Raw genomic sequence first — 1,087,626 nt, 5'->3', positions numbered from 1 at the left:
GAAATTATGTACTCCACTCCCCAATTCAAGGGATAGTTCAAGCAGAGCGTTGTTAAATGTTACCCCTCAAAAACAAGGGGATACCAAATATTACAACCCTATATTAGCCATTATATTTGGTATCCCCTTCAAAAAAAGGATGGGATGGCTTCCAGAAGCAGCTGTCACAGTGAAGGATTATGATGTACTGCCCTCCCCAATGCAATGGATAGATCAAGCAGAGCGTTGTTAAATATTACCCCTCAAAATGCAAGGGGATACCAAATATTACAACACTATATTAGCTGCAATATTTGGTATCCCCTTCAAATAAAGTATGAGATGTCTTCCAGAAGCTGTCACAGTGTAGGCTTATGATGTACTCCCCTCCCCAACGCAAGGGATAGTTCAAGGAGTGCTTTGATAAATGTTACTCCTCAAAATCAAGGGGATACCAAATATTACAACACTATTTTAGCCATTATATTTGGTATCCCCTTCAAAAAAAGAATGGGATGGCTTCCAGAAGCTGTCACAGTGAAGGCTTATGATGTGTTCCCCTCCCCAATGCAAGGGATAGTTCAAGCAGTGCGTTGTTAAATGTTACCCCTCAACATTAAGGGGATACCAAATATTACACCACTATATTAGCTGTAATATTTGGTATCCCCTTCAACAAAAGAATGGGATGGCTTCCAGAAGTCATTGCCTTCATTTGGCAGTGCTTCCATCTCCTGTTGTGGGAGCTCAGGTGGTGCTCTCTCTGTTCGTGGGTGACTCCTGTCGATGTCTTGCCTCCGATTCGGCCTTCAGTCACCCTCTAGGTTTCTTTCCACCCAGCTCCACACTTCTCTGGCATCCGTGAAATTCACTGTCGTACCGTTGTGGTATATTTTCAGTTGTGCTGGGGACAGAAGTCTGTATTTTATGTGAACAGCTTGAAGGCGTTTCTTGAGTGGATTGAAGGATTGCCTCACTTTCTGAACCTCCCTGGTGAAGTCTGGGGAAAAAGGCGATTCTGGAGCCATTAAATGTTATGGAGCCCTTAGTTCTGGCCATCTGCAGTATGGCGTCCCGATCCCTATAGTTCAGGAGATTTGCTATTACCGTGCGCGGGGGAGCTCTGGGTATTTGTCTGCCCGTTGGTGAGCACGTTCAACTGAGAAGAATTTTGATAGGGTCTTGGGAGCGAATAAATCCACAAGCCATTGCTCTAGGAATAGTTCCATGCTCGGGCCTTCTGAGTTTTCAGGCAATTCAAGGATCCAGATGTTGTTCTGCCTTGCTCTGCCCTCACCCTCTTCCACACATTCTTCCAGTGCCTTGAGGCGTGCCAACACTCCGGTCATTTGGTGATTTACAGTCCTCAGGCTGTCCTCTGTTTCCGACATGCGGCCCTCTGCTTCCCCGGTACGAGCCTCACATTTTTTAAGCTCATGGCGCAATAGCGACACCTCAGTACTTATGCCATCCATCTTTTTTTCCATAGAGGTCCTTGAGTTGGTGATAGCATTCATGATGTCTTTAAGGGATATATTGTCATCCTTCGGTCCCAATCCATCGCCAGAGTTGCCCTGCTCCTGCGGGGGAACTTGGGTAGTGATTGTGTACTGCTCCATTTTGCTCTGCGTTGTCGCGTTCTTTGCCCTGTCTTTCCCCATGGTGGTCAAGCCAGTGTTGATTTGCAGTTGCTCCCTTCCCTCTCAGCCGATGTTTGTGCAGCTGTTTAGGTCACTGGGGTGCTCGCTTTGGGCGCAACGATTCGGCAAGGCACCATCCAGTTGTTGCTGTTGGTTCAGGATCTTGTGGATACTGGTCAAATGGTTCACCAGAGACACTTGTTCCGCCTTCACAGGTGCACTGTCCAGCATTTATTACCAAATGGTGCTGTTCGTGACCACCCCGCTGCGGTATTCCGAAGACGGCAGAGCCACAAGCCTGGGCTTCTATCTCGCTAGGGAGGTGCCGTTGTAATCTCTAACACCTCTTCCCTCCTTTTGGTTTCTCTTACGGTTTATATGCACTGTCCACTTTGTGGTTTTCTTCCCAGAAGTCCGCTGCGTTATCACCTATGCCCTCTCCCTCCTTTGTTTTGTGAGCCTGAGGATTGGCTTGGTCGGCACCCTATCTTTCGGGAAGGAGGTGTTTCTATTTGTCTCAGTTTAAACGTGTGTCTTAGACTCGTATAGTGCAGGATTAGGGGCCCTGTTGCCGCTTCACGCCACGGACAAGCAGGCCAGTGCTCCAGTTGCCTCCTTTCCTGGGAGACGTGCTCGTTTCAGTTGTCCTCAGTAGTAGTCTTTGATCGGGGCCGGTGATATCAGAATGTTGTTTTGCTTCTGAAGTGCGTGCTGCAACTCAGGTCGGCGCACTGCTTGTGTACAAGCTCGCCTCCCAGCAGGTGGTCGCTTTTGATAACGGTCTGGGCTCACAAGCGTTTTCAAGTGTGTAAACCTTGTTTATTGCTGCGTGTTATGGCGGATAGGTGATGTATTCACAGGATATTAGTCTTATTGGGTTCACCAGGGACACTCAGCGCTCAGCCACATCACTACTTTATTGTGAGCTTGCAGCATTGTAGATTCAGTGCGCAGTTCTCTTTCACCTTATAATAGCCATGCCCTCAGCGTAGGCAGCTTACCTTCCATTCTCGGTTGCTTTGTGGCACGTGCGTTGCAATCCACGTGTCGCGTTCCACTTTCAGGGTCCCACTGTGAGCGGTTGGGGCCCAGGGATAATTCTGCTGCGTATCGTTGTTGGTAGGCAGTTTAGCTTCTTCGCACCGTCTCTGGGTAGGAGACGTGTTTGATTTGGTTGCCCCCGCTCACTCCTTGTCGCAAGCACTGTTCGCTTCGCTGTCGGCCTGGCTCTACTGCAACCAGAGCGCCTTCAGGCAGCCTTCCTTGGTTCGCCTGCTAACTCGGGTCGCGTCGTTCCCAGAGGCCCACAGCAGCTTCTCGCAGCCTCAGATGGGACCGCCCCATCAACCGCCGGGGCAGCAGGTAGGAGCCGAGCCTCGCTGGCACTTGGAGATCCCATCAGGAGGAGGACCCATAGCGCGGCTCACCTTGTCGCTGCAGTGATCAGGATCGTAACGTTGGCTGGTCCTCTCTGTCGTCCTGAAGCAGGGTTGCTCCACCTCGTATCGGAGCAGGGGATGCCAGTGCCCGCCTGCTTTGATGGGTGTGCTCGCCGCCTACTCGCAGTGTTTGGGGTCGGGATCAGTGTTTAGTCTTCCTGATTTCGGCCTCAGCGATGTGATGGTAGTTGCTGTTGCAGGGCGCTTGGTTCAGTGGAGCCTTAAACGTAATGCGCACCTTCCTCTTAGCTCGCAGTCCCAGCGGCCATCTTGTCTGGCATACGCAGTCAGCCGCTTCTGGATTCCACAGCGTCTATCTCCGGAACCACAAGTCGGTTCAGGTCCATAGTGCAGCGACCCGTTGCATAAGGGTTCCGACGCTTTTGGAAGCTATTTTCGTGAGCTTAACAACATGAATTGTCAGGATAAAGGCAGGATCTAGCTGGCGGACTGGGAGCAGTGAGGAATCGGGTCCTCATTGCCCGGTTCCTGGCCACACCGCCTCCAAACTTGGTGATTATTGAAGGTAAGGTTACCCGGTATATCGGGTGCTTTGCATCCGTTTACCGTGCGCAGCCCCTATTCGATGAGCCATAAACACATTTGGAGACCCTTTGCACACACCCGTCCATATTTCATTGTGGGCAAGGGGATGTTCAGTGACCAGTCCTCCAGCGGATCTAACAGATCCTTTGGCAGACCTACACCCATTTTGAGGTTAAAATCTCCTCCCCATATGCATTGCTCATTAAGATTCCTCCTGTTTAGAAATAACTCCTCAATAAACGCCTTGTCTTTGGCTAACCTGTCTGCCTCAGCCTTATGGGGGCTGTTATAGAGGTTCAAAATGATTAACGGGTCCCCCCTAGAGGGTAAAATACGGAGCACCTGTAGGTAGTACAGGTTAGTCTCCACTACCTTAAACCTACAGTTTAGGGAGGCTTAAATCAAAATCGCCAGACCCCCATAACATCTTACTCTAGCATTTTTTCCCGCTGAGATTCCCTACAATGTGTAGCCATCTAACAGTGTGGTCTCCAAGGCCCAGGTCTCTTGCAGGAGAATTACATTGTGTTTTGGTTTTTAATTTTATTTTTTTTATTGGTTCTATTAAACAACAGAGAACCTTTGGAGCAAACATGAAAGGAACTTGTGTCCCTATAAATCTTAAACAAAAAAAAATTGATAATTCCCTGGTGTATACACCCTCCCCTCCCTCCTCCCCCACCCCCTTTCAAGGCACAGTTTCTGATTGCTGCTTTCACTTATACTGTTCAATCCGTTGTCGGCAGTCCCGACCGGGCACTAGATCGTCGGAAATGGCCCGATTCCTCTGAATTAAAGTCTGTGTTTTCCAAGTTAACTATTTGGTGGGGCGGAGTCACTGTTCTCCGGGAATTTCAACCAGTACTTTCCATGTTACTAAAAGCACTAAAGAACCTGAGCCATATCCGAACGTTGGATCCCTGTATAGCTTCTGTGATCTTTTCCATAAGATAAATAACCCTGGCCACTGTCACCCATTCTTTCTTCATGGGGAGGCAGGTCCTTTTCCAAGTTCTAGCTCGACAGGCTCTGGCCGCTAAAAGTAAACAATGTGACGTGTGGAAGCTTGTCCAACCGCTCATCCCTTCTTTCAAGTCCAAATAATACTAGTATTGGGTCTAGTGGGTGGGATCCTCCATCCGCCTCTTTGATCCAGCTCAACACTTCTGTCCAATATGTGCACACTTTGTGACATGTCCACCACATATGCCCATAATTGGCTTTTTCCCCGCATCCATGCCAAAACGGAGAATCACCGCTGGAAACATCTTGGAGAGTACTACCCGGTCATATTTCCACCTGTGAAGCAGTTTTATGGCGTGCATCTTATATTGACACGAAATTGAGGTCTTAAATGCCCTACTACAAAATCGCACCCATAAACCGTCCCCAATTTCACAGCCCAAGTCCCTCTCCCATCTTGTTCTTAGACCCCTGATTGCTCCTATATGGCAGGACAAAAGCGCTGTATACAGGAGGGAGATGAGACCTTTCATATCTACATGCGTGTCCAAGACCTTCTCTACTGGGGTGAGTGGCCTCTGTATAAGCTGCTTCCATTTCCCTGCCATGAATACCCCCTTCAATCTTAGATAAAGGAGTGGGGACAGCCTGCCAATGCCCAATGCTTCCTCCAGTTCCTGGATGCTTATGAATATATTTTCTTTCACCAACTGACCCACCCTGCAAAGCCCCGCTTCAAACCAGGACTGATGATGTTCGTGGCCAGGGATCGTGTCCCTCACCGGTGGGGACCAAATGTGCCCACATTCACCTTCAATCCTGAAAAATGCCCGAACTCCTCTATTGCTCGCAAGGCGGCTGGGACAGATTGGGCTGGCTGCCTCACGTGGAGCATTATATCATCTGCATAGAGACCGAGTTTAAAGGTTCTGTCTCCCACATCTATACCCATCACATCAGGGGACCCCCTCAGATATTCCGCCAAAATCTCCATGGTTATTGCAAACAATAGGGGCGAGAGGGGGCAGCCCTGTCGGGTCCCTCGCTGAAAATTAAATCTACATGATAGCCACCCATTTATCGTAACTCTGGCTGACGGTTCTGCATACAGAGCCTTGATCGCTCGCCGGGCACCCTCACCAAAACCAAATTTCTCTAGTACCCCATGTAGAAACTCCCAGTTGACTCGGTCAAAGGCCTTTTCGGCATCTATGGCCACCAAGACTGGGTTGCCCCCCCACCTCCTGGGTACTGCCTCCCTCATAAAATGGAGAGTCTTCCTGACGGTGTCTGCTCTCTGCCTCCCCTCTATGAAGCCCACCTGATCAGAATGGATGAGCCCCGGAAGGGGGCCCTCTAGTCTTGTTACAATTATTCTAGTGAACAACTTTGCATCCACGTTCAGGAGAGAGATTGGTCTATAAGATTGGCAGTCTGCAGGGTCTTTTCCTTCTTTGGGGATGACCATGATTAATGCTTTCCCAAATGACGGAGGGGCCCTCCCTGTGGACATAATATTCGTGAACAGATCCGCCAGTTGGCCTGCAAATGCCTTATAGAAGCCTGCCGTGAATCCGTCCTCTCCCGGGGCCTTCCCCAGCTTCAAACCTGATATTGCCCGGAGGACTTCCTCAACTGTTATTGGGGCCTCTAGGGTGAAGACTTCTCCAGGTCTAAGGGTCGGGAGGGTCACTCAATGCAAATAGGATTCTAATGTTCCCCACCCTATAACTCCTTCCTTCTCGTACAATATCTCATAGAAACTGGCAAATTCTCCAGCTTTCCTCTCTGGGTCCGATGTTTCCCCCTCTTTCCCATTCTTGATCTTTGCCACCCATCTATCTGGCCGATGGGCGCAGAGCTTCACCACCAGCCTGGCACCCGCCTTATCCCCTTTTTCGTAATATTTCTGTCTCAGGTGTAGAAGGCCTGCTACAATTTTACCCATCTCATTTCTCTAAGTTCCTGTCTCTTGGTTTTGGTGATCCCCAGGTCTCTCTCCTTCTCTTCCTTCCCCTCGACTCTCTCCAATAGGCATATCTCGGATCTTAGTTTGTGGGCCAAGAGCGTTCTAGTTCTCTTCTTGGCCGCTCCTTCACTAATCAATCTACCCTGCCATGTAGCTTTAGCCGCTTCCCATACTGTCTCCAAGTGAACCTCACCAGTGATGCTTAACTCAAAGTACTCTCTAATGGCTGAAAACATCATCTGCTCTCTAAAAACCACATCCCTCAAAAGGAGGTTGTTGCACCTTCACAATGATTCCCTCGGTTTTAAACCCGATATAATAATGTCTGCCCAAAACGGGTCATGAACTGACCAGCTAACCCGGTGATGGTTACAAGCATAAGTTCTGCTCATATGCTGGTGTTCCAGAAATATATAATCAATCCTGGTTCTGGAGCCATGGACTGCAGAGTAAAATGTATAGCCTTTCATAATTGGGTGAGTCTCCCTCCAAAGATCTACCAACCTGTGGTTCCACATTAAGTCCGAGAACCCTCTGTATGGCTGCCCCCCTACTACCTGTGGGGAACGGCTTCCCACTATGATCCAATCCCCGGTCCGCCCACATGTTAAAATCGCCTCCCAAGAGGATGAGCCCCTCGGCCCTATCCAGTACCTCCCTCAGTACCTCCTTGATTAATTGCATCTGACCCATATGTGGGCCATAAATGGCTGCTATGGTAATTCTGGAGTTTTCCAGGTTTCCCGAGACCACCACAGCTCTTCCATCTGCTCTGCTCCAAACTGACGACTCTAGCCTAAGGTTTCTGCGGAGTAGGATCCCAAAACCTCCCTTTTTGGTGGGGCCCGATGCCCAGAATATCTGGCCCACATGTGAACCTGGAATGCGCCTTTCTTCCCCTTTCACCGTTCTAGTTTCTTGTACTAGGAGTACACCCAGACCTGCATTCTTCATTTCCCTCCCCGGCCCACCACCCCCGCACAAAGCTCCCAGTCGACTGGGCTGGGCCGGTCAGCCGTACGTCAGTCCAGATCTTCACAGGAGGTTAGGGCCTCATACAAATTAGCTAGCTCAACCCCAATAGTATACGCCTCTCCCTTGTGTGGGGTCAATCTTTCTAAATTAGGGTTGGACCTCCAACCCAAGGGTAATCTGTGGCCAAGAGGTGGATACAAAGGCCCCTGTGCATGGGGTAACTCTGTGCTTCCCTCCTCCTAACAAATTTGCTCAAGCGGTTCCCTGAATCAGCCTCCCTCCCTGTACAACTGTAAAACAAATCCTGAGAGACCAGCCTACTTTGGAGACTGTAGCTGTTTGGTTTTAGGCCTCTGGATAAATTAGAGTTGACCAAATAACAAACCATTGTTGCATCCAAGAAGGAGACTACTATGCAGTCCCCCTTCATACATTTGGGTTTTTGGCCTACCCTTCCTACCCTTAATATAAGGCTTGGGTCAATGCTCGGTCCATTCAGGTTGGCGTTGATCCAATAGGTCGTTTTATCCATTAGTTAAATAGTTAATTCAAATCCACACTTAGGGAGCCCCGGTACACCCCCATAATAATCCCCATAAGAGGGACTGCTGCAGGCAGTAAATTCAAAATGCTCTTCTACAGCCCTTCTATATGCATGTTAGCCCCAGTGTCCCCTATGAAAGTCCTAAAGCTTAAATCGGACCTCCCAGTACCCATAAAATTTAAATTAACAGTTACTGAGCACATAACTGTGTGGTTACTGCATTATCCTTTGCCGGCATCACCAGCCCGCCAACCTAGGGGACCAGGCCAGGGTGCTCACCACTCAACCCCCCCGATGGTATCTTACCATTTGGCTTTGCCACAACACCAACCATACTTATTTCTTTTTGTTAGAACTCTGAGTCATCCAGGATAGCCAGTGTATTTATTACCCCAGACTTAAACATCTGCAATGACTCTAGGATGGTCTAAAGGGGCTTGAGCTTTACATCTAGAAGTGATTCCAGCCAGAGCTTATCCTCCTCCCCCTGGAGGAGGAATTTAGATCCCGTCTCAGTTCCCTCTCCGGGCTCCCACCTATATGGCTATTCACCAATTGATCCGTTACTACACCCCCTCACTGTTAAGACACGTAATGATGGCTCCACACAGCGCAAAGTTATAATTAACTCTTTATTGAGTTAGTAACAGCAACGACCCCCAGCCAGGGGAAATCTTCTCAACTGACCTAGTGGAATCTGGAGTCCCTCAGATGCTGGGACTCCACATTCCAGGAGGTGATGTCAGTGAACCTATTATGACAACAGTAACCAAGTTATGAATAAGATGTATTGCACACACACGCCCATCAATACATAGACATTTAAATATAATACCTTTTAATATGATAAACTGTAACCTCTAACACTCACCATCCGGTCCCCCATCCCTAGTCTCACCTCCTCCCCTTCCACTTCTAAATATTTCACCAGATTCTTCCTCCTCATGGACAGTACCTTCCCCACTCTCTACTGTTTTCATCACAGACCTCGACAACGCATCTGCAACCACATTATTTTCTCCTTGCACATGCATCATAACAAATTGTAAACCTTGTAAACTGCTCACCCACTTGATGATGCGTCTGGACACACCTTCCAGACCACCCTTAGAAAATGTACTAACCAATGGTTTGTGGTCAGTGCAAATAGTAAACTCTCATCCCCATAAGTTTCTTTTAAATTTCTCCACACCCCAGACAAACGCCAAAACACCTCTTTCTCAACAACAGAGTACCTATGTTTAACTTCCTTAAGAGTTCTCGAGGCAAATGCCACAGTATAAAGTTCCGAGCCATGCTCCTGCATGAGAACACCACCCAAGCCATAGTTGCTTGCATCCACAAATAACATGTTCCTTGACTCTACAAAACTGCTCAACACGGGAGCATTCACCACAGCCTGTTTAATGTCTGTAAACTACTTCATACACTTCTCATCCGAAGCAAACAACACACCTTTTCTAGTAAGATTCCTGATGAGTAACGGCAACGACCCCCAGCCAGGGGAAATCTTCACAACTGACCTAGTGGAATGTGGAGTCCCCCAGATCCTGAGACTCCACATTCCAGGAGGTGATGTCAGTGAACATATTATGACAACAATAACCAAGTTATGGATGCAATGTATTGCACACACAAGCCCATCAATACATAGACATTTAAATATAACAACTTCTAATATGATAAACTGTAACCTCTAACACTCACCATCTGGTCCCCCATCCCTAGTCTCACCCCCTCCCCTTCCACTTCTACTTCCTTATCTGCCTCCTTACCAGGGTGCAGAGGATCCTGAGGCATACACACCCCAAGCAACTGCTCCTGTAGAGCCATTACCTGAACCACTGTACCCCCTAAGGCCCCCATCCCCTCAATACTATTTCATTCAGTGGTGCTACCTTTGGGATTCCCTCCTGAACCTGAAATAGCATCCCATGTTGCTTTTCCAGTAACAGTAATGCGATTCACTATTTTGCTGGCCATGTCTTCCAAATACGAATTAAGGGAGTGTTGCAAAAGATGGGGCTTAACCTTGGCAAGCTCCTGGGCTGTTTTTAATTTGTTTTGTTTTTTTGCCCTTTCTGTCAGCGCCCCCGTTCTCCGATCATCCCTTGCTTATGGTAGAAATGCACCTAAGAACAGTAAAATTGAGCCATTATAAAATTGGTTAAAAAGAGTAAACAGACCGTTAAAACATCAATGTCTAAATGGTGACTATGCAGTGGGACCTCCTGGCATGTGCCAGAGCATAAGAAACAAATGGTAATGGGTTGTTGGCCACAGAGGACCACAACCATCTGCGGGACAAATACAGCCACCTGCCACCCTGGATGGATGGCTTAGTAAGGACTGTTCGGCTCCAAAGGCAGTCACAACACCCACGGTCACAGATGGCCACTGGCAGCCAGTCCTCAGGAAAAGCCTCCAGAGACCCAGAGAGGGGGGACAGGGAACGCCCGATGGCTCAAGGAGCAGCCTTAGTCTGTCCGTCTCCCACTAACACCACTCTCATAAACACAAAACTTGAAACAGTCAGAGGCATTGGAGAGCGATAGATTTCAGCGGCAAATCAATAGTCGACCAGTAGCACGGCTCACGGGAGGGATTCTAGCTTGGCACAATCCTCCTTATCAAATTGCCGGAATAAGTAAATAGCCACTCAGTTGGCTGGACGTAGAGTAGCAGGCAAAAGTGGAGGACAGTGCAAATATATTCACGTACAGTTTTTCAACAGTCCAGCTTTCACTTTCCCACTTTCGGGTTACAGGTTTTCCGCACTCCACTATCATGCGGAAGTACCAAAGTGCAGAGGGGTGAGGAAACCCGGGTTACCAACGGAGGTCGGCCAATGACTTACTTGCAGACCTTGGTGCCTGGAGTAACCCCCTCCATGCCGTTCCACCACGAACCACCAATAACCACTTGTGCCTCCACTTCACCTCTGTGCAGCACTCCGCGCTCATGTTAGGGTTAAATGCTCCTCCTCCTCCACCTCACATGAGCATAGGTAGCAAATACAGACTGGAAAGGCTGGCAGTCCCGCACCAATAATCACTTGTGCCTTGACTTCACCTCCGCGCCACGCTCCGCGGTTGTGTTAGGGTTAAATGCTCCTCCTCCACCTCACGTGAGCCTAGGCAGCAAAAACAGCAGTAAATGTGCTAATCATCTTCATCCCCAGTTTATAAAGGCTGGAGATTTCAACACCATTTTAAGCACCTCACTAGGTAGATCCAGCAGAGTTGCGAGAGCTCTTTCATTCTCTGCACAGGAAATTCACAAGGGAATGTATGATTTTGAGCTTTTCGACCTGTGGAGGACACTCCATCCAAGTGATGGGGAATATTCATATTACTCTTCAGTCCATGAAATGCAGTCACGGATTGAATGTATCTTAATCGGGACGGGACTGTTACATAGGTCTCGGGAGTGTATTCTGTTCCTCAGGACTCTATCAGAACACCCCCACTTATTGTGGACATTTCTTCTTGAGGAGAATGTGATTGAGCAACTTCTCTGGCATTTTAAATTGCTTGCACTGTCTGATGTAGCATTTAAAAGTGACATCAATGTGGTCATTAACACCTTTTTTTTAAACTAATATCGGCTTGGTCCCCCTGAATATTTACTATCTGGGACACAGTCAAGGTTTATCTTCATGCTGCATAGGCATAGAGAATGGAGTCCAAAAGGCCATAATGAGGAGTTTCACTGAACTCGAGGTAGAGATCAGACAACTTGAGATTGGAATGGATCAGGTCCAGCAATAACATTCTGCTTCCATCCATAAAAGTTCAACTGGACCAATTCCGCTCACTGGCAGATCAGGAGGTGAAATTAGTTTCTGCCCAGACACAGACCTGAAATATGGAGAGGACGGACTACCTGCCGCTTACTAGCCTTACTGTTGTGTTCTGAAAGAGCCATCACCTCTTTTGTTTTGCTGTAGTCACCCCGAGTGGGACGGGTATGCCCAGAAATGGGTCCTGTGAATGCTGGGCCGAGAGACCCAAGCTACTCCTCACTGATGAGACCTAACAAGACCAAAATATGTTTGTGGATGCTTGTGGTCTCGTGCAGAAGGGATGTGACCTAGTAGTTCATGCTAGACTGCCCCTTCTTGGGTGGGACCAAGCCTGATTTGCATATGGTCTTTCCCCTTTTGTAATGGTTTGGCAGGCAAAGAACAATGGCCTGGAGGGTTGCCCAGAGCAATGCCAGTAGTTAAGATTAATTCTAAACCTTCCAGCCATCACCACTTTTGTTTTGCATTCTGAACGGGGGCATACCAACATAGCGACCATATTGAATGATGAAGGGACACTTATGTCAGATCTGAGTGACTTGGTGTATATGTTTCATACTTCTAGCAAGACACTGTATGCTAGGAAGAATACACAATTCCCTATGGAACTCAAAGCAAACCTATGCGATAACCCAATGCGCAAGTTAAATCAGAGCACCCTATACTCTTAAATGCCCCAATCACGGAAAAGGATATAATGAATGCCATTGCAGCGCTACCCACCTCAAATGTCCTGGTATCGGATGGTTTAACCGCGTTATTTGTTTACGAATTTAGTCCTAAAGTGTCCATGCACTTGTTGAAAGTCTGGCAAGAAGCTTTCCAGCAAGGCTCCCTCCCTCCTTCTATGGTGAAGCCATGATTACGCTAATCCTGAAGCCCAGGAAAGACCCCACTAATTGTGCCTCCTATAGACCCATAACACTATGTGTGGTGGCATATGAACTCTTGTCAGGAAGTTCTGTGGATGAGGGGGCAGGTAGAAAAAGGGGGAGGGCGGTGTAAGGAACTCATGGTGGCAACAGTAAAGACAGACACAAGTGATCACAGTTCAAGGGTGTTTATTAAACTGTATGCAGGTTGGAAATACGCCTAATCTAAACCTAAATCTAAGATGGGAGCAAGCGTCGACTATCAAACGAAAATAAGGCAGTCTTAGTGGTATTGTGTCAAATGAAAAAGGGCCTATACTAAGAAACCTATTGCCAAGCCTTCCAACTAATAGAAAAAGGGTGTGGGATAGCTTTCAAAAAAAGAAAGAAGTGTTCACAAATAATATTTCAGGATATGGTAGCCTGGGTCTTCCTTGCCCACGTTTTGGGCATGGGGTAAGGTGGGATCTTGGAGCACAGCACAGTCTCAAGCTCTCCCAGTATGAGGCAACAGTTCTGCTTTAGCTTATCAGGAGCCTCGATGGCCAAGTCTCTTTTATCTTCAAAGAGTCTCTTGCCTTCTAGGGTGAGTAAAATAACAAACACAAAGTTCCTTTTCAGGTACCAATCGCTTTCCACAAATCATATATACAGTCCCCTATCAGTGGGTCTTGGGTGATGACTTCCATCCCGGGAACCCACGCTTTTGGGCTTGGATCCTAAAACAGTTCCTATCGATATCCAGGCCTTCAGTGGTTGAGTCTCCTGTTTCCGAGGGCCTGATAGGTTTACAAAAATGACTAACAAACACAAAGTTCTGTTCTACGTATTCCTTGGGATTGTTAGGCAGAATCCTGTGCAGTGCCCTTAGGGACCACTACACACAATTAAGACTACAGATACAAGTTTTACCTTTGGTACAAGCCTGTACTACTATGTCATAGTGGTAGCAGTGGCGGAGCAGCCAGGCTTGTCTCAAGAGTATATGAGCAGTAGCAGAGATTACACAAAGGGACCACAATTACTGTGACTCAAGCAAACACTGACTCAAGGTTTCAGGTAGAAAAATATAAGTACATTTATATTTAAACCATTCGTTATAAACACAACACTTCTATGAAAACCACATGTTAAATATACTACAACTAACCAATTCACTTTGTACAGTAAGTCTCAAGGTAAGTACCCTGTGTTGGAATGAACCGGTGTTAGGCACAAAACACGTTACCGCGAATACGATTGTGATCACTTTTTGACAGTTCGGTCTACTAAACAAACGCGTATCTGTGACATGAAATGCTACCGGGGCAAAAACACACTTAGCACCTGAGATACCCAGAGGGAGTTGGAGGCAAAAATCACAGGCATATTTTGGTTAGGCAGGCAGAATCAAGAAACACTCAGAGACAGGAGTTCAAAAGTCAAAGGACCGGAGCCAGGGTCGAAAGACGCCGGGGCCAGTTGCCAAAGATCACACGGTCAGACAGTTCACGATTCAACGCAGCCAAAAGTACTACGATATTGTCAATGTTCGGAAGTAAAAGTTATAAGAAGGAGGAAAGACAAGGGCAAGCCTTGAAAATGAAGAAAAGGGATTCACCCAGTTTCCTCAACAGAACACAGTACCTTGTTCCAATGGTGCAGCTGGTGCCCTGGCAGTTGTTCCTGTTGGTTTCCCGCAGACCCACGATTCCTGGAGCTTCGTCAAGAAGGAAGGACGTCTGAAGGGGGTCTGCACCACACAGGGATGAGGCCGGCAGCAGCGACACAGAATAAAAGGTGCGCTCCTTAAAAACAGGAGAGGCTCTTCAGGTGGCTATCCGGACCACTACAGCAGTGTGCAGCGATTTCGACCACGGAATAGGATCCTCTGGCTGAAGAAGATGAGCTGGTTATCCCCACCATGCTCAAGGGAAGAAGACTCCGGACTGGATCTTCTCTGAGTCGTTGAAGGGCAGATAGCTCAGGACTGCATCAGGGCTTCACCGGGATGGGGTAGTTGCAGCAGCCATCGTTCTCTCCACTTCTCTTCGGTTCCTCGTAGTTCCAGTGGCAACTCTCTGATTTCTAGCCCAAGAGACCTGCCTTTTATGCGAAAAACCTCCATTCACGCAGCCTGGCTGTCAATCACCCAGCAGGGGGGATGTCCAGCCCGGACAACTACCCTGGCCAATCATGACAAAGTGCAACTTGGGTTTCCTAGGATACCCTGTGCAGGGGGTGACTGCACCCCTCCCTCACATTCAGCCCACCTATACACTCAGGCACCTTGAGGAGGGTTTCTGAGCAGAAGCCCGCCAAAAGACAGTGAACAAAGAAGGCGAATCTGGTTTGCCGCGCAAAGTAAAACGCAAGAAGGACTTTAACAAAAAGAAATGGCAAATAAACCCAACCGGAGCAAAAAGAAAGACGATTTGGTCAAGCGGGTTTATGTTCGAGGCTAATATAATAGCCAAGAACAGTACCACGTTTATCTAATATAATCACGGTAGAAAAGTTAGGGTAGATACCACTGCCCCTAGCTAAGTCTAAATGTTAAAAGAGCGAAACAATGCTCTAGGAGGTACAGATAAAAAGGGATAGAAGTTAACCCTTTCCAATACGCCATGGAAGATGGGGTGTACTGGATCTGTGGTAGATTGACTAAGTAAAGTTAATGGTAACTTTACCCTTTTTTGGGCGACAGTAGTCGCCTCAGAAATGGAGTCGAGGGAAGTCTCAAAGATAACCCTGTACCACGGCACTGAAGGTGCTGTGTGACACACACAAAGAAGGGGGCTACCAAAGTGGTGTACTTCATAGTCCACACTCACAAAAACAGATGGAAACACATAGCAAAACACAGGTAAGAGTGGGGGAAAAGCTCTCTCTTACCAAGTGGAGAAAAATAAACTCCAGAGGTCCAGCAAAGTTGCTGGGGGACTTGCTTGGAAATTAGCCATAATTGAGAATTCTCCCTAACATGGATAGCTTCACCCCTGGGTCCCCCTCTTCTGGGCGCAGACCCCTCGTTGCTTTCCGTCTCCCTCCACTGGGTTCACTATGGCTTATTTTTTAGGTGATGGCTTCACCCATGGGTCCCCCTCTTCCGGGCGCAGACCCCTCGTTGCTTTCCGTCTCCCTCCACTGGGTTCACTATGGCTTATTTTTCAGGTGATTGCTTCACCCCTGGGTCCCGCTCTTCCGGGCGCAGACCCCTCTTTGCTTTCAGCCTCCCTCCACCGGGTTCATTATGGCTTTCTCTTGGTTCCCAAATCTTAATGTCTTTTCTAACAGTTCATAGTGGACATCCCTCTACCAGGTTCACGTTTGTCAAAGCACTGTTTTTTGGGACTTTAGACTTTGTCCCCTCTTAGTCAGCATCACTCTTCCGGGTTCACTCTGTCCAACTTCACATTTACTTTCAATGTTTGCAGGATTTCTCCAGCATGGGGTCTGGCATGGATTCACATGCTCATGACGATTCCCCGTCGTCAGGCTGGGAATCCTCGGTAAAGGAAAAATCAGTTTGTTTCATATCTGAACTGTCTTTCTACTAGTAACCAATCACTGGTCTCGGGGTCATACTGCCCCCAACCAATGACTGTCCTCTACCTAAGCGCCTCCTCTGGCAGCCATCTTCAGATTTTTACTGCACGTTTAAGAGTCCTCGTGATATAGCTCTTGAGCTTTTACTGCATTTTGCGATTTTTCAAAGAGTTTACTTCCGATCAACGGGGACCCGTTTCGGAATTTTCTATGCCCCTCAAGGGCGAATTTTCATCGAGTTTTCACTTCTTGGAGGATTCCGGAAGACCTTTGAGGCCTACACCGCGTGGGCATGGCCCAGAACGAGGGAAACAAAACTCCAGGACCCAAGCTGTTCAGAAGCTGCCCTGGATGCGGACTACAGAATGTCTTCAAGGAAGATGAGCACTCCCGGTGCCTCTACTGCCTTCACAACGACAAATCGCACGTGGAGAAGGACTGTGCTTTTTGTAAGAACATGTCGGAATGGACAATGAGGGATCGTTGTACCGACTTGCCAACTGGCTGGATGGGTAAGCCCCGGTCGATCCCAATGGCGACAGCCAAGGGGGAGTGAGGCAGCGACCCTCCCCACAAGGTGAAGGCCTCAGGCGCGCCCAAAGGCGCAAAGGCCCTGAGCCACCCGGCTAAGGCGTCGATCAAAGGAGTCGTGGCGGCCCTGGCAAAGCCTGTGGAGGCTAACCCAATAGAGACGACATCCGGGCCTAGAGTTTCCCTGCCACCCCGGAGGGAATCCTGTTTTCAGCCTATCAATAAGACCCCCGTGAAACCCTGGGTGGAGAAAGAGGTGGGGGCACGGTAGCCATAACAGACACAGATACCACCTCCTGAGGATGAGCTGGCTGGCGCCGCATCGATCCTGGACAAGAGGTTTGAGGAAGTCCGGTCCTACGGGAGGGATCGCGATGAGGCAGACGTAGAAAGCGACGGTGGAGCTGACAAGGAGCCGTGGACCGTGGAGGAGATGGAGGACCCTACTCCCCAGCCGTTGCTCCCGTCGCAACTGGTGCCTATGCCACAGGACAACTCGGGAGCAATCTTGATGGCTATCCAGGCACTGTGTACGGAGATAAGGACAAGATTGCCCTTAACCCCAGCCGATGATCCAGCAGCGCCTGGACCGTTGGGAAGCCCATTGAACAAGCGGAGGTGAATCCATCCTTCCCCCTCCTTTCCAGCCTTCACCTCCTTCCCCTCCACCGAGGGATGAGACTGGAACGGAGACAGTGACGACGGGGACGGACGACGGCGGTGGTGATGGCGGGACGGATCTCCCATCACCTCCTGCCCGGGCCTCCCCTCCCGACGAAATTGGCTCTTTCCACACCATGATCGCCAGGGCTTCGGAGCTCTTCCAACTTTGTACCGAAGAACAGAAGGAGGGCTTCCTCTACCAGCGACGGGAGGCCAAGAGGAAGACCGTCTTCTCAGTACCATTACTAGACAACATCTGGGACGAAGGACTGTCGCTTCTCAAGAACCCGTCCATGGCTCCTGCGAAGAGGGACCGTTATGAGAAGTGGTACTGGGTCCCAGATTCCGCCCGATGTGCCTCAGAGCTCAGCCGTCCCCGGATTCGGTGGACTGCGCAGCGGCCAAGAAGAAATCGGCAGGGGCGACGGGATCAACTTCCACTTCCCCACGGACGGCGAGGGGAAGAAGCTGGACGCCATGGGGCGACCAGTCATCTCGTCAGCGGCGTCAACCTTCAAAGTGGCCAACGCCCTCGCGATCGTGGCGCGCTGCGACACGGAGCTGTGGTTCAGGATCGCTCCCCTCCTGCGCTTTCTCCCAAGTGACAAGAGGGTAGAAGCCCTTGAAATCCTGCAGAAAGTTGAGGTGGCTTCAGACATCGCCGACACCGGCTTTTGCCAGATGGGCAACAGCATTTACCTTCGTCGGCGCGGTTGGCTTAAGGCCACCGATTTCCGTCAGGACGTGCAGACCAGGGTACTGGACATCCCCTTCGACGGGAACAACCTCTTTGGCAAGGTAGTGGACGAGTCGCCGCAGGCCATCAAGGCGGACACCGAGACGGCCCGGGCCTTGGGTTCTCTCCAACGACGACTGTCGCCCTTTCGGACCTCCGGAGGCAAGTCTCAAGATGACTCCAAAGGATTTAGTGGCGGTTCCTCGTCGTACCGCCAAGCGGCCCATTCATTGTCACAGGAGGCCAACAGAGGCTGCGGCAAGGCCGGAGGACGTCGTCGTCGCCAGGGAGGCAAGGCGCCAAGGCCTCGGCAAAGCAGGATTCAACCGGCCACGGCATCGGGCCCCCACCGAAGCACCCCGGTGGGAGGCCGGCTGGTGAAATTCATCGGCGTGTGGGAGTCCATCTCCACCGACCGTTGGGTGCTGGATGCGCTGGGCCACGGGCACATTCTGGAATTCCAAAGAAAGTGTCCCTGTCTACCACCTGTGGCCAGGAAGGAAAACCACGTCCCACAGCTACTTCGGAGGTAAGAGCAATGCTGAAAAAGGGCGTGATAGAACTCGTCCTGAAGAGGCTCCGGAGTGTACTCCCGGTACTTCCTCGTCCGAAAGAAGACCAGCGGTTGGCGACCCATCCTGGACCTTCGTCGTCTAAACAAATACATCAAGTCCCAGAAATTCCGGATGGTCACCCTCCAGCACGTGCTGGGATGCTGGAGGAAGGCGACTTCCTATCGTCACTGGACTTGGAGGATGCCTACTTCCACATCCCCATTCTCAAAGGACATCGAAAGTTCCTACGATTCATGGTCCAAGGACAACACTATCAGTTCAAGGCCCTTCCCTTCGGATTGAAGTCAGCACCCAGGGTCTTCACCAAGTGCCTGGCACCGGTGGTGGTGGCGCAGCTGCGTATGCAGGGGATCCACGTTTACCCCTACCTTGATGATTGGCTCATCCGAAGCAAAGTCAAGGAAACTCGCCGTAGATCACACAGTGAAGACCGTCCAGCTGCTCACGGATCTGGGATTCTCGATCAACTTCGCAAAACCCCACTTGGTACCGTCGCAAGACGCCCTGTTCCCGGGAGTCAGACTCGACAGAGTGGCGCAATTGGCTTCGCGGTGGGAGGAAAGGATGAAGGCCATCTTGGGCAAGGTACAACGGCTGTTGACCATGGACGTGGCTAGGGTGAGGGCCATCAAGTCCCTACTCGGCATGTTGTCATTGTGCATTTACTGCATGCGCCTATACAGGTTGCGGATGCGACCACTCCAGGAGTTCCTCGACGCCTGTTGGATGCAAGCGGCGGGCCGCTTCAAAGACAGGATCTCACTCAGCGAGACTTTCCGCCAAGCGATCCGGTGGTGGGGCACCCGTGCGCATCTAGCGGCGGGCATGGACTTCCACACCCTGGCACATCAGGAAACGGTGACGACGGATGCCTCCCTGGAAGGATGGGGAGCGCACACTGGAGATCTCCACGCAAGAGGCCTTTGGCTCCCGGAGGAGAGGTCACTAAAAATCGTCCTGGAGCTCCGAGCCATGTTCTGGGCCCTCACGTCGTTCCTCCGTCCCTCAAGGGTAAGGTGGTAAGGGTCTTCACCGACAACACCACCACAATGTTTTACATCAGGAAGCAGGATCTGTGGCACTGGGCCGTTGCCCAAGGGATGTTCCTGGTACCTTTCCATTTGGCAGGAATAAAGAAAACCATCGCCGACTCACTCAGCAGGGAGCTGCACTCGTGCCACGAGTGGGAGCTTTGGCAGGATCAAGTGGATCTCCTATTTTGAAGATGGGGCAATCCCCAGATCGACCTATTCGCGACGGCGATGAATGCCAAGTGCCGGAGGTTCGCCAGCAGGTTTCCCCAGCCGGGGAGCATGGGCGATGCCTTCTGATTCCCCTGAGACGGCCTGTTCCTGTATGAGTTCCCTCCGTTGCTGCTGTGACTCAGTCAACTCAGACGGTCCCGGTGCAGGATGATCCTCGCCGCACCGGCGTGGCCGCGGCAGATCTGGTTCCCAGATCTTCTGGACATGTCAGCGTCCCCCTGGTCAAACTACCGACGGACGCGGATCTTCTCGCCAGGGAAGGATGCGCCATCCTCCATCATGACCCAGGATCGCTGAACCTGCAGGCCTGGCTCCTGCAGCACTAGAGTTCGGAGGGTACAATAACCCGGCGGACTGCAAGGAGGTGCTTGCTTGCAAAGACCAGGGCGTCCCCTACTCTCAAGTGCTATGGACACAAATGGAAGAGGTTCTCTGGTGCCGTGCACAGAAGATTAACCCTATGCGGATTACGGCCTCTCGTGCTGCCGTACTTGCTATCGCTGGCCAAGGCGGGGCTGGCACATGCCTCCATCAAGGTCCATCTGGCGGCTATCTCCCGCTACACCAGAACTCTGGGGCGGTCATCTCTGTGGTCTCATCGCTTGGTGAAGGAGTTCATGAAAGGACTGTTACGGTCGTTCCTGCCGGTGAAGGCCCCGGCTTGGGAGCTCAAAGTGGTGCTGACCAGGCTCATGGGGCCGCCATTCGAGCCTTTGCATTTGGCACCGTTGAAGTTCCTGTCGTGGATGACAGTGTTTCTTGTGGCCATCACCTCTGCACGACAAGTGGGAGAGATCCAGGCCCTTTCCTGTAAACCTCCATACCTGACATTCCACGAGATGAGGGTAGTGCTGAGGGTGCACCCCTCCTTCATGGCCAAGGTGCCGTCGGACTTCCATCTCAACAAGCCTTTGGTGTTACCTGTTTTCATCCCGTCGCCTTCGTCGCGGGCTGAGAGGACTTTGCACTCGCTGGGTGTGGCTAGAGTGCTGAAGTTCTACGTGGGCCGCACGAAGAGTCTTCGGAAGACATCACAGCTGTTTGTGAACTTTGGACCTGTGAACCAAGGGAAGGCTCTCTCGAAGGCTTCCATTTCCAGATGGCTTCTGGCTACACCATGCACTGCATCATGCACTGTCATCGGTTGGCAAACCAACCGTTGCCCGGCCGTCCGAGAGCCCATTCAACCAGAGCAATTGCTGCTACCATGGCGTTCCTGTCTGGTGTTCCACTGCTGGACATCTGCAGGGCTGCTACGTGGAGGTCGACGCACACCTTCACGAGATTCTACTGCGTCAACCGGGATTCCAGGGAGGAGTCCAGAGTCGGCCAGGCAGTGCTGCGCAACCTGTTCGCCTGAAGGTGTGCCTGGTGAGGAGGTAAGAGATGCTTAATGTTGAGTTGTTGAAATGCTTAATGTTGAGCCTTGCCACCTCCCGTGGTTGTGCATGTGTGTACTGCTATGTATTCTTGTATTTATGAGCATGTGAATCCATGCCAGACCCCATGCTGGAGAAGGAACAAGTTACTTACCTATAACTGTTGTTCTCCGGCATGGGTCTGGCATGGATTCACATGTGAACCCTCCCTCCAACCCTTCTGCTGCTCTTCTCTTGGTCCTACTGCCACTTTATGTGCTACCAAACCTGAAGATGGCTGCCAGAGGAGGGGCTTAGGTTGAGCGCAGTCATTGATTGGGGGCAGTATGACCCAGAGACCAGTGATTGGTTACTAGTAGAAAGAAAGATTCAGAAACGAAACTGAAACTGATTTTTTTCTTCATCGAGGATTCCCAGCCCGACGACAGGGAATATTCATGAGCATGTGAATCCATCCCAGACCCATGCTGGAGAACAACAGTTACAGGTAAGTAACTTGTTCCTTACTTCCCTTGCTTTCTTATAGTTCTTAGGTCAAAGGCTTTCGACTGCACAGGGATTTTGCTTGACCTCCTGTATGACCACTTTGAGCTATCTCGACGGCTCTCCTACGGCCTTCTGGTATCTGTAGTTTCACTCGGGGATCAATCAGAGTCGACTAGAGTTTCTTGAAGCAGCACCCACGTGCTGATGGTCCCCTTCTGCAGCTGGTCTCCCCTTTACAATTTTTCTTTGAACTTTTTACTTTGCCACTTTGCAACTTTCATTCCCAGAAGCCCGGTTCTTATCAGTTTTCCCTTCGACTCACTGGCTGTGATGAACCGCTTGGTTTTCTTCGCAACTGGAGTCCTGGCCGCTACCATGGTAGCAGGAGTCTCCCTCGATCCAGTTTATCAGCGTCAATGCGCTCGGTGTACCTTTGACATCTGCTGCAGGACACTTGGGCTATTGTCCTTGGTCTTACGATTCCTTTTGCAGAGGTTTTGCTGGCTTTTGTCAAGAAGGGCAAGGTAGTGTCTCTCCTCGTCTGCCTCTGGATGTTGTTCGCCTTTCTCCTCCTCTTAAACTGCCTGGTCTTGATAGCTGTCTCATTGTGCGGTCTGCCTCGCTCGTACTGTGCTCTCTATGCTCTCTTGCTCCCCTTTTTATCCCTCTGGGGAAGGGAAAGGGCCGTCAGGTGTGTGTGATTCTGATAAATTGCCCGACTTTTGCCTGACCCTGGTATTGGGACAAGTCAGGTAAATGGCTCTGGTGTTAGTCCATTGTCTTTCATGTTGTGCGAAAGTGTTCGTGTCGGAAAAGGGGGGGGCAGTGTTTTTGAATGTCCTACGGAAGAGGATGGGGAAAAGGTGTTGAAGGAAGGGGGAAACCACGTCTCACCCGTCAGTGTCCCAATCACACTCCCCGAGGACACCCCATCCAGGTGATCCTCCCTCACTAGTCCACCCACAGGATCCAATAGCGATGGCCATGTCATGGCCACCTGGACGACAGATCTCTGGGATTTAGCCAGGGTGACACCTTCAGGTTTCTCACAGCGGTTAAACAGGCATAGGGTGCAAGCTTTAATCGGCCACTGGGTGACTACTGTATGTTTTTTTTGTTGAAGGGAAAGTGTGAAAGGGAATTGTATCTGGACAATCACAAACAATGGAGGCTCTGCCAAAACTAGGGTGAGTTGGCAGTTAGTTGACAAGTTGTCCCACTGAGCTTGATCATAACCCTCGGGAGTGGCTTCCTCTGAGGGTTTGACAACTGAGAACTAGGTCTGCCTCCCATCACAGTCATCAACTACAACCCAAACCGACTCGTTTTTGGGACACTGAGAATGCTAGGATCCATCACTGATTGTTTCAATATGTCCCTCCTCAGCACACGAGGGAAGCGGCTACATCCCCCATGCACAGCCCCCACCCACTCACACAAATACTAGAGCAGCATCTTCTGATTCTAGAATAGGTCTCTGAAGTACAGGCAAGTCCCAGTTCGGTCCAGAACCTTGCTACGACCCACCTCAGCAAGCTCTACCCCATGAGGCAGACGGGCGGCTGTAAGCCCGGTCTGCCGCAGGGCGTCCCTCTGTATCTGGTGGGTGATAGGACACCACTGCGGTTCCATGTAATAATGTCGCCACAAAAATCTCGCCATGCAAAAATATCGCTGAAAAATGGCCGTTTTTTGTGGCAACATTATTGCATAGAACATGTGGGGGACATCCCCGCAATCCCCAAACTTTTATTTTTTCCTTTTTTAAAATTTTTTAAATTTTTTTTTTTGCCCCTGTCCCCATATAATATCGCCACAACCTTTTCCCGGCAATATTATTTACGGCGACCATATATATATATATATATATGTGGATAATATTACCTGATACCACCGCTGCCACACTAGCTCAGGGAAGCCTTTCTGAAGCTACCCTGTACTGGTGTAGCAGCAACGTCCTATTTGAATGAAAAGCTCCAAGCTGCTGTGTACGATCAGAGAATTTATCACTTAAATAGTGCCCTGCTGCCACCAGCATGGGCAGTCTTTCAAAGGTTGTCCCATTCTGGTGTAGCAGCAGTGCCTTATTGAAATGAAAAAAGTCCTGCTCCCGTGCTGGAGCACCCAGAAGAAGGGGCATTTGTTTTTATGAGGAGCAAATCGTAATATATTTTTCAGTTTTTCAGGGGTGGGCTGCAGGGGCCACAGCTCTTCCATTGTTTAGAATGGTAGGTATGTGCAGTGCATGTAACGGACAAATCAGAGCAGGCATATTAACCCTTTGTGCAATCTAACTGGGAATGGGAAATTAGGACCCGTAGGATACAAGTATATCTCTGTAACAGAGACATTAACACCCCTGGCTATATTACAGGGACTCAAACTTACTTTTATCTCTTATTTGATTCATTTTTTATTTGACTTTTTATTTTAGTAGAATTATTTGAGTACTGATTACATTTGAATTTTTAAGTGTTGGCTCCATGAGGTGGTGGTTTAGTTCCCCTCTACATGTGAGCCAAAATGAATGCCCTAAATGATGACTAGGAGATAAGGCGTCAGGTTCAGTCTTTACCTCTTTTCTTCTGGACTCCTTTGCTGGGAAGAGGTAAGGCCTGTCCTTTCAGGTAGCCACCATGCAACCCGATTACATGAGAACAGGTAAGCACTACAGCTACCCCGGGAGCCAGGTGCCAGGGGGGAAAGAACCTTTAGGGGGGAAAAAAAAACAAGGTGCTGAGAAGACGTTCCAGGTAAATTTGTTATTCTGGGAATTTGTCTTTACAGGAACCAGGAGCAAGTAGAAAACACAAGGTTGCAAGGCAAACTAGCGTTCCGTAATACAAAACAATTGCAATGCGAGAAGCCTTCTGAATTACCTCTATTTATTCCGGGTATCGGATGTTGCCGAGCACGTGAACGCGATAATGTCACCGCGTGGCAAGAGCGTCTGGGAGCCATCTTGGATCGGGACACAATTTGAAAGCGTTTCCAAAATGAAACCTGATCAGATAAGCACCAAGTAGGCGAAAGCATGGCATAAGGGTTGGCAGAGGCAGATATAGAGTCTGGCTTTTGTTTGGCTGACCCGTCTTTTGTCTTGGTTATCTGCAGTTAAAAGGTTTTGCATTTTGCATTATTCATATTACCAAACGTTTTTTAGGATCAGACCGCAGGCGACCATTGCCAAACACAGTTGGCCATTTCTGACTTTCGCCAGCGTCCAAACCAACCACAGTTGCCTATCCCCAAATCAATCATTGCCAACCATGGCCCACCATCCCCAATCATAGCTAACCATTGCCAAGCATCGCCAATCATGGTCAAGTCTTGCCGATCATGGCAGCGATTGTGGACCATGGCCGACTATAGCCATCTGTTGAGCCAGTAAGGTTGTTCTGTGGGTTGAGTCCCCACCAAAGAGATCTGAGGAACACCTCTAGACTGCACCTTTTATACTTTCATGGTCTATCAAAGACCTTGAAATTATATGAGGTTAATGGTCAAGGTGTATTATTGAAGTGGCAAGAGTGCATCTAGTTTATGGAGGGTATTTTGTCAAAGATTGTGTGAGAGAGACCGGTAGAGAGAGATCAAGACAAACACTTACCATTCCAGCACCCAATATGGCATCCAGAAAATCATAATGGAAGGGATAAACACATTTTATAAATATAATCCCCACCTGTGGAACACCACCAATCACTGGGGCACCCTTGAACGGCATTAATAAGCATGACAATCTGTTTTTACATACTGCCTGTGCCTGCTGTATGCATCTCCTTCTTAACAAATATATGATATACACAGCCTATAAGATAGGTAGACTGGTAATCTTGCTGTGGAGAGGATTAATACACTTGCTACCGTGATCTCCATGTGAGCTGGAGTAGGTACAATTTTTATTTTATTTATTTAAAATATTTTCATGGTGAAACATATTCTAATGAGGCCTCACAGCGTTGACAGCATTGGCAGCTTCCACTGCCGCAAGGTTGATGAAATGGGAACAGTTCCACTTTCTAAGAGTATCATCAGGTACGGAAGACTTTGCTAAACCAGGGGATTACACCAAGAACTACACTAGAAGCAGCGAAAATGCTTTAACAAGCTTGCGCCAGTGGGGTTTGAAAGGGAAGGCTGTATCAATCGTACTCACTGAGAAATAATCCGGCAGGGCTTCTGTATTGATCTGCACAAAAGAGGAATACATCAGTACAGTACTACACTCATGCACAGGACGTGAGACCAAAGGACATGCAGGAGAGAAGAGGTGGCACTTTGCAGCAGCACAACATCTCACTTATCTCCTGACTCAGGGTCTGAGCCCAGGCCATTGTAAAAGGGAGGCAACATAATGCGTGCCTGCTGCACCCATGCACCAAAGCAGTATTCCACTAGTGTTTGTAATTGAGGGCTTCTTACCTGCAGATGCTGTAAGGAGTGAGAAGCACAACATGTATGCCTACTGTGTTGATGTTTCTGCACAGCATACTGTGTTGCCAGCAACGCTCTGCCCCACGCCACAAGAGCACGCTGTTCGTGGTCGAGGAGGCGTGTGAGGGTCTCGCAGGGCATTGCACACAAAAGCACAGAGCGGCAGGCAGAGAGGTTGCTCCCATGGGGCTCTCCTGCTTGTGGAGTGAACTACACTATGCACACCAGCCGGGTGTGATAGCAGCATAGGTACTTTATTAAGAATAATACTGTATCTTGTTAACAATAACAAGACTATGGGCCTCATTACGGGTCTGGCGGTAACCCTGCTGGTAAAACCGGCGGGTTGCCGCCAGACCCGACAAAAATTACCACCACCTGATTTCCCTGTAAAACAAAGGTATTACAACCCCGGTGGCCGGGAAGTCAGGCGCCGGTAATTCGGTTTGTCCCCATTCCAAATGAGTCCAATAGGACTGAATGGGAATGGGGACCAAGGAAGCAACGTCACCTTTAATGACGGTTTTGGTGCTTCCGTGAATCTCTGCGGGCGGGACGGCACCTACCCGCAGAGTCGTACTGTGCCGGTCCGGTAACAACAGTGCCGGTAGGCTTACTGACACCGCTGTTACCGGGCCGGCACAGTCGTAAGTCAACTTTGTGTAGAAATGCTAATTTCTACACGTATCTCTCAGGCATATTACCTCCATGTTCCTCTTCCCAGTACCTACTTTTAAGGTATCAGCCTCTTTGACAGAAACCCTTCAGGTGTCGGCATATGAGGAGGGTCACACAGCTTGCAGACTTAATTGCTGCTGTAAATACGCTACTGGTGTAATAAAAATGCTGAAGCCAGGTCTGCATTCAGCTACTTAATTTATGAGCACTCTGTGTTTATTTCATTGAAGTGCTGTTAAGCACAAGCATTGGCAAAGCCAACAGTTTTAGCTTCTGTATAATATTAGGAACTTGCCGGGCACTGCTAAAATGTCCAGGTACTACCACCATTTTGCACCTGCAACTACCAATGGGCAGTTAATACCAATATGTCTGTGCCTGACGAGTGCCTTTGCCATGCCTACAAAAAAGCCCAAACTGTTCGCATTGCTAATGCTTGTTGTATCCGTGTGCTCCGTCTTGTCGATGTTGCTGTCTGTCACAAACACACCTTGTACCCACCGACTTTCCTTATGTATTGCTGTTTGTGGTTGTTTTTTTTTAGTATCTCTTTGATGGAAAATTGTATTTGAAAGGTTGCATTTCTTGATTTATGTAAGGAATCTGGTATATGATGAGTATGTATCACTTTGTTGAAATTACTGTTCACGCTCTTTCTTGAATATAACATTTTGACAAAAAAAGTGTAGACCCTAATGGAGGAAGTCTTATGTGGTAGGATGGGTGAAATGCACAAGGGCGGTTCATGAACTCATAGATGTGGCACCAGGGACTGTAAAGCTTCGTATCTTGATCGGCTGGAGAACACCTGTACACAGTGGCGTACCGAGCGAGTGCTGGGGGATGCACACAACCACCCCACAGGCTTTTTGAGAGCCTGACTGGGACTTTCGTCAGTGGGCCACCTCTCCTGTTCGGCACCTCAATGAAGGTGCCCAAACGGGAAAGGTGTCCCCATGGCAGGACAATGTGTGCTGAGTAATTCCTGCTCAGCACAGTAATTGTCCTGGCAGCAGGACACCTTACCCTTTCCGAAATCTCTGCCAGGACAATGTCCCAAGGAGCTCAGGGCAGCAGCAGAGGGGCTCGCAAGTTGCTCTGTGTCAACAGAGCATTTCAATGTGAACCATTAGGCACTGATGGGAGGGAGGGTGGACTATTAGCAGGGACTTTTGTCCCTTTAGAAATGTACATGGCAGGGAGTGATCAGGTGTGAGACGGTTGCATAATGCTGCAGGCTTTATGAAATATTGAGTATTGATTTACCCAAGGGGGGGTTTGTTAGGCTCACATTAATCTACATGATGCTATTGTGACTTTGCCTGCAGGATGGGGACAATAAAACTAAATCCATCCTCCTATTGCTCAACCTATTTCTATAATGATGTATAGTTAAAGTTAATAATGAAAGGGTAGTTTCTTATGTAATGTGCCTTGCTTCCAAGGCCTTGCTATAAATAATTATTTAAGCAGATGAAATGCAAAGGGAAACATTAATAAATATCTATATAAACTAAAACTTTGAAGATGTGCTCAGTTGCTTAAATTGTCCACATCCCAGTTTCACCATTTAACCAAAGTGTGTGATCCTGGGCAGACCATGTAATCAGACTGCGTCTTATCTGCAGCTCTGAAAGTGATTCACTTCAAAGCTTTAATATATCATGCTGTTATTTTTTTTAAAAAGCCTGACTTGCTCCATATATAACAGTGCAATTTAGGTATTTTGCACCACAAAATGATCTGCCACTTGGCTTACTTATGACAATTTATTCTAAAGTCAGTTGCATGGCACCTCCAAGTATCAAAGACTGATGATGCTCCTTGCGATTTGCTTTCTGTGAATTAATTTCTGTTGGTGCAATCCATATGCAAATTAGTTGATGTGTATGTATTTTGCCCCAGAGCACCTGGACAGAGCTCTAATAGATGAGTTCCCTGCATCTGTAATGATTCTGCGTTTTTTTTTTGTTGTTAAAATGCGAGATGCCACTAGTAATGTTACCAAAAAAATAGATTGGGGCAGAGGTGGGCGGTTTGTGGGCGCAAATGAGACAACCTGGAATTGCGTGCACTGCATTTGAGGGGAAAGTAGTAGGCGTTTCGCCGTGGCTGTCCCCTGCACCACATCTTGCAATGCTGAATACTCCACTTACAGGATAATATAGGGAGGCTTTTCATAAGATGTAACTGTCTTGTTATTACCACAAAGCGCAGCTCGACATTTCATGAACTGTAGCAGGTCATTAATCATGGCTTCAGTCGAAGCCTCGTATTTTAATGACAAGTTAAAGTTTATGCAATGCCGAGCTTCGTTCCGTTGTGGGTATAGATTAATCACTGTTTATTATTCTGAGAGAAAGCTTTACATCAGCGGCTTCCCCAAAGACAGCCTCACGTTTTAATGCAAAGCTTTCTCTCAGAATGAACAGTGTTTTATCTATTACAGCAACGGAGGCCGCTGGTGCGGTGCTCTGCTGCTTATGTCTGTGACATCTCGGAAGAGGGGCCGCTGCTCAGGCTTAATGCAGCCGATCAGCCGAAGACAGCCGAAGACCAGGGGATACCGTATCCGTATGGGATACCAAATATTACAGAACACCGGCACACAAGTAGTGTTGTCAAACACTGCTGGCGGGTTCTTGCACTAATCGTTCATTTAACATGGAACATTTGCCACATTTGGGTGTGACGATTTCACAGAAAGTGATCTCGCTGATGGAGATTTTTTAGAATATTTGGTTGAAGATAAGGGTGATTTACATTTCAAATGTGTAGTATAACGGTAGCTGATACGAATGCACTATGTATCTGTTACGCTATTTCTCCCAGTGTAGGTGCCCCTTACCACTGATGTTCTGCTCTACGCACGTGTAAACCCTAGTAAAATGAAAGGCTTTTCTGAAGTATTGCTAAGCAGGCAAACTGCTTCTAAAATGCAGTTTTTAAGCATTTACTAAGCCATACCGAGACATGTATGTGGCACGAAAAATTGTAGTATGCGGTATGCAATGATATGGAACAATAAATGTAACGCAGATGTGGCGGTTATCAGATGGCACATCTATTAATATAATAAAGATACAGGGAAGGTAGGAGGGAGCTAGCGTTGGGCTCCAAACAGTTGTTGCTCTTCAACCCGCATTCCACATTCCATGGGCACTCTCACAGCATGACGCAAGGCGATGCTGCAGGCTCGTTCACAAAGCAGCATAGAAGGTTGCTGTACGACCATTCTGAACAGCTGTAGTTGTCTCATAGCAAAGATGAGTATGCTTGCTACACATCTTCCCTCCTTCATAATAATACGGAACAAAATCACAACCCCAAAGTTATTGTGGTGCTGAACATGAGTTCACACATAGTCCTCCATACGTCGTGGTTTATGGCAGACTCTTCCCCACCTGGACTTGCGGGAAGATTCTCTGATGAAAACTGGCAAGGAAACATCTTTTGTTTTCTTAGAACATACACCTGATATTAACGATTCCTTCACACCCCACATTCTTGGTAGTTTCCTCACATCACTTGCTCCCACACTGGTATCTTTCATGCTTCCACCTGAAAACTTATCACCAAAATCATCCGAACGTTCACTGTCACTCTTGGCATTCTTGTCTTGTAACACCCACACTCTCTCTGTGTTTCATATCCTTCCATCCTCCGTTCTTACAGCATGTTTAAATGCTTCAATCACTGTAACTGGTTTGGACCATTTGCAGGGACCCTTCCTTAGAGCAGGAGGAAGTTTGATTCTTGCCATGTTTCCTACAACAGGTTCTCTATCATTCCCATTCACAGGCAGTCGTTTGTCATAAGCAGATTTGTTTTTCAATTGAACCCTTCTGATCTTCTCACATACATACCCAAAATCCTTCTCCACTTCATTGCTTCTACTCATCCATGATGGTATTAATTTTGTGTTTGGTTTCCTCCCCATGCTTATCTCAAACGCAGACAAACCCGTGGTGGAGTGTGGTGTAAAATAATGTGCTACAATTTTCTCCCTCACAGCTTCATCCCATTTCAAACCATTCGACCATGCCCATCGAATGGTCTCCTTCAGTACTTTATTAAATCTCTCTACCACCCCATTGGTCTGTGGATGGTAAATTGCACCCCTTTTGTGTTCTATGGAGTTCTTACTACAAAACTCTTCCATCTCTTTAGAACGAAATTTTGTATCAGTCATGATACTCCTCGGAAACCCCATTTCTGAAAGGAAATCGGTGACAGTTCTTGCCTTGATACATGGTGCAATTAATACCTCCATCCATCTAGTTAGAAGATGAACTACAACTAGACAATATTGTTGCATTCCATTACTGTTCACAGGGCCCAACACATCCATACCCAATTCATCCCACACTTTCTCCGGAATCTCTGTCATAACCATGGGGTGCTTCACCCCCACACAACTTTTCTTGATTTTATTGCAAAGGATACATTCTTGGATAGAGCGCTCTATTTGAAGATCACATCCAGGTCACCAAAAGTAATTTTGTATCCTCTGTTTTGTTTTTTCTATTCCCTGGTGACCTTCATGACCCAAACCAATCACTCTTTGGCGTATTCCTGATGGTGGAATTATCTTATCACCTCTCATGATCCTCTCGTTATGCACATATAGTTCATCTGCAATGGTCCAATAGTTTTAGAGACCAAGTTCTTCAAGTTTTGCTTTTGTCCATGGACCTTGACCTTTAACAAGCTCCTTTAATACTTTATCCTCCCTTTCAGCATCATTACATTATTTTTGTGAGATGGATGTCGTTTCTGTGCTCAATACAACTTCCATGTCATCATCTTCATCTCCCACATCAGATACATTGGTAAGACGGGATAGGCAATCTGCAGTAATGTTTTTGATTCCTGCAACATATCGTACAGTACAATTAAATTCTTGTTCTTGTAAAAGCATTATCCATCTCCTGATGCGATTAGACACTTTGTCTAATCCTTTGGACATGACATGAACTAGTGGTTCATGATCTGTACAAAACTCCACCTCACCACCCCAGATGAAACTCTTAAATTTCGCTGCTGCCCACTTTCTCAATGGCAGCATATGACTTTTCAGCTCCTTTAAGTAACCTTGAGGCAAATGCAATCAAGACTTCTTTGCCCTCAGCCTCCTGAGTAACGACCGCTCCTAGACCCACATTGCTTGCGTCTCTAATAATGATGGTTTTCCTGTTGCTTCTGAAATCTTTCAACGCAGGGGCCTTAGCCAATGTAGACGTTATGAATTTGAATTCTTCTTCTTGAGTAGTTCACACATCGGAACAGTGTGTATTGCAAAATCACGCACAAACTTAGAATAGTATTCTGCCATACCAATGAAGGTGCATACTTCTTCCTTATTCTTTTTATAGTGTCAACTAACTGTTTCTTCAGTGATATTCCATCTGCTGAAATTTTGGGCCCTAGATATTCAATTTCTGAACAATTAATAGTACGCTTATCTCTGCTCAGAGTCATCCCTGCTTCATGTAGTTTCTTGCAAACGTACTTCAATCCCTCATCGTGCGTTCTTTGATTATCTGCATATATCAGGATGTCATTTTGAAAGCATATTATACCTGGTTCTCTTTCAAAAAGTCTGTGCATTATCTTTTGGAAAACTGATGCGGCAGACACCAATCCAAAAGGCATCCTCTCATACTGGCATAAACCATCCGGTGTGATAAAAACTGTGAGATGGTTAGAATTTCTGTGCTACCTCACTTGAGGATATGCCGACGTTAAATCCAATGTCAAAAATACTCGATGGACCAATTGTGGAAATGAGTTCTTGGATGTTGGGAAGGGGATGTCTATCTGGGACAACACATTTGTTTAGTTCTCGCATGACCACACATATTCTGAGTTTGCCCGATTTCTTCATAAGTACTACCAACGGTGAGACCCACTCACTGGCATCAATACTTTCAATGATGCCCTGATCTTCCAGCAGTTTGATTTCCTTCTTACTTCATCTTGCATGGATAGGGGTATATTTCTTAACTTTTGTGCCACTAGAATATGGTCGGGTTTTAACTGAATTTCATTCACATATCTGCTGAGACATACAATACCTTCTCAAAATACTGCTCTCATGACATCGCTTAGCTTATCTGAATTGATTTCATTACTACTAATTGCTAAAACAGATTCCTTTGCGGTAGAATCTAGATTCACTTGGTTTACTTTGGTGAGTCCAACTTAGAAGAGGTGTTTTGCCTACACTGGTTATGTATATCTTGCCATTTGCCTTCCTGTTTTTGAATTTTAAGGTGCCCCAAAACCATCCAGTTATGTCAATTTTACCACCACCATATGCTCTGGGGTTGATATCGGCTTCATGTAAATATTCATGTTTCTTTCTATCCCACAAATTCTGTGGCATCAATGTGTATTTGGCGCCAGAGTCTATATTTACGCTGTTTACACAAACAGTAGCTTTAGGGATTTCCATAACATCTTCATCCTCATCATTATCACAAATACGCATTTCTCTCCTTCTTCGCTGTGACCACTGTCAGTGTTGCCACCTATCCAGTTCGTGGATGCATTGCGAAATTTACAACATCTGAAGTAGTGTCCCTTTCCTTTGCATTTGCTGCATATTATTTTCAATGCAGGACAATCCGGGTCATCTGCCCAATGACTACTGTTATCACATCCATAACATCTGCCTTGTTGCCTCTTCCTTGGGCTGAATCTTTGCCTGTCTGGACTGTTTTTCCTTGTCTGGCCGCTGAAATTCCCTCTTTGAGTTGTCTTGTTCCTCCTTTCTTCAATACGCGATGACCTGAATGGTTTGCCAAATGTTTTCCGCCTGACAGAGGTATTGTTCACCATGGCTATAGATTCATTGTTTGCAGTGATATTGCATGGAATATTATTCGATGGAATATTATTCAATTTTACTGTGTTGGAATCGATTTGAATAGACTTTACCCTGTTTTCTAACTCTTTCACACACTCTTCGGTATGTTCCACTTCTTTCGCCAACCGTAACACGGTATCTAAAGGCGGATCATTTTCTGACCATAATCTCTCCCTCACTTTAGTACTCCTGCACTCCAACATAAACTGATCCCTAATTCTTTTATACAATTGCTCTTTAAAATTGCATGTTTTGGCTAGTTTCCTCAGTGCAGTGATACATTGTTCCATGCTTTCTCCCTCCTCTTGTGCTCTCTTCCCAAATTTGTATTGCTCTAACATGGTGTTCAACTTCCTTTCATAATGTTTGTCGATTTTTCTTACAGGACGTTCATATTCATTAAGATCAATGTCTTAACCGACAGGAAGTTCCGGCAATGTCTCAAACTTTTCTTGGCTAGCCGGGCCTAGTCAATGCAAAAGTAGTAATTTCCTTTTTTCAGCACTGCAATTTTGGCCACAAACAACCCCTGCATAATGTTCAAATGACCTGATCCACCTCCTCCATGGTATTCCGGGTTCCCCAGCATCAGGCAGGAAAAACATAGGTGGAGGAACACTGCTGAATGACATATTTATTCTTCCTTCTTATCGAATGATGGATGCACAATGACTTCCTGGTCTCAAAATTTGTATTGTGCACAGTTGAGATTTCTTGAGTTGATGTATGATGAGATACCAATTGCTAATTAGTTGAGATTTCACATAAAACAGGAAATGCAGTGCAATACTCATGTATCATTCAAAGTTAGTAATGTTTGTGCCGCATTTCACTTGAAACAGACTAATGGAACCATAAATTGATGCGCGTGCACCTTTACATGTGATCGTTATCTGCTAATATCGTATTGGTTAAATGCAGACTGGCGGGTTCTTGCCCTAATTATTCTTTTAACATGGAATGTTTGCCACATTTGGGTGTGATGATTTCTCCAAAAGTGATCTCGCTGATGGAGATTCTTTTTGAATATTTGGTTGAACATAAGGGTGATTTACATTTCAAATGTGTGCTATAACGATAGCTAATACGAATGTACTATGATTGTATCTGTTACGCTATTTCTCCCAGTGTAGGTGCCCCCTAGCACTATGTTCCGCTCTACGCACGTGTAAACCCTAGTGAAATGAAAGGCTTTTCTGAAGTATTGGCTAGGCATGCAAACTGCTTCTAAAATGCAGTATTTAAGCATTTACTAAGCCATACCGAGACATTTATATGGCACGAAAATGTAAATTAGTTGAAACGATCAATGCACATTTTCTAATTGGTTTACTTACTGCTTACACTAGAGAATACATTAACTGCCTGTGACCATGCCCATCGCTGCTTGGGAATTACCCGCAGATAGATTTTAGTTTATCTTGGACTGGCAAATAGTGGTCTTTAGTCCCACTCTTTGGTACAGTTCCAACCTAACCATACTGAATTCTTTACTTATGAAACTTATGTTTTGTACTTATGACACTTTATAATGATTTTATGTTGACTTGTTTTCACACAATTGAGTTGTTTGGTTCGATTTATTTCAATACGTATGTAAGGTTTTTTTCTAATTTTTCTCCTTTTTTCTTAATTTTTTCATGTATAATTGAGGTTTCAGTATTCAAAAACTGATTATATGCACAAGTGTAGGAACAATGTTTAAATGATTAATAACATGTTTATGCGTGTAAAAATATTTGGATTAAATCTGAAAACTGTTGATTTGTAAGAGTGAAGATTGATTTTTATTTTCAGTTATAGCCACTTGGTGGTTTAGACAATTGATACATTTATGTAAAGTCTCTTATATGACCTAATCTAAATATAGGTCTTAGTCTGTCCTGTTTTCCCTTGAAGTCTGAGGATGGAGGATTTGCCCACCTCAACAGTACCTTTTGGTTTGATTTTATCAAATTTTGTTGTAACTTGCAGATAGATGTTGGGGACCCCCCTTTGGTACATATGGGAATTATTTGAAACATTCTGTTTGAAAAGTGCTTGAGTTAAGCAGGTATTTATTTGTCTAAATGTATTCAAGCTGCAGATTCCTAGAAATGCCCTAATTATTTGGATTCTTCAATTGCCATGTCAGCCATATATAGTCATGAAAGCTCTTGATATTTATATGCGATCATACCTTTTTTAAAAAAAATGCTTTCTAAATTGCTAAATTTGGTGTGTATCACCCGCTCTAGGCTCGACCCTAGTTCGCACGCAAAGCAAGCCAAACCGCATAGTTCAACGGGCTTTCACCAGTCAAAAACCTCTGATTTCGATGGTAGACTGGGTTAAGAGGTATGCGTGTCGTCACAAAGGTTTGCTTGTCAGATTGTCACATATAGGTGTGAGTGAACAAGGGGCTGATAAAATCTGATGGTTTTGTGTTTGTTACCACCCCCTATTTGAATGTATTATTTATTTTTGAAAAGCCTTAAAGTATTCACGTGAGTGTACAAACCTATTAGTTACCCTCAGAATTGCACTTAAATCCACTTTGACTACCATTAGTAGCAGTATGGTAGTTCATTTTGTCACTTTTCCTAGCTACAACCGGTCATCATTATTAATACTGTGCAGTTTAATACGTACTTGTTTGGATCGTTCATGTACGCCATTTACATTTTATTTCACACCAAAGCCGATCTAGTGAAATCTGTACCGCCTCCAGAATGCCTCTGTTTTTATGCAGTCGTATCGGCTAACAAAGTTGCCCAAATAAAAACATATATCAAAGTTCAGCATTGGGTCAAAAAGTGTCTGGCCGTCTATCTACTTACAATACAATACAAATACAACAGTTTTGCTGATCCACAGGCATTCTGTTGACCACCCCATGGACATTGAGTAACAGCAGCGGATTTAATCTGAGCCACAACCTTAAATCACGAACCAGCGGGCTAGGGTTTCTAAGGATATAAGCCTGAGTCTGAAGGCATTAATGTGAGACACACACCTCCGGCCCCTGACCATGGACTGCAGCAGTCACACCTTCGTCATCACCCCCGCTGTGCCCCATGGGCTGGGCTGATGTGGCCTCCTCCTCCTCCACCACCAACAACCTGGATGACTCCCCGCTGTCTTCTGCATCAGATTGCCCCTGTGTGGCCTCACCTGTCCCTCCCACTGCCGAGGAGCCCGCGACTAACTTCACCCTCTTGTGCCTACCCTCAGCAGCTGCGGCTTTTGACTCCGACGTGGCACCAGTACCCTCACTCCCATAAGATGACAGTGCCTGGGAGGATGACTGGGCCTTGCATCTATACCTGGTGGCGGCATCTCTGCTGCCGGGCTCCACAGGGCCTTCTCCGCCCTCTTCTTCCATCTTTGCTGTGGATAGGGAATCATAGAACACATACACCAGGGTACTGGACATATGTGTGTTTGGCACAATGCAAAAGTACATAATTGCCACTGTGAAAGGTCACAACCGCCATCACCGTCCACTACACACAGGGAAGTTCAATTCACACACATGCAAAATTAGTCCGTCATTCACACCAGACATTTACATCCTTGGACAAGGCACTTCCAGCACGTCCAAATTGTGCATGCACCTCACACGCATCATGGCACATACACATCACCTGACAGTCATGAAGCAGGCCATGGATCCATCACGTCGGAAAGCACTTGAAGTGAAATTGGCAGCATGAGGCAATCTCACATGCAAAAGCGAAGAGTCCCAGACATCCTGGAGTGTTCGCCACTCACTTATACACATGTACACCATGCATGTCCATGATGTTGCCAAATGGACATGTGTCACACCTCTGGCATGACACAATCCACACACAGGAATGCATACATATGCACGTTGTGACATACATGCGCGCATCAAACATTTCCACACAGACACCATTGATGTTGCACATGCATCAATAAACTCATATGCAGCTGTGCCTGGGACATGCACACGGACATCTGTACAGTAGGCATGCCAAACATAAGAGCAGGGTTTACACACCAACCACACGTCTACATGCACATGCACTATGGTGGACAAGAACGTCGACTCTGGACGGAGCTCCAACTCCAAGACCTAGATGTGCAGCGCTGGGTTGATGCGCTCCAGGGCCCTCTTTTCATTGGTGGTCAACCGGCTCCAGTGTCCCACTCTGAAAGCCCCAGGCTTGGGGCGGCGCCGGGCCTTGTTGAGGGTCCTGGACATGTAGTCCTCCCAGCGCTTATAGACATGTTGGTAGTCGCTGGGTACCCCTCCTTGATGGCACCCACGATGTCCACCCAGGTCTTCCTCTGTCCTTCCTTGCCGACTTGTGATGGTCCATGGAAGAGGGCATCATAATGCCCCAGGACTTGCTCCACCAGGATGTCAACTTCTTTGGCACTGAAGCTGATAGCCCTCTGCCTCGCTGCCGAGAGGTTGCCACTTGCCTCAGATGGTGTGGTGTCAGGCATGGCAACCCCTGAGGCAGGTGTGGGTGGGCAAGGTGGTCCTCGGGCTGGGCTGTGGAGCGGTGGTATGGCAGTCAGGAGTCTTCAGGATCAGCAGAGGTGGTCCCAACAACAGGATCACTGGCAATGGCTTCAGAGCCAGCACCAAAATGCAGGACACGTGGGCAGCAGACACTCAGAGTGGGCTGGCAGCAGCATATGGCTCTAGGGGGCAGCTTGGGGTAGTTGGAGGCAGGTAAATGGCCTTCTAGGCTTGAGCGTGGGTCTTCTGTGTTCTTTTGCGTGGCCAGCCGGAAACAGAGTGACTCCGCACGTGCAAACAGGGTTGGATTGGCCCCTCGGCCGAAATCATCACTGGGGCGTGTGGGCTGGTTTCTGGCCATGCCTGGGCCGGTTTAGAGAAAAACAGAATTAGAAAAAAATATATATATATATTTTTTTCCTTTTTTTTTTTTTTCTTCTTCAAAAAGCCTTTCATCCTTCTTAGGTCGATAAATGATTACCAACACAGGTTGGGTGATAGTGTATGCATATTTACTCTATAAAAAAGAGTGTAAGCGTAAGTGCTATACAATAACATATCATTTGGCCTTGGACGTCTGCCTGGATTCACAGTAATTTAGTGTTCTTAGGACCAATGCTATTTGATGCCACTTCCTGTTTTGTCAAGGGGTGAACGGTTGTGTTTCATTGCTTCCCGGGATGTTACTTTGGGGTGGGGTCAAATGACATCACTTCCAGTGATGTCATCAGAGGTCAAGGGTCGTGGGGCTGGCCACTTTTGTGAGGCGAGTGGCGGGCCACTTTTTTTTTGGGTGACCGGGCATATTTCTTCCAGTCCGACCCTGGTGCGGAAGCAACCCGTTCGCGTGAAATCGGAGGAAAGGCCCTAAGTGTGTAAGTTAAGTGACGTGCACTTGATGTTGGGCGTTGCCCTTAAGTATCGGGTTAAAGGCCTGCGTAGGACACTGTGCACTGTATGTGCTTTTCGTGGGGACAGAGGCGTGAACTTTACTTCTTTGTGGGTTCGCATGCGAATAGTGCACTGTTTTTTATTTTTTTTTCTTTCTACGAGGCAGACGGTGAGTTACACATGCATTTTCCATTCTGTGGTTGCCCCCGTGTGTTGCGTACCCCATTTTTGGGCTCATAGTAGCCTACGTGTTCCTCGCGTATGAATTTTCTGTGATGCTGGGTGCCACAGTGTACTGCAGGATGTTTTTTCATCACAAGTGGGCTACCAAGGGGTCGCGTACACGTTGGTTTTTGGGGTGCCTGAGCGTTGTGCGACCCATCCATTTTCCACCAGGAGTCACACTGAGCCTTGCTGGGGTGCGCATGTACGTTTAACATCACATACCCTGCCCACTCAATCTGCTGCACCCCCCCATTGCACCATTCCATCTGTGCCATGACTGGGAGGGGAAAAAGTGGGAAGGGAGGCAAAGGTGGCCGAAGGTGCTGGAGCTGGCAGATGTAGCCAACGGGGCTTAGGTGCTGGAGCTGGCAGATGTAGCCAAGGGGGCTGAGGTGCTGGAGCTGGCAGAGATGGACAAGGGATCTGGGGTTCCCAGGTCCATGCAGGGAGGGACATGCCCCCCTCTCAACAGGGTCCGGTAGCTGCAGGGGCAGCTGCAGTGCGGCCACCAAGACTCAGGGTCCTCCTTCCATGCCTGTAGTGGTCCCGACCCCAGGCCCAGGGAGACCAAGAGGCATATGTCCATGTTACAAAGGCCAAGAGGTGTGTGTTGCAGGGACCTGCCACCGGCACACAGGCAACATGCCTGCAGGGCCACCTTCACTCACAGCCACCAGTGCTCCAGCCCCTACTGATCCAAGTGGCCCCAGCAACACAGGGACTGCACAACCCTGCAGGAAGGGTAAGCGGGAAGTAGGCAAACGTCCCGAGGCACGGCAAAGGGGACTCGTAGGTTGAGGAAGAGGAGCTTCAGTGACGCGGAGCTCCAGATTCTCTTGGACTACGTGCGGGAACATGAGGCTGACATGCTTATGCGGGCAGGTAGCACTCATACGCACGCCCAGCGTATTGCCCACTGGCAGCGTGTCGCCGATCGCATCAGCGCCCTGGGCATTGAGAGGCGTAGCTTCTGAGGCAGTGAAGCGCTGGAATGACCTCCCACTCCGAGCCAAAGATAAGCTGGGTGCCAACTACTCCTCCACTCTGGTGACTGAAGGTGGACCACAAGTGGAGGAAGAAGTGGGGGACCTTCCAAATTATGGGGCAATGTTTGGTGATTGGTGATGTGTGTGTGTCAAGGACATGTGTATGTTGCGTCATGGCTGTTTGTTGATTGTGTGGCAGTTCTGCATGCATTCACATGACTACCATGGGTGTACCATGTCATGGTGGTCTGACATATACTTGTTGTCCTGCAGCCTACACATGCATGATCTGCTGCACTCCCTTACAATGGACATGTGCACACCTGCTCAATCCTCCAGTTACACCCACTGTCCGGGACCTCTTGGCCCTCTTCCTGATCAAACCTGTGATGTCTGATGGGCTGTGACTATATGTCACTCAATATTGCCCCTCTCTGACGTCTCTGAATGTTCACTCTGCCAGCGGAACCTCTGCTGGGGTGGCCTCCCTTTCCCCACCGCCCCACGGCAGCCCGCAGTCTCCTGGGGACTGGTCATACATGTGGTGTGGTACTGCAAGTCCTCTAGCAAAATATATGTGCTCCTACTCAATGTGCTCGGCAACTCATCCTGAGCTGGAATGTGTGAGTTGTTCTTTTGTCTTGGGGGCAGGGGTTACATCTCCATAGGACTGTGATATTGACATTGGGTCACAGACGGTACGGCTGTTGATTTCCTTCACCGTGCAATGTCCACAGGGACATTTGGGAGCTGTGGGTACAGTTACTTTGAATCCATATTCTGCATTGGCTTACCTATCGTGGACTGTGATCATGCCTTCACTGTTCACTCGGGGTCAATCACTTCTCACATTTCAAACAATTGTTGATGAGAGTCTACTTTAGGCAGTGGCTTCCCTCTGGTATGGGCTCTGTGCCTGATTTGGACTTAAGGTGATCCTTATCCAGGTCAGGTGCCACTAATGGTGATTGGAAATGTGTTATGCTGTCACTACTCACCCCTGCTGACGTCCATGATAAAAGTTGGAATGCACTAGTCACTTGCTCAAACTCTGTCCTCAGGCACAGGCCTCTGAGCCGACAGTTTTACATGTACACTGCATCCATGCCATACACCAAACTCGGGGGAGCTAGGATGTACACCTACAACCCTCTTCACGCTAGTGACACATGTTGTATGCACTTTCGCTTCCACCTGGCTGCTACATTCCCACGGGTTGTCGGTGTTTTGTTTGATTTATGTTACGTTCACCTGTGGTGCACGGGCCACTCCCACTTACATCCACTGGGATCACCTGCAATGTGCATTTTGACTTGACTGGTGTCGATGTGTCGTGGACACATGGGACGTGTATGTCCACATTAAACATTTCACTACAGCCTTGCATTTTGCCACCTTGTGGGTCTTGTGTGTATGGAGTTTTTGTGTTACATGTCATGTCACATCCCTAATTCATGGCTCTGTGACAGTGTTATGCATGTTACATCTGATGCTTTTAGCAGATCAAGGCGTGGCTATGCTACGTGGCAAATGTGTGTTTACATCATGGATGTTGGTTTATGAACTATGCCATTCAGGTGCTACATGGTTGTAGCAGGTGCTGGGCACCATGCACCAAATGTGTTTATGCCCTTCCCACACATGTCAATGTCTTCTTTTATGCTGTCCATCACTTGCAATGACACTGTGTACGTGTGTGAGATTGTGACGGGGCAGGTTGATGTCTTGCATGTCGACATTGTGGTGGCTATGTGTATGATCTATGCTGTTTCCATAACTAATCATGTCTTTTTCTGTCTATGTGCAGGTGATGAGCCACTGGAGGCAGAGGAGGTGGAGGAGGTACAGCATAGTGAGCCATGTCCAACCACCAGTGGAGGACGTGGGGTGATAGCCCATGACAATCCACTGGTTTTGCAAGCCATCCTGGACGTGACTCCGCCTTGAGTCAGCCTCTGAAAAAGCCTATGGCTCCGGTGGTGAAACAGACATGGATGCCTCTGTGATGTCCCAGGTGAGTGCATGGAGTGTGGATCCTGTTGCATCGCAAGCATCTGAAGGGAGGATAACCCCTCACAAGGCCAGTCAGTATTGGTGCGTCCGGCTGTGGTGGTTATGGCTGCACGCCCACGCTCCACAGTCTTGACTCCTAGGCCTGGGCCAGCTGATCAGGGGAGGGATGCAGTCCTGCAGCCACAGGCAGAGCCATCACATGAAGTGCCCGGTTCGCTTGGCCAGAGCAGGCGTGGGGTCAACCAATGTGGTGGCAGTGCATTGACTGGTTTTACTGTGCGGGAGCAGTCCATGTATGCTGTTGCACTACAACAGGCTGCTTCACAGGAAATGTTGGCTCAGGGCATGGATAGGGTGGCCAATTTCATGTCCACCCCACCAGACCCCCCGGCTAGAGAGTTGGAGCACCAGCAGCAGGCATTGCGGTCCACATACCGCTCACACAGGCTGAACATGCTGGCCAGCAACAGGAGCCGACGGGCGGATCTGAGAGATCTGCGTGCATCCTTGGCTACAGAGGGTTGGACCCACAGGAAAGCCCTTAGGTTGGAGTATAGGTGCCTCAGGACAACATTGGCTGCACTTGAGGCATCCAGGAGTAGATGGTCTGAACAGCAGTTGCAACTGATGACTCGTACCATCACGGAGGAACTGCTTGCATCCCGTGAGGTGTTGCATAGAGAACTCCGAGCCATGGGGTTGCTGCTGCAGGCATCTCAGTCCCGTATGGCCACTGCCATCGAGGACCAGACCAGGTCCATACGTGGTGTACCTCCTGTGCCACTTCCACATTCAGATGCACCACGGGAGTATGACGACAGCAGGGACAGGTCTCCTGATCCCCGATAGCTTTGCGGCCCATTAATCCATGGAGGACCTTTTTTTCACACATCATCCACACATGTGGGTGTTGGTGTGCACCCTGCACCTCCTCCCTCCTGCGTGTCCCCCACCCCCAAGTCCCACATGGGCAATTTTGATTTTTCTTTTTCAATTTCTTTTTCTTTTTCTGTCTATTGTGCATTTATGTGACAGTGTGTTTCTTTGTGTGGCATCCGAAGGCATCCACTGTGGTTTCCAGCTGGACCCATGCAGGCTTGTCTCTTGTCTCGTGTTGGTACCCTCCTTGTTTGTGCCTTGGGGTCCAGACACATGTGCGCCTCCTGCTTCTCCTTTCCATGGGCTTGCAAGGAGTGCATTGTGTGAAAGTAACTTACACATTGGCAAAGGGCTTCCATGATATCTGTGTGCAGTCTCAAGTCCAACATGTGTATACACCCCTAGTGGGTATCATGATTGTTTGTCCCTTTTGGTTTGTGCATGTAGTCCCATTCTTTGTTGGTGTGTTAACTTCATTTATTTGCTTGTCTGTCTTACGGCTGTATGCAATTTGATGATCCCTTTGGTTGTCTGGGACACACGTATGTCCAAGGGTGACATGCGCAAGTCGCTGCACTTTGTAGCACAAGTGCAGTTATGTCTGGTCAAAAGAGGATGGCTTCACTGTTGGGTGCTGTGTGTCTTGTATGTTGTACTGGCCAATTGTTGTTCCTGTGTACATTGTTGGGTTTAGTTGACATGGTGGGTTGATTCATGGACTTGGTCCGTTGATTGTTGATCACTTTGTGACAGTGGTGTTATGTGTTGGCCATTTGTTTCTCTGCTTGGGAATTGCATGTCATGGAACATTGTGTGGGACAGGTGACATGAATTGTGTGGGGGGTTTGGGTGACATACCAGAATTTAGATAGTTGCTTTGGCATGGTGGTGGTTGGAAGCTCCTTCTTCCATGAGTCCCTTTTGTACATGCCAGATTGTTTTGTTATTAGTGCTAGGGAATGCACACAATGTGGCACTCCCGAGGCCACATTCTCAGGTTGGTAAGGCTTGGACAGATGTTTGTCCCTTTGCCATCATCGATTGTGGCCTGGCATGTGCCAGGGCTGTGTGCACCCCGCAAGGGTTGGATTTTAGGTGAAAAAATGTGCCACAAACTGGGTACGGGCAGCCTTGCCACATGCCCTTTTCCCTCCCATGCACAGCGGCCGTGCCTGTGGTTGGGGATGTAGGGGCACCACCATGCCCACCGGTATGCCATGCTGTGTTGCAACATTGTGCAGGACACATGCTGCCACTATGATCCTGCACACTACTGGTATTGCATACAGTAGCTGTCCATCAGAGTTGCTAAGGGAGCGAAATCGTGACTTTAGCACTCGGAATTTGCGCTCCACTATGGCCCTAGTTGCAATGTGAGCTGCGTTGTATCTTACCTGGGGTGGTGTGGTGGGGTTACGTATCGGCGTCATCATATAGGTGCTCAGAGGGTAGGCACTGTCCCCTGTGGAGGTGAGATGGGTTGTCAGTGATGTGGTTCAGTCTGCATGAGACATGGATGCAATTGGCGGGCCATTTGTACTCGCCATTGAGCCATGTGTTGCCCTGCCTCCCAGCTTCCAGGACCCGGTGTAAGGGTGACATTCTGAATATGAATGCATAGTTGGCATATACAGAGGTAATGATTCCCTTGGCATCACCTACAACCTGCACGTTGATGGAATGCCAGTGCTTGCAATTCCGATAGATGTTCTATGTGGCCCAAGGTGGACGTAGGGCCACATGGGTGCAATCAATGGCACCAAGCACTTTGGGGAAGTGTGCCACCCCATAAAGGTCCTGGACCACGGCCTGCCTTTCTGCGGGTGTTCTGGGGATGTATATGTGCCTGCGGAATGAGGGCAGTCATGATTGCCAACACCTGGTGTAGGCAGCGTGACTGCGTGGGCTGTGAAACGCCCCCAGCTATGGCAGTTGTCTGCTGAAGTGACCCAGTGGCCAGAAAATGCAGCACATTGAGCACCTTTTCCAAGGGCCTCAGTGCTTGGGAGCACAGGGTGGGTGATGTGAGGTCATCCTCCGACTCAGTGACCAGGTCTAGGATGATATGAGGTGGACCTAGTCATCGGGCATCCCAAAAAGGCTGGTCCTGGGTAAAAAAATGTGGGGCCTGGCTATCCTCCTCCTCCTGCAGAGTTCTACGATCACTGCTGCGAGGAATGGTTAATTTATCGTAGCTGTATATGCGCGTTTTTGTTCCTGCCTGCTTTTTATGCATTGTTTTAGGTGCGCGGTGACGCTTAAGCCTGCTTTCGCTTGCCGGACGTGTTTCCGGATTAGCGTGTCTTATCCCGCACACAGGAGAGCCCTGTTCAATTCCATGAATACGTGTTGTTCACGCGCGTGTGGGCGTTGCAAGTATTTTACTGTGGTATTTCCAACGTAACGGTCACATTTACGCTTGTTCACCATTCCACGTGTTCCGCGCCCTTTTTAGGTGTGTGCTCTGGACGGTGTACGCCTTCACTGGGCGTCTCGCGCAAGCCGTTCGCGGTGTCGCAGTGATGTGTTGGACCCGTGCAGATTTCTCGCAGGTCTCAGGTAAGCCACGTGCAATGTATTCCATGAATCGGAAAACTGGCGTTTGCATGCATGCGCCCCGTTTTCGGCGTAGATTTATTCCATGAATCGGGCCCTTAGTGTGTGCTATGCAGCCACTCTGCAGAGTCAGCCCCTAGATCAGTATCCCTATTTCCTAAGGCACAGACATGACTGTAGGAGTAATCTCCATAGCCACAAATGGAAACACCTTGGGGACAAGGGTTACAAAATTAGTTGTGCAGGCGGACTCGTCTGTGTCAAAAAGGCCATGTCGCTAAGCAGATCTCTCCTTCTCCTCAAACACTGCAGTATATACGTTGTTACATTGCGCTGTTAGGAAAGCTGATGACAAACAAGTGATCAAACCAACGGTGGGCCAAGGAACCAATTCAGTCTCCTGCAAATGAGCAACCTGTATGAAAAATACTGCAGTACGTTAACTGTGCATTAGACGGTATTTGCATGTAGCACATGTTTTGTGCATGGGCAGTGACCTTACTGTGTACCTCTCCAGGGCTGTCATTCAACTGTTACTCTCTTTGCTACTACCACCTCCCAGTTTCTAATGTCATCCCTTGTCAGACTGTCGCCTACATTCCTTTCAGTTTCATTATGTCACTTTCAACTCTCCCAGTGTCTGACTGTCCTCCTTCTTGTCTCTCATTCTCTTGCTATATTCTTGCCATTTTCCTCACCTCCATCAGCCCATTTACATCTAAGGTTCATCAAGCTACTGATTCCTCCCCACTTCACACCCACTTATTTGATGTATTTCACTACTCTCACCTTCTACCTTTTTTAGTTCTCGTTTTTCCTTCCTCTGTTTCAAACCACTCTGTCAGCCCATCGCTCATTCCGTTTCTCCTCCTGTATCCCCACTAGTGTAGATTTTTCCTTATTTTAATATCTCTCCCTCTTACTGATTGCTGTATTCTGGTTACCTTCTGTGCTTTTTTTCATATTCTGCAAGCGTTCTCTTTTTTTTTTCTCTCCATTTCTTCTTCATTCCTCTTTGCCTTTGTTTTCCATCCAGTTATTGGCTTTTCTTGCTTTTCCACCCCTCTCCTGTTTTCTTTCCACTCTTTATCTTTCTTCAGAGGTGCCATGCCAAGATTTGATTTGCTGGAGGGGTCTCAGTACCTTAACTGCCCATGCAGTCACAATGACCCCTTATCCCTCCAAAAAGTAGATTAAAAAAATATATTTTCATTTTTTGATGTATGTATTCTGTTGTATTTAATTGTGTAAATCTCTTGGCACACTACATGCTAAACTGACAAATGTGGAACCATATCTTTTCAATTCTGTCACACTCACTTTAACAAATGTTATGATACTGGGTAAATCACATTTTTGGGTAAAAGCTGTTCACTCTTTGTAGCTGTGTTGATGTGTGCTGGTTAGGCGAAGAGTGTTGCAAAAACGTTCCTGCTGTGTTTGGTGATAATAATAAGAATGTTTACATTTATGCTGAAATATTAACTGTTCACAATGCAAAGTCCCTCGCCCGCTCCTTTTGGCCTTTCACCTATGCAGCTCTTTTCAGACAACTTGCTCCCTGAGAGGGATTGAAATACCAGCAGATCATACTGAAGATGTAATCTCCTATAATATTTTTGTACAGCGCAAGCAGCAATGTTTTTCCTTGCAAGTTTGATCTGCTTTTTAAAGCTCATGATTGATATCTCCTCACATGGGTATCTGTGCTGGCCGGAGGAAAATCCCTGCAGGCAAATCTGCGTAAGGCTCTTGGTCGATTGTGGGCGTGCATGAGGCTGACCCTTCTTTTTTTTTTTCTGGCTGGATAATCCTGCAGGTTTTGGGAGATTTGCCAGGTCCGTTTATTCATTTTCCCCTTTTCACCTTGTTTGGCATTCTCCACCACTTGTTTTCCTTTCCTACTCCTGTCACTGAAACTATCTTTTCTGTTTTCCTACTGCTAACTTCCTCATGCCCGCACTCGGACCCCCAGATAAGCGTCGTACCCTTTTACCCATTAAAATTGTGTAATTAGGACAGATGCATACCATTTACGCACTAGTCGAGAGCAGAGTGCAATGTAAAGGGAAAGTGATTTGATGGAAACCAGAACTCCTCTTTTGATTCTTATCTGCATGGATGCAATTGCAGGCCATGTAGAAGTAGTTTAGACATTTCCCTCTGTGCTGCACACACCTAGCCTGTCAGAAATAGCACACAGTGAGAGGAGGAATGGTTTCATACTACTGTGTTTTGGGTCTGTAGATGCCCATGGAAATGATGCATTTCATAATGCATGCATATTTATTTTCCTAGCACTTTTGGGTCATAGCAATAATAAGATGGACAACTTTATACAATTTGGTAGTATTTGTAACTAATTATGCTTTTTAGTTAATACTTGTTTGCATTGCACCCCAAAAATGTTCAGAGTTCCTGTGTTGTGTGCTTTTATCAATAATAATGTCAATGATATGTTATTTGTGTAGAGCTTTCGCCCAAGCGCTTTACGTAGAACATATTTAAATAATTATCTCCCAACTGAAGTTGATACTCATTTACCCACCTCAGAAGGATGTAGGGAAAAGTTGGCCTTGACTGGATTCGAAACTGCGACCTGCAGATCTCTCGGACCTCGCAGCAAGTGCTGAACTTGCAGAGATATCTTACCGGTGCATGTGCATCAAGATACATCGATGTGGTGTGTTCGTACATATTAATGTGTGAGAGAAGGTTTTTCACAAATGTAATTACTTGTTTGTAGCAAGGTATCTTTGTTTCACAACTTAGTAGAATCTTTCTGCGACTTGGAATTGATTAGTTAGTGTGTAACTATATTCAAAATTGAGCATCTTGTTGCATTGTGTGCGGTCTTTGAGTAGACCCACCAATCTCTTTAACATGAAAGGAAATGAATTGCCACCACACAATTTGTGCCAGATGTAATCATTTAATCGTTGATACGTCCTATGGTCAACATGTGTTTCGGCCCATAGCCTAAATCAAAACTGGACATTTGCTACACCAAAATGAAATCCTTCAAATACAAACAGAATGCAAAGTGTATAAAGACAGACAAATAGGGGTTGGAGGTGGGTATGGATTTTAAGGAAATGAGAAAGTGAAAAAATGATAAAATTAATGTTGTGCCCTGTGATTCAGTCAATATTCAATACACATGGCAAGGCATAAAGTAAGCAGTGTCGCAGAGCAATTTGCTATGCAATTCTGTAGGCTTGCTAATTAAATTGGCACTTGTGTAGCAAAGCTAGCTACTTAAGTTACCCTGTTCAATACAGCTCACCCTGCATTCCTTTCTTGCCTTCAGAGCTCTCTCCACCCTCTTTTCTCTGTTCACTGCAAGTTTAAAGGGACTAATGGAGAGAGAGTGCGGCAGTAATCATCCCCTTCACTCATGTGCCAAAAGGCCTGTGTGGGAGTGTTACGCACATTTTATTTTTCAAATAATTGCAAACCGGAAATAATCTGGATAATACTGTTATTAAGCTAACTGTATCCTATCTCCCAAAGACCAGTATGTGTTATATTTTTTTTAAAAGGCTTTCAATTCCTTTTCTAAAAATGTAATAGGTTACATAATGAATTAATTACAGTATTGCTAGTGTAAAACACTGCATTGTCTCCATGCTTTAGAGTGAAGTCTATCTAAATCTCCGTGTCAACTAGATTTAATTTTGTTGGGGAAGATGCATCAAATGGACGAGTGGACACTTTTAAAAATGCACAGGACCACGCGGCCAAATGCTTTGATTGCAAACCTAGTCCTGTGGCCTGCTGGTTACATACAGCTTGCAACTGGTGCTCAGCCCATGAGCGGATCCCATACTCCTTGACATTCTATCTTTCCATGTTGCTTTATACCTGCTACCCTGAAAGTGAGATGGCCGCCAACTATAGTATTCTGCCTAGTTTGCCCAGTTCTCTGCCTGCTATGCTATCCACTCTGCTTAGTCGTTTACATAATGAATACACAAAGCTAACTTGATAGTAGTGATCATTAGTTTCATCCAGTCTGTACATCAACAGACTTACTGCAAAACTGTACACTGTAGTTGGCCTCCAGATCTCACTGATTATGATTGCATTATATATTTTCACCTGCAGTTAAGAGAGCTGGCAAGACTGTTTTCAGAGCCTTTTTATCATATCCATTTGTGTCCATTCATGCAGCTGACCTTTTTACAGGCACCCATCCATGGTACGCAAAGTATTTTCACCCACATGCATAGTTGAGTAGATTTTAAGAAGGGCCAGTACCATTTGCAGCAGATGTTGGAAACCTTTATTTAAACTTTACTTTGTTAGCAGTAAATATCAAATAAAAGTTTCACTGTGCATTGCTGGCCTCTGGGTGGCAGCAGTGTGCCAAACTAAACTGGGTTTGTGGTGACATGCACAATTTTACAGAAAGTGCATTAAAATGGGTTGTCCGTTGCCATGGGTCTTGTGCATGTCTCTTCAGTCAAGTGGGTAAACAAAGTTACACAACTTGCACGTCTTGTGGAATTTTAAAGAACTTGCCAGGCCTGACTTAACTCACTAATGTTTTACTTCATCGATACACAAAACTGCTGTATTGTTGCTCATGTTATATCTTGGGTACAAGTATCTTCTGGTGGCAGTAAAAACATTAGTACAAAATTGCTAATCAAATGGGTTTGTTTGTTAATCAAGAACAATTTAATTAGCAAACTTTGCTAATCAATTTTTTTAAAACTAATTTATGCCTTGCATGGTTAAGGTGATTGAATATAGAAAGTCTCTTTATTAAGGATATTACACATATTCCTGTGACCCACTGGTGGTTCCAGTTACTAATCATGTATTTTTGATATGCCCTTGAATTGTGTCTCCAAAGAAACTCTTGTTTCCGCCACTCATCACATTAAACAGTTCAATAGTATCTGTAGTTCAAGTTTGGTCTAACTCTAATGATCAATCTTGAATGGGCTTGTATGCCTAATCATTGTTGGTTTTAAAAATTGAGCACTCTTTGTATCTTGCTCATAAATGTGTAACATACCAGCGCTTCATTATAAGAGCCCATATAGGGTCTCATAATGAAGCGCCAATACATATACTGTTGAACTGTTTAATGTGATGAGTCGGAGAAACAAGCGCTTACCCCACTGGAACCACCAGTGGGTCATACAGGAGAAATGGAGAGTTGGCCAAAGAGGGGCAAAGAGAGAAATAGGAGATGGAGGACAGGATGTCCTGAGTTTTAGAGGTGAAGTTTGAGACCAGAGCCGTACAGAGGGACTGGGAGGGAACAGGAGAGGCAGAAACTGCAGCAGGATTGGCTACTTAGAGTAAAATGAACATTTGACATTTTTAGGTACAGGGAGGCGTACGACCAGCTGTGCTTGGGATGTGAGGAGGTGAGGGGAACATGTTAGCTAGCAGGCCGATGTGAGGTGGGTTAAGAGGGTAACTCGGAGGCTAGGAGGTAGGCTTTTAGTTTAGATTTGAACAAATCCATGTGAATTGTTTCTCAGATGTCCGGAGGAAGAGAATTCCATGCAAGTGGAGCAAGAAGAGAGAAAGAGTAGAAGCGAGAGGAAGCCCTGGGGAGGGTGAGGCGCTACAAGTGTAGTCGAGGTGGAGGATCGCAGATTATGAGAAGGCTTGTACAGTTGGATAGAGGAGGATGGATACAATGGTGCCTTACCGTTTATAGATTTGTGGACCAGGAGAAGACATTTGAATCTGGCCCTATCTGGAATTGTCAAACGTTCAGCCTGGTGACGGTACAAGGAAGTAGGTGTGAAGTGAGGGAGTTCAAAGAGTCTTGGTAGCGAAGTTAATGGTCTTGTTGAGAGGACAGAAAGAAGAGTTGGGGAGACCAAAGAGGAGGCTGGCACAGTAGACCAGTTTAGAAAAGACAGTGGTTAAGAGATGCTTGGCAGTGTTGAAAGGAAGGGGTTGCCTGATTTTTTCAATATTTAGAAGGTTGAGGTGAGTTGCTGTTCCAGTTTTGGAGATGAAAGTTGAGAAGGGTCATAGATGACTCAAAAGTTTCTATCTAAAGAAGAGTAGGTGAGAGTTACAGTTGGGAGCCAGTGTAAGGGAAAAAGGGCTGCAAAATGGCCCGAGGACTGTATTTACAGGCAAAGACGGCCCGAGGACCACGTTTCTCATGAATCCATGGGTTTCAGTGGGCTGGCGCATGTGCACTCTTTTTGAGGTTCTACGCGGCCCATGCTGCCTGTTGGTGATTGTTGGCGTGGCAGCACGGGCTGGAGGAGAGCAGGTGTGTCAGAGTTTATGGACCCGGGCAGGCGGTGAAGTGAAGCGTGTTTCCCTGAATCTATGCACCGGGGCGCATGCGGTGAGGAGGAGCGTTCGGGGAAGCCTCTGTCCTTTGTTGGGGGGAACGGAGCAGATTACTGCGTTGTGACCGTCCAACGCTGGAGAAGCGTTGCCTGGGGAGGTACTGGCGAGCAATCCCAGGCATCATTTAAGTGAAAGCTGGGAGTGTCGGAGTGTTTTGGGGTGTTGAAAGCGTAACCATTATGTGGCTTGCACGGGGTGTTTGTGTTCCACATGCGCTACGTGTCAGAGAGTACAACACGTGCAAATAAGTGTTTTCACATGTGTTCCACTGCAACACTTCACAGGAACTCCTGCTGAACATGCCGCGAAAAGCTGAATCTTGGTGTTATGAACATTGAGAACGTTCTTTGCATTGTCAAGGATAAAAGCGAGGGACGCTTATGTTGTTTGTGGCTGCTTGCTCTTGTCCCAATCCATGTGTTGCTGCACGTTGCCCGTTCAAAGAGCATTATCATGAAGGCAACCTCTGATAATGGTGATATGGCAGGAAGCTTTTAAGTGACCAGTGGAGAACATTTCTGTTTGCACATTCTACGTATGCTATTTGGGTGCTTCTGTAATTTCTATGTTGTATGCTACCACTGTTATCTGGAGAGATCCGATAACTCATTATGTGCTTATGTTAGTTGCTGGCTTAGGTGTGAAAGGTGTTGAGAAACAGGGTTTTAAGGGCAACATCCTAATTAAGAAGGGTGTTAGCCCAGCACCAGGAGTAGGGTTAGGAGGTTTTTGCACTGATCAAGACTGTTTGGTGTGGCATGTTTTTTCCCTTATGTTCCCCATACCTATCCAATTGAAAAACCCTAACCACCTTTCCGGTGCCCCCAACACATCCTACCTAACCCTCTTCCCCCATTGGCCGCCTCAAGGTTACCTGTGTATGCTAAAATCAGGAGCCTGTGCCAGCCAAGGTGGGAGCGGTCAACTAAATTTGGCTTCCATGGCAAGGAAGGAGTTGTGTGATACTCCAGGGGTGTGACAGCCGGATAGGCAGAGGAAACGAGAGAGGGCTTTTTGCATGGATGAAGTGCACCTCTATGTTGGTAGAGTTTAACATCAGATTGCAAAGCCATCCAATATTTAATGGCAGAGAGACAGTTGGAAATGTTGTTAGAGAGTTAAGAGGAGAGTACAGGAAAAGAGCAGGATCTGGGTGTCATCTGCGAAAAGTTGGTATGAGAACCCAAAGGAAGAGATTAGTGCCCCTCCCCAGAGCAGAGTTGCAGAGCGTAAAGGGGAGCGGACCCAAGGCAGAGCCTTGTGGAACACCAACAGTTAAGTGAGTTGAGAGGTGCTCTTGCTCCAGAAACAGAGCATTGGTGAGGTGCAAGGTAGGATTTAATCCAGGCAAGGGCTCAATCATGAATCCCATGATGAAAGGGAGTATTAAGGAGATCTGAGTGATTGACAGTGTCAAAGGCAGCAGACGGGTCAAAGAGATTTTGGATAGAGGAAAGGTTGTAGTGCTTAGTGGAGGCAATTAATTTGAACACATTCATGAGAACAGTTTTCATGGAGTGACAGGAGCGGAAACATGCTTGTAGACCGTCTTGAAGGTTGTCGATGTGTAAGAAATTGATGAGACGGTTGAACACAACCCTTTCAAGCACTTTAGGGTAGTGTGGAAGGAGAGAGACGGGCCGAAAATAAGCGGTAGTTTTGGGTCCGCCCTTTGCTTTTTTAGGAGGGGGATGACTGTGGCTGTTTTGAAAACGGAGGGAAAGTAACAGAGTCAAAGGACCGGTTGAAGTGTTCAGCGAGGTGAGAGGACACGAAAGAAGGAGTAGGCTTGACTAGCTGAGGAGTAAGAGCGTCTGATGAGGCTAAAGAGGGGTTAGCCTTCATCAGTAGAGTTAGCACTTTGTCAGTATTAGTGTGAATAAATTGGGAGTGCCATGAACTAAGACTAATTTAACTTTAAGACAGCTTTTCATATCTTACACGTCTTGTAGCAATGACAGATGCGCTTCAAACATATAGCACACTTTAACATAGAAAGTTAGTGTGCGACACTTGCTGACAAATATTCGTAGGCTCTGCAAGATCAGCCGACATCCAGGAAATGGTGATTTCCTGTTCTGGCAAATCGTCCGGCCAGAAAATGACAGCTAACAGCCTGTTTTAACTTCACACCATTGGGTGTTATCTGAGAAATTTCCTGTCCTGCCATGGATGCAAATAAGAGCCCTGTACAGACCACGGAACATCATACCCAAAAGGTACACAGAAACAGCACAATTTTACGTGACCATGTGCACTATACAGAGCCACAGTTAACTTACAGAAAGGTCAGACCCATGACTTGGTCAAACCGAGAGTCTCCTTAAACAAGTTTGAGGTGAGACTGTTCCACTATCATTGGTGTATGATGGATACCGAGTATGAGTGTTCTACATAGATTGTAGTTACACGAGAACAGACCCATCTTACAATTATTGTATGCAGACCGTCTTGAAGAAGGTGGCAGTAATAACCTACGCCACCGAAACCGGTCCACACATGCGTGGAGATGGCAAATGGTCTTCTGCCATAAACTACGTCAGTACAAGAGGGAGACTAAGTCACTCTAGTAATTATCCCACTGGCATAGTCTTCGCAACCAGATCTTTTTTGTCTTCCAGGTAGAGACAACTTTTTAGTCTGGATTCATTTACCTCCAGTATGGCCAATAAAGCACTAATTTTGCCTTACTACTGATTGGTAATTCCCTTTACCCTATATTTTAGCCGTTCTCTCATTAGAAAGGGTCTTTGACCAATGCTACGGACTGGGCCACTAGTCGATTAAATATCTACAAATGAAAGTAAGACAATACATTTGTCACAAACACACACCCAACCTCTCACAAACATTATATATGCTTGTTGAGTACAATTGATCCTAGGGTTCGTCTGCCCTCTTTCCCTTCGTTTTACCACATTGTGTTTGGGCAAAACCCACGAACACTTGCTAAGCAACTCCCACCCCCTGTGTATTTTCTTAAGTTATCCGAGAGCAGCCGTTTCACCTCACACGTGGAAGTGCTATATCTGATAAGGATTCAAGAACAGGAAATTGACAGACATGAACAGAATTGTGCACATTCGCACAGTTCAAGCCCATAGGGTTCTAGAGCTGTCTCTTGATAACAGACAGCCGAGTAATATATAAATATATAATGTAATATAGCCCGCAGAAGCATACCATGCGTAATGTTGCAGAGCCTCACGAATGCCATAGAGTACAGTGAAGTCATTTACTAAACAGTTGCAGAGATCTCACAGTGAGGTGCAAAAACCCACCTAATGTAGTTTTACATAGGAGGCCTACCTCGTACGAACACAGTGACACACTAGCTCTAGCCCTCACTGTCCCAGACGGAAGATACGACAAACGCACACGTGCAGGGCCACCATGTTACTTGATACATATACAGCCCAGCACAAAGCTGGAAAGAAGGAAAGCCCAGTACACTTGCCAGTCCATTCAAGCCGGAGGGGCTGGGGAGGAGAGCAGCAGCAGCGGCATAGGAGCGAGGCAGCCAGGCTCAGCTAAGCAGTGATGGTCAACACAAGAAGGCGCTGTTTAATTTGAAACATACTGCATTCTAAACGTGAGTGACATGTGCGGCCTTGCTGTGTGCATGGAGACTGATGTCGTATAGTATAATGTAGCATAACTTAATGAGGGATGAAGGTTACTCATGCGTTTAAACGAAAACCACAACTTGTTCTATTATTTACACATTGAACATGCTCTTTGCACACATGGCAATCTTGTTCATACTTGTGATGTTATGTTATATCTGCTTTTGCTTTAGCTTGTTTAATGAAAATAAGAACCCTCAGAAGATGGGGTTCCTATTAAATGCATTAAAATGATAACTCCTTTGTCAAGTGTATACTCAGAGTAATGCGTCAGAGTGGTATCTCCTTTGGGTTTAAGAACTTTACAGTTCCTGACTTTATATGTTTAATCTTGTTGATAAGCACATGAACTTGGGCATGGCTGTCTTTTAACGCTGAGACACAGCCTAGGGTGAGTTTTGACATGAATGACTGAGGGGTCTGTTGTCACAGCCTCAAACGAGGTGGAGATGAGAGGCTCATGGTCACGCCTAATCATAGGCAATCAAGACCGGACATAGAGGCAGACAATGATGGTAGAGTAGTGCGAAGAATCCTACAGATGCCTCACTGAAACCCTGCCTAAGTCTCCTCCCAGGTAGCCTCAGAAAGGCATATGATTCCTGACCTTGGGGATGATGTACTGTAGTAGGATCACCTGGGAGGAGACCAGGCCTGAGGTGTTGAAGAGATCCCATGGGATGACTCGCAGTATCTGTCCTCTGACGGAAAGTGCCTTTTTGGATTGCCAAAACAGGTAATGGAATATTGCCATTATAATGGCCCTGACCCACATATAAGATCTGTGACCCGGGACACAAATTCTGCTAAACCTGAGTAAGCCTTAACAAAAAGAGCTTTCAGGCTATCTAAGAATAAACACCCTCCTTACTTCTAAAGGTATAATGTAAAAGGATCTAGATAATATGTCTTAAATCAAATGTCTTCCTCTATAAAAACGAATTGTAACAGTCCATCTTTTAATGAGTTTATGGGAAATAGATGTTACCTTAATATCAACTACATTCTTAAGAGTTGACTTGGCTGAATGGGTCTGCAAGTCCCATAATCCCAGAAGTACTCGGATGAGGAAGAAGGCTGAAGAGGCATTTTCTAGCAGTAGTCGGCCAATTAAGCCTAACAGCCTAAAGGAATCTGGGAAGCATAAAAGGCCCCCCTCGAGGTCAGGCAATTGGAAGGAGCTGAAACTGTTTACTGGAATGCGAACTATAGCATAAGGAAGAAGGCATGAGGCTGGCGAACCAAGCAGAAGTGGGAGAACAAGAGTGACGCTGTAACGTGGAGACAGCAGATTTCACCTGCTTGTTCTGAGAGGGTCCTGCTCCCCCAAACTATGAAGTGCGGAGGCTGCGCAGCAGAAGGCGTGCAGGAGAGCTGCCTCCCATGTGAGCCTTATTGCAGTACAGTGACCGTGCTGGAGACTGAGGCGAGGAACAATTGTCAAGCTGTGGGTCTCAGGAGAACAGGGACACTGAAAACGTGTGGCTGGGCCAGAAATGCCTTCATAGAGGAACTAGAAGCAGTAGAAAGTGTGACAGAAATTGGAGAAGCAGTGCAAGTGTTAATGGAGCCAGTGAGTGAAGGACAGTGTTCCAATAGCTTGTGCGAGCATTGCCGGCAACAGTATCCAGTTCCATATTCACCTGTGCATGGTTTAAAGTGAGTAGAAGTTCTTCGTTGAAGTTGAATACTGTAACAATGGGAAAGTAGCACTCGCGTGTAATCTGAAAGTCCTTTTTACTCCCGTAGAAAGCAGCCGCTACTTAAATCCATTGTTCAATCTTCCTTAAATCCATTGTTCAATCTTCCTTAAATCCATTGTTCAATCTTTAAAAGACTGTTACTTTCTAAAGGAGTGGTTGTGTGTCACTAATTAAGAAGAGGGAATGCTGTGAAGACCATTACCGAATGCCTATCCTTGACAATACCATTGTTGAAATCTTAAACTTGTGAAAACTACATCAAGGAGTGGTCGCGTGTGCCAAGACTGAATCCTGTTCTTTACTTTAACGCAGCAAAACCTCTATGTATAAAAAGAGAACAAGCCAAGAGTCTTCTCATATTAACAGTGAAACCAGACCTCTCAGAGTTAAACAGCAATCTAACTGTACTGTGAAATTAATAACGGTTCATTGACCTAAGATACAAGTGTGCACGCGTTACCTGAAGCTAAGAGTGGCAGCAGAGCTTCTCGGTAATTACTTAGGCTGATAACTGGCAGAAAGGCACAAGTAAAGTTGGGGGAGGGAAACTGGCTGCTTGTAAAGACTATTCTGGAGAGAACACAACCTGTAGTGCCAGAAACGGTGGAAGACTGAGAGAAGTGGGTCTTAAAGGCAAATCCAGGTTTTTAATATGGCAGACAGACGAGAGGCAAAGAGGCTTCCCCTTATGAAGAAAGTTATTTAGAGGAATAGTGCTTTGCCTACTTGAAGTGTTTAACGTACTGTTGTTGAAGCATGTCTAGAAGTAGAAAACACTGAAGCTGTGGTAGCAGTCCAAAGTACCGAAGCTGTGGTGGTATATCTGGTTGTCAGTAGATGCAATATTGTAGTAGTCCAAACCTAGTTGAGTACTGTGAGACAAAGGTGACTGATATCATAGTGAATCTAGTAGAAGTGAAGTTGTTGAAGTGGAAGCAGCAGCACTGAGAAGTCATCCTGACGGACTATATGATTGTGAATTCTAAAGCTGTAACTAAGAAAATACTAACTGTTAACAAGAACAGTGTATTACTGGCAGTTGTGGATTTTGCATTTCTTTTGAACTGTGGCAAGTCTTGAAGAGATGGCAAAGCAGCGTGGCTGGTATTACCATTGGTTCTATTTGGTGTAAGTGGAAAGTGGATATTTCACCAAAGAGAAGGGATTTACTATCGGTGGAACTTTGATTAACACACCTTTACATTGACTATGGAACATCAAGAACTGATTTGAGACATTTCTTTCTTTGGTCGAATACTAACAGATTTGACCTTGAATCATGGGGAAGGGAAATCACCCAGGACATTAGGTTTTTCAGAGTCTGTGAATGTTGTTCATGTTATGTTGTATTGCCATATATTTTCATTGCATAGTTTGAGTGCCAGTTATTCTGTGTTGGTGTGTCGCCTTAGCTTCGGTTAGGCAGGGAAATCCTCAGCAGAGTAGGGATAGTGAGGCATTTTGATCATATTTCAAATGGCATATGATGATAAATCCTCAAACAGTTGTCCACCTCGCCTTACTGACCCCTCACAGTAGGCAGAGTGTAAAATGTAGGAGGAGGAAGTGTGAGGAAGGTCCGGAGAGAGTGTGTAATTTTGGAAATGTTTGTAGCAAAGTATTCAGCTAGGTCATTAGCTGTGAAAGTGGAGTTGATAGTCATAGACTTGGGAGGTGTGAGGAACGAGTTTAGCGCGCCATGCAGCCGGTGAGGATGGTTGGCGTGAGATTTAGTGAGGGTAAGGTAGAATTCCCTTTTCACACTATTGAGAGTGGAATTGAGAGAGTTGAGGGCAGAGAGGTAAAGTTGCAGGCCCTCATGAAAGTGGGTACGCCTCCATTCACGCAGCAGCCAACGCATGTCGGTGAGGAGGGGGCATACAAATGGGGTGACCCTTGGCTTAGGATGCTGAGACTTGGGGGTGAAAGTAAGCACTGTGAAGTGTGGATAATGAATCGTATAGTAGGGAGTGGAGGTTAGTGAAGGCAGCGTTGGTGGAGGAGGCATCAGGTGTGAAGGAGGAGGGTGAGAACTGTAGGTGATAGAGAAAGGGGGGGGAGTGGCAGATGGTTTAAATTTCCTTTTTAGTAATAGATGCCGCACATGGTGAGGAAAGGTCCGAGGGTGGAAAGGAGATTGGGTGGAAACAATTGAGTGATCAGATAGGTATGGTTCCTAGGAGTTACTCCCTGTGTGAGTATGTAGTTTATGGATAGAGTGGACAGCGTGGTCACTAAGAAAAGACTGTCAGATTTCTGAGAAGTGGTTGGAGCGGGAAGGTTAAAATCTAAGAGAATGAGGTGATGTTTAGTGGAAATTGAATCATAGAGTTGCCCAAGATCATCAAAGAATGGTTCAGTAGGACGAGGAGCACTATACATTGAGATGATATGAACCGAGTGAGGTAGAGGAATAGTAGGTATGGTGAATTCAAAAGGGGTAGGAGAGGACATGGCATTGGAGATTTGTGAGACATTGAGACAGGAAGAGAGTTGTTGTCTGCTGCCTCTGCCAGTCAGTTGAGGAGAGTGAATGAAGGATAGTTTGGAGTTGTGCAGGGCTGCCAGAGCGGCAGTGTCAGATGGACAAATCCAGGTTTCAGTGATAGCAAGAAGGTCTAGGGGAGGGGAGCTGGAGTGAAAAGTAGTCAGCGATATGGTTGGACTGAGCATTTCAGAGTACAATGCGCAGTTGATGAGGTACGGAAGAGTAGAGAAGTTGAGTCTCAGAGGAAGAGAGGCGAGGTGGATAGGGGTTAGAGGAGGTATGGTTAACTTGTCCGCTTTGTTTTTTGGAAGGAGGTGGAACAGACATGAGTAGTGGGAGTCAATTCTACCATGAAAGCTCAAATCACAGAATACAAGTAACTTTTGCTTTACTGTGTAATTGGCCAGGTTTGCCTGCGTCTTAAAAATTAAAATATATATAGAAGAGATTAAACGTGCAGGAAAAATGAGTCTTATTGAGTGACGTAACCGCCTGCAATATTAACATCACATTCTGCAGCAGGCTTTAGGAAATGAACCAGCATTAATAGTGGCTGGGAATTGGTACACACATCATTTCTTGTTAAAAGGCTGAGTACCTTCTAATTATGGTTTACTAACTACCTAATATGGGATGTTTTTCAGATTCTGGAAGCAGAGTTAGCCTTCTTATTTGAACTAGTAGCTAGCAATGCAATAGTAGTTCTATCTGTGAGGAGCTTGCACTGCAGAGGCAATTAACTGTTCCTGTTCTATGTAGGTGGTGCCCAAACTGCTAGTAAACTATTCCTATTCTATGTGAGGGGAGCTTGAATCGCTTAGCCTCTGCTGGGCAAGTTCTTTGTGATGGGAATGTGCACTGTTGAGGCCTATGTTGGTCCCTTTCTATGAAAGTCTAACTTACATTTGGGGCCCTTCGGTAACCTGTTCAAAGTGGTGGGTGCTTGCACAGCTCCATCCCATGCAGTTTCATCTCTATGTAAGTGGAACTTCTACAGCTGTGATCTTGTCTGTCTTAATCCTGTACAGTTGAGACCCACGACATTCCTGTTCCATATGACGAAGGAATTATCTATGGAGGCCCATTGCATGCCATTTCTATATTAGGGAGAGTGCACACCTGAAGAATATGTTGTAGCCGTTCTATGTAAGGGGAGTTCTACTGCAGAGACCCATTCCTTATCTGGTGTGTGTAGGTATCTTCTACCCTTGCTCTGCCTTGCATGGATTATCTCCACCTGTTTTACATGATGGTTTGCATTGCTGTTGCCCTTATTTGCCTTTTCTGTTTGAGGGAAGCCTGAACGGCTTGCACTCAAGCTGATCTGTTCTGTGTGAGGGAAGTGTTAAGCAGTTTATGCTGCTGTTGTACCTATTCATTGCTTGCTGGGGAAGCTCACAGTGTTGGTACTCATCTGTTTCAATTGTGAGAGGGTGCTGCTTGTGCTTTTGTACACTGATTTTGTGCTTTTGTACACTGATTTATCTGTTAACTGTGAGAGTAATCTGCTTTTCTGTCATGTGGACCACATGATAATGTCCATACAATTAACTTTTTCCATCATCGGCTGGATGTTACTTATGTTTTCCTCTGTTGTGAATGAGAGAACTTATTTTTACTCCCTTGAAATCACGTTTACTCTCAAAGTTTAAAAATGGGCAGTAAAATACTCAGACCTTATCTGGAGCAGTGCCTATACTACTACTCACTGCCACAACACAACCGTCATCCAGACTTCTGACTGACTGCCTTTCTCTTTACGCTTGAGAGGCAGTGTGCATGGCAACATTTTGCATTTCCTGATGCCTGCAATATACTGGAGGGTCTGAATGGGCAGCAATATTGCCATGGGTCTACCGGTAGAGTATCAAATACACCCACTGCCTCAACATCCCCAAATTCAGACTCACAACTCAGGTGGATCCAGCTTCCTAGTTCTAGCTGCCAAAACCTGGAACTCGCTGCCCCCAGCGCTTAGAGATGAACACTCCTTCCTAGCCTTCCGATTCAAAGTAAAATCCTGGCTACACCCCCAGACCACCCCATCCCAAACATCACCCACATAACACCTTGACGACATATTTATGTAAATATTGAAAATGTCTTCCACAGTGTCATATGATGGACACTACTTGTAAATCCTGTACACAATGTAAATACTGTATATATCCAATTTTCTGTATTGTATCTTACTATGTATAACATGTCTGCAGCTCAAGTTAAGCGCCTAGCTACCCAAGGGTTTAGCGCGCTATACAAGCAAATAAAATCAAATCTATGTACAAATCATTCTTTCCCTTTTGTGTATATGGTAAACATAAGATGGTATCAATATTTTCCCTACAGAGTTTTGTCACTGAGCTAACTAATATTTGCACTTGCAATTTAGCGTCTTTTATATTTGCAAATAGAAGTGCATTAAGAAGCCTCTCACCACCTGTTTAACATAAATGTATTTTTATTGTAGAGATATGAGCATTTAAAATAGTGAAGTCAGACAATATACACAGTTCCCAGTTTTTCTTATGCCTAAAATGTTAATTCTACCTACAATCAACAATGTGTGTGTAGCCATTGTGGCGCAGTCTTATTTAAAAACATACTCCCTATTGTGTTGCTGTGGATTGGCAGGGGCAGGTGGGATTATACAGATTTACCTCTGCATAACCCATTAGTTGGAAAGGGTTAAAAAAAGTAAAAGTTCACGTCTTTTGGGCATGGGCCGTTAACTGAGACTAACCTTGAAGCAGTCAACAACCATGGATTCAAAATTACAGGTAAAGTATTTTAAATCCCCCTGCCAGCATTCCTCTCGCCCTTTTTCTGTGCTTTGATAGACAGTTGAGCCTGCTAAACCTAACACCCTATAGGGGGCAGGGCAAGCTGGTTCCGACTGGGGTGCACCACGCCACCTTTTAGGGGACAGGCAATCCCTAAACGGGCATATGTTACTCTTCCTTGTCTCAGGAATTGTTTGTTATATGGGAGTTAACTTGAATCATGATTTAGCATTTACTAAATCAAAGGCTGGTATGGCTTCTGACTCTTTCCTGGCACTGTCCTGAACTGTGAAAGGAGAATGGTATATAAGCCGACCACCCCACCCCCCCTCGTTGCATGGAGGATACATACTCAATCAGAATTGCACCTGCAGAGAAGCCTGTGGAGCTGCAGAGGAAAAGGGATCTCCTCTTGGGAATTGTAGCAAAGAGAAGCAAGCACACTCCCAGAGTGGCAGATCGCCCCACGGTCAAGCCGGTGGAACACTCTGCAATCCTGCTGGGGCTATGACCAGAGAAACCCGGTGCACAAGAGTCTCCAGCAGTGGGGACCTCCTGAGCAGCAAACAAGCGGCTCAGTGTCAAAGCCCTGCAGGCAGACAGCGGGAATGGAGCAATGGTTTCATCAGATGCGGAACACCTGAAGGAAGCTGAAAGGGAGAAACCATATTGGCCTATGTGAACACCTGCCCAGAGGACCACCGCACAAAGACAGAATCTACGCGGGTTGCTCCAGGGAGCTGTGAGGAGTGTGGAAAGGCAAAACCAGATCCCAAAGCAATCCGAGCCCATGGCGGGGTGAGCGCAATCTGAGCCCATGGCGGGGTGAGCGCAGTCCGAGCCCATGGCGGGGTGAGCGCAATCCGAGCCCATGGCGGGGTGAGCGCAATCTGACCCCAAGGTGGGGTGCAAGCATCAAGGCGGCCCCAGGACGACTTGTTGGCATCCAGGCAGCCCCAAGGCTGGATGCAGGCACAATCGGACCATAAGGATGGGAGAGAGAAACCAAACCCCAAGACTGGGTAAAAACCATGAGGTAGGTGAGTGGAGAAAACACCACAAGATTCCTTGCTGGGGAGCCTAAGGCTAGTACCTGCTGTGGATTTAGGAACCAGGGGGTACCCAAAAGTGGAAGACGACCCGACACTGAGACAGTACCCTGTCAATCCAGAGTGAGTGAGTGAGTGAGTGAGGGAGGGAGGGAGTGAGAGAGAGAGACACTAATGAAAGACTGATAGGAGGGGGAAGGTGGAGAAGACATTTGGTGCCTTTACTTGACTGTGCAATGGGACAGGAAACCCCTTTCTGATAATGGGAGATCATGGGGGAGGGGGTCAGGAACCACTCCCATCCTTTAATAAGTACTTATGTTAAAGTTGCGTTTATTTGTTTAGAGTGGTAGGGACAGCAATCTGGCTAGAATAGGAATCTGGACGGCAGACTTTCCTTATTTTGTGAGACATTTCGGCAAGCACATTTTTAGTCTCTTCATTAAGAGAATGGGCTATTCTACTTATTGAAACAGTTTAATAATTGTCAGTATATCATTCACTTGTGGTTGACGAGAGAATATTTGAAAGCCAATAGATGTGAATGCACATATGTGAAAAGCACCCCAGTCAAATTCATTAGGAATGTTCAGGCATATGTGTCCGCCTTAGATTGGGAGCTTTACAAATCAGATGAATCTTTATGCAGTTTATGTCTACGAGCAGCGGTCTGGACCATAGTTATTTTATTTTGGCTAAGGTTGTTTGTATTCCTCATGCCTCCCTTATCCAGTGCCTTACGTCAGAATTCGTAATTGAGCATGGGTAACATCGGTGTGCTTTTAAATATTTCCATCGATGTATTTTTCTTCTTTATCGCCATATGTTTCCATTATGTCTATGCGAATTTTGTGTTGTAAATTTATATTTTCCATCTCCAATTTGTAAATCTTGATTTAATATGCTATTCATTTGATATCTGTCCGTTCTTGAAAGTGAGAAAATTATGACTTCTGCCACAGAGGACGCTCTTGGTACATTTGCTGCCTTCCTGATATGAATATGTGTAGTGTCTTCATCTACATTACACAGTACGTGTACATTGTCTAGCATGTGAAGAATGCACGAGGGACGAGAGCGAGGTGGAGGAGAAAGGATTCCAGTGTGGAACACTAAGGAAAGACAGTTGGAAAGGCGAAGGAGGAAAGAGACGTTTGCATTTCATGTCCCCCATTATATGTACTTTAGTTATTAACAGTTACTAGTTAATATATTTATTGTATGGAAAATAAACATACATTATTACTTCTAATTATAATCCCCTTTACTTCAGTGGCAACGAGGAGAACAAGATCCATTGTGGCCGTTGAGAAGGATCTCTGGCTGCGGGCAAGGTAGGGACAGCCGTTGCGCTTCACGCCGCCTCCCGTTGTCTGCCGAGGCACTAAGATTTGTGTACGTTTCCACCCTGTGAGTACGTATTGTTTGAAGGATAGCACATCCTTTGTTTCTTTCAATGAACTGTTCGTGTCTGGATATCATAAGAGGGAGGCATACGTCGCATCGCAGATGTGTCCATCGTGAGGCATGCCCATCGCTCAATCAAACAAGTGAAGCGAAGAATGGGCGGGCTAGCTAGCGCTGATATTGCCTACTACTCTGCTGGTGCAAGCTATCTCCGTAACTCAATCTGATAAGCTGTGCGACTCTTTCGATAGGCGTGCTGGAAACGTTACGGACAAGCTGTGCATGTTTACGTCGAGCTTTTGACTCGTACTTAACAAGCGCAACCTAACTCTTATTGTCAAACGCCCCAAGTGAACGCCTCTCATTAAATGAACACTCGAAAAGGGGCGTAGTCGCTCCCCGCCTACGAATACACAACTATATAAAAAAAAATAAAAAGGGGGGGGCATTTCAGCGTTTACTAACTTTACTGGAAACACCGAAACAAACACACTCATGAGACGGATTTTGTATATACATGTACTGTTCCGTTTTACGTTCTACTACTGAATCATTCAACAAACACGCTATTTTCCAGTAACTCATCGAAGGACAATTTGGGAGATTGCATGATTGTCTTCATCGGAAATAAAGAGTCTTCATTGAAATAAAGACAACATTTATGCTGAAAATTTCATGCTGGTAATCCTCATAACTCTCACTGCTCATCCTCTTCACAGTTTCCTGTCTGTGGAATTATCATTACCAGTCTGTGGAATTCTCTTACCATCACCAACCACATATCTTAGACAACATGGCAATGCAAGGGGTCCAACCTCCTCATATGTTCTTACCAGAAATAGGAGAACCTACTCTTCCATGGAAACGCTGGTTTAAGGCATTTGAACACTATGCTCATGTAGTATGTGGAGCAACTTACAGTACCGAAAGGAAGAAATCCTTACTATTACATTGTTTAGGTCCGGCTGGAGAGGAGAAGTATGAAGATCTCCCAGATTTAGTGGATGATGAGATAGGGGACATGAACAAGTACGAAATTGCTATCACTAAACTCAGTAAACACTATGATAAGAAAATGAGTACCACCCTTGAAAGATATTAATTCGGCAAACGTGTACAAGAGAAGGATGAGACTGTTGAACAATATGTCACGGCTTTAAGGAAATTAGCCCGTAATTGTAAATTCAATCAACAACTTGATGAACGTATCCGCGACCAATTCATGCTTAAATGTAGAAGCAGCAAGGTCATGGAGAGACTGTGGTCTGAAGACGATCCCACCCTTGATACAGTCCTGAGACTGGCTAAAGAAGTGGAGCACACGGAAACATGTGTATCGACCCTGGAGAACAGGGCGAAGGACATGTCAGTCAAACCATCGATCAGTGCCGTGCAGTCTGATCAGGATGAAGAAATAGGAGTGGTAAGAAGTGGTAGAAAGAAGGCATCAGGTGCCAGCAATATACAGCGCAGGAGTTCTAGTAATCCAGAAATGTACAGGAGCCAGATGACAGTGAAAAGACCTGATAGACTAGAGGTCAGAAAGGGTGATAGATTCGAGCCAACAAGGATGTCTACGTCCGGAGGAGAGCGTCCGAACAAGGGACAGATTACTCAGAGCGGAAGAGGGAGAACCAGCCAAAGAGGGTGTTACAGGTGTGGCAGCCCAAATCATTGGGCGAATAACAAAGAATGCCCAGCTCTTAAGATCATTTGCAGGAGATGCGGAGGTAAAGGACATGTGGCCAAATGTTGCAGGAGCAGCCAAAATGAAGATCGTACCGCAAACTGGATTGGAGATGACGATGATGAAGAGGAATGTGTATTCATGGTCTCCGATGAAGATGCACATATTGAAAGTCCCAGAAGAAAGATTACTGTGAGTGGTCTCCCTGTAATTATGATGGTGGACTCAGGAGCCAAATACACACTTATACCAGAGGAAGTGTGGAGGACTTGTGGACCGGAATATCTACATGAAGTGGATGTAAAGCCTAAAGCTTATGGTGGAGCCAGGATTGATCTAATTGGATGGTTTATAGCCAAATTAGAGTTTAAAAGCAGACAGGCATGTGGTCGTATTTATGTCTCAGAGAGGCTTTACTTAGTTGGACCCATCAAAAATTGCTCAGAGTGAGATTAGACCTGAATGCCAATGACGCAATATATCAAGTTGATGGGATTAATATCGAGAATATCCAGAAAATTAAGGATGAAATATTCAAAGATGATGTAATTGGGTGTCTAAAAGAATTCTCACATCGCATATTGCTCAAGCCAGGTTCGAGACCCGTAGCCCAAAAACTCAGGAATGTTCCATTGGCTCTCAGGACCGAGGTCAAAGAAGAATTGCTGGAGTTGGAAAGGCAGGGGATTTTTGCGAGGGTCGATGCTACAGAGTGGGTTTCACCGATGGTCATAGTAAGGAAAGCTACAGGGAAAGTAAGATTGTGTGTCGATATGAGGGAGTTGAACAAGTGCGTGATTCCAGATAGGCACCCGTTGCCCAACATACAGGAACTGATATCTACACTAGGACCTGCAAAAGTTTTTTCTACCTTGGATCTCATGGCAGCTTATCAAATCAAACTACATGATGACTCCAAATGTCTGACGGCTTTCATTACACCGGAAGGACTTTACCAATTTCGAAGGGTGCCTTTTGGCCTGATCTCTGCGGCCTCAGCTTTTCAGAGAGTTATGCAAAGAATTCTAGGAGATATGGAAGGAGTAGTGTTCTTCCAAGATGATGTATTGGTTTGTGCGAATTATCAGAATGAGAATAATGCGAGACTGAATAGAGTACTACAGAAACTACACCAGGCTGGAATGGTGTTGAGTAGAGCCAAATCTAAGATAGACAGAAAAGAAATTGAATACTTAGGACACGTAATTTCTGGAGAAGGTATCGAACCAAAGAAGGATTTAGCGGACTCCATCAAATCCATGAGTGTACCGAATAACAAAGAACAACTCAGGACATTTCTTGGTATGGCGGAATACTATGCTAAATTTATAGGGAACTATTGTGACCATACAAAGGAATTAAGAAAATTACTAAAAATGAACAAGAAGTCTGTGTGAAACAAGAGAAGTGAGAAAGAGTTTTGTTTCATTAAAGAAGCTTTAGCTGGAGCCCTGGCATTTCAAAGTTTTGTTAGAGGAAGAAAAACTGTAATAATGACCGATGCGAGTGAGGTGGCGCAATACCATAATGGACAAGAATTTGTGATTGCCTTTGCATCCAGACTTTTAAAAGCAGCGGAAAAGAACAATCGAGAAAGAGGCTCTAGCAATAAAATGGGCCACAGAGAAGTTTAGGAGTTTTGTCTGGGGAGTGCAATTCAATGTTCACACAAACCACTGGTAGAAATTTTTAGTACCAAGGGTCTTGATAAGGTGTCTAGTAGAATCGGGAGATGGGTCTCTAGACTACAAGAGTTCTCTTTCAAAGTTCTACATATTCCTGGATCAAAGAATATTACAGCGGATTGTTTGTCGCGCCTGACTGGCTTGGAAGAGGTGGAGGATGATTTTGAAGAAGAAGAAGCTGTTTGTGTTGTATCAAAACAGAAGTGGAATGATGAGATGAAGAAAGATGAGACATTAATGGATGTAGTGAAAAATGTCAAGGAAGGAAGATAGAGGAAGGAGGAGATAATTCGCACTGAAGTCAAAGCATTCTGGGATGTACGAGAGGACTTATATTTGCAAAGCGGCTATCTCATGAAAGGTATTAAGATGATACCTCCTATCAAGCTGATGGGTCACGAAGGCCACCAGGGCATTGTGAAGACCAAGAGAAGGATCAGGGATACCTATTGGTGGCCCGGATGTGATTGCCAAATTGAGGATCAGATCAGAAAGTGTATCCTTTGCTCCAAAAGTGATAAAGTATGCATGGTGCTAATTATCCGATGGTAATGAGGGATCTTCCCGAAAGTCCGTGGAGTAAAATTGCTATGGATGTGATTGGCCAAATTTAGAGTGGTGGTGGTTCAACTTTTTGTTTAGTGGTCATTGACATGTTAACTAGATGGGTTGACATTACTTTTTTGCCACAGGTTACTACACGTAAGGTTATAGAATTCATGGAAGAACTGTGTGAAAGAGAAGGGTATCCCCAAGAAGTACTCACAGACAATGGGTCACAGTTTAAATCCAAAGAAATGGAAAGATGTTTCAGTGAAAGGTCCATTATTCATAAATTTTGTGCTATATACCATTCACAAACTAATGGTATTGTGGAGCGATATAATAGTGATAAAGGATGCCATCAAATTGGCATGGGCTAATGGGAGAGAGTGGAAAGGAGTTGTCAAAGAAACTCTTAGCTCATAGATTCACTCCTCACATCTCCACAGGTGTTTCTCCCTTTGAGCTGAGCAGGGCCAGAAAAGCGAATACAGAGCTGTTTCCAGGGTGGATGAGTGCTGTAGCAGGGCATGGAGTTAATCTGGATGGAGTGAAAGAGAGTGTTGAGCAGAGACAATTGAATAATAAAAGACTGCATGTCAGCAAGTGTTTCAGAAAAAGACCTTATCCTCAAGTGGGTAGTTTGGTGAGAATAAAACTCCCAGTATCCCTGAGACAAGATGGATGTCATTGGTCTAACCAGTTAGGGTGGTAGAGGTATATTCGCACGCTGTACAAACCCAGGATGGCAGAGTGTGGAACAACGAGAGAGTGATGATCCTAAGGGATGAGTGTTTGGAGAATAATGCTGATGAAATGATTGAGGTGAGCAGAGAGAGAAAGAAAGTGAGCGAGATAACAAATAGAGATGATAAAGGTGTATGGGGAGAGAATAGGAGAAGTAGGTTGTCTGGTAGTGTGTCTTCCTTGGCAAACTGTTCAGATAATCGTCCAGAAGAAGAAGCCAGGAAGGGGTCTAGAAGTGGAAGAAGCTACAGACGACCAAGATCTCTTTCAGACTATGTGAAATAAACAGGTTTAACATTTGTTATATAAGGAAGGGGGATGTGTAGTGTCTTCATCTACATTACACAGCACGTGTACATTGTCTAGCACGTAAAGAATGCACGAGGGATGAGAGCGAGGTGGAGGAGAGAGGATTCCAGTGTGGAACACTAAGGAAAGACAGTTGGAAAGGCGAAGGAGGAAAGAGACGTTTGCATTTCATGTCCCCTATTATATGTACTTTACTTATTAACAGTTACTAGTTAATATATTTATTGTATGGAAAATAAACATACATTATTACTTCTAATTATAGTCCCCTTTACTTCAATGTGGTAAGGCACCATTGTTAGGCTTTTGCATGGCGACCAGCTTAGGTATCGCATGACTTCAGCACATGGATTTTATGAGGAGCCTGGAATGATAAATGTGATGGGCCCATTTTGTAATACTGGTTGAGGGCCATTTGGCAGTGCTTTATTTACTATATTTTCAGAGCCAATTTGAACACAATGAATCTAATAGTTCTTTGTGGCCTCCTCTCTTCTGATGTGAATTGCTGAACTGGAGTTGGGCTTTTAAAAGGTGAATTTTTCGTTCTGCTCAAGTCATTGAGTTGCATCCAGATAGATTTGGGCATGCCTCGATTCTCATGGTTGGCTCTCAAACCGCACTCTGCAAACTTGATCAAGCCTACAAATCTTTCACAATTGAGGGCATCATCATCCCTGTCGCCAGCAATGTCAAGATACTGTGTGTATACCTAGATGCCAGCTTGTGCTTACGGATCATTTTAGTCTTCTTTCCAGACCAGCTGTAACATCATACAGTATGATACTCAACATCTAGCTCTATCATTGCTATTGGGACATAGACAAATCTTTGCTCGCATAGAACATTATTAGCAAATTCCCAGTAGCATCAAGAAATGCGGTTCTGTAGTAATTGAGGATCAAGCAAGGAGCCCTTTATGTGGTTGGGTCTATTTTGTACAAGAAGGACTAGTGTCCACAAGCCTGGGACAGCTGTTAATGCTGCATTTTAGAAATATTTTCTGGACAAGAAAACCTGGAATTTTTTAGAGCTACAATCTTATTAGACTGCCTCGGCATTGGTAAAGGAAGAAAAAATACACATTGTCTGCTGAAATGGCTACAGTAGGTTTCTTCTTGTATACAAGAAACTCGATAAACCCACCTTGCTTCTGCAAATACAGAAGATTTAAATTCTTGGTTGTTTAGATCAAGTTTCTAAATCGGTCACCAAAACTGTTAGTTTCTTTCAATGAATGGCCTCCTGCATCTCTATCCAGTGTTTGAGAACGCAGGATTTCTTAAGACACTTGATGAAATTCTTATACAACAGTTTTCATCTCTTAATCCCTGTGCCTGTATCAATTATGATGAGGATTGAACAGTGCGTGATTGACTAACTGCAAGTTTTTTTTAATGTAAATCTTAGGAACAAAGGTGGCATCTGCTGTGATGTGCTGAAGGCAAGACTCTGACAACTGTCTGTTTGATACAGAATCTTTATTAACAAAAAAAGGAAAAGCCCTATCGCTACAAAAAGATGTCTGTCTAAAACAGAGGTCTTCAATGTGTGAGGCTCCCCTCACCCCCAGAGTGGCGCTTGAGAGCCCAGCATGAAATGTTACACAAAACAAAAATCTTTTTCTTTAGGTATTTGGAAATGGGCAGGGGCGGTTCACATGATCGGACTGGAGTATAAAACTCTCGGGCAGCAATTAAAAAGTGGCCCGCAGATGCAAATGGATTTTCATTCCTTTAGTCACCGACTGTTTGAATAGTACACAAGGTTTTCCATTAAAATATAAGCAAATTGTGATATTTAAAGAATATTTTTTCAGGAACATTGGTCAAAACTACTAGCTGCATAGTTATGTAACTCATCAAGTGGACAACATTGGCCAAAAAAGTGGCCCATTTTGACTTGCCCACACTAGCATTTTGCATTTTTGGTACGGGCATTGCCCTATTGTCCTATAGGCCGCTCAGAGCTTGGCGCCTCATCCATAATGGGCAAGGGGGCGTCCACCCAGTGGCCCTCTCACCTATTATGGAGGAGCAAAGGAGCCAGCCAAGTGAAGCACTGAACACTCCTTCAGCTGCTTTTTCCAGTTGATGGCGTGCTCCTGGGCTGGCTGAACTGTCAAAGGGAAACGCTGTTTCCCTGTGACGGTTCAGTTCCCCAGCCGCACATAGTCACTGAGCCATGCAAGGCTGGGGGCGTTTTGCTTTGGCAGGCCTGCATAGCTCATTGGAAATGCTGCCTGGGGCACTGCATGTCTGTGTGAGGGAGAGCTCCTGCGCCTCCTCACACATACGGACAGAGCAGCTGGTTTGGGGCGTTTCAGCACACACGCGCAGGCCCGTGCTGAAGGTATGTTTATGTTCATTTATTTTTTATTTAAATGTGTATGGATGCGTGTAGCTTGTTGAGTCAGTGTATGGTGATGGGTGCTTGTGTGAATGATAGATTGATTGCTGTGTGAATGTGAGTGTGTGTGTGTGTGTGTCTGCTTCGGTCCGTTGAGCTAATTTTGGTGAGTGGGGGGAAGGAGGGTTGTACAACAATGGCATTTTAAAAATGCCTTTGTTGCACAATCCCCGTACCGACCTGCCAAAATGAGCTCTCCTTCTGAGGTGCTGGGGAGCACAGGGCACAGGGATGCTATTTTTTTACTGGACATCTATTGTAGATGTCCAGTCAAAAATACCATGCTTTCCCCCTTGGCCTTGGCCCCCCAGCGCCTTGCATACATACATAACCATGTTGATTGTGTTAGGCACTATGGGGCCCAGGGAACAGGGATGGTATTTTCTTTTTTACTGATATCTATCATAAATGTCCAGTAAAAAATATCATGCCTGCCCCCTGAACCTCCCCAGTGCCAATTGCAAACTGTTTGGCTTTTTACCAATTTATTTTTAAAGTATGCTCTAAAATGCTACATTTTAACATATTATTTTTAAAAAATTCACGGTGGAAATCCCCCCTTGATTGGTTCATGCTTCCTCACTGTGCTCAGTCGCTATGAAATATCTGGTGAAAATATTTATTCCCCTCTACTTAAAAAATTCACCAGCCACATCTGGACCTGGGACTGTTATGGGAGCAGGGTGGGGGGAGCCCAGGGACTGTGGTGGGAGCAGGATTGGAGAGCCCAGGGTCTGGGGTGGGGGAGAGCACAGGGACTGGGATAGGAGTGGGATGAGGGAGTCTAGAAACAGTGATTGAAGCAGGTGGGGGAGCCCTAGGACTATACTGGGAGTAGGATACAGTGACGGAGCACAATACTTCATAGCTATTTGGACTTACTGTCCATTTGGCATTTTTGGGGGGGCATGGCCTGCCCACATTTTGCTCGGGGGGGGGGGCAGGCCTCAAATATTTGAAGACTGCTGGTCTAAAAGTAAAGTCTAAAAGGTGTTTGTCAGGACGTCTTGTACATCTGTCGTCTATCCAAACCTGAGCTACCTAACTGGTCCTATCATTCTAAAGAAAAGGAAGCAAAAAAACGCTGTAGATGTGTTCTTGCTTGATTGTTTGTTGGGTGGTGTGTGATCCCATCCCACTTTACATGTTTTGCAATGTCGTTCTCGGGTTCCCGAAGACCTTGATGCGTCTTGCTATTAATCCAAGAAGTGTTCAAAACAAAAGTAGCATTAGCCCTCCTGGCAGATTCCTCTTTACAGTCTTCATACGTCTCAAGGAAAACTAATTTTGATTTTATTTTCAGCCTTTTTTTCAACTTGATTTTTATTGGCATTTCATACAACAACAATGAAACTGTCAACAGGAGAGAAATCCCCATGCCCCCACCTCCCCCCCCCCCCTGGTTGATCCAGGAAGCCCCCCCACCCCCAATGATGTCACCGATAAATTCCAGGCATCCGAACAAGGGCCGTGATCCATACACCTAAACGGTAGATCCTTGAAGCCAATCCACTCTTGAATCATCTTATACGTCTGATTCCTCTTGCGGGTCTATAATTCCCAACAGTGTCATAGATTTCGGGCACCAAGCTCTGCGCGCTCCCTCCTTTAAATAAGCAATTAGTTCAGACCAATCTGTCCTAAATCTCATACTTTCTCCTTGAATTGAGTAACTGAGTAACTGAGCCACTCCATTGCCAACACTGACCACATTTTGCCTACCCACTCATGTTCTTGTGGTGGATCCTTAGACTTCTATCGCCGTGCCAGCACCAGAGCCGCCGCCATCCTCATGATGACATAAACCTTTCGGTGGGACCTGATGGGAATCTGTCCCGAAACTCCCCCCAAGCAAACCATATCCAGCCCTCTATTCCTACCTCCAACCTTCCCCAGGGTATGCACCACTGCCTGCCTTGCTTGACCCCAAAACAACTCCAATTTTGGGCAATCCCACCATATTTGAGCCCATGTACCAATCTCACCCCCCCGCACGCCCTCCAACATTCCCGAGATGAAGATGGATAACTCTTATTTAATCTGATCGGGGCGAGATGCCACTGGACCAGGAGCTTTAACCAGATCTTGCGGATCTTGATCGATCTGGTTAACTTCGGAATTTGGGACCAGAGTTGTTGCCACTCCTGGTCTTCAATTATTACCCCTGTGTCTTCCTGCCACTTCTTCATATAAATCCTAGGTGGGAGAGTTTCACCTTCTTTAATATGCCTATAGATGGACCCCATTAATCCCCTGTCCCCTGAGTGCGAGTCTAAGTATTTCTCAAATGGCGTGAGGTCAGGAGCCAGCCTGACGCATCTCAGGGTGAGAGCCAATGAACTGCAGCATTGGCTCTCTCAGCTGCATATAGCTGTATCTATGCCACTCGTCCAGGCTAAAGTCACCCTTGCACCTTTCAAAGTCTTTAACTGACCCCTCGTGGTACATATCTCGTAGCATTCGGTAGCCCCCCGGGAACCATGCATCAAAACTCTTGTTCTTACACCCTGGATTAAATTGCGGGTTCTCAAATATAGGAGTGTACGGGGAAGGAAACATGGTAAAGTGGGAGCCTATCACTACAGAGTCCCATGCTTCGCCCACTACTGAGGTGATTTCACTAGCATACATTTGAGGAGTTCTATCTGCCCTTGGCTTCCAAAGCATTCCCTCCAGACGCCCTGCCACTACTGTTCTATCCATCTGCCTCCACAACTTGTTCCGATCATCCCTCTGCCAATCTCTGATGATTCTAATGTGGGCTGCTAGATAGTACGCCTTAAAGTCTGGGACACCCAGCCCCCCCCCTTGAGCCGAGAGCCCTCCTAAGAGATGCAGCCACCCTTGGTTTTCTCCTTTTCCAAATGAACCGGCTCGTAACCCTGTGAAACGGTCTGAAAAAACTACATGGGCTAGCGGTTGGGAGGGCCGCAAAGTGATATAGCACCAAAGGTAAAATCGCCATCTTTAGAACATTAATGCGGCCCAGCCAGGAGATACTCGGGGGACCCCAGTCGAACAATTTTGATTTGATTTTCCCAAGCAGGGGCAGATGATTAACCCTAAAGAGCTCTCCCACAGTTATGGTAAGGAGCACACCTAAGTATTTGATGTGCTTGTCTGCCCAGCTAAACTCGTAGGTATTTTTAATATTTTGCTCCGTGGAAGGCGACAGCCCCAGGCTCAGTATTTCAGACTTACTAGAATTCACCTTCAGCCCTGCAACTTGACCAAAAAGATCCAGCTCCTCACTGAGCGCACAAAGAGAAACCCTTGGATCTGTCAACGAGAAGAGCAGGTTGCCTGCGAAAGCAGCCACTTTATGCTCATGCCCTCCAAATGATATGCCTTGTATATGTACTGCGGCCCTAACTGCTGTAAAAAAAGGCTCAAGATGGAGGGCGTATAGCAGTGGGGAGAGAGGGCATCCCTGTTTAGTGCCTCATTGAACCGCCACAGGACCTGAAATTTGACCATTAATCGCCAATCTAAGGATCGGGTTTTGATAACTGGCCATCACCCAGCCCACGAATCCTGGGCCGAACCCCATCCTGATCAACGTAGCCCGGAGAAAGCCCCACTCTACGCGATCAAACGCCTTTTCGGCGTGGATAGCCAGGAGAAGAGCCGGATCCCCTTTCCTGTGAGTCTTTTCCATCAGGTGAGCTATTCTCCTCAGGTTTTCCGCCATCTGACGACCCCTTATAAAACACGCCTGGCCGACCTGGACTATAGAGGGCATAATGTTGTCTAATTTAGCTGCCAAGACCTTCGTGTGCAATTCAGCATCAACATTTATTAAGGCGATTGGTCGATATGCCCCACACATCTCTGGGTTTTTACCCTTCTTGTGAATGAGAATCACCTTTGCTTCCTCCACAGTCCGTGGCAAAACCCCCGTTAACCCTATGTGATTGAATAGCCTAGTAAGATGGGGGGATTAAAGTTTCCTTGTGTAGCTTATAAAATTCGGCTAGGAAACCATCCGGACCTGGGGCTTTATTGGCAACCAAGGAAGATACTGCTTTTCTAACTTCGTCCGTGGTTATTTCCCCCTCCAACTGTTCCCTCTGTTCATTCGTTATAGAGCTGAGCTTGACCCTCTCTAAGTATCTCTCATGTGCGCTAGCATCCGGGTCGCTAGAGGAGTATAGGTCTGTATAGAACTTGCAGAACTCCCTCTCGCTATCACTGTTGGAGGTGTACGTCTGATCCCCCTCTCCTTTGATCTTTAAGATCGTTTTCTCACTGTCTTCACTTCGGAGCATCTTGGCTAACAGGCGATCTGATTTATTCTCCTTAACAGAGTATTTCTGTCGCAAGCGGAGGAGAGACTTTTCCGCTTCCCTAGAGTGAATGAGATTCAGCGGGGCCATAAGTGTACGGACCTCTTTCGATGGCCCTCGTTTGTTTCTCTGCCATCCTGGCCAATGCCTCCTTGAGCCTATTTCCCAGCCGCTCTTCCTCCAGTCGCAATTCCCATTCCCTCCTTGCTTTAATCGCTATTATCTTCCCCCTTATCGTAGCTTTGAGGGCGTCGCACCATATCTGCGGCGTGGTGTCCTCCCATCTATTACAAGCAACAAACTCTTCAAGTTCTTGTTCCACCTCCTTGACCAGAATAGGGTCCTTAAAGAGGGTCGCAGGATACCTCCACTTCCACAAACCCGGGGGCCCATTTGGTCTTGCGATCACCAGAATGAGGGGAGCGTAGTCAGAGACCACAATAGGACCTAATGTGATATCCTGTATATTTCCCCAGAGGGAACTGGACAGCCAGGCATTTTCTATATATGAGAATGTGTTCTGCGAGCATGTGAGTAAAACGTGTATCCTGGGACATCTCCCTGAAATTCCCTCCATGCGTCGATCAGCCCCAGTTCACTCATTTTCGCCTTTAAATTCCCGAGGGTCCCCCTTGCGAGCCCCAAAGCAGTCTACTCCTATCCCTGTGGGGCTCCCAGGACATATTGAAATCCCCTGTGAAAATGATCCGGACCTTTGCAAACTTGCTCAATTTAGTGAGGGTTTTCACTATGAATGGGTCCTGGCCCGTGTTGGGTGCATATATTGATGCAATAGTGTAGGTCTCACCCCTACCGTCCAGTATTATCGCCAAATATCTACCCTGGGAGTCCCCCTGAGTGGCCTTGACCGTCAAGTCTACCATGTCCCGCACAGCAATGACCACTCCCACTCCCTCCCCCCTTTTTAGTGGCCTGGGTGGCCTGTAGAAACCGAGAATATCCCCATATTCTAATTCTGTGGGAGTCTTGGGTCTGAATATGGGTTTCCTGCAACGTTACAACCTCAGGCTTCTCCCTCCGCACAAGCCTCTCCACTTTCAATCTTTTATGTGGGGAGTTTAACCCATTAACATTCATAGACAGAAGTTTCAGCTGCCCCATTTCTGATGACAACCCAAAATTGGAGAAGCGTCCCCGTTTCCTCACAGACTGGGCCTCCGATGCATGCTGGAATCGGGACCCCATTGTAGGAGTTGGAACGTTGCTCAGCACTTACGGCCTCCTGGATCGGTAGCACCCATCCCTGGACCCCCCTCCGCCATCCCTCACAACACCCCCTGGGCGAGCTCAACTGGCAATCTGCCCCCGTCGCATCAAACCTACGAGAGTTGAGCACAAACATTCTCCCAGTCTTGAACAATGCAGGACTACCCCATCCCATTCCAAGGAAATCACCCGGCCCCTCTCCGCCTCCACCCCCCAACACAGCTAACGACCACCAAGACGGTGCCTGTTTCTCCTCTCGCAAGGGCCTCCCTGGACTTGCACTGTTACGCTTTGATCGCAGATGGAACGGCAGGATCACCATCGCCAGGGGGCCCCCAGCTGTGAAGTCCCTTCCCCAGGTGTAGTGGCTTTCCCTGGGACGTGTCGAGCCTGTGGGGGGAGCTGCTTCACCAGGCACCTAGATCGTACTTTGGTCCATTCCCAGGGCTTGTGTGTTTTACGGGGGGGCCTCTGCCTCGACCGGCCCCGGTGATTGTTGGTCCTCTAAACCCAATAGCACCAGACCTTGTTCACAGGTCGTTATGTTGTGCTGCTTTCCCAGCCAAGTGAATGCCAGACCAAACGGGTGAGACCATCTATATCTAACTTGCTGTACCCTCCGGTGTTTCAGGACTGGGCTCCTTCGCCTTCGTTTAGCTAAAGTCACCTGCGCCAGGTCTTGATAAGGAAAGATCTCAGAACCATTGTAAGTGATGCTGTTCGCCTTTCTGGCCTTCCGCATAATCGTCTCCTTAATAACATAGCTATGGAAGGCCATCAAGCCGTCCCTTGGTCTAGCGCTGGGTTTGGTCCGGGGAGGCCCCACTCTAGATTCTATCGAACTGAAGGTCCAGGCCCGACTCTTCCTCCAGTAGGTCCGTGAAGATGTTTGTAAGGGTTTGCGTGAGGTCACAGGTCTGGATAGTTTCCAGAAGGGCTTTAACCCGGATATTGATCCGCCTGGAGCGATTCTCCAGCTCCTCGGCTTGCAGCTCTAAATTCTGAGTTGCCACAGCTAGGGTCTCCAGCAAATTCCCCGCCTGACAAGCATCTTCCGTCAACTCTTGGATGGCCTTTTCATTAATGTCAATCCTTTCCTCCACTTTATTTATGTCTCGTTTAATTTCCCTGAGTCCTTCCCGCCAGATCCTCTCGCAGGGTATCCATCTGCCTTTGCCCTGCCGCAGTAATTTTGTCGACCATTACACCCAAAAATTGCTTAAGTATTGCATGTGTAACTAAAGCATCCTGGGAGTTCTGAATGGAAACTTGCAATGCCCCCCTGACGCCTCCCCTAGCAGGTCCTCTTCCTTTTCAGGCGCCCGGAACCAAAGCCCGGCAAGTGTCCCCTCCTGGGACTTTTTCAGGCTCTTCACCCCAGAGGAGGGGTCCTTACCTTTATTCCTGGACATTATAGAAAACCCTTCGATCCGTCTCAGATACCGTCTGCAATCCGCTTACTTGGTAGGACTCGGGGCCTTCCCACGGGTCCGCCAGCGCTTGCGGGTTGGGTGGGGAGCACACCTCCTCGTCCAATACAGTCTGGCAAGTTGTGGGGGGGTTCTCTAGCTTAGGGTACAGAAGCCTACTCCCTCTTCTGAATAGCCCGCTAAAGGCCCAATGATGCAGCTTTTAATCGGGTCCCAAGTTTGATCAAGTCTCCAGGATGGGCCTGCAAGTGGGGATAGCACTCCTCACGTTTGGCGATGGGTCCCACGGCTGGGCTGAGTGAAAAGAAAAAAAAATTTGTTTCCTTTCTTTTTCATTCGGGGACACCTCGATCTGAAGGACGTCCCAAGCTGTGTGCCCCGGAGCAGACTTTTGCCCGATCGCCACTTTGGGGGCCCGGAGAGGCTAATATTCTCCCAGTACTGCCTGGCGCCTCTCTCCGCCTCGGCCCGCTCTCCGGAACCCCCCTTCCTCCCTTGCTCCTTACTTGAAGCCAGCCCGACTGGCGATGCAGAGCCCCCCCCCTGAGCTCCTCCTCCGGATCCCGAGCACACAGACCGCTCTACTCCACCGGGGGCCGCACTTTACCTTGGCCTGTAGCTCTCCACCGGGCTCCGGGGCCGTGCCAGTCCAACTGCTCCGATCAGCTGTCAGGCGGGCTGCTGATCCCCTCCTCCCCTGTGCCGGAGGGACCCCGCTGCACTCCGCAATCCTTCAGTGGGGCCGGGTCACCTCACAGGTGTCCCACCGGCGAACCGCTCTGCTCCGTCCAGGGGACCACGGCCGCAGAGGCTCCCCCGGCCAGCAAATGGAGCCAGGAGAGAAATCCTCACCAGACCGCCGCGTCGCACCACCGCCGGTGGACGTGGCCCTCAACGTGTGCACTCAGGCAAATTTCACCCACGCGAACCAGTAATTCCGGGCGCCCCTGCACTCCGCTGCTCCGCCCGGGGAGTAAAAGAACCAAAATCAGCTGGGGAGGGCTTTGAAGCAAATTAAACTTCAGGCAGCACCATCAGGGTCCAAGCTGTTCAGGGAGCTCAGGCGTCGCTGCGTTTACCAGCCGGCAGTCATCTTGGAACCCCTATTTTCAGGCTTTCTTAATTCTGATATCTGACAGTTCTCAGATGTTTGTCCCACTCAAATGACATGTTCTTCCTTGTCTTAATAGCTTTTGTATGTCTGTTATTTTGATAGCCCTTTAGGCTCTCCCCTTTGGATCCTCTTTCCGAACGTATTCACCCTAGCTCTTGTGTATATTTTCCTTGCTCACCCCCTTAGGGTTTTTCTCTTGGGTTCTGATTTTTTTTTTTCTCCTCTGGTAAAAGGGTTATGGATTGTCCTTCCTTGGATATTCTCCCCTGCGCGGGGCAACTTGCATCCAGCGTTGATGTATTCTTTTCTGGGTTCCTGTTTTGTAGCTTTTTTCTGGAAATCTGTTTTCTTTCGATCCCTTTTGGCATTGGGGTGGCAGAGTTTCTCTTCTTCTGGCCTTCTCGCCTGCTCTGGCCGATGGGCAGCCACGTCTGTGGTATATTTTTCTGCCTCTCCCCTTCAGGATCTCTTGTACACTTGGTTCTCTGGGGATCCATTTTTTAAACCTTGAAGAACTTTTCTTGCGAAGATATCTTCTGTTTGTACCTGCGCAACTTATGTTGTTTGCTCTTTGTGATTATCGTACTTTCTTTATATATTTGTAGTTCTTCCTATATTAGCCAATTGTTTGTCGCATGGGTGAAGGCCACGACGGAGACAAGGAGTGCCTCAACTCTGTCTGTAAATAATACGGGAAGTATGCTTGTGCCCGCACCTTGCTGCGCCAAGATAGATAAGTAACAAAATTGAAACAACCGTTGTAGTACAATTTTGAATTTACTCAGTTTATTCTGTTCCTTAGCCCCTTGCGGATGACGCGTGTTTCGGCGTATATATTGCGCCTTTCTCAAATCCGGGCCTTCGTAGGATGTTGTGGTTTCCCCTTAAACGGTACCATTTTTTATATCTTGTCAGGCAATTCCTGGGTTCTCTGGGGATCACCCTAGACTTGAGGTATATTCTGCCTCTGACGCCTATCTTCAGGAGGCCATTGGGCCTCTTGGTTATGAAGTTCTGAACTTTATGTGGCTTGCTGTAGAGGTTAACTACCCTTGCTGCTCTCTGATTCGCTCATCGTGTGCATGCTGTACCACAGTCTTCTCTCCTCAGAGGAGCCGTCGAACCGTCTGCAGCAGTCTGATCTTCCACCTGCCTGGTGGTGGGTTGGCTGTCGAATAGAGAGCCGGGAGCGTTGCTTGTGGGTTGGCAGTGTTGAGTGTTGCGTGGGCTCTCTGCCCACCATATACTCCCTGTGGTCCTGCCTCCAGGCAGCGTTTGTTTTGCGCAGACGCGGTGTCTGCATGTCCTCCTTTCAACTAAGTGCCTTCATGTCCGCGCTCCTCCAGGTAAGGGAATGACCCTTTATGGGAAATGTTTTTAGCTGAGACGTAGTGCCATTGGTCCTGTGATTGCGGCTTACAGGAGCGGTGAGCAACCACACCAACCATCAGTAAAGACCCCATTAAGTCTGTATTTCTTTCTATTACCATATATGCTGAGAATGTTGAGGTTCTGGGAAATAAGGGAGGATCCTACAGATCTAAATCAAAATAGCGAACATTTTACAAGCCCCAAAACATCTTTTTAAATTTATTTTTATTTTGTCACAGTTCATTAAATAAAAATGCAGGGGGAAAACCCCACCTGAAGCCTCCCTAACAATCCCTCATTTTAATAGCCCAACCCAAGACCCCTCTGTTTTTTCAAAAATTTGTGATAACATTTTATTTAAAAATTCTGTGTTTTGCGACTCGCTGTGCTCATTGTCATAATCTGTGTGGGATTGATTATGGCTATGAGTGTTGTCTTGTGAAGGACGGTGATGTCACTAACATTCTAGGTGGAGTGTTGATGTGGTGATGTCACTGGGACTCTAGAGGGAATGTTGATGTATGTTTGCTGTGCAGGGTTCTACTGATGTCAGTTGGACCTAAGGTACTGTACTAGATGGATGTCCCAGTGCTTTCTCTACTTTACAACTAAGAGAAATAAACCTACATGTAAACTACTTACCCTCTGGTGTCCATGATTGGGAAGGAGGCTTAGTTTATATCACTGGCGACGAGGGTGGTTCCAGTGTTGCTGGGAAGGGGCAGCTGGTGAGAAGCACTGCCTTCCAGGGAGACCTCCATCGAGCAGGAAGAGGCTGCAGGCCGGGCGGTGCAGTGGAAGTCCAGGTTGGGGCCTAGGTCCAGATTGGGAAGGAGGCTTAGTTTATATCACTCATCCTCTTTATTTTGATACAATACCGATTTTACAGGTTTACTTGATTGGGAGTCTTTGTACTATAAAAGGGAATCCCTCCCAGTGAGATCCCGCTTGCCCAAACCCCTAAGGAGAGTTTTGCATAGTGGGCTCACCGCCCTAGTCTCACTGGAGGCTGCTCCCTCCTGGGGAGAAGTGATGAATTCCCTTGATTCGCCACACCACCCAGTTGGTACTACAGTTTATACTCCCAGTAGTAGGTAACATGTTTTCTTTTACCTAAATGTAATTGTTTTGAAATACGTGGATTCCCATGGGCAGCCTGTAAAAATATTTTACCCCTGCAGATCCTCTCGGCCTTAGCAGGCAATCAAAAAACATGCTATGCCATCCCCAAATCGGGATCCAGATCACTCATTCTGTTCAAGGTATTTGATGACCTAACAATTACACCCAGCCCTCTTACCATAGTTAAAGGTTCCAAAGCATGATCTGGCTGTGCGGATTTATTCAATATTGGACTCGTTTTCAGTTTCTCCTGCCTGCTTAGACAGGGTTGTATTTTCCTTATACAATTTGTATTGATAGGAGTTGATGAGATGCCCCCAGGTGCCCCTTCACTACCAGTTCAACACATCTTTTACTGCTTTCTACTGGGCATGTCCTAGTGTTTAGCATAGTCAAAATTTCAAATCGGTTTCATTGTCCGTAGGCTGTAGTGGGCCTACTTTCAGTTCACCAAATCATTTAATTATGTAAATAAGTATGAACAGACCCACCTTCCACAGCGTAGCTCCGATGACAAAACAGTGCTTTAAGTGGCCTGGGCCTGCCGGGGCTGGGCCCCAGCAGTCTCCAAAAAGTGAGGCTGAGCCGGCGCCCTCCTCCCCCCACCCCCCGTTCCCACCACTTAACGGAGGCCGTTCCCACCACTTCTCGGAGGGTCATTGACAGTGTAGATGTGCCCACCATCATCAAGTCAGGCAGCTGTGACTGACAGAAGTGCAGGGCAGTCACAGCTTCGCTCAAACTAGTTTGTGCGAAGCTGCGGCTGGCTGGCCCTTGTTAGTCACAGCTCAGGAAACGCACCCCACCATTAATGCCCCTTTGTCTCCCCTCCCCGTTGTGACTTAACAAGAGTGGGGACAAAAGGGTGTAACCTCCCAGCCATCACCTCTTTCCTTTTGCAAATTACCATTGCTATTCATGCGTTATTTGCAAAAGGTAGATGTGCTGAAAGACCAAAGCTTTATTACCGAACGTATTCTTTTTTAAAAGCTCTAGTACGAGAACTCAGAGTTGGCTCTTAGCACTATACTAAAATGACCACTATACTAAAATGACCACTGTTTTCTTTCAAGTGCTGACCTGATTGCCTCCCCAATCCTGCAAGCAAGGGAGCACGCCATAATAAATCGTGAAGGTGAACCCCTGAAGAACGTTTTATTCAGCGGGTTGGTGGGGGGTGGGGGTCCTATTTTGTATTAAGCAATTTTATATTGTCAGATTTTTATTTGACGTTTTTGTACTTCGAATGTTTTAGTCCTTAAAAAGCCACACACCTGCACTCTATCTGTGCATGCTGCACTACTCTGCACTATCTCAAGTAAAGGGTATAAATATTGAGTCAAACATTTCTCCTGGGAGCATGTAACTCGCAGGTCCTAACTGAAGCACATAACCAAATTGTGTGACGCTTGGGTAAATCATTTAATTTTGCAGAGCTTTTTCAGACACTTGTGAGGTCTTAAAAATAAGTCACCAAAGTGTGCTGTTAAGAAAAGCCTCGCTCAGTTTACTATAGTGTTACTATAGTGTATCACTGACAAACATCATGGATGGTGAAAAAGCTTCGTTTTGGTAAGTATTCACCACACAAAGCAATATATTTTTTATTTTTTTACATTTTATTGATATAGCTGATTACTCAACTTTTCAATTTATACAAAATTATTACATAACATAATTCACTGCTTTTGCCACCACTTTTCGACAGAAAACAGATGATCTCGACCACCAATTAAGCATATCTCTTTTCGTTATACTTGCCACATATTTATCAGTATTATAAAAACTTATTAAACTCTGTTTTATTAAATTAAGTTATTCTAAAATGATATCTAGGTTCTGTAAACAGTTCATTCTTGCAACTCAGATATACTAGTTGGTCTGTCTAAATCTAGATCTAAAGCGTCAAGAAAACCAATGGTGGCTATGTATATACTCATGTTTTGTGTGGTCAATATCTTTGACCATCTATGTTCAGGTAGTACATAGGACATTTCAATCATATGTTTTGCAAAATGTACATTTCTCAATTCGCACAAAGCTCTACATTCTGTTACAAGATGTTCAAGCGTCTCTTTGACAAATAAAATATTACAGAATCGACAATTGTTATCCTCATGGCGAAGCTGTTTCCGTTGTGCTAGAATGTCCCGCATTGGCCATAAGTTCAGGCGTAGACGTAGAATGGCCAAGCGTATCTTTGGGTTAGGTGCCTTACATAAGTATGTCTCTGTTGCACCAATTTTTTTGGCCAGAAACACTTGCGAATTAAAATGTTTGTAAGTAAGACAGGTTGCACGTGTAAATATCTAATCTTGCATAAAGATTATCTTTTTCGCTTGATCAGGGTTGTTGATCAAAGACTCTAATGCTACTTCAGCTGTCGCCATTATTGCCATGACATGATTTGTCCATTCTTGTATAAAACGATGTTGAGAGTGAAACATGTAGTCTGCTACAATCGTCAGCAGGGTGTTATTTTTTGGCATATGTTAAACATTTACGGAAAAGAGCACATAATTGCCAGTGATACTTAGCCTGTAATGACGTGAGACCCAACTCATATCTTAACCAAGGCCCTGGGGTGCATGGTGGAACCCTCAATATTTGTCGCCAATACTTTGTCTCTAATTTGTCAAAAAAAGGAATTTTCAATGAAAGTGCCTGTTTCAAGACCATATAATAAAGTAGGGGTGAATTTCTGTTGCCAATATTGAATTGCTGGAGAGATGGAAAATTTACCAAATTTATACAGTATCAGCCTGGTTTGTGATATGGCTGGGGTCACTTTGTTTACAACAATTAGCTTCTGTGTATTAGTACTGGGAACATCATCAAAAGCTAAGCCCAGATATGTGTAGTTATGTGCAATTGCCAAATTGACATTTTTGATTTTCCAGATCATACTATTTTGGCTGGAAATTTTGAGAGCATACTGAACTATTTGTGACTTATTCAAATGTATTGTAAGCTCGTTATTATCAAAATATTGTGTTAAGGCTGACAGAAGTTTTTGACGCCCACTAGGAGTTTTTTTATATGAGTATGAGATCGTCAGCGTACCAAAGGGCTTGTATAACCACATTTTGGTGAGTCTGACTCCACTTCCTTAAAGATCTTTTTTATATTTTGAATAAAAAAAATTGAATAAGGCAGACGCAAGTATGCAACCTTGTTTTAAACCTCTCGCCGTTCTGATGGATGCAGACAGCAGCCCCAAGATTGAGAGTCGTACTCGTACTGACGTTCTTGAGTGTAAGATGTAGATGATGTCAGTTAGGGACGAGGGACATTTTAGCTTCAATAAGCACATTGAATGCATTTTTTTCAATGGTAAAGGGTTTAGTAAAAATGTGTTTAAACCATTAAAAGGGGTTTGGGGGATGCATTCAATGTTTTTTTTTTTTTTTTTTTTAGATCCTTTGGTGTCAATGGTATGGTTGTCGATGCAATCACTATGAACCGAAATATATTTTTCTTATTTCACTGATAAAGGACAGTGGCATCAAACAAGCGTACACAGTGGGGCAGTATACTGTAGCATTATATTGCACTCTGTCACTATTTACTACACCAGGACTTTAAGTGCTGCAGATAAGACACAGTGCAATTAAATGATTTGCCCAACCAAAACGTGTGGTCCTGTACCAGCAATGTTGCAGATTATGCGCTTAGTTATTATGTAGACGAGACTACCCCAGTTCATTTTTACATGCTCTTCTTTATGCCACGCCTTCAAATTTTAGGCTGCGCCCATCAAACAAGCCACACCCCCAAATGAGGCCCCCCTCAATTTCTCACCCCTCTTAAAGCACTGCAAAACACTATCGTGAAATGGTTTGTTTTGTCTGTTTCTTTACCATTAAGTGATCAGCCGAAACACGAATTAATATTCTTTTGCGTTTTGGGGGTTTTAAGAACATTGCTTTGGAAGCTTTGGAGCACATAAGGGGTTAACGCTTTTAGCAGCAGAGCTCTTCTTTCACTACTTTACAGCGCTCTGAACTGTGAGAACTACTACCAAGGGAAGGGAAAGGCCTCCCCTGCGTCATGGCGTTCGGTCTCCTGAACCTCTGTGGACTTTGAACAACAGCACACACTTTATTTTATCTTAACTGATTGTCTTTTTTTGTATAAATGGGTTGGGTGAGAAAGGTTGGGCAGCATGTGGTGCTGAAACAATACAGCCTTGCAGGCGATAAAGGGTCAGTTACAGATTATCTTGCAGTAAGGCTTCATTCCGTGTAGTTTGTTGACTCGCTGCTCTGTGCTTGGCTATATAACGGCCAAGCACGCGCTTTGTAATATTCTCCTTATATTAGTCGACCTTCCTTTTTTTTCCTCGTGTGTGTTTTGTTTTATTTTTATTTCCTTCTTTGTTTTATTCCGATCGTCATTTCCATTTTGTGTATGTGGACAGCGAAAGTCTACCATGTAGCTGCGTCTTTTTTAATGTCAGAAATATCTACCAATATGTCGGTTTTTAAACAGTGCTTCGTGGCCAATTACTACTGCTTCCATGCGCTGTCATGTTCTATAATCTGGGAGCGTAATAAACAAAATGGTGGAGTTGAAAATGCCAGTCACCTGTCCTCGTTCATTCGTAGTTATTTGTGCAGTCCAACAGAAAAACATGTTTGGGAAATGTGTTCCACTAAATCCTGCTTTGAGATATCGTTAAGGGGTAGAAGGTAGACTGCTAATACATTTTGCGAAACCCGGCAATCTGCGCCTGTCTATAAAGTCCAAGGAAGGAATGCAGCAATATAGGAAACAAGCTGCAGGATACACAATCAGCGTTGGCCTGACCTCGAGATTAGCATTTATTAGAATGTTGCTAAAGTTGGTCCTATTTCGACCGTTTCAGGCTCTAGCTATTATTGCAAAGAGAGGGGGAGCTATTGAGGAATGGCCCTTCCTTCAATGTTGTCTAATGAAATAGCATACATGTGAGGTAAGAGCATGTTCAACATTTTCAAATTGAATGGATAGATTATTCTAAATTAACTGTGGATTTGAATACTTCAAGGCAAAAACAAAGAGGTGATGGCTGGAAAGTTTAGACTGAATCTTAACCTCTGGCATTGCTCTGGGCAACCCTCCAGACCATAGTTTTTCAACTGCCAAGCCATTACAGAAGGGGAAAGACCATTTGCAAATCAGGCTTGGTCCCACCCCAAAAGGGGCAGTCCAGGCTGAGGCTAATGCCATTGGTGGAAGTAACTGACTAATTTGCATATGGCTGGACCCCTTTTGCAATGGAACGAATGGGCTAAAAAACGGTGGTGTGGAAGGTTGCCCAGAGCAATGCTACTGGTTCAGATTGATTCAAAACCTTCCACCCGTTACTTTTGTGGTTAGAGTTGAATACTACACCAGAGTGGGGAGTATTTAATCAGGAATAGGTATCATATTGAAAAACGACTTTTAAATATGTGATTGATGTATTTTTCGCAAGTGTATATTCACGTTAAAATCAAAACGAACAATTCAACATGTCAAGTGGGTGGGTTTTTCTGCCGCTTAGATATCTTATTCACCAGGTATATGGAGTCTGTTCTCTCGGTCCTTGTCTTCTTTTCTCAGATGTATTCTTGACAGCCAGTAAAACTTATAATATTGACACACAACTGCACAATTTTGCCATATAACATAAGTACATAATTAAACCCGTAACAAAAAAATGTGAAACTAAATTCCTTTGTTGTACCGCGTAGCTTGCGAGATTTGCTGCCGAAGTTGGTCTTTTGGCTCATGTGCTTTTGCTTTCTTATTCAATACAGACGTTTTATTTTCTCATATATATGCAGGACTACAAGAGCAAATTTGCAGAGTGATAGGGTTGTTGGTGACAAGCCTGTTTGAATATCGATCTAACTGGAGCCAGGATTGTCTAACAAATGGGGCCTGAAGCTAATATAGGTTGGCCCATTGTAGTGACATTAACATCTGTAAATACCGACACAGCGCGGGTGAGTGAGTATTTACAGATTTTGGGTGGGCCTTGCTCACTCGGGTCCTTCTCTGTCTAAACTGTGAACAGCCAGAGTATTTGCCGCGAGGGGGACTAGATTACAACAAGGATTTTAGTATTGCTAAGTGATTCTGTGCAAACTCGGCTTTTCGCCAAAGAGCGCTTTTCTTTCTGAAATTCGTACTTTTGCTTTGGCCATTAAGTTAGACCCACGAAATCGTCAAAAGTAAAGTGCTGCTGGCTAAAAATCAAAATACAGGAACTTTACCTTCGTGCAACTACTCTGGCCAGACTGCATGGAAAGGAGGCAGGGCCAGGGGTGCTACCCAAACATGGCATTATTAATAGCCTCAGCGTATCTCGTGTTTTACGCAGACGATATAATTCCTGTTGAAACGCACATTTTGTTACGGCTCCAAAGGAAAACCTGAAAATGAACTCTTGACAATGAAAAAACCAAGCCATACAGTGAAAATTCACTTACAGCAGGACCTTAGTTTGCCTCCCTTTATACAGAGGAATATATCCTAGAGGCAGGCGTGCTTTTCGAAATCTCCACATCCTCCTGTTTCAATTCCCCATCTGCTCATCAGTCTAAAAGTACCAGTCCCTTCGCAGAGAATGAGGCGGTCTATGGACCTCACCATTGTTGTGGATCTTCCCTGCTGTAGACACTGAAATTCCTGGACCGGCCTTTGCTGCAATGCCACCCGGTTATGTGATCAAACCTGAAGAAAGCAGCTGATGGGTAACAGCAGTTGGAGACCTCACGTTACATACATTGAAGTTCAACCATTGTAAACAGTATTCAATATGGTAAACAAAGCTCATTAATGTTGGGAAACTTTAAGGTGCAACACTGCAAACAAAACCTGTGTAAATATAGTTGAACCCATCCTGGAATCTAAGATGGTATTTTTGACCTAAGCGCCAACATTTAGCAAACGGTTTTACATTTTTGCAACGGATATTTGGGAATGAAGTGGATATACATTTGGGCAGCCGCGTTTAATGAAGGGAAGGGCATCTTGAATTGGGTTAAATTGCTCAACAATTTGTGATTGTTTCTTTTTTCCAGAGCAAATTGGCTTCAGTTTATATGTATCTTTATTTTGAGTGCTGAGACTATTAACTGAATTGTCTTTTGGCACTTCAGTTCAACTCGAGGTTTCTGTAAACTGTTCAGTCTTGTGTGGTCAAAATAAAATCTCTTGCTAGTATCATTGACTGTAACGGTAATTTAACTCTGTTGCACGTTGTGGAACAGCACACTTTACCCACACACAGTATAACTTTGTTTTGTTTTACTGGCAGAAGTTATTTATTTTGAATTTGTGCACTTATTTTCTTTCTTTTGTTCCACAAATTAATCAACTGCAGGATGTTGTAAGAATCTTGTTTTAAAATACAGATGGGCCACCAAAAAGTGACAAATGGCACTTCACAGGAAGATTTGGCCTTTAACATGTAAAAGGGTCACTGGTGACCTCATCCTCTGAGGCGTTTTCCATGAATTGTTGCTTCACCGGAAACCCTTGATCGAGAAATGAGAACAGAATGGGGCGGGCCCCTAATCACCTTAACCAAAAGCGGGCCCACCACCTAAGAAGTAGGTGCACATGCTACACGCAGATTCATAAATCCCCTTTTATTTTTATTTTAAAATTTTTTTATTGACCTTTAGTTTGCAAAAAAAAGGACAAACTTTTTAGTCATTCTTATCCACTTCAGCTACAAGCTCAACTTTCACTGAGTTTCACGCTATTTCGAGGACAACTTTCACTGCGTTTCATGCTGTTTCTCATCAATTTAAAACATCAATAGAGATGATGTGGTAGGATCATGTCCATGAAGTTCACAACTGCACAAGTCAGTTGGTTGTTGGTTCCTGAGATTAGGTAACTCCACCACTCTCCCATGTTCCCATTTTTTGGTGCATGACTCCCAAGGTGAAGTGAACGCTGAGCTACTATTTTAGGACATCTTATTATCAGATGTTTACTTGTTTCAATGCTTGTTGCACAAAAGCGACATTTGTCACTTTGCGTGTTTCCGTGTTTTCTTCTCCATAGAACCTCGTTGGTGGTATAGAGGTTTAGACGTAGTCTGAGGAACTGGTTCCTATGATATCGAGAAGGAAATTTGCAGAGGCATCTCGGTAGTTCGCCTATTTTTTGACACAAAGTTCCCAGATCAATTACCGATGATAGTTGGCTACGTTTTTCTATGTTTGTTATCCAGTACCAGTTCCTAAATTTGACTTTCGCCACTTGTGGGATTTGCAGGACTAGAGACAAACTTAGATCTGCTGCTTTTAAAATTTTCAGTATTTTCTTCTCCCAAATATTTAGTAAGAATGCTGACGGATCTGTGCTTTTTTTGTGTAGTATTTGATACGATTTCGCGGTTGGCGACAGGCGCATTTTACGCAATACTAATATTGATTTCCACTGAATCATCGAATCTAATGAATCCAGGCCAAGTTCGTGTCTTACTGCTACCATAGATGTACTTTGTGGGAGTTTCAGAATTTTTCTCCAAAACAGACCCTCTAGGGTCGGCCATATATTTTCGTCGATGTTCCAGCCAGCTTCGGTTCCGAAACAGATCGCTGGTGCAACCTTTTGCAAGTAGAATGTTATTATAGGTTGGAGAGAGAAGAGCCCATAATTAGCGTGCAATTTTGCTCCTTGTTGTGCAAAGGTTTTCATGCGAGTTGTTATGTCATTTATCCAGCTCCATTCTCTTATCGAGATGTTAAAGGAAATTCCTAGGTAGCGGATGGCTTCGACTTTAGCCAAGGACTCGTCTTGCACCCTCCACTTAAAATTCTTTTTCTTTATCCCTGGATTTGTGCCAATTGCAATGATCTGGGATTTCGTCACATTTATTTCAAGCTGGTTTCCGATTAAGTAGGCTTGCAGTGTTGTTAACAGCCGTTGAAGCCCAATTTCCGTTGAGTCTAGGAGTACTACATCATCGGCATAGATCACATGACTTATGGGCTTGCCATTAATTTTTGGTGGAAAGGTCTTTGCTTTTTCAAGTGCCACTGGGAGGTCCGAGATAAAGAGTTTAAACAGGAGAGCTGCCAGCGGACAGCCTTGTTTTACACCTTTAGATGTTCTTATTTCATGAGACAAGGTGCCCTCGGCGTTTAAGCGCACTCTAATTGTGGTATTGGCGTATAATGCCATAAGTGGCGATAGTAAGTCTGGTGGGCAACCCCATATCTTAAGTTCTTCCCACAGGAGTTCACGGTTTATGCTATCGAATGCCTGTTTCAGGTCAACAAACGCTGCATCGTAGGGTTTCCAATTTCGCTATGTTCAACAGCACCAGGTTGAGCTCCACCCCGACTCCTTTTGTGAAGCCTGTTTGTCTTTCATCGATTATGATAGCGCTGTTTGCCCAATTTGCGTTTTTTTTGCTGAAGAAAGGATGCAAAGATTTTTCCCGTGGTATCCAATAGGGCAATTGGACGATAATTTGTTGGATCTTCAGGGTTGCCCTTTTTGAAAATTGGAACTACGATCGCACTCCGCCAGGAATCTGGGATTTTTGCTACTAGTGCTAGTTGATCAAATAACACCTTTAATAAATTTCGCCCAGTTTTCTTTGTTGGCTTTTAGCATTGAATTGGAAATGCCGTCGGGCCCTGCTGCTCTCGAGGCTTTTAGATGTTGGATGGCAATTTCAATGTCCTCCACAGTTTCCGTTACTGCCCAGTCACAGAGTTCCGTTTTTGTTGTTGCAATCGATGTTAAATTTTGGTTGTTAAAGACATTGGAGTAATGTTTTACCCACTCCGATTCACTTACACCATTAGATAGCGCAAATGCCTGGTTTAAATGATCTGAGTTAATAATTTGCCAGATGTTCCGGGTATTGTTCTGAATGATTAGCTGTAACATGTATTCAGCTTGTGATTGTAGCCGTATCTGGTTGAATGACTTTAGCCAGTTTCGGTATTTCAAGCGCCTCTTGGTCATCAGCAGCTGTTGATTTGTTCCACTGGCTTTCTTTAGAAGCCTTAAGTCATTTTTTAGGGTTTTCTTCGCTTTATTTAATACTGGGTCGAAAGGATGTTTACTCTTTGGTATAGTCCAGTTGTGTTTTTGGGCATTTTTGGAAAATTGCGTCAGCAGGGGTGTGTAGTTAACTTCCACGTCTCTCATGTTCATTTGGATAACATTTTTTGTCAGATTAGTAATTTGATTAGAATTTATTCGTAATCTGTTTTGTCCTTGGTTTGTACTTAGTGGATATTTATATTTCAACTGTTTTGCGTTTTGTACATGCCACAGAAGTATTAGAGCGTTGTGGTCGCTTTTTGCAGAATGCCTTATAGATAACTTTCGAATATATGCATGTAGATTTTCAGATACCCATATATAATCAAGAGTTTTTTTGGATTCTCCACGGTGCCAAGTGTCTAATGCTGGGATGTCGCCTTTCGTGCACCCATTTAGCATGATGCAATGGCGTTGTGTTAGTTCGTATTCCCACTTGGTCCCTCAGTCTGCCATTTCAGTAGGCACTTTAATCCTATCTGAGTTTTTGCGTACTTTGGCATCGTCAAACCACGAATAGTTTAGATCGCCACATATTAGAATAAACGGCTTATCATATTCGTCTAGGCATTCATGAATTTGCGAGGTAAGGGCCGCTAAGTAAGTGGGGTCAGTTCATTGCTGGATTCCAATAAGTGTTTATGATCAGCATTTGTTGATTGGGGATGTTGTCTTTGTTGTTGTTTTTCCTCTCTATAACTAGAGCCTGCACAAAGAGATTTGGATTGGACATTCTTATTACATTCCATCCTGCTGCATTATCAATCATGGTTAATAATCCGGAGAAAGGACATCCAAATAGGTTTTTCCCAGCTGGATTTAGATAGACGGAATAACCATCGCTTAGGGGTGTTTCTTGTAGCCATGTTTCCTGCAGACAGATTATTGTGCTTTTTAACTGATTATGGCACTGTTCTTGAAAAAGATGGGCAAAGCCACGAGTGTTCCATGACGTGAGTAACTGGGCCAAGCTTTTTGACCCTTCTTTATCCTAATCATTTTTCCTGGTGTTTCTTGTAGCGTTTGTGGGATCAGATTGAGCTTTCAGCTCTTTCCACAGTTCTGCTCGATTCGCATTTTTTGTATTCGTTGAGGATTTATTAGTGGGCTTGTTAGATCTGTGTGAATTCTCCTCCTCGCATATCGATAAGTCGAAGCCAAAGAATAATAAATCGTCCTTGGCGTCAATGAGAGGTTTTGCAAGTTTTGTCGACTTCATATGAAGGATAACCCAGTCTGATCTAGCTTCAGATTTATATTCCACGATCGCAATATCGTCAGATGTTATATTGCGTAAAGCTGGTATATAATGTAATAATCTCATTACATTTGCTCTGTTGAGATTAACTTCGTTCTCATCTTCTAAGATGTTTTCCAGTTCCAATCTTACCCAGTTGGAGTTCACAAACTCACGGGTAGAGATTTTTTCTTTAGTTTTCAGGTGCAATTGTTTTTGCAATTGTGTTGTTGTTTGTTTCGGGTTCAAGGTTATTGTGGCTTTGGAAACAATTGACGATTCTGCTTTCCGTCTTACCCATGATGATTCCTCCATATCAGTATGTGGGTGCTTTTTTGTTGGTACAGCTAGGTTTCTCGAGGGAGTTCATGGAATGCCATGCCGATGCTGATTTTTTTTTTTTAATCAATTTTCAGTTTTGCCTTGGCATCATAGGGTATTGCTGGGCCGTCTTCTGTTATTTCCTCAAGGTCTTCCAACGTGTCCACGTCATCAATTGAATATGCAGATAGGTCGCATAAATCAATCGAAATATGTGTCTCATTTGTAGACGAGGAGGACTGGGAGACTCGTCTTCGTTTTATTGATATGAATTTGGGTTTTTGTGGAATTTGATCGCTGTTTGTATTGTTCTTTGACTTTTCTATAGCATTTGCAGCTATAGTTGATGTTGCTGCCTCGGGGCGCGGTGGAGTTGTCAAATTTCTGATAAACTTTTTTGCCTCATTTGATAGTGTTCTTTTTAATGGGGGCCCTTTAGCAGTAGTTTTTTGTGGTTTGATTAGTTTGCTTTTGAGCAAGTCCGGGTTTGCAGCTTTGGCCTCAAACGATTTTGCAGAACCATGAAAAATTCCAAAGGACACTTTTGGAACCATCAACGTCGGTTGTCCTTTCGACTCTTGGGGAACAGCTGAGTTTGAAGGTTCTTTTGGGTTCTTGGTTTGTACACGAACAGGTTCAGCAATTGGTTGTTGCAGAGTTAGCAAATCCTTTACTCCTAGCAAGGGACTTTTCATTTCCTGTATTTTCTCCTTCCTTTGGCTGTGGATTTTCTTTTACGCCTTTTTTGTCCTGATTATTTTTCCGGTTGTTGGTCTTTAATGATTTCTTTGCCTCATGTGCAATTTCGTCGTTTACTGGCACTTCCGTGTTTACGTGTGCCTTTGGCTGGGAGTTTATTTGCGGCGACCTCGGCGCCTCCGTGGCCGGCATTTGACAAGTATGTTTGTTGGCCAACCAGTTGTCACGCGGTTGTACTACAACGTTGTGCCTAATCCACTTTGTGCATTCTTTTATTGCTTCGCTCAAATCAACTTTTTCCTGTACTTCTCTTTTCGTTATTTCGTTTAGGCGAGAGTGCCATCCATGGGACGCAGCAGCTTCTCCGTTGAGGCGTTGTACAAGATGTTCATTGAATTTTTCCAATTCAAGTAACTTACTGTTGGTTGAACAGATCAAGGAGTTTTGGTCTCGTATCGAATCATTTAATGCCTCATATAGTTTCATAAATGGCATTAAAGCAATGGAGGTGGTCGGCCAGAACATTATTATGAATTTGAAGTCCTGCGGCGATGGAGATGTTACCTTTTATTTCCGTGGCGTCTCCAGTGTGATCAACTTCTGGACGATTGCCTGTTCCTTGGTCTGCTGTTTCTTTTCAATCGTCATGTTTGTGTCATCTCTGTTTCCGTATGGGTCATCTGCACTGCTTTGATGACCTATCGTTTGACAGACGTCAGTTGAATCTAAGTTTATTAGCCGGGCAACCGGAACTGAGTATTTCTGCAATCGTTCGTTCTTGCCTAGAATAGGCGCCTCCTTGATTGTAGTGCTTGTTTTTCGTTGTTTATCTAACTTTCCATCCTGTTTGTTTGCGAAGCTTTCATTTAGGCGATCGCGCATCAGCACGAAATCTGCCTTTAGACTTTCTGTCAGCCGTGCTTCCCTTGCTACCGCTTCATTGGACGTAGTGATATTTACAGTCTTTACAATTCCAGCTTTGTTTAAAGGTCGAACATCCGCCAATTCTTTTTTGTCCATTTTTACTTCATGATTTGTTTTTACATGAACTTTTTGAGGTTGTGAGGCATATTTGTTGTTTTCGCCAGCATTGGTGCTTTGTGGCAATCCCTTGTCGGCTGAGGAAGTACTGATTTTTATTCATGGTCCCGGTTCGTCGATCGATGATCTTTCGTTAAACAATGTTGAGTTTAGAGATTGCAAAGCAGCATTCTTTTGTGTCAGGAACCGATTAGGGGTTATTTGTATATTCTCTGACGGTGAGCGTATAGCTAATAGATCAGCATTGGTTATTTCGAAGTCAAAGGTGACATCTGATGCGTCAAGACAAATTGATGGAGGACGCAGACTAGAGGACAATCGCTTTTCAGACCTTTGACTATCATCTGTTATGTTCATGTTTGCTACTTGGGCATGCTGTGATTGGTTAGAAGGATGGATTTTAGCACTGTCTTTTGACACTGTCTCTTTTTCGCCATTGTTGGTCGTTCTGTTTTCATTCATTGTCTCACTCGGTATTTTCAGAAGTACACCTTTGAGTTATAATTGAATGCCAGCTTCTGAGTCTATTTGGGTCGCTGGTCTCTCTATCTCTGCCTCTGAGAGCGTATTACTTTTCGTCTTATGCGATGAGGTCAAGACAGAAGCTCGTCCCGGGGGAGAGCTCGGGACTAGAGCAGGGGCCGGGCTTGAAATTTGTGCTAGTATTGGTACAACGGGTGTTTCCGGTGGCTTAAGGGTGTGGTGAGGTAGGGCTGTGGTGACACTGCAGTTTTGAGCGCTTACCTTTGCAGTAGCAGTCTTCATTTTTTGCCGCTTTAACTGTTGTAGTCTGTTGCGTGTATGCGGTCCGCCATCCATCGGCGCCGCCTCTGGGGCATTTTCTGAGGGCGGCTCCATCTATAAAGTGTCGTGCAGCTCCTCTTACTCGATCGTGTCTTTGTGATCACCGGGGACTTTGGGGGCACTAAGGATACGAACCTATTTTCTGCTGCCAGCAGACAGCAAAACAGAGAAACAGTCGCTGCAAAAAGTCACGCGCCCTTGTCTAGCGCGGGCTTATCGCCGCAAGGGCTGCTCGGTCGATGTTTTGTTCCTGCTTCCTGGATGGGCAGAGCCTCGCGACTCCAGTCGCTTAAAGGAGCAGGGGAAGGCTTTGATTTCAGTGCACAGTGCTCCGCAAAAGCGAACTCTCCGTCCCAATTTGAGCTCCTATAGATGCATATAGATGCAATGGCACAGTGGGTAAATGAGGTGGGTACAGCAGCGAGCGCAGCAACAGCGAAACAGTCGCTGCAAAAAGTCACGCGCCCTTGTCTAGCGCGGGCTTATCCTTTTATATGATTTCACGGTGTCCATGCATGTTTAATAAATAAAATCTTTCTTTTACAGTGGGGTCTTCAGTATAGGCCTCATTTCTCACATGCACATTATGAAAATTCCTCATTGCCTGCTTCTGGGTACTCCATAGCACATTATGTCTGAATCGTATTTATTTTTTAGTTTGTGGTTTTAGCATTTTGTCTTTCTACGGCAGGTTCAATCAACTTTAACCAAAAAGGAACACTAAAGTAACATATCCCATTCTTAATGAACTACACTGGATATATATGAAATTGCAACATCTCACCCCGTTCGCCACACCACCAGTAACCAATATGGTGTGCACAACATAAACCCCTCTTCATCGTGGGGTCATTTCCTGACCACCCCCCGATATCCCCCCATTTAGTTAATACTTTGACAAATCATAATCATCTTCTTGGGCAACAACCCTACAATCACCTTTCATACCAGTCCCAATATGGGCCTACTACTCCGCTGAACAAACCCCACTCGTCCCTCCCGCCACCATTATCGCATTGTACCCACTACCCCACACAACCATCACAACTTGGTGGATGACACAAAACCGTTTCAGTCTGAGTACCCATGTGAGATTAAATAGTGGTGATTCTAGCGTTGGACAGGGTCACAGTCATCAAAGCAGCTGCTTTCGGTACCTGGGCAGAACATCCTAAGAGCAAGAAACTATAAGAAAAAAGAAAAAAATAGTTTGAAGGGTCTTCACAGCAAGGCTCATTCAAGACGGCACCCAGGAGAAAGGAAAGTCTAACCTTGAATCATTTGTAATTCCTGCCTCATTTTCCATGATTACTCTGAGTTTATGTAAGTCATTGATAGTTTGTGATAATGTCCCATTATCTGAGTCATTGGGAGGCACAAGTGTGCATCACATACTCCCAGTCTTTTGACACCCCACCCCTCCATAGCTGTCATGAGGTCGAGGATGTAACCGTTCTTTAAAGTCCTCAGCCTCAGGGCCCACAGTTCTTCTTTGATGGCACTGAACGCTGTCTCAGATTTGGTCACCTGGATCCACTTGGCATTTGCTGTGGTTTGGACGGCAGGTGTTGGAAGGGAAGAGAAGGTCTGTGTGTGACTAAACAGTCGGTACTGCGCAGGAATGTCTATTAAGGCTTTTGATGATGCAGCAAAAAGGTAATTAGACCGCTTAGTCTGTTGCAATAGTTCCTGCTTCCCGTTCTCAAATGAAGTAATTGATTTGTCCATATGTGATGATGAAGGGGAATCAAGGGACACAGGTGACAAAGGGGTCACAGATGTGACTTTGGGCGGGTCAGGACCATGTGTTCCTCAGGGATTGAGGATTGGCACGTGGAGTGTAGAGAAACTGCAAACACCCAGGCTGGAGGCAACTGCCTGTAGGCATGTGATCCACACATCCCAAAAAATTTCCAGAAGGGCAGCCGTACCTCCAGTTCGACTGGCACCATGCCATCACCGTTAAAACGTAGAGAAAAATAGGTACGTGTCTGTCTGCAGACCTGCTCTCCAACCTCGATTCTAATACCCCATCTGTCCTCATCTTACTCCGTCACTCTTCTGCCTTTGACATGGTCAACCATGCTGTTCTGCTCAACCGGCTCCATGATAACCTTGGTATCACAGATCAGGTCCCGGCCTGGCTGACCTCTTTCCTCTCCGATCGACCCTCCCAGGTCCAACTAGGGTCCTTCCTCTCCTCTATCTCTCTCTAGCTGTGGTGTTCCCCAGCGGTCTAACCTCTCTCCCTGGCTTCTCTCTGCCCCAACCCTCAGTGCTATGGGGATGACACTCGGGCCATTTTCAGGATCCCTTTTGCCACCTGTTCTCCTTCTCTCACCTCGGACTGTCTGTCTGCTATCCAGGACTGTGCCGCCAATGATCTCTGCCTTAATGCCAGTAAGACGGAGATTCTCCTCATCGGCACAACTGCTTCCTCCTTTCCCGTCACTCTGGCCGGCCTCCCTTGGCCCTCTTCCTGCTCCACCTTTGAGGCTAAGCACCTCAGGGTCATCTTTGACCCCACACTCCTTTTCTCCTCACTGCTGGCCAGTCTATTCCCACTTAATTACTTGCCCTGAATAGAATTCCCACCTCTTTTGGAACAAGTGACATGATGTTATCCACATCCTCCACCGTATACTGACCAGGCCGGAACAGTTTCCTCATTTGCTTATAGAAGCCTGCTGGGTCTATCCGAGGGTCGGGGATGCTTTTGGTAATCTGCACCAGTTCCGTTCTTGTCAACGGGACATACACATACATTCTGATGGGTTCATTACTATCCCCTGTCGTGGGCTGACATTCTCCCAAGGGAAATGCGGTCCCCCCTCCTGATTTCCCCTTACTCTTTTTATCCAAGGTCTCCTTCCAAGTTTTTACAGTTCTAATGCCCGATTCAGCATCCCCTTTCTCCTCGACCTCGTATCACTTCATTCTGGTAACCGTGGATCTGTATCCTCCTTTAAACAGTCTGAAACCGTGTAACTGTAACTCTGAATCGCCATCAGCTTCATCAATCAATGGGCCTCATTACAATAGTGGCGGCCACGGTATGAACCGGCACTGTTCGTGCTGGGCCGCCACGTTACGAGTACTGCTTGCGGGTGCCGCTCTGCACGCCTGCTACATACCCTTACTCTCCTTTATCACCTTTCTCCCTTCTGCATCATTTTTTTCTTGTAACTCTTTCTCTTCTAACAGTCTCGCCTTTTCTACAGCTGTTCGTCTATTTTGCTTCCGCTCGGTTTTTATTTGTGCCTTCTGCCTCCTAATTTCCTTGACCCTCCACAACCTGATTGCCTCAAACTGTGCTGGTCGGACACGTCGCTTTGCCAATTCTATTTCTACTAGGCCAGTGCTGTCCAAATCAAATGTGCCCTGTTCCCCCCACTTATGTTTGAGTGAGTCTTTTCTATATTCTGTCCACCGTCTCAAAAACAAGGTTGCATTTAACCCGTGCTTAATTAACATTTGAAATGCCGGTGTACCCTCTAATGGGGTATACCGGGCTTTAGCAAACCCCCCCCTTCTTGACAATGAATTGCCTATCTCCTTTGTTTCACTTATACCCTTTACATCCTGACTGGTCCTTCACATCAAACATCCATCCTTCCTTTTAGTCTACAAAACAGACCTCATCAATAATACATACCATAAAACTGATACTCTTGTCCCACCTGCCTTATCAACCGTTCCTCCTACCCGTACTCCTCTTGTGGGGTTTCCGCCAGACGTCTATCAAATCCGAAGAGCGGCAACCTGTTGTCCGATGGGACTGGCCGAGGAAGGGTAACGCATGTTTTTGAATTAAATGGTGCGGTTTTTCGTTGGTGCCCCGATACCGTTACCTCTCCAGCCTTCCCCTGGAAGGCCTTACCCAGTGATGGGCTAACGCACCTTCGTGGTCAGCAAAATTGAGGATATACCTTTTGCTCACCCCAGCCTGGGATAAGGGACCCCCCAAATAAGACTCAGTCCAAATAAGTCAAGTCATCCATTTATTCAATTTAGGCATTCGCGAAAGGGCATGGCTCCCAGCACATTTGAAAGACTGCGCAGGAGTGAGCTAAGCATTCAAAGTTAATAACAGCTTATATACATTTTGGTTAACATTGCATTCAATAGCTGGCATGTAGTCAAGACAAAAATCTGCATAGTCATTCGCAGCTGGTTGCACGCCCTGTCTTTGTTTGTGCAAAGGATTTCTTGCAAACATCATTCCTGTGGTTTAATCAGTGATCACACACACTGTACCTGCCTTAACTTCAGGCGTTCTAGTTCGGGGAAATTGCTTGTGTGGTTGCATAACTACTGCATATCTTCTGCTACAGCCATGCGTCCCACCCCTGCTAGGCTCCTCTTGGAATACCCAGGGTCTTGGTCACAAGCTATCAGCCCTTCCTCCGAAGTGTCAAAGGTTTCTGAGAAGGGTTTATCTTGCTGAAAACATGAGCACCGACTGAAGCGACATACCCAGCCCTCCTAATCGGAATCCACAGTGCCTAATCCTCACTCCCCAATTCTCCTCCACCCAGGTGATCCTCCCTTGCATATCCACTCCCAGGGTCAGGATCTAATAGCAACAATCGTTCCCTGGCCACCACTGAGGAGGATATATTGGGGAAAGAAGTGAGGACTCCCTCAGATTCCGCACAGAGCATTTTAACTGGGTTTTATTTGATACGTTTTACTTATTTAAATTCGGTGATTAGTATAATTTTAGTGTGGCACACACTTTATTTTCAACTTCGTATATGTACATGTGTCATGTAATTTTAACTGTTTGTAGATGGCGAAAGCTGAATAAGTATTTACCTACCTACATTTGCTATATTCTTCATCCTATTTGGAAAGCAGATTATTTTTCCATACTAGCTCCCACTTAAATAGTTGATTATTTCGATTGCCTCAAATGAATGTAAAATCACATTGGCTATTTTATTATTAGTCGTTGGCATATCTCTGAATAGTTATCAGTGAGGATAACTGTTCAACTAAACGAAACGAGTCACAAACCCAGGGCATAGAGGTTCAACTCTCAACAGCTACTTGGCTAAGATGTCTTGCTTCTTCAAGAAAAAAACATGTATGAATTTCTCTTAGTGAAGGATTGGTCTCTATCTAAGTTTAGTACATTGTTATTCTATTTTGCTTTTCTTAAGGGATATCTTCATCCGATAAGTCAAAAGACAAGGATATCAAATAACTAGAGTAATAAGGGTGCTTTTTGTCATATTTATGTTGCTAGCAAGGGCATTAGTCACCTGTGTTTTGTTACCCTTTACAAGAACTGCATTGGTGCAAAGTGTGGCAAAAGTAAGACGATGGGATTCCGTTTGCTTCTACATCTAACCACTACCGGCTGAATATGTTGAAGGACAATGTTTTTTTTAAAATTATTCTAGTGGCATAAAGTTGTACAAATAAACTTTACACCCTGTAAATATTTTACCTTCAAGTTTGAAATGTTCATTCTTGTGGTATTCGTCACCAATACCTTTCCACAATTGGAGCATTGCTATTGTCAGTGAACGTTGCCTTCCCGTTAGACATCTTACCCAAAAATCTTCAGCTCTTGTAATTTTTTTGCCGGAATCTAGTTCTCATGTTCAGTCAGTCTATGCTGTCTTGGTCATCATCAATTCAAAGCAATCAAATGAAGACAACTGTAATAGACTGTAGACTGGTTACAAGTAGAATGTTACATGGTATACAGCATTATAGTTAACTGTGCTGCGATTGAGTTAGCACAGCTTGGTAATACACTCAGCTCCACGTGTTTGATGCAGAGTGATGACTCATTCCTTAACTGCTGCACACATGCAGTTTTAGCCAGCCTTTATCTACCCTTTAGAATAACGTTTTTTAGCTAATGTACAATGGCACGGGAAACGAAACATTCAAAACGGCTACCATCCCAAAATACTAAGCCTTCTCACACAGCTTTCAGCAAGACAGTTATTTAATGTTACAAAGATTCTACCTCTGATACAAAGGGGAACATGTGATGTAATTACTGTATTTCTAAATGTTCAACCTTATGGGCATCTTCTCGCTCTCTCTTTCTCTTTCTCTTTCTCTCTTTCTCTCTTTCTCTCTTTCTCTTTCTCTTTCTTTCTCTTTCTCTCTTTCTCTCTCTCTCTCTCTTTCTATCTCTCTCTCTCTCTCTCTCTCTCTCCCCCCCCCTCCTCCTTTGTAGTTTATCCACAGAGTGAGAGTTGTCATCACAAGGTGGTTTCTGAACCTTTAGTCCTTGGTTAATGGTGTTTAATCATAAGCAAAGCACTGTGAGCTAGGCCCCACTTGCTTAGCGATGGCATTTAGGCTTAGTGTGTTTTAGACATGAATGACTGATGACCAGAAGCAATCCATCACTTCCTTGTAAGAATGTGGAGATTGAGGACTTCTGATTGTGTCTAAATATAGCCAGTCAAGACAATATATTTTCCCTTATGTTCTGTACATGTACATATTCGGCAGATACAACTTTCTGCATCTAAGCAAAATCTCAGTCCAAAAACCACATAGAATGGTAATTGGTCCAAGCGTAGCATCGTACATTTCGCCACACAGCAAAAGAAGGAAACTCAGTTGGGTATAATGGAGGTTTAACATAGGTATATATAACCGAGATCTTATCCTGTGTGTTTTTCTTCATTCTGATTACAATACTCCCATCTCCTTTTCACCTTTATTTTTTTTGTTTCATATTGGCAGCTCCAATTAATGTTCATGCCTATTTGCTGTACATTGTTTTGAAAATTCTTCAGAAAATCAGTTTCATTATTTCGAATTTACCTCCTGCGCCAAAAGACTCTTCAATGGGAGATTTGTATTCTTTTAATGATTTGTATGAAAAATGGACATCACTCTTGAGTTTTGCTAGTGGACTTACTGACACTTGTGATGAAGCGCAAGGCATAGCCACTGCTCCAAAGGGGGTGGGGAGCACTTCTTATGAAGTTGGGGATGACCATTTGGAGAGAATGTGGTATGTCCCTCATACCTCGTTCCCTCTAAAATCCACTTAGCCCGCTCCAGATGCATCTTCCCCTCACACTTCAATACGCCTCTCTTAGGTGGAGAACAACCAGTTTTTAGGAGGTACTGAGGCGAGGAAGAGTGAGGGTCAAATATAACCTCTAGAGACTGATACGAGGAAGAACACTGAAAACCTCAATACTGGGATGAAGAAGATCACAAGCGACGCACTTGGAAGTAAAACCGCTAATTCTGCGACGAGGAGGAAGCGCGCAGTGTTAGGCAGAAACCTGTGCAGTTCCCTCTGGGACCACTGCAAAAGATTTAAGACTACAGGTGTTTGGCAGTAAACCCACTTGGTAGCAGTCTGTACCACACAGATTCACTTGGTAGCTGTTGCTGAGCAGTCAGACTTCTCTCAAGAAGAGTTAGGCAGTATACAGAGTATTCACAATAAGTCAAAAGAACACAGTAGAACAAGTAAACACTGACCAGGGCTTGGTGTAAAAGAGAGAATTATTTATTTAAATCCACATCTAGAAAAACACACAGGCACTAATAGTAAGCAATTCAAAAACACGGTCACTAAAAGATATACACTCCCTTAGAAGAATATTAGACAAGTCTTAAGTTAAAGCCCCACTTATTTTCAGACAGCGGTGAGCGCTTAACGCAGATGGCACCTAATAATTCGTTTTAAAAGGGAGAGAAAAGCAGAGAATAAATTGAAACAGGTCCCAACACTTTTACAAGAACACAACAAGAGAGGAAGGCAAAGTAAAACCGTGAAGTTAGAGTTCAGTAGGCTGGATCCACTTTAAGAGGATCAAACGAAATGTGTCCAAGGTTACACAGTTGCAGTGCACAAAAGTCTTGAAAAGGTTCAAAAAGAGTTGGACCAAAGAAAGGGAACAGTTAGAAGGTCAAGGCGGCCAGCCCAGTCCAGAAGGTTAAGGGGTTATTATTACCTTGTAGCAATCTTTAGAAAGGGAGGTCTGGCGGACACGGTACCTTAAAGTGGTGAGAATACTCCAGCGGGGGCAGTTGTTCCTGGCAGCGGATGCAAGTCGGTGCTTCGTCCGGGGGAAGAGAGGATCTTGTCGGGGAGGAAGACAGGAGTCTGTTGCACTGCCAGGGAAGAAACCAGCCACGGAGTTTCTCAGGTAAAAGGAGCAGTCCTTTGATTCGCGGTCCAGTGGTAAGTGGCTATCCGGTTGCCGGGGTGCTTGGCACGGGCAATTCGACCACAAGCAGGTCTGGGGTGCGAAGAGAAGAAGGTAAACTGGTTGTGCCCACCAGTTAGGGGAAGAAGCCTCTCCAGCCGGGAGATCTTCTCTGTCGTCGGGAAGTGGTGAGTCGGTTCCGCAGGGCTCCACCGGTGGTGTCGTCGTGGTAGGTCGGCTCAGCTTCTCCCTCGTTGGATTCTCAGGTCCTGTGGTGACTTCTGAAGTTCCAGTCCCCGAAGCCCTGTTTTTATGCAGCACACCCCCATCCACTCAGCCTAGCTGTCAATCAAACATGCTAAGTGGTGAGACGGCCAGCTCACCACTTGGGCCAATCACACAAGAGTGCGACTTGAGTTACCAAGGTAACTCAGTCCAGGGTGCCTAAACCCCCTCCCGCACCCCCTGTGGTACCCAGACAGAGAGGCACCACTTTTGGAGGCTTCTGGGGAGAAGCTCGCCAAAAAGTGGAACAAAGGGCTCGACTTGGGTTGGAGTCACAGAAGAGAACACAAACGCCATTTTAGAATCGAGTCATGGCATAAAATACCAACCGGCGAATTAATATTAAATAAATAAACCGGCGGTATGTTTGAGGCTATGAGAATTAAATAATTAAAGTTGGTAGCCTCGAACAATGGGAAAATCCCATAGGGATGTATTCGCGATCGAATATAAAAAGTAGTATCCACTGCCACCAGCCAAAACTCTATCAGGGGGGATGGAGATGTGCCCCCTCGACTAACAGACCGCGGGGCAATCGAATTGCCCCGACCAGTACGTCCACAATATGATGGTTTGTACTGGTTTCTGTTAATAATTTGGGACTAATAAAGCCAATGGTGACTTTACATGCCCTGGGAGACGGTAGTCAGTCCCAGGGTATGGAGTCTATGGTGGGGTGTCACTATGACACCCCTTTGTCACTGCACGGAGGGTGCTGTGTAACACACATAGTAAAAACACATGAGACCCTATGGAGTAAAGGACCCCATAGCCCATAAAACACATTAACAGTTATCCCTAACACAAAGCAATGCAGAATATTCTGCAGAACCAGCTTGAGCGGTCCAGACAATAGGAAACCAACCAACAGATATAGATAATAAAACTGGAAGATGGAGATTCTAAGAAGACATTCCTTCCCTGGAGGAACTACAATTTTGAAGAGTGTTCGGCTTGTAGTATGGGAGAGAATGCTGGCCGGGACGCAAGAGTGGCTGCGAAGGGTCCCTTTCAAGTCAACTGACCGCCCGGGCACGGAGAAAGTCTCCAGACATTCAGCCTGCTTCGCTGCATAGCCGCCGCAGTGTGTGCAGACCTTGCAAGGGAAGACTATCGCAGTGGAGCGAACAAGACAGCAGAGGCACCCTGTGCTCCTACTGGAGACCCAACGAGAAGTCAGAAGGTACGAGGGATGTTTGGGAAAGCACGGAAAGCCAGAGAGGCTGGGTCAGGCACCCACACGAGAACCAGGGAGGCCCGGGAAGCCAGTGAAACCGGGGCAAGGACCCATATAAGAACTGGGAAGACCTGGGAAGCCAGACCCTGTGACCCATATGAAAACCAGGAAGGCCGGGAAGCCAGAGCAATAGGCTTTGAGACCCACATGAGAACAGGGGAGGCCTGGCAAGCCGATGAAGAAGGGTTTGGAATCCACTATTGAGAGAGGAGGACACCACTGACCTCCTTAGTTCAACAGGTCTGTGTCATTAACCTGCTGTGACGAAGAGGCCAAGGAAAGAGCCACACCCTATTGGCATTGTGAATTGTTCATTGTGGCATTTTCCATCCCAGGCTTCAGGTGAGCTTGTGCACTGCAACCCCCAGGCCACCTCTGGTACCATCATGGCGGCAGCTAGCACCTCGGGACCCTCGCGGGCTTCCGTGCCAGAGCTTGCCTTCCCCATATACCGCCCTTTGTCCCTCCTCCAGGCCCAGATTGGCCAATTCCTCCCAACTCCATTTGTGTGAGAGAATCGCTGCACAGCAGCTCCCTGTGCCATTTCCATCCCAGGCATCAGTTGAGCTTGTGCACTGCGACCCCCAGACACCCTCTGGAACCATCATGGTGGCGGCTAGCACCTCAGGATCCTCGCAGGCTTCCGAGCCATGCCGGAGCTGGCCTTCCCCATATCCCACCTCCTGCCCCTCCTCCAGGCCCTGATTGGCCAATTCCTCCCAACTCCATTTGGGAGAGAGAATCGCTGCACAGCAGCTCCCTGTGCCATTTCCATCCCAGGCATCAGGTGAGCTTGTGCACTGGGACCCCCAGGCCTCCTCTGGAACCATCATGGCGGCGTCTAGCACCTTGGGACCCTCGCGCAGTTCCGAGCTGTGCCGGAGCTTGCCTTCCGCATATCCCCCCCTCCCCCCATCCCTCCTGCAGGCCCTGATTGGCCAATTCCTCCTAACTCCATTTGGAAGAGAATCGCTGCACAGCAGCTCCCTGTGCCATTTCCATCCCAGGCATCAGGTGAGCTTGTGCACTGCGACCCCCAGGCCCTCTCTGGAACCATCATGGTGGCGGTTAGCACCTCGGGACCCTCGCAGGCTTCCGAGCCATGCCGGAGCTTGCCTTCCCCATATCTCGCCCCCTGTCCCTCCTCCAGGCCATGATTGGTCAATTCCTCCCAACTCCATTTGGGATAGAGAATCGCTGCACAGCAGCTCCCTGTGCCATTTCCATCCCAGGCATCAGGCGAGCTTGTGCACTGCGACCCCCAGGCCCTCTCTGGAACCATCATGGTGGCGGTTAGCACCTCGGGACCCTCGCGGTCTTCCGAGCCGTGCCGGAGCTTGCCTTCCCAATATCCCACCCCCTGTCCCTCCTCCAAGTACACTGTTTCCTCGCTTGCTTTCCCCACCCAGTTCCCACCTCCCCACTCTCCCCTGATAGGCTATAGGCTGATAGGCCCCCTCTGGAACCATCACGGCGGCGGCGGCTAGCACCTCGGGACCCTCGCGGTCTTCCGAGCCGTGCCGGAGCTTGCCTTCCCCATATCCCACCCCCTGTCCATCCTCCAAGTGCACTGTGTTTCCTCGCTTGCTTTTCCCACCTCCCCCCTCTCAGGCTAGATTACCAGTCATGACTAGCTTTCCCTAGGGCAGCCCTGTGCCCGGCAGCCCCTTCGGCTGGGAGCGGCTCCTGCATTGGCAGCTCCGGGGCATGTCCGCGGGGCAAAACCAATGAAGCCAGCAGTCACCAGACACCGGCAAATACTGTAAGTGTTGGCATGGGTGGGGTGTAGAGCAATTACTCTACTCCAGAAAGCTCCAGCCACTCTAACTTAACTTTCATAACCCAGACTGCCACAAACTTACACCATACATTATTAGAGAGATATGTGACCACCAGCCTAAACCTATCCATGGCTGGACAGCAGATATTGCCTGCATTACAACCATACCCAGAGAGAACTATAAAGACGAGCCTGCATCACATCTAAATAGAATTGTAAATGTTAGCATGTGCCACACTTAGAATCCTCAACCTAGCCTGCGTCGCATCTGGATAGAATTGTGAATGTTGGCATGTGACACACTTAGAATCCTCAACCTAGCCTGCGCTCCATCTAGATAGTTGTAAATGTTAGCATGTACCACACATAAATGGAATTCCTAAGTGTAGCCTGCGTCGAAATCTAGATAGTAATGTGATTCAATGATTGACATACGATTCGCCGGCCACGCCTGGACCAAGGGTGCAATCATGAATCAATAACCGACTCACTAACAATTTCACCCTTCTACATAAACCTCTCAAATTCCAAACAAACACAGCCACAACTCTATAACACAACAAACCCCACAAACCTCACCACACTGCAACAAAACAAACACAAATAGACTCGCACAACAGTACACGATGGCTACCGAACGGAAAGCACTCCAAGCACAGCCAACGGACCCACCGGGCTGAGGCCGCCAGCAGCACATCACTGCTCACTTGCACTTTGCCAGCTTATTCCCGCTAACTCACCCCCGTCCTTCCCTTTTTCAGAGCCGCCAGGGGACCACTTCGGTGGTGATAGTGCGCTGTGCAAATATCCTTTAACATTAACAATTGTGGAAGCCTGAGAGAGCCAAGCTAAGGGCCATACACACTGGCATTGTGAATTATTAAAACCTGAGACAGGTTAGGGGAAGAGGCAAACCCCCAGACATTGTGATTCGTTCAAGGCAAAGAGAAGCCGGGGGAAGGGAATCGATCCCCCTGGTGTTTGTGAACACTGTGATAGATAACCAAGAGAATCGAGGCATTCTCTCGGTGATGAGGATTCAAGTTGGAACTTTTGCTTTGTTTGGAAATGGAGACTTTTGTGCTATACCTGAAAAGAACTAGAAGCTGGGGAAAGGAGTCTCTCCCTCAAGAAATAGTCCTGACAGACTAATGACATGGTATTCCGTTACGCAGAAGACGGAGACCAACGTTCTGCATTAATGAGACTCAGTAGACCCTTTTGTTTAGTTGGAAATGTAAGGGATGCTGATAGGTTTGACACAGGACAATGGACTTTCGATTTCTGACTTCCTGACATAAGTATAGTTTAAGTTGAGGGAGGCAAACCCCTTCTTAGGAATGGGGCAAGATACTTTTTGCTTTCCATTGTTGAAAATAAGTCTATAGCCAAAAATATGTCTCTCCTGTGTCAGTCTCTTTCCTCCACACCCTTAAACATGTTAACAAGTTCCAAACGTATGCTTTGAATTGGTACTGCATTTGATGAGCCCAAAACCATGTGTCAGTACGTCCCTTCCAATTTATCAAGCCAATTTGTTTCAGGTTATTGGTTTGCCAATAAACCATATAGGATGGTGGGAACAATGCTTTGACTATATATCCCCAGTAAACCTTTGTAAATGTAATCTCCATTATTGGACACAAAGTCTCTTATTCGGGCCATTTTACACTTCATCTTGACCGCTTGCTATTCCTGATGGTTCAGTTCATTTGTACATTAAGTAAATAAGAGCAGGAAATATGGAAAGGTATCCACTGTTTCAATGACATCCTCTCCCAGTCTTCATTTATGAAGCAGGATAGATGCCTTTCTCATTACCAGTACAGCGGTGTGGGAAAAACTGCAGTAATGTGGTGGTAAATCCGTTACTGCTGCATGACAGCACCACCGTTCTAAGAGTTTGGTGGTAAGGTGGAGGATAAACCGCCAGCAAAAAGCTGGATGGAAATCATCCACCTTACCGACAAAATCAGTTTTCACTAGTATATTCCACAATGGCCGATAAAGGGCCTCCCAATCCCAAAGGGCTATGATCCAACTAGATGATATCAGCATATCCAAGGGATCTGTTGATTCGTGATTTTTATTTGTTTGTTTTTTGTTGCAGGGAAAGAATTGATTTTTTTTTTTATAATTGAGGGCATATCTGCGATGTATACGTTGAAAAGCCGAGGTGCTAACACCACCCCTTCTGTAATATTACATTTTTTATTTATATAGCGCTGCTATATCGTGGAGTTCTGACAAACAGAAACCTTACATATAATGCAAATTAATGCAAGACTTGAAATAAGAACAGAATTGCTGCAAAAGTTAACACTACTCAGAAAAGCAAATGAAGAAAAGAACAAATATACCAGAAAAACAGCATGGCCCAACTGCTGCAACTAAACAAAATTCATTTATAAAGGAAGAAGGGGGAGCATGCACTCTTGGACATTTAAAGGTTTAATTACTCCACATACTAATACTCAAGTAAATAAAGCCATCTACTCAAACTTGATAGAACCAACGAAAATTAGTCCAACACAATTCTCAGATTGGAGTCAAATGGTGTACTTCCCACGCTCCTACAAATGCTCAGAAATGCTTTAATCCAGTCTTACTTCAGTAAAATTATCAAAGGAAATATCCACTATCTGATCTGATTTGCACAGATGGCTGCGTATACAGTTGTCCTATCATGTTAAAAAGACCCATTAGAATTCCCCATTTAAGGAGTTTAGACGAAAATCTATCTCGATTTACATAGTCAAACGCAGAACTATAATAGATATAGGCTACGTAAAGAGATGGTCTCATAGCTAATTTGGCTCTTCGAGCTAATGAGTTTAGCATAAAAATGTTGTGGAGTGTGGAGCAACCATTACGGACCCCGGTTTCAAATGGGTGAATATCGCCCAATTGTGCAATACCTTGTGTAGAAGGGAATATTTTTACAGCAATCTATAGTTCCCTGGGATCTCTCATCTACCTTCTTATCGACCAGAATAGATTTCCTCCATGATTTTGGGATGTTATGGATATTAACAAGTAGCGTACACAGATTATGTAAAATAGGTGACCGTAGATCTGGAGTGCCTGTAATAGTGCCATTATTCCCATCCACCCCGGTGGCCCTAGAACATTTCAGCCTCTTTATTAGTTAGCAAATATACTTTTCATCACAATCTGCCAGATTACATTTCTCATAACTGTTCTGAAACAATTATAGTCAGAGTTTGTACTATAACATATTTTCCTTAAGAATTTACACTGCATGTCTTCTAAAATGGGGTTAATCTGGGCAGCATTAGGTGTAGTTAGAGGTTTATTTTCTAAATGCTAACACTTTTAGTATCTTTGCAAGCTACAGTTCTTATCAATATTTGTAGTTGGCATTTTTAATAGAGTGACAATAATTCTTCAATTCCTGCACCTCATTCTGCGTGTCTTGATGATTTTAAAGTTGGAGGAGTCACTGAGGAAATAACTGATTTTATGCTCAGTACGTCTTAATTCATGTTTGTATCTTGCAATTCCAACATCATAAATTACGCTTGACCTATTTAGTTGTCCTATGTCAAGCTTCTTTACACCAATAGGACTGAAGTACGATGTCAAGCTCTATATCCATCTTCTGGTGATGCATAGCCACAAGGTCATTATTTACACCATGATTCTTGTGCCATATGTGAATTAAGGGCCTAGATATTTGACTGAGTCCAGCCGATTCCATTATCTTTGTTATTTACTAAAGTGGTCCCGATCCTTCGAGTGAGGCTTTTTCATATGGGTACGTAAGTTCTAAAGAAAGTAATGCATGCTCACTAAAAATACTTCGATATGATATGGCATTTATAATGCGCCTATACACAAGTGTTTCAAGGCGCGACGAGGCATGGGAGGGGGAACAAGGGAGGACGGACAACAATCTTACTAGGCCAGTTGTCCTTCAGATCGGAGGGGGAAGGGGAAGTGCAAGGGCGCTTTCCTCAAAAAGTCCAAGTTCAGACCTTTTGATAATTATCATAACTAATAAAAAAAGTAATTAAGACAAGAGGATTCTTTGGCCATTTTCCATGTTTTTTGCCATGGTTACCCCCGTTTCAACATTCTCGCGGTCAGTCCTGCCATAAAATGAAGGCGTCATCTACCTTGTTTATTTCCTTGCGGTCTGAGCAAATGAGTGAGAGGGATTTCACAGTTCCCCAGCATGCTCAGACGAACAGGATCATCTGTTAACAGCAATGGGCATTGAAATCCACACAAATTATTAATACATAATCCTATGCTGTTTTACAATATGTTGTATTATTTCTCGTAATGTAGCCATTGATTGTGTATTGCATATGTTTTCCACCTGGAGGATCATAGATATTGATAATGGGAAAGGGTGCGGGGGGGGGGGGGTCATTACTGAAGTTTTTTTACTGCCAATATGTAAGGGCTGTTGTGTGCGTTTACCTCCTTAACAGCGAGATTATTTCTAATGCCAATTAGTAGACCTCCAAAAGGTCGACCCATGATTCACCTTAAAAGTAGGCTTTGTATGGATTTCCTATCCATCCATCCATATATTGTTTGTTAGCCAACTATCCTGTTTAAGAAATGCTTCGTAATCAGTAAATATAATTTCCTCCCCCGCCCGCCTTAGTGGGTCTAAATAAGACTGACCGTGTGTATTCCAGGAGAGAATTTGACCTTGTTATGCGTTTCATTAGGGTGTTACTACTAATTTACTTGTGCATGTGACAACCCGGGCTAGTTAATATTCCTGTCTCGAGGTTCTTTGCTTCCAACTTGTTGCATTTCACTACACGGCTGCCAGTATTAAAGCTGATTGTTTGCATACCTTCATGTATTACTTTACTATTACGCTTTATACATAAATCAGGTTTTGAGATGTAAGTTTAATTACCTAATTTGAGGAAAAAAGTAGAGAAAGATGAGAGAAAATCTACAAAATGTGAGGAGAATGAATCCCATAGGCCTGTTTTCCATTATTGTCCAGAAATTCTACGAAGCCCATGTCCTTTTAGATGTGATGACTCACAAGGGATTCCACCCAATATCGATGGTACTAATGATCTTTTCGAATGTCTAATGTTTGGAACTGCTGACAGACATTAAATGATTCCAAATTGCATTGTTCTTCGTGAAACTCTTTAATATCCCTAGTGGGACAAGACTAGTTTCCTTCCTTAACAGGGATTTGATTTGGAATTCGTTCTGTAAAAATGTGCTGCTGGTTATCTTATAGGGATTCCTCAATGTTCATTTCATCATCGCTCCTTATTTCCACACTGTTTCCCTTTTACTATTGGTAAATTAACTGCTTCGGTACTTGATGGAGCTAAAGTCTTGTCTCTTTTCTTTTGATGATCAGTTTGCCAGGCCTTTTCTTTTTGTCCTTTTCTTATGGGACGTTTTATTGGGTTTGATCTTGTTTCTTTCAACTAGTTTGAAACTTGCAACATTTTCAATTAAGACGGTATGTGTCTCTTTCACTGATAGAAAGGAGGCTTCTTATTGATTCTTTTTAAGTTTGAGTTTTTTTGATGTTGCTTTGTTTGTCTTGCGTTTGTCCTTCTTCAAACCCTGTGCAGCCTTCTCCTTATCAGATGGAGAGCGCCTCTTTTCCTGTGACTCAACTTGATTTGGAGTCACAGATTCCACTTGCATAGCTCTCTGCCATTCCCGTTCATCCACCAAATCTAATGGTACTATATTAGATAAGCCTTTAATAAAAATATTTGGTAGCTCGGGTAGAGTTTTAATTAATTTTTACAACCTCCAATCAACAAAAAAACCCAACAGTGCAAGTCATATACCTTCAAACATCATGTACATCTGCTATAATTCCTCTAAGGGAAACCCTCCTTCTGTACTCCCAGAGGTGTCATGTTCACTTGGGCAGGCCTGGGTGGACCCATACAGCATGACCACTAAGCGTTTCCGCTTCCTCATTCCCCCCCCCACACCCCCCTCTGTTGGCCGCTTCGTTCCATAATGCCGTTGCAGCTTCAGCCCATTTCTGGAAATCATGCACCAAACCTCTGTCTTGGGTCTATGGCACGCTTTCCAACCCATAGCTATTCTGCGCTTGGCCAATATATAAGCCAAGTCCTTAAGTTTGCTCACGTGTTTCAGGTTAAGTGGTCTAGTGAATCCCCGCACCATGCATGCCCCCACAGATTCCACATCTAGCTTGATTCCTTTCTCAGTTAAGCAGTGGGTAACTTCACCCCAGAATTTCCCAATTTCTGGGCATGCCCAGAACATATGTATCATCCCTGCGTTCACTTCCCCACATTTGGGACATGTTTGTGTGTCTGTGCCTTTAAAACGTGCGATCCTTTGAGGGTGTCATGTACACCCTATGAGTTGCATATAGCTGGATCTGTTGCAGCCTCACATTCCTGGACACTTTTTTATGGTACCTCTCAGCTCTCTCCCATAGCCCGTCTTGAATGGGTTCCCCAGCGTCGTCCTCCCAATCCCGTCTCAGCTGGGTCACTTCCTTTCCCACCATGGACATCAGCAGTTCATAAATCCGGGATACCTAGTGCCCCCCTTCTGAGATATCATAAATTGTTTCTATGACCACGTCTGGTTGGTCTTCTAGCACTATTTCGGACCATGACTCTCTCACCCGCCGTACCAATCTAGTATAAGTAATATATTGCCCCAGGTGTACACCAGTTTCTTACACTAGTGCCTTGAATTCCATTACCTTCCCATCTCGCCATACATCTCCCAATGTTGCAATGCCCACCGGTTGTAACGCTCACCTGACTCCCACGGAGACGCTGGCCTGGTTCGCGCTGCTGTGACCTCTTCTAAGGTGATGCGCAGGGTTCGGAAGACGGACTGGACCGGGCCCCCAAATCTGGCTTGTCTGGCTCGCAGAAGTATCCTTCTGTAGGCGAAAATAGGGGATTAACTGTCTGCGGGGTAATGCAATCGGCCTCCCACTTTCCCCTCTCACCCTCCTTGAAACCCTTCTGTGATTCCTCGTAGCGTCTCACCTTAGGGTCTGGAAGGACGAGCTCTCCATTCTGCTTCTGCTGCATGGGCGCGTTGGTATCCAGTTACTTCACTGGATTTTCTGATTGGTGAGAACCAGACTTGCTTGGCTTCCAGGTAAGTTTTTTTGATAAGAGGTTCCCCTTGTGTCCATGCATTAATGTACTAATGCTAGTGTCTTTTTTCCCCATAGGGGCCGGGGTCCGGAAATGCCAGGATGCGGCGCGGACCCGAAATGAAGAGGCAATGAATCAACAGGTAAGTCTTAACATGGAGATTGATTTAGCTTTCCTTATTCCCTTCTCTCTCTCACCTTTTGTTCTGGTCTTTTTCTCCCTAGGCGCTGGGGCGTGACTGCGAATCCGGATGATCGCTGCTGAACATGGAGGCGCCCTGTAAAGGTGAGTGGAATGCGGCGCTGGAGCGATCGACGCAATGAGCTTTTAAATAAAAGTCTTCCTTTTCAGGATTGTCGGCGAGATGTCTCTGGGATGCGGATTTAGCAGGTAAGGACTTTTCTTTCTTCTGTTCTCTTCTTCTCTTCCTTTGCAGGTGATCCAGGATGCTGGCAGGCGTGGCAGAATTGAGGATTCAGGAGCAGACACGGTGAGCGTCCAGCTGCTAGATGCAGAACAACGCGAAGCACGTGTGGCTGTTCGGGTGGGGTTTAAATAGCCTTGGAAGAAGTTCCAGGTATGTATCCTTCCCCGACCACGCCGGATGGTAAATTAGTCCCACAGGTAAATTAGTACCTTTCAGGCCTCAAGGAGGCCGGGATCCTGCAGCATGGTCTGTATCAGGTAAGTGCACCCAAGCACTTCCATAATGAGCCTGGCGCCATAGGCGCCAGGACACTGTCCAAAGGGCCCCTATATGGGGTTGATGGGTCCTTCCTTGAGGACTGGATGTCCGCTTTCGGGGACGCAGGGCTTGAACCGGCTCCCCGGGAGCGGGCATGATGACACCGGTTCCCAGTGCTTACGAATCGTCTTCCTCAGTTGCTCATCCACTCCCTGCAATGCCACTAACGGCACCTGCGGGGAACACGGAATTAGGTTCTCCATGGCCTGACATGCCTTGCGCCATATTTTCCATCCCAGTTCTAGCAGCCTCAATCGCCCTTTTAGCTCTGATTTGGGCATCCAAATCCACTCTTTCAGGAAAAACGGGGCACATTCAGACCTCAACAATCTGGACTCTGCTGTTGTGTCTTCTGTTAGCCACTTAGCCACATACTGTAGTTGACGGGCCAGATGGTAGATCTCAAAGTTAGGCAATTTTATGCCCCCTCTGTCATACATGTTCTGCAGTGTCCGCAAGGCTACCATATTGCTGGTGTTGTGCCAAATAAAACCCCTACATAAGCTCAGAAGTTTACCAAAGAAACACTTGGGCATCATGTATGGGATATTCCCAAAAAAGTGTAACAGTCTATGCAATACGAGCTTGGGTAGAGTTCATTTGTGGCTGCTAGGGTCATTTGATGCCTAAATCCAGTTAATCCAATCCTTAATGCAATCTTAGGCTATGTTAGCCCTTGGTCCCCATCAGTTGGAAAATTGCATCTTGTCCTGCCCATTACTTTAGGATCAATTTGTCAATTCTTCTGAATCCATTGTATTGATTCACTTTGCGTCACATGGTGTACAGCCGCTTTTAATGTATTCCATACCAGTTGGTGTGTGTGTGTGTGTGTGTGTGTGATATAGAACTGATGGAATTGAATTTTTGGATGAACTGATGTAGTTTGTATTCATGATTGTTTTCTTTATAGAATTATTAATTGAGCATAAAAAAACACACTGTGTTGGGTTATGTGTCCTTCAGTATTCTGGTTTTAAAAAGAAACAAAGGCTGCCTATAAATGTTTTGTTGGTGAACTTTATGGGGAAAGAATTCAGTAGTGTAAAAGATGAGTTACAGATTTGTTGTTATACTAAATCCGTGAGAGAGCGGGTGATTAAAAATTGGTAATGGTGAGAAACAGGTATCACGTAATATGGACAGGTCCTGGTTGCCCAGTTCCTTGACCGGACCTATGGATTAAAGGACAAGTGGCCATTTGACCATTATAGCTTTAGGATTATCTCTTGGAATTAGAGGGTTCACCAACTTTAGTAGGGGGAAGCATTAGCAGTCCTACATTTTGTGAATTTGATAGAATTCTCTTGTAGGAAGCCTGGCTCCAAAATCTACCAGTCCTGGATGGTTGCTAAGTATTCGTAAATCCAACACTGGTCTGCTTGGGTGCCCTTGGGAGGAGGCGGGGGGACTGGTAGTTGCCCTCAACCATAGAGGGGGTTGTTGACCAGTTTTAAAACATCACATGGATTCTTAACAGTGAAAATCTCTGCCCTTGAATTTAAAAATGTGAAAGAATTGCCAATAATGAGTGTTTGTTTATTTTAACCCTGCTCAAATGAAGTTGGATAATTGTATTCACAAGATTGGTGAACTCTTTCAATCAGGAATGGGGAATGTCCATCAATTGAGATAATAATGGTTGTTGGGTCTTAATGCCGTTTGTACGGAATGGAATAATGGGGCTCCTGTTTAGCCATATTGATGTTCTGGTATGACAAAAGTATGGGACTTACAGTGGGCAGCCTTTTGGATTTATGGCACCTACATAAACTGAATGGAAATATAAGGGGAGATATCCCAAGTAAAATATCTTGGTCCTGGGTTAAAGCTTTGTCCACAACAGATTAGCTCATTGTTACTGCAGCTGTATTTGGTCTATGCACTGATTTTCATGATTGAAGATTCCACTCTTAGTAATCACAATAGGCTGCGTGCACATTTTGTGGTGCACAATGCTAGGAGCCCCTATTTCTGTGGTCCTACATATCTAGTAGTTAATTATGCCAAAAACCTGTGCAGTTGGAAACCGAGGCAAACTAAGATATTTAATACTGCCTTGGTAGAATATTATAACACCCGATCAGGAATGTTTATATGTTTTCTTTATTGGACAAATGAAACTCTTGCCAAAGGGAAGAGGGCAGCAGGGAGTGGTTAAGCCGTTGAGAAGAAGTTCTTGAGAGCCTCATATTCAAGGTAAACACAAAGATCATTAAGGCAGTATATTGGATGTATAAATACGTATTCTGAGGACCAAGAGGCAAGATCTACTGCCCTTAAAGTGACCCAATCCTTTAAAAATTGAGACAGACAGTATAAATGATGAAGCTCCAAAGGTTGTTCGAGACATTGTTGTCCACGTTGATTAATTACAATACCAAACATTTTTGGGCATTCATGTATAATAAGTTTATGCATCAAGTTGAAGTGAAAATCGATTATAATGAAAACCCTGAATGGTGCAGTCACTTCAGGGATTTGTATGCTAGTTAATCTAAGGTAGAATTGAAACTGAAGCTGGAGAATACAGGATACTCCCTGGCTTTTGAATTTTACTATAGATGACGTAATACTTATTATTGAAACGCTAAAGTAAAGTGATGAAGTTTGCAGTCTACATTAACTGACAACTTAAAATTTGGTAAGTTCTCTCTGCTTCCTTTTATCGATTTTATACGATGAAAGTGATCTCTGTGATTTTATATGGTTGGAGATGGCAAATTCAAATCTTGTACAGAATTGGATTATATTAGAAGGGATGTTGTGGCGGCAAGTTTTGATCCTTCCAGATTGTGTTCCTATCCCTATAATTGGATCCAAACTGGGTCATCGATTAAAATAACTACAGGTTTTCTTTCATATACGGTACCCTGCTAAAGCTTTGCTTAAAGTCATTGGCACAGGAAGCAGATTAAAGGTCAGCCGTGGATCTTAATGAATTCATACAGGATTGTGAAAACACATTGTAGAATTCTGGTATGTGAATAGTTATTAATTACTGACCAAATGAAAGTGAAAAAAAGGTTAGGCTGACAGATTCATTTATGAAATATACGTTATTCAGAGAGGTTGCTGAGGAAGATTGACTCCCAATTAACTCCCTCGTTGTTTAATGAAATTTCCCAGCTTCGTTCAGAGAAATCAATTTAAAGATTTAGATTGAATCGATTATCAACTAGAGAAATTCTAAATATTAGATAAGACTCTTGTCGGTTTTGTAATATTTTGAGTGGGATAGTCATTGTTTCATATTTGTGTCGAATGTACCTATTTAGAATATCTAGGAGCACATTTTCAAAAATTGCCTGTCGTGCTGATGGAACGAACCAGATTTGTGTTTTGGTGCCGTATTTTAGAAGGGAACCAAATATCACTGATTTTATCTTTTACTTCAGTTTGAAAAATCAATTCTGAAAATGGGAAATTAGTAATTTTATTTGAAAGGAACTGTCTTTTGGACATTTATATGAAAGGATATGTTTTCAAATGATTGAATGTAGAAATAAATTGTATTTAAAATTATGTGATTCTTTTTATGTTTGACATTTTATGTGAAAAAAATAGAAATTGTGTAAGGTTTCATTTTTAACTTTTAAACAAATAAAAAAAGAAATGATATGTTCTTTGCGTGGGGAAAATTGAAGCGGCCAGTGACTCTTTCAGCTTGGCAAGTATCTTGCAACGTGACATTTTTACTCCTGTGCTAATGCCATCATTTATACATCTGGTGTTTCTGGTAAGTGGTTCCAATTAAATGAACTTGGTACTTCATGTGGAGTCTGTTCTCTCTGTTACTTCACCCTAAATGTAAATTAAAACAAACACCGGGTATATTGGATGAATGTGACCTTACATGGTGAGAAAAATATGTTTCTCAACATTGGAGATCAAATACTAAGTTTAAAATCAGACCTTTGGCAACTTGAAGTTTCCCATGAGATGTCACCAGAGATTTTTGGTGTTGAGTGTAATAATAAATACATATTCACCATAATTACTTGACAGTCTTTTGTTAGTCTTCCAAACATTTTGCTGCATTTTCATCAGTGCTAACAAGGCATTTTTCTTGTAACGTTTTGAATGACTACCCTGAACCCAATGCAGCTCTTAAGTACCAGAACTTAAGAAATATGGGTCTCCAGGATATGGAGAGGAGGGTTAGTAAATGGGGAGTGGGTAGAGCATAGAGCTTTGTAGCTCCCCAACTTCCTGACTAGGACGTTTTAATGAATAGAGCTCGATGTGCATCCGATAGGAAAACAGACTGCTTTGAATCTGGTATTTTACTGGATAAGGCTATGGTGCAACGAAGGCCTTGGAAAGTACTGATATGCTCTGAAACACGTGCTGGGTGTAGCTGGAGGTAAAAGTATTCCTTGGGTAATACATGTTATGAAAATATTGTATCACATGAATGAAAACTCACTTTGGGAAGACGTCCTTTCAATTGTAGTGTAGGCATTCTAGGCACTTTTGATGATGTTTAAACCGTCTGTGAAGTATTATTTTAATGTCATGAATTTTGTTTTAGCTGATAGAGCTGCGAGTATCGTCTCCCCACTCTTTTAGCCTTCTTTCTTTTATTAGTTGAATGAAGATGATCGACTTGATAATGTGTAATTGAAAGGGAACATGTCAATTAGTTTAAAGGAACTATGATTTCAAGCGTTTTATCTAATGTATTTTTCTGTAACATGTTTTAAGTGGTTTCTGAAGAAATGTATTGTATATTCTTATGCTTTTATGGCAAACGTAGAAATAAAGCACAATGTGACTTTGAATAGTCCTTGTGGCGAAACGAGACGTGTGTGTGTGTGTGTGTGTGTATATATATATATATATATATATATATATATATATATATATATAGATATATATATATATATATATATATAGATATATTTATATATATATACACCCTATGATATGTGACATGCCATTAATAACGCTCTAAAGGGTTACATTTAGAAAGGATTAGTGGTTGTATTATTTTGGGTATCTTTGTTTCAGACTAAAATGTCACACCAACATACACAATAGGTGCAACATATGGTATTTTATACTTTCCCTCTGTATTTTGACCCCTATAATAATGTTTGTATGTGATATATTGAGTTTTGGAGATATATTGATATATTTTCAAAATCGATATATAAGATGAGACAATAGCATTAACATTGAGATATTTACATATATGCATTACATATACTGCATCTTTTTATTTATATGATTTTGATATTTACACAGCTATGTGTATTCTCAAACAGGAAGAGGAACCCTGTATTTTCACTTTATTTTGATCAATGTCTTATAGAAAAAAGTGTTTGTGACATCTCACATATAGTTGGCGGCTTACAACTGAGCAATTAACCCACATGAACAATATTGAGATATATAATGTATAGCGCCATTCAGGCCAACATTATTGAGATATAACTTTTGGTCCATATGGCCCAGCTCTATACAAGATAAATATTAATTGCAACATGGCAAGAGTAGCTAAAGCAATATACAAAAAGCTCCTGTTTGATGAGGTCACATAACAACGGTTTTAGGTAGGCTGGGGGTTTAGGATGTGTTGGAGAGGAAAAACTACCCAAAAGCACGTGTTATGTGTGCCTTTATTCTGCAATTTGTGAATCATTCCGAAATGCACTACGTTACATGCAGACGGGTACATCGAGCTGGAATATTTGATCAGCAGTACTTGGTCCAGTCAATCTTCTCGGCCCCCTGAAGTGTACATGACAACAGTTGTGGAATGGTGGCCGCATCATCGTTCAGCCAATCAAACTAAGCCAGTGTCTTCTGCATTCCACTCAGTTTGTATGTTGAGATTCATTAGTTAAGGCTTTCGTGTCCATTAACATGGTCTCTTTTGTTCTAGAGGCTTCGAGAAGGAGTGTTCAGAGACGTTGAAAGGCAACTTCGCAAACAGGAGAACCTAAGGCTGCTAGAAGAACAAATTGTGTTGACCAGACAACTTGAGCTGGATAGAGAAAAGAATCTCATGACAAAAGGATCTCAAGAGTCCTAACTTTATGATACAAGGAATCTAGTTATTGTGATCATTTTTACAAATAATGTGTGTGCTAATTTGCAGTTGTTCCAGATGGGCTTGGAATTGGGCATTTCTCTTCGCCGAAACAAGACCACGGCACAACTTTTAAATGTCTATTCAACAAGAGATCCTTCAGCATAAAATTCAGTCAATGTGATTTCAATACTTCTCAGGAGTCCTCTTTTCAGTTTTCTGAACTTAGTGTGTCAAATAAAATGGATTTCTTTTTCTGACGAGGCCATATGGATAACCGGGGTGCTTTGAGAAAAATGATGAGCCATCACATGGATGATGAGGCCACCCGGACTTCCACCTCAGAAGGGCTGGAAGAGGGTGAAGTGGAGGGTGAGACCTTGCTGCTTGTGGAGTCAGAAGATCAGGCATCTGTGGATCTTTCCCATGATATGAGTGGAGACTCGCTGAACAGTGACCTTGGAGATGATGGGGATTCTTCCTGGCTAGAGGAGATGTCTTATTACTGTGAAAAGTGCCAACAATGGATTCCTGCAAGTAAGAACCACTTGTTGCTTTCTGCTTTGTGCATTCTGACGTTTTCACTCTTCATTTATTTTAAATATCTTTTGAATGCAATAACAATGTTTGTAAAGTAATTGAATTAATTTTTTCCGTGCCCAATATTTTGTCCTCCTACCATGCACAAAAATGAAGGAAGTGCTTTCAGTGCAGGGATGTTGGTTTTCCAGGTTTGGTTTTCTTTGCCCTTAGGACGTGTATTTATAAGTTCGTATTTCCCTACAAAATCATTAGTCTTGGCATTGCAAGGGTTCGCCTGACTATGTGTACTATGGAAATTAATTTACTCTAGCTACGGCTACGCAGACATCTAGACAATATTTTTTTGTGACTTCAGAACACTAAGAAAAGATGCTCTTGAAGTGACTGCTGCCAGAAAAATGCATGGTTAGCTTTCTAAAACTATAGGGAATACCACATGGTGATGCGATCTGCTCGCATTTCAAACCAGTATTACAGTGCAGCAAGAATACATCCTCAACGATAACCTACTTGTTAAAGATGTCAGACAATTAAAAGGTTTAAATGCCAGTCAGATCGAAGACGTTGAGTCCGATGAAGGACGGGTGGGAAATAAAAAGGTATGGAGCACGGTTTCCTCATTATACTTTTGCAAAGTAAGGAATACATGTTCTTATAAATTAGAACATGGGCATGCCCGTTTCTCATTACCAGGCGACAGAACACCTAGAAAATCACCAATTGCTACCAAATTGTCTTCTTTAAAAAAAAAAAAAGATTTTTATTAATTTTATTCAAACCAAACAACAATAGAAACCAAACACGCAGTGCAATTTACAACAGTTTCATTATTCACCCATTAATCTGGGTCACTGCTCCCCCACCCCGTCCCACCCCCATTCATGAGCCTATTTGTTCCTCGCATTCTGTATCTGCTTCACGTGGCAGGGTCTCACTTCCCTCGGATTCTGTCGGATCCTGTATTGCTCCAAACAGTTCTGCTATTAATAATTTCCATGCCATCAGGGTACCTGCTTCTTCCTCCCCCCTCATGCTGTTCGCCTCTTGCCATACCATTGTTTCAGCCTGCGCCCATTTCTGCAACTCCCTCCACCCGTGGCTTGCGACATGTTTTCCATCCCATGGCAATCCTTCGTTTTGCAAGCACATATGCCAAATCTTTTAGTTTCCAAACATGTTTAAGTTTTCGTGATCTGGGGAACCCTCCCAGCAAGTAGGCCCAAGCCGTGTTTATGCTGATCGTGGCCCCCCTTTTCCGCTAGTTTTTGTGCCACTTCACCCCAGAAATGCTCAATTACTGGGCATGACCAAAACATGTGTGTCATGTCAGCGTTTTCCTTGTCGCATTTGGGACACGCCTGTCGCCCAGCCTTTTCAAACTTGGATATCCTCTGAGGAGTCATGTATGCTCTGTGAATTATATACAATTGTATTTGTTTTAGTCTTGCATTTCTTGACACCTTCTTGTGGTATCCCAGGGCACGTTCCCACATCCCACCCTCTTATCGGGGCTCCTACTTCCGCTTCCTAGTCTAGTCTCAATTGTGTCAGCTCCTTCCCGACCTTAGTCATCACCATCTCATACAGTCTAGAAATCTCATAGCCCCCCTTCCGATATGTCATATATTGCCCCCATGATTGCATTTGGTTCTGATGCCAATACTGTTTCAGGCCACGTTTACAGAATTCTCTGTACCATTATATGATACATAACATATTGGCCTGTATGTAATCCCGCCTCTTCCCCAAGCCCTTCGAAATCCTTAATGGTCCCCTCTTGCCAAATGTCCCCTAACGTTACCAAACCCACTGATTCCCAGTAGGTCCTAATAATCACCCTCAGCTGCTTATCTCCCTCTGCCAACGCAACCAGCAGTACCTGCGGGGAGCATGGGAATGGGTCCTCCATCATCCGGCATGCTCGACGCCACATTTTCCACCCAAGCATCATCATCCCAGGGCGCTCATTCATTTCTGACTCAGGCAGCTAGATAATTTCCCTTAAGTAAAACGGGGCACAATCATGCCCAAACAACCTTAGTTCAGGGGTCGCTTCATCAGAGAGCCATTTGGCCTCATACTATAGCTGGCTCTCTATATAATAAACCTCAAATTTAGGCAGTTTGATCCCCTCCTTTTCATAAAAGTTCTGCAGCTTCCATAGTGCCACTCTGTTCCGGGTACCATGCCACAGGAAGTCCCTACACATACTGTTCAGTTTAGCAAAACACTTCTTGGGTATCATGTATGGAATATTGCTAAAATAATGCAGAAGCCTAGGTAGGACCACCATCTTCAGCATTGCCCCTCGTCCCATCATTGCTAGGGGCAACTTCTCCCAGAAATTCATGCATTTCCCGATTTTTCCCAATGGCTACTTGGGTGTTGTGCCTATGCTCCTCTTCTGCCATGTGGTACACGTCTATTCCAAGGTATCAGAAAGAACTAACCGCCCATGGTATTGGTAACACCGGTAAGCTTTTCGAAGGGGACCCCTTATAGCTGCCCAGTGGGAAAATGCTGCCCAGTGGGAAAATGCTAGATTTTTGAGGATTCACCGCTATCCCGGACAGCCCCGCATACCTCTCCATCACTTCCAGGATGTACTGGAGATTTTCTTCCAGGTGTTTCAAGTATAATAACAAATCATCCGCATATAAGGATATCAGGTGTCGTTACCCCCCTACCTCAATACCTATCGTATCATATTGTTGCCCGAGGTATATTGCCCTGGAGCCCTATATTGCTATAGGGCTCCAGGGCTAGAATGTAAAGCATCGGGGACCAAGGGCACCCCTGCCTGGTTCCTCTACTGAGTTGCCACCTCTCGGATATCACTGATCATGTTCGAACTCTGGCTAGCGGCTCACTATATAGCATCTTCGCCCACCTGATGTAACCGGGCCCCACACCGTACCCTTCCAGGGCCGCCAGCAGCCATGGCCACTTTTACCGCATCCAAAGACACAATCGCCATTTCGCCTTCAGTCTTACTACCCCATTCGACCACCCGGTGGAGTCTCCTGTGATTAGGAGTTATGTTCCTATTCGGGACATAGCCCGTTTGGTCTGGGTGTATTAATTTGCTAATTACCCATCGCAATCTGTTTACCAGGACGGCTGTCAATATCTTGCTGTCTTGGTTCAGCATCGACAAAGGTCTGTAAGAGCCGCAGCTATGTCCCAGTTTGTTAGGTTTGGGAAGCGGTATTATGTTCGCCTCTCTGAGCGATTCCGGCAACCGTTCCACCTCAAATGCTTCATTAAGCATTTCTAACATTGGGGGAGCACTTCCTCTCTATATACATTATAAAATTCACTCGGGAACCCATCTGCCCCTGGGGTCTTACTAGTGGGCAACTGCCTCACCACTTCTTCTAACTCCCCCAAAGTAATTAGTGCATCGAGCTCCTCTTTCCTCCCCACTTATCTTGGGCAGTCCTATATCTTCTAGTGTTTCGGTTATCTCCTCATGGCTGCTTCCTTCCTTATCCCCATATAGCACCTTATAATAATCTGCAAACTCCTTGTTGACCCCTTCTTGGGTGTCCGCTACCCCACCATCTTCCCTCGTTATTATTCTGATCGGGGGTCTGGGAGTTTCGCTCTTGTATAGCCACGCTAAGAGCCTCCCTGTCTTATCCCCTCCTGCATGCTATCTCTCTGTATACTTTTTGTAATTGAGGTTGCAGAGCCTTTCCCATTGTTCTGCACACTTCTGCTGTAGCTTAAGTGCCAGCTCCATATCTGCGCTTCCACTTTTTAATGCTCTTTCTAGTTCTTCTGATCTTTGTAGGTCAGCCAGGACCCCGCCCTGCAGGCCCTTTGATTTTGCTATGGCAACCCCCCGCATCACTACCTTAAAGGCTTCCCACAAAGTACCTGCTGAGTCAACGCTACCAGTATTCATCTTGAAGTAGTTACTAATCTCTTCTCTTATATCTTCTCTAAAGACTGGGTCTTTGAGCGCCCCTGCTCGGAGGCGCCACGTCGGAATCCGTGCTCTCGGGGGCAGTATTGCCACCCGAGAACCAGAGGCGAGTGATCCGAGAGGACCCTCACCTTATATTCTATCTGAGTAATCTCTGTAATTACATCTGACATGGCAAATACATAATCTTGTATGTAGCTGCTGCGCGGCGGAGTAGTGCGAATATTGCTTTTCTTGGGGTATTTTGTTCCCCACACATCTGCCAAGCCAAAATCATCTAGCAGCGTCCGTAACGCTTTAGCCGCTGGGGTGGGCCTATCAATCCTGCTATCTGATCTATCTACCTTGGGGTTCATTACACAGTTAAAATCCTCACCCCAGATCACCGCACTACCCACACACATACTAAGGTTGGTGCACAGAGTCCTGAAATATGCCACCGTGTTCTGGTCGGGGGCATATGTATTTACAATGCTTATCTCCTTGTGCTCCACCAGCCCCCTCAATATGACCATCCTCCCATCCGTCTCCACCACTTCCTGTAATATTTAAAACCGGACGTGTGGCGCCCCTGACATTCCATTTGATTATTTTAAGATCGCCCATGGCTCGTTAATATTCCTCTTCCTTACCTCCAGCCGATCCCTCCCGCCCGCGCAATACAGATTCAACCATCCGGCTCTTCTATGTAGGCTCATGTTCAAACTTAATCTCCCCATAACTATGTACACACCAAACTCCCCGCCTCCCTTCCCTCCCCCCTCCCAGCCCTTCCCCAACAAACCCCTCCCCAACTGTTTCCCAGCTCCATTCCTGGACCTCAGGCACCCCCACATCTAGCCCTGTCCAGCACAAGCCTATGCTCAGGGCTCAGTAGGGTGAAGCCGCCCAAATGGCCACTCGACTACTAATTTCCGGGGTGGGATGCTTCCGTACTGTTGCTCCTATTTTTCAAGTTTATTACGCTTTGTTAATGCTATGCAGCTCCCACTTGCATTTTACCCACTATATTCCTGTCCATGTGGAGCACAAGGCCCAAAAGCTACACATTGTCCATCCGGTCTCACTTTTCCCAATATAAACAGGGCCACCCTCCCACTTACCCCCTGAATGTCTGTGACACAGGCTCTTCAGTTGTCATGCTCCTGCCGGTCTCGGTCTGCCTCTTGTTCTGGGCAACCCTGCAGGTCCAGCCAGGACACCACCTCCTCTGGAGTGTCAAAGAAAAGCGCTCTGCTCTTATGTAGCACCTTCAGCTTTGCCGGGTACAGGAGCATGTACTTGATGCCTGCCGCACGCAGCCTCCTTTTGACGGCCACGTAGCTGTACCTCTGCCTCTGCACCAGCATCGTGTAATCCGGGTATGCCATGATGTTGGTGGATTCTCTCTATTGTTCCGCCTTTGCGAAAATATTCCAGGATCTTCTCTCTGTCTTTATAGTTCAAGATCCTCGCGATTATCGGTCTCGGCGGGGCCCCGGGTCGTGGCTTCCTCAATAAGGCGCGATGCGCCCGCTCCACTGTGAACCCCTGTGAGAGCATGTCTGCTTCGATCTCCTGGAGGATCATGGTCTCCACATAGTTTGTGGGGTCTTGGCCTTCCTCCCCCTCCGGCAGGCCGACCACACGTATGTTATTTCTTCTCGCCCTTCCTTCTGCTTCTTCCACCCGATTTTCAAGATTAGCACCCTGCTGTTTTAGCACATGGACCTCTTTTGCATTATTCGCGCTGACATCTGTATTGGTCTTCACTGCGCTTTCCAGACCACTCGTTCTCTCTGCCAGCGCCCTGACGTCTTGTCGTAGCAGGGTAAGTTTAGTTCCAACCGCATCAATTTTGTTCTCTAGGGCTGTCCGTAGGTCCACCATTGCCGAGCCCCATTTGGTGCTCAACTCCGTTATAGCCTCCAGGATCTGATGCTTGTCTCCTTCTGTGGCTTCTTCCGCAGGAGTCGTGGCCGTTTTCTGTGCCAATGTTGTAGGGGTCCTTTGTGCTTTCGCAAAGACCTCCATTGTAGGTTGTTTGGTCTTGGCTCTCAGCCCTTTCACCGACATAGCGCTACTCTTCGTACGTGTCTGGCTCCGGCTATGCGCTGTTGTTGTGACACTTCCACTTCGTTGGGGTTGCTATCTTGCAACTTGCATTTGCTATGGCGCATAATTGTTTTTCAGGTGGATTGTAGCCTCCTACGTTTTACTCTCCACATGTAATTCTTGTTGGCGCACGTGTCCCCTGACACCTCCCCCTGTGGTTAGGTTGCCTGGGCCCATGTAATGCAAGCAGGGTTTGGGTGCCTCTCTGAGGTTATATTAAACACACTCACTTATTGGTTCTTGGTTCACCCTCAGTAGCCACCTTGTGCCACATTAAGGGGTATGATTTTGCTGCACTACACAGGTCGTCCGCGGCCTCCCAGGTCATTCTACTGTAAGTGTTCAGTTGTATCCACGTCGGATTCTAATCACTGTCTCTTGCTATGCGCCCTGCACATCCACCAGCTCGCTGGTATGTAAGTTTGCATACGCGGGCCTGATTCGGATCTTATCTTATGGCGGCAGCTCTCCGTGTGCGCAATTCGGCTCTGTTGAGCCTAACACCACGGTGGCCGTGGCAGGCAACGCCCGCCCCAAGCACTTCCAACCCGCTCTGTAGGTCACAGCGTATACTCGCCGCTGCAGCGGCTTACGTGCTGCAGAGCCCGGCAGCTCCTAATGTCTTCAGTGCCACCCGACGCCCACACAGTTCGTACTGATGCAGTCCACTGCCATCAGCCGTGTTAAGGGCTTGCTGCTCGAAAGCACATACAACTTCCATTCAGTGCCATAGCCTGCTCCTCACATATCATGTCACCACGTCTTGCAAGCCCGGCTACCTTCATGAGCGGCTGGGAGCCGCGTCTGCATATCGCGTCCCTCTGCTTCCATTGTTTCTATTCGGGAACGATACTTGTATCAGGTTTCAGGAGTGCCACCTCGGCCTTTCAGTTCCGAGAGATACTGTTTAGTGCTGGTTGCTGGCGGCTGATGTATTTCCGCTCCGCTTGATACGGCGGATCCAGCTGTCTCTGTATACGGTTACGAGCCGCCCCAGCCCTCGGAGCTTATTTTGTTGATCTTGTAGCAATTTCCAACCGCTACAATCATTCGGGCCCGGGAGCGTTGATCCATTAACACGGTCCCAATCAAGAGTGCTATACGTTCCAAAAGGCAGTCGTCTGCATCACGCTCCGTGCAGTTCAGAGGGATTTGTTTCGCTTCCAGACTGCGACAGCACTTCCTTTGTTTGCCGCCATCTTGGCAACAAATTATCCTCACGGCCGCTCCTAACAAAGTCCATTTATCTTTTAATCCACCAGCACGGATGACTCACTCTTCAGGATTCCTGCAGTGCATATGTTCCAACGCTCGTCCCTTCAATTTCCAGGCACTTGCATCATTTTTGAAGCATAATTCAGCGGATTGATGTCGGATCAACCAGAGCTCAGTACAAAGCACGTCCTAGTCCATGGCTAGTTAGCCACGCCCCCCTACCAAATTGTCTTCTTGTAACAGAAGGCCATTATCTTTGGAAATTATCTGGAAAATGTGTCCAGTGACGTGTTCATTTTAAGAGACTGCTTTGTGTTTTTGTGATTACGTTTTTAGCAGCAGTCCCTGCTACAGCCTATTAAAAGGGGTAGCAGTGTTAGGAATAGGTCTTTCAGGTTGCGCAGGCCAGTGGTACATTTTCACAACTATGGCAGTGGATAAGTGGCTTCTACGAGTTCGTTGTGCGTTTTTAACGTCAGTTAATTCTCTTTAACGCTCGATGCCAGCAAATGTCACGCATGCCTCTTCTAGGAAGTATTTTGTTTCCAGTATTTTCTATATGTAAAGGACTGCATCTCCTGTTCTGTGCCCATAATATTCCCAACATGTCTTTGTTCTGTTGACAAGCCTATGTGTCCTTCTACATAAAGGTTTAAATCCTATCTGTTGGTGATTCGCCATGAAATGACAGTTCATGTGGTTTGTATTTAGATTAATGTTAGTTGGGATATACGCCTGTAGCCTTTATCGATTTTATCGGAACCCTAAATAAGAATACCTCTCTGGAACTGTTCTAAACTATCACTACCAGGATGTGGATAAATGCAACTGCCTTGGTTCTCTTGCAGTTTGCGATGCTGCTCTTCTCCATACTGATCGATCTCACATTCGGGATGTAGTGCCTATCTTCTTGTCATAAACTTGGTCACAAGCGTATAGCGACTTGCTTCTTCTTTGCCACCTTTTCCTCTTCAGAGCAATATAGCACCCAGATCGCCATTTAGAATCCATCCAGGAGTGCTTGACTCGCTTCTTACCGATATAGGTTTATAGTGCTCCATCTCGCTATCCGTATAGGATATGGTGCTGTTGCAATGGCAAGCATTGTTCACCCCTCTGGTGACCACGGGAATCAGGCTTCTGGCCCCCTTCACTGTCTTCATCACAGTTGTTGGTCCTGCCTTTCCAAATGACTACAGACTTCAAAGACATTCCAGGATGTCAGTCATAGGGTCTTCCTTTTAGCCTCTGGTGTTCTCTCCCTCCGATTCACTGGCACCTAAGTCGCAGCATTTCCACCCCCCCCCCGTTTCCAGGTCTGCTGTCCCTGGCTAGATCCGTTCTCCTCATGCCTCTCTCTTCATACTGCTGCCTCAAGTGACTTTTTACAAACAGCTTCCATATCTACATTATTTCCTATTCTCCTTTTGGTTCTGGCATGTTCTTTTCCCTCTGGGACTTTGGTTTCTGTTAATCAGCGTTGCTACCTGCTTTGCCCCTCCCTTTGCAGATCAGCGGTGCTCAGCACATTTTTTAATGGCCTGGTTCCTTGTTTAGTGTCAGACGGAAGTCCCACGTTTCCATTATGCCTCTCACCTTTCCTGGTCTCCTTACAGTCCCACAGCTTTCCTGGGCGCCTTAGTGTTGGCACTTCTTTCTTCAGGTTTGTTCCCAATGGCGGCTCCAACCGAAACCTGCAAGCTCAGGAGGCTGGACTGCTTCTTCTCCCCAACTGTTGCGCCATGGTGTGCCTTGAGTTCTGTTGTTGGCTTCTCCACTGGCATATAGGTTTCTGTCTGCAGAAAGTCTCAAAAAATGTACTCATTCAATGCAAGCAATGCAAAGTGTGGAAATGTGGCTAGTAATAAGGTCGCCAAAAAAGCTATTTTTAGATGTATAAAAGTACAAGGAAAAGTAAAAGGCTATAACCCTAACGATGCCCTAGAACTCTAACGAAACTGCCACAATCGCCCTCACTCCATTCCTCAACCTTCCCCTAACTCTAATTAAAAACCTTATCCTACCCTGAACTCTCACACGACACTAACTCTTCAGTGCGCTAAAGCATTTTATTTGCATAATAGTGAATGCCAAATAAACAGAAAATGAATAGGAAACCTATCTCCAACCCCATTGCAGCTTGCCATAAATATTTATTATACCCCTATCCTAAACCTAAACCAGTGAATAACAAGCCCACTAAACCCTCCTTAACCCTAAAAATTCCCCTACCAGCACTACATTTTACATATACCAGGATTTTTACTTTCACAGTTTTTATTTACATTTCACCCAACCCACTTAGCTCTTTATCCGATAATTTGCTTCCTCTTTGTGAGATTCCTCAAACAAGAAGCGCTAAAGATCCAGGATCTCTGCCTCCGTCCAATGTATGTGGTCTAGCAGAAGTTGGAACAAATAATCCAAGTTCTGAAAATGGTTGTCTCTATTGAAATATATCTCTATATATTTCCTTCAATCCTGAGTTTTGTAGAGAACAGTACAATTTTCCAACCGCGGGGCAATATATGGGCACAGACCAGCCCATAATGATCCTCCTTTAGGTTGACCACTTCCTATGGTTCCTCTCTTCCTTTTGTAAGCTATGGGTATTAACAGTAGCGGTTCCGTTTTAAGCCACAAACAGTGCTCTTACCCACCTGAACTCCACTCTCTATCTTGATGCACTGTTTTCTATCTCACTCCATGCCCCTCTAGTTGCTAAGAACTATTCCTTCTGGGTGGCTCGTTTTTCTTCTGCTTGGTCTTGGATTGCTATCAGGAACAACTTCATGAGAATTGTTGAGTAGGAAAGTCCTGGTCCCTTCCCCAACTTAGACTCTTTGTCTTTGCTCTATATCTTCCTGTTTGCTTCCTAAAGAATTCAGGAGTCACCTTCTGTCATTTAGATAGAGATACTGGTTTGATTTAATGTAGAATCCTGGGCGTTTTCATTGAATTTGTTTCCCTCGGTCAGTCTCTCCAGTGATGTTAATCAATTCTTCAGAGCATTTGTGTTCTTTAAAAAAATATGTTTTGCCGACTGTGCATCTACTGTTCTCATTCATTCCAAGTAGGACTGACTCTATTTAGCATATTTACTGAAACCATGGTAGTGAATTCTTTAACAGCTTATTTGGCTGCAAACCTGCCACGTGCCATTTCTCCTTTCTTTTCCAGCTGTCCTTTTGGTGCTTTGTTTAAAAGCACCAGTTAGGGCGAAAGACATAGCACAAACCCTTCTGTGCCAAAAGTTAAGCAAATACATTAGAAGTCTCAAGTTGTCACTTCTACAGCTCTAACCACAGCTAAGGTCAAGAAGTATGAGTAAAATAACTTTCACATTTTGGGGCACAACAAGGAAGGCATGGTCAAGATGAATACAATCTCAGTATGCTCCTGTGTACCCCAGTCTCATGCATGTAGGTTTAATCTGCTATACTGAAGTGTAAATTTTGTCTTTGTCCTAAAGATGGCGACTGTTTTATTGCAAATGTTGTTAAACTATACCTGTGCCGAAGTGTGGACACTGAACTTGCATTTAAATTAAATTCCTGGATTCCTGAGTTTAGGCAGGTTCTGAGCTTGTTTATATGGCTAAATATTTGTGATGTATAGGCACTGAAAGCATAGCTTGCCTGGTAAATGGGAGCAAGTCTGTTGTGCTCCGGCTAAACCTTGTTTCGAGAAGTTAAGTGTGTTGACTGCAACATAGACTTAGTGCTTATGCTTAAGTGGGTTTGTCCAGGCAAAGCTGAGAGCTGAGTCTGGACAGGCATCATTCTGATGACTAGCATGCTCAGGATCCAGGATTTTGTATACTGTGAAGGTGCCTGGAAGAAGGCAGGGTCTGGATGAGGAGTAGTGGTAGTCTGCTTAAAGACAACCGATTGGAGCGGTTGCCTCTACTGGCATTTGAGTGCCCAGATAGCCTGCCTTTTTAAATCTGCACCAGGACAGCCATCTTGCGGGACTAGACTGAGTCCTATGTCACGGTCCCGATATGCTAACGCCCCCATCCCCACCTCTCCAGTAGCTTATACTGAAGTTGCATAAGGTGGAGCTTAGGTCAGATGCTTAGAAAAAAACCTTTTTGGAGGCTGCCTAACCTTTTAACTTATTTTTGAGCATTAAGTGTTGCTGGTGTTGAGCCATATAAGCCCACAGCTATTATTAAATAGAATTTCTGATGGGTGTGGTGCTGGTGGTTAAATTGTATTAGCAAACGAACGTGCTTCAAAGTAACTGGCTTATCATACAGTGGGGACAGCTTGAGGAGCAGCATGTACAAACCAGATGAAATCAATCTCAAACTGGTGGGATTTGCTAACTGTAAACATAGGATCATAGAGGCTGAAGCCAAAGGCAATGGAAGACAACAGGTGGGAATTGGAACATGTTAGATGCATTGGGATGTGTGAAGAGCACAAGAGAGGTAAGTATAGTATTGGAACTAAATTGGATTGTCTTTCATTTAAAGGGAGTCGGGCGAGACAAGCCAGTAGGTTGTGTGAGGAACTTTCTCCCCAATATCCTCTGCTCGAGTGGTCAGAGAAGGGCTTTTGGAGCCGACCTTGGTGGTGGATATTCGAGAGAAGGTCACCTGGGTAGATGAGACTTGTGGAATGGAATTGGGATGTCCTTGAGTGAGACAGGGTATTCCCCATTTCCATTCCACGATGAACCTTCAGTCCCAGCAGCTTTTATGGGGTATTTTTATCCTTTTTCCTTTTCTTCCTTCAAGGATGACCCTAGAAAATGGCATCAATATATTGATACTAGGAGGTTAAATGGGAGAATGTCTAAGGCATGGTATTCTCCTTGTAATGACCAACCATCCCCTCCCCCTGCATTTATAGAATCTTGCCGATCCCCAGTAGCCATGGTCCGGCAAATGGGCTTAAGGACTCGCCCTTGATAAGTGGTTGCAGGTGCATGAAAGGTGGATCCGACAATCTGAGAGGTGAGACCAGCTGCCGGGCAGGTTGTATCGTGCCTGCGAGGAGATAAATCCTGTCACGAAGGGGGGCTGCCGAAGATGGTCCTCCCTGGATGCCGACAAATATCCAAGAGAGACTGCGACGCCAAGTCCTGGACAGGCCGCGGGAGGGTCACAGCTGTTGGTCATCCGTGGACACGGAGCAGGGATCAAGAAAAGAAGACTCTTGGAGGAGCCAACGGGGACTGGTGAGTGAACAAAAGGGAACACTAATAACAGGTTGCTCCTGGGTGTACTGCAGGGCAAATGTAATTGCTGTGTGAATGAAAATGGATATGCAAGCAAAAGTGATCCCAAAGTGAGGGGTTATACGAGCAAGTTAAACAATTAGAGAAAGCGTCTTGAGTTGAGAATTATTGAATACCAAACTAAAGGAAAGCTTTGATAAGCTTATGAATGGAAAGCAAGCATGTGCGAAACACACGTAATAAATAATGAAAGGCAATGAACAAATCTTATGAAATAAAGTGAAAAGCAAGTGATAAGCATTACTGAAGAGTGTGAAAGTAATGTGGTGAAGGAAAGTATACATCACAGAGTGAACTGTGTGAAAGAACACATTGTGGCAAGGGCAAGAGACTGGTAAGGAGAAACCAAAGTGAAGGTGAACCAAAACACAGGGGCAGTGATAGAGAACCCTGTCTGGGCAAGAAAGCCTAGGGTTATTGGCTGCGTGACTGGCATTTCACACAGACTACTTGGACCTGACTCCACTTGACTCCTGTTGTAAGTATAAAAAGGTGTGGTTTTGCACTATCAATAGAGCGAGCTGTGTATCCGGTGAGAAGCCAAGGAGCAGGGAGCTGAAGGGAGAGCACCCTGGAGGATATGGAGGAGAGCGGCGTGCCGAGACGTTGGCCCAGTGCTTGTGATGGGCTGCAGCGTGGCTAGGGAGCCGGCTTGAGGCATCCTGGGTCCAGATGGCGGTGTGTGGAGAAGTGCTTGTTCCCCTCGGACGTGTGCCAGACCCAAGGGGGTTCAAGGTGCAAGTGTTGTGATCCTGACCTCAATCCTGTATGCCCGAGGAGGACCTCTAACCAGCGGAACGCTACATGGCGAGTTTCAAGCCGCAAGAGAAACGTGCGGCTAGCTGGAGCGGGAAGGGAGAAAGACAGTTTTTATGCGGCACGAAGGATATCGGAAAGGGAATGAAAAGGGAGAGAGAGCTGAAAGGAAGAAAAGAACTTGAAAAGAGATAAGATGGATGCCAGTGGACCCGAAAGTGAAAGAAAGATGCAGGTGAGCACCAGAGAGTGAAACAAGTGTGCAAGAGCGAGGAAAGTAAAAGAACAGGTGCGAGGGCGCACACAAGTAAATAAGTGAATGTGCAGGAGGCACAGTGAAGAGAAAGTGATCCCAAAGGCAAGACCGCCAAGGCAAGAGAAGAGCAAGACAAAGAAGGTGCACAGTAAAGTGAAAGATAACAAAGGGGTGCAGGAAGCACCTGAAAAGAGAAAGGACAGAAGAAGAGCAAGTACAGGAAATACAGAGGGAGGCTAAAGATCAGAGTGATCACGCTTAGGAGAAGCAAAGAACCAAGTGTTTTCGAAAAAGTTTCTGATATCACCCAATGAGCAGGTTGTGTGTGAAAGGAACTGTAAATAAAAGAAGGGCACATCTTGACAAGTTGAATTTTGTGCTTGAAACTGAACTTGTGTTTGGAACTGAAGGGGCCTGAACTTGGCAAAGGGATCCCTAAGAGGCCTAACAAAGGTGAATCCTTATTTGGTGAAGGCATACACTTGGGGAAGGGAACCCTGAGAAGCCTGGAAGAAACTGTTATATTTTTGTTTGGTCTAAAATTTGGGGAAGAAGGTCCCGAGGAACTAAAGACATTGGGAGTTGTTTGAACAGAGTGCAAGAACTTGGTGAAGAAGAGCTAACGAACAACCTCTTTTTGATTGTGCTGATTTTTGATGATACTGACCAAGCCACACCCGTTGAAAAGGCCACATGAAACCACCCTTGGTATACATTTCTTTTTGAATCACAATTATTTCTTTAAAGAGACTTCCTACCACATTTTATCAGAGAATGAGGGCAAGCATAGGTTTAGACACAGACGGATTCTGGTTTTGGGCTTTCAGACATAGACGTCCCTTGGAAACATCAGTTGAGGGAACCATCCCTTTAGAGTTAGGGCCAGTTAGGTATTACGCCAACCCCATCATCATTATAGTGAATGTAGGTTTTGAATCTATAACACTTGAGTCTGTGTCTCTCTTGATACCATGCTTGTCTCACACCTGGAACTGGTTTTGAGTATTAAGAGACTAAAACGAAGTGTGAGCTGGCAAGCTGGACAAGCTGAGGTCTTGGGGAAGAGAACCCCAAGGCCCTTTTTGGAATTCGGTTGTTTTTTCTTGGAGAAGACAACCCTTAGACTGTTTTGGTGATTTGCTTTGAACTTGGGGAATAGAACCTTGAGGCTTCAAGATTTGCGGTGTTGACTTGGGGAAGGGAAACCTGAGGCCATTTCTGAACCCAGAGACCCTTTTGGAACTGCGTTTTGGTGAAGGATACCCTGAGAACGTGCTTAAACTGTGTTGTTTTCTTAGCATGGGGAACTCCTGAGACTTTGTGGAACTGCTTCGTACTTGGGGAATGGCAGCTGGAAAAGAAGCCAAGAGCTGGAAGAAACTCAAATTTATTTTGGAACACTACTTAGTTTGTTGTTGAGATCCCTACACATTGTTTAGCTTTAGTTGTGAGGGCAAGTATAGTTTTTGGACACAGACAGACTTTTAAGTTGTACTCCCGACTCAGGCTATCCTTAGTCTCTTTATGTAGGGAAATCCCACCTTAGCATAGAGCAAGTTAGGCCTTACACCATCCTGACATTTAAGTTAATAAAAGTATTTTATTTGAACTTTGAATCTGTCTGTCTGTCTTGCTTCATGATGCCTTCACAGCTGCTGCAGAGAAATGGCACTGCATCAGCGTGTAGTATGAAATTGCTCCTGGCCAGCATCAGCCATTTGAAACTGCCCGTTGTCAGGTCCAGGCAAAGGAAAAGAAAAACTGTATGTCAAAATAAGGGTATGTAAAATATTTTCAAATGGATACCTTCTTCCAACAGATTCCTCGCCTCTAGAAGTCCTTCCTTTTGCAGTCTCCACTTGAATTTTTATTAAGAGTCGCAAGCAGTGGGTGCTGCACTGGCCCAGTCATGGCACCAATGGCTCATGTAGCACTGGAAGTGGAAACCGTGTCAAGACTAGAATCACTAGATGTTGGTGTCAGACCCACTCTGTTGCTATGACTGGGCCTGAATCGATCTACAAACTCCTGCATGTCTTGCCAGTCAATACACCCTAAAGCCATATGGGAGCAGGTGGACAAGGTTTTACTTCTATAAATGCAATAACTCATATGCCGAGAGATCAGAATTGCACTACTGCTATTAGCAGCCCTACAGATAAGGTGTGTATCAGCCACTTTTACTTAAAATAAATAGGCAAATACACACAAAAATATAAAAACGGGGAGCAAAAATACTCCCAACAAAAAATGGTAAACACATATGACCATGTGCCCCTGCTTTAAATCGAACCGCTCCATGAATAGGTTTGAACCACCAGTACATGTAGTACCACAGGAAGACATTTATATTATTACTGCCTGACCGGAAGTGGTAAACATGTATCTTTTATTGTGTATGAATAACTAGGTGCAAAGAAATAGTTATTATAAAAACAGGTCAGTTTCCCAGTTAAGACCTATTTACTCGCTTATAAAATACTCCCATTGGGAAATGGACATTTTTACTCCTTAAAAAATCATTTTATTCCCAACTTTAAAAAAATACGGTGTAAACTACTACGACCTCGACACCAACAACCAGTGCTGTAGATAAGATTTTGAATTCTTTTATTCTATTTATTAAAAATATTCTGTGTCAAAACCTCATTGTTTCAACATTATCACTTTGGTGTACCGTAATTATGTTCAACTATATTGCATATTATACAAATTTACTACACATATATAAATACCCATTATTACAGACTATTTAGAAATGTTGACATTGATTCATAAGTAGACCCAGTAGCATTCCTTCATTCATACTTAAAGTGCAAACATACTAATTAGCTAACTTTGATTTTGTGTAAAAAAAAAAAAAAACTTAAGGGCAATAATCCAAAATGTAGCCTGTCCTAACATTTTTCGTTCCTTCTTGGCATACAATCTAATCCGTGGAACGTCTTCAAGGGCTATTTTGTCTGTAAACCTTTGGATGCTCGCCATTCATGTTTGTTTATACATCATTTGGCATGTATTCATTAACAATCTACAATTCCACTTTGCTTATTATTACAGGTACATATGATTCAGCATATCTTGCATGAAATCTTCGACTCTTGTGTCGTTTCTCACTTTACTTTGGATCTTTTCGTTTATCCATATGAAGTTTCTTCTCACGATCTGTCCGGCTTCGTGGACTATTTTGATTGTTGTCACTGGCGTTTTCTGTGATGCTAATTGTTGTTGCATGCATTTCATCTGTTCGTTACTGTCTTTCTGGTAACTGCCACACAAGGCTATGAGATGACACTAAGACTTCATGCTGGGTTGACACCGAGCCCGCTTGAATCCAGTGTGAACTCCGACAAAAGAGACAGAACAAACGGATGAAATGCATGCAACAACAATTAGCAAGAAACTACACGAGTCGAAGATTTCATGTTTTTTTACACGAAATCAAAGTTGGATAATTAGCACGTTTGCACTTTATGAATGAGCATGAATGAAGGAATGCTATTGAGTTTACTTATGAATCAATGTCAACATTTCTGATTAGTCTGTAATAATGGGTATACATACATGTTTTTAGTAAATTTGTATAATATGCAATATAGTTGTATATAATTACAGTACACCAAAGTGATAGTGTTGATACAATGAGGTTTTGACATACAATATTTTTGATAAATCGATTAATGGAATAAAAGAATTTAACACGAACAGCAGTAGTACAATTCTGATCTCTCGGCATATGGGTTATTGTATTTATAGAAGTTAATATACCAGGGATACTCCTATAGCCTCTCTTACCCTAGAGCCTCTTGTTCAGTATGTTAGGGGGCAAAGTTTTACTGTATTAGAAATGATGGAAAACAGGTGGTTGGGTATTATCAGTGCCCAGGGATGGCATTCATCAACAAAACTAATGCTGCCTCTACGGAGTTGGTGCTCTTCACTGTTGGGGTCTCTGTTAGAAATGTCATTTTATACAGGACTCGGAGAGGTAGCTCCCTAGTGAAGCTCAATGCATCAAGAGCAACAGTAAGTCATTGGATCTGTTGGCTGTTTTCCTCCTCCAATAATTTGCCTTTTCTCACGTACTAATTTATGGGGCTATTGTTTCAGCATAGAGGAATTGCTCACCAACAGCAAGACCAATAGAATTGATTACTGTTCTTTTGCTCTTGTGTTGCAAGAGATTTAGCCACTGCTGATCGCCTGATAAATCTTCTTGTTGGATCACTCGAACCCAAATTTCCTCTTTAAGTTTTACTGAATACCTGTGGGGGCCAGTATAGTGCTTCTTCCGGGAAAGTCAATAAGGTCAATATTCAAACTTTTATTGATTTTTGTACCTAGCCCTACAGATAAGGTGTGTATCGGCCCCTTATACTCACAAAAAATAGGCAAATATATACAAAAAATTAAAACGGGGAGTAAAAACGCTCCCAACAAAACATGGGGAAACAAACACATATGACCATGTGCCCCTGCTTTCACTCAGACTGGTTTGACCAGCAGTGCATGTAGTACCACAGGAAGACATTGCTGTTAATAATGCATGACCGGAAGAAGTAAACCTGTTTTGAATGTATTGTCCTCCCACATATTCCTCCTCTTTGATATACTGTATCCAGCTTCAGCTGCTTTTGAATTCTCTTTTCAGCAGAGGGCACTGTGCATCGATGCACTCGACTCGATGCCCCTTAAGGGCCTCAGTCTCAAGGATGATGTCATCAATGGTATATATGGCACACGCAGCGGCCGTTGGCTTCCATTCAGTTTTTCCAAGTAAGCTAACAGTTCAAGAAACTACGGCACGCTTCTTTGGTTCTTTGCAATCATTTCTTCCTCCTCAACACCTACTACCCCAAAGGCCGGGTTCAAGAAGTGTCGGGACTGTAATTCTAAGATGTTGTTATCCGACCCACACCGTGTTTGTCTGTCGTGTCTGTGGGTGGCGCATAAGACCTCGGCCTGCTCGAAGTGCCAGACAGTGACCGTTAAGGCTCTGAAGGAGCGAAAGGGGAAATTGCTGGTAGGTAAAAACCCCAAAAATCCCCATTGGAAAAACCTTTGTCCAAATCGAGAGGCGACTCTAATCGAAGGAAAAAAGGTTAAAAGATCAAGGTCGAGGAGTGGCTGCCATCACTCATCGTCGTTGAGGAAGTTGTAAAAGAGGCACCACAGGTCGCTTTCTTCGACTTTGTCGTCACACCTCCTCTGACAGGGTATCTTGTCCCACCAAAAGCTTCACACCTGCCGAATGGGAAGCATTTAGATTTTAAATGCTAAATACATTTCAAAAACAAAAACCCTCAGCAAGCCATGCTCCTGCTGCGCCTTCCAAAGAAGCCGGTAAGGAAGGGGCTCGAGCCAAATCCTGTGCGCCCTCGACGCTGGGACGAAGGCTAGATCCTCATAGAGAGCCGTTGAGGCCTTGACACAATGACATGTCATTTGAGGATCTTTCGAGCTATAAGTCCAAACATAGGTCAAGGTCGTTGACGGCATCAACGCAGCTGCACCCTCTGCGCCAGCTATGCTCTAGAAATCGGCTGCACCGTTGATGCCGGCTGTGCCATCGATGCCGGCTGTGCCCTCGACGCCAGCCGTACCGTCGACGCCAACCGGGCCATCTAAACCAGTGGCTCCATCAACTCCGAAAAAGATTTTGACGGCTCCTCAAGCGTCCAGTTCCATTTCTTCGATGCCTATCCCAGACAAGACCTATATTCCTTTACCAAGGAAATATTATTTCAAATCTCTCGCCTCAATATATGAGGAATTTGAGCTATCAAACAATGATGCGCCTTTTGGTCTCTAATTTGGTACACCAAATGTGCCTGAGAGCTTTATTTCGGAAGAGTCTAGATTGAACTCTATGATAATTTACGAACGGCCAGTGGGGTAGACACCTCACCAGAGCTGGATTTTGGTAGACCGGAAGCTGGCGAGCATACAGATGCTTCATATAGACAACTAATGTCTAAAGTTGTAGACTATATGGGGTGGAGTAGGCCTCCCTTCCCCTTTGAACAGAATGATCTGATGGACATCCTTGATAAGGGTTCCCAAATGGATCCTATTTTACCATTTCATATCGCTCTCCAAAAAAGGGTGGAAGCAATTTGCGAGATGCCAGAAACTAATCCGGCAGTAAACAAAAACCTGACTAAAAAATAGAGCCTTTTCAGTAGTGACCCTGACTACTTGTCTAAACACCCCACTCCAGAGCTGGTGGTACAGGCAGCAACCGCAACTTGGAAACGGGCAGCTTATCCAACTATCCCTTCAGATAGGGATGACCAGAGAGTAGATGGATGGGCAAGAAAAGTATTTTCTGGAAAGAGCCAACTCCAAATGTGCCACAGCAAAATTCTCATTCACTCTATAGGACTGGATTTCCATGGCGTCGGAGCACATTACCGAGGTGTAGAAAAGAGAAAGGTTCTTGGCTATTGTCGGAGACGGCCAGGAAGCCATGTGTGAGTCTCTTAATCGGGTCTGGATTCTGCTGAAAGTATCCACAGAGCCATGGCAATAAGCATTGTAATATGCAGATTTGCATGTTTGAGGAAGTCGGTATTTGCGCTGGATGTGCAATCCAGACTCCTTAACATGCCTTTTGACAGGTATCACCTTTTTGGCAACAAGGCTGACGAAAGACTTGAGAAGTTGCAGACCCCAAATGCGGCAGCCAAATTCTTAGGTGCCGCTATTCAGCATTATCAGCGTTTTTGCTCCAGTGGACATCCTTGGTAGGGGTAGATCTTTTCGCTACTACTTGGAAGAGCAAGAGGAATGGCTGGTCAGAGAGGCCAAAGAAGATTCTCTCGTGGTGGACGAGGGAGAGGTGCGAAGCCCGATTAAAGCAGGGGCATCCTTACCAACAGCCACTGAATCAACCGCCTCAAAACCTCTCTGAGGTGTTGAATCACAAAAAACGACTGGAGGCAGACTGTCTCAGCATCTGAAAGAATAGCAAGACATTACTTCTGATGCTTGGGCATTGGAAACCATAGCCCACGGTTACTGCCTGCCTTTCGTTCAGAGACCTCAGAACATCCACCGGGGAGCCACTCTGAGGGTTCCAGATCCTCTCCTTGTGCAGGAAATGTTGACCCTGCTATAGAACCCGTGCCTGTACAGGAACAATCGATGGTACTCTCCGTATTTCCTAATACCCAAGTAGGACGGAGGACTGAGATGCGTCTTGGACTTAAGATAGTTGAACAAGTTCCTCAGGAAGGACAAGTTCAAGATGGTCACACTTTCTCAGATCCTTCAGGCCCTCCAACTCCGGGATTGGATGGTGTCATTGGACCTTCAGGATGCTTATTTCCATGTGCCAATCCATCTCCGGCACAGAAAATACCTAACAATTGCTGTTGGCGGTTCTCATGATCAGTTTCGAGTTCTGCCATTCGAGCTAACCTCTGCCGAGGGATTTCACCAAACTGATGGCGGTAGTGGCAGTGAGTCTCAGGAGGGGGGGTATCCCCGTCTAACCCGTCTAACCCTACCTGGACGATTGGCTGATCAGGACACATTGTCCCGAACAAGTCTCAACGTCACCTGCCACTCTCTTCACAGACTGGGCTTCATCTTCTTCAATTACAAGAAGTCCCATATGACACCTTCTCAAAAACTCCAGTTCATCATAGCTGTACTGGATACATCCTTTGGAAAAAGCTTACCACCCGAGGTGAGGGCTCAAGACATTCTACAGATGGTCTCCAAATTTCAAAGTGCCCAGGTGCTCCCGGTCTTCGATTTATTGAGGTTGCTTCATGGCATCCTGCATTTATCTGGTGCCACAGTCTCGCCTGAGAAAGATCCCTTCAATGGGACTTCATAACACAATGGTCCCATTCTTGGGAAACATGTCAGACCTACTTCAGGTTCCAAGAAGGGTCACGCAGGATCTCCTGTGTGGGTCTGCAAGAACAACCTTCTGAAGGGAGAACGCTTTTGGCACCTATGGCCAGAGATAACCGTAGTGATGGATGCCTCACTCACGGGGTTAGGAGCCCACGCCAATGATCTGACAATCGGTGGTCATTGATCTTCATCGGAGTCCAAACTACACATCAATCTGGTGTGTAGGGCAATCGGACTTGCGCTGAAGGCTTTTCTGCCCTCTGTAAGGAGAAAGAATGTCCGGATTATGATGGACAACACAGTGGCCATGTACTACCTCAACAAGAGAGGAGGTGTAGGGTCACAACCACTATGCAGAGAGGCAATGCAGCTCTGGTACTGGGCAATTCAAGAAGCAATCTCTCTATCGGCAGTTCACCTAGCCGGAGAACAGAACACGGCGACGGATGCTGTGAGCAGGCAGAGCACAGTCTCCCACGAGTGGGAACCAGCTCAGGAAGTCCTTCAAGATCTTCACTATTTGGGAAACCCCTCAAGTGGATCTTTTTGCAACCAGTGTCGACCAGAAGTGCAAACTGTACTGCTTCAGAGAATTTCCTTCAAGAGGAACTCTAGGGGACACGTTTGTAGTGGTCTGGGAGTGTTTCCTCCAGTCCCCATCATTCCTCACACTATCAGAAGGTTGAGAAAGTTTGAGAAACACATGATCCTAATTGCCCCGGATTGGGCCAGGAGGACGTAGTACCCGGACCTTCTGGACATGTCCATCTGCCCTCCAGTACGCTTCCACTAAGAGAGGACCTTCTCACGCGAGAGGAGGGTCGAGTTCTCCATCCAGAGGTCAAGACACTCATCCTTCACGCATGGTTTCTGAAAGGCTGAGATGCAAGGATTGGGACCTCCTGGATGACGTAATGGACATTTTGCTTTCGGCCAGAAGACCAGCAACAAAGTCCTTGTACAATTGCCGTTGGAATAAATTCTGCAGCTGCTACAGAGATCAGACTGTAGACCCTTTTCTATGCAACCCAAAGTGTCATCTGATCTTTTCTACTATCCTTAGCCAATCTGGGGCTCCAGGTTGGAACTATTAAGGGCAATTTGGGGCTGCTATCCATCTTGATGCGCTCGCCGGAAGAATATTCATATTTCAAAATCCCACTGGTGACACCATTTCTAAAGGGACTCACTAATGTCTCCCCCCCTCCACCCCCCCCTGGGGGGAATGTCTTCAGCCTGTAGAGTGAGTAAATTGCAGGCACTATCATCCATGCCACCCTTTAATATCTTCCACAAGTATATGATTGTTTTGATTGTGAAACCTTCATTTTGATCCAAAATCATTTCTGATTTTCATGTAGGGCAGACAATTGTATTGCCCACTTTCTGTCCTCCACCTCATCCTGGCAAAGAGGAGGCGAGATTACATAGGTTGGATACACGCAGAGTTCTGAGCTTTAACATATCTAGACTATCCAAACTTCGTATTCACGATCATCTTTTTATAGGCTACACAAGTCACAAACTGGGTCAGACTGTGAAAAAACAGACCTTATCTAGGTGGATCATTATGGCAATAATTTCGGAATGCTACAGACTGATGGGCAAGGATCCTTCAGAAGGATCAAGGGCCCATTTCACCAGGGGCATGGCCACCTCTACAGCCTTGGAAAGGGGTGTACCGATCAAAACCATTTGTGAGGCAGCTACATAGTCTATTCACACGTTCACAAAACATTACTGCTTAGAGTCTTTCCTCGGTCAGGATGGAAGCTTTGGAAAAGCTGTTCTCAGTTTGTTTCATGAAAACTATTGAAAAGCTAAATTCTTACTCCCTCCTTCAAAACAAACTCTGCTTTGGGAGTCTATCAAAGATGAGTAATACGTGGGAGGACACAATCCATTTGAAGAACATATTTCTTACCCCTGTTAACATTCTTTCGACTGGATGTTCCTCCGTATTCCTCATCGCCCTCCCAGACTACCCCACAGTGTAATTTCCCATGCTATTACAGCTTTCGCTCCTTCAAAGTTTAGTACGTTCAAAACCGTGTTTATGCAGGTAGTTTCCATTATAAGAAAAACAGAACTGAAGCCAATGGGTGCTGCGTGTGCCATATATACATTCGATGACATCATCCTCGAGACGGAGGCGCTCGAGGCACATAGTCGACTGCATCGATACACAACGTCCTATGCCGAAAAAGAAATTGCTGAAGCAGCTGAAGCTGGATATCGTATATCAAAAATGAGAAATACATGGGAGGAACATCTAGTCGAAAGAACGTTATCAGTGGGTAAGTAACTTGTTCGTCTTTTATTGTGTATGAATAACTAGGTGAAAAGAAAGTATTATTACAAAAACCGTTCAGTTTCCCAGTTAAGACATTTGTACTCGCTTATAAAAGATTCCCATTGGGAAATTGACTTGCATTTTTAATAAAAAATCATTTTGCTTCCAACTTTAAAAATGGGGTGTAAACTACTCCCACCTTATAATCTTATCTGCGCACTGTGTACTGGTCCCTGTCTTATTTTTGATGATGCTACAAAATCTCTTCTTTTTCCCCCTCAACACCAACACATGACATCCTGATGGCAGATGTGTCTGCCCTCCTGCCTAATTATGCCAGTTCCTCCACAGGATATGGAGGAAAAGTTGGTATTCTATATCAATTTCTTGTCTTCAAGAGGTTGTGTGTGGTAGTCAATTTTAGGACTGACTGCTGAACACGTTTCTCTTCAAGGAGAGCTACAAAATGTTGTCTCTGACCTAGATCTTCAAGGTGCTGTTGATGGTTTAAGCTCCAGGATGCACACATTTCATATCCTGTTGATGGTTCGAGCTCCAGGATGCACACATTTCATATCCCTGCTAAATCCCAGCCCCCAAGGCACGACAAATGTATTGTTTACCTTTAAGCCTGACTTCCCTCTGAGGGAGTTCACGAAGGCTCTACTTGTGGTGTTGATTCCTTTTGAGGGCTTCTGTAACCAACTAACTTGGATGGATTAATGCCGGAGCAAGGATGGATTAATGCCGGAGCAATCATCAGAAGTGTTGCTATTTGAACACTTCATCAAACCATGCTTTCACTTGTTCAGCTATGGTCTCCCTGAAGTTCAGGAAATCATTTATTTATGTTCAGAAGGTTGTAGTTAATTAGAGCTGTTTTAAATAAACTAGCTGGGAAGGCTTTTCATCAGAGGTGCCGGTACCTACTAGCCCGCCAGCATGACCAGACTCGCCCACATAACGCTATGCAGTGCCACGCGGAGCTCATTCAGCATGTGTTTGGCACTCTGGGTCGTACACCACTATTTCCTTTTCAGAGGTACTCACATGGTGGAGGTAGGCTCCCATAAAACATCCAGGGATAGTCCTGGCCAATGCAGAGCTGATGTGCACTGGTGACTAAAATCTCCATGAGGCAATTGGTCCATGATTGGCCTTGCATTGAAATGACCACCACTGTGTCCAACAGCTCATTGTTGTGAAACTGCGAAAGAGAGCGGAGCGTCCCTGGTAGTTCGTGAAACCATGCAGTCTTCATCTCAACCCCACAGAGACTTGCCATTGCGAACACAAGGGAAGCAGACATTTAGTAAAACCGTACCTGGCAGAGCCAACAGCTTGTGCAGGAGTGCAAGCGGGCATAATAATTATTTTAAAAGGTTGTCATGAAATTCCATTACTAAAAATGTAAGTTATTACATAATTACAGTATTGCTACCGTAAACACTGCATTGTTTCCATGGTTTAGGTTAGTGCATCCAAATCTGATAGTGTAAACTAGATTTCATTTTGTTGGGGAAGATGCATCACATTGACGAGTGAACACCTTTGAAAAAATACATGATCACAGAAATGCTTTTCATGGCAAACCTAGTTCTTTGACTACTGGTTGCCTATACATGTACAACTGGTGCTCAGCCCATGAGCTTATCCCATACTCCTTGATTTTCTATCTTATCCTTTTGCTTTATACCAGCTACCATGAAAGTGAGATGGCGGCAAACTACAATATTCCACCTAGTTTGCCAGGTTCCCTGCCTGCTACACCATGCACTCTGCTTAGTCTCTTAGTTTCTCTCCTCTTGCATAATGAATACACAAAGCTAACTAGATGTTTACGCAAAGTAGTTATGAATAGTTTCATCCAGTCTGTACATCTACAGAGCTGCTGCAATACCTTACCCTGCAGTTAGCCTACAGTTTGCTTTGCTCTACGATTATGATAGCATTATATATTAGCAACTGCAGGAGAGTGCTGGCCAAATATCGGAGCCTTTTTATCATATGTATTTATTTGTGTCCATTGTGAGAAAACAAAGGGTGTCTCAATTACTAGTCTCTAGGAATCTCTCTCTCAGGTGGCCAGGGCACGGCCATCGCCTTTGGATCCAGACCCTGAGAGTGGATCAGTGTGAGAGGATCACCTGGGTGAGGGATCATTGGGCAGTGGGGGTGAGGCAACCGATGGTGAGATGTGGTATCCCCCCCCCCTTCCCGTCCCCATACCCTATCCTATTTTTGATCAAAGTTGTTTTGGGGAGTCAACCCTTTGTATAATGAACTGGCTGTTTTCATTCTTAAGCTCCTTCATGGACTGTTTGGAGGCCACAATTTCTTCCAACAATGCACTATTGTAAGTAGTTTGATCTTTGAACTTGAGTTGCAGTTTGCTCAGGGTTCGGTTTGTGCACTCTTTGTGTGTCTTGGATTGTAAGTGTAGAGAACTGCATTTCTCGTTCAACATGCTCTTGTTGATGCTTTTTTACTTCATTTTTGAGTGGGTCAATGAGGTTTTCGTATTTGAGCTCTAAAATCTGGCTTTGTTGTAATTGATCTTCCATTTGCATTAGTGATTGCTGTGCCTTTTTCAGGTCTGCAGCTTGATTCTACATACTGGCCTCTTTATTTTGCATTCGCTCTTCATTTATTTGCAAATGGAAATATAACTGAGCCATTAGTAGGACCATTTGAGTTTGTCCCTTATGCACATTTTGGGTCATGTGAATCTCGCCCAGAGCTTGATGTAATATCCCACCATCATGCCAAATGTCAGTGCCTACTGATGTAATTTATTGTACCATTCTAGCCTGCCAGCACCCAGTCTCCTGCTCATACCAGTCTACCTGAATTGCTTATTGCCATTTCAATAGCACTCATTTTAAAAGTGGCTTTTTGCAACCTTATAAACTCTCTCTACACAGGGGCAAAACCCTTGCACTTTATTCCTACAAGATTTCAACAATCAATGCCAAACCAAATTATTTTTGTATTAACTCTACACAATCTTATTTCTCTGGACACCTCCTTGACTCTCCGTTCCAGCAAACAGTGGCATTTTAACAATGCATCAATAACTTGCAATGCACCTCACTGAGGTTGCACTAGAATGACTGTCCTGTTAACAATGCACTTGTCATGAATCAAAAACAGAAAGCTAGATCCTGGATGAGCCCCCATTTATGTAGGAGAGATCTATAGGGCAACAAATGTAGGGACTTTGTCCCTCCCCCCTATCAAAAGCACCACACCAATATACCTGTTTATATAATACAATCTAGCACTGTCTTTGAACCATATCATACCATGTAGATCCCTCCCCCTTTAGCAATAGGTAAGCCAAGAACCAGGCTGTTTTGTAGAAAGAATACATATTTATTAATATGTAAAATTAATATTGACACAAAAATCGCCCGACACAACACCTCACTCCATGGCCCAAATGCTTTTCTTTCCTGACAATTCACTTTTTACACAAATCAAAAACAGTTGATTTAGGCTAACACAGATAACGGATTCTTTAACCCCACCACATGTACAGTTTTCCTTCTTTGGTTATTTCAATCCCGGTTACATAGAAACGCAGGTTTATAGAATACTTCAGATACCTGGGTCACTTACAAAATACTCTTAATGTACAGTATTGTGCAGCACCCTGGACATGACTGAACAATTTAACTTCACAATATCCTTTGCGTGTGGTTTTCTTTATAACATGTAGCGCCTTAAAACCAAACCGGATCATACGCTTGGCAATACGCTTTTCATGAAGTTTAATTTAAATAACATTCAACACTTTTTTCTATTGGCAAAAGCAATTTTACACATGCAGTGCTCTTTATTTGTAATCTCCCTGCATACTTCGAAATGCTAGCAGTGTTGGAGCACAACAGACTTTAAAAACAAAACACACACATCTCAATGGAACCCTGCTTCCTTCCACACAATGCAATGAAAATAAAAGCTGTCTTCTAGCAGGAGCCACTTTCTCACTCTCTGTAGAGGGTGCTTTTTAATTAGGGACTTCACTCTATTTAATTTGGCAAGACACTTTTCTGCCCCAGCACAAACCCAGATATTCAGTTTATTATGGAAACTTATTTGCTTTAAGGCAGGGTCTGGGGAATTGGGGACAGTTATGAATTTCATTTTTTAATAGATGCACCACTGCCCTTTAGGGGATTTTGGACTTGGCTACAATAAGTTAAGGGATACCATCTTACTTTAAATGACGGTACCTTAAATCAGCACTAGGAGAGAGGTCAGAGGTTTTGAACTAACCTGGGCTTGCCCTCTGTTTTTGACTTTATGGGAGTTAAAATATTTTGTAAAAATGCTAAGTATCTACTTGGTCGGCCCGCCCAATAGAAGGGGAAGATATTAAATCAAACAGACCGCCACAAGACGTGGTTTGGTTGGACAAGTTATTTACGTAGAATATCTGTGGATTTTGTGCTTGGAAAAAGACACCACCTCCTGTATCATCTCATGGGGAAAGGACAGGGATCTGGTCAGACTCCAACCTGAGTCATGGATAGCCTCCGGCATCAATCCCCTTGATTTGTCTCTACTTGTATGTATTCCAGCTTCTGTATTTCCCTGATTTCCTCCACCTCACAGGCAATGTTGGTTCTCCAGCAATTTTTCCAGCAGTTCCTACAGCTCTCCCCTTTTGTCATTGTGCATCTCCTTATAACTCTTTGACCACTCCCCAAATTGTCTAAATTAGGATGTGCCAGCCGATTTGCTAACTATTCTGGTTAGACATATATTGTCCACCACACATTGCAATGATTGGTTCCTTTAGTTACTAGGCATCATCCAACTGAGTTATAACTCCACCCCTTTTGAATTTTTTGGCCACTTCAGTTATGACCTTAAAAACATGGCTAAACGTTTAATTTACAAATAATAAGGGTCACAAACTATGTTTCCGAAATAGTCTAATCATGCTGGACTCATTGAAAGGTCTCTCATTTTGGTACGATGTTACAGTTTCTAATGGCAGAGTTTTGTAATTTATTTAACAAAAATGACGGTTATCAACGCAAGATTTTCTGTAAAGATATCGAAATTCAACAAGCTATCATCTCCCTGAATCTCCCCTTCTTGACCTTTTCTGGGAAGCCATCATCACATTTCAGTTCCGAAGGTTGAATTGTTATGAGATGTATCATTGGATGGAGCTTTCCATGATCTTTTCAAAAGATTAAAATTATTTCTGTGAGTTAGTTCCTGAGATAATGGCTGAAGTATGACCCTACATACAATCCTATGTTAAGATAACAACATGCATATTTTTCCTTTTAGTTAACTGGCATATTTTTGTTCACAAGACTTGACCTCTAGCCTTCATTGACCCAATCCTGCCATAAAAGCACTTACCATTTCTTTCTCCCAGGGCTAATGCCCATGTTTCCTTATCTTCCTTGAGCAGAAGTATAACGCCGCCCCCTCACTCATGTGGCAGTCTCTGTAACTTGTCAGTTAGATCCAGGACTTCACCAGAAAACAAAAGTTTATTTTGTGTATTTTTAATAGTTGATGGACATTAACTGTGTCTTTTGCTTTCACAGTGGCCATCTGTTCACCTCTTTAATCTTTAAGGACATTTGTAGACGAGAATGTATGAAAGTCATGAAGAATGAGTGAATGAAACAGTATTTTCACTGTTGAGTTTTATGGAATTGTGTATATTTTAGAGATTTCCATAACCTTTTGCATTGCTTAACATAAACTCATTTAGCAAACTGAATTTGCACTGTTTTTCAAGCACTTTTTGCGAATAGTATCAAATGAAATTGAACGCATTAAAATATTATAAATTGTTTATTCACTGGTAAGTGAGTCTTTAAAAGGTTTTTAGCAACAAATGGAAATTGCCCAATGTAAGGTGAGACAAGGCAAAATTGTGTACCCTATACGGCATAAGGCCTTGGAGCACATGCTAGTTTTATTATATGGAAATACAGAGGGATTGCTCTTATTTGGTCTTAAAAACCTTCTAGTCTCAATCGAAGATGTTGGACTTAGTTGATCAAAGACTCCTTAAAAGCACATACTTCTTTCTCCCAGGGCTATTTCCCATTTGTTCATATCTTCCTTGAGCAGAGGGTATAACTCTGCCCTCTCGCTCATGTGGCAAGAAAAGCTCCAGAAGAGATGGAAACCAGGCTTGAGAGGTCCGTATGGTGCCCCTCAGGACGAGTTCTACTTGTTCCCGATGGACCTTCGCTGGGGTCGTCGCTATCGGAATGAATGGGGGTGAAAAGCATAGTTGGGCCCCTGTCGACCAGGGCTGTAGAAAAGCATAGTCGTCCCCTGTCGACCAAGGCTGCAGAAAAGCGTCTGCTGCCTTTGCCTCTGGGTCCGGCTTCCATCTGAATTATTCCGGCAGTTGTGCATTCAGCCGAGAGGCAAAGAGGTCCATTTAGAGGACTGTACTGCAGATGGAGAAATGTTTGCCTGTGCAGCTGCCAGTTGCTGTAATCCACCAGATATCTTAAATTCCAATCTGCCATGGTTTGCCAGCCCTCGTAGATATTCCACTGTTACCGAAATCTGGTGTTGCAGAAAGTGTCAAAAATCCGAGGCCAACTCTGTCAGCGGGCTTGGTTCTGGGCCCTCCCAGGTGATTGATGTTTCTCACTTCTGATATGTTGTCCATTTTCTTCGGAGGATGCATCTGCTCGCTATACCCTTGCTGAAAGAGTGAATCGCGAATGACCCTGCTAGGAGCTCCAAACAGTTGATGTAGAGTTACAGTTATGATGATGATAACTTCCCTCCCATGGATATTGGCCTGCATCTTGCTCTCCAGCTCACTCAACTTGCATCAGACTCCATCACCAGAAAAGAGAGTGCAGTAAAAGAATCAAATATTAAACTGGCGACTGAATGCCAGAGAGAGGCTGATAAAGGTGACCAAAATAAATGAAATCTACGCCAACCGCTGTTGTAAATGGAAGGCAAACACATGGAAGGCATCCACCAAGGGACAGGCTTGTCTGACTGGATCCGAAGGACGCGTGTCTGGCTGTCTTGATGTTTCCCCCGCACAGGATCTTCCTACCGAGACAATCTGCTCTCACGGGAGGGTGGGTCAGGTCTCCATCCAGAGGTCAAGTCCCTCAGCCTTCATGTTTGGCTTCTGAAAGGTTGAGGTATAAGGATTGGGACCTCCCTGAAGACATGATGGAGGTGTTGCTTTCGGCCAGAAGGCCTGCAACGAAGTCCCTGTACCGTTGCCGTTGGAGAAAGTTCTGCGACTGGTGCAGGGTTAAGAATGTGGATCCTTTTTCATGTGCCTTTCCTGTGGTTCTGTCTTTTTTGCTTTCATTAGCCCACAAGGGCCTGCAAGTGGGTACCATTAAAGGTTACCTGGCGGCGCTGTCCATATTTAAGTGCTCGACTGAGGAGTGTTCTTATTTTAAAATTCCTTTTTGATTTCTCAGTTTCTGAAAGGGCTCACTAATGTGTTCCCACTGTCACCTTTCCAGGTGCCCCATTGGGATTTGAACCTGGTTCTAAAATTCCTAATGGGAACTCTGTTTCAGCCTTTACATTCTTGTCCTTTGAGACTATTGACCTTGAAAACTTTATTTTTAGTTGGAGTAACTTCCACTCGCAGAGTGAGTTGCAGGCACTTTCCGTTAAGCCACCCTTCACATTGTTCCATAAGGACAGGGTTCTCATTAGGGTTCGTCCTTCTTTTCTTCCGAAAGTTGTGTCGGAATTTCATTTAAGCCAGAAGGTCATTCTTCCGGGGTTCTATCCTCCTCCGCATCCTGGTAAGGAAGAGGAGAGGCTCCATAGGTTGGATCCTAGGAGAGCTCTAAATTTCTATATCTCACCATGTCCCAGGTCAGAGTGGACGATCAGCTCTTTGTAGGATACGCTGGAAGGCGTTTGGGACAAGCTGTTACTAAACGGACTTTGTCTAGATGGATTATCTTGACAATTACTGAATGTTACTGCTTGGCGGCTAAGGACCCTGCGGTAGGCTTACGAGTCCCTTCTGCTAGGGGTGTGGCTGCCTCTCCTGCCCTGCAGAGGGGTGTTCCCATTCGTAACATTTGTGAAGCAGCCACCTGGGCCTCTCTCCATACTTTTGTCAAACACTACTCCTTGGACTCTATCCATGGGCAAGATTTGGCCTTTGGCAAGGCGCTCCTCTATTCTGCAAATTAATTGGGCATTCTAAAATTCTAAATTATTTTCCCACCTCCTTACGTTGATACTGCTTTGGGAGTCTGTCATAGATGTGGAATACGTCGTAGGAACCAATCCCTTCGAAGAACAAGTTACTTTCTTACCTGGCAATGTTCTTTCGATGGGATGTTCCGACGACTTATTCTACATCGAACCCTGCCAACCTGCCCCTCATACCCGTCATAGATGTGGAATACGTTGTCGGAACATCCCATCGAAAGAACGTTACCAGGTAAGAAAGTTACTTGTTTGTCTCTCCCTCTTCTGTTGCGTTTAGCTACATGATTGTGCGAGGTTCTGCGCTAAGCTGTAACTGGCTAGATGCTATTGGGCTCGCCTCTGGCGATCCTGCACACTTTTCCGAGGCCTCCTATCTCGCCAAAGACTAGCTATCTGCATTGGAGCCTGTATCCTCTACCTCAGAGCAAGGCGGTACAGCACTGGGAGAGGTGCATTTCTTCTCTAGAAAGCTTTCTTAAGCCTACCAAATGTGTCTGAAAGGGCCACCGGTACAGGTCTGAGGAGACTCTTTCATCTTTCTGGCTGGTGTACTATTCCCTGTGCACTCTTCAGCCACTTGACGACCTTTGGCATTGGAGTGCTCCTCGTCATTTGAGCCTCCATGTGATCTAATCTCAACTTTATTGGGACTAGAATGTCCGAGACTGCCTTTTTAATTGTAGTCTCCCCTGAGGAGCCTAGCACTCTCTTAAAGCTGGCAGCAGCAGGACCAGGTCCTGTTTGGGATGAGCCCCCAACTCCTCTGACCATTGATTGTCAGATTTGCTTTTTGTGCCATTTTTTGTTACTTTTCTATGTTCTCCAGCGCCACCCATACCGACTGCTTCTTATTTCCATATGCAGCGTCACAGGTGGGCGGAGGCTACGACGACGCTGGGAGTGCAATGCCTCACCCATCATTCCTTTTCTTTGCGCGGTCTGGATCGGACACGTGGTAGCACCTGTGGGTACATTCTTACCACCTTTTTCTTGTTCTGCCACAAATGGTTTGCCTTCTTGACTGGTTCCACGGTCTGCCTCTTGGCTCCACCTGGGCAGTAGCATAAAGGATTTGTGTCATTATGAATCCTGTTGTAGTTAGTTTGCGGCAATTTACAGCGTAAGATCCCCTTAATCCTTGCCTTGAGTGTCTAGGTCTGTACCATGGTAGAGTTTGTATCTACTGCGGGTCCCGCTCCATACAGGTACTTTTGAGAAGAATTCAGAGATGGCAAGACGCTTTTGACCTATTTCTCCTAACCACCTGAGAGATTTACTTGAAGAGAAACATTGCAGTCTGGTAAGTTTTTTTTCTTTTTAGAGCACCCCAACTAGACAACCACTTTCCAGAGGTGTCTGTTTCAAGGCGCCTAACCACCACTTGTCCTGAGTTACACCACTAGTCTCTTAGCTGGAGACCGGAGGTTCCTTGCAAAAAGGACTGAAGGTACTGAGGAGAACCTCCAGGTTGCTCCATTAGGGGTTAAGAAAGTTACTGGCCGGATTGTGGAATCCCTTTTGGTGGGACCGGGGGGGGGGGGTGGTTGGTTAAATATGCCAGCAAAACCTCCAGAGGATACCCAAAAAGTGGCCAAAATAAATATTGCCCATTCCGAGTATCCATTGGGTCAGGGTCTCGCCCAAAAACTGGCAAATTTGACCAAGGGAGCTGAAAACATTTCCTGATCAACAGATCCACAAGTGCTTTGAATTCTCTTGAAATGTTGCAATCAAAGGCCTCCAACTAAATGGCCAAATTGACTCAGCCCTCTGACAAGGTTTTGACGCACTTTAGAACTCCACCTCTCAAAATGGCGGCTCCACAAGATAGTGCAGTGACTGCCATTTCCTTGACAACATCGGCACCAATCCTCCCTGTTAGTTGGCCTACGTCAGTTCTTAGTGCATCTTTTGGGATGGATTCCTTTGCACTGAGAGTTGAATGGTCATCACATACCAGAAGGTTATTGCCTTCTATTGTCTCTTCCACCCACGTCTTCGCCTCTCCATTGTTTGGAAGTAGCACTTCATGAATTTTCTCCTAATATCTAGGCGAATATTATGGAGAAAATCCATGAGCTGCTATGTATTGGAGTAAGTGTTTCATATTCCGACCCTGGTCATTGGCAAAGAAAATTAATCCTCTTTTCTCCAATTTGGATGAAGTTATATATTTGATCTGATTATATGAGAAATACATTTTGAGCCCTTCAAGTCCTATTTGACATCACTATGCACCACCGGTATTTGGAAAGTTTGCATCTTTCCTTTCTTGACTGTGTAGACAGGCAATGCTTAGACTAATTGTGTAATTTCTTTCCTCCAGTATAGTGGTCTCATTTCCCTTGATTTGAATGGAGTAAGATGGTTTGTCCAGTTGCAGGTTTTATGCAGCTCTGCAATGCGTTACTCTTTTTTGCAATTTTTTGTCACAGGTCTACATAAAGGTCACCATTTTTTCTTACCAAATCTTCCATCGGGTGCAGAAAGAACTCTCCACACAGACCTCAAAAAATCCAAATCCACTCGACCACTTTCATTGTTGAGTATTTTTGAAGAGGGTCAAGGACATTTTAGATTACTCGATCTTGTGGGCCAGAGTCCCTTCTGAAATTACTATTACTAATTGTGCTGGTGGCTGTTATCTACACATCAGCATTACATTGTGCAAATCCTGTTAGCTAGGAAATTAATCTCATGAAGGCAAAGGCATGGGCGCTGGAGCAGCTATGTGTGCTCCGTGCACATCCACCTTAGGTATATGCCAGCCAGGGATTCATGCTGCTTGCAGAAGAGCGCAGAGACATATGATTAGTTAGCCATATGGCCTAGAACTGGCGTGGTACAATGAGGACCTTATGGTACACCACTTACTTTGTTGTAATCTCCACATCAGGGTCCTTATGTCTTCCCTGCAACTTGCTTAGGGGAAGTTTTGGCTAGGTGATGCAGGCCTGTATGATAAGTTAGATTTTAGAAATGTCTTACTATAGCATTGATTATTTGTCAGAAAAACTATTTTCTGTATATTTGGAATGTACGACCTTGAACCCAAATCTGGCAGGTTTTATTGATGCTCGCTTCGGTGCTTAGGAAGAGACGCATTGCGAGGGGTTTGAATTTCCAAAAAGGAGCTGGTGGCTGGGCTCTGAGCTAGGAGGAGCCGAATCTCAAGATGGGGCCCAGGTGGTGAGGTCAGATGCTTTGGAGAGCGAAGGGTTGCTGTACAAAGCGGCCAGCATTAGTATAGGTTGCACCTACCTATATTCATGCTCCTTGGCTTCAGCAAAAAACACAGGACCGACTACTACAAGTTCATCTTGGGAAGGGAGGACCCAGAGTGTAGGCTAGCTGATTTTCTATTGGAGTACTGCCCCATAGAAAGATAATATAAGGGATATGAAGATGTGATAAGGACAATGAACGTTGTCCATAGACATCTGGGCTGCTTTTTGTACATTTTAAACCGGCAGATCATTAGCAAGGGACCGGTAAGGAGGACAGCTGCAACTGAGCGTAGTGCCTTTGGCGGCCTGGAATGTTGGAGCAACAACACACTCAACCCCTCCCAAAAGAGTGGGGGCAGAGGGATCAAGTTTCTCAGTGCTCTGTCTCAACACTGGTACCTACATTTGTGCAAATCACGTATAGTTGGCTCAGGGGCAGCTGCTCATTTATAATCATGACTGGCACTGCTCAACTATTTTCATAAATATATATTGAGCTGGCAGCAATCTACAGCCTGTTACCACTTGTATGCAAATTATGCCACCTCTACTGCGTAACCAGACAAAGACCATTAGTGCAGAACCAGGCAATTGTGGCGCACAAGGGATTGACTCTTTAAAAAATAGAATGCCTGCATTGTTACTCGTTTTACTATGTCTCTGCATTAGTTTTCAGCCAAGCATAGTTATCCGTTAGCAATGAAATCTGTAACGTTTAGTGCTTGTTTTGGTCCTATTCTTAACCTATCTTGGGCATTAGCTGGATGGGATCTAATGGATTAGCCATTGTGTGTTGGTGGATCCTTTTTCCTAACTCAAATCCTAAGTCTCAGTCTAACCCTAACTTCAGCAAACATGGTATTGCAAAGGGAACAATTGTGAACAATTAGTTGAGGGATGGGGTTGATCACTTCATGGATTGAATCTTGGTTGTAAAGTCTTCCTATGATTGAGACATGGTAGTTCAGTGTCACGTAGCATGGGGATTTACAGGCTAGAAGTATTGCTATGATTGGTAGTCTTCTGCAGATTGCATCGCTTGATGTATAGGACTTTGATTCGAACGTTAAAGAGCATATTTTGGTGGGACGTTCTTTGTCAGACGTTTTTCATGATTGTTTTCATTCTAGAATGTGTGGTGTTACATTGGGTTGATTGAGTTGTTTTGAGATTGTTATTGACTCGATGTTCCTTGAATCTCACGCTTGGAGGAGTTTTCACACATGAAAATAAGTATGTAAGAAACTGAAATAGGTCATTTGTATTACTGGTTAAAGTGGATACAATGCAGGTTTTGTATCTGTTGTGCCTTTGTGTGGTATTTTTTAAAGTCATCTCTCAAGTTTTAGGTGGCTTACAGAAAGGCAAGATAATCCATGGCTTTTTGTTGCTCAAATATTAATACAATTTCATGATGGCCTACAGTTTGCGCATGTGTTTCAGAATTTTACTTCTGTGGTATGGTCTGTTAACCTGTGGTCACTAATATTTACCCTTGTGGTTTCTTTATTTTCAAGTGTACCCTTTACTTGCACACTAGTTTGCTCATATGGGTTTCATGTGTTTAGAGCATTTCTATCCCGTATCCTTGTTTCATGTTTTGAATATCATAGCATTGTTTGAAAGCTGGTTGTGCACTGAAATTCTGTTTTCCTGTGAATTTCTACTCACAAGGGTTTCCTTTTATCAGTCTTCTTGGGTTGCAACTGCCTGCATGTAGTTTAGAATTAATTGCATAAATTACAAGGTTCAAAGAAGAAGATAATACGGGGACGTGCTGTGTGTCAGAATCACCTGTGCTCATAAAAGGTGATCTGCTTCAGGCAGTTGAACAAGTCGTGTAGTCGACAAGTTTTTTTCTGCAAATGTACCTCTCAGGAGTACAAAAGGACTGTCTGAGAGGTCAATTGACCAAAAGATGGATGGACGCCACAAGATTCAGCTGGCTGCAAAAAGAAACACACTGTCAAGACCACAATGACAACAACCAATATTAATGCAAGAGAAATGACTGTAATTGCTACCTTAAATTTAAACAAATATTCATGGTGCCAAAAAATCCTGTTCTTGAATCAAGGTGGGCGTTATCATATGGAAAAGAATAACAGGATTTTAACTATAACCTCTAATAGTCTGAGTGACCTAACTGTAAAAGAAAACCACCAGGAGGTTAAAGGGGAATGTCTTACCAAAGTCCTGGTTCGTGATGACTTGAAGCAATGAAGTTCTTTCCAATTCAGATGAAGTCCACCTAAACCCACCGGCACGTGGACGCCTGGGTGCTCAACAGGCAGTCTCGAGTCCGAGCACAAGGTGTAAGTTCGTTTGACGTTGGAAACATGTAAGCAAGAATAAAGTTCCAGAAACAAAAGTTTGCGTGAGCAATTCAAAAAGAGTTCCAGTCGTTACCTTCTGGGCGAGCTTCAACCAAAACGTAAGTCAAATGCAGTCTGTGTGTAAAAGCAGGGTCGATGTGGGGTGCTGGCAAGAACAAAGACAAGAGGGTCAGGCAATAGCAGGTCAAGGACGTTGCGTGGGTCAGGAGCTGAAGAAGACGTTATAACGGGCAAGGGCAAGACGAGTAGCAGTTCCGTGAGGCAAAGCGTAGATTCAGATGTCAAAGCACAGTAAGCAAAGTTGTAGGGCCTAAGGAAACAAATTCAGAAGCGCAGAGCCATTGAAGGGGAGGGATTTAATAAAATGAATGATACATCACGTGATCGGCTGAAAACGCAGCTTAACGTAAGCGGACACGTGCCAAACGTGAAATGGGAATCCAACGTCGCCATGGTAACCCCCAATGCTTGGCATTCTGCCACGTTTGCTTAACACAGAGCGTGGAGTTTTCCGTTTCCCAACATAGGAGGATGGGCAGTGGGAGGAGGTGAAGGATGAATTATTAAGCAAACGTTTCTTGTTCTGGTATTTACATAAAGCCCTGTAATACCGTCGTTTCTTGGCAGTATCCTCCCTCAATGACACAACCCCCTTTCTTGAAGCAAGGAAACTAGACAGGAGAGATGGGGCATGGATGTTAGCCTCGGGTTCCCAGGTGCGGTTCTCCGGACCATAGCCCTTCCAATCAATCAAAAACAAAGAACACCCTGGAGATTTTAGTGTCCAGTATAGCATTAACCTCATACTCATCCGAGCCCTGGACTGTGAACTGAGGAGGACGGTCCATGAATCTGGTGTCACCCATAAAAGGTTTCAATAATGAAACGTGAAAATCTGATGGATTCTGCAGGACACAGGCAATTCGAGTTTGACCGCAACAGGGTTAATGACTTCCTTAACCAGATAGGACCCTACAAACCTAGACAAAAGACACCTTTGGCCTGGAATGCAGAGGTTCTTCGTGGATAACCACACCTTGGCCCCAGGCTGATACGCAGGAGCCTTAGCCCGATGTCGGTCAGTGTATGTTTTGGCTTGATCCTGAGCCTCCAAGTGTGAACCGATGGCCTCATGTAATGCCGAAAGGTCCCGAAGACTCCCTTGAACCGCTGGGTTATTGGAATCGGGAGCCAGATCAAGAGGTAAGGTTCTTGGATGTTGACCGTATAGGACAAAAAAGCGTGAAAAACTCTTGTGAGTTGTGTACCGAATTATTGTAGGCAAATTCAGCATGATCAAGGACTGTAAACCATGATTCTTGGTATTGCAAAGTGAGACATCTCAAATACTGTTCCAGGGTGGCGTTCAAACTCTCAGTCTGCCTGTCTGTTTGAGGATGGTAAGCACTGGAAAGCCTTTCCTCAGTGCCCATGGATGTCGTGAGATGTTTCCAAAAACGGGAAGTGAACTGTGCACCCCGATTGAGATGACAATGTCGGGGAGACCAAAGAAGTGAAACACATTGTGCAAAAACAATTCTGCAAGCACAGGTGCTGTGGGTAAACCTTGACAAGGAATCAACATAGCGAATTTAGTGGAGTAATCCATCACCACCCCAAAAGTGTTGTATCCTTTCACCAAAGGTAACTCTACTATGCTGTGGGTAAACCTTGACAAGGAATCAACATAGCGAATTTAGTGAAGTAATCCATCACCACCCCAAAAGTGTTGTATCCTTTCACCAAAGGTAACTCTACTATGAAGTCCATAGAAATCATAGCCCAGGGACGTCCTGGGACAAGAATGGGGGTGCTAAAGACCCACAGGTTTCGAAGTGGTACCTTTGCACTATGCACAGACAGAACAAGAAGGTATGTATAGTGCTACATCTCGTTGCAAGGAAGGCCACCAGCACCAGCGTTTCAATAGTTCTATAGTCTTGCTTCGGCCAGGATGTGCCGCCAAAAGTGTAATTGGATGATGACCATATTGTATTCTTTGATTTCTGTGGGTTCCTCAGTCACCCATTCTTGGATAAGTGATTTTAATGAAGGCTGTAAAGTGCAACCACAAACCACATGGTTGGATAGCAGTATATTCTTATCCCAAGAATGTAGTGGTGAGGACCCATCCATTCGTGAAAAAGCATCAGCCTTGGAATGTAAAGAGCCAGGTCGAAAGGTTAGTACAAAATTGAACATTGAAAAGAATGTGTGCCATCTGGCATGACTAGCAGTGGTACATTTAGCAGAATGCAATGCAAGTAAATTCCTATGATCAGTGTAAACCTGTATAGGAGTGGCTGTACCCAGGAGATGATGCCTCCAAACCAGAAATGCGTCTCTCACAGCCAACAACTCTCGCTCCGTGACAGTATAATTAACTTCGTATTGCGTGAGTTTACGGGAGTGTTAAGCTACTAGATGCAGGAGGCCTGAGTCATTACACAACTGCGACAAGACTGCCCCAACCGCTACATCCGAAGCGTCAGCCTCGACATAGAAAAGGTTGTTCTAGATCCAGATGCTGGAGTACCGGAGCAGTAGTGAAAGCAGCCTTCAAGGCATCAATGGCCTGTTTGAGCCTTATCATTCCAGACAAACACATGTTTGTAACAGGTAAATGCTGTCAAGGGAGCCACTGTTTCTGAAAAAGAACGGATAAACCGCCTATAGAAATTTCCAAAGCCAAGAAACGAGTGCTATGATTTTACAGAGGTAGGGATTGGCCACTTCTAAACAGCTTTGACTTTGCAATCACTCATCTTAATTCCTTCATGGGTGATATCATACCCGAGAAATTCACCGTCTTTAAAATGAAACCGACACTTATCTACTTTTGCATAGAGATGATTGTCGTGTAGATGTTGCAAGACCGTAGAAACTTGCTTAATGTGATCTTCAAATGATGCAGAGTAAATCAGTATGTCATCTAGATATTCTATGACATAACGATCTAGCATATCACTCAATGCATCATTGATGAAACCCTGAAAAGTTGCGGGAGCATTACAGAGGCCGAATGGCATGACAAGGTATTCGAAAAGGCGTTACTTTGTCTTGAAAGCAGTTTTCCATTTGTCTCCTTTTCGTATTCTTATGAGATTGTTGGCTCCCCTCAAGTCTCACTTAGTAGACAATATGGATGACCCCAACTGATCCAAAAGCACCGATATGAGAGGAATAGGATATTGGTTACGTATAATTGCATTTAGATCACAGTAATCTATGCACTGCCGCAGATCACCCTCTTTCTTTGGCACAAAAAAGAAAGGTGATGCGTCCGGAGAACGAGAATGACATATAAATCCGCTTTCCAAAACTTTGTCCAAATACCCCTTGAGCACGTTTTCTTGTTGTGTAAGGGAGTAAATACGTCCTGATGGTATCTTGGCCCCTTCCACCAGATCTATAGGGCAATCGTAAGGAAGATGCAGTGGTAATGTCTCTGCCCCACCTTTGTCAAAAACGTCCTTAAACGACTCATACTCTTTAAGTAGGGCGATTGTTGACGTGCCTCCAACCAACATGGTTGAGTCCATTAATGAAGCACAAGGATTCAATGCCTTAATATCACAGGGTGTACAATGAGCAGCATAGTAGCCAGAGGAAAAAGCAACTGAACCCGCTTAAGTCAATAAGTGGGTTGTGCAATACCAGCCACAGTAAACCCAGTATAATCTTAAACTGAGGTGTGTCGATAACATCAAATCGTATAGTTTCTGTATGCCCTGCATTAATTACCATACGTAGATCGATGGTATGTTCAGTGACCAAACCCGATAACAATGTGGTACCATCCACTGCATTAACCAACTCAGGATGATCCTTGGGTTGCAAGGGAATGTTCCATTCAAGAAAGTACAAGGTATTAATGAAATTACCCGTTGCCCCAGAATCCAAAACAGCTTCAATGGACCAAGGTTCCCTGGAAGGAAATGAAAGCGTGGCAGACAAAACAAAGGGAACCAAACGCCCAGAGCCCGAATTCCTACTGCTTGGCAAAGGGGCTCCCTCTATTGCCTGGCACTGACGTTTCCCTTCTTGGGTTTTTTAGGGCACTCTTTTAGGAAGGGTTTCGAGGAACCACAGTAGAAGCATAGATTTCTCTTCTTCCTGTGTTCTTTCCTCTTGAGACAAAGGCCCTTGGATTGCCCTATTTGTATGGGTTCCCCATTGCTTGCTGATGGGTTATTTAGGGGGGCTGGGATGGGCGTAAACCCTCTCCTTTCCCCTTTTTGTTCCGCATTATGAGCATCGATCTGAAGAACCAAATCCAAAAGATCCGGGACAGCAGTTGGCACGATGGGTAACGGGGCTAAGAGATCCTTTAAGGAATCTGACAAGGCCTTGTAAAACAAAGCAGCCTTTTTCTCATCAGGCCAACCAGTCTCTGCCCCCAATTGATTGAATTTCGCAAGATAAGCGAATAAAGACATATCTCCTTATCGCAAAGCAAGCAATTCCAAGTCAGTGGCCTGAGGCTTGTACCTGGTATCGAAAACACGTGACAAGGCAGTGATTAAAGCATCACAGTCGTAAAGTAAATGGCTCCCTTGCTCCAAAAATGGATTTGCCCATATAGTGGCTGTTCCTCCTAGATATGATAGAACAAATGCTGGTTTGGTAGTGGAATCGGAGAAGGAAGGACGACGACACAAGAAATGAAGACGACATTGATTGATTAATAAATGTCTGAAAGGTCTTGGGGTTGCCCTGGAACCGTTCCGGTGGGGCTAGAGGGAATTATGCTGCCATATAGACAGGTACCTTCTCATGACTCGTGGATGGTGCACGGGAAGCGGAAACGGAAGCAGGGGTAGTGGTAGAAGCACCTGTACTGCTTGGGTGCATTCCATGTTGTAATTCATTGAAACAGCATTGCATGGTTTTATGGGCAGCAGCCATGTCTGAGCATAACTCAGCAACCAGCTGAGCCAAAGCTGCCAATGGGTCATTTGTGGCTTCCATGAAAAAAGGCTTCTGAATATTTATTTATTTACATTTATAAAGCGCTCACACAGCCCGCAGGCATCGAGGCGCTGTTACAAGAATTGTTTGTTTTTCTTAGTTGCTAATTGTGTTTTTTTTTTTTTTTTTTAGTTACGTATTTATAACGCGCTGAAACACCCAGAGGTTTCTAAGCGTGGACCCGGGGATCGAACCTCTGTTGCTTCGTGTCGTCTTGCTTCCAAGGCACGCACGCTGCCGCTGAGCTCAGAATCACCTGTGCTCATAAAAGGTGATCTGTTTCAGGCAGTTGAACAAGTCATGTAGTCGACTAGTTCTTTCTGCCAATGTACCTCTCAGGAGTACAAAAGGACTGTCTTATATGACAGTCCTTTTGAGTGACTATAAGCCAACTGTAAAAGAAAACCACCAGGAGGATAAAGGGGAATGTCTTACCAAACAAAGTCCTGCAGCGTGATAACTTGAAGCAATGAAGTTCTTTCCAATCCAAAACTGAGTCCACCTAAACCCGCCAGCACGAGGAGGCCTAGGTGCTCAACAGGCAGTCTCTAGTCTGAGCACAAGGTGTAAGTACGTTTGACGTTGGAAACAAGTAAGCGAGGATAAAGTTCCAGAAACAAGTGTTTGCGTGAGCAATTCAAAAAGGGTTCCAGTCGTTACCTTCCAGGTGAGCTTCAACCAAAACGTAAGTCAAATGCTGTCTGTGTGTAAACGCAGGGTCAATGCAGAGTGCTGGCAAGAACTAAGACAAGAGGGTCGGGCAATAGCAGGTCAAGGACGCCCTTTGGGTCAGGAGCCGAAGAAGACGTTATGAAAGGCAAGGGCAAGATGAGTGGCTGTTCCGGGAGGCAAATCGTAAATTCAGATGTCAAAACACAGTAAGCAAAGTCATGGGGGCTAAGGAAACAAATTCAGAAGCACAGAGCCATTGAAGGGGAGGGATTTAAGAACATGAATGAAACCTCATGTGATCGGCTGAAAACGCCAGATAACGCAAGCGGACACGTGACAAACGTGAAATAGGAATCCAACGTCACCATGGTAACCCCCATTGCTTGTGAAACGAAACGCGCGTCGGGATTCTGCCACGTTTTACTTAACACAGAGCGTGGAGTTTTCCGTTTCCCAACATAGGAGGATGGGCAGTGGGAGGAGGTGAAAGATGAATCATGAGGCAAACGTTTCTTGTTCTAGTATTTACATAAAGCCCTGTAATACTGTGGTTTCTTGACACTGTGGTGCGCCGACGAAGATGCCCGCTTGATTGCTGAGCTCCGCACAAAACAAATCCTGTTAACAATATCCTGCGGATTGCCCAACCTCGGAAAATTGGAGGCACATGCCACGAGATATGAGGGGTTCCTACACTAGTTGAGCGTGTTTGAAGCAAAATAGCAAGGCGGATCGCCCGAAACGCAGGCTGGTTTGCAAGTACGGCCCCAAAACTGCTGCACAGATTGCACACCAAAACCGGAGGGTCCTGCACAGAAGCGGGCGGCAAGCGGTGAGGCGCACGGCATGTAGCGGTCCCGTCCACTGAAGGGGGAGGCTTATTGAGTTGCCTGCGGTCGTCTCCAGTTCAAGAACCGGCTTGCAGGAGCAGCGTGGCGGCTGGAACAGCACCCACAAAATGTACATGACCGTGCCCCCACGCTGAGAAGCACTGGCCGGTGCGGCCAGAGCCGGGGGCCTCATACAAGCAGAGCGGAGTCGAACAGGCAGGAGGGGTCAATGGCTTATAACTGAGATAGAAATCCTGAAAAGACAGAGCACGACCCCCTGCAGCGATAATACGCAGGCGAATGCATGCATTCGGGAAGCCACCAGGAAGTCGGAAGCCGCCCCCCACCCTTCTGGGCCCTGGCCAGTGGTGCCGAAAAGCAAGACACATACCATAAACACTTGCCCCAGCAAAGGCACTGATCGTGTCTACAACGGCTGCAAGAGAGTTTGGTTCGCGCTGCTAGAAAAATACAGCGGGTACCTGCTTACACAGCGACATGGCCCCACATCAAATTTGAAGCACTGATAGGAGGGAACTCAGTGCAGGGCACTAGCAGCACGCGGGCACCTGCCATACTAGCAAGCCGTTGCCACTCCAGCACAGAGGGGGAGTGGCCCCCCAACATTTGGACACCTAGACCGGGAGAGGATTAGCATAAGAAGCCTGACAAGAGCTGCTAGAGTAACACAGCGATCTCTTGCCACTACAATCACACGCTCATACGGAGTCAAAGTTAAAGCCCTGCACCATGGAGGCTTAGAGTGCAACATACAAGCACATGATCATCCGCCACATTAAAATACTGCTGCTAATAATTATAAGGCAGGGGACCATCTTCACAACATCAAGGCTCCAAGTGGGTGTGCAGAGTAAGAAAAGCATAGTGCTTCTGCGCAACACACCTCAGAGTTCTGGCAGCGTGGACATTCACAGTCAATCTTGCACAATATGCAACCACACAGACATCCTGTCTATCAGGGGTGGACATGACACAGGGTGCAAAAGGGAACAAGAAGGGCCCCATGGATGCTTACACAAACATGAACTCCACGGCGGAAACTGAAGGGACCCAACGGAACACCCCAACGATAGTTGGGCCCAAACAGAATCGAATATGGACTCATATATGGCAGCCCTGCAAGCTGTCTTTTCTGCGGTAAACACCAAACTTGACGATATAGGCAGTAATATTGTCTCCAGAAGGGCCGACCTGCAGAAGGTAAATGCAAGTGTTACAGAGGCAGAGACCAGGGTGAGCGCACTGGAAGATACAGCTGCCATACATGGCAAAGACATGGAGGACATCAAGAATGTCTAAAAGCGGTGCAGGTCAAATGTGATGACCTGGAATCCAGGTCTCGCTGTAACAACCTCCGTCTGGTGGGCATGGCCGCGAGGCCCATAAGCGTGTCGATGGTAGTGTTCCTGGAGCAGGCACTCCGCACAGTGTTCCCGGAAGTGCAATTCTCACAACAATTCCTCGTGGAGAGGGCCCACAGATCTTTAGCCTCACCACCTAAACCGGGGCCCCGCCGCGCACCATCATATATTGAATTACTGCGACTGGAATCTGATACTCCATTTATCATGAGAAAAGTGCACCCTGTCTTATGACTCAGCCAAAATCCACATCTGACTTCCCAAATGGGGTGCTGGCTGCCCGACGCACATATGATCAGGTCAGGAAGGTGCTCTTTGTATCCCCAGAAGAGGACATGACATACATCGAGCAGAGCATTCCGGCTCCACCCAACAATGGCTGACATTTGCTTCTATTCACCACAAGATGTGCAGAGTCCATATGTACTTTACCCATGTACCACACCAAGAGGCTATCCAAATCCGCTAGTCACATGATGCGGCACAAGCGAGGTGAAAGAACTGATGCTACCTGTTTTGGCGATACGATGCCACCTACTGTTACAGAGAAGGAAGCTGCAGTTTGGGTATACACTGTCAAGTTGGGGGGGATGGTGAGGGAGGGAGAGAGGGATGGTGAGGGAGGGATGGGAAGGGAAGGGATGGGAGGGGAGGGGAGGGGAGAGGAGGGGGAGTTAGTTGGGGTTTGGTTAAATGGAATTAACTGACGGTTGGCTAAGAAATAAAACCTACAAGGTTTTTACTATGCATGTACAGTTGTGTGATGGCGTTGACTGGGATGACCCACACGACTAAGCTCCTCACTTGGAACATCAGAGGGCTGTCCAATCCTATCAGAGCAGGGAAGATCTTGGCTTATGCCAAGAGGCATCAGATCAGAATCCTGATGCTGCAGGAAAGACATGCCACACAAAGGGTGGTGGACGCTTTTGCGCGAGATTGGGGCCTGCTGTGAATAGGTACAGATTACTCCACACGGTCCAGGGGAGTGTTGACCCTTCTACATCAACGCACAGGGTTACAACTCACCAAATCAGTGGTGGACTCAGTGGGGTGTTATGTGATCATGTGGGGCACATTGGGAAACCAGGATGTCATACTAATCAATACATATTGCCCAAATGTAGACGAATCAGACTTGTACCTGCACATCATTGACCTGATATCATTACTGGTCGACTCCAAAGTTATTTTGGGGGTGGGGGGGGGACTTCAACACCATCCTTAATTCGCAAAGAGACAGAACAGCCAGAAATCCCAGGGCACTCACCAAAGCAGCGCAGGCAATACTTCAGGGTATGTCCTATCTGCCCCTCTTGGATGTTTGGAGAGAGCTGCACCCCAATTTAAAGGAGTATACTTTTCATTCCCCGGTGCATAATTCAAGCTCACACATACTACTGGCTGTGTTCCCCAGCACATATCCCCCAAGTAAAAGAGTGCATCATCCTCCCACGAATACTGTCGGACCATTCACCGGTATTGTTGGAACTGGGTTTGGGCAGCCTGGAATAGGGCCCATGCCTATGGCGAATGCTGCCGGCCTTGCTGCAAGATGTGGACATCATCGAACCCCTGAGGATAGAAATCACAGTATTCTTTGACCGTAAAATGGGATCGGAGGGGGCCCTTGCCACTGTATGGGAATCATTTACGGTCTGGTTATGAGGTCACTTATTGCTGCGGGCACATGGTACACTAAGGGTGATTGGAACGGCACTACACCACACAGAACTTACTCTACGCTCCCTTGAAAATGCACATTCATTGTCAACAGGGGAGGAGACTCTCTCGCCTTTACAGGAGCAGTTAGAAAAATCTAGAAACCTTGCAGATGGAGAAATACTATACATTACTTGCCCGATGAGGGCCAGGAGATATGGGTATGGGAATAAGGCAAGTAGAACCCTGGCCAATCTCATTAAAGGGTAAAACCCAAAGTTACTTGAAATATGCAAATAACATGGTGGACCCCCCCTTGTTAATTTGCAATCTCATTAAAGCAGAACATCATATTAAACCTATTACAAGTATTGTTGGAGTCAACGTGGCAGTCCACACTGAGGTCGATGAGATTAACAGAATCTTTTTAGAATTCTATGCAACACTATATGCACCACAGACCAGGTGTCAGCAAGTGAGTTAGAGCAATACGTGGCATCGTTTCCGCTCCCCAAACTGGAACAGGAGAAAGAGAACTATTGGAGCTCCCCCTCACCCTAGAGGAAATCGGGCAGGCAATAAAGAACTTAGCAGCAGGGAAGGCCCATGGACCCGACGGTCTCCCAGTAGATTTATATAAATGCTAAATGGCAGAACTGGCTCATAAACTAGTGTGGGAGGAAGCTCAATCAGCAGGAACATTACCCCTGTCCATGAGGGAAGCAGTTATCATGGTCCTGCTCAAGCCAAACAAACCCCCGCAAGACGCCACACACTACCGCTAACACGGACACCAACATATTTGCTAAAGCCATTGCAAACAGACTACTAACCTACATGAATACATTGGTAACCCTGACCAGTCAGGATTCATTCCCACAGGATCCACCTCCTTGAACCTACATATATTATTTGCCATAATATCCCAACTAGACCCCAAAGTAAAGGTGATGGCTATCTCGCTAGATGCTGAAAAATTGCTTGATTCGGTATCCTGGAAGTACATGTTTGCAATGCTGGAGCGACTGGGGTTCAGTTCATGGTTTTTGGGCTTTATACCTTGCCCTCTCCTCCTTCCTCTTCTGCACCCCCCCTCTCCCCAGGCTGCTTCTACTCCTCCGCAGGACGTACCTCTGATTTGTAGCCATCCCCGGACGTCTTTCAAGGACGGCAACCTTCTCCATATTACCACTCTCAACTCTCGCTCAGTTGTCTGCCGCTTCCTGGAAGAACTTGACCTCGATGTCCTCTCACAGAGACATGGTTCGCGGCCAGCTCTGTCACAAGCTTTGACACTCCTCTCTGACGGCTACAAGATCCTCTCTGCGCCCAGGTCCAACCGTTCCATAGGGGATGTAGCCATGATCTTCCCTGAGTGGATCCCTGCCTCTGTCATTCCTATGCAGGCCTACTCCTCTTTTGAATGCCTTATCTGCAGGCTGTCTCTCCCTCCTGGCCATTCCCTTACTATGGCTATCATCTATCGGCCACCTGGTCAGATCTCCTCCTTCCTCTCTGAGTGGGCTGACCGTTCCTCCTCCCTCCTCATCTCGACCACTCAACTCCTTCTTCTCGAAGACTTTAACATCCACCAGGATGCTTTCTGTCCTCCCTCTGGACTCTTTTGCAACCTCTGCGACTCTTTCACTCTTTCCTCCCCTCTGGCCCGACTCACTCTGCACCACACCCTCTGGATGCTCTGATCTCTGCAGACCTTACCCTTTCTATCCCTCTCACCACTCCTCTCTCCTGGAGTGATCACTTTCTCCTTTCCTCCCTGCTCACTCTCTCCACCCCTCAGGCCAAACCAATTCCAGCACTGCCACCCACCTTCTCGGTTATCCGACCCATGAAGTGTGTGTCAGTTGAAGCTTTTGCAGCCACTTTCTCACCACCCCTACCCCTTTGGCTGACTCACACCCTGACACAGCCCTCTCCATGCTCCACTCTGCTATATCTGATACTCTCAGTGTTCTTGCCCCTGTCATGAGGATTCACTTGAAGCCCAAAGCCAAGTGCAACTCCTGGTACAATTCAGACCTTGTCACCTTTAAACAAAAGTGCAGGGTGGCTGAGAGGAAATGGTGTTTTTCCGGTACATCCTCTGACAAACTGGCCTGCCGCCGGCTCCAAAGGCAATACCAGCTCTGTTTGTATCAAGAAGAGAGCTCACATCCAAGTCCGCGTCTCTGCGGCATCTAACAACTCGGCCAAACTCTTTCAAATCTGAAAGGAGATGGCCAATCCTACTGCAGTTTCTACCTCTCCTGTCCCCTCCCAGGCCGTCTGTATGGCCCTGGTTTCTCATTTAATCTCAAAAATTCAGGACATCCAGTCCTCTCTCTCTCTCTTCCTTTCCCTCTGCTCCCTCTACTCCCTGCTCTTCCTCTGGCCCTTTTTCGGCCACCCCTCTTTCCTCCTCCTCTGCCTTTCCCTTGTTCTCCCCAGACAAGGTTTTCTCGACGATCTATGGAAGTCTCGTCAAAACAGGATCACCCCTGTTCTTCCAAAACTATCAAGGACCACATTGACACCTTGTCCCCTGCTCTGGCTGACTTTTGCAACCACTCTTTCGCCACTGGTGTCTTGCCTTCCCCCATGAAGCACTCCCTTGTGCACCCTCTTCTTAAGAAACCCACTGCTGACCGTTCCTGCCCGGCCAACTATGGCCCAATCTCCATCACTCCTTTCCTGAGCAAACTCCTGGAAAAGCTGGCCCTCTCCCAGCTTAATCTTCACACTGAATCTGTTGGTTGTCTCCATGACCATTAGTCTGGCTTCAGAGCTGCCAGAAGCACGGAAACTGCTCTCCTGAACATCTGTGAAGACCTGCTCTCCAACCTCGATTCCAACACCGTCTGTGACCTCATCTTACTTGATCTCTCGTCTGATCTCTCGTCTGCCTTTGACGCGGTCAACCATGCCACCCTGCTCAACCGTCTCCATGATAACCTGGGTGTCCAGGATTAGGCCCTGGATTGGCTGGCCTCTTTCCTCTCTGATTGGCCCTCCCAGGTCCAACTTGGGTCCTTCCTCTCGATCTCTACCTGTGGTGTTCCCCAGGGGTCTAACCTCTCTCCCTAGCTGTTCAACCAATACCTGGCACTTCTTGCCCACCACATTGCCTCTCTGCCTCAACTTTCAGTGCTATGCGAATGACACTGAACTCATTTTCAGGCTCCCTTCTGCCACTTCTTCTCCTTCGCTCATCTCTGACTGTCTGTCTGCTATCCAGGAGTTGTGTGCCACCTAAGATCTCTACCTTAATGCCAGTAAGACCCAGATTCTCCTCATTGGCACACCTGCTCCCTCCTTTCCTGTCAATCTCTGGCCGGCCTCTCTTGGCCCTCCTCCTGTTCCCACCTGTGAGGCGAAAAACCTCGGTGTCATCTTCAACTCCACACTCTCCTCCTCTCCTCAGATCTCCGACGTCTCTAAGAAGTCACACTACCAGCTGCACCTCCTCAGGGGTATTCTTCCTTTCCTCTCCTTCCCCCAGAAGTTCACTGTCTCCAGAACTCTGGTTCTCTCTAGGCTGGACTATTGCAACAGCCTCTTTCTAAATCTGCCTGCTTCTACTCTCCGCCCTCTGCAACTCATCTTGAACAGGACTGCAAGACTTATTCTTGGCCTCAAGCCCAGGGATCGTATCTCTCCAGGACTGAAATCTCTGCACTGGCTCCCAGTGGCTGCAAGGATTAAGTTCGACGCCCTGTGTATTGTCCACATGGCCTTCTGGGTCCTGGGGCCTCAATACCTTCAACTCTCTCTTCCTAAATATCTTCCTTCTCGAACTCTTTGCTCATCCGCCTCCAACTCCTTCAGGGTCAGTCGCTTCTCCAAACAACGAGTTGGTGGTAGATCTTTCTTCGGCTGGGGTCTCCTTCTGAACAGCCTCCCTGAAACTTGAGAACCATCTCCGGTTCCGGAAGAACCTCAAAACCTTCCTCTTTGCTTCTGCTTTCTCTCCTCCTCTCCCCTGCTGAACTCCTGGTTGAAAATGTACTGGTCACGTGGCTACCTTCTGATCTCGGGCCCATGTGCCCTCCCCTGCCAGTTGCACCCCGCACTGCCTCTCTGGCATCCCCCGCACTTGGTGACTGTTTGCTGTATCCCTAAAGCCCCTTACCAGCACTGGACACCTGATGTCTGCACTTACCCTTGCACTTGCCACCAGCTGGCCGCACTATTACGTATCGCTTATTTATTCTATTTATTTTACTATTGTTCCCATGCACTGCCCTGCCCCCTCCCCCCTTCCCTTGCACTTGCGCAATCTCAATGTCACTGGTCCTAGTAAGATCGTTGTCTCTGTCTTCCCTCTGTTCCCCCCTCCCTTGCCTCGTCGCACCTTGAAACACTTGTGTATAGGCACGTTATAAATGCCATATATCATATCATACGAATACTATACAAGGACCCCAGTGCTAGAATCAGAACAAAGCGCACCATATCACCCGGGTTCTCACTATAGAGGGGAACACGTCAGGGGTGCCCATTATCCCCCCCCCATTTTCGCCCTCACTATAGCGGGAATGGCAGCATACATACGACACATGCCGAGGTGTCTGGATTCACCCCTCCCATCCCCCAACCCAAATTGATCTCGCTCTACGCAGACGACACCCTACTGTACATTAGAGACCCTGAAATTGATTTGGCCCTGGTAATGCTAGATGTAAAAGAATTTGCTAAATACCGTGGATACAGAATCAACCCGGCCAAGTCAGAAATTATCCCACTGACACAGGGGACTGTACGGTCGGATGCCATGGCGGACTTTCGTTGGTCCCCATGCTCTGCTTGCTACCTGGGTGTTATCGTGGCCACCTACAGAAATACTCTATATACTGCCAATTACAAACCATACACATCGCTATTGGACACCAAATTAAAACTATGGAGCATACTCCCGATCTCAAAGTATGGCCGCATAGCCCTGCTGAAGATGGTAGTGGTACCAAAACTCCTTCACCTGTTCAGTAACATCCCGATATGTCCCGGTGAAGCGCTCTTTGTTAGGCTACAGCAGCTAGTATCTAACTTTGCATTAGGTGGGGGAAGTGCAGGGGGGCAGTGAGAATGACCTGGGCCAAACTGTGTGAAAAATACAATACTGATGGATTAGCTGCCCCATATTTCGAACTTTATTTATCTGGGCTGATAGCATAGAGATGATTATGTCCGAAAGGGAGCCCTGTGTACCCGTGGTTTTGGGATGCAGTGGACTAGGTATGGTGTGTAAGTTGGTTGTACACATGTAATGTTTTAATGGTTGATGTCTTTTCGGAGGGGTGTTCAATTGTCATGTGTAGGTTTGTTGTGTATTGTTTGCTGGAGGGTAGAATTTGAGCATGTTAGTCACTTCTTTACAATTCTGAATAACATGGGGCCACTGGACAATTCTAGGCCTCTTGGACTTCACCGATATTTTCATTTGGAAATGTTCAAAAGGGGTTAGACTAGCGGATTTAAGATGCACTCCACGGGGAGGATTTGCTGTGTGCAATAGGTTTGCCTGATACCTACGTGCAAATCCCAATTTGGCCTCCATATCACAGTTCTTCATTGCTGTGTTAATCTAAGCACCTACTTTTCACTTAGTGAAACATCTGACAATAGGAATAGATCGAAAGGTGCAAAACGGCAATGGTAAAATTATCTTCTGCCTAATCACACCCTATTTCTCACATGAAAAGGAGAAAATCGATAGGTGTTTACGATTGGCTTGGACAGTGTGAGCAAAAAGACTTATTGTGGGCAGTAAATAGTAGGACTCAATCCTACGCAATTTTCTATATTTGAAACTCCTAGTTCTCCATGCATCACGCGAATGGGCGTACACAATGTGAATGCCTGTTCAATTTTTCATTGATCTGTTCTATGCATATTGAAGAGACAAGATATTCTCCCATGTCCAAATAGCAGGTACATAGTTGGCAACCCGGGCACAATATACTTTTAAGATGGTGTACCCTTTCAATAGAGCAGGAGCTTGAAAATCTCATAATGTTAATTGATTGCCTTATCTTGGCTGCTTGTTTGTGCACACTCGCTCATGTTTTTAGTCAATGTCACGGTAATTAAATGCCCTCATTCCATGATGTAAATTGCCATTTACCAAACAACATATATGTTTGATTTCATAGGTGCTTGAGCCAATAGTACACATTTTATTTGAATGTCAGTAGACTTCTTAGGGGATGAACTAAGCATCCTGTAATTACAGGGTCTTTGGGTCCTGGCAAACAATATAATATAATATGATTGGCAAAATATTACACAATTCTTGCACGTGTAAAAGATGGAAAGCCAGGTGTGATGGACAGTATAAACTTATGGGTTGACTTTGTACAAAGATTGAATTATAGTGGTGCAAGTATGTGCCCCAGCTAACAGCTGTCTTCATTGCAATAATCTCAGTGCAGAAGATCTATGCTTGGGATCTCAACCTAGTGACATGACAGACAGATGCGTTCAATCTTGGAGTTTGCTGAGTTAGAGGGTGGAGCATGCCCTCTCTTCTAATAGGATGACTTAAATGAATGATGGAGTTTGAAGGCCAGTTTAATTAAGAAGGATACCAATAAACTAACAGTTAAAACCATGAGCTGGTCCCTAGCTAGTGGGCCCTTCTCTCCCTCACCAAGTGTGAAATATTTGTGATTTGACCCTACACTTTGTATTGAGCTAATATATGAAGCCCTAAGATGCAGTTTACCAATGATGAGTGCTACAATTGAAGTTGCTGTTGGTGGGAAGTCCGGTCTGTGGGTGCCACTATTGATTAGATTTGCTTTGATCTTTAAAATTTGCATTCAAGTGTAATGGGTGACCCGAAGGGAACAAGTCAATGGACATCTTAGGGGACTAGCCCCAATATTTGAAAGTTTTTGTTTACAGGAAGTTTGGGATCCACTCAATTTTCTTTTATTAATTCCAGTAATTTTTGGACAGCAGGGCAAAAGTGGGCAATACTTTGTGCTGAAATGTAATCCATTTGGTATTCTGATCACTTTCATTTATTTATTTGGATTTGTAGACCACGCTAGCAGCCCGCAGGCATCGAGGCGCTGTAACAGAGCTAAAGGAGGCTTACTTGAGGGTTACAATGAAGCCGCCCATGAGAGAACTTGTTCATGGGTCACATGTTTTGGAACATAAAAGGTTACATCAGACAGAGGTTCGTTTTGATTGCTTTGCGAAATGCTGTGTAAGTCAATGCTCCTGAGGTGTGGTGGGAGGGCATTCCACAGAGTGGGTGCGACTGAAGGGAAACTAGAGCCGCCCACATGGGCTTTGCGTGTTCTAGGGATGGATAGCAGGTTAGAGTACTGGCATCTGGATGGTTTGTAGGTAGAGGGTTTGGTGATTCTCTGTGCTAGATAGGGAGGAGCGAGGTCATGGAGACACTTGTGAGTCAGGGCTAGGGCTTTGAAGATGATTATTTGCTTAACTGGAAGCCAATGGACCTACCTGTCTCCAGAGTACTGAAATGTGTTCTTTACGCGAGAGACCTGTGGTGGCTCTGAGCGCGTTGTTTTGAAAAATTTGGAGTTTGGCCACATTCTTGGCAGAGGTGCCTATGAATAGGGCATTGCAGTAGTCTAGCCTTGATCCAATGATTGCCCTGGCAATGGTTAAGTAATTTTTTTGGGAAAAAGAAGGGTCGGACTGCGTTGATGAGTTTGGAGTGGTAAGCTGACATGGAGGCTATGGCATTGGCCTGCCTTTTCATGGTCACGTCGGGTTCTAAGAAAACACCTAGGGTTTTGATGGGTGGTGAGATGGTAATGGGAATTTTGTCAATGGTGAAGGAGGAGTATTGAGTGCCCCGTTTACTCAGGGTGGATGGTGAGCCCACCAGCTGAAGCTCAGTCTTCTTTCTGTTGAGGCATAGCCAATTTTCTGCCATCCAGGATTGGGTTGTTGAGTAAATGGTGAACACATCCAACTTTCTGGCTTCATTATTTTTCCATTTTATTACATAGATATACCCTCATTATAAAATGCTTTTGGTTTCACAACCATAAAGCCATATGTCAATGTGTGAAATAATTATCACAATACAAAAAATCGTTGCATGTGTGCAAAATAACATCACTGCCTGACAGTTTAAAAAAATTCATAAAATATGTGAAAAATAAAAACCTATTGTGTACATAGAGCTTCAACAGTATTGTTAGATTAAATGCACTACCACATTCAAATTTTTTTGAAAAACAAATCTCAATTTAGCAACGATAAACTATGTTCGATCAAAGATAATTGACTCGCTCAACGCATGATATATAACAAAATACTGTCACATGCAGCTGAAAACTCCAAAGCTCAGACAGTTTAAGGATTTTTATTAGAATTCGTAGGGCGTTAGGCCCCCCTGCACACCGAACCTCCCATCTACAAATCACCAATCCACTCTACTCCAGGCGTTCCTATTCCATAGGTTAGTGTTTACTGCAGATTATATTTTTCTGTCTAATTTCTTACTATTTCTATCAGTGAAGACATAAAGGCATAGTGCCTTCTAACTCCCTCAATACCTTCTTAGACTGTCCCTGCACTATCCAATGGTTAGGAATCAAAAAGGGATATTGGATTGTGCCTCACAGACCATTTGCCCAATTTAGTCTCGTTTTCCATTACTCCCAAGAACTCCTCTACCTCTCACTTCATGATGTTGTCCTCTGTATACTTCTTCGAACTCCATCTGCCTTTGTTCCTCACTGTGTCTTCCTCCTCTGCCCCTCCAATGTCTCTCCCTACATCTAAACCTTTCATCCACCCTTTGTTCCCTGATACTTCTGCCCTCCTCCACTCTACGGCTGGAAGGAGGAGGCTGGGAGAGGTCTGTACTGTGAAAGGTGGGAGAAAGACGTAAATCATTGTTCATTTGCCATTGTATAGGTGACCCAGGAGGCCCCATTTTAGGCAGGGTTCGAAATTGCTGGGAGCTATTTAGCTATTGCTTCCAGCCTAGAAGAACCTGGTTAGTTTGAAACCAGCAATTGCCAGGAGCTACTTTTGCTTCCCCAAGCCAACTGATAACTAACAAACATGCATATGTCATATTAACCTTTCAGTATTTGAGAATGTTAATCAAGAAGAATTGGGACACATTTAAACATAATGGATCATACATATTGGGCAAAATGTTAGTTTTACTCTGCTGTGGAAGTTAGATTTGCAGTGCGCTGGATACTCGCTCATGCTTCCCCAGCTGTGCCTCCTGCCGACTGTGTGATGCCGAAACCCAGGAGCTGATTTCTGATCCTGCTTATTGAATCTGAATTTTGAACTGTTGTGTTGTTACATCTGCACAATGTTAGAAGCAATAACGATGCACTTGAAAGGGGTAGTTCGCTCAGACATGTTATTGTCCCAATTGATCGGACATTTATTTTCGATCATACATCAATCCATCTTAAAAAAAGGTCCTATGCATCTTACCTTAGTTTTCCTCACTTTTATATATGAGAAAATGCCTGCCTGGGCACTGCCATCTTGTGGAAATCGTATCCGTTACTCTATCGCCCTAAGTTCAAGTGCCCTCGCGGCAGGAATACAGATCACCTTCCCCTAGAGCTGACATCACTAGTCAAAACGATATGCTTCACCTATTTTAATGATGTTGGTGGGCAGTGTAGCCAAATGTTTCCTGTCATCACCCACGTCATAATGTTATCTAACACAGAACCAGGAACACTAACTGACACTACTGGCCTTGAAGCAATTCAGAAATTTTTGGAGACTGCTTGGTTCATCTGGCCAAAGTTTGTCTAACTCTGTTTCTAATTGATTGACTTAGCTGGCTATAGGCATCCTTGAGATAAGGATGTAACAATTGGACCTCTGAATTGCAAAGAAATTCCACTTTTACTATTTCAGTGATCTTACACTGTGCTTAATGAAATGTATGTATTTTGAATTGTATACTTTTATTTGCAATCTGATATGTATTGTTGGATTATGTTATTGTAATTATTATTATCTGCTGCTTTTGTGGCCTTCATTCTAAAAAGAAAAAGGTAATTCATATCATCACTACCTCTCCCTCCTCCACACTTTCTCCTTCCTCCACACTACTATTACAACTCTACCCCACCTTGTACTCGATCACCCTCCTTTCACTCACACAATAACTTCACTTTCACCCACTAATCTTCCTCTCTTAACCACACTTCCTCTCCTAACCACACTTGTTACTCTACACTCACAACGGAGTGCCCCTTGCACTTCTTAACTAATGCCTCACCTGCTCCAAAGGTCACGTCTAGAATCCACTCCTCCAGCCGGCCTTTTGGTCTGCCACCTCCCCTGTCCTCACCTGAACAGCCCACAACTTTGTGGGTCTCTTAACTCACCTCGCCCGCTCCTTCTTCTGGTTGGCATGCTGTCCCTGCCCAATCCGGCCCAGTCTTCCCCACCCAGGAGATGTTCCATATAGCAAAGCTTTCAAATATGGCCTTAATCCCTGTCCCCTTTCTCTGTGTGGTGCTGCAGCGGAACAATAATGGCAGTTCGAATCCAGTCCGGTTTAGAGGGATCTGACGTGGCTGCCCCAAAGGTAAGTTCATTTGTTTTTCTGGTGGGTTTCTGCTAAGTATCCTTGGTGGTCTAGTGGAGCTGCACCTGGTGGGAGGTTATCTTTCTCTCGAGTGCTATGCGCAGTAGGAACTCCTGCTGCTTGCTATGTGGTCTCTTCTCCGGTGCCGCCACCTCTATTCCTGTGCAAAAAACTCTGAGCCATTTTGCAAAGTCTATGGTCCGTTCTCTCTTGAAGCTCAAGATTTGGCCAGCACAATGGGGTCATAAGTATTCTGTGATGCAACCTGGTTCAACTGATAAACAAGTTGCACTTGGTGCGAGGGCGGAGGTAGGGGGGCGGTGGGTAGGAATGGGAACTCTAGGAAGAATTGCTTTCCTTTTCTGACACTTTTATTATACCTCGGGACCGTAGCTATATATTGTCAGGCTTAGTACTGTAACTTTCATCTATAATGTCCATTTACCTCTAGATGCAGAAACAAAGACAGGCTCCCGACATAATAAGGACCACAATACACTTTTACAGTTAATCACTTTATATATTAAATCTCAGCAGCAAGAAACAAACCACACAATTAGATTACTTGTTATGCACGAATACACTTGGAATAGAACAGTTTTCATTAGGCACATGTTCAAAAATACATTTTATTTCAACCTAGCATACATCTTTTTAGACTCTTGAGACCCTCCCCGGTATTCATTTGTTATGAGAGTAATATGTTCATAAATTAATACCGGGGAGGGTCTCGGAGTCTAAAAAGATGTATGCTATGGTGAAATAAAATGTATTTTTGAACAGGTGCTTAATGAAAACTTATATTCCAAGCGTATCCATGAATAACAAGTGATCTAATTGTGTGGTTTGTTTCTTGCTGCTGAGATTTAATATGTAAAGTGATTAAAACTATGAACGTATACTAGGACTAGGATTTCCGTTCTTGGAAATTCCTCTTCCCTCACTTTTCATTGGATGGGTTGGTAGCTTATGACCCCTCCTGCACTAAAAAGGACAAACTCCCATTCAAATTTTGAATAGGGCTACTCCGTTAATCTTTTGGTACCTTAAAGATCAAGGGAGTTATGCCTTTCTTGCCAAGTCTGACACCTTACCAATTAGCCTGTAACAGGGGTCCTAGTTAATTGTTACCCATTTATACTCATTATCCAAATTATTTCTGCTCTCTCTCCAGAAGGGCGCCTCACCATTGGCTCGCAACTTCCCTTACTGCAGCTAGTTATGTCTTAGCCTGTCTCTCCCAGGGACACTGCCTCAGAGTCCAACCACAGCCTTCAACGAATTCCCTCTGCAGAAACCACTCCTAGCTACACTGATTGGCTGCCCAGCAGACGATCCTCGCCAAAGCTCCAGCAATGCACCACAGCCCTCTTTCTCCAACCACTTTCCTTTTCTCTCCATCTCTTTCAAACCCTCATTCGACACCACCTCCTCCATATGCTTCTATACATTTACTCTTAATATTTCCAGCCTTTTCCGTGATGTCACCTCTGGCCCAATTACGCGCCAGAACCTTCCAGAACCAATCTCGCCCCCTTTGCAACCTTTGAGCAGCATTCCGCTTAACAGAATTTCCTATCAATGTTGACTTCCAAATGGATTGTGTCCTCCAACGTATTCCTCATCTTTGACATGTAATGTCCAGCTTTGGCTGCTTCGGAATATTTTTCCGGCAGAGGCTGTCCTGCGTCGATGGCGTTGAGTCGATGTACCTCGAAGGGTACCATCGAGGGTGACGTCATCCGATGTTATAAGTAGCCTGCACGGCGCCCGTTGGCCTCAGTTCTGTTTTTCTGCAAATGTGTTTGCTTTGTGAAACTCGGAACACCTCATATTTCTGAAGTACTATTGTTATCAATCTTTTCGACAATGTCTTCGTCTTCTACCCAGATGACTCCTTGTTCTGGGTTTAAGAAATGGAAGGAGTGCGTCTCCAAGATGTTGATTACGGATCTGCATCAGGTCTGTCTGTGGTGCCTGGGCGAGGGCCACAAGATGGATTCCTGCTCAAAATGTCAGTCTATGACAAGGAAGGCCTTGTGAGAACGACAGGGGAAGTTAAAGGTAGGCAAGGTGTCCAAACCCTGTAAATCCCAACCGGCTGGGCTTTCAACCGACGAGTCAAGGGGCGACTCTCCTAGTCGGAAGAAAGCCAAGCGCTCACAGTCCCGAAGTTATTCCTGCCACTCCTCCTCTTCGAAGCGGAGGCACCGCAGGTCACCTTCCTTGTGGTCTTCGTCAGGAAGTACCCTAAGAGAGGGTGATATGCCCGTCCAAAATATTGACACTGGCACAGTGGGAAGCTTTCTGGTTGGAGATGCTCAAGATTTTTGCGAAACAGGGCAAGGCTCCATCCCCGCCTTCTGTGGAAGCCGGCAAGGAGCGGTCTCGGCCTGATACTCACACGCCCTCGAGCCCGGGTTCACGGCGTGATCCACACCGAGAGCCATTGAGGCCTCGAGACAAGATGTAGAAGGATCAATTGAGACTGTGAAAGAGGTCAAGGTCTGTGTGGTCATCGAAATCTTCAAAGCCATTGACGCTTTCATTGGTGCCCATTGGGTCTTCGAAGCCAGTCAAGCCTTCGGTGCCTTCATCGCCATTTCGATGCAAAAGCTGTCGACGCGGTTGGAACCTAGTTTACCAGCGCAGTGCTCAGGTCCTGTTGACCCGCCAAGAAAGGTTCTGGCTAAATGTAAGTCAACACCTTTGACGCTTTCTAAGCCTATGGCTACATGCCAGAAAAAACATATGTCCCCCTTCCTAAAAAGGATTTTCTTAGGAACCTCACTTCAATTTTTGAAGAGGAGGAGCATTCGGGTGGTGAGGATGCCCCCTTTGGTCTCCAGTATGGCACTCTGAATGTGCTGGAGTGCCTCATTTCTGAGGAGAGCAGGATGCAGGAACTGTGTGACCCTTTGCATAATGCAAGTGGTATTGATACCCCTACGGAGTTGGAGTTCGATAACTCGGAACCTGGGGAGCATGGCGACTCTTCATATAGGCACATCATGTCTAAGGTGGTGGAATACTTGGGCTGGTCCAGACCTCCCGCGCCTTATGATCTTACGGATATTTTGGACAGGGTTCCACCTACGGATCCTGTGTTATCTTTCCATGTGGCTCGTCAGAAAAGGGTGGTCAGGAATTGGGAGACCCCAGAGAAGAATCTCCGGTTGACAAGTCTCTTACACAAAAAATACCGCCCTTCCAGTAGCGACACCCGGCTATCTGAACCAACACCCCAGTCCCGAGAGTCTGGTGTTCCAGGTAGCTATGGCTACCTCGAAGCCGGCCAAGTACCCTACCATCCCTCCTGATCAATAAGCACGTAGATGGATGGGCGCGGAAGGTATTTTCGGCGCAGAGTATGGCGTTGAAATCAGCCAACTCCACCTGTGCGCTTGCAAAATTTTCGTACACTCTGTGGGAGTGCATCTCCATGTTAGCAGAGCACATTCCAGAGGGCGATGAGAGGGACGGCTTTCTGGCTATTGAGGCCGACAAGGAAGCCATGTGTGAGTCTGTCCAGTCTGGATTGGATTCTGCGGATAGTATTAGCAGATCCATGGTTATGAGCACCGTAATACGCAGGTTTGCGTGGTTACGGAAGTCGGTTTTGCACCTGATGTGCAGGCTCGTCTTCTCAACATGACATTCAATGGGTCTCCTCTTATTGGCAGCAAGGCTGATGAGCCTTGAGAAATTGCATACCTCTAAAGAGGCAGCCACATCTTTGGGTGCCTCTGTTAGGCAACCTCTGCCTTTTTGTTCTAGTGGACAACCATGGAGGGGTAAATCTTTTAGCTACTACTCCTCATTTGGAAGGGCAAGAGGAATGGCCAGTCATAGGGGCCAGTGAAAGTTCCCTCGTGGTGGAGGAGTTAGAGGTGCCAAGTCCGCTCCAACCATCAGCCCCTTTACCATCGGCCGTTGCAACAGTTGCTTCAAAACCGCTTTGAAGGCTTCAGTCACAGTTTTTCATTGGGGGGCAGACTGTCTCAGCATCTCTAGGAATGGCGAGCCATTACTTCAGATGCGTGGGCCCTGGAAACAATAGCCCATGGCTGCTGCCTTCCCCTTTTTCTTTTTTTAACAACTTTATTTATAACTGGTTACAGCAGGTAACATGAATGCCATATATGAAGACAGTTATGTTACATTAGTTGGCTCAAACTGATCTTCGTCCCTCCAAGTTCCCTGTCAGGTCCGTTCCCGGGGATTTCACTTGTATTCGTAACCCCACCAGACAGAGGGTAAGGGGGGGCCCCTCTATGTTCTTAAAGCGTTTTGCCATCTGTGGTTGGAAGGTTAGTGCCGGAAACTGGCTATGTATTCCAGGATCAGGGCCCAACAATCTGTGAAGCAGTGTAGTGTTCCTTCCTTTGCCGCTGTAACTTTTCTGGCCACTTGGGTCTCCCAGACCTTTAATCACCATATGGGGCACTAAGGGGCCTTCCTGTGTTTTCCATTTGCGGGCCAGTGTTATCTAGGCTGCCAAAAGTAGCTGAGTGAGTAGTTTGGCGGTGCAGCCCGCTTTTGGGTAGCACTCCGACCAATGACGCTCATGGGCAATTTGCACCGGGTTATAGCTTCAAGGGTTTGTAAGACCTCCTCCCAAAAAGCCTCCGCCTTCGGGCACTCCCACCACATGTGAAAGGTGGTCCCGCGGGTGCCACACTGCCTCTAACAGTTCGGGTCCAGGGACTTTTGAAAGTGGTGCAGATGCTCCGGGGGCTAGTACCAGCGGTGCAGGAGTTTGAGTGCACATTCCTTATTGGTTATGCATCTGGAGGCGGATTTGATTCTTGTCCAAATGTCCACCCATGTTTGATGGTCTATGGGGTGCCCCAAGTCTTCCTTTCCTTTCTAAGGAAGCCTCAGACCAATCCACCGGGGAAACACTTTTTGAGGATTCCGGATCCGCTCCTTGTGCAGGAGATTTTAACCCTGCTAGAGAAAGGCGCTATAGAACCAGTGCCTGTGGCGGAGAGGAACAAGGGTTGGTATTCCCCATATTTTTTCATTCCCAAAAAGGACGGGGGACTGAGACCCATCTTGGACTTGAGATACTTGAACACGTTCCTCAGGAAAGACAAATTCAACATAGTCACTCTTTCTCAGATCCTTCAGGCGCTCCAACTTCAGGATTGGTTGGTGTCATTGGAACTTCAGGATGCTTATTTTCCTGTGCCGATCCATCTCAACCACAGGGAATACCTGAGGTTCGCTGTTGGCGGCTCGCACCAGTTTTGACTTCTGTCATTCGGGTTGACCTTCACCCCGAGGCTATTCACCAAACTGATGGTGGTGGTGGCAGCGCATCTCAGGAGAGGGGGGATTCACGTCTACCCCTACCTGGATGATTGGCTGATCAGGGCGCGTTCTCCCGAACAAGCCTTGGATCATCTCAACGTTACCTGACACTCCCTTCACAGACTCGGCTTCTCCCTTAATTTCAAGAAGTCCCAGATGACACCTTCCCTACAGCTCCTGTATATCGGGGCTGTTTTAGGTACTTCCTTGGGAAAGTACTCGCCTCCCAAAGTAAGGGCTCAAGACATTCTCCAGATGGTAAGATTCTCCAGATGGTAACAAAATTCCAGATGCCCAGAATCTTCCGCCCTCGAGTTCTTGAGGTTGCTCGGCCTCATGGCATCCTGTAATTTCCCTAGTGCCAGAGGAATGCGAATACAATCCCTTCAGTGGGCTCTCCGATCGCAATGGTCACAGTTCTCAGGACAAATGTCAGACCGCCTTCAGATTCCGTCCAGAGTCTCACGGGATCTTCTGTGGTGGGCCTGCGAGCACAGTGTTCTGAAAGGCGAACACTTTTGGCAACCATGGCCGGAGGTCTCTGTAGTGATGGATGCCTCACTCACAGGGTGGGGAACTCGCGCCAATGAGTTGACTGTCAGCGGTCGTTGGTCTCCATTGAAGTCTAAGCTACACATCAATCTTTTGGGGCTGAGAGCGATCAGACTAGCGCTGAAGGCTTTTCTGCCGTCTGTACTGGGAAACAATGTCCTGGTAATGACGACAATACAGTGGCCCTGCACTACCTCAACAAGAGATGAGGTGTAGGGTCACTACCACTGTGCAGAGAGGCAATGCAGCTCTGGTATTGGGCTATTCAAGAAGGAATCTCCCTCTCTGTGGTTCACCTGGCCGGGGAGGAAAACACAGCGGCCGACGCTCTGAGCAGGCAATGCAGAGTCACCCATGAGTGGGAACTAGCTCAAGGAGTCATTCAAGAGATCTTTGCCCTTTGGGAAACCCCTCAAGTGGATCTGTTTGCGACCGGTGTCAATCGGAAGTGCGAACTGTGCTGCTCAAGGGAATTTCCTCCGAGAGGAGCTCTAGGAGACGCGTTCGTGGTGGATTGGGATTCCCACTGCTGTACGCGTTTCCTCCAGTTCCCGTCATTCCTCAAGTAATCAGGAGGTTAAGGAGGTTCAGGAACAACATGATCCTCATTGCCCCGCATTGGACCCAGGAGAATGTGTTACCCGGACCTTCTGGATATGTCCATCTGTCCTCCGATACGTCTTCCACAAAGGAAGAACCTTCTCTCGCGAGAGGAGGGTCGGGTTCTCCATCTAGAGGTCAACACTCTCTCAACCTTCACGCTTGGTTTCTGAAAGGTTGAGGTACAAGGATTGGGACCCACCGGATGATGTGATGGAGGTGTTGCTTTCATCCAGGTGGCCAGCAACGAAGTCTCTGTACTGTTGCCATTGGAATACGTTTTGTGACTAGTGCAGAGACAAGAATGTTGATCTTTTTCAGTTTACAACACTGGATGTTCTATCCTTTCTGCTCTCAATGGCACACAGAGGTCTTCAGGTTGGCACCATTAAGGGTTACCTGGCAGCGCTTTCGATTTTTAAGCACTCGTCAGAGGAATGTTCCTATTTTAAGATCTCTGGTCATTCAGTTTCTAAAAGGGCTCACAAATGTGTTCCCGCCTCCTACATTTCAGGTTCCGGTGTGGGATCTCAACATGGTCTTAAAATTTCTGATGGGTGCTCCTTTTGAACCCCTGCACTCATGTACATTGAGGTTAACCTTTAAGACTATACTGTTGCTCTTACATCTGCAAGAAGAGGGAGCGGTTTACAAGCTCTTTCTTCCAAGCCACCCTTTACTATATTCTACAAGGACACGGTTGTTTTGAGGGTGAAACCCTCCTTGCCTAAGGTGGTTTCGGACTTTCACCTATGGCAGAACATTGTGCTACCAGCATTTTACCCCCCTCCGCATCCTAGTAAGGAGGCGGAACAGCTACATCGGTCGGACCCTAGGAGTGCTGAGCTTTTATATTTCCAGGATGTCCAAATTGAGTGTGGACAACCTGCTCTTTGTAGGGTACACCGGACACAGACTGGCACAACGGACCTTGTCTAGGTGGATCATCCTTACAATTTCTGAATGCTACAAGCTGGCAGTCAAGGACCCTCCTGAGGGTTGGCATGCCCATTCCACAAGGGGCATGGCCACCTTGACTTCCCTGCAGAGAGGGGTCCCTATTAAGAACATCTGTACACTTGTTTACTAGGCATTACACTCAGGATACTTCCCACGCTCAGGATGTTGCTTTTGGTAAGGCAGCCCTTTATTCTGCCCTCTGAAAGTTCTGCATGTCTAAATTCTTCTCCCTCCTCCTATCATGGATACTGCTTTGGGAGTCTGTCAAAGATGAGGAATATGTTGGAGGACACAATCCATTCAAAGAACAAGTTACTTATCCCTGGCAACGTTCTTTCGACTGGATGTTCCTCCAATGTATTCCTCATTGCCTTCCCAACCTACCCCTCTGTAGAATTTCCCATGCTATTGCAGCTTTCGTTCCCACAAGGCCGAGTACTGTCCTGCCCGTATTTATGGGTGCTGCTGATACACAAGGAGGGAAAAACAGAACTGAGGCCAACGGGTACTGTGCGTGCTACTTAGAACATCGGATGACGTCACCCTCGATGGAGGCCTTTGAGGGACATCGACTCGACGCCACCGACGCAGGGCACCCTCTCGTGAAAAAAATTCCAAATCAGCCCAAGCTGGACGTTACATGTCAAAGATGAGGAATACGTTGGAGGAACATCCAGTCGAAAAGAACTTTACCAGAGGTAAATAGCTTGTTCGTCTCACTTTACCCTTCCTTCCCTCCTGTTGAGTGTTCTATTTTCAAGGCCCAACGTACTGTTACATTGCTCTGCACAAAACACATCTTTCATTCACGTTCAGCTTTTACTCTGCTTTATTTTCGGAATCTGCCAATGTTTATGCACCTGCTGCTATGTCAGCACTTGTGTGATCTGTGGCTGAACAAATCTAACTCGCTCTAATCATCCAATACTAAGTGTTAGTGTCAAATGTTCAACCACACACTGAAAATACTGTACAGCTCATGAATTCCCTAACATTCCAACCTTTTATGCGGAGGACAGTGATGAAAACATGGGGACACTGCAGAACCGATAGGCCCCAAAGCTAGAAATCATGTGCCCCATTCACTTATAATTTCCATGACACTCAATTTAGCGACATTGAGATTAGAAATGTTCGAGAAAGAGCAAGGCTAGGACTGGCACTGGATTACTCTCTGGAAGGCTTTCCACCCCAGGCAGAGAGGAGTTCCCACCCCACTTAACAAGGCAAGGCTACTGACCTTGTCCACTTGGCTCTTTTATATCAAAGGGCATAATGAAAGGAGGTTGCCAGATTAAGTCTGAACCTTAAATACCCTATGTGGTTTAGACACAGTTTGTGTGTGTGTGGGAGGGGCCGGGGGGGTGAAAATTCCAAATCCCCTGCCCCCCCACAAGTTAATCCAAACATTAGGTTCAATAGGGTCTCCAGCTCTAGACTCTTAACTTGATTAGATTTCACTTTATTCATGCTAAAGCACATTAACTGGTTCCTCATATGTCTTACCACAGAGCATGCATACCATAGACTTGGTTAGAGGGACGACGTTAAAACTCCAGTACTTCGAGCAATGGCACGTAGTCTTGCATGGATTATCTCCGATATTCTCAGGGGTAACATTTAAAGATGCAAGCTATTGGCCAGCCATAAAAAGTCACTTGCCACCTAAATTGTACACATGCACGCAGCATACCATATCACGCTATGTTTTGGTTATACTTAAATGATTTATGCCATTTTGGGTAGGTTTTTCCTTTTTGCACCATCGTAGGTCCTGCGCACGTTTTCCTTTATTTCAGTACTCGTTGGTCCGTGTCTTGTACTTTTGTGTTGTTGCTTTTATTGGCTTTTATATAAACGTATGACATATTTGAATAGGCTTTTCAACCAGGAAAACATTGAGCAGACATCAACAGTGGTATTAACTTAAAATGAACATGAAAAGTTTAAAATGTAAATGAACAACCCAAAGCAGCTAATTCTGGGTGCATCTCATTCTTATAAACCTAAGTGGTGACAAAGTGTTTGTAGTGTTGTATCCTAGGCTAGACAAGGTAGAGAGCAGACTTTGCTCCCAGTGTAGAATAGTATGCTATCCATTGATAACATTTCAAGTCCGTACCTCCTGTGCATCATCTTCCTCGCTTCTTAGCGTAGGTAGTCTCTGAAGGTCGGCCATACATCTTTAGGTTTACATTTTTGATTGCTTGCACTGATTACATCTTGTTCTAGTTCATGTATATTTGCCATATCCAAAAGCCAGTCTGCCTTTTGCGCTTCCTTGATTTGGGGCCGTGTGTGGCTTGTCTGAATTCATTTTGATAATTTCCTAGGGGTGTAATACATCTCATATATGTATTTGGAGTGTATTATAGATTAGGACTCAACGAGATGTTATGCATAAAACGGCTGGTCTCTGTCCACCTCTCTACAGTTTAGCCCTGCCCAACCACTCAAGTCCAGCTGCTAAATGCCTTGCAAGCCTCGACCGATTTGCTGTCTTGCAGCTGTCTGTGGAGTCTAGCTCCTGTTTTTGTGGGGGTCTGTGCTTGCTGTTAATGTCTGAACAATTGTGCTCTATTCTGGTGGCCTAGGAAACTCAAACTAGCGTTTGCTTAGTGTTGCCCTGAGCCTATTGTATTGTAGTTGCATTATAGAGGTTGTCGTTTGTCCCTGCCTAATTTCGCTAGTGCTTTAAATCTGTCAGTGATTATTGGGTGTTCCCATTTAGTTTTTCCCCCGCCTCTGCCCCGATCCTCTGACACTCTGGTCCATATTGTCTGGCAGTGCTTGTGTATGTCAGACCTACATTTGTGACTAGGTCAAATGATTATCACCTATCCTCTCCCCTATAGATTGCCCTGCCCACCACATCCTTTGTACAGGGTTGATATCAACTGGCGCTTTGGTGGATCGCACTAGGAGCGAGGTGTGAAGGGCAACTGGATTGGCCTGTTCCAAGCTGACGTGTGGGTACGTCATACTGAGCAAACCAGTATGATGTAAGAGGGCTTGTGCAGCCCAGTGATAGTCTTTGAGGGTGGAGATATTCATCCCACCTTTTTTGAACAGCCTAGCGATCACTCACATAAGTCTTGGGGTCCCCCACACCAGGCTTGACAGTTTACACGCTTGGTCTCTGAAGATGTTATTCAGCAGTGTTAATCGGTTGTGCCTGAAACAGATTAAGAATGTGGCCATGGTCAGTTTTTTTACTATTGCTGCCCTCCGCTACAGACCGTGACAGCCTTGTCCGTCTATCGATCCTGCCCTCAAGATATTCCATTAGTGGCTTAAAGTAGTCGGACATCCTAGCCGCGTCTGCCGTGACTTGGACCCCTAGGTATTTTACCTCATTGAGAAACCATCTGACTTCCATTTGATGTGCCACAAGACTGGCCACAAAGGTATGATTTTGCCCAGTTCATTCACAAACAGATTAATTTCCCACATTTCAATATTTTTTCCATTATCAGCTTTGTTTTTTCACGGGTCTCGTACATATATCATCATATCATATGAGCAGGTAAAGAGAGAATTGTTTTATGCTCGACTACTAATCCTTGGAGGAAGTGATATATATATTTCTTTTTCTCATTTATGATTCTAACCACTTTATCACCAGTGCAAAAATAATTGGCGACAGTGGTCAACCATGCCATATCTCCCTTCCCAATTGAAACTTGTCTGATATGTGTGTTTGGCAACCACTCTGTCCCTTGGCATAAAATACAGCAGCCTGAATCAGTCTTAAAACTTTTCTGACGCCAAATTTATTTAAGTACCTTGAGCATCTAGACTCATTCCACTGAGTCAAAGGCCTTTTTGTATCTAGAAAAAACTCCACCACATACATGCTCAGCATAGTGGTTGTGGTCAGCAATTTGCTAATATTTACCTTTTATATTATATATTCTTTGATCCACAATGCTCAGGGTATTTATCTTTCTTTAACAGCTCAATGATATGAGCCAGTAACATTGTATGTTAGCTTCTCCTTTTCTGAAGCTTTTTTTTTGTTAATACATTATTACTTGGTGCATATAGTTAATACAAACCTTTTGCACATTTAATTGGCTACAAAATAAAATTCAAACATCATTCAATTATAAAAACCGTATACGAATACTCATGTAAATAGGGCTTTTACAAATGTCTTCAGTACATAAAATTGACAAATATAATTTAAGCATTTAAGCAATAAACGTGAGAAGAGATGGCACGTACAGCTTCTTTCCACACATGGTATGCTGCTGCAGAGGTAACCAGAGTTTCAGCCCCAAACATCATACTCCAAAATGGTTCACATTCAATAGATCTGATATCAGAGACAGGTACACTATATCCTCTAATATAACAGTTCATAAGAAAGCAACACGAGTTAAGCAGATGTCGGGCAGTCTCGATCTCCATTTTGTAAAGACAGCAAATCCTATCGTTGTGTGCCAATTTGGTCCATTGCCCAGTATGTTCCCTAGACGGAAGAAATTTTAAACGCAAGTATGTGATGAATCTACGAATATTATACGAGCATAATACAGTCAGATAATTGGGGAGATGATTGCGACGGAAGCTCTGAGTACTATATATTTCATAGATTAGCTTATTGCTTAAATAATCGATATTTGATATAAAATCAAAATCACTAATTTTCTTCTTTAAAATAACGTAAGTTGGGCATTAACCTCAATTCATTGAGCTCTACATCAATCTTGTTAAAATGATTATTCACTGTTGCTCTTAATTGAATTAAAAATGGATTAGAGCCAGTCTGTCGATAGAATCTAGCAAGGTAACTAAAAATATTATTTGCACAAAGGGGGGGTGTATAAATATCCCAAAAAAGTTTTAAGCGTTGGAAAAGTCACAAAGAGCGAATAGAGGGGACACCAAGCTCACAACGTAGTGCCTCCACAGGGACAGAGGAATGTACTCGGAGAATAGATCGCAACATTTTTCCCTCAAACTTCTCTATCCACCTTAGCATAGGCTCATGGAGAACTGCCAAGCCATACATGATCCCCTGTAAGATACTAGTTTGCTAAGTGGAGACTAATCCCTCAATATTATATCCACCCCTATTGTTGATGCAACATCTTAATACCGGCTATTTTTTCCATATTTATTTCCTCAGTGTCTTCATAATAATTCTGTGTCGGTTTGTTAGTGATGGGGGCACCCATGTAGATATAGCTATAAACAGTTTCAAGGTGAGAGCCATTCAGGGTCCGAACACCTTTCTAATTTTCTTTTGTAGAATTCTTTCCAAACATCAAAGTTTTTGTTTTTGAACTATTGATCTTAAGAGAGTTAGCCTCAGCATATATAGCCAATTAATTCAATGACTGCTGTAATCCAACAGGGGTTCTGTCAAGCAGGATGGTATCCGCATATCCTAGCTAACAAACCGGGACTCGATTAATGTGGGGAGGACCATTTAGGGACGATTCAGTGATTTAGCCCATATTGCATGCATATAGATCATAGAGCGAGTATGCATCCTTGTTTCAGACCAATATTGGTGATTACAGTATCCGTGAGTTCACCTGACTGGTTTACTTGCACCATTACTGATGTTTTGGAGTACTGAGAGATCAAAAAGTACAATAATATGGGATCGATACCCCAGTTGCCCAATTTAGACCAAAGTCTGGAACGTGACGGTGTCAAAGGCTTTGGTGAAATCCACAAAGCAAATATATAGGTTGCCTTTAGTGTCAATAATATACGATGATATAATAGCGTGTAATGCACTAATGTTGTGGAGTGTACCATGGCCTTTCCTAAATCCAGTTTAGAACGGGGAAAGTAGGTTTACTGAAAGGGCCCACTTAGAGAGTTTCTTGGAGAGGATAGTACAAAAGATCTTTGAACTAATATCTTGCATAGCAAGTAATCTATAATCATTAGGATTAGTCTCATTTCCCCCTTCTTAAAGATGGGCGTGAGTATTGATTTCCTCCAACTTTCAGGGATCAAACCTGATTTCAATATCCTAGAATACATTTCTCCAGTACAAAGGACCAGAAGGGAGTATTATCCTTGATAATATTCGACAGCATATCCGGGCCAGGTGCCCGGGAGCCGTTCAATGACTTTATTATTATTTCAATATCCTCAGCCTCAAAATCAGTCATGAAGTTAGGGGTAGGTGTGTAAGGATCAGATTTCTCAGTAAGCATGGGACTAAAGAAAAGTGTTGAAATAGCTTCACACTATGTGCACATACGGATAGGATTAAGTTCCATTTCACAGTGACCTTCTAAGAATATTCTAACCCTATTCCAAAATCTTACATTATCATTTCTTTGAAAGAGTTGAAACACAGGCTTCCAGTTGCCACATCTGATAGAGGATTTGTAGTTACGCAACCGGTTTTTATACTTCGTTGAGAGGCGAGTTAATAAGCTCTTTTTCTGTTATGTGGAATGAGAATAGGCTCTCCTGATTTTAATGCCTTCCTGCAGATGAGGTTTTTTGCATGGTGAATAACTATGTCAAAGTTGTTGGTATGGTTAGATCTTGAAAAGGATTTCTGATGATTCAAATTAAGTCTGCTAGTCAGCATAGGCATCATTTTAGAAACATCCCAACTCTGACCTTCTAGCCATTCAGCGAGGGTAGATTCATTGTGATGCACAAAGTTACCTACTCTAGTCCGGTTTATTTCACTCCAGATAATACAATTTCCCTGTATGTTAGCAGTGCCACCTGCATTGATGTAACGCGGGATTCTGTGTGTGATGGACTTGGTAGACCAGCTAAGAATGGCATGGTCACTAAGGGAAATGAATGTTGTATTTAAAATAATAGTTATCCCAAGTGGTTCTATCTACCAGGATATTGATACATGAGGAGCTATCCTCATTTAGTCCAGGTCGGTTTGGGAGCCCCATTATTGTTTTTGCTATTTAAGCAAAATAAATCTTAGGTTTCAAATATTTGATTCCAGGTAGATCCCACAGTATGTGCAGTCAGCTTTCCCTTGCCACACTGAGTACAGTATCCTCCGATATGGTAGGTAGGGAGCGTATATAATTTTAGGAGCATTAATATCTCCACCAACCACAATTGTGCCATTTGGGCATAATTCATTCAATTTTTCAAGAATGTACTGAATGTTATTAATAATGTCATTGGTGAAAATAACCCCCTACTGGGTTTCAAATGTTGATTATTCGGGTCTTTGCAGTTGCATCCAATAGTGTTACTGCCATGATAAAAGGAGAGGTGTTTTTTGCATTGAATGGTGCTAGCAAGTATTTGACCTGGGCTCCAATAGCCAACCCCCATGAGGTCGACCTTTATCTCCTTTAATTGCATGGGAATATAGTATATCGTATCAATCAATTTTAAATGCCTCAGTGGACCAAGTTTCCAGTAACATAAATATGTCACTCTGCTCAATAGATGGGATCCCCAATGGATGTAAAAGGAATGATCTGAAACCACGAGTATTCCAGCACATCCGGAAGGACGAATCCAGCGTTGGGTAGAGGTCAGTTTCCCTTAATAAGTGATTGACCAATCTCACATTTATTGACAGCAGTCACATTATCACTATTGGTACTTTGGTGTAGTGAGGCAGAAGCCCAGGTACTTCAGGCTATCCATACATCATGTACATATTAGCTCTGCCACGGCTGCAGAGGTGCATTCAATGAATACCCAATTTTCTTCAGACCAATTTTCTTCAGACCCCCATTTAGGTAGTTCAATTCTACGCAGATCGCTGCTGCAAATAGTTGACAGACATGGCAGTGATTTCCACATACATAGAAGAGTGAATGGTTAAGGAAAGGGCTGTCATTAGTAGGGAAGATTTCTTCCAGCTTTATCAGTCTATCTGCCCAGATTGGAATGTTGCGTTTCTGTCTATGGTCAGCACCCAGGTCTTGATGAGGAATCTTCAGAAAAGATGGGCGACACATACTAGCCTTGTACAAGCAATTATTATGGGTCCCAGATGTAGTTAAGACTCCTGATGGTTAATATGTGCAATGGACTTTGACTGGGAGCAGGTACATCTATATAGGTTGGTTATTGGTCAACAGAACCAGAGGTCGCGCCCATTTGTCAATCAGGCCTTTTAATTAGACTTTCCTTGTAGTGCCATCCCCCTGCTTTTTTTGCACTACAGTGTAGTTCAGGGAGAGTGAGGACACCTTTCGCACAGAATGACTTGGAACAAGCTCAGTGGGTGAATTATTCAGAAAGGCTACTCGTTTATGCCTTGAGCCCTCTGTGAGATTTCTAGTATGCTTGCGCTTGTTATCAGTATGTTCAATCTTGGGGCTATCAATCATTGATATTTAATTGCAAAGGGCCTCAATGGCATCCTCCTCGGGAGCCGCATCTTAAGGAGCCTTCTATGGCATTATTGATGGCTTCCTCCTCAGAGATGTTAAGATAATCCAGATGGATTGTTAAATTCATTAGAAAGGGTATTACATTCCCCTTTTGTAATTTGCTGATCGTTTATAGGCATGCTGAGGCATAGAATGGTATTGATGATGGTGGTTAATGTCTGTTTTTGCACACGTTGTTCCTCAGCAATACTTGAGCATAAGCTCAGCAGTGCCTCTAATCTTGTAAGAATAGGGTCAGCTATTAATGAAGTTGAAGTTAAAGGTGGATCACTGAGTAATATGTGTCTCAGTGGGTTCAAGTGAATCAAATACAGCCTCTTTGCTGCTATCCTCAAATGATTTCACAGAGGGTGAGACCAATGCTTCCAGGTTTGCAGTTGCTGACAAATTTGAAGCAAGTGTTTGACTACTGGTGTTACAAGCCATGTCCATTCCCAGGGTATTTCTTTTAAGGTTGGTGCAAAGGTTGAGTAATGATCCATTATTGTCCATAGAGGTAAAACTATTTTTAAAAAAAATATTATGTTTGCTAACTAAGGGAATTGTAACTACTTGTGTAGTATCATTCGCTGGTTGTTCAGTCAATGGAGCCTGAGTCTTTACTTTATTTGTATTAGGACCCATATCCCAAAATCCAATAATTTGGTATTGCTTTCCAATTTGCCTTTCTTTGCACGTGGAATACGATTGACCCTCTCAGATAGTTTAGTGGGCTCTGTATGCGTTTACTGCGGGCACTCTTAGGGTTGCAAAGGTTGTATTTATTTCGCAGAGGCATGGTTAACCCAAGCACACAGCCGAAAAAGAGAAGGAGTCAAGGACTGAGCTAGACTATCCGGGGCAAAGTGGGGGGAAGTGGAAGGAGCCCGGCAGGATCACAGGTCCCAAAAGGCTGACTCTGTGGTAAGTAGTGCAACCCCACCTCCCAAGTGCTACCAGGCATCAATAGTGTGCGGTAGATGGCAAAAATGTCAGTATGGGCGAAGGATAAACCTATAGGAGACACCTCCCAGATTAGCAATTTACTGGTAAAGGGGCCCTGGAAGGATGGCTTATGCCAGTTGGAAAATATCCCTCCGCTCCTTTTGAGATTTTGAATGTATCGGCTGCAGTGTTGCCATTCGGGTGAAATGCTAGGGCTGTAAGATTTAGATTATATTAGGTTGTTGAAACGGCAGCAGTGAATTTTCCGTGGTAATGGTGCAGCCTATAGACCAGGCCCACCAAGTTCCTGCTAAGGCAATAATCACCACTCGGCACCCCCACCAGTTGAAAAGCAGTGGCTGCAGCGTCGGGCTCCCCCCCCCCCCCTCTGCAGCTGTATCTTGCACCTAATGTACTGCAAGCTGATGAGTTTATCGACATTGCAGTGATGTGATGTCTGCAGGGATGAGGTTTAGGGCGATCGTCCTCCACAGGCAGTCTCTGTGCCGGTACACTTCGGAATTTGCCTTATTCACATTGTTCTCCACTCAAAATCGGTGAAATGTCCTCTCGTTCTCGCGAGTCTGAGCTGGCAAGACTAGAAAAGCGCACCTAGAGACGTCTTGGTTTCACAGTGTCAAGTTGCACCGTACAGCATTGAATCACAAAGCAGAAAGCCAACAGAATAACAGCAGTTTCCAATACTCTCCTTTGTAGTATACTTGAAGTAGCTTTGGTGCGATTACATTATTATACTCCTTATAAAACACAGGGCCTGGAAAATCTGCCATTGACGATGCCTTTTAAGGCTGCTTCGGTTTCACCTATATTCATTGGGGAGTCGAGTAGTTGCCTCTCTGCTGCCTCCAGTGCTGGGGTAACTAGTGTTACAGTAGTTTTCTATTTCGGGATCATTTTTTTTTTAACTTGTTTATTTTTGATCAGCACACAGGAAAACATTGCATTACAGACAATTCGGCACATGCCGCATATTAAGCCCTATTCATCGTCCCTTAACAGTTGCTCCCCCACCCTCTATTCCGGGCTACTTTCCGGACCTGGCTCCTCTGCTAGTGGAGCCAGAGCTCTGTTTTCTGCCCGTAGGGCATTCACCACAGAGTGTGGTTTGTATGTTAGAGCAGGGTAGCTCTGGTCGTAGTCTATCATGGGCGACCAAATGTTTGTGAAGCGGGCCCCTGCTTGCCGCCATGATCTTTTCCGCAATGAAGATGTCCCAGAGTTTTAGCCACCACAGGATCATTAGGTGGCCCTCCGATGATTTCCAGGTTCGCACCACTGTGATTTTAGCGGCTAGGAGCAGCTGTGTTATGAGGGTCGCCTGCTTATCAGATCTGGGATATATGCCCGGAACCGGGCCCCCGAACAGTATTGGTTCCGGCTCCAGTGGTAGCGTTGTCTGGGTGATGTCAGCTATGGTGGCTATACATTGGGACCAGAAGTTCGCCACTATCGGGCAAGTCCACCACATATGCAGGTAGGAGCCCGTCAGGCCGCAGTGGTGCCAGCACAGCGGGTCCAGGGACTGGTTGAAGTGGTGTAGCTGGAGCGGTGGTTAGTACCATCTCAGCAAGAGTTTGTGTGCACATTCCCGGTTGGTTATACAAAAGGAGGACGAGTGAGTTTGTGACCAAATGTCTGTCCAAGACTGGTCTGGTATCAGATGCCCTAGGTCCGTTTCCCACTGTGACATGTAAGTTGCTTTGGCGTCAAGGAAGTTTGTCTGCAATAGTTTATATAGCGTCGAGATTCGCCCTCGGCTTGGTGAATCTGCTGCTGTCGACTCAAGGGGATCCAGTTCCCGTGTAGCCGCCATGCAGGTCTGGGGATGCGTGCACCAGTGTCGGATTTGGGCATAGGTGAACCTATCGGTCTCCGATAGGCCGAAAGTGCTTTTACATTGGGCGAAGGTCAGCGGCTGAGTCCCTTCAAATAGCTGATTGAGGGAGATGAGGCCCCCGGCGATCCAGTTTTTAAAGTTCGAGGGGCAGTTTCCGGGTGGGAAGGCCGGGTTATAGAACACTGGGGCGGATGGGCTTAAGTCTCTCGAGATGCCTCTAAATTTATGCGCCCAATCCCATGCTCCCAATGTCTGTTTGGTTGATAGGATAGATGGCCATGTCTGTCGCAGGGAGGCTGGCAGATGTAGGAGAAAACGGAGGGGGAGGGGTAGTCGAGATTGTTCAATTTCGGTCCATTTGGGGCGCCCTGATACAATGGTCCAGGCTCGAGTGTGGGCAATCTGCGCCATCTGATATTTTTGGAGGTTAGGGACCCTGAGACCTCCCAGGTTTGGGGCGCTCAGCATAGTTTTCCGTGGGATTCGCGACCTTTTCCCCCTCCAACTAAAGCTGAATATCTTCCTCTGGAGGCGCTGGAGCAGGGGGCGGGGGATTATGGTGGGGAGGGCTGAGCAAGCGTATAGAAATCGTGGCAGGAGATTCATCTTTCAGGCCGCGATGCGACCCAGTAGCGAAATCTCCTGCGAGAGCCAGCGGTCCAGGTCTTTCTCCAGGGTCTTGAACAGCGGCGGGAAGTTATCCGGTAAGTATCTCTGGGACAGGTGGGGATCTGGACCCCGAGGTAGGGAATTGACTTTTCGCTCAGTGGGATCGAGCAGTGGCAACTAAAGGACTCTTTGTCTCCTAGTTCTAGCCCTACCCCCCAGGGCTGCGGATTTTGCAAAGTTAATGGAAAATCCCGAGACCTTTCCAAATCTATGGATTTCTGCTAGGGCGGCCCTCAGTGACTGGGAAGTGTCCGTTATAGTCAGCATCACATCGTCCGCGTATAATGCAATCTTATGTTGGGAAGGGCCTACTTGGAGGCCTTTAATTCTGTTGTTGAGGCGGATACGTTGGGCTAGGGGTTCCATTACCAGGGCAAAGAGTAAGGGGAAGAGAGGGCACCCCTGCCTGGTGCCACATGTTGGGGGGATCGGGCTGCATAGTAGGCCATTAATCTAGAGGAGGGTGTTTGGTGCTTGGTAATTAGCTAGGACGAGCTTCGAGAAGGAGGGCCCAAGTGGAAGGATTATAGGGTGAGTCGGAACGACCAGTCCACTTGATCAAAGGCCTTAGTCGCATCCAGGGCAAGCAAGGCTAATTTTCACGAGTCTTCTTGAGCTATCTCGATCAAATTGAGGACCCCGCGTGTGTTATCTGCGGTAGCTCTATTCCTTATAAAACCCGTCTGGTCTGAATCCACAACATCTGGGAGTACTCCCGTCAGTCGGTTTGCCAGGACTTTCGAATAGATGTTCGCGTCTAGGTTTAATAGGGAGATGGGTCTGTATGCCGCAATATCTCTGGGGTTTTTCCCGGGCTTGAGGGCTAAAAACCGTGATTGATTCTTGCATCGACGGGGACCCTGAGATGGCAAAGGAATTGAAGAGCGTTTTCATCGGGGCTAGCAACTGGGGCCGAAATAGTTTATAAAATCGGGTTGAGAACCCATTCGGTCCGGGGGCTCTTGGTTTGAGACTTTTAATGGCTGCGTCGACCTCCTCATGGGTGATCGGGGCTTGCAACTCTTCCCTCTGTATTTGTGATGTGAGGTAAGGCTGCCTCCTGCAAGTAGGTTTGCTGCTCCCCACTGGCTCTCGGTGGTTGCCGACATCGTGTCTGTGAGGTGGGCCTCTGCAATCCGTAGTTCATCACGATCAGCAAACTGCACTCGACACTGCGGATCACATAAGCCTATGATTGTATTCCTCTTCTTGACTCTCGCTAATTTCTCCACCAAAAATGTGTTTGCCTTATTACCTCTGGCATAGTAGCTTTGTTTTGTTTTGGCCAAGAGCTGAGCTGTGTTCTCGGCATAGTGGGCTTCCAACTTCTTCCGGGCTGCATGCAAGGCTCGGTAGGCTCTGGGGGTCCAGTTTCTGGCTTTACATTCTGTCTCCGCCTCCTACACCTTGTTCTCCAGGTATTGGCGGATCTGTCGCTTTTGTTTATGATAGGCTGCTCCTTGGGAGATTAACACCCCCCTCACCACCGCCTTCATAGCGTCCCAAGTGTTGGCTGGGGAGGTATCTTCATTCTTGTTTTCTTTAAAAAAAACTCCTTAATCGCTTTTGCCACCACATCTCTTAATGACATATCCCCCAAAATCGGGTCATCTGCGTCGCGGGACCGGGTCGTGGGCTCTGAGCGTTAACATTATTGGGGCATGATCTGAAAGGATTCTGGGACCAATAACCACTTCATCAGTAAATGCTTAAACTTGCGGGGAGGCCAGTAGGAGGTCGATGTGTGACTACGTTCTGTGTACGTATGAGTAAACTGAGTAGTCTCGGACCTCAGGATGCAGGACACTACGTCTAGGGTTCTGAATAATTGAAGTAACGCAGTTGCCAGGCTGAAATCTCTTAGAGCCTGAGGGTGTGATTTGTCTGTCAATGGATCAGGGACTCTGTTGAAATCTCCCCCGAGGATGGTCTGGCCCTCAGCAAATTGTGGGAGGGCTCCTTCTAGCGCTGAGTAGAACTCGTTCTGCTTGTCGTTGGGAGCGTAGACCGAAATGAGAGTGTAGAGTTGGCCGTAAATTCTGCATTTTACTGCGACGAAGCGGCCATCTGGGCAAAGTAAGGAGTCCAGGATTTGCGGCCTGAGGGCCTTAGCAAACGGGATCGCTGCCCCACCTTTCTTTGTGTCATTCTACACCAGGAATTGTAGCAGGAATTGCCTGTCACGGAGCCGGACAAAATTGGCCGGGGTCAGATGTGTCTCCTGGAGAAAGGCTATGGAGGCCTCCTCATTCTGTAAGCACCGCAGTATAGATTTCCTTTTTTGTGGGGCGTTCAGAGCCCTGACGTTCATTGACAGGAACTTCAGTTTTTGATGGGGGGGGGTCGGGTCACGTGAGCGCTCTGCGGTGGAAAGAGCCGGTCTAGGGGGGAAGGTGATGGTTCTCAGGCATCATCTAAGGGCTTCGCTTCAGAGGGGATTTCCTGTGGCTGAGTTTTATAATCTCTCCAACGGGAGGGTAAACTTGTGATCGGGTGGGGGGCCGGAATTTCTCGTGCGGCCTCACCCACGGCCAACTGGGCCATAATGTCTTCCCAGCCAACAGGGCTAGGATCAAACCCCTTAACTGGGTTCACCTCCAAGGGTGGGTTGGTGACATACTCCTCGGAGTGGGGTGTGGGCCGCTCGGGGCCTGCGGCATCATTGTTTTGGTTATGGGATCGGTCCTTTCACGATCGCCGGTCATGGGTGGGTTATCTCATCTTCTGGCGTCTCTGTGCTTTGGCCCAGGGCTGTTGCTGCTGTCTCTGGGGCAGTTGGTCCGATTTCCCCAGGCGGACGAAGCAGACTGGGAGTGAGCGAAGTCTCCGGAGAGTCCGGGTGCAGGATGGTCTCCGCGTCTTCTAGATGGCTAATTTTGCACAGAGTTCCTTGGTAAGTGAATTGGAGAGTGGAGGGGAACAGCCACCGATAGCGGATTTGCTGGTTCTGTAGGAACAGGGTTAAGGGTATGAGTGCTCTTCTTTTCTGTAGGGTTATCAGAGAGAGGTTCTGAAATATCTGGAGTGGGTTGCCCATAAATGAGAGCTCATCCTTGGTGCGGCTTATTGCCGAGATGGCTTCTTTAGTGGCATAGAAATGGACCCTGGTAATTACGTCCGGGGGAGCGTCTGAATCTACTCTTCTTGGGTGCAGCCTATGGGTGTGATCCAGAACGAGTTGGGCCTTGTCCATGAGCGGAAGAAGGGCTTGGAAGAAATTGCCTATGTACTCTCGTAGGTCTTTGTCTTGGATCGTTGACCAGACCCCTCGAATGCGCAGGTTATTTCGTCGCGCCCTGTTTTCCAGGTCCTCCTGCTTAAACTCCAGCACTTCGCTCCTATTCTGCAGCGCCTGAATCTCGCGCCGCATTTCTATGAGCGTTGCATCAGGACTCTGTCAAATCCGCAACCTCTCCTAGTCTCTGTTCGGTTTCTGTGAGCCGTTGGTCCGTTTGTTCCATCCGCGTAGAAAGCTCGGTCATGCAGGATCTGAACTCAGCTTTAATGTCCCGCATGAAGGCCTGGATGTCTTCTTTGGTGTCTAGTTTTCCCTGCTCCTCAGGGGACTTCTGTGGGGTGAGTTTAGGGGGAAGGGTGGTCCGGTTTCTTTTGTCTTGTCTGCTGCCAGCAGCATGGTGGAAATGTCTGAGGATTTGGATGCTTTAGTCAGCTTTGACATCTTGCAAAACAAGCGCCTCTGGGTTTCCTGCGTCTGCCTTGGTTCTGTTGAAGAGGTCAGCTGGTCTCTGAGGGCCCTTGGGAGCTATCGGGTCGTCGGGTAATGATAGCTCGAGGGTCCCCGGGAAATTTCGATGTGCTGGTTACCTGGCTTCAGGCGTGATGGGAGGGGTGGAGAGGATGGGCCTCTAATACCGACAGCTAAGGTCCGAAGATAACGTGGTAGACCTCTTTCGCCGCCAAGTTTGAGTCCCGGAACACCAGGGGGATAATGGGCAGGGGCCATCCAGGAGGTCGCAATGGGAACCCAATATTGGGCTCCTGTGGGATCGGAGTTGCACCAGGGTGACCGTGCCGCCAATGTCGGGACGCTGGTGATAGGCGGGAAGTAGTGCAAGGCAGCTGGGAGATTGTTAGGGTTCCAAAGGAGGGCACTCAGGGATGCCGCCGCTGGCGGTGGGTCTGGAGTTATTCCTGAGCTAGGGGATGTGGGCCAGAGCGCCCCAGGAGGCTGTCGGGTTGGGAGGCCTAAAATACGTAGGGCCAGGATATGTGATTATTTTGCCTGACACCCTGGGCGGCAGCTGCTGACTAGTCGCTTCGCTGGCCCCGCAGCAGGGCTCTCACCGTCTGAGGCTGGTCTCTGTAGTCACAGCTGACAGCGTGTCGGGGGGGGGGGGAGCCGGGTTGGAGCAGACTGCCGGAGAGTCGTGCCGGGCCTAGGCACGGGAGCCCCAGCACCAACAGCGCCCCGGGAGCGGAGCCTGCCACTCTCCCAGGAGGTCTGCTACTCCCGAGGAATGGGCTCCCCTCCTCTGTCGGCGCCGCCGGCAGCCGCAGCCTTTGCTCCGAACCAGAGTGTGGAGGGATGGGGGGTGAACGGGCTTTCCGCCTTTCTGCTGCCGCTGTAGGAAGCCGCAGCCTGTGCTCTGGGTAAGCGGGTGGAGGGATGGGGGGGAAAATGGGCTCTCCTCCCTTCCGTTGCTGCTGCAGGAAGCCGCAGCCTTCGCTCCGGGTCAGCGGATGGAGGGGGTGGGGAGGGGCCGTATGCCGCCCGGTTCCGATGCTTCCTCTTCGGCTCACCTAATAACCCAGAGGATCTCTCTCACCATGCCGCAGGGTCTGTCGGCCTTCTGCAGGCTCTGTAGCTGTGTTTGGGGCGTTCGAGCAGGGGTTTCCTCCACTCCGCTCCTCGTCTGGGTGCTCAATGTGTCTTGTCTGTCATCTTGGAAGCGCCGCCTCTGGACAACGAGCGCGGGAGAGTTTGGGTCATTTCAGGGCTGATTAGGGAGTAGCTAGGCCCCTCTGGACTCCAGCGGGTGCCCCTGCTCTTTAGGTTGCCATAGATCCAAAGATCGGGTCGACTCGATCGCCAAGATTTATTTTATTGCTGGATGCGGCGGGTCTCGGACGGAGGCCATCAGGGAAGCAGCCACATCGCTGGCACTCCTGGCCACGCCCCTTCGGGATAATTTTATTGCTCTTGGATTCATACAATTCCCTATAGTAGAGTTTGAACACATCATTAATTTCAAGTCTGTAAACCTGCATTTTCCAGCCAGCGTCTATTTGGAGTTTGTGGTTATTCTCTCGTTATGTTTATTAGCCAAGCTCATACCCTACCCAGTCTTTCTTTCTCCTTGTATCTTAGGGCAGTGGCCAGCCTGCCCAAGAATTTAATTTCCAGGTCAGCCGTTTTAGAGAACAATTGGAGTGTCTCAAGCATACTAGCCAATTACTTGTTATCGGGAGAACCCATGTCTTTGTTGATGGGCGCTGAGTTCTGCTTCATACCTGGTCATTCAATTCTGTATATCTTTTAGCACCCCATGTTCCTTCGAAAATGCTAATTCCTCTGATATAGTCCTTAGGTGCCTCTCCACACTGTTGCTTGCTCACGTACAGAGCCGCTGTTCAACTGAGGAAATTCAATAATGGCATTTTGAATTTCGGAATCTACAAGCCAGCACTGTAGCCTTTAACCACCACCCTCTGCAGCTTTGTGCCCTGTGATGTATTTATGTTTAAAAGTATGTTGGACATTACATGAGTGAGAGAAAATGTTTAAAAGGTGTTTTAAGTATTTTTTACTTCTAATTGGTTAGAAATATAAATAAAAATTGTACTTTTTGGCTATTGCTCAGAGTAGTAGTTATCAAACTATATCACCAAAATACAGATTTGTTTTCACTTTTACTACATACTAACTAAATACACAGGATGGTCTGTTTCCAAAATGGCAACAATGCTAAACTAGAGCACTAAAAGCTATGTTGAGTTATCGTGATTTATACTTCAGACCGCTGCCGTTTTCATGGTCTGCAAGCACTTTGTCAGATCTGAAAAGGAAGGGGGCTGGGAGGGCTTACTTATCGCGATCAGGGCAACACGTAATTATAGATTTCTTTCCTTTATCTTTATTTTTCTCCCTAGGCTAGTGTTGGGCTGGAAATTAGCCTATCCCACCCCCCCTAGGCGCTTCCAAGTTTGGCGAACCCCATACAAAGCAATATAACTCACAAAGGGGGGGGACAGCCCCCCATCCCCAGGGCAAGTATAAAGGCCCTGAAGCGTATAGAAGTAGGCGAGTAGCGCTAACCGGTATAGGCCAATTTTACCAACCAAACAATGGCCACAATGACCAAAAGTTCCAAAAATGCTACCACCAAAGGTTCGAACACCACAAGTTTGAAACTTTGGTGGTAGCATTTTTAAAAAAAAACAAAAAAAAAACAGGTGCTGCGGAGGTGTCCCCGCATCGCCCCACTCACTATACTGCATGGTATAGTGAGTGGGGTTGCGGGGGACACCCCGCAGCTTTCCATTTAAAACAAATGGAAACGGGGGTTGCGGGGGTGCACCCCGCATCGCCCAGCTCACTATACTTTATGGTATACAGACAACCCCGCATCCTTCCGTTAAAAATATTTTTTTTTCAAAAAGAAAAGGATCCTTTGGCGCCGGTTCCCGATGACAGAAGTAAAAGGGAACTGGCGCTGCAGGAACCCAGCGTGAAGATGAAGGTAAGTGGTGTTTGTTTATGTTGGGGGTGTGGGTGGGGGGGTGTTATGGGTGTGTTGTGTGTGTGTGAGTATGTATGTGTGTTTGGATGAGAAAGGTGCAAACCTTTGGTAGTTCGCACCTTTCTCATGCGAACGTTTCAGCCATGGTAGTTTCAGCCGCAGCCAAATAACTTAGATTTGCGCTAACCCTGTCCATGCCCCACTGTCCAGGCCCCACGACTCCATTTTGTATCAGGCCAAGAAAAGACACGGTGATGGCCTGAGGTGCTTGCGTCCCGAGTTCACCCAGAGGTGCCAAGCTCACCATCGGCACACCAAGCCTGCTCCGCACAAGCCCTGTTCCCACGAAAGTCCATTTCCCGCTTGTCCTTTCAGTGTTGTGAATATCTAGTATCGCTTCCAGGAATGCGCCCTGCGAAGACCGTGAAACGGTACCAGGCTCTGTGCTGCGTCCATCCATCTTCACTAAACTGCCATTGGGCCTCTGACCCCACCAAGCCAGGCTGAAGCCGGCCATACTTCACCAACACGACCCCCAGACCCTAACCACCTTAAGATGCCCACCGCAGATTGAAAGCCAGTACAACTGTATATCTCTCCAATAGCAACACACGTCTCCTGTAACATGAGGTACTATGAGGGGTAAATCAGAGCAATCCCCAGGGGAGAGACCTTGGGTGTGGGAACTGCATTATTAACGAAGACTTGAATGTAGGGGTCAGTATGACTGTATTTTATCCACCCTTCTCTCTGGCACCCCTTTCCTGTGATACCCATGTGCCTGCCATAATGGATGAATATCTGAGTTCTGTTGTTTAGCTTAGATTAGATACATTGTGTTAAATATTTGCCCTGACCTTCACCTCAAGGATGAGCCCAGCTGACCCACATGCGCCAAGATCGACGGGGAAGAAACCAGCCAATTAGCGCCTGGTATCCCCTATGGAGCAGGCCTCTATATAGGGTGCCTACAATCAGGAGCACCAGAATGTCCACTATGTTTTGTACACTTATAAACTCATGTTTGATGATGAAAGAGCAGAGCAGGAGCAGGAGTGTTCTTTGCTGGTACTTGTAGTTTGTATGAGTAAAACCTTGTTGTTCTTGCAAAACTATCTCTTGGCCTTATTCCCAAGTGGGTTGTATTTACTCTGGAGTTTGCCTCCAGAGGGTACATGCCTTCACTAGTTAAAGTTGCTCTCAGCTGTGTCTAGGTTATTTCTTTTTTATTTACTCTTACATGTACGTATGTTTAAGATTTAGATGTTGCACACGCACTATTACATTTCTTTTCTTGTTTGAAGCTCTTTGAACTTAATTGTGCAGCCCTGATGGCATGCCAGGGGCCACGGAACATTTGTAGACTGTTTACTCCTACGTCCCATCCCCTTTCCTCCATACTTATGGGACATCTTTCCGTCCTGTGGGACGGGACTGGAGCACTTTGTAAAAAGCATCCAAATTTCTTTCCAAAATGTGTCCCTCCTCTTTCCTGCGCAGGGCCCGGCACGCGGCTGTAACCCCACCCACCTTGGCTCCGCCCCGCGCCCATCAGTCCTTTTCTCCGCATGATCGGGGCCGGACGCACTAGCATCCTCGGAAGACTTTCTTCCCTGTTTTCCTCTCTGGCTTTCGCTAGCATTCGTTTACTAGTCTGTCTTTTAAACGAGATTTTCCAGACTGTTCATTGTGTCTCCGTCGCTTCGCGAGGGCGAATCCCCGTCCTCTTTGTTTAGAGTGTTTGGGTCCGGAACACCATTGGGATTCCTGTTTTTACTGTGACTCCCTTTCGGTCCGGGCACTTCAACGTCGGTTGGAGCGGTGGGAGGAGGTGTTCGGACGAACTCCTCCTTCTCATTTTCAGGCGTTCATCGACGAGAAGCAAAAACGCCCGGTATATTCTTTACTTTTCAGAGCACCCCGGCCGGGGGATACCTTTCCGGGTTCCTCTCAGGCCGGGAGGGGCGTTGATCGCTCTGTTACCGGGGTTCGCCCTGAGGTGCCTGTCGGGCCTAATAATTCTCCAAGGGTCTCCGTACGTGGCCTGTGTTCACGGAGTACACTCCAAGGCCCCTCCTGTGGGGGCTGTTTGTAGACCCAGTTCTACTGAGTCATGGGGTACCGGAGCTTGCTCTGAGGCCACTCTTTCGGCTTCCCTCAAAAACAAAACCGGGGTGCGCCCGAGGTCTTGGCTGGGCTTGAGGTTACCGAACGGATGTTCGAGGCCCATGCCGATAAGGCTTCTACCGGGCGTAGGTCCAAGGTCCCTCGTACAGAGGCTAAGGCTACCAACAGTTCTGAGGGGCCGGGCAAGGCCCTGCCGATGAAAGCGGTTGCTCACCGTTCCCGCTCTTGTGGTGACACCAAATCTGTTGAGGGGGCAAAGAAGAAAGTTTCTTCTTTTACCGGCAGTGCCGAGGCCCGCCCTTCGAAGGCTCAGTTGGCAGTTGGTATGTCGCAGAAACATTCCAGGCCTCATAGTACCGGCTCTGCCGAGGTTCCTTACGTTAAGGCTAAAATTAAGACCCCTGACCCATCGACGGGGACCCCTGCCTCACTTCCTCAAGTGCCGCAGTTCCCCTCAGATGAGGACAAAATGGCGGCCGTTCCCGCCACGACCAAGGCGGCCATTTTAGGTACTACCCCTACAACTACGCCATCTGCCCCTGGTGTAGGGTTCGGTCCTTTGGGTGAACCTAAGGTCCCTTGTGCGCATCCTTACCGCCCGGTTTATGATTGGAACGCCCGGATGCCTCTTCCGCACAATGTTTCGTTGCCCGCGGCCCCCTTGATTTATGTGGATACGTCGGCGGAGGGGCCGGTGTGGCACCCTTCCCCGTTACATCCCTGGATTTGTCCACCTCATGAGAGGCCTCCGGAGGTTCCGAAACAATCTCCTGAGGACGCCTTTTTCGGTAAATTTCAAGCGCTTATGCGCACCGACCCCATGAGGGAATATTTCAAAGGGCTTTCAAGGAGATATGTCCACCTGCGCCTCCGGCTCAACCCGTTCCGCCGGTGGACCCGCCGGCGCCTCCCTTGCCCGTGATGCCTCCCCCTGCGCTTCCACCTTTGCCACCATTGTCCCCAGTGGACAAGGCAGTGCCTGACACAGCTCAGCAGGATCCTGACCTGTCAGATGACCCTCAAGGCGATCAGGAAAACGAGGACCTTCCCCGGTCTATCAGAGCTTTCCATGTCCGGGTGCTGGACATGATGAGTTTCTTAGATGTTCCGGTGCCCAAGGCACCCGCTCCGCAGGAGGGCGTGCTTTCTGGGCGTTTCACTTGCCTCCTTTGGAGCATACCGGCCTGTTCTTGCAGAAGGACGTTCTGGCCGAGGTCCGAAGAGTTTGGGAAAAGCCACACTCGGGACTTTTTGTCAATAAAAAGATTGACGCGAGGTACAGGCTGCATTCTTCGAAGAAGTGGCCTTGTCGTCTTGTCCGCCTCCCTCCTCCACAGTGGTGGCTGCAGCTACTTTGCAATCCAGGCGCGCAGCATCCTCCTCTGCGACGGCTACTCAGGTCTTGGGAAAGGAGGGCAAGCTCGTGGACTCCCTAGGGAGGAAAATCTTTGCCAATTCGGCCTTACAGCTCAGGCAGGCCAATGCAGAATTGATTTTGGCGGGAGCTAACATGCGGATGTGAACAGGTCTGTCGGAGTTTGAGGACCACATTCCGGTTGAGAAGTTGGAAGATTTCAGAGGGGGCCTTTCCGATGCCAGGGTCTTGGCCCAGGATCTCCTGGAGGCTGCCGCTCATCACGTAGACACCTCGGCTCGGGGTCTGATGCTTGGGGTTGATACCTCGCGGCAAGCGGGGCTGCATGCCACTAAGTTTTCGAAGGAAGTGCAAGACAAGGTTCTGGACCTTCCATTCGATGGCAAGGAGCTTTTTCACTCTTCTACTGATGTAGAGCTCACCAAAACCAAAGATAGCACTCAGACGGCTAAGTCATTGTCTGTTCTGATTAAAGCTCCTTTCAAGCCTCAAAGACCGTTGTCGCAAAGTCGACCTTCCTCTGGTTTTAGGGGCTTCCTCGACCGCAAGTCTCGCAGAGTGGATACTCCTACGGGGAATAAGCGCTGTAGACGACAGCGTACGCGTTTTTTCTCCCGCTCCTCAGCCTCCTCATCAGGTTCAGGTGGTACCGCCACCAATAAGCCTGCCAAATGAGGATTTTCCGCGCTCGCACGAGACCCCGGTGGGAGGACGCATTGCGTCTCATTGGGAGGCATGGCAGACCATCACAGAAGACGGATGGGTCTTGTCAGTTGCTCGAGCGGGCTTCCTCTTACCTTTACCCCCTACCCCACCCCTCAACCCTCCTTTTCAGCTGTCGGACTCGCCCTCCCTCAAGGCCGAGGTTCAGAAACTTCTGCACCTCGGAGCTGTGGAACCCGTTCCCCTTGGGGAGCGAGGGGAGGGCTTTTACTCCCAGCTGTTTACAGTGCCCAAACCCAACCAAGCTGGCCTGTGCACCATCCTAGACCTTTCCCAGTTCAATCATTTCCTACCCCAAGAGAAATTCAAGATGATCACGCCCGGCCAGATTCGCTCCTCTTTGCAGATGGGCGATTGGCTCAGCGTGGTGGATCTTCAGGATGCGTACATGCATATCCTGATTTGGAATCCACACAGGAGATACCTCCGCTTCTCTTTGGTAGAGGAGCACTTCCAGTTTCGGGTGTTTCCTTTTGGCCTCAGTTCGGCGCCGCGTGTCTTCACGAAGATGATGTCGGTGATTGCGGCCTATCTTCGTCTCCAGGGTATCAATGTGTATCCCTATTTGGACGACTGGCTCCTATGCAGCCCTTCTCCGTTGGCAGCAGCGGGCAACCTCCAGTCTCTCCTTCAGCTCCTGTTCCATCTTGGGCTGTCCGTGAACTGGCGGAAATCCTCCATGACGGTCTCACAGGACCTGACTTTCCTGGGTTTTCGTTGGAACACGATCGACTGCCGAGTGTATCTGACCGGGGACAGAATGGCGGATCTGTTGGCCACGTGTCAGATGTTTGTGCACTCGGAGAGCATGTCGGCCTGGTGGTTCCAGAGGCTTCTGGCCTCATGGCCTCGTGTGTACTGGCTCTTCCTCTTGCTCGTCTTAAAATGAGACGGACCCAGATGGCTCTTCGGAGTTCCTGGCGTCAGGCTGTGGACCCGGATTCCAAGCGGATAATGATTCCAGATTCCATGAGAGTGGACCTGAACTGGTGGTCGTCTCTCAGCAACCTGTCAGTGGGCGCGGGGTTTCAGGACCCAGCCCCTATGGTGATGATCACGACGGACTCCTCCCTTTTGGGGTGGGGTGCGACGTTAGATCTTCTTCTGGTCTCGGACCTCTGGTCGCCTCAGGACAAGCTCCTGCACATAAATCATTTGGAGCTTCTGGCGATCTTTCCGGCGCTCAAGGCGTTCAGACCGCTCATTGTCAACAAGGTGGTCCGCATAAGAACGGACAATGTGGTATCAATGTATTACATAAACAAGCAAGGGGGAACAAAGTCTCCCCCTCTTGTGGACCTGGCCATCCAGATTTGGGAGTGGGCCGTGTTTCATGGGGTCTGGCTGCTTGCAGTGCACATCCCGGGCCAGCTGAATGTCACTGCGGATGCCCTCAGCCGGCGGACAGTGGTCAGGTACGAGTGGGAGTTGAAGGTGGAGATCCTTTCATGGATTTTCTCGCGTTGGGGCACACCGGAGGTGGACCTCTTCGCCACGGCGGTAAACAAGAAGCTTCCTCAGTATGCCTCCAGAGGGGGGCTGGGAGCCTCCTCTTTTGGGGACGCTCGCAAGATTCCAAGGCACAACATGAGAGCTTACGCCTTCCCGCCTCTTCCCCCTAGTTCATAGAGCAATTTGGAAGTTGAAGAGCTCTGTCAACTGTTCTCGTCTACTGATAGCTCTGCGGTGGCCGGCCAGGTTTTGGTTTTCAGAACTTCAACACCTGTCGGTGTGTCCGCCGATCAGGTTACCAGTAACTCCCAATCTTCTTCACCAAGGGGAACAACAGATGTGCCACCCCTCCCCACAATCGCTCAACTTGTCGGCATGGTGCCTGAGTTCAAGTCTCCAGAGCGTTTGGGCTTTTCTGCGGATAACATGCGCATTATCCAGGCAGCCAGGAAACCCTCGAACAGATCCCAATACAAGAGTAAATGGCTCAGGTTCTGTTATTGGTGTTTGGAGAAAGAATTGGACCCGAGGGTGGCAACGATTGACACGGTGCTGTCCTTCGTATCCTCCCTAGCAGAGTCAGAGGTTCATGTTCTGTCTTGCAGGACTTATCTCTCTGCGGTTTCCGCTTACCTCTCTACAGACCCGTGTTCTTCTTCTCTAACTAACCCGGTGGTGAAGAGACATTTTGCTGGCTTGACACGCATCTACCCTCCGGTTCGTAGTCCGCATCCGCCTTGGGACCTAAATGTAGTCCTGACAGCGCTGTGCCATAAACCCTTTGAGCGAATGTCTACGGTTGACCTCAAGTACGTGTCCTGGAAAGTGTCCTTTCTGGTCGCCGTTATGTCAGCACGTAGAGTGAGGGAGCTCCAGGCATTGTCGGTGGAGCATCCTTTCTTGGTCTTTCACAAGGAAAAGGTAGTCCTTCGGACGAACCCAGCTTTCCTACCAAAGGTAGTGACCGAATTCCATCTGAATCAGTCGATTTCCCTTCCGGTCTTTTTTCCGAACCCTGCCTCGGAGGCGGAAAGGGTTCTACACTGCCTGGATGTCCGAGGAGCTCTTAAGTTCTACCTGGACAGGACTTCCGAGCTTCGGAGTTCTTCCCAACTTTTTGTGACCTTCGGTAACCCTCAGGGCAGGCCGGCATCTAAGGCATCTATTTCAGATGGATTGCCACCTGTATCAGAGTATTTCACCGTCCAAAAGCTGAAACCTCCTAAAGGTATCCATGCACACCTGGTGCGGGGCAAGGCAGCCGCGGTTGCTTTTCAGAAGTATGTTCCCTGGGAGTCCATCGCTAAAGCAGCTACTTGGGCCTCCCCATCTGCTTTCTGTAAGCATTACTGCCTCGTTATGAGCTCTAGAGCTGACGTTCAGTTTGGCCAGGCTGTGCTGAAGAACCTGTTTCAGTAAGGGGTTTTTCCATCCACCCGTAGTTCCTGTAAGGAGTGCTTGGGAATCTCCCATAAGTATGGAGGAAAGGGGATGGGACGTAGGAGTATTACCAGGTTACTCACTGTAGTGACCACGTTACTCCTAGTCCATAGTCCCCTTTCCTCCATACGCCCGCCCGCCGTCCCCTCTAATAAGGTTCCTCTGTTATTGCTAATGGGTCTTTGACCCTGCGATAGAAAAGGACTGATGGGCGATGCATGGGGCGGAGCCAAGGTGGGCGGGGTTACGGCCGCGTGCCGGACCCCGCGCAGGAAAGAGGGACACATTTTTGAAAACAAATGTGGATGCTTTATACAAAGTGCTCCGGTCCCGTCCCACAGAACGGAGAGATGTCCCATAAGTATGGAGGAAAGGGGACTATGGACTAGGAGTAACGTGGTCACTACGGTGAGTAACCTGGTAATTTATCATTATGGATTTAAATCTGTTAATGGAATAAAGTGAAACTCAGAAATTTGGATACATTTAGGTTTGATATGATATGACATTTGTAACGCGCCTATACAAAAGTCTTTCAAGGCGCGATGAGGCAGGGGGCGTACAAGGGGAGACCGACAACGATCCTACTAGGCCAGGTGTCATTCAGATCGCGCAAGGGTAGAGGGGAAGGGAAAAGTGCAGGGGGAAAGTGCAGTACAGGGTTAGTAGAATACAAGATAAATAATAAGGGCCCACTGGTGGCAAGTGCAAAGTAAGTGCAGACAAGTGCTGGGAGGAGGGGCTGTAGGGATACAGAGATAGTCCCGCAGTGCAGGGAAGAGTGGCTGGGCCAAGGACCGAGATCGGTGAGTGGCCCAGTTGCAGATTCAGTGCAGTTTCAGTGATTTTAGCAGTGGAGAGGGGGAGAGAAAGCGGAGGCAAAGAGGAAGGTTTTGAGGTGCTTCCGGAACCGGAGATGGTTCTCCTCAAGTTTCAGGGAGGCAGGAAGGCTGTTCCAGAGGGAGGCCCCTGCTGCGGAGAGAGATCTATCCCCAACTCGTTGCTTGGAGAAGCCGCTGACCGGAGTTGGAGGCAGATGAGCGAAGATCTCGAGAAGGAAGATATTTAGTTAGTGAGTTGAAGGTAATTTGGCCCAAGGCCCCAGAAGGCCTTGTGGACAATGCAGAGGGTTTTGAACTTAATCCTGTCAGCTACTGGGAGCCAGTGTAGTGATTTCAGTCCTGGAGAGATATGGTCCCTGGGCTTGAGGCCAAGGACAAGTCTTGCAGTCCTGTTCTGGATGAGTTGCAAAGGGCGGAGAGTAGAGGCAGGCAGATTTAGATAGAGGTTGTTACAGTAGTCCAGCTTCGAGAGAACCAGGGCTCTAGAGACAGTGAGCTTCTGGGGGAAGGAGAGGAAAGGAAGGATACCTCTGAGGAGGTGTAGCTGGTAGTGTGACTTCTTAGAGAGGTCAGATATGTGAGGAGAGAAAGAGAGTGTGGAGTCGAAGATGACCCCAATATTTTTTGCCTTGCAGGTAGGAGAAGGAGAGGCCGGCCAGAGAGCTGCTGGGAAGGAGGGAGTGGGTGTGCCGATGAGTAGAATCTCAGTCTTACTGGCATTAAGGCAGAGGTCGTTGGCGGCACACCATTCATGGATAGCAGAAAGACAGTCAGAGATGAGGGAAGGGGAAGAGGAGGCCGAGGGTAGCCTGAAAATGAGCTGGCTATCATCCGCATAGCACTGAAAGTTGGGGCAGAGAGCGGCGATGCAGTGGGCAAGAAGTGCCAGATACTGGTTGAACAGCCAGGGAGAGAGGTTAGACCCCTGGGGGATACCACAGGTAGAGAAAAAGATGTCCGAGAGGAAGGACCCCAGTTGGACCTGGGAGGGTCGATTGGAGAGGAAAGAGGTCAGCCACGTCAGAGCCTGACCAGTGATACCCAGGTTATCACAGAGACGGTTGAGCAGGATGGTATGGTTGACAGTATCAAAGGCAGAAAAGAGATCAAGCAAAATGAGAACACATGGAGTGTTAGAGTCAAGGTTCAAGAGCAGATCCTCACGGATGTTCAGGAGAGCAGTTTCCGTGCTTCTGGCAGCTCTGAAGCCAGACTGTTTGCAAAAGTGACCCAGAATCTCGCACAGATTATATATTTTCTGCGCAGAGGTTTGCTTTCCTTTACACTGCTATACATTACCCTATCAGAGAAAGGGTTTTTATTCCATACAACTTTTGCCCCGTCACTTAAATTATACAAACTAGCTCATAGACCCATAATAGTTTCTCTTACAAAATGTAATTGTAGAAGATGGTTGTCCTGACAAAATCCATTGGCTGGTGGATCATTATCCTCGGGTAATAGTTTGAGTGCGACTGTCTTTCTGTTTGCGTTTAATCACTCGGATTCTTGTGTCAGAACTGCGTAATGTCCTTAATGGTTTCATTATAGAAAGGGATTTGGAGGGAGTTGCGTGGGGTTGACAGGGCGATTTTGTTTGTTTGGGCTATTAGGTGGCATAGCCACCTATAAACCGAAACTATTGCATAGAGTGCTGAGAGGGAGAAATGAGTAGGGACACAAAGCTTGTGGACGTTGTTTTTTTTGCCAACCCATTGACAGCCCATCGCCATGCTAATCCCCATGGCCACTTCCACCCAGTTCCTACCCCTCCTCCCCCAAAACTCCTACTCGTGGGAATTCATTCAGCTGTCTTTAATCAAGCCTTCTGACAAAACGTTGCACTGGAATTGCCTGGCAGTGTTTTTTCAAAGCAGTCCTCTGAGAGGTAATTAATTAATTAGAGCTATAAACACATAACTAGTGTAATAAAAATGTCTAAACCAGGTCTGCTTTCGGCCACTCGATTTATAAATACTGTGTGTGTCCTTAACTGAAGAACTGTTACAAACAAGCATTGGCAACGCCAATAGTTTAGGGCTTGTGTAGAAGTATTAGGCGTTTGCCAGGAACTGCTATTCGCACCATTTTGCACCTGCTACTATCAATGAGCAGTTACCACTTCGGCAGTGCCTGGGAAGTACCTTTCTCATGCCTACAAAAAAGCCTCAACTGTTAGCATTAGATCGAGCTCTACTCCTTTAATTTTGATGTCTAAATAGCCTTTGATTGTGAATCAAGTGATTTCTGGATTACTGGATCTTTAGTAGCTAGTGACTAACAGTGTTTAAAGGAGAGGACTCAAACTTAATATAGATGCTGTTCGACTGACCGACTAATTAAATCTGACATTTTGGAGTCATCAATCAAATTAGTGGCCTTGCATAGAGATAACAAGAGGGCCATACTACTCCTATATTACGGAATTGAACCAGAATTAAAGACCTGTTGTAAGCCTTGAAAACGACCAGAGGTCGAAACACGTGTCGGCTAGGCGCAAACAATGACAAAGCACAACCAATAAATACCTCATACTGGAACTTTAATGTGATTTTCTTTATACATTTAATTTAAGAGAATCGCATAACCCAGAAAGCATTTAAATTGTAGTTTAATCTAGAGCGACAAGGGGGTGAGTCTCTGCTTCCGAGGGTTTGCAGCTATCAAATTGGTGATAATTACGCAGTGTTATATACTTGATAGCCAAGCGCGCCAGCTATCCAGTTAGCCCCCAACTACCTTCTCACTGTAATTATGTAACACTTCCAAGTTCCTTCTCGATTAAAAATTATTTTATTACAAGTTTACAATGTGTAGCTCACCAGTTTTTAAAACGTGCAACGTTTCTATTTCCAGACTGGCTTGACGTTTTGAATTTGGGAACTATTCTGTTTGGGATTTGTATTTCTGTATGTTCTCTGATAACGTAATGATGAAGATGTATATTTCTTTATTCCTTCTAGGCGAGCTAAGAGGGCAGCAGCCAAGCTATCTGAAGGGTGACAACTTCTTCAGGTTCTCTTGTTCTACATGCTCAGAGGATGGAAAGGAGCATTTTGAACGGCTGAAACTGACATGGCAGCAAGTAAGTCACAGATGTGGGGAGTGGGTTCATAGATCGAGTTGTTGAGTTTGTGCAAAACTTACCAGTTAGTGAGAACAATTATAGAAGACATACATTCGTTTAGACATTATTTTTTTTTTTCAAATCTATTTTTATTCGTATTTATGCATGCAAGCCTAACAGTGCATCGTCAGAGAAGCCTTTCACAGTAGGCATGCGAGTAACAACGGGGAAGAAAAGCAGCAGAAAACATGAACGGAAAACAAGTGAGCCCAACGATGGGCCAGTCTTTGGGGTTCTTGGGGGGGGGGGGAGCCAGAGGGGGGAATGTCAATAGCAGGGTGTAGGGGGAGCTGATTGTCTTAGGTTGACAGGTTAGGGAGGTGGAGCGTTCTGCTTGCACGGATGTAGGGCTCTGACGAGATGCAGACTTCCCCGGGTCTCAGGGCGCAGGAGGGGGTTGAGCCAGGCCTGAGACTGTTTGCTGGTGGCAGAGTTGTGTCCTGTTCCGGTGTGTGTGTTTTAAGCCTGTTTCCCCATCCAGTGAAGGTTGGGGGCTGTCCCGTTAGGCCTGGGTATTTCCTCGTGTAGTCCGGAAGGGGGACGAGATTTGTTCGAATTTGGAGGTAGTCCCGAATCTTATGGCCTTGATTTTTTCTGCCGCCACCGTCTCCCAACATTTGGACCAGAGTCTGGCCAGGGAGATCTTTGCTGCAGTCAAGAGTTGGATGCATTAATCCGCTATGCGGCCTGTTAGCGGGAACTGGCCCTCGCCCATAGCTCCCAGGAGGACGATGCCTGGGTCCAGGGGATTGTACAGCTAGTTATCCCTTTGATTTGATCCAGGAATTCTCTCCAGAACAGCGCAGACTTCGGGCAGGTCCAGAGCAGGTGGAGCAGTGTGCCCCGGTCGGGGGCAGTCCCTCCAGCAGTGTGGGGGTATGGCCGGGTTGAATTTGTTCATAGCCTCTGGGGTACGGTACCTTCTGTAACACACCTTTTGTAGGCACCCTCTCCATTTGTCGTGCATCTAGAGCTCTTATGGGCCCGGGACCAGATCTGACTTCATTCCTCCGGCTCGATGGTTCTGCCAATGTTTTTCCCATTTGAGCATGTATGGTTCTTTTTTGGACGGGTCCGACCTGTCGAGCAGTTTGTATAAGGTTGAATTTTTCCATTTGGGGGGGTTCGACGTGAGGGTACGCTCTAGGGCTGTTTGCTCTCCGCCGCCTAGTTTCTTGGCTGCTCCGCTGGATAGCCAGTGCCTGAGCTGGGCGTAACATAATCTTTCCGTCTCGGGGATCAAGAATTTGGCCTTTCATTCCTTGAAGTTTAGCGTGTTCCCGTTCTCGTAGAAATCCGCCATGGTTCTCAGGCCGCCCTCCTGCCATCTGTTGAAGATGTTCGGGACGAGTCCCGGGGAGAAGTCGTGGTTGCCCTAGATTGGGGTGAGCGGACCTGATGGGCTTCTGCATTTCCAGAGGTGTGCCGCTTTCTTCCAGTTCAGCACTGTTCCACGTTGCCGATAGTGGGCCCGTGTGGTTGGGCATGTTGCATACTTTCATGTGGGGAAGTGCTTCAAACTGGGTGATGCTCCAGTCCTCTTCCAGCTTCAGCCATCTGGCCCGATTGGTGGTGGTTTTCCAAGCAAAGGCGTGGGAAAGCTGGGCTGTGAGGCAGTATCTGGCCACGTCTGGGACCCCCAGGCCACCGATGGCAGGCCCGCGGAGCATGATGTGTCTCGGGATTTGCGGTTTCTTGCCCTCCCAGACGTATTTCAGAGTGGCTCTTTGCAGTTTTTACAAGGCTTTCGTGGGGACGTTTGTGGGCAGCGCCAGGCAGAAGTAGAGCAGTCTCGGGATCCGGTTCATTTTCAGCGCCGTGATGCGGCCGAACCAGGAGATTTCCTGCTTGCGCCAGCGTCCCAGGTCGTCTCTGAGGTCTCTGGTTAGTTGTGGGAAATTTGTTCTGTATATGTTTTCTGGCTTAGACGGGGATCTGCACCCCCAGGTAGTTTATCTGTGCTTTAGCCCACTGGATTGGGTAGGAGGCTTGCAATCGCTCCATGAGGCGGTTGACTCCTGTAACTGTGGACTTGTCAATGTTTATCGTGAACGCCAAGGCCTCTCTGAATTCCTCCAGCTCTCTCCATAAGGCCTGCATGGACCCCTCTGCTCGAGTGAGAGTGAGCAGTATATCGTCCCCGTAGAGGGCTGTTTTATAGGATTCTCCCTTAAATTCCAAGCCCTGGATTGTCGGGTTGCTCCGAATCCTCCTGACAAGTGGTTCCATGGAGAGAGCGAAGATGAGCAGGGAGAAGGGGCACCCCTGTCTGGTCCCTCTCGCAATACTGATTTTCCTGGAACAAGCTCCATTCAGTCTCAGGTGGGTGGTCGGATGCTGGTAGATGGCGAGGGCCCATTTCCTGAAGTTCGGGCCGAACCCATAGTGGCGGAGGGTTTCTTCTATGTATCCCCAATCCAGCATTTCTAACGCTTTGTGTGCGTCCAACGAGAGGACCACCAAGGGGATGCCCATTCTGCACACTGACTCAATTACATTGATTGTTCTTCTAATGTTGTCCTGCGTGTTGCAGCCCGGAATAAACCCTGTTTGATCCAGATGGATGCTGTCTGGGAGGTTGGGGGCTAGTCTGTTGGCCAAGATTTTGGCAAACAGCTTGGCATCATTGTTCAGCAGCGTGATGGGTCTGTATGACGTGCATTGTGTGCGGTCTTTGCCCGGCTTCAGGATGAGGAACGTGGAGGACTCCTCCATGGATGGTGTGGTGGCCCCCAACGTTAGAAAAGAGTTAAACAGGACAGCCAGCTGCAGTGCCAGAATGTGGGCAAACTTCTTGTAAAATCTTGTTATGAGTCCGTCTGACCTGGGGGACGTGTTCTTCAGAGTGCGGATCGTGTCGGATACTTCCTCCGTCGTGATTGGCTGCTCCAAAGCTTCTAGTGCCGGGCGTAGTAGGGGCTTCCGGGTGGCGGCCAGGATACTGGATCGGGCTGGGGCGGCCGTAGGGACCCTGCCATGATGCATTCATGATGCTGCGTCATAAGGTCGAGCTTCTCTGCCTATAAGTAGCGCAGGGTGCCGGAGTGGTCAGACCGGCACTGGACAAAGTTCGTTGTTTGTATTTTCTTCAGCTTGTGTGCTAGGCGGCAGTTCGCCTTATTGTTATTGAGATAGTAAAATTGTTTGGTGTACAACAGGGCTCTGGCCGCCTGGTCTGCCTGGTGCATTTCCAGTTCTGCCTTTGCTCGTTTGAGGTCTCGGCCGGTAGCTTTGGCCGGGTGCTTTTTAAATCTGCTTTCCAGCTCTCTTACTGTCCTCTACAGGTTGGTTTGGTGTAGCTGGTTAAGTCGGCGCAACCTTGCTGTGGCATTCATGGCTACCCCCCGGATCACTGGCTTCATTGCGTCCCAGGTGGTTGCCCAGGCGACGTCCGTTGTGACGTACTCCTTGATGTTCTCCTGGTGATGTGTCCTATGTCGATTTCTTCCACGCAGGGAGCCAAAGTGCTGGAGGCCAGTATCAGGTCGATGCTTGAGTATCCCTTGTATACATGGGACAGGTGTGTGTAGTCTCTTGCTCCTGGATTGAGGAATCTCCAGATGTCTAGGGTTTCTGTTTCCCTTAGGAATTCGGCCAAGGCTAGGGTGTAAATTAAGTCCTCTCTCGACGGCGGTAGAGTTTTGTCCAAGTTAGGGTCTGGTGGCAGGTTGAAGTGTCCCCCCTCACCAACAATTAGTAGCTGGCTTCTGGTGAAGGCGGCTATGATTGGCAGGAGCTTACGGAGGAGGCGGCCTTGGTCCTTGTTGGGGCTGTAGATGGTGATTAGAGTGATCGGTAGCTCAGCCAACAGGCCTCTGCCCTCCAGATTCATTTTGCTGGAGACCTGGGTTAGGGGCATATTGCTGCTGATGAGGATTGCAACCCCCCTTTTCTTTTGCTTCGCTGAGGCAAACCAGCACCTTGGATAGCTTTGGAAGTTGATGCGCTTCTGGTCTGGCTCCAAGAGATGCGTTTCTTGGAGGAAGACAACATCCAAGCAAAGTCGGGCTAGTTTTTGCTCATGAGTTTCCGTTTCCTGGGTGCGTTCAGGCCCCAGACGTTCCAGTTCGTCACGCTAAGAGTCTGCTCCTGGGTCCCCATCTGTGGCTTCTGTGGAAAAATGTTCTGTCGCCCTCCAATGCGTCAGGTTCCCTCTGACCCTTTTGGTTTGTCCTCCTTCTGCAAAGTCCCCCACCCCACCCTAACCCACTGAACCAACTTCTGGGCCAGCCTTAAGCCAACGGGGCAAGCTACCGGTCCAACGCGCCAAAACAATTGGAGGCAACGGTGCCTCTTATGCAACCGGTGAAACTGATAAAGGGTGCCGCGTGGTGCACCACAGGAAGTGCCGTTCCGGTAGGCAACCGGACCTTGGCGAGTGGCCCAGGGGCCTCTGTGGCGTAAGGAATTCGAGGAGTTAGGCTGTTCATGCCGGGCAAGCCCCCAGGAGGGGACGGGGTCGTCCGGATCTCGGGCCGCTGGGTTCATGTGCTTGGTCTCGCATAGTGCGGGGGCTGGGGCTGCCGGAGGACCCGGGCTGGTGGACTGCCAGATCTTGAGGGGCAATCCGCTGGTTCAGTCACTGTCATTCTTCTTGCTTTTGGCGGGGGTGCAGCACAGTCTGCGCCGTCTCGGCTCTGGTCCTGTCATGCCTACCCCCGGGCATCAGGACCAAGGCCCTCGGCTCCGGCAGCAGACATCCAGACATTTGTTTAAACTTCAGCAGCCCCGGCTAGGGGCTGTCTGGGTTCAGTCCTGGCGCCTTAGGCGCCAGGCTCATAGACATTACTTACCTGATGCAGACCATGCTGCAAAAGAGTCCAAGCCTACATGAGGCCTGGATGGGACTATTTTTTTACAGGGACTATTTTTTACTCGGGCGTGGCTCTAGGGAACTTCTTACCTGGAACTACTTTGGAGGCTATTTAAACCACACCCGAACAGCAGCACATGCTTCGCGTTATTCTGCATCCAGCAGCGTGACGCTCACATGCCTGCAGCCAGCATCCAGTCTTCTGACACGCCTGCGTGCCTGCAACCAGCATCCAGTCTTCTGACACGCCCGCCTCGAATCTGGAGCTCCAAGAATAAAGAAGAAAAGGACAAGGTTAGAAAACTAACTTATTTCAAATTCCTCACCTAATTCCGGAACCATTTCATCTCCGGACCTGGAAAGTACATCAGTCCTGCACGTGTCGCTTCGCCAGCTCCAGCACGGTGCCATATTCACCAGTTCTCACAGCATCTTTCGATCCGGCACTGTCCATCATTTCTTCGCTGTAATCCGGCACCTAGGGGACACAAGAAAAAACAAGGTAAGCCAAGGGAATCAACAAATACAACTTCTTACCACCATAGACTTACCTGATTTACCACTGGCGGTATTATTCCATAACTCTCCACATTTTCATATGCCGCATCTGTAAAGAGGGAGAAAAACAACACGTTAATGCATGCAATAGTTTTAGCGGACAGCGTTGGGTAACACAGACTCTTACCTGAACGCCAGCAGTAGTTACGAGACCTTCACAAGAACAAGAGTGAACATCGGGCACATTGAACTCTTTGAACTTGATACTTGCCAATCCCGCCAGGGACTTCAGAGTCAATACTTACCGGAACTCTCCCAACGCCTTCAAACCAGTGAAGTGACTGGTAACTACGCGCCCCTGCAAGACACGCAGGATGGAGAGCTCATCTTTTACGAACATAAGGTGAGGTTACTAAGGGGATATCTGAGGTGATTAGTGGGGAGAGCGAGAACAGTTGGGAGGCCATCACTAAAACCCACAGGTGGTTAATCCCTGTCTCCACTTGCAGGAAAATACTTCTTCTGGTCCAGCAGACAAGACTGGGCAGGCCAGTCCAGACAGTCATCTCTGCACTACGCATCACGTTGAAGGAGACCGCAGCTGTCCGGGTCCGATCGACACCCCTGTGGGGTCCTGGTGAGCGTAACAGGTCCAGGACTTCAGGGGCTCCCGCAGTCTTCCCTCCGGGGTCTGGGCGGGGACCGTCGACCTCACTAGGTCCCTCCTCTGGGTTCATGAAGCTTGCCGCTTCTCTGTGAGTGAGGATGTGGCGGGTTTTCCCTTCCCATGCAAAAGATAGGGAGGTGGGGAATCCCCAGCTGTATGCGATCCTCCTCTCGCGGAGCCAGTCGGTCAGTGGTTTCAGGGCTTTCCTCTTTGCCAAGGTGACTGCGGCTAGATCTTGGTATAGAGAGATTACTGCATCCCGGAAGTGTACTCGGTGGGGTGGGGGGTGGGGGGGAACTTCTAGCCCCATGCATTATCTCTTCTTTGATCTTAAAAAAGTGCACCCTCACTAGGACGTCTGGAGGGGAGGTGTTGCTTTGCCTAGCCCTGGTTCTGTGGACTCTGTCGAGCTCCAGGGAGGCCCCATCTGGGAGGGTTAGAATAAAGCGCAGGAGGTCATTAACGTAGGGCCCCAGCTCTGCATCAGAGATTGTAGGGGGGATTCCCCTCAGTTGGATGTTGTTGCGCCTCGATCTGTTCTCGGCATCCTCCTGTTTCTGCTCTAGGGCCTCGCACCTAGCCTCAAGCACCGCAATTCGGCCCGCGCTCCCGCCGATTTCAAAGTTCTGTTCGAATAGGGTGATTTCTATTTCTTCTGTTCTTGACTCGATTTCTCCCACCCGCTTATCTAAGGTGGAGATCTTGCCTTTCAGTTCCTCTGTGCCTTTTTGGTATTCTTTAGTGATCACCACAAGGAGGTCTTGGAGATCCCCTTTTGTTATCCCCTGCGCTGATTGGTCGAGGCTGGTTTCCACTTGGGTCCACGGGTTGGGTTCTTCGGGACGCTCTCCCTGTTTGGCTTTCTCCGACATGGTTGCCGCAAACAGGGAGGAGATGTCTGCTTGTTTCAGGGGTTTGGGGTTCCTGGACATTCTGGGATGCGGGTTGCTTGGCCTTTAGGTGAGCCCCCCCCCCCAAATTGATCACCAGCCGAGAGCGCTTTGACCTGACTTCTGCCCATGTAGGTTGAGGCAGCACCTGATTTGCAGGCACCCGGCGTGTAGGGATAGGGCTCCTGGTGCAACAGGTGTACCGGATTCTAGTGGCGGAGGGTGGGTACAGAGTTGGTCCGGGAGGTCCTGGGTCCGTTAGCTTGGGAGGGTCCTCTTGGTGCTGGTGGGGCCTGGAGGGGACCAGTGCCACGTGTTAAGCCACTGGGGTGGGCTCCCAGAGTCCAGCGGGGCTGACTGGTGCGCGCCGCACCCAGGCCCGTGATCAGGGCCCCGAAGTTGCCACTCCGAAGGTTCACAGCCTGTTAACATGCGTTGGGGAAGCCGGGGTGCGCCGCGGGGGAACCCAAGGGACTGCTGTTTGTTGGTGGCAGCCGATGTGGGCCTTGGTGCGCTGCGTGGTATCCGGAGCGGCAGCGGGGTGGTGGGGCAGGCTGCCGGTGTGAGTCCTTCGCATAAGTAGCAGGGAGCTGTGTGTAGGCAAGCTGCGGGACAATGGCCCCCTCTTTTGTGTGGGCCCCAGTGGATCGCGCTGCTTGAGCAGGCAGACCCGTCACCAAACCAGGGCCTGTTGCTGTTGAGTTGAGGAGAGTGCAGGTGTCTCCTCAGCAGGATTCAAGGCACCATAGCGACACTCCTTCTTTCCAGCCTGCCGGAGCACCATAGGTAATGCGCCGGCTCCGGCACTTCAGAGCGGGGCCGGCCGCCGGCAGTCTTCAGGCATCGGAGTACCGCAACAGGCAGGACTCTGGTGCGAGGCTGGCTGCAGGTCACGGTTGGAGGCCGCCTTGTCCCCTCCGGTGGCATGCAGAGAAGGGTTCATAGGGCGGGGGGGACGTGGTGTGGAGCGATGGTCCTCTTGGCTTGTGTCCGGGGGCTGTGCAGCTAGTGCGGGCGGGCTTTTCGCCAAGCGGGGCTGCAGCACCCGCAGAGCTCGCTGCACACGATGTCCTTTCTCCCGCAGTGGCGGGGAGTGGAGTCACCTCTCCGGCAGGTTGCGGATCGCCGCAGACGATGATTCAGGGACGGAGTCTCTGCGCCGTACCTCTCCCTTCATCCCTGGCCGGCAGGCCCCCCTCAAGCTACGGACTGGCCCCGGCATGACGAGCAGGGCAGGCAGTCCTCAGGCGTCTGGGGTCTCACAGCGGGCAGGATACTGGTGTGCTGCAGGCTGATGCAGGCCGGCGGACAGGGAGCAGAGCCCCTGGGGCACTAGAGGACTGGAGGGGCTGCCTGAGTGACCGCCGAAACCCGCGCCTCATGCAGCGGGCATAGTGGCTTCACCGACTGTGCTGCGCCCGCCATTTTGGAGCAGAGGAGATTTCCCCGGCCCTTCATAGATCGGATGGTTTCTCTGGGCCTCGGCAAACCCATGGGCTGAGAGTTGGCCTCTGCATGCAGGAATCCCACCGGAGCTGCGGGCACCGTATAGCGTTGTGCTGGAAGGTTAGTTTCACCGGGACATATTAATGCTGGCGTGTGGACACGGTCAGGAGCTCTTATAGAGCCAGACCAGCCGTCATGGAGCCAAGCCACGCCCCGTTTAGACATTATTTAAGAGATTTTGCTGCTCTTGTTTTTCTTGATTAGCAATTGTTATTATTTGTAATGTCATAGGAAGTTGTTGCTATCCAAGACATCAAATTATTCTCTTTGGTTTTAGGGTGTATTGTATCCCCCAGTCTGTGATCGCCAGTCTGCTGGAGGAAAATGAAAATAGGGGAGTAGAGATGGAAGGGGTATAGAAAGAATGTGCAGAAGCTGTAGTGACGCAGAATGAGGGGAGAGATGAAAATAATGAAATTGCAAATGTATAGGCTTGGATGCATGAGTGGTTTGAGATGTGCTTGGGCTTTCCAAAGTATAGTGAAGGTATGAGTGACAGGGTCACTGCTGGGATAGACAGTGCATTTTAAGGTTCCCAAAGATGTTAACTGGCACGTGAAAGGACAACAAAGTCCAATATATAGGTGTTGCTTATACGTACGAAATTGGGAAAAAAAGGTAAAAGGATTACAACATGTAATCTGCTTTTGGAAGCGACTGACAGCACTCGTCCGTGCGGTTTGACACGCTTCAGGGTTCTCTCTCTAGCGTTTCCGACTCCTCTACACGCGTCCTGCCAGCGCTCAGGCGCAGGAAAGCAGAAGTGGACGGCGGAGAAAACGCAGTGACTGGATATAGCCCACAGTATTATGAGGTCGGGGTGGCACGCATTCACCCCTCTGGCAGCAGGCATGCTTTCCAATAGACCCTGTGGTGTCTGGAATGGGCGAGCTTGGGCTTTTGCAAGCTACACTGAGCGGTGGTGTTAAGACCATTTCCCTCTTCTATTCCTCTCTTGCAAATACTTGAATTCACCTTTACTCATACGTATTGAGGGTTAGACAATGTGGGTTGGCGGCAACACTGTAGTACTGTGTGGTACTTAGTGGCCTCTAATGCCGCCTGCCTGGGTAGGCTCCCAGAACAAGGGAGTACAATTCCATAAGCTTGTCCGCATGAAATTCTAGCATCCTGTTTGAAGGTGGATGTTGTGGGCTCTAACGCCAGTAGCTGGGCTGCAAATTGAACTTACTTCAAATTCAAGCAAAATCTGTGTTTGACAAGCGATGGTTGATTGCTTTGTGCTCTTTTTTCGTTTCTTTGTCCCTGCTCTTTTGCATTGTTGCCTGGGGTCATATATGCATTACACAGCAGAACTGCTTCGATCGTGGAATTGCTTAAGGAGGACACCTTTTCGGGCGAGCTGCCTAAATTGGAAGCTCCTCAGTGAAGCCACCTGTGCTGGCAGGATGAGGAGGCTCATTACTTCATCTACACAAACCTCTCGGCCTCAAACGGTACTCACTTCTGACCTATCTCCCAAAGTCTCTGAACGCATTCAACTCCGTCAAAGCAATACCATTATGTCTGCCACCGTCTCATTCATTCACCCAAGCTTATCGAACCATTGTGTGAGGTAACCCCTTTGGGTCAAACATTTCTCCTCGCCCTCAAGTTTGTATTGTACTCCCTTGAAAATCTTTGAGAAAATATATGAGTAGTTCAAACAGAAACAATTTAAAACTTATTCTAAGTATTTTCATAAGCGCTAAAATAAATAAAATAAGAAAAACCTATTATCTATTTATATAGTCGGCTAAGGGCAGACTCAAGTGATTATCTGTCAAGCTAGTGACTCCATTGGCAACTTGAATGTTCTAATATATCCTGTGAAGTCTGTTTCCTGTGAGGATCCTTCTATTAAGACTTTTATGGGTGACAGTTTAGGTGTTTTAAAGGGAAAAATGTAAAACCGTCCAAACTAAAAACAAAAGGGAAAAAATTATGAAAACTTTTTAACTCAAAAAATAAAGGCTTGCGTACATTTCTTTGCCATCTGAGCCAATCTTTTTTTAGTAGCAACATTCAGAAGGATCCTCAGTAGCCTCTGTGCGGAGTTAAAACACTTCTACACTTTTTTTGTGTTGAAATTCTGTTTATTGATTTTTCAAAATTCAACACACATACAGTGGGAGAAAATACAAATTAAAATCGTTCGAGGCAACAGAGAAATAATGACAAACGTATAGAAATGCCTAATAGCACAGGGGGGTGGGTTATGAGGTGCCCCTCCATTTGCATGGAGGTATATGCATTACATTCATGCTAATAACACTCCACTAGATATACCAGATCTTCATCATAATAATAACATACACATCATATGCAAAATTCTGAACCCCTCCCCTGGGCCAACCGGCCCATCCCATTCCCCCTCCCCTCCCCCAACCTCCATCTATCAGTGTACGTTCGATATTGCAAAGGCATGGATTTCTGGGCAAGGGCCATTTGTGAACCAATATGGTTTCTGAACTGACATCTCCAAGTGCAAAAATAGTGGGGCCACTCTGTCGCTGTACCATGTTTTAGGTTCGGAGCTAGGGTTACTAGTGGAGCACAGGGGGTGTTGGATAACTATGGTCTACATCTTGTCTCTGTGAATAGGTCTAGTAGTTCACATAGTCTCTCTGCCCGTAGATTGTTGTCCGGGTTTAGGCATTTTATTGCGGCCCGTTCCATTATGCAGGCCTTGGTTAACAGGTTTGTGGTATGGAACGGGGGGTGGGGGGCGACAGTGTATGACCAGCAATTTGCGGGCAGTAGAAAGCATGATGCCTTTGACCTTACAGGTGAGGGCGTCTGAATGCCAATCCCTGTGACAGGATACGAACAGCACTGTGTCTGGAGACAAAGGCAGCTCTGATTCTGGGAAGTCCGATTTAATGCATTTATGTATTCGGTGCCAGTATCCTGCCAGTTTGGGACAGGACCAACGTATGTGTCCAATGGTGCCCAAGTCAGCACATCCACACCAGCAGTTGGGGGAGGGCATCCGACCCGTCCTTTGCAGTCTGGTCGGGGTGTAGTGGATGCGTTGGATTAGCTTAAACTGAATCTCCCTGTTTCTGATGTTCACCGAAGTCCCTGGGATCGCTGTGAAGAAGTCGTAGATATCTCCTGTGTCTAAGGTGAAGCCAAGATCTGTAGACCAAGCCGTCACCAGTGCACTATTCCTATCTACATTGTTTGGAATGCTCATATTGTAGAAGGTGTGGATTCGGGGTTGTTCACATTGTTGGTGCTCCAATTCTACCTTGCATGGGGCTTGGGGGGGTGGGGGGGGCTTGACGGGAGAGGTCATTAGTATGTTGTTTGATCACAGCACATATCGTCCTATACTGCAACCAATGTGTGGTGTTGAGTTCTAGACACATGCAACCGATTTGAAAGGGTACAATTTGCGGGCCTTTGCTCAGATCCATAATCTTTATTTGTGACCACACTGTGGTCTGTCGCGGTTGTAGCTGGCGTGTCCCTCCGATTGCCATAAGTGTACCTACACTCATCCACGAGGGTGCTACTCTGATGATGTAGACTCCCTGCTGAGATCGTAATTTATGCCATTGTGTGATTGTCGGGCCTACAATTGGATGGGATTTAATGTGGTTTGGAAGGCGAGTCGGGGGAAGAGCTAGGATTTCGACGGGGGTCAGCATCGCCATCAAGGCCAGCTTGATCTTTTTCCAGCTCGTATCATCGCCTGAGTTTAGCCACCTTTTTGCCCAGCAGATCTGCGCAGACTGATAGTAGCTCTGTCACGATGGGAGGGCCAGGTCCCCGTCTGCTTTATTGGCCGTCAGAGTAATCGATCGCACGCATGCTTTTTTTCCTCTCCATATAAACCTGGAGACTGCCTTGTCCAAATCTTTGTAGAGTGTGGGGGTCGGGCTGCAGGGGAGCATCGTTGCCAGGTATATAAGCTTGGGCATGGAGTTCATTTTAACCGCGTTTATCCTGCCTGTTGGGGGATAGAGGCAATGTTTCCCACCTCGGTAGATGAGTCTATATAAGCTTGATCATATGGGGGTAATTGAATTGAGATCCTTTAGGTCCCCTATGTGTGCGCTAATTGTAACCCCCAGGTATGTGATGTGGTGCAACTGGAGGTGAAAGGGAGCCACCCCTCCTGTATCCCTTGGGATAGCCTGACGCAGGGGGAGTATCTGTGATTTCGCCCAGTTAACCCGGTTTCCAGCCATTGGCCTAAAATCCTGCAGTAATTGTTGGACACGCGGGACAGAGGTCGAGCTCCTCCCGATGTAGTTCAAGAGGTCGTCGGCGTACAGGGAGACTCAGTGTTCTTCCTGTCCCCACAGTAGGCCCTTCCAGTGTGGATCCATACGTAGTTTAAATGCTACTGGCTCTGTGGACAGGGCATAGAGTAGCATGGGAGAGCGGTCAACCCTGTCGCGTGCCGGAGTGGAGGTTAAATGGTGCAGACGTTGCGCCATTAGTGGTCGCCGTTGAGTCAGAATATAGTAGTCGGATCAGGTTAATCGGGGACAGGGGGGAGCCATATTTTGCAAGGGCCAGGAACATTAAGTCCCAATGGGCTTTTTTCGAAAGCCTTCTCAGCGTCGATGGCTAAGGGCCACTTCTTCCGGGTCCGAATTGTCTGCAATAACATGTAGTAATCTTCTGACGTTGTCTCCCGGGTGCCTTTTGGTGATAAAGCCAGTCAGATCTTTGTGTATTATATGTGGGAGGACCCCCTTGATCTTTTGTGCTAAACATTTCACCAGAATTTTTGCGTCAGAATTTATTAATGAAATTGGCCTAAATGAACTGCAGTTATCAGGGAGTCACCATTTCTTATGAAAAACCACGATATTTGCTGCCAGCATTGAGTGTGGTAGCCAGCCTTTTAGTGCTGCCCCAGTAAAGACCTCCTCTTGACTGGGGGCTATGTCTTTGGCCATGGAGCGGTAAGTCTATCAGGATTCCATCTGAACCCGCGGATCTCCAGTGTAATGAGTTCTTTGGTGAGTTGCGCTTCTTTTTCTTTCCATTGTTTTAATTTGTGTGACCATCTTGATATCCATTGGCCTCTCACGAAGGCTTTAAACGCATGCCAGCATGCAAGTGTGTCATACGATTTATTTATATTGTTGTCCTAGAACCCCGACATATCTGCAATAAGGTGATCGATGAAGCCTGGGTGTGTCCGCGCCCTCATGTTCAGACGCCATGGTACGATTCTGTGGGGGGGATGTCTGGCAGTGTCACCTGGAGTCGTACCGCAGTGTGGTCCGATATGGTGATAGGCATTATGTTGCAGCTATCCACCATGTGCATGGCATTGTGTGGGGTGAACCGGTAGCCGATCCTGAATAGCTTAGGTGGCTATGAGAGTAGTATGTGTAATCTCTGCGAGATCCATGTATATGTCTGATACGTGTGCATTTAGGGCAGTCTGTTTCCTTTATTTTAACGGGCGAGCCGCGCCGTGGGTAAGACTGTCTAGCATAGGGCCAATAGCTACATTAAGCCCCCTCCCCACAAATGTCAGATTCCCCAGGAGAGGTGCACATGTGATAAAGGTATGGGTGAAGAAAGATGGTCTATCTGTTGTGGGGCCATAGATGTTCAGAAAGGTGATCAAATGGTGATGGATCTGCCCCCTGATAGCGACATATCTACCCTCTTTAACTATGATCGTGTCCTTAACTTGTAGGTGGACCCGCTTATTAACCAAGATAGATAATCCTGCGCCTGCCCTGGAATGGGGCATGAGTCGCAACACCCACCCGCGTTCAAGTTTCTTGGACTCAATTATCTATCTATCTATCTATCTATCTATCTATCTATCTATCTATCTATCTATCTATCTATCTATCTATCTATCTATCTATCTATCTATCTCTATCTATGTTCTTGTATTGCGCCACTAATCCGGAGGCCTCATATCGTTTAAATTAGTCTTTTGCAGGTATACCACATCCCCCTCGCATGTGATTTAAGACCGGTCATCTTTTTATAGGATGCCCTATCCCTTGAACATTAAGGGTCAGTAGTGCGAGTGTCCATTTAGTATTATGACAGAATCATAGGTTTGCAAGTTCAAGCCCTTTGGTTTTCCATCTCTTGTATTAGAACACATGGTTTCTACCTTGTAGATTCCCCACCTCCAAATCCCTTTAGTACCATCTGGAACTAATAACAGGTAGAACAATAACACAAAAATGGGTAAACGCCCCCTCCCCCCCCTCGAGAGCATTGGGATTGAACAGATCTTTCTTTCCCAATACATGGCGGTAAAGGCCCTGCGTGCACCCAATGGGGGGAGGCTTCTGAAGTCGCACCCATCCCCATGCAAACCTTAGCCTCTCTATGGAACGGGGTGTCCTCTTAGTGGTCAGGGAGCACATATTGCTCGTGACCTGTGATGGCCTGGATCCTCACCCGGAGTAGGGAGTATCCAAAGGGAAACGCCTTGCGTGGCGATAGCAGCTGGACGAGCTCTAGTGTCACGGATTGTCACTGTGTAAGTATATTTCTAGGCAGAGCCAGTGTGGCTGTGGATACTGGAGGTCCGGACGTACCTGTTCGTCAGTCTCTCTCTCCACAGATCGTTGCCGGCTTAGTTGGGGCCAGGAGGAAGCATGTGTGTGGTGACTGTCTTACTGCCTGCTCCGGTCCCATCAGTGACGCCCTCGCCAGTTAGCTCCTGTGATGTACTCTATTCGATCGGTGGTCCTTTCAGGGCAGAGTGATCATTCTCGGGTCTCTTTCCTCCAGCGGTCTGGTCCACAAAGGCCTTTCCCAGCCCGCCGTCTTCTGCCCGTGGACCGAGGGACCACTTGATACGGTCTAGGCAGCGATGATGCAGGAGGTCCCTGTGCACCCCCCTGAGGGAAGTCCGTTGAAACCAAGGACTGTCGTTACAAAAAGCGCCAGGCATCTTCCGGGTCCTGAAACGAGTGCCATTGGTGGTCCAGTTGTATACACCAGACTGCTGGAAACTTAAGGAAGTCCCTGAGATCTTTACCTTTAAGCGCTTCTAAGATAGGATTTAAGCCATTCCGGCAGCGGAAGACCTCCGCCGAGTAGTCTTTGAAAAGGCGTATCGAAGCATCTCTGATCTTTATTTGACCGATCGTTCTGTAAGCCTTCAGGATGGCCATTTTGTGCTGGAAGTTCAGCAGTCGGAGCGTTATCACTCTGAGTCTTTCGCCTGGAGCTGGTTTGGGGATCGGTGCCCGATGAATTCTCTCGATGACATAGTCTTGAGGGTTGTCGATGTGGAGCACGTCCTGTAGAAAATTGTACATGAAAGACTCAAGGTCTGTGCACTCTGCGTTCTCTGGCAGGCCGACCACTCTAAGATTGTTGCATCTTGATCTATTTTCTTGATCCTCCAGTTTGGCGCCCAGGCGCTGCACCTCCCGTATGACTCCGTCCAGCTCCGTTGCCATGGTCTTGTGATGATCTTCCAGGGAGCTGATGCTCTGTTCATTGTCTAAATAGTTTCCGCCTGAACGTCGTCTCGTCTGGACATCCTGCAGGTCCCATTTAATGTCTTGGACTGTTTTATTAGTCTCTTGAGTCCGTTGGCCAATTATTTTCATCTCTGCCAGTATGGCCTGGAGTTGTGCTGGGATATCCATATATGTTTTGCGGTGTGTAGGGCGACATGGTACGGCGGCATCACTCATCGAGCACAATGGTATGGGTGCACTGTTTAGGGGGTGTCAGGATGCGCTGGTAACATTTCACTGAGACCACTTATGTATACAGTCTTCCTGTTATAACACAGACGTAGTCCTAGCCTGTGTGGGGAGAGGGAGGGGGGTCGGAGACTGTCTCGCAGTCGGATTGTCGCTTTATGGGGTGGCAGGGGCCAGGTGGTGCAAATTTAATGAGTGTGCGGGAGTGACCATTGAATGGTACCTACAATGTGCAGAGAACAGTCTCAGGAGTGGCTATTGGTGTGGCTGCTGCTATGTAGCTGAGCCGGTACTGTGTCTCACCGTGCCCCCTTCTTCGGGACCCGGGCTTCATTGCCGTCATGGGGCAGTCCGAGTTAACTCTCCCTCAAGTGCCGCCACTTATCACCCCAGCCTCCCACCCAGTATGGCTGGTGTCCTTGTGTTTCTCAAGGATGCGAGGCAGTAGTGCTGATTGTCAAACACACTCCCCTTTCTTGCACCTGTTCGGCCTCCTCCTCCTCCTGCAGGCCCGGGGAAACGCAGTGTAAGCACGGGACCGAGGTGGGACCGGGGGGAAGACGCTGCCGCAATTAGATCCCCACTGACCTGTCGGTGGCATCTAGATGGGTTGATTGCCTGCTCAGGCCACTGCGCCCCGATGCTCTATACAGAGGCCCCGGTGAACCCCCCGTGTTAGTATCTGGGTGTCACACCTTCATATCTCACAGCAGAGATGAGCAAGTCTATACTGAGGTTATTCAGCGTTTGCAGTAAAGTGGAAGCACTCATTTATCTTCCGATTCAAGGGTACATCACCCCAAGTGCTCATCTATATACTTGCCGTTTCTGGACATGGGTTATTGGCAGAATCAGGATATGGCACTGCGGGCACTGTTGTAGCTTGAAGGATGTTCGATGGGATAACAGCATATACAACTAGGCTCTTCTCATAGCTGTATTTTCCACGGACCTCTCGCTCTTACTTTGCTCCGTCTCCGACAGCTGTGTCTCGCAGAGCAGCTCAGCGGGCAGGTATGGACGGTTCCGAGGCCTGAGAGCCGCTAGCAGCAGCGGTGAATCCCAGGGTCTGTGCGCCGCCGCCTATGACCCCATGCAGCGCCAGCCAGCCCCGGGCACCTTTACAGCATGCGGTCTTCACCGATGGCCTGTTCCGGGCCCCTCTGCCTTGCCGGGTCCTGGACTCTGCAGGTTTCTGCAGCATCCTAACATGGCTACAGGTGCCCTTCCATTAGCCCGGTGCCCGGGGCCCAGCGGCTGTCTTCAGCGTTCCGTCGTTCTTCGTGTGAGCAGGTATCATGCTTTCGGCTGTGGATTCTAAGTGCAGGCAGGCAGGCACTGTTACGTCCATGCTGTCGGCAGCCTTATGAGCACTCGCGGGCAGGCCCCGTTCTCTGGTGACGGGTATATATTTTAGGCGCGGCCGCCATATCTGGGCCGAGTCCGCCATTCCGTACATCGCAGAGGGGTATACGTATGTGTTTAGGCAGTGTCTGGCCTCATTTTTCGCAACCCCTGTCGCAGCACTATTTCTGCTTCATAATGCTTTGGTCGGGATGACTGTCAGAAGGCGCCAGTAGGAGAGTCATCAGCGGTTTTCCAGCTTTGCCAGAGACTCAGCAGCCCGCGGCCATCTGGCTCGGGCTCTCGAGCGCCCCCCCAAAACACTTCTAAGCTTAAATCAAATTCTGTATCTAATAAAAAAAATAAACTACATCGGAAATCAAAACTACCTGCTAAATCTACTGTAACTCATTCCCTTAAGTGCATTGTCCAACAAGTGGGAGAGCTCTTGTAATGTTATACATTTGAGCTTGTACATTTGAGTTTGCTGTCCACTTACTCTTGTGAGGAAACTCTTAATACCGAGTTCTTACCGTCCTCATCTATGAAATTTGACCAAGCCTCAAATTTAGATCTATCGGAGGAGCAGATGACTTTAGTGAATTAAACTATTTATTCTAAGTAGCACCCTTCTCACAGTTTTGCTTGCAGGGAAACCTGTGCACAACCCCATCTGTCATGAAAGCATGTCACACAAATTCTATATGCTAGAGCAAAGATTTTACTCTTGTTACAAACCGAAATTCTGCAGATAATTCTTCTGAACCAGTGTTAGGCAGAATCCTGTGCAGTTCCCTTGGGGACCACTGCAAAAAGATTAAGACTACAGGAGTAAGCAGAAAACCCAATTGGTAGCAGTCTGTACCACCCAGATTTACCTGGTAGCTGTGGGTGAGAGGTCAGACTTCTCTCAAGAAGAGTTACGCAGTATATAGAGTATACACAATAGGGCTAAAAACACAGTAGAGCAAACAAACACTGACCAGAGCTTTGTATCAAAAGTATATAAATATTTATTTAAAACACACTTTAGGAAATACGCTAGCACTCTAAATCAAAAGCAAGTTAAAACACAGTCAGGTAAAGTATACACACCTCCCTTGATAACTTATTAGACAAGTCAGAGTTAAAACACCACTATTTGTTAAAACAGATGTGAGCATGTAACTTAGATGGCACTCCAATAGTTAAGTTAAAGGGAGAGAAAAAGGCAGGGCATAAAAATAAAACAGTTCCCAACACTTTTCTAGGTTTAAAGCAAGTATGTGAAGGCAGTATACACTGTGGAGCCAAAATTCATAGGCCAGGCCCACTTTAAATGGAGGAAAGCGAAATGTGCCCAAGATCACACAGTTTAAAATGCACTAAAAGTCTTTGCAGAGTGTTGAAAAGAGGTTGGGGTGATTCAAGAAGTAAAGTTAGAAGGTCTGGGGCCAACCCAGTTGGAAAGCCAAGGATTTTAGGGTCACCTTTAGCAATCCGTGGAAAGGGAGGCGAGGCAGAACACAGTACCTTAAAGAGAGAGGAAGCTCCGGCGGTGGCAGTTGTTCCTTGCAGTGGTTGCAGTTTGTAGTTTCGACCTGGGGAAGAGAGGATCTCGTCAAGGAGGAAACTTGGAGTCGAGGCACTGCACAGGGATGAAACCAGCCGCGGAGTTAGTCGGTTAAAAGCTGCGTTCCTTTTATTCGCGGTCAAAGTGGTGAAGCTTGGCTATCCGGCCGCCGGGGTGCTTGGCACGGGCAATTCGATCAAGAGACGTCTTTGGAAGGCGAAAGGGGCGAACTGGTTGATCCCACCAGCTCAAAGGAAGAAGACTCGTCCAGAAGATGATCTTCTCTTGTTGTTTGGAAAGTGGTGAGTTTGTTGCAGCATGGCTCCACCGGTGGTGTCGTCGTTGCAGATGGCTCAGCTTCTTCCCTCTTCGGATTCTTAGGTCCTGTGGCGACTTCTGAAGTTCCAGTCCCAAAAGCCCTGCTTTTATGCAGAAATACCCCCATTCAACAGCCTAGCTGTCACTTAAACATGCTAAGTGGTGGCTCACCACTGGCCCAATCGGAACAGAGTGTGACTTGGGTTGTTAAGGCAACCCAGTCCAGGGTGCCAATTCCCCCACCCACACATCCTGTGGAACCCAGACAGAGTGGCACCAGTTGGAGGGCTTCTGTGGAGATGCCCACCAAAAAGTGGAACAAAGGGCCGACCTTGGTTGGAGTTACAGAGACGGACACGAACGCCATTTTAGAAAAGAGTTCTGGCAAAAAGACCCATCCGTTGATTTAATATTAAATAAATAAACCAGCGGTATCTTTAATATTGCACCAAAAAGTGGTGCGTTTAAAATCAATGGGAAAATCCCATAGGAAATATTTCGGTGGAATATTTTGCGTGGTAACCACTGCCACCAGCCAGAAATTCGACAAGGGGGGGACTGGACAGTGCCCCCTTGGAAACAGACCCAGGGGCAATCGAATTAACCCATTCCAGTACTTCCACAATATGATGGTTTGTTCTGATTCTGTTCACAATTTTGGACTAGTAAAGTCAATGGTAACTTTACATGCCCAGGGAGACAGTAGTCAGTCCCAGGGTATGGAGTCTATGTTTGGGGGTCACTATGACACCCCTGTGTTACTGCTCTGAGAGTGCTGTGTAACACATACACAAAAACAGATGATGCCCTATGGAGTAAAAAGGTTACCCCATAGCCCATGAACACATACTAAGACAAAGACATACCTCAAATCATGCCTAAGAGTGGGAGGAAAAGAGTCTCACTGTTAGCAGGAGAAAAAAACAAACCCCAAAAATCCAGCAAAGCTGCTGGGGGACTCACTAGGTTTGGGAAATTAGCCTTATAAGAGAATTCTCCCTAACAACCAGCTCAAGTGAGGAACACATCAACTGAGAAAGGAGAGCCTAAGAATTGGAAATAAATGTGTAACTTCTATACTCTAGAAGATCCCACTTAACTAAACCAAAGTGTTCCACCAGAGCTGGAGTATTCTCGGCTAAGAAACGGGAATGTTTACATAACAAAACCTCCCCTTCGACATCCGTTTTTGGAACGTATATGCTCTACAGAAAAACAGAGCCCTTTCAACAGCTGTTTTATGAAATTTCTTGTTTACAGTTGGTCTCCTCTGTGGATATAAATCAAGTCGAATTGGTTGGGGTAACAGAGTGGAAGTAGTTGCTTTGTATCTAAACTCGAGGATTACCACTGCCCTCCTAATGGAAGAGGCAACTCTTTTCATGTTAATGGTTTTGGTATTTATCTTTTTAACACCCACCAATCTGTTATCACAGAGCATAATCTTGTACATAACTTGCTACCTAATCTTCTGAGTAGGGGTAACGACATTCACGTTTCTCTATGTAATGATGCGTCGTCCACTAAAAGACACATTACTTTTACAGAGGAACCTGTGCATAAAACTCCATCCACAAACTCTTGGTCCTTGATAACTGCAGATCGCCACCAACCTCTGTCTGATCAGTTGGGCATATATTGATGAAATGATTCCCTGACTCACCATACTGTCTCTTGCATCTCATGGAATACTAGAGGACACTCATCTTTTCAATAATGAGTCCAATTTTTTTTTTAACTAGTTTGACGTGTGACATTTTTTTCCTTCAGGAAACATGGTTGCTAATCTCACTGCTTCTAAGGGCATCATGGCACTACCTTTTGGAGGCCTCCTGAAAAACGGTTTGTAACACCCTAATCTCTTCAAGGGAAGGTTGGAACTTAATAACTGGAGAGATTTTAACAAAATCAATTTTATGTAAAACATCTAATGGGGATATACGTGTGAACCTGTGTCTTGTAAATATATTTTTTTTAATTTAAAGTCTTTTTTTTGTTTTGGTAAAAAAAAACGTTCAAAAGTTACATTGATATTTGCAAATTAAACTATTTTGCAATAAAGAACACATTTACATAGCATTAAAAACAAATGTAATAACCTCTTTAAAATGACATCTTTAGAATTAGGCTTTTCTTTGATCTTAGCTATTTACAACCCAAATTTGGCATCGCGATTTATCATTTCATCTTATTACTGCCTCCTGTTATTGAAATTTCTGTTAAAAAAACAAGTACCAAAAAAAAAGGAAAAGCGAGAGGATGGAGAATTTAGACCATTTCAAAGCTTTGTAGCAAGTGTCAATGGGTGCCACAGGTCGTAGATGCTCGCACATATGGAAGTGTAGCTTGATGTGGCAAGATGTTATCATTGTTTTACAACAGGTTATAATGCAATGCTATCGATCAACAGATAGTATCCACATTTCCCCTTTTTCTTGTAGCACTCTCATTGTGCAAAGTTCTTTTAGTTAAATTGTGCAGCATTCTCATTTGACAAATCACATTTTTGCAAAAACTTTACAGACTCTATGTTCAGGGATATTTGATCGGGATTGAATATTTTCTCCCACATTTCTTTCTTTGATAAAATTCTAAAATCCTTGAATTTATAAAAAACAATTTCCTCAATTGTATTAGACCTGGACAATCTACAAACGCATGTTCTAAAGTTTCAGTAGATGACACATTTTACAGAATCGACATTGGCTGGAGAATTGAGTATCTTTCACTCTTCGAGCAATCACTGCTTTAGTGGGCCATAAATCTAAACTAATCCGCATTAGAGGACTGCAATATTTGATATTGGGAAATCTTAGGAGATATTTCGGAACTTCTTTTAGCGCCTTTGGGAGAAACTTGCCCTATTTGACAATTCTGTGTTTTGCAAGTTATCCCACAGCTTAATCCACAAAAATGGATACAATTTAACTTTCCTCCGCTCCTTCAGCGTTTCACTGCAGACCTTAGGAAATGGGGTAAACTTAGGATCTCCTGGCTTGGCCGCATTAACGCGGTTAAGATGACGTGCCTCCCCCGCTTCCTGTACCCCTTCCAAATGCTCCCAATCGAAATACCTAAAGGGTTCTTTAGTGAGGCTAAAAAAATCATGATGAGATTTATATGGCAGGGAAAGAAAGCAAGATTTGCATACACCACGCTGATGCTGCCTAAGGACAGGGGAGGGGTTGGGCCCCGGACTTGAGATGTTATTACATTGCTTCCCAGTTACGAGTCATGATCCCCCATCTCAGAGAACATCATGACCTTCAATGGGTCCAAATGGACAACCACTACTTTGCCCCGGCCACAGTATCAAAATGGCTGTGGACCCCGCACAAAAGGGTACTACGGAAAATCAAAAGTCACTCAATATTGAGCACGATATGGAGTGTATGGCGTGCAAACAAGGAGATGCGCAAGATAAGCACCTGGCCATCTCCGCTCAGCCATCTATGGTCCCCTGGCATGGCCAATCACATACCGGATGTGGGCAGATACCAATCTTGGTACGAGGCGGGCTTGGAGAGAGTGGGAAAGCTCCAGAGAAAGGACTCCTATATCACTCTGCCGGAACTGACGGAAGCATTGGGCATAGGCACTCTTTACACATTCCAGTACATCCAACTGAAAAGGTCCTGACGAAGGCAGAATGGAAGGACAAACTGAACAGAGACTTGACCCCATTCGAGAAGATATTGGACTCTAGAGTGGAGAGGAAGGGTCTCGTATCAATAATGCACCAGGAACTAATAGCAGCGGGAGACGGATCTACGGTGCCCTTGAGGTCCAGGTGGGAAAAGGACTTTGGGGAAGAAATATACCCTGAGCAATGGGATTTAATGTGCAGAGCTGCCTCCAGAACATCATTATCTTGTCAGTACAAATTACATGCCATCAAACTCCTGCACAGGTAGCAATATGACCTCCTCAGACTATCCAAAATATCTCAGACAATGAGCCCGACCTGGAGGAAATGTGGCCAAACGGCTAATTACTGGCACATGTGGTGGGGTTGCCTGCACATCAAAGTATTTTGTGACAAGGTCCTGGGGTGGATCAAGGAAATTCATGGCATTCAAAGAGACGCTGACCCCTACCTTGTGCTTTTTGCCTTAGAAAGGGACACAGACGATTGGACCAAAGTGAAAGGCGTAACCCCCCACCTACCACTTGCCGCCAGGGCCCTTCTGGCGATCAAATGAAAATCCGGAGCGGTGCCTGGAAAGGATGAATGGATTGCCCTAACGGCCACCCTACACTGAAGAGCTGCCCACTGTGAAACTCTATGGATGGACTTTAAAAGTCAACACTTAACAGATAATGAGTCCCTATCCGATGAGCCTTTGGAGTCCTAATGGAAAACCAATTCCCAGGCGACAGCAGCTGAATAACTCCCGAAACAAGTGATCACTGTGCGACCAGACTACGGAGTCATGAATATTGCCCTATCAACGTTTTTTGCGCTTCAGTAACGATCAATGGATTCGAGCTAAATCAAGGGAGTGGGGGGAAGGGGAAGTTTTTTTTCTTTTGAGTTTCTTGAAATGCACCTCACCTGCGAACTGAGATAATTGTTGAACACTGTGAGCTCACATTAAGCCTTTCGTTTTTCGTTATGTGATTGAAGGTTATGAATGGTGCATCGTTTGACAAGTGCCTTGGTTTTTTGTTTCTTTTCTTTGTTGTTTATGATAAAACTAATAAAAACGAATAAAAAAAAAACTGATACAATTTGCCCCTTGCACAATTAGGATTACCTATCAGAAGATTCTCTTCAATATCGACTTTTTGCAAGATGGTGAGACAATTCTTCCATGATTTCAGGGATCCCTTATGATTACTTTCCAAGGCGGATGCACTTTTTGAAATTAATGCTGATTCATAAGCTTTGTGCATTAAGCATTTTCTATAAAGACTTGACGTTTGCCATTCCACTATCGTGCGAAGCGACGTCAACCCTAACTCAAATCGGATTATCTGGATTGGTGTGATTTTAGGTAGTCCTAGTAGTGTCTTCCAGTATACTCCTTCAAGATGATTCCAATTTGGTTGACTCGTGAGTAATTTTGACTGTGCTCCGTATGTGATTACTGGGACTAACTTTTGCATATAACAGATTTGCAACAGAATGTCCCATATTGACTTTGAATTAATTTGTCTTGTGATAAATTTTCCTTTTGAGCTTGATTTCTTACTTATATGGAATATCTCCCTTGCTCTCATTGATATTAAGGCCTAAGTAACAGAACTCGTTTACTATTTCCAAGCGCTCCTTACCAATATGCCACTTGAATTAACATTTTTGTTTTTTTTGGGAAGCCGATAAAACCAGAATATTAGATTTCTTTGTTTATTGTTGGCATGTTTCTTTCTGCATAATTTTGGAGGGCATCCAATTTCCTTTGCAAACCGATTGGGGTATGGTCGATGATTACTAAATCATCTGCGTATAGCAGCCATGAGATGTTAGTTTCAGCTATTTTTGGTGAAAAGGAACGAGTGGCGTACAAGGCGATATTTAAATCTCAGATATAAAAATGGAACAATGTTGAGGCCAAAGTGCAGCTTGTTTTAGCCTACGGTGGGTTGGAATCACCCCAGTTAGTAGCCCTTCTTGATTGAGTTTGACTCTTAACGAGGTGTGACTTAGAGCTGTTGTATTATATATAGGAGATCGGGCGGGCATTTAAGTTTTTAAATTAGCCCATAGAAATTCTCTGGAAATTGAATCAAACTTCTGCCTGAAATCAATGAACACCAAGTATATATTTTCTTTAGTGCTCACTGCCTGTTTTATGATACTCACAGTTAAAAGATTGACTGCATTGCCTAGGCCTGCTATGAAGTCAGACTGATGGATATCTAGATGTTTGACGTTTAACAATCTCGTAGGTTTTGACCATATTAATCGTGCAAAAATATTTTCTGGTATGTCAAGAAGGGCAATTGGATGATAATTAGATGGTATATTCCTATTGCCCTTCTTGAATAACGAGATGATTACTGATGTTCTCCATGGGGCTGGAATAATGCCTGTTTGATTTTTGGGAAAATAAAGTGCAATATTTGAGCCCATTCTTTCCGATTGGCTTTCAGTGTGGTGTTTGATAGTCCTTTGGGTCCTGGAGCCCTGGATGAACTCAATTTATTAATTTGCATGAGGATATCATTCTGATCGAATGATTAGGTGCTCAAACTGGTTGGTATAATCTCCACTTCTCCCCTTGATTCAATTGGAGCTGCAAACAGCATTGTAAAGTGTGAGGTCCATCTCTCAGCACTAATAACATTCAGCTGTGTGGACCAGTAGGTCTCATGGTGGAGGTTATTCAGCAGTCTCCATATTTACGAGCTGGACTTGGAGGCAGTAGCTGCTAGCATACGCTCCCCCGCAAGTTGTCTTTTCTTCTTTGTGTTTACGCAGACCGTTTTAAAATGGTGTACTAACATTCCTTAGCAGGCAGTTTTTGTTATTTAGATTAGCTAGTTTAATTTGCCAAACTGCGCGTCTCCTCCTAGCTTTCATATTTTGAACATCGGTATCAAATACATATGGGTTATCTGGATCGATAAACCCTTTTGTTGGCTCTGAAGAAAGAACTGAAGAGTTTCAGTGTAGGAAGTAGTCTGTCTGAGATCTATGTTATCAAAATCACTCTGTAAAGCTTTCTGAAACTTGGCTAGTTTGGGTGCTGTCCGTTTGATTCTGTTCTTTCCTTGTGGCTCAACATTATGCTTGTACTAATTATCAGTTTGCTCTATAGATGTGAACCATGAGATCTCTAGGATGTTGTGGTCACTCGACAGAGTCTGAACAATGTAAAAGTCAGCAATACTTATTAGTGCTTGCTCGGAAATTGAGGCATAATCTAAGATTGCCACCGAGGATTCTCTCGACCATGTGGGCCTCGGGGGAGAGTCTCTTTTCTGATGTCCCATTTAGCATTATAAAGTTACTTTCTTTCATTAAGTTTACCCATAACCTAGCCCGATAGTTAATTGTGTTTAGTGCCCATTGCAAGTGGTCATTCACCAACATGCAGATCCCAAACTCGGAATCAATGGACACACCCCAGTAGGGAATGAGACCAGGAAAAAGATTGCAAGTTGAGCAACGTTTATATCATGTAAATAAGGCACGCAGAGGACTCTGCTGCTCTGAGAGCGCTCTGCCAAATGATAAATGAACAGTGAGTTATATGCACAGAAATCGCCATGACATACAGTGTAAAAAAGCTGCGTTCATTGGTAGGCCCCTATGGCCCAGTATGTTGCAATATACAGTTCCAGACTCCCAATTGGTTTCTGTAGCTTGGGCGGTATGTGGGCACGTGGGTCAGCTGGGCTCATCTTCGCGGGGTGAAGGTCAGGCTGGGTCCACAAGATGGAATTGTTCTAAACTAAACAATAATCCTTGCCATGCTAAAAGTAATGCAAGACAAACCTTTACCAGAATGTGGGGTTGCCTATAAATCGTGGGCAGACATATACACATTCTTAACCCAGGCTTTGGTGGGGGCAAGGGTATGGTGGTCCTTTTTCCCAGGTGCCTTATCTTGGGGTTTCGATCTGAGATTTGTTCGACTGGTACCTCATGGTTCAAACAAATGGATTGATGGGTGTTAGTCCGTGGAGAATATATGATCACCTAGGATTAGGTATATTTGAGGCAATCTAGGGTGGTCCGTGGGGAAGGGTCCTACCAACAGCTACATAAAAGGGGAATAGAGGGGCAGAAGGTTGTGCAGCAATAATTTCTAATGGTGGGGGTCGAAGGAGCAGGAGCAGGTTTGTGGAGACGGATGAGTACATATGTAAAGATTCGACCCAGTCACACGCAGGGCAATGAGCTCAGAGGAAGCGAGAGAATACTGTTTCAGTTTGCAACAATTCATACTGCTGTGACGCAGACAACAGAGGAGTTGGTGGGGGTGTCAAGGCTGGCTGTGCGCGGCGCTGGACGAAGGGAGAGAAGTTTTTTTTTTTTTTTAGAGATTGTGCGGCCTAGTAAAAAGAGGAGTCGGAGTGTATCATCCAATGGCTTCCTTCCACTGTCGTCAGAGGAAAGACAAGGGGGACGTCTCCCCGCGATGGGATGAGCAAGTAGACTTCTTTCATGAGGAATGTACGGTGGGGAAAATACCCTTTCTCCCTTACATTCCCCACTTTGTTACTCCTAAAGTAACGAATAACCCTGGTTGTTAGTACGCCTACGTTCTTCTGCCTCCATTACCGCTTCATCCCAAGCTGTAGTCCATTTTATTGGCATCAATGACCTGCACACAGATCTCGGGCTTTGACCCCTTCTTTTTTAAAAAAAAAACCTTTTTATTGAATTTTACATGTCAACAGAAAAGGAAACATTCCCTCCCACCCCTCCTATCCTCCCACTCCTCCCTTCCCCCCAAAGTAACGAGCATTCAAATCCTAAATCGCCTTGCTTCCGGGCAGTCCCTCCACGTTCATTGTAGGTCAAGTAGTCTTAGGCGTTCCGGGCACCATATCACTCTCAAGTCATCTTTAAGGAAATTCATTATGTCCCCCCAATCCGCAGTAAAGTTCTGCACTTTATCGTCCATGGCGTAAGTTGCCCATTCCAAAGCCACTATTTCCCAAATTTTTCGAAGCCAGTCTTGATTCATGGGGATCTCGGGGCTCTTCCATCTCTGAGCTATCAACATCATAGCTGCGAGAGTCAGTATCACTTTTGCTTTCTCCCTTCCTCTGAGCCCCCCCACCTCTGAGGCTCCACAAATGCCCAAGAGGATCTGTACCAGCGTTCGTTCGTCTCCCGGGCCAAAGGCCTGTTCCTGCGCCCTCTGTACCTCTCCCCAAAATGGTTCAATCTTAGGGCACTTCCACCAGATATGCTCCGCCGTTCCTGCCAGACCACAGCCCCTCCAGCAACTACCCGATCTCGCAGGGAACATCTTATGAAGCCGGGCAGGGGTATAGTGCCACCTGATTAAAATCTCATACCACACTTCTTGTAGTTGGGACGCTTTTGCCAGTTTAGGTATCCTCCTCCATAGCCTCTCCCACGCAGCCCTACTGATTTCTCTCACTAGGACCCGTTCCCATTTCTGCATATAAACCCACTGAGGAGCTGTATGTGAGCTATCTAGAATCTTATAAATATTAGAAATGAGGCCCTTCGTTCTGTCGTTGGTTAGTAGGAAGCTCTCAAACTGCGATGGTTCCCTTATCGCTGCCGTTCTGACCCCTGGGTTTAGTACCCAGTGCCTTATCTGTGCGTATCGTAATCTGTCCCCCTCTTGTATTGTGAATTCTCTCTTAGTCTTCAAACGACAGCAGTTCTCCTCCCCGAAACATATCACATAGCTTCCCACAGCCTCCCTCCTGCCATCTCGCAAATGCACCTTTCTCCAGGCCCGGGGTGAAATCTCCATTGCCAAAGAAGGGGGTAAATGGCGACGGGAACGTAGTAATTCCCACCGATCCCGCCAACTTATCCCAGGTATCGGCCATTAGCTTAGTTATTGAGCTTTCATAGAGATGCCAGGGTCTGTGCACCTTAGGCAGCCAAAGCACCTCCGACAGGTTGCGGTGTGCCACCGCCCTATCCATCCTCACCCAAATTTTGTATCTTGCTGACCACCTTCTCCTTTCAAACATTCCCTAATGATTCGGAGCTGAGTTGCTTCGTAATACCGCCGAAAATTTTGTAACGCTAAGCCTCCCTCCCCCTTGGGAGCCATCAGTAAGCTACCGCTCACCCTAGCTCTTTTCCCTTCCCATAAGAATTCTTTAGTCAGGGTTCCCAATTCCTTAAAGCTCGAGGGTACCGGCTGCGGTATCACCTGAATAAGTACAACAGCCGCGGGAGTGTTACCATCTTAACTGCTGCGATCCGCCCCAACCAGGACACCCTGAGACCTCTCCACCTTTTGGAAATCCTCCTTGATTGCTTTAAAAGAGGGGGGAAGTTTGCCGAATACCACCCAGTTAAAGTTGCTGGGATTCTCGCCCCCAAGTATCTAATCCCTCCCGGGCTCCATAGAAGGTGAGAACCCCCCCTTCAGCTCATCCTGTTCCCTTCCCCTTAGCGTTAGGTTTAGGACCTCAGATTTGTTAGCGTTAATCTTTAACCCCGAGACCTCCCCAAATTTTTCCAGCAGGGTCATGCTAACCTGGAGCGATTCGCTCGGTGCCGTCAACATGAGCAACATGTCATCAGCAAAGGCTGCGACCTTCTGTTGCTCTCCCCCAAAAGGAATGCCCTGTATCCCCGCCACCTCCCTTATTACCTGAAAAAGGGGTTCCAAGTAGATCGCATAGAGAATTGGGGATAGCGGGCAGCCTTGTTTTGTTCCCCTCTGTAGATTTACCCGTCTAGAAGCTGTCCCATTCACCATTATTCTAATGGACGGGGATTGGTAATTAGCCTAAACCATTGTCATGAATTCCCACCCAAATCCCATCTTTTCCATTACTCAGAAAAGAAAGGACCACTCCACGTGGTCAAAGGCCTTTTACGTGTCAAGTGCCACCAAGACCGCGGGAGTGTTCGTTCTCTGCACCTTTTCGACTAAGTGGGCCACCCACCTGATATTGTCTGCGGTTTGCCTGCCTCTGACGAAGACTGCCTGATCGGGGTGTATCAAAAGCGGGAGAATGGCATTAAGTCTATTTGCCAATATCTTTGTATATATCTTGGCATCGATATTGATCAAAGCTATGGGGCGATAAACTGCTCTCCCGGGTCTTTATGTGGTTTAAGGACAAGGGTCACCTTTGTTTCCTCCATGGACTGGGCAATCCTACCTGTCTGCCGAAAAAAATTAAATAGTGAGGTCAGTTGCGGGGCCAACTGCGAGATAAACAATTTGTAAAAGGCTGCAGTATAGCCATCCGGGCCCGGGGCTTTATTTACTGGAAGGGCTCTGATCACCCCTCGAACCTCCTCCCCTGATTTCTCGGTTAAGGACCTCCCTCGTTTCTCTACCGATTTCCCACAGCTGTACAGATTGTAAAAAATTGTCCTGCATATCCCTATGGGGGTTTTGGGAGGCATAAAGGGAGTTATAATACCCCGCCAGAGCCTCCTGTATTTCTTCCTGCTTTGTGACCCTTTCCCCAGAGTCCCAATTTCAACGCTGTAATAGCATTTTTCACCCACTTTCCCCTAAGTAGACGTGCCAAAAGCACGTCTGCCTTATTTGCCTTGCGTAATATTTCTGTCTCACTGCCAGTAGTGCTCCCTCTGCCTTTTTAGTACGCAAAAGTTCCAGCTGGTCCAACGCTTTCCTATATTCCTGCATAGCTACCCGGGAAGGGGTCCCACCCGCTGCCTGTCTAGCCACTTCCACCTCGGTCTCTAATTGGGCCTCCAAAGCTTTCAATTGTTTCACTCGATAAGCAGCTGCTGCAATTAGGTCCTCCCTGATAGTAGCCTTGAATGCGTCCCACCTTACCTCCTCTCCCGTATCCTCCTTCCTATTAACAGCAAAGAAAGCCTTAATCTTCTCTTCGATGTCCCCCCGAACTTCCGGGTCCCTCAGGACCGCCCTTGGAAACTTCCAGCCCCACACTCCCCTCACCCTTCAACCCAGGTCCAGAACATCCGAGACTATCCTATGGTCCCCTATCCCTATCGGTCCCGTATTCACCTCCCGAATGCTGCCAACTAATCCCACCGAGACCCATATATAATCTATTCTGGATTGCGAACCATGAACTCCAGATAAGGAGGTGTAACCCTCCTCTTCTCCCTTTAATTCCCTACATACATCCCTCAATCCCATCCTACGATCCTATCCTTCAATTCAGCCGACATTACCACCCCCCGCCCCCTTACTCGTCTGCCATCTCTGTCCCTCTCCCTATCCCAAGCTATGTTAAGATCTCCCATCAAACCAATCTGACCCCAATATTGTTCTTCCAGCACTTTCAGTACCCTCAGCAAAAGCTGCTCCTGACCAGAATTAGGGGCATATACAACTGCTATTGTGTAAGGGGCGTCCTGATATTTCCCCCTGACCACACTATATCTCCCCTCTTTGTCCATTGTTACAGCGTCAATTCTGAAGTCAACTGTATTCTGACAGCTAGGGCCACCCCCCTTGCTTTACTTGGACCTGAGGCATGGAGAATCTGGTCGAATCCCTGCAGCTTCAACCTTCCCTGATCTTTCTCGTGAAGTGCTCCAATGTTTTCATCTTCAGAGGGGTGTTTAACCGTCTCACGTTATGCGTTCGTGTTACGCTCACCTGGTATCCACAGGGACGCCACCCAGCCGGGTTACTCGCTGGTATGCTTCTCAGCTTTGCCCTGATGTGGTCTGCGGGGAAGGTTCTGCCTGAAAATACAGGAGGACTGTGTTCAAGACTGACTGACTGACTGGGGTAAGTATCCTCCCTCCACCCCCGTATGATTTCAGTCCCTCTGGCGCCTTCTCCTCATCTTGTGGTAGAATTAGGCGTGCTCTCCTTCCTGCCTTCTTTGCATGGGCGCGTTGTCTTTCATGGGCGAGTGCGGTCCAATTACTTCACTGACGCCGGCCCGTTTGATATTGTTCAGGTAGGTCTTATTGCTGTTCTTTAGTTTTGTTGCTATCCTGCATGCCTTTCTTTGTTTAAAATGTCTCTTTTTTTCTCCCTTAGGTATGCCGAGCTTCAGCGCGGCGAACTGGCTTGGTTGAGCCCCGCTGGTAAATGATGGCGCATTAAGGGCGCTTTGATGCGGTAAGTAAGCGCTATGCGCAGCGCTGTGAAGTCTTGCCTTTGCTAACCTGTGTTTTCCTTCCTTGTAGGTCGCGGTGTTCTTCAGCGCAAGTGGAATGTCCGGAGTGGTGCCAGCCGAGAGGCGACCAGCCAGGTAAGCCTTTTGAGCAGTTCGTAATTTGTAAATGTCTCTACTGCTTTCTTTAATGTTGCCTCTGTCTTCCTCTTTCAGGTCGTTCTGTCCGGGAGGCGTGCAGATTCGAGGAAGCTGTTCTCAGTAGCTGTGAGTGTTTTAAGATGAAGACTGCAGGTAAAATGCTGCTGCTAATAATGATCCTTTTGTCTCTCTGCAGGTTCTGCTTCTCCGAGGTTCGAGGGAATAGCTGGACACGTTGAGCGTCACGTTGCAAGCTGCAAAGTAACGTGAAGCGTGTTGTCTTGCTTGGGTGTGGTTTAAATAGCCCCAACAAAATAGTCCAGGTAAAGTAGTCCCTAGGCTACCACACCCAAAACACTAGACCGCATAGCTTGGTTCTCAGGAACCAAGCTATGTGGATGCCTCTATGTTGGCTGACAATACAATAAAGTAGTTCCCAAGCACATTGTTTCTCATGGTGTATGAGCCTGGCGCCATAGGCGCCAGGACTGGCCCCATGAGGGCTTTTGAAGAGGATGCCAGGCTCTAGAGGCCCAAGTCCTGACTCCACCTGGCCAATGGGTTTGCCAGAGGGGGTTTTGGGCGAGGGTCGTGACAGTTAGCCACTTAAGAAGTCAGTACTTGAGACTTGGGCCTCACTATGAGCTACTGCCCTCCCGCCCTTCCCCTCAGTAAATGACTCGTCACACCCCTCCCCTTGTCCCTTCCCCTTTTCCCTCCCTATTCACCCCCTCACCTTCCCCCCCTGGAAGGACAATCCCTTCCCGCTTGCTCTCCACTCCTAACTCGGCATCTCTGCCCTTTCCGTACCCAAAATGGTTGCTCCTCCGGTGACCCATAACTTAAATTCTCCTTTTAGAGGCCCACCACCCCTTTTACCGCTGTCATGACTCAGGGGTCAGTCAATGTTCTGTTCCTCTCTTCACTTGAGTTCCCTTTTCGCTGCAGACTGCCTTCTTTGAACCATCTTCTCCTTTTCTCTCCCACTGTCGTCCATTTCCAGGGTTTCAGCCTGGATCGACCAGTTGTGCCCTGTGCACCTGAGCTTGAAGGGGTTTCCTCCAAATCTATGCAAAGGAGATCTGCCCCTTCCTGTAGAGATTTGATACATTTCTGGGTCCCCTCCCATTCAAAAAGCAGGCCAAACGGGAATGTCCATTTGTGTCTTATAGCTTTCTCGTTTAGCACTTTTAACAATGGGCCCATTTGTCTCCTTTTCATGAGCGTGCTGCTTGCCAAATCTTGAAATAATGCAATCTGCTGCCCTTTAAACATAATGGGCTCCCGTTGCCGTGCTGCTCGGAGGACTGCCTCCTTCTGGGCGTACCTAGTAAAAGCTGCTAGTACGTCTCTATATGCCTCGCCATCTGTCCTTTAGCCATCTGCCCAGTTCTATGCACTTGATCAAGCTCAATCTTCTCATCCAGGATGTCGGCAAAAATGCCTTGGGTTACCGTTTTCAAGTCCTTGTCTAATACCGATTCCTGTAACATTTTCACTCTGATATTGATCCTTCGGGATCTATTCTCCAAATCTTCCATCAGAATTTCGAGATTTTGTGTTGCCACATCCAACCTCTCTATAGCTTCGCTGTTAGCTGCAGTTTCTTTATCTACTTCTTGGGGGCCTTTTTCCAGACTGTCTGTCCTTTCCCCTAATTGCTGCATCTCTTGTCTTATTTCCCCTGGGGCTTCATTTAGATCGGCTTGCATCAGTTGAAATTGTTCCTGAAAAGTCTTTGCCAAATCCGACTGTAAAGCGTGCAGCTCCCCCAGGAATTCCTGCCTGGACATTACAGCCTGTTCCTCCGACCCCCCCATGGGCGGTATCTTCTCTCGAGAAATCCCAGGGCCTTCCTTCGGGGTATGCACAGGCCAGATTGCAGGCAGTGTGCCCAGCGTATCCCCCGAAGCTTGAGCCACTTTCCCCACTTTTCCTTTGGTGTTCGTGGTCATGGTGCTCACTTCCCCAATCCCCTGTGCCACTATAGCTGTCCTTTAAGTATGTCCATGGAAAGATTGGGGTCAGGGTTTTATTGCCACAGAGTCCCACTTTGGATGTTTGGGCTGCTGTGATCTGCAAGGGGGGTGGGTTGGTTTACTGGATGCTGCTCCTTTAGAATCCTCAGCAGGTACCCCCTAGATGGAGCCTGTTCTGGCTTCACCCCCTGATGGTCCCGCTCTAACACTTTCTTGGCCCCCCCAAGAGCATCAGGGGGGGCATTCCAGTCTTATGGTGACCGTGCTCTGGGTTCTTCTCCACTTCAAGGGGGGGCTGGGGCAAACCGATCGGGCCCGACCCCGCAACCACCTCAATTCTGCAACTCTCGGCGGTCAGCGCCCCCCGCCTCTCAGTGTGTCCCCCGACCTCTCCTCCAACAGCTACGGGGTTTGCAGTTCCCCCTGCTTGTCGGGGGCTCCAGGCGGGGCCGGCCCTCCTCTGCCGCTGAGTCCAAATGTTCTGCCCTCCACAAGCCTTCTGGCCCCCGGGTCCAGCCGCCGTTGGCCTCCCCCTCTCACCGGATTCTTCGCCGCTGCTCCCCTTCACTCGCTGTGGGGTGTCCCAGCACGGCAGGCCTCTCAGTCGCGCAGCGCCATGCCGGAGAGGGTGGCGGCTCACCCGCTCCTGCCCACCTCCAGTGCCCCGCCACGACTCTCCCTCCGCGGGGCACCTTCTCTTCTTTGAGCCCCCGGCTCCTCCCGGCGCAGCTTTGCCGCGGCTCCTCCAGGCGTTCCTCTCACTTGGGCCACGCCGGAGAGGGCGGGCGGACCACAGAGCCGCGTCCGCCGGCTCACCCGCCTCCAGTGCCCCGCCGCGACTCTCCCTCCGCGGGGCACCTTCTCTTCTTGGAGCCTCCCAGGGGCTCCCGACGCAGTTCCGCCACCGCTCCTCCAGGCGCTCCTCTCACTTCGGCCGCGGCTCCCTCCTCGGCGGCGCCGCTATCGAGGACCGTCACAGACTGCCCTGCAGCACCGAGCGGCTCTGTGCCTCTTCCCCGCTCACCGGGGGGGCTTTCTTACCTTCTACAGTGGCCCGCTGATGGGGCGGTGGGCACCTCTCACCAGTCGGGTCGGGAGAGCGCCGTCGGCACGTCTACACAGTGCCGGCGGCCATCTTGGAATCCCAAACTGTATTCTGACCCCTTCTTGCATATTTTTTTTAAAAACAATTTTATTGGTTTTTACAACAATCAACATTCAACAAAACCAGCATTACTTATCATAATACTTTAGCATCATGTACATATCGTTCAATATCTACTGCTTACCCTTTACCCTCCCCCCCAACTTGAGCCTACTCCACTTTGCGTTCTGCTTCTCCTTCCTCCGGAGGAACCTCCCCTGCCCCCTGCCCAAAACATGCGAGTCATCCCTGCGTTTTTTCCCCGCATTTGGGGCATGTTTGTCGTTCAGCGTTCTTAAACCGAGCTATCTTCTGGGGAGTCAAGTATGCCCTGTGGGTTACATATAGCTGTATTTGTTGTAGCCTTGCGTTCCTAGACACTTTTTCATGGTACCGTTGAGCCCGCTCCCATAGCCCGTCACTCATGAGTTCCCCGGCTTCCTCTTCCCGATCTTGTCTTAATTGGGCATCTTCCTCTCCCACCCTAGACATCAGCAGCTCATAGATTCGAGAAACCTCATGCCCTCCCTCTACTATATCATATATCGTTTCTATGGCTGTGTCAGGTTGATCTTCCCATATTTCGGACCATGCCTCTCTTATCCTCTGTACCATTCTAGTATAAGTAATATGCTGCCCTACGTGTAAACCTGTTTCCTCTGCCAGCATTACGAATTCCTTTACTTCCCCTTCCTGCCATGTCTCCCACTGTTGCAATCCCGACCGGTTCCCAGTACCTACGAATCGTCTTTCTCAGTTGCACGTCTCCTCCGGTCAATGCCACTAGCGGTACTTGCGGAGAACACAGGGTTGGGTTCTCCATAACCTGACAAGCCTTGCACCATATCTTCCATCCCAGTTTCAACATCCCCGTGCATCCTTTTAGCTCAGGTTTGGGCAGCCATATCACTTCTTTTAGAAAAAACGGGTCACACTCCGATCTCAACAGTCTGGACTCTGATCTCAAGTCCTCCGTTAACCATTTGGCCATGTATTGTAGATGACTGGCCAAATAGATCTCAAAATTAGGCACTTTTATACCCCCTTTGTCATACATGTTCTGTAACTTCCATAGGGCAATTGTGTTCCTAGTTCCATGCCAAATGAAGCCCCTGCATATGCTCTGGAGTTTGACAAAGAAACGTTTTAGTATGATATATGGTATGTTCCCAAATAAATGTAGTAGCCTAGGCAATACGACCATCTTCAACAGCGCCCCCTCCCCATCATGGCCGAGGGGAGCTTAGTCTAGAACCTCATACTATTTTCAATGTTCACTACCGCTTTCTCTGTGTTTATAATCTGCTTCCACTGTGCGATAAATGTCAATCCCAGGTATCTGAACGTGCTGGTCTCCTATGGTATTTGTAAGACTAGCAGTTGTTCCCGCGGGACCCCTATATACCTCCCCAGGGGGAATATACACGATTTCTTGGGATTGACTGCAATGCCAGAGAGCAACGCAAATCGCTCCATTGCTTCTAGGATGTATTGAAGTTTTTCCTCAAGGTATCAGAAGTATAGTAACATGTCATCTGCATATAATGAAATTAAGTGTGGTCCCCCTTTTGTGTAAATCCCGACTTCCTCGTGTTGTTGTCTCAAGTATATCGCCATGGGTTCCAATGCTAAGATGTACAGCATCGGGGACCAAGGGCATCCCTGTCTGGTGCTCCTACTGAGTTGCCACCTCTCTGAGATGATTGTTCCCGTTTTAACTCTGGCTAGCGGTGAACTGTATAATAATTTCACCCACTTAAGGTACCTGGGTCCCATCCCATATTCTCTTAGAGATGCCATCAGCCAAGGCCATTTGACTGTAACGCTCACCTGACTCCCACGGAGGCGCTGGCCTGGTTCGCGCTGCTGTGACCTCTTCTAAGGTGATGCGCAGGGTTCGGAAGACGGACTGGACCGGGCCCCCAAATCTGTCTTGTCTGGCTCGCAGAAGTATCCTTCTGTAGGCGAAAATATGGGATTAACTGTCTGCGGGGTAATGCAATCGGCCTCCCACTTTCCCCTCTCACCCTCCTCGAAACCCTTCTGTGATTCCCCGTAGCGTCTCACCTTAGGGTCTGGAAGGACGAGCTCTCCATCCTGCTTCTGATGCAGGGGCGCGTTGGTATCCAGTTACTTCACTGGATTTTCGGATTGGTGAGAACCAAACTTGCTTGGCTTCCAGGTAAGTTTTTTGATAAGCGGTTCCCCTTGTGTCCATGCATTAATGTACTAATGCTAGTGTCTTTTTCCCCATAGGGGCCGGGGTACGGAATGCCGGGGAACAGGCACCGACCCGAGATGAGAGGTAAATCCTTGTAGAAATCGGGTAAGTCTTTAATGAGCGTTTTTTGGTAATGTCTTTTCATTCGCTCATTAACGCTGATGTCTCTTTTTCCCCTTAGGGGCCGGGGTCCGGAAATGCCAGGATGCGGAGCGGACCCGAAATGAAGAGGGAATGAATCAACAGGTAAGTCTTAACAAGGAGATTTAGCTTTCCTTATTCCCTTCTCTCTCTCACCTTTTGTTCTTGTCTTTTTCTCCCTAGGCGCTAGGGCGTGACAGTGAATCCAGATGATCGCTGCTGAACATGGAGGTGCCCTGTAAAGGTGAGTGGAATGCGGCGCTGCATTGATCGACGCAATGAGCTTTTAAATAAGTCTTCCTTTTCAGGATTGTCGGCGAGATGTCTCCGGGATGCGGATTTAGCAGGTAAGGGCTTTTCCTTCTTCTGTTCTCTTCTTCTCTTCCTTTGCAGGTGATCCAGGATGCTGGCAGGCATGGCAGAAGTCAGGATGCAGGAGCAGACACGGTGAGCGTCCAGCTGTTAAATGCAGAACAACGCGAAGCACGTGTGGCTGTTCGGGTGGGTTTTAAATAGCCTTGGAAGAAGTTCCAGGTATGTATCCTTCCCCGACCACGCCTGGATGGTAAATTAGTCCCACAGGTAAAGTAGTTCCTTTCAGGCCTCAAGGAGGCCGGGATCCTGCAGCATGGTCTGCATCGGGTAAGTGCACCGAAGCACTCCCATAATGAGCCTGGCGCCTATGGCGCCAGGACTGATGTCTTTTATGAGCCTGGCGCCATAGGCGCCAGGACACTGTCCAAAGGGCCCATATATGGGGTTGCTGGGTCCTTCCTTGGGGACTGGATGTCCGCTTTCGGGGACGCAGGGCTTGATCCGGCCCCCCGGGAGCGGGCATCATGACATTGACAGAGTCAAAGGCCTTCACTGCATCTAGTGATATGATTGCAATCTCGCTAAAGTCTCCTACAGTGTGGTCTATGACCCAGTGAAGTTGTCTGAGGTTGTCTGATATGCCTCTGCACGGGACATATCTGGACTGATCGGGGTGTATTAATCTGCTTATGAGCTTTCTCATTCTATTTGCCAACACAGCCCTGAGTATCTTGCTGTCCTGGTTCAGCATCGACAACGGTCTGTATGACCTGCAGTCCGTGCTTGGCTTATTATGTTTGGGGAGTGGGATAATGATCGCTTCTCTCAGGGATTCTGGTAATATCTCTGTTTAAAATGCTTCATTTAACATTGCGAGTAGCTAGGGGAGCACTTCTTATTTCTACATTTTGTAAAACTCACTGGGGAGTCCATCCTCTCCCGGGGTCTTGCTGGTGGGTAGTTGCTCAACCACAGCTTCTAGTTCTTCCAATGTAATTGGTGCATCTAGGTCCTCTCGCTCTTCTGCACTTATTTTTGGCAGGCCAATATCCTCTTTCCATTATCTCGCTACCTTAACCCCCTCCTACGTCCCCGTACAATTGTTTATAGAATTCGAGGAACTCTCTGTTCACGCACTCTTGGGTTTCCAATATTTGCCCACTCTCCCCCATTACTGCTCTGATCGTTGGTCTGGGGGTCTCCCTTTTATACAACCATGCTAGCAATCTCCCCGGCTTGTCTCCCCCGCGTGTTGCCTCTCTATGTATTTCTTATAGTTTAAATTGCATAATCTCTCCCAGTGTCCTGCACATTCTTGCTGCAATTGGTTTATGGTTTCGCATCCTCCTGGGAGTTACCCCCTTTACCCAAAACTGTCTCCAGTTTGGCCTCTGTTTTCTGCAGTTCCCCTAGTATGCCTCCCTGCAGCCCTTTAGATTTGGCTATAGCTGATCCTCTCATCACCACCTTAATGCTTCCGATAGAGTGCTGGCCGATTCTACACTCCCACTGTTATTTTCAAAGTATTCTATGATTTCTTCTCTCTTGTCCTCCCTGAACACTGTGTCTTTCAATGCTTCAGCTCTGAGTCGCAACGTTGGGATCCTAGCCCTTGGAGACAGATATTGCCATGTTAAGAACAAGGGCGAGTGGTCCGAGAGGACCCTCGCCTTGTACTTTGATTGCACTATTTCCACCGTCATCTCCTGTGAGACAAACATATAGTCTAACCGTGTGTACAAGTTCTGTGGGGCAGAGTAATGCGAATACCGTCTATCGTGTGGGTGGTTTAACCTCCACATATCCTCTAGCTGGAGGTCTCCCAACAGGGTCTGTAGGTTTTTGGCAGCAGGGGTGGGTTTGTCTGATTTCCTGTCTGACCTGTCTACCTTTGGGTCTAACGTGCAGTTAAAGTTGCCTCCCCATATCACTGCACCCCCCACTTCCCCCCCCGGTACGGGCTCATTCTGCTATATAGAGTCTTGAAGTAAGCCACTGTGTCTTGATTCAGGGCATATGTATTGATAATACATATTTCTCAGTGTTCTATTAATCCCCTTATTGCCACCATCCTCCCATCTGCCTCCACTGTGGTCTGTAGCAGTTGGAAAGGGACATGTGGTGCCCAAGTGATCACCCCTCTGGCATAAGCAGAGTACGTTGCACCTATGATGGTCCCGTTCCATTTCCTCTGTATCACCTCTTGTTTCTCTTTCGTGAGATGTGTTTCCTGTATTAGGGATAAATCTATTTTCTGCCTTCTTAAGTACATCATAATCTTGGTTCTCTTCAGGTAACTGTTGAGCCCCCTGACATTCCAGGTAACTATCTTAAGGTCCCCCATATTTCGACCATACCCAGTGCCCTCCATTGTCACTCCCCATCATCCGCTTTAAGCACGGGCGTGCATGTGTGTAGGCTCGACCCTTAACAAATAACACTGCAAATCCCCCAACTCCCCTCCCTCCCCCCAACTATGAACACCCTTTCGGGTTCCACCACCCCCTCCCCCCACCCCACCCTGCCCAACCCCAACTGGCGCCCTCTCCCCTGAATTGTTGCCCAGCTCCATCCCTGGATCTCAGGCTACCCCGCATCTAGCCCTTATCTCGGTACAACCGATCCTCGGTACTCCGCAGGGGGATACTGCCCTACTGGTATCCTAACTAAACTACCTCCGAGGGGAATAGTAGCGTGTCTCCTGGTGCAGTGCCTCCTGCATTGCGCTAACAACATGCTACCACGTGAGCCACACAGATTATCATGTCGGGTCCCTATACACTCTACTATAATCAAGTCCCAGTGTCGTCATGTGTGCTGTACTTATCTCTCAATCGTCTCCTTATGCGACAATGCAGCATCAACTCGGCGCCGGTTCACTATTCCGTTCTGCTTTCCTTGTGGTCTTCCGTTTCCCTCGGGCATCTTTGCAAGTCCAGCCATGCAGTCACATCTTCCGGTGTTTCGAAGAACAGCGCTTTATTCTTATGCAGCACCTTCATCTTTGCCGGGTATAACAGCATGTATCTGTAACCTGCTTCCCGCAGTCTCCTCTTTACTGCCACATAATTCAACCGTTACCTCTGCACTTAGAGGGTGTAGTCCGGGTATGCAGTGATGGTCGCTGACGCTCTGCTAATCATTCCTCCTTTGCGGAAATGCTCCAGGACCTTCTTTCTGTCTTTATAGTTCAAAATCTTAGCAATAATAGGCTGCGGTGGGGCCCCCGGTGACGGCCTCCTCGTCAGAGCCCTGTGCGCTCTTTCCACTGCGAATCCCTTGTTTAACATGCCACCCGGTATTTCTTGCAGTAGCATGTTTTCAACATAGTTTGTTGGGTCTGATCCTTCTTTGCCTTCCGGAAGCCCCACAATATGCATGTTATTCCTGCGGGCTTGCCCTTCCGCTTCTTCAGCTCTATTCTCGAGATTGCGCATCTGTTTCAACACGTGAACTTCTTTCGCATGGTCGTGCATGAGCTTGTGTTGGCAATCACCTCCTTCTCTAGTATTCCTGTGTGGTGGGCCAACGCTCGTACGTCTTGTCGCAACAGATTCACGTCCACGCTCACTGCACCAATCTTGAACTCCAGTGAGGTTCTCAGCTCCGAGATTGCAGTGCACATCTTACTTTCCCATGACACTTTCAGTTCAGCTATGGCTTCTAGTATCTATTGGTCACTGCGCGCCGTAGTCTTGTTTCCCCGCGTGCCTTGGCCCTTTCCAATAGCTCCATCTGTCACCTGCAGAGACTTGGCAAACTCATCTATGGTGGGTTGTTTCCCTTTGCTTTTGGGCAGTCTTGACGTCATCTTGGCTTGCTTGCGGTTCTGCGCCTCAAAGGTTGTTTTCCGTCCCCCCTATCCAAGGGTCAGCCAGCCACTAGGGGAGACTCTCTTTGTGCTCCAATACTTGGGGCCTTATTACACGTTATGCGGTAAACCATGGTGCTATAAGCACCATGGTTGCCGCTGGTACCATACCGGTACCACCATGGAGAAAAGGGGAATTACCCCCCATTCCAAGGTTGGCGGGGCGGTAATTCCCCCTTTCTCCATGGCCCTTCCCCGTTCCCATTTTTGCCCCCTAGGGCTGAATGGGAATGGGGAAGGAGCTAATCACGATACCGCAAATTGCAGTACCGTAATTAGCACCAAGGTCCCTTTGCGGGTCCCAACTTTAACGGCTGGTCTACACCAGCCGTTAAGGTCGGGTCCCGCAAAGGGACCTCGGAGTAAGGCAGTAAGGGTTTACCGGTACCGGTGCCCTTACCGGTACTGGTAAACCCTTACCGCCTACCGTGTAATGAGGCCCTTAGTCTCATGCGGCTAGTGCCGCTGATCGCACATATTGGGGCCCAGGCCACAGTTTATTCTGGAATCGTGCACTCTCAATCGCGAGTTAGTAGGATCCGCCTCGCAGGAACAGCTTCTTCACCAGCTTGTATTATACGGGGCCTCCCTTCCATCCGGGAATGTCATCAGCTTATTATCCATAGCCCGTGTTATTTATACCTATACAATGCGGGGTTCTGCTATTACAATTACCCTGAAATATTCTTCACTCGCCACAGCGCCACTCGTGAGACCTTGGAGCCGTCTCGTGTGCTATCTGCGTCGTGAATTCCAGTGATATTATTTATTTTATTTTTTGCATTTGTAAAGCGCCTAGCAGCCCGGGGGGCATCGGGGCGGGCGCTGTTTCAAGGAAGTGTCTTAGTTACAGGGGGGAAGTTGGTGCAGGGTTACAATAGTCAGTACAAGGTTACAATGAATGAGTGACTTACATTAGCCCGTGCATGGATGGTTGCCTTACATTAGCTATACAGTTGGCAAGATGAGCACGGACATATGAGAAGTACATACACACGGTACCAGGTCCAAAGTGGGGTTTACACGAACAACATGGTTATTATTGCTTTTCTGAAGACCAAGTGGGACTCGATGCCTCTGATAGAGGGGGGGTAACAGGTTCCAGTTGGTAGCTGCGAGGACTGGGAAGCTAGCACCGCTTGCTCTGGTCCTAATGTTTTTAGGAATGGTTAGTCGGTTGGTGTGGCTGGATCTGATGGGTCTGTTTGAGGGGGGCACAGAGAATCTTTGCGCAAGGTAGCGAGGTGCTGTTTCGTGGCGACATTTGTGGGTAACTGCCAGTGACTTGAAAAGGAACCGTTCCTTGACGGGTAGCTAGTGGATGGATTTCCTGGTGGCCGAGATGTGGTCTCTTTTTAGAAACTCTGGGGGCTGCTCTGAGGGCATTGTTCTGCACCATTTGAAGTTTTTTGATGTTTTTTGCTGAGGTGCCTAGTAGGAGTGCGTTGCAGTAGTCTAGGCGGGAACCTATGATTGCTCTGGCGATGGTGAGGGAGTTTTTCTGCGATAGGAAGGGCCTTGCGGCAGTGATAAGTTTCGAGTGGTAGGCAGCTGCTGAAAAGATTGCATTCACCCGTCTATTCATGGTAAGGTTTGAGTCCAGGTATACTCCCAGAGTTTTGACTGGCTTGGAAACCGAGATGCAGGAGTTGTCAATGAGGAAGGAGTAATATTGGGATCCCATTTTTTTGATTGTGACCGGAGATCCGATGATAAGTAGTTCTGTCTTTTCGCTGTTGAAGCAGAGCTAATTTTCAGCCATCCAAGTTTGGATGGTGGTGTAGATGGAGTTGAGAGTTTTTTGGTCGGCCTCGTAATCGCATGTAAAAGGGATGAGGACCTGCTTATTGTCTGCGTAGTTGGTGTATGTGATGCCCATTGAATCGAGATATTTGAATAGTGACCTTGTGAATAGGTTGTACAGTGTAGATCTGCAAGATCCTTGCGAGACCCCACACTTAATTAGATGCAGTTGGGCGCAGGCTTGGTCTGAAAAGATTTTCATTTCTCTACCCCTGAGGAAGGATGCGATCCATGCAGTGGCGTCTGATGAAAAGTTGCCCGCTGTTGCGAGGTGGTGGCAAAGGGTGTCATGGTCAACCAGGTCGAACGCCGCGGAAAGGTAGAGGAGTACTAGGAGAGCTGGTCTGCCTACGTCTCTGAGGTCATCGATTTGGTTATTACGGTCCAATAATGCGGTTTCTGTACCATGGTTGGGGCGAAAGCCGGTTTGCCAGAGACCAAGCAGGTGATAAGCTTCAAGGTATTTCTGTACTTGAAGGTATGCAGCTTTGTCCAAAATCTTCAGAAGGAAGGGAACCGTTGTGATGGGCCTGTAGTTCCCTGGTGCCTTTGGGTCAAGTGTAGGTTTTTTCAGCAGTGGGCGCACCCATGGTTCTTTGAGGCAGGATGGTTTGATTTGAAAGAAGCGTTGATGAAGGCTGTGAAGAACGGTACCAGTGAGGGGGCGCTGTCCTTGATGAGCTGGGCCGGACATGAGTCGCCCTTGCAGTTGGAAGGTTTGATCGAGTTGAGTATGGTTAGGACTTCCCCTTCTGTCATCTCCTTGAATGAAAAAGCTGGGATTTCGGATGGGGTGTTCTGGTGTAGGTCAGATAGTTGTCGCGATAAGGCTTTTTGGTGGCTGATTATTTTTTCTTGTAGGGTGTTCAGCGTATTGAGCATGGCCTCTTGAATGTCGTTACACTATTCTTTGTCTTTATTCAAGAGATTGGAAGGGGGGGTGGGAGTCCCCAGTTCTCTCAAGATCGCAAAGATTTCTCTGGATCCAGATTTGGCGTTGGCTATCCTGGTATTAAAGGAGTTAGCTTTGGCTGTGATGATGGTGTATTTGTATTGTTTGACAATGTTTTTAAAGGCTCGTTTGGTGGTGTCACTATGCTTTGTTTGCCATGCTGTGAGAGCTGTTTGTTTTTGTGAGCGTAGTTTCATGAGATCCTGGGTGAACAAGGAGTTTGTTTTTCTGGTGGGTTTGGCTTTTCTTTGTGTAAGTGGTGCAATGGTGTCTATGGCTTTGGTGATAATGGAGTTGTAGGTTGCTGCGAGGGTGTCCAGATTGTTGGTTAATGGATGTTTGAGTTTGGGGACCTGAAGGTGTGGAAGTAGTTTTCCTTTGCGAGTTGCTTAGTGCTCCTGGTGAGGCCGGGCGGCAGTGTTTCTTGAGTGGTGGTAGGAGTCTTAGCATAGTTGAGATTGAAGTGGATAATGGAGTGACAGACCATGGAATGGGAGAGATGACTGGGATTGATAACGGACAGTTGTGTTGGGTGATCCAATCCAGGATGCGATCTTTGTTATGGGTTGGTTCTAACACTTCTTGTTTGAAGCCAGGTGTTGCAAGGGCGTTGTTGAGGGAGGCAGCATTCCCATCCGCGGGGTCATTGAGACCAAGGTTCATGTCACCGAGGAGGATGGACCTGGTGGATTTGTTGAGGTTGTCACTGATGGCATGTAGGAGTGCTTCTTGGAATTCTCCCGCTGGTCCTGGTGGGCGGTAAGTGACGTGGACGGTGATGGTGCAGCTAGGCGAGGGGTTGATTTTGATGAGCATGTAGTCGCAGTTGTGTGAAAGGTCTCCATGGATTCTTCTGATGGGGATGGATTACTTTACTATCAGTGCAACGCCCCCATCCTTTTGTGATTTCCGGTCTTGTCTAAAAATTGTTTAGCCATCGGGCAGGGCAAGGGCCAGTGCTGGGCCTGCGGCTTCATGGAGCCACTTCTCACTAATGAATAGTAGGTAGAGGTTTGATTTACAGAGGTGGTCATGGATGTCTAGAGCGTGCGCAGGGTGAGATTGCGCATTGATGAGGGCACACTTGAGTGTGGATGGCTTGCTTGGGTTCCCCGAGTTGGAGGGTGGTGGGGGCGGTAGGCTTGATGTTAGTGACAACACCCGCCTGGGGACAACCAATAGGAGAGTAGTTATTTGTAGTACCAGCAACAGTGATTGGGCTGGCAGTGTGGTCAGAAGTGGTTTTGGTAGCATTGGTGGTAGCGCAAAGGACATGTTCAGCAGTAGTATGTAAGAAGCCAGCCTTGGTGAGAAAGGAGGTGGCGGCAACATCATGCTTAACAGTGGCAGTGCTGGGGGTGCACACATCAGGTTGATCATTGCACACATTATGTTTATAATTAACAATGGAGGCGTCTATACCAGGTTCAACAGTAGCATTGCTAGGGGCACTTACAGGTACAGCATCATTGGCATTAGCGGCTGCATATATGTCATGAACAGCAATAGAAGCCATGGTGGCAATTATGGTGTGGCATACATTATGATTCGCAATAGCAGTAGTGGAGGTGCATATAGTATGCTTAGCAGTGGCAGTGATGGTGGCAGTAGTCGGGGGGGGGGGGGGGTTCACAGTGGCAGTGATTCCTGTGGGTTTTGAGGGTCGTATTGCTTTTTTAAGGTTCTGCACTGATGGCTGGTGTCCTGCAGAGAAAGTTTATCCCCACTTGACTCTTCCTCCCTCCTTTAGGTGCTGAGATGTCTCCACATCACTGTGCACCCTTATCTTTACGGTGTCACTGTTCGTAGTGATGCTTCTCAATGCCCATCACCCCTGCCCGCGGTTGCGACCATCCGGGCATCCGATTCCTTATCCGCACAGCCTGGCCCCCCCTCCGGCACGATCGCCTGTTGCTGCAGACTTCCTCCTGGCACGCCGCGTTTATATCCCTGGGTCTGTATTCCGTTCTGCTTCGCCAGATCTGACTTTGTTTCTTGGCTTTCTCCCACTTCACCCCACTGTGGTATGGCTGATCATCGGGCCGACCCTTTGTTTTATGGGCGCCATCTTGCTCGGGCCAAACTCCACAACATTACTTGGCACACCATTCCTCATTGTTGCTGAGTTTCGTTCCGGGCTTCCAACCACTGCACGCCCACACTATTCATGTTTCAGTACATATTACGTGACACCGCATTGTCGGCTGCAAACGCCTCCATTGCTCAAGACCTTGTACGGATCTGCAGGAGCACCCAGGAACCATGTCTTACTCTGCAGCCATGTAGCCATGCCCCCACCCCTTTTTGCATATTCATCAGGAGAACAGGTCCTATAGATGCACCCACCATCCCCAGCCAGATCCACCCACACCTTTATACCATTCTAATTCATGGGGCTCTTTAATAGTTGTATGCCACAAGCTGAAAAGTTGGAAGATTTCAACGCAGGTTTCTCGGACGCCAGGGTCTTGGCACAGGATCTCCTGGAGGCTGCGGCGCACCACGTTGACACCTCGGCCCGGGGCCATATGCTTGCTGTGGATACCTCCCGTCAAGCTTGGCTGCACGCCACCAAGTTCTCCAAGGAGGTGCAGGATAAGGTTTTGGACCTGGCTTTCGATGGCAAGGAGCTCTTTCACTCTACAACAGACGTGGAGCTGACCAAAACTAAGGACAGCACTCGGACCGCCAAGTCCTTGTCTGTCCTGGTTAAACCTCCTTTCAGGACACAGAGATATTTGTCAAACCCTCGACCTTCCTCTGGTTTCAGGGGTTTTTTAGATCGGAAATCCTGCAGGGGTGACATCCCTTCGGGAAATTCCCGCCGAAGGCAGCAACGGAGTCGGTTTTTCTCCCACTCCTCAGCCTCCTCCTTAGGGTCAGGTGGTACTGCCACCGACAAACCAACAAAATGGGGGTTTTCTGTGCTCGCACAAGACCCCGGTGGGAGGACGCATTGCATCTCATTGGGAGGCGTGGCATCAATGAGGACCAGTGGGTCTTGTCAGTCGCTCGGGCAGGCTTCCGCTTACCCCTTCCCCCTCCCCCTACCCCATCCATTAATTCTCCCTTCCAGCAGTCGGGTCGCCCTCCCCCAGAGCTGAGATTGAGAAGTTACTGGATCTCGGGGTGTTGGAACCCGTTCCTCTAGGGGAGCGAGGGGAGGGCTTCTATTCCCGGCTGTTTACGGTGCCCAAACCCAACTAGGCCGGCCTGCGCACCATCATAGACCTTTCCCAGTTCAATCTTTCTACCCCAAGAGAAATTCAAGATGATCATGCCCTGTCAGATAAAGTCCTCTTTACAGAAGGGCGATTGGCTCAGCATGGTGGACCTCCAGGATGCCGATTGGCTCAGCATGGTGGACCTCCAGGATGCGTATATGCATATCCTGATCTGGAATCCGAATCGGAAATACCTACGGTTTTCTGTGGGGAAGGAGCACTTCCATTTCTGAGTGCTCCCTTTTGGCCTCAGCTCAGCACCGCATGTCTTTATGAAGATGTCGGTTATCGCAGCTTATCTTCAGCTACAGGGTATCCATGTGTATCCGTATTTGGATGATTGGCTGCTGCGCAGTCCTTGTCCGCTGAAAGCCTCGAGCAATCTTCAGTCTCTCCTCCAGCTCCTGTTTCACCTTGGGCTGTCGATGAACTGGCAGAAATCTTCCATGATGGTCTCTCAGGACCTGACTTTCCTGGGTTTTCGTTGTAACACAATCTACTGCAGGGTTTACCTGACAGGGGACAGAATGGCGGATCTCTTGGCCACGTGTCGGATGTTTGCGCAGTCGGAGAGCATGTCGGCCTGGTGGTTCCAGAGGCTTCTGGGCCTCATGACCTCGTGCGTATTGGCTCTTCCCCTTGCTCGACTCAAGATGAGGCGGAGGCAAATGGCTCTTCAGAGTTCTTGGCGTCAGGCTGTGGATCCGGACTCCAAGATAATATCGATTCCGGCTTTCATGAGAGTGGACCTGGTGTTGTGGTCTTCTCTCAGCAACCTTTCAGTGGGTGCAGGTTTCCAAGACCCCGCTCCGATGGTGACGATCACGACAGACTCCTCCCTTCTGGGGTGGGGTGCGACGTTGGATCTTCTTCAGGTCTCTGACCTCTGGTCGCCACAAGACAAGTTCCTTCATATAAATCATCTGGAGCTTCTGGCGATTTTCCTGGCGCTCAAGGCGTTCAGGCCAGTCATTGCCAACAAAGTGGTTCGTGTCCGCACGGACAATGTGGTATCCATGTTTTACATCAACAAGCAGGGGGGCACCAAATCTCCACCTCTTGTGGATCTGGCTATTCAAATTTGGGAATGGGCGGTTCAGCATGGTGTGTGGCTGGTGGCAGTACACATCCCGGGCCAGCTGAACGTCACGGCAAATGCCCTCAGCCGACAAACTATGGTCAGCTACGAGTGGGGAATTGAAAGCGTAGGTCCGCTTGCAGATATTCCTGTGTTGGGGCACTGCAGAAGTGGACCTCTTTGCGACATCGGCAAACAAGAAACTTCCTCTGTATGCCTCCAGAAACGTGCTGGGAGCTTCCTCTCTGGGAGATGCTCTTGAGATTCCTTGGCACAACATGAGGGCCTATGCTTTCCCGCCTCGGCCTCTGATTCATCGGACGATTTGCAAGCTGAAGAACATAGTGAATTGTTCTCCTCTGCTCATAGCTCTGTGGTGGCAGGCCAGGTTCTGGTTTTCAGACCTTCAACATCTGTTGGTTTGTGCAGAGAGATCAACAGCTGTGGCACCCCTCCCCACAATCGTTCAGCTTGGCAGCATGGTGCCTGAGTTCAGATCTTTAGAACATCTCAACCTGTCTGCTGAGAACATGTGCATAATTCAGGCAGCCAGGAAGCTCTCGATGAGGTTGCAGTATAAGAATAAGTGGCTTTGGTTCTGTCACTAGTGCTTAGCCAAACAGTTGGACCCCAGGGTGGCTACGATTGACACAGTGCTGTCCTTCGTCTCTCATCTTGCAGAGTCGGGCATCCACGTCCTGTCATGCAGGACTTATCTTTTGGCTGTGGCTGCCTACCTATCCACGGACCAGTGCTCTTTCTCACTGTCAAACCCAGTGATTAAACAGGACTTTGCAGGTCTTATGTGTCTTTACCCTCCTGTTCGCAAACCGCATCCGACGTGAGATCTGAACGTGGTTCTTGCGGCCTTGTGCCATAAGCCTTTCAAACCAATGGCTACGGTAGATCTTAAGCACCTTTCGTGGAAGGTGGCTTTCTTGGTCGCTGTTACCTCGACAAGGCGAGTTAGTGAACTCCAAGCTTTGCTGTGGAGCATCACTTCTTAGTTTACCACAGGGATAAGGTTGTCCTTAGGACAAATCCTTCTTTACTACCAAAGGTGGTTTCCGATTTCTTTCTAAATCAGTCAATATCACTGCCTGCCTTCTTTCCAAACCCGGCTTCGGAAGCTGAGAGGGGTTTGCATTGCCTGGATGTTAGAAGAGCTCTTAAATCCTGGACAGAACTTCTGAAATTAGTTCTTCTCAACTTTTGGTGACCTTTGGTAACCCGCAAGACACGCAGGCCTCCAAAGCGACTATCTCCAGATGGATTACTCTTGTATTACGGAGTCTCACACTGTTCAGGGTCTACAGCCTCCTAAAGGGATTCATGCACATCTGGTATGGGGCAAGGCAGCTGCTGTTGCCTTTCAAAAGTATGTCCCCTGGGAGACCATTGCGAAAGTGGCTACTTGGGCCTCCCCATCTGCTTTTTGTAAACATTACTGCTTGAACTTGAGCTCCAGATCTGATGCTCAGTTTGGGCAGGCTGTGCTGAACAACCTTATTCAGTAAGGGGGTTTCCATCCACCCGTAGTTCCTGTGAGGAACTACTTGTCAATCTCTCACAAGTATGGAGGAAAGGGGACGGGACATACAAGCACTTTTGTATACCGATCGGGGTGAATGCGTTTGTGAAACTAACCAGGTTACTCACCGTAGTGACCACCTTACTTCTAGTCCATAGTCCCCTTTCCTTCATACTTATGGGACATTCCTACGTCCTGTGGGAAGGGACGCGTAGCACTTGTAAAAACCATCACATTTTTCAAAAATGTGTCCTTCCTCTCTTTTTTTACGCGGGGTACCGCATGCGGCTGTAACCCCGCTCTTCTTAGCTCCACCCAGCGCATCGCCCATCAGTCCTTTTCTATCACCAGGTCAGAGACCTTTAAGCAATAATAGAGGAACCTTATTAGAGGGGACGGCGGGCAGGCGTATGGAGGAAAGGGGACTATGGACTAGGAGTAAGGTGGTCACTACGGTGAGTAACCTGGTTAGTTTCACAAACATATTCATCCCGATCGGTATACAAAAGTGCTCCTACTTGATTTCACTCTGATCAGTGTCCAAAAGTGCTTAAACTTGTTTTCACTGAAATCGGTATTCACAGAAATGCTTGCTTCCATTCCAATCGATGTTCATTGCTTGCTTTGCATGCTTGCCGGCCATGCCGGGGCCCCACAGCTTGGTACTCTGTCCGGTCGGAGCTTACGGCTTTCCTGCAAGGTCATCTGCCGTCACAAGTTCTCTTTCTCGTGCGGTGCCTCGCTTAGTCTCCCAGCGGCTCTCTGTGGCTTTCCTCACCCAGCGATGCTTCTCCTTCAGTTCTGGATTCACGGGACTGCTTCGCTCGGTCACACTGCATACACTCAGCATCTTCTGAAGGGTCTCAAGCTTTCCGCTTGCACTCTGTTCTTCAGGACAGGTCTGCTTTCACCCAGCAGTCCGTAGCCCTGCTTCCACAGCTGACTTGATTTCCACAATGCTTCCGGCTTTTAAATTTCACACCCCCGGGATTTGTCCAGAAAGGACTAGACCGCTGACTGTTGAACGGGTAGTCCTGCATTACTCTTGCTGGCCTCCTCCTCGTCCCAGTGCACAACAGATGTCTGTATGTGTGTGTTTATAAAATGAGGATGTGTTTCTCTAGTTTGATCTCCACCTCGACCCAGTACAGCACTGGTGTTTCTTGGGGAATGTTTTAAGGGAAGAACAGGGAAAGGACTGACAATAGCTTATAAAGGCTTTAGGGATAGAAGATTTGTTATGAAAAGGAAATGAGGGATACCATCTGCCTGCCATGTCTTCCCCCACCGGGTGATCCTCCCTCACATATCCACCTGCAGAGTCAGGATCCAAGAGTGATGGCCTTTTCTTGGGCCACCCGAGAGGAGGATACATGGGTGAAAAGAAGTGAGGACGCCCTCAGGTTCCTCACATTACACATTTAACAACATACCCTTGCATGGAAGCTGGATGGTAGGTATTCCTGATGTATACAGCTTTACTAATTCTTTATCAGCAATTAAAACGTGGATGACCTGGAGGAGGTCTTGCTCCACAGTTGAACCTTGCTCCGTGTTCTCAGACTACGCAGCTTTTGCAATTAGCTGTTCATAATGGGTTTTCCATTGCTATTTTGGGGTAATGCAGAGGGGGAAATGTGCAATTAAAACACCTTTTTTGTTTGATTTAGCACTTGAACCGTTGGCGGCTTATATTAGACAGTGTGGAGATATCAGAGGTTTATGTGTTGGGGGTGTGGAAGTTAAGGTTTTATCTTATGCTGACGATATGGTGGTCCTGCTGTCTAATCCTGAACAGTGTGGATTGGTTCTGAAACAGATGTTTGAGGAAGTGGGTGATATTTCGGGTCATAAGATAAACTGGGACAACACTGAGATATTCCCATTGTCTAATGAATGTAGTAAGCATATTTTGAAGGTTTGGAATTGCAAATGGTCCCCTGTTTGTGTTAAGTATCTTGGTATATATATCATTGGTGATTTGAGGAAAATTATGCAATTTAATATTGATAAACTTGTAGATAAAATTGTTTATCCAATAAGACAATGGGAGAGACTTCATTTGTCATTATGGGCTAAGATAAATGCAATAAAGATGATTTTATTGCCGAAAGTGTTATATATATTTCAGTCAATTCCATTCTTAATTTCCATAAAACAGATTTTGCAGATTGAGAAACTGTTTCAAAGTTTCTTGTGGGGGTTGGGTAAAAGACCGCAGATCCCTAGATTTATGTTGATGCAAAGTGTGGATGAAGGTGGTTTTGGATATCCTGACTTGTATAAATACTGTAAGGCGTTTCTGCTTAAGAAGGGGACTTATTATTATACGACAGATGACTTTGCAGGTGCTATCTGGCTGCGCATGGAGAGAGGGATTTGCAGTCCTTATCGTTTGGATAGCCTTTATACTATGGGCAATATGTCGGTTAATAGATTGAAGTTGAAGTCTATAGTGGCAACCTGGCAAACCTTGCGGGGGTGGTTTGGAGAGAATGGCCAGTCATATGGTTTTAGTAAAGATGCTTCTCTTTGGCATAATGAGGTCTAAAAATTGAACGACAGATATTTGATTTGGCAGACTTGGGTTCGGAAGGGGATTTTAACAGTAGGTGATATGTTAGATGGTGATGATCTTTTGGCATTTGAAGACATACACTGGAAATATGGGTTGCATGAACGAGAGAGACAAAAATATGACGACCTGAGCTCCCTGATTTGTCTTAGGCAAAGAATGATTGGTGTTTCATTAGAAAACAAACCTGCACTATGTCAATTGCTACAGGCCAAGAGTATTCAGTACGTACATATATGAATTTTATGCAATTGGAAAATAAACATGTTGAGGCATGGGATAAGTTGAGATTGGTGTGGTTGGATGATCTAAATATATATTTTACAGACGGGGAATGGAAGGATATCTTCGGGTAAGTGTCAATGTGAGTACGGATTTGAACTTGCGTCTGATTAGGCAGAAAGTGGTGGGTAAGGTATACTGGATACCAGTTAAAATGTTTAAACTAGGGCTACAAGCTGATAATCTATGTTGGGGATGTGGAAAGGAAGTTGGTACCCTTAAACACCTTCTCTGGGATTGCTCTAGAGTTCGAGATTTCTGGGTTGATGTGATTGATAGGATTGATTTCATTTTAGATGTAGTTTTACAGAGATCGGGTGGGAACATCATCTTATTTTTACGTCGAGGTAGGTGTAGGCGTTCTTTGAAATATGGTGGTTGGATAAATAAGGCTTTATTGGTGGCCATGAGACTGATACTTCGGGTTTGGAAAACTAGGAAGAAGCCTACAGTGGAGGATGGGTTAGTTGATTTGCGCACCTTATCAAATTTTGAAAAGCTTTCCTTTTGAGCGAAAGGCAAAGAGGAGGTATACAGTCTCATTTGGGGGTCCCTTCAATGCCTTGTATGATTGACTATGTAGGCTATGGATTTGTATGAGTTGTGGGTAGAGATGAAAATGCGGTATGAAGTGAAAAAAGGAAGACAAATAACTAAAAAAAAACGGGGGAGGGTGTTTTTTCTTTTGGGAGTTTTGTTTGATGTCTATGTGTTGTTGGTGTTTGTGTGTGTGTTCTATGTTGGATGATTTTAACTGTTGTATTTTGCTCTTTTATTGTTTACATAAATGAAAAGTTCTTGGTATGTCGGGGGATTATTTGATTATGTTTGCTTATTGATGTGTTATTTCATTCTGAGGTTTTGATTTGTGTTCTCTGGTTAACTATTCCTTTCTGTATTTCACTATTCTGTGATTTACTTTAACGACATGCTAATAAAGAGATTTGAAAAAATATATATATTTCTTTTTTTGAAAACACCTGATTAGTACTATCAGGGCAGAAAATACTCTTGCTCTTAGTGAGAAGAGAATATTCAGTAAACTTTCCTGTAAGTAGAGAAATATACATTATAAAGTAGTTGAGATTAACCATTGCTTAGACCCGGGCATATATGATAAGTATACGCCAATCTTCTTGAGGACCTTCTACAGAAAACAGGAAAAACTCTAACAGGAAACCATGAGAAAAGGAATTTGTGATACTCCGTATTGTAAAAATATAAAGTCTTTCTATGGCACTAAAGTAGATAGAATAAGGACTTAAGGCCTTGTATAAAAAGACATATGTCAAGCTCTAAAAAGCCCTATTCTGAGGAAACTAGGACAGTCCAATAGATGCAGCTAACTGTAATGATTCAAAGAAGTACTGGAAGGTTATTTCTTTGGCTGAACAAAACTGATGTATGATACATTTGCATGTCCCTCCTCACCTGTCCTCCATTCAAATAAAACATTTTAAACTCTTAATGCTGCTGTAACACCAGGGGAACAAAGACCTTATTAGTTTACCCCCCAGTCCCGCTAAAAGACGTGGATAATGGATTACAAAAACAGACTACCTTCAAAAGCGCTAGAATCCTGCTGGGCATGTGGCCCCCTTTATTAACCTGGGTCATTAATCGCATAATTCAGTTGGAGCTGGAGAACAAGCCAAAGTAATCGCCCCAATTGATTAAAAAAGGCAGCAAGCAAAGCATTGTTTTTCAAAGACAAATCTGACTCTTGAATGGTTCCTCTAAACTAACTGGCAAAACGCTCTGTTTGATACTATTAGTGACTTTCCACTTTTGTTTGCTTGATGGCCTGCACTTTAGGTTTAGCGAGGGGATCTAGACACTGAATTACAGTGCCTTAACCTAGTCATGCTAATTTCCGGGTACTTTATGGCTTGTGGGTTATCATGTCATTTGGCATCTATGGATCAGACCTGGGCCTTTATTTTCATTAAAAAGATTCCTGCTATTGAAAAGTTACAGGAATTAAATGCTCTTACATAGACATTGCGTGCATGGTGATGGAGCATCTCAAGAGATACCACTGCTAAAGTTAATTATGAAACCGCAAAATGACAGTCCCTTAACACTGGAGGGCGTGTGAGATGTGTTTTTCTTCCCGGCCTCTTTAATTTATATAAAAATGTATTAGTTGAAAATTTAGAGGGGGTAAGACTGGATGAAACTTGGACCTTTTGTATGGAGATTTGAGGCTTAGTGGTCAACACTAATCAGTCCATTTTTGAAGAACAAACTCCTAGAGCTGTATGATCTGGTCATTCTATGGTGAAGTATTGTGCTGCTTATGATATTTTAGCTTTGAGATTTGCACATACTAGAATTTTGGATTTACTCTTAGCAGGTAAAGCAGTTAAGATAGACAGAGCAAATGGGGAATATTTCGATTTGGTTCCTAGCTTGAATATTGAACGTACTGACAAAATGCTACAGGTTTATAATTCCAAATCGGTGTCTGTAGCGAAACAAGGAGCAGGTATTTGGGGTTACATTGGCATCTGAGCAAGGTAACAACTTTATTCGACAAAAACTGTGAGTCACAGTTTCAACTCCTTCATAAAACATTCCCCTGGAGCTAGACACCTAGCATTATTCAAACTTTACTGTTGTGGATAGCTGTTTGGATCAACCATAAAGCAGCTGTGACGAATCATCAAGGAAATTTGTCCCTTCTCTCCAGGGGGAGCCACTATCGCCTTCCCTTGAGGCTAGCGAGGTGAGAACGCTCTCTGAAGGAGAGTCGAATAGAAATGAAATATCATTGTTGAATGTGAACTGTGATAGTTCCAAGAGGAGAACAATACTGATGCCTGAAGGGGAGGAGAATGGTAATGTGGTTTCTCCAGCATGGGGTCTGGCATGGATTCACATGCTCATGAATATTCCCTGTCAGGCTGGGAATCCTCGGTAAAGAAAAAAACAGTTTGTTTTGTTTCTGAACTGTCTTTCTACTAGTAACCAAACACTGGTCTCTAGGTCATACTGCCCCCAGCCAATGACTGCCCTCTACCTAAGCCCCTCCTCTGGCAGCCATCTTCAGATTTTTACTGCACGTTCAAGTGTTGCGAGTCCTCGTGCTATAGCTCTCGGGCTTTTACTGCGTTTTGCGAATTTTCAAAGAGTTTAATCTCATTTTTTCGGTCAATCGAGCCTCAAGCTCTACCGTTTCTACTTCCGATCAACAGGGACCCGTTTCGGAATTTTCAACGCCCCTCAAGGGCGAAGTTTCGTCGAGTCCCGCCTCTTGGAGGATTCCAGAAGATTCTTGAGGCCTACCCCATGTGGACATGGCCCAGGAAAAAGGGAGCACGGCATCCGGATTCAAGCTGTTCCGGAGCTGCCCTGGATGCGGAATACAGAATGTCTTCAAGGAGGACGAGCATTCTAGATACCTCTACTGCCTTCACAAAGACAAAACGCACATGGAGAAGGACTGTGCGTTTTGCAAGAAAATGTCGGAACGGACCATGAAGGATCGGTGGATCCGCCTCACCAACTGGCTGGAGGGGAAGAGCCCGGCAGCAGCTGAGAAGAAGAGGTCCGACGAAAAGGACGCTCTGGCGATGGGGGCCCAAAAAAAGGCAAAGCACCGCGAGTCCGCGGGCACCGGCGGCGCCGAACGGTCGGGCTCCTCAACTGCCAGGCAGGGCGCACTTTCACTGACGCCATCAACTACGAGCCAACGCTCTGGCTCAGGAAATGGAAGTCGGAGAACCCGGGTAAGCTTCGTGAGAAGCCCCGGTCGATCCTGACGGAGAAAGCCGAGGGGGAGCGAGGCGGCGACCCTCCCCCCAAGGTGAAGGCCTCAGGCTCGTCCAAAGTCGTCAAGACTTTGATTCACCCGGCTAAGGCCTCTATCGAGGGAGTCGTGGTGGCCCTGGGGAAGTCTGTGGAGGCTACCCCAGTGGAGGCGACCTCGGGCCCAGAGTTTCCCTGCCACCGCAGAGGGAATCCTCTTTTCAGGCCATCGATAAGACCCCTGTGAAAACCCCAGTGGGAAAAGAGGGGGGGGGCCCGTGGCCATCACTGACACAGATCCAGCCTCTGAACAGGAGCTGGCTGAAATCGTGAAGATCCTGGACAAGAGGTCAGAGGAACTCCGGTCCCACGGGAGGGTTCCTTACGAGGCAGACGAAGAAAGCGACGGTGACGCCGACGAGGTTCCCGTGGAGGTGTCTGATTCCACTCCCCAACTGTTGCGCCCGTCGCAGCCGATGCCTGGGCCACAGGACAGCTCAGGAGCAATCTTGATGGCTATCCAGGCCTTGTGCACAGAGATAAGGACAAGATTGCCCTTAACCCCAACAGACGACCCAGCGAGCCTGGACCGCCGGGAAGCCCTCTAAGCAAGCGGAGGAGAACTCATCCCCCACCGCCCTTCCAGCCTGCGCGGCCCTCAAGGCCTTCATCTCCTTCCCCGGATCCCAGGGATGACACGGGAACAGAGACGGCTACGACGGGGACGGATGACGACGGTGGTGACGACGGGATGGGCCTTCCATCGAAACCCCCCCCCGCCTGACGAAATTGGCTCCTTCCATGCCATGATCGCAAGGGCATCCGAGCTCTTTCAGCTCTGCCCGGTGGAACAGAACAAGGCAGGTTTCCTCCATCAACGGCGTGAGGCCAAGAGGAAGACGGTCCTGTCGGTCCTGTTGCTTGACGACCTCTGGGACGAGGGGCTGGAGCTCCTGAAAAACCCGTCCATGACCCCTGCCAAGAGAGACCGGTAAGAGAAGAAGTACCGGGTCCCGGATTACGCCCCCATGTGCCTTAGGGTGCAGCCGAATCCGCATTCGGTAGTCTCGGCGGCGGCCAAGAAGAAAGCGGCGGGGGCGACGGCTTCAACTTCAACCTCCCGTCCGGACGGCGAAGGGAAGAAATTGGATGCCATGGGACGACGGGTCGACGATGATTAAAGCGGCCAGCGCCTTTGCGATTGTGGCCCGCTACGACAGGGAGCTGTGGTTTAAGATCGCCCCCTCTGCTGGATTTCCTCCCGGACAAGAGGGCTGAGGCCCTGGAGATACTGCAGGAAGGTGAGGTGGCGTTGGACCACGCCATAACAGTAGCCACGGACATTGGTGACACCGGTTTCCGCCAGATGGGCAACAGTGTTTGCCTTCGCCGGCATAGGTGGCTCAAGGCAACCAATTTCCACCAGATGGTGCAAACCAGAGTTTTGGACATGCCTTTCGACGGAAACCACCTGTTTGGCAAGACAGTGGACGAGTCACTTCAGGCCATCAAGGCTGACACGAAAACAGCGCAGGCCTTCAGAGTTTTGCAAAAACGACGGCCGCCCTTTTGGAACTCCAGAGGCAAGCAAGGTGCCTCCAAAGGATTCGGTGGCGGCTCCTCGACGTACCGCCAGGCGGCCCTCTCCTTGTCACAGGAAGCCTACAGAGGGCGCGGCAAGTCAGGAGGATCTCGTCAAGGAGGCCAAGGCGGCAAGGCCATTTCCCAACAGGACTAAACCAGCCGTAGTGTCAGGCCCCCACCTGAGCACCCCGGTGGGAGGCCGGCTGGCGAAGTTCGTCAGCATGTTGGAGTCGATCTCCACTGACCGATGGGTGCTGGATACCCTGGCCCGCGGGCACACTGTCGAGTTTCTAAAAAAGTGCCCCCGCATTCCTCCTGTGGCCAGGAAGGAAAACCACGTCCCTCATCTGCTGCTGGAAGTTAGGGCGATGCTGAAGAAAGGAGCCATCAAGCTTGTCCCAAAGAGGCTCCGGGGCTCCGGAGTGTACTCACGTTACTTCCTCGTAAGGAAGACGACCGGCGGCTGGCGACCCATCCTGGACCTTCGTCGCTTAAACAAGTACATCAAGTCCCAAAAGTTCTGGATGGTCACACTCCAGCACCTCCAGGGACAGCTGGAGGAGGGTGACTTCTTATCGTCGCTGGACTTGGAGGATGCTTACTTCCACATCCCCATTCTAAGAAGAAATTGAAAGTTCCTCAGATTCGTAGTCCGAGGACGGCACTACCAGTTCAAGGCCCTCCCCTTCGGATTGAAGTCGGCGCCTAGGGTGTTCACCAAGTGCCTAGCACCAGTAGCGGTGCGGCTGTGCCTGCGCCTGCAGGGGATCCACGTCTACCCCTACCTGGACGATTGGCTCATCCGTGCAAGGACAAGAGAACTCGCTGTCGGACACGCAGCGAAGACCGTCCAGCTACTCACGGATCTGGGATTTTCCATCAACTACGCGAAATCCCACCTGGTCCCATCACACTGTTTCTGGGAGCCAGGCTCGACACAGTGGCGCGATTGGCCTCTCCGTCGGAGGAAAGGACGAAGGCCATCCTAGGCAAGGTGCAACGACTGTCGGTCATGGAGGTGGCCAGGGTAAAGTCCATCAAGTCCCTTCTCGGCATGATGTCCTCGTGCATCTACCTTGTGCGCCTATGCAGGCTGCGGATGCGTCCACTGCAAGAGTTCCTCGACGCCCGTAGGATGCAAGCGGCGGGCAGCTTCGAAGACAGGATCTCGCTCAACGAGACCTTCCGCCAAGCGATCCAGTGGTGGGACACCCGCGCGCATCTCGCGGCGGGGATGGACTTCCAGACCCCCGCACACCAGGAGACGGTGACGACGGATGTCTCCCTGGAGGGTAGGGGAGCGCACACCGGAGATCCCCACGCATGAGGCCTTTGGCTCCCGGAGGAGAAGTCGCTACACATCAACGTCCTGGAGCTCCGAGCCGTGTTCTTGGCCCTCAGGTCGTTCCTTCCGTCCCTTAAGGGCAAGGTGGTGAGGATCTTCACCGACAACACCACCACAATGTTCTACATCCGGAAGCAGGGAGGTACCAGATCCCCAGCTCTATCCAAGGAGGCGCAGGATCTGTGACATTGGGCCGTCGCCCAAGGGATGTTTCTGGTACCCTTCCACCTGGCAGGAATAAAGAACACCTTCGCCGACTCACTCAGCAGGGAGCTGTGCTCGTGCCACGAGTGGGGACTATGACAGGATCAAGTGGATCTGCTGTTCCAACGATGGGGCAATGCTTGTGGTCTTGTGCAGAAGGGATGTGACCTAGCAGTTCGGGCTGGACTTCCCCTTTAGGGGTGGGGCCAAGCCTGATTTGCATATGGTCTTTCCCCTTCTGTAATGGATTGGCAGGCGAAGAACGATGGTCTGGAGGGTTGCCCCGAGCAACGCCAGTGGTTAAGATTCAGTCTAAACCTTCCAGCCATCACCTCTTTGTTTTTGCTTTAGCACCCTGCAGGAGAAATAAGTCATTACTTTATTTTGTTATAATAGTGATAAGGTCAGAGAGCTTTTGGATGGTGGACATATTTTTTGGGGACATGGAGTACGATGACTGATGAGCACTTCAGTTATTCCTTTAGGTAGGGTATACCCCATAGCTATAGGGACAGTTGGGCTTTAACATTATTGTTGAAAAACCCTTGGTGAAAAATGTCTTAAAGAGTCTGCGTCCTTCTTCTGACCCATCGCACAGCCCCGACACAATACATAAGGAGAAAAATCACAAAGCTGAACTTTGCAAAGTAAATTCTGTAGCTAATCTACAGCATAAGCAATCCTTTCTTTACGCAAGGGCGTGAATCATTCTTTCTCTTACTAGAGACCAGTGACAAAAACACAAAGCCCTTACTTAAAGGATAGTTCCGGGACTTTTTTTTTATTGTCCCTACGGGTCGGCCATGTGTTTGTAAGCATAAATCGGTAGATCGTAGGAAACTTTCCTATGGACCTTACACGACTTTTCGCCCATTATCGCACTCGAAATCGGCCTCCATTTTGTGATAATCCTATCATTCCGCCGCATCGACCTGGCTCACCTGCCTTTGCGGCACTAAATCAAATCCCCCGCCCCTGAGCCTGACATCAGCAGACGCGTACTGCCCATTTCAAGCACGTCTCGTGTCAACAATCGCTGCGCCTCAGCTATTGACGTGTTGCCATGGAAATGGCAGGACGCCTCTTTCCCCAATAAGTATAAACAGACCGTTTCACAACATACAGCAGCAGATTTTCGATTCCATTCCTCTCTCTGTGTTACTTTGAGTATTCTGTGACTCGTTTCAGTGCTCTGGTCAGCTACCTTCGCCGCTTGTAGCCCGTGTGAACACCTGTACCATCTCTGTAAATTATTTTACTATCTTTACCGCACAATGGCCACAATAATGCCGTATATGTACGAGCCCGAGTACACCGAGGAGGAACTACTGGAAAGGCAAGCACGCGAAAACGATGGGGATTCGGACGGCAGTTGGGAGGACCAGTCAACGGATGAAGAGCCTGGACCATGTCGCATGGACGGCGTCTCCACCTGGTGCACGTGCAATCGGTGCGAGCTAATGCCAACTGAGGAGGAGAATTGCTGCTGCCGTGAAAATTCCGGGTGCTTGGCCTACATTTCGGAAAGCGAGCAAAGTCTGCAGGAAGGCGAGCAAAGTCCGCAATGCATCACCGAGCTGCCAGAGTTCAGGGAAGCCTGCCTCTCACGGACAATGTTGAGGATGATGATGGTGCTTATGCACGAACTTCGTGGCACTGTTCGTCCGCGTAATCCGAGTAACGAGTAAGTATACTCTGTTTGTGATGTCAGTGATGCCACCACTATTTCATGGTCGTCTCCCACATATAAAATTACATTTACATATCATTCGAACGCATGTAAATTGGTTCCATATAGTGCATTTTCTAGATATAATTTTTTTCTAAGAAAAATGACATGTGTTACCTGAATCGACATTGATAAGAAAGTTTGGTCAGTTTAATACAGTTTGCATCTTTTTTTTTCACAGGTGGTACAGGCTGGTGGCCTATCGTTGCTTCACTTGGTGGCTTCACGGGAGGCTCGGACACCGCGTTCGGAGAGTAATACCTGCCTGTGCGGTACTTGCCATTAGACAACATTTCCCCAGTGACAGTGGACAATACCGCGGATTTTCCCTCGATGTGCTGCAACCTCAACTTTACAATGTGTAATGTTTATTATTTATGTTTAACTAAAATCTAAAATAAAGCCCAACATATATTTTAGCAATGGTTGTTTTGATTTTTTAAATGAATCTAGTGTGTCTCCGTTGAATAGCCTTCCAGTGCCTTGTCTTGTCACACCACATGTCTCCGGCCAGCATCCTCCCTCACGCTGGCCGCACACCTTCAATCCACATAACCGTTGAACCCATATATGCAGCAGTCATACATATATTATTTTGTGGGTTGGCATCAAGCGTTGGCAATAAAAAGCTGTTGGATTTTATTGATACAAAACATGGTTATAGGCAAATAATAAATATGGTTGATCATAATAAATCCTCTTTTTGGGCACCGGGTACAGAGATGACCCCCATATATTCTCCTGGGAGGGTGAGGTATTTATAAACTCACCCCCCTGCCTTCCATGTAGTAGATCCTGCAGCCATCCTCTTACATTCAGTTAGATGGCCTCTCCTTGGTGAGGCCCTGCGGCAAACGGGTCTTGTCTGCACGACCACCGCCCCGATCCACCCCCCCCGCCCTATCAAAGGCAGTTCGCACCGGGGTACTTGTGCTGGCAAGTGGAGCTGTCAGGGAGCGATAAAGGCCAAGAGGTGCCAAAGACCATGTACACTTCAAAGTGGTCTATAGAGCATGGGTTGTTGTTCCCATGTCTACCTCCAGACCCCGTGTCTCCTGCCAAGCATCCCCCCTCACGCTGGACGGCCCCCTGCAATCCACATAAGTGTGTCTCCATTCACGAGTCTTCCTGTGTCTTGTCTGCACGACCACCGCCCCGATCCACCCCCCGCCCTATCAAAGGCAGTTCGCACCGGGGTACTTGCGCTGCTGGCAAGTGGAGCTGTCAGGGAGCGATAAAGGCCAAGAGGTGCCAAAGACCATGTACACTTCAAAGTGGTCTATAGAGCATGGGTTGTTGTTCCCATGTCTACCTCCAGACCCCGTGTCTCCTGCCAAGCATCCCCCCTCACGCTGGACGGCCCCCTGCAATCCACATAAGTGTGTCTCCATTCACGAGTCTTCCTGTGTCTTGTCTGCACGACCACCGCCCCGATCCACCCCCCGCCCTATCAAAGGCAGTTCGCACCGGGGTACTTGCGCTGCTGGCAAGTGGAGCTGTCAGGGAGCGATAAAGGCCAAGAGGTGCCAAAGACCATGTACACTTCAAAGTGGTCTATAGAGCATGGGTTTGTTGTTCCCATGTCTACCTCCAGACCCTGTGTCTCCTGCCAAGCATCCCCCCTCACGCTGGACGGCCCCCTGCAGACCGCATAATGCCACAACATATACACGTCATTCATTCACAAACACACCCCTGTTTCGAATTCTTTATAACCCACTTCATATTTCTAATGAGAACTTCTTTGCGCTTTGCTAGTCAACCCGTGAAGGTGCTGGTTATCTGCTCTTCGTCTCTGTGAACTTCCGTGACCACTTTGAGCAAACTCGTCAGTTTGCAACCTGTGAACTGCTCCCTGTTCTACGACAAGAAACTACTCTGATCCCTGCATCTAACTGTTTGTTCGTCAAGGTAAGTCCATGTACCATAATCATTTTGCGTCCAATTTTTTAATTTATATCTATTTGCTAGTAGTCATCAAATTGCATCCATGTTTTCTTTTCGTTCACGACAGTACATGCAAGGAACTAGTCACATGTTCTGAGTTTAGTCAAATTACTTTTTCTATTTTTTGAAAGTTATTGAAATACTTATCCGCATGTGAATAACGTGTATAGTTCCAAGAACCAAAACGGACCTTGCATTGAACCTTTTATGTGTCATTTAATGTTTTAACACATTGGTATTCATAGAGAATTGTTGATCTTTACTTTTCAGAACTTTCCATAATGCCTGCCTGTTCCATTGGCGGTTGCCCTTCGAAGACCCATAACAAATCTGAAGATACTATAATGCATGTTTTCCCTAAGACAATAGATCAGATAAGAGAATGGGTCCGATATTGCGGATATCCAGCCTCTGAGCTAGAAAGTAGAGTCCTTGAAGTCTTTGCGGACAAGAGGGGTGATCGATACCGCATCTGCAGCAGGCACTTTAGCCCAGACATGTAATCCACATCATTGCTAATAAAGAAGAAAACACCGCGAGCGAGGCGAAAATTGCTCTCAACCGCTATTCCCACTCTATTCGTCCACATCCCTCCACTGGTGAGTCAAGTTTACGTATTTGTCTCTCGGCCTTGCGGTAGTGTGTAGCATTAGCTAACAATAATTTCCCCATTTATGTATCCACTCAATATGAAGGCGGAAGATTCTCCATCCGTGTCGTTATTGCAGTCATCAGCCACTTCAAGCGCCTATCGGGTAATCTTACTTAGCTATTCTGACACTGACTTGTTTTAGGCATGTAAATCAATAGTTTTAATTGATCGTGTAATCATTTTACCTAATGGTACACCACAGTACTCGTCCTCTAGTCTTTGTTTTCAGTTATAATTATTGTTATCCAAAATAATGCAAGTACTGTCTTTCAGGGAGATGCTGAGGAGTCCAACGCATTGACGACAACCGTAGATGTCACTCAGATGCTCGAGGTACGTTTCCCGACAGTTCCATCGATGGAGATCATCAGATCTTGCATTCTTGTAGCGTGATTGTTACACACAATGTTTCTTTCGTTTTTAGCCATTGGTATGTCCTTCTGTCGTCGCCCTCCTATGTGTCTTCTTTTTTCAATATTGTGTTCATTACTAATGAAAGTCCTATGTTTCAGGGAGTCGATGGAGCATTAGTCCAAGAAGAAGGGGGAGCATGCAGTTACGGGTCGGCGCAACAGCTTGCAGAAGTGTGCACCGCAGTTACAGCGTCCCTTGATGTTCTTATGCATTTCGAGGTATGGATACTGACAGATCAATCATGCGAGATCAAATGACGTGATTACATCCGCTATACTTCCTTAACGCAAGTACTATGTTTCAGGGAGCTGACGGAGCTTCTTCAACAAGAACATCACCCCTAGTAGTTGATGCAGATCTCTGGGTGGTGACACTTCCAACGATGGAGCAAATCGAATCATATTTAGATATCCATTATTTATTTTAGACAACTGATCATTTGTGCAGGTCTATTTAGATGAGCCGTTGACGCCTGCAGAAAGTTTATGTTCTTTTAAACAAAATAGAAAACCATACTAATGCAATTACTGTGTTTCAGGGAGTTGCTGAAGCGTCATCTTCAATAATATCATCAATGGAAGTCTATGCGGAGCCCGAGGTATGGATCTTGACAGTTCAATCTAACTAGATCAACAATGCGTGAACTATTGTCGTTTGAATGTTCTACACAATGCGTTCATTCGTGTTTTGCTATTGAGATGTACGTATGGGTATTGGTCCCCAAGTACATTTTGTGTTTTCAATATTATTATACATACTAATGAAAGTTCTATGTTTCAGGGAGTCGATGGAGCCTCAGTGAGTGATGGATGTGCTTATCATGAAAATATAGTCGTTGCAGCGCGAGAGGAAGTGGAGACATGCACACACGAGTCGGAGCAACAGCGTCCAGATGTTGAAGTTCGAGGCAAGAAAGTTTCAAAGAAAAGAAAGCAAAAGAAGGTTAGTGTCCTGTTCACTATATTATGTTGTCTTTCACTGTCAATAGTTCAATACTGTAAGTTGTGTTTAAACTGAACATCCCTTTTCTAATCTGTCCTCTAGTTGCGAGTGGGTGTAAGAACTAGATCTACACAGACAGTGAAGCGAACGAGAGATGTTGCTTGTCAAACCTTTTGGCAGGGACTTGAGACTGGAGATGCATCGTGCCAATGGGAAGAATATGAAGTGATTGACAACAGAGCTATACCACCACCAGCCATTGATAGTGAATGTCCTCCTGGTAGTTTGGATGCAGTCGGAGATCAATTCACAGAATCCACACCCGCAAAAAATAAGAGCGCGCGAAAGTTGAAGACATTGTTTTTTTCTCCCATCTCCGGACAAGGAACAGATGTTGCAATGGAAGAGAATGAAGTGGACGACAATGAAACACCATCAATATCACTCAGCATAGCGGAAGACGATATCAGAGATTGTACCTTTCATGCGAGTGACATGTCCTCAACGTTACAGGCCGAACCAGCTGGGATGCAGAGTGACAGTATAAGGAAAGAGGCCAAATTCATTGTATTCGATAGCTGTTTGATGGATATTATTATGATGATGAAATGTGGGCATTGGGTTGGTGGGGAAGTATGTGGGGAGCCATTGATTAATGTGACTCGTGCAATTCGAGGCACTAACCTTAAAATACATGCCACCTGTACACAATATCATCCGTTCGCATGGTCTGCACAACCCATGCTGGGGCAACTGCCAGCAGGCAATCTACTTTGTGCAGCGGCCGCACTTTTTAGTGGTTCAAGTTTTAAAAAGTTACAGTATTTCTTTCAGTTTGTGGGAATCCATTTCATTGCGAAAAGTCAGTTCTACAAATACCAAACCGATTATCTATTTCCAGCCATCAGCGAAGCTCGGAGAATGGAAAAAATGTCAATGGAAAGTACATTCGCGGGCAAACGCTTCAGGCTAGCCGGTGATGGACAGTGCGACAGCCCAGGATTTTCAGCCAAGTACTGCACCTACCACTTTCAGGACATGGAAAGTAAGAAAATTGTGAGTTCGGTGGTCGTGCAGGTGTCACAAAGTACATCCTCAGTGGCCATGGAGAAAGTTGGCTTTGTAGCATCATTGCAAGAACTACAATCGCGGGGAATGGTGATCGACCTGATAGCCACGGACAGACACGTTTCAATTGCCAAGACAATGAGAGAAGAGTACAAAAATATAAATCACCAATTTGACGTATGGCATCTTGCAAAAACAATCAATAAAAAATTGTCGGCTGCAGGAAAAAAAAAAGATATGCAAGGTATTTCACAGTGGTCCAAGTCAATCAGCAACCATCTTTGGTGGAGCTCAAAAACATGTGAAGGGTCGTTGGAAATTCTCCTGGAAAAATGGCGGTCAGTAATGTTGCACTGTAGCAACGTACATCGATGGTCGACAAATGAGCATTTCCACAAATGTGAACATGGCCATTTGTCCACAGAGGAGGCACGGAAGAAGAAGTGGTTGATTCCTTCATCACCCACTCACAAGGCCATTGAAAAGATTGTATTTGATAAAACTATAACAAGAGATTTGAGGGGACTCACGGAATTCTGCCACACAGGAGATTTGGAGGTGTTCCACAATATGTGCCTAAAGTACAGGCCCAAAAGATTGCATTTTGGCATGGAAGGCATGATAAATCGGACTCTTCTAGCGGTCTTGGCACATAACCATAATGTTGGCCGTCAACAAAGTAGGACGACCGGAACTTTAGGGACGCTTCGCTACAATAAGGCCTTCACTAAAAGAAGTAAACAATGGGTGATCAAACCAGTGTTTGAGGATATGCAATATGAGTTTATTGAGAGACTTATCGTAGATGTCCTCGATAGGCACATACATGGAGTGGTGAACGAACCTATGCAGGGGACAACTGCATTGCCACCCAACATTGCCTCTGTTCCATGTCCACCTAAAGCAGAGCTCATTGAGAAATACACATCACGGTTTAAATGATTGTAATTTGATTGTCTGTTCTCTCGAGTCTCCTCATGTTGCAGGCCCATTGCAATTAAACCAAACAGTAATATAAATCATTTTTACAAAAATTATAGAATGTTTCCGTATTACAAACACATGGCCGACCCATAGGGACAATAAAAAAAAAGGCACGCAGACAAGATGCCCTTACACTAACTGGAGCTAACTAGAAATGTGTGCTCGCTCAAAGTGAAGGTCAGCTGCTTTGATGTTTTGCTCGGGTGGCGGAACGGCCCACGACCCAGTATAAGGTTCTATTGTGATTTGACCTTGACAGGCCGGGACCATCCTGAAAGACTAAGAAAAGATAATGAATAAAATTTCAGAAACGAAACGATGAGCCACGTTCATTAGAAGTAGTAACGTCGGCAAAGAAGGAGTGGTGTTTCGGGTCTGCCCTACACAGAGACACAATGGAAAATGCAAATATAATGTAAGTAACTTTTGATGAGTTTATACCGCAATTTCATTACTATACAGTGGCTTTAAAGACGGGTTCAGTTGTACTTGTTCGTTCTATGTGGCATATTGTTTTCTACCGCGCACTATCTTGAGGAGTAACATCTGCTTTTACTGAAGCACCTCAAAACCTTCCTCTTTGCTTCTGCTTTCTCTCTCCCTCTCCCCTGCTACAACTGGTCCACTGTCTGCGACCTCGGTCCTGGGCCCTTCCACTCTCCACCTGCACTGCCTCCCTGTCAACCCCTGCACTGGGGGACTGTCTCAGTATCCTACAGCCCCCCCTTCCCAGCACTTGTTCTGCACTTACCTTGCACTTGCCACCAGCTGGCCCTATTTATTTATTATTTTATGCTACTTACCTTGTACTCCACTCCCCCCTCCTCCCTGCCTCGCCACGCCTTTAAACACTTGTGTACACCCAGTAGCGCTGTCCTCGCTATGATTTTAATAAGGATCTGATGGTGAGACTAATTTCATTTTTTATGTTTTTAGGTACATCATTCACTACTGTCTGTGTCACGAGTACCGGACACCGGCGGACGGCTTCTACAGCCGCCAGTTGCTTCTCCGCGTGAACAACGTTACCACCCTGACCATTTTATGGGACGATCGCCAAGTACAAGTATGCCCTTACGCGGTACTAACGGTTAGATGCAACATACCTACCGTTGTGGTGGCCTAGTGCCTCGTTGTTGGAACAGCCATGCGATTATCAGTGCGACCGAAGAGCTTATTTTTATCGTAAACCAACACCCTGTGTACTGCACACGAACATCGCTTCCCTCAAGACGAACTAATTTGGATCGAGAGCAAAGAAAAATGCAAATCGCTGAATATTCTCTAAACATTTGATGTCCAATAAACGTACTTTGCCAAATGTACAATCTTGCCGTTTGCTTTTAAACCACGGTTTCACATTCCGAATTGTGGCGCTGTATTGTGAGATGCTCTAAGACCCTGTGTACAGCAAAGGACCATCGCGTTCCTCAATACGAACTTTTTGGAACATGAGCAAATAAAAATGCAAATCGCTGAATATTCTCTAAACATTTGATGTCAAATAAATGTACTTTACCACATTTACAATCTTGCGGTTTGATTTCAAAGTACAGTTTCATATTCCGAATTGTGGTGCGCTGTATTGTGAGCTGATCTGTGTTGATTTCCGGGGTCTGTGTGGAGTCGCGTAGAAGACGCCTGGGCGCGTTTGCCTACGCAGCTCAGTCACGTCACGGATAGAGGCGGGAATATGAATGTTTTGATAAAGTCTGTTTCAGGGGCGGGGGATTTGATTTAGTGCCGCAAAGGCAGGTGAGCCAGGTCGATGCGGCGGAATGATAGGATTATCACAAAATGGAGGCTGATTTCGAGTGCGATAATGGGCGAAAAGTCGGGTAAGGTCCATAGGAAAGTTTCCTACGATCTACCGATTTATGCTTACAAACACATGGCCGACCCGTAGGGACAATAAAAAAAAAGTCCCGGAACTATCCTTTATTAAGGAGGACGTTTTATGGGATTGTAAGCACTCTATAGGGGAAAGAGGGAAAAAGGAAAATAACAAAGCTTATATGTATATTTGCCCCCGGTACAGCTAAATGGCATTCCTCATTACTTGTCACTTGTTCGGAAAGAGAAACATTGACTGCTTTTATGCCACTCTAGAATGAGCCTACTCAACACATTTTCACTCTTTCATGTAGGAATGCGAGGATAAGTGTGGCTAACTTGATACCTGAATGCCAGTGCTGCTTTGAAAAACCAGGAGCCACTAATACAGTGCCCATATATATATTTTTTTTGTACTGAGGAAAAAGGTTAAAAAACGAAAAATTGGTAATGGTTCTCAATGCGCCAACCTTTGTAGTCAAATGATGAGTACAAATTATAATTTATTGCTGGTGAGTCAAATAATAGGACAAATAGTTGACAACAGCTTGGATTCTTAAAGAGCTAATGCTCAGTTAATTGTTTTTATTTACCAATTTTTCAAATCGTGTTACTTCATACTTAGGTTTTCAAAATGCGTGTTGCTTCACACTTGTAGAAAAGTTAAATTATTTATTCTTACTAGATGAATTTGTCCTTTTGTTACTTCACATTTTATAATAGATAACTATTATAGTGAACAGTATTTATTCATTCCAATTTAATTTGTGTAGTATGCTTTCAATCTTAATTCTTATTTTCATCGTCAAAAAACGCTTCTAAACTGAATTGGTGGGCTGGAAAGGCAATGATAAGCCTGGTGTCCTGTTGCTTTCTCGCAAAGGCACCTTTTGTAGGAATGCCGGGAGAAGTGTGGCTAACTTGATACCTGAATGCCAGTGCTGCTTTGAAAACCAGGAGCAACTAATAAACTGAATACTCTTTTGCCTTATTTTTTTATTTTTATTCTGTACTGAGGAAAAAGGTTTCTTTGATCCATTTTAAGAAATATGACATTGTCGTAGTAAACGCAAAGGTTTTCAATGTTTTTACAGATTCCTTTTGTTTGCTGTGCTGTTGCATGATTTCTACCTAATAGAATGACCATCAGGAATAGAATTTTGAATAACTCCTTGGAAACTTGCTCAAATTATTTTTCACACAAGGTAGTCTATTCAGATCTAGAGTACATTAACATATCTTTTTTTAATGGTTTATTTCCTGGAGTCTCAGAATGTACTATGTTTTAAAGTGTTTCCTCCAGTTTTTATTTATGAACTTTGTTGGATGAAGCATTGATTGAATGGTTGAGTTTGCCTCCATTCAGCCCTCCCTCCTTCGTCATTAGTACATTTCCAATCGGTCTGTTAATAACTGTGAGAAAAGGACTGGCATGGGTAAGCATGTGAGGGTACAGATCCCAGGCATTAAGACACGCTCTAACTCCCTGAAAACGGTACCCTTTATTTCTCGTAAGCTTGGCAGAGCAATCTCCATTTCCTTGGAGCTTGGATATTTGTTGAGTACGAGGAAAGGAGGCGACGGACAAATATCAGACGTCACTATGGTGAAAACCATATACTTTTTAACTTCTTGTTTTGAGTTGGCTGCCTTTGCATCATCACTAATATACTGTGGCGATTTCTACTGTGGTCAAATTCTGAATGCGTAATCTTATTTTTCTTTGCGCTGCAGGTTGTCATGCTGGCAATGTACAACCTGTCTCTTGAAGGAACTGGCCGTCAGGGTTACTTCAGGTGGAAAGAAGATATTTGTACCTATATCGAAAAACATTGGACCTTCCTACTTGGAAACAGGTAAATGGTTTGAAGCAGGTATCTTGGATGGTTAGGGAAAGCAATTGTTTTTTACACTTTAAAGCAAGCAACTGTTTCTAAGAGGCACATTTCCAAAGCAACAATTAAATAAAATATCAGCAATGAGTGCATGTGTTCCCAGCCAATTCCCAGGTGTATATATAGAGCAGCAGTTATGTGACTAGATTTTTAAGGTAGGTCTCATTTATTGAGAGCTCAGTTTATGGCATTGAGTTACTGTAACCCTTCTTTGGTCCTTTTCTGGTACTTACATAAGTTGTGACTCCCATTAGTAGCTTGCTGTCCCTAGAACGAGTTTGGAAATCTTTCCAAATGCCTAGTTGGAAAGTTAGGTCGTCAGATGGCATGATGATAGTTCGAGGAGGTGTCTCTGCCTCTTTACTAAGCTTCAAGAGAACATGGAGAGTTTGAGGATCTGGTGTGAATAGAACAATTATACCAGAGTGCACCAAAAGTAGTAGGCTTGGCACAGGTAACCTTTGCTTTAGGATTGGAGCCAAATACATTCTGGATGGTTAGGGGACTCATTAAACTGGTATCATTGAGCTAGCATGAGATAACACTCCAAAAAGTATTCGATTTGAAGAATCCCAAATAACTTGCCCTTGGTTTTTTGCTTTGTCCATAACTTCATTCAGTGACCCAGTTTAACAATTGTGCACTTAGACAGAAGTACCTTATAGTGCTCCAATGCCACCCCAGCCTGGTGGTATTTTATATTTGCGTTTTATTATTTGTATCTACTTGGAGAAAAGGCATGTCTGTTTTGATCAGAAAGTACATTAGTATATGTACCGATATCAGAGACATTCCCCCGACGGAAACCGTAGCAATAGCACAAAGATGTGAAAAGTGGTAAGCCAGTTTAAGGGACCTCAATGTCCCATGCAGGGGCCTAGACCAGAGAGGTTGAGTGTAGAGGAGGAGCAGCGGGAACATCATGGTGAGTAAACGGATACTGTCGGGTACTGAGGAGCAAGACCATTGATATCTTTGTAGATTATGAGAAGGAAAAGGGAACGCTTGTGCATGGAGAGCTAACCAGCATGTCAGTAGGTAGAAGTGTGGGAGGATCTGGGTAGGTTGGAGAGTGTGCAGATCGTAAAGTTAAGGACATTGTCTAGAGGGAGGAAGGAGTAGCAAGCAAATACAAGGTAGCTCAGTTGGCTAGGCATGAGCCTTGAGATTAGAGTTTTCGTAGAGTGGGAAGTAAGAAATGAAATGTTTTTCCGAATGTTGAGGAAGTTATTAGAAGTACAAGAGGCAGTGCTAGTGATGCATTGTTGCAGATGGAGTTCGCTATCAAAGAGGATCCCAATGTTTGCGTGCCTTGGGTTAGGGAACAAGAAGGATAGGCAGGAAGAAAAAAAGGCTAGTAGTGATGGCATTGGAAGCCGGGGGAAAGATAACATCCTTTTTTAAGAGTTCAGCTTAAAGCAGGTGATAACTATTGTGACGAAGCGTGGGATTCAGTCACTTCTCCCTAGGGGTTAAGGGGGCCTTTCCTTGTGAGGTTAGGGAGGTGAGTCCGCTATGCTATTCCCCGTAGGGGTGGCGGAAAGCAGGACCTCCCAGGGAGAAACTCCTCTCCTGGGGATAAGGACTCCTGTTCTGCTGAGGAACTCCCGCTCCATCTCACTCAGAGATGTATTCAGAACCAACCTGTTGACAGAAACTGCTCTCATTTGCTATTGTGATGTAAATAGAAGACCAATATGTCTCCAATACTGAGATGAGTAAAATGTATGGAATAATTAAGAATAAGTACCTACCAGGTGCTGGGACTAAGAAACCCAAAGGAGTTGTAATGAATATGGCTCTAACCCAGAAAAGGGACTATCACCAGAAGCTGAGGAAGCCCCAGCACAGTGTCATAAAAGGAGGGGAAAAACAGTGTCAGAGCGAGACCCATCAGTTTCAAAGCAGCAGCGGCAGGGAGACCGAAAGCCCAGGGAGAACACTGCTTAACACACCGGCAAAACAGTTGTGAAGAAAATATGTCTGAGACGGACTGCAGAAGGAGCAGACTGTTGACAATCTGGCAGGAAGAAGAGGGTCCCAGGAGGGACATTCGAGTAAGACTGGGCAAAGGAAGCCAGAATGGTTAAGTACCCGCGCTGCATGGCTTCATCAATAGTGACATTTAATATTTGGGGCTTGTTTAATTCTTGCTTTTGTGCTTTATCCGGGCGGTATTCAAATACTCTTGTTTCACTTACTTGTTTAAATGTCTGTCGGTACGCCTGGGGGTCCCCAATGGCTCTCGGTAGACTCACCGGTTGTTCGTAGCATCCCCGACCCGTGGTACGTCTTTCCAAGGACGCTTTCTCTGTGAAGGCCTCCTTCACACCGCAGACCTTCTTTCAGTGTCTCCTGCAATCCTACGCTTGTTCGCTGGCATGTCTGTGATCCGGGAAGAGGAACGCTGCTTTTCTTGGCAACCTTGCTGCTGCTGCCAGAGCTCCGATGGTCCTCCATAGGTGCCCGCTGTGTTTCTCTTCCCTTTGTGCCAAGCAGGTATGCATCTCTTGCGGTTGTGAGCTGCTATCTGGATGTGCCTGCAATCATCTTCGCCACTGCTCGCTGGCGTTCTGCCTCCTTCTCTCTGACTCTGCTACCACGTTCTCTGGCTCTTTCTTTGACTTGAATGCAGACATCATTTTTAAATGTCTCGCACACTCGTGCATTACAAAAACTAGTCAGCTTGTTCACCTTTGAGTCACTTTCCCTTTGAATTGCCTCCTTCCTTCTCTTCCTAGTCTCAGTACTTGAGGCTTTATGGCAGTTGAGTCCCTCAAAATCATGGTATTTCTAAAATGAAGTTGGTTAGGCGTTTCTCTTAGAAAAACATAATTCATAGGAGAGTTATGCATGTGTATTTGAAGGATGAATAGAATTTTGCCTAGAATGATTTAAAGGAAGGGCTTTCTGAATTTCACAATGAGGGATTTACATGGTGACAACAAGCCATTAACAACATGGGTGTTATAATGTCTTCTTCAGTAGAAAGAGTAAAATACTGCATCTCTCTGGATGGGTTCACCACCTTTGCCCGTCAGCCGTCTCCTCCCATGTGATCCTCCCTCATAATACCACCCCTGTTATAAATGCCATATCATATCACCCCTAGGGTCAGGATCATGTAGCGGTTGCCGTCCCCTGGCCACATAGGAGATCTTTATTTGGGAATCAGTGATGGCTCTACAGAATGTCTCACAGTGGACAAATTGTAAGAAGAGTGAGACTAATAACTGGGCACATGACACAGATCCCAGTGAGGAAACTAATAGTCATAAAGATATAGCAAATGCTAACAGGAGAATTGTGCAACTGGTGAAAGAAATGGCAGAAAAGAGAAAGTCTGTACCTTGCTATTGAGAAGGACGGAGTAAGAGTTACACGGTACCGGGGTCACTTGAGAGGAGACTATAAGAAAGCAAGGAGAGATAAAGAGAGGGACATGGAAAAGTCCCCTATGAGAACTGAATAAACTGGTACAAGAACTAGCTAAGCTCTATTGGAAGATCCTATACTGAAAAGGACATTGCTGGAAAGCAAGCCCCAGGAGAAGGGAGTAATTTGCCTGGTCTTTTGGTGTTTAGTGCAAGTGCTAGTGTCAGCATAGACTAGTTTTGGCAGGAGGTGTAAATAACTCATGGTGGCAACAGTAAAAACAGACACAAGTGATCACAGTTCAAGGCTGTTTATTAAACTGTATGTGCGAGTTGTAAAAACGCCTAACATGAACCTAAATCTAAAATGGGAACAAGCTACTGCCATCAAATAATAAGAAGGCAGTCTTAGTGGCGTCTTGTCAAATAAAAGGGCCTATACTAAGAAAAAAAAACGATTGCCAATCCTTAGGCTAAATACAAAAAGAGTGTGGGATAAAGTTCACAAGAAAGAAAGAAGTGTTCACAAATGTATTAGCCGGGGGTCTCCCTTCCCCACGTTTTGAGCACGGGACAAGGTGGGACTCCTGAGCGCAGCACACGCTGGAGCTTTCCCAGCACGAAACAGTTCTGCTATCAGGACCTTCAGTGGTTAAGTCTCTTTTCTACAAGGAGTCTCTTGCCTCCAAGGACCTGATGTGTTCCAAATTTATAAAGAAAAGTTCCTTTCTGCTTGTCCATTGGGTGATACCTTTTCCACCCCTGGATCCCCCTCTTCCGGGCTCAGTGTCATGATCCCTAGCAAAACACAGGCCCATAATGTGGGCAAGGCCTGGACATTGAGGGTTTCTGGCTGGCGTAGGCTGCAGTTTGCAAACACTGGCAGCAGCCTCCACAAAGTTGGCCCCCAGAGCAGGATGCCACACAGAAACCAAGAAGCCCCCTGGCAATCCATGTCACAAGTATCCTTGGTGGTCTAGTGGTGCTGGGTGTAGTCCAGGACTATATTAACCCCAACCTGGGCCACACCCAGAGCTTAGCGTTTTCTCCGGCTGCGTATGCAAGCAGCGTAATGCTTGCCATCCTGTTTGGAATCCACGTGCTACTTCTCCGGCCCCTTTGTCGCTTTGCTTACCTGATTTGGCTCCTGCAGTCCTCCGACGCCGTTAATACTTACTACAGCTGCATCTGGACTCTATGCTTCACCGCATCATTCCGCAGCTCCTGGGGAGAGACACACGTAAGCGGAACTCTGAGTGCAATGACTCCATTCCTCCTGCTTCCCATCAAGTCAGCTTACCTTAGGCTGCAATCTGGCGGGGCCCAACATCAATCCTGCACTCCATGCATCGGGGGGGAGGGCTCTCAATGAAGCAGTGATCATGACGCACAATGCTGCAGGACCTGAAAGGAAAGACAAAAGTTTAAACGTGCTTTTCAAAGGTGAAAGAGAGCGTGCATTTGCAGAAGAGAAAGAGATACTTTATTGAAAGGACATTGACTGTGCAGTAGAGAACATAACAGAGCACAAAGCAAGGACACTTACCTACAGGCATCACGTGTGCCACAGCGGGTCTGGGCCACGAAACCCCAGTGAAGAAACTGGAGAGCCTGCCTTACATCCTGGACACAGATTTGGTTCTAAGGTGAGTAGGATTCTTGCACTGCCAGTCAGCACACCCTGGGGGAAGTAAGGGAGGTGGTGGGGGAGAGTAGAAGAACGGTTGTTTACCTTTCCTCATTATCCATCCATAGGTTCACCCAGAGGGTCCAGCATCAACCTCACATTCCCAAGAATCGTACCAAATCATTCTCAACCATACTTTACGCTGGGCAGGCAGCCTTTCAGCGTAGCAGTAGGAAGAGAGTGGTTTGGGTTAAGCATCACACAGTCAAGAACCACACTTCTGGCGATCCGGACCAGGCACTCCTGCAGGACACCAGAGGTAAGTGTTGCACTCAGATCCACAAAAAGTTCTTAATGATATCGGGACCTTCAGGTTTTCGATCTCTTGCTTCCGAAAGCCTGGTACGTTCAAAATCGGAAACAAAAAGTTCCTTTCTGAATATACTTGGGTGATGGTGTTCACCCCTGGGTCTCTCTCTTCCAGGTTCAGACCCTTCTCGAATCTCAACCTCCCTATGTCGGGTTCTCTCCGGCTTGCTTTCCAAAGATTTATTCTGTTGCATTCATATTTCAGTGGGGTGGTGGTATTTCAACCCTAGACCCCCCCTTCTTCCGGACTCAGATCATTTTCGATTTCTAGCCTCCCTCCTTGAGTTCACAACAGCTTCCAAATCAATTCCACTTAAAGCATTCACAAATCTCAATGTCCTTTTAAACAGTTCACTGTGGACATCCCTTTGTCTGGTTCACTTTTTTGAACGCACTGTTCTATGAGTCTTTAGGCTTTGCCCCTTTCCATCGGCATCCCTCCGTCGGGTTCACTATTGCCAACTTTACAATTCCTTCTTATGATGCAGTATTCACTTCCCTTGGGTTTTTACTGGTTTGTCGGTCAAAGAATTTTGACTGTACGTGGGGATTTTGCTAGACACCTGTATGACCATTTTGACCTTTTCCTTGCGGCTCTCCGAAGGCCTTCTAGTGTTAGAATCAGACTCCCTTGAATGAGCACTCTACGTGGTGCCGAACCCCTCGGCAGCTGGTTTTCCCTTAACGTTAAGTTCTTTGAACTTCACTTTTCTGCCACTTTGCAACTTTCATCACAGTTTGGTTTCTTATCGATTCTCCCCTCGACTCACCGGCTGTGATGAACCACTTGACTTTTCTTGTCTCTGGTGTCAAGGACTGTACCACGGTAGCTAGAGACTCTCCCTGGGTTAGTTATCAGCGTAGGAGGGCTCCATGTGCCGCTTGCATGCGCTGCAACACATGTCGGCTATTGTTTGCGGTCTTACGATTCCGTCCACGGAGATTTTTCAGGCCTTGGGCGGAAAGGGGGAAGTCACTTCTTTCCTTGTTGCCCCTTCGGCCCTCGCCGCCTTTCTCCTCCTCTTGAACTGCCGGACTTGGATAGCTCTTTCGTTGTGCGGTTTACCTTGCTCTTAGTGTGCTCTCGTGCTCCACCTTTTATCCCTGTGCGGAAGGGAAAGGGCGGTCAGGTGTGTGCGATTCTGGTCAATTGCCTGTCTTTGCCTGGCCCTTATTTTGGGACATGTTGGGTAAACGGCTTTGGTGTTTTTCCGTCATCTTTCATGTTGTACGAAAGTGTTTTTATCGGAAAAGGTGGGTGTGGGGAGGGCAAAAAGTGTTATAAGAATGGGGATGCTTCGTCTCACCCGTTGGTGTCCCACTTCCCCTCCATGAGGACCCCCCATCCAGGTGATCCTCCCACACTGGTCCACCCCCAGCAACTGGATCCAGTAGCGATGGCCGCGTCATGGCCACCTGGATGACAGATGCCTGGGGACTAGCAAGTGAGAGACATTCAGGTTTAGACCGACTGTTACTTTGGACTATAGAACGGACTATGAGCACCCTACCTTAGTTAATTGGGGAAACCCTTAGAGTAGGGAAAGGCTGGCGTTTTCTTATTTAGTTAAAATAATTACTTCTTGAAATGGCAAACACTAGGGTGTCGCCTCCTTCTGACCTACAATACTATCCAGTGACGAATTTCAGTGGGACAGTTGGCGATCCGTTCCATGATGGTTGGGGTGAAGGAGGGAAGGGAAACAAAAGTTGCGTCATCCGCAAAGAGCATAGTGAAAACCAAAGGACAAGATAAGTCTTTCTAGAGCAGAGGTATAGCGGTTGAAGAGCAGAGGTCCATGGACCTTTGATGGAGGGGGGAGCCAATGGCGAGAGTCGGAGATTTCAAAGTTTCACAAGATTTTAAAGGATCGACCTTCCAGTTAGGTGTTTCAGGCAAGAGCAGATTTGAGAAACCCACGGTTCTTGATAGTTAAGAGGAAAGGAGTTCTAAACCGTGGGGCCACCAAAAAGTCCAAAAGGATGAGTATAGAAGGGACTTTGGAGTGGCGAGTGTCAGGGAGAAAATTGGAGACCTGCAGGAGTGCAGTCTCGATGGAGTGTTCAGTATGGAAGCCAGATTCAAATAGATCTCGAAGGCCATTATCTTCAAGGTAATCAGTGATCCAGTTGAAAACCACCTATTTAGAGGCCTTTGAATAATGGGGAAGGAAGGAAAATCGGCACTAGTTTGCCAGGACGTTTGGGTGTGCACATGGATTCTTCGATAGGGGGGGACAGTTGCAGATTTGAAGGAGACAGAGAAGTTTCTATTAGGGGGAGGGAAGTTGAAGAGCTCAGAGAGATAAGGCCAAGTGGTTGAGACTAAATCTTTGACAATTTGGGGTACAAACTGGCCAATGGAAGTGCAAGATGGGTGTCACGACCCTCGCCCAAAACCCGCTCTGGCAAACCCATTGGCCAGGTGTAGTCAGGACTCGGGCCTCTAAAGCCTGGCATCCTCTTCAAAAGCCCTCATGGGGCCAGGCCTGGTGCCTATGGCGCCAGGTTCATACACCATGGAAAACAATGTGCTTGGGAACTACTTCATTGTATTGTCAGCCAACATGGAGGCATCCACATAGCTTGGTTCCTAAGAACCAAGCTATGCGGTCTAGTGTTTTGGCTGTGGTAGCCTAGGGACTACTTTATCTGGACTATTTTGTTGGGGCTATTTAAACCACACCCGAGCAAGACAACACGCTTTGCGTTACTTTGCAGCTTGCAATGTGACGCTCACCGTGTCCAGCTATTCTCTCGAACCTCGGAGAAGCAGAACCTGCAAGGAGACAAAAGGAACATCATTAGCAGCAGCATCTTACCTGCAGTCTTCATCTTTAAACACTCGCAGCTACTGAGAACAGCTTCCTCGAATCTGCACGTCTCCTGGACAGAACGACCTAAAAGAGGAAGACGGAGGCAACATTAAAGAAAGTAGTAGAGACATTTACAAAATACGAACTGCTCAAAAGGCTTACCTGGCTGGTTGCCTCTCGGCTGGCACTACTCCAGACATTCCACTCACACTGAAGGACACTGCGACCTACAAGGAAGGAAAACACAGGTTAGCAAAGGCAAGACTTCGCAGCGCTGCGCATAGCGCTTACTTACCGCATCATAGCGCTCTTAATGCCCCATCATTTACCAGTGGGGCTAAACCAAGCCAGTTCGCCGCGCTGAAGCTCCGCATACCTAAGGGAGAAAAGAGACATTTTAAACAAAGAAAGGCATGCAGGATAGCAACAAAACTAAAGAACCGCAATAAGACCTACCTGAACAATATCAAACGGGCCGGCGTCAGTGAAGTAACTGTACCGCACTTGCCCATGAAAGACAACGCGCCCCTGCAAAGAAGGCAGGACGGAGAGCACGCCTAATTCTACCACAAGGTGAGGAGAGGACACCAGAGAGACTGAAATCATACGGGGGTGGAGGGAGGATACGTACCCCCATCGGTCAGTCTTGAACACAGTCCTCCTGTATTTTCAGGCAGAAACTTCCCCGCAGACCACATCAGGGCAAAGCTGAGAAGCATATCAGCGAGTAACCCGGCTGGGTGGCGTCCCTGTGGATACCAGGTGAGCGTAACAATGGGTTAACCACTTGAAAGGATGAGTGCTAATTTGATAGAGATATGGGAAAAGTAGTTGAGACTAGAAGAGGAGGGCTGTGAGTCATGAATTAAGAAATGTTCACAGGAAAGGTAACAACCGAAGTCATTAGCAGAAAGGAAGGAGCTGGGGGGAGTAGATGAGTTTGTAGGGGTGATTGCACAGATAAGGTTTGTGAAGTAGGAGGATTTGGCAAAGTCCAGTGCAGAGGTGAGGGCAGCAAATAATTTCTTGTAGGCTAGGAGTTAGGGTAGGTGAACAATGATTTGTACCAGCGTCTCAAGCCGAGGCATGTGCTTGTTTTGTGGGTCTGAATTTCTAAGGTGATCCAGGGCTGCGGATGGGAACAGATACATTTGCAATCAGGATAGATTTGGTCAAAGGGAGTCCTAATTGCACAGCCGAATTCAGAAAAAGCATGGTCAGTGGAAGAGGCATTAGTAAGTTAGAGAGATGGGAGAGAGGTTCTTGCATCCTACAGGTAAGGGGCAAGTGAGACCTGCTTGAATTTCCTCTTGTTCATTGGGGTTATGGATGTGGAGTGGAGTGGGGTGGGGTGGGGTGGAACCGAGATGGTAAAATTAACACAAGTCATCAGAGGAAGATGGGCCAATAGAAAGTTCAGAGTAGGAAAGTGAATTGGAGAGAAAGACAAGGTCAATAGAGTTCTCATAATAATGCGTAGGTTAGTTGTGGAGGGAGTAGAGGGAGTGGTCACATAGTAGGGAGTTAAGTTGAAGGCGGGTGGGTGCAGAGGTTTTTGGATGGTTAAAGTCACCGCCCCTCCCACAATGACAATTGGAATGTTGCTAGGAAGTGACTCAAGGAGAGGTTTTGAATCGGGGAAGCAGTGCATGCTAATAATCAGAAAATATAAATATTTATTTATTTCTTAGGCTTGTGGATCTGCTTAGATCACATGCTATGCATAGGCTGACATCTAGTGGTAGTCGTGGAGTATTACATGATTTGTTTTCGAAACTCGAAAAGGGACGTCGACATGGTGTGTCAGTAATACTACCCCTAGTATATAGTACCCATGGTCCTTCACACGTTGTGGTCACTCAGGTTGTTTTTTTCCGCCATCGTAGTCGGACGCTAGTTTGCGGAGTTTTTCAGACTGATGCCATTGATTAGAAAAAGTATATCTTGGACCTTTTCTATTCTTTCCATAACCACCCATCAGCCGCCGCAAGATATTCTGCTGTGGGGTTCGATGGACAGAGCCATCATGAATGACGACTGAACAATTGCCTCAACGGACACTGACTGCAAACCTGCGCAGGCCCCACCGGGCCTCGGGCAAACACAGTAGGGTGAGTGGGGGGAGGACATATGTATTCTCCTTTTATAGAATGCCTAATCTCTTCACCTCATTTCCTTCTCTTCACAATGCTGCCATTTCCATTAGCCATGGAAAAAACACCTTTTAAGTTTTGCCCTTCCTATAATAGGAAATACTCCTGGGTAGACTCACACAGGGTGTGTAACCACTCTTTCCCACGGCATCACCCCGAAAAGAACTACAAATCAACCCAAGACATTAAAGGACCGTAGAATTAAATGTGGGGCCGCCCATGCCATGCAGGCCGAGGCCTCCATTGATGTGGAGGAAGCTTCCAGTGATGGCAGCGTTGGTGTCCTAAGTGATGCCGAGGGCGAACGGGATTAGACAGACACCCACGTGCGAGCCCCCGACTCCAATAATCAGGCTGGCGGGTCCTGTCATGGAGACTACACCTGGTGACTCAAGCATGCACACTACACGCCACACCAAGCACACACCCCACGGCCGGCGGTTGACCACGCTGTTGACCGTTGAAAGCCACGATGTGTCAAAGGAAAGGTCCTCAAAAATATCCCTATCCTCTGGGCCATCGCGATTGCTGCTGTCATGATCTCTCCAAAAGATCAGGACTTGCCCGACTCCCTTGGAAGCAGACCCATAACCCCGGTTCCGAGTGCCAGCCAGTCCCAATTGGGACCTTTTGGACCCCGTCCTGGCGCCAGTGGCACCAGGCTCATAAAGATGCCCAGTCCCAGCGCTGGAAGCGCCAGGCTCATAATGCTTGGGTGGACTTACCTGCAGCAGACCATGCTGCTTACTTACCTGCCAGTTGAGCCCCTGATACTCTTCTGTTGGGGACTACTTTTCCTGTTGGGTGGGGCAGGAGCCACTCCCTAGGTTCAGAACACTGGAACTCTTCTGGAAAGCAGGAACTCTTTTCTTACCTAGGCGAGGCTGTGGAAGGAGACGCCCAAGCACTACAGGAGGCTATTTAAACCACACCCGATGGATGAATCTTGCTTTGCGTTATTCTGCATTCTCTGCAGCAGAACGCTCATCGTATCTTCTGCTCCTGGGCCTAATGGAACAAAGGCTTACCATCCTGGAATCCAGTCTTCAGCAGCACCTGTAAAGACAAAGAAAGAACAGGTTAGCACTACGGTCTTCAGTGGCAGCGCATCTCTTACCTGGTCCATCGGCTGTCACCAACGCCTCGCGCTGTATTCCGGCATCTGAAAGACAAAAGCTTACCAGCTCTTCGTACGCTCCGGAGGCCTTCGGCGCTGCATCCCGCATCTGAAAGACAAAAGAAGGTGCGTTTAAAGACATTGGGCAACTTTATTACTCACGTGCCCTTACTCCATCCCACGCAGAATCCAGTGGGTATTCCAGCACACTTCAGCTTCTCTAAAGCTCCGAACTTGTACCTGCAAGATAAAAGGGACAGTTAGTGCGCATCGTGAAGCAGGCTACAAGCGCTTACTTACGTGCTTCCAGGCGCTTCTATTCCTCACGCGGGTTCGATCCTCAACTCTCATCAGTCCGCCATCCGCCATCGCCGGAACCCTGCAAAACAAGAGATATCATTACAAAAGACTTTTAAGACATTTGAAGTGCCCAGAACTTACCGTTCCTGCAGTTAACGACGGACAGCAGTCCTCTGAGGTCAAGAGGCCTGCACCCTTATCCAGTGAAGAAACTGGTTACGGCACCCTGCCCCGAGGCAGATGGAGAGCTCGGCGTTCACTTACCTAAGGTGAGGGCGTTAACCTTTGGGGTTCTACAGGAGAAGAGAAAGGGAAGAGGAGAGAGGCACCCAATAACCCCAGTTCATTAATCCCATATTTTCTATCTGCAGACATCTTACTCTTCGAGTCAGACATACAGTGCACAGAGGTCCAGCCCAAAGAGCCAACCGTGTGTTACACATCACCTTTGAAGATACGGCATTCACCCAGTCAAGACCGGCGCCTCTGCGGGAATCAGGTGAGCGTTACAGAACGCAAAACCTACCGCAAAACTCCCACCCAGGCGCTATGGAAACCTCGGATACCGACCAGCTAGCCCAGTTACTTGGGGAACTAAGAGCAGAAGTGCATGCAGCCCGTCAGGAAATGAATGCACTAAGAAGGGAACTGATTATTTCCAAGGAGCGAACAGACGATCTCGCTAGACAATTGCTACAGTCACAAGCCGGACAAACTCCGTTACCCGCATCAGGGGCAAATCTTCCTTCAACATCCTCTACGAACCCAGTGCAGATCAACCTCCCTGGGAATGTACCTCTGGCTCCGCCCGAACGATTTTCTGGTGACCCAAAGAGGTTTGCAGTATTTATTAATCAGTGCCGGTTGCACTTCTTATGCCGGCCAGCAGCCTTTCCAACTGATCAAGCTAATGTAGCTTTCGTGCTTTCGTACCTTAGTTGCAATGCGGCAGACTGGTCGATCCCTCTAGTTAATCAAGGTGATCCGGTTCTCCATGATTTTCAAGCTTTTCAGCTCAGTATGGAAAAACTGTTTGCAAGACATTCACAGGGGCAGGCCTTGGACAATGAGCTCCTCTCATTGCGACGGGGTAATCAAGACCTTTTGGCTTATATTGCGTCTTTCAACAGACTGATAGTGGAAACTCGGTGGCCTGAGGACAAAAGGATTACGCTGTTTTATAGAGGTCTACGTGGAGAGCTCAAAGATGTGTTAGCCCAAGTAGTGAATCCCCCGCAAGACTGTTCGGACTATATTGACTTAGTCGTTCAAATTGACCACAGACTGCAGAAAAGGAAGGTCGATCGTTCCAAGTTTGATGCTCGAGTATTTTCCAAACCACCAACTCCTACCAAAGGAGTAGACTCCGGGGAACCCATGCAAATAGGGGGCCTGAAAGGACCACTAACACAAAAGGAGCGGGAAAGGAGAAAACAGCTGCAATTATGCCTCTATTGCGGAAACTCGGGGCACTTTCTTCGAGACTGTCCGGTGAAACCAGCCAAGAAGGCAGTAGGAGCTGCAGTTACCAGGGTCACAAACTCTGAGCAGGGAAATGACCTCGCCCGACAAGAATAGAGGTCCTCTTGCCGTGCGTTAAAACCAGTTCCGTGACCTCGCATGTCGTGATATCTATGGTCCTCATTAGCCCTGAACATCCGGATCGATTACATGCGATTGAAGCTTACGTCGACAGCGGTGCCATCGGCAATTATGTGGATCATGAAATGGTTTTGAGGATGAATCTGACTTTGTCCAAAGGCTGTAAAGGACATCATTACTACGGTGGATGGTACGGAGATAGCCTCCGGACCAGTAACGCATACCACCCAAGAAGTGACGCTAGTAAGTCAAGATGGACACCATGAGAAGATCGTGTTCGATGTGATGAAGGCCCCTCAGTTCCAGATTATTCTAGGAATTCCTTGGTTAGAGAAGCACAATCCTCAGATCGATTGGCGAGCAAGAACGGTTCAGTTTCCAGAATGTGTCTCTACTTGTCACCCTCGACCTGGTGTTGCACTGGCAGCAATTTCCTCGGAGGCTCCCCAGTTACCTCCTGAATACCTAGAATTCCAAGATGTTTTCCGGAAGGATCAGGCTAACTCTCTACCTCCTCATAGGTCTTATGACTGCCAGATAGACCTGATACCTGGATCTACTCCTCCTTGTAGTAGAATTTATGCCCTCACCGAGCCTGAGAATCTTCACCTCCGACAATACCTGGATCAATACCTAGCGAATGGGTTTATTCGTCCTTCCAAGTCCCCTGCTTCCTCAGCTTTGTTCTTCGTTCCAAAAAAAGAAGGGGGCCTTAGAACTTGTATAGATTATCGCGCCCTGAACCAGATCACCGTTAAGAATAGATATCCGTTACCTTTGATCCCTGAACTCCTGGACCAAGTCAGAAAAGCATGCATATATACAAAGCTGGATCTTAGAGGAGCCTACCACTTGGTACGAGTAAAAGAGGGCGATGAATGGAAGACGGCCTTCCGCACCAAGTATGGGCTATTTGAATATCAGGTCATGCCCTTCGGACTTTGCAATGCCCCGGCCGCCTTTCAATATTTTATGAACGATGTCCTCAGAGAGCTCATAGATGTGTGTGTTGTTGTTTACATTGACGACATCCTCGTTTATTCTTCATCGGAAACTGAACATCGGAAACACGTGAAAATGGTCCTCGAGAGATTGCGTCAACACAAACTTTTCGCTAAGTTGGAAAAATGTGTTTTCAACGTGACTGAAGTTGAATTCTTGGGATTCATATTATCACCTAGCGGAGTGCGTATGGATTCAAAGAAGGTCGATGCAATTCTCAAATGGCCATCGCCATCCTCCGTAAAAGGTGTTCAAAGCATGTTAGGCTTCGCTAACTTTTACCGCAGGTTTATCCCCGAATTCTCTCGAATAGTCCAGCCCATCACCGCCTTGTTAAAGAAAAACAAACGTTTTGAATGGTCTCCCGAGGCGGACCAAGCTTTCCAGAATTTGAAGACTAGATTTATCTCTGCACCGATCTTAAAACATCCTCGCCCAGAACTCCCCTACATCGTTGATACTGATGCTTCGAGCCTTGCCATGGGGGTAGTTCTATCACAAAAGGACCCAGTAACCAATCAGTTGCATCCCGTGGCATTTTGGTCCCGCAAATTCTTGCCTCCTGAAATCAATTACACTATTACTGATAAGGAACTTCTAGCTATCAAGTCCGCCTTTAAGGCTTGGCGGCATTATCTTCTGGGGGCCCGACACACCGTTACTGTGATTACAGATCACCGAAACCTGCAATATTTGAAAACCGCAAAAGCTCAATCCTCTAGGCAACTCCGTTGGGCACTATTCTTTGCCGAGTTTGACTTCATAATTACCTATCGACCTGGTACAAAAAACGGTAAAGCTGATGCCCTTTCTCGGATGGGAGTGGAAGAACATTTGATCAATCCTAAACCTGTACCTATCATTCCCGAACAAAGAATTCTAGGTGTAATCGCCACACAATCCATAGAGGAAGTTAAGGATAAAGCCAGGCTACTGGTAACTCCAGCAGACATACAGAATTGGCATCTGCAGGGAAAGGACTTTACGGTGAAGGACAACCTATTATATTTCCAAGAACGGTTATACCTGCCCAGCACAGATTTACAGAAAAAGGTAATCTCTTGTTATCACGATTCTTTAATGGAAGGACATCCCGGTATGACCAAGACCTCGGAAAAGATCAAGCGCTACTTCTGGTGGCCGTCTTGGAAAAAAGATATCAGAGACTTTATAATGTCCTGTGGAGTATGCGCCCAAAACAAGAGTCAAAAGGAAAAACCAGCCGGCCTCTTACGCCCTATTGACATCCCACCTCGCCCTTGGCATATGCTTTCTATGGACTTCATCACCGATCTACCTCCATGCTCCGGATACAATACGATCCTAGTAATCGTGGACCTATTCTCCAAGATGGCGCATTTCATTCCACTCAAAGGCTTACCAACAGCAACAACTCTGGCCCGAGAATTTCTCGAAAACATCGTCCGACTGCACGGTTTTCCTTCAGTTCTCAATTCGGATCGAGGTAGTCAATTTATTTCTCATTTTGGCGAAGTTGCTGTCGGTCGGCTCAAATTGATGTGAGACTTTCGACCAACCACCACCCTCAAACCGACGGACAAACCGAGAGGACCAATCAAACTCTGGAACAGTATTTGCGCTGCATGCTACAACAAACTGAAAAAACTTGGAAAGATATCCTTTGGATAGCCGAATATGCCTACAATAACTCTGTCCACTCGGGAACTGGGAAGACCCCGTTTTTTCTTTTATACGGTAGTCACCCTCGAACCTCGGAGTTGGATCCACTCCAAGATCTTGGAACACCAGCAGTAGACCACCTGCATTCTACAATCACCCAAGCCTTTAAGGGAGCCGTTTCTCACCTTCAAAGGGCTAAAGAACAATACAAGAAAGGAGCAGACCAACATCGGAAGGAAGCCCCCCCAATATCAAGTAGGAGATCAAGTCTGGTTATCCACCAAATATCTACCTCTAAAAGGACCACGCACATTCAACCCAAGATACCTTGGTCCCTATTCCATCACTACCATAGTAAATCCAGTAGCGGTCAAGTTGGACTTGCCCCCTCACATGAAGATACATCCGGTCTTCCACGTCTCTCTATTAAAACCCGTGCAACCTCAAACCCGACTAACTAAATCTCCAAAACCTATTCTAGTTGATGGAGAACTCGAGTTTGAAGTCAAAAGCATCCTGGATTCCAAGATCTCCAAATCTAAACTATTTTACCTGATTGACTGGAAAGGCTACGGTCCCCAAGAAAGATCCTGGGAACCTGCAGAATATGTCCACACCCCTTGTCTAATCAAAAGATTTCATCGAACATTTCCTAACAAGCCCAAACCCCGGAGAAGCCCAGTTTGGGAGGGGCCTTGAGGGGGGGGGGGTGCTGTCATGCTCTCTGCTTCCAAAAGATCAGGACTTGCCCGACTCCCTTGGAAGCAGACCCATAACCCCGGTTCCGAGTGCCAGCCAGTCCCAATTGGGACCTTTTGGACCCTGTCCTGGCGCCAGTGGCACCAGGCTCATAAAGATGCCCAGTCCCACTCCCAGCGCTGGAAGCGCCGGGCTCATAATGCTTGGGTGGACTTACCTGCAGCAGACCATGCTGCTTACTTACCTGCCAGTTGAGCCCCTGATCCTCTTCTGTTGGGGACTACTTTTCCTGTTGGGTGGGGCAGGAGCCACTCCCTAGGTTCAGAACACTGGAACTCTTCTGGAAAGCAGGAACTCTTTTCTTACGTAGGCGAGGCTGTGGAAGGAGACACCTAAGCACTACAGGAGGCTATTTAAACCACACCCGATGGATGAATCTTGCTTTGCGTTATTCTGCATTCTCTGCAGCAGAACGCTCATCGTGTCTTCTGCTCCTGGGCCTAATGGAACAAAGGCTTACCATCCTAGAATCCAGTCTTCAGCAGCACCTGTAAAGACAAAGAAAGAACAGGTTAGCACTACGGTCTTCAGTGGCAGCGCATCTCTTACCTGGTCCATCGGCTGTCACCAACGCCTCGCGCTGCATTCCGGCATCTGAAAGACAAAGGCTTACCTACTCTTCGCATGCTCCGGAGGTCTTCGCACTGCATTCCGGCATCTGAAAGACAAAAGCTTACAAGCTCTTCGTACGCTCCGGAGGCCTTCGGCGCTGCATCCCGCATATGAAAGACAAAAGAAGGTGCGTTTAAAGACATTGGGCAACTTTATTACTCACGTGCCCTTACTCCTTCCCACGCCGAATCCAGTGGGTATTCCAGCACACTTCAGCTTCTCTAAAGCTCCGAACTTGTATCTGCAAGATAAAAGGGACAGTTAGTGCGCATCGTGAAGCAGGCTACAAGCGCTTACTTACCTGCTTCCAGGCGCTTCTATTCCTCACGCGGGTTCGATCCTCAACTCTCATCAGCCCGCCATCCGCCATCGCCGGAACCCTGCAAAACAAGAGATCATTACAAAAGACTTTTAAGACATTTGAAGTGCCCAGAACTTACCGTTCGTGCAGTTAACGACGGACAGCAGTCCTCTGAGGTCAAGAGGCCTGCACCCTTATCTAGTGAAAAAACTGGTTACGGCACCCTGACCCGAGGCAGATGGAGAGCTCGGCGTTCACTTACCTAAGGTGAGGGCGTTAACCTTTGGGGTTCTACAGGAGAAGAGAAAGGGAAGAGGAGAGAGGCACCCAATAACCCCAGTTCATTAATCCCATATTTTCTATCTGCAGACATCTTACTCTTCGAGTCAGACATACAGTGCACAGAGGTCCAGCCCAAAGAGCCAACCGTGTGTTACACATCACCTTTGAAGATACGGCATTCACCCAGTCAAGATCGGCGCCTCTGCGGGAATCAGGTGAGCGTTACAGCTGCATGACAGGCTTCCGAAACAGACCCACAAGTCTGTTTCTGAAACTGCGCATAAAACGGATGCCCTTTCGCGAGCCGAAAGGCATGCGTCGAACGGCGCTTCGACGGCCCCTTCCACTAACTCTAAAATAAGAGAACCCATTAAAAAAACACGTCCCGGGCCCTCTTTTAAAATCCAAGACGTCGAAATCCACAAAACATTTGACGTCTTGAACATCCTCCACTTCCCAGGATAGACTGCCCTCTAGATCTAATGACACACATACATCCTCAGACACCCCTACTCCCTCCCTTTCAGGGACCATGCGCCACAAGGAGCCTACATCCTTCCAGGACACTCCTACCTCAGTATTACCAAAGTCATCTGAGTTGACCCCAGAAAGCTTTAATAGGGTCATGTGGAAGATGTGCTCATTTGTAGACTTCATGGACCGGCCCCCTACAGAACTTTTTAGTCTTCAGGGGCCATCTCACAGAGCTCGGGATGAACCATCAGACAGGAAGGCACATCTAGACACTGTTCAGCCCAGCACCCCCACCCAGAGCCAGACTCCCCCCTTGGCTCCTCCTCCCTTCTCAGGACTTATATTTTGTTGACACCTCAGGTTCACTTGACCCTGGCTCTGAAGGGGATCAAGGGGCCCAGTATTATCAGGACCAGGATGGCCAAGACCAATTTTAGGAGGAGGAGGATGATGATGATGACGTCGTCTATGTCATCCAGTCACCAGACCATCAAGATCAACCAGTGGCTGACTCCCTGGTCGACAACCAGCTCCAATACAATGAGCTGCTGCTCAAGGCCACAGAACGTTTCAACACAGAAACACAGGGGGTCCAAGCTGATAAGAACTTTGTGGAGGACATTCTTGGAGACTAGATGTCTGCGACAGTTCATTCCTCTCCTGCAATACATTCAGAGACTCATTCAACCCGCTCTCCTAACGCCTAACCTTGCAGTCAATCCCTGCATCGAGAAGGTGTTCAGACTGCCCCCTACTGACCCTTTATACATCAGGGGTCAAGTAAAACCCGACTCCCTGGTGGTTACCACAACTAGGAAGAGAGCAGACACACCTCTAGCCTCTGCGGAGGCCCCACCAGGTAGAGAGTAAAAAAAAATTACACTCTTGGCAGGAAGGTGGCTCCCTCTGCTGCCTATCCGACCAGGATAGCCAACAATACTACCATATCTGTAGCAGCATAAATCTTTCGTTTGAGCGGAAGACCAGGCCATCTCTTGTCTTTATAATTGCACGAGGAATTGTTTTGTTTGACTGGATACGAGACTTGACTTTTTCTCGTTGATGGAGAAGCCTAATTGGAATAGAAGGTTGACAGATTTCTGCGTGTTGAATATGCACATTTCCCTGTTATCAGCCAGTAGTCTAGATAAGGGTACACTGGGATGGACTCTCTGCGTAGATGCACTGCTGCTACTGGTAGCACTTTTGTGAATACCCTTGGAGCCGGGGCTATGCCGAAGGGGAGCACCTTGAACTGGTAGTGTTTCCCGCATTCTGGAAGCACAGGTATTTTCTGTGCGCTGGGAACATTGAAATATGAACATATCCATCTTTTATATTCAATCTTGCCATGTAGTCCCCCTGCTTTAGAAGGGGAATGACTTCCTGAAGTGTTGTCATGTGAAATATTTGGGGCTTGACATTCGTGTTAGCTGGGCGCAGGTCTAGTACCGGGCGCATGGGGAGGTCTTTCTTTGGCACAAGGAAGTATGTTGAATTATACCCTTGTTTACCTGGTTTGCTGGGACGAACTCTATGGTGTCGTTCTCCAGTAGGGCTTTTACTTCCTCCAATAATATGCACCTTTCTTCTGGTGTCATTTTCATGTGCTTTGGCGGGTGGTTTTTGTAGAAGTTCTATATAATATCCACCCGACACGGTGGACAACACCCACTTGTCTGATGTGGTGATCTCCCATGCGTGGGTGAATTGAGAAATGCTACCTCCTACTGGGGTGGCATGGGAGTGGACCTGGAGCGCGGTGTAATTGCTTGAATGAGGTGGAGCCGCTGCTGAGGAGGCTCTGCCTCTGGATCTTTTATAGCCTTTGAAAATTTGAGGTGGAGGAGGAGGATTGTCCCTGCGAGGTGCCACAGGATGATGATTGGTTACACTGGCTGTAACTGGAGGATTGTTGAGGGCCCTGCCCGCGGAACCTTCTTGTGGTGGAAGACCCTCTGTGCACAAAAGGCTTGTTGGATAACTGCCCAAGAGATTTTAGGGTATCATACTTGGCGCTTTTAAGGGCATCATCAACCGCTTTGCCGAACAGAGCATTGGGTTCAATAGGCATGTCGAGTAACGTGGTCTGTGTTTCAAGTTTACATCTGGATTGTCTAAGCCAGGCATGACACTTAATGAGCGTGCCTCCGGCTAGAATACAGCCTGCGTTGTCTGCAGCATCCAGGTTGTTCTTTAGGATGCGGTTAGCAACTTGTTTGCATTCAGTCAGTTTTTAGGAGCTGAGATTTTATGTGCTCTGGGACCGTTTCAGTTTGTAGCAGCAGTTCATGCCATTTATAGCAACTGTAGCTAGCCAAAACCTCACTATCTAGCCGTTTGCCTGATAACCGTATGCAAAGCAATGTGCCTGCTCGGGATGGTGGCCTCATGCATCTACCTAGTTTCACATGCGCGGCTGCGCATGCGCCCAATGCAAGAGTGGTTAGCAAAACAATGGTCTCAGGCAAGTGGCCAATGGGACGATCTAATGGTTGTTTTGTTAACCCTGGTAGAGGCTCTTCGCTGGTGGTCCAAGGACAACTTATTAAGAGGAAGACCCTTTCGCAATCACACGTGTTACTACCAACGCACGCCTCACTCTCAGTATGGGGAGCCCATTTTCTGCACCACACAGCTCATGGGCAGTGGACACACACCATAGCCCAAACCCCCATCAACCTCCTAGAACTTCTGTGAGTTCTCAAAGCTCTGCAATCTTTTCAGCAGCATCCACTAGGTCAGACAGTACAAGTCCTCAGCGAAAGCACTACTGCGATGTTCTGCCTAAACAAGCAGGGAGGCACACTCTCTCCAAGTCTGTCCAAACTGTCCCAAAATTTGGAAGTGGGCCCTCAAGCGGAACATGTTTCTGGTCTCTCAACACATTCCAGGGGAACTCGGTGCTCTAGCAGACTGAGCAGAAATCCTCTTCCTGAAGAACGCGAGCGGCAACTCAACAAAAATTATTCTAGATGATAACTTTTCCCTATGGGGTTATCCCCCTTTAAACTTGTTTGCCACAAGCCAAAACAAACAATGCCCAGACTTTGCGTTGAGGTTTCCCCAAGCAGAGTTCTAGGGGACGTCCTGTGGATGTGTTGGCCAGGGAAATGTGCTCATGCTTTAAACACAATCTCCAAATGGATAGTCGAGTGTATAAAACTATGCGATTCATTATCAAAGAAACCCCTGCCTTTCACACCAAGCGCTCACTCTACAAGAGGTACAGGAGCTTTATTGCAAATGTCCCCCTAGATGCCATTTGCAAAGCGTCTATTTGGAGTTCTGTACATACCTCTACTCAGCACTACTGCAGATTCACAGGTGGGACAAGCAGTGCTAAAACAATCTATTTGCCGCTGATGCTTCTCACAACCCATCTCCTTCTACAGATACTGCTCGCTAATCTATGCATAGCATGTGATCTAAGCAGATCCACAAGCTTCAGAAGGGATACATTACTCACCGTAATCGTATTTCTGATGCTTGTATCTGCTTAGATTCACATGCGCCCACCCTTCCTCCCCTCCTGGAGTCAAAGGTGCATAGATGTTTCTTGCTTTATCGCTGTTTTCTGCTTTATTATGTATGTATCACGCTACACTTCACGCTACGTCATGTCAGAAACAAAACAATCTGAGGGACTTAGATGTGTGTAGGACCATGAGTACTATAGACTTTACACTAGGGGATAGTATTACTGACACTCCCACATGACGTCTCTTTTTCGAGTTTCGAAAAACAAATCTGCGACTACCACTAGATGTTGGCCTATGCATAGCATATGAATCTACGCAGATACAAGCATCAAAAATATGATTACGGTGAGTAATGTATGATAGCATGTATATATATATTTATATAGATTTCTGAGGCTTGTGCAATCTGCTTATATCACATGCTATGCATAGGCCGACATCTAGTGGAAGCTGAAGAGTATTCAATTTTTTGATTTCGAAACTCGAAAAAGGGACGTCGACAGGGCTTGCCACCAATACTATCCCAAACGTTGGGCCCACCACGCCATGCAGGCTGAGGCCGCCTTGTACATGGAGGGTGCATCCAGCGATGGCAGATGTTATGATGCACTTGCCTGAGTCTGCCTAATCTGGTCATGTGCTCAGTGATCTCATGCAAGCATCAATAGGAATGTTGATGTATGAGTGTGAGAATGCTGTGGTGAGTGTTCTGTAACTGGTCAGTTGGTCCCTCCCTCCCTGGATGATGGGTGCCAGTGATCTATTGTCTTAGACTTGATGTCTCAGTGTCATGTAACTGTAACTAAGGAACTGAAGTAAGCTATTTAAAGCAGCTTGGAGTGTGCTTTTATATAACAAGCATCCCCGTCTTTTCTGATTTCGAAGGCGATGGGGATCCGATAATTTCCCACATGCTAGCCCCTGACCCCAATAGACAGACCGGCGGTGCTGTTATAGGGGCGACACTTGGCGGCAGTAGCACACACAGTTCAACTCACACGAAACGCATACTCCATGGCCGAAAGTCGACGATGCCATCATCGACACGGCCACACACAGCGTCAAGGGGTAGGCCCGCAAGGTCCCTGTCCTCTGGGCACTCAAGATCTCGATCGCCACACAACAGGCCCCCAAAGTCGGGCGACAAACGCGACACAGACGTCTTGTTCAAATCAGCGGCCAAAAGCTCAGCGTCGGTAGACGCAGCTTCGGACCTCCCTTCTGCCGAGACTCAACACTACACACTAACGTCGAAATCGGAGAAAAGCACCAGTTCTTCTAAAATAGCCCAGCTTGTGCAAAAACATGTCCCAAAGACACTCCTTAGAGGCTGAACGTCGAAAAAACACTCCTCTAACAGTCACCTCTAAGAGTCACCATTCCCATAAGGAGAAAAATAGTACACCCCACAAGGAGAGAGCCAGTGCTTCCCAAGGGAGGGTACTTTAGCAGGTGCAATGAGACATAAGCAGCCTACTCCAGAAATACCACAGACTCCTCCACCACAGACTCCTCTTACTATACCAAGTTCGTCTCAATGGTCCTGTGAAGACATTGATGGGGTAATGCATAGAATGTCTGTCATGGAAAATTTCTTTGAAAAAAAATTCACAAGCAATACGCAGCCTACAGAACACGCCAGCCACTAGTGGCACATCCAGTTCACAACCTCCAACAAAGAGGCCACATCCTGACCCCCTCTTAATTAGTCCTCAGCAAGACCCTGTCCAATACGATCTTCATGATCCCAATTCAGACACTGAATACCCAAAGGGGGGGGGGGAATCACTATTGTGACGAGGATGATGATGTTTACATCCTACCCTCTCCCGATCACCTAGACGCACCAGTGGCAGACTCACCGGTGGACAATCAACCTCTGTTTAATGATATGCTCATAAAAGCAGCAGAGCATTTCCAAATACAGACCCAGGAAATGCAATTGTGTGATTTTGTAGAGATCATATTGGGGGACAAAAAAGCTTTGACCCAGTTTATACCCCTCCTCCAATCAATGCAAAGGAGAATTCAGCCCTCACTAGAAACGCCAAGCCAAACGAGGGCTGTGAACCCACGTATTGAAAAGATGTTATGTCCTGCGCCCTCAGATCCACTTTACATAAGAGGCCAACTACATGGGAAAAGGGCAGGAACACCACTAGCTTCATCTGAAGCACCTCCAGATAAGGAAAGCAAGAAGCTTTACACTCTAGGGAGGAAAGTGGCCACCTCAGTGGCCGTTCAGACAAGGATTGCAAACAATACCACACTATTGGCAAGTAGCAACTGCCATAAATGGGATGGGATTGTGACTCTAATGGCCACAGCCCCAGAACCCCTCAAGACCCAGCTGTCCCTTGCAGTAGCGGTAGGAAAGGCGGTGACGAACTGCATCATAAAGAATAACTTGGATGCCGCAGATAAAAAAAGCAGAATCATCGCAGATGGGACAATAATAAAAAGCCATGTATGGCTTCGCCAGTCAGGATTCTGGAGACGCAGGCAAAACTCCTCAACATGCCAATAGAACCCAATGTCCTATTCCGGAAAGCCATTGAGGATGGTTTAAAATTGGCCAAAGAAGCCATACGACCCTCTTAAATCATTAGGCCAGCTAACTAATAAGCCACCGGGCCAAAGAGGCATAAACTATTTTCGACGCTTTCGAGGACAAAACTCGCCAAGAGGTTCCGGCTATGGCCAAAGTCAGGGCTCATCCTGGGGAAACAATCTGGAACAAGCCTTGTAAGGTTTCCAAAAGGGCCCACGTAGATTGTGCTAAGCTGGCTCAGACAGTTATCGGTGCAAAAATCGATTATTGTGGTTGCCTTGTTGTGGGCACAACTCGGAGAAACATTGCTGAACTTGCACATGTTGCAGAATAATGCTATAAGGATTACTGCTCACCTTAACCAAAAGGGCACATATTACCTTTTCTCGTAAAGGTAAAGCGTTGCATTGGCTACTGGTTAAAGAGCGGTTGAATTTCAGGGTTCTTACAATTGCCTATAAATGTTTATTTGGTAAATGTCCAGCATATCTCAGATGAAGGCTGCAGGTTAAACAATACACGTTGCACATTGCGATCTAACCAGGGCAATTTGCTTACTGTGCCCCGCATAAAATTAGAGAGGGCTGGTAAACGCTCTTGTAATTGTATTACCTTTGGAATTAATTACCCCTTTTTATAAGAATGGACTCCCCTCTTATCATTCAAGAAATCCAGTAAGACCTTTTATTTTACCTCAATGTTTTTAAGCATTTCTGATTGGCCTTTTAGCCTGTAGATGTTTGTGAGCTTATGCTTTTAACTTATTTAGTTATTTCTTTATGCTTTTGTGACCTGTTTACTCTAGCCTTTTATCTTATTTTAATCTGTTTATTTTGCTGTTTTTATATCTTAGTCCTTGCCTACTAGTTTATGCTAGGTTTGCCCATTGTGTTTGTTTTGCAATGTATGCGTCCTTTTGCCCATGGGCCTACGGTGATTTACAAATACATAAGCAGAAACATCACTTGGACAATTTCCAGTGCCATGAGAACAATAACACAGAGAATAAAAGAGAAGGAAAAATAAAATAATGAAACGGAGCACAATACTAACAACCAATTGGGTCTAGAAAGAATCGGAGCACTGTAGTTTGTCAAAGTCTAAGTACTAATCTAAAGCGTCAACAGAAATAAAATAACCAAAACAAAAAGACATGGCCTGCAAAGGTTATGCAATCACAATGATGGTGACAATGATGTTGACAGGCTTAAAGCCTGCCATCACAAATTGACCTTCTGAACAGTCTTTACTAGGTTGAGTGTTATTATGGAGCAGCAGTATATAAATAGTACTGTAAAGGTGATGGGGTTACCAAAGGATTAAAATCTATTTATTCTTTTACTCCTATTTAGAACTGAATATCAAATACAATAGCAGTTGATAAAGACGCTACCATACTATATGGATTCCTCAAGTACTGCACACAACCTGTGAGCTATTTGGATTTACCTTTGACTTTCTTCTAACTTGTTTCTTTCCAAAGTGTACCGGCGTGTTTGTCACAGCCCTCTCAAGAAGTCTATGTTCTGCCTCTTTGAGAAGAGTTGTCTCTTGAGGGGTACAGTCATTTTGCCCACAGTAAATCCAGGCCGTCTATGGTGCATCCAGCAAATGCCTTTGCCTCAGATGGTGAATGCAGAGAATTGCTGGCTACTTGATGTAGTAACGCAGGTTTGCGCTTTGTAATACCTCAAATACGGAGTTGCATTCTTTGCGTTTATTAGAGAGCTTTGTGGAGAAGTAATTGAACATTCTCCAGCATTGGATCTTTCATGGATTCACATGCTTGGAATATTCCCCGTCGTCAGGCTGGGAATCCTCTGTAAATTATATAGACCTTTTCCATAGGAAAAAGTTCGAAACTTTTGTGTCCTATCTACGTCATTTTGGGCCGCCTGCGCCACTAGGACGTAGAGGTATAAGTAGCCCCGCGCCCGCGGCTCCCTCAGATCGCAACTGTCTTCAAAAGTAGTGGGATTACCTAGAGTATCTACTATTTTATTAGGTTGTGTGTTCTTCTTCTTCGACTGTTTCTTTTCGAAGAATGTCTGGAAAGGCGTTATTTCGTCCGTGTGCTACATGCGGTCTTAAGAAAGTATATGAAGGAGACGGGCATATGGACTGTATTTACTGCCTTCACCCTTATCATACGGCGGACACGTGTGAGATCTGTCGGGGCTTCTCACACAAGACCCTAATAGACTGCAACAGACGTCTGGTTGCTTGGCTCAATGACGGAGCGGGTGCGTACCCGGCATCGGACGTAGGCTCTACAGCCTCGAGATCTAAGTCTCCTGTCCTCCCTCGTCGATCAGTGTCGGCGGAGCCTCCGGTGAAGAAATCGCGCTCAGAAAAACACCCCTCGGAGAAACATCCTGCGAAGTCCTCCTCTTCACATAAGGCTTCGTCTTCTTCCTCCTCATCTAAAAAGGAGAGAAAAGACTCATCGAAATCCTCCTCAGGAGACCGTCATAAGTCTACCTCGAGTCGAGAGTCCTCGTCCCACAAGTCGAGGTCAAAAACGGCGGGAACGCCTCAGGGCCCTGCTCCACAGACTTCATCGACGACGATCCGGTCGTCAACGCATGCTTTGTCTTCGGCGACGGCTCTTCCAACGGCTATTTCGTCAGGCCAAACAGCGCCTATGGAAAAGATGTCATCGTCGATGGTGGCCCTGTCGGTGGGATGGCAACCAGAGGTTTTTGATCCGATCCCGCCTGAGGCCTTGCTGCAACCAGAAGCGGCTTTCTCCATCTCGTCGGCGGAGGATGACCGTGAGCCGGTCGCACATACAACCGATCTGGGACCAACTGGTTCGGGCCTCTCTTTAGTGGAAGTGCCGTTCCAGTTACCTCTTCCTTACTGAATCCCCAGGCTGTTATGTCCCTGGAGGTGTTGAACACATTACAGAAGCTGTTGGAGCGGTTGGACACTCGGTTACCTCAGCTTGTCCCGACAGTGTTACAATCCTTGCCAGTCATCGACGAGCCAGGCCCGGCTCCTCGCTCTCCATCCAGAATTCCTACCGCTTACCCGGTTGAGGAAGATCGTTCTCGTCCACAGGAAGGAGGAGAACTATCAGAGTCGGAACGTGAAGGGATGGGTTCAGACATCTCGTTATCCCCGTGAAGGGACCCTACATGGGACTCTGAAGCGGAGATGGACACTCCGAAGAGTCCGGCGCAGCCATCACCACCTGATGATGTGGGTGCTTTCCATGCCATGATGGGTAAGGCATGTGCGGAATTTGGCCTAGTCCCAGAAGTAGAGAAAAAAGATTGTTTTCTGTTCGATCATATGGGCAAGAGAAGAAAGGCGATATTTGCTATCCCCATTTTAGACCATGTCTGGCAGGGGGGACTAAAAACCATGCGTCACCCCTTTTCAGAACCGGCAGTAAAAGGTCGATTGGAAAAGAAATTCAAGGCTCTGGAATGGACTCCCAAGTGCTTGACGTCTCAACCTTCGCCGGAATCAGTGGTATCCGCCGTGGCGGCCAGAAAGGCAAGGTCGCAACACAAATACACGACCCCGCCAGACAACAAAGCCAGGAGACAAGATGCTTTTGGGAAGAAAGTGCTATCGGTTGGAGCGACTACAGTTAAAGCAGCCAACTCCCTGGCTATTATGGCCAGGTATGATAGGGAGATGTGGCATCGGCTAGCTCCTATCTTGGACCATCTGCCGGAGGAACACAGAAAGTCTGCCATGCTGCTCGTACGTGAGGGAGAAGAGGCTTCCAATCATTCCATTAACATTGCTGTCGACCTGGCGGAATCAGGCTTTAAGCAAATCAACAATGGCGTAGTGTTACGAAGGCAAGCCTGGCTTAAGTGCACGACGTTCAGACCAGAGGTACAATATAAGGTAATGGATATGCCGCGCGAAGGAGAACACCTGTTTGCGGAGAAAGTGGATGAAGCCTTAAAGGGCATGAAAGAAGATTCTGACACGGCTCGTTCCCTTGGAGCCCTCCAGAGTGGTAGGAATTTTCGTTCCTTTCGTCCCTTCAGAGGAGCATCAGGTAACTCCCGGTTTGGATCATCTAGAAACCGAGGTTTCAGCAGACCCTCCTACTCTTCCCAAGGCTACAGACGGGCAGCCCAAGCTACTCGTAAAGGCAGAGATTACCAATCCTCCAGACGACGAGGCGCCTACTCCTCGTTGACGAAGGATAAACAGGCCAAAAGCCAGCAATGTCAACTTACAGAACGTCCTGGGGAGCAGAGTGTCTCGTCACGTCGACGAGTGGGCGTGCATAACAGACAAATGGGTTTTGGACACGATACATCTGGGCCATTCACTACAGTTCAAGGGCAAGCCACTACGCATTCCACCGGTGTTCTCGACGCAGCCCCACCTTCAAATACTAATGCAAGAGGTGGCGCTTATGCTGCAGAAAGGGGCTATAGAACTGGTCCCGGTGGCAGAAAGAGGATAGGGAGTGTACTCCCGTTACTTTGTCGTCAAGAAACCCAATGGAAAATGGCGTCCCATTCTAGATCTACGAGATCTCAACAAACTGCTCAAGAATCTAAAATTCAAGATGCTTACACTCCAAGAAGTGATCCGTTCGATACAACCGGGAGATTATTTGTCGTCGCTAGACCTTCAGGACGCATACTTCCATATCCCGATGCGTCGACGACACAAGATTCCTACGGTTCGTCGTCGGACGAACCCACTATCAGTTCAAGGTCCTCCCATTCGGACTGAAATCGTCTCCCAGGACGTTCACGAAATGTCTGGCTCCAGTAGCAGCATGGTTATGGAAAGAAGATCATCATGTGTACCCTTATCTGGACGATTGACTAGTGAGCGGATTGTCTCCGGAAAGGACACCGGAAAGTCTAAATGACACCATGTGCCTCCTACAACGTTTGGGCTTCGCAATAAACTTCGAAAAGTCCACCTTATTGCCATCAAGGACCTTGGTCTTTCTGGGGGCGGAATTCCAGACGCAGTCAGGACTGGTAAAGGTTCTGAAACTGCAGCAAAAAGCATCGGATTGGAAAGTCGACACCACATGTCCCTACTGGGGACCATGTCGTCCTGCATACCCTTAATCAACCGTTGTTGTCTCTTCATGAGACCGATTCAGGAATTCTTGGCGGATCGATGGGCACAGAGTCAAGGGCGTTGGTCGGACAAATTGACCATCAACAGCAAACTCGTGCAGGCGCTTCAATGGTGGAGAGTTTCCATAAATCTGACAAAGGGAATGCCCTTGCTGGAACCGGTGTTCCAGATGACAGTGGTGACGGATGCTTCTCTAACTGGATGGGGAGCTCATCTGGATTCCCTACAGGTTCAGGGTCATTGGTCATCGGAGGAGTCCGGCCTTCACATCAATGTGCTGGAATTAAGGGCGGTGCGTTGGGCCCTGAAGTCCTTTCTTCCACGGATAAAGGGATCAGTTGTACGGATTATGACAGACAACACAACAACAATGTTTTATCTAAGGAAACCGGGAGGAACTCTCTCCAGAACTCTGTCAACCGAAGCCCAGGAGATCTGGCATTGGGCCCTTCAGCAGAAGATATATCTATTGGCGTTCCACTTGCCAGGAGTCAAAAACATGCAAGCAGACTCTCTCAGCAGGGAGATGAATCGACTACACGAGTGGGAACTGAACGACCAACAACTACACCGTGTCTTCGAGAAATGGGGTCGTCCGGCCCTCGATCTCTTTACGACGAGAGACGACAAGAAATGCCCACAATACGCGAGCAGGTGGCCACAGCAAGACTCACTAGGGGAAGCGTTCTTTCCTGTGGACGGACAAGTTTCTGTATGCATTTCCCCCGTTTCCGCTCATACGTCGGACGCTGCAATAGATCCACAGATATCCATGTCGGGTGATCCTGGTGGCCCCGTACTGGGCCAGACAAGTGTGGTTCTCCGATGTACTCCATCTTTCAGCGGCAGAACCAATGAGGTTCCAGAAAATCACGAACCTTCTGTCTCAGGAGAAAGGGGTCGTTTGGCATCACGACCCCGACAGCTTGTCTGACAGCCTGGCTCCTGATTTCTCCGAGTTTGGCACGTTAGAGATTCCAGCGGACTGTCTTCGCATTTTGCAAGCGGCGAGGGTGCCGTCCACGAACGCTTCATATTCATACAAATGGAAGAGATTCTGCACATGGTGCGCAGGTCAACCAGGTTTGGTCCCGCTTAATATCACACTGGAACAGCTTCTACCATACTTGCTACTCCTAGCTCAATAAGGCTTGTCTGTTTCATCCATAAAAGTGCATCTGGCTACCATTTCGAGATTTACTCGGAAGAGACATTCAACTCCGTTATTTAGTGACCGGCTGATTAAACATTTCCTTAAAGGATTGTTCCGAACCTTTCCTCCCGCAAAAAAGTTTCCTCCAAGCTGGAGTCTTAACCTGGTTCTGGCAGCGCTGATGAAGGCCCCTTTTGAACCGATGTCGTCGTCATCATTGAAATTTTTGTCATGGAAATTGGCTTTTCTGGTGGTTATTACTTCGGCTCGACGACTGTCAGAAATACAAGCTTTAGTGATCGATCCACCGTACTTGAGATTTTTCAATAATAAAGTCGTGTTGGCTACTAATCCTCATTTCATTCCTAAGTTACCTACCATGTTCCATAAGCACTCTTCTATAGTGCTGCCGACGTTTTTTCCAACACCTTTGTCGGTTGCGGAGAAGACTCTCCATACACTGGACGTGAAAAGAGCTTTAAAATGTTACCTCCATCGCACTCAAAGCTTCCCTGACACGAGACAGCTATTTGTGGCTTATGGCCCTTCGGCTAAAGGTAAACCGATCTCAAAACAAGGACTAGCCCGATGGGTGTCGTCTACTATTTCCTTTTGTCACTCAAAAGCCAGAAAACCGCTGGAGAAGCGTCCAGGGGCCCATTCGACGAGATCCACTTCTTCGTCGACGGCATTGTGGTCCAGAATTCCGCTGGGAGATATCTGTCAGGAGGCTTCCTGGTCGGTACCACACACGTTTACCCGGCATTATTGCCTCGGACAGCAACATGCTGATGATACACAGATGGGTCGTGCAGTCCTACGGCACCTGTTTCAATAAGGTAAGCCCCAATTAAGGGGTCACATACTTCGGCTAATGTACTTTGAAGTGTGATATTTTCACTGTTAGCATACTATAATGTGATGTTTTGCTATGATAAATATGCATTATGGTGTTGTGATATTGGTTTGCATACACACCTCCAATGTTGGGGGGATACTGCTATACAATCTATTCTAAGCATGTGAATCCATGAAAGATCCGATGCTGGAGAAGGGAATAGTTTCTTACCTGTAACTCCATTTCTCCAGCATTGGTATCTTTCATGGATTCACATGCGCCCGCCGGCCTCCCCTGGCATGCAAACCAGATGTCCCCCATACTACTTTGGGGGTCGAAATCTGAGGGAGCCGCCAGGGCGGGGCTACTTATACCTCTACGCCCTAGTGGCGCAGGCATACGCGGCCCAAAACGACGTAGATAGGACACAAGTGTCGAAATTTTTCCTATGGAAAAGGTCTATATAATTTACTGAGGATTCCCAGCCTGACGACGGGGAATATTCTAAGCATGTGAATCCATGAAAGATACCAATGCTGGAGAAATGGAGTTACAGGTAAGAAACTATTCCCTTCTCACTGATGACCCCTCTTTTTGTTTCTCCTTTGTGACAGCATGCCTGCGTAACTTTTATTTTTTTGTTAGAAATTTTAAAATCGTGCTGTGTCAACGATCTTGCTTGGTTTCTGTCTTGGGTGTACAATAATGAAGTTTTAGACATTGGTAAAATGGAGGTCTTTTTCAAGGAGCTCATCAATAATCGCCTCTACACTGTGTTGTTCTCTTCAGGCACTCCGGTCACTCCGATGTCCTTCCTTGAGCGGTTTTCTTGATCCTCAATCCTGGCTGTGAGAGATTGGGTAGCTTTGACAGCCAAATCCATTTTGTTTGCCAACGTGTCTAATTTGGCTTCCACTCTACTTATTGTTGGGTCATTGTCAGCTATGCGGTCCGATTGTACGTTCATACAATTATTCCATTCTTGATCTCTTTTGCCCCGTCCTGAAAATCATTGTGTTTATCCAAGAACATTTGATTTTATGTTAACATTTAAAACAAAAGGGCCTATAACTGGGAGTCTTAGTGAGCATTTCCTTCTTGCCTTGCTCTTATCAGTGACTTCTTTATTTCAGAGTCGCTCCTGCTTCTTTTGCTCCCATACTCAGAGTCTGAGGTATGAGGAACCATGCCCCCAATGTATGCACCGCTACAAGTATGCTGCCCCACCATGCGCCCACAGATTAAAGGGCACATCCCCATCTACCATCAGGAGAACATCGGTCGGACGTCTGGGCGCCATAGGAGACAAACAAGACTGAAGTGGGGCCCACAGTCTCTCGGTTCTACGTTATTTCGCCGAACGAAATTTCATCGCCAGAAGACTAATCCCCAAAAATCCTGTTTTCTTTTATTTATTTAAGGGGGGGGTTCCCCCCCCAGAATCCCCCTACTTTAATAATCATACCCCCAACCCCTACAAAACACCCCCCACATTTTTTTTTAAAAAGGGTTTTTGGCGATGAAATGTCCCACGATGAAATTTCGTTCAGCGAAATGCGTGTATACCCAGTCTCTCTCGGCGGCTTCTGCAGTGCTCCCCCGGAGCATGCTCTCCCCTCAACAGCTGTTCTCTGGCTTGCGCCTACTTATCAAAGGGCCACTCCCTGTCCTACCACAGGGGAGCACCGGCAGCCAGTTATAGATAACCATCCGAGGGAGGCAATTGGGGCAAGAGCGGAGCCCTCAGTCTCTCCTGGCTGCTTCCATGGCTCGCCCGCTCTAATATCTTTTGCTTCTGTGGTTGCAGCAGGCTTGTACATGATAGATTTGGCATAGATGCGTCTCTGAGGCTAAAGCTCTCCTATAGAGCGGCCTTCTTGGTTATGCTCTCGAGTGCCCCCAATCAGTAAAAGATTTCACAACCATTAAGAACAAGGGATTATTTGATAGCAAGACATTTTTTGTATATTTAATGGATGTGTTGAAGAACCCATCATCAAGCAAAACATATACGTCTTGACCCTTAACAAAGGAGACAAGTTTTGGTATTCTGAATTATGTGATAACCGGGACGTTGATGGAAATCAACATACCACGGCTCTTCCAAGTGACGGCCACTGTAGGATTATATCATCGGCATTGTTGAAGAAGCAGAGACTTAATTGTCTGATAGCAAAGCACTTGTAGCAACTTTGGAAATAAGGCATTGTGATACCACCCAAACAATTAGGGGTTTTAAATTTAAACCATTAAATCCTGTCTTTTTTGTTATTGTTCTGCACAAATTTGGAGATACGTTTGTTGTTGAGAAAGATTACATTTATGTGCAATTTTCCCTCCAATTATGCCCCCCCAAGTTTAGCTTCAGTGTGGCTATCCTACCCTGGCTTTTTCAAGTGGAGCTCATCCTTCAGCTGAACTCCCCTGAGTTTTTGCTCACCTTTTTTGGGAAACTGACACGTCCTTCAGACTGTCAGCACTGGGAAAATGTTTTCCTTAGTCTTTGACTATGTTGCCATTTCTTGTTAACTTTTAAACAGTGCACAGTGTACCTTCCAGTACTCTGCGCTGGGGTCCCTTTTTGTTTTATGGCCCTAGACACCCTCAAAGGATTTTTTGGTGATTGTACAAGTGTGCCAGGGACGAACTGGTGGCAGCAGTTACTTTTAATAATCTTTTACTTCTTTTTACTCAGTTAAACCGCATTTACTGCGTTTGGTTCAAGACCTGTGGCCAGGTCCGAAAAAGGCAGAGCAACAAAGTCTTTTGTTTAGTCCCATGGCCATTTTGTCCCTTGCCTTCACCCAGGTCGAGTAACCTGGCTTTTCCTTATTTGGACATGCAGCCTCCTGCAAAAAACTATCTCTTTCGCAGGCTTCTGCTTGTCACATGTGTGCCCAGGAAAAGGGCTGGGACTGTCTAGTCCCAATCCACACTACTGGTGCCAGGATGTCTGGAGTGCCCGAATGACTGAGACCACTGTGGGCCGTGATTGGTCCACGTCTGGGTTGCCTTCAAGAGAGCAGGTCTTCTATTGGAAGGCCTCGATTTTAGCAGAAAGCTAATCTTGGATAAGAGAAGGGCTCTGCCGCCATACCAGGTCTATCATCTGTGTTCTCACTGAAGTACAGAAGGAGCCAAGTCTCCTACACGAAGAAGTTGACTTGTGAAACCGCCTAAGGCGCGTTGGAAGGTTTTGGCACCCTTTGACCTCTGCTGTCCTGTCGGACCCCTTCTTTCTTCTTCGACCAAGGCGGCCTGCCAAGGCGCTTCACCCCTTTGGATTAGTAGAAACAACTGCTCTCGTCACCCTCTGCTTACCCACCGATCGAGCCCCTACAGAAGTGTTCCGGGGCCATCCAGCGAACTATCTGGACTGTCCAGTTCTACCTCAGGGTAATCTGCAACTCCACGCCATCTCGAGTGCAGACCCGAGACTTGGGACAACGCTTGCTTGTGTTCCCGTGCATTCTGCCGCCTCTGGGGCCCGAATAAGGGGAGTGCGTAACACTGCCTGCATCCCCGATTCCTGCGTCACTACCTGGTGGTGACGATCGCTATTGTTCTCCTGCTGTTCTGCTCTCTTGTGCCCTGAAGCCAGCTGCACTGGAATTTTCTTCATCGTCCTTCGGAAGCCGAGAAAAAGCAATTGCCCGTCATGGACAATTGTTTTCCACCGCAGCCGCTAAGAGCCGGACCGCTGCGAAGCGGCAGGACTCGAACCTACTAGCGACCTCGACGAAACTAGCGAAGTTTGGTCTGGACTGTGCCGTGGGTCGGTCAGTACTTGCATAATTTAACAGTGGCCCCCTGCCTCAGCCGATTGTTTTTACGCATGAATATCCCTTAAAGGTAATCAAACTTGGCTGGGGTAGCCTGTGCTACCTAGCTATTCTCCCCTTTTGATCACTGCTTTGCCACCAAGGGCAGGGCCTACGCGAATCGTGGGACTCAATTCTTCATCGCCTCAAGCCCCTTTGTGACTTGCTACAGGCCCTACAACAAGACCTGATTTTTGTTCTTCTGCTTTGTTGTGCGTTTTTACGCACAACGGTACTGTTGAGCATAAGGCTCCTCACTTCTTAGGGGTGGACTCGAAAGTTAAAGAACAAACTCTGAAGAATTACTGAATGCCATTTGTGTTCTAACTCAATTGCATTAGGAACTGTATTGTATGTATTTTGTATAGTTTGATGATTTGTGTGATAACTGTTTTTCTCATTACCAAAGTTACTTGTCAGTTTGGTCCGGCCGGCAATAAATGTATAGCTATTTTTCATATACACTTGTCTAAGAGTAATTTGTGGTTCGTTGCTATGTGTGCTCATTGTGTGCTTCCGATCACTCTCACCCCTCCTGAGACTTGGTCTTAACTGCCTACCAAGCTAAATCGATTTGTCGGGCTTGTCCGGAAGGTTCCCCTGTTTCACTAAGTTGAGAGTGGCCTCCTAAACATCTGCCCACCAGGTCAGAGTTTAGAAATCCATCTTAACATTTGTGAAGAAGGATTTATACAAATATTCTTAACTTTATTCGACATGTCACCAAAGTACAAACGACATATAGCACATAATTAAGATTTTCCATAATAATTTACTAAAAATTCTTGATTCTATTAAAGACAGGGAGGTGAGCATTATGCTTCTCTTTCTTTTAATTAATTATTAAACAGAAGCTCAGCAGCAAGGTATTTCCGCACTTAATGTAACAAAACTCCTGTTGGAAGTGCTAGGAAAATACATAACAAGAAAAATAACAAACATAAGACCTAATACTAAGTAGGAGAAAACTACAAATCCCATGATGCCCAGTAGTACATAGGGTTCCAATGTCACGTGACAAAGTCCCTTCAATAAGTGACCAAATGTCTCAATAAACAGTCCTGAATAAGAAACGACTTCCTCTTTGGAGGCTGCAAACTTGTTGATATCGGCGATAAACTTTAAACGGGCCCAACCAGGTAAGATCCATCACTGTGCACATCAGGTGGACTTGTCTGTGGGAGCTGTCAAGAAAAGAAAATGTTAGCTCTTGTGTATGACAACCCTAGTTCTCAAGAGGGCGGGAAGAAAAAACATTGCATATCATACACATCTTAAACAAAGTTAGATTAGCAGTCTGAAACAATAGAGCGATATTTACGTATAGCGCTATATGCTTTTCTTCGAAGGGTGGGATAATGCTTGCCTCTGTGTCTTTAATAGAATCAAGAATTTCTAGTAAGTTATTATGGAAAATCTTTATTCTATTTCAAGACCGGAGGCTCACATTATGCTGGTTCAAAGCTTACTTACCACTATCGAAGCAGGTTGTTCTACTGGTTTCAAGTAGAATTGTTTAAATATGGACTTGCCTGCCCAGTCAGCCATTCTCATGATGTCTTCGAGACGGACGCCAACTTGGAAGGCTTTAGAAGCCATGGCACCCCTGACTGAATGGGCTCCGAACTGTAATGTGTCTATTCCTGCCTGGGATAGCGTCCAACGCACCCAGCGAGCTAAGGTAGGGACAGAAACTGCTTTGTGAGGCTTACGAATAGGTATCAGGAGTTGCCCGTTTGGAGAGAGTCTAAGCGGGGCTGTGACTTCCTCATACACTTTTAAACAGCGAACCACACAACGCTTGGGCTGCTCTCTGAATGCAGAGTAAGAAATTACTCTAGAATCACATTTAGTTCTCCTTCTTATATGAAAAATGATACCGTCCGGAGAAAAAGACCTACCTTCCAGGTTTAGGGCTCTGACGTTGGATACTCTCCTGCAGGAAATGAGACAAAGAAGTGTGGTAAGCTTTCCGGATAGTGCCGTACGAGACAGCTCCTCATTATCCGGCCAGGAAAGGAAGATATTAAGTACTTTATTGGCATCCCAAAGTTTATTGTAACGAGACGTGGGAGGCACTGTGAGGCGGATACCTTTCATTAACCTACACACTAGATGATGTTCTCCCGCAGGAACTCCCTGTATAAAATTGTGCCCTGCGGAAATTGCTGAACGGTAAGCGTTCACTGTTCTATAGGCTAAACCCTTCTCGACTAAGGATGCTAAAAAATTTAGGATCTCATCCAGTGGTGCTGAAATTGGATGCACGTCTCGGTCCTGACACCACTGCTTCCATGCATTCCAGCAATTGGAATACTGTTTGCGGGTGGCAGGGGCCCAACTCTCCTCAATGAGGTGAATTGCCGTGCTGGACAATACCCGGTGTTCTCCATCTTGTCCTGAAATCCTTCACGCTGCCAAGGTCAGGGACCCGGAGATCAGTAGCGGGTGAACTCGTCCCCTTGGATCTAACAGGAGATCCTGATGCTGGGGTAGAAGGATTGGAGAATCCGTGGAAAGTTCCTGAATAACTGGATACCAAATCTGAGAAGGCCATACTGGGGCTATGAGGACTAATTCTGCTCTGTCCAGCTGTGCCTTCGCCAGAGTCCTCGCTATCATCGCGAAGGGAGGAAACGCATAGAGTACCCCTTGTGTCCAAGGCTGTAGAAAAGCGTCTGTCGCTAATGCTGCTGGATCGGGCCTCCAGCTGTAAAACACTGGTAGTTGCGTGTTGAGCTGAGACACAAAGAGATCTATGGCCAATGGACCCCAATGTTGCTGTAAGCGGGAAAATATGTTTTTGTCGAGACTCCAATCGCTGGAATCGACGTAATGGCGAGAGTGCCAGTCCGCTATTACATTCTTGAGGCCCGGCAGGTACTCTGCCGTTACTGAGATCTGATGGTCCAAGCAGAAATGCCAGAAGTCTTTGGCAAGCTCTGCTAGTGGACGAGACCTGGTAACACCCAGATGTTTTATGTATCTCACGGCGGAAAAGTTGTCCATCTTCAGTAGAATGCAACAGCTCACTTTGTCTTTCGCGAAAGATCGTATTGCGAAAGATCCTGCGAGGAGCTCCAGGCAATTGATGTGCATATCCAACTCCTGCGGAGACCAGGTCCCTCCAGTGGTGGCTGTGCCACATCTTGCCCCCCATCCGGAACGACTGGCATCCGATTCTATGATGATGTCCGGAGTGGAACCGAAAATGGCTGTGCCGTTCCAGGCTTCCATGTGCGAAAGCCACCAATTCAGCTCTGTCCTCGCCTGTGATGATAGTGTCAATCTTTGGGAGTAAGAAAGGCTGCGGCGCAGATGCCGACCTTTCAGCCTCTGTAATTCCCGGTAGTGTAAAGGACCCGAAAAAATCGCTTGTATGGACGAGGACAGGAGGCCTATTACTCTCGCTAGCTCCCGCAGAGAGATGAAGTCCTTCTGCAAGAGCCTGCGAATTTCTCTTTTGGTCAAGTGTATCTTGGCAGCCGAAAGGCGTAGCTGCGAGTTCTGGGTGTCTACAATGAATCCCAGGAATTCCAAATTCTTGGAAGGGCACAGAACCGACTTCTCCCAGTTGATGAGGAAACCGAGACTGTGAAGTAAGTCTATTGTTGTTCGGGCCTGATCCTGTAGTAGCTCTCGAGCCATGAGTATGATATCGTCCAGATAGATTATCAGGCGGTTGCCTCGTTCTCTTAAGTGAGCCACCACGGGTCTTAACAGCTTGGTGAATTCCCAGGGTCCTGAAGATAGCCCGAAGGGTAGGCTCGTAAACTCCCAATCTTTGTGATCCCAAGAAAACCTTAGGAACTGCACGTGGTCCGGATGGATGGGCACTGCCAGGTAAGCGTCTTTGAGATCTAGACGTATGAGCCAATCGTCCTGTCTGAGGAGATCTCTCAGCATGTGAATGCCTTCCATCTTGAAGTGTCGGTAGACAATGAATTCGTTGAGTGCCCTTAGATTTATTACCGGTCTCACTTTCTCCCTTCTCTGTACCAGAAAAATCGGACTGAAAAAACCGCCTGCTGTCGAGCAGGGCTGTATCGCCCCTTTTTGGAGCAGGTTTTGAATTTCGCTGTCTAGTGCTCTTAGATCTAGTTCTGTCATAAGGATCGGAGCCGGGGAAGTGTATTGAAGTGGCTGTGCGAAAAATTCTAGCTGCAATCAGCGCGCCGCATTTCTGATCCATGCGTCGCCTGATCAAGCGTCCCAAGCATTTGCAAAGAAAGCTAATCTCCCCCAATAGGCGTGCGCGGCGCTGGCGCTGCGATTTTTAGACTGACCTGAGGGTTGCTGGGATCCGCCCCTTGATCCTCTCCTCCAGTAGCGTCCTCTACCATGTCCTCTGGAGGGAAAAAAGGTGTTGGCTCGATCTTGCCTTGTGCTTTGCTGATGGTATTGAGGTCTTCGGTCGACAGCATAGCGGCCGGTGGAGCGACCTCAGCCTCGACCGGCCCTGGCGAAAACCTTAGATGAAAAGACCCTTTTAATGGAGGCCTGCGCTTTATCTAAAGCGGTGAAGGTGTTTACGAATTTGGTCGTCTCTTTCATAAAGGGATCGCCAAAAAGAAGTCCTTGTGCGGCCGCGCCGGACTCAGTGTTCGCCAATTCTGCGAGCTTCCCATCAATCTTGAATAAAATACCCTTCCTGCGTTCTGCAGAAATGGCGCAGCTCGCATTTCCGAGCAGACAAATAGCTCTTTGAGCCCATCCTGAAAGAATAATCGGATCAATAGGATTGGAGGAGGCGGAAGCTCCTTCTGCCAGATCTAAAATCTTAGCGAGCGGGCCGCTACATCCAGCAATTTGTCCTGGCATGATTTCCAGGCCCTGTCTATGCCCTTCTTGGGGTCTTTTACGTGTCTGGCCATGAAGGTAATCATCTTGGGATCTAATTCAGGTATCAAGGCAATCTTACGGGGGATGTCCGGACGAGGGCATTCTGCTCTGAGTCGAGCTCGGGTTTCTTTTTCTAACGGCTTACGTAGCCTGCAGGACATATACTCTGATATTCTGACTGACGGCTGCCAGTCAGTAGATCTGGGGTGAATCAAGTCCTCTGGATCAAACATTCCCTCCGTAGGGCGCTGACCCTGCATGTTTGCCTTGGGGACGGGGACTGCCGCATTCCCCGAGGTCGAGGGTTTTGTACCCCATCTCTCGATATCCTCATCTGAGGAGGTATGAGATGAATCCTCATCATGTACAATCAGGTTTGTATCCTATTCATTGCCCTGCTGGTCTTCCTCCGGTCTCGAGGGTCTAGAACCCCTTTTTTCCTCCTCGGGGTTAGAGGGTCTCTTGATAGGAGAGTTTACCTCTCTAGTCATGAAGGCGTGTTTCAGCCTGAAGAAGGTGTCTGTCAATGCAGCAGTGGCAGGTGTCAATTGGCTCGGGGGGGTTTCGGAGCTTTTGCTCCTGCGAGCCGAAGTACTTCCCCCTTGGGTAAGGTGTTTTCTCTTGTGCGTCTTCTTACCTCCTTTCGGAGAAGCATCTCGCAAGCGTTCCTCCATCTCCTCCAAACGCTGTTGAATAGGAATAAGCATGCCTGACACGGCTTTCTGTACGCTGCTTTCCATAGCTTGACCCTAGGGCCTTTTTCAGGCTCCTTTCCATAGCCACTTCATCCATAAAACAAGTGTCCTCCTCTTCCTCAGACCATTCCTGGTTTGAAAGGGGACTGTACTGTGCTGCCATGGTCACACCTTACACTGCTTTTTTTTTTTTTATTGCTGGGCTGACCGCCTTCTCTCAAATGCCCAGACTCTTTATGCAGATATATATTTTATGAGGCTCAGGAGGCTCACCTCCTTTGAATACTCAATAAGCAGCAGTGTATAGTCAGGTCCTTTATAGGGACTGTTGGCAGCTGACTGAGTCTCTCCTTTCTTCTTTCTTGTATTTTTTTTTATGTACAGAAGAAAAATCAAACGCTCTATCGCTCGCTCCGGTGCTCGTACTGCAGCAGCCGTTAGGAAATTCCACGGAAATGCTCGTACGAGCACCGGAGCTAGAAGAAAGAACCTGCGTGTGTGAGGGCTCCCTCTCACGCCTCGCGGGCGTGTCGCGCTTGCAAGCGTGAACCGTAGCTCCCCCTTGCGCCTCACGGGCGCGTCCCGCTGAGGGAAACAATGCCTTCCCGGAGCCCGTGCATGTAAATCCGGGCCGGGAAGGCGAGAGAAAAAAGGGAAGGCACACGCGCGATGTGTCGAACAGTTGTGTAAACAGAACGCCTCTGTTCACACAACGTTCGTGTTCCAAGTAGAGAATCCGACGGCAGCGCGGTTGTCTCCAGTAAACACAAATACAAATATACTGAGTTGTATATACGTAAAATCAAGCAACCATGTAAATATATCGCAATAGCAATTATTAAATATGCAAAACAATGCTGAATAAGAAATGACTTATCTCTTGCTGTGAGCAGCAAAGAAAGAGGAAGTTGTTTCTTATTCAGGACTGTTTGAGACATTTGGTCACTTATTGGAGGAACTTTGTCACGTGACATTGGAACCCTATGTACTACTGGGCATCATGGGATTTGTAGTCTTCTCCTACTTAGTATTAGGTTTTATGTGTTTGTTATTTTTCTTGTTATGTATTTTCCGAGCACTTCCAACAGGAGTTTTGTTACATTAAGTGCGGAAATACCTTGCTGCTGAGCTTCTGTTTAATAATTAAAAGAAAGAGAAGCGTAATGTGAGCCTCCGGTCTTGACATAGAATACATTAACATAGCCATTCACATTGTAAAATGAATTCATATAATTCAGAATATATCCTTTAAGAAACAGTGTGCACATAAAATAATCTATTGCACCGCTTGATCATACAGTCAATTGTGTTTCATTGTATCCGAGTTTAAAACTCAAATCAAATATCAGTAAGAAGTTGTAAAATCTTCAAAAATGATGCAATTCATGTGGCATTCATACTTACAATGGAGATTTCATATCTTCTATGTGGCTGTTATCTGTAAATGAACTTTGTTACAGTAAAAATAATCACTTCTTTAGATGTCAGTTTGCAATAGATCATTGCTTCTGTAATAGTATTTGTACAAATCGAAACACACTTTTAAAAAAAATCTCAGTAGTTCCATAAAAATATGAATTGCAATAAGTAGTACAATACAATTAAAAAGTCTTTATCCGACAACCACAAACATAACTTTGAAGCTCAAATCAAAACGATGCATTGAACATATTTGAACATCTTGCACATACATAACCCTCCCCCTACAACATATCTTTCTCTTCAAAAGATGGGACACCACTCTCTTCTGTTCTAAGGGAGAGCATGGGCATACCTTCCCTACCGGCACAGGAAAGATCTCAGATTTTTAGACACCATCAGCTTGGGATATTGTGCTGTGTACAGGGATGCAAGCACAGACCTTGTTAGATATGCCTCGGGGTAGGGGCTAGGTGGGCAGGCATTCATCAATTGGACATGGGAAGGGCACATTGCAGCACTGGTCTCGGTCCCCCACTTGGGCAAAAGCAAATGTATAGAACTGTGTGCCCCACGTAGAAAACCTTACTCCCGATACAATCAGGCAGCAACCTTCACCACTGCCTCCTCTCCTACTTTCAACCGGTTCCTCATCGTTTCATTCTTTCTCTATCCCATATCTTATGTTTTTGCTACATTAATTATGAGGCTTTTCTGGAATACTTGGTATAATACGTCTCGAATGAATGTAGCACTCTTCCACCCTGCACCAGGGTATTCACTGTCCTGGTCAGGAGGACAATATTGTTGGCAATATTGTTTGCAAAAAGCAGTAGAAGGATCCATCCACAGAGGGAAAATTGGAGATGCAGACTTTCAGCTTGGCAACAAAATCATTGATAAAGAGGGAAAACATTTGGTTCTAGGATGCAGCTTTGCCTGACTCGCACATCTCCTGAGAAGTGTCAGTCGTCTACTCATCTAAGCAGCCACACCCACACAGGCATAATTGTTCTCTAAAGAAACCAAATAGCCCTCATCAGATGTGTGGCACCGTGGTCTGGATCTGTGAATCCAGGGTAACTGCCTACCTAGAGAATTCAATCCCATCTTTAAGTAGATGACAGCGTCAAAGATTCCGCTCTTCAAGTTCACTCAAGTTGATCCAGGCCTTGGTACTTTTTCAAAATTTTCAGTCTGTGTCAAGGAGTCCCCCCCCCCCCCCTTCTCACCTGAGTTCGATCTTTGCTGGATTTCTTGATCGATGCCTTCTTGCGGACGGATTGAGTCTTGAATAAGGCTGCACGAGTCTTTCGACTCCAGCGTGCGTTCAAAGTTCCGGGATGCAAGGATCCAGGAATCCAGGAAATTTACAGAGTGCGCTACTAGCACACGAGTCCAGGAATCAAGAAAGGAAGGAAAGGGACTAGGAATGGGGTTGGCTGGAAGAAGCAAGGAAAACAATACCGCAAGCTACGGAGCACACGTCTGGTCGCTACTTCGCAATAGCATTGAGACGTGCAGAGCCGTGGGAGGCGTGGTCTATTAATAGAACACGCTACGTCCAAGGTGTAGAGCGAGGAAGGTGTTTCACTGTGGACGGCCATGTTGGAAGTACAAGGGAGTGTAAACCCCGTTGAGACAAGGACCAGAAAGTCCAAAAGGGGCGTGTTCTGTAGTTCATGACAGCATGCCTCCTCCGAAGACCCGTTCCTCCGGGTTTGCACGGGTGTATAAGGTGAAATCTTCTGAGCAGTCGAGGGGCCTTGAGATTAGAAAGTGGTTCCCAGCTTCTTTCACTAGGAGGATATCCTTTCCATTCAACCAGGTATTGAAGCTGACCCCGTTTATACCTGGAGTCACATATTCGGGATACTTCATATTCCAATTGGTTGTCGACCAGCAGAGGAGGAGGTCGGCAGGATTTCCGGGAGGATTGAGTGTAGGGTTTTAATAAGGATGTGTGAAATACTGGGTGAATTTTCTTCCAGGAGTCTGGTAGTCTGATCCGGTATGAAACTGGATTGATAATTTCCTTGATGGGAAATGGACCATAGTACCGAGGGGCCAACTTGTTTGGCCATAGATGTCGGGGTAGTAATTTCAAAGACAACCAGACTTGATCACCAATTGCATAAGAAGGCCCTGGTCTTCTTTTGGAATCCGCATACCTCTTAGTCTGTGTTCTGGCCCTCTCTAAGTTTTCTTTGGCCTCCTGGTGTACGTTGATGAGGGTTTCCATCCAGGAGTCGACAGTAGGTACTGGTGTAGGATGAGGGAGAACAGAGGGTAGAACCGATGGATGGAAAACTTGGCTACAATAAAAGGGACTGGTCTTAAGTGCTGAATGATCGGAATTGTTGTAGGCAAATTCAGCCACGGGTATCAGGAGCGACCAGTCATCCTGAACCTTGGTGGCAAAACATCGCAGATACTGCTCCAGGGTCTGATTAGCACGTTCTGTGGCCCCGTTGGTTTGGGGATGATAACCAGATGAGAGGGCGCGTTGGATTCCCAAAATGCGACAGAGATGTTTCCAGAATTGAGAGACGTATTGAGGACCTCGATCAGATATGATCTTGGAAGGAAGTCCACGTAAACGGAATATGTGTTCCAGTAAGATTCCAGCAAGCTCGGACGAGGATGGTAGCTTACACAGGGGTGTAAAATGAGCCATATGACGGAACACGTCTATGGTAACCATGATGGTCATGTATCCTCGGGAAGGTGGTAATTCCACAATGAAGTCTGTAGCAATGAATTCCCATTGCCTTGTTGGCAGTGTAGGTTGCAGTAGAAGACCCGCCGGTCTCTTGTTATCTTGTTTATTTTGAGTGCAGATAGTACACACATTGATTTACTGCTGTACGTTGGTCTTCATCCCAGGCCACCAAAACTGTCTTTGTGTGAGACGGAGGGTGTTGGTTATGCCACGATGTCCGGAGTGAAGGGTATCATGACAGAGGTTTATTATTCTTTGTTGTAATTTCAGTGTAGGAATAACCAGTGCATTGTCCTTGAATAAATATCCTTCCTTAACTCTTAGGTTCCATGGATTCTTCCTTGAAATATCCTTCCAGAGGTAAGAGGATTGGGTTTGCACTCGAATTTCTTCCAGGAGGTTGATTGCTTGAGCTACGAAGATCGTGTGGGGAAACATCTTAGGATAGGCCCTGTCTTCAGTAGTTACATAGTCAGGACGTCGAGATAAGGCGTCAGCAATCATGTTTTGTGATCCGGGAACATGAGTGATTTGGATGTTGATACTGGGCAAAGAAGTAGGCCCAATGCGCCTGACGACTGTTCCTGCACTCCAACGACTGTAGAATTTGAAGATTCCGATGGTCCGTGCGGACCTGAACTGGATATCTAGCACCCAGAAGTAGATGTCGCCATTCAGTGAAGCCTTGGCGGATGGCTAACAGTTCCTTTTCCAGGACAGAGTAATGTGTCTCACTGGGAGTCAGGGTTAGTGAGAGGTAATCAATGGGGTGTTCCAGTTTATCCTCGAGTTCCTGCTTCAAGAACGCTCCTTTGGCGTAGTTAGAGGCATCCGTTTCCACTAGGAATGGCCGATTTATGTCGGTTTGGGCCAAGATGGGGGCTTGCGTGAACTCTCTTTAAACGTTGGAATGCCTTATCTTGCGGTGTAGACCAGATAAAGGGGGTGTCTTTCTTGAAGAGGGCAACGATCGGCTGAACGATCTTGGAAAAGGTAGAAATGAACTTCCGATACAAGTTGGCAAGCCCCAGGAAGGATTGAACTTGTTTCAAGAACGTGGGAGCGGGCCATGCCTGTATGCCCTTTACCTTTTGAAGGGTCCATACCAATTCCTTCTGGGCCAAGGATGAATCCTAGGTAGTGAACAGAAGTAACGTGAAACAAGCATTTTTCGGGTTTGGCTAAAAGTTTGTGTTCAGAGTCGTTGTAATACTGCCTTCACATGTTCTTCATGCTTTAGCGGATCCTTGGAAAAGATCAATATGTCATCCAGATAGACAATGACGAAGAGGAATAGCATGTCAGAAAACACCCTAAACCATAAAACGTTGAAAAACTGCGGGGGCATTAGCTAGTCCAAAGGGCATGGCTGGATATTCATAGTGACCAAAGGGTGTTCTAAAGGCTGTTTTCCATTCGTCCTTCCCGGACACGGATCAAATGGTAGGCACCCCGAAGATCCAACTTTGTGAATATTACTGCGCCTCTCACAGCTTCCAGGATATCCGAGATTGGGGGCAGTGGGTACTGATCTTTAAGGGTGCATTGATTTAAGGCACGATAGTTGAGGCAAGGTCTGAGTTCCTTGGTGTCCTTCTTGGGAACAAAGAACAACAAAGCACCCGCTGGAGATTTTGATGGTCTTATGGTGCCGTTTTCAAGGTTGGTATCCAGGTATTCTCGGAGGGCCTTTTTCTCTGGTTCGGAAAGGATGAACATTCTGCCGAAGGGAATCACTGCTGAGGGATCTGTATCTATGGCACAGTCTTCAGGTCTGTGAGGGGGTAAGGCCTGGACTATGGCAGTTGAAAATACATCAGCATATCCCTGATAGGCCTCTGGGACTTGTATGATATTGGAAACCATGAGTGGTGTTTGCTGGTCTCTTGGTGGTTCTTTAGGGGGTGTCGAGGAGGGGGAATAGGCAGTGGGACATACAAAACTCTGAGCCTAGGAATAGTGATCCTGCTGTCCAGTTGATATACAGATTGTGCTTCTGTAACCAGGGCATACCCAATACCATGGGGTAATGAGCTGACTTAATGATGTCGAATGTAATCCGCTCTTGGTGATGGGATATGGAAAGCTGAATCTCTTTTGTCTGCAGGCTTATGGATCCTGAAGTGAGGGGTCTTCTGTCGATTGCTTCCACCGGCTGCATGGCGTTTTGTGTCTCGTACGGAATATGATGACTAACAACCCAGTCTTGATCAATGAAAATTCCCATAGCTCCGCAGTCTACCAAGGCCAGAATGGGATAGGTCCTATTCTTGGAGGGCGACAGGAAGGCCTGTAGTATCACCAAATTGTTTTGTCCAGGAGAGTTCAAGGATGGAATTGATGTGGAGCAAACATCTCTCTCCCGAAGCTCTGCTCCATCTAGGATCGGGAGCTGGCGTTTCCCGAACGCCGAGGAGGGGCTAGAGGACACTCCCTCACCAAGTGTTTGTCTGAGGCACAATACATGCACAACCCCGTATGAATCCTTCTCATCCTTTCTTGTGGGGATATAGGTCCACGGAAGGCTCCTATCTGTATGGGTTCTGGTTCAGAGACTGAGCCTGGGTTTGTGTCCGTCTTGGTGGTACTCTCAAAGGACAGCTTCGGAGGATTACCTCTGGATTTCTTCTTCTCTGCCTTCCTTTCCTGGATATGGAAATGTATTTGCATGGCAAGGTCCATTAGTGCCTGGAATGAGTTTGGGCGAGTCACTCTGGCCAACTCATCCTTAATCTCCTCATTCAGTCCTCTCCTGAAAAGGGTAAAACTGCCTCAGGTGACCAATCGGCTTCCTTGACTAATTGCTTGAATCGGGTAACATAGGTGAGCATATCCTGGGATCCTTGCTGAAAGTCTAACGGGCGTTCCTGGGCACTATAGACCTGCTCTGGACGGTCAAACATGGTCTTAAGGGCTTGTATGAAGCCATCATAGTCATCTAGGAGAGCATCGCCGGAATTAACGAGGGGCGTAGCACAGGTTAAGGCATTTCCTGAAAGGTGGGAAATTATGAACCCCACCTTAGCCCTGGGAGTTGAAAAGTAGTAGGGCTTAAAAGTAAAGTGGACCAAACATGAATCCAGGAATCCGCAAAGGGTTTTTGCTGACCCATCGTATTTGTCCACTATACCGCCCAGCAACACACTTTCTTTTGTGGCAGAATCACGGGATAGAACTAATTGTTTGAGAGCTGCGTTTTCCGCCTTTAGATTCTGGACCTCGGTTGATAGCTCTTGCATGCCACGCATCAGGTCCTGGACAGCCGCTTCCATGTCCATATCGAGTTCGGTTGGGTGGCGTCTCAAACTGTCAAGGAGTTCCCCCCCCTTCTCACCTGAGTTCGATCTTTGCTGGATTTCTTGATCGATGCCTTCTTGTGGACGGATCGAGTCTTGAATAAGGCTGCACATGTCTCTTCCGACTCCAGCGTGTGTTCAAAGTTCCGGGATGCAAGGATCCAGGAATCCGGGAAATTTACAGACAGTGCGCTACTAGCACACGAGTCCAGGAATCAAGAAAGGAAGGAAAGGGACTAGGAATGGGGTTGGCTGGAAGAAGCAAGGAAAACAATACCGCGAGCTACTGAGCACACATCTGGTCGCTACTTTGCAATAGCATTGAGACGCGCGGAGCCGCGGGAGGCGTGGTCTATTAATAGAACACGCTACGTCCAAGGTGTAGAGCGAGGAAGGTGTTTCACAGTGGACGGCCATGTTGGAAGTACAAGGGAGTGTAAACCCCGTTGAGACAAGGACCAGGAAGTCCAAAAGGGGCGTGTTCTGTAGTTCATGACAGCCTGAAGTTTGTGAGGCTAGTAGCTTCAGTCACCTTGTTTGGGAACAAATGGCAGTGAATGACGAGCGTGATTGCACACCAAAAACTCAGCATTAATGTACAGGTGCAGCCCTATACCAACCATGAAAGTTGGCAACACCAGTAGTTTTGGCTGTTGCCCATATGGTTGGCCTACAGCTGGCCACTGTAAGTGTTCCATATTTATCAAATCACTAGAAAGCTCTGAAGGTAAGAAGATAACTATTCGAGTTACCTGTTTGCATCAGCCATGAGGTCAGCCGGCATGCAACAAGATCGGATCGCTGCAGCGCTGACTCAGCCCTTTATTCTTCCGAGGTCAATAAATTCAACACCAATACATTGGCTAACAAGAACTATAATCAAAGTGCTTAGATTTGGGAGCAATGTGACATGACCTATAGATCACAGTGCCCGCTTCCCCGGCCTGATTTTCCCTTCCTACCCCCACCCCCCAATTTAGCGTTCACGGCGGCACACTTCTGTGTGTCCCGCCTGCAACCTGCTATCCCTGCGGCATCAGCTCCTCCCACTAACTAACGGTGCCCAAGCAGAGCGGGTGACACCCCCGCAAACCCCACTTGCTTGGGCACAGTGAATGTCACCCTCATTTTGTGCACCCCCAAAGTCGCAGTAACTGAGGGGCGCACAAACGAGGGCGACATTTTTGTACGATTCCGGTTTTTGTTTTACTTTCTTTACTACTTTATATTGTGATAGAAATATTTTGATAACAAATGTTTTAATGGTACATAGAGGCGCAGGATTGCCTCTGTTTCCTTTGGAGACACTAGGAGAGGCATGGTTTCACAAGTATGACTGACACAATAGGTACAATTTGTAAAATTATAGAAGTTTCTGGGGTTGGGAAAACTCCTACTTTGCCCTATAACTAAGATGACAGTAGTCTCGACCATTAAACAATAAAAAAAACAGTCCTAGCGAGGTCTGTCAAATCAAAATGGCCTATGCAAACAAAACCTAATACCTACCCTATCTCTTGTACAAAAATTGTATAAAGGATCACCAGGGCCTCTGAGCTATTCCAGCTGGTGCACGGGGAAACCAGGAAGGAGGGCTTCTTGTATCAAAGGTGAGAGTCCAAGAGGAAGACTATCATTCGGGTGCCTTTTCTGGATGATATTTGGGAAGATGAAGAATCCATGCACAGCTCCAACCAAGCGGGATAGGCTGGCAAAGAAGTATAGGGTGCAGGACTCTGCACCCAAGTGCCTGAGGTCGCAACCATCGCTGGACTTGGTGGTGTCTGTGGCTGCGAGGAAACAATCGGCTAACCCATCCTCGCCGTCTTCGGTCCCTCCGGACAGTGAGGGGAAAAGGATGAATGCCATGGGGAAGAAGGTGATTTAAACTGCAGCATCCACAATCAATGCGGCCAATGCACTGGAGTTCCTAGCCAGGTACGAGTTGTGGTACAAACTAGGATTGATTCTGGAGTTCCTCCCTGACGATGAGAAGATGGAGGCCCTCGCCCTTTTCCAGGAAGGAGAAGTGGCATTGGACCACGCCATCACAGTGGCTGTGGACGTCGCTGATGCAGGATTCCAGCAAATGGGGGAACAATGTCTGCCTTTGTTGGCAGGGATGGATGAAGGCCACTAACTTCTATCAGGTGGTCCAAGCGAAGGTGCTGGACCTTCGATGGGGAATATCTGTTTGGGAAGGCCATCTACGAGAACCTCCAGACCATCAAAACTGTCATGAACCCAGTAAATGAGCACAGTTCCCATTCAGGCATACAGGAGAAGCAAGGGACATCACATCAGTCAGCAGGTCAACAGTGGGTACAAGCCTGTCAAAAATGGCATTTGTACCATTATAGCATTGCACCCATAGGCTATCATAGTGCTTGCAATGGTTTTCATACACTAGACATGGCCGCCGCTAGGTCCATTGATAACTTGCAGCACCATTCTATACCCATTGCAGAGGGAGCTACTTAAGCCCTGCCTCCGCTGGAGCGCTCGCTTCACGTCTGCTCCGCTGACGGCGGGTAACGCTACCGGCGTCTCTCCTCACAGAACCTGTCAAAAGAGAAAAGTCAGACACATTAGTTTTCACAGAAAAAACAGAATTCCATAGTTATTGAAAAGACTTACCGACCAAAGTATTTCCGAAGTGTTTCTTCAGTCAGCTGTTTTGTTCGTAGCCGCAGCATCTTCTGTCAGAAGTTCCCTCACAGCCGCAGTATCTTCTTTGCAGCAGTCTTCGTTCGCAGTACCTTCATTCAGAAGTTTCCTCAGCAGACTCTGCATCTTCCGAAGGTATTTCTTATACAGCTTTCTGAAAACCTGCAAACAAAAGGCATTTCATTAACGAAAAAACTTAATAGAAATAAGAAGTTTAAATAAGTTACGTACCTGAAGTTTCTTCAAGTTTTCACTGCTTATATTTACCGCGATTTTCTCTGAAGGCTGCAATTACTCTGTACAGACGAACTAACTTTGTTAAACGTTTCTTCATTTCGAGTTATGTCTCAGTCATTCCGCAGCCATTAACCTTTCCGAAATCCAAGAACCTGCATGATTAAGGGAAAATATTAAAGAGATCTTTCCAGCGTAGGGATATAATATTTTCACCCAATACTTACCTAAAACAACTCTAGAAAAGCAAGGACATTATAAAGACAAGAGTCTATTGAACACTGCAGCCTTCCAAGTTAAAAGTTAATCATACCAACGCACCCCTGTAGAATACAGGATGGAGAGCTCCACAAAACATAAACACAGGTGAGAAGGGAGGGATTACAAAAGGCACACTGCTACATAGTAATTTTCCCAGAAAATAGATATTATAGTAGTTCTATTGTTATTATTGTCGTTTACACAGAATAAGAATCCTAAAAGTGCCCAAGTAACAGACCCACTGGCTGAGAAAGCATTACGCTCCAGGTAAGTGTTCTAAAAACGGAAATGGCCCACTCCCTCGGCACCCTGCCACAGCAGCGCTCGTCTTCATTTCGCTCCTCCAGGGGAAAATCGAGCCGGTCACCAAAAGGGTTCTCCACATCGTACAGAAAGCGTTCCCGATCCTCAACGTTCCCGATCCTCAACGCAAGAAGCCTACAGAGAATGCTCCCAGGCATACAATAGCGGAGGACAGTGTCGCCGTGGCACACAGGCCAGGACGCCAGCACCCAAGCAAATCTGAATAAGCCAAGACGTCGGGCCTCCACTCATGCACCCTAGTGGGAAGCCGGCTGACGAGGTTCGCCAGCGAGTGGAGAAAGATCACCACTGACAGATGGGTGCTGAATGCTCTCACCTAGGGGCACACCTTGGAGTTCCAACGCAGGTGTCCTCATATTCCGCCAGTTCCTCGTCAGGAGCAGCCCATCCTTCAGCTTCTGGAAGAGGTACGAGCCATGCTATGAAAAGGGGCGATAGAGCTAGCTCCCAAACGGCTCCAGAGTTTATTCCAGTTACTTTCGAGTCATAAAGAAGACTGGACCTGCAACGTCTGAAAAAAATACTGCAAGTCCCAGAAATTCTGGATGGTCACGTTGCAGCATGTGCTCGGCCAACTGGAAAAAGACTTCTTGATGTTGGACCTGGAAGACGTATATTTCCACATCCCCATTCACAAGAAACATCGGAAATGTCTACATTTCGTGGTGCAGGGCCAGCACTACCAGTTCAAGGTCCAGCCATTCGGCTTGAAGTCGCCCCAAGAGTATTCAGAAAGTGCTTGGCACCAGTGGCGGCCCATCTAAGTCTAAAGGGCATACATTTATAACCGTACCTGGATGACTGGCTGATTTACACCCGCTCGCGGGAGCTGGCCAACGAGCACACAAAGGTGACCGTCCGGCTATTGACGCATCTGGGATTCTCCGTCAACTATCTGAAGTCCTGCTTAACGGCATTGTAGAATACGCTGTTCCTAGGCACCAAACTTGAGTGTCTTGCCTGGCATCTCCCTCAGAAGAGAGGGTAGCAGACATTCAAGGAAAGGTGCAACGGCTATTGTCGGCGAAGGCACCCATGGTGCGGCCCACCAAGTCGTTACTGGGCATGATGTTCTGAATATACTGCGTCTGCAGATTGCAGATGCAACCCCTACAAGAATTCCTGGATGCCCGTTGAATAGAGGAGATGAACAAGATCCCTCTCAACAAGGAGTTCTAACGAGCGATAAAGTAGTGGTGGGGGTCTGCTCCAACATCGCCCAAGGCACAGGATTTCAAAAACCCCCCCACACCAGGAGACGGTCGCCACGGATGCCTCCATTGAGGGTTGGGGAGCGCACAAAAGAACGTCTGAATGCCAGAGGCCTGTGGCTGCCAGAGGAGAAGGATCTCCATATCAACATCCTGGAACTATGGCCTGTGTTCTGGGCCCTCAAGTCAATCCTAACGTCTCTGAAAGGCAAGGTGGTGAGGATCTTCACGGACTACACCACCACCATGTTCTATATCTGGAAGCAGCTTGCACTCTATTCCCGGCGCTTTCCATGGAAGCCCAGGACCTTTGGAACTGGGCCGTCTGGCAGGGGATGTTCCTCGTCCTTCACCTAGCAGGAGTCAAGAACAACATTGCAGACTCCCTCAGCAGGGAGCGCCACTCCTGCCATGAGCAGGAGCTTTGTCAGGATCAGGTGGACCACCCGTTAGCCGAATGGGGCAGACCCCAGATTGATCTGTTTGCGACAGCGGCAAACTCCAAATGCCAGAAGTTCGCCATCAAGTTCCACCAGCCGATGAGCTTGGTGGGACACATTGGAAGGTTTCCATATGCGTTCCCCTCATAATCTTACGCCCTGTCCCCTTTCCTCCATACTTGTGGGACATTCCGTCCTTCGGGACTGGACCAGAGCACTTGAATCAACATTTTTTAAATGTTTGTCCTTCTATTTTTATGAGGGGGACACAGCACATGGCCGTAAACCCTGCCCTCCTGAGCTCCACCCCGCGTATCGCCCTTCAGTTCTTTTCTCCGAGTGGTCCGGGCTGGACACACTAGCATCACTGGGAATGTTTTCCTTATTCCCTTTTTACTTCCTTCCTGCTCTGGTTACACAGTCATATAGTCCTCCATCTATGCCGGGAGCGTCTGGGATTCGTGTCCTGTTCTTCATGCGAACGTTGTCTAGCGAGTGTGGATCCCCACTCTTTGCCTAGAGGGTCTAGGCCCAGAACATCGTGGGGACTTGTGTTTCTATTGCGATTCCCTCTCCGTCCGGCACTCCAGCGTCGTCTTCTTCGGTGGGAGGAGGTGTTTCAGCATGTTCCTCCACTGCATTTTCAGCTCTTCATCGATAAGAAAAAGAAACGCTGGTAAGTTCTTTACTTTTTAGGTGCCCCAGCCAGGGGATTCCTTCCCGGGGTCTTCCAGGATCGGCAGGGGCTTGAATAGCTCTGTTACCAAGGGTATCCCTGAGATGTCCCGTAAGGGGCATAATAGGCACACCAGAGTGTCCTCCGAGGGTTCCTGCAGTGGGCCAGCCAAAACCGGACATTCTTCTGTAGTTCCCCGTTTTTGGGGCTCAAGTTCAGCCCAGTTCTTCTGTGGCTCGGGATACTGGGGTTCCCTCTGAGGTCTCCATTTCTGGAGCTTTTCACACAGAATTATGACTCGATGCCCCTCTTGAGGGAGCTATACATCCCGTGTTCCATCCCGAGGTTCCCCTTCTTGGGGCTAAATCCAGTACCAGCTGAGTTGAGGGATCCTCTTTGAGTCCTGTCGGTGAGGTACATTCCTCAACCTTCCCACGCTCAGGGTTGTGGTGGTACCATCTCTGTCGAGGGGGCAAAGAAGGCGGTCACGCACGTCAGGCCTTCTAGTACCGGCTCTGTCGAGGTTCCTCCAGTGGAGGCTAATTCTAGGGCAGTTCCTAAGATGTCCAGTAAACACCCTAGAACTGCCAGTACCGGCTCGGCTGAGGATCCTTGTTTCAAGGCTAAAATGTCACATAAGACCCCTGAGGAGACCGTTGCCTTACCTTCACATGTGACGCAGTTCACCTCAACTGTAGACGAAATGGCTCCGCAACCTCCACGGTGGCCATTTTGTCTACCTCTCTTACACCAACTTTCACTACGGCTGGTGCTGGGGGGATTCCTTTTGGGGCTGTGCAGTTTTTTCCACATCATGTGGATAACAAAAACTTGTTCCGCCTTTCAGTGTATTGGCGCGCTCGGGCATCGCTGCCTCACACCGCCTCGCTCCCTCCTGGTTCCGCACCCCTGATCTATGTCGACCCAGCAGGTGGAGGACCTTCCTGGCAACCGTCATTGCGTTCATGCGGGTATTCCCTTCCGAGCGGCCTCTACCCACTCCAGCGCCTAGACCTTTGTCTGAGGATGCGTTTTTTGGGAAATTTCAGATGCTCATGCATTCTGACCCCACGAGGGCGTACTTTAAGGGTCTTTTCAGGGAAATGTATCCTGAACCTCCTGTGTTGCCTTCTGCCCCGCCTGCTCCTTCGCAAATCCCGGTGGTGCCACTTCCTCTACCTCCTCCATCACTTCCTCCTCTGCCTCCACTATCCCTGATAGAAAAAACATCAGGTGCACCGCTAGACAACGCTTTCAGACCTGAGGCGCCACATGCAGCGGATCAGACTCGTGCTCCCGCTTCACTGGATTAGGACCAGGTGGACCAGGACAGCGATGAACAGCCCTGCTCTATTAGAGCATTTCATGACTGGGTGCTGGATATGATGGCTTTGCTTGATATTCCAGTCCCCAAGGCCCCTCTCCACAGGAGGGGGTGCTTTCTGGAGCCTTTCCTCTATCACTGCAAGAGCGCACTGGCCTGTCCCTCCAGAAGGACGTCTTGGCTGAGGCCCGCAAGGTCTGGGAGAAACCCCATACCGGTCAGCATCTCAATAAGAGGATTGGCGCTCGATGCAAGGGCCATGCCTCGGAAGAAATAGCCATGTCGGCTAGCACGCTGCCATAGTCAACTGTGATGGCAGCAGCCACCCTTCAGTCCAAACTGGCCTCTACATCCTCCACTGTAGCGGCTCAAATCCTCTCCAAGGAAGACAAACTTCTCGACGCCATTGGCAAGAAGGTATTTTCCAATTTGACGCTTCAACTTCGTCAGGCTAACACCAAGCTCATACTGGCAGCAGCCATTGTCAGGCTGTGAAGGGAATTAGCTGATTTCCAGGAATGTATACATGCGGATAGGCTAGAAGACGTCAAAGCCGGTTTGTCGGACGCCAGAGTGTTGGCACAGGATCTACTGGAGGCTGCTGCTCACCGCGTAGATAACTCAGCTCGTGGCCTTACGGTCGGGGTTGACGTTTCCCTCCAAGCATGGCTCCATGCAACGAAGTTCTCAAAGGAAGTGCAGGACAATGTGCTGGACCTTCCTTTTGATGGTAAGGAGCTGTTCCATTCCTCCACAGACGAGAAACTCGCGAAGACTAAGGCGAGTACTCAAACCGCCAAGTCCTTATCGGTCCTGGCGAAAGCTCCAGCTAAGGCCCCTTATACACACAGGTCAGGGTCCCAAACTTGCCCCATCTCTGGGTTCAGTGGGTTTCAGGATTGCCGTGCATGCTGTTCTGAAGCTTCGGTTGACGGGCCCCGCCGTAAGCAACAACAGCAGCGTGGCCGGTTTTTGTCTCGCCCATCAGCCTTCTCTCTAGGGACAGGTAGTCTCCCTGCCGACAAATCATCCAAATTATATCTTTTGTCGGTCGCACAAGACTCCGGTGGGAGGACGAATTTCTTCACATCTGGAGGCGTGGCAGACCATCACTGAAGACTGATGGGTTTTGTCTATCGTTCGGGCAGGCTTCCGCTTGCCCCTCCCCCCCTGACTCCACCCTTCAACCCTCCCTTCCAGCAGACCGGGTCAACCTCCCTCAGAGCCCAGGTACAGAAACTTCTAGACCTCAGAGCTGTGGAGCCTGTTCCCCTCAGGGAGCAGGAGGAGGGCTACTACTCCTGTCTGTTCAGTGCCCAAACCCAACCAGGCTGGCCTGCGCACAATCCTCTATCTTTCCCAGTTCAATCTTTCTCGTCCTCCAGAGAAATTCAAGATAATCACGCCTTGCCAAATAAAGTCCTCTCTTCGGAAGGGCGATTGGCTTAGCATAGTAGACCTCCAGGATGCATACATGCACATTCGGATTTGGAGCCCGCATCGGAAATATCTGCGGTTCTCCTTGGGAGAGGAACACTTCCAGTTTCGTGTGCTCCCTTTTGGTTTCAGTTCGGCACTGCGTGTCTTTACGAAGGTGAGGTTGGTCATTGCATATTTCCTCAGGTTGTTCATGTATATCCATACTTGTACGATTGGCTCCTGCGCAGTCCTTGCGCACACAGACTTTACTCATCTTCAGTGTCTCCTTCAACTCCCGTTTCATCTTGGATTGTCAGTGAATTGGCAGAAATCGTCCAGGACGGTCTCTCAAGACCTGATTTTCCTGGGTTTCCGTTGGAATACAGTCAGTACCAAGATGTTTCAAACGACGGACAGGATTGCAGACCAATCAACTACGTGTCCTCCAGTCCTCGCACATGACGGCCTAGTGGTTTCGATGACTTCTGGGTCTCATGGCCTTTTGTGTGCTAGGTCTACCTCTTGCATGTATGAAGATGAGGCGCACTCAGCTAGGTCTTCGGAGCTGCTGGTCTCATGCATTGGACCCAGATTCCAATATAATCCCAGTTCCATCCTGCATGATGGCGAATCTGCAATGGTGGTCTTCGACCAACAACCTTTCAGAGGGGGCCTCCTTTCAGGAGCACTGCCCACAAGTGACATTTACCACTCCTCTCTTATGGGGTGGAGAGCGACGCTGGGTCACCTCAAAGTTTTCGACCTATGGACTCCTCAGGACAGGCAGTTCCATATCAATAATCTGGAACTCCTGGCTGTGTTCCTGGCTCTCAAAGCTTTCCAACCGTCTATCACCAACAAGGTAGTCCGTATTCGCACGGACAATTCTATGGCGATATTTTACATCAACTAGCAGGGTGGCACCAGGTCACCTCTCCTGTTGGAACTAGCCATAATAAATGTTGGACTGGGCTATCCAGCACAAGGTCTGGCTCCAGGCTGTACACATCCCGGGTCACATCAATGTAATTGCAGACTCACACAGCCGTCAGTCGGCAGACAGTTATGAGTGGGAAATGAACAGCGAGGTCCTCTGCTACAATTTTTGCCAATGGGGCACTCCAGAAGTGGACCTATTTGCAACTTCTACAAACAGGAAACTTCCTCTTTTTGCATCCACGGACTGCCTCGGAGCGTCCTCTCTGGGAGACGCCCTCCTGATCCTGTGGACAACCTGATAGCTTATGCTTTTCCTCCATTGCCCCTGATTCATCATTCACTCTGCAAACTCAAAAGTGCATCGAATTGTACTCTCCTGTTCATAGCTCCTTGGTGACCAACCAGATTCTGTTTTTTGGAATTTAGCATCTGTCGATTCTTCATCTGATCAGATTGCAGCCGATTCCCGACCTTCTTCACCAGAGCAATCACCAGCTGTGGCACCCCTCCCCACAATCATTCAGCTTGGCGGCCTTGTGCCTAGTTCAGATCCTTAGCGCAGTTTAATCTGTCCGAGGACAATATGCGCATTGTGCAAGCAGCCAGGAAACCACCTATGAGCACTCAATATAGGAACAACTGGCTCTGTTTTTGCTACTGGTGCTTAGCTAAACAGCTCGAGCCCAGACACGCTATGGTTGACACTGTTCTATCCTTTGTGTCTCACCTTGCAGCTTCTAGCATCATGTTCTGTCTTGCAGAACTTATTTATCTGTCATTGCGGCCTACCTGTCCACAGACAGCTGGTCTTTCTCATTGACTAATACAGTCATGAAAAGTCATTTTGCGGGACTCCTCCATCTTTTCCCGCCAGTATGCACTCCTTATCCCAAATGGGATTTAAATGTGGTCCTCACTGCCTTATGCCATAAGCCATAAGCCATTTGAAACAATGGCCCCTACTGATCTTAAGTGCCGTTCTTGGAAGGTTGCTTTTCTGATTGCCGTTACATCTGCAAAACGAGCAAGCGAACTCCAAGCTCTTTCTGTGGAACATCTGTTCCTCACTTTCCACAAGGATAAACTTGTGCTTCGCACTCATCCTTCCTTCCTTCCTAAGGTGGTTACTGACATTAATTTGAATCAGTCTATCTCCTTAGTCTTCTTCCAGAACCCGGCATCTGATACCGAGAGTGTTTTACACAATTTGGACGTCGTGCAAGCCTTAAAGTTTTAACTCGATAAAACACGGGAACTCAGAAGCTCCTCACAACTTTGTTACATTCAGTGACGCTAAAGGGAAACCAGCTTCCAAAGCATCAATTTCCCATTGGATTACCTCGTGCATTTCAGAGGCCTATAAGATCCAAGGCCTCCAACCACCTAGGGGCATCCATGCTCATCTAGTCTTCGGCAAAGTGGCTTCTGTTGCCTTCCAAAAGTATGTTCCTTGGGAGTCCATCGCCAAGGCAGCTATGTGGGCATTCCCCTCAGCTTTCTACAAGCATTACCGCTTAGACCTGAGCTCCAGGGCTGATGCACAATTTGGCCAGTATGTCCTCAAAACTTGTTTCAGTGAAGGGATTTCCATCCACCCTTACTACCTCTGGTTGTGCTTGGGAATCTCCCACAAGTATGGAGGAAAGGGGACGGCACGTAGGAGTATAACAAAGTTACTCCCCTTAGTGACGATCTTACTCCTAGTCCATAGTCCCCATTCCACCAACGCCTGCCCGCCTTCCCCTCTAAAAAGTCCCAAAGTATTATTGTTTAAATGGTCTCAGACAATGCAATAGAAAAGGACTGAAGGGTGATGCGTGGGGCGGAGCTCAGGAGGGCGGGTTTATGGCCATGTGCTGTGGCCCAGCATAAAAATAGAAGAACGACAAACATTTAACTTTTTTAATGCTTTTTGACAAAAGTGCTCTGGTCCTGTCCCGAAAGACACTCTCCCACAAGTATGGAGGAAAGGGGACTATGGATTAGGAGTAAGATGGTCACTCTGGTAAGTAACTTTGTTATTCCCTCTTGTGCTATGAGTCATCAAAACACTCAGACAGGGCCAATGCAAAATGATACTCGTCACCCGTCCTGGCTGAGGCAGATTTGGTACCCGGACCTTCGCAGCCTGTCAGCAGTGCCTCCAGTCAAGTTGCCGGTGGTTCCGGATCTTCTCACCAGAGAGAGAGGCGCAATCCTTCATCACGACCCAGGATCGCTGAACCTGAAGCCTTGGCTTCTGCAGCCTTAGAGTTTGGCGGTTATGAGTTACCAGCAGACTGCAGGGATGTCCTTGCCAAAGTCGGGGCATCATAGACCTTAAAGTGCTATGGCCATAAGTGGAAGTGTTTTGCTACGTGGTGCTGTTCGCAGAAGATTACCCCTTTGGGGGTCACAGCTCTACAGATCCTTCCACACTTGCTATCTTTGGCAAAGGCTGGTCTGGCGCACGCCTCCATAAAGGTGCATCTGGCAGCTATCTCTTGCTACACCAGATTCCCAGGAAAATCATTGCTCTGGTCCCACTGACTCGTCAAAGGAGTTTCTCAAAGGACTTGTCTGATCTTTCCCGCTGGTGAAGTCTCCTGCCTCGGCTTGGGACCTCAACGTGGTTCGGACGAGGCTCATGGGGGCTCCCTTTAAGCCTATGCAGCAGGCCCCACTCAAGTTTCTCTAGTGGAAGACGGCTTTCCTTGTGGCCATCACCTCTGCCAGACGTGTAGGTGAGATCCAGGCCCAATCCTGTAAGCAACCGTACCGCACTTTCCACGAATCCAGGGTGGTACTGCGGATGCACCCCTCTCATGCCGAAGGTTCCGTCGGATGTCCACCTCAACGAGCCTTTGGTGTTACCGGTTTTCTTCCCGAAACCTTTTTCGCTGGAGGAAAGGGCCTTGCACTCGCTGGACGTTGCTCGTGCCCTGAAGTTCTACGTGACACGCACAAAGTTTTCGGAAGACTTCACAACGGTTTGTGAACTTTGGTCCTGTGAACCATGGGAAGGCCTTGTCCAACGCTTCCATTTCAAGGTGGCTCTCGTGCTGCATCACGCACTGTCATTGGTTGGTGAACTGACCGTTGCCCGGCCCTCCGAGAGCCCACTCCATCAGAGCGATTGCTGCAACGACGGCGTTCCTGTCTGGTGTGCCCCTGCTGGACATCTGCAGGGCTGCTACGTGGAGGTCCATGCACACCTTTACGAAGTTCTACTGCGTTGACCGGGATTCCAGGGAGGAGTCCAGAGTTGGCCAAGCAGTGCTACGCAACCTGTTCGCTTGAGGTGAGCCTGTTCCAGAGGTAAGAGTTAATTGCTTTGTTGAGCCTTGCCACCTCCTGTGGTTGTGTAATGGTGTACTGCTATATATTCATTATATTATTCATGAGCATGTGAATCCATGCCAGACCCTATGCTGGAGAAAGTTTAAGTTACTTACCTGTAACTATTGTCCTCCAGCATGGGTCTGGCATGATTCACATGCAAACCCTCCCTCCAGCACCCTCTGCGCCTCTTCCTGGTCATGCTGCCACTTTACCTGCCTACCAGATCTGAAGATGGCTGCCAGGGGAGGGGCTTGGTTAGAGGACTGTCATTGGATGGAAGCAGTATGACCCAGGGGACAGTGATTGATTTAGAGGAAACATACAATTTTAAAGTGAAAGTGACACTGTTTTGTCTTTTACCAAGGATTCCCAGCCTGACAACAGGGAAAATTCATGAGCAATAGTCATGAGCATGTGAATCCATGCCAGACCTGTGCTGGAGAACAATAGTAACACTTAAGTAACTTAAAACTTCCTTTACACAGTCTTTACACTGGTTACATGTTTGGCCTCCTATTTTATTCAAAGTACTGTGCCTCATCTTCAAATGTGTGCAAGGCATGGCTTTTTCATATTTAAGTGAGAAGATCAAACTATACCAACCAACCAGGACTCGGCTTTGTAAAGACTGATTCCTGTGATCTATTGCTCATTCTTGCTGCAAGACTGCAAGAGGAGCCAGATGGTTCCCCTTGTAGGACCGTGTTTTTGGAACAGTCTCTCCTTCAAATGTATATAATTAAATCTCTACTTGCTTTCTGCTCACCCTTTGTTGTATTTTTTATTTATGCATTTCAAAAAATAGAACGGAATTCTTTAGCAGGGATAGAATATAAAAGGTTGCTTCAGTAACCCCAACTTTTCAGCAAATACCTACATAGCTTCGTAACAAATACAAAACGCATTTCTCAGTGATATAAACTATGAAGTAATTGACAGAAATAACCATCCCCATAAAGACCAAATCTGCAATTATTTAAAAAACAAACCACACATCTAGCAAACACATATACACACCGCACACACACACACCCCACAGTGAAGTCCCCTTTATTTCTAATCGCTATAAAACGTATAACTCAGAAATAAATATGTTGCAAACCATATATATCATTAAAGGACTCCCCCAACACCAAATAATCTTCTCGGTATTGTTTCAAAACCATAACCTTTTCAAAGCTAGACAGAACCTGCAATTCATTCAGCCAATCCTGTGGCTTTTTCTAGTCTTCCAAACTTTCAAAATATGTTTTGCAGCCACACCTAAGGCCCTGTCAATCCAGTTTGGATGTCTCCTAGCCATCTCGCATCTATCTTTGCGTGAGAACAAAACAACCTGAAATGGAGTCCTAGGAAAAGTCATGTTCAGCATTGCATCCAATCTTTCTAGTACATCTCCCCAGAAGTCTCGAGCCCTGGAGCAGTCCCAAATCACGTGCAACAATGTGACTGTGTACTTACCACAACCCCAGCACGTATCCTTGTCCAACAACCCCAAACCATGCACCTGTAAAGGCATCCAGTAGAACCATCCCAACACCTTCTGTTGGATAAGGCGCAATTAGGCTTAAACCCTACCCTCAGTAAATAATCCCAATCTTTAGGGGAGATATCGCAATCTAATTAATTTGCACAAGTTTGCTGCAGTTTGTCCCAGGAATATACATAGGCTTCATATTGATAAATGTGGACACCATTTGGGGAGGATGGAGGGTGACTCAAAATGTGCTAAGTTCTGGCTTAGTTTCCAATAGGGTAGCCAACATAAAAAAAGGTATGGCGCCCCTCTGCGAGAACGAAGACGGCCTAATGATCTGTTCTATGGGAAGGTACCCACTTGAGAGTCCGCAGCCACATTTTAGCTCGCTGTACCTTTCACAAAGGAGGATTAACCATTTGCATACCAGTCTTTGTCCCACCTACTTGGGTAGTCGAGCACCGAAATGCTAGGCAATCCTCCTTTGAACTAGAGTCCCAACAGCAACCCCAGACACGTGTTTCGGCCTACTCAGCCTCATCAGTGAGATGGAGCTGTGCCTCTCTCAGCACAGTGAGCAAGGGATCCACGTCTGGATAACCCTAGGTAACTTAGGGTGACAGTGAGCTAAAACGTGCAGCTGCAGTATCTTTTATAAGTTGTTCTCGAACGAACATTGAGTCCTTGGTGTTCTTATGACTTGGACATTTTAGGTGTGTTAGTAAGTTGCACACTGGGCACACATAGCTGAATTGTCCAAACAGTAAAGTCACTAATTTAATTTACTAACTCACCTGGAATTTCCTATTCACAAGAAACACTAATGACTCAATTTTCGTAAAGAGAGTTTTTTTTTTAATACTGTTCGTTGTGTTTCATTGAGGATACCAGTGAGAGGCTCTTACAATGGGGATACTAGCTTCTAATCGATATTCTTTTTTTTTTAACTTCTGTTTTTTTAGTGGTCACAACAGATATATTAGCACTTACTCAGCATCATATCCAGCATATCGTACAGTGGTACAACTTATAAGCATTTAGGCAATATACAAGTTGCATGGATGTTTCACTGTCCGAAAGCAGTTCACATAGGTACACCCTGAAAGGGCCCCAGATGTCCTTTGGTAGGCTTGTGCCTGGTTGGGTTAAAACGTACTTTTCCTCGCATTCATTAACATACGTCAATTTGTGTAAAAAAGTGTTCATGTTCGGCGGCGCGGGGCTTTTCCAAGCCTGCAATATACATTTTTTTGCAGCAGCACATGATAAATTGAACAGCCTTCTAATTTTTTCAGTGCATTTCCCTATATCCTCGAACAAATACTTTTGAGGAGTCAAATGCGGGGGAATTTGTGTAATTTCTGCAAGCATTTCGCCCACCATCTCCCAGAACCGCACCAAGGCGGGGAACTCCCAGTACATATGAAAAGATCCCGCTTGCGGGGAGCCGCATTTGGGGCAGTTGCCTGAGCAGTCAGGCGCGAATTTGTCAATCTTGGCAGGCGTGTAGTGCAATCTATTCAAGAATTTGAATTGTATCTGGCGCAGACCCGCATTGAGTGATATTTTTTTCGTAAGCGCACAGTATCTGCCCCATTTGTCATCCGGTATGAGCGTGTGCAAATCTGCTTCCCATTTTTCTTTAACCTGATTTGTCGTGGGGGTATGGGTCTGCACGGATGCATACAATTTGGAAATCCACAGCCCTCCTTGTGTTGTGATCAGTTGTAGGCATGGGTGTGGTGGCGGGGTTAGTCGGGGAAGAGTAGCCACCGCGCCTGGTACGCGGATCTCATCCGATATTATTGAAGTGTTCGGAACGGCCCTCCTTCCATAGCTCTCGTGAAGTCTGTCAGTCGCAAACTTCCCCTCTATGTACGCGTCACCTACCTTCATTTCTCCCAAAGGGTCCCAGGTTTCCTGTATATCTACGTCGAATGTGTGGGGGGGATATTTGGGAAGTTCCACCAGGGAATCTCCGGGTTTTAGGATGTCTCTAACTTCAGTCTCTTATATATTTCCCCCCAGGCTAAAACGGTACAGCTCACAGGGTCATATTCGCATGAATCTCTGTGCCGTGAGTCAAAAATGACCGATCGAATATCCATGGGTGAAGTGGTGTATGTTTCTATCCATGTATGGGGTGAGTTATCTGCTACATCATACCAATACTTCGCGAATTGCGCCTGAGCAACCAGATAGTACAACTCAAAGTCTGGGGCTGCAATTACACCCATATTGTATGGTTCTATCATCTACTCCCATCCTATCCTGGCTGTTTTCCCATTCCAAAGAAATGTCACTGCCATTGATCGTAGTTTGGAGAAAAAACCCTGCTAGGGCCATATGGGGACATTCACGAATAGATATAGTAACTTCGGGAGTACAATCATTTTGAGAACTGCAATCCTGCCATGAAGTGAGATAGGGGGGTGTCTCCAGACCTGTAGCTTTGTGTTAAGTGATTGTAGTGTCTGATCATGGTTATCAGCATACAGGGTTTGTCTGCTCTGAGAGACCAGCACCCCTAAGTATCTAATGTGTTCCGACCACTTAAGACCACACGTCATCACGGGACACCTTGTCGAGGGGGTAAGCGGGAACATTTCTGACTTAGAATTGTTTACTGTGTACCCAGAGTATTCAGCAAACTCGTGTATGTCTGCCATTATTGGTGCAATGTTTTTGTCGGGCTCACGGATATATAAGCGTATATCGTCTGTGTATAGTGAAATTAATTGGTTGGATCCTTTCATTACGATTCCCTTATCTTTGTGTCGCATTCTAACAGTAGCTGCCATGGGTTCTATTCTTAAGGTGAACAGAATGGGAGAAAACGGGCAACCCTGTCTGGTGCCTCTGCCCAGTTCGAACAGCTCGGAAATGGTTGTTTATGCATACTCTTGCCCCGGGGGCAGTGTACAATAACCTGACATATCTGATGAAATTGGGCCCCACTCCAAATGCCTTCTTGGCATCGAGGGATACGGCAACCTCTTGTCTGTCTGGGTCTATTTGTGCCATTATACCGAACAGCCTACGTAGATTTAGGGTAGTGGACCTTTGAGGGATAAATCTACTCTGATCAGAGTGGACCAACGTGGATATTATGGGTAGCATGCGGTTTGCCAGTACTTTCGCGAAGATATTCGCGTCCACATTTATAAGTGAGAGGGGCCTGTAAGATGACATATCTTGTGGCGGGCGACGGGGCTTGGGCAGTACTGTGATTATGGCTTCCCGCATTGTCGGGGACAGCATGTTTTTTTCTAGGGCTTCTTCCCATGTTTCCAGCATTATAGGGACTAGCTCTTCACAGAATTCTTTATAAAATTCGGCAACTAGCCGTCTGAGCCTGGTTTCTTACCGGATGAAAGATCCTGGATTGCTTCGGTGATTTCCTCTACCGTGATAGGCTGGTCTAGTACCATTTTGTTTTCATCTGGGAGTGTTGTGAGATTGAGAATGCTAGATACCCTTTAATCTCAGTGGGTTTTTTTCTGTCCTTATTCGCATAAAGGGTCTTATAGAATTTAACAAATTTGTCGTTTATGCCTTGTTCGCTCGTGATTATTTCCTTTTGTGCTGTTTGGATAGTAGTGATCGGGGTCAGTTATTTCACATATTTAACCAACTTAGCCAGCATTTTCCCTGCTTTATTCCCCTCTCTGTATCTGCGCGCCCGGGCAGTAGCCGCAATATACCGGATTTCTCTCGCGGCCAAACTGTCGAAGTCTCTGAGGAGTTTGTGTATTTTAGCCAGAGTGTCCCCTGTTACATCTCACTTCCGAAAATGGTCATTGTGGCATCACAACTGATATTGCCATTCACTGCAGTCTAATACCCCCAAAGATGGCCGTGGCCGTCGACAGCCGATCTGCAACAATTGGTGCAGTCTTTTCACGCTCCTTCCGGACAACAGAACAAGATCACGTGACCGCATATAGATGTCGCGTAGCAGCAGCCCAATGCGTCGCTACTCTCCAGTCAGACGCTCCGTACGTTTTCGAGACCTAGGGACTTTCTCCTTTCCTTGTTCAACTGTCACCTAACCTATGTCTGTCTTCCTTTGATGGTATTCACTGTCTTTAGGTTTGCTAAGCTTCGTTCTGATTCCGGACTGTCCGATACATCCATATCCATCATTATCAAGGAATCGCCCTTTTCTGCTTTCGTTCGGGGCTCTCCTCGCTCAAAACATCATTGCCTCATCCCGCTTGCAAATTTCGGTAGGAACTCTAATACCCTTCCTGTTGTCTTAACTGTTTATCTACTTTCCCGTTTAACGTGTATTACCTTTCGGCAGTTCGAGGGAATACCTAGTCGCACATTCATCGTTCTGGCAGCGTCCGGTCTTCTCCCAAACTGTTTCCAGTTCATCCCGTGAGTTACTAGTCAGGTCCTCCTTTCTCATCCTCAACTTTCAGATCAGTCTCTTTGGTTTCTTACCTTAAGAGTCTTTTTTCCTCTCTCCAGCAATCGGAATCACACAGGGTCCTAGCGCCTGCGCTCTATCGATCTACCGCTGATCTTTCCTGTCCATCTAGGTATGAGGTGAACTAATAGGCTACTGTTGTTTTTGGTATAATTTCCTTTGCTCTAACTTCTCTTTCTTCGCACCTACTTTAGTGAGTGGAACAGTCTTTCCACCTACCTCACACTTATCAGGAAGAAAGAGGTTTACGTCGTCTCCTGACTTATTCCTGCATCTGAAGATCGCTCTACATCCGAAGTTTGATCCCAATCCCAGGACAGGGTTTTCTGCCCCAGAGGGTTTCCCTGAGAGTTCTCCTCCCTTTCCTTCTGTCCTACAGGAAGGAGGGGAGCAGCATTATTAGGGTAATTCTTACTATCCTCATTGTCAAGAACATCTATTCAGGTTAGTGCTTCAGTCTTTCATATTTCGGTTGCACGGTCTATGTTGTACTTGCTAATATCAGAACCATAGTTGTTTGGTAGCATAACTGACATCCCCATGCGACTATAGGTTTCTTCTAGGTTGTTTAATTCCCTCTCCACCCCCTCAAGTTCCTGATGGACACCTTTCAGGAGGCCCGTGGTTTTCGATATCAGAACTCCTCTAACCCAGACTTTGAAGGCCTCCCACACTGTGGATACCCAATCTACTGTCCCCACATTATCTGTGAAAAAGTTAGTTATTTCAACATGCAAGGTTTCAACCACTTTTGAATCATCTAGTATTCCCTTAGGCATTCTCCAGCTCGTCGTTGGTCTGGGGACATCTTTCAGCCTAATTTCCAACAGCCCCGGGGAATGGTCAGATAACGTGCGGGGCAGGATTTCACAGTGGTGTAGTGTATGTGAAATATTTGAGGATATGAACCAATAATCTATGCGTGACTCGCTGTCATGCATGGTGGAGTAATATGTGTACCGTCTACTATCAGGGTGGAGTACACGCCATGCGCCTATCAACAATAGCAGGAGAATTTGACCCAAAGTTAATGCTGTCTTTGTGGGCGTCCTTGTCACACTAACGGATCTGTCCAGTGCAGGGTCAAGTGCCACATTGAAATCCCTGCCCCATAATATGCTGGCCATATCTTGTTTGTTGAGGACCTCAAACATGTTCAGGTAAAACTCTGGTCGTCTAAGTTGAGGCCATAGGTATTCACCATGGTTATTTGTTTACCTGCTATTTCCCCCCAAACCAGAACAAATCTTCCCATTGGATCCATCTTGTGTCCCTTGGTCTGAAATCCCAGTGTGGGGTGTATAAGTGTAATAACCCCCCTGGACTGAGAGGAATAGTTTGTGTAATAACATAGCTTGCCCCATTTAGCCAGCATATTCTCATTGACAGAGCCCTGTGCGTGTCTCTCCTGTAGCATCAGAATCTGTGGTCCATGGCTGGCGACATAGTTCCCCACTTTCCTAGCATTCATCGGGTTGTTTAACCCCCAGACATTCCAGGATAGTAAGTTTATCTTTAATCCATCACCCATTTTTCATGCATATCTATTGTGACATACCATTATAACCTTTAAATCTTAATTTGACATAATACGAGCAGCACCAATATCCGTGAGACCACATTTCAACCAAACTGGAACTCTCGCTCACACATCCTTCCCCCCCACAACACCCAAACTCGTCCTGGTGACGACAAACAACAGTCTCAAACGTTCCCAACTTCCCAACCCCCCCCTCCACCCACTTAATCTTCCCCAACTTGATGATGAACTCTTGTAACTAGTAGGAACATTCCTGAGGGTGCCACTTTGCCATCACAAGGCCACCAGATCGGGCTCACAGCCCGCCGTAACGTTACTTTGAGCCCCCCTGCGGGAGCCGAGCATAGTTTCAAACCAAAAGGATATACATGTGTCCTGGGTCACTCAGCAGGATCATGGCCCCCTGCCACAGGTGAGTCTTCCGTTCTGGTCCGGTCCACGGCCCCTGTAGGGCAGAGGTATGGTGGCCTCTACATATGCCAGAGCAGCAGCCGGAGTTTCGAAAAAATGCACCCTTCCTCCATGTTGAATTTGCATCTTGGCTGGGAATATTAGTGCGTATGGGACCCGCCATGCTCTTGGAAGTCTCTTGACCGGTTCATACGATCTTCGGCTTGCCTGCACTCCTGCAGCGAAATCCGGGTAGATGTGTATGCGGATTTCTTCATATTGCAGTGTCCCAAGTTCTCTCGCCATCCTGAGGATCGTGTCTCTGTCTCTATAATTGAGAAGTCTTGCGATAATCGTGCGTGGCGGGGCCCCGGGCTTTGGCACAGGGGCCAGAGTGCGATGGGCACGCTTAACCAGGAAGTGATCCGAAAAAGAGTTTGCTCCGAAGAGGGTTTTAAGGAGTGTCTTCACCTGTAGTTCCATTGTGTCCTTGTCAACTTTTTCTGACACCCCCACAATTCGAACGTTGTTTCTTCGTGAGCGCGATTCAAGATCCTCGCATTTATTCTGGAGTTTGTTCATGCCTTCTCTGAGCTGGGCTATGTCTCGGTCATGCCGCGTGATGGAATCTTTGTTAATTCCAATCCTGTTCTCTGCCTCAGTTAGTCTCAGGCTTTCCTTTTCCGCTCTTGTTTTCAGTGTCCCAGTGGTAGTTACAATGTCGTCCAATTTCACATTAATGGATAAGAAGCCATTCTGAACTATGGCGGTCAGGCGCTCCACCCTGTCGCAGCCATCTGCGCCAGAGTCAGAACCGGATGTTGTTGGTGGTTCATGCTCACAGCCCCCTGTTTGACTGCTAGTGTATGAGTCCATCGGCCCTTTTTTCTTGGCGCTTGCTCGTTCCACCATTTTGTCTTGTGTTCCCCATGGCGATCTTGCCAGCAGGTATTCCGCCTCAACCTTCCTGCGGGATAGTGACGTCCGCAGACCAGCAGCTCTGTCAGGAGAGGTCCAGGCCTATATGGTTTACTCGGGTGTTGTCTGGCCACTGCGCTTCACAGCGGAGCTCTGAGTTAAATACTGCGCTGGGGACCACTCTGACCCCAGCTCTCTGGCCCCTGTCTCACGTATATGTCTTCAGTTCCCCGTGTCGGCCGGCCCGATATTAGAGCTCCCCGCTTGATGTGGCCAATGGCCTGCACTCTCCCACGTACCCACGTGTTGGATATTAAAAACTTCCCAACAGTATATGGCTCATTTAGCAGCTTCTAAATGGGCACTTGCATGCAGCCAGTCCACTGATTATCCCCTTATGGCTTACGGTTTCGGTGTAAGCGGATGTTCTGGTTTTCAGTCTGTTTTGATCGCAACATCGACAGGCCCAGCCTTTAGTATCTCAGCATGGAGGGGCCAGTGTACCGAGTCTCCCCACTTATGCACTGGCAGGCGTACAGGGCTTCAGGCAACACGTTGCTCAGTGTTGCTGTATCTTAATGGCCTCAGACACCTTGTCGTTCCGCTGTGTGCGTATACATCACCATAGTCCGCCCTGGGCGCGTATCTTGGTACTGCCCTATGTTGTCTATAGTGTTTATGGGCCCGGTCACCGGGGCACTTGCGTAGCGTGTGGAAAGGGCCCTGTACCACAACGTGTGTCTTAATGTATTTCAGCCAGTATATGTTTTGACTCAACAGTGACTTGGCGGCCCCCACACACGATCTTCACATGTGTCCATACTCTGTGTTTGTTCCGCCTTGTTCGCCCACCGCTCTAGAACATGGCAGTGTAATGTGTGTTGTCCCACGGTCCAAAAAGCACAGGATTTCTGCTTCCCCTCGCTATAATGTGTTATCCGGGTCAGACCGGGCCGAGCGCCACACGGCCTCCCGCTTCAGCGCCTCCTCCCGCCAGGGGGGGGAGGGGACACCGCTCGGAGGCCCCGTAGTGTGCGGCGAGCATCCACACCTACTGGGATGGAGAGAGCCCACTGCGTCCAACCAGGCCCCTGCGCGACCGCACCCGTCAGGGCGTTCAGGTCTCTGGCGGGGCAGTGTCAGTCAGTAAAGCCTGTTTGCACGACCACCGCAGTCCGTACAATTACCTGCGTGCCAGCCCTGACGCAGAACATGGAGGGGGAGCCGACCACTCCAATCCCGGCTCACTTCGTCACAAGCGTTGGGCGCCTCCGCATCGCAGGCCTCTCCTCTCGATGCTGCACTGGTCTAGAGCGTCGGCGGCGCAGGGCTCCAAATCTCTGGATGTTCATCCCGCGTTCCAGCACGGTCTCGCCGGATCTCACACGGCGTAACTCTGCAGGCACAGCACCTCCGTTGTCATGTTTTCTGTGCGTGTGCACCGCTCCCCATCTTCAATTCAGCACCCTGCGGTTAGCTCCAAGAACAGGATTAATAATCATATGGATACTGATCGGGCCAGAGCGCTCGAATCAGGCAGCCATTACTGTCATGCGCAACAGCACCCCCTTCTAATCGATATTCTAAGGCGTAGGTTGTAGACCACCTACCCTGGTGAGCAGCTCTCTGAATTGCCATAAAGGCATAGCACACTTATGAATTAACTAAAGCTCTGGTGGCGCCGCCAACACAACTCTACAACCACACAGTATACATATCGTTTGAGTTATTTGTGCCTAGATGAGTTTAGGGCTTCTTGGTGCACGTTAGAAATGGCCCAAATCTATCAATAAATCTACGCGAAACCGTGATATTATTTTATTTCGAGTGTTTATGCCAACTGTCCCTGAATTGCTGCTCATTGTTCCCCTTCCACCTGTTAAATCGCTCTCCATATGGAATCGATCAACGAAAGTAACATGGCCATCGCATTGGAGCACTAGATGCTCTCTCTGTTTCAATCTGGTGTACATACTGTAGTTCACGGAAGTCAAAAGAATACTTCTTCGAATACAAACGTTTTATATAAGAGGTAGTGAAACTGAAAAAAGTGCTTTCTAGAATACTGAGCAGTTTGCTGTGTGGTTCAAGTTACTCTGCTGAATATTATTTGCCTCTGGACAGAAACATATTTGTTTATTGTGCTACTATAGCTCTTTACACCAAGCCGCTTTACAAAAATTGTGAGTTTGTACAATAATAGAAATGGGATGCATGGATTGCTGTGCTATTTGCCTCCTATTCTCGGCGAGCTGTGTAAATTGAAGTATTTCTAGACTGCCTATTTTTGGACCTGCAGAGGCGGACCGTGTCCATAAATACTCCAGTCCCAGCTGAGTGTGAGGAGTGTTGAGGTGTGTGGGTGCGCAGGGGCTTGGCTCTGGCTTGAACGAGTTTGCTTTTTAGGACCGGTCGCCTACGAGCCCTTCATTTCCCCACCCACTTCCCGCCCCACCCCTTTATTCTTGTTCGGCTCGGCCAGTTGCTTTGGACTCAACAATTGCACTAAGTGTGCTCCCGATACTTTTTTGCACCCTGGTCTGCGTGCCTGTTTATTCAATTGTGCCTTCAAAAAAGAAATATGCTGCGCGCAGTGAAATGATCAAGACCAGGAAACACACTTGTTACCCTGTAAAATCTGTCAAGGCTCATAGCCGTGCGCCTCGGGCCAAAAAAAGGCAAACTGAATAACGCCAACAGTACTACTACCATCTTACAACAAAAGCTAACCGGGTCCAGGGAAATTGCATCGGCGTCTGTGATGCCTGCAGCGGCGCCTTTTCAAACTAGTGTACCTCCTGTTCAGTTTATGCAAATGACCGAGGCCCAGCATTCTATTATTGAAGTTACTTAGAATGGTAATCATAGTGTTTCACGTTGCCCGCCGTCCATGGACAATAAGGGCTCACTTCTTAAATTATGCAGAAACCATAAAAATAATAGATTGGGCTCTACCTTGGCCGGTGTAAATCATGATGATGACTTTAACATTTCTGCTACACCCAATCTGGAAGCCTTGGCATGCCCATTGGAATTGCTTTACCAAGGCAGTGGGGATGAGGCAGTATCACTTTCAACTGAAAATATCTCCTCTAATAAGAGGGAGAAATCCCTGCCGTCATCTAATGTACTTATTGCAAAAATGGAGGCACTTCTCACGTTGTGTGCGAATATTGCTGCTAAACAACGAGAGTTTAAACATATGCTGATCAAGGTGGTTGGTGTAATACGTGACGACAGTGCCTCTTGCTTTCTAAATCAAACTGTTATGGAATCTAGAACTTCGAAATTGACTGCTGCGAAAGATGCCGATCTGGTAAATGAAGCAGAGTGTGCTGTGCATTATGCTACCACTCAGAGCGCGATCGTGATACCTGATACGCTAAACATTGTGGTAGCCTCTGAAAGTGATGCCATTGAGGCATTGTGCAATGAAATATTGATTATTGATAGTCCTATTCGAGAGTGCAAGAAACAACGTAAGCTCCCTACTGACATTAATGGTGGTTTGAATAGGAAACTGGTTGCTTTCTCAAATCTATCTGCAAGCTGATGTTATTCCAACTATGTCCTCACCAACCTCTGGGCATCGAGTGGTCGCAAAAGATCAGGGTGATAGCACTACACGCCAAGTGATATTGCAGGGCCCTATCAACAAATTGGTACGCTTGGCGCAGCCAACCTCTTCTAACTTTTCTGCTGCCCTGACTGTGACAAACTCGATTCCAACAGGCTCAAGGAAGATGGTTGACAACGTTGGTATAAGCTCAGCGGGCACTAGCTGTTTAGCTACAAAGGTTATTTACAAGCATCACCTTGCTTTCAGGTCTTGACCAGCCCTGATCAACAACAGCATCCTTATTTAGCTCAAGCAGAGGTGAACTTTTATTTATCCATGGGTAAACTAGTGAAACTGGAAGAAATCCATCCTAAAAGGGAAAGCCCTTTTTTAATCGTACACATCTCCTCTTCTTATGGAAAGACATTACTTGTTTGGCCGTCATCACAAACTTTGACGTCTTTTGTTGGAATTGTGAAATCAATGGGTTTAAAACTCCAATTGTAATGGGAGGGATGAGAAAAAACATCTTCATCTCAAAGCTCCCATATTGTCTAGACTCTAGAGCATAAGTGGACAATATCCCACTCCTGAAATGGATGGAACACGCTATAAGCTATAAGCATAATTGTACGTGCTCTTACTTTAGGAATCATGAGGGTAATGGTTATAGAGAAATGGATGCCATGGCCCAGTATACTATCTGACTACGGCGACAGAATGCTGCCTCTATTTGGCTTTGTTGGAATACCTGTGGCTTTCAGTTGTTCCTTGCCCTGTTACTGGAGACGTGGGCCTGTGATATGTTCACTATTGATGGCTATAAAACACTGCATACCCTGGCAATACGAGGTGAAAGGGGTACACCACGCGGGCGACTGGCAGTTGATGCTCAGGACAAACATACATTAAAAGCCTATGCTATGTACTCACCTTCACCTTTTGTCATGGCTGCCACACATTTTCATTCTGTAAACAGGATTCTTATACTTAACATCTATGACCCCTACCCCCTTCCCCTCCCCCCCGTAGCATGGCTGCAGCTGTGATTATTACTAACCTTGAGAAAACCATGGCGATCTGGCAAGAGGTCTGCCCCAGGGGAGAGTTCATTACTGCGGAGAGTTTGAATGCTCCTAGTCTTTTGCAGAAGGTTTCACGATCCCTAGATGGGTTTGATAATCTTGAGGAGGGAGCAATATGCCCCTTGTTTCTCCCAATGCCTGCACATGGTCGAATCTGTTTGAGGGACATGTTCTTATTTGCCTGAATACTAAAAACAGAGTTACTTCTGCTTCTAAAAACACTTGGACTAATAGTTTGTCATGCCTGGACTACATTTTTGTTGACGGTCGCAATGGTGATAATTGTGGGGACCTCATTACAACTGTTAATACAGTTAGCGACCATGCTACAGTATGATGGTCTTATAAATTGTCTACCCCTAGACACATGAAATGTATGTATTCCTCTATATTGGTTATCACCCAGGGCCATTGTATTGGGCCGAGCAGTATGAATGTTACGCTGATTATTAATTTTGTACGGCATAATCAGCACTTAGAATGGCTTGTTGACCAAAATTGGGATATTTCAAATGTTATGTCCTTTTTGAACAACCAGCTAAACCTGAGTCGCAGCGTGACTACTCCACTCATTAGTCATTCAAATAATTTTGATATTGTTATCCAACATGCCAAAAAAACTCATCGTAGGAGATAACGCCATCAAAATATCTGTGATATATAGTGTAAAGGTGAAAAAGAGCTTATTGGCTCACCTTTCAACTAAGTATAAGAATTGGTGTCATTATTCTACATTCTCAATGTGTGCTGATTGGAAAGGTTTGTTCCTTCTGTTAAGAAGTAATGATGATAAAAATGTTGGTGGAAGTTTAGAGCTATAGTAAATGGCACAAACAAATTAGAATTGAACCCTATTATTGTGTCGTGTTGGACGAACGCCATTAAAATTCTTTATGATAAACCTGATGTTGATGTAATCTCAATACCCTATATTTTGAATACCACCTATTATACCGGATCCGTCCATGAAGCTATGGAAATTATTATGAAAGCACTGAGTAACTCTTGGGACCGATATGATGGCCAATGTGATATTTGTAAAGACTGGAAGGGGTTATCTGCACTCCTGCCCTCCATATGGCAGAGTAGTAGCACAGAGCACCCCCCTCAAGCTCCCGTACAAGGTAGAATGGATGAGCAATCGAGGCTTAAGCTCTCAGGAGGTGATGCAGACTGGTTCTTAAGTAGAGTGTAGCCCCAAGCCCCCCACAAAGGAATGTTCACACACCATGTTATTTGCTAACACAGTTCTTTATATAAAAATAAGGTTCAATATATATACACAATTAATAACATACTTTGTACTTTGTATATATTTGCCATATTAGATTTGCCAATGTCTATGTGGTACCAATCTTAACTGTTAACTCCTTTAAAATGCACCAACTGCTGACAGTTTCTAAGGGCATGCAAATCAAACAGTAATGTGTATCAGCATAGGACATATGAAGGAAGACAATTTAGTTTAAACAATGGCAAAATACTTTGTTGAACTGCCAAGATACAGTTCTGTGCGAGGATCCCCCTACCTGGACAACCTGTAATAAAGTGTATTAACAAGCCAAGTCGATTTATGTTTAAATACTATTGTTATCTGGTTAAAAATGTTCCACTATCCCAATGTACCTGAGCTTAGCAGAGTTTCGTTGACGGCTTGCCGACGGGTTCCTCGTGAGTCGACTCACTTTTAAAGTAGGAGCCACTGTCGTCGCGATGCCATGAAGAAAATTTGAACACTGTCATCGGGACAGCAGCTTCGAATTTCGCGGTGCTAGTCAGCAATCGATCGGGGACGTCCTGCATTGATGAGGCGTGCGGTGCACCTCGATGACAGAGATTGGTGCCACAAAGAGGACTCGGGAATGAGCATAGGCCGGGCAGCGGGTGTCAGCATTGGCGTTGAAGATCGGGCCACGACCATGGCTCGATCTTCACTTGTCAGCGTCTTTTTGGACTTCAGGTGGTGGGAAACCCATCGGCGGATTCTCCTCAGCCGTCAGTGACCTCGACTTTCTCTGGCCGGACAAGCGGTCGACAGTGATGGCAAGGGAGTCCTTGGTTTAAATGCTCTTAGGCAATGGTGGAGCGTTGCGGCTCTGAGCAGCACGGCGTCAAGCTGTCCCTGCTTCTGGGCAACATGACTAAACAGCTTCCAGCGGTCACCGAAATCCTCCAAACCCCTGTCAACGGTGATGGCCGTCGACTGCCTCAATGTCCTGGTGCTTTACTTCAATGTTTCCCGGCGGACTCAGTCTCCGGTCGACAGCTTTTTGGGACTAACTTTCAGGGTCCTTTGATGAAGATCAGCTTCTGCACGATGTCCCCTCGGAGCTCGGGGAGAGGTCTCTTAAACAGGTCCTCTCTTGTATCAGTTCTCGACAGACACGACAGCTTTCAGATTTCATCGATGGTGAGCAGCAGCAAACCTTCTTCCAGCTGGGCTTTCTGGATTAGCAGCTTCAAGTTTCAGCTTCAGCTTCTGAACAATTCTGGTAAGTGAGAGGTCCCCAGATATACAGTATCTGTCCCTCATTCACACTGCTGAGCCAAGCTCAGTCAGCCAATCAGTCAGAAGGACATTCATGCAGGCAGGCAGGCAGGCAATCAGACTCACAATGCATTCAGGCCATTCACTTCCACCCAGACACCAGTAACAAGGAATGTGGATTAGGGCAAGCACCCACCTTTTAGCACACCACACTGCATTCATGTCAGTTTCAGGCAGGGCTGTCTCATTGTTTGTGTCACACACACACAGATACCAGACACCCATAACATGAAGAGCATATTGTTCACACACTCCATTCACCCAAGTCCGACCCCAAGGGTGTACACACAACATACAGTGATGGAAAGGTTCCAGCCAGTCTGAGCTGGACTTCCCCACAATACCATATATGGTTCTTCCACCCAACAGCCAGTCTGGGAAAGGGACAGAGTCAGGGCTTCCCATGACTTTGGGAAAACAAGGGAACCAGTAATAGAAACCAAGAGAACCAGTAATAGAAACCAAGAGGCCACACAGACCATCTTGTCTCCTATCGGGAATCCACTGATTCCTATGGCAGGGCCTGGGTATCCCAAAATGGAGGATACTCAGAGCACCTGTTAAATTCAGCATGGAGCTGCCACCAGCCCATACCCTGCTCTGTGGCCCACACACAGGTGCCCAAAAACATACACTAGGGATACAGGGTTGTACACCCATCCATGGGTGCCGTAAGGGTATCTCAAGGGTCTCTGTTCACCACAACCAAAAAGAGGAAGAGCTGCACTGCCAGGAATCACACGTGGACTCCTGTGCAGAAAACACATAAGGGAGTACAGGACAAGGAGATGGAGCCCCCCCCAAAGCATTTCCAGCATCACAATATTCAAGGCTGATTCTGAATGTTGGGCTTTTATATTAGGAAAATTGTTCTTACAAATGTTAAAATATGGACAATATCCCATTAAGCTGGAGAAAATCCATACTTATTCCAGTGTTTAAAAAGAGGTCATGCCAATCCCCCAGACTGACCGCTTGCCATCTTGGATATTAGCGCAAAAATCTTTTTTACTATCCTTCACAAAATATTTACTAAATGGGCCTTCCATTCCAAACAGGTTTTCGTAAATCACATAGTACACTACACTATCACAGCATTTTATATATTTTTATTTCTCCAGCATGGGGTCTGGCATGGATTCACATGCTCATGAATATTCCCCGTCGTCAGGCTGGGAATCCTTGGTAAAGAAAAAATCAGTTTGTTTTGTTTCTGATCTGCCTTTCTTAGTAGTAACCAATCACTTGTCTCTGGGTCATACTGCCCCCAGCCAATGACTGCCCTCTCCCTAAGCCCCGCCCCTGGCAGCCATCTTCAGATTTTTACCGCACGTTCAAGTGTTGGGAGTCCTCATGCTATAGCTCTCGAGCTTTTACTGCGTTTTGTGCTTTTTCAATGAGATTTCTCATTTTTAGGTTTAATGGAGCCTCAAGCTCCACCATTTCTACTTCCGATCAACGGGGACCCGTTTCGGATTTATTTCCGCTCCTCAAGGGTGAAGTTTCCGTCGGGTTACGCTTCTTGGAGGATTTCAGAAGTTTCTGAGGCATACCTCGCGGATGAGAAGAACATGGCCCAGGAAAAGGGAAGCTCGACTCCCGGCAAACTGTTCAGGATCTTTACCATCGGCATCTGCATCAGCCGCCTCTAAATCACTCTGAGGACTCTCTTCACAAGACACCAGTAGGGGAAGGCTAACTAAACATCTGACGGAATGGCAGACTATTACATCAGATGCTTGGGCATTGGAGACAGTTGCCCAAGGTTACTGCCTGCCTTTTCTACGCATTCCTCAGTCATCCACCAGGGAACAGCTCTCTGAAAGTTCCAGATCTGCTCCTCTTGCAGGAAATTGTAGACCTGCTGGAGAAAGGTGCCTTAGAACCGGTACCTGTAGGAGAGGAACAAGGGCTGGTACTCCCCCTACTTCCTAATACCGAAGGAGGACGGAGGACTGAGACCTATCTTGGACTTAAGAGAATTAAACAAATTCCTCAGGAACGACAAGTTCAAGATGGTAACTCTCTCTCAGATCCTTCAGGCCCTCCAGCTCCAGGACTGGCTGGTATCTCTGGACCTTCAGGATGCTTATTTCCATGTGCCAATCCATCTCAAACACAGGAAATACCTGAGGTTCGCAATTGGCGGCTCTCATTATCAATTTCGAGTTCTGCCATTTGGGCTGACCTCCGCCCGAGGGTCTTCACCAAGCTAATGTCAGTAGTGGCTGCAAGTCTAAGGAGGGAAGGGATCCACGCCTACCACTACCTGGACGATTGGCTGATCAGAGCTGTATCTTCGGAACAAGCTCAGATCCAGCTAGATTATGTCTGCCACTTCCTTCACAAACTGGGCTTCTCCCTCAATTTAAAGAAGTCACAAATGATACCATCACAGAGACTCCAGTTCATTGGAGCGGTCCTGGACACTTCCCTGGGAAAAGCCTCGCCACCAGAGGTGAGGGCTCAAGATATTCTGGAGATGGTCACCAAGTTTCAAAATGCCCAACGTCTCCCAGCCTTCGACTTTTTGAGGTTGCTAGGCCTCATGGCATCCTGCATCTTCCTTGTGCCAGAGGCTCGCCTGAGAATGAGATCTCTTCAGTGGGCACTAAGAACTCAGTAGTCGCAATTCTCAGGGAGAATGACAGATCTCCTTCAGGTTCCGGACAAGGTGGCTCGAGACCTTCAGTGGTGGGCCTTTCAGGAGAACATTTTGAAAGGAGAACTGTTTTGGCAACCATGGCCGGAGATAACAGTAGTCACAGATGCCTCACTCACGGGGTGGGGAGCCCATGCCAACGACTTGACCATCAGCGGTCGTTGGTCTCCATCGGAGTCCAGACTACATATCAACCTGTTAGAGCTGAGAGCAATCAGACTAGCGCTAAAGGCTTTTCTGCCATCTGTACAGGGAAAAAATGTCCTGATAATGACGGACAACACAGTGGGCGTGCACTACCTCAACAAAAGAGGAGGCGCAGGATCACTTCCTCTGTGCAGAGAGGCGATGCAGCTCTGGTTTTGGGCAATCCAAGAAGGAATCTCTGTCACGATGCCCGCTCCCGGGGAGCCGGCTCAGGCCCTGCGTCCCCGAAAGCGGACATCAAGTCCCCGGGGAAGGTCCCAGCAACCCCTTATAGGGGCCCATTGGACAGCGTCCTGGCGCCTACGGCGCCAGGCTCATAGAAAACGCCAGTCCTGGCGCCATAGGCGCATTATGAAAGTGTTTGGGTGCACTTACCGGATGCAGACCATGCTGCAGAACCCCGGCCTCCTTGAGGCCTGAAAGGAACTAATTTACCTGTGGGACTCATTTACCACCCGGGCGTGGTCGGGGAAGGATACATACCTGATTGGAGGAAGGACACATTCTAGGAACTTCTTCCAAGGCTATTTAAACCACACCCGATCAGCCACACGTGCTTCACGTTGTTCTGCATCTAGCAGCTGGACGCTCACCGTGTCTGCTCCTGCATCTTGACTTCTGCCACACCTGCCAGCATCCTGAATCACCTGCAAAGGAAGGGAACAAGAGGACAGAAGAAGGAAAAGGCCTCACCTGCTAAATCTGCATCCCAGAGACATTTCGCTGACAATCCTGAAAAGGAAGACATTTATTTTTAAAAGCACATCGCATCGATCGCTGCAGCGCCGCATTCTACTCACCTTTACAGGGCGCCTCCATGTTCAGCAGCGACCAACCGGATTCGTAGTCGCGCCCCCGCGCCTAGGGAGAAAAAGACAAGAACAAAGGTGAGAGAAAGAAGGGAAAAGGGAAGCTAAAACTCCATGTCAAGACTTACCTGTTGGGTCATTCCCTTTTCATTTCGGGTCCGCGCCGCATCCAGGCATTTTCGGACCCCCGGCCCCTAAGGGGAAAAAGACATCAGGGTTAATGAGTGAATGAAAAGACATTACCAAAACACTAATTAAAGACTTACCTGATTTCCACAAGGATTTTACCGGTCACCTCGGGTCGGTGCCTGTTCCCCGGCAGTCCGTACCCCGGCCCCTATGGGGAAAAAGACACTAGCATTAGAACATTAATGCATGGACACAAGGGGAACCACTTATAGAAAAACTTACCTGGAAGCCAAGCAAGTTTGGTTCTCACCCATCTGAAAATCCAGTGACGTAACTGGATAGCAACGCGCCCCTGCATCAGAAGCAGGATGGAGAGCTCGTCCTTCCAGACCCTAAGGTGAGACGCTACGGGGAAGCACAGAAGGGTTTTGAGGAGGGTGAGAGGGGTAAGTGGGAGGCCGATTGCATTACCCCGCAGACAGTTAACCCCCTATTCTCACCTACAGAAGGATACTTCTGCGAGTCAGACAAGCCAGATCTGGGGCCCGGTCCAGTCCGTCTTCCGAACCCTGCGCATCACCTTAGACGAGGTCACAGCAGCGCGAACCAGGCCAGCGCCCCCGTGGGAGTCAGGTGAGCGTTACAATCTCTCTATCGGCAGTTCACTTAGCCGGAGAGAAAAACTTGACGGCGGACGCTCTGAGCAGGCAGAGCACAGTCTCCCACGAGTGAGAACTAGCTCAGGAAGTCCTTCAACAGATCTTCACCCTTTGGGGAACCCCTCAAGTGGATCTGTTCGCCACCAGCATCAACAGGAAGTGTGATCAGTTTTGTTTAAGGGAATTTCCCCCGAGAGGAGCACTTCTGTACGTGTTTCCTCCAGTCCCTGTCATTCCTCAAATGATCAGGAGGTTGAGAAGGTTCCGGAAAGCCATGATCCTAATTGCCCTGTACTGGGCCAGGAGAACGTGGTACCTGGACCTTCTGGACGTCCATCAGCCCTCCAATCCGTCTTCCACTCAAGGAGAATCTTCTCTCGCAGAAGGGAGGTCAGGTTCTCCATCCAGACATCAGAACCCTCAACCTTCATGCTTGGTATCTGAAAGGTTGAGATACAAGGATTGGGACCTCCCAGATGATGTCATGGAGGTGTTGCTTTCGCCCAGAAGGCCAGCAACAAAGACTTTATACCGCTGCCGTTGGAACAAATTTTGCAGCTGGTGTAGAGAAAAGAATATCGATCCCTTTTCATGTGGTAAACCAACAGTGTTATCTTTTCTACTCTATTTGGCAAATTTGGGCCTTCAGGTTGGCACTATCAAAGGCTATCTCGCAGCGCTATCGATCTTCAAGCGCACTGCAGAGGAACCATCATATTTCAAGTTACCCTTAGTAATACAATTTCTGAAGGGATTAACCAATGTCTATCCTCCAAGACGATTCCAAGTTCCCTTATGGGACTCAAATTTAGTCTTACATTTTCTGATAGGTACTCCTTTTGAACCACTCCTCTCTTATTCGCTAAGATTTCTCACCCTTAAAACTGTCTTAGTGGCATTGACATCTGCTAGGAGGGTGAGCGAATTACAAGCTCTATCTTGTAAACCCCGTCATACAATTTTTCATAAAGACAAAGTTGTCCTACAAGTGAAGCCTAATTTCCTCCCAAATGTGGTTTTCTGAATTCCACATCACTCAGAAGATTACCTTACCTTCATTCTAACCCCCTCCCCATCCGGGGAAAGAGGAAGAAAGGCTACATAGGCTGGACCCAAGGCGGGCTTTGAGCTTTTACATCAGCAGACTTGCTAGGATTAGGCAAGCAGACCAACTATTCGTAGGTTACTCGGGCACAAATTGGGATTACCGATAACAAAACGGACCATTTCCAGATGGATTATTTTGTCCATTCTGGAATGTTACAAACTGGCAGGGAAAGAGCCTCCTCAAAATCTTAGGGCTCATTCAACCAGGGGTATCGCAGCCTCTTCGGCCCTCCAAAGAGGGGTAACGATTCGAGACATATGTGCGGCTGCCACATGTTCGTCTGCACATACCTTCACAAAATTTTACAACCTGGATTCCTCCTCTAGCCAAGAGACTAGATTTGGCAAAGCTGTGTTGCACTCTGTTCATTCTTGAAGGGAAACATGGCAATTTTACTCCCACCTCCAGTTACACACCACTGCTATGGGAGTCTATCAAGATAAGGAATACGTCGGAGGACACAATCCCTTCGAAGAACAAGTTACTTCTTACCTGGTAACGTTCAATCGATGGGATGTTCCTCCGACGTATTCCTTATCGCCCCTCCCATCCATCCCCAAATTAAAATTTCCTTGTGGTTACAGTTTACGCTCCTTTAGTGTGCAAGATTTTCGTTGTGGCCATCTTCCTACATACCTAACCAAACTAGTCTCTTTGAATATTCGAAGATTTATTATATATCTACGTCTCAATAGTCTCCCTTCCTCGGAACAGTTGGATCAAATTGGCACGTCACGAAAGAACCTGTCGACTATGTAATTTGAAGTTTGAGACTTCACGCCATCTTCGCACTCAATGTCATGTTTTAAAGTCTCATTATATTAAATATACAGCTGATTTGTACATAACCTTTGCTCTATTCAGGAAGAGCAATTCTGGAACTTAATATATGAAGCTTGAGAGTATTGTTATAACTGCAGCAGCCTTATATGCATGGAAAGAAGCATTATATCAAATTGCACTAGTAAATGGCGATTGAATTTTAATTGCGAAACAAATAGATTGAATTGTTTATACTAAGTCTGTGTATTTATATTAATAGTCTCTTATATTTTATACACATTTTAATATGTACTTTAATATACTGGTATAGTATGCTACTCTGTTTGAATGATATACGTTTTATATCATAATACATTTTGATAAAGGTTTGTTGTATAACCATATGCAGAAATAAAAATAATTTAAAAAAAATGGAAATGATAAATAAGAATACAGAAAAGTAGAAGAACATTGATGAAAGAAATCCATCCAGATATTAATGTTTTGAGTAAACTGGGCAACATGAATATATTCCAAAGTATAGAGAGAATTTTGCAAAACGAAAAAACCTCACCGCTCATCAAATTAGAAAGGATGGGTAGGATGCCAATGTCCACACCTATATTAAAAAATAAAAATGTCAGGCCCAATACACATGTACTGCTCGTATCCTGTGGAGAGGTTGGGCTGCCACAGGTGTCTGGGGTAATAAACAGCAGCTCCAGGTAGCCTCCAAGTCCGACGCCTTGCCCTGTGGGTCAGAAACAAGTCGAATTGCCTCACACAGCCCCTGTCTTGTGTCTTTCGGACTGAAGTCATGGGTCACATCAGATCTTCCCGTTGACAACCAACAGGGAGCTAAATAGTTGGTGCAGGACTTCAGGCCCCTTGCCTCTGGGCTCGCCGCCTCCACTGGGGGATGTCCCGTAGTACCGCTGCTGCTGCTGGGAGAGATTGCTATGACTGGTGGTCCTACTCTCACGAATTCAAATGTATGCAATACAATTTAACTGCACAATGGTTTGAACCCTTGTGAAAACCCAATTGTCTGGGGCATTCACCATTTGAAACAAAAGCAAACTGCTAAAGAACACATGTATCCTTCATTTTTGGTGATTGATCTTTTTATTAATTAGCTGATATTCTGGTTTTGCTTTACATATTTTTTTAATATGTTTTGTGAACAGCAATTCATGATAAGCATAGTAATGAAAAACAATAGAGGTTGAACATAGTTGTGTCTAAAATACAGTACACAAACCTACAAGTTTACACAGCGTGATGGATACGCTAATACATTTGGAAAACAACTTGTAAATAGGTGAAAACCAACATGTTTTTAAGTTCAATAAACACAGAGTGTAAATGAAAAGTGGAAGAAAGGATACATTAGCTGAAGGTCTCCTATGCCCGGCTAGAGTCTGACCTTGTAGTGGGCCTACGTCTAGGTGAAATGTTAGAGATATCAGTGCAGCAATTGGTAAGGGCCCAGGACAGTCTGGGTCTGTGTGCTGCTGACGTTTTGGCTGAAGAGATGAAAGCCTTCTTCTAGGGCCAAGAGAGTCAGGGCACTATGTGTGGGAGAAAAGTAAAAGAATGGATTAATGTATTAAAAAAGCAGCTGGGTGCTTAAGTGGGTAAAAATGTGTGTCTAATCAGGTTGACAAATCCTATGAAGTTCCAGTTGCATACACCACTCACCACTGATCGTGCTGGGAGCAGGAGTTGATACTAGTATGAGGTAAAGGCTGGGCAGTTGAAAGGTCGGAAGTCCAAAGTAGGACAGATGGTTTCATGGTAGCCGGAATGAGGGAGGCAAAACGGCCTGGTAGAGGCATGGGCCCTCCTGGTAGTTAAATCAGAGTCCGGGAGGTTGTTTTAGGGCAGGAACCCTGAAACAGTAGAGACACGAAATTTGCTAAGTGCACACGGAGGAGGGGTGTGCTCGGTGCTAGACAGGGTCAAGGAAAAGAGTGAGAGAGCAATGTTTACCTTAAAGGTCCATCTGAATAAGGACAGGAGCTGGAGTGAAGCTTAAAGGTGAGCAGCCCAAGTGGAAGCCATCACGTTGAATGGCAGGCAGAGAAACTGCAGAACTCGCCCTATGTGCGAAATAAAGGAAAAATGAATGAAGGCAGGAGGAGGCATGGCAGAAGCCCAAAGGCGAGTCTCTGAGTCTGCTGTGCCTCACAGGGAGAGAGGCCAGCATTTGGGGCGGCAATGATTACCTGAAAAGTCTGGGCGCTGTGGAACAGGACCGGCGTCTGAGTATAAAGCCTGTACTGACTCCGGTAGCAAAGAGCTGAGTATATGCTCTGCCGAGGGTGTTGGAAGCCACTGAGCATGCTCCTGGGACTAGTGTCTCTCGGTGGAGAAGACGGTACGCGTGTATAGTGCCACCAGTTGTCATTGCGCATGTGCGTGGAGATATTGGCCCAGCTGGGAGCCAGTGCGGCAATGTAGCATAAAGGAGAATCTCTGGTATGTGCCTTTATGGAATGCAAAAATGCTGTGTGAAGCCAGCGCCTAGTTCTGGCAAGCAGTGGGCAGGAGAAGCGCTGAGCGTGACCAGTGAAAGGGTAATAATGAGGGCATTGGGAGGCCAAAGCAAGAGGCACGTAGATGCTGTGTCCATGGTAGACTGGGCAGAAGGACTGAATAGAGGTACAGCAAATGTGTGCCTATGAAGCTGTGAATGGACCAATTTGGAAATAGGCACACAGGCCAGCTGGTGGTGTCTGGTGCATTATACATTTCCAAGGGGCCAAGGCGCTGAAGGCCAACAAGGAGGACAAAAAACACATTAAGTGCAAAGACAAGTGATCTACCAAATCGTATACAGTATCATAGGTACATGATGAATGGTATTAGATCTAAAGAAGTGCACATCAGAAAGTGGTGGGTATAAGAATATTGTCACAATGGTCATGACTGTGTAGTCCATTGACAAGCAACCATATCACAGATTGTGCACATCTGGTACTGAAAGTATCACGTTAGATGGAGGCATCCAGAGCCAGGGGGCACAGCCAAAGAGAGGGAGGGAGGAATGATTGGAGGTTGACTGGTAGAGCCGTGGATGGAGGCTAATTAAGGGCCTGCATTGGACAGAGTGTGGGTAACACAAGGAGCTAAGTGCTGAATTGTCCTGGTGTGCCTCGTTGAGGCCTTTAGTGGTGGATTTGAGTTTGTACATCCAGCACACTTCTTTAAAGTTCAAAGCATTTGCAATCTTGGTCCTGTTTTGGACTTTGTCCACCACCCACCAGGTAAAGGAGTCTGGGCCATGGTGGTATTCGTTGAAGTGGTCGACCAAGGGAGCAGTGGAATTTTTGCATTGTATTCTGGATCTATGTTCCCCAATGCGTTTATGGATGGGGTCTAGGAGTTTGCCCTACGTATCGTAGGCCGCAGGGGCATTGGATCACATAGATAACGTTGGCAGACTTACAGTTCAAGAAGTGCCTGATTTGCCACTCTTTGCCTTCAATAGTGAAGGAATTGATTTTCTGTGTTTGTCTGCACGCTGTGCATTGCCCGCAAGGGTGATGTCCACGGATCTCCCTCATATTCCACAGGGTGGAGCGTGCAATATTTTTGCTGGTTTTGGCGTTGGTAAGCAGGTCCTTGAGGTCTTTTCACCTCTTCAGTGCCATCCTGGGTCTGGGTTCCGCGGATAGATTAAGTTGAACTAGTGGCCAGAACTTCCTGATGAGTGACTTGAGTTTAGAATTGGTCGGGCAGAAGGTAGTGACACAGTCCATGGTCCATGGTCTTGTCCGAGTGTCCATGTGTACTTTGGGTGTCAAGATGGCTTCTCTGGGTGTGAAGCAGGCTCTTCTTTGAGTGTTTTTGATAACTTTTTTGGGGTATCCCTGGAGGCCAGTCTGAGCTGTAGAGCGTTGGAGTGTTTCTGAAATTCTTCCAGCTGGGTGCAATTGTGGCGTATCCTGAAAAACTGCCCATACAGGAGATTATCTCGGAGGCTTTTAGGGTGGTGACTGCTGTAATTGAGGACTGTATTCCTGTCTGTAGTTTCTTTTTAAATTGAGCATTCAAGCTTATTGTTTTTAGGTGTTACAGTGAGATCAAGGAAGTTAATTTTCAGATTGCTTTTGTTCATGGTAAATTGTATTTCTACCGTGCGTGAGTTAAGCCACTGAAAAAACTGCTCGAGGGTATTGTCTCCTTTCCAGAGGAAGATATCGTCCATGTACCTGAACCATGAGGTCACTGAGTCGAGGTACGGGTTGGTGGTGTTGAGTACATGTGGCAATTCGTATTTGGCCATAAGATGATGGCCATGCTGGGTGCGCACACGGCTACCATGGCCGTCCCACATGTTTGTAGATAGGTGTCGTTGAACTCAAAGAAGTTGTTGGTGAGTGCTATTTCGAGTAATTTGTTAATAAAGTTGATGGGCACCCTTCTTTGTGTCATGTGCTGCGTAAGGTGGTATCTTATGCACTCCAATGCTTGGTGTTGTGGGATGCAGGTATAAAGGCTCATGATGTCAAGTGTCACTAGGTCTTCCAGTGGATTGAATGGTTGATTTTCAAATTTGGAGAGTGTATCCATGGTGTCTCTCAGGTAGGTAGGTGTGCACTGGCTGAGACGTTTGAGAAAATAATCAATACATTTACCAATGGGTTCTAAAAATGGAGCCACAGCCTGAGACAATGGGTCTTCCAGGAGGTAGGTTACTGTTCTTGTGAATTTTGGGGAGAGCATATAGAGCAGGGGTTCTTCCTTCTGAAGTATTCAGAAAAGCCTCTTCTTTATCAGTGATCCAGTTGCGCTCTAATGCATAGCTGGTGGCTTCTTGGCTCTTGGTTTTTATCTCCGCTGTGGGGTCCTTTTTGAGTTTCTTATAGTATCCCTCTTCGTTGAGGAGAGTCATCACCATTTCGTTGTACTGGATGTTTTGTACCACAATACCTCCACCTTTGTCGGCTGGTTTAATCACCAGTAGTTTATTTTCACCTAGGGTTTTGAGAGCTTTCCTTTCCACTGAGGTTAAGTTCTGCCTGTGTTGCTCAGGCGTAGACTGGAGTTTCAGAATTTCTTGCCGGATACATTTTTCAAAGGTAAGGATGTAGACAGGTGTTTCAGAGTCTCTCGGAAGGAAATCAGATTTAGGCCTAAGGCCTGTGTCACCAGGCCCTGTCGGGAGGTCCTTATCAAGAAAATGGGTCTTCCTCCGGATGGTTCTAAAGAAATGTGCGAGTTCAAGGTCCTGTTGGAATCGATCAGTATGGTTGGTGGGAACGAAAGAGAGTCCTTTGGCTAGTAAGGATGTTTCGTCTTTGGTAAGGGGAGACCCTGAAAGGTTGAAAATGGGGGTCATGGGTAGCACCTCCGATTGTTCTTGCGGTGTCTGTTTGGATACCCCCACTGGGGGAAGTTGTAGTAGGGGAACTGAGGTTGTTAGGGTGGGCCCCAGTATCCTCCTCTGGACCCCATTGGCCTAAAAAAGGCACGGTGGGTGGTTGTTGGAATGGTTGAAATTGTCCAAAATTAGTTTGTCTGCCTCTGGTTTGTGATTGGTCATCTGTTGATGAATCTGAGCTTGTAGTATCAGAGAAGGACACCGCCCTGCATCTGTTTCTTGAAGCCCCACCTTGTTTCGCCATTCTTTCTTTGTCTTTGGTATCCTTGTAATCTGTAGTCAGATAGGGGTAGAGGTGTTCTAGCTTAGTTTTTGATATTGTTAGCAAGTTTTTTGTGCTTTTTTTCGAGAGTGGAAGCCATGAAGGTGTCTAATTCCTGATCAATCTCTTTGAGTTTCTCACGAGTGTTAGTTAAAGTGTCGTCATTGAGACATTTTGTTTCTTCTGTTTTGAGGTCTTTGAGAATGAGAGCATGGACTCTCTGTGCGGTGGTGATGGTCAGAGCCATAAGGTCACGGCTGCATTTAGTAGCTATCTTGCTGAAGCCTTGTAGATATTCTTGGTCATCGAGAAAGAGTGCTGGTTCATTACGTATTGTAAGTTCAAGGGGGATCATGTTGACTCTGAGATATTCTCTGAGAAAATGCCCGTGCACTTCTGTTCTGTAACAGTGTTTTTTGAGGTTCGGAAGGTCTTCTCCTGTGGCTGTGGACGCTAGATGCTGTTGAGCTCCTTCCATGTTAGACATGGATTGGCCTTGTATGATGTCGTTGATTTCTGTTTCTGAAAAACTAAATATTTGCTCCATGATGGGGGGACTATCTACTGAGCAGAGCAGGGCAGGCGCTGAGACTGGGAGAGATTGCAGCGCTTCATGCAGGTTAAACAGCATCCTCACTTTCTGGTCTCTTGAGGAGTATGCCAGGCACCCAGAAACAGCCAGAGAACGTGCAAGTGCACCAGCATCCTGCGGGCCAGCAGTAAAAGCCCCAGCATCTGCATCCACATGCAGGTCACTCGTATGGTTAAGTGCCTGTGTACTTCATGTAATGCTTGTTTTCTCTTTCTACTGTATTATTTTTGATCAGCGAGTTAATTTAAACAACTGAGGGTCAGCGGCTCTGGAGAAAAGAAAACCCGGGTCGTTGGGGTGTACTGAAAAAGGTACAGGGGGGATTGTGAGGGACTGCAAAAGGGGGAAAACATTCAAGATGTATAAAGAGACCAGCATTGGCAATGCCATGCATAATATTATTTATATTCAAGCCGAAACTGTTAGCTTTGCCAATACCTGTTTTAACAGGACCCCAGTGAAGGGCACACGTAACTTTCAGAAGAATGCTTTGGAAAAAAACTCTGGCAGGCACTTTGAGCATAATGTTTGATGGTAAGGCTTGATAAAGCTAGCTTGAAGAGATCCCAGGAGATAGTGATTTGGAGGGGGATGGACAGGATGTGGGTGGATATGGCTATAGGGATTAGCATGATCACGGGCAGACAGTGAGTGGCTAAATAACCAAACGCCTACAAGCTTTGTGTCCCTCCCAATGTAATTTCTTCCTAGTTGTACTCTAATGCAATAGTTTCGTCTTATAGGTGGCGCTTAACTAGCAGCCAAAAAAACTAAAAGGGGTTTTGTGGACTGTGTAATGCACCTAATAGACGAATGTTACATCCAATGGAATGATCCAAATATTATTGTGTGGAGACCTAAATATAAAATATCTTGATGGGAAGGGTGTAGACCATCAACTCTCCTCAAAACCATACTCACTCCGATTCAAGAGAGCCACGCTATAGGCTCGAGAACTACATGAGAGGGAACTCTACATGCTGAACGGCAAAACTTTTTTTTGTTTTGTTTATTGTGAAATAGTAAATTCTATGACTTTTCACAAAAATATAGGGAAAAACAGACAAACTAACAAAGCAATGACAATACAATAATCATAATCCCATTTTATTCAACAAAGCTAGATGAATAAATAAAACATATGACAACTTCGTTAATAAGTAATAAAACCCAAAGTTTGGAGAATCTTCAAGACTTGTATAGAAATTCATCTTTTATGTCCTGCTGTATGTCTTCTACAAAAAAAATTTGTTATAAGCCAGTCCAAACTTTCAACAAACATTCCAAAGTGCTTTTCATAAAGGTCTCTTGTGCCCCTGCAAACAATCAACAGATGATGTAAATGTTGCACTACATTCTCAAATAAAAAGTACATTTAGATGTTCTAAACGTAGAATTATCATAGATTGGCTGAATTTCACCTGTTGTAACTAAATTCTGCCAAAATCTAAGAAAATCAGCTCTTAACTTGGAGCTACGGAAACATTTTAGGTAATTTGGTAAGAAAACTTGTGGTTTGGCAAATGTTAACAAACCGAAAGTACGTAATCCCCTGATCTGTTCCCCTTTGAATCCAGTCTGTTCGTTGTAATGCTAATTTAACACCAACTGGATTTTCAATTAACTCCCTCACGCAGCGGTCACATTGAAGCAGGATTATTACAGCATATCTGTTCAATTGATCGAACGCCATATTGAAACCCTGTTTCTATTCTATAAGTATATCTTTTATGTAGGGAGTCATTAGTTGGTGCCAGTATGCATTCGATAAAGTGTTCCAATCAATTGACATTTTTAAGGACTGAACACCCAATTCAGACCTCAAACTCGCCATTGGTACACCCGATGGGAGTTGTAACACTTCCTTCCAGATCTTACCTACAATACGTGACCAGTTAAGTCTGAGCATATGGTGGTATATTCAAACCATAAACAAAGAAGGTATTACTTTTGCTTTGTAGTAATTTATCAGTGGACATATTGAGAATTTACAGAATGTACTATGGATAATCTTAATTTGTGCTACCAAGGGAAATCGGTTTCAGCTCTAAAACTGCTTCCAAGAGGGGGTGCGAGTGCATAGAACATAGCCTAATCCCCAAATAAATGAGTTTTTACTACTGGAATTGTTTGATCCAGAAGCTGCCACTTATATTTCGGTACGACTTTGCAGTGATCTTTAAATACCAAGATTTGGGATTTGGCAGGATTGACTTGTAAATCGTTTGCATCAGCATAACTGCCAAAAGCGGTAAAAAGGCTCTGCAGACCTCTAGGCGAATGGTCCATTAGGCCAATACCATCCGCATAAGCAATTCAAGACAAAGACTGAGCACCGATCTTGGGGGCAATTAAGTATTGTTGAGCAAGAGTGTTGGACAAGTAGGTAAAATAATGGTTAAAGAGGCAGGGTGCCAGTATGCACCCCTGTCTCATACATCTTTTCTTGGATATCTCCCTAGATAGATCACCCTGCACATTCTATCTCACTTGCATATTCGTACCTTCGTGCATACTTATCAATATAGCCAGAAGATTTTTCGGGATTCCTCTGGAATCCAGCTTCGCCCAGAGTCTTTGTGGATTAATTGTATCAGGTGCTTTAGAGGGATCAAGTCAAGCTCCATACAATACACGACTCCCCTTCCTGCCAGGCGATGACTGCAAGATGACTGAAATTACTAGCCCATTCAGGGAAGTTGAAAGGCCATTTTTTGAAAGCCTGTATGTAATTTTGATAAAATCTTTTCTCTCTTTATCCACTCCTCCAAATTTCTCAAAACTACAGCAGCAAGAATCTTCCCATGCACATCCAAAAAGGCGATCGGGCAGTAATTCCATGGATCCGCCCGATCACCCTTTTTGTAGATGGGGGACAATGATCGCAGATTTCCATGACGAAGGAATGGACGAGGACCTTAGGACTTTGGAAAAGAGAGGCAGCAAAATAATAGCCCATCATTCCATGTTAAATTTCAGAATTGCATTAGTCAGGCCATTCGGACCAGGAGCTCTTGATGAGGAAGATTTGATAAAATCTAGCAAAATCTCCTCAGTTAAATGCAATTGCCATGTGACACCTGGGTTAGTGTTACGCTCACCTGGCTCCCACGGGGGCGTCGATCTGAACTGGCCAGCTGTTGTTTCCACCAGTGAGACACGTAGTGCCGAGATGATGGACTGGACTGGCCCACCCAGCTTCGTTTTTTTGACTCGTAGGAATATCTTTCTGTAATGGAGAAAGGGAATTAACCACCTGTGGAGTTCGAGCGCTAACCCCACCTTCCCCTCTCCCGTAGTTCTTCCCACAGGCCACTTTTGGATTCCCTCTATGCTCTCACCTGATGGTTTGGAAAGATGAGCTCTCCATCCTGCTTCGAGCGCAGGGGCCCGTAAATGACCAGTTTCTTCACTAGCGTGAAGGAGTTGGTGAGTTCCAGAACGGTATTGACTCAAAGAATGCCGGCGAGACGCCGTAAGTCTGTAGTTCGTAAGAGTTCAATAAAAACGTCTGACCTTCACTCTGTCCAATTCCTTTTAGGTTGCGGTAAAATGCAGGTAAGGGTTTATATTATCCGGCTCAGTTTGATAAAATGGTGTCAATGTATAACATGTGGCTTTTCCCCCATTCAGCCGCTGATGTGGTATGAGGTCTTGGGGATTGATGCCTCCAGCGGTAAAACCAGGTAAGTCTATTGGGAAAAAATCGGTTTCCCCTTATTGCGCCTTGCTGTTCTGTCGTTTCCCCCTAGGGGCCGGGGTACGGCGGAGATGCAGCGGAGGCTGCGCCGACCCGAAATGAGATAAGTACCCCCTGTGGTAAATCAGGTAAGTCTTGGCGGGTAGCTTGTACAGTCTTAGAGTATCCCCTTGGCTCACCTTGCTGTTTTTGTCTCCTTGGGTGTCGGAGAGCGGCCGCGAGATGGAGAAGAGCGTTATGGAATGCTGAAGTTCTGCAAGGCAGGTGAGTACAGCGCGGCGCTGCAGGATGCGAAGTAAGGCGTTTTTAAAGACTTCTTCTTCCAGCTCCGTGGCGTGATGGATCAGGATTCAGATAAGGATTAAAGGTAAAACTCCTGTTCTGACCTTTTCTCCTTCTTTCTTCTTGTTTCCAGGAGCTCCGGACTCGAGCTGGGCGTGGCTGAAGACTGGAAGCTGCTGCAGGCACGGTGAGCGTTACGCTGCTGTATGCAGAATAACGCAAAGCGTGTGCTGCTGTCCGGGCGTGGTTTAAATAGCCTTGGAAGTAGTCCCAGGTAAGTATTCTTCCACAGCCCCACCCGAGTACAAAGTAGTCCCTTAGGTAAAATAGTCCCTCCTAAGCCTCATTTGGCTTGTGGCTTCTTGCAGCATGGTCTGCATCAGGTAAGTTTGCAGCATGGTCTGCATCAGGTAGGTTTTCTACTATGAGCCTGGCGCCCATGGCGCCAGGACTGACTCTATTCTTATGAGCCTGGCGCCATAGGCGCCAGGACTGCGCCCAAACAGCACCTAGCTGGGGTTTTTGGGCTTGCTCCAAATGGCATGATGCCTTCTTCTGGGGTTGCTGGGCCTGATCTGGTTTCCCGGGGGCAGGCATCATGACAGTTACCAATCCTATCTTCAGATGATAATCGCTTATAAATGGATCCAAAGTAATTTTACCATATCACGTCTGCCATCACATTACTTTGTAATTCAATCTGAGGAAGATTCAGACTATTAATTAAACTCCAAAAGTTGTGAGAATTTTTCATCATCACAACCTTTAGCATCATCTCCCCATCCCTTTGATGACACAGGTATTTATGTGCTTGTGACCAATTCCTATAGTTATACCGTATTTCTTTCTGCTGTACCATGAATTCACTTTGGGTGGTTGTCTTATGCTTGAGATTATTAATAGCTTTCTTTAAATCCTTCTTGTTCAACCAAGATTCCTCATCAAAACAGAGAGGATGACTTTTAGAAGGAAAGGGCTACTGTGGTAGGTCGATTAAAATCCTGCAGAAATTTCACGAATCCCAATCAAAAACGGGCGTCTGAACTGCTGTACGTCCCGAGAGAACAGTGTCCGAGTAGACGCGCGGATACTCGGGCACTGTTCTCTTAGGACGTACAGCAGTTCAGATGGGACTTCAGACAGCCACCCCTTCGCGGAGTGTCCATTTCGCTGCAAATTCAGATATCCTGAAGGCTGTTTCCTGCCTGTACGCAAGACAGCATTTAACCATTGCTTCTCAAGATGCCACCACAGTACTTTAGATGACAGCGCAATCTACTGTATCAGCTGTCCATGCTTACAACACTTCTGATCGTCATGACGACAGTTTTGAACATCAGATAACCTGTGTTACATTGCAAATCTAATGTCAAAATCAACATCTGAACCAGAAACGCCTTCTAGCTGTGTCGACAGTAATTATGTACTTTTAATGGTCTAGCAGTACATGAAATTTCACCTCTGTTATTAACCCACACCGCGTACATAATTGATTGCTTTTTCCTTTATGTAAAATCAATGCCTCAGCCCTTGTTGGCTTTTTTAACATGATTCTTTATTATGATTAAACTTTGTTTTACTTTGAACTAACTTCTTTGTGATCTATTGGCTAGTAAACATGTTAACCTAATGTTCTGTAGTCGGTCTGCACCTTCTGTGTGTCTATGAGAGGGGCCTTTTGACTCTGCACTTTGCTTTTTCACTACCTGTTCACCCTCTAGAGTTAGGCCCCCCCTAAAACAAAAAAGAGGGTTCTTTGCCCCCCCCTATATATATATTTCTCTATGACCTGCTGGATGACAGATCTCTGGGGACTAGTGGGTGAGACACTGTCTGGTTTCTCACACTGACAACACCGGACGAGGTTTCTAGACAAGTCCGATCTATGAAAGGGTCCTCCAAACAGGTGCTCCCCTGCTCCTCTAGAACCATCAAAGTCCACATTGACACCCTCGGCCGATTTCTGCAATCACTCTTTTGCCACTGGATCTTCCCCACTGTCCTCAAGCACTCCCTTGTGCACCCCCTCCTCAAAAAGAATTCTGCCGTTTCTACCTGTCTGGCAAACTATCGCCCGATCTCTATCACTCCTTTCCTGGGCAAACTCCTGGAAAAGCTGGCCATCTCCTAGCTTACTCTCCATACTGAATCTGGTGGTTATTCATGACCATCAATCGGGCTTCAGAACAGCCAGAGGCACGGAAACAGCTCTCCTGAACACCCGTGAAGATCTGCTCTGTAATCTTGACTCCAGCCTTCCTTCTGTCCTCATCCTCTGTGACCTTTCTTCAGCCTTTGACACTGTCAACCACGCCATCCTAATCTATTGACTCTGTGAGAACCTGGGTATCATGGATCAGGCCTTGGAGTGGTTGACCACCTTTCTCTTTGACCGGCCCTCCCAGGTCCAACTTGGGTCCTTTCTCTCCACCACCTCCCTCTCCACTTGTGGTGTCCCCCAGGGCTCTACTTGGCCCCTTTGGCCCATCTGATTTGTACTTTCTCCTCTAACTTTCGGTGTTACAGGGATGATACCCAGCTCTCTTCCTGGCTCCCCTCTGCCTCCGTCTCTTTCTCGCTCATTCCGGACTGTCTCTCCGCGATTCAGGATTGGTGTTCCTCCAACTACCTCTGCCTTAATGCCAGTAAGACGGAGATTTTTCTCATTGGGACCCCTGTTTCTGCTTTCCCCCTCTCTCTGGCTGCCCCCCTTGGGCCCTCTTCCTTCGCCTTCTTGTGAGGCAAAAAACCTTGGTGTCATCTTTGACACCACTCTTGTCTTCACTCACCACATCTCTAACATTGCCAAGAAGTCCCACTACCAGCTGCACCTCCTCACAGGTATTCCTTTCCTCTCTTTCCCCCAGAGGCTCACTGTTTCCAGAGCCCTGGTTCTCTCTAGGCTGGACTACTGCAACAGCCTCTTTCTCAATATGCCTTCCTCTACTCTCTGCCCTCTGCAACTAATCAAGATCAGGACAGCAAGACTTATCCTCGTCCTGAAGCCCAGGGACCGTATTTCTCCGGCACTGAAATCTCTCCACTGGCTCCCCCTGGCTGCAAGGATCAAGTTCAAGACCCTCTACATCGTCCGCAAGACTTTCTGAGGCCGGGCGTGCACTACATCCAACTCTTTTCCAAAATACCATCCTTCTCGAACCCTCCAACTCTTTGAGGGTCAGACGCTTCGCTAGGCAGAGAGTGGGGGGTAGCTTCCTCTCTTCTGGTGGTGCCTCCCTCTGGAATGGCCTCCCTGCCCCTTTGAAACTTAAGCAAGACCACCTGAAGTTTCCGAAGCTGCTCCAGACCTTCAGATTCTCTTCTGCTTTCTTTCTCCCTCCCCTGCTGACCTACCTGTCTGTTGCACCAACTGGTTGCCTGGCTACCCTCTGAGCATAACGGGTACCAGGCCCCTCCATGATCAGTCTCCCCTGCACTGCCTTCGGGGCACTGTGCACTTAGGGTCTGTAACTGCAATCTCTACAGTTCCCTGCCTCCCTACATTTAACCAACGGCGAGTTGTCCTGGTTGCACTTGATCAGAGCACTGCTGCCCTGATCACACTTCCCCTCCCTCGCCCTGCACTTTGGCGCTGATGCACTTACACGATCTGAATTTCACGAGGTCTAGTAAGAACGTTTGTATTGTCCCCCTCTGTCTGCCCTCCCTTGTCACGCCTAGAAACACTTGTGTACAGGCTTATATTATCATATCATATAACCCACTAGCAGACCCATTCATTTAGACTTCAACACCCTGTATGCATGCCACATCTCGGTTCAGACGGTGAACTTAACTCAATACAAACAGGCATGTTCACCCTAGCCAACAAACACTACACTGCTCTAAACTAGCCGCATGCAGTAACCTTTTTTCGAAGGGATTGTGTCCTCCGACGTATTCCTCATCTTAGATATCTCCTTCCAGCTCTGCTGGCCTCGGAAAATTTTTTCTCTCTAGAGGGCGCTGCGTGTCGATGTTCTCCGAGTCGATGTCCCTCGACAGCCGCCGTATCGACGTCATCCTGCCTATAAAGGCCGCGCGCAGCGTCCGTTGTTCAGTTCCGTTTTTCCGCGCTTACTCAGTGCCTCGGAATACCGTTGCTCAGTTCTTAGTCCGATTAATCCTATTTACCTCGAGTCATTCGATCCGTACTCGATGGCTTCATCGTCGGAACCGACAACTCCTCGATCCGGCTTCAAAAAATGTCGAGATTGTGGGAAAAAGATGTCGTTGACTGACCCTCACAGAGTTTGTCTGTGGTGTTTGGGAGCTGAACACCATTGTTCGGAATGCGAGGACTGTATGTCCATGACAGCTAAGGCCCTGAAGGAGCGTAGGGGGAAGCTGGAGAAAGGTAAGACTTTTAAAGCTTCTTCTTCGTCGACGAAGTCGAGACACTCGTCTCCATTCGCGCTCCAGGTCTCGGAGTGGGTCTCATCACTCCTCGAGATCGAAGCACTCGAAGAGGAGACGTCGAAGATCCCCTTCTGCGTCTTCCTCTTCCTCTGTTTCGCCAAAAAGAATCCCTTGCCCCACGAAACATAGTTCCCGGGCTGAATGGGAGGAATTCCGCAAAAATATAATGAGCGTCTTCGAGAAAGCGGCCTCGACCCCCTCGAAGACTGCCGAGAGCGATGCTCTGGCCGAAAGACCCGAAGGTCAAAAACGCTGCGAGTGGCAGTACACGGCGAAGGAAACCTCTCGAGCGCGTCTCGAACCCTCGAATAGGACTATGACCTCCAAACCTTCCTTGAAGGTTCCGTCGGCGCGTCGACGAGGGTTCCGTCGACGCCGAGGTCGATGTCTTCGACGCCGTTGTCGAAGGGACCTTCGACACACTGGTCTGTCGACTCGACGGCAGCTTCGACACCGGCGTCGACGCCAAGAAAAGTCACGGTTACGACACACCCAGTGACTATCCCCAGGTCCTCGACGTCGATGGCTTCGAGATTGTCGAGTAGAATTCCAATTCTGTCGAGGTCTTCGAGGCCTCCGCCTTTGTTTTCGACGCCACGTTCGAAGCCTTCGGCGTCGACGACATCGACGTTTTCAAGGCCGATAATGACAAGTTCGGCACCCTCTGCCTTGGAAATGGGATTTACTCCCTTTATGAGTTCAGAACAATTGAGAACTATGTCCTCAATTTTGGAAGAGGGTGAATTGTCTGAACAGGAAGACACATTTGAGTTGCAGGGACCTGTAACCCCAATTAGAGAGGAATTTTCCTCTGAAGAACGCCGGTTAAAGGATCTTCATGATTCCTTACATGAGGCAAGTGGGTTAGACACTTCCCCTGAGGTGGAGTTTGCTAGGCCAGACCCGGGGGAGCATGCTGAAACCCCCTATAGAGCCTTAATGGCCAGGATCACAGAGTTCATGGGGTGGTCTGCACCTTCACAATCTTTCCAACAAGATGACCTCACGGATATTCTTGACAAAGGCCCACAGGAGGATCCTGTGGTGCCTTTTCATAAAGCTCTTCAGAGGAAGATCATGACAAACTGGGAAACCCCAGATGTAGTAACAGCAGTAAATAAAAAACTGCCTACAAAGTACAGGGTATCTTCTACAGACCCGGAGTTTTTGTCTAAACGCCCATCCCCAGAAAGTCTGGTGGTACAGGCAGCATCCTCTACCGATGTCAAGACGGCTTATCCTACCGTCCCACAGGACAGGGACGATAAAAAATATGATGCTATGGCTAAGAAAGTCTTTTCAGCATGTAGCATGGCGTTAAAATCTGTTAATGCTACTTGCACCCTTGCTATGTTCAGCCATACACTTTGGGAGTGTGCTTCTACAGCGGCTGACTGCATCCCGGATGGAGAAGAAAGGGATGCGTTCCTGAATATTATACAGGACGGTAAAGACGCTATGTGCGAATCCCTCCAGACGGGCATTGATTCGGCTGACAGTATCAGCAGAGCAATGGCGGCAAGTACATCAACCAGGAGATTCGCTTGGTTGAGAAAGTCTGGTTTTGCCCCAGATGTGCAAGCCAGGCTCTTGAACATGCCATTCGATGGCTCTTCTTTGTTCGGGAAAAAGGCGGATGACAGTTTAGAGAAACTGCAAACTTCAAAAGCAGCAGCAAAATCCCTAGGAGCTGCAATCCGTCAGACTCCTTTTCGTCCCACAGGAACCTCTGCGAGGGGCAAGTCCTTTCGCTTCTACTCCGCATTCGGAAGAGGTAGAGGACGACCGGCTCAAAGGGGACAAAGAAGAACTACCCGAGGTGGGCGGGGTAGATATTCAAAAGCCGCAGCAACAGCAGGTGCCTCTTTACCATCGGCATCTGCATCAGCCGCCCCAAAACCACTCTGAGGACTTCCCTCACAGGACACCTGTAGGAGGCAGGTTGACTCAACATCTGGCGGTATGGCAGGCTATCACGTCAGATGCTTGGGCATTGGAAACAGTTGCCCAAGGTTACTGCCTGCCTTTCCTACGTATACCTCAGAATCATCCACCGGGGATCAGCTCTCAGAAAGCTCCAGATCCGCTCCTCTTGCAGGAAATTTTGGACCTGCTAGAGAAAGGTGCCATAGAACCGGTACCTGTAGCGGAGAGGAACAAGGGCTGGTACTCCCCTTACTTTCTCATTCCAAAGAAAGACGGAGGACTGAGACCCATCTTGGACTTGCGAGAATTGAACAAATTCCTCAGAAAAGACAAATTCAAGATGGTCACTCTTTCTCAGATCCTCCAGGCCCTTCAGTTCCAGGACTGGTTGGTATCTCTGGACCTTCAGGACGCTTATTTCCATGTGCCTATCCATCTCAAACACAGGAAATACCTGAGGTTCGCAATAGGCAACTCTCACTATCAATTTCGAGTGCTGCCATTTGGGCTGACCTCCGCCCCGAGGGTCTTCACCAAGTTAATGTCGGTAGTGGCTGCAAGTCTAAGGAGGGAAGGGATTCACGTCTACCCCTACCTGGACGATTGGTTGATCAGGGCTGTTTCTCCAGAACAAGCTCAGATCCAGCTAAATCACGTGTGCCACTTCCTTCACAGACTGGGCTTCTCCCTCAATTTAAAGAAGTCACAAATGAGACCATCGCAGAGACTCCAGTCCATAGGAGCGATCCTGGACACTTCCCTGGGAAAAGCCTCGCCACCAGAGGTGAGGGCTCAAGATATTCTACAGATGGTTACCAAGTTTCAACATGCCCAACGTCTCCCAGCCTTCGACTTTTTGAGGTTGCTAGGCCTCATGGCATCCTGCATTTTCCTAGTGCCAGAGGCTCGCCTGAGAATGAGATCCCTCCAGTGGGCACTGAGGACTCAGTGGTCACAATTCTCAGGGAGAATGACAGATCTTCTTCAGGTTCCCGACAGGGTGGCTCGAGACCTTCAGTGGTGGGCCTGTCAGGAGAACATTCTGAAAGGAGAACAGTTTTGGCAACCGTGGCCGGAGATAACAGTAGTCACGGATGCCTCACTCGCGGGGTGGGGAGCCCACGCCAACGACTTGACCATCACCGGTTGTTGGTCTCCATCGGAGTCTAGACTACATATCAACCTGTTAGAGCTGAGAGCCATCAGACTTGCGCTGAAGGCGTTCCTGCCAGCTGTACAAGGGAAGAACGTCCTGATAATGACAGACAACACGGTGGCCATGCATTACCTCAACAAAAGAGGAGGCGTAGGATCACTACCCCTGTGCAGAGAGGCGATGCAGCTCTGGTTTTGGGCAATCCAAGAAGGAATCTCTTTATCGGCAGTTCACCTAGCCGGAGAGAAGAACTTGACAGCGGATGCTCTGAGCAGGCAGGGCACAGTCTCCCACGAGTGGGAACTAGCTCAGGAAGTCCTTCAAGAGATCTTCGCCATTTGGGGAACCCCTCATGTAGATCTGTTCGCCACCAGCCTAAACAGGAAATGCGACCTGTTCTGCTCAAGGGAATTTCCCCCGAGAGGAGCTCTGGGAGACGCGTTCATAGTGGACTGGGAGTTTCCGCTTCTGTACGCGTTCCCACTGGTCCCTGTCATTCCTCAAATGATCAGGAGGTTGAGAAGATTCCGGAGAACCATGATCCTAATTGCCCCGGATTGGGCCAGGAGAACGTGGTACCCGGACCTTCTAGACTTGTCCATCTGCCCTCCAATTCGACTTCCACTCAAGAGAGAACCTACTCTCACAGAAGGGAGGTGAGGTTCTCCATCCATACATCAAAACCCTCAACCTTCACGCTTGGCTTCTGAAAGGCTGAGGTACAAGGATTGGGACCTCCCTGATGATGTTATGGAGGTGTTGCTTTCGGCAAGGCGGCCAGCAACAAAGTCTTTATACCGCTGCCGTTGGAACAGATTTTGCAGCTGGTGTAGAGAACAGAATATCGACCCTTTTTCATGTGGTACACCAATGGTTTTGTCCTTCCTACTATATTTGGCAAATTCAGGCCTTCAAGTTGGCACCATTAAGGGCTATCTCGCAGCGCTATCCATCTTTAAGCGTACTGCGGAAGAACCATCCTATTTCAAATTACCCTTGGTAATACAGTTTCTAAAGGGGTTAACCAATGTTTATCCCCCAAGACCATTCCAAGTTCCCCTTTGGGATTTAAACTTAGTACTAACTTTCCTGATGGGTACACCTTTCGAACCTCTCCATTCTTGTTCATTAAGATTCCTTACCCTTAAAACTGTTTTATTAATAGCACTTACATCTGCTAGAAGGGTGAGCGAATTACAAGCTCTTTCTTGTAAACCCCCTCACACAATATTTCACAAAGACAAAGTTGTCCTGCAAGTGAAGCCTAATTTCCTCCCAAAGGTGGTTTCTGAATTCCATATCACTCAGAAGATTACCCTACCATCTTTCTATTCTCCTCCTCACCCGGGGAAAGAGGAAGAGAGGTTACACAGGCTAGACCCTAGGAGGGCTTTAAGTTTTTACATCAGTAGACTAGCCAGGATAAGACAGGCAGACCAGCTGTTTGTAGGTTACGCAGGTCACAAGCTGGGGTTACCAATAACTAAGCAGACCATTTCCAGATGGATCATTCTAGCCATTCTGGAATGTTATAAACTGGCAGGGAAAGAGCCCCCTCAAAACCTTAGGGCTCATTCGACCAGAGGTATTGCAGCTTCATCGGCCCTCAAAAGAGGCGTGCCGGTTAAAGACATATGTGCGGCCGCTACATGGTCGCCTGTCCATACCTTTACACGTTTTTACAATTTGGATTCCTCCTCCAGTCAAGAGACTAGGTTTGGAAGGGCTGTACTGCATTCTATTCATCAATAGAAGACAGCGTGAAGTCAGTACTCCCTCCTCCGATAATAGAATACTGCTATGGGAGCCTATTTAAGATGAGGAATACGTCGGAGGACACAATCCCTTCGAAGAACAAGTTACTTCTTACCTTGTAACGTTCTTTCGACGGGATGTTCCTCCGACGTATTCCTCATCGACCCTCCCATCCATCCCCCCAGTTCTACTTCCCTTGTTGTTGCAGCTTACGCTCCTTCAGGGTGATTAGTTTAGTCCAGAAAGTATTATTGTGGGCTACAAAACGGAACTGAGCAACGGACGCTGCGCGCGGCCTTTATAGGCAGGATGACGTCGATACGGCGGCTGTCGAGGGACATCGACTCGGAGGACGTCGACGCGCAGCGCCCTCTAGAGAGAAAAGAATTTCCGAGGCCAGCAGAGCTGGAAGGAGATATCTAAGATGAGCAATACGTCGGAGGAACATCCCGTCGAAAGAACGTTACAAGGTAAGAAGTAACTTGTTCATCTATAGCACCCATCATCTGCTTTACAGGAGCACCCCTAAAATATACAACTATCCACTCGCACCCAAAACCCCATCCCTTACTTGGATTCAAATCAGACACTGAGCGCAATGCCGTCTGCCTCCCCACAGTAACACTGACATGGGCCCATTTGCCACCGGACACCAACAAGCATCAAGCCACTCCACTGGTGCACACCCTGAAAACAAATCGCCACACGTTCCTGAACACATTCATGCTTACTGGCATGCAAACAGTTTCTCCAATCTGCCTCGCAGAAATTGTCTGCCAACAGCAAAAGTGTTCTCCTCCCCTTGTCATTCTATCAACGCCCCCCCCCCCCCACTCCCTATATCAAGAAGTCATACACATGGCAGAATCTGTGCTGTTAAAGTTCCAATGAAACAACAGCGTTCTCTTCACGTCTCTGTAATTGTCATTCATCTCGTGCAGGTCCAACCGCTGGAACCTAGTCTGCACTTCATACACTTCATAACACCAAACACAAATAGACTGATTAAACAGTGTCTTCCAGATAACTTTGAACAGAGGATCGCTATTAAATCAAAGCTCACTGATGATTACAGAGTGGGGAGTTAATTGTGTGTAGCAGACTCCCAAACTTGAAGTCAGAGGAGGATTTAAAATTCCGATTCAATGATCAGAAGCAATAACCACATCCTACTGAGTGTCAGGCATCATCCAGTAGGTAAGAGCTAACGATTTGGAGCAAGGACACAGCGCCCCACAAATACAACTTCCACATGAGATGCACACTTTAACTTTGTAAGGCAGCAGTTGGCCTCGGGAGCCAAAGGTAGCGCCTAGCAACTGTTGGTTTTAAGCTAATCAGGTTCTCCTAGGGTAGACCTGCAGAGACCAGTTTGCAGGAAAGACCAGTAAATGCCACGGAATACTTGGAAAGAGGCTTGATGAACAATAACAATGTGATTTTACATCGGTCCATGCAGATCTGCTCGCAGTTCTCGGTTCCAAAAGTAGAAGGGGCCAACAACCCACAGTAGAACGGGGAAGGGAACACTAAAGGCTTTCTGTGAAACCAACATCCATTGATGGTCTGTGATTGGGACGTCTAGCACGCTTGGACCTTTAGGGACAGAACCAGAACAAAAAAAGTCAGAGTCCTGGAAAGTTAACCCAAAAATGGGTCTACCTTGCATATAACACAGAGGTCTTAGACTTTGGACCGTATACACAGGCCCCGGCCAACTAGAGCCTGAAGCTTTGGCTTGGATTACAAAACCTTAGTGTCAACATCCCAAAACCTCTTAATAGGAGAAAGTGGTTAGCCATGCAACTCCCATAACTCTGCCCGACATGACTGGTCTCCTCATTAGCAGACGGTGGGCTATTTATCAACATATGAAAAATTATCTCTGAGAGTAATGTTGCTATAACGCTGCTGGTAAATTATAAAAAGTGGGCTCCTTTGAAACGCAAGTATCCGGATCAAAATATTCCCTGCAAAGCAAATGTTCAATATCCATCCAGCAGTTACATTTGGTTACATGTATGTGGACGTATGGTTAAGTTAAGGTTACGTCTCTGTCCTGGTTTCAATTGTTGGCTTCTGCACTCTTCTAGCACGCACTAAACCCATTAATTGATTTGAAGCAGTCCACCACTGTTTCATTGCTAGGCTTTAAAAACACCTAGGGGGATTGGCGACCACCGTCGGGGGGGGGGGGAGAGGGGGAGTGAGTGGACGCCATGCACTCTAGACTTCTGCCCTGCATGCAACCCCCTCTACTACTCGTTGTGACCTTTCTCAAACATTGTTTTCCCTCTCCGAAAAGCGACCCAGGTGTATCGTGTGCTATGTTTCACGGATGTCATGTGGAACATTTGGAACTTCGGACCATAGTCGAGTGGAAAAAGTGCCTATCGTATAAACGTCAAAATGACCAATGTAAGCATCTTCAATGGATTCCATGCAGGTAGTCAACTGGGTATGCGATTATATGCAAGGTGACATGCTGAGGAAATGTGGGTAGTACTGTGGTTTGCTTTTGACCCCGTTTATTGAATTAGGACACCGCAGCACACCTCACTTGAAAAATAACGATGGTTGGTTGCTTTAACCCAAAAGAATGGGGAAAGGATGGTCGCTGGATCCATTGCCTGCATGCTACCTATTCCACTGACAGAAAACCCAGGTAGAGAGGAAATGTTTCTTACCTTTGCTGTCTCCAAAAAATGGAAACCACGGTTTTCTATTGTATTGACCCCATGAAGGTGAATAACATCACGTGATGTCATTAATTACCGTCAAACTTAAAACATAAAAAGAATCCACCTGGCACATAAACTTGCTTTAATTCCGATACGCTTGTTATGTTCCTCGGGCAGAGACATAGCTGGCACAGTGCACTGCCTTCGGAAGGCATACTTTGCAGATAGTTTCTGAATTTCATTGCCTTTGCGATTGAACAGATCGCAAAAAGGCATTCTTCGTTGTGAACGCATCCAGACATCTCATAATCAAAATTCTGGCAAACCGTGTCCCTGTCCGACCTCCAGTTACAGGTACAGATTTAAGAACATACTGCTCTCGGCTACACTGTTATCATGACTTTATGGAAGACCCAAAACCGGCATCAATCATTATAGACGTGAAATGTGGTTCTCTTTACCAGAGCGTCCCCTGTGATATTAGGCACTTTTCTGACAGGTGCGTTTACCCTTCATATATACATACCATAATTTCCTAAAAGTGCCACATTTGCTAATGAAACGTTTTTTTGAAAGCCTTCACTAAGTTATTCTCGTTTACATCTTTCACTTGCCTAAGCGCGTTTATTTGAGTATCCTTCACAATGTAATTGGCCTTTATTTTGGGTTATTTTAGATTGTCAAATTACTCTAGTTGTACTGCGTTATCTTCTGAGAATACACAAATTACTGGTATAGGTCAGTTGTTGAATATCCAGTAATGCACAAGACAAAGGGCACACATTAAAGAAGGCACCACTTAAATGTGTGGCTATATAACTAAGAACCTAATGTCGGCGGAATCAGCGAGGGAGTTGTGCAATGGAGCATACCTTGATCACGTGAAGTACCATGCGTATAATCACTGATCGCAGTACATCACGCTCATATCGTGTGCTAGGACAAGTAGCTTAAATGTGCGTGCCTATGGTGTACACTTGGGAAATTATTTGAAAGTACGCAATGAATAAGGACCATGCCTTTAAGTATACCTACATCTTATTAGAGCCCACGACCATAATCTTGTTAGTCGACAGTTATTTCCTAAGACTACACCACCATTTAGAAGAGATGGGGTGGCAGGCGTGGATGAGGTGACTTCTAATTCTTTGCAATAGTCGGTCTCGTTGCAACTAAAAAGTACATTATCAAGCACGTAGAATGCCCATTTGTTTGATACATTTCATTAGGCTCAACTTCGCCTCGCAACACCCCTGATGGATCCAGTGGGGGCACTACTTATTTTATGGCTTTAATGTTTAAGAGCACCGCTTTTCAATAGGGCTGAATCGTACACTTTTCCCACCAACTGTGGTCTAGGGAACTCTTGCCAGCACCAACAGAATGAGTACACATTTATCTTTTTGGAGACCTGACCCATAAATCATCCAATGATGTTTCATCATTCAACTCTTCAAGGCCTGTTTTTTGCCGAAATATTTTGGCAGAAAACTCATCTAATTTATTTTTATTTTTTATTTTGGTGGGGGGGGGGTTACCCAAACGCCCTTCCTGTTTATTTATTCACTATCCTGCTCATCAAGTTTACAGTCTAACAGACTCCACTCTGTGCAGAGTTGACCCAACCTCTGCAATTGCAGTCACTCCACTTCACAAAGCGTCCACCTGAGACCCAGTAAGAAGGCTAAATTGTTAAACACTGTGGTTAAGACATATGGAAAATGGAGAAACTGTACTTCTTTCATACCCCTATTACAGTACTAAATGGTGGCCTTAGTGCATATTAGGGCCTCAGAGAAGCCTCTTCTGGAACCAGGGGCTCTCAAACCATCTCCTTTAGCAGCCAAGAGAGTGCCAATTCCGTAAGTTTCACCTGTCTTGGTTCCTGAAAGATAAGTTTCCAGGAGATGACTAAGGCCAGGTGAACCGAGATGAGATAGTGTAAGATATTGTGCAAGGCCAACCCACCCCTAAACCTGAGCACAATAAAGATTGCATTTGCTATCCTTTTTCTTCACCCATTTAACTTTGGAGACCTTTGATTGGATCGTCATGTTATCTGATGGGTTTAGTTTGATAAATAGACATAATACTGGGGAGGATATTCTTTAAGTAGTATAATTCCTGCCAGGTCATTTTTGTCCAATGGAGGAGGACTTAATGGCTCCAAGAATGTTATTGTACTACTGTGATATGGTAATATTGACTCCCAAGTATTTTATGGAACCCCTCATTAAAGAACAAAATATGTATTGGAGATATGTGGCTCCTTGATCTCTTTATACTTTTTCTTTATAGTCTGATTCTACATAAAATTCAGATAGCTTATATAGTAGCTTTTATAGTATTCCGAGGGTATTGGCCGGGGTTTTGAAACAAAACATGGCATTATGTAAAGAGTTAATTTATGTTAATACTCTCCCACTGTGACACCCTCAATATCGACACCAGTTATTTCTGGGTAAAGGGCACTACACAGAGAGAGAGTGAAATAAATGGAGTGAAGCCCACCCCCTGCCTAGTTTGGTTTGTGGATTGGGCTAATTGTGCAGAAGCAGTTTTTTGGAGTTGGGACCAAAGTGAAATTTAGATAAAATTTAAGTGAAGGAATGACTAATCTATAAAATCAGACGCTTTATATGCATCTTGTGACAGCTAAAGCAAAGGGAATACGCAACCTCTTGCTAATGTTAATTGCATTGCTCACTCTCTGGATATTATCATGTGTCTATTGGTCCAGGACAAAATCAGGCTGGTCCTAGTTATTTCGTTTTGGTACAAGAAGGTATAAACTATTGGCACACACCTTACTGTATATTCTAGCATCATAATTTAAAATGGTAATAGGTTGGTTCCTTCTCGGACTTCACTCTCTGCGATGTTGCTGCTTTTGTCAATGAAGACAGAACTTTTATTTGAGGAAAAAAATAGTTGAAATGGGAAATTGGTTGGGGAAAGAAAATAGTTTGAAACATTTGGAAAAACAATGCAGAGAAACAATCTGATGCTGGTGCTTTCGGGCCAAGGCTTTAAAAACATTGTTTATTTCTCCTGAAATATCCGGCCATCTAACATTTCGTGCTCTTCTGTAAGAGATGACAAAGCCACACCCTCCACATGTCTCTCTTTTGCCCATCAAGGTCAGAGTAAGGTTTTGAAAAGGCACGGAAAAATAACTGGTAACGATCTTGACCTTAGCTTCTTCCTCTTAATAAATATTGGCCAAGGTATATTTAATTGCTTTAATGATATGAGACAATCGCAAGACATTTAGCCTGTATGCCAAAAGCCTATTAGCATTATTTAATGGAGAAAAAATAGACTTCCTTAGTTTTAAGAAGAGCTAGTGCGATCACTTCTAAAAGGTTTTAGCTACACGTTTTACTGCCATTGCCTGTTTGTATGCTCTATCAAACCCGTTTGCTGGTGTTTTTGACAAGCACTTTAATTCTTTGTTCCAGTTTGAACTTCAACGCCTTTTATGCTTTTAACCTGGCTGTTTATGGTTATGATTTCTCCCCTTATTGTTAATTTTAAAGCTTTCCAAACAGTTTCATACATCAGGAACATTGTATTGTTGTCCGCACATTATTGGGTTATTTTGTGGACCTGATCTTGAAATATCATGTCGGTCATCCTCCAGATCTTCGCCATAGGCAGTGGTAATAGGGATTATTAAAAGTTAACACTATCGAAGCCTGATCCAAGACAGAAAGAACACTAAGCTATGCCTGAGCAGTCATTGTGCTGTAGCAAGGATCTAAAGTATAAAAACGGATCTATCCATGAATACACGTTGAGGAATAAAGTATCTAACATATTTTCTGAGAAAAATGAACATCAGAATAATGTTACGGAGTTTTTGAGGCTCTCTTTCCTATGGTGAAGTTTCTTGTTCAGCCAGAGAAGGGGAAATTATGCAAATCGAAGTAGACTTGGTGGTCACAGTCGGTGACTGGTGGATTTAAGGGAACATATAAAGCATCAATTAAATGAGAATTTCTTAAAGTAATATTTTAGAGAATGCACTTCATTAAACGTTGGCGCCCCAAGGGACAAGTGCAACTGTTAAAAGCCTACATTAAGAAACCTGCCAGAATGAACTCCTGTTCATCAATTTCATTTGCTAGAAAGACCTTGCTCTGCAACCAATTTCAATTTCGGTTTCAGAGCTGACGCCTCTTTCCCATCTGTCTTCTGTGTCGCCTAAGTCTTCTCTCCATCTTTGTAGGAGCGGCTGGTCACAATAATCCCCTTTTGGATGAGACCTGTGCTGTGTCCTGCTCCTCAGGAGTGTCATTTAGTCCTTTTCTTTTGGTGAATCTGCTTACAGTTCAACCTCTAGGAGATGTTGAATGAGAATCCACGTTTGGAGTTGATGATGTTGTTCTTCAGCCACTCCATAATTAACTTTGTTACACTGTGTTAGAATTTTGATTGGGGTAAAATACTGAGACTCCAGCTCAGTCCCTTAGTTTAACTACTTTGGTGTCACCGCAGGCCAGCAGCCATTCCATTTCATTAATTTATTGGACATTTTTATGGCGCCTATACACAAGTGTTTCCAGACGCCACAAGGCAAGATTGGGGGTGGGTGTTGGGGAGGGACTATGGGAATAATAAAAAACGGTTCTCCAGCATGGGGTCTGGCATGGATTCACATGCTCATGAATATTCCCCGTCGTCAGGCTGGGAATCCTCGGTAAAGAAAAAACCAGTATCAGTTTCGTTTCTGATCTGTCTTTCGTAGTAATAACCAATCACTGATCTCTGCGTCATACTGACCACAGCCAATGACTGCCCTCTACCTAAGCCCCGCCTCTGGCAGCCATCTTCAGATTTTTACCGCACGTTCATGTGTTGGGATCCTCGTGCTATTGCTCTCGAGCGTTAGTGCTATTTTTTTCACGTTTCTTCTCAAAAACTTTGTTTTTTCGGTCAAAAGAGCCTCAAGCTCCACCGACTCTCCATCCGATCAACGGGGACCCGTGTCGGATTCGTCTGCGCCCCTCAAGGGTGAAGATTTCGTCGAGCTACGCTTTTGGAGGACTCCAGAAGTTTCTCAGGCCCGGTCATGGCCCAGGAGAAGGGAAGCTCGACGCCCGGAAAGCTGTTCAGGGACTGCCCTGGATGCCAGCTGCAGAACGTCTTCAAGAATCCGAGCGGTCTTCTAAGACCTTTGAGGACGCCCCGGCGACGGGGGTCCAACATAAGGCCAAGCACCGCGAGTCCGCTGGCACCGGGAGCGCCGAACGGTCGGGCTCTACGGGCGCCAGGCAGGGCGCACCCTCCCCGGCACCATCAACCACGAGCCAACGCTCCGGGTCGGGTAAGAGGAAGGCCGAGCACCCGGCGAAGCTCCTGGAGAGGCCCCGGTCGAGCTCGAAGGCGGAGGGGGAGCGAGGCAGTGCCCCCCCCCCTCAAGGATAAGGCGGTGAGCGCACCTAAGGTGGTGAAGGCCTTAATCCATCCGGCCAAGCCCTCTATCGAAACTGTCGCGGCGGCCCTGGCTCAGCCTGTGGAGGCTACACCAGTGGTGGCGACCTCGGGGCTCAGAGTCTCCCTGCCACCTCGGAGGGAGTACTCTTTTGTCCCCATCGATAGGACCCCCGTGAAATCCCCCGTGGGGAAGAAAAAGGGGGGGCAGGGCGTCATCGTAAATTCGGCCTCAACCTCGGAGGAGGAGCTGGTCGAGGTCTTAAGCCACGGCCTCGGCGTGGAAGAAGACCGGCCCGTCGGGATGGATCCCGACGCAGGTGACGACGACATCGTCGAGGGTACCGACGGGGCCCCTGATCGCCCGTCGGATTCCCCTCTGCCAGCGCCGCGAGACAACTCGGCGGCCATTTTGTTGGCTATACAGTCCTTATGCTCAGAGATAAGGACGAGACTACCGTTGCCGACGGAACCTCTCCCGTCGGGGGACCCAGAACCGGGACCTTCTGGTGTTCCCCCTACCAAGAAAAGAAGGATCCACCCTCCACCTCCTTTTCAGCCGTCGCGCCCCTTCCAGCCCTCCTCCCCGTCCACCCGAGGGGATGATACGGGGACTGACACGGCAGCGACGGGTACGGACGACGAGGTATACGACGAGGATGTACCGTCGTCGCCTCCCACCAGGGCTTCTCCGCCCGACGAGATTGGATCGTTCCACTCCATGATCACCAGGGCATCCGAGCTTTTCCAACTCTGCCCTGAGGAGAAGAAGAAGGAAGGTTTCCTTTATCAGCGGCGCGAGGCCAAGAGGAAGACGGTCCTCGCAGTGCCTCTATTGGACGACATTTGGGATGAGGGCCTCACCCTCCTCAAGAACCCTTCCATGACGCCAGCTAGAAGAGACCGGTACGAGAGAAGTACCGGGTCCCGGACACGGCCCCCCTGTGCCTCCGGGCGCAGCCTACCCCGGACTCCGTCGTCTCCGCGGCGGCCAGGAAGAAAGCGGGGGGGGTTGCGGCCTCCACATTGACTTCCACACCGGACGGCGAGGGAAAGAAATTGGACGATATGGGACGCAGAGTCATCTCGTCTGCAGCGACGACGATTAAAGCGGCCAACGCCTTGGCTATCGTGGCCCGCTACGACAGGGAGCTCTGGTACAAACTGGCTCCCCTGCTGGACTTCTTGCCGGACGACAAGAGGGCAGAGGCCCTGGAGATCCTACAGGAAGGTGAGGTGGCTTCGGACCACGCCATTACCGTTGCGACGGACATCGCCGACACTGGGTTCCGCCAGTTGGGCAACGGCGTTTGCCTTAGGCGGCGTGGATGGCTCAAGGCTACGGACTTCCGTCAAGACGTCCAGACCAGTGTCCTGGACATGCCCTTCGATGGGAACAACCTGTTTGGGAAAACAGTGGACGATTCCCTTCAGGCCATTAAAGCGGACACCGAGACGGCCCGGGCCCTTGGAGTTCTGCAACAACGACGGACGCCCTTTCGGAGCAGCGGAGGCAAGGGCGCCTCCAAAGGTTCCGGCGGCGGTTTCTCCACCTACCGTCAAGCGGCCTGCTCGTCGTCTCAGGAGGCCTACAGAGGACGAGGCAAGTCTGGCGGACCCCGCCGTCGTCGCCAAGGAGGTCAAGGCGGCAAAGCCTCGTCGAAGCAGGATTGAACCGGCCGTGGGGTCGGGCCCCCACCGAGGCACCCCGGTGGGAGGCCGGCTGGCGAGCTTCGTCAGCGTGTGGGAGCCCATCTCCACCGACCGTTGGGTGCTGGACGCCTTGGCCCGGGGCCACGCGCTCTAGTTTCAAAGAAGGTGTCCGCGCGTCCCCCCCGTGGCCAGGAAAGAACTTCACGTCCCTCAACTTCTCCTGGAGGTAAAGGCGATGGTCAGGAAGGGCGCCATCAAACTCGTCCCAAAGAGGCTTCGGGGCTCCGGAGTTTACTCGAGATACTTCCTCGTGAAGAAGAAGACGGGGGGATGGCGCCCCATCCTGGACCTGCGACGTCTGAACAAGTTCATCAAGGCGCCGAAGTTCCGGATGGTCACCCTCCAGCACGTCCTGGGTCAGCTGGAGGAAGTAGACTTCCTGTCGTCGTTGGATTTGGAGGATGCCTACTTCCATATTCCCATCCTAAAGGGGCACCGAAAATTCCTCAGGTTTGTGGTCCAAGGGCGTCATTACCAGTTCAAAGCCCTCCCCTTCGGACTGCGATCGGCACCCAGGGTGTTCACCAAGTGCCTCGCACCGGTGGCGGCGCAGCTGCGCCGCAAGGGGATCCACGTCTACCCCTACCTGGACGACTGGCTCATCCGAGCCAAGACGAGGGAGCTCGCTGTGGTTCACACGGCAAGGATCGTCCAACTTCTCACGGACCTGGGATTCTCCGTGAACTACGCCAAATCCCACCTGGTACCCGCGCAAGACGCTCTGTTTCTGGGAGCGAGGCTCAACACAGTGTCCCTTCTGGCCTCCCCGTCGGAGGAGAGGACCAGGACCATCCTGGGCAAGGTGCAGCGGATGTTGGTGGCCGACGCGGCCAAGGTGAGGTCCATCAAGTCCCTCCTCGGAATGATGTCTTCCTGCATCTACCTCATTCCCATGTGCAGGCTCCGGATGCGCCCGTTGCAGGAGTTCCTGGACGCGCGCTGGATCCAAACGACGGGCAGCTTCGAGGAAAGGATCACACTCGACGAGAGTTTCCGACGAGCGATCCGGTGGTGGGGCACCCGCGCGCATCTGACGGCGGGCATGGACTTCCAGACCCCAGCCCACCAGGAGACAGTGACCACGGATGCCTCCCTGGAAGGGTGGGGAGCGCACACCGAAAATCTGCACGCAAGAGGCCTCTGGCTCCCGACGGAGAAATCCCTACATATCAACGTCCTGGAGCTCCGTGCAGTGTTTTGGGCCCTCAGGTCCTTCCTTCCGTCCCTCAAGGGCAAGGTGGTGAGGATCTTCACCGACAACACCACCACCATGTTTTACATCAGGAAACAGGGCGGAACCAGGTCCCCAGCACTGTCCAAGGTGGCGCAGGACCTGTGGCATTGGGCCGTCGCCCAAAGGATGTTTCTGGTGTCGTTTCATCTGGCAGGGATAAAAAACACCATCGCCGACTCACTCAGCAGGGGGCTGCGCTCGTGCCACGAGTGGGAGCTACGGCAGGATCTAGTGGATCGCCTCTTCCGACGGTGGGGCACACCCCAGATCGACCTGTTCGCGACGGCGACGAACTCCAAGTGCCTGAGGTTCGCCAGCAGGTTTCCCCAGGCGAGGAGCATGGGCGATGCTTTCTCTTTCCCCTGGGAGGGCCTGTTCCTCTACGCGTTCCCTCCTTTGCCACTGCTAATCCGGCTCGTCAACCAGCTCAAGAGGTCACGGTGCAGGATGATCCTCGTCGCACCTGCGTGGCCGAGGCAGATATGGTTCCCGGACCTTCTGGACTTGTCAGCGTCCCCGCCAATCAAGCTGCCGGTGGACGCGGATCTACTCTCCAGGGAAGGAGGCGCCATCCTCCACCACGACCCGAAATCGCTGAACTTGCAGGCCTGGCTCCTGCAGCGCTAGAGTTTGGAGGATACGACATACCGGCCGACTGCAGAGAGGTTCTTGCAAAGGCCAGGGCGTCCTCGACTCTTAAATGCTACGGACACAAATGGAAGAGGTTCTCTGTCTGGTGCCACGCACAGAAGATTAACCCTCTACGGATTACGGCTCCCCAAGTACTGCCGTACCTGCTGACGCTGGCCAAAGCTGGACTGGCACACGCGTCCATCAAGATTCATCTTGCTGCGATCTCCCTATACACCAGAACCACGGGGCGGACGTCCTTGTGGTCTCATCGTCTGGTGAAAGAGTTCATGAAGGGACTGTTCAGATCGTTCCCGCCGGTGAAGGCTCCGGCGTGGGAGCTCAACGTGGTGCTGACCAAGCTCATGGGACCTCCGTTCGAGCCTCTGCACTCGGCTCCGTTGAAATTTCTGTCGTGGAAAACAGCGTTTCTTGTGGCCATCACCTCCGCACGACGAGTGGGAGAGATCCAGGTCCTTTCCTGCAAGGCCCCGTACTTGACTTTTCACGACACGAGGGTAGTGCTCAGGACGCACCCCTCCTTCATGCCCAAGGTACCGTCGGACTTCCATCTCAACGAACCCTTGGTGTTGCCTGTGTTTTTCCCGTCGCCTTCGTCGCCGGCTGAGAGGACTTTGCACTCGCTGGATGTGGCTGGAGCGCTGAAGTTCTACGTAGACCGCACGAAGTGTTTTCGGAAGACGTCACAACTCTTTGTGAACTTTGGACCTGTCAATCAGGGGAAGGCTCTCTCGAAGGCTTCCATTTCCAGATGGCTCTCTGGCTGTATCATGTACTGTCACCGGTTGGCAAACCGACCGCTGCCTGGCCGTCCGAGAGCCCATTCCACCAGAGCGATCGCAGCTACCACGGCGTTCCTATCTGGTGTGCCCCTGCTGGACATATGCAGGGCTGCTACGTGGAGGTCGACGCACACCTTCACGAAATTCTACTGCGTCGACCGGGATTCCAGGGAGGAGTCCAGGGTCGGCCAAGCAGTGCTGCGCAACCTGTTGGCCTGAGGTGAGCCTGGTGAGGAGGTAAGATGCTTAATGTTGAGTTTGATGTAATGCTTAATGTTGAGCCTTTGCCACCTCCCGTGGTTGTGCATGTGTGTACTGCTATGTATTCTTTATTCATGAGCATGTGAATCCATGCCAGACCCCATGCTGGAGAAGGAACAAGTTACTTACTTGTAACTGTTGTTCTCCAGCATGGGTCTGGCATGGATTCACATGCGAACCCTCCCGCCTACCCCTCTGCGGCTCTTCACTTGGTCATACTGCCACTTCACGTGCTTCCAAATCTGAAGATGGCTGCCAGAGGCGGGGCTTAGGTAGAGGGCAGTCATTGGCTGTGGTCAGTATGACGCAGAGATCAGTGATTGGTTATTACTACGAAAGACAGATCAGAAACAAAACTGATACTGGTTTTTTCTTTACCGAGGATTCCCAGCCTGACGACGGGGAATATTCATGAGCATGTGAATCCATGCCAGACCCATGCTGGAGAACAACAGTTACAGGTAAGTAACTTGTTCCTTATATTGACCTTGTGACAATCCTACTGTGCAAGTGCATGACAAGGGGTAAGTGCAGGGGTGGGCGGGTAGAGGGAGAAGTTCAGGAGTGGGGTGCCCTCAAGGGTCGGGTGTGCAAGTGCAAGGCGGGAAGTGCCAGGGTAAGAAGGGGGAAGGGAGGATGAGTGCGGTGGACAAGGAGAACCAGGTTGGGCTAGTCCGGGAAAGGGGGCCCCGAGGGCAACTGCTTGCAAGGGATGCTAGGGGGGAACGAAAAGGGGGAGGGTCGAGGAGCTGGAGGAGTAAGAGGATGGCAGCTTGAAAGAGAGCAGGGTGTAGTCTGCATAACACTGGAAATTAGGGGAGAAGGTGGAGATTAGGTGGGCCAGAAGGGCCAGGTAGATGTTGAAGCCTCAGGGTGATAGGATGGAGCCCTGAGGAACACCACAGGGAGACAATGAGGTGGAGGAGAGAAAAGGACCCATTTTCACTTGGGATGGGATGTTTGAAAAGGAGGTAAGTCACGCCAGTGCCCTGTCTGTGATGCCTAGGGTATCATGAAAACGGTTTGAGGATGGGAGTGGTTGACTGTGTCAAAGGCGGTAGAAAGATTGAGTAGGATCAGGACATAGGCAGTGTTAGATTTCAGATTGGAGAGAAGGTCATCACAGGTGATCAGCAGAGCAGTTTCCGTGCCTCTGGTGGTCATGGAGGCCGCCAGCCAGTCTGCTTCTCCATGAGGTTTGCCAAAAAAGGGGTGAGAGAGATGGGGCGATAGTTTGCTGGGCAAAAAGGGTCAGCTGATGGCTTTTTAAGGAGAGGGTGCACAAGAGAGTGCTTGAGGGGTTTAGGGAAGGAGCCAGTGGCAAGTGAGTGGTTGCAGTGTTCAGCCAAGGCTAGGGTGAGAGAGGCAATGTTGTTCTTGATGGTTCTGGAGGAGTAGGGGAGCACCTTTTTAGAGGAGACTTTCATAGAGCGGACAACTCTAGAGATCACATCTGGTGCAATGGGAGAGGAGGAGGAGAGTATGGGCGGAGAGAGGGGGGGCCCAAGGGAGGTGAGAGAAGGGGGCGGCTGGGGGAGCAGATGACAGAGAGGAGATGTCTAGAGCAGATCAGTGGGCCTGGGAGGGTGGAGGAGATGAGGAGACTGCAGTAGGATTGGCAATTGCCTTGGCGATTTTAGAGTTTAGCAGTGTTATTGGAGGCTCTAAAGATGCAGGCATGGACCTGAGCCCTCTGGTTGGAGCAGATGGCGAGATGATATTGCCCTTTGAGTAGGCAGCAGGCCAGGTTTGTCAGAGGATGAGCTAGATGAGTGCCACTTCGGCTCTGCAGCTTTGCACTTGCGTTTCAAAGCTGCCAAGCAGGAGTCATACCAACAGTTGCATTTGGAGGCAGGCTTCATGCATCCTCATGACGGGGGCAAGGATGTCCTGGGTGACCAGGGTGTCCAGGGTGTTAGAGATATAGGTTAGCTAGAACAGGGTCTGCAACGTCAAATGAGGGCAGTGGGTGGATATGAAGGAAGAGGCAAATGCAGCAACTGACACACGCTTCATCGGTCGAATGACGGTCAAGGAGACTGGCAGTGCGGGTGGAGGCTTCATTAGGGGACAGGGGAGGTCAAGGTGGGAAGAGAGGAGAGAGTGGTCAGAGCAGGAGAGAGGAGTAGTCGCAGGGTTGGAGAGAGGGATGTCTGTTAGATGATAGCATCCAAGGTGTGACTGGCAGAGTGGGTTGGGCCAGAGGGAAGGCTAGTGAGGGAGAGGGTTGCAGAGGTCACAAAAGAGAACATTAGCCACATCAGGAGATTCGAGATGGATGTTAAAGTCCCCAAGGAAGATGAGTTTAGGGGAGGAGGCAAGAAGAGAGGAGGACAGGTCAGCCCATTCTGAGAGGAGGAGGGAGGTTGGTCCAGGGGGCCTGTAGATGGTAGCGAGAGTAAGAGGGAAGGTACTTGAGACAGAAAGCCTGCAGCCTATTCTTTCAAAGGATGAGTAGGATGGATGTTGGAGGCAGGAACCCACTCAGGGAAGATTAGAGACACTCCACCACCAGGTCGGGAGGGCCTGGGATTGGACAGGATTTTGTAGGCCTCGGGGAGAAGTGTTTCAAAAGCAGTGACAGAGCTGGCCTTCGTCTCGATGAGAGCTAGGACGTTAAGGTCTTCAAGGAGGTGACAGATGTCAGAGGAGCATTTGATATCAAAGCGAGAATTGAGTGTAGCTAAGTGAAGCTGGTTGCCCCTTTCAATGATTTGCGAGGGGGCACAGGAGTGGGGGCCACCACTAGGGGGGAGGGGAGAAGCAGTTGAGGGGTGGCAAGAGAGGGGGGTGTTCAAGAGAGGTGGAAGAAGTCTGTCAGGGAGGAGGAGGTTGGGCTGAGAGCTCTGGGCCATGATCGTGCCATTGTGATACATTTAAAAAAAATGTTTTATTGTTGTGGCCACAGTTTACAGAAAACCTTACACAACATAAACAGTATAAAACAAAAAGTAAAAAATAATAATCTCATACAAACATTTACAACCTAAGATTAAAAAAAACTTCAAAATAGTAATCAACATACAGATTGAAATTTAGACAAAAAACAATATGATCCACATTATTAACACAGCACAATTTATCAAGTTCGCAAAACATTTTGTGCCAAAACTACTGTATCTAACATTAAGTCTCATTATGGGTTAAGATTCTTTTTTTCCAATTCCATTGTAACCAACATAAGACACTCACTGAGGCCAAAATCAAAGAAATGTTCGTGCCCCACATACACCTACACCAAAATAAGTTTGCAGAAACCTCCATGTTTTATAGATAGATAGGGGAGACAGAGAGCACCATGGGCACACAGACAGGTGTGTTGGGGGGAGGGGAATCTGAGGATAGCTGCGGAGAGTGTCATAAGCACTAAGCAACAATAGAATCTCACCAGGCAGCTAAGCAGATGTTAATGTTAAAAGATATTTGTACCGCTGTGCCGGCTCTGAAAAAAGGGAGAGGTAGGGGGTGAGTTAGTCGGAATGAGCTGGAAAAATGCAAGATAGCATTGATGCATTGTTGGCAGCTTCAGCTCGGTGGGTCCGTTGGCTGGGCTTGGGTTGTTTTACGGTCGGTAGTCGTTGTGTGCTGTTGTGCAAGTCTATGTGCGGTTTGTTTTGTTGTTGCAGTGTAGTGAAGTTTGTGCGGTTTGCTTTGTTTAAGACATGTGGTTTTTTGGTTAGAGTTTGAGAGGTAAATGCAGAGGGATGAAATTGTTATTGGATTGTTTAGTTGGCATTGCTGTGCTTGCTATTATGTCTGGGAGTGGAGCCTGCTATCTTTCACTTTTCCATTTAAGTGTAGCACATGCTAACATTCATAATCCTGTCTAGATGTGACGCAAGTTAAGGTTAAGAATGCAATCTAGGTGTGGCACATGCTAACACTAATATTCTATCTAGATGAGACGCAAGATAAGGTTGAAAATTCCATTTAAGTGTGGCGCATGCTAACATTCATAATCCTGTCTAGATGTGATGCAAGCTAAGGTTAAGACTTTCAGCTAAGTGTGGCACATGTTAACATTATTGTCCCTGTCTAAAGGTGACGCAGGTTGATCTTGACCGTTCTCTATAGGTGTAGCACTGGTTGACATTAACTAGTATGTTAGTGCGTGGTGCAATGCAACATTTACAGTCCAGCCATGAATGGATTTGGACTGGTGGTCACTAATCGCTCTAAGTATGCATGTTGTAAAGCTATGGCAGTCTGTTATGGGGAGGTAAGGTAGAGTGGCAAGGGTTTTCTGGGATAGAGTAATTGCTCTACACCCCACCCATGCCACACTTAGTTTTGTTGGTGTCTGTTGGCTGCTGGCTTCCTTTGTTTCCCCTGCGGACACCTGCCGACACATCTTGGAGCCGCCAATTTAGGAGTCTCCTCAGGGTCCTTCACCGCAGGGGCTGCCGGGCAGAGGGCTGCCCTGGAATGTCCTTGATGGTGGGGTATGTGGACCAATCAGGATTGAGTGGGGCGGGTTGGGAGGCGGGCAGAAGGGAAACCAGGAAGCGGGCGGGCACAGGGAGAGAAACCATGCACCGAGTGTGCTATGGTGCTTTTAAGCGCCGTATATTTATTTTCCAAATTGAATTATGGGAGGAGAGGGTCAGGAGGCTCCTTACCGTACACAGGGGGCCACTGGTAATGGCGAGGATCAGCTGGTGCAGCCACTCCATACGGCCTGTGTTTGCTTCTCTTTTGTATTTTTCAAATGGACCAATCAGGACGGGGGAAGGTGGGCAGAAGGGGAACCAGGAAGCGGGCGGGCACAGGGAGAGAAACCATATGCGCGAGTGCGCTATGGTGCTTTTAAGCGCCATATATTTATACTCCTACGTCTGTCCCCTTTCCTCCATACTTATGGGACATTCCTCTGTCCTGTGGGACGGGACCGGAGCGCTTTGTAAAGCATCCAAACATTTTCAAATTTTTTAGTGCCTCCTCTCTTTCTACGCGGGGCCCGGCAGGCGGCCGTAACCCCGCCCATCTCGGCTCTGCCCCGCGCATCGCCCATCAGTCCTTTTCTCTGCTCGTTCGGGCTGGACGTGCTTGCATCCGCGGAAGATTTTCTTCCCTTTTTTTCCTCCTCTCTGGCTCTCGCTAGCGATCGTGTACTAGTCTGTCTGTCGTTCAAACTAGACTTTCCAGATTGTTCATCGTGTCACCGACGCTTCACGAGGGCGGATCCCCATCCTCTTTGTCTAGAGTGTTTGGGTCCGGATCACCGTTGGGACTCCTGTTTTTATTGCGATTCCCTTTCGGTCCGGGCACTTCAATGTCGGTTGGAGCGGTGGGAGGAGGTGTTTCAGAAACGCCCAGTAAGTTCTTTACTTTTCAGAGCACCCCGGCCGGGAGATACCTTTACGGGCTCTTCCCGAGCCAGGAGGAGGGTTAACCGCTCTGTCACCAGAGATTGCCCCAAGGTGCCTTCTGTGCCTAATAATTGTACCAGAGTTTTCTCTGAGGGCCTGTGGATACCGGAGCACCTCCGAGGCCCCTCCTGTGGGGCTGCTTGTAGACCCAGTTCTACTGAGTCGTGGGGTACCGGAGCTTGCTCCGAGGCCTCATTATCGACTTCCCTCAAAATGCCGGGGTGCGCCCCGAGGCCTTGGCTGGGCTTGGTGTTACCGAACGGATGTTCGAGGCCCGTGCTAAAGTGACCAACACTTCTGAGAGGCCTGGCAAGGCCTTATCAGTGAAAGTTGTTTCTCACCATTCCTGCTCTTGTGGCGACGCCAGAACTGTTGAGGGGGCAATAAGTGAAAGTTCTTCCTTTACCGGCAGCGCCGAGGTCCTTCCTGTGAAGGCTGGTTTGGCTATTGGTATACATTCCAGGCCTCATAGTACCGGCTCAGCCGAGGTTCCTTATGTTAAGGTTAAAATTAAGACCCCTGATCCATCGGCGGGGACCCCTGCCTCACTTCCTCACGTGCCGCAGTTCCCCTCAGGTGATGGCAAAATGGCAGCCGTTCCCGCCACGACCGCGGCAGCCATTTTGGGTCTACCCCTACAACTAAGCTATCGGCCTCAGTTGTAGGAGTTGGTTCTGTGGGTGAACATAAAATTCCTTGTGCGCGTCCGTTTTGCCCGGTTTACGACTGGAACGCTTGGATGCCCCTTCCGCACAACATCTCGCTGCCTGTGGGTTCTGCACCCTTGATTTATGTGGATACATCGGGAGATGGGCCTGTTTGGCAACCCTCTCCTCTGCGTCCCTGGAATTATCCTCCTCATGAGAGGCCTCCTCCGGTAGCTCCAAAACCGTCTCCAGAGGACGCCTTTTTCAGCAAATTTCAGACGATCATGTGTACCGACCCCATGAGCGAGTATTTCAAGGGTCTTTTTAGGGAGATATGCCCGCCTGCGCCTCTGGCTCCACCCGCTCCTCCGGTGGCTCCGCCAGCGCCACCCTTGCCTGCGGTGCCTCCCCCAACCCTTCCGCCCTTGCCTCCATTGACCCTTTGTATAAGGCAGTGCCTGACACGGTTCAGCAGGATCCGGACCTGTCGGATGACACGCAGGGCGATCAGGACAGCGAAGACCAGCCCTGCTCTATTAGAGCTTTTCATGACCGGGTACTGGACATGATGTGCCTATTGGATGTTCCGGTGCCCGAGGGACCCGCCCCGCAGGAGGGTGTGCTTTCGGGGGCATTCACCCTGTCTCCTTTGGAGCATACCAGCCTGTTATTGCAGGACAACGTTTTTGGCTGAGGTCCGTAGGGTCTGGGAAAAGCCACGCTCTGGACTTTTTGTCAATAAGAAAATTAACGCGCGATACAGGCTGCATTCTTCGGAAAAGGTGGCCCTGTCATCCTGTCTTCCCCTCCTCCACAGTGGTGGCTGCGGCCACTTTACAGTTCAGGCCTGCAGCGTCCTCTTCAACGACGGCTACTCAGGTTCTGGGGAAAGAGGACAAGCTCCACGACTCCCTTGGGAGGAAGATTTTCGCTAAATCGGCCTTGCAGCTCCGGAACTGGTGTTAGTGGGGGCGAATATAAAGATGTGGAAAGGTCTGTCGGATTTCGAGGAGTTCATTCCGGTCGAGAAGCTGGAAGACTTTAAGGCGGGTTAATCCGATGCCAGAGTCTTGGCCCAGGATCTGCTTGAGGCCGCGGCTCATCACGTCAACACGTTGGCTCGGGACCTTATGCTGGGTGTTCACACCTCTCGACAGGCGTGGTTGCATGCCACCAAGTTCTCGAAGGAGGTGCAGGACAAGGTGTTGGACCTGCCGTTTGACGGCAAGGAGCTTTTCCATTCCACAACTGATGTGGAGCTCACCAAGACGAAAAACATCACCCAGACAGCTAAGTCCTTGTTCGTCCTGTTTAAAACCCCTTTAAGGACCCAGAGACCGTTGTCACAAAGCCGGCCCTCCTCTGGTTTCAGGGGCTTTCTAGACCGGAAATCCTGCAGAGTGGATACTCCTTCGGGTAATAACTGCCGGAGGCAGCAACGGACTCGGTTTTTCTCCCGCTCCTCAGCCTCAGGTGGTAACACCACTGAAAAGCCTGCCAAATCAGGGTTCTCCTCGCTCGCACGAGACCCCGGTGGGAGGACGCATTACGTCTCATTAGGAGGCGTGGCAGACGATCACCGAGGACAGGTGGGTCTTGTCAGTCGCTCGGGCGGGCTTCCGCTTACCCATACCCCACCCTTCAACCCTCCTTTCCAGCAGTCGGGATCACCCTCCCTAAAAGCCCAGGTGCAGAAACTACTGGACCTCAGAGCTGTGGAACCTGTTCCCCTTGGGGAGTGAGGGGAGGGCTTCTACTCCCGACTGTTTACGGTGCCCAAACCCAACCAGGCTGGCCTGCACACCATCCTAGACCTTTCCCAGTTCAATCTTTTCCTACCCCAAGAGAAATTAAAAATGACAACGCCCGGCCAGATACGGTCCTCCTTGCAGATGGGCGATTGGCCCAGCGTGATGGACCTTCAGGATGCGTACATGCATATTCTGACCTGGAGTCCACACGGGAGATATCTCTGTTTCTCTGTGGGAGAGGAGCACTTTCAGTTTCGAGTGTTTCCTTTTGGCCTCAGCTCGGCACCGCGTGTCTTTACGAAGATGATGTCGGTGATCGCTGCCTATCTTCGTCTGCAGGGTATTCATGTGTATCCGTATTTGGACGACTGGCTCTTACGCAGCCCTTGCCCGTTGAAAGCCACCTGCAATCTTCAGTCTCTCCTCCAGCTCCTGTTCCACCTCAGGCTGTCGGTGAACTGGCGGAAAATTTCCATGATGGTCCTTCAGGACTTGATTTTCCTGGGTTTTCACTGGAACACGATCGACTGCAGAATGTACCTGACCGGGAACAGAATGGCGGATCTTTTGGCCACGTGTCAGATGTTTGCGCAGTCGGAGAGCATGTTGGCCTGGTGGTTCCAGAGGCTGCTGGACCTTATGGCCTCGTGCGTTTTAGCTCTTCCTCTTGCTCATCTCAAGATGAGGGGGACTCCAATGGCTCTTCAGAGGTTTTGGCTTCAGGCTGTGGATCCGGACTCCAAGTTGATAACGATTCCGGCTTCCATGAGAATGGACCTGGACTGGTGGTCGCCTCTCAGCAACCTGTCGGTGGGGGTGGGTTTTCAGGACCCAGCCCCGACGGTAACGGTCACAACAGACTCCTCCCTTCTGGGGTGGGGTGCGACATTGGATCTTCTTCAGGTCTTGGATCTTTGGCCACCTCAGGACAAGCTCCTCCACATAAATCATCTAAAGCTTCTGGTGATCTTTCTAGCGCTCAAGGCGTTCCGACCGATCGTAGCCAACAAGGTGGTCTGTATTCGCACGGACAATGTGGTGTCGATGTATTACATCAACAAGCAAGGGGGCACCAAGTCTCCCCCTCTCGTGGACCTGTCAATCCAGATTTGGGAATGGGCGGTTCATCATGGTGTCTGGCTACTTGCAGTACACATTCCGGGCCAGCTGAATGTCACGGCAGATGCCCTCAGTCGGCAGACGATGGTCAGCTACGAGTGGGAGCTGAAGGAGGAGGTCCTCTCATGGATTTTCCTGCGCTGGGGCACTCCGGAATTGGACCTCTTTGCTACGGCACAAACAAGAAACATCCTCTGTACGCCTCCAGAAACGGACTAGGAGCCTCCTCTCTGGGGGATGCTCTCGAGATTCCATGGCACAACATGAGGGCTTATGCCTTCCAGCCTCTGCCTTTAGTTCATCGAACGATTTGCAAATTGAAGAACTCGGGGAACTGTTCTGTTCTACTAATGGCCCCGTGGTGGCCAGCCAGGTTTTGGTTCTCAGAACTTCAACACCTGTTGGTGTATCCGCCGATCAGGTTACCGGTGACCCCCGATCTTCTTCACCAGAGGGAACAACAACTGTGGCCCCCCTCCCCACAATCACTCAGCTTTGTGGCATGGTGCCTGAGTTCAGGTCTTTAGAACATCTTAGCCTGTCTGTGGATAACATGCGCTTTATCCAGGCAGCCAGAAAACCCTCGACTAAGTCCTAGTACAGAAGCAAATGGCTCAGGTTCTGTCATTGGTGTTTAAACAAGCAGCTGGACCCAAGAGGGGCTACAATTGACACGGTACTGTCCTTTGTATCCCACTTGGCACAGTCGGGTGTTCACGTTCTGTGATGTAGAACTTATCTTTTGGCGGTTTTCTATGGACCAATGCTCTTACTCTCCGTCTAATCCAGTGGTTGAGACATTTTGCAGTCTTGACGCACCTTTATCCTCCGATTTGTAGTCTGCACCCGGCGTGGGATCTAAATGTGGTCCTGACGGCAGCGTGCCATAAACCTTTCGATCCAATGGCCATGGAGGACCTCAAGCACCTGTCATGGAAGGTGTCCTTTTTGGTTGCCGTCACTTCAGCAAGGCACGTGAGTGAGCTCCAGGCTTTGTCGGTGGAGCATCCCTTCTTGGCTTTTCACAAGGATAAGCTGGTCCTACGGACAAATCCTGCTTTCTTGCCGAAGGTGGTTTCTGATTTCCATATAAACCAGTCGATCTCCCTGCCGGTCTTTTTTCCGTACCCCGCTTCAGAGGCGGAAAGGGTTCTGCACTGCCTGGATGTTAGAAGGGCTCTTAAGTTCTATCTGGACAGAACATCCGAATTTAGGAGCTCTTCTAAACTGTTTGTGACCTTTGGTAATCCACAAGGTAAGCAGACCTGTAATGCGACTATCTCCCGATGGATCACTGCCTGCATTACGGAGTCTTACACAGTCCAAGGGCTGAAGCCTCCTAAAGGTATTCATGCACACCTGGTGCGGGGCAAGGCAGCCGCAGTTGCCTTTCAGAAATATGTCCCCTGGGAGACCCTCGCAAAGGCGGCTACTTGGGCGTCCCCATCGGCTTTTTGTAAGCATTATTGTCTAGACCTGAGCTCAAGATCTGATGCTCAGTTTGGTCAGGCTGTGCTGAAGAACCTGTTTCAGTGAGGGTTTTTTCCATCCACCCATAGTTCCTGTAAGGAGTGCTTGGGAATCTCCCATAAGTATGTAGGAAAGGGGACGGGTCGTAGGAGTATAACCAGGTTACTCACCGTAGTGACCACCTTACTCCTAGTCCATAGTCCCCTTTCCTCGATACGCCGTCCCGCCGTCCCCTCTAATAAGGTTCCTCTGTTATTGCTAAAAGGTCTCTGACCTGGCGATAGAAAAGGACTGACTGACGGGCGATGCGTTGGGCAGAAGACACTAAAAGCAGTACAAAATGATGGATACACAATTGGAAGCACACCAGAGATTAGAAAATAGATTTCAATGATTTTCTTGAATTTGTTTTTTTTTTGTTTTTTTTTTAAGCAGGGCATTAAGAAAGCAGTAGAGAAGCAATCAGCATGGGCCCGTCACGATGCATAGTACAGTTAGTGCAGAAATTGGAGGTTAGAGATTAGGCAGGTAGGAAAAGGAGCAGGCAACAATTGGCACAGTCGGTGTCCAAGGTAGGTGGGTGGACCAATGCGATCCATATTGCTTACAAGAGCAATTGAAATCGAGAATGTGTTCGTGGTCTGGATGTGCATGGGACCAAGTCAGTAAGAAACCTTTGGGTGCATTGCAGAGTGGTGGCAGGTGGAGCTGCTCCCTCCAGCTCCGGACAGGGCCCGGCAAGGGGGCCTTAATGCAGGCCTTGCTGCAGGGGCCGGCAGAGCCTGCCCACTCGCTGTTAGTCGATGAAAAGCACACCGCACCTAATCGGAAGGCCCGCAAGGTGGGACTAGGCATACACAAAGGCACATGGGTGCCTGCTGGAAATGGTGTCCATTTCCAAAAGATCTCATCAGCCATGATCGTGGTACAACACCGGGCCTTACCTGCCTCTCGCAGGAGCAGGCCACACCCGTTCTGTGTCTTCTGCTGGTTGCGGATGACCAGTGCATCCATTAGGCTCCGCTCCAGCGGTGCAAGCATGCATTTCGCTGCTTCTGCCGCCTAGCCATCTGGACAACAGATGCCACTCGGCCCCTATAATCCTGCATCATAGGTGGGCACTGGAGGTTCTGCAAAGCCTCTCCACACCCCATAGAGCACTGGGGTATGATTTAATCTTTTTGGTGCTCCAGAGGGAAAAACTATGAACGCTGTTAAGACATCTGGGAGCCCGGCTGTCCTCAATTCACATCATCTCAAATTCGTATTGTTGTGGTTGTTTTTTAAAAAGAAAAATGTATTTTATTTTGAACATCACCCTCCCTTGAGTATTGTTTTCGGTCTGTGTTGAATGTGCTTAAACCTGTGTTTCTTTACCTTTATGGATTCAAATTGTGGTAAATCACATCACAATCCATTAACCCTTTTTTATCTATTGAACATGGTGACATAGGAGGGGCCAATGAAAGGAAAAAGGGACTCTTTGGGGAGAGGGAGCAGCGGGCACAGAGGTGGCGTTTGCCAGATATCTGGGACACAGGAGCTTTAGAGATGGAAAAGTCAGAAGCACCTTCGAATGTGGAGAAAATAAGCTGCGATGAGGCCAGGCAAGAGTGAACAAAGACCAGTTTTCTGTGCTGAGAGCTAGAGTGACTGCCAAGGTTGTTGTTGGATGCCCAAACACAGATTGTGCCAGGGACGTGGACAGAGCCATAGACAAGGCGCAGTGTCTACCTTTAACAGTCACAGAGGAGGACTGTGTGTGACCCAAGTCTTCAAAGCGGCCAGGACTGAGAACGTTGCATGAGGAATGAATGCGAAGTGTATGGTTTGAGAGCCTGCGCCAATGCTCAGATTCACTGGTGACCACTTACATGTTGTGTGAGATGCCATAAGGCGAGAAGCAAAAGCAGGACACATGTTTCTGAACTTCCCTAAGAGCCAGCGGACAAGCAAAAGGCAGAGCCTTTTCCAGAACTTGAGGTTGAACCAGCCAGAAACTGGGCAGGGATCCAAGGAGCGAAGAGGTTCACCTCAGATTTTCTTTTTTAAGGAAAATGGAAACAAGCGTCAAACGCTGCATTCTGGGGACTATGGTACAACATGCTGAAGGGCAACAGACACAATAAAGAAGCTGTGAAATGTTTAGTCTATCCAGTCTGAGTTTAGTTCCCAGACAGATTGCTTTTTTATATGATGGCCGTTAGATTAGCCATTTGATCGTATTTTTCCATGTGCGTGTTCTTGATTGGACCTCAGATCTGTATGGTGCCTCTTCTTGCTTTGTACTTTATATTTCTCCAATAAAATATTTTTTTAGCAAAGGCATTTATTAGAAACAATCTGCCCTGTTACATTGTGGCTCTCAATGTATAGTTCTACTTTCACTGTGTATGAAGGTACTGAATGTGTTATGTTTTGTATAGGACAATGGAAGGTGTGGTGCACTGGAATGGTGTATGACAAGGGGATATAGGAATAGGCTACAATAAAATTAATATGATTAGAATAGTGGAATGGTAAGGGTATCCTTGGAAGAATAAGTCATGATGGACGTTTGGAGGGGTATAGGTAGAAGAAACTGATTAGAGAGGAAAAGGCAGACTCTGGGCCTCATTACAAATCAGGCGGTCCGGAAATAACGGTGGCGGTAAACCCGCCGCCACTGTTGTTTCCGGACCGCCTGATCCCGACTCCTGCAGGCGGGAGGTGATGTTCCCGCCAGGTTTGACCTGGCGGGTTTAACACCGCCCGCCTGCAGGCGGACGAGGAAACACTGGCAGCATTACGAGATGCTGCCGGTGTTTCCATGATCCCCATTCCAATTGAGTCCTATAGGACTCAATGGGAATGGGGATTTACACCATTCCGCCTCCGGGATTCCCGGAAAACCGGGGTTGTAATGCCCCGGTAATTCCGGGAATCACGGAGGCGGAATGGTAATACGAGTCCGGTGGTAACCAGGCGGTTTTACCGCCGCGGTTACCGCCGGACTCATAATGAGGCCCTATGTCTTAATTTGTTTGTTGGCAGACACACAGCTCTGCTCTTGTTGAAACTGTCTTCCATTGAGTTTCACACAATCTGATCGTCCCAACTGCTTTGTCCCTGGATCTACTTCATCAATTTACCTCCTTGACTACTGCTGCTATGAGAAAAAAACGCATTGTTTTCGTTCAGTAGCCCCTTAAGACCCTAAAGTCAGGGAGTCATTAAGCAACTACTCCCACACCAACCTTTTTTTCTATGCCAATGTCTTGTCCGTCTGCATAATGTCTCTAGGAGTCTGAGTCCATATCATCCATTGGATCATGAAGAACATTTCATACTAGTTGTTGTAACCATTCAGTATTCAATTTTCTTGATTATTTGTTTGCAGTGTATTAATGTATATTACTACGTATGGCTTATGGAAAGTTTTCCTCCAATGAAATGCCATACCCCATTAAAGGGTGATTGTCTTATGACATAGGAAACGCCCTTAAACTTAATGGTTTAAAGTAATTGCATATTGTACAGTTTAGCGCATGTGGTGCCTGCACTAAAGGGGCTGCCTTGCCAGGTGACAATATCTCTGAATGCATTTTTAGATTCAAACTGCAACTATAACACTGCTGTCTTTACCACTGTTGTGTCCAATTCAGGAAGAAGACCTCAACATGGTGGAGTACTGTCGCTGGATGCCTCTCTGTGGGAAGCCCCGTTTTCTTCCGCTCAGGTGTTCAAGATTTCGGGGAGCCAGGATGGTGGAAACTTGTTCACAACCGGCCTCCGACAATGAGACCAGAGGGGGAAATCCTCCCTGCCTCTGGACTAAAAACAAAAGGTACCATCCATCTACCATCTAAGCAACCATTGGGTTTGAGTGAAAGTTGCAAGAGATCCTTAGATTTCATGATTGCTACTAGAGACTATAGTGCGCTGGCTTACGTTTGCTTTCCCATTTCATTTCTATCCAGCCAGACTTGTGAATGGTTGCTAGCTGGTTTCTTCTTTGCACAGTGCCATAAAATATCCCTTTCTGAGTTTGTGAAGCTATTTCTGAAAACAAAAACATGAGGAATAATCTCATTTGTTTATGTTGTTCTGAGAAATCCTCCCACTGAAATGTTGATTTAGCAGTCTTTCATGTTGTAAAATTATAATTTTCGGAAAGAGACAAGAGGCACATATTGTTCAGAACTCTTTGATGTACTTAGGCAGCAGCAAAGAACCAAACCACAGAAAACTGTTAATTCCCATGAAACACAGGAAGAACACAGGAAGACCAGAACCATTGAGCAAATAATGGTAGTACACCAATCTGACTTCTGCACACCCTCCAAACATAGGTGCAACCACTAATGAGTCCTCTTTTCTTTGATTATCCGAAGCTGTGAAACAACTCACAACTGGTTGAAGTTTGCACCCAAATGACACTGGAAACTGTTGACACAGTAATTCGCCAAAGCCAAGTACGATCAGACTGCCGAGTTGTCCGAACCTCAGGTTCAGGTTTAAGAGTTAGGTGCTGTAGAAAAAGAAAAAAACACATCAAATGGGAGGGAATTGAGCAGAGGCATTTATTTTCATCTGTGTCCTTAATAAAAAATCATGATATTACTTCACAAGGATTAGGAAAATAAACATTTCATGTGCAAACCGAATGCACCCATTATGCTCCTTTATAGCAACTGCAAAGTCAGCGTTGCTGACTGCCTTGAAATACAAGGTTTTGGAGGTAGAATTCTAAGACCAATCAGAAGCCTTCTGTATGTCTTGCAAGCTGGTTCCGGAGGAGAAAGCATTGCATCCCATTGCCCTCTGGGCAGAGTAGGCCCCAACCATAAAAGTGCCAATCCAAGCCAGGTGGAGAAGCCATCTGAAAAAATTGCCAATGGTAGAAGAATAAACTGGTACAAATGGCTTTGCAAGGAAAAAAGAAGCAGAGGAGAGTAAAGTTTCATGAGAAATACTGTAACCTTTTTATATTTTTTTAAGGAATTTAACTACACACATCCTATCCCAAAAAGAGAGACAATACACACAGTGCAAATTGCATGTTGTACTCCTGATCAAATAAAAAGAAGCACCCTCAGGAATGAAAAAGCTACCTGTAAATTTGACTGGCATAAGATCCAAGGCCCCCTGAAAGAGATGAGGCAGAACAAAGTAGCTGACTTGTCCGACACATCCTTCCTGGAACGGTTTTATTTATCGGACCACTTAGCTATGAAATTGTGGCCCTCATTAACATCCCACATCTGTGCCGAGAAAGGGATGGAGAGACATGACCCCTTTCATGAGACAACAAATGATAACCTGCTTACTCACTGGTTTGGTGCCCGACTTAGATGTCCACCAGGACCACACTGAAACTTTTATAACATTTGCTGTTGACAATAAAGTAAACAGCAGATTCCCAACGTGGATGATCAAAGTATTCAATGAATTGAGACCCCATTCACACACCAGCTGCTTGACTATTTATACCAAGCTGATCAATAATTCTTTGAAGCTCTTGTAGCCTATGAGTGTCGGATTATGATGATAGCATCTGCCGAAATAACCAAGAGTGCCCAGTTGCACTCACTACCTTCCAGGCCATCAAGGATTGGGATCCCTTCATGACCATGGTGTATAGATTGAGATGCAGATCCAGAAGTGCAATACAAAGAAAACAGAGCTGGAAAATCCACAAAGTTCAATACCCGGCCTTGTGCGGCAGAAACGGTTGACCAGGGAAAGGAAGCAGACTGACTCTTCACCTGTATTTGCACTCTCATGATTGGAAGGGGGAACAGCATACCCCTCTACACTGTGACAATTCTGAAGTGTCCTGTCCATTGTCGCTGCTTGTGGATCTGGATGCCAGCTGAAAAAAAATATTTTCCAGATTTGTTACTATTGGTAAGTTTTGATACTATGTTCGACACAGATGTGAGCATTATGCTTCTTTTTATTTTACTACTCAACATCAGCTTCAAAGAAACAAACATTCAAAACCAGCTTTTCCAACAACCTTAAGGAAAGATAGTCCAACAAAACACGTGGTATAGCTATTCACCAGTTGTGGTCATCCTGTTCTTTCTCTTCTCTTTATATTGGGCACAGATCTGCTGACCACCAGCTTCAACTCCCAAAGCAAGCTAACTTCCTCCTTGGCTCATCCAAGAGAGGGTATGTAAACAATACAGAAGCAAATAATTCATGCACAATATAAACTTTCTGTCCGAGGCATTCTCAGGTCATCTCAAGACATTGTAAAACCTCTGCCCTGGACTCGCTGGATCGTAAAGCATCAACAACATTCAGCTTCGATCAAACTTTCCCTCAGCCCACATTATATTGTTTACACTTAAGGGTTGGATAAATGTCACTTCTGTTTCTTTAATAGAATCCCGACTACCCCCCTCCTCGTATGAACAAATATGGAAAATGTTTGTGTATGTCAATAGCAGAGGCGAGCATTATGTTGGTTTAAAGCTTACTTACTACCCGCAATGTTGGCTGGACGATATGTTTAAGATGGACATCCTTAAAAACCAAATCGCTGGACCAATCCGGCAACCTCATAATGTTCTCGAAATTAACCCCTAGCTGAAAGGCTTGTCACGATTCGCCGAATTCGCCCATTCTGGACTTCATGTTCCACGATGAACCGCGGTGTAAACTCTGCGGTTCTACCAACATGGCTGGCGCTTTCAAAGCGCTGCACAGCAACCTTTTCATGCAACGTTCGGCTTCCTAGAAAAAGGCTGCGGCGCCGCGCCTCTCAACGCTACTGCTTGGTGTAGTTAGACGTTTGTTTCTGAAGTTCGCTTCACGCTATCCTTGATACCTTATTCCTCCCTTCCTGGTACTCTTTCATCCCCATCCCCTTACCTTGTTTTCGTGGTCTTACTCCTGGAAAATCCTCGTAGTCAGAGCCCCAACTTCTTTTCGAGCCGACTCGTCCTCTTCCTGGTTCCTTGGCCGGATACTGAACGCTTCCAAGAGGAAGGCTACAAACCTCACGCTGGACTTCGAAGACCCGCGTCCAGGCTTATACAAGTCCCGGACAGTAAGAAAAAAGGAAGCTACGTCCAAGAAAGGTACAAGAAAGGAGAAACAGGTGAGAAGGGGAGAAACTTGTGACAAGGCTTTTGTTGCCTTCACTCCTTTGGCTGAATGAGCCCCAAAAGGATTTGTATCGGTACCTGCTTGGGAAGAGTCCAACGTGTCAAGCTATGCAATGATTCTACCTCGAAAGTCTTCCAGACAGAAATCAAGAGCTTGACCAGTGCACTCGCTCACTAGATGTAGACTCGGATAATCTTTGAATGCCGGATTAGAGATTGCTCTACTTTTGCTTTTATTAATTTGTACCGCGCAAACCAAACCGGCCCGTAGGCATACGGGCACAGAGAATGACGCCTAGATGGAGAAAAAACAAATTCAACAAACAATGGTCATCACAAATAACTGGCCATCCTACCATACAGCGATAGCATGGATTACTTAAAAAAAAAAAAGGGGAGGTCTGCAGTATTTTCTTTAAACTAGATTGGTGACCTGTTCCATTCCGATCTCTCCCACAGATTTCTTAAAGAGCTACGTCTTCATTTTTTTTTTCTTGCATTTGTCCAGTGACTTTTCCATTCTGAGCTCTGGTGGAATAGAGTTCCATAGTTTGGGCGCTGCAGTATAGAACGCACTCTGGTCAGTAAGAGCCAGTTTAGATCGCGGTACCACCAATACATTGGAATTGTCTGATCTCAGGTTTTTAACCATTGGCTTCTTAATGATCCTTTCTACTCGATATTGAGGGTTCAAGCCTTCTTTGCAATTGTGGACTATAGCAAGCATACGAAAGGGAATTCCAGCTTCCACTGGTAACCAGTGCAGCCCCCACCTAGCTTCAGAGCCATGATCATGTTTTTTGAGTCCAACAATCGCCCTAACTGCACCATTCTGGATCACCTGAAGTCTAGCAACTTTGCTTTTATTGACTCTCATCAACAGGCTCCTGCAGTAATCCATCTTGGAGCCTATTCTAGCTCTGGCGATAGTCTCAGTGCTCTTGATGGAGAGATAGGGGCACATACGAGACGGGAGTCTTATGTGATAATATGAGGAAGGTTATTCATATGCATTCTCATATTAAGGTTTTGGTCCAAGTAAACTCCCATAGTTTTTATCTTCTTTTTAGAAGGAATTTTACAATCTGCTATGCAGATCTCCAGGTATTTGTTATCTAGTCTGGCAATTCTGGAGCTAGTCCCAATAACCATCAATTCTTTTTTGTCGTTATTGAGTGCATGTCTTTGTCGTAATTGCCTTATAGGCAGATTATACAATGCGTGTCGTCTGCATAGTTAGAAAAGCAGATGCCCTTATTCTGTAACAACTGACATAAGGGAGCTGTGAAAATATTATACACCAATGGGGACAAGCAAGCACCCTGTGGTACACCATAAGGTAGTGGGACTGGACATGCTTCTGCATCCTGACTGCAGGCACGGACCGATCTGCCCCCAAGAAAGAGAGTATCCAGTACACTGCATCTTCACTAAAATTAGCGACTTCCTTCAACCTATATAATAGAGAATGTTCCACCAAATAGAACACGGCGGATAAATCCAATACCATCAGCAGATTGGTATGGCTGTTATCCATGTTGTGCAGCATATTTGTCTTTAGATCCAGGAGCGCCAGTACAATGCTAAACCCTGGTCTAAAGCCTGACTGCCTTTTATTGAGGACCTCGTATTTTGTCAGGTGTACCAGAATTTGCTTTTAGGCCACGCTATCCAAGATCTTCAGTAGAAAGTGGGAATTTGTGATGGGTCTATAATTTCCTGGTATGTCTGGATCCAAGCCAGGTTTTTTTAGGAGCGCTGTTAGCCATGTGCTTTTTAAATCCATAGGCGCATGGCATTCCTTCAAAAAGGTATTAACAATTTTGGTCGGAACACCCAGAAGAGAAACCGAAAAAGCTTTCACCAGGCCTTCCGGGCAAATATCTCCCCTACAGTTTTTCAGTTTGAGCTTGCTCAGCATTATACAAAGTTCTTCCGTTATTGTTCTAAAATTGAACTTTGGGATAGACAGGTTTTGTAAAGCTGCTATATCATCAGAGCTACTGTCACATGATATGTCTGACAGCTCATACTTAGACCAATCATTCTGGTTATTATATTTTATTCCCTCTAGTTTCTTTAGCATGGCATCCTGGTTTCTTTCACTAACTTTTCAAATGAGTTGTCCCTGGGTTTTTCCAATTCCTTAAGAATTGTGAAAGGTTCTTTGGAATCCTGTTGTGCTTTCTCGAATCTCAATTCAAAGGAGTCCTTTTTAGTCTTCATCACTGCCCTTTTATATTTTGAATTGCATTTAACGTGGTGCAAAATGTGGAAGACAACCCCGTCCAGCAAATAGACCCTACATGTCAGATTCAAGGCTATAACATCAGAAACTCGAACAAGCAATCAAATAGAGCAAGGTTGTCAGCTTGCAGGATAAAGCCCTCCTAGACAACTGCTTATTTTGAGTGGCCATGTCTAAAAATGATGCAGAACTATGGCATGAAATACAGTTTCTTCAAATAGTTAAATGAGCCTATTTAACTGTTTGAAGAACGGGTTTGGATACCTGCATCCGTCACAAGGGACGAAACAAGAGGTGTAGGCTATTGCATTATGTGACCAAATCGACTGGGTCACCATCCTCCTTTTTTGTGATTGAATGTAGCAGTTGACACTGAAATTGGGAGTCCGACCTTTGTGTATAGAAGCATTGTCTCATCATAGAAGTGGATGATAATCATGTAAGTAAGTGCGACTTAGATTTGGATCCACATGAGTGGAGACACCCCAACTGTCTCATGAGTCAAATAGGAATTATAAATGTTGTGTTATGTATTTGTTTATGCACTTCATTTTTGGCACTTGTTTACTAACACCTGATCACTATTGTTTACAGATTGTGGTATGACCACACAATCTAGATAAGGTCTGAATTGTTATGTATTTGGATACAAACAGAATAACATTTTGATTGGTGATATGACGTGAGTGCTTGGACCTATGCGTTTATAATTAAGTTGTGCATTTTGTGCCCTGTCCATGTTGTGAACAAGACGGTGCAATAAGGGAGGGGTAGTCACCTTTTGCATCCTTCAGTTATCTACTCCCCATCTCTGTAGTACCGGCCCCCGTAAACCAACAACTGTTGAGGATCTATTGTGTAATACATGAAATACAGAGCTACTAGAGGTGTGGTCAATCTCAAGCCCTTGAGCATTCTACACACCAAGACGTGCTCTCCTATCGGAGTACTGTCAATATTGTCATGACCTGCTGAGAATGAGGACCTGTAGGAGTACACTCGCCTGTACGTTCTGCCTTATGTGGCAAAAAATTCTGTAATGGATTCCTGAGTCTGTTCTAAACACAGGCTAGCTCACTTCTCCCAGGCACCTTATATTGCCCATGTCAAGCAGGGGCACAACTTTCTCTGGTGAACTCCCAAGCTGTACCTGAAAGTCCCGCATGGCTCCAATCCATCCGGAAGACCTCCTTCCTAAAGCACCGGAGACCCTTCACTCGTCAATTGGTGAGGTTGCCTTACTTAATCCCTCAAAAGATCAACGATTCGGAGAAGACTGATTGGAAAATCCATAGAAATTTCCATCAGAGCTGGAAACTATAATTGCGATGTCCACAGGGGCTACTAGAACCAGCACCACTCTCTCCTGCCCTTCCACAAAGACCTTGTTATTTATGCGAAGGGGAAACCCATCAGCTATACTCTGTGATCCAGGGCTGTAGGAACATGTCCACCATTGCTGCTTCTGGTTATGACCTCCTGCTGAAAAATGGTGGTATCAGTGCATTCAGCCTCAATGTGAATAGGACTTTATGGAAAGGATTCCACTTCGGTGCCAGACGACTGAGGACCTTTTCATTCAGCTTCCAGGTGCCGGAGCCATGTAGATACCTGGAGTTCCAATCTGCCATTACGTTTAAGAGCATTGGAATGTACTTCGGAGTCACCGACATATGGTGATCAAGGCAGTAATGCCAGAAATCTGTTCCTTTGCGAGCTCCACAAGGACTCCGGACTTCGTACCACAGAGATTGATTACACAGTAGCACACTGCTGAAATGTTATCCATCTTAAGCAGAATGCAGCAGTCCACAATGTCTTTGGCCTGCAACTTAATTGCGAAGGAGCCTGCCAAAGCTGTAAACAATTTGCGGCTTCTGCAATGTGCATCCCAACTGGACCTTCTGGCATCTTACTCGATCACAAGCTCTGGGGAGGTGCTTTAAAAAGGCCTTTCCATTCCAAGCCTCCATATGATGTAGCCACCAGAGAAGTTCTACACAGGCCTCCTCTAATAGTGCTACTTTATGCATATAAAATATCCCTGCACATGTGCACTTTCTTTAGTTTCTAAATGGCTCGATAATGAAGTAACCCTGGAACTATAGCCTAAATGGACGCTGACTTATAACACTCATTAGATCTGACTAAAAAAAAGACTCTCCCTCTTTTTGATATCCGCTTTGGATTGATTGAGTCTAAGCATCCCTTTTAGCATGTTTATAGAAAAGCTTAGAAACTCGATTTCCTGCGCATCAGATCAGACTTCTCCTAGTCTGAGGAACCTGAGGCTCTGAAGAAGGTCCACAGCCAAGTTTACCTGTTAACTTACACCCCATTTACTCTGCGACATCAAGATCATGTCGTCCAGAAATACAATCATGAGCACTCCCTGTTCCCCGAGGGCTGCCACCACTGGTCTCGTGACCTTGGTTAAACACCAGGGTGCAGAGGATAACCCCTAACAGTAGGCTCGCAAACTCCCAGAAGCTTCCTTCCTATTGAAATTGTAGCAAGCGACGATGAGGAGCATAGAACGCAGCACAAGGTAACTGTCCCTCCAACTAGGCGCGCTAGCCAGTCTCCTTGAACTAAGATATAACCAAAGCATTACCCTCCCTTTTGCAGTGGCGATAAATCAGTAGCATGGGCACTCTGCCTTTTACTTGCCCCTAACTACTTTGTCCAAAGGCTTTTGCAGGCAGGGCATTTAAGTAGTGAGCCACTTTGAATTATGGCGTCCGCTCAGCCGACTTGGGATGCACGAGTCCTTTTGGCGCAAATGTTTCCTCCTTCTGTCTCTTCCAGTAGGTGGCGACATCCTCGACCCGTCCTTTTTGTTGCTCGGATGACAAGGAAGAATGCTCCTCTTCCCTGTCTTTACTTGGCTCATTTTCTATCTGGTCTCACTATCCATAGTTGCATCCTCTGGGTTAAGCGGTCTGGAGGTGGAAGATACAGCGGTCTTCTTAAGAAATCTTTCTGTCAACATCTCAAAAGTGCTGCACCCTTCTGATCTCTGTGGAGCTGCAAAATCCAGATTGCAGGGGCAACAGGGCTTTGAAGAGGATTCCTCTGTGTAAAATGGCTGAGTACATCCCTCTTTCTCAGCTGGTGGTACTTGGGTTGCCTTGCTCCGCCTGCCAGAGATGAACGTCTGTCTCGTCCAGCCTCTGTTACAATAGGCCTAAAGTACTTCTCAATGGTTTGTTTGTTCCACTGGAGAGCCCAAGACCCTCTTAAAACCTTCTAACAAGAGGCTGTCTTCTGCTCCTCTGCCTGCCAACTGGGGCTCTCCTTGCCCTTCATGTCACAGAGTAGGGTATGAGTTAGCCTGCCTCTGTAAGGGTGGCAGAATAAGGGATTGTTTTCTCATAGCTTCTTCCACTGCTACAAAGGCCTCCTCTTCAAGTCGGCCCAAGGGTGAGGCTAGGCCTCTATTTCACTGCCCTTAGTTATAGGCCATGTTGTTGTTGCTCGATGTGTTGGGAACCCTGTAGGAGAGAAAGCACTGTTGAGTTCACACAGAACTGCCTGCATTAAATGTTCAACGCCTGCAGTTACTGCAAGATGTCTGGGTCTGCTGTCTAGGTCTGCTGAAGTGAATCCAGTGCGCTGCAGGAGCCCAACTGATGCAAATCCCCCTTCTGCATCATTTCGTGTGGGCTCCGAGAGCCACCACAGTTCTACAACCTTGCTGTAGAGGGCATCGGTTCGCTGGTGTCCTGTTTGTTTCCTACCACATGTTGGTGTAACTCACCCTGTCATGTTAACATGCCAGGCATAAGACATACTGCGGCCACCCCCCTGAGCTGCGTGCAGGCCCGAACTGCTGAGGCTTTGCGTCTAGCCCCTACTACATGAAGCTCCCTGAAACAGAAAATGAAGTTAGTGAGACTGTGACCACAATGCAGTATTATCACATTACACCCACGCTGCAGTCCACAAACTAGGGAACTCTATCAATATCACTCACAACCAAGAGGAATATTTAACAACCGCCGAACAGCAAAATTAAGAGAAAGAGATTTAGCAGATGTAGGGACATCATAACAGCATGAAGACCATGATTGGTGGATAGCTCCAGCATGTTTTATTTTTTTGGACTAACTTTTTCCTAAGGTTATTGGGTAAGTACATTTTGAGTTTTTGATTCTTTGAAGCTGCTTTTGCGCAGTAAATGAAAGAAAAGGGAGCATAATGCTCACCTCCAGTCTTGGTCTTCAGTCTACAGTCATTTGGGGAATCTGTTTTCAGCCTGTACATGAAAGGGTCTATTGAAAACAAACCCCATCTGGTTCAAAGGTTAGGATGGCCTCCGTGTGACAAGTCCTTTTGCTGGAATTAGACAAATGTTGGGGGTACCAGTCTGACATAAAATCGTAAAGACTTTGAAAGATACTCTTCCTGAAGAGACATGTGGTGATCAAGACAGTAATGCCAGAGTTTCTTAGGCAGATTCACCAAAACCCTGGCTTTGGTCTCCTCGGGTGGTTGATGTAACAAACCACTGACATTATCCATCCTGAGGAGAATGCAATAAAGGGCTGAGTCCGTGGCAAGATTTTGGTGACAACTATCAACTTAAAACTCAACACAGACAAAACAGAAATAATGACTGCCTCACCCAACGCAGCACCAGAAGCACAGTTCCTTTCGCCCGAAAACCTCAAAGTAATTAATAATCTAGAGCTTCTTACAGACAATGGGCTCACACTGGAAGTACAAATCAACGCACCAGTGAAGAAATGCTTCAACCATTTCTGATCAGTCGTATGGATTATGCCATTCCTCCCCTTTTCGCATAGGACCCTTACCATCATGGCACTGCTCTTATCAAGAGTCAACTATGCCAACAGCTTATCCCTCAGCATGCCAGACTACCTCACCAAGGATCTTCAGTGCATGACAAACACTGCAGCAAAAATATTGCACAGACTCCACAGAAGGGAACACAACTCCAGCACTCAGAAATGACCAGCTACCAATAACAAATACAATTCAAAGCACTGTGCATTCCCTTTGGGGTCCTGGAGCTGAATTAATCCCAGCAAAGATAACACAATACTAACCAAGGACGCTAAGGTTTAATGGTGACCTACTACTAAAGATCCTGTTCTATACTACAGAGAGACGCAAAAAGATTGTCGTCCTTCAAGTTAGTGACAAAACTGTGGAGCACACTTCCAAAGGTAATCGGCACAACTGAGGATCGCATTATTCTTAGGACAATGCTAACATTTGGTGTGGCTGTTCAATGATTAATCAACTAATAAAACGTGCAACCGGAAGCCAGCTGGCCTCTTCTGAACACCAGAAGCCCTGTCTGGGGAACAAGACAACTACCCACTGCCAAAGCCTCAACCAATCCCGTCAAGAGATTGGCATACTGCTGCCCTGCATACAACCTTCAAGAAATAACATACCAGCTCCCCCTTTACCGCAATGAATGGTTGGATATTCCAAATAGCACGTTAGGCCCTCAACTAATCCTCTGCACTAATTCCTTCAACCTCTGCGCTGAAGGACCACTATACTCGTACCAACTAAGCCACTTGCACACAGCAACATAAATCAAAAAGAACGCTACACCTTTACTGTTGACGTACAGTGGGCAGTCATGGCAAATTCATCCCATCACCTCTGGCACGGTTAAACCAGCCGTCCTTAGCGGGAGCCGCTAAAGGACCAGGGAGCTAATAACGGGCCCGTTATTAATGGGCCTGTTATTATCTCCTTCCCCATTCCCATTGAGCCCTATGGGGGCTCGAATGGGGTTGGGTATTTTGAATGGGGACTTACCGGGTCCTCCAAGGTTGGAATTATCCGGTAAGTCCCCATTCAAGGAACCCGGACACTACTTTGGAGGCAGCCATGGCGCTAACAGCACCATGGCTATCTCCAAACTCGTAATGACCCCCATTGACTCGACAGGCATCGACGCGCAGCGCCCTCTACTTTAAAAAAAATGATTCCTTGGCAGCAATCTGAATATTGGAAATATTAAAGATAAGGAATACGTGGGAGGACACAATCCATTCAAAAGGGGATTACTTAATTGATAAATCCCTGAGCTGGCTCACAGGGATACCATTGTTCTGCCCCACGGGGTGGCGAGGTTCCTCATCAATATATTGTTGGTACAAAAGAAAAACAAGGGAGTGCTCCCGGTTATAAAATTTTAATCATTTAACAGGCTTTACAGTCACTTACAAATGGAGAGCATTCACCCCTTCAGCACTCTGGGCCTATGGGATTGGTTTGGTGAAGCCAACACTAGACCAAAAGGGATACATATCTGATGGAGCATGTTCAGGCCCCTGCCCAAAATCTGCACTTTCTTCAGTTTACTGAGAGAATCAGATTTGGCAATGTTTTGGACTTCCTTTTGGTCTTTTTCTGGCTCTTTTGGTATTTCTTCAAGCTTCTTGGGGATCATGCAGAAAGCAATAACAGAATGCTGATGAATACAGTGATGGAATGGCTGATATTTTTGTCCCCTTTTACAAGGCTTTGCATAAAAAAGTGTCTACAAACTGGAAGACACCGGATGTGATCCCTGTAGTCGGTAAGAGACTGACAGCTAAGTATAAGGCATCAACTGCAGATCCTCTATATCTGTCAAAACAACCAACTCCAGAGGGTTTGGTTGTACAAGCTGCAACTTCTTCTGGAAAGCAGAATGCATACCCCACAATCCTGCAGGATCGTGATGATTAAAAGTGTGATGCCATGGCCAAGAAAGTTTTCTCGGCATGCAGAATGGCCTTAAAGTCTGCTAATGCCACATGCACGCTGGGCGAGGTTTAGCCACATGGCGGCTGACCATATCCCCGAAGGGGAAGAAAGGGACAGTTTCTTGAACCTTATCAAGGATGGAAAGGAAGCCATGTGCGAGTCTCTCCAAACCGGTCTCGACTCTGTTGACAGCATCAGCAGAGCCATGGCGGTTAGTAAGACAATCCACAGATTTGCGTGGTTGCGGAAATTGGGATTTGCCTCAGATGTACAGTCCAGGCTTCTGAATATGCCCTTTGACGGCACTCATCTATTTGGTAAGAAAGCTGATGACAGTTTGGAGAACTTGCAAACTTCCAACGCAGCCGCAAAATCCCTTCCAGCTGCGATGAGACAAATTCTGACCCGCCCCGCAGGTACGCCTTGGAGGGGACGGTCCTTTCGCTATTCCGCATTCGGAAAAGGCAGAGGACAGCCAGCTCAAAGAGGCCAGAAACAATTTCCCTGTGGTGGACATGGCAGAGGTACTAGAGCCACAGCAACAGGGGCTACCTTACCCTATGCTCTGCGTCAACCGCCTAAAAACCTCTCTGGGGTCTTGTATCACAAAACAGCAGTAGGAGGCAGGCTAACTCAACATCTGACAGAATGGCAGGCTATTACTTCAGATGCTTGGGCATTGGAGACAATTGCCCAGGGTTTCTGCCTGCCTTTTCTACGCACACCTCAGAGTCATCGGGGAACAACTCTTTGAAGTTTCCAGACCTGCTCCTTATGCAGGAGATTCTAGACCTGCTAGAGAAAGGTGCTATAGAACCGGTACCTGTATCGTAGAGGAACAAGGGTTGGTACTCCCCTTATTTTCTAATTCTGAAAAAGGACAGAGGAATGAGACCCATCGTGGACTTGGGAGAATTGAACAAATTCCTCAGGAAGGACAAGTTCAAGATGGTTACCCTTTCTCAGATCCTTCAGGCCCTCCAGCTTCAGGATTGGTTGTTATCTCTGGACCTTCAGGATGCTTACTTTCATGTGCCAATCCACCAAAAGCACAGAAAGAGGTTCGCCATTGGCAGCTCTCACTATCAGTTTTGGGTTCTGCCATTTGGGCTAAGCTCCGCCCGAGGGTTTTCACCAAGCTAATGGCAGTTGTGGCAGCAAGTCTCAGGAGAGGCGGGGAAACGAGTCTACCCCTACCTGGACGATTGGTTGATCAGGGCCAGTTCCCGGAACAGGCTTTAGAACATCTAAACCATACCTGCCACTCCCTCTACAGGCTGGGCTTCTCCCTCAACTTCAAGAAGTCCCAGATGATACCATCACAAAGACTCCAATTTATCGGAGCAGTCCTGGATGCATCTCTGGGGAAAAGCCTCGCCACCAAAGGTGAGGGCTCAGGGCATTCTACAGATGGTGACAAAATTCCAAAATGCCCAACATCTCCCAACCTTCGACTTTCTGAGGTTGCTCGGTCTGATGGCATCCTGCATTTTTCTGGTGTCACAGGCTCGCCTGAGAATGAGATCTCTTCAATGGGCTCTCAGGACCCAGTGGTCACAGTTCTCGGGAAGGATGTCCGATCTTTTACAAATCCCAAACAACGTCTCACTGGACCTTCAGTGGTGGGCCTGTTGGGAAAACAACTTGAAAGGAGAACCTTTTTGGCAACCATAGCCAGAGATAACAGTAGTGAGGGGTGCCTCACTTACGGGGTGGGGAGCCCATACCAACGATTTGACCGTCAGCGGTCGTTGGTCTCCATCAGAGTCCAAACTACATATCAACCTTTTAGAAGTGAGGGCAATCCGACTAGCGCTGAAGGCCTTTCTGCCTTCTGTATGGGGAAAGAGTTTTCCTGATAATGACGGACAACACAGTGGCCATGTACTACCTCAACAAAAGTGGTGGTGTAGGGTCACTACCACTGTGTAGAGAGGCAATGCAGCTCTGGTTCTGGGCAATACAAGACTGAATCACTCTGTCGGCAGTTCACCTAGCCGGCGAGAAGAACACAGCGGCGGATGCTCTGAGCAGACAGAGCACAGTTTCCCACGAGTGGGAACTAGCTCAGGAAGTCTTTCAAGAGATCTTCACCCTTTTGGGGAACACCTCAAGTGGAACTGTTTGCGACCAGTGTCAACAGGAAGTGCAAATTATTCTGATTAAGGGAATTTCCCCTGAGAGGAGCTCTAGGAGACGCGTTCATGGTGGACTGGGAATTTCCACTCCTGCATGCGTTTCCTCCAATCCCTGTGATTCCTCACGTAATAAGGAGGTTCAGGAAATCTATGATCCTAATTGCCCCGGATTGGGCCAGGAGAACGTGGTACCCGGACCTTCTACAAATGTCCATCTGACCTCTGATTCATCTTCCACAAAGAGAGGATCTTCTCTCGCGAGAGGAAGGTCCGGTTCTCCATCCGGATATCAGGACTCTCGGCCTTCACGCATGGTTTCTGAGAGGCTCAGATACAAAGATTTGGACCTCCCGGACGATGTAATGGAGGTTTTGCTTTCGCCCAGAGCTAAGAATGTTGACCCTTTCACATGTAATACACCAATGGCCTTATCCTTCCTTTTGCACTCTGCAGATCTGGGACTCCAGTTTGGCACAATAAAAGGTTACCTAGCAGCGCTGTCCATCTTCAAACGCACTGCTGAAGAACCCTCTTACTTTAAAATACCCTTGGTAATTCCATTTTTGAAGGGGTTAACTAATGTTTACGCTCAATTCCTTTTCAAGTCCGCTTGTGGGACCTAAATTTGGTCTTAAAATTTGGTACCCCGTTTGAACCCCTTGTCACGGGATGGCACCCTGTTAAGAGTGGCACAGGACACCCAGGAAGGGTTTTGGGTGGTTGTGCCGAAGTAAGGTGGACAGATAGTACACACACAGCTGAAAGTAATGAGAACGAAGAGTAGGCAAGTGTAGCAAGGAATAAGGTACAACAGAAAGGATTCCCTCTAGGGGTGTATGCAGATATAGGAAAAGAGTATTCCACGGACCTTAGGAAAAACTCTAGCCTTGTGCACAGTTTGCTATAACAGAGGCCCACGCTGTTTGCTCATGGCTTGGAACAACAGCTATGGGTGTCTGTAACATAAAAACGAGACAAGGGAAGGGGCAGAGGTTGCCTGATGGAAACCAACAGACACGCTCTGTACAAAAGGGTCCACAAACAATACAAGAGAAGATACTTACAGACAAATCCAGGAAAAGGAAGTTGATAGCAAACTAGCAGAAGGAAATGAAGGGAAAGTTGTATAACAGGATTGGATAGCAGAGGATGGTATGGAACATGGTTGAGAGCTCAGAGGAGCAGGAAAGCAATGAGCAAGCCCACAGGAGCAGGGCTGTAAGGTAGGGAGCCCAGAGGGAAAGGGTTTAGGGCAGCCGAGTAAAGCAGGCTGCATGGCACGGAGCCCAGAAGGGCCGGGCAGCAAGGAGTGAGCCCTGGGGGGCAGGGCTGCTGACCGTAGAAGGCTGCAGAGGACTGTAGAGGGCTGCTAGGCTGAGAACCCAGCGGACAAAGGCTGTAGATAGCAAGCAGCAGAGCGTGATCGGCTGCAAGGTAGGAAGGCCTGAGTACAAGGGTTATTGGCAGCGGAGAGAAGCGGGCTGCGCGGCAAGGAGCCAGAAGGACCGGCAGCAAGGAGTAAGCCAGAGGAGCAGGGCCGCTGACTGTAGAAGGCTGCAGAGGACTGTAAACTGCAAGGTAGGGAGCCCAGAGGACAAGGGCTGTAGGCAGCCGGAGTGAGGCAGGCTGCAGAGCAGGGAGCACAGAGGACAAGGACTGTAGGCAGCCGGAGTGAGGCAGGCTGCAGAGCAAGGAGCCCAAAGGACAAGGACTGTAGGAAGCCGGAGTGAGGCAGGCTGCAGGGCAAGAGCCTGGAAGACCAGGGCGGAAGGTAGCAGCTGGGCGTGATCGGGTGCAAGGCAGAAACCTGGAAGAGCACAGGCGGAGGCTGGAAAGCAGCAGAGTGTGATCAGCTGCAATGTAGAGAGCCCGGCAGGGCACTGGATCCAAAGCCGGAGTAAGGAGGAACTGCATACAAGATCCGTAGCTCGAAGCAACAAGGTGCCGGAAGGACTCTCAATGCAAGAGACTGAGCCCCTGCAGGCAGCAGTTTTTAAATCGCCCAGCCCAGCGCAGAGGCAGGCTAATTGGTCACACCTGGGTCAGCACACCTGCAGACAATCGGCCTCCTCCCTCTCTGTTCCTGAGCTGGCGGAAGCAGAGCAGATCCCTAGGGCTTCTGGGGATTGTAGTTCCAAAGATGACAAATAGGAATGGCCAGGAATAGATGGTTATAGCCAAGTGCATTGTGGTAAGTGTAGTTTGTTGGGAAAAATAGAAAAGCATCTAAGTCTTGCTATTGGGAAATAAGGTCCATATTGATCGTAAATGTATGCGCCCATGGCGCAGGCTTGACACCCCTTCCTTCGTGCCCATTAAGCCTTCTTAACCTCAAAACTGTCTTTTTGGTGGCAATAACATCTGCCCGAAGGGTGAGTGAGCTGCAGGCTTTATCTTGCAAGCCTCCTCACACTGTGTTTCACAAGGACAAGGTGGTTTTTAGAAGTCAAGCCACACTTCCCCCGCAGGGTTATTTCAGAATTTCATATCATCCAAACAAAAACCTTGTGTTGAGTCTGAACACACGAACGCTGTGAGTAAGAAGTATAAATATTGATTAGATTAAACGGAGCGAGCAACAGGCACCCATCCCTGCCCTGCTCCAACTGCACACTGGTTTCCGAACCCGATTGGATTCTGGAACCACATTACAACATAAACCAAAATAACCAAGACAGCAAATGCAACATATCTCCCTCCTTACAATAACCCACACAAGGAACTTAATCACAATGAAAGTCTTTAAACCTGATGGGAGTTTTCCTGAGCCTTCCTAAAGCTCGTCCACCTACCTCAGATTCACCATGTTGCACATCAGCATCCCGCACATTCGTCTCCTCGCTCACACTCTTCAAACCATCATCCAAGGTATCATTCTATTCCTGCTCCACCTCATCATTCATCCCTGCACCACTCAAAACCATCCTCCCTTTTGACTAAACCTCACTACCCTCAACAATTACCACACCTCCACGCACAGCTGTTATTTTCTTGGGACCCAGAAACTTTCTCTCTAAGCATTTGAGTCCAAACCTGGGTTTTTTAATCCGGACTACATCCCCTACTGGCAATTCCTGCACCTTAACTGTAGCTACATCATCAAAAACATGTTTGTATTGACCCTGAACCTTCTCTATCAAATTCATAATCTCCTTGAGGTCCACATCCACGCAACCAGACAACCCCATCCAACTTGGACACAACTTGGTGGCTGGCCCTTTTAGAGACACAAATGGTGACATTCTGGTGACCGAATGGGGCGTGATGCAATAGCTCCACACCATCTCCTTTAGAACCTCCATCCAGGACAGTCCTGCCCTCATGGCCAACTGAACACCACCCTTCAAAAATCTGTTAGCTCATTCGACCAAACCGTTCGGTCTAGGGTGATATAGAGCTATCCGCGTGGAACCTATCCCAAAACTCGATAGAAATGCTTTCATTTTCTCAGAACAAAACTGGACACCATTATCAGTAAGCATCTCCGAGGGGAAACCTTCCCTGAAAAACATGTCCTCGAAGAACGCCAGCAGTTCGACTGTGCTAGCCTCTCTCACCGCCTGCCCTTCAACCAATTTGAATGATAGTCAATCAACACAACCAAAAATTTGAAACCATCACCCAAGCCTTGGATGGGGCCCATTAAATCCAATCCACAGCTACCTTTTTCCAAGGCTCACTCAGTACTCAAACTGGCAAAAGAGGAGTTTCTCTCACCACCATACTCTTAACGCACACTACACACTCCCTGCATGCCCTCACCTTCCTGTCCACCTCACTGTCCATGGCCGGCCACCAGAATGTTTGTCTCAATAATCTTTTTGTCCCACTCATACCAGGATGGCCCTGATGAGCAATATTTACAAGCTTCCTCCTAACCCTTTCTGGAGGAATTACCTTGGCGCCTCTCCTAATTCTACACCCATCCTCTGACAAACACAACACCCATCCTCTGACAAACACAAATCATCCTTAACCTTGTGAAAGCGATCAATCTTCCTCTCAATCTACCTTTACCCTCCATTCCTTCACTTTGTCCAGCACCCCATCTTCTCTCTCTGCCGCCATCCATTCTTCTCTTTCCACCGCTCTAAGTTCAATACTTCCAATAAGCATTTCATCCTCCAGTACTGCTTCTACCGGCTCCCTGACCTGCTCCACAGGCAGTCGTGACAAGCAGTCAGCAACCACATACTCCTTGCCCGGCACGTAACACATATGAAAATTATATCCCTGCAGCTCCAATATCCACCTTGATATCCTGGGCAAACCTTCCGCCCAACCTTCATTAGCCATCATTTGCACTAATGGCCTATGATCCGTCCTAATCAGGAACTTAACATTTGAAATGCATCATCACCCAATATATGGCTAGAGCCTCCCTCTCTATAACTGAGTAGTTTTTCTCAGCACCTCTTAACGGTCTCGAAGCAAAGGCAATAACATGTTCTTCCTTCCCTGCATCTACTTGCGAAAGTGAAGCTCCTAGCCCTAACAAGCTTGCATCCACTGACAAGACTATTTTCCTACCGCTAACAAATCCCCCCCAAGAAAGGCACACCACCAACACCCTCCTTCTTTCAAAAGCATCTTCACATTCATTTGACCACACACACCCAGTACCCTTCTTTAGCAACTCTCTCAAAGGACCTGAGATCATGGAAAAGTTATTCACAAACTTGTGATAAAATTCGGCCATCCCCATAAAAGACCCTAACTGTTCTTTATCCTGTGGAGCAGGAGCTTTACAAATACTTTCCACAAGACTAAGATTGGGCGCGATGCCGTGCCCCGATATCTTGTGGCCTAGTACTGGTACGTACTCCTATCCTACACTTATTCTTTTACACTGTTAAACCAGCACCTTTCAAGCTTCCCAAACAGACCTCAAGACTTCATGTTGCGCCTCATTCACGGCAAACACCAATATATCATCTTGAACCACTATCACATTCGTCATGCCCTACAACAGTTTCTCCATCACCCGTTGAAATACAGAGGCAGCTGATGCCAACCCAAAAGGCATTTGCAAGTACTTAAATGTTCCTTCTGGTGTGATAAAAGCTGTAACATCCTGACTGTCTTTAGATAAAGGCACTTGGTGATATGCCGCCGAAAGGTCAATAACCGAGAACCAACCAGAGTTTCCCAAGATGGCTATGGCCTCTGAGATGATTGGCAGAGGGTGTCTTTCCACCAAAATGTTTTTCTTGAGGTCTCTAAGATCCACGCATCGTCTCATCTTGCTGTTGCTCTTTGCAACCAAAACCACCGGAAACAACCATTCTGTCCCCTGGATCTGCTCTATCACACCATTTTTTGGAAGGTTGCTTACCTCTTCGTGTAGCTGCTGCATCCTTTTATATGGAACTGGTCTCACTTTGTGAACTACTGGACAAGCATTGGCTTTCAGCTTGATGTCATGTTCAAAGTCTCTCAATTTTCCAAGGCTTTCTAAAAATACCTCCGTAAATTCCGCAGCCTACTTATCGTTCACTTCAGCTATGGAAATGGGTGTCGGTGCACCAGCTTGAATCCTCACACCCAGGCTCCTTTGCTCATCCCATCCAAGAAGAGAAGCACCATTCCTCGCCACCAGAATGTTGGCTGGACATTCTCGTCCCTTGTAACTCGCATGTCCTTGAAATCTCCCCACCACGTCTATCGCACTTTCTCCATAGCCGCATGGCTGTATTTCGGCCAGAGACAGATCCCTCACATGCTTGTGTAAAGTACATTTGAGAGTGTCTTCTGACACTTTTTTTTTTATACTTTGTTTAACCCCAAGGGTTTTTAAAAGTTTTTGCGTTTCGTTCCTTTCCATTTGAATATTGTTTGCCTATGGTCGTTTTTCTATAGTTGACAGAATTGTATCTAAAATTTTTGCTGTGGCAGTGACCCAAGTAGTTCGTCCGCCTCCAATTAGCCTCGCCCACCAAGTCTCTACATCGAAAGTGTGGGCTGCAGATAATATCTCCTTCAAGTAAGGACCTCTTATAGCCTCTACTTCTGGGCATCTTAGCAATAGGTGTTTGGTCGTTTCCACCATAGCCGGGTCATTGCAAAATCTGCAAACGTTTGTGCTCGCCAGGCCTCATCTCATCAAGATTTCGTTCGTGTGGAGTAAGTTGAGGAGGGTTCTTATAAAAGTATTCCTCAACTTGCGGTTTGGATATCTTTTCACGTACGCTTGTAATTCGTGTAGTTTGTGGAAATTCTGTGGCAGGTGCGAGGTTAATTTGTACGAAGCGGCCTGGTCCAAAGTAAGTATCCAATCAAGCTTGTTTAGTTTGTTTTGGATTTTCATCGGATTGTCCGTCAACTCCTTTTTGGAACATTGAATTGAGTATAATTTTTCTTCTTGGTCTCTGTACCATCTGTTCAGGACAGCCAGGCACCCTCCTTCTGCCTCTGTATTTATAGCTTCCAAAAGCTCAGGACGATTTTCCAGCAATAATTTCCTAAACAACATCAAGCTGTTTCTTTCCCCTATCGAGGCAAGCGAGAGTTGGCTCATTTTACGTCTGATCAAAACCAATGGAGTTGAGTTTGGTAGATTTAAGACCTCTCTCCAGTATTGGCTTTCGAGTTTCGTCCAGATGGTGTGTGGTAACCCCAGCGTTGCTTCAGGTCCGTAGATCAGTGTGGGAACTACCATGGCCTTGTAGAAGTCCACAATTGGTATGAGGGAGAAGCGACCGTATTTTCTATCTATCACTTTAGCCTGTGATATTAAGTTCTTTATTTTTAACAGCAGATGTTTTTGCATTGCAATCTCCCTTGGCGAGTTATCCACCACAATGCCCAGATATTTAAATTCTGTGACTGTGTCGATGTGTTCACCTTCCAAAGACCATGCATATGAGTCGCTTTTGCTTCTGCCTTTCCCAAAGAACATGATTTTGGTCTTGGGCTTGTTTATTTCGAGACAGTTTGCCTTGATGTAGTCAGCAAAGTTGTTAAGTTGTCTCTGCAGGCCTATTGCTGTTTGATCTGTGATGATGATGTCATCCGCATACATAATTCTCGAGATTTTCATTTGGCCAATATGCAGACGGAATGATCTGACCTTTGCTTCTGATTCTTTGTAGTCGCCAATGAAGCTCAGGAATAATGCCGGGGCCAACGGGCAGCCCTGCTTAACTCCCTGATTGGTTGGGATCTCCTCCGAAAGTGCACCTTGGTTGTCGAGCCTCACTAGGATCCTTGTGTCCTTGTGTAGTGCTATAATTGGATGTAGAATAGACGCCGGGCAGTTCCAAGACGTTAACTTTGCCCAGAGCCTCGCTCTGTTAACTTGGTCAAAGGCTTGTCTTAGGTCGATAAAAGCCAAGTAGGTACGTGTGCCGCCTGCCAGGCTTTTGTATTTTAAGATGTTGACCGTTAGAATGTTAATTGTTGTTCCCACATTGTTTTTGAAGCCGAATTGAAGGGGGTCTTCGCAGGGTGCGTCTTTAGCCCACCTTTGGAAATGTTGTAGTAGTAAAGAACCGTACACCTTGCCAATTACATTCAACAGGGCAATAGGCTGAAAACTTTTAGGATCGTCTCTCGCCCCTCTCTTGTAAATAGGTACCACAACTGCAGTGGTCCAAGATTCCGGTAGAGCCCTTGCAGCTGTCAATCTTCGGAAGACCGCACATATGAAGTTGGTCCATGCCTCAGGATGTTCTTTCAGGTGCCTATTTGTCAGACCGTCGGGCCCAGGGGCCCTGGAATTTTTCAATTTTTTCAAAATGTACGTTATGTCTTCAAGGTCATGAAGCCTCACCCAGGGTTCTGTGCTTTGGACCTGTGATGTTTCGGTGCTAACCTTAGGTTCGAAGATTAAGGCGTCTGAGTTGATCCGTTCCATTGCGTTAATCAGGGCCCAGAATGCTCTCGGGTTTTTGGTTGACACACTTCACAACATGTCTTCCGAATCTTTTTGATACATGGCGAGACGATAGTCTTGCAGCCATGACTTGTAAGCTTTTAGCTCGTTGATCCAAAGTTGTTTGTTAGAGTCAGATCTGATTTTCACAAAACTTCTCTTAGCCTTCCTGAGTTGACGTCTTTTCTCGACCAAGATTTGGTCGTAAGTATGGATTGATTTGTTCGTAGATGTTCTATTCTTCAAACTCGGTTTCTTGAAGACGTTCAGAAGATCACTGTAGTCGGGAAGGATAGAGACATGCTCTTGAAGCTCTAACTTGGAGTAGTTATTTGTCAGAGAGATGACACTGTTTAGGCTCAATGCAAGTCGAGTTCCATTTGCATTTTTTACAAGCTTTGGGGCCGAGGCTATTTTTTCAGTTGGAATGGTTGGCCAGGACAGGCATAGAAGATTATGGTCGCTCGCCTTGGTTTTAACCAAGTCGAAAGATGAAATGATAGACAGTAGGGCCGATGAGGCGTAGATGTAATCTATTGTTGCCTCAGAACCACGACCTTCCCATGTTGGATACTGAGCTGAGTTACCGAAAGTGGCGGCCACATTGAACAGGTCTTCATCAGTACTGACCAAGCTGCACCCCTTGCTTCAGCTTTGGTTCTCATCGGTTTCTTTTCACATACAGCGTTCAGGTCGCCGCAAAGCTATAAATGGACTTCGGAGTGTACAATGTATGCATTATCGATTTCTTGTTCGACCATATCTAGAAAATCCTTGTTTGAGATGGCTTCTGGGTTCCAGTACAAGTTTATGATTATTGCTGTTGTCGAGACAGATGCGTTATATAGTGCGTCCCGGTACTTCCATTTTACTTGTACTGAAATCACCAGGAAGGAAAGTGTCAGGATTCTAATCATTTTCATTCCATTGCCCATTCTAACTGCAGTTATGAAGCCCGAGGAGGGTCGGCCTTTCGGTCCCTTTTTGGCTGTTGCAAAGGCTATATCGAAACCATCTTAGATGGGTTTTGTAGTAAGCCAAGTCTCTTGAAAACACATGATATCAAAAGAGGCAAAGTTCACGTCACCCCGTACTGTAAGGTGCATAAACCCCCGAGTATTCCATGAGCAGAGTTTAACTAGAATTGTAGTTGTGCCTTTTTTCGAGTCGTCGTTGCCAGAGTTCTTGTTGGCAATGGATTGCTATTTTTCTTGAGGGCCAAGAGCTTTCGGGAGCCATGCCCACATCTTTTGTAAAGGATTTGATTTTTCCTTGTCTTCGTTGCCTTTTTGTTCCGATTGCACCTTCTGTGTACTCGTTCTTTTAGTCGGCAATGGTGATCCAGCTGGTTTTCTGTCGTATTTTGTCACTTCCACCTCGTCACTTTATTTATTATTCATTGAAGGTTTACCCCGTGGGTCTAGTTTTCTAGTATTTTCTTTATGAAGTCTTCGCTTTGGCGAGTTTCTCGTCGATTTCTTCGCCCATGCTTCTTGATATTCCATATCTCGGTTCTCTTGGAGGTGTTTTTGTCTCCTAGCCTCAGGGGATCTATCGTTTGAGGAAGTATACCCTTTCCTCGTTGAACGGTTATTTGGACTGGGGTAAGTTGGGTCTTCCCATTTAGTTCTTCTCTCGTCACCAAATTCACTTATGTCATAGCCCATTTTTGGAAGTCTTTCAAGGAGTCGCGCAGCCTCTGTTTGACAGATTTTGAGGAGATAAATAGATAGGCAGCTTCTCGGCGGCCTTCATGAAGCGGCTCCACTATTTGCAAATCTCTTGATTCCACTGGTCTTAGTTTCGGTATGCTGTGTAGCAACTCTATCACATTTCTTCTATTCAGGATTACATAGTTGTGACAAAGGCCGATTTGTTCAATTTTGAAAGCAGGCGGATCTCTAGATCGCATTTTGAGTGGTACCCATCGTCCTTTAGCTTCTCTTTCTTGTCTTTTTCCATTTCTATTTGCTGCCCAATCTTCTCGCCATAGATGGTTCTTGTGGATGTCTTGGTGCTGAGCCTCATTTCCAGATGTGGGTGGTAGATATTTCTCACCCCGCCGATTTTCTTGATCACTAGCTTTTGTAGAGTGGAGTTTTTGCGGACCTTGGCTCGGGGTCTTACACCCCTTCTTGTTCTGTTTGACAGGACTCCGGTTAACAGAGCGAGTAATCTTCTTACAATGATCCTTCGATGGTAGAGATGGATGTTTACCTCCTACTTCTTTTGATCCTTGCTCCGATCGGGATTCGACTTTGTGGTCTCCTTTTGACCCTTTTTCCATTGATGTCTTGATAAATTCTAGGGAAGGAGGTTCGCAAGATTGATTCAAGTTTTCGAGAACTTCTTCCATCAGAAGATCTTCTGTAGATTTTGAAGTGTTAGAGACTTTGGAAGTCTCCATTTGATTTGTGCCAGTTGGGGTCAAAGCAGCCTCTGGGATCATTGGAGTTGAGCAATTTGAATTTGCATTTGTGCACGCTCCATCACCATAGTTCTTCCTCCTATCTTTGAAACTCTTTTCCTGAACTGGTAGGCAGAATACCAGTTCTCCAGCATGGGGTCTGGCATGGATTCACATGCTCATGAATATTCCCCGTCGTCGGGCTGGGAATCCTCGGTAAAGAAAAAATCAGTATCAGTTTCGTTTCTGATCTGTCTTTCGTAGTAGTAACCAATCACTGATCTCTGCGTCATACTGACCACAGCCAATGACTGCCCTCTACCTAAGCCCCGCCTCTGGCAGCCATCTTCAGATTTTTACCGCACGTTCAAGTGTTGGGATCCTCGTGCTATTGCTCTCGAGCGTTAGTGCTATTTTTTCACGTTTTTTCTCAGAAAATTTCTCTTTTTTCGGTCAGAGAGCCTCAAGCTCCACCGTTCCTTCATCCGATCAACGGGGACCCGTGTCGGATTCGTCTACGCCTCTCAAGGGTGATGATTTCGTCGAGCCACGCTTTTGGAGGATTCCAGAAGTTTCTCAGGCCCATCTCGGACATGGCCCAGGAGAAGGGAAGCTCGACGCCCGGAAAGCTGTTCAGGGTCTGCCCTGGATGCCAGCTTCAGAATGTCTTTAAGGAGGACAAACACTCCCTTTGCCTTTAATGCCTACATGAGGACAAGACGCACGTGGAGAAGGACTGTGCGTTTTGCGGCAATATGTCGGAGCGGACCATGAAGGACCGCCATCAACGTCTCGCCAACTGGCTGGAAGGAAAGAGCCCGTCGGGCGAGAAGAAGAAGTCCGAGCGGTCTTCTAAGACCTTTGAGGGCGCCCCGGCGACGGGGGTCCAACAGAAGGACAAGCACCGCGAGTCTGCTGGCACTGGGAGCGCCGAACGGTCGGGCTCTACGGGCGCTAGGTAGGGCGCATCCTCCCCGGCGCCATCAACCACGAGCCAACGCTCTGGCTTGGGTAAGAGGAAGGCCGAGCACCCGGTGAAACTCCTGGAGAGACCCCGGTTGTGTCCTAAGGCCCCATCGGAGGGGGGAGCGAGGTGGTGACCCTCCCCCCAAGGAGAAGGCGGTGAGCGCACCTAAGGTGGTGAAAGCCTTGATCCATCCGGCCAAGGCCTCTATCGAGACAGTCGCGGCGGCCCTGGCTCAGCCTGTGGAGGCTACACCAGTGGTGGCGACCCTGGGGCCCAGAATCTCCCTGCCACCGCGGAGGGAGTCCTCTTTCATGCCCATCGACAGGACCCCCGTGAAACCTCTGACGGAGAAGAAAAAGGGGGGGCAGGAGGTCGTCGTGGACTCGGCCTCAGCCTCTGAGGAGGAGCTGATCGAAGTCTTAGGCCACGGCTCTGGCGTGGAAGAAGGCCATCCTGTCGGGAGGGACCCCGACGTGGAAGACTACGAGGGCGTCGAGGATGCCGACGGGGCTCCTGATCGCCCGTCGGATCTCCCTCAACCAGTGCCGCAAGACAACTCGGTGGCCATTTTGTTGGCTATACAGTCCTTATGCTCGGAGATAAGGACGAGACTGCCGTTACCACCAACGGAGGAACCGCTCCCGACGGGGGACCCGGAGCCAGGCCCTTCTGGGAGCCCTCCCCCTAAGAGAAGAATGATTCATCCTCCACCTCCTTTTCAGCCATCGCGCCCTGTTCAACCCTCCTCCCCGTCCACGACACGTGGGGATGATACGGGGACTGACACGGCCGCAACGGGTACAGACGACAAGGTTTACAAGGATCTCCCGTCGTCACCTCCCACCCGGGCTTCCCCGCCCGACGAGATTGGATCGTTTCACTCCATGATCGCCAGGGCATCCGAGCTTTTCCAGCTCTGCCCAGAAGAGAAGAAGAAAGGCGGCTTCCTTTATCAACGGCGCGAGACCAAGAGGAAGACGGTCCTCGCTGTACCTCTACTAGACGATATTTGGGATGAGGGCATCGCCCTCCTCAAGAACCCATCCATGACGCCGGCTAGAAGGGATCGGTACGAGAAGAAGTACCGGGTCCCGGACGCGGCCCCCTTGTGCCTTCGGGCACAGCCGACCCCGCACTCGGTCGTCTCTGCGGCGGCCAGGAAGAAAGCGGGGGGGCGCGGCCTCTACGTCAACCTCCCCGCCGGATGGCGAGGGAAAGAAATTAGACACGATGGGACGCAGAGTCATCTCGTCGGCAGCGACGACGATTAAGGCGGCCAACGCCTTGGCTATCGTAGCCCGCTACGACAGGGAGTTGTGGTACAAACTGGCCCCCCTGCTGGACTTCCTACCAGACGACAAGAGGGCAGAAGCCCTAGAGATCTTGCAGGAAGGAGAGGTGGCGTCGGACCACGCCATTACGATTGCGACGGACACCGCTGACACTGGATTTCGCCAGTTGGGCAACGGCGTGTGCCTTAGGAGGCGTGGATGGCTCAAGGCTACTGACTTCCGTCAGGACGTGCAGACCAGAGTCTTGGACATGCCGTTCGACGGAAACAACCTGTTTGGGAAAACAGTGGCCCTTCAAGCCATCAAGGCGGACACAGAGACGGTCTGGGCTCTTGGGGTTCTCCAGCAACGGCGGCCGCCCTTTCGGAGTGGCAGAGGCAAACAGGGTGCCTCCAAAGGTTCCAGCGGCGGATTTTCCACCTACCGTCAAGCGGCCCGTTCGTCGTCACAGGAGGCTTACAGGGAACGAGGCAAGTCAGGCGGACCCCGCCGTCGTCGCCAAGGAGGACAAGGCGGCAAAGCCTCGTCGAAGCAGGACTGAACCGGCCGTGGGGTCGGGACCCCACCGAAGCACCCCGGTGGGAGATCGGCTGGCGAGCTTCGTCAGCGTGTGGGAGTCCATCTCCACCGACCGTTGGGTGCTGGACGCCCTAGCTCAGGGTCACGCGCTCGAGTTTCTAAAGGGCGCCAGCGCGTCCCCCCTGTGGCCAGGAAAGAACATCACGTCCCTCAACTTCTCTTGGAGGTAAAGGTGATGCTCAAGAAGGGCGCCATCGAGCTCGCCCCAAAGAGGCTTCGGGGCTCTGGAGTTTACTCAAGATACTTCCTCGTGAAGAAGACGGGAGGATGGCGTCCCATCCTGGACCTACGACGACTGAACAAATTCATCAAAGCACAGAAGTTCCGGATGGTCACCCTCCAACACGTCCTGGGTCAACTGGAGGAGGGCGATTTCCTGTCGTTGGATTTGGAGGATGCCTACTTCCATATTCCCATCCTAAAGGGACACCAAAAGTTTCTCAGGTTCGTGGTCCAAGGGCGTCACTATCAGTTCAGAGCCCTTCCCTTCGGTATGAGGTCGGCTCCCAGGGTGTTCACCAAGTGCCTCGCACTGGTGGCGGCGCAGCCGCGCCGAGAGGGGATCCACGTCTACCCCTACCTGGACGACTGGCTCATCCGAGCAAAGACGAAGGAGCTCGCCGTGGAGCACACGGCAAGGACCGTCCAACTACTCACGGACCTGGGATTCTCCATAAACTACGCCAAGTTCCACCTGGTGCCCGCGCAAGAAGCACTGTTTCTGGGAGCAAAGCTCGACACAGTGTCGCTTCTGGCCTCTCCGTCGGAGGAAAGGACGAGGGCCATCTTGGGCAAGGTGCAGCGGATGCTGGTTGCGGACGCGGCCAGGGTGAGGTCCATCAAGTCCCTCCTCGGAATGATGTCTTCTTGCATTTATCTCATCCGCCTGTGCAGGCTCCGGATGCGCCCGTTGCAGGAGTTCCTGGACGCGCGCTGGATCCAGACGACGGGCAGCTTCGAGGAGAGGATCACACTTGACGAGAGTTTCCGACAAGCGATCCGGTGGTGGGGCACCCGTGCGCATCTGACGGCGGGCATGGACTTCCAGACCCCCGGCCACCAGGAGACAGTGACCACGGATGCCTCCCTGGAAGGGTGGGGAGCGCACACCGAAAATCTGCACGCGAGAGGCCTTTGGCTTCCGACGGAGAAGTCCCTCCATATCAACGTCCTGGAGCTCCGTGCAGTGTTTTGGGCCCGCAGGTCCTTTCTTCCGTCCCTCAAGGGCAAGGTGGTGAGGATCTTCACCGACAACACCACCACCATGTTCTACATCGGGAAGCAGGGCGGCACCACATCCCCAGCCCTGTCCACGGAGGCGCAGGATCTGTGGCATTGGGCCGTCGCCCAAGGGATGTTTCTGGTGCCGTTTCATCTGGCAGGGATAAAAAACACCATCGCCGACTCGCTCAGCAGAGAGCTGCGCTCGTGCCACGAGTGGGAACTACGACAGGATATAGCGGACCGCCTCTTCCGATGGTGGGGCACACCCCAGATCGATCTGTTCGCGACGGCAAAAGTGCCGGAGGTTCATCAGCAGGTTTCCCCAGCCGAGGAGCATGGGTGATGCTTTCTCATTCTCCTGGGAGGGCCTGTTTCTATACGCGTTCCCTCCATTGCAATTGCTGATCCGGCTCATCAACTAGCTCAAGAGGTCACGGTGCAGGATGATCCTCGTCGCACCTGCGTGGCTGAGGCAGATATGGTTCCCGGACCTTCTGGACTTGTCAGCGTCCCCATCAATCAAGCTGCCAGTGGACGCGGATCTTCTCTCCAGGGAAGGAGGCGCCATCCTCCATCACGACCCGAAGTCGCAGAACTTGCAGGCCTGGCTCCTGCAGCGTTAGAGTTTGGAGGATACGACATACCGGCCGACTGCAGAGAGGTTCTTGCAAAGGCCAGGGCATCCTCAGCTCTTAAATGCTATGGACACAAATGGAAGAGGTTCTCTGTCTGGTGCCACGCACAGAAGATTAACCCTCTACGGATTACAGCTCCTCAGGTACTGCCGAACCTTCTGACGCTGGCCAAGGCTGGACTGGCACACACGTCCATCAAGATTCATCTTGCTGCGATCTCCCGATACACCAGAACCACAGGGCGGACGTCTTTGTGGTCTCATCGTCTGGTGAAAGAATCCATGAAGGGACTGTTCAGATCGTTCCCGCCGGTGAAGGCTCCGGCCCCGGCGTGGGAGCTCAACGTCGTTCTGACCAAGCTCATGGGACCTCCGTTCGAGCCCCTGCACTCGGCTCCGTTGAAGTTCTTGTCGTGGAAAACAGCGTTTCTTGTGGCCATCACCTCCGCACGAAGAGTGGGAGAGATTCAGGCCCTTTCCTGCAAGCCTCCGTACTTGACTTTTCACGACACAAGGGTAGTGCTCAGGACGCACCCCTCCTTCATGCCCAAGGTGCCGTCGGACTTCCACCTCAACGAACCCTTGATGTTCCCTGTTTTCTTCCCGTCGCCTTTGTCGCCTGCCGAAAGGACTTTGCACTCGCTGGATGTGGCTAGAGCGCTGAAGTTTTAGGTGGACCGCACAAAGTGTTTTCGGAAGACGTCACAACTTTTTGTGAACTTTGGACCTGTCAATCAGGGGAGGGCTCTCTCAAAGGCCTCCATTTCCAGATGGCTCTCCGGCTGTATCATGTGCTGTCATCGGTTGGCAAACCGACCGCTGCCTGGCCGTCCGAGAGCCCATTCCACCAGAGCGATCGCAGCTACCACGGCGTTCCTATCTGGTGTGCCCTTGCTGGACATCTGCAGGGCTGCTACGTGGAGGTCGACGCGCACCTTCACAAAATTCTACTGCGTCGATCGGGATTCCAGGGAGGAGTCCAGGGTCGGCCAAGCAGTGCTGCGCAATCTGTTCGCCTAAGGTGAGCCTGGTGAGGAGGTAAGAATTGCTTAATGTTGAGTTTGATATAATGCTTAATGTTGAGCCTTTGCCACCTCCCGTGGTTGTGCATGTGTGTACGGCTATGTATTCTTTATTCATGAGCATGTGAATCCATGCCAGACCCCATGCTGGAGAAGGAACAAGTTACTTACCTGTAACTGTTGTTCTCCAGCATGGGTCTGGCATGGATTCACATGCGAACCCTCCCGCCTACCCCTCTGCGGCTCTTCACTTGGTCATACTGCCACTTCACGTGCTACCAAATCTGAAGATGGCTGCCAGAGGCGGGGCTTAGGTAGAGGGGAGTCATTGGCTGTGGTCAGTATGACGCAGAGATCAGTGATTGGTTACTACTACGAAAGACAGATCAGAAACGAAACTGATACTGATTTTCTCTTTACCGAGGATTCCCAGCCTGACGACGGGGAATATTCATGAGCATGTGAATCCATGCCAGACCCATGCTGGAGAACAACAGTTACAGGTAAGTAACTTGTTCCTTGCTTTCCCTTAGTTTCAACTGGTGTCATTGGCAATTTGCGTTCAGCAAAAATAGAGAAATCTTTGTTGGTAACTGCTTCCATATTCTTCGTTTGTGAGTTCTTTGGATTATTCACTAGTTTGGGGACTTTTTTTTCAGATGCAATGCTTTGGGCCTTCTTTGTTCCTTGTCCACTGACGGCATCATCTTTCTTTTGTGGATTGTGTCGCAGGTGTGTACTTATAGGCTTTGACCTTTTAGTTGGCAGTTGGACTGGCGAAGTTTGCTCGATTATGAGTAAATCCGTCGACTTTGGGGGGGATTTAATTTTTTTTGGGACGTTAAGCACGGTTTGAGACCCCTTTTCGATGCTTGCCGATATAGAGGTCTTTTTCATTCCTTCTGGCTCTATCGGCCAAGGACGCCGTGTACCAGCCTTATTTTTTTCATGGTCAACCGCAGTGACATACCCTTGCAAATATGCAAGCTTTGCATGCATTGTTGTCAGTAGAGAGCAATTGTCTTTTAATGAATCGTTTATGGCTTCATAAAGCTTGGTAAAAGGGGCCATTGCGACTGCCACCGCTGCCATAAGCGTCACCATATCCGGTCTTTTTTCTGGTGATTTCTCGGGCGAATGGTTTTGTCCGAGGGTTTTTCCTTTGTCCCTGCTTGGCGTTGTTATTGCAGATAAATTTAAGTCATTTGCCATTTGGTTTGCATCTCGACTGAAGGGAACCAGTCCTCTGGTTCCCCACTCTCCATAGAATATTTACGTCTTGCTTCATCATTATAATCAGTGTTTTGTATTTTGCGACAGGTTTTGCGGTTTCCAGGCTGGCAATACCGGACTTGATCTCCACTGTAGTTGATGGTGTCTCCACCCCCTCCCGTTCGTCTGTAGGTGAAGCACTAAGTTCAGCTTCCTCTTTCTATTCCACACTGTGAGGTAGATTTTTATGATTTCCTATGCTGAGATCACCCAGGTCTGGTGCCGAGGCTGGAGTAGCAGATTGAGAGTCTTCTGAGCTGTGCACCACTTCCAGCTTCTCACTGTAGAGATTTGCAGTTTCCAGACTAGCCATACCAGTTTCAGTCTCCACTGTAATTGATGGAGTTTCCGCCCTCTGCCGTTTGTCTGTGGGCAAAACATTGGGTTCAACTTCTTCTTTCTCATCCACAGCACTGGGAGGTAGATTTGTGAGATTTTCTATATTGGGTCCGCCCAGGTCTGGCACCGGAGCTGAAGTCCCAGATTGTAAATCTTCTGAGCTGTGCACCACTTCCAGCATCTCGCTGTCACTTATTTCACATATGTTTTCGAACTTTCTTTTTCTGTGATTCACAAAAAAGTCTGCCACACTTTGAGGCGAAAAGATGTTAGTTGCTTGTTGGCTTTTTGTTTTTGTACTGTCTATAGTTCGCCTAATTGACCTTTTTGGTATCTGTTTTCTCTCATTGTTGGAATCAAGTCCTTTAGACTTGCCTGGAAATGTTGGTGCACTTGTCGATGGTGTATTTGTCAAAGTTTGTTTTTTCGTTTTCAGCATGGTTTTCGGTTTTTTATAGCACGGTCCTTCATCAGGTTGTATGTCCGGTGATTTTGTTAACTGGCCACCGTTTAGGTGGCTCGTGTTGCCCATGGTCTCTTTGGCTTTTGATGTAGCTGTGTCTAATGAACCTGCTGTTGTGGGCATGCTAGGTGGGAGCGAGTGGATTTCCACCGCCACCTTTGCCGATTTGCCTGCCAGTTGGTCATGTAAGCAGGGAGCTTTCTGCAAAAGTTCACTGTGTGCATTTTCCGTCATTGTCTCACACCGATCATCCACCAGGAGGCCCTCCAGAACGGCCACTACTGGCAAGACTACACCGTGATCTGTGACCACCTCCGTGGATTCCTGTTCCGGGAGCCCCACCCTCGGGAGCTCCACTAGGTCCGCCGGCGCCTTAGCCCGCGGCTTTTCCCGATCAGCGGCTTGCTCCCCGGGACTGGCTCCCCCCATCACCGCCGAGTTCGACGCCGTCCGTCTTCCGACAGGCGGCGGGGCATTCGCGGCTAACAGGACAGGGCCTAGCCCGTGGGAGACGCCGCCCGGGATCTCCAGCAGAGCCGCCGGTTGCCCAGGAGAGTTTGAGGTTGTTTGGACCAAATTTTGGCGTACGGGGAAGATGTCCACTCCCCGCAACTCTTCGTCGTTGGTGCACAAATCAGTGTGCTGGGTTCCCAGTACTGGGAGTGTATTTTTACCCGTTGCCTCCTCTTTTGACCAAGTTGTTTTCGGACAGAAACTTCTGCTACTCCCAGGCGTCGATGTTGTTGATACTTGGCTCAAAACAGGACTCTGTGTAGTTGCTGTGGCAGTTGGTTTGGTCTGCTTTGAGTATTGCAGACTTTTCTCTGAGCTTGAAGGCAGTTTTCGGCCCACTTCAGCTCGTGTACGGGACCGTGAACTCCTTTGCTGACAGTCTTTATCACATAAAGTCGTAATTAGCGAGGAAGTCAGAGTAGCGTCCCCGGCGTCCATGGCTGCCATAGACTGCCTGAGACTGCTACTCTGCCGCTACTCCGCGGCCGCTCCGCAGTGTCAGGGAGCTTTTGAATGGTGGTCAGGTGATCAGGAACAAACACAGTAAACAGACTGAAGAAAAGAGTAGCCTGCAGTCACTGCCTGAGACTGCTACTCTGCCCCTACTGCGCCTTCCACTTCTGACACTATTGTCCAAGGTGATGCAGAATCCACTTTCATCGACAGTTTGTACCCGTCAATCAAACAATCGGCGATTGGTCCACTTGTCCCAGACAGCGCAGAGATTTCAAAAATGTGTCGTGTCTTACCGTCCTGATTGGAGATGGTTGACGAACTTGGAGTTCAAGAAGAACCTGGCTGATCATCATTACTCTCCCTCAGCTCCACCAGGTTAATGGTTGCTTCTTTGCACACATGTGTGAAGTGACCGTTCCGCCCGCCCTTAAAATACTTGCATTCCTTGCAGGACAGAATGCGCTACTTTCCGTATGCCTTGGGTTGCCACACCTGAGACACTTATGTCCCCACCATTCTTTCTTTGGCCCTAAAGGTTTTCTCCTTTGAACTAATGCACACACTTCTTGCCCCCCATGTTTGTCTATCTTCATCTCTTTCATATATTGGGTGGTTTGCTCAATACCTCTCGTAAGTTCCACAGCCTGCGCCAAGGACATGTCTTTTGCTAGCAGCTTCTCTTGGACTCTAGGGTTGTTCGTGCATCTGACTAATTGATTCCTAATAACAAGTTGGTTAGATCACCAAATTCACAGGTATAGCTTAGTGTTCTCAGGGCAGCCACATAAGTCTCAACTGATTCAGCCTGTTCCTAACTCCTCTGGAAAATCTTATGCCTCTCAAATGTGACTTTCTTCTTGGGTTCATAGTGTTCCTCAATTCTTTTGTTAACAGCAGCAAACTCCTCTAGGTCTCCTGTTCCTTCCTCCAGTGGGTTTGACAGACCATAAAAGACACAACGGCCCTCTGCACCCAAATTGTGGAGCAATAGAGCTTTTCTCCTGGCTGGGTTCAACCTATCCCCATCTATGGCCACCATGTAGGTCTCGAACATCCTCCATCTCTCCCAATCCCTCCCACCTAATTGGTGGGGTACCAGGCTCAGCCATAAACGGGGTTTAAGTGCCCCGTTTATGGCTGAACCCGTTTATGGGTTTAAAAGCTAAATGCCAAGCTCCTTGGTGATTGTCAGTGTGCATTGCTTGTAAAATGCCTACATGGTGCAGGAAAATGCCTATATTGCGATTCAGCTCCTTATTCCTGGAGTTGAATATTCCCACCAATCCTTTAATGCCTTTGTATTGCTCAGGCTTGAACTGAGTCACGTCGTATCAGCAGTGCTACCTTTGTTTACCTGGTGCGCCTTTGTTTACTGTAACCTGGCAACCCAGGCCGTCCCTGCTTTCCGACCTCACAATGGCAGCCAATCCGTGAGGCTGCATGCACACAGCGCATGCTCCTTTGATGGGGGCGAGTCCACGTACGTTAGGGGTGAGGCGCGTGCTCGGGGCCCAAATTGGGGCATGCTGGTCCCCGCCCCCTGCAGGCGCAGCGCGTTCCCTCGGACCTGGTTTCCGTCACCTGCGGCTGCAGTGCCTGTTGCTCCTTGGCTCCCTTCGCTCCTTTCTCTCCTACAGCTGGTGATGAGACCAGGGGGCCCGCAGCAGCTTCTTGACAGGCCGCTGCTACCCCTGTGCCTCGCCAGATCCTCGTCGCCTCTGAGGAGTCTGAACACACGAACGCTGTAAGAAGTGTAAGTATTTATTTGATTAAACGGAGCGAGCAACAGGCACCCAGCCCAGCCCTGCTCCAACTGCACATTGGTTCCAGAACCCGATTGTATTCTGGAACCACATTACAACATAAACCAAAATAACCAAGACGACAAACACAACACCTTGCCTTCCTTTTACCCTCCTCCTCTTCCGGGGAAAGAGGAGGAAAGTCTACACAGACTTGATCTAAGGTGTGCCTTGAGTTTCTTTATTAGCAGACTGGCAAAATTAAGGCAAACTGACCAATTATTTGTTGGGTATACAGGTCATATGCTGGGCCTATCCATTACCAAGCAAACCATTTCTAGATGGATTATTCTAACTATTGTAGAATGTTCCAAGCTGGCCGGTAAGGACCCTCCAAAGAACTTAAGGGCTCATTCAACCAGTGGTATCGCAGCTTCATCAGCTCTTCAAAGAGGAGTTCCATTAAAAGACATCTGCGTAGCTGCCACATGGTCATCTGCGCACACCTTTACAAGATTTTATAGTTTGGACTCTTCCACTGGACAAGAGACTAAATTTGCGAAGGCAGTATTGCATTCTGTACATAATTAAAAGAAATACATTTTTTACTCCCTCCTCCTGTATAAATTTCTTTGGGAGTCCATCAAAGATGGAGAATACATGGGAGGACACAATCCATTCGAAGAACAAGTTACTTACCCATGGTAACGTTCTTTCGACTGGATGTTCCTGCCATGTATTCCTTATCGCCCCTTCCATCCTTCCCCGCAGTAAAACTTCCCTTGTGGTTACAGTCTACGCTCCCTGAAGGGTAGTAACCGTCTCATTCTGGAGAGTGCATAACACTTCAAAACTGATCCGAGCAACGAACGCTGCGCGTGCTACTTATACTCAAGATCATGTTGACGCTGCGACGTAGGCCTCCGAGGGCCTCCGAGGGACATCGACACGACAGGCGTCGACGCGCAACGCCCTCTACTGGAAATCTTTTTTTCCGAAGCAGCATGCTGTATATTAGAGGGCCTTTGAGGGCTCGGTAGAAGTCAAAATCAATGGAAAAGTTGTCAAGGACGTCAACGCCTTTAGTGCCGAAATAATAGATGAAAAATTTGTTGACACCGGCAGTGTCGAAGTCATTGACACTTTTGTCGAAACCATCGACATCTTTACCTTCTCCACTTAAATCTTACAAACCATTACCAAAAAAGGACTTCCTCTTTATCTTCAATTTATGAGGATTGAGACCTCGGACAATGACACTACACCATTTGGCTTGCAACTGGACAGACTTAACGTCCCAGAAAGTTTTATTCCAGAAGAAACCAGACTAAAGGATTTGTATGAAAATCGCTAAACAGCTAGTGGGTCTCCTGAAATGGAGTTTGGCAATCCAGACCCAGCAGGCAATGCTGATTCCCCCTATGAAAACCTGACGACTAGAGTCATTGATTTCATGGGATGGGGCAGACCTGCTCCACCGTTTGAGCAAGACGACCTAACTTATATTTTGGACACAGATCCACAAAAGAATCCCATACTTCCTTTTCATGCAGCTCTCCAGAAAAGGGTCATGGCTAATTGGGAGGTTCCTGAATCGACTCCTGCGGTGAATAAAAACCTCACGGGCCATCTAGTAGCGACCCTAAATACCTGTCAAAACACCCAACACCTGAAAGCCTAGTTCAGGCAGCAACATCTACCTCGAAACAAACTGCATACCCTACCAACCCACCAGTTAGGTATAAGCGTTTCAATGCTTGGGCAAGAAAGGCATTTTCTACCTGAAGCATGGCAATCATGTCTGCAAATGCCACTTGGCTTTAGCAAAATTCACAATCACCCTGTGGGACTGTGTAGCTATGGTGTCTGACCATATACCCGGAGGGTAAAAGACTGCTTCCTGAGCATTGTAAGAGATGGTAAGGAGGCTATGTGCGAGTCTCTACCATCAGGACAGATTGTATGCATGGACTGATGACTTCAGATGCATGGACTCTGCTGACCGCATCAGCAGAGTCATGGTGGCAAGCAGGGTAATACACGGGTTTGCTGGGTTGAGGAAGTCGGGATTTGCACTGGACGTGCAGGCCAGGCTCCTCAACATGCTCTTTGATGGCACCCAGTTGTTTGGCAGCAAGGCTGATGAAAGCGTAGAGAAGCTGCAGACCTCAAAGGCGGCAGCCAAATCCCTTGGAGCAGACATCAGACAGCCACAACCCTCTCATCCCAATGGATCATCTTGGAGAGTTAAGTACTTTTGCTTCTACTACTGAGTTGGAAGAGCGAGAGGACAGGCTATTCAAAGGGGTCAGAGAAGATTGCCTCATGGTGGAAGAGGCAGAGGTGCAAAGTCCGCCCAAGTAATGGCTACTTTACCATCAGCCGCTGCTACAGCCACCTGAAAATCTCTCTGAGGTTTTAGCCCACAAAACTAAAGGGAGAGGAAGACTCGCAGCATCTGCAAGAATGGCGGGGTATTGTTTCAGATGCATGGGTGTTGGAAACCGTAGCTCAGGGTTACTTTTTATTTATTTATTTTTATTTATTACATTTGTTATACGCCCAAACCCAGGGGGATCACATCGTACGTTACAGAAAAGTTGATTATATGGTTACAGGGTGAAAAATAGTTACATTTCAAACAAATTATAGTTGAGTTATCTTACAGAATATTACAGTATATACAATTTCAGAACAAGGGGTACATAGAATGGGTAAGATCTTGCAATGAGTAAGTGTCAGGAATGTATAAAATGGAACAGCAGGGACAAGCGAGCGATTTAAATTTGTTAAAAAGCCATGTTTTCATCGATTTCTTAAAGCGCTGATGTGAAGGCACGTTTCTTGTGTGTGCGGGGGCTCCAAATGTTGGTGCTGCATGTTGGTGGAAGATGGCAGAGCGTTAATTTGTCTAGTCATTGTTAGATTGGCATCTAGGTACACGCCCAGCAATTTGACCTGCTTAAGAAGTGGGATGGGTGTCTCATCAATGGTGATGGATGCGTAGTCAGGGTGGAAAGTTTTTAGTTTAGAGGGGGAGGCAACGATGAGGATCGCTGTCTTTTCATCATTGAGACACAGGCTGTTTGTGGCCATCCAGTTTTGGATTATGGCATATATCTTGTTGATGGTAACTGAGTCTTGCTCATGGTTACCCATAATCGGGATGAGGATCTGGGTTTCGTCCACAAAACTCGTGTAAGTGACACCCATATTGTCAAGGGCTGCAAATAGTAGTTTTGTGTATGCATTATAGAGGGTAGGAGAAGGCCATGAGCCTTGCGCTACCCCAATTGGAACTGGTATTGAGTCAGCAGCTTCCTTCCCAATGGATACTCTTGAGGTGCGTTCTGCCAGGAATGATTTGACCCAAAGAGTACCTTCCTGGGAAAATTGAAAGTGTTCAGATAGCGTACTGCAAAATGTATCAGGGTTCACCAAGTCAAATGTGGCAGAGAGGTGTAGTAGTAGTAGTAGTAGTATGCATAGGTTACCAGCATCTCTTATGGTGTCCATTTGGATTTTGATGTCCAGTAAGGCCGTTTCTGTTATATGATTTGGCCGGAAACCAGATTGTCTGGCTCCCAGTCGATGGTTACATTCAAGATGGTTTTGTATTTGAGAGTAAGATATTTTATCGGTTATTTTTTAGCAGAAATTGAACTGTGGTTATGGGGCAGTAATTTGTAGTTATGGTAGGGTCCACGAAGGGTTTTTTGAGGAGTGGGGTTACACATGCTTCTTTGACACTGGCAGGGACAGAGTTGATACAGAAGGAGGCATTGATACATTTGGTATGATGGGTGTTAACGTGGGTGTGCAGAGTTTTACTAAGTGTGCGGGGAAGCAGTCTCCTTTACAGTTAGATGGTTTTAACATGGAGATGGTGTTGAAGACCTGGTCTTGGGTGACCATTGCAAATTTGAATTGCGTAGCTGTGATTTCGCAGTCTACCCTTTATAAAAAGTCCTTGAGACCATCAACCGGGGAGCCACTCATTCAAGGTTCCCGATCTGTGCATTGTGCAGGAAATAATGAGCCTGCTAGAGAATGGTGCTGTAGAACATGTACCTGTAGCCGAGAGGAACAAAGTGTGTTACTCTCCCTATTCCGCAAGAAGGACCAAGGATTGAGACCCATCTTGGACTTGAGATGCTTGAACAAGTTCCTCACGAAGGACAAGTTCAAGATGGTCACACTTTTTCAGATCTTTCAGGCACTTCAGCTCATGGATTGGATGGTGTCATTGGACCTTCAGGATGCTTCCTTTCATGTGCCTATCCATCACAAGTACAGAAAGTACAGTTGGCGGTTCTCATTATCAGTTTTGAGTTCTGCCATTCGGGCTGACCTCCGTCACAAGAGTTTTCACTAAACTGATGGCTGTGGTGACAGCAAGTCTCAGGAGAGGGGGGATTCATGTCTATCCCTTGGACGATTGGCTGATCAGGGCCTTTTCACCCAAACAAGCTCCGGAACATCTCAGCATCATCTGCCACTCTCTCCACAGACTGGGCATCTCCCTCAATTACAAGAAGTCCCACATGATACCATCTCAAAGACTTCAGTTCATCGGAACAGTCTTTGATGCATCCTTGGGGAAAGCCTTGCCACCTGAAATGAGGGCTCAGCACTGTAAGTGATTTCAATCCGACACACACCCAAGTAAAAGCCCAGCATGTAGTGCACAACTGAAACCCTTATTTATTTTTGTCTATAAATTCAATATTCTGAACGATATACCAGTCATATCACACCCTTCTCCTGAGACCCCCCCGGTCACACTGAACCAGGAATCAGGCTAGTTTGGAAAGGTAAATATTGTTCTGATGTTTGTTAATCTGCTTAGAATCACATGCTTTGCATAGGTCCAACATCCAGTGGTCACTGCGGAGTATTGCATTTTGTTTTTCGTAGTCGAAAAGGGACGTCGACAAGGCGTGTCTGAAATACTATCCCTATAGTGACGTGCGTTGTACCCACAATCCCACACGCGTCGAGGTCCCTCAGATTGTTTTTTTCCGCCCAGCTACTGGTCGCCTTTACGCGGAGCTCCTCGAGAGACATTGCAGATTCCATCTCCTCGACCTTTGGTCGTTTTCCTATTTAATATATAACATATCGATCCCTCCCTCGACGCAGTTGTGAAGCGCACGCCGCCGTAGAACGATCGACACCCGTAACGTCGAAACCACAGCCCTCCGCTGACAAACGAGTCGCAGAGAGCTTGTCGAGGATCGTTGTAGCCGACGCCCAGAAGCGTACGCCGAAGGACACGTCGAGCGCTACGCAGAGGTCGAAAGACACGCCGAAAAAGCCCGAAGAAAGACCGGGACTACCCCCTTCAGTCGGGGGGACCCCCAGCACACCGGAAGGCTTTTCGGAAGGCGACGGGACACTTTCCTTGACGTTATGGGAGAGGTCGAGCCGTTTTCAGCTAGATGACACTAATTTTCCCCCGCTAGACCGCTCAGGGGTACCCCATGAAACCATGGAAAGGCTCCATCTCTGCATGGAGAGAATGGAGAGGTTTATGACGACCCAGAACCCTCCCACTCCCAAGAGAACAAGAGAAGGGCCTCAGGAGGACCCCAGGGCCAAATATCCGAGACTAGTCAATCCCCAGCAGGACACAGCCTCAGACTTCCATAATGTGTATGACCTCACTGGTGAGGAACAATACTTGGAGGAGATGGATGAATTTGTGGACGATGAAGAGGGACAGAACCAGGAGGAAGGTCTGGAAGACAGCCCAGACATGGTAGGAGAAGGCTTCGGAGAAAAGCCAGAAGAAGGACCTTCTCATCCCTGGCAATCCCCATCAGTATATTCGTACACTGATGTCCTGAACCTAAATCCTCCTGACAATTCACCTGTTAGAAACACGTCTCCCATTGACGATCAGCCCACATTCAATGCCCTGTTGCGCAAAGCAGCAGCACATTTCGAACTGGACACTGGGGAGATCTCTCCTGAAATAGACTTTGTGGAAAGAGTAATTAAGGAGAAACCCCCAGTCAGCCAGACCATTCCCCTCCTCGCTTCAGTGAAGAGAAGAATCATCCCTTCGCTATCCACACACGCACTAATCAGAGGAGTTAATCCAAGAATTGAAAAACTTTTCACTCCTTCACCCTCAGACCCGCTGTACATCAGGGGACATTCCATTCCGGATTCCCTTGTAGTAACTAATACAAGGAAGAGGGCAGGGGTGCCGCTGTCCACCAGCGAGGTACCACCTGACAAAGAGGGCAAGAGGTTATATGCCCTTGCAAAGAGAGTCACATCCTCGGCTGCCTTTTCGGCAAGAATTGCGAATAACAATTCTTTGCTAGCTAGCTATGCGGACGCGCAGTGGGCCAAACTGCGCAAAGACGCCGAAGAAGCACCAGAACCACTATGTACACGCCTGCTATCAACTATTTGCGAAGGAACCCAGGTCAACCAGAGTATTGTAAAGAACTCTCTGGATGCTGCAGAGACAGCGGGACGTTCCCTGGTTCAGGGAATACTCCTAAAACGCCATGTATGGCTGCGCAACTCAGGGTTCAAACCGGAGACACAGGCGTCTTTAATAAATAAACCTGTTGAAGACTCAAACCTCTTCGGGAAAGCAGTGGATGAGGCTCTGGAGATGGCTAAAAAAGAGTTCGATACTATCAAAACTCTTGACCAGATCTCTAAGCCCACTACCAGACGCGGCTATGGCAACAAACGCTTTTTTCGTGACCAACGCCAACAGCAGCATCAGCAGCAACAGTACCCTGCCACCAATTACCAGACCAATAGTGGGCAGTACAGCCAAAGAGGCCAGTGCCGGGGCAAAGGGAGAGGTTGGGGGTCCACCCCCAGAGGCTCCCAAGCCCCCAACAACACCAAGTGAAGCGAAGATTCGCGTCCCCTCCCATGCAACACCGGTCGGCGGCCGGATAACATCCTTTCTTCCAGCATGGGAGGGAATAACGTCAGACCGCTGGGTACTTTCCACCGTAGCCAATTGATACTGCATCGAATTCAACAGTTCCCCAACATACAGACCCCCGAGGGGACGACGCATGACACCGGAACACCTTGCCATCCTTCTCCAAGAAGTACAGCAACTGCTGGAAAAAGGAGCCATAGAGGTCGTGCCTCTATCTCAGGTAACGAAAGGTATTTATTCAGTGTACTTCCTTGTACCCAAAAAGGATCTAACCATGCCCCCTGTATTAGATCTGCGCCCAGCGAACAAGTTTATCAAACCCCAGAAGTTTCGTATGGTGACCTTACAGGAAGTGATCCCACTGCTATCACAGGGAGATTACATGACAACATTGGACATGAAAGATGCATACTTTCATATTTTAATGTTGCCAGCGCACAGAAGATACCTCCGGTTCATGATAGAGGGCAAACACTACCAGTTCAGAGTGCTACCCTTCGGCATAGCATCAGCACCAAGGGTATTCACGAAGGTACTGGCAGTGGCAGCGGCCCACCTGCGCAGGTTGTCCATCCCAGTTTATCCTTACCTCGACGACTGGCCCATAACAGGGGATTCTTACGAAACATGCTTCTCCAATACCCGAAAGACTGTAGACCTTTTGTTCCAGTTGGGCTTCTCCATCAAAGAAAAGAAGTCCAGCCTAGACCCCAGCCAAGTCAAACAATTCCTAGGGGCTCTAATTCAAACAAAGGACGGCCTCGTCTTCCCCTCCAACGAGAGGGTCCAAAACATGCTGTTACAGATCCCTCAATATGTGACCGGTCGAGAGGTGACGGTATGCAAAGCAATGCGCTTGCTAGGCATGATGGCGTCATGTATTTATTTGGTACTTCACGCGCCTGCGCATGCGCCCTATGCAAGAGTGGCTCAACAGCCAGTGGTGTCAGGCCAGCGGACTATGGGACGATCTAGTGGTGGTCTCGCAGATCTCGGTTCTCTCGCTACGGTGGTGGACAAAGGAAAACCTGGAAAGAGGGAAACCCTTTGCCACACCGCGGCGGAAGCCACTCTAACCACAGACGCATCCCTCACAGGATGGGGGGCTCACCTATCCCATCCGACTGCTCACGGAGTGTGGACTCCGAACGTAGCACCCAAGCACATACATCTACTGGAGCTACTAGCTGTGTTCAAGGTGCTAAAAGCCTTCCAGGAACACCTACAGGGCAAGACTGTGTTGGTCCTTACAGACAGCACCACAGCCATGTACTACATCAACAAGCAAGGGGGCACCCACTCTCCAAGACTGTCCAAACTGGCCCGAAATATATGGAAGTGGGCTCTCAAACAAAACATGTTCCTACTGTCACAACATGTACCAGGGGAACGCAATCTGCTGCCAGACCAACTCAGCAGAGATTTCCCCCTGCCCGAAGAGTAGGAATGGCGACTGCACGAAGACATCGTCTTCGACGTCTTCACACAATGGGGATTCCCAGAAATAGACCTATTTGCAACCCTGGAGAACTCACAATGCCTAAGTTACGCCTCCAGGTACCCCCAGAACCAATCCAAGGGGAACGGTCTGTCGATGCAATGGTCAGGGAAATTTGTTTACGCTTTTCCCCCCCGACTCCCCTTCTCAACAAGGTGGTGCACAAGATGCACCAGGAACAAGTGACCATGATACTGATGGCCCCAATGTGGGCCCGACAGCCATGGTTCGCTCACTTGATGGAGATGTCTCTATCTCCCCCAATGAAACTCCCCTGCCCGTACAACATGCTGTCACAAGACAAGGGCAGGACTCTGCACCCATGCCCCCAGAACATGAACTTAGCAGCTTGGCTCCTGAGATCATAGAATTTGGATATCTACAGCTCCCGCAGAGATGCATGGACATCCTCAGGGAAGCCAGAAAACCTAACACTCGCCACTGCTATTCTAGCAAGTGGAAGAGATTTGTCATCTGGTGCAGAGGAAAAAGCATCAACCCGATTGACTGCTCTCCCACACATATTGTTCTATACCTGACCCACTTATTGGATTCAGGTCTAGTGTTAAATTCCATTAAAGTCCACCTAGCGGCACTTTCTGCATACACCACTTCCCAACTCAAGGTGTTGTGGTGGAAGATCCCTGTTATAAAGGCCTTCATGGAAGGAGTAAAGAGAATACACCCCCCGATAGCTGACCCAGCTCCCGGATGGGACCTTAACGTGGTGCTTACCAGACTCATGGGCTCACCATTCGAACCCATGCACAAAACGTCTCTTAAAGACCTCACTCTGAAGACTGCTTTTTTAATAGCTATCACCTCCATCAGGAGAGTAAGTGAACTACAGGCTCTTTCTGTTCTAGACCCCTTCGTTACAGTTCACAGAGATAAGGTGGTTCTACGCACGCACCCAAGGTTTGCTCCGAAATTCATCTCGAAATTCCACGTAAACCAGTGTATAGAACTGCCAACGTTCTTTCAAAATCCTTCCAACTTGGGAGAAAAAACTCTGCACACACTAGATGTGCGCAGAGCGGTCATGTTCTACATGGAAAGAACCAGACCACTGAGGAAGACTAATCAGTTCTTCGTCTCGGTGGCAGCAGGAAGAGAAGGGGATGCAGTTTCAAAGTCCACTATTTCTAGATGGATTGTTAAATGCATCACTCTCTGCTATACTCTTGCTAAGAGAGAACTGCCCTTTAAGCCAAGAGCACACTCTACTCGAGGCATGGGGGCGTCCATAGCATTTATTGCAAATGTTCCCCTTGAGTCCATGTGCAACGTGGCTACCTGGACTTCTGTGCACACCTTTACAAAACACTACTGTCTAGATGCACACTCGAGATCTGACTCCCAGGTGGGACAGGCAGTATTAAGACATCTTTTCTCTACTGTTCCTTCTCATAACCCACCGCCAACTCCGGTTACTGCTCGCTAGTCTATGCACAGCATGTGATTCTAAGCAGATTAACAAACATCAGAAGACAATGCATTACTTACCGTAAAAGCATTTCTGATGGTTGTATCTGCTTAGATTCACATGTGCCCACCCTTCCTCCCCGCTCGGATGGAAGGAACATAGACTTCCTTTTATATCTCTCTTTTCTGTACTCACTCACGTCTAGAAGGCTCCCTCAGGGCAGAAAAATACAAACAGAGGGACCTTGACGCGTGAGGGATTGTGGGTACAACGCACGTCACTATAGGGATAGTATTTCAGACACGCCTTGTCGACGTCCCTTTTCGACTATGAAAAACAAAATGCAATACTCTGCAGTGACCACTGGATGTCGGACCTATGCACAGCATGTGAATCTAAGCAGATACAACCATCAGAAATGCTTTTACGGTAAGTAATGCATTGTCATTTATGTATTTAAAATTTAATCACAATATGTTTTAATAGATAAACAACAATCACCAATGGGGTGACAGAACACAGAATAATATCTTTAATACACTAGGAATAAGTAAGGAGCAAAACAGATGCAGCACAGAAAATAATACTTTTGTGTTGGTCTGGACAGATGGCACTATGGTTAGAGGTTCCCCCTGCAACACCCTTCAACCCCCAATAGACAATGTACAGTGATGGGAGAAGAGAGCAGGTATTCAGGGATAGCACAATCAAACAGAATATCAGTCCCACCTTCCCCCCATAAAACACCAGAGAAAAACAGAATTGACTTTTTCAGCTGTCAGAATGGCTTTTACAATTGTATTTAGAATTGACTGGGATAAAACACCAAATATGGTCAAAAATACTGAAATTGTTATAAATTCCTATGGGCGCTGCTTTGAATAGTTGCACACAATCGCAAGCAATGATTTAGTCCAAAGAAAACATTTGAAATCTTAACGTCCAAGTCAGAAGCAGTTTAGAGCTATTTCACACATGTAAACCTTTCAGATTTTTAAAATCGCGGCAAAGTTTTTTAACTACGGATTCTACGGATAGCTATGGATGTTAGGTACAAGTAGGAGTTGACATTTCGTTTCTATCACAAAAGGTCAGGGAGTTATCGAGGTTTTAGTAAAGGTTGTTTTTGTAAAATGGGCGCGAGAATGGAAAACAGACATGTACTTTTGGAAATGACAAATGGGTTTGCTTACACTAGGGGATGGCTATGAAAAAGCGAATACCACACAGGGATCTTACAGTCACTTGATCAGGGTGACCCGCCTGCTAAGGAAACTCGACTTCTTCAGATGAGAAAAAGGTCAGTGCCAAGATGGTTCTAACAATACTGGTTCTAAAGGAAAAATAGGATGGGTTTGAGATAGGGATAAGACAATGCAAAGATACTCCTAACAATAATGGTTCTGAATGAAAGTGAGGATGGGTTAGAGATAGGGATGAGACTATGCAAATATACTATGGGTCACAGTTCTTCCGATTAATACTCACAGGATAAGTTATTAAATGGAACGTCAGCTCTGGTCATGGGATTGGTCTGGTCTAGGAAAGACAGCATATCAGGCACGGTACCGGATCCTCTAGGCCGGTCGCCCGATTGGCACAGGGTCTGCCCGCCTAGCCTGTGTGTATTTGAATCAGCTGGATGGCGTGCTCCTCAGGCAAGTCTAGTGGTGGCAAGCTAGAGAATTTCAGGAGACTGGTTTAAAAGGCCTTCTCACACCACCCAGCGCTTTAATGGGTAGAGGGAATAAATTTGAGGATTTGGGCCTTGCTGGAAATCAATAGCTCTCTATTGCTGGCAAGAGATTTGGCATCTGGATCTGGAAGAATATTAAAGCTGTGTGTAGGATGCTCGATCAGAGTGCTGCGCCGGAATCAGGAAAGTGAGTGGATCTGTGTGTCCCTATGTTTTGTCAGCTGTCTCTATTTATGCTATAGAATGACATCACAAAAGCAGTGTGTGGGCCGGTTTAGCTAAGCTTGCCCCTGTGAGCTGAGATAGGACCACATTTCATCTCTGCCTTGCAATTCGAGTGATTGGATCAAGGCCGGATGATGTCACATTTTATGATTTGCTTTACAGTCCTCAGAGACCTCCCGGATTTGATACTAGATGTACACTTCTATATTGATCACCTTTATACAAATCACACACAAAGATGCCCTATTTTACGTAGCAGCTATTCCACAAAACCCTGCAGCGGTGGGATCTTGTCTCAACTTTATACAGAATTTTGGCCTTTTCGCTATGAACACAATTTCCAAATTTTTTGCAAATTTCCACACCTGTGCGTGTTTAACATAGTGATATGCGTGTACATTTTCACAATTCTAATAGTAATACATTTTATCCGATAGCTTGAAAGATTCACTAATAGATCTACCTCTGATCCCCTCTTTGTTTTGATTTTGTTTGATCTATCGGATAGATGCTGATCTACATTCAGCACTAAATAAAGGACTCTCATTTAGTCCTTCGAACAAAATGGACTATTTCCAGATGCAATTAGACATATACAAGTTCTGCAGAAAATTAAAACTCAAAAAATATTTTGAAGAAAATCCTTATCAAAACTTGGTGAGTGCCACAATATATTATTGAAATGAAAAACCCAATTTTTGAAATGCTTGAAACAAATTCTATTATCAAACAAATTTTATTTCTTTTTCTGTACATAGGATGTATAGATTTTGAATACTTTTCTTTCTTTTCAACTTTTTTTCTTTGTTTTTCAAAAATTAGAATACAAAACTCTCCTGATGATCACCTGTAACCTAAACAGGTATGAAACACATGTAGAGAGTGATGAGAATGGCCACAACAGTATACCAATGCATTAATAAAATGGAGATTATCTAAATGAGAACGTTAAGATCTTTTCTTTCAAAGACAACCTGGAATGGCACTCAACAATTATAATTGATAATGGAATGTCACAAGTGGAAATGTAAACATTTGAAAGTCTATGGGGAAAGAATGTCCTGATAATGATGGACAACACAGTGGCCATGTTCTACCTCAACAAAAGAGGAGGCATAGGTTCGCTACCACTGTGCAGAGAGGCAATGCAGCTCTGGTTCTGGGCAATTCAAGAAGGAATCTCCCTATCAGTGTTTCACCTAGCCGGAGAGAACACAGCGGCGATGCACTGAGCAGGCAGAGCACTAGTTTCCCACGAGTGGGAACTAGCTCAGGAAGTCCTTCAAGAGATCTTTGCTCTTTGGGAAACCCCTCAAGTGGATCTGTTCGCAACCAGTATCAACCGGAAGTGCAAACTGTTCTGCTCCAGGGAATTTCCCCCAAGAGGAGCTCTAGGAGACGCGTTCATAGTGGATTGGGATTTTCCACTCCTGTATGCATTTCGTCCAGTGCCCGTCATTCCTCACATGACCAGGAGGTTGAGAAAGTTTGGGCAATCCATGATCCTAATTGCCCCGGATTGGGTCATTAGGATGTGGTACCCAGACCTTCTGGAGAGAGGGCCTTCTCTCGCGAGAGGAGGGTCGGGTTCTCCACCCAGAGGTCAGGACACTCAACCTTCAGGCATCGGTTCTTCAAGGTTGAGATTCAAGGATTGGGACCTCACAGACAACTTAATAGAGATTTTGCTTTCAGCCAGAAAGCCAGCAACAAAATCCTTATACGGCTGCCATTGGAACAAATTTGGCAGCTGGTGTAGGGGAAAGGATGTGTACCCTTTTTAGTGCATAAAACCTGTGGCTTATTTTTTGTTACATTTGGCTAATTTGGGGCTCCAGATTGGGATCATTAATAAAGGATATTTGGCAGCGCTTTTCATCTTCAAGCGCACCATGGAGGAAGTATCTTATTTTAAACTGCCATTGATTATACAATTCCTTGAGGGGCTCACTAACGTGTTCCCTCCTAAACCTTTTCAAGTCCCAATTTGGGATCCTAATCTGGTATTAACATTTCTGATGTTTGCTCCTTTTGAGCCACTCCACTCATGTCCGTTAAGACTACTTACATTTATAACCACTCTGTTAGTTGCAGTGTCAGCCAGCAAAGGTGAGTTGCAGCCCCTATCTAGTAAGCCTCCTTTACCATTTTTTTTACAAGGATAAGGTTGTCCTTTGTGTCAAACCTTCTTTTTTGCCAAAAATGATGCTGGATTTCCATTTAGCCCAGAAAATTGTGCTTCCAACTTTCTATCCGCCACTTCATCCTAGCAAGGAGGAGGAAAGACTACATAGGCTTGATCCCAGAAGGGCTTTGAGCTTTTACATTTCTTGGATAACGAAAATACGTCAACATGACCAACTTTTCATTGGCTTCACTGGTCACAAACTGGGACTTACGGTTACTAAACAAACTTTTATCCAGATGGATAATTCTTGCCATTTCAGAGTGCTACTTATTGGCCAGGAAAGATCCTTCAGAAGGCCTTAAAGCCCATGCCACAGGGGGCATGGCAACATCTTCCAATATTCAAAGAGGGGTGCCTATGAAAGACATTTGTGCGGCAGACACTTAGTCTACCATCCACACATTTACAAAGCATTACTGTCTGGATTCATCCTCTAGCCAGGAAGGAGGATTTGGGAAAGCAGTCTTCTACTCAATCCATGACAAATCTTGAAACTGAAAATTCGTACTCCATAACACTGCTTTGTGAGTCTATTATAAGATGAGGAATATGTGGGAGGCCACAATCCATTCAAAGAACAAGCTACTTACCCCTGGTAACGTTCTTTCGGCTGGATGTTCCTACCACGTATTCCACATCGCCCCTCCCAACCTACCCCTATGTAGAGTTTACAGGCATTGCACTTTACGCTCTTTCAGCATCTGGTACTGTCCAGAATTCACTGATGCTGGTGATTCTGCACAAGGAAGGTGTAGAAACAGAACTGGAGCCAACAGGTGCTGCGCATGCTATATATATATATATATACCAATGATGACATCGACTTTGAGATGGAAACCGTCGAAGAACATTAAGTTGACCGCATCAACGCACAGCGCCCTCTGCTGAAAAAGATTTCTGAAGCAGTTGACGCTGGAAGATATCCTATCATAAAATGAGGACTACATGGGAGGAACATGTATCTGAAAGAACGTTGCACGGGGTAAGTAACTTGTTCTTCTCTATGGAACCTCTGCAATGTTTGTGGGACCGAAGGATTGTGAAGTTATTTTTAACCTGATCTTTAGAAAACAACTTGGGCATCCCCACTAGAGGTGAGGAAGAAAAGGGGGACGAGGGCTGTGCCTGCTGTCTTGGGTCTGCAATTTAATCTGTTGGCTCAACCTCCTCTGTCCAAGAAGTGAAGCATTGTCTGTGACAGTTGGTGAAATTCTGTTAATGATTGGAACCTTGGTAGGATTGACCAGCGACGCAGACCTGGCTTCGACTGATGTGTTGAACGTTCCTACGGAAATGCTTTCGTATGTTGGACTGGGCCCTCTCCAGCATAGTGAAATTAGTGATCCATTTCTGTAGCTTTTTAATAAGAGTCCCTAAACATGATGTGTTCAGCTGAAGACCACAGATCTGGCATGATAAACTTGCTAATTTTTGAGTGACGTTTAATGAACAGACCTTTGTGAAGTTCAGTAACTATAGCTATATTGGCTTTCCCAACATATGTATGGGGCGTTGCACCCAACCACTGACTAACTCAGGATCTAACGGAGCCTGGTCCATTGTAGCAGTTTCTAAGACCACAAGAGAGCCTAAAACCTTCATAAGTTTATCCTGGCAGGTCTTCCAGGTCCTATCAGTAAGTTTCCTGAGATCCTGGCCAACTTCTGATGAAAGACTCACCTTTCCGGTTCTAACTGTGGGATGGCGCAGTCTTGTTCGGAGTAGCCAAGAGGGGTATTCACATTTCCACTTTGTGCAAGCGATCCTCAAGTAAAAGAAAGCAGCCACATGGTCATGGGGGCATCACTCCAAAGAATGCGTGTTTTATGTCATTTGGGTGGAAAAATGGATCCCCCATATTGTTCAAGATCACATTAGTAGCACAGGAGCCCCTTGTCCCCAAGTTTAGGCAGTCATCTTTATAAAACCTAAGTTTTGTCCAAAATTTGAGTATGGAGGTATATTCAGAAACCTTGCCGTCAATGGTATTCCACTAATTCATTCTCTTGGAGCCCTTGTTTTCTTTCATCGGGATGGTCTCAAATGCAGGGCCGTGCCACCACTAACTCTATCCTCTGTCTACATCTTTGTATAACATCTGTCTCAATGATGGCCGGATGGTTTTTGTGCACTTTTTGTTTTCTTTAAAGGAATAGTGCGCTCAAAAATGTTATTGTCCCGAGGGTTCAGGCATGCGGTTTCAAGAAAACTGATTGATTGTAAAAACATTTCCTATGCAGCCTACCTTAGTTTTCCTCACTTTTACACATGCAAAATCAAGCATCGGGTGTGGCCATCTTGTGGTAATCTTATCCGTTGCCGCATCGCCCTCAGTTGAACTGCCCTCCGAGCACTAAATCCTATCCCTCACCCCTGAAGATGACATTATTCCTAGCGATATTCTCCACCTATTTTCATGACGTTAGTGGGCAGCGTAGCCAAACGTGCCCAGTCATCACCTACATATAAACGTCAGTTGACGCAGAACCTGGAATATCAACACACACATCCTCTCACATCACAGGGCGTCCCAAATCGGAATAGAAAACGCTATTTTTAAAGGAAACCCCAATACTCTGCAATGCATAATGTGCTTTTATTTCACAATAAACGCTCCGAGAACATCCGCCAATTTCGATTATCAACCACATTTTTAATTTTGTTGTGTTCGAACATCAAATCTTTATCATGAGGCACACAGTGTTCCTTTCTGCTTCGTAAGGCTTCGGCATCAGCTTCTTGCTAGACCACCGTAAACGATGACAGGTTGCTCCTTGTCGCTGGTACCGCCAAATGGCATATCGGTCCCGGGCGATCGTCCCACATCAGTGTAATTGTGATCCAGCCATTTAGGTGTATCTGGCACTGCCTGTTGAAGAAACCATCACTGGGTATCTGGAAACTATGACATTTGCAGAAAGGAAGAATGTAGCTGTGTAGAAAAACATAACAGAAATATATTTCAGTAGCCGTTCTTTATTCAAATTTGTCCATTTACCCTTTAATTCTGCACCGGGTGAAACCTAATGATGAACACAAATCAGAAACAATGGAAACACAGAGAAAACATTGTGGAAAGTTGGAGTCTACGATGTGCTCGAGTGGTTAGTGCTGTGGAGTATGTTTAGGTCGCAATTGGATGCGGAAGCTGAGGGAAGAATTCAAACAACCGATAGATGGCATTATAACTGAATTAGCAACGAACTTGGGGTAGGTAGAACCTGGGAGAACCCTGACGTGGACTACATGCTCACTGTGCTCTGAGAGGCACAGCTCCACTTCACTGATAAGGCACAAGAAGGTTGAAACACGTGTATGGGGTTGCTGTAGGTACTATAGTTCAGAAGAGAATTGCCATAGCATTTTGGTGCTGAACTGCCCATGTGCCTGGGACATAGACAAATGCATACAGGTTGTGTTTGCGTGTTGTCACAATATGCCCCAACCAACAACCCATTACAATTTAAGCAAGCAATACCGGTCTGAAAATGAAACCGTGACTCGTTCGTCTATAAACTAGTCTTCAGTAAAACTTACATTATATTTGGTATTTCCATTTTCTTGGTGTAACGCAGTGTCCGCTCAGATCAACGGTTTTCATAAAATGAAATTGTTTTCCTTTGTCCAGTTTTAATATGGTGAACCTATCATTTTTGCGGGTATTGCACACCTCCCGTCCTTCAATCCATAGCAAATCTTCCCTTTCTTCCGAAGAAGAAAAACAATTGAACCGTCTTGAGAGCGCCTATTCTAAGTTTCGTTTTGGAAGAAGGAAAGCCACAAATCAAAAACATACTGTAAAAGACGCGTCTGTGTAAACTCCCCACCAGCAACATGAAACGCAGTGACCTACACTCCATGGGAGAGATTAGCCCGGCCAACAAATGTGGCATTTCAAATATGTTCAAAAAACAAAAATTGTTTGCTGCGCAATCCTGAAGACTTTTTTACTCTTCTATATTGATAGTGATTTAGTTATTTTATGAGAACAGTTCCAGTTAGTGTCCTCCCCATTGTCATGTCTGCGTGCACCCTGTTTTCGTTGAGGAATGTGCTCTGCGGACAACGTGAGACACTGTCAAGTCATAAACCCAAGTGCCCCATTCATCTCCACTGAACGTCATGTGCACTAACAAATGTAGAAGGAGCGATGGTATATCCTACTCCCCTGCACCATTCTCGTACCCGGTAAATGACGTATAAACTAAGGTGGGAAACATCTCCACCCCTCCTGTACCTATTTGCATCACCCATGTTTATACCATGTGTATACTTTGAACTCCATTTTGTGTCCTTCCAAACGCCATCTTTTTCTATGCCCTCTGCCCCTCTGGCGAAATGTTCACTCTCCCTCTCACAGCGCTGTGCACATCAAGCCCCCACCACCTCTGTCCTCTGTCAGCTAAGTGCGTCTCCTGTTCTCACGAAAATGCAGCTATTCATTTTTGCAAGTAGCAAGTATCGAGCCCTGACAAAATGTGCTCATCCAAGAATGTGAGACCAAGGCCTGCTCCAACCTTAGTGCCCCATCCATCTCTGCTGACCGACTCATGGCCTCTCCACCCCCTCCCTGCCAGACCGTGGTCCCCTGAACCCATGCCCCATATTCCCTTTGAAAGCATCTGGTCACCAGACCCTACCCCCGCACCACCCCCATTTCACCTACCATATACCTAATATTGAGTGGTCAAATATTTTGGTAACTGTAACACCTATCCCCACTGTATTTGAAATCGTAAGACTCCAAAGGCCACAAATCAAAGATCTTTCCTTGTGATAAGGCATCCGAAGGAACGGCCCTAACACATGCCCATATAAAAATATAGGTCAGAATGCACCTATTTCACACCGCCAGCCCCCTTTCATGCAGTGTTTTGCTTACAGACCCTGCAGTTGCTTTCATGCTGATATCCATCTGACCCTCCCGCGCCCTGTTTAGTGAAGGACCCACAAGAGCTGTCCGAAAGCGGGAAGTGGGAAAACAGAGTTACACTGTATGGCATCCTACAACAGGCACTTCTTGCTAAAAAAAAAAAGTTGACAAAGAGGATACATGTGAAAAGGCAATCTGGACGCTATGGCCACCCATGCTGAACATTACAGACACCATGCAACCACAGACATGCATGTTATCGTTCAAGATATACATCAATGATTCATAAACCTGATTAAATGTGCGTAATTAAATACTACGTAATACTTTTAATAGCTTGGAAAATCAAGTTTAATAGCATTCCATTGTTAATGTACAATATTCAAACATTGTGGAACATACACCCCACTGCTAATCAGTTATACTGGGAAGTCAGCTGTTCAACGAGGTCCGCTTTTGGTGGACAGGGATTGCTTGCAATGTATGTGTCCTAGTAACAAAATCAGCATTGATTCCATGAGTATGCATGGCCAACACAGTCAAAGTGAGATGTTTCCCAAAATTGAATTCCGTTTCCTGGTATATTAGCTTGGCAACCCATTTTTTGCTTAGTTTTACAAAGGCCATTGTGTAATGAAGTATCCCAAAGTTTCCTGCAGTTCTCGATTGTTCTCTATGAAGCTTTTCATTATGCGCTAATACAGCTAATAATGTCCTAGCTTGCATACCGTCTATGACGAAATGCAACCTCTTGGGCCTGTACTTTAGGCACATATTGTGGACACACCCCAAATCTCTGGTGTGACAGAATTCTTTGAGTCCCTTTATGTCTCTTTAAAGAGTTTTATCAAAAACGATCTTAAGAGCTTTGTGTGGAGGTGAAGATGGAACCAACCACTTATTCTTGCGTTCCTGCTCATCCAATAAAGGTCCATGTGCACATTCGTGAAAATGATGGTGTTCTGTCCATGAGTGAATGTTGGAACAATGATGCATCAATGAGCGCCAATTTCCACAGACCGATCACAAGTTTTGGAGCTTCACCAAAAATGGTTGCTGAAAGACTGAGACTACTGTAAAATAAGTTCAAACTTTTTTTTTTTACCAGAAGCAGTAATTTTTTTATTCACTGATTTGGCAACGTGCCGTACATCAAATTGATGACAAATGTTTGGAAACTGCTCTTGCATGGCCTTGGCTATTGAAACATGTCTGTCAGTGGCTATAAGGTCTATTTGCATTCCCCTCAATTGAAGATGTTCAAGGGATTTTATGAAACCATGTTTCTCCATAGCCTCTGAGGATTTACATTTCGGACACCTGCACGATCTCCGAACTCGCACTTTTTTTTAGTTTTTCCTGTCCTGAAAGTGGTATGTGCAGTACTTTGCTGAAAATCTGGGGCTGTCACACTGTCCGTCGCCAGTTAGCCTGAACCGTTTGCCAGAGAATCTCCTTTCAATTGACATTTGTTCAATTTTCCAGGCTTGACTAATAGCAGGGAATAAGCATTTTCTTTGATATTTATAGTACTGCGCTTTAGTAAGGAACTGAAGTCCCACAAATTGATAGAAACTGGACAACTTAATAAAAGTCGAACTTCTGAAAAGTAAAGCTGCTGAACACAGTAGATTTCCAGCTGGCACTGGTTGAGCAGACCATGAACATTTATCAAGGAGGTGGGCACAGTTGGCTTGGATTTTGAGGTTAGTGCCTTGTAATACACAAGTCACATTCACCAACGGCTCCCGCACATTTTCCCCCTCCCTGGATGTACACTTTTCAGCATCCGTATAATCTCTACCAGGCAGTTGTTGAATACAATGTATTTGTGCTCCTTTAATAGCCAATCGTCCAGCATGAATGTGGTTTGTGACTCCGATGTGGTGGACAAATCGCCCAAACTAGACAAGCTGTAGTCGAGATCATTGGCAAGTTCCTCGGTCAATTGCGTTGAAGCTTCAGTGTGTTAGTTCAGCTTGTGTTATTTGCACACGAATTGGAGAAACCATCAACGTCGATTGTTTATTGGAGTGGACCTTTTTTTGCAGATGTAGATTGTGTCAAGTGCTCAGCGAGGAATTCAAAAGCATCTTCATTATATTCAGTTTCATCTTCAACTTGTCGAGTTCTCACATTGTAGCAATGGTCTAATAACACTTGGCTGGCTTCGCCGGTCACATTCAATTCAGTTTCTGGCTATTGGATATAAACATCTCGAGTCTTCTTATTGACTGGACCACGCTGCGCCTCAATAGTAGTTGCTCCATGGTGAAATCTGTTTGGCAAGCAGCATCTTTGGTTTCACTTGTTGTCTGTGTCTTTATACTTCTTTTCCTTCTGGGACTCTAGGACATGGGCTGTAAGAACATGTTCAAAGTAAATCACACATACAGTATATAGCAATTTAAATTTAAAAAAACACGGTAAGAAGAAAACACCTGCCCAAAACACTTCTAGAAAATAAAATTGTTTTTTTGTTACCCTTGTTTTCTTGATTTTCTGTGAAACCGTGGTCTTCTCTGTAACGACCGCACCAGCAAGCTGGTCCACCACCTCTGATCCATGTGCCTCCTCTTCTAATTCTGCACCTTGTATACATTCCTTGAATAGAATGTTCATTAAAAAAAACAAAAGTCAAACGTATTGGAAATTAAAATCTTTAATTGCACAAACCGCTTATATACATGGCTTCGCAAACAGTGTACGTCATTTAGTCAAAATATACATTTCGAATTCCACCTGATTGATGGCAAGTGTACTCGATCAGAGATCACTGTGCAAAACATACTGATTGTAATGTTGCCCGCAAACATTTTGCAATGTATTCTGCATTAGGGAGGAAGTGTGATGTTAGAAGGGAAATCATAAAAGTTTGAACCACATCACGTTTATATGAAGGTCACTGTCTAATATTATCCTATGTAGGATTTACTTTCTTTCATTCAAGGGAACTGTCACTATGCATACCTCATACTCGGGACCAGCTGCAAAGGATGACATAATTGTAGTCGAAGTACCAGCATCCCCCTTTAACACAGGATTTGTTTTAGTATGGACGAAAACCGAGATATGGAACAGAGACAATGGGATGCAGACAATGGTACATATAAAGAGAAACCCATAAATGGCACATAGTGTAAACAACCGGCAGGATACATAAACAATTTCATATTATTTTAAATTCCAGGCATAATACATTCTCGTAATTGAAAAGTGAAATAAAATTACCTGATAGGCGCTTGACGTTGTTGTTGACTCCGGAAAAGAAATGGGTGCAGAATCTTGCTCCTTCATTTTCAGTGCATTGTCACAAAGTGGTAAAATGGAAAATTAGATGTGTGGAGAGATCCAATTGTCGATAATATGTACTTCTGCAAGTCTGTAGGGCTCACTATTGGTGTACTGGATGTGTTGGTGGTTGTCATGATGCCTACCCCCGGAGCACCAGGCCAGGCCCAGCACCCCTGGGAGCAGGCATCATGCCCCGGGGTAAAAGCCCAGCGGCCCCTTATAGGGGCTCTTTGGACTCTGTCCTGGCGCCGTTGGCGCCAGGCTCATGTTGGACATCAGTCCTGGCGCCATAGGCGCCAGGCTCATAAAAGAAGGTGTTTTGTGCACTTACCTGATGCAGACCATGCTGCAAGATTCAGGCCTCCCTGAGACCTGAAAGGGACTATTTTTTAATTGGGGCTATTTTTCCACTCGGGCGTGGCCAGGGAAGGATACTTACCTGGAACTACTTTGGGGGCTATTTAAGCCACGCCCAGACAGTAGCTCACGCTTCGCGTTGTTCTGCATCCAAGCAGCTGACCGCTCACCGTGTCTGTTCCTGCATCTGGTGTCCAGCCACGCCCGCCTCGATCCTAGAACACCTGTAAGGAAAGAAGAAAAGAGAAAGGTGAAAACCAAGAATTTTATCAAACTTCTTACCTGCATCCGGAACCTTCACGCCAGCGTTCCTGAGAAAAGACTTTAATTTAAAAGCACTGTGTTGCTCGCTGCAGCGCCGCGCTTCACTCACCTGTCCTCGGGAGTTCTTCTGGCTCCACCGCGACTGTCTGCACCGCGGTCGCCACATCTCTGCGCCTAGGGGAGAGAAGAAGAGACAAAAGGTGAGCAGAAGGAACATATGAGGAAAGCCTAATTTTCCGCCATAACACTTAACGGTTTTCTGTTGGTGGACCATTCCTCATTTCGGGTCGGCGCCGCTTCGTTGGCAGGTACCGCACCCCGGCCCCTAAGGGGAAAGGACAAAAGACATTACTGGAGGAATATAAAGACATTAAGAGGGATCGCCCCCATCGCTAACTCACATGAGTTTACCATCGGCAATTCAATCCCTCAACGCATGGCCTTCATTCTGCACCTGAAATAAAGGACAGATCACAGGTTAGGAAGGCAACAGAAATGGAGGCTCTACACTTGAACTTTTGTAATCTTCATACTTACGGCGTTCCGCTCGGAAAAGTCAAGTGGATTTTGCCAGCGCCATTCTGAAAACCAGTGAAGTAACTGGACAAACACGCGCCCCTGCACCAGAAGCAGGATGGAGAGTTCATCCTTTCAAACCATAAGGTGAGCTTCAACCGGAGTTTTCGGAGGAAGTTAGAGAAGAACGAAGGGGGAAAGGGGGGAGCAAGCACACTATTCTGCAGACTGTTAATCCCCTTTCTCATCTGCAGAAGGATATTCCTACGGGCCAGACAAGCAAGATTTGAGGGTCCTGTTCAGTCGGTGTTCCGAGTTCTGCGCATCACGCTCGAAGAGGCCACAGCAACCCAGACTAAACCAGCGCCTCTGTGGGAGTCAGGTTAGCGTTACAGAACGCAAGGCCTTCCCTAATGGCCAGACCAAGGTAGCCATTGTATTGTCATATCTCAGCGGCTGTGCTGCCGATTGGTCAGTTCCACTGGTTACTCAAGGTGACCCGATTCTCCGTGATTTTCAAGGATTTCAAGCAAGCATGGAAAGGTTATTTGCTCGACACTCTCAGGGGCAGGCTCTGGAAGACGAACTCCTATCCCTGCGACAGGGCAATCGGGACCTCCTATCCTACATTGCAACCTTTAATAGACTAATTGTGGAAACTGGGTGTCCAGAGGATAAAAGAATCACGTTATTTTATCGAGGTCTACGCGGAGAACTTAAAGATGTCCTGGCCCAAGTTGTAAATCCGCCCCAAGAATGCACAGAATATATAGACTTAGTGGTCCAATTGGATCACAGACTTCAAAACAGAAAAGCAGATCGGTCCAAGTTTGAGACCCTGGTGTTGGTCAAGACCCACGCTAACCCCAAGGGTGCTGATGTCTCTGAGCCTCTGCAAATCGGAGGGGTTAAAGGACCTTTAACTCAAAAAGAATGTGAAAGAAGACAGCAGATGCAATTATGTCTTTATTGTGGGTCCTCTGGACACTTTCTACGAGATTGCTGGGCAAAACCGCCCAAGAAGGTGGTAGGAGCCGCTAATAAAAACCATGAAGATTCTGTTTCGGGAAACGACCACGCCCGACAAGCGTAGTGGTCCGCTTGCCGAGCTTGAAAACTAACTCTCAGACCTCGCATTTCATTGTGCCAATGGTCCTCGTAGATCCGGAACAGCCTAAGCGGTTGCATGCAATAAAGGCATACATCGATAGTGGGGCTATAGGAAATTATGTGGATCGTGTATTGGTCTCTAGGATTAACCTCCCTATGCGTCCTAAAACCAGCAAAGATGTCATCACCACAGTCGATGGAACCAAAATTGCCTCTGGACCGGTAACACATTCCACTGCTGAGGTGACACTTATAGGTCTGGATGGTCATCAGGAGGCAGTTGTGTTTGATGTAATCAAGGCTCCACAGTTTCAGGTTATTCTCGGAATCCCTTGGTTAGAGACACATAATCCTCAAATTGATTGGCGAGCGAAGAGAATAACCTTCCCGGATTGTGCACAAACCTGCTACCCAGAAAATCTGAAGATTAGTCTAGCGTCTGTAACCTCTGTCTCCATGCAACTACCTCCAGAATACCAAGGCTTTCAGGACGTCTTCCAAAAGGAACAGGCCAACACGTTACCTCCCCACAGATCGTACGATTGCCAAATCGATCTGGTGCCCGGTGCACAACCCCCTTGTAGCAGGATTTATGCCCTTACTGAACCTGAGAATCTGCATTTGAGACAATATTTAGATCAATACCTAGCCAATGGTTTCATTCGCCCGTCAAAGTCTCCGGCATCCTCGACTTTGTTCTTCGTGCCCAAAAAAGAAGGCGACCTTAGAACTTGTATCGACTACCGCGCATTGAACCAGATAACTGTTAAAAAACGTTACCCTCTGCCTCTGATCCCTGAACTCCTTGACCAGGTGAAGGACGCTTGCGTATACACCAAGTTAGATCTCCGGGGGGCTTATCATCTGGTGCGAGTAAAAGAAGGTGATGAATGGAAAACGGCCTTCCGTACAAAATATGGACTATTCGAATACCAGGTGATGCCTTTCGGGTTGTGCAACGCGCCTGCTGCCTTCCAATTCTTCATGAACGATGTCCTTCGGGAACTCATCGATGTTTGTGTTGTCGTATATATCGATGACATTCTTGTGTACTCCTCTTCGGAATCTGATCACAGAAAGCATGTCAGGGCCGTCCTTGAGAAATTGCGCCAGCACAAACTGTTTGCAAAGCTGGAAAAGTGCGTTTTCCATACCACCGAGGTTGAGTTTCTTGGCTTCATCCTGACACCTAAAGGGGTCCGAATGGACTCACGAAAAGTGGATGCCATCCTCAAATGGCCATCACCTAGTTTGGTGAAAGGTGTCCAAAGCATGCTTGGTTTTTCTAATTTTTATCGCAGATTTATCCCGGAATTTTCATGTGTGGTACAACCAATCACTGCACTCTTGCGAAAAAATAAACGCTTCGAATGGACCGAGGAAGCCGAACAGGCCTTTCAGGAATTGAAAGCTAAATTCACATCCACACTTATTTTGAAGCACCCGCGTCCCGATCTCCCATATGTAGTCGAAACCGACGCGTCCAGCTTAGCCATGGGAGCTATCCTGTCTCAGAGAGACCCTGAAACCAACCAACTGCACCCCGTAGCATTTTGGTCCAGAAAGTTCTCACCGCCTGAGGTAAATTATGCAATCACCGACAAGGAATTATTAGCCATTAAGTCCGCCTTTAAGGCTTGGCGGCATTATCTTCTTGGCGCCAGGCATACCATCACCGTGATCACTAATCATCGAAACTTACAATTTTTAAAAACTGCCAAGGCTCAATCGTCACGTCAGCTCCGATGGGCTTTGTTCTTTGCTGAGTTCGATTTTGTAATCACTTACCGCCCCGGCTGTAAGAATGGCAAAGCGGACGCGCTATCTCGAATAGGAATGGGAGAACTGGACACAAACTCTGAACCTGTGCCGATAATTCCCGAACAAAGAATTTTGGGGATAACCTCTTTACAAACCCTTGAAGACATTCAAGCACGGGTAAAACTCCTGGACTCTACAGCCTTGCAGGATTGGATCCAAAGGGGGTCTTACTTTTCGGTCAACGATGGCCTACCTTACTTCCAAGGACGCTTATTTCTGCCAGAAAAGGAATTGCAAGAACTGGTTATTTCCCGTCATCATGATACCCTGATGGAAGGACATCCTGGCATTGCCAAAACTGAGGAAAAAATTAAACGACAATTCTGGTGGCCTTCCTGGCGAAAGGGTATTAAATCTTTCGTGATGTCCTGTGAAGTTTGCGCCCAAAACAAAGGCCAAAAGACAAAACCCGCCGGTCTTCTTCAGCCTTTAGACATTCCACCAGCACCTTGGCACACCTTGTCACTAGATTTTATCACAGACCTGCCCCCTTGTAATGGATACAATACTATTCTGGTTGTGGTGGATTTATTTTCCAAGATGGCCCATTTTATTCCGTTGAAAGGATTACCTTCAGCTTCTGTCCTAGCCAAGGAATTCCTCGAAAATATCTGTTTGCATGGATTCCCGTCCATACTAGTCTCCGACCGGGGAAGCCAGTTTATTTCTCATTTTTGGAGAAAGTGTTGTCAACTGGCACAAATCGACGTAAGAGACTCAACCAGCCACCACCCACAGACCGATGGTCAGACGGAGAGAACGAACCAGACCCTTGAACAATACCTACAATGTATGTTGCACCAATCGGAGGGTAATTGGAAGGATATTGTATGGGTGGCCGAATATGCATACAATAACTCGGTACACTCTGGAACTGGACAAAGCCCCTTTTATACCCTATATGGATATCACCCTCGTACTTCAGACCTGGACTCACCTCTGAGCCTTGAAATGCCTGCAGTGGACCATTTGCATTCCACGATAACTCAAGGCTTCAAGGATGCAACTGCACATTTGCAACAAGCGAAAGGGAAATACAAAAAGAATGCGCATCTGCATCGGAGTGAGGCGCCTCCATACCAAATAGGGGATCAAGTATGGTTGGCTACCAAACACTTATTGCTCAAGGGACCTCGAACTTTTAATCCAAGGTATTTGGGCCCTTACTCGATCAAAGCTATAATTAACCCAGTGGCAGTCAAGCTCTATCTACCAGCTAACATGCAGATTCACCCCATTTTTCATGTGTCACTTTTGAAACCAGTGCAACCAGGAACCAGATCAATAAAGCCACCAGAACCAATCCAGATAGATGGGGAGCCTGAATTCGAGGTGAAGAACATTTTGGATTCTAAGATCTCAAAATCAAAACTTTTCTATCTAATTGATTGGAAAGGGTACGGGCCTCAGGAAAGGTCTTGGGAACCCAGCGACCACGTACATGCACCTCGGCTGGTAAAAAGGTTCCATCGGAATTTCCCAAACAAACCAAAACCTCCAGAGGGAACGACCTTGGCAGGGGCCTTGGGGGGGGAGTGTTGTCATGATGCCTACCCCCGGAGCACGAGGCCAGGCCCTGCACCCCTGGGAGCAGGCATCATGCCCCCTGATAAAAGCCCAGCGGCCCCTTGTAGGGGCTCTTTGGACTCTGTCCTGGCGCCTTTGGCGCCAGGCTTATGTTGGACATCAGTCCTGGCGCCATAGGTGCCAGGCTCATAAAGGAAGGTGTTTTGTGCACTTACCTGATGCAGACCATGCTGCAAGATTCAGGCCTCCCTGAGACCTGAAAGGGACTATTTTTTTCATTGGGACTATTTTTCCACTCGGGCATGGCCAGGGAAGGATACTTACCTGGAACTACTTTGGGGGCTATTTAAGCCACGCCCAGACTGTAGCTCATGCTTCGCGTTGTTCTGCATCCAAGCAGCTGAACGCTCACCGTGTCTGCTCCTACATCTGGTCTCCAGCCACGCCCGCCTCGATCCTAGAACACCTGTAAGGAAAGAAGAGAAGAGAAAGGTGAAAACCAAGAATTTTATCAAACTTCTTACCTGCATCCGGAACCTTCACGCCAGCGTTCCTGAGAAAAGACTTTCATTTAAAAGCACCGCGTTTCTCGCTGCAGCGCCGCGCTTCACTCACCTGTCCTCGGGAGTTCTTCTGGCTCCACCGCGACTGTCTGCACCGGTCGCCACATCTCTGCGCCTAGGGGAGAGAAGAAGAGACAAAAGGTGAGCAGAAGGAACATATGAGGAAAGCCTAATTTTCCGCCATAACACTTACGTTTTCTGTTGGTGGACCATTCCTCATTTCGGGTCGGCGCCGCTTCGTTGGCAGGTACCGCACCCCGGCCCCTAAGGGGAAAGGACAAAAGACATTACTGGAGGAATATAAAGACATTAAGAGGGATCGACCCCATCGCCAACTCACCTGAGTTTACCATCGGCAATTTAATCCCTCAACGCATCGCCTTCATTCTGCACATGAAATAAAGGACAGATCACAGGTTAGGAAGGCAACAGAAAAGGGGGCTCTACACTTGAACTTTTGTAATCTTCATACTTAAGGCGTTCCGCTCGGAAAAGTCAAGTGGATTTTGTCAGCGCCGTTCTGAAAACCAGTGAAGTAACTGGACAAACACGCACCCCTGCACCAGAAGCAGGATGGAGAGTTCATCCTTTCAAACCATAAGGTGAGCTTCAACCAGGGTTTTCGGAGGAGGTTAGAGAAGAACGAAGGTGGCAAGGGGGGAGCAAGCACACTATTCTGCAGACTGTTAATCCCCTTTCTCATCTGCAGAAGGATATTCCTACGGGCCAGACAATCAAGATTTGAGGGTCCTTTTCAGTCGGTGTTCTGAGTTCTGCGCATCACGCTTGAAGAGGCCACAGCAACCCAGACTAGACCAGCGCCTCCGTGGGAGTCAGGTGAGCGTTAGAGGTTTCGTCACTTGCTGTGCTTCCATCAGTATGCTCTCCTAAAAAAATTGACATGTCAAGCAACCGATTACGCAAAGATTATGCTTCTTTTGAAGGGCACTATGGCATTGTGTTCTATGGTCATAATTACTTTCTATGTTGCTTCATAAACCATGGCCACATGTGTAGTAAAATGTGATATAGTTAAAAAGTAATACAATCTGGTAAATATGCAAACTTTAGAAAGACACATTTACACCGAAAGCACCAATCCGTTCATGTAGTCTCTATGTTCAGTACCCCGCCGCCTACAGCTAATTCATCATCCAGGACTCACCTGAGGCAGCGTGTGTATGAATAGAGTTGGAATTGCATTTGGATGCGATTTACAAGTCAAATTATTTTTTGTGTACTGCGATTGGTTGTAGATATCGCTTGTAAAGTGCATGCTGCAAATGCGGAATCTATTGTCCCTCGAGTCTTCCAACACAACCTGGGTTCTACTTTCAAGCTCGTCCGCTGGAACACCATTCTCTTATTTAAATCGATGTTCCTCGGGAATATATCCAAGATTGGGCCCTTACTTTTGACACGGCTCCTAGAAGGGCAACCGAAAACCATACAAGCAGGCATTCTTGAAAAATCTCTAAGATGTGTATAAAAAAGTACAAGTAATTACAAAAAAAATTCTACTGAATGCATGAGATTGATGGAGGTTTTCTATGCAATGTTTGTTTTGATCAAAGAAGTAAAAACTGTTTAGTGTAGTTGAATATACACTGGGATAACTTTCATCCAGAATTGATTGATGTGAGGCAAATCGTAACGTGTTACTCGTCCGTTGAATGTACTTTCATGCATCAAAAGGAAACATGCTTATAGAGATGGTCAGAGAAAGATGCAATTCTATCACAATTGAAAGTGATGAAATTTGCTATATATCGAGATCAGAAGACTTTAAACAGTAGACAATGGTAAAGTCATTGAGATGAATGAACATCACAACACTGTGTACTTTCGTTCAAAAAATATCTGAAAGAGATGATTATAGTGAAGTAAATGGGTGACCTGCCCTTACCAGTGCTCACAGATGTTCTCAGGATAAATATCAAGGGGTTTATAAAGAATTAGAAAAGTGGGTGTGTATGTGAATGAATGACATCTGGGGAGCTTGGAGACACTGTGTCTGGCTAGGCCATGTGAACAATGGCCCATGTACGGAATATACCTTTGAAGTGTACATGGTGATTGGCACCTTGGCCGTTCCCACCCTGCCAGCCCTTTTGGGAAGGCACGGCCACGGGTGTGTACTGCCATTGATAGTAGGGGGGGTGGATGGGCAAGAGGTGTTCAGAAAAGGGCCCGGAACGCTGCTGAATGGAGGGACACACTTATGCGATTGCAGGGGCGCGGTCTGAATCAAGGGAGCAAGGAGACACTGGGTCTGGAGAGGCCATGTGTACAATGTCCACTGTGCGGAAGATACCTTTGAAGTATACATGGTGTTTGGCACCTTCGCCATTCTCATCCCTGCCAGCCCACGTCCATATGTGCGAACTGCTGTTTATAGTGGAGGGGGAAGGATGGGCAAGAGGCGTGCAGCAAAGGCCTGGAACACTGCTGATGGGAGAGACCCACTGGTTTTGGCACCTTGGCCGTTTATAATAAAGGGGGGATGGATTGTTGCAGAGGAGGTGAGCCTAAAAGGGCACCAACCATTGTTGCATGTCACTCATAGACAAGAGAGCTTGTCCTTGATTCATTGAAAAAAATGAAACAACTTTTCATAAAAGATCATTTGTATTTTATTTTGTTGCTGATGTTGACGGCACAAATGTATGACGCATTGTATACTTCAGAAAATCCCCTGTACTGTTCGCTATCACTGGGGAATTCGGCGCGAATGGCTCCAACGACACAGGCGGGTATTACTCTTCGAACACGGTATCCAAACCTCCCATGAAGCCACCATGTAAACAAACGATAGGCCCACCAGCCTGTACCAACTGTGGAAGAGAAACATACATACTGTATTTAAATGAACCTGATAAATGTACAAACCTTAGTTGAAAATGCATCCTGTATCCTATGGCATAGTTGCCCTTACAAATGTTACTTCATGGATCAATCAACTTGGGCTTTAAAGTGTAGACACATTACAAAAGTGAACACCCGTGCAATCCTTAACATTTGGGGCACAGAGAAATATTGTTTCTTAGTTGAAATTGAAAGACACATAAAATGACCACTTTGATTTCCCCAAAGCGCAAGAGGTGTTTTGAATTGCCAGACTACATTCATTTGGCAGTGACAATCTAAATTACAACAATATAGGAGACAGACATGTTAGGGCCTCAGTGGTCAAAGTGACATCAAATCTAGAGTACACTTACTCATTACTTGGATTGCGAGGGCGAACTGTTGCGTGAAGTTTGTGCATAAGCACCCTCGTAATCCTCAACACAGACCTTGTGAGGCAGGCTGCCCTGAAGTCATGCAGCTCTGGAACACATAGTGCCGCTGTTTCTTCTTCTGATACATAGGCCAAGCATCCAGAGTTTTCTCTGCAGCAGCAGTTCTCCTCCTCGGTTGGCATGACCTCACACCAATTGCAGGTACACTAGGTGGAAACTTCTTCCTTGCGACTAGCCTCAGACTCCTGCTCTAGTGATTCGTCCTCCCAACTGTCGTCTGATGCCCCATCATTTCCGCATCTTTCTCTTTCAACTAATTCCACCTCGGAATACTCCGGCTCGTACTGGTAGGACACTATTGTTGCCATTATATGTCAAAATTAAAATCGATAGTAATGCTAGTACTAGTATTTGTTTGCGCGGGCTACGAGCAACGAAGATAGCTGAACATAGAAATGAGTCACAGTATATACAAAAAGACAGTAAAACGATTGAAAAAGCAACTCTGATGTTGTCTGATGAGAAGCGATCTGTTTATAATTATTGAGGAAAGAGGCGTCCTGCCATTTCCATGGAGACACGTCATTAGCTGGCACACCGAGAACGTTGGCATGAGATGCGCATTCGCTTTGTGAAAATGGGCCATACCTGTCTGTTGATGTCCGATTCAGGGGCGGAGATATGATTTAGTGCCGCGAGGGCAGTTCATCTTAGGGCGATGTGGCAACGGATAAGATTAGCGCACAATGGCCATGCCCCGCTGCTTGATTTTGCATGTGTAAAAGTGAGGACAACTAAGGTTAGATGCATAGGAATTCTTTTTACAATCAATCAACATATGCTTATAACGACTTGCCCGATCGATCGGGACAATAACATTTTTGAGCGCACTCTTCCTTAAATGCCTTTCACAGAGGGCGGCTGTCGCTTAACCGTCTTATCATTTTCATTGGTACCGTCTGCATCAACTGCAGAGGGCCCATTTTCCCCCAGCTCAGACTTACCTTTATGCAGAGGGAAGGGTGACCGTTGGTGTTAAGTCTACCCACAGTAGAGGTAGGCAAAAAACACTGTACAGCATTCTTGACATGTGGGCTCTGCCCAGCCTTTGGAACTACCTGTGTCAGAGGAGTTGGCGAATGCAGCATATGTAGAAAGGAAGTTTGCCAGACTGAAGAAACCATAGGGGGTGACTTCTGATACTCCTTTATGGACAGATTTGACAGTTGTCCATAATTCGCAAAACATTCTCTTCAAGTGGAGGGACCATTTGACCCACAGCCTGAGAGGAAGGGTCTGAAACTACAATTCCCTTCTCCATAGATGAAATAACATTGAATATAATAGAACACCAGCTCCATGTGGGGAATTAGAATCCCTGAGCATCTCGCCATGCATCTCACAACAAAAGTATCATTTTGCAGAATGGGAGCCGGTGAGGAAGGCTGCATAAGACAGTGGGTTAATGACGCAGCACCACAGGCTCTGAATGCGTGGAGGCTATATGACTTGCAAGGAAATTTTGCCAAGAAAACCCAGAATGGGGACAGGCAGAGCCATCACCACCCCAACCAACTGCACAGGAGTTCATTGAAGATCTTTCAAGCAGCATGGGTGGAGCCGGTGCCTTGCAAATGCCCTGTACATGGACCGGAGCTGAAAGAGAAGTCAGGTGAGTGACGAACCAGAAGCATCATACACGCGGCTGATGCACCAGGGATAGAGTGAAGTTCACAAATAATAATGAAGCCTTTAAACACTGAGGGCGGATGTTAAGATGGATTTTCATAATCAGCCCTGTGTAGAGAATCTGAGGAGCAACCTTTTTTGGTGAGCAGGGAAATACTGTCTAGTGTGGGGCCAGTTAGATATAGCAGATGGACAAGACGATATGGTTCAAAACTTGAAGTTTTATTAAAGGAAAACAATGCCTCACCTATCCCTGCAAATATGATGAGGGCTTTCGCTGCGGTTATAAAATAACAAACTGGTGCTGTTCAGGATGTCTTAAAAAAACACAGCCCTCTATCAGAGCCTAATCTACCCTAGTATCTGACCCTACCACTAATAACCAAGGAAACATAAACTTAGCCTAGGAAAGCATTACTCCCCCATTTTCTTGGCTTGTGGTGGCTGGTGTCTACCCCCCACACAATTGTCTTTGATTCTCTCAGGCCTCGAGTCTGCTGATACAGTTCAAAATAATTCCTTTATTATCCCTCTTTCTAGATAAAGGTGGCTCCAGACCACCTCACAAATGTCCTACACAGTTCAAAAAGTTGGTTCCCCAATTGGAGTAACTGTTCCTGTAAACCAGCGACTGACTTAGTAAAGTCTCAGAGCCTATGTTTAGAATCTTTTTTTTGTTCATCCCTCTAGGGTGTTTCAGTCTTTCCTTGGTTACTGTATCTCTTAGCCCTGCATGGGCCTTCTGGCACTTCAGCATGTCTCAGTTTGGCACTGTTCTCACCCTTCCGTGAGGTGCCTGCTTTCTCAGCCCTGCGTGGGTAACCCAACCTCTTTCACTGATTTCAGCCTGTCGTGGGGTATGTTTTGTCTCAGCTTGGCATGGACAATCTGGCCTCTCATGTAAGTCTGCGTTTCACATTGCTTTCACCCCCTTCTTGCTATACCTTGTGGCTCAGCCCAGTGTGGCTATTCGGCCTCTCAGGCCGTCTGGGTTTCATATCACTCTCACCCCCCCTATGGGGGATTTTAGTGCCTCACTGCCCTCTTCCCGCTCCTGTCAGCTGCGTGCCTGATTCTCGGCACCAGTGATCGACTGGGAGAGGACTTCTACGTTTGATGCAGAACTGTGGTGTAAACGTCTTTGTGCTAGAGGCACCTGCTTTAGTTCCTCCTGCCTGCGACCGACAGAACTTCTCAGTTGGAGCTGCTAAACACTGGTATGCCGTGGTTGTGGTGGCCCCATCTCTCGGTTGCTCGGCGGACCTGAGCTTCTCCGGCTCTCCGGCTTCCTGAACTTGGCAGCGTTCCACCGGCTCGGGGTTCCCTCTGCCCACTACGCCAACTGCTTGGCCTGCCTCAAGAATCGGACCCCTACGCTGCACTCCAGCACAGATATACGTTTTGCACCCTCTGCCTGTTTCTCCTACCATCTGCATGGACTTCCGCTCTCATGTTCCTCCCTGACACAGGAGAGGAGACACCATTGGCTCCGCTCTTCGGTGATGGAGGTTAATAGAGTGGGGGCAGATCCCAAGCCATTCACCTTTAAAAGGCTGTGCACATTATTATACTGTTCAATCCCCATATAACCAAAAAACATTTGGGGCTTCGGTTTTGAGGGTGGTGTAGAAAAATCTTTACCTAGGGATTCCTTGTCTTTTTGGGGCGGTGAGATCCCGCTTGAGCTATTCTCTAGGGGGTGTTGTGCATCGCAGGCTCACCTCCCTAGTTCCAAAGGGGGTGGCACCCCGTGGGAGAAGAGAAGGGATGAATTCCAGGGATTCGCCACACAAGCCAAATTCTATCAAGGTAGTGTGACTGAGCAATAAGGCTTATACTTGGGAGTGTGTGGAAGTGGTAAATGGTTCAGTTAACTGCACACACAGCACTCCATAATACAAGTTAGGTAGAATATATAATAATGCAGTGCTATTTAATAAAGCCTTGGACAACTCTGCTAACATATTTACATTCACTCTGGGGTGCTCTGGCTACAGAGAACTAAGACTTTGATTTAACCACAGTAAAATCAGAATTTTCAGAACACTATTGAACTTTAATGGAAACAAAGAAAAAGACAAAGTTACGTAATAAACCAATTTGAGAACTCATAAGTAAAATAAAGGAGGTTAAAACACAATGCACAGGCTTCTTCTAATACGCCCCAACATTTTAAATGTCCTACACTTGCTAGGCGAAATGGGTGCCTAGGGCCCTTAAAGACACCAGTCCAATATGAACCCTCAGCAGGGAACTTGAGTTTTTTAGGCAAGCTGAACAAGTGTTTGCAAAGCCAACAGGCAGTTTGTACGTTTTTAAGAAACAAGAACAAAGACAGCAGTTTTTAAAGGTTCTCTCCCAATCCCACCAACCTAGGAGAAGCCTGTGGGGGTCTGGAGTGATCCTTGAATGGAACTACACTGATCAGTCAGGCAAAGGAGAGGTAGGGTTTAGGACTTTGACACCTTTAAACCCTATGGAGCTGGGGGATAGAACCAGGCATGTTAACTCTCCGCATGTACTACATTTGTCTCAGGGACCACTTTGGGAGCAAATGAATCCTCTGGGCCCACTTACTTGGTGTCTTGGTTCAGTTGAGGGAGGTCCAGGATTCGCTGGTCAGAGGTCGCATTCAGCGTTTAATCATGAAAGATCTGATAATAATACACTCAAACTGTATAATGAAAACAAACTGATGCTGTTGCGAGAAGCAAGGAAAAGAGGACGCCTAAGGGATGCATGTTATTTATGTGCAGGAGTGCGATCGGTGTTCTACCGTTCTCCCCTCATTGGCTCTTTTCTCAGGTTTCATGTGAAGTGTAATGTTCTGTGGTTTGGTTATTTGCTGATGCCTAAGCAAATTATACGGTTGTGTATAATGTGAGCATCTGCCCTTGACACAAATCCAAGAACATTAGTAAAAATCGTTTGATTAAAATGTTTATTTCTACCTACACATGTATAATGAATTTGTGTCAAATCAGGCACAAATGAAAGAAATACATTTCTGGAGCTTGTGGATCTGCTTGGATCACATGCTCTGCATAGTCCGACATCTAGTGGAAGTCGCAGCGTATTACAAGATTTGTTTTCTAAACTCGAACGGACGTCGACAGGGCGTGATTAGTAATACTATCCCTAGTGTGTCATGTACTGTACCCATGGTCCTTCAAGCGATGAGGTCCCTCAGATAGTTTTTTTCCACCATCGAAGTCGGTCGCAAATGCGGAGTTCTCTTCTAGTCTGATGCCTTTGATTTACTAAAAGTTATATTGGTAGAATTTCTTCCTTTCCTTTGTTTGCCCCGTCGCACGACTGCTCATCCACTCGACGGCTCCTGGCGAATATCCACAGCGTCGACAACTGATCGATCGATGCCCAGGGCATCTTTGGGTTTAGACCCAGTACAGTATTGAGAGAGGGGGGAGGTTCTCTATACTGATTCCCTTTAGAGCATGTTTATCCTATTAGCTCCTTTCTTCTCGTTTCGCCCAACTGCCCTGTTAATAAATAATGGACAAAACCCCATTTAAATGTTGTCCCTCTTGCTGTCAAAGTTCAGTGGAAAGATACACGCTGCGTGTGCAACCACTGTCCCCCGAGGGATCACGCTGAAAAGCATTGTAAATCTTGTCAACTTTTCCTGCTGAAAAACTTCAAAAGATCGGGGGATGAAACACTGGGCCACTCACGCTATGCAGACCGAGGCTTCCATAGACGTGATGGAAGATTCTACCGAGGGCAGTTACGGAGTCATGAGGGACGCAGAGGGCGATGGGGATCCGTCTGGACACCACGTGCAGGCCTCGACTCCGAAAAGCAGGCCAGCGGTCCTTTGGAGAAGACACCCGGTGGCCACGGCACAAACAAGCATAAACACGCTAAAGACGTACCCAACAGCCGACTCTCAAAGACGCCGTTGTTGCCCATGCGATAACCGGGGATAAAGCCTTGGGTTCCTTACTGTCCTCTGGGCCATCGCACACGCTTTCGCCTCTCGACAGCTCCCGAAAACCAAAACAAAAGGTTGGTTCGGACACTGCACATAAAGTCCCTCCTTTGGCGCGCCAAAGAACAAGCGTCGAAAGGCATCTCAGCGTGTCCAAAAAAAGCACCGAAAATACAAGCGCTAACTCACAAAGATGTTAGAGCATCTCTTCTAAAGGCAAGGTTGCCGAAATAAAACACAACATTTCGACACCATTAACTCCTGAGGCCACCCAGAGCCTTCCACTCCCTTAGACACCTTCTGTGGGGCCATAAAGACAGCCTTCCCACACAAAACACCCCTACTAAAGATGTCACCCCTTGCCAGGGCCCTGTCATCTCGGGCTTCCCACCAGAATGTTGTTTTACGACAGAACAATTTATCAAGATCTATGGGCGAATGTCCTGATTCGTGGACTTTATAGACAGACACCCAGATCAGTTAACGGCACTAAGAGATGCCTCGCAGCCAGGGGCATCAGCAGAGCCCCCCCCCTGCCAAGAAATCCTGCCTTGAGCCACAGTTCAGCATCTCTGCTCTAGGAACCCTGGCCTCTGCACCTCTAGACAGCTCTCAATATCAAGACCATCGCAAGACCCATATTATTATGACCAAGCAGGGTCTCGGGGATCTCGATAGCCAGAATCAAGACCAGTACTACGATGATGACGATGATGACATTTATGTAGTACAGTCCCCCGACCATCAGGACCAGTCTGTTGCAGTCTCGCCAGTTGACTACCATCTTCAGTAAAACAAATAGTTACTGAAGGCAGCGCAACATTTCAACATTCACACTGAGGAGAAACAAGTTGATAAGAACATTGTGGAAAACATTCTGGGGGACATAAAGGCAGTCAAGCAATTCATACCTCTCTTGCAATCAATGCAGAGACTTATTTAACCATCCCTTTTAACACCTTACTAGACCTGTCAACCCAAGAATAGAAATGTTGTTCAGGCCTGCACCCACTGACCCCCTGTACATTAGGGGCCAGCTCAAACCAGATTCTCTGGTAGTTACTACCACCAGAAGGGGGGCAGGCCCTACCCTGGTGTCGGCAGAGGCCCGCCAGACAAGGAGAGTAAAAAGATGTATACATTTGGGAGAAAGGTAGCTTCCTCTGCAGCGTACCAGACACAAATTGGCAACCTTGTTAGCTACTTATGGCTGCCACAAATGGGACGACCTTGAAGAACTACAGGCGGTCCCTGAACCTCTCCAGACCCAACTGCTTAAAACTGTTTGGGAAGGCAAGCATGTCTCAAGCTGCATCCTGAACAACAATCTTGATGCAGCGGACAATGCTGGACGCATCATAGTCGAAGGGAACCTCATTAAGCGGCCTGCCTGGCTTAGGCAGTTAGGGTTTAAGCTAGAGAGCCAAGCAACCTTCCTGTACATACCAGTGGAACCAAACGTCCGATTCGGTAAGGCCGTAGAGGATGCCCTAAAGAGTGCCAAGGAGGAGTACAACACTCTTAAGTGCCTTGGGCAACAGACTAACAGACCTTATTCCGAACAGAGTTCCCCAAATTCAAAACGATTTCTGGGACAGAGCGGTCAACGTTCCTCAGGCTACTCTCAGGGAGGACAGTCCTTGTCTTGAAACCAATCTCAAGGCCAATGTTCCTCGTTCAGGTTTCAAAGAGGGAATAAAAGAGGCCGAGGTAGAGGCAGAACCTGGGAGAGGCTCAGTCCCTCCCAAACAATGACGCACCGTTTCAGGTCCCCTCTCATGCAACTCAATTCACCCACGCATGGGAGGGAGTAACATTGGACAAATGGGTGTTGTCCACCGTAGCAGGCGGGTACTGCATCGAGTTGATTCAGAAACCACCTTACCGCCTGATAAATCAGAAGAATCTAACAGCAGAAGAAACAGCCATACTGCTGGAGGAAATAAAGGCGCTGCTTGAGAAGGACACAATATAAATCGTCCCGGCGAACCAGGTGAACAAGGGTATCTATTCAACGTACTTCCTTGTGCGGAAAAAGACCTTACCATGCGCCCAATACTAGATATGCGCCCCACAAACAAGCATGTCAAACCACAGAAGTCTTGCATGACCACGCTCCAGGAGGTGATTCCACTCCTGAAACGGTGGGACTGCATGGCAATATTGACATGAAAGATGCATGCTTGCATATTTTAATGCACCCTGTGCACAGAAAATACCTGCGTTTCAAGATGTCAGGAGTACACTACCAGTTCAAAGTACTCTCATTCAGCATCGCCTCAGCACCAAGAGTGTTCACCAAGGTGCTTGCAGTAGTGGCAGCACACCTTGAGGAGATTCCCTGGTGATCAGCCAGTTGTCCAGATAAGGGTATACTGGGATGGACTTTCGGCGCAGGTATTTGTATTTTATAAAACTTAATAAAATACAAATACCTGCGCTGAAAGTCCATCCCAGTATACCCTTATCTGGACATCTGGCTGATCACCAGGGAATCGCCTCAAATTTGCAGACTAAATATGCAAAAAACTATAGACCTCCTTTTCAATCTGGGTTTCTCCATCAAGAAAAAATCAAGTCTAATCCCCAGCCAAACAAAACAATTTCTGGGGGCTATTCTAGATTTTTAAAAAAGGAGCTACCATTCCCCTCAAGCGAGAGATTATGAAATATGCTGCTGCAGATACCTCAATACAAGGTCGGTCGCCAGATAACAGTACGCAAAGCAATGCGCTTGCTAGGGATGATGGCCTCTTGCATTTATTTAGTTCCTCACGCATGCCTTTGCATGCGTCCAATGCAGGAATGATTACAGTGGTCTCAGGCAAGCAGACAATGGGACGATCTCGTGGTCGTTTCGCTAACTCTTGTTCAGGGTCTTCGCTGGTGATTCAAGGATAACCTGTTAAAGGGAAAGCTTTTTTGCGCTCCACCAGCCGAAGCAATCCGAACTAGAGTCCTCACTCGCTGGTTGGGGGGCAGACTACCTCCACCACACAGCCCACAGACAGTGGACACTCGCTACTGCCCAAAGACATATCAACTTCCTGGAGCTCTTGGCAGTCCTCAAAGCTCTTCAAGCTTTTCAGCATCATCTCCAGGGTCAGACAGTGCAGGTCTTCACAGACTGCACCACGGCCATGTTCTAACCGAACAAACGGGGAGGCACACATTCTCCAAGTCTGTCTAAACTGTTCCAAAGATATGGAGGTGGGTGCTCAAGCGGAATACGTTTCTAACATCCCAACATGTTCCAGAGGAACTCCATTTTCTGGCATACACGTTATGCAGACACCCTCTGCCAGAAGAACATGAGTGGCAGCTCAGAATATTCTCACTATGGGATCATCCCCCGCTCGACCTGTTTGCCACAAAGCCAAACGCTCAGTGCCCATACTACATGTCTAGGTTTCCCCAGCCAGGATCCAGGGGGAACGCCCTGTGGATGAACTGGTCAGGGAATTAGCTTAAACTTTTCCACCGACACCACTCCTGAGCAGGATAGTGCGCACGATGCACCAGGAACAAGCAACCCTAATCCTGGTTGCTCCTATGTGGGCGAGACAGCCTTGGTTTCCACATCTGCTCAAACTGACGATGTGCCACCCCATCAAGCTCCTGTGCCCGTACAACATGTTGACACAAGACAAGGAGGCATCCCTCCACCCACGCCCACAATCAATAAACTTGGCAGCCTGCCTCCTGAAGTCCGAGTTTGGCCACTTAAACCTTCCACAAAGGTGTATGAATATATTCAAGGAGGCACGAAAACCAAACACCAGGCACTGTTATTTTAATAAGTGTAAGAGATTTGTGATATGGTGCAAATCACAATCATTAAACCCATTAGAATTTTCTCCAGCTTAAATTCTACATTACATGCTTAACTTACTAGACTCCGGCCTAGCATTCAATTCCTTTAAAGGTACATCTGGCGGGCCCTATCGGTTTACCACCACTTCACAGAACAAGGTGTCCTGGTGGAAAGTCCCTGTCATCAAGGCATTCATGGAAGGGGTAAAGCGGATATAACCCCAATTTCCAACCCTCCCCCTGAGCTCTCCAAGCTCATGGGGCCACACTTTGAGCTTATGCGCAAGGCCAGCCTAAAGCATCTTACCTATAAAACGGCATTCCTCATAGCTATCACCTCCATAAGACGAGTCAGTGAGCTACAGGCTTTATCGGCGCAAGACCCGTTTTTCATCATACACAAGGACAAAGTTGTCCCCCAAACACATCCTACATTTTCACTCAGGTTCATTTCAAAGTTCCATGTAAACCAGTCCATAGAACTTCTCACCTTTTTCAGAATCCTTTAAACTCAGCGGAAAGAAGCCCCCATACACTTGATGTACGGAGGGCGGTCTTGTACTATGTGAACAAAACAAAACCCCTAAGGAAAACAGACCAACTCTTTGTTTCCATAGCACCAGGTAGAGAAGGCGATCACATATTGAAGGGCCATCTCCAGATGGCTAGTCGGATGCATACAACTCTGCTATTCCCTATCCAAAAAGGTTCTACCTTTTACATCAAGGGCACACTACCAGAGGTGCAGGAGCTACCTTAGCTTTCATTGCAAACGTCCCTCTAGACGTCATATGCATAGAGTTCCATCCATACCTTCACAGAACATTACTGCATTGACACACATTCTAAAGCAGATTCACAGGTGAGACAAACTGTCCTAAAACATCTCTTTGCCGCAGTATCTTCTAACTTCCCACCTCCTTCTCCAGATACAGCTCGCTAAAATGCAGAGCATTTGATCTAAGCAGATTCACAAGCTCCAGAAAGGATACATTTCTCACCGTAATCGTATTTCCGATGCTTGTATCTGCTTAGATTCACATGCGCCACCCTTCCTCCTCTACTGGAGTAGCAGGGGCATAGATGTTTTCTGGGTTTTCTGTTTCTGCTTCACAACATCTGTACTCATGCTATACTTTGTGCAACCTCATGTCAGAACAAACAATCTGAGGGATGTCGCCGCATGAAGGTCCATGGGTACAGTACACGTCACACTAGGGATAGTATTACTTATCACACCCTGTCGACGTCCGTTTTCACGTTTCGAAAACAAATCTTGTAATCCTCTGCGCCTTCCACTAAATGTCAGACAATGCAGAGCATGTGAATCGAAGCAGATACAAGCACCAGAAATATAATTGTGATGAGTAATGTATACCTTACTGTGGCTATAGCTTAAACAGACTCACATTTAGAGAAATCACTAAATATAATATGCACTAGGGAATTTGTCATCTTGTGCAAACAATGAAACTAGAGTCTTTCGACATGGAGAATAGACAAGCTTTCATGAAGTTGTTTTCCTCTATGGAACAATATTTTCTAGTATTATTGACCTGGATTTCTAAAGACAGTCACTCTTTTAGTGTAACCTACAATGGTAAGATGTATGCTGATGTCAACTGGAACATGCATCGAAAAATGGTATTTGGCAGAAGATAGCAGTGCTATCTAGTCGGCTGTCCTTACCTATGCTATAAGACGCAGTGCTTTTTCATGTGGTCGATATTGAATTAAAAATGGTTCAGATTACTGAGGATATCTGAGCACTTTGTCCTATGTTTCTTTCCTCAATTAGATGTTTTTGATTTCAAGGCGCATAATCCAGCAAATTTCCAAAATGTAAATGAGAAAAAAGAAATCCTCCAATTCCCTAGTGGCTATTTGGTTTTTCCAGTTTCCATTTTCTTTATATTGTCATGCTTAGAATATTGACCCCTGTCTTTGAGCAACATCTACAGCATTCACTTTAATAATCTAACATAATTTTGAGGTGATCTTTGCAGAGTCCTGAAGGAGTTGGACATATTTCTGCTTTTATTCGCTCTATTTGTTTTTTACTTTGGTCCTGAACTATTTCCTAGAAAGCCACATCTTTCAAATGTTCTCATCAAGTAAAAACACATTCCCAGACTCAGGCACTGGTCCTCAATCTTAACTTACAAGCATAGCTCCTCCATAGCCATGCTACCACAGATTCCGCCTCACCCTACCTCACATATCTATCACATTCCACCATTGCTCTCTACTGGAGCCTGGACAGCCCTGCTAAGCCTTATTTGGCCAAATGCACACACGCATTGTAATCTTACTCCATGACCTCCATCACTTTGAACTTCGGTCACTGAGGAAGTTCCCTCTACCAGCGCATTGAGACTATAATAATGGTAAAAGGCGCTATATAAATGACAAGTACAATACAATTTTTAAATCCATTTTCCAGAACACAGACTCGCATCACCCTTCCAGCCAAATGAAAGGGACCCGTTTAGTGTTAGCAGCATAGGGGAGGAGAGAGGCAGTAAGAGGAAAGCATAGAAAGATGGAAAATAAAGGAGAAAACTGAAAGGCTGGTTTAGTGGGTAAATTGGCAGAAGATTGAATTTCTAATGCTAGCTTTTCCACTTAACCAAAACTGCAGAATCTTTGGCAAATAACTTGATCAAGCAAAACGACAGAAATAATCTGCTAAATGCTAGTGCTTTGAAACTGGATCCACACCAGCATAATGTGTTTCATTTAACCCAAAAGAATTGCCACGAGAGAAGGGATTTAGCACAGTGGCTAAACCCAGGGCTTTATAACCAGAAGAGGTGGATTGTAACCCGGGCTTATCCCACTTGATCACTATATCATGATATTGGGCACATCACTTTAGCTTCCTGTCTTTATATGACAAACATGAGGGAATGTAGAAATAAACGGAGCACCATTATAATGTGCTCCATAAAACCAAGTAAGACCTGGTGGGAAAGGGAGGGGGCAACCAAAGCCTTGCACTTAAGCTCTGACGTCAGAATTGGAACACCCAGATTCGATTCCATATTACTGATTTGACCAGAACTGGTTTACCTTAGGCAAACCACTGAACCCCAGAATACTGCAATAGTGCAATGTTATACCAGAAAGACAGGCAAGGAGAGCTACAGTCTTGTAGCTAAACCTTAGAACTTTGCAAACGGAATTTCGGGTTTACAATCCTGGTCTTCATTTAGCATTTGGGTGTTTAATTTGAGAGGTCAATGCTGCTGATTGCAGATATTGTGGGTCCCTCGGTCCCCCCAACTAATGACTTTTGCTTTTCATTTGTTTTAATACCTGTGAATGAGACATTTTCAATCACTGTTTATTAACATGCTGTGGATTTTGGTCTCCAATAAATATCGTTTAAAAATCTAACTCTGCCAGTTATAAGGGGTGATTATCATTTGTCTTTGAGGAATCCAACTGTCATCCTCATGACCGTTATGATTCAGGTGAAATCATGCCAACAATTTTATTTTCGGAGTGCCTATTTGTCTAAAAGTGTGATGTGCAAATATCTTCTCCATCTGTTTCAGCTTTCTTATCGGACAAATATACAAATGCTTGGAAATTAATAAATTGGGACACACGTATAGAATGTGGAAAGTCAATAAGAGGAAATGTAGTCCAGTTGCATATTTTGGAGCCAGATCGGGATCCTAATTGGGATATCATCTTTGTCACCAAAGTGTTTTGATCATGGACAAATTACTTTTTTTCTTGATGCATCTCAGTCCCCTTATCTATGATTTTGTTTTTCTTTTCCACACATGAAAAATAAAATGTCCACAGTGCACATTCAACTCTCTGTATTTTAAATGTGTTTGGTGGAAACAGCCTGCCTTTCCCATCAATCAGTGTCTAGCAGCCAGGCAGAGGCATGTAGAGTGAGTCCAATTATTAAAACGGGTGCTAGTTATAGAGTCTTTAGTTTATTTTATTAAATTCAGCGTGTTTTATTTCCTTATGCCAGACCTCTGCTCATTTGAATCTAGTAATACCAGGGATGACCCGCAAACAAGATTTCGTACAATAAATGAACTATTAACCACAATGTGTGAAATGTCCCACAAACCCGATTCCTTGGATAAGGCATGTTTTCACGCCTTTGTGTCTGCTCCGTAACCACTTAAGCTTGTATAAATTGCTGATTATGCTAACTTCCTCCTGGAGGCTCAACCTCTTTGTTTTCAGTGGATGTTTGGATCCTGGAAAAGGCCCTGTGCAATCCCTGCTGGGCCTCTTCAGCAATTATTTGGTTGATAATTATGTAGCTGATCTGTATTCTTTATTAAAAGCTGATATTCCAGATCCTGGGCCAGTGATTCTGTCTGGATATGGGTGGTTTGGCTGTAGGGCACTGATCGCTACTAGCCATACATAAGACACTCGCCCACTGGCATAATGCTGTTTGTTATCATGCACGCATCACAGCATTTCTTAGTTACCCAGAGAGGATTATTTGACAATGGCGCGTGTAGACTGCAGATTTTGTAGTTTTCTATTAAGCATCCACTGTCAAAACCTGTATATTTGGTTAATATAGCCCAAACATTTATTCGAGGGGATTGGGTCCTCCGACTGTTAGGAAAGATTTCTTAATTGTAGGTAATTTTCCTTCCATGTGGCAACCCCTAAACATTTTGCTGTTGTTTTTCACCATGATCTAGACTTTGCCAGAGAAGTGCAGCCTTCTGCCGCACTCCTCTGGGCTTTCGCTCCATTCTTACGGGGAAACTGACATGCCCTTAAGACAGTCAGTACCGGGAAATGTTGTTTTTCGTAGTTCTTTTATCATGTTGCAGCTTTCGCGCAACATGACACAAGAGGGCACTGTAAGCTAAGTTACTGCTCTCTTGGGTCTCTAGTCACTCTACAGGCCCTAGACACTCTCTTTGGATTGTTAACAAATGGTGCAAGTGAATCACGGACGGGACTGGTGGCAGCGATCGTTTCTTTGTATTTTGAGCTCCTTTTGGCTGTTTAAACGCATTTCTCGTGCTTAGTCCAAAATGGTGGCCTGGCTCCCAAAATGGCCAGACCACGAGGCTCTTTGACCTGCCCGCTGACCGTCTTGCCCCCTTCACCTTCCCCAGGTCGAGCCGACCCGGTGCCTTCCTTATTTGGGCATGTACTTTCCCGCGAAACACAGATGCTTTCGTGGGCCTCCAGGATGTGGGCTGGGATGTCTGGCCCCAATACACATTCTGTGTGCCAGAGAGTCTAGTGTGTCTTGAATGCCTGGGACCACCGTGGTCCGTGATAGGTCCACGTATGGTGCAAGTGTTTTGTGAGCAGATCTCCCATTGGGTCATCTCCGTTTTGAACGAACGAGAAGACCTGTACTGGTACTTCGACCCTTTGGAATAGTGGGAACAACTATTCTCTGCATCTTCATCATCTCCTGCACGTAAGCCTTCGGAAGCGTCTCTGGGCCATCCAGTGGACTGACCAGCCTACACAGGAGTCTTGCTCTGTTACCGCCGTCAGGTTGTGTTGTATTCCGAGTCCTTAGCACTCTCTCACGATTCGTACACTAGGCATTCCCAGGTCTGAAGTGAGAAGTGTACCTTGGGCTGAAATACACACGGCCGCTCCGTTGCCCTGCTGTGGTAACAAACTGTGCGGGTTCACTGCGTTTGGGACATCCTCAACTCTAACTTCTGCTGCCACGGAATCTACACGACGCCAAGATGTCCCCTGCTCGCATCTGAACCTGCCAGCAATGAAACTGACGCGGAGAAGCCTGTGTCTGCCTGCATCGGGGACCGGTGAGTAGCAATGCTAGGAACAGGTCGCCCTCCTGCAGTAGCCCGTAGCTTTTCCTCGCTGTGTTAAACAGCACACCTTTTTCGCACTCGCGCTCTGATTCTGCCCGCAAGTGGAGGCCGCGCTTGAGTAGCGGAGATCTGTTCGCCCTCCTTTGTTCACCACTCTGAACTGCCTGACTTCCTTGAAGAGACTCCCCTTGGCCCATCGGCACCAGCGTGTGCAGGTACTTTTGAGCACAAGGCGCCACTCTTCGTAGGGCTCGGACTTCCTTCTAGTTAGGTGGCCTCTGAAGGCGAACTGGGTCTAAACGATTACTTGCACTGCCTGTTTTCCTCCCCATCTCGGTGGTCTGCATATTTCGTGCTTCTAACTTTTTAGACCCTTCGGTAATTGTATATATATTGTATTTGATTGTGATGTGTTGGTTTACTTGAGTTTTATCGTGATTCTTTGCTATGGTCAGTATTACAAAGGCCTTGTAATAAATGTCTATTTTTAATATAACACCTGCTTGGAGTGATTTGTAAGCGTCCTTGCTCTGTGTGCTCATTACAGGCTTTCAGTCACCCTTACCCCTCTTGAGACCTAGTCTTGACCGCCGCGATCGCTACCTTGATTGGTCTGGCTCGTCCAGAGGTTACCCTGTTCCAAGAAACTGGGCTGGCCTTCTGAACCTCTGCTCCTCCAGGACAGAGTTCAGAACTCCATCTTAACACCGACGTATTCCATATCTATGACCCAGTAATCACCACAGCTGTGCTGCTTTGGAAAATCTTTCGGTGTCTGTGTCCTGCGTCGATGACGTCGATACGCCGCCCTCGAGGACCTCCTCTGACGGCCGACGTCACTGGATGTTATAAGTAGGACGCACGATACCCATAGCCTCAGTTCTGTTTTTTCCGCGAACGTGTTCGCTTCGAAGATCTCGGCGCGCCTCGACTCTTTGGAGTTTCTGTTCTTTATCGGTTCTTCGAACCCGTTTTGTGACGTATATCCTTCGTGATGTCTACCTCGTTTTCCACCCCACGTCCAGGCTTCAAGAAGTGCGGGGACTGTGGGTCCAAGATATCGGTGACGGACTCGCACAACGCCTGCCTCTGGTGCCTTGGGGAGGCCCATGACACGGATGATTGTGTCGACTGCCAGTCATTTACGTCCAAAGCCTTGCAGGAGCGCAAGAAGAAACTGTCGGTAGGTAAGGTGTCCAAGCCACGGAAGTCGAGGTCTGCGGGGCTTTCGACGGACGATTCGAGGGGCGACTCTCTGCATTGTCGTCGGAAGTCCAGTGGGTCTCAGTCCCGGAGTAGGTCCTGCCACTCCTCTGCCTCTTCGAGGCACTCCGAGAAGCACCGTCATCGGTCGCCTTCCCCGGCCTCTTCCAGGACTCAGCCCGTCGGCGGGTCACCAAGCATGCGATGCCGGAGGAATGGGCTTCCTTCGGTAAGAAAATACTAGCGATTCTCGAATCGCATGGCACTGGTCCGTTGGCGCCTCCGAGTGGGGTCGGTCGTGATCGCGCTCGGGTTGTCGGCACGATTCGCAGGAAAGGTCCTGCTCTGACAAGGGGAATCGTTCTCGTCATGCCCGTTCCAGGTCCCGGCCCTCGACGCGCTCGAGACCGTGTACACCTGTGGTGTCTTCGAGGAAGACGTCGAAGCCTGTGGCGCCGAGGTCGTCGACGGACTCTTTCGAGGCTCCACCTCCGAAGAAGTCGTCGACGCCATCGGCGCCCAGGCTGTCGAGGGACACGCTCGGGGCCCCGCCCTCGAGGCCTGTGTCAACGCCGTCGGTGCCGCGTTCGCCGATTCACTAGACGCCTTTCGAGGCTTTCGACGGGGGTACCCCGGGGCGCGGTGGAACCCCCTAGAAAGGCTCTGGCCAAGGTCAAGCATGGCTTTGTTCCCCATTCTGTGCCCCCTTACTGCCATCTTGAATACATTTCAGAGGTGGATGAGGGTTCCGATGATGGCATGGTTCCCGATACGGTGCCAGATGAGATTCTCTCGGGCCATAGCCAAATTGAGGACTTGCGTAAGTCCCTGCACGATGCCAGTGGTCTGGACACCTCTCCGGAGGTGGAGTTTTGTAGGCCTGAGCCTGGCACTCATGCCAACTCCTCGTACCGGCGCCTTATGTCTAGGGTCACCTAGTACTTGGGGTGGTCTGCTCCCCCAGGGGATTTTCTTCAGGATGACCTTACAGATATCCTTGACCAAGGTCCACCAACTGACCCGGTACTGCCGTTCCATATGGCTCTACAGAGGAGGGTGGCAGCGGCTTGGAATGCTCCGGAGAGTCTCCCGGCAGTGGGCAAGTCTTTGCGGCGAAAATTTCCGCCCAGCCAGTAGCGACCCCAGCTACTTGACCAAGCACCCCTCTATGGAGAGTTTGGTGGTGCAGGCGGCTACGGCCCCAGCAAAGCAGGCATCTTATTCTACCATCCCTCCTGATAGGCACAACAAGCGTTTTGATGGTTGGGTGAAGAAAGTGTTTTCTTCAGGGTGTTTGGCGCTTCAGGCGGCCAACTCCGTGTGTACGCCTTGTCTCATTTCACGCACACTCTGTGGAACTGTGTTTCCTTAGTGGCTGAACATATTCCCGAAGGGGACGAACAGGATGGTTTCCTTGCTATGGTCCAGGATGGCAAGGATGCCATGTGTGAGGCTGTTCAGTCGGGTTTTGACATGGCAGATAGCGTCAGCCGGTCCATGGCGGCGAGCACCGTAATACGCAGGTTTGCGTGGTTGCGGAAGTCGGGGTTTGCTCCTGATGTGCAGGCCCGGCTCAACATGCCTTTTGACGGGGAACATCTTTTTGGCAGCAAGGCTGACGAGTGCCTTGAGAGGTTGCAGACCTCCAAAGCTGCAATGAAGTCGTTGGGTGCTGCAGTTCGACAACCTCCGCCTTTTCGTCCTAGGGGACAGCAGTGGAGGGGAGGTTCCTTTCATTATTACTCATCCTTTGGTAAAGCGAGAGGAGCTGCCAGTCAAAGGGGTCACCATAGGAGTGCCAGAGGTAGAAAAAAAGGTACTCGAGGTGCCAAGACCGCTCGGGCAGTTGCCTCTCTGCCCTCAGGCAACGCCGCAGCCGCTTCAGCTCAGTCATGAGGCCATGTCCCATGGTTCGCCGGTTGAGGGAAGGCTGGCGCAGCATCTTGTAGAGTGGCGTGCCATTACTTCAGATGTGTGGGTTCTGGAGATCATAACACACGGCTACTGTCTTCCTTTCCGGCAGAGGCCTTAAAGACAATCCACCAGGGAATCTCTCTTTGAAGAGTCCGGATCCGCTCCTTGTGCAGGAAATTCAATCCCTGCTGGAGAAAGGCGCCATAGAACTGGTGCCTGTAGTGGAGAGGACCAAGGGATGGTATTCCCCTTATTTTTTGATTTCCAAGAAAGACTGGGGATTGAGACCCATCATGGACTTCTGCGGTTTGAAGAAACTCCTCAGGAAGGACAAGTTCAAGATGGTTACTCTCTCTCAAGTCCTCCAGGCCCTTCAACTTCAGGACTGGTTGGTGTTTCTCGACCTCAAGGACGCTTATTTTCATGTGCCGATCCATCCAAAGCACAAATAGTACCTGAGGTTCGCGGTTGGCGACTCGCACTTTCAGTTTAGGGTCCTGCCGTTCGGATTGACCTCCGCCCGAGGGTCTTCACCAAGCTCATGGTAGTTCTGGCAGCGCATCTCAGGAAAGGGGGGATTCACGTCTACCCCTACCTGGATGATTGGTTGATCAGGGCGTGCTCTCCCGAGCAAGTCCTGTATCATCTGTCAGTTACCTGCCACTCCCTCCACAAGCTGGACTTCTCCCTCAACTTAAAGAAGTCCCATTTGACACCAACTCGGAGGCTACAGTACATCGGAGCAGTGCCCAGGTGAGGGCTCATCTCATTCAGCAGATGGTGCACAAGTTTCAGCTTGCCCAGAGTCTCCCAGCGTTCGAGTTCTTGAGATTGCTCGGCCTCATGGCATCCTGCATTCTTCTGGTGCCAGAGGCCATGTTGCGGATGAGATCTTTGCAATGGGCACTCAAGCTCCAGTGGTCTCAGTCCTCCGGCAGGATGTCCGACCCTGTTCTGGTGCCGTCCTCGGTCGCCCAGGACCTTCTGTGGTGGGCCGTTGAAGGCAATCTGATGAAGGGAGCTCCTTTTTGGCTACCCTGGCCGGAGGTGACGATCGTGACGGACGCATCCCTCACGGGATGGGGAGCTCATGCCATGAGTTGACAGTCAGCGGTTGTTGGTCTCTGTCGGAGTCCAGACTCCATATCAATCTGTTGGAGCTGAGGGCCGTCAGGCTTGCCCTGAAGGCTTTTCTGCCGACTGTGCGAGGAAAGAATGTCCTGATCCTGACGGACAACACAGTGGCCATGCACTACCTCAACAAAAAGGGGGGGCAGGGTCACTTCCTCTGTGCAGGGAGGCGATGCAGCTCTGGTTCTGGGCAATCCAGCAGGAAGTTTCGATCTCGGCAGTTCATGTGGCCGGAGACGAAAACAAGACGGTGGATGCTCTGAGCAGGCAGAGCGCGATCTCTCACGAGTGGGAGTTGGCTCAAGAGATTCTCCTGGAGATCTTCGCCCTTTGGGGGTCCCCTCAAGTGGATCTCTTCGCCTCCAGTGTCAACCGGAAGTGCGAAAGGTTCTGCTTGCGGGAATTTCCTCCAAAAGGAACCTTAGGAGTCGCGTTTGTGGTGGAGTGGTCTTACCCACTGCTGTACGTGTTTCCTCCAGTCCCCGTCATCCCGCAAGTGCTGCGGAGGTTACGAATGTTCGGTTCCCGGATGATCCTCATTGCTCCGGCGTGGGCCTGGAGGACGTGGTACCCGGACCTTCTCGACTTGTCCATCTGCCCTCTATGTCACCTTCCCTACCGAGACGATCTGCTTTCACGGGAGGGGGGTCAGGTTCTCCATCCAGAGGTCAGATCCCTCAACCTTCACGCTTGGTTTCTGAAAGGTTGAGGTATAAGGATTGGGACCTCCCTGAAGACGTGATGGAGGTGTTGCTTTCGGCCAGAAGGCCCGCAACTAAGTCCCTGTACCGTTGCCGTTGGCGAAAGTTCTGCGACTGGTGCAGGGTTAAGAATGTGGATCCTTTTGTGTGTGACATTCCTGTGGTTCTGTCTTTTTTGCTTTCTTTAGCCCACAGGGGCTTGCAAGTGGGTACGGTTAAAGGTTACCTGGCGGGGCTGTCCATATTTAAGCGCTCGTCTGAAGAGTGTTCTTATTTTAAAATCCCTTTAATTTCTCAGTTTCTAAAAGGGCTCACTAATGTGTTCCCTCCGTCACCTTTTCAGGTGCCCGGTTTGGATTTGAACCTTGTCAAGTTTCTGATGGGTGCTCCGTTTGAGCCTTTGCATTTTTACCCTTTGAGACTTTTAACTCTTAAAACTGTTTTTTTGGTTGCGGTCACTTCCGCTCGCTGAGTGAGTTACAGGCACTTTCAGTTAAGCCACCCTTCACTATATATCATAAGGACAGGGTTGTCCTTGGAGTTAGTCCTTCCTTTCTTCCGAAGGTGGTGTCAGAATTTCATTTAGGCCAGAAGGTTGTTCTTCCGGCATTTCATCCTCCTCCACATCCTGGTAAGGAAGAGGAGAGGCTCCATAGGCTCGATCCTAGGAGAACTTAAAGGTTTTATATGTCAGGCATGTCCAGGGTCAGAGTGGACGATCAACTCTTCATTGGTTACGCTGGTAAGCGTTTGGGACAAGCTGCGACTAAGCAGACATTGTCTCGCTGGATTATTCTGGCTATTTCTGAGTGTTACCGCTTGGCGGGTAAGGACCCACCGGTCGGCTTGCGGGCCCATTCTGCCAGGGGTATGGCTGCCTCTGCTGCCCTACAGAGGGGTGTTCCTATTCGGAATATCTGTGACACAGCCACCTGGGCTTTGGTCCATACTTTTGTACGTCACTACTCCCTCGATTCCATCCGTGGGCAGGATCTGGCCTTTGGCAAGAAGGTCCTTTGCTCCGCAATTTGATTGGGCATTCTAAATTTCTTTTGCTAAATTCTTTTCCCACCTCCTTGCATTGGTACTGCTTTCGGAGTCTGTCATAGATATGGAATACATCAGAGGACCCAATCCCCCCGAAGAACAAGTTACTCTCTTACCTGGTAACATTATTTCAATGGGATGGTCCGACGACGTATTCCACATCGCTCCCTCCCTGCCTTCCCCGCTACAGAATTTCTTATGCGATTGCAGCTTAAGTTTCTGCAAGGCTTTGTGTGGTCAGACTGGCAGAAGACTGGTGCCACACATTTTGGGGAAAAAACTACAACTGAGGCTACGGGCGTCGTGCGTCCTACTTATAACATCCAGTGACGTCGGCCGTCGAAGGAGGTCCTTGAGGGCGGCGTATCAACGTCATTGACGCAGGACGCAGACGCCGAAAGATTTTCCGAAGCAGCACAGCTGTAGTGATTACTGTGTCATAGATATGGAATACGTCGTCGGACCATCCCATCGAAAGTACGTTTCCAGGTAAGAGTAACTTGTTGTTTTCCTGCACAACATATGGTTCCCCATCCTCTTGCAGAGGCCTTCTCTTGTTTCATAGGTAAGGATCAAGTGTATAGGAAATACTTTCAATACTCAATAATGGTAAAATATTTGATTAATTTCAGAGGACAGTGTAACCTTGCAGCTTCAGTGATGGGTGTGCTGCTTATGGCATCATGCCTCTTTCAGGTCCTTTCTCAGTAACAATCTAGTATGTCTCGCAAGAACTTTCTATACAGACAACCGGTTTAACTCAAAGGACATTGAGGGAGTATAGTTATAATTTCTTTCTATTGGTCTGTCTCTTAGCAATGACCAAGTTTAAGAACTGTACAAAAAGATGCACATGATTCCGAGGTGAGTGTGATAATGGCTACCTCTTTCCTTTTTCATTTTTTTACAGAAATTGAAATTTCAACCCCACGTGCTTACCGGTAATGTGGGAACGAAAGTAAATAGTAATTTAAACTGCCCCACTCCGACCACAGTGGTTTTGTTGCGACAAGGCTGGTTTTCTTCATGAATTCGGGGGATCTCGCAACTTGATTCATTTGTGCAATATAGGAGAATTTAATCAGTGGACTGGAAGCATGAAGTGTGTGTGTTTTGGTTGAGGTCAGAAGTTTAGGACCACCAAGAGAGCAGAAAGAGGATAGAGGATTCAGCAGCTTGTGGAGAAGATTTATGGAGCAGAAGGGAGAGTGATTTGGTTTTGCAGTTTGAGTGTGCGTGTTTGTGTGGCAAGTGTTTAGACAAGGTAGTGACTCTAAAGCAAATGTGCCTAAGTGAAAGGAGGATGATTAAGTATTGGTTTGGAGGGAGTACTAGAAGTGCGGATGAGGGAGCAGTGGTGCAGAGGAGGAAGCAGTGGTGCAGTGGAAGTACTAGTGGAATGGTGTAAAGTGGGGATAGCATCAAATGTTGAGGTCATGCCTAGGTGGAGTGAGAACATTGAAGGGACAGAAGAGTGGTGGGAATAGTGAGAGTGAGTAGACTAGGGGAAAGAGTAGAGAAGGGAGAGACGAGTGTGACCATGGTTGAAGGAGGGTGGGACCATATAATGTCTCTGTAAGGAACCACCCCTTGCCCCAGTAGATCACTAGTGACTGGTTAGAGTAGGGACAGCTTGGACTCCTGAGGGAGTCTAAACAGTAAGCTTTTAGGTTATCTGTAGCGTAAGTCAGTGTTTTAGACCGTAGGAGGTCAACATCAATTCTGTAGCTCCAACCTAGTGTTAAGGATGCCTCTGCTAGAGTGGGGTTTAATTATAAGACGAGAGAGGAACGTCCCTAGGGCCATATCAACATTTCAATAAAAACCCTTGTACTGCCTCAGAGAGTGGAGTGATTTCTATGCCCTCTGTGATACATACATATATTAAATGTTTGCCTATAGAAAACTCGCAAAGTCAATGGGCCAATGGTCAGGCAGATGCCAGAGTGACCCCACCAGAGGTCTTTGAAGGAAGATTGCAGATGTGAATCCCAAGATTCAGACACAGACAGGTTCTCGGTTGCTTTACCAGGGAGAAAGGCCTGCAAACAGAGTGGGCACTGACGAACAGAACAATTGAGTCGGAGTAGGGGTACTCTAAGGTTATAGACCAGGCTGCTACAGTGCTAAAAGCAGGTCCAAGGGACGAGGGTGCACAGCAGTTCCATTGTCTGGGCGTCCACAGGTTGCAGTTTCAGGCAACAAGGGCTACAGGCAGAAGCATGGGAACAGCAATGCAGATGAGGTCGGAGAAACCACAGGAGACCACCATCATGCCAGTGGACTTGTGCAAGTTAACCCAATACAGATACTTTGGGCGAGGTCAGTGCATGCTGCGGGCACGACTTGGCACTGCAGTACACGACAAAAGAGGTTCCCTCAGAGGAAGGGCAGGTACAGAAGTCTGGCTTGATGGGTCTATGGCTGGAGCAGCACTTGAGGACAGCCGAAACAACTATCCTGCCTGCATCGGCAATACAGGGGCTCCCACTTGTATGATTAATACACTTGGTCCAGGAGCTTCAGGGTTCTATGTGAAATTTCAGCTTTTTGAAGGCCGCACGTAAAAACAACCAATTTATTTTGGTTGATTTTTTGCGGCTCTCCAAAAGCCGAAAAAGCACATACCCGCAGGTTTTCAGTCTAGTATAGGAAGACCGCTCAGACCGGTCTCCAAGCGCTCTTTCTAAATCGGTCATTTTATTGGATCGATTTTTATACATCTATTTTTTTCACTTAGTACCAAGCTGTAGAGGAGAAAATCCAGACTCTGCCCATCACACCCGTTCAATGGGAGGGACTGCCGAAACCCTTTTCTTTTTGGTCGGAAAGGAGCAGAGCTTCCCCTTCTGGAGGATTAGAGATTCCAGCATGGCTCTTCACGTTTTTCTTTCTCAATGTTGTGAGCAACTCATGGTGACAACAAGTAAGTCAGATACAAGTGATCACAGTTCAAGGGTGTTTATTGAACAATAAATTTGGTATGCAGGTTTGAAAAACTCCTAATCCAAACCTAAATCTAAGATGGGATCAAGCGTCAACCATCAAATGAAAAATAAGTCTGTCCTAGTGGCGTGTCAAAATAAAAGGGGCTATACTAAGAAACATATTGCCAAGTCTCGCAACTAATACAAAAAGGGGTGTGTGATAGTTCTCAAGAAAAGAAAGAAGTGTTCTCAAATAATATGTCAGGATGCAGTAGCCTGGGTCTCTCTTCCCAGCGTTTTGGAGACTGGGTAAAATGGGAGCTTGGAGCACAGTACAGTCTCAGACTTCTCCAGCACTAGATAACAGTTCCAATGGCAGCTCTCAGGACACACTCTCAGGCTTTTCTAGCACAAGATGATAGTTCAGCTTTTAACACTCGAGCTTTCAGTTATCAGTTATCAGGCCCTTCGATGGCCAAGTCTCTTGCCTTCGTGGACCCGACGTGTTCAAACAACAAAACAAAAGTTATTTTAACAAATGAAAGTTCTTTTGTAATGTTCGCTTGGTTATGGGTTCACCCCTGGGTTCCCCTCTTCTGGGTGCTGACCCTTCTCAATTGTTTATCACCGTTCCTTTATCAATCAATTTTGGATGACCGATTCACCCCTGGATCTCCCTTGGTCAAGCTCGGACCCCTCTTCTCTGTATCTTCTGGGCTGATGGCTTCCCCCCTGGAGCTCCCTCGCTTGGGCTCGGATCTCTCTTGACTTTAATTCTTGGGATTCAAGTCCCCTGGCCATGTGGGAGGAGACCATCACTGGGGAATCTGTGATGACTCCACCGGATTCATCATACCACCTCCAACCTCCTTTCTATCCTTTGGCCACCACTCCCCAGCTGCCGCCTCCTTCTGCCATTGGTGCCAACTTCCACCAAATGTTTCTCTGCGTCCAAACTCCCATTCTGCCAACCTGGAGCTCCCCCTCACTACTGTGCTGGAGAATGGCTTTTTTTTATATAGGATAAATGCCTTTAGCCTCGTTGGTCCAGTAGTTTGAAGGCACTCATATTGGGTAGTCTGGCCTTCTCCATAGTATTAATGGACCTAAATCAGACCTGTGTGGTTCTATTGTGCCATCCAGATGTTCCTTTTTTATAAAAAAGGATTAAGAGGGATGGAGCCCCTTTTCAGAAGGAGTGTTAACTGGGTCCACACAACTTGGACTGGGATCGCATTCACCAATGTTTTACTTGACGGTACGGGATGGCGAAGGTTTTTTTTTTTTTTACCGATTATCCTCTCCGTAATGGGTCGGGTATCTTGTCCAGGGATGCGACCTCTCTAAGAGGTCTTGAGACGTCATCTTCGGCTACATATGGTGATGAAAATGAGATCTCCACCACAGGTGTTGAAGAGGTAGATACGCGCATTTTTGATGCAGTCTTGCTAAAGACCGTTTGTCACATCTGGAGATGCTTCTGCTAAAAGTCGTAGAGACAGGATTTCACGAGTGATTTGGTATGTGTAGTAGGTCCTAGAATTCGAAAAATGGCACATTTTGCAAACGTTTAAAATGGTGTATATTGGCCTCAACCAATGTTTATCCTATCCTCCTAAACAACCCCTGCCTCCCAGCTTGGCACGATAGGCAATATCACCAATCATAAAAACAAGGGTTGGTCATGCCAACAGTTTTGGTTTTTCTATAGGCATTTGCCAGACATCGCAGTAATGGTACTAGCTGCCCATTATAAGTAGCAGCTGTAAAATGGTTTGAGAATCTGGGCACATAATAGGAGGGTCTGACAAATGCCTACGTAATACCTATACACGAGCCGAAATTGTTGCCTTTGCCAAAGTTTATTTTTAACAGGACCTCAGTGATGGACGCTCTTACTGCTTATATATCAAGTGGCTGAAGACACACTTTAGTTAAGACGTTTTTATTACACTGGTAGCACATTTACAACTCTTATTAAACCATTAACTATCAGAAGGCTGCTTTGAAATAACACTGGAAGGCACTTTGAGTGCAATGTTTGATGTTACAGCTTGATAAAGGTAGCTAAGAGATCTCAGAAGGATGTGTTTTAGACGGGGTGAGGCAGGAAGTGGGTGGGAATGGCCATAGGGATTAGCATGGCCATGTGTGCAGTCAGTGGGTCGGTAAATTACAAAACACCAACAAGCTTTGTGTCCAACCTCAAATGCGATCTCCCTCCTATCTAAATGCAATTGTGGTGTTTTATCACCACCTAGTAGACCAACCTAAAAAACACCCCCTGAATGTCAGATTCTGCTGATGCTGTGGATGCAAAAAGTAGCACAAAGCGAATATGCACCACTTTTATTAGCACGTTATTTTTGTGTCTCGCTGATTGTAGCAAAATAAATGCATGTGTACTACAATGCCCAACGATGGTATTGGGTTGGTCACATTCCTCATGACTACTAAGTTGGAATCCTTGGCAATTGCTGTGTTCATTACTGCACCAGATTCTCTTCAGAAATGGGCCTCCTTACTGTGCTGAAAATGTCATAGATTGCACCAGCTCGACAAGTGTGTTTGATATATTTGTGTATATTGCAGTTGTGGAGGCAAGCGACCCTCATGTGAACATTTGGGAGGGAAATAGTTGCGCAGACTTAATGTGCATAACTTCTCTGTGACAGTTAGAAAATATGCCTGCCATGTTTGTAGTGTGTGAACTCCACTGTTTTAATGTTCTCACAGGTTCTTAAAAGCCGTGCCTCCCAAAACGAACCCGACATTTGCAATATAATGCAAACAAAGTGGGTATACATTGTTTAAACATTAACCAAACAAAAAGTGTGCCTGTGTACTTTAGGATGACAAGTTTGCATATAAACTAAACGGAGTAAATATCCAGAAAACCTCATCAGAAAAACTGCACATGCAAAGTGCATGAGGTCACCTGGTCTCTATCACGTGACACAAGAATGCTGCAAGTATGGCCGCTAGGAGGCTATATAGCATGGGCACAGTGACGAGAACACATTGATTACTCTCCCTAATCACTGGCCAAGCAAACAGAGACCAAAATCATGTTTACAGTACAGAAAGTGCCTGCAGAGTACTCTTTCTATGCCGTCAAGGTTCGAGAACTTGCAGGTGCAACCGTGCTAACAGATGCCCCAAAGTTAGGATGTAGCAGGTTACACTATATTTATCTTCTTTCATGTCAATTCCTGACTGACATCGTAGGTCTACCTCATGATCATTCTGTGTTTCACCTGAAAAAAATGGACCCACATTAAGACCAACTGTGAACCCTTTACTATTCTGGAAAGCCAATTATGCTCGGATGGTCATCCTGCAGGATACTTAACATATTGTAGACTGATCTGTGGGTACTATGCCAGAAATCCCACTGATACTGAAGAATCAGTTTGCCTCCTCCATCTTACGATTTGCCACGATCTGCTGTTTAGCCAGCCTTTGTAGGTGCGTGAGACTGGATTTTAATAAAAGGAGGTTGGTTTCGTGATCAGAGATGGTATTGGAGTGCTGCTCTTTTATGAGCAGATCTCTCATTTTTAAGTTCCTTAAGCTGTTGCATCAAGTCTCCTACTGTAGCCAGCACTGAGCTATTGGATTTGAAAGGTTTATCCACCATCTCTAGTTGGAGACGGGTGTTTCTGTTAGCGGTTTGCAACCCAATGGGCTTGTGCATAAAGAACAGCATATTTCCCCAATTTAGGGTCCTTTTCAATAATTATAATGATATTCTTCAAACACCAGGTTGCTAACCCCAAGTCTCCCCCACTTGAGTGCTCATGTTTAGGTAATGGGCGAGTTAAAAGCTTGATGTAAGCTGATCTGAACTAATGTGGGCTATCATTAAGCAACAGGTGCCAGATTAGAGTTATCCCCAGTTATTAACTGTCCCACACATAAGGAGTTGGTGAATCTCTAATACTGGGGTGGTTAAAAAGTGATCGGGTTAAAGCCAAACTTGCTTAATTGCTTACAGCACGTCTCCTTAGTGACCACGATCCCTACATTTAGTAGCTTTTGGAAGGCAGGACGACTAAAATGGCTTTCAAAATGTGGCAAAATCTAATTATATTAAATGTTATTGTATTGTTTGAATGGCTTGAGAGCAGAGTAGCATTGTACAGAGTGTTGCGCAATATTGCATAATGTATTGGAAACCAAGATAGGCGTGAGCAATATATGAAGTTATGCTGCCTGAATATGACACTCTCCTCATGTGCAGCATGGATTCTCCTTTTCCCTCCTGCCTGGCTGAAAATGTCACCTCTACGACCCTCTTGGGTATGAACAGGGCAAGGTACAAACCACACAGTGGGTCCATTTTACAACCTGGTAGCAGCTATTTATTTTTTAGAGGCTACACAGTGATGTAGCCATTTGCAACCTGAGCTTATGAAAAATGAATGATGGATTTTATTTCAAGTACTATGACCTGACCATTGCTTTTGCAGTTCTTCTTGTATGTGTTTCTCTGTGGGAACCGCAGTCTCATCTTTGGCAGTTTTCTAAGGGAGCTCTGACTGGGAGCTCTCACAGACTGGAATACAGTTCTCCGACTGTGTGAGGGTCTACCACACACTTCATTTAACATACCTATGTGTACACCGCGAAATGGGAGTGAAGCTGGCCTACCCCGATTGGAAGATGCAAAGTGTTTGAAAGGTGCAGTGTGTTACATGGTCATGGTTAAGTTGCTAAACTCATAGGAAAACCACTTTTTCGGCGGCTTATAACTTCGCTCCCACTGGAGGAATATTCACCAAAGTTTGCAAAAAAAGTATACGGGCTGCTCTGAATTTTTTCAGCACGTTTGATGCGGTTTTGTGCAGGAGGGCAAAGTTATAGGGGGGGTCCCACATTTTTTTTTCTCCATAAACTGAGGAAAAACTACATGCCAACAGGTGGATGGATTTTCACCACATTTGTGGCAGGAGCGGGGGCTTGGATCAGAAAGCGTGCTTTTGTGTGTTTGGTGGAAATCCGACCAGTACTTTTGTTGCAAAGAACTGAAATGTACATCTAAAAAAATTAGTGATATCTCGCTCCGCAGACCCATTTCCCTGTTCACTACTCGGAAACGAGGCTCATTGGCTTGCAGTATGCTGTGCTGTCGCGAACTTTGGACGCGGCCAGTGGTTGGCTGGAGTGCTGTGCGTCAAAGGTTTTGGAAAACGCTGCTATGGTGTATCGGAGGACAGTGCGGTGCCGAAAGGGACTGGCAAACAATGTACGGCATGTGGTGGTGGGAAGAAGGGAGGTAAAGGGTAGGGGAGAGAGAAGTGGTTCATCAGAGATATATGATTATGTGGACGAAGACAATGGTGTGCCTGCAGTATCCGTGCGTACTGCGTCAATTTGGCGGTCCCTGCACAGGCGACTACCATGTGTGATGAATGCAGGCAACCTTCGTTTACGGCACGATAGCTTGTGCCGCAACCTCTTACTGTGCTGACTGGTGGTAGCTGAAAAGCAGATGGAGAGTGCATTGCAAAACATATATTGCGCCATGTGGTGGGAAGAAGGGATGGAAAGGGTGTGGGAGTGAGAAGTGAATCATCTGAGATATGTCAATAGGTGGACAAAGACAATGCGCCTGCAGTGTCCGTGCGTACAGTGCCAATTTGCGGGTCTCTGCACAGCCGACTACCATGTGTGCTGTATGCAGGTTGTCTTTCTAACCGCACCATAGCTGGTGCGGAGACCTCTTTCCATGGTGACTGGTGGGTGCCCAATTGCAAAAAGGGAGTGCATTACACATTGTAAAATAGCGTGTACTCTGGTGTGTTGCATAGATGGAGGCCTTGCAGCGGCAACTATGTGCGGTGGTTGGAATTAGGTTTCACATTGTTCCCTTCTGTGTGTGGTTTGTCAGCATTGCATACAGTATGGATTCCATGTGTGCGGTGCTTCTTAGCACAACATACAGTGTGTACACCATGGCTGCAGCTACTCTAGTGAACAGTTGTGCACTGAGTGCAGTGTTCTAATACTGAAAGTATCGAAGAGGGTAGGGTTCCAGTTCACCTTCTATGTGCATGGATACTGCAGTGTGTGAAGTGGGTGCAATTCTTCAATAGTGTGAGCATAGAAGTGGATACGGGCTAAACTGCATATCGCATATGATTGCGTAGTTTCCATTGCGCGGAGTGGTGATTACTGTACTGCAATATGATGTATTTCTTGTGTGTACTGCATAGAGTGCTGGGAGACTTACTTTGTGAATGAAAGTGGGTATGGGTGCCGGAGACTGTGTTATGTCTCCATGCATAACTGTATTACAGTGCAGCCTTTGGGTAGTCGTGGCTGTGGTACGTGTGTGCAGTGTTGGTACTTGCGCACATTATGCCTTGCATGGCTGCATTACGGTGCAGTGGGTGTGGGCAAGGCCTACAGCAGCTTATATTGAGAATAACTGGTACTAGTTTGTATGCATAAAGAAATTAAGTAGTTAGGCAAGCTGCTTTGCGAATTAATAATTTATTGCGATAGCATTCGTGGTGATCGTGTTTCGTAAATGTGATATTAATGCCAAGCGGGCAGCATTTAGGAAGATCCTTCCAGTCCCTTGAAATGTTCTGATAAGCTGCCTCTTGTTCTGATAACAGGCATTCCTTCTGCAGAGCGATAGAGCGAGAGATAACGACCATCTGTCGCTGACCTGAATCCGTGTTGGGTTCAGCGAGTTTTTCATGAACCACAACATGGTTGAAGTAGTGTAATCAAAACGGTGGTATGTCCTCAAGTGGTGCTTTCCAAAATTCTGAAGTTTAATGACTAATTGCCTGCCCTCCACTGTTGTGTCAATCCCCACCTATGGCTTATTTTTATTTATTGCGTTTTCATCTGCTTCAACGGATGGGTGTGATAAATGCCAGAAAAAGGCAACGAGAACTTCTGAAAAGATAAAGGATAAAAGCATATATCTGCACCGAGAGATTCATGCCTATGAAGCACTGCAAAGAGACGAAAGGCCTCGGGGACTTTACGTTGAACAAATCAGACAGTGGAGGTCGCACACATTTTTTTCCAATGCAGTGTGAAAAATCAGCGATTACTTAGTCGGAACAGTGGCTTTTTGCAGGCCTTGCTGATGTTTCGTGTTCGTGGGCTGCTACTTTCTGCTCTGCCCTAGCGACCTCCCAATTATGTGGGACAGAGATGGCTGTGCCTGTGCATATAAAAGAAAGCGTTGGTAGATAAAGGTTTGTAGCAGTGTTGGGGTGAGCTGCAGACAGAAAATGCAAGGGGCCGGTACAAACCCGGCAAAGAAACAAAACACAGTAAGCGGCTCAAACTGAGCAAGGCGGCAGCCGTCTAGTTTTGGCCTTCGTATTCGCATTAGTGTGTGGGAGGGTACACACTCTGAGGGTGCTTGCTGAAGTGAGGGTGAGTCTGTATTGTTATACAGGCCAACCCTCACGATGAGCATACACATTTGAGGGTATTTGTCCAGAGTGCGAGTACGTATGAAGTGTGGATCCATGAGCAGTTTCTGCGGTGGTGAATGCACACAAAAATGGGACACAAACACTTTAAAGCCTGCAGGCCAGGGCCTGGCCTGCAGTGCAGATGTGCTTCGTTTGAAACGGAAAAAATACATCTTTGCCTACTGTTAACTGCATATGAGACATTTGGGACTCTGACAACCAATAGCTGTCTCAACTAAATACACAATGAGCAGTAGTAGGTGATCTAAAAGCAATACGCAAGCTCTGACCCTACAAGACAAGCGACTTCTCTTCCACCTCTGCACATTAGTTACAACACCAAACGTTACTGTGCTGCAACATCAAACACCACTAAAGAGAGACCTAACGACTTTTTTTTTCTTTTCAGAACCTCTGCCACTCCCGTACCAGATCTTTGCATGGGCATCTAGTGTGGCAGTCAGGCCCAGTCAACATTGTAGAGCGGTCTGAGCAGCATATTCATTATTTATATTTTATTTTGTATACATGATATTGATTAATTTCCACGCTGCGCTGCTAAAAAAAAGAAAATAAAAAAAGCAGAGAATTTGTTCTCTGCAGTGTCTACTACAATGGGTGACGGGGTGGGAAGAGGGGGCGCCGTATGCAAGCTGCCACCACTGGTGGTTGTTACAGACTTGGAGGTCTTTTATATTGCATTCTTATCACAAGACACAAAAGTTTGTATCGCAGAACCCTTTTGACTCCAGAGAGGAAGTCCATAGTCATGAGTCCCTGATTAATAATCCACTGCACTTTTCTGCACTTAAAAGCCAGACACTTTTGGGAATAATATTCAGCGCTTTACTTTTGGCCATCCTTCACATGCTGAAACTCCTAATACTTTGTTCTTCAAACATTCTGACATTTTTTTGTTAGGCACTATTGTAAATTAACATTTTAGAAACGTGACATTTGTCCCTCTAAGTTTCTGGTAATACAAGTGACAAACTGTCGAGAGAGGGCAGACTCGCTACATAGTTGAGACATTTTAGTTTGTGTGTATGCGAATATAGGAGGGGAACTTTGGGACAATATGATAAAGCATTTATAACGTGCCTATACACACGTGTTTAAAGGCGTGACATAAATAAGAAGCGGAGCTATCCTGATTTAGTTTACATCTTTCACCCAGAGTGAAGGTGAAGATGTGGAGGATGTAGTGAAGGATTGTGCGGCCTGCTCCATTAGTGACAAGGGCAAAGTTCCAACTCCCCAACCCATTTATCCTGTGGAAGTGCCCCGTGAAGTGTCGTCCAAGGTGGCGCTTGACATAATGGGCCCCATAGATTCATTGGGGTGGGGGGGTCTAAGATTTATTGTGGTCTTGGTAGATTACACGTCCCGATGGGTTGAAGCCACAGCTTTGGCTACTGTTACTGCCCAGAAAGTGGTGGAGTTCCTCTCTGCGGTGTTCTACAGGGAAGGCGTGCCTGTGGGGCTGGTGACCGATAATGGCGCCCAGTTTGTGTCGGAGTACATGCAAAAGTTTTTGCATGATCTTGGTATATGTCATCATAGGGTTGCATTGTATAACCCACAGGCTAATGGTCTGGTAGAACGCATGAATCGTTTTGTCAAGGGTGCGGTTCAGTTGGCCCTTGCCAATGGTCCTCCCTGGGGGAGAGTGGTATCAGAGTCACTGAAAGCATACAGGCTTACTCCTTCTGTTTACACTGGTCATTCTCCCTTCGAGTTGATGCGAGGGAGGAAACCTGGCTCCAAATTGAGAGTTCCTGTCCTGGGTGGTGGGGTTCAATCACAAGTGGATATGCAAGAAGTCTTAGATCGAGTACGGTGCAGGCAGCAGCGGTTTCTGCAGGAACAACTGGCCCGCAGGAAGCCCTTGCCGGTCAAGGTGGGTGATTGGGGCCAGATTAAGAATCCCAGGTTTGCAGCGAAGGGACTTAGCAAGTATATGAAACTACGTTTAGTTGTCAAGTGTGGTCGTGGTTACGTCCAGCTTGAAGATGGCTCCAGATGGAGTCTCAGGCGTGTGGTTGTGGTGGACAAGGTCAAAATGGATTCTGCTGGTGGTGCGTGGGGGGAGCATGATTGCTCTGCAGGCGATGCTGGGGCGATGGTTGAGTGTCCCTTGCCGTGCCCTTCTACATATGGGGAGGCTGCTGATAAGGTGCCTCCTATGCTGGCCCCTTCTCACAATTGTGAGAATGCTCTTGTTCCGGTGTGTGAATGTGATGAGGAGGCATCCTCCCTTACTGGGCCGTCTGTCTCTGTCCAGGGTCATTCTTATCCTGTCAGGGTGAGGAAGGTTCCTTCTAAGTACAATGATTATGTTTTGGGTGCCAAAGCTCGTTAGCACTTTTCTAGTTCATAGGTTTTCCCTCCTTTGAGCTACATTAAGGTCCTTGTTCTGGTCCTTATCTTTCTTTCCCTCCTCTAGCTGCATGCTGGCTCTCATTATGTGTTGTGTTGAATGTGTGTGTTGGCTGTTCTGTGTGTTGTGGTAGCGTGTTTAGCTGTGTGTAGTTGTTTTGCCGTCAGTTGTGGGTAAAGGGGGGAGAAGTGTTGTAAAGTGTCTTTTGCTCTTGAGTGGAATTCTACCTCGTAGAATTCCACTCTTTCTCTGATGTCATGTTTACTTCTGTTCAGAGGGGAGATTCCATGAAGAGTCGTTAGAAGCTGTAGTAAAGAGGTGCTGTGTAGGCTGAGTACTGTTGGCTCAGGCTGGTTACCAATAAAGGATCTTCACTCACCTGCAGTGTATGCCTCCTTATTACAAAAAGTCACAGATAAATTTACATACTCAAGCCTGGTTGAGGACTATGCACTCTTTGTGGCAATATACACACCACTTGCTCGGAATTACTTGAATGGTTCTTCGCAAGAAATACAAAAGGCAGGAAGGTGGTGTTTGCCAGGATCACCTTGGCTTTCCACCATGTGGATATGCCAGTAAAGGCCATGAACATCTGAAAGGCTGGAGGACTTCCAGCTTGTTAGACTGCATCCAGGAATGGGTGCTTCACCGTTACTTTTGATTGGAAAGAGCCGCTATTATTTGTCATTGTTGAACAGCTGAAATAACGCAAGGGGGACACTTGCACAGTTGTCTGTTGGCTATTACTAAGCCCCCTGCCTGTAGTAGACAGTTGGCGCTTTAGCTCCTAAGGCTGACGGTTCCTGCTTTCGTACTGCCTTTGGGCACTTCCATGACTGGCCAGCCCTCGAGGAGCATTCCAGCAATGGGCGAGGATGCAATCAGCCGAACTTCAGCAGGACTGCCAGCGGTATAGGTGTAGAACTAGTAATGGAGCTTTTCACCCCCATGAGAGGGTGTCAGAGGGTGATTGTCCCAATTTTCTCCAGGCTTTGGGAGGGACCCTTAGGTTCTGCCTGCAGTGGCCTCTGGCCAAGGCGTCCATCTCACTCCTTCTCTAACCTCCAAGCTGCTTGTTTCCTCTCAGTTGATGGATGAGATTCATCTCCTGCTGAGATAGGTGCTGCCGAATCGTCCCTAGCTTGAAAGGAGTACAAGAGTGTTGCAGGGTGTTTGTAGTGGACACAAACACGGGAGAATCGAGCCAGTAAGTATCTGCCAGGCTGCAATTTCAAGATGTTGTCCATGATCCAAAATTGGGCCTGTCCCAAAGAGGGAATTGGTGTTTTCCTGTCAATCTCGTACACTGGCCATCGCTTACTTGTGTGGCTTCTCCTGTGGAGGTTCCTGTCAATGATTGCCATTGGCCTTTGCTTTCGGTACATGGTGCTCCAATTGGCCTGTTAGCAACTCCCAGGACCTTCAGTAAAATGCATCATCCTGGTGTGCCTACGTTTGCACAGTTTGCATATTGACCTGCACTTTGACAACTGGCTCATGAGAGCTATGTCACTTCAGGTTGCTGAATTGTTCCTTCTGCAGCTAACACCTGTCCTAGGCACCCTGAGAATGTCCGTCAACATGACCACAGTTTTGTCACAAAGTATCTTCTTCACTGGCACAATCAAGAATATGGCACGGGCTTAGACGTTTGTCTTCTGAGGATAGGGTTCTGGTCTTGCACCAGGCGTTTAACCACTTCAGCACTTGCAGAGTGGTTTTAGTATGGTGGATCCAATTATCTCTTTTACATAGTTTCCCTTATACTGATTATAAATTGCAGCTCCCATAGGTGCCAATTGCAGAAGTATTTGGCATCCCTCTGGTATCGGTTGCAAGACACTTTTTCAATTTGCCTACCCATCTTTCCTATTAGACGGCAAGTTCTTGGAGCTGACTCTGGCTCTATAGTCCTTCCTTCCCCTTGTGTAGAACCAGGAAATGTTGATCCTCATCAAAAATATTGACAACACCCTTGATTTGTTCTACATGAGCATGCAGGGTGTAGGGGAGCGAAATCGGGCCTGCCAGTCTGTCACCGAGCTGTGGATCTGTGGGAATGGGATGTATCCTAAATATCTACTTCATGGCAAGGTCATAAGTGCACAGCACAAGAGGCGACCCACTAGCTGTCTGTCTTATCACTTGCACAATAACCCTGCATGACTCCTCATTTGGGAGGGCGGCTACCTTAAGGTGGACTTGCTCACCTCCATTTGACAACAGTGTCAAATGTTTGCCTCACTTGTTGGTTGCTGGATAATGCCTTTCTGTTTCACTGGGAAGGCCTGTAGTCCTGTGCCTTCTCCCCTACTTCTTTACAAGCTCAAAATCTGAAATGTCATGATTCTGGTCGCACCAGTGTGGCCCACTGTTTTCTGGTTATTGGAACTTTTCAAAGCGTGGGCTATTAAACTAGACTGTAGGGAAGGCCTGTCCCCGCTGGATTCTCTATTCTACACTCCTCCCCTCAGTCAGAGCCTAGCCTCATGGTTCATTAGGAGTTGGTCCTTGAGCATGTGGACCGCTCCAGGACACACTTCGAGGTATTGCAGGCAGCCCACTGAGGTACCACGCTACTCCAGTTTAAGAGCAGTTGGTTGCGGTTTCTAACTGAGACCTGTGACAAAGTTCCATATAATAGGCTGGATGACAGGACTGGGCTAACCCTGCAGGCTGCTGTCCACCTACCACTCCTGATGTATGGTCCAAATGAGGTACACCGCGGATTCCCAGACTCTACTAACCCTGATGACTCTGGAGAGACTGGTATAGAGCTGAGTAATTATCTCCTTGTGGGGCATCTGGTCCAGAAGGCAAGACATAGGTAGGAATATGAGTAACTTGCTTGAAAGGAATTTAAATGGGACTTCGGAAAATACTATGTTTTCAAAACTCCCAACCAAGCTCTGTTAGTCCTTTGAGAGGTGTCATAATATTATCCCCATGAATAATGTCACCGGGAATTGGCATAGGTGACATTCTTTATGGGGACAATATGTTTGTTTATTGAGTTTATATCGCGCTTTAATCCAAAGCGCTTTACAGTAAAACAACAAGGTACAATAATGAAAGATGCATATTTACAAACATGAAACAAGTCAGAGATACAGTATGTTGAACAATTTACTTAAAAGAGGGGGAGAGGGGAGGGGGGAGGAGGTAGGAAGGAGGTTTCAATGTCTTTTTTGAGGATGGCGGGAGGGGAGGAGGAGGAGGGGAGGGGGGGAACCCCTGGGTGACAACCTTGTGCCCCTGGAGGTTTCAATGTCAGATTTGGGGTCAGATATATGTTGGATATATGGGGTAGATGGGAGCAGAGGTTGCGGGGGTGTCAGCCACTCCATTAAAAAAAATTCAGGGGTTAAACGGGTGTCCCCTGTAGGTTCCATATGATAATGTTGCCGCAAAAAAACGGCCCCATTCTTGAATGGCGAAATGTTTGAAGGGACATTATCACATGGAACCCTTTGAGAATGGTAAAGTAAGAGAACACAGAAACCCTGTGTTTTGAGAGGAGTTTCCAAACCCAAACCTTCAGTGCCTACTTCACCGCACTGATTATCATAAAATATATGGGCTCACTTGTTACTGTTACAACTACTGAGGCTACACCAAACTCCTGTACAAAATGACGAAGAGAACATTTTGAAAACTACCTTCGGCAACTGCCTCACAAAAGTAAGCAAATGGATGATGGGTAAAAACTACTACCTTGGCCTTCGTAATGGGTAACTGCCCCAGACCAAAATAAACGATGAACCTCGGCATAACCCCAAGTCAACGTAATGGTCAAAAAGAGCTTTCATTATACACGATCAAACAGACTGATGAGGCCCGTTCTTCTCTTCTCACACATAACGTTGCCCTTCTTTTCCCTGGTTTTCTCCAAAATAGATTATGCAAACAGCATTTATCTAGGTATGCAGGATTTCCTCACAAAAAGACTGCAATGGATCCCAAACACAGCTGCCAGACTGTTATTCGACAGTAGGGCCCACCACGCCACCTCATGGTGTATTGCGCTGGTTACAAGTCAAAAAAAGAACTAGCTTCCAGGCCCTCTGCATCCACAGAGCCGAATTCATCCAAAGCAAAATCTCACATTATAACCAGTTTAGAGGTCCATGTTCCAGAAACGTTGTATTATTAAAAGCCAGGAGATTCTACAGACCAAAACAGAGGTTCTGCCTTCTCCAATATGTATTTCTATTTATTCATTTATATTGCGCGTCAGACCCGAGGGTAAGAGAGCGCAAGAGCAGACAAGAATATTCTCAGCTTAGTTACAGTGCTGTACAGTAGTTACAGTGAGTACATTGGTTGGAACAGTTACAATAGAGGCAGTAGTATACAGTTTGGAAATACATATTTACATAGTTTACAGTGGCATAGTGGGTTAGGCAGTCAATTAACGGTCATTGTTTTTTATCCACTGGATGTAGTTGTGTCTAAAGTGGGTGTAAGATTGAGGTGTCCTTAAGGAAGGCGGTAAGGAGTTCCAATGTCAGGCTGCTTTCACCTGAAAGCTTTTGCCGCCCGTTTTGGTTCGTTTGAACCTGGGAACTGTGAGCAGATTTGCATTAGAGGTCCTGGTAGGTCTGTTAGGGGTATATCTGCTTATTCTGTCGACTAGGTAGCGGGGGGCAGCATTGTTGAGGCATTTATGAGTTAGAGAAGCTAATTTTAGCGGCATTTTGTCTATAAAGGTTGAGCCAGTTGTGTGTTCTCCTCATATTGGAAATGTGTTCTCTTTTAGGGATGCTGAGCGCTGCTCTGAGAGCATTGTTTTGCAGCATCTGGATTTTGTTGGTAACCTGTTTGTTGTCTCCTACGTAAAGGGCGTTACAGTAGTCCAATTTTGATAGTAGAAGGGCTCTGGCTAAAGTGATGCAGCTCTGTGAGGATAGGAAGGGTTTGGCTGCTCTTATTAGCTTACATGTGTAGGCCGTGGAAGATGCCATGGAACTGACCTGTTTGTGGAAGGAGAGGGAGGAGTCAATGTATATTCCTAATGTTTTCACTTCTTTAGCCACCATGATCGGGTTCCCGGCGATGATGAAGCTGGTGCATTTTTTGGGGGTGGAACCGAGCATGAGAAGTTTGGTCTTGTCATCATTCAGGCATAGACTATGAGAGGCCATCCATGCCTGGATGATGAGGTACACCCTGTTCACCAAGGCAAAATCATGGTTGTAATCTCCCGTCAACGGGATGAGGATCTGGGTATCATCGGCATAGTTGGTGTAGGTGATACCCAGGCCATCGAGATCATCAAACAGGGGCTTTGTGAACACGTTGTACAGTGTGGGGGAGACACAAGATCCCTGAGGGACTCCGCATGTGATTGGGATGGGGTCGGCAGCGGCTGAGGTGGAGAAAATGCGCATAGATCTGTTACTTAGGAATGACTCGATCCAGCCGATGGCTTCTTGGGAGAAGTGGGCAGCTGAGTCCAAGTGGTTGCATAGAATTTCGTGATCTACTAGATCGAATGCTGCCGAGAGGTCTAGGAGGAGCAGTAGAGCAGTTTTCCCATTGTCTCTCAGGGTGTCAATTTGAGCCTTCAGGTCGATAAGGGCTGTTTCTGTCCCATTTTGGGGTCTAAAGCCTGATTGCAGGATACCCAGGAGATGGTTTTGTTCGAGGTATTTTTGTATTTGTTGGTATGCTGTCTTGTCTAATATTTTGAGCAAGAAGGGGACGGTGGTAATAGGCCTGTAGTTGGTGGATATAGAGGGGTCAAGAGAAGGTTTTTTGAGAAGAGGGAGGACCCAGGACCCTTTAAGGTTGCTGGGGATGGTGCCTGAAGAGGAGGAGGCGTTAATGAGTTTGGTAATGAATGGCGAGAGTTCTCTTGCCGCATCTTTAATGATTTGTGAAGGGCAAGGGTCACCGTTGTAGTTTGATGGTTTAAGGCTGAGAATGATTTTTTCCATTTCTAGGGTGGAGACTTTGGAAAAACTGAAGCGGGTAAATGGGTTGGGTATAGGGTGTGGGGGTGTGGGCAACGGTGCAGTGTTGGAGAAGTTAGTCAATTTAGTTGAGCATTCTTTCTTTTTGTTAATTTTAATTTGAAGGCCTGCTACTTTGTTGCTGAAAGCAAAGGATAATAGGTTGCCTTCCCCTACCTTAAGACCCTGAGTCACACCAGGTTAAATCCAAGGTAATCTCATGTAATTTTAAGATTACTCATACCACGCGTAATTTACAAAAATATTTTATTTTTATTTTTATTGTTCAGACAACACATGCCTAAAATAAAAAGGGCATTCAAGCGCCTAGATCTAAAAAAACAAACTGTGCTAGTCACTTACAATCTAACTGGTGTAAACCCACCAGACCTTTCGAGATGCCAGATTACATGGAGAAAGGTAACGGGAAAAACAGTGTGTATTACTGCAAGCATGGACACATATAATTTCAGGGAAGAGTCAAATATATTGGAGTCTCCCAACTGTAATGTATGCCTCAAAGGTTTTTTGACCAGAGCGGGTGATCTAGTTCTGTGTTTTGATTCTTAACCACTCTGTTCTAATTTACCTATGTTGGTGTAGGGTAACTGCGAGTTGCTTGATACGCGCCAGCTGCCCTTTTACAATTTACTGAAAGTGAGAGATAGGAATCAAGAAAGTGAAAAAGTTCCTGTTAGCAAGTCGACATATGTTTCGGCCTTTCTGACTCATACGGAACTCTCTCTGGTGCCGTTGGTTCTGATGGTAATAGTGGCCGTCTTCAGGACAGAGACAATTTTGTTGTTTTCAGTAATAGATACTTTCCCATTAATAGAACATCTAAAATGGAATACATAAAAAAGGTGTTTTACTATTTTATCAGCCAAAACTAAAAACGGTGGTAACTGACAATGTTGAAACCGTAGTTTCTTGGACTAACCTGAGTGTTTCTCAATTTCTTTGGGACGTGTATGGTAACTTTAATCGGCATTTTCATCCGGCTCCTAAACGGATGCCGCGCATTCAGTTTATTTTCATGCACTGTATCTGTAAAAATACATACAGTCATCAATAAGGCGCCAGTATTGGCTGTGCGCTACTTAGTCACTTGAAAAATTGTCAGTTAATAACACTAACTGGTTAAAAATACCTTTAGTGGTTAAACTTGTGACGAACTGGTGAAGACAAGAAACTCCACTCAGCTTAGTTCACAGTGGTGCTGTATTCATACTGCAGGCACTTTCATCTGTTAGTATGGATGAGCAGCAGCTGTAGGAAGTAACAGAATCGGTCAGGGCTCATTACACTAAGTAAATTCTAATTCTTAATTTGTTTCTATTTAATTAGTGATTTTCCATCCATATAAAGTGCCAGAACCTATCATAATTATGCACACGTTCTGCTTAAAGTTGCATTAATCTTGTTGAGCCATTTGAATTACGCAACATGGCATTTAAAGCTACGTACAAAACATGGGTAGAGCACCAAAATGTGTTCTTACTCATGTTTATAAGGAGTCGTGGATGACAGCTATTGAGTTGTTGCATGCTAAATAAATATACACAGATCAGGTAACCCAGTGACTTATGGGCTCTGAAGTCTATCACGTGTTTTCAAGGCATCACGATTGATTACCAAAACCCCGAATTCCAGCTATGGACGTGCTACGAGCTAGATGCATATATAATAGCCCACTGCCTTCATAATTCTGAAGAGTCTCATGCAGTGACTTGCTAAGCCAGTGATTCCACGCGTTGTCAAATAAGCGGATGGAATTATTTAAATAACACCGTTGTAAAGGAGCTCCTTTAAATAACACACTTAGCCGGCAAGAAATGTTTCCCGGTGTAACAGCAGACTCCTGATTTACTCGAGCGCAAGGAACTTGACTGGCCCCTTGCTGTTGCTGTTGGTGAGTTATGATACGATACAACGGTGCATTTGGCACAAGTTATTTAAATAATTCCATCCGCTTATTTGACAACGCGTGGAATCACTGGCTTAGCAAGTCACTGCTGGAATTCGTCCAAGAAACTACGGTTTCAACATTGTCAGTTACCACCGTTTTTAGTTTTGGCTGATAAAATGCTCTTAGTAAAACACCTTTTTTATGTATTCCATTTTAGATGTTCTATTAATGGGAAAGTATCTATTACTGAAAACAACAAAAGTGTCTCTGTCCTGAAGACGGCCACTATTACCATCAGAACCAACGGCACCAGAGAGAGTTCCGTATGAGTCAGAAAGGCCGAAACATATGTCGACTTGCTAATAGGAACTTTTTCACTTTCTTGATTCCTATCTCTCACTTTCAGTAAATTGCAAAAGGGCAGCTGGCGCGTATCAAGCAACTCGCAGTTACCCTACACCAACATAGGTAAATTAGAACAGAGTGGTTAAGAATCAAAACACAGAACTAGATCACCCGCTCTGGTCAAAAAACCTTTGAGGCATACATTACAGTTGGGAGACTCCAATATATTTGACTCTTCGCTGAAATTATATGTGTCCATGCTTGCAGTAATACACACTGTTTTTCCCATTACCTTTCTCCATGTAATCTGGCATCTCGAAAGGTCTGGTGGGTTTGCACCAGTTAGATTGTAAGTGACTAGCACAGTTTGTTTTTTTAGATCTAGGCGCTTGAATGCCCTTTTTATTTTAGGCATGTGTTGTCTGAACAATAAAAATAAAAAGAAAATATTTTTGTAAATTACGCGTGGTATGAGTAATCTTAAAATTACATGAGATTACCTTGGATTTAACCTGGTGTGACTCAGGGTCTTAAGGTAGGGGAAGGCGACCTATTATCCTTTGCTTTCAGCGTATCAGTCTCCCATTGATAGTGTCGTCCCCCCGATAACAAAAAACTGGGAGTACCCAATTTTAAAATACTGCTACTTTGTTGGACAGGGCATTTTAGACAATGGTGCACCATTGTTTGTCTTTTGTGCATGTTTCTGGGATTAAGACGGGTGTTTCCAATTCTTTAATGATAGTGAATAATTCTTTGGTATTAGAATTGGCTTGTGATATTCTCTAGTTGTAGGACTCATGTTTGGCGGCTATGATTTTTTTTTTGTACGTGGATGTTTTTATTGAGAATCAGTTTGTTACTGTCTGTGGGAGATTGTCTCCAGGCTTGTTCCTTTTTGCGTTTCTCGAATCTAAGGGCTTTCAGGTGAGAGGAGAACCAAGAGTTCAGGTGTTTTTTTTGGCTTGCATTTTCTAAGTTTTAACGGTGCAATAGAGTCAAGGGCTGAGCTCATGATTTTGTTGTAGCATTCTACAAGGTCATGAGGGTTGGAGGTAGCTGGGAGTTGGTTTAGAGTCGGTAAGATGAGGGGGGTTAGTTTTTCCACTGTGATATTTTTCTTCTCGGAGGGGTGGCTGGGGCTAGCACATTATTGGTGATGGTGCTTGAGGCTTCGAGGGCGAAGGAAAGGAGATGGTGGTCAGACCATGGTTGAGGGGAGTTAGCTGAGATGGAGGCCACACAGTTATGGTCTGCTACCCAGTCGAGGGTTCTCCCTTTATTGTGGGTAGGGGTGGACGCTCTTTGGGTAAAGCCTAGTTCCGACAGTGTGTTGTTGATGAGGGTGGCCTCGGGGTCTTTGGGGTCTTTTAGACCTAAGTTGAAGTCCCCTAGGAGGAGGCACTGGGAGGTGTTTTTTAGGTTATTGGTAAGGATAGTGGTGAGGTCTTCCTCGAAAGAACCTAGGGGTCCAGGAGGTCTGTAGAATAGGTGAATGGATCTAGTTTGGGAATTGGTGGTAGGCAACTTAGCTGTGAGTGATTCACAAGATGGGAAGTGGTTCGAGGAGTCAAGCCTAATGTTGAGGTGTGTTTTGGCAATTATGGCCAGGCCGCCACCTCTAGATTCTGTTCTATCCGCTCGGAGGATAGTGTAGTCGTGGGGAATGGCTAACGAAAGGGCTGGGCCTGCGGCTGCATGGAGCCAGGACTCAGTAATGGCTATAGTAATGGCTATGAAGTCTAGATCGTCTGCTAGAATGAGGTCTGCTATGTCTGTGGCATGGGCCACTATAGAGCGCGCATTGATTAGGGCGCCTCTTATGGGCGAGACAGTACTTTTGGTGTGGGTAGGATTAGAGTCTATGCTGTGCACCTTGTGCTTGGTCATGGTATTAGTTGGGTTATGCTTGGGACTTTCCAAAGGAAGGTTGGCGAGAGTGGTTGTATGCATAGTTTGGGAGCGGTTAGTCAGTTTAGACTGGGTGGCATCTCTGGCTCGAGGCTCGTATAATTTGGGTAGTCTGGTGCGTAGTCTGGTATTTCTCGCAGGGAGGCTACAGGGATTGGGTCTTCCGACGTATTCCATATCTATGACAGGTAATCACCACAGATGTGCTGCTTTGGAAAATCTTTCTGCGTCGATGACGTCGATACGCTGTCCTCGAGGGCCTCCGCCCAGCTGACGTCACCGGATGTTATAAGTAGGACGCACGATGCTTGTAGCCCGAGTTCTGTTTTTTCCGCGAACGTGTTAGCTTCAGAGATCTCGGCGCGCCTCGGTTCTTCGGAGTCTGGTTCTTTCGGTTCTTTGAACCTGTTCGTTGTGAAGATATTCATGTCCTCTTCGGCTTCTTCCACCCCGCGGCCAGGTTTTAAGAAGTGTCGGGACTGCGGGTCCAAGATGTCGTTGATGGACTCACACTACGCCTGCCTCTGGTGCCTCGGTGAGGGCCACGACATGGATGATTGTGTTGACTGCCAGTCGCTTATGTCGAAGACCTTGCGGGAGCATAAGAAGAAGCTTTCTGTCGGTAAGGTGGCCAAGCCTCGGAAGTCGAGATCCACAGGGCTTTCGACTGACGATTCGAGGGGCGACTCTCCTCGTCGTCGTCAGTCTGGGGGGGGTCTCGGTCCCAGAGTAGGTCCCGCCATTCCTCTCTCTTCGAGGCACTCATGGAAGCGCTGTCACCGGTCGCCTTCCCCGTCCTTGTCTGAGGGCTCCGTCCGTCGGCGGGTTGCTTGTCCCAACAAGCATTCCACTCCTGCGGAATGGGATTCATTTCGGCAGGAGATGGCGATTTTTCAGTCGCAGGGCCCCGTTCCGTCCGTGCAGTTGAAAGACGCCGGCCGTGACCGCGCTAGAGCCGCCACTCGCACGCCTTCGGGCTCGGGTGGATGGCACTGTCATCGACCACCTTCGAGGTCTCGATCGGACAAGGTGGATCGCTCTAGACATGCCCGCTCCAGGTCCCGGGCCTTGACGCCCTCGAGACTGTCGGAGCCTGTGAGGTCTTCGAAGAAGACATTGATACCTTTGACGCCAAGGTCGTCGAGGGACTCTCTCGAGGCTTCGCCTCCGAGGAAGCCGTCAACGCCATCGGTGCCCAGGCGGTCGGAGGACACGCTTGGGGCTCCGCTCTCTGTCGGCGCCACGCTCAACGTCGACGCCGATTCCATGAATGCCTTTCGAGGCTGCTTTGTCAGAGGTACCCCGTGGCACGGTGGAACCCCCTAGAAAGGCTCTGGCCAAATCTAAGAATGTCTTTGTCCCTTTTTCTGTGCCCCCATTCCAGCCTCTGGATTATATCTGTGAGGTGGAAGAAGGGTCTGAGGAAGAAGATTTGGTTCCTGCTGAGGTACCTGACGAGATTTTGTCTGGTCGTAGCAAGCTTGAAGACCTGCGTCAGTTGTTGCACGACGCCAGTGGTTTGGACACCTCTCCGGAGGTGGAGTTCGGTAGGCCTGAGCCTGGCATCCACGCCGAGTCCTTGTACCAGTGCCTTATGTTGAGGGTAACGGAATACTTGGGGTGGTCTACGCCACCAGTGGATTTTTTGCAGGATGACCTGACGGATATCCTTGTCCAAGGTCCACCAACTGACCCTGTACTGCCATTCCTTATTACCTTGCAGAGAAGGGTGGCAGCGGCTTGGACTGCTCCGGAGAGTCTCCCGGCAGTGAGCAAGTCTTTGCCGAAGAAATATCGTCCAGCCAGTAGCAACCCCAACTACTTGACTACGAACCCCACTCGAGAGAGTTTGGTGGTGCAGGCGGCTACGGCCCCGGCAAAACAGGTGTCGTTACCCCCCCCCCCCCATCCCTTCTGATGGGGACGACAAACGTTTTGATGGCTGGGGGAAGAAAGTGTTTTCTTCAGGGGGTATGGCTTTGCAGGCAGCCAACTCTGTGTGTGCCTTAGCACGTTTCACTCATACTCTGTGGAATTGTCTCGTTGGCAGCTGAACACATTCCCAAAGGGGAGGAACGGGAGGGCTTTCTTGCTCTTGTTCAGGATGGCAAGGATGCCATGTGTGAATCCGTTCGGTCGGGTCTCGACGTGGCAGATTGCGTCAGCCGGTCCATAGCGTCGAGCACCGTAATGCGCAGATCTGCGTGGTTGCAGAAGTCGGGGTTTGCTCCTGATGTACAAGCCCGGCTCCTCAACATGCCCCTTGATGGTGAACATCTTTTTGGCATCAAGGCTGACGAGAGCCTTGAGAGGTTGCAGACCTCCAAAGCTGCAGCGAAGTTGTTGAGCGCTGCAGTTCACCAACCTCCGCCTTTTCGTCCTAGGGACAATTACTCATCTTTTGGTAGATCGAGGGGAGCTGCAAGTCAAAGGGGCAGCCGTCGGAGTACCAGAGGTGGAATATAAGGTACTCGAGGTGCCAAGGCCGCTCGGGTAGTTGCCTCTTTACCCTCAGGCACCGCCGCAGCCGCTTCAGCTCAGTCATGAGGCCATGTCCCATGGTTCGCTGGTTGGGGCAAGGCTGGCACAGCATCTTGTAGAATGGCGTGCCATTACTTCAGATGTGTGGGTTCTGGAGATCATAGCCCACGGCTACTGTCTTCCTTTCCGGCAGAGGCCTCACGACAATCCACCAGGGAATCTCTCTTTGAAGAGTCCGGATCCGCTCCTTGCGCAGGAAATACGATCCCTGCTGGAGAAAGGCGCCATAGAACTGGTGCCTGTAGCGGAAAGGAACAAGGGATGGTATTCCCCATATTTTTTTATTTCCAAGAAGGACGGGGGATTGAGACCCATCATGGACTTGCACGGTTTGAGCAAGCTCCTCAGGAAGGATAAGTTCAAGATGGTTACTCTTTCTCAAGTCCTCCAGGCCCTTCAACTTCAGGACTGGTTGGTGTCTCTCGACCTCAAGGACGCTTAGTTTCATGTGCCGATCCATCCCAAGCACAAGAAGTACCTGAGGTTCGCGGTTGGCGACTCGCACTTTCAGTTTCGGGTCCTGCCGTTCGGATTTTCTGCCCTGAGGGTCTTCACCAAGCTCATGGTGGTGGTGGCCGCGTATCTCAGGAAAGGGGGGCTTCACATCTACCCCTACCTGGACAATTGGTTGATCAGGGCACGCTCTCCCGAGCAAGTCCTGGATCATCTGACCGTCGCCTGCCACTCCCTTCACAAGCTGGGCTTCTCCCTCAACTTAAAGAAGCCCCACTTGACGCCAACTCAGCGGCTCCAGTACATCAGAGCAGTGCTCGACACGTCCTTGGGGCAGTGTTTCCCTCCCCAGGTGAGGGCTCATCACATTCAGCAGATGGTGCACAAGTTTCAACATGCCCAGAGTCTCCCAGCGTGCGAGTTCTTGAGGTTGCTCAGCCTCATGGCATCCCGCATTCTTCTGGTGCCGGAGGCCAGGTTGCGGATGAGATCTCTGCAATGGGCTCTCAAGATGCAGTGGTCACAGTCCTCCGGCAGGATGTCGGACCCCATTCAGGTGCCGTCCTCGGTCCTTCTGTGGTGGGCCGTGGAAGGCAATCTGATGAGGGGAGCTCCATTTTGGCTGCCCTGGCCGGAGGTGACGATCGTGACGGACGCATCCCTCACAGGATGGGGAGCGCATGCCAACGAGTTGACAGTCAGTGGTCGTTGGTCTCCGTTGGAGTCTAGACTCCATATCAATCTGTTGGAGCTGATGGCCGTCAGGCTTGCCCTGAAGGCTTTTCTGCCGACTGTGCGAGGGAAGAATGTCCTGATTCTGCCGGACAACACAGTGGCCATGCACTACCTCAACAAAAAGGGGGGGCAGGGTCACTTCCTCTGTGCAGGGAGGCGATGCAGCTCTGGTTCTGGGCCATCCAGCAGGAAATTTTGATCTCTGCAGTTCATGCCGGAGACGAAAACGAGACGGCGGACGCTCTGAGCAAGCAGAGCGAGATCTCTCAGGAGTGGGAGCTGCCTCAGGAGATTCTCCTGGAGTTCTTCGCCCTTTGGGGGACCCCACAAGTGGATCTCTTTGCCTCCAGTTTCAACCGGAAGTGCGAAAGGTTCTGCTCGCGGGAATTTCCTCCAAGAGGAGCCTTAGGAGACACGTTCGTGGTGTAGTGGTCCTTCCCACTGCTGTACGCGTTTCCTCCAGTCCCCGTCATCCCACAAGTGCTGCAGAGGTTACGGAGGTTTGGTTCCTGGATGATCCTCATTGCTCCAGCATGGGCCCAGAGAACGTGGTACCCGGACCTTCTCAACTTGTCCATCTGCCCGACACGAAGTCTTCCCTACTAAGACGGTCTGCTCTCATGGGAGGTGGGTCAGGTTCTCCATCCAGAGGTCAGATCCCTCAACCTTCACGCTTGGCTTCTGAAAGGTTGAGGTATAAGGATTGGGACCTTCCTGAAGACGTGATGGAGGTGTTGCTTTCGGCCAGACGGCCTGCAACAAAGTCCTTGTACTGTTGCCATTGGAGAAAGTTCTGCGACTGGTGCAGGGTTAAGAATGTGGATCCTTTTTCATGTGACATTCCTGTGGCTCTGTCTTTTTTGCTTTCTTTAGCCCACAAGGGCCTGCAAGTGAGTACCATTAAAGATTACCTGGCGGCGCTGTCCATATTTAAGCGCTCGTCTGAGGAGTGTTCTTATTTCAAAATTCGTTTGATTTCTCAGTTTCTGAAAGGGCTCACTAATGTGTTCCCACCGTCACCTTTCCGGGTGCCCGGTTGGGATTTGAACCTGCTTTTAAAATTCCTTATGGGTGCTCCATTTGAGCCTTTACATTCTTGTCCTTTGAGACTGTTAACCCTTAAAACTGTGTTTTTAGTTGCGGTCACTTTCACTCGCAGAGTGAGTGAGTTGCAGGCACTTTATGTTAAGCCACCCTTCACGGTGTTTCATAAGGACAGGGTTGTCCTTAGTTCTCCTTCCTTTGTTCTGAAAGTTGTCTCGGAATTTCATTTAAGCCAGAAGGTCATTCTTCCGGCATTTTATACTCCTCGGCATCCTGGTAAGGAAGAGGACAGGCTCCATAGGTTGGATCCTAGGAGAGCTTTAAGTTTCTACATTTCACGCATGTCCCGGGTAAGAGTGGACGATCAGCTCTTTATAGGTTACGATGGAAGGCGTTTGGGACAAGCGGTTACTAAGCAGACTTTGTCTAGATGGATTATCTTGGCAATTTCTGAATGTTAACGCTTGGCGGGTAAGGACCCTCCGGTAGGCTTACGGGACCATTGTACTAGGGGTATGGCTGCCTCTACTGACCTGCAGAGGGGTGTTCCTATTCGGAACATTTCTGAAGCAGCCACTTGCGCTTCGGTCCATACTTTTGTACGACGCTACTCCCTGGACTCTATCCATGGGCAGGATCTGGCCTTTGGCAAGGCGGTCCTTTACTCTGCAATTTGATTGGGCTTTCTAAATTTCTATATTCTAATTTCTTTTCCCTCCTCCATACGTTGGTACTGCTTTGGGAGTCTGTCATAGATATGGAACATGTCGGAGGACCCAATCCCCTCGAAGAACAAGTTACTCTCTTACCTGGTAACGTTCTTTCGATGGGATGGTCCGACGATGTATTGCATATTGCTCCCTCCCTCCCTGCCCCGCTACAGAATTTCTTATGCGATTGCAGCTTTCGTTTCCGCAAGGCTTTCTGTAGTTATTCTGGCAGAAGATTGGTGCCACAAGTTCTGGGGAAAAAACTACAACTGAGGCTTTGGCCGTCATGCGTCCTACTTATAATATCCGGTGACGTCGGCTCGACGGAGGCCCTCGAGGACAGCTTATCGACGTCATTGACGCAGACGCCGAAAGATTTTCCGAAGCAGCATCCCATCGAAAGAACGTTACCAGGTAAGAGAGTAACTTGTTCTTCTTGGCGAAAGCTACCACTGACCAGAATACGGCAACACCTTTGTGCATGACTAAAAACCTAAGAGAATGCCTACCCCATCTTCTTTAATATTAAAAACACAGCACAGGACATCAACCCGCAACAACCACAAAGAAGCTCGCACCTTTCATCCCAACGCAGTCAACCGTGGCGTCATCCGCTTGCACCTGATAAAAAAAAACATGCAGGACCAAACACTGACTCGATCCTATAACCCTCAATTTCACCACCTAACACACTAAACACAAACTAGCCACCCCAACACAGCTATTAAAAAGGTTGTATACTAATTGACCTTTTCACAATTAACATCGGGAGAATTGACCTAGTTTAGAAGGTCAATTAGGACATATATGCGGGGGGAAACACCCCACAATCCCAGTCACCCAATCCAAAACCCCCTGCAACCTCCCACCCAATCCCCTTATATTATTTATAATCCAAAACCAACCCAATACATATATAAAATAACTAAAATAATATAAAGGTCAATTGTGCAGAAGGTCAATTAGGACCACCATAATTAGGTCATTTGTGCAAAAGGTCAATTGTAAAAGGTCAATTTGGGTAATACCTTTTTAAAATAACCTCTTCCCAGACTCCAAATACAACTCTAACACCAACCTCGATACTCCCAGCACATCACACGCAGAAATCGTTCATGCATGCAGAGCTCTGGGTACTTCCGAACCTCAACATCCAAAGAAAGTACCACAATCTCTTTTTTTTTTTTTTTTTTTTACATCTCCTAACTAATCAAACCCAATCACACTCTTCTAGAATCTTCACAGTCCCTGGAGACCATGCAAAGGGCAGTGGTGTACAGTAAACATTTTATTAAAGTAACATGACACAACCCTGCTGTTACATCCCTGAAAATCCATTTGCGAGCTTGTGCGAGTTCCCCAATGTGCGGTCAGGAAGTCCCTGCTGGACATATAAAAGGGGTAAAGTCCATGTTAAGGGGAGATCAGACGCAGAAATGTTGTAACGACTGATGCTAGCAACAAAGGTTTGGATGCAGTACTGTCACAGAAAGGACAAACAAAGGTTACAATTGCCTTCACTTCTAGAGTATTAGCAAACTGAACTACTCTACCATAGAGAAAGATTTACATGGCATCAAACGGGCGATGGAGAAATGTATGCCGTTTTTGTGGGCAACTCAGTTCATACTTTGATCGGATCACAAGCCATTGAAACAGATTCTAAAGGATTATACAGTCTCTTTCCGCATAATTAAATGGGTTAGAAACCTGCAGGAATATACTTGGGATGTGGAGAATGTGATGGTCATTCATAACAAGGCAGCAGATTGTTTATTAAGACTGTCCAATGTATTAGGAGATGAGGATGAAGAGAAGCAACACGTTCTTAGTATATAGAGCAGCATTCATTATCCAAGCAAGAGTGGGATGAGGCTTTGAGTACAGACGAGAAGTTCAAGAAATTGAAAGAAACATTAGAAGGTGAAACGATGAATGAGAACGCATTTTCAGAGTTTCAAACTGATGCAATAACAATGGTGTACAGTGAGCTGCATGTTTTGAACGGATTTGTTATGAGGAGTGATAAAATCATTGCACCAGAAGAGGTGGGAAAGAAAATATTGTTAGTTGGCCGTGAGGGACACCAGGGAATGCCAAAAACGAAACAACTGGTTAGGCAAGATTATTGGTGGCCAGGGATGGACATACAAATTGAGAGAATGATCAGAGATTGTGATACATGCTGGAAAAAAGGGTTGTATCGCAGATCTAATTCCATGACTATTACAATACCATGGGATTTGGTTTTGATATTGGGGGTCCTGTAAGGAGTCGGGGAAATACAGGTATAAGGTGGTGTTTGACTTTCTGTCGAGATGGTTAGAAGTACAGCGGGCACATAATATTTGTACAAGTGACATCATTGTGTTTTTAGATACTATTTTTAAGAGGGAAGGTTTTTCCATAGTTTTGTTAGCCGATATGGGGTACAATTAGTCTCAAAAGAGATGGAATGTTTTCCAAAGGAAAATGGCATAGAACATTGCACAAGTTCCATTTATCGCCATGAGACAAATCGTTTAGTTGAAAGGTTTAACTATGTGATAAAGCAAAGTATCCAAGGTGCCATATTAGATATTGACTGGAAAAAAGCAGTCAATGATACTGGTAGCTTACAGATTCGCACCACATTTCACAACTGGAGTATCCCCGTTTGAGGTTCTCGGGGGTAGGAAACCCAAAACAAGGGTGTGCCCAGCCTCGATGGGCAGGTTGAGTAAAAGCAAAGTGCAGTTAGAGGATGTCCGGAAAAATATAAGAGAAAGGCAGGAAAGAAAAAAAGCTATGTAAGATATAAATAAAGCAGCCAAAGTATGCAATGTCTTAGTATGTTAGTGGTTGTGAATTAAGCTGCCACCAGGATTGCAGAAGCATGGCCTAACAGGGTCTCGACCTATGATAACAAAAGTGATGCACATTGAATGCAGTCCATGCACTTAGCAATCAGAAACATGAATATGAGGTCTGGAAACAAACGCAAGATATCATACTTGACATTCAATTGTGTGCCCTCCTTGTGGCATTGCAAATATTAGTAATATTTTAAAATGAAAAGAGGCTTTTTATTGCTTAACAAGCTTTATTTAGCATGTTCAGACATTTCTGGGAACATTTATGCATCAGCAATAGTATAACATCAATTCTGTTCACTGCTATCATATAACATAACAATAACCAGGGGAATTACACACTGAAATGCCAACCTGTGTAGAATTGTAACATTAAGAAAGAAAAAGACCACCTGGCTTGTTTTTAAAGTAGGGGGGTGCTGTTGTGCGCCGTAGAAAATGGCCACCTGACCGGTGAGCTCCGTAGCCTACGAACTGCTGCGTGGTAAAACTTTCTTCATGGAAAAGGAGAGCAGAAACCTCCGGGAGCAGCCTGTCCAAGTTTCCAGCTGGAACGCACCTGTGTTCCATGTCAAGCGGCCTCCAGGCCTTTGGCGGGGGAAATCAATGGTTGGAGGCCCGCGGGCCAATCTGTATATACGCTGCGACAAGAGCCCAGCACTCTTCCTCCTGTGACTGACAATGAGCCTTACACACTTTTCAGCTCCGTGAGAGGTCCCCACGTGGATTCCAGTGGCTGAACCCACAAACTGAACACAACACGACCCAAGCCGCCACCGAACTTCACTCTGGGTAGCAGCGGGCACTGAGAAAAAGTGGGACGTGAAGCCAGGAGAGCATCCACACTAGCCTGTTCCCCGTCAACGACATGCTCCAGGGCGGGCGAAGGTCTAAATGCCAGCCGGCCCCATTGCTTCTGCGACCCTACACCGGCCTTCCTCTCTGATGCTAACAGCCTACGACCCCCGGATGAAGCCTTGACAACACTGAGGTACGTGCCAGTACTAGAGTGTATAACACGCACGCTCGAGTCCAGCGGGTGGCCACGAACACGCCGTGCTTCGTCCGGGGTCCACTCGCCTGGAACAAGCATTAGCCCCCGCCCCATCGCTGTACAATACCCTACAGCTGTGCTCCTCTCCTCTGAAGCGAATCATCACCGGTGGGGGCATCTTATAGAACGGGATCAGGAACATTACAAACCCCATGAAGCCACGGTTCAGCTCGCACACCACGTGGGAAGCAAACTTTGGTGTCTGCCTGCAATGCTTACAGACCTTATATGACCTATCCTTGCCCATTCTGGATGAGCAGATACCACCTGTACCCCCGGACCCATCGGGACATATCATACTGGAAAGTTGTGTATAACAGAGCAGCTCAATATAACACAATATAACACAACCACGCAGGGTGCCCAGAATTACTGGAGCCACAAGCTCCTCTGTCAGAGCAGCCCCTGACTTCCTGATCAGAGATCCCGATACTGTGGCGGGGTGGACTCCATTACATACTTACCCCAGGGGACACATCCTTCACGTGGGGTCACCAATAACTCGCCTACTCACCTGATACTGTGAACACACTGCACATCCAGCACACAATATCTCACAATGACGGGGGGACCAAAAAACGAAGGGCCCAATGGCCCCTCAGTGAATTCCTCGACAGAGCCACCCGAACAATGCATGGCCCCATACATGGCGGCGATGGAGAGGGGGTTTGCCGCCTTCAACAATAAGCTTGACGACATCGGCGAAAACATAGCGTCCATACGTTCAGACATACGGAAGGTTAATACCAGGGTTTCAGAAGCGGAAGACAGGGTGGGCACACTGAAAGATGCGTCCACTTAACAGGGCAATGCCACAGGGGACATTCACAAAGATATCAAAACCCTCAAGGCGTAATGTGAGGACCTAGAATCCCAATAACGACGCAACAATACAGGCGTGGTCGGAATTTCAGAATCCAAACTCAATATTCCCATGGAGCACTTCCACAAGGAAGCACTTTGCACGCTATTCCCTGACTGCCAATTCTCGAACCAATTCTTAGTTGAAAGGGCACAGAGAGCACTGGCCCCTTCCCCAAAGCCAGGGGCCCCTACCAGCACAATTATAGCACGCCTGCTCAATTACCGAGATCGGGACCTAAACCTGAGACTGGCCTGGGGAAAGGCCCCCCTGTCATACGACTCTAATCGTGTCCACATATATCCGGACTTCTCGACTGGGGTGCAGTGAGCCAGACGCTCATTCGACAATGTGAAGAGATTATTACGAGAAAGGAAAGTTGTCTACGCCTTGATGTTTCTGCCAAAATTCTGCATCCAACACACTGGCAGAACCCATTTTTTTGAAACACCAGAAGATGCTATGGCATATGCCGAATCGAAACATCCCCGCCACGGCTGGGAACACCTGATCGTTACCTTGCACGACAAGGACCTAGACATCTAGATAAGCTCACACAGTAAACCCCACAAGGAGAGATGCACCGTAGAGACTCCAACATCCTCTAAGGCTACTACTCCGGGCGTGGCGACGGAACACGCCACCTCCAATATTGCATCATTGCATTCAGTTAAATGGGATACACCGCCCGTTTGGGGGGGGGGATGCAGGGACAGATTTATAGCCCATGTTGGGGGGGAGTTTTTTCCTCCGGACATAGTTTGGAACGAGGGAAGTTGGTTAAAAAGAAGAAAACACTGACGGAAGCAGAGAATATACGATATCGCACCTGGGGAAGGCCACCAAAGCATAAGAGACAATTCGGCACCGATGCCCTCAGTAAGAAAGACACAGGGGATTAAACTCCTAACCTGAAATATCAGGGGTCTGGCCCACCTGATCAAAGGGAGAAAACTTGTAAACTACGCCAACAGGCACAAAATCAACGTTTTGCTCCTACAGGAGACTCACGCCACCAAGAAGATCACAGATACTGTTGACCAGGCATGGGGCCTCATTAAAATAGCCACTCGAACCAATCAAGGGGCGTGCTCAGTGATACATAAACTGTGAACTTCCAGCTAACCAGAACTGAAATCGACGACGAGGGCCGCTATGTGATCATATAGGGTAAACTTTACAATGTAGAAATAATCATAATAAACACCTGCGGTCCTAACATAGCCTCTCCAAGCTTCTACTTGAAGATCCTGAAACTGATATCGCTGATCGGCCAAGCCAACGTGATATGGAGCGGCGATCTAAACAGGATCCTTGATCCCAGACTAGACCGCACTTCGCAGGGTAACAGAAACCAATCCAAAGCTGCTGCAACCATACTTCAAGCCATGTCTACGCTTCCCATAGCAGATGTATGGAGGGAGATGCACCCACAAGAGAAGGAAAACACCTACTCAAGCACACATGGGTCATGTTCACTTATAGACTATTGGTTATGCTCACCAAGTATTATTGCAGATGTTAACGAATGCAGGATTCTCCCGCGTACAATGTCCGACCATTCCCCGGTCCTCCTGGAACTGATCCCGCACGACTTAGAAGCCAATCCCTGTATCTGGAGAATGCCACCAGCTTTACTTAGAGAGCTTTTACAAATCCATGCAGCAGGTGAGTGTGGCTGGATCCCGCGCCCCTGTTTTGGCCCTCATCTTTGAGTGCAGCATGCCCCCAAGTACTGTGCGCAGCGTTAGACCGTCCCTGATCCGCTTCCTGATCAGAGCGCCTGCCCCCACCCCTGATTGGCTAATCTCAGCTGGTCATAGCTGCCCCTTCCCGGGCACCTCTCTGCCAGGCAGCCCCTGTGGCTAAGGGCCCAATGCAAAGGGCGGCTCCTACAATGGCGGCTCCAAGATGTGTCAGCAGGTATCTGCAGGGGAAGCAAAGGAAGCCAGCAGCCAACAGACTCCAACAAAAACTGGAAGTGTGTCATGGGTGGGGTGTAGAGCAGTTACTCTACTCCAGAAAGCCCTCGCCACTGTACCTTAACTCTCCATAACATAGTCTGCCATGGAATTACAACATGCATAATTAGAGAGATTGGGGACCACCAGCCAAAATCCATTCTTGGCTGGACTGTAAATGTAGCATTACATTATGCACTAACATACTTGCCAATGTTAACTAGCACCACACCCATAGAGAACGGTCAAGAATAGCTTGTGTCACATCTAGACAGGATTATGAATGTTAGCACGCGTCACACTAAGATGGAATTCTTAACCTTAGCCAGCGTAGCATCTAGACAGGAATATGAATGTTAATATGTGCCACACTTAGATGAAATTATTAACCTTAGCCTGTGTCGCATCTAGACAGGATTATGAATGTTAGCATGTGCCACTCTTAGATGAAATTCTTAACCTTAGCCTGCGTCGCATCTAGACAGGATTATGAATGTTAGCATGTGCCACTCTTAGATGGAATTCTTAACCTTACCCTGCATTGCTTCTAGATAGAAATGTGAATGTTAGCATGTGCCACACTTAGATGGAATTCTTAACCCTAGCCTCCGTCGCATCTAGATAGGAATTTGAATGTTAGCATGTGCCACACTTAGATGGAATTCTTAACCTTTGCCTGCGTCACATCTAGACAGGATTATGAATGTTAGTAAGTGTCACACTAAGATGGAATTCTTAACGTTAGTCTGCGTCGCATCTAGATAGAAATGTGAAAAGTTGGCATGTACCACACTTACATGAAACTGTGAATAAGTGCAACACCTGAATGGAATCGTGATCATTAGCCTGTCTCACATCTAGACAGAATATTGAAAATTAGTTAGTGCCACACTCTGATGGAATAGTGAATGACAGCAAGCATCACACCTACACATAATTGTAAGGACAGCAATTCCAACTAACCAATCCACTAACAATTTCATCCCTCTGCATACACCTCTCAAACTCTAACCAAACACAACCACAAGCCTAAAACGCAGCAATCCGCACAAACTTCACTACACTGCAACAACAAAACAAACCGCACATAGACTTGCACAACACCACACGACGACTACCAACCGTAATACACCCCAGGCCCAACCAACGGACCCACCGGCTCAGGCTGCCAACAGCACATCACTGCTATCTTGCACTTTTCCAGCCAATTCCCACTAACTTCCCCCCTCCTCCCCTCTCCCTCTTTCAGAGCCACCAGAGCGCCAGGGGACCACTCAGGTGGTCATAGTGCGCAGTAAAAATATCCTTTAAACATTAACATGACAATATGGTAGAGACGCTCAGGCCAGAAATAGTGGACTTCTTTGAAAGGAATTACGGCTCCGTCGAATCCAACGCCACGGTCTGGGAAACCTTTAAAGTATGGCTGCGGGGGATGTTGATGTCACGGGCACATGGAACATTAAAAGAAATGAGACAAGAGCTGGATAATACCAAACACAAGTTGAAGGAACTGTAGGCGGTACAGGCACGAAGTAATAGTGACATCCACCTCCAGGAAATATCCGAACAATTTACGAACTTCAAATCGATGGCAGAACGCGAACTCTCTTATGTGACTCAGCCGGTGCGAGCTAGGAAATACGGCAAAGGGAATAAAGCTAGCCGGACCATGGCCTTCCTAATAAAAGCAGAACAAGGGATGAGACCCGTGACCAGCATAATAGACACTAATGGGACGGTACGAAACAAACCAGAAGAAATTAACAACATATTCCAAGACATCCACATGAAAGTCTATGCCAACGCAGACGTAGCGACCCCAGAGGAACTACAGGAATACATGAACTCATTCGCACTGCCCAGCCTGGATGAAACAGATAAAATCGCACTCAATCTTCCCCTAACCGCCGAGGAGATGGAACATGCTATCATGGACTTGCAAGTGGGTAAGACCCCAGGCTCAGATGGGATCCCAATAGATCTATACAAAACGTTCAAGGCAGAACTTGTCCTGAAGTTACCGGAGGTATGTGAAGAGGCACTGACAAAAGGGTCAATGCCAAGCACCATGAGAGAATCAATCACGGTTCTCCTTAAGCCACAAAAACCACCTCAAGATCCTGCATCCTACCGACCCCTATCATTAATTAATTCAGACGCAAAAGTATATGCTAAAGCCATTGCTAACCGTCTAGTAAAATACATGAACAAATGAGTCCATCCCGACCAATCTGGATTCATTCCCACCCGATCCGCCGCACTAAACATAAGGAGGTTCTTCTCCATTGCCTCACAAATGGACCTGAAAGCCCATACCATAGCGGTCACCCTCGATGCCGAAGAAGCATTTGACTCAGTGTCCTGGAGGTACATGTATGCCATCCTGAGTAAAATGGGTTTTGGCCCAGTACTCATCAGGTACATCCAAGTCCTATACACTGACCCGAGGGCAGCCGTCGGGACCAACAACTCCCTATCGGCAAGCTTCACGCTTCGAAGAGGAACTAGACAGGGATGCCTGCAATCCCCCTCATTTCTGCACTCACTATAGAGGGTATGGCAACTAAATTGAGACACAAACGTGAATGGAGGGGAATTCGTATAAGGGGACCCCCCAATTTGTCTCACTATATGCAGATGACACTATGATATACCTTAGAAACCCTGAAATTCACCTGCCACCAGTGATGCAGGAAATTCAGACTTTCACCGAGTACTCTGGGTACTGAATCAACCAAGCAAAATCCGAGATTATCCCTCTTACGCCCTCCACAGTACAATCCCCGGCCGCTACACAATTCAAATGGTCTCCCACCTCCACCCCCAACTCCTCTGATGAGGAAAGTGGTGAACAAAATTCACAATGAACAGGTGACACTAATCCTAGTTGCTCCTATGTGGGCCAGACAACCCTGGTATCCAAACCTGCGCTAACCAAACTGGCTATGTGTGACCACGTCAAACTCCTGTGCCAATTCAACATGCTCACACAGCACTGGGGGACAACATTACACCCTCAACCGCCGTCTATGAACTTGGCAGCTTGGCTCCTGAAGTCATAGAATTTGGCCATTTAAATCTACCTCAAATGTTTATGGAAAACCCCAAGGAGGCACGTAAACCAAACACTAGACACTGTTACTTTAACAAGTGGAAGAGATTTGTAATTTGGTGCCAGTCAAAACAAACCCAATAGAATGTACCCCATCACCAATTGTTCGTTACATGCTTCACTTACTAGACCCAGGGCTAGTATTTAACTCAAAGTTCACCTAGCGGCTCTTTCCGAGTACACCACTTCTCAAAACAAGGTGTCCTGGGTGGAAAGTCCCGGTCATTAAGGCATTCATGAAGGGAGTAAAAAGACTCCACCCACCTATTTCAAACCCACCGCCAGAGTGGGACCTAAATGTAGTACTTGCAAAGCTCATAGGATCCCCCTTTGAGCCTATGCAGAAGTCCAGCCTTAAATACCTCACGTATGAAACAGCCTTTCTGGTGGCTATTACCTCCATATGGAGAGTCAGTGAACTACAAGCTTTGTCAATGCAAAACCCTTTCTTTGTTATCCACAAAGGCAAATTGGTATTAAGAACGCACCCTAGGTTTTCGCCTAAGTTCATTTCAAAGTTCCATGTCAATGAGGCCATCGAACTACCAGCTTTCTTTCAAAACCCATCAAGCTCAGCTGAGAAAAGACTCCATGCACTGGATATAAGGAGGACGGTCCTTTACTATGTAAACAAGACCAGACCGCTAAGGAAAACAGACAACCTGTTTGTCTCCATAGCTCCAGACAGGGAAAGAGACTGCATTTCCAAAAACCCCATCTCCAGATGGATAGTCGGATGCATACAGCTCTGTTATTCTCTATCAAATAAACCACTGCCAGACGTCCTGCTGGGCGCTATTTGCAAAGCAGATACATGGAGCTCTGTCCACACTTGTACTCGGCACTACTGCATTGACACTCGCTCTAAAGCAGATTCACAGGTGGGACAAGCGGTGCTAAAACATCTATTTGCCGCTGTACCTTCTCACAATCCACCACCTTCTCCAAACACTGCTCACTAATATATGCATAGAATGTGATCTAAGCAGATTTCACAAGCCTCAGAAGGGATACATTACTCACTGTAATCATATTTCTGATACTTGTATCTGCTTAGATTCACATGCACCCTCCCTTCCTCTCCTTTAAGTAAAAGGTGCATAGATGTTTTCTGGGCTTTATCTAATACATAATCGGCTTTACTACACCTGTACTCAAGTTACACTTCATGCAAACCTCATGTCAGAAACAGAACAATCTGAGGGACCTTGACTCGTGAAGCACCATGGCTACAGTGGAAATCGCACTAGGAAAGTATTATTGGCACACCCTGTTGACGTCCCTTTTTCGAGTTTCGAAAACCACTGTAATACTCTGCAGCTTCCACTGGATGTCAGATTATGCATAGCATGTGAATCTAAGCAGATACAAGCATCAGAAATACGATTACGTGGTAAGTATAAAAATACTCTTAATTTATCACACTAAGGCACACTTTATACAACAGAAATTAAGTAAAAATAATATATATATTATTTTGAAACTACTGAAATGAAGTAAAAATAATATATAAATATTAGACAGCCGTAGTAGTGGCTGTGTATTTATGGTTAAGTTGCTGTTTCCATAGGAAGAGCACTTTTTGGGCGGCTTATAACTTCTCTCCCCCTGGACGAATCCTCACCAAATTTTGCAAAAAAAGTATATGGACCACTCTGATTTTTTCTGCAAAGTTTGGTGAGGTTTGGTCCAGGGGGGAAAGGTTATAGGGGGGGGTCCCAAAACGTCTTTTTTCCCCATAGAGTGAATGGTGGGAAAACTTTGCGCATGTCTGCAGGCCGAACCGCTGGACGGATTTTCACCAAATTTGCGGCAGGAGGACGACCTTGGTCCCGAAAGCGTGCTTTTGTAAATTCGGTGCCAATCCGTCCAGTAGTTTTCTTTAACGACCAAAAAGTATGTCTAAAAAAATGTGTGATATCTATGTCCGCTCCGCGGTCACACATCCCTGTTCGCTCCGCGGACAAGATACCGATTGGTTAAGGGGCTTGCGTCATGACCGCGGACACCCAACGTGTCCGCTGATTGGCTGGAGTGAGGCGTGATGTGCATCAGATTGTTTGGATGCAACCGACATCTTAGATCCGCCGACAGCGCGGCGGCGACCAGAGGCGAAATGCTGTTTTAGAAAGTCTTTTGGTGTGTCACAGTTCTTGGGGAGGTTCAGAGAGTAAGATATGGATGAAATACTGTATTTGTTTAGGCGGCAGGTGCTAATGATGTATTCGCCATGCCCGCCCTGTCCGGGATGTTTGTAATTACTGAAAATGAGGGGTGTCATAAGGATAGTACTTCCGTCAGTATTGTACGCAGGCCACATGAAACTGTTCTAAGTACATGCGTGGTGTTAGCGAATATTAAAAATGAGTACATGCCGTAGTTAAAATTTTTGTTTCTATGGGTGTGGTACTGACTTATAAGCCGCCATGGGTGTGATATGCTGCGGTGGTTGTGGCCAGGGCCTAGAGTCGTGGGTGCATGGACGTAGGCCATAAGTCATACTCCCAAGACTCTAGGCCCTGGCCACAACCACCGCAGCATATCACAGCAATAGATACACCTGTAGTATTGCATATTGATCAGGTGGTTGTGGGGAGGGCCTAGAGTCTTGGGTGCATGGCCAAATGCCATGCACCCAAGACCAAATTTATACGTAGTGAAGTTATAAGCCACAATGGGTGTGATATGCTGTGGTGGTTGTGGGCAGGACCTAGAGTCTTGGGTGCATGGTCGAAGGCCATGCACCCAAGAACAAAGTTATAAGGCACCATGGGTTTTATATCGTGCGGTGGTTGTGGGCAGGACGTAGAGTTTTGGTTGCATGGCCGCACGTTGTAGGCCGCAGGTTATACATCCAAGACTCTAGGCTCTGCCTACAGGCACTGCACCATATTACTGCCATAGATCAGACGTATAGATTCGATTATGTATGAAATATGTGAAATTATACTTACTATTTAATTTGTTGAGATTCGATATATTTCTTACATGACTTTAGTACTTGGAGGAAATATTCTTTTTCAATTTCTGTGATAAAAGAAAAGAGCATGTTAGTGTTTGTATTTTATAAAGACTTACTACATTGTATAATAGACATTTTAGCTTTTTTTTACCCTCATATTTAGTTTACAACCCAGTGTACTGTGCATTTTGCTCAGTTTCTGTGTTTGTTTTTCAAATCATTGGGTCTGGGGGGAGAAAAATCCTTGTCGGATTAAAAAAAACCTTTCTTTGCTATGCTACAAACTATTTCTTTGTTTCCTTTGAGTGTTCACTTGTTGTTTCTGATTAATGTTCTGTATGTTGGCTTGTTGCAGATTTTTTAAACAGTTAGATACCTGTTGGCGTATTCTAACTGTTTATAGTCTGAATTTTTGTTAATGTTGAAGTACACATTAGTTATTAAATTTTGGCTTTAAGAAGATTAAATACGTATTTGTAAGATTTGCTGGTAATCTCTGCTTTAGAGTAATGCTACTATCATTACATTCGAACCATCCACGTTTCTTTTTAATATATGCAGTGTAGTGACCTGCATTGGTTGTGGCTCCTGCATGGTAGATTATACCTATTGTTGTGAAGGTTTTCTAACCAAGTGACACTTGACCGTGTGTGTATCCAGTCAGCTTGCAGGTGTTTTTGGTACCACCTGCATTGTAACGTAGAAGCATTAGTATTATGTAGTTACTATGTGTTTGTATCAGTAAGGTGGAGCGATTATCTGGATTGCAGATAGTACATAATCTGCCATGGTTTGCATTTTGTAGAAGTTGCTGAAATGGAATGGATTCACAATTAGGTATGGATACATACACAAAATGCTCATTAGGGATTTGTTCCTGTGTCACATTGTTACAGAGAGTGCATGTATGTTTCCACATGTATGAAATCTGGAAGATTTCATTTATAGGTATGCTTTTGTTTTCGAGTTCTTGTAGTAAGTACATTAGACATTCTTGTGGATCTTCTTGTGACTTTATAGTGAATCTCACCATTCCAGCACAGTAGTCCAATTCTTGTCTTATTCCGTGAACACTATACGTGTTGTCAGGATTGTTTGTTGCGTTTCTATGAAGTACTAACATTTGCAAACACAATTGGTCTGTACTGTGTAAGTAAATGTTGTTAACAATTGGTGGTAATTGAAATAGAATATTCATTGCTACCTTTGCGTAGCAACTTACATCAGTTTCATTTGAAAATTTGAATGGACCAGATAGTTCTGTGTCCGATAGATTTTTTTCTGAGTTTCTGTTCCTTCTTTGAAGAAGTAATTAATTTAATTTCACTTAATAGGTTATTATTTGCTTGTGGTAATTGATGAAGTATTAGCTTCTTTTGTTTTCTTTGAAGGATTTGCAGTCAGATCCTGTTGCATTTCTGTTTGAATTAGTTTTCTTTTACGTTTTCCTTTTTCTGGAACAGGATATGATTTCAGATGGGGGTGTACAGTGAACGCAGTCTATTGTATTCTAAAATGCAAGGAATATCAGCGCTCACTTTACTTGCATCAAAGTTGATTCGAAATAGACCGTCAAGTGTACGTAAGCGTGATAGTGCTAGGTAGCTCATGCCTTCTTTAAAGACTGTGTTTCCAATATCTATCAATGCTTTGTCTAGGGTAAGACCTTGGGATTTATGAATGGTGACTGCGTATGCAAGAGTTAGAGAAAATTGTTCTCTACGTACATACATGTCTTCGAAGAGAAGGAATCGAGCTGTTGAGCGCCCTATCCTTTTTACTTCTGAAAGTTTGTCAAAGAGAATATTGACAAACTGAATGTTGTTGTCACGTGGGTATGTTTGAAAGCCAACAACTGTACCCAGTGCCCCATTACTAGTCCATGCTCCACTTCAACGTTACGTTTAAGCATTACTCTACAATTTAAGGATAATTTTAATATTTTTTCCAACCCAGCTGTGTTGGAGATTGAATTTTCGAAGGTATTTAATCTTGTTGTGGCTTGCTGACACATGGTTAGTGTCATACCATGTACGTCCAGTTTGTCTGTGGAGCAAATTTCAATTATTGGTTGCATTTCTTTTTTTAACATTGTTCCATTGAATTTGAAACAGCTTGCAAGAGTTGACGTTAAGCCCATACAATTGACATTTTTGTGCGCTAATTGTTCCATAACATCAGTAGCGGATAAGTTATCTCCATGAAGTGCATGGATGTGCCGGTTTTTCAATATTGCTTGTGCTTCTTCAGATAGTACACTAATTCTAATACTTTTTAAAATGTTGGCGTAGGTGAGGTCTGCAGATTGATGCATGTTTTCTGTTAATTCTCTGTATTGGAAATGTTGCCAAAGGTTGACATTTCCTATGCTGCCAAAGGTTTTACTGCAGAGTTTGTGTCCTAAGGTTTTAAAAATAGGTTTACCTTTCACTGGTTTCAATTGTCGAAGATCTCCGAAAACGATAATGTGTTTTCCTGCAAAGAGTTCTTCGTAGATTGTTTTAAGTACTTCTTGCAATCTGAGGTGAATCAAAGCCAACATTAGGTTGGAGACTATGTTCACTTCATCTATTAGTAGCATTTTCATTTGTTTCAATACTCTGCGTAATTCCATTTCAGCTTCTGCAGAAAGTTTGTAATAGTCTAATTTGTTTTGGTGTTCTACTGGAAGGAGTAGTAATCAGTGTAAAGTGACACCGCCTATGTTGTAGGCAGCTAAACCTGTGGGGGCAGTTACAACAGCTGACAGTTTGTTGTTTGTCAATTGTTGAAGGAACTTGCTGATGATTTTGATTAAGAATGTTTTTCCTGAATCAGCTTTACCACTGACGTACAGCAGTGTAAGTTTGTAATTTTGGCAGGTACATTCATTATTGTCGTGTAGTACACCATGTGCAATTTCTTTTGTTCTTCAAAAATGGTGTGCTGATCTTTGTTAACTTTTGATTGTAGTACAGTTAAGTGTTCGATATCTTCTTGATAGTGACACATGGTATTTTCCACTTCTGTCATAGCTAATTCTGCCTCATTTGTTATTAGTGGCTGTCCTAGTGGTTCTTGACTTCCTGTTACAGAAGGTTGACTACTGTCGGAAGTGTCCTTATCTAGTTGGGCTTGGAGTTCTTCTTCATGTTGCTGTTCATTGTGCAACATTGTTTTGTACTGCGTAAAGTTCACATCGGTGATAGCGCTTTCATTTGCTTTGAAAGCGTCTTCATAGCAGTCGTAGTTATCTAGTATCTCTAACTCTTTTTTCTCCATGGTTTAAAAAGTCGTAGCAGGGACATGTAATATAGTTCTTTCTGTTGAGTTTTTAATGACAATTTAACATGATTAATTAAGCTTTGTTTGCTAAGTTTCACTAAGCTGCCTTCACAATCTGTCACTCTATATCTACCTTTGCTTTCATCTGGTTTTATAATATTTTTGTATGCAAAGTTTTGGGCTATGTGGTATAGACACATGGTTTCCAAAGTGGTACTCCTGTTCGGGTAGTATGTGTCTAGTAAATTTTTTTTAAAATGTCTTGGCTGTAGGGATCATTTTTGGCAATTGTTTCTAGGTCCTCATATGATTTGAGAACTTTTTCTAGATTTAGCAGGACCAAGACTTAGCCATACTATATTTTCAGATATTCCATACAAAGCAGTACCGGTTAAACGATATGCAGCTTCATAGGTGCCACATTCTCTATGAGAGAGCATTTTTATGCCTAGGCTGTACAATTTCTGAGATAGTGTTTTGTCTGATGATAGGTCATTCCAGAGGTCTGGAAGCTCTGTTTTTTCTGCTTTTGTTAAGTAGGATGTAACATATTGTGCAACTGCAGTGGAATTGTCTGCAATGTACTGCACATCTATGTTTGCATTCCATAAGAGGGCAATGATTGCATTGTAATCATTGATATATTTTGATTCTTCTGTTGTTTTTATGTAATATGTGTTCTCAGGTGATTTACCTTTAACACTATGTCGAACTGAAGACATGAAGTTGTTCACTTCACCTGTTTCTGTAACTGTTCTAGGGAAACCAAAGCGGCATTTGGTGTGGTATTTCCCTTTGCTTTTGTATTTGCGACAACAATATTTGCCACATTTGTGTCTTTGAAATAGTACAATCTGTCCATGAAGGTCACTATGTGTCCTTTCTGAAGAGATTTCACAAGTGACATATTTTTGGATGAACTACAGAACAGTGGCATCACTGTCCTGATCAACTTTAGGTGCACCTTTAATCCATAAAAGCATGTGTATATGTGGTGCTCCTCTGGCTTGGTATTCTTTCTCCAAAAGAAGTGTTGCACTTCTCCGAGGGGAGGAACAGCTTTATTACAAATAAAGTGTAGCATAGCAATGAAACGATGGTGGAAATATTTTGAAACATTAACAGGATCTAGAGAGCAAAGTTCTCCAGGTGTTAGTATATCTATGTTGCTTTTGTTGTTGTTTGATATGCGTAGGAAATCATGTAAATGTTCCCATGTATATTCTGCACAACTTAATGTAACAAACCAAGTGTGTGGTCCTAGGTTTCTGATCATACAACATACATCTCTGTGCCGTTGGAACCAGTATTCTTTCGTACCACGCATGTTTGCAAACAGATTTGTTCTGCTTGATTGTAAAACTTCATCTTTTTCTTGCACTTTTTGTATTAATTGCGTAGCTGACATATTTTGAAAGTGGGTTCCAGATTTCAATATGTGTGCAACTCCGTAACATAGGGTTGCTAGTTCACTTTCAAAGAGTAGGTGGAATATGTATTCCCAGATTTAGACAAAATGTGGATCTTCAGAATACATTCGTAATGAGCGGTATTCTGATGCTGTTATCTGAGTGGGTCTATCATCGTATCTTCCTCCTTTGCCTGTAGGAAATAGCAGTGGAAAATCATGTGCTTCTATACTTTTTTCTCATATGCTCATTGGTGACCCTTTGGTTTGTTGCATTTGGTATGTTTCTAGTGCATCATCTATGCTCTCATTAGAGTCCAATGGATGAATTATATAATGGTCCAAAAGAGTGGATACTGCAGCAGGATCCAGAGGTTCAAATTGACCAGTTTCTGATGACTCTTGAATTATTTCAGTTGTTTCCCTTAAGTTTTCTTCAATATTTATTTCTTTGTAGTATTCATTATTGTCTTTCAGATATTGCAAGGCTTGTCTACCTTTATGTAAGTCCACGAGTTGTTGCCAATTTTTTTTGTCTTTTGTTGGTACACCATTTACTAAGACAATTAAAGAATGCTCTATTGGACGTGGCACTCCTAGAGTGTGCACATTTTCTGTCAGATCTAATGGCAAATAAACTACTTTGCCACAAATGCCTTTCACCAATTCAGAGGGAGGTAATTTTGCTGTTTTTGGTTGAAGGCGTATTATTGCTTGAAATTGGTGTACTGTTTGGTTGTTGTCAGTTTTGTAGTGCAGTAACTGCAACATATCAGGTGTTCACTTATTTCGTATTTGTTTTCTGCTAAAAGGTAGAGAGCTAATGCAAACCATTTGGAATCTTCATTGTCTTCTATTTTGTATGTTACGTCTATAGTTTTTGTGTTACTTTTGTAAAAAGACTCTCTCTCTCTCTCTCTCTCTCTCTCTCTCTCTCTCTCTCTCTCTCTCTCTCTCTCTCTCTCTCTCTCTCTCTCTCTCTCTCTCTCTCTCTCTCTCTCTCTCTCTCTCTCTAGTATTTCTTTTTTGTATGTCTGTAATAGAAGGTTGCCATGTGCAGAATTGTTGCTAGTGACATTTTGTAATGGAAAATCAAGTTTTGCGCGTAAATCGGGAGGGTTGGTACATATGTATAGGTTATGCGGGAGATAGTAAGTAGTGAGATTTTTTTCAATGAAAAATCTGAAGTCTCGCGCTTAAAGCGGGAGTGTTGGTATGTATGTATTGGCTATGGAGATTTAGTGGCATTCATTTGTTTAAATGGAATCCTAAGAGTTGCACATATACTCTGAATAAAATATGCATACCTGTACTTTGTAATCATGCATGTGGGTATGAATGGAGCTGTAAGTAGAAATCTGCAACACTTGCACAGTAGTTTTTGTAGTAGGCGCTTTGCAATGATATGAGACTTGTATTCAGAGTGATCAACAGTACATTTCAAGTGCGGAACTCTGATGCCGGAGTTAGATGTAGAGGTCTTGGATGTGATTGGTGGATAGTTGTGTGACTGCTTAGCTGTGTCCAATGAGGGAATGGATTCGCGAGTGATGTGGAAAGGGTAGAAGGACTGGCTAAGAGTTGCATGCCGCACGGACACTGCGCTTGTCCGCGGGTAGGTCGTACCACATACAGGGTTTTACAGCAAATCCAGCATGCAAAGGGGACTGTAGGCATCAGCCTAACAGATGTTGACATTGTTGATTTGTGTAGAAAGAGAGTGTGTAGTGAAGATGGCAGATCTGTAGACAGTCAGGGTGTTGGTGCTCGAAGATATTTTTGTCCATGGTTTACAGCACTATTCAGTATGTAGGCATGTGGCAACAATTTCGATGTCAGAGGAGTGGAGGTGGTGTGGAGCGCTGCGACTGATTGCAATGTAGCAGCAATTCTCCAAGTTTGCAGAGATATGCGATGACCAGTCCCCATGTGGTAGTTTTGCACTATGGTGCTTGCAATTTAGGCTACATGAACAGAATGGGACAACAGTTCTGTTTTTTGTCCTGATCAAAGTATTGGTAGGTGTGCCATCAATCGCGGCATGCGTGCTTTCATGTTAAGAGCTGTTATGTTTTTCTGCAGCCACAAGAACATTGTTTCTAGTAATGAGGTTTATTTTGAAGCAGATGGTGTTTCTTTATCTTTCTTGGGAAATGCCATGTTCTTTTGGAATGTAAGGCTTGCTTTGGCGAAGGTTAAGTGATGATTGTAGGAGTAAACTAAGAAGAAAAAAACCCCCCAAAAAATACAAAATAACAGGTGTTTGTCAGGCATCTGCAAAAAAACAATAAAAAAGCGTCTCTTTTCAGAGCCCACCTTAAAGGGGAAAAGGGGAATACTATTTAAATGTACAGTCGTCACGCTCAGATACTCTACATGTCCGCGGACATGGCGGTAGTCTGCAGGCAGTGCGTATTACATACAGAGATTCTGGGGTGGAGAGGCATGCAAATGAGAATGAGCAAAGCTAGGGATTGGTCAGTAAAGTTCAGTGGGTGTGTTCTGAACGGAGAGATTTAGTGAGAACGTCTTTTTCCTGAGAGGAGAACAGACCGCTATGGCTGTGTGTGCTCGTAAACCGATTATCTGGATTTTGGGAGACTCATGGATACATTGGTTGAAGGCGCATGCTGTTACGCTCACCTGGCTCCCACAGGGGTGTCGATCTGAACTGGAAAGCTGTGGTCTCCACCAATGTGACGCGTAGTGCCGAGATGACGGATTGGACTGGCCCACCCAGCTTCGTTTGCTTGGCCTGTTTGCAATTCGCAATGAAGGAAGAACTTGAGAAGGTCATGAATATGTTTCCAAATTGCCAAGTAATTTTTTCTCGTATTGCACAAAAACAAATGTGGCTGCGTTCTGCTTTATTTGGTCCACAAATGGAGAAAGCGAGGCACAATGTCAATAAGGCTGTTTGTGCCTTTCTAAGAGATGTTGGCATGTCCTCTTTCCACAATGAAAATATTTTGTTTTGTAGCACATTAATTTTTCGCAGAGATGGAGTCCATCTTACATATCTGGCAATCAGATTTGTCTTCGAAATGTACAAAATGCATTGCGATCTCTTTTGGATTCATAGTCGCCTATTTTGCATTACATTTTGACGAATCCAAGTTTTTCAAACACACAAAACACCACCAAAAAGCTCTTTTCAGAGCCATCACTTACTCCCAGAGAAAAGTGCATTGGTTTTGCTGGGGCTGCACCCCAAATTTGTATCTGTCCTAGGACTGTCCACAGACTTTTGCTTAGCCTACCATAACTGTCGAATTTCAGGGGTTTTTCAGTTTTACTTCGAACCATAACATTCCGTTTATACAGTTTTTTGTGTGTGAATTTCTCAGGTTTTTAGTAGCGCAACTTAACCATAACGTCCCTTTAACAAAGTTTTTTTTACTGAATATATATATATATGTATGTATGTATATTTGTGGCTTGTGGAATCTGCTTAGATTCACATGCTGTGCATAGGCCGACATCTAGTGGAAGCTGCAGAGTATTACAGTTTGTTTTTCGTAACTCGAAAATGGGCATCGACACAGGGCGTGCCAGTAATACTATCCCTAGTGTGACGTCCACTGTACCCATGATCCCTCACACGCGTCTAGGACCCTCAGATTGTTTTTTTCTGCCATACTCGTCGGAAGCATCCCGCGGAGTTCCCTGGCCTTAGCCATGATATTTGCAAAAATACATATTTCCCCCTTTTTCTACATCCCAACGTCGAGTCACCGAAGTTTGACACTCGATGCCGACCGGAGAAGAAAACAACCGTCGAGAGCTGCACGACGGACTTGGGCCGAGGAAGGCCTCTGACCTCGGCCCGGGCCTTGGAAGGCCTCTGGCCTCAGCCCCTACAAGTAGGGAGAGTGGGGGGTGGTACATACTCAACACTATATATATATATATCTTTCCAATTTTGCCCTAAGTGCAACCGCAAGAACCCTTGGGTTGACAGACGCATGTTCATGTTCAAAGAGATCATTAAGGATAATTAGAGTATTTCAGAACACATTGGATCCATTCAGGAAATGTAATGGAGATAAATACAATGCGAACACAAGGGAATAGGTTTTCTCCTGGCTCTGAGTGTCACATCCAAAATAAACAGGCTATCATAGCACTGTACATTGATGCATGGAAAAGTGAATGTTGCAGAATATGTAAGCAGGCACATTGTTGGGAGTTCTGAGCGTCATTGGGCATTAAGCTTTCCAGGTTTCTACTGCCGGACCACACATTATGTTTGAATTAAGTTAAGAAATAACGTCCCCTGTGATGCTCGCCTAAGAATTCCTGGTGTCAGGATGTGATTTGGGTTGTTTATGATGTCATCTGAAGGGATTGGTTGGATTTCATGTGGGTTTTCGGCATTCTGTATCATAGGTTCTTGGGTGGCTACTGTGTTAAGGATTTCAATCAGGCAATACAACCGGGTCTCGCCTAGCATGTAAAGCACAGATTAAATACTTATTTATTATGTCTACAGGTTCAATATTCTAAGTGATACACCAATCAGATCACACCCATCTCAAAATACCCCCCAGGCCACAGTGGACCAGGAATCAGGCTGGTTGATAAAGGAAAATATTCATTTATTTAAAATTCCAATCACACAAGTTTATATATATATATATATTTGAGGCTTGTGCAATATACTTAGATCACATGCTGTGCATAGGCCGACATCTAGTGGAAGCTGCGGAGTATTAGTTTGTTTTTCGAAACTCGAAAATGGGCGTCGACACAGGGCGTGCCAGTAATACTATCCCTAGTGTGACGTCCACTGTACCCATGATCCCTCACGCGTGTAGGACCCTCAGATTGTTTTTTTCCCCCCATACTTGTCGGAAGCATCCCACGGAGTTCCCTGGCTTTAGCCATAATTTTGCTAAATAATCTATATTTCCCCGTTTTCTTAATTACCCACGTCGAGTCATCGGATTCTGAAGCTCGACGCCGGACCGGAGAAGAAAACGACCGTCGAGCTACACAACAGACTTTGGGCCTCGGAAGGCCTCTGGCCTCGGCCCAGTACAAGTACGGAGAGTGGAGGGTGGTACATACTCTTCACTCACATATATTTTCATATATATATTCCTACACACTAGCCCGCTGCCACAGGGTGCGTATGGAGGGTACCACTTTCCAATTTTGCACCAAGTGCAACCGCAAGTACCCTTGGGTTGACAGACCTCTGTAACCTCTGCTTGCCAAGTGACCACCCCGAGGCAAATTGCAGAGCGTGCAGTCGGTTTAAACCGAAGACTCTAAAGGACCGTTTGATTAAACGTTGGGCCCACCACGCCAAGCAACGAGAGGCCATGGAAGCGGAGGGCGCCTTCAGTGATGGCAGCGACACCATCCTATCAGACGGCGAGGGCAGCGTGGCATCGAGAAACAGCCAAGCGCAAGTCCCCGACCTCGGAAGGTTGTCAGGCAGGGCAGCTATGGGGAACACCCCCGGCGACACAAGCGCTACCCACGACACATCCACTAAGCACTCGCGGTGCAACAGAGATTTGGCGCGCGCGTCGAGTTCGCGGAATATGTATGCAGAGAATGGTGTCCTCTGGCCGTTCTCGATCAAGATCGCTGCATGACACCAGGCAACCATCCACTGTTGCCAAGAGTGCCTCGCTCCCTAAAGTAACGGAGGTTCAATCGTCAGGAGACTAAGACGACCTCCATCCCCAGGCCGCCATCCAGGAGTCGGCATCAGCAGACCGAGGAACGGCTGCTCCCGTGCCCCGACCTCCACTCGCCAAGGAAAGGGACACTACCCCCGAATCTCGACGCCAGACGTCCAAGAGCTCCGAAAAGGTGAAGACACCAGGGAAGCACTCTCCCAGTAACGGGGAGGGAGGAAAACAGCAGAAAAAGCATTCTCAGCCTTCATCTGCCCCACAGACACATAATGACAAGTCACAACCTTCGGAAAAGATAGCCAAGACCCCTGCACAAGGGCATAGGTCCAGTCAGGAAGGGAAACACTCCCAGGAGAGGGTAATCCCCAGTTCTAAAGATTGGTCAAGTGAGGATATAGACAGTCATGTCTAGAATGTCATCCCTAGCAGACTTCTATGCCAAGAATCCTCAACACTTCCTCGCCTATACCCCTGGCGGGGCAACCTTCTCAGGGTCTAAGGACCCGCAACCCCTTGATAAAAAAACCTCGAGTTGAGGCGCCCACGCAAAGTAGGTCTTTCGACCCTTACCACGTTCAGCCATACTCTCTATATGATGAGGATCCATCTTTTAACGAGGATCCAGAATTGGCCATGTTGGACGTCCATACTGCAATGGATTACTATGGGGATGATGAGGCCCAAGAGGAGGACGAAGATCACGCACAAGTCTACAGAGTAGACTCTCCTGTCGACAACCAACCTCTCTTAAATGAGGTTTTATCTAGAGCGGCTGAACACTTCCGCATATAAACGCAGGGAGCACAGGAGGAGAGGGACTTTGCCGAAGAACTATTCGGAGAGAAGAGACCTGTTGCCCAGGCCATCCCGATTCTCAAGTCAATACCAAGGAGAATAGACCCTTCCCTTCTCAATCCCAATCTCACCAGGGCAGTAAACCCCAGGATTGAAAAACTGTTCAGGGCAGCCCAATCAGATCCACTCTACATAAGGGGGCATCTGAAGCCGGACTTCCTGGTAGTGACTAATAGCCGGAAGAGGGCGGGAGCACCCTTATCTTCTGAAGCTCCCCCCTACAAGGAGAGCAAGAAGATCTATGGTTTGGGAAGAAAGGTAGCCTCCACTTCAACTGCCATCAGTGGGAAGAAGTTGCGGCACTCATTGACTCCGCCCCAGAACCTTTAAAGAGCCAGTTGGCGCAGGTTGCATCGGAGGGAAGAGCCGTGTCCGGTTGCATCCTTAAAGCAACCTTTGATGCCGCGGATAACGCCGGCAGACTGATAGCAGAGAGTACTGTTATCAAAAGACATGCTTGGTTACAACAATCTGGGTTTAAACCCGAGACACAAGCATCTCTAATAGACAAACCGGTGGAGCACGATCTACTGTTTGTTAAGGCGGTAGAGGACGACTTAAAAAATGCAAAAGATGATTACAAGACTCTGAAATCCCTGGGCCAGTTAACAAACCCCCCAATCAAAGAGGGAATGGCAATTTTCGTCGCCCACGCGGCCAAAACTCACAGAGTCTCCAACTATTCCCAGGGGCAGGGTACACCATGGAATAACAACAAACAGCAGTCTACCCAAGGTTATGGCAGGGGTAACAAGAGGGGACGTAGTAAGGGTAGAGGCAGCCCCAATAGAGGCGGCGGCACGCCTCCAGCAAAACAGTGACGTTCCGTTCAGGGTCCCTTCTCACGCATCACCAGTAGGGGGATGCATTACCAACTTCACCCAAGCTTGGGAAGGGATCACATCAGACAGATGGGTGCTGTCCACAGTGTCCGGAGGATACTGCATAGAACTGTTAGAGCGTCCCCGAAACCACCCTCCACGTCAAAAAGTACATTCATTAGACCACCAGAAGATCCTCCTCGAAGAGATCGCCAATCTTCTAGCAAAGGACGCAATAGAACTCGTCCCGGGACACCAGGTAAACAAGGGTATTTATTCAACTTGCTTCCATGTGCCAAAAAAAGATTTGACAATGTGCCCAGTATTGGACTTGCGGCCTGAAAACAAGTATGTCAAGCCCCAAAGGTTTTGCATCACTACTCTCCAAGAGGTAATCCCCCACCTAAAAAGGAGGGATTACATGGCAACATTGCACATGAAAGATGCCTATTTTCATATTTCCATGTTCCCAGCGCACAGAAGATTCTTGCGCTTCAAGGTGGACAGTCAGCACTACCAGTTCAAGGTACTGCCCTTCAGTATAGCCTCGGCTCCAAGGGTTTTCACCAAGGTACTGGTGGTGGCGGCGGCACACCTGCGCAGGGAGGCAATCCCAGTGTACCCTTACCTGGACGACTGGCTCATCACGGGGGAGACCGCAGTAATTTGCAGATCAAATACTCCAAGAACTATCGACCTCCTCTTCGAATTGGGATTCTCCATAAACGAGAAAAAGTCAAGTTTGGTGCCAAGCACCTCCAAACAGTTCCTAGGAGCTGTCCTAAAAGCACAAGAAAGGTTGGCCTTTCCATCAGAGGAAAGAATTCGGAATCTAATGCTGCAAATTCCGCTATATCAGGCCGGTCGCCAGATAACGGTGCGCAAAGCGATGTGTTTACCCGGCATGATGGCGTCATGTATTTACCTGGTCCCTCACGTGCGCCTGCGCATGCGTCCCATGCAAGAATGGTTGGCGAAACAGTGGTCTCAGGCAAGTGGTCATTGGGACGATCTAGTGTTCATTTCGCCAACACTTGTACGAAGTCTTCACTGGTGGACAAGTGAAAACCTGTCAAAGGGGAAACCCTTTTTACGATCCCGAGATACAGGCTGTGAATGAACTGGTCAGGGATGTTTGCGTACGCTTTTCCACCAACCATCCTCATCAGGAAGGTGGTCAACAAGATGCACAGGGAATCGATGACGCTCGTCCTAGTTGCTCCCATGTGGGCGAGGCAACCGTGGTTCCCACACTTACGCAGACTAGCGGTGGAGCGAACCCATCAAGCTCCCGTGCTGGTACAACCTACTGTCCCAGCACCAAGGTCAGACAGTACATCATCAACCCAACTCAATTAACCTGGCAGCATGGCTCCTGAGATCATAGAGTTTGGACATCTCAATTTACCTCAGATGTATGGACATCCTAAAAGAATCTAGGAAGCCAAAAACGAGGTATTGCTACTTTGACAAATGGAAGAGATTCGTTATCTGGTGCCAGAATAAGCAAATCAACCTAGTTGATTTCACTCCTTCCACTATAGTCACCTACATGCTCCACCTGCTGGTCGCAGGGTTGGTATTTAATTCACTGAAGGTACACCTGGCAGCTCTGTCGGCGTACACCACATCACATAACAAGGTATCGTGGTGGAAAGTACCAGTGGTTAAAGCCTTCATGGAAGGAGTAAAGAGACTTCACCCTCCAATTTCTAACCCACCACCAGGATGGGACCTTAATGTGGTGCTTGCTAAACTCATGGGCCCTCCTTTCGAGCCCATGCATAAGAGCAGTCTCAAACACCTGACATATAAAACTGCCTTCTTGGTAGCCATTACATCTATAAGAAGGGTCAGTGAAATTCAGGCTGTGTCAGTGCAGGACCCTTTCTTTACTGTCCATAAAGATAAACTGGTTTTACACACACACCCTAGGTTCTCACCTAAGTTTATTTCCAAATGCCACGTGAACCAGTCCATTGAGCATCCGGCTTTCTTCCAAGACCCACAAAGCTCGACTGAGGTGAAGCGTAGGTGCATAGGGCGGTCCTATACTATGTAAACAAAACCAGACCGCTGAGGAAAACAGACCAACTGTTTGTCTCTGTAGCTACGGGCAAAGAGGGAGATCGCGTCTCTAAAGGTGCCATCTCTAAGTGGATTATGAACTGTATCCAGCTGTGTTACTCCCTTTCTGAAAAAAAACTCGGCCTTTCACGCCAACAGCCCACTCTACAAGAGGCATTGGGGTCACTCTGGCTTTTATTGCAAATGTACCCATTGACACCATTTGCAAAGCAGCTACCTGGAGCTCTATTCATACTTTTACTCAGCACTACTGCATTGACACCCATTCCAAGACAGATACTCAAGTGGGACACGCGGTTCTAAGACATTTATTTGCTCATGACCCTTCTCACATCCCACCTCCTTCTTTGAACACTTCTCGCTAATCTATGCACAGCATGTGATCTAAGCAGATTCCACAAGCCTCAGAAGGGATACATTACTCACTGTAATCGTATTTCTGATGCTTGTATCTGCTTAGATTGTCATGCGACCCGCCCTTCCTCCCATCTGAGAGAAGGCGCATGGATGCTTGTAGTCTTATCTTTCTATCTGCTTGTTTAATCTGTACTCGCGCTACTCCTCGTGCTACCTCATGTCAGAAAAAATACAATCTGAGGGTCCTAGACGCGTGAGGGATCATGGGTACAGTGGACGTCACACTAGGGATAGTATTACTGGCACGCCCTGTGTCGACGCCCATTTTCGAGTTTCGAAAAACAAACTAATACTCTGCAGCTTCCACTAGATGTCGGCCTATGCACAGCATGTGAATCTAATATATATATATATATTTTACTTGATTTCAGTTCTATAAAGTGTGCCTTAGTGTGATAAATTAGAGTATTTTTATACTTACCATTGTTGGCTCCTTTTATTTTCATCTTTGCAAGTGGTACCTATACTACTAACCAGTACCATACCACCTCCTAGCTCGGACTGACTTCACAACCTTGCTACCATCAAAAGGGTGGTTAAGTTTAATGCTGGTTGAGACAACCCAGTTGTCCTAGGTTGATTTTTCCAAGTTCTGTCCCAAGTATAGTGACTTTGAAAACCACCTTTTTAGGGTCGCTTTGGTCTTTCACAGGGATCAGAATTACGATTGGACAAGCAGGAGCTAAGAGAAAAGCTCCTGGGTATCAAGCATTGACCAGTGACCAGGAGCCAACACTGGGGAAGGGCATTCCACAAATCTAACTTCCAGATAAGATGCAAACATTTAATTTTCTCCATTATTTATGACCCCTTATGTTTTAAAGGTAGTACAGAAGTATCCTTATATTTATTTGTAGATTGTTCCAAATGCACAGAATTAAATTCACATCGGTGTTTCTTCAGTGTCCGTTGGCCTGGTGAGCCAAAAGTAACGCCTGGTCTCAAGCTGACCAGGGTCTCTATTGTTAAGGATTTCAATCGGGTGACACACCTTGGTCTTAGCCTAGGATGTAGCGCACAATTGGAATGCTTTCTCTTTTTTTTTCTACGAATTAAATGTGAGACGGCACACAACCCATCTAACACCACCTTTTTCAAATACCCCAGGTCACAATGGACCATGAACCAGGCCGGTTAGGGAAATGCAATACTTATTTTCAAATACAAAGGAAATCATACAATTTTAAGATTGGGCCGCAATCACCAATGGGGTGATAATTACAATGTAAACTACTGAAATACACTTGGTTAACCTTCTACAAGAACATATTACAAAGCACAAATCAATAGGAGCACTTTTTCAATTAGGATAGATAGCACCCAAGTTAAGGTTTTCCCCTGCAATGTTCGCTCAGCCCACAATTACTTGAATTCTGAGTGGATAGGAAGAAGCAGCAGGTAGTCAGGGATATGAGGCAGCAAACGGAATCAGAATCTCTCACAAAATAAGAGGCAAAAACCCTTTGCAATGACCTAAAATGATACTCGGATTTTAACAATTCATTATAAGTGTAATTAAATAATGATGTACATATGTTTTTATCACAGTCTCAGGGCTTTCATATCATTAGCAACTATAAGGTAAGATATCACACAAGGCATACAGTTCACAAAGCAAGTTGAAATTGAAAACAGTGCAGTCAATCGCACATGGAAAAGTTGCATTTTATTTAGTTTGCAGTTTTAAATGTCAAAAACGGCTTATCAGAAAAAAGGGTGAAATACTCTGAATTGGAATGTGGTTTTTGGGCTGGGGGATAGATGCACATCACAGGGACAATATAGAAGTGAAAGGATGGCTATAGCTAAAGAACTAGATGAGATATGCAAGATAAAAGGTGGTTTGATTTTGGTAAAATGGAGCCGTTCAAGAGCGAATCTGTTTGGAAAGGAAAAGGCAGATTTTGCGTATACTAGTTTTAATGGCTAAAAAAAGGAATGCCATCCGTGAATATAAGTTACGCTGCAGTTGTAATCCTTCACGCAGTGAACCTCTGTTCTTTAGGGATAATTAATTTAATCAAAATCTTGCTAAGGAGTTACAAGATGGGGTGAATGAAAGAATGGCGCTAACGCTAAGAATCATGGACAAGATGCACAGAGAATTCTGACAGTAGGATAAATTACCAAGGCCTGGGTAGGAGTGCTTAGAGAGTGGAACAAAGACAAAAGGGTGAAGATGGGGTATGCTATGTGTTTCTATGGGCTGGGGAAATACAATGAATGTAGAAGATGAGGAACGCATGCGCTGGAAATTCAGGAGAGAGAGTTTAGAGTTCTGTCTGCCACCCTTATTTATAATGCATGGTGACATCATCGAATTATATGGTGGGGCAGGTTTAAGATAGGCACGCCTCTGACAACTGGATTGGCCGGGGGTGATTGTTACCGCCTTGCTGTCAGCTGGTTGGATTTTTAGAGACATGACATCAGCTTTATGATGTGGCTTTACAATGCCTAGGATCATCCCACAGTTACTTTAGCTAAAATCCAGTTTTGACATAAATGGCAGGGCCTCATTGATGAAAGCAATGTGATGTTGAACAGATGGAAATAGCGTCAGGGCGCCATCATTGTAAAGGCCAAATATTTCCTTTTTCAAGGGGAATGTGGATCAAGCAGCAAAGCAGTGCTGCTCCTCAATTTTCTTCTTGGTGCATGTAAGAAACACATTGGCAGGCTTTCTCAGTGTACCCCCTTGTTCCATCCTGCCCAATGGTGCTTGGCAAAACAGTGCAGCCATCCTTATGTATCAGCAAAATATAGTTTTGAGGCAAAGCCCTGGTGCTCAAAGGAGCCAGCACAGCCATTTTGCTGGTTCTGTTGAAGTGCCGTTTGGTGATGTGGGGGGGGGGGGTACTGCTGAGTGGGTAAATATATCCCACACTATGTTACAAGCAGGAGCTAAATAGCTCCCAGCTCCCCTCAATTTCGGAACCTGAATTTGAGAATAATTTAGGCGGCCCGGAAGTCCTCTCCACACAGCCAGTATAAGAGCGAGTGGGCGTGTTGCCACTGGGTTTTAAAAAAAGTGATTACTACTCTTTCCTGCTAGCTGGATGACTTATCTGGCAGAGAGTGGGTTTCATCTTGATAAATGGGGCCTCATCACGAGTTGGGCGGTAGCCCTTAAATGCGGCTGTAACGGAATTAGCGCCGCCAATAACGCTCTGCCGGATCAGGAATCGGTGATATCACAGCCAGTGTTAATAGCGCTGCCAACACAACGCGCAATTGCCGCTTTATCACAAGTCAAACCGGCGCCCATACAGCCGTGGTGTACCTCCAGCTGGAGATAAAGGTACTTGCGTGCCGAAAATGAAGCCACAGGTGTACCCAATGCACTCCAGAGGGCTACCTAAGGCACACCCCTACCCCAAACACTGTTTCCAACACCATGCTGCCGTTACTTACTGTGAGATAGGACGGGGTAGCTGCGCATGCTGCGCCGGGAGGTAGAGATGCAGGTTCACCTGGCCAGGGCACAGGGAGTACAGGTGGTGGGGATGGGAATGGGGAGGGGTGTGGGTGTGGGAGGGGGAGGGGTAGGAGGAGAAGGAGGAGGAGGAGGAGGAGGAAGAGGGTGATAAGTCCAAGTAAGGCGTGCACCCATCCCAAGGGACAGGCCCTCACTGACACCCAGTTGGTGACTCTTTACCGCCTCAACAGGCAGACCATAACTGAGCTGCTCAGCACAATAGAAGACAACTTTGGGAGCAGGATAAACATCCAGACTGCTGTGCCCCCACTGCTTAAGCTGGTATCCGTGCTCCAATTCTTAGCTACTGGCACCTTTCAGCACTCTGTGGCCATGATGCACGGCATGGCACAGCATTGGCCCAGGTTCTGGATGCCCTCCTGCGGCAGCACATTGCACTGCCCACCAGCCCAGGTAAATGCCATGAAGGCAACGTTATATGAAATAGACCAACTGGCAAATGGAATAGCAGCCCTGGACTGCAACCATGTGGAGTTGGTGCCCTCCTAGACCCACGAAGCAGTCTACAGGAATCAAAAGCACTATGGCTCCCTCAATGTGCAGGTCACATGCAACCCCAACCTTATTGAGCACTGCTGTGGCTGCTACCCATATTCCGCCCACGACTCCAAGGTCCTACGGAACAGCACACTGCCAGGATACATGGAGAGGCACACGGGACAACTGACCTGGATAGTGGGTGAGTAAATCTACGTGCACACATGCACTGTGAAGCACCTGGCCAAATTGAGGGGCAGGGGGATGCGCAATGAATGACACAAGGCATGTCCTGACAAGCAAATGCAAGTCCTACTACGCTACAAGGTGCATGTACTAGTTGGCCACTCCTTGACGGACATGCAGCTCAACACATTCAGCATCATTGTAACCACAATGCATCATGCATGATCCAAAGCAATACCAAACAGATGGCAACATTGCCTTGCCAAACTGCAGACCTTCCATTGCCACAGCCATGTACACATGTACACCCACCCTGTAATGTTGCCCAACTGCCCCAAGATCCGCATGAAAGGCCGATGGCAAACCCTGCATGCCACAAGCAAGAGAGCAATACAGCTAGCAGACACATTACCAAGCAACTAAAGCAGTGTCACAGGGAGCATATGAAAGTCAAAGAATGCATACTGCCAGTGACACAGCGAGATATTGTAGAGGCACATGCCATGTGATGAGTCCCCATGTCCATTCCCCTGATACAATATGTTAGTGACCATCACACATTTCTCAGTGATTGTGTGTGCCTCTACCCAAGCAGGTGACTCCGGCTATCCGCAGCTGGCCTGGCTGATGACCCCTGTGCGTGATTCATGGACACCCTACGCCCTGTGTGTACATTGAGCAGACCTTTCTACTCCAGAAGGCATGTTTCCACAGCCAGAGCCCTTATGTATGCTCCAGAAAAAGTAGGCATGATTGTGCTTGCATGTGCTATGTTGCACAACATTTGTGTAAGTCGGAATGTTCCCCTACCCTCTGATGTGGACATACCGCCCCAGAGGAGGATGATGTTGATGCAGTGCCTGAGGCAGGTGCCAGACCAGGCAACGTCAGAGATGACGTGAGGGGAGGGAGAATGGCTCACCAGGTACTGATTGACAATGTCTTTCGAATAATTTCCCTTGCACAAGCCATGCACCACTGTGCAACTGTCACATTTGTAAATAAACTCCACAATGACACAATCAGGAATGTCCTGGAATTGATATAGTTTAACTGCTTAATTCTACCCATGTGCCCAAACTATCCACTACCCACCACCAACTCCCCGGCACACTATCCCCTCTCCCACCACCAACTCCCCACACACTATCCCCCTACCCCTCCCACCAACTCTTCCACGGCACGGCCACTCGGAGTGATTGATACAAATTATTTCCGTGTCCTCTTGCCCCCCTCCCCTTTCGACAACCGGTGATCTGGATCGCAGATGGCGCAGGGACTGCCACCTTGGCGTGTTCTGCTGGGAGTGCCCTGTTGGTATGGTGCAACTGGAAGGAATGGACCTAGGCCCCAGGAGCTGTTGGCGTACCAATTCATTGCTTTGGCAGATGGCCTCCGCAAGTGCTGAGATGCCTTTCGTCATCTGACAGACCCTCTGGCCAAATGTGATCAGTGCTGATGTACAGACAGTCATCACTCTCCATGTCCTAGCATGGTCCCGCGCAATCCTGCGTTTGGCTCCCTGGATGCTTTTGCGTTTGGCCTGCATGTGTCCTGTGTGGGTGCACCCAATGGCCTCAATCTCCCTCTTTCTCTGTTCCATGTCCCCCAGCCTCTGCAGCACCATGCCAAGTGTGGGTGAAGGCAGCGTAGGACAGGGTCTGCGCTGTGGGGGGTTGCTGTTGACAGCAGAGCCAGTTGACGAGGTGTCAGTGTCCCGCTCATGTGTACGAATTCTGCAGTGGTGGGGTGGGCTCTCAGGTGTAGTGGAGGGATGCCGACGGAACTGTGACCCAGGGGTTATTGGCATTTCCGCCTGTAATTGTACCAAGCTGCTGTCCCTTGGTGTCTCCACTCTCACTGCGGTAGGTGATGTATACACTGTGGTAGTGCGTGCAGGTGTGTGTGCAGCTGCCATTGCCGTGCTCCTGGTAGGCTGGGGGTCGGGGTGTGGGGCTGGTCCTGCTGTGATGCGGTGTGACGCTGCGGGTCATCTGGCTCGACAGGGCCTCTGTGCCACTTTGCGGGGTGGCAGTGGCAGTGGTACTGGTGGCTCCTGATGGCTGGGATGTCCCACTCCCAGATGGGCCTGCCGCCTCATCATCGGATGCCTTTGGCGTTGCTTGAGTGGCTGTAGGGGACATAGGAGATCTCAGCAGGTTTCTTTCCCCCACATGTTTTAGCATGCAAGGCATTTGTTACATGGTGCTGAGTATGATCCCAAGACTATTGGCCTGATGTGCATGGTTGGTCAGGGTTGTTTCCATGTGGGTTCACAAGGATGGGGAAGGATGCGGATATGGGTGTGTGTGTCACATGGCTGGTTTGTCTTTGCCCTGTGTGTGGGGATGGCAAGGTGTACGTGATGGGACAGCTCTTGTCTGGCATGCACGATTCGGGTCCCCATGCACACACATCCCCCTCCACGGGTGCCACTCTAATTGGAGGGGGAGGCTAGCTACATGGCACTGGAAGGCCCCTATGTGGCACTGCTATGTTGCCAGCATGGGTGTGCAGTGCAGGGCACTTGGATGGGGTCCCTTGGCTGTCTCCTTCCCACTGTTGTGACTCAGAGGTGGCCTTTGTACATTGGCACATATCTGCTGCTGTAGTGGCATCCACTCAATGCACCCTGTCCCCATGGCCAGCTCATGGATCTGTCCACTGGGGCATCTTGTGCTAGCCTGTCATTGATGCATGCACATGTGCTGCGGGATGTGGGGGGGGGGTTTGACTCACCTCCCCCATCCAGGCTGCTGTCACCCACCTCTGCACCTCCAACTCCCTTGATGACCTCTACATCCAGCAGAGTGCTGCACTTCTCCTCCCATGCAGTGAGGACCAGTGGCTCCACAGTTCTTCTGCCAGTTACCATGCTCTTCCACCTGTGTTTGGACAGCAATCCATGCACTCTGACCCTCAGGCTGCTCCAGCGCTTTCTGCAGTCCTCCTCATCATGGCGTACACTGGCCACCACTGATACCTTCTGGCTTATGGCATGCCAGATGGCAGTACTCCGTTTGCCTGATGTTTTGCGCTGACTGACCCCATTCAATTCTTCATTGTGTGCAACCACCTCACCTGCATGCACCACCAACTCCCCCTTGCAGAATTTGGGTTTTCATAGCCGATCTTGGGCACCCTTGCCTCTCACCTTCTCCTTGGACATCCTGACGTGTTTACAGGTCTGGATGACTACAGGAAATTGATATAATTGATTGATTGTGTTTTTCAAAATGTGCGCCGCAATTCTTCCTGTTTCGGCAGTGATGCAATTTCTGCTGGTGCTATTACCGCTGGTTTCGGTGGCGGTAGCACTATTAGCGCTGGATTTCGGGCAGTAGTCCTTATTTTTGCGGCAATTTCCGCCCGTTGCTAATAGCGTTGCTGTCGGCGTCAGGGCGCATTCACGCCAGCTTGTGATATGGCGCTAATATCACCGCACAACCCGGCGGTAATACTATTTCTGCTCAGCAGAAATTCCCCTAGTTAACACCCAACGCGTGTTAAGGCCCATAGAAGAATTATCTGGCCATGATCTGGGCCTACAAATATTCTAATTATTTTATATTGTCTTTAGATAATCCCATTGTTAAGAGATATTTGGGGGGTTTCGGTCAGCTCATCTGTCCAGGATCTCAACGTGGTCCTAGCTGCACTAAAAGAGGTTTCGTTATCCTCTACCTTCATGTCCCCTGGATCAGAAATGGTTCTTGTTGCATGGGTTATGTGTGAGATGAGCTCAGAAATATTATTTAGCTCGCACAAAGGAATTTTCAAAAAATCTGATGCTCTCTTCTTAAACTTTATAGGATCGTCTTCTAGCCATCAATTCCATAAGGCTTTTATTCTGCCATGGGTGGTCTCTGCTACTCTGGAAGCTTTAAAGTCACAGAGCGTGAACCCCCTTGAGGTCTTTAGAGCGAAAGCCATGGCTGGGACCTTCCAGAGGTAGGTCTCGTGGGTGTTATCATCTAGGCAGGCCTTTTGTCAACTCCATCCATCTTTTGAATACATTCCTGCATAAACTTATTTGTCCATATAGTTTGGAGGAAAGCGGACGGGATGATGGAGTAGAGTAGTTCCTCTGTATAGTGACTTGTTTACTCCTAGCCCATAGTTTCGTTTACTCCATTCGACCCTGCCTCCAGCCCCCATAATTGATGGTGCTGTCAAAGCTGACTTGTGAGAAATCGGAGTAGAGCGAGGGGACTGACAGGGTGAGGCTTGTGGGGCTGAGTTGTGCCCTGCGGCCCTTCCGTCATGCCTCTTGAAATTTAAAGTGTAAGGTGCATTTTGTGGTACAAATGGCTCAGACCCATCCCCTGTGAAGGACACCCATATAGTGGGATGGAAAGAGGACTATGGAGTAAGGTTACAAAAGTCACTATGGTGAGTAACCTTTCCTTTTTTGTTTCTCTCCAGTTTTACAAGCTTCTGACAAGTTACATTTCTTTCTAGCTACCTCTTTACTATTTGTTGTTTTGTAGTTAATGTGTGATCTCTTACAGTTTGTGTTGAATCCACAGCAGTACTGGTTACACAGTTATTTATTTGAGCATGTTGGAGTCCTTTCCATTCAGGCCAATAAACTTGTCTTTTGGCTTATGAGCAAGTATTGTTTTATCTCCTTTTAAACAGAATTTCAAATAATCACTTTGTATTTTGTGTTTTTCTCTTTTGAAGACCATCCCAGTCTTTAGCTTTTCCGAATGTATTTTTTTGTTCACATCCTGCATTGTTGCTTGCTTATTTGCAATTAATTATTTTATTATTGATGAATTTGTGGTCTTGGTGTTTTTAGTTTTTTAATCTCCCACCACCTTACTGCAATGCTCTCTATCTACCTTCCTATACATTCCTCATTCTTGTTGTAGTATGGTATTTGGCTGTACCTTTGTTTGGGACATTGCTTAGGTAGAGAAAAAATGTTAAATGCAAGAAATTGCTGACTTCCTGGTTAAATCGATCAACGCGTGTGGTCTCATACTTGTATACAGGAGTTTTAGTTCGACATAAAAGCTCAGTGGTCAGTAGTATGGGTACTTTTACCACCTGCCGCAGTGGGACCCCGCATTATAAATACAGTATTTGCAGTTTTGCAAATGATGTAACCGGAAAACCCTTTGAGTGAATGAGCTATCACACTGTAACACACGTCAAGATAATGACATCTTAAAATTAGATCACACTTCTGTTTATTTTGAAAAGGAAATTTGAATGCAACCGTTGTGGGTCCATTGAAAGATAAATCCAAAAGAACGTATTGAGAAATTGTATTATTAAGCTTACCTAATAAAAGGATGCAGTCAGTAATGTAAATATATTTAATCATTTAAATGATTTCTGATTGTTGGACTGATTCAAAACGTAGTGTTTTGGATTAGTGATGGTCACTTGGATTTAAGAGATTATAAACCTATTGTGATAGTGCTTCTGTCCTTAGGCCATGCACTGTGCAATTGGGTGAGCATACTTCTTCCAGTTCTCTTTTTCATCTTTTGTTGAGGATAGGTACCTAATGATTATTGTTAAAAATAATGCTAGTAGAATATATAGCTACTCTCAGATTGTGAAGCAAAAATAATTCTGGTAGAATAAATGGCTAATCTCAGATTGTGAAGCCAGAAATTGCATAATGTGTTGAAGATTTAAAGGTCTATTAGAATGAACAGATTCTTTATCTCTAGCAGCTACAAAGACACCCTTGGACCCCATCGTTGTTGAAGGGCTCAGAAAACGAGTGAGCCGCCACCCAGTGGAGTGTGCCATGGAACTAAAGGAGAAGCGGTCACGCACCCAGGAGGCTAAGGATATTAGGCGAGCACAAATGGAGACTCCTGGCTATCTGGATCGGAGCACATGTTCTACGCCAGTGAAATTCAGCAACAGGAGCCGCCGCACTGACATGCTCCTGGAGAAGGGAGAGGTGATTGACTTTTCCTCCATGAGTTCCTCTGATCGGACTCCCATGACTAGCCCGTCACCTTCTCCTTCATTGGACTTCTCAGGTCCAGGAACCCCTGCATCTCACTCTGCTACTCCTAGCCTGTTTTCTGAGGCAGATCTTGTTCCAGATGTGATGCCTCCACAAGCGTTATTTCATGGTGAGAATCTGCTGTCAACCACATTTTTCTGTACATCTTAATTATATTAGCGCTTACTTCAGTTATCTAGATCAGACACTTAATCAACACATTTCTGATCCCAGTTCCGCCACTCTAGTGATCCAGCTCACGTGAAGATTATTTCTGCCAATTATCAGAATTATTTTTTACTGCACTGATCATGCATTTATGTGATCCTCCTATTACATTAATGCCCAAGCATTTTTGGTATGTTACTGGTTCATTTAGGCAGCTGTTCAATATTGGCAAATGGCATCCTTAAAATTATGGGTTTGTGATTTCTATATCCATGGTACGAATACCTCTTCACAAAACTGGAGTATGTCTTTTGTTAGTCATACATCAAACTCTTACACATTCCCTTATCTTGGTAGAATAAAGGTGTGAAAATAAATCCGAAACCACTACTCTCCAGCACTAGATTTTTTAAAGATTCCCATGTTTCAAGTATCAACTGGCATCATCCTGAGAATCCATGTGAATTTTGAATGCAGGACTGTTTCTTTAGATACCTGTATAGTATAGAACGTCTTCTCCAAAACCAGTGATGGGAGTTGATATAAAGGGCTGCTGCTGATATACATTTTACGGTTTTTCCCCCCTCTTGTGGGAGACCTCTCTCGGAGATGCTCGTTGACATTTAAGTTTTAAATTTAATGAAATTATATCAAATTTGTTTCACTGCTATCCAACTTTCAGCAGCACTAGCAACATGTTTTCTTGGGACCTACAGGTGCATTTGAGGATAAGGCCTCTTTTAGTCTGGGAGCAGTCTGTCTCATTTTGAGGGACACTGCAAACGGATTGGTCCATCTTTAAAAAGTGCAAAATGTGCCTATTGAAAAGTGTCTATGGGTGGTTTGCATTGACAATTGTATTTACTGCCTTTACCAGGATCATGACTTACCAGCTACTGCAATGTGCAGCAATCTCTCTTTGAGAACAAATGAGGTCTGATAGGTTGCAGTGCTACATTTAAGAAGTAGGCTTTCTTTATTCAGACAAGTAGTCTAATTCAGGTGTTTGATCTTTTTTTCCACAAATAAAAAAGCTCTATTCGCTATAATTCTAAATAGGACAACCTGGTTAAGAATAAAAAAATGTGCAACCATTTGTGGTGACATGTAGATTCTAAATCCCAACCCGAAGCAGCACATTCTTATGCACCCTTTTCAAAGACCTTCCAATGTTGAGACGTTTTCAGAAGATGCTTGTGCTACCGTGGTCTTCTACATCTATACCCTTTAAATTACTGCTAATGATTGACTACCTGTTTATTTGAGAATCCCACTTTCTTATTGGTGTATTCCCTTGGGAGAAAAATATTGGATGCAAATTCTCTTTTGAGCAGTCCAGACTAGATTTCATGTGAAGGGTATTCAGTATTGCCCCCCTCGCTCCTCATAGTTTACCTCAAGTCAAGGTAATTCTCAGGCAGAATGGTAACCATTACAACAAACCCTCTTTGAAAACTGCTTTTTTGACTATTTGATTTGATGCCTCGCAATATACCGAGTTAGGGAAAGGTGCACAAACACGAAGGAAAAAGATGAAAACCAAGGGTGGAGTAGCACCTAGAAACACTTGGGTACAGCCGTGTTATAAATGCCACATCATATCATATATCATAAGGAAAGACAAGGAGCTGGGAGGAGAGAGAAAGAGGTATGGGGCCTTTTACTTTTATTTTTTTAAAAGATAAAAACCCCTCATAAAAAAGGCCATTTGGGGCATTGTCAGGATGAACAAGTTGTTACTTTGACAAATAACTGCTTGAAGTACTTTGTCATACACAAATAAGTGGACTGGCTTATTTACAATGTTGGGAATTAAATAATCATGAACCAGACACTGAATGATTACTGTAAAGACTATCATACTCTTTAGTCAAATAAGAAACTTCTTAATCGGTTAAGTTTTATAGGTTACAGACTTTCACTTCCCCAGATTGACAGTTGAAGGAGAAGTAATATGAGCTGAATATCCTGCCTTTTGGTCTCTAGTTGGATCTCAAGGTCTTTATAAAGTACTTGCCTCTGCTAGTAGCTTACTTAAAGGGATAGTCCAGTAAAAAATGTTATTTAAAAAATAGATAGGCAATATAAAAAAATAATACTAGCACTATTTTTTTTAAAACTTCCTATGTACAATTTTGGGCTATTCAAGCTCAAAATTCGCAAAAGCAAGCACATGGGCGCATCCATTTTGTGAAACGGATGCCCGCCTGTGCTGGCTTTTGCTTTTGCGGCACTAATGAAGGAAAAGCCAGCCAGCTGTAGTAAACAAAAGATACCGCTGGGTGGCTTTTCCTTCATTGGTGCCGGGACTCGGAGGACGCGGACCGGAGACCAGAGCAGGAAAGCTGCAGCTGAATATCGGTAAGTGCTATTTTCTTTTTTTTTTTTTTTTTAATAAGCACTAGCTGCGTTTTTTTTCTAGGTTTTCCGGGCTGGAGGAGCCCGGAAAACTTAGAAATAAAACCGCAGCTTTAAAAACGTATTTATGTTTGCGGTCGCTTTTGAAGCGAACGCAAACATAAATACAACGTTGTGTTTGAAAACGCTGCGGTTTTTCTTTCCAAGTTTCTCAGGCTCCTCTGGCTCGGAGGAGCCTGAGAAACTCTGAAAGAGAAACCGCAGCGTGGAGCACCGGAGACCCAAAGTGAAAGCCAAGGCAGGCAGAAACACAACACGGTTGTGTTTACTTGCCGCAGTGTTTCTCCCTACGGCTGATTTCCCATTTGGGGCTCTCGGGGCCCCCCCCCCGGGGGGCCCGAGAGCCCCAAATGGGAAATGCTAAATGCTGCAGTATTTCTGCCTAAATCTGATTTCCCATTTGGGGCTCTCGGGCTCCCCACGGGGGGCCCGAGAGCCCCAAATGCGAAATGCTAAATGCTGCAGTGTTTCTGCCTAAATCTGCCTTCCCATTTGGGGCTCTCGGCCCCCCCGTGGGGAGCCCTAGAGCCCCAAATGGGGAAGCAGATTTAGGCAGAAGCACAACCGTGTTGTGTTTCTGCCTGCCTTGGCTTTCACTTTGGGTCTCCGGTGCTCCCCTGGCGGAGCACCGGAGACCCAAAGTGATAGCCACAGCAGGCATAAACACAACGCGGTTGTGTTTGAAAACGCTGCGGTTTTTCTTTCCGAGTTTCTCAGGCTCCTCTGAGCCGGAGGAACCTGAGAAACTTGGAAAGAAAAACCGCAGCGTTTTCAAACACAACGTTGTATTTATGTTTGCGGTCTCTTCAAAAGCGACCGCAAACATAAATACAACGTTTTTAAAGCTGCAGTTTTATTTCTAAATTCTCCGGGCTCCTCCAGCCCGGAAAACTTAGAAAAAAAAACCACAGCTAGTGCTTATTTTTTTTTTTAAATACATAACACTTACCGAGATTCAGCTGCAGCTTTCCTGCTCTGGTCTCCGGTCCGCGTCCTCCGAGTCCCGGCAACAATGAAGGAAAAGCCACCCAGCGGTAGCTTTTGTTTACTACAGCTGGCTGGCTTTTCCTTCATTAGTGCAGCAAAAGCAAAAGCCAGCACAGGCAGGCATCCATTTCACAAAATGGATGCGCCCATGTGCTTGCTTTTGTGAATTTTGAGCTTGAATAGCACTAGTATTATTTTTTGTATATTGCCTATCTATTTTTTAAATAAATTTTTTTACTGGACTATCACTTTAAACCAAAACCCCATGAACCCATACCGCAAGGTAGATGATGGGCTCCTCTTCTGTGATACTTTATTAGCCCATGCATCACACGCCACCACAAGTATGTTCTGCTGATTCCCTAAAGCATATTGAGAACACTTTCTCCAGAAAGAATCCAAGTGCACAATGGAGGATGTTTTAAATTTTGGGTAAAAACAGTGCTTTCTTAAACTAGCACATGGTCAAGTGCCATTAGTCTAAACAAAATGTCTTCAAATCAGTACACAAATTAAGCAGTCAGGTTAATCCTGAATCTTTTCGGCCTAGAGTAGTAGGCAAGTTTGACAAATCTCACAGTTAGCAAATCAACACTTTTTTCCATCTGCAAGCAGGCAGCATACAATCACACATCCTAAATAGGTATGAGTGTGGGTTCTGTAAGGAACTTGTGGTGGTGACAGTAAAGACCGACAAAATTGATCACAGTTCAAGGGTGTTTATTAAACTGTATAGGTAGGTTGGAAAAACGCCTAATCTAAACCTAAATTTAAGATGGGAGCAAGCTATTACATCAAATAATAAGGCAGTCCTAATGGCGTCTTGTCAAATGAAAGGGTCTATACTCAAAAATAAATATTGCCTTTCGTTACAAATAAGTACAAAAAGAGTGTGGGGAGTGTCCACAAGAAAAAAAAGAAGTGTTCACAAATGATAAGTCAGGATGTTGTAGTCAGGGGTCTACCTTCCCCATGTTTTGCACATGTGACAAGGTGGGACTCCTGAGCACAGCATTCACTCTTGAGCTTTCCCAGCACGAGACTACAGTTCCGTTCTCAGGTATCAGGAGCTTCAGTGGTTAAGTCTCTTTTCTACAATAAAAGTCTTTTGCCCCCGAGGACCTGATGTATCAAAATAATAAACCAAACCCTATTCAACACATACAGGGCTACAGTCCCTTTCAACGATATCAGAACCTTTGTGGTTAAGTCTCTTTCTGAAAAAGCCTCTTTCCCGTGAGGTCCGAGTGTGTTCCAAAATAACAGTTAGTTATTTTCCATATGTACTTGGGGGGATGGCTCTTCACCCTTGGATCCCCATCTTCCGGGCTCAGACCTCTCTCGAATGGCAGCCTCCCTCTGTCGGGTTCACTACGGCTTGTATTCAAAAGATTTCACTTGCTGCTTTCACAAGTCGTCGTGTGATGGCTCCTTCACCCCTGGATCCCCCTCTTCTAGGCTTAGACCCTTCTCAGAATGTTAGCCTCCCTCCGTCAGGTTCACTACGGTTTTTATCCCACAAAGATTTCTCCTGTTGCAGTCCCAAGTCTCAATGTCTTTCTAAACAATCCACTGTGGACATCCTTCCGTCGATTAAATCTTGTCAACACAATGTTCATTGGAGTATCAAGCTTTACACCGTTCTACAGGCATCCCTCCGTCGGGTTCACATTTGCTAGTTACACAGTTCCTTCTACTTTTTCACTATGCAGGGTTAATTTCCCTTGGCTTTCCATTTACTTGACTGTCAAAGGCTTTCGACTGTACAGGTGGTTTTGCTAGACCCCTGCATGACCACTTTCACCTTTTCCTTGTGGCTCCCCTAAGGCCTTAGTTTCAACAGTAGGGGAATCAACCAGTGTCTTTCCAGTGAGCACCCATCTGGTGCCAGAACCCTCTGCAGATGGTTTTCCCCTTAACCTGCCATTCGCAACTTCTGTTCAACACAGTTCAGTTCCTTATCGGTTCTCCCTTTGACTCACCGCCTGTAATGAACCTCTTGGCTTTTCTTGTCTATGGAGTCAAGGACGGTACAAAGGTAGCAAACGTCTCTCCCTGTCCAGATTATCAGTGTAGGAGGGCTCTGTGTACCCTTGACATCTGCTGCAACACACTCTGGCTATTGTTTGCGGTCTTATAATTCCTTTCATGGAGGCTTCGTGGGTCTGGGTCGAAAAGGGCAATGTCGATTCTCTCCTTGTTGGCTCTTCAGGTCCTGCTGTTTTTCTCCTCCTCTTGAACAGCCGCCCTGGGATAGCTGTCCAGACATGCGGTTTGCCTTTTTTCATAGTGTCCTCTCGTGCTCCACCTTTTATCCCTGTAGGGGGAAGGGAAAGGGCCGTCAGGGGTGTGTGGTTCTGGTCAATTGCCTGACTTTGCCTGACCCTTGTGTTGGGACATGTCAGGTAAACGGCTCTGGTGTTAGTCTGTTGTCTTTCGTGATGTAAGAAAATGTGTGTCGGAAAAGGGGGGTGGGAGATAGGAGTTTCTGAGTACTACGTGGTAGGATGGGGAAAAGGTTTTGTAAGAAGGGGATACTGCATCTCACCCGTCGGTGTCTCACTTGAACCCCCCATCCAGGTGATCCTCCCGCACTGCTCCGTCCCCATGGATTGGATCCAATAGCGATGGCCATCTCTTGGCCACCTGGTTAACAGATCCCCAGGGACTAGCAAGTGAGACACCTCCAGGTTTCTCAGTTCTTTTAGGTGATACACCACACTTCTGGGCCCAAATACCATGGCGGACATCCTAATAAGACTTGAAAGTGTGCTATGACGGAATCTAGTCCAATCCCATCTCAGAATAGAATATATTATGTATCCCGTACAAGAGATTATTAAAAATGGCAACACTTTGCATACACTTTCCCTAAAATGGGAACAATGGAAAATGTATTTGTACTTTTTCTTCTCTCCCTTTATTGTTTACAAAATTTACAAATTGTGAAATCCAATGAAATCCAAAATGAACCTCGTTGATCCAGCTTGTGTGCAGCAGATTTGGTTCACAAACCCCTTCTGCATATCCCTGCAGCCACACAGAATGGTTTATGCAGACCCTGGTTTGTCAGTGGGGACAACGGGAGTACTTTGTGTCATGACCCGGTGATACAAGTGTATTAGAATTTCTACACTTTGCCTTGTCTTAGGATCGTATGGGCATTGTTTGGAAGTCTAGAGCGCTTTCTATGAAAGGAGCCTAGGCCAAGAAATTATATTGACTTCATTTCCAGCATAGAAACTGTGGGAGTTCTCTGTTAAAAAGCCTAATCATCAAGTAGTTCCTGAAGGCCTTAATCATTAGCTTTTCTTCAATAAGAAAATGGGCCTAGCTTTGTAGCTTACTGAGGTCTTGAGTACTCCTATGGGTTCTCATTTCAAGCCTGTGCCCTGCAGTAAATTGATATATATATATATTTCAATGAAAGCTGCTTTTATAATATGCATTGCTTTGGTGAAAGGCTGTAAATGTCTCAATGTTCTTGCCAAATCCAGCAGTGCCCAGTTAATGTAACATTCTCACCCAATATTAATTCCTAAAGCGGTTTTAGATTGACCTACCAACTTAGTCTAAGTGCCAGAATACCCTCTGAATCCATCCACTGTGTATATTTTAATTTTGTAATTGTTTATTTATAAAGCGTTTATACACAGGTAGAGTGCTTCAAAGCGCTTCAAGGTGGGCAGGAGGGAACAAGGGAATACAGTAATCATTCTTTGGCTTTGGAGTTTCCAAATGATCCAAACAGAAAAACTAGCATACTCGTTTTGACTACATTTGTCCTAATGCAGGTGCATGAAGTGTTACAGTTGCGACCAATCTAGGGAGGGGGAAAGAAGGGGAGGGGGCAGTACAGACAAACCTACTAGTCCTAGTACATTTAAGTCATGCATGCGTACAGAAAGAGATGCGAGGAAGAGTGGGTGGGGGGAACAAACACATCCAGTCCAACAGGGCCCTGGGTTAAGCTGGAGTGCAGAAATGCTGAGCATAGTGCAGTTGCGCAGAGGCAAGTGCAGAAGACTGGTGGGGGGGGGCCTTGGACCTGTACGTTTCTGGAGGTGAAACCAGTCAGCAAAAACTGAACAGAGTTATGGGGGAGAAGGAGGGTGGAGAGAAAAGAACAGGGGTTATATGGGGAGAGGAGGAAGAGAAGAGGAAGGTCTTGAGAAGTTTCCGGAACTTAAGGTGCTCCGGCTCAAGACAGAGAGAGGCAGGGAGGATGTTCCATAGAGAGGCACCTACAGGGGATAAAGATCTATCCCCAAATCTGTTTGTGAAACCGGCTCACCCTCGGAGAGTTGGAGGATGAGCAGAGGACTCTAGAGGGAGAGTATTTAGGAAGAAAGCATTGTAGATAGTGTGGGCCTCAGCCCCAGCCCCAGTAAGCCTTGTGGATTATGCAGAGGATCTTGAACTTGATCCTTGTATCCACGGGGAGCCAGTGGAGGGATTTAAGCGCCAGAGAGATGCGGTCCCTGGGCTTGAGGCCAGGGATAAGTCTTGCGGTTTGATTGTGGATCAGTTGTAGAGGAGGGACAGTAAAAGTAGGAAGATTGAGAAGGAGGCTGTTGCAATAGTCCAGCTTAAAGTGAACCAGGGCTATCGAGGCGGTGAGCCTCTGTGGGAAAGTGAGAAAAGGTAGAATACCTCTGAGGAGGTGCAGTTGATAGCAGGACTTTTTGGAGATGTCTGAGATGTGAGAAGTGAAGGAGAGAGTGGAGTCGAAGATTACCCCAAGGGAGGCTGGCCAGTGTGCAAGTGGGAAAGCAGGAGCAGGGGTCCCAATGAGGACGATCTCTGTCTTACTGGCGTTCAGGCAGCAATCGTTAGTAGCACAGCAAGACTGAATTGCGGATAGACAGTAGGGATGAGCGAGGAGGCTGAGAGTAGCCTGAAAGAGAGCTGCATGTCATCCGCATAACACTGGCAGTTAGAGGTAAAGGTATAGATCATGTTTGCCAAGGGGGGCATGTAGATATTGAAGACCCAGGGGACAGGTTAAATCCCTGGGGGACACCACAAGTGGAGAGAGTGATAGAGAGAAAAGACCCAATTTCCACCTGGGAGGGTCGGTCAGAGAGAAAAGAGGCGAGCCACGCCAGGGCCTGATCTATGATGCCCAGGGTATCACAGAGACGGGTGATCAGGATGTTATGGTTAACGGTATCGAAAGCAGAAGGGAGGTTGAGAACAATGAGGACAGGGAGAGTTAGTCAAGGTTTGAGAGCAGGTCTTCAAGGGTGTTCAGAAGAGCAGTTTCCATGCCTCTGGATGCTCTAAAGCCAGACTGATCGTCATTGAGACAACAAAACAGATTCAGTGTGGAGGGTAAGTTGGGTGATAGCCAGCTTCTGCAGCAGTTTTCCCAGGAAAGAGGTGATGGAGATCGGGCGATAGCTTTCCGGAATAGACGGGTCGGCCGAGCAGAGTGCTTGATAGGAGAGGGGAAACTCCACTGGCGAAAGAGGTTGCAGAGGTCGGCCAAGGCTGGAGCTAGAGTGTCAATATTGACCTTGATGGTTTTGGAGGGGCAGAGGTCCACCTGTTTAAAAGAGGCTTTCATAGACCGGTCTAGTCTAGAGACCTCCTCGGGTGTTTAATATATATTTCATGGCTACCTATTGCTATATTCAAAGACTTCAGATGTTCTAATCTGCTGCTTGGGGGGGTTACACCAGTAATTCTGATTGTCGATTCTGGTCATCCTGTGTCAAATTGTTTCCCCAAGGCAAATCAATCTCTGCCTTTGAGAGATGCAGCACACCATAAAAAACGAAGCACCAGTGACTGCTGTCCAAATATTCCTTTGCGAAAGAAATGTAAAGCGACAGATGTATGTCTTTAGTTTGCCTGCATTCACTTTGCAATACATTCACTTTGTCATTTTTACTCCTCCATACCTTTACTTCTCCTGTTTATTTTATTTGTTGGTAGCGCCCAAACCAGGAGGTATCGCAGCGCTAGAGATTACAATACAGGAGGCAGAGTTACCGTTTTTTTGTTAGTATATTTCTGGTGAGGTCATTACAATACAAGTAGCATACATTTTCTTAGTTAACAGGCAGAATATTTCTGGTGTGGTCATTATGTATGTTCAGGAGTATTTATTAAACAATGCAGTTTTTTAGAAAGATTAGGTAGGAGGGTTCATATTGGATAAATGATGGTAGGGAGTTCCACAGAATGGGGGCAATAATGGTGAAGCTGGGTCCACCAGCTCTCTTTCTGATGAATCTGGGGGTAATTGGTGAGGAGGAGCGCAGGCTGCTTAGATTGGACTTTTTTGTGATGCGATGGGTGTGATTAGGGGGGGCAGGATTGTGAAGACCGAGATGAGTGATGGACTGGATTATGAACGCCATGCATGCCTTAATTTGTAGCCAGTGTGCTTTGCGTTCCGCTAGCGAGATGTGATCTGATTGTTTCGAGCAACAAACTGCCCTGAGGGCGTTATTTTGGATCATTTATAATTTGCTGAGGTTTTTTTGTGAGGTTCTTGCAAGGATGGCATCACAGTAATTAAGGTTGCTTTCAATGATGGCCCTGGCAAGGTTGAGGCAGTTGCTGGTGGTCAGGAATTTCCTGGGTTTGGTTGAATAGGCAGCAGACGAGGCGACCGCCTTGACATGTTTCTGCATATTTAGCTCGGAGTTCAGATAAACTCGCAGGGCCCGATTCTCAAAGTGGTGTTACGCACCAAAAAGGTCGCAGAAAGCATTAGCGACCTTTTCGGTAGTTAACAGCTATTCTGAAGTGGCGCATTGTTCCGAAGTCATAATGAATGTGCCGGTTGCTAGGATGGGTGAAAAACCAACCTAGCAACCGCCCCTTTCGGTATCTGGCGTTTTACATGCTGATTCCTGTGGCACTCCTCCACTTTAGCAGATATCAAAAATTGGTGCACATGTACAGCACCACTTTGGTGTCGCTTTAATCGAGGAGTGCCACAGCGTTCCTTGTTTCACAGACTTCTCTTGAGAAAGCACAGGTGTGTATAAAAGTGATGCATCTTTTTTTTACTTTATTTAAAATGCTTGACTTTACAACCAGGAGTTACTTGAACATATCATTCACATTGTCATCAGTATACAAAATAAGTATTGTGACCACGCATGGTCCCAAAGAGGAAAATAGTGTACATTTCAAACAGCCAGATGGAGAAGATCAAGAGGCACAGATTAGCATATAACAATAGCATTACTGGACAGGCGAGGGGTGAGTGTCCCTGCTCTTGTCATCAGAGGAAGACAGTCAGTGGAGATACGACCTAAAGGTGTGCCAGATTTTCTTGGGTCTACGGTAGTCGGTTGCAGAGTGGACCAGCGTTCTTCAGTATCTAAGGCCCAAGTTACAGCACAAATCCATTGGTCGATGGTGTGTGCCACAGGACGTAACCAAAGTAGTAGTATACAACGAGTTACAAGAAACATGCAGAGGCCAGCTAACTTCCTGGAGGCACAGGAGATACCAGGGAATTCGTGAAAAAAACATGCTATCAATGTCGGTGTAGTGGTACATTCTAGCATCCGTGATACTGCATCCCAAACGTCTTCCCAAAAAGTAGTAATCTGTGGGCACAACCAAAGCATGTGAATATAATCCGCATTGTAAGTATTGCACCTAGGGCACATAGCGGGGCGATCTACTGATACACGATGCAATCTAATCGGAGTGTAGTGGTACCTGTGCAGCACTTTTAACTGAATCAGCTGAAACCTAGAGTTAAGACACTTCTTGGGTGCATGTACACATAAATTCCCAGGTCTCATCTGTAATGTCCATACTGAAGTCTCTACTCCATGCTCCCTGGAGCTTATCTAGTGGACTAGCTGCCCTTTCTTGTAAGAGTCTATACAGCCTGGCCACCCCTCCACAAATCAGGGAGCTGCCCATAACCTCGGTTAATAGTGAGTCATTGGGGGTAGCGAAGGGAATTCCCGCCACAAGCCCTTGACTGCTCAGCACAGACCTGCGTAATATAGCCATCGGGAGGGCCGCTCTCTCAAGGAAACTGGCAAATCCCGCCATTCAGTTAAGGAGCCCACAGCAAAAACATCCCGTTCCACACCGAAGCTGGCTGCCGACCAGTTAAGGAAAGTCAGAGCGTCCATGGGGGGGAGGGGGGGACGGGGTGGGAGTCCCAGGCATGCAATTCCACAAAGGGAAGCCGCCGTGAAGTGGGTAGAGGGAGCCCACTTGTCTCTATATCTTGCACCATGCCGGCCTCATGACCTCAGTGGTATCAGTGGGTTCGAGTTTCAGGGACGAGAAGGGGAGAACCAAAGAACTGATATCAAGATTCCCAGCCACCAGATGCTCCAGTCTCACGTGAGGATGATATCCGGAGGAGTGAAACCAAAAGGATGCAAAGTGCGCCTGGGCGGCCATCCAATAATGCTCAATGGTGGGCGGCAAGCCCCCCCTCCCCCACCCCCCGCACATAAGGGGTAGCCAATGTATTTAGCTTCAAGCGGACTGCACCGGAGTGCCACAGAAAGCCGGTGACTGCTAAAGTAAGGTTTAAAATCCACCCCGAGCGACATAGTGACATTCTGTAATCTGTAAAGGAGTTGTGGGAGTATCGTCATTTTAAGGAGAGCCACCCTGCCAGCCAATGTGATCGGTAGCCTAGCCCAGCTTTAACTTTCCAGACAAGGGTAATTGGGTAATTTCAATAATTATGATCATTCAGAGAGGCCGATGATGCATAAACACCAACCCCAGATACTTCACCTCCGCTTGAGCCCATGCAAACCCTAGCAGATCGCGGGCGGGTCGGGGGGGTGGGGTCTAGTGGAATCAGTTAATGGGAACAGTATGGACTTCATACGATTAACCTTCAACCCTGAGAGATCCTCAAATAGGACAACATCATTCACAATCAGTGCATGGGGAGCGGATATAGAGCAATGCATCATCTGCATACAGTGAGATGATCTCAGGGTCCCCCGACAGCCTTATGCCCCTGTGAGCGTGTTTTTGGCAGATGCTGTCAGCTAGTGGTTTGATTGCCAATGCAAATATTACAGGGGGAAAAGGGGACATCCCTGCCTGGTACCCCTGGCAATCACAAGCTGAGCGGAACATCCGTCCCCGGTATGGACCCTAGCAACAGGGGATGAATAAAGTAATCTAATCCAAGACAGGAAGCGGGGCCCGAAATTACCCTTCTCCGGTACTGCCCAAAGGAATCTCCAGGAGACAGTCAAATGCTTTCTGCATATTTAACGTTGCCGCGACAGCCTGCGTCTCGGGTAAATTTGGGCTAGGATGTCCAATAGGCAACGCAGGTTAAGGGAGGTGGAATGCTAACTCGATCTTTGTGAATAATAAACTACATATATGCGGCCACCCAGAGTGCCAGTCCTTCGGCAAAAATCTTGACATTACAATTTATAAGGGAAAGGGGCTGGTATGAACTGCATTGTGTAGACGGTTTGTCGGGTTTTAGCATTACAGATATAATCGCATCCCAGAGCGAGGGTGGGGCAGGGAGTATACGGATCGCAGATGACTCCTCTTAGACGGCCGCTATACGTGGGACCAAACGCTCCTTGTAGCATTTATAAAAATTGGTAGTAAGGCCATCAGCACTGGGGGCTTTACCCGACGACAGAGTGTCGCTGGCTATTATTATTTCCTCATTTGTCATTGGGCGATCAAGCGCCTCCCTGTTCTCTGAGAATAGCACAGAGAGTGGGAGACTGTCGAGGAATGATTCAATATCTGTTAGAGGGGAGGAGTCTGAATTTGCATACAGCACTTGATAAAAAGTACAAAATTCCTCGTTAATGTGCTGCGCAGAGAGGTCAAGTGTACCATTTGCTCTCTGGATTGCTGGATATGAGAAGTAACCCCCTCATGTCGGACCAACCTGGCTAGTAGCCTGCCAGGATTATCTCCCTCATCATACTGTCAAGTGGCTTGAGGAGCATCCAAGAAATTACCTTCCCTGGGCCCTAAAGGAATCCAGTGCAAAGCTTATCTCCTCCAACATAGCAGTGGTCGGAGATAAGGCGTACCGGGCTTCGAGCCAGGCAAGTCAGAGCTTGCTGTCCCTGATGGCTCTACGGATCAAACCGAGGATCCCGGCCTCCTTCGCAAGGGCTATTCCATGTATGTGGGCTTTGAAGGCCTCCCAGAGGATGGCCTGAGTATCAACCATAGCGGTATTGCACTCGAAGTAGTCGTCAATACTTTCACCCAACTCTGATTTAAAAATCGGATCCAGTAGAGCATGTGGCTTCAATCGCTGAGAGCGTGTAGTCCCACCACCGTCACCCCACCCCAACTAGACCATAACCGGGGAGTGATCCGAAAAGGTCCTGGGCAAGATGGATGCCTGCCTCAGGCATCTGACAAGTACATGCAAAACTAGCCACGTGTCGATACAAGAATGCGACTCGTGTACAGATGAGTAGAAGGAGAAAGCACGAAAGTTAGGATGTAGCACATGCCAGACGTCAACCACTTTCAGTGAAGCCTGCGCTTCTAGAATGACCTTTGCCGCTCTGGACAGCTGGCGCGCCCTGGTACCAGACCTATCAAAATCAGTGTCGACTATGGTGTTAAAATCACCGCCCCAAGTATTGGGATAAGAGGGAACCATGCTAATAGATAAGAGAGTTGGGAGTAAAATTCCAGATCATCGATGTTTGGGCCGTATACATTTGGTAAAACAACATCTCGACCCAGTAAAGCACTGTACAGTAGAACAAACCGCCCCTGGGGATCTATGTGCATCACTTTGTGAATAAACTTGATGGACTTATGAACTCAAATCATCACCCCACGGCTTTGAGTGGAGTAGGAGGTGTAATATCGCTGGGGACCCTATGATCTGGCAAGCCCGTCCCATCCTCCAGCTAATGCACGAGTCTCGTGCAAAAAGAGAACCTTAACTCTGATGTTCCACATACAACTGTAGCTTGTGCTTCTTAACAGGGCTACCCAGTCCCCTGACATTCCAGCTCATACACACCAGGTTCTCATCCGCCATCCAGTCGGTATACCCATGACCTCCGAATACCCTGCTGGGATAGGGGGGAGATAATTAGTCGGATTGTCGGATTGGATGATCCAGCTAGCGGGTCAAAACATCGCACCCAGTGCATGTCAAGTAGTCTTTTAACTTTTCTCCCTGGCCCATCTCCCACCACCCTCAGCTCCCTCCCAATCAGAGGAGTGAATCCTATCATACCCATCAACCAGCAAAAACATTTGCAACCTTGCATGGGGGGCTGTGCGAGGGATACAGCCCAGCCTACTTCTCAACAGTGTAACACAACAATACAAGCGTGCAGTGCCTGTCCGGCATGATGTCCACTATCACTATCACGATAACACATTGCAGTTTGCGAGCCGGAGCACAATAAAAAAGAACTGAAGGGTCTTATTAACAAAAGGGCCTGGAACAATAAAGCAATTAAACCACTTCAAATCAACCAGGGAAATTTTCCTCCAGAAACTTCACAGCTTCCTCTGGTATGGTGAAGAAGAATACATTCTCGTTGTGTTCGACCCTGAGTTTGGCCAGGTACATAATGGCATACTTTACTCCGAGGTCACGAAGCCTCCTCTTCACCGTCAAAAAGGATCTTCGCGCATTCTGCACTTCCATGGAGTAATCAGGGTACAGATGCATCCTGCTAGTACCCAGCATAAGCTCCCCCTTGACCCTTGCCACACTTATTGTGTCCCTGGCCCGGTAGTTGAGAACACGGGCGATCATGGGGATGCAGGGGAGCACCCGGCCTGGGCCTGTGCCTGGGCTTGGGTGCGAGGGAGCGGTGGGCCCGCTCGATAGCAAATTGTGGTGATAGCTTGAGGTTCTCCAGCATTGTTAACGTTTGCCCCACAAAGTCCTCCATGGGGCCATTGCAGTTTTCTGGGACGCCAATGATGCGTATATTATTTTGTCTTGAGTGAGCTTAGAGTTCCTCATTTTTGTTGCTGATGGACTGCACCTGCCTGGTGAGAGAGGAGACATCCACCTCAGTGCTGAGATGTCGTCCTCTGCCGTCCCCACCCTGGTTTTGACCTCAGCAACCCTGACATCCGTCTTCTCCATTCAGGACTTTATCGAGCTGATGGTGCCACTCGTATTGTCCAGCTTGGCGTGGAGGGCTGTAAACCCCTCACGCATGTAACCCATCATGCGCTGCATTTCTGTAGGCTCCTCCGGCACCGAATACTCAACCCCGTCTCCCTCGGCTCCCCCCTGGATCCTGGGTGCAGCCTTGGTGTAAATATTAATCGAGCTCTGCTTCTTGCCCCCCCATACCCTTTGGCCAGGGTGGTGAGGACGCAGACCAGAGGTGGGCAGCTGGGGCCGTGCGAAAAGCAGCCAGACAAGTATTGATAAGGCTCAACTGCCCTCCTGGAAAGTGCGGGATGCGCCGGACCGGGTGAACTCGCTGGAGAGAATCAATGTGTCACACAGTGGACTAATATGTGAACTCAGCAATTGATTTGTCCGCAGTCTTCCTGGCGATGTAATAATGAGAGGCTAAGGCAAGCAGCCAGAGACCCAGAAGAGCCAGCAAAAATCAAATGCATCTGCAAAGTTGGAGGCAGGGATAGCGAAGGAGAGTCTGGTAAAGACTGTCGCCCAATCTCCCCCAGTCCGGAAATCCAGTTGTGATGCTCAATCTGGGATAAACACAGCTACTGGTAGATGGTGGGAAGTGAGTGGGTTCAACAGAGGGCACCCGGCGAGGAGGGCCATGGGGGGGGGGGCGACTGTCTGATAGGCACGGATTAGGGACTACCACCCGCCGGGTGTGTCAATCGGGAAGATGTCCTCAGTGGTCACACACAGACCAGAACTGGGCAACGAGATCGCCCCAGCGAGGAGAGCACCAGCTCCAGCAGTTATCCGTGCGGGGAGCGTCCAGCCGACAGAGGCCCGGTCGTAGGTGAGGTGTTTATGAAGGTATGACAAGGGCAGGACAGCTGGGGTGACCAGGAGCACCCCCAGCCCCAACCAACCACTGCCGCAGGCAGGGAAGATGCAGGCTACTCTACTCAGTGAGAGCAGAAGACCCACAGTGTTCCACAACCCCTAGGCTGGAGTTCTTCGTGAATGGTGCCAATAATGTATCGGAGAGGCTCCACAGTACAACAGTCCGTGAATCCGGATGACTGCAGGATATCTAGGGCAGCGGGGGGACCAACATGTGGAGCCGAGAATGAGTCACACACACCCATGGCCTCTCGACTCAGCCCAGCAGCAAGCCAGGGTCAGCGAGCCCCGGCTCCAAACAAGTGCCAGTGAGGCACCCAGGCACTCAGACTCAACCCTGCACGAACAACGTGCCTACCGCAGCGTAGTGGCCCGGTGCAGTGGGGCATCCGTTCTCTCGGTGATCACAGCAGTAGGGACACCAGCCGCAGATTTAAGCACAGCCCCACTAGAAGCAAGCAGGCAGAAGTTGCTAGCGGGCCCGGGTACAGGAGGATGCAGCGGGTGGCCACGTAGGGTAGGTTCCAGTCACTGGAGACTGTGGGGGCAGTTTGCCTCAGAGGATTCAGATTGCAGGTGGAGGCAAGCTGTGGGAGAGTCAATAAGCCTGGGGCAGGACCAGGAGGCGGGATGGACCATGATCAAGTTCGTACCGGGATCCCATTAATCCACTGTCGAAAATTAGCCCAGACAGGCTCGGCGGCCCACGCAGCCATGTGTCGTTCCGCTGCAGTGACCAGCCAAGATAAGCGGCGCACCAGGATTGTGGCGGATCAAATACCACCACCAGCAGCCGCCGTGACAGGAATGTTCTTAGGGATAGTTGCCAGCAGGTACGCCTCACCAGGCGCCGTGTACCGGCCACGTGGCACCCCAGCATCTCGGTATGGGCGCAGAGGCCAGCCGAGCGGGGCCAGCGACCTTGGGACCACGCGCGAGCGGGAAGAGGATGCAGAGGGAAAGCATGTCGTATCGCGGATCCAAGACGCCAACAGTTAGATGCTGGTACCTTCCGAATAGCAATCCATACGTCTATAGCCAAGACAAGCACCTATGAAGCTAGGATTAGGTCGGGAAGCGGCTCAGGGTTGCAGAGCCTAAAACTCAGGCGGCCATCTTCCTCCTCCGCAACAGCGCCCCCCAAGTGATGCATTTTTTAACTTTGTAAAATGTGAAAGTGTATTAGGTTTATTGTTAACCATGTATACACTAAATGAAATTCAAAAAAAGTCTTTCCTCACTCTTGCCAGAGCCATGCACTGCCTGTAATCACCTTGTAAGGAGAGAGGAAAGTGCAGGGAGTGGGAAGGAATGAGTATGGTCGCTGTGATCTCGGCGGCCTTTCGTAAAATAACAAGATAATCATAATTTTACGCAAAGTGCTGCCAAGATTTTACCATCCGGCCTTTCCCTACAGAAATGGGCAGATTGCTAGCAGTGCACTGTTGTGCACTGCAGCGATGCCCAGGCCCACTTCAGAATAGGCTTGGTGCCTGGGCATCAGGAAAAGGAACAGTGCTATTTAGCATGCTCACTGCGCCTCAATCAGAACCGGGCCCTCAGTGTATTGACATGGGTTGATACGGTGTGATGTTACCATCAATGCAGAAGGAGGCAAAGACAGGATGTGTGAGGCCGTGCAGGGAGCCGACGATGAGGAGCTGTCTTGTCATCATTCAGGCAATGATGGTGAGTAGCCATCCAGGCCTGGATGATGCTGTAAATGTGGTTAATATTGGCCGAGTAAAGTGTTTGATTACCAGTGAGTTTGAGTAGGACCTGTGTATCGTTGGCCAAGTGTCTGTAGGGGATGTTTAGGCTATCGAGATGGTCAAAGAGAGGCTTTGTGTACAAGTTGTACAGCGTGGGTGAGAGGCATTATCCTCGTGGGACACCATAGGAGACAGCAATGGGGCCAGTTTCTTCTGCCCCGCAAAGACCCTGGAGGATCGTCCAATCAGGAAGGACTTGTTCCAATTAGGCGCTTCGGAGGAGAGGTTGAAAGTGGCAGTGAGGTGGTTGCATAGGATCACGTGGTTGACGAGATCAAAGGCCACAGAGAGCAAGAGGAGGATGGCTAGACCCCCCGCGTCGCGGATGTCAACGAGCTGATTCTTTAGGTAGAGGAGGGCTGAATCTGTGCTGTGCCTGAGCCTGAACTCCGATTGGTGAGTTGCAAGTTTCAGGTTTCAAGGTGGGGTTCAAGTTGTGAGTAGACGGTACGGTCAAGAATTTTCAAGAGGTATGGCACTGTAGTGATAGGGCGGTAGTTGGCGGGGAGGTATGTTTCACTTCTACAAGCATTCAGTTTGTCATTAGAAGAGAGGCACCCCGTATACCCTTTTCCCACTATACCTCTTGATCCCTAACCTTAAGTTAACCTTAATCACTTCTGTTGCCATCTTTGGTGTGAAGATGCAGACGAAGTAAAGGCACGAAGCGAAGAAGTAAATGCATGCAGAAGTAAATGTATGGTGAAGTAAATGTTAACAAAGAAAGGGCAGACAATGTTTTCTGGGTGAAGTAAAGGGCGGGGATACCAAAGCGGCAAAGTGGAGATCATTGCACACCTTCAGTAAGACCTACTCTCCGGATGTGGGCACCAGAGAGGAGACCCAACTAGGGCAAGTGCTGTTCATTGAATGAGGGGACAGCCTCATCACACTACATCCTAGACAAACACTTCTTAGTAGTTCTGCGTGAAATGACCGAAATGCAAAAGTCTGACTATTTTTTTTTCTTTTTTTCTCAATTTTTCCACAAATATATATGTGGGGGAGACCCCCCACCTTACCCCTATACATTGTTATTAACTTTACCTCCTCCCCAACATATATATCTGTGGGAAAATGGGGGTCGGACTTTTTGCTTTTGGTCATTTTGTCCTATTCCCATTGAAAGCGTATGAATCCATGAAAGACTAGTATTGGAGTGGAAAAATTACTGCAACTGAGGGGCAATAAGGCAGGTAACATATTAAGTTATGGAAGGTCCCAAAGGGGCCAAAAATCTTTTAGGCACATTAGCATGTTTAAATCTTCTAGCTCGTATAGATTGGCTAGCTGGGAGCAGTTTTATTGGCTGTGGGAAAATGGACCAACTTCTGTATGGGCTACTGAAGAAATACTACTGTATTCAAAACCATAGAGGGGTTCCCAGACGGATGCTGGGAAATAATTAAAGAATTCATAAAAGAGAGCAACACAGCAGAACAGCAACAGGTAAGTCACTTTTTGTATTCTGTGGCTCTTAACAAAAAGGTGTGTAAGGTCCTGTAGAGTACATAAAGGGCAATAACCGTACGGAAGGAAAATTCTATAAAATGTATGCATTTTTACAAATAATTATTTCTAACATCATTACTTCTAACAAAACATTCCAACACTTGTAATATGAGCATAAAGTCAAAGGAAATGATTTAATCGATAGAACTTTATCATGTATCCACTGTTCCCCTTTTCAATGGAAGATATTGAAATGTGTCTTAATTCGTGTTCTCAACAGACCTCATTCCAATTCTAAGAATATAAATTAGTTGGGATTATAAAATGATCCCAGATTGCACCTAGCCTCTTAAATTACCTGTTGTCTCTAACTTGTGGATTGATTATTATGGTGGCTTCGAGGTTATACCCTCTGGATTGGTCCTTCAAGTTCTGTGGTTATTCTGCCCTCTTGCGCTTTGCAGCTTGTCCCACGTTTTGATTGGGTGGGTGGGCATGTGTGTTCACTGCAAGGTGGATCTGCTCTTGAGGTCGGACCGTGCACTACTTTAGTGTCACTGCGGTTGTCTCCCCCATTATGCTTCACTGGGATTGCTTTCTTATGTTTTTCCCGCTTCTGGTGCTCAGAGTGGCGGGCGGGGGGGATTAATGGAAGACCTTCCCTGTTGTTTCACCCTCCGAAATAGTTCTCCCCGGGGCTTATATTGTTCAGTGGTGTCTATCTGTAAGTTTGGCCGGTTCAGCCCAGATGTGCCCTGCACCCCCTCGATGAGCCCGCTCCACCCAGCGTTCTCCCCTTCAGTTGTTCACTTATCTGTGGTGATGTTGTCTCTTGCCTGGGATACCGCTCTCCCCTCTCCATACCACCTTCTCTGTTCCCCAAGTGTCCCTGATATGGTGATAAAAGATCACGTTTTTCCTTTCCTTCAAGGTTGATTGCGGCGTGCTCCACACTATGTGTGCTTTAGTTTGTTGCAGTGTCTCTGTCCGGGGTTTCTATCCTTCACCGGGGATCACCGGGCCATGTGCTCCCTCACACCGGGACGTATCACGTATTCCTCACAGATCTTCGCTAGATCCTACCTCATTGAGGTTAAGGTCGCCTCCTTGTCTTGCGTTCCAGCTCCCCCTTTCAATTCTGCTCCCATGCGGGGCATTCCAGTGCTTGGTCTCCTCCCAATGGGGCATTTGAGCCCATTATCTCTTCGCCTATGCAGTTTTGGGTGACGCCGGATTCCTGCTACCGTCGGTTATCCTGCGTTCTTTATGTCGAGGCCTGAGTTAGTCACCTGTTGTGGGCGGGATGCTTCCGTGCTCATGTTGCTTCGAGGGACGAGGCTTGCTTTCTCTTGCCCGGATTGATGATGCTTGCTGCATTTGACTTGCCTCCCACTCCCGCAGCTTTCTGTCTGTCTTGCGGCGGATTACGGGCAGAGCCTTGCGCCCGGGGTTTGCTCCTCCTGTGCTGCGTCTGGGCCGCTGTACCCACGGTCCCCAGACATGGAGGTCTGTATCTTCGTATATCGGGCACTGCAGTCTCCAGACTTCATCCAAGTGTGGGCGAGGATGTCGCACAACTCTTCTGAAGGTCAGGAAACCTCAATATAATTACTGGATTGAACAAAGGTAGCAGGCACCCCTCTCTCGGAAGAACAAGGCATGATAACCTGTTCAGTGGTTGTTAACCACATTGAGAGTTCGCAGCCATCTGATTTTTGCTCACTGTACCTTTCACAGATGGGAAATATCCATATGCATATCAGTCTTTGTCCTGCCCACATGGGCAGTCCAGCACCGAAATGCTATGGCAATTCCTCTCGGAGCAGCTGAGGCCCAACAAGGCTGAAACACGTGTATGGGGTTGCTGTTGGTACTCTTGTTCAGAGAGGAGTTGCCATACCATTTCGGTGCTGGACTGCCCATGTGGGTGGGACAAAGAAGAAGAAGGCCAGGGGGGTTGTGTAGCAGTCATCGCAAGAGACTCTATACATATGTTTCCCAGCAGCATAGCATGTCCAGTCTGTGAAATACTGCACCTCAAACACACCCCTACGGCTAACAGTAGTTTAAACTTGATTGTCCTATACAGGCCCCCAACATCCACCCCAGAATTCAACGACGAAATAACGCATCAACTCAATATGCTTAAAGGACCCAACACAGCCACACTAGTCATGGGCGACTTTAAAGGATAGTTCCGGGACTTTTTTTTTATTGTTCCTATGGTTCGGCCATGTGTTTTTAAGCATAAATCGGTAGATCGTAGAAAACTTTCCTATGGACCTTACCCGACTTTTCTTCCATTAACGCACTCGAAAACATCCGCCATTTTATGATAATCCTCTCACTTGCCGCATCGCCCTGGCTCACCTGCTTTTGCGGCACTAAATCAAATCCCCCGCCCCTGAAACAGACTTGATCAAAACATTCATATTCCCCGCCTCTATCCGTGACGTGACTGAGCTGCGTAGGCAAACGCGCCCAGGCGTCTTCTACGCGACTCCACACAGAACCAGGAAATCAACACAGATGAGCTCAAACAACACATCGCGACACAATTGGGAATATGAAACTGTACTTTTAAATTAAACCGCAAGATTGTAAATTTGGTAAAGTACATTTATTTGACATCAAATGTTTTGAGAATATTCAGCGATTAGCATTTTTATTTGCTCACGTTCCAAAAAGTTCGTTTCGGGCACACGATGTTCCTTTGCTGTACACAGGGTCTTAGATCATCTCACAATACAGCGCCACAATTCGGAATATGAAACAGTGGTTTAAAAGCAAACGGCAAGATTGTACATTTGGCAAAGTACATTTATTTGACATCAAATGTTTTGAGAATATTCAGCGATTTGCATTTTTAGTTGCTCTCGATCCAAAATATTTCGTCTTGAGGCAAGCGATGTTCGTGTGCAGTAGACAGGGTGTTGGTTTACGATAAAATAAGCTCTTCGGTCGCACTGATAATTGCATGGCTATTCCAACAACGAGGCACTAGGGCACCACAACGGTCTGTATGTTGCATCTAGCCGTTTGTACCGCGTAAGGGCATACTTGTACTTGGCGATCGTCCCACAAAATGGTCAGGGTGCTAACGTTGTTCACGCGGAGAAGCAACTGGCGGTTGAAAAACCCATCCGCCGGTGTCTGGTACTCGTGACACAGACAATAATGGACGATGTATCTATTTGAAAAACATAAAAAAAGGAAATTAGTCTCACCATCAGATCTTTATTAAAATTATTCATTTTATATATTAGGTCTGGAAATTATTTCATAGCTAGGACAGTGCAACTGGGTTTTCTACGTCAAGGGGGGCTGTAGGATACTGAGACAGTCCCCCAGTGCAGGGGTTGACAGGGAGTGCAGGTGGAGAGTGGAAGGGCCCAGGACCGAGGTCGCAGACAGTGGACAAGTTAGATAGTGCGCGGTACAAAACAATATGCCACATAGAATGAACAAGTACAACTTAACCCGTCTTTAAAGCTACTGTATAGTAATTAAATTGCGGTATAAACTCATCTAAAGAGTTACTTACATTATATTTGCATTTTCCATTGTGTGTGCGTAGGGCAGCCCCGAAATACCACTCCTTCTATGCCGACGTTTTATTTCTTCTAATGAACGAAAATGAAATGGCTTTCGTTTCTGAAATTATATTCATTATCGTTTCTTACGTGGTCCCGGCCTGTCAAGGTCAAATAACAATAGAACCTTATACTGAGTTGTGGGCCATTCTGGCACCCGAGAAAAAATCAAAGCAGCTGACCTTCACTTTGAACGAACACACATTCCTAGTTAGCTACATTCAGTGTAAGGCCGTTTTACAGGACTTGAAATTTACACTCCATCTTTGCATTTTGTCTGCTTGCTTTGCTGCCCCACAGAACCATAAATACGGAGACATTCTATATTTTTGGAAAAATAATTTATATTACTGTTTGGTTTAATTTAATGCGCAAATGAACAAGGTTGGATATATAAACATATTCAATGGGCCTGCGACATGAGGAGACTCGAGAGAACAGACAATCAAATTACAATCATTTAAACCGTGATGTGTATTTCTCAATGAGCTCTTCTTTAGGTGGACATGGAACAGAGGCAATGATGGGTGGCAATGCAGTTGTCACCTGCACAGGTTTGTTCACAACTCCATTTATGTGCCTATCTAGGACGTCAACAATAAGTCTCTCAATAAACTCATATTGCATATCCTCAAACACTGGTTTGATCACCCATTGTTTACTTCTTTTAGTGAAGGCCTTATTGTAGCGAAGCGTCCCTAAAGTTCCGGTCGTCCTACTTTGTTGACGGCCAACATTATGGTTATGTGCCAAGACCGCTAGAAGAGTCCGATTTATCATGCCCTCCATGCCAAAATGCAATCGTTTTGGCCTGTACTTTAGGCACATATTGTGGAACACCTCCAAATCTCCTGTGTGGCAGAATTCCGTGAGTCCCCTCAAAGCTTTTGTTATAGTTTTATCAAATACAATCTTTTCAATGGCTTTGTGAGTGGGTGATGAAGGAATCAACCACTTCTGCTTCCGTGCCTCCTCTGTGGACAAATGGCCATGTTCACAATTGTGGAAATGTTGGTTCGTGTTCCAGCTGTGCACGTTTGTACAGTGTAGCATTACTGACCGCCATTTTTCCAGTAGAATTTCCAACGACCCTCCACATGTTTTTGAGCTCCACCAAAGATGGTTGCTGATTGACTTGGACCACTGTGAAATACCTTGCATATCTTTTTTTTTACCTGCAGCCGACAATTTTTTATTGATTGTTTTTGCAAGATGCCAAACGTCAAATTGGTGATTTATATTTTTGTACTCTTCTCTCATTGTCTTGGCAATTGAAACGTGTCTGTCCGTGGCTATCAGGTCGATCACCATTCCCCGCGATTGTAGTTCTTGCAATGATGCTACAAAGCCAACTTTCTCCATGGCCACTGAGGATGTACTTTGTGACACCTGCACAACCACCGAACTCACAATTTTCTTACTTTCCATGTCCTGAAAGTGGTAGGTGCAGTACTTGGCTGAAAATCCTGGGCTGTCGCACTGTCCATCACCGGCTAGCCTGAACCGTTTGCCCGCGAATGTACTATCAATAGACATTTTTTCCATTCTCCAAGCTTCGCTAATGGCTGGAAATAGATAATCGGTTTGGTATTTGTAGAACTGAGTTTTCGCAATGAAACGGATTCCCACAAACTGAAAGAAAGACTCTAATTTTTTAAAACTTGAACCACTAAAAAGTGCAGCCGCTGCACAAAGTAGATTGCCTGCTGGCAGTTGTCCCAGCGTGGGTTGTGCAGACCATGAGAAAGGATGATATTTTGTACAGGTGGCATGTATTTTAAGGTTAGTGCCTCGAATTGCACGAGTCACATTAATCAATGGCTCCCCACATACTTCCCCACCTACCGAATGCCCACATTTCAACCGAATAATAATATCAATCAAACAACTATCGAATACAATGAATTTGGCCTCTTTCCTTATACTGTCACTCTGCATCCCAGCTGGTTCGGCCTGTAACGTTGAGGACATGTCACTCACATGAAAGGTAGAATCTCTGATATCGTCTTCCGCTATGTTCAGTGATATTGAAGGTGTTTCATTGTAGTCCACTTCATTCTCTTCCATTGCAACATCTGTTCCTTCTCCGGCAATGGGTGAATAGGACAATTTCTTCAACTTTCTCGCGGTCTTAGTTTTTGCGGGTGTGGATTCTGTGAATTTATCTCCAACTGCATCCGAACTACCAGGAGGACATTCACTATCAATGGCTGGTGGTGGTATAGCTCCGTTGTCAATCACTTCATATTCTTCCCATTGGCACGATGCATCTCCAGTCTCAAGTCCCTGCCAAAAGGTTTGACAAGCAACATCTCTCGTTCGCTTCACTGTCTGTGTAGATCTAGTTCGTACACCCACTCGCAACTAGAGGACAGATTGGAAAAGGGATGTTCAGTTTAAACACAACTTACAGTATTGAACTATTAACAGTGAAAAACAACATAATATAGTGACCAGGACACTAACCTTCTTTTGCTTTCTTTTCTTTGAAACTTTCTTGCCTCGAACTTCAACATCAGGACGCTGTTGCTCCGACTCGTGTGTGCATGTCTCCACTTCCTCTTGCGCTGCAACGACTACATTTTCATGATAAGCACATCCATCACGCACTAACGCTCCATCGACTCCCTGAAACATAGAACTTTCATTAGTATGTATAATAATATCGAAAACACAAAATGTACTTGGGGACCAATACCCACGTACATCTCAATAGCAAAACACGAATGAACGCTTTGTGTAGAACATTCAAACGACAATTATTCACGCATTGTTGATCTAGTTAGATGGAACTGTCAAGATCCATACCTCGGGCTCCTCATAGACTTCCATTGATGATATTATTGAAGATGATGCTTCAGTGACTCCCTGAAACACAGTAATTGCATTAGTATGGTTTTCTATTTTGATAAAAAGAACAGAAACTTTGTGCAGGCGTGAACGGCTCATCTAAATAGACCTGCACAAATGATCAGTTGTCTAAAATAAATAATGGATATGTAAATATGATTCGATTTGCTTGATCGTTGGAAGTGTCACCACCCAGAGATCTGCATCAACTACTAGGGGTGATGTTCTTGTAGAAGAAGCTCCGTCATCTCCCTGAAACATAGTACTTGCGTTAATAAAGAAGGAAGTATAGCGGATGTAATCACGTCATATGATTTCGCTTGATCGAACTGTCAGTATCCATACCTCGAAATGCATAAGAACATCAAGGGACGATGTAACTGCGGTGCACACTTCTGCAAGCTGTTGCGCCGACCCGTAACTGCATGCTCCCCCTTCTTCTTGGACTAATGCTCCATCGACTCCCTGAAACATAGGACTTTCATTAGTAATGAACACAAAATTGAAAAAAGAAGATACATAGGAGGGCGACGGAACTGTCCTGAAACGTACCTCGAGCATCTGAGTGACATCAACGGTAGTCGTCAATACGCTGGACTCCTCAGCATCTCCCTGAAAGACAGTACTTGCATTATTTTGGTTAACAATAATTATAACTGAAAACAAAGACTAGAGGACGAGTACAAGGGTGTACCATTAGGTAACATAATTACACGATAAATTAAAACTATTGATTTACATGCCTAAAACAAGTCAGTGTCAGAATAGCTAAGTAAGATTACCCGATAGGCGCTTGAAGTGGCTGATGACTGCAATAACAACACGGATGGAGAATCTTCCGCCTTCATATTGAGTGGATACATAAATGGGAAATTATTGTTAGCTAATGCTACACACTACCGCAAGGCCAAGAGATAAATACGTAAACTTGACTCACCAATGTAGGGATGTGGACGAATAGAGTGGGAATAGCGGTTGAGAGCAATTTTCGCCTCGCTCGCGGTGTGTTCTTCTTTATTAGCAATGATGTGGAGTACATGTCAGAGGTAAAGTGCCTGCTGCAGATGCGGTATCGATCACCCCTCTTGTCCGCAAAGACCTCTAGGACTCTACTTTCAAGCTCAGACGGTGGATATCCGCAATATCGGACCCATTCTCTTATCTGATCTATTGTCTTAGGGAAAACATGCATTATAGTACCTTCAGATTTATTATGCGTCTTCGAAGGGCAACCGCCAATGGAACAGGCAGGCATTGTGGAAAGTTCTGAAAAGTAAAGATCAACAATTCTCTATGAATACCAATGTAAACTCAGAACATGTGACTAGTTCCTTGCATGTACTGTCTTGAACGAAAAGAAATTGGATGCAAAATGATTATCGTACATGGCCTTACCTTGACGAACAAACAGTTAGATGCAGGGATCAGAGTAGTTTCTTGTCGTAGAACAGGGAGCAGTTCACAGGTTGCAAACTGACGAGTTTCCTCGAAGTGGTCACGGAAGTTCACAGAGACGAAGAGCAGATAACCAGCACCTTCACAGGTTGACTAGCAAAGCGCAAAGAAGTGCTCATTAGAAATATGAAGTGGGTTATAAAGAATTCGAAACAGGGGTGTGTTTGTGAATGAATGACGTGTATATGTCGTGGCATTATGTGGATTGCAGGGGGCCGTCCAGCGTGAGGGGGGATGCTTGGCAGGAGACACGGGGTCTGGAGGTAGACATGGGAACAACAACCCATGCTCTGTAGACCACTTTGAAGTGTACATGGTCTTTGGCACCTCATGGCCTTTATCGCTCCCTGACTGCTCCAGTTGCCAGCACAAGTACCCCGGTGCGAACTGCCTTTGATAGGGCGGGGGGGTGGATTGGGGCGGTGGTCGTGCAGACAAGACACAGGAAGACTCGTGAATGGAGACACACTTATGTGGATTGCAGGGGGCCGTCCAGCGTGAGGGGTGATGCTTGGCAGGAGACACGGGGTCTGGAGGTAGACATGGGAACAACAACCCATGCTCTGTAGACCACTTTGAAGTGTACATGGTCTTTGGCACCTCATGGCCTTTATCGCTCCCTGACTGCTCCAGTTGCCAGCACAAGTACCCCGGTGCGAACTGCCTTTGATAGGGCGGGGGGTGGATTGGGGCGGTGGTCGTGCAGACAAGACTCGTTTGCCGCAGGGCCTCACCAAGGAGAGGCCATCTAACTGCATGTAAGAGGCTGGCTGCAGGATCTAGTACATGGAAGGCAGGGGGGTGAGTTTATAAATACCTCACCCTCCCAGGAGAATATATGGGTGCAGTTCACCCTGGAGACCCTGGATGCCTAGGCAGTTAGTCAGCAGCAGGCTGGCCTGTGGTGGCAAGGCGGCACGGGCCAGAGGTGGTCATCTCTGTACCCGGTGCCCAAAAGGATGATTTATTATGATCAACCATATTTACCTATAACCATGTTTTGTATCAATAAAATACAACGGCCTTCCTTTTGTTGCCAACGCTTGAACAAATCAAAACAACCATTGTTAAAATATATATTGGGTTTTATTTTGGATCTTAATTTCAATTGAACATAAATAATAAACATTACACATTGTAAATTTGCGGTTGCAGCACATCCAGGGAAAATCTGCGGTATTGTCCACTGTCGCTGGGGAAATGTTGTCTAATGGCAAGTACCGCACAGGCAGGTATTACTCTCCGAACGCGGTGTCCGAGCCTCCCGTGAAGCCACCAAGTGAAGCAACGATAGGCCACCAGCCTGTACCACCTGTGAAAATGAAAGATGCAAACTGTATTAAAATGACAAAACTTTCTTATCACTGTCGATTCAGGTAAAAAATGTCATTCTGCTTTGAAAAAAATTCTATCTAGAAAATGCTCAATATGGAACCAATTTACATGCATTCGAATGATATGTAGATGTAATTTTATATGTGTGAGACGACCATGACATAGTAGTGGCATCACTGGCATCACAAACAGAGTATACTTACTCGTTACTCGGATTACGCGGACGAACAGTGCCGCGAAGTTCGTGCATAAGCACCATCATCATCCTCAACACGGTCCGTGAGAGGCAGGCTTCCCTGAACTCTGGCAGCTCAGTGATGCATTGCGGACTTGGCTCTCCTTCCGAAATGTAGGCCAGGCATCCCGAGTTTTCTCGGCAGCAGCAGTTCTCCTCCTCAGTTGGCATTAGCTCGCACCGATTGCACGTGCACCAGGTGGAGACGCCGTCAATGCGACATGGTCCAGGCTCTTCATCCGTTGACTGGTCCTCCCAACTGCCGTCCGAATCCCCATCGTTTTCGCGTGCATGCCTTTCCAGTAGTTCTTCCTCGGTGTACTCGGGCTCGTACATATACGGCATTATTGTAGCCATTATGTGGTAAAGAAAGTAAAATAATTTATAGCGGTGGTACTGGTATCTGTTCACACGGGCTACAATCAACGAAGGTAGCTGACCAGAGCACAGAAACGAGTCACAGAATACTCAAAGTAACACAGAGAGAGGAATGGATTCGAAAATCTGCTGCTGTGTGTTGTGAAACGGTCTGTTTATACTTATTGAGGAAAGAGGCGTCCTGCCATTTCCATGGCGACACTTCATTAGCTGAGGCGCAGCGATTGTTGACACGAAACGGGAAATGGGCGGTACGCGTCTGCTGATGTCAGGCTCAGGGGCGGGGGATTTGATTTAGTGCCGCAAAAGCAGGTGAGCTAGGGCGATGGGGGGAAATGATCGGATTATCATAAAATGGCGGATGTTTTCGAGTGCGTTAATGGACGAAAAGTCGGGTAAGGTCCATAGGAAAGTTTTCTACGATCTACCGATTTATGCTTAAAAACACATGGCCGAACCATAGGAACAATAAAAAAAAAGTCCCGGAACTATCCTTTAACCGCTGGTATGGCGATACAAAAGACAAAGAAGCTAGTAAACTTCAAAGATCCCTAAACAACATTGACCAAGATCAACAGCCAAGAGCCCACAATGGACAACGGCCATCTTCTTGACTGGGTCATCTCTAACAATCTCGAAACCCGAGAGTTTAAGACTGAACCCTGCATTTGGTCAGACCATCATAGCATATCCTTCCACATCACCCTGCCTCTTCCCAAACCCAAAACCCCTAACTACCCGACCCTCTCGACACACCGTAACTACAAAAACATTGATAGGAACCACCTCATACAATGCCTAGCTGAGGTGGATAAAAACCAAACCGAGAATGACTCCTGCGAAACAACATTAGCAAATCTACTTAGTCGCCTCGAGAAACTCACGGACCAAATTGCCCCCCTTCAAACTAAATCAACTAGACCCACCCAAAAAAAACCACAATGGTTCTCCAAAGAACTTGCAGAACAAAAAAAGGACAGACGAAAAAGAGAAAATGTATGGCTAAAAAATCCTTCATCAGCCAATAAAGCCCGCTGGAAGGAAAGCGAAATAAAATATAAACATATGATAACCGAGGCCAAAAAAAACTTCTATAACGAACAGATTTCTACAGCCACCAATTCCACCAGCAAACTATTCAATATCCTTAAATCCATAGAAAAACCCAAAGCCATTACCCCTCCTTTCCTACCCTCTCAAGAAGAATGTGATGCCACCCAGATCGCCTTCTTCAACAAAATTTCAAAAGCCAGGGACGCCATCATAAATTCCCTGACCAACAAAAAACGACAGTTACTTTGCCAGCTGAGACTGCAACAGCAGGTATTGGAACTTTCAAGTTCACAGAGATCAACAACAGCGAAATGATCAAAGTACTGGCGACCATGAAACCCACGACCTGTGCAGAGAATATCATTCCACCTAAGATAATATTGGACAACATAGACATTTTCGCCCCCATCCTGACAAAGATCATTAATGCCTCTTTTAGAGACCAGGAAGTCCCTAATGCCATCAAAAAAGTCACAGTAACCCCTCTGGTAAAAAAAAAACAATCTCGACCAACGCGATCCGAATAATCTCAGACCCATAACAAACTGCAACTTCATCCTCAAAATCATGGATAAGATCGCCACCATGCAGCTCCAGGCACACACAGAGGAATCTAATTCCCTCCACCCAGAGCAGTCTGGTTTTTGCCCCGCACACAGTACCGAGACGGCCATGTTAGATCTGCAGACCAAAATGCTCGGTATTATTGACAAGGGTAAGACAGGCATCCTCGTTCTACTCGACCTCAGCGCCGCATTTGATCTCCTCGACCATAACCTACTCCAGAATGCGCTAAAAAAGACCACCAACTGCTCTGATGAAGCCATCAGATGGATAATGTCCTTTCTAAAAAACGGAATATCCAGAGTGCACTGGGGGGACAAGTTCTCCCTCGAAAACGAAATCCTCTGTGGAGTTCCCCAAGGGGCCAGTATGTCACCCCTACTGTTCAATCTTTACTTAAAGTACCTAGTCCTTGTTCTAGACCACATAAACACCTATTTCACTAACTATGCTGACGACACGCAGCTTGTATTCGAACTAAGTGGCAATTATCAGAAAGATAGCGAGCAACTTACCACGATATACAACCACGTGGAGCAATGGATGGACTCCAATTGGATGTGCCTAAACGGAAAAAAAACTGAACTCATGATTTTCGGCTCATCCTCTGCTCGTGCTAAGCTACCCTCATCCTACACATCCTTCCACATTAAAGATACCCCCATTCAGGTCCTAAGCAAGGTTAAAACCCTAGGTATGCTGCTAGAAGCATCGTTGGGTGCGGACGCCCAAGTACAGTTCATCAAAAAAAACTGTGCCTACCACCTCCGTCTAATAAAAGCCATCAGACCTTTCATATCAGAGGAAAATTGTGCGACCATAGCAAGAGCCACCATCTTATCGCGCCTTAACTATGGCAACGCTCTAGTCCTGGGCGCCTCCAAGCAATGCCTACAAAGCTACCAAATTGTACAGAACAACGCGGTAAGAATTGTCAAGCTCAAAACTAAAACAGACCATATCAGCAACTCCAGAAGGGAGCTTCATTGGCTGAAAATCGAAGATAGGGTGCATTTCAAAACCTTAACCATCGTTCACAGATGCATCTACGGAAAGGCACCAACCTACTTAAAAACTAGGATCAAACCATACGTTCCTAATAGAACACTGAGATCATCCCAACTTGTTAAAATTGCTACGTCACCTCACAAACTCAAAAGTGGCTTAGGTAGAGCCTTTCCAACCCTTGCAGCCAACCTTTGGAACAACCTACCAGACCACCTTAGACTGGAAACCAACTACTCGCGTTTTCGCAAACAGGTAAAAACCCATATCTTTAAATAAACGGCCATCATGGCATATACCTCAGTTAGCTTAATTCTATGTGACTGTCCCGTCTGCTCTGTCTAATCACTATCTGTTCCGTCCGTTCTCGTGTCCTTGTTTCTGCGCCCCGATGCTCGCGAGCTACCGGCGCAATATAAATATTAAATAAATAAATAAATAAATAAAATAAAAGATGGATATGCAAATGGATATTTCCCATTTGTGAAAGGTACAGTGAGAAAAAAGCATGTGCTGCAAACTCTCATCTCAGAACAGGTTATCATGCCATGTTCTTTCTGGAGAGGAGCTCCTGCTACCTTTTTTGAAATAATTACTGGATTGGAATGAGGTGCTTAGGAGCTCACAGGATCACGGCCATCTTGGCTGGGCTCTCTAGCGCCCTCTCTTCTCAGTGTGTTTTTGAGTAATCTTTATTATTCTTAGTTGCTTCTTCTTTTTAGTTGCTGCTTTTTCTTAGTAATTTTAGGAATTGGGGCAGGGGAATTGTGATGGATAGAATGTCCTTCTAAGGCAGAATGGTTGTGATTGCGATTGAGCGCTCCACCTGACTTGGTCTCATTAGTGGGCCAGGGTCACTGCATATCACTAGAGATACTCTTCCTAGTTTCAGTAGATGGGTAAGTCAGTGAGGCAAGGGAATAATGGGAGTTGTAGTTTCCCATCGTGCCGGTAGGTAGCTTGTGTATTAACACGTCAGAAAAGGAGGGACGTCTTGGTGAATAAGAATTCCGGGTTTTGTAGTTCTCAGGAGACAACAATGGGAGATGTATTAATCATCCTCTGGGTTTAGAAGAAGGGAAAAACTAGGTTGGTTTTAAGGATTCGAAAATGGTTTGACTTCCCTTGGTGTTTTCTCTTTCCCTTTTCCAAGATAAATTTGTTGTATGATGGGTCTAGAGTGATAGCATCCCATGGAAGTATCAGCAGGTTAGGATGGTTCGGGGTAGAAAATGGGGGTGTTGGGTCTTCTCTTCAAGCATCTTCTCTGATGTAAAGTAATGCTTTAAGACGGGGAGGTCTAACAATATCCCATGACAGTGGAGGGGAGGGTACGATGGATCAGGGCAAGGATAGGGGGAACACCATGTTTCGCCTTCAGGCACTCTCTCCCCAGCCTCCAAGGACCGCCGGCCCAGGTGTTCCTCCCTCGCTTGTCCGCTCCCAGGGTTGGGATCCAAGGGTGATGACCCTCGCCTAGCCACCTGAAACAAGGATTCTAGGGGACTACCTGTGAGAACGCCCACAGGTTTCTCACAGAAAGTACAAAACTATAGGCTGTAATAGTACTCCCACCCCCTCGACTGAATGAGAGGAGTTAAATCTGAGCATATATATTTTTTCTTTTACGCTCGTTTTAAAAATACTTTTCATTCTAATTTCAGAATATATTTTAGCAATATGAGATATTTTTATTGCTAATATTACTGTACTGTTTGACCGAAAATATTTTAAATAAACAGTGCCTATGAGTTGGGCACACTTGTTGAACTGGCCCTTCCTTCTCGGCTCATCACCCACGGTCTAGAAAGGCCCAAACACAAAAGAACGACCCACTCAGTGTTCATGGCAATACCCAGTCCCTGCTACAAACACAGAATCATATCCTTGCCCTGCTGATACTAGCCAACTTGATCTTCCAAGATTCTGTTGTAAGATATTCAGTACTAGAATAGGTTTTTCATTGGTCAGAGTTGGAGAAATCCCATGTGGGTGTTGATGAGCCACCAGGACGAAATTTTCAGAGGATTGGATTTAATAAAACATTTATGTAGCACACTTTTATGGTTCAGCTGGCTCGAAGAGAAAAGCTGCTTGGCACCTTCGGTGTCTCGTCCTAGAGTGTCACACTGCACAACTTCTCTAGAACAGGGCTGTCAGTTTCGGTATGAATATAAGATTTCTAAATTCCGGAAGCTACAGGGAGTTGTCGGGACCAGATTCTGTTTATTTTCATTGATGATCGGCCAGACATATCCATGTCTACAGGTTGAGAATCTCCTTTTCCTAGAATGTTTTAAGCTTCTATCCATACGCTACATAGCTGGAGTTCATTACATTGACCTGTACATCAGAAAATAATTCGCCGGTTTTTCGGATCCTGAAGCAGGTGTGCATGCTACAATGTCAAGTTGTGTTCCTGCCATTTTCTTCTCACAAACTTTCAGTTGCCAAATTTCAAATTCTTCTTTTTTTATAAACTTGATTTATTAGCAAATGATCCCTCGTGGGACTTTGCAGATATCTTTCAGCAACATCAATTCTGTCTCACTGGAACATACCCTGTATTTCTGTAACAATACATAGTAGCCTGTAACATTTAAGAGGAACTGTGGCATGGAGTACTCTTTGCTTGTCAGACCATTATTCCATTCTACACTTGCTAGGATGGGCATCCTCACAATATTGAAAAATTATTTAGTAACAGTCTATAATAGTGTTGCTCTCGGTCTTTCAGCAAACCTTCAGGAATTCCTGATAGGTACCATATGCCAATGCACACATCTTTTCCATTGCCAACACTGCCCCACAAATTCAACCACCATAAAGCCACCCCGGGCCGTTAGCGGTTTTCCACTGGTGAGCCAGGACCATTGTAGCAGCAGTTAGCATATGTGTAAAAAAGGTCCCAGTGCTCCATTTGCTGCATAAACTCCCTCCACCATCACCCCCAAGAGTATTACAATCGTGGGGGAGGAGGGTGAAGGACAACTGCACCCCCACAATATCCTTAATATGCCCCAAGATCTCCTTCCAAAAAACCCTTGCTTTAGGGTAGGACCACCTCATGCGCTGTAGGTCCCCGACCTCCCCACAATCTCTCCGGCATAGAAGTGAGTACTGTTTGTGTATATTGTGCAGCCTCTGTGACGTGAGATGCCATCGAAAACATTATGCTGCTCTAATAGTGGAACACCTCAACGCCTTTTGGGCCCTACCCCAGATTTGATCCCATACTTCGGTCACGATCGTAACTCCCAAGCCTCTTTCCCATTTTTCCATGTATGGAAGCTTGTCCCCCGGGCCGCTTTGTCTAATAACGGTAGAGCCTTGAAACCTTTTTTTTGAGGAACCTCTTCCTTCATTGATATTTCCAGACCTATCAGCGGTCTAGTAGCAGCAGCTCTAACGCCCCCTGTGTGAGATCCAATGCCTAATCTGTATGTAATGGGACCGCTACCCTTCTCCCACCTGGAATTTCCCTTTCATGTCTTCGGACGAAAGGGGGAGGGGGAACCCTCCTTATACAAGCGTCTACATCTGTGCAGGAAATCCGCTCCAGTCTTCCAAATCCTACCCGAGCAGCCCGGCCTAAAATTGTCGCACAGGCATACAGGGTCCCCAGTCCAGGAGCTAAACCCCTCTGTTTCAATGCCTGTTTCCAGTACTGTAGGGCACATTTAGTGGCCTATAATGACCCCCCCCCCCGCCACCATTGCAGCATTACCCGGGAACAGTAACAAACCCTGCGCTATGGGCGTGGCTCCCGTGTCAGACTGCGCCCACCCCTTCGTACTATCCTGCACAGCCCATTCCAGCATAGGGCCTATTTGCGCTTACCATGATATATCTCTCGATATCGAGGACTCACAACCCTCCCAAAGACGTAGTCTACATACAAACTCGTCTGGGGACCCTAGGTTTCTTTCATTGCCATATAGAGGAGAATATCTTCTTCTGTAGTGTCTGCACCATTGGCACCGGTATGGCAGCTGGGAGAGAATTTACCACATATAGAAGTCTGGGCCGACTGAAAAGGACTAACGACAGAAGATTGCACCAAAAAAGAAGTTTGTACAGGGCAAACGAGATTCCAACAATTTCATGAAGCAGGGAAGCAAAGACATTGGTCAAAAATTACCCAAAATAGGTGGGTCTAGAGAAGGCTTCTTCAGAAGCGGAATAACGACTGCTTGTTTGAGCTCAGATGGAATAGAGCCTGTTTGGCAGGAGTCGTTTACTGCCTCTATAAGCCACATAGAGATCTCCGGAGTGATTGCCTTCACAATTCTTAAGGCAGGGTGTCTCTGTCCTTTATCAGATGCGCAGGAGAAACTTTAGTTATCTCTAGTGTATGTATATTTTTTTCTCTGTCTCTTTTCTTTATGGCCTTGGAATCTACTCCAGAATGCTGAGAGAACCATTATTCTACTCTTCATCGCATACGCTTTTAGTTTGGGTTTCCTTTCCTTCGGTGCCATACCCCCCAATTCAACCAGCACCAAAACTGGGTAATGATCAGTGCGATACCGTAGGCCTATGTCTACAGAGCCTGTCATGGGAATCAACATAGCAGAAATGATCAACATGTGAATGGAGGATAGCACAGGGGCAACACGCTGGTCTTGGAAGCAAGACCATGCAGAGCAACTGAGGTTTGAATCCCGGATCCGTGCTTAGAAACTGAACTCAGGTAAGGTATTAGGCGTCTTATTAAAAAAAAAAATGAAATAAATAAATTAAATAAATGTTGATTCTAGAAATAACCCTGTGCATTGCTGAAAAATGCATATACTCTCTTCCTTTCAGAAAAACCTCAAAGTTTAAGCCCCATCTCCCTTTAAAAATGTTGCCAGTTCCTGTCTGTCTATTGTCATTGGCCGTTTGGGGCAGCATTTTAGCCATCTGAGGGTCCATCACACAGTTGAAGTTCCCAGCCACCACCACATGACCCTCAATCAAACCTCTCAGCCAAATCCCCAGCATCTTAATGAAATATTTGGGCCTTTCATTGGGTGCATAAAGTGCTATCAAGGTAAAAAGCTGCTTCCTAAGCAGTCACTTCTAAACCAGGAACCTCCCTTCTGGATCTTTATAAAGAAATTGTTTCGTAAAGCTAATGCTATTACCAATTAAGATTCCATCTCTCTACTTTTACTGTTCTTCTGACATCTTAATGACAGCAAGGGGTAACCGAAATGTTCTGTTTTTTCCCCAATATCTTTTGTGTTTAAACTATCTATTCCTTTTTGTAGGGCTGTTTCATACATATTCTAGAGAAAATGTGAGGGTCAATATTTCCAGTATTCAACATTCCAGTTGCTCCCTTGATGCCCCCTCACACTTGTTTCACTGCATAAATCTTTTGCTGCTTTAGAAAGTTAATGTATTCTCCTGCAAGACCAGCAGCAGTTAAAAAGCTTTCCTTCCAAATCTTGCTTAGACATAGACATAGACAGAGACGACGGCCCATCAATGCTACTATTTTACTCCGTTGACATAATATGGAATTGGGGTAAGTGGCACACTCCATCCATCCTACTTCCAAAGTGTGTTGGGGGGGATCCTCTAGTGCTGGAAAAGGGAGGGGTGAAGGTTTAAAATGCCTAAACAAATATTCACAAAGGAACATTTGGATTTTTCTCTTGTAGATCATCCAAACTACAATCCTTAAGAGGCAGTGCGGAATCTTTGAAAGTAAAGTAACAATCCCACAAATGTGATGTTTTAATCACTCTTTGGAGTGGGCACTGAGAAACCAAAGGGTGTCTCACCCGCTAGTCCTCGGGGACTTGTCATCCAGGTGGCCAGGACACAACCATCGCTTTTGGATCCAGTTCCTGGGGGTGGACCAGTGCGGGAGGATCACCTGGGTGAGGGTCTTTGGGGGGTGGGGGTGAGGCAGCCTATGCTGAGACGCAGTAGTTCCCCCTTTTTTGTTCATCTAGCCCATCCTATTTTATTGTATTTAGATGTCCCTACTCCACCCGCTAACCCCTTTTTTACACAAACACTGGGCCGAGAAAGAGGGTGACTGAGCGTAACAAGACTAACTCTCATATATCGTACTGGACATGTCCCGTTAATCAGTTCAGGCAAAGTCAGGCACCTGACCTTAAGTGTATACACCGGATACCAATTAGCTCTCCTCACACGGATAAAAGGCAGAATCTAGAGAGACACTCTGAGCAAGGCGGAACACGAGTAAGCCTGGAGCAGAGCGACGGACCAAGGGACGAGAGCAGCCGGTCGAAAACCCCAAGAGTTCTCTACTGGAGGTCATTGCCTCCGACAGGCCGCAAAAGACAGGTGGAGAATGCCAGCTCCCACATCAGAAGGCTGCATTGTGTTCAAGGAAGCCAGCCACCTTTCCAGGTGAACAGAAGAGTTGGGAAGGGGAGGACAAGCCTATGGTACTAACCTTGACTCGTGAATTGGAAATCGTAAAACCAAGAAAGAAACGCACACAGCCGGTGAGTGGGCAAGCAAAAGGTGTGTGTTAAAGTTTGAAGTGGCAACATTATATCGCAAGTGAAGGCTGCATGCGTGTGAATGAGACACGAAGAAAGGCAGACCTGTGAATGAACTTTGAAATAAGCTGCATTGATTTTTTCAGACTGTCTAAACAGCCGACCAGCTTTAACTGCAATTGCGAAGCTTTCAGAGTACTTTTTGGGCATTGTCCCTTCAGCTTAAATTTCAGGCTCTAACCCTATTAAGTCTCAGATGAAGAGCCGTAGAAGGCTTGAAACGTGTGTTAGGCGGTTTCTTGTACTAAACCTTGGACTTTAAAGGCTGTTCTTTCATACAAATCACTTGGACTCCCGATTTTTTTTTTACTATATTTGGCGCAGTGAAACTGGGACTTGTTTGTGTTGCTTTGAAATAAGGACAGCTGTGAAATCAGTGATACTGAGTAACGGTTACATGTGATTTCATCTAATAAAAAAACAACTAAAGGCAACATTTCTTTTGTGTTTTTTTCAGGGGGTGGGGGTGTTCCCTCATCAAAGCTCCCCTTTTTTTGTTTAGTGATACTTTTACCCCACCCCAAAACCACTATTCCCACTCCCAAGCCTATTTTTAGGTTTTTTCCAAAATTCGTTATTTTGGTTTTAGTTATTTTTTTCATTTGTTGATATTTCATTTGTTTTCTATTCGATATAACCACTGCGTAACGGAGGGGTCCGGCAAAGGAAGTAGCCCACTCGAAAGTCTCTGTAAAAGGTGCATTGTTTGTAACGATAAAGCGAATGAACTGTAAAAGCGAAGTAAGCAACATTAACTCATACAGAAGGGGAAAGTGAAAGTTGAACCGTGCACTTTTATTTTGATACTTTATTTTTAAGTTTTAATAACAACAAAGACTCACAAGGTGTCCGATTCCCCAGCCGTCCCCCAAATACAAAAAAGAAAAACATTCACAGAGTGCGAGACACAATTGCATCCTTACTTCCATCAATGCTATTAGTCTGCAGTTGTCATCAAGTATCGAATATATGGTCCCAATACTTCTGGAGGGCAAGCATGCAAAGGTAGAGTCCAAATAAAGGCTGTCTCAGTATCATGATAGTAAGCTACATCTACATCCTGGAACCACCCTTGTACACTACGAGGGAAACCCTTCCCCGAAGCCATGGCCACCCTCCTGCGAGCTACCACAAGCTGTAGCCCTGCCAAGCGCTTCGTTGCGGGCACCAGGGCCCTTGTACATTCTAGCAGAGCCACCTTAGGCTCTGGATCCAGCGCTTCCCCAGTAATCAATGAGATTTTTGGCAATACCTCCAACCAGAACTTGGACATTTGTGGACACTCCCATGCCAAATGGCGAAATCCTGCCGGATCAAAGGCACACCTTACACATGCAGCTGAGGTGGTGGGAAAGTGCCTTTGAAGACTGGCGGGGGTATAATATACCTGATGTAGGAAGTTGAAATGTGTTTGTTTGTATTTGGAGTTCAGGGACACTTTCCGAGTTTGTCTCAGCACATAAATCCCACCCTCATCTCCGATTGTTTCCCCCAGGGCTGCCTCCTACCGCCTCCTCGGAGCCTCTCCTTCCCCCTGTATGTCCGACATCAGCCCACTATAGTGACCCTCCCCCTGCGATTGAATCACCCCCTGCAGCAATGGCCACGCCGGGGGCTGCGCCGCATGCGTGTTGAGGAGGGCTCCAAACAAATAGAAATATAGAAAGACGTCCAGCGCCGAGCTGAACCCTCGCTCCCTAACCTGCTGAATCGTAAGAAACATCTCTTGCCGTTGAGGCCATGCCGAACTTCAGACCACTGCCTGGTTGGCCACCCCTCTGGCATAAGAGGAATAGGAGAAATATTTGCGGCACCCCCACTTGGCACCCCATTTATGTTCAAAGGAGGTGGGTCTCCTGGATGAAGGCCACATCTACCTGGTGTCTTGTGAGGTAATGCACGACCTGCCAGATCTTGGAGGGGTTGTTCCCTCTCCTAATATTTCACTTTGCTACTCGAAACCGCATCGATTCCCAGGGTGCACATACATTGGGGATAGTTCTCTGCCAACCACGCTTCCAGTTCAATTGCCTCATCCAGGCACTCTAGCAGGACATCGTCATGAGGCACCCTTTTCAAACTCTCTTTATTAGCATTTTAAACAGCAACTCCAAAGACAATCCCAAAATGTATCCCCCTCCTCCCACCTATATCCCCCTTCGCCCCTCCCCGCCCTTCCCCACTCCTCTCTTAACACTTTATTCCCAACAACAATAACAATATTTTACCCCAACCCAGCCAATATCTACCCTGCCCCCAACCAATGTCCAGAATCAACTATCCAGCTTCCATTCAGTCCCCTGGTCACAGCATTCAGTCCAACTCCACCCATCCCCAAGTTCATATCATCCCCATTCCACCCAATACTCCCAACACCTCTCCTCTGCCCACCCACCTTCACGGCGGCCGTATATCATTGTCCTTCGATAGGTCATCTAACAATTGGGACCAGTGAATCGTCACATCCTCCCTGTCCGTCTCAGGCTCCATGCATTGCAGAACCGTTAATTCCACCAACCCCCACCTCCGCACATCTTTCCGCCATAGATGAATCGTCGGACCTTGAGGAGTTTTCCATGCTATTGCCATTCGGTGTTTAGCCAGTATAAGCAAGAACCGGCCCATCCTATTCCGTACTTTGTACCTCTTCCCCCCTGGCAGCTTACCCCACAAACGAGTTTCCGGACGGCGCTCTAAATTAGTCCCCAACAGCCCATTCACCCCCTTGAGGACCTCATCCCAGTAGTCTACCATCACCCCACACTCCCATGCCATATGCCAGAACCCTGCCTGCACTGCACCGCATCTGGGACACTCATCCGATAGATCCCCGTTCATGGCTCGAAGTACAACCGGGGTCACATATGTCCTATGTAAAATATTAAATTGAACCAGTTGAAAACGGGCATTCCTTGATGACTTCCGGACCAATTCCCAGACTTGCGCCCATTCCTTTGCCAGTATTTGGCGCCCTATGTCCCTTTACCACTTTCCCTTAACCTTCAGTTCACCCCCTGAGTTCTCCACCGGCAGGGCTCTATAAATCTGTGAAATACGCGCTCTACCCCCTCCCGATCTAACAATACCCGAAGCACTGGACATGAGTCTGGCTCCTCTGGGATTCCCGCCCATATCTCCGCTAGCCTGCGAACCACCGCCCATATGCTAGGAAAAGCCCCTGCGGTAGTCCAAACTTCCGACACCATTCCTTACAGGTAAGCAACTTCCCATCGTCAAAAAGGTCCCTACCTTCTCACATCCCTTCTCCCTGAGTCTCTGTACGCCAATCCTCCCAATGGCTTGGCGAAGCTTCTGATCCACACCCCATGGGAGTCCAGCCTCATAACGCCCTCCGATCCCCTTTCCACCCATATATTTCCTCCACGTCTCCCTCACCGCCTCAAACACTAATGTTCTATCCCTATCACCCAGTGGGTGCCACAGCAGTTCCACTGGTCTACATTTCAATTGCAGATCTCCGATCAATCCCCTAAGGTTCTCCCCCCTCGCCGGTCCCATGTCAGCACCGATTGCAATTTTGCCGCCACAAAGTATTTCTCATAATCTGTGAGGCCCAACCCACCTTCCTCTCTAGGTCTCAGCAGTATGTCTAGAGACACCCTGCGTCTACCCTTATCCCATAGTAGCTCCCTAATTCTAACGTGCAGCATCTTAAAGAAAACTCTTTTGGCCACATACGGTATATTGACAAAAAAATACAACAACCGTGGTGAAATGACCATTTTGCACAACGCCATCCAACCCATCAGAGAGAGGGGAAGAACCTTCCAAAACCGGACCGAATCTTCTATCCTAGACAGAGCCCCACCTCGATACCAGCCTCCGACATGTCCTGCCTCAAAAACACCACCAGGGGCTCTAGGGCCAGGGCGAATAGTATCAGCGAAGCCGCACACCCTTGCCGCTTCCCTCTCCCCAGCTCCCAGGTTACCGACACCCAGTCTTTTGTCCTCACCATTGCCAGCGGTTTCTTATAGAGGAGCGCCAACCACCTACAAATATTCTCCCCAAACCCAAACTCTCGCAACACCCGAAACAGTCACCTCCACTCCAGGGAGTTTAAAGCCTTCGTGGCGTCAAACGAGGCTATTGCCATGTCGCGCCTCTGTGACTTTGCTAGGTCCATAACATGATGTAGATGGGAGAGATTGCCCGATGTGTTCCTTCCCCCAACAAACCCGCACTGATCTGGGTGGATCAAGAGCGGTGCCACCCCAGCCAGCCTCGCAGCTAGGATTTTACCCAAGATTTTCCCATCGACATTCAGCAGGGAGATGGGGCGATACGCTGCACAGTCCCTCGGGTCTTTCCCATCCTTCAAAATCACTGTGATGACTGCCTCCCTCATTGACTCCAGGAGACAGCCATTCTGGAATGCCTCCTCATATACCCTGTGGAGCTGTGGCACCAGCAGATCCTCAAACATTGCGTAAAACTCTACCGGAAGCCCGTCACTGCCCGGCACAGTGCCCCTCTTCATTGTGAGGATGGAGCCTCCAATCCCTCCCTCATGTCCTCCCCCAGTTTCGGAAGCCTCAAGGACTCCATGAGGTCCTCAACTTCTGCCTCAACATACCCTTCCTCGCTCGTATATAGCTCCCTGTAAAATGCCATAAAAGTGTCATTAATCTCTTTCTGGGTCCCAACTACCTCGCCCGCACTTGTCCTAAGCTGAGTTGTAACCCGGTTCGGGTGCTCCCTACCAATCAACCAAGCCAACAGCTTATCCGCCTTATCCCCTTCCCCATGCAATCTAACATCCTGCCGACTACTATCAAAACGCGACAACTCTACAAGAGTTTTCTGATAATGCTCCAGCTTCCGCACCAGTACTTCAAACCTCCGCCCCCCCCTGCCGCTTCCCCCACCAACTCCGCCACCTGGACCTCTATACGCTGCAGCGTATCTTGGAGGCGCTTACGCCTCGCCACCATCCTAGACAAGCACCTCACTCTTATAGTCGCCTTAAAGGCTTCCCACAACACCCCCCTAGAATCCACCGAACCCTCGTTCAGTTCGAAGTACCCCCTAATATCTCCCCTGAGCTCGCCCACAAAGGCCCCAACCCGTAGTGCCTCCCTATGCAAACGCCAGAGCTGCCGCGGGGGCCTCTCATGAGCCCCAAATAACTTAGCCACCAAGGGGGAGTGGTCCGACAAGACAATACCCAAATACGCCACCTCCCCAAAATGTCAGCAGTACTCCCTACCGGTTACAATGTAGTCCAAATGCCATGCACCCCGGAATAATAGGAATAGTCCCGCTCCTCCCCGTGCTTCTCCCTCCAGACCGCCACCAGATCCAGCATTATCCTATGAAGCGACCACACCATATGCTTCTTAGGCCCACCTCTACCTCCAGACCCATCCAACTGTTCATCCAGATGACAATTAAAGTCTCCGCCCCATATTATCATTTCCCCCCTATATGCCCCCATCATGCGAAGCACTGAGGGGAAGTAGTCCCCATCATCCACGTAGGGCACGTATAAATAGACCAGACAAATAACCTTACCCTCCCACAAAGCCTGCACTAACACCGTTCTGCCTACCTCATCCTTTAGTACCATATCTACTTTCAGAGGTGTCCCTCTCGCCACCCATATGAGCACCCCCCTGGCTTGAGTTGAGTATGTTGTGCCAATTATTTGCCCTCCCCACATTTTCCCCAGCATTTCCGCCCCTGCATGCGTCTCCGGTATCAGCGCCACCTGCATCTTCTGTCTCTTCAGAAACTCACCCACTCTCCGCCTCTTCTGGTAACTCCCCAGCCCTCGAACATTCCACGTCCGAATTTTCAAGTTTCCTAGCCTACTCGTCTTGGAACTCGATCTTCTCTCAGGTTATCCCTTCCTCACTTCTAGCACCTCTAATACCTGTACCCAAATCTGGCTCCATCTACAACCCGTACCCTACTGCTGCTGTACCGTACCTTTCCTCCACTTCTTGTGGACCACTCGACCTTCACGCACCTGTCCCCAACCTGGCGCTCTACCCCACAACTCCCCCCTCCCGAATCCCCTTCCTCTGCCCCCCGCCCTCCCTCCACTCCCCCGCCTCTCCCCTCCCGTACCCTCCTTTCCCCCTCCCCCCTTCCATCCCCCTTTTCCCCCAAAATCCAAGTCAGGGACCAAGCCTCCTGGACTCCTCCCCTTCCTCTCCTGAACTGTAGACCCATTGGCTCACCCAACCCATCATGCACCTCTCCCCCGGGGTCAGTAGCCAATAGCGTTATTAAAGCGGGGGGGTTCCACAACCCTTCCCGTGCCACCCCACCAGTGTCATAACTCCCCCCTCCCACTCCTCCTTCACTCCAGATGATCGCTCTTGAAATACCCGCTCATGCACACCCCTATTGCACCTTATTCCAGTTCCACCGCGTCCGGGGGTCCCACCCGTCCAGCTCCCCCCCCGGGGCGCCTTCTTTTGAGACTCTGCATCCAACCAATCCCATACCTCCCTCGGGGATGTAAATAACCACACCTTCCCTCCGGATAGCACCATCAACTTCGCTGGAAAGAACATCATGTATTTTAAGTTGAGTTCCCGCAAGCGGCTCTGTACCGCATCGAATGACCTCCTTTGACGGTTTGTAGGGTCTCCTCCTCAAGTCCGGGTTCTCCACCACTTTGTGGCTGAAATGCTCCTCCTATGAGCTGTCCCCCAGATCAGTCTCGCCCCCTGCCCTCTTACCCTTGTGTCCTTTAGCAGGCAGCTACCCCCTCCAGGCCGGGCACCGCTCACTTATCAATCGAGCACCCTTGACCCCCAGGGGGGAGCACACCCTCCCCAGGAGCCAGGGCTCCCACTCAAAGTTCTGGGCAGGCGTGCTGCCCCCATAGCTCCTTCCTCCTCCAATCTTCCTGGCCCCACCAGACTCTGGGGCGGCAGTAGTCACAACCTGCAGCTCCTCCACCCAGGTTGGCCCACTCACGTCCTCTACGATCCGGGGAGGGCCTTCTCCTCCAGCCCCCCCTCCAGGAGCTCAGCACCGTGCCCAGGCCCAGCGTCCACTCCTCCTCCCCTGCACACACCAGGATTCCTCCTTACCCAGCGGGAGCACCTCCAGCTCGGCTCCTCCTGCCAGCCTCTCCACCCGTGCTGCGTCCGGACGTCTCCACAGGCGGGGGAAGGGCGCACTCCAACGCCACCGCAGCTCCAAGCCCCAGCGACAACGCCTCCCGTCCGGGCCGCCCACCAATGGCTGCTCTGTCACCTGCGCGCGGGGGCTCCCGAGCTCTCCACACTGCCGGCTCCGCTCCTCACTCCGCCTCCAGCTCCACCGCCGCACCCTCCGGGCACTCGGGGACACCTCTGGGGAAGGGGGGGAAGGCCCACCCCGCACTTTCTACCCACAGCCGAATCTCGCTGACACCTCTTCTCCCGTCCAGGTGCGGAGCACCTCTTCAGAGCAGGCGTTTCTGCTTCCTCCGGCCCCGCGCCAGGTGCAGCAGTCCAGAGGCACCAGCACCGTGCCGGGCCCAATCAAGACCTCAAGCTCTGCCTCTCACTGCACTCCAGATGAGCTCCCCGGCTATCACTGCCTTGCTGCGGCCATCTTGAGCACGCTTTCCATTGGCGAGCCGCCAGAGCTTTTCGGCAGTGTGCACAGCTTCTTTTCTCACCCTGCGCCTTCTCACACTAGACCGTTCGATTCCTGGGGGCCTCCCCTACGCTTGCAGTCCAAGTTTACACACTCTCCGGGGGGCTATCTGACAGGATTTCACCAGGATTCACACGGTGGCACAGGAGCCAACAGGACCTACATGCTCATCGCTCGGCAGTAGGCCACGCCGCCTGTCATGAGGCACCCTGATAGGAACCGGACCCCCTACAACTGAACCAACCCCTAAACCCCCTCCCCTCCTGTTAACCCTCCACCCCCTACTCTGCCAAGCTTCCGCCCCCAACCCTCCCAGGTCTCCCTCCCCCACGGGAAACCCCCAATCTGCCTGTTAGAAACCGCCCTCCCCACCCCCCCCCCCCAACTCCCTGAACCACAAAGAAAAACCAGTGCCGTGCTCGGGGCGCTAGAGCCCAGCCAAGCCTGCAAGGCTCCACCGCCATAGACCGTACATACATATTGGAGGCTATCTAAAACAGGCACCTAGGGCAATAAGAATCATTACAATATTATGCCCATTGCTTCCCCACCATGCCACTGGTCTGAGTTGTCGGCCAGGGTCCCCCCCGGCCCTGGCCCTGCTCCTCCCCATGAGGTCTTGATTTATTCCGAGGAGGGCACACACCCATCGGATCCAAGTAGGAGCTTGCTGCTTCTGCGACATGAAGAATTGAGTTCCCCCATTGTGCTGGATTCGGAATTTCGTTGGGAACAGCATGGGGTCTGGGATGCTACAATCTCTCAAGCGTCTCTTTACCCGCCTGAATTGCAGCAGAGAAGTCCGGATATATTTGGATGTTGTCCCATCATACTGAAGATCCCCCTTTGTCCTGGCCAGATGCAGAATCGTGTCCCAGTCCCTGTAATTCAGGTTGCAAGCGATAACGGGGGGCTGCTCCAGATATCGGACAAGCCGCTGGTATTCGCTGTGCCCTCTCCACCACGAACAAAGGTGAAAGTTCGGAGCCTCCTAAGAGCTCTCTGCACAGGGTTTCGACCAGCTCCTCCATCTTTGGCTGCTCTTGCTGTTCTCTGATGCTCACCAGACGGATATTCTTTCTGCGGGTCCCTCCCTCCAAGTCCTCGTTTTTTGCGTACACCACCTTTATTTTATTTTTATTTTATTTTTTACATTTGTAGAGCGCACTGCAGCCCATAGACATCGAGGCGCTATTACATGAAGGCGTAAGCAGCAAGATTATGTAAACATAGGAAACATAAGGTACTTAGTTACAGAGAGAGGAGCGGAGCATAGTTACAAAATAACGTTCGTATGCCTGTAGATATAAAGGCAGGTAGGTTTAGACAAACAGCCTAGTTTTTAGGGCTTTGCGGAAGGCTAGGTGAGATTCAATCCCCCTGAGGAGCGAAGGTAGGGCGTTCCAATGTGAGGCTGCTAGGGCTGAGAAGCTCGAACCGCCCGCACGTACTCTACAAGTCTTGGGGGTAGAAATCAGGTTGGTGTAGGCAGATCTGGTGGGCCTGGCCGAGGTGGGTAGTGAAATTCTCTGGGCAAGGAAGGGGGGAGCAAGGTGGGCCTTGATCTGGTCCTCAAGAGATGACACCCTGGCGGAAAATGACATTGAGCCATCTTCCAGGCAAGACACCCTCTGTTCCACCGGGTCCAACCGATCGCCATGCTTGTCCAGCCGATGTTGTAACAGGTCAACTTTAGACGAAAAAAAGTCCATCTTGGAGTAAGACCCTGATGCCCACCTTAAGATCCAGTAGGATTTCCCTGATGTTCGCTGCAGGGATTTGCACAGCTCCTTCCATCATGGTCTCTGCTGGTCAAGGCTTCTCCATATGGGGCTGTGATTTAAGTGTTCTGGAGGCCCTCCCCACCAACCTGCCCTCGAAAGTGAGCTTGCGCTGTGTTTTGTCCACTTTTCCCATACTGAGAAGGGGTCACCTCTCGACCCGGATATTTAGCCAGGTGTATTTCGTCGGGGAGTCCGATTCCAGGATCTCTGCAGAGTCCTGCACCTTCGGATGCTAAGTACACAGGCCACTACGACCTGGCAGGTGTGAGGCCAGGGCATTGGGATGTCTGTTATTGTGTGGCCCCTGATGACAAGGGGGGGGCAATGACGTCCACTCACCCCACCCCCCAGAACGAGGGGGTGATTAAGCCACCCCCCTCCGGGCTGCTGAAGACTGCTGGGGTGTCACTGCTATCTGCCAGTATTTATGGGGAAGACTATATGAGAGTACAGCTTTGAAACAACTGTTGGCGAATCTAAAATGTACTATTGTGCAAAAAAGGGGTTTTTGATGTGCTTAAAAGGCTGCAATGTCGGACCCTGTTGCACTGAGGCTGTCCAGTGCCTTGAAAAATAGGCCAAAAAAAGACAAGTGATCCAATTCTAATTGCGCAAATTGTCTTTATTATTGTTGGAGATTCTTGAGTCCAAAATCTGGATTTGATACCGGTGCTTATTGCCTTTTTGAGACACTTATGTCCTTTGTTCATTAATTATATATTCCTTCAGGCAAATGAGTTTTAGATATGGATTTCTTCTTGAGTTATATATTCTCTCAGTTTATCATTTGTGCTTAAATTATTCATTTCCTCACTCAATTTGTCATTTTCTTGGTGAATTGTGCATTCCCTCAACACGTGTTTCCCTGTCTTTTGTTATTGGACGGTTCGTCAGGAGAGGTTTCAAATCAAATGTTAATACTTGAACCTGTAAGTAATAGGGATTTATGTGTAAATACATGGAAAAGTTATAGATGTCAATGCTTCTAGATCTCTATTATTATGGCATTACGATATGATTGTTCATAAGGAAACGCCAAAGAATCCAATATGCAGCAGCAAACCTGCTCATTAACCTGCCCGCAAGAGAACACATCGGCCCTACCGTTAGAGTCCTCCACTGGCTCCCTATTGCCTTCCTTCAACCACACCTTCAATGCCATGTGTATCACCCATTGCGCAATCCACAACACAGGCCCTGAATTACTCGGACAAAATTGTCCCCTACCAACCTTCGAGGAACCTCAGATCTCGCACTGCCATTACACCGAGTGATCCCACCCCACAGCTCCCTAAGGCTTGGCGGTTCCTCCTTCTACGTCCAAGCACCAATCATCTGGAACTCCCTTCCTTTACACATCCACAACACTGAAAACCACCTGAAATTCAGGAAGGCGCTTAAAACTTGGCTCTTCCTAATACTCTCCTAATCCACTGCACCCCGTAAATATGCCACTAATAAACTCCCCCGTCTCAATCACAACTCCGGGGCCGGCAGCTCTTGCAGCGGTTTCCACTTGACACCCTACCACATATTGCTCAACAACACTGCCAGCCGGCAACTTTCGTTGTGGCACACCTCATCCACTATCAACCCACACATAACACCTCCACCCAACAATCACAAATCAGGGGCCGGCAGCTCTTGCAGCGGTTTCCACCTGACACCCTACCACATATTGCTCAACAACACTGCCAACCGACTAGTATTCCAGGTAAGCCAGCAGCTTTCGTTGTGGCACACCTGATCCACTTTGAACCCACCCACAACACTCCAGCCCGACAAGCACTCCAGGTAAGCCAGCAGCTCTCGCTCTGGCACACTCTCAATACTCTCAAAGCGCCCCCGACCGCCGGTCCTCTGGAGAGACGATGAACTATGCAGTTCATGCAACAGGCAAGTTATTTAACATCCTGAAATCCATTAAAAAGCCAAACACCACAACCCGCGCCTTCGCCCATCACAGGAAAACTGCGACAAAGTCCAGACTTCCTTTTTTGATAAAATCAGATATCAAGGGCTCAAACCGCTCAGGCTATCTACGACCTGCCGCCCATTAGGGTTACTCCAAACCATTCAGAACCCTTTGGGTTTCAAAAAACCTTGATAGAGGACATACTGAAAGTTTTAGCCTCCATGAAGATCACAGCATGCGCAGAGTATATTCTGCCGCCTAAAATGATACTGGACAATACAGATATATTTGCACCACTACTCATGAGAATAGTAAACGCATCCTTTCGCGACAAGGTAGTGCCCACGTGTATAAAAACAGTCACTGTCACCCCTCTAGCAAAAAAGCCCAACCTCGACCAACGGGACCATGCCAATTTAAGACTCATAACCAACTGTAACTTTATCCCGAAAATGATGGACAAGGTCACCACCGCTCAACTACAGGCCCATGTGGAGACTAATTAGATACTATACCACCAACAATCCGGCTTCTGTGATGCACACAAAAAGGAAACGGCTATGTTGGACCTTCAGACACACATGCTGAATATTGTCGACAAAGGGAAGACCAGTTTCCTACTTCTCGACCTGAGCTCTGCGTTCGACCTCCTAGACCACGGCCTGATCCAACATGTGCTACAAAGAGTCGCCTATTGCTCAGAGGAAGCAAGTGCTTGGCTTATATCTTTTCTCACCAACAGAAAATCCATGGGGGAGATACATTCTCCCACCTAATGGACATACTTTGCAGAGTCCCACAGGCAGCCAGCATATAGCCCCTACTGTTTAATCTATATTTAAGACTACTCTGAAATTCTGGACAACATCAAGGTCTTCTTTTCCAATTATGCTGACGATACTCAGCTGGTATTGGAGTGGAAATTATACAGAAGACAGTGACACTGTCTCATCTGTGTACAGTAACATTGAATCATGGATAGATCACAATTGGCTATGCCTTAACTGCAAGAAAACAGAACTAATGATTTTCAGCTCCCACCAAGCGCGAGCTAAATTAACGCTGCAATCTGAGTAATTCCTCATCAAGGACCTCCCAATACAGGATGTAGGAAAGGTTAAGACGCTGGGAATGATCATGGAGGCCTCTATGAGCGCTGATGCACAGGCATCATATGTGACGAAGAACTGCTCCTACTATCTTAGGCTATTAAAAGCTATCAAACACTACCTTAGCAAAGATAACTGCACCACCATAGCCAGAGCAATTATACACTTGCGGCTGGACTACCGGAATGCACTAATGCTGGGTGCAAACAAACAGTGCATTGCAAAATTCTGTACAACATCCAAAATAATACAGTCGGGACTATTAAGCAGAAATCCAAGACCAACCACATTGGTGACGCCAGAAGTTAGCTCCCATGGCTCATGGTAGAAGATAGGGTCCTGTTCAAGGCCATGACACTGGTCCATAAATGCCTTTATGGGAAAGCACCGAAATCTCAAATCCAAAATAGTCAGATATGTGCCAGGATGCACATTAAGATCTGAAGCCATGCGCCAAATATCTCTGTAGCCCCCAACAAGAGATCCAACGGATTGGGTAAGGCCTTCCTCATAACCGCAGCAGCCGAATGGAATATTCTACTGGTAGATCTGGGATTAGAATCCAACCTCTTGAACTTCAGAAATAAATTGAAAACCCACCTCTTTAAATAATTCTCAGTCACTGTCCCACACTAAGTCCTTAGTTACCATGCGATTTGCTACTGTCTCGTGCCCACGTTGGTGTTCTCTATGTTGTGGCGTCTGTGTCGCGCCCTGATGCCTGCGGGCGAACAGCACTAAATAAATAAATAATAATGAGATAAGTAGCCCAGGTTAGCACACGCCCATCACAAAGTAATCACTGCCACTGTAAACCTCCATCGCTGTACCGGGTTCTCAAATACAGGTGCAGCCTCCATCTTTATATACTGTATTATGAAACCTACTGCATTGTGATACCTAGGCCTCTCTCCCATGGTAGAGGATTCTGAAGTCTAGACGTAGCCTCCGTCTTTGTCTACCATATGCTTAAACCTACTCCACTGTGAAACATAGGCCTTTCTCCCACTATGCAGGATTCTGGAATTTAGGTTCAGCATCCTACTTTTGTTTGTTCTATGATGAGGCCTACTACTTTGAAACCTGTGATTCCCGCCCACTGTACAGGGTTCTCAAATATAGGTGCAGCCTCCATCTTTATATACTGTATGATGAAGCCTGCTGCATTGTGATACCTGGGCCTCTCTCCCACTATTCAGGATTCGCAAATCTAGGCGTAGCCTCCATCTTTGTTCACCATATGCTTAAACCTACTGCACTGTGAAACATAGTGTTAAGCAAAATCATGTGCAGTACCCTTTGGGACCGCTACACACAATTAAGACTACAAGTGCAAGCACAATTTCACCTTTGGTACAAGCCTATACTACACAGTAAAGTGGTAGCGATGGCTGAGCAGCCAGACTTATCTCAAGAGTAAAGTGAGCAGTACAACAGATTACACCAAGGACAACAATTACTATGATTCAAACAAACACTGATTCAAGGTTTCTGAGTAAAAGAATATACATTTATTTACACCATCATTTATAAAACAGTTCACTATCATAAAGCAGCAGAAAATCAGTCTTAATATACTACAACACCCAATGAATTCTGGACAAGTTAAGCTCAAAATGAAGTGTGAGCAAAATGGCACTCCAGCAATTAAAAAGAGCAATTAAAAAGGGAGGAAAGGCAAGGTTATTCAAAATCAATAGCACCAACAAATTATAGGCAGGGCAATCTAGAAAAGGCTACTACAACTAGGATTCAAGTCAATAGGTCTGGGCCAGTGTCAATGGTTCAGAATCTTTTCAGAGGATCACACAGTTAAAAGTAGTTTGCGGTTAAGTCTTTGCCAAGAGTTCAAAACGAAGTTGGTCGGAGGAAAAGTTATTTAAAGGAGAAGAGAAGGACAAGCCTTCGTAGAGGCGAAAGATTTCCTGCGCTTTCACCATGGTCGGATAAAAAGAACGACCGAATTTGCACAGTACCTTTAAAGAAGGATGCTGTAGCTGAGGCAGTTGTTCCTGGCGGTTCCTGCAGGCTCACGGTTCCTGAAGCTTCCGTCGTGGGGACAAGGACAACGGCTCGAGGGTCCTGCACTGCCCAGGGAAGAAGCCAGCAGCGGAGCAAAACGACAAATAAAAGGTGTGCTCCTTAAAACCCAAACTGGTTCTCTTCCCACTGGCTATCCGATCTACTGCAGTGATGCACAGTAAATTCGACCAGGATGAGGACTGGTGTCTGGCGTTTGGCGAGCTGGTTGTTCCCACCATGCTCAAGAGAAGAAGATTCCTTGCGGATCTCCTCTGTCGTCGAAGTTTCAGGTGATTCGGACCTGCAGCAGGGCTTCACCGGGTGTCCAGTAGTTGCAGCAGTCGTCTTCCTTCAGCTTCTTGTTAGTTCTCTAGTTCCAGCGGCGACTGCCTTCCAGTCCCAGAGACTGGCTTTTTATGCGCCAAATCCCCCATTCACACAGCCTGGCTGTCACTGACACAGCAGGGTGGCTGTCCTGGCAGGGCAGCCACCTAGCCATTCAAACAAGAGTGTGACTTGGGTCTCCCAGGGAGACCCTATGCAGGTGGCCTCAAACCCCTCCCTCACATCCTGCCCACCCAGACACTGAGGCGCCTAAGGAGGGCTTCTGTGCAGAAGCCTGCCAAAGGACAGTGAACAAAGGAACCAAACCTGGTTTGGCGCACAGATTAAAACACTAGAAAGACCTTTACAAAAAGATATGGCAAAAGAACTCTACCGGAACTAAGTTAAAATATTTTTATTACCGGGTTTGAGGTCGAGGTTACCACCATAGCCTCAATGGTATCAAAGGCTATTTTCATAGTCTGCGGTAAAATAAAAATGGTAGATACCACTGCCACCAGCCAAATCTTAGAGAAAGAGGAACATACTAATGTTCCATGAGAATCAGTCAAAAGGGGGATAACTATTAATCCCTCCAGTACTCTATTGGAAGATGGGGTGTACTGGGTCTGTGAATTTAAAAAGACTAGTAAAGTCAATGGTAACTGTTCTGGGAGGCAGTAATCGGTCCCAGAAAATGGAGTTTAAAGTGGGAAGTCTGAGAAGACAACCCTGTATCACTGCACTAAAGGTGCTGGGTGACACAGTAAAAAGATGATGCCTATGGGGTGGGTGAGACTCCATAGTCCATGAGCAAAAAAATGTACAACACACAGCAAAACATATGTAAGAGTGGGAAAAAAGGCTCACACCCTTACCAGGTGTAAACATTAAACCCTTGAAATCCAGCAAAGCTGCTGAGGGACTCGGAAGGTAAGGGAAATTAGCCATTTTGAAGAATTCTCCCTAACACATAGGCCTTTCTCCCACTATACAGGACTCTGAAACCTAGATGTAGACCCCATCTTTGTTCAATATATGCGGGATACTGGCTACAGTATGAAACTTGGGCCCATTGTTATAGGACTCTCAATTATAGACCTGGACCAATATTACCCCAGCCGAGCAATCGCGCAGCCTACGTTCCCTATATTCTCACACCACTAGTGTGGACACAAGCATCCATGCACGATAGAACATGGCTACGGCTAAGCACATCAGGTCTAGTTCACACATAGCCGTCCAGACTGAAACACTTAACATACCTCAACACCTCTGCCACTAGCATACAGCGACCACCTCCCAAAAGGAACCAGGTATAGCTGGCCTCACATAGTCTCTCACAAAAATAGCAATCTATCTCCTACCCTTAACAGCACCCCCATGTGTCGGACCTCTCTTGGGCTGCTTAGTCGAGCCTTGCCAGCCACCCAAGTCTTAGAACGGCAACATGCACACTTGCATCTCCTAAGCTAAACTCCCTATAATTTCCAATCGCATCGACTATGGTCACCAAGGGCGTTCCAACCAGAACAGAACTGCGAGACTTGTCCTTGGCCTCAAGCCCAGGGACCGTATCTCTCCAGGACTGAAATCTCTACACTGGCTCCCAGTGGCTGCGAGGATAAAGTTCAAAACCCTCTGCATTGTCCACAAGGCCTTCTGGGGCCTGGGGCCTAAATACCTTCAACTCTCTCTTCCTAAATATCTTCCTTCCCGATCCCTTCGCTCATCCGTCTCCAACTCCCTCAGGGTCAGCTGCTTCTCAAAGCAACATGCTGGGGGTAGATCTCTCTCCGCGCCAGGGGCCTCCCTCTGGAACAGCCTTCCTGCCTCCCTGAAACTTGAGGAGAACCATCTCCGGTTCAGGAAGCACCTCAAAACCTTCCTCTTTGCTTCTGCTTTCTCTCTCCCTTTCCCCTGCTAATTTTTCGTTGAAACTGCACTGAATCTGCAACTGGGCCACTCTCCCCGACCCTGGGCCCAGCCACTCTCCACTTGCACTGCCTCCCTGGCAACCCCTGCACTGCGGGACTGTCTCTGTATCCCCCCCCTTCCCAGCACTTACCTGCACTTACCTTGCACTTGCCACCAGCTGGCCCGCCTTATTTATTTATTATTTATTTTATTCTACTTACCTTGTACTGCACTTCCCCCTCCCCCCTTGCACTTATTCCCTTCCCCCTACCCCTGCGCGATCTGAATGACACCTGGCCTAGTAGGATCGTTGTCTGTCTTCCCCCTGTTCCCCCCCTCCCTGCCTCGTCGCGCCTTGAAACACTTGTGTATAGGCGCGTTACAAATGCCATATCATATCATATCATCATAACCAAGAAAAAAGCGCATTGAGGCCACACAAGTGAGGAAACAGCGCTATATAAATAACCAAACACAATACAATTATTCTCTAGTTAAACTTGCGGATACCTCATGGAATATAACCGAATCTTAACTTTGAGAGCTTTTTTTTTTTAATAATCTTTGCCCGCAAAAGTCTTAACACTTGATGGATATACTGTGTTTTCTCTCTAGTCGACATATGCTGCTGTCACCATGATTAGATCGATTTTGTGCTCTAATTATGGGTATATTGGAGTCTTCTTTCTAAAAAAGAGTTAAAGGAAAGAACCGTATTTGTTTCCCCGTCTCTTTGTGTTGTTTCTTACCAATACGGTTAGGCTACATATATGAGCAATTCAACTCCGCTAATTTGGGAAGTTATATTATGTTATGCCAAAATCTTACCTTTAGAATTCTAATATCTGTGTTCTGGCACGCTGGGATCTCCTCGCTGCATTTCGGCCTATCTAGACCCAAAAATGGCCGCTTGATATATGTACGTGATGACACAGTAACGTGGGATTCACGTGACCGTGTCATCTCCCGGACTCCATCTTGTATTGGGAAGCAGTTTTCTTCTTGTCTCTCGCTTTTGAAGACTTTAAATTCTTATTTTGTAAAACTCTATGTTGTAATTAGATGCGTTTATATTATTATGTGTATATTTGGCTCTTAAATGCTTTGAAAAAGGGGACATTTTTATACTTATCACCTTTATGTAGACTCCTTAACTTGGAATAATTGGCAATTTGAAACGTAAGCATTGTTTTGTTCTGTTAGAGATCTAGATAGCGTCACATGCTACTGATTATAATCAATTCTTTGTCTATAAAGTAATCTACTGGATGATGTCTTGCACTAATTCATGAGTGTGATGGGAGACTGAAATCGGCACGGTTACACATATTCTTTGACAAATACAAAACACATAACAATTGACAATGTCTGAGTTCATAAACAATGGTGCATCTCCATGTCTGTGTTAACGTCTGTAAAACAACTGTCTATAGAACAGATTTAAGATGCTTATTTGCATCTAAGTAGTTTTTTTTTTTTTAAACTTTGTTTTATTGGCATTTTTAATAATACAACAAACAGGCTCAAACAAAACTGAATCAAAAGGAAATACAGATTGCTGGCCCAACGACCCGACCCCCCTCCCGCACACCCCCCCAATCCCCCCCCCCCCCATAGCTTCGCCCGGATAGATCCCCTTCGTTGGGGGGACACTGCCGCCATTTTATTTGTCTATAACACGCAAGAAAAGTGGTACGTTGGCTGTCTTTGTGGCTGCAACTCATCCGCCTGTTCCCGGGCCGTGGGCTCCCGGTCCCATCCTTTCTATCCTCTTTGCTCAATGCACATCCCATCCCCAGGACTGCTGTACACCAAACCAATTCGCCTGGAAGGTACCCAGTTTATTGTTCATCATTGCAGTCAGTTTGTCCATTAGAAACATGTGTTTGACCTTTTTCAACCAGACCTCCTTCGTTGGGGTCTCTGGGCTCTTCCACTTTTGTGCCAGGGCCACCCTCCCCGCCCTCAGCATGGTTTCCCACATCCTTGGGTATCTAAGTATCTCTGTATTTTCCGGGGGGGGGCCTAGCAGCATTGTCAGAGGGTTCTGGGGGAGCATGTCTCCAGTGATTTCAGCGATCCAGCCCCGTACCTCCACCCAATATGCCTGAACTTTCGGGCAGTGCCACCACATGTGAGCTCTCATGCCAACCTGATCACACCCTCTCGGGCACGCGGGGGACACTCCCGTGAACATTTTCGCTAATTTCGCAGGGTCTCTATGCCATCCCTGCAGGATCTTAAAGTTATGCTCCATGTCCGCCGTGAACAAATTCCCATGGAAGGCAATCTTAAATATCCTTGCCCAAGCGTCCTCCGAAATCTCCTCCCCCGCCAGATCGTCCCAGAAAATACGAAACCTCCTCCTCTCCCCTAGGTTGGCAGTGTTTAGTATTTTATACATCCCTGATACCGCCCCCTTCCTAGAGGTTGCTGCGTCCACAAATTTTTCGAAGGGAGTCAGCTGCCTATTCAGGTTCTGTCCCCAGGCTTGGTCACACAAGATCCCCTTCAAGCGGAGATAATCAAAGATGGAGAGGGATCCCCGACCCAGGGCTTCTTTCACTTCCTCGTATGGGCGAATTTCCCCCTCCTTGAACATTTGCCCCGCCCATTCCATCCCCGAGTCCGACCAGGCCTGTGCGTTACGGAACCCCCTGCTTCCCAGTCTGAAGGGGTGTCCCCATAGTGATGATAACGGGGACGGCCAAGTCGTTAGGTGTGCTGTCTGAGGGCCTTCCCGCCAGATCGCCCAGAGGACACCCAGCGTTGGGTGTGATCTTAGTCTATTGGGAATGAATTTGCTAGGGGCCCATAGGAGGTCCCTAACTTTGAGTGGGTGAGCGTCCATATCCTCCAGGTACGTCCATTACGTGCCTAGCCCCTCCTTCATGTGTTCAAGAAACACTCGCAGCTGGGCCGCACGAAAATAAAGTCGAATGTCCGGTAGCCCGAACCCTCCCTCATCCCTCGGAAGTGTCAGGACCGCTCTCGCTGTCCTCGGGGTCCTACCTTGCCATATGAACTCCCTCACTGCGTTCTGGAGGACCCTGAGAGTGTGTTCGGGTACGTTAGTTGGGAGGGCGGTGAAGAGGTATAGTAAGCGTGGGAGTACGTTCATCTTCACGGCCGTCATTCGGCCGTACCAGGACAGGATCATCGTCCCCCATCTCCTCAAGTCCGCGGTGACCCTTGCCATGACAGGATCGTAGTTCGCTGGGGCGAGGTTGGACAGGTTCCGAGTGATGAGGACGCCCAGGTACCGGATGGAGGATTTGCCCACCCTAATCCCATCCAAGCTGGACATAGGATCCAAGACCGAGTCTACCGTTCTCATGGGGAGCAGGACTGATTTTGAGGTGTTTATCTTAAGCCCCGAGAGGCGCCCATATACCGCCATCAAGGACATAAGGGGGGGGAGCGAGGTTCGCGGGTCCACCAGATAGGCCAGAATATCATCGGCGAACAGGGAGAGTTTAAATTCTACCTCCCCTCTCTGGATCCCCCTGATATCTGGGTGTGTTCTGACCGCTATGGCCAGGGGTTCCATTGCAAGGACATAGATGAGGGGGGAGAGTGGGCAACCCTGCCGTGTTCCCCGCGTAAGGGGGAAGGACTCCGTCAGCCTGCCGTTCACCTGGACCCTAGCCCTCGGGGCCCTATACAGGGCCGATATCCAGCTCATTATGTGTGCCCCAAAGCCCATTTTCCTGAGGGTGAGGTCCATAAACCTCCACTCCACTCTGTCAAACGCCTTTTCCGAGTCAAGTGATAATACGCACGCGTCGAGATCTGACTCCTGGGCGTAATGGAACAGGTCTATAGTTTTTCGGATGTTGTCCGAGCCCTGTCTCCCCCTGATGAACCCCACCTGATCTCCGTGAACCAGCTTCGGGAGGACCCCTTCCACTCGTCCCCCGATCACCTTCGCTAAGATCTTTACATCAGTGTTCAATAAGGAAATTGGGCGGTAGGAGGAGCACTCCAAGGGGTCTCTACCGTCCTTGGGAAGCACCACTATTATCGCCTCCATCATGGAGTCCGGGAGGGTACCTCCTTCCAGCACCGCGTTGAATACCCTGGCCAAATAGGGGGACAGAACGGAGCAGAACCTCTTATAGAAATAGGTTGTGTAACCATCCTCCCCGGGTGATGTGCCCCCTTTCATACCCCTAATCGCCCGCTCCACCTCCTCCTGCGTGACTGGGCCCTCCAACCCTTCCGCCATTTCTTCTGACAAGGCCGGAACCCGCATTGAGTCCAAGAACCCCTCTATCTCCGCCTCCCTCCCCTTAAATTCGGACGAGTATAATTTCTCGTAGTATTGGCGGAAGGCCTCTCCAATGTGGGTTGAGTCATACCCTATCACCCCCTCTTCACTCCTGACCGCTTTCACCAGTCTGCTCCTCTGTTCCTCCCTCAGCTTCCAGGCTAAAATCCTGTCTGCCTTATCCCCTTTTTCATAATACTTTTGCTTTACTAATTGGAGGTTCCTCTCTGTCTGGTGGAGGAGGAGGTCCCTCAGCTGGAGCCTACAGTCCTCCAAGGCAGTTGTCTGGCCACGCTCCAAGGGGGCTGAGGGGAGCCCCCCCGGTTGAAGCCGGGCTATTTTGTCCCTCAGTCGTCTCTCGTGAACCTCCCTTTCCCTCTTTTTCTGGGCACCCATTTTAATCAGGACTCCTCGTAAGGTGGCTTTAAAGGCATCCCACAAGGTGTGCACCCCCACCTCCCCATTGTCGTTCATGTCAAAGAACTCTTTAATGGCCTCAAGTATTTCCTGGGCACGTACCTCGTCCTTCAACAAAGAGTCGTTACATTTCCACCTCCCCCTTCGTTTGTTTAGACCTCCCCTCGCAATCGTAATACGGACCAGGTCGTGGTCAGAGCAGGGAACAGGGTCAACCCTATGGCCCGAGGTGAAAGGGTGCAGGATCTCGTCCACCAAAATGTAATCGATCCTAGAGAACGATGCATGAGTGGCCGAATAGAAGGTTAAGTGGGGGGGTGTCCGTTCTGGGGGTCGGGATCGTGTCCAACAGTCCCAGGTCGTGGTTGACCCCCTGGAAGTTGCGTGCCATGATCTCGTCCGCCGCCCTAGCGTGCTGCGGGCCTATTCGTTTTCTATCCCGGTTAGGGTCTAAGACCATATTAAAGTCCCCGCCCACCACCACAGAGCCATGGGAGAATTGTTTGAGTTTGTCCCCTACCTTTGCCCAGAATAGGGACTGGCCTTCATTTGGAGCATAAATCACCACTAGGGTAATTGGGGCCCCCTGAAGGGACCCCCGTAACATCAGGTAGCGACCCTCCGGGTCCTTCAACATGGCCTCGTTCTCAAACCCTATATTCCTCTATACCAGGATGGCAACTCCCCTCTTTTTGCCTCTGTGAGAGGCACTGAAGACCTCCCCTATTCCTCCCCCCCGCATTTTGGGCTCCTTACCCCGCGGCCAGTGCGTCTCCTGCACAAGGAGGAAGTCAAGTTTGGACCTCCTGAACTCCCTGCAGACCAGGGACCTCTTCGTGGGGGTGTTTAAGCCCCGTACATTTAGGGAACCCACGCCCAGAGAGGGCAGACTGTCAGCCATGATCTAGTACCTCCTCACTCTCGGCCAACGCACCTATCTCGTTCTTCCTGGCGTGCTCTCTTAAATCAGTATTTTGTCCCCCGTCTCCCCCCTCCCCTTCCCCCCGGGCGAGCCAAAAACAAAACCCTAACTGCCCCCCTTCCCCAAACTGAACAACCCCAACTGCGTGACCCCCCTCCCCCTTCCCCGGCGTCCGGCCAAGTAGATCCGCCATCCCTGGCTACTGGCCGAACCACCAGCTTACCCGCCGTAGCCGGGCATACATTCTGAAGCTTGTCCCTATGAGCCCCCCCCTGCCCCCCTGCTTTGCTGTCCCCCTCCCTGGTTCCATCATACTTGCTGTTCGTATGGGGGCTGGTAGCGGTGAGTCCGCTGGTTATTCCCAACGACCCCCGTGACTCTGCAGGCCTCCCCTGGGTCTCAGCTTTCAGGATCGTTCCGCTCTCCCTCCTTGGACGGTGAGGGGGTATTCATTTTTCTGAATTTTCTCGCTCCGGTTTTGCGTCTCCTGTCCCTGGATGGGCCCGGGCTCCCCGAGGCTTCTCTCCCGGGCCCCGAAGGGGCCCTCCTGGGGCCCGGGTCCCCCACATAGTCCTGGATGGCCATCTGTATGTCGTCCTCCGTGGTCAGGGTCGACCGCTGGCCCATATATTCAAAGGACAATGAGAAGGGGTATCCCCAGCGGTAGCGGACCCCCTTATCTTTCAACAGGATCGTTAGTGGACGACACATCCTGCGTTTGGCCAGGGTATAGGCCGAGAGATCCTGGTAAATCGTGATCTGGGCATTGTTATAAGTGATCTCCCGGGCCTTCCTGGCTTCTTCCAGTACCTTGGTTTTTTCAGTGTAGTAGTGGAACCGGACCAATACAGAGCGGGGGCCCCCCGCCCTGCCCCCCGCTCTGTGCACTCTATCGAACGTGGGTTCCGTGGTCATCTCACCGGCGAAGAGGAGGGTGATGATGTCCCTCACCGTGTGCGTGATGTCTCTCTCCGTTTCCCCTTCCTGTTCTGGAATCCCGAAGAATCTAAGATTGTTCCTCCTCTCCCTATTTTCAAAGTCATCCATTTGCCTGGACCGTTCCTCTTCTCTCTTTTCCAGGGCCGTTATTCTCATTCCCAGGTCCATCTCCAGGGTCGTCGCTGATGTTTGGTTGGCCTCCACTTGCAATAATCTGTCCTCGACCTTGTCCACCCTCTGGTCTATTTTTTCAAATTTTTGGGCGATGTCCGAGCGCATATCCCTGATCTCCTGTAATACAGAGGCGAAGCCTCTCTCCATGGCAGATACAGGGGGACCTGAGGCCTGTTCTGCCTGTTCAGGTCTCTGGAGGGGACTCTGGCTTCTACTGCTGGACGCCATTTCCTTAAAGCGAAATCCCTGTAGGGTCAGCCGCCAGTCCGTTGGGCCTTTCCCCCCGTCCGTCCGTCGATCTTTGTGGGCCAGAATGCCTGGGCCGCCCCCCTCGGGCCTCCGCGGCCCCCAACGAGGGGGGTTAACTTTGTCTTCCCGGGCGGGCACTCGCCCCACCGAGGACCGGCGGGGGCCTCGCACCCGGGGACTGCCCGTCGTCGCCGAAGTAACTCACGGGAGGGTGGCGTAGTTCCGAGTTCCGCACGTGTGGAGCGCCTGTCCTCCTGCTCCGGGCCAAGCCTTGTCCGAGCTCTGCCCGTCTTGGTGCAGGGCAGGCTATCCCGCTGGTTCCCGGACCTCGGGGGCGCGGAATCCGAGGGGGGGAGGGACGCGGCTCCGCCCTGGAGGTTCCTCCGGTCCCCGCGCTTGTCCGGCGTGAGGCCGCCGAGGCCTAGCACCGCCCCGTATCTGCCCGAAACCACGGGTCTCGTTCTCCTCGATCCCGGGGGCTCCGAGCGTCGCTCTTTCGCTCGCTAGACGCCCGGGGGGTTCACCACACCTTTCCGTCCTGTCTCGTCCGCCTGGGGGGCTCCGGGGGGGGGCTCAATTCCCTGATACGGCCCAGCTACGGCGGGAGCGACACACTCAGGCAGCCATTGCCTGCGTGCCCCCTGGTGGCCTCCCATCTAAGTAGTTTTTCATGATTTCCCCCTCTCAGGGACATATCTATTTTTTCAAGCTCAAAGAATTTAATTTTATCCATGGTTTCATCTTGATGTAGCGGCTGGAAGTGAAATGACAAAGGGAACCATAGGTCTTTGTTTCTAATGGTCCGTAGGTGTTCTCCAATTCTAATTTTAAGAGGTCGGATAGTGCTGCCTATATATGTTTTAAGACATATACATTGGATACCATATAGTACATATTTTGTATTGCAGTTAATGAAATGTTGAATTTTGCACGTGGTTCCATAGGCATCTTAATTGTGGTCTTGCCATTTTTCTGAAAAAGGGCACAATTGACAGTTTCCAAATTTGAAATTTGAAATTGCCCTGTAATGGTTTGTGTGTCCATATTTGTGGAAGGCCCTTTTCTTTTGGTTCGGATACAAAGTCTTACGGACATAGTATATTTTTGAGATTTGGTGCTTTCCTAAAAATCAAACTAGATGTTTCTTCCAAAACTGGTTGCAGATCCGTGTCTAATTGAAGAATATTCCAATACTTAAGAATTTTGCGAATGGGCTGTATATTACAGCTGTAGGTTATGTAGTTAAGAATCTCACTTAATTTGCCTGAAGGAACTTCATATTGAAGGAATGAGAATAAAGAGGAAATGTATAATTAATGAACAAAGGACATACGTAATTGTCTCAAATAGGCAATAAGTACCTGTATCAAATCCAGATTTTTGACTCCAGAATCTGCAACAATAATAAAGACAATTGGTGCAATTAGAATTGGATCCACTTCTCTTTTTTTGGCAGTATTAATGGGGAGTCTGTTCCCCGGATTCTGCTGTTGTCAGCCTGGACTCCGGTCTCGCGTCCCCCAGTCTCCTTCCTATGGTGCACAACGATGTCCCCCGCTCAGTGGCTCCATCAGTTGGGGATTCGTATCGGGTACCCACAGACCACCCCAGCATGAGCACTCATCGTCCCACCCAACCAGATGCAAGGGGGGCCACCGGTCAGGCACACCTGAGCCTTGTGTCGTCTCCTGATTGCTGTGTTAATCCCCAGCTCCAGCCACTTCGCTCAACGGGAGCGGGCTTCAAGCTGCTTCCGCCCCTGGGCGCTGCCTTCATGCACCGCAGTGCTGCCGCTGTACCCACTGATGTATCCTTGCAGGGGCAGGCTCCAGCCCTGGGATGTTCTCCACCGTCTTCCTGCTCTTCTTGCCGCCGGAGCGCGGTCAGCTCTAACCCACGGACCTGGGAGGGACCTCAGCTGCCCCAAGTTCCAAGGCATAGCCGAGGGGTTCTTAAAACTCCCCGGCACCTTGAGCCGAATATTGCAGTCGCCTCTACAGGTGATATTCACATGATTTATTGGAGCTCCGCACTAAGCTCACAGTGAGCCTGCCATCTTGGTCGGGCTCTCTAGCGCCACCGAACCTTGCACATTTAGTCGAAGCAGTCCTGCGGAGGTCTGTAAAGACATCAGAAAGCAGTCTAAGTCCAACTGAGGGAGACCCGAAGCGTAATAGGCTTGGGGAAGGGGAGCCCCTTGCAAGTGTTGTTGAACTTTGTTCTGAAGAGGTCTGAGCCTGACTGAGGGGGGACCCATGTGAACTGTGTTTTGAAGAGGTCTGAGTGCGACAGAGGAAGGCCTGCACGAACTTTTTGTGGAAACATTATTTGGAAGTCTGGAAGGAGAGACTTTGATGTGGAAGTCCAGGCAGGCTTCGATCCACGTTTTGGAACTGTTTTTATTGTGTAGAAAACCTGAGCCAGAGTGTGTCCTCCTGCCTACAGGAACCACCTTACTCCATGTGGTCTAACGTGGGTAGGAGAGCTGATTCAGCTATGTGTATTCTTTTGAACACTGATTTTTGCTTTACATGCATTTCTCCTTAATACACTTTTTGTTATAGAGATGGGGCAGACATTTGGTTTTTTTGGCATAGGCTATTTTGATTTGACGGACTCAACTAGGACTGTTTTTTTTATCGTTTGATGGTCGCAACTACTACCATTTTAGTTATAGGGCAAAGTAGGCGTTTTTCCAAACCCAGAAACTTCAATAAAGGTTTTACAAATTGTACCTATTGTGTCAGTGTCATACTTGTGATACCATGCCTCCCCCTACAGCAAGCTTGAATAGTCTTTGCTTCCAAGGGAATCTGACAGTAGGCTTACAAATAATAATTTAAAGACCATGCTCTCCTTCAAGGCAATGTATATGTGCATTTTGGGGTTGATATCCATTACAATGTGCACATTGCTCAAGCTACATTAATGTGACTGAAACCTAGCAACATATTGAGGGTTGAATTGACTTTGATTCAAACAGTTTGGAACTACAACTCGAAATTAATAAAACCCTGATTTGAACGGGTAGCTCAAATAGACGAAAGTACTTGCAGTCTCTGCCAAACTCCAACAGCTTTTTCTGTTTTCACTTAATTTCTTTTGATTACATGATTAGTTTGTGTTTCTATTTCATTTCATTCTGATTCAAAGTAATAGGTGCCTATGGTGCAAACAAGCTTGCACTGCTTAAACCAAGGTGATTCGCGCATTTTAGGGCGCTTGCCAAATCCATCAGGCCATTCTATTGGTGTTTCTGACTGATTTGAACAGTGATTTGAATTGAGCCGTGGAAGACTTTGTGAGGAATCCTGCGGAATCCTCATGGAATCCCAGCCTAAAGTCTCTTCCCGTATGGCATGGGGGAAGGCAGCCGCATCCTGATCCTGACCTTGGGGGTGGTATTTTATGTGTGGATCACATGGGAGGAGAAGGCCCTCAAGGGAATATGAGGACTCTTTCAGGGAAAATGCAGCATTTATCCTCTTCTGGAGGTGAAGGTTCCCCAATGCCTGAAAATCTGATGTCTTGTTATCATAGTAAAGCTGCCGTTCCCAGATTTCCCCGGGCCTAATGTATGAAAAACAGGGAAATAAAATGTTAAAGTCTGGGAATTAATACTACTTCTGATTGTCATAATTATACAGTATGTGTGAATTGTGAAAACAAGAAACGACCATTAATTCCTTTTGAGAGCTCTCCCTAAATATATATCTTATAATTCACCAAACCAAAGTGAGTTGAATAACTTTAAAAGGAATATAAACATTAGGGACTTCAAGTCCCATAATGCTCTGAGTACTGAGACGAGGAAGAGTGGCTCAGAGTTACAGAACTGTAGTGTGCAGTCTAGTGGTTTCAGGTGCAGGCCATTAGAAAGCAGCAGTAAGAGCAGCAGAACTTTAAAGAAGAGGAGGTCGGAACCGCTGCTGTGTTGTCAGTGGGATGTGGTGCAGAGAGAGTCGTAGGAGTCAGGAATCCTAAAATCAGAGAACACGCAGTGGGAAGCCGTGCTGGAACTAGCTGCCCCATAGGAGTGAGAAGCTCTCGGAGTTCTGTATCCTACTCCAGTGGGTGGTGTTCACAGGAGTATCGAAGGAGCAAGAAAGGCTCCCTTTTCATGAGGTGCGAAAACCGGGATTGTGACTGGAGCTCTCAGACAGCCAAATGATCCAGAGGAAAGAAGTTAAGGCTGTATAGTGTCAAACGGGAGCACAATGAAAGACCAGTGAGTTGGCCTTCGCAAGATAACCGTGGGGCTCTCCACAATAGACCGCTGAATCAAAGTAACCCTTTTAAATTCCAAACTATTGAACTAAAGCAATGTTGTAACCCTCATGTTACTGAGTGAAACAATATTGTAACCACCATTGCCAAAGAGGGGCAATATTGGATCTACCTCCGTCTTCTAATCAAACCACTATCATGGTTTCCATAGACTAAGATTGCAGATATATATGCCTCAAGTTCCATCTGCATTACAAATAGCCACTTACTTTTTACAAACGATATTCCGATTAAATGGATTACCAACAAGTATCATTCCAGACCGCAACATGCAGTACACTTCTGCCTTTTGGACTCAAGTCTACAAAACTTTAGGTATTCAGCGTGCCTTAACATCTGGTTTTCATCCTCAGTTTAATGGACAAACACAGAACCAGTCACAGTGCTTGCGCTCTTTTGTGTCTGCCTCACAAGATAATTGGAGCAAACCTCTCCCGTTTGCGGAGTTTGCTTATAACTCTCCATACTGCCATTGGAGACAACCCATTTTTTTGCTCTTATGGGTTTCACCCATCTTGTGTGCCTACTGTGCTTCCCACCACGGCAAAGATTCCTTCTGTTGAAATTCTCATCGCGTGTATTCAAACAGGGCATACTGCTGCTCTAGCTGCCCATGAGGAATCCTGCGCAAGGACCAATAGGAATGCGGGTAAACGACGCACCAAAGAACCTACCCTGCAAGCTGTAGATTTAGTTTACCTTTCATTTCATCCTGCCTTTTGCCTAAACGTATGGTGGCTTCCAAACCTGCACCTCGTTACTTTGGTCCATTTAGGGCCTAGCAACCTAGTATACCTGTGGCCTATTGACTACCAACTGCCCAATTCATGGTCCAGAATACATATTATGTTTCACATTTCTCAACTCAAGCTGCACATAACAGATCGTTTTAAGAGAGTGGATACTGTACTGACGCTGGACTTGAGAATGAAGTGTCTGCTATTGTCGGCCTGCGCAAATGGAGTTTGTGGAGGAAATGGAAGATCCTCCATTAAACGTTCCAACATGCTCCCTCTGTACGTCATGCCCTGTTTCAGTCTTTTCAGCAGGCCGGCTTTAAGTGCTGGCTCTGCCCTCTTCCCGGCGCATTGCAACCTTGTTTCTGCGTCCCTCGGGTTAGCACACTAGTTACTCTGCTGTCCTGCTTGCTCTGTGTACATTTCGCTGGAGACTTTATCATCTCTCCCCCCTGCCTCCGCTCCCTCGCTGTGCGGTCAGCATTCCATTGTTCCCGTTTTCCCTCTGTGTCCCTTTCAAGGGTTCACTGTGCGCTGGTGGCTTTTCTCCCTCCCGCTAGTCTTCAGCTGTGTTGCTCCATACTCACGGCTCCTTCTCTCTCAACGTGTCGGCTGCAGCACTCTATACCCCGCAGTTTCCCTGGCTGTGCGTCCCGCAGCTTCCCCGCTCTCTGCACGCTGGCAAAAGTTTCTTTCCCCACAGCTCTGCATTATTCTGCATTACTCGCGGTTGCTCTGTGCACAGCTGTCTGCAGGCGACTCCAGGCTCTCCCTCTCTCAGCTCTGCAGCCACTGTCATTTCTGCTGCCTAAACCTGGGCAGGTTATTTCTCCCCACAAACCTCTGCTTTGAGAACAGTTTCACCATCAAACTCAATTCCAGTCACGCCTCCCTCATCTTCTGGGTCTAAGCCAAAGGACGAACGCATGCAAATCGGGTCAGCCCGTGGACCATTGTCTCATACGGAGAGGAAAAGAAGACGTTTTCTCGGTCTTTGCATGTACTGTGGGGCAGACAACCATATTCTCTGAGACTGCCCTAAAGTTCCCCCTCGGCGTCAGGGAAACTTACAACCCCGGTCCTAGGAGACACCCAGGATCGGGGAAACAAGAAGGGTTCAGTTTTTTTTTTAATGTAACTCTGTTTATTAAGTTTTACAACACAAACAATATGAACACACACAAGCAGCAGGGTGAAAAGTAATACACTACCCTCAGTAGTAATCATAAGCCATTCTTTTTTCTTTTGTTTTTTTTTTAAACTCTTTATTTCTCGTTTTCAACAAGTTACAATAAATAACAGAATTAACATCCTAGGTCATTGAACTACAAAATACACAGTAGTGGAAAACAAAAGAAAACAGAATTCGAAACCATAACTCTGTATTCCACCATATGAAACTCAAGATCAACCTAAAACAAAGTCAGATGCACCAGACACATTATGACAACAGACAGACAAGACCACACAAAACAACCACAGAGACAACACAAACCCCTTCCCAATACACTGTTATCTGAAAAAAGACCAATGCACTCCACCCCAGAACCTAATCTAACCTCATCCATAAAGATCACTAAAGCTCCCCCACATATCACATATCATAAAGGGTTTCCTTGTCTTGTTTGCAAAGCATAGTTTTCTCAAATCTGGATAAAATTCTAACATCTGAAATCCATTCCTCCACCATCAGCTTCTTCCGTGTCTTCCAGACCCTCAGCACCTGTTTAGCCGCCACCAATAAAACTCTAAATACCCCACATGACGTCACCCAACTCACATCCCATCCACCACCATACAACAAAAAAACAACCGCTAAGGGATTGCGTGGATAAACAATGTCCCAAATTTGATCAACCCTATCAATAACGTCCCTCCAAAAACGTACCACTCTTTCACAATGCCATAACATATGTATCAAAGTACCTCGTTCTATCCCACAGCCCCAACACCAATCATCACCAACCAATCCCAATCTACACATACGTACTGGGGTCCAATATATTCTACCTAATATCCTCTGATGTATATAGCGCAATTGCAAATCCACTTTGGCAGGCGTTGGTACCCTCCAAGCCTTTTCCCATTCCCTTGGCCTAAGTTCTCTGCCCAACTCCTCCGTCCAAGACAACCTCAGCTTGTCCCACAAGTCTACCCATTGCCCATCAGGTTGCATAAACTGCATAAAAGTAGACACTCTTGGAGTCCAATTTCCAAAAAATTTAAATTCTCTGGTTTCTTCTAAAACGCAGCACCCAACATATCTCTTCGTTCCAATAGCAGACACACCAAAATGTCATACCTTTGTAATTCTCTGTCCCGTAACCCAAATTTCTCAACTAAACTATCAAAAGGTATCACCCCTGCAGCACTCCACACATCACCAATAGTCAACACACCCTTCTGAACCCAAATTTAGTACCTTATTATTAAACTGCAGACCAGGATTATGCCAAAGGGAAGCCTCTTCCTAAAGATATAGACCTTGTCCAGTTCCCAGTATCCAAGATGGCAAAGCTTCTTTAGTAGCCAAAACCGACTTCAAACACTGCACCTTCTTAGGCAACTTACCAAAAGAAAACAAACATTTAATGTCATAAGGCAAAAACCGCTGTACCTCAATTTGTACCCACCACGGCACCTTATTCATAACTTCACCAGAGTAATCGGGCACTTTCTTTAACAAAAAACCACTGCCATAATTCCTTAACACCGGGTACCCAAAACCTCCATCTTTAACCTTCCGGACCATAATATATCTGGGAATCTTGGCCCTCTTCCCAAATCCCCCACAGAAAATCCTGAAATAGTCTATCTATGCGTGCAAACGCCCCCTTTGTAAAGTGCACAGGTAATGATTGAACAACATACAGAACCTTTGACAGTAAAATCATTTTAATAGCATTAATCTTACCCCAAAGAGTTAGATTGATCTGTCCCCATCTCATAATATCCCGTCTAAGAACCTCAATGATTTTATCCACATTATAATTCACCAACTTCTTAAGATCTTGAGTAATATAGATACCCAAATATTTCATACTAGAATATTCCCATTTGCAATGCCACCCCAGCAGATTCTCAGTCATGCAAAGCCCTCACCGGAAATACCACCGTTTTATCCCAATTAATCCGATACCCAGATAACTTACCCACTTCCTCAAAGACCTCCTTCAATACAGGACCCCCTTCAACTGGATCATTCAAAATAACCACAACATTATCCGCATAAGCCAGACTTTTAATTTCCACATTACCAATTGCAAACCCCCTGAGACACCTCAACTGACGTATATATGCCAACAAAGGCTCCAATACCAAATTGAATAACAGTGGCGACAAAGGGCAACCCTGGCGTGTCCCTCTAAACAACGGAAAGGACATAGAAAACTCCTCATTCACCCATACCTTTGCCGGAATGCCATTCTGAAGCGCTTGAACAGCTTTAATAAAGAAAGGACCAAAACCTAATTTCGATAGTGTATAATTCAGGAACCCCCAATTCACCCTATCAAAGGCCTTCTCTGCGTCTAAAAAAATCAACAAAATATCTTTTACCTCTGAGTCTGGTAAACTCATAATGTCCAACAGCGTTCGGATATTATCATATCCATACCTTTTTTCCATGAATCCTGTCTGAGATCTCCCCACTAATTCACCCATATATTTTTTAAGCCTCACCGTTAATATTTTGGTAAAGATTTTCAAATCTACATTGAGCAAGGAGATAGGTTGATAATTACTGCATCTATTTGCATCCTTCCCAGGCTTCGGAATCACCGTAATGATTGTCTCCTTCATTGAATCACATAACCTCCCTTCCTTCAAAAAGCAATTATACAAATCCCATAAAATCGGTGACAACACTTCCCCATATCTTTGATAAAATTCCACTGACAAACCATCCATCCCTGGAGATTTGCCCTTATTCATTCCATCAATTACCGACAAAATCTCCTGGATGAAATCGGGGCTTCCATACATCTACCTTCATCAGAAAGTACAGGAAGGACAATTTTCCCAAAAAACCTATCAAAATCCTCTATTTGCGGAACAATATCCCCCGTATATAATTTAGCATAAAATTAACGAAAACATTCACCAATTTTATCCTTCTTAATCTCCATAATACCAGATTCATCAACAATTTTCTGAACATACACCCTCTCCGAATAGCTCTTCAATCTATTTGCTAACAATTTCCCTGCCCTATCCCCTTGCTCCCAATATTTTTGCTTCATATAATACAAACCCCTCTCAATCTGTGAGTTCACCTCATTTTTCAGTAGCTCCTTAACCTCCAAAATCCTAAGCTTAATATTCTCCTCTCTTAACAAAGCATAATTGCTTTGCAAATCTCCCAATTCTTTTTCAAGTTCTCCCAACCTGGCTTCCCCCACCTTACGCATTCTTGCAGTCCAGTTCATCAGTTCCCCTCTAATCGAGGCCTTGAAAGCATCCCACACCACCAAATTGTCTGCCGTGCCAACATTCACCTCAAAGAAATTCGGAATAAAACCCATTAACGCTTCAGTAGCATCTTTATCGTTCAACACACAGGGTTTCAACCTCCATCTACTAAATCCCTGCCTCTCAGTGGATAACCTCATTCGAGCCACAACCATGGAATGATCTGAAATATGTCGTTCCCCCATAGATACCTCGTTTACATTCTCAATCGGCCTATCTGACACTAATATGTAATGATGCATAGAATAAGAATTATGCACCGGTGGAAAAAAGAGTATTCCCCCCCCCCCATGAACATTCCTCCAAGCATCAACCAAATCATGTACTTCCAAAACATTTCGAAAAACTTTACTTGACTTCTGTCCAGTAAAGTTACACGTCGAGGATCTATCCATTTTGAAGTCAATCAGTGTTAAAATCCCCCCCCAAATCATCATTTCACCTCCCATAGCACCAAGCATCGCCTTCAGTGAATCAAAAAAATCCCCTCCCCCTGCACATGGGCCATATATAGAACCAACTGTCAGCAACATACCCTCATATTTAAGGTCACTTAGTATAATACGCCCCTCATCATCCAAACTTACTTTCTCAACACATGCATCCAAACCCTTCCTCAATAAGATTCCAACACCCCGGGAATTAGAGGAGTAGAAATTCAAAAAAACTTTCGTATATTGTGAATTAGTCAAAGAGCTACCAGTACCATCAAGTAGATGCGTTTCTTGCAAAATAGCCACTTCAATCTTCTCCGCCAAAGTTTAGACAGCACCTTCTTTCTCTTCCGCATGCAATTCAACCCTTTCACATTCCAAGTACACACTGAAACAAGCCCTTTCAGAGCCCACCAATACACTCTATATTTTCACATGCTCCCAAAGCACTCCAAACATTAACAATCTTCAATTCAAGCACTGTGATAAAAGCCAAACCATCTTATAAAGTCGAGCAACATATGCAGCATTCCCCCACACCACACCCACAACAAAAGACAACATGTACACATACAAAACAGTATCGATTGTAAGAAACCCAACATTTCCCGGGTTTCAACAAAACACCATTATATACACAATCATAAATTATTCCAACTATCTCCCCCAGAATCCTATGCCTAACACATACTAGCAAACTGTCTTCCTCAAATACCCTCATGGAAGTAGTGCAATAGCCAACCCCCTACCCTTTGAACTCCCCCCATTCCCCCCCCGCAGCAAAAAAAAACAAAAATCAAAAAGGTAACCAAAGTAGTCTAAAAGCATCAAAAATTAAGAAATATAGACAAGCCCTCATAGAATTCAGAAGTATATGCACCATCTACTTGTCCATTAAATGAATCACATCACACAAACAATTCTACATTTGAACAGAATTCCAGTCCAATTTGTTCTGACTCCTGTAAACATTCAAGTAGCTGGAAAATGTATATATCATCCAGTTCAGCTCGTGCACATCAGCTGAAAACCAGTCCTCCACAATGGCCTTGCCACAGACTCTGGACTCTGATGTACAAAAACCCTGGCTGTCCATAAACACATCACCGTTAAAAATACACTTTCCGCCATATGAAATGTTCCGACTTGTTTCCCTTTCAAGGAGCAAGAGAGATCCCTTCCCCACTGTGCAATGTCAGATGTGCACACCGTCCGACATTTCCAGTATGCCAGAGTGAGCCCACTCAACAGTCCAGCATTCCAGCCCCACTCACAGGTCCTCATCAGCGCTCAGGTAGGTATTCAAAGCAGCAGAGCGCAAGACCCGTGCGGGGACCTGAACAGTCACCGGATACCGCACACAAAAAAACAGCTCTCACCTCCAGGAAGTCCCTGCATCAGCCGCCCCACCGACAGCGCACTGCTACTCAGCTGGAGCTTAATGTAAACGTCGAACCCAGAGAAGCGAGCAGCGGCATTATGTTTACCCAGCTGCTCTGCTCTCACTGTTCAGTCAACGCCTCCGAGCTCCTGTGATGCTGGAAATGCATCGGAGGGACAGGGCCTCTGTATCCTTGTCATTTACTGCCTTTTTATTGTGTGTTCTGTCATGTTTTCCACGCAGGAGTTCATGTGGGACTCCTGGCGGTGCAGTTCTCTCCCTTTTGGTTTGGTGAACAGACCCATGGGATACCCTTACGGCACCCATGGGTGGGCGTACAACCCTGTGCCCCTAGTGTATGTTTTTGGGCACCTGTGGGTGGCCCGCAGAGCAGGGTATGGGCTGGTGGCAGCTCCATGCTGAATTTGACAGGTGCTCCGAGTATCCTCCATTTTGGGATACCCAGGCCCTGCCATTGGAATCGGTTGATTCCGGATGGAAAACAAGATGGCCCCTGTGGCCTCTTGCTTTCTATTGCCTGTTACCTTGTTTTCCCAAGTCCTGGGAAGCCCTGACTCTGTCCGTTCCCCCTGACTGGCTGCTGGGTGGAAGTTCCATATATGGTGTTGTTGTGAAGTCCAGTCCAGACTGGCTGGAGCCTTCCCGGGACTGTATGTTGTGGGTACCCCCTGTGGGTGGGACCTGGGTGAATGGAGTGTGTGACCAATATGCGCTTCTTGTTGTGGTTGTCTGGTTTCTGGTATGAGAGACCAAGACTGAGACAGCTCTGCCCGAAACTGGCCTGAATGCAGTGTGTAATGTTGAATGGCTGGGTACTTGTCCCGATCCACATTCCTTGTTGAGAGTGTCTGAGAGGGAGGAGGATAGCCTGAATGCACTGTGTGCCTGATTGGCTGATTGACTGCATGAATGCCCTTCTGTATGATTGGCTGCTGAGTGTGAGCAAGCAGTGTGGATGAGAGACAGGATAGTATATCTGGGGACCTCTCACCACTGGAAATTGTTCAGAAGCTGTGTCTACACTTGAAAAGTAACTGGAACTGCTGATCCTCGACGCCCAGCTGGAAGAAGACGACTTGCTGTTGCATTTGCTTCGACCTGATCGGAAAGTTGCCAAATTCGTCGAAGACTGATCCGAGAGAGGACCTGGTAAGGCGCCCTCTTCCCGTGCTCCGAGGGACCATCGAACACTGCTAACCTTCGCCGAAGCTCCCGGGAAGTCAGACTCTCGAAAGGCTGCCGACCCGAGACTGGACCGCCGAGGAGAACGAAGTGAAGCACCCGGACTTCGCCGCTGTCGAAGTCCATTGCCGTCGACCAGGGTTCGCAGGTTTGTGTAACTGCTGGAGGCCGTCGAAGTTGTGTTGCCGAGACGCGGGGACCGGTTGACGCCGTGCCGCCGACGACCTGAGCCGCCCGCTCCTCTGCCTAAGAACATTTGAATCGAAGGATTCCCTTTTCCGCACCGACGACCGCTTTATCCTGCCGGAGAGAGTCACGGCTGCCGACGCGCCGAGGAGAATCCGCTGGTGGGTTCCTGCCACCTGAAGGCCACAAAGACTTCGACGACTTGATGCCCTTGCTGGGCCACAGTTCTTCGAAACTCTTTGTGGTCCTGAACAATTAATCGCCGAGGTGCCCCGCACATCTCATCCTCGCAGGACGTCGCCGACGAGCACCGCCTGGATCGACGTCGTGGTCTCAGCACCCTCGAACTTCTCATCGACGCCAAGTTCACCTTCTTCGACGCCTCTCGACGATCCGTGGCTCCTGCTTTAAAGGGAGTCACTCCAGAAGGATCTGTCGACGCTTCTTCAAAGAACTCTACTCCACCAGGTACATTGGGGGGGTAAAACATTATAGGAGAGAATAAGACTATTGAGCAATATATGGACTGGGCTTGTGCTATAGCATTATTTTACAGGTTGCCCATGTTGGGGGGGGGATCTCCACACAGAACTGTGCTTAACGGTAGAGGATAGTATTCTGCCTATTGTTTCAACCATCTTGCTTTCCCTCCTATCTCTATTGCTGGCTTCCTTGTTATTGATCTGTGTGACATTCTAACAGTATAGTTGATGCACTTTAATGAGATAGAATTGTATATATTTACCATTGTTGATTTCCGATTACAAAGTGCGTTATTGTGATAGTGTACATACCTTTGAATATTAATTATATAAAGACTGTGTTTTCAGTAATACAGTGTTTAGACTTTCCTTTGTGGGTACTTGGGGACTACACTGTACTTAAGAACCAGTCTGCATCACCTCCCGAGAAGCTAGGCCTTGATTGCTCGTCCATTGCTACCATAATAGAGAATCTTGGCTGGGGTCCTCTGTGCCTCTCCTCTACCATATAGAGAGCAGAAGTACAGACACCCCCCTCCAGTCTTTTCAGCTCCAAAACGGTGAAAGGAACAGCATCCACTTACTCGGCTGCTGAAGAGACAAAGCCCGAACGTAACAAAAATCACAGACCGTCACCCTTGCGAAGCAACGGGGTGCACGTAAGAACACGCAGTAATCGCGTGTAAAGGTTCTTTACTTCAAACACCTCGAAGTGCAGTCTCCAGGAATGAGATGCAATTTAAACACATCTCCAATGGTTTTCACAACTGTAAATCCACAAAACAGCACTCCAAAAGGCAAATAACAGTTTTTTTTCTTTCTTTTAAAAAAAAAAGAATAGTACACCAAAATTAATATGATCATCTCTTATGTCCTTGAAGTTGATGCCTCCATAGGTTCAGAGTCCACATCAGCTAAATCAGTTAAAAAAGCCTCTGTACTACTATGGTCAGAGAAAGAATGTAGTTGACCATCCACAACCACACAAAAAATTGCCGGATAAATCATATAATATTTCAACTTCTTGAGCCGTGCCTTTTCTTTTGCCACTCCAAAACATTTCCTCTTTTCCATGACATCTCTACAGAGGTCTGCGAATACCATAATTTTGTTCCCTCCTTATGCCAGGTCTCCAATCTCACAAGACTTCCTCAGGATCAGTTCTCTGTCGGGAATCTCACAAATTTAACAATGAAATATCTAGGGCGCTGACCCATGGCAGGTTTCTTACCAAGGGACCTATGAGCCCTCTCTATATCCAATGACATCTTAGGATCCAAATGTAACATGGAGACAGTACCTTTTCCAAAAAAGAGATCGGGTTGCCCCTCTCTGCATTTTCAGGGAATCCTGCAATCCTGATGTTTCTCTGTGTGAAATGTTCATGCTCAGACAATTTGAGTAACAGCTTCTCATTGTTAATCTCCAATTGCCTCATTTGATCAGCCAAATGCAGTGTCTTGTCATCCATCAGATTAAGATGGTCTTCAACAGCATTTACCTTGACAGTAAGGTCCATACACTTCTCCTCTGCCTTTATCAGCCTTGATTTGATGTCTGTAACATCCAATTTCAATTTTGTGAGCAGATCCAATATTTTATATCTCTTCTCCTCACCCTTCTGCCTTTTAGCAGGCTGAATAGTATCAGCTGGTTCAGGAATCTCTGCCATATTCATTAGGATAAGTATTCAGCAGGCACAGGAGCTCGCACCTAAGCTGCCATCTCTGAGGCTGACAGATCCGGAATCCATCATAAGCCATTCTTGATAGCACCAAAGTTCTCGGGTTTTCGGTGGGGGGCTCCTCGTTGGAGAGGGCCGCCTGCCCACATTAGGATGTTCGTCAGTAGTCCAGGTTTTCCCCACCTAGGGTGGGGGGTGGCTCATCCCGCCTGCGTCTTCCCACTTCCCCCATACATCCCGAAATTCTTTAGGGCATCCCCTTGCTGTGTAGATGTGCCGTTCCAGGGAGGCGGATCTGCTTATTTCATTGGACCATCGGTCTAAGAATATTGTATCTGCAGATCCCCAGGTTGCAGCAGTTTATCTCTTCTCCACCCCGCTGCCACCGCAAGAAATGCTCTTTCATACTTGGTAAAGTCTGTTTCCCCCCAGAAACCCAGTATTATCAGTTTCGGGTCTCTTGGAACTGGGGACCCCAATATCTTGAACATTCTATGAATGCATTCCGCCCAAAACTTTTGTAGTACATCACAGTCCCAGACCATGTGGAAAAAGGCGCCTTCTACTTTTCTACATCGGAGACATTGCCCATCATTTATCCCCCCCCATTTAGCCATCATTGTTCTGGAGTAGTATGACCAGTGTAATATTCTAAGCTGTATCAGTCGTAGCGTGGCATCTATACCTATTTCTCAGAGGAACATCAACGCCTCCACCCATTCCTCTGTTTCCCACTTTTATTTCAGCCTGGTAAGTTCCCTGGTGCCAAAGGAGTTGAGTGCTTGGTAGAGCGTGGAGGTAACCGTAGATGGGATACGGTCTGGGAGAACATTTGTCTCTAGGGGGGAGCAGACAGGTATATCAGCCAGTTGGGAAATTGGGTATTCATGGCATGAATGTGCTGTGAGTGGCTAAAACGGTCCATAGGTTGTAACCCATATTTCTATTTCCCCTTCAAAGTCTCCAAATCTAAAAGGCGCCCCTTTTGGACCAAGTCTGCCAGTGTGCATATGCCTCGCTTCTCCCAGGTCCTAAAGTATCCCATTCTCAGTATTTCGGGAGGTATGCATTGTGCCACAGGGGTTAAGTCAGTGTTGGCCTAGCCTCCCATCCAATGTGTCAGTGTGCCTCCTTCCAAACTCAGCGGATATGGAGCGACATTCTTGGTATTACTTTCAAGCTCTTATTATCAGCGTACAATATTTAGAGGGGGGATGTCCGGGAGCGTCGGGTCGCCATGTAGCCACTCATTTACCATCCCGGCTTGTGCGGCCCAGTAGTAGGTTCGAATACTCTGCATTCCTATACCGCCCTCCCATACTGTGGGCTGGAGAGTCTTAAGAGCGATGCAGGGTTGCTTCCCATCCCCAAGCAGTGTACGTAGGGTCCTGTCAGTCGTTAGAACATTTTCAAGGGGGATGGGAAGTGGGGCGTTCTACAGGACATATGAAAGCCTCTGCAGCGTCATCATTTTGAACAGTGCCGATCTGCCCATTAGCGATAGTGGGAGGGACTGCCAGTGAGAGACATCTTCCGTAAATCTATTTACCACCGGTTGTAAGTTAAGCCTGAGAAAATTGTCTAGCGTTGGACTGATGCGTATACCTAAATGGGTAAAACCCAGGACTGAAACGGGGTATGGACAAGGTTCAGGGATTGCAGCGTCTCCCCCCTGGATAGGGAAGTATATTGTCTTTTGGGTATTCACTTGGAGTCCCCCGAAATTGTGGTATTCCAAGAGAGCCTGGGACACAATCGTGCAGGAGACCACCGGGTTGCTAAGGTAGATAAGGAGGTCATCTGCGTATAACGAGACTCGGTCCTCCCCCCTCCCGGCCAAGTGAACCCGGATCAGTTCACATCTGTTCTTAGTCTGATCGCCAATGGTTCAATTGCAAGAAGGAACAGTAGAGGGGAGAAGGGGCAGCCCTGTCTGGTTCTGCGGCCCAGCTGGCCCATTTTAGATAACCTCCCATTAACTCTCACCATTGCTTCGGGAGATGTATAGAGATGTTTGACCCAGGATGTGAAGTTGTGTCCAAATTCCATCCGTCTCAGAATTACCCACAGGGCGTCCCACCCCACTGAGTCAAAGGCTCTTTCGAAATCGACCACTAGGAGGGCCGGGCCACCTGATCCGGGATCTCAGTGGCTCAGCCTAGGGCAATCTGATCGGGTAGACCTGCCTGGCATGAATCCACACTGGTCTGGGTGAACCAGAGATCCCATCACCCCGAGCAATCTGTTAGCGAGGATTCGAGCCAGGATTTACGCTTCCCCGTTTATCAAGGTTATGGCCTATAAGAGGCGCAGTGTTGCGGGGGTTTCCCGGGTTTGGGAATTACCACTATGAATGTTCCCCGAAGGTCCAGGGGGAGTTTCCCTAGCTCCTTACTGCGGAGGAACATGCGGTGCATGTGCCCCGTTAGTGCACCGCCCAATCGTCTGCAGGTCTCCACCGGAAAACCATTGGGGCCCGCAGTCTTCCCCGATTGCAGTTGCGCTAGAACTTCCTGTACTTCCTCCTCAGTGATCTTGGAATCGAGCTAATCAGCCGGTTGTCTAGAGAGCCATGGGATTACAATTGAATCAAGGAAGTTTGAATTGCCTGGTGTGTACTCTCTTGTTGGGGGGGGGGGGAATACAGTTGTTCACAGTAGTTGGCCAAGGCCTCTCCAATATTGGGGTCTGTCAACATTTCCCCATTGTCTAACTGGATGGCTGTACCTGCCCTTTGCTTTATTCTCGTCTCTCCAGCAAGGCTAGAGTTGTGCCTGCTTTATCCCCCTTCTCATATATTTGACTCCGGACCGACCAATGGGCTGCCTGTGCATTACCCAGGGCTTTGAAGGGTTCCTTAATGGTCACGCAGACTGGCGAGAAGGATTTGGACTCCCACTTGTTGGCAGTTCGCCTTTGTCTCATTCTACCCCCACAAGAAGATAGAAACACTTGCTCTCATTGACAGTGGAGTGGCAGGGAATTTCCTGGACAAAGTTTGGGCTCGCAAGGAGAGTATTCCCCGACAAAAAAGAATGGAAAATCGGGCAGGAAGGGGGTGGATGGTAGACCTCTGATTTCGGGTCCCATTACTCATACATATACTGTATTAGCCTCAGTCATTTGTGAACACCAGGAAAATATCTGTTTTGATCTCATTAAAGCCGCTTTCCCATTATCTTGGGTATTCCCTGGCTTAGACTCCACAACCCGTACGTAGATTGGAGAGAGAACACGATTCATTTTCCTTCTGCCTTCTGTTCCTCACATTGCTTCCATGCCCTCCAGTCCCAGGCTTCCTCAGCGGAGTGTTCGAAGGTTGAAAGCACAGTATTGAGTGTTCATTGTATTCTAGATTTCTATGGTACCTTTTAAGGAAGTGTTTCTAGACCAAATTCCCAAGCAGTTACCTCCACATTGCCCTGAGGACTGTGCCGTTGATCTCAAACCCGACACATTAGTACCTTTTTGATCGCATGATTTCGCTGACCATCCCCTAAAAACAATCCCTAAAGGAATACTTGGATGACAACCTACAGAACTGACTTCTACAACCCTCTTAGTTACCAGCAGGGGCTTCTCTGTTTTTAATCCCCAAGAAGGACTCGAAACAATTACGCCCTTATATCGACTATCGCTGGCTCAGTCTGGTGACAATAAGAGACTGGTACCCCGTGTCCCTCATTAAGAACATCCTAGAATCTTTACAGGGGTCTAAAGATCTTCACCAAGCTTGACCTTCAAGGGGCATATCATTTATTGAGGACTACAGAAGGTGATGAATGGAAGACTGCCTTCAGAGTACCGAATGGTCACTTTGTATACCGAGTCATGCCTTTTGGTTTGGTTAATGCCCCTACTGTGTTCCAGGGGTTCATGGACCGCATGTTTTCAGATCTTTTGTACAGAACAGTCATTATATACCTGGATGACATCCTGGTGTTTTCTAAGACTTTTGATTCACACCGAGGACATGTTTCAGAAGTCCTGAGCTGAATGCAGAAGAACCATCTTCTCCTCAAACCTGAAAAATGTTTGTTTGCGGTTTCATCGGTTCCTTTCCTAGGTTTCATCCTCTCGGACCAGGGAATCGAGATGGACCAACGCAAGGTGAGGTGACAGCTATCCGACAATGGCATACTCCGTCCAGTGTCAAGGACATCCAAAGATTCTTGGGGCTAGTGAATTTTTACCGCAAATTCATCCCCAACTTCTCACAGATTGTACTACTTATCACATATCTTTTGAAGAAGAACACACTGTTTCATTGGGGAGAAGAAGCCAATTCTGCATTTCAGTTTCTCAAGGACACTTTTTGTTCCAGGCCAGTTCTCAAACAGCCGGATCAAACTTTACCTTTAATAGTAGAGACTGACGCTCTGGCCGGGGCTATTGGAGCAGTCCTTAAGCAATGCTTTGGAAACAGTTAACATCCCATTGCTTTCTTGTCTAAGACTCTAAACACGTCAGAACCGAAGTATTCGGTTATAGCGATAAACCCTGCTTGCACAGAGTGGCAACATCTTCTACAAGGCTCAGTGCATCCTTTCGAGATCAGGACTACCCACTGCAACCTTAAGGTACTTCAGCAGATGGAATGTTCCAATGCACGCCATGCCAGATGGGCGTTTTTCTTTGCTCAACATGATTTCACCATTACCTACATCCCAGGGTCAGACAATTCAATGGCGGGTGGTCTCTCTCGCAGATGGGTTCTTCCTGAGGTCAAAGGACAGAGTGGTGAGTCGATCTCCACTCGACAGAACCGTTTTCTTAGGGTCTCATTTCCTCCAGGAGGTACGATCAGACAGACCCCAATTAAAGAAAGGACAAGCATCTTCTATTCCATCAGGACTGATTGGTATTGCTCACCTCTGGTTTCCAACACAAGATTCTCACCTGGTGCCATGAAGGAAGAACAGCAGGGCACAAAGGTATTGATGCCACGCTCTTTCTGGTGGCCAACGTTGCGAAAGGATGTCAAAGCATTTGTCTGCTTATGCCCTACTCGTCTGTCAGGTGCTGGCTTGGGGGGGCGGGGGGGCGGTGTTGAGCTGGTTCACAGATTTGTTGACCGACCGGTCTCAATCTGTTTTCCTGCCTCCTTTCTGTTCGGAGTCTGTCACACTGTTTTGTGGAGTGCCGCAAGGGTCTGCCCTATCTCCTATTCTTTTTAATATCTTCATCCGTCCTGCTCTTCTTCTCATTCTATCTCACGGTTTTCATTTCTACTCATACGCAGATGACACACAGATCCTGGTCATCTGGATGTCACTCGTCCTGACACTGGGGCCCAGTTCAGGAACTGCTTTGAAGACTTGGGTGCCTGGATGGCAACCAACTCTCTAAACTCAATGGCAGTAAAACAGAGGTCCTGGTGGTCGGGACAAACGGCCCCCTCAACTACTGGACCCCGGACTTCTGGCCCACCTCTCTTGGCCCGTTCCCTTTACCTTCTCCCACAGTGAGAAATATGGGGGTTAAGATTTCATCTTCACTGACGATGACTGAGCAGGTGGGTGCAGTTGCAAAGCTGGCCGCTTCAAACTGCGGACTCTGAGAAAGGTTCCCTGGTCATCTTCATGCTCCGGTGGTAGGAGTGCTGGTTCTTAGTACAGTCGATTATTGTAACTGACTGTACTACGGCCATCCACACTATCTACTTAATTGTTTCCAAATGCTACAAAATGCAGCAGCTCGATCAATATTGCGCCCTCCGGCACGCTCTCATATGGCCCCACTCCTGAAACTGCACTGGCTCCCTATCGAACACGGATCCTATTTAAATCCATGTGCCTGGTTCACCGTGCCTTTTATAAGGTGGGAGCGGAGTATCTGCAGGAGAAATTCGTTCACAATGTTCCCGCTCGCTCCTTGTGCTCACAGACTGCGCTACTACTTCTGGTTCCTTGCTTTAAACGTGCCCGAACGGGCGGTCGCTCCTTTTTGGTGGCAGTAGCTAAAGCATGGAACCGACTTCCTTTGGCTCTTCGTGCTACTACCAACGACCTGGCTTTCAGGCGTACCTTAAAGACTCTTCTTTTCTAATACAATATGTCACTCTTGTTACCCTCCAGCGCCAAGATGACCTTGGGCGTATGCTGCGCTTTATAAGTCTATATAATATAACATAACACGATGTAAGTCCAATACAGGTAAACCCATTGGATTATTGGAACAGGGTCCTACTCCCGCCAGACCCTGGGTCATATCTCCACTGATTTTGTGGTGGACCTACCCCTTTCTAGGGCTTGCAAGGCCCTTTTGGTAGTGGTGGACTCTTACAGCAAATTGGCTCACTTCGTGCCCCTCTCGGGTCTTCCTTCGGCTTCTGAGACTGCCACACGGTTTACCAGATAGTATTGTCTCAGATCGAGGTACACAATTTACCTCTAGGTTTTGGAAGACCATGTGCAATTTGTTGGTTATCGATAGGGTGCTTTCATCCGGATACCATCCACAGTCAAATGGACAGACTAAACGCGTCAACTACATTATGGAGCATTATCTCCGATGATTTATTAACACCTGTCAAGACAATTGGGTAGATCTGATTCCCACCGGGGAATTTGTTTACAATAACACTGACCACACGTGTTATAAGGATGAGCCTGTTTTATTGCACCTATGGTATCCATCCCAGAGTCATACCTGTCGCTGCCTTTCCGGATTCCACCGTACTTACCATTGATGCCTTCCTGAAAGACATCTCTCAAGCTCACAAGGAAGCTTCAGAAGCACGAAAGATGGCCAGACAAGGGTACAAGAAACAAGCCGAGCAACACTGAAGAAAGGTTCCTGATTGGGATGTAGGTTCAGCAGTTTAGCTTTCTACCAAATATTTGCCCAGATGTGTTCGCCCTTCAAAACTTTCCCCCCCGATTCATTGGTCCGTTCGAAATCCTAGCTAAAATCAATCCGGTAGCTTTCAGACTCAAACTACCCCATTCCCTCAACAGACTGCATCTGGTTTTTCATACTTCTCTTCTACGAACATGCTTTCCAGATACCTTTTGTCGCAAGAAGAGACCATTCAGAATGACAACTTCCTTGGATACTGAGGAATATGAGGTCTCAAGGATTTGGGATTCTAGGCATCATCCAGTACTTAGTACAATGGAAAGGATATCCTCTTTCAGAGAATTCTTGTGAGCCGGTTTGCTAGATAAAAGCTCCATTTCGAGAGGATTGGGGTCCTCCGACGTATTCCATATCTATGACAGGTAATGTCCACAGCTGTGCTGCTTCGGAAAATCTTTGGCGTCTGCGTCTGCGTCGATGACGTCGATGCGCTGTCCCCGAGGACCTCCTCCGACGGCCGATGTCACCCGATGTGATAAGTAGGACGCACTACGCCCATAGCCTCAGTTCCGCTTTTTCCGCGAACGTGTTCGCTTCTTGAATCTCTGTACGCCTCGACTCGTTGGAGTTGCTGTTTTCTATTCTCAGTTCGTTGAACCTGTTCGGCTGGTTGTGAAGACCTGTTCGTGGCGATGTCTTTCTCATCTTCGACCCCGTGTCCGGGCTTCAAGAACTGCGGGGACTGTGGTTCCAAGATGTCGGTCACGGACTTGCACGATGCCTGCCTCTGGTGCCTCAGGGAGGCCCACGATACGGACGACTGTGTCGACTGCCAGTCGCTCACTGCAAAGGCCTTGCGGGAACGCAAGAAGAAGCTGTCGGTTGGCCGGGTGTCTAAGCCCCGGAAGTCGAGGTCTGCAGGGTTTTCCACCGATGACTCGAGGGGTGACTCTCCGCGTCGTCGGAAGTCCGGTGGGTCTCCTTCCAGGAGTCGGTCTCGCCACTCCTCCGCCGCTTCTAGGCATTCCAGGAAGCGCCGGCATAGGTCGCCTTCCCCGTCCTATTCCGAGGACTCCGCCCGTCGGCGGGTCGCTTATCCCTCCATGCAAGCGACACCAGAGGAAAGGGCTTCCTTCGGGAAGCAGATGCTAGCGATTCTGGAATCGCAAGGCACCGGTCCGTCCGCGCCTCTGAGTGGGGTCGGTAGGCACCGGTCGAGAGACACCTCCCGTACGCCTTTGGGCTCGGGTGGTCGGCACGGCTCGCGGGAGAGGTCCCGCTCGGACAAGGGTAGCCGTTCCCGCCATGCCCGTTCCAGGTCCCGGTCCTCGACGCGCTCGAGACCGCGTGATCCTGTGCCGTCTTCGAAGAAGACGTCGACGCCTGTGGCGCCGAGGTCGTCAACGATTTCTCTCGAGGCTCCGCTGCCGAGTGGCTCGTCGACGCCGTCGGCGCCCAGGTTGTCGAAAGACACGCTCAGGGCTCTGGCTTCGAGGACTGTGTCGATGCCGCCGATGCTGGCGGCGCTGTAGCTGACGCCGACGCCTTTTCTGTCGATGCCGGCGCCGACTCGATCGGCGCCCTCAACGCCTTTTCTGTCGACGCCGGCGCCTTTCGAGGCGGTGGTGTCGGAGGGGCCCTGTGGCACGGGGTTTGCCCCTAGAAAGGCTATGGCTAAGGTCCGGCACTGCTTTGGTCCGCAGAGGTCTTCCTCTCCCCGCCTGGAGTACATTTCAGAGGGTGATGAAGGCTCTGATGGCGGCCTGGTTCCAGTTCTAGATGACCTTATCTCGGGCCATAGCCAGTTTGACCTGAGGCAGTCGCTGCATGATGCCAGTGGACTGGACACTTCTCCGGAGGTGGAGTTTTGTCGGCCGGAGCCTGGCACTCATGCCGATTCTTCATATCGGCGCCTTATGTCTCTGGTTCCCGAGTACTTGGGTTGGTCAGCTCCCCAGTGGAGTTCGTTCAGGATGATCTCACGGACATCCTTGATCTCGCTCCACCCACTGACCCGGTTTTGCCTTTTCATATAGCTCTGCAGAGAAGGGTGGCGGCGGCTTGGACTGCTCCGGAGAGTCTCCCGGCAGTGGGCAAGTCTTTGTCATGAAAATACCATCCAGCCAGTAGCGACCCCTGCTACCTGTCTAGGCACCCCACCCCGGAGAGTTTGGTGGTGCAGACGGCTACGGCCCCGGCAAAGCAGGCGTCATATCCTACCATCCCTCCGGATAGGGACGACAAACGTTTTGACGGCTGGGCGAAGAAAGTGTTTTCTTCGGGGGGGTATGGCGCTTCAGGCAGCCAACTCCATATGTGCCTTGTCTCGTTTCACGCACACTCTGTGGAACTGTTGCATTAGCGGCTGATCATATTCCCGAAGGGGACGAACGGGATGGTTTCCTTGCTATGGTTCAGGATGGCAAGGATGCTATGTGTGAGTCCGTTCAGTCGGGTTTGGACTTGGCGGATTGTGTCAGCCGGTTCATGGCGGCGAGCACCGTAATGCGCAGGTTTGCGTGGTTGCGGAAGTCTGGGTTCGCTCCTGATGTGCAGTCCCGGGTCCTCAACATGCCTTTTGACGGTGAACACCTTTTTGGCAGTAAGGCTGACCAGAGCCTTGAGAGGTTGCAGACCACCAAAGCTGCAGCAAAATCGTTGGGTGCTGCAGTTTGCCAACCTCTGCCTTTTTGTCCTAGGGGACAGCAATGGAGGGGAGGTTCCTTTCGTTATTACTCGTCCTTCAGTAAAGCGAGAGGAGCTAGCACTCAAAGAGGCCATCGTAAGAGTGCCAGAGGTGGAAACAAAGGTACTCGAGGTGCCAAGGCCGCTCGGGCAGTTGCCTCTTTGCCCTCAGGCAATGCCGCAGCCGCTACCACTCAGTCATGAGGCCAGGTCCCATGGTTCGCCGGTTGGGGGAAGGCTGGCGCAGCATCTTGTAGAGTGGCGTGCCATTACTTCAGATGTGTGGGTTCTGGAGATCATAACCCACGGCTACTGTCTTCCTTTTCGGCAGAGGCCTCACGACAATCCACCAGGGAACCTCTCTTTGAAGAGTCCGGATCTGCTTCTTGCGCAGGAAATTCAAGCCCTGCTGGAGAAAGGCGCTATAGAACTGGTGCCTGTAGCGGAGAGGAACAAGGGATGGTATTCCCCTTATTTTTTTATTTCAAAGAAAGACGGGGGATTGAGACCCATCATGGACTTGCGCGGTTTGAACAAACTCCTCAGGAAGGACAAGTTCAAGATGGTGACTCTTTCTCAAGTCCTCCAGGCCCTTCAACTTCAGGACTGGTTGGTGTCTCTCGACCTCAAGGATGCTTACTTCCATGTGCCGATCCATCCCAAGCACAAGAAGTACCTGAGGTTCGCGGTTGGCGAATCGCACTTTCAGTTTCGGGTCCTGCCGTTCGGATTGACCTCCGCCCTGAGGGTTTTCACCAAGCTCATGGTGGTGGTGGCAGCGCACCTCAGGAAAGGGGGGGGATTCACGTCTACCCCTACCTGGACGATGGGTTGATCAGGGGGAGCTCTCCCGAGCAAGTCCTGGATCATCTGTCCTTCACCTGCCACTCCCTTCACAGGCTGGGCTTCTCCCTCAATTTAAAGCAGTCCCATTTAATGCCAACGCAGCGGCTTCAGTACATCGGAGCAGTGCTCGACACGTCCCTGGGGCAGTGTTTTCCTCCTCAGGTGAGGGCTCTTCACATTCAGCAGATGGTGCACAAGTTTGTTTGCCCAGAATCTCCCAGCGTCCGAGTTCTTGACACTGCTCGGCCTCATGGCATCCTGCATTCTCCTGGTGCCAGAGGCTCGTCTGCGGATGAGGTCTTTGCAGTGGGCACTCAAGCTCCAGTGGTCTCAGTCCTCCGGCAGGCTGTCGGACCCTGTTCAGGTGCCGCCCTCGGTAGCCCGGGACCTTCTGTGGTGGGCCGTCGAGGGCAATCTGATGAAGGGGGCCCCATTTTGGCTGCCCTTGCCGGATGTGACGATTGCGACGGACGCATCCCTCACGGGATAGGGAGCTCATGCCCACTAGTTGACAGTCAGCGGTAGTTGGTCTCCGTCGGAGTCCAGACTCCATATCAATCTGTTGGAGCTGAGGACCGTCAGGCTAGCCCTGAAGGCTTTTCTGCCGACTGTGCGCGGGAAGAGTGTCCCGATTCTGACGGACAACACGGTGGCCATGCACTACCTCAACAAAAAGGGGTGTGCAGGGTCACTTCCGCTGTGCAGGGAGGCGAGGCAGCTCGAGTTCTGGGCCATCCAACAGGAAGTTTTGATCTCGGCAGTTCATCTGGCCGGCGACGACAACGAGACGGCGGACGCTCTGAGCAGGCAGAGCACGATCTCTCACGAGTGGGAGCTGGCTCAGGAGATTCTCCAAGAGATCTTCGCCGTTTGGGGGACCCCTCAAGTGGATCTCTGCGCCTCCAGTGTCAACCGGAAGTGCGAAAGGTTTTGCTCGCGGGAATTTACTCCAAAAGGAGCCTTAGGAGACGCGTTCGTTGTGGGGTGGTCATTCCCACTGCTGTACACGTTTTCTCCAGTCCCCGTCATCCCGCAAGTGTTGCAGAGGTTACAGAGGTTCGGTTCCCGGATGATCCTCATTGCTCTGGCGTGGGCCCGGAGGACGTGGTACCCGGACCTTCTAGACTTGTCCATCTGCCCTCCACGTCGTCTTCCCTACCGAGACGATCTGCTCTCACGGGAGGGGGGTCAGGTTCTCCATCCAGAGGTCAGATCCCTCAATCTTCGCGCTTGGCTTCTGAAAGGTTGAGGTATAAGGATTGGGACCTCCCTGAATACGTGTTGCTCTCGGCCAGGCGGCCGGCAACAAAGTCTCTGTACAGTTGCCGTTGGAGAAAGTTCTGCGACTGGTGCAAAGTTCAGAATGTAGATCCTTTTGAATGCGACATTACCATGGTTTTGTCTTTTTTGCTTTCTTTGGCCCACAGGGGCTTGCAAGTGGGGACCATTAAAGGTTACCTGGCAGCGCTGTCCATATTTAAGCGCTCGTCTGAAGAGTGTTCCTATTTTAAGATTCCTTTAATTTCACAGTTTTTGAAAGGGCTCACTAATGTGTTCCCTCCGTCACTTTTTCTGGTGCCAGGTTGGGATTTGAACCTTGTTCTTAAGTTTCTTATGGGTGCTCCGTTTGAGCCTTTACATTCTTGCCCTTTGAGGGTGTTCACTCTGAAAACTGTGTTTTTGGTTGCGGTTACTTCCGCTCGCAGAGTGAGTGAGTTACAGGCACTTTCAGTTAAGCCACCCTTCACTGTGTTTCACAAGGACAGGGTTGTCCTTAGAGTTCGTCCTTCTTTTCTTCCGAAGGTGGTTTTGGATTTTCATTTGAGCCAGAAGGTTGTTCTTCCGGCGTTCTATCCTCCTCCACATCCTGGTAAGGAAGAGGGGATGCTCCATAGGCTTGATCCGCGGAGAGCGTTGAGCTTTTATATTTCGCGCATGTCCCGGGTCAGAGTGGACGATCAACTTTTCATTGGTTACGCTGGGAAGCGTTTGGGACAAGCTGTGACGAAACAGACTTTGTCTCGTTGGATTATTTTAGCTATCTCCGAGTGTTACCGCTTGGCGGGTAAGGACCCTCCGGCTGGCTTGCGGGCCCATTCTACCAGAGGAGTGGCTGCGTCTACTGCCCTGCAGAGGGGAGTTCCTATTCGTCACATCTGTGATGCAGCCACCTGGGCTTCAGTGCATACTTTTGTACTTCACTATTCCCTTGATTCCATCAGAGGGCAAGATCTGGCCTTTGGCAAGGCAGTTCTCTATTCCGCAATTTGATTGTGCATGCTAAATTTGTATTCTAAATTCTTTCCCACCTCCTTGCTTGGTACTGTTTTGGGAGTCTGTCATAGATATGGAATACGTCAGAGGACCCAATCCCCTTGAAGAACAAGTTACTTTCTTACCTGGTAACGTTCTTTCGATGGGATGGTCCGATGACGTATTCCATATCGCTCCCTCCCTGCAGAATTTTTTTTGCGATTGCAGCTTGCGTTCCGCAAGGCCTTGTGTGTCTGACTGGCAGAAAACTGGTGGCACACGTTCTGGGAAAAAAGTATAACTGAGGCTATGGGCGTCGTGCGTCCTACTTATCACATCGGGTGATGTCGGCCGTCGGAGGAGGTCCTCTGGGACAGCACATCGACGTCATCGACGCAGGACGCAGACGCCAAAGATTTTCCGAAGCAGCACAGCTGTGGACATTACCTGTCATAGATATGGAATATGTCGTCGGACCATCCCATCGAAAGAACGTTGCCAGGTAAGAAAGTAACTTGTTCTTCTAATCGGACAATTCCATCGGACACATCCGGCAAACCCAGAACCTCCAGGTACAGAAGGGGGAATACCGTCACCTGCCTGCGCAAATGGAGTGTGTGGAGGAAATGGAAGATCCTCCATTAAACGTTCCAACACGCTCCCTCTGTGTCATGTCCCGTTTCAGTCTTTTCAGCAGGCCATCTTTAAGTGTGGCTCCGGCCCCTTCCCGGCGCGTTGCAACCTGGTTTCTGCTATCCTCTGATTAGCATGCTAGTTACTCTGCTGTCCTGCTTGTTCTCTGTAAGCTTTGCTGGAGACTTTATCAATTCCCCCCCAATCCCCTGCCTCCACTCCCTCGCTGTGTGGTCAGCATTCCATTGTCCTGATTTTCCCTCTGTCCCTTTCACTTCTTCACCGTGCGGTATCAGCTTTTCTCCCTCCCGCTAGTCCTCAGCTTTGTTGCTCCATACTCGCAGCTCCTCCTCTCCCAACATGCAGGCTGCAGCACTCTGTACACTGCAGTTTCTCTGGCTGTGCATCCCACAACTTTCCCGCTCTCTGCACGCCGGCAACAGTTTCTTTCCCCACAGCCCTGCATTATTCTGCATTACATGTGGCTGCTCCGTGCTCAGCTGTCTGCAAGCAAATCCAGGCTTTCCCTCTCTCAGCTCTGCAGCCACTGTCATTTCTGCTGCCTAAACCCTGCCAGCTTTTTTCATCCCACAAACCTCCGCTTTCAGAACAGTTTCCATAATATTTGGAGCTGCTGTTTGTGGGGGGTGTGGTTCCCATTCCTACTGTGCATGCTGTCAGGAAGGTTTCCTCATGGTCCATCTGGCACAAGTGGAGAAAGATGCATCCGAGCAGCGTTATTTCATCTTCACCATGGTGCCGGATCTGTTCCGTGAAGTACTGTTCCATGCAACAGTCTAAAGGATTTCAAGATGGCACCCGGACATCCGGCCAGCTCAACACACAGACCAGAGTCTGGCAAACAGCATTTAATATGGAATAATGGTAAGCGCAGTGCGTCACCGCTTCTACAAGCGCAAACGCTCCTTTGTTTCTCCTTATTTGCCTTTGTCCCTTTCCTGGCTGCTTTGCTCCCTCTCTGCCTCTTGCTCCAGCTTTTCTATGTTGCTGAGCTCTCTTCCTATTTTTCCTGGAAGCGATTTTCATGCCTCGAAGCCATGGATTCCTGCCCGCTCTGGCGGTGGATTGTCAGAGGGTCTGTATTCAGTCTACAAAGGGTTTTCTTCCCCAGAGGGTTTCCCTTGGGTTTATCCCTTTGAGTATATGGAGCCCTGTTTCTGTAAGGGCTTCGGATATTCTTTGACTATACCTTTGCACTTCTGCTGCCGGATTGACTTTAAACGGGTCAGTGCGGGTGTTGCTGTGACACTTCAATTTAAAAATGAATAATGAGGTTGACCCATATGTGGTACAATCTTTCTTCTTGGGCAGTAGTATAATCCTGGCATACCTTCAATCTGGCGCTTTTTCCTGGTTTTCTGTAAACATTGCAAGAATGTGTTTTAGAATCCTACTCTTCATATTTTTCCAATGCTTTGCTAGGGACGACATTAGGACACAGTGCCTTCCTCAATAACTACTCTCTTGGCCACCATGCTACCCCCCTCCAGAGTTTTTGCCTACTTGTTACTGAACATTGTCACTGCAATGTCTTTCATAAAGCTCAGGAATTCGGACTACTCACAATTGTCCTGTACAGTATCTCATAATAAGAGATGAACGATAAATATCTGGATATTTTGAACACAAACCTTTTGAGACTCCGTTTTATGAAGCACGCATAGACCAGTTAGACAATAGCACATCCGATAGATTTTTTTATTGTAGGTTTCTAATAGAAAGTGAAACACACTTCTTTTTAATCTGTCCTCTCAATCTTTATCTCAGGAGACTGTATCTGAAACACCGGTTTCATACCAATGGCATTAGACCAAACAAGCAAGCTGTGTTTTTTGTGTGCTAGGATGAATGACTTGTCGAACACCTATCTAGTAGTTACATTTCTTTTTAGAGCAACATTCTGAGGATACATCTATGATAAGGATCAGCCAGGTGCAGTTTTAATTTTTTATCAGGATTTCCATGCTATTTATGAATTATTGTATTATGGCTTATTCTAATGTTTTTCTGAATTATGTGATTTCATCTTGTGTAGATTTGAAAAAATAAACTATAAGAAACATTTCCCCACCACCTCCACAGCACCCCAACTAACCCTCGGCATACCTGATCTTCATTTTGTATCTATATTCCTCATCCTTTTGGCTTAGCCAAACCAACAGCCTAGCTGGCTTGTGCCCATACTCGTATACTCTGGTCTGTGTCATATTCCTGAGGTGTCTGGCCTCATCTTGATGTTTCAACCTTTGCTTTTCTGTAGCTTCTTCAGGGTTATGTTGCCCCAGATTCACTGGCTAAATAATCCACTTAAGTCATACTTGTTCTTCCAAAGAAGTCCTCTCTTGTAGTTTTTCCTCCTTTGAGAGCTGTGAAGTGGTCCCCAGCCTGGCTCTGGGGGCAGGCTACACAGTCGGCTTAATCACAGGCATAAGGGAGGGTAGAGGCAGAACAATCGCACAGGGAATAATAATGCACCCCTTAGCAAATGAGAGAGCCTAAAGCTCACTCAGAGCAGACCCAAAGCTCCAAAATGGAAGTAGACTAATTTCCTTTTAAGGGACATGATTTCTCTCCACTGGCTCATAGTAGTGTGTCTTTTAATACAGTGACAACTTCACAAAGACATCAAAGAAGTCATTTGACAGTTTACGGTGAACTCTGATGCATCACAGAACAATGTTGTCAGTCCGTGACTTCCTGAATGCTGAGAGTTCAGCATGGAAAGCCAAGTTACAGAATAATATTTCTCTGGGAAAACATTCTGACGCCTGGCACATAATGTTTCATTTTCCTAGCACACACAGTGTGAAAAAAGAAACCAGGTTCAAAAAGCCTACCCAGTGTGCTTACAGTCTCTAATTCAGCGTACGAAAACACTGGAGACAGCCGTTCAGTGCAAGCAGCACCCAATAGGCCAGTTAAAGGCTTGTTCCACACCGTTGAGCCCAAAGCACCCCCAGGTGCATTCTGGGACAACTACCAATCACAGCCTTCACACAATTACAATCTTTAGGTCCTCATCGTGAGGCCCACACAGGGTAGGAGCGAACGCTGTACAAAAGCACCCAGCCCCAGCAGCTCATAGTGGGTTGGTGGGAGGTGTTTGAAGTGTGATTTAAAAAAAGTGATAAGGAGGTACTAAAGGTGAGAGGGGAGAAGAGTGAAGGAGGTGGTCATTTCAGAGGAGGATGTGTTACAACTGAAATCGGTCGTAACAACTGAAGATGAAAAGGAGGTTGTAGAAACAGCAAAGGTGGTGGTGGTGGTCAGAGCGAAGGCAGTGAAGGTAACAAAAGAGGAGGACGTGGTGGAGGCAATCAGATGGGCAAGTCAGTGGAAGATCCAGTTACTGGGGAGAAGACTGGCAACGCAACCGCCTTAGCAAAATAGCACAAGGACCCTGGGTTTGGCCGAAGGTAGGCTGAGAAGGCAGGCAGGGAAATGAGATCCCAGGCAACAGCAATGGGGCAGTAGTCATAGTAATGGGGAAGGGGTCAGACTGGAGAAAGAGCGGACCATAGAGACAAGGGATGGTGCTTCTCATCTGTCAACAGAAGCTTTCACTGGATTTACCTCACCCCAAATGACAGTGTCTGTACCAGAAACTTGGCAAGAGACAGTACAGTTGACAGAGAGATTTCTTGTACCGGGGTAAATATAGAAGAAGGAAGGGTGTGGAAACCCCTGAGAAACCTGGACTGCCTCTGGGAGGTGAGCTGCTAAGACACCCAGTTTGAGAGTCTGGTATCACCGGGATGTTAAAGGCGGTGGAAAGACAGCAAACCAAGAAGGGTGCACAAGGAGGGAGATACCCTTGACCTATCCCGGCAAGAAACTGTTACTTTCCAGAACCCTTCAGATTAAAAAGCATAAGGCCAGGAAACCATACTGAAGAATCCTGCATTGTGTGTCGGAGATACCCGGGGCCCTCCTGCATGGCTGACCGAGTCGGGGAGGAGCAGCAGCCACTATGGTACCGTCCTTGGCTCTAAATGACAGCAGCGCCAGAGAGATCAACACAGCCGGTGAGTTGGGGAGACCGATGCAAGATCGGTCTGTGTTGAAGTCAAGGTTGCAAGTGACAACATTGTATAAAGAGCACAAGAATGAAGATTAGTAACGCGTATGATGAGAGATGTGAGGGAAGCTTAACTTTTAATAGAGAAAGATACAAAACCAGTGACGGTGGTCCGGCACGGCAAGTTAGTTCAATCGAAGGTCTCTATGGGGTATCCAGCCAAGAAGTGGCAGAAGTGAAAGTAAAAGATGAGAAATTTAGTTAATCGAAGTGGTGCTGCAATGTTTTAAGCAAAATCCATTGCACAATTGAAAGTCTTTGATTTTTGATACAAAGAGGAAAGCCTAGAAACTGAGATTTCATGGTCCGAGCCTGAACGAGGGAGACCGATTGTGAACATTGTGCTTAAGGGGTCTGAGCCCAAATGAGGGAGACTAATTGTGAATATTATGTTTAAAGGGGGTCTGAGCCTGAAGGAGGGAGACCCTTGGTGAACAGTGGACCGCAAATTTGTAAATATGAAAATCCAGGTAAGCAAGTGACTTTGGTGCTGCTTTGTTATGTCAGACTCTCTGCAATAAGAGACTTTTATTGGAAAAGAGACTTTGGCGCAGAAGGCCCTGATACTTATACTTTGAACTATATCCTCGTGGCGGCAAAGCCAGAGTGTGGGCGAAGCTCGAGCGTGTCGCCTTGTCCCATGCTGAAAACGTGGGCAACGGAAGCTAACTGCTCAACTATCATGACATTTCATTTCTTGAACACTTTTTTTTTTGTGCATGCATTGTCGTCCCACATCATTTATATTTAGAAGTAAGGATTGGCAATAGGTTTATTTGTATAGGCCCTTTTATTATGACAGAGACTCCACTAGGACTGTGATATTATTTGATGGTTGTAAATTTCTCCCATCCTTGGATTTACGGTTAAATAGGTGTTCAACCAACCCATTGAAGTTCAATGAACACCCTTGAACTTTGATCACTTGTGTCTGTCTTTACTGTTTGATACCATGTCTCACTTACAGAAGGGGAAGAGCATTCATTTCTCCCTTCAAAGTAATGGACACTGTGAAAAACCTAGTAATCAGAAAGAGGGTTTCCTCTTGAACATGAGTGCCACCCCTAAGAGCCGCCGTAAACCCAACATAATAGATCTACTTATACACCTACCCCAAACGGACATTGGTTAACCTATCAGGTGTTTCTCCTGCAACACCACCAACCTGGCTTTGTACCTGTGAACATTTATATGTGCTGGATCCTTTTTCATTTTGGTACCCCGGACCACTTGCATTCCAACTAGGACATGAAAAGGAGACACTGATATTTTATCCAACCCTTTTATCCCTGTCCAGTGCCGTAGTTGAGAAATACTGAATGCATAAGAGGTAGCTGACAAACACATTACTACTGTGAACAGTCCCCAATCTCTCCGCTTTCCCCTGCAACCTGAAACATTTGTGGCCCCACAACAACATCCCCCATGGTTTCTTAGATATATGCACCTTATATTGCAATAAGGTGAACCCAATAGCAAACCAATATAAATAATAAATAATCCTTCCATCTCTTCAGTTATTTGTAGTCAGAGCATTGCCCTCTAACCCCCACCGTGCAGCTTACCCACGCGCTGAAAGGCCCCTTCTGGATCCAGAAAGAAGGAAGTACGATTGTTATGAATAATCCTCCACTCTTACAGGAAGATCATGTAATACTAGCATCTCTCTGACCAGTCACAAAGTGAACATGGTTCACACCACAGGCTGTACCCGAAGTCCAAGTTACTAGACTTTATTAGAGTTCTCTGGAGAAATCAGCCACCAGGAAGTGCTCAGCCCACAAACCCTCCATCCGGTGTTCGCTAGGCTATCATTGTCTCTCCCCTTACCAAGTCACCCTTTGTGTTTCAATGTGGTCCAGTTTCATACCGTAGAAGGTTTCCCAGAAACCTCAATTGACATCTGTGGTAGGTGCAAGTGTATTGGGTTTGGCTGCCCAATCCTAGTAGAATGCCTGCCAAAACTATGAATGGTTCTCGAATGTGGATCTCTGCGTAGATTTTACCCTGCCACTTTCTGTGTGTGCAACTATATAGACTTCGTGCCACTATAGAGATTTATTGCTAAACGTACCTATAAAAAGCTGGAGATGGGATGTCTCTGAGGACCCTGCTGTAGCCATACTGGTTGTACTCCTTCTCTTCATACTGGAGTCACTCCCTCTCACTTCCTGATGTTCTCCTCTCCTCCCTTCAACTCCACCGTTTTCCTATTATTGCACTTCCTTTGTCTTATGTCCCCTCCAATGTCTTTCACTCCTTCTAAGAATTGCCTTCACTCTTTGATTTTACTACTTTCTCCCCCACAGCTCCTACTCCCTCCACACTACTACTCCACTCAGTCATCCTCTTTTCACTCACCCAAACACTTCAGATTCACTCCCTCTCCTAAATTCATTTGCCATACTTTCACATACACACTCCCAATGCTGTACTATTTGCACTCATTAATGCCACACAAGCTCCAAAAATCTCCCCCATGCTCCACTCTGACGTCTTTACTCCTGCTGGTCTCTTGGGCTGCCACCTCCTCCTCCTCCTGGCTTCACCCAAACAATCCACATACCCCTGTTTGCTTGGGTCTCTTTTAACCTCCTCGTGGTCAATCTGGCTTTGACTTCCCCGCCCAGGAGGGGTTCCATACAACAATGTTTTCATTTAGTGCCATAAGACACCTACTGTTCTGCACACTGAGCCATCACAGAATAACAATGACAGTGCATTCATCAAGTTCATGTTAGGGCTGTCTGGTCTAGTGGCCCCCTGAGATAACCCCAGTCTTTGTGAGATTTGGTCTTTTGTCCCATGTGATTTAGATGGAGATGCACCAGTTTCCTGACTGGGCAGGCTGGGGCTGGCTTGGTAGGGTTGGCGTTGGGAGCAGCTGCGTCAGAGCTCCGGCTCCTCCTCCTCATCTCTCTCAGCATGCGGTGCTACCTGTACGCCTGTCGCATAGGACCTTTGCTGTGTGAATGGGACCTCTGGTTCTCATCCCGCTAGCTTGCTCGCCAGAGTTTTCATAGAGCTTTGCGTGGGGCACTGTTAGTCCTATGTCTTTTTGGTGCTCTTATCCTGGATCTGTGTTTTTCTGGATTGTTTGACGAATCCTTCGATGTCGGCCCTTCTCCCCTAGGGGGACCCCTTCTCATGTGTTTAGGGAGGTGAGGTCGCTACCCAATAGTCCCCCTGGAGCTGGTACTCAGAGGGTGGATCTCATGGAGAGGGATCCCTCCTATGTGACTAGGGACGACTATCTGGGGATAATGTGGTATGTTCAGACTATACCACAACCTTCCGCATCCACCTACCCTATACAGGGTACACTAGTTCCCAACACGTCCATGTACTTGTCTAAGATAGATAATTCAACCTTCTTAAGAAGTACTGATTTGCAGAAGAGCCTGTATTTGTTTTAGACTACCTTCCACATGATTCTGGACACACTGCGAACCCGAGGGAACTAACAATTGATCTTCAGTCAGACCGCCATCCTGGATGTTTATGGAATTAACAGCTGTGACTCTCTAATACCCCCTTAAACCTTATAAGCCAACATGGGCATTTTATTGGTGGAGCTTTGGACATCGTCTCACCATTTTCCGGAACACAAAAACCCTGATAGAGGGCGTCCGTATTGGGGGCACCATCACCTCCATTAAGAGCCGGCACTTTGAGAGTGGGTTAAAAAGGGTTTGCTCCAATTAATCTATTTTCACATTAATTCTACTTAAAATGAGTGTGCGTCCCCGCACCCTATCCCTAATATTGTATATTGCAACGAAGGCACTAAGAACAGTATTTAGTGCTGAGATGGAAGGGGACGTTAGCCTAATTCTCTCGTCCACATCCTGAAGGGTATGATGAAACTGAGCACTATTCTGTCTTTTGGAGCAAGCAGGACAGTTCACACTAATACCGGAGATCAGCTCTGTTAAGGCAGTCTGTGTCCCAGGGCACACGTCCATATCTGTGAATGGATCCAACTGAATAGGAGACAATGAAGCGGTCATAAGCATATCAAAGCCCTCTCTGGAACCCCTCCCCTAGAAGTCATCCAACACTGTTATGGAGGAGTTCTCAGCCATTTCAATCATACTTTAATCATTCATGTAGGAGAAATTCACACTGACAGTCGCACAGCACGGTTGGCTCAGTTATACGTCTGTGCTGGTGCCAGAACAAGGAAACATGTTTATATCCAAGAGAATGCCACCTGTGTGTGAGTCCTCTCCTTCCACACCCTTACAAATGAAGAGTACACTGGGCCTGCATTTGTCTTCCTAGGCATGGTGGGATGCAATGTGGTTCTGCCCATAAACGTACTGGCACATCAGGAGTGGATGGAATTTGTGCCCTCCCAAATGCCACCCTCCCCCTATGGGTTAGGGCTGATGCTGGATTCCTCACTGATAGGACTTTGGCCCCAGAATGAGAGGGGTTCCTATCCCTTTGTGTCAAGGTTAGGGTACTGACCTTGTCACATCAGATTGTTTATCACCTCTTTAAGTCTTACGTCTGTGCCTTCGAGTTATGCTGTTTGGGCATTTGATACTTCTTTTTGGAGTACCTGCTCCTCTTACCTTGTTAGGAACTGTGGCAGAATGGCTTCTTGGTGTAGTAGGATGTACATGTTTGTGGTTCGCCATGAGCCTGGAAGGAAAAACCACCAAACCTAGCTTTGTGGTTGGTGATAGTTGGTGTCAGAATATCCAGGACCAGTTTTCAGGACAAATTTTTAATTGCCAAGTGTGTTAGGCTTCTGGGGGGGTACAAGTGGCGGAACCCCAATCCCAGGTTGTTACAGGGAAATCGCCGGAATCTATAGTACTTTCCTCTTTTAAGGAATTATCGGAAACAGAGGTTCAAAATATTGTACAAGCTATGAAACTGGTCTCCTGTAAAGGTGATGTTTCCCCTGCTCTGTTTAAAGATTGTGTTCTCCCGTTGCTACCATGGGTGACAAAATTAATCAACATGCCCTTTTCTGAAACTCAGGTTCCGAAATGTCTGTTGGCAGCTTGGATGTCTCCCCTTTTAAAAAAAGATAATTTGGACCCAACTGTAGCCGCAAGTTTTCGTCCTATAACCAATGTGCCATTTATGTTGAAGATTTTTGACAAAATTGCTTATCGTCAATATTATGAATTTATTCAGTAACACCATATACATATACTTGGATCAGGTTTTCTCTCAAAACACAGTACGGAAACGGCGCTGTTGGTTTTAAAGTCAAAATTGTTGACAAAGGCCAGATTGTACTACTTTTGGTGCTCAACTTTTCGGCGGCTTTCGATTTAGTCGACAGTGAGTTGTTGATTGATACACTGGTTACAATAGGGAAATGCTCAGATAATCCTGCCAAGTGGCTTAGATCTTTTCTTGGGTCTAGTCAACCGAATGTCATTAACAATGATCAATCCTCCTCTGCGCGTCTGATCTTTGGGGTGCCACAAGGATCCTGCCTTTGCCATTTATTATTTAATGTTTATATTCGTTCCTTATGTGACCTATTGAACAGCCTGGTTGTGCAGTTTGCTAATTATGTGGATGCCTTCCAGATTCTCCTTGAACTCTCTGGGGTTTATTCTAAGGATGTGGAAAGGGTCAATCAAGTTTTTCTGATGATCCAATCATGGATGGCGTTAAACTCCCTATCCTTAAACAATGGGAAGACGGATTTGCTGATTATTGGAACCAGTGCAAGTCTAAAGAAAATTGACTCTCAATACAGCCAATTTTCGATGCCCAGCATGTCAAAGTGTTGGGAGTCTATTTAGACTCTCAACTAACATCAAATAAGCTTGTGGCGCATTTGAGCTCATCATGCTCATAAATGACTAGATTGTTGTGGCAGATTATTCCATATCTATCTGAACAGAATGGGGCGGTAGTGATATCTGCCACTATTAACGCAAAACTTGATTATTGTAATCGTCTCTTAGTTGCCACTTCACAATCTAATATGAAGAAATTGCAAACAATTCCAAATGGAGCAGTGTCGGAGGCCATCGGAAGCTTCACTGGCTCACTGTGGAGCAGACAGTGCGGTATAAAGCGAATCACCTTGTTCAGAAATGTTTGTTTGGTGATGCCCCTTTGTATATTAGCTCTTGCATCAAAATGGCAACCATAAAATGAACTTTGCAGTCCAATAAGGGTGCACTTCTGGTTTGTTTACATTTCCATCTAAAAAAGCTTGGAGGCACCAGTTTTGATGTCTGGGCTCCCATGTTGTGGGATACATTGCCTCTTTCATTGAGGACAATACCATCCTTGGCTCTTTTTAAGAAAGTTATGAAGACTTTGCTCTTTGATAAAGGCAAAGTGTAAGGCAGTGTGGTCCTAACAACCTAGACCACATGTATTGTTTTCTGTTTGTCTTGTCAGCGATCTGAGGCCTTTGGGTGTGTGGTGTTATAGAAAAAAATAGATTGCCTATTACCAGATTAGACCTGATATGAAAAAGAGGGATGTTGTTGGCTCAGAGTCGGTCCCACCATGAGGCCGAGACCTGTTGACAGGATGTGTGTTTTGTAAGAGAAATGCAAGATAGACTCCATGCACCCAGGCCTGAGGAAGTATGCTAATGCATTGCTTTTTACTGTGGTGGTCCAAAAGATAGATGTATGTAATTGAGGTCATGAGGGAAAAGGGCAGGTGAAATGCAACAATTTGATGAATGCTTTGCCGATGGAACTCTATTGGTTGGAGGATTTCATTTGCCATTAAATACATATTCTAAAATATCTCAGCCAGATGGCTTTTGATGGCCCTAATACAGACACCAGCACAGCAATTTAAGTAAGGTGTAGAGCATATTTCCTCTTTAACATAATGGGGCACAAACCACGCATGAAGTTTATGGAGCCACAGACACCATCCTCTGGAAGTTTAGTTTAGAGTAAGCCCAAAGCAGACTGTGTAGCGTCTTCTGCTGCGCCAAAAGTTGTTTAGTTAGTTTGCTGGCCCTCCACACCCACGACAAGAAATGATGCAGGAAGTCATGATATATAGATAATGACTAACATCTCTAATTATTTTGGCATAAAACTCTAGTGTATGTTCCTGTCTGGTATGACTGCAAAATGTGTGAAAAGCTGTCGATATGTTTTCCCTTTTCGGCCAGGAAATTACGCTCTTTGGTGTATTGACCCCATGTTTAACAGACTGGTGTTGAGGTAAACCTGTGTAAAATTCTTGGTTTGTCATTGTAATGTGTAATTTTGAGTTTTTAATCTGTTTAACTTTATTGATCTCTTCGGGGCATAAGTGGATGTGGATATTCTGTTGAATGAAGCACTGATGCGTTTGGCAAAAACCATGGAGTCAGTTTGTGTGACAAAGAATATCTTTTCCTTTCGATTCTTCAAAGGTCAAATACACAAAGCTAGAAATATTAAAATATGTTCTAGCAGAAGCAGTGCCGACTGCCCTAAACAGGCACATGAACTTCACAGGAGTAGCAAATCTGCCAACAAGACACAGACAACAGATTCAAAGTTCAAAATTAAATGGTTTATTAAATCAAATGTCGGGATGGTTGAAGGCCTGTCTTGCCCTATTCTAAGGTGGGATGTTCCTACCTGAACGAAATTAAGGAAAGTCTCGAATGTTCAACAAGTCTGTCTGTTTCTGAAACCTATCCTTACCCTCACAACTAAAGCTAAACAATGTGTAGGAATGTCGCTAATAAAATGAATGGTAATCAACACAACGTTTGGAGCTTCTTCCAAATCCCATCTTACTCTTCCGCTCCGCTTTCTCAAGTTCAAGAAAGTTCCACAAATCCTTGAGGTTCCCGTCCTCAAGTTCAGGTTAACACAGTTCAAAAGACAAGGGTCTTGAGGGTCCGCCCTCAAGACAGCATTTGCAGTTCATCATGTCGGAGAGTTCCCTTCCCTAAGACTTCAACACAGCAACTTATACTTGTTTCAGTCTTTCAATATTCAACACAACTCAAGGTTAACTTGACACTCTCCTTCTGGATTGCATTAACAGTTCACTTCCCGTGCTCCTTCTTAGTTTGTTTCACAATGTCTTTGGCTTTCACAAATCAAGGTTCCCTGGTCTTGGTGCAGTTTTCAGACCACAAAGTCCACCCATCGCAGGTCACGCAACCAGGAACCCTAGACTCTTCAGCCCACACAGGTTCTTCTTTATTTGCCATTGTGTACAAATTCACCTTAATTTAGTTTCTCGTTATAGGCCTCTTGGCCTTATGTGCAGGTTCACACTCTTGGCTTCTCCTGATTAGCCTCTTGGCTTTGCCACAATGTGTCACATATCCTATGCCAGTCTGTGGCCTTGCCGCACTGTATTAATTCACAAACTTCACGTGGTTGTCTTATTCATTTCCCACCTTTCTGTCATGCTCTTTCACACTTGCACTCTTATTTCGTCTGTTACTTTCAAAATGGGCACTTTCACTTTAACTTTCATCAGCTCGTAGCTTTGTCCCCAAAGTTCTCATTCAGGTCGGTTTTCAAATATGCGTGCTTTGATATGATATGGCATTTATAACGCGCCTATGCACAAGTGCTTCAAGGCGTGATTTAACTTTTACACTTAATTCCTATTCAGGCTGTGGTTTTGGGTTTTTCAATCTGTATGTGTCATTTCATGCAACATTATATATTGCTTCATACAGCACTTTTTTATTCATACGTATCCTCTAGAGCCCACTGGCTTCGAGCGACATTCCTCAGCACTCACCGGTCCTCCGTGTTCCTCTCCGGCAGCTACTTTGCTCCACTTCTGCTTCGCCGGCTGGCTTTCCAGTCACTGCAAACCCCGCTCACACTTTGGGTGCTTCTCTGCACTCGCCGGCAGCTCTGCTTCGCCTTTGCGCATGCTGGTGGCATCCTTTCTTCTTTCTCCTTGGTTCGCAGCTCCAGGTGCTCTTTCCCGACTACAGAGGCTCCCACATCTGTAGGCTTCGAGCAGCCCAACTCGCCCTGGGTACCACAGGTCTTCTGGGTCGTCTGCCGGCGTCGTGGGTTTCTCTCGGGTCCCACCACGGCTGCCTCCTCAGGATGAGGGTCCCCTGCTGGTCTCTCCCACACAGGCCTCCCTGTTGGTCGTCCCTCTGCTGCCGTTTTCCTCTCCTTTTATACACCTGCACCCACTTGGCAGGTTGCAGGTGTGGACTCTCAATTAGACTTGGCTGACTGTAGTTGGCGGGACATACATGACCTTTACAGTACTCTGTAGGCATCTTCCTCGTCCCAGTACAGTCATAGAAAAAATGTGGGAAAATGAGGGGAGATGTAGTACAGTAGCCTATAAAAGTTGATTTTCAATAGGAAAAAGGGGGATACCATGTCTCGCATGTGGGTACCCCACTCCCAATCCCCAAGGACCCTCCCCCCAAGCGATCCTACCTCGCTTCTTCACCCCCCAGGGTCAGGATCCAAAAGCGTTGGCCTTTCCCTGGCCACCTGAGAAGAGGATCAGGAATGAGGATACCCTCTGGTTTCACTCATATTCTACCCACAGACCAAGAATAGGGGCATGTGAAGACTTCCCAGCCAAAGCAGAGTTGAATACTTTGCACTATGTGTATTCCACATTCCCTGTGGGATGTAGAATAGTGATGTACCAAGACCAGTCACTCAGAAAGCATCATTTTGGAAAGTGGGTGCTACAAATACTCCACTGGGGCATTCTATAGGAATTATAACAAAACCCACAGCAATCCCACCTACCAACAGGAATCTATATAAATAGTACAGCATTTGAAAAACATGGTACTATACAACATGGCAATTCTGAAGATCAACTGTAACAGAGTAACGATTATTTAATTTTTATGCAACTTGGTGAAACGTTTCTACAGGTGAGCAATACGTGGTAAATGGCCATCTGAAGAATACCAGTTATTGAAGGTTTTATTTTTTTTTTCCTTTTATGGTCCTATTGCATAGCAAGAGGTTACCAAACATTAATACTTCAAATAAACCTGTGTACTGAGGCAAGAAAATATGAGAAGGGTACTATTTACTATTGTATTTGTAGCTGATAGTACAGTACCCTGTTTGAATTATTCCTGGCATGCTTTGTATATTTTGATACCCGCCACCATGATTCCTGTATAGATTGAAATGCTGCTTTCCATTACCTACTAAGAAGTGAAACACAGAGGTTGACTTTGGTAATTTGACCCTATTAAAACAATTGTAATTTGTGTTTTTTAGCAAAGCAACCATAACTCGCCCTCCATCAATACTACTCAAGATGTTGACCATCCGTTTGGACTCTGTTTGAAGTTACCCTTAAAAGAAATTAAAACTCAACATAAAGCATTGTGGGGTTGGAATGTTTTGTCCTCATATCCTGTAGGAACTGTGGGTAGGTGTATGTCATCTGCAATGTTATGTGAAGTCATTAGCAGTGTCCGTCAGGGATGGACTTGGGTTGCTTTTCTAACCACGTGAGAAACCAATGGGCACGCCCTAACAGTATTAGGTACACCTGTAGCAATCAGGCAAGATTCCTGATACATTCTTGTAAGCCTGACCGGATTATATTGCCATCTATGTAGTACTTTAATGGCATGTAGTTTATACTGGCAGGAGATTGATGTCTGAAAAGCACCACAACACATCCTTTGCCATGTTTGTGAATCTAGGTCAAACCACAGGTCTCCTTCCCATTTCAGCCTTCGCCTGTCTGAGGACCCCCTTTTTTGTCTCAACCAGGGCCCTATACAATGCGCCAATCAATCCCCTGGACTCTGACGCGATAGCTAAGATTTCAGCAAAGGGCGTGAGCTCCCTCTGTATCTTCTCGCTCCATGATTCCCTCGTTATACCCCCTTCAACTGTAAATACAAAAAGACAGAGTGTTCCTACCCCCAGGGCCTCTACCAGCTCCAGTATTGTGATGAACCTCCCACCCCTCCACATTTTTCAGATTCTTTCTAGACCTGCCTCATACCAAGCTTGGAACCTGCCCTGATTTGGGATTTTGTCCCGAACCCCGGGCACCCGGAGATTTCCCAGAGGTGAGGGCCAGGATGTAATCCCACCCAACTCTTCTCCTTACCGCCAGATATTCCAGATGGGTCCCAGGATGGGGTGCTCTCGTAACCTATGGAGTAACTTTGCTATAGGCACCCACAGCCACTCTCCTACCGTAGCCGGCCGTTGGTGGTGGTTGTCCATTCCCACCCACTGTAGGTCTTGCTGCATTCTAAGGGGAGGAATCGGAAACCTAAGCTGCACAGCCTTATAATCCAAACATATGTTGGAGTCCCACTCCCCCGCTGTAACGCTCACCTGTCAATCTGCGGGAACGCCAGAAGAACTTCCTTGAACTTCAGTGAATCACTAACCCTGTAGAAAGGATGACAAGAAAACAACACTCCTTTATAATGTTCCTTCCCTATTCTGAATAAACTCTCCAGTACTGAAAAGGAATAGATAACCAACAACAGGAAAAGCTCACCTAAGGTTCTTTTTTAGTGAGCCCTCCATCATGCATTCATACAGGGGCGCATGTCCTGAAGAAACGGTGTAGTCTGGATGCATTAAGAATTCTTATATAATGGAAAAAAGGCAACTAAGTGGCAAGGAGAAAATAATTCCTATTAAGTCATGACCAATATGAGTGTTAGCTATGAAAGAAAGCACATAAACTATGAAGGTGCCTAAAATAGGAAACGAACTGTGTAAGCCTCAATACATTCAAACTGGAGATCAATAACGGAATTTCAGATGACACTCTGTTCCGTATAAGTGGTGCAGCGCTGTTCAAAAGGGAACTAACTAAACAACTACCAGCTGCGTGTAATGCGGAATGAGATGTAAAACCTTTTCTGCACTAGAGCGAGTCACGCGAAATAAATGAATGTTGAAGCAAGCAGCTGAGGGAAAAAAGGTAATGGCAACGCTACCACTGATAATGAAGTTTCAAGAGCGTGGAGCACTAACCTACACAGCTTGGCAAAATTTACAGACAGTGTGACAGCAACCTAGCACAGCTAATGAGTTTCTAACATTGGTGCGCGGAACAATGCGCATACAGCATAAACACAATATACGAAATGCACAGTAACTAATCCGTTGCTAAAACACTCGCAACGAAAAACAACAAACACTGTTAACCCACGGAAAACCTTGAAAACAGGTACTTTCGTGTATGTAAGGTATACTCCTCACGAAACTCTGAAAGGAACACTCTGGACTAGAACTATGGACACGGCAACTAGAGGACAACAAAATAATAACGGAAACTACTGGCTGTGAGCAGAGGAGGAGACTATGGGACAAGACGAATACATTCTGGCTGAAAATTGGGAAGGCAGGGAAACTCTGACTGGAATTCTACGGAGACCGCGGTGAGCGTCCGTACTGCAATGCAGTCAACAACGCGAAGCGCGAGTCTCCTCAGGAAATGAGTACTTGTAACAGAGGTCGCAAAAGACTAGACCTGCAGATTAGTTCCTGGTTGACACCACTAGGCGGCCATTTTGGAATACCAATTTCCCCATGACTTACTATATGGATCTGAGTGGGAACAATACCTTCTCTCAAATGACAGAGCAATAATAACCTACGGAAACATGGGCTTAATCAGGGAACTAGTTGGGAATCATGACTCCCGGTTTCCTCAGGAAGACTCAGAGCGTCACTAGACACTCTAGGTTTCCTCCCCTGCAACAGAAATCCTAGAAGAGATCCTTTGGTAACTTTGAAGTAAAGCTTGGGAATCTGAATGGGCAGCATCTGGAACAAGTACAAAATCGGGGGGAGAACCACCATTTTAAGTACATTCAGCCGCCCCATCCAAGAGATTGTCAACCTATTCAGTTTTTTTAGGTCTGTCTCCAGATCCGTCATCAGGGGGGGAAAATTGGCTTAATATAGTCCCTTAAGCGCACTTGTGACAAATTAATACCCAAATAGCATAATGTTCCGTTGACTTTCATGGCCATGGTAGAGAAGCGCCCCATGTCGTCATCTTTATTTGTCTAAGGAGAACACGACCGATTTGCCCATATTATATTTGAACCCTGCCATGTGCCCATATTGTTCAATCAAACTAACCACAGCAGGCACAGAGTTCAGTGGGTTTACCACATGGAGCATATCGTCCGCATACAGTCCCATTTTGTATACCTGCACTCCCACCCCAAATCCTTCAACTCTACAATCCTCTCAACGTATGGGACAGGGGTTCTAATGAGAGCACAAAGAGAGCAACCTTGCCTCGTCCCTCTGTCCCAATCAAACCAGCGGAAATATCCTCCATTCACCGCCTTACATGCCCGCAGGGAGGACTAGATTGCCATTATACCCCTTATGAGTCCCCTACCCAACCCAAACTTGGTGAGGACAGCCTCCAGAAAGTCCCACTACACCCTATCAAAAGCTTTTTCTGCATCACTGTCATGGTGCGTGCTCCAAAACCCCTGGAACTGATGGGCTCACCCCATTCATTGACACCCAATAGGACTTATCAAGCCCGAAAGGAGCGTCCCAGAACCTCCTGGACTCTATAAGATAGTTTGAACCGTATGGACTACTTACTCAGCCTAATGAGGCTGAGCCTTTCTGCATATCCAGGGCGTGACCGAGGGACTACTTTACCTGAAAGGCAGGGTGTGGTAAAGGGACTATTTGCCTGGAACTACTTGCAAGGCTATTTAAGCCACACCCTGCAGGCAGAACACGCTTTGCATTACTTTGCACTCCTGTAGCGTAACGCTCACCGTGTCTGCTCTGTCCTCGAGCTTCTACAGCCACGCCCGTTCTGAGATTTCCATCCATCGGTGCCTGAAAGAAGAAAGAGAGAAGAACAGGTGTTATTACAGCGACAAATGCCTTACCTGCAATTCTCATCCACCGGTCTCACCTTCAGCTGATCTTCGGATCGCCATCCTTGTAGGGAAGAGGGCAACCGCACAGGCCTCCAATACTCACCCGCGCATCTGCATTCCTCCGGAATACGTTGGAGCGGTTCTTCCATCCATCATCCTGGGGCCGCGCCTGCATAGAAAGAACAGAAAACAGCAGGTTAGTCGCGCACAACAAAAAACAAACAATTATTCAGCCATCCAGCGCCACTCACCCGCGCTAATACGCACCTGGAGATAACCTGCCCAGCATCCTAGGAGAGTCAAATCTTCATCCAAACCTCCGTACGAATCCGCACCTGCAAGAAAGACAAAACATGTTTAAACCTTGGGAAATAAAGACATTGAGCACCTATACCAAGCATCCATTGGCATAGTGACTTACCTGCTTAATCCAGATATTCCAGACACAGCAACATCCACTCTGGACCAGTGAAGTAACTGTGTCCGAGGAAAGACTGGGCTTATTGCGCCCCTGCTGAAAGTCAAGCAGGACAGAGAGCCAACCTCACAAAACTCAAAGGTGAGCCAGAAGAGGAGTTGGACATCAGGAGGTTGAAGGAGGTGGGACCAATCCAGCCCCCCATATCTTGTTTCAACATTGCAGACAAACGCCTCCTGGGGTGATAACAGGGGAGAGGACATCATCATACTACCAGAGCTACGCCAGTGCAGACATCATTCGTACGGCTACATGCTACGCCCCCGTGGAGACCAGGTGAGCGTGACAATCACCAGAAAGGAGAGTGGGGACGCCCTGCAAACCCTGTGCCTCATTAATGAAATGCAGTGTACTCCTCATGGCATCTGCCCCCCTGTCGCCCTTTGACAAACCCCACCTGGTCCGGGTGAACCAGTCTCTGCAAGTGTACCTCAACCTGGGCAGCCAAAACTCTAGCATACATCTTCACATTGATGTTTAGAAGAGAAATTGGGTAGTAAGAGCCACATGACTGGGGTCCGTATCCACCTTTGGTATTACAGTAATGAGGGCCTGGACAGATGAATCTGGGGCTTTCCCCGAGACCATGATATTGTTGAACAACATTGTCATGAAGTGGAGCAGCACCGGTAGAAAGGATTTATAGAATCCTGAGGTGAAACTGTCTTCCCCTGGTGCTTTCCCAAGCCGAAGGCGCCCTACGCCAGTCTTAATTTCATCTCCGGTAATTGGGGCATCTAAGATAAGATTCCTCCTTGGTGGGCAGTGGGAAGTGGGACTCAGTGAAATAGTTCCTAATTTCCTCCTAATAAGCGAGCTCCTTCTTATCTGTACAAACCCTCATAGAATGAGGCAAATGCCTCCTAATCCCTTCTGCTGATACCTCTGTTGTCTCTTCCCTTCCCTCTATCTCCACGACCCATATTTCTGCATGCTGTCCCCTCAGTCTTGCAGCCAGAAGAGCGTCTGCCTTATCTCCTTTTTTGTAAAATTTCAGTTTCAGAAATTGTAAGTTACGGGCTATCTTTCCCTCTTCCAGCAGTCTCAATTCCTAGCCCCCCTTGCTTCAGTAATGTGGTCCTCCCTGCCATTAGTTGACAACTGTGCAAGCCTCTTCAACGCACACATTTTATTCGTCAATCCTTTCTCAATAAGGGTACGCTCTCTCTCTTTACCCCCTCCTTAATCAACCTGCCTCTCCACTTGGCCTTCGCCGCATCCCATACGGTTCCCTTTCACACTTTCCCTGTGTCATTAATGTCATACAATTCTGTGATGGCCCTCTCCATTTCTTATTTGAACACTGGGTCTTTCCACAAAGACTCCTTACACCTACGTTTAGAGTTCCTAGGGCACATACCACCCCATCCAATGTCTGACACCATGTCATGGTCTGACCAGCTAATTGGGTGAATTGTCGGTCCCATTGCCAAGTCCCATAAATCCCTTGAAATTTAGAGATAATCGATCCTTGTTAAGGTTCCATGTGGGGTGGAATAGTAGGTGAACCCCCTGTGCCGTGGGTGGATGTGTCACCATATGTCTCGCAGCCCATAAAGCTCCATTGCCATCCCCAGTACCCTGCCCTCCTGATTCCGGGGTCCCTGTTCCCCAGAGTGTTTGGACTGCCTGTCCAAGCTGACGTCCATCCACACATTAAAGTCTCCACCAACTATGAGGTGTCCCAGACCCTCATTCGTTACCTTCTCTGGGGTTATCTGTAAGAACTTCCTTTTACCCTGATTCAGGGTATAGATCATGGCAAATTTGAACCTGATTTTTTTGTTTTGTTTTATCAAACCTGAAACCAACACAGACTTCCCTCCAAGTCAGACCACACTTTAGTAACTTCCATCCTGAGTCCTCCCCAGATCAGAACCGCGACATCAGATTTTCATGTTATACCAGAGCCCATAAATTCGCCCCAACCAGACAACTAGACATCCTACGTTCCTCACCCCTCAAATACTTGGTCTCCTGAAGAAATAGGACTTCAATCTTGGACCCTTTAAATTCACTCGCAACCAAAAGACTTCTTGGCAGGGAAGTTGAGCCTTTTTACATTCAATCTACAAACCCTCAAATTGTCTCGCCTATTCCCCCCCCCCCCACCGAGTCTGCCATACCGGAGTCTTGCCCCCAAAATGACTATCCTCATCGGAATAAACCCCCAAACAGTTCGATGTTGACTTGGTCAACCATAAAACCCTCTGTAATCATTTCTCCTCAGCAGCCCACTTTTCCAATGAAGCAATCACCTGGATCCAGTCATTTCTAAACAATAGAACAACCAGTGTGTTCACACCCTCTGCCTCTGTACCCCCTTCGTCTGTCACTTGCGGAGTCCCACAAGGCTCCTGTGTCTCCCCTACACTCTACAACATATTCACAAAACCCCTTTTGACGAACTTGACCAACTGGGCATATTTTACACTAACTACGCTGACGACACGCAAATCCTCATACACATAACAGGCAACCCCGACACAGACACACAACGACATCTATCTTATCATCCAAGCCTGGATGGCACAACACAGACTCTGCCTCAACGATGACAAGACTGAGCTTCTCCTTGTGGGTACCTAAGCAAGACTCAGCAAACTTAAAAAAATTGACACCTTCAATATTGACGGCAACAATATCAAAGTATCGAAATACGTCAAAACTCTAGGCATGTACATAGACTCCTCCATCTCACTTGGCAAACAAATCAATGCTACTGCCTCTAAAACTGCTTATACATGTAAGCTCATCAACGCATGTAGACCTTTCTTGACAACTGCAAACTGCATCACCCTGGCTAGGGCGCTAATGCTAACCAAACTAAAGTATTGCAATGCGCTGTACCTGGGTACAAGTAAGCACAATCTAAATAAATTACAGGTCTACCAAAACAACGTCCTAAGAGCAGCCACCAACTTCCCCAGAAAACCTCTTATCTCAGAGCTGAGACGTAGAGTTCACTGACTCTCAATCAACCAAAGAATCAAACTCAAAACTTTTTCCCTCCTACCTAAATGTATACATGATCAAGCACCTAAATACCTCTGCGACAAATTCAAACTCCAACCGTCATTAAGACAAACAAGATCCTCCAATTCCAACTCTCATCATACCAAAATTCAAACTGCAAAAAGCAGGAGGCAAAAGCTCCCCAGTCCTAGCAGCCAAAACTTGGAATGTACTACCTCCCAACATCAGGTTAGAACACTCCTTCCACAAATTCCGACATATGGCCAAATCCTGGCTCTACCTGAAAGAAAACTAATCCTCCTCATCTCCAACTTACAAACACTGCTTAGCTATAAAGATTCTATTCACTTGCTACCTATACTCTATATACTTACTGCTGTGTCCTATGCCTATCTAGGCTTGCAAATGATGTGATTTACTATGCCTGTATTTGTAAATATAATGATGCCTATATATATACCTAAGAAATGTGCCCAGTTGCCTCAGGGCTCGGTGAGCTATATACATAAATACAATACAAACGTCTGTAGGTGAACATTGCCAGAAACACAAATGTAGTCCTAAGACCCCATTTTCCCCCGTGCCCCCCTTCACTTTTGTCCCCTTCCCCCTCGCCACGGCACCCAGCCCCTCCGAGTTTCTCCCACTAGGCGAGTGCTAAACCACCAAACAAGCCTGAAGCCTAGGCCCCACCCCAGTCACCTCATTCTCCAATGCCCCCACCCTTACCCCCCACTTCAACCAACACCCTAACAACAAACCGCATTTCCTACATGCCCCAACCATAGTTAACAAATTTGAAGGCTTCAATAACATTCAATGTCTTCCCCCCCCCCTACCTCCCTAGAAGTCACGAAAATAGACTCGGCCATATCAAAGACTACCAGTGACACACTGGCCTCATCATAAAGTGTGTTCAGGATGTGCCAGCCGGGGAAGTGTTCAGCTTCTGAAATTTCCTAGATCCAGGTCCCGTGATATTTTTTTATTTTTTAAAATATTTATTTAGTGTTTTTTAGTTAATAAAAAACCATATACACTTATTCAAACATAACCTAACAATTTACATTTCATATAATTGAGACATTTCTTTTGACATAGATCAAAATTCTTAACTCATTCGTAATTCATAATCAGTTTAGCAGCATATTCCAGTTATTTTATCCAGGTATATAAAGCATTAAAATATAAAAAAATAATATTAATACCCCTTCTATTTCCATCTAGCCACCATCACACTTAAAAGAAGAAGTTCCTTGCACTTAAGCTTATGCAACCAATTTACTTTACAATAAAGGAAAATTATCTATATATGTACACTACGAGAGGCCTCACGGCGGGCTAAAAGTCATCCTTGTCCTACTCAAGTATATACACGTCTTACTAGACCTGTCCTATAAAGCCTTTTGTACTATTCGGCAATGCCTCTATCATTCTTGTAATTTCTAACCATATATAGTAAACTGCACTGATATAAATCAGCAGCTCTGCTGAGTATATCCTAGACCAGAATTGATCAGCGGCTACCGACCTAAAATCATGAACCAAGTCATTGTATCCTTTATAATACATCTCGGTCAACTTATCACAATCCGTCAGTAGATGTCTTATCGTTTCAACCTCCTGTTTGCAAATTCTACATACTCATCTTTCTCTCAGTATGCCAGTCCATCCACCAACGTATTCATAACAGGTAATGTTAAATCTTTTTTTAAATTTTATTTAAACAATTTTTATTAACTTTTACAACAATCAGTTATTCACATAACATGCTTAGCAGTATGTTATACATTTTACATAGCTTGTCGTATTTAAACCATTACCGCCAAAAGCCCCCCATTCCTATTTCTCTTCGCTGTCTGCCCCATCCTCTGTCACGGGAGGTGTCATTCCCACTTGGACTTTCCTGGGTAGACCCCGACAATGTGGCCACTAAGTGCCTCCAGGCTGTCAGTGTATCTGCCTCTTCCTCTACTCCTCTATTAACTGCCTCGGTCCATACTGCCGTTTCAGTTTCTGCCCACTTCTTAAGGTCATTCCAATGACCTCTATCTTGGGTCTGTTATATGTTTTCCAGCCCATAGCAATTCTGCGCTTGGCTAGTATGTAAGCCAGTTCTTTAAGTTTACTCACATGCTTTAGCTTACGTGGTCTAGGGAACACCCCCAATATGCATGCCCACACCGATTCCACCATTAGCGTGATGCCTTTCTCCGCCAGGCGGCAGGCCACTTCTTTCCAGAACTCCCCGATGTCTGGGTACGCCCAGAACATGTGTCATGCCGGCATTCACTTCTCCGCACTTAGGGCGTTTTTGTATTCTTGCATTCTTAAATTGGGCTATCCTTTGGGGGGGTCATATAAGCTCTTGAGTCACATATAGCTGGATCTGTTGCAGGCTTGCATTTCTGGACACCTTTTTATGGTACCTTTTGAACCCTCTTTCACTGCCCAACATTCATACATTCTCCCACTTCCTCTTCCCATTCTCGTCTCAGCTGGAACACTTCCTTCCCCACTTTAGTCATCAGCCATTCGTAGATCCGGGAGACCTCATGCCCTCCCTCTGCAATATCATATATTCTATCTATCACTCTATCTGGTTGATCTTCTAGCCCTATATCGGACCATGTTCTCCTGGCCTGACGTACTAGTCTAATATATGTGATATGTTGCCGCAAGTGTAGGCCTGTATCCTCTACCAGTACATTAAATTCCAGTATGTTCCTGTCTTGCCATACATCTTCCAGTGTTGCAATACCCACCGGTTCCCAATATCTGCATATCATCTGCCTCAATTGTGCATCCCCATCGGTCAGTGCTACAAGGAGCAATTGCGGGAAGCATAGGGTCAGGCCCGCCATAGCCTGGCAAGCCTTCCGCCACATTTGCCATCCCAATGCCAGTATTCGCGGGCCCCCCTTTAGTTCAGCTTTGGGCAACCATATACATTCTTTAAAAAAAAAAAATGGAGCACAGTCTGATCGCAGCAGCCTGGACTCAGCTGTTGAGTCTTCCGATAGCCACTTGGCCACATATTGCAACTGGCTGGCCCAGTGGTAGATCTCAAAGTTAGGAAGTTTAATGCCACCTTTATTGTATGCATTCTGTAGTTTCCATAGGGCTATTCTGTTTCTAGTGTTGTGCGAGATAAAACCTCTGCATATGCTCCGGAGTTTGATGAAGAACCGCTTAGGTATCAAGTATGGTATGTTGCCGAAAAAATGTATCAACCTAGGCAACACCACCATTTTCAACAACGCCACCCTTCCTATCATAGCCAGTCGGAGCTTAGCCCAAAATCTCATGCTATTCTCAATGTTCGTCACTGCTTTTTCTGTATTATATTTGTGCTCATTCTCAACAGCATGGTAGATATCTATTCCCAGGTTTCTGAAGGTATCGGTCTCCCAGGTAATTTGCACAATCCCTTTATATCTCCCCAGGGGAATAGGCATGACTTTTTAGGGTTAACTGCAATGCCGAGAGCAACGCAAATCGAGGATGTATTGAAGGTTTTCCTCTGGGTAGCTCAAATACAGCAACATATCGTCTGCATACAATGATAGAAGATGTGGCCCTCCTTTAGTGAAAATCCCCACCTCTCCATACTGTTGTCTTACGTATATAGCTAGGGGTTCTAGTGCGAGAATATATAGCATCGGGGACCAGGGGCATCCCTGTCTAGTGCCTCTGCCCAGTTGCTATCTTTCTGAGATTACCGCACCCGTCTTAACTCTAGCCAATGGTGATACAGTAGTTTAACCCATTTCTGATATTTCAGCCCCATCCCATATTACTGCAAGGCTGCGATAAGCCACGCCCATTTAAGAATCAAAGGTGTTCACTGCACCCAAAGAAACAATTGCAACTTCTTGCTCTTCTTCCTCTGTCTGTTCCATGACCTGGTGAAGTCTCCTAAGGTTATTGGATATGCTTCTATGCGGGACAAATCCAGTCTGATCAGGATGGATAAGTTTGCTTATCACCTGTCTCAATCTCCCCGCTAACACAGCTGTAAGAATCTTGCTATCCTGGTTCAGCATTGACAGCGGTCTATACGATCCGCAGTCCATGCTCAGCTTATTTGGTTTGAGGATCGGGACAATTATTGGTTCTCGTAGGGCTTCTGGCAATCTTTCTATTTCAAGGGCTTCATTTAGCATAGCCAACAGCGGATGCAGCACTTCCGTCTTATATGTTTTATAGAACTCACTAGGGAGTCCGTGTGTTCCCGGAGCCTTGCAGGTGGGTAACGCCTCAATCACTGCTTTTAGTTCTTGCAGTGTGATGGAGGCGTCTAAGTTCTCTCTCCTCAGCGCTTAATTTGGGCAGTCCAATGTCCCTTAGCGTTTCCATTATCTCATCCCAGTTGCTCTCCTCCGTATCGCTATACAGTTGTTTATAAAACTCAAGGAACCCTTCATTCACTTCCTCTTGGGTATCGAGTATCTGTCCTTCCTCCCTATGTACTGCTCTGAGCGTCGGTCTTGGTGTCTGGCTTTTATATAGCCATGCTAGCAACCTACCCGGTTTATCCCCGCCAGCATGTCGTCTTTCCACAAATTTCCTGTAGTTTAAATTGCATAGCCTATCCCAGTGCTCCTCACATACCAGTTGTAGCTTATTTATGGTGTCAGCCCCTTCCAGTGTGTTATCCCCTCTACGCATAACCGCCTCGAGTTCGACCTCTGCTTCCTGCAGCCTTTGCAGTATGCCTCCTTGCAGCCCTTTGGATTTTGTTATCGCTGATCCCCTTACCACCACTTTAAACGCCTCCCATAAGGTGCCAGCCGAGTTTACACTTCCAGTGTTAAAGGGGTAGTCCAGCTAAAAAATTCATTTAAAAAATAGATGGGCAACATTAAAAAAAAAAATACTAGCACTTTTTTTTTTTTAAACTTCCTATGTAAAATTTTGAGCTATTCAAGCTCAAAATTCGCAAAAGCAAGCACATGGGCGCATCCATTTTGTGAAATGGATGCCCGCCTGTGCTGGCTTTTGCTTTTGCGGCACTAATGAAGGAAAAGCCAGCCAGCTGTAGTAAACAAAAGCTACCGCTGGGTGGCTTTTCCTTCATTGGTGCTGTACGCGGAGGACAGGGACCGGAGACCAGAGCAGGAAAGCTGCAGCTGAATCTCGGTAAGTGCTATTTATTTTTTTAAAAAATAAGCACTAGCTGCGTTTTTTTTTCTAAGTTTTCCGGGCTGGAGGAAAAAAACGTATTTATGTTTGTGGTCGCTTTTGAAGCTACCGCACACATAAATACAACGTTATTGTGTTTGAAAACGCTGCAGTGTTCTTTCCAAGTTTCTCAGGCTCCTCTGGCTCGGAGGCCCCCCGTGGGGAGCCCGAGAGCCCCAAATGGGAAATCAGCTGTAGGCAGAAACACTGCGGCATGTAAACACAACCATGTTGTGTTTCTGCCTGCCTTGGCTTTCACTTTGGGTCTCCGGTGCTCCCCCCCGTGGGGAGCCCGAGAGCCCCAAATGGGAAAGCAGATTTAGGCAGAAACACAACCGCGTTGTGTTTCTTCCTGCCTTGGCTTTCACTTTGGGTCTCCGGTGCTCCCCTGGGGGCGCACCGGAGACCCAAAGTGATAGCCACAGCAGGCAGAAACACAACGCGGTTGTGTTTGAAAACGCTGCGGTTTTTCAGGCTCGGAGGAGCCTGAGAAACTCGGAAAGAAAAACTGCATAGGATTGTTCCCTAACTAAAATAACGGCACACCCTCCAACTCCCTTCCCATCCCCCTCCCTTCCCGTTCCCAACTGTTGCCCAGCTCCATCCCTGAATCTCAGGCTATCCCGAATTTAGTCCTCCTCGGTCTTGCCGATGCTGGGAACTAAACTATCTATAGGGGTATAAAAGCAAGTCCATTGCGTCTCCTGCATCTTCACACTATTGCGCCATGCTATTTATTCACACATGGGTTATCTGTTCTAGCAAGCACTGCCCCATCTTATATTCAAGTCCCAGTGTCACAATTTATACAGCACCTCAGATGCAGCGATCCCTGTTTCACTTATCCGATCCAACCGCCTTCTGGTTGTCCGTTCCCATCGGGCAGTTCTGGGCATCCAACCACTTTGTCGCATCTTCAGGGGTGTCAAAGAACAGGGCTCTGTTCTTGTGAAACACTTTCAGCTTCGCCGGGTACAGCAGCATGTATTTGTAGCCCCCCTCCCGCAATATTTTCTTCACTGTTCCATAATTCAATCGCCTTCTCTGTGCTAGCAGTGTTATAGCCTGGGTACACCGTGATGATTGCGGAAGCCCTTTGTATTGTGCCACCTTTCCGGAAGTGTTCCAGTATTTTCTCCCTGTCTCGGTAGTTCAGGATTTTGGCAATTATTGGTCTTGGAGGGGCTCCCAGCGGTGGCTTCCTTGTCAGGGCTCTATGCGCCCTCTCCAATGTGAACCCCTGGGTGAGCACCCCTCCTTCCATTTCTTGCAGCAACATCGTCTCGACGTAATCCGTTGGGTTAGGTCCCTCTTCACCTTCCGGAAGCCCAACAATGCATATTTTTTTTCTCCGAGCGCGTCCTTCAGCTTCCTCCGCTCTATTTTCCAGGTTGCTCACATGTTGCTTCAGTATGTGAATCTCCGATGCGTGAGATGCACATGCGGCTTTGTTCGGGGTCACTTCTTTCTCCAGTTCGCCCGTGCGTTCTGCTATTGCTCTTACATCTTGCATGAATAGATTCACTTCCTCCTGGACTGCGCCAACTTTGAGTTCCAGTGCTGCCCTGAGTTCGACCATGGCTGACTCCAGTTTGGTTTCCCACAGTAATTTCAGGTCTGCAATCGCCTCCAGGATCTGTTGATCATTGCGTGCTGGGGTAGTGTCCATTTGTGGGGTCTTTTCCTTACTTCTGGCTCCCTCCGTCGGCTGCAGTGTCCTAGCGAATTCTTCCAGCGTGGGTTGCTTCCCTTTTGTCTTGCCCTGCTTAGCCGTCACCTCAGTGTTGTCGTGTGTTTCAGTTCCAGGTGGCGCGGGTCAAGCCTGTAACACTGCAAATCTGGTATATAGTTAGTAATGTTTTGTGAGGATTTTGCGCTTAGATGATTAACTTGACATTGGAGCCGCACAGGGAGTTTTGAAGTGGTTTGTGTTTTCCTGCTCGTGTAGAGCGGGGTGTACGGACCAATGTTGCAATGTTTCGCACTGCCACTGTGCCAATAGTTTCTGCCAACTTGTATTCTGCTAGGTCGTCCGTTCTACCACTTTTATGGATTCCATCTCACATAATCCTGAGGTACCATTTTACAAGATTGCAGGCAATGCGAGGCCAGTTTTGGAAGGAGGCGTCCCACCTGTAGGCACGGTATCTGAGTCTTCCGTCCTGGAAGGCCGTGCTGCACAAATCGGTTGCCCGGTACACCTCAGTGCATCAGTGTGCCATGGCCAGGCCCCTCAGTTCGCAGGGCCACTTTGGTTATGCACGGCCCCGTGCCTTATAGGGCTTGTGCGCCACGTCAGCACCACTTTTTCCCAGCTATCCGTGACTACAGGGTCTTGCTGCTATGAGTAACCAGCTTATGAGCGTGCTCCCAGCCTCATCTTCAATTGGAGCACGGTACCTGCTCCCTGGCGGTATACCTTTTCTCAGTGCGGGCGCTCTCAGTCAATGTCCCATGACTCCTGCACTCACAAATTGTATGCAGGGTCTGGGAGCTCCGCTCCTTTATGCTGCTCCCTTTGTAACGGTTTCTGTTAAGCCTCTGTTCTCGCTCAGTGCTTGCCCTTTATATGCTTGTGTGGGCCGGTCTATTCATTCTGTTGACTTTGTTAGTGTAGCTTGGTTTACATGTGTATCGCACCTTGTATCACGGTGCTCTGGTCTTGCCATTATGTGACATTAACGTTCCTAGGGGAACGAAGCTTCGCCTGAGGCGGGCCTTCGAAGCAGGTTCCGCGTCAGTTTCACAATGCTTCAGTGGCTTGCTACATTGTATCTATGCCCCGTGGTGTCGGAGGGGAGTCGGCGTCCTCTCGCCGCGCAGCGCAGACCTGCAGGGCCAGCTTTTCAAGTCTCGGCCAATCCGATGCGATCGCAGTACCTGCCCTTCGGGCTGCTTCGCAGTTAACAGTTATATGTGCCATAGCCCTTGTCTCACGGCATACAACCAGCGTGTATGGGGTGCAGTATCTCGCATAAAAGTCACTTCATCCAAGGGTGCAGCACTGCTACGCGAGCTCCACCAGCTGTCTCAGTGCAATCAGCTGGGCACAGTCTACGACGAACCTTTTTCCGCAGCGGCTGATCTCTTTGATCTGTTATCCACCATTTTGGGATCGCCTGATTATTTTCCGTGTAATCTTCTTCCGCGGATATCTCCCCAGCTCACAGCTCAGAGACGGTTTCAGTAGCTTCTGCCCGTGCCTGCTGGGTTCATGAGCACATGTGTGCAAGTTTTAGTGTTCTTTGGCTGCATTTAGTCGCGTTATTTTCCGGATCAATGTTGGTTTTGCAGGCGACACGGCAGACCCACGTCTTCCTTCACTAAGGGAGGTTTCAATGTGTTCAAAGCTTCTGACTAATTTCTTCATCCCCGCATTAACAAACCTATAATCCAATCTGTAGCTAACCTTCCCATTCGTCCAGGTACTATGATTACTTAACAGATTATCGATTTCTAAAAAAAATAGCCCCCCAGCTCTGTAACAGATTTAGCCATGCTATCCCACTAGAGTAGAATGCTTTTGGTCAATGCATGTATTCCCCAAGCAGACAGGGGCAGCTATATCATAATTACCACATCTTTCCTCCCATTCTTCCATGATTTTCAATGCTACATAACAAGAGGGATTTAAATCTCCATCAAACATAATTAAGGCTTTGGAGGATTCTAATAACCAACCTTCAATGGTGTCTATATAATCTTGCTCACCTCCTCTGTGAGCCCCCCCCATCCCTGGGTGGGAGTAGACATTTATGAGTAATAACTCATCTAAATCAACAAGATTTATTATGACACACAACGAAATCTGACCTACCAAATTTATCATATTCCCTTATAGAGCCTGGGCCTTTAACTCCTACACAGAGCCCTTCATACCCAGCTATTGCAGGATTTATAAGTATATTGTATGCATCCATAATTTTCGTGCCCCTCACCCATGTCTCTTGCAGAGCAAATACATCACTACCCTTCAACAAAACAAGGCCTTCTTTCTGTGAAAATGAGCAGAAGCCTCTGCTATTTCATAAGATGATACTCAAAACCCTATCTGTTATCTTGTCTCCGTATTCAGTGAAATAATTCATCTGGAATCCATTTATAAAACTGATTGTTTCCCCAACTTAGGTGGTTGTTGTTCGCCTAAACCCAAAGGTATTTTACTACTACCACCTGTACTTTCAATATTATTGCAAACAATAATCTTGAAGTTATTATTCCAGACCTCATTTAAATGTTCTATAAATAGTTCGACAATTACTGCAGTGCCAAACTGGACAATAGACCAATTATTTCATCTATCAGTTTCGAGTAGTATGACTCTTTCAATATCCGATGACTTAATACATTTTAGTTGAGGTACTTAAATAAGGCATTCTAATAGCCAATTTCTATTTACATATGGACGGTCTTCTCTTAGATCTTTCTCTTTAATTTTAATACCCTTTCCTCGGTTTCCGATTTGCAACAACTAGTCTCCCTTAATATCATCAAATACCTTAGTGTTAGCTCTGCATTTACTACTCATAGCAAGCCTTTACATTTCGAGGGGATTGGGTCCTCCGACGTATTCCATATCTATGACAGGTAATGTCCACAGCTGTGCTGCTTCGGAAAATGTTTGGCATCTGCGTCGATGACGTCGATGCGCCGTCCCCGAGGACCTCCTCCGACGGCTGACGTCACCCGATGTGATAAGTAGGACGCACGACACCCATAGCCTCGGTTCTGTTTTTTTCCGCGAACATGTTTGCTTCGTGAATCTCGGTACGCCTCGACTCGTTGGAGTTTGCTGTTTTCAATTTTCGGTTCGTTGACCCTGTTCGGTTTGTTGTGAAGACCTGTTTGTGGCAATGTCGTTCTCATCTTCCACCCCGCGTCTGGGCTTCAAGAACTGCGGGGACTGTGTGTCCAAGATGTCGGTCACGGACTCGCACGACGCCTGCCTCTGGTGCCTCGGGGAGGCCCGCGATACGGACGACTGTGTCGACTGCCAGTCGCTCACGGCAAAGGCCTTGCGGGAACGCAAGAAGAAGCTGTCGGTAGGCCGGGTGTCTAAGCCCCGGAAGTCGAGGTCTGCGGGGCTTTTGACGGATGACTCGAGGGGTGACTCTCCGCATCATCATCGGAAGTCCAGTGGGTCTCCTTCCAGGAGTCGGTCTCGCCACTCCTCCGCCTCTTCGAGGCTTTCCCGGAAGCGCCGGCATAGGTCGCCTTCCCCTTCCTCTACCGAGGACTGCGCCCGTCGGCGGGTCGCTTATCCCTCCATGCAAGCGACACCGGAGGAATGGGCTTCCTTCGGGAAGCAGATGCTAGCGATTCTTGAATCGCAGGGCACTGGTCCGTCCGCGCCTCAGAGTGCGGTCGGTCGGCACCGGTCGAGAGACATCGCACGTAAGCCTTCGGGCTCGGGTGGTCGGCACGGCTCGCGGGAGAGGTCCCGCTCGGACAAGGGTAGCCGTTCTCGCCATGCCCGCTCCAGGTCCCGGTCCTCGACGCGCTCGAGACCGCGTGATCCTGTGCCGTCTTCGAAGAAGACGTCGACCCCTGTGGTGCCGAGGTAGTCGACGATTTCTCTCGAGGCTCCGCCTTCGAGGGGGTCGTCGACGCCGTCGGCACCTAGGTCATCAAGAGACACGCTCGGAGCTCCGGCTTCGAGGCCTGTGTCGACGCCGCCGATGCTGGTGGCGCTGCAGCTGAGGTCTACGCCGATTCGCTCGACGTCGACGCCATTTCTGCCGGCGCTGACTCGTTCAGCGCCCTTGACGCCTTTCGAGGCGGTGGTGTCGGAGGGGCCCCGTGGCACGGGGTTTGCCCCTAGAAAGGCTATGGCTAAGGTCAGGCACTGCTTTGGTCCACAGAGGTCTTCCTCTCCCCGCCTGGAGTACATTTCAGAGGGTGATGAAGGCTCTGATGGGGGCTTGGTTCCGGTTACGGTTCCAGATGACCTTATCTCGGGCCATAGCCAGTTTGATGATCTGCGGCAGTCGCTGCATGATGCCAGTTGACTGGACGCCTCTCCGGAGGTGGAGTTTTGTAGGCCGGAGCCTGGCACTCATGCCGATTCTTCATATCGGCGCCTTATGTCTCGGGTCACCGAGTACTTGGGTTGGTCAGCTCCCCCAGGGGAGTTCGTTCAGGATGATCTCATGGACATCCATGATCTCGGTCCCCCCACTGACCCGGTTTTGCCTTTTCATATGGCTCTGCAGAGAAGGGTGGCAGCGGCTTGGACTGCTCCGGAGAGTCTCCCGGCAGTGGGCAAGTCTTTGTCGCGAAAATACCGTCCAGCCAGTAGCGACCCCTGCTACTTGTCTAGTCACCCCACTCTGGAGAGTTTGGTGGTGAAGGCGACTATGGCCCTGGCAAAGCAGGCGTTGTATCTTACCATCCCTCCGGATAGGGACAACAAACGTTTTGACGGCTGGGCGAAGAAAGTGTTTTCTTCAGCGGGTATGGCGCTTCAGGCAGCCAACTCCATATGTGCCTTGTCTCGTTTCACACACACTCGGTGGAACTGCGTTGCATTAGCGTCTGAACATGTTCCCGAAGGGGACAAACGGGATGGTTTCCTTGCTATGGTTCAGGATGGCAAGGATGCTATGTGTGAGGCCGTTCAGTCGGGTTTGGACTTGGCGGATTGTGTCAGCCGGTCCATGGCGGCGAGCACTGTAATGCGCAGGTTTGCGTGGTTGCGGAAGTCTGGGTTCGCTCCTGATGTGCAGTCCCGGCTCCTCAACATGCCCTTTGACGGTGAACACCCTTTTGGCAGCAAGGCTGACGAGAGCCTTGAGAGGTTGCAGACTTCCAAAGTTGCAGCAAAGTCGTTGGAGCTGCGTTCGGCAAACCTCCGCCTTTTCGTCCTAGGGGACAGCAATGGAGGGGGGAGGTTCCTTTCGCTATTACTCGTCCTTCAGTAAAGAGAGGGGAGCTAGCAGTTTGAGGCCATCGTAAGAGTGCCAGAGGTTGAAATAAAGGTACTCGAGGTGCCAAGGCTGCTCGGGCAGTTTCCTCTCTTTTCTCAGGCAACGCCGCAGCCGCTTCAGCTCAGTCATGAGGCCATGTCCCATGGTTCGCCGGTTGAGGGAAGGCTGGCGCAGCATCTTGTAGAGTGGCGTGCCATTACTTCAGATGTGTGGGTTCTGGAGATCATAGCCCACAGCTACTGTCTTCCTTTCCGGCAGAGGCCTCATGACAATCCACCGGGGAATCTCTCTTTGAAGAGTCCGGATCCGCTCCTTGCGCAGGAAATTCAAGCCCTGCTGGAGAAAGACGCCATAGAACTGGTGCTTGTAGCGGAGAGGAACAAGGGATGGTATTCCCCTTATTTTTTGATTTCAAAGAAAGGCGGGGGATTGAGACCCATCATGGACTTGCGCGGTTTGAACAAACTCCTCAGGAAGGACAAGTTCAAGATGGTGACTCTTTCTCAAGTCCTCCAGGCCCTTCAACTTCAGGACTGGTTGGTGTCTCTCGACCTCAAGGATGCTTACTTCCATGTTCCGATTTATCCCAAGCACAAGAAGTACCTGAGGTTCGCGGTTGGCGACTCGCACTTTCAGTTTCGGGTCCTGCCGTTCTGATTGACCTCCGCCCCAAGGGTTTTCACCAAGCTCATGGTGGTGGTGGCAGCTCATTTTAGGAAAGGGGGGATTCACGTCTACCCCTACCTGGACGATTGGTTGATCAGGGGGAGCTCTCCCGAGCAAGTCCTGGATCATCACCTTCCACTCCCTTCACAGGCTGGGCTTCTCCCTCAATTTAAAGAAGTCCCATTTGACACCAACGCAGCGGCTCCAGTACATCGGAGCAGTGCTCGACACGTCCCTGGGGCTGTTTTCCTCCTCAGGTGAGGGCTCTTCACATTCAGCAGATGGTGCACAAGTTTCAGTCTGCCCAGAATCTCCCATCGTCCGAGTTCTTGAGACTGCTCGGCCTCATGGCATCCTGCATTCTTCTGGGCCAGAGGCTCGTCTGCGGATGAGATCTTTGCAGTGGGCACTCAAGCTCCAGTGGTCTCAGTCCTCCGGCAGGCTGTCGGACCCTGTTCAGGTGCCGTCCTCGGTAGCCCGGGACCTTCTGTGGTGGGCCGTCGAGGGCAATCTGATGAAGGGGGCCCCATTTTGACTGCCCTGGCCAGAGGTGACAATTGTGACGGACACATCCCTCACGGGATGGGGAGCTCATGCCAACGAGTTGACAGTCAGCGGTCGTTGATCTCCGTCAGAGTCCAGACTCCATATCAATTTGTTGGAGCTGAGGGCCGTCAGGCTAGCCCTGAAGGCTTTTCTGCCGATTGTGCGCGGAAAGAGTGTCCTGATTCTAACAGACAACAGGGTGGCCATGCACTACCTCAACAAAAAGGGGGGGGCAGGGTCACTTCCGCTGTGCATGGAGGCGATGCAGCTCGAGTTCTGGGCCATGCAGCAGGAAGTTTCGACCTCTGCGGTTCATCTGGCCGGAGACGACAACAAGACGGCGGACGCTCTGAGCAGGCAGAGCACGATCTCTCACTATGGGAGTTGGCTCAGGAGATTCTCCTGGAGATCTTCGCCCTTTGGGGGATCCCTCAAGTGGATCTCTTCGCCTCCAGTGTCAACCGGAAGTGCGAAAGGTTTTGCTCGCGGGTATTTCCTCCAAAAGGAGCCTTAGGAGACGCGTTTGTGGAGGAGTGGTCGTTCCCACTGCTGTACGCGTTTCCTCCAGTCCCTGTCATCCCGCAAGTGCTGCGGAGGTTACCGAGGTTCGGTTCCCAGATGATCCTCATTGCTCCGGCGTGGGCCCGGAGAACGTGGTACCCCGGACCTTCTAGACTTGTCCATCTGCCCTCCACGTCGTCTTCCCTACCGAGACGATCTGCTCTCACGTGAGGGGGGTCAGGTTCTCCGTCCAGAGGTCAGATCCCTCAATCTTCATGCTTGGCTTCTGAAAGATTGAGGTATAAGGATTGGGATTTCCCTGAAGACGTGATGGAGGTGTTGCTCTCGGCCAGGCGGCCGGCAACAAAGTCTCTGTACCGTTGCCGTTGGAGAAAGTTCTGCAACTGGTGCAGAGTTCAGAATGATGTGAATCCTTTGAATGTGACATTCGCATGGTTTTGTCTTTTTTGCTTTCTTTGGCCCACAGGGGCTTGCAAGTGGGGACCATTAAAGGTTACCTGGAGGCGCTGTCCATATTTAAGCGCTCGTCTGAAGTGTTCCTATTTTAAGACTCCTTTAATTTTGCAGTTTTTGAAAGGGCTCACTAATGTTTCCTTCGTCACCTTTTTTGGTGCCAGGTTGGGATTTGAACCTTGTTCTTAAGTTTCTTATGGGTGCTCCGTTTGAGCCTTTACATTCTTGCCCTTTGAGGCTGTTGATTCTGAAAACTGTATTTTTGGTTGCGGTTACTTCCGCTCGCAGAGTGAGTGAGTTACAGGCACTTTCAGTTAAGCCACCCTTCACTGTGTTTCAGAAGGACAGGGTTGTCCTTAGAGTTCGTCCTTCTTTTCTTCTGAAGGTGATTTCGGAATTTCATTTGAGCCAGAAGGTGGTTGTTCCGGCGTTCTATCCTCCTCCACATCCTGGTAAGGAAGAGGAGAGGCTCCATAGGCTTGATCCTAGGAGAGCGTGAGCTTTTATATTTCGCGCATGTCCCGGGTCAGAGTGGACAATCAACTTTTCATTGGTTACGCTGGAAAGCGTTTGGGACAAGCTGCGACGAAACCGACTTTGTCTCGTTGGATTATTTTAGCTATCTCCGAGTGTTACAGCTTCGCGGGTAAGGACCCTCCGGCTGGCTTGCGGTCCCATTCTACCAGAGGAGTGGCTGCTTCTACTGCTCTGCAGAGGGGAGTTCCTATTCGTCACATCTGTGATGCAGCCACCTGGGCTTCAGTACATACTTTTGTACGTCACTATTCCTTCGATTCGATCAGAGGGCAAGATCTGGCCTTTGGCAAGGCAGTTCTCTATTCCGCAATTTTATTGGGCATGCCAAATTTGTATTCTAAATTCTTTCCCACCTCCTTGCTTGATACTGCTTTGGGAGTCTGTCATAGATATGGAATACGTCGGAGGCCCCAATCCCCTCGAAGAACAAGTTACTTTCTTACCTGGTAGCGTTCTTTCGATTGGGATGGTCCGACGACGTATTCCATATCGCTCCCTCCCTGCCTTCCCCGCTGCAGAATTTCTTTTGCGATTGCAGCTTGCGTTCCGCAAGGCCTTGTGTGTCTGACTGGCAGAAAACTGGTGGCACACGTTCTGGGGAAAAAACTATAACTGAGGCTATGGGCGTCGTGCGTCCTACTTGTCACATCGGGTGACGTCAGCCGTCAGAGGAGGTCCTCGGGGACGGCGCATCGACGTCATCGACGCAGGACGCAGACGCCAAAGATTTGTCGAAGCAGCACAGCTGTGGACATTACCTGTCATAGATATGGAATACGTCGTCGGACCATCCCATCGAAAGAACGTTACCAGGTAAGAAAGTAACTTGTTCTTCCAACTGATAAACTTCTCTTTCCCTTGCATTGAGGCCAGGTCGTTCAATATTAACAAGGACATCCAAGAACTTAACCACCAGTTCTTTACTTTCATCTAATTCCTGTTTCTCGTTCTCTACCAGTAGTACAATGCTCTCCAATAATTCTGAATTTATCTTTTTCCGATTGAGCCTTTTTTCCATTATTTTCTCTTTAGACTTACACTTATTTGTGGCTTCCTCTTGTTTGGCAGAATTGATATTTAATTCAAATCTATTATCTAGCTCAATGCATTCCAAATCATTCAATGAGGTTTTGGCAGTTACTTTTCATTTTTAATTTAGTCGCCTTATTTTTACCTTTTTTACCCTTTTTATAATTTCTTTTACGGTGTAATCGGCATCCCAGCCCTTGAGATAATCCCAGGTATTCTTGATTTTCTACTACATCCTCCATTCCACTTTCTTCATTCATCCCATGCACTGCCGTATCTTTTGGATTCATACTCTCATCTCTCTGGCCATTTGTATCCTCACCCACCAATTTACATAGTTCACTCAGCTCACAATTCTTTTCGCAAGGAGGCCCAATTGGTGAAGCAGACCCTCTCCGAATTACCCATTCCGAAGACATCACCTGCAATACCTCTTTCATATTCTCATTCATCATGACCACCAAGTCCTTCAACGATTGCTGTTCATTCATACGTTTCGTACAAATACCTAATAAGATGTCAATAGTGACTGTTATGGAATCCATTTTTTCCCTCAAGTGTAAGGTATTTTCTATCCCTCCCTCAGAAGCATTCCAGGAACAATCTGCTTCATGATCTTCTTCCATAGATGCTGTACCCTGGGCCGATTTCTCCAAATCTGGAGTAATAGAGAGGTGGGATCCAATTACATTATTCATGCTAATAAAGGCCTCCACATTATTTCCAAGTGGGCCAGCACTTGTTCCAATGGTAAGTCCCATTGAATGTCGCATAAATTAAGTAATGAAGTATTGTAAAACAGGCATGACATCTACCCTTGTAAAATCTTTGACTAGGTCAATTTTTTTTCTCAAAAGTGTGATATTTTTGGTTGTTCTAATATAGTAATAACCTTTCGAGGGGATTGGGTCCTCCGACGTATTCCATATCTATGACAGTAATCACCACAGCTGTGCTGCTTTGGAAAATGTTGTGCGTCGATGAAGTCGATACGCTGTCCTCGAGGGCCTCTGTCGAGCCGACGTCACCAGACGCCCGTAGTCTCAGTTCCGTTTTTTCTGCGAACGTGTTCGCTTTGGAGATCTCGGTGCACCTCGGTTCTACTGAATCCTGTTCGTTTGTGTATACAATGTCGTTTTCGGCTTCTTCCACCCTGTGGTTGGGTTTTAAGAAGTGTCGAGTTTGCAGGTCCAAGATGTCGTTGACGGACACGCACAACGCTTGCCTCTGGTGCCTCGGGGTGGACCACGATACGGATGACTATGTCGACTGCCAGTCGCTTAGATCGAAGGCCTTGCGGGAGCATAAGAAGAAGCTGTCGGTGGGTAAGGTGGCCAAGCCCCGGAAGTCGCGATCCACTGGATATTCGATGGACGATTCGAGGGGCAACTCTCTGCATCGTTGTCATGAGTCCGGGGGGGTCTCGGTCCAGGAGTCGGTCTCGCCATTCCTCTGCCTCTTAGAGGCACTCACGGAAGCGCTGTCACAGTTCGCCTTCCCCGTCCTCATCCGAGGGCTCCGCCCGTCGGCCGGTTGCTTGTCCCAATAAGCATTCCATTCCACTCCTGTGGAATGGGATTCGTTCCGGCAGGAGATGATGGCGATTTTTCAGTGGCAGGGCTCTGTTCCGTCCGCGCCGTCGAAAGACGCCAGCCGTGAGCGTGCTAGAGACGCCACTCATACGCCTCTGGGCTTGAGCGGTCCTCGCAACCACCGGGCACCTTAGAGGTCCCGGTCGGAGAAGGCTGGTTGCTCTAGGCATGCTCGTTCCAGGTCCCGGTCCTCGGCGCCCTCGAGACCGTCGGAGCCTGTGAAGTCTTCGAGGAAGACATCGACGCCTGCGGCGCCAATGTCATTGAGGGACTCTCTTGAGGCTCCGCCTCCGAGGAAGCAGTCCACGCCATCGGCACCCAGGCTGTCGAAGGACACGCTCAGGTCTCTGCCCCCGAGGACTGTCGAAGTTGTCGGCGCCACACTCGACATTGACACCGATTCCGTCGACGCCTTTTGAGGCTACTTTGTCGGAGGTACCCCGTGGCACGGTGGAACCCCCCGGAAAGGCTCTGGCCAAGGCAAAAAATGTCTTTGTCCCTTTTTCTGTGCCCTCCTTCCAACCTCTGGATTATATTTCTGAGGGGGATGAGGGGTCTGAGGAAGGTATGGTGCCTGAGGAGGTGCCTGATGAGATTTTGTCTGGTCATAGCCAGATTGGTTCCTTTCAATATTGCTCATCCTTTAGTAAATCGAGAGGAGCTACAAGTCAAAGGGGCCAACGTAGGAGTGCAAGAGGTGGAAAACAGGGTACTCGGTCAGATGCCTCTTTGCCCTCAGGCACTGCCGCAGCCGCTTCAGCTCAGTCATGAGGCCATGTCCCATAGTTCGCCGGTTGGGGGAAGGCTGGTGCAGCATCTTGTAGAGTGGCGTGCCATTACTTCAGATGTGTGGATTCTGGATATCATAGATACGGCAGAGGCCTCAAGACAATCCACAGGGAATCTCTCTTTGAAGTGTCCGGATCCGCTCCTTGCGCAGGAAATTCAGTCCTTGCTATAGAAAGGTGCCATAGAACTGGTGCCTGTAGCGGAGAGGAAAAAGGGATGGTATTCCCCCTTTTTTTTATTTCAGAGAAAGATGGGGGATTGAGACTCATCATGGACTTGCGCGGTTTGAACTAGCTCCTCAGGAAGGACAAGTTCAAGGTTGTTGCTCTTTCTCAAGTCGTCCAGGCCCTACAACTTCAGGACTGGTTGGTGTCTCTTGACCTTAAGGACGCATACTTTCATGTGCCGATCCATCCCAAGCACAAGAAGTACCTGAGGTTCGCGGTTGGAGACTCGCACTTTCAGTTTTGGGTCCTGCCGTTCGGATTGACCACCGCCCAGGGTCTTCACCAAACTCATTGTGGTGGTGGCAGCGTATCTCAGGAAAGGGTGGATTCACGTCTACCCCTACCTGGACAATTGGTTGATCGGGGCGCGCTCTCCCGAGCAAGTCCTGGATCATTTGTCCGTCACCTGCCACTCCCTTCACAAGCTGGGGTTCTCCCTCAACTTAAAGAAGTCCCATTTGACGCCAACCCAGCGTCTCCAGTACATCGGAGCAGTGCTCGACACATCCCTGGGGCAGTGTTTTCCTCCCCAGGTGAGGGCTCATCACATTCAGCAGATGGTGCACAAGTTTCAACATGCCCGGAGTCTCCCGGTGTTCGAGTTCTTGAGGTTGCTCGGCCTCATGGCATCCTGCATTCTTCTGGTGCCAGAGGCCAGGTTGCAGATGAGATCTCTGCAACGGGCCCTCAAGATGCAGTGGTCACAGTCCTCTGGCAGGATGTCAGACCCCGTTCAGGTGCCTCCCTCGGTCGCCCAGGACCTTCTGTGGTGGGCCGTCGAAGGCAATCTGATGAAGGGGGCTCTATTTTGGCTACCCTGGCCAGAGGTAACGATCGTGACGGACGCATCCCTCACGGGATGGGTAGTGCATGCCAACGAGTTGACAGTCACCAGTTGTTGGTCTCCGTCGGAGTCCAGACTCCATATCAATCTGTTGGAGCTGAGGGCCGTCAGGCTTGCCCTGAAGGCTTTTCTGCCGACTGTGCGAGGGAGGAATGTCCTGATTCTGACAGACAACACAGTGGCCATGCACTACCTCAACAAAAAGGGGTGGGCAGGGTCACTTCCTCTGTGCAGGGAGCAGCTCTGGTTCTGGGCCCTCCAGCAGGAAGTTTCGATCTCGGCGGTTCATCTGGCCAAAGATGAAAACGAGATGTGGGACGCTTTGAGCAGGCAGAGCACGATCTCTCACGAGTGGGAGCTGGCGCAGGAGATTCTCATGGAGATCTTCACCCTTTGGGGGACCCCTCAAGTGGATCTCTTCGCCTCCAGTGTCAACCGGAAGTGCGAAAGGTTCTGCTCGCGGGAATTTCCTCCAAAAGGAGCTTTAGGAGACGTGTTTCGTGGTGGAGTGGTCCTTCCCACTGCTGTACGCGTTTCCTCCAGTCCCCGTCATCCCGCAAGTGCTGCGGAGGTTACGGAGGTTCGGTTCCTGGATGATCCTCCTTTATCCGGCTTGGTCCCGGAGGACGTGGTACCCGGACCTTCTCCACTTGTCCATCTGCCCTCCACGTCGTCTTACCTACCGAGACGATCTGCTCTCACAGAAAGGGGGGGTCAGGTTCTCCATCCAGAGGTCAGATCTCTCATCCTTCACGCTTGGCTTCTGAAAGGTTGAGGTATAAGGATTGGGACCTCCCTGAAGATGTGATGGAGGTGTTGCTTTCGGCCAGACGGCCGGCAACAAAGTCCCTGTACCGTTGCCGTTGGAGAAAGTTCTGCCACTGGTACAGGGTTAAGAATGTGGATCCTTTTTCATGCGACATTCCTGTGGTTCTGTCTTTTTTTCTTTCGTTGGCCCACAGGGGCCTGCAAGTGGGTACTGTTAAAGGTTACCTGGTGGTGCTGTCTATATTTAAGTGCTCGTCTGAGGAGTGTTCCTATTTCAGAATTCCTTTAATTTCACAGTTTCTCAAAGGACTCACTAATGTGTTTCCACCATCACTTTTCCAGGTGCCTGGTTGGGATTTGAACCTTGTTCTGAAATTCCTTATGGGTGCTCCGTTTGAGCCTTTACATTCTTGTACTTTGAGGCAGTTAACCCTTAAAACTGTGTTTTTAGTTGCAGGCACTTCCGCTCGCTGAGTGAGTGAGTTGCAGGCACTTTCAGTTAAGCCACCCTTCACTGTGTTTCATAAAGACAGGGTTGTCCTTAGAGTTCGTCCTTCCTTTCTTCCGAAGGTGGTGTCGGAATTTCATTTAAGCCAGAAGGTTATTCTTCCGGCATTTTATCCTCCTCCACATCCTGGTAAGGAAGAGGAGAGGCTCCATAGGTTGGATCCTAGGAGAGCTTTAAGTTTCTACATTTCACGCATGTCCCGGGGCAGAGTGGACGGTCAGCTCTTTATTGGTTATGCTGGAAGGCGTTTGGGACAAGCTGTTACTAAGGAGACCTTGTCTAGATGGATTATCTTAGCAATTTCTGAATGTTATCCCCTGGCGGGTACGGACCCTCCGGTAGGCATACTAGGGGTATGGCTGCCTCTACAGCCATGCAGAGGTGTGTTCCTATTCGTAATATCTGTGAAGCAACCACATGGGCTTCGGTCCATACTTTTGTACAACACTATTCCCTAGACTCTATCCATGGGCAGGATCTGGCCTTTGGCAAGGCGGTCCTTTACTCTGCAATTTGATTGGGCATTTTAAATTTCTATATTCTAATTTTTTTTTCCCTCCTCCATACGTTGGTACTGCTTTGGGAGTCTGTCATAGATATGGAATACGTTGGAGGACCCAATCCCCTCGAAGAACAAGTTACTCTCTTACCTAGTAATGTTCTTTCGATGGGATGGTCCGACGACGTATTCCGTATCGCTCCTTCCCTAACTGCCCCACTATAGAATTTCTTATGCGATTGCGTTCTGGGGGAAAAAACTACAACTGAGGCTACGGGCGTCATGCGTCCTACTTGTCACATTGGGTGACGTTGGAAGAGGTCCTCGGGGACGGCGCATCGACGTCATCGACGCAGGACGCAGACGCCGAATATTTTCCGAAGCAGCACAGCTGTGGTGATTACTGTCAAAGATATGGAATACGTCGTCGGACCATCCCATCGAAAGAACATTACCAGGTAAGAGAGTAACTTGTTGTTCTGTTTAATCAAAGGTTAAAAGGTTGTCGTTGTCATGAGGTTCTCTGACCAAAGTGAGACAAGTGCCACGGACACAGTAGGCACGCACCCAGTGCCCTCTGGGCTTTCCCCTACAGCCATGCCCAATGAACACTGCCGAGGGCACCTTGGCAAGTGAACGCACCCACAGTGCCCACTTGGCATGGCCTTTGTCTATGGACTATGCAAAGCAAACGCGCACATTGCTCACAGGGCATGGCCGTTTCATGGGTACTATCAACACTCCAATAGTGCTCATTGGGATTGGCCTGCATCCGTGCCCAAAGGACACACTATACTTGAGCGTAGCTTTTAGCCATGCCCTGTTGGCTATGCATTGTGAACAAAATTACGAAGCACTCAGAGCACAGTGAATAAATCAACTTCAGACATTAACTACCAATTGTGCATCGCCATAGCCATGCCCAGTGGTCTCTGTGCCCGAGCACCTTCATTATGCATTATACATGAGTGGTTGCCTTGGCCCATTGGTAGACCTCTACAACAACACTCTTAAATCTGCACTTCATATTGCGGCCCCTCTTAAACTTAGGAAAGCCAAACCTATGGCTCACCTCAGTAAGTGGTTCACCCCCGAACTAAAAAGTCTCAGAAACACAAAAAGATCAGCTGAATCCACCTGGCGTAAATCCCCTTCCATCACCAACAAAACTGCATTTATGTAATCTTCCGCTTTCTACAAAGCGGCTATCCTCTCCGCCAAAAAAGAAACCTATAATTCCATAATTCCAAATACAGCACTAAGGAACTCTTTAGCATCCTAACAGAGCTTGAATCCCCTGCACCGCCCTCACAAGACTGCAACAAAAACGCAGAGTGGTGCACTAAAATCCAGCAAGCACTCGCAGACACAATCCCTCTACTCCAAAATAAGATCAATGCTAAATAGGCAATCCGCACCATCGGTAACCCCTCATCCCTGCACTACTTTCACCTTTTTCACAAGTAACCTCAAAGGAAGTTGAAGATATCATAAAAAGCCTAAAACCATCTCACTGCCAAGGCGATATTTGCCCTGCCACCTTGATTAAAGAGGGCACTAAAAACCTAGCCTCTTCATCACCACGTTGAATTCCTCATTCTCCACCAATCAAGTACCCAACAACCTCAAGGGAGCTTGGGTTATGCCTCTACTGAAAGAAAACAACCTCGATCCAAATGTCCCCACTAAATATAGGCCCATCATCACTGTCCCGTTCCTTCTAGAAATTCTGGATCGGGTGGCCCATCTGCAAATTCAGAAGCACCTAGAGGAAAATTAACTCCTAGGACTTGGACAATCAGGCTTCTGACCCAGACATGGAACTGAAACAACCCTCCTAGATCTAAAGATCCAAATGGATGAGGCAAAAGACAATTTCAAGTTAGCAATCCTCTTATTACATGACTTATCCGCTGCCTTCGACCTAGTCGACCACCAAATTCTCACCAAACACCTTAACACAGTGGCAGCATTCTCCACTAATGCATCTGACTGGGATAAATCCTTCTTATCTAATAGGACCACCAGTATTCTCCGCTTCAGCCTCCGCAGACCCCACACTGATACTCTCTGGCGTCCCTCAGGGATCCAGTGGGTTACCCACACTATACAATATATTTACGAAGCTACTCTTCGACCGCCTGGACAACTTGGGTGTCATCTACACTAACTATGCAGCTGACACTCAAGTCCTCATCCTCCTCACTGGCTGTTACAACCATGATTCCAAACTGCTAAACAATATCTATCTCGAAATCCAAGCCTGGATGGCTACCAACAGTCTCTGCCTCAATGACGACAAGACTGAGTTAATGATCGTGGGTACTCGGGCACGCCTGAATGAACTCGACACCAGATACTCATCCTTCGTCATTGACGGCAATATAATCAATGTCTCTAAAGAGATAAAAACACTGGGAGGTCTACCTCCACTACCTCTACCTCAACTCAACTCTCTCAGTAAACAGTGTGGCGTCTTCCACGGCCTACACCAATAAATTGATCTACAGCTTTAAAGCTTACTTATCCACAAGCAGCTGCCTAACGCTGGCTAGAGCACTTGCTCTATCTAAACTTGACTACTGCAACACATTATTCCTGGGTTCTTCTGAACATAATCTATATAAACTCCAGGTACTCCAGAATAACTCTCTGGGAGCAGCACTTGGCCTTCCCAGATCTTGCCATATTTCCACTCAGACAGAACGCTAACTGGCTACCCATCCGTTACAGAATCACATTACGCACCCTGGCCATCACGCACAAATGCCTCACAAACTCTGCCCCGAAATACCTGGCGGACAAAATTTGTAAACCCCAAACTACACAGACTACCAGATCATCTCACTCCCACAACCTAGTGATACCAAGATTCAATCTAATAACAGCCAGAGGAGCCAGATTCCCAGTCCAAGCTGCCAAATGATGGAACTCTATTCCCATCCCTCTTAAACAGGAACCCTCCTTCCTCACTTTTAAAGCATGTATAAAAAGTAGGCTGTGCAACAAGCCTCCTTATTAAGATGCCTCCACTGTGCTATCTGCTCATCTTTTGTTTAGTCATCCTACTGTACATTATCTCCTTCCTTATCTGACCCACCTGTAACTAGGGGGGGTTATAGGTGAAAGGGTCGAAATACAAAGGATCGAATGGCATTTTTTCGAGTCAAAAGGACTGGGGGAAAAAAAAGGGTTGAATGCATTTTTTTTTATGGTGGTCCCACCCCCCCGCCCCCCTGTTTTCTTTAAAAAAAAGCATTTGATTAACTATATTAAATTTTAACAAAAAATCGAAACGTTAAAAAAAATGCCTTCGAAAAAATTGTTTTTCGATCCTTTTGACTCAAACATTTTGTCATTCGATCCTTTGTATTCGATCAAATGACTGGACACCAACCAGGGTACATCTTGCTGTCTCGAACACTGGATTGTAATCTGCCTGCCTTATCTGTATGTAACCACTATGTTTTTCAAGTGCCCAGTTACATCCGGGTTTGGTGCGCAATATAAATAATAAACATACAAAATAGAAAAATACAATGCACCCAGGGCAGTGGGCATAGTAAACCTACCTGTAGAGCCCACTGGACATGACCTGCAGTCATGCACAGTGGAGGCTGTTCCCTAGGCACAGTGAAGACACCCTCATTGTAGGCATACCCAGTCGACACTGCATGCAGGGACCTGGGAACAGAAAACTACTGCACTTCACACACTTGAAACTGTGCACAAGAATGTCCTGTGGTCATGACCCAGTAACTGCAAAATCGCCACAGTGCCCACTCATTCTGTGGCATGGCCTTAGGCAAAGCCAAGGGTGATACAAAGATACACATTTCCTCCTGGACTTATTTTATTTATTGGACATTTCTATGGCGCCTATACACGTGTTTCCAGGCGCCACAAGACCAGATTGGGGCGAGCGGGGTTTGGGCATGGGAATCCCAAATGTAGAACAACAAAACTGGTTATATTGGCCTTGTGACTATTCTACCATGCAAGTGCTTGACAAGGTGGTAAGTGCAAAGGGAGGGGGGGGTAGACGGTAGAGGGTAAAGGGAGAAGTGCAGGAGTAGAGTACCCCCAGGGAAGGGGGTGGGGGGATTGCTGGCAGGGCCACAGTGGTAAGTTCCAGGGAAATAGGAGGAAAGGGAGGATGAGTGCAGTGGACAGGGAAGACCAGTTGGTCAAGTCCGGGAAAGGGAGCCAGAGGACAATTTCTGGCAAAGGATGCTGAGGGGACTTAGTCTGGCCCCTGTATGACTCTGAAGGGAGCAGGCCCCAGTCGTAGTGGCAGAGGGAGAATTAGCACGGGAGAGGAGAAAAGGAAAGTCTTGAGAAGTTTACGGAACTTAAGAAAATCTGGCTCAAGTCTGAGGGGGGGTCGGGAGGCTGTTCCAGAGGGAGGAGCTAGCTGAGGAAAGGGATCCACCTCCCACACTCTTAGAGAAACGTTTGACCTGCAGAGAGTTGGAGCCAGAGGACCAAAGGAGACTGGCCGGGAGGTATTTAGTGGGAGGGAGAGTTGGATGTAGAGGGGTGCCAGGCCCCAGACAGCCTTCTGGATGATGCAAAGGGCCTTGAATTTGATCCTTGCCATCACTGAGAGCCAGAGGAGAGATTGTAGGGCTGGAGAGATGCAGTCCCTGGGCTTGAGGCCAAGGATAAGTCTTGCAGTCCTGTTCTGGATTAGTTGAAGGGGGCGAAGGGAGAAAAGAGGCACATGCAGGAACAGGCTGTTGCAGTAATTTAGCCTAGAAAGAACCAGGGCTCTGGAGACGTTGAGCTTCTGGGTGAAGGTGAGCAAAGGTAGAATGCCCCTGAGAAGGTGGAGCTGAAAGTTGGACTTCTTGGCAAGGTCTGTGATGTGTGGAGAGAAAGAGAGAGGGGAGTCAAAGATGATCCCAAGGTTTTTTGTCTCACGGGTGGGTGAGGGGACCCAAGGAGTCAGGCCAGAGAGTGGGAGGGAAACCGGGATCAGGCGTCCCAATGAGGAGGATTTATGTCTTGCTCGCATTAAGGCAGAGATCATTGGCAGAGCACCATGCCTGAATAGCAGTCAGTCAACAAGTCAGGTATGAGGGAGGAGGAGGAGGTAGATGATGGTAGCTTGAAAGAGCTGTGTGTCGTTTGCATAAGGCAGGATAGTATAGATCAGTGGCAACACGCTCGGCTTGGATGCAATACGACGCAGAGCAACACAGGTTTGAATCCTGGGTTTGCGCTTAGAAACCTTGTCGGTATTAAGCATATTATAAATAAACTATTATGATTATAACACTGGAAATGAGGGAAGAAAGATGAGATCAGGTGGGCCAGAGCGGCCAGCTAGATGTTGAAGAGCCATGGCGATAGGCTAGAGCCCTGAGAGACGCTGCAGGTAGAGTGTGGCGGAGGAGAGAAAAGGGCCCATTTGCGCTTGGGAAGGTCTGTTTGAAAGGAAGGAGGTAAGCAACGCCAGTGCCATGTCTGTGATGGCAAGGGTATCATGGAGACGGTTTATGAGGATAGAGTGGTTGGCTGTGTCAGAGGCAGAAGGAAGGTAAAGGAGGATCGGAACAGAGGGAATGTTAGAGTCCAAGTTAGAGAATAGGTCTTCACAGGTGTTCAGGGGAGTAGTTTACGTGCCTCTGGCTGCCCTGAAACCTGACTGGTGGTCACAGAGGCAGCCAGCCACTTCGATATGGAGGGTCAGTTGATGGATGACCAGCTTCTCCATGAGATTGCCCAAAAAAGGGGGTGCTAGAGATGGGGAGATGGTTAGCTGGGCAGGCAGGGTCAGCAGATGGCTTTTTTTAAGAGAGGGTGCACAAGGGGTTGAGGGAAGGAGCCAGTGGCGAATGAGTGGTTGCAGAGGTCAGCCAAGGCTCAGGCGAGAGAGGTGATGCTGTCCCTAATAGTTCTGAAGGAGCAAGGAATTACCTGTTTAGAGGAGACTTTTATAGAGCGGACAATTCTAGAGATCTCATCTTGTGCAATGGGAGAGAAAGAGGAGAGTATGGGGGGCAAGGGAGGCGAGAGAAGGGGGTGTAGGGGAGAACAGATGACAGAGAGGACAGGATGTCCAGGGTTTTGGAGGAAAAATGGGCAGCCAGTGCAGAGCAGAGGGCCTGGGAGGGAGGACGAGGATGGGAGGATGGATACTGCGCTAGGCTTGACAAGTTCCTTGCAGATTTTAAAGAGTTGAGCTGTGTTATTCGTGGCTCCAGAGCTGCGGACTTGGATATGAGCCCTCTTCTTGGAGCAGCTGGTGAGACGATCTTGCCTTTGAAGTAGGCGGCAGGCCACTTTGTCAGAGGCTGAGCTAGATGCCTGCCCCTTCTGCTCAGCAGCTTTGCACTTGCGTATCCCCGGCATAGAAAATATGCCTACATTGTCCACCGGGCACGGCTGACTGCTATGTCTGAACACTGAACCTGGCCTTTGCCTATGCCTAATAACCACAATGCATCATGTGGATAGCTTGAGGCCATGCACAGCTGGCACTAATATGGTTGTTGCTAGGTCTGGAAAAGATCTGGGGCTATGCTAATTTTGGGGCTGTTGGACTGGGGGCTAGCTAGCCTTTTTGGTTGTAACCCCTGACCTTCTATCCGGGGCTACAACCAAAAGACCCAGGGCTATAGCCTGCCCAGCCCCCACCCCCCAGCAACGCCTCTGCCGCCAACCTGGCACTGTGCCTTTGCTGCATCCACATACCGAGCTTAGGACCCAGTGAACCTCCCTTCCAACTTAACATCTGAGTTTAGTTTGACTGTTCGTAAATCTCTTTAGCTACAATTGCGCAAAATGTCCCTATGGAAATGTTATTTTGACCCCTTGTATAACTTTGCATCCCCCACCCATCTCCACATAACTAAACTTTCCGACAATAGTGTGAGTTGTTGAAGTATATTTTCTGGAAAGGGCTCCTGCAGTACCATCCACAGATGAAAAAGTTAAAAGGAAAAGGTTATTTTTTGGCCTCTTTTAAAAACCCTTTTTTCTAAGCATCTAAAGTAGCCTCTACATAAATATGTGAACGTTTCATGCAGTTCACTACATGGGACTAAGTTCTGATCCTCCCAAAATTGCAATTTGTTTGTGTTTTTCTCTGTCAGTATGCAAAGATCTGCATAACCCGTCCTTTCAGTCCACAAATTTCCCTCCAGGTTTACAAACCCCATGACCACATGTGTGTATGATTTCATCTTGAAAAGGGCAGATTTCATGCCATTGAGTCATGCCGCTTGCCTGCCCAAGGGCCAGGACATGCCCCAGGTTGCTGGTCTATGTCCATTTCAAATGTATTTTCAGTACAAGATCTAAATCCTATACGTCATCTAAGGGAATTTTTGGGTTCAGCCAATCACATTTCTGGATTTGTATCAGTTGGATCTGGCTTATCCATGGTCCTGAAATATCTCTGAATCTTTTTGACCCACATTTTGTGTTCATGAAAACTACTGAATGGGCGTTCGCCAAAACAGCAGAAGAATTAGTTGACCCAAGCACCAGCTTCTCGTGCAAGATTTGCATAAATCGGTTATGCAGTCTTCAATGTAATGTGTACAAATGTATTGGTAAGTATAATGTGATGATCTGTATATTTGGAAGTATATTTTGTCGCCTTGAAACACTTTTTGATGTGCAGTGCACCTTATCAATATACAATAAAAATACATGTTTTAGTTATTACATTTTAAAAAATGAAACCTTTTTCTTGTTGTACATTTAAACAGAATGTATACGTATTCCTTTTACAAATGTCCCCATATATGTATATACACATTGTTATAGTTTGCTTCTCTTTATCCATTGTGAATACACATTCTTTACTCCTCACCAACCTCCAGTCACTTCCTCCCAACAGTGCCATACACTATTTTTTAAAGGGATCCGCTGTGAATTTTTTTAAAGTCCTTAGTTGCATCTACTGGGGCATTGCCCTCCTAAACAGTCCTCATCCAAACACACTCATAACTCTATTCATCCCACACACTGTACTGTCAAATATGCGTTCTTGGATATCCCATTTACGGATATACTGATGGTATAAAGTGCTCCACTAGGAAAACTACCTTGGTTTACCCGAGGTCTTAAATGGCTCTTTGAAACGAGTCAGAAGCACGAGAATGGTGAAGCTGTGCTTCTAGCGCGGCCTCGCCTTACCTGTTTGCATCTGTAGGCGCAGGCAGTGTGAAGTCACGCGTGCAGATCATGTCTTGACATCACAACCGTCTTGCGTGATACGTTATGCATGGGTAAATTGAAGAAAACACCAACGTGGCTTCCTATATTGGACATGGAGGCATAAAAAGTCCAAAGAATAAACTAAGAATTCAAATGACAACCGAATGTAAAAAATGAAACTGCCATTGCATGCATTTCATATTGTGGACACCAACAGCAGCCTGATTGCTGTAAATGTGAAATATATATGTATGAGATAGTAATCACCACCACAGCTTCCGATAATGGACATAGACTCATTAAAAGTGTAAAGGACAAACCAGGAATTCAAATGGAAACAAAATCGTAAACAAAGCTGAAACAATGTCTGGACATAGCGTAAACCACCTTGCACAGTACATTTCTTATTGCGTACCCCAACAGCAGCCAAATTGCTGTAAATGTGAAATCCATATGGATAACTGAAAATGTTACAAACATTCCTGAGCAGTCTACATCCGTGCATTTCTAATTCCAGATACTCACAACAACCAGATTGTTGTACATGTAGGACTCATATGGATAACTAAAAATGTTTTAAACATATTAATGAAAGGTCTACATAAGAAAAGTGAAAATAATGTGGTGCATATTACGTTAACCAAGTTATAGACAGACCCCAGTGGTACAAACATGTCTACTGTGGTAGAAAAAAAACATACACCTAGAAAATTAGTAATACGAGTGCCATCCTACTGGATAGATTTCCAATGGGGTAAATATTGCTCTTTATGAAGATGATTATACTATTTCAAGAATCGGGCCTAAATGGGGCATGTAACACTGCAGGCGGCATGTGAATCCAGTGATTGAACATCCAAAAACAATTTTCGTTGTTTCGATTGTCCATCATAATATATTCTGCGGGGGAATTTGATTGCATAGTTGCGTACCTTCTGATCTTGGAGGCATGGGAACGTACCGGTTTTCTCCGTTAATACATGTTTTTGAGCAGGAGGTGTTGACCAAGCAGTCTCTCAAATGTATGCCCCATTTGTAAGCAAATACTGATAACTCGCAGAATAAATGTTCCACTCTTGTGTCGCAAGTCAGAGTTCTCCATTTTTTTTAATTACTGATTTAATAGGACCACTTTGGATAGAATATGTAGATACATATACTAGAACTGAAGATTTCCATTCCTTGCGTGAAGTGGCCAATAAATCCTCTTGTGTGGTGTTAACCAGTCTGTCCGTTGCAGCATTGACCTCCTGGGTTGGTAACCTCGGACCAGGAATTTCGCTTCCATCTTTGCAATCTGTTCAGTGCACTCATTAGGATCACTTGCTATCCTTTTCACCCGAAGCATCTGACTGCAGGGTGCATTTCTAATTAGACTGGGTTGGTGGAAACTTAGTCGATGTAACAGATTATTTCTGTGCGTCTCCTTTCGGAAAATGTTAGTCGAGTAAATACCATCTACCAACTTGATCTCTACATCAAGGAAATGCATGCAGTTCTCGGAGACCTCGCTAGTGAATAGTATTTGTGGGTCAATGGTGTTAAGATATATAAGGAAATATGCTAAGATTTCCTGTGTCCCTTTCCATACTCCAAAAATGTTGTCGATGTAGCACAACCAAAGGCCTAGATAGTTCAGCCACACTGCATGGTCTAAAACATGCTCCCTCTCAAACTTGTGCATAAAGCAATTGGCATGGAGGTGTCTGATACTTGAAGATAAAAACGGTCTTTGAATTGGAAATAGGAATTCTCTGAAATGAACTGCAAAAGGGTGAGTATGAATTCCTTCGATGCTCTGATGTCCCCTTCATTGAGAAGGAACTATTCAGCGGCTTCCATCCCCAAATCATGCAGATTCGAGGTATTTAAACTTTTGACATCAATGTTAGACAAAATATAGCCCGTGGTGTTCGTGATTTGACTAAATAGTTGTAGTAAATGTGTTGTCTCAAATTTATGTATTCTAGATGCTTAATGCGTTTGGAAGGATCACCTGCAGCAGTAGCTGCAGTGATAAATGTGGAATCCCTGATTAGGCCTAAGATGGCATCTGCCTCTTTGTGGCAAAACCAAGAGTATCCGCTCTTTTATTAGTTAGTGAATCAATGTCTTCATAGGACATATTTGTAGTGTGCCTCCACCCAACGATGTGCCTATGGTGAATGCAACAGGGTAAAGAAAGGCGGGTGCCACTTATACTCAAATTTTGATCAAGATTCTTATGTACAATCACAGAATCAGTCTGGTAGTTATGGAGAAAAATGGTAGAAAAGCCCTTGGCACAAGGATATATACACTATATAAAAAAAAGGTTCAGAATTCCCTCTGGACCGACCATATGCTCTCACAACATCATTCAATTAAAGTTTCATGTTTATATCATCCATTTCTGTACGGTGCACATTATTAATTTATATTCGTCCAGTCGGATCATATAACTCTGTTTTTGTATACAATAGGCAAAGGCAGTATGCAATACAGTGTGCCTATTAGCCAATGCATTTCGGAACCAGGTCCGTCTTCAGGGGCAAAAACAATATCTTAATCATACATCAATAATGTTAATGAATATCAGTCTTATATGAAAATGTAAAATCACCCGTCAATGAAAAACAGTAATTCAAAGAAAAATACATAAATAATGTTAGTATCCACTCATATCAATAATGAACCTCTTCTAAAGCACCTATGTACTGTTAATTACCTACAAATGCGTATACAGATGGTAAACAACTATGGAAGAAAAGAGAAAATGTACATAATATATTCAACCTAAGATCCAGTTTGTGACTACAAATGCTGCAAATTGAAAATGTAGCACAGGCTTATACCTGGGTAGTTCTTGTAACCAGCATAGGGTGGATGACCCACAGAAACACAACTAGCGAAAAAGTGACCAGGGAAAACGTACTGTCAAATGTGCGTTCTTAGATATCCCATATAAGGATTTACTAATGGTATAAAGTGCTCCACTAGGAAAACTCCCTTGGTTTAACTGAGGTCTTTAATGGCTCACTGAAATGAGTTGGAAGCCTGAGAATGGCAAGACTGTGCTGCTAGCGTGGCCTCGCCTCACCTGTTTGTATCTGTAGACACGGGCAGTGTGACGTCACGGGTGCATAGTATGTTGTGATATCACAACCGTCTCGTGTGATACGTTATGTATGGGTAAGTTGAAGTAAACACCAACACAGCTTCCTATATTGGACATGGACGCCTAAAAAGTCCAAAGGATAAACCAGGAATTCAAATAAAAACCAAATGTAAATAAATATGAAACTGCACATCACAGTGCATTTCTTATTTTGTACACTAACAGCAGCCCGATTGCTGTAAATGTGAAATATATATGTATGGGTAAGGTAAAGTGAACACCACCACTGTGTTCGATATTTTTCATCATAACATTTTCGTTATTACAGCATTCTCTGTAATTTAATTAGTTGAAATCACATGTAACCATCCAGTGATAGATCTGTGGCCATTCAACACATTTGTTGGCTCGTGGTGGTTCTCATGACTGCTTTACAGCTTTGAAACACTTGCCTAGAGGCGCTTTAAAAATAAATACTACCATACCGTTACCATACAGGAAGTCATGCCACTGCTGCAGCATGGAAACTACATGGCGACGCTGGAAATGAAGTATGCATACTTTCGTACTTGGTTCTCAATACAGAGAAAGTGCCTTCTTTTCAAGATGGGTGCTAGGCACTGCCTACTACCTTTTGATATAAATTCAGCACCATTTGTGTTCAGAGTTGCTGTCTCTGGTTGTAGCGTGTAACCGTGCCTTGACAACTAGCTGCTAATGGGGATCATTGCATGAGGCGTTCAGTGTCATGGCAAAACTACCGATTATTCAGGTAGATTGGCAAACGTCTTGAATTGGAGTCAGCAAAGCAGCATACAGATAATCCACAAGACGGGACAAGAAACCAATTATCAAACTGGATACAGCACAATAAACCCACCTTCCCAGGCTTAGAGTTCTTCTACAGTAATGCACACAGGTTCTTCTATGGCAGAAGGATGGTCCATGCATTGTACAGTGGCAATAGTATACAATGTTTCCATGCAAACTACATGATTCTCATAATACAACCTACAAGCATTGATGTCTTTCTCAAACCTTGCCCAGTAACCTTTACAACAAGCAGCAGACATTTTCAGGTACATTTCGATTGACTCTGTGATATTTATACTACAACTACAGTTCTCACACAGCTCAAGAAGTGCCTGTCTACCTAATGTTGCTAATTCTACGACTGAAGTCGCCTAGCCTGGCAAGGCGGTGATCTAAAACGCGCCTGCTTGTGCCAAACGGGAACTACGTGAGATAGGGGTAAAGTAGAAGGGAGCCATATCTAGCAGTGTACCTAAAACATATTTCAGTTATGACGTGCACAACGACAAAGGACAATGCAGTTATAAGTATAATCTATGGATTGGCTTCGCAGCCACAGACGGCTGAGCTTTTTGCAGGTGACTGGCAGTGCAACAATGGAGGAGACGATCTCAATTATTCCACGACATCCCAAATATCAGTTCAACTGCCGCACCATATGGGGTTCTCAATGTAACTATTAAGGACGATGGCATCATGTTTCCACTTGGTTCCTCATGGCCACCTACACATAAGACTATTTAAAGAGTTGCTCAGTGGACAGTGTTCACAGGCAGAGGTGGATGAGCAAGATCCAGTGGTCGTTAAAAAGAAAGTCATTTTTAGGGTAGAATTCCATTTTGGGGTTCTGCTGTCCCATTCTGTGGGATCACTGCATTTTTTGCTTTTTACCCCTTTGGTTTCTTTGATCGCCATTTTTTTTAAAAAAAACTTTATTTAATGCTTGTGGTACATAACATTGCAACAACATCGCATATCGTATATCTCCGGAACAGCAACATCCAGTTCAGTTGTATAACGGAATAAACAGTATCACTGATTTGACGCATCACTGGGCCCTGCCGGGCTATTAACGACCGAGTCTGCTTCGCACAGATATATTCTGAACGGGGCCCAAATGTGGCGTGCTTTTCTAGGCAAATGTGGGGTGAGGTGTCCTGCTCATCATACCAGTGCTTAACAAACTGGGCCTGTGCTACTAGATAATATAATTATATTTATAATTCAAAATCAGGAGCTGATAAGCCACCTTTGTTGTATGGTTCCACCATTTTTTCCCACTTCATTCTGGCCGTCTGCCCCCCCCCCCCCCCCCCCCCCCCCGCACCAAACAAATTCCACCGCCATGGATCTAAGAGTGTCAAAGAACCGCCTACCAGGCCAAATCGGAATGTTAGTAAATATGTACAGTAGCTTAGGAAGAATGACCATTTTCAGTATAGCTACCTGACCAATAAGTGAAATGGGAAGTTTAGCCCAGAAGCAGAGTTTAGTAGTAATCGTATTCGATAGGGATTAGTGATTATTCAAAATTAAAGATGTTCTATCTCCCGACACAATAACCCCCAGGTATCTTATCTTGTCCGGGGACCACTGTAGGCCGTGCGTGTTGTTTGGACATCTGGTAGCTGGGGTCAGGGGAAACATTTCAGATTTAGAACGATTAGTTTTGTATCCTGAATATTCTGCGAATTATCGCACTTCCTCCATCGCTGGACCCAAATGTATGTCCGGTGCCCGGATATATAATAGAGCACCATCAGCATATAGGGATATTGATTGGGTCAGGCCTGCCATCCATATACCCCTCTGTTCCTGATGCTCTCTAATTGCTGCAGCAACTGGTTCTATTGTCAGGGCGAACAGTATGGGGGAGAACGGGCAACCCTGTCTCGTTCCCCTTCCCAGCCCAAACCATTCTGACATGGTACGGTTCGTCAATACCCTAGCTCCCGGGTTAGTGTATAGCACCTTGACACATTTCAGGAAGTATGGGCCTAGTCCAAATTTCTCAAGCACCATGAATAGATATGTCCATGACACAGAATCAAACGCCTTTTCGGCATCCAGAGACACAGCCACCGCCTGGGCTTCTGACTTAATCTGGGCAATGACACCAAATAGCTTACGCAGATTGAGTGCCGTCAATCTAGTGGGGATAAATCCGCATTGGTCCGGGTGTACCAATACTGGCATGTGAGGAAGGAGTCTAGTGGCCAGAATCTTTGCAAATACCTTAGCAGCACAGTTTATAAGGGAAAGGGGCCGGTACAAGGACATCTTAATTGGGGAGTCGCCTGGGCTTAGGGAGTACTGTGATTATGGCCTCTCTCATGGACGTTGGCAGCGTCCTTAACTCTATGGCCTCCTCCCAGACGAACAGTAATATCGGGGCAAGTTCATCACTGAGTTCTTTATATAGCTCAACCCCCAGACCGTCTGAGCCAGGAGCCTTTCCATAGGCTAGTGATTTAATCGCTTCCTTTATTTCTTCAACCGTAAGGGGCTGGTCCAACATTAGTTTGTTTTCTGCTAATAGCATCGGGAGTGTGATACTGTCTAAGTATTCTCTAATGTGATTGGGAGTTTTCAGATCGTGGTTGGCATATAGTTCTCTATAGAAATGGGAAAATTCTCTATTTATACCCTCCTTGCTCGTTATTACTGTGCCGTCACTCGCTATTATGCTGGAAATCTGAGTATGGCCCCTTTCAACTTTCAGTAGATTAGCCAGGGTGCGCCCCGCCTTGTTCCCCTCGCCATATCGGCGTGCCCTGGCCGGAGTAGCCATATACAGGAATTCCCTGGTAGCTAGTTTACTGAATTCTTGTAATTTACTATTAATTGCCGCAAGGATGCTGGCTTCATGCAGGGATGAATATTGTTGCTCTAACTCCCCCAACCTCTTCTCCATCTCCGCCAGTTCCCCCTTGACCGCCTTCAACAGCCCCGTGGATTTGGAGATCAGAATACCCCTCACCTATGCCTTAAACGTCTCCCATAAAATCGCGGAGCTATTTACTGAGTCCTTATTGGTCTCAATAAAGAATTCAACCTCGGTATGTAATTCCTCTGTCACTGTGGGGTCCCTAAGGATGTCAGGAGGCATCCTCCATCTCCTGACCGGGGGTCTAATGTTGTCTAGTGTTATGTCTAACAGAATAGGGGAGTGATCCGACAGGGTGCAGGGAAATATTTCACTATCGTTAATTTGGTGCATAAGAGACGCAGACACCAGCCAGTAATCAATACGGGATTCGGTGTCATGCACCGAGGAGTAAAAGGAGTACTGTCTGTTTTGGGGGTGTGTTATTCTCCAGGCATCTACCAGTAACAGTTGCAACATGATTTGTTGTACAGTGTTAGCTGTTTTCGTGGGATACCTGTGTGTGGAGGTGGAGCGGTCTAGGGCAGGGTCCAATATAGTGTTGAAATCTCCCCCCCACAATATTTGCTCGTTTCCACATAGACCAAATCTCTTGCATCACATTTGTGTAGAAATCAGGGTTGTCCACATTTGGACCATATGTGTTTATCAATATCAGTTCTCCCCCCCCCACCCACAATGCTTCCCCACACTATAACGTAGCGACCCAGTGGGTCTATTTTACTTTTCCCCAGTTGGAACCCAATGGATGGGTGAATCAGGACAAGTACTCCTCGTGCCTCTGAGGAGTATTCAGTACAGTATCTATGTTTACCCCACCCTTTCAAGAACTCAGTATTAACCTTCTGAAGTGCATGAGTTTCTTGTAAAATGACAATCTGAGGCTGATGACGAGTAACATATGCTCCCACCTTGTTCAACTTGGCTCGGTTGTTCAGCCCACGGACGTTCCATGTAAGAAGTTTCAGTCTAAGCCCTTGGGCCGTTCTGACAGGGTTAGCCATGTCTGTACACCCATTGTGCGTCTCTTGGCTTGCTGTTGCTTAGGAGAGTTCCATGTGTTGCAATGTCACCACTTTTTGTAAGTTGTAGGACTCCTCCAACTGAGTCCCAACCCCTTAACTCCCCCCACCCTTCCCCGCCCTGCTCAACGGAGCTGAACATCCCATGGTATTTGGATCCACCACCCACATCATCTCCCCCAACTTGACGATATTGCCCTGTAACATACATCCCCTTAAACTTGTGGAGCTTTCCTGAGCGTCTCCTGTTGCATGCACCTGGCTTGCCTCGAAAGAGGCTCTCGGCTCGGTTGACTATAAGTTTTTCGTTCAGTCCGTCTACATTGCAAGTTTTCCTTTCTCTGGGCGGCAACGAGTCGGCACCCGCCTCTAATATGGAATTCCCTCACCCTCTTCTGATTCTTCCCATCAGTCGGGGCCTGCGGATTTACTCCAGTTAGTCAGCTGATCCTGGTATCTCGTCTCCCAGTTTTGGCCTGGCATTCTGATCAACCACCCTGTCTCTGGGAGGCAGACGGATGGAGGCCTCAATGTATGCCATGGCTTCTGTGGGGTTTTCAAAGAAATGAGCTCTCCCGCCATGTTGGATTCTCAATTTCGCTGGGAAGATGAGGGCATATGGTACATTACGTATTCTTAGCTATTTCGTAAGTAGTTCGTAGGACCGCCTCTGTGCCTGTATGCCAGCAGGGAAGTCCGGATATATATGGATTCTGTTATGTTCAAAGTGTAGAGTACCTTTCTGTCTGGACAGTCTGAGTATCACATCCCTATCTCTGTAATTAAGGAGACGTGCTATTATGGTACGGGGGGGCGCCCCAGGCTTCGGTAGTGGTGCCAACGTGTGGTGAGCCCTTTCCACAAGGAAATGATCGGAGAAGGAATCTGTTCCCAGGATGTTTCTCAGCAGGTTTTCCACTTGTCGCTCTGTGTCGCCTTTGCCAAAAGTTTACGCGATTCCAACAATCCGGATATTATTTGTCCGAGATCTTGACTCTAAATCTTCACACTTACTTTGAGTTTTTCGTAGCTCTGTCTGGAGGCGGGCTATGTCACGGCCATGCTGTGATAATGTGTCCTCGTTTGTGCTTATCCTGCTCTCCGCTTCCGTGATGCGCACACTCTTTTTCCACTCAAGCTTTCAGGGACCCAATTGTAGCAACTATGTCGTCCAGCTTAACGTTGACTGCCATGAAGCCATTCTGGACCAGCGTCGCCAGGCGGTCCAAGGGATCTTCCCCTTGTTTGTCGTGTTCCTGTGGCGCCTCCTCGGCTGCCCTTTGTGGCTGGGAACTGGCGAAGGAGTCCATCGGGCCAGTTTTTCTCCCCCCTGTGCCCTTCCTCTCAGTACGTCCCATGTAAAGTGGTGTGTGGCCCTTGAGTGGACTGTGTCCTTCCATGTAGTATAGACTTCTGTGTAATTGTTTGTAAACGAGGAAAAGGGCGGGCAGTGTGGAAGCGTTGGCCTGCCACGCACCTTCCTTCCTCCGGGTGTTCAGTTATCACTTTGTACCTTCTACAGGGCCAGGGTCTTCACTGGGCTGGTCCCAAATGTGTGGCTACATATATTGCTCCAACACTGCTTATAGCGGGGTGCCCCTCCTGCACCACTCCAGGATTAATGGGTTACTGCTCAGTAGGCACCGCCAATATCTATCTGCGTATAGCCAGGCGTCAGCAGTGCACCGGTCACCACACCTCATATGTTTCAATAGTATTTTACGTAGCGATCCCTACCAGGCACCGGAGGGGGAGAGGGGGCTCTGCTTCCTGTGTCCCCTCCGCAGCGGCTGCCCCATCCCCCCAATGAACGCTATCCCAGCGTTTTCCACCGTTTTACATATGGCGAGTACCTGGCAATGTGTTCACTTAGATGCAGTACTGGGCTCAGCTGCTTATTTATGGCAATGAGTCTCCCCCTCGCCTCACCTTGAGGATTATGGCGTGACACAAGCAGTTCTCATTGTGAGGGGGGGGGCCTGTCCACCCCACTGCACTTACTTGAGATAGGGGGTGCGACACAACCCCCCCCCGTGTGTCTCCGCGCCGCTCCCCTGCGCCCTCCTCCTCGATCCGCTGTCACGGGAGAGAAGAGGGCCAGCCCTCCAGCAGCGGCCGCGGCGCCGAGCGTGCAGCAGCCACGAGAGCCGTGTGAAGCTCCCCAATCCGCTCCGCCACCCCCCCGAGCTATGTCACCGGCGGCCACAGCAGCGTGTGTTGGCCGTCCCCGGCGGCGGCAGCAGCGAGCGTTGACGTTCCCTGTCGGCGGCCCCCCGGCACTCCAAATCGGCCGCCGCTGTATCCTCCTTCGCCTGCAGGCTTCACCGCTACGCCCCTCCCCCACTGCGGCCCACTTCTCCTGGCAGACCTCTGGCACGCAGTAGAAATACTGTTGAGCCGGTGGGTGGCCGCGACTGCTCCTCCTGCCCGCCCGAATGCCACCAACCAGATATGGCGGGTTCCCCTGGACGTACAGCCTCAATTTTTCCTGTGCTTGCTCTGTAGGTCTTCCGCCGCAGATATTCTCGTCCCACAGGCTTGCAAGACTCAGGCAGCCATATTGGTCATGCACAACAGCGCCCCCCCGATCTCTGGTTTATTTTTGTGGTCAGAGGGACTTCAATCGAGGCCCCCATGCCACTGCAACCCTTTCTGAGTATCCAGTCCTATAATAGCCTATTTGGCTTCTAGGACCACCCCATTTTGGCTTTAGTATGATTTTGTGGAGTAGGCTGGTGTCATCTGTAATTTTAGTTTTGGCCGCACAAAGGGTCCAACCTGGCCAATTGCACTGGTAGTCCAATGTTTTTTTTTGTGGGAGACTTTGGGTGTAAAAATAAAAAAATGCAGAACTCATCCACGTAGGGATCTTTATTCATGATCATCCTTCTATAATTTACAGAAGAGCGAGAACACTCTGCACCTGCCTAAGCCCATCATTACTACCTGAGAAGACAAAACAAAAAGTTCAGACCTGGCTAGATGACCCAAGTCCAGGTTTTAGAAAATGTCGCACTTGCACCATGTGCAGATATGCAACAACCAGTACAGACACCTACAGAGACTTAAATGTTATTAAAATAATAATAAAGGAACAAATTAATTGCCGGACCAAGTACGTGGTCCATGCAATTATATGTATTTGTAAACAAACTTACATTGGTAGCACAATCGGAGAGCTACGGACAAGGATCAGAGAGCACCTCTCAACAATCGGCAGTCAAGAAAAGAACTTACCTCTGGCAGACCATTGGCAGAAAGCTCATCAATTGCAAGACAAAAGAGACATCAGATTCATAGGTTTAAAGAGTATCATTGGGACCGGGGGGCGGCAACCAAGAACTGCCCCTATGCCGTGAAGAGGCCAAATATATCTGTGGTTTCAGAAGTGTAGACTTTGGTCGTAACACAGACAATGAGATGGCATACTTTCTGTAATATTTACTGTAATGATTTGGCCATCTACACATGAGCTATAGTTGGGGACTAGCACATCATGCCATACATGTAGTACAATGACATGGACCCCTTTATCATGCAATATGGAAATGTTATGTAACTTACAAGGTCTATTACACGTGAGTTTCGTGTGATTCCAAGCATCCTTAGAAATGTTACCTTTACATGACTACGATTCCCACAATACACTGCTTTGGAATCACATGATACGAATGGGCATCCTTATTACCAGACCCCATGTTTAATCTTCCCACTATACCTAGGATTCATATGTTAACCAACATTTCTATCCTCTACACATGAGATACAGTCAGGGACTAGCACATAATGCCATACATATTCAATAATTGCACAAATGACATGAACTCCCTCATCTAACAATATGAATAATTTATGCACCTTGCCAGGGTTACCACATATGATTTTTAGGCAATTCTAAGCATCCTTAGAAACGCTACCTACGCAGAACCACGATTCCCATAATACACTGTTTTGGAATCACATGAGACGAACTGGCACTTTTTTTTTTCCAAGATATTTTTATTGAGAATTTAACATGTAACAAACACAGAAGGAAACACAGAAACCTGGTTTTACCCAACCTTTAACCCCCCCCACCCCCCCCACTCCCCCGGATCCAAGAGTACAATTGGAAGCCCTTCCTCATCATTGAACTGAAACGGAAATTAACATTTGACGAACTGGTACTTTTATTATCAGACCCCATCTTTGGCCCTTCTATTACAATGAGGCTTTATATGTTAACCAACATTTCTTTTCCAAAATATTTTGAAATTTTCTTGACTTAAGGACATTTAGAAACCTTTTTTGAAATCTCAGATAGCAGCCAAAACAGAATCTGAGCAAACTTTGCCTCTACCATTTTCCTTACATTTCCAGTTAATAGACGATCTGTTATGCACATTTATTCCTTTCTAATGACTGTACACTATCAGGACGTACAATGCCTAGGCGTTTTTTGTTCTCTTTTCCTATTCTAAAACAACGCCCGAACACCTTCCAACATGGCCGACAATAACGCATACACTTACAGACAGTCCCAATTGACACAAACAAGGGACCAAGTTACCAGGAAAACCATTCATTACATGGCAACAAACCGGGATCCCAGCTCTACTTCGCCACGATGCGGGACGCGGTGTCACGATCTGATGTAACTCCCTTCCCCTTCTCCTCACCTGAGAGAGCTGATGGATCGTCTTGGTACTTCTTCTTCAGTCTCTCTTGCCTCTCTGTGTTATTTTCTTCCTGGTCTTTTTATCGTGCAAAAAGGGACGAGCTCCCTGGGATGCCACGCTGTCGGTATATGTTATAACCAGACAGGGGGGCCTCCCGGGAGCCAGTTCCAGAGCAGGGAAAAAGCCGAATGGCAGAAAAAACCCTGCTAGTTGGTTCCACGGTGTGCAGGCCGGTTGGAGGCGTGTGCGGTGAGTAGAGTCCGGATGAATGGATACTTGGCATGCAGGAGATTCTAGGGCTGATAACGGAGCAGATCCACAAGAGATTCCAACGAGGACCGAGAGGTAAGTCTGCCCAGAGAGGAGATCCCCCAGACAGCACAGCAAGAAGAGACGGGTAAGTAGCTGGGAAACACAGAAGGAGAAACACAAGATATCCGAAGCAGGATACAGGGCTGAATGGAAGGGACGCTAGCGGTGTCTGGAGCAAGAGACACGGGGGGGTAGCAATAGCAGAAGGAAAGTGATAACGGAGAAAGAACGAACACAGAAGCGTTACCTTCGCGGAGCATAGAAGGTGCAACGCGGGGAAGAAAGGATCGAACCTGCATTAATAGACGCGGCGGCCATCTTGGATAACAACTAGAACGTTGAATCCGAACGGCCACTAACGTAACGGAACCGCTAATGGCGCTTCCAGAAGTCCCACAAACGCCGCCATGCGGAATGCATGACACGCGGAAACGACATTTTCAGGTAAACCCTGGGGTCTATGGTAGCCCACCCACCCTCATATCCAATCGCATCCAGATGCGTTAATTGCAATATACGGACGCACGGTCGTGTTAATATAGTAGTGCTCTTGCCACTTATGGCAGTTCACATTGAAATAAGTGTTTAAAACATTGTTTACACGCATGCGTGCCAATTAATGACTTGTTTAGATACCTAAGTGCAATTTAGCATGCTCAGAAACTGTGCACCTTAATAAGAACTTCAAATGGATTAAAAATTTCATTTTCATTTACATGGAGACAAAGGCAGTAATTAGTAACGCACTTGCCAGTTGATGGCTTTTTACATTCAAAGAAGTGTTTAAAATATTCATACGCATGAGTACTAAACAATGATTCTTTGATACCTAAGTGCAATGTAGCTTGCACAGTAATGGTGTATCTCAACAAGAACCCTGAATGGATTTAAAAATGCATTTAAAAATGCATTTTCACTTATATAGAGCCAAGGGCAGCGCGAGCAACAATAACCCTGAATGTTTCTAAAAAAATACATTTTCACTTATATAGAGCCCAGGGCAGCGCGAGCTTTGCCCCCTGACAAAACAATATCAGGATCTTTAGGTCTGAATTGAAACTGAACATAATGAGCAGACTTGGTATAACTAATGATAAAAACCGCCACGGTTTTTCCTCCCTCCCCCATCTTTCTACCTCGCAGTTGGGATTGATCCCAGTTATTACATCTTCAGTAATGGTTACAAGAAACAATGCTGGGTAAGAAAGGACCCTTTACCTTACTGCACATTTAGCACAAAATGGATTCATCACAACCACTCACAAATGTTTCATTTTTTGTATATCTGATTTTCTCTACCCCTATTCATCCTCCCCTATCCCCCACCCTTTCTCTCTGTCATTTGTGAACTCTAATGTAAATGCATATGGGTAATATGTCAATTGCTGAACTTTTCTTTTCTATGTTATGGCTGACTGCACTTTTCTCTTGACTTTCCCATTTTTGATCTTTGGAATGTGACATGGAATATGGTGTTTTTTGAATGCATACATACTATTTTCACTTATGATTTATTGCATCTAGATCTGCCCTGATTTGAGAAAGGCACCTTGCCAAAACACGTGTAATCTATAGGGCAATTTAATTAATCCTTCCTATCACATAACCCCACCTGGATTCAGCCTTATTTTCTTCTCGCGCAGTAATATGGTGCAGTCACAGCAGCTTGTTTTCTGAGTTTAACAAACGGAGTTGAGGAACTCAAAGTCTCTGTTCTATGACACACCAATGCGACAGCGCACATTTTTGCAATTAACCAGGTCGTTGAGGCATAAAGTGATATCGACCCAAAAGTTCCTTCACATTTTTCTGATCCTTTCTTAGTTCCAGGATTTATGCAGGCTTACTTACCACCTGGATGGTTTATGCCATGAACCTATGCTGCTGTAATATTGGACCAGATTTGGCTATAGTGGCTGGGCCCTAACTACTTACTCGTGGCTTCAGTTTTCATTTTTGGCTGCAAGACTTCCTAACTAGGCGGTCCTTGTCCTCCCCCGGCACATCTTACTGGCTGGGCTGTGTATTACTTGCTGGAATCGTTTTTGGGGCTTTTTACAACTATCTTCTCCACTGAGCCTCCCAGCCTTCTGGGGACAGAATGCTGCCATCATCCAAATGGGTGGTGGGACACCACTACTTTGCCTCGGCTGTTTGCCTGGACCATCCTGGGTTTCATCCACCATTGTTTTCTTTGTGGGAACTTTTTCTGCTGGCAGGCTTCCCCTTTTTGTCCATTGAGCCATCCGGATCTGCCTGGTTGGTTTCCATCACATTCGCAAGTCTTCCTAGCCATTGATTTCACCCCTGGCTGGTCGGTAACCTTTGTGGGAAAGCAGATGGTACTTGATTTTGGTCATCATTGATCTGGGTTTCAAGTCCTATGGTGATCAGTTCCTGTAGCTTGACCTGAAAAAGAACACTTTTACTCAATTAGTTGTTTCAATGTTCAAGTTACCAGGGCGATCCAGACGTGGACCCCTTGCTCACTGTTCTTAGTGAAGCACAGCTTCACCTCACTGATGATGCCCAACAAGGCTGAAACATGTGTATGGGGTTGCTGTGGTACTCTTGTTCAGAGGAGAATTGCCTAGCATTTTGGTGCTGGACTGCCCCTGGGCAGGACAATGACTGATATGCAGGGAAATGTCTTCTTTGTGAAAAGAACAGTGAGCTGAGCTAAAGACTTGGTTGAGACTCTCCCAGACACCATCCACATAGGAACAAGTCAATGGGCTGTGTTTGTGCTGGTAGAGTTTCCCAGAACCCCCCCCTTGTTTTTCAACGTTCATAAGCTGTGCTGGAACCGCCTTCATGAGTACTTACCCTTGGGCCCTGGGATGGTGGGTTATTCTTGAAACTTGCACTAGGGACACTCCCTGATCTGTGATAATGGGTTTCTGTAGATCCCCGTCTGGAAAACATCCCCCAAATGACTTTTAAGGGTTATTAGGTGAATTTGTTTCTAGGTCCACCAAGGGGCCCTAGAGTTTCCTGCAAAAGACTGGAATTATTGCATGTACTCTGGATGTATTTGTATTTTTAAATTCTTGGCACTACATTCCTATCTACTGAATATACTAAGTTGTCTTTATTACTGTATCAATGTCCGACGAGTGAAATAAACCCCCTCTTTTCAACCTTTAGGTGTTAAAGGAATGTATGATGCTCATTTGTAACATTTATGTTGTGTTAGAGGTATTGGGATTATTGTGACTGTTTTCTGTGTGGCATTTTGGGTCCTGATCTTGACATTATTAATATAGGTTTTTATTGTCTAGTTCCCCACCCCCTCCCAGCCTAGAGTAGCTAGTAGCGATCACCAAATAGGGAGCTTACATTTAGTATTAGGAGTGGGTAGAGTCTTCACTGACTATTACTGTTTTTATACATGCACTGTTTTGTTGTGTGTTGCATTGAACCTAAAGTATTTATTTGACCTAATATATATACTGTGTGCGATTACGTTCAAACTGTATATTTTTCAGTATACCAGTGTAGTGCATTTTTGGGATTATGTGTTGAGAATAACTGTACTTCACCACTAGCCTCCCTCCAAATAAATTGAACTGCTCTGCCATAGCTACCATTATAGAAAGGTCTGGACTGCCTTTTGGTGGAATATCTGGCAATATAAAGGCAGACAGTAATATATATACGTCAGCAAACTATGAAGCACTTGCTTCGAGAATGTCTCCTAAATAGCACAGCTCATTTGGTTTTGGTGCATAAATCGCATGTTTTAACTTTAATGGATTTCTGTGAAGCCCTGGCTGCACACTTCTCCATCCACGGCCATCGCCACCCCTCCCCCTCTTCCTACCTCTCCCCTGTCACACCGGATGAGGACACTAGATGAGTCCAGTCTATGAAAGCCTCCTCCAAACAAGTGGACCCCTGCACCCTTCAAAACCACCAAGGACAATATTGACACTCTCGCTCCAGCCTTGGCCGACCTCTGCAACCTCTTTCGCCACTGGAGTTTTCCCCTCTCCTCTCAAGCACACAACCCTCTGCTGACCTGTCTATTCTGGCAAACTATCGCCTGATCTCAATCACCCCTTTCCTGGGAAAACTCCTGGAGAAGTTGGCATTCACTCAACTTACCCTCTGGCCTTAGAGCATCCAGAGGCACGGAAAATGCTCTTCTGAACACCCGTGAAGACCTTCTCTCAAATCTTGACTCTTAACTCCCCCTCTGTCCTCATTTTTCTTAACCTCTCTTTTGCTTTTAATACAGTAACCCACAACATCCTGATCACCCGTGTCTGTGATACCCAGGGCATCACAGATCTAGCCCTGCCATGGCTCGCCTGCTTGCTCTCTGAGCAGCCCTCCCAGGTGGAACTTGGGTCCTTTCTCTCCTCTATCACTCTCTACTTGTGGTGTTCCCCAGGGATCTAACCTATCCCCCTGGTTATATGACCCCCTTGGCCCACAGGATCTCTACCTTTACCTCTAACTTGCAGTGTTATGCGGATAACACGCAGCTCTTTCAGTATACCCTCAGCTGCCTCCTCCTCCTCGCTCATCCCTGTCTATCCGCAATTCAGTCTTGGTGTGCTGCTAATGATCTCGGCCTGAATGCCAGTAAGACAGATATTGTCTTACTAGAATGCTATTTTTTTCTTTCTGATCATTCGCAAACTTCAAAGCCTAAGAATGATTCATGTACTCCCCTGTTCCCTTCCTGCCTTGAAATGCTTTGAAGCACTCCACCTGTGTATAAGCTCTGTATAAATAAACAATTACAAGGGGTAACCCTCATTACAGTTCGATTACTCTAAAACGAAATGATAGAGGCGTCCAAAAGAGCACCCATAGGGCTGGAGCTTACTATGAGGTATGGGCCAACTAAAAAAAGGAGTTGCAAGACTATACAGCCCAATAGATGGGGGCCACCTCTGGGATATTCTACCCTACATGACCAAATGGGAGAAAGATCTGGGTGTTAACATAACGGAGGAGGAGTGGGGCCAGATTTGGACTTGAGCGAGCAAAAGCTCCAGATGTACCGACATCAGAGAATCAGCGTATAAAATGTGCTTTCGATGGTATGTGACCCCGTATCAATTGCACTCTATCAACCCCAAAATGTTGGCCAAGTGGGAGAAATGGATCACATGTGGTGTCAGGGGCGGTAGCTGAGTGCCTTTATAACGCTAGAGAAGCTCCTGTTGCTCTTATTACCCTCATGCTTACTGCAGCAAGGATCACGCTAGCTCATGGGTGCAAAACAGAGCAGGCCCAAATGTGGCTATGGGTTGAGTAAGAGTATGGGGAATCATGGCAGTGGAGAAAGTGTGTGCCTTGGCTGATGGCAGATACCAGAAATTCCTTGCTGTATGGCTTCCATTTCAAGAACACGTATCGGACCGAGAACAGAACTACTTTAGGCCTACCTTGCTCCGAAATTTCTCATTGCTTTGAAGTGATTGTGACTGGTTCCACCTGGGGAAATGCCCTCAAAAGATAAACTGTATAACAATTGAAGGGACTTTGTTACGCCACCATTGTTTTTTTTTTTAATTTTGTTAAGTGGGGGGGGGCATGTATTGGTTAAAAATGTTGTGAACTCAAACATTTACAGTAAGTGATTATATGGAGGTTCCATTGTCATCGTTATGATGATGTTTATGGCAATAAGTCAACTAAGCTTGTCTGGAATTCACATTTATCTAAATAAAGCTTTTGAAAAAAGGAAAAAAACAATCTACCAAGCCCATGCTTGCAAACACAGTAGTATTATTAGATCACACGCACGCTCACAAATAACCTGATGGATTGGCGCCTGAAGTCATATATTTGGCCATATACAAGTGTCTCAGTGATGTATTCACATCTCAAAAGATGCATGTAAACCAATCAAAAACTGTTATTTCAATAAAGGGAATATATATGTGTTTTGCTGTAAAAGACTGGCAATAATTTGAATCCAATGTACTCTGTAGAGTCAAGTAATTCAGTAACTGCTGTATCTCATTGATAGTGGGTTAGTGTCAAGGGTAGATTTTTAACTCAAATCTGAGCCGTATAGCAGTGCGCAAACTATTGGTTTTCGATTGGTCTGTTCAAATCATTTACACATAGACGTTTGTCTTTTTCTCTTACCAAATTTCTTATGTTTCAAATACTTGTTTCTCAATGTATCACATTTCACAAATCAATTATTTCTTCATTGATTGTTCTTACTCCAAGCTTCAACTCAAATTTCCCCAAAAAAGTTTTCTCCACAAGATAAATGACCACTCTGAAATGTCTCATAGCTCAAATTCCACAATTCAATTCTATCTTCATTGATATTTTAATTTTTCAAGTCGTTCCTCTCTCAAATTCCACAAATTAGTTGTACAAATCAATTGTATCCTCACTGATTGTTGTTACCCAATGCTTCAACACTCAGTTTAAAGCAATTTTTTAATTTTCTCCACTCTTAAATATCTCGTATGTCAAATTCCACAAACCAATTCTTCATTGATTGTTATTTCTATTTCAACTTTTCAGATCATTCATCTCACAATTTCAACTTTTCAAATTTTTCGTCTCTCGTGGTTCCTCAGGAGAGATTCTGACAAAAATGTTTCATTATTTTCCCATTTATGGATGTTTTTTAAATTCACAGGTGAATAATCATCGATTCCTTTATACGTACCATGTTTAGTTATTTCCAAAATGTTATTCATCTATCAGCTTCCTGCTTTAGTTTTGTTTTCCCTACACTTGTAGTGATTTAGTTTCCTTTAGATAAATAAATAAAACATTAGTTGGTTTCTAGGTTCTGTTTCCTTTGCCATTCATTTTAGAATATATTTCTTAGTCATGTTTAGATTGTTTTAAACAGCGGGATGCAGAGGCTAATCTACAAGAGTCTGCTGTTTGACGTAATTTTAACCAAAAAATCAAAATCCAGTTTACAAGGATCTGGATTCTAACAATTATGCTGTGCTAAGTCTTTCTAGTTGATTCCTAGTTTTAAAAACTCTGAGTGGCTTCACAGGCTAAGGCCAAACCAGTCCAAATTGTATTTAATTTGTAATTTAAAAAAAAATAGGTGGCTCTCCAAAGGGAAATATCTGTATTGATTGTCCTGGATACGATTGTCCTCAGCGTCCTTACCGCGCTGAGTTACGTATCTCTTATGTTTCCTTAAATACACAGCGTGATTGACGTCATCGTGCTCATTTACGCGATGACGCCATCATGTATTTGTGTATTGCAGCCATTTTGTATGCCGCTATTCAAAATACACTTTCTGCTGCGTAAGGCGACCATATTAATAGCCTCTTATTCCTTTCTTGTTTATAGGGAAACGCTCCTCTAGCCCTGAGTACAGGTTTTTCTGCTTTATTCACTACTCTATTTAGCAATCTTACTCTAACTAGCATATCCTGTTGCTTATATATTTTACAGTTGCAGATATATTCAATGTCTTGTAACTGTACAGTTATTCCTAAAATACACAAATGTATAAGTGGCAATTTTCTCATCAATCTCGAGTGAGGAAAAAGCTTTTACCCACTCTTTCATCAGCTCATCATTCTGTTTAACCAATTTGGTATAGGGCATTTTACCTGCTCTGCATTTGCTTTGATACGTGGTTACAGATGACCAATACTAATCCTCTAATTGGGATAAAGCTTGTTGCCCACTCTTTCCACAGCTCACCATTCTCTTTAGCCAATTTGGTATAAGACCTTTGCCTACTTTGCATTCGCTTTGTTTCATAATTACTGATGACTAATGCTAGACACCTAAAGAGGTAACCTTTTTCACCCATCATTCAGCCCTATCGAGTAACTCATGGGCCTTTCAAAGCCACTATGCCATCTCGTTGTAACGCTCACCTGATTCCCGTAGAGGCGCCGGTCTTGACTGGGCGTATACCGTATCTTCAAAGGTGATGTGTAACACACGGCTGGCTCTTTGGGCTGGACCTCTGTGCACTGTATGTCTGACTCGAAGGGTAAGATGTCTGCAGATAGAAAATATGGGATTAAGGAACTGGGTTATTGAATGTCTCTCTCTTCTTCCCTTTCTCTTCTCCTGTAGAACCCCAAAGGTTAACGCTCTCACCTTAGGTAAGTGAACGCCGTGCTCTCCATCTGCCTCGGGGCAGGGTGCTGTAACCAGTTTCTTCACTGGATAAGGGGAGCAGGCCTATTGACTTCAGAGGACTGCTGTCCGTCGTTTACTGCACGAACGGTAAGTTTCGAGTAATTCTAATGTCTTTAAAGTCTTTAGTAATGATTTTTCTTGTTTTGCAGGGTTCCGGCGATGGCGGATGACGGGCTGAAGTGAGTTGAAGATGGAGCCCGTGTGATGAATAGAAGCGCCTGGAAGCACGTAAGTAAGCGCTTGTTGCCTGCTTCACGATGCGCTCTAACTGTCTTTTTATTTTGCAGGTACAAGTTCGGAGCGGGTGCATGGTGCCGGAATACCCACTGGGTTAGATGTGGAAAGGAGTAATGGCACGTGAGTATTAAAGTTCCCCAATGTCTTTAAACGCACCTTGTTTTGTCTTTCAGATGCGGGATGCAGCGCCGAAGGCCTCCGGAGCGTGCGAAGAGTTGGTAAGCTTTTGTCTTTCAGATGCCGGAATGCAGCGCGAGGCGTTGGTGACAGCCGATGGACCAGGTAAGTGAAGAGCTGTCACTGAAGACCGTAATGCTAACCTGTTCTTTCTTGTCTTTATAGGTGTTGCTGAAGACTGGATTCAGGATGGTAAGCCTTTTTCCTTAGGCCCAGGATCAGATGCAGAAGACACGATGAGCGTTCTGCTGCAGAGGATGCAGAATAACGCAAAGCAAGATTCATCCATCGGGTGTGGTTTAAATAGCCTCCTGTAGTGCTTAGGTGTCTCCTTCCACAGCCACGCCTAGGTAAGAAAAGAGTTCCTGCTTTCCAGAAGAGTTCCAGTGTTCTGAATCTAGGGAGTGGCTCCTGCCCCACCCAACAGGAAAAGTAGTTCCAAACAGAAGAGGATCAGAGGCTCAACTGGCAGGCAAGTAAGCAGCATGGTCTGCTGCAGGTAAGTCCACCCAAGCATTATGAGCCCGGCGCTTCCAGCGCTGGGACTGGGCATATTTATGAGCCTGGTGCCACTGGCGCCAGGACTGGGTCCAAAAGGTCCCAATTGGGACTGGTTGGCACTCGGAACCTGGGTTATGGATCTGCTTCCAAGGGAGTTGGGAAAACCCTGACCTTTTGGAAGCAGAGATCATGACACTCGTGTTCTGAGTTTAAGCCAGATGTGCAAGTATCCATAACACATTTCCATTCTGATTCCTTTCTACTCAACAAAAGTTCTTGGTTTTCCCCTCGTATTGCAGATGCCACTTTTTCCAAACCAAGGAATTTTATCTTGTCCATAGGGTGAAAGTCGATATGTTAGATCCTTATTTTTTATCGTTCGCATGTGTTCAAAAAGTCTTGTCTTATTGTGCTACCTATGTACATTCTTTGACATACACACATAATGCCGTACACCACGAATTTGCTATTACAGTTAATAAACTGTTTTATACTTTTGCTTTTCCCATTCGGTAAAATTTGTTCTTTGGTTCCTTTTAGAATATGAGGGCAAATAGTACAGTTCCCACATTTGTACATCCCTGTGGGGTGATGAGACGTTTAACTAGCTTCTTAGGCTACTAGGTGTTTTTTTCTTTAGATTGCTTGGACCAATCAAGTGTTTTAGGGTTGGTACTCTGTAGAGTCAAGTAATTCAATAACTGCTGTATCTCATTGACAGTGGGTTAGTGTCAAGAGTAGGCCTTCAGTGTTTTCTTACCTTTCCTGAAGCCACTATTTCACCAGAAGGCGACAGTGGCAGGGCAAATGCTCTGGGTTAAAGGTGCCAAGACCAGGAAGCAAAACAAAACCACAAGGAGATGCAGTGAGATATTCTGAGTACCCAGCAGCAGCAGATTGGGAAGTCTTCAGAGCGGGGGCTTGGCAGGTGGTAGCTGAAGTGCAGAACCACAGTAGAAATGAAAAGAACAAAGACTAGGATAGAAAACAAGGTAGCAGCCTTACTGGTTGTTAGTTTTTAAGAACCCATTTTAGCATGCCTTACCTCACAATTTATACATGACCACAGAAACCATCAACCTAAGTGTGCCGACTTGTAGGAGCATTGTGGGTAACCTCTAACAAGTGCAGGGATAATGTCACAGGAACTAACCTGTGGATACCTTTTTAGTTTTCAGTAAACCAGTTGTAATACATTGGACCTGCAATTAAATGCTGGTCTTTACATAGCATGTGATTCTTAAATGGATACAAGCCACTGAAAGACTATTACTGATAAGTAACGTTTGTCATAGAGCGCACATGCCCTGAGAATGGAATGGAGATGGAGGGTGGACTCCGAAAAAAGGGAGATTTGACATGGGGGTCAGAGATTATTGCCGTTCTCAAATTTGTGCAGGAGCTCATTGGCCAGGATAAAGGACATGATTGGGATTGTAAATGGATTCATGAAGAAGGGGTTGACGATGGTGAGAATCTATTCAGTAAAACTGAAAGTGGTCCATAACTTTAAGTAGTTTGTGCTTATAGATTTTGGGTGCTGAGATATGTTTTGCTGTTTCGAACAGACCATGGCATAGAAGTTCGAGAAGGACAACACTCATTTCTTTAGAAAAGCTCACTGTTACTTTGCTGTTCTTGATGTTTGATTATCGTTGCTGCTCCAAGGGACCCAAGTTGATGGTTGGAATAGTACGGACGGTTGGACATTTCTGTTGTCATCTCACCAGCTTAGTAAATTACTTAGTGCCTTCCACTGTATTCCACCATTCCAATCCTAGAATAGAACATACTGACTTCATGACACCATTAATCAAATAATTATTACAGTGTTGTGGTTGCAGTGGTGTAGTGTGATTACATTTTTCATTTGTAGAGGGAGGAACACTATTATGGAAGTAGTTAATTTGGACTGAGAAGTGTTACCTTAACACTGGCCTTCCTAACATTTAAAGGCTTTCAATTATGTGATATTTGAAATGATTATACCTTAATGTTCACATGTAGAGCAATTTTAGCATTTTATATAATTTTAATTGTTCTTTTATAACACACTTAATACAGTGTGGTTCCTAAGCGTGGGATCGGGATTCGAACATGTGTTGCAATGCGTTGTCTTGCTTCCAAGACAAACGTGTTACCCCTGAGCTATCCTTCCTCAACAATAAAGTGTCATGAAGGTTACAGGAAGCAGTGGCCAGGCTAAAACTTGTGAACAGTGAAAACGGATCACTTATTTTGGAATTTAACACAGGGTGGGCAATATAAAAAACTGAAACGGAAATCGGAGTGGACAGGGCAAGTCTTTCCTTGCCCCAGGGGCCATCCAGATCAGCCCCACTAGAGTGGCACAAGTTTGGGCCTTAAAAGGGTACCATTTGACCTCTTTCTTCCCATGGATCCGTCCATGAAGTCGTGCACTCTGGGATATAGGATATCATTCTCATTTCTCATCTTGGGGATTCCCCGACCCTTAATCACCCACTTTTGTTCTAAGTCTCTAGTTTAAGGATTTCCTGCATCCTTCTCTTCCGTCTTAAGAGGTTGCAGGAAACGCTCCTACTCGGATTTCAGTTTTGAGCTTAGATGGTTACCATCTTCTCTGGTCTTTATGGCTCTCTTTTTAGCCATTGAATTTTACTTCTGCAGCATCAGGGTTTGCCTCCTTGTTTCCCAGATAGGTTTCTGACTCCTTCCCTCTTCTGCACCGCCCTATGCCTGCTGATGATGATGATATAGTATTCATTAGAGCGCAATGTACACCCAAAGGCATCTTGGCACTGAAAAAAAAAAACTGGGAGGCAGCAAGAACCGATCATCAGAACACATGTGTTTTAAGAGCTCTTTTGAAGAGAGAAAGATCCTCAATGGCTTGAAAAAAGGAGGAAGGATGTTCCATAAGATAGCAGCAGCTATAGAAAAAGCCTGACCCCCAATCCGAGTGTACCGAGCTTGAGGGGCAACAACTAGGCTCAGCGGGGATGACCGTAATATACGGGCAGGAACATATCCAGCTAATTTATGTTGGAAATATCCCTTTCCTTTGCCATAATCTGCCCAGTGGACCAGGCAGATAGACTTAAGGGAGATCCACTTGTTAACCGGGGGCCAATGGAGACGATGAAGAATGGCAGTAACAAGGAGCAGAGGTGGCGGAACTGGCAGCGGAGTTTGGGAGGACCTGGAGTCGATGAATCAGATAGGCCGGTTGCTCCAGGTACAGGGCATTACAATAGTGAAGCGATGACCGCACCAACGATGCAAACACTGAGCCCTGAACTGCTCGGGTATAAAAGGAAGGACCTTCATCAAGATTTTGAACTGCAGATGGCTCTGTTGACACACCGCCCCAATCAACTTATCAGCAGAAAGAGTGGCTGATATCTTGACACCCAGGTCTTTAACCGCAGGAACAAGAGAAGGGGGCCAAAACTAGTAGTCCAAAAAGCAGTAGCAGAGGGAGGGCCTATCACCAACACCTCAGTTTTGTTTACATTCAGCATGAGCCAATTACAACTCATCCAATCTCCGACAGCTGCCAGACATGCCCTAAAACGAGATGCCATTTCCTCGGAAGAAAGATCGAGGCGCACAATGATTTGAGTGTCATTGGCGTAGGAATAACAAAGGAAGCCGTGGGAGGAGATAAGTTTGCCCAGAGGCTGAATGTATGTATTAAACAAAATAGGTGAGATGGCAGACCCTTGGGGAACACCACAGGTGAGAGGGACAGGAGCAGACTGAAAAGAAGGGAAGGAAAGACGCTGAGTCCTATCGGAGAGCCAAACCAGTTCAGAACAGTGCCAGCAATGCCTACTGAAGCAAGGCGTTTACGTAGGACTGTATGATCAACCGTATTAAAACAGCAGAGAGATCAAGTAAGATGAGAGCTCCAACGCCGCCTTGATCCTGGGGGTGCCTAAGGTCATCCACAACGGCAATAAGCACTCCCTCGGTCCCGTGCCGAGGACGAAAGCCAGATTGAGAGCTATCAAAAAAAGAAGAGCTTTCCAAAAAAGAACTAAGGCACGGTACCACCGGAGATTCAAGGAGTTTTGCAAGGAAAGAAAGAAGGGTAATGGGGCAAACATTTGCTAAAACAGCAGGATCCAGCATAGGTTTTATTGAGGAATTATTGATAGCTTAAGTGACAGCAGGCACATTAGAAGGCATAATCTCCTCCAGCACATAAAGGGGGATTGCCTCACAAGGGGAGGCTGATCTAAACTTGAACGTTGCGCTCATAATGTCCTTGCTAGAGAAAGTAGGCTCAGGAGCGGTAAGGGGGGCTGCATCATCTGCACACCAGAGGAGCTTACCTGTTTCCGAATGGTGTGAATATTTTCCACAAAAAATTGCGCAAATCGTAGAAAGAGAGCGTACAATACTCCTTTGGGCGAGTAAGAGAGTCTGTGAAGAAAAATGCACCTATTTAGCTTCACAAAACGCCTTAAAGTATATAGAGGAGGCCTGTCGCAACAAGAACCTATCTTTTGGACTAGAGATGGACCTTAATTTCCGCTCAGCCTGCCTTTTCTTTATGAGAAGCGCTTGGAGAGGCATCATAACAGGGCTCTACAAAGAGAGCCCTTAAGAGGGGCAAGAGAGTCAGCTACGGCCAGGCAATCTCAGGAGATGCACTCCAGATCTACTGAAGGATGGGCATGACAATGAGGCTGCAATCTCATCGGGGATAGAGCGCCACCTCTGTCGAGCTGCCGCCAGGATATTAGGCCTAGCAACCGCAGAGGGAGGAGTCCCCAAGAAGGGAATCAATAGGTGATCAGACCAAGCTACAGGTTAAGGAGCAAAGTGGTAAATGCACAAAGTGGACGCAAAGATAACATCTAAAAATATTGCCCAATGCGAGTAGGGCGATTACCAGTTGCGGTAGAGCCAAGTCAAGCATGGCGCTGGTAAGGTCTTTTCCAGGGCACTCGGTGACAGACTGGGCTTAAGATTGAAATCGCCCAATACCCAAAGATTGGATAAACGAAGTTGCAGGTCAGAAACCAGCTCTATAAATAAATCAAGGAACTTGGCATCAGCGCCAGGAGGAGGATAAACAAGCAAGATGTAGACTACAACAGTGGCAGAGTAAACAAGGCGAACCAAGATGGCTTCCATTTTTATATTCTGATCCAGTGTGATGCTAATGACTGAGAACTTGGATTTAAAAATGTCAACTCCCCCACCAAAGGGCAGGGAATCCTGATCCAGGTAGAGGATGATAAACCCCGGCTGTGGGAGCTGAACCACAGTCTGGTCTGATGAGACCCCCTAACCAGGTCTCTGTTACACACAGGACATCAGGGGCATAGTCGCATAAAAGCTAATGACATACAAAACAGTGTGCTATTAATAAGCAAGCGTGTTAATTAGACCACACTTAATGGGAGGGCAGGGTGGACCAGGAGTTGGGGGGGGGGGGGGGTGACTTTCTGCTCTGGTGCTTTACCTCCTTGACAACATGCCACATACTCTTGGGCTTGACCTCTTCATATCAGTATCTCAGCCCTAACCCTGACTTGGTCCAAGCATGTTCTCTTGCTCCGTCCTGAGCTGACTAGCTACGGTCTTCCTATCCAGCTGCACTTCCTTCCTAGGTAATCTTCGCCGTCTTATGTGATCTCAGCCCAGATTTGTTCTGATGTATCCAATCAGTCATTTCCAATTGTCTCCACCCAACCTCTATAATTTGCCTCCAATCAACCTCCTTCTGCCTCTCACCAACTTTCTCCTTGTGCCTCATCCAGCCTTCACCAGATTACTGCAACAACACCACTTCCTTCTGTCTGAAGCCAGCATTCTCTAGATGACTTATCTCCCCCTCTCATCTCCATCCTCCTCATTTCTCAACTCTTCATCCAAACTCCTCCTCCCAGCTCCTACTCCAAACGGCCAGATTGTTGGTCGATTTACATTGACCGATTTTCTTTTGATCGGAAAGCCGGTATTGTAAAGGCTTTTTTCTCTTGAGACCTTTAAAATGTGATTTCCCTTTTTCCTTTTCTTACATATTGGGGGGGTTTCACCCCCCAAGCCCACATTGTTCCTCCCCGCCCCACACCCCCCAAACCAAAACGCATACATACACACACGCACCCACTAACCCACATCTCTCAGGCCCCACTCACCCAAACCAAAACACATACATACACGCACCCACACACTTACCCGTTCTCCTGGTCCTGGGCTTCTGGGTCCCAACCTGCTTGTCAGCCCCTGCGTCCACTCAAGTGCGGCAGGGGTGTGACAGTTGGATTTAGAAAGTCTGCTCCATGCAGTCACTGAGCAGTCTTTCCAAATCGTCATTAAGTGAAAAGATCTCTTAATAAAGATCTTTTCACTTCGACCAGATTGTTTATCTTGGATTCGAAACTTACACAGCCTTACAACCCCTCCCCTAGGGCAGAGCTTCCTGTGAAGGTCTGCACCTGTGGATGTTAATGAGTGAGGATCTGTGACTGGCTATATCTAATGGATTCTGATGTGTTTACGTTGCAGGTTTGGGACCGCACCAAGCCTTTAAAAAGATGATCCACACCTTGGATTTTAATTTCATTAACGGTGGGTTTGCAGTCTCTACCTGCTGCCCAGAGTGTTCCCTCTGTTCCAGGAGCTCAGGCTTGCGCTCTGCAGGAGAGTCAACTGATAGTAAGCAAAGTGAAAGTAGTTTTGAAGGTAGCATTGGTTCTCTTTGTAAGCTCTGTGCTTGTCTTGAAAAGGAAACTAATGCTGCATCTGTTTCTAGAGTAGATGTGCTATACAATTATTATAGGAAAGCGGGGTTGGCTTCTGATGTTTGAACTGTTTTGCAGCCTGAGTGCCATAAGAAATTGTGATGTGCCTCTGATATTGGAGCAGATGTTTTCTATCGGCGCCCAAAGATTAAATTCCTTCTCTGCCCAGTTTTCTTTGCTTGCAGAGTACAGTTCTCTTGAAGAAACTGTGCATACAAATTCCTCTGCCCTATGCATATATAAAGTTCTATTCTGTTGCAATGGGGTGACCATTATTTTACTGATTCAGTACTGTTTCTGATCCTCCGGTGTAGAGGTTTCTTCCTGTAAAAGGGCCTTTTCCTGAAAAGGCCTTATGTGATGGTACTCTCCCTTTGGGTGGAAACTAATTGTGGGTGGCACAGGTATCCTCACTAAATCAACCCTCGGCCCAACCTTTATTTTCCACTAATAGCCATAAGAAATGGTAGCATTGAGCAGATTGTGCCAGCAATACGCTTGCAGTAAGAGCAAACTGTCAATCTTTTTTGGCATGCACCTAGATCTCATGGAAGACTGATATATTCAAAACAAATCGATGAGCCAGTCCTGAGAAGGTTATAAAGGTTCATAAATCATATTTCAGGCATGTGCATAAGGTGTTTGTTTTTCTGAAATATTTTCTATGACGTATCTTCCATGAAAAAGAAAGATTCTTTTATGTAGAACGAAAAATCTACCAAAAAAGTCCTTCACAATGGACATTACACATTATAAAAAAATGGAATGGAGGAAGTTAGCTGAAAAAAATATATATTTTTTTTTTTAAAGGGCCAAATTTTGCATGAATTCCTCATTTGTCTGCGGCAAGATTGTAGTCTGTTTGGATGCAAAAAATTCACTCCGTAGACACCCTCATTTACTGATGCTCACTCCGATTCACTACAGTAGGTACTAGAAGGAGTCAAAATTTGGAAGTGTGTCTGTAGCAAAATGTTTGATGTGTTGGTTGTTACTTTGAAATTGATTACTACTATATTCAGTTCAAAAGTGTTTATTAAAGCATTTTTAAAGGGAATTAAAACAAATTAAGAAAAAAGGTTTTATCACTCCACTCCAAATATGGGAAATGGCAAGGTTACAGTTTACTTCAGTTCATTCACGAGAAGAGAACACAGTCAATCAATCTTTCTTGGACATTTTCTCAAATGTGCTGAAGCCATTAAGTGACTGCAACATGCCGCGCAAAAAACGAATATCACTTGGAAACGCTCCATCTGATGCAAAGTGAAAATCAATATCAAGAGCTTCTGAAACACAACAACAAACAGCAGCCGACCAGAGCAACTTTCGCCAGGGCAAATGAGATGCCAGAGCCAACTGAAGCAAGACTTGCCGACAAGAGCAACACCCTCCAGGGAACATGAGACACCACTCGATCAGGACACTAGTACCCCAGCTAGTAAACTATATCCAAAAGAAACCAAGTCCAAACAACTACAAAGCAAACCTTTTCTTGTGCTGCCGCACTGTGTCGCAAATCTCACTTTAAACATTAGGCAGGTTAAATCAAAACTGAAGCAAATGTGTTCTGAAGAAGTGTGAATAATCTTAACTCCTGCTATGCCTCAATCACAGTGGTACTACCACAGTTTTGATGTCAATCAAATCTAGCGTTTTGGTACACTTAGGCAAAACATAACTTAGGGAGCCAGCCAATCCGACGGCTAGGAACGTGGGCTTAAACTGCTGGCACAAGCCCGCATTTCAAGCCGCCTGACAGCCGACTCCCGCCCCCCCCCCTGACCTCCCACCGCCATCTTCCACCCACCATCCCATTTTCATTCTTCTTTTTTTTTCTTCTCCCCCACCTTCATAGTCACCATAATTTGATGGCAGCGGATGCCGCCGCTGCTGCCTTCTCTCATTCCTTCGCCTCCCGCAGGCCGCCATGGAAAGGGAAGAGGGGCACAGTACAGAGCCCCGCCTTCCCTTTCCATGGAGGACATCTTGGAAAAGGATTTTACTTCCTACATTGTGATGCTGCATGCGTCCCGTTGTAGGAAAGAAAATCCTTTTTTACACCACGCCACAAAGACTTCTCACAAGCATACAATTTCACCTTTAAAAGATTCTCTGTAATAGTCTGTGTCTGTCTTCCAACATGTGGATTTTGTTCTTTTCCTTTTCTGGGCTGACGGAACCTAGTAGAAATGGAACTGGATCTTCGTCATAACAGGATCTGCTACTCCTTCATGAATATGTCTTCCAACAAATGTCTAATTTGTTTATTTTTGTCATTTCAGAGTCCTAGTCGAGGTACATGCAAAAATATGTCTATTCATAAACAAATGCTTTCATTCACTCGTCTCTGGATGCAGAGTTGTCAACTAATGAAGTTGAAGTAATTCTGCATGGAAAAGTACAGTTTATATATATATTTCTGAGGCTTGTCGAATCTGCTTAATTCACATTCTATGCATAGGTCGATATCTGGTGCAAGCAGCAGAGTATTACAGTTGTTTTTTCGAAACTCGAAAAGGGATGTCGACAGGGCGTGCCAGTTATACTATCCCTAGTGTGACGTCCACTGTACCAATGGTCCTTCACGCTTTCGAGGTCCCTCAGATAGTTTTTTCCACCATCATCCTCTGAAAGCAGAGTTCCTTTCCAGCTAATACCATTTTATTATGAGAAATTAGAGTTAGTCACTCTTCTCTGTCCTTTTATAGCCGTTTCTTTAACAAACAACTTCGACAACGGTTTTGAGGACAAAATTTGTCGACTGCACAACTTGCTTCGACGATCTCCAGTGGCCTCGGAAGGCCGCTTTAGGCCTCGGCCCAAACAGTAGGGAGAGTGGCGGGGGTGGACAAATATCTAAGTTTCTAAGAGAATGCATATTTCCCTTACTCCCCTTTCTAATTGCCATGCTGCCCTTCCAATTGGAGAAACTCACCCTATTCCTACATTCAATTAAGTGACTTTCAGGCAAGGTATTTAACAAATGATTGTATTATTCAAAGCGCTGATTTACACACAAAGTAGTTAAAAATTGCAGTTTAGGACTTCAAACTCCCTACCTGCACACTTTGGTCAATCAGACAGTTCACGTGGGACTAGACGTCACAGTTTGGACAATTTATTTGCCCTTTGTGAAGTATGTCTGGTTGTCCCAAGTGTAATGTACTAAAACATTTAAGAATATAAATAACACTCTCAACATGTTGTACTCCCACACATAATCTCTCCCTTTGGAGTACACACAATGCTTGATTATTTTGAGAGAACGTAGTTTTCACATAAAAACAATTAGAATGTCCACATCAATAATTTGAGTTTCCATTTTGCTCAAGTCCACTATGTGTCACTCTTAATCAGGTGACATCTGAAAATCTGGTCGACCGGTTTCAATGATTTGCCAATTTCAAATCCAGACACAAGAGACATGAGTCGACAAGGAGTTTGTCGAGGATATATTAGGTGACAGAAAGGCAGCAACCCAATTTATCCCCATATTACAATCCGTTAAGAATACAACCCTCTCTAATGACGCCAAACCTAACGCTGGCAGTGAACCCATGTATTGAGCAAATGTTCCGTCCACCTCCCTCTGAGCCCTTCTACATCAGGGGCTAACTAAAACCAGACTCTCTGGTGGTTACCACCACAAGAAAAAGGGCGGGAACGCCTCTCGCATCATCAGAGGCACACCCGGACAAAGAGAGCAAAAAAATATACACTTTCGGAAGGAAAATGGCCACCTTGGATGCATATCAGGCAAGAATTGCCAATAATACCACTCTGCTGACCAGCTACAACTGCAGCAAGTGGGAGGAAATATCCAGATTAATGGCCTCCACTCCAGAGCCACTAAGATCCAAACTCTCCTTTGCAGTAGCGGAAGGGAAGGCTGTATCCGACTGTATTAAAAAAAATATTTAAGACGCAGCAGATAATGCTGGTAGAATTATCGCAGAAGGCACACTGATAAAGCGCCATGGATGGCTGCGCGAGTCAGGTTTTAAATTAGACTCACAGGAAATCCTCCTCAATATGCCGATAGAAACCTAATGTTCTCTTCCGCAAAGCGGTAGAGGATGCTCTCAAAACAGCAAAGGATGAATATGACATCTTGAAGTCGCTGGTGCAGTTTACAAACAAGCCCTCAGACCAAAGGGGAAGTCATAATTTTCATTGTTTCAAGGGCTAAACGTTGCAAAGAGGAGGTGGTTACAACCATGGTCAAGGTTCATCCTGGGGTTCCAATCGTGGCCAATCCTCTCAGGGCTCCCAGAGGGGCCAGCAAAGATCTCGCGGCTGGGGCAGATCCTCCTCCTCCAGAGGTGGATCCACACCCCCAAAGCAATGACCACCCGCGTCATGTCCCCTCCCATGCCACTCCAGAAGGAGGATGTATAACCAACAAATAAAGGGACTGGTGGGATACATTTCAGCACTCTCCCATATACCCTCTGATACTGATAATCTGCAGTGTTTCTGTGAATTTCACCTACTAAAGAAGTCCCCAGCTGTCATTCAGAGAACCAGATGCCATTGACGTTATGCCCCATTAATAGATTGAAGCATGACTGAATGATTCTTATATTTTAGTACAAGAACTTCGCCTCATGGCACCTTAAGTTAAGTGTGAAGTGTGTATACTCCAAAAGAAAATATTAATCAGGTGTGCTCGATTGAAACTACTATGCAGGGATGCCATTTATTTGATAATACCTGGTTCTTCTGAAGAAAAAACATCTTCTATATGGACTGTTGTGTTTTAACCAAAGAGTGCTGCTTATACGTAAGATAAGCAATTCAAGATTTGTTGCTCCCACCTACAGAAGGGCTGTGCGCAAGTAGAAAGCGAAACTGTTTATCAGATGGGTACATCCCTATCCCTCCACTGGTTAGTTGCTGTAACCCGACTGCTACTCATATCCACCCTCTTTAATTGGCAACAAGTTTTTGTTGGATTTCTTTTCCACATCTTCAGTTTTTTTTCTCCATTATTTGTATTTATTGCTTGGTGTGCTTGTCCAACCGTTTAGGGTAAGAGTGGAATGGAGCTCAAAGTAAAGAATATGGGTAAACTGGCAGTACCAGCCGACATTGCCCGGGTCTGTAGCTGACACACACGTGGGGGGTCTCCTACCACCTTGTTGTGTTATGTTATTTTGCATTTATATAGCGCCTTATGTACCATTGGTATGATCTGAAGGCGCTGGTAGGTTGAACGCCCTTTGCAACCGAAGTTCAGGTCAGTAGAGAGAGAGAGACAGAGTCATAAGGTGCATGTGAGCACCCGATATGTGTGCAGCAGGTGTGGCATTCGTGTGATAGCTGCTTCTTAGCGGTAGGTGTGGTGGTTGGGAGATCAAGAGTATGTGTTTGGTCTGGCAGGTTGTTATCCAGACTGATTCTGGCTGTGTTATGCCTCAGGAGAAAGCCTAGGCTGGAGGGTGTGTAACCAGCTGTGATTATTTAGGATGATGGGGAGTATGATGCAAGTGATGGTATGAGAACAGCTATACCGAATGGTGTCATAGTATCACTGTGTTCCAGTTGAGTGATGGTGTGAAGAAGAGAGTAAGCGTGGAGATGTGATATGGTGGTTTACCTTAGGTGTTTGAGATCGAGCACACTCCAATAGTTCCATGCACTCCAAGCCGTTCCATGCACTCCAAGCCACTTACTTGACCCGTTCCATACACATACGTCATCAGCGCATCTACATACGTCATCCGTTCCACCTACTTAACCCGTTTCATCCACATATTTTTTCCGTTCCACCCACTTCACCCGTTTCATCCACCCACTTTACCCGTTTCATCCACATATTTCTTCCGTTCCACCCACTTCACCCGTTCCACCCACTTCACCCGTTCCATGACCTGGGGAGAAGCATGGAAGATCTCCCTCCAGCTTGAAAGACAATTCAATGCACTGTGAACGCTGCAGGCAGCGCACATGTCCCAGCAGTGGTCATGCCCCAAGAACTGTGTATGTTTTATTGTGTCATAATGTCCTATTATTGCAAAATCGTCAATCTCCCAAAATCGCCTATACTGATGGCACAGGGCTGGACCCCGCTCCACTCCTGTGCAGGGCGAATGGGTCTGTTTGGTCAAATTTCACTATGGCCAGTACACCCCAGACTGGTATGCTGACTTTGTGTGCTAACTTCCTATTTTTGGAAAAGTCGGAAAACATCGAAATCGCCTAAACTGATAGCACAGAGCTGGACCCCGTCCTGTGCAGGTCAATGGGTTGGGGTTGGTCAGATTTCACTGTCGCCAGTACACCCCAAACTGGTATGCCGTCCTTGGGCAAAACTTCAGCCCACCAACTGTTATGGGGCTGGAGCCAACCCTGAACATACAAACACACTTTCACAAATATATATATATTCACTACAAAAAAAACTTTGTTAAATGGACGTTATGGTTAAGTTGCCCTACTCAAAACCTATGCCATTCTGTACAGAAACTTTGTAAAAAAGGACGTTATGAATACAAGTAAAATAAAAAAAAACCTGAAATTCGGGAGTTATGGTAGACTAATCACCCATTTTTCCCATCGGCACTCTCCACTGCTAACACTAGCACCGCGAACATAAAAGATGCCACCACTCATGTCATTGTTAGGCAGAAACCTGTGCAGTTCCCTTAGGGACCACTGCAAAAGATTTAGGACTACAGGTGGTTGTCAGTAAACCCAATTGGTAGCAGCCTGTACCACCCAGATTTACCTGGTAGCTGTGGCTGAGCAGTCAGACTTCTCTCAAGATGAGTTAGGCAGTATATAGAGTATACACAATAGGTACAGAGATACAGTAGCACAAGCAAACACTGACCAGAGCTTTGGTGTAAAAGTATATAATTATTTATTTAAAGACACACTTGTAAATTACACTAGCACAAAAAGAGGTAAGTAAATTCAACACACAGTCACTATTATATATATACAACCCTAATTCCTTATTAGACAAGTCTTAGTGAGAAACACCACTTATTTCCAGACAGAAGTGAGCTCTTAACATAAAATGACACTCTAATAAGGTATAGAAAAAGGGAGGGAAAGGACAAAGTTATGAAAGCACACAATTTCAATACCTTTCAAAGAACCACAGTGAGGCAGGTTAGGCAAAGTCTACAAGAGAGCAAGGAAGTTCAAATGCGAGGCCCACTCTTAGAGAGAGCAAGCGAAATGTGTCCAGGATCACACAGTGGGGTTATGCCAAAGAGTCTTTGTAGATAGTTCACAAAAGATTGAGATCAAGTCAGGAAAAGTTAGTTAACCGGCCCCAGGCTAACCCAGGTTAGAAAGTCGAGGATTTACTGATACCCCGAACGATCTGTCGCTAGGGAAGCCAGGCGGGACACAGTACCTGAAAATGGGAAGAACGCTCCAGCGTGGGCAGTTATTCCTGGCAGCGGTTGCAAGTCGGTATTTCGTCCAGAGGAAGAGGAGGTCTCGACGTGGAGGAAAGCTGAAGGTCGTTGCACTGCCAGTGAAAAAACCAGCCGCTGAGTTTCCCAGTTAGAAGGTACTACCCTTTTCTTTGCAGTAGTGGTAAACCGTGGTATTCCGGTTGCCGGGGTGCTTGGCACAGGCAAGGCGGCCACAAGATGGTCCAGGAAGGCGAAAAGACGGGCAAACTGGTTATCCCCACCAGTCAAAGGAAGAAGACTCTCCGGGCTGGAGATCTCCTCTTTCGTCGGGAAAAGTGGTGAGACGGTTCAGCAGGGCTCTACTGGTGGTGTCGTCGTTGCAGGTCGGCTCGGCTTCTCCCTCCTCGGATTCTTTAGGTCCTGTGGCGACTTCTGAAGTTCCAGTCCCCAAAGCTCTGCTTTTATGCAGAAAAAACCCATTCATTCAGCCTAGCTGTCACTCAAACATGCTAAGTGGTGAGCCGGGCGGCTCACCACTTGGGCCAATCACACAAGAGTGCGACTTGAGTTGCCGAGGCAACTCAGTCCAGGGTGCCTAAACCCCCTCCGACACCCCCTGTGGTACCCAGACAGAGTGGCACCACTTTTGGAGGCTTCTGTGGAGAAGCCCGCCAAAAAGTGGAACAAAGGGCTCGACTTGGGTTGGAGTCACAGAAACGAACACAAACGCCATTTTGGAACCAAGTTTCGGCAAAAAATACCAACCGGTGAATTTATATTAATTTAATAAACCGGCGGTATGTTCGAGGCTATTTTAAAACGTGGTAGCCTCGAACAATGGGAAAATCCCATAGGAATTTATTTGCGGTCGAATATAAAAAGTAGTATCCACTGCCACCAGCCAAAACTCAGTCAGGGGGGACTGGACAGTGCCCCCTCGAACAACAGACCCCGGGGCAATCTTCTTTCATTTAGTTTCCCTGTGTGTGCCTCTACTTTGTATGCTTTGTGGTTCTTCATATGTATTGTTTCTACTACCACAAGTGTATATGCAGTCTTGCATTGTTAGCTAGTTATTGCATGTTTACCATTACAGAAACACCCCTCACATCTTGCTACCAACCTAACTCTCACAACCCATTGCAGGTAGGCATTTTTAATTGCCATTATTTTCACATGTGATGTCATCAGTGATGTCATCAATGACATTTGTCATGTCATCTTTGATATCCTGGGTGTTAGTCTTAGCAGTGCACGGTGGTGGCGCGAGTTATGGTTGCTTAGCTGACATAAAAGAAAGGGGCTAAAGAAGTGATGGCGTCAGTGATGGCATCAATGACATGAGTGGTGGCATCTTTTATGTTCGTAGTGTTAGCAGTGGAGAGTGCCGATGGGAAAAATGGGTGATTACTCTACCATAACTCCTGAATTTCAGGGGTTTTTAAATTTTACTTGTATTCATACGTCCTTTTTACAAAGTTTTTGTACAGAATGGCATAGGTTTTGAGTAGGGCAACTTAACCATAACGTCCCTTTAACAAAGTTTTTTTTTGTAGTGAATTTTGGACGTTTTTAGTAGGGCGACGTAATCATAATGTCCCTTTGAGAAACGTTCTTTAAATTACTTGCATAGTTTGGCAGTACTGTAAGTGAAGCAAAACATAAGTGCACCAACATTTTTATTGAGTATGTAGAAGGATTCCAATAGTAACACATAAGCATACTGTAAAGCAACATTTGACTTCACTGGCCTTCTTTCTACAAATTGCACAGTAGCATATGCTGTAGCACAGCATGGCCACCTGGTGCAGAATTCCCGTTCACAACTGAACAGGACAAGTTTGCACCACAATAGAAGCAAGAGTGCCTACCGAGGTCTATGAAGCAATAAACCCCATTGCACTCTAAAAAATATGGGGGCTGAATGCCATTATCAATACAGATTTTACGGCACTAACCCACTGCAGCAAAAGAAAGCATTTTTTATCTTCAACCGGAACGCCTCCGACATTCCAGTTTGAATAAAATAAATCCTTTTCCAAGATGGCCACCATGGAAAGGGAAAGCGGCCGTTGCATAGAAAGTCTTTTGCCGCTTTCCATTACAGCTGCCAGAAAGTAAAAAAGGACAACGTGTGACCGTAGTGGGAGAAGATGATTTGTATTCGTTCTAAAATGTGTGGTTATCAGCAACACCTTTAACAGAAAGCCAGTGCCTGATGCACATGGCCACTGCAATGCTTTGTTTTGTCCCAACCGGTAAGTGGCACTATTTACCTCCCCGACATTGTGGCCAGTAAGCATACCTACAGCGTACCCTTCAGAGACGAAAGGCGTACTGTTGATTTCTTATAGACATGACAACACTTGTGCAGTATGAAAACAGTATCACATTTAAAACACAAAGATGTTTGTTCGTGCTCAATGACCTTTCCATAAATTGTGTAAAATACAGGGAATATGTTTGGCAAAAAAAAAGTGAAAGAAGTTTGCAGCACAATAGAAGGAAGAGTGCATCCCGAGGTCTTTGAATCAGTAAAGGCCATTGCACCCTAAAAGAATGGGGGCTGAATGCCATTAGTTATACAGACTTTATGGCACCAATCCATTGTACCAAAAAAAAAAAGATTTTTTATCTTCAACCGGAACGCCTTTGGCGTTCCCGTTTGAAGAAAACAAATCCTTTTCCAAGATGGCCACCATGGAAAGGGAAGGCAGCCGTTGCATAGAAAGTATTTTGCCACTTTCTATTACAGCTGCCCGAAAGTAAAAAAGGAAAACGTGTGACCGTAGTGGGAGAACAACATTTGTATTCTTTGTTAAATGTGTGGTTAGTAGCAAGACCTTTAACAAAAAGCCAGTGCCTGGTGGACATGATGACTGCAATACAATGTTTTGTCCCAAACAGAAAATACCAGTATTAACCTTCCCGACATTGTGGTCACTAAGCATACGTACATCGTGCCCTGCAGAGCCGAAAGGCGTATCGTTGTTTTCTTATGTACATGAGGACACCTGTGAAGTATGAAAACCCTACCACATGTAAAACATAAAGGTTCGTGAGCAATGACCTTTCCATAAATGTATGGAAAATACAGGGAATGTGTTTGGCAAAAATGAGCGTACAGAAGGCAAAGAAGAAGTCTTCTAATGAGTGGACAAAATCACAACAAACCTTGTGAGGCTAAGTGCAGTAATGGCAGAAGTATTGCAAGCAACACCATTACCACTGATCGGTGCACACATTTTTGTGTAACTGTCACAAGGTGAAATGGGTGAAGAAATGGGTAGAGAGAAGGTACAAAGAAGCATAGATTTTGAAACGTTTTTTTACAGCAAATATTTTCACTTCACCTGATCTCAGTTTTCCTCTTTCAGAAAGATAGCAATTATGACAACATAGCGTCTTCATGCAGAACTGTTCTTGGTAATTGGGGCATCTGGGTAAGAGAAAGTACCCTAACGGCATGAATGCATAATAGATGGCATTGCGCCTTACATTGCCAAAGTAAGTGGTGTGCAATAGCGTTCTGGATAATGTAGCTTGCCAGCGTAAACAAATGATTCCATAAAGAGTTGCGTACCGTGATGCAGCACCTATTAAAGAACATACTACAACCTGCAACGTAGCATGGCACATTGTGATGGGAAACATGAAATGGGTGAAAAACACACTAACATGTAAAAAGTAGTAAGGTACTTTTATTTCACAATGCACAGCGCTAAATCATCGCCCTTTCCTCAGTAGCAAAGAAATTGGAAGTTTGTGTCTCTGCTACACAATGAAAAGGTTAATTTTGACGGTCACGTTGATGTTTTCCCACACAATCACCATGCGGTGGCACCACAGTTTTGATCACACACACAGTATGCAGTGGCGACACAGTAGGCAGTTTTCGTTCACATTAATTGACAAGACTGCGGCAATCGCTGTGATATAGTCCAGCAGAAAGTAGTACTTATAATGTTAGCGGCAATGGTGACGTCCTTGTTTTACCACACTGAAATAAGGCATGGTTGCCACAGTAGGTGCATTGCTGTCTCAGAGATGTACAAGGCGACGTGATTGGCTGTGAACTATGACACCAGAAAGGATGGTATGTTGCTTCTTACTGCTACAACTGCGTACGGACATAGAGGTCCGATATGGTGATCCCATTCAATGATGACGCACATACAACCGGTGACGAATAGTTGCATTTGACGATTAAAAAAACCATCACTCGGACGCAGCAATCCATGACATTCGCAATAAGGAAGGAAGTGTAACTGAAGGGAAAATGAAAAAAAAGATCTAGGAATAGGAAGCCTTTGCGGAAATGTAAGGTGTAACACATAACATTTCTATAGAGAAATAATTTTATATGGGGAAATGTACTAACTCCCTACAAACGGCGACAATGTACAATCTACATAACAGGTAAAAAAAATGAAAGCCACATACATTTCGTAGGTAATAGTGGAAATTGTAATGACATCGTACAGACGGCGGTACTGTGCAATCTGAAATTTCAACGGCAAACAAACCTCCAAATGCATTACTAGTAATAATTGTTTTTCTTTAGCAGATTAAGTATATAATGGCAGTTTGATGTACAGGCCTCAAAACTAAGCTTACATGATATGCACTGCCTCCATTGCGGCCTCTGCAGTCACACAGTAGTTGTTTGCAAGAAGACGTCTGCAACTAATATTTCATGTACTTCACAAACCTTTTTGAAGCATAACTTATGAAAGGGAATGTTTCACAAACTGTGACTCCCTACATTCTTTCTGTCTCCGTTCCCTGTACCTCAAGTTCGAAAAACAAATGACCCTTATGAGGCTTGTTGCATGTGCGACCATACTGAGCGCCTACTGAAGGAAATAAAATGAACTGACCTTCACTCCGAACACAAATATATTCTCATTTTTCAACAACATAGCAGCACTCAATAATGAGAACCGTTACTCCTGACCACGTGCAGACGCTCTATGTTCACAAAACCGTGCAGGCGGCTGCCTCAGATTCCAAAATGTAGGACGCCAGTGTAACCGCTGTACTTTTGGGGGAGGCTTCTTACATACACGCAGTAAGGACTTGTCGTACATTGCCTACCAAGTTTCACTGCACGGTACAATAGCGGTAACAAGAACAAAGCACAGTTTCACTTTCTACTTCTACATATAAGTAATGCTTACCTTTCCACACAGTGCTCCATAGGGGTTTGTTTGCGGGGATTTCGGCGTACAACACAAAAACTATATGACCATGGCGTACCAAACTATATGACCAAGTGCGTACCAAAGAACAGTACGCACTTGACGCTGCGGCAGAACCAATCTGTGAAAGCGCTACATCTTGCCGAACAGCATTTCATGCCAATAGAAATGTGCTCCGCTGAGCGAACACGGAAGTGGGACCGCGAAGCAGACATAGATATCACTAATTTTTAGAGGGCTACTTTTTGATCGTTTTAAAGGAAACTACAGTAGGATTTCTCACAAAATTTACAAAAGCATGCCTTGGCGAAGAAATCCTGCCGCAAAAATGATGACAATCCGTCCAGTGGTTTGGCCTGTAGTCGTGCGCAAAGTTTTTCCCCCCATTCAGTCTATGGGAAAAAAATACGTTTTGGGACCCCCACCCTATAACTTTGGCCCCCCTGGATGAATCCTTACCAAACTTTGGAAAAGAATTCAGAGTGGCCCATACACTCTTTTTGGAAACTTTGGTAAGGTTTCGTCCAGGGGGAGCCGAGTTATAAGCTGACCAAAAAGTGCTCTTCCTATGGAAACAGCAACTTAACCATAACTACATGGCCACTACTGTGGCCATGTAAAATATATAGATATAGATTAATCATCTGCATAAACAGATTTTGTTGAACCTATTTACACACCAGCCTGTGACCTGCATGTATTATTCGTTCGCAATTCCATGTTGGTAGACCCAAGAGTGTCAATGTCCTCTGACTGTGTCAGGGTTGACTTTGGGTGTCAGAACTGTAGATATGATGAACCAAACCTTTGCTAACATCACATTGCTTTAAAAACAAATATTTTGTGTGAAGCCACTGATTGATGTTGTTTCTTATGCAAGTCTATTCCTTTTGTTTGATTTTGATCTAGATGATGAAGATCTTGATGGAGAGGGACTTATAGACCCAGGAATGGAGTACATTTCACCCTTCGCTGCATCAGTCGGGGGAACTGCCTCTATGAGTAGAAAGAAGGTTCGAGCCCCAGAACACATCAAGCAAGAGATAGAAAGTGAAGAGGAAAGAGCTGAAAGAATGGACATTTACAATGATGGAGCTACAGATTTAAACTCGAGGGGACGCGAAAAGAGAAAATCTCTGCCGGAGCGTGATGATAAGCCGCAATGTCCCAAGTTCTCCTGTGTTAGCTTGTCTGAGGAAAATCGTATCTTAAAGAGGCTGGAATCCTGTCCCAGTGCGCTGGCTATGTCATCTGAAGCTAGGAGGCTAAGGAGAAGGCTGAAAGTCAGACAAGCTAAAAGAGAGCATGGATTGCCACTTTTTGACTTGGACCATGCTGTTAATGCTGCTCTTACTTTGGTTGGAGGCGTGTATGGAGCTAAAGAAGGTGTGACTGGCAGGCCACCAATTGGGAAAACATCATATCGAACCACAAGTCAAGACTGTAGAATACTAGACCGATACCAGGTGAGAGCCTTTTTACCTAGACCTTTGTTCTTATGCTATTTTCATCCTTTGTGCCTTGTTATTGTACACTGCTGTCAGTTAACATAGCTTGATTGTCTTTCAGATATTTTTCCACTATTTCCAAGAGTATTGTAGTCAGAGCCAATTATAGCTCTCTATATTGTAATGACTTGTGCTACTGACATTTGAAGGTGGAAGTAATATCCATATTTGTTACCACACTTGGGGCTGCAGCTAAGCTTGTTGGTAATTACTGAGGTTGTAGGAGTGATCATGGAACTTTGTGGTTCAACTTTATTCTTTGTTTCAATTATTTTTCTGACAATGCTGCATGGGTTGGTTAAGGATTGACTGTAAAATAAGCTTTCGCCACCTCCATTGCAATGTGTAAATTTTCGCTGCGCATAGAAAAAATGCTGTGCCGAAGTAGCCGTTTAACATCCTCCCTACTTCAAAAGTAAACTGGGATCTCATTGTTGCCTCCATGCAAGGTTGACTTTCAGCTGATGGATTGGAGCATTGTAGCAACGAATGAGGCATGCACAGATCTACAGGAAAGTCCTGAGGAGGTCATACGCTATATGGTGATGGGCGGCCTCAAAGGGGATGCAGGAATCCAAGGAGGGAGGCAGGCCCCTTGAGCCTCACAGTACAGAGGAGTGCTGTGTGTGGTGCCAGTGCCTGTATATCTTTTCTATAACGGCAGTTATGCATGCCTGTAAAGCACAACAAGACACTGCGGCAGATGCTTAACTATTACACATTGAAGGTTGGGACTACCCTATGGAGAAAGGGGCAATGTGTGGAGTGCCCATTGCCTACCATGCTGAAAAAGGGGCAGTGGGGGCTGTGGTGGCGATCTGCTTCCCATTCACAGATAATAGGCATATGAGAATGGATGGAAAACGGAATGATCATTCAGTAATGTAGTGACTGTCTAATGTGGAGTGCAGTGCTTGTTGCAGACTATTTATCCAACCTGTGCATTCAGTGCCTCTGATGGAACAGGTTTGAAATATGGTTTGTGTCATGAGGAAACATGGATCAAGTATAGGCCAGAGACCTTCTGTCGTTCTTTTTTGCCAGATGCACCACCTCAGCGCTCTGTTCTAGTGCCTCCACCATCTTGGGATCACCCTTGTTAGATTAGGTTCTAGTCCTCTTATCCTTCTCTCCCCTTTTCAACCTCCTCTCTTCTCACCTCCTCTTCTCCTATTTTCTCATCCTCTGCTCACTCTCTTCCTTCCACCTGATGTTTGTCCTCCTCTCCTTCCTTCCCCTCTGCTTCTTTCTTCTCTCTCACTGTCTCTCCTTCTCTGTCCTCCTCCTCCTCTCGGTTCAATTCTTAACCTCCTGCTCTCACTCAGTCCACTCTTTCCTCCTCCAAATAGCCACCTTTTCCAAAGACCCACCATCTGAGTTAAGTGTCCCCTCTTTTACAGAATTTGGTAAGCTTGCTTTGAACAAAAATGTTGTCAAGTGTGCTTACTTTCGCAGATGTCTGCGTTTCATGAGAAATTAACTAATGGGGCTGTTACCTTGGACTCCTAGTTTCAGTATTAACTGTGGTTCCCTGTGGAGTGGATCATTTGTGCTTGTCCTTCCTCTCTACAGCGTAGCTCTGAGTGGTAGACTGCTCTCAGTCGTGCTTTCCAACTACATGCTTCCTATTAGTGATTGTGGCCCTTTCAACCTGATATGCTGTACATGTTTTTCGTATAGGAGCTGTCACACAGTTTCTCCTTAGACCAAGAAGGACATCAAGATCTTATGCAGAAGTTCACTTTATTGTATTATGGTATATATCACAAGACTGGGTAACTCAAATGAACATTGAATCTCCCCAAACAAAACAAAATGTCAGGATGGTTCTCGCCAAGTGAAGTCATGTCTTTCTACTCTGAGACCCTTCCCTTATTAAATCTCTCCTCCACTTATAGCTGGTTTCTAGACTTTCTGAAGCAAGTGTCCCAATGTATAAAGTTGAGTAGGGATTGGCCCACCCCTTTCTAGAATTGAGAGCTTTACTGTGGCCTAAACTCTCTTCTCGATGTGAACTAGATAGATTTTCCAGGGTCCCATACCCATGACTCGCTCGACCTGTGTCCTTACCTTTCCACCCGGTATTCACCTCTGCTTCCACTTCGTCTGGTGTCCCAGCCCACTGTTGCCACCTCTAAGACTTTCTCTCCTGGGTATCTCCCCTTAATATCACACTCCTGACCTCCTGCGTAACACTCACTGCCACATTTACTACCACCTTCTCCTTGTGGTGTTCTTTTCTTCTACTTATCACAACCTTCCGCTGATAGTACCTCCTGTGTGTCGTTTCCACCCTCTGATGTGATCATCATCTCCTTTTCCTTAAGTATCACCACCTCCTCCTGCACCATGGTTCCTAACTTCTCTTTACTTCCACTCCTGTATCCTGAGGTTATCCCATCCCCCCTGCAACTGTCCTCCTGATGTTTTCACCTCCTCTCTCACTTTCTTCCCTTTTCACCTGCTGCTTTCTATTACCCTCTGTTGCCACTGTCATAGTAGTTATTTCAAAAGTTTAAAATCTTGATAAAAGCACAATAAAAATATAACAAATACAGCATTACAAAATAGAATTAACAACATAATTTTCCATTAGTAGTGATGTTCTTTCGATATAAGAATACATAGCAAAAGCCAACATGTGTGTTTGGCAAGCAACACAAATATTTGTGCATCATTGAAGTATTGGGAAAGTACGAAGAGCTTCTGGCAGACAACAACAGGCTAATGTTGCTCATCATTGTTGACATATGGATACCCCAATTGTCCAGGTGCTACACCAAATGATGCAGGGAAAAGCGCAGATTTATGAAGGGGAAGAAGGCAGCAGGTAATACAAGACTCTTCTGGATTTGGAACATATGTACAAGGATGAGGTCTACTCTATAGCAGAAGTCTCTCTGGATGCGCGGTTTGAACAAACTCCTCAGGAAGGACAAGTTCAATATTGTTGAATGGCCCTTTGTGTTTAATGCAATGAAAATGTTCGGTTTAAGTGCATATGCCATCAAAACATTACTTAATACATGTGAGGCTGCAAGTGCCAATAATGGTTAATGTAATGCTATCAAAAGTATTTGAGGTGACATGGTATGAAGCAAGTTTCTCCCAACATGCAGAAGAAGAAGACCAGAAATGAAGCGGTTGTCCGGGGTTTCACCTGTGTTGGAAAACGGTTCATGGATGATGCATTGCTGTTTGTGAGAGAACCAGCAGTTACTGTTCCATGAACACTGTAGCAAATAGAAGAATTTGGGAAATTGGCTTGTTATAGAGTTACATGGCAAAAGTCTGAGATACTTTCACTATTTAAAGCAGATGTACAAAGGCTGACTTTGCTAGGTGGCCAATACAAAATGGAATGAGTCCTCCCAAGTATGTAGGTTTTCTATACCCAAAGGTATGGAAAAGGGTTAGGTTAAACCAACTTGGACATTGCACTAGTTCTAATCAAACCGGACCTTAAGTGATGAGTGTTGTCCCTTATGTGTTTATGGAGCACAATGAATAGCCTGAAAATAGCAATATACCCAAAGTGTCATCCCTGATGGTTTATGTGGTGCTATGGAAGTTGCTAGCCATGTTCCTTTGTGGAGTAAAGGAAGTGTCCAGTTTGTACAAAGTAGATGTCAGCCTGCAAGGGAGGGCTTATTTTGAGAGATTTGCAGTTCGTTCAGGCTTTGTTCCTGCTGAACTAGGCGAGGAAGTAGGAAATGGTAAGGGACGCTGGTCTGTCTCTTAGGTTGGACTAGAGAGGGAGGCACTGTCTGGGTTCTCCCAAGCTTCTGTTCTGTATAGTGTCCAGAATAGTTATCCGCACCCCATGTCTGTCCCTGAAAGGAGTGTTGGAGGATAATGAAATTGATAAATATATTTTTAGGGGATTGGGTCCTCCGACGTATTCCATATCTATGACAGTAATCACCACAGCTGTGCTGCTTCGGAAAATCTTCGGCGGCTGCGTCCTGCGTCGATGACGTTGATACGCCGCACTCGAGAACCTCCTCCGACGGCCGACGTCACTGGATGTTATAAGTAGGACGCATTACACCCGTAGCCTCAGTTCCGTTTTTTCTTCGAACCTGTTAGTTTGTGAAGTTATTCTTCGTGAAGATGTCTACCTCGTCTTCACCCCCGCGTCCGGGCTTTAAGAAATGCGGGCATTGTAGGTCCAAGATGTCGGTGACGCACTCGCACAACACCTGCCTTTGGTGCCTCGTGGAGGCCCATGACACGGATGACTGTGTTGACTGCCAGTCGCTCCTGTCCAAAGCCTTGCGGGAGCGCAAGAAGAAGTTGTCGGTAGGTAAGGTGTCCAAGCCCCGGAAGTCGAGGTCTGTGGGGCTTTCGACAGATGATTCGAGAGGCGACTCTCTGTGTCCTCGTCGGAAGTCCAGTGGGTCTCGGTCCCCGAGTCAGTCTCGCCACGCCTCTGCCTCTTGGAGGCACTCCCGGAAGCGCCGTCATCGGTCGACTTCCCCGTCCTCATCCGAGCACTCCGCCCGTCAGCGGGTCGCTTACCCCACCAAGCATGCGACACCGGAGGAATGGGCTTCCTTCGGGAAGAAAATGTTGGCGATTCTCGAATTGCAGGGCACTGGTCCGTCCGCGCCTCCGAGTGGGGTCGGTCGTGATCAGCCGAGAGACACCACTCGCACGTCTTCGGGCTCAGGTGGTCATCACAATTCGCGGGAAAGGTCCCGCTCGGACAAGGGGAATCGTTCTCGGCATGTCCGGTCCAGGTCCCGGTCCTCGACGCGCTCGAGACCGAGTGAGCCTGTGAAGTTTTCGAGGAAGACATCGACGCCTGTGGCGCCGAGGTCGTCGACGGACTCTCTCGAGGCTCCGCCTCCGAGGAAGTCGGAAGCACCCAGGATGTCGAGGGACACGCTCGGGGCTCTGCCCTTGAGGCCTGTGTTGATGCTGTCGGCGCCGCGTCTGTCGTCGACGCTGATTCTCTCGACGTCTGCGCCGATTCACTCGACGCCCTCGATGCCTTTCGGGCTGTGTCGACGGGGGTACTCCGTGGCTCAGGGGAACCACCTAGAAAGGCTCTGGCCAAGGTCAAGCATGGCTTTGGTTACAGTTCTGTGCCTTCTTACCGCCATCTGGAATTAATTTCAGAGGTGGATGAGGGCTCTGATAATGGCATGGTGCCTGACACGGTGCCTGACGAGATTCTCTCGGGCCATAGCCAGTTTGAGGACCTGAGGCAGTCCCTACATGATGCTAGTGGGCTGGACACCTCTCCGGAGGTGTAGTTTTGTAGGTCTGAGCCTGGCACTCATGCCGATTCTTCGTACCAGCGCCTTATGTCACGGGTCACTGAGTACTTAGGCTGGTCTGCTCCCCCAGGGGAGTTTGTTCAGGATGACCTTACGGATATCCTCGACATTGGTCCACCAACTGACCCGGTACTGCCTTTCCATATGGGTCTGCAAAGAAGGGTGGCGGCGGTTTGACTGCTCCGGAGAGTCTCCCGGAAGTGAGCAAGTCTTTGCTGCGAAAATACCGCCCAGCCAGTAGTGACCCCTACTACTTGTCCAAGCACCCTACTCCGGAGAGTTTGGTGGTGCAGGCGGCTACGACCCGGCAAAGCAGGCGACATACTCTACAATCCCTCCTGATAGGGACGGCGAGCGTTTTGACGGCTGGGCGAAGAAAGTGTTTCCTGCAGGGGGTATGGCGCTTCAGGCGGCCAACTCCATTTGTGCCTTGTCTCGTTTCACGCACACTCTGTGGAACTGTTTTTCCTAGGCGGCTGAACATATTCCCGAAGGGGATGAACAGGATGGTTTCCTTGCCATGGTTCAGGATGGCAAGGATGCCATGTGTGAGGCCGTTCAGTCAGGTTTGGACATGGCAGATTGCGTCAGCCGGTCCATGGCGGCGAGCACCGTGATACGCAGGTTTGCGTGGTTGCGGAAGTCGGGGTTTGCGCCTGATGTGCAGGCCCGGCTCCTCAACATGCCCTTTGACGGGGAACATCTTTTTGGCAGCAAGGCTGACGAGAGCCTTGAGAGGTTGCAGACCTCAAAAGCTGCAGCGAAGTCGTTGGGCGCTGCAGTTCGAAAACCTCTGTCTTTTCGTTCCTAGGGGACAGCAATGAAGCGGAGGTTCCTTTCGTTATTACTCATCGTTTGGTAAAGCGAGAGGAGCTGCCAGTCAAAGGGGCCACTGTAGGAGTGCCAGAGATAGAAAACAAGGTACTCGAGGTGCAAAGGCCGCTCGGGTTGTTGCCCCTTTGCCCTCGCGCAACACCGCGGCCGCTTCAGCTCAGTCATGAGGCCATGTCCCATGGTTCGCCGGTTGGGGGAAGGCTGGCGCAGCATCTTGCAGAGTGGCGCGCCATTACTTCAGATGTGTGGTTTCTGGAGATCATAACCCACGGCTACTGTCTTCCTTTCCGGCAGAGGCCTCAAGACAATCCACCAGGGAATCTCTCCGGATCCGCTCCTTGCGCAGGAAATTCAATCCCTGCTGGAGAAAGGCGCCATAGAACTGGTGTCTGTAGCGGAGAGGAACAAGGGATGGTATTCCCCTTATTTTTTGATTTCCAAGAAAGACGGGGGATTGAGACCCATCATGGACTTGCGCGGTTTGAACAAACTCCTCAGGAAGGACAAGTTCAAGATGGTTACTCTTTCTCAAGTCCTCCAGGCCCTTCAACTTCAGGACTGGTTGGTGTCTCTCGACCTCAAGGACGCTTATTTTCATGTGCCGATCCATCCAAAGCACAAGAAGTACCTGAGGTTTGCGGTTGGCGACTCGCACTTTCAGTTTCGGGTCCTGCCGTTCGGATTGACCTCCGCCCGAGGGTCTTCACCAAGCTCATGGTAGTGGTGGCAGCGCACCTCAGGAAAGGGGGGATTCACGTCTACCCCTACCTGGACGATTGGTTGATCAGGGCGCGCTCTCCCGAGCAAGTCCTGGATCATCTGTCAGTCACCTGCCACTCCCTCCACAAGCTGGGCTTCTCCCTCAACTTAAAGAAGTCCCATTTGACACCAACTCGGAGGCTCCAGTACATCAGAGCGGTGCTCGACATGTCCCTGCAGCAGTGTTTTCCTCCCCAGGTGAGGGCTCATCACATTCAGCAGATGGTGCACTAGTTTCAGCTTGCCCCGACGCTCCCAGCGTTAAGAGTTCTTGAGACTGCACGGCCTGCAGTCCTGCATTCTTCTGGTGCCAGAGGGCAGGTTGCAGATGAGATCTTGGCAATGGGCACTCAAGCTCCAGTGGTCTCAGTCCTCAGGCAGGATGTCGGACCCTGTTCAGGTGCCGTCTTCGGTCGCCCAGGACCTTCTGTGGTGGGCCGACGAATCTGACGAGGGGGGCTCCATTTTGGCTGCCCTGGCCGGAGGTGACGATCGTGACGGACGTATCCCTCACGGGATGGGGAGCTCATGCCAACGAGTTGACAGTCAGCGGTCGTTGGTCTCTGTCGGAGTTCAGACTCCATATCAATCTGTTGGAGCTGAGGGCCGTCAGGCTAGCCCTGAAGGCTTTTCTGCCGACTGTGCGAGGAAAGAATGTCCTGATCCTGACGGACAACACAGTGGCCATGCACTACCTCAACAAAAAGGGGGGGCAGGGTCACTTCCTCTGTGCAGGGAGGCGATGCAGCTCTGGTTCTGGGCAATCCAGCAGGAAGTTTCAATCTTGGCAGTTCATCTGGCAGGAGACGAAAAAACGAGACGGCGGACGCTCTGCGCAGGCAGAGCGCGATCTCGCATGAGTGGGAGTTGGCTCAGGAGATTCTCCTGGAGATCTTCGCCCTTTGGGGTACCCCTCAAGTGGATCTCTTCGCCTCCAGTGTCAACCGGAAGTGCGAGAGGTTCTGCTCGCGGGAATTTCTCCAAACGGAGCCTTAGGAGACGCATTCGTGGTGGAGTGGTCACTCCCACTGCTGTACGCGTTTCCTCCAGTCCCCGTCATCCCGTAAGTACTGGAGAGGTTACGGAGGTTCGGTTCCCGAATGATCCTCATTGCTCCGGCATGGGCCCAGAGGACGTGGTACCCGGACCTTCTCGACTTGTCCATCTGCCCTCCACGTCCTCTTACCTACCGAGACGATCTGCTTTCACGGGAGGGAGGGGGTCAGGTTCTCCATCCAGAGGTCAGGTCCCTCAACCTTCACGCTTGGTTTCTGAAAGGTTGAGGTATAAGGATTGGGACCTCCCTGAAGACGTGATGGAGGTGTTGCTTTCGACCAGAAGGCCTGCAACAAAGTCCCTGTACCGTTGCCGTTGGAGAAAGTTCTGCTACTGGTGCAGGGTTAAGAATGTGGATCCTTTTGCGTGTGACATTCCCATGGTTCTGTCTTTTTTGCTTTCTTTGGCCCACGGGGGCCTTCAAGTGGTTACCATTAAAGGTTACCTGGCGGCGCTGTCCACATTTAAGTGCTCGTCTGAAGAGTGTTCCTATTTTAAAATTCCTTTATCTGAAAGGCCTCACTAATGTGTTCCTTCAGTCACCTTTCCATGTGCCCGGTTGGGATTTGAACCTTGTTCTCAAGTTTCTGATGGGCGCTCCGTTTGAACCTTTGCATTCCTGCCCTTTGAGACTTTTAACTCTGAAAACTGTATTTTTAGTTGCGGTCACTTCCGCTCGCAGAGTGAGTGAGTTACAGGCACTTTCAGTTAAGCCACCCTTCACTGGGTTTCATAAGGACAGGGTTGTCCTTAGTGTTCTTCCTTCTTTTCTTCCGAAGGTGGTGTCGTCGGAATTTCATTTAGGTAGAAGGTTGTTCTTCCGGCATTTTATCCTCCTCCACATCCTGGTAAGGAAGAGGAGGGGCTCCACAGGCTTGATCCTAGGAGAGCGTTAAGCTTTTATATTTCATGCATGTCCCGGGTCAGAGTGGACGAGCAGCTCTTTATTGGTTACGCTGTAAAGCGTTTGGGACAGGCTGTGACGAAACAGACTTTGTCTCACTGGATTATTTTGGCTATCTCTGAGTGTTACCGCTTGGCGGGTAAGGACCCACCGGTCGGCTTACGGGCCCATTCTACCAGGGGTATGGCTGCCTCTACTGCCCTGCAGAGGGGTGTTCCTATTCACAACATCTGTGATGCAGCCACCTGGGCTTCGGTACATACTTTTGTACGTCACTATTCCCTAGATTCCATCCGGGAGCAGGATCTGGCCTTTGGCAAGGCGGTCTTTTACTCCGCAATTTGATTGGGCATGCTAAATTTCTGTTTTCTAAATTCTTTTCCCACCTCCTTGCATTGGTACTGCTTTGGGAGTCTGTCATAGATATGGAATACGTCGGAGGACCCAATCCCCTCGAAGAACAAGTTTCTCTCTTACCTGGTAACGTTCTTTCGATGGGCTGGTGAGACGATGTATTCCATATTGCTCCCTCCCTACCTTCCCCACTACAGAATTTCTTATGCGATTGCAGCTTATGTTTCCGCAAGGCTTTGTGTGTCAGACTGGCAAAAGACTGGTGGCACACGTTCTGGGAAAAACTACAACTGAGGCTACGGGCGTCGTGCGTCCTACTTATAACATCCAGTGACATCGGCCGTCGGAGGGGGTCCTCGAGGGCAGCGTATCGACGTCATTGACACAGGACGCAGACGCCGAAGATTTTCCAAAGCAGCACAGCTGTGGTGATTACTGTCATAGATATGGAATACGCCGTTGGACCATAACATCGAAAGAACGTTACCAGGTAAGAGAGTAACTTGTTCATCTGTTTCTATACTTGAAAGCCCCTTTGTTGCATACTTTAGGAGTAAAATTGTCACTTTATTTACAATGGATGTAGCAACGTGGGAGTGAAGTGTTCGAATCTGAGGAAGTCTGTGAGGTAGAAGATGCAGGAGGATGTGCGGGTGAGCCTGAAGCAGCATAATCTGAGGGAGAGGATGTACAAAAGGTTGATGGGTATGGAGAAGCTGACTCACTGTAACATTGTTCTGGATTCCTGTCTTCTAGAATTTGCTTGACAGTTGCACTCAAAAGATGAAATGTGGCTGGTGGAGGGAAAGAGTGAAGAAAGAGAGGTCGAATTGGAAAGTGAAATTGGAAGATTAACTGTGAAGGCCAATTGAGAGAGATGAATGGTCTGGGACCAATACTCGAGAGGAGTTTATATATGGTGGAACGGCAAAGTGTTTTAAGGCAATATAGCCTGTGTGAAGGGATAGAATGGGATTGTTACAGAGTGAGATTTGCTGGAACTCCAAGGCTAGTAAAGGATCAATGATGTACATCTTTTTTGAAATGTTAGCATGTGCAAGAGTATTGAAAGATTATGGATACTGAGAGCAGTGACTGGTGCCAATTGTGAAATTTTAAAGGAATGTGTTACCTTCTCTGTACTTTTTCTCCATCAGTCATTAGGGCACACTCTCTGCACCTCATAACAATTTATTATAAGTGTTCAATACAGCGCATCACTTACATTTCTATGCACTTTTCACTGCGACCAACCCGTGTTCACCACAGCCACCTTGTGGCCGTTGACACACACATAGGTGCACTCTACTCTAACAACATTGTCTGTCCTGGCAGCACAAACTGCAGCGAACGCCCACCGCAGGAGACATCTGCGCTGCCAGTGAGGAATCTTGATATATAAAGCGTAATTTATGTATGTGTGTGTTTGTCCGGCTATACAAATCCACACCGTTGAACCCACGTCTACCAAATGTTGCATTGATTCCTCTTTTGTCTGGGGCAAGATTGTAGTCTGTTTGGATGCAAGAGATTCACTCTGTAGACACCCGCGTTTACTGATGCTCACCACGATTCACCACAGTTGGTACTAGAAGGAGGCAACATTTTGAAAAGTGTCTGAAGCAAAATGTTCGAGGTGTTGATTATTCCTTTAAAATGTAGTACTACTGTATACAGTTCAAAAGTGTTTATTAAAGCATTTTTAAAGGGAATTAACAAAAAAATAAAATAATTTATCACGTTACTCCAATTATGGGAAATGACAAGGTTACAGTTTACTTAAGTTCATTCACGAGAAGAGAGCACAATCAATCTTTCTTGGACATTTTCTCAAATGTGCTGAAGCCACTGAGTGAGTGAAACATGCAGCACAAAAAACAAACATCACTTGGAAAAGCTCCATCTGATGCAAAGCGAAAATCAATATCGAGCTTTTGAAACGCAACAACAAACAGCAGCACGACTTGCCGACCAGAGAACAAGAGCAACTTTCTCAAAGGCAAATGAAATGCTAGAGCAAACTGAATCAATACTTTCCGACGAGCAAAAACCTCCCGGGCACATGAGACACCGCTTGACCAGGACACGGGCAATGTCAGGTGCCCCAGGTAGTGTACTCTAAACATCTGTACGTAATCGCGCGTTGCCACACAAATGGGGAAGATGCTCTGCCTAGGAATGGATATCCACATTGCCTTCATTTGATCCTCCTCCAAATTATGTTTTCAATTATCTAATTTTCGAAATAATTAAAGCAGTTGACACTGTAATGTGAATTCAGGATTTGCATTAATATGGTATTTTACAAATACACTAGTACTATTAAAAACAATCAGGGCAGTGATCATTAAGCACAGAGAAAAATGACATTATTTGTATATCATTCTATCTATTGTGCAACCACATTGCTGTGAAAAGCAAAGGCAAACTGAAAAGGATATTTGGCGTGTGTGTGGCATTGTCTCTGAACCTGTTGGTTCTTTAATGTTCCACATGTTAGATATGGTGTTACTCATTTTGAAGCAAGATCAACATTGTGTTATCTGCCAAAAACGAGATAAGCAAACAAATGTTCATTCTTTGCAAAGGCAATTCTGAGGCCAAGATGCAATACTGGATCCACTTTTTTACTTATGACAGACAACTCTTTAATCTTGTATACCGTACTTAATACCAGAGACCAGCCTCTAAGCGCGGGACCAGGATTCTAAACTGTGTTGATCTGCATGGTCTTGCTTCCAAGACAAATGCATTGCCCGCGAGCCATCCTTCCGGCCCTCCTCATCTGCATTTCATAGGCTTGAATCAGTGTAAATAATGGTAGTAATTTGATAAAGATTTATTTCCACGTTAGTCATAAAATCAGCATATAAAAATATAACAATATATAGAATAGTATTGTAAAATCAATTCATGTATCACCGATGTAAAATACATTGACATCGAAACCTCTGGGTATGTGGTGCCATATATAAAATTTTAAATAAACAAAAATGGCGTAAGAAAGCTAATCGGTACAATAAAAACAGATCTAAGTGAAGCATATACATAATATCAATTTAAAATAGGATAGCACTGGTCCTTTTGCCTCTGAGCAGCCGGCTTTGTGTATGTACCTAGAAACCAACACAAAGATCCTAGAATCAGTTGTTTTACAAAAATACAGGGCATCACTGGCACGTCTAATGTCATGATTGTTCAGCTGTACCAGGATGGATGCTCTCAGATTACTATATACGGGACAAAAGAATAAATAATTATAAACTGATTCCTGTGTGCCCTCACAAAATAGGCAGCTGCCATTAGCTTCACAGATTCCATACATTCGAAACACTTCCTAATGGTAAAATGCCAAATCTGAATCTCATGTATTAAAGAGCTCACATTGTTGGGATACATGAGATCGAGATAAGGCTCAGTCTGGTTGCTTTTTTATTATCCTCCATTCAGGTAATAACCCACTACGTTGAAAGTCAGCAGTGGTTCGGACTTGAACCCTTTCCTCATACAAGAACTTATCTAATAATTTTGGTTTGCCTTTAATGGTGGCAGGAATATTCCACAGGTCGATTTGGTTGAGATTATGTAGGACACTCTTATTGTGTCTGCACCACGATCGAGTGAGTGCCCCCTCTTGGTGCAGCACATCCAAAACGTTATCCTGGTATTTATGTAGATCTTCCTTCTTTCCAATCTAGCTCTAACTAACTATTTTGTGCCCTCCTTGGTAGGCACCAATGTTTCTTGAGGAATGAGCTCTATATGGTCTTCAACCTATTGGTTTTAAAATACCCCCAGTGTTCTGCTACGTACACAATTGCCAATTTTGCCTTAGCACAATAAATATGAGGGGCAGGTTGAACTTCACCATAGCCATGTGTAGTCGCACATTTACAGACAGCATTGATAGTTCTTTCAAGTGTGGTCTCTGCTCTCTCAATTTGACTCGCCCAGAAACCTTTATTAGAGAACCTCAGCCCTAGGTAGTCAAACTCTGATACTTGTTCAAGCAATATTTCCCCAATTTTAACCCTCAACCTAGGAGTTGTCTTCCTCTGCGGATTGAAGACCATGGTCGTCGTTTCAGTCAGTCATTTCTAGGCCATTATCCTGGCAGAACAGGTTAAATAATTTGCATTGTTTACAGATGCCAGATGGGGTTAAAGAAATAAGTACTGCGTTGTCCGCAAGCAGTGACATGGGGGAATCCTGTCCTTGCCTAGATTTGGAGCATCTGTAGCTGCCTTGTCTAAGATACTAAATCGAGGGTTTATAAAGAGGCAAAAATGGAATGGGGCCACAACGCAGCCCTGACACACACAGTTCTGAATCATAAAGGTTTTGGTGAGGTCCCCTGCCATCGTCCATTGTCCAGCTGCTGTATTATTAGCGTATAGAGAGAGAATGGCTCTCGGTAGCGGCAGTGGTAAAGCTACTTCAATAAGTCTTTCCCACAGTCTGCTACTCGGAACATCAGCAATGTTGGCTTTGTGATCTACAAAGCAGACATATAAGTTGATCTTTCTTAGGGGGGTATATTTTTTGTAAAAGCAGGTGGAACCTAAAACATTGGTCCACCATGCTCTGACCATGCTGAATGCCAGCATGTCGATGATAAATGGCCTTTAATTCTTGGACCCATGCTAGCAAGAGCGTGAGAAGTATTCTAGTGTATATTTTCCCCACTGCGTTGAAGAGGGATATAGGTCTGTAATTTACTACATCTTCCCTACTGCCTTTCTTATAGATCAGTATTATTTCTGCCCTTGTCCATGCGTTTGGGGTTATATCAGCGTTTGCTATTAGCCCCTAGACTCTTTTTAATAATGGCTTCCATTAGGGAGTGTGCGAACCCTGAAGGCACTCTCGCATCTACTCCCCAGGAATCTTCTGTTCAGGTGACAGGGAAGGGCCATTGCTTTTGGATCCCGACCCTGTGGGTGGACAAGCGAGAGAAGAGCTCCTGGATGGTGGGGCCTTGGGGATTGGAGAGAGGGTACCTGAAGGCGAGACACGGTATCCCCCCTTCACTAACACTGACCTACCTGACCCTCCCTCAGTCTTCATGGGATATTGTCTATCTTATCCCATCTTTCCCTGTAGTTTCCCCACCAAATACTGAGAAGAGTAAGATGCAACTAAGAGTAGTGCACACTCCCTATTGCAAACGCCACTCTAGTACTGGGACGAAGATGAGGAGCCTAGAGCCATCCAGTAATTAAGATCAGGCATGTCACATTAACAGGCTTACACGCGGTCAGACAATTGAGTTTAACTCACTTCGTCTGCAGCCTGTTAAGAATGGAAAAGAGTATAAAAGGTGGAGTTACAAAAGCATACAAGGAGCGGCAGAAAGGAGAGACAGGAGAGAATCCACCATGCTGTAGGAGCAGGAAGCCAAGACACCGGCAACGATCCCGGGAGACCAGCCAGAGGGACCGGGCAGGACTGAGAACCCTTGTATGGGAACGCGGGCAGCAGGCACTGACGTATAGCAGAGGTGGAGCATAGCATAGAAGCTGGTGTGTGTGTAACAACGTGCCTGGCGAGCTGTCGGTTGGTTTCCTGTTTGGGAGAGCTGCTGGGAGGAGCTACGAAGAGCCGGTAAGTGTCCGAAGACACTGGGAAGACCTGAGCACTGCGAAGGGACTGAAAATAAGTAATGGTCCACAGTCGCAAGTGAACGCTACATTTAATGAATACAGAACTGCAAGAACGTCTCTTAGTGAGCACAAGTAAATGCTGCATATTTTAAATACCAAACTGAAAGATGGGTGCTATTTGCTGCTGCCCTGCAACATGGGGTAGGCACCATGTATTTGCCCTTGATTTCACTTTGCATCTTTGTGCTGCTGCCGCCCTGCAACATGGGGTAGGCACCATGTTTTTGCCCTTGATTTGACTTAGCATCTGTGTGCTGCTGCAGCCCTACTACATGGGGTAGGCTCATGTATTTGCCCGCTGACTTTGACTATACATCAGTTGGTTGCTGCCACCTGGCAACTTAGGTCAGGCCCAATTGATGTGATCACCATGTACTTTTTATTGCACTAGGCGTATGATGTATTGCACGTTCCGTGATGTAATTGACCCCTTTACGCTTCCTTTTTTGTAACCTAAAGCACTTACTGTAACCGCATTCTTAAGTTAAAAGTGCCTGGATACCTCAGGGTTTTTGTGCGCTATATAAGTGTCAAAATAAAATAAATTAAATTTGAGTGATCACAAGTCAGTGCTGCATATATTGAATACCGAACTGAAAGAAAGCTATTTGACTAAACTACGATGTGCTCAATGGTGACTGAACACTTTAAGTCAAATAGAGGTTTCAAGTGGCAGACTGCCAGTAAAATGCAATATGAAAAGAATTAAAGACGTGATGAAACTGAAGAGTTGTTGTGAGCACTACAAGTGCAAAGAGATAATAAAGGAAACCGGTTATAACTGCAACCGTGAGAAAGAGTCATGGGTTGATGACAAGACAAGAACTGGTATAAAAGAGTGTTAAAAAAAAAATACAAGTGCGGAAAGTGAAAACCCAAGGCAGAAGAGCCTATAAGGGGCCCAGCATCTTTGGGGAGATTTATGGTTGTGCGACCTGTGGTGGGTGGACCATGCGATCTGACAACTGCACCCAGACCAGAAAGTCTCCTAATGTGAAAGTTGCCAACATCAAGAATCAAGACAAAGTATAGGGTTACTGGTTGTGTGACCTGTGATGGTTGGACCGTGTGGTCCGATAACTGTGCCTAGACCAGGAAACCCAGAACGTTGAATAAGCTGCAAAGAAGTGTGAAACAATTGGTAAAGCAAACCTGAAGGTGGGTCAAGTGGGCCCCATATTTTCTTGTGAACTTTGAACATATGAAACAATGTGAATGCTCAGTTAAAGTCTTGGGGAAGGGAACCCTGAGAGACAAACAACCAAAGAAAGTTATCTTTGGGAAGGGAGTCTCTAGACCTCTGTTTTGTGTGAACTGTGCTACATTTGAACTTGGTGAAGGGAAGCCCAGGACCTTCATTTTGTGTGAATTGTGATGCACTCTAACTTGAAGAAGGTAATTTCATAACTTAACCAAACATTATTGAAGTGAACCTATATTGGAACTGTATTGAATTTAAGATGGAGAACTCAAGAAGAACTCAAGCTGAAATTAGCTTAACCTTCACTTTTGAACACTTCCATTTTTCTGAGAAGATTCCCTCACCATGTTTAGTTATCATTGTGAGGACAAGCATAGATTTTGATAGACACTCTTATTTTGGACTTGCAAACACAGACTTTCCTTAGTTTCTATAGGTAGGGAAAATAGCATAGGGTAAATTAGGCGTTACACCATCCTGATCATTAATAACGTTTAGTTTGGAACTGTACATCTGTTGTCTGTGTCATCTCTCTTGATACCATTCCTGTCTCATGCATAACATTTGTTTGCAAAGGATAAATATCATTGAAGATGTTACCACCATCTAACAACTTTTTTGCCTCTGTTTTTTACCTTCCCTCTTCCTCAACAGTGATGTTGTATGCGGATAGTTGATCAATAACAAATGTGTTAATCTGGAATAGGGATCTCATGGGCAGTGCACCATTCACATTTTGAAATATTGATAATCAAATGTCCTAACGAAGACCCAAAGGAGTTGAAACACCAGTTGGCTTTTCTGTGGCCTTTCTATGCACAGAATTTCCGGATCTGACAATTTTGTGTTAATTTTGTGGCTTATCAATTTGCTATATTGGTGAAAACACATTTCATGCAAATCTTTGTTGCTTTGAGAAAAATGTACATATAGATTTAAATTGGTAGCACATGATTAGCTTCTGTTTGATTTTGACAATCTGGCATCAATGCCAATAAAAACTCACTGTCTCAGGCAACCTTAGTGTCAGTATCATATTTCTACTCTTACCAGGAGACTAGAGTGCGGAGGAGGAGAATAATTGTTTCAGTTTTTCTCTTAAATTAGTTGGTTTTGGGTCACCCATCGATTCTCCCTGGAACGCGGTCAAACTCACTTCTGTGACTCGACACCTTATCAATCTTATTTTTGAGGCTGTAATTAGTGAAGGCCTTTAGCACACTCAAACCTAGGTACCCCCATGTACACTCTCACATCTGTCTCACAGGGAGTTACATTTATTTGCTGGATAGCATTCTTTTTTGTTTGAATTAGATTTTTGTAATTCTGTCATAGTCGGCCTACAACAATCCCATCAGAAGCCTCTGGACCTTTCAGATAAGAAACCAGGGAGAGCTTTGTTAAACGACATTCCTGATCATACCAGGCAAGGCATAAAATAGTTTTCAAAAATTGATTAGCAGTGTGTGCTAATGAAAATGTTTTTGATTAGCAAACAGACCCATTTGATTAGCAATTTTGTTCTAATATTGTTAATGTCACCAGAAGTTATTTGTACCCAAGACATGAAATGAGCAACAATACAGCAGTTTTGCGTACCGCTGAAATAAGACAGTGAGAGGAGTCAGGCCTTGCAAATTCTTTAAACTTCAGCTACACCTGCAGGTCGGGTAGCCTAGTTTACCTATTCAACCCAAGAGAAATGCATTTGACCCATAGCAACGGAGGACAACAAATTTTAAATGATTTTTGTAAAAAATGATGCACATCACTACAAACCCACTTATTGTTTGGCACACTGCTTCCACCCAGAGGCCAGCCATGCACAGTGAAACCTTTATTTGACATTTGTTGCAGACAAAGTAAATGTTAAATGCAAGTTTCAAACATCTCTTGTAAATGCTACTCGCTATTCATAAAATCTACTCGACTGTGCCAGTGGGCGAAAAGACTTTGCGAGCCACAAGTGAGTGTCTGTAAAATGTAAAAGGTTAGCTGCATGAATGGACACAAATACATAGATATTATAAAAGTCTCTGCAAACAGTTTGGCCAGCTGTCTCCGGCAGGTGGTAATATATAATACAACCCTAAAGCAAAGCAAGCTCTAGAGGCGAACTACAGTGTTTTTGGTATTGCAGTAGATCTGTGGATGTACAGACTGGATGCAACTATTGATCACTACTTTGCGTAAGCATTTAGTTTGCTTTGTGTATTCATTATGTAAGAAGAAAAAAAGACTAAGCAGAGTGGATTGCATAGCAGGCAGAGAACTGGCACAACTAGGTGGAATATTGTTTGTGGTCATCTCACTTTCAGGGTACCTGGTATAAAGCAACAGGATGATAATCTAGAATCTCAAGGAGTATGGGTTCAGTCATGGGTTGAGTACCAGTTGCAAGATGTATGCAACCTGCAGGTTACATAACTAGGTTTACTATAAAAAAGATTTCATCATGTGATCATGTACATTTTCAAAAGTTCCCTAGTCAACATGATGCATCGTCCCCAACAAAATTAAATATACTGACACTAAGAAATTCAGATACACTAACCTAAACTTTACTCTAAAGCATGGAGATGATAGTGTTTTACAATATCTATACTGTAATTATGCATAATATAACCACTTACGTTTTAGGAAGATATAAAGTTGACATATACTGGTCTTTGCCAGACAGAATAATAGAATACTTTATAAAAAAGTATAATCCCGATTACTCCTGGTTTGCAATTATTTGAAACAGAAATTCTTGCCTAGTACTCCAAACATGCGTTTGACACCTAATAGTGGAGGAGATAATTACTGCTGCACTTCCCCTCCATTAGCACTTCAAGTGAACAGTGAAAAGAGGGCCAAGAGAGCACCAAGAGCAAGCGAGTACTTCAGGGTAAGCAGTGCTTTAATTGAAGAGGGCAACTTAAATAGCTAACTTTGCTACATAAGTGTTCATTTGATTAGCAAACCTACAGAATTGCATAGCAAATTGCTCTGCGACAGTGCTTAATTTATGCCTTGCCAGGGGTTGGGATACTAGTAGCAATAGGCCACCTAGTAGAGGGGACATTACCACTTCAGGTAATGCCCCGGGGCCCATAGTTAAAGGCCCGAGCAAATGCCCCCTCCCTCCTCGGGGCTTATTGCTTAATTATGTTTCAAATCTGTTTTCCATACCAGCTTACATGGTTTTGTCACCTTTGGGAAAACTACATGAATAGTGTGCTTGTATATAGTTCTAACATTCTTCCCAGAGAAATATCACTGATAGTAAATATACATTAAAAAAAGGGAAGACTGGAACTATACAGTTTAGAGAGCAGCATGTCTGTTTTTAGGAATCCACATTTTTATGTTTGCCTAGCACTGCCCTGTATAGTGATTGTCTTACTCCTTGAACAACTAGCCAAGGTTCGCCCACAACTTCAATATGTATCCGAATTTCTAAGGATAAGCCCTGCGGTCTCTATGTACACGATCGATCACCAAAATGTTCTTGACACAAAGCCAGTCACAGGTGTCAATGGCAATATAATCATAATGTGAGAAATGATTGCCAGACACATGTAGGTACAACTGGATTATCCCCTGGATGCCTGCCTTAATCAATGGTAATGCTAACGACATAGCTGCAAACAGACGTTTGAGACTTTGAATATACATTGTGATCACTAGTTATTTGGCCATCGGGAAGGAATGTCACCCAGTAGAGCCCCTGAAGTAGAGCCTGAAGAGCACATCACGTAGACAGTAAGATGGTGGCGCACCCAAGCCTGCATGAAGTACCTGCCGAAGATAACATTGTAGAGAGTCATTGCGTCTTGGGTTCCTAGTTTTAAATGCTCAGCCATCATGAATCGCCCTTTTTCCGGTATGGCGGTAAAACTGAACGCTTGCCCTAAAGAATTGTTTGATCGGCGATTACTTGCTATTTAGGAAGATATTAACTGTGGTAGGCTGTCTTTTAGGACATTTTTAGAGGTTTTATATTTATATGTGAATTAATGATGACATGTTTGAATGAAATAATGTGTGACATACAACATTTTCATGATGCTATGTTTTAAAACTGGTTAGAATATTTGAGGTTTTAGTTATTTATTTATAGCGTATGTGTAGCTTATTTTAACATTTTCGTATTTGTTCAAATTGGACAGCACTCTGAGGCCTTCTGGCATAGACATTGTATAAATACAATAGTAGCATTTAGCCCATGTAAATCCTGCTTGTCCCACGCCCATTAACAAGCCACACTCACTCTCCTGGTCGATATGCACTAGCTGCATACCTTCTCCTGTGCTAACCCCGATCAGACATTTTTTCCCATTTCATTTTGGGACCTATTTGCTAATAATTACAATGTAAAAAACAAGTCCTGGCGTTCAATAGTAAAGACCAGGGCTGACTCAAGGTGTCATGCATTTGAAAACACTACTTTGCTGCTATGTATATAGTATTCTAAAGCATTTTCTACTTAGCCTTGTTTTTAAAAAGGCCTGTGGCCAAGCTGTACACTATGTGCAATTCTATGCTTAAATGACTTTCATAGAATCCATTTTCTGCAGTTTCGCTCTAGCACCTGGCAGTCCTCAAGAGTTTCAGTGATGGATTGAAATCAGTACTTTTCACTTTGTCATACTCTTGTGCCTAAAAAGAGTGCATCGTTTATCCCACTGGATGTTGTGTTTCTTGAGTCTTATCAAAGCTTGCTGGACTCCCTTGGGTGTTTACTATATATCTTGCTTGTTCTTTTCCTATGCCAATGGCATAAACAATATGAAAGATTCTTACAATAACCGCATTGTCAGCCCAGTCTAACACCAAGGAACTCTTTAATATTCTTAAGGAACTTGAGACACCTGCAGCCCCCCCTGACTCTTGTACCAAAGACCGCACTTGGTGCTCCAACATTCAGTCAGCACTCTTGGGTAAAATTGCCACCCTCCAATCCAAAATCAGAGACAAACAGAAATCCCTACAGCTTGACCAACCACTGACCACATGCACACTCAATACACACTTAGCCAACCCTTCTCATAAACCTTTCTCCTTCTCCCCGCTCACTACTCTTGAAGTAAAAGGCATCATAAACAATTTAAAACCATCCAATTGCCAAGGTGACCCTTGCCCAGCACCTATTATCAAGGAAGCATCTCATGAGTTAGCCCCGTACATCACAGCATTCATAAATGCTTCTTTCAAGGCGGGTATTGTCCCTGACAACCTAAAGGATGCATGGGTTATCCCGCTCCTCAAAAAACCCTCCCTTGACCCTAATATCCCAACTAACTTCAGACCAATCACTACAGTCGCATTCCTGCTCAAGATCCTGGACCGTGCAGCCTACCTGCAGATTCAAGATTACCTCGAACTAAAAAATCTTATGGGCTTAAGACAATCAGTGTTCCGCCCTAAACATGGCACGGAAACAGCTCTGATTGACCTGAAAACTCAGATGGAGTTACTAAAGGACAAGGGGGAAGTTGGCTCTTCTCCTCCTCCTTGACCTCTCCGCGGCTTTTGATTTGGTCAACCACCAAATACTCTGACAGCATCTCAAATCTGCAGCCCACTTCTCTGACTCTGCCAATGCCTGGATCCATTCATTCCTGAGCAACAGATCTATGAGGGTCTTCTCACCCATGGCCTCAGCGGATCCCTCCCCCATTCATTGTGGCGTTCCTCAAGGGTCGTGTGTATCCCCTACGTTGTATAACGTATTCACCAAGCCCCTCTTCGATGTGCTTGACTATCTGAGTGTCTAATACACCAACTACGCGGATGACACCCAGATACTCATCCCCATCACAGGAGACTACATAGCTGACACCAAAGCCCTTAACAATGTTTACTTGGTCATCCAGGCCTGGATGGCACATCACAAACTTTGCCTTAACGATGATAAGATCGAGCTCCTACTTCTAGGATCAAATCATCGGCTCAACAAATTAGACCAAACTTACAAGTCCTTCATTATTGACGGCAACGATATTAAAGTCTGCAAAGACACCAAGACTCTAGGCGTCTATCTCGACTCCACGCTCTCCCTGAACAGACAAACTAATGCAGTTAGGTCAGCTTCGGCTTATACTTGCAAACTTATCACCGCCTGCAGACCCTTCGTAAATTCTACCAACTGCATCACCCTCGCCAGAACACTTGTCATGATCAAAATTGACTACTGCAGTGCTCTCTACCTTGGGACTAGTCAGTCTAACCTTAATACATTGCAAACTGTACAAAACAATGCCTTAAGGGCAGCCTTAAACATCCCGAGACGTTCCCATATCTCCTCCATCAGATCGGACATATGTTGGCTCCCGGTAAAACAAAGAATTGCCCTGAAAACCCTAGCCCTGATTCACAAATGCCTGAGCAACAACGCCCCACCTTACCTGTCCACTCGCTTCACACTCCACACATCCACTCGACCCATTAGAGCAGCCCAAACTCACAGCCTCATCGTGCCGAGATGTAAACTCCAAAAAGCTGGTGGGGTGAGTTTCCCTGTCCTAGCTTCCAAACTTTGGAACACTCTGCCCACGCCGATTAGAACTGAACCATCGTTCAACTCCTTCAAGAACAATGCTAAAACATGGCTGTTCTCCCAAGATCCATGATACCCTTACTCAGTCCAGTCTCCCTGTGTGGTACAGAACATGTATATACATCTCTGTCTGCTCTGTACTTGTATTATATTCTGTTAATGGTACCCCTCGGTATATGTATATATGCTGTATATTTTGTAATTTACTGTGTAACTACATTTTTATTGTAACATTTTTAAGAGTATGCGCCCGGTTGCCCCTGGGCCTGGTTTTCTGCGCTTTATAAATAAAATAAATTCGAAAGAAACACTCCCCCTTTTTTCCAATGTGCAATCTTTTTTTGCAAGCACAAATGTGAACACCTGCTTTTCACCAGTGAGGGATTTAAAACATTGTATGCTCGAAATTTTTTACATCTATTTTGAAGCTGTTCAAAAATTAATACTAATACGGTTTAAAACTCTGTATTGGGCGTGAATGACATTTTATCCCATTTACCAAACAGCAACACACCTACAGTGCCACAGAAAAGAATCCTGCCCTTCCCATATCCATATGCTGCCCGCAAAGGAGCCAAAGAGACTGCTAAACGTTTGCATGGCTCGCACCTCCGATGATAAGCATCTCTTTGCGAAATTAATTATCCTCTGATTTGGAGTGAAAGATAGATGGGCCAAATGAAGGCATGATACACATTCTGCGTCCTGGTCTTAGAATAAGTGTATAGGTCCACAGTGCAGTGGGTTAATGCACCTACTGCAGGTAACACATCTAGTTCCCATTTAGATACTGAAGCTTGTGTGCTTGTTGTGGTGTGACCCGTAGATCGCCGAATATCACCTAGTGAAAGTGCTCTGTTTTGATTCCCATCACTTGTTTCTTATCAGCACTGGCCCCTATGCTTCATTTATTTTTTTTCATGACATTTGGGAGCAGAGAGACTGCCTATCTGTGCGGGTTACTGGTGGTAGAAGGGTACACATAGCAGAGCCACAACTGATATTGAGCATGCAGGAAGGGCACCGAATGTAAGGTGCTCATTCATGGCCCCACTTATAACGTGCTTTTTTAAATTGTCTTCCATCTCACCTATATTTTTTAAAGTGGCTTCACCTCTCTCCCATAACCAAGGATCTTCTTTGTAAAACATTGCTTGACACCGGTCAGTTCAAAAGAAGGCCTAGTACCACATACACTAGTTCCCCGTGGCTATAAAATGAAATCCCACCCCTGGGTAGCATATGACATATAGTTCACATTGACATTTTTATTTTGTCTACAACTTTTATTTAATACCTGTTTTCAGGTGCAGTGTTACAGTACCTTAATCGGCGTTCCATATTACAATTGGCAATACAGCAATCCCTCAAACCCCATACAAAACCACTTCCCTCCCCCCAAAACTACCTTCTCAGTTATCGCGCTACTACCCTCTCTACATTTCTCCTCTTTAATTTTTATTCTAATGAAAGGCTTTTTAGGAGAATCTGTCTATGCGTGAGGGGTGTTATATTGTGGCTGGATAGTCTTTGTCAAAAGTACAAATCGGGGACCAAACAGTCAAAAACCTGAGCAGCCGGTTTCCCATGGTAGCAGGCACCTTTTCTGACACCAAAATGTCCCATGCCTTGATCCACCACATGGCTCGAATCGCACCCTCGTCAGGTTTTTAACAACTTGCAATTGTGATTTATGCAGCTACCAAGAGGTGGGTGATGAGCGTCACAGTGGATTCCTAGCGTGAACATACTCCATGATGTCACCCAAGGGAACAATCGGAAGGTCCAATGGTAGCTGTACTGTTAAATCTTCAATAGTAGATATTGCATCCAACCTGAACGAACAATAGGACATTCCTACCACATATGAAAGTAGCTCCCATTAGGCCCAGATCCATGCCAACACATAGTACCACCTATAGCACAGCTTAAAAATCTCACTCTTTATTTTTTACACAGCGAGATGAAGAATAGTTTCTGCCCCATACCTCTGTCCAGGAATGATCCTTCATTGGGCAACCTAAGTCCGCTTCCCATCTCTGCATATAGCTCGGCTTTTAGGTATCATGTCTGTCCACAACAATTTATACAGTCTAGAGATACAGCTATATCTGAATCTTTCATTCTCCCCAACTGCAAATTTCTCCTTGCACAGGGGGAGCAGACGCTGTTGTGTGAAATCCAAGATGAAGGCTCTGTCCTAGAGCTCCAGCAGGCCGGCGCTGCCAACAGCTAATAAAAGCTCCTAAAATCGAGACATTTGCTATGTACACAATCGTAATGTTTCCCGACTGTGCATGCAGCGTTTTGAATTAACGTGTGCAAGAGTACCGTGCGATCGCAGCTACAGCGCGCCATAGAGCCTGTGGACGAAAAGGGTGGCCGCGATGTGTGCAGCATTGATCTAGTTGCTCGACGGAGATTCTCGCTGCCGCATCACAGAGACGGAGCGCACTGTGGAGTGTGAACCAGCTGCAGCCAGGGAGAGGGTGATTACAATCCTTGCCCCAAAACCTTCCAAGCGGCTAGTGGGATTTGTGGCCGATACGCCCGTAGTCAGCTTGCGGATTATAGAGCGGTCGTGGAGCCTGAGCCGAACGGCTGCCCTGCAGCCCCACTGCCTTGTGTACCCATATTGGCGTCTGGCACCAGAGGAGTGCCGATCCATCTGGCTGTCCCATTGCCATGGTGGTGGGAGAAAGCTGGGGGCCCTCCCCTCTCTGTCTCACTGGGCTGCGCGGCATCAGAAGGGATTGCCCCGACTGCCGCAAAGCTGCTCTAAATTGTGCTTGAGGGCTCTGCTGGGGAGAGGAACTGGTAGTTGATCACCTTCCTACAGTTTAATTTGCTGTGCATTAGCCCATGTGTGTTTAAACGCGTTGCATCCTGAACATAGATGTGCAGGAACTTTGGCTCAGAACATACACATATTTAAATATATCCCGCTTTACACCTGCACCACATCTTGGCTTCGTGACCCCAAAGGGATGTAGAGACACCATGGGGGAGCAGTGAGTTACGAGTCCTCAAGAACTGTGTTCAATCTGCCGCAATGACAAAGGGTAATGTGAAGAAACAGTGCTCCATAAGCCTATATGCTAAGACTACCCCGAAGGTTTCTGATACTGCGGGAATGACCACAGCCATGGACACCGCTGCTGCACCTGCTGAACTTGCCTAAACTCAGCAGATGATGGCCTGTATGCAGGAGGGGTTCTCAGCAGTGCATAGCAAGCTGGATGACATCACAAGCACAAGTGAATCCATGAAGTCACACCTGGAGAAACTGTTCAGGGGCTGACTGGAGCTGAGACAAGAGTGGGCATGGTTGAGGATGATGTACCTTCTTAGAAGACTGAGGTAACAACGCTATAAAAACAGGTCCACATAGTCACCAAGAAGAATGACTAGCTCAAATCCCTGTCACGCCGCAACAACATTCGGATTATTGGTGTGCCCGAAACCTTGTTGGAAGTATTCAAAAGCTCTCGCTGCAATTCACAGGGGAGCCTGCATATAGATACCTGGCAACCAAACCAGGAGCACCACCACGTCTGATCATTTCTCGAATCCTCAAATATGGGGGCCAGGAGGCCATCCTTTGAGCCACCGAGAGCAAGGGGGGGATCTCGTGTTGGGTCCCAGCAAGCTACATATATACCCTGACTTCTCTGTGGCCATGCAGCAAGAGAGGAAAGCGCTTTTGGCGGTGAAGAGGCGGCTATGCGACAAAGGCCTGAAATATGCATTGCTATATCCTGCCAAGCTGCAGATTGAATGGAAAAGCTAGGTTTACTTTTTCACTCTGCTGGAGGAAGCTACGAAGTTCCCAGACGAGAACTTACCTGCAACATGACTTTGATATCTAATTGCCTAAGTTTGATTGACAGTTTACTCTCTCATCTCCTATGCTACTCCTTGGCAGTTGAATTGCACTTGGATAATATGCTGTGTGGAAATTTAATGCAGACGTGATTCATCCCATTGTATTCCGTAGCACCTTGAAGTTTTGAATTGACATAGAAAGCACGTGAGTACCTGTTATTTCATATCCCAAAGTCATTTGTTTGGCCTGCACCCGCGCTTCAGCCTCCCCATGCAATGTTTCATCAGTGGTTGGGTATGTTGTTTCAGGGAATTCATCACCCAAGTTTTAAGGGGTATATGGGTTGGGATAGTTCGAGTTTTCAAAAATGCACTTGGCTTGGATGTTGATGACATATTTGTGGATACTGCTTCCCACGAGCGGTTTAGGGCTGATGGTGGAGGAAGCTTCATACAGTGTATGGTAACATACTCCTGACACTTCAGGAATGGGTGAAGTTACATGTCTGAGTTGGAATGTGAGGGGACTAGGAAACCTGGTTAAAAGACAGAAAGGCTTCTCCACGTCGAAAGACACAAAGCCAACATTTTATATTTACAGGAGACTCATTCCCTTCCTGCATGTTGTGAGGGATTTGCTGAAAGCTGGGTTAAAGGAATAGTTCACTCTAACATTGTATTGCCCAAAAGATGGGAAATAATCAAAAATATATATTAAACATCTTTTTAAAGAAAGTTCCTATCTAAACATTTGAGCAAACAAGGCTCAAAGTGTTTACATGGGAGCATCCATTTTGTCATTTCAAGCAGCCGCTTCTGCTCATGTCAAGCTCTGCCCTGAGGGCACTAATCGAGCAGCAAAAGCCCCCTATTGTAAGCTTTTGCTTACTGCAGCCAGAGCAGAGCTGAACATGGAGGAGGCTGCCTTCACTTTCATTTTACGTTTTCGGTGCGAAAGGCAGAGCAATTATAAATACTTCGCCTGCTGCCGGCTGAGATTTCATAATTGCTGCCACTTTCTTTTCTAGTTTCCCATGTGGGAAACTAGAAAAGAAATTCGCAGTAATTATGAAAACTCTGCCGGATGCCGGTCAAGTATTCATAATTGCCTCGACTTGCCTCCAAGCAAGGGGGCGGCAATTATAAATACAACCTTGTTGTATTTATGATTGCTGTGATTACAAAACCACGAGAATCATAAAAACAACTTTGTATTTATGATTGAGGTGGCTACAGCTTTGAGTCTCCTGGGCTCCCCCGTTTTGGGGGAGCCCAGGAGACTCAAAGCGAAAGCCGCTGCAGTCGTAAATACCACGTGGTTGTATTTATAAATGCTGCGGTTTTCTTTACTAGGTTTCCCGGGCTCCTCTGGCTTGGAGGAGCCCGGGAAACTTAAAAAGAAAACCGCAGCATTTATAAATACAACAGCATTGTATTTGTTTCTCCCGAGTCAAGCCCAAAAGAATCAATGCTGTTGCCACCGCAAACATAAATGCAACGTTATAAATGCTGCGGTTTTCTTTCTAAGTTTCCCGGGCTCCTCCAGCCCGGGGGAGCCCCAGGAAATTTAGAAGGAAAACCACAGCATTTATAAATACAACAAGGTTGTATTTGCATTGCTTTGTTAAGAAAAAAGAAATAAGCACTTGCCTGCATGCAGCCTTCCTGCCTGCATTCTCTGCTCTCTGGCAGTAATGAAGCAAAAGCCACCCAGTGGTAGCTTTTGTTTATTACAGCAAGCTAGCTTTTGCTTCATTAGTGCCCCAAGGGAAGAGCTTAACAGAAGCACAGGAGGCTCATCCATTTCACAAAATGGATGCCTCTTAGTGCTTGACATTTTTGAGTTTGAGCCTCATTTGCTCAAAACTTTACATAGGGACTTTGTTTAAAAATAGTTTGTATATATATTTTTGATTATGGGCCATCTTTTTAGACCATAATATTTTAGTGAACTATCCCTTTAAGAATAGGTTCTATACGACGTATTCCAGAGGTGTAATGATATTAATACATCGTCTCTGCCATTTAAACATAAAAAGATCTTGATTGATCCTTTGGGATGATATGTTCTGGTCTATGGGTCGATTGCCAGTTGGGAGGGGTTAATCCTGAACATATATGGTCCCAACATAGATGATTCTCAGTTCTACACCGAAATCACTGGCATGCTAGCTCTTTATCCTCCGATACCTGTGCTGTGGAGTGGCGACTTTCATACCATTCTTGATGACCATTTCAATAGATCCACCCACAGTCATAGGTCCCTCACGAGGGCAGCTCGTACTATATGTGAAGGGATGGGCGCCTTGGGCCTGGTGGATGCTTGCAGGACAATGAATGTGCATGGCCGAGTTTACTCCTTTATTCATGGGTTCACGACTCCTTTTCCTGTATTGACATGTGGTTAATTTCAGATGTGCTGCTCAGTTTTGTTTCTGAAGTCTGTATGCTTCCCAGGACGTACTCGGACCCCTCTCCTGTTTGCATTTCACTGACACCAAGCAGGCTCCCTAAGCCCCGCAGTAGCTGCCGATCTAAGTCACAGGCGTTATTGGACGTGGCCTTTGCAGCTACTGTAGATGAGCATGTGAAACTTTATTTCGAAAAGAATGTAGGCTCTGTGGCATCATTCCACATACTTTGGGAAGCCTTCAAGGCTTACATTCGAGGCATTTTCATGGCTGCTGAATATCGTGTCCTCATGAAAAAGATGCAAGGAGTGTCTTCGTGACATGGAGCTAGGACGTTTGGCCACTCCCCCTATGGCCACACTTGCACATATGAAAGAAGCGGTGGATGAATTTAGGTACAATGCTGTGCAAGAGCTCGCATTTCGAGATGCCCCAAGAGCGGCAAGACGCTATGTAGAGGGCAAAGATGTGGCAGATTGCTGGCCCATGCTGTGCGGCAGGTGGGTGGTAGTGGCTGCATTCACTAATCAAGGATGTGAGGGATGATCCTGTACACACATGTTGAGGTCAATGGAGTATTTACAGCATTTTACTCTGATCTATATACTTACAAAGATAGTATACTTGCTACAGAGGACATTGACAGATTTCTTGTGGACCTACCGATTACACACTTGTCACACAAGGCTAGTGCTCACTTGGATTTACTGATCTCCCTAGAGGAAATTGCCCAGGAAATTGACTCTCTCCCGACAGGGAAAGCACCTAGTAACGATGGTCTCATTGCCGAATTTTGCAAACACTATAAGATGCTCCTTGCACCTTATTTATATAAGGTGTTGCTGGAGGCCCTTGAGTTACGGGTGCTTATCGATACCGTGAGAGAAGCTGAGATTACAGTGTTGTTGAAGCCTAATAAACCTGCTGAGCAATGCAGTCTTACAGACCCCTCTCATTAATACAGATGTTAAAATATTTGCAGAAATGATGGCTACCCGGCTGACGCCATTTATGCAGCACATAATTCACCCAGATCCGAATCGGGATTAATTCCGTGGCGGTCCGCTGCACTGAACCTGCAGCGTCTCTTTAACATACTAGTGCAGATAGATCCCGGGGCTCAGGCAGTGGGTGGTGCGTTAGATATACAAAAGCCTTTTACTCGGTCTCGCTACAGTTTATGTACTCGGTACTTATAAAGTGTGGGTTTGATCTGGGCTTTCTTTCATATGTAGAGCTCCATTACACATCACCTGCTGCCAGGGTGAGCACTGATGATATGCTATCACCAGCGCTTACGATGGCTAGGGGACCCGGCAGGGCTTGCCCGCTTGTTGCCTCTGTTATTTGCCTTAGCCATGAAACCTCTGGCATTGACATCGACACACAGGAATCAGGATGAGTGGTGTGCCTGAAATTATATCACTTTATGCCGATGACGCAATATTATACATCAGGAACCCCCATATTCACCTTGCAGCCATTATGGGAGATGTTCTTAATTTTAGGGCGTTATCCGGACTGCAGGTGAATTGCAATAAACCAGAGGTTTTCCCCCTAACGATTGTCACTGTTAAACCTCACAATCTACATGACTTTGCAGGAACCCCCTCGACCATTCACTACCTAGGGATCGTAGTCGCCAAACAAAGTACTGCGTTATATGATTGTAACTATAATGAGTATAAACGTAGGGTCTGGGCACAGTTACCTATGAGTATGGCCGGTAAAATAGCACTAATTAAAATGGGTGTGATCCCGAAACTTCTCTCTTTCAAAATATTCCTCTGTGTCCTGGGTTGTCATTTTTCAAGGAATTCGATGTTGAAATCAGCATGTTTGTATGGCACTCGGGAGCAGTGTGGCTGAAGTGGGCAACACTAACTCCATCTTATGAGAGATAGATTTGTGGCCTCTGATTTCTACATGTACTGGATTGTAGCACAGGCAGTTTGCACCGCTTTGTTTCGCGTAGGGCACACCTCCCCGACATGTCACGCTGGAGAGCTACTCCACTGGCGATAGAGATCTTAAATCGCTGGTCTTTCCCACCCGGTTCGTGGATGACTGTGTTCGATCCCACTAGCGTGACCGCACTGGCCTGGCGCAAGCTATGGAGAGCAATGGGTGTGTCCACTCTGTATCATAGGGACTTCCCACTCTGGAACTGTGTACCCTCCTTTCTTCTGGTAGACATGGATTCTTGACGCAGCTGGGTGCAATGCAGATTCAGTTCACTGGGAATTATGTCTTCAGATGGGAATTGTATACCCTGGCCCCTGCTGGACTGGGCACACTTGACCCCCTCCCTCACACTTCCTGTCTGCACACTTGCATGACTTTGAATGTACTATGCTTAGCAGGTTTATCTGTCCTGTCCTCCTCTGTACCCCCTCCCTGGCATGGTTGTGCCTGAAATATTCATCCATAGGCGCAATGATGACCAACCTTTTGTCTTTGAATGTCCTTCGCCCTCTCACCCTCCTCACTCTCTTCTCATGCACTTATACCAATAGAAATGCCTCTGGCCTAGTATGCTAGTTATTGTTTAGATCTGCCGGAATCTTCGAGGCCTAAGAATGACTATATCCCCTTGTTCCCTTCCCACTTCGAAGCACTTCACTTGTGTATAAGCGCTTTACAAATAAACAATTACATTACATCACCCGCTAGCAACCTGCTTATATTTTTTCAATGTAAATCTTCGAAATTATTATAATACATGATCTTGCGTAGTGCATACAAGCTGCTATGGAGAAGGTTCCTGGTGGAACCTGAAAACGACACAGTTGTAGGTTATAACGGACGATCTCTGGACAGATATGTGCACACAATCACGCAATGTATTTTACAACTCAGGATTCAGAGTTATACAGTTGAAAGTGCTGCATCGATACCATTACACACCGACTAGACTAATACTGTTCTCCTAGATGGGTATGGGTCTAAGTGCGTCAGTGCCGATACGAAGTATTTTCATATGTTATGGGATAACCCACTGCTTGTATTCTTTTGGTATGATGTATGCATGGCATTGTCAGAAATGACTGGCGAGAGTACCACTCAAGGACAATGGTGTGAACCATGGCCCGGGAGACAGCGGATCCGTCTAGGCCAGCATTTACGGGAACGCATAGCACAGCTCCAAGGCACCGAACTGTGAGTAATGAGGACGACTCCTGCGATTGGTTTTTCGATGGGACACTGATCTAGGGGGGAGGGAGGGGAAGGAGACCACGGGGGTTTGATGATGATGTTAAATGAGATAGTCATATTGCTCCCGGTGTTGTCTTTGTTTCTTTTTCTGAAAAATTACCAATAAAACCAAAGTTTAAAAAAAAAAAGAAATGACTGGCAAGGACATGGTTGCCTCGCTTTTGGAATGCCTATTTCATGTCTTTGAACCCAATATATGTCACATGCGAAATTGTGTAAGCTTATTTCGAGTGGATTGTGTCCTCCAACGTATTCCTCATTGAGGTGTATTCCATCCAGCTTTGCTGCTCTTCGGAATTTTTTTCGGCAGAGGGCGCTGTGCATTGATGTCGAGTCGATGGTCCCTCGAAGGCCTCCGTCGAGGGTGACGTCATCAGGTGTATAAGTAGCACGTGTGGCGCCCGTTGGCCTCAGTTCCTTTTTTCCGCAGTATATGTTGCTTCGGACATTCGGCGCGCCTCAATTTCTGTGAGAAGATATATATTAACGAAATATGTCCTTGTCGACGCCAACCACGACCCCGAAATCGGGATTCAAAAAGTGCAAATCGTGCGGGTCAAAAATGTCGATCACGGACCCGCATCGAGAGTGTTTGTGGTGCCTCGGAGAAGGCCACGACATGGAGGCCTGTACGAAGTGTCAGGCGATGACGGCGAAGGCCTTGCGAGAGAGGAGAGGAAAGCTACAGGTAGGTCGAAAAACCGATTGAAAAACCTCTAGCGTTGAGTCGAGATCCCGTGAGGAGAATTCTCCTCGACGCGAAAGGCATCGATCGAGGTCCCGTAGCGATTCCCATCGCTCGTCGTCTTTGTCAAAAAGATAGAAGAAACGAGGCCACAGGTCCCCCTCCACTTCGTCGTCACACGAGTCTCCAAAAAAGATGAAATGCCCCACGAAACATTAGTCTACCGAAGTGGGAAGCATTCAGGGTCAAAATGATGGAGGTGTTTGAAAAAGCAAAGCCTCGGTCCGCGTCTTCTTCGGAAGCCGGCCGGGAGCGTCATTACTCTGACACTCGTGCGCCCTCGAGCCCGGGTGATCGGAAAAGGAAGGATAGGGAACCTTCTAGAACGCCGAGTGTAAAACGCTCGAGTCGGGTCGACCGCTCGAGGTCATCGCCATCCGAGACCCATCATACCTCGAAGGGAAAATCTTCAAAGGTCGCCTCGAAGCAGACCCTGTCGACGACCATGGTGTCGTCGACGCCGAAACCCTCGGCGCCAAAGGCTCCAGCCAAGCGAAAGAAGCCAGAAAAAGAGGTTACAAAACCTGTATTGTCCTCAGAGCCAGGTACTAGACCTCTTGCACCTCCTCTCACAGAGAAGGTTTTCAAGCCTCTCCCCAGAAAGGATTTTTTCAAATCCATGACCTCAATTTTTGAGGAACAGGAGAGATCTGATGAGGAGAATGTACCTTTTGGGCTGGAATATGGCACCCCAAATGTCCCAGAATGTTTGATTTCAGAAGAAAGCAGAATGAGGGACTTGGTGGAATCATTACACAATGCAAGTGGCATTGACACATCTCCTGAAAACGACTTTGGCAGACCAGAACCAGGAGAGCATGCCAGTCCATCATACTGTCAATTAATGACAAAGGTAGTAGATTACTTAGGATGGGCTAAACCATCAGCCCAATTCATCCAGGATGATTTAACAGATATATTGGACCATGGTCCCACCGAAGACCCAGTTCTACCCTTTCATGTAGCCCTGCAAAATAGGGTGGCCACGAATTGGGAAACTCTGGATTCTATTCCTCCGGTAAATAAATCCCTCACCTCAAAATACCGCCCGGCCAGTAGCGACCCCGGCTATCTGTCCAAACACCCAACTCCCGAGATTCTGGTCATACAGGCAGCCACAGCTTCTAACAAACTTGCATACCCGTCTATCCCTCCAGACAGGGACGATAAGCGTGTGGATGGTTGGGCATGGAAGGTATTTTCAGCCGGGAGCATGGCATTGAAATCTGCTAACTCCACATGTGCCTTGGCAAAATTTTCGTACACTCTTTGGGAGTGCATTGCAATGGCGGCGGAGCACATACCAGAAGGGGAAGAAAGGGAAGGGTTCCTAGCCATTGTTAGAGATGGAAAGGAAGCCATGCAGGAATCCCTTCAATATGGATTGGACACTGCAGATAGTGTAAGCAAGTCCATGGGCACTAGCACAGTAATGCGCAGTTTTGCGTGGTTCTGGAAGTCGGGTTTCGCACCGCCTTCTGAACATGCCTTTTGACGGGTCTCACCTTTTTGGCAACAAGGCTGACGAGAGCCTTGAGAGGTTGCAGACCTCAAAAGCAGCTGCCAAATCTTTAGGAGCTGCTATTAGGCAACCTCAGCCTTTTCTTGTGCAAGGACAGTCATGGAGGGACGATCCTATCGTTACTATACCTCATATGGAAAGGCCAGAGGACTGGCCAGTCAAAGGGGCCAGAAAAAGGCCACTCGTGGTGGACGAGGAAAACATGCTAAACCAGCTCCAGCTGCAGCCTCTCTACCATCAGCGGCTGCAACATCCGCCACAAAACCGCTTTGAGGACTTCCATCACAAAACACCTGTAGGGGGCAGGCTGTCACAGCATCTGCAAGAATGGCGAGCCATTATTTCAGATGTTTGGGCTCTAGAAATAATAGCCCAAGGTTACTGCCTTCCTTTTCTAACGCAACCTCAAAGCAATCCACCAGGGAGACACCCGTTGAAGTCTTCAAACCCGCTCCTACAGCAGGAAGTTTTAACCCTGCTGGAGAAAGGTGCTATAGAACCAGTACCTGCAGCGGAGAGGAACAAGGGATGGTATTCCCCATATTTTTTGATCCCCAAAAAGGACGGAGGACTAAGTCCCAGAGACCCATCTTGGACTTAAGAAACTTGAACAAGTTCCTCAGGAAGGACAAGTTCAAGATGGTTACCCTTTCTCAGATTCTTCAGGCACTTCAACTTCAGGACTGGTTGGTGTCATTGGACCTCCAGGATGCTTATTTTCATGTGCCGATTCATCTCAAACACAGAAAATACCTGAGGTTCGTAGTTGGCGACTCACATTATCAGTTTCGAGTCCTGCCTTTCGGGTTGACTCCGCCCCAAGGGTCTTTACCAAGTTAATGGTAGTGGTGGCAGCGCACCTCAGGAGAGGGGGATTTATGTCTACCCCTACCTGGACGATTGGTTGATCAGAGCGCATTCTGCCGAGCAAGAACTGGATCATCTGAAAGTCACCTGCCACTACCTCCACAAACTGGGCTTCTCCCTCAATTTCAAGAAGTCACAGATGACACCTTCCCAACAGATTCAGTACATAGGAGCTGTATTAGAAACGTCCTTGGGAAAGAGCTCGCCTCCCAAGTCAAGGGCTCAAGACCTTCTTCCTGCATCTTTCTGGTGCCAGAGGCACGCTTGAGGATGAGATCCCTTCAATGGGCCCTAAAGACTCAGTGGTCCCAGTTCTCGGGTCAAATGACGGATCTTCTTCAGATTCCGAACGAGGTCAGACAAGACCTTCTATGGTGGACCTGTACAGAGAACATCCTAAAAGGAGAACCTTTTTGGCAACCATGGCCAGAGATCACAATAGTGACGGACGCCTCACTCCTGGGGTGGGGAGCTCATGCCAACGATTTGACAATCAACGGTCGTTGGTCTCCATCGGAGTCCAAACTACATATCAACCTTTTAGAGCTGAGGGCAATCAGACTAGCGCTGAAGGCCTTCCTGCCATCTGTCGGGGGAAAGAATGTCCTGATAATGACGGACAACACAGTGGCCATGCCTTCTCTAAACAAAAGAGGAGGTGTGGGATCACTACCCCTGTGCAGAGCGGCAATGCGCTCTGGTATTGGGCGATTCAGGAAGGAATCTCTTTAACGGCAATTCATCTAGCTGGGGAAGAGAATATGACGGCAGATCCTCTGAGCAGGCAGAGCACGGTATCCCACGAATGGGAACTGGCTCAGGAAGTCATTCAAGAGATCTTCGCCCTTTGGGGAACCCCTCAAGTAGACCTGTTTGCAACCGAAATCACCCGAAAATGCGAAAGGTATTACTCAAGGGAATTTTCCCCGAGAGGAGCCCTGGGAGACGCGTTCGTGGTGGAGTGGAATTTCCCACTATTGTACGCGTTCCCTCCGATTCCCATCATTCCTCAGGTCATCAGGAGGCTGAGAAGGTTTTGGAGCCGCATGATCCTAATTGCCCCGGATTGGGCCAGGAGAACGTGGTACCCTGACCTTCTAGACATGTCCATCTGTCCTCCAGTACGTCTTCCTCAGAGAGAGAACCTTCTCTCTCAAACGGAGGGTCAGGTTCTCCATCCAGAGGTCAAAACGCTCCACCTTCATGCTTGGTATCTGAAAGGCTGAGATACAGGGACTGGAACCTTCCAGATGACATTATGGAGGTGTTGCTTTCGGCAAGAAGGCCAGCAACAAAGTTTCTATGCTGTTGCTGTTGGAAAAAGTTTTGCAACTGGTGCACAGAAAAGAATGTCGATCCTTTTCTATGTTCTATTCTGGAAGTATTATCTTTCCTTCTGACCCTAGCACATAGAGGTCTGAATATCGGAACAAGAAAAGGTTACCTTGCGGAGCTTTCCATTTTCAAGCGCTCATCGGAAGAATGCTCCTACTTCAAAATTCCTTTGATAATACAATTCTTAAAAGGACTCACTAATGTGTTTCCTCCTCACCCATTTCAAGTACCGATCTGGGATCTAAATTTAGACCTAAAATTCTTAATGTGTGCTCCTTTTGAGCCTATGCACACGTGTCCATTAAGATTACTAACGTGGAAAACAGTCTTCTTGGTTGCTCTAACATCAGCAAGAAGAGTGAGCGAATTGTAGGCACTGTCTTCTGGACAAAAATTACAATTGAATAGGTACAAAGAAGAGTGCTCTAATGAAAACACACTGTTTCACCCCTTATTACCCTCTGCATTAAAGGAGAAAAAGAAAGAAACTCACTTTTTTTGTTGTTTGGAGAAAATAATAGTTTGTTTATCTATGCAGTTGTAAAAATCAACATAGAGTGAACAGTTCTCCAAACAACATAACATCACACGGTTTAATGAAACCAACCGTACAGGCTTATAGGATATATTTACAAACACATGGGGTCACATAGTTTGATACAACAGTCGTGTAAGTAATACAAACTCAATCAAAATACATAGTTTGTTATGGTGATTCATATACTTCAGTATAAAACAACACAATTAGACAAAGTAAGCAACAACAGACAAAAAAAGGGGTTCGTGAATTGACAATTGGTAGTGGACAGTGACAATGCACTGTTGTTCAGGGTGCGTCTACACCAAGGTGTTTCGGCCGTTTAGGTGGACCAATTATGTCCCAGCATATGTACGGCCTTCATCAGGACGAAGTGCTGCACGGGGTGGAATAGGTGCTGCAGGGGAAAGGGAAAAACTTGTCAGGGGAGTGTGTTCGAGCGTGTATCATTTAAACAAAGGAATAAATCCAATACTGTGAGGCCACAGCTTACCTGTGGATAATTATTTCCACTGGCACGAATTTCTAGTATTACGCCAGTCGTGGGAAGGATCTTAGTGTAATCCTATTAAAAAGCAAAGAAGGGCACTCAATAGTGATCTGGTGTCTTACAGATACTTAAATAACAAATGAGTTATAGGTCAACCAATCTTACCTCACTTGTGAGGATCTTGGAGTGGGATGGACTCTGATTTAAATATGCGGTCCTCACGCGGGAACCTGAACACATAAATGAATAAGGGGCATATTAGTGGGGGTTCCACTCAGGGAACAAAATGCCTGACCTAATGGTGGTGTGTCTACAAAGATCTTACCTTTGTGCATGAATCACGAATAGCGGGCCAGTGGAGAGCGCTGTAGGGATGTGCTGACTCACTCCGGGGCTCGAAAGGGGCCTGGCGGCATAGCGTTAGTAACGCTGTTGCTAGGAGTCTTTTCTATTGATACGGCGGCCATTTTGGATCGAGTGCGTCCGAAAATGACAGATAACTCAACCATTAGGGCTCGGACTGGAAAAATACACTATTATCAGTCTTGGCCATGGTATGGCCAATCTAAAAACGTAATTTAGAATGTAAATTTGAAAAATGATATCTACGTCGGCCATGTTGGATCGAGTGCGTCCGAAAAAGACAGATAACTCCACCATTAGAGTTTGGACTGGAAAAATACACTAATATCAGTCTTGGCCATGGTGTGGCCAATCTAAAAACGTAATTTAGAATGTAAATTTGAAAAATGATATCTATGTCGGCCATGTTGGATCGAGTGCGTCCGAAAAAGACAAATAACTCCACCATTAATGCTCGGATTGAAAAAATAAACATTTATCAGTCTTAGCCATGGTGTGGCCTGTCTAAAAAAGTAATTTAGAAGTGTAAACTTGAAAAATGGTTTCCATGGTAACCTCAGAAGCCTTGTTGAAGAACAGGGCGTATTAGTGAAACTAAAGGGAAATTAAAATAAATTAGAACACTGAAAGCGCTCCTTGTGCTTGAAATGACTGGCAGGGTAGTGACATGACGTGATGTTGACATGCTTTTAGTAATGGAAAACAAATCCACATAGTAACATAGCACAATTTGTACACATGTTCGACAAGGGACAATTTGTACACATGGTTCGAGTGGCCCAGTCAATTCAGTGTTATGCATGCCATTCGACATTGTTGGAAATCTTTACAGCTGATAGACACTGATAGGCATCTTAATTCATTCATAGCCCTTTGGTAGAGATTTCATATTACATTTCTTGACCGCAGGTCATAGGCATTTTACAGGTGCATATACATGATGACGCTGCCAATGTTTGGGATCTACAGAAAAGATTTCCATTCTACCGCAATATTCAAACCTGCGTGCACAGTGTTTAGTTTGTGGACCCAACGCTGTTCTAATTGCGTCAGTGTTTTATTTAAGTCTCCCCCCCGCTTTGCAGGTGTTACTTTTTGTAGAATGAACCATCGTAGATCTGTATCTTTGTGGTTTTTGTTGGTAAAATGTTCTACTAGTGGCTTGTCGGCAACTTTGTTCCTGATACAGGACCGATGTTCCGATATTCGCATCTTGATGGCCCGTATGGTTTTGCCTACGTATATCAGGTTGCAAGGGCATTGTATCACGTAGATCACTCCCTTCGTGTTGCAGTTAGTGAAATCATTCATGGTCCATTTTACTCCGTGATGTTCAAAAGTTTTTTTCTGTAGAGTTAAAGGGCATGCTACACAGTGGCCACACTTGTGGTGGCCCACTAAGGGAGGCATATCCCATAATGTGGCTTGTATTGCTCGTGGTGGTTCTATGAACGTGTGAACCAATGCGTCTCTTAAGTTTCTGTTCTTTTTGAATGCAAAACATGGGACCTTGTCCAGTGTCCCCGGATGTTTGATCAAATGCCAATTCTTTTTTATGGTTTTCTGAATCAATGGACTTAGTGGTCCAAAGGTTGTGACACATACCATCCTGTTCAACTCTATCTTGGGTTTATTTTCCAGACAGATATCTCTTGGTGTGTTTTTGGCTCTTTTTCGGGCCTGACTGATGGCCTTTCGTGGGTAACCCCTGTCGATTAGTCTTTTTCCTAAATCCTCTGCATGCAGTTGAAATTTTTCCATGTCTGTGCAGTTCCTCCGTATTCTGAAAAACTGCCCGTAGGGTAGGTTATATTTTAAGCCCATAAGATGGTAGCTTTGAAAATGGAGAAGACTGTTACGATCAGTGGGTTTCCGAAAAAGTTCTGTCTTGAGCCGGTCGCCTGTTTTGTAGATATGTAGGTCTAAAAAGTCGATTTGGTGGTGATCCCATTGTATTGTGAACTTTATGTTGGGATTTCTTGAGTTTATCCAGAGATGAAAGTTCTGTAATTCCAGAGGGGTCCCTTTCCATATGATGATAATATCATCGATGAATCGTTTCCATAAGGAGATGTTTCCTAGGAAAGGGTTCTCTTCACAGAATACATTTTTGCTTTCGTAGTGTGACATATATAAATTAGCAATGTCAGGGGCAAAAGTGGCTCCCATACTGACACCCTTAATCTGTTTGTAGATCTGGTTTTGGAAAAGGAAGAAATTCTCCGACATCGCAAGTCTGGCACACTCCAAAATGAAATTCGTCGGGGCGGACTCAGTATCATTTCTAGTGTTCAGGCATTCTCGTATGGCTTCTAGACCATCAAGTTGGGGGATCGATGTGTATAAAGCCTCTACGTCCATTGTGGCGAGTAGACTGTCGGTGCTCAATGTGAGATCGTTTAGCAGGTTGATGGTGCTCGTTGTATCCTTTAAATAGGAGGGCATCTTCAGAACGAAGGGTTTTAGAAAATGGTCTGTGTAAACAGATAGTGGTTCCAGAAGTGATTCACAGGCAGACACTATTGGTCTGCCAGGGGGTTTTTTAACATTCTTATGCATTTTGGGCAGAATGTAAAATGCCGGAACGCGTGGGTTTGTTTTATTTAAGAACTTTTTTTCTTCTTCGCATATCCAACCCTGCATTAGAGCATGCTGTGTCAGGCTGGCAATTTCTTCCTGAAGATCTTTTGTGGGATTATGATCCAGAGGTTGATAAGCAGCTCGATCGTCAAGGAGGCGTAGGCATTCGATGTTATGGTCAGCGGTATCCCAGACGACTATCCCTCCTCCCTTATCTGCTGGTTTTATTGTAATGGACTTATCGGTTTCCAAATTCCTCATGGCTATTCTTTCTTCTTTATTGAGATTGTCTTTGTAGTAGTTGTCCTTTCTGAAACCAGCCATTATAGTTTTAGTGACCACTTTCTCAAAAGTTATTATTTCTCCAGGGGTACATCCCAGGGGGGGGGCAAAATCTGATTTTTCTCTGAGGCCAGTGGCGTTCTCTGCTGTTTTTCCGGACTGTTCAGGCTGTGAATCCCAGGTCGAAGGTAGATATTCGAAGAAGTGTTTTAAGCGTATGTTCCTGAAAAATCTCCGTAATTCCAGCTCCAGTTCAAAAGGACATGCTCTTTGTGAGGGGACAAAAGATAGACCTTTTCCAAGCAGAGTCAATTCAGGAGCGGTCATGGACCTGGGTGATAGGACGAAGACTGGTATGCCATGTTCGATCCTTGGTTCTGGTACCATTGTCGCGTTCGCATTCGCTGTCCAGATGGTGCTGGGTGTCTCGCTTAAAACACTTCTTCGAAGTATATCTACCTTCGACCAGGGATTCACAGCCTGAACAGTCCGGAAAAACAGCAGAGAACGCCATTACAATAAAACCAGCAGATAAGGGAGGAGGGATAGTCGTCTGGGATACCGCTGACTAGAACATCGAATGCCTAAGCCTCCTAAAGGTTCTTAAATAAAACAAACCCACGCGTTCCGGCATTTTACATTCTGCCCAAAATGCATAAGAATGTTAAAAAACCCCCTGGCAGACCAATAGTGTCTGCCTGTGAATCACTTCTGGAACCACTATCTGTTTACACAGACCATTTTCTAAAACCCTTCGTTCTGAAGATGCCCTCCTATTTAAAGGATAAAACGAGCACTATCAACCTGCTAAACGATCTCACATTGAGCACCGACAGTCTACTCGCCACAATGGACGTAGAGGCTTTATACACATCGATCCCCCAACTTGATGGTCTAGAAGCCATACGAGAATGCCTGAACACTAGAAATGATACTGAGTCCGCCCCGACGAATTTCATTTTGGAGTGTGCCAGACTTGCGATGTCGGAGAATTTCTTCCTTTTCCAAAACCAGATCTACAAACCGATTAAGGGTGTCAGTATGGGAGCCACTTTTGCCCCTGACATTGCTAATTTATATATGTCACACTACGAAAGCAAAAATGTATTCTGTGAAGAGAACCCTTTCCTAGGAAACATCTCCTTATGGAAACGATTCATCGATGATATTATCATCATATGGAAAGGGACCCCTCTGGAATTACAGAACTTTCATCTCTGGATAAACTCAAGAAATCCCAACATAAAGTTCACAATACAATGGGATCACCACCAAATCGACTTTTTAGACCTACATATCTACAAAACAGGCGACCGGCTCAAGACAGAACTTTTTCGGAAACCCACTGATCGTAACAGTCTTCTCCATTTTCAAAGCTACCATCTTATGGGCTTAAAATATAACCTACCCTACGGGCAGTTTTTCAGAATACGGAGGAACTGCACAGACATGGAAAAATTTCAACTGCATGCAGAGGATTTAGGAAAAAGACTAATCGACAGGGGTTACCCACGAAAGGCCATCAGTCAGGCCCGAAAAAGAGCCAAAAACACACCAAGAGATATCTGTCTGGAAAATAAACCCAAGATAGAGTTGAACAGGATGGTATGTGTCACAACCTTTGGACCACTAAGTCCATTGATTCAGAAAACCATAAAAAAGAATTGGCATTTGATCAAACATCCGGGGACACTGGACAAGGTCCCATGTTTTGCATTCAAAAAGAACAGAAACTTAAGAGACGCATTGGTTCACACGTTCATAGAACCACCACGAGCAATACAAGCCACATTATGGGATATGCCTCCCTTAGTGGGCCACCACAAGTGTGGCCACTGTGTAGCATGCCCTTTAACTCTACAGAAAAAAACTTTTGAACATCACGGAGTAAAATGGACCATGAATGATTTCACTAACTGCAACACGAAGGGAGTGATCTACGTGATACAATGCCCTTGCAACCTGATATACGTAGGCAAAACCATACGGGCCATCAAGATGCGAATATCGGAACATCGGTCCTGTATCAGGAACAAAGTTGCCGACAAGCCACTAGTAGAACATTTTACCAACAAAAACCACAAAGATACAGATCTACGATGGTTCATTCTACAAAAAGTAACACCTGCAAAGCGGGGGGGAGACTTAAATAAAACACTGACGCAATTAGAACAGCGTTGGGTCCACAAACTAAACACTGTGCACGCAGGTTTGAATATTGCGGTAGAATGGAAATCTTTTCTGTAGATCCCAAACATTGGCAGCGTCATCATGTATATGCACCTGTAAAATGCCTATGACCTGCGGTCAAGAAATGTAATATAAAATCTCTACCAAAGGGCTATGAATGAATTAAGATGCCTATCAGTGTCTATCAGCTGTAAAGATTTCCAACAATGTCGAATGGCATGCATAACACTGAATTGACTGGGCCACTCGAACCATGTGTACAAATTGTCCCTTGTCGAACATGTGTACAAATTGTGCTATGTTACTATGTGGATTTGTTTTCCATTACTAAAAGCATGTCAACATCACGTCATGTCACTACCCTGCCAGTCATTTCAAGCACAAGGAGCGCTTTCAGTGTTCTAATTTATTTTAATTTCCCTTTAGTTTCACTAATACGCCCTGTTCTTCAACAAGGCTTCTGAGGTTACCATGGAAACCATTTTTCAAGTTTACACTTCTAAATTACTTTTTTAGACAGGCCACACCATGGCTAAGACTGATAAATGTTTATTTTTTCAATCCGAGCATTAATGGTGGAGTTATTTGTCTTTTTCGGACGCACTCGATCCAACATGGCCGACATAGATATCATTTTTCAAATTTACATTCTAAATTACGTTTTTAGATTGGCCACACCATGGCCAAGACTGATATTAGTGTATTTTTCCAGTCCAAACTCTAATGGTGGAGTTATCTGTCTTTTTCGGACGCACTCGATCCAACATGGCCGACGTAGATATCATTTTTCAAATTTACATTCTAAATTACGTTTTTAGATTGGCCATACCATGGCCAAGACTGATAATAGTGTATTTTTCCAGTCCGAGCCCTAATGGTTGAGTTATCTGTCATTTTCGGACGCACTCGATCCAAAATGGCCGCCGTATCAATAGAAAAGGCTCCTAGCAACAGCGTTACTAACGCTATGCCGCCAGGCCCCTTTCGAGCCCCGGAGTGAGTCAGCACATCCCTACAGCGCTCTCCACTGGCCCGCTATTCGTGATTCATGCACAAAGGTAAGATCTTTGTAGACACACCACCATTAGGTCAGGCATTTTGTTCCCTGAGTGGAACCCCCACTAATATGCCCCTTATTCATTTATGTGTTCAGGTTCCCGCGTGAGGACCGCATATTTAAATCAGAGTCCATCCCACTCCAAGATCCTCACAAGTGAGGTAAGATTGGTTGACCTATAACTCATTTGTTATTTAAGTATCTGTAAGACACCAGATCACTATTGAGTGCCCTTCTTTGCTTTTTAATAGGATTACACTAAGATCCTTCCCACGACTGGCGTAATACTAGAAATTCGTGCCAGTGGAAATAATTATCCACAGGTAAGCTGTGGCCTCACAGTATTGGATTTATTCCTTTGTTTAAATGATACACGCTCGAACACACTCCCCTGACGAGTTTTTCCCTTTCCCCTGCAGCACCTATTCCACCCCGTGCAGCACTTCGTCCTGATGAAGGCCGTACATATGCTGGGACATAATTGGTCCACCTAAACGGCCGAAACACCTTGGTGTAGACGCACCCTGAACAACAGTGCATTGTCAATTCACGAACCCCTTTTTTTGTCTGTTGTTGCTTACTTTGTCTAATTGTGTTGTTTTATACTGAAGTATATGAATCACCATAACAAACTATGTATTTTGATTGAGTTTGTATTACTTACACGACTGTTGTGTCAAACTATGTGACCCCATGTGTTTGTAAATATATCCTATAAGCCTGTACGGTTGGTTTCATTAAACCGTGTGATGTTATGTTGTTTGGAGAACTGTTCACTCTATGTTGATTTTTACAACTGCATAGATAAACTATTATTTTCTCCAAACAACAAAAAAAGTGAGTTTCTTTCTTTTTCTCCTTTAATGCAGAGGGTAATAAGGGGTGAAACAGTGTGTTTTCATTAGAGCACTCTTCTTTGTACCTATTCAATTGTAATTTTTGTCTTAAAGTAACCCTCCTGGGTAGAATAGGTCCATAACCAGGAGCCCATTTTTTGAATCTATTTGGCACTGTCTTCTGGGCCACTTTATACTGTGTTCCATAAGAACAGAGTTGTGTTGAGGGTAAAACCATCATTTCTACCGAAAGTAATATCTGATTTTCATTTAAATCAGAAAATTGTCTTACCCGCATTCTATCCTCCACCCCATCCTTCGAAGGAGGAGGCAAGATTACACAGCTTGGATCCATAAAGAGCTTTAAGCTTTTACATCTCTAGACTTTCGAGACTCAAGAGTGGACAACCAGCTGTTTATAGGTTACACAGGAAGGAAACTGGGTCAATCGGTGACAAAACAGACAATTTCACGCTGGATTGTGCTTTGCATTTCAGAATGCTACAGACTAGCTCAGAAAGACCCTCCGGAAGGGTTAAGGGCTCATTCCACCAGAGGCATCGCCTCCTCCACGGCCCTTCAAAGAGGTGTTCCAATAAGATCCATTTGCGAAGCAGCAACTTGGTCTTCGCTACACACCTTCTCAAAATTCTTTAACCTGGATGCTTCCCAGTATAGGGAGCTAACTTTTGGAAAAGCAGTACTATACTCAGCCATCTAAGAGTATCGAAAAATCTACCCCCTCCTCCAGAGGAATTGTCCACACTGCTTTGGGAGTCTATCTAAGATGAGGAATAAGTTGAAGGACACAATCCACTCGAAGAACAAGTTACTTACCAACTGGTAACGTTCCTTCGATTGGATGTTCCTCCAACGTATTCCTCATCGCCCTCCCAGCCTACCCCTCTGTAGATTTTTCCGGGTTATTGCCATCTCAAATCTCGCAAGGCTCATACCTGTCTGCCGACACAATCTACATAATACAAGATCAAAGATAAAAAGGGGAAAAACAGAACTGAGGCCAACGTGCGCCGCGCGTGCTACTTATACACCCGATGACGTCGCCCTCGACGGAGGCCTTCGAAGGACCATCGATCGACGACATCGACACACAGCGCCCTCTGCCGAAAAAAAATCCGAAGAGCAGCAAAGCTGGATGGAATACATCGAAGATGAGGAATACGTTGGAGGAACATCCAATCGAAAGAACGTTATCAGTTGGTAAGTAACTTGTTTGTCTTAATTATGTGAGAAACCAGAGCGTCTCACCCGCTAGTCCCCAGGGATCTCTCTCTCTCAGGTGGCCAGATTGCCTTTGGATCCAGACCCTGGGGGTGGACCAGTGTGGGAGGATCACCTGGGTGAGGGTCTTTAGGGAGTGGGGATGAGGCAGCCGATTGTGAGATGCGCTAAAGATGCGCCGATTGTGAGATGCGCTAAAGATGCTTCTAAAGAGAAGTTCCGCCCGACCAACTAGAACCTCTAATGCCATTAGCCTTACCATTCCTAGATTTAAGTTGGAGAGGGCTGGGGGTGGTAGTTTCCAGGTCCGTGCAGCCCAACTTTGGAATTGACTGCCTCACTCTCTACTTGAGGACCAGCCCTTTCGAAAATTCAGGTCCAACTATGTCAATCTGCTGAAGGCAGCCATAGTATATCTGCAAACTAGCGTGCACAGTCTAGCTGCAAACTAGCATGCACAGTAGCTTACACCCAATTTATGATTCCCCCTACTGTATATTTATCCCTGCACCTCTTGACCATCTCGTACCCTTCCTCTCGGGTTAGTGATGCCACTCCAGGCCAGACAAAGATGTGTCTCTGGCTTGTGCCTGTATATAGTATGTTCTGTCTGTATTTTGCTACTGTACATATTTGGTGGTGTGTGCATTCTGCATCCAACGGCACTGTACGTATTTATTTCATTATGTATTTTGTATTCATGTAACTCAAGCTTCGCATACTGTGTACTGCTGCGCCCAGCTACGGTGCGCATTATAAGTGAATAAAACAAACAAACAAACAAAGCTATTCCCCCTATTTTGTTTATCCATCCCATCCTATGTTTTAGGATGCTGCGAGGTCCTAACTCCCCCAGCCCCTTTTTACACAAACACTGGGCCAAGGAAGAGGGTGACTGAGAGTAATACCAATAACTTTCACACTTTGTACTTAACATGTCCCGCTAATTGTGTCAGGCAAAGTCAGGCACTTGACTCTTGAGCGCATACACCTGATACCAATTAGCTCTCCTCACACGAATAAAAGCCAGAACCCAAAGACCCACTCTGAGCAAGGCCGATCGCAAGCACGAGCAGGGCTTCTGGGACGAAGGCAACCTTAATATAGCAGGGCAACGGACCAAGGGACGACAGCAGTTGGCAAGCAACCTGAAAGACTGGTGTGTGTTAAAGTTTGAAGTAGCAACATTCTATTGCAAGTGAAAGCTGCACGCGTGTGAATGAGACGTGAGGAAAGGCAGACCTGTAAATGAACTTTGAAGTAAAAGACCGCTGCAAAACCAGCGATACTGAGTAACAGAGTGGTCCGGCGAAAGGAAGTAGCCCATTCGAAAAAGTTTCACTGAAAAGCACATTGTTTAAAGCGATAGAGCAAATGAACAGCAAAAGTGAAATAAAGAAGTTTAATTTCTAGAGAAGGGGGGAGTGAAAGTTAAACTGTATACGTTGAGTCAAAGTGGTCCTGCAGTGTATTTTGTATTTTATTTGTCTTTTATTAAGTGCCATAAGCCAAGGCACTGAACATAAAAATGAAACCCGGTACAATAAAAGTGAATAAGCAATTAAGTCCAGGTAACGATCACTCAGGACTGTTGTAGTAGATGAGATTTTAAGAACCACGGAAAAGAGAGAAGACGGTGATAGAACGAAGGGAAAGTGGAAGAACATTCCGATGAATGGGGGCAAGAACTTCAAAGGATTGAAAACGAGACTGAGGACTGGGGGGACGAGGAGCCAAAAGTCTGAACTGGGAGGAAGACTGAAGAGAGCGAGAGTGTAAAGGGATGTTAGTTCAGCAAGATAGCTAGGGGCAAGACCATGAAGAGACGGTTCCATGTAATAATGTCCCCGCAAAAATGTCTCCTGACAAAATAGTCGCTGTTTTTTACGGAGACATTGTTACATTGAACATGTGGGGGACACCCCAGCAACCCCTGAATTTTTTTTAATTTTTACAACGGGAGCAGGGGCCTCCCAGCAACCTGTCACCATTTATAATGTTGCCAATGGCTTTTCCCGGTGACATTATGTATGGGGACATTATGTATGGGGTCATTATTAACTGATACCGAAGAAACTTGGAAGACAATACAGAGCAAACTACATTTTATTTGAGAATGAAAGGGCAGCCAACAAAGTGCAGCAAGAGAGGAAGAAATAGAATCCTGATATGTGAGAAGACACAGTAGGCCAATAGACGAATTAAAGACTGATCTAAGAGGAGCAAGACGAGAATTGGGGAGTCCAAACTGAGAAGTACAACAGTAGAAGAGTCAAAAAAAGATTAAAGAGGAGATTAAGAGTTTAGAAGCTTGGCATGTGAGAAAAGGGTGGGCCTTATAGATGTTGTGAAGATGAAAATGACAGGAACGAGGGGTTAGGGAAATGTGATTAGAGAAAGAAAGATTTGAGTTGAAGTAGAGGCCAAGATTACGAGCTGTAGATGAGATTGGGAGTTTAGAAGTAGGAAAAGATATTAAGTGAGGTGGAAGATGGGGAAGAAGAGTGTTAGCAGGGAAAAACAGTACTTAAGCCTTCCCAGAATTGAGTAAGAAAGTGGGAAGACAACCAAGATTTAGTAGCAACTAAGCAAGCCGAAAGAGTGATGAATTCCGGGTATAAAAGGAAGAAAATGATAGAAAAAATGAGTGGTGTCAGCGTAGAAGTGATGAGATAAGCCAAAGGAGGAAATAATAGCTGCAGGAAGTGATGTGTACAGAGAAAAGAAAGAGAAAGGGCCCTAAAACCGACTCTTGAGGTACCCCATGGGCAAGCGAAAGAGACACAGAGGACATGCCCGCCCAGGAGACAGAAAACATCCATGGTCAGTAAAGAAAGCCAGTAAAGTCAGTAAAGAAAGCTATGCACATTCGAAAGTCTTCGACATCCGAAAGTGGCCCGAGCCAGAGGGAGACCTGAAGTGAAAGAAGCTTGGGGAAGGGAGCCCCCTGGCAAGTTTGTGTTGAACTTTATCGTGAGAGATCTGAGCCTGACATAGGGGGGGGAACCTACGAGAACTGTGTGGTGAAAAGGTCTGAGCCTGACAGAGGGGGACCTTTGTGAACTTCTTGGTTGAAACATTATTTTCTAAGTCAAGAAAAAAGACTTTAACGGGGAAGGCCAGACTGGCCTCGATCCACGTTTTGGAACTGTTTATTGTGTTGGAAGCCGAGCCAGTGTGTGTCATCCTGCCTTCAGGGACAGCCTTACACCATGAGGTCTAACCTGGGGAGGAGAGCTGGTTCAACCACATTTATTCATTTGAAAACTGATTTTTCCTTTTGCATACATTTCTCCTTTTTACACTTTTTGTTCAAGAGATAGGGCAGGCATTAGGTTTTGTTAGCATAGGCCATTTTGTTTTGATGCACACCACTAGGACTGCGTTATGTATTATTTGATGGTTGAGACTACTCCCATCTTAGTTATAGGGCAATGTAGGAGTTACTCCAACCCCAACAATTTCAATAAAAGTGTTACAAATCGCACCCATTATGTCAGTTTCACCCCTACACTTGCTAAACGTTGTATTCTGCTGTGATGGATGAGCAAAGGGGATCCGACTAAAGATCACTGGTTGAAATATGTTGCCCGGTCTAACGAAATGGAAGAACAGTCCCATATGTAACCTGCCAAATCTCGCCCAGAAGACATGTGGAGTCCATTCAAAGCGTATTTTGTGCACCTACTGCCATCATAAGATGCAAATACAGACTCGCTGGTGGGCTGAAACCAGATTATAAATGTGCAGCGTCTATGACATTTGATGCTATCTCTGTCTCCGGCTTGTACCGAATTACACCTCCTCTAATGTTCACCTCAATTTGTTTCAATTTTGCTAGGACTCCTTGCCTTTTATGTGTCATGTGATATTACTTTGTAATGTATGATGCAAAGTGCATTAATAAAGAAAGTAAATATATTTCGAGGGGATTGGGTCCTCCGACGTATTCCATATCTATGACATGTAATCACCACAGCTGTGCTGCTTCGGAAACTTTTTTCGGCGTCTGCGTCGATGATGTCGATGCGCCGTCGTCGAGGACCTCCTCCGACGTCCGACGTCATCCGATGTGATAAGTAGGACGCCCGTAGCCTCAGTTCCGTTTTTTCCGCGAACGTGTTGCTTCGTGATTCTCGGTTCACGCCTCGACTCTTTAGAGTTCTGTTCTTCTCGATTCTTCGAACCTGTTCGTTTTGTGAAAATCCTTCGTGTGAAGATGTCTTCTACTTCGTCTTCGACCCCGCGTCCGGGTTTCAAGAAGTGCGGGGAGTGTGGGTCCAAGATGCCGGTGACGGACTCGCACGACGCCTGCCTCTGGTGCCTCGGGGAGGCCCACGACACGGATGACTGTATCGACTGCCAGTCGCTCACGTCCAAAGCCTTACGCGAACGTAAGAAGAAGTTGTCGGTAGGTCGGGTGTCCAAGCCCAGGAAGTCGAAGTCTGCGGGGCTTTTGACGGATGATTCGAGGGGTGACTCTCCGCGTCATCGTCGGAAGTCTCGTGGGTCTCCTTCTAGGAGTCGGTCTCGCCACTCCTCAGCCTCTTTGAGGCATTCTCGGAAGCGCCGACCCCCGTCGTCTTCCAGGTCCTCTTCGGAGGACTCTGCCCGGCACGTCGCTTACCCCACCAGCCGTGCGACGCCGGGGGAATGGGCTTCCTTTGGGAAGAAAATGCTGGCGATTCTTGAGTCGCAGGGTACTAAGCCGTCCGCGCCCCCGAGTGGGGTCGGTCGTGAGAGGTCGAGAGACACCGCTCGCAAGAATGGTCAGCACAAGTCACGGGAGAGGTCCCGTTCGGACAAGGGGACTCGTTCTCGATGTACCCGTTCCAGGTCCCGGTCCTTGACGCGTTCGAGACCGTGTGCACCTGTGAGGTCTTCGAGGAAGACATCGACGTCTGAGGCGTCGAGGGCGTCGACAGGCTTTCTCGAGGCTCCGAGGAAGTCGTCGAAGCCGTCGACGCTCAGGTCGTCGAGGGACACGCTCGGGGCTCCGGCCTCGAGGGCTGTGTCGACGCCGCCGATACTGGAGGCGCTGCATCTGACGTCGACGCTGATTTCCTCGACGTCGACGCCAATCCTCTCGGCGCCGATGCCGGTTCTCTCGACGCCGGCGCCGATACGCTAGACGCCATCGACGCCTTTCGTGTCGGAGGTACCCCGTGGCACGGGAGTACCCCCTAGGAAGGCTGTGGTTAAGAGCAAGCACTCTCGGGTGCCTTCTTTTCGCCACCTGGACTATATTTCAGAGGCGGATGAGGATTCTGATGGCCTGGTTCCTAGTCAGGTTCCAGATGAAATTGTCTTGGGCCATAGTCAGTTTGACGATTTGAGACAGTCACTGCATGATGCCAGTGGACTGGACACCTCTCCGGAGGTGGAGTTTTGTAGGCCTGAGCCTGGCTCTCATGCCGATTCCTCGTACCGGCGCCTTATGGCTAGGGTTTCTGAGTACTTGGGATGGTCTGCTCCCCCAGGGGAGTTTGTGCTGGATGATCTGATGGACATCCTTGATGTTGGTCCCCCAACTGATCCGGTACTGCCGTTCCATATGGCTTTACAGAGAAGGGTGGCGGCGGCTTGGACTGCTCCGGAGAGTCTCCCGGCGGTAGGCAGATCCTTGTCGCAAAAATACCGTCCAGCCAGTAGCGACCCCTGCTACTTGACCAGGCACCCCACTCCGGAGAGTTTGGTGGTGCAGGTGGCCACGGCCCCGGCAAAGCAGGCGTCGTACCCTACCATCCCTCCTGATAGGGACGACAAACGTTTTGATGGCTGGGCGAAGAAAGTGTTTTCTTCTGGTGGTATGGCGCTTCAGGCGGCCAACTCCATTTGTGCCTTGTCTCGTTTCACACACACTCTGTGGAACTGTGTTGCGTTAGCGGCTGAACATATTCCCGAAGGGGACGAACGGGATGGTTTCCTTGCTATGGTCCAGGATGGTAAGGATGCCATGTGTGAGTCCGTTCAGTCGGGTTTGGACTTAGCTGAATGCGTCAGTAGGTCCATGGCGGCGAGCACCGTGATACGCAGGTTTGTGTGGTTGCGGAAGTCGGGGTTTGCTCCTGATGTGCAGTCTTGGCTCCTCAACATGCCCTTTGACGGTGAACACCTTTTTGGCAGCAAGGCTGACGAGAGCCTTGAGAGGTTGCAGACCTCGAAAGCTGCAGCAAAGTCGTTGGGCGCTGCAGTTCGCCAACCTCCGCCTTTTCGTCCTAGGGGACAGCAGTGGAGGGGTGGTTCCTTTCGCTATTACTCGTCCTTCAGTAAAGCGAGAGGAGCTGGCAGTCAGAGGCCAACGCAGGGGTACCAGAGGTGGACGACAGGGTACCCGTGGTGCCAAGGCCGCTCGGGCAGTTGCCTCTTTGCCCTCAGGTAACGCTGCGGCCGCTCCCACTCAGTCATGAGGCCATGTCCCATGGTTCGCCGGTTGGGGGAAGGCTGGCGCAGCATCTTGTAGAGTGGCATGCCATTACTTCAGATGTGTGGGTTCTGGAGATCATAACCTACGGCTACGGTCTTCCCTTTCGACACAGGCCTCGCGACAATCCACCGGGGAACCTCTCTTTGCAGAGTCCGGATCCGATCCTTGCGCAGGAAATTCAAGCCCTGCTGGAGAAAGGCGCCATAGAACTGGTGCCTGTAGCGGAGAGGAACAAGGGATGGTATTCCCCTTATTTTTTGATTTCGAAGAAAGACTGGGGATTGAGACCCATCATGGACTTGCGCGGTTTGAACAAACTCCTCAGGAAGGACAAGTTCAAGATGGTTACTCTCTCTCAAGTCCTCCAGGCCCTTCAGCTTCAGGACTGGTTGGTGTCACTCGACCTCAAGGATGCTTACTTCCATGTGCCGATCCATCCCAAGCACAAGAAGTACCTGAGGTTCGCGGTTGGCGACTCGCACTTTCAGTTTCGGGTCCTGCCGTTCGGATTGACCTCCGCCCCGAGGGTTTTCACCAAGCTCATGGTGGTGGTGGCAGCGCATCTCAGGCAAGGGGGGATTCACGTCTACCCCTACCTGGACGATTGGTTGATCAGGGGGAGCTCTCCCGAGCAAGTCCTGGATCATCTGTCCGTCACCTGCCACTCCCTTCACAGGCTGGGCTTCGCCCTCAATTTAAAGAAGTCCCATTTAACGCCAACACAGCGGCTCCAGTACATCGGAGCAGTGCTCGACCCTTCCCTGGGGCAGTGTTTACCTCCCCAGGTGAGGGCTCTTCACATTCAGCAGATGGTGCACAAGTTTCAGCATGCCCAGACGCTCCCAGCGTTCGAGTTCTTGAGGTTGCTCGGCCTCATGGCATCCTGCATTCTTCTGGTGCCAGAGGCTCGCCTGCGGATGAGATCTTTGCAGTGGGCACTCAAGGCGCAATGGTCGCAGTCCTCCGGCAGGATGTCGGACCCGGTTCAGGTGCCGCCCTCGGTCGCCTGGGACCTTCTATGGTGGGCCGTCGAAGGCAACTTGATGAAGGGGGATCCATTTTGGCTTCCCTGGCCGGAGGTGACGATCGTGACGGATGCATCCCTCACGGGTTGGGGAGCTCATGCCAACGGGCTGACAGTCAGCGGTCGTTGGTCTCCGTCGGAGTCCAGACTCCATATCAATCTGTTGGAGCTGAGGGCCGTCAGGCTAGCCCTGAAGGCTTTTCTGCCGACTGTGCGAGGAAAGAGTGTCCTGATCCTGACGGACAACACAGTGGCCATGCACTACCTCAACAAAAAGGGGGGGGGCAGGGCCACTTCCTCTGTGCAGGGAGGCGATGCAGCTCGAGTTCTGGGCCATCCAGCAGGAAGTTTCGATCTCGGCAGTTCATCTGGCCGGAGACGAAAACGTGACGGCGGACGCTCTGAGCAGGCAGAGCATGATCTCTCACGAGTGGGAGTTGGCTCAGGAGATTCTCCTGGAGATCTTCGCCCTTTGGGGGACCCCTCAAGTGGATCTCTTCGCCTCCAGTGTCAACCGGAAGTGCGAAAGGTTTTGCTCGCAGGAATTTCCTCCAAAAGGAGCCTTAGGAGACGCGTTCGTGGTGGAGTGGTCGTTCCCGCTGCTGTACGCGTTTCCTCCAGTCCCCGTCATCCCGCAAGTGCTGCGGAGGTTAAGGAAGTTCGGTTCTCGGATGATCCTCATTGCTCCAGCGTGGGCTCGGAGGACGTGGTACCCGGACCTTCTCGACTTGTCCATCTGCCCTCCGCGTCGTCTTCCCTACCGAGACGATCTGCTCTCACGGGAGGGGGGTCAGGTTCTCCATCCAGAGGTCAGATCCCTCAACCTTCACGCTTGGCTTCTGAAAGGTTGAGGTATAAGGATTGGGACCTCCCTGAAGACGTGATGGAGGTGTTGCTTTCGGCCCGAAGGCCAGCAACAAAGTCTCTGTACCGTTGCCGTTGGCGTAAGTTCTGCGACTGGTGCCGAGTTCAGAATGTGGATCCTTTTGCATGTGACATCCCCATGGTTCTGTCCTTTTTACTTTCTTTGGCCCACAGGGGCTTGCAAGTGGGTACCATTAAAGGTTACCTGGCGGCGCTGTCCATCTTTAAGCGCTCGTCTGAAGAGTGTTCTTACTTTAAAATCCCTTTAATTTCACAGTTTCTGAAAGGGCTCACTAATGTGTTCCCTCCGTCACCTTTCCTGGTGCCCGGTTGGGATTTAAACCTTGTTCTTAAGTTTCTTATGGGTGCTCCGTTTGAGCCTTTACATTCTTGCCCTTTGAGGCTGTTAACTCTGAAAACTGTGTTTTTAGTTGCGGTTACTTCCGCTCGCAGAGTGAGTGAGTTACAGGCACTTTCAGTTAAGCCACCCTTCACTGTATTTCACAAGGACAGGGTTGTCCTTAGAGTTCGTCCTTCTTTTCTTCCAAAGGTAGTGACGGAATTTCATTTGGCCCAGAAGGTTGTTCTTCCGGCATTCTATCCTCCTCCGCATCCTGGTAAGGAAGAGGAGAGGCTCCATAGGCTTGATCCTAGGAGAGCTTTAAGCTTTTATGTTTCACGCATGTCCCGGGTCAGAGTGGACGATCAACTCTTTATTGGTTACGCTGGAAAGCGTTTAGGGCAAGCTGTGACGAAACAGACTTTGTCTCGCTGGATTATTTTGGCCATCTCGGAGTGCTACCGCTTGGCGGGTAAGGACCCACCGGCTGGCTTGCGGGCCCATTCTACCAGGGGTATGGCTGCATCTACTGCCCTGCAGAGGGGTGTTCCTATTCGCAACATCTGTGATGCAGCCACCTGGGCTTCAGTACATACATTTGTACGTCACTATTCCCTCGATTCCATCCGAGCACAGGATCTGGCCTTTGGCAAGGCGGTCCTTTGCTCTGCTATTTGATTGGCTATTCTAAATTTTGATTCTAAATTCTTTCCCTCCTCCTTGCTCTGGTACTGCTTTGGGAGTCTGTCATAGATATGGAATACGTCGGAGGACCCAATCCCCTCGAAGAACAAGTTACTTTCTTACCTGGTAACGTTCTTTCGATGGGATGGTCCGACAACGTATTCCATATCGCTCCCGCCCTGCCTTCCCCGCTGCAGAATTTCTTTGCGATTGCAGCTTACATTCCGCAAGGCTTTGTGTCTGACTGGCAGTTGGCTAGTGTCACATGTTCTGGGGGGAAAAAACTACAACTGAGGCTACGGGCGTCGTGCGTCCTACTTATCACATCGGATGACGTCGGACGTCGGAGGAGGTCCTCGACGACGGCGCATCGACATCATCGACGCAGACACCGAAAAAAGTTTCCGAAGCAGCACAGCTGTGGTGATTACATGTCATAGATATGGAATACGTCGTCGGACCATCCCATCGAAAGAACGTTACCAGGTAAGAAAGTAACTTGTTCATATACATATCTCCTTGCACTCCTCAAATATTAGGGGTACTCAATTAGTGTACAACTGTGAAATATTTCAGCATCCCCATGGGACCATGATGAAGATGCCCCTTCCCCAACCCAGGAGTGAACTCAGGATTATCCCTTATTGGTGACAAAGGACCCCCTTAGCCTTAATTTCTGTTTTCCAGTACCATAGGGAGGCCATTGTGGAGGCCAAGAGACCGGTCTTAGGTATCGGCCCCACCAACCTTTACGAAGGATAATTTATGCAAGGGAATCCCCAAGAAAGCCTGTTCCAAGTCCACCTATTTAGGGGTTTGACCGCTCCCCCGCCTCATTGCATATCATAATGTGAGCGATTATTTTGCCTGACCATATACATTGAGACCCAGTTCTGTAGTTTCTGAAGTGGTATGAGTGGGATTGAACTGGGAGGGCTGAGCATGCATAGCGAAATCTCAGTATGAGATTCATCTCAACTGCCGTATTACTTCCCATCAAGGAGATTTCCCATGCACCCCATCTTTTCAGGTCATTCTCAAATGTTTTAACAGTGCCGGAACATTGAATGTATTTAGTAGCATCCAATGCCAAGACTCCTATACCTAAACGTTCTTTATCAATCGGGTTGAATACCTGCCGGATGTTGTCTGCCCCACAATGAAACCTGTTTGGTCAGCGTCCACTACGGGTGGCAGGCCCTCAGCTAATCTGTTGGCTAGGATTTTGGAATATTATTCTATTATTAGCAACAATGTTCAGTCACGTTATGGGCCTATAGGATGCACAATCCAGTGCGCATTTCCCTGGCTTAAGGAGTAGTATGGTGGCAGAGTCCTCCATCGAGCATGTAACCTTATTTGCGTGTCGAAAAGAATTAAACCGCTCAGTCATGGGCTGGGTCAGTTGGGTTACGAACGACTTCCAGAATTGAGACGTGAAACCATCTATACCCGGGGCCCTGTTCTTCAAGGTCCTTATGACTAGGACGAACCAATTCACCCTAAGCGTCTACGAAAGTTCCGGTAACGCTGCTTCCTCAACGTACTCCTCCTGGTACTGGGGGTGGGGGGCAAAGGAGGTTTGGGGCAGTGGGACCAGCCATCATGGCCTTCATAAAGTACAGTCCTATAATGTCAATGTTTGCATCCTCCGCGTATTGTACTTTCCCCGAAGAGTCCCACAGCCCCACTATGATGATCCTGTTTCTTTCCCTCCGCTTTCGAACCAGATATTTATTGACTTTGTTTCCTTTGGCATAGCATGACTGCCTTGCGCTGTGTGCTCCGCCAAACATACTTCTAACTTATTCCGTGATAAACTCAGTTGCCTCTGCGACTTGGGCAAGCATTTTTATTTGTGAGCCAATTTGCATTGCTGTACCTTTTTCCCCAGTTCTTCCCTACGTTCTAGTGTATATCTCGTGTTTGCTGCCAAGTGCGCAATAAGGACTCCCCTGACGACCGCCTTCATGGCATCCCATAGGGTAGCATCAGATATGCCATCCTTCGAGTTTTCCCAAAAGCAGTTTTGTATGCCTGTCACCACATCGGCCCTCAGGGCCACACCATTTAGTATTGGCTCATAGAGCCTCCACTGTGGCCTTGTTGAGGCGGATAACTTGTGGTCCCACAGGGCCAATGTCACTGGTGCGTGATCTGACAACACGCTGGACCCTATGGTGACTTCTTCAATGCAAAGCACCTAAGCTGGAGAAACCAGCAATCTATCCTTGAAAACGTTTGATGGACATGGGACAAGTGCGTAAAATCACATTCTCCCTCATGCCGTATCGCCACACGTCGACCACGCATAGTTCCCTGAGAAGTCTGGCTAGTGCACTGGCATTTTTTTAAAACCAGTAGTGGATGGGAGAATGCGTTTTATCCCAATCAGGATCCAGGACCATGTTCAAATCTCCTGCCATTATCAGTTGACCTCTGTAAACAGGGACTTTTGCCGTATAAATAAAATCTAACAGGAAGTACCTTTGCTTGTCATTGGGGGCATATAACAAAATCAACGTGAACACCTGACTAAGTGTCCCCTTAACTCCTATGAATCTGCCCCCCGGATAATATTTATTTCTCTTTTAATAAAGGGGATTCCATTCACAATTAGTACAGTGGACCCACTGGATGCCACAAATTGCAAGGGAAATGTTTGGCAACTCTCGTAGCCAAACGCTGCATCCTTTACCTCCAGCTTACCTATCCAACACAAACACACAACCAGTTAACCTAAAACGAACATCAACGTATCCAAAAAGCACCATTCTCTTAATAGCGGTTCAATGCGATTTTACAGAAGATTTAGTCAAAGCATTTTTTGCAGAAACATATTTACCAACAAATACCAACTTGTTTAGCTTTTTATTTGGGGTGGGTGTAACCCCTTCCCAAGCCACATGCTTCCCCATGTTTATAACGCCCCAAACGTCTCACCACATATTTTAACCCCTTACCGCATTTTTTAAAAATATATATATTGGGGTATTTTTTCGGTAAACATTTTTGGGTAAAAAATGCCTCGACTAAAAGATCCTCTGTGAAATCACTGGATACCCTAACAGTTTATGGCTAATTCCAGTGAGTGCCCAACTCATTTTACAGTAGCTACTGTAAATCCGTTTCCTGTGTCAGCCATATTGTGCTTCAGAAGTTGACCGTTGGACCTTATTTCCATCACCCAACCGTGACCAGCAAGGCATTTCCCTCATCATTTTGGCTTATTCGGCCATGAGGCTTGCGTGCTCTGGCACATGGAGTGCGCTGTGGCGGCCAAAGTGTGTCTTGCAGCGAAGTCGTTGGAGGAGAGATCGGCTGCTTGGCCCCCTTTGAACTCTCTTTCAGAAATTCTTCTGCTTCCCCATGGGTACTGATGGCCCATTTCTTGCCCAGGTGCATGAAGGCGAATGTTTCTGACAGTGCTCCAGATAAGATTTTGGGGTTGGAGTATTTTACTCCCCACTGTTAAACTTTGAGACTAAATGTGATTTCAAGAGAGTAAAAATGACTTTTCTCCTTTGCAAGAGAGTAAAATGTATGTGACATCCAGCCGACCTGCGCAAAAAAATGTATGGAAATCTTTACCATGCAGCAGCTTTCCATTTGATCTCTCCTGTATATATTTAAATGTTGAAAACACAAAAGCCTAGCCAATTACATATTAAAGCAAACATTAATTGTATTGTGTGTTTTGAGGTTCGATAGCAGAATTGTCTTTTGATGTTTAATGAAAGTCCTCATTTCCTGGAGCTATTACTACCTAATGGTATGCCAATGTTATGTTACAGCAGTGCAGAGAGGCAAGGACTGCATGCTAAATTCTCTACCTAATCTCACGGTCAAATAGTTAATTATATAGCGCTTTTGGCAAAGTGCTGTACATAGAACATATTTATCGCAATTCTCACCAAACTGAAGTCAGTACTCCTTTATTCACCTCAAAAGGATGAAAGGCAGAGTTGGCCTTGCAGCGATTCGAACCTGCAACCTACAGATTACGCACAGATCACAGCAACGAGCGCTCAACCGCCTGAGTTATCTTATTGGCTAACATCCTTCAGAGGTTGGTAAACTGATTATTATAATCCCAGTGCCTAGATGGTGGACGAACCATGCATGAAGCGCTACATGAAATTAAATACCTATCTGGATTATAACATGGAGAGGTTTGGCTGAGTTTCTATTTCAATTACAAATGTACATTTTATTTGTTTGTTTTTGAACAGTGCTTGCACTTCCTGGTGAGTCAGGTTTTGGATGTTTTAATGGTAGACCTGAAGATTTGGGAGTCTATAACACCCGTGATTGGTGTAATGACAATTGCTCACCCTTGACCAAAGAAACTGCTGCCATTGACCATTTATAGTAATTTACCCCTTTGACTGCAAGGGTGGATGGATGTAAACTAGACCGTGCATACTGATCAATTTGCACACTGTTTTTATATTTAGAGTGTAAATGGAATTATAAGTGTAAAAATGATCGGCCTACGCATGATTTTGCACACAGCACATGAACTCTGAAAAATACAATTGTGCAGTACTGGTTTGCTTTCCCTGTTAAAAGAAAATACATAATTTGTTACAAAAGATACATTCTCAATTGCAACTTAGTTTTCCATCTTATTAATTATACAAATCCTAAAATGCTAGGAAAATAAATATGCACAGTGCTTCCGTTTTCTCCATGAGCATTTACACACGCTGAATTGAAAGAAACCATTCTTTGTATCACAGTGTGCACTTTCTTTTTTTGAAAGTCTCTGAGAAATGCATTCTGTTTCAGAGGCTTTTCTCCATGGCTTGCAATACCATCCATATAGATGAAAATCAAGAGGCATTCTGGTTTCTGCCTAGTAACCTGACCTTTGCACTGCCCTCTGCTCTAAATTTGTGTGTAAATGTACACAGGAAAATAATAAAGCTGTCGATTTACAAGATTTTCATGCGTAAAAAGGCTTGGTACGAACCTTAGCTGGAGGCCTGGTTGCTGGGAAGGACCAGCGGTACAAGAGCTTTTATTCCTGCAGATCTAGCACAAGTGGCCGCAGCGCCCTCCGTTTTTTTGTAGAGTTGTAGTGGCAATTTGAACTGAACTGTTGCGGAATTCAACATTCTGATCTCCCAACGCAGCCGCCATTATTCTCTGCTTGGTCCTGAAGAAGTGGACGTGCCTAATTGCATCTGGAGGGCTTTGTTCGCATTGGGGCAGCAAAGAGTATGATCCAGAGTCGAATCCAGCCCATCCTGAGGCGGTAGAAGAGATTGGACTAGGTCACAGGCATAATCTTCCAAATCCACATCTAGTCTAGTCTTTGTGATCTCTTTGAGTCTTACATTATTTTGCCTGTCTCACTTTTCCATGCCCTGTTTGGAGTTCAGGCACTCATACTTTTATTCCAATGTCGTCAGTCTCTGGGTAAGATCCTCGACCCCCACCGCCTGGTCTGTTTTAAGATTCTCCAGCTCATTTATTAATTGTTCTGCTTCTTCCAATCTCCCATCGAGTCATCAATTCCGCCATATAGTTATGGAATTATTTTTTAATCTTGCAGAAAGGAACATACATTCGATGTAGTTGCCTGCTGATATTAAGGTCCTCACCAGGGGCCGCATGAACCATTGCTTGCGAAGTCTCTGATCTTTTCCCTTGCTCTTGGGCCTGCAGGAGGGCCGCAATATCTGCAGTCTTAAAGGAGTAGTGTGCTCAAAGATATTATTGTCCTGCGCGTTGGGGCTTGTGGTTTTAAGCAAAATGTGATCGATAGGATTTCCTATGCACCGTACCTTAGTTTTCCTCACTTTTATACATGCGAAATCAGGCAGCGGGGCGCGGCCATCTTGTGCTAATCATATCCGTTGCTGCATCGCCCTAAGTTGAACTGCCCTCGCAGCATTAAATCATATCCCCCACCCCTGAAGCTGACATCACTATTCCTAGAGATATTCTCCACCTATTTTCACGATGTTAGTGTGCAGCAGAGCCCAACGCGCCCAGTCATCACCTACGTCTTAACGTTAGTTGACGCAGAACCCAGAATATCAACACACACATCCCCCCACAGCACAGTGCGTTCCAAATCGAAATAGAAAACACTAAGGAAACACCAATACTCTGCAATTTATAATGTGCTTTTATTTCACAATAAACGCTCCATCTGCCAATTTCCATATTCAACCACATTTTTAATTTTGTTGTTTTCGAACATCAAATCTTTATCATGAGGCACACAGTGCTCCTTTCGGTACAAGAAGCGCATTGGACGCACCTTGAATCGCAAGGCTTCGGCATCAGCTTCTTGCTAGACCACCATAAATGATGTCCGGTTGCTCCTAGTTGCTGGTACCGCAAAAGGGCATATCGATCCAGGGGGGATCGTCCCACATCAGCGTAATTGTAAGCCAGCCATTTAAGTGCCTCTGCCTGCTGAAGAAGCCGACACTGGGTATCTGGAAACGATGACATTCGCAGAAAGGAAGGATGTAGCTGTGTAGAAAACATAACAGAAATATATCTCAGTAGCCGTTCTTTATTCTAATTTATCCATTTAACTTTTAATTCTGCACCGGCTGAAACCTAATAATGAACACAAACCAGAAACGATGGAAACGCAGAGAAAACATTGTGGAAAGTTGGATTCTACGATGTGCTTGAGAGGTTAGTGCTGTGGAGTATGTTTACCTCGCATTGCGATGCGGATGCGGAAGCTGACGGAAGAATTCGAACAACACATTCCGTACATGCTATATGCAGATTATTTAGTCCTGTTTGACAGAACACCCATTGGTTTAAATAGAAAATTAGCAGCATTGACCACCTTCGCTGAAGACAACAATCTAAGTATAAACACCAAAAAGTCCAACATTTTGGTGTTTAATCAAACCAATAAAAAGCCCAAATTCAGATTTAACTGGAAAGTAGCCAACAAAAATGTGGTCCAAATTACTTTGTATACATATTTAGGAGTTAATCTGAATGTGCATCTCCAAGAGAAACCGTACAAAGAAGAATTAACGATAAGAATGAGAATGATTGCAATCAAGCTAAAGCTATCCACCGCAAATATGGAAGATTTTCTTTAATGCCAGTCGGTATGTTTTATTTACAAAAGGCCATTCCTATCATAACATACGGTGGGCAGACAAAGCTAAGCAACAATTGTATAGAAAAGATTGGATTGATACTAGAGAAATGTGTCTGAAATATCAAGCGTTTAAGCTAGGTGCATTCCCTGAGAAGCTGCTAAATGTGGTTCCAACCTACATCCAAGCCTTTCCAGACAGAGCTTATGCCGACACATTCCTACAGTTTAGACTAAACCTTTTATCAACCAACTCAAAAATGGCATGCTACGATAAAGGATCTACGGTTTCTCCTTTATGAAGATTCTGTAAATGGGAAACTCAACCAGAGACCATGGTGCATCTAATAACTGAATGTCAGACTCTATCTGAATTAAGAAAAAATCATTTTTTAAAACAATTGAAGCACAAAATTATTTTAACAAAAGAACAGATGTTGATTGAAATTTTGAATGCCTCTAATACCAGCTTAATAATTGACATAGTGAAGTTCATTGTCAAACTTAATCTACAAGCTGTTGAGAACCAAGTGTCCGCTTGAATCCGTTGTGCTTTTTTGTAGTCTTTTTAGTCAATTTTATATATCTTATACATTTATGGCTTATGATTAACAGTGTTTTTTATGAATCTACAATATTGTATGTTTTATGCAATATTTTATCTAACTATGTATGCTATTAGTGTTTGGATTCAGATATTTCTGTACTAATAATTATATGTTAAAGAACAGTAATGTATTTATAATTGAAAAAGTTGTTTGTCAACTAAACCAATTTCTTAATAAAAAAAAAAAAAAATGAACAACACATACGGCATTGTAACGGAATATTAGCAACAAACTTAGTGTTGGTGGAACCTGGGGGAACCCAGACATGGAGTCCATGCATTTCGGTGCTGGACTGCCCATGTGCCCGGGGCAAAGACAAATACATACAGGTTGTGTTTGCGTGTTGTCACAATACACCTCAATCAACAACCCATTACAATGTAAGCCAGCAATACCGGTCAGAAAATGAAACCTTGACTCGTTCATCTATAACTCGTCTACAGTAAAACATACATTATATTTGGTATTTCCATTCTCTTGGCGTAACACAGAGTGTCCGCTCAGATCAACGGTTTTCATAAAATTAAATTACATGTTCCTTTGTCCAGTTTTGAAATGGTGAACCTTATCATTTTTGCGGGTATTACACACCTTCCGTCATTCATTTCATAGCGAATCCTCCCTTTCTTCCAAAGACAAAGAACAACAATTGAACCTTCTTAGGAGCGCATATGCTAAGTTTCCTTTTGGTGAAGGAAAGCCACAAATCAAAAACATACCGTACAGGATGTGTCCGTGTGAACAGCCCACAAGCAACATGAAACTCAGTGACCTTCAGTCGATGGTAGCGATTAGCCTCCGGACCAACGTGGCATTTGAAATATGTTCGAAAAACAAATTGTTTGCTGGCATCCACCAATGCCGTGCTATCGTGAATTCTTTTTTACTCTTCTATATTAATACTGATTTAGTTATTTTACGACAACAGTTCCAGTTAGTGTCCTCCCCATTGTCACATCTGTTTGTGCCCTGTTTTCGCGGAAGAATGTGCTCTGCGGATAACGCGAGACACTGACAAGTCATAAATCCAAGTGTCCCTCCCATCTCCACTGAACTTCTCGTGCACTAACAAATGTTGTAGGAGAGGTGGTATATCCGGCCTCGCTACACAATTCCCGTTCCGGGCAAATGACGTATAAGCTAAGGTGGGAGACCTCTCCACCCCTCCTGTACCTGTTTGCATCACCCATGTTTCATATAAGTGTATTAACGCCGTGCTAATGTGTATTCTTTGAACACCATTTTGTTTCCTTCCAAGCGCCTTCTTTTTCGAGGCTCTCTGCCCCTGTGGCGAACTGTTCAGTCTCCCACCGCCGCGCACAGCCAGCCCCTATCAGCTCAGCGCGTCTCCTGTTGTCATGGAAATGCAGCTATTCATTTTTGCAAGTAGCGAGCATGGAGCCCTGACAAAATGTGCTCATTCAAGAATGTGAGACCAAGGCCTGCTCCAACCTTAGTGCCCCATCCATCTCTGCTGACTGACTCATCCCATCATCAACCCCTCACTGCCAGGCCGCGGTCCCCTGAACCCATGACCCCTATTCCCTTTGAACGCATCTGGTCACCAGACCCTACCCACGCACCACCTTAAATTCACCTACCATATACCTAATTTAGAGTGGTCAAATATTTTGGTAACACCAACACCTATCCCCACTGTGTTTGAAATCGTAAGACTCCAAAGGCCGCAAATCAAAGATCAGCCCTTCTGATAAGGCATCCGAAAGCAACAAACCTGGACAAATTCCCCCATAAAAAATATAGGTCAGAGCGCACCTATTTCACACCAACAGCCCCCTTTCATGCAGTGTTTTGCTTACAGTCATTAGTTCTTGCATGCCAAGTTTGTTATTTAGCTTAGGTCTCATTCCTTAGTGGGAAGCGTATTTATTGTGTCTATTTAGACTTGTGCATGCTAAGGCAACGGCAGACACCGCAGTTGCTTTCATGCTGATATCCATCTATCCATCTGACCCTCCCGTGCCCTGATCAATGAAGGACCCACAAGAGCTGGGCGAAAGCGGGAAGGGGGGGAAAACAGAGTTACACTGTATGGCATCCTCCAACAGGCACTTCATGCAAAAGAATTGACAAAGAGGATACATTGGAAAAGACAATTTGGACGCTTAATACTTCTTAATAGCTTTGAAATTCAAGTTAAATAGATTTCCATTGGTCATGTACAAACATTGTGGAACATACACACCACTGCTAATCATTTATACCGGGAAGTCAACTGTTCAACAAGGTTCTCTTTTGGTGGACAGAGCTAGTTTGCAATGTTTTGTGGCAATGTATATGTTCTAGGAACAAACTCGGGATCGATTCCATGAGTATGCATGGCCAACACAGTCAAAGTGAGATCTTTCACAAAATTGAATTCCATTTCCTCGTGTATCAGCTTGGCAACCCATTTTTTGCTTTGTTTTGCAAAGGCCATTGTGTAACGAAGAAGTCCAAAGTTTCCTGCAGTTTCGATTGTTCTCTGCCTAGATTCTCGGTATGTGCTAATACAGCTAGTAATGTTCGATATTGCATACCGTCTATGCCGAAATGCAACTTCTTGGGCCTGTACTTTAGGCACATATTGTGGAACACCTCCAAATCTCCGGTGGACAGAATTCTAGGAGTCCCTCCATGTCTCTTGAAAGAGTTTTATCAAACACAATCTTCTCAAGAGCTTTGTGTGGTGGTGAAGATGGAACCAACAACTTCTTCTTGAGTTCCGGTTCCTCTGATAAAGGTTCATGTGCACAATGGTGAAAATCTTGGTTTTCTGTCCATGAGTGAAAGTTGGAATAGTGGTGCATCAGTGAGCGCCATTTTTCAAGTAGAATTTCCACTGACCCATCACAAGTTGTGGAGCTCCCCCAAAGATGGTTGCTGAAAGACTGGGACCACTGTAATATATTTTCTGAACCCTTTTTTTTTTTTTTTTTTTACCTGCAGCTGTGATTTTCTGATTGATTGATCTGGCAACGTGCCATACATGAAATTGATGGCGAATGTTTGGAAACTGCTCTCGCATTGCCTTGGCTATTGAAACATGTCTGTCAGTGGCTATGAGGTCTATTTGCATTCCCCTCGATTGAAGATGTACGAGGGATTTTATGAAACGATATTTCGGGGGGATTGGGTCCTCCGACGTATTCCATATCTATGACAGGTAATGTCCACAGCTGTGCTGCTTCGGAAAATCTTCGGCGTCTGCGTCCTGCGTCGATGACGTTGATGCGCCGTCCCCGAGGACCTCCTCCGACGGCCGACGTCACCCGATGTGATAAGTAGGACGCACAACGCCCGTAGCCTCAGTTCCGTTTTTTCCGCGAACGTGTTTGCTTCGTGAATCTCGGTACGCCTCGACTCTTTGGAATTTGCTGTATTCTTCTCGGTTCGTTGAACCTGTTCGGTTTTTGTGAAGACCTGTTTGTGGCGATGTCTACTTCGTCTTCAACCCCGCATCCGGGCTTCAAGAAATGCGGGGACTGTGGGTCCAAGATGTCGGTCACAGACTCGCACAACCCCTGCCTCTGGTGCCTTGGGGAGGCCCACGATACGGACAACTGTGTCGACTGCCCGTCACTCACGGCCAAGGCCTTGCGGGAACGCAAGAAGAAGCTGTCGGTAGGTCGGGTGTCTAAGCCCCGGAAGTCGAGGTCTACGGGGCTTTCGACGGATGACTCGAGAGGCGACTCCGCGTCATCGTCAGAAGTCCAGTGGGTCTCCTTCCAGGAGTCGGTCTCGCCACTCCTCTGCCTCTTCGAGACATTCTAGGAAGTGCCGGCATCGGTCGCCTTCCCCGTCCTCTTCCGAGGACTCCGCCCGTCGGCGGGTCGCTTATCCCACCATGCAAGCGACACCGGAGGAATGGGCTTCCTTCGGGAACCAGATGTTAGTGATTCTTGAATCGCAGGGCACCAGTTCGTCCGCGCCTCCGAGTGGGGTCGGTCGGCACCGGTCGAGAGACACCGCCCGTACGCCTTTGGGCTCGGGTGGTCGGCACAACTCGCGGGAAAGGTCCCGCTCGGACAAGGGTAGCCGTTCTCGCCATGCCCGTTCCAGGTCCCGGTCCTCGACGCGCTCGAGACCGCGTGATCCTGTGCCATCTTCGAAGAAGACATCGACGCCTGTGGCGCCGAGGTCGTTGACGATTTCTCTTGAGGCTCTGCCTCCAAGGGGGCCGTCGGCGCCTAGGTCGTCGAGAGACACGCTCGGAGCTCCGGCTTCGAGGCCTGTGTCGACGCCGTCGATGCTGGCGGTGCTGCAGCTGACCGATTCGCTCGACGCCGTTTCTTTCGACGCCTGCGCCGATTCATTCGGCGCCCTCGACGCCTTTCGAGGTGGTGGTGTCGGAGGAGCCCTGTGGCATGGGGTTAGCCCATAGAAAGGCTCTGGCTAAGGTCAGGCATAGCTTTGGGCCCCAGGTGTCTTCCTCTCACCGCCTGGAGTACATTTCAGAGGGTGATGAAGGCTCTGATGAAGGCTTGGTTCCGGTTACGGTACCAGATGAGCTTCTATCGGGCCATAGCCTGTTTGATGACCTGAGGCAGTCACTGCATGATGCCAGTGGACTGGACACCTCTCCGGAGGTGGAGTTTTGTAGGCCAGAGCCTGGCACTCATGCCGATTCTTCATACCGGCGCCTTATGTCTCGGGTCACTGAGTACTTGGGATGGTTGGCTCCCCCAGGGGAGTTCGTTCAGGATGATCTCACGGACATCCTTGATCTTGGTCCCCCACTGACCCGGTACTGCCGTTTCATATGGCTCTGCAGAGAAGGGTGGCAGCGGCTTCGACTGCTCCGGAGAGTCTCCTGGCAGTGGGCAAGTCTTTGTCGCGAAAATACTGTCCAGCAAGTAGCGACCCCTGCTACTTGTCCAGGCACCCCACTCCGGAGAGTTTGGTGGTGCAGGCGGCTATGGCCCCGGCAAAGCAGGCGTCGTATCCTACCATCCTGCCCTCTGGATAGGGACGACAAACGTTTTGACGGCTGGGCGAAGAAAGTGTTTTCTTCAGGGGGTATGGCGCTTCAGGCGGCCAACTCCATATGTGCCTTGTCTCGTTTCACACACTCTCTGTGGAACTGTGTTGCATTAGCGGCTGAACATATTCCCGAAGGGGACGAACAGAATGGTTTCCTTGCTATGGTTCATGATGGCAAGGATGGCATGTGTGAGGCCGTTCAGTCGGGTTTGGACATGGCAGATTGTGTCAGCCGGTCCATGGCGGCGAGACACCGTAATACCAGGTTTGCGTGGTTGCGGAAGTCTGGGTTCGCGCTTGATGTGCAGTCCCGGCTCCACAACATGACCTTTGACGGTGAACATCTTTTTGGCAGCAAGGCTGACGAGAGCCTTGAGAGGTTGCAGACCTCGAAAGCTGCAGCGAAGTCGTTGGGCGCTGCAGTTCGACAACCTCCGCCTTTTTGTCCTAGGGGACAACAATGGAGGGGAGGTTCCTTTCGCTATTACTCGTCCTTCAGTAAAGCGAGAGGAGCTAGCAGTCAGAGGCCATCGTAAGAGTGCCAGAGGTGGAAACCAGGGTACTCGAGGTGCCAAGGTTGCTCGGGCAGTTGCCTCTTTGCCCTCAGGCAACGCCGCAGCCGCTACCACTCAGTCATGGGGCCAGGTCCCATGGTTCGCCGGTTGGGGGAAGGCTGCCGCAGCATCTTGTAGAGTGGCGTGCCATTACTTCAGATGTGTGGGTTCTGGAGATCATAACCCACGGCTACTGTCATCCCTTTCGGCAGAGTCCTCACGACAATCCACCTGGGAACCTCTCTTTGAAGAGTCCGGATCCGCTCCTTGCGCAGGAAATTCAAGCCCTGCTGGAGAAAGGCGCCATAGAACTGGTGCCTGTAGCTGAGAGGAACAAGGGATGGTATTCCCCTTATTTTTGATTTCGAAGAAAGACGGGGGATTGAGACCCATCATGGACTTGCGTGGTTTGAACAAACTCCTCAGGAAGGACAAGTTCAAGATGATTACTCTCTCTCAAGTCCTCCAGGCCCTTCAACTTCAGGATTGGCTGGTGTCTCTCGACCTCAAGGACGCTTACTTCCATGTGCTGATCCATCCCAAGCACAAGAAGTACCTGCGGTTCGCCGTTCGGCGACTCGCACTTTCAGTTTCGGGTCCTGCCGTTAGGATTGACCTCCGCCCGAGGGTTTTCACCAAGCTCATGGTGGTGGTGGCCGCGCATCTCAGGAAAGGGGGATTCACATCTACCCCTTCCTGGACGATTGGTTGATCAAGGGGAGCTCTCCCCCGAGCAAGTCCTGGATCATCTGTCCGTCACCTGCCACTCCCTTCACAAGCTGGGCTTCTCCCTCAACTTAAAGAAGTCCCATTTGACACCAACACTGCGGAGCAGTGCTCGACACATCCCTGGGGCAGTGTTTTCCTCCCCAGGTGAGGGCTCTTCACATTCAGCAGATGGTGCACAAGTTTCAACTTGCCCAGAATCTCCCAGCGTCTGAGTTCTTGAGACTGCTCGGCCTCATGGCATCCTGCATTCTTCTGGTGCCAGACGCTCGTCTGCGGATGAGATCTTTGCAGTGGGCACTCAAGCTCCAGTGGTCTCAGTGCTCCGGCAGGCTCTCGGACCTTGTTCAGGTGCCGCCCTCTGTCGCCCAGGACCTTCTGTGGTGGGCCGTCAAAAGCAATCCGATGAAGGGGGCCCCATTTTGGCTGCCCTGGCCGGAGGTGACGATCGTGACGGACGCATCCCTCACGGGATGGGGAGCTCATGCCAACGAGTTGAGTCAGCAGTCGTTGGTCTCCGTCGGAGTCCAGACTCCATATCAATCTATTGGAGCTGAGGGCCGTCGGGCTTGCCCTGAAGGCTTTTCTGCTGACTGTGCGAGGAGTGTCCTGATTCTAACAGACAACACGGTGGTCATGCACTACCTCAACAAAAAGGGGGGGGGGGCAGGGTCACTTCCTCTGTGCAGGGAGGCGATGCAGCTCGAGTTCTGGGCCATCCAGCAGGAAGTTTCGATCTGGGCTGTTCATCTGGCCGGAGACGACAACGAGACGGCGGATGCTCTGAGCAGGCAGAGCACGATCTCTTACGAGTGGGAGCTGGCTCAGGAGATTCCCCTGGAGAGCTTTGCCCTTTGGGGGACCCCTGAAGTGGATCTCTTCGCCTCCAGTGTCAACCGGAAGTGCGAAAGGTTCTGCTCGCTGGAATTTCCTCCAAAAGGGGCCTTAGGAGACGCGTTCGTGGTGGAGTGGTCATTCCCACTGCTGTACGCGTTTCCTCCAGTCCCCGTCATCCCGCAAGTACTGCGGAGGTTACGGAGGTTCGGTTCCCGGATGATCCTCATTGCTCTGGCGTGGGCCCGGAGGACGTGGTAACCGGACCTTCTCGACTTGTCCATCTGCCCTCCACGTCGTCTTCCCTATCGAGACGATCTGCTCTGACGGGAGGGGGTCAGGTTCTCCATCCAGAGGTCAGATCCCTCAACCTTCACGCTTGGCTTCTGAAAGGTTGAGATATAAGGATTGGGACATCCCTGAAGACGTGATGGAGGTGTTGCTCTCAGCCAGGCGGCTGGCAACAAAGTCTCTGTACCGTTGCCGTTGGAGAAAGTTCTGCAACTGGTGCAGAGTTAAGAATGTGGATCCTTTTGAGTGTGACATTCCCATGGTTCTGTCTTGTTTGCTTTCCTTGGCCCACAGGGGCTTGCAAGTGGGAACCAATAAAGGTTACCTGGCGGCGCTGTCCATATTTTTAAGCGCTCGTCTGAAGAATGTTCCTATTTTAAGATTCCTTTAATTTCTCAGTTTTTGAAAGGGCTCCCTAATGTGTTTCCTCCGTCACCTTTTCTGGTGCCCGGTTGGGATTTGAACCTTGTTCTTAAGTTTCTTATGGGTGCTCTGTTTGAGCCTTTGCATTCTTGCCCTTTGAGACTGTTAACTCTGAAAACTGTGTTTTTGGTTGCGGTTGCTTCCGCTCGCAGAGTGAGTGAGTTACAGGCACTTTCAGTTAAGCCACCCTTCACTGTGTTTCATAAGGACAGGGTTGTCCTTAGAGTTCGTCCTTCCTTTCTTCCGAAGGTGGTTTCGGAATTTCATTTGAGCCAGAAGGTTGTTCTTCCGGCGTTCTATCCTCCTCCACATCCTGGTAAGGAAGAGGAGAGGCTCCATAGGCTTGATCCTTGGAGAGCATTGAGCTTTTATATTTCGCGCATGTCCCGGGTCAGTGTGGACGATCAAGTTTTCATTGGTTACGCTGGAAAGCGTTTGGGACAAGCTGTGACGAAACAGACTTTGTCTCGTTGGATTATTTTAGCTATCTCCGAGTGTTACCGATTGGCGGGTAAGGACCCTCCGGCTGGCTTGCGGGCCCATTCTGCCAGGGGAGTGGCTGCGTCTACTGCCTTCAGAGGGTGTTCCTATTCGTCACATCTGTGATGCAGCCACCTGGGCTTCAGTACATACTTTTGTACGTCACTACTCCCTCGATTCCATCAGAGGGCAGGATCTGGCCTTTGGCAAGGCAGTCCTTTATTCCGCAATTTGATTGGGCATGCTAAATTTGTGTTCTAAATTCTTTTCCCACCTCCTTGCTTGGTACTGCTTTGGGAGTCTGGCATAGATATGGAATACGTCGGAGGACCCAATCCCTTAGAAGAACAAGTTACTTTCTTACCTGGTAACGTTCTTTTGATGGGATGGTCTGACAACGTATTCCATATCGCTCCCTCCCTACCTTCCCCGCTGCAGAGTTTCTTTTACGATTGCAGCTTGCGTTCCGCAAGGCCTTGTGTGTCTGACTGGCAGAAAACTGGTGGCACACGTTCTGGGGGAAAAACTACAACTGAGGCTACGGGTGTCGTGCGTCCTACTTATCACATCGGGTGACGTCGGCCATCGGAGGAGGTCCTCGGGGACGGCGCATCGACGCAGGACGCAGACGCCGAAGATTTTCCGGAGCAGCACAGCTGTGGACATTACCTGTCATAGATATGGAATACGTCGTCGGACCATCCCATCGAAAGAACGTTACCAGGTAAGAAAGTAACTTGTTCTTCTCCATGGCCACTGAGGATTTACATTCAGACACCTGCACGACCTCCAAACTCACACTTTTTTTTAGTTTCAAAGTCCTGAAAGTGGTATGTGCAGTACTTTGCTTAAAATCCGGGGCTGTCACACTATCCATCGCCAGCTAGCCTGAACCGTTTGACAGAGAATGTCCTTTCAATTGAAATTTCTTAAATTTTCCAGGCTTGACTAATAGCAGGGAATAAAAATTCTTTGATATTTTTAGTACTGCGTTTTAGCAAGGAACTGAAGTCCCACAAATTGACAGAAACTGGACAACTTACTAAAAGTGGAGCCACTGAAAAGTAGAGCTGCAGAACACAGTAGATTTCCACCTGGCACTTAGCCCAGCATCGGTTGAGCGGACCATGAAAATGTATCATGGAGGTGGGCACAGGTGGCTTGGATCTTAAGGTTAGTGCCTTGAAATACGAGTCACAATCACCAATGCTTCCCGCATATTTTCCCCTTCACTGGATGCACACATTTCAGCATAACTATAATTACTACCGGGCATCTGTCGAATACAATGTATTTCTGCTTCTTTATTAGCCAATGGTCCTGCATGATTGTGGTTTGTGACTCAACTGTGGTGGACAAATTGCAAGAACTAGACAAACTGTAGTTGAGATCTTTGGCAAGTTCCTCGGTCAATTGCGTTGAGGCTTCAGTCTCTGTTAGTTCAGCTTGTGTTATTTGCACACGAATTGGAGAAACTATCAACATCGATTGTTTATTAGGTGGACCTTTTTTTGCCGGTTTAGATCGTGTCAAGTGGTCAGCGAGTAATTCAAAAGCATCTGCATTGTATTCAGTTTCATCTTCATCTGGTCGAGTTCTCATGTTGTAGCAATGCAGCAATGGCCCAACAACACTTTGCTGGCTTTGCAGGTCACATTCAATTCATTTTCTGGCCATTGGGCATAAGCATCTCGAGTCTGCTTATTGACTGGACCACGCTGCGCCTCAAATAGGGAAACCAGACTACAGGACTCAGCAAGGAAGACCTAAACTTCTTTGGAACTTAGTTTGTTGTGGGCCAGAAGTATTTGTGAATTAGTGCTTGGCATACATCATGGCCATCCCGTGCATCACGTACTGGCAGGGGGGCTACTTCACCTCCGTCTCCATCCTCATCCTCATCATCCTCACCCGGCCCATGCATGTCAATGTCAGGTGGCAGTGGTACATTTCTCCGGACGCACATGTTGTGCAGCATGACACAGGCCATGGTGATCTTTGCCACCTTCTCAGGCCTATATAGGAGTGCCCCACCAGACCTGCTGAGGCAGCGGATCCGCCCCTTCAACAGGCCAAAGGTCTGCTCAATCACAACACGGGTACGGGTGTGCACACGATTGTACTCCTCCTCATGGCTGTTCTGCGGGTTACGCACAGGGGTGAGTAGCCACGGCCTCAAGGGATATCCTCCATCACCTGCAAGCAGATTCAAATAGGTGTGTGTCACTCTGAACTGCCACATTCAGGGAGCTCAGTCATGGCGGCAGCTATTTGGTGTGGCCATGCACATGTCCCTGTAAGCATGAAAAAATGTTATCTAGGTGCAATCTATACTGTCATGAGGTGTGGTAGTCTGGATAGCGTTCAATAGATGATGCAGGGTGTAATCATGCATGCTGAGGCAGATATGCTGTGGTAGTGCAACAATGTTTTGACTCCAATTCATGCTGTTCATTATTTACTATGCATGGTCACACTGCCCACATTGCCACACTTGCCATCCTGTTCATTCATGCATTGCTTGCCATCACCATGGTGGCCTGGTTGTGCCTCTTACCTGTTCTCATCAATATGCATTATTTGTGATATGTGGCCCAGTGAAGTGTCATGTACCGTTTGGCTGGTTCAGGTCAGGAGTGTTTGGCTCTGCATGCATTCTCCAATCACCGGCTATTCCCACCCAGGTGCAGTATTCCCCCCCCCTTATGCATCCCCACTCATCAGTACCCCAAAGCTCTGCCATGGGACGGTTGTGCAACTCACCAAGCAGCCAGGAACGTGGTCCGGCATGTCGCTCCATGTGATGGGGTAGCGTGAAATTACCCAGTAACATGGCATCATGTGTTGATCCAGGAAATCGGGCACAGCAATGGGTGATGATCTTCCTGGAGTCACATACCATTTGCACATTGATGGAGTGGTATTGCTTGCGATTGCGGTACACCGCATCTATGGCATGGGGGACTACCAATTCCACATGGGTGCAGTCAATGGCACCGACACAATTGGGCATGCCTGCCAGTGCATGGAAGCCTACTTTGGTTTCGGCTATCTCCTGGGCAGACCGTGGTAGGGATATGTTGGTGCTTGCGTGCTTCAGGAGGGAATCCAGCACTTGGTTCAGCATGCGTGAAAATAGTGGTTGTGAAATACCATGCAGCTGGCCCACTGTGTGTTGGTAGGTGCCTGTGGCCAGGAAGTGTAGCACAGACACCACCTTTAGAAGTGGGGGGATGGAAGTGCGTATTCCTATGTGGCTGGCAATGTCGTTCTGTATCATGTCCACTATGGTGGTGATGGTGTCACGGTCCAACCGGTACAGGGTGTGGATCTGCTCAGGGGTTAGGTTGAATGGGCTGGGTCTGGTGCGAGGGATTGGTGGCTGCCTACGAGGCACTGGTGTCTGTGCTGGTGGTAATTGCTGGGCCTGTCTCACCCTCCTTCTCCTCCTGCATCTCCTCTGTGCTGCCTGTTGTTGCTGCTGTAGTTGTTGTTGCTGTAGTTGTAGCAGTATAAGCATGTCTTCCAGTGCCATGATTGAAACTGCTAGTGTTAGCATTTTGGTGTAGGAAGGGGTGTGGTGTGTAGGTGTGCTCCTTTTTGTACTGGGCCACTCTACATTGCCTACACCTGTGGGGGGGGTTGTAGTGTGTGGGTGTGCACAGTTTATACTGACACAGCCTCCATTGACTCTACCTGTGGGGATTGTGTGCACCTGTGGCAGCTGCCTTGTATCCTGCTTGCTGTTTGCGGGTGGTCTGAGATGCCTGTATGGCCGGCATCGTGCAGGCCGTGATTACCGGCTTCGCGATTCCGGTATTTGCATGTATGCTTGGGTTGCAATTACCCCCTGTTACTGGCATGCCGGTATTTGCTCCCTGAAGGGGCGCGTGTACCGTTGTTTAGTGTGCCGCTAATACCGGGTTTGCGGGTCGGAATGCAACGGGACGGTAAACGATGCCGGTATTACCACACCGGCATCGTTTTTGCCTTACCGGCATACCTCGTAATGAGGCCCACTGATTGTAATGTTGCCCTCAAACATTTTGCAATGTATTCTTCATTAGGGTAGAAATTGTAACGTTAGAACTGAAATAATAAAAGTTTGAAACACTGCACGTTTATATGAATGTCACTGTCTAATAGTATCCTATGAAGGGTTTACTTTCTTTCATTCAAGCAAACTGTCAGTATGCATACCTCATACTCTGGACCAGCTCCAAAGGATGATGTAATTGTAGTCGAAGTACCAGCATCCCCCTGTAACACAGTACTTGTTTTAGTATGGATGAAAACAGCGAAATAGAACAGAGACAATGGGATGCAGACAATGGTACATATAAAGAGAAACTCATAAATGACACACAGTGTAAAAAACCGACAGGATACATAAACAATTTCATATTATTTAAAATTACAAGCATAATACATTCTCGTAATTGAAAAGTGAAATAAAATCACCTGATAGGCGCTCGAAGTTGTTGTTGACCCCGGAAAAGAAATGGATGTAGAATCTTGCTCCTTCATTTTCAGTGCCTTGTCATCCAACTCTTGTTAATATGAACTTCTGCATGTCTGTAGGGCTCACCATTGGTATACTGGACATGTCGTTGGTGTCGTCACTTGCGAGGGTCTGTGCTTCCATCAGTATTGTCTCCTAGAAAAATGGACCTGTCCAGCAACCGATTCTGAAAAGATTATGCTTCTTTTGAAGGGCACTCTGGCATTGTTTTCTGTGGCCATAATTACTTTCTATGATGCTCCATAAACCAGGGACAGATGTGTAGTAAAATGTGGTATAGTTAAGTAATACAATCTGGTAAATATGCAAACTTTAGTAAGACACATTTAACCGAAAGCACCAATCAGTTCATGTAGTTACCTGTTCAGTACCCCACCGCCTACAACTAATTCATCATCCGGGACTCACCTGAGGAAGCGTGTGCATGGATAGAGTTGGAATTGCATTGGGAAGCAATTTACGAGACGTTCTGAGTCAATGCTTTTTCGTGTACTGCGATTGGTCGTACATATCCGCGGTAAAGTGCAGGCCGCAGATGCGGAATCGATTGGCCCTCAAGTCTCACAACACATCCTGGGCTCTACTTTCAAGCTCGTCCACCGGAAATCCACAATATCGAACCCATTCTTTTATTAAAACAATATTCCTCGGGCATGTATGCTTCATTGTGCCCTTACTTTTGTCATGGCTCTTAGAACGGCAACCGAAAACCATACTGAAACGCTCACTTGGCTCCCACGGAGGCGCGGACCTGGTCTGGATTACTGTGACCTCTTCAAGCGTGATGCGCAGGATTCGAAACACCGACTGAACTGGACCCCCAAATCTGGTTTGTCTGGCCCGTAGAAAAATCTTTCTGTAGGTGGAGAAAGGGGATTAACTGTCTGCAGAGTATTGTGATTGCTTCCCACCTCCCCTTTTCTCTTCTCTGACCACCTCCGAAATCCCCAATCAAGGCTCACCTTAATGTTTGAATGGATGAGCTCTCCATCCTGCTTCTGGTGCAGGGGCGCGTATTTGACCAGTTGCTTCACTGGTTTCAGAAGGCGAAATGCCGTAAGTATGCAGTTTAAAAAGTTCCAGAGTAGAGTCTTCTCTTTGTTTGCTTTTCTTAACCTGCGATCTGTCCTTATTTTCAGGTGCAGAGTGGAAGTGATGCTTCGAGGGATATTGCCGGAGATAAGCTCAGGTGAGTTTGTGATAAAATGATTCCTTTAAATGTCTTTGAATCCCTCTAGTAATGTCTTTCTTTTTTCCCCTTAGGGGCCGGGGTGCGGTACCAGGCCAAGAAGTGGCGCCGACCCGAAATGAGGAGTGGTTCCATCAAATATGGCCAGGTAAGTCTTGTGACGGAAAATCAGGCTTTACTCATTTGTTCCTCCTGCTCACCTTTTGTCTCTTCTTCTCCCCTGCAGGTGCAGAGATGTGGCGGAATGCCCAGAAGATCGCGGTGGATAGTGAAGAGCCCACGAGGCAGGTGAGTGATGCGCGGCGCTGCAACAAGTAGCGCAATGCTGTTAAAGAATGTCTATCTTCAGGATCGCTGGCGTGATGGTTCCGGACACAGGTAGGAAGTTAGATTAAGTTCTTGGTTTTCACCTTTTCTCTTCCCTTCCTTCCTTTCAGGTATCCCAAGATCGAGGCGGGCGTGGCTGGAGGTAAGATGCAGGAGCAGGCACGGTGAGCGTTCAGCTGCTAGATGCAGAGCAATGCAAAGCACGTGTGGCAGTCCGGGCGTGGTTTAAATAGCCTTGGAAGAAGTTCCAGGTAAGTATTCTTCCACGGTCCCCACCCAAGTAAAATAGTTTGTTTGATAAAATAGTCCCTCCTAAGCCTCATTTGGCTTGAGGCTTCATACAGCATGGTCTGCGTCAGGTAAGTGCACCAAACACCCTCTTTTATGAGCCTGGCGCCTATGGCGCCAGGACTGATGTCCAACATGAGCATGGCGCCAAAGGCGCCAGGACAAAGTCCAAAGAGCCCCTATTAGGGGCCGCTGGGCTTTTACCCGAGGGCATGATGCCTGCTCCCGGGGGTGCTGGGCCTGTCCTGGTGCTCCGGGGGTAGGCATCATGACAGCACTAGCCCCCCACCCAACCCCCCCAAGGCCCTCCCCAAGGTCGTTCCCTCTGGAGGTTTCGGTTTGTTTGGGAAATCCCGATGGAACTTTTTTACCAGCCGAGGTGCATGTACGTGGTCGCTGGGTTCCCAAGACCTTTCCTGAGGCCCGTACCCTTTCCAATCAATTAGATAGAAAAGTTTTGATTTTGAAATTTTAGAATCCAAAATGTTCTTCACCTCGAATTCAGGCTCCCCATCTATCTGAATTGGTTCTGGTGGCTTTATTAATCTGGTTCCTGGTTGCACTGGTTTCAAAAGTGACACATGAAAAACGGGATGAATCCGCATGTTAGCTGGCAGATCGAGCTTGACTGCCACTGGATTAATGATAGCTTTGATCGAATAAGGGCCCAAATACCTTGGATTAAAAGTTCGAGGTCCCTTGAGCAATAAATGTTTGGTAGCCAACCATACTTGGTCTCCTATTTGGTATGAAGGCGCCTCCTTCCGATGCAGATTTGCATTTTTCTTGTATTTCTCTTTCGCTTGTTGCAAAGGGGCAGTTGCATTCTTGAATGCTTGAGTTATAGTGGAATGCAAATGGACTACTGCGGGCATTTCAATGCTCAGAGGAGAGTCCAGGTCTGAAGTACGAGGGTGATGTCCATATAGGGTGTAAAAGGGGCTTTGTCCAGTTCCAGAGTGCACCGAGTTATTGTATGTATATTCGGCCACCCATAACAAATCCTTCCAATTACCCTCCGATTGGTGCAACATACACCGAAGGTATTGTTCAAGGGTCTGGTTCGTTCTCTCCGTCTGACCATCGGTCTGTGGGTGATGGCTGGTTGAGAGTCTTACGTCGATTTGTGCCAGTTGACAACACCTTTTCCAAAAATGTGAAATAAACTGGCTTCCCCGGTCGGAGACTAATATGGATGGGAATCCATGCAAGCGGATGATATTTTCGAGGAATTCCTTAGCAAGGACAGAAGCTGAAGGTAATCCTTTCAACGGAATAAAATGAGCCATTTTAGAAAATAGATCCACCACAACCAAAATAGTATTGTATTCATTACAAGGGGGCAGGTCCGTGATAAAATCTAGTAACAAGGTGTGCCAAGGCGCTGGTGGAATGTCTAAAGGCTGAAGAAGACCGGCGGGTTTTGTCTTTTGGCCTTTGTTTTGGGCGCAAACTCCACAGGACATCACGAAAGATTTAATATCCTCTCGCCAGGAAGGCCACCAGAATTGTCCTTTAATATTTTCCTCAGTTTTGGCAATGCCAGGATGTCCTTCCATCAAGGTATCATGATGACGGGAAATAGCCAGTTCTTGTAATTCCTTTTCTGGCAGAAATATGCGTCCTTGGAAGTAAGGTAGGCCATCGTTGACCGAAAAGTAAGACCCCCTTTGGATCCAATCCTGCAAGGCGGTAGAGTCCAGGAGTTGTTTTACTCGTGCTTAAATGTCTTCAAAGGTTTGTAAGGAGGTTAATCCCAAAATTCTTTGTTCGGGAATGATCGGCACAGGTTCTGAATTAGTGTCTATTTCTCCCATTCCTATTCTATATAGTGCGTCTGCTTTGCCATTCTTACAGCCGGGACGGTAAGTGATTACGAAATCAAACTCAGCAAAGAACAAAGCCCATCGGTGCTGACGTGATGATTGAGCCTTGGCAGTCTTTAAATATTGTAAATTTCAGTGATCACGTTGATGGTGTGCCTGGCGCCAAGAAGATAATGCCGCCAAGCCTTAAAGGCGGACTTAATGGCTAAAAATTCCTTATCGGTAATTGCATAATTTACCTCAGGCGGTGAGAACTTTCTGGACCAAAATGCTACAGGATGCAGTTTGTTGGTTTCAGGGTCTCTCTGAGACAGGACAGCTCCCATGGCTAAACTGGACGCGTCAGTCTCGACTATGTATGGGAGATCGGGTGCTTCAAAATAGGTGCAGACGTGAATTTAGCTTTCAATTCCTGAAAGGCCTGTTCGGCTTCCTTGGTCCATTCGAAACGTTTATTTTTCCGCAAGAGTGCAGTGATGGGTTGTACTACACGTGAACATTCTGGAATAAATCTGCGATAAAAATTGGCAAAACCAAGCATGCTTTGGACCCCTTTTACCGAGCTAGAAGATGGCCATTTGAGGATGGCCTCCACTTTCTGTGAGTCCATTCGGACCCCATTAGGTGTCAGGATGAATCCAAGAAACTCCGACTCGGCGGTATGGAAAACACACTTTTCCAGCTTAGCAAACAGTTTGTGCTGGCGCAATTTCTCAAGGACGGCCCGGACATGCTTTCTGTGATCAGATTCCGAAGAGGAGTACACAAGAATGTCATCGATATATACAACAACACAAACATAGATAAGTTCCCGAAGGACATCGTTCATGAAGAATTGGAAGGCAGCAGGCGCGTTGCACAACCCAAAAGGCATCACCTGGTATTTGAATAAACCATATTTTGTACGGAAGGCCGTTTTCCATTCGTCGCCTTCTTTTACTCGCACCAGATGATAAGCCCCCCGAAGATCTAACTTGGTGTATACGCAAGCGTCCTTCACCACAGGACATCACGTCAAGGAGTTCAGGGATCAAAGGCAGAGGGTAACGGTTTTTAACCGTTATCTGGTTCAATGCGCGGTAGTCGATACAAGTTCTAAGGTCGCCTTCTTTTTTGGGCACGAAGAACAAAGCCGAGGATGCCGGGGACTTTGACGAGCGAATGAAACCATTGGCTAGGTATTGATCTAAATATTGTCTCAAATGCCGGTTCTCCGGTTCAGTAAGGGCATAAATCCTGCTACAAGGGGGTTGTGCACCGGGCACCAGATAGATTTCGCAATCGTACGATCTGTGGGGGGGTAACGTGTTGGCCTGTTCCTTTTGGAAGACGTCCTGAAAGTCTTGGTATTCCGGAGGTAGTTGCATGGAGACAGAGGTTACAGATGCTAGACTAATCTTCAGATTTTCTGGGTAGCAGGTTTGTGCACAATCCGGGAAGGTTATTCTCTTTGCTCGCCAATCAATTCGAGGATTATGTGTCTCTAACCAAGGAATTCCAAGAATAACCTAAAACTGTGGGGCCTTGATTACGTCAAACACAACTGCCTCCCGATGGCCGTCCGGACCAATAAGAGTCACCTCAGTAGTGGAATGTGTTACCGGTCCTGAGGCAATTTCAGTTCCATCGACTGTGGTGATGACATCTTTGCTGGTTTTTGGACGCAGAGGTAGGTTAATCCTAGAGACCGATTCACGATCCACATAGTTTCCTATAGCCCCACTATCGATGTATGCCTTTATTGCATGCAACCGCTTAGTCTGTTCCGGATCTACGAGAACTATTGGCACAATGAAATGCGAGGTCTGAGAGTTAGTTTTCAAGCTCGGCAAGCGGACCCCTACGCTTGTCGGGCGGAGTCGTTTCCCGAAAAGAGTCTTTTATTAGCGGCTCCTACCACCTTCTTGGGCGGTTTTGCTGGGCAATCTCGTAGAAAGTGTCCAGAGTTCCCACAATAAAGACATAATTTTAACTGCAGCCTCCTTTCACGTTCCTTTTGGGTTAAAGGTCCTCTAACCCCTCCAATTTGCATAGGCTCGGAGACATCGGCACCCTTGGGATTGACGTGGGTCTTGACCAACACCCGGGTTTCAAACTTGGACCGATCCGCTTTTCGGTTTTGGAGCCTGTGGTCCAATTGGACCACTAAGTCTATATATTCTGTGCATTCTTGGGGCGGATTTACAACTTGGGCCAAGACATCTTTAAGTTCTCCGCGTAGACCCCGATAGAATAATGTGATTCTTTTATCCTCTGGCCACCCAGTTTCCACGATTAGTCTGTTAAAGGTTGCTATGTAGGAGAGGAGGTCTTGGTTGCCCTGTCGCAGGGATAGAAGTTCATCATCCAGAGGTTGTCCCTGAGAATGTCGAGCAAATAATCTCTCCATGCTTGCTTGAAATCCTTGGAAATCCCGGAGGATTGGGTCATCTTGAGTAACCAGTGGTACTGACCAATCGGCAGCACAGCCGCTAAGGTATGACAACACAAAAGCTACCTTGGTCTGGTAATTAGGGAAGGCCCCAGGTCTGCATAGGAAGTGCAAACGACATTGATTCATGAATACGGCGAACCGTTTGGGGTCCCCAGCAAAGCGTTCAAGTGGGGCCAGCGGCATATTTCCAGGTAGATTGATTTGCACAGGTTTACTTGAAGCCACAGGAACAGAATTACCCCCGGAACCAGCTAGAGGGGTTTGCCCAGCTTGACCTTGCAATACCTGCCTAGCCAGGTCATCAGTTCGTTCCTTAGATACGATTATTTCCCTCCTGAGGGCATTAGTCTCTTGACGAGCGGCATGTACTTCGGCCCGTAATTCCCCCAGTAATTGGGCCAACATATCAGTCTCAGAAGTTTCCATAGCGCCTGGGTGGGAATTTGTAGGAAGGCTTCGCGTTCTGTAACGCTCACCTGGCTCCCACGGAGGCGCTGACCCGGTCTGGATTACTGTGACCTCTTCAAGCGTGATGCGCAGGATTCGAAACACCGACTGAACTGGACCCCCAAATCTGGCTTGTCTGGCCCGTAGAAAAATCTTTCTGTAGGTGGAGAAAGGGGATTAACTGTCTGCAGAGTATTGTGATTGCTTCCCACCTCCCCTTTGCTCTTCTCTGACCACCTCCGAAATCCCCAATCAAGGCTCACCTTAATGTTTGAATGGATGAGCTCTCCATCCTGCTTCTGGTGCAGGGGCGCGTATTTGACCAGATACTTCACTGGTTTCGGATGGCGAAATGCCGTAAGTATGCAGTTTAAAAAGTTCCAGAGTAGAGTCTTCTCTTTGTTTGCTTTTCTTAACCTGTGATCTGTCCTTATTTTCAGGTGCAGAGTGGAAGTGATGCTTCGAGGGATATTGCCGGAGATAAACTCAGGTGAGTTTGTGATAAAATGATCCCTTTAAATGTCTTTGAATCCCTCTAGTAATGTCTTTCTTTTTTCCCCTTAGGGGCCGCGGTGCGGTACTAGGCCAAGAAGTGGCGCCGACCCGAAATGAGGAGTGGTTCCGTCAAATATGGCCAGGTAAGTCTTGTGACGGAAAATCAGGCTTTCCTCATTTGTTCCTCCTGCTCACCTTTTGTCTCTTCTTCTCCCCTGCAGGTGCAGCGATGTGGCGGAATGGCCAGAAGGTTGCGGTGGATAGTGAAGAGCCCACGAAGCGGGTGAGTGATGCGCGGCGCTGTAACAAGTAGCGCAATGCTTTTAAAGAATGTCTATCTTCAGGATCGCTGGCATGATGGTTCCGGACACAGGTAGGAAGTTAGATTAAGTTCTTGGTTTTCACCTTTTCTCTTCCCTTCCTTCCTTTCAGGTATCCCAAGATCGAGGCGGGCGTGGCTGGAGGTAAGATGCAGGAGCAGGCACGGTGAGCGTTCAGCTGCTAGATGCAGAGCAACGCGAAGCACGTGTGGCAGTCCGGGCGTGGTTTAAATAGCCTTGGAAGAAGTTCCAGGTAAGTATTCGTCCACGGTCCCCACCCAAGTAAAATAGTTCCTTTTGATAAAATAGTCCCTCCTAAGCCTCATTTGGCTTGAGGCTTCAGGCAGCATGGTCTGCGTCAGGTAAGTGCACCAAACACCCTCTTTTATGAGCCTGGCGCCTATGGCGCCAGGACTGATGTCCAACATGAGCCTGGTGCCAAAGGCGCCAGGACAAAGTCCAAAGAGCCCCTATTAGGGGCCGCTGGGCTTTTACCCGAGGGCATGATGCCTGCTCCCGGGGGTGCTGGGCCTGTCCTGGTGCTCCGGGGGTAGGCATCATGACACATACATGCAGGCATTCTTGAACAATCTGTACACATAATTACAAAAAAAATCTACTGAATGCATGGGATTGATGTAATTGTATCAAAGTTTTCTATGCAATGTTTTTTGTGGTCAAAGCAAAACCTGTGTAGCGTAGTCGAATATACACCTATACATTTCATACAGAATTGATTGACGCGATGGAAATCATAACGTGTTACACGTCAGTTGGATGTACTTTCATGCATCAAAAGGAAACATGCTTATAGACATGGTCCGAGAAAGATGCAATCCTATCACAATTGACAGTGATGAAATTTGCTAAATTTTGAGTACAGAACACTTTAAACTGTAGACAATGGTAAAGTCAATGAGATTAATTAACATTACACTACTGGGTACATTCGTTCGTTCGAAATAGATGGAAATTTTGTGATCAGAAAGAGATGATTAGGTGACCTGCCCTTATCTTGACTAACAAAGAATTAGATTCAGCAAGCAGGGTAGTTAGTAGCAGAACAGGTAGTGCAATCAAGAATTGACTTCTAATGCTCACATGTCCTCAGGATAAATAACAAAGGGTTTATAAAGAATTAGAAATGTGGGTGTGTATGTGAGTGAGTGAGATGTTTCTGGCAAGGTCTGCTTCGGGGGAGCCTGCCTGGAGACACTGGGTCTGGCTACGGCATGTGAACAATGGCCCCTGCGCGTAAGATACCTTTGAAGTGTATATAATGTTTGGCACCTTGGCCCTTCCCATCCTGCCATCGCCCTTTGGAGGGCACGGCCACAGGTGCGAACTGCCATTGATACTTGAGGGGGGATGGATGGCCAAGACGCATGCAGAACAGGGCGCGGAAAACACTGCTGAATGGAGACACACTTATGTGGATTGCAGAGGTGCGGTCTGAATCAAGGGAGCCAGGAGACACGGGGTCTGGGGAGGCCATGTGTACAATGGCCGCTCTGCCGAAGAAACCTTTGAAGTGTACATGGTGTTTGGCACCTTGGCCGTTCCACCCCTGCCAGCCCTGCCAGGACAAGTGAGCGTATCCTTGATTCACTGAAAAATTGAATCAACTATTCATAAAAGTTGATTTGTATTTTATTTTGTTGCTGATGTTGATGCCATAAATTTACTACAAATTGTATACTTCGGGTTGCAGCACAGTGTGGGGAAAATCCCCTGTACTGACCGCTGTCACTGGGGAATTTGTCTCGAATGGCACCAACAACACAGGCGGGTATTACTCATCGAACGCGGTATACAAGCCTCCCATGAAGCCACCATGTAAACGCACAATAAGCCACCAGCCTGTTCCACCTGTGGAAGAGAAACATACAAACTGTATTTAAATGAACATGGTAAGTGTACAAACCTTTGTAACAGTTGTACTGACAAACTATGCCATAGGATACAAGATTGAATTTTCAACAAAGGTTTGTACACTTACCATGTTCATTTAAATACAGTTTGAATGTTTCTTCATGGATCAATCAACTTGGGCTTTAAAGTGTAGACACATTACAAAAGTGAACACCCATTTGATCCATAACCTTTGGGGCACAGAGAAATATTGTTTCTTGGTTGTACATGAAAGGCACATAAGATGACCACTATGATTTCCCCAAATCGCGAGAGATGTATTGAATTGCCAGACTACATTAATTTGGCAGTGATAGATCAAAGTTACACCAATATAGGAGACAAACATTAAATGTTAGAGGCCTAAGTGACATCACATCTAGAGTACACTTACTCGTTACCTGGATTGCGAGGGCGAACTATTGCGCGAAGTCCGTGCATAAGCACTATCATAATCCTCAGCAGGGCCTTGTGATGTAGGCTGCCCTGAAATCGTGCAGCTCGGTAACGCATAGCGGCTGTGTCTCGTCTTCTGATATGTAGGCCAAGCATCCAAAGTTTTCTCTGCAGAAGCTGTTCTCCTCCTCGGTTGCCATGACCTTGCATCGATAGCAGGTACACCAGGTGGAGACGTCTTCCATGTGACTAGGCTCTGGCTCAGGATCCAGAAATTCGTCCTCCCAACTGTTGCCGATGCCCCATCGTTTCTGCATCTTTCTCTTTCAAATAATTCTGCCTCGGAATACTCTGGCTCGTACTGGTAGGGCTGTATTGTTGCCATTATAAGACAAAATTAAAATCGATAGTAATGCTAGTACTAGTATCTGTTCGCACAGGCTATGAGCAACGAAGATAGCTGAACAGAGCAGAAACGAGTCACAGGATATACAAAAAAAAAAGACAGTAACGATTGAAAATGCAACTCTGATGTTGTCTGATGAGAAGCGGTCTGTTTATACTTATTGAGGAAAGAGGCATCCTGCCATTTCCGTGGAGACACGTCATTAGCTGGCGCACAGAGAACGTTGAAACGAGACGTGCATTTGCATTGTGAAATGGGCCGTACGCGTCTAGTGGTGTCAGCTTCAGGGGTGGGGGATATGATTTAGTGCCGCAAGGGCAGTTCAACTTGGGGCGGTGCGGCAAAGGATAAGATTAGTTCAAGAAGGCCATGCCCCGCTGCCTGATTTTGCATGTGTAAAAGTGAGTAAAACTAAGGCACGGTGCATAGGAAATGTTTTTTACGATCGATCAGTTTGCTTAAAACCACATGCCTGAACGCGGGGGACAATAATATTTTTGAGCGCACTATTCTTTTAAGGGGTTTATTCTGTTTCACCATCCTGTGGGCTCAGGGCGCTATCCTCCACACAAGAACACTTGGCTTGAGGTCTTGTCAGTGTGTTAAGCTTCCCTCTCAGCAAACAATGTCAGCAGCTATTGCACGCCACTACAAGAGAAGGAGTTGCATGGTCAGGGCCTGTGTAGCAGCCCAGTGCTCGTCATGTGCACTGCATCCCCGTGCTGCTCCAGCTCCCTCCTACCCTGCCAACGTGTATTGCTGAGTCTTCCGCTGTGGTGCCCCAAGAGACACCTCACCTCATTCAGTGACCACTGTGCATCTCCGCCTCGCTGATAGGGTCCTGACCAGCAGGAGGACCAGGACGTTGTATTCCTCCACCACAACACATTTGCGTTGGCGCCAGCCAACCTGAGGTGATGGGTGTCCCACCGGCGCTAGGGGCTGGGCTCCCACTCATCAGCTGTTCCTCCTAAACCTCTACGATGATCATCTATACTCGCACCACTGAGCGTGCATGGGTGCCATCTTGGTTTTATTTATTTAATTTTATTTATATACAAAACGCCAAAAACATCTAACATTGATACGACAGAGGACCAACAAAACAAAAGCAGAGGGCACACATAAAACACCAAAAGAAGTATCAGATGCATCAAGTGAAGAACAAAAAAGATCCAGGAAGCAAAGAGACAAAGAACCGATCTCTTAAAAATATGAATTTTCAGGGCATGTTTCAAAGGCAAGAAAGATAGCTTTGATTCATCTCAGATCAGGTGAAAGTGAATTCCACAACATTTGTGCCATCTGGACGAAGGTAAGTTTACAAACTTGCTCTAGATGATATCTGGGTTGGATCAGTTGGCAAGTGCAATGCTCTGTGAGCAGGCAGCCAATCAATTCTCGCCTTGATAAGCTTGGGGCCACTCCATACATACGTTTATGGGTAATAATGAGCAGCCAGAACATAACCCTTGACTCCACTGGGAGCCAGTGAAGTTCACGGCACGCACTAGAGATGTGTTCTTTGTCTGAAAGATTGTTGCGGACGCTCATGGCCCCGTTCTGGGCTGTCAGAAGCTTTGCGCGATTATCTAAACTAGTACTCGCCAAGAGACAGCCACAATAATCAATCCTGGAGTAGATGATGGCTCTGGCAATGATAGAACAGCTAGCTTTAGACAGAAAGTGGCTGAATTTGTCATAGCAGCTCAAGATAGTAGGCACAGCTGGACACTATGCTATTGACATGTGGCTTCATAGAGAGATTGGAGTCTAAATGGACTCCAACAGTTTTAACCTTGATGGCAACCTTATGAATTCCTGCAATTCTAAAGCTCTGATACTCCTCTCCCATTTTTCTATAAATGATTAGATGTTCTAATAATCATCAGCTAGGTTTTATCGTTATTAAACACAAGGTAATTGTGAGCCATCCAGCTTTGGATATCAGCATAAATTTCATTCATAAGCACTGTGTCCCTCCCATGATAACCTGACAATTGAAGCAAAATCTGGGTGTCGTCGGCATAGTGCATATAGAAAATAGCTTTCCGATCCAGCATGGCAAACAGAGGTTTTGTAAAAACATTCTATAATGTTGGAGGTGGGCAGGATCCCTTGGGCACCCCACACTCCAGCATTACAGGATTGACAGAACTATCTTGAGAGAAAACCCTAGCAATACGACCGGTCAAAAAAGAATTTACCCAAGCAGCCGCCTCCGGGGAGAAATTGGCAGAGCTTATGAGTCTGTGTGACAATAGTTTATGATTCACCAAATCAAAAGCCGCGGATAGTTCGAGCAACATCAGTAGGGTAGTTTTTTCCAGAGTCCATCATCTTGAGCATTCTGGACTTCAGGACCAGCAGGGCTGTCTTTGACCAAGGAAGCCCACCTCCCCAAGATAGTGCTGCACCTGAATATACACTACCGGATCCAAGATTTCCAACAGAAAGGTACATTTGTGATTGGCCTGTAATTTGTAGCCACTACTGGAAAGAGATTTGGCTTTTTCAAAAGTGGAGTAATCGAGGCCTCTTTTATAACAGATGGAACAGTTGATGTAGCAAATGAGGTGTTAATGAATTTGGTTATCATCAAAATTGGTGCAGCAGAGCATTCCTTGACCATGACAGCAGGCCAGATATCACCCTTGCAAGATATAGGCTTCAAGGCAGAAATGATTTCAGTGACCTCCTTCTCAGATACAAGCACAAATGTAAACCTGAGGATGACCCATTAAAGGTATGCAAGGTGCTGAAGCAGGACATGGACATTGTTCCATCCTAGCAAGGATATTAGTCTACAATTTGTGAACTTTACTTAACAAGGCATTTTGAATGTCACAACACCATCCTTGGTCCTTCGCCAGTGTAGTTATGGGTCGTACTTTGGGTGCTTCTTAATCTTTCAAGATTTAAATAAATGCTGCTGTGACAGATTTTGCCTTAGCTATTGCTTCAAACTGATAATAGCATTCTTGTATTGAAGTATAACACTATAATTAGCCTCTTTGTCTGTGGCACTTTCTTTTGTATGCTCTAAGAGCAATAGGCAGGAGTTAGTAATAGGCTGCATAGTCATCGTTTTTAGGTTCTCTGGTGCCTGTGTATTAGCGGCTCCCGAGAGTACGGTATCCTAATGGTCAACTAGTTGATCCACTGATGCCAAACTGTTGCGATGGACTGTATCAGTTTGCAGCAGAGGAAGCATAGCTTCCTCTGTCAGCTTACGATGGTTATGCATTTTTACAATATTTTTCCTAGCTGGAGGATTGGACTGAATTATGTGAAGAAAGAATATAAAAAAAAAACAAAATGGTCTGTCCTTGGGCACTGATGTACCCTAATATCATGAATATGAATGTTCAGTTGAGTAAGCCAGTCAAGCCTCTGCCCCTCTCGGTGGGTAGATTCCCTAACCAGGGAATCTACCCAAGGTTGGACAGTGCCTGTTCCAATAGCAACATCACTATTGTTTGCTAGATTTCCTAACCCGTAGTTGACATCTCCTAATAATATAATTTTGGGGTTGGTTTTCAGTAAAGAAAAAAGGGTAGGTATCAGAGGTAACTCGAAATCAGGCATGCGCTGCGGAGGACGATGCAAGATAAGTATATTGAAGCGGTGATGCAATTGATCAAGAGTTTCAAGTGAATTAAATCACAGCCTTCCGGATTAACAATTTCTACTTGATGAATATTAAGATACTCTATAGAAATTAAAGCAACTCCTCCAACCTTGTCACTGCTTCGGTCCTTGGAGAGAATAGCATTTTCTGAAGGAACGGCGATGGACAAGGTTGAACCTGCTCCAGCATGTAACCATGTCTCAGTAATTGCCATAAGATCAATTTCCTTCTGTAATATATATGTAAGGAAGGCATGGTATCAAACAGTAAGACAGACACAAATGATCACAGTTCAACCGTGTTTATTGAACTTCAATAGAGTTTGAAAAACACCTATCTAATCCTAAATCTAAAGATGGGAGCAAGCCACAACCATCAAATAATAACTCGGTCCTAGTCGAGTCTGTCGAAATAAAAGGGCCTATACTATTAAACCTATTGCCAATCCTTACTTCCAAATACAAATAGTGTAGGAAATAAGGTTATGCAAAAGAAAATTGTTCAAGAAATAATGTCAGGATATTCAAGGCGTTGGCTTCCGTTCCCACGTTTTCAGCACTAGACAAGGTGGCACACTCGAGCTTAGCACACTCTCTGGCTTCTCTAGAACGAGGACGCAGTTCAAAACCTCAACATCAGGGCCTTCTGTGCCAAAGTCTCTTTGCCATTCAAAGTCTCTTATTTCAGAGGGCCTGATGCAACACGACAAACATTAAAGGTCCTTCTTAGTATTTCACATATACACCTTCTCGGGTGATTTACTGTTCACCGCGGGTTCTCCTCAACTGGGCTCAGACCCACTTGAACACAAAACCTTCAATTGGTCTCCATCGTCCCAGTTCGGACCAAATGTATTTACTTTTCCAAACTTTCTCTGCTTCGATTTTGATGAAGACTTTCAACTGTGCGTGGGATTTTGCTTGATCAGTCGCAGCACCACTTCCGTTCACAATTACTCCTTCTCTACTTGATATAACATTTTTCTCACTTTCACTTTTGCTACTTCTCAGCTGGATACCTTACAGAGACCTTCGATTGAGTACCCATCGGTGCCGGACTACTTTGTCAAAGGTATTGTATCTTGCTTTTAAAGTTCAATCACTCATCTGCAGTTCAACTTTACTTGCGTCTCTTCTCGCGTGTTTTAACAATGTTCATTCCAGCGCTCGCCATACAATGTTGCTGCTGGCATCCTTGGCTTCAACACAGACCAGTCTTGTATCGGTCTCCCCAACTCACTGGTTATGTTTATTTCACTGACGCTGCTTTGTTCTTGGAGCCAAGGACGGTGCCATGGTGGCTGGTGCTTCTCCCCACCTTGATTGACGCAGAAGGGCCCTAGGTATCTCCGACACACAATGCAGGATCCTTCAACGTGGTTTCCTGGTCTTACACTTCCTATTCTTGAGGTTTTTGGAAAGTAACGGTTCCTTGTCAAAAAGGTCAAGGGAACTTCCCTCATTGTGATCCCCTTCTGTTTTGCTGTCTGTCTTCTCTTGTTCAGCTGCCGTCGCGAAACTGCTATTTCCTTGTGTGCTTTGCCTCGCTCAGAGTGTGCTCTTGTGCTCCGCCTTTTATCTGTATGGGGAAGTTTAATGGAAGTCAGCTGTGTGTGATGGTCAGTAATTGCCTGACCATTGTATTGGGACACATCAGGTATACTGCTCGGTTGTTGGTCTGTTTTCTCTCATAGCAAGCTGTCCCTGTGAAAGTGTATGTGTTGTAAAACGGGGGGGGGGGGGTAGAGTTCCTAAATATCCTACCTAGTAGGATGGGGGTAAAGGTGTTACAGGGAAAGAGATGCCGCGTCTCACCATCCGGCGACCCACTCCCCGAAGACCCCTCACCCAGATGGTCCTCCTGCACTGGTCCACCTCCAGGAACTGGACCCAAAAGCGATGGCCGTGGCCTGGTGGCCAACTGGATGACAGATCCCTGAGGACTAGTGGGTGAGACACGTTCTGGTTTCTCACATAGTGTCGGCTTTTTTCAGAATCGTGTTTCACAGACGACGGAGTATTGATCAAAACACATTTCAGATGAGTAAGAATGCTATGTAGTGATGGTAAATCCAAAGGCAGAGTTTCAATAAGGGATGAAACATTAGTTACATTGTTGGGAAATCAAAGGGCTCTTTGCAAAGTGAGTTGCGTATCTACAATTTCTGTTCTGTCTCTGCCCCAATGCTGCCTGTCCGCTGAATTTCTCCTCTTTGAGGTGGCTTCAGCGTTTCAGCTCCAGCGTGGCGATTGCCTGATGGGTTTAGGCATAGTCCCCTGCATCACTTTAGGTAGGGGTCCTCCGGGCTGGGTAAATTACAAAGCGAGTTGGCTCCTAATGGAGGCTATCCGGGAGACGTCCTCATTGCGGCGCTCCAAGCCACGCCCTTCCGCCCAACAGTACTCTTTGGGTTGTGCATTTGCACCAAGTCTAGAAAGCATATGTTTAATTTTGAAAATTTAAAGTTCACAATGTCATGTAGTCAAACTGAAATTCCTTTTTTTTCATGTAAAAATTCAATCGGAAGAAGATAAATTAGTGTTAACTTTGATCCGCAAACCAACGGATAGGAAGACCATATTGCACTACCTGCCAACCGAAGCATTTTTCTCTGAGAGAATTTCCCAGTGCTTCCTACTCTTTTAGGCTTGCCTCATCTATTGGCGGGAGGAGGCATTTTCTCGGCGTTCTGATGTTGGAGTTCTTTGACATTATTAACTGTAGTCGAAAAAAGTTTTAAAAAGTAATATTTTAGAATGTTGAAATGCAAAACCAAAGTATGTATGATTTTAGCAAATTGCTAAATGCAACATACCAAGGAGTGGTTGATTGGACCATGAAAAGCTGTAGTGATCACAGACCAAGCAGGGGCTATAAAGTGATGACAAACCTGGGAAAATACCAGGAGACTGGCTCATCTGATAGAGAAAGTAGAGCGCTGTCAGGTTCCGGCGGTACTGATTTCGCTTGATGCTTAAAAAGCCTTCGACCGGGTAAAATGGCTCCTTCTGTTTGAGGCAATAGAACGTATGGGTATGGGCCCTAAGTTCGTAAACATGGTGGGGCCAATTACAGTACTCCCACGATGCAGCTCTCAATTCTCACCTATCGGATAAGGTACATATTTCACGAGGGACGTGACGGGGATGTCCCTTGACCCCACTTCTCTACGCAGTCTACCTAGAACCCTTCTAACATCTGTTAGGCAAAACTCAGACATAAAGGGGATACAATTTGGTGAGGAGGAGCACGAGATGGCGGCCTTCGCTGATGATATGATGATGATGACCCTGACAGATCCAGAATTTTCAATACCGGCTCTGCTCAGCGAACTCTCCGATATGGAAAGGGTTGCAGGTCGAAAAAGTAATATGGTTAAATTCGAGCTGTTGAGCTTGGGTCTTACCAAAAGTCATGTAATGACTGTGCCAACGCTCTCCCTGTTTAAAATGGCTAAAGGTACAATAGCTTACTTGGGAGTAAATTTGACTCACAGGTACATTAAATTGTCAAGTTGGTATCAATTTCATTTTTATTAAAATCAATCCGTGGTTTGCCACAGCTAGTAGCAAGAGTTAATATGATGCTTTTCAGGATCAGGCAGTCCTCAAACACAGTATATTTAGGTTCCCACAGAATGCCTTCATTTGCCAATTCGATTTCTTCAACCTCAAATGGGGTAGACATTTCTTCTACACTAGACTTTTTGTGTAGTCTGGATCAGTTTCTTTATTACCTCTAATATCCTGAAGCTCTTCTGTAGCTTCAAAAAGGGATACTTCTGGTGTACGTGATGTGACGGGTGATATTGAGAAATTGCTCTTTGCAACATGCATTTATTTGTGCCTTTGAAGGTGTGTATTGCGTTAGCTATTCATCGGCTCGGAATACGGTTACCTCTTCTCTTAATGGCAGCTGCAGAGGATACATTGAGGAGCAGCAATGATCCTGGATTACCTTCAATGGCTGTGCGCTGGTATTTACCTTGAATTCATGCCACTGCACATGGGCCTCCTTCATGACTAAATTGCATGAAGGTTCGGATTGCTGCAACATCAATTCTTCCCAATCATTGGATAGCGTGCGCCTCGTTTGTGGTGTGGTCTGTTTTCCTGTTCTCCTGTTTCCTAGGCCTCTGAAAGTAATACAATTAGAAATTGTAAATGGTATGCAATATCTCTAGAAACTACATTTACACTTCTTAACAATTATTTGTATACTCATTAATTACACTTTACAGAAGTGATTTAAACAAGTTCATGGACAGTTCCTTGATATTTAACCTTGTTTTCTTCTATGGCGGGTGAGAACAACTCGGGCTACGACAATTAAAATAGACAAATAGAAAAATAAGTCAAATGGTTGTACTGTGTGAATATCTGTTTTTTGGTTGTGCATCTACACATAGCAGTTCGAAAGATCCATAGTATTTAATTGCAGGTTCCTGACTTGTTCAAAATACATACACACTTCACACTTTGTCAAAAAGTACAAAGCATTCCTCAGTGGCATACCTGTGCTCCCTACGATTTGTTAGATGGTCCTGCAAAAACACTGGCCATCACAGCCTCATCCTTAGCTGCTAAGATATCTTAGTGGGTTGAGCGCTTGCTACTTGGATTTGAGTGTGATCTGCAGGTTGCCGGTTCAAATCCTGGCAAGGCCATCTCAGCCTTTAATACTTCAGAGGTCGATAAAGGAGTACAAACTGGTTGGCTGATTATTGTATTTTATGTTCTATGGACATCGCTTTGGCGAAGGTGCTATAAAAAATAACAAATTATTACCCTAAGGACAAGAAATTAAATGAGATATGTGGCAAACTTGCATTTATGACACAAGGAAATGGCATTGGGCAGTACATTCCTCTAGGGATATACACTACATGGACCAATATCGGGGACATGCATGCTCTCCATGGTAACACCAGAGACCCAACGACCTAATGCATAAAGCAACCAACAGTGGCATACCTGTGCTCCCTGTGATGTGTCAGAGGTTGCTGTAAATGCGCTGTTCATCCCGGTCTCCTCCTATGGCTAACGAATAAAACTGACCAAGTACAAAAGGCACAATTATGACGCAAGCAAATGTGATGGAGTAATATTTTATACTCCGCTTAAACATTACCATATTATTTGTAACAGACTCATACAAATAGGCCCTAATGAACGAAGCAACCATGACGGGCCTACATGCGTCGAGTGCAAGGTGCCAGAGGGTAATGATAAGGCACTGGCTGAACACGTCTTCTCCTGTAGGACAATAACTTAGTGAGATGTTGGAAAAGACCATTAATGACGCTAACAAATGGTATCGGGCAATACATTCCATTCGACAAGGACACTAGAAGGACATATATCAGTGACATTTATTCTCGCAATTATAACACCAGAAACTGACATCCCTAACTTTGGCCACAAGCATTATTCCTACTATCAGCCCTACATGCCTATCTCCAAAACTCTATCTGTAAGTATAAACCGGCACCCGCTTTTCCCCTCCCTTGCCGTCTTTCTGCCTTTTCGTTTTCGTTACAGACCACAGTCTGGATAACCCCAGTGTGGACACAATAACACCACACCACATACAAGCCTTTGCACTGTGAAACCACTACAGTGGTATTCTATGCAGCATAGACGCTTTCTTTCATAATCTAATGTGTGTGTTTGCTGGGGTTTTGCACACTGGCATCAAGCTGGCATATATTGTAAGCACAGGCATGAACGTATTTTACAGTGACATTAATGTCATATATATATGGATACAGATGACATGAGACAGTGCAGGTTTCGACATTGCGGGGAGCTGTTTAGCTCCAGACTAAGGCCTAGAAGGGCCTGGTTAGCTTGACACTAAAAGCTACCACGAGCTACGTTTTGCTCCCTAAGCAAACTGGTAGCATACAAATATACATATCTGACATTAACTATGTGTCTAAGAATGTGCCTAAAAGGTGCAATAGTAAACCAAAAAAGTTATAGTCGCAGTTGAACGTTACATTTGTTGCATACTAGCTATTAGAACCTTATTCTGCAGGAGCAGCAGAGAGAAAGACGGAAGGTTGTAGCACAGAAAAAGAGGTGGAAGCAGAGATAGAAAATTGTGTGGCAGGTACGGATTAATGCAGTAACAAATGTAACAGCAGTGTGATGAAGTAGCAGCAAACTTAGGTGAAGACTAAATGAGAGGTATCCGCAAGAAGGAAGAACTGATGGACACAAGAAATGGAAAAGGTAACAAAAGGGAAAGCTATTTAGAAAGAATGTAAAAAGTGAAGACATGTAAAGTAACATGTCAAGAAACAGGTTTTAACTGACAGCAATAGAGTACAAGATATAACAAAATAGACATGGGGGTTCAAGGAATGTGCATTTTTAGGTGCATGCCATAGTTTGGCAGAAAAACCAAAGTTCCACCATCTTTCAGGCACTCTATTCTCGAGGATGGACTTTAATAGCCCATTGCTGCTAAAATGTTAGTTGTACGATTGCCAATAAAAATCGTCTCCCATAACATGTCAGGTGTTAAATCTCTATATTACTTAAAAAGGTGCTGCAAAAACAACTTTCTTTGAGGGAGTGGATATGGGCACAGCATCACCAAATGCTTCAAAGTCTCTAAGTGGTTCTGATTTTTACAGAACCAGCAACTTCTTTCACCCATCAGACTTCTTTTTTATCTCACCCCAATACCTCTTTAGTTGGCCATAAATTGAATCGAAATCTGGAAAACAGTGCTCTCAGTTTTGATGGCAGAAACGTAATAAAATGAGCAGCTGGTTGTTAAAAGGTTTCAATTCAAAATGAGCATTCTTAAAATTATAATACTTATTGCATTGGTCCCAAAGCAACCTCCAATCATATTGCCAGAACTTTATCTTTGCTCTGTCAGGATGATATTCAAGCAGATCTAATGAGATGCCTGCTTCCATCATTATATGCACACAGACTTCTTTCCATGCAAGAAACTGTCTGCATTCATGTCCAGTAATTCAGTTATTGCCGGCAATATAGAAATGGCATTCTCATTGCTCAGGATAACTCCTACCCCCCTCTCTCACTTTGGTTCCCCTCCACTTGCGCTAATCTCATCAATAATGTAAATTGTCCCTTGTACTGTTTTCTGGTTTGATTCAATGTCGTGTTTTGCTTGTTGTATTTGCTTGTTCCTCATGTAAAGCGCTTTGGATTAAAACGCTATTTAAATCTAAATAAATACAAATACAAATATTAATTTCCAAATAACGATACTCATCCACAATTACCAAATGTCTCTTACATAAAAAAAAACCAAAAGGGCATCTCAAAAAAAACCTTTTTTTGCAATTAATATGAGAATATTAGATTTCTCTACTTTAATAGTTAGATGATTCTTGTTTAAATGATATTCGAGGGCGAATAATACATTTTGTAATCCCATCAAAGTTTTATCTAAAATAACAAGTCCATCTGCATATAAAACTATGGTAGGCGAACAGATCCCAATTTAGTTGGATAAGAATTACGCTTTCCAAGTGGAGGCCAGTATCAGCTATAAAAAAGTTTAAATTGCAGGCGCCAAAATACATCCCTGCTTGATGCCTTTTGATGTCAGAATAGATTATGATAAGAGTCCTCCTTGGTTCAGTCTAATTTGTATCAGCGTACCCATATACAGCTTTGAAACAAATGCCAGAATGTGTGCCGGACATGCTGCCTCTTCCATCTTTAACAGCAAAAGTTCACGAGGAACTGAATCAAAAGCCATTTTGAAGTCTATGAAGGCCATATATATTGCTTGGCCTGATTCAATGACTCTCTTCTTAACCAAGGTAAGCGCCAAGAGATTTATTGAGGTACCTAAACCTGGGGCAAAAAACCTGATTGACGGCTGTCCCCCAGGGAGTCACCTTGAATTCATCGATTGAAATGCCAGAGGAGCAGTCGGGCAAAGATCTTAACCGGGGTGTCCAAAAGAGCAATTGGTCGATAATTCTCTGGCAACTCTTGACCTCCCTTCTTAAATATGGGAATAATGATAGATTTCTTCCAGGACTGGGGAATTTGCTTTGTATTTATTAACTGGGTGAAAATCTAGAAGAGAATGTTAGCCCAAGCCTCGGGATGAGCCTTTAATACATAGTTTGTAAGACCATCAGGACCTGGTGCCCTAGATGTACTCAACTTTTGTATCTGCTGAAATATATCCTCCCGGTCGAAAACTAAAAAAGTCTTGGTGGTCCGTGTGTCACTATCTTTACTCTGTATGACCTGACGAGAGGTATACAAGTCCTGGAAGTATTGGATCCAAGCTGTCTCCTGAATTTGATTAATTTGGATAGCAAGTTGGACATTAGTAAACATTTTATTCAATAGGGCCCAAATCTGGGCACTATTTTTAGACACTGTTGTGTGTAACATATGCTTCCCTTCCTGTTAGTACATAAAATCATGGTGGTATTTCAACCAATTCTTATATCCAAGCTTTAACTTCTGGATGATCGAGGATCTTGGTGCCCCATCTAAATGGGAGATTGCGCAAATGTTTTTCCTTAATTGCGTTTTCCTGTCTTTGATATTGATATCAAAGACATGCTTATGCTTGAATACCGGTTTACAGCCACTCTTATTTTGCTGTGTAAATAGACTCATAGCTGCCCCATAGCAACCTGCAGAGTTTGTTACATCTTGATTAAGTAATTAATACTCATTCCTTATGCATTCATTTAATTTTTGCAGAGATGAGGGAGTCTACCTAAATCTATTCCTCCCACTAGTAATCTCCACATTAAACCCATAGTGGACCAGTTCTAAGGCTACCATAGGCAAGTCCCATGTTAGCCATAGTAAATTATAGTCACTATGGGTTGGAGTCGTCTTTCATGGGAATAAAGATGTTTCTTTGAACATGTATATAAAAAATAATGGAGGCCTGATTATTCCTACTCCATCTAGGCCTAGGTTGTATATCTCTTTTTTAAGCTCCATTCAACCTGATGAAATCACGATTTTCCATTAGTTAGCCATCTTTTTGCTGAATTAGTTATTAAATCCGAATGTACCGCATAATACATTGAATATTGAGGTCACCCTCTCTGATTTGTAGATGTTATAGTGGAATCTAGCATAATTAGGTCCAGCATTCGATCTACGCCTTCCAAAAACATCAGTAATTGCTGCATGATTCCAGTACAAATTTAAAAGGGCAAACTGACCAACAGGACATATGAATTTTGTGAGTTGTGTGAATGAATTAGGATAGGCCCATCAGTCCAGGGTAAAGCCTGCACATTTCCTACAAGCGGTCAATAATCCAGCCGAAGGCCTTCCTTTGTTAACTTTGACTGCTCGGATCAGGAGAAAGGTGTAGCCCTTCCAAACTGGGGGTTTTAAGAACCAAGTTGCCTGGAGCATAACTATGTCCCGGCCTCTCAGATTCTCATCAGTCAATAAATGCTTGAAGACTCTTGTATTCCAAACCGCTAGATTCAGTTTTTGTATTCCAGTCTTGGGCAGACATTCATTCTGGGAATGTCTATTATTCAGTCGTGGATCCACCAGTGACTGAGAGCGCTTATGATATTTCTGAATTTGCGCAGATACTAAGATCTTACTCTACCAAGGTCTTGTAGATTGCCCCTGATAGCAAGAGATCCTCGGGAGTGGTGTAGAGGCTCTCTTCTATCTGTGCTGTAAAGACAACTCACCCTGGCCCCTACTATTTGAAGTTCAGTAGTTATTTTTCGAGTGGATTGTGTCCTCCAACGTATTCCTCATCTTAGATGTATTCCATCCAGCTTTGCTGCTCTTCGGAAATTTTTTCGGCAGAGGGCGCCGTGCGTCGATGTCGTCAAGTCGATAGTCCCTCGAGGGCCTCCGTCGAGGGTGACGTCATCGGGTGTATAAGTAGCACGCGCGGCACCCATTGGCCTCAGTTCCGTTTTTTCACAGTACGTTGCTTCGGGCATTTGGCGCGCCTCGAGTTCTGTCAGGAAATATAATATTACGAGAAGAAATAATGTCCGCGCGCCCTCGAGCCCGGCTGATCGTAAAAGGAAGGATAGAGAACCTTCCAGGACGCCGAGCTAAAAATGCTCGAGTCGAGTCGACCGCTCAAAGTCACCAACGCCATCCGAGACCTTCCACACCTCGAAGGGGAAACTGTTGAAGGCCGTGTCGACGCCCTCAAAGCAGACCCTGTCAACGACCACGATGTCATCGACGCCGTCGATGCCTTTATCGACGTCGACGCCGAAACCTTCGGCACCAAAGGCTCCAACCAAGCCAGGGCAGCTAGGAAAGGAGAAGGAGAAAACTGATAGACATGTATCTTCTTCAAAATCTAGTATTACACCTCCTCCTCCTCCTCTCCCAGAGAAGGTTTTCAAGCCTCTGCCTAGGAAGGAGTTTTTCAAATCCTTGACCTCAATTTTTGAGGATCGGGAGAGATCCGAAGAGGAAGATGTACCTTTTGGGTTGGAATATGGCACCCAAAATGTCCCAGAATGCTTAATATCGGAAGAAAGCAGGATGAAGGATTTGGTGGAGTCCTTACATAATGCAAGTGGCATTGATGCCTCTCCTGAGAATTATTTTGGTAGACCAGATCCAGGAGAGCATGCCAGTCCATTTGATCATCAATTAATGATAAAGGTGGTAGACTACTTGGGATGGGCTAAACCAACAGCCTAATTCGTCCAGGACGATTTGAACGTCATATTGGATTATGGTCCCACTGAAGACCAAGTTTTACCTTTTCATGTAGCCTTACAAAACAGGGTGGCCAAGAATTGGGAAACTCCGGATTCTATTCCTCCGGTGAATAAATCCCTAACATCAAAATACCACCCATCCAGTAGCGACCCCGGCTATCTGTCAAAACATCCAACTCCCGAGAGTTTGGTCATACAGACAGCCACAGCTTCCAACAAACTTGCGTACCCGTCTATCCCTCCAGACAGGGACGATAAGCATGTGGATGGTTGGGCACGGAAGGTATTTTCAGCCGGGAGCATGGCATTAAAATCTGCCAACTCCACATGTGCCTTGGCAAAATGTTCGTACACACTGTGGGAGTGCATCGCAATGGCGGCAGAGCACATACCAGAAGCGGAAGAAAGGGAAGGTTTCCTAGCCATCGTTGGAGATGGAAAGGAGGCCATGCAGGAATCCCTTCAATCTGGATTGGACACTGCGGATAGTGTAAGCAGGTCCATGGGCACTAGCACGGTAATGTGCAGGTTTGTGTGGTTACGGAAGTCTGGTTTTGCACCGGACGTACAGAACCGCCTCTTGAACATGCCCTTTGACGGGTCTCACCTTTTTGGCAACAAGGCTGACGAGAGCCTTGAGAGGTTGCAGACCTCAAAAGCAGCGGCCAAATCTTTAGGAGCTGCTATTAGGCAACCTCAGTCTTTTTGTGCGCAAGGACAATCGTGGAGGGGACGATCCTATAGTTATTATACCTCATACGGGAAGACGAGAGGAATGGCCAGTCAAAGGGGCCAAAGAAAAGCCACTCGTGGTGGACGAGGAAAACGTGCTAAGCCAGCTCCAGCTGCAGCCTCTTTGCCATCAACGGCTGCAACATCCGCCACAAAACCACTTTGAGGACTTGCACCACAAAGCATCTGTAGGATGCACGCTGTCGCAGCATCTGCAAAAATGGCGAGCCATTACTTCAGATGTTTGGGCTCTAGAAATAATAGCCCAAGGCTATTGCCTTCCTTTTCTAAAGCAACCTCAAAGCAATCCACCAGGGAGACACCCGTTGAAGTTTCCAAATCCACTCCTACAGCAGGAAGTTCTAACCCTGCTGGAGAAAGGTGCCATAGAACCAGTACCGGCAGCGGAGAGGAACAAGGGTTGGTACTCCCCGTATTTTTTGATCCCCCAAAAAGGACGGAGGACTGAGACCCATCTTGGACTTAAGAAGCTTGAACAAGTTCCTCAGGAAGGACAAGTTCAAAATGGTTACTCTTTCTCAGATCCTTCAGGCCCTTCAACTCCAGGACTGGTTGGTGTCATTGGACCTCCAGGATGCTTATTTTCATGTGCCGATTCATCTCAAGCACAGAAAATACCTGAGGTTCGTTGTTGACGACTCACACTATCAGTTTCGAGTCATGCCATTCGGGTTGACCTCCGCCCCGAGGGTCTTCACCAAGTTAATGGTAGTGGTGGCAGCGCACCTCAGGAGAGGGGGGATTCATGTCTACCCCTACCTGGACGACTGGCTGATCAGAGCGCACTCTGCTGAGCAAGCTTTGGATCATCTGAAAGTCACCTGCCACTTCCTCCACAAACTGTGCTTCTCCCTCAACTTAAAGAAGTCTCAAATGACACCTTCCCAACAGCTTCAATACATAGGAGCTGTATTAGACACATCCTTGAGAAAGAGCTCGCCTCCCAAGAGGAGGGCTCAAGACGTTCTTCAGATGGTTTAAAAATTCCAAAATGCCCAAAATCTCCAGGCTTACGACTTTTTAAGGTTGCTCAGCCTCATGGCATCCTGCATTTGTCTGGTGCCAGAGGCATGCTTGAGGATGAGATCCCTTCAATGGGCCCTAAAGACTCGGTGGTCCCAGTTATCGGGTCAAATGAAGGATCTTCTTCATATTCCGAACAAGGTCAGACAAGACCTTCTATGGTGGACCTGTGCAGAGAACATCTTAAAGGGATAACCCTTTTGGCAACCATGGCCGGATATCACAGTAGTGACGGACACCTCACTCCTGGAGTGGGGAGCACATGGCAACGATTTGACAAACGGTCGCTGGTCTCCATCGGAGTCCAAACTACATATCAACCTTTTGGAGCTGAGGGCAATCACAGTAGCGCTGAAGGCTTTCCTTCCATCCGTCAGGGGAAAGAATGTCCTGATAATGACGGACAACACAGTGGCCATGCACTACCTAAACAAAAGAGCAGGTGTGGGGTCACTACCCCTGTGCAGAAAGGCAATGCAGCTCTGGTATTGGGCGATTCAAGAGGGAATCTCTTTAACAGCAATTCATCTAGCCGGGGAAGAGAATATGACGGCAGATGCTCTGAGCAGGCAGAGCATGGTGTCCCACGAATGGGAATTGGCTCAGGAAGTCATTCAAGAGATCTTCACCCTTTGGGGAACCCCTCAGGTAGACCTATTCGCAACCAGTACCAACCGAAAATGCAAAGGGTATTGCTCAAGGGAATTTCCCCCGAGAGGAGCCCTGGGGGACGCGTTTGTGGTGGAGTGGAATTTCCCACTATTGTACGCGTTCCCTCCGATTCCCGTCATTCCTCAAGTCATCAGGAGGCTGAGACGCTTCAGGAACCACATGATCCTAATTGCCCCTGATTGGGCCAGGAGAATGTGGTATCCGGACCTTCTAGACATGTCCATCTGTCCTCCAGTACCTTTTCCTCAGAGAGAGCACCTTCTCTCTCAAATAGAAGGTCAGGTTCTCCACCCAGAGGTCGGAACACTCAACCTTCATGCTTGGTATCTGAAAGGCTGAGATACAGGGATTGGAACCTTCCAGATGATGTTATGGAGGTGTTGCTTTCGGCAAGAAGGCCAGCAATAAAGTCTCTGTACCGTTGCCGTTGGAAAACGTTTTGCAACTGGCGCAGGGAAAAGAATGTCAATCTTTTTCTATGTTCTATTCCGGAAGTACTATCTTTCCTTCTGACCCTAGCACATAGAGGTCTGAATATCAGAACAATAAAAGGTTACCTTGCTGCGCTTTCCATCTTCAAGCGCTCATCGGAATAATGCTCCTACTTCAAAATTCCTTTGATAACACAATTCATAAAAGGTCTCACTAATGCGTTTCCTCCTCACCCATTTCAAGTACCGATTTGGGATCTAAATTTGGTATTAAAATTCTTGATGTGTGCCCCTTTTGAGCCTATGCACACGTGTCCATTAAGATTATTAACATGGAAAACAGCATTTTTAGTTTCTCTAACATCAGCAAGAAGAGTGCGCGAATTGCAGGCACTATCTAATGGGCCACCCTATACTGTGTTCCATAAGGACAGGGTTGTGTTGAGGGTTAAACCATCATTTTTACCGAAGGTAATATCTGATTTTCATTTAAATCAGAAAATTGTTTTACCCTCATTCCATGCTCCACCTCATCCTTCTAATGAGGAAGAAAGACTACACAGACTGGACCCAAAAAGAGCTTTAAGCTTTTACATCTCTAGGCTTTCTAGACTTCGAGTGGACAACCAGATGTCTACACTGGAAGAAAGCTGGGTCAATCAGTAACAAAACAAACAATTTCGTGCTGGATCGTGCTTTGCATTTCAGAATGCTACAGACTAGCACAAAAAGTCCCACCTGAAGGGTTAAGAGCTCATTCCACCAGAGGCATCGCCTCTTCCACAGCCCTTCAAAGAGGTGTCCCTATAAGGTCCATTTGCAAAGCAGCAACTTGGTCTTCGCTTCACACCTTCTCAAAATTCTATAACCTGGATGCTTCCCAGTCTAGGGAGCTAACTTCTGGAAAAGCAGTGCTTTACTCTGCCATCTAAGGGCAGTTTAAAAAAAAATCTGACCCCTCTCCAGAGGAACTATGCAAAATACTGCTTTGGAAGCCTATCTAAGATGAGGAATACGTTGGAGGACACAATCCACTCGAAGAACAAGTTACTTCTTACCTGGTAACGTTCTTTCGATTGGATGTTCCTCCAACGTATTCCTCATCGCCCTCCCAACCTACCCCTCTATAGATTTTTTCCGGGTTATTGCCATCTCAAATCTCGCAAGGCTGATACCTGTCTGCCGGCACAATCTACACAGTACAAGATCACAGATACAAAAGAGGGGAAAAACAGAACAGAGGCCAACGGGCGCCACGTATGCTACTTATACACCCGATTACGTCACCCTCGACGAAGGCCCTTGAGGGACTATCGACTCGACGACATTGACGCACGGCGCCCTATACCGAAAAATTTTCCGAAGAGCAGCTAAGCTGGATAGAATACATCTAAGATGAGGAATACGTTGGAGGAACATCCAATCGAAAGAACTTTACCAGGTAAGAAGTAACTTGTTCTCATTCAATATAAATCCTTGATGTAAAAGGTGTTTCGGTGCTCCCAATAGTATCTTCGTAACCAACCAAGAATTAATCAGCAGCCTTAACTTTCCCAGGTCGTAATCACTAAGGAATTTGGCCTGGGCAATATCTGAAGATTGGATCTCCTGCAATCCCGGGGAAGAGATTTAAAATGCTCGACCTAGTTAGCATAAACCCTTCATAAATTCCTCCTCTACTTTCTAATCTAAGGCTATAATAGTTATTAGGGCCACTTTAGGAATAAGAAGAAAGAGTCCTGGGGGTGCTTCTGACTAGACCGGAGTAATGACTGGTGTCTCGATTCCTTTCGACCCTTATCCTGTTGTCCCCACATCTGGGTCAGATTGTTTGTTGGTGATCGAATGATTTCCTGTGTAATGCGTTCGATCTTCCCCAGATATGGAGCGGTCATGATGGGTTCTATTTGGTTGCTTATTGTTTTTTAAAAGACAATTCCTTCTCTGTTCCAGAGTGACAAATACTTCCCTAAAAGACGAGTTACTTAAATTAGCCTTAAATCAGCCATGTCATTAAAATGTCCTTGCTGGTTTATTAGAACCCTTATTCCCATCAGAATTATGGTGTTGCGTGCCACTAGGTTCTATGCGGAAAATAATCTCTATCCGTATAAACAGTAAGGTTCAAATGATCCGCCTCCTGCAATAATTCAACTATTACCTCAAGTTCTTGGGAGGATTTAAAAGATTGAATGTCATCCACAATCTCTAATTCCTTTATTTGGCAGATTTCCCAAAGTTAGCCTGGAGGAATCTTGGAAGAATTTTCTAGAGTCAAATAACAATGATCTTGAGAGTAGTCTCTGGTTTTTAGTCTTTTTTCCCATTTGGGCCGCTGTCAATATTCCTTTACTCTTTGAATTTTTAAAAAAACTGGTTCTGTTAATAGTTGCAGAGGCTCCTCAAGTACCTTCACTGTACTTTGGAATATAATGCTTTCACTGCTCTGGTTTTCATCATCACGAATATGCTGTAGTTGAGCATCCACTATAAGATCACTTATAAAATAGGATGCTTGAGTTCTAAGTCACTCACTACCAAGGGTAATTCCATAATTGAAGCCACCAATATTACATTGCTACTACCATCCAGTGTCTTGGAATCCCCTTGGAATAAATGTGATTCCATAATAGTTGTTTTTGTTACTAGAGTGGATAATAGACCAAATTGTTCCGCTATTTTCCTATTCAGCGCTTCATATAATTTCACCAAGGCCATTAAAGCAGTATTCATAGCTGTTAAGGTGACCTCTACCAAGGGAGAATGCCCTTGGTTCAGGCCAAAGGAACTTCGAAGGAAACCGAAAGAGCTGGATGATGTTTTTAAAGAATCTGTATATAATATAGGAGACGGCGATTAATTTAAGGCGAGAGGGGAATAGATTAGTAGAGGTTGCATGTCCTGTACAAGAACTGTTTCAACCGATACCTGCCTTAATGATACCGGCTGCTGCCCTTCCTTATTACTAGACATTAGGTCCACAGTTTTAGTTGTTATCTAAGCGTGGTCCTTTGCCAGTAAGATGTCTCTAAAAGGTAAAACGGGGGAGCATGTCAAGCATCCCTATGTGAACCTGAGCAGCGACAGTATGGCCAATCTGGCCCTCCACTAAGTGAGCAGTAAGTGGAATATCAGAATCTCCTATTCGAGAAGGCAGAGATAACACCACAGGTAGTCTCTCCTGAAATATCGCCTCCAGCTCCATATGAGGGAGCTCCGCCACCAGCGCAAAGTCCGATATCTCTGTGAAATCTCTCAGAAGTTCTTGCTTCTGTAAGGCATATTATTTAACTGGAGGCCCAAGTTCGCCGCCTCCAAGATCTGATCCAGGGCCTACTTCACAAGTTGTTTTTAAATTTTAAATTGACCCAGTAGTACCTGATATCTGAAGTCAAAGACTTTGCACGCAAGAGTTTGCGCAGGTCGGTTTCTTCAGTGACTCCGTCCTTCGCACATATATCAGACGTTTGACTTGAGCTTTCATTGACTTGGTCGAGGCGCACCTTCCTGGGCATAGCTAACTTCAATGTGAAAGCATATGACTTTCCGGTATAAATTATTAGATCTATCAACAAAAGCTTATAATGACAGCAATTAACAATCTGTGATGGCTTGCAATGTCAATTGAGCTGAATGATAAATTAAAAACTAAAATATTTTAACAAAAAAATAATTCCAATGTTGTTGTTCCTGCCACCCGACTACCTGACTGCCTAACTGCACTCACTGATGCACTCTGAAGCGGGCAACCGGCTGTTTTGGAAGGATTTTGGCAGCAAGGGGGCGAGCCAACAAACATTCCCAAAAATGTTAAAATACCATCCAAAATTAAATCTAAATAAATAAGTACGCAGTTCCAGTTCAAAGAATTCACATAGGAGTGTAGTGAAAGTCCACATCCAACGTACCTCCTCCAACAGCAGACTCTGTTCCAACCGGCAGAGTCGATAAGGTAGGGTGCCTAACAGCGCTCACTTATGGACTCCGTGATGCACGCGTGCTTATGCATGCGTCAGGCAGCTTTTGAAGGATTTTGGCATCAAAGGGGCATGGCCAAGAAATGTTTCCAAAAAAGTTCAAAATACTGTCCAAAATTAAATATAAATAAAGCTCCTTCAAAAGCAGATTCTGTTCCAACCGGCTGCCGATAAGGTAGGGTGCCTAACTGCACTCACTGATGAACTCCATAATGCACGCCTCTTATTACTGTCTCTTACTCTCCCTCTCCCTCTTTCCTTCTCAAAGCTTCACTTTTCCCCCACTGCATCAGTCGATTTATCATTTCTCTTGCCCCATACAAGCCCTCTCTCTCCACTATACACCTCTGTTGATCTTCCTTTCTCTCTTGTCTGCCCTTTCCTCCATCACTCTCTCATAAACTGGCATTTCTGGGTCATACGAGGTCATACTTGGCAAATTACACCAGCAAATGTACATAGGAGGCTGCACATCACCTGATTCAGTGGCCTGCCACTTTCCCTCATCTGATGTTTTGGACTACATCTCCCCTGTACAGCATTGCCAGTTGTGAGGGATAATGTAAGACATATGAGTGTAAGGAAGGCATGGTACCCAACAGTAAGACACACACAAGTGATCACAGTTCAAGGGTGTTTATTGAACTTCAATTGGGTTTGAAAAACGCCCATCTAATCCTAAATCTAAAGATGGGAGCAGCTACGACCATCAAATAATAATGACACAGTCCTAGTGGAGTCTGTCAAAACAAAAGGGCCTATACTAATAAACATATTGCCAACCCTTCTAAATACAAATAGTGTGGGAAACAATGTTATGCAAAAGAAAAGTGTTCAAAAAATGATATGTCAGGATATTCGAGCCTTTGTCTTCCCTTCCCCACGTTTTTAGTGCGGCACACTCGAGCTTAGCACAGTCTCTGGATGTAGTTCAAAACTTCAACATCAGGGCCTTCTGTGCCAAAGTCTCTTTGCCATTCAAAGTCTCTTATTTCAGAGGGCCTCATGCAACACGACAAACATTATTGCTGCTTGCAACCTTGGCTTCAACACAGACCGGTCTTGTATCGGTCTCCCCAACTCACTGACTGCGTTGATTTCACTGATGCTGCTTTGTTCTTGGAAAAGGTTAAGGGAACTTCCCTCCTTGTGATCCCCTTCAGTTTTGTCGTCTTTCTTCTCTCGTTCAGCTGCTGTTTCGAAACTGCTATTTCCTCGTGTGCTTTTCCTTGCTCAGAGTGTGCTCTCGTGCTCCATCTATTATCCGTGCCGGGAAGCTTAATGGAGGTCAGGTGTATGTGATGGTCAGTAATTGCCCGACCATTGTATTGGGACACGTCAGGTATACGGCTCAGGTCTTAGTCTGGTTTCTCTCATAGCGGGCAGTTCGTGAGAAGTGTTTGTGTTGTAAAGGGTGGTGGAGGGAGAGGGGGGGTTCCTAAATAGCCTACAGGGCAGGATGGGGTAAAGGTGTTACGGGGAAGGGGATCCTCTGTCTCACCATCTGTGTTCCACTCCCCGAAGACCCCTCACCCAGGGGTTCCTCCCGGAATGGTCCACCCCCTGGAACTGGATCCAAAAGCGATCGCCATGTCCTGAGCACCTGGATGAAAGATCCCCGGGGACTAGTGGATGAGACACCTTCTGGTTTCTCACATGGGTAAATAAGTGCAGTTTTATTGGCATTAGACTGCACCATCTGGGCATGAGGCTGCACATTTAATGTAGTGGCATACAATTTGCATGATGCATTCATTGTCATTTAGTGGGACACTTGTGGCTGCACACCATCCATGGTAAAGATGCCCTGCATATAAGGAACTATGGAGGTTGAGCGTGGCACGTGATGGAATTAATTACACTTGCTGCTGCACATATGGTACCTTATACCATCTAAATAAGGCTTTGAATGGTATTGCTGGAGCATTTGAGACTTGCCTTCACATATGACGGCAGCAATTAAACATGTGAGGCTCTCCCTTACATATGGTGACCATACCAGGTGTATGAGGCATTAACTGACATTGGGTAAAATTACTGGACATTTGAGGATGCAATTGGCATATGATAGAACCAACTGGATATATAAAGCTATAACTATTATATGTTGACTGTACCTAGCCTGTAAGGCTATAACAAACCTAATAACTATAATGATAGACCACACTTCAATCTTAGTAAAATATAATCTTAATAAAGTTAAGAAAATGTAAAGCAACTTTCTATGCAATCTATTGATGCGAGTATTCATCAGTCTTCTAGCCACACCCCATAAACAAACCAAAAAAGAAGTTGTTCCACTAGAACAATATTCTAGTGGAAGTTTCTGTAAGGCTATAACAGGCATACAATGGCAGCATCCTCAAATAGAGGATATGCTTTGCATAATGTATTGGGGCAGCACCTGGGAATGTGTGGCTTTACTTGGCACATGGTTACCAGACTGGGTGTGCATCTGTGACAGGTATTCGATGGCAGTAAATGTCCATATGAGCCTGTTGTAGCATATATAGGTAAGTGCCCCCTGGCCTTTGTTAGTTTGATTTGGTCTACCCCATCATATCATGACCCCCTTCATAGCATATTAAGGCAGCACCCTAGTTAAAATGTGCTTGTTATCTAAAATGTCATATGACTTCTTTAATACCAGTTTGGTATTTTATTAAATATAAGCTTACAACAGCTTATGTTATTTCATGTGATGACATCACGGTCAAAGGTTGTAGAACATCACTTCCTGTGGTGTCATTGGGTGTGCGATGTCACTTCCGCTACCACTGACATTTTGGTGATTGTCTTCCCTGTAAGAGGGCAAGGAAGACATCTAAAGCGGTATAAAAGGCTTTATGGGCTAAATCCATCAGCTACTGAATGTTGTATCTAGCAAAGTGGAAGGTCAGAGACTTTTTTTACTGATCTGAAGCAGACAATTGTTTCTGCTAGAAACAAACATTTCAGTGACCACATCAAGTTTAGCAATCCTGTTCTACAAATAGATACTTCACTGCTTATTCCAACTATGGCCATGAAGTAGCTAACCTGTTACATAACTTATTGAGTTTCCAATGCATTGAAAGAAAATTGGATACCGGGGATAGGTATGCATATTTGTTGAGTATAATTGACTGTTGCAAGATTGTTTTTGAGCATATATGCTCCCAATGTAGATAGCCCAGATGTGTTTGATGCAATGGGTAGGCTATTCACTAGGCATTTTGACGCCATTACTACTCATGCCTCCTGTCCCCTTTCCTCCATCCTTGTGGGCGTCCCCCATCATGGGGACTTTACCGGAACCTTTGGCAGCAAAAAATGGAGCTTCCCCCTTAAATATAGGATAGCGTGGGGGTGCTGTCAGGGCATGGGAATGCCGCCGAGATTCCGCCTTCTGGCGCCTCACCCCATTCCCTTTTTCTACACGGACGGTGTCTGACCTGGAAGCTAGGCGCAGAGACATTCAACTTTCCGCTTGCTCCCCGTTCTTTATTTTTTTTATCTTCTTCACCTCCCTTTGGGGCCTTGCCTCCCCCAGAGCATGTTGAATGCAGGGCGTTTCACGAGATGCCCATCCTGCAATCGCTCAATTCAGGCCTCTGACCCCCAGGTACTCGGTATCGAGTGCCTGGAGCCCGACATCCACTGGGACGTGTGCACAGCTTACAGGGCTCTTGTTCACCAGGCCTTTGACAATCGTCTTTCCGCTGAAGGAAGATCTTCCATTCTTCTCCTCCAGGAAATCTTAGAGTTTGTCGCCGGGACCCCACATCAATACAAGGTCGGCCCTTTGTTTAGCAAGGTTCCTCAGCACAGAGACTCCTTTCCGGGGATTTCCACTGGGAAGGGGACCTTGGATTCTGTTTCTGGCAGGCTCAAGACCGGCAAGGCTACCGCCTCCCAAGCCGAGGGGCTCAGGGGCTCTTCCAGGCAGTCCATGGAGGAATGATCCAGTTTGTTCTCTTCTGCCACGGCGGGCAAGGGATCGTTGTGTTCTGCCTCCAGAGTCCGTTCGAAGCACAATCCAAAACGACTACCAGCTCCATAGCTGAGGGCACCCTGCCTACCGGAGCCACCTACAAGGACTTTGTGCTGAGCGATTCGACTACCGGCCAGCTGGCTGAGGGCTCTGAGCCTACTGGAGCCATCTCTGAGGTCGACACTTCTGCTTCAGGTTCTAGTGCCAAGGAGTACCCTTCCATGTCTGAGCCAGCGGAGGGCCTTTGCGCCCTTCCTCCCAGGGCTTGGCGTAAGGCCCAAAGATGGTAGCCAAGCACGCAGCAGACCCTGCGAGGCCGGCGGCCTCCTTGGATTCGGATCCGGCGCCTCTCCCGGGTCCTTCGCACACAGTGAAGCCAAGGGCTGACGCCCAGATGAAAAAGAAGTTGGACAGCCGGTTCAGGCTTTTGGATGGGGAGCCAGTCCTTCTGGGCTCCCAGCCACACTCTTCAGTGGTGGTGGCGGCTTCCTTGTATTGTAAACGATCAGGGTGTGGCTCCAGTTGGCTTTCCAAGGAGGACAAAACCCTTGAGTCTTTTGACCAACTACCTCAATTCCGGGCTGCATCTGTGGCAGGCCAATGCCTCCTAGCGGCAGTGAAACTGAAAGCTGTGGCGAGAGATTGGGGAGTTCTTGCCCAACCTCCCTCTGGAGAGGAGGCAAGCCTCCTTCAAGGCCGGCCTTACGGAGGCCCGGGCTGTTGTGCAGTACCTAATGGAGACTTCGGGCTCCTACATTGACACAGCCAGCAGAGGGCTGTGTTTGCTGGTCGAGATGAGGCGCACGGCTTGGATGCATGCCACTAACCTCTCCTCTGATGTGCAAGAGTGGATCCTGGATCTTCCTTTTGAGGGGTCGGATTTCTTTCATTCGTCCACTGAGGACGAGCTGACAAAAAAGAAGGCTCCTACGCAGACCGCAGTCTCTGTGGCCATCCTGACTAAACCAGGGCAGAAGTCCTTCCCTCAGTCCCAGGGCAGGACCGGCTTCAAACCCTGTGCTTTTAGCGGCTTCCAAAGGTTTCGGGACCACAGTGACCACAGGAGGAAACAGCAGAGGACATTGCATATTCTTTCCGCTCCCCTGCCTCTGATCCTGCATTAGACACCAAAAAGCAATGACATAACGGTCAGGGAACACAGCTAGCCTGTGTGGGGGTGGCTGGCTCTCTTTCAGGACAGCTGGACGTGCTGTTTCAGGAGTCCTTGGATCCTTTCTATAGTCTCCACAGGCTTCAGTCTTCTTCTTCCTTTTTCTCTACCTTCCTCTCCACCTCTGCTTGAGATAGGGTCCCCGGCCCTCTTACCGAAGATCCTCTTTCTTTTGGAGATGCAAGCATTGGGGCAGGTTCCTCAGTCAGACAGGGGCTCCGGCTTCTACTCCAGGATTCGTGCGGTATCCAAGAACAAGCAGGCTGTCCTGAGGGAAGTCCTGCAACACCAGCTCACATAGCTGAGTCTCTATGCGCAGAGGAATGGATGTGTTCCTAGACCTCATGGGTGCGTACCTTCATGTCCCCATCTAGCAGCCTCATTGGACATTTCTGAGGTTCACGATTGTCGTACCACTTCCAGTGCAAGGTGCTGCCTTTCAGCCTCGACTCGGCCCCTCGTGTGTTCACGAAGCTGATGAATGTGATTGCTGGTCTCTGCCTGGACGTCCACCACTTCTACCCTTATGTAGATGACTGGGTGGTGAGGGCCAATTCGCCCCAGGGGGAGGCTGTGCACTCCTGCCAACAGCTGCCGGACGTTCTTCACCTGGTGGGGTTCTCCCTCAATTGCACAAGTCAAGCTAACTCCCGCCCAGGACCGGGTGTTCCTTGGAGTGTGCAGGGACACGGCCGGGTGTTCCTCACCCCAGAGGGGCTCCTTTCCCTCTGCAAGGGGATAGTGCACTTACTCTTACTTCCCGTCCCCTTTCCTCCATACTGCATGGGTGTCCCTTCCAAGGGACGGGAGACGGAACCAGAAACCAGAAAATACCTTCTTCCCCTTTAAATTTAGAGGCGCACAGGGGTGCGGCCCAGGGAGCATGCGCTGCCTTGACTCCGCCCACCGGCACCACACCTCCGTCCCCTTTTCTGCATCGACTGGAACGGGCCGAATTCACCAGCACTCCTGGGTTTGGCTTAGGCCATGTAATTCCATGCGCGGATACTTCTTTTCTTTGCCTTTTTTGTCTTTTTATCATTCAGGTACTCGGTCCTTAGGCGACACGCTCCTCTCCGGCGCGTGTCGACTTCCAGAGAGTTCAGCAGGTGTTCATCCTGCAACAGGCTCTTCCCAACTTCAGACCCCCACGCCCTCTGCCTACGTTCCCTTGGCCCAGACCTCGGTTGGCAAGCTTGTACAGCGTTTGGCTCACTGTCATCGAAAGCGCTGAAGAACAGACTAGCCAGGTGGAAAGAGCTCTTTCAGAAGTCGCCTCCAGAGGATCTCAAGAACTTCATGAAACATCGAGCCAAGCCCAAGGTAGGGCTGCTATTCTCCATCGCACCCTGCAAAGGAGTCTCCTTCCCAAGGACTGGGACCGGTCAGGTCCTTATACCAGCACATGCACTGAGGCTGCTGCAGCTACCGCATCATAGCGGTGGTAGTGTTGAGGGACCGGAAGGTTCTTGTACCGGATTGTCATCCGTGGGGCCCCGCCCTTGTACTGTAAATATGGACGAGGGGCTACGCCCTATTACCGGCAGTACGTCCTAGGGGGCGCCTAAACGCAGCTCTCCCGATCCCCAGGTCGAGGGTGTCACACCTACCGGGCCTAGACCCGAGGAGCAGGGTAGGCCTCGTGATCCACACGCGAGAGTCTTGGCTTGCTGGGCCCAGCCTCCTCCGAGCAACATGTTGCAGGCACGTGGCAGGCAGCTCGACAAGATGGCTGCCGCGCCAGACAGAGGCACCCGTCCAACGCCATTCCAGGAATTCGTCGAAGAACGAGTGTCAAGGTGCGTGGCCGACAGCCTACTATCCTTCTTATGCACAGGACAGCTTCCCACTGCGTCCATACGGGCAGGGTATGCAATGGCTCCAGCATCCCCCAGCTACCCCGTCAGTTCCCCCATCCCCTCTCAGACCAGTGAAGAGGGGTTGTTTGAGAGGTTGCTCGGGCTCATGAAGTCACCGCTGTTGGGGGGGGGGGGGGTTATCCTCAAGGACGCCATCAGGGTCCTCCCGACTATGCTAGCAGCACCACAAGTGCCTCCGGCCCCGGTGCAGCCGCTGGTCCTGGCTCCCCAGCCGCCTCCTCAGGCAGTTCCGTACCAGCCTCCGCTGCCTCCTCAGCCTCTTGCTGTGGTCCCTGTTCCCCAGCATCCGGCTCCATCTACTCCTCCACCTCCACAGGATCCTCCTGATCCGCAGGACATAGTGATGAGGAGGATCCGGACATGCCATCCTCAGTCAGGGCCTTCCACAAACGTCTTGCTGTGCTGCCGGAATACCCGGGCCTACCGTACCCCGAGGTCGAACAGTTGGCAGAGGGGTTTCTGGATGAAGTCCTCACACAACGCCTCTCTGCCAAAACAGAGTTTCCTCTGCAGACCAATGATTTCTCCCTGGCCAAGAAGGGTTGCCTTAAGCCCCACTCGGCCCAGCTGGTCAATAGACATCTGGATGCCAAGTGCAGGCAGATGGTGGGGGATACACTCTTGATCTCGGCCCATCCTCAACCACACTCCTTTGTGATTGTTGCGGCATCACTATACTCCAAGCCTTAGTCATCCTCTGCCTCCTCGTCTGCGGCTCTGCTAGGCAAGGGGGTGAAGATCTTGGAGGCGTACAGCAAGAAACTCTATTCCAAAGCGTCCCTGCATCTTCGTCAGGCCAACGCTGATGCCATGCTGGCTGTCGTTAACCAGAGGTTATGGCAGGAAATTGCAGACTTCTTCCCGGAACTCCCTATGCAGAGCCAATCACGTTTTAAGGCAGGGCTGGCAGAGGCCAAGCTGGTGGCGCATGACCTCCTGGAATCCACCGTGGCCCATATCGACACCTCTAGCCGTGCCATCTGTATTGCCACGGCCATAAGGACGGCCTGGCTCCGGCCCACGAAATTCAACCCAGATCTCCAGGAATGCATATTAGATCTACCGTTCGAGGGGGGGGGGGGAGTGCCTCTTCCACTCCACCACGGACGAGGATCTGGACAAAAAGGAAACCAGCTCACAAACTGCCAAGTCTTTATCCTACTTGACAAAGACCACGCCCAAGTCCTACACCCAGTCACAGCAGCAATCTGACACGGGGCGTACGTATGGAGGGTTCGGCGACTTCCAGGAACGAAGATCCAGGCAGCCGGACTGCTCGCCGTATCAGAACCGGCGCATGCAACAAAAAGGGAGAGGGGGGAGTAAGGGCTTTTTCCAGTCCCCCTGCTCTGCGTCAGCCTCCGAGGGAAAGAAAGCATGACACGCCCCTTTGGGTCCACGTGTCTATAGTGGGGGGCAGGCTTGTTCTCCATGCACATATCTGGTGCCAGAATTGCACGGACCGCTGCATCCTCTCCGTAGTATCCACGGGGTACCGCCTACCCATCCCAGCCTCTCCTCCCCTCCGCTCCCTCAAGTTGGGACAGCAACTCTTCTGGCTGAGATCCGGCCACTCGTAGAGAGCCAGGCAGTGGAGTAAGTCCCAGCCTCGCAGCAAGGCTTGGGCTTTTACTCCAGGATTTTCGGCATTCAGAAGAAGAACCAGGCAGGCCTGAGAGTTGTGCTGGACCTTTCCACCCTTAACCTCTCCTTACCCCTTCAGAAATTCAAGATGGTTACGCCAGGTCCTTCCTTTTGGCCTCAATTCGGCCCCCAGGGTCTTTACCAGACTCATGAATACGGTGGCTGCCCTTCTCAGAGTGCAGGGCCTCCGCATCTACCCCATATCTCGACGACTGGCTCGTCAGGTCTACATCTCCGGAAGTGGTTCACCACTCTTCCCATGACCTTATGAACACACTGCACGATCTGGGCTTCTCGCTCAGTCTCAGGAAGTCGCAGCTGCAGCCCAGGCAGACTCTGACATTCTTGGGCCTTATCTGGGACACGTGCTCCGAGAAGGTATTTCCGTCGGAGGACAAGAACTTGGCCATCAAGAGGGCCTCCGCCCACTTCTTCAGCAGAGAGGTGACCTCGGCATGGTGATACCAGCATCTCCTGAGTCTCATGGCGGCGGTCCTATTAGCCGTTCCACACATGAGATTGAGGATGAGGAGTATTCAGCTGCACTTCGCAGCCTAATGGAATCCGGAGTGGGGATCTCAATCCGAGATGATCAACGTTCCTCCATCTCTCCACCCGGACCTAACATGGTGGTCCAGGGACTGCAACCTATGGACGGGCAAGCCCTTTTGGCCGTCCTCCCCGCAGGCCTCCATCACCACAGACTCCTCGCTCGAGGGTTGGGGAGCCACCCTGGACGATCTCTCGGTCCACGGCACCTGGACTCAACAGGAGCAGGAATACCACATCAATTGTTCGAGCTGAACGCCATCTGGCTAGCGCTCAGAGCATTCCTACCACTTCTCAGGGGCATGGTTGTCCTCATCCAGACAGACAACTCAACCAGCATGTACTACTTCAACAAGCAGGGAGGCACCAGATTCCCTCCTCTGTGCAGACTGGCTATCAGCATGTGGCAGTGGGCCCTGCAAAACGACATCCACCTCACGGCAGTCCGCCTCCTAGGGGAATCCAACCTGGAGGCGGACAGGCTCAGCAGGCTGGGAGCGGACAATTACGAGTGGCAGCTAAACAACCTCGTTATTCAGGAGATCTTCAACAGGTGGGGTCATCTCCAGGTGGATCTCTTTGCCGGCTGGCATAACAGGAAGTGCCCTCAGTTCGCCTCCTGGCAGGGACAGGGCCCCGGCTCCCTGGGCGATGCATTTCAGCTTCAGTGGAACGGCATGAAGGCTTACGCCTTCCTACCCACAACACAGATTCACAGAGTGATTTGCGAGATCAAGGAGTCTCGCCAACTCAACATCATCCTAATAGTGCCATGGTGGCCGGCCAGGCCATGGTTTTCGGAGCTGCTCAGCCTCTCGGAGATGCCTCTGATTCACCTCCGGTTGGGCCCAGCTCATCTTCTGGCGCAGCAGGGGGGCAGGGTTATCCACCCAACATCTCAGAAACTAGCCCTCACAGCGTGGTTCCTAAGCAGGTAACGCTGCGGCACCTCAGCCTCATCCCAGGCTAATCTGGAAATCGTACAGGGCGCAAGGAGCAAAGCTACCAGGGCCCAGTGTAAAAGCAAATGGACCAGGTCCTGCCACTGGGCAGACTCCAAGGGAAACGACCCCCCCCCCCGGCATGTACTTTGGACAACATGCTCTCCTTCTCGGCGCACCTCGCCCACTCGGGGGTCCAAGTGGACACCTGTTGTACATACCTCGCAGCCATCGGGGCTTACAGGAACTCGGAGGAGGCGATCTTCTCCTCCTCCAATCCTATAGTCAAGAAACATTTGACGGGGCTCGCAAGGCTCTACCCACCCATCAAGAGGCCACACCCCTCGTGGGACCTTAACATAGTATTGGATACCCTGACGCACAAACCATTTGAACCAATGGCATCCGCGGACATCGGGCTGGTCACCATCAAGACGGCCTTACTGGTCGGCCTCACCTCTGCTTGTAGAGTCAGCGAGATCCAGGCGCTGGTCACCTCGGAACCATATACTACCTTTCACAGGGACAAAGTAGTCCTGCGGACACACCCAGCATTTCTGCCCAAGGTACCGTCTGCTTTCCACTTGAACGAGGAAATAGTCCTTCCTACGTTCTTTGCCGATCCGAGGAACAGAGCACAGAGAGTGCTGCACTGCCTGGATGTCGGCCGTGCCCTGAAGTTCTACTTGGACAGGACCAAGGGATTCTACAAATCGGATGCCCTGTTGGGCACCTTCGGATGCTCAAGACCAGACTATCAGGCTTACAGGGCCCCTATATCCTGCTGGATGGTCTCTGCCATCAAAGAAGAGTATGAGGGCCAGCACAAGCCACTTTGGGCTAACATGCATGCCCACGCAGTCAGGGCCAAGGCAACGGCCATCGTATTCCAGCGTCATGTCCCTTGGCAAGTCATAAGCAGGGCGGCCACTTGGGCCACTCCCTCAGCTTTCTGCAAGCATTACTGTTTGGATGCCAGCTCTAGATCTGATGCAGCTTTCGGACAGGTGGTTCTCAGGAACATATTTGCTTAAAGAGGGTCCCCTCTCCACCCTGGGGCTACATTCGGTGTTAATCGCCTATGCAGTATGGAGGAAAGGGGACGGTACGTAAGAGTAATTATAAATTACTCACTGTTGTGACTAACGTACTCTTAGCCCATAGTCCCCTTTCCGCCATAACCCCCACCAGCCTCCCCCCTAATATTATTGGTGTCATTAGGCAATGTTAATTCTATTGTCGACGCGTCATTGGGGAATGTGGTGTGGCGCGGAGTGCGGAGTCGAGGCACGCTCCCTGGGCCACACCCCCGCGCGCCTCTAAATTTAAAGGGGAAGAAGGTTTTTTCTGGTGAAAAAGGTTCCGTCTCCCGTCCCTTGGAAGGGACGCCCATGCAGCATGGAGGAAAGGGGACTATGAACTTAAGAGTACCTTAGTCACTACGGTGAGTAACTTATAATTTCTGGCCAATTCGACCACCTCATCATGGTGGTTCCAGCATCTTCTAGAATTGATGCTGTCTTGCGTGCTCACGGTGTGGCATGCCCTTCCCAAGATGAGGCACCTCCAGCTCCACTGCAATGTGGCAGTGGGAGCCCCATTTACCCTGCCGGAGCCCTCTAGTAGTGACAATGCATTCCTTGCTGGCTGCCGGCTGCTGTAAGGAAGGCATGGTACCAAGAATAGACAAGTGATCACAGTTCAAGGGTGTTTATTAAACTGTATATGTAGGTTGGAAAGATGCCTAACCTAAATTTAAGATGGGAGCAAGCTACGACCATCAAATAATAAGGCAGTACTGGTGGTGTCTTGTCAATTAAAAGGGCCTATACTAAAAAAAAAAAACTATTGCCATTCCTTACAACTAAATACCCAAAAGAGTGTGTGATAGGGTTAACAAGAAAGAAATAAGTGTTTTTAAATGATAAGTCAGGATGTGGTAGCCGGGGGTCTCATCTCTCCACGTTTTGAGCACGGGACAAGTTGTAACTCAGGAGCACAGCACACGCTCGAGCTTTCCCAGCACAAAACTTCAGTTCCGTTCTCGGGTATCAAGTTCTCTGGCGATAAGTCTCTTTTCTACAAAAGTCTCTAGTCTCTGAGGACCTGATGTGGTCAAAATAACAAACAAAAAGTTCCTTTCTGTAGGCACGTTGGGTGATGACTTTTCACCCCTTGATTCCCCTCTTCTGGGCTCAGACCCCCAAAAGTTCCTAGCAATATCAGCACCTTCGGTGGTTAAGCATCTTTTTTCCGAGGGGCTAGTATGCTGTACTTTGGGTAAAGGATTCTTCACCCCTGGGCCCCCCTCTTCCGGGCTCAGATCCCTCTCGAATATCAGCCTCCATCTGTCGGGTTCACTGTGGCCTGTATTCTATCTTTTGTATCTGTTACATTTCACGTGCCGATGAGTGATGGTTTTTCAGCCCTCAATCCCCCTCTTCCGGGCTGAGCCCCCCCCCCCATTGAATGTCCACCTCACTCCGTCGGGTTCACTATGGCTTGCATTCAAAGATCCTTTCGCTTTCTCAAATCTTAATGTCCAGTTCACTGTGGATATCCCTCTGTCAGGTTCACTCTTTGTCAACACACTGTTCATCAGGCATTATACTTTGCCCCTTTCTTCAAACAGCCCTCTGCTGGGTTCACTTTTTCCACTCTTACAGTTCTTTCTATTTTCTCACTACGTGGGACTCGCTTCCCTTAGTTCTCTGATTTGATGGTCAAAGACTTTCAACTGTGCAGGGGATTTTGCTAGACCCCTGTATGACCACTTTGACCTTTCCCTTGCGGCTCTCCTACATCCTTTTGGTTTTGGTAGTTTCAACATGGGGGGAATTAACCAGAGTCTCTCGAATGAGCACCCACGTGGTGCCAGACCCCTCTGCTGCTGGCTTCCCCTTGAAGCGTTAACAGTTCTTTAATTTCCCTTTTCTGTTGCCATTTACAACTTTCGTTCAACACAGTTCGGTTTCTTATCAGTTCTCCCCTCGACTCGCCAGCTAGGCTTCCCTTTTGTTCGGAGTCAAGGACGGTATCATGGTAGGCAGTGTCTTCCCCCTGTCCTGATTATCAGCGTAGGAGGGCTCTGTGTACTGGTGGCATCTGCTGCAACACACGCTGGCTGTTTGCGGTCTTATGATTTCTTTCAGGGAGGCTTCACGGACCGAGGTCGGAAAAGGCAAGGTCGCTTCTCTTCTTGTCAATCCCTCGGTCCTCGCCGCCTTTCTCCTTCTCTTGAACTGCCGTACTTGGATAGCTGGCTTGTCATGCGGTTTACCTTGCTTGTAGTGTGCTCTCATTCTCCACCATTTATCCCTCTGTGGAAGGAAAAGGACCGTCGGGTGTGTGTGATTCTGGTCAATTGCCTGAATCTGCCTGACCCTTGTGTTGGGACATGTCAGATAAACAACTCTGGTGTTAGTCCGTTGTCTTTCATAATGTGCGCAAGTGTTAGTGTCAGAAAACCAGAGGGGTGAGGGGGGGGTAGAGTTTCTAAGCATTCCTACATGGTAGGATGGGAAAAAGATGTTAGAAGAAGGGGGCTACTGTGTCTCACCCGACTGTGTCCCACTTCCACTTTCTGAGGACCCCCCATCCAGGTGATCCGACCTCACTGGTCCACCCCCAGGAACTGGATCCAATAGCAATGGCCGTGTCCTGGCCACATGTATGGCAGATCCCCGGGTACTAGTCAGGGAGACACCTTCAGGTTTTCACACTAACCTGGAGGGCTATTCTATTCATGCAGGGCCGTGGGGGCCTGGCACTCGAGGCTATTCTGCTGCTCATCAGGGACAGTTCTGCTCAGGACCGACAACTATGTTTTACTTGAACAAGCAGGGTGGCACCCGGTCCCCACTACTGTGCATGGCAGTGCAGTGTCCATCTGAGAATGGGCCCTGTCAGAGGGGATATGGATTACTGCGGTCCTTCTCCCGGGGGACAGAAATGCAGAAGTAGACCAACTGAGCCGCTTGGGGTTCAACACGTATGAGTGGGAGTTACACACCAGCTCCTTGTGGCCCCTGTTCCAGAGATGGTGGTTTCCGGATCTGGACTTATTTGCATCTCCTCTGAATTCCAAGTGTCCCCTGTTTGCTTCCTGGGCAGGACATGGTCGGGGGTCTCTGGGGGAGCGGGGCGTTTTCCACCTCTGCTGGCACAGGTGCTACGCATTTCCTCCGCCTCAGTTGCTCCAGCGGACCCTATGCAAGTTCTGGGCGTTGGACTGCAGCCTCTTCCTGATTGCCACCCCACTGGCCGTCGAGGGCTTGGTTCTCGGATCTGCTGCAGTTGTGCTCCCAGTGGCCTGCTCATCTTCTGATCCCCAGCAGGGACTTCCTAACGCAGCAGGCGGGGCAGTGGAGCCCCCGGACCCAGCCAGGCTGGCCCCAGTGGCCTGGTTCCTGACCAGCTGAGACTGCATCATGCTCTGTTTTCGGAAGCCAACTGAGACATCTTATAGGAGACCAGGAGGCCGTCTTTTCGATCTCAGTACAAGAGCAAGTGGACTAGATTTTGCCACTGGGCTCATGACAAGGGGTTGGACCCGCTCACCTGCCCCCTGGACGACGTGCTTGATTTTTATGCACATCTGGCTCGTTCGGCGTTCAGGTCGATACATGCCGCACCTACCTAGCGGCCATTGGGGCCTACAAGAATTCCCCAAAGCACTTTTTTTCAGGAGCCAACCTGGTGGCTACGGGTCACCTCAAGGGGTTGTCCAGATTCTTTCCTCCGGTACATAGGCTGCATTCGGTCAGGGGGACTAAATGTGGTTCTTGCAGCACAAGCCCTTTGAGCCGATGGCTTCGTGGGACACACGGCTGGTGGCACTGAAAACAGTGCTATTGGTGGTGCTCGCACGGAGGGTCAGCATGCTGCAGGCTTTGTCATCATGCAAGCCCTTCACCACCTTTCATAACGACAAGGTCATCTTACGAAATCATCCAAACCTCTTGCCCAAGGTGGTCTCTCCATTCCATTGAATCAGGAAATCGGCCTGCCGGTGTTGATTCTGAACCCGCAGTCGGAGGCCGAAAAGGCCTTACATTCCTTGGACCTTAAGAGAGTCCTCAATTTCTATCTCTCTGACGAAATCCTTCGGGAAGTCTGAGGCGTTCTTTGTCACCTTTGGGGGCACGTCTCCCAGCACCCAGGCGTCCAAAGCTTCTATCGCCCGTTGGATGGTCCAGGCCATCTCGGAGGCGTATACGGCCATGGGCAAACCAGTTCCTGCAGGGATCCACGCTCATGTGGTCATGGCTAAGGCCACGGCCTCGTGTTTCAGAGACCTGCTTCTTGGCATGTCATTAATAGGGTAGCTACTTGTACCACTCCGTCTGCGTTCTGTAAGCACTATTCAGTGGATACCAGCTCCAGGCAGGATGCAGAGTTCGCTCAGGTGGTTCTGAAGAATCTTTTTGCTTCCTCTTGGATATGAGGCAGGTTGTCACAGCTCCACCCTATAATCTTGTTTGGTGGAATCACCCTCAAGGATGGAGGAAAGGGGACGGGACATATGAGTAATTAGTTACTTACTGTAGTGACTAGAGTGCTCCTAGTTCTTAGACCCATTTCCTCCATACGTTACACCCACCTTCCCCTGCTTGTATGCCAGGGGCTAAAATATTCAACATAGCCAGGTATTAAAGCGTCCCGATGTGTTCAAAGGGGACTGAGATGAGTCGCCGGTGGGCAGGGTCTTGGGTGCGTTCTCACACCCGGGACAGGTGTCCCTGCACGTTGTACTAAATTTAAAGGGGGAAGCTTAATTTTTTCCTGCCAAAGGTTCCGATACCGTTCCCATGATGGAGGATGCCCACAAGGATGGAGGAAAGGGGACTAAGGACTGAGTACTCTAGTCATTACAGTGAGTAACTTACATTTATTGGGCTTGGTGACTTCAACACTGTATGGGATGTATCTATGGATTGCACATGCTCATCGGGCAGCTAGCAGAACTGTTTGGTTTTTGACTGCTGGTGTAAAAAGCACCTGATTGCAAGGGAATAATGGCACTACTCTATTCAAATATTTATCATCCAGAATAGATTGGGCAAGGGCTCTGGAGGTGTTGGGCACCCGCGGGGTGTCTCCTGGTTGCATTCTCCTTCTTTCTGTTTCCGTTGGACTGGCCATGCCCCCTGACTACAACTACTGCTGGCTCTCCCTGCAGGTTGAAGCCCGCTGGTCAAGGGCACTGGGGGTGTTAGGCACCCATGGGATGTTAGGCGTTGGTGTAAAATAGTACCTGCTATTACTTCGCCATTATATCACCACCGACATGTCCAGTGCCGCATAAAGGTGTGGGGGACTGCATTGTGTTGTTTGACTTTCCAGCTCTTTATCTGACGTTGCAGCACTTTGCAGTCGACTGCTTGCTTCTGCCGCCTATTTGGCACCGATTTGGAAGGTGGCAACTGCTGCTGTGGAGGGTGTCGTCCCCCCCCTTTCTGTCCTGTCACCTTCTTCTTTGCGGTGCCATCATGAGCCCAAGCTGGAGCCTGTTAAACGGAAGAGGAAGATTCTTACACTAAAGCGCAAACACAAACTAGGGGGACTCTTCACCATCGGCCTGATTGAAGCTTGCAGTAAGGCCCCGTTGTGAAGTCCTCCTATGATCACAGGTGATGCCCAAAATTTGATCAAAGAAGTCAGCCACTTTCTGGGAAATTCTTTTGACATTGGGGGCAGTAAACCGACTACTCTTCCCACTCCCTCATCCGCAAAAGCACAGAAAGAGGGCCCCATGGGATGACGATACCTACAGGAGGGAATGGTGGGGAGGCGACACTTGCAGCAAGTTTTGCTGCCTGTGGAGTTGCCGTGATGGATCAGCTTAACCAAGGAGAACCAGATTGGAGTAAAGCCACCGCGGGGGGCCTAGCCCAATTGACTTCCACCTTTGCATCCTTAGCCATGTCCTTCCCTACTTCCACCTTTACCCCAATGCCGGAATAAGGAGAGCATTTCTGTGTAGCCAGCCTTTTAGTGTAGTTCTGAAGCCCCTGAAACTGATACAGTTCTTCATCTTGTGACTCCAAACACACAATTATCTAATGATGGCTGTCCATCCTCACCTTTATCCTCAATCCGGTGAAGGAGTTGCTTTTTTAGAAAGCTGTGTGGGGGGGGATGGGGTGTCCCTGGGGGTGCCCAGGTGGTCCAAGAGACTATGACCTTGGGGGATTTGAAGCATGAGGTCAGGGAGGACCCTCTGCCAGCAGACCCTAACGGTGCCCCAGAACTTATGGAATCAATTTGAACAGTGGGCTGGGGTTATGGTGGGGGTTGCGTTTGAACAAGGGACTGTAGCTCTTGGCAGTCCCTGTGGCAAGAACCTGATGGATTTGAGCTTAGAAAATAGCAGCACTCCATCTCCTGCCTCACCAACTATGGAACCAGAACTATGTATTAATAATGATCCCATGATTGTGGGCATAAACAATGGCCCCCCGCTTAGTCACTAACAAGCTAGTACCCCAGGTCCGACCACAAGCGAGCCCCAAGTACCTATTCGAAGCCCATGGACCCCGGGAGAACATCTTGTGCTGCAGCCCACTCCTGAGGATGAAAATGATCCATCTAACCCCAACTTTACGCATGCAAAAGAGACAACAGGGTTACCAAATGGGATGCTAGGGCCACCAACTATGCGGGAAAATATGGATCCATCCACGCAGCTAACATTGATCAGCACACTGTATCCAGATTTCAAACATGGGAGGGCCCGACTAATAGTAATGAATCTGGGAGGCAGGGGAGAGAGGCACAGTATTTCTGCACAGGGTACCCAAGTTTTATCGAACACAACGGGAACCTGTAGAATCAGCAGCTTTAGACACTCCCACAGAGGTGAATGAAATCCTGCAAGCTGTAAAAGCGCTTCCAAATGGTAGGCTATCTGGACCGGATGGCTTATCTGTGGACTTTTATGAAGAATTTCAAGAGATACTGCACTTACTGGAGGTCTACCGTGAGGCCTTTGAAAAGGGTGTTTTGCCTCTCATAATGACAGGTGGTGGGTAAAGCACTTGAACATTGCGGATCGTACCAGCTGCTATCCCTTCTCAATACTGATTATAAAATATTTGCTAGGGTGGTAGCTACTACACTGGTTCAGCACCTTCTGACCCTAGTTCATACAAAACCAATCTGGATGTGTCCCTGCGTGACCCACCCAGCTGGATCTTCACTGCTTTTTCAATACACTCACAATGGTTGACCACACTGAGAACCTGATCACAGTTTTTCTGGATGTGGAAAAGGCATTGCATTCTTTGGAGCTGTGATATATTTGGAAGACTTACCACACAATGGGATAGGACCTAAATTGATTAAATAGATCAAACTGCTATACGATAACCCAGCTGCATCCTTGATAATGAATTTAGAATGCTCCCTCAAACTTAACTTCAGGAGTAAGGCAGCATTGCCTGTTCTCGCCAAGTCTTTTTGCCTTGAACATGAGACCTGCTAGCAAGGAAGCAGTGGCAGAAACACGAATCGGGAGGAGTAAAAATATCATAACGGTGCGTGCTAATCTCCCTATTTTCAGATGATGTACTATATATTTCTGAACTGCATGTCAACCTACCTTTTTATTATGGAAGATATGACAGGAAATAAACACTTAGGAGCTCCTTTTCGTTGGGGCGCATTGTTAATGGAAGGCTTAAAAACCTTACATAAGGCTTTTATGCCTTTCAACGTGTTGCCCCATTTTCATTCATTTGTATGGCAGAGAGGATGGGCTGACGCAGCTTTTTTCCAACGCCTCCCTTCCTCTCTGCCATACAAATGCGCTGGCTAAATCGCGCAAATTACCAAAGTTTGGCTGTGGAGAACCATCTACGTATAAGTCTACACGTAACGACTCTCCGACGCCATACTGGAACAATTTCACATCTAGCAATTGAGACACACGACTGCTTGCGACCTGACATTTAACAACTTTGAGTGGTGCCCCAATGAGATTTGGTGTCTAGGGATACAGATCCATTCCTCAGTGACCGATCTATATGAGGCAAACTATGCCCAAATAATCCAATGGCTTGAAGCCAGGATGGACAGATGAATAGCTTTCCTACTTACTCTAATAGGAGGAGAGGCTATATTTAAGGTCTTTCTTTTCAAAATGTTCATAGTTTTTCTATGCCTACCCATCTATCTAAATGTGCAATTTTTCCAGTGGCTAAAATCTTTGCTAATCAGGCTGTTGTGGGGGAAATAAGTTGCCCAGAATATCATTGGGAGTGCTATCTAAAGCACACTCCTGTTGCAGATTAGCGAAAAATCTTCCAGGATTATGATGTATTTGCGCAGGTGCAGTTTGCTATGTTCTGGCACGTGCCAGATATCTGCATATAAAAATAGAGCATAGCTTAGCACACCTCGGCATTCCTGCAGAGGATATGATGGGAGAGACTGCGACCCATGACCTCACTACAACCACCGTACACAATGAGCCTAGATCAGAATAAGTAGCATAACTGAAGACCCTATAATGTTCTCAAATAAGTTACAATGTAAAAAGGTGAAAGGCCTGAAAGTCACATATGTGAACCCCTACTCTGTGAGGCATGGAACCAGTCAGACATTAGAGTATGGGATGATTTGTTGAAAGACGGCAAAAAGTACCACCTAACATAATGGCACATAACTGCTAGCCAACAAGCGCTTTCGTAAAAAGGATCCATCATAGATTAAAGGCCTCATTGGCCTAAATATCCCAGAGCTCCTGAATCATCACAGGGTTCGAATTTAAGGGGAGTTTGGAGCTATTTAGCTCCTTCTTGTAGCCTAGAAGAGCCTGGTTAGCTTATTACCAACAACTACCAGGCTTTTGGCTCCCGAGGCCAATTGATGCCGATGAAACACACCTATGTGAATTTAACTCTGTGCCTTTGGGACAATCTATAAATCAACATTAGGATACATCTATACGACATTTAAAGCATAGTGGGTTGTAAATAATGGACACAATGATATGTTTGCATCTTATGTGGAAGTTCTATTTTTTTAATATTATATAATAACATGTTGTAGCCCAGTGTTAGCTCCTGGTCACTGGTTATTGCTGGATAACCAGGAGCTGCTTTTAGCTCCTACTTATCAAATCTTAATTTCAATCCCTTCATCTGAAGTAGTAAACATGTTTGTGGGTTTGAATTCCACAACTGGCTTGTTATCACACATCTTTAAGCCTATTCAGTAGGGCATGGCACTGCCAATGTATCCAGCACTACAGACATGGGCCAGAGGCACAGTCTGAATATTTTCACATGGTGCAAGCTGGGTCTAGATCTAGAGACATTGCGTTAGCCCCTCAAAGTTTCCTATGTTAGCATTGTATGAAGTAGTCTGGATAGTTTGTCTAGCTGTATTATTGCTAATTCAAATTCTTTAATGTGATATATGTTGAAAATAAATTCATGCTAATTAGATCTGAATTGTAACTGCCTTGTCATTTGTTTATTATATTTTAAATTTCATATGTATTGTAGATTGATGAATTTCTGATTTTGATTTGGATTTAATATTTGATTTTGACATTTATGATTTTATTTTTGTTATGTTTGAAAATGAAATGTGTAAAGTTTGAATTTATTTTCAACCTATATCACATTAAAGAATTTGAATTATTGCTAATGTCCAGACTGTCGCTGCAAAGGCACTTAAAGCAACCTCTACACTTAACACCGTGTTCTCTGTTTGAGTTAAAAATTGTTAAGGGGAGATCTATGTTAAAATGTATCACTGAGTCATTGTTCACATTTTTTTGTTTCCTGTGTTAGTTATTTTTCATTGTTATGAAAATGTTGAAGGTAACCTATTCCACCAAACTTCACCCATGTCTAGAACTTTAGGACCATTCGAGCAGAATTATAGTACCCTGCTTCCTTTCAGTTATTTCATCAATGTGTCCCAATCCGTTGTCTGCACACTCTTTACACCAGACTGAGTATAATCTTGAACACCTTTCAATGTAAAATCACGAGCCTCATCTGTCTCTTGCAAAGTAATCTGGCCAAAGACCATTCTACTTAGAACAATCCTGCTCAGACAGCTAGACTAGAGCTAGTTCCCCAATATTGAATAGAATCCTGTGTATATTTAATTTGTAAACTCTGCCTATATCTCTGGATGTGTCATGATCCCTGCTTCCAAGGGGTCAGGACTTGCCCCACGACCTTGGAAGCAGGCCCATAACTCTGATCCCAGGAACCAGCCAGTCCCTATTGGGACCTTTTGGACCTTGCATGGCGCCAGTGGCGCCAGGCTCATGAAGGTGACTGGTCCCGGCACAGGAAGCGCCGGGCTCATATTATATAAGAGTGCTTGGTGGACCTACCTGTAGCAGACCATGCTGCTTACTTACCAGCTAGCTGGTCTCCTGATCCTTCTCTGCCTGGGACTACTTTTTCTGTCTGGGTGGAGCAGGAGCCACTCCCTGGAAGCAGAACACAGGAACTCTTCTAGAAATCTGGAACTCTTTTTCTTACCTGGGTGGGGCCGTGGAAGAAGACGCCTAAGCACTACAGAAGGCTATTTAAACCACACCTGATTGGTTTAACGTGCTTCGCGTTATTCTGCATCTGCAGCAGGACGCTCACCGTGTCAGCTCCAGGAAACCTCCAGCTCCAGATCCTGTGAACACGAAATCACCTGCTGGGATCCAACCTTCAGTCTTCTTCAGTCTTCAGCAGCTCCTGCAAAAACAAAGGCACAGGTTAGGCTAAAGCAAAGGCAGCGCATCTACTTACCTAATCCAACAGCAGCATCCAAGGCGCCTTTTTCAGCCTTTCTCTTCCGGCATCCGACATCTGCAAAGAGAAAGAACATCGGTCAGTAATATTTAACTACAAAGTCTGCTTACCTGTGTTACGCCCGTTCCAACTCAGCTCGCGCTGCATTCCGGCACCTGCAAGACAAGATACATCAGATCGTAACGCTTAGTTACAAGACTGCTTACCTGTGTTACGTTCGCTTCCAATCTGTTCGCGCTGCACCTCGGCACCTGCAGAGACATTACGGTGCATTCTACAGCGCTAGTGCAGTCTTTCTACTTACGTGCCATTAGAAGGATAATCTTCACCGCCACAGCATCGGAAAAGGAAAAGACATAGACTTTAAAAACTTAAGACTTTTGAAAGAGAAGAGAACAATCTAAAAGGAACTTAAATACTTACAAGGCACGCCTGTGCAATAACGGCGTCTTCGCTCTCAGCTAACCCTCTGCTATCAAGAGGCAGAGCTCGCATCCAGTGAAGCAACTGGACCCAGCGCCCCTGCACAAGACGCAGGATGGAGAGCCCGGCATTTACCTATCTAAGGTAAGCGCAAGTATCAACCCAGTTCCACGGGGAAAGAAAGGGCGAGAGGGGCTAGGAACTTTCCCAACCTTCCAATCACTAATACCTTGGTTTACCCTTGCAGACACCTCACTCTTCAGCTTAAACTTTCGGTGAGAAGGGGGCCCTGTCCGGGAGCAAAACAAACCCTGCGCCTAACACTGAAGACGGTATCCCCACCAGATCAAGGCCTGCGCCTCCGAGGGAACCAGGTGAGCGTTACAGAAGCTTCCAGGACCTGGCAAAATCGATTAGCAGAAAATGCAAGAATCGACCGGGTTGACAAACAAAACCTCACAGACACCTTAACTACGAACACAAAAAATAATGCCCAGCGGAGTTGTCTGGAGGATTGGGCTTTGGCTGATTTAAGATACTGTAGGTTACGATGGTCAGTAATGACGGTGACAGTGTGTCGGGCTCCTAGGAGATAATGCCGCCAGGCCTTAAAGGCGGACTTAATAGCCAAAAGTTCCTTATCAGTAATGGTGTAGTTGATTTCTGGGGCCGAGAATTTGCGAGACCAAAACGCCACGGGGTGTAACTGGTTGGTTTCTGGGTCTCTCAGTGAAAGCACTGCTCCCATAGCGAGGCTGGAGGCATCGGTCTCGACGATGTAAGGTAGTTCCGGGCGGGGATGTTTTAAAATCGGGGCTGAGGTAAATTTAGTCTTTAGCTCCTGAAAGGCTTGTTCTGCCTCGGTAGACCATTCAAAACGTTTGTTTTTTCTGAGGAGAGCTGTAATGGTTTGGACTACCCGAGAGAAGTCTGGAATAAACCTACGATAGAAGTTGGCGAAGCCCAACATACTTTGAACCCCTTTTACAGATGTTGGTGAGGGCCACTTGATGATTGCGTCTACTTTCCTCGAGTCCATGTGAACTCCGTCAGGCGACAAAATAAATCCCAAAAATTCGACCTCAGTGACATGAAAGACGCACTTCTCTAATTTTGCAAAAAGTTTGTGTTTTCGGAGCCTCTCCAGTACCGCGGTGACGTGTTTTCGGTGTTCTGCCTCAGAGGATGAATAAACCAGAATATCGTCAATGTAAACAACTACACACACATCAATGAGTTCACGGAGCACGTCATTCATAAAGAACTGGAATGCGGCCGGTGCGTTACACAACCCGAAGGGCATCACTTGATACTCGAACAGTCCATACTTGGTACGAAAGGCCGTCTTCCATTCATCGCCCTCCTTTATTCGCACCAAATGGTAGGCTCCTCTGAGGTCCAACTTAGTGTATATACAGGCGTTTTTGACTTGGTCAAGTAGTTCTGGGATCAATGGCAATGGATACCTGTTCTTAATTGTAATCTGGTTCAGGGCACGGTAGTCTATACACGTTCTTAAGTCTCCCTCCTTTTTTGGCACGAAGAACAGAGCTGAGGAGGCCGGGGACTTCGAAGGACGGATGAATCCATTAGCCAGGTACTGGTCCAAATACTGCCTTAGGTGGAGATTTTCAGGTTCAGTGAGGGCATAAATCCGACTGCACGGAGGAGTGGATCCGGGAATCAGGTCTATCTGACAGTCGTATGATCTGTGGGGAGGCAAAGAATTAGCTTGGTCTTTCCGAAAGACATCTTGGAATTCCTGGTATTCAGGAGGCGGTTGTGGACTCTCAGAAACAGTTGCAGCTAGTTTGGTGGAGGGCTAAGGGTAACAGGTAGAAGCGCATTCTGGAAACCGGATTGTCTTTGCTCGCCAATCAATTTGAGGATTGTGTTTCTCCAACCAAGGAACTCCCAAGATGACTTGAAACTGCGGGGCCTTGATCACATCAAACACGATCTTCTCTTGATGCCCATCTTGGCTTACTAACGTTACTTCCATGGTGGTGTGAGTTACAGGTCCGGAAGCTATTTCCGTCCCATCCACGGTGGTGATGACGTCTTTCACCGTCTTTGGACAAAGAGATAGATTCATCCTGGCGGCCAGTTCACAGTCCAAGTAATTCCCGATTGCGCCACTATCAATGTATGCTTTAATGGCATGCATGTAATTAGGTTGCTCTGGACTCACGAGGACCATGGGCATGATGAAATGCGAGGTCAAAGAACTGGTTTTAACGCTCGGCAAGCGGACCTCTACACTTGCCGGGCGAGGTCGTTTCCCGGCTCAGAATTCTCGGTACCTTTATCAGACGCCCCTACTATCTTCTTCTTGGGCTTCACTGGACAATCTCGAAGAAAGTGCCCTGAGTTTCCGCAATAGAGGCATATTACACCCCGTGGCGTTTTGGTCTCGCAAATTCTCGGCCCCAGAAATCAACTACACCATTACTGATAAGGAACTTTTGGCTATTAAGTCCGCCTTTAAGGCCTGGCGGCATTATCTCCTAGGAGCCCGACACACTGTCACCGTCATTACTGACCATCGTAACCTACAGTATCTTAAATCAGCCAAAGCCCAATCCTCCAGACAACTTCGCTGGGCATTATTTTTTGCCGAATTTGATTTTATAACCACCTACCGACCAGGCAATAAGAATGGTAAAGCGGATGCCCTCCCTCGAATTGGAGTAGATGAACACATGGTTAACCCTGAGCCCGTACCTATTATTCCTGAACAAAGAATCCTGGGTCTGATCGGCATGCAATCCATTGAAGAAATTGAAGCCCAGGTTAAACAACTTGTAACTCCAGCAGACATACAAAAATGGCATCTTCAGGGGGAAGACTTCACAGTAAAGAACGACTTATTGTACTTCAAGGAACGACTTTATCTACCCTGTACTAGCTTACAAAATCAAGTCATCTCTTGTTGTCACGACTCCTTAATGGAAGGACACCCGGGTATGGCCAAGACCTCGGAAAAGGTCAAGCGTCACTTCTGGTGGCCATCTTGGAGAAAGGACATCAGAAACTTTGTCATGTCCTGTGGAGTGTGCGCCCAAAACAAGAGTCCTAAGGAGAAACCAGCAGGCCTCTTACAACCAATTGACATCCCACCACGTCCCTGGCATACCCTCTCCATGGACTTTATCACCGACTTACCTCCCTGTTCCGGATACAATACAATCCTGGTAATCGTAGACTTATTCTCAAAAATGGCACATTTCATCCCACTAAAGGGTTTACCGTCAGCAGCAATCCTGGCTCGAGAATTTCTTGAAAACATCGTTCGGTTGCACGGCTTTCCTTCAATTTTAATCTCGGACAGAGGAAGTCAATTCATCTCCCACTTCTGGCGGAGTTGCTGTCGGTTGGCTCAAATTGATGTAAGACTTTCAACCAGTCACCACCCACAAACCGACGGTCAGACCGAAAGGACCAATCAGACTTTGGAACAGTACCTACGCTGCATGCTGCAACAGAGAGAAGGAACTTGGAAGGACATCCTTTGGATAGCCGAGTACGCTTACAATAACTCGGTCCACTCTGGAACCGGAAAGACCCCGTTTTTTCTTTTGTATGGTAACCATCCTCGAACCTCTAACCTGGATCCACCTCAGGTTCTTGGAACACCAGCAGTTGACCACCTACATTCAACCATCACCCAAGCCTTCAAGGAAGCTACTACCCACCTTCAAAGGGCCAAGGAACAATACAAGAAAGGAGCAGATCAACATCGGAAGGAAGCCCCTCAATACCAAATAGGAGATCAAGTCTGGTCATCCACCAAACATTTACCCCTAAAGGGACCACGCACTTTTAACCCAAGATACCTGGGACCCTACTCTATCACTGCCATAATAAATCCAGTAGCGGTCAAGTTGGATTTACCCCCTCGTATGAAAATGCACCCAGTCTTTCATGTTTCACTACTAAAACCTGTTCAACCAGAAACCCGATTGACTAAATCTCCTGAACCTATCCTAGTTGACGGAGAACTCGAGTTTGAAATCAAAAATATCCTGGATTCCAAGATCTCCAAATCGAAACTACACTACCTGATTGACTGGAAAGGCTACGGCCCCCAAGAAAGATCTTGGGAACCTGCAGAACATGTACATGCACCTCAACTAATCAAGAAATTTCATCGGACATTTCCTAACAAACCAAGACCTCCGGAGAAGTCAACCTTGGGATCGGCCTTAAGGGGGGGTGCTGTCATGATCCCTGCTTCCAAGGGGTCAGGACTTGCCCCACGACCTTGGAAGCAGGCCCATAACTCTGATCCCAGGAACCAGCCAGTCCCTATTGGGACCTTTTGGACCTTGTCCTGGCGCCAGTGGCGCCAGGCTCATGAAGGTGACTGGTCCCGGCACAGGAAGCGCCGGGCTCATATTATATAAGAGTGCTTGGTGGACCTACCTATAGCAGACCATGCTGCTTACTTACCAGCTAGCTGGTCTCCTGATCCTTCTCTGCCTGGGACTACTTTTTCTGTCTGGGTGGAGCAGGAGCCACTCCCTGGAAGCAGACCACAAGAACTCTTCTAGAAATCTGCAACTCTTTTTCTTACCTGGGTGGGGCCGTGGAAGAAGACGCCTAAGCACTACAGAAGGCTATTTAAACCACACCCGATTGGTTTCACGTGCTTCGCGTTATTCTGCATCTGCAGCAGGACGCTCACCGTGTCAGCTCCAGGAAACCTCCAGCTCCAGATCCTGTGAACACGAAATCACCTGCTGGGATCCAACCTTCAGTCTTCTTCAGTCTTCAGCAGCTCCTGCAAAAACAAAGGCACAGGTTAGGCTAAAGCAAAGGCAGCGCATCTACTTACCTAATCCAACGGCAGCATCCAAGGCGCCTTTTTCAGCCTTTCTCTTCCGACATCTGCAAAGAGAAAGAACATCGGTCAGTAATATTTAACTACAAAGTCTGCTTACCTGTGTTACGCCCGTTCCAACTCAGCTCGCGCTGCATTCCGGCACCTGCAAGACAAGATAGATCGGTTCGTAACGCTTAGTTACAAGACTGCTTACCTGTGTTAAGTTCGCTTCCAATCTGTTCGCGCTGCACCTCGGCACCTGCAGAGACATTACGGTGCATTCTACAGCGCTAGTGCAGTCTTTCTACTTACTTGCCATTAGAAGGATAATCTTCACCGCCACAGCATCGGAAAAGGAAAAGACATAGACTTTAAAGACTTAAGACTTTTGAAAGAGAAGAGAACAATCTAAAAGGAACTTAAATACTTACAAGGCACGCCTGTGCAATAACGGCGTCTTCGCTCTCAGATAACCCTCTGCTATCAAGAGGCAGAGCTCGCATCCAGTGAAGCAACTGGACCCAGCGCCCCTGCACAAGACGCAGGATGGAGAGCCCGGCATTTACCTATCTAAGGTAAGCGCAAGTATCAACCCAGTTCCACGGGGAAAGAAAGGGCGAGAGGGGCTAGGAACTTTCCCAACCTTCCAATCACTAATATCTTGGTTTACCCTTGCAGACACCTCACTCTTCAGCTTAAACTTTCGGTGAGAAGGGGGCCCTGTCCGGGAGCAAAACAAACCCTGCGCCTAACACTGAAGACGGTATCCCCACCAGATCAAGGCCTGCGCCTCCGAGGGAACCAGGTGAGCGTTACAGGATGTACTGCTGCTGTGACGGTATCCTGTGTTGAACTAGGGAAAGGGGTTCACGAGACTTTTTGGGTCTGTAATACAAAGTGGTACATGGGGGATCCCCAGAGCACCACTTCACTTAAGACCTACTTGACAGAGTCACCTGAGCATCCCAAGAGGGGATTAATACAGAGAAGAAGATAATGCCACAGGCGTGGGCTGCCGACCATGAATGAACTGAGAGAGAAAACTAAAACTTGCGTTCAGCAAGCAAAATAGGGGACTCAAATGCACCCTTAAAAGAATTGAAAGACAAATGGAAGGCTGTCCTGCGGGCCTTGAATGGGGATGGATAAGCGTAGGGGACAGGAAGGAGAAGTAGGTTAGCCATTACTGGGTCAAGCGAGCACCATCATGAAAAACTGCCTGGCACCTAGATGGGCGTGACCAGCCCTACAGATAAGGCGCAAGCCACTTTTACTCTGCAAAAATAGCCAAATACAACTAAGAGAGTACAGTTACCCCTACATAGAAAGTGCAAATAACAAGCCTTTATCCAGCTTCCACACAGCCAGCTCTAGGGAGATGTTCAAATCCGTGTCCTCCTACCAGAACCTTTGCCACAGGAAGCAACATAACTTTTCTTTCTGCCAAATCGAAAGAGACACTTTAAGTTAAAAGGGTATTTTTGATTTCCGTGAATCATTGGATGCAAAAAAGTAAGGATTACACAATGATACTGGCGTTAGTGTTCAAATATATTTTAATTTGCCTTAAAGAAAATATCCCCACTGGGAATCAGAATTACTTTACTCCCTTAAAAAATGCTTCTCCGATCTCACTTCAGGAAATGAGTAGTGAAATACTCTTGCTCCAAAATTGTACATGGAGCTCTCTGTGAACGAGCTTAAGCACTATGTGAACCATGTTAAGCTTAGGGCAGCAGATTGTGAGTCAAATAAGATTGTTTGGGAGTTGATAAAAAGGACACACCTCTGAGTATCCTTAATATTTTCCTCAGAACTCTGAATGAGGCTGGAGTATTCTGCACCAGCCAACTGCAACAACCCCAATCCCCAGAGAGCCTTCAATGGCTCTGCCTTATAAAAAAGTCCCAGAACCAAGAAGGTAGTAAGGGAGTAGTAAGCAATTCTCAGGAGTTGAGAGCAACATAAGGAAAAGGTTGTAGAAGGGAGTGTCAGAGGAATGAGGAAGAGGAAAGTTACATCAAGAGGATGTTGGCGAAGGAAATTAAGAGGAAGGTAGAGGAGTTGTTAGCAATGGAAAAAGGAGCAGGAGGAAAACATCAGGACCAGGTGGGGAGACGAGTGGAGAGAAGAGCCAACTGCACAGGCTGAACAAGGTTTTCCAGTCTTATATCCTGCGAAGTAAGGCCCAATCACATGGCTTTTGTGGGCCATAGCACAAATCCTGGTTTAAGCCAGAGAAGATTGAGGGAGGAGGCGGCAAGCTTACTAAGGACCAGAAAGATGTATCTTTTCACTACTCTTCTTTCTTATTACCACACAGACTTCTCGCTGAAGGACCTCCTGTGGTCCAAAATGCATTGGACATTAATGTCTGCCTGTTTATGTATTAAAGATTTTTTTCACCAAATATGAATCATTACATCATTTTTTTATATAAAGTTTGGAAATGAAAGACCTTACACTATTGTAATATTCTCATGAACTTGAGTAGCGATTCTTACTATTCAACATTGTGCAGTATGCTCTGTGGAGTTACCCCTCAGTCCTTGATTATTAACATTTCTGCAAGGCTTGCAATTTATATAACGTTTTGAAGTTACTTAACCAACGGGTTAAGTGGTGGTTTACGCTATCTGGTACTGTTTCTGTGGGTTTAAGGACCTAATCCAATCACACATGGGACAGTAGACCCTCTGCTTATGGACTTGTAGTGGGGTTACAAGGAGTTCAATATTACAATGTCTGTTCCTTAGAGATCAAAGGTTTGCAGTTGGGTAACAGACACCCTGTATTGAGGAATGCTGGATTTATCTCTGTGACTTGGAGAGACTCTACTCTGCAAGGACGAAACACATTCATAGCCAAACCCCACCTTCCATATACCTATTAGTATGGACTACTTTGCAATTATGCAAGTGGTTGTAAAGCAATACTTTCTGTTGCAAGTATTTTAAATGGAACACACTCCAACTTGGAAGTTATTTGCAACTGGTCATAATGTAGGTTTGTGGATTGTTATGTGCATTGGGATTTGAAATCAACATTTGGTACTTTACAACCTTAAAGGAGCATAGTCATTGACGTTCTTTTCCAGCTTTGCTACAGTGCAGTCAAATTTGCCTTGCCATTAATAGTTAAGCAGGTTTACAGGCAACAAAGCCCACTAGTTTCCTCTGAGCTCAGATTTTTAATTTATTTATTGGACATTTTTATGGTGCCTATACACAACTGCCACAAAACAGAAATTGGGGGTGGGGGCGTACAGAGGAAAAACAAAATTAACGGTCATACTAGACCTTGTAGCATTCTGACTGTGCAAGTGCAGTGACAAAAGTGCAGGGGAGGGTGCAAGACAGGGCGGAAGGGCTCGGAAGAGGGAAGGGGGTGCAGGAGGTGGGGGCCCAAGTAGCTGAGTAAGTACTAAGGGGAACCACGGAGGGCAAGTGCCAGGGAAAACGAGGGGAAGGAGAAAAATAGTGAGATGGATGGGGTGGACCAGAAAGGGTGCCCAAGGACAAGTGCTGGTAAGGGGTGCTGAAGAAGACTGGTTGAGGAGGACCTGGTCCCTGTAAGAACTCATAAGGAACCAGGCACCAGTCGGGGGACATTGGCACAGAAGAGGGAGAGGGAAGGAGGAGGAGAAAAGGAAAGTCTATAAATGTTTCCGGAACTCATGGAGATCCGCCTCGAGTCTGAGGGTGGGGCAGGGAGGCCATTCAAGAGGGAGGCTCCTGCCGAAGAAATATATCTTCCTCCCACTCTCTGCTTGGAGAAACATCTGATCTGCAGAGAGTTGGAGCTAGAGGACCAAATAACTCTAGCAGTAAGGTCCTTAGGGAGAGAAAGCTGGATATAGTGAGGTCCCAGGCCCCAGACACCTTGTGGATGATGCAAAGGGTCTTAAATGTGATACTTGTGGTCACCAGGAGCCAGTGGAGAGATCTTAGGGCTGGAGAGATGCGGTCCCTGGGCTTGAAGTCAAGGATAAGTCTTGCAGCCCTATTCTGGATTAATTGAAGAGGACGAAGGGATGAAAGAGGCAGATTGAGGAAGAGGCTGTTGCAGAAGTCCAGCCTAGAGAGAACCATAGCTCTGGAGATGTTGAGCTTCTCAGGAAAGGTGAGGAAAGGGAGAATGCCTCTAAGGAGGTGGAGCTGAAAGTTGGACATCTTGGCAAGATCAGTGATATACGGAGAGGAGTAGAGAGCGGAGTTGAAGATGACCTGAGGTTCTTTGCCTCACAAGAGGGTGAGGGGACCCAAGGAGGGTGGTCAGAGAGTGGGTGGGAAGCAAGGAGCAGGCATGCCAATGAGATGGATCTCTGTCTGACTGGCATTAAGGCAGAGATCGTTAGCAGAGCACCACACCCGAATAGCAGTCAGGCAGTCGGGTACGAGAGAGGGAGAAGAGGAGGTAGAGGATGGAAGCTTAAAGGAGAGCTGCGTGTCATCAGTGTAACAATGGAAGTGAGGAGAGAAGGTGGATATCAAGTGGGCCAGAGGGGCATGGTAGATATTGAAGCGATACTATAGAGCCCGGAGGGATGCCGCAGGTTGAGAGTGAGGTGGAGGAGAGGAAGGAGCCCAGTTGCACTTGGGAGGGTCGGTTAGAAAGGAGGGAGGTCAGCTAGGCCAGTGCCCCGTCCGTGAGGATGGCATGATTGACCTTGTCAAAGGGAGAGGAAAGATCGATAAGGATCAGAACAGAGGGAGAGTTGGAATCCAGATTCAAGAGCAGGTTTTTACAGGTGTTCAGGAGAGCCGTTTCTGTGCCTCTGGATGCTCTGAAGCCAGACAGGTGGTCGTGGAGGCACCCGGATGATTCAGTGTGGAGGGTCAGTTGAGGGATGATCAACCGCTCCATGAGTTTGACCAATAAAGGAGTGATAGAGCTAGGCAGATAGTTAACCGGGCAGCAAAGGTTAGCAGACAACTTTTTTTAGTAAGAGGGGGTGGACACGAGAGTGCTTCAGAGGTTGTGGGAAAGAGCCAGTGGCAAAGGAATGGTTACAGAAGTCAGCCAATTCAGGGGCAAGAGAGATGTTGCCCTTGATAGTTCTGATAGAGCAGGGGAGCACCTTTTCGAGGGGATTGGGTCCTCCGGCGTATTCCATATCTATGACCGTAATCACCACAGCTGTGCTGCTTCGGAAAATCTTTTGGCGTCTGCGTCCTGTTTCGATGACGTCGATACGCCGCCCTCGAGGACCTCCTCTGATGGGCGACGTCACTGGATGTTATAAGTAGGACGCACGATGCCCGTAGCCTCAGTTCCGTTTTTTCCGCGAACGTGTTTGCTTCGGAGATCTCGATGCGCCCTCGACTCTTTGAAGTTTCTGTTCTTTATCGGTTCTTCGAACCTGTTCGTTTGTGAAGTATATCCTTTGTGATGTCTACCTCGTCTTCCACCCCACGTCCGGGCTTTAAGAAGTGCGGGGACTGTGGGACCACGATGTCGGTGACGGACTTGCACAACGCCTGCCTCTGGTGCCTCGGGGAGGCCCATGACACGGATGATTGTGTCGACTGCCAGTCGCTTACGTCCAAAGCCTTGCGGGAGCGCAAGAAGAAACTGTCGGTAGGTAAGGTGTCCAAGCCACGGAAGTCGAGGTCTGCGGGGCTTTGGACGGACGATTCGAGGGGCGACTCTCCGCATCGTCGTCAGAAGTCCAGTGGGTCTCTGTCCCGGAGTAGGTCCCGCCACTCCTCTGCCTCTTCGAGGCACTCCCGAAAGCGCCGTCATCGGTTGCCTTCCCCGTCCTCATCCGAGGACTCCGCCCATCGGCGGGTCGCTTATCCCACCAACCATGCAACACCGGAGGAATGGGCTTCCTACGGTAAGAAAATGCTAGCGATTCTCGAATCGCAGGGCACTGGTCCGTCCGCGCCTCCGAGTGGGGTCGGTCGTGATCGGTCGAGAGACACCGCTCATACGCCTTCGGGCTCTGGTGGTCGGTACGATTCGCGGGAAAGGTCCCGCTCGGACAAGGGGAATCGTTCTCGTCATGCCCGTTCCAGGTGCCGGTCCTCGACACGCTCGAGACCGTGTGCACCTGTGGTGTCTTCGAGGAAGACGTCGACGGCTGTGGTGCCGAGGTCGTAGATGGACTCTTTCGAGGCGCCGCCTTCGAAGTTGTTGGCGCCATCGGCGCCCAGGCTGTCGAGGGACACGCTCGGGGCTCCGCCCTCGAGGCCTGTGTCGACGCTGTCGGCGCCGCGTTCGGCGTTGACGCCGATTCACTCGACGCCTTTCTAGGCTGTTTCGAAGGGGTTGCCCCAGGGCACGGTGGAACCCCCTAGAAAGGCTCTGGCCAAGGTCAAGCATGGCTTTGTTCCCCATTCTGTGCCCTCTTACCGCCATCTTGAGTACATTTCAGAGGTGTATGAGGGCTCTGATGATGGCATGGTTCCTGATACGGTGCCAGATGAGATTCTCTCGGGCCATAGCCAAATTGAGGACCTGTGTCAGTCCCTGCACGACGCCAGTGGCCTGGACACCTCCGGAGGTGGAGTTTTGTAGGCCTGAGCCTGGCACTCATGCCGACTCCTCGTACCGGCGCCTTATGTCTAGGGTCACCGAGTACTTGGGGTGGTCTGCTCCCCAGGGGATTTTCTTCAGGATGACCTTACGGATATCCTTGACCAAGGTCCACCAACTGACCCGGTACTGCCGTTCCATATGGCTCTACAGAGGAGGGTGGCAGCGGCTTGGACTGCTCTGGAGAGTCTCCCGGCCGTGGGCAAGTCTTCGCCGTGAAAATACCGCCCAGCCAGTAGCGACCCTTGCTACTTGACCAAGCACCCCACTCTGGAGAGTTTGGTGGTGCAGGCGGCTACGGCCCCAGCAAAGCAGGCGTCATATCCTACCATCCCTCCTGATAGGGACGACAAGCGTTTTGATGTTGGGCGAAGAAAGTGATTTCTTCAGGGGGGTATGGCGCTTCAGGCGGCCAACTCCGTGTGTGCCTTCTCGTTTCACGCACACTCTGTGGAACTGTTTCCTTAACTGCTGAACATATTCTCGAAGGGGACGAACGGGATGGTTTCCTTGCTATGGTCGAGGATGGCAAGGATGCCATGTTTGAGGCCGCTCAGTCGGACATGGCAGATTGCGTCAACCGGTCCATGGCGGCGAGCACCGTAATACGCAGGTTTGCGTGGTTGCGGAAGTCGGGGTTTGCTCCTGATGTGCCCCGGCTCCTCAACATGCCCTTTGACGGGGAACATCTTTTTGGCAGCAAGGCTGACGAGAGCCTTGAGAGGTTGCAGACCTCCAAAGCTGCAGCGAAGTTGTTCGGCGCTGCAGTTCGACAACCTCCACCTTTTCGTCCTAGGGGACAGCAATGGAGGGGAGGTTCCTTTCGTTATTACTCATCCTTTGGTAAAGCGAGAGGAGCTGCCAGTCAAAGGGGCCACCGTAGGAGTGCCAGAGGTGGAAAACTAGGTACTCGAAGTGCCAATGCTGCTCGGGCAGTTGCCTCTTTACCCTCCGGCAACACTGCAGCCGCTTCAGCCCAGTCATGAGGCCATGTCCCATGGTTCGACGGTTGGGGGAAGGCTGGTGCAGCATCTTGTAGAGTGGCGTGCCATTACTTCAGATGTGTGGGTTCTGGAGATCATAGCCCACGGCTACTGTCTTCCTTTCCGGCAGAGGCCTCACGACAATCCACCGGGGAATCTCTCTTTGAAGAGTCCGGATCCGCTCCTTGCGCAGGAAATTCCATCCCTGCTGGAGAAAGGCGCCATAGAACTGGTGCCTGTAGCGGAGAGGAACAAGGGATGGTATGCCCCTTATTTTTTGATTTCCAAGAAAGACGGGGGATTGAGACCCATCATGGACTTGCGCGGTTTGAACAAACTCCTCAGGAAGGACAAGTTCAAGATGGTTACTCTCTCTCAAGTCCTCCAGGCCCTTCAACTTCAGGACTGGTTGGTGTCTCTCGACCTCAAGGACGCTTATTTTCATGTGCCGATCCATCCAAAGCACAAGAAGTACCTGAGGTTCGCGGTTGGCGACTCGCACTTTCAGTTTCGGGTCCTGCCGTTCGGATTAACCTCCGCCCCGAGGGTCTTCACCAAGCTCATGGTAGGGGTGGCAGCGCATCTCAGGAAAGGGGGGATTCACGTCTACCCCTAACTGGATGATTGGTTGATCAGGGCGCGCTCTCCCGAGCAAGTCCTGGATCATCTGTCAGTCACCTGCCACTCCCTCCGCAAGCTGGGCTTCTCCCTCAACTTAAAGAAGTCCCATTTGACACCAACTCAGAGGCTCCAGTACATCGGAGCAGTGCTCGACACATCACTGGGGCAGTGTTTTCCTCCCCAGGTGAGGGCTCATCACATTCAGCAGATGGTGCACAAGTTTCAGCTTGCCCAGAGTCTCCCAGCGTTAGAGTTCTTGAGATTGCTCAGCCTCATGGCATCCTGCATTCTTCTGGTGTCAGAGGCCAGGTTGCGGATGAGATCTTTGCAATGGGCACTCAAGCTCCAGTGCTCTCAGTCCTCCGGCAGGATGCCAGACCCTGTTCAGGTGCCGTCCTCGGTCGCCCAGGACCTTCTGTGGTGGGCCGTCGAAGGCAATTTGATGAAGGGGGGCTCCTTTTTGGCTACCGTGGCCAGAGGTGATGATCGTGACGGACGCATCCCTCACAGGATGGGGAGCTCTTGCCAACAAGTTGACTGTCGGCGGTCGTTGGTCTCCGTCGGAGTCCAGACTCCATATCAATCTGTTGGAGCTGAGGGCTGTCAGGCTTGCCCTGAAGGCTTTTCTGCCGACTGTGCGAGGAAAGAATGTCCTGATCCTGACGGACAAACACAGTGGCCATGCACTACCTCAACAAAGAGGGGGCGGGGGGCAGGGTCACTTCCTCTGTGCAGGGAGGCGATGCAGCTCTGGTTCTGGGCAATCCAGCAGGAAGTTCGATCTCGGCAGTTCATCTGGCCGGAGACGAAAACGAGACGGCGGACGCTCTGAGCAGGCAGAGCGCGATCTTTCACGAGTGGGAGTTGGCGCAGGAGATTCTCCTGGAGATCTTCGCCCTTTGGGGGACCCCTCAAGTGGATCTCTTCACCTCCAGTGTCAACCGGAAGTGCGAAAGGTTCTGCTCGCGGGAATTTCCTCCAAAAGGAGCCTTAGGAGACGCGTTTGTGGTGGAGTGGTCTTACCCAATGCTGTACGAGTTTCCTCCAGTCCCCGTCATCCAGCAAGTGCTGCAGAGGTTACGAATGTTCGGTTCCTGGATGATCCTCATTGCTCCGGCGTGGGCCTGGAGGATGTGGTACCCGGACCTTCTCGACTTGTCCATCTGCCCTCCACGTCGTCTTCCCTACCGAGACGATCTGCTCTCACAGGAGGAGGGTCAGGTTCTCCATCCAGAGGTCAGATCCCTCAACCTTCACGCTTGGTTTCTGAAAGGTTGTGGTATAAGGATTGGGACCTCCCTGAAGACGTGATGGAGGTGTTGCTTTCGGCCAGAAGGCCCGCAACTAAGTCCCTGTACCGTTGCCGTTGGCGAAAGTTCTGCGACTGGTGCAGAGTTAAGACTGTGGATCCTTTTGCATGTGACATTCCTGTGGTTCTGTCTTTTTTGCTTTCTTTAGCCCAAAGGGGCTTGCAAGTGGGTATGGTTAAAGGTTACCTGGCGGCACTGTCCATATTTAAGCGCTCGTCTGAAGAGTGTTCTTATTTTAAAATCCCTTTAATTTCTCAGTTTCTAAAAGGGCTCACTAATGTGTTCCCTCCATCACCTTTCCAGGTGCCCGGTTTGGATTTGAACCTTGTCCTCAAGTTTCTGATGGGTGCTCCGTTTGAGCCTTTGCATTCTTGCCCTTTGAGACTGTTAACTCTTAAAACTGTATTTTAGGTTGCGGTCACTTCTGCTCGCAGGGTGAGTGAGTTACAGGCACTTTCAGTAAAGCCACCCTTCGCTGTATTTCGTAAAGACAGGGTTGTCCTTAGAGTTCGTCCTTCCTTTCTTCCGAAGGTGGTGTCGGAATTTCATTTATGCCAGAAGGTTGTTCCTCCGGAATTTCATCCTCCTCCACATCCTGGTAAGGAAGAGGAGAGGCTCCATAGGCTCGATCCGGGGAGAACTTTAAGCTTTTATATTTCACGCATGTCCCGGGTCAGAGTGGACGATCAACTCTTCATTGGTTACGCTGGTAAGCGTTTGGGACAAGCTGTGACTAAGCATACATTGTCTCGCAGGATTATTCTGGCTATTTTGAGTGTTACCGCTTGGCGGGTAAGGACCCACCGGTCGGCTTGCGGGCACATTCTACCAGGGGTATGGCTGCCTCTACTGCCCTACAGAGGGGTGTTCCTATTCGTAACATCTGTGACGCAGCCACCTGGGCTTCGGTCCATACTTTTGTACGTCACTACTCCCTCGATTCCATCCGTGGGCAGGATCTGGCCTTTGGCAAGGCGGTCCTTTGCTCCGCAATTTGATTGCGCATTCTAAATTTCTTTTGCTAAATTCTTTTCCCACCTCCTTGCATTGGTACTGCTTTGGGAGTCTGTCATATGTCTAATGACGTATTCCATATCGCTCCCTCCCTTCCTTCCCCGCTACAGAATTTCTTATGCGATTGCTGCTTACGTTTCCGCAAGGCTTTGTGTGGTCAGACTGGCAAAAGACTGGTGCCACACGTTCTGGGGAAAAAACTACAACTGAGGCTACGGGCGTCATGCGTCCTACTTATAAAATCCAGTGACTTCGGCCGTCGGAGGAGGTCCTGTCATAGATATGGAGTACATCGTCGGACCATCCCATCGAAAGAACGTTACCAGGTAAGAGAGTAACTTGTTCTTTGGAGGAGACTTTCATAGAGCTGACTACTTTAGAGACCTCACCTGGTGCAATGGGAGCGTAAGCGGAGGGGGGGGGCGGGAGAGGGGTGCCAAGGGAGGGAAGATAGGATGGGGAGGGGAGTAGAGTAGATGCAAGTGAAGACAAGATGTCCTGGGTTTTGGAGGGGAAGTGAGAGACCAGTGCAGTGCAGAGGGCCTGAGAGGGAAGAATAGAAAGGAGACTGCAGTAGGATTCGCAAGTTATTTGCAGATAGTTCAGCTGTGTTATTGGTGTCCCTAGTTATGCAGGTTTGGACATGAGCCCTCTTCTTAGAGTTGATATTGCCTTTGGAGCAGGCGGCAGGCTAGTTTGTCAGAGGGTGTACTTGAGTACTGTCACTTCTGCTCAGCAGCCTTGCCACTTCACTCAGCAGCTTTGCACTTGCGTTTCAGAGCGGCCACATCAGAGCCATACCAAGAGTTTCACTTGGAGGCAGGCTTCATGCGGATCCTCATGACGGGGGCAGGATGTCCAGAATGTTGGGGATAGAGAGATGGAGGTTAGCCAGTACTGAGTCAGTACGAGTATCAATGGCAGGGGTGGGAGGAGGGATGAAGGTGGCGGGCAATGCAGCGACAGACACGCTCTTAATCGGTCGAATGACAGAGAAGGAGACTGGCTGTGTGGGCAGAGGCATCGCATGGGGGCCCAGGAACTCAAGATGGGTGGAGAGGAAAGAGTGGTCAGATCAGTAAATCGGAGTAGTTAGAGGGTTGGACGGAGGGGTGTCTGGTGAGATGAGCACATGTTTGTCGCTTGTAAGGACACAAAGACCACTTACCACATTAGACGGACCAAAGGTTCTTGGACTCAGGGAGGCAATAATATACACATAGATCAACGATTTGGAATATAATTGGCTCTTTAAAGGCCCTTTATTCACACTTAGTAAATATACAGATAACTCGCGAAATAAATGCACTTGGTTATACATGAACACAGACCCATACAAACAAGAATGATTATATGTAAAAGCCTACATCACCGTTCGTTCAGTTGCAGAAGAAAACGTCCTCTCAGCCACGACAACATTACCCATTCCCTAAGCAGATTGGGCGGAGAGATCACACGTGCTAAAGGGGGCTGAAGTGGAGTGTCCTTCCTCTCAACGAGACTTCATCACCCAGGGTTCCAACTCTCTTCTACCATGAGGATTCCTCTCCTCTTATCAGGTAATAAATCCCTGCCCCTCTTAGGTTGCGAACCGTCCCCGGCCGAAGGACAGACAGCAAGCATGGAAGGTAAAGGGTGGAAAAATCCAATCAGTAGTGGAAACACCCAGTTTGTCTCCGGCGTGCTTGTTCCCAGAACCCTTATCAATGCACCTGCACATCTCCAACTCCCTTTTTGGCTTGTCTTTGAGTGAACAATACCATAACTATCCTTCATAGTGAGCTCCTCTGTTTCATAATGTGTTCGTACAGCCCTTACAGAATTCATGTCTGCCTTCTAACTGAGCTCACAGAAACGTAGACTTTCTTTGCGATTTTTGGGAGTGAATGTCCAAAATGGCTGTGCTCCAGTGCCATGTTTTTTTTAGCTCATTTTCGACCTGCATTACAGCACGTCCAAGGTGTGGACGGCAGAGTGGGTTGGACCTGAGGGAAGAATTGTGAGGGAAAGAGAGAGGTCGCAGAAGAGTATAGTGGCCATATCTGAAGACTCGAGTTGGATGTTCAAGTCCCTCAGGAAGAGAGGTTTGGGGGAAGAGGCCAGGAGGGAGGGGGAGAGGTGGGCCCATTTCGAGAGGAAAAGTGGGGGGTAGGTTCAGGGGCCTATAGATGGTGGCGAGAGTGAGGGAGAGGGTATGAGAAACAGCCTACAGATGAGGCATTCAAAGGTAGGATTGAGTGGCAATGATGGTGACCGGAACCCACACAGGGAAAATCAGGGCCTCTCCGCTCCCAGACCGGTGGGCCTGGGATTCGAGAGGATCTTGTAGTCATTGGGGAGAAAAGTGTCAAAAGTAGTAAAAGAGCTGGCCTTGAACCATGTCTCGGTGAGAGCAAGGAAGTCAAGGAGACCGATGTCCTGTCAGAGGAGTGTTTGACAGCAGAGAGAGAATTGAGGTGTAGCTAAGTGAAGTTAGTTGCTCCCTTTAAAGGTTTTCCAAAGGATGGTACAGGGCTGGGGTACCACCACCGGAGGGAGGGAAAAGGAAGGGGGATGGAAGACTGTGGAGCAGCAGTAGAAGGGAGGAAGTTGAAAAGAGACGGTAAACGCCTGTCAGGAAGGAGGAGGTTCGGTTGAGATCCCTGGGCCATGATAGTGCCATTACGATAGACATTGATGAAGCACCTGGATGATGTGTGCCAAGAGCACTTCCCATCTCATACCACCATTAATAGGTGAGCAAGAGAAAGGGGAGAGGACAGAAACCATAGGTCAGGAGGAGGAACAACTGAGAATGTCAGTGATAGTCTTCCTGGAGGAAGCATTGACATAGGTGTCGGCTATGGGCAGACCAGGGTTGGAGAGAAGGAGAGCCTTCTTAAATCATTTCCTTCCAGTTTTCGAGAAAGACTGAGGATATGTGATGGAGAAGCAGTTGGAATAGATAGAGGAGATGGAGAGTACCATAGGGACTTGGGCGGGTGGGCGGGGGGGGGGGGGTTAGGACCGAGATGCCCAAGGGAGAGGGAGGGACAGAGCTGCACAATGCACGACAGAACTTATCATGCGGCCTAGCAGCCAAACGGGAGCCGATTGAAAAAAGGTACTTTAGACAAGATTCCAGTTAGTTAAAAGTACAAGATTTGAAGGTTCAAACATGCATGAGGAATGCCAGAGCAGGGCAACACATTTTACGTACCCCAATACGGCATTCCAAGAGAAGCAGGGAAAATAACAGCCCTGCAGTGCGGGCACCAGGTAAAGAGGCGCCTAGATTAGAGTTAAAAAAGTGACTTGCACCCAGAACAACTGTAAAAATGCCCAGATTCAAAAATCCTAAACCCAGTAAAGATACCCAGATTAAGAAATCATAAAATGCAGTAAAAATGCCCAGGTTAAAAAATCATAAAGCACAGTCAAAATGCCCAGATTCAAAAATCATGAAACACAGTAAAATGCCCAGATTCAAAAAATCATAAAACGCAGAAAAAATGGCCAGATTATCCTGCCCATGGTATTTAAATTGCCCTGTAACTACTTTTTTGAGGCAATCACCCTGAAGTAGATCCAATTACACCTAGCCAAGCACACAAACATTACCATCAAATGTCCCAATTTTATACGGCCATATACTCTCTTTTAGGCACTGAGTTATTAGCTATCGCCATTAACCAGTTGAGTGGCACTCAATTGTAAAATTTCACAAGAATGAAGTGCTCAGTCAGACCTAGGAAGATTTGAACCTGCAAGCTGCATACTGGCCCCAAGTCTGGGGTGAAACTTCTCTCACTGAGCTGTCTTCCTACTGTATAAATAATATGTCAGGGGCTTGATATGGAGATCTATATTGAAAAAGATAGGAGCATTTTGGGATGTGTTCCTGATATCAAATGGATTGCAATTATCTAACATTGTTTTAATGTTACTACTTTGCACATATTGATTATTCAATTGAACTCTCTGGATACATTATTTTCAATTAGTCAATTAAAAAAGTGTGAATGGTTTGGTTTGAATATTGTTAGACTTCAGTCATTACGTTAACCCTTTGTACCTACCAAGGAAGAGCAGGTCAGTGCATCTATATTTTTCTTTCTTCCACAACAGGTTATATTCCACAAAGCCCATGATTTCTGTTTTAAATGTTCCTAATTTTTGTAGAAAAATCCAAGTCCATTCGCCAGCTCCAGTGCATCTAATCTGACAATGATTTAAAACACTTGACCTACTTGAGCAGCAACTGAGCGATAGAAACCATTTTACATAGTTAAATGAAGAGTGGGGCAGCATACCCCATGGCAATTAATCAAAGATAATAACGTGTTCTTTACTGTTTTCTGCAACTTTTCAAGAATAAACCAGAGCAAAATGTATATCTATTACACTGGCAAATACAGTATTCTACGCTAACGTGCTACCTCCACATCTTATTCCATCTAGCCCACTGCGAGACTTGAACCAAAACACAATACTGAAAAACTGTCAAGGACATGACGAGAATCTTGCTAATGGATGGCATACCTCTTCCACCTTTGGCCTAGTAGACCGATATTAGCACATCTTCTTGATATTTCATTTTCGCCATTTTAAGTACATTTCACGGACACAGAGAAGTCTGTACCTGAACGTGTGTTTTTGAGAACCAAACCATAAATAAAAAGGAATAATGTACATTTTTTCCAAAAAGCTAATGTGTGCAGTACTGTTGTTCAAATGTGGTATTTATGGGATATTTCTGTTTCGCTTCCCACAAAGTCTTTATCATTTTGTAGACTGCATTACCAGCAATGAAGGAGTACCATCGGCTGAGCTCCAAGTTTTTGCATCGCTTGGTTGGAACTGAAGACATGGCATCAGAACACAGCATAGTCAGCCCTTACACTTCACGGGTCCTGAAACCTTATATCAGGTAAAGCGTCTCTACAAAAATGATTAATTCATAGGAATTGCCCCTTTGCGCCTAAATGTTTTTTAATGGAAAGTGTTGAAGAATTGCATCCTTAACCTAGGCTACACATGGTAAGACATTTTTAATTTAGGCTCATGAAAACTCTCCTAAACTATCAGGGGACCCTTTAAACTTTCAGTACTGGAAAAGATTATGTTAAATGCCAAAGCAATCTGATTGGGAGCTTTAAAGTGGTAAGAGCATAACAAAAATTAAGTGTGGAAACCAGAAATAAAGTATGGAGAAATGAGAAAGGGAAGGGTCAGCGTAGCTAGAAAAGGAGAGAACAGGAATTGAAGCCAAAAAAAAGAACTGCACAAAAGGGGAAGGGGAATAGTTCAACCTAACAAAATTTAGAAAAAGTGAAACATCGATTGATAGGCCAAAGAGTAACTGCAGATGACAAAAAACAATGGTAACAGATGCGTTGAAAGAGAGAACATAGGACAGTGCTAGCAAAGGGCAAAAAAAAAAGAAGTGGTGGAAAAAGAAAACGGCAAAATATATGATGTGAAGAACTTATCCGCTCTTTTTTTGTGTGGGCGGATATTGAGAATTAAGGACTAACATCTATTTCCCATAGATCCTATCCCCTTTCCTCCATCCTTGTGGTTGTCCCCGAACACAAGAACGGTACTGGAACATTTGGTAGCAAGAAATTAAGCTTCCCCTTTCGTACAGGCCGCCGCCTCGGGCGTGGGAATGCCCCGATGAGGCCCCGCCCTCCAGTGCCTCACCCCAGTCCCTTTTTCTGCACAGACGATGTTGGACCTGGCAGCCAGTGCAGAGACTTTTTTAACTTTCCGCTTGCTCCCCTTATTTGTTTTTCGATCCTATTTAACCTCCGTTTGGTGCTTTGCCTCCCCAGGCGCAGGAGGATTCCTGAGATGTGCTTCGTGCGACCGCTCGTTCCCAGCCTCGGCCCCTCGTGCACTCTGTCATGAGTACCTGGGCCCGACCACCGCTGGGATGTGTGCGCCGCTTGCAGCGCTCTCGATCACAAGGCATTGAAGAATCGACTGTCGTGTTGGAGGGAGATATTCCATACTTCTCCGGCGCACCTTAAGGACTTTGTCGTGAGGACATCTTGTCAAGACAAGGTAGGCTGACTGTTCAGCACTGCTCCTCAGCACGGGGGTTCCCATGGGCAAGGGTTCCTCAGATTCTTTTTCTGGCAGGCCCAAGGCCGTCAAGTCTTCAGGCTCCCAAGCTGAGGAGCTCATGTCCCCTAACAGGCTGTCCTCGGAAGGGGGATAAAGTTTGTCGTCTTCTTCGACCCCAAGGGGTAAAGCATCGTTGGGTGCTACCTCCAAGAGTCAGTCTTCGGGACACGATCCAGAACGACTACCGGCACAGGTGCCAAGGACGCCCAGCCTATCAGAGCTCGCTCTGAGGTCATGAGTCAGGGTGGTACGACTACCAGCCAGCCGGCCGAGGGCACAGCACCTACCGTAGTGATCTGAGGTTGACGCTTCTGTTTTGGGTGTAAGACCCAAGATGTATCCTCCCATGTCTGAGCCCTCCTATGGCTTGGGGCCTTCACATCCTCCCCCCAAGGCATGGCGCAAGATTCTAAAATGGCAGATAGGCATGTGGCAGAACCTGCCATGCTGGCGGCCATCTTGGATTCAACAGAGCGCCAGCCCGTGCTCTCGCCCATTGAATGACCCTTTGCTAGAAGGTTCCAGTTCCCTTCCCTCTGGAAGCGGCAGTGGACTGTATGGTACGGGCATCTGGTCTCCTCGGGGGTACATCTACCCATTGCAGCCTTACGGCTACACGTCTCAGTGGGGGGGGACTCCCCGCATTGACCAGGAGCGGAGGCCCAGTGCCTTGGAGAGCCGGGCCCCTACGAATCCGTCAACTAGCGAGGACTGCTTCTTCGAGCGCTTCCTCGTCCTCATGCGTTCCCCTCAGATGACGGTGCTCCTGAAGAATATAGTGAAGGAAGTGATCCCTCAGGTAGTGCCTCCCCACCCTCCTCCTCTAGGTCCTCTGCTGGTTCCTGCAGCGCTACCGGTTCTAGTGCTGATCCCTTCCCTGGTCCAAGCCCTACTGCTCGTTCAGACCCCGCCTCCTCCTCCTGCACCACCAACGCCTCCCTCTCAGCAGCTGTTGGACCCGTCTTCTGCTCCGGACCTAGGGGGAACCCTGCTGGCACGTGTCCCTGGCCGATTGGTATTAGGAGATGGGGCTCTCAGACAGAACCCCAATACTCACGTCCTCTTGCCCGATGTTCGCTGGTGGTTGATGGACGGAAAGATTTCCGTAGGGGCCCCCTTCACCCAGCCGGAGCCTACCCGAATGGTGACTGCGGACTCCTCCCTTTTGGGCCGGGGAGGAGGGCTACTCTGTAGGGCTACACGATTCATGGCGTCTGGTCCAGGGCAGAAGCCCTCCTGCATATCAATCTGCTCGAACTCATGGCAGTGAGCCTGGCCGTCAAGGCATTTCTGCCCGTCATCAGGGGCAGGTCTGCTCTGGTCAGAACAGACAATTCTACTACAATGCTTTACCTGAACAAGCAGGGTGGCACCCGTTCCACCTCTCCTCTGCATGGAGGCGGTATCGATCTGGGAATGGGCCCTGATGGAGGGGGTTTGGATTTTGGCAGTCCACCACCTGGGCGACAGCAATGCGGAAGCGGACAAGCTGAGCATCTTGGGGTGCAACATCGACTCCTTGTTGCCCCTGTTCCAGTGTTGGAGGTTTGCAGACCTGGACTTGTTCGGATCTCCCCTGAATTCCCAGTGCCCCCAGTTTGCTTCATGGGCAGGTCGGAGGTCTCTGGGAGACACCTTCCGGATCTGTTGGCACGGCCGCAGGTGTTTTGTGTTCCCCCTGCCCCCACCCCTCTGCTCCAGCAGACTCTCCGCAAGTTCCGGGCTTCAATGGGCTGCAACCTCATCCTAATTGCCCCCGATTGGCCTTCGAGAGCCTGGTTTTTGGATCTGCTGCGGTTGTGTTCCTAGGGCCCCGTCCACCTTTCAATCCCCAACAAGGGCTTCCTGACACAGCAGGGCGGGGCAGTGGAACATCCGGACCCGGCCAAGCTGGTGCTGGCGTCCTGGTTCATGACCAGCTGAGGCTTCAGCATGCTCAATTTTCAGAACACAACTGGGACATCATTCAACAGGCCTGGAGGCCCTCTATCGGTCCCAGTATAAGAGTAAATGGACTGGGTTGGTTCTGCCATTGGGTTAGTGACAAGGGTCTGGATTCTGTCACCTGTCCTCTGGATGACCTACTGGCTTTTTCAGCACACCTGGCTCATTCAGGAGTCCGGGTGGATACTTGCTGCACTTATTTGGTGGCCATCGGGGCTTACAAGAAGCGCGTGTTTCCGGCAGCCAAACCAGTTGTTAATGCCCACCTCAAGGGGTTGTCTATGCTTTTTCCCCCTGGTGCATAGGCCGCATCCGATCTGGGATCTTAATGTGGTTCTGGCAGCTTTGCAGCGCAAATCCTTTGAGTTGATGGCCTCAGTGGACATCCGGCTGGTAACGCTAAAGGCGGTTCTATTGCTAGCTCTCACCCCTGCACGCAGGGTCAGTGAGCTGCAGGTGTTGTCTTTGTGTGAGCCATGCACCACGTTTCACAATGACAAGGTGATCTTGCGCACTCATCCAAACTTATTGCCCAAGGTGGTCTCACCATTTCATCTGCATTCCTTGGACCTTAAGAGGGTCCTCAAGTTTTACCTCTCTCGGACGAAATCCTTCAGGAAGTCTGAGGGATTGTTCATGACTTTTGGGGGCTCCTCCCCCGGCTCTCAGGCTTCTATCGCCCATTGGATGGTTCAGGCCATTTCGGAGGCGTACACTGCCATGGGCAAACCTGTTCCTGAGGGGGGATTCATGCCCATGCGTTCATAGCTAAGGCCATGGCGTTGCATTACAGAGAGATGCTTCTTGGGATGTCATCAACAAGGCGGCTACTATTCCCTGGATACCAGCTCCAGGTGCGATGCAGAGTTCAGTCAGGTGGTTCTGAAGACCCGTTTTACTTCTTCCTAAGATTGAGGCCGATAGTCACTGCTCCACCCTATGGTCCTGTTCGGTGGAATCACCCACAAGGATGGAGGAAAGAGGACAGGACGCATTAGTAATTAAAGTTACTCACCGTAGTTACTAGGGTACTCATAGTACATAATTCCCTTTCCTCCATACGTCACACCCACCCTCCCCCACTTGTATGCCTAGGGCTAGTATGTAGTAAGTGTAGCCAGGTATCTAAGCGTCCAATGTGTTCAAAGGGGCACTGAGGTGTGGTGCCGAAGGGCAGGGCATCGGCGGACCATTCACACACCAGAGCCCCCGCGCATTGATATTGATATTTTATTTCTATTGCGCTCGTACACAAGTGTTTCAGACCGCGACAAGGCAAGGGAGGGGGACTTGGGAGAACAAAATGGCGGTCTTACTAGGCCCAGTGACATTGAGAACGCGCAAGTGCATGGGAGAGGGGGAGGGGAAACGTGCAAGGCAGGGGGAGAAGTGGAAAGTGCAAAGCAGAGGAGAAACAGATAAATAAGAATAAATAAATAATAAAGGCAACAAACCGTTTTAGTGCAGCCAGCAATTTGCAAGTGCTAGGTTTAAGGCAGAAGACAGGGTAGGTCTGATAAGTGCAGGAAGAAAAAGAGGGGGGGCTGTATGGGTACAGATACAGACCCCAGTGCAAGGGGTGGCCCGGAGGCAGTGCGGGAGGGTGGCAGGGTGAGCAGGTACCTGGGCCCGCAGGACAGAGGGTGCCCAGGTGCACGGTGCCAAGAGAGAACAGATCAGCAGTGGGAGCAAAGGCAGAATTGCACTAAATTGAAAGGAGAAGCTCAATTTTTCGCTGCAAAATTTCCCCATGTTGGGGGATGCCCACAAGGATGGAGGAATGGGGACTATGGAATGCGAGTACTCTAGTCACTACAGTGAGTATCTTTAATTTATTATACGTCCCCGCCCCTCAGGCCACTTCCCTCGGAAGGTTGCAACTTTCAAAATCCTTATAACCTGCAGTGGGGTTGCATAATGCATTTTTTTTTCACTACCTAAAACCATTGGGCTTAAGGTTGGGAAGCATGTGCTTTTACCTTCATTCATTCTAAATATTTTATTTCCCTGCCAGTTCTTAGCATTATTCAGAGGTGTTTAGCTGCACTAAGTGTAAATAATGTTTGTGTTCACAAGTGTTTAAACAAACCATGTCAGAAGATAGTTTTGTTTTGTGTTCAATTCTATAATGTTTTTAATACAATTTGTTCAAGGCGCGATCATGAGACAAAGCCTCCAAAGCTGCAGCTCCTCGCAGGCATCCGTGCCTACACGCAACGAAAGGAAGTCAGCTGGAAGCCTGACGCTGAATCGCCTATTGATTACTGTTATGTGCGACCCAATCACATCCCTACGATCAACTCCATGTGCCAGGAATTCTTTTGGCCAGGTAGGATCTGCACATTCTACAAAAATATTGCCCTGTCAAAATGGAATAAATTATGTGAGGTGGTTAATCCAGAGATCGAAGTTTCCAAGTTCCATATGTGTGAGAGCCATCCATTCCTGTTTTTCCCTTGGAATTCTGGTATTTGTAGTCCTGAATTCAAAATGCAAAAGACAAATCTACAACACCCATCATTCCAGGAAAAGAAAACTGGACTGGATGGCTTTCTCGCACATAGAATGGGAAACTTGAGTGCTATGTTAATATAGGTTAATATTGTCAACTAAATAGTAATATTTTTACCCAAGTCATCGTGCTCTTGTCCCCATCCTGCTTTTTCAATATGATAAACCTATTTTCTCTGAAACAGCATTTTAGTTGTCCCTTTTCTTCATGATATCCAACTATGGTCTCATTATGAATCTCTTACTTAGCATGATGCTGTTTGTGCACACTGTTTAGAAAAATAGTATACAGGTTGTGACAAAATCCTCTGCGTAACATTTTAGGTGGATGGTGGGGCCACCAAGGAGGCGGGGTTATGCTATGTTCAGGGGCAGCATAGGGAGTATCCTCAACCATGCCACGTGTGGGCGGCAAGCGCTCATAACAATGCCACATTAAAAACTCCTGTCCCTTTAACAGAATCTGTTTTGAGGGGCAGTGCCACAGAGCTGGATGTTACTACATGGTTCGAAACAGAAATCCTATCCAAAACGAAGCGTAGCGCCTGAATTAAGACCGGAAACCTGAGCAGTGGACCATTTACTTTACAACGTCCTCACTCATATACTCATAAGACTTGTTAGGTAAGGAGTCCTGGACTAACTTGAGGCCAGGAAGTGGTATTCAGAGAGACAGCCACCCAGGCAGAGGGACTAACCCAACCTCAAGTTCTACATCATAATCACAAACCATCCCTAGCGGCTGGACCCCCTCAATCGATCAATCTCCATACAAGTTAGGTAGTAGGAGACCTATAATTTCCTTGGGCAAGATAAGCAGCAGGTTTGGGGGGTGCAAGGTCCTTTAAAAGGAAGGGCCTGTGGCAGGGAGGTGTAGGATTCTGAAGAAGGAGCTAGTTTAGAGAAGGCTGGTCATGCATGCAAAAGGGTCAGGAGGCCGGAGGAACAACCCAAGATGCAGGGAAGAGAAGGACCTATGAGGCGGATGTAAGGAGGAGAGAGGAGACTAGAGGAGCAACCCAGGGGGTTTGGGATATAAAGATTGTGGGAAGCTGGGGACAGCAAAAGAAAGATCCAGGGGGTTGAGGGAGTTCGAAAAGGCCCATCCAAGGGACTAGGTGGAGAGGAAGGCCCACCCATGAGGCTGAGGGGAGAGGAACGCCTACCCATGAGGCTGGGGGCAGATGAAGGGCCCACTGAATGGGCTGGGGGCAGAGCAAGGCCCACCAAGAGGGCTGGAAGCGTAGGAAGGGCTAACCCAGGAGTCTGGAGGGGAGAGGACGGCCCACACAGGGATCTGGACGGGTAATAAAAGGCCCACACAAGTGTCTGGAGGGAAGAGGAAAGCCCATTCAGTGGTCTGGGGGAAGGCCCATGCAGGATTCTGCGCAGAGGGGGGCGAGGCCCGCGCAGGCTGCTGCAGAGAGAACCGGGAGGCACATGCAGGGTGCTGCAGAGAGAGGGGTAGGCCCATGCAGGGCGCTGCAGGGAGATGAAGATCCGTGCAGAGGGCTGCGGGCAAAGGATGGTCTACGCATGTGGCTGCATGGAGGTGAAGGCCCATGCATGGGGCTGCATGGAGACGAAGGAGCATGCATGGGGCTGCATGGAGACGAAGGAGCATGCATGGGGCTGCATGGAGAGGAAGGAGCAGGCATGGGGCTGCAGTGAGAGGGAGGCATGCATTGGGAGAAGTCTCATGTAGGGGCCTGGGATAGAGTGAGAATTAGACCAAGAGGGTCCCAGGTTGCTTAGAAGAAGGCTAGAGATAGACCTAAGAGGCTGGAAATTGAGAGAGATTGAGGGACCCAAGATGTTGGGGGTAGAGTGGTTGACAGAGAGAGATACACTAGGGAGAGAGAGACACTAGAGAAAGAGATCGATCCATGGGGCTGTGCAAAGAGGGACCCAGTAAGTTGAACGAGAGAGATTATGAAGGCAGCGCTGGTTATAGAGGCGTCTAAGGAGGATGTGGTAAGAGGCACCATGGAAGAGAGGGTGAAGAAGATAACCATTGAATGTAGGGTGCATAAAGAAAAGGTGAACAATGAGAAGACAAAAAAGAGAAGGGTGGTTAGAGTGAAGAGGTGAAACAGAGAATCACCAGAAGTGGAATAGAGGAGGAGGAGGAAAGGTAGATGATGGGGGGGTAGGAGGGGATTAAGCCTTGTATTGTATTTGTTATTCTACAGCAGCCTTTTCCCATTTGTATGACCTCAATGCGCTTTGTGGTTGGAACGACCTTGGTGATTGCAGTCCATGTGTAGGAGGTTCTAAGAGTTTCAATTAAAAGATGCATGTGTGCATTTTGCCAGTTTAGGAATTGGGTGGTCTCGCTAGGCTCCAGTAAGCAGCTTGGAGGTCAGGCATGTGGGTGGGTGCTGTTGGTGGCTTAGGATAGAGTGCTAGTGCTGAAGATTCGATGTGAGCCCAGCTAGACCAAATTATTCTCATAGGTTGTCGCTGAATACTAATGGCAGTGGTACGTCCGGGGTTTCAGTGTGGACGGCTATGTGAGCTGCTAGACCAGAATAGCTTAGCCAGACCTGCATTCTAGTGTGCATGGATGGATGGATGGGTGACCGTGCCTGTATCCACCCATCAGACATGGTGTAAGGTATACCTACAGTATGTTTGGATGGAGTTCGACTGTTGTGTTCTTTTTCTTGGGGCAATGCGATTGGCTGGTCTCGCTATTCGTGGTCTCCCTGGAACGAAAGTCTGAGCCGTAGGAGAGGGGCCCGGAGGGAAGGGTGGGGGGGTGATTTAGGGATTTTAATTATGATCTTGGTGTCATCTGTGTAGTTGTAGCAGATGAGATTGTGGGAGCGGCTGAGTTTATATAGATGTTGAAGAGCAGGGGAGATAGGGACGCTCCTTGTGGGCCCCCTTTTGTTATTGGTCGTGAGGTGGAGGTGAACGGGTGAAGGAGTATAATTTGTGAGCTATTAGGGATGAGAGGAGATCCAAGAGATGGCAGTGTCTTTGATTCCTAATGAGTATAGCCTGTCTAGGAGGATGTTGTGATCGATTGTCTGTCAGGCGGTAGAGAGGTCAAGAAGGAAGAGTACAGCACAGCCTTCTGCATCCGCGATTCTGTTTAGGTTGTCCCAGACGGACACTGGGGGAGGGTTCTGTTCCTCAGAGCGGTCTGAAGCCAGATTGCACATGGTCCAGGAGATTGCTGGCTTCAGTGAAAAGGCCACGCTTCTTCTATGCTGTGCGGTCTTTGAATTTGGCCATGAAGCAGGTGTTGGAGATGGGCCGTTTGTTCTGGGGGAGGAGTGAGTCGAGTGTAGGCTTTTTGAGGAGGGGTTTGATGTGTGAGGTTTTTATAGCTTCTGGTAATTTTCCGTGTTAGCGAGTGGTTGAGGATTGCATATGCAATACTAACTGCACACGTTGAGGCTAGGATGTTTTTGAGTAGGGAGAGCGGGCAGTGGCTCTCAGAGAAGCCTGATGGGCGGCTTTGTGCTACGAGCGAAAGGAACCCATTGTGAGAGATTGGAGAGAAAGAGGTGAAGGTTTGTATCGAAGGGGGGTTTCAACAGGGGTCAGGCTGTAGGTCGGTAGGGGGCGGGTGCATGTGTTCCAAATTAGAGATGATGGCGAAGTGTCTGTCGATAATGACATTGTGGAAGTGTTCTGATGGCGAAGTGTCTGTCGATAATGACATTGTGAAAGTGTTCTGATAGGGTGTCGCTTAGGTATAGTGAAATGGGGGTGGGGAGGTTAGAGCAGACCATAGAATCATTTCCAAATTCAATTCCCTGAAGTTCCATGCTCGGGTTGCAAGAGTTCAAGGTTCTGTTCCCATAGAATGCTTTCTTGGTTTTTCTGATTTCCGTTCTATATGCTCTGGTTAGTGTTGCTAGGGTGGTTTTGTTCTGGGCCATAGGGATGGTTCTCCAGGTCCATTCCAGATGGTGCTTGATGGTTTTTAGTGATTTGAGGTTGGCAGTGTACCACTTGGGTATGGGTCCTGATCTCTCGGATGTCCGTTTTGTTGGAGTGAGGGGTCTAAGGGTGCTCAAGAGCAAGAGGTCGAAGAGTTTGATGGGGGGTGGCCTTTCCTGGAAGGAGAGTTTTGGGAGTGAGGTGAGGAGGGAGTTGGCTAGTTCTGGGGTGATAATGACTTTTTTCCATAGTGGAGTGAGAGGTGTGGAAGTTGAAGGTGGTCGGGCGAGGCCTTGGGAGCGGGCTGCGGTGATCAGTAGAACGCAGAAGAAGATTGCTGAGTGATCTGTCCACAATGGGGGGGCGTGGAGGCAGTGTGGATATGTTTATAGTGCTGAAGATCCCATTGAGGGCATGACCTCCAGTGTGGGTGGTGTGGAGATGCGTTGTCAGGTTGAAGACTAGGTTGTCTGTGAAAGATCGGGTCATAGGGTTTGCGGGTGAGTCAAACCAGATATTTAAATCCCCTAGGATGGTAAGTGTTGGATGAGGTTGGTTGTCAGAGCATCGCAGAGTGTGTTTGCAATGTTTTTTTGTAGCCAGACGAATAGGAAGTTGTGCGAGGCGGATTGTGAGAGTGGAGTATTACCAGAAGGGATTTGTAGTCTGTGGTGTTGACTGAGGTATCCTTAATTATTAGTGGGAATTGGTGTTTGTGTATTCCTCCACCCCTTCACAATCTGTTCCGAGCAGTAAGGTTGTACCCGGGTAGGAACGCCTTGTGCACAATTTGATTGTAATTGTCAGCAAACCAGGTGTCTGTGATGAAAAGGACGTCTGGATTTTCTTCTGTGACGAGGTCAAAGATGTGGAATTTGTTTTAGGAGGCTGACCGTGTGTTGATGAGGGTACAAGAGAATTGGTAGAGTATGTTTGCAAGTGCTGGACGGGATGGGTTGGAGGTGGTAGGAGGAGCGGGAGTGGTGGGCGGGGTGGCCGGGGTTGGCCATGGTCTCACCAGGAGACGGTGTTAGGGAAAAGTGGTTGGTCGGGGTGGGTAGGGCCGAAGGGGTGGATGGGGAAGGGTGAGGGGAGGGTGTTGAGGTTGGGGGGAGTTGGTGTGGGTGGGTAGGGCAATGGGGTGGATGGGGGAGGGGAGGAGGCATGGGGGTGGAGGTGGACATTGGGGGGATAGGCGAAGAGGGGAAAAGCGCTAAGACCGGGTTGGGTGCTGGTGGGGAGCTTTAGGCCCTATACTGAGGTGGCAGGATTTGGGAGGTGGCAGGGTTTGGGAACTGGGTTGGAGAAGGTGCCTAAGGTGGCCTTGGTCTGGGCCTTTCCTTGACTTTCAGGATTCCCACGGAGTGTGGGTGCCGGTGGTGGCATGGAGTTTAGGGTTTTGGCCGGGGCTGCTCTTTGTAAGAAAGGCATTGTATCAAAGTAAGACGGACACAAGTGACCACAGTTCAAGGGTGTTTATTGAACTTTCAAAGAGGGGTGATAAACGCCTGGCTTAACCTAAATATAAGATGGGAGCAAGCTACGACCATCAAATAATAAAGAATGCAGTCCTAGTGAAGTTGCGTCAAAATAAAAGGGCAAATACTAAAAAAAACGATTGCCAATCCTTACTTCTAGTTACAAATTGTGTGAGGTGCAGTTTATGAAAAAGAAAGAAGGGTTGACAACAAATGATAATCGGCATACTTGGGCCGATAGCGTCCCTTCCCCACGTTTTCAGCATAGGGCAATGCGGATCATTCTGAGCAGAGTGCACACTCTGGCGTCTGCAGTACGAGGATACAATGGCAGTTCCAGAATCAGGGCATTCCGTGCTTAAGTCTCTTGTTTCATCAAAGTCTCTTAATTTGGAGGGCCTGATGCACAAAACAAAAATATAAAAGGTTCCTTTTCTTCTTGTAACTAAATGATCTTGGATGTTTCTCTCTGGATCCCCCTAAACTGAACTCAGATCCCTTTTCCACAAATTATTTCCAAAACTGTTCCTTCTCAGGTGACTCACGGTCAACGCCGCATCCCCCTCAGCTGGGTTCAGATCCCTCTTCACATTCAACTAGTCTCCCTCAGCTGGGTTGGGACCAATTGTAATTCACTGTATATGAACGCCAATGACCTCTGCCTTAATGCCAGTAAGACTGAGATTCTACTCATCGGTACACCCACTCCCTCCTTCCCTGCAGCTCTCTGGCCTGCCTCCCTTGGTCCCCTCCCTGCTCCTACCTGCAATGCAAAAAACCTTGGGGTCATCTTCGACTCCACACTCTCCTTCTCTCCTCATATTTCTGACGTCGCTAAGAATTCACACTACCAGCTGCACCTCCTCAGAGGTATTCTTCCCTTCCTCTCCTTCCCCCAGAAGCTCACTGTCTCCCGAGCCCTGGTTCTCTCGAAGCTGGATTACTGTAACAGCCTCTATCTTAATCTGCCTGCCTCCACTCTCCGCCCTCTGCAACTCATCCAGAACAGAACTGCGAGACTTGTCCTTGGCCTCAAGCCCAGGGACCGTATCTCTCCAGGACTGAAATCTCTACACTGGCTCCCAGTGGCTGCGAGGATAAAGTTCAAAACCCTCTGCATTGTCCCCATGCCTTCTGGGGCCTTGGTCCTAAATACCTTCAACTCTCTCTTCCCAAATATCTTCCTTCCCGAGCCCTTCGCTCATCCGCCTCCAACTCCCTCAGGGTCAGCCGCTTCTCGAAGCAACGAGCTGGGGGTAGATCTCTCTCCGCGGCAGGGGCCTCCCGCTGGAACAGCCTTCCTGCCTCCCTGAAACTTGAGGAGAACCATCTCCGGTTCCGGAAGCACCTCAAAACCTTCCTCTTTGCTTCTGCTTTCTCTCTCCCTCTTCCCTGCTGAACAGCTAATATTCTTCACTGAAACTGCACTGACTCTGCAACTGGACCACTCTTAACGGCCTCGGTCCTGGGCCCAGCCACTCTCCACTTGCACTGATGCCCTGGAACCCCTCTGCACTGCGGGACTGTCTCTGTATCCCTACAGCCCCCCCCCCTTTTCCAGCACTTGTTCTGCACTTACCTTGCACTTGCCACCAGCTGGCCCTATTTATTTATTACTTTACGCCACTTACCTTGTACTGCACTTCCCCCCCCTCCCCTTCCCCTTGCACTTTTCCCCCTCCCCCACCCCTGCACTTGCGCTATCTGAATGACACCTGGCCTAGTAGGATCGTTGTCTGTCTCCCCTTGTTCCTCCCTTCCCTGCCTCGTCGCGCCTTGAAACACCTGTGTATAGGCGCGTTACAAATGCCATATCATATCATATCATGTATTGAAGACTTTCAACTATGCCCAGGTTTTAGTTTGACCCGCTGCAGGACCACTTCATTCAAAGTTCTTTTCTTACAAGGCAGTTTCCTTTCAATGAGATGCTCAACAGACACCTTCGAATGAGCACCCCGTTGGTGCCGGACCACTCTCTATATGGTATCTATATTGGCTTTCAACAGTACATTCACTCCCTTAAATTTCCACTTGTTTGCACCTCTCAACACATGCTTTTCAAACACAGTTCTTTGTGGAATTCTTCATACAATGTTGCCGCTTGCAACCTTGGTTCAAACATAGGGTGATTTCGTATCGGCTTCTCCAACTCACCGGCTGTGCTGCTTTTACTGGCACAGGTTTCTTGCAGGAGCCAAGGACAGTACCACAGTGGCAATTGCTCCTCTGGGCCTTGGCTACCGACACAGGAGCGCCCCAGATTCCTTTGATGCACAGCGTAGGTCTGCTCAGCTTCCGTTCTTTGTCTTAGGCTTCTCACTTTCCCAGGCTCGTGCAAATAGCGATTTCTAGAGGTCAAGGGTATTTTCCTCCTAGCACACCTCTCCCGTCTCGCTGCCTTTCTCTTCGTGTTCATTCGCCACCTTGGAACTCCTACTTTCTAATGTGCTTTTCCTCGCACAGTGTTCTTTTGTGCTCCGCCTTTCATCTATGTGGAGATGTGTGTGTGTGTTTTTTTTAGTAATTGCCTGACTAAGATGTCGGGTATTACAGCTCTGGTGTTAGTCCGTTGTTGCTCATGATGAACTGTCCGTGGGGAAGTATTTGTGTCAGAAAGGGGCAGGGGTTTGTACTTCCAAGTATTCTACCTGGTAGGCTGAGGAAAAAGTGTTACAGTAGAGGGCATACCGCGTCTCACCCTTCAGTGTTCCACTTCCCGAAGACCCCCCTTCCATGTGATCCACCTGCACTGGTCCACTCCGAGGAACTGGATCCAATAGCGATGGCTGTGTCCTGGCCACCTAGATGACCCCAGGGACGTGCGGGTGAGACGCTTTCAGGTTTCTTACATCTTGCTGCACTAACAGAAGGGGGGAAAGGGTGTTAATTTGGTGGGGGAGGTGCAAGCAAAGGGGGCAGGTGAATAGCTAGCAAAGGTGGGTGGGGTGGCAAGGCCGTTTTACCTGGTTATCTGGCCGGTCCAGTATGTTGCGGGGGTTAATGCTTTCATCTCCCGCTCTCCATCATGCCGCTTATGATTGAGCAAAGCAAGATCTACGTTAAGTGTGTAACAGGTGGAGGAGAAGGTGGTTGAACAGGCGAGGAGATGGAACGTATACCTTGGGGTTTTGGTGGGTGGGTTGGGGGGGTCTGCAAGACGAATTGGATGGTTGGGATGATAGGCTGTGCGGTGGGGAAAGCTGGGTTGTGTTGTGTTGTGGTGGGTCTCGTCAGGCCTGCTGGTGCGCCACCTTGCGGCTTTGATTCGGCCAGTGTGTGGCATTGTGTCTAATCTAACCCGTGGAAAGGATACATCGGATTATGTGACGGAGTAGATGGGGGGCACCTTCAACTGGGTTACAACAGTAGATGTGTACTCACATGGCCTTGGGGCACCTGATCAGGGGGAGGAGCGTTTAAGGTATGGGCAGTAGGATGGGGTTTTGGGACACCTATATAGAGGAAGGCGCATCTAAAAAGGGGTACCACAGTAGACTGTAAAATGACATACCACCTAGATTTGGGGCACCTGGATAGAGGGAGAGACGCCTAAATGGGGATGAAACAGTAGACTGTAAAATGCAGTAGCACCTAGATTTGGGGAACCTGGATAGCGGTAGGAACACCAAATAGGGATACAACAATAGACAGTAAAATGCAGTAGCACTTAGATTTGGGGCACCTGGATAAAGGGAGAAACACCTAGGTGGGGTTTTAACAATGCAGGCAGTAACTACAAGGTTTGGGATACTAGGGTGCAGGGGTACGTGCCTTTGCTGCAAGTACAACAGTGGACAATTTGCCCAGATGTGAGATGTTACTTGACTCCAATCTGTCTGATGCGAGATATGGCTGAGCGACAGTTGTCTTAGGCATTGGATATGGCTAACATACAAATGTGCAACAGACTACAGGCTTTTAGATAATATGATACTAGGATAATAAGATGGGTCGGACAGTCTAATGGGGAGCAGTAATTGCTGGTCACCCTGTCCAGACCTTGACTATCTTGCTAGTTGCTGCTGGTTGACGGCTGCAGGTGTCTCGCTCACCTAATTCCCACGGAGGCGCAGGTCTGGCTTCGAGTGCTGATGCTTCTTCAATGGTGAAGCGCAGGACTCTGAAGATGGACAGGAAGGGCCCCTCTACTCTGGCTTTTCTGGCTCGCAGGAATATTCCCCTGTGCGTGAAAAGGGAGTATTACCTACTGACGGAATTATGCTCAAGCCTCCCACTCCCTTCCAACCCTCCACGATTCCCTTCCACGATTCCTTGTGAAGTCTCACCTTAGGGTCTGGAAGGATTAGTTCTCCATCCTGCTTCTGATGCAGGGGCGCGTTGAAACCCAGTTACTTCACTGGATTGTGGTTTGATGGGAGTTCAAAATAAGCTTGACTATTCAGGTGAGGTGCTGTAAGAGTTCTGTTGCTAGTTCAAAAGTTCAAGCTTAATAATAATGTTCATTGTCTTATTGCGGCAAGCGCTAATGCTTATGTCTTTTTCCCCTTAGGGGCCGGGGTTCGGAATGCCGGAGATATGGCGCTGACCCGAAGTGAAACGTGCAGTTCCAGTAAATGACAGGTAGTTCTGGATGAGCGTTCAGGTAATGTCTTTGCATTCGCTCATTCAATGTCTGTCTTTTTTCCCCATAGGGGCCGGGGTCCGGAATGCCAGGAAGCAGCAGGACCCGAAATGAAATGGGAATGACCCAACAGGTAAGTATAAGTAGGAAACTGAGCCTTTCCTATTCCCTTCCTTCTCTCACCTTGTCTTCTTGTCTTTTTCTTTCTAGGCTCTGAGAAGTGGGTGCGGATCCGGATGATCGCTGCTGAAGATGGAGGCGCTCAGGAAAGGTGAGTGAAATGCAGCGCTGCAGCGATCGAAGCGAAATGCTTTTAAAATGATGTCTTCCCTTTCAAGATCGTCGGTGTGATGTCTCCGTGATGCAGCTTTAACTGGTAAGGTCTTCTTTCTCTCCAATTCTCTCTCATCTCCCTTTGCAGGTGACCCAGGATGCTGACAGGCGTGGCTGAAGTCCAGATGCAGGAGCTGACACGGTGAGCGTCCAGCTGCGAGGAGCAGAACAACGCGAAGCGTGAGTTGCTGATCGGGCGTGGTTTAAATAGCTTTGGAAGAAGTTCCAGGTATGTATCCTTCCACCGATCAGGTATGTATCCTTCCCTGACCACACCCAGGTGGAAAGTAGTCCCACAGGTAAAGTAGTTCCATTCAGGCCTCAAGAGGGCCTGGATGTAGCAGCATGGTCTGCATCAGGTAAGTGCACATTAAAACACTTGAACACATGTCTAGCTTTATGAGCCTGGTGCCAGGACAGGGGTCTAACATGAGCCTGGCGCCTAAGGCGCCAGGACTGTGTCCAAAGGGCCCCAGCTTGGGCCCGCTGGCACTTCCCTGGGGGGAATGATGCCTGCCTCTGGGGTTGCTGGGTCGGACCTGGCTCCTTGGAGGTAGGCATCATGACAGCAGGCTCCACAGGCTAACACGGGCCAACACGATCTGGACCTGCTTTTGGAGCTGCCCTTTGCCTCTGGGCCCTTTGCCACAGGGGGCTGCAACGGGCAGATGGCTGCCCTATATTAAGTTACTTAAAGGGGTAGAGGGGCCATTCTGGCGAGCTGGGAGGCGGGTGGGATGAACAGCAGCAGGGAAGTGGATGCGGGGGGATTCGGCGAGAGGCGTGGGATGCGCTGGGGTGGATTTGTACTTTTAAAACTGAAGTTATGCCTAAATAGTGAGGGGCTGGAGGAATGCACACAAGGCTAATTTTAGAGAAGATACAGCATGAACATAGAGAAGAAACAGAAGGCCCTCTAGGCAAGAGCTTGTGAGGGACGTCAATGAGAAGGGAGATATTGGGTTGAAAGATAGAACAACGACCTCTGGAGAGGGAAGTATTGATGGACCTAGTGAGGACTCTGACATTTTTGGCAATCACCTGTCCTTAGTTGAAGGCCATCTCCAGCATGAGACCAACTACAAAATCAACCACCGTGTTCCAGAACAGACTTGAGACCCAGGAGCACTCCCCCCTCTAACCTCCCACCATAGGCTGCAGCACAATATCATCACTCAAGTCATCACTGTCCAATTACTGCTAATATATCTCTAAAGAAGTAGTAAATGTTCCGACCCCCAGAGACTTATGCCTCAGAGTGTGTGAAAAAAAAGATTCTGTGGTTCCAGTCTATTGGCTATATTCTGAAAAATAAGTCTGCAGAGTGAAAAAAGTATCCATTGAAAATTCTGTTTAGGATGTATTATGACAGAGGAAAACGACTCATACATGGTACAGAGGCAACTCTTTAGGGAAAAGCAAATATATCCAGATTGATTATTTCAGATGTTCTAGAGATTATTTTAAGATTATTGATGGATGGATATGCATACCCTCCCAACAAGATTACCCAAAGAGCTTCATATAGATTTTAAAGTGTATATGCCTAACCAAAACCCTTACAACTTATGGGAACATGGTTGGAAGCAGAGGATTCAAAGACTTTTCAGTAGTAGTAAATAAAAGGAGATTGAGGAGAAGATGTAAAATTATCTTTTTGTGGAGGGAAAACGTAACATCTGAGCTGTACTCTCAACATTGTCATCACTGTTGATTGACTAGTATTTCATTTGAACTGTTTTCTTGGTTAGTGTGATCTTCGATCAGTAAAGACATTGAAAGTGTGTGGAGTGGACAGTAAAAGATGCTTGTTGTTTACATATAGTGGGTCTGCGATTAAGAGGTGGGGTAGTGGGGCCTGAATCGAGGACTGGGAAAGGAGAGCAGTAGCCACATGGGATGGATGAGTGATTGAAGGTACCTTGCTGGCGCCAGTTACTTTGAGGAAGAGTATAGGAAAGCATTAGTGGGCTAATCATCGGAGGCATGTAAGAACACCTGAATGAAAAGTAGCCTCAATAGAGTATGGGGTAGTATAAACATTGGGGGAGAAGTGCGTAAAAGGACTATAGAGTTGAGTGCCACCTCAGGCTTGAACGTGGGGAGGAGGGGCAGCATTCAAATAGCCTCCCTTCAATTTAGTCTGCTTACATAAAAATATACTATTTATTTTGCAGTAAAAAGAATTTAGTTGAAATGCCTTTAAGGTTTCAGTCTAACGCAACAACATCCCTGACATTAGGCAGGTGTTGGCGACTACTCCATCAAATCTCAGAACCACCGCATTGTGCAGCCTATAAGCACACTGGTGACCTCACTTAAGTCATCATCAATAACATCACTTGAAACAAGAGCACACTGGCATCGCTGATTACATAATTGAGGACATCACTGTGAAGAAATGCTTACTGCTCTGCAGGAGTTACAGGGATGTGTAGTAGCTAAACTGCCTACTCTACCTCACAGAACTACTAAACCAGCAGTGATCCCAATCATGAAGATGAAACCGGCCCAGCACGAAAGGTATACGTCCTTGATCTCCTTTGGTAGTGAAGGTGTTGGGCACGCAATATTTTTAGGAGGGGTGTTAACTGATAAAGGTAAGATAACTCATCAGCTTTAGTACAACAGATCCAGAATAAAAGATTGTCCAATCAAGGTTCTATGAATATAGAGCAACTTTATTAAAACAATCACAGCAAACAAACTAGCTAAAGACCAAAAGAGAAAACAGAGAATGCAGTGCTGTGTGTGGTTAAGTATTTGTGTTCAGGTGAGCATTTCTGCAGTTGCTAATGTTCAAGGGTGTGTTCTTGTAGGAAAGGGTATAGAATGGGGATTTAAAATGCACTATGGTCCCAATAGGTAGAACAGGGGGATGGGGCCTCTTTGTACCTAGAAGGTTTTCTTTGGTGCTGCACAGCGCCAAGCCGATGTGAAGATGTTCAAGTCTGTGACGAGATGCAGGCTCCCAATGGGTCGAATCAGGGTTAAATAAGGTGAGATAATGGCTGCCAACGTTTCAGGGTGGTGGTTGAGTCAGTGGATGAGACATTGACTCTGCTGGGACAAGTCGGCATTCAAGACTAGTACGTTCAAAGACGTCCAGCTGTCGAGTCTGCGTTCAAGTCAGTTCCTCGCAAGATGTCAATTCCACAGTGTGGTTGATCTTGGCAATCCTCAGCAATGGGTCGAGCCGGCATCTCGATTGCTTGAAATGCAGCAGGCAGTTCATAGGTTGCATAGAGTGCCAAAAGTAACAGTGTTGATCCTGTGACAGCTGATGGGAATTGAGAGTGGTCAATTTAGCTCTAAGCTTTCTCAATGTGATGAAACACAATTCCAGCTTCTTTTGGACTTCTCAGTTGCTGAGAAGCATAATCCAGGATCTTCATGAAAAGGCAAGTCATTCAGTTCTGTGCTTCTACAACTGGAAGTTGCTTGGCACCTACTGGAAGTCTTAAAGCTCTAGTGAACTGCATCCTGGTTACAGTGCAGCCAGTATAGAGGCCGTGGTCCTCCGCAGTTCATCCCCATGACCCCGGGGACGAAGCTCTACACTGCCTTGGAATACCGTCTGTGTTTGCTTTCCGGGCATAGTGCTTTGAAGTGATCTACTCCCAACAGAGATCCAGTGAATCCTTCTTTCGTTGATAGTACAAAGATTAATCAAAGGAGGGGGTGCCCCCTCCCTGGTAAAGACAAAATGTCTCAGGGGGTAAGGGTGGCGGGGGGTAGTTGGAGGAGGTTTGATCCAAAAAAAGCCTGCTGTAAAGGGTCCAATCCAGGCTGTAGTAATAAGTGCCATTTTCCTTCTCATATACTCAAAAGGGCCTTGTTCTGCTGGAAATGGGTGGGGGGGGAGTGGTAGAGACCCTTAACCGAAAACAATATGGTGTAACCCTTCTCTGAGCTCCACCTCTCCCTTGCCCCATTCCCATGCCTGATGACTTCAAAGGGACTCCATTGGTCAGAACCCTGGTGTGTTTGTGGTTTTGTCATGTCAGTGCTGCCTTAGAAGTAAGAATTCCCAGGAGATCCCCTGGTTGAGGGTCCATGTGCCCTCAAAGGAAGGTGTTGTCCTTCCTGCAGGACGATCAAAAGGCAGCAGTCTGGCTATTGTCCTGCATGGTAGAAATGGAAGCAGGCCGACCATACATTGATGCACATCAGTCAAGTCATAGCTGGACCATGTTCATAGGGCTGACACTAGTATGATCTCCAAAAGCTGCAACTGTATAATTGTGTAATCAGAGAAGGCACTATGCCACTGTCGGCATGGCTTACATTTACAGATGTGCTACCAGGCTGACTAGGTTATACAATTCTAATGAAGATCAGAGGCTCAGACAGTTAGACGGCTGCCTGCAGGAACTTTAGGTTCCAGCAACTGTCAGGAATGTACATGGGACCCATAAACCTGCAGGGCTGATTCTGAGGGTCCCAACAGCTGTCTCAGCAAAGCACATGTGGGCAGTATAATTGTGGCATAGAACATTTGTAAAAGGGAGTCTGACTAGAGGATCTCCCTTTCAGAAAAGGAATGACCCGCATCATATTGTATGAATACAAGTTTTAAAAAAAAGCTTTGGCTATCCCACCGTCACCAGAAGGCCATTCCGTCACAATCACTTTTGTCATCACTTCTGATATCATTGTTAGCATCAATGAAAGCACAAATTACAATTGAAGGTGAAGGATGCAGTGTTTAAATGAAATAAAACTGCTACACATGTTAAAAAAAAATATTGATATTTTATTTCTATTGCGCTCGTACACAAGTGTTTCAGAGCACGACAAGGCAAGGAAGGGGAACAGGGGAGAACAAAACAGCAATCTTACTAGGCCCAGTGACATTGAGAACGCGCAAGTGCATCGGAGAGGGGGAGGTGAAAAGTGCATGGAAGGGGGGAGAAGTGGAAAGTGCGAAGCAGAGGAGAAACAGATAAATAACAATAAATAAATAATAAAGGCAGCAAACAGTGGTAGTGCAGCCAGCAATTTACAAGTGCTTGGTTTAAGGCAGCAGACAGGGTAGGTCTGATAAGTGCAGGAAGAAAAAGGGGGGGGCTGTATGGGTACAGATACAGACCCCAGTGCAAGGGGTGGCCCGGAGGCAGTGCGGGAGGGTGGCGGGGTGAGCAGGTACCTGGGCCCGGAGACAGAGGGTGGCCAGGTGCACGGTGCCAAGAGAGAACAGATCAGCAGGGGAGAGGGGGAGCGAAGGCAGAAGAAAGGAGCAAGGTCTTGAGGTTCTTCCGGAACTGGAGATGGTTCTCCTCAAGTTTTAGAGTGGCAGGGAAGCTGTTCCAGATGGAGGCCCCAGAAGACAAAGATCTACCCCCAGCTCGTTTCTTTGAAAAACGACTGACCCTGAGGGAGTTGGAGGTCGAGGAGCGAATAGCTCGAGAGCGGAGGTATTTGCAGAGGGATAGCTGAAGGTATTTTGGACCCAGGCCCCAGAAAGCCTTGTGGACAATGCACAGGGTTTCAAATTTAATCATTGCATCCACTGGGAGCCAATGGAGAGATTTCAGAGCTGGAGAGATACGATCCCAGGGCTTGAGGCCAAGAAAAAGTCTTGCAGTCCTGTTCTGGATTAGTAGATTTAGAAAGAGGCTGTTACAATAGTCCAACGTAGAGAGAACCAGAGCTTGGATACCATGAGCTTCTGGGGGAAGGAGAGGAAAGGCAGAGTACCTCTGAGGAGGTGCAGTAGGAAATGTGACTTTTTAGAGACCTCAGATGTGGGCGGAGAAGGTGGAGGTAGGAGGAGGGCCAAGGGAGGCCGGCCAGAGAGTGAGGGGAAAGGATGGTGAAGGTGTGCCGATGAAGAGGATCTCCGTCTTGCTGGCATTCATACAAAGATCATTGGCGGCACACCAATCTTGAATGGCAGTTAGGCAATCAGAGATGAGAGAGGGAGAGGAGGTGGCAGAGGACAGCCTGAAAATGATTGTGTTGTCAGCATAGCACTGGAAATTTGAGCAGAAAGTGGCAATGCAGTGGGCGAAAGTTGCCAGGTATTGGTCGAAAAAGCCAGGGCGAGAAGTTAGACCCCTGGGGAACACCACAGGTAGAGAGGAAGATAGATGAAAGGAAGGACCCAAGTTGGACGTGGGAGGGTCGATCTGAGAGGAAAGAGGTCAGCCAGGCCACAGCCTGATCAGTGATACCCAGGTTTTCATGGAGGTGGTTGAGCAGGATGGTATGGTTGACCGTGTCGAAGGCAGAAGAGAGACCGAGGAGTATGAGAACAGACGGAATGTTAGAGTCAAGGTTGGAGAGTAGATCTTCACGGATGTTCAGGAGAGCAGTTTCTGTGCTTCTGGCAGCTCTGAAGCCAGACTGGTGGTCATGGAGACAGCCAACAGAATTGGAATGAAGGTTAAACTGAGAGATGGCCAACTTTTCCAGGAGTTTGGCCAGAAAGGGAGTAATGGAAATTGGGCGATAGTTAGCTGGACAAGAAGGATCAGCTGTGGATTTCTTGAGGAGAGTATGCACAAGGGAGTGTTTCAGAGGGGAGGGGAAGGATCCTGAGGCAAAGGAGTGGTTGCAAAAATCAGCAAGGGCCGGAGCTAGGGTGTTAATGTGGTCCTTGATGGTTTTAGAGGAACAGGGATGAACCTGTTTTGACAAGGCTTTCATAGATCGGACTTGTTTAGCGACCTTGTCAGGGGAGAAAAGAGTTAAGGACGAGAAGGATGGTGGGGGGGGTGGCTAAAGGAGGGTCAGCAAGCACAGATGGAGAGTGGAGGGCAGAGGAGGGGTGTGGGTGGAGAGGGTGGACAGGATGTCCTGAGTTTTTGAAAAGAAGTGAGAGGCAAGGGCATTGCAAAGAGCCTGGGAGGCAACAGGAGGGGTAGAGACTGCAGCAGGGTTGGCCAGCTCCTTGCAGATTCTAAAGAGTTCGGCTGAGTTGTTAGATGCCGCAGAGACACAAGCTTGAATGTGGACTCCCTTCTTGGTGAGGACAGAGAGTCGGTATTGCCTTTGTAGCAGGCGACAGACCAGTTTGTCAGAGGATGAACAGGAAGTCCTCCATTTCCTCTCAGCTGCCCTACACTTACGTTTAAGTGTAGCTAGGTCAGAGTAATACCAGGAATTGCACTTGGCTTTGGACTTCAAACGGATCCTCATGACAGGGGCAAGAGCATCAAGAGTATCAGAAATTGAAGAGTAGAGCACAGACAGGTCTGTGTCAGGATGTAAGACAGCCTGGAAGGGGGGGGGGGAGTGGCGGCAAAAGCTTCAACTGACACGATTCATGGGCCGGATGTCCGAGAAGGTAGGTGGCAGTGTTGGGGTAGGCTTGCTTGGGGGGAAGAGAGGGAGAGATGAGAAGAGAGGAGGGAGTGATCGCTCCAGCAGAGAGAAGTGGTCAGAGGGATGGAGAGGGGGAGGTCAGAGGAGATCAAGACATTGTGTGTGTGCCCTGCAGACTGAGTCGGGCCAGAAGGGAGGATGGACAGGGGGAGGGAGTCGCAGAGGTCACGGAAGTGTACAAAGGAGGAGCAAGGAGAGTCTAAATGTATATTGAGGTCACCGAGGAGGAGGAGTTGAGTGGTAGAGGCCAGGAGAGGTCCGCCCACTCAAAGAGAAATGAGGTGATTTGACCAGGAGGCCGGTAGATGGTAGCCACAATAAGAGAATGGGTAGGCGAGATAGAAAGCCTACAGACAAGGCATTCAAAAAAGGAGTAGGTCTGAGTGGGAATGACAGAGGCAGTAATCCACTCAGGAAAGATCAGGGCTACCCCCCACCGGACCAGGAGGATCTGGGTGCTGAGAGGATCTTGTAGCCATCAGGGAGGAGAGTGTCAAAGCTTGCGAGAGTTGAGAATGGCAATATGAAGAAGGTTGCCGGCCTTAAAGACCTTCCGGGGAGGGGTACAGATAAGAGGTACGCCCTGCGGAGGAGAAAGAGCCCTACGAGGGGCAGAGGAGGAGGAGGGGAGAAAGAGCCCTACGAGGGGCAGAGGAGGAGGAGGAGGAGGAGAAAGAGGGCAAGGTAGCCAAGGGGGGAGAGGAGGAGACAGCAGGAGATGAGAGGAAATTGATGAGGCGAGGGAAGCGCCTATCAAAGAGGAGGAGATTGGCCTGAGGGCCTTGGACCATGACATTGCCATTTAGATAGACATTAATGATGACTTAAGAGGAGTCGAATGAAGCCATGAGAACTTCCCAGCGAGTGCCACCATTAATGGGAGAGGAGGAGATAGGGCAGAGCACAGAGACCATATGAGGAGTCCATAGATCTTGCGAAGGAACGACAAAGTGGATGTCGGTGAGGGTCTGTCTGGGGGAAGCATTGGAGTAGGTGTCGGCGATAGGAAGACCAAGGTTAGAGGTCAAGATATCCTTTTTGAACTTCTTCCTACCAGACTTAGTGAGAAGGGAAGGATAGTCAATGGAGAAGCAGTTGGAAAAGATAGGAGAAACAAAGTGCCATGGGGGTGGAAGCCAGGAGAGGATGGAGATACTGGGGGGTTAAGGCAGGTAGGTGTGGGACAAAAGAGAGTGGTGAGGTCACTGGGCTGGCAAGTTACAGAGAAGTAACCGTATACATGCAAAATACAGGGAATTTCACAATGGGCAGCAAGATTTTACTTTTTAGCACAAAGCAGAAACAGCAAGATTTGACTTTTTAGAGCAAAGCAAAAACAGCAAAATTTGACTTTTCAATCTTGGAATCAGATGTTAGCGAAGGGTTTTAGGAATCACTGCGTATCAAGATGACAACATGGGAGTAACAAGCAGAAAGAACAGTGATAGTCAAAGGCGGTAGGAGTGAGTCCATAAGGAGGGAAGTAACCCATAGTTCTGGAGGAGGCAAAGTCAAGGCAGTCTGGATTTTTTAGAGGAGTAAAGTGGCTGCATCATTGTGGTTAAGGTGCAGGGAGGACCCCAATTAGCGTTCCGGGAGCTGACAGGGGCCTTAGAAGTGGGTCTTTGCTGATGGGGCTGGCTAAACCCTGCAGGTCCCCGCTTGGATGGAAGAAAACACTCAGCAACCAATGGAAGTGCAGGACAGGGAGAGGTGGTTCAGCACAGCCTGCCTACACAACAAAGAAAACCACAGCGGCCTTCTTGGAAGGGCCAAAAAACAGTCAAATAAGCAGGCAATTTTGGGAAAAACTTGGGCTTTCAAAATAGCAAGTCAGCTCCTGGTATTAAAAAGCTAAAAAAAAAAAAATTATGTGCCTTAATTCCACATTTACTGTCTCATACTTTAAGTTAATGGCACTTTTTAGCCATCAGATTATGCAGTCCTCAGTCAGATACAAATAGATTAGTATGTCCTAATCAAGCAAATTCTAGTGCAGTCATTTGATTTGAATCTCTGTTCATAAATTGATAACATTTTAAATGAAAGACATTTCCACTAAATTGTGCACTTAAATGATTTGAAAAGTTGTAACTTTTCACTCAAGGATGTGTCAAAAAGCAGTCTGCAAGGAAACAGTCACATGTTAAAAGATCCTCATAACATTCTATTAAATCATGCTGATGAAATGAAGATGTGCGTAGTGTCAGTGGATTGGCATCATTGCAAAGAAGACTAGTATTGTAAAAGCGAGGGAGCAATTGACCAAATTCTTTTGTTTTTAAATCAGAACTTTTTGTCCTTCCAAGGAGAACAAGGCCCCATGCCATGCCAAAATGGTAATGCTTTGGTGGGATGAGAGGTAAAGGTCAATATGGAGGAGTTGGTTACATGTTTTGGGGTCAACCGGTTGTTAGGACAGAGGAAGAGGATGCAGTTGTTGTATACTAAAACTTTCAATCGTTCTACTTGTTAAGGAAACTAGTTGTTTCTGTACCTTGCATTACGTTTTGCAAGGCTTGACATACTGAATGTGCATAGTTGTTCTTTGTTAGCATATACTAAATATCCAACTGTAGAATGTTTTACAAATATCTTGAAATAAAGGGCATACATTTTTGATACTGACATTTACTTTCCAGTGATGCCATAAGTTATGTTTGTGATGTCATCAGTGTGCTCTAAAGTTTCCAGTGATGTAATTGACGATGCAATGAGGAATGTCATCAGTGTGCTCATGGTGGTGCAATGGGTCGACTTAGTTAGGGCGGTGTAGCTTCCAACACTTGCTGATTATTGGGGGTTTGTTACGTTAATCTGGCATCTTAACATCAGTCACTTCAACTAAAAATAGTTCAAGGAATTTCAAGATGAATGTTATGCTCCATTTCACACCACCTGCAATACTAATGTTTTTCATTTTGATATAATTGAGTTATATGCAAAGTATCGTGCCATCCCCCCCCCAACCATTTGTGGGTGGGATTGGGGCTCTGTCGGCCAAGGGATGTGTCCTATGGTTATGGTCACTGGCGACTTTTACTGAGACGTGCTACCCGATGAGGCAAAGCAGGAGGAAATGGTACAAGGAAGTGGGGCTGTGATTGGAATGCACCTGAGGCGATGGATAATGTAATGAAGTGCAAATCAGGTACAGGTCGAGGAGGCGGGAACCAGGGGTAATATAATGGAGTACCAATGAGGTGCCAGGGTGAAGAGGCAGGGTAATGTAAAGTATTACTAAAGGGATACTGAGGCAAGGATGCAGGAGGCAGGGTAATGCAGGGTATTAATACCTGGGTGCCAAGACAAGGATGCATGAGTTGGGGAGGGGGTTATGTAATGCATTAATAAGGTAAGGTAACGGGACGAGGATGAGGGAGATGGGGGGGTAATGGGGGGGATTCATTATGGGGTTAGGTGAACTGCATCAACGCACAGCGCCCTCTGCTGAAAAAGAATTCCAAAGCAGCTGAAGCTGGATATCGAATATCAAAGATGAGGAATACGTGGGAGGAACATGCCGTCGAAAGAACTTTACCTGGGGTAACTTGTTCTCATGTAAGTCAAACTACCGAACCCGTTCACCCAGATGAAGAACAATCCCCCTTCACAGGCGTAGGGACCACCAGCCATGAAACAGTGAAAATAGCTTCAAAGAGATGGAGGAACCTGACCAAGCAGATTGCAACAACTCTCTAGCCACACAGCAGCAAGTTGTTCCACAATAGAAACAGTGGAGGGAGACCCTGGATGGCCCAAACAACAACAGAGAGGGGCTGAGTCACACAACCCTTCTGGACAGCATCAGCTTCCTATCCGAAAGCGCACGACTTAAGTGGTTAAAACAGGAAATTGGTGGTAAAATACCCCAGAGATGGTTGCACAACATACTCTGCTACCCTAGGATGACATCATATAAGAATGGAGATGGGGAGGGGGTGGGGGACTAAGAGCACAGTTTGCCACTATGCCTATTAAATTGAATGTTCCCTGCTAGGCCAGGACACAATGCAACCCACGCAAATTAGGTTATATGTTTTGTTGATCTTGCAGGGATAAATGTATGATCCAAGACCATTGTGTGGGTCTCCTGCTGCTGATAAGTTTGAGGTTTCTTGTAGTATGTAGTCCAGTAGAAGGCACATATCTTGGTGTTAAGTTCTTTCGGTTCATCATGATCATGACTTCGTTAATTTGGGTGGTTGCCTGTATTTGGCCCTGTATTTCCTTAATATGTTCATCATATGCCTAGCTTATTGGTTCAACCGTTCTTATTTAAGCCCCCACCCCCTTCCATTATGTCTATTTGGGTTGTGGCCGTTTTTGCCACACCTTCAGTTCCTCTTTCAAACTTTTGAACTCAAAACACTTGGGTTCTTCCGACACGAGGAGTACACATTTATGTAGTATTGTTCCTTAATATACAGTGGCCTTGCTCCCCCAAATCTATTTCAAGGGAGTGATCCCTGGTTCAGGGTTTCTTCTTTCCTTCTGTTTGCTGTGCCAAGTCGGTACCTAGCCAGCCGTACCACGGTAGTTGTAGATCCTGTTTTGGAACCTATAGCGAAGGCGTTCTTGAGTCAGAATCTCCCTAGTCCGCACCAGTTTTCTGCAGACATCATGCATTTAACGATTTGTTCTCTTGTTTTGCTATCAAGCACCCAAGGTGGACTCTTACAATGCACCTGCTTTTAGTGCTCAGATAGCTCATTAATCAAATAAACGTAATTGAAGCTCCATATATTATGCAGAACAGAGGTGTGTGGCCGGAGATCCCACTAGCCAACATTCTTATCCTCCTTGCCTTATGCATGTTTATCTCTGAAGAAATTACTGGCTCAACCTGGACAAGGGGGGATGGACTGTTTACAAATATTCAAACCTCTTCATCCCAGGTTGTCTTGTCCTCTGCTGGTCTTTTTATCCATTGTGCAAGTTTAGAGACCCAATTCTGGGGTCGCTCTTTCATCTTAGTTATCCCCCCAAGGAACTAGCAGGTTGTGAATAGTCATTTATTTGTTCCACAGAAGAAATTGGTTCATTGCCTCTGATTTTGTGTCCATATTCCACGACCAATGTGATTGCATTCCCTGCCGTTTGCTGCCTCCTATCCTCGATAATCTTTGCCTTTCCATCCTAGCCTGTATTGCCTGTGTTTTAGTGCATGCCTTTACTGAACACCCCCATACTTCTGAAAACATATTTTGTCCAGGAAATTGACAAATAGGCCCCATTCCCCTCTGCCCCCTTAAACCCAAACACTGCAGGTCACCAGTCTTTCAGTATGGGCACCAATTACATTTGTGCAAGACAACTGCACTGCTCCTGCACAATGATAATACGTTGAGGTGGGTGGTGGGGTGCGGGAGAGGGGGGTTGATGAGGAAAGAAAAAAACCACTGCTCGAGGTGCAAGTTCATTAATTGAATATTAACCATGTATGGTAGTCCCTTTGGGGGAAAATGATAGATATGTTTCACCAGTTGGTCGCCACACTGCTTCGTCCAGTTGCTGGTTAGATGCTTATCAATGTTATTTTGATCTAGGTAAAAAGACTCACTTATTTTTTTTTTTTATTAACCTGTTTTGGTTTATAATAAACCTTTCACGGTTTACACCATTGCAAAATTATATTAATCACAGATATATAACCCATTCCTATATATACTAAAAGTTCTGCTATAACAAATGTTTTAAAACGTTTCATTTCATTCAATCCCATTATACAGTATAGTATTTGCATTTAATTTCTCTAATACCTCTCCTAAAAATCGAGTTATCTGAATAATCAATGAAGCAGATTTGCCTTCCTGGATACGTTTGTACAAGGAGTGGGTTATAACCAAATTTACATTATGGGCAAACCTACTGACCTAGTTCAACCTCAACCCTTCCAGTTTTGGGGAGGTTCACTTAAGAGTCCTGACGATGACATTCATGTTGGTTTTCTCTTGGTTTGACTTTGTTGTGATCTTAGATCTATTTTGCAAATGTGTTTAAATGCAAATATATCCAAGAAGCAGAGCTACTAATAAGCATGGATATTTGTAGACTTATTGAACATTGAGCAAAACATATAATGTGTCCAGGCAAAACCCAGCACCTGACTCCTGCACCTCGCAAAGCTTGCCATATGACTAGAGGCCTAGCTAGCATCCTTGTTTGGATCTCCGGCCTGGAGCATGTACAAGGAGACAGTGGCAGAATTCAATTAACCTTCAGGCATGAATGACTTTTTAAAATGTGTTTGAGCCGCGCAGCTGTTTAATCTGAGCCCTTTGATTTTGGTTCTGTATATTTACTTGACAGTCACTTACTGATCCTCTCTGATTGTATTTTTCTTTTCTCAAGGCTGCATTTTGCAGCTTCCCTTAAGTCTGTCATTCAGTTGGGACCAGCAGGGATTGATTAGTGAGGATTAAGACAGGTTTTACACCTACATTTATACATTTTGTTCATTCTAAAACCCGGTTTTGCTACATTTCTTTGATAAATACACACATGCAGCATATGAGTGTTTCGAATGGATTGTGTCCTCCCACGTATTCCTCATTTTATGATAAATCGTTGTCTCCAGCTTCGCTGCTTAGGCAAAAAAAATTCTCGGCAGAGGGCGCTGTGCTCGAGGTCATGGCATCAATCAATCCCTCGACGTACTCTGTCGACGTCACTGATGGTATAAATAGCTCGAGCCGCGCCCGTTGCTTTAGTTCCGTTTTTCCGATCGCTTCGCTATCGAGAACGGCGCGCTTGAGATTTTCTGTGAAGAAAATGTCGTCGTCTTAGACTCCTTCGACACCCAAGGCTGGGTTCAAGAAGTGCGTAGATTGTGGATCGAAAATCTCGATCACGGATCCTCACCGGATTTGTCTCTGGTGTCTCGGTTCCAGTCACCGGACCGACGACTGTGGTTCCTGCCAAATCATGACCGAGAAAGCTCTTCGTGAGAGGAGAGGTAAACTGTTGGTGGGGAGGGAAGCCTCTAAGAAGGCTACGTCCAAAAAACATAAGAAAGCGACTGATTCGAAGGAATCAGATCGGCATAGGCATTCAAAGAGATCTCGATCTAGGAGTAGATCGAGACACTCTTCTTCCTTGTCCAAAAAAATGAAGAGGAGACATAGATCTCCCCCCTCATCATCAGCTTCCGAGTCGACCGAAGAAATTCGATGTCCGTCAAAATCGGATTCTCACAGAAAATGGGAAGAATTTCATAAAAAGATGATGGAGGTATTCGGGAATGCGGCCCGACCCCCTCGAATGAACCTCAGAATAGCCATACCCCTAAGGTCGCTCCATTGGACGACAAAGGGACGTCTAAGACTACCTTGGTAAAAACCGGTAGTGTCGAGGAAACTCGAGTCGACGACAAGTCGTCGAGGACTCTTCGAGAGCCGAGCACCTCTCCGGTGCCATATAAAAAACATAAGTCATCGGCGTCGACTGTTTCGGCATCAAAACCAAAAATAACCTCGACTCCTGTATCGAAGTCATCGAAAATTCCTTCAACAACTTCGAAGGATTTTTCCATTCCTTCGACGGTTATGGTAGAGGAAGAAAGAAGATTTACTCCGTTGCCCAGGTCAGACTTTTTTAAGTCCATGTCCTCAGTTTGAGGAATCTGGCTCGGAGGAAGAGAAAGTCATTCGCTTTGGAGTTTCATATGGCACAAAACAAGTTCCTGAGGAACTCATTAATCAAGGGTCCAAAATGAGAGGCCTGAGTGACACTCTACATCAGGGGTGCACAACTAATTTTGACAGAGGGCCGAAAGTACCTTACATGAGGGCTATAGTGGACCGAAAAGTAAATGTGGGCGGGGCGGTAGGCGGGGCGTGGCAGGAGGCTTTTTCAACCCCCAATTTGTATTAAACACATGGAAAAAGAATGTTTTTGAGGGGTAACGATTTTTATTACATTTCAAACTCACATTTTGTACTACACATTTTCCATTGTTATAATTTATTTTGATTTAGTTATTGTATATCGTCTGTTTAATTAAATTATATATATTTTATTGACCTATGATTGGACATTCCGTTATTTTGGACTGCTATAGTTTGCTGGCCCTCCATTGGTGCAGCACACACGCACTACGTGGCTCGTAGGAGCGACGTGGTGCGTGTGTGCTGAGCCAATGACGGCCAGTGTTTTGTCCGGCCTGCAAGACAACAAAGACTTTCCTAATGGATGGCGGCCGATGCTGCTTGCGGGCCGCGCTCCATTAGGAAAGTGATTGTGCCTCGCGGGCCGGACAAAAGAGCATGGCGGGCCGCAACTGGCCCGCGGGCCGTATGTTGTGCACCCATGCTCTACATTCTGCCAGTGGAATTGACACCTCCCCAGAATTAGAGTTTGCCAGACCTGATCCTGCAGAACATGCAGACCCAGGGTACAGGAGTCTTATGACCAGAGTAATTGAGTATATGGGTTGGGGTAACACTTCACCTGTTTTTTAACAAGATGACATGACGGATATAATTGTCAGAGGTCCTCAAAAAGATCCAGTTCTCCCCTTTCACAGGGCTCTTCAGAGGAGGGTGGAGAAAAACTGAGAAAAGCCTGAGAGCATTGCTGCTGCAGATAGTTATTTCCCCAAGAAATACAGACCAGTTGGTACGGATCCTGAATACTTAAACAGGCGTCCGACTCCAGAAAGTCTAGTTATTCAGGCAGAATCCACATCAAAGCAAACTGCATATCCCACTATCCTTCCAGATAGAGAGGATAAAAAAGTTGATGCCTGGGCACGTAAAGTTTTCACTTCAGGCAGTATGGCCCTTAAATCGACAAATGTCACCTGTACCCTGGCCAGGTTTACCCATACCCTGTGGCACTGCATTTCGGCGGCAGCTGAGCATATTCCGGAAGGCGAGGAAAGGGAAGGCTTCCTGAATATAGTCAAAGACGGGAAGGAGGCAATGGGGGAATGTCTCCAGTCTGGACTGTATACTGCTGATAGTATCAGCAGATCCATGTCTGCAAGCAATGTGCTACGCAGATTTGCGTGGTTGAGGAAGTCGGGGTTTGCACCAGACGTGCAAGCCAGACTCCTCAACATGCCCTTTGATGGCTCGAGGGTGTTTGGCAGTGAGGCTGATGAAAGCCTAGAAAAACGTCAGACCTTGAAAGCGGCAGCTAAATCGCTTAGTGCCTCCATGCGCCAGCCTCTAAAACCCTATTCCGGCTCATCTTCCTGGAGGGGTCGTTCTTTTCGTTACTACTCCTCATTTGGTAGAGGAAGAGGACAGGCTTCTCAAAGGGGCAAAAGAAACTTCCCTCGTGGAGCACGAGGAAGAGGTGCAAAATCAGCCTCAGGAGCGGCATCTGTACCCTCAGCCACTCCTGCAGCCGCCTCCAAATCCCTCTGAGACCTTGTTGCTCAAAAAAACAGTGGGAAGCAGGATCTCTCAGCATCTGAAGGAATGGCGGGGCATTACCTCAGATGCTTGGGCACTGGAAACAGTAGCTCAAGGTTACTGTCTCGCCTTCCAAAAAAGGCCTCAGAATCATCCACCGGGAGCCAACTCCGTAAAAACTCCAGACTCCTCCTGTTGCAAGAAATTTTAACCATGCTAGAGAAAGGTGCCCTGTAGCGGAGAGTAACAGGGGTTGGTTCTCCCCATATTTTCTCATCCCAAAAAAGGACGGAGGACTGAGACCCATCTTGGACTTAAGAAACTTGAACAAGTTCCTCAGGAAGGACAAGTTCAAGATGGTCACTCTTTCTCAGATCCTTCAGGCTCTCCAACTCCAAGATTGGTTGGTATCATTGGACCTTCAGGATGCTTACTTTCATGTGCCAATCCATCCAAAGCACAGAAAGTACCTGAGGTTCGCGATTGGCAACTCTAATTATCAGTTTCGGGTTCTGCCATTCGGTTGACCTCCGCCCGAGGGTTTTCACCAAACTGTTGGCAGTTGTGGCAGCGAGTCTCAGGAGAAGGGGTATTCACATCTACCCCTACCTGGACGACTGGTTGATCAGAGCAAGTTCTCCAAAACAAGCTCAGGAACATCTTTCGATCACTTGCCACTTCCTCCACAAATTGGGCTTCTCCCTCAATTTCAAGAAGTCCCATATGATACCATCCCAAAAGCTCCAGTTTATCGGAGCAGTCTTGGATACTTCCTCTGGAAAAGCCTCGCCTCCCGAAGTGAGAGCTCTCCACATCCAGCAGATGGTAACAAAGTTCCAGAATGCCCAACGTCTACCGGCCTTCGATTTTCTCATTTTGCTCGGCGTCATGGCATCCTGCATTTTCCTATTACCAGAGGCCAGGTTGAGAATGAGATCCCTTCAATGGGCACTCAGAACTCAGTGGTCCCAGTTCTCAGGGAATATGTCGGATCTTCTGCAAGTCCCGAGCGCAGTTGCTCAGGATCTTCTATGGTGGGCTTGCAACAACAACATTCTCAAGGGAGAATCTTTTTGGCAACCATGGCCGGAGATAACAGTAGTGACGGACGCCTCACTCACGGTGTGGGGAGCACACACCAACGATCTGACAATCAGCAGTCGTTGGTCTCCATCGGAGTCCAAACTTCACATCAACCTTTTCGAGCTGAGGGCAACCAGACTAGCGCTGAAGGCCTTTCTGCCCTCTGTACAGGGAAAGAATGTCCTGATAATGACGGACAACACGGTGGCCATGTACTACCTCAACAAAAGAGGAGTAGGGTCACTACCACTGTGCAGAGAGGCAATGCAGCTATGGTTCTGGGCAATACGAGAAGGAATCTCTCTATCGGCAATTCACCTAGCCAGAGAGAAGAACACGGCGGCAGACGCTCTGAGTGGGCAGAGCACAGTCTCTCACGAGTGGGAGCTGGCTCAGGAAGTCCTTCTGGAGATCTTTGCCCTTTGGGGAACCCCTCAAGTGGATGTGTTCGCCACCGCGATCAACAGGAAGTGCGATCAGTACTGCTCAAGGGAATTTCCTCAAAGAGGAGCTCTGGGAGACGCATTCGTAGTGCAGTGGGAGTTTCCACTGCTGTACGTGTTTGTCCCAGTCCCCGTGATTCCTCAAGTAATATGGAGGTTGAGAAAGTTCAGGAAAACCATGATCCTAATTGCTCCGGATTGGGCCAGGAGGACGTTGCACCCGGACCTTCTAGACATGTCCATCTGCTCTCCAATACGTCTTCCACAAAGAGAGGATCTTCTCTCACAAAAGGAAGATAGGGTTCTCCATCCAGAGGTCAAGACACTCAACCTTCACGCATGGTTTCTGAGAGGTTGAGATACAAGGATTGGGATCTTCCGGATGACGTAAAGGAAGTCTTGCTTTCGGCCAGAAGGCCAGCAACAAAATCTTTGTACAGATGTCGCTGGAACAGGTTTAGTAACTGGTGCAAAGATAAGGATGGGGACCCTTTTCAATGTGGCACTCCAGTAGTGCTCTCTTTTCTATTACATCTAGCCAATCTGGGGCTCCAGATAGGAACAATAAAAGGATACCTTGCTGCGCTGTCCATTTTCAAACTCGCCTCGGAAGAGGTTTCATATTTCAAAATACCATTAATCATTCAATTCTTAAAAGGGCTTACTAACGTATACCCTCCAGTACCTTTTCATGTCCCAACTTGGGATTTAAATTTATTACTAAAATGTTTGACTTGCATACCTTTTGAGCCTCTGCACTCCTGTCCATTGAGGCTTGTAACACTAAAAACTGTCCGTCTTGTGGCCCTATCTTCAGCCCGCAGGGTTAGTGAACTTCAGGCTCTCTCATGCAAACCGCCATATACTGTTTTTTATAAGGAGTAGTCCTTAAGGTTAAACCTTCCTTTTTACCACAGGTAGTTTCGGACTTCCATTTGTCACAAAAAATACTACCAACATTTTATCCTCCTCCTCATTTGGGCAAGGAAGAGGAGAGACTGCATAGACTAGATCCCAAGAGGGCTCTTAGTTTTTACATCTCAAGGATGTCTAAATTACGATAAGATGACCAACTGTTTGTGGGTTATACTGGTCATAAACTGGGTTTATCAGTAACAAAACAGACCATATCCCGCTGGATCATTTTGGCCACAATTGAATGCTACAGATTGGCGGGAAAAGGCCCACTAGATGGGCTTCAAGCCCATTCTACAAGGAGAATGGCTACTTCTGCGGCTCTAAAGAGGGGAGTTCCGGCAGCAGATATTTGTTCAGCTGCAACTTAGAAAACAATGCATACTTTTATCAAGCATTACTACTTGGATACTGCCTCCTCCAGTGAGGGGTTATTTGCCAAGGCAGTTCTGCATTCTGTCAATGAAAACTGTAATTAGTACTTCCTCCTCCAAAATTGCCACTGCTATGGGAGTCTATCATAAGATGAGGAATACGTGGGAGGGCACAATCCATTCGAAGAAAAAGTTACTTACCAACTGTAACGTTCTTTCGACTGGATGTTCCTCCCACGTATTCCTCATCGACCCTCCCATCCTACCCTGCAGTACAGTTTAAGTTTTCTTACACTTTCCTCTCACGAAGAATGTATCTGTAATGGGGCACGCCTGGGTGTTCCTCCTATATGTTCATCTAAAAAAACAGAAGTGAAGCAACGGGCGCGGCTCGAGCTATTTATACCATTGGTGACGTCGACAGAGTACGGAGTCCGTCGGGGGACAGTCAACGCTGCAACCTCGAGCACAGCGCCCTCTGCTGAGAATTCTTTTTTTCTGAAGCAGCGAAGCTGGAGATAACGAATTATCATAAGATGAGGAATACGTGGGAGGAACATCTAGTTGAAAGAATGTTACATTTGGTAAGTAACTTGTCCTTCTATCAGTGTGAATAGGCCCATATTAGCAAATTACTGTGAATGCAAGCAGACATCCAAGGCCAAATGAAAATGATGTGTTATTATAAAGCACAAACGCTTAAGCACATTATATAGAACAAATATACAAACTATATCACCCAACCTGTGTTAGTACTCATTTATCGACCTCAGAAGGATGAAAGGCTGAGTTGGGGTGTTTAAGAACAGACTAAATCAGTCACTCGCCCCCTAAGTGTTACTGAAATAAACCTTTAATGAGTCTAGCAATTATTGTATAAAATTCCAGAAAGACAAATGATTTGTTCTTCCTATTCTTTCTTATTCAGGGTCACTGCTCAGTGTTACACTTGTGCAACACCCTGTTTCTTCTTCTTTTTTTTTTAAAGAGGCCTTATAGCCAGTCACTCTAGAAACAAAGAGCCACCTGGCGCTGGCCACAGCCCAGGAGATGCATTTTTAAAAATATCGATTCATTTTTTTTAATTGTTTTTTTAGGGGTAGCAAGGGAGAACTCAGGGGGTAGCAGTTGCTACTGCTGGCGACCCCCAAATGATGTGCTGACTGAATATTGCATACATTACATTCTTAATGACAGTAACTACAGAAGTAACTGGCTGTCCAGTAATTTGAGCAGTCAACCTGCAGCAGCAAATATGAGCGAGGATCAATCTCTAGCTAGCCTTGGGTGTTTAGGGATTAGAAATGGTTCATGAGGCCAGTGAAAACATACGACAGTGCACACGTAAAGCAGGCGGGTGTTAGGTGTGCTTGCTAATCCGAAAAGTGTTGGCAACATTGTGGGCTCAGCCTTTCTAAATTTAACTTAGAACATTAAATCAATAACCAATGACATTGAATAGGGTTTACAGTTCAGTTCACAGGCTTTATTTTGACAGAACAAGTAATAAAAGCAACAATTCATTGATACATCATATACACATAAGAGAATTCATTTATAAAACCTGTGGTCATCACATATCACAAGAACATTTATAATAACGTAAAACAATACCATCTAAAATGCTCTAATTACAAATACTGTTTAAAATCAAGTTGTTCATGCTTCTTTCCCCTCTTTATGCAAGCTCTCCAAGACTGCAGGAGTGTCTGCTGAATTCAGTCACAGACCCATAGATTCAGCAACTGTCCTGCAGTCGTGGCTCAGAAATGGCGGTTTCAGAAATTGTTTCCTTAAGCCCATAGAGACCGGGCACAACAAAATGATGTGTTGTACATCTTCTTTAGGGTCCTTGCATAATTCTCATGATGAAGAAGCAGCATTATAACACCTATGCAACTGGGCGGCCATGGGCAAAATACCCAAGCAAAATTTAACTGGGATATTTGGTTCACTATCTGGGAGCCCCAATATATTTTTCAAGAATGTGTTCTCCTTGGGAATTCCTCTGGCCCCACAATTTGACGTTGTACACTGCAGTCTGCCTTGTTTATGCTCTATATGCCTCAAGGGAGACATGTATAGCCCTGTTGCCATGTTCACTAGTAAATCTGGCAGGGGCCCCACTATACCTCGCCAGGCATTTTTGCCTTCTCCAGATGCAATGCCCATCCACAGGACTCCATGACTCGCACCTCTCAGGTAATAATAACTGGCTACCTGCTCGATTTTCCCATCATCAGCCTAATACCCTTCTGTCTCTTTCTAGGCATTGTATTAAAGATCATAAACTTAGTTTTACTAATGTTAAACAATAGCCATTTTTTCCTGCAGAAGGAGACGACGATCTCCAGCTGCTTGCAGACGCCCGAAGGTGTTAGTGATAATGGGACTGCATCGTCTGCAAACAGCCAGAATGGGATCTTTTCAGCAGCCAGAGATGGGGCGTCAGTGTGGGGACCCAAGGGCTCCCTTATGAAACCATTGATGAACACGCAGAACAGTATCGGCGCCAAAACACACTGTTGGCAGATGCCCTTCTTAATTGCCTATACTACACAAGGTACTCCCATCAGTTCCCAACTGCACCACTGCGGTGTTGTCTGATTTAAGACTCTGGATAGCTGACACAAGTGCACCCGGAATACCATAGTTCCTAATACCTCCCATAGTCGTTGTCTAGGAACAGTGTCAAAAGCAGTTAATAAATCTACAAACACTGCGTAGACACTGGTCTTCTTGAGAACTGGGTATTTGTCGCACACTAGTCGTAGCGGAAGGCTGTGGTCAGTTGTGCTCAGCCCTTCACGAAAGCCAGCCTGGTGATGGTGGATTATCTTATTGTTACTTTCCCATTAAGCCAAAGGGTATAGGAGTGCCTGTGCAAATGTTTTTCCTCCAGCATCCAATAAGGAGATCGGTCTCAAGGGGGTTGTGGCTTGGGCAGCCATGGAATAGGCTGCTATCCCTGGGAGCTCCGAGATCCGGCAATCAGATCCGATGAAATACGCATGCTATTTCTTCTCAAAATATCTCTGGAACACATGAAGAGGCGTGGGAAGGCAGCGTGCAGAACATGAGCGAGCGGACTGCACGCTTGAAGCCGAGGAACAGCCAGAGAGATACATTGTATCTCAGGACCGGCCGCAAAATGAACATCAAAATGGCGGCGGCAGCAGCGATCAAAGAGGTCCCCGAGGAGCGCGTCGCTACAATTGAACAACTGACTCCTGTAGATGGATAAAGTTGCACGCATAAAAGAAGCAATACGAGGAATGAAGCATTGCTTGTTGCTGGCGGCCGCTTACAGCGTGTGTCCTCTCTCGACCTAGCCGAGAACATTTGCGCACCGAAGAAGTACATCGGGGGGGTGTGCCGGATAACATTCTGGTATAGAGCACGAAGGGCGGAATAGAGGAGCGGCGCCTACTGAACGCAGGGTCGGGCGCAGAGAATAACGGCCGACTCTGCAGAGAGGAGGACAGCTGCTGCAACGTTCATCTGATGCGAGCCCGGGGAGCAGGCAGAGAGCTCCCGGGACTGGAGTTAGGTGCTGCGAACACCGCAGCGAAATCCTCGGCGGACCAACCAAGGTCACTGCCCGCACGAGGCAGTGGAAGGCTGGCGGATACATACACACGGACACAAGAGAGTGCCGTGTGAAGCATAGTGAGCGGGCGGACCCCCTGCTGTGCCGCATCCTGGGGCTACGATCTAGGAGAGCCCAGCACCAAAAACGGCACATTACAACTACACAAAATTGACCCTGGGGATCTAAGGTGTTCCGTGGCCAATCTGGGAAATAAAGCACCATCAAATCCCATAACATGGCAGAGTGGGATACAGGAAACAAACTGCTGGCTGATGTGAGTGAGCGTGAGATATAACACAGCAAGGACGCACCCAACATTTACATGCGACCAGGAAGTCAATGAAGTAAGGAGGAGGGGAAGAAATAAAACGGGGTGCCAGTGAACGTGCGCTCCCGGGCTGACTGACCCATGCACTAGACGAAGCTGGTAATATGTCGTGTGTCTAGGGGCTAGGAAGACGAATGCAAGATGGCGTCATGGCTGGACTGGTGGGGACCCATTGTTGAGACTGCCTTCTTAATTTGCCCCCGTAGTGTAGACGAAGAATTCTACCCTACAATGTAACCCTGTGTCTGGATACAAGGAAACCAGCACCACGGATCAATTGTTTGGAAGAATGGACCCAAAAACCACATTGCAGTAGACTCCCTCGGGTGCGACAGTATTCCAGTTGACACAATAAATGCTTTTTATGCCGACTTCACAAGGACCAGAAAACTGCTGTTACAATACACAAGAAACAAGAATCCTTAATACTCAGATAACGTGAAACGAAAAACAGAAACAAGAATAAAGACAGACACTCTTACCATGGGATTGACAGCAAGTATTCCAGAAACAACCAATGCTCCAGTAAGACCGCCAAGTACAGGGTAGGCCTATTCCCGCCGGCACGCGTACGCCTAAGGGTCGGAAGTACAATACCCGACGAAACAAGGACACTCCGACCTCAGCCCCTGATGGTACTACAGCAGTCTCTAGTCCGTACCGGGGAAGAGGAAAGGAGTGGTGTACTGGTAGTCTGGTTGAGGAGCAATAGGCACGTGGATTCCAAGAAACAGGAGGCAATCCTATGCAGTCCACAATGATGAGTTTATAAACAACGTTGATGAAACGAGTGGCAATAGCAATCCATAAGGCTGTCCGGGTCGATAACTGAAGGACTTTCACAGGACAAAACGTGAGGCAAAGCAATCCAGAAGGAATTCCGATTCGGCAACGGGCGGTATTGATGATCAAAAGCGTGAGACAAATGGCAGTTCCTGGGTATGGTCCGGTTTGGCAACAAGAAGCAGCGGGGTGGAACGGGAATCGTTCCGGGTGTAAGCTGGAAGGATGGAAGGAGCGGGAGGACAACAGGTAAGGAGAATAGCAAAGATAGGAAGAGGAAGAACAATGGAGATTCCAATCACGGAGGCCGTAACTTCGAGGAAATCACAAGTGCGAGGATGAAGCAGGGGTAACGATAGCGAGGCAAAGACAGGAAGGCAAGGAATCCAGAAATAGCAGGCACAAATAAGGGATATCTCAGGATACGAAGCAGGCTCCAAAATCAAAATCAGAAGTAACGAGTTTGTTGCTGGCTAGGGTTTATCTAGCTGCGGTCACATGACCTAAAGGTGCGGCTGACGTGGAGCGGGTCGACGTGCCTGCCCTAATTCCATGGTAACCGCCAACGCAACAACACGGAGGGACGAGGTTTTGCCAACTTCTTGTAGCCCTGAAATAAGCCTCTTTTACGAGGAATCCGAAGGGATCGTGAGCGCTGACACCGTGTATAGTGTTCCTGTTGTGTCTGAGACGACGGGGAGGGTGCCGATTTGGTTCGACTCTTGTTGATCCCGGACCGATTCCTGATACCCATGATGTTGTGAAGAATACAGCAGGAGAAGCGACCCCACGAGAAGTGAAACCTGGCAGCAAAACTGTGAAACAGGGGAGGAACAGGACAGGCCTGAGTGGCTGCTAGAGGATCACGACATAGCGAGCAAGAAGTGATCAGGACAAGCACAAGCGCTCAGGATAAGCTCCCTTTGAGGTGGATGTGAGGAGCTGGACTTCCTATGGGCCTGGTACTCCGGGGCAGTGACGAAAAGGCAAATTGAATGACCTCTAGACACAAGCTGACGGCACACGAAAATTGTATGTAGAGAATAAACGGGGGAGGATACAATCCACTTGAAAGGCAATTGCACGCGCCATAGCACAAAGCAAGTTTCAGAGGTAGTAACCCCAATGACTGAAGGACCTGGGAGTGTCACAACAACACTTCATAGTCTGAACCAGACACGCAAGAAGGGGTAGCGCATCGTCAGTGAAAGGACTGAGAGCTAAGACTAAACAACCTACAATGGAGGTCTTTGCAAAAGCACAGAGGACCCCTACAACAGCGACACAAAGCATGGTAGCGATTCCCGCAGAAGAAGCCTCAGAAGGTGACAAGCATCAGATCCTGGCGGCCATAACGGAATAGATCACCAAATGGGGCTCAGCTATGGCGGACCTGCGGACAGCCTAGAGAACAAAATTGATGCAGTGGGAACTGAACTCACCCTGCTACGACAAGATGTTAGGGCGCTGGCAGAGAGAATGAGTGGTCTGGAAAGCGCAGTGAAGATCAATACAGATGTCAGCGCAAATAACGCAAAACAGGTCCACGTGTTAAAACAGCAGGTTCCCAATCTCGAAAATCGTGTGGAAGAAGCAGCAGGAGGGGCGAGAAGAAAAACCAGACGGGTGGTCGGCCTGCCAGAGGAGGAGGAAGGCCAAGACCCCACAAACTATGTGGAGAACATGATCCTCCAGGAGATAGGAGCAGACAAGCTCTCACAGGGGTTCACTGTGGAGCGAGCGCATCGTGCCCTGATGAGGAAACCACGACCTGGGGCCCCGCCGAGACCAATAATTGCGAGGATCTTGAACTATAAAGACAGGGAGAAGATCCTGGAATACTTTCGTAAGGGCGGAACAATAGAGAAAGCATCCACCAACATCATGGCATACCCGGATTACACGATGCTGGTGCAGAGGCAGAGGTATAGCTACGTGGCCGTCAAAAGGAGGCTGCGTACGGCTGGCATCAAGTATATGCTTCTGTACCTGGCGAAACTGAAGGTGCTGCACAAGAGCAGAGCGCTTTTCTTTGACACTCCAGAGGATGTGGTGTCATGGCTGGACCTGCAGGGCTGCCCGGAACAAGAGGCGGACCAAGATCGTCAGGAGCATGACAACTGAGGAGCCTGTGTCATGGGCAATGAGGGGGTAAGTGGGAGGGTGGCCATGTCATGGTGGAAAAAGTGAGACCGGATGGACATTATGTAGCCTTCGGGCCTTGTGCCCCGGCTGGACTGGAATATAGTGGATAAAATGCATGTAGGAGCTGCATAGTACTAACATGAAGCGTAATAAAATGGGAAATAGGAGCAAAGGGATGGAAGCAACCCACCCCTGAGAACTAGCAGTTAAGTGGCCACTAGGGCGTCTTCACCCTACTGAGCCCTGAGCATAGGCTTGTGCTGGATAGGGTTAGATGTGGGGGCGCCTGAGATCCATGGATGGAGCTGGGCAACAGTTGGGGAGGGTGTTGTTGGGGAAGGGCTGGGAGGTGGGCGGGAGGGAGGGGGATGAGTTTGGTGTGTATATAGTTTTGGGGAGTATAAGTTTGAACATGAGCCTACATAGAAGAGTTGGATGGTTGAATCTGCACTGCACGGGTGGGAGGGATCTGTTTGAGGTAGGGAAGGGGAACTCTAACGAGCCATGGGGGATCTTAAAATAATCACGTGGAATGTCAGGGGACTTAACAGTTATCTGAAAAGGAATAAGGTCATGTTGTACCTACGAAGGCAAAAGATAGATATAGCACTGCTGCAGGAGACACATCTGACGCGGGAAAAGATGGTGATGGTTGTAAAGAAATGGAAAGGGGTTGTGGTGGGCTCGACATACTCTGTTTATGCTAGAGGAGTACTTATCTGGGTGGCGCCGCACGTCCTGTTTCAACTATTACAGGAAGTGGCGGAAACGGATGGGAGGATGGTCCTATTGAGGTGGTTGGTGGAGATAAGCATTGTAAATACATATGCCCCCAACCAGAACAGGGCAGCATATTTCAGAACCCTGTGCACCAACCTTAGTATGTGTATGGGTAGTGCGGTGATCTGGGGCGGGGATTTTAACTGCGTACTAAACCCTAAGGTAGATAGATCAGATGGCAAGATTGATAGACCCGCCCCAGCGGCTAAAGCATTGCAGACACTGCTAGACAACTTTTGTCTGGCGGATGTGGGGAGAACGAAATACCCCCAAGAAAGGCAATATTCGCACTATTCCGCCCGCAGCAGCTACATACAAGGCTGGACTGTGTCTTTGCTACGTCGGATGTAACAGAGATTACTCAGGCAGAATATAAAGCAAGGGTCCTCTCGGATCACTCGCCCCTGGTTCTCGGGTGGCAATACTGCTCCCCGAGAGCACGGATTCCGACGTGGCGTTTCCGAGCAGAGGCCCTTAAGGACCCAGTTTTTAGAGAGGACATAAGGGAGGAGATTACTAACTACTTCGAGACGAATACGGGTAGCGTTGCCTCGGCAAGTACATTATGGGAAGCCTTCAAGGTAGTGATGCAAGGGGTTGCCATAGCAAAATCAAAAGGCCTGCAGGGTGGGGTTTTGGCTGACCTACAAAGAACAGAAAGGGAACTAGAAAAGGCATTAAAGGTTGGAAGTGAAGACATGGAGCTGGTACTTAAGCTACAGCAGAAATGTGCAGAACATTGGGAAAGGTTCTGCAACCTCAACTACAAAAAATATATAGAGAGACAGCATGCGGGAGGGGATAAAACAGGACGGCTCTTAGCATGGTTATACAAGAGCGAAACTCCCAGACCCACGATCAGAAAGATAATGAGAGAAAATGGTAGTGTAGTGGACACCCAAGAAGGAGTTAACCAGGAGTATGTGGATTATTATAAGTTGCTATATGGGGATGAGGAGGGAAGTAGCCATGGGGAGATAACAGAAACATTAGAAGACATAAGACTGCCTATGATAAGTGTGGAGGAAAGAGAGGAGCTGGATGCACCAATCACTCTGGAGGAGTTAGAAGAAGTGGTGAGTCAGGTGCCTACTAGTAAAACCCCGGAGGCGGATGGGTTCCCAAGTGAATTTTATAAAGTATATAGAGAGGAACTGCTCCCTCCAATGTTAGAAATGTTAAATGAAGCGTTTGAGATGGGACGGTTGCCGGAATCACTCGGTGATCATAATACCGCTTCCCAAACCCAATAAGCCTGGGCATAGCTGTGGCTCTTACAGACCTTTGTCGATGTTGGCAAACAGATTGCGAAGAGTAATTAGCAAACTAAAACACTCCGACCAGACGGGCTATGTCCCGAATAGGAATATAACTCATAATCACAGGCGACTCCAACGGGTTGTCGAATGGGGAAGTAAGAATGAAGGCGAAATGGTGATTGTGTCCTTGGACACGGTAAAGGCTTTCGATTCGGTCAAGTGGCCATGGCTGCTGGCGGCCCTGGAGGGGTACGGAATGGGGCCCGGTTACATAAGGTGGGCGAAGATGCTATATAGTGAGCCGCTGGCCAGAGTTAGAACGGGATCAGTGATATCCGAGAGATGGCAACTTAGTAGAAGCACCAGACAGGGGTGCCCATGGTCCCTGATGCTTTACATATTAGCCCTGGAGCCCCTAGCACTATACCTCAGACAACAATATGATATGATAGGTATCGAGGTGGGAGGGGAACGACACCTCCTTATATGCGGATGATTTGTTGCTGTACTTGAGGCACCTGGAGGAAAATCTCCAGTACATCCTGGAGGTGATGGAGAGATATGCGGTGCTGTCTGGGATAGCGGTGAATCCTCAAAAATCTAGTATTTTTCCATTGGGCAGCTATAAGGGAACCCCTGCGAGACGGTTACCGGTGTTACAAATACCATGGGGGGTTATTTCTTTTCGGTACCTTGGGATAGACGCGTACCACACGGTAGATGAGGAACATAGGCACAACACCGAGGTAGCTATTGTGAAAATCGAGAAGTGTATGAAATACTGGGTGAAGTTGCCCCTAGCAATGATGGGACGAGGTGCAATGCTGAAGATGGTGGTCCTACCTAGGCTCCTGCATTATTTTGGTAATATTCCATACATGATACCCAAGAAGTTCTTTGCTAAACTGAACAGTATGTGTAGGGATTTCCTGTGGCATGGTACCCGGAACAGAGTGGCGCAATGGAAGCTGCAGAACTTTTATGAAAAAGGGGGATAAAACTGCCTGATTTTGAGGTTTATTATGTGGCGAGCCAGCTGCAATATGTGGCCTAATGGTTCTCAGATGAAGCGACCCCCGAATTTAGGTTGTTTGGACATGATTGCACCCCATTTCACTTAAGAGAGATGATCTGGCTGTCCAAGACAGAAATTAGAGAGCGCCCTAGGATGATGATGCTTGGGTGGAAGATGTGGCGCAGGGCATGCCGGATGATGGAGAACCCATTCCCATGCTCCCCGCAGGTACCACTGGTTGCACTGGCAGGGGAAGATAAGCAGCTGAGGATGATAATCAGGAACCACTGGGAATCGGTGGGGCTGGTAACGTTAGGGGACATCTGGCAAGAGAGGACCATTACGGATTTTGAAGTGCTTGGGGAGGAAACGGGGTTACATATGGGCCAGTATATTACACATCACAGAATGGTGCAGAGAATCCGGAAAACATGGCCTGAAACAGTATTGGCAGAAGAACCAGATGCTATCATAGAGGCAATATATGATATATCGGAAGGGGGGCATGAGATTTCTAGACTCTACGAGATGGTGATATCTAAGGTCGGGAAGGATTTGACACAATTAAGACTAGACTGGGAAGCGGAAGTAGGAGCCCTGATAGAGGATGGGATGTGGGAACGTGCCCTGGGGTACCACAAGGTGTCAAGGAATGCAAGACTAAAACAGATACAATTGTATATAACGCACAGAGCATACATGACACTTCTGTGGATATCTAGGTTTGAAAATGCTGGACGACAAGCATGTCCCAAATGTGATGAGGAAAAGGCTGACATGATGCACATGTTTTGGTCATGCCCAGTAATTGAGCGTTTCTGGGGTGAAGTGGCACAGAAACTAGCAGAAAAGGGGGTCACGATCATCATAGATACAGCCTGGGCCTGCTTGCTGGGAGGGGGGGTCCCCAGATCACAGAAACTTAAGCATGTTGGTAAACTGAAAGATCTAGCATATGGAAGACATGTCACAGGCCACGGGTGAAGGTGTGGTGGAAAGAGTTGGAAAGAGTTGCAGAAATGGGCGGAGGCAGAAACGATGGTATGGCAAGAGGCAAGTAATGCAGGGGGAGAGGAGGAGGCAGGAACCCTGATGTCATGGTAATCAATAGCGGAATTGTTTGGAACAATACAAGATCTGACAGAATGCACGGAAAGCGAGACCCCACCACGTGCGGCAGATGCAGAGCGTGTGGAATAAATAGGCTCATAAAAGGGGGAGGGTGGGATGGAAGGGAACAGTGACCAAAATTAAGTAGTGCACAATTGAACTGTTGATATATGCACTGCGTGTTTGGTTTGTATTGTTGTTTGGCTTGAATAAAATTAATAAAAAATAAAAATTAAAAAAAGGAGATTGGTCTCAAGTCAGCCGGATCAGATGTGAAGCCCTCTTGTGGATTGGGACCAATTCAGCACTTCTCCAAGACCCCGGTACCATCCCTCCACTCAAGTTTGAGTTGAATATTTTGGTCAAGTAAGAGACCCAGACCTTGAGCTTGTTCCTATAAAAATCAGTGGGAACCCTGTTCGGACCTGGTGCCTTACCTAATTTCTGGCCTAAAAGGGCTTCTTCACCTCTTTGCTAGATAATGCCAACGGAGCAGTGCTAACTTCCTCCTTTCCTGCCCAAATTCCTTTGCAGTTAGCCTCAGCCCATGGCGTCCCCTCTGCATGGTACAAACTACCACAGTGGTCCACCCAGGTCTGCTAGAGTGTGCATCCCTGGAGAACATTGGCACCCAATCCACGGCCTGCCCCGGTTTTACATTAGTCCTGGTCTGTCATGCAGGGTCCCATCTACATGCAGGTTGGAGGAGAGGCCCGGTTCCCCAGACAGGTTTAAAAGGCTGGGCCAGAGCAGAGAGGAAGGATTGCTCGTTTGCAGGATAATGGCCACCAGGCTGGGCAGACTGGCAGTCTTGTGAAGCATGAAAATAAATCATGTTTATTCCATCAGGGAATACTTCTCTGCCGATGATTGGGGTACTGTGCACAGGTCGCATTCCAAAGGGACTTGCACAGGCTGAGATTTGGGGACAGGAAGACAAATTTATGTTAACCACTGCGGGGACTCATTTGAACAAAGTTTGCATCGTTGTGATAAAGGTTGAAAGGACCTAGACCCTTCCTTTTCAGCCGGTTCCTATAAAAAGCCTTCATAGTGCCGACTTGAAGCTTGACTGTGACCTGTGCTGTACTAATCCTCAAATCCATTTGTCTAGTTAATTTAATTATTTTTACCATTTCATTATTTGCTACAAATTGTTGAAATCAAGGAATGGGATTAGGATTTGTATTTCCTGAGTAGCAAAGTACTTCAGATCAGAAATTATGTACAAAATAATCATTTACAGTGGCTAAGTGAATAGGAGAATGAGCACAAGCTGGTTGTTAAGAGGGTAGCATGGAGAAGCATAGGCCAGGCCAAGGGCAAAGACAAGGGACAAACATAAATATACTGGACAAAGTTGGTTTATAAAAGTTACATATAATTCCATCACTCCTGTTTTAGAGATGTGTGACTTCAAATAAAAGAAAGCCATCGGGCAGATTTCTCCTGGACAATGTTACAGCATGAAGATATCTTCCATAGGTTCGGCAATAATTTTAAGATTGTGATGCTTTGTGTAGATGACAGCTCTTGCATGAACAAACGAATGTAACTTCGCCACAGATGCAGTAGAGAATAAGAATGTCTAAACTAGCCCTTGCGGTACATATATCAACTTAAACATGTCTTTCTTTAAGTATATTTACCTTTTGATTGCATTTCTTATCCTTTCTGCCCATTTCTTTAGGAATTGATTTGTCTGAATGCCTCCAGTATCCTGACTTTAGTGTTGTTGTCCTGTATAAAAAAGTCATTATTGCTTTCGGCTTCATGGTCCCTGATGTCAAGTACAATGAGGCGTACATTTCTTTTTTGTTTGTGCATCCTGAGTGGAGAAGAGCGGGAATTGGAACATTCATGATATACCACCTTATTCAGGTAAATGCATATGTTCACCAATCTGTTTATGTAAAGTGTCTTTATTACCTTTACCTGTTTGCTTCAGATGTTTATTTTATAATGCTCTTACTAACTGCTTTTGGGCTCAATTGTGCTATGGGATACCTTAGGTAAGGGCTTCTAACAAGCACTTTTTGCTTCAGTGAAACACAGTCCGATGGAAATTTGAATTCGAATGAATGTATGAGGAAAATATTGCACTGAACTCATGCAGAACTCAGTAGGTCAGCAAATGTGTGTCATTCGTTGGGTAAAACTGCTGAGTTTTAATGAAAATCCATACTGCGTATTACAAAAATGTATATGTTTGATCTGGGAATAAAAGATGTGATGGATATGCTTGAGATAATGCTTCTAACTACCCTCAACGCCTCAAAGCAGCATATTCCATCATTTTACCTCATTTTTACCAACACAGAAGCAGAGCAACCCTGCCTCAGTGTACCACTGCTGCAGAAGGAACAGTCTGGCATGAAATGCTGGGGCATGCCCCCTTGCATGAGAGAACAAACGTAGATTGACTGATGTTGACCTCTTTACGCGTCATCATGGAGTTATGGCTTAAGCCTCTAGGCAATGTGTGATGCCTGGCATATCGGATAGATTGTAGAAGGAATACGTTTATGGAGGGATGGAGTGTGTGTGTTTGTGTGTTCTAGAGTAGGTAGCAACTGATTATAAATCCTTTCCCTTGTGGTTACTGTTGTAGAGTTGGACTTTCATTAAAAAGTTCATAACAAGGAGTTTGGAAATCAACTTTGTCGGCAGAGTAAAAAGGCAGACATACCTTTATCCTAAAATCTACATTAAGCAATGCTACCTTCATAACATTAGTATTGAGTGAAGGTGGCACATTGCATTGATATGTGGCTAGGATCTGGAAGTGGACAGTGGTTCTGTGACAGTTGTAAGTGATGCTTTGAGAGACCATGCATTACATGTTGTCCTGGCATGGATTTGTGGTAGACTGTTCTGATATGATAAGGCATTTATAACTCGCCTGTACACAACTGTTTCTAGGCGCGATGCCAGTCAGTTTGGTGTCCCCTTGCTGTGGTGCTTTGTCATGTGATACAGATATTACCTGCACACACCTCTGCTGTCAGTAAACTGGAGATGGTATGAGTCGCTGTTGCTAAGTGTTTGGTCCCTCTTCTGCCATCCAGAAGCCTGTACATAGTTGGATGTGCCTAGACATTGATTTTCTAGTCTGCATTTGGGACCGGGTTTGGGTCTGGTAGCCTTGTTGTTTTTGGTAACGTGGTGCACACTTGTGTCAGAGGCCCACTGCCTTAAGCAGCACAGAGTTTGGAAGCTTGCTGGAATACAGTGATGAGTTGCTGCATTTATTGTGTATCTTAGGGTCACGTTTCATTAAGGAAAACGCTTACATGTTGAGAGAGAGAGAGAGAGAGAGAGAGAGAGAGAGAGAGAGAGAGAGAGAGAGACCGAGAGACCGACCCCCCCCCCCCCCCCGAGTCATGTCAGCCACCCTTTTTATAAAACATGGTGACATCACAGAAATATTGGTGGTCAAAACATGAGCGAGACCTAGCTCCAAGCCTCTGATAGGTCAGCCTAAGTCAATTGCCTCCTCGAGGAGGGGTCTCAGTTTGAGGTTGTATTTTATGTGGTGAAAAGCCTTCCCACAGTTACTTTAGCTAAAATCCAGAGAGAGACCCCAGAACTATATCCTATGATGTGTTACTGAGGCTTGTGAATCAGCATACAAAGAAGAAAATCAATCGGTTGTTCACCTGCAGAAATTGTAAAGTAACTACTACTCCTTGACTCAGGGTTGGTATACAACAACCTTAAAGTACACCTAGCAGAACTAACAGCATACACCACCTTTCTTTTTTATCAAGGCTTTTATGGCAATATTAAAGTGCATCTACCCACCTGGTTAGGATGTAAACATGGTCCTATATAGGCATATGGGATTCCCCTCTCCCAATTGAACCCATGCACAAAGCTTCTCTTAAAGAACTGTCATACAAGGCAGATTTCTTCATTGCCATAACGTATATCAGGAGGGTAAGTAACCTTCGGGCACTTTCAGTAGACTTGCCTTTTGTCACAATTCACAAACCCAAATTGGTGTTTAAGACAGATCCATGGTTCTCAACTAAATTAATTTCTAAATGTGATGTACATCAATTGATAGAATGTCCAGTTCTGTATCAAAATCTACAAAGCAAAGGAGAAAGACTACTGCACACTCTTAATACCAACAGAGCAGTAATTAATGTTCTACCTAAACCAAACAAAAGCACCGTGAAAAAGAAGTCTATGTTTTTGTGTCTTTTGCAGCAGAAAGCGAGGGAGGGCCAAATAACCAAAACTACCATTGGTGAGGTAGATTGTATTTAAAGAACATCTGTTACACATTGGCATATAAACATCTTCCTTTCACTCCCAAATTTCACTCGAGGAGGAGTATGGGAGCGACTCTAGCTGTTAATGCAGACATCTCTGTAGATGTAATTTACAAATCAGCAACATGGAGCTGAGTACACACATTCACAGAACACTATTGTGTAGATATGCAAGTGAGAAAAGACTTGAAGGTGTGGGTCAAGCAAAACTGAAAATTCTTTTTTCAACTGTTCCTTCAGCTCATCCACCAACTTCCTTGGGCACTGCAGCTAGTCAATGCAAAGCTTGTAAATGTAGGCAGATTCACAGGCCTCAGAAGGCAAGCATTATTTACCCAGTAATAGTCTTTCTGTGGCTTATAACTGCTTAGAATCGTTGCATTCAGCCTCGCTACATGGAAGCTGAAACAGTGTCACATACTTTACGTGTATCATGCTGTACTTCATATCAGAAAAACAAACCCTCTGAGGATGTCGACGTGTGAGGGATCATGGGTACCTATGCACATACAGTAGGCATAATATCACAGGAACCACCTTTTTTGAGACCCTTTTCATTTTCGAAGAACATGTATACTCTGTACTAACCAGTAGATGGCGACATATGCAAAGCATGTGATTGTAAGCAGATACAAGCCACAGAAAGACTATCACTTGGTAAGTTAGAAGTTATATATGTGTGCACTATACACGTATTTATGTATCAAGCACCAGCAAAGTTTTTTTTAAAACAATGTTTATTAATTTCCACAACAATGTAACTTAAAATTCTATTCACATGACAATCTGTATCCATATGTGTCTGCTTGTTCCCCCATTCCCCCAAATACCCACCTGTATCCCAGCCTAATCCACCTATATTATCTCTACCACATTGCAACTGACTTTTCTCGGTGTCTACATTAACCTCTAATTTCTGACTGTATCCCTGCCTGCCCGCCTTCCTCAGTATCGCTGTGCCCGAAGGCAGCTAACTCCGATAGCCTATGTTTCCAATCGTCCAAATCCACATTCCGCTCCTCCTGGCCTCGGTGGGCTGCCTCTTGCCATACTGAGGTTTCTGCTTTCATCCATTTCTGAAGGTCCTCTCACCATAAACGTACTTCCGGACCCTTGTGTGCTTTCCACCCCATCGCTAGTCTATGTTTCACCAGTATGTATGCCAGATCTTTCAATTTACCCACATGTCTCGCCCGCTTCGGTCCTGCAAAGCGACCAAGCAGACAGGCCAGGGGAGATCTAGTATCTAATGTAATGCCCACCTATGCTAAAGCTTGGGTTATCTCTTCCCAGTATTGTCTAATCTTCGTGCAAGCCCAAAACATGTGTACTAGATCAGCATTAATTAATCCGCATTTCGGGCAGGATTGTTCTGTTGCGTTACTGAATTTGGCCATTTTATTCGGGGTTAGATACCCCCCATGGGTCACATACAATAGTATCAGCTGTAACCTTGCGTTTCTGGACACCTTTTTGTATTAAGCCATTGTTCGAGGGGATTGGTTCCTCCAACGTAGTCCACATCTATGACAGGTAATCGCCACAGCTGTGCTGCTTTGGAAAATTTTTGGCGTCTGCGTCGATACGCTGTCCTCGGGCCTCCGTCGAGCCGACGTCACTGGATGTTATAAGTAGGACGCACGACGCCCGTAGCCTCAGTTCTGTTTTTTCTGCGAACGTGTTCGCTTCGGAGATCTCGGCGCGCCTCGGTTCTTCCGATAATTCTATTGGTTCTTCGAACTTGGTTATTTGTGAAGATATCATGTCTTTGTCGTCTTCTACCCCGCGGTTGGGATTCAAGAAGTGTCGGGACTGCAGTTCCAAGATGTCGCTTACGGACCCTCTCGGTGGCTCCCTCTGGTACCTCGGCGAGGACCACGCCACCAATGACTGTAACCATTGCCAGTCTTTGACGTCGAAGGCCTTGTGGGAGCAGAAGAAGAAGCTATCTGTAGGTAGAGTTTCCGAACCCTGAAAGTCAAAATCCGCTGGGCTTTCAACCGACGATTCGAGGGGTGACTCTCCGCATCGGCTTAAGTCCAGGGGGGGTCTCGGTCCTAGAGTGGTTCCAGCTATTCCTCTGCCTCCTCGAGGCACTCGCAGAAGCGCAGTCACCAGTCACCTTCCCTGTCCTTGTCCGGGGACTCCGCCAGACGGCGGGTTGCTTGTCCCACCAAGCATTCCTCTCCTGCGGAATGGGATGCATTTCATAAGGAGATGATGGTGATTTTTGAATCGCAGGGCTCTGTTCTGTCTGCACCGTCACGAGAAGCCGGCAGGGAACGCGCTAGGGCCACTGTTCGCACGCCTTTGGGCTCTGGTGGTCGGCGCGATCATCGGGAGCCGTCGAGGTCCCGATCGGACAAGGTAGATCGCTCTAGCCATGCCCGCTCCAGGTCCCGGTCCTCGACGCCCTCGAGACTGGCGGAGCCTGTGAGGTCTTCTAAGAAGATTTCGACGCCATCAGCGCCATGTCCGTCGAGGGACTCTCTCGAGGCTCCGCCTCCGAGGAAGTCATCGACGCTGAGGCCGTCGAAGGGCACGCTCGGGGCACTGCCCTTGAGGCATGTGTCAAAGCCATCGGCGCCACGCTCGATGTCGATGCCGATTCTGTCGATGCACTCAATGCCTTTTGTGGAGGCTTTACCGGAGGTACCCCATGCATCGGTGGAAACTCAGAGGAAGGCCCTGAAGAAGTCAGTGAGGCCTGTATTTGAACCTTTTTCTGTGCCCTCATCCAGGGATTTATTCCAGCCTCAGGAGTATATCTCTGAGGTGAATGAAGGGTCTGATGAAGGTTTGGTTCCTGATGAGGTTCCTGATGAACTCTTGTCTGGTCATAGCCAGTTGGAAGACCTGCGTCAGTCTTTGCACGCATTGGTCTGGACACCTCTCCGGAGGTTGAGTTTGGTAGGCCTGAGCCTGGCACGCACGCCGAGTCTTCGTACCGGCGTCTCATGTCAAGGGTGACAGAGTACTTGGGGTGGTCTGCGCCACCAGTGGATTTTCTACAGCACGACCTGACGGATATCCTTGACCAGGGTCCACCCACTGACCTGGTGCTGCCATTTCATATGGCCTTACAGAGAAGGGTGGCAGCAGCTTGAACTGCTCCGGAGAGTCTCCCGGCTGTGAGCAAGTCATTGCCAAAAAAATACCGTCCAGCCAGTAGCGACCCCAGCTACTTGACTACGCATCCCACTCCGGAGAGTTTGGTGGTGCAGGCGGCTAGGGCCCCAGCAAAGCAGGCGTCGTACCCTACCATTCCTCCTGATAGGGACGACAAGCGTTTTGACGGTTGGGCGAAGAAAGTATTTTCTTCAGGGGGTATGGCTCTGCAGGCAGCCAACTCTGTGTGTGCCTTAGCACGTTTCACTCACACTCTGTGGAATTGTGTATCGTTGGCGGCTGAACATATTCCCGAAGAGGAGGAACGGGATGGCTCTCTTGCCCTGGTACAAGATGGCAAGAATGCCATGTGTAAATCCGTTCAGTCGGGTCTGGACGTTGCAGATTGTGTCAGCCGGTCCATGGCGGCGAGCACCGTGATGCGCAGGTTTGCGTGGTTGCGGAAGCCGGGGTTTGCTTCTAATGTACACGCCCGGCTTCTCAACATGGCCTTTGATGGTGAACATCTTTTTGGCAGCAAGGCTGACGAGAGCCTTGAGAGGTTGTAGACCTCCAAAGCTGCAGCGAAGTTGTTGAGCGCTGCAGTTCGCCAACCTCCACCTTTTCGTCCTAGGGGACACCAATGGAGGGGAGGTTCCTTTCGATACTACTCTTCCTTTGGTAGATCGAGGGGAGCTGCAAGTCAAAGGGGCCACCGTAGAATTCCAGAGGTGGAAAACAGGGTACTTGAGGTGCCAAGGCCGCTCGGGCAGTTGCCTATTTGCCCTCAGGCACTGCTGCAACCGCTTCAGCTCAGTCATGAGGCCATGTCCCATGGTTCGCCGGTTGGGGGAAGGCTGGCGCAGCATCTTGTAGAATAGCGTGCCATTACTTCAGATGTGTGGGTTCTGGAGATCATAGCCCATGGCTACTGTCTTCCTTTCCGGCAGAGGCCTCACGACAATCCACCAGGGAATCTCTCTTTGAAGAGTCCAGATCTGGTCCTTGCGCAGGAAATCAAATCCCTGCCGGAGAAAGGCACCTTAGAACTGGTGCCTGTAGCGGAGAGGAACAAGGGATGGTATTCCCCATATTTTTTTAATTCAGAAAAAAGACAGGGGATTGAGACCCCTCATGGACTTGCGTGGGTTGAACAAGCTCCTCAGGAAGGACAAGTTCAAGATGGTTACTCTTTCTCAAGTCCTCCAGGCCCTTCAACTTCAGGACTGGCTGGTGTCTCTCGACCTCAAGGATGCTTACTTTCATGTGCCGATTCATCCCAAGCACAAGAAGTACCTGAGGTTCGCGGTTGGCGTCTCGCATTTTCATTTTCGGGCCCTGCCGTTCGGATTGACCTCCGCCCTGAGGGTCTTCACCAAGGTCATGGTGGTGTTGGCAGCGTATCTTTGGGAAGTGGGGATTCACGTCTACCCCTATCTGGATGATTGGTTGATCAGGGCGCGCTCTCCCGAGCAAGTCATGGATCATCTGTCAGTCACCTGCCACTCCCTTCACAAGCTGAGCTTCTCCCTCAACTTAGAAGTCCCCCTTGACACCTACCCAGTGGCAATGGTACATCGGAGCAGTGCTAGACACATCCCTGGGGCAGTGTTCGCCTCCCCAGGTGAGGGCTCATCACATTCTGCAGATGGTGCACAAGTTTCAACATGCCCAGAGTCTCCCGGCGTTCAAGTTCTTGAGGTTGCTCGGCCTCATGGCGTCCTGCATTCTTCTGGTGACAGATGCCAGGTTGCGGATGAGATCGTTGCAATGTGCTCTCAAGCTGCAGTGGTCGCAGTCCCCTGGCAGGATGTCAGACCCCGTTCAGGTGCCGCCCTCAGTCACCCAGGATCTTCTGTGGTGGGCTGTCGAAGGCAATCTGATGAAGGGGGCATTTTGGCTACTCTGGCCGCAGGTAACGATCGTGACGGACGCGTCCCTCGCGGGATGGGGAGCTCATGCCAACGAGTCCAGACTCTAAATCAATCTGTTGGCTTTTCTGCCATCTGTGTGGGGGAAGAATGTCCTGATTCTGACAGACAATACAGTGACTATGCACTACTTCAACAAAAAGAGGGGGCAGGGTCTCTCCGGCGGACGCTGTGAGCAGGCAGAGCACGGTCTCTTACGAGTGGGAGCTGGGTCAGGAGATTCTCCTGGAGATCTTCGCCCTTTGGGGGACCACACAAGTGGATCTCTTCGCCACCAGTGTCAACCGGAAGTGCGAAAGGTTCTGCTCACGGGAATTTCCTCCAAGAGGAGCCTTGGGGGACGTGTTCGTAGTGGAGTGGTCCTTCTTGCTACTGTACGCGTTTCCTCCAGTTCCCGTCATTCCGCAAGTGCTGCAGAGGTTACGGAGGTTTGGTTCCCGAATAATCCTCATTGCTCTGGCATGGGCCAGAAGAACGTGGTACCCGGACCTTCTCGACATGTCCATCCGCCCTCTATGCCGTTTTCCCTACAGAGACGATCTGCTCTCACTGGAGGCGGGGGGGGGTCTGGTTCTCCATCCAGAGGTCAAGTCCCTCAACCTTCATGCTTGGCTTCTGAACGGTTGAGGTATAAGGATTGGGACCTCCCTGAAGATGTGATGGAGGTGTTGCTTTCGGCCAGAAGGCCTGCAACAAAGTCCCTGTACCTTTGCCGTTGGAGAAAGTTCTGTGACTGGTGCATGGTTAAGAATGTGGATGCTTTTTCATGTGCCATTCCGGTGGTTCTGTCTTTTTTGCTTTCGTTAGCCCACAAGGGCCTGCAAGTGGGTACCATATTGAAGCGATCATCTGAGGAGTGTTTTTATTTTAAGATTCCTTTGGTTTCTTAGTTTCTGAAAGGGATCACTAATCTATTCCCACCGTCACCTTTCCAGGTGCCTGGTTGGGATTTGAACCTGGTTCTAAAATTCCTCATGGGAGCTCCGTTTGAGCCTTTACATTCTTGTTCTTTGAGACTGACCTTGAAAACTGTATTTTTAGTTGCGGTTACTTCCGCTCGCAGAGTGAGTTAGTTGCAGGCACTATCCGCTAAGCCACCCTTCACAGTGTTCCATAAAGACAGGGTTGTCCTTAGGGTTTGTCCTTCTTTTCTTCCGAAGGTTGTGTCGGAATTTCATTTAAACCAGAAGGTCATTCTTCCGGCATTCTATCCTACTCCGCATCCTGGTAACGAAGAGGAGAGGCTCCATAGGTTGGATCCTAGGAGAGCGTTAAGTTTCTACATCTCACGCATGTCCCGTTTCAGAGTGGACGATAGCTCTTTGTAGGATACGCTGGTGTTACGCTCACCTGGACCCCACAGGGGTGTCGATCGGACCCGGACAGCTGCGGTCTCCGTCAACGTGATGCGTAGTGCAGAGATGACTGTCTGGACTGGCCCGCCTAGTCTTGTCTGCTGGACCCGAAGAAGTATTTTCCTGCAAGTGGAGACAGGGATTAGCCACCTGTGGGTTTTAGTGATGGCCTCCCAACTGTTCTCGCTCTCCCCCACTAATCACCTCCGATATCCCCTTAGTAACCTCACCTTATGTTTGTAAAAGATGAGCTCTCCATCCTGCGTGTCTTGCAGGGGCGCGTAGATACCAGTTACTTCACTGGTTTGAAAGCGTTGGGAGAGTTCCGGTAAGCATTGACTCTGAAGTCCCAGGCGGGATTGGTAAGTATCAAGTTCAAAGGGTTCAATGTGCCCGATGTTCACTCTTGTCCCCTTCCTTCCTTAAGTTGCAACTGAGTTTGTGAGAAGAAGGTCTCGTAGCTGCTGCTGGCGTTCAGGTAAGAGTCTGTGTTACCCAACGCTGTCCGGTAACTATTACATGCGTTAACGTGTTGTTTTTCCCCCTCTTTACAGATGCGGCATATGAAGATATGGAGAATAATACCGCCGGTGGTAAATCAGGTAAGTCTATGGTGGTAAGAGGTATTTGTTGATTCCCTTGGCTCACCTTGTTATTCTTGTGCCCCTAGGTGCCGGAGTACGGCGAAGAAATGATGGAGACAGTGCCGGATCGAAAGATGCTGTGAGAACTGGTGAGTATGGCGCCGTGCTGGAGCTGGCGAAGCGACTCGTGCAGGACTGATGTACTTCCAGGTCGGGAGATGAAATGGATCCGGAATCAGGTGAGGAATTTGAAATAAGTCCGTTTTCTAACCTTGTCCTTTTCTTCCTCTTTATTCTAGGAGCTCCGGATTCAAGGCGGGCGTGGCAGAAGACTGGATGCTGGCTGCAGGCACGGTGAGAGTCACGCTGCTGGATGCAGAATAACACGAAGCATGCGCTGCTGTTCGGGCGTGGTTTAAATAGCCTCCAAAGTAGTCCCAGGAAAGAAGTTCCCCAGGACCACACCCAAGTAAAAAATAGTCCCTGTAGTAAAATAGTCCCATCCAGGCCTCACGTTGGCTTGAATTTATTTGCAGCATGATCTGCATGAGTTAAGTAACGTCTATGAGCCTGGCACCTATGGCGCCAGGACTGATTTTTATTATGAGCCTGGTGCCTACGGCGCCAGGACTGAACCCAGACAGCCCCTAGCTGGGGCTGCTGGGGTTTTTGAAAATGTCTGGATGCCTGCTCCCGGGGCTGATGGGCTTGATCCGGATGCCCGGTGGTAGGCATCATGACAGCTGGAAGGCATTTGGGTCAAGCTGTTTCCAAGCAGACCTTGTCCAAATAGATTATCTTGACCATCTCGGAATGCTACTGTCTGGCGGGTAAGGACCCTCCAGTAGGCTTTAGGGCCCATTCTACTAGGGGTGTGGCTGCCTCCACTGCTCCGCTGAGGGGTGTTCCCATTCATAACATTTGTGAAACAGCCACATGGGCCTCTGTCCATGCTTTTGTCAAACACTACTCCCTGGATTTTATCCATGGGCAAGATTTGGCCTTTGATAAGGCAGTCCTCTATTCTGCAATTTGATTGGGCATTCTAAAATTCAGAATTCTTTTCCCACCTCCATACGTTAGTACTGCTTTGGGAGTCTGTCATAGTTGTGGAATATGTCAGAGGAATCAATCACCTCGAAGAAGAACAAGTTACTTTCTTACCTGGTAACATTCTTTCGATGGGATGTTCCAACGACGTATTCCATATCGTACCCTCCCAACCTGCTCTTCTATAGAATTTCTTATGCATTTGCAGCTTCCGTTTCCGCAAGGCTTTCTGTAGTCATTCTGGCAGAAGATTGGTGCCACACGTTCTGGGGAAAAAAACTACAACTGAGGCTATGGGTGTCATGTGTCCTACTTATAACATCCAGTGACGTCGGCTCGATGGAGGCGCTTGAGGACAGCGTATCGACGTCATCGACGCAGGACGCAGACGGCAAACATTTTCCGAAGCAGCACAGCTGTGGTGATTACCTGTCATAGATGTGTTATACGTCATCAGAACATCCCATCGAAAGAACATTATCAGGTAAGAAAGTAACTTGTTCTTCTGCACCATACTTCGTCTGTCAATTTCTCTTGCAAATCTGCTTCCCATTGTAAGGGTGGCCTTGATTAAGGGTGTCCCTAATTATAAGGGTGTCCCTTAATTACGCTCACACCAGAATTAATACACACCTCTAGGGAAATGAGGCCAAGAGTCTATCTTGTAAGGATAACAAATTTAATTTTACAGTAATGAGGATGGGAGCAAAGAACTCTGCTCCCTGAACTGTCTTCTTCTGTCCCTCACCCATTCCTTTCTCCTTCCACAGCGATGCCAGGTAGGAGTTTACTGTGTCACTGGATCTGGCCCATTGCTCCATCCCAAACCATCCTGCTTTCATACAAGGGATGCTCGAAAGTCTTCCTTCATTGTCAGCGATTTCTGTCAGGACATGCTACTTTACATATTGCTAGCCTATGCAAAAATACACTGTATCTCATGCTTTCCTTCCCTTTGCTACCTATGAACATTTATATATATAAAAACATTTTCCTGTCATTCTCTCCATATTTCACTCATTCCACTCATGTTTTTATCTAGTCCTGTAATCTCCTTTAAACCTTATTTTCATAATGTGTCCCATTCTGCATTTTGTGCACCGAGCATGTAAATCCCCCTATTCTTAGCCTGCATAGATTCTTGATAGACAGCAGACAACTGGTGAGTCACTTTGTGTGCTGTGAGCACCGCAAAGCCTGTAGTGCAATTTTTACACAGGCTGCATTCTGTCCAGGAAGGGGAGGGTGAGTTTTTGACTCATACCGTACTAAGATTTTACAAATGCATAGGATTTGACATTGCAAATCTATTCAGCTAATCGTGCTTTATATTTAAACAAGAACTACCTTTTTTCAGTGCCTGCCCATGTCTGTGTATATGATTATATTTGCATAAAAAAGCCTTCAAAGTGCCCTCCTCCCCTAATCCATTGTAGCACCGCCTAAAATAAGTCAAAATAAGCCTTGCCTAATTCTAAAGCACATGGGGGTGCAGGAAGACCCTAGTTCCTTCCCAACACCAGCTACGCGTGGTCTGCGCTAGCATATCTTCTGGTCTTGACCTCAATAACTCATATATTCTCAACACTTATGCCCTCCCTCTGAAATATTGTAAAATGTTTCTATCGTCTCATATTCCTGCAGTTCCCCCTTTGTTCCCAACCATTTCTGCCTTAGACTAGTAAGGAAACTGTTGTAAGTGAGATGTTGGCCCAATTGTTCTCCCGTATCTGACGCGAGTTTCATAAAATTCTTCGGTCTCCCTTCTCGTAACACATCCCCCCACCGTCGCCGCCCCCATTGGTTCCCAGAACCTTCTCACCTTTAGTCTCAGTTGTGTATCTTCTCTAAGTGACACCAGTGGGATCTGGCGGGGTGGGGAGTATGGTGTTGCCTTCCCCCACAACCGACAAGCCCTATCCCACATTGCTCTTCATAGCCTCAGTAACAGAGGAGCCTGCAAGACTTGCGGCACGACTGACCGTATCACCTCTTTATAAAAGAACAGAACACATGCTGCTTGTAACCGATGTGTATCTTGAGTCTGCTCGCCGGACAGCTATTTGGCCACGAATTGCAGGTGGCTTGCCACAAAATATACTTAGAAATTGGGCACTCTTATACTGCCTTGCTCATACAGGCTCTGTAGTTTCGTGAATGTCACCCTGCTCCGCGAGTTAAGCCACAGGAAGCACTGACATATACTATCAAGTCTTCTAAAAAAGACTTTAGGGATATCGTATGGGACTTTAGCAAAGTAACGAAAGAGTCTCAGGAGCACCAGCATCTTCAACAGTGCGGCTCTCCCCATTAATGAGAGCGGCAACCTAGCCCAGAAGGTCCTGGAGTTCTCTATTCGGTCTACTGCTTTCAGTGTGTTTTGTATGTGTTCTGTCCTAGGATCATGAAAAATGTCCACTCCCAAGTATCTGAATGTGTTCAGTTTCCACCTAATCGGTAGTACCAGCAACGTGCTCATGGGTTTCCCTCTGTATCCGGCTTGGGGGAATTAGCATGACTTCTGCACATTGATCGTAATACCCGATAAGTCTGAATCGCTCCAACACTTCTAGAATATACTGTAAGTTGTTTTCTGGATGTTGTAGGTACAGGAGCATATTGTCCGTGTATAGGGAAATCAGGTGCCAGCCACCTGGCGTAGCTATGAATGCCTCTTGATATTCCTTTCGGATATATTAGCTAAAAATAGGGGGGTATCAGCCTTGAGGGCAGTGCTGGCGCTTACCACTTAGAAATGTAAACGAAGTAACGGAAAGGCTGCGTCCTAGACTCACTCAGAGGCTGACCTGAGTAGCGGAAACCAATACAAAGATTGGTTGAGTCTTTGGAATGCGTTCTTTCGAAATAATTACATAAGACTGTTGAGGTTGAAAAGAAAAAATACTTCAATTTAGTATTGTGAAAAAACAAATTGGTAGTTTAGTTAATGTGTTCACTAAATCTTTAGAAAAATTAAAAAGGAAGCAATTACAGAGTGCTATCCTTCTTGCTTTTGTAAGTTGCACCAGACATTTTAGTTGGAATTCACTTATTGTCTGTAGGTTCCTTTAAGGGTTCCTGTTGGTTAAATCATATGAAAAATTTCTTGTTTATCCACGTCAGACAATTGGGTTGGAATACATCAATCACCTGAGGGTTCCTGTTTGGGTTAACGTTTCTGTCTTTGCTCAAAATAGTTGTTAGGTGTCCTTATGTGCGGCTGGTTACTCAAAGTTCTTGAAAATTCCTCGACACGCGTTTCCCCACGTGTAGGTGTAAAGCGATTCTTCAGGAGGAGGTTTGACTAGAGTCCCTTGTTGCCGTTTGTTAAAGGTGTAAACTCGTTTGAATTTGTAATCTAATTTGTTTCTTAGGAATTGTCTTTGTTTTCCCCACCTATAGTCGTTCGTCTCATATCCCGTTTAGTTTCACTCTTGTATAGCTAGGCCAGCAGGCGTCCGGGCTTATCGCCTTCTGCATGCTATCTCTCAACATATTTCTTGTAACTCAGAATGCGTAGCATACTACAGTGTTCTAGACATTCTTGCTGCAGGCGGGCAACCTTTTGTGCCCTTTCTTTTGACCTATCCCCGAACATTCTATGGTTTCCAGTTTAGTTTCTGCCTTGTGTGGGTCTCTCTCTATAGTGGTTTGCATTCCTTTTGTTTTAGCTATCACTGTCCTTCTAACCACTATTTTGAAGGCTTCCCATAATGTGCCTGCTGATTCCACCCTACCAGTGTTATAGTTGAAGTATTCTTTCACCCCTCCTCTTAGGTGTTCACGGAACACTGCATCCCTAAGTGATTCGCCTCTAAGCCTCCATGTCGGGATCCTAGCCGGGGTGGGGGCGGGGGAGATACTGCCACATGATCACTAAGGGTGCGTGGTCTGAAAGTACCTGTGCTTTGTATTCTGCCCCTTTAAATTCTCCCATGGTCTCTTCCCCTGTGAACACATAATCCAACCTGGTATAGAGATCCTGAGGAGCAGTGTAATGCGAGTATACCCTGTCCTGCGGGTGTAGGGTCCTCCATATATCAGCCAATTTTAATGTGCCCAACAGTGTATTTAAGGCTTTAGCCGAAGGGGCTGGATGTATTAATTTATCGTCTGATCTGTCCTTCGTCGGGTTAAGAATGCAGTTAAAATCTCCCCCCCCCCCACCCCCTTATCAGTGTACCATCCCTGTATGAGCTGATCCTAGGATATAATGACTAGAAATACTCTGGCGTGTCCTGATTCGGTGCGTAAGTGTTAATAACGCAGATTTCCCTCTGCTCCACCAGTCCCTGTATTACAGTCATCCTGCCCTCTATCTTGGAAGGTCTTGAGGACTTTGAATGGAGCAGACGGCGCCACCCATATCAGAACCCTCTGGCATATGCCGAATATGATGAACCTAGGTTTGTGCCCCCCGCCCCACTTTTTTGCTAGGGTGATTTGATCCTCTCTGGTGAGGTGTCTCCCCTGCAGGAGAGCGATGGCGATTTTCTGGTGCCTCAGGTTCGTCATTATTCGATTCCGTTTAATGCATTTGCTTAAACCCCTGACATTCCAGGACGCTATTTTAAGTTCTCCCATCGCGCATAGAGGTACTAACATATTTTACCAGTCTGATGCGTGCTCTATATCTACCCTGTGTGGATCTATAGGCTAACTCCCCTCTAACTACCCCAACTTCCCTTCCTGCCCTCCTCCCAACAATTGGCCATCTCAATACATTGTGCTCCGGCATCCCCGCATCTCGCTCCTGCCCAAGATACTTGTCCTGGTGCTAGGAGTGCAGCAAGAGGATACGTAACCCCTTGTATCTTAAAAAACAATCTAGTCTCAGATGTAGGATGTTTCCTTCCAGTGCGTACCCAGCTGGGCACTTCACAGATGGTTCTTGCATTCTGCAAAGAATTTAGCGCCTGTGTCTTGTATGCGTCGCGGTTGTGTCCGATTGCAGTCCAATGGCTGTGCTTCTTCGTGGCTTTTCAGTGTCTCAGTAGTATGTTAGGATGTGTCACTTCCACCTCTTGTTTGGTTATCCGCTTCGGTTCGCAAGTTCTCAGTGTCCATCCACTTATGCACCCCTTCAGGTATCTCAAAGAAGATGGCACAGCCTTTGTGTATGACTTCAGTCTGGCCAGCTACAACAGCATATATTTAAGATTTCCCTCCTGTAGCCTCCTCTTGACTGATGTCAAAATCATCCTCTGTTTTTGCACCAGGAGGGTGTAGTCCGGGCATGCAGTGATGTTGGCTGATGCTTGTGGAATCGTTCCACCTTTGTGCAAGTGTTTGAGAATCTTTTCCCTGTCCTTGTAGTTTAAAATCCAGGCTATTGTAGGCTGAGGCGGGGCTCTCGTGGCGGCTTCCTCGACAGGGACTTATGTTCTCTCTCCTCTGTGAACCCTTGAGTGAGGGCTCCTGGGCCTATTTCTTGTAGCAGCATATTTTCTATGAAGTTGGTTGGGTTTGATCCTTCTTCCCCTTCCTGGGGCCCGATGATTCGTACATTGTTTCGAAAAGCTCACGCTTCTGCTTCTTCTGCTTTACTTTCAAGGTTTTGCACTTGTTGCTGCAATATTGTTACTTGCATTTACTGCCACCTCTTTTTCTAGAGCTCCCGTACATTCTGCAAGCGACCGCACATCCTGTCTCAAAAGGTTCACATCTAGTCTAATGACATCCATTTTAGATTCCAGTGCGATCTTTAAAGCTGCTATGGCATCCAGGACCTGTTGGTCTCCTTTCATTTGAGCCGACTCCCCCTGTAGTGTTGAGGTTGTTGGCTTGGTATCTTTGGGTGCTTACACGGTTCTAGTGAACGTGTCTAACGTGGGCTACTTCGCCTTGTTCTTGTAAGACTTGGACGCCATGGCTGATCTGGTCCACGCTGGTGTGATCGTCACTTTCTAGTCCCTCCCTTACCCTGTGCTTCCGTTGAGGTCTGGTCTATGCTGGGTGGGCCCACTCTGACTTGTTTTCACCCCGCTGCAGTGCCGAAGGTGTCAATCGGGGGCTACTGCTTGTTTACGGGGTTACACTACTGGCTTCCTGTTGTCCACAATATGCTCCACTGATGGACATGAATCACTCATCCCTCCTCAGTTTATGGCATCACTGTGCCACAGTAGCAGGTGTCTTTTCAGTCACTCTCTTTGGTATGTATTTTGTGGTGCCTTTTTTTTCTGCTCTGGGCCCCAACTGGTGCTCAATGTGTGCACTCGTGGCCGTGAGACTGCCCGTCCCTGTTCCTCCACACCCTCGATCAGGACCTCCTGGGCCTGCGTTCTCCTTTGCGCACCCTATGACATAGGGTCCTTGGGCTATGCGTGCTAGTGGCCCTCCACCATATGACCTGCCTTGAGTTTTGAATGCGCATCATTGCGCTACTTCCCCTTGCTTTAGATGTTTCTCTAGGTAGTCCTCGTACCCGGGCCTCCTCCAGCTACAGCACGTTTCTTGCGTACCTTGAGGTTTGTTGCATCCTCAGCCTAGATTCTTGTCAGTGCTTGAAATATACTGGTGTGCATTGCCTTTTCCAATCTCTTCGGGAACCTTGTTCAGAGCCTTGTCTGCATGGATGTGTGATTGCACTACATCAATTGCTGTGTCTCTTTAAATAGTAGCATGCTCGCACTCACTTGCCAGCACTCAGTGTCCAGTGCTGCCTCCTGATACTTCCCACTTCAATGCTCATCCAGCACTGAGTTCGAGCTTACTAGGCGAGGGCTAGTGCCCTCTGTTAAGATGGATTTCTGAACTCTGTCCTGGAGGGGCAGAGGTTCAGAAGGCCAGCCTAGTTTCTTGGAACAGGGTAACCTCTGGACAAGCCAGACCAGTCAGGGTAGCGATCGCGGCGGTCAAGACTAGGTCTCAAGAGGGGTGAGGGTGACAAAGTCCGCAATGAGCACACAAAGCAAGGACACTTACAAATTACTCCAAGCAGGTGTTGTATGAAAAATATAGACACATTTATTACAAGGCCTTTGTAACATTGACCGTAGCGAGAAATCACAATAAAACTCAAGTAAACCAACACATCACAATCAAATACAATATATATACAATTACCAACGAGTCTAACGAGTTAGACGCACAAAATGTGAAGACCACCTAGATGGGGAGGAAAACAGGCAGTGCGAATAATAGTTAGAGCCAGTCTGCCTTCAGAGGCACCTAACTAAAAGGAAGTCCGAGCCCTACGAAGAGTGGAGCCTTGTGCTCAAGTACCTGCACACGCTGGTGCCAACGGGCAAAGGGGGAGTCTCTTCGAGGGGAATCAGGCAGTTTAGTTCGATGAACAAATGAAGAGGAACAGAGCTCCGCGACTCAAGCGCAGCCTCCACTGTGGGCAGAAGTAGAGCGCGAGTACGGAAAGGCGTGCTGTTACACACAGCGGGGAAAAGCTATGGGCTACTGCAGGAGGGTGACAAGTTCCAAGCAATGCTACTCGCCAGTCCCCGATGCAGGCAGACCCAGGCTTCTCCACGTCCGTTTCAGTGCTGGCAGGTTCAGATACGAGCAGGGGACGTCTCGGCGTAGATTCCGCAGCAGCAGAAGTTAGAGTTGAGGATGTCCCAAGCGCAGTGAACCCGCACAGTTTGTTACCACAGCAGGGCAACGGAGTGGCCGTGTGTATTTCAGCCCAATGTACACTACTCACTTCAGACCTGGGAATGCCAAGTGTACGAATCGTGTGAGAGTGACAAGGACTCGTAATACAACACAACCTGACGGCGGTTACAGAGCGAGTTTCCTGGGTAGGTTGGTCAGTCTGCTGGATGGCCCGGAGACACTTCCGAAGGCTTACGTGCAGGAGATGGTGAAGATGCCGAGAATAGTTGTTCCCACTATTCCAAGGTGTCGAAGTACCAGTACAGGCCTTTTCATTCGATCGGAGGTAGAAAGGGTTTCACCAAGCGACAGCAGTGCAGAGGAGCAGTCCTTCAGCGGGTCACCAGCGATTCCTCGGTTCAGCCTCGTAGTTGCAGGATACTTGGCTCCTGTATTCCTTCGTTCGTGAGAACTCAGGAGATCGACATGGTAGTGGTGTTTCCAGCCCCCTCTTATCCACGGTTCCCTTCGCGCCAAAACGGAGGGGACCCAATGGGAGATCTGCTCACAAAACACTCACACCATACGTGGACCTATCACGGACAACTGTGGTCCCAGGCATTCACGACACACTAGACTCTCTGGCACCCAGGATGTGTATTGGGACCAGACATCCCAGCCCACATCCTGGAGGCACACACAAGGCCTGTAGAAGCCAGCGAAAGTATCTGTTTCTCGCTGGAAAGTACATGCCCAAATAAGGAAGGCCCCGGGTCGGCTCGACCTGGGGAAGGTGAAGGGGGCAAGACGGTCAGCGGACAGGACAAAGAGCCTCGTGGTCTGGCCATTTTGGGAGCCAGGCCACCATTTTGGGCTAAGCGGAGAAACGTGCTTAAACGCCAAAAGGAGCTCAAAAACACAAAGAAACAATCGCTGCCACCAGTCCCGTCCGTGATTCACTTGCACAGTTCATTAACAATCCAAAGAGAGTATCTAGGGCCTGTAGAAGACTAGAGACCCAAGAGAGCAGTAACTTAGCTTACAGTGCCCTCTTGTGCCATGTTGCGCGAAAGCTGCAACATGGTGAAAGAACTACGGAAAACAATGTTTCCCGGTACTGACTGTCTTAAGGGCATGTCAGTTTCCCCGTAAGAATGGAGCGAAAGCCCAGAGGAGTGCGGCAGAAAGCTGCACTTCTCTGGCAAAGTCTAGATCATGGTGAAAACAACAGCAAAAAGTTTAGGGGTTGCCACATGGAAGGAAAATTACCCACAATTAAGAAATCTTTCCTAACACCCACTCCAATTATTTGCATAGCTGATGCCTGTTTGACACTTCCCGGCCTTTCCAACTTACCTGGGCCGCTTGCGCACAGGGGCCCCACTGCCTCCTGTCTAACAATGGCCGTGCTCACCTTTGCATCACTGGTCCCCCGTCCGCGTTGATTCCCCTTCCTAAGCACCAGCAAAATTATCGCGATTTTAATAGACTTGAAAAATCCTTCCACCTCTGATGTGAAAGTATGATTCTCCAGCATTGGCTCTGTCATACATTCACATGCTGTGAATATTCCCTGTTGTCAGGCTGGAAATCCTCAGTAACTTAGAGCAGTTTATTTTTAAACTGGAACTTCAGTCACCTTAGTGCTCTATTACAGTTATGTTTGGGTCCTACTGCCCTCTCCAATAGGCACCCCTGGTAGCCAGTTTCAGATTCTTTTACCGCACATTTCATATTGGGAGTCCCCATAACAATCTCTCTACAATAATTCACCATTCCTTCTGATTTTTCTATAAAACTGTCCAGTTCCGGCAACAGAAAGGCCTGCTCCCGGTGAGAGCTGAAGAATGTGTTTGTGTAGGATCTCCACGACAACTGCCTTTACTGCCTGCACCCGACACGCACACAGGAGTGCAACATCAACCATTGTTTTCGAACAACACTCTCCGAAACTGCCAACCAACGGTGAGGAGGAGGTGCGGGAGAGCGGCTCTGACTCTTCTTCAGTCTGTAGTCATGCCTCACTCAGGCAAGTCGGACGAGCACAGCGTACCACATCTAGTAAGAGGTTGATGAGGCATCGACTAGCATGAAGAAGGCTCATACAATGCCTCCTTCAAATGGATTGTGTCCTCCCACGTATTCCTCATCTTGTGATAATTAGTTATCTCCAGCTTCACTGCTTCGGAAAAAGAATTTCTCGGCAGAGAGCGCTGTGCTCGAGGTCGTGGCGTCGATTGTCCCTCGACGGACTCCGTACTCTGTCGATGTCACCGATGGTATAAATAGCTCGAACTGCGGCCGTTCCTTCAGTTCCGTTTTTCCGATCGCTTCGCTATCGAGAACGGCGCGATTCTATTTTCTGTGAAGAAAATGTCATCTTCAATGCCTTCGACACCCAGGACTGGGTTCAAGAAGTGTGCAGATTGTGGGTCTAAGATGTCGATCACCGATCCCCACCGGATTTGTCTCTGGTGTCTCGGTTCCAGTCACCGAACCGATGACTGCGGGTCCTGCCAATCAGTGACCGAGAAAGCTCTTCGTGAGAGGAGAGGTAAACTGTCGGTGGGGAGGGAGGCCTCAAAAAAGGTTATGTCAAAAAGACACAAGAAAGTGACTGATTCTAAGGAATCAGATCGCCATAGGCACTCAAAGAAATATCGATCTTGGAGTAGATCGAGACTCTTCGTCATCATCGAAAAAAAAGGAAGAGGAGACATAGATCTCCCTCATCATCATCATCTTCTTCAGAGTCGACCGAAGAAATTCGTTGTCTGACTAAATTGGATTCTCTCAGTAAGTGGGAAGAAGTCCGCAAAAAGATGATGGAGGTTTTCGAGAAACCGGCCCGACCCCCTCGAAAAAGCCAAGCCCCTAAAGTCGCTTCATTGGACGACAAAGGGAAGTCCAAGGCTACCATGGCAAAGACCGGTAGCGTCGAGGAATCCAAAAAAACTCGAGTCGACGTAAAACCGTCGAAGACTCTTCGAGAGTCGAGCACTTCTCCAGTGCCTTGCAAGAAACACAAGTCGTCGAAGGCTTCGACGACTTCGGCGTCGATAATTTCGACTCCAAAGCCAAAAACATCCTCAACGCCATTATCGAAGTCATCTTCGAAGACTTCGAAGACCCCTTCGACAACTTCGAAGGATTTGCGAATTCCTTCGAAGCAGATGGAAGAGGAAGACAGGAGATTCACTCCTTAGCCCAGGTCAGACTTTTTCAAATCTATGTCAGCAATTTATGAAGTGTCTGCTTCAGAAGAAGACGAGGTTACTCCTTTGGGAGTTACTTATGGTACAAGACAAGTTCCTGAGGAACTTATTGAGCAGGAATCTAGAATGAGAGATTTGAGTGATACTCTACATTCTGCCAGTGGAGTTGACACATCCCCAGAATTAGAGTTCGCCAAACCTGATCCTGCAGATGCTGGGTACAGGGGTCTTATGACCAGGGTAGTTGAATATATGGGTTGGGGTAATACTTCACCCATTTTTGAACAAGATGACATGACAGATATAATCGTCAAGGGACCTCAGAAAGATCCTGTTCTCCCTTTCCACAGGGCCCTTCAAAGGACTGTGGAGAAAAACTCGGAGAAACCAGAGAATATTGCTGCTGCAGATAGTACTTTTCCCAAAAAATATAGACCAGCTGGAACGGATCCTGAATATTTGAATAAACATCCGACTCCAGAGAGTTTAGTCATTCAGGCAGCATCTAATTCAAAACAAACTGCTTATCCAATATAATATTTCGGAAGGCGAGGAAAGGGAAGGCTTCCTGAATATAGTCAAAGACGGGAAGAAGGCATTGGGGGAATGTCTCCAGTCTGGACTGGATACTGCTGATAGTATCAGCAGATCCATGGCTGCAAGCGTTGTGCTACGCAGATTTGCGTGGTTGAGGAAGTCGGGGTTTGCACCAGACGTGCAAGCTCGACTCCTCAACATGCCCTTTGATGGCTCGAGGCTCTTTGGCAGAAAGGCTGATGAAAGCCTAGAAAAACTTCAGACCTCGAAAGCGGCAGCTAAATCACTTAGCGCCTCTTTGCGCCAGCCTCGAAAACCCTATTCCGGCTTATCTTCCTGGAGGGGTCGTTCTTTTCGATACTACTCCTCTTTTGGTAGAGGAAGAGGACAGGCTTCTCAAAGGGGCAAAAGAAACTTCCCTCGTGGAGCACGAGGAAGAGGTGCAAAATCAGCATGAGGAGCGGCATCTGCACCCTCAGCCACTCCTGCAGCCGCCTCCAAATCCCTCTGAGACCTTGTTACACAAAACACCAGTGGGAGGTAGGATCTCTCAACATCTGAAGGAATGGCAAGGCATTACCTCAGATGCTTGGGCACTGGAAACAGTAGCTCAAGGTTACTGTCTCCCCTTTCTAAAAAGGCCTCAGAATCATCCACCGGGAGCCAACTCTGCCAAAATTCCGGATCCGCTCTTGTTGCAGGAAATTTTAACCCTGCTAGAGAAAGGTGCCATAGAACTGGTACCTGTAGCGGAGAGGAACACTGGTTGGTACTCGCCATATTTTCTCATCCCAAAAAAGGACGGAGGACGGAGACCCATCTTGGACTTGAGAAACTTGAACAAGTTCCTCAGGAAGGACAAGTTCAAGATGGTGACTCTTTCTCAGATCCTTCAGGGTCTCCAACTCCAAGATTGGTTGGTATCATTGGACCTTCAGGATGCTTACTTTCATGTGCCAATCCATCCAAAGCACAGAAAGTACCTGAGGTTCGCGATTGGCAATTCTCATTATCAGTTTCGAGTTCTGCCATTCGGGTTGACCTCTGCCCGAGGGTTTTCATCAAACTGTTGGCGGTTGTGGCAGCAAGTCTCAGGAGAGGAGGTATTCACATATATCCCTACCTGGACGACTGGTTGATCAGAACAGGTTCTCCAGAACTAGCTCAGGAACATCTTTCGATCACCTGCCACTTCCTCCACAAATTGGGCTTCTCCCTCAATTTCAAGAAGTCCCACATGATACCATCTCAGAAGCTCCAGTTTATCGGAGCAGTCTTGGACACTTCCTCAGGAAAAGCCTCGCCTCCCGAAGTGAGCACTCTCCACATCCAGTAGATGGTAACGAAGTTCCAGAATGCCCAACGTCTACCGGCCTTCGATTTTCTCAGGTTGCTCGGCATCATGGCATCCTGCATTTTCCTAGTACCAGAGGCCAGGTTGAGAATGAGATCCCTTCAATGGGCACTCAGAACTCAGTGGTCCCAGTTCTCAGGGAATATGTCGGATCTTCTGCAAGTCCCGAGCGCAGTTGCTCAGGATCTTCTATGATGGGCTTGCAACGACAACATTCTCAAGGGACAATCCTTTTGGCTACCATGGCCGGAGATAACAGTAGTGACGAACGCCTCACTCACGGGGTGGGGAGCACACACCAACGATCTGACAATCAGCGGTCGTTGGTCTCCATCGGAGTCCAAACTACACATCAACCTGTTGGAGCTGAGGGCAATCAGACTAGCTCTGAAGGCCTTTCTGCCCTCTGTACAGGGAAAGAATGTCCTGATAATGACGGACAACGCGGTGGCCATGTACTACCTCAACAAAAGAGGAGGAGTAGGGTCACTACCACTGTGCAGAGAGGCAATGCAGTTATGGTTCTGGGCAATACGAGAAGGAATCTCTCTATCAGCAATTCACCTAGCCGGAGAGAAGAACACGGCGGCAGACGCTCTGAGCAGGCAGAGCACGGTCTCTCACGAGTGGGAGATAGCTCAGGAAGTCCTTTTGGAGATCTTCGCCCTTTGGGGAACCCCTCAAGTGGATCTGTTCGCCACTGCGATCAACCGGAAGTGCGATCAGTACTGCTCAAGGGAATTTCCTCAAAGAGGAGCTCTGGGAAACGCATTCGTAGTGGAGTGGAAATTTCGACTGCTGTACGCGTTTCCCCCAGTCCCCGTGATTCCTCAAGTAATCGGGAGGTTGAGAAAGTTCAGGAAAACCATGATCCTCATTGCCCGGATTGGGCCAGGAGGACGTGGTACTCGGACCTTCTGGACATGTCCATCTGCCCTCCAATTCATCTTCCGCAAAGAGAGGATCTTCTCTCACAAGAGGAAGGTCGGGTTCTCCATCCAGAGGTCAAGACACTCAACCTTCATGCATGGTTTCTGACAGGTTGAGATACAAGGATTGGGATCTTCCGGATGACGTAATGGAAATCTTGCTCTCGGCCAGAAGACCAGCAACAAAATCTTTGTACCGATGTCGCTGGAACAGGTTTAGTAACTGGTGCAAAGACAACGATGTGGACCCTTTTCAGTGTGGCACCCCAATTGTGCTTTCTTTTCTGCTACATCTAGCTAATCTGGGGCTCCAGATAGGAACAATCAAAGGATACCTTGCTGTGCTGTCCATTTTCAAGCGCTCCTCATATTTCAAAATACCGTTAATAATTCAATTCTTAAAAGGACTTACTAATGTATACCCTCCAGTACCTTTTCATGTACCAATTTGGGATTTAAATTTAGTACTAAAATTGTTGACTTGCATACCTTTTGAGCCTCTGCATTCATGTCCATTGAGGCTTTTAACTCTAAAAACTGTCCTTCTTGTGGCCCTATCATCAGCCCGCAGGGTTAGCGAACTTCAGGCTCTCTCATGCAAACCACCATATACTATTTTTTTGTCCTTAAAGTTAAACCTTCGTTCTTGCCAAAAGTAGTCTCGGACTTCCATTTGTCACAAAAAATAGTATTACCAACTTTTTATCCTCCTCCTCCTCATCTGGGCAAGGAAGAGGAGAGATTACACAGACTAGATCCCAAGAGGGCTCTTAGTTTGTACATCTCAAGGATGGCTAAATTGAGACAAGATGACCAATTATTCGTGGGTTATACTGGTCATAAATTAGGCTTATCTGTAACAAAACAGACCATTTACCGCTGGATCATATTAGCCATAGTTGAATGCTACAGATTAGCGGGAAAAGAACCACCAGATGGGCTTCGTGCCCATTCTACAAGGGGAATGGCTACTTCTGCGGCTCTAAATAGGGGAGTCCCGGCAGCAGATATTTGTGCAGCTGCAACCTGGAAAACAATGCATACTTTTGTTAAACCTTATTGTTTGGATACTGCCTCCTTTAATGAGGGGTTATTTGCCAAGGCAGTTCTGCATTCTGTCCACGAAAACTGAAATTAATACTCCCGCCTCCAAAATTGCTACTGCTATGGGAGCCTATCACAAGATGAGGAATACGTGGGAGGACACAATCCATTCGAAGAAGAAGTTACTTACCAACTGTAACATTCTTTCGACTGGATGTTCCTCCCACGTATTCCTCATCGACCCTCCCATCCTACCCCACAGTACAGTTTTACGTTTTCTTACACTTTCCTCTCACGAAGAATGTATCGGTCATGGGGCATGCCTGGGTGTTCCTCCTATATGTTTCATCGAAAAAACAGAATTGAAGCAACGGGCGCGGCTCAAGCTATTTATACCATCGGTGACGTCGACAGAGTACGGAGTCCGTCGAGGGACAATCGACGCCATGACCTCGAGCACAGTGCCCTCTGCCGAGAATTTTTTTTTCCCAAGCAGCGAAGCTGGAGATAACAAATTATCACAAGATGAGGAATACGTGGGAGGAACATCCAGTCGAAAGAATGTTACAGTTGGTAAGTAACTTGTTCTTCGAATGGATTGTGTCCTCCCACGTATTCCTCATCTTATGATAATTTGCCAAACCTGACCCTGCAGAACATGCAGACTCAGGGTACAGAGGTCTTATGAACAGGGTAGTAGAATACATGGGTTGGGGTAACACTTCACCCGTGTTTGAATAGGACGACATGACAGATATAATTGTCAAAGGTCCCCAAAAAGACCCAGTTCTCCCCTTTCATAGGGCTCTTCAGAGAACAGTAGAAAAAAATTGGGAAAATCCTGATAGCATTGCTGTTACAAATAGTAATTTCCCAAAGAAATACAGATCAGCTGGTACGGATCCTGAATATTTAAACAGGCATCCGACTCCAGAAAGTCTGGTTATTCAGGCTGCATCCACAGCAAAACAAACTGCATATCCCACTATCCCTCCGGATAGAGAGGACAAGAAAGTTGATGCCTGGGCCCGTAAAGTTTTCACTTCAGGTAGCATGGCCCTGAAATCGACAAATGTCACCTGTACCCTGGCCAGGTTTACCCATACCCTGGTTGACTGTATTTCGGCGGCGGCTGAGCCTATTCCGGAAGGCGAGGAAAGGGAAGGCTTCCTGAATATAGTCAAAGACCGAAAGGAGGCAATGGGGGAATGTCTCCCGTCTGGACTGGATACTGCCGATAGCATGAGCAGATCCATGGGTACAAGCACTGTGTTGCGCAGAATTGCGTGGTTGAGGAAGTCGAGGTTTGCACAGGATGTGCACTCCTTAACATGCCCTTTGGTGGCTCGAGGCTATTTGGCAGTAAGGCTGACGAAAGCTTAGAAAAACTCCAGACCTCGAAAGCGGCAGCTAAATCTCTTAGTGCCTCCATGCGCCAGCCTCAGAAAACCTATTCAGGATCATCTTCCTGGAGAGGTCGTTCTTTTCGCTAGAACTCCTCATTTGGTAGAGGAAGAGGACAGGCTTCTCAGAGGCAGAAACAACTTCCCTCATGGTGGACGAGGAAGAAGTGCGAAATCAGCCTCAGGAGCGGCATCTTTGCCCTCAGCCATTCCTGCAGCCGCCTCCAAATCTCTCTGTTTTTTTCCGAAGCAGCGAAGCTGGAGATAACGAATTATCAGAAGATGAGGAATACGTGGGAGGAACATCCAGTCGAAAGAACGTTACAGTTGGTAAGTAACTTGTTCTTCTAGATCGTCCTTGCAGAAATCATCATCATCGAAACTGTCATGCACGCCTATGGCTCACGGCAGACCCTTTGCCCTCGTCTTCAAGAGATAAAGGCACGTCGACGTCCCTGTCGACACACACAAAGTCTTCGACCATGACACCGTTGAGAGCTATGTCACTGTTGTCAACCTCAAAATCAATCCCGTCGACGACCACAGCATGAGCTAAACCTACCAATGCTGGATAACAGGAGTTACAGGAAAGTAACTTATTCCTTATCCATTTCTGCCAACTCACACACAGCACAGTACCACCAAGGAGCCATCTCTGGAAGTTCTCCTCTAGTTTAGAGCCAGGTTGGCAATGCAATGTGGGTATGCAAATTAGCTCAAATGTCTGGTCTATTCTACAGGAAAATGTGTTTGTTTATAGGACAGTGCTATTTTATGCATAGCATACTCTTACATCCCGTCCCCTATCCTCCATACTGTATGGGCTTCCCTCCCAAGGGACGGGAGACGGAACCTTTTTCACCAAATAAACCTTCTTTCCCTTTACATTTAGAGGCACGCGTGGGTGCGGCCCAGGGAGCATGCACTGCCATGACTCTGCCCTCTGCCGCCACACCTCAGTCCCCTTTTCCGCGTCATCTGGAACAGGCCAAATTCACCAGCTTTGGCCATGTAATTCTTCTCTTTGTCTTTTTTATCATACAGGTACTCGGTCCTCGGCAGTCATGCTCCTCCCTGGCGCATGTCGACTTCTCAAGGGTTCAGCAGGTGTCCATCCTGCAACGGGCTCTTCCCAACTTCAGACCCCCATGCCCTCTGCCTGTGTTGCCTTGGCCCAGACCACGGTTGGCAATCATGTTCGGCGTGTGACTCGTCCTCGAAGGCGCTGAATAACAAACTAGCCAGGTGGAGGGAGCTCTTCCAGAGGTCGCCTCCAGAGGATCTCAAGAACTTTCTGAAGCATTGAACGAGGCGCAAGGTAGGGCCCATATTCTCCATCGCACTCCGCAAGGGAGACTCCTTCCCAGGGAGACTCCTGCGCTGGAGGGACCGGTCAGGTCCTTCTACCAGCACTTACACCGAGGCTGCTTCAGAAGTGTTGTTTCTTGGATTCAAGAGAGTGAAAAGAAAGCGAAGAAGCCCTTGCAGGATAGTGAACCAGGCAAACAGTGAGTCCCAATAAGGGTTGTGAACCCCACCTGGAAAGTATGGAACAGTAATAAAATGGAAGACCCATACCCCTTTGTAAGGATAAACTACAATACCATGGAAGGAGAGTATACGAGGCAGAGGAGAAGGATCAAAGCAATAAACTCTAACTGTGGATGCAGAAATGGAAGTTATTTTTTTGACGAAGGAAAGAAACAAGAGAAGACATCGAAACAGTTAAACACTGGCAGGAGAGTAAACCAGGTGGAAGCAGATAAGTGAACAAACCTGAAGTTGTGGGATAGTGACATAAGGGGAAGACGTACCCCTTGAAAGAGGAACAAGAAAGAGAATGTAAATATCTTAAAGTACTGTGACATTGATAGGAAAGAACCCCTCTGCCCCCTTTTTAACTGTGAGATAAAGTGAATAAAAGGAGTATCCAGGGAGAGAGTGATCTCCTTGGGAAACATTGGAGCATTATTTAACTTTGCCGGAAGTGGCGGACTGATTGTGAGAACAAAGAAGAAACATAGGGAAGGAAGGATCCCTTTCCTGATGGAACATTATTCCTTTTCTTTTGTGCACTTTAGAACTTTGTTTGGAACATTAACAATAAACTATACGTTTAGAACTCAGAGAAATCCCTATTTTCACGTTGTATTTAGTTTGGCACGTAATGGTCAGTTTAGGATTTTAGACACAGGTTGGAGGACGCTTTATTTGTTGAACATCCTGACACAGACATCAATTAGTTTTGTTCAGGCAGGGAAACCCCTCATAGATCTAGGGACAGATAGGATTTCACCAACCCCTTATTATTTTGACAATAAAAGAAGCATTTCAAATTCGAAACCTGATACGGTGTCTGTCTCTTACTCTTGATCCCTTACAGTGCCTATTGTTGAAGAGATTGTCTGGAATGCGCCTATTGGACAAGAGGTTGTCAGGAAGGTGCCTATTGGATAAGAGGTTGCCAGAAAGGTGCCTAGGGGACAATAGGTGTCCAACAGGGACTTTTGTTGGTAAAGATGTTGTCAGGAAGGTGCCTAGTGGACAAAAGGTTGCCAAGAAGGTTGCTGTTTGACAAGAGGTTATCAAGAGCGTTAGTACTAGGTAAGGGATTGCCAATGAGAAGGGGTTGTCAGTAAGCTATGTTTTTTCCTTTTTTGGGCTGAGGTTTACTTAGTGTGTGTATCTTGAGCAGTGTTCGTGTTTTGTCCTTCGATATCTATTCCATGGTATGTTTATTGGGCAGAATGTCCTAGATGATAGGTGTGGGTCAATTTGGGTTAGTTGACCGCGAATAGATTCTTAGATTGTGTGTCTTTAGCGTGACTAGATTTAAAAAGTAAAAACCAGGACAGGGCAACTCACATAAAAATAGGACTAACTCTTGAAAGTGTCTGTCAAGGCACTAAACTTCAGTAGCAGTTGGAGGAGAAGGATGTTTAAGTGTTACTTTTGGAATAAACACACATTATAATTCATTTATCACAAACTACCACTATCTTAATTCGCAAAATGCAGCATTTCTTCTGTGTGAGTTTGTGCATTCCTGCCTCGCAGCTATTAAGACCTACTGCCAAAAACAGGGATCACTTGGTTTTCCAATGATATGATAGTTTATATGTATAACGCCTATACACAGTGTTTCAAAGCGCTTCAAGGAAAGAGAGGAAACAAGGGAAAATACAAACCGTGAACATTTTTACATGGCCATGAATAATAAAAACGTGAAATTAACTATCATACTCGGCCTGGCGACATTTTAGATTGAGCAAGAGCTAAGACACACAAAGGAAGGGAGGAGTTAGGCAGGAAGGTCATGGGACCAGACAGGCAACTAATGGGAACAGACAGGCAACTAACGTACTAGGCCTGGTGACATTTCTGATAGAGCCGGAAGATTACAAGAGGAGAGGGAGAGGGGGAGGGGAGGGGAGGAGAAGGAAGGAGAGGGACAAAACAAGCGACTTTTGTACTAGGGCTGGCGATATTTCAGATAGTGCTGGAGGGGCAGGGGAGGAACAGAAATGAGAGGGGGTGAGGGGCAGGGGAGACAAACAATGTAGCTATCATACTATGTTCGAGGACAATTCTGATAGAGTAAGCGCATAGAGTAAGAAAGGGAGAGGGATAAGGAAGAAGGGAAAAAGAAGAGAACAAGAGTAAGCCGTGAAAAGAGTGGAGAAGCAAGAGGGGAGAGACTGCAATGGAAAAATAATCTTGAGAAAGGGGACAGAGCACCCAATACCAGGACAGTCCCGGAAAAACTGGGACGACTGGTCACACTAGTTTAGTGCCAAGATCTTTCTGAGCATTTGAAAAATATTGCGTAATGCCTGTGAGCCTGGATTCCCAGGCAGTCTGAACGTCGCATCCACATTTGCACCTAAGGCTCCAGGTAAAGCATTATGTCACGTATTCGTGCAGTGGTCGATTTACCATGCTCTGGTGTAATATGATGATGTAGGCCCGCTGCTACTTGGTTTGTTTGCAGAAGTTTATGTTAATGGCTTCTGTGCCGATCCAGCAGGACCAAGTTTAATCTTAAGCAACTGGGTCCCCTAACTTTGCAGGTCTAGGTCTGCCTCTACGTGCTGATACGGCACTGTACTCTTGCCTATCCAGCTAAGCCCCAGCACACGCAATCGTCCGTTACCAAAACTAACCAAGGGCCGCAACCTATTTTTCACAGTTCCACGCATGTGCAAAGCGGTATAATGTATTTTGAGTCTGTCCAAGGCTTACTCTGCAAAGTCGGTTTGTGTTTTTCATAACGAATGCATATTTTCTTTTTAGGAGAAAGCGAACATAAGGATAGTGAAATCATTCACTTATGTAAAATTCCCCAGGAAAACCTAGTTTTTAGGGTAAATTAGGTTTGAGTGAACACTTACACATCGGTACGAAAGAAAGATTATTTGAGTGTAGTTATCAAAAGAAAGTATGAGTTCAAAGAACAGGCATTTCTTGTGTGTGTTTTTTTTTTTTTACTTCTTTTGGCAAGTCCTATCTGATAAAACAACAATAAAACACAGGTGCACATGCTGTTCTTCACACAGCCTCCAGTAAATGATTCATTTATGGTGCCTGCGATTGCTTCAGTGAAGTTATAACAATAAAGTAAAACTACCAATTGCAAGCAAGTCAATTTAGTAGTAGTAAAACAGGTCGAACAGTGCCCCTATATGGCCTTTCCTGGAGCATGATCGCTTACACTTTTCTGATGTGAGATTGCATAATGTAAGTATGCATTGACATGTGGAGTGTGGCTCACTACTGGATCCCAGAGTGATGGTCTGGTGTGACTTTCATATGATAATTTATAGTTGTTTGCGATCAGTTAAACTGTCTTTCTGTTCAGATCTGGTAACTGCACAAAAAAGCACTGTTGTGTAAGTACTGGTGATCCCAGGCCCTATCATGCAGGTGGCTTGGAGTGTCCGCTCACCACAGAATTTTTTTTTTCTTGCATTATAAAAGGAACTGAAATGCTTAGGGCTGGGTGGAGGGGTGCTTCGGGCCTGCTTGCCTCCCTTTTCGCCGCGTGTTTAACTGCTTGAGTATAAAGCAGGGAGTTCTTTGCACAGGCGTGTGCTCGCTCTTTTTTTTTTCTCTGACCTCTTTATGGCGAGGTGATATTTGTTTCAGCCTACCGTTATTCTCTCAAGAACTCTTTGGCTTGCTTCCGTGTATGCTCAGATATCTGGTTCTGGTTTTATGGCCGGTGAGTCCAGCCAAGCCTGTTTGCGAAGCTGGCCAGCATTCGTTTGGCCTTGAGACATGGGAAAGGGCCACAGCGCACACTTGTGTTTTTATGAAGCATTATTTTTCAGTTACACTGATGTACGGATATCTTACTTACTCTGCACAATGATTGGGAATTTGCAACAAGGAAGCCGAAGACTAGTTTATCTTTAATCTCCCAGGTCCTGTACAACATATTTTTTTCTGGCCAGATTTACCAGATCACAGAAGGCACTTTTTGGGGCATCGACTGGTTCAGAGACAGCCAGAAATTGATTTCTGAGAAGCTAGCACCCACCATGGCTCACTATAACATGACGATGCAGTCTACAAATGGGGATTACCCAAATGTTTTTGCTGCGGGGGCTTCAAAGGCATAGTCAAGGCACATATGTATTTGGATTGCCTACTTCTTGTGCCCAAGTATGGCATTACAAGTCTTTCATACATCGCCATACCCCTTATTGAAAGCGGGACACCCCGGCTCTGGCAATATGCATCATAAAGCCTGGTTATAATTATTTTCAGTTGCTTTGATTCCTGCCTCTATGGCCACTGCACCCAAATCGATTTGCTTTCCAGGTCCATCTCATTCTCGCTCAAGGCCATGAGGCATGTCTGTTTTAAATTCAGAAGCTAGCCTTATTAGGCTCTCATTGGCAGCATTTCTCAGTAAGCTAACCTTTGATGTGTGGCAGGGCAGACCTTATGCCTTTTTACTGTTTCCTTGGGGATGAACATAATCGCTCTCCTTATGTAAAGCCCCCAGACAAGACCCTGGGAGGCAGTAGGCAACAAACTTGCCTCTCATGCATATTCTGCTCTCTTTGTGTCTTTTACTGGTCCTTTTGTCAGCAACCTTCCTAGGCCAGTAGTGCCTCCTATGCCCATAAAGCTTCCCGCTCCACGTTTGTTTCTTTAATACTAAAGGTCCCCATACTATTAATGCTGTTTGATAACTGTATTACACCTTTCTGTCTGCTTGCCCTCTGCTACATATTCACCCACTGACCTATCCCTGACTGCCACTGACTCCTCTGTTGACAATGCTGGTCCAACATCTTGGTGGTTAGGCTTTCCTTAACACCCTGTTGGGGTTGTGTTCTCGTCTTTAAGCCAGCAAAGCTTTGCCCGTGAGGACTAGCAGTCCTTGGTTATAACTGGTAAACCGAAAATACACTCCCAAGTATCCAAATGCTGTTGATGGAAATCCAAGAATGGCTGAAAGTGGCATAAAGGGCATTGTCCACATGAGACCTATATTTATATTGAGGTTCTCTGGGGCGTACACGTTTGTCACATAGGGTTCGGGGGGATCTCAAAATGTCTTTGTTAGCACTACCAAGGCTTTGAAGCATCCTCCGAGGGGACAGCAGACCCCTATACAGCTGCCCGTTGCTCATATTTGTGACTTCCCATATCATGGCTCTTGGCCGGACAGATCAGCTAAAGTCAGAAATATGAGTTCTCCAAGGGATTCCTTCTTAGCTCAGAAAATGGCAGGTACATCTTGATCCAGACTATCAGAAACCACCCCCACTATTGCATTGAGAAGAAAGCCTGCTTGTTCCTTTGGGCATGAAGGGGAATTGTATTATACCATTGGTTCTGGCAGCCTTCGTCTGCCCCTCTTTCACCTCCTCCTTATCAACTTCTAGTTTCTTGAAAGTCCTTAAGCTTATGGAACCTTTAGCTGCAGCGCTGGTATCATGGTACATGATTCATGTTTAGGTTCTTGCTTCATTGCAGTGAACAAGAAGACAGGAGGGGTCATGCCGACTATTTTACCGCCTTCCATTCCTTATCCACCTTTCAAATGAGCTCCAAGTTGCATTTATTTATTTGTGGGATTTGTTGATCGGAAATCTAGCTCGGGAAGCAAAATATGGCTTATAGGCTTATAGGAGTTGAATGCATACAGGTTACGGGGGGGAGGAACTGTCATTACAACATAACATTCATTATAAGCATATTGTTTGATGTAGATGGGACTTGTTAGCATTTCCATTTGTTGGGAACCTCGAACAGTGCTGTTAGGGGCTGTATGGAGCACAGAGTTAGCCTACCAAGCTACTTACCTGCATTTGAGTTAGAGATGCAACACTGCACCATAGATCTGATGTATCTCAGAAAGCCTTACAGCCATATCACTGGGATTCATTACAGTACAAAAATTGCTAGTTTTGTGATACCCCAGTCTTCAAACTGGTCATGGTGGATGTTGCAACTGCCCTAACATTTCTGGGTATGTAGTGCAGCCTTACCTGCAGGACAGGTTATGGCATGGGTCAACATTTCAAGTGGCAAGCTACAAGCTTGTTGTGTTGCTGTTGTGTTGAAGTTGCTTCGTGCTTCTCCCTCCCGCTCTCAGGCCTCCCCTGGCCCCCCTATCCCCTTCCCTCCTACTCCTCTTCGCTCCCACATCACCTGATAATGTCTCTGGACGGCCCCGCTCTGGGAATGTCTCATCCGAACACATGTTCCCCTGCTCCTCCAGAACTTTCAAGGGCAACTTGCCTCCTTTGCTCCAGCTTTGGTGGATTCTATGATCACTCCTTGACACTGACTCCTTCCTGCTTCTCCTTTAGCCCTCCCTTGTGCACCCTCTCCTGAATAGTGCATGTGAACCTGTTCACTTGCACTAATATGTACCCTCTCCTCCCCCCGCTTCAAGCATTACCCTTCCTCCCCGTCCTGCACTTCTCCCTCTCCCCCCTTTTCTGTTGCTGCACTTACCCGCTCTGAATCATCTCTTCACCTAGTCGAAACGTTACTGTTTGTCTTCTTCCCTGTTCATCCCCATCCTCTCACTTCCCCTCTCCCCTCATTCTTTTACTGCACTTGCATGCTCTCACGACCTCATAGGAACGTTTTGTCGTCTTCCCTGTTCATTCGCTACCTACAGCAACACTTCCCCTCCTCCACCCTCTCCCCTCTTTTCTGTTACTGCACTTGCACGCTCCGAATCGTCTCTTGACCTAGTAGGAAGGTTATTTGTTTTCCCTGTCCCCTCTACATTCACCCCCTCCTCGCCCTGCATTCTTGTTACAGCACTTGCACAATCCGAATGTCTCAAGACCAAGTAGGATCGTTTTGGTTTTTATTCTGTCCTGTTCCTCCCACCTCCCTTGTCATGATGTGCCTTGAAACACTATTTGGCTATGTAGGCGCATTATAAGTACCCAATAAATAAATACAATAAAATTCAGTGCCCTTTTTTGGTCTAGTTTATGTATCCTTTCCTCCTCTTAGATTGGGTGAGGCGCAGGATAGAAAGCTGGTAAGCAGATTTTTGGAGTAAGGTGAAACTCAGAGCTTGCCCTTCCTTTGTATATAAGGTGATGTCCGAGTGCGACCTTGTCCCATGAGAAGATAATGGTGTGTGGTTTACATGTGACCGGTTGAGGTTCACTCACTAACTTTATGTGCAGATGTGATGGCTACCAGGAATGCTGTTCGCCACGTGAGGAGCACGAGCGGGCAAGAATCCAACAGCTTAAAGGGTGCTCTCCAGAGAAAGGTCAAGGGGATCGGAGGATTGCTATCTTTGAGACCCTTAAGTAATTGTATTACAAGCGAAATCAAGAAAAAAATAGCACTGTTCGGGCGTGCTCTTGGAGATGGAGATATCCTCGACTGTCACGATCTTTAAACCTTGCCTGGCAAGATGTAACGGGAACAGAACTTTTGATGTTGCGCACAGAAAAGGATCAACACCTTCAGCTCTGCATCAACTTAGACATTTCTTCCATCTGCAGCAGTGCAAAGCCTTTGTTGCCGGCCTTCTGGCTGAAAACTACACCTTCATAACGCCTTCAGGGAGATCCCCGTCCCTCTACCTGAACCTTTCAGTAGCCAGGCATGCAGGTTGAATGTTTTGATGTTCAGGTGAATGACCAGGCCCCCCTCCTGTGTGAACAGATAGGCTCACTGAGGAAGACCCAGTGGGGGACAGATGTCCATGTCCAGAAGGTCTGGGTTCCACACCTTCCTGGCCCAATCGGGAGCAATCAAGATCCTGATGGTTTCCGTACCTCCTCTTGAGGAATGATGGGGAGCGGTTGGAAAACACTTCAGAAGTGCAAAGTTCAACTCCACAACAAAGGAATCCCCTAGTGCTCCTTTTGGGAGAAGATGCCTCGAGCAGAACAGCTTGCACTTTTGGTTTGAGCTGGATGCAAGCAGTCCACCCGAGTGGTTCCCCCAAGGATAAAGCTCTCAAAAATAACTTTCTGGCACAGCTGTCATCTGTGAGAGACCAAGCCCTACCTGTCCAGGGCGTCCGCCGTAGTCTTCTCCATCCTAGCTATGTGAACTGCTGCGAAGGAGATTTTGTTCTGTGATGCCCAAAACCAGAGCTGCATTGCCTTCCTGCACAGAGGGGGCGACCCTACACAACCTCTCATATTGACTTAGTGCATGGCAACCATGTTGGCCTTCATGACCAGACTAGTCTTGCCCTGTATCTAAAGCAAGAAGGCCATCCACGCCAGTCTGATTGCCCTACGTTCCAACTGGTTTATGTGGAGTTTACTTTACTTTATGAAATGTATAATGCACGATCACGGCAGTCATTATTCTTTTGGATGCTGAGGTTGGAAGCAGTCTGTGGCAGTTACTCTGTTACTCTGTGTGAAGTCTGCTCTCTAGCTCCACTTGTGCTTGTGGGTGGAGACTACCTACAAAAACCCACCTCATACCGCGGAGCGGTCGCGGAGCTTGGACGCTGAGGTTGGAAGCAGTCTGTGGCAGTACAGGGGAGTGGGGGATCCCAAGCCCGCACGGACGTCATGGAGGAGGCAGGGAGATGCCTGCGAATCAGCCAATCGAGTCGAGAGGACTCAGTTCTGGACCTGAGAAGCCCACTAAAAAACCCTCCTCGCCAACGTAGAACCACTCCTGCAACATCTGCAATGGCTGCGTCTACACAAGAATTCACAGGTATGCCCTGCGTGACTTTAAACGTGTAGAAATTACTTTAAAAATTGACACAATTCTCCCTACGGGCACACCCCTACCCTCACCTTCATCAAGCCACTTAGCAAACTCCACGACGGAGAAAACACTCGATGTGGCCCACGTTGTCCAACAACCCCCCCCCTTTCTCCTTCAATCGCCATCAAGCCCTGTGTGATCAACTTACCGGACAAAGACGAGGGTGTGGAGAGGGGTCTTAACGGCGGGTCGTCCGGGGTCGAGCCACTGCAGCCTCCACAGCTTCCGCGTCCCCGTTTGGGTGGGGAGGCACGCGGGAAGTCTGTGAGAGAGGCGGCGGGGGCGGTGAGGGGTAGGGAAAGTGAAAGTGAGACAGAACGGGAAAACAGGAGTGAAGGAATGAAGTCGGCGATCGCTGGCGAGGTGTCCGCGCCGCAGACGAGCCCTGTGGGACGCGAGATGGACGCCGTGGAGGGGGCAGGGGAAACTCCAGCCCCACGTCCCGCTTTTGGTGCCACAGCCCAGCCGACTGTCAGTCAGAACAAAGTAGGCAGTGAGGAGTCCAGGAAGGCTCATCAAGATGCACAATTGGCGCCTACAATGGAAACAAATGAAAAGTCCTCAGTAAACATTGCCTATGAGGTTTACTCCTTAAGGACATGTCCCGACCTGAAAAGTCCTGACATCATAGATTTGGATAAATCTGATATAGAAGCTAACAAGACCATCCAGGAGGGAGAAAAAGAGGAAACAGTGATTATTGAAATGGGAGACGAATTTGGGGATAACAATCCCGAAAATCACTGTTGCTCGCCCGTATGCAACAAAGAACTAGTAAACAGTGGCCCAAAGTGCCCAGTAACAATGATAGTTACGGATGAATCTCCTCATGAAGAAAATAAGAACTACCAGGAGGTAGAAAAAGAGGTAATAGTCACCACAGAAATGGAGGACGAAATTGGTGACAGCAACCTCGAAAATATTTGTTACTCGCCAGTACTCTATGAACAACATGCGGAAGGGGCTGAGACACTGCCTAGGAAATTAACATCAAAAAACCCTCCAAGAAAACCTATACACAAACAAAGAGGCAATAAGCAAAAGTCACTATCAGTACTGGGGAAAACGACTCAGAAAACTACCTCAGATCTACAAACTAAAAGAGTGTTGAGGAAAACCATACCTAGACTAAAAGTGAACACACACCACGTAAATCCAGTAGCCAGTTTCTTTAAAAGACCTCGGATTGAAGAACATCGTCAAATGGAAGAACTCTCAGATGCTGAGTTGTTGGAAGCTGATGTTTCTCATACAAGTGATAGATCACAAGAGTTGAGGTTTGTAGGGTCAGGGATGAGAACAGATTCCCCACGAACAGTCCTGAAAACGGGACTCTGCTACTTTAAAGACCCAGCCCTACAGGGGGGGAAGGATAGTACGAAATCCTCCATACAAAACAATATACAATCAGAGAAAATCCAAGAGAACATAAGAAATACCTCCGTGGATAGCCTGAAACAGGCAAAAGGGTGTATCTCCACCCTAGACGTATCCAATACACATGACAGCAAGCATCGAAGAAGAATAGGGGGATAACAATATATGAAAACGATCCAGCATGAGATGAGATACACAAGGGACTTACTACATGTGATCTCGTCTGTGGAAAAGGTCCCGATATTTTCAACAAAAGAAAAAAACTTACCTCAAGATGGAAAAAATACAAGGGATTCAACACCAGACGCTCTGTGGAAAAAAAATCAAGAAAACACATTAATTAAAAAAAAAACAATTACACAACAGAATTTCAAGTTGAAAAACCATTGACGTCCAACGACTTTGGACCTTGCTTTACGCCAGGTCCCCTTCTGCGATCGCCCTTACAAAATAGAAGATCCTCAAACTGGTCAGTTAACAACGAGAAAAATACACCAACACTTAATAGCAGATCCCCAACTGCGACCTCTGACAATGAGAAAGAACCGACAACAAGAAAATAAGACATCTTTGCAATTATGTCAGTGATAAACATTGCAATGTATCCATTCTGCAAACTGTATGAATCTATACATGATACTTTAAAGGATCAGCTAACCTTGACAGCAATGCTACATACGAAAATGATTTTTGTTGAAGGCTTCATCACGGCTCTGGAATCAATGGCGGGGGAGCCACGTACATCCAATAGTCCATCAAACGGAGAACCTAGACAACTAAACAAAACGGAAGCAATGAAGTGTATCCAGAAAAAAAACTCAACCGCAACTCGGACTGAGGACACACCGAAAACAGTCCGTAAGGAGTTGGTTAGAGAGGAGGGAAACCAGTTGGGTGAAACCCAAACGACAACAGAGAATCAGACTGCTCCTCAGATTGTCCGAGAAGAATATAAGAAAGGCCCCCAAATAAAATCACGAAACCAACAAGGGGATAAACAGCAGAGTGCTACAAAGAAACAACCTACAAATGGGTGTGTGGTTATGATTTTGGAAAAAGACGTGTTGAGCAGGACGTCTGCGGAGGGTGAAGGGGCAAGAGAGCCCAAAATAGATGCTCAACGAGTAGAATCCCATAAGGAGATCCTTGATCAAAGACAACCTAAACCGCAAAGTAAGGAACAAACAACATATCCGCTCTTTGTTAATGAAAAAACGAACATAAAAAAAGCTGCCAATAGAGTGGTTACATTAGAAACAAAGAAAATCCATACGGAGATGACGAAGGATCCTTTAAACTCACAGAATAAAAAAAAATTCAGTTAAACAATCAGTCGAGAAAGAGGATTGTCTTCTTCCGAGACCCAGATCCTCTAAACGCGGAAAAAATAGACCAAGATCTTTCTGCAAACAGACGACAAAAGGAGAACGAGGAGTTGGAAGAGAGTATCGATCCTTATGGACTTGTTTGTGTACTCAGTTGACATCGTGGATATAGAACCCAGCCAAACGATGCAAATACAGGAATGTACGACAAAAGAACAAGGACTAAAAACCAACGAAATCGTAGAAAAAAAAAGGCCATTTCTAACCTTAAAAGAAAGGTGTGAAGAAGTTGAAGGGGTCTTGTTGGATAAAAAAAGGGACAAAACGCCCCCAACAGGAAAAGAAAAAAAGTGGACAGATTCCAGAGACAAAGAATCGGACTCAAGGGATGTGAAACACAGGAGCAGCTCAACCCGCACAAAAAGAATTTTGAAAACGCAGTTCTGGGAAGAAGCTAGATCTGTCAATCAAAAGAAAGAACACCATCAAAACAATTTCTTTAGACAATTAAGCCATGAGAGAAATCGAAGAAATACAAAGGATAACAACTCAGAAAATAGGAAAGATGCTTACATTCCAAACAGCAAAACAATTGGAAATGAAAGGTCTTTCAAACTGGAATGTGTGGGTGACGCACGAGACAAACTTATTTTGAACAGGAAGAACATAATGGCTTTAATTAAATGTATACCAAATCTGAGGCAGATCAATTCTGATGACATCAGATTTGTCAAATTCAGCGCTACGGGGGAAAGACTGTGTTTACCTACATATCCCCTCTCCAATAATCAGAGCAATGATAACATTGGAACAGGAAAGTTTCCAAATGTTGGGGTATGATTTGTGTGAGTGTCATTTAAGAAGTGAAAAAAGGCAATATGGAAAAAGTCAACTGGAATCATCAGAGAATACACAGTCAAAACAAGAGAAGGCGCGAGTCAGTCCAAAAAGACTCATACCTAGATGAATTAAAAGGTCCACACAGAGAGAGGTCGCGTCCAGGAGTTCAAGGCAAATCGACACCCCAGAGAGGTCGAGTCAAAGAGTAGAATTAACAACAGCTGAAACGGAGAAAACTCCATATTTAGATCCTCTGAACAATGGAAGACATCCTAAGGGACCACTTCGGAGTCTGACAATTACATTTGCACAAGTAGTAGTAACTAGGGACAACGGACAAACAACTATTAATGCTCCCAAGGACGGAGAAAAAGTGATCTTTCTAGATGGTCGTGGATCTCGAAAGCATTAACTAAGAAGAGCTAGCCATGCACAGACGAAAGGGACAGAAGGGAAGAAGTCCAGGGAGTAGGGACGAACGGGGAAGGGAATGACACCATCGTAATGGGAAGTTGGAACACCAGAGGCTTCAACCATCTCTTGGCAACAAGCGATGTAAATCTTGGAGAGTTTGATATCTTATGTCTCCAAGAGACATGGCTAACTAATAAACCTTTCTTGAAGGGATATGAAACCTTCCTATCACCAGCTCTGATCGAGGCCGCCCTTCATCAGGTCTGCTGACCGCTATTAGATTTGGAGTGGGAATTCAACGTATAAAAATTGAACTGTCAAACACCAATATTCAAGTATCCGTTTTAAAATAGATAAAAACAACCACGGATACTAACAAAGAAATTGTAAAGGACGAAACAATGATCTTGATAAATACCTATTGGAACCCGGCAACAGTTAAGAACGAAGACTTCCTGAAATCAGTAGGCAACATATTGGAAAGAACATATCTAGAATGGGCGCCAAAATTTATTATTCTTTGTGGGGATCTAAACGCGGTTTGCCTGAAAAATAGTAATATTGGAACGAGGAAAAAGGTCCCTTTAAATATGGTCCGAGGTCACCTGTGGAAGGCGGCAATGTCATCGTGGGACCTTCATAGTTTGGAAACATCAATGACCAGCCGAGGTCCATCTATCCCGACATGGGAAGGAAATAATCAGAGTGCAAATTTAGATCACATATTTGTTTCGAACAAAATGTTGAAGATAGTGGTTGATTTTGATGTGGTGAAAACGTCTAATAGTGACCACAACTTACTAAAAGTAAAATGGACTAACACGAGGAGTTCCAGACCAACTATGGCCGCCGTGATTGAGGCGTGTAAGAGCGGCACAAAATTGAGACTTTCAGCTAACGCAGTGGTAGAATTAACTAACACTTACACCACTTTATGCAAATTAAATCAGCAAAGGGGGTTGAAAAACAAAAAAGACAATATCGATTACCAGCCCCTGTTAAAAGTCTATGAAAAGAAAAAAAAGATGCGGCCAAACCCACGAGATAAAAACCCACATACACGAATTTAATAAACGTATAGTGGAAGAGAGAAAAAAACTAAGGAAACTAAAACGACATGCAAGAAAATCACATTCCTCCGAGATGGTGAGTCAAGTAAAGGTCGCAGTGAGGACTTACAAAAGCTGGTTACGTCATCAAAGAGCAGCAATTAACCAGGCAGATGCAGCTGCTATGTTAAAGACGGTATGTAGTAGGAAATCAAGAGACTTTTGGACCCTGATCAGAACAACGTCAGGGATCCAAACAAATCCAATAAATAATTTTGTTGGAGAAGAAACCTGGATGAAGCACTTCAGAAGCTTATTCCAGAAAGTCGGGTGCCATAATCTAGCAATTCCAGTAACCTCCAATACCTCATGGGTAACAACGTGGGATCGGGAGGACATCAAGAGAAAACTTGTTCGTCTGAACAATTCTAGGGCCCCAGGGCCAGATGGCATTACACACGCAGACCTAAAAGAACATCAAGCACAATGGGTTGAATTCATTCACGAGGTTATAAAGAACACCTCATCTCAGAACAGGTTATCTTGCCATGTTCTTTCTGGAGAGGAGCGCCTGTTACCTTTTTTGAAGTATTTGCAAGGAACTTGGGGTTGGTCACCCTGAGTTACCTGGGGGCAACCAGACTCCCTACTCACTGAGCTCAAAGAGGCACAGCTTCACCTCACTGATGAGGCCCAACAAGGCCGAAACACGTGTATGGGGTTGCTGTTGGTACTCTTATTCAGAGAGGAAATGCCATAGCATTTTGGTGCTGGACTGCCCATGTGGGCGGGAAAAAGACTGATATGCAAATGGATATTTCCCATCTGTGAAAGGTACAGTGAGCAAAAAGCATGTGCAGCAAACTCTCATCTCAGAACAGGTTATCATGCCATGTTCTTTCTGCAGAGGAGCGCCTGCTACCTTTTTTGAACTAAAAGAACATCAAGCACAATGGGTTGAATTCATTCACGAGGTTATAAAGAACTGCAAAATACACAGATCCATACTCACCTCATGGACAACAGCAATTATTGTGCCAATTTCTAAACATGGACCAAGAGAGGAACCCAAGAACTATCGCCCAATAGCTCTCCTTGACGTTGTCGGGAAAGTGTTTGGTTCATTACTTTTGGAAAATTTTCAAAAATGGGCAAGAACCTCTGGTAATGAAGACCCACTTCAATCCGGGTTTGTGAAGGATGCCGGGACGGCCCCTAACATCTTGCTGCTAAGCACCTTAAAAAAACAAGATCTATGAAGGAAGCCCAAAAATCCATCTGTAATTCGCTGACCTGGTCCAGGCTTTTGACCAGGTCAACCGGGAAATCTTATGGGAAAAATTAAGTGCAAAAAGATGCCCTGAAAGCATTTTGGAACCCATCAGAACCCTCCATCAAAAAACCTCTATCAGGGTACGTTTAAACCGAGAAGGGCTCCTCACAGAACAAATTCCCACAGCCAGAGGAGTAAAGCAAGGGTGCCCTCTTGCCCCGACGCTATTCAACTCGTACCTATGGGACATTAAAGATGGCGAATCAGAGATCTGCTTATTTCCACCGACAGTAGGAAAAACTAAGATCTCAAGACTACTGGATCCGGATGACCTTATCCTACTTGATTACATGCCGATTGGTCTTCAGCGCCAACTAAACGAGCTGGCAGTAAAAATAAAGAACAACAACTTAGAAATTAACAAAACCAAAACTAAAATCATGACTATGGAAAAGCAAACTACTAGTACTGAAAACTTTAGATGGACCCTGGATGGGGAGAAGATTGAACAGGTGAAGGAATTTAAGTATCTAGGGGTGATTCTTAGTAATAATAAACAAGAGTGCCCAATGCAAAAATACCTTTTGGAGAAAATGAAGAAGCTGGCAAGTCAGGCTAAAGCGGTAGATGGAAGATTCTGTCAATTTACATCAATCCCCCTGATACAATTCTATATGGGTAAAGTGGTTCCCTCCCTAATTTATGGCGCAGATGCTATGCTGACTACAATTCTATAAGGGTAAAGTGGTTCCCTCCCTAATTTATGGCGCAGATGCTATGCTGAGGATCCCGCGAGAATTTTGGAAGCGTATTGAAGGGCTTTTTTGGCGAACCACATTGAATCTACCAGCGTCAACGCCTGTATCAACTATACGTCAAGAACTGGGCTTACAATTACTGGAGTCAATGGTGTCAATAAATACAATAATGCTACATAGAAAGATTATAACCAGCAATTGTCCAAATGTAGCTACTATCATCCGCACAGAAATTGAAGAGCAAAAAAGCAATCTATTGTCGAACTGGGTGAAAGAAAACCTAAAAACCCTGGACGAGATTGACAGTTCTGAGGAAGAACTAATCCAAAATCCAGATAAAGTTAAACAAAAACTGTGGGAACAAGACTGGATTCAGTGGACATCTCTGGAAAACAGAAGTAAATTAATAAAACACCAGCCACCAACAACAAGGAGTATAAATGACATACCGAATTACTTAAAAAAGTTCCCAAACAGATGTCTGAGAAACATTTTTATGAGATTCCGAATGAATCTCCTGCCAACAAATGAAATCAGAGCGATGAGAAAAATCTCAACGGATAACAGTTGTCGGTTATTTAAAAAGGAAGATCAAATCGAGTCACTACGTCATCTGTTATTGTCGTGTACAAATCTGACGAACTTGAGAAGTAGGCACCTGGCACACATATGTAAAGAGTCGAACATATGTGGAGAAGAGGATTGGTGGAACAGACTAATAGAGGGGGACAACACTTCATATGTGATTGCGGTCTCGCAATTCTTTGTGAACTTGAAACTTCAAGATCAAGATTGAGACGCTATTGAGAGCTCTTTTTCTTTTTCTTTTCTTTTCCTCTGCCTTCTTCCTTGTCCAGTCCAGAAGAGAGCCCTATCCTTCGTTCCATCGTCCTTGTCTACAAACTGTTTATTGGCAAGTTTTGCTTGCTTCTTTTAACTTCTTGTAAGTTGGAACGGATAAATCAAAGTGGGAAATGATGGCAAATTTTCATTTTCTTGAAAAAAAAAATTGGTAAATTGAATCAAGTAAAATAAAAAAATAATGCACGATCCATGGACACGTAGGTTTGAGGGCGCAACAGGACAACAAAGAACAAAAAAAAGAAAACTCCACAGGTAAGTACAAATTGAAGAAGTGGAGGCAGATCTCATTAAGCAAACAGAAGAGTCTTCAGTTTTCTTTTCAAGATATCTGTTGATTCAGTGCCTTTTAACTCCAAAGGTAGGTCATTCCAAGCTCTGGGAGCAGAGACATAAAAAGGCTCCCTTTGTAGCCTTTGCAATCCTACACCTGGGAATAATCAAAAGGTCCTAATTACTAGATCTTAACGATCTTCCATGTATTTTGTTGGATAAAAGCACCTGTAAATACAATGGCATTCTTCCCTGTCTGCAATTTTGGGTTATTACCAGTAGTCGAAAGAGAATTCTTGACTCAACAGGGAGCCTCTGGAGGGCTCGGCCATGGTTGCCAAATAGGTTCTCCTGCCAACATGTTCTCCTAGCTGGTCGACCACACGAGGTACTGCACAATCTGTTTTGGGACCTATAGCAGGTTTTTCATGTTGCTGGAGAACTGCAGGTTCTATATCACAATGAGTTCAGCGCTCGTTTCTGCGATGTGTGTGTGGTCTGCCGGTCCAAATCCCGGCAAGGCCAACTCGGCCTTTCATCCTTCCAAGGTCGATACATGAGTACCAACTTCAGTTGGGTGATAAGTGTGTGTAAATATGTTCTACGGACAGCACTTTGGCTAAGCGCCATACAAAGAACAAAATCATTATTAACTGTGATCATTCTAATCTGAGGGCCCACTGATGTGACCTCATTCTCAAGCGTGCCTCTGGCACCAGAAAAATACAGGATGCCATGACACCCAGCAACCCTAAGACGTCCAGGTCTGGCAGTAAGAGGGCATTTTGGAATTTAGTAACCATCTGTTGGCTGTGCAGAACCCTGTGTATGGGAGTAAAATCCTTCCAGAAGAAGAGTCCTATACCTATAGGATGAATTGAAGCGTTTGAGAGGGTGTCATGTGCGACTTCTTGAAGTGGGAGAAACAGTCTGTGTAAGAGGTGGCAGGTGTGGCTGCGATGATCCAGAGCTTGATCAGGGGAACACTCTGATCAGCCAATCTTCCAAATAGGGGGAAGATGCAAATTCTTTGCCTCCTCAGGCTGGCCGTCACCTTTGCGAATAACTCTGGGTAAAACCCTTGAGGTAGGGGTGAGCCCGGAAGGCAGAACTCTAAACTGGTAGTGAGAATTGCCAATGACGAACCTTACATACTTTCTGTAGTTCAGATGCATTGTCACATGGAAGTAAGTGTGATGGAGGTCGAGTGACACCAACCAATCCTGGAGCTCCAGGGCCTGGAAGATATGCGACAGTGTTGCAATCTTCAACTTGTCTTTCCTGAGGAACTTGTTCAAATGTCTCCGGTTCAAGATAGGTTGCTGTCCTCCGTAACCCAACAAAATATTACCACCCGTGCCTTTCTGCAGCAGGGAGGCCATCTCCTGCTGAAGTAGCAAGTCCGGAACATGAGGTGGCTCAGTGGGTTGGTGGGCATTCTTGATGGCGTCACTAGAAAGGCAGGCAGTAACCTTGCGAGACCAGTTACCTACCTTTGGATTGATGAGTCCGATGCCACCCTACCGCCATAGAATACGAGGAATTCTCAAAGCACTACAGGGACCAGGAGTGGAGAGGGAGGTTTTCACAGCTCTACCTCTCGATGATGCTCCAAGATTTCGCTCATCTTGTTTGCCAGGCATTTGACCTTTTTCTCTTTTACTGTGATGGCTGTATTAGCAAAAAGGTTTTCCTCTCCAGGTCTGAGTCACAGGCAGAGTGGGTTGGTGCACCGCTGCACCTAGTCACTTAACAGCCACTGCAGAGGTCGTCTACTGCTCCAGACTATTGTCTGCCTTTGGACCAAACAGATTAAAAACATCAAATAGACTGAACAGCCGGGGCAAACCCAGATTTCCTTGCCCACAAAAAATCTCTGACGTGGTGCTTGTGGCCATGGCACTTCTGACCCAATCATCCACATCCAGTTTGAACTGAAGCGCCTGGCACATTTCATCCTTGCCATCGCCCACAATGCTTAGAAGCCGTCCCTTATTTCTCACTCTTGGACATGCTCATAAAGTGTGGGTGTGAGGGTGCATGTTACATTGAGGGCTTTCAAGACCATACTGCCTGATGCAAAAATGTTCTTAGATAGGGCATCATATTTGTTGTCGTCCCTGTCTGGGGGCAGAGATAGACATGCACTGGCTTTTGTCCCTGATGTATCTGCCTGCAAACCACAGGGCTGGGGTGTTTGGACAGGAGGTCTGGGTCAGAAGATGTTGGCTTGTACTTCCTGACTAGATTCTTATTCACTGCTGATGCTGAGCAGGGTTTCTTCCAGAGCTCCAGTAAAGGATCCTTTAAAGCAACATGAAAGGGTAGAACTTGTTCTTTTCGTGTGCTTCTGTCTAAGATGTCTGTGAGGTCGTATTCTGTGATTTCTCTTGGCAGGACGACCTCATCTTAGAGCACCTGTTATATTGGCCATTACTTAACTCTCTGCAGCATTAGGATGCCCATGAGGCTCTGGATGCTCATAGTCTACCTCCAAGGAAATGTAGAGACCACTAACGTCCTTCAAGTTCATACCCAGTTTTCTTAATCTGACTTCCTCTGATTGAAGCTGTTCTGGAGCCTTAGGAGCTGCAAAAGGCTTGAAGCCGAAAGGAATCGGGTCACCGTCGTCATAAAAAATACTTTGAAAAGTCTCCATAAAGTCCTACTGAATTGCAGAGCATACCTCGATGTCGAGGATGGGTTGATTGGCCTTTTGAAACTGGTATGTATTCAACGTCCAAGGCCGACGGGGGGCGGGGGGGTTTGAAACCGCTGATGGCGTGAATGACTCTTGAATTTTCTTCGAGGTTTGTATCATACCTAGGCCCAGGATAATCAGGACCGCAATTCCCTATGGGTTTTGTTGGGTGACGCGAGATCGAGGACCTACTTTTTTTTTATTTTTTAAATGTATTTTATTTTATAACGACCACACAGTGCAACAGAACATAAATAGAACACATCAAGCCACAACAAAGGCCAAACAACAGATATGAAAAAGAAAAGAAAGAAAAAACAGAACAGAATTAACTTAACAATCCCCTTCCCTCCCCCCTATGAGCCTGTAGGGTGTCCACCATCATTGTCCGTTCCGTGTGGTGGGGTTCCGTCGCTCTCAGATCCAGCCGAGGTCGACCCCGTACTAAACAGTTCAGCCAATAGCACCTTCCATGCCGTGAGGGAGCTCACCTCTTCCTCCCCTCCCGCCCTGCTGGCCTCCCACCATGCTGTCGTCTCGGCGGCAGCCCATTTCTGGAGGTCACGCCACCATACCTCCACCCGCGGCCTCTGACAATTCTTCCATCCCATGGCTATTCTGCGTTTGGCAAGTACATAAGCCAAATCTTTAAGCTTCTCCACGTGCCGAAGCTTGCGCGCCCTGGGGTACCCTCCAAGCAAACAGGCCCAGGCCGAATCTGTCTTAAGTACAATGCCCCTCCCTGCCAGCTTCTGCGCCACTTCACTCCAGTAGGTTGCAATCACAGGGCAGGCCCAGAACATGTGAATCATATCAGCGTTCTCTGTGTTACACTTGGGACACGCCTGGCGCCCAGCGTCTCGAAATCTGGAAATTCTCAGGGGGGTCATGTATGCCCTATGCGTGATATATAGTTGTATCTGTTTAAACCTGGCATTCCTCGATACTTTTTTGTGGTACCCCAGGGCGCGCTCCCACTGCCCATCCGCCATCGGGGCCCCCATCTCTGTTTCCCATTCCAACCTCAGGTACCCCAAATCCTTCCCAACCTTTGCCATCAGCATCTCGTACAGCCTGGAGACCTCATGCCCGCCCTCGGATGCGTCATACATAATCTCCAGCGTCGCATCCGGCTCGTCAGCCAATACGGTCTCGGGCCAAGTGCTCCGGACCTCCCTGACCACTCTGTGGAACGTCATGTATTGCCCCGCATGCAGCCCCGCCCCCGCCTCTAGATCTGCGAACTCCGCCAAGGCCCCATCCTGCCAAATGTCACCCAAAGTGACCAGCCCCACTGACTCCCAGTATGTTCGCAGGATGGCCCTAAGCTGCCCGTCTTCCCCTGCCAAGGCCACCAGCGGCAGCTGCGGCATGCACGGCAGGGGATCCCCCATCATCCGGCAGGCTCTTCGCCACATGTTCCTGCCCAACGCTAGCATCTTAGGACGCCCCCTCATCCATGTGCTGGATACCCAAATAATCTCTCGCAGGTAGAAGGGGGAGCAGTCCTTTCCCAACAGTCTATGTTCCGGGGTTTCGTCGTCCGAAAGCCACTTGGCCACGTACTGCAGCTGCGCTGCCACGTAGTAGGCCTCAAAGTTCGGCAGCCTCACGCCGCCTTTCTCATAAGCCTTCTGCAATTTCCACAATGCGACCCTGTTATGCGTGCCCTGCCATAAGAAATCTCTACATACCCTATGTAGTCTAGCAAAAAGCCCCTTGGGTATCATGTATGGAATGTTATTGAAATAATGCAGCAGCCTAGGTAGCACGACCATCTTAAGCATAGCGCCCCGGCCCATCATCGCTAAGGGTAGTTTCTCCCAAAACCTCATGCACTTCTCGATCCTCCCCACTGCCAATTCAGTATTGTGCCTGTGTTCCTCCCCGGTCGTGTGGTATACGTCTATGCCAAGGTACCGAAAGGTGCTTGTCGCCCATGGGATTTGCAATACTGGCAACCTCTCAGTCGGTATCCCCACATAGCCGCCCAGCGGGAACAGAGTGGATTTCCGAGGGTTGACCGCTATGCCAGAAAGCCAAGCAAACCTCTCCATCACCTCCAAGACATATTGCAAGTTCTCTTCAGGGCATTGGAGGTACAACAGCATATCGTCAGCATACAGGGATATCAGATGGCTCTCCCCCCCCACCTCTATGCCCACCGGGTCATACTGTTGCCGGAGGTAAATTGCCAAGGGCTCAAGGGCCAGGATGTACAACATTGGGGACCAAGGACATCCCTGCCTGGTGCCTCTACCTAACTGCCACCTATCCGACACTACTGCCCCCGTACGAACTCTGGCTAGAGGCACGCTATATAATAATTCGGCCCACCTCCTGTACCCTGGCCCCATTCCGAAGTGATCCAGTGCCGCCAACAGCCACGGCCAACGAACAGAGTCGAACGCCTTGACCGCATCCAGCGCCACTATCGCCATTTCGCCGTCTTTGCCACATCCCCATTCGACCACTCTGTGTAGGCGTCTATGGTTGTGGGTAATGTTCCTGTCCGGGACATAGCCCGTCTGGTCAGGGTGAATCAGCTTGCCTATCGCTCTCCTCATTCTAGCCGCCAAGACAGCTGTTAGGATCTTGCTGTCCTGGTTCAGCATCGACAAGGGTCGATAGGAGCCGCAACCGTGTCCCGGTGTATTGTGCTTGGGGAGTGGCACTATGACCGCTTCCCTGAGTGATTCTGGTAGCTGTCCCAGCTCAAACGCCTCATTAAACATGTCCAGCATGGGTGGGAGTACCTCCTCCCCATACGCCTTATAAAACTCGCTGGGGAACCCGTCCGCCCCCGGGGCCTTGCAAGTGGGCAGCTGTCGCACTATCTCTCTGAGCTCTTCCAGAGTGATCGGAGCATCCATCTCCTCTCGCTCTTCATCGCTGATTCTGGGCAGGCCTATATCCCCGAGTACTTCATCTATCTCCTCTCGGCTCCCCCCTTCCCGATCTTCATACAATGTTTGGTAGTATTCTGCGAATGCCCCATTTACCCCTTCTTGCGTGTCGATCTCCGCACCCCCTTCGGTGATGACCGATCGGATCGGAGCCCTAGGGGTTTCGCTCTTATATAGCCAAGCGAGGAGCCTGCCTGTCTTGTCCCCACCCGCATGCAACCTCTCAATGTACTTCGTATAATTCAGGTTACAAAGTCTGTCCCAATGCCCAGAGCACCGCTGCTGCAGCTCAGTAACTACTTCCATATCGGTCCCACCCTTCTCCAATTCTTTTTCCAGCTCGATCTCGGCCTCTCGCAGGTCGGTCAGGATTCCGCCCATTAATCCCTTGGACTTCGCGATAGCAACTCCCCTCATCACCACCTTAAAAGCCTCCCACAAAGTACCAGCCGACTTGACACTCCCTGTGTTCGACTCAAAGTACGCGACTATCTCCTCCCTCATGTCCTCCTTGAATACCGGATCCCGTAGCGCTTCCGCCCGAAGGCGCCATGTTGGAATCCGTGCACGTGGGGGGCGCAGCCGCCAATGCATGATTAGGGGCGAGTGGTCCGAGAGGACCCTCGCCCTGTAGTCAATCTGTTCACACTCCGTAAGAATGTCTGGAGTGGCAAAAAAGTAGTCGAGCCTCGTGTGCAGTTGGTGCGGAGCCGAATAGTGCGAATACTGCCTCCCACCCGGGTGTCTCGCTCTCCACACGTCTACCAGGCCTAGATCCGTTAGCAGCGACTGCAACACCTTGGCCGCTGGGCTGGGCCTAACCATTTTGTCATCCGACCTGTCCTCCCTGGGGTTAAGCACACAATTAAAGTCTCCACCCCAGATTACTGTGCTCCCCATCCCTTCACCGAGTCTCGCGCACAGTGTCTTAAAGTAAGTCGCTGTGTCCTGGTTGGGCGCATAAGTGTTTATGATACAGACAACTCTACCTTCCACAAGCCCCCGAACCATGGCCAGCCGCCCGTCCGACTCCACAACCTCCCCCAAGAGCTTGAACGGGACATGTGGTGCAACCCAAACCAGCACACCCCTGGCATACGCAGAGAATGTGGATCCAACCACTGTCCCCCTCCATTTTCTCCGCACCATTTCAAGTTTATCCCGTGTCAAATGCGTCTCCTGTAACAAGGCCACGTCTATCCTCTGCCTCTTCAAATACAACATGACCTTATTACGCTTCAGGTAGCTATTCAACCCTCTAACATTCCATGTCAATACCTTAAGGTCTCCCATGATTTATCCGTAGCTCCCACTTCCCCCTCTGGTCTGATCGCCTCCCCCCAGTCCCGACTACATCCCTTCTCAGTTTCTTCCCCAGGCTCACATAACAACTAACACCCCCCACCCCCCTAACCCAACCAACTGCCCAGCTCCATCCCTGGATCTCAGGCATCCCCGTGTTCGGTTCTCTCCGGAAACCCGTGTAGAGAACCCGACAGGGTGTCACACCCCACACAGTGACTAACCTAACCACACACTGGGGTACGAATAAAACGGCCCTCGGATGCCCCCTACACATTTATATCCGCGCTCGCGGACCATGTTCGAAACAGTTAAAAAATGCATCCCCATCACAAAGTGGCAAAGACTATATTCCAGTCCAAATATTCAAAGTCCGCCGGGCCCACTGTTTCACTTAACTCTCCCTGCTCCGTCCGCCATCTGCTCATCAGGCTCCTGAGGGCAGTTCTGCGCATCGAGCCATTCCATGGCCTCCTCAGGGGTGTCGAAAAACAGCGTCTTAGCCTTGAAGAAGACCTTAAGTTTGGCTGGGTAGAGTAACATATACTTATCGAGGACCTACTTTTTGTCTCCATAGAGGAGATGATGGGGCCTGCCCTATCAAAAACTTCCAAGACCTTACTAATGAATTGCTCTCATTTGTCTGCCGAAACTGACTTGAATGGGAAATGTACCTGCCATTTGATTAGTCCAGTAAAGACTACCTCGGTCATCTTCTTCTCTGCTTGATTGGAACCTTTGTTGTTTGGCTTTTTTCTTCGACCTCTCCGGTGATCTGTCGATAACCTCTGAAGATTTGTGTTTCGACAGGGTTTTACTGGGCGACTTTGATGTTGAACACCTGAGATTCAGTTTTATAGACCTCTCCATCAATGCTTTCTGTGTCATAGTCTGACAAAAACCGCAATCTTTTACGTCCTGTTCAGCACCTAGGCACCAAAGATAAATCTTGTGAGGGTTTGTTTGTGAAATCTTGGTGTCACAATCCTGCCACTTTTTGAAACCGGAAGGTTTAGGTGTCAATGTTTTGATGAAACATTTGAAATATATCTAGTACATCAAAATGAATTTCTGAGGAATGAAGATAGTTTTCGGGAAGCGTGCTGAGCATTCGAAAAAGAGAAACTGAGGTCACATGGTGCGTTGCAAGCTATTTGTACTGACGCCAATGTGACATTCAGCCTCGAAGATGAAGAGCGCTGAGGGACCTTAACTTTGCACGGCACTTCCTGCTATCAAACTGTTTGAGATCTTCTGAACAACATATCAAAGATGAGGAATCCGTGGGATGACACAATCCATTACAAACTGATATTTGGTCTCAAGAAATATGACTGTCTCAGCATTCCCATCAACAAGAGCTATTACCTTAAAACATTTGCCTCTATGCCACAAGATGCACTGGGAAAAGGGGTACAGTTCACATGATCAGTATCGGACAGTATCATCCAAGAAGACTTTAAAGATCCAACACAACTATTAAAATCATGGAAAGAAATTCAAGACAAACAAGAACAACCCATGAAAATTCATACTTGTGCTAAAAAAGAACTCATCAGTGATAAGACCATCCATTATATCTACCTTACAACAATCCTGATGGCACAGAATACTGACCTCAGGACAGTTTCCCAAGAATACACTCTACAAGTTGACTCGAAACAGGTGCATTTCATTTATTGGATTTGCACAGCACTTTCGCTAAAGCCCTGAACAATATCAGTAATGGTACAATAAAAATGATCAAGAATTACAAAATGAGATGAAAGAAGGTGAGTTTTGAGGGAATAACGAGAGGAGGAGAGCGAGGAAGAGGAGTGAATCACAAGCGGCAAATCATTCCAAAACTTAGGAGCCAGAATGGAGAAAGAGTGGAAACGGAATGCTGCACGGGGAGGTCTGGGAGTGGATAGAAGAAAAAGAGATTGGGAATGTATGATAACTAGGAGAGGAGGCAGAGACCATTTAAAATTGAGGCACAAGGAGGGAATGAAAATAAGATATGAATGGAGGAATTGTAGATTAAACAGTGGGGCTAGACAATAAGCGGGGGAAACCAATAAGCATAGCTGAGCAATACTCCAGTCTAGAAAGTAAAGCGATATTAGCAGTTTAGTAGCATGGAATGATAAGAGGGAGTGAACCTTGAAAAGCTGTAAGCGAGAAACTCGAGCTATTAGGCGATGTGAGAAGAGAAAGTAACTTGTGAATCAAAGGTAACCCAAGAATAATGGCAGATGCATTGGGATGATACCAAAAAGGTGGGACGAGATAGACGAGTTACTAAAAATAAGCATCCTTGATCTTGTTTGCTCTCTCTGAATGCTGTAACTGCCAAACCTTTCTGTGCTGTATATTGCCCTGTTTTTTTCTCACTCCATTTTCCTTCACCTATGCTACCCTGAAGCAGATCTTCTGTATCGCTAATCAAATAAATACATGGCATTTAATGTGAGAAGCTGTCATTTGAGGCAATAGCTTGCACATGGTACAATAAAATGGACTTTCATTTGAGTACTTGAAATTTGATGGGGCTATCTGACACATAATTTGAATACTTAAATGGCCATTCCTGACGTTCACATACCTGTGGCTTGATGACAATAGCTAGCATATGATATGAGTAACTGGGCACTTGATGGGAATACCCGCCATGTAGTGCGACAATCTGAGCATTTGATGGCATCACATGTCATCTGATTTGAGTAGTGGACCTGGTGGGCAACTTGTAGCATTAATTTGGTGTGGCCATGGGGATATCTCGGTAATGGTGCCCTTTAGATAAGGTGCATGTGAGAAGGTGTCCTGAGGCACCCTGGCGTGGGCGGATGGCTCTTCCAGTGGAAATCTTGAAGCAACTGGTCCTTTATGATAATGGGGGACACTGGGAGGATTGGAAGACACAGAGCATGCAGCAGTGCATGCTAAGTAGACTTTGGGTGAGTAGCTTTCTCAAGGGGAGTCAGAGTAGATATTAAAGAGAGGGCAGAGTCCCGGTGGATTCCCTAGGAACAACTCTGCCTGCTACAAAGTCAAGGCGTGATTTTTAGGAGCCAGTAGTGTAAATTACATTGGACATCAGAGAGCCAAGCATTGCATTGATATGATATGTGTACTTAACATTTGGTTATAGAGAGAAGAGAAAGGGTATTAAAAATAAGAATCAGTATATTACTCATACGTCCCGTCCCCTTTCCTCCATCCTTGTGGGCATCCCCCAACATAGGGACGGTACGGGAACCTTTGGCAGCAAAAGAAATTGAGCTCCCCCTTAAAATTTAGTATGGCGTGCAGGGCTGTGGGAACACCCCGCCGAGGCCCTGCCCTCCGCGTGCCTCACCTCTGTCACTTTTTCCACACTGACGGTGTCGAACATGGCAGCCAGCACAGAGATTTGCTTTCTTTTGTTAGCTTTCCGCTTGCTCCCCGTTTTGTATTTTCAATCTTATTTAACTTCCCTTCGGTGCCTCGCCTCCCCTGGCACATGTCAGCCGTAGGAGGATTCATGAGATGTGCCTCATGCGACCGCTCGTTCCCGGTGTTTGGGTCCCGACCACCGCTGGGACGCATGTTTGGCTTACAGCGGTCTCAGTCACAGGGCATTGAAGAATCGGTTGTCGCGGTGGAGGGAGATCTTCTACACTGCTCCGCCCCACCTTAAGGACTTTGTCTCCAGGACCTCTCGTCAAGACAATGTAGGCCCTTGTTCAGCTCGGCTCCACAGCGCAGCAACGCCTTCCCTGGGGTTCTCACGGATCGGGATTCCTCGGATTCTAGTTCTGGCGGCCCCAAGACCTCTAAGACTACCGGCTGCCAAGCCGGGGGGCTCTTCCAGGTACAGACCTGAGGCTCTCCTGGCTACCGGCTCCCAAGCTGAGGGGCTTAGGGACCCTACTGGGCTGTCTTCGGAAACTGCAATCAAGTTCATCCTCTTCTTTGACCCCAGGGGGTAACGGCTCGTCCAGTGCCACCTCCAAAAGTCTGTCCTCGGCACGCTCCAGCACAGCTACTGGCACGCTCCAGCACAGCTAACGGCACAGGTGCCGAGTGCGTCCAGCCTACTGGAGCTTGCTCCAAAGTCGTGAGTGAGGGCATTGTGACAACCGGCCGAGGGCTCAGTGCCTACCAGTGATCTGAGGTGGACGCTTCTGTTTCGGGTACAAGACCCAAGCTGTATCCTCACGTGTCTGAGGCCTCTCGGGGCATGACGCAAGGCTTCAAAATGGCAGAGAGGCACGTGGCGTAGCCTGCCAGGCCGATGGCCATCTTGGATCCAGCTCAGGGCCTGCCCGTGCTTTCGCCCATCAAATGGGCTTTACAAGATGATCCCTGTCCCCTTGCCTCTTGAAGCAGCAGCGGATTGTATGGTACAGGCATTTGGTCTCCTCAGGGATACATCTACCCTCACAGCCTTATGGATGCATGCCTCAGGTGCCTCAGCACTTTGACCAGGAGCACAGGCCCAGCGCCTAGGTACCTGGCGGCTTGTGAGGACTTCTTATTCGAGTGCTTCTCTTCCTCATGCGTCCCCCTTAGATGAAGGGGATCCTGGAGGATATAGTGAAGGAGGTCATCTCGCAGGTGGCACCGCCCTGGCCCCCTCCTCTGGGTACTCCTCCCGTTCCTCTGGCGCTGCCGGTTCCAGGGACGGTCCCTCCCCCGGTCTAGGCCCTACGAGTTGTTCAGACCCCTCCACTTCCCACTCAACAGCCGTCGGACCGGTCTTCAGCACCTGACTTAAAGCCCCCCCCTCCCCTTGGCACCTGTGTCGCAGTGCCTGGGTTCCCCTCTGTCTGTGAAAGGGTGGGGGTGACGTTGAGGACGATGACGCCCAGGATGATGACCCCTCAGCATCCTTTAAGGCCTTTCATGAACGTCTTCAGGGCCTGGCAGAGTTCTTGGGTGAGGAGGAGGCCCTCTGCCTGACAAAGCCCCCCAGGTGTTGGGAGTGGTAGCAGAGGTCTTGGGTAAGGGCACCACAATCCGGTCTGGCATCTCTGGATGTCCTGCAGGAGGCGTGAAAGGCCTGGGAGAAGCCCAGGGCCATCGGCCAGATGAAGTTGGACAGCAGGTTCAGGCTGACGGACGAGGAGCCAATCCTTCTGGTCTTCCACCTGCAGCCTCGTTCTTCAGTAGTGGCTGCACCCTACTTGTATTCTAAACCATAGTCTTTGCCTTCCCCAAACAGGAGCCACCTTCAGTTCACTTTCCAAGGAGGACAAAGTCCTTGAGTCTTTGGGAAAGAGCTGTTATTCCATCTCAGAACTACATCTGCGGCAAGCCAATGCAGATGCTTATTTTTAGTAACTCGTCTATCTCGTCCCACCTTTTTGATATCACCCCCCAATCACCCATCAGCTTCTGCCGTTACTCTTGGGGTTACCTTTGATTCTCCAGCATGGGGTCTGGCATGGATTCACATGCTCATGAATATTCCCCGTCGTCAGGCTGGGAATCCTCGGTAAAGAAAAAACCAGTATCAGTTTCGTTTCTGATCTGTCTTTCGTAGCAATAACCAATCACTGGTCTCTGCGTCATACTGACCACAGCCAATGACTGCCCTCTACCTAAGCACCGCCTCTGGCAGCCATCTTCAGATTTTTACCGCACGTTCATGTGTTGGGATCCTCGTGCTATTGCTCTCGAGCGTTAGTGCTATTTTTTCGCGCTTTTCACAAAAAACTTCGATTCTTCGGTCAAAAGAGCCTCAAGCTCCACCGATCCTACATCCGATCAACGGGGACCCGTGTCGGATTCGTCTGTGCCCCTCAAGGGTGAAGATTTCGTCGAGCTACACTTCGGAGGACTCCAGAAGCTTCTCAGGCCCGGTCTCGGAGATGGCCCAGGAGAAGGGAAGCTCGACGCCCGGAAAGCTGTTCAGGGTCTGCCCTGGATGCCAGCTGCAGAACGTCTTTAAGGAGGACGAACACTCTTTCTGCCTTTACTGCCTTCATGAGGACAAAACGCACGTGGAAAAGGACTGTGCGTTTTGCGGCAACATGTCGGAACGGACCATGAAGGACCGTCATCAACGTCTCGCCAACTGGCTGGAGGGTAAGAGCCCGTCTGGCGAGAAGAAGAAGAAATCCGAGCGGTCTTCTAAGACCTTTGAGGGCGCCCCGGCGACGGGGGCCCAACATAAGGCCAAGCACCGCGAGTCCGCTGGCACCGGGAGCGCCGAACGGTCGGGCTCTACGGGCGCCAGGCAGGGCGCACCCTCCCCGGCGCCATCAACCACGAGCCAACGCTCTGGGTCGGGTAAGAGGAAGGCCGAGCACCCGGCGAAGCTCCTGGAGCGGCCCCGGTCGAGCTCTAAGGCAGAGGAGGAGCGTGGCAGTGCCCCCTCCCTCAAGGATAAGGCGGTGAGCGCACCTAAGGTGGTGAAGGCCTTGATCCATCCGACCAAGCCCTCTATCGAAACGGTCGCGGCGGCCCTGGCCCAGCCTGTGGAGGCTGCACCAGTGGTGGCGACCTCAGGGCCCAGAATCTCCCTGCCTCCTCGGAGGGAGTCTTCTTTTGTGCCCATCGATAGGACCCCCGTGAAACCCTCCGTGGGGAAGAAGGGGGGGCAGGGCGTCGTCGTAGATTCGGCCTCAACCTCAGAAGAGGAGCTGATCGAGGTCTTAAGCCACGGCCTTGGCGTGGAACAAGACCAGCCCGTCGGAATGGGCCCCGACGCAGGTGACGACGACGACATCGTCGAGGATACCGACGGGGCCCCTGCTCGCCCGTCGGATTCCCCTCTGCCAACGCCGCGAGACAACTCGGCGGCCATTTTGTTGGCCATACAGTCCTTATGCACTGAGATAAGGACGAGGCTACCGTTACCGACGGAGGAACCTCTCCCGTCGGGGGATCCAGAACCGGGACCTTCTGGTGTTCCCCCTACCAAGAAAAGAAGGATCCATCCTCCACCTCCTTTTCAACCGTCGCGCCCCGTCCAGCCCTCCTCCCCATCCACCCGAGGGGATGATACGGGGACTGACACGGCAGCGACGGGTACGGACGACGAGGCATACGACGAGGATTTTCCGTCGTCGCCTCCCACCAGGGCTTCTCCGCCCGACGAGATCGGATCTTTCCACTCCATGATCTCCAGGGCTTCCGAGCTTTTCCAACTCTGCCCTGAGGAGAAGAAAAAGGAAGGCTTCCTTTATCAGCGGCGCGAGGCCAAGAGGAAGACGGTCCTCGCAGTGCCTCTGTTGGACGACATTTGGGATGAGGGCCTTTCCCTCCTCAAGAACCCTTCCACGACGCCAGCTAGAAGAGACCGGTACGAGAAGAAGTACCGGGTCCCAGACACGGCCCCCCTATGCCTCCGGGCGCAGCCTACCCCGGACTCCGTCGTCTCCGCGGCAGCCAGGAAGAAAGCAGGGGGGGGTGCAGCCTCCACATCGACTTCCCCGCCGGACGGCGAGGGAAAGAAATTGGATACTATGGGACGTAGAGTCATCTCGTCGGCAGCGACGACGATTAAAGCGGCCAACGCCTTGGCTATCGTGGCCCGCTACGACAGGGAGCTCTGGTACAAGATGGCTCCCCTGCTGGATTTTCTGCCGGACGACAAGAGGGCGGAGGCCCTTGAGATCCTCCAGGAAGGTGAAGTGGCTTCGGACCACGCTATCACCGTGGCGACGGACATCGCCGACGCGGGGTTCCGCCAGCTGGGCAACGGCGTTTGCCTTCGACGTCGTGGATGGCTCAAAGCTACGGACTTTCGGCAGGACGTCCAGACCAGAGTCCTGGACATGCCCTTCGACGGGAACAACCTGTTTGGGAAGACGGTGGACGATTCCCTCCAGGCCATCAAGGCGGATACTGAGACGGCCCGGGCCCTTGGAGTCCTGCAGCAACGACGGACGCCCTTTCGGAGCGGCGGAGGCAAGGGCGCCTCCAAAGGTTCCGGCGGCGGTTTCTCTTCCTACCGTCAAGCGGCCCGCTCGTCGTCGCAAGAGGCCTACAGAGGACAAGGCAAGTCTAGCGGACCCCGCCGTCGTCGCCAAGGAGGTCAAGGCGGCAAGGCCGCGTCCAAGCAGGATTGAACCGGCCGTGGGGTCGGGCCCCCACCGAAGCACCCCGGTAGGAGGCCGGCTGGCGGGCTTCGTCAGCGTGTGGGAGTCCATCTCCACCGACCGTTGGGTGCTGGACGCCCTGGCCCGGGGCCACGCGCTCGAGTTTCAAAGAAGGTGCCCGCGCGTCCCCCCCGTGGCCAGGAAAGAACTTCACGTCCCTCAACTTCTCCTGGAGGTAAAGGCGATGCTCAGGAAGGGCGCCATCGAACTCGTCCCAAAGAGGCTTCGGGGCTCCGGAGTCTACTCGCGATACTTCCTCGTGAAGAAGAAGACGGGAGGATGGCGCCCCATCCTAGACCTGCGACGGCTGAACAAGTTCATCAAGGCGCAGAAGTTCCGGATGGTCACCCTACAGCACGTCCTGGGTCAACTGGAGGAAGGAGACTTCCTATCGTCGTTGGATTTGGAGGATGCCTACTTCCACATTCCAATCCTAAAGGGGCACCGAAAATTCCTCAGGTTCGTGGTCCAAGGGCGTCATTACCAGTTCAAAGCCCTTCCCTTCGGACTACGGTCGGCACCCAGGGTATTCACCAAGTGCCTCGCACCGGTGGCGGCGCAGCTGCGCCGCGAGGGGATTCACGTCTACCCCTACCTGGACGACTGGCTCATCCGCGCCAAGACGAAGGAGCTCGCCGTGGTCCACACAGCAAGGACCGTCCAACTCCTCACGGACCTGGGATTCTCCGTGAACTACGCCAAATCCCACCTGGTGCCCGCGCAAGTCGCACTGTTTCTGGGAGCGAGGCTCGACACAGTGTCCCTTCTGGCCTCCCCGTCGGAGGAGAGGACCAGGACCATCTTGGGCAAAGTGCAACGGATGTTGGTGGCCGACGCGGCCAAAGTGAGATCCATCAAGTCCCTCCTCGGGATGATGTCTTCCTGCATCTACCTCATTCCCATGTGCAGGCTCCGGATGCGCCCGTTGCAAGAATTCCTGGATGCGCGCTGGATCCAGACGACGGGCAGCTTCGAAGAAAGGATCAAGCTCGACGAGAGTTTCCGACGAGCGATACGGTGGTGGGGCACCCGCGCGCATCTGACGGCGGGCATGGACTTCCAGACCCCAGCCCACCAGGAGACTGTGACCACGGATGCCTCCCTGGAAGGGTGGGGAGCGCACACCGAAAATCTGCACGCGAGGGGACTCCTGCTCCCGACGGAGAAGTCCCTGCATATCAACGTCCTGGAGCTCCGTGCAGTGTTTTGGGCCCTCAGGTCCTTCCTTCCGTCCCTGAAGGGCAAGGTGGTGAGGATCTTCACCGACAACACCACCACCATGTTTTACATCAGGAAACAGGGCGGAACCAGGTCCCCAGCGCTGTCCAAGGAGGCGCAGGACCTGTGGCATTGGGCCGTCGCCCAAGGGATTTTTCTGGTGCCGTTTCATCTGGCAGGGATAAAAAACACCATCGCCGACTCACTCAGCAGGGAGCTGCGCTCGTGCCACGAGTGGGAACTACGGCAGGATCTGGTGGATCGCCTCTTCCGACGGTGGGGCACATCCCAGATCGACCTGTTCGCGACGGCTACGAACACCAAGTGCCGGAGGTTCGCCAGCAGGTTTCCCCAGACTAGGAGCATGGGCGATGCTTTCTCGTTCCCCTGGGAGGGCCTGTTCCTCTACGCGTTCCCTCCCTTGCCTCTGCTAATCCGGCTCGTCAACCAGCTCAAGAGGTCACGGTGCAGGATGATCCTCGTCGCACCTGCGTGGCCGAGGCAGATATGGTTCCCGGACCTTCTGGACTTGTCAGCGTCCCCGCCGATCAAGCTGCTGGCGGACGCGGATCTACTCTCCAGGGAAGGAGGCGCCATCCTCCACCACGACCCGAAGTCGCTGAACTTGCAGGCCTGGCTCCTGCAGCGCTAGAGTTTGGAGGATACGACATACCGGCCGATTGCAGAGAGGTTCTTGCAAAGGCCAGGGCGTCCTCGACTCTTAAATGCTACGGACACAAATGGAAGAGGTTCTCTGTCTGGTGCCACGCACAGAAGATTAACCCTCTACGGATTACGGCTCCCCAAGTACTGCCGTACCTGCTGACGCTGGCCAAAGCTGGACTGGCACACGCGTCCATCAAGATTCATCTTGCTGCGATCTCCCGATACACCAGAACCACGGGGCGGACGTCCTTGTGGTCTCATCGTCTGGTGAAAGAGTTCATGAAGGGACTATTCAGATCGTTCCCGCCGGTGAAGGCTCCGGCCCCGGCGTGGGAGCTCAACGTGGTGCTGACCAAGCTCATGGGACCTCCGTTCGAGCCTCTGCACTCGGCACCGTTGAAGTTTCTATCGTGGAAAACAGCTTTTCTTGTGGCCATCACCTCCGCACGACGAGTGGGAGAGATCCAGGCCCTTTCCTGCAAGGCCCCGTACTTGACTTTCCACGACACGAGGGTAGTGCTCAGGACGCACCCCTCCTTCATGCCCAAGGTACCGTCGGACTTCCATCTCAACGAACCCTTGGTGTTACCTGTGTTCTTCCCGTCGCCTTCGTCGCCGGCTGAGAGGACTTTGCACTCGCTGGATGTAGCTAGAGCGCTGAAGTTCTACGTGGACCGCACGAAGGGTTTTCGGAAGACGTCACAACTCTTTGTGAACTTTGGACCTGTCAATCAGGGGAAGGCTCTCTCGAAGGCTTCCATCTCCAGATGGCTCTCCGGCTGTATCATGTACTGTCACCGGTTGGCAAACCGACCGCTGCCTGGCCGTCCGAGAGCCCATTCCACCAGAGCGATCGCAGCTACCACGGCGTTCCTATCTGGTGTGCCCCTGCTGGACATATGCAGGGCTGCTACGTGGAGGTCAACGCACACCTTCACGAAATTCTACTGCGTCGACCGGGATTCCAGGGAGGAGTCCAGGGTCGGCCAAGCAGTGCTGCGCAACCTGTTCGCCTGAGGTGGGCCTGGTGAGGAGGTAAGATGCTTAATGTTGAGTTGATGTGATGCTTAATGTTGAGCCTTCGCCACCTCCCGTGGTTGTGCATGTGTGTACTGCTATGTATTCTTTATTCATGAGCATGTGAATCCATGCCAGACCCCATGCTGGAGAAGGAACAAGTTACTTACCTGTAACTGTTGTTCTCCAGCATGGGTCTGGCATGGATTCACATGCGAACCCTCCCGCCTACCCCTCTGCGGCTCTTCACTTGGTCATACTGCCACTTCACGTGCTTCCAAATCTGAAGATGGCTGCCAGAGGCGGTGCTTAGGTAGAGGGCAGTCATTGGCTGTGGTCAGTATGACGCAGAGACCAGTGATTGGTTATTGCTACGAAAGACAGATCAGAAACGAAACTGATACTGGTTTTTTCTTTACCGAGGATTCCCAGCCTGACGACGGGGAATATTCATGAGCATGTGAATCCATGCCAGACCCATGCTGGAGAACAACAGTTACAGGTAAGTAACTTGTTCCTTCACAAGTTACTTTCTCTTCTCACATCGCCTAATAGCTCGAGTTTCTCGCTTACAGCTTTTCAAGGTTCACTCCCTCTTATCATTCCATGCTACTAAACTGCTAATATCGCTATACTTTCTAGACTGGAGTACTGCTCAGCTATGCTTATTGGTTTCCCCCGCTTATCGTCTAGCCCCACTGTTTAATCTACAATTCTTCCATTCATATCTTATTTTCACTCCCTCCTTGTGCCTCAATTTTAAATGGTCTCTGCCTCCTCTCCTAGTTATCATACATTCCCAATCTCTTTTTCTTCTATCCACTCCCAGACCTCCCCGTGCAGCATTCCGTTTTGGAATGATTTGCCGCTTGTGATTCACTCGTCTTCCTCGCTCTCCTCCTCTCGTTATTCCCTCAAAACTCACCTTCTTTCATCTCATTTTGTAATTCTTGATCATTTTTATTGTACCATTACTGATATTGTTCAGGGCTTTAGCGAAAGTGCTGTGCAAATCCAATAAATGAAATGCACCTGTTTCGAGTCAACTTGTAGAGCCCTAGTAGAACTGCCCTCCTGGCAGAATCTGTGGCAGGAGCTTGGGGAATTTCTGCCCAACCTCCCTTCGGACAAGCAAGCATTCTTAAAGGCCGGTCTGGCAGATGCCTGGCTGTCATGGTGCATACCCACAGACATCAGGAGCAGACCAGCCTACCCCAGTTGCTGGCACCCATGGGGACCTTTAAGGCCCCAAAGGGTTGCCTTAGGGCTTCCTGGAGTCAGTCCTGGAGCCGTTGGCTCATATTATTCCATCTTGTTGCAGTGAGCATGGAAACGCGCATAGCCCAGCCAGAAAAAACTGAGCCATATAGTCTAGCTTCGGGTGTGGCTGGAAGGACTACTTTACCTGGGCCTACTTGTGCAAGGCTATATAAACCATACCATAAGGACAGAACACACTTCACGTTATTCTGCACTCCTGCACCGTAACGCTCACCGTGTCTGCTTAGCTCCAGTTACCCGGTCTTCAGCCACGCCTGCCTTGGGAACCACGAACCATCAGCACCTGTGGAGAAAGGAAAGGAAGAGAGAACAAGAACAGCGGTTGAGTCCTTACCTGAGAAGCAGTCCATCCGAAAGGCCTTTCCATCTGCCGCTCTCAGGATCGTCGCATCTGCAGAAAGGAAACGCACGCATAGAGAGCCAATACTCACCCGGAGGCTGCGCTCTTCCTGTATTCCACTGAAGCGGTTGACGCAATTGCCACTCCGTAGCTACACCGCACCTGCAGAACAGGAAAAAAGAACAGCAGGTTAGTCGCTCAAAGGAAGAGAACCATTTTTGTACATTTCGACGCTGTGCTCTTGCGCTAATACTCACCTGCAGGAATTCTGCTCAGCGTCGTGGGGAGACGGCAATCCTTCATCTGGCACCCTCCTAAATCGTACCTGTAAAGGAATAAGAACAATAGTGAGAACTTTGGCAACTAAGAACATTTAAGCAAACTATACCAAGAGTCTATTGGCATAGAGACTTACCTACGGAGTCACAGTTGTTCAGGACTCCGCTACAGCCTGCAGGATCAGTGACGTACCTAGATCCAGTGGAGAGGCTGGAACATTACCGCGCCCCTGCATTCAGTTGCAGGACGGCGAGCCCGCCATTAAAACACCTGAGGTGAGGCATAAGCAGAGAGGGGCACTAAGAGGTTACGGGAGGTGGGAGCCTAGCCTGCCCCTCCAAGGCTGGTTAACATCTCGTTTCAACATTCTAGGCAAACGCTCCCATGTGAAGAAGTAGTGAGATAAGAGAAGACACGTGCAGGCATCCATCCCTCACCTTCGTGCGACGCACGTGCAGTCATTCATCACTCAGCTTCGTGCAACGCCCCCGTGGAGACCAGGTGAGCGTGACAGAACGCAAAGCCTTACAAAAGTCCTCTACCTGGGCATCATGGAAACCTCAGAGACTGACCAGTTAGCCCAGCTTTTGGGTGAACTCAGGGCCGAGGTGCATTCAACTCAGCAAAAAACCAATGCCTTAAGGAGAGAACTGATTGTGGCCAAGGATCGCACGGATGACCTAGCCAGACAATTGCTTCAATCACAGGCTGGCCAAACACTGCTACCTGGAATGGGATCATCAGCCCCAGCTCCATCAAGTAACCCTGTACAGGTGGTCCTTTCGGGAGCCGTACCTTTGGCTCCCCCTGAAACTTTTGCGGGAGACCCAAAAAGGTATGCGTTTTTTATGAACCAGTTTCGTCTTCATTTCCTATGCAGGCCAGGAGCCTTTCTAAATGACCAATCAAAGGTGGCCTTTGTGCTTTCATATCTCAGTGGCAGTGCCGCGGACTGGTCGGTACCACTAGTCAATCGGGATGACCCCCTCCTACGAGACTTTCAGAGGTTTCAACAGGATATGGAGAAGTTGTTTGCCCGCCACTCCGAAGGCCAAGTGCTAGATAACGAACTCCTGTCTCTGCGTTAAGGGAACCAAGATCTGTTAACCTATATCGCAACCTTCAGCAGACTGGTAGTGGAAACCGGTTGGCCGGACGACAAAAGAACAACGCTGTTTCACCGTGGGTTGAGAGGCGAGTTAAAGGACGTTTTGGCTCAAGTGGTCAATCCACCTAGAGACTGTGCGGAATACGTTGACTTTGTGGTGCAGCTTGATCACAGACTACAGAACCGTAAAGCTGACCGAGCAAGAATGGAAACTCGGGTGTTTGTGCGTCCAAGGGAAAATGCTTCCAAAACCACCGACATGTCCGAACCCATGCAGATTGGAGGAGTGCGGGGACCACTATCCAAGGCTGAAAGAGACAAAAGAAGGCAACAACAGTTGTGCTTGTATTGCGGAACAGCCGGCCACTTCCTCCGAGAGTGTCCAGTGAAACCACCCAAGAAGGCAGTAGGGGTTGCCGACAAGGTCTGGGCAGAGCCAGAGCCGGAAAACTTCCACACCCGACAAGCGTAGAGGTCCGTTTGTCTAGTGAAAAGGGTTCCCAGACCTCGCACCTAGCCTTGCCAATGATTCTCATCAGTCACCAGCAACCGTCTCGTATGCACGCGGTCAGAGCTTACATCGACAGCGGAGCCATTGGTAACTACATGGATCAGGAATTGGCTTCAAGGATGAATCTGCCTCTTTGCCAGAAGGCAACAACTGATTTAGTCACCACTGTCCACGGAACAGAGATTTCTTCAGGTCGCGTAACACACTCGACGAAAGAGATGACACTTTTGTGCCAAGATGGGCATTGGGAAGCCATTGTGTTCGACTTAATCAAGGCTCCACAATTCCAAATAATTCTGGGAATGCCATGGTTAGTCACATAATCCTTGCATCGGCTGGCGTGCTAAGAGGCTTACTACCTCAGTCCAATGTGCTTGTACATGCTATCAAGCAGAAGAATCCTTGACCAAAGAGGTGGCAACAATCATGAGTCTAGCAAATCCACTACCCCAGAAATACCAAGACTATCGGGATGTTTTCCAGAAGGATCAAGCCAATACACTTCCGCCCGATAGACCATATGACTGCCAGATCGACCTTATACCTGGCGCACAGATTCCATGCGGTCGGATCTATGCGCTCACTGAGCCCGAGAACCTTCATTAAAAAAAAATATCTAGACCAATATCTGGCGAACGGTTTCATTCGTCCGTCCCTGTCCCTTGCAGCCTCGCCCTTATTCTTCGTTCCTAAAAAGAAAGGAGATTTAAGGACTTGTATTGACTACCACGCATTGAACAAAGTGACTGTAAAAAATCGGTACCCCTTGCCTCTAATCCCTGAACTACTGGATCAAATAAAAGATGCTCGACTTTACACTAAGTTAGATCTCAGAGGGGCGTACCATTTTGTACGAATTAAAAAAGGGGACGAATGGAAAACCGCCTTCCATACCAAATATAGGCTATTTGAATATCAGGTGATGCCCCATGGGCTTTGTAATGCCCCTGCAGTGTTTCAATATTTCATGAACAACGTCCTACGAGAATTGATTGATGTCATTGTTTTAGGGTACATAGACGACATTCTGGTGTACTCCTTTTCCGTGCTGTCCTTGAAAAACTCTGGCAACACAAGTTATATGCTAAATTAGAAAAATGCTCTTCCATGTTACCGAGGTAGAGTTTCTTGGATTTTTCCTAACCCCTCATGGTGTTCGTATGGATTTGCGTAAGGTAGATGCCATCCCCAACTGGCCTTCTCCAACTTCAATCAAAGGAGTCCATAGTATGCTCAGGTTTGCGAACTTCTATCGTCGATTCATTCCGGGCTTTTCGCAACTGGTACATCCCATCACATCCTTACTGCGGAAGAATAAAAGCTTTCAATGGCCAGAAGAGACGGAAAAGGCCTTCCAGGACTTGAAACAGAAATTCACCTCAGCTCTAATCCTGAAACACCCTCGCCCAGATCTCCCGTACGTGGTAGAGACAACGCTTCCAGCCTGGCAATGGGTGTGGCCCTCTCTCAAAAGGACCCTGGGGCGGGTCAACTTCACCCGGTGGCCTTTTGGTCCCAAATTCACAGCACGGGAATTAAATTAGGCTGTGACGGACAAGGAACTTTAAGCCATCAAGGTGGCGTTTTTAAAGCCTGGCAGCATTATCTCCTAGGAGCAAGACACACCATCACGGTAATCACAGATCACCGCAATCTACAATACCTGAAGATGGCAAAGGCCCAAGCCTCTCGCCAACTCAGATGGGTGCTGTTCTTTGCTGAATTCGATTTCGTGATTACATACCAACCTGGTTGTCGAAACGGAAAAGCTAATGCTCTGTCCCGCATTGGGATAGATGAAGCATACACAAGTCCAGACCCAATAGCCATCATCCCTGGAGGAAGAATCCTTGGAATTACGACCTCTCTGACCCTGGATGACATCCATCAGGAAATTTCGATACCAAGACTCTGCAGGGTTGGCCATCTAAAAGCAAACACCATTCAGTCACAAATCATTTGCCATACTTTCAGGGACACCTTTATCTACCCAGTAAGGAACTTCAGGAAAAGGTCATCTCAAATTGCCATGAATCACTGGTAGAAGGTCATCCTGGAATTGCAAAAACTGAAGCCAAAATCAGGCTGCATTTTTGATGGCCAACATGGCGTAAAGACATCACACAGTTTGTGCTTTCATGCGGTATTTGTGCACAAAACAAGGCTAAAAAAGAGACCACCAGGCCTACTACAACCTCTGGATATACCACCTACACCCTGGCATACACTGTCCATCGATTTTATCACTGATCTCCCTCCTTGTAATGGTTTCAACACCATTTTATTTGTAGTAGACTTATTTTCCAAAATGGCCCACTTCATTCCCTTAAAAGGCTTACCCTCATCTCAGTCCTGGCAAAGGAGTTCCTAGAACAGATTGTCCGAATACACGGATTCCCCTCCGTCCTGATTTCAGATCGTGGAAGCCAATTTATCTCACATTTTTGGAAAAAATGTTGCGAGTTAGCCCAAATGGATGTAAGACTTTCCACTAGCCTCCATCCTCAAACCGATGGTCAGACCGAGAGAGCCTACCAAACATTAGAACAGTACCTAAGATGCATGTTACACCAAACGGAAGGCGGTTGGAAAGATGTTTTGTGGATAACCGAGTATGCCTATAACAATTCCTTACACACCAGCACTGGGTAGAGTCCGTTGTATACGATATACGGGATGCATCGACGAACCTCCAACCTTGACCCACCTCAACTTTTGGAATTGCCAGCCGTAAGAAGTTCGCGTACTACAATCACACAAGCCTTCAAAAGGGCGACAGAACATCCAAGGCAAGCTAAGGAAAAATACAGAAGATCTGCAGGCCTACATAGGAGTGAAGCTCCAAAGTATCAGGTTGGGGATGAAGTCTGGCTACCCTCGAAACACATACCAGTAAAAGGAACTCATACTTTCAATCCCAGATATTTGGGACCATGCACCATTAGGGCCATTATTAATCCGGTGGCTGTGAAATTGGAGTTACCTCCACATATGCGAATCCATCCTGTGTTTCACGTCTTGCTTTTGAAACCAGTGCAACCTGGAACTCGAATAACGAAACCACCAAAACCAATCATGGTCGACGGGGAGCCTGAATTTGAGGTTAAGGATATTCTGGACTCCAAAATTGTTGAGTCAAAACTATCTATCTATTCTATCTAGTAGACAAGAAAGAACATGGGAACCTAGTAACCACATTCATGCGCCACGCTTGGTATAAAGGTTCCATCATAATCATCCAAGCAAACCTGGACCAGTGGGGGAACCCACCCTAAGGGGGGACTTGGGAGGGAGTGCTGTTATGGTATATACCCCCAAACATCAGGTGCAGACCAGCCTACCCCAGTTGCTGGCACCCATGGGGACCTTTAAGGCCCCAAAGGGTTGCCTTAGGGCTTCCTGGAGTCAGTTCTGGCGCCGTTGGGCCAGGCTCATGTTATTCCATCTTGTTGCAGGGAGCATGGAAACACACATAGCCCAGCCAAAAAGAACTGAGCCATACAGTCTAGCTTCGGGTGTGGCTGGAAGGGCTACTTTACCTGGTACTACTTGTGCAGGCTGTGGCTGGAGGGACTACTTTAGCTGGGACTACTTGTGCAAGGCTATATAAACCACACCCTAAGGACAGAACATGCTTCGCGTTATTCTGCACTCCTGCAGCGTAACGCTCACTGTGTCTGCTTAGCTCCAGTAACCCGGTCTTCAGCCACACCTGCCTTGGGAAATCCGAACCATCAGCACATTTGGATAAAGGAAAGGAAGAGAGAACAAGAACAGCGGTTGAGTCCTTACCTGAGAAGCAGTCCATCCGAAAGGCCTTTCCATCTGCCGCTCTCAGGATTGTCGCATCTGCAGAAAGGAGAAACGCGCATAGAGAGCCAATACTCATCCGGAGGCTGCGCTCTTCCTGTATTCCACTGAAACGGTTCACGCAATTGCCGCTCCGGAGCTACAACGCACCTGCAGAAGAGGAAAGAAAGAACAACAGGTTAGTCACGCAAAGGAAAGAACCATTTTTGTACATTTTGACACCGCGTACTCTCGCGCTAATACTCACCTGCAGGAATTCTGCTTCGCGTCGTGGGGAGACAGCAATCCTTCATCTGGCACCCTCCTAAATCGTACCTGTAAAGGAAGAACAATAGTGAGAACTTTGGCAACTAAGAACATTTAAGCAAACTATGCCAAGAGTCTATTGGCATAGAGACTTACCTACAGAGTCACAGTTGTTCAGGACTCTGCTACAGCCCGCAGGATCAGTGACGCAACTAGATCCAGTGGAGAGGCTGGAACATTACCGCGCCCCTGCATTCAGTTGCAGGACGGAGAGTCCGCCATTAAAACACCTGAGGTGAGGCATAAGCAGAGAGGGGCACTAAGAGGTTACGGGAGGTGGGAGCCTAGCCCGCCACTCATGACTGGTTAACATCTCGTTTCAACATTCTAGGCAAACGCTCCCATGTGAAGAAGTAGTGAGACATGGGAAGACACGTGCAGGCATCCATCGCTCAGCTTCGTGCAACGCCCCCGTGGAGACCAGGTGAGCGTGACACTGGGCCATTGTACAGGACCTCATGGAGTCTTCGGTCTCCCACATCGACCCAGCCAGCAGTGGATTGTGCCTTGGTTTCAAGGTGAGAAGGACGGCATGGATGCACACCACTAAGTTTTCATCTGACGAGCAGGAGTGGATCCTGGATCTGTCCTTCGAGGGCATGGACCTTTTTCATTGGTCAACCGACGAGTTGACAATGAAGAAAACCTCCACTTAAACCGCCAAGTCATTGGCCATCCTGACAAAACCTGGACAGAAATCCTTCCCTCAGTCCCAGGGCAGGACCAAATTCATGCCCTGCGCTTTCTCCGGCTTCAAGGGCCACGGTACACAAAGCCTGATCGGTCACCCAGCGACAACAGGAGGAAGCAGCAGAGGCCGTTGTGTGGGTTTTTGCGCTCCCCCTCCTCTGCTCCTGTCGCTGAAGCCAAGAAGCAGTGACATCCAGGTCAGGGACCACAGCTCACCTGTGAGGGAATGGGCAGGGGTGTGTGTTTGGCTCTGTTCCAGGACACTTGGAAGCATCTTTTCAGCAACCTGTGGATCCAATCCGTATTCTTTACAGGCTTCAGTCTTCCTCTTCCTCTTTGCCTCTATCATGCTCTCCTCCTCTTTGTCAGATCGGGACCCCGGGTCTTTTTTACGGGAGGTCCTTTTGCTCTTGGAAATGCAGGCGATAGAACTGGTTCCTCTTGTAGATGGGGACTTACGTTACTATTCCAGGATTTTTGCAGTACCCAAGAACAACCAGGCTGGCCTAAGGGTGGTTCTGGACCTGTCATTTCTAAATCTGTCTTTACGGCTGGAACGCTTCAAGATGATTACTCCCGCGCACATAGCTAAGTCTCTGTGTGCAGGGGGACTGCATGTGTTCCCTGGACCTCAAGAATGCGTACCTGCATGTACCCATCTACCAACCGCATTGGATGTTTCTGTGGTTCACGATTATGTACTCTGCCCCTCGTGTCTTCACGAAGTGCATGAACGAAGTGGAGGGCTATCTGTACCCTTACCTGGACCACTGGCTGGTGAGGGCGGGTTTGCCTGAAGAGGTGGTGTACTCATGCCAGAGATTGGCCGATATCCTTCATCAGCTGGCGTTCTCTCTCAACCAGAGGAAGTCATAGTTGTGCCCATCTCAGGAACTGGTCTTCCTAGGGGTGCGTTGGAACACTTCTGTTAGCAGGTGTTCCCTAATCTTGAGAGGCTGCTGTCCCTCCACAAGGCGGTGGAGCAATTTCTGGCCAACTCGACCACCTCGGATTGGTGGTTGCAGCACATTCTGGGCCTGATGGTCTCCTGCATGCTCACTGTACAGCACACTCGCCTCCAGCTCCACCTGGCATTACCAATTGGAATCCGGAGACAGGGTCTAGGGTCTGTCGGACAGGGTCCAAATACTACCGCTCCTACTGCCCGATCTTCTCTGGTCGATTGCAATGTTTAAGTGGAGCACCCTTCACCTGACCGGAGCCTACCCTGGAGGTGACAACGGACTCCTCCCTTTCGGCAGGAGGGGCTATTCTGGAGGGCTATGCGATTCATGGACCCATGGTCCAGGACGGATGCCCTCCTGCATATATATCTGCTCGAGCTCAGGGCAGTGGGCTTGGCCATCAAGGCGTTTTTGCCCCTCATCAGGGACAAGTCTGTTCTGGTCAGGACGAATAATTCTACTACAATGTTTTACCTGAACAAGCAGGGTGGCAGCCGCCAACCCCCTCTCCGACCCCTCTTCTGGGAATGCGACCTGACGGACGGGATTTGGATTTCAGCAGTCCACCTCCTGGGGACAGCACTGCAGAAGCGGACCAGCTGAGCCGCTTGGAAGTTCAACACCTACAGGTGTGAGTTGCACACTGGCTCCTTTTTGTCCCTGATCCAGCGTTGCATGTTCGCTGACCTGGATTTATTTGCATCCCTTCTGAATTCCAAGTGCCCCCCACCCCCCCCCCCCCCTTTGCTCCATGGCCAGGACGAGGTCAGGGCAGGGCTGGACTGGGAACCAAAAGAGGCCCTGGAAATAGTTTTCAAAGTGGCCCCATATGAGAACATTTGGAAAGAGGCCCAGGGTGCAGAGGCCTACCAGAAAATCTCCTGAGTTCGCTAGAGGCCAGTCCAACCCTGGTTCAAGTGCCCGAGCCAAGAGACTGCTTTATTTACAAAGCATTGGGATTGCGCCATTGAAAACCACTTTTGTAAATGAGGCCCTGCAGCTTATCAAAATTAGAAGTCCCTAGAAATGATTCTGCTCACACTTTTCACTACTCCAAAGAAGCCTTGCTCATGATATTGCCACATATGTAATAATAACAGCAGACAATCATATACTGGACATCACAAAGTGTCTTGGTCTGTAGCCTTACTTCTGGCAGCTTCTTTTAACATAACTTTGCATGATCACCTTGAGTATTAAAGTCTCATTCTGTGATGTCATGTTCCATGATGTTGCTGATGTGAGTTTGTATGCAAAAACGGGGGCCCATACATCTTTTACCTTCCATGGCCCTGTAAATCCTTGGACCGGCCCTCAGAGCGAGACCAAGGGATGGGCAGTCTGTGCGGTCACCCCGGGCCACGCGCACTTGAGGACCCGAGAGCTGTGGACCTGCTGCTATGAGTATAAGAAGTAACAAAGGCTGGGCTGCTTCCAGCCACGGGGCTTTTCATTGTGCCTGTTTTATGGAGGCCGTGCTGTCAGCACCCAACCCCATGTGACGTGCTTCTATAGACAAATACCTCTGGCCCACCTGTTCAGAAGCCCATCAGACCCATGGGACCTCACAGTTAGGGCTCAACACCTCGTTGTTTAAAGTAATGGTCCATTTAAGAACTTTTAGTTTTGGACAAGGCGTTCAAAAGGGGAATTTTATTCTGAAAGCACATACAGAAAAACTGGTTGCCACCCAAATCTGTCGTCTTTAAAGATAATTAAAATATGTTAACAAACAAGAGTTGTGCACTAGAGCAATAGCATTCATATGTCCTCATTTGGTGTGTTAAAAAGAAAGGTTACCATTTCACAATATCTTTTGTTATGATTAAGTCTTGAAAGACAAGCTAAAAGCCATTTTTTAAAATCATTTTGTGGAATTGCATTCTAGTATTTGTAGTCTTCAAGATGGGGTGATAACACAGTACTCTTTCTGTTTAACATATTTCTATAAAGATTCCTGTATTGTTGGAGTACTTTAATTATGATGTGTGCCCTATTGATGACATTTGAAGACCTGTGGAATTGCATACTCTGACTGCCTTAGTACCTTTCTGGTAAATAGGCTTTGTTATGATTGCCCTATCCTGCATCAAAAGCACTTTGCTCTGTCTGGCCCAAGGCCAATCTCTGCCCTTACATCATTGGAACGTGCAGTCACATTAGGTATGCTTGGATTACTTACCAATGATCTTCATTACTCTTTATCCTGCTCTTCCGAGTCACAGTACTTTATTTTGAGGTACCCAGCTCTACAAATGATTCAGCCCACTTGTTCGACTACTCCACAATAAGCATCAACCCTGATATTGCTACAACCATAATATTAGTAGCTAAAATTCAGATATTGATCATCAGTTTATTTGATCCCCAGGGATATTAATGACACATTTTGTGACATAATTTTGTGCGATGCAAATAAAGCCGTCCCACACACGTTGTGCCCCGCAGGGACCCGCAGATCCTAGGGATGGCCCTGATGGTGCATTAACCATGGCTCCCTGTGACACTGTATAACACCCAGACCCTGCCACTCATCAGCACTCAGAAGTGTACTGGTATCCGTGTCCAGAGACCCTGCCATGGCCTCACTGGTGCAAGAGCTGTTCTCAGGCTTCTCTGCCCCGCCGTGCCCCACTGGGGTGTGCCAATGCAGAGTTCAGCTAAATTACTTGAACTCCTTGTGTACAGCTCTCGAAAGATCTCCTCGGCCTTGCCCATGTACTCAAAACAGAGACATACACATTAAGGCCCTAATTCACAGAAGTGTTTTGTAATAGCAAAATCCCATTGGAATACACTCTGTGAATAAGGGCCTAAATGTGTGTAACTTACAATCTTATATAAGTGCAACTCTCGCCAATCAACCTTCTATTCACATTGACAGCTGCAGGGCATTGCAGCAGATTGAGGTACGATGTAGTAGTGCGTGTTGACTCGGGCAGATGGGCACAATAAGGTAGTGAATTGGGGTATATACTAAGGCAGTGGGTGTAAATCGATGTACAGCAAGGCAGTCTGTGCAAACAGAGCTATACAATAAGGCAGTGAGCGCAAATTGAAGTATTATACTGGTTGAGTACAGACGGTGGTGGTACAATAAGCAAGATAGTTCAATTCAGGCAAATGTACAACAAGCCAGTGAGTGCAGACTGAGGTGCAAAATGGCAGTGAGTACAGACTACGGTGATAAAGGGCATTGAGGGCAGATTGCAGGCATGTGATTCCTTCTATAGCAGTTAAAATTCCCATCTCAATATATGCTGGAAAGGTGGCTGTAGTTTTTAACAACGGGGAATTGTGCATGGCTGGTTTTAAAATAGAGCATGTTCTTAAGTTCCACTGGCAGGCTCGTGTTGGTTAAAGGAAACGATGCAGGCAGCAAAAGCGAATAGTGAAGATGTCAGGGGTATGAGTCCTGTGCTGCCCAGCCTCAATGGAAGGTGCAGTCAATGCGGGAAGCAATGGATTAAACTCCTGTCAATATTGTGTCTCTTTAACAGGCTCGATCATGCTAATAAACAACGACCTTACCACTGAGATCTGACTGGTAACATATGATACTGTACCCGTTACCCCTCCCCTCCCAGGCAACCATCCTGGAAATAATAACAATTGGGGGCTCCTGCGCACGTCCTCATTAACCTCGTTGCCTAAATAACCTGCCACCAGTGCCTGTGCAGCGCAACTCTCAGCTCCAGCTGCATATTACTACAAATCTGCTCTTTGTGAGCCTGCGGTCAGGAATACGATTTGCAGTTTCAAGACTTCAAATTAAATCCCTTCACCGCAACCCGTGTTTGAAGTTAGTGATGTGCAAAGATTACGCCCAAGCCGCTCTAGTCCGACAGCCACACTTCTCGTGCCCTCATCATGGGCTCTGGCGCTAGTGGGTTCCATGCTAAATTACCAGTAGGCACTCAGGAAAACCATCTAAATGGGGTGAATAATGCGTCAACAGAGCGGAAAAGAAAGAGATTGGTGTATGAGTTGTCAGCAAGGGCTCACTTGCACAGTGCTCTCTGCCAGCCAGCTCATCTGTCCGGGAACTGACCCCACCTACTACATTGCTCTGCGGGCGAGAGCTGCTAATGTGATGATGTCAGGACTGCAGAATTGCCCCTCTTGATAGCTCGAGAGTGGACAATAGAAGCGCCGTTCACAAACATAACATATCTTACCCTGCAATCATGTTAGAATTACACTTACCGCACGCCTGCCTCCAGCTTCGTCAGGCTGTAGTCCTCAGCGAAGCACAGAGGTCGGCCGGGCTGCACTTGAGCATGGGAGCACAGTCCCATGGATGCTAGGGCACGTGTGGTTTGTGCTGTGCCGCCCTGCAAATGCGGCGGTTCGAGCCACGGGCAGAAAAACAGCACCCAGATATGAGAAAACCACTGAGGCTGGCTCAGGCTGGCCTGGATCGTAGATTTATGTTCGTCCCCATTTAAATGTATCCTTCCCGCAAGCAAAAAAGAGGCCCTTTGCCCCCGTGGCCTACCGGGGAATGTCCCGGTCTCCCGGTGGGCCAGTCCAGCACTGGGTCAGGGATCTCTGGGAGGTGCCTTCCAGATCTGTTGGCATGGCCGCAGGCGTTGTGTACCCGCCCACCCCTCTGCTCCAATGGACCCTCCGCAAGTTACTGGCTTCGGTGGGTTGCAACCTCATCCTGATTGCCCCCCACTGGCCTTCAAGAGCCTGGTTTTCAGATCTGCTGAAGTGGTGCTCCCAGAGTCCTGTCCACCTTCCAATATCCAGCAGGAGAATCCTGACGTAGCAGGGAAGGGCGGTGGAGCATCCAGACCCGGCCCAGCTGGTTCTGGCGGCCTAGTTCCTGACCAGCTGATACTTGAGCATGCTCAATTTTTGGATGCCATCATTCAGCAGGCCAGGAGATCCTCGACTCGTCCCAGTAAAAGAATGACTGGACTAGGTTCTTCCATTGGGCTCATGACAAGGGTCTGGACCCTGTCACCTGTCCTTTGGATGGCGGTCTGGCTTTTTTAGCACACCTGGCTCGTTCTGGAGTTCAGGTCTAGTCTTTTTTTCACCAGTGCATAGGCCGTACCTTGACTGGCCCCTTGTCTGGGACCTAGTCTAGGACATCAGTGTGGTTCTGGCAGCTTTGCAGCGCAAGCCTTTCAAGCTGATGGCCTCTGTGGACATCCGCTTGGTGACACTAAAGATGGTTTTACTGGTGGCTCTCACCTCGGTGTGCAGGGTTAGTGAGCTGCAGGTGCTATCCTTGTGCAATTCCTTCACCACGTTTCACGAAGACAAGGGCATTCTGCGCACTCGCCCAAACTTCTTGCCCACGGTGGTCTCTCCATTTCATCTCAATCGAGAGATCTGCCTGCCGGTGTTCTTCCCGAACCCGGAGTCAGAGGCAGAGAGGGCCCTGCGTTCCTTGAACCTCTAGAGGATCCTCAAGTATTATCTCTCGGATGAAATCCTTCTGGCAATCTGAGGCATTGTTCATGACTTTTGGGGGCTCCTACCCTGGCTCTCAGGCTTCTATCGCCCGTTGGATGGTCCAAGCCATTTCAGAGGCATAAACGGCCATGGGCAGACCTATTCCTGAGGGGATTAATGCCCATCCGGTCAGAGCCAAGGTCACAGCCGTTGCGTTTCAGAGACATGCTTCTTGAGATGTCATTAGCAAGGCGGCTACTTGAGCAACTCCGTAGGCCTTCTGTAAGCACTACTCGCTGGACACCAGCTCCAGGCGCGATGCTAAATATGGTCAGGCGGTTCTGAAGAACCTTTTTGCTTCATCCTATATATGAGGCAGGTTATCACAGCTCCCCCCTATGTTTCTTGTTCGGTGGAATCACCCAAAAGGATAGAGGAAAGGGGGCGGACGTATGAGTAATTAAAGTTACTCACCGTAGTGACTTGAGTACTCATAGTCCATAGTCCCCTTTCCTCCATACGTCCCACCCACCTTCCCCCGCTAGTATGCAGAGGGCTAATATGCATCAGACTAGTGAGGCATCAAAATGTCTGATGTGTTCAAAGGGGACTGAGGTGAGGCGCCGGAGGGCTGGGCCTCGTTGGGGCGTCCCCGAGGCCGCGCTACGCTCTATACTACATTTAAAGGGGAAGCTCAATTATTCGCTACCAAAGGTTCCGCCACTGTTCCCATGTTGCTAGACGCCCACAAGGATGGAGGAAAGTGGACTATGAGTACTCTAGTCACCGCAGTGAGTAACTTTAATTTTGTTTGTATGGCAAATGGCAATGCCATTGACGTACTTTGGAATTCACTGCAGATAGTATTCCTTCTGTTAACCATTATTTCTTCTAATCCTTTAGCCATAATAATCAAACTCTTTCCCTTTCCTCTTCTTCATCATAGTCCTCCTTTGCCTTGGTCCTCCTACTTTGGCAGGGCCGTCCTCTTTTATTTCTATTTTATTGTTTAAAAATGCAGACTTAGCTCGAGAGCAGCAGAGCGATGTAGAGAGGGTAGGTAGCCGGCATTTGGGATGCCATCTTTTAACAGTTCAGTACTGTGAGGTATGTGCATCTGTTGGAATTTCTCCTTGGTCAGGTGTTGTTGAAAGAATCATGTTTTGAGAGATTTTGCAAAATTGGAGAATTGTGGGAGCATTTGGCGCCGACACCGGGATTAAGTTCCAGACGGTGCTTTGCCTTGGGTCCTCCCCCTTCAGAGGTTTTTTCATTATGATTTTCTTCTCCTCTTTTCTACTGCCCACCTCCTCCTCTTTTGTACTGACCTTCTCCTCCGCCATGCCTCTGCCTCCTCCTCCTCCTCCTCCTTTGTCCTGCCCTCTTCTTCCTCCTTTGTCCTGCCCCATGCCACCTCCTTTTCCTGCCCACCTCCTCCTCATCAGTACTGCCCCTTCCCTTTGGCAGCGTCCCATCATATTCCTTCACTGTAGTCCTTCTGTTTCATAAGTCCTTTTTCTTCGTCATAGTCCTAAATTATAGTCCTTTCCTTTATGCTTTTCTTCTTCTTTTTCCTGCCCTTCTTCTCCCTTGTCCCCTGCACACCATTGAAGCAAAAACAGCGAAATGTTTATAATTATTAGAAATGTCTAATTTACTCAAAATGATTAAATGAAAATCCTCATGTATGTACAAGAATTCAATAAGACATTTTTTGTGATGAAAACATTTTTTTAGTAAGAAAAAAAATAAAAACTTATGTAGCTCAGTTTGATCAGAAAATGTAAATCATTTATTCATATTGAACGTTTCAGGAATTCCATGGTTCTTCTAGAATTCCATGTTTCAACATGTTTATCAGGAGCAATATCCTTGAAGTCAGTTAAGTATAGGTTAAAGACAGAAAACATATATTTTTTTCCATCGAAGGAGCTCTTTTCCATAGAAGATGTGTTATGCCCAAAATATTAAGTTAATTTGCATTTAGTAAAAATCAATTTTTATTCTTCAAGAGGCTGGGATTTAACATCCCAATTCTTATGGGAATTATAAAAATCCAATATCCGATCTAGATGTCGTTTCATACAGTAATCTTGTAGGTTCTATGGGGTTAAGAATCCGAGAAAAAGAGGATTATATGAAGGGTTACATATGGTAATGGTTTAAGACCCATATATAAAGAAGATGCATCTTACCTCCAAATAGGTATAAGGGATAATAGATCAGGATGTTTGTGGGTACTAAAAGAAATCAATTTGTGTGTACAAAAAATCGTGAAAAGTCATAAGAAAGAATTATCATAAAGCTTACATAGATTGTATGTGTGGCTTACTTTCAGAGTAGTGTGGGTAATTATGGTGCAGGAATTGGTGGTATTTCCTACTATTTTTTTTAAAAAAATTGGTTTAGTTGACATACAACTTTACAAATTCATATAAACTTTAAAAACTGTGTGTTTCCGTTACTATATTAAGAGAAATAACAAATGAAAAAACTTAAAATAAAAGAATACATAAAAGAGAGATGTATGCAGGCATCAAAGAAAGTACTACTAATATGTTAATTATAAGCTAGGTACGAGCTGTGAAAAAGTCCTTCTGTAGCACTCAGCAGGTCTTATCAGGTCCTTGAACATTATGGCAGATTACGCCTTTTGTGCCATTTTCAATCTAGTCAGAAATGTGGTGGTTGCTATGTTTAACAATATATTTTCTGCATTAAAAATCACAATCCATATATATTTTTTTATTGTTTAATCAAAAAATAAGATTGTTACAATTATGTTTGATCGTTCGGCTTTTTCTCTCCATCTTCTTATTTTGTACATCCTGTCATCAGCAAGTCTTTTGTAGTTTCATATGTATTGTGGAGTTAGAGTCCAAAATCTGCGAAGAACTTGAAGAAATATTCTTGTCGTAGTAGAGATTGTTTTTTGCAATCTACAATTAGGTGTTCCAATGTTTCTGGTTTGTTCATTAGGTTGCAAAAGCGACATATGTTCTTTGCTTTATCTTTAGATCTTGTGGCTATAACTGCATTTGTAGGCCACAGGTTAAAACGTAGGCGCATAATTAGTGCACCATATTCTTGATCTGGACATTTCTGCAAGAATGCAGGTATTTCACCAGCTTTTTTGAAGATGAAATGTCCGTCTCTAAAGGTCTTGTATTTGGCACATTGTTCTTGATTTGTATTCCAGTCTGCTAGCCAACACTTTTGTTTCGCCCGGATTGGATTTGTATTGAATAGGATTGTATCAATACCAGCATTAGTCATATTGGTTAAACAGAATTGTTCCCATAGAGATAGGGGAGATGGTTGATTTGACCCCAGAATGTTAGTCAGAGGTGGTAGCATTGTGTTTTGGTAGTGTTCTTTGTTCGAGCATTTAGAGAACAACATGATCGCATTCCAGATTACTATTCCTTTCATAGAGAGAAGCCCCAATTCATGACATACTATCTGGGTACGGAAACTTGGTGGATTTGGTAGTAGCAATTTCCAAAACATTCCTTCTATTTGGTTCCATTCTGGGTGGTTGTCTGGTGATTTGGTGTATGCTCCATAGGTTATTGTTGGGATCACGTTTTCTTTATAATATTTGATTAATGAAAGGTACGAGTATGCTCTGTATTTCTTATGTATTAATTTAGCTTGAGAGGTAGATGTTGGATCTTATCTTTGATAGTTTGTATGGGAGATCTCCTTTGCTATTATTGACGTTCATGCCCAGGTATTTATACTCATTGATTATATCAATCTTTTGATTCCCAATTGTCCAATTAAAATATGGTGTGTTTTTTGGTTGCAATTTTGGAATTATTCTCAGGATGTTTGTTTTACTTATGTTAATGATTAATCTGTTTTCTTGGGCAAAGATTCTTAATGCTTCTAGCTGCCGTTGTAGTCCTATTGAGGTCATATCCATTATTACTAGATTGTCTGCATACAAAAGATGGGATATTCAATGGGCTCCAAGTTTGGGTGGAAATGCTCTTACCGCATGTATATGTTTATTTATTTCTTTGATATAGAAGTAAAGAAGAGTAGCCGCAAGGACACAACCTTGTTTCAAACCTTTAGTTGTTTGAATACCTTGTGTTAACAGTCCTCCTTGGGTTAACTTAACCTGTATTCGTGTACGATTCTCGTAATGCTTGCAAAATATGCGTTGGACAACCTGCTTCTGTGAGCTTTTCCTACAGGATGTCTCTGGGTATTGAATCAAAGGCTTGCTGGAAGTCTATGAATGCGATGAATTTGCGGTTGGTTGGAGGACCATGCTTGGTTTTTTAGTGATGTAATTACTAATAGATTAGTTGATGTTCCGAGCCCTGGTACAAAACCAGACTGATGTGGATCGAGCTGTTTTGTCGTGGTTATCCAACTATTCAGGTCTTGAAATAATAATCTATCGAATATTTTCCTGGTGTGTCAAGCAGTGCAAATGGTCTATAGTTGGTAGGAAGATTCTGATTGCTTTTTTTGAAAATGGGAATTAATATTGAGTATTTCCATGTAATTGGTAGTTTACCTGTTCTCCGGACTTGATTGAATATTTCATACAGAACTGAAGCCCATTCTTGGGGATTTATTTTCAGAATTACATTTGATAGCCCATCTGGGCCAGGAGCTTGCTATATACTTAATTTTTGTATCTGGATCAGGATATCGCGGTGGTCGAAGTTGAAATCCATAATCGGACTAGAATCTGCAAGTAATTCGCATTGTACTGGTTGAGAATCGTTGAATAAGGTGGTAAAGTGCTTAATCCAGGTATTTTCTTTAATTATCTTTAGAAGCAGAGATGGTGTGCCGGTATTTGCTGCTACATTCAATAACTTCCAGATTAACTTCCAGTTGCGCTGTTTTTTGTTGCTAGTCATGGGTGGTATCTAAAGAAGGGCTGGAAAAAATAATAATGAAAATTGGTGAAGGTGAGATGACAAAGAATCGAGTGATAAGTGACATTAACAGTGTAGCATTGGCTTACCTTAAATCAAAATCATTCCTGTGTAAGGAAAACCAGGACGAGCAACATATTACGGACGCCACGATGAGCGTGGTAAGCAAATGGCCGCTATTCATATATGGTGTCATACCGCGTAAAACGTGGTGACGTCAAAACGACTCGTGATGTAAAACGTAATGTTGGACATGTACGGTCATGACGTATTGTGGTAATTTAACAACGTAAAATGATTATAGAATATAGAAGAACATATTACTTACCGATGGTAATGTTCTTTTGACTGGATGTTCCTCCTGCGTATTCCTCATGGTACAACGTTATTATAACGCCAGTCTTTTTTTCATAATTTTTTTTGCCAAAAATGTTCGACCAAAAAAACTATTAACAATATGGGGGATCGGTGGCAAATGGAATATAAGGTGTAGAGGCGTGTGGGGAATAGGGACTAGATAACAGGGAAGGGTAGGCTTAGGGGTGGGGAACCCCCAGAATTTTTCTTTTTCAAAATTAGATAGGTTTTTTGGGCCAAAATAATTGGGGGGGAAACAGCGAAAATAAAACTGCCAATGTAAGAACATAGAACCTTCCTCATCTTATGATAACTACTTCCAACGTCAGCTGGCTCGGAATGTATTATTATTTTTTAAAACAATTTTATTTTGGTTCGGTTGCATGCATGGGAAAACAATGCAGTACCATAGGTACAATGTATTTTGGTGATCATATGGAACAGCAGCTGAAGAGCATCTTCCCTTCTCCCTTATTCGCATGCTTGTCTTCCCCTTTGTCCCAGTTGCCCTTCTTCATCTTACCGTAGGATCATGGGAAGTCCATTGTTAAGTATTGTCTCGTAGGACCAGCTGGGTAAGTTGGGGCTTGTGTGTTTGTGCTAGGAAGTCCCAGTCATAGTCCAGAATTGGGGCCCAAATGTCATTGGATCTGTGCAGGAGGCCTTCCTTGGCAGCAGTAACCTTTTCTGCCACCAGAATGTCACATTTCCACCAGAGGGTCATCAATGAGCCCTCTTGGATCTTGCAGGTGCGGGCAATCATAATTCTTCCTGCGAGGAGCAGCTGCGTGATACGTTTGGCTGTCGCCCCCTTCCTTGGGTATGCCCCATGGAATGGGGAACCGAGGAGGATCACCTCAGGAGGTTTTGGTATTGTGATCCGGGTGATGGCCTTGATGGTGGAGAGACATTGGTCCCAGAAAGATTGGACGGTGGGGCAGTCCCACCACATGCTTAGGTAGGTGCCTCACAGCCCGCATTTATGGCAGCATTGTGGGTCTAGCGAGTTCTCAATGTGATGGAGATGCACCGGGGGGGGGGGGCGTAGTACCAGCGGAGGAGCAACTTAAAAGCACATTCTCCATTTGGGACGCATGACGAGGAGGATTAGCTTCTTGCCCAGATGTCCACCCAGGTGTGATTCTTTATCGGGTGTCCCAGGTCCGGTTCCCATTGTGTCATGTATGTGGACCTGAGGGTCAGCATGTCCTCCTGCAGTAGTTTATATAAGTTGGATGTTTTGGAACAATAGTGAAGGAATCGCGCAAGCAGGTTCATTTTACAGGCTGTAATTCGTCCCATCAGTGATATTTCCTGGGAGGTCTTTTTCTAGTTCTTTAAAGAGGGAGAAAATTTGCTGAATATACTTCTCCCGGTCGGGCCGGGACCTGTACTCCTAGGTAGTTTATAGATTTCCTGTTCCATTGGATGGGCCAAAGCGGTTTGAGGATTAACATCTCCTCTGAGGTCAATCCCACCCCCAGGGCTGAGGATTTCACGTAATTGATTGTGAACCCAGCTACCCTTCCAAACCTGTGTAGTTCTGAGGGAGTGTGTCAGTGAGGGTGCCTAGTATGAAGCCAGTTTGGTGCGGGTTGATTATTTTGTGAAGGACTGCTGCCAGACGGTTCGCTAGGACTTTAGAGTATATGTTGGCATCTATGTTTAGTAAGGAGATCGGTCTATATGACGTGCACTCTAAAGGGATATTTTCCCGGCTTTAGTAGGAGGATAGTCGTGGACTCTTGGATTGTTGGGGTGACAAAGCCCGACAAGCTGAAAGAGTTAAAAAGGGCCATAAGGGGGGCCAGGAGTTGGGGGCGGAAGAGCTTGTAGAATCTCATCATAAACCCACCGGGGCCCTAGTTTTTAGAGATTTAATGACTGAGTCTACTTCTTTGCATGTGATCGGGTCATCCAGGGCTTCTGTGTCTGTCTTTGAGGTGTGGGAGGGAGGCCCCTTCAATATACTGCTCTTGTTCTGTTCTATTGCAGGGTGCCGCTGTCAAGGTGTCAGTGAGGTGGGCCGCAGCCAGCTGTAATTTAGCTTCTTCCGTGTATTGGATCCTTCCCGGTAGGTCCCAAAGGCCTGTTATGGTATTCCATCACTTTATTTTGGCTAGTTTTTCCATCAAGAACTTGTTTGCTTTATTGATTTTGGTGTAATAGCCCTGCTTAGTCGTGGCTAGAGTGTGGGCTGTTTCCTCTGCGAAGTGGGCTTCTAGTCTGTATAGGGCTATCTGTAGGGAGTGATGAGCTCTCAGAGGCCATCTCTTCTTGTGCTTCCCTTCGGCTGTTATATCTTTTTCTAGTCTTGTTCGTGCCTCTAGTCTACGCTTCTGGTAGGCCGCAGCATGGGCTATAAATTCCCCCTGATCACTGCCTTCATGGCATCCCAGGTGTTAGCTGGTGAGGTGTTCTCTGTGGGATTCTCTTGGAAATAAGTTCTGACTTCTTTGGCGATGGCATCCCTCAGTGCCATGTCATTCAGGATCGGGTCGTATAGGCTCCAACAAGGTCTGAGAGGGGGTTCCGGTTATAGGCCCGGGAGGTCAGCATGACTGGGGCGTGGTCTGACCAAAGTCTCGGTTTTATGCTCACCTCATTGACTAAGGCAAGCAGTTGTGGGGATATCGGGAGAAGGTCTATTCGTGAGGAGGTCTGATGCACATGTGAGAGGGAGAAATCCTTTTCACCCTGGTGTAGTACCCTCCAGGAGTCAACCACCCCCAATGACATAAAAAGGTGAAGGAGCCCGCGGCCGTCTTGAAGTCCTTTGGGTGCGATTTTTCCATCAGGAGGTCTGGGACCCCATTGAATTCTTCCCCCAATGATCACTTGGCCCTCGATGAAGGGGAGAAGCTTGGCCTCCAGCTCTATATAGAAAGACTCCTGTCCTTCAGTGGGTGCATAGACTGAAATCAAAGTATATAATCATACCTTTGATTCCTGCATAGCGTCCTTCCCGGCAGTACAGCGTCTCCAGTGCCTTAAACGGGATTACCTTTTCGCCAAGAGGATTGCTGTGCCACCTCTTTGAGCCACTGAAAGCCAGGTATTGGAGTGGGAAATTTCTGCTTCAAAGGTGGGGGAGTCCAGTGGTCGCAATTGGGTCTCCTGCAGGAAGAACACAGAGCCCCTCAAATCCTGCAGGCGCTGAAGCCTGGATTTGCGCTTTGTGGGTGTGTTTAGGCCCTTCACATTGAGCGAAATAAAGTTCAGTTTCTGATGGGGCTATGGTTCAATGGGAGAGTCTTGTTCCGCCAAAGCAGCGGGGGAAGCCGGGTCAGTTCTAATCACCATCCAGATCTATTGCTGTTGTGGTCCCTCTGTGCAACCGTTTTGTTTATTTTTGTTTCCAAATATGAAGCAGCAACACAACAGTGGCAGTTGACATCCAACTTACTGTCCGTAACCAGAACGTTGAACATAGGTTTGGGGCATTTACCCTGTGGGCCTTTAGGCGCCATAGCGCTTTTAGACCAGGCATAGGCTGTGTGAAGCCTGGGTTTGAAAGCTTCCTGATTTCCGGAGGTACAATGAAGGCGAGCCTGAGGTGGGTGGCCACTCGCTTAGTAGGTGCCCAGAGTATGTGTGGGAGGCCTTCAGGTTTGTTGCAGAAGTGTTCCTAGCTTGAGACCCTTGGTTACATTTGCCAAGGTATTTCACTTTGGTCTGGATGTCTCCTTTCTGGTTGGCGATGAGGGGCTTGCTTCTGCTTCTGGGGAGGGCATTTTTAGTATATCTTCTGCTTCGTCTAGTGAGCTGATGATGCGGGATGTGATGTCCCAAACAAATTTTAGAGTGGCGGGGAAGAGCCAGCAATAGTGCAACTTTTGGTCTTGCAGAAAAGCCGTCGGGGGTCTGAGCTCTCTTCATCTTTGTATCGTTGCCACCGCGAGGTCTTGGAAGATTTGTAGTGGAGATCCCTGAAATGTTAGGTCTCCTTGTGTCCGGCTGGCTGTTAGGATCTCCTCTTTTGCTGTAAAGAAGAGAACCTGAGTAAATTACGTCTGGGGGCCTGTCTGCTGACCGGCTCTCTCAGGTGTGTATTCTGTGGGTGCAGTCAAGGAGCAGCATCGACTTGTCCAGGTGTGGGAGGAGAGTTTAAAAGAGCCCGCCAATCTAGGCCGGGAGGGCCTGGTCTCTGATTGAGGTGGGTACTCCCTCAATCCAGAAGTTGTTCCTGCGGGCCTGATTTTGTTCTCTGATCTGAACAGGATTACCTCCGTTTTGGCTGCATTGAGCTGTAACTGGTTGCAAGCCATCCATTTTTTGACATCTTGCATACACTGGTCTATCCTTTCAAATGCCTCCGGCAGATTATCTGTCTCCACATAGATCTGAGTATTGTTGGCATAAGAGTGGAAACGTAGACCGTGTTTCCTCAGGATGTCAAACAGTGGTCGAATATATAGGTTGAAAATCAGAGGTGAAAGCGCTGAGCCTTGGATGATGAAGCGGCCACGCCCCTTGTCGAAGGCACCTGTAAGCCGCAGCGACATCCTTACCGTCCAGACTATAAGCCCCAGTGATGCATAAAATCATCCAACGGGATAAAGTTTGCTTTGTCACTGCAAGACCCAGTTTATGTCCAGTTATCCAACAATCAACTGGCCATCTTGCCTCACCTTTGCCATACGAGAAATATAAAAGCTTAAAGCCCTTTTGGTGTCAAATCTAGGAAGCCTCTCCTCTTCCCTAACAGGATGAGACAAGGGTAAAAGGTGGGCAATACAATTTTCTGGGGTAGGTGGAATTCCGAAACCACCTTTGGCAAAAAGTCAACTTTTTCCTTATAAAATGTTGTGAACAGCGGTCTACACACCACAGCCTGCAACTCGCTGACCCTGCATGCAGATGTTATGGCTGTTAAAAAAAATAATTGTCTTCAATGTTCTTAACTTTAATGGTCAAGAATGAAGTGGCTCATACATAAGAAATTTCAACACCAGATTTAAATCTCAAACGGGAACCACAAAAGAGACCGGAGGGAACACATTTGTGAGCCCTTTCAAGAACTGAATCACAATAGGCATTTTAAGGTGCGATGCCTGCTCAGGTGTGTGCTTTAAAATGGAAAGCACTACCAAGTATCCCTTCACAGTGTCGACCTGGAGTCCCAGATTGGCCAGATACAGTAAGAATGATGGCGCATATGTGTGTCGCACAGAAAAGGGTCCACATTCTTATCTCTGCACCAGCTGCAGAACTTGTTCAAACGGCAACGATGCAGATATTTCATTTCTGGCCTTCTGGCCGAAAGCAAAATCTCCATCAGGTCTTCCGGGAGGTCCCAATCCTTACACCGCAACCTCTCAGAAACCAGGCATGAAGATTGAGAGTCTTGACCTCTGGATGGAGAACCCAACATCCCTCTTGCGAGAGAAGGTCCTCTCTTTGCGGAAGACACATTGGAAGGCATATGGAATGTCCAGAAGGTCGGGGTGCAACATCTTGCTGGCCCAATCTAGAGCGATCATATCATGGTTTTCCCAAATCTCCTCAACCTGCTGATGACACGAGGAATGACGGTGACTGAAGGAAACGCATACAGGAGTGGCAATTCCCAATCCACTATGAATGCATTGCCTAGCGCTCCTCTCGGAGGAAATTTCCTTGAGCCGAATTGCTCGCACTTCCTGTTGACACTGGACATGAACAGATCTACTTGAGGGGTTCCCCAAAGGATGAAGATCTCTTGAAGGATTTCCTGAACTAGTTCGCACTCGTGGGAGACTGTGCTCTGCTTGCTGAGAGCATCCACGGCTGTGTTCTCCTTTCTGGCTAGCTGAACTGCCGATAAGGAGAGTCCTCCTTGAATTGCCCAGAACCAGAGATGCATTGCCTCTCTGCACATTGGTAGTGACAGTATACCACCTCTCTCTTGTTGAGATAGTACATGGCCACTGTGTTATCCATCATTATCAGGACATTCTTTGCCCTTAACAAAGGGCAGAAAGGCCTTCAGCACTAGTCTGATTGCCCTTAGCTCCAAAAGGTTGATGTGTAGTTTGGACTCCGATGGAGACCAGGGAACGCTGACAGATCGTTAGCATGGTCCCCCAACCCGTGAGGAAGGCAATCCTAACTACCGTTTTCTTCGGCCATGGTTGCCAAAAAGGTTTCCCTTTCAGAATGTCGTCCTTGCAGGCCCACCACAGGAGATCCTGTGCAACCCTGCTCAGAACCTGAAGGAGGTCTGACATCTTGCCCGAAAACTGAGACCAATGGGACCTGAGGGCTCACTGGAGGGATCTCATTCTCAGACGAGCCTCTGGCACCAGAAAAATTCAGGATGCCATGAGTCCGAGCAACCTTAGGAATTTGAAGGCCGGAAGGCACTGGGCATTCCGAAACTTGATGGCCATCTGCTGAATGTGTTGAGCACTCCCCTCGGCTGGTGAGGCTTTCTGGAAGTAAACATTCAGGACAGCTCTGACGAATTAGAGCTTTTGGGAAGATATCATGTGGCCCTTCTTGAAATTGAGGGAGAAGCTCAGTTTGTGAGGAGAGTGGCAAGTGATGCTGAGATGTTCCGGGACTTGTTCAGGAGAACGGGCCCTGATCTGCCAATCGTCCAGGTAGGGGTAGACGTGAATCCATCCCCTCCTGAGACTCGCTGCAACCACCGCCATCAATGTGGTGAAAGCCCTTGGGGCTGAGGTCAGCCCGAATGGCAGAACTCGAAACTGATGGTGAGAACTGCCAATGGTGAACCTCAGGTGCTTCCTGTGCTTGTGATGAATAGGCACATGGAAGTAAGCAAGCTGAAGGTCCAATGATACCATCCACTCCTGAAGCTGGAGTGCCTGAAGGATCTGAGAAAGGGTAACCATTTTGAACTTAAACCTTTTCTGAGGAACTTGTTCAGGTATTTCAAGTCCAAAATGGGTCTCAATCCTCTGTCCTTTTTGGGGATCAAAACGTAAGGGGAGTACCACCCCCTGTTCCCTTCCGTCACAGGAACTGGCTCTATAGGACCTTACTCTAGCAGACTGGAGATCTCCTGCAAGAGGAACTGATGTGGAATTTTGCATGAGCAACTCCCCATGGATGATCCAGAGGCCTTCTTAAAAAGGGGAGGCAGTAACCTTGGGCCACTGTTTGCAAGGCCCAAGCATCACAAGTAATGCCTGCCATTCTTACAAATGCTGACTGAGCCTCCGTCCCCCCCACCACCCCTCACTCCCCGGCCACCGCAGTCCTGTGGACTAAAGGCCTCAGAGTGGTTTTGAGGCAGCTGAAGCAGTGGCTGAATGTAAGGCAGCTGTTGCCTGGGCGGATTTAGCTCCTCTTCCTTGTCCACCATGAAGGAATTTTCTCTGGCCTCTTTGACTGGCCTGGCCTCTTGCTCTTCCAAATGAGGAATAGTAGCAAAAGGACTGACCCCTCCATGCCTGAGCAGTAGGGTGATATGGTAGAGGCTGTTTTATAGCGACACTGAGAGACTTGGGTGCTTCCCTTTGAGGTCTGTAATTTTTCAATGCTTTCATCTGCCTTTTTGCCAAAAAGGTGTGTGCCATCAAATGGCACATTTAGAAGTCCAAACTGTACATCTGGTGCGAACCCAGGCTTTCGTAACCATGCAAACCTACACGTTACTGTGCTAGCCGCCATGGTACTGCTAACACTACCAGCAGCGTCCAAACCTGATTGGAGGGATTTGCACATTGCGTCATCTCCATCTTTTACAATATTAAGGAAACCTTCCCTTTCTTCTCCTTCAGGGATATGTTCAGCTGCCATCGCAATCTAGTCCCACAAGGTGTGGGTGAATTTGGCCACAGCGCAGTGGTGTTACCACTGGCCGGAAAAAAACCTTTTTGCTAGTGTGTCAAAGCGCGCTTGTTGCCCCTATCTGGAGGGTGAACGGTAGGGTAAGCAGTTTGCCTAGACGTGGATGTGGCAGGCTGCACCACAAGGCTTTCTGGGAGAGGATGCACTTAGAGGTATTCAGGGTCAATGCTTGAAGGTTTGTATTTCTTGGTCAAAGTTTTACTGACGGCAAGGTTGGTGTCAGTGGACTCCCAGTTTGCCATCACTCTTTTTTGTAATGCCGAGTGAAATGGTAAAATAGGGTCTTTTTGTGTACCCTTGTCTAGAATGTCCGTTAGGTCATCCTGTTCACAGGCACTAGCTGGCCTCCTCCAACCCAGGTATTCAGTCACTCTGTTCATTAGTTATCTGTATGACGCCTCAGTGTGCTCAGACTGGCCAGATGTTCCAAAGTTATTTTCTGGGGAAGTGTCCAGGCAACTTGCACTCTTTAGGCTCTCATATAAATGTTCAATCTTGGACTCCTCAGACACTGGTGCCCCTGTAACATTAGGTGTTCCATATTGCAGGCCAAAAGGTAGAGTATCCTGGTCTGAGGGTTTAGCCTCCTCAAAAATCAAGGCAAGCGACTTGAAAAAGTCCTTCTTGGACAAAGGCTTAAAGCTTTTCTCTACCTTCTTCAAGGGCGTTGATGGCTTTGGTGCCTTCAACGCCGAAGGGGATGCCCTCAAAGGCTCGACCCGTGACTCGAAGGAGTCTTCAAGAGTAGATGAAAGTGCCTCTCCTCAAGGGGTTTGATAGCTTTCAGCCCGGGCTCGAGAGCTTTAGCCTGCTTGGACTCCTTATAAGCCTTGACAGGCGTGACAGGATCGTAACCCTTCACCTTGATAGGGGCCGGAGTCGCCTTTTTGAAGATTTTCATCATCTGGAGATGGAACGTCCCCCATTCAATAAACTGTCTAAGGGTACCTGGTAAAGTCTTGATCACCCAGGTAATCGATATGTTTAAAGACTCAATCGATGAAGACCTTAAGTAATGGGCAGAACTGATTATATTGAATTTAAACCATGTGTTGTACATAATTCAATGTTAATTTTTATACAAAATTCACAAGTGACAATTGCCAATGTCAAAACTAAAAAACATCTTCATTTCAAAACACATTATTCAGTTTGTTTCCACGACTACATACATACCTAGTTGATCAGGCGTACCCATTGGTAACCACATTCGCACTGCAAATCAATACAAACACTGTATACCAGCCCTTTGTTTGAATTGAGGCTTCAAAATAACAAAACCATTAGCATATTCCTATGCACCCGTTTTCTCTAATAGTGTGACTCTTGTTAAACAACCAAATAGTCGTCGACACGTGTTTCAGCCGGACTTAGCAAGCCTTATAATTGTGGCTCTCTGATGGCTCCAACCTTCTTCAGGACAGTGGTGGATGCCTCACTTTGTCCCACTCCTTACACTTTTCTGTATTCATGACTCACTCAAAGAATTGAGCTGTAGGTCCAGGATTCCCAGAATAACTTTCTCCTTTTCAGGCGAGTGTATCACTTGAAAGAGAACCAACCAATTTGGGTGCGATTAGTTCATCTCAGTCATCGGTGTCTGCTTCATTATGACTGTTCGATGAATTGATATAGCTGCAGAGATCTACGGGAAAGGCACTGAGGACTGCTGGTAGTCTCTGTCTGTCTGTCTCTCTCTCTCTCTCTCTCTCTCTCTCTCTCTCTCTCTCTCTCTCTCTCTCTCTCTCTCTCTCTCTCTCTCTCTCTCTCTCTCTGTCTTTTCACCGCGGCCAAGGGCTTCTCCCCCGGACGAGGTGGGGTCGTTCCATGCCATTGTCGCCAGAGCGTCCGAGCTCGTCCAGCTGACGCCAGAAGAGACCAAGAAGGAAGGTTGCGTATACCAACAGCGCGAGGCCAAGAGGAAGACCATTTTGGCGGTGCCTCTCCTGGAAGGCATTTGGGACGAGGGGCCAACTCTGATGAGAAATCAGACCCGACCCGGGCCAAGAGGGAAAGCTGGAGAAAAAAACATTGGGTGCCGGAGTCCGCACCCAAGTGCCTATGTTCGCAGCCTTCCCCAGACTCAGTGGTTTCGGCTGCAGTGGGAAACAAGCAGTCTAACCCCTCGTCTTCATCCTCCGCTCCATCGGATGGCGAGGGGAAGAAGTTAGATGCCATGTGAAGAAAGGTGATCTACTCGGCAGCATCAACAGTCAAGGCAGTTAACACACTTGCAATCCTGTATAAGATGGCTCCGCTGCTGGAGTATCTATCCGACAACAAGCGGGACCGAGCTGCTTTCCATCCTCCATGAGGGGGAGGAGATGCCATCACTGTGGCCCTGGACGTCGCGGACACAGGGTTCTGGCAGATGGCGAATGGTGTCCGCCTCTGTCGTCGAGCTGGCACATCAATGTCCTGGAGCTGCGGGCAGTGTTCTGGGGCCGCAAGTGTTCCTTCAGTCCCTCAAGAGCAAAATGGTGAGGATCTTCACAGACAACACCACCACAATGTTTTACATCAGGAAGCAGCGGGGCACCCGATCCCCAGCGCTGTCCGAAGAGGTGCAGGACTTGTAGCACTGGGCCGTCGACCAAGTGATGTTTCTCATCCCCTTTGTCCTGGCAGGAGTAAAGAACACCATTGCTGACTCCCTCAGCAGGGAGCTGCGCTCCTGCCACAAATGGGAAATTCGACAGGATCAGCATGTTCCTCAAGTGGGGCAGGCGCCAGATCAATCTGTTTGCGACGGCGACAAATTGAAAATGCCAGAAATTCTTCAGCAGGTTCCACCAGCCGAGGAGCATGGGGGACGCGTTCAACTTCCAGTGGGAAGGCCTGTTCCTATTCACGTTCCCTCCGTTGCTTCTCCTGCTCCGAGTCATCAATCAACTAAAACGGTGCCGATGCAAGATGATCCTCGGGGCAAATTTGGTACCCGGACCTTCTCAGCCTGTCAACGTCACCTCCGGTCAAGCTGCCAGTGGGCGCGGTTCTGCTCACCAGAGGAGGCGGCGCAATCCTGCACCACGACCAGGATCGCTGGACCAGGGGGCTTAGCTCCTGCAGCCCTAGAGTTCGGAGGGTACGAGATGCTCTGGTCAAGATGCCAGTGGTTGCGGATCTGCTCACCAGAGAAGGAGGCACAATCCTGCACCACGACCAGGATCGCTGGATCAGGGGGCTTAGCTCCTGCAGCCCTAGAGTTCGGAGGATAAGAGTTGCCAGGGAACTGCAGGGAGGTCCTTGCCAGGGCCAGAGCGTCGTCGACTCTTAAGTGCTATGGGCACAAGTGGAAGCGCTTCGCTACATGGTGCCGGACGCAGAAGATCAACCCTCTGAAGGTCATGGCCTGCAGATTCTTCCGTACTTGTCATTGGCTTAGGCGGGGCTGGCTCAAACCTCTATTAAAGTGCATCTGACTGCAATCTCCTGCTACACCAGGTCTCCAGGACTATCTTCTCTTTGGTCCCACCGTTTCGTCAAGGAGTTCCTCAAAGCACTGTTTCAATGGTTCCCGCCGGTGAAGGCTCCTGCCCTGCGGGGCGTGGGAACTTAACGTGCTGCTAACGAGGCTCATGGAGGGGGGGGGGCATTCGAGCCTATGCACCAGGCCCCTCTCAGGTTCCTCTCATGGAAAACGGCTTTCATTGTGGCCATCGCCTCTGCCAGGAGGTTGAGTGAGATCCAGGCCCTATCCTGCAAACAGCCATATCTGACTTTTCACGAATCGAGAGTGGTGCTGTGGACGCACCCCTCCTTCATGCCAAAGGGTCCATCGGAATTTCACCTCAACAAGCCTTTGGTTTTGCCTGTGTTTTTTTCCAAAACCTTCGCCGGCAGAAAGGACTTTGCACTCCCTGGATATGGCGCATGCTGTGAAGTTCTACGAGGCACGCACAGAGTTTCCGGAAAACGTCTCAACTATTCATGGACTTTGGTCCTGTGAACCATGGGAAGGGCTTGTCCAAGGCTTCCATCTCGTGAGCCGATTCCACCAGAGCCGTCGCTGCAACAATGGCGTTCCTGTCTGGTGTGCCCCTGCTGGATATCTGCAGGGCTGCTACGTGGAGGTCTGCGCACACCTTCACAAGATTCTACTGCATCCACAGGGATTCCGGGGATGAGTCCAGGGTCAGCCAAGCAGTGCTACGCAACCTGTTCGCTTGAAGGTGAGCATGTTTCGGAGGTAAGAGTATTTAATTTCTTCTGTTGAACCTTGCCACCTCCCGTAGTTGTGTAATGTTGTACTGCTATGTTTTCTTTATTCATGAGCATGTGAATCCATGCCAGAACCCCATGCTGGAGAAGGAACAAGTTACTTAGCTGTAACTATTATTCTCCAGCATGCAAACCCTCCCTCCTGCCCCTCTGCGGCTCTTCTTGGCCATACTGCCACTTTATGTGCTACCAAATCTGAAGATGGCTGCTATAGGAGGGGCTTAGGGAGAAAGCAGTCATTGGCTGGGGTCCGTATGACCCAGAGTTCAGTGTTTGGTCTTGAGGAGAAATGCAGTTTGCAAGTGAAAGTGAAACGGTTTTTCTTTTACTGAGGATACCTAGCCTGATGATGGGGAATATTCATGAGCATGTGAATCCATGCCAGACCCATGCTGGAGAACAATAGTTGTGGGTAAGTAACTTGTTCCTTAAACGTCTCCTATTCAGTCTTTGAGGATGACTTACCTGGGCATGCGACCCTGGCGTGAGGAGAGGAGTCGGAGGAGAAAGACTGAGACCTATGACGCCTTTTCTTTGATTGACGACGAGGAGTGACTGGAACCGCTCTGAGAACGTTTCTTAGAATGTTTTTGTGGTGGCGACTCACCCCTCGAACTATGTTCGTCCGAAGGTCTTCTTTTCGAAGGCGTTGTGGAAGGGGACTTCTGAGGGGGCCTGTCTGCAGCAAGTTTCCCCTTTAGTTCCTTGAGTGCCTTTCCTGTCCTAGACTGACAGGCACCACAGACAAACGCAGTGAGGATCGTAAATTGACATCTTCCGCCCGCACTCGATGCATTTCTTAAACCCGGTCCTAGGGGTCAAAACATTTAGAATAATCGTTGTAATATTCGACAGAAAAACCACACCATTGCCGAAGCGTAGCCACTGGAAATTCGTAACTGAATAACTGGCGTGGTGCGTGCTATATATACACTGTCGATGACGCCTGCCGTGAGGGGACAGAGGCCTTTGAGGCACAGTCAATGATGCACAGTGCCCTCTACCAGGAAAAACACTTTCCGAAGCAGCTGATGCTGGAAGGAGTTCTCATAAGATGAGGAATACGTGGAAGGACACAATCCCTTCAAAAGTATATGTGAATAATAGTTTGATAAAGGAGAATGACAGAACGGTAACTAACGTACCATCTTAGTAATGAAGATGAGGAATCTTTTGGATTAAGGAATCTATTAAAATAAAAAAATATATCCCTGGAGTAATGTTCTTTCTGAGGGATAGTTCCTTCTCCCACCCTCCCAATTTAGCCCTCGTAAAAAATGCTCATGACCTCTTGCAGTTCCCCAACAGCTAGGGGAAACCGGGTAGAACTCTTATCATGGGGTGCAGTGTTACGCTCATCTGGTCTCTGCGGTGGCATTGGGGCACGGTTGCAGCCATCCAGGGGCTGAGGTTGCTCGGGTCCGACTTCGCCCTCTGCGCATATGTGGTGACTGGTGGTAATAGGTGATGCTGCTCGGGACTGCTCCTGCGTGGAGAATAGGGGGTGTGAATATGCCAGCTTGTGCACCTGATCCCCTTCCAGACCCCACTCCTGCACTGAAATAAAGTGTTCCTGCTCACATTTCTATATGAGCCTGGTGCCAAAGGCCGGCCAGGGCCCCTGTGTTTATGGGTCCCAAAGGGACATAAGTGAGTCAAGTGACCCATTGCCCCCATCACTAGATGGTGTGGTTTTTGTGTTCTGTGGCCATGACATGCAGCCAGCTAAATACATACTACCCATGACCTTGCATCCAGAGTCGTGGGCACCAACAACGCAGAGCGTAGCCGGCACAAAGCCGCAGTGCATCCCCTGGTGGCAATATAAGGTTTCTGAAGCCAGACAGATGCCTGGACAATGTTTCTAGGAATCTGTGCGCAGATGGACTAATCCATCAGGAAGCACATTGCTGAAGAACTTTATTCTCTTCCCCTTCATCTCACTAGGGAGAGTGTGGTGCCAGTTGGGATTGAAATGGTGTAAGACGGAAAAGAAAGAACAAAGGCTGCATTGCATTTAACTGGGGTGAATGCGGGAAGCATAAATGATGATGTAATCTGTCCATTTTACTCCTATGCCAAAGCTAGCCCATAAACCGGCATTTGGATCTGCGTTTGGCAGTTATGTAATCCACAACTAGGGGCTTACTTGGTTGGAAGGTTTGAGGTATGCATGGAACTTGAGATCTATTGTGAAATTTCAAGATGGGTGCTAGAATCCATCCTCCAAGATCGCAGTGAATGAGAGAAGCTGCACTGATAAACTGGTCATTTGCTACTATAATCCCATTCCTGGCGCTTATTTGACACTAAAATTGTCTCCTACTTTTGCTGGGTGTTCTGTTGCTCATGCTGGCTCCTTGACATGCACCAATACCGCATCTGTACGGTGAGCAGGGCACCTACATCTGATACTGTAGGCCTGGTGTGTCATGGGCACTCAATCGCTGCTCCTCTTCTACTTGCCTACTTGTTCCTTGCTTGTTACCACTGACTTGCTGGGATTGTAGATTGCATTGTTTCTTCCAAGCCTCCTATGTGTATTGCATTTTCTTTCAGGCAGCCTGGTGCTTCCTGACACGGCAACATACTGAATGCAGATATGGTGCTGCCTGCGCCCCCAGGCTGGTGATTTTCTAGGTGCCTGCTTTGCTGCCCCCTCGTTTATGCCAGTGTGGTGATTTGGAATTACTGGAGGGCCCTGTGCAACTTGATTTGATGGGTTTCTGATCACTGACTACTTCGGGAGTGGGCTGGTGGTGATAGTGGGACTGTTGAAGTGGAGGCAGAGTATGATTTGGCCTTGTTCACTGGGAATGGGAGATCTGCTGTATTGGCATGGACTGGACTGTTGGGCTTCTCCGATCTGCTCACTCCCGGGGATGAGGTTCTCGCCCAGACGCGGCTTCACTCTGTTTAGTACACACTGCCTTTTATTGTGAGCTGCTGGCTCTTTCAATCATTGTACGACTCCGTGGCAGACAGTAGAAGCGCCCCATTGTAGCCGGACCCCCAATTCCATCGACCTTTCTGCAGGTATCTGGCTGTAACAAACTACTCTATCCTCACCTAGGGCGGCTTCCTGATCCCCTACATCGAGTCCTGGGTGCTCTTACAGTGAGTGTTGCCTCCTCTCTCGCTTTGATTGTGAGGTCCCGCCCTAAGGTGAAGGGAGGTTAGAAAAAAGACATCTGCATTTTTCCAAGATGATGCTTTCTGAAAAGCGCTTGCAACACGGGTCACTGTTACTGCTCCCTCCTCGGGCGTTGGCGGTCCTACCCTGTCCTCTGTGGTCATTCTAGCCAAAAAGAAGTCCAGATTGAATTCTTTGGGCCTCCAATTTGATAACCTGGCCTTTAAGTTTAACCCACTGTAGACCAGGATAGACCAGTAGAGGGGCAAGGTGACAAAGGCCAAAAACCGAAGTGACACTTTAGAGGATGGGGTGACGACAATGTATAATAAACTGTAGAAGTTGTCTCAAGAAGGAGAGACTGTTTAAAGTAAACAATGACGAGTTAAAGGATCACTCGCATTGCAACAATGGGCCTCATTACGAGTTGGCCGGGAAAAAAAAGCAAATTACTGGCATGCCGGTGCAAACATGTCCGTGTTGCACTACTGCCGGAATCAACGGTTGATTCCTAGTCATTGTGCACACTCATTCTGGCATGCCGCAAACAGCTGCACCGGCATGCCAGTAAGGCCCTCCAAACCCCCGATAGCGGGATAATCGATGCCGCAGACCCCCCAGCTCCAGCACCCTACATGCTGTAAGTATCGGTACAGTAAATACCGGCACTGGAGGCAACGTCATCGCGTTGGAACGGGAAATGCTCCAGCGGCCATCTTAAAAAACACAATCCATTGCAATCCTCTGCCTACAGCCCCTGTACCGGAGAACTGTGCAGTGTGTCATCAAGCTGAGGACCATGGCTACCAGAAGGCAAGGTGCGGCTGCGAAAGCCACGTTTCAGCAACGAGGAGTTGAACATGCTAGCTATAAGTAGCGATGTTTGCTGTCCAGTTACGCTGCTCTACGCGCTCAAGATTCTTGGAAGACGCCTGGACTGCCTGACTTTGCCTGGACATTGGTACACCATCACTTGCCCTTACTACTGCTATTATATACTTTAATATAAGTATATATTACTTATTATTGTTCCTTTCTTTCTATTACTTTAGCTGGTCCCGCCCCCTAGCACAGGGAGTGCATATAAACTACTTCCCGCGTGCATTTGCGCGCGCGCATTAAGTATGCTCTATAAGTAGCGCTGTTTGCTGTTAGCTGGTCGTTCTAAATAACCTAATATCAGGTAAAAAGGGGAGAGAACAATTGTTGCTCATTGTTTGCCTGGCTTAATATGCTTAACTAGTAATTTATTGCTCATTCTAACATTTAGCCATGCGCTTTCAAACTAATTAATGCATATACTTATTTAATTACCCGTGTGTTTACAATTATTAATCACAAAGCATTAATTAATTTGCATCAAATTTCTCTCTCTGTTCTATATCTGTCGCTCTCTTGCAAATGCAAACATGGCAAGCTGATTAAGAAGTGGAAAGGAAAATTTGATTACCCCTTCTCCGCTTTCTTCTACTAGCATTGATTCTCTTGTATGTCATGGAAAAACCTCATATATTGAATCGGCTGCCCCTGAAGCTCATGCCATGACTTCTATCAAAGAAGAGCTGCCTGTGTCTTGTCGCGCTTCTCATGCTGCCCAAATACATGTGCAGGGAAACTCACCAACTTCTAATCACATTCTGTCCCTTGCACCTTCCGCGCCTTCTGCCTCTGGCCCCTCGATTAGCCCCAAGGTGCGCAAAGCCATCGATGATTTTAGAAGTTGCTCAGAATCACCTTTGGCCTTTGAAACTGATAAAAGGCAATTTGATTTAACCATGGAGAAAATGGAGGCGTTAGATCAGGCTGTCTGTCACTCTATTGGCACTTTGACGCCAGTAGTATTCAACTCTGTAAAGAAGCGCATGTCCTTTCATTCGCACTTGCCAAATTACTCTAAAAGCCTTTTAGACATGAGTACTGAAAATGTCGATGACATAAATAAAGAGCCACCTCCGTCTCGAACCACCTTTTCCCCGGAACCTGAGGAAATGCATAACAAAACCTCTCACCTACCATCCTCTCCTGACGTGAGTCAAATGCAACACTCCCCTGGCACCTTTCCGGTGATCATCCGAATCTTAGACCTCCTCGACAAAGGCCACGATCTGACCCATCTTGAATTGAAGGAGATTAAAACAATGCTCTTACTCATGTCCTCAAAGATGGATCGTATCGAAGGGTTTATTATGGCAGCTGGAACACTAAAAAACCGTAAAGAAGATTCAACTTCAAATCAGTCATCTGCGACTAATCTAATTTTAAAAAACAAAAACATTCATTGCTGTCTTGACCGAAATCCAACATCTCTTTCAATATCTCCGGAAGTATTTTTAAACCCCCCCGTGTGTGATTGCCAAGATGCTCCAACAGAGCTAAAAACTGCTATAGAAAAAATGAATTCCATCATAGCGCTATATACCCCAAAATTCACTCAGCATAGCGACAGCCCTGATAGTCCCACTGAACTGCTCAAAGTATTCGAACAAATGCAGCCAGACTCACAGGAACAACCTCCAACAGTGGAGACGACTGGTTTTATGTCTCGGAGAGCAAAAAAATTGCATCAAAGAGCTGCCAAAAGATATGCTAAGAGACGTAAGGACTCACTGACTAAAAGCTCCAACATTCAAACCAACTCAACTAAATTGTCATCATCCATTATTATTGATATAACATCAGATGAAGATCACATTGACCTTCAACAACTTTCAAAAGAAAGCCAAGAAGCTTTAATTCTATCCACAAAACCCAATTCGAAACCATCTGAAAAAGCAATAAACATCCAAAAAATGCCCAATTCGACTGATAATTCAAATTCTTCTAAAGAAAGTAAATTAGTCAATCCAGACAACAAAGCTACAGAAAGCCATCTTAAAGAGACTAACAATGTACCAATGACAACTAAAACACGGAATAAAAAAGCAAACGTGATAACAAAAACATACCCTTGTGCTTGGAGTCTTCGAATGAGCAGGCCTCGACACAACTGACGGGAGTCAAATCGAACTTGGTCAATTACTTTCCAATATGTGGCAGAATTCGTACTACTCGACATGACAATACACTGCCCTTAGACCCTCCCATCACTATAAGGAAAAAACTTATAGGGAAGTCTGCATAAATGACTCTAACTGCCCTCCAATTACTACTGGAAAAATTGACCCTTTCAATACCAATGGTCCTATGACAGCAGTAAACGGACGAGAAAACGAACTACCATCATCAGTATTGCCAGCTGCACAAATACCATCCCCGCATCTGAGAAAATCGGAGTTGATTAGCACCAATGTATCATTACCCTCTGCTAACAAGTGCATAACTGAACCAAACTGTTCAGCAACTAATGCTGGAAAAACGGACCTTCCTAGTATAGTCCGGCCAGAGATAGCAGTTAACGGACAAGGAAAAGTAACATCCCGCATAACATTACCTCTCACAGAATCACTTCCCTTACCAACAACCAATCGAGACCTGATTAGTGCACCACCATCATCCGATCACAATCGTACATCGGTGCACGGTCCTGCACTGCATAGATCTATTTCGGAAGTTCAAACCTCCACAATGCTAACTCATCACGACATTCTAGACATCCTGAGGAAAGAACTCTACGAGAGATCTACGAAAGCTAATCCGAACAACGAACCATCAAGTCCAAACTTGATCAGCTCGAATAATCAGGTCCCTTCCAACGTTAACACCTCCGACCCTCACACAAAATCATTTGACCAATCCCATGACAAGAACCAACATAGTATCATGGAAAAGCACCACCTAAAAGGGCTCGAAGGAAATCGCGAATTCCTTGGCACGAATCGTATCAACCGAGTCTTTCTTCTAACACTTTCAGTCGAATCCCTCAATTACGAATGTTTAAATCAGAGGATATCCTTAAAGTGTCATTATCATCAAAAAACAACTACCGTGCTGTGTGCTATTTGACCTCTGAAGCTGTCATGAAATATCTATGGTTCAACAGGGAAGGTATAAAAGAGGAAGGTCTTTTCCTAAGCTCAATGGCAAATGAACAAGGTCCTAAGCTCAATGGCAAATGAACAAGAAGCAGAGAAATTCATTCAGTACAGATGCCCTCAGGTCATAACTCCACAATTGCAATCTACTCTGTTACCTAACATTAATGAGGATGAAAATGGAGCTATTAACGAGCTACTGCACAGAGCGGGCATTTCTCAGGATTTACCGTGGCTAGCCCCGATGCTCAACTCCATTCTTAAATCCAAGGAATCACCTTCTATATCGTAGCTGCCCCCAAAAACTTTCCTAACTCTGCAATCTTGGAATTCATGCGGCTACCTCAATCTCATGAAATGGCACTCAATGATAGATTGCTACCATCGTCCATCAATACTAATGATACAAGAAACCATGAAAACCATTGCTTTTCCGTTATCTGACTATACCACGCACTGTATACCAGCCATACGATCCTCTGCTGGCTGCCCCTCTGGTGGCGTCTTGATGGCAGTAGATAATGCCCTAATGCTTAGTTCCAAAATTGTTTGGAAGGCCAGCAATTTGATTGCAATATTGTTAAAGACAAACACCTATAAATATTGTTACCCAATTGGTATTACAATTTATTGGAATCCGGCGCACACCCCAATTGAAGAGATGATTGATATTGTTGAGAACTACCTAGAATGTGTAACTCATGAATACCAAAACATTGAAATAATACTGGGAGGAGATTTTAATTGTGATTTTAGGACTAACGATGAACTCAGAGGCTCCAAAATTAATATACTATCGAAGCGCAGAGGCATGACATGGAGGAACTTCCTAAAAGATTGGGACCTAGATATTGTTACACCTGATCAAAAATCCAACTGGACCACATGGTCAAGAGACGCAAAATCCTCAACGATTGACTTTATATTCGTTACACACAATTTGCTTTTAACATCATCACTGCTAATAATTAACCAGATGTCCTACGGAGATCACGCACAAATACTGGGCAAGTTAAAAATTAACTTTCCTATTTTGACAACCGATCCTTCTACAATGCTGTGTGAAATAGATCGCCCACAGGTTTCTCTTAGATGGAGTCAAGCCTTATGTAACCAATTTGTACAATATGTAACGCTGGCTATTGCCAACCGCGACATATTTGAGGGAATCTCCACTAGTGCAATGGAGTTAATCTATGCCGAAATAATTCGCGTGGCACTACTATATTTTAGTTAAAAAAAAAACGCTGACACCAAACATCGATATTTATTTGACCCTCTCTGCAAAGCCCAGAAGCGTGAAAAAAACCGATGAATTATCTCGCGAAATGTATCAAATACAGCGGAATCGAATTGTGACTATGTACAAACAAAACTTAAAACAAATAAGAATACTAAGACATAATGAACTCAACTGCAATCTTATTAGAGCCATAACAGACCATGATACACGAACTGTTTGGCGAATGGTCAAAAACAATCATAATAAAGTGTCTCTCAACGCCTAATGCCATATCTGAATCTATCTGGCACACCTATATCACAAGCAAATTTCAGATCCCTTCTCAATTTTTGAACATTTGCACTATTTCGTTACCTTACCAAGATCTTGCTCGTTTGAGCTGGACTACTGATGATATCAAGTGGGCTATATCCAAACTTAACTATTCTAAATCGGCCGGTCCAGACGGCTTTCCCCCCTGCCTGTACAAAGCAGATCCCCAATTATGGGCCACGATTATAAAGACTAAATTCCAGGCCATTCTTAATTCCAGAATTGTTCCTGCTTCCTAGCTTTTGGCTAATATTATACCGATATTCAAAAAAGGCGACCCTTCTCTGCCTCAGAATTACCGCCCCATTGCCCTAATTGACACCGAAGCAAAACTTTTTGCAATCCTTCTTCTCTACGATCTCGAAAAACATATCGAAATGCATGAACTATACTCTAAATATCAAACTGGATTCAGGAAAGGGATGAGTACCTCGCTCAATGCCATGATAATGGCATTTACCATCGCAGGAGCAAAAAAAACATCTGCAAACCCATTTTATATTGCCCTGATCGACATGTCTTCAGCTTTCGACACTGTGATACGGAATCTATTATGGGCCAAACTAACTGAAATGGGAATACTGCTAGTGTTAATATATTGGTTTATAGTTCTACACACCAACACTTCCTACAAAATCAAACTTACTTCTGAAGGCCGAACAACTAAACCAATTAGCACTGAAATAGACCTAAAGCAAGGTTGTAACTTAGCCGCTACTTTCTTTAACTTGTACCTTGCAGACCTCGATAAAGGCTGGGATGAGAAAAACTTGTTCTCCGTGAAAATTGGGCTTATCCGATTAAAATGGCTTGCCTTTTCAGATGACATCATTCTGTTCGATCCTACCCGTGGTTCATGTCTGATGGTGTTCCAGATGCATGTGCTGTGGTGGGCGCTGCGTATGTTGATTACATTTATGCACAGCTATGTAGGCATGCCACATCTGAATCCATTGGCTGTGTCCAACATTCTGTTGAGGTAATTGGGGTCACAGTTTTTGCCATCCAGGTCGCTGTGTTCCCCCCCAAACCCCAGAACAACACCCCTCATACCCCAGCCAGCAGACAGGTTGCCTATGCTTGTGCCCCCCCCCCCCAGGCAACATCCCTCATTGCCCTGTCGTTAGACTTACCCAACAGCCAGGTACGTTGTGCAGCGCGTTGTGCCATGTAGCAGGGAAGCGTGGAGTTGCGCAGCACCATGGCATCATGTGTGGATCTCAGAAATCTTGCACAGCAATGCATTATTATTTTGCTTGCATCGGACACCATCTGGAAATTCAGGGAATGGTAGAGCTTCCTGTTGCGGTACACTACCTACAAGGCATGCCGGACTATCAGCTCCACATGGGTGCAGTCAACGACACCGATTACGTTTGGCATGCCTGCCAGTGCATGGAATGCTATTTTGGAAGCATTCTCCTCCTCCGCAGTCCGTGGTAGATATATGTGGTCCCTTCCATTTTTCAGGAGGGCATCTAGCACCTGGTTGAGCACACGGGAGAAACATGGTTGTGAGAGGCCATGCAGCTGCCCCACTGAGTGCTGGTAGGTGCCTGTGGCAAGGAGGTGTAGCACAGACACTACCTTCAGCGGGGGGGGGTGGTGCCTGTCCGGATGTTAGTGAGGCTTACCCGGTCATCATGGATAAGGTCCACTATTGTGCATATGGTGTCCCTGTCCAGGCGGTACAGGGTGTGGATCTGTGCAGGGGTTAGGTCAAATGGACTGGCCCTTAGGCGAGGGATTGGCGGCTGCCTGCGGGGTACAACTGCCTGCACTGGTGGTATGTGCTGGCCCTGTCTGACCCTCCACCTCCTCCGCTGCATTCCCTGGTTCAATGCCTGCTGGAGTAGTAGCAGTGCAGGCATGTCCTCCAGCCCCGCAAGTGCTAATGGTAGCATTTTGGGTTTGGAAGGGGTGTGGTGTGTGGGTGTGCTCCTTTTGTGCCGAGCCAGACTCCATTGACTCCACCTGTGCTGATTGTGTGCACCTGCGGCCGGTTGCAACACAGCAGATTGCTATTATATGCAGTAAGTGCATGTCCGTGAACCTCGTAATGTGCACTTCCCTGCGGCATACTGGTATTACTGGCAGGGCTGCTGCGGGCCTGCAATCATTCCGGGAAGGTGCTACCCGGTCACAATGGGTCCCTGCAGATGCGTATAGCACCAGCATCGCGGGTCGTAATGCACCGGTCCGGTAGACGATGCCAGTATTCCCGTACCGGTATCGTTATTACCAGACCGCCAACCTTATAATGCGGCCCATTGTCCCTATGGCATGACTACTGCTCACATTTCTCTAAGTCAGATATTGACATTTCTGCTTGACACTGTTGGATCTACTTTACATCAGTTATAACTAGTGTGTGTTCATAAATGCTGAGGCCCTCTTTGAATGGCCATTGTAATCTGGTGCAGCACCATTTTCTCATCTTCCTGCAAACAATAGTAATCAAGTAGTATATGTCCTCCTGCGCATGTTCTCATAAACCATGTATGTCTGAATTTTCTTTAGAGTAATTCAGCCCTACTTATTGCCGGCCCTGTAGTAAAACCGATTGTTAGGAGTTTCAACTTCTTCTGTTAGTTTATGGTCTTGGAGCCTGATGCTGTGTGTTAACATTTATGACCCTCCGTTACAGGTTGTATATTTCGTGCTTGAGTTTCCGATGTTAAATGTTGGATATATTTAATTAGCCAACAGATGCTGATGTTTCATGTAAAAATAGTTGTGGTGATCATCTCTTCAGCATGCAGTTTCTTTGAACTGGGCCTGTTCTTTATAGATCCACCACAAATTCATGCCTATTAATGTAACATGTATTGAACAACTGTAAAGCCAAATCTATGATTTTGCCCACACATTTTACATTTTGCTCTGGGAGGGTGGATTATCTCTGTCAGCTACTCTGTGATGCGTGGGCGAGTACCTGATGGTGAAGCCTGTTATAAGATCTAGTACCCTGTAAAAGCCAGTGCTACTGTGGACGTTGTGGGGAGCGATGTAGAACTTTACCTGTGAGAACCCCTTTTGCCTATCATACCTAATGCATTGATTTTATGTCCAACCATTTGCTGCATCTTTTGTATATGTGATGGACTCATACTTGCATATCCTTATGCAAAAAGAAATGTTTTCCCGGGGCGCAACTATGTGCTCATGCTGCATTGTTATAAAACCAATGCATTGGCCAAATTACTATCAATCAGATTTCAAATCTCATTTGTGAGCAAATCCACTCCCTTTTGTCATCTTCTGCATACTATCCTTTTTTCCATCAAAGATGCACAATCCAATGCATTTTAAGTGTGTGAAACCTATAATCTGATTTTTGGTTAGTGTCATGAAATCACCACCCAACTGCTTCATTCTGATAGTCTCTATAAAATGAAAATATGAACCTTTGTGCACAGTATGTATATTCAATAGGGGTGTTTTTGCAAAACTTTGACTTTACTTATTTTCTTCGGCAGACCTGCATGGGCAAAGATGTCACTCTTCACGTGTCTGCAAGTAACCCAGCTATGCTGCTGTACCAGAAGTTTGGATTTAAGACCGAGGAGTATGTCTTGGACTTCTATGACAAATATTACCCCTCGGACAGCAAGGAGTGCAAGCATGCCTTTTTTCTACGACTCCGGCGGTGATTAGCAGGAGACAAGATTTGGGATCTGCTAATTGCCGGGACACTCTGTACCAAGTTGTACCATCTTTTTGTATCCTATCACCTTGCTCCGCTATTACATTTTTTACCCAAAAAGTACAGCTGTCTAAAACCAATCTGAAACCCATTTTAGGTTATGTTCTAGAATCAACCAATAATTTTATTTCATGGCATCTAGCAATAAGTAAATGTTTAAACAAACAAAAGTAGATTAAAGAGATGTGGAGGGTCTCATTGTAAATAGTTGGAGAAGGAATCTTTACCTGCAATTGTTTGAGATACTCCAATGCAGTAGCTCCCGGACACACTAGAAAAAAGCAGTAAGACAAATGCTTAATAATAAAGGGATTTATATATAGCATACCTGAACTGAATTTGTTGTGGACCTTGCACTGTGATAATTCTATACTAAATGGAAGGAGTCGAGATGTCATTTTGGTGTTGGATACAGCAGAATCCAGACGCAACCCATCTATGAACATAGGGTGCAGGTACTGCACATATAAGGGTGATTGTACAGTGGTTTTATTTTCTTCATGCTCCTCCGGTGTATTAAACTAACTTGTATAAAAAAGCTCTTAAAACAAAAGGTGAAGATGCGCTTTCACCGGTTTCTTTATTGGTAGAGGTTCTTGAATAAGTTCAGGGATTACCAGTAGCAACAAAATAACATGATCCCCAGGCATCCAAATCACAAGTGTCATCATGTTTGGAGTTTCAGGTGAAGACATGTGTTTGAATGCTCTTTCACTCAGAGAACCCAATTTGTTCTGTGTGTCATGATTCATTAACATATGAATGTTGTAATTTCTCACGATAGTCTAGCTTCCACACTGGTGTCCCCTTTTTAAGATCCTGCTTTGTTACCTGTTACTGAATCAAAACATATCCTGTACCTTTTAATTAAAAAAAAGACTGTCTTAAAGATCAGAGGCACGTGTTTTGGGGTGACAAAACCCACTAAAAGTGTTTGGTGGTAAATTCTGTGTTTCATAGCCGTATAACCTATACCATATAATTTACTTTTACACATTTTATTTAAAACAATACATTTGGAAATCAAATCAGTAGTTTACATAGTAATGATAAAAAGTAAAATGTTTAAAAATAGTTTTTTTAATATACCTTTTAAATGCAAAATATTTCCAAAAGTCTTTTTTCCCCGTGATTTGCCATTTGAACTCTACTGAATTTACTTCCCATTTTTCTTTTTTTCCACGGAGATCTCTAGCTTTCTTTTGCATCCTAAAACCATTCCAGTTTCTTGGCTCCTTGCAGTTTTTCCCAAAAATCCATACAGCACAAACATATTTTACACAGACTCCTAAGAAAGTCAGTGCTGGTTTATTATTTCTATAAATTGAAAAATTTTCTAAGCATATTTTTATTGGGTCTTTTTGGAAAGCTTTTTTTTAAAAAACATATTTTTTTATTGTTTTCTTAAAACATATCAAAACAACAATTCCACAAACTCACCCACCCCCCGGAAGAGTGGGATCACATGCCAGTTGTACGTTCTAGAAAAATTTGGGCCAAAAATGTCTGAGATTTTGATATTGTGCAGGCACCATTGTTCCATATAGTCCGACTTTAAATACTCCAACACCGCCCCCCCACTCCTTCGTAAAGGAGTTCTTCTGAACCTTGAGGTGGTGTGTAATCTTTTACATTGTCATTTGTGACCAAACATTTTGTAGCCAAGTAAACACCAATGGCTGGTCCTGTTTTTTCCAGTTTTGGGCGATTGTGGCCCAGGCTGCAATAACTAAGCCCATGAAACTTCTCCATTGTGCTTTGTGGAGTCTTTTGGCCCGTAGGTCCTTTAGTCCGCACAACCATACCCGTTCCCCCATTTGTGTTGCATCAGGAAATATTTTTGCCATTTCCGTTTGGACTTCCCTCCAGAAACCCTTCACACCCTGGCAGTTCCACCAGATATGCCTCCAAGTGCCCTTTTCCATGCACCCTCTCCAGCAGCTATCCAATATTTCCGGATGCATTGATTTGATCCTTTCCGGAGTGTAGTGCCACTGCGTGATGATTTTGAGCCACATTTCCCTTGTTTGGACCGCCCAGGTGAGTTTTGGGATACCAACCCACAGTTCCTCCCACTGCAATCTTGAAATGTCCTCCTCCAGCGTGCCCTCCCATCTTTTCATGTATTTCCATTTTATTTCTTCTTCGGGTGTGTTTATGAAGTGGTATAGTCTTGACACCAGTTTTCTGTCGCCCGGATTGGATATTATATATCTTTCAAATGGTGTTAGATCTCTTGTGGCTGCCTGAAATATCTCTGGAGTGGTGAGCCAGTGCTTTATTTGCTCATATTTATATCTGTCTGCATCTGTCAGTTTCCACATTTTTCTGCACTCCACAGATGACCTTAGTTCTTTGTCCTGGGTCATTTCTCCAATTTTTCTGCACCCTGCCTCCCATTTTTCAAATCCCCCTACTTCGCATCCTGGCGGGAACAGCGGGTTACGGCATATAGGTGTAAAGGGGCCTAATGGGGTGGTTATGATTCCCTTCCTGGTTTGAGCGTCCCATGCCTCGATGGTTGTTTTCGTGACCTCACTAATTCGGAGGTTCGGATGCCTGTGCTGGTTGTGTTTCCACAATAGCTCCTGCAAGGGGGTCCTAGCCACTGCCCTGTCTTGCACTGCCCAGGTTGTGCAATGGTCCTCTGCCAGCCTTTCCCTCAGAATCCAGAGTTGTGCAGCTTGGTAATATTTCTTAAAGTGCGGAAGTGCTAGGCCCCCTGCCTTGATCAGTGCAGTAAGGATGGCCCTGGCAACCCTGGGGGTTTTTCTGTTCCACACAAATAGCGATATGGCCTTGGACAGTGCTTTGAAGGAGGAGTTTGGAACCGTCACAGGGAGGGCATGAAAGTAATAAAGCACCCTGGGGAGAATGTTCATTTTTACTGACTGTATTCTGCCCCACCATGAGACCCTAAGTGGGGACCATCTGTCTAGGTCCTTCTTCACACTATCCAGCAGTTTAGGATAATTGTGTTTGTAGATCAAGTCTACCCTGCTCGTGAGTATTACCCCTAGGTACTTAATCCCTTCTTCTGTTATTTTTAGTTCTAGCTGTCCCGCCACTTTGCCCAGAGACCCCCTATCTCCCCTAAGAGCAAAATTTAGATTTTTTCCTGTTTATTTTTAGACCAGATATCCCCCGAATTCTTCCACTTCTTTTAGGGTCTGTACTAGGGAGTTCTCGGGGGGCTTCCAGAGCCAACAGCATATCGTCTGCATATGCAATAACTTTGTTGTCTGCCCGCCATCTCTGTCCCTCTTACCCCTACCGTTTCCCTAATTTTAATTAGGAGAGGCTCTAAGAATATAGCATAGAGGAGAGGGGAGAACCCTGTTTCGTGCCTCTTGATATCTTGATCTTGTCCGTTATTTCCCCGTTTATTGCTATTCTTATCGATGGGGAGTTGTAGTTGGCCTTTACCATATTGATATATTGGTCCCCGAACCCCATGTGTTTCAGCGTTCTATAAAGGAAGGACCATTCCACCCGGTCAAAAGCCTTTTCGGCATCTAAGGAGAGCAATACTGACGGTGTGTGGGTGAAGCCTATTTTTTCCACCAGGTGGATAATCCTTCTTAAGTTATCATGAGTTTGTCTACTGGGAATAAAACCTGATTGATCAGTGTTGATTAGGGACGGGAGGAGGGGTGACAGCCTGGCGGCTAGTACTTTGGTGTATATTTTTGCATCTAAATTACTCAGGGCAATAGGGCGATACGAGCCTGGAAGGGTGGGGTCTTTGCCTGCTTTGTGGAACACTAGAACTTTTGCCTCGTTCATGGATGGGGTTATGTTGCCGCTATCCTTGAATGTATTGAGCAGCCTTGTTAGTATTGGGACAAGAAGGTCCGCGTATTTCTTGTAGAAGGGGGCCGTGAATCCATCTGGACCTGGTGCCTTATTGTTCGGGAGGCCCTTTATTGCCCTATGGACTTTTTCTTCCGTGATCCTGGAGTCCAGGAGCTTTTTGTCCTCTTCCGATATTGATTGGACAGGGAGGGAGTGTAAGAACCTATCTTGTTCATGTTCGTTCGGATGCTCTGTCGCATAGAGGTCTTGGTAGAAGGCTTTGAAGGCCTCCCCAATGCCCCTGTTGCATGCTTGCGTCTCTCCTTGAGCATCCTTTACTTTCAATATTGCCGATGCATACTGCATACTGTTTCCCTTTGAGTTGTCGTGCTAGGTATCGGTCCGCCTTATTGGCCTTGATATAGTAGCGTTGCTTTAAGTAAAGTAGGGATTTCTCAGCTTTTTGGTTGCAGAGCATATCTAATTGTCCCTGCACGTGCCTCAGCGCCTTCTTGAGGCTTCTAGTGGGATGAGCTACCATTTCCTCATGAGTGTCCGCAATTTTCTTTTCCAAAGTCCTCTCCCACTCATAGGTCTGCTTGTCCTTGGCGGCTTATAGGGCTATTATGTGCCCACGTATTACTGCCTTAAAGGCTTCCCAAACTGACGCCAGCGGTACCTCTCCATTGTCATTTAGGTCAAAGTATTCGCTAATTTTTTCCCCCCACGGTCCCTCCCAGCACTCTGTCTACCAGATTGTCAGGAGGCATTCTCCATCTCCAGAGGCCCCTTACTCGGCCTGGGATCTGGAAGTCCAGGCATAATGAAGCATGATCCGAAACCGTAATAGCGCCCAGATCTATACCCTGGATTTTCCCCAGCAGGCCCACCGACACCCAGAAGTAATCAATCCTTGACATCGTGTTATGCACGTATGAGTAAAACGTGAACCCGCTGGCCTGACCCTTCTTTTCCCTCCAGACATCATGTAGCGCCAGATCTTCCATCGTTTGTTTAAGTTGTTTGTATGGGGCTCCCTGAACATGGCTTCCCCCCGTGCTCCTATCCAGCTTAGGTTGCCAGGCTAGGTTTAGGTCTCCTCCCAATATTATCTCCCCCTTCGCAAATCCCTCTAGTTTCCCTATGGTGTCTCTCAGAAAGCCATCCTGTCCCATATTTGGCGCATAAATTGTCGCTAGGGTAAGCCTGGAGCCATCTATCGTGAGGTTTGCAAATGCAAACCTCCCCTCTCTGTCCGCCTGTGTATCTACGAGGATCGCCCCAATACCCCCTCTCACTCCAATCATCACCCCTGCTCTTTTTTTCCCTGCATTCGCCTGTGCCCATATAGTGTACCCTTTCAGAAATATCTTCTTTTTATCTTGTGCTTTAATATGAGTCTCCTGGAGGAGCAAAAAATCCGCCTTCTCCCTTCAAGCCAGCCCCTCCAGTTTTTTTTCTTTTCACCGGCAAATTCAGCCCCCTAACATTTAGTGAGAAGATTCTAAACTTCACCATCTCGTCTATTCAGTTGCTAATATCCGCCTTCCCGCTATTTGTGATCCCACCCCTCCCCCAAGTCTCTCCCACCCCCCCTTCCCCCAAACTGTTCAACTTGCCCCCAACCATTAACTGAAGCTCAACTTTGATCCTGAGGAGGGCCCAGGCACCTAAGGTTGCTAGGGCGTTACGCCTATCGCTTCTTGCCCTCTCATGACTCAGGACTAATTGTGCGGGGAATCCTAAACCCAGCATCTCCCGCAGACCCAGATAGTGGCCCCTCCGAAACCTGCCTGGCCGCCACATAAATGATATTCCGTGATTCATTCGAATCCGTCTAATCCCGCCTTCTCCATTCTAAAGATCATCCTCTCTATGTCCCTTCAGCGACTTCTATTTCTCACCCGCTGGGTGTTTTGCTTTTCCTCCACCATTTTGTTTTTTCATGTGCCTTACCACCTCCCATCCCCTAGGCCTCTTGTGCGAATCTCCCCTAGCTCTGTCTCCTCTTACAATGCCCTCCTCCGCTTGCAGGCCCATTGTATGGAGTCCTTCCTCACAGGTGGTCACTCTTCTCGGTTTGCCCTCCCACTCAAACAGAAGGCCAAATGGAAACGTCCACTTGTATCTGATTCCTTTCGCCACCGGTTCTTTCACTAATGGGGCCATCTCCCTCCTTTTTAAAAGCGTCGCCGAGGCCAGGTCTTAATATAGTTGGATTTCCACCCCATTCATCCTAATGCTGTCCAGCTGCCTTGCCTTCCTTAAAATCAGTTCTTTTTGCGGATACAATGATAGGGCAGCCAGCACGTCCCTTGGCCTCTCTCCTGGGGCCCCCGATCTTTTCGGACCCACCCTGTGTACCCTGTCGATTCCAATTCTCTCCGCGTCACGCTCCTCTATTATGTCCCTGAAGACTTCTTGCACCGCACTCTTAAGGTCTCACAGATTCCGGCATGAATTTTATGTGGATATTGGACTTGCGGGAGCGGTGTTCGAGATCCTCACATTGAATTTCCAGGTTGTGGGTCAGCCTGACCAGGTGTTCCTGTGTTTCACTGCTCTGTTTCGCTTCCTCTTCCACATTCTGTACAATTCTTTCTAGGGTGTCCGTCCGTTCCTCCAGTTTGGCCATATCTAACCTTAGCTCTTGGACCGCCTGCTTCATGTCACTCCTCATTGAGGTAAACTGTTCCTGCACCATGGACATGAACTTGTCCTGGAGCTCCACAAACCAGGCCATTTCGTCCTTTGTCGGCTGCAAGGAGGTCTGGCTAGGGGAGGTGATGTCTGGTACGGGTTCTTCACCCGGTCGGTCCTTTGAGGTCATTGATGCTTCTGAGGACCACATTTGTAACAGGTTAGGATCCTGTCTGAGTGGTTGCGATGTGGTCTGTGACACTCCCGCCTTCCCTTTTGCCCTTGACATCTTCGCTGATTTGTGGGCGGGGGCCTGTTCAGTCTTCCCTGTGCTGGAAGTGGGAGCTATCGTATTGTCTTCTGGTGGAAAGTGACTTCACCTGCTCTGTGTCTTCTCACCAGAGAGCCAGGCCTCCGGGGCACCGTGTTTAGTGCCGCCTCAATGCAGAGTCTGTGCTTCCCCCCTGTGTTTACCCCAGGGAGGCCCTGTTCCAGGGAAGACTTATTCCCACCCTTGATGCAACTCCCCCCCCCACCCCCTTGCAAAGCGCCTCTCCAATGGCAATGAGGGCAGTAGAGGGGTGTCGCTGCGCTTCTGGTACTGGAGCAGTGCTTGAGGGCCGGTCAGGCCTTCCCAGGCCCACGCACGAAGGGGAGAGGTGGAGTGCTTATATCTGCGCACTCAACTCTGTCTCCAGTTTTTCCCCAACTCTGCTGCCTATGCTCCTCCGCACTGATCCTCCGTTCGGCACCTCCCGCTTGCGGCCGTTACTGCCGCCCAGGAGTCCGGGGGGGAGGGCAATCCCAGCCCCCGGCAGCATCCCCCTGATGTGTGTCCCCCGTGGGAGGGGGCCGGCGATCTTCCCGCTGTCACCCGCTCCACTCCGGCGGCCCGCACGCAGGCCCCCGCACACCCTGCCAGCGGGAGAGAGCAGGCACGCGCCTCCGAACCACCCGGGGCCCGGGACACAGCCTCCAGCCGGCAATCGTGGGTCCGCAGCCTCCGGAGCAAGTATGTTTATTTTTATGCACCCGACGGCACGTAGTATGTGCCTTTAGTTGCCCCCAGTCCCCCGACTGCCGTTCTCCTCCTCTCTCAGCGCCGCCCGTAGTTGCCACGGCCCAGCGGGAATTTCTTCGGTGGGGGAGGGGCCGTCACTTCTCACGGGTGTTTCATTCACCAAACCCGTGTTTCCCCACTGAATACAAAGACGGCTCTGCTCACAACGCCTCGTGGGACGTTCCAGCGTCTTGCTGTGTAAAAGCCGCACGGAAATCTTCACATTGTAGTGCTTTTTTGTTGGTGGCCATGCGAGAGCGTGACTTCTCCTGCCGGCGGCCATCTTGGGAGTCTTTGGAAAGTTTTTTTAAACCACTTTTTACAAAACAATTTTGAATGGAATTATTAAGTTTCATCGTTACCACATCTTCACAACCACATATTTTATCTAGAACATTTTTAACATTGGGAAAAGTCAAACTTAATCAATTTTAGTGCTTGCATTAAAGATACACATAACATTAAAGTGCTCCTACATTCTTAATGTAGCACAACCAAAGAATACGGTTGTGGTTCTGAAGGCATTACAGTGCTCTAGAAATACATTTTACCAATTGTGGATCTCTGTATTTTTGTTTTTTGGTCAGCATACTTGGGTCTTATTGAATCTCATTCAGATTGTATGTATATAGCCAAGACATCTGTGAATTTATCTGCATTGGTAACCGATGGAGATTTCTTTCCTGTCTTAGGGGCACATGGTTTAGGGCTAAAGAAGGAAGGAGCAAAGGTAAAAGGCACACAGTGGAGGAGCACAAGCGAGGCTATGTGGGAGAGGCACAGAAGTAAGGGACAAAGGAGAATGCCACGATGCTGCACATGCATGCGAAGGATAAGGGTGCCTTTGCAAAAACCGGGAAGTCAGATAGAGGGAGGTTTGGAGGTTGAGAGTTTAAGGGAGGAGAGACAAAGCAACCTGCACCCACTACAAAACAGGATTGGATGGAGTTGCAGGGAGGAAACGAAAGTCGGAAGGTACACACAAAGACAGCGGGGATGGGACATCAAGCCAATAGGCCTCAGTACACCCAGGTACAAACATACATGGAAAAGGAAAAAAAAAGCAGGACATGCTCTAACACCAGAGGTTATCCAGGGAAGAGTAGCAAAAACATAATACAGGTTCTCGCTGACTACTGTTATAATCTGGCTTTGTGATACTTTGATGGCATACATTTTTCTGCTGGGGCAATTCAGTAAAGCTGAGAAATGTATAATCCATACCATCTTGCCTTGATATAAAATTAATCCTGTATTGGAAAATTCAATGCATTTATTTTGTTTCTGTGTGGTTTCTTGTCTTTCTTATTAAATATAGCAGAACATTGCTCTCGGCAATGTTCTTTCTGATAGAAGTTCATCCCCTGTATTCCTCATTTATTATAATCTATCCAAGTGCAGCTGTTCTTTGAACAGATTTCTGCCCGTCATAGGGGCACAGCACAGCCCTGCATCAGCTCCATTCTATGCCTCTACATGCCATGCGCCGGATGTGACGTTGGGGGCAGTTTATATTGAGGCGCTGCAGCCTCGGTTACACCCCTTTTCCCTAGCACTCTGATGCTGATGGAGCATAGAACTGATGGTGTACTAGCTTTACGCCAAGAGGAGTAGGTAAGGAGGGTGATGAGGAATCTGTGGTAGGAATATCCGCCAGAAAGAACATTACAGAGGGGGAAGTAACATGTTCTTCTGATGGATTCTTTCCTCACAATGATTCCTCATCTGTGACTCCCAAAGAAGTATCTAAATCTGGAGGAGGCAGGAAGCGAGCACACCACCTTAAACCCGAAAACTCTGGAGGGATGCCCTACCAAAACGGGCAACGTGGCACGCAAGGGAATTCAAGCAGTAATGCTTCACAAACCTGTGCAAAGATGCCCACATTGCTGCCTGGCAAATGTCCAGCACCGGAAACCCCCCGCCCCTTTGCAGGGCAGAGGTGGCAGCCACTCCCATGGTAGAATTGGCCCTAAGTCCCTTCCAGCCAGATCATAGCATTCCAAAATGCAGAGAATTATCCAATTTGTCTGGGTCTGTTTGGTGACAGCCCTGCCAGTACGAACACCAGCGTAACCAGCGAAAAGCTCGTCATCTTTCCTAGCCTCTCTAGTCCAAGAGACATAGAACTTAAGGGCCTGCACTGGATTTATCATTCCTCTGCCTTGGAAGGGGAGGGTGGAGGAAAAAACACAGGAAGAAGGATCTTCTCAGAGAGATGGAAATCCGAAACCACTTTTAGCAGAAACAGGAGTCTCACTCTACATCACCTTTTATTTGGGGAAAAAAACAAATAGGGTGGTAAAACAAACAATGCCTGGAGCTCACTTACCCATCTTGCAGAAGTGATGGCAACCAGGAATGTCACCTTAAGGGTGAGCAATCTAATAGAACAGGAATGAAGGGGCTCAAATGGAGTGCCCATAAGTAACAATAAATATACATTCAAAACCCACGCCGGAACCACAAACTGGCGGGGAGGAAACTGGTTACACAAGCCTCTTTCCCCAACCCCAAGAACTGCATAACAGTGGGGATTGTCAAAAATGAGCCCCTTTCAGGGGATCTCTTGCACACCAAAATAGCAGCAAGGTAATCCTGTATAGTGCCAATCTGCAGGGCCACCTGAGCCAAGGAAAGCAGAAAATCCTACTTGGGATAGCGGACAGGATAAAGGATTCAGATCCCTCTCCCGATACCAAACTGAAAATGTATGCCATCTGCAAGCATAAATGGATTTGGTAGCTGGCCTCCTAGCTGGAAGGAGCACATTAAGGATGTCATCCAACAAGTCCCACTCCTTGTATCTCATCCTCTCAGTAGCCAAGCATGAGGGTTGAGGGTGCTGAGGTTCGGGTGGAAGACCCGCCCCTCCGATTGGGAGAGCAAGTCGACTCTCCCCAGAACGTGCCAGGGAGGGCAGATGGACATGTCCAGCAACTCTGAATACCACCGGTCCCAGTTTGATCAGGACAGTTGTGTTTTCCCTACAGGCATCGTCTCCCGAGAACCAGCGGAACGACAAGGATTGACAGGAACACATAAAGGTCGTCAAAAATCCATTTGGCCATCTGCGTGTCGCCCCAGAGATCGCAGATGAGAAAATTCTGTGGCACATAACTACTCACACTTCTTGTTGGCTCTGGAAGCAAAGAGGTCAACTTGAGGAGTCCCCCAAAAGGAGAAGTTCACTCCAGCACTTCCTGACAGAGCTCCCATTCGGAGCACGCATTCTTGGGAGGCCGAAGTCTGTCTGCTCAAGGAATCGGCTGTGACATTCTTTTTATGGCCAGATGAGCCCCTGTCACTGTTCCCCAGGGCCCAGAACCACGGTCTCACTGATTCTCTGCACAGAGGCAAGGACCCCAAGCCATCTCTTTTGTTGAGGTAGTGCCTGACCCCTGTGTTGTCCGTAAGGATCAGCACAGTCGTCTTGGGTTTCACAGAGGAGGGAGGTAAGCGACCATGGCAAGCCTGATGACCCTCCGCTCTAGCTAGTTTCTGTGTTCCTATGGGACTTTGTGGGAAACCACAGTCTGCTCACTGTTAGGTCTGATAGGTGAGCACTCCAACCATTCAAAGATGCATCTGTGACCGCTGTCACCTGTGGCCAAGGTTGATGAACGTGTCTCTCAGCAAGTTGTATTGCACGGCCCATCACGCAACTGCGACCATTGGCAATTGAGAAGCCACTGAAGCGATCTCATGCTTAGCCTTCTCTCTGCACCACTAGTATGCAAGAGCCCCTTATGCAGAGGACTTGCTCCTGCGATTGGAAGAAATGTATCATCTGAGAAAGGTTCGCGAATCGCTCGTTGGGTGGGAAAGCCCTGCCCAGACGAGTGTCCAAGACTGCTCCGATGAATAGGAGAGACTGGGATGACAAAACCTTGAACTTTTTGAAGTTCAGAGAAAAGTCCTGGCTGTGCAAAAGCCTGATGTATGGAGAAGATGCTCTGAAGCTACACTCAGTGAGCAAGTTCGGAAAGCCAGTCATCCAGGTAGGAAAAGACATGGATTCCCTCCCTCCTGAGGCAAGCCAACTCCATCGCTAGCAGCTTGTTGAAAACCCTAGGTGCGGAGGAAAGACAGAATGGGAGGACTTTGAACTGGTAACGCTGTTGGTTTACCACAAACTACCACAAACCTCAGGTACTTCAGGGGTGTCTGATGAATTGGAACATGGCAGTGGGCATCCTGATAGTCCATGAATACCAACGAGCCCTGTACGTCGAGGGCCTGCAGTATCTGGGCTAGGGTTACCATCTTGAACTTGTCCTTGCAAAGGAATAAGTTCAGCAGCTGCAGATCCAGAATAGTATAAACAAGGGGGGCAGCCTACCCTCCAACAAAGTTTATGCAATGATTTAATGCACAATACATCTAACCTTTATGATTTTAAGTTTGTATTACTGAAAAAGTCTGTTAATACACACATTGTAGCTACATCCACCTATTTTATTTGGCTTTAGATGTGAATTAGAGTTTTAAGATGCATCTGAACAGTATACACCAGACTAAAATTACAAAATATACATCTGATTGAGCTTTACGCAATTTCATAAATGCAAACAACGGTGTATTCAGATACATAAGCAGTCATAAACTCATGAATCTAATAATATCACAATATTAGCAGTCATATATAATGTCACAACATTAGCAGTCATATTGTGTACAGCAGTATAAGCAGAGGGGACGGTGGTAAAAGCCACACTTCCTCTCTGGGCATCCCTGCCTCTTGGGAAGCATCTTCCATGCAGTCTTCCCGCAGGGGCCTGACCATGGCCTCTAGCGGCATAGGTAGAGTAGGGACGAAAGCCCCCCACCTTTGGCAGGCTGTGTGGAAAGCTGTTGCATGGCTAGTCCCAATGACTCGGCCATGGCCCTTGACAATTGCACCGTCTGAAGGGCATCATACGCTTTTGAGTCAGACCGGTTCTGGCCATCGAATGGCATGTCTAACAGCCTGGTCTGCACATCAGCCGCAAACCCCGATGTCCATAACCAAGAAGGATGCCTAAGTACTGTCCCAGTGGCCTTGGACCTGTCAACACAATCTGTAGTGTCCATGGCTACTGTAACTGCCATCAGCCACTAGATCCTGGAAACCATCCCACATCTCTCTCTCAGGGATTTGCTTGGCCGCTCCTGCCACAGCCGACTACATCCCGAAAGAGAACTTGGCAAGAGCACATGAAGCATCCACCGCAAATGGGGCAAAGCAGCCCGAAGCGAACATCTTCTTGCCCGAAGTGATTTGCGCTCCCTATCTGGAGAGGGACGGAAGAGTGAATGTCTTCAAGTTTGCGTCAACACCTGAACCACCAAACTTTCAGGGGAGGCATGAGAAGATGGACATAACCGATCTCATGGCGCCAATCCCTGTCCACTGCCACAGCAGAGGCAGGCTTCTCCCAAACGGCCGTCACCAGAACCTCCACCGCCACATTGAAGGGCAGCAGCGTCTCCTTCTTGGGGGCATCATCCAGGATTATCGCCGAGTTCATACTGTACCTTGGATCTGGAAGAAGCAGAAAACCCTTCGGTCTACGACACCGTGGCCATCCTCTGCTGGAAAGCGGCAGGAGGCCTGCAGGGAATGGGAGCCGGCAAAATAGCCATCTCTGGGGACGTGTCCAAGCCACTTGCAACCCGAGGGTCCTCAGCTAATCGAACACATCCTCACCTTCTCTTTAAAATTCTTCAGAGAAATCCCTTTCTTCCTTGGGAACCATGGGCTCCAGCCCGAATGGTACCGAATCACATTTCTCATCGTAAATGGAATACAACTTCAACATGAATGCTTCTCTAGGAATGGGAGCATGCTCGCAGGGAGTTTCGACCACCGCAATGTCTATTGGTGCAGAGGACGTCAATTCCGAGACCAGACCCAGTGCCCCAGACCAGAGTTGCCGGTGCCTGCACCTTTCGGTTGGAAATGGTACCAGACCGGAGCCCCAAGACCAAAGGCGTGCAGGAGTGGACTCCAGCGGGTTCCCTGCCAGTCACAATTGATGCAGTGCGATCCATCGGTGCCCCAGCTGAAGTCAGGTGTGCCTTTGCTGGCGTAGACAGCGCCGTAGCGGTGGACTGGGTGGGAAACAGGACTTGTATCTGCCATTCTGGGGACTCCCTAGGTAGGGGTCTTCTCTTCTTAGAGGATGAAGAAGAGTGACCGTGAGAGAAACCCGTCTGCTGCTTCTTGTCCTTCTTTTTTCTCCTATTTGTGTGAGGCTGGTTTTTCGGGATGGCACTCTGTGTCGTGCGACCTCGAGCAAGACAGTGACTCCACATTCTTCGCCTTGTGGATTAAGTTGAAGAGTTTTGCTGCCCTTTCTCAGAGGGCCTTCGGGTGCATGGTGTTAGGGAGAATTCTCTTATAAGGCTAGTTTCCCAAACCTAGTGAGTCCCCCAGCAGCTTTGCTGGATTTTTTGGGGTTTGTTTTTTTCTCCTGCTAAGAGTGAGACTCTTTTCCTCCCGCTCTTAGGCATGATTTGAGGTATGTCTTTGACTCTTTGTGTGCTTATGGGCTATGTTTTTTTTTTACTCCATAGGGTGTCATCTGTTTTTGTGTGTGTGTTACACAGCACCCTCAGTGCAGTAACACAGGGGTGTCATAGTGACCCCCAAACATAGACTCCATACCCTGGGACTGACTACTGTCTCCCAGGGGATGTAAAGTCACCATTGACTTTACTAGTCCAAAATTGTGAACCGAACCAGACAAACCATCATATTGTGGAAGTACTGGAAGGGGTTAATTCGATTGCCCCTGGGTCTGTTTCTAAGGGGGCACTGTCCAGTCCCCCCTTGTCGAGTTCCTGGCTGGTGGCAGTGGTTACCACACAAAATATTCCACCAGAATATTTCCTATGGGATTTTCCCATTGATTTTAAACGCACTACTTTTTGGTGCGATGTTAAAGATACCGCCGGTTTATTTATTTAATATAAAATCACCGGTTGGGTCTTTTCGCCAGAACTCTTTTCTAAAATGACGTTTGTGTCCGTCTCTAACTCCAACCAAGGTCGGGCCCTTCGTTCCACTTTTTGGCGGGCTTCTCCACAGAAGCCCTCCAACTGGTGCCACTCTGTCTGGGTTACACAGGATGTGTGGGTGGGGGAATGGGCACCCTGGACTGCGTTGCCTTAGCAACTCAAGTCGCACTCTGTTCTGATTGGCCCAGTGGTGAGCCGCCCGGCTCACCACTTAGCATGTATGAGTGACAGCTAGGCTGTTGAATGGGGGTTTTTCTGCATAAAAGCAGGGCTTTTGGGACTGGAACTTCAGAAGTCACCACAGGACCTAAGAAATCCGAAGAGGGGAGAAGCTGAGCCATCTGCAACGACGACACCACCGGTGGAGCCCTGCTGCAACGACCTCACCACTTTCCCGACGACAAGAGAAGATCTTCTGCTGAAAGAGACTTCTTCCTCTGAGCTGGTGGGATCAACGAGTTCGCCATTTCGCCTTCCAGGACGTCTCTTGGTCGAATCGCCCGTGCCAAGCACCCCGGCGGCTGGATAGCCAAGCTTCACCACTGGGACCTCGTATAAAAGGAACACACCTTTTAACTGACGAACTCCGCGGCTGGTCTCTTCCCTGGACAGTGCAATGACTCCAAGTTTCCTCCTCGACGAGATCCTCTCTTCCCCTGGTTGAAACCACGAACTGCACCCGCTGCCAGGAACAACTGCCACCGCTGGAGCTTCCTCAACTTTAAAGGTACTGTGTTCCACCTGGCCTCTACAGTTTGCTAAAGGCGACCCTTAAATCCTTGGCTTTCCAACTGGGTTGGCCCCCAGACCTTCTAACTTTACCTTCTGAATCGACCCAACCTCTTTTGAGCATTTTTACAAAGACTTCAATGCATTTCTAAACTGTGTGATCTTGGGCACATTTCACCTTGCTCCATTTAAAGTGGGCATGGCCTATGAACTTTGGCTCTACAGTAGACTCTGCCTTCACTAACTTGTTTTGGTCTTATAAAAGTGTTGGGAACTGTTTTATTTTTATGACCTGCCTTTTTATTTCCCTTTCTCTTAATTATTGGAGTGCCATCTAAGTTACGCGCTCAGATCGGTTTTGACAAATAGTGGTGTTTTGACTTAGACTTGTCTAATAATTCTTAAGGGAGATGTGTATACTTTTCTGACTGTGTTTGAACTTGCTTTGATTTATAGTGCTAGTGTATTTCTTCAACTGTGTGTTAAATAATTATATACTTTTGATACAAAGCTTTGGTCAGTGTTTGCTTGCTCTACTGTGTTTTTAGCCCTATTGTGTATCCTCTGTATACTGCCCTACTCTTCTTGAGAGAAGTCTGACTGCTCAGCCACAGCTACCGGGTAAATCTGGGTGGTGCAGACTGCTACCAATTGAGTTTACTGCTTACTCCTTTAGTCTTAATCTTCTTGCAGTAGTCCCCAAGGGAACTGCACAGGATTCTGCCTAACAAATGGACTGGCACGACCCACAATCCTGTGTATCGTGCAGCTCGCCCAAACAATGAAGACCCCGGTGCAGATCTGAAACCGACATCTGCCGGCTGCAATCCGCAAATGGCTTGAAGCCCAAGGAACTTTGAGTCAGCATGGCGTCGAAAAATTCATTTTCAAGCTAACACTTTCCAATCAGCAAAAAGAGTGTGTATGGAAAAAAGGAACAGAGGTCACGGGGCGCAGCACCTCAATATATACTAGCCCCGACGTCCAGTGTGGGCAGTTACACAAATGTTTGCGCAACACGTTAACAAGTTTGTTTTTATAAAAATGGCCCATGCATAGGCACTATCTTGAATCTCTGCATTGACTCTAGGGCAAATGAGTATAAGTATTGTGCACAAGTGCGTTTCCATGCAAGGCAACTTTGTGTTATTGTTTTGCTAATTTTGAAGCCAAAACACAAAAGAGTACATTTTGGGGAAGACAACTTTAGAGATGATCTTTGTGTTTGGCATTTCTAAGCTCGGCTGGCTGGGAGTTCAGTCTTGAAACAGTTGCTGACCCCAGCTGTGTTTACAACACTTTAGCTTGGAGATATATGCAGACTCTCCGTATCCAAATATATTAGTCGATGCACTAAGAAGGGAGTAACGTCCACAGCCAACTACAGTACTTGTCGACGTTTGCAGTAGCGACTGACAGGCAATGTACCCTTTGCTGCTTTACAATACCATGCTACTCAGTAAGAAGACACTGACACGTTTATTCCCCCTCCCCCCAGAAGGTTATTCCCGCTCCCCCCCGGAGGTGCTTCAAACAAGCATTACTGCCATGTACAAAGTTTTAGCCTTACCATGCATTTAGCCCTTGCATTGCTACTTAATGCTGGCTCCCTGATTGCTCACTCCAGGTTCTGTTATGACCTGATCACTGAGCACCAACCTGACATATTGAGCGGAACTGAGGACTGGCTAGGGATGCCTCTAGCCCTGAGAAAGTACAAGTGTTGATTGATAATAATAACATTATCCGTTCTGTCCGGATCTCTACTCACTGTGAGAAACCTGAAGGTGTCTCACCTGCTAGTCCCCAGGGTTCTGTCATCCAGGTGGCCGGGACACGGCCATCGCTATTGGATCCAGTTCCTGGGGGTGGACCAGTGCGGGAGGATCACTTGGATGAGTGAAAGTGGGAAGCCAACGGGTGAGACATGGTACCCACTTCCCTATAACAGCTTCTCTCCATCCGACCTCGTAGGATACTCAGAGGTTCTACCCCCCCACAACCCATATTGCCAACACGAACACTTTACTACACTGAGACAGACAACGGACCTACACCAGGGCTGTTTACCTGACATGTCCCAACACAAGGGTCAGGCAGAGTCAGGCAATTAACCATACGTATGCACACCTGACAGCCCATCCCCTTGCCCACATAGATAAAAGGCGGAGCACGAAAGCACACTTCGAGCAAGGCCTAATGCATGAGGAAGCAGCTATTCCGGACCGGCAGTTCAAACAGGAGGAAAGTGGAGAGACCCGGAGGGACGACAAGGAGGGAATTACCCTTGCCCTTTTCACCTCAGACCCGTAAAGCCTCCGAAAAGGAAATCGGAAGACTGGAAAGCCCAGCTAGCGTGTGGTGTGACAGGTGTCAGAGGCACACAGGGCCGTCCCGCTCTGATAGTCAAAGCGGGGAGAAGCGATTGCCGCCGTGGTTGCGTCCTTGTCAGTTCAGCACAGCCGGTGAGTCGGAGAAGACAGATGGTGAAACTGAACTGTTCTGTGGGCCCAAGGTTGCAGGGGGCAACTTTGTCAAACAAAGAACTTGTGTAATTGAACTTTAAAGGAACCCAGTCAAAAGGTTCAGAAGCAGAGTGGTGTGGCGTCACGGGGGCGATCATTCGAAGGACTCAGACTGAAGCATTTTTGGTGTTGTGTTGTTTTGGTGAAACTACATAGACCAAGAGGCCTTAGGAGAGGCTGGTGTAAAGTGTCAAAGTTTTCCTATGAGGGTCAAGCAAAACCCCTCGTACACTCAAAAGTCTTTGACACGAGAGAAAGCAGATTGACCTATGAAACTGGAAAATGTAAACCCCATGCCTACAAATTAGGGTAACAAGGGACACACCCGAAAACCAGAGATTAACAGACCTGTGTGAAGCCTGGCTGTGGGCTTTAAAGGAAGCCTAACTGTGGGCTTTAAGGGGAAGCCTGACTCTGGGCTAAGACCCAAGCTTAAATAAAGAGAAGAACCTAAGAGACATTGTGATGACAAGTGTGAACCCGGCTGAGGGATGGCCACAATGGATAGTTGGTCAAAAGGACAGTAAGGCTATTAAGTGATACGTTTTTGAGTGAAAGGCTGTAGTGAACCCGATTGAGGGAGGCGAACGTTGCAAGAAGATCAGAGCCCGACTCAGGGGGATCCTCGAGGCAAAGAGCAGTCGCCCGACGTCAAAAGATTGCCAAATTAACTTTTGTTTTATTGGTTTTGGTGCAGCTAGCCTTCGAAGAAAAGAGACTTTTGCAGGAAAGAGACTTGGCCCAGGAAGGTCTTGACGTTGAAAGGAACTGAAACCTCGTGCTGGCGAGGCCCAGGAGTGTGCTGTGCTCAAAGGTCCTGCCTTGTCCCGTGCTAAAAACGTGGGGAAGGGAGACCACAGCCATACCATTGTGACTAAACATTTGGTGAACACTTCTTTCTTTTCTTGAGAACATTATCCCACACTATTTTCTAACTTAGTTGTAAGGATTGGCAATATTTTTTTTAAATTAGACCTTTTTTATTTGACAAGACGCCACTAGGACTGCTCTGTTATTAGTTGATGGTTGTAGCTTGCTCCCATCTTAGATTTAGGATTAGATTAGGTGTTTTTCTCACCATTATACTGTTTAATAAACACCCTTGAACTGTGATCACTTGTCTCTCTTTACTGTTGTCACCATGAGTGCCTTACACCACCATGGTGGAAGGATTGCACTAATCTAAAATTCTCAGTTCACGTTGGTTTCTCTTCCCCTTCCATGATGGAAGCCCTTCTGATCCACTGAACTATCTCTTCTTGTGTGGCAGTGTATATTCTGGTTATTTATCGACCCATCTTTTTATGATTCTTTTTTTGGGACTGGTAGCTGATCTTCAAATATGTTATTTATATATGTTTGTATTTATAGCAGCGCCAAACCCTCCTGCATCAGGGTGCTAGTTACAGTAAGTGTGAAGTGACATTCTTCAAAGTGCAAGACTACGTGTACAGATTACAACATACATGTGGATTTAAAAGGCATAAACTGGCAAAGCCACGCCTCATGGTACGGGGGCTACATTAGGCAATAGATAGATGAATGACAAAATATTGGTAAATGCAAAGTCTGGAAAAGACACGCCTCATGGTACGGGGGGCTATATCAGGCAAACAAATACATGAGTGACAAAATAAGGTAAATGCACAGTCTGGCAAAACCCCATGGTGCATGGACGTTAGGGAGAATTCTCAGAAATGTGCCAATTCCCTTCTACCTTAGAGACCCCCAGCTCTTTTGCTGGACTTTAGGACTTTTAATTTCCCCACTCTTGCATGTATTTTTTTGGTGATTTGAACACTGTTTCTTTTGGTTGTGGAGTCTGGCAAAATCCATAGGCATAATCTTTTTACATTGTGACACACAGCACCTTCAGTGCAGTGGCACAGGGAAGTCTTTCAGATTTCCCAAAGGTTTAAATACCTTCTCTTTGTTAAACTACTGTTTCCAAGAGCAGTAAAGTGAAATTGATTTTACTTACCTTTTGTAACTTTGTAGAACCAGCACACACTATCTTCCATAGTGCTGGAGGGTTTACTTAGTATCCCCTTTGTCTACTTTCTCATGTAAACATTTTTGTTACCTTTTCTACAATTAATGGCTGGTGGCAGTGGTTTACTTTTTCCTACCATTGTGTGTTTTTACTGCAGGCTGTGTTCGTTGTAAACCTTCTTCTTGATATTTACTCTACGCGCCACACCAGGTTTGGTCCCTTCGTTCGTTTTGTCTTTGGCAGGGTTCACTGGTGAAGCCCACCTCTGGCTCCAGCGTGTCTGGCAGGGCAGGAAGCGAGGGAGGTGCCCGAAACTCCCTGTGCTTATTCTCCTTGGTTACAGGAAGGCACCCAAAGGTGATTGGCCGGCGGGCTGTCATTGCAGGACAGCCACCTTGCTGTGTGAGTAACAGCTAGGCTGCAAGTGAATGGGAGAGACTTGCATAAAAGGCAAGGTCTTTTGCAAGGAAGGCAGAGTCGATCACTGGACGAAGGAATCCGAAGAAGAACTTGGAAGATAAGCTTTCTGTAACTCCTGGACCGTTGGTTTGCCCAGTGAAGCCCTGCTGCAGTGCTGAAGCTCCAAATTCACCTCGACTAGAGAAGCCCTGCAAAGGACAACTTCTCCCCTTGGGTTGGTGTGACCAGTAGAGCCCAAGACAAACTCGACTAGAAACTCTCTCTCTGCTGGCTGTATTTGCATTGCTGCTGCAGGAACCAAGTGCCAGGGGACAGGAATGCCAGAATCGAGTGCATAATTTTGTTAAACGGTAATTATATAGTGCCTCCTTAATATTTATATTGGCCTAAGCCTAGTTGCACTATACGGAAAACCACGTTGCAAAGTTCTGATTTTAGGTTAACTTTACCGCCATTTTAAGATCCATCTGCCATTTTGATTTCTACTCGTCTGTTCTTCGTTCTAAAATGGTGGACTATGTTTTCAACTTGCAGCCAAGCCTCCCGACCTTTTGAGTTCTGTTAATGTTTAGACTGTTCAAGAGCCGACTGTTTAGACTAGGCAATGAGACCTTGTGCTGCATATGAACTGTTGTTTAAGTGTTGTCTGCGCTCACAAGACTCATCCTTGTATAGACATTGGGACAATGAAGAACAAACCTCAAGCATATACATAGGCCGAATAGAATTGTAAAGAGACGTTGCACGAGGCTTACCACGGGATCCGAGAACATACATCACCATTGTGCCTCCATGGAAATGCAAACCAATGTAATCCTTTGCATAATATTGTATAATCTGTATGTGAACTAGGCACGAACTCTAAACCACAAATTATCAATATTACCCGAAATTGTATAAAAGCACAAATGTTTAGACGTCCAGCACTCTCTCACCTCTCTGTCGGGCTGGTACATATTGTGAGGTGTTGGGAGCCAGATAGCTATCTGTGTTGCTTTGTAAACTGTACAGTAATACAAGATCTGTGAATCTTTTTAGCCCGTGATTGGTGTATTTCCTTTGTGGTACTAAGCCTCGATATTTGCTTGTTCTTTCAATTTTTAAGCCGGACCTGAGCTCCGGGAAGATCCTCCGGACTCAATCGAAGCAGGGCTGACCAAGCCTGAGCCACCTCAACAGAGTGCTGGGTCCCAGAAGCAATGAAAGTCCACAAGATGTCCAAGAACCGCAGTGGCGCTATTCACGAGAAGGTGAAACCGCGAAGTGCCGCTGATCTGAATGTTGCCCGTTGCTGCCGCCGACCATGAATTGTAGTGCAGGAGTCCCCAGATGTCCTCCCTCTTGTCCCCACGTCTGAGACCAAGGAACAACAGGATCTGCCATACTACAACGGGAACAGAAGCCAGCTGGAACCAATTTCTTCAGACCTAAGGTACTGTGAACTAAGGGGTACTTGCCTCTTGTTGTGTAGTTTTCCAGCTCTCAGTTGATACTTGCATTTGCTGCTTTTTGCAGAGTTGCGTGCAGCTTTGCCCATCACAAGCCTCCCAGCTTGTGGCCCAACAGTGATTTCTTTTCCTACAAAGCTCTCTATAACATTTTGCAAGACTTTTTACTTAACTACAAGAAGTGCCTCAGCTCCCCTAGACTTTGCTCAATTGACATTGGATGTCCTGGCTCCCTGAAGACTCTTCTAACCTCTGACTGTGTTTTGATCTGTCTGTCCAAAAAGTCATACATTCTTTACTTGTATAGCTGGGAAAGGGTTAATCGACATTGCATTGGGGGGGAGGGGGTTAAAAGTGCTTACCTGTTTGAGAAACTTGTTTAACATTGTTTCCTTCCTTACCCTTTCTCTTTTTGTCATCGAACTCCGTATTGCTTTAAATGTACCAGTGATGTATCAATCTCCACAGTTTTCTAATGATTGAAGTCACCTCAGGGTGTAGGATGTGTCTGTGTGCCTTCCCCAAAGGGTATCTTCTGATTTATTGAAACTGATAGTGTGTATTTTGAAGTATATTTAAGTGTTACATATTTGCTCCCTTCTAAAGAAGGCTTACTAAACTGACTGTTACATTAACAAATAATTGATTAATTAAGAAACCATAAGTGTAAGTGTTATTTGGATACCTGTCACTTTGAAACTATGTTGCAACCCTACAGCTCACATTGACCCCTCTTGAGATAAGCCTGGCTACTCGGTCACTCTACCAACTTGTGTAGTACAGACTTATACCAAAGGCTGGGTTACCTATTGCCAAGAGGACAAGGCTGGTGCAGTCTCCCACAGGGTTACTGCATACAATCTTGCCTGACACAGGAGCTACCTCAGTTATCCGGGCAAGCAGTAGTGGCAGCACGCAGAGGCTAGGTAAGATTATAACAGGTAAACTGCAGATATAGCGTTGTACTAGAATGCAAGGAAAAGGTACAAGGTTGAGTAGTAACATCAATCAGCAGCAGAATGCTACATAATTGTCAGGTTAGGAACAAATAAACTCATGTTGTCAGAGGTGCTGCAAATTCCGGGAGAGCCACGCTCATGGGATGGGCGTCAGATCGATAGCGGTGGTCGCCAGAGGCATGGTCTGTGGTAAATAGCCAGGTGGAGGATGAGATCGAATATGGACAGAGGCAGTGCTAGGCAGAAACCAGAGGTGGATTGTGGCAGCCATTGGCAGGAGAGGGCTGAGCTTCAGAGGCAATAGAAGCAGCAAGTAAGACATGTTGTGTGGTTTTTGCATGATATTCTGGGCCAAGGGCAACGACGAAGGCTTACCTAAGTAATGCGCTGGGAGGCATACAGAATCGTTGGCCAACAAGGGGCAGGACAGTTTGATCCAGCAGCAGGGTAAAGAAGACGGGATACAAAGGGCCATCCCAACAAGAGAGCCAGGTCAGCAGCAGGTAGCTTGTCAGGCGAGGGCAGGTGCAGACAGGAGAAATAAAAGTGCCTTTGCCACGGGCTGATTTCACCGGCTGGCTACATTCTTGTTTCACTTTTGAAGAAACCCAATCTTGACCCCCCACCGTCGCTGCTAGTTTCCGCTCGATCTCTTGTTCCCCCTCAGTTAGCTTTTGGAATCCCTAATCTCCCTTCTGTAGAGTTCGTTTCTGGAGGGCTCTCACTTTTCTGACTCTTTGCAATCAGGCTTTTGTCCTGGAAGGGGTACCGAGAGCGTCCTTGTCTCAGCTCTTGGAGGATTTGGCTCGGATATCTGATCAGGGTGGAGTGGGTGCTTTGATTCTTTTAGATCTTTCAGCCGCCATCAATATGGCCGGCCACTCTATCCTGTTGGATTGCTTATCCTTATCTGGCCTCTCGGGGCCTGTCCTCTCCTGGTTCACCACTTTTTTTTTTATTGGATAGAGGTCAAATTGTCTCATCTTTCCACTCTTGCTCTACACCTCTCACCTGTGGCATTCCCCAGACCGTCCCCTTATTTTATTTAATGTATGCATCCAGCCCTTAGTTGTCCTTGTCGACTCTCATGGCCTCTGTTGCTACTTCTATGCTGATGACACTCAAGTTGTCACAGATTAAGCGTCTCAGTTTAGGGGTTGCTTTTAGGCCGTGGGTCAGTGGATTAACCCGGAGCAGGACGATTAGGCGCGGCCAGTTCGGCTTGGGCCGATTCGCCGCAACCGATTCGGCGCAGGAGACAATTGGGCGCGCCCAATTTGGCGCGTCCAGTTCGGCGCTGCGACATTTGGGCGCGGGGATGTTTTGGCGCGGGGGTTGGGGGGGTGGGAATTGTCATTGTTTTGCGTCGTTCAGTATTTTTTATTGTGAATTGCCCAAAAAAAATAATACAGCATTTGATATGATATGATAGTTTATTTATATAGCGCTATGAAACACATTGTGTATAGGCGCTATATAAATAAACTATCATATCATATCAAATGCTTTATTATTATTTTTTTTCTTAGACTGTTCAATCATGGGAGTTAAATATCTAACTTTTGCTGCCCCAGGCACAAGACCAGTTTGGTCTTGTGGTTAAGTTCCAAGCCTCACAATCTCGCAGGCCATGGTTCGTGGCTGGGCTAAAGCTTTTAATTTTATTCTATTTGCAAAATATCACATTATTTTTTTTTTTAAATAGAATAACATTAAAAGCTTTATCCCAGCCACGAACCATGGCCTGCAAGATTGTGAGGCTTGGAACTTAACCACAAGACCAACTGGCCTTGTGCCTGAGGCAGCAAAAGTTGCATATTTAACTCACATAATTGAACAGTCAAATAAAAAAAAATAGTAATAAAGCATTTGGGAAAATCACAATAAAAAATACTACACTTCACGCCAGTCACATGACCCCAAATTATTTTCAAATGCAACAAGTTGTCAGGCACAGTTCCTGTCAACGTGCTGCATTTGAAAATAATTATGCTTTTAAATTTGGCGTGAGGGAGTTTAGATGTGGCTGCAATGTCAGCCACGTCCAAACGTCCATCGCGCCAAATCGGCGGCGCCAGAAAGGCTCCCGCGCCGAAATGGGCGCGGCGAACTGGCCGCTGCGGCCAACTGGCCGCGCCGAACCGGCCCGCGGCGAAACGGCTGCGCCAAAAGGGGGTGTACCCGGATTAACCACAACGGGCTAAAGCTAAATGGGGCAAAGACGGAAGTCCTGGGCCCTACTTCTGCTACCTCATTATGGACTATTATTTCCCTAGCCTGTGTCCGTTGTCAGGGATTTGGTGTAAACATTTCATATCTCTTCCACCTTATCCATGGAGGCTCAAGTTATTGCCACGTGTCAGTGTGGGCACTTTCACCTGAAGATCTTTCGGAAGGTTCTACAGTTTCTTCCCTCATCACTTCATGCTCTGTTAGTGTCTTTGTTGGTACAGAGTTGTATTGATTATTGTAATTCCCTGTATTTAGCCCAGCCTCAGTACCTCATTGGTCATCTCCAAATCCTACAACATCTGGGGTATAGAGTATCCGCGAGCCCATATCTCGCCCGTTCTACATGATTTACCCTGGCTTTTTGTAGTAAAGTGAGTTTAATTTAAAGCTCTGTGTATTATGCACCATGCTTTCTACGGTAAAGATGTGGAATTTCTTCAAGTTAAGTTCCGTCTGTATATTACTGGACGTGCTCTTGGATTTCAGAATAGCTATTTCATCCAGATACCTCGTTATCGGTTGGCCAGAACTGGGGGCCCTGCCTTCTCGGTTGCAGCTGCAAAGTTATGGAATGCTATGCCACCATCCTAGAGGGCCACTGAGAATCATTTGGTGTTCAGATGCCTATTGAACATTTTTTATTCTAGCTATTTTATCCCTTGTTCAGTTCTTGTTGGTTTTCTCTAGCGCCAAGATGCTTTTGGTGAATGTGCGCTTTTTAAATCTGCTAACATAACATACATGTCACATTATCTACTGTCTTGCACTGTTGGCACTCATTGCTATTCCCAAGAACCTATGTGCATAGTGTCATGCTGTGATTGGGCTTATAGCTACTTGTTTGTGCCTATAGTTGTT

The 1,087,626-nt window shown here is 47.1% G+C and overlaps 1 protein-coding gene across 2 annotated transcripts; it reads left to right on the top strand.

The window, feature by feature from the left end:
- The first annotated feature begins 122,739 nt into the window (after positions 1-122,739).
- Positions 122,740-1,062,298, top strand: KAT14 (lysine acetyltransferase 14). 2 transcript variants are annotated; one of them, XM_069607540.1, is made up of 10 exons: positions 122,740-123,274; positions 217,671-217,792; positions 289,232-289,353; positions 419,063-419,244; positions 572,721-573,137; positions 756,202-756,758; positions 906,386-906,522; positions 911,822-911,997; positions 954,681-954,871; positions 1,061,739-1,062,298. In XM_069607540.1, exons 1-10 carry the CDS (start codon positions 123,007-123,009, stop codon positions 1,061,910-1,061,912), a joined length of 2,346 nt encoding a protein of 781 aa, XP_069463641.1. In that variant the 5' UTR covers positions 122,740-123,006; the 3' UTR covers positions 1,061,913-1,062,298. The 2 variants fall into 2 exon arrangements, with proteins under 2 accessions (XP_069463641.1, XP_069463642.1); XM_069607541.1 differs by lacking the exon at positions 572,721-573,137.
- The last annotated feature ends 25,328 nt before the right edge of the window (positions 1,062,299-1,087,626 follow it).

Source organism: Ambystoma mexicanum, chromosome 4q (genome assembly GCF_040938575.1).
Source record: "Ambystoma mexicanum isolate Mex_15411 chromosome 4q, UKY_AmexF1_1, whole genome shotgun sequence".
NCBI lineage: Eukaryota > Metazoa > Chordata > Amphibia > Caudata > Ambystomatidae > Ambystoma > Ambystoma mexicanum.
The sequence above is the reverse complement of the archived record's forward strand: the minus strand, read 5'-3'. Positions and strand labels throughout refer to the sequence as shown.

Bases quoted from the DNA above. Each gene is read 5' to 3' on its own strand.
- KAT14 (XM_069607540.1), top strand. From the start codon at position 123,007: ATGGATAACCGGGGTGCTTTGAGAAAAATGATGAGCCATCACATGGAT. The intron at 419,245-572,720 runs GTACCATCCATC...CTTTATCTCTAG, and splicing joins CTCTGGACTAAAAACAAAAG to CAGCTACAAAGACACCCTTG. The intron at 911,998-954,680 runs GTAGGATCTGCA...CCATTTCTTTAG, and splicing joins CCAGGAATTCTTTTGGCCAG to GAATTGATTTGTCTGAATGC.